This window comes from Chiloscyllium plagiosum, unplaced genomic scaffold, assembly GCF_037043375.1.
Source record: "Chiloscyllium plagiosum isolate Xiang-an unplaced genomic scaffold, Cpla_swu_hap1 HiC_scaffold_16, whole genome shotgun sequence".
NCBI classification, from domain to species: Eukaryota; Metazoa; Chordata; class Chondrichthyes; order Orectolobiformes; family Hemiscylliidae; genus Chiloscyllium; species Chiloscyllium plagiosum.
In genome coordinates this window covers 48,621,805-49,775,237 of record NW_028270154.1, presented here as the reverse complement: position 1 = coordinate 49,775,237, position 1,153,433 = coordinate 48,621,805, and the positions used below count along the sequence as shown (strand labels likewise).

General features: G+C 40.3%; 4 protein-coding genes across 10 annotated transcripts in view; 1 reads left to right on the top strand and 3 right to left on the bottom strand.

The window, feature by feature from the left end:
* Positions 1–91,496, top strand: part of unc5a (unc-5 netrin receptor A) — a 627,961-nt gene extending 536,465 nt beyond the window's left edge. Inside the window, exons 10-16 of the mRNA XM_087995374.1 lie at positions 1,991–2,078; positions 4,389–4,557; positions 27,537–27,770; positions 53,631–53,780; positions 60,841–61,005; positions 79,448–79,626; positions 82,891–91,496. Of these exons, the coding sequence (XP_087851500.1) occupies positions 1,991–2,078; positions 4,389–4,557; positions 27,537–27,770; positions 53,631–53,780; positions 60,841–61,005; positions 79,448–79,626; positions 82,891–83,056 (1,151 nt within the window). The 3' untranslated portion in view covers positions 83,057–91,496. The remainder of the gene's footprint in view (positions 1–1,990; positions 2,079–4,388; positions 4,558–27,536; positions 27,771–53,630; positions 53,781–60,840; positions 61,006–79,447; positions 79,627–82,890) is intronic.
* Positions 91,497–96,955: 5,459 nt separating this feature from the next.
* Positions 96,956–241,626, bottom strand: pdlim7 (PDZ and LIM domain 7). 2 transcript variants are annotated; one of them, XM_087995373.1, is made up of 10 exons: positions 241,330–241,626; positions 189,751–189,902; positions 171,468–171,501; positions 165,280–165,548; positions 128,781–128,860; positions 117,525–117,768; positions 110,252–110,432; positions 109,145–109,265; positions 100,790–100,905; positions 96,956–98,983 (listed from the first exon to the last, which is right to left on the bottom strand). In XM_087995373.1, the coding sequence occupies exons 1-10, from the start codon at positions 241,423–241,425 to the stop codon at positions 98,897–98,899; spliced, it is 1,380 nt and encodes a 459-aa protein (XP_087851499.1). In that variant the 5' UTR covers positions 241,426–241,626; the 3' UTR covers positions 96,956–98,896. The 2 variants fall into 2 exon arrangements, with proteins under 2 accessions (XP_087851499.1, XP_043559657.2); XM_043703722.2 differs by having other exon boundaries at positions 165,424–165,548; positions 241,330–241,625.
* Positions 241,627–372,136: 130,510 nt separating this feature from the next.
* atoh1b (atonal bHLH transcription factor 1b) lies at positions 372,137–373,476 on the bottom strand. The gene has a single exon (XM_043704167.2). The coding sequence runs from the start codon at positions 373,455–373,457 to the stop codon at positions 372,546–372,548; it is 912 nt and encodes a 303-aa protein (XP_043560102.2). The 5' UTR covers positions 373,458–373,476; the 3' UTR covers positions 372,137–372,545.
* Positions 373,477–392,398: 18,922 nt separating this feature from the next.
* Positions 392,399–922,722, bottom strand: LOC122556682 (glutamate receptor ionotropic, delta-2-like). 6 transcript variants are annotated; one of them, XR_015759755.1, is made up of 19 exons: positions 921,630–922,722; positions 836,504–836,659; positions 654,874–655,158; positions 652,938–653,143; positions 608,307–608,360; positions 588,591–588,764; positions 576,461–576,622; positions 568,929–569,048; positions 553,168–553,269; positions 537,897–538,094; positions 512,388–512,700; positions 497,351–497,495; positions 483,432–483,627; positions 454,550–454,716; positions 405,333–405,570; positions 399,363–399,443; positions 397,707–398,081; positions 397,358–397,424; positions 392,399–396,250 (listed from the first exon to the last, which is right to left on the bottom strand). XR_015759755.1 is itself a non-coding variant. In XM_043703715.2 (18 exons), the coding sequence occupies exons 1-17, from the start codon at positions 921,712–921,714 to the stop codon at positions 397,734–397,736; spliced, it is 3,030 nt and encodes a 1,009-aa protein (XP_043559650.1). In that variant the 5' UTR covers positions 921,715–922,722; the 3' UTR covers positions 392,399–397,424; positions 397,707–397,733. The 6 variants fall into 6 exon arrangements, 4 of the variants coding, with proteins under 4 accessions (XP_043559650.1, XP_087851496.1, XP_087851497.1 ...); XR_015759754.1 differs by having other exon boundaries at positions 397,358–398,081; XM_043703715.2 differs by having other exon boundaries at positions 392,399–397,424.
* Positions 922,723–1,153,433: the final 230,711 nt, after the last annotated feature.

Here is a 1,153,433-nt window from a genome sequence, read left to right as displayed (position 1 = left end):
AATATACTTCAGTAGCATCAATTCTCTCACAGTAACAATTCGAGACAGTAGCAGTGCCTGACAAACAGCTACAACAAAATGAGAAATATAGCAGTACATCTATAATGGAATACAACTGAAGAGAAAGGTACGTCAAGCTGTGTCCATTTTAGATGACGCTGAGCATCTGCAGTGCTATTTAAGAACTCCAAATGTGTGGAGGGAGCAACTCATAATCTAAGTAAATTCAGAGGTCTTACTGAACCTAACGCACAACAGATGTGCAGGCTGCTACATCCATTTGTAGATTATGTTGTGATGTCCAGTAAAATCAATTATTTAAAAGGGCTCAGCATGATCTTGTGTTCAGAGCTGATACCAGATTTGCTGTTGTTTTATGAGTCCTGAAGAGTAACTTATTGATTTATTAATATGAATAATGATATAAAATATTGCTTGGAAAAGAAGCTCACTTTCAGTGGAGCGTCTTAATCCTGAAATTCCTGACAAAAAATGCTGCCATTACATGGTTAGCCAGAACAAAAAATTGTAGTGAGATCAGTTTTCATGGGCATCTGAGGACAGATACATTTACAACCATTTTATTCAAATGGGCACCAGAACAAGTTAAACTTGTTTCATTTATTCATCAGATGTGAGTGTCACTGGCAAAGCCAACATTTATTGGCTGTCCCTAATTTGAAAAGATGGTGGCAATAACTGAGCAACATACAATGTCATTTCACAAGGCAATCAAGTGTTAAACACATTCTGGCCCTGGAGCCACGTATCGTCCCTGCAAAATAATGTTTTTTTCCACAGTTAAATCATATTAATGAACCAAACTGGTTTAATGATGGCACAGTAGTTTCACATTTAACAGAGTAGCTGTGGTAGGATTTGAACATGTCTCAAAATTTGTAGTCTGAGCCTTTGGATTACAAGTCCACAAGCACTATACTACCATGGACATTTAAAAAAAAATAAGAGGCCAAAGTGGGTGTTCTGGAATATCAAGATTTCACTCAGGCTGAATTGGGCTTGACATTACTTGTACTATTATAATTTGTTGCAGATTTGGAAAATTGGCAAGTTTGAAACTACAATGCTTAGTTGCATTGTGCCAAAGTAACCCACTGTCCCTCCGCTGTTAACTGCACCCACTCCGCATGTCAACACTGATGCCTGCATGTACAACTTTGATCCGTAGGATTTGATAAGGGTACAACCAGGCTCCAGCTATATGTTCCTTTCTGTTCTCTCCATTCCTCAGGATATTTTGCCAGGGATGTTTGGCCTTTTGCTTGCTCTGCCCAGTGTTTCATATTGCCTTACTTGGATTGCCATCACCTTATGTATTCTCTCTGTCACCATATAGAGAAACTCAAAGGCATTCCGGGGAGATAGTAGCATACTGGTAATGTCACTAGTCTATTATTTCAGAGGCCTGGGCTGAATCTATGGATACGGGCTTCAAATCCCATCATGGCAGCTGGTGTAATTATAATGCACTTAATAAATCTGGAATTGGAGGCTAGTCATCATGAAACTACCAAGGACGGTTGTAAAAACGGAGCTGCTGACTTTGCCTAATTTAGCTGATATGAGTCCAAATCCCTGACAATGTGATTCACTTTTAATTACCTTCTGAAATGGCCCAGACTCCGTTCAAGAGCAATTTGGGATGGGCAACAAAAACTGGTGTTGTCCATGATACCAACAAACCATGAAAAATTAAAGAGGAAGAAAGAATTACATCTGAGGGAGGGATTCAAATGAGGTGAATTAATAGCATTTGTTCAGACTTCATTACCATTCTTATCTGGAAGCTGTGTGAAAATTATTGTCAGCTGAAAAAGGAAATAGAACAATTTATTAAGATGTGTGAAAGAAATAATAACATCATTTTTGTTCCAACCAGAAAACACAATTGTATGAACACCTTATTATATAAATATTAATTGTTTCTGACTAGCAAGTGGCAAACTCTAAATTCCTGTTATATTTATAGGGATTAGTTTACTGATTCCACCAGAAGCCATTCCTCGAGGCAAGATCTATGAACTCTATCTTACTGTCCACAAAAAAGAAGATGTGAGGTATGTGACAACTCAACCTTAGATCATGCTACAGTTCTCATTCTACTTTGCCTATATAATCTGCAATCCTGCAAATTTACCACTTCTATAGCAAGTCCATAAGTTGGATCAGTTGTATCTTTCATGTTAATTAACATTCTGATGTATATTGAAGTCTAACAAAATAGAACTTAAGTAATACAGACTATTATACAGTCTGCTGTTAAGTTAATATTTTATGTAGGGCATCATCTGGGCAGAATACCTGAAAGAAAATCAATGGTCTTCTAAGTTACTAATTTAAAAAGGCAGAGAATTGGACAGGTCTGCAGTCGCCGTTTATACTTGTGGTTTTCCAAGTAATCTTCCACTCCCAATTGCTGGAAGAGAGAAAATGCTCCATTTTTACTATATCCATCTTTACCAATTACTCAAGTGACCGTAAAAACTCTTTGGTCACAATATAGACTATGCTTGATTGAAGTTTGATGGTAGCCTCCAAGTTAATCTTGCAAGAGTTTACCATGTCAGTGGGAAATATCTAAATAATATGGGTAAGATATATACAAGCGGGGCTTCAGACTTGTCTCCCCATCTTCCAATGCCGGTTGGAATCCATGGCACTGTCACCGTTACCCCTTTCCCTGGACAGGAGCAGCCTTTTGTTCACAAAGGGCATTGCCCAGGCCTTTTTAAAAGAGAAAATGCTCAATTTGTCAATCAATTTCTACTTCATTCTCCTCCTCCATGGGATCACATGGGCCCTTGTGAAAGTACATCTTCACTTCTATAATGACTGTCACAATTATGTCCAGGAATTTAAATTACCAGCTTAGAGATTCGCTGATCTAACCCTCTTCAGTTGACTTGTGATGCCTGGAAACAATAGAGACACAGCAAAGTCTTTGGCGTTTTCCTGTAAATTGTGCTAGTCTCCTGCCAGATTTACAATGAAAGCCTGAAGAGTTGCGAAATTTCAGATATTATCTTATTTCTATATTGCCTATAAGCAGGCAGCTGTGCTGAGAATGTGCCATTATTGGTTTCAATCTGACCAAATAGTCCCCAGTTTAAACCGGAATATTTCTCCCTAAAAAGGTATGATGGGAAGAATTGTAACATGTTCAGCATTATTTTCAAATTTTATCAGGAGATTTTTTTACATTTCTTTTGCTCAATTTCAACAAACTCAATTATTTAAGATTTGTTTCTCTTGGGGCATTGCTGCACTTTTTTTTTAATTAGAGTCCAGTCAGGACATAGTTTTAGAGAAATTACAATTTTGCTGCTGTCATGAATTTATGTTTCGACTTAGGAATTATTCCAAGAAGTAATTCTGAATTATAAATATCAATTTTTAAAAAAAATCTGATCCCAGCATATATATTTGATAAATTGTATCCATGTGGTTTGCAGAGCTGCTCACCTAAACTTAACAATTATCTCAGTTTTATTTATTAAGTCATATTATACAATATGTTAGCCTCCTGGTTAGTTTTGTTGTGTTTGGTACAAGATCACTATTTAACTTGTTCAGAAGCATGTACTGTTTAACGGAACTAGAATGACAATAACGTGCTGGTGAATGACAAAGACTCGCAATCATGGTTCATTGCTCAGTAAGTTCCTGATCTGAGTTGTACTTTCAGTTTCAGAGAGGGACTGGAAACTATGGAACGCCATGGGCTATATGTCTGACATGAAATGTGAATTTTAACTATCAAGAGAATTGACATTGTATTGAGGCAACTCAGAGTGGAACCTACTATATGGTGAAAGTGGAATTCTATTGCACCTCCTGCAAAATTCAATTTGAAATTTGAAAAGTATTGGAATGTACTTTTACAAATTTTATGAATAAGGTGTACTTTTGGGGTCAAATAATCAAGCTGAGAAAAAGAATTGATGTTAAGGAAATCAAAACAGTTTATTTGGTCCCCGTGGAAATTCTTTGTCCCTCAGAAGTTCAGCGATTTTGTATTATATAACACTATCTTGAAATTTAAAAAACTATGAATTCTGAAAATTATGATGTAGAGACTTTTTGATTTCTCGAGAACCAAGACAAAATGTGAACTCAAACTATTCTCAAAATTATGTGGACAGAGAAATGTTCCTACAATTAAACAGCATAATGGCCTCCAAACACTCTGGCCCATTGTGAGAATGGCAATCTTCATTTTATATAGTTGAATTAAATGGTGTTCAATAAAAGTGCCTTTGAAAATAAATTGTGAGATGAATAATAGAAAACATAGAACTGAATAATACATCTTTTCTGCATTATTTATTCTACATTGCTCATGTGTTTTTACCATTTTGATAATTGAGGTTACCTCTAGCAGGATGCCAGACCCTGCTCAGTCCAGTTGTAAGCTGTGGGCCTCCAGGTGTCCTGCTCACTGGGCCAGTCATCCTTAGCATTCAACATTGTGCAGAAGGAAATCTGGAAAACTGGTCTATAAAGCTGAAGAAACAATCGCCTCAAGGAAACTGGGAGGTAAAAAGAAGATATTTTTGATATTTCAGATAAAAAAAAAGTTACATTCTCATTTAAGATAGTTTCATTTATTGGATAACCATCGATGTAAAAATAATATCCAGAGAAAATCATTTTTTGAATGATTGTTTTAGTGTATATGGAAATTGAGAATAAAATTTCAGAAGTGATTTCAGAAACTTGAACCATAGTTCCACCTTATGGTCAGAGTCTGAAGCTGCCTTACAACAGAAGATGTGTCAGTATTGAATGAGAAATAATCGGCATAACAATTTACAATGTTAAACAAAGACAAAAAAACACAAATAATGACATTAAAGTTTGTAGACAGCAAATGTATTCATTGAGTTTTGAGTTACAGTTAACACAGAGTACAGAAAAGTGTATTGCCCAGAACTCATTTCCCTGTGATCAGTTAGGATCAACTTCATAATATGATTGGGTCACAAACAGATGGTGGCAGGTTCCCTTGTCTGAGAAATGTTAACAAATCAGTTAAGGTTTTACAAGAATTCAACAGTCGTAATGCTCCCCCAACCCACAAATTATTAGACTTATTGAATTCAACATTCTCTCAGCTAATGTCATTTATAAATACTTCTTGAAGTTGAACTCCAAAATTGAACTATTATTAATAAGTGTCATAGTCTCATTTAAATTATTTTCTGTTCCAATGTTTGTATTAAGGAAGTTATGATAAAAAAAGCTAGCACTAACTTATTTGTAAATGCCAATAATACAAAGATAATTTGTTGAAGTCAAATTTTAGGTTACATATGTAGATTGGTGCATTGCATCTGGGCTGTATCATTCAAGATAATGTGAATTTACGTCAAACAATTTTAAGACATGGTAAATAAAAGGTAAAATGCTGAAACTACCAGAAATTTAAAATAAAAGCAAAAAAATGCTGAAAGGACTTGGGACATCAGGTAGCATCTGAGGAGAAAGAAAGGAATTACCAGGCATGATTTAGTTCTAGTGCACAAATTGTGGAGGCAGGAGTCTTGAACGGTGAGTAACTGCCTGTTCCAACCCACCATTATGAAAACAGCAATCAGGTACTTCTGTGTTCATCGATCTATCAGGTTTGGTAAGTGACCAAAAAGTCCCAGCCCAATTGAACTAACAGGCAGTTTGAGGCTGGTCAGCCATTGAGAGCTGCAGAGAGGCATTGAAGGCCTGGGCTGAGAAACTATTGAAATCAGCAGTGGTTACAGGGAGAGGGGTCAGAGGCAAGGGCAGGAAAGTATTATCCCCCTGTCCTGACTGATTCCTCCTGTTGCCAGATTGGACAAAAAGGCATCACCCCCACAACCAGGAAGGCTGTGATGGTTTAACTGTTAAGGGCAGAAGATATTTTGTGTATTTGTCAGGAAGGCATATAATTGGGCTCGTGATGAGTTGAGACCCTTACTTTGCCACTTAAGGTCCTTAGTTGGTGGGGTGTTGAAAAGATGGCCCAGTAATCATTTTGATAGTGAAGGTAGTGGAAAGATTGCAGGAATTCACTGGTACCAACCTGTTTGATTATTAGCCTGTTTCAACACTTGCCACTGCGAGGGAGGAGAAAATCCTGCTCAATGTTTAAGGTTGAGTGAAGTTTCATCAGAACTGAAGAAAGATAGAAATGTAAGAGTTGTTAAGGCAGTGGAGGTTGAGAGAGGATGGGAAGAACACAACAAAAGCTCTCTAATGTGGTATGAGAAATTAAATAACGGAGGATTTTATGACCTAACAGCCAAAAAGTGGAGTAATGTATATGGTGAATTAAAAAACGTTAGTAACAAAATGAGGCACGAATTATTATATAAAACAGCGTGAACTCAATATGATAAAGAACAAAACAAAACAAGACCAACTAATCAAACTAAGAAAAGATAAAAATAAAATAGAGTTTATAATCAAGTATTACTGAATTCAGTGTTGAGTTCAAAAGGTAATAGGGTGCGTGTCAGAAGAAAAAATGTTGTTCCTCTAGTTTACATCGCATTTCTTTGAAATGTTGTGACAGACCTTGTGCAGAACGATTCGCATGGGATTAAGGTTTAGAATTAAAATGACAAACAACTGGAAGCTTGGGGTTGTGCCTGTGAATTGAATAGAGGACTGTTGCAAAGTGGTCAGCCTGGGGCTGAATCTGTTTTTTTGCTAAGTCCACGTAGTGTTGAGAGATTTTCACTGTAATACCTAGTTGGTTTTCTCACATTATCTTACCAAACTCACCTCATTAATGACCTATGTCTCGATTAGAGTGGTGCTGGAAAAGCACAGCCATTCAGTCAGCATCCGAGGAGCAGTAAAATCAACGTATGCCACACCGATTACACATCACATTACATTGTACTGCCCTATCTTAATCAGCACTGTTCCCAGAACAACTCACTGCCACTGTGATATCCCAGAATTCACTGACATCCCTTGCACCCATATCATCTTTAGAAGCCTGTCAGAAAGGCACTGACAGTCTGGAACTACTCTGCACAGTTTCTGACATGGCACACAGCAGGGGGATTGGAACCTCACTTTGCGGTCCTGCTGAGGCAGGTCTTCCTCTTACCCGAGGACTAACAATGGAGGCCATGATGCCAGACCATGCCAACCTTTTCCATGATAAAGCAGTTTCAGCCATCTAGGGGAAAGCCCAGCACTATGGGAAACTCCACTCCAGCACCGTAAGTGGCACCCTCTGCCCAACACCTCACACTCACTCTGTCTCTGGTAATATACCCACCTCCTATCAAAACCAAGCCCTACTCTCACTGCCTGCAATATCTTCCCTCACTTGCTGTCACCCAGCCAATCCTGACAGCATTCAGTCTGCATGCCCTTTGTGCTGGCTAATCATTTGCTTCTGGTAGCTCCTCACCAACACCAAAAATAGCAGCTGTGCCATTCACTGTCATCCCCCTTAATAATCGACTTTGGTCTCATTCTAGGAGGTTAAGAGTCCACAATATGGCAAAATACTCAAGGCAGATGGTGGGTTTTCTTACGTTCATGTCCTCACCCTTATGTGGAGAGCAGCCTAAGTCTGATTACCTTGAATAACTGACGGTTTCCAAACTACTGAAATGATATCAGTGACTGCCTATTGCCAAGACCCTTTCAGAAAAGACTATCCCCCGTGACTTGACTGAAGCCTTCGGACAACCGTGAAACACTTCCTTCATCTATACGAAATGAGGAGAAAGTGAGGACTGCAGATGCTGGAGATCAGAGCTGAAAATGTGTTGCTGGAAAAGCGCAGCATGTCAGGCAGCATCCAAGGAACAGGAATGATCTCCGTCACTACGCTTAACTCCACCCCCACGCCAATTGCTGTCACCATGCCTAACCCCGCCCCCACGCCGATCTCCGTCACCATGCCCAACTCCGCCCCCAAGCTGATCTCCGTCCCCGCCCCCACGCCCAACCCCACCCCCGCTGAGGATGAAAGATCAGTCCTCAGCAGAGGCCTCACCTTCATTCCTCTACGCTCTCGGATTAACGAGTTCCAACATGCGGCATTCTTCCGCCGCCCTCGCCTCTGTGCCTACTTCTTCAACCAAGATACTAGCCCATCCTCTGACGACCCCTTCTCCCACCTCCAACACACCCCATCCACCTGGACACCCCGTGCTGGCCTCTTACCCGCCCTCGATCTCTTCATAGCCAACTGCCGCCGCGACATTAACCACCTCAATTTCTCCACCCCGCTCACCTACTCCAACCTCTCACCCTCGGAACGTGCAGCCCTCCACTCCCTCCGTTCCAACCCCAACCTCACTATCAAACCAGCAGACAAGGGAGGCACGGTAATAGTTTGGCGCACCGACCTTTCGACCGCTGAGGCTAAACGCCAACTTGCAGACACCTCCTCCTACTGCCCCCTTGACCATGACCCCACCTCCCACCACCAAACCATCATCTCCCAGACCATCCATAACCTCATCACCTCAGGGGATCTCCCATCCACCGCCTCCAACCTCATAGTCCCAAAACCCCGCACCGCCCGTTTCTACCTCCCGCCCAAAATCCACAAACCTGACTGCCCCGGCCGACCCATTGTCTCAGCCTGCTCCAGCCCCACTGAACTCATCTCTGCATACCTCGACACGGTCCTGTCCCCCTTAGTCCAAGAACTCCCCACCTACATTCGGCACACCACCCACGCTCTCCACCTCCTCCATGATTTTCGCTTCCCCGGTCCCCAACGCCTTATCTTCACCATGGACATCCAGTCCCTGTACACCTCCATCCCCCATCACGAGGGACTCAAAGCCCTCCGCTTCTTCCTTTCCCACCGTACCAACCAGTACCCTTCCACTGACACCCTCCTTCGACTGACTGAACTGGTCCTCACCCTGAACAACTTCTCTTTCCAATCCTCCCACTTCCTCCAAATCAAAGGAGTAGCCATGGGCAACCGCATGGGCCCCAGCTATGCCTGCCTCTTCGTAGGATATGTGGAACAGTCCATCTTCCGCAGCTACACTGGCACCACCCCCCACCTTTTCCTCCGCTACATCGATGACTGTATCAGCGCTGCCTCGTGCTCCCTCGAGGAGGTTGAACAGTTCATCCACTTGACCAACATCTTCCACCCCGACCTCAAATTCACCTGGACCGTCTCAGACTCCTCCCTCCCCTTCCTAGACCTTTCCATTTCTATCTCGGGTGACCGAATCAACACGGACATTTACTATAAACCGACCGACTCCCACAGCTACCTAGACTACACCTCCTCCCACCCTGCCCCCTGTAAAAACGCCATCCCATATTCCCAATTCCTTCGTCTCCGCCGCATCTGCTCCCAGGAGGACCAGTTCCAAAACCGTACAACCCAGATGGCCTCCTTCTTCAAGGACCGCAATTTCCCCCCAGACGTGGTCGACGATACCCTCCACCACATGTCTTCCACTTCCCACTCCTCCGCCCTTGAGCCCCGCCCCTCCAACCGCCACCAGGACAGAACCCCACTGGTCCTCACCTACCACCCCACCAACCTTCATGTACAGCGTATCATCCGCCGTCATTTCCGCCACCTCCAAACGGACCCCACCACCAGGGATATATTTTCCTCCCCTCCCCTATCAGCGTTCCGAAAAGACCACTCCCTCCGTGACTCCCTCGTCAGGTCCACAGCCCCCACCAACCCAACCTTCACTCCCGGCACCTTCCACTGAAACCGCAAGAAATGCAAAACTTGCGCCCACACCTCCCCCCTTACTTCCCTCCAAGGCCCCAAGGGACACTTCCATATCTGCCACAAATTCACCTGCACCTCCACACACATCATCTGTTGCATCCGCTGCACCCAATGTGGCCTCCTCTATATTGGGGAGACAGGCCGCCTACTTGCGGAACGTTTTAGAGAACACCTCTGGAACACCCGGACAACCAACCCAACCACCCCGTGCCCAACACTTCAACTCCCCCTCCCACTCCACCAAGGACATGCAGGTCCTTGGACTCCTCCATCGCCAGACCATGGCAACACGACGGTTGGAGGAAGAGCGCCTCATCTTCCGCCTGGGAACCCTCCAACCACAAGGGATGAACTCAGATTTCTCCAGTTTCCTCATTTCCACTCCCCCACCTTGTCTCAGTCAAATCCCTCTAACTAGCACTGCCTTCCTAATCTGCAATCTTCTTCCTGACCTCTCTGCCCCCACCCTACTCCAGCCTATCACCCTCACCTTGACCTCCCTCCACCTATCGCATTTCCAACTCCCCTCCCCCAAGTCCCTCCTCCCTACCTTTTATCTTAGCCTGCTGGATACACTTTCCTCATTCCTGAAGAAGGGCATTTGCCCGAAACATCGATTCTCCTGTTCCTTGGATGCTGCCTGACCTGCTGCGCTTTTCCAGCAACACATTTTCAGCTCTATAGGAAATGAGCCTGCTATGATGAGGAAAAGTGAAAAATGGCAAGAGCAGGCAGTGGTGCTGTGATCCTGCAGTTAGATTAAGAGGGAGTGAGTGCTATGACAGTGAGTTCAAAGATGTAGCTTGGTGCAGTTCAAGAGCTGGCTTTGAAGCTTTGAGTGCACAATATCCTTACTGAGCTTTACAATGACAGTCACTAGTGCAGCATTGAAGTGCGACATTGAAGTGTAGATGCTTTCCATAAGAGGATCACAGATATGCCATGATGGGTTTTAAGGTCTTTTATATATCGAATACCAATGTCTGTAGATGGTTAGCTGCTGCCCATAAAGCGCCCCCTGAGATGTTGGTGCATGGTGTCCAAAATGGAACTCTTTCAGAGCAGGCAGCAAGCTGAATTAGCCAGGTACCAGCTGATTTCCAAGTCAAGGTTTCTTGACATCTAGCTTGTTTGGTGAGTTTTAAAATAGGAAACTGAGTACTAACTAGGTAATTGGGCCATCAGTAAGACATTTTTAACAAGCACGGTCCCCTTAATTATCAACTCTCTGCTGTCCAGTGACAAACTCACCACACTGCTTGTGAAAAACATAAAAAGTTGGAGTGAAATGCTCCCAATGTTGAGAACACCCTCGCTAGACGTCTAAAACAATTTTGTCACAAGTCATGGTGCTTAGACCTCTATAAGATTCTGCCCCTGTCTCTAGTGTTACAACACAGGGTAAATCCCCCTGCTTAATTTAAACCAGTAACACGAAAACATTTACCCCGTATAGTAATCTGTGAAAATTCAAGAGGCCAAGAACTATTTAAAGTAAAAAGTAACAACTTTATTTCTTGAAGTATAACAGAGAATAATTAACTAACAACTATTTACAACTCCTTCTACAATACCTCTCTTTTACTTTCCCTTCTATAATACTAGTCCGATAAAACCCCCGATTAAGATTTGCCAAAAAATCAATTTCAAAACCACACAGCTGTCAAATCTTCCCTTTGTATCTTCCTCTGTAGATGTTCTTTTTCTTAGGTATTTCTATTTCACAGATCATTGATATATAAAGTTACCTTGAAGAGAGCTGTGTTTCAGGCAGTCTGTACATGTTGGTGGCTTGTCAGTTCTCCTCCAACTGTTCATTTTTTGTTGGTTTTGTACCCCAAAGCATCAGATAGTTTCATTGGTGTTAATATTGTCGAAATACTAAATTGAAACTTGATTGGAGTTTGGTATTTTGCGGCATAATTTAAACTGATTGGCCAAATTTGCATTTGTTTTTGTCTCTTAACAATCCAAGTACTGCAAATTGAAGGACCAAATGTTACATTGTAAATTTTCCAGCACTCTGCGTGCTTGCTCAGTCCTTTAACTCTCTTAAAGGTATAGTACTCCTTACACCTTCATAACACTAGTCTTTCCTAACATTGTGAAATAGAGCCCTTGCACAAATCAGGATGTGAAGAAAATTAGTCAAGGTCACTCCCCAGGTTCATGGTCTATCATGAATATTAGGAGACAACTTAACCCTGGAAATGGAGACAGAGACTATGGACTTCAGCAAAGCGTTTGGCAAGGTTTTGCATGATTGACTGGTTAGTAAGGTTAGATCACATGGGATCTAGGGGAGCTAGCCAATTGCATGCAAAATTAGCTTGAAGGCAGAAGACAGAGGGTGGGAGTAGAGCGTTGCTTTTTGGACTGGAGGCCTGTGACCAGTGGTATGTCAGAAAGATCAGTGCTGGGTCCACTGCTTTTTGTCATTTATATAAATGATTTAGCTGTGAACATAGGAAGTATAATTAGTAAGTTTGCAGATGACACCAAAATTGGAGGTGTGGTGGATAGTGAAGAAGATCATCTGATTGTAAAACAGGATCTTGATCAGATGGGCCAATGGGCCAAGGAGTGGTAGATGGCGTTTAATTCAGATAAATATGACATACTGTATTTTGGGAAGGCAAACCAGGGCAAATTATACACTTAATGGTAAGGTTCTGGGCATTAATCATTGAAAGTGGAGTCACAGGTAGACAGGGTGGTGAAGAACGCATTTGGCTTGCTTGCCTTCATTGTTAGAATATTGAGTATATTTGTTGGTAAGGCCACTTTTAGAATACTGTGTACAATTCTGGTTGCCCTTCTACAGGAAATACATTGTTAAACTTGAGAGGATACAGAAAAGATTAACAAAGAGGTCACTGGGACTGGAGGATTTGAGTTATAGGGAAAGGCTGAAAAAGCTGGGATCTTTTTCCCTGGAGCGTTGGAGAATGAGGGGTAACACTAAAGAGGTTTATAAAATTATAAGAGCATGGATAGGGTGAATAGCCAAGATCTTTTTCCTAGAGTGGAGGTGTCCAAAACTAGAGAGCAAAGGTTCAAAGTGAAAGGGGAAAGATTTAAAAGGGATTTTAAGCAATTTATTCTCGCAGAAGGTGGTATGTGTTTGGAATGATGTGGTGGAGGTAGGTACAATTACAATATTTAAAATGTATCTGGATATGTATGTGAATAGGAAGGGTTTACAAGATATAGGCCAATTGCTGGCAAATGGCATTAGGTCAGATTGGGATAACTAGTTGGGCGTGGACATGTTGAACCGAAGGGTCTGTTTCTGTGTTGTATGGCTCTGTGATTGTAAAAATAAGGTTAGCTGGAGGAGGAAGCTTGTACTGGTGGATGGAGATTCGATTGGACTCTATAGTGAAGAGGTGGTGGTTGGAGACTGGAAACTGAAGACTGTTGAAGTGACATTGAGCATCAAAAGAGGTGGAAAGAGAATGTACAAGGAGAGAAAACAAAGAGTTGAGATAGGAAGTAACACATTCTGTTGGGCATAAACAAGCTGCAAACATAAATTGACCAGGATCTTCTTGGATTTTGGGAAGTAAGAAAAGGTTTGTACTCGTGGGATGACATGGTTGGAGGATATAGAGGGAAGATTTCCTGCGAACAAGGTCACTTTTGATCCTGGAAACAATGTCTTCATATTTGGCTTTGGGTTAAGGTCCACTAGCAAGGTGGGACAAAGTTGGGAATCGAACTCTACCCGGAAGAGGTCAGGAGATTCATTCTTGTCAATGGGTTTAATGATGATGCAAAGGGTGGGCTGATTGAACAGAGATTTGGTGGTAGTTTCAATTTAACAATAAGTAACATCATATTTCTATTATGAAAAGCCCATGTGAAAATAATCTCTAACAAAAGCACAGTCAAGCTAAGATTAAATTAGGAGAAAAGCTGAAATGTTTTTAAATATGCTATTTATTTTCTATTCCAAAAAAGGAAGTAAAGTTCATAATAGATCTGCTGCTGCTTGATGCCTTGTTAATTAACTTTTAGAGAAAAGTGTAGTAGATTTCTGACCGGAGAATCTGAAAAAGCAAGAGATGAGTGCTAATCAAAAGAATGGAGTAGCTAAATCTTTAAAAACATGGTATTTGTTAAAATTGGATTTGCTGTAATTGTTACATTAACTGATTCAGTGTTGTCATTGATTGAAGACGTGTTCAGAAGTACAAGCTCCACAAAATAATAAACATCCACCCCACCAATTACTATTAGCTTTTAAATAGCCTATTGTAATACACTCATTTTTGGTTCACTAAGTTATCAGCCTTCAACCTAAGGGCACAAAAACTGATGAAAAGTTCCAATGAGATGTTCAGCTGTTTATTTTATTCCCCTGCATAGACTTCAAAGTTTGGATGTCAAAATACATTGTTACAAATACAACAACTCAGCAATAAGTTACTTTAAATGCCTCAATACGGAAGCAGACAGTACGACTATGTTTAAAAACTTTCCAAACAAAAGGCATCAATTTGCAACTGCTAGAATTCTGAAGCAACACATTCTGAAGTACACAATGCTCAGGGGAATAACCAGCATCTGTGAAGAGGAAAATAACATTTCAGAACAGATCCATCATTATTACGTACGCTCTGATCACCACACTACCAGAAGGATGATGAGATCTTGGAGAGGGGACAGAAACAGTATGTTGCCTGGTTTGGAGGATATTGGACAAACTTGGTTTGTCTTCACTTGAATATCGATGAGGAGGGGTGACCTGACAGAAGTTTCCAAAAGTATGAGAGACGTGATTAGAATGTATACTCAGAGTCTTTTTTTTTTCCCAGGGTGAAAATGTCAATTATTACGGGAAATGGGTTAAAAGTGAAAGGGGGTAAGTTTGAAGGAGCTGAGAGAGGCCGGGTCTTTTGCACAGTGTATGGTTAGCATCTGGAAGGTGCTGCCAGAGGAGATGGAGGTGGATACAATAGCAACATTTAAGAGACACATTGACAGATATATGAATAGGCAGGGAATACAGGGGGGTTGGTGACGATTTGCCGCGGCACATTCGCCGCTGCCAGTTAGCCACTGCCGATTTGCCATCAGCGTTTCTCCACTGGGGTTGTTTGACCTCTGGAGACTATTCACCACCGGAAATATATATATATGTACTGATTGTTTTCCTTGCTGCCTGTCCTATGAAACTTCTCAGTCCCCTTTATTTATAAACAACATAGTACATATTGATTTAAAAAAAGGTGAAATAAATATAATTTTATTGGTTAATACATAAAAATGAGTTACAAACACTTGCGATGACGAATCGTCCTCAGCGGGCAAAGGGCAGTGGCGAAGCGTCCTCGGCGGTGAAAGGGCAATGGCTAATTGGCGGTGGCGAATGGTCCCATCCCAATACAGACAGCATAGAGGCATAGTTTAGAAAGGCATTGTGTGTCAGCACAGACTTGGTCAGCCGAAAGGCCATAGTGTTGTAGTGTTCTTTATTCTTAGTGCATACAATGACGTATCTATACTTAAACTGTTAACTCAGCTAAACAAACGGTATTGTCCATTATCTACAGATTATGTTCCTTATTTTCTAGTTTATTCTTTATTTTCTAAATTCGAAACACAGATTTTGATTTTTCATACAAAAGCCAATATGTTGATTCTAACAACACAGATCAGCCATGATCTTAATGAATGACAGAGCAGACTCAATAAGCCAAATGTCTTACTCCCATTCCTAATGATCCTACCCAAACATTGGTCTTTCAAGTTCACGAAGTAGGCATGTCAGTGATTTAGGTTTTAAAATTGTACTGCTGTTCTTAATTTCCCACAGTTTCCTGTCTTCAGGGCTGGATTAATGTCCTTGCTTGGCTCGTTACATGGCTGTTAAGTTACTTGAAAGGTGGGAAATGTGCATTATTGCAGGCAAGGATCTGATAGGCTGTTTTTGTGTCAAATAAAGCATAATAAGATGGTGAAGGCTGAACTCACCCAGAGGAAAACTACATCAGTCAACAATTCTGCTTGCTGCCTTGAAAACAGCCAAAAACTAAAAATAAAAAGTCCAATGTCTTTTTTTTTAAATTCTCCTCATACTGTTAAGTGAAATCACAAATAATGTTGATTCCATGAAATGTGGCAGAGATATATCTCTGTTAATGTGGTTCACATACAGTGAGCAGTAGGAAAATAATGAAGGAAGATGGAAATTATGGAAATCTGAAATAATTTCCCATAGTTTTCTAGTTCTGGGACTAGATTTATGTTTTCACCTATTACCTGATTAGTTTGGGAAGTGGAAAAATATTTACAAGGATAAATATTGGGAAAGAAGATTGGGATTAATTGGATAAAAATATCACAGGCATGATGAGCCAAATGATCTCATCCTGTGCCATATCATTCTATCTAGTGTTGAATTCATTTAAGTTCAGATTGTATAAATTCCAAACACTGGGAAATTAAGTTGACCTGATATTGTGTAGAGAATGGAATGGAATGGAATGGAATATATAATTGTCTTTCTGATAAAAAAAAAGTGAGAAACCTGAAATAAAATATGTTAACTTTTGTTTTTAATTGATAAAGGAAATGTGGCGAGAGGGGTCAAGAGGAGTCCAGCAGCAGATTTAAAAGTATATTTTGATCTCTAGTAGTTTAAGTCACTTTAAATTTACAGTGCTATAGCATGGTTGTATTATCATATATTTTCACTAGAAAGCACTGCATTATAAATTAATTTCACAAAGATAATATCATTTTAGAAAAGCTCTTTTCCTCAACAGCATATATCAGGGCGTAAGCTCCCAGTGAAGAAAATGGCTGAAATATCAAAAAATTAACTCTTTCATTTCACAAAGGTCTTTAACAGAAGTTAAGAACAACGCACTCAGATAGATATCTCCTATTTCCACACTGTTGCCAGCAGATAATTTAGCTCTCTGATTTTAAGAATGGTATTATATTTTCATTATAAACAGTCAAGGACATTGTTGTCATTAAGACTTTGATGCAAATTTAAAACAAACTCATTATTAGCAATAGTAGTGAGTAGGTTAGTACCGTTGAGGACTCCTATTATGTGCCCAATTATCCTGTCCCTTGAGGTGGTAAAAAGGGCAAATTATTGAGCGAATTGGCCCTGAGGAGATTCTTGCTACCTCTCGTCACCACAACAATTAAGTGCTGGGCAAGAAGATCCATTGGCATTGTTCTCAACTTCTCAACTTGCCAGCAATTAAGAAGGCCACCAATCAGCTCTTACGGAGCAGAATGGAGCTCATTCAGCAAGCTGTTTTTGATGGGGATGGAGAGTCAATTACCACTGAACACACCTACTAGCACACTCAGGCACCGAAGAATTAAATGTCTTTTTTGACAGGACATATCTTGACAATTTTAATCTTGTTAGACAGAATCTACTTTGTAGCTATGTCTTGGTCACAGGAATTTCTGGAATACAAGTCTTTAGTCCTGCTTCCAGGATGATACCAAAGGCCATAGCTTTGCTATTCACAGAGGACTTAGGATTTTTCTGTGGGTCAGGGATTACGTCAGAAAAATTGAACATTGGCACCTATGATGTTAAGGATTTCACATGTACTAGGATGCCTGACTGAAGATAGTTTACTAGGATAAGCCATTGTTACAGATGGGTATGCTCAAAGAGCCTCCTGCTCATCTTATGTGCTAAATTGTTCACCACAATGTCCAACTAGCTATAGCAGGATTCAAGAGGTGTCACATTATGAATTGCTTGTAGTACAAATTCTTTCTTTCAGTACTACATAGCGTTTGCATTTAGCAAGCAGGAAACTCTACCTTTCTGCCACCTCTGTTCACCTCTCCATGTCCTTTGTACTGCCTGAGTTGCCTTAGCTGGTTTCAGCTAAACATGGCGATGCCCAAGGTATTTGGAGTAGAAACTGGATATGTTCTTTCTTTGGGAAAAATACTCGATGGACTATGTGTGCCCAAACCTTGAAGCCTAAGAATCATCCTATATTGGACCATAAGCCCTATTGAAATAATTTAAGTGAACAACTGGCACTTGTTGAACCTTGAGATACACCAATTTTAACATCAAATTCAAGTTGTTATTTTTACATTGCTATCTATACTAAATAACTTCAAGGGACCAATATGCGTGTGACCTGCAAAGAAATTTGCCATAGTGGTTACGCGACTGCACATCTGAGAGGAAACATTGGTGAACACTATTCATTGAAACAATGATCTCACTACAATCCAAATGAAAACAGCACCTAGCAATACTGCTCTAGATTCTATTTTTTTTAATTCTTGAAGGTAAGGTTAGCATTTGTTGCACATGAATTGATTGGCTGTCTTGAACATTTCAAAGGACAGTTTATACTCAACCACATTGCAATGTGCTTGGAATCAAACACTAGCCAGGTTAGGTAAGGACAGAGGTTTCCTTCTTTAAAGACATTAGTGATCCCCATAAAATTAACCTGGAATTACTCGTCCAGTGATGTTATCGCTACGTCACTGATTCCTCCTCCTAGTTACCTCACACTAAATTACATTTCAGCTGATCTGCCTCCTGTGCATGTATTATAAATCAATCATAATGCAAATACAAGTCACAAATATGTACTGCACACATGTAATTTGACAGTGGGGCACACAATGGCAATTTTTTTTCAAGTTCAGCACATCTTGTCAGACTAATGCTAAAAATGATATTTTTGAAATATAATTTAATATTTCAGTAGTATAATCTGCCAGTAGTTCAGTAGTGTAAATATTGCAACCAGAATCTTTTGCATTGGGTGCAAAATATGCTCAAATAAACAAATTGGCCATGAAATGCAACAGACTTGAGGATGAAGACATTTAGATTTCAGCAAACGAGGACAAAGGGAGTGATTAAGATGAGGAAAATAGAATACAAGAGTAAGCTTTCAGGGAATTTACAAACTGATTGTAAAAGCTTCAATAGGTATATGAAGAGAAAGGGATTAGTATAGTCAAATGTTGGTGCTTTAGAGACCGAAACAGGTCAATTTATAAAGGGGCATAAAGAGATGACAGACCAATTAAAATGCATAGCTTGGTTCTGCCTTCACAAAGGACAACATAAATAATGTCCCAAAAATGTTGGGAAAACACAGGGTCTTGTGAGAGTGAAGAACCAAAGGAAATTATTAAATAGTGTTGGGGAAATTAGTGGGATTAAAGTCAGATAAATCTCTAAAGCCTGATAATCTACGTCACAGCGTACTAAAGGACGTGGCTATAGAAATAAAGGATACACTGTGGTCACCATTCAAGGTTATTTCGACTCAGTAATATTTCCTTTGGATTAGAACATCAAACCTAGAAAAATACAGCACAGAACAGGCCCTTCGGCCCACAATGTTGTGCCGAGGATTAATCCTAATCTAAAATAAAATAACCTAACCTACGCACCCCTCAATTCACTGCTGTCCATGTGCATGTCCAATAGTCACTTAAATGTCCTTAATGACTCTGCCTCCACCACCACCGCTGGCAAAGCATTCCATGCGTTCACATCTCTCTGCGTAAAGGACCTACCTCTGACATCTCCTCTATGACAAAACCTTCCTCTTAACACCTTAAAACTATAAACTCTTGTGGCAGTCAATCCTGCCCTGGGGAAAAATCTCTGGCTATCAACTCTATCCATGCCTCTCATTACCTTGTAGACCTTGATCAGATCACCTCTCTTCCTCCTTTCCAGAGAGAAAAGTCTGAGCTTTGTTAATCTCTCTTCATAAGACAAGCCCTCCAGTCCAGCCAGCATCCCGGTAAACCTTCTTTGCACCCTCTCCAAAGCCTCTGCATCTTTCCTATAATAGGCCGACCAGAACTAGATGCAGTATTCCAAGTGTGGTCTCACCAGGATTTGTAGAGCTGCAGCAAAACCTCGCGGCTCTTAAACTCGGTCCCCCTGTTAAGGAAAGCCAAGACATCATATGCTTTCTTAACAACCCTATCCACTTGGTTGGCAACTTTGAGCTTGAACACCAAGATCCCGCTGTTCCTCCACACTGCCAAGAATCCTGTTTTTAATCCTATATTCTGCATTCACGTTCGACCTTCCAAAATGCATCACTTCGCATTTATCCAGGTTGAACTCCATCTGCCATTTCTCAGCCCAGCTCTGCATCTTGTTGATGTCATGCTGCAGTCTGCAACAGCCTCCGATACTATCAACGGCACCTCCAACCTTTGTGTCATGAGCAAATTTTCTAACCCACCCCTCAACCTCCTCATCCAAGTCATTTATAAAAGCAACAAAGAGCAGATGCCCAAGAACAGACTCCTGTGGGACACCATTCATCACTGACCTCCAAGCCAACCAATTCTGAATCCAGAGAGCCAAATCTCCCTGAATCCCATACCTCCTGGTTTTAGGAATGAGCCTACCATGGGGAACCTTATCAAATGCCTTGCTGAAGTCCATACACACCACATCCATTGCCCAACCTTCGTCAACCTGTCTCATCACCTCCTCAAAGAACTCAATAAGATTTGTGAGGTGTGACCTGCCCCTCATAAAGCCATGCCGACTGCTTTTAATCATGCTATCTTTTTCCAAATAGTCATAAATCCGATTCCTCAGAATTCTTTCCAAAACCTTGCTGATCACAGATGTAAGACTGAATGGTCTGTAATTGTCAGGGATTTCCCTATTACCCTTCTTGAAAAGAGGAACAACATTCACCTCCCTCGAATCCTCTGGCACGACTCCCATGGAGTGTGAGGAAGCAAATATGTTCGCCAGTGGCTTAGCAAGCTCCTTTATCATTTCCCAGAGCAATGTGGAATAAATCTGGTCTGGTCCTGGGGATTTATCAATCTTAAAATTTGCCAAAATTTCCAGCACATCAACTTCCTCAATCTTGATCTTTACAAGCCCGTTTCCCAGCTCCTCAAAGTTCTCATTCACAACAGGGTCCCTTTCCTTAATGAAAACCAAAGCAAAAAACTCATTTAAGGCTTCCCCTATCTGCTCAGACTCCATGCACAAGTTCCCTACACTATCCCTGACTGGCCCTATCTTCTTCCTGATCATTCTCTTATTCCTCACATACGAGTAAAATGCCTTTGGGTTCTCCCTAATCCTTCCCACCAAGCCTTTTTCATGCCCCCCACCTGGCTCTCCTCAGTACACTTTTGAGCTCCTTTCTGGTAAGCCTGTAATCCTCTAAAGCTGTATTAGATCCTTGCTTCTTCCACCTTGTGTAAGCTGCCTTCTTCCTTTTGACGAGAAGCTCCTCTGTTCTCGTCATCCACGGCTCCTTAATCTTACCCCTTGCCTATCACTTGCAACAACTGCTTCTTAAACAGTTTCCAACAGTCTGTTGTGCCCTTTCTGTGGAACAATTGCTCCCAATCTGTACTTCCCAACTCCTGTCTGATAGCGTCATAATTTCCTTTCCCCAATTAAATATCTTGCCATGATAACTGCTCCTTTCCCTCGCTGTGGCTATGGTAAATGTGAGGCAGTTGTGGTCACTGTCACCAAAGTGTTCTCCCACCATGAGATCTGATACCTGCCCTGGCTCATTGTCAAGCACCAAATCCAAAATGGCCTCTCCCCTCCTCGGCCTGTCAACATACTGAGCAAGAAAACCCTCCTGAACACACCTGACAAAAACGGCTCCATCCAAACCATCTGCACAAAGGAAGTTCCAGTCAATATTGGAAAAGTTAAAGTCACCCATAACAACAACCTGTTATATCTGCATTTTTCCAAAATCTGCTGGCCTATGAGTTTTTTGATCTCCCTATTGCTATGAAGGGGTCTGTAGAAAAACCCCAATGAGGTGGTTGCTCCCTTGCTGTTTCTAACTTCCACCCATACTGACTCAGTAAATAAACCTTCCTCGATGACATTCATTTCTGTAGCTGTGACACTCTCTCTGATTAGCACTGCTACATATCCTCCTCTTCCCCCCCCCCCCCGTTCTTTTTAAATGTTCTAAACCCTGGAACATCTAGCAACCATTCCTCCCCCTGTGAAACCCAATTCTTTGTTATGGCCACAATGTCATAGTCCCAAGCACTGATCCATGCTCTAAGTTCATCTCTTTTACTTCTGACATTCCTTGCCTTCAAGCAGACACACTTCAACGTATCCCTTTGTTTCATCACATGAAAAACCTCCCTGATAGATTCACTACACCCTGCCATTGCTCCATCTACAACTACCTCACTCTCAGAAATGTAGCTCTGGCTCCCACCCCCCTGCCAAACTAGTTTAAACCCTCCCGAACCACACGAGCAAATCTCCCACCCAGGATAGTTGTGCACCTCCAGTTCAGGTGCAACCCGCCCTTCATGTACAGGTCTCACCTTCCCCAAAAGCACCCCAAGGTCTCAGTATCTGAAGCCCTCCCTCCTGTATCAGCTGCACAGCCACGTGTTAAGCTACACTTGCTCCCTGTTCCTCACCTCACTATCTCGTGGCACCAATAGCAAACCTGAGAGCATTACACTACTTGTCCTGCTCTTCAGTTTCCAACCTAGCTCTCTGTAGTCACTTTTAAGATCCTCAATCCTTTTCCTGGCTATATCATTGGTGCCAATATGTACCACGATTTCTGGCTGCTCACGCACCCCTTTCAGAAACTTGCAAACCCGATTGGCGACACCCTGGACCCTGACACCAGGTAGGCAAGATACCTTCTGGGAATCCTGTTCCTGACCACAAAATCTCCTGTCAATCCGTCTAACTACTGAGTCCCCTACCACTTGCACTTTTCTATTCTCCCCCTATCCCTTCTGAGCCACAGTGCCAGAGACCTGACAACTATGGCTTTCACTTGGTAGACTGTCCCCACCAGCAGTATCCAAAATGGTATACTTATTGCTGAGGGGAACAGCCACAGAGGCTCCCTGCTCTGTCTGTCGGTTCCCCTTCTTCCCCCGACTGTAACCTAGCTGTCCTTATCCTGTATTTGAGGAGTGACCACCTCCCTGTAAATCCTCTCAATTTCCCCCTCAGCCTCCAGGATGATCCGTAGTTCATCCAGCTCCATCTCCAGTTCCCTAACTCAGTTTTTGAGGAGCTGGAGTTGGGTACACTTCCCGCAGATGTGGCCAATGGAGACATGTGTTCTGTCTCACCTGCCACATTCTGTAGGAGGAACATGCAGCTGCCCAATCAGCCACACCCCACTAATCTGAAAGCCCACACAGGACTAAACAAGGAAGAGAAAAAAAACAAAAACCTGAAAACTTACCAAGTTTACAGACTCTTATTAAGGTTAGAGGAGGTGGGTGGGAGGGAGACCCTATGGTGTAGGGCCTCGGGTTTAGATCTCACCAACTTAAAAAAACAATCACTTACCCTCCCGGCAGCCCTCTCTTCTCTCCGCCCTCTCTCCTCGCTGCGCTGTAAAGAATGGAGGCCCGACTCCAGAGGTAAGTCCCTTTTTAAGTGGGAAAATTTACCCTTCCCAGCTGCCCTCGCTTCTCTTCACTGTCTCTCCTTACCGTTCTGAAAAAAAAATGGAGGGTTTCTAATGTGACCCTACTATTTAAAGAAAAGGAGATAGAATGAAAACAAGAATTTACACACTGGTTAGCTTGATGTCTGCAGTGAGGAAAATACTGGAGTCCATAATGAAAAATTTAATAGCAGAGCACTTGGAAAACAGTGATAGGATTAGAAAGAGTCAGATTTACTGGGATGTCTTGAGGATATAGCTAGTAGGATTGATAAGGGGGAACCAGTGAATGTGCTTTTCTTGGACTTTCAGTAGTCTTTCAATAAGGTTCCACATAAGAGGCTAGCTTGTAAAATTAAAGTTCATGTGATGGGGATAGTGCACTGATATCATTACAGAACTGGTTGGCAGACAGGAAACAAAATTAGGAGTAAAGGGGCCTTTTTTATAAGTGGAAAGCAGTGACTAGAAGGGCATCATAGGGATTTAGATGAGGGAACTAAATTTAATATGTAAGTATAATATTAGAGTTGACAACTTTGCATACTCCCTAAGTCCTGTGAAATCATTTGATGATGTCATCTATTCATCAAGCTCCCTTTCACCAAACAATGGCTTTCCAGGTGGTTGGCTGTCAGAGTTAGTTCTAAACTGACACCTCCTTGTCACCATTTTTAACTATCAGTGATCTAAAGACTCATGGTTTCTCGTGTCATTAATAAAATCAGCAATAAGCCATAAAGTACAGATCAACTAATTATTCAAAAGTTTAATTGAGGTCTTGTCATGTCATCCTCAGAGCTCCCTTCTCTGAGATGTCTTTTACTTGTCAAAATCTGGAGCTAAGGTCACAACATCAAACGGGCAGCAAAGATTATCTCTATCCTGCAACCTCACTCTCGGTGGCCCAGTGAAATTCAGCCAACAACACTGCCCCCATTCTAAGCAAGTAATGAATTGGAACACAAAACTAATTATGAAAATGTTTTCGATGCAGCAGGAAAGTCCCCATTACAGTATTTTGTTGAAATAGGCCAGCAATATTTGAAATTGCTAACCCAGCCCAAATACATTCTCCAGACTGGTTTAACTGACCAATACCAAGGGATAAAACTGTACACAACTTACAAAAGTTCCCACACTGAATTAAAAGAACCTACCATGGAACCATATGTGAATAGGAAAAGAAATGTAAGAGGTAAATTTCAAAACTAATTATTGTAAGATGGGATTGAAATAACTAATTCACGGACTGAAATCAATGAACTTTCAGCTGTCAAGCTGGCAATTTCCCTCAGTTAATGACTTTGTTAAAGATTTTGAAGAAAAACATAATGTTCCTTTTATTAATTACTGCCAAACAACCTCATCTGGCATGACAAGTTAATAATTACAACCATAGCAGCTCAGTCCTTCAAATCTTACTGGTCACTAAGATTTAAACTTTTTTTTTTAAATTGATGTTTCTATCTTTTCTATCTATTGTTCTAATAATTATTTGCTGGAAAATCGCAGCAGGTCAGGCAGCATCCAAGGAGCAGGAGAATCGACGTTTCGGGCATGAGCCCTTCTTCAAATGAATTTTGGCCAATGAGAGAAGGAAATTGCAAGCAGAAGTAAATTATTTTTGATAAAATTGTATTTGAAGTGTGTATTCATTTTCTATAGTTAAAATTATAGAAAAACTGGTGTTGTCTCGTTGCTTGTGATATAAAAATTATCAATGTGAGAACTGAAAGCAGCTAAAATTGGTTGATCCAGAAATGGAATATTTTTCTAGTCCTCTCAGTGGTCTAATGTTGACTCATTCATCATTTCTCAACCTTGTGGCTGACCTCGCTATTCTTTCACTTGCTATCTGTTGTTAACGTATCAAGAAAAAGTAATCTGAGATATTCTTTTCTCCTTTTGGCTTTTTTTTTCCACTTCTGATTCACCTTTTAGTTATTTAGAATTGAGTTTTGTTAGATATCACTACAATTTAGTTTCTTCAATAAAATAATTTAGTTTAGACTTGAGGTTAGTTTTTGCATTTGAATTTAACTGTAGTGAGGTAAAAGTATGTTTCTTCTCACAGGAATACATTTATATCCTTCAAAATGTGTTTTGCTTAGATTACTTACAATGTGGAAACAGGCCCAACAAGTCCACACCGACCCTCCAAAGTGCAACCCACCCAGACCCATTCCCCTATACCTAACACTATGGGCAATTTAGCACGGCCAATTTACCTAACCTGCACATTTTTGGATTGTGGGAGGAAACCCACACAGACATGGGGAGAATATGCAAACTCTACACAGATAGTTGCATGAGGCTGGAATTGAACCTGGGTCTCTGGCACTGTGAGGCAGCAATACTAACCACTGTGCCATTGTGCCATCCCATTTCTCTATCCTGAGGCTTAGATACTAAGACTTAAAATTCATGACATTGAGAGGGCTGAACATTGATAATAAGATAATATGCATCCTAAAATTACTAAGTAGCTTCAAATATTATCAATAAAATGAAACTTTATCTCCAAAGTATGATTTTCATTCAATATAAAGGGGGGAATGTTACATTTCAGAGGTACCATCATTAAACTGAGGCTTATATTAAGTGTTTCAGTGGCTTAAGTTGGTATTAGAAATCCCTTGCAATCATGGACAATTGGAATTCTCTAGGTAATTAAGCCAACACACTTCCCTTAACCACAAGCTTTAAAAATAGATTCGCTGATTATTTATTTGATTTCTCTTGGTAGCATCATCCAGTGTTCAAAAAGCTCATGTAATAACTATCAGTACATTTCTAAAGTTTTTTTTGACGCACAGACAGTATTTTCTGAGAACGTTGGTATAGAAAGCAAAAGCTAATATTGAGATAGCACCCTTCACATTATCAGATGCCCCACAGCACCTCACAGCTATTTCATGATGTTGAAATGTATTAATTTGTGTAATTTAGCCAGACATGGTTACTGAATTGCATGCAATCTGGCACTGCAAATGACACTAAGATAAATGACCAGAACATTTTAATGTTTGAATGATGATTGAGAGACAAATGCTGATCTAGAAATCAGGAGACTGGCATACTCTTCTTCAGACAGTGTCATGGGATCACTCGCCTCAAGCTACAGAAAAGGCTCCAGTTTAACTCCAAATGGATAATATCTGTCAGTGCAGAACATTCTCATATTGAAATGTCATCCTAAATTATGCACTCAACATAATTTGGAAAGGTTCTCAAAAGGTGACCTTGTAACTCAGAGGTACAGAGACTGCCAATAACATTCAGTAGGATTTGATATAAATCTTTAAGTCTGTTATCCACTTGAGTCAGAGTTGATCAATGGCTTTCCTAAAGGTCTGGTGTGTGGAGACCACACAATAAAATAGTGAGTACAGAGACCAGAAGATCTCAGATTTAATTTCCATTCTACTTTGCATGCTAAATTAGCTCTTTTCAGATAAAGCAAGGTTAGATCATTGTATTTAGCCTGCATTGCTCTAGAGTCAGCTCGTTGCACTTGATTGAGATCTAATAACTCTTTCTAGAAAGGCATATTTGGTACAAGATCTCATACAATTTAAATTCCATATCCAAATACTTAATGTATCAGCTCTCATGTGAAAAATAGCCATTTTGGTAAGGTAGAAGGCCACGGTGTCTTTAGAAAGATGACATTAGTGACTTCAGATGTGGGGCAAGAAGGAGAAGGTGGGAACTTCATGATGACCTCAGCTGGTGTGTGAATTGAACTTGTGCTGTTGGTGATGCTTTTCTGCATCGAAAGTTAGCTACGCAGTCAACTGAGCTAGCTGACCACATCCTCACTTCCCCCTCCCATTAGAAGATTACTGTCAAAATACTGTATTCAGAATTGTAAGCCAGCAACATTCCACACACCCAGAAAGCAACATTGAAAAGTGAAAATGAACAACATTCCTTCAGGAGAAAAGGATTGTTATTGGTGCTGAGACATGGCATGATCTAATCCTAATTCTAAATTTCTGATTATTAAAAACAAGAATGGGCCAGTTTATTTAGTGCTTGATTATTTACTGACGAGTTTCACAACTGTATTAGAATAAACATTGTGAAAATTAGAATAAACAATGTGAAAATTAATGTAGTCTTATAGCTAACTGGACACTAAATAAGTAAACTATATGATCAAGCTCACATTATTGCAAATATATAAATACTTTAAGCACATTAATCAACTAAAATTTTAGTGCAGTGCATTCATGTCTGTTAAACATAGGATTTTTGTGTCCATCCTAATCTACTGCATGAGTCTGGTTGGCAATGAGAAGTTTTATTAAATTCATATAACTATTTCCTTTTCTTTTGTCTTTCCACAGGAAGTATTACATCTGGGGAAAGAAGTTCCTTCCAATCCCTATTATTGCCAGCTTGATGGTCAAATGTCCCATATATTTACTGAGACACTGGGCAAATACACCTTAGTTGGTGAATCACTGAATGTGACTGCAGCAAAGCGCCTAAGGCTAGTTCTGTTTGCACCAGGAACATGCACATCATTGGAGTATAGCATACGGGTCTATTGCCTGGAAGATACTCAAAATGCATTCAAGGTAACCAATTTATACAATGTTTCAAATAAGCCTGTTGCTTTCAAAAGGCTGTACTACACTGCTTATCTTACAATCAGTAATAATAAATAAAGACTCATATTGCTTAATTGCAACCTATTGTTTGGCTAGGGGCAAATGACTGCCATTCAGTTGTCAAAATAATTTTTATTTTAAAGTCAATGCTTTATTTATTTTAAAACAGCAACATTATTTACACATTTATGGGTTTCAGTCATTTGTAATACAGCAACATAAAAGGGCAGGTAAATTAGGGGGCAATAAGATAAAAAATGGAGTATATTATAGGAATGAAATTTTCCACTTTATGAAAGCAGCATTAATTTATATGTTCCCTGTTGTGTTGGGGTCTTAGGGTCTTTATGTTAAAATAGAACCTGTTATTATAACTCTAAATAGTTGCAGAGAAGCAATAAACTGCATCTTGTTTACTCTTCAACTTTGATTAGACCAGAAGATGGCTCCCCTTATATACAAAAGATCACAAACCCCTAAAGAGCCACCCATTGAAAAGATACAACTGGGAGCAAACGCAACAGTTAACATACAAATAAATATTGTTTCCACAAAGATTAATCATGAAAGGCAGTTCATCCATCTCTTGAATAATCTCTTGATTGAGATCTAATAATTCTTTCTCGAAAGGCATATTTGGTACAAGATCTCATACAGTTTAAATTCCATATCCAAATACTTAATATTTCAACTCTCATGTGAAAAATAGCCATTTTGGTAAGGTAGAAGGCCATGGTGCCTTTAGAAAGATGACAGTAGTGACTTTAACCTGAGGGTTACTATGCTTCAGATGTTGTGCTAGAAAGTCTGTGGTTCTGAGGTATGGGTCATCAGTGAGTTTAAAAAAAACAGGGGATTTTCAACAACATTAAGAAGTGGTGGTGAACATTTAACACTTTAAGTTAATTGAGATATCCCATGAATTGCAGAATAATGTTTCTAGTCTCACAGGGGAACACAGACTGGTCAAAAATCATTCTGTACCACACTCAGAATTGAACTTGCCTCAATATTCAATCTGCTGGGTTGAATGAGCCAATCATTCAATCTAATTTTTGACTCATTTTTCTAGGTTGGAAGTTATTATGACAGGTTTCCGGCCAACAAAGGAAACAATATTACTATTGAGAAAGATGCAGCAGTGCCAGAAGAGAAGGATCCCAAAATACTTTCCCTTTGGAAATAAAATGGCTGTTTTTTTTACTTTTTCACAGGTTTTGAGGCCTATGGAGTAAGAAAGGCATCTACCTCTGGGACCTTTCCCTCTAAATGGGCCCTAACATTACTGTCCTACAATCTGTCACTATCCTGGTGGTCCCAGCTCAATGTCAGAACTGGCAGAAGATAGAAATGAAGATTTTCATGATTGTTTACATGAAGGAGCATAGTTGAGAGACTTTCTTTGGCGTGCAAGGGCAAAACATTACAGTCATGTTCTTATGTTTGAAGATGTACTGACTTAAATTTCATTTTATTTTCTGTCATTATGCCGCATGATTTCAGTTGATTTAGTAATGTCTGGATAGTCAATATTCTTTGGGGTTATCAGTAGCTTTGCAGAGCTTGGATGCTACAGGTATTGAGAGGGCTGCAGTGTTGAGTGGGAATGGTTTGAGCAGTAGCTGGCTCAACTGACAATCCTACTAGTCAATGCTAGAATTCTAGGGCCTGAAGAGGATTGGAAATAAAGCTTCAGATTTCCTTTTCAGGTCAGTAGCAATGTCAGATAGGACAGTGATCATCTGGGCCTGGATTTTTCAGGACAAACTCAAACCAATACCTTACCGTCAATAGTAGCTGCTACTAATTTCTTCCACTGACCACATTATGGCTCAGATCTTCCCAATTTGGGCTACTGCTCGGTGATATCTAAGGCAACACTATCCAATTCATGAAAATAACTTTATTACAGCTGCAGTATTGCACAACCAGATTCACACTCCTAATCCTTCTGATTTTAGAATGTGGCACAGTGGCCTTGGTTTAGGGAGAGTGATGCCAAGATCATGGGTACAATTTCCTCACCAACTGATGTTACCATGAAGGTGTCTCCTTCTCATCCTCTCCTCTTGCCTGAGGCATGGTAATCCTTGGATTAAACCACCACCAGTTCTCTGATGAGATAGCAGCCTGATGGTCTGGTACGATTACTGCAACTTTATGACTTTTTCAGAGAAATTCTTTCCTTTGGCAGGCAAAGACAGAATAACAGTGCATCTTATGACTACTGATTTTGTAGTACGGAGTGAAATTAAGAAGAACCTTTTTTTATGCAAGGTATAATTGAACTTCGGATATTGCTTTTCTAAAAGGGTATAGATAATCAATTTAAATTGAAAATTTCAAGTTTGCGACCATTGAGTTTTGAGGTGGAACCATTTGTGATAATAGGTTAATTGTGTTAATGTACTGATCATAGAATAAGGCCATTTGGCCCATCGAGACTACAGCATACTCTGAAGAGCATCTTAATTAAACCCAGATCCACATATTATCCCCATGATTTTGCATTTTTACAATTCATCTAACCTGTAGACTGTGGGAAGAAACCAAAGCAGATACAGGAAGAACATGAAAATTCCAATTTCTGGCCCTATCTAACGGTCATCATTTAAGGTTGCATGTACATATACATGAGAGACAGCATTATTTAACATAAACATGGCAGTGTGTGCTTATTTAAGTGGCGAGATGCTAAGATGATACATTTGCCTTCCCCATTATCCGCTAGATTTGGATGCTAGCTTTTTGTGGTTCAAGAATGAGGACTCCCAAATCCTCCTTTGCTGTAGCTTTCTGCAGCCTTTCTCCGTTTAAATAATATTTACCTTCTCTAATCTTTCTGCCAAAGTGCATAAGCTCATATTTCCCCGCATTATATTCCCCATATGTCAAGATTTTGTACCCTTGCTTAGCCTGTCTATGTCTATGTGCAGTCTGAGTTATCTTAATCACTTACAGGTTCCATTTTTGAAAATGCCCTTCTTATCCCAACCCTCTGACTTCCATTAATTAGCCAATCCTTGTATCATGATAATATATTATCTCCAACACCATAAGCTCTTGCCTTAATTAACTTGTGTGGTAGCTTATCCAATGCCTTCTGAAAATCCAAACATGTTACATCTACTGCTTCATCTTTATCTATCCTACTTGTTACCTCTGCAAAGGACGTCTAGCAAATTTGTCAACCACAATTTCCTATTAATGTAGCCATGCTGACTCTTTATTATTATGTATTTCTTGATACTATAATATTGCATCCTTTATAAGTGGACATTTTCCAAATGACAGATGTTAAGTTAATTGACATACAGATACTTTGTTTTAACCTTCCTCCATTTTAGAATAAGATTATTACTTTGGCAGATTTGTCAGAAACTTAAGATTCTTAGAAGGTGACTACTAGTGCATCCACTGTCTCTGGCTGTTGCCTTCAATATCCTAGAATGTATCCTATCATATCGAGGGGAATTGTTGTATTTTAGCCCCATTAGTTTCCCTGGCACTTTTTCTGTAGTGATAGTTATTGCATTTATTTTCTCTCCTCATTTTAGTCCATGATTATTTAATCATTTTGGAATATTATTACCGTTTTCTACTGTGAAAGTATTTATTCAATGCCTCTGCCATTTCCAATATTATTTTCATAACCTCATTCTCTAAGAGCCTATGTTCAGTTTGGCTTCTCTCTTCCTTCATGTATTTAAAAGAAGCTCTTGCTGCCAGTCTTGATATTGCTTGTGCGTTTACCCTCAAAGTTTATTTTCTCCCTCTTTTTGTTTTATTTGGTCATCTTTTCAAGTGGATGTGAAATGTAACACTATCTTGAAATGGAAAAGAGGCATTATCCCTCGTGTCCTGGCCAATATTTATTTCTCAACCATGAAACCGATTATCTGGTCATTGCTGCTTGTCAGAGCCTGTTGTGTTCAAATTGACTGCTGTGTCTCCTACATTACAAGAGGATCTACAGTCCAAAAGTATTTTATTGGCTGTAAAGTGCTTTGGCCCATCTGGTGGTCTTAAAGGGGTCATATACATTAAGGTATTTCTTACCTCTTGAGCAATTTTTCACACAGTGGATAGTGCGTAGATGGAACGAGTTGCCAGAGGAAGTGGGAGAGGCGAGTACAATTACAACATTTAAAAGACATTTGGACAGGTACTTGGATATGAAAGGTTTAGAGGGATATGGCCAAAACTCAGGCAAATGGGACTAGTTCAGTTTAGGAAACCTGATTGGCATGGATGAGTTGGGACAAAGGGTCTGTTTCCTGCTCTATAACCAAAGGCACAACCACAAAAGGTAGGGTGAAAGGAGTTTTCAAGAAGCAGGCACATCTTGATAGATATTATGGCAAGAGGTCATTCAAAATATATGGGAATATAAGGCTTTGATGAGATTTTAATGCAACAATAGGAATATTAAACTTGCAAAGTTGTTCAAATGGCAGTGAACATACAGCATTGAGCAAAGAATGATCATGAGCTTGGTACAGATTAGAATTCAAGAAACTGAACTTTGGATCAGTTCTGGTTCATGTTTGCTTAAAGTCAGAAGACTAGCCAGCAGAGATTTTGAATAATTAGCAAAAAACATGCAGGGGGATCTAGTAGCAGATAGGCCAAGTATAAATCTCATTTCAGAGGCAAGAGTTGCCTTTGTTGTGGTAAAGCTATAGAGCCAGGAGCTCAGCTCTGTGTGGAATAGGATGCAGAAACTGTAATCAATTTGCTTCTATCTGAGACAGCGGCAGAAAGACTGAGTCAGTGGCAAAGGAGCAGAGTTTGTGGTGGTGTTTGAAGACAAAAGTTTCAGTTTTTACATTTTTTTAACTGGAGGATGTCTTAGCTTACCCTGACAGACAAGCAGGTTGATAACACAGATTAAGAGATTCAGAGCTGGATAAATCCAGTGTGCATGGGAAACTGACATCACATCAATGAAAAAAGGCAGGATGATGGAATAGCTTTCTCAGACTTAATGGCACAAGGATGTCAACTGGATAAGTATGTAGCCTAACAAGGGCAGAACCATTTAATTGAACAATAGAAGAGAGATACTGGAGGAAAATGGTGTTGTCGATCTTATCAATACCAGCAGAAATAGAGAAAACTGCAAAAGGTGATCAGGCCGTGGCCAGTCACACAAAGAATTTGATTTGAGTCTTACATGGCATAGATGGAAACTTGATTAGAGAGATCCAAATTGAAGGAAAGATTGGCACAGGTTTCGGAGAGAATAATATATTCAGCAACTTTGGAGATGAAAAATGAATGGCTGAAGATGGGCAGTGGTTTCAGAGGGGTCAGGGTGGATTTTAAAGGGATATAAGCAGGGATTTTAAAGGGTCATGGGCAGCAGCTGAGGAGAGAACATTGTTCACAACATCAGCTTGCATGGAAGCCACAAGAGGGCATTGGATGTTCAGTGTAGTTGCAAGAGTGAGAGACCAAAAGATAGATCCCACATATAAAAATAGCCTGGAGTAGGAATATGCTGGTACAAAAACTAGAAAATGTTATAGATCCTTAAAGTAAACTTTGATGGACAAAATAAAGGGAGTGATCTTTTAGAGGCAACTGAAATGGATGGTCTCAGTCTTCGTGACAAAAATGTCTGTGAACTTATTGTTACCCTTGAGGGTAGTGGGAACTGAGTAAAGGTATTAAAGAAAATATTGATAACAAAGAAAGATAGCCTGTGGATAGATTTCCTCTCCAGTATGGTCCTACAGTAAAAGAAAACCTGCCAATGACCTACTGGATGATAGCCTCAGGTTAATGGAGATGGAGAGTTCTTCATAGTAACCTTGACTGGTGAGCAGTGATGTAGGATGATCCTACACAGTGACCAATTTAGCAGACAAGAGCATGGTATAGTAGCATTTAATGATGTCCAGAACGATTTAGCAGCAGGATTGATAGTTATGCACCATATACTTTCAAGTCAACATAAAGTTAATAAATAAGAGACGCACACTGTGTTATTCTGGCCACTCCATTCTGGTTTGTAGGAAGAGGAAGAAAAAGAGCAAGTTGGAGCACTGGTATTCCTCCAAACTTTCTCATCACACAGTTTCTTTCTTCACTTCAGGAGGGCAGAGATTGAGGATAGTGGTTGCTCAGGTCTGGCTGTCTCCATTTAGTTGGGAGAGAGCTTGTCCCACAAATGATTGTGAACGAGTTAGTACATGATTCTTGTAAAAGCATGTGAAAATGTCCAAGCCAGGTTTATATTCTATCAGGACTGAGTGGGAGGTGTATTAAGATGATGGATAGTGGTTATGTACAAGAAAATAGCTCCACTGTGAAGAGTAAAAACAACTAATGAAAGAATGAAAACAGAAGGATAAAAACAGAAGGATACTTTTGCTGGTTTGACATAGCATTAGCAGGTTAATATGCAAAGGAGAGATGATGCAATGCCCCTTTTTAATTAAAGAAAAGGTTTTTGACTTGGGCAAGGTAGCAATTGAACTAGGAGGGTAATAGCAAATGTGTGGTGAAGTGTAATGCACAAAAGTACAGTCTGGCCATTAAAGTATTTTATAGTATTAGAAAACCAATGTATTGAAAGTGATGGTCCTGGCTGAGCATTTTTAACCCTCACTAGAGGCCTGCTGCAGACTCTGCCTGGGCAGAAAATCTGCCTTTCTGCCTGAAGTCCATTCCTGAGTTACTAAATCAAGATGTTCTTACACAGACATTTTGAAGTCCAAATCTCTCAATGCCAACAAACATTGTAAAAAGTGCTTAAAACCTCGGTTTAGTAGCTGTATGTTCTAAATTGTGCTTATGATTGCAGGAAATCATATTGGAGAGCATATGGACATGAACAGACAAAGAATATAGGCAAGACTTTATCTGGAGAAACTATAAGATTAGAGCTTGGTATATCCATGATGACCATGTATGAGACTATCTGATGTTAAAAAATGATGAATAATTTTAGCTTGAAGTTTAAACCTGAAGAAGGCAGTTGTTAACTTTGCTTTCTCCTCAACCTGTATGACTTGAATCCAAACTCATACAGTGGCATTAGACCACACAATAAAAATGGTGGCAGCTATGGGATACTCTACCTTGAAATTATAGCAGCCATGAAAATCAAAAAGCAGTCCTGAGATCATTTGGAGATTATTAAAAAATGTTCTTAATGGAATAGCCAGTGCAGATCTAAGAGCCAAAAAGGCAACAATGCTGAAAAGCTGCTTTGAAGAAAACAACTCTGAAAAGAAAACTCCTTCAGAGAAACCACCTGTCGATTATACATCTCAAAAACCCTTTCATAGCCAGCAATAAATAAACTGTGAGAGCAATAAAAACCCACTGGATCTAAAGGGATCTATTTACAAAAAGAGGCTGATTACAAGATTAGCAGGACTTATACACTTAATGGTAAGGTCATAGGGAGTGTTTCTGAACAAAGAGACCTTGGAGTGCAAGTTCAAAACTCCTTGAAAGTGGAGTCGCAGGTAGATAGGATAGTGAAGAAGGCGTTTGGTATGCTTTCCTTAATGGTCAGAGTATTGAGTACAGGAGTTGGGAGGTCATGTTGCGGCTGTACAGGACATTGGTAAGGCCACTGTTGGAATATTGTGTGCAATTCTGATCTCCTTCCTATCGGAAAGATGTTGTGAAACTTGAAAGGGTTCAGAAAGGATTTACAAAGATGTTGCCAGGGTTGGAGGGTCTGAGCTACAGGAAGAGGCTGAACAGGCTGGGGCTGTTTTCCCTGGAGTGTCGGAGGCTGCGGGGTGATCTTATGGAGGTTTACAAAATTATGAGGGGCATGGATAGGATAAATCCAAGATGGAGGATGGGAAAAAATTCTGGCTGTAAGAACTGCTCTTTTTTTTAGATATTTTAGGTGCTGGAGGTGATTTCCTCGAATTCCAGGAGCAGCAATTACTGTTTTATATGCTGTTGCATTGTTTTGGAACTTTGAAAAAATAAAGTCAAAACAACGGCAGTTTTAATAGGGAGAAGAGCAGACAAAGGAAGCACATGGTGAGGACAGTGCAGGAGAGAGAGAGAACCTGCACAGTTACTGCCTTTGCTGTTTGAATTCGTGTATCGCTGGACATCGGAGTGCATCTGGGAAAATTAACAAACAGTGAAATTCACAACTAATCTTGGAGGAACGGTTGGGCGAAGTTCACAGCACAGAATCAGATAAGTTAATTGTTTTTAAATTCTGTCCAAGAGAAAGGCTGCAGTAGTGAGTATAGTGGATTCTTTCTTGATTATATGTTTTTTGGAGATAAGTCTCTTGATTAAACTTAAAATATAAGCCATTGGTATTAATTAAAACTGGGGCAGTGTTTGTAGAGGAGTAAGACGGTGTTATTTTCTGGGTCTATAGATTGTGAAGGAGCCTTTGCAGTGATATGTACTTCTTGTCAGATGTGGGAGTTTAAGGGAGTTTAAGGATTACTGCGGATTGTATTTGCCATAAATGCTGTTGGATGCGAATCTTATCAGACTGAGTGGATTGGTTGGAGAGACAGATACAAGCGATGAGGAATTTGCAACAGCAACAGTATGTGATGGATGGCAGTTATAGGAAAGGGGGAAGTCTCAGATACAGTCACATAGATGGGTTAACTCCAGGAAAGGTAAGAGAGGTAGGCAGCTAGGGCAGGAGTCTTTTGTGGATATACCCATTTCAAACTGCTGTTTTGCTTTTTGGAAAATGTAGGGGGTGATGGATTCTCAGGGAAACGTAGCACGAACAGCCAAGTTTTTGGTATTGAGACTGGCTCTAATGCAACGAGGGGTACGTCGGTTTCCAAGAGACCAATTGTGTTAGGGGCTTCTGTAGTCAAAGATACAGACAGACGTTTCTGTGGCCAGCAGAGAAAAGCAGAATGGTGTGTTGTTTTCCTGGTGCCAGGATCAAGGATGTCTCAGAGAGGGTGCAGAATGTTCTCACAGGGGAGGGGGGGGGCAGCAGGAGGTCATTGTCCACATTGGAATCAACGACATTGGAAGGGAACAGGTTGAGATTCTGAAGGGAGATTACAGAGAGTTAGGTAGAAATTTAAAAAGGAGGTCCTCAAGGGTAGTAATATCTGGATTACTCCCAGTGCTATGGATTGCACCTAAATTGGAAGGGGACTAATATACTGGCAGGGAAATTTGGTGGAACTGCTTGGGAGGATTTAAACTAGTAAGGTGGGGGGTTGGGACCAGGGAGATAGTGAGGAAAGAGATCGGTCTGAGACGGGTACAGCTGAGAACAGAAGTGAATCAAACAGTCAGAGCAGGCAGGGACAAGGTAGGACTAATAAATTAAACTGCATTTATTTCAATGCAAGGGGCCTAACAGGGAAGGCAGATGAACTCAGGGCATGGTTAGGAACATGGGACTGGGATATCATAGCAATTACGGAAACATGGGCAGGACTGGCAGCTTAATGTTCCAGGATACAAATGCTACGGGAAGGATAGAAAGGGAGGCAAGAGAGGACGGGGACTGGCATTTTTGATAAGGGATAGCGTTACAGCTGTGCTGAGGGAGGATATTCCTAGAAATACATTCAGGGAAGTTATTTGGGTGGAACTGAGAAATAAGAAAGGGATGATCACATTATTGGGATTGTATTATAGATCCCCCAATAGTCAGAGGGAAATTGAGAAACAAATTTGTGAGGAGATCTCAGCTATCTGTAAGAATAATAGGGTAGTTATGGAGGGGATTTTAACTTTCCAAACATCGACTGGGACTGCCATAATGTTAAAGGTTTAGATGGAGAGGAATTTCTTAAGTGTGTACAAGACAATTTTCTGATTCAGTACGTGAATGTACCTACTAGAGAAGGTGCAAAACTTGACCGATTCTTGGGAAATAAGGCAGGGCAGGTGACATTAAGCTGTCAGTGGGGGAGCACTTTGGGGCCAGCGACCATAATTCTATTCATTTTAAAATAGTGATGGAAAAGGATAGACCAGATCTAAAAGTTGAAGTTCTAAATTGGAGAAAGGCCAATTTTGACAGTATTAGGCAAGAACTTTTGAAAACTGATTGGAGGCAGATGTTCGCAGGTAAAGGGACGGCTGGAAAATGGGAAGCCTTCAGAAATGAGATAACAAGAATTCAGGGAAAGTATATTCCTGTCAGGGTGAAAGGGAAGGCTGGATGACTAAAGAAATTGAGGGTTTGGTTAAGAAAAAGAAGGAAGCATGTGTCAGGTATAGACAGGATAGATCGAGTGAATCCTTAAAAGAGTATAAAGAAATTAGGAGTATGCTTAAGAGGGAAATCAGGAGAGCAAAACGGGGACATGAGATAGCATTTGGCAAATAGAATTAAGGAGAATCCAAAGGGTTTTTACAAATATATTAAGGACAAAAGGGTAACTAGGGAGAGAATAGGGCCCTTCAAAGATCAGCAAGGCGGCCTTTGTGTGGAGCCACAGAAAATGGGGGAGATACTAAATGAATATTTTGCATCAGTATTTACTGTGGAAAAGGATATGGAAGATATAGATTGTAGGGAAATAGATGGTGACATCTTGCAAAATGTCCAGATTACAGAGGAGGAAGTGCTGGATGTCTTGAAACGGTTAAAGGTGAATAAATCCCCAGGACTTGATCAGGTATACCCAAGAACTCTGTGGGAAGCTAGAGAAGTGATTGCTGGCCTCTTGCTGAGATATTTGTATCATCGATAGTCACAGGTGAGGTGCCGGAAGACTGGAGGTTGGCAAACATGGTGCCACTGTTGAAGAAGGGTGGTAAAGACAAGCCAGGGAACTATAGACCGGTAAGCCTGACCTCGGTGGTGGGCAAGTTGTTGGACGGAATCCTGAGGGACAGGATGTACATGTATTTGGAAAGGCAAGGACTGATTCAGGATAGTCAACATGGCTTTGTGCGTGGGAAATCATGTCTCACAAACTTGATTGAGTTTTTTTAAGAAGTAACAAAGAAGATTGATGAGGGCAGAGCAGTAGATGTGATCTATATGGACTTCAGTAAGGCATTCAACAAGGTTCCCCATGGGAGATTGATTAGCAAGGTTAGATGTCATGGAATACAGGGAGAACTAGCCATTTGGATACAGAACTGGCTCAAAGGTAGAAGACAGAGGGTGGTGGTGGAGGTTTTTTTTCAGACTGGAGGCCTGTGACCAGTGGAGTGCCACAAGGATCGGTGCTGGGCCCTCTACTTTTTGTCATTTACATAAATGATTTGGATGCGAGCATAACAGGTACAGTTAGTAAGTTTGCAGATGACACCAAAATTGGAGGTGTAGTGGACAGCGAAGTGGGTTACCTCAGATTACAACAGGAACTGGACCAGATGGGCCAATGGGCTGAGAAGTGGCAGTTGGATTTTAATTCAGATAAATGCAAGGTGCTGCATTTTGGGAAAGCAAATCTTAGCAGGACTTATACACTTAATGGTAAGGTCATAGGGAGTATTGCTGAACAAAGAGATCTTGGAGTGCAGGTTCATAGCTCCTTGAAAGTGGAGTCACAGGTAGATAGGATAGTGAAGAAGGCGCTTGGTATGCTTTCCTTTGTTGGTCAGAGTATTGAGTACAGGAGTTGGGAGGTCATGTTGCGGCTGTACAGAACATTGGTTAGGCTACTGTTAGAATATTGCATGCAGTTCTGGTTTCCTTCCTATCGGAAAGATGTTGTGAAACTTGAAAGGGTTCAGAAAAGATTTACAAGGATGTTGCCAGGGTTGGAGGATTTGAGCTACAGGGAGAAGCTGGGCTATTTTCCCTGGAGCATCGGAGGCTGAGGGGTAATCTTATAGAGGTTTACAAAATTATGAGGGGCATGGATAGAATAAACAGACAAAGTCTTTTCCCTGGGGTCAGGGAGTCTAGAACTAGAGGGCATAGGTTTAGGGTTGAGAGTGGAAAGATATCAAAGAGACCTGAGGGGCAACATTTTCACACAGAGGGTGGTACGTGTATGGAATGAGCTACCAGAGATTGTGGTGAAAGCTGGTACAATTGCAACATTTAAGAGGCATTTGGATGGTATATGAATAGGAAGGGTTTGGAGGGATATGGGCCGGGTGCTGGTAAGTGGGACTAGATTGGGTTGGGATATCTGGTCGGCATGGACGGGTTGGTCCGAAGGGTTTGTTTCCATGTTGTATATCTCTATGACTCTATGACAAGATACATGGGACGGCCGGCAGAACGGAGTCCTTGAGCGGAACGACTAGCTATACAAAAAATGAATACTAATTATACTCAAATCATAGGATCATTACAGTGTGGAAATAGGCCTTTCAGCCCAATAAGTCCACACCAACCCCCCAACGAGTAATGCACCCAGACGCATTACTCCACCCTATAAATACCCCTGAATAATGCACCTACTCTACACATCCCTGAACTCTAAGGGCAATTTAGCATGGTCAGTTCACCTAACTTGTACATCTTTGGATTGTGGGAGCAAACCGGAGCACCCGGAGGAAACCCACATAGACACGGAGAATGTGCAAACTCCACACAGATAGTTACCTGAGGCTGGAATCAAACCCAGGTCCTTGGCACTGTAAGGCAGCAGTACTAACCGCTGAGGCACTGTGCTGCCCCAATTACTAATTATAGTGCTGGTTCAACTTAAGAAATCCAAAGCTTAACATTGTTGTTGATTATATGATAAACTAGGGTTGACTTTTATACAAGATATATGGAAAATTCCAGATTTCTTGGCCATAAGTAGTGGGTTGACTTATATTCGAGTATACACGGTGTCAACAATTAAACATTGGAACAAATTTCCCTTGTACCACTCTTTCACCACAAAAGTTTACGCTTTCAGATCCATTTGATCGATCAGTAAATTGACAGATCTGAAAAGTACATTTAGGATTTCAATTCATTTCTAGGTTGGATACCCAATTAAATTAAGGAAGAAGTTAGGATACTTCTCTATCCATTTTGGTCGGAAGAATAGAAAATAACTTATTGTCTAAGTGGAGGGAAACTTCAGAATTCTTCAGTGCAGAGGGATCTGAGTGTCCTCTGTGTGAATTGCAAAAAAACAACAATGCAGGTAGAGCATATAATAAAGAAAGCAAATGGAATTTTGGGATTTATTGCAAAAGGAATACAGTATAGAAGTAGGGAAGTGTTGTTGCAACTACACAAGGCAGGAATGAGTTTGCACCAGGAGTATTGGTATTGTTCTCCTTACTTGAGGAGAAATGTATTCACATTGGAGGTTGTTCAGAGCAGGTTCACTGGATTTATTCCAGAGATGAGTGGTTTGTCTTCTGAAAGAAGATTGAGCATTTTATACTTAGACTGTCTTGGAATTTAGAAGAATGACAGAAGATCTAGGTGAGGTATATAAGATGCTAAAAACAATCAACAAATAGTCATGTTCTCTCTTGTGGGACAATTTAGCACCAGAAGTCATAGTTTTAGGACAAAGGGTAGCAAGTTTAAAACAGATCAGGAGAAATTATTTCACTCAAAGTGGTGTGAATCTGTGAAATTCTCTATCTCAAAACGATGGATGCTGGGACACTTTAAATTTAAGGAGGAGGTAGACAGATTTTAAATAATAATGGCTTGAATGATTATGGAGAGTGGGTAGGAAAGTGAAGTTGAAACTATACTGAATGGCTGAGCAGGTTGCCAAAGCTCTGCTAGTTCTCTAATATATAGAATCTCGACAGTGCAAAAAAGGCCATTCCACCCATCAACTTTGCACTGACCCTCTGAGGAGCATCCCACCCTGCATTTACCTAGCCTGTGCATCCCTTGACACTACAGGGCACTTCAGCATGGCCAATCCACTCTATCTGCACACCTTTGGACTATGGAAGGAAACCAGAGCACTCAGCGGAAATCCATGCAAACTCCACACTAGCAGTCCCCCAAGGCTGGAATCATACCCATGTCTCTGTTGCTGTGGAGCAGCAGTGCTAACACCTGAACCACCGTTGCCGCCTTATGACAAGGTCAACAGATTGTGTGTTGCAAAAACAACAAATCAATAAGAAAAAGAATGTTGAACAAACATTATTTCACTTCAAGAACAAATACGACATTGTGAAGATCATGATTCAATTACATATATTAACTCCCAGGTGAGTCTGTAAGTACTTTCAGTAAAGATCTGTTTGTACTATCTGAAACATACAGATACAGAAACTTACAGTATTAGCTCATTTGCCGTTGGTCTTTTCAATAGATCAGTCTCTGAACTCTTTCAATGAAAAGGATCTAGGAATAGTAAGAATAAATGTAGGCCATTTAGCCAGTTCAGCCTGCCCGATCATTCAATATAATAATGGTGGCTGATTGAACATTTCAATGCCTTGCACCCACCCTGCCAAGTGTAGTGATCTCTGCATGAAGGAGACTTCACACCTAACTACTACTATCTCCTATCATGATCATAATTTTATATGGCTCAGCTGAGCTTGTGACTGTTTTAATGTACACTCACTGAACTTACTGCGAGAGACTGTAGGACAAACCATTGGGTTAACTTATATATATATGGTTATATGTAAGCCAAAGTTTCCAGTTGTATTTTGAAGTTTAATTTTATGAAAAACATTGTTAGTAAATTACTAGCAAAAGGTAATTATTTCCTGTAATTCCATAAGGAAAACTGGCCATTTATTATGCTGCTTCAAAACAATTTTTTGAAAAAAATCAGAGAAACACATTTATGTTTCAGCAGGGATTTGTCCAAACAATTCTTGAATCCTAAGTGAAGAACAAGCTATTACCTTCCAACTGTCACTGAATGTGCACTCAAGTATCATTCATTAGAAGTCAGCAAAGGCACTGAATTACTAATTTTGGAATATTGTCCTTGAGAGATTTTTTCAAACCTATGCAAGTATGTGCAAACAATCCATCATGCTCATGTTGACTACATGATTAAAAAAACAAAATAACTCCAGATGCTGGAAGTTAGGCCAGTAAAGATCAAGTCTGACAGTAGTTGTGGAGAGAAATCAGAGTTAATGTTTTGGGTCCAGTGACCCTTCTTCAGAACTGATTGCAGCTAGGAAAATGTTGGTTTTGCTGTGTAGAAAATAAGGTGGGAGGAGGGGGAAAAGGAGTAAACGGTAGATGGAGTTAGAGCTCAAAGTGAGAGAAGAGCTGTTGGACAGAAAAAGGAATGGATAATGATCAACTTTGGAGAATGAATAATTACTACTGGTGGCTATTGGTGGCTTACAATAGATTGTGTGTAATACCAGACCATGTGGTAACAAGGCTTGGTGTGTGGGGGTTGGGGTAAGGACATGGGAAAAGTTGCCTCAAGCCCTAAAGTTGTTGAACTCGATATTGAGTCCAGAAGACTAAAGAGTTCCCAAGTGGGAAAAGAGGTACTGTTCTTCCAGCTTGCGCTGAGCTGTGCTAGAGCACTGCAGCAAACCTGAGACAGAGATGTTGGCTAGGGAACATGGTGGTGTGTTGAAATGGCAGGCACTGGAAACTCAGGCTCTTTGTTTTGCAGAAAGAATGTAGGTGTTCTGTGAAGCAGTCACCCAATCTATGCTTCATTTCCCCAATGTAGAGGATGATTATATGATTTCCTTACTTGTGAAAATTAATTAAGTAGTCCATATTAATGACCATATTCAGTTAAAGTTAGACAGTTGACTATGTTTAGTAAATTTCCAAATAAAAACAAAAAGGTGTGCTTAGTGAGAATATATCAACAGGAAAGTATATAACTAAAAAAAGGGGAAACTCTGCTGCATCATGTTTTACTTAAAGGACAAGCTTGTGGGGTTGGGTAGGTTGTTGTTTAAAATATCTGAGGGTGAAAACAAGTGCTGTGGTAAACAGAAATGCAGAGAAGTCAGGCCATTGGTGGCACTGACATACCAATAGTTTACTTGATAGTACAAAACTTAAAGATTAGTGCAAAGAGAAGCTTGTTACAAAGCTTTTATTCATTAGGACAAACACAACATTGCCAAATTCCAAATGATTGCAACTATTTGTAGTGCAGGAGAAAAAGATGTAGATTGGTTCACAGGCCTGTACTGATTGTCCAAGGACAAGGAAACAGAGAACGATAGGCTCCCCAAACTCCCTGGTAATTTAAAATATATAAAACCTTGACCACAGAGAACAGATATCTGCATACAAATGCCAGTTTCTTCTATCAAATGTAAGCAAGCCACCTAACAAGCTCAGCTAATTATCTTCACTTGATTATTTTGGGTAGCTGTTCATGCAAAACTGATTCTAAGGTGCTGCCCAATTGCAGAATCATATCAAACAGTGGACATATTGATTGAGAATGAACTTCATTTTGTTCTGCCTGTTGAAAATAACCAATGGAATATGTTTTTTGATTTGATCAGCCAATTGCTGGGGCATACAGCCTACAAAATATATTGCAATGCTGTGAATGAATTTCGGTGCTGATTTAATGCCAGGTACAAAGAGCATATGTCTCATTAATCAGCTGATCAAATCAAACAGTATATTCCTTTGGTTGTTCATAATAGCAGAGTACAAACCATATTGAACCAGCCAGCACATACAAAACTCAAAAGAAAGTTTCCTCTATTAGATTTGATTGTGTAATTGGGGAGTACTGTCCTGCATGTGCTAATAGCTAAACTAACAATCAAGTCAAGGTAATCAGTGAAGTTTGTAATACGTTAACACTCATCACAAGCAACATACATTTAAATTCAGGTACCATTTCTAAAAGCAAAAGCTTTATATTCAAGCCCTTTTTATATATTTCTAGGGAGCTTGGGGAACCAAATTATTCCTTTTTGCTTTCTCAGTGGCAACAACATGGTTAAACAAAGTTGACTTTCCAACCAGTCAGTAGCTCTTTGATCTGAAGTATAAATGATTGTGACCATTTGAAACTTGGCATTCTTGCATTTGTCCTGATCAGACCATGGCAAAATGCTTCAGGATCATCAGTGTCCAGGAAGTAATGACCCTGGCTGAACATTTTCAGTTATTCTGTTCTGATCTGCTTCAGATTCTGCCTGGAAAGCCTTGTGTCAAGAAGATTTAGCTCACCGCTCTCTTGGACAAGAGCTTGTATTTCTGAATTAATAATTCAAAATATTCTCACCTGAGACTTGTTGCACCCCAAATCTCAAAACAAAGAATTTCCAGAAAATAGAAAGACACCTTGCTTTAAAACTTACAGATGATGTTTGAAATCAATGCTTAATCTTTAATAGTCATGATATTGTCATGTAGCCTAGGATTGAGCAAATGTACTTTTGCATTCTTTGTGGATTTATGGTTTTGAATGTCACAGAATATTTGCTCTTGCACAGATAATTATTTCTTATTGAGCGATGTCTATAGGACATCACAGTCTAAAGGTGTTTATGTTACTAACTTCCATTTGTCAAAGATTATTTATTGTTTCAGGTTGTACCACCACAATCTCTTCAGGACAACTGCTTCTGCAGTGCAGTTCCTGCAGCACTTTTAGTTTTACCTGAAGTGGTTTCTAGGACCTTTGCAGTGATCTTTATTCATATTACTTTTGCTGTACCTTGTCCAGCTTGGATATCTTAAATAACATTGGAAACTCATTCCTTTATTAGCAAGGTGATGTCTTCACTAAATTTTGTAATAAAGCATGTAATGAATGTGGTTGTGAAGGATAATTTGGTGGTTTCAAATGTTTTGTCAGGATATCAGTCATTGACCTTGGCACTAAACTAAGTTCTTACATTTGAGCTGTGAATGTTTTATTCCAGATTTGTAATTTTCTGTTGTCTGGCAAATTTTCTGGTCTGCTAAAGGCCTGGTTCTGAAGCCTAGTCCTGATGAGAATGTACCAAATCAAGTACTGTTAACTTAATGCTACAGTTGGTAACTGCTTCTGCTGTAAACTCCATTCTACTTGTTGCTTCCACCAAAAGTTTCCATGTACAAGAGTCATGAAGGTTTGTTCCCTTTCTGTAGGATCAATTTAAAGTAATGGAATTTCCTTTAATTTTCCTGTGTGTTCCAGCTGTTATCAGAGATAGTATTGTAGGGGCATCCTTCCATGAGCTTTTTGGCTAAGTGACTATCCAACAGATTTTTAAGACCTCACAAATGTGGCTGACATAACACCTTGCTCTGGTTATTAGCAGATGTCTTCTCTCATCCTTCCAAGCTAACTCTGCTGACTTCTTTCTACCACAAGGCTTTGTAAGAACCATCATAGAATTTTTCCTTTAGTTTCAAATTAGACAAAGACAAATCTTCTATCTTTCTTCCCTCACAAGTTCGGAACTAAACTTAAGCCACCTGCATTCCGCATGGTGAATGAAAATGTTAGTGCTTTCTCTGCTTAAGGTACAGACCTTATTAATGTTCATTTTCTTCTAGCCTTCTCAACTCGGTGAGCTATAACTTACACAAATCAAAGCAGTAACTGCTTTCTGTAAGACACACCCAGTTGCATTGAAGAAAGGAATCTTCTGATGCACACTGCCCATCTCCATGACAACATGCCAGGTCTTGCAAAGTTCTTAAAAGCAATGTATTACCAATTACTGCATCTTCAACCAAACCCTTTGATTCTGAAATCTATTAAATGAATTATATCCCGAATGAAATTTTTATGACCCTTTCTCCATGCCCGTCATGGAACTCCCTTGGTGATCGATTGCCTTTAACATGTTTTCATCAGAGATATACATGCATTTGTTTTATTAAAGTGATGGTAGATATCTTAGCCCAATTTAGCTGGTAGAAGACCACCTATTAATAATTATTTCCATTACCTCCACCTCTGACCTTTCTTAGATAAACATCTTTTAACTTTAATTAGCTAGAAGTGTGTTGAACTATACTCACTTGAGATAAAGACTGATTTCTTGTTGAGACTTTAAAAAATTCTTTCATGAAAAATGGAGATCGTGGTACGGTCAACTTTTATTGTCTGTTTGTGATTGTCTGGAGTCATGTGTAAACTGGACCAGGTAAAGATGACTGATTTCTTCCTACTTATGTTGCCCATTGACCAATTTAAGCTGCTGCCAGTTAGCTGAAAACATGAATGGATTGAGGGGAGGACTATTTTTTAAATTTAACAGTAGAGATGAGAAATTGGGGGGAAAATGCAATAAGAGAAACTAACAAAACAGAAATCAAATCTGGCAAAATAGGAGAAAATATAAGAAAATAGCAAGAGGTGGCAGGAGAAAAGGGGAAAAAAATGTTTCAGAACTATAGAAGATGATACTGAGGAAAGAACATGCTTGTGTTATGTACAGGAGCCCATTGTATGGAGAAATATATAACATTAGATCATAGGGAAATTTAATTTCAAAGGAGGAGATGAAGTGTATCATAAAAGTATAGAACAAGGAACCTGCTGTCAACCATTTGCAGCAGACCTTTGTTAGAACTATCATGAAGTCAAACAGCATCCCAAATTCCACTAGGAAGTTAGTTAAATCCATGACAATAATAACTTAGTTTGTAATTATGGTGGAGAATCCAAGAGGAAGAACAAGATGCAAAGGTTTTGTTGGTTGGAAACAAAGGTGGAGAGAAGAAACACTTGATCCAGAATGACCTGCAATGGCAGTCCCTTCCTTCCTCGCCATTCCCTACATCTCCAAAGTTATCTCCTTGGTTCCATTTTGCTTCTCATCCACATATGGTTATTGTGTTTTATGTGTGAGGGATATGCAGAGATGATACAGTTCTGCCTTTATATAAATATACAACAGAAGTTTTATCTATGGTGCTTTAAAATATATGCACCCGTGTTTATAGTGCCTGGCTTCAATTCAGTTTCTCTCTATGTGACTCACCCAATATCATAAGATATAGGAGTAGAATTAGGCCATTTGGCCCATTGAGTCTGATCCACCAATCAATCATGGCTGATATGTTTCTCAATCTCATTCTCCTCCTTCTACCTCTAAACCTTGACCCCCCTTTCGTGTCAAGACCTTATTTATTTCTGTCTTAAACACACTCAATGACTTGCCCATCCCCCCCCCCCCCCCCCACCCCCCCCCCCAACCACCACCACCCCCAACTTCACTGGCTTCCTCATTAATGAGTTCCACAGATTAACTACACTCTGGCTGAAGAAATTCCTCCTAATTTCAGTTCCAAAGGTTGTCCATTCACTCTGAGGCAGTGCATCAGGACTTAGTCACTCTTATTAGTGAAAACATGAAGTCCACTTCCACTCTATTCAGTTCCCTCGGTATTCTCTATGTTTCAATGAGATCCCCTTCATCCTTCTAAACTCCATCGAGTACAGAGCCAGAGTCCCCAATCATTCCTCAAATGACATACCCTTCATTCCCAGGATCACTCTTGTAAACTATCCCTTGACTCCCTCCAACATCAGTACATCCTTCATTTGATGCAGGGCCCAAAACGGCTCACAATGTTCGATATGCGGTCTGAACAAAGCCATATACCGCATCAGCAGTACAACCCTGCTCTTGTATTCACACCCTCTTGAAATGAATTCTAACATTGTCTTTGCCTTCCTACCTGCCATCTGAATCAGCATGTTATCTGTAAAACAATCCTAAACTAGGATTCCCAAAACCCTTTGTGCTTCATATTTCTGAAGCCTTTACCCTTTTAGAAAATAGTCTATGCCTATGCCTAATTGCACAATTTTCCCACACTGTATTATATCTGCCACTTCTTTGCCCACTCTCCTAGCCTGTCCCAATCCTTCTGCAGCCTCCTTGCTTTCACAACTCTACCTGTCCTTCCACCTATCTTTGTGTCATTTGAACATGTAGCAACAATGCCCTTTTTTCCTTCATCCACACTGTTAATGTACAACGTGAATAGTTGTAGTCCAACACCAACTCCTGTGTAACTCCACAAGTCACAGGCTGCCATCCTGAAAAAGATTGATTTATTTCCATTCTCTGTCTTCTGCCAGTCAGCCAATATTCTATCTATGACAGTTCCTGGCTGTTAACACCATGAGCTCTTACTTTGCAGCTTCATATGTGGCACCGTGTCAACAGACTTCTGGAAATCCAAATCAATCACATCCACTGGCTCTCCTTTGTCTAACTTGCTCATTATCTCCTCAAAGAATTCTAAAAGATTTATCAGGCATGACCTACCCTTAATGAAGACACGCTGACTCAGTTCTGTTTTCTAATGCACTTCCAAGTACTCCACAATCTCATCCTTAATAATGGATTCTAAAAACTTACCAACCATCAAGGTCAGGCTAACCAGACTATAATTGCCTGTCCACTGCCTCCCTCCCTTATTAAACAGGGATGTTAGATTATCTATTTTCCAGTCCTCTAGGACCCTTCCTGGCTCCAGTGATTCCTGAAAGATTCCCATCAATGCCTCCAAAATCTCCTCAGCTATGTCCTTTGGAACCCTTGGTGAGTCCATCTTGTCCAGTAATTTATTCATCTTCAGATCTTCCCTGCACCCTCTTCTTAGTGATGCCCACTACACTCACTCCTGCCTCCTGACTGTCTTGAAGTTTTAGTATGCTACTGGTATCTTCCGCTGTGAACACTGATCAAAGTACCTATTCAGTTTCTCCACCAGTCCTTTTTCCCCCATTGCTCGCTAACCCCTACCATTGCTGCTCCATCCTCGTTCTGGTAGGCTCCTCTTTTCAATCATGTCAGGACAGCCCCTCTCTCATGTCTTCGTAGAAATCATTACTCCATTGAAGTACCATTAAACCTGATTCCAGCTTCTCCCTCTCAAGTCGCAAGGTGAATTCTGTCATATTAAGATCTCTGCTTCCTCGGGGTTCCATCAGCTTCAGCTCCCTGATCAAATCTTCCTCATTACACATCACCAAATCCTTTAGTGGGTTCAGCTACAAACTGCTCTTAAACAGCAAAATCTTGTAGACATTTCATGAATTCTTTTTCCTGGGATATGCCACTCATCTGATTTTCCCAGTGCACCTGCATATTAAAGTTCCCCCATTATTATAGTAATGGTGCATTAACTGTCAAGTGACTACTCAACAGGCTCCTGTATACAAACACTGAGCAATTGAATATCTATTTTCCCTTTAGGAAGCTTAACTTTAGCCATTTTAAATGACAAAACATTTATACATCAAGTCACCTCTTACAGATGGCTGTTCTACTCAGTAGGACTGGATGCTGACTCCTTTCCTTGCATTGACATCTGGTTTCAGAGTGACTACCATGCATAAACCTCGTAGGAACTAGGAAGAAATACAAATTTGAGGCAACATCTGTTCAATGTGTCAATTTTCATTAAGCACCAATATTGTCTTTGAGTTATAATGTTCCCTGAGATTGCTGATGTCTTTTTTTTGAAAAAGAAAGCTTGTTTTTTTGCATAATATATGACCTTGACATTGTTCTGACATTTGTAACTGTGTAGATGTTGATGACCAAATCTTAACATGGCTTAGTTAATGACTATGGCTGACAATATAGTTAGTATTGGTGATTGATGCAGAGTCTGAACTTTCCACTGCAGAGATAAATGAACCAATGCACGCAAATATAATTGCTGGCTAGTAGTTCTCATTTTGCAGGAAACATATTTGCATTCAGTTTTGGACAGCAAGGAGGATGCATAATTAATTGATTATTTGCTTCCTTTAATGTACTGTGAGAGTATAGTCCAGTCACACTTCCTGACCTATCTGTTCAGACGTGCATTTCAACCCACGTGCAGAAATATATGAGGTGCTGCTGTCTTTGCTTTTTAATGTGTGTCAAACAATTTTTGCTGTGTAAGAATCCATTGCCATTCTGTGTTGTTTTCACTATCTTCTGAAGAGATCCTGTGTACTTTGTGTACATCGAAACAAGTTTGCATTACAAGTTGGCAGTGCTGAGGAACAATGCCAACTTCTTCATAAGTGGGGTCAGAAGTGCATGAATGGCTTATTTCATGACTTCAGCTGTTGTCATTCTATCCATTAAAAGTAAATGTTGGATCTTGTGAATGTGCGCTTTTATCCTTGTTCACTGTAAAATTGTGTTTTGCAAGTCAAGTAACTCCAATTAAATGACTCTGATTCTGTTTTGCTTTGATCCTTCCCTGGACAATACATCGTCAAATAGGTCCAGTTGACATAAAATAAAATTGAAGAAACAATCTTCTGGAATGCAGTAGGGGCTGAATTTAGGTCATAGATATTTTGCAGTAATGGAACAGAAGCTGTAGAATATTGGTTTTATTCTGACGGTGTCAGGCGATAACTACATCGCATGTCAAATCTTGTGAATACCAGAGTAATGAAATGTTGCTGATAGTTCCAAGATTGTAAGGACATTATCTGGAATTGTTGCTGTGTTGGCCACTTTAAGGTTGTCAGCTGGTCTAATTTTACTATTTTTACATCATACAGTTTTATTGTGGATTTGATGTCTTTACCAGATTTGACTTTTTCTAACACCATTTGTTTCAAGTTCTTTCAGCTTCTGCAACTCACCAGTATGTATTGCGAATGGCTACCATCTGAAATTTAATAGAATTGGCATATATTGGCAATTTACCACATCCTGTAAAGAAAGATACCAGTGTGCTTTCTGATGCCACTGATCCAGTTAATGTGTGCTATGCAGGGATTTCAAGTTTGAATCCAAATTATTGCTACTTCGACCATGAAACTGTCATGTGTCAGAACTGCAATTGTTCCTAAGGCAGCAATAATTTAGCTCGAAGATTGTCAGATGCGAGAGTGAGACAAATGTGCAAAAAAATGCCGATGGTGGATTATGTCACTCAGTATAAATACTTCGACACCAATGTCAATGAGAAGTGACAATGAGACTTCTGGGATCTCAACCGAGTATTCCTCAAAATGATTTGGTGTTTTTCTGTGCATGTTGGTAATACATGTTGTGCCTTACTCTCACGGGTGAGACTCCTCACATATTGAACTGATGAGTTCTCTGCAAAGTGGTTTCACTTTAAAAATGAGTTATACAATCTCCCTCCAGCTGACATGATGTTATCAACATTGAGAAATTCCACAAATTGGCCATATATTTGAGAGTATTGACCATAAATGGCACATTTTGATGAGCTTTCTAAGATTTTCTTGATTGTAACTCTTGCATTTGTGTTAGTTGGGCATTGTGTGCCAGCATTCCTGAGTCCAAGGGTATACTTGTCTGTAATCTTGTCAAACATAATATGAGAGATAGCCAAAGTTGTGTTTTTCCCCTAATTAATGAAATTGAAGACTTTTTCAATTAATTGACCACAAATTAGTTGGTTTAGTTAATACGCCTAAATTTACATGTAGATGCAAGTTTCCACACCATTGGCATATATTGTTTAATAGACTCACCAGTTCTCTGACATCTCTGGGATGTGTACCATTCAGTCATCAGATTTTCCTTGGCCCAAAGGATTTTTTGCAAGCACTCACAAATATTTCAAATGTGTTTTCTGTGAGTTACTTGCATGTTCACTGGCTTCTGCTCAGAGACAATGTACAACTACCATCTTCTAGTGGACTGCTGATACATCCGATCTCTCCATCCATGTAGAGATAAAGTAAGTATCAAACTCCAAAGTCCATCAATCTAATAGCATGGGAGAATATATTTGTCTTAGAAAGGAAAGGTTCAAAAGGTTGTACATTTAAACTATTCTCCATTATTCCCATTACCTGTTGTTGTGTTTTATACCTTGGAGATATGCAACAGGAGTTTTATGTTCTCCTGTACTGACAGAAATTGACTGTGTCCCTGTATCTCTATCTCTCTCCCTCCACCTCTCTCTCTGTCTTTGTCTCTCTTCCTTTGTTTGTCTCCCTCTGTCTCTCTATCCCTCTATTTTTTTTCTCTCGATCTCAATTTCTCTCTCTAGGTCTCTATCTCTCTCCCGCAATCTTGATCTCTTTTCCTCTCCATCCCTTTCTTTTTCTTCATCTATCTCTCTGTCTCTCTATCCCTCCCTTTCCCTCTCTCTTCATCTCTCTCTCCATCTCTCTCTCATTTTCACACCCAATGTGATCATATCCTGCCTGTCTGACCTAAGTCAAAAGCTTACCCATTAGTATCTACAGATACATCATGCTTTATCTGTTCACCTCCTCCCTCAGACCCTCCACTGTCTTGGAATTGTCAGACTGTGTTTATGACACTCAATAGTATATCACAGAAATTTCCTCAAACTAAATGATAAATAAATTTGTGCTAATTCAATACCCTGCCCTCCAAATCTAGCATGTCTTGCAAATTCTGTACTTGTTTGGTCCAAGGATGTTGGACATTCTTGGTACAATAACACCTTTTTAAATTCTCATCAATTTTCTCCATGGCTTAAATCCTTGCTACCTCTATAACTTGCTCAAGTCTGAAAAGCCTTGACTTAAGCGAACGACAAAGTGAGTCAAGACAGCTGCTGGTTATGAAGTTGGGGAAGAGCAAGGGGACTATATTTAGCTAAAGAGATTTTTGGACTAATGTATAGATGTGTTGACATTTCCTATAGAGTCATACAGTACAGAAGAGGCCTTCAGTCCACTAAGACTGCACTGAGAAAAACTAATCTAAATCTACACCAGACTCAGCTCCAACAGGTGGCTCCTAGCCTTGAATGTCTTAATATTTCAACTTTTATTTGTATCTATTAAAGCAGAATGAGCCATGCATTGCAGAATTACAATTCAAAGTGTGTGTTGGCCATTTTGGTGTTTGAGAATCTTTGCAAGTGCTTTTCAATATGTAATAGAATTTGACAATACGATGGGATCAAATTGCAAAAATATTGCAAGCAAATTGCAGTAGAGACTATAATGAGCAAAAATCAACTGGCTGCTGGTAAACTACTTGTTCAGATTGTTGTGATTTCAACTGCATGTTTTATACGTTTTACAAATTCCTATCATTAATTAATATTTTCCTTTGCAGGAAGTGATGCAACTGGAGAAACACCTTGGAGGGCAACTTTTAGATGAGCCGAAGGTTCTTCACTTTAAAGACAGCTATCATAACTTACGACTTTCTATACATGATATCCAAAAATCTCTCTGGACAAGTAAGCTGCTGGACAGCTATCAGGTAAAGCCAGATTGGAATGGTCAATTGTTACAATCCAGGTAGAGACAAATAACTTGAAAATATAGCAATTTCCACAAAACCGACAAACAGGATTTTAAAATTTGAACTGTGTCAAAACACACAAAAATAACATAACTAAAAGATTAATAAAGAGGTACATTTCACTTTACATAGTTGATACAACAAAGATATGCCCCATTTATTTATAAGCATTTGTCTTCCTTCCTGCACAAACATGGCATCAGCTACAATCTCATAGGCTTTCCAAACCCGCTTCCACTACATAGTTTGTTCAGTCCACAACCCTTTAACAATCCTGACTTCACCTCTCTACTCTTTCCATTGGATAGAACACATAGTAGCACAATTCATGATATGGAGGTGCTGGTGTTGGACTGGGGTGTACAAAGTTAAAAACCACACAACACCAAGTTATAGTCCAGGTTTAATTGGAAGCACTAGCTTTCAAAGTGCTGCTCCTTCATCACAACTACCTGATGAAGGAGTAATGCTCCGAACGCTAGTGCTTCCAATTAAACCTGTTGGACTATAACCGGGTGTTGTGTGATTTTTAACATAGCAACATAAGGATTGCTTTATTCTCAGACACAGGTTGAAATATCAAGATCAGTTTGAAGACTATCAAACAGTAGACTGATGAGTGAAGAGAGAGCCTTGCTTATTTCATTTTTACACATTTTCTTTTAGCATGTTTGAACTATGAAGCGCTGAATTCGTTTGTCATTTACTTTGTGCTACTTAAATGTTTGTCTCCAGGCATTCTCCAGTCACACAGGTATTTCTTGGAACTTAATGTGATAATGTCATAATTAGTGAAACAACTAATGTGATTTCAGAACATTTCCCTAACCCACTTTGGTCTTCCAGCACATGGATTATTGTACCATAAGCATGCAACATATTTAAAATGAGTGCACTTTTGTTTTCTTTAAGCATTTAATGAGGTTCCACACAAGACACTGTTAGGATAAATAGTAGTATGTGGAATTAGAGGCAGTCCATTGACGTGTAGGAAATTGGTTAGGGGGGAGGCTAGCTTTAAAGATAATGGACTGAGAACAAGCTGTGAATCACATAAATGGGAAACCCAGACTCAGAAGAGCTTTTGGAAATGGTGCTGCATTCAAACAGACCTTATTTTCACTGTTTTCCAAAGGCCTTATCACAAGGAGCCACACATTTTACAGAGGATGCGTAAAATCTCACTTTTGATAATCCTGACGACTATTCATGCAAAGGTGTATCTGATAAGTGTGTGGTTCAAAATCTCAAAACCCATTTATCTCATTGGGATCTAAGTTTGTATTTTAATAGTTTTAAGAACTATTAAATGAATAGCAGTTTTTATTGTGAATAGTATTTTTTTTAATTTAACAACAGATTGATCACCTCAGAGAGGTTAACATTTTTGAGTTTCATAAAGGAGAGGTTTATTTTCTGTAGCATGCATATGAATGAAAGCATTCTTAGATTCTTAAAGTATTTCATCTCCCCATGGTTGCTGCGATTTGACCAGACTGGGTAAATGGCTGTGGAGGTAACATAGGGGTATGAGGGAGCTTGGAAATGGCATGAGGACATGAGGGGTAATTGACAAAGGTAAGCAATATACAAGGAGTCTTGGAGGTAACATGAAGATGAATTAGTAGAATGGAAGAGGTGAGAGGTGTGGACTAGAAGATCTAACAGTCTTTTATTCGACTGGACCAAGGTCTCATAGAATCAGCCTGCCCTGGTATTTACCTGCATATGGGGTAACCTTCAAACTTCGTCCAAAGGCAGAAAGCCCCTCCATCCAGCCCCCACCCTGGAAGGAAAATTGTGTGGGGTGTTTGCTTTCATCTCCCAACCAAAAGCTTCTCTTCTCATTGATGAAAATCTGGCCCTAGACTTGCACTTCCTAAGTATAAAAGATGACAGATGATTCAGTTGAAATAATTAAAGTGAAGATGGTATTCATAGAAGGAGAAAAACTCACTACTCTGCTGGTGGAGTCCAGAGCAAGGAGACATAACTTGAAGATTAGAGTTTTTATAATTTCAAACATATACTTTATTCATTAAAAAATCTCTTTATGTGCGTATACATGGTAACAAATGCAGTTTGGTTCTGTACAGTTGCATATCAAGTCAACAAAACAAACATTGCACTTTGACTCCATCCAAAAATCCAAAGAACTCTCTGACACACACAATGCTAATATTTGCATATGCTTGATACACTGGGAGGGTTCGATGACTGAACAGATCCCCATTTACCTTCAGAGGAAGACCTCAGATAATGGTCATTTCCCATTGCATCTTGGTGGGAGGTCCCTCAAGCTTCAGTGCACCCCTCAAGCTTCAGCGAATGTGCCAGTCTGTAGCACTCAGTTAGGGTCAACTCCTTGTTCTGGAAAACCAATGAGGTTTGGGCAGACAAAAGAGCATCTTACACCAAGTTGATGGTTATCCAGGCACAATTATGTTTGTCTCGGTGTGCATCCCAGGGAACAGACAGATCACCAAACCCTGCATCACAGAGCTACTGGGACGAAACTCAACAGAAACCACTCTATCTTTCTCTAGACTTCCTGAGGGAGATGTGTGACAGTCTCAAACTCCCACCCCTCCCCCCGCAGCTGCTTTGAGGGCAGCATGTGGTAGCGCAGAGTGACTGGACGTACATAAAGGATCTCACTGGTAGTGTCCTTCTTTCCATTGGTTAAGCAATGTCTTGGTGCTTGTTAGAAAGTTCTGGATTAGAGTTGGGCTATCCAAAGGTGATATGAGGAAGCATTTTTTTCACTGTGAAGTTAGTGAAAATCAGATCTCTTTTCCACTAACCATTGTTGAAGCAATGTTGTTAAACTGTTTGTAACAGGGTTGATTCTTTTTAATAGGTGAGAATATTATGGAGTAAGCAATCGTGACAGTCGATGGAGTTAAAATACAGGTCATTCACTATCTAATAGAATGACAGCCTGGATCTGTGTCCTCTTTCTTCCATTCTCATAAAAATAATAATGAGTAATTTAAATTTTAATTCACGGGCTGATCTCCCATGGCACTTGCAAGTGATGAAGCTAAGGTAAATGCACTATTCAAATCAAGTAGTGCTAATGGCCAAAGAGGTAATTATCCCAAGGTGATGGCATGGGGACAAAGTCAGTTGCAATAGGAGAAAAGGAAGAGACAAAAGTAAAGGTTGAGTGTGAACTTGGAAGTGTAGGAAGGATGACAAAGTTAAATGTGTAGATTTGGGGTTTGGCGAGTAGACGAATGACCTATTGTGTTAAGAATGGATTGTGATGTTGTTGGGAATTATGAAGTCTGGTGAGAAGAAGGGGAGGAGAAGTAGAAGATATATAGTGTAGGATAAAGTTAAAAATCACTCAACACCAGGCTATACCCCAACAGGTTTATTGTGAAGAACTAGCTTTTGGGGTGCCACTCCAACTTTAGGTAGTTATGGAGTAGGACCATAAGACATAGAATATATACAGAATGCTATAAATTCTATAAATTCAGTGTCTTATGGTCTTACTCCACAACCAGCTGATGAAGGAGCAGCACTCTGAAAGCTACTTCTTCCAAATAAACCTGTTGGACTATAACCTGGTGTTGTGTGATTTTTAACTTTGTCCACCCCAGTCCAACACCAGCTCCTCCACAGCATGATATAGGATAGACAGGAAAAGGAGAAAGGAAAGGGATTGGGGTCTTGGTTCAGAAAGTGTGGAAAGAGAGGGGTGATCACATGGACATTTAAGGACTCAATGGACACAGTGTAGGTGGACCATCCAATCTGGTCCCCAGCCCCACTATTAAAATTTCAGTTGGGGATATCACCTACTTTAGTCATGAGCCATTCTGGCAGGAAGTGTTAAAATGAGCCAAATATGTCAAGGAAGGTGAAGATTGGCTTCAGATAGGGGAGAAATATAAACCAGGTGAATTATTGCATCCAACAAAGGCTAGATTACGAATCAGAATCAACAGGAACCAAGTAACCCCAACCCATCTCAACTGATCTCGAATGTCCTGTGACCCAACTTGCCATGCTGTTCACCTCTCACCCTGCCCTCTAACTTTAGGGAGGGTGGAGTTCAGGATCAGTATGTTGCCACATGATATTGACTGAGTCACATTGTACTTAATGGATTACAAAACATCAACCTCACAGTAACACATAGAAGCAAAGGAGCCTGACATTGGTGGTGGCCAAGTTGTTGGAGGGAATCCTGAAGGATAGGATGTACATGTATTTGGAAAGGTAAGGACTGATTAGGGATAGTCAACATGGCTTTGTGCGTGGGAAATCATGTCTCACAAACATGATTCAGTTTTTTGAAGAGGATTGATGAGGGCAGAGCAATAGATTGATCTATATGGGCTTCAGTAAGGCATTTGACAAGGTTACCCATGGGAGACTGGTTAGCAAGGTTAGATCTCATGGAATACAGGGAGAACTAGCTGTTTGGATATAGAACTGGCTTAAAGTAGAAGACAGAGGGTGGTGGTGGAGGGTTGTTTTTCAGACTCGAGGCCTGTGACCAGTGGAGTGCCGCAAGGGTCGGTGCTAGTTCCTCTACTATTCGTCATTTATATAAATGATTTGGATGTGAACACAAGAGGTAAGTTTGCAGATGACACCAACATTGGAGTTGTAGTGGACAGTGAAGAAGGTTACCTCAGATTGCAATGGGATCTTGATCAGATTGGCCATTGGGCTGAGCAGTGGCAGATGGAGTTTAATTTAGATAAATGTGAGATGTTGCATTTTCGGAAATCAAATCTTAGCAGAACTTAAATACTTAATGGTAAGGTCCTAGGGAGTGTTGTTGAACAAAGAGACCTTGGAATGCAGGTTCATAGCTCCTTGAAACTGGAGTCGCAGGTAGATGGGATAGTGAAGAAGGCATTTGGTATGCTTTCCTTTATTGGTCAGAGTATTGAGTACAGGAGTTGGGAGGTCATGTTGCGGCTGTACAGGACATTGGTTAGGCCACTTTCAGAATACAGCGTGCAGTTCTGGACTCCTTCCTATCGGAACAACTTGCTTAAAAAAATACATATCTGGTGACTGATTAGTGAAGTTACTTAAAATTTTCAGAAAGTATACTGAAGGAAATGATGGGAATGCAGAATTTATCATACAAATATTCAAGGTGGGTCCCTGTGCTGTACATTAGTATTATTATGCATTCAAGAAAACTGTGTGTCCTGAGAAGCCCTACTCGTGCAAGGAATGAAGATTTGCCTACTGATTAAATTAGATTGAAGGCAAGCCTTGGAGCTTATTTCAATATATATTATTTACCACAGTGTAGTGAGTTTTCAACCAACTCGTGGAGCAATATGTAAATGCAGATAATGTAATTAAGATTGGAACAAAAACAGCATTGTTTGATAAAATCAATGTGAATTGCACCTCCTGTTGATTTAGTACAGAATTAACTTAAATCAGACCACATCTGTGTCATTTCAATTTTTAAAAATGTATTCATTGTCAGGGTGTAGCAAAACATTTATCACTCATAGACTGAAGGAGTGGCTCAATAAGGTAGTTCACCACCACCTTCTCCAAGGCAACTCAAGGCAAGAAATGTTGGCAAGTGAATAAAACAAAATTGTATGGTGTAGGTAAGTCGACCAGGCCTTGACATGCATGTGGTTGGAAGGCAAATTCTCATGAGCCACCAAAACACCCGAGAAAATTCAACTGCGGGGCAACCAATCACAGAAAAGATGTCCCCATGAATAGAACATACAGGATTGGTGAGATGCTCTTCCTTTAATTACAAACTATTTTGTTCCCATGCCTGCTGCTGATAGCTTCATAAGTTAGCGAGCCACCAGAAGAAGTGGAAGAGATCCAGCCCGTGACTGCAAGAGCCACAGGCAGTGAGGTGTATAGGTGCTGGCACAACGAGAGTCGCTGTTGAAACTGTGGGTTGTGCATTGTGTTGGCTCCTGGGTACAGTTGACTGCTGGATCTAGAGGGGAGATGACAAGTTGATAGAAATGAGCTTCCTGCACAAGTGTAGCATCATTTGTGTGACAGTTTTGGGTGTGATTGAAACTTGGATTTTTATGCCATTTTACTGGAACACACTGAAGCACAACGTATAATTTGTTAAAAGCATTCTTTGATAGCAACTTCCCTGCATCTATATATTGCATGATGATAAATAGCTTTTTAATGAACTGATTTCTAAGACTACGTGGAGAAATTATTTTCTTGTAATAAAATGCAAAATTACTGTAATTTAACAGCAATTACATCGAAGATTTGACTTTTGATTAAAACAATCTTAATCAAATGAATTGAGCCTTTTGTCAGTCAGACGTCTAAGTGACAACATAAAAAGAAAGAAGTGAGTGTTAAAGAAATAATCTTTCTGCATTTATGATGTCTGAATCGAGTTATTATTTCCTTACGATCAATTACCCTCATCTATTATATGTAATTTTATTCAAATCACGTAAAATGACATTGTTGCCAGCCATTTAAATCTTGTCTATTAAACAACGTCTTTAAAATTTTACTATTTTTAAAACACATGAGAAATATATGTAGAATTTCTCAATTCCATAAGAATACCTTGAAGAATAAGCAAAATAACTTTAGCTTAAAATAATAGACTAAATAAGTAGGTTCTAGTTAAAATGCTTGTTATTTATAGGTTGAAAATATTGCTTTTCAGAGTATTCTGTGGTAGAACCTCCTCCATGCAGAAATGCTTTGGGGACACTGAAGCAATCTTCCTTCGAGTGGGTGCATTGTTTGTATTCAGAGGGTAGTGGAACAAGATTTGGCAGAAGCTGTAAGATGTGTTTTTGATAAATATTTTAAGGGGAAAACAAGTCGCAGAGATATGAGGCAGTAACAGAATATTAGTTTAGCTCTTTGAAAAAAAAACAATTGGCCTTCTTCCATCCTATATTATTTCATGATTTGATAAGTGAACTCAGATTGACTTTAGATCATTACATAATTATCATTTGTTTGTTACTCATGCTAACCGAATAATACCTGCTTTATTTCATTTTTTTAGGAAATTCCATTTTATCACATTTGGAATGGCTGTCAAAGAAACCTGCATTGTACCTTCACTCTGGAGCGGTATAGTCTGTCCACAACCGAACTCATTGGTAAAATTTGGGTTTGGCAAGTTGAAGGAGAAGGGCAAAGTTTTCACATTCATTTCAACTTTCTGAAGGTGAGAAATTACAAAATAATTTCTAATGTATTTCATTGCACGAAGCAGATCTATGTAGCTTAGTGCAATTTATCGAATTGAACAATATTTCTGTACTTATAAAACATAGAATCAGAGAATCCCTACAGGCTGGAAGCAGGCCATTTGGCCCAGCGAGGCCACACTGACCCTCTGAGAAAGGTCTGGATTTTAATCCTTGCCTTCGGTTATAATTGTATATTTTTCTATATTTCAATTAATTTCCATGGCTTTTGGCTAGTGCTAATACTTTAATGGATTGAAATGGAATAAACTGGAGCAAGTCACAGAAATAGCTTTACATGTAACAGAATAGTGATGGTCAGATGACCACAAAAAATGCTTATAATGCTATTTTCCACCATTCCTGTGAGTTGGAAAATGGATGCAGTGTTAACAGAAAATTATTTAAATGTCAAGACTTTTTCTTTTATCATTAATATATTTGATATCCCGTTTTTGGATGATACATTGTGATAAAATATGCTTGGCCTAGCATCAGTAAATTTACTTCTGTTTATTGACTAATTGAATACTATAAAACCGCTCGATTAGATGGAAAGGAACTCCATCCCTTCCTCCTTGACTTAGTAAATCCCAGAGTTACACAGACCCATGCCTTGTCATTTGTAGCAATTCAGATCATCATTGTAACACTGTTAGTTACCTACATGATTAGTGAATGGAGTAGCACCAAAATTTGTTAATACTTACACAAGAATACTCTGAATTCCTGAACCTCCATGTAACATTCATTATTGAGCCAAAACATTGGTGCAAGGTCTCAGTAATTCCTGAGGGCTGCCAATCACCTTAAAGGTTCAAACCGATGACATCGTCACATGCACTCATATGCCATATTGATGAGGGCATTATTAAGATATAGTGAATGTTTGCCGGAGGTACACAGAGCAAATTATTGTGTCAGTGTAACTCTGAAATGACAACAACAGTGCCATTTCAGAATGAACACTCTAGCTAATGGTATCTTTTAATCAGGCATTTCTGCACTGTAACTACATTACCTCCACCACACGCAACATTTAAAAGAATAAAGTTAAAAATCACAGGTTATAGTCCAACAGGTTATTTGCAAGTACAAACTTTCAGAGCGCTGCACCTTCATCGAGTAGATAGTTAAATTTAAAAGTATATTAACTCTTTCAGGTTAGTTGTGGATTGATTTCTGCTGGCTTCTGCTACAATTATACAAGTCTTTGGTGTTTTCTAGAGTTATATAAAGTTACTAAACTTTACAAGGAATGCTGCCGCAGGTGTTGAAGGTGCAAACAGAAACAAAAGGGGCAGCTGCACAAACCTGTTGCTCTCAGACATGGGATGCCAAGTATTAATCTGAGAATACAGTATGATGCAGGACGATAAGAAGAGGGCACACAGAAGAGGAGGATGGAACAGACTCTCAGCAGGGGACCAAATTTCAGAAACTCTTCCCTTGCCAAGTTTGCAGCAAGGAAGGGTTTGTGAGCTGTCCTGGCTCTTTCTGTGCTTGAAGTGGAGATGTTTTCAACATCTTACAATCAAATAAAGCATTAGGAAGATCACTGAGACTATCTGTTCAAAGAAAGCTTGAATCTAATTCATTCTGTCCTGCTAGAGAGCAGAAGGCCAAGTGAGCAAGCTACTTCATGAGAATGGTAGTCTTCCCGATGGTTCCAAGTGCAATTAACTGCCCCCACATCGCTTTGCAGGTGAGCGTTCAACTTTGAAATGCATCAAAACTAAATGGGATTGCACTCTCTAAACAGCTAGCTGGTGTGTGACCATAGCCAATGAGTAAAGCTGGTCAAAGCCTGTATCTTGGTAGCGGTATTGCTGGCTTCATTCTTGCAGTCACTTGTGCCAGCTGCATTTTTGTCAACATGGCAAACCAAAAGATGATAAATAATTGGATTATAAGTATACTGATTCTATTGTGTGACCCATGCACGTTTGAAGAGCACTAATGCAATGAAAGCTATACTATCACAATATTGGATGGAACGTAGGCTTGCCAATGTTAATTTTCTTTTAGGTTGTATTGTAGTTGGGTACAGAAATGTACTAAAAAGCTCGCCACACTTTCCTTCCTGAAAAGGATACTTTTCTGAGTGAACCCTAATGTAAAGTCATTGTCAGATTCCTCAACTTTCCTTGACTTTCAGCATGTCTTCTGGCCGTTCTACCAATATACCTGGCACGTCATTGTGTTTCTCCAGTCTACTTCATCAAATTGCTCATCCCAGTATGGTGCAGCAGAATTTGTTTTGCAATACCTCCCTCTGGAACCATTTTCTGCAATCTGTCTGAGGGCCACTTGTGTCTGGTGTCTAATCACATGAAGTTCCTGCCTCTATGCTATCCTTGAAATAACGTGCAATGTCAGTATGAGTTGCTGACACTGAATAGTAACAGAGCGACAGTGCTTCTGCACCATCAATGTCTTGATGCTCTCTCATCACAGCTATCTGGGTCCTACTCCTTTCTGAGTGCATATTTGAACAGTCTCCTGTTCCCTAAAGATTAACTTGCTTCAGAAAGGCCTTCAGTGCAAGAACCTTGAAGTTCATCGCTCCCATGTTGTGTCATGCCAGTGTGACTTGTACAAACGCAGTTGTCACCTCTTTAATTCATGTGGAAGGTTTTAGCCTGTGCTAATGTCTGATGATTTTAGGCGTCCTGCTGAGTTATAGAGTCACTCAGCAGTGCAGTAAGTGCTGAATTCACACAAGAAGCATGAAGTTTTATACTGTCTGCATCATGGGAGCTGGGTAATCATACTTAGCGAGCCCTGAGCCCATTTCAGAGGCTGTGCAACTTAACCAGTTGTGACTTTTAAATAATGTTCCTACACAGTTTCTCCTTTTTTATTCTGGTTCCCAAATGTTTGAAATTTAGGTTTCACAGTTATCTCCATCTGCAACTTACTATGCAATATAAAATAAAATAGAAATGAAATCACAGCAGCAAACCTCTTTTAATTTGTCAAAAACTGATCTTTTCATTAAATTTTTAGATCATATATCTTGAATTATGCTTGATTCTTGAATCATCTAAATTACAAAAATGGCATTTGATTGAATTGAATTGAATTTATTGTCACGTGTACCAAGGCACAGTGAAAAGCTTTGTCTTACGAGCAATACAGGCAGATCACAGGATTAAGTAACATAGATAGTAAATAATAGGTAAACAGTGGCAAAAACAAATACACAGGTATAGGCGAACGCTAAGAGTTTGTGAGTCCATTCAGTATTCAAACAGTAGGGTAGAAACTGTCTTGAAACCAGCTGGTACACGTTCAGGCTTCTGTACTTTCTCCCCGATGGCAGAGGTTGTAGAAAAGCATTGGCAGGGTGTGATGGATCTTTGAGAAGGCTGGCAGCCTTTCCTTGAGAGTGGGCCTGGTAGATGGAATCTGTAGATGGGAGGTTGGCCTTTGTGATTGTCTGGACTGAGTTCACTACTCTCTGTAACTGTCTCCAATTTGAATGGTGCAGTTACCATACCAGGTAGTGATACATCCAGGCAGAATGCTCTCGATGGCATACCTATAAAAGTTGGCAAGAGTATTCGCTATCATGCCAAATTGTCTCAGCTGCCTGAGGAAGAAGAGACATTTTTGGGCCTTTGTAACCAGTGCATCCACATGAAGAGTCCAAGAAAGCTTGTTGTTGATGACCACTCTCAGGAGTTTGACACTCTCCACGTGTTCCACCTCTGTGCTGTTAATGTGTAGGGAGGCATGAGTAACAACCACTGAAAGTCAATAATGAGTTCCTTGGTTTTGCTGGCATCAAGAGCTAGGTTGTTCTCAGTGCATCATTCTTCCAGATCTTCCACCTCCTGTCTATAGTTTGTTTCACCTCTGAGATTCGACCAATTATGGTGGTGTCATCAGCGAACTTATAAATGGCATTAGTCTGGTATTTGGTGATGCAGTCATGGGTATACAATGAGTACAGTAGGAGGCTGAGTACACACCCCTGGGGGGCTCCAGTGTTGAGTGTTAGTGAGGATGAAATATTGTCCCCAATCTTCACTAACCATGGCCTGTGGGTCAGGAAACTGAGGATCCAGTTGCAGAGACTGGGGCTTAGTTCGAGATCACTAAGTTTAGCAATCTGTCTTGAGGGCATAATAGTATTGAAGGCTGAACTGTAGTCACTGAGTAGGATTCTTATGTAGCTGTTCTTGGTGTCAAGATGTTCTAGAGAGGAGTGAAGGGCAAGTTATATGGCACCTGACGTGGATCTGTTGTCCGATAGGCAAATTGGAGTGGGTCAAGAGTAGTGGGGAGGCTGGAGTTGATTAATGCCATGCCCAGCCTTTCAAAGCACTTCATGACCATCAAAGTTACAACCACTGGACGGTAGTCATTAAGACATGCTGCGTGAGCCTCCTTTAGCACAGGGATGATGTTGGCCCTCTTGAAACAGGCAGAGTGCACGGCCTGGTACTCCGTCTGGTCCCATCGCTTTCTTTGGATTCACACAACGGAAAACTGATCTGACCTCTGATGCAGTGACTGTTGTGATAGATTTGTCAGGACTTGTTGGAATAGGTCTTACCTCTCCACCGTAATTCTGCTCCAAGTGAGCATAGAAGGGTTTGATACGATCTGGGAGGGATGTGTCATCGTCTGCTATCTTGCGCTGTGAGTCATGACCTACCTTTCACAAAAACGGGGTTGACTATCTCTAATCAACTTATTCCTCTCTAGATGATTATAAATCCAATCTCTTAAAACCTTTTCCAACACTATAACCTTTTCCAACCTAAGTAAGACTCACTATATTTATGAGGGTTGACTCTATTCCCCTTTTTGAACATTTGAACATCCAGTCTTCTGGCACTATTCTTGAAGACAATGGCAACATATAAAGATGAAAGTCAAAGGCTCTGCAACCTCCTCTCTGGCTTCCCAGAGAATCCTAGGATAAATCCCATCCAGACCAGGGGACTTAACTATTTTTACACTTGCCAGAATTGCTAACACCTCCTCCTTGTGAACCTCAATCATAACTAGTCTAGTAGTGTGTATCTCAGTATTCTCCTCGGCAACATTGTCTTTTTCCAATGGGAATACTAGTGAAAAATATTCATTTAGCACTTTCCCTATCTCCTCGGACTCCACTTTCCACTGCTATCCTTGATTGGCCCTAATCTTTCTCTCATCATTTGTTTAAACCTGATATATCTATAGAAAGCTTTAGGGATTTCCTTAATCCTATCTGATAACGACTTCTCATGTCCCCTCCTGGCTCTTCTTAGCTCTCTCTTTAGGTCTTTCCTGGCTAATTTGTAACTTTCAAGCACCCTAACTGAGCTTTCCACGTCTCATCCTAACATGAGCCCTCTTCTTCCTCTTGACAAGAGATTCAACTTCTTTGGTAAACCAAGGCTCCCTTGCTTGACCACTTCCTCCCTGCCTGACAGGTAATACTTATAAAGGGCACACAGTAGCTGTTCCTTGAATAAACTCCACATTTCAATTGTGCTCAAAGAAGAAACTCAGTGAGGGGAGGATGACGCAACCAGGGCTGGGAAGGGAAAACAGGGACAGCATAAAAGCAAAAGAAAAAGTACACCATGTGGTGAAGATTAGTGAAAGTCAGAAGATGGGAAACCCTTTAAAAGCTATCAGAGGGCAATTTGAATAAAGTAGTAAGGGAGCAGGAAGTTAACTTTGGGGATAGGCTAGCTGATAATATCAAAGAAGATAGCAAGAGTTAGGTAAGAGAGAGGCAAGAGTGGACATTGTATCATTGGAAAATGAAGCTGTAGAAGTAGTAATGGGGAATAAAGAAGTGGCAGAGAAACTGAATAAATATTTTGCATAAGTCTTCACTGTGTAAGATATCAGAAACATGCCAGAACTTCAAGAGAGGAGAAAGTGAGGACTGCAGATGCTGGAGATCAGAGCTGAAAATGTGTTGCTGCAAAAGCGCAGCAGGTCAGGCAGCATCCAAGGAGCAGGAGAATCGACGTTTCGGGCATGAGCCCTTCTTCAGGAAGAAGGGCTTATGCCCGAAACATCGATTCTCCTGTTCCTTGGATGCTGCCTGACCTGCTGCACTTTTCCAGCAACACATTTTCAGAACTTCAAGAGAGTCAAGGATGCAGAGGTGAGTGTAGTGGCCATCGCTAAGCAGAAGGTGCTGGGAAAGCTGAAAGTTCTGAAGTTGGATAAGACTTGTCGTGGGAGGTTACAGGGTGTTCCATTGATTTTTTCAACCCATCCAGCCTTTGTGCATAGCGGTGGAGTATATAGACTAATTGATTTTCTTAAACACATGCAAGAGTGATTTATTAAACATTTCAGCCAGGTAATTAGGTCTTGAGTATAAAAAGTATTCCTTTAGCACAATGATAAAGACAGTGAATCAGCTGCAGTTTTTTATGTTCTTGTAATTAAACAATAGATGATCTCTCTGAGGTCACAGATTGCTTCCAGACAATTTAGACCTTAAGACCAAAAGATATAGGAACAGAATTAGGCCATTCAGCCCACTGCGTCTGCTCCTTCATTTTATCATGGCTGATATGTTGCTCAGTCCCATTCTTCTGCCTTCTCCCCATAACCCTTGATCTTTTTACTGATGAAGAACGTATCTATCTCTATCCTAAAAACACTCAATGACTTGGCCTCCTCAGTCTTCTGAAGCATTGAGTTCCACAGGTTCACCACACTCAGGCTGAAGAAATTCTTCCTCGTTTTCGCTCTCAAGGACATCCATCATTCTGAGGCTGCGCCTTCAGGTTCTAGTCTCTTCTCCTGGTGGAATCATCTTATCCACATCCACTCACTGTCAGTATCTTGTAAGTTTCAATGAGATTAGCCCCCTCATGCTTCTAAACTCCATCAAGTAAAAAACCGGAGTTCTCAACCGCTCCTCATATGACAAACCCTTCAGCCCGGGGATCATTCCTGTATACCTCCTCTGGTCCCGCTTCATCGACAGCACAAACTTCCATAGATACTGGGCTCAAAACTGTGCACAATATTCCAAATGTGGTCTGCCCAGAGCCCTATAACTGCCTCAGAATCTCTGCTCTAATATTCTAGCCCTTTTGAAATGAATGCGGACATTGCATTTGCCTTCTGAACTGTGAAAGAATGATCTAAGATTCATGCTAACAAGAGTATTTATTTTAAAGAGTTTTTAATGTCCTTCATAGCTCTGAGCAAAGCTGTGTTTCCTGTTTCTATCCTGTTTAATATGAAGCCTTTCCTACTGACATTAAAAAACAATGTCTGAGGAGAGAAAACACCTGAAAATTGATTGATTTATTACTGCAATGGTACGTGTTCTTTACACCTAAAGTTGACATAATATAATGCCAGATATCAAATTTTGTGAAACAGTAGTTGTGAGTGAGTTTGGCTAGTTACCAGTTAAATGTCTGGATCGATAAACGCACAATGTGGTAAAATGGAATTTTGTTCCGAGCAACTGCCGGGTGATTCACAGAGCAACACTGACTGTTCAAAACAGGCAGAGATCAAGACTGCCACATAAAATATACTGGAAGTTCACAATATAATTCTTTTTCTAATTGATGTAGAAGAAATAATATGGTCTTTGGAATGAAGGAACGATTTAAGTTATTTTGTGGTGTGTGTTTGGCTTCAGTAGGTTATTGTAACTAATGAGGCCATATTTACGTTATCATTTATTATTTAAGAACTAAAAGTGGATGACATGGTATTTGAAGATTCAACAAATGTTTATTATTTCATTAATAGATACAATAGTACATTCACAGGTACATCCATTTCTCAGCTGATTTTAAATTACTCGGTTACCAAGCATAGCATATTTCCATGTTTGTCATACTTCAAGTCTCTGAGTTCAGAAGGAGTCTGACACCTTAGGTTACATGCAATAATAAAATGATAAGCAAATCTTTTAAAGGCATATTGACATGTAGTGTGAGACATAACAGCATTTTGTTGTCAGCTGCTATCATAGAGGACATTGGGAAATTACGTGAATAGAAACGTATTCATACATTACCAAAGCAAACCTCTTAAGTAACAATAACATGAAGGAAATTGTAATGTGTGGATGCACTCCAACATCTGACATACTTGGAGAGGGCAACTGACTACTAATGAATCCCAGTACAGAATCTTGGAATGTCTGCATGCACATTGGCAAGACCATGTTGTACTATGAAAGACTAAAGTGAACTTGACCTGCTCCCTTCCACTCACCCAAACAAATTGCTACATTTATGCTTTTATATTGCTGGCGTAAAGGTTTCATGACATACTGAACCAGAGTTTCCACTTAGTCATCATTGGTGATTCAGGTTTAAATTATGTCCAAAGTCACACCAGTTCAGAATATTTTCTTTCTTTGATTTCTGCTGAAACTTATTTGTATACTGCTGAATGTAAAACCAGTGCATTTCAGCAGGAATTTAGAAGTTCTATTCAAAATGTTGTTTTTAAAACTTTTCTAATATACCTATTAGTGATCTGGAACACACAAAAATTGTTTGTTTTGAGTTTCTAGCAAGCTCTTCATATGGGAACAATTAGTGGAAACCACTGACTTGGTCAGTATTGTGGACAAGGCCTGCTTCGAGTTTTAAGCTGACTAAAAACATTACAGAAACATAAATTACAACAAATGGAATTTGCACATAAAATTCAGTAATTACTTGTACTGATTTCCCAACTGACATGTATTACACTAAATAAATTACTGCAACCTAGAAAAAAACACTTAATAACCTTATTAGGCACTTAGAGTCATAGAGATGTACAGCATGGAAACAGACCCTTCAGTCCAACCCGACCATGCCGACCAGATATCCCAACCCAATCTAGTCCCACCTGCCAGCACTTGGCCCATATCGCTCCAAACCCTTCCTATTCATATACCAATCCAGATGCCTCTTAAATGTTGCAATTGTACCAGCCTCATCATCTGGCAGCTCATTTCATACACGATTTTTTTTTCTTTCGAATGGACAATAACTTAATCCTTTAGTTTCATAGAAGGTAATGAATAATAATGATGGAAGAACAATACCTTTGCCTTCCATTTATCCTTCAGGAAGAATCACACGTTATGCATGACTTTGTTCACAGTATTGATGTAACACTCAAATGATTTTTAACATCAACTAAAATTGAAAGCAATTGAAAGCTATCCACTGAAAAGGTTTTACTGACTATCCCATTTGCTGTTGTGACATTTGAAACTTTTGCAATGAGGGAAATGCTGGTTGTGTGTAAAAATAATGAAATAAAGTTACTAATCTCCCTGCATTTAATTGGTAAATGTGGGAATTGCACTGTGGCAGCTTTCTCACAACTGCTTGTGATACTGGATAGTAGCTTTATGGGCATTATGAAAAAAAAACTTCAGAACACTTATTCTGTTCTGAAGGGCTCCTGTACTCATCTCCCATGAAGTTTGAAACCACATAAAAAATTGTCTTGGACAAAGACTTAGGGAAGGAACGGACCCTATGTGTAAAATTAAAGATGAATTACTTGTCGACCATTCATACACTTTTAACATTACAAGCACAGAAAAAAGATGCTGGATTAGAACTAGGACTCAGAAAGCAATTGCAATCAATAATAAGAGTTAACACATAAAACCCACAGGAAAGAGCCAGATATTGGAAAGATAATTGACATACCTGCCCTGTAAATATTTTACTTTATTTTTATGTTCATGTCTGTATTATGAATATATTAGGTTAATTAAAATTAGGGATCCATAATGGGTTCCATTGCACTTATTTTGATTTTAATTATTTCTTATTTTTAGCATTAAACATTGACAAAATATAACCAAATTACTATTGATGATTCTTTTCAATTGTATCACATGTTATGTTTCTGCTGTAGAATCCAGGCTTAACATGACTTTTTTTCAATATGAGCATAACGCAGAAGAATGATTTATTTGCGGTTGGAAAAAGCATAAATAAGCTATCTGAAATACTTTAACAAAAACAGAAACTTAGCCAGTCTGGCAGCATCTGTGGAAAGAAAGGAGAATTAACATTTCAAATCCAGTGATTCTTCATCAGAGCCAATAATAGTTAGGAAAAACTACTACTTATACTGAAGTCAAAGTAGGAGGGTTGGGGAAAAGGGGAGGGGTGAGTAAATGGGTGGCAACAGAACCCAGAGAGAGATGTGAAAGGAGTAGGCAAACAGAGAGATGATGGACACCAGGCCAGAACAGAAGAAAAGCTGAAAAAGAGATAATAAGAGTAAGGATGAGAAAATGGGTATGTTTCAAAGCTCTGTCTCTCTCTCTCTCTCTCACTCGCTCACTCGCTCCGCCCCCCCCTCCCCTCACCTTCCCCCATTTTGCTCTCGATCTCTCTGGCCTCTGTCTCCACCTATCTGCTCACCCCCATCCCAACACACCCCATCACCACCACCACCAACAACAACTTTGGCTTCAGCAATATTACCAGTTTTTCCTAGCTGCTGTCAGTCCTGATGAACGGTCACTGGGCTCAAAATGTCAACTGTGCTTTCTTGCCACAGATGCTGCCAGACTTGATAAGTTTTTCCAACAATTTCTGCTTTGTTTCCGATATCTAGCATCAGTATTCTTTGTTTTATAAAATAATTAAATATGTTCCAAGATATTACTACAAGACTAAACTATTAAGAATAAAAGTCAGTAAGTTAAAAATTAAGGAAGGGTAATTTGTATAAATCTAAAAGTTAAATTTGATAGTTTTAAATCAATAATTAATGTGTCTGTAAAACATCTTACTTGTTATTGGACCAAACCAAACTCCCTTCAAATACATCAAGGAGATAACCTACACCCTAACTTTTATTTTATTTAAAGGCAGTTATAAGGTGCTGTGTTCCAGATGTAATTTGATTGGTCAAACTACTTGGCTTTAAGCAAAATACACTTTATTCTTGGACCCAGTTAAAATACAAATGAAAGGAAGAAGAATTGGTGTAACTTTAACTCCATTGGAAAACGTAACAGGATAATAGATTACTTAAGTACTAAACAGCAACTTTTCCAACATTGTAACAACCCATTGGCAATGGTAAATTCAGTAAAATAGATTGTCCTACTTACAATATTTCTCTGGTCCAGGAGAAGAGAACATAAAGAGAAAATTCGGGCAGAGCAAAGGAACTCCAGTTTTTTGCCATGGTCAAGAAAAATGTATAACAGCTTCCACAACCAACCAACTTCAAAACCCCAGCAACTGAAAGCTGGTTCTGTGGGAGCTTGACTCCACACATTCATGCTGCTTCTATTGTTTTTAAAAACAAAACACCCAAGGCTTTAAGATGTTCATTAGCTTGAAAGAGACAGTTCGGCATCTCTGGTTCAAAACCTCTTTCTTCAAAAAAGAAACCTGAACAAAATTACTACTGGTGTGCTTGCTAGCTCTGGACCTGCTACTTTTTTAATATCCTGGGATGCAACTGATCAGGTCCAGGGGCTAATTAGTCCTTAACCCAATGAGTTTCTCTAGTACTTGTTTCTCTAGTGTCAACCTCTTGGTTTATTTAATATGTTTGGAATGCCATTAGTCTACTCCAATATCAGGGCTATGTTCACGTTGGTCTATCTCTCTCTTTATACATAGTTACAGAAGCTCTTACTATATTTTTGTGTTACTTGCTATTTTACTCTCAAAGTTTTTTGGATCAATTTTGACAAATGAAAGGAGGCCAAATTTCAAATGATCCCAACAATTTGCACTATAGGAGAAAAGGGCTCCTGATAGTTTGCTAAGTTGGCTCTGATTGGCTCAACCATTGCCATAAACAAAACCACAGGGAACTCCCAAACTCCTGGTTAATACAAAAATGTGCAAACTTTTGAATATATTCATTTTTGTTTTCAGAGAATACGTCTCTGCAAACTTCTATTAATTGCTTGTCACAAGTATAAATGAGCTATGTACAAGCTGAACTGATAATATTAAATTGTTTGTTAGTATAGATAGTTGTGCATTTGGATCATTCGGCACATGCTTCACAATTGCATTCTAAAGTCTAAAAATAGGCACTTGTTTTGTATTTTGAAATCATGCTGGTTGAGTATAGTATCATGAACTCCACGTATCATGAACAGCCAAAGGAATATGCAATGTTAATTGATCAATCAATCATTGCAATGTAGGGTCTAATTAAACAATACAGAATTAATACCCACTTAAGAATTTTATCCCACCACCACTCACGTTCACCATGCTGGTTGTTTGAAGAGTGAACCCTCTGTAGGTTGCTTGTAGACTTTGAGGGAAATTCAGTCTTCAAAACCGTTCAGCACCTGATTGGTAGGTTTGACATCATGAAAAGTGGGCACACTGAGAATGACCTCCTTCCCTTGCTGTGGGTCCCTGTCTTGTGGTACCATGCCAGAATCTCCATCTTGCTGTCACTCAACTGTAGCCTCTGTCCATTGATGATCCCCTGTCTCCAGTAGAAGTTGTACCAGCGTCGAACATACCCATGGTGACACTGCTGAATAATGGATAGCTGCTGGCCTTCTGAAAGTTCAGCAGCTCTCTTTTGGGAGGGCTGTGGGGAGGAGAGGTAGTGTAGTTAATGGGATTTATTACCCCATGGACCTTGATCTCAGAAAGGGACTGACACTTAATTGTTATATTTCCCTGAATGGAGATATGTTGCGATTCTTGCCAGGAATCCAGCCAGGTTAGCACCCATAGGCTTGTTGTATCCATTAAATACAGCCTTATTTTGTATCCTGTCTCCAAGTTATTGTCTTACTTGGTTTGCAGAGTACAATATTGTACAGAATTGTCTAACTGAGTTTTTTTTCAAAGATTTATAAAGGCTTATTACAGTTATTACTTTCTGAACCATACATTCTAAGACTTGTACAAGCTACAGATTAATTAGATACTTCTATCCTCGTTGTGTCATGTCAAAAATCTGATTCTGATCAAATGTTGATACCTTGCACAAGAATTACTAAAAGCCGTGCTTGTAAATTACATGTGAGACCATAATCCACATTGAGCTCTCAATCTTAAATGTTTTGTAAATTTTTACTTCTATTTTGTTATTCACAAAACCATAGATCTTAAGCAGTTACAATTTCATACCAAAACGAAAAAAAGTTTTTTTTTTCATGGGATACTGAGAAATAGTTTACACTATGAAGAAAGTCTAGAGTAAATTTTCTGCTTGTGTGCCCTGTCCGTAACCTCACTTGCACTTAACGGGAAATTGAATGCATGCAGTTCATAATTTCCCATTCATTAACATTAATAGATTTTTAAAAGAAGTCATTGACTGTGCCAACAAAATTCTGTGATATTTCCTGCCAGCAGCAAGCAAGGAGAAATGTACTTCAAAATGTGTTCAAAGTTGCAGAGAAGTTTCAGTATGCAGTTTGGATGGTCAGGCAATGCAAAATCCTATTCCAATGAAAATTGTGGAAAAACAAGCCAATATAGTAAATTTCCAATGTATATTTCAAGAAATTTGTGTTTATTAACTATGATCTGAATCTTCTCACCTTAATCCTGTCAGTACAGTGGATCAGTTTTCAGGAGTCTGGAACATGCCCAACGGTGCTCGTTATCAGTTCAAAATAAATGTCATCCTGTCTGAGACTCCCCAACCAATTGGGAAGCAGTGGTGAGCAGGACAATTCTATCAAGGAAGCATTCAAACTAGGAGGATTGTGATGTGGATCAGAAAAGCTCAGCTGGGACTTTTCAGGCTGTAGCAGACACAGGGATGGAGAGGAAACCTGGAAGCCAGACACCTGGTCACTCACAATTCTGAGGTTCTGCCATATTGGAGAGGCTACAGTGAGTTGAGTGCTCCAAAGGGCAGTAGGCAGAGGACTACATCGCTATCAAATAATTGTAGATATAAGTGGCTGAGGAAGTAAGTAGCAAGAAGTTGAGAAAGATGAGAGTTTAACACTTGGAGGTGCCAAGCCCCACTTCCTCTGCATTCTTCTAACCAACCTGTCTGGGAAAAACCCATCACTAATTCCTCCCTCTGCAGGCACTTCATGAAGTGCGAAAGGTTATGTGTTGATGGGAATGTGAAATTTAAAACACAGATCAACCATGATCGTACTGAATAGTGCAGCAGGCTGAAGGGACCGAATGGTCTACTTCAGCTCAGATTACATTTTCACACAGCCTCAGGCCATTGTCGCCTTACATCTACGCTTCAAACCCATTTTTCAGAAAGGCGTTCTTCTTTCTCACAGAAGCCATTACAAACACTACACTCTCTGTGTTTTAACTTGTTGCAGCAGAAGAGAACACATCATCAGAGAAAGGCAGATAGGACCTTAGGAATGTTTGCCCTGCTGTGACAGGAGCCTTGTCAGCTACGCCCAGAGTTTTCATGTGCTCTGCTGGGAAGGAGCAGATATCAGCAATCTCGTTAGTGTCTAATCCTTTTGAGACACTGCATGGTGCTCCAAATTGTTTGTCTGTAGTCCCAGTGTTGAAATTCTTGCATCACTCAAGCTGGATCTCAGTGCCTATTCCTTCTGCCCTTTGGGGACTATCTGACTACGGACATAAATGAGATTCCTCCCAAATGTTTGACAGTTGCTGTGAGGCAATCTCTGAGAGAAGTATTTTGAGCAGTACCCTCTCAATGACCAAGACTGGAGCTCTTTGTGATCAAAGCCTTCCACAGCTTGCATTTCAATGAAGAATCTCTTTGCACTGTGCCCTCAACTTGGTGGCATTGTTGAGTAGCTGTTTAGTCAGGAAATAGGTTCCAGAGTTGATAGATTGAAGATTTAAGGCAAAATCTGTATATAATTGTTTTCTTAAAGTTCTTAATGTCTGAATTACTTACCTAACAAATCCAAAGAGTATCTGTTTACCTCCCTAGAGAATGCAGAATCCTGACCTGATGTATGCTCCTGGGACATTGACCACACTTTGCTCCCAAACCTGCTCCAACATTCTGGGAAAATGATTCACTCTTATTAATACTTACATTGCTTCATGATATTAATAGATGAGAAATCTCATCATCTATGGCAGGCATGTCAATAAAACAGATAGGTACCTTTACCGTCGTTGACTTTTGAGTGATAAAATTGTGAATCAGAGTTTTAACAAATTGCCAATGGGCTGAGAAGTGGCAGATGGAGTTTAATTCAGATAAATGCGAGATGCTGCATTTTGGGAAAGCAAATCTTAGTAGGACTTATACACTTAATAGTAAGGTCCTCGGGAGTGTTGCTGAACAAAGAGACTTTGGAGTGCAGATTCATAGCTCCTTGAAAGTGAAGTCGCAGATCGATGGGATAGTGAAGAAGGCATTTGGTATGCTTTCCTTTATTGGTCAGAGTATTGAGTACAGGAGTTGGGAGGTCATGTTGCGGCTGTACAGGACATTGGTTAGGTCACTGTTGGAATAATGCGAGCAATTCTGGTCTCCTTCCTATTGGAAAGATGTTGTGAAACTTGAAAGGGTTCAGAAAAGATTTACAAGGATGTTGCCAGGGTTAGAGGATTTGAGCTAAAGGGAGAGGCTGAACAGGCTGGGGCTGTTTTCCCTGGAGCGTCGGAGGCTGAGGAGTGACCTTATGGAGTTTTATAAAATTATGAGGGGCATGGATAGGATAAATAGGCAAAGTCTTTTCCCTTGGTTGGGGGAGTGCAGAACTGGAGGACATAGGTTTAGGGTGAGAGGGGAAAGATGTGAAAGGGACATAAGGTGCAACTTTTTCACGCAGAGGGTGGTACGTGTATGGAATGAGCTGCCAGAGGAAGTGGTGGAGGCTGGTGCAGTTGCAACATTTAAAAGGCATTTGGATGGGTATATGAATCGGAAGGGTTTGGAGGGATATGGGCCAGGTCCTGGCAGAGTTCAAGTGGATTGGGTTGGCATGACTGGTTGGCATGGATGGGTTGGACCGAAGGGTCTGTTTCCATGCTGTACATCTCTATGACTCTATAATAGATGACATGAAGTTGAGGCAAATGTACATGAAATTGATGTGATGGACATAGTTGGATAGTATTTAATGCCCTCACCAGGAGTAGGAAGGGAATTGGAGTAGTGCCATTGATAGATGAAGCAGGAAGGATCAGAGTGACTATTCTACTACTTTCTTAACTCTCCTGAATTAAGTTTGGACTTCCCAACAAGTACAGATCATTTAAGCGTCTCATTATCAGAAATGGGGTGGGTAAGCATTGCAATACAAGATTAATATTTGGTGTTTAACAAGCTCCATAATGTGCTATTTAGTAATTCCAAACTGATGAATGGTAGTCTGGTTCCACATCCGTATCTATAATTTGGGGGTCTGTTATCATTGATATTGTATTGCCATCCTAGCATCACTGCACCCTGAGCTATGGTCATAATATCCAGCCACGTGAGATTAGCAAACTCATCATATGTACCAAGGTTTAGGCTGTGACTACTACTTTGAATATGTAAATTCAAATAGTGAGAAGCTTCGGAAGGATAGGAGGATGGTGAATTCAAAGGAAGTGGGGACAAAGATTTAAATAACTAAAATGAAGAGCTGTGCATTACTGGGAAGAGCAGTTGATTTGAGGGTTAGTCTAGATGAGTATTTTGATCACAATTGTTACAACTAATGGGATTTTTATTCTATTGCTTCCTCTGTTATTACTTTTTATACTCAAGTATGAAGTTTGCTGCCCCAAAAACCAGACAACATGATGTTTATCAACTACTTTACAGTGATCATTACATGTGTGATGATGGCAAACATTCACATACATGGATCATTAGGTTTGTTCCGGTTATTAACCATCCTAAATGCATGCTGCCATCTAATGTTCCATTTGTTTAAATTACTAAATGCAATTGTGTAAAAGCACACGATTGTTATCAAGAACCCATCCAAAGACGAGAGGATCTAATTGCATGAACTTAAATGCACAAAACTTGGAATTGTCAAGAAGTTATCATCTTCACTTTTCATCCCCATGGTGTCCAGTAGGAGGACAGCTAGGAACCAAAATTTGAAGTGTCACTGACCGGAATGGAGATTAAACCCTGTGCTGTTGGCACCAATTCAATCCACACTAGACAACTTGCATCTCATGTATAAGTTGCTAGGGCAAATATACTTTCACATGCGTACTATAGTCTAAAGCTATAGATACTAATGATTGAGTCCAATTTTCTTGCCATTACATGGCTGACCAAGAAACTTTCCCTTTCTTACTACTGCTACTGGTTTTTGCTGGAAGGATTTCAGATTTGGCCAGAAATCTTCCTTGGCCACCAAATCCTGGAGAGGAACTGGAATTGAGAACCTCTGGCTCAGAGGCAGTGACCACAAGACCACTTTTTCAAGAGTGTCTGGAAATAAACTAATCATTGATCTTCAGCAACATTCAGGTTATATTAATTTGTAACAATGTATGAAATCTCCATATAAGGTTATTACTCTAAACTGCTACCAAATAAATTCTGTGTGGGAATTTTTTAAACTTAATAATAGCAGAAGATTAGCCTTTAATATTGAGCATCTGTTTTGTTAGGGAAATCAAAATCAAACAGTCAGAGTAATTAAATGTGCTCGGCTGAAGACAAGTTAGAGAGAGATTATTGAGCAATTGTTATTAGTTTATGATATTTGCATGGTATGTATAATGGGTATCAATACAGTAGAAAACATTATCCCGAAGTGAGAAAGCATAAATTCTTTCACTAAGCAAAAGTGCTTCCTATTTTAAAATATACTTCATTGTAATAAGAAAAAAATGCTACTTTGTTGTTAAATCTTTGGTTTAGTGGCCATTGAAATTACTTGTAGGTTGAGACATTGAGTTTATTAGATTAGATTACTTACAGTGTGGAAACAGGCCCTTTCGCCGAACAAGTCCACACCGACCCTCTGAAGAGCAACTCACCCAGACCCATTCCCTTACATTTACCCCTTCACCTAACATTATGGGCAATCTAGCATGGCCAATTCACCTAACCTGCACACCTTTGGACTGTGGGAGGAAACCCACGCAAACACGGGGAGAATGTGCAAACTCCACACAGATAGTTGCCCAAGGTGGGAATTGGACCTGGGTCTCTGGCGCTGTGAGGTAGCAGTGCTTTTTTTTTAAACAAGATTAGATTCTCTACAGTGTGAAAACAGGCCTTCTGGCCCCAACAAGTCCACATCGCCTCTCCAAAGAGAAAACCACCCAATCCCATTCCCCTACCCTGACTAACGCACCTAACATTGTGGGCAATTTAGCATGGCCAATTCACCTTTAGTTTGGATGTAGATCTGAATGTCTATCTTTCTTTCTGCAAGAGAAAACAGATTCATAGCAGCAGGAACATTCAATAAACTGAAATATATATTGCCTGTATGGATTGTCAACTATTATGATGTGATCCCTGCAGAACTGAATGCATTATAACATGTTGAACTCAAATTATTTTTATTCCCTCAAGGACGTGAGGCAGGCAGACTTTCAATTTATGGAGCCAAACCATTGTGCCACATCTTTAGCAGGACCTTGTGCTTTTAAAATCCCTTATCTGATCCGACAGAAGATTTGTAGCAGTCTGGATATTCCAAATTCAAGAGGAAGTGACTGGAGAATGCTGGCATATAAATTGAAATTAGATCGGTGAGTCCCAAAAGATTGAAACAATCATTTGAAATCACAGGATTGTTACAACACAGAAGTCAACTTTTGTATCTATAACTGAACTCTGAACAAAAAATTCACCTAATGCCATTCCCATATTTTCTCTCGGCAACTCTCTACACCCTTTTCAGATAACAACCAGCTCCCTTCTGAATACCTTGGTAGAATTTACCTCAACCATAATCTCAATCAATGCATTTCAAATTCTGACCACTCATTGCATGAAAAGCTTTTTCTTATATCACTATTGCTATCTGACTCTTGATTCTTTCACCAATGAAACCACTTTTTCTCGGTCTACCCTGTCCAGCTGTTTTAATATTTTGAATACCTTTATCAAATCTCCTTTTCTCCTCTGAAAGCATCCCAGCTTCTCTAACATAACTTGTGTTTCATATTATAAGTCCATAAGGTGCAGGAGCAGAAATCGATCATTCAGCTGATTGAGTCTGCTTTGCCATTCAATGAGAAACTCTTCATCAGGAACGTTGACTTACCAGCTCCTCGGATGCTGTCTGTCTGACCTGTTGTGCTTTTCCAGCTTCACATCTATTGACTTTGACTTCCAGCATTCTGCATTCCTTACTATCTCCAAGAATCTTGTGTATTTCAGTAAGGGTGTTTCTTATTTATCTATATTTCAATGTGTACGGTCCAACCTACTTAGCCTGTGTTCATTAGACAGTCCATCCGTACTTGGTATTAGCCTTGTGAACCTTCTGTGGCTTATGTCCAATGCCAATATATCTTTCAATAGTTAAGAACCCTAAAATTGTTCACAGTTTTCCAGATGTGGCCTTACTCATACCTTATATAGTTTTAGCAAAACCTTCCTACTTTTATATTCTATTCTCTTTGGGATAAAGGCCAATATTATATTTGCCTTCCCTATTGTCTGGTGAAGATGGATTCTAGCTTTTTGTGATTAATGGATGAGAACTCCCAAATTCCTCTTCTCTGTAGCTTTCTGCAATGTTTCTCCACTTAAGTAATATTGAGGTCTTCTATTCTTCTTACCAAGGTGTATAAGCTCATATTTTCCAACATTATGTTCCATCTGCCAAGTTTTTGACCACTTACTTAATTTGTGTATATCCCACTGCAGATTTTTTGAATCATCCTAATCACTTGTCTTCCCATAGATTTTTATATCATCTGCAAGTTTAGCTATAATGCATTCATTTTCACATTCCAAGCATTAATATATGTTGAAAATAATTGTGGCCCTTGCACTGTTTCCTGTGACACTCAACCAGTTACAGATTGCCATCCTGAAAATGCTCCCTTATCCAAAATCAATTAGTTAGCCAATCCTCTATCCTTGCTAATATATTATCTCCAGCACAATGGGCTCTTACCTTATAAACAGACTAATATGTAGTGTGTTTTCAAACACCTTTTTAAAATCCAAATATATTACATCCACTGCTTTCCCACTTTCTATCCTGCTTGTTGCCTTCTCAAAGAATCCTAATAAACTTGTCCGGCAAAATTTCCCCTTCATGAAGTCATGATGACTCTGCTTGGTCATATTTCTACAGACTCTGTTATTACATTGTTTATAAAAGAATGTAGCATTTTCCCAATAACAGATCTTAGGTTTTTTTGTCTCCTTGCCTTTCAAATAAAGTTGTTACATTGGCAGTTTTTAATGATTTATTGGTCTTTAGCTCCATTAGTTTCCCTAACACTCTTTCACTAATGCCATTTATTATATGTATGTACTCTCCTCCTATTCACCCTTGATTATTTAGTAATTTTGGAATGATATTCTACTGTGAAGACTGATGCAAAGATATTTTTTGTTTCCCCATTATTATTTCCCAAGCCTCATTCTCTAAGGGACCTATGTTCACTTTGGCTTCTCTTTTCTTTTCTATGTATTTAAATAAGCTCTTGCTTCTGTCTTGATTTTATTTGCAAGTTTACCCTTAAGCTAATTTTATCCCTGTTATTTTTTGTTCATCTTTTGTTAGTTTCTTAAAGCTTTCCCATTCTTTGTCTTGCAATGTGGGGAAGATTAGTGGTGTGCTTTTTCTTTCCATTTTTCTGTTATCTTTAACTTCCTTGGTAAGCCTTCCTTGAATTCTTTTTCTTCACCAGAATATAACATTGTTGTGAGTGATCTGTTATTTCCTTTAATGTCGGCCATATGTCCTTAACTGTCTTTGCTGCTAAACTCCTTTCACAGTTCATTCCAGCCAGCTCTGTATATGATCTTTTGTAATTACCTTAATTTAAGCTTAACGTAGTTATTTCCATTCATTCCTGAAGAAGGGCTTATGCCTGAAACATCGATTCTCCTGCTCCTTGGATGCTGCCTGGCCTGCTGTGTTTTTTCAGCATCACATTTTTCAACAATAGTTATTTCCAACCCAAACTTCTCCCATTCAAACTGAGTGTTAAATCCTACGAGGTTATAGGCATTCTTTCTTTGGGCATCATTTAGATTAGATTACATTAGATTCCTACAGTGTGGAATCTACAGTACAGGCCCTTCAACCCAACCAGTCTACATTGACCCTCTGAAGAGTAACCCACCCAGACCATTTCCCTCTGAATAAAACACTTAACACTATGGGCAATTTAGCATGACCAATTCACCTGACCTGCACGTCTTTGGACTCTCATATCATTTTATAAACCTGTCTCTTTATACATTATCAGATCCAAAATAACCTGAGCCTTATTTGGATTGATCACATATTGTTTTAGGAAATGGTCTAGAATATACTTTGTGAGTAATTCCTCAGAGTTTCCTCTGCCAATCTGACTTTCCCAATCTACATGAGTATTAGAGTCACCCACTATGTTTGTTACATACCTTATTATCTGTTGCTTTATTATTTAGCCCACCATATAGCTACTGTTATCCACTATTAAGATATATTTTCCCCCATTCATAAACTCTTCATGAGTTTTTTTGAAGAATTTGCATAAGTTCTAGTTACAAGGGAAGGTAGGTTACCTGAGTTTTAGTCAGTGTCATCTCAGCTTCTAAGACAAAGTGCATCAAAGCAAGCCAGTGAAAGATGTGTATATGTATCAAATAATTTTGTGAAGTTCGTTATAGAGAAATGTCAATGGAGATCATACCTATATGATTGTCTTTTTGAACTGTCAAGTGCTAAAAACATGAAAGATAATCTGTATTCACACCATTCTGAAGGTAAATGTTGCAGTCTAAGAACATTAAAACTAATGTAATAGCTTTGAAACATTTTCATTTTTGTATCTTAACAGGTATCTCACTTACTTTGCATCTAAAGCTAGTCCAACCTCTGTGATTCTTGATTTATGGGAAGCTCAGCACTTTCATAATGGCAACCTGAACCATCTTGCCATGATCATGGCAGAAATGGGAAAGCAAGAACCAATGATATTTGTTGTATCAGAGGCAGAATGCTGAGTTGATTGGAATATGTCACTGACATGTTTTGAAAATTCATTTTATGAGAACACTCATTCAGAATTCACTGAAATCTTGCTTAAGCAGTAATTATTTCATCCTAACCAAGATTAATATATTTTCATTGAATTAAGGCTTCTATGTAGATTTGCTAATTTTGTGAGCAAATATTTATGAATGAATTTGATTTTGTATTGTTAAGTATGTTCATTAATTCAAAAAGCTTCAAAGTATTTCTATTTGACCCTTTAAGGCTCATATGATAAACAAACCACATGAAGAGGCACAGAGCAAGATGATAAGTGCGAGAGCTAATCCTTTCCCTGTTGTTAAATTAACAAATTCCAGTTACAGTAAAGCATTACAGCCCCACGCATTGCTCAACTAGAGAATGGAAGCATCAGCAAGGATGCCCACTCTTGTTTAATTAATTACAATGGCCAAACGTTTTTGTGTGGAAGGTAGATAAAGACAAGATTTACTAAGATAGTATAACACTATAGTCAAATATTCCACAAATGAGGGTTAGCATTTTGGTGAGCTGATGGATGACATCTATTCAAGCTCAAGACATTAATTTACAGAGAAATATTAAAATGTGTTGGAGGGTATCTTCAGCATCATTATTTGGCTGAAAGGGTCTGGCAGATAGTAAGCCAATTGTTGAACTCACCTAAGTTTTGAGAATTATATTCAACCTCTTCACTAAGACAGTCTACTTTCATCTTTTAGACATCACCCAATTCACCTTTGTTTCAGCTGACCTGTTGAAAAAGCTACCATTCATGCTCTATTTCCTCTAGACTGGGCTACTTTAACGCACTGTTTGTTGATCCCCCATGTTTTACCTTCTACAGACATGAGATCATCTAAAAGTCTCTGTGTCACTGCTTACTGTCCTTGGATCACCATTATGCTCACTGACCTATATTGGCTCCCGGCTTAGCAGCATACTGGTTTTAACATTCTCATCCTAGTTTTCAAATCCCTCCCATTTTTCTGTCTCTATCTCCTCCAGTCCTACAATCTTGAGTTACAGTGCTCCTCTAATTCTGGCCTCTTGTGCATTGCTATTGATGACCCAGCCTTCAGTTGCCTTGCCATCAAGATCTGGCATACCCTCCCTACATCTCTCAAAATCTGTATTACACTTCTCTATTTGATGATGCTCTTTAAAATCTATCCCATTGCCTAAGCCTTTGGTCATTTGATCTGATATCTCCTTATCTGGCTGAGTGTCTTACTTTGTTTTATAATCCTTCTGTGAAGTGTCTTGGGATGTTAAAGACACAACATGAATATAGGTCGTTGTTGCTGTTGTTCAATATTACATAAGCAATCCACTCTTTCAGCTAATGATTTGGACGGTGAAGTTGAAACTGACCTCTAGAATTACAGCCAATCGCAAGGTTAATAATCCATTCTGTGAAAAGAAAGTTGTTGTTCATTTCTTTTGCCAAATGTACATTAAAACAAAGATATGCCATGCTATTGATAATTATCTCAGTTTTTTTTTGTTGACCACCTCAGCAAAATTTATATGGCATTTCAATTTAAGCTGATTTTCCTGAGACCAGGTAGTAGCAAAACTGCACATGCATTCAGGACAGTCAATTTTCAGTGTATGAAATCAAGGAAATGCTAAGTGAACTATGTCTATAGCTTTAGGATATATTGCCTCAGTATTGTACATCAATTTCAGAAAACCTCCACTAAAGTCCCTTGTTACTTAAATGGAAAAGCACAGAGCGCATGAATGTCCTGAAACAAAGCTGGAGAAACTCTGTGGAAACTCTATCTGTGGAAAGAGAAACAAGTTAACGTTTTGAGTTTATATGACTCTTCGTAAGTTTATTTCTGAAGAAGAGTCATGTCCAAGTTGAAATATTAACTCTGTTTCTCTCTGGACAGATACTGCCAGATCTACTGAGTTTCTCTAGCATTCTGTCTTTGAGATTTCCAGCATATGCAATATTTTGCTTTTGCACAAATATTCTGAATTTATGGCAGTCATAAAGAGTTGTGCAAATTTATATCTAAACATTGTCAGATTTTTAAATAATATTTCTCCTTTATGACAGTTCCAAGGGCATTATTTTCTTGCACCTCACTTAAACCAATCATATATTTTCTATCAAAGACATTCCTGATGAAGGACTTATGCCCGAAACATCGACTCTTTTGCTCCTTGGGTGCTGCCTGACCGGCTTTGCTTTTCCAGCACCACACTTTTTGACTCTGATCTCCAGCATCTGCAGTCCTCACTTTCTCCTATACATTTTCTGTGTCAAATAATGTGTTTGTAGGAATTAAAATGATAGGCATTAAGAATTTTAAATCTTCTATGATTTAATTTTCTTAAAATCTAATGCACATGAATAATGGATTGATGGTTCTAATTATATATAATTCACTTGCATAAAAAATTCAAAAAAAAGAAAATGATGTAGGTCATGATTTATTTGGGCCATAATTTTTATGTTGCTTTCTACCAGTTACTTGTCATGTGAAGGTGGGAAACATTACTGCATTTGGGCAAGTTAGTCTTTTATTTTAGGTAACCATTTAGCTGAGCTGGCTCAACAACTGGCTTGCAATATAGAATGATGACAATGCATGAATTCAATTCCTCTACCAGCTGAGGTCAGCACAAAGATCCCAACCTCTCAGCTTCACATATCACACGAGGTGTGGTGACCCACAGGTCAAACTCACCACCAGTTGCCTATTTCTGAGAGATTAGCCTAATAGTCCTCTGGGTCTATGACGACATTACCTTTTGGTCTTTTTTCTTAAATACAAAACAGCATAATCAAAACTAATGGATTGATATCAACGGAATACAGTACATAATAAGGCCCAAGGAATAATAGATTAGTTTGTTTTTTAAGAATGAGGAATTAGGTCTGCATTCTGGAATTTTAAAATAGAATGAATTGACTTTTTAATTTTGTATCATTTTATTTGGAACTTTGCTTGTGATAGAATGTTGTGCACTGTCTAAGCAGCAATGATAGAATTTGTCACAGTGGTCAAGGTTTGTGCACTGTTTTCAGAGCAGGTTGATAGAAGTGGATTTATTTGACATCTCCTCAGTGAAAAGGAATCTTTTAACATTTCTTTTCCATCTTTGTGACTACATGCAACAACCAGGTAGGGATTAGCAGATTGAGAGTGTATTCCATTCAGCTTCACAGTGATTCTTAGTCCCCAAAATCACAAGAACGAAATACATGCATCAAACAGGATTCAGTCAATCTTAAGTTAATTAATTTATTAAACCATCAAAACTACAGTACACACCCTTTGTGATATGAGTGACAATTGCAGTTATTTATATAGTTGTTTTGTACGAGTGTTAATTGTAAGCCAGAATCTAGAGCTGACTAGTTTCTCTCCTCCTCCTCTTCCTGACTGTAATGATCACCCTACGATGCTTGGTTATAGTGTCCCAGCCATACTATCCTATATGTGGGCTTCAGGCATGAATTTTGTTAATAGTCTGCTGGATTGCCTGTTTTTTTTTCAAGGTACTTTATCCAGGTTTTTAATCTCCTGATTTGTGCAGTACTGCAATGGCAAAAACAATACATTATCACAATCACTGCTGTTTGCAGCAGAAAGCTATGTGATTCCTCCCCCAGTGATGAGTTTGTTGCCTATTCAGTTGTTCATGATCCTTCCATTCTTGACAGAAACTGATTTTGGGTCATTACTACAGTTAACTTGTAGCATTCTCTTGTTGTTAATGTTCTCCAAACTGGTCATGAGTTAGGGCTTTAGTTGGTTCATTTTCATCTGCATTGAGGTTAATCATTCCATATCCTTCAATGCCTCAAAGATCTGTATAATTGTGACAATGTTGATGGCACGGCAGGAGCTACACATCTATTGAGTGCCTTCATCGTTAGCTTTATGCTGCTGTTGACATTCTGACAAATGATCATTATATTCTCAGGCGAAGTTTGTTTAACCCCTAAATAAGAAGATGGATGTAAGTATTAAAGCAGCCTACCAATTGCTCTATTTCCGGAAGTTTTAGACAATTTGCATGGATGCTACAGAGTTTATTTTAATTATTTTCTTCCAGTGAGGAATGAGGAAAGCCGCTGACAATATTAAACATGTTGATTTTTGTTTGACTAAACTGATAGAGACGCCATAATTTTCTTTAAATCAGGAACCTATGATACAACCAGGACTATTCGAAATGTGAAGTCATAGAGATCTTGCCCAGTGTCTGCCTCATCAGTAAAACCTAGAGGGACAAGAGCATTGCTGGCTAGGTCAGCATTTATTGCCCATCCATAATTGCCCAGAGAGCGGTTACGAGTCAATCACATTGTGTGGGGTTTGGAGTCACAGGTAAGGATGGCAGTTCCCTTCCCAAAAGGACATAACTAGATGTCATTTTTTTCCTCAATATTCTGCAATGGATTCTTGGTCATCATTAGCTTCTTCACTCCAGATATTTATTGAATTCAAATTCCACCATCTGCCACAGTGTGATTTGAACCTAAGATTATTGCTGGATTAGCAGTCCAGCAATAATACCACTAGGCCATTGCCACCCCTTGGATGTATTGAAGTAGTATTTAAATGAAGATTCAGCTATTGGATATTTGTTTTATTTAAATCGCTATGGCAATTTTTGGTTTATAACATTTTTCGGTATGTTTTGACAACTGACTCTCAGAAAAGTTATTTATTTGTCATTGGATCCTTCAAAAATTGGAGTAAGGGAAACAGTAGCAGCTGCAGCAATTGAATGTAATGTAATGGGCCAGACTCCTCACATTCACATCTGCTCCCTTTACCTCGATTTGGTTTTCTTTTGTCTTAAGGGGATCTGGCCTACTGTAGAAACATTGTTTTTTCCTGTCCAAATGCATAATTAAAGCCTCTAGTGTTATAACTGAAAACCTGGACTTCTCTTTTCCCTGATGTTCAACCTGTGCAGCTCCGACATTCAGCCAGTGTCAGTAGAGGAGACCTGCAGGCGCCTTCCTTGAACTGAGTGTAGGATCCATTTAAAATGGATCAGGCAGCCTTTAAGAAGAACACACTGGCTGCGCCTTGTTATTGCCACAATACCCTGTTCAGTGCCATGCAGCTGAAGTGCGCACATCAAACAATGTTTTTGTTTTTTTTTTGTTCCTTAGCTCTAGCCAAATCAATTTTGTCTTTTGATTCCTCTGAAGCATTCTCTTTCTCCTTCGCTAATACCACCACCTCTCCTTTCATGTTTTATTCAAATGTGTTATATTAGTCATTACATACACCTTGTCCTGTTTTTCCAAGAGCCAGACTCCCTCATACTCACATCACTGTAATTCTGCATAGCAATCTGCACCTGTAAATCACCAATCGTATTTACTACATTCTGTGAATTTATGTATATGCTGGAACTTGAACCCGGGTTCTCTCTTCTGGTGTAATCTGTCTTTCCTAGTATTTAGTGCACCTTGATATTCCTTACTGATATTCTTTCCTGATTCTCTTGTTCCCTTGCTGATTTTGTTTAGATTCTGGCCATGACCACCAGTGAACCTTGCTCAGACACAATCCATCTGACTTGTACTGGTACCATCTCCTCTTGATCCAGTCCCAGTGTCCCCAGAATCTAAAGCCCTCTCTTTCGCACCATCTTTTCAGCCACTAATTCATCTGGCTTACTTTATTTTTGTGCTCACTTGTTCATGGGAGTTACTTATTTTGAGTTCTTGCTTGTTAACTTTTTCCCTAGCTCCTTAAAATCTGACAGTATTCCTCTCATTCCAATCTATATTATTGATAACAATGTGAACCACAGCGTCAAGCTGATCACTTTCCCAAAGGAAAAAAAATCCTTTAGCCACTCTGGAACATTTTTTACCCTGGCACTATGGAGACAATATACTATGCTGGAGTCACACCTATGTTCACAGAAATGCCTGCCCATTTTGCAAATGAAGAAATCTTCCAAAATTTCAACCACTTGACTGGCTTCATTTCCTAGAATTAGGTTTAGCACTGTCCCTACTCTAGTAGGACTATCTATGTACGAGCACAAAAAATTCTCCTGGATACCTTTTAAAAATTCCACCTTGTTTAATCCTTTCACACTAAGGCGATCACAGTTATTGTTACCAAGTTGAATTCCCAAACAATTATAACCCTGTTTCTCTCACACCTTTCTTTGATTTGCTTACATATCTGTTTCTCTATATCCCTCTGACTGTTGGGAAGCTTGTACTATAATCGCAGAAAGATCATTGACCCTTTTTTCACTCTCACCAAGTGAAAACCATTTTAGAACGTCCTCCCTTATTATGGCAGTCATGGTCTCCTTTATCAATATTGCAATGCCCCATCTCTCTCAGTTATACTGACCATAATAAAGCCAGTGAACCTTTTTTTTAGTCTCATCCTCTTGTTCTTTCATTATGGCCATGAAATATTCTCCTTTTGGAAGTATATAATGAATTCACTTTTGAAAATACAAATAAATCTCTTTCATTACACTTTCAGCGAGCATATTCCAGATACCAGCTTTTTTTTAAAAAAAAATCTCATCTCACTTTGATTCTTTTGCTAATTCTTAATTTTTTTTAATCAAGTTACCAAATCTTTCATCCATGAAAATGTTTATTTTATTCCAAAATGGAAAGAATATGGGAAGCTGATTAGTATTTCAAATGCTTCATTAGTTTAGTTATCTTGAACATGGAAAGGCAGTCCAGTTTGATGGAGCCTCATTTTTAAATGTCCTTTGGTTGCTTTAGATAAGGTTATGTTCAAGGACTGAATGGACATTGCATGTTTGTAAAATCAATTGCAATCCAACACCTACACTACTGGTCAATCACTGGAAAGATTGAATCAGCCTTTAGATAACTGTGCATTAAATCAAATTTAATACTTCAAAATCACAACAGAAATTGTTTGATAAAATGTAGTAAAACAACCAACAACAGATGGCAATGATTAACTCTGCATTGATCATATTAACAATCACTACATATTTAGAATGCACAAGAACTGCTCTGTAATAACTATTATAAACTGCAGGCTCAAGAATAGCAGTAAATTACCATTTCTTATTCCTTCCCCTTTAACATATCTCCCCTCATTTTCCGCAACATTGCTAAGCAGTATAGCCACTACTACTTTATATTGAGAAAGTAATTCAGCTTATAGGTGGATTTACAAATTGTAAATTTTTTGCGATGGAATCGCTTACATATTAGAAGGCTTTTGCTGGAAGGTCTTGGGAATACATGTTTTGTAGTGTTATTGTAGTAAATTTTACAACTGTGAGGATTATGTAAGATGTGTGTAATTATTTTCTACGTAGTCCTTTGCTGCTTGCTGTCATTTGCTGTATATGATGTAAAAATGCTACCGACAAAAGCATTTCATGTAAATTATCATTGCAACATCACCTTTAAATAGAATCCTTTGTATTAAAAATGTTTGTGAGACAAATACTTACATTGTTTCAACAGTGCCATTTTATACTTACTTTGTATCAAGTGTATATCCTTTTTAATTAACCCTTTGAAGATAACATTACAGCACCAAAACAATAATACAATCCACTTTATTTTAAGGCTACAGGGTACGAAATGTTCTATCCAACCTTTATAGATTTTAAGTGAAGCATTGAAAATGTCTCCAGTATTCAAAGAGTTAATTAACATTTACATTGTTTGATCATATTCCATAGTAATGAGTACTCTGTTTTCAGTTTAATTCATGTCTTCAAATGTTGACTGTATGGACTGGGTACTCCAATTAGTATCCATTCTCCATTTAGCAGCAAGATCAGCCTGCTTTAAATTAGTTTCTGTGTTTGTGTACTTCCCTGATGTATAGAAAATTAACAAAAAGCAAAGATTGAGCATTATAGATTGTGACCAATACACCAAAAGCAGTTTGGGGCTAATTAGGCAAGTTTCTGTTTAAGTGTTAACCAACAATGCAAATTTTGGTTGCAAAAAGTACAATTGCATTTTTCTTCAACAAACATAAGAAATAGACAATATAGTTTACTTAGGACTTATATTTTTCCTGTTTTGGCTTATAGTTCTGTATCTTTGTGCTGAGAAATCTTATTGCTGTTTTCCTTATGACTGTTTTTAAACCCAAGTTACTGTTTATAATGCTATATAGTTGAACTTTAAAAAATCCAGTGGTAATATGAAATTTAATGTTTTTCCACATGCATTTTGTTGTCCAGCTGTTGTGAAACTACGTTGCATTTTAGATCACAATGACCAAGTGCAGTACTCTGAATTAAGTTGGAATACAGCAGTATGTAGATGTTCTATTTTGAAAAGTAATTCTGAAGTGCTTTCAAATATATTGGCCTTATGTATATATTCATCCACTACAGTAAATCTATGTATTGTAATTTAACCCAAGTCTCCAGTAAATGAAGTATATATTGTTAAATATGTTGATTTGTTCTTTTCTGCTTTTTGTATACTGATTTAGTATTGGAACAGAAGGCAGGTTATCAGGAATTGAAAGGTAACCTTCTTAACTCACGGAAAATGACTTTTAAATTATTTAATTGGGTAAGCCTATTCTAAAGTATACACTTTTGGACTCACGAGGTTACAAAATGAAAAAGAAACTTTTTTTTATGCATTCATGGATGAGTGCATCACTAGGTAGGCCAGTATTCACAGTAATACACAATATCTTTGTTATTATTGAATATATTTGTAAACAAAAGGGATTAAAAAAGTTACAATATTTGGCTCAAAGTAGTGTATTTCCATATTAGTGACAGCATTTTGTTTGGTGGAGAGGAATTTAAAACATTGGTGTAGTAAATACATTGTTTTCCTATTTTCTGAATAGGTCTGCTAAATACAAACCTAACTTGGCAGCTTTAAATTTTTATTGACTAATTTAAGCCATTCAACAGTACACCTAAAAGGTTTTGTTACTAAGATCAGTGTTTGGAGATATCAAAAAAAAACCCAAATTTCACAGCATTCTATTTACATTAGCATTAAAGATAGGAAAAAAAATTCAATCAGATCATGATATATCAATTTGATTTATTGTCACATGTACCGAGATGCAATGAAAATTATTGTTTTGCATAGTATCAGGCAAATCATACCTTACATAAGTATATTCAGGTAATAGAATAAAATGCAGAATATAGTGTTATAGAAGGTGCAGAGAAAGATCAACTGCAATATATAAGAGGTACATTCGAAAAACTGATTAGTGGGGAAGAAACTGTTCTCAAATCTGTTGGTACATAATTTCAAACTTTGAATCTGCTGCCTGATAGCAGAGGGTAGAAGAGAGTATAACTGCAGTGGAAGGGATCTTTGATTACATTGGCTACTTTCCTGAGGTAGCGGTAAGTACAGACAGAGTCAATGGAAGAAAGGCTGGTTTGTGAGATAGTCTGGGCTACATTCACAACTCTTTGTAATTTCTTATGGGCATGGGCAGAGCAATGCATCTGGATAGGATGCTATCTATGGTGCATCTATAAGAATTGTAAGAGACATTGTAGACATGCTGAATTGCCTTAGCTTTCTGAGGAAGTAGAGGCAACGGTGTGTTTTCTTGACTGTCACGTCAATGTGGATGGACCAAGACAGTTTGGTCATAGGAACTTGAAGCTCTCGACGATTTTCACCTCAGCACCATTGACACAGACTGGGCTGAGTCCTCCATTCTATTTCCTGAAGTCGATGACAAGTTCCTTCATTTTGCTGACGTTGGGGAAGATATTGTTGTCTTTATAATGTGCCAATAAGCTGTCTATGTCTTTTCTGTACTCTCACAATCGTTACAGATCCAACCCATTATGGTGGTGTCAATAGCAAATTTGTAAATGGAGTTAGATCTGAATTTGACCACATAGCCATGAATGTATAAGGAGTACAATAAAGAGCTGAGTATGCAGCCTTTCCAGGTATTGGTGTTGAGGATTATCATGAAGGAGGTGTTGAGGATTATCATGAATGTCACCTATTCTTACTGATTGCAGTCTGTGGATCAGCAAGTTGAGGATCCAGTTGCAGAAAATCTTGGAGTTTGGAGGTGAGTTTTGTTGAATTATAATGTTGAAAGCTAAAGTCGATAAATAGGAATCTGGCGTAGGTGTCCTTGTTATCCAATTGTTCCAGGGAGATGGTGTCTGCTGTGGACTTGCTTATTGCAACAGTAGTGGATATGGCAATCTGGAGTTGACGTGTGCCATTATTAAGCTCTTGAAGCACTTCATAATGATGTCAGAGCTGCCGGGCAGTAGTCATTAAGGCATATTGCCTAATTTTATTTTGGCACCGACAAATTGGAAGATATTCTTAAAAATAACATAGAATAATTAACTTACAACTATTTACAACTCCTTCCGCTAACCTTTTTTTACTTTCCCTTCTATAATACTAGTCCGATAAAACCCCCACTTACGGTTTACTGAAAAATTCAAATTTCAAAAACCAGCCAGTGATCGAATCTTCTCTTTACCTTCCCCTGTAGACTTGCTCTCCAGGTGTGTGTTGATGTTTTTCTCTGTGCAAACTCCTTCTCTAGACAGGTATCTCTCAGAGTTCTGACCAGTAGCCTACATCTGTTGGTCTTTTGACAGTTTTCACCCAACTGTTCAATTTTTCCCGGTCTTATACTGCCAAAGCATCAGATTGTGTCATTGGCTTTTAATATTGTCAATATACTACATTCAAACTTGACTGGAGTTTGGTATTTTTTAGGAGGGGATAATTTAAACTGATCAGCCTAATTAAAATTTGTTTTTGTCTCCAGGCAACCAGCTATCCTAGCTGCTGGACCACATGTTACATTGTATCTTATGCAGAACACTGGGTACTGTCAGGTAGTTCTGCTGGCTTTTAACTTTCTTAAAAGGTACAGTACACCCACAAAGATCAGCCATTATTATCTTGAATGGTGGAGCAGGCTTGGAAGGCTGTGTCCTGCTCATATTTTCTATGTTTATGTTTTCCAATTTCTTGGGTCAAAATCCTGGAACTCCCAGTCGAGGTCTGCCAGTATCTTTTGAATTTTAGCAATTCAAAAAGGCAGCCCATCACCACTTTCTCAGGGAAACTCTGGATGGACAATAGATATTGCCCTTATCAGCAATGCCGACATGAATGAGAGTTCCTGCTTAGGAATGAAAAAAAAACTCATTTTGCAATAACTATGTTCAGTATCCTACAATTGTATTAAACTGCATTTGTAGTTATTTTGCCCACCTAAATATATAGTCCAACCCACTCTGTAATTTGAGCCACATATCGAATACTAGTTGGCATTTGCTTTAATATTATCTTCATATTCAACCAAATGCTCTTAATATCCACAAACTTGGAATGATTTACATTTTGTGCTGAATTTCATGCTTAACATGGAATTACTGGACATGAAATACTAGACTAATGTGAGTGCATGATATGCAGAATCTTTTTCCCCCACAGTAGCTCAATTGGTCATGTACTGAATTGGGCCAGATTTCCCCAATTCAAATTTCAGCAGGAACTACTCAGCTTCCACCTGTCCTGGAAAAGAATGCTGCATTCTAGGGAGAAACAAGGTTAAGCTATTGTTCACCTGCATGCCTAACCCCAACACTGTAGTCTATTTGCCCACTCTGCTACTCAGGTCTTGTATCATTCTAATTGTGACTTTTGTGAAATAACTTCCTACAAAATGTGGGCATACAAGGTGGGCCACTTTGTGTGTGTGTGTGTGTGTGTGTGTGTGTGTGTGTGTGTGTAAAGACTAAAATTGCTGAAATATTTTGTGTTTGATAGAACTTTAAGTCAAAAAGTGTGGCACTGGAAAAGCACAGCAGGACAATTGACATTTCAGGTGTAAGCACCTCAACTTCGACTCTCCTGCTCCTGGGATGCTGCCTGACCTACTGTGTTTTTCCAGCACCACACATTTTAACGCTGATCTTCAAGATCTGCAATCCTCAGGTTTCCTAGTCACTGCACTATTTTTGATGCTTGCACTATAATGCCCTTCACTTTTCTCAGTCAGGCTTTTAAATCTGTGCATCTCCCTCAAGTGAAGAAATTTCATAACTTGTTGCACCCACATTGGCAATAAATGTCCTGAATATGGAGATCATCTTTCCAGCTAGGGAAATGATTTTGGGTGTGGGAGTGCAGTGCGTGAATTCAGTGAGAAATAGGGAATTAGTTTGTGCTGGAGTCAGGCTAATTGGGCCCACTACTCCTGTAAACGGACTGTCACTTAGCACTCTTATGGCTGATTCTTGAGTTGGTTAAATAACAGTTATACTCTAGGGAAAAAAAATTAGGCCCTCCAGTACTTATCCATTCTCAGGTTCATCCATGCCTTTAATTCCCGTCACCTACCATAATAATCACTCATACCCTCTAGGTCAAGCTATGACCCTCCACTCATCTCCAATCCTATGTTCTCCTCCTCTATTCCCTTAGTGTGTGTACCACTCCATTCCCAACTTACCCATTATCCATCAAAGACCTCGGGAATCATTCAAAGATAAAGTTGAGGACTGTAATTCATACTTACCACATCAAGAAAACTCATTGGGTAATGCTCATTCGATACCTTTAAATCTGTTCTAATACTTAATTGCTTATTTTTTAAAAATCTCTATTCATAATCCCACAAAAAATCTCGTTGTTATTTATTATATTATGGGCCCCACTGTGATAATGAAAGGTTGTGGAAGCATTAATACTGCTATAGAAACTGCTGCACTGATTCTTTTCAGCTCAGTCACAGGCTGTCCGTTTTTCAAAATTTAGAATGAAAAGGATTTAAATAATTTGAAAGCTTGATAGTTCCACGTCATATTTTTTACAGTTATTTGTATTTGCATTAAACATTATAGTACAGGAGTTATGATTTTTTGGATAAACTGTGGAGTTGAATTTCTTTACAAATATCTAGGCCTTTTTCTTCATTTTAGTCACTTGACAATTTATTTACAACTGCCGAACAATAACCACGTAATCTGGATGTTTAAACTAGGAACCTTGCCATATTAAATGACATATGGACTTTTCAGGATCATGAATAGGAAACGTTTAGAGAGATGTGGGCCAAATACAGGCAAATGGGACTAGTTTAGTTTGGAAAACTTGATTGAAATGGGCCCTTTAAAATGATGTCTGGTGATTAAAACTGCACACTATATTCTGGAATCCCTGATCTGCACAACTTCAGTACAGCATGAAATCTAGAACCATTTTTAAGTTGCTATATTACAATTTGCTTGTTCATGACTGTTTGAAATGTTTTTACCCCAACTTCTTACCATTCTCTCACTGTTACTGGATCAAAATGTTGCAACCCTCTTCCTAACAGCACTGTAGGTGTATCTTCACCATATGGTTAAAGGTGATTACTCCCCACCACTTTCTCAAAGGCAGTTGTGAATGAACAATTGTGGCCGGCATTGCTACTGACACTAATATTGCAAAAACTTTGTTTTAAACTGCCAAGTATTTAAAAAATAAAGAATAGATTCTAGTATGCAAGATTAGTGAAGTCCATTGCAGCAACCAGTATTAATCCAATTGGCTTTAATTCATGCCAAACAATAACCACATAATCAAATCTGGATGTTTAAACTAGGAACCTTGCCAAATTAGATGACATATGGACTTTTCAGGATCATGAATAGGAAAGGTTTAGAGGGATGTGGGCCAAATACAAGCAAATGGGACTAGTTTAGTTTGGAAAACTTGGTCAGCATAGACAAGTTGGACCGAAGGGACTGTTTCCATGCTTATGACTCTGCCTAAAATGTTGTTTCCTTGCCTTCACTACCTAGATAGCAAAAGAGTTTTGTCTCCCAATGATGTGGATGAGCCGGTGTTGGACTGGGGTGGACAAAGTTAAAAATCACACAACAGCAGGTTATAGTCCAACAGGTTTATTTGGAAGCGTTAGCTTCTGGAGCGCTGCTCCTTCATCAGCTACTTGGTGATTTTTTAACTTTATCTCTCAATGTTTAACACAAATTGAGATTCAACAAAGAAAAGAAAGAAAAAAATCATTAAAAAAAGGAATGAAACAGTCTCACAATCCCTCTAATATTTTAATTGTAAGCATGTGTTCAGAAACTGTGAACACTGTTCAAATAAGAATGCTAAGAATAACAAAGTACAATTTGAATCATAACTTGCTTTAATGTCAAATGATTATGATCCTCTCCTGGCAAAGTACAATTTTTTTTGAAATACGTAATACGTGACTCAGTTATACTTTTCAGCAAAGGAGGATAAATTCAAGTTACAAAACTCACGCAAATAAAGAAAGCATTTTACACCAATACCTAATACATATGGGTTCCATACCTGTGACAAATGGAAATAAGTTTACAAAACAAAAGTGAAATTTGTGATGACCAGGTTCTTTGTTGCAGCACCTTCCATTTGCATCAAAACTTAAACATTTTTAAAAAATTAATAGGTTAAATAATGCCAAAATATTGGCCAAACCTGTTGCAGAGAAATTTCAGAATATAATACTATTTGTTCCTTTAACACATAGCGTCCTTATGTGACTTAACAAGTTTCAGAACTTACTGACAATATGACAATCTCATACTGCTGTCACAAATAATTTGAGAACCCTCTTTACATACATCATTTGTGATTTGCTAACCTTTATCAAAAAAAATCCTTGAATGCAAAAGTTACGAGATTCTATTAAAAGTCTGCTAGAAAATGGTTCCAAGTAGATAAATATTTCTTTGGTTACATGATAACTCTTTGGCAATTGCAGGCTGAATTGTTAAGCCCTGAAGTTATACCTACACAAAACCTTTCACCAACAGTCTCTCTATGTCGATTTTGTTTTACATACAAGGAAGGAAATGAAACCAAGTTACATTTTCCCTGCGGCACTTCCTCTAACTAATCAAATTTACTTTGTTACACACGGTACTTTCAAATATTCTTTGAAGTAGTCCAGAAGAGATCTTCAGTTTCTCCTACAAGAAGAATACAAGCCACAAAGAGCTGGTCACAGTGACGGCATAAAGCATGTTTAATATTCAATACTGATGTCAGTGCATTAAGCAGTTCTTAACCTGACTGAGCAATGTAAGTCAAAAAAAAGTATACAAAACACAAGACCTAATTTAAGCTTCAGCCAGATTAGATGCTATATACTTGTAAATAGTGAACATATTCCATACAAATTCAAATAGTCTTCCTGGCATTTTCTTTTTAAAAAGTCAAAATACAAGACCCTTCTCTACAGTAGTCCAAGTACAATATCATTTAACCTATATAATCAATTGTTGAAATTTGTATCTTGTGTAAAACAGTTTGGCTTACACCAATAATTGAGCGATTTGAATAGTTTTTTCTAGCCACTATTATTGTTGGACAACCAAAAATAGCTGCAGTGCAGTAACAAGCAAAATTCTAAAGTTTATGAATAAAATACTGACTGATTTTGCCATATATACTCCATAAAAATATAAAAATGGTGAGAAAGGTTGCAAAGTACTTAATAAAACGTGTTGATTGAGTGCAAAATAGTAAATCAGTGAAAGGGTGAGAGAATATTCTTATGCTACATGGATGTCCACGATTGCTACCAATACTACAGCTTCCCTTTTGAAAAAAAATGAAATTAGAAGGTTACATGAACAACAGAAAGTCATGCAGCATAATTGTAACCATGTTCAGTATTCAAAAATTGTCTCTCATTTCATACATTTTTATTATCAGAATTAGAACTCTTGTAACTTTAGTTCTCTTTGTGATTTCTTTCAAAGTTTGCGATAGTTGTGGAATTTTTCTGAGCCAGTTTCTGCTGTGCTCTTTGGTGATCATCAGTGTAGGACTAGATAGTTGAGAAGGCATGGCTCTTGCATAAGGGCTTCTCTTTTTTGGAATAAAATGTTTTGCCTTCCAAGTTAATATGACATACCTGAAACATTAAAGAAATTATGTCAAATAGGAATCTTATACTCCCTATTAATAAGGAACATTCTATACATAATTGATACAAAATTAAGTTTTAAATGTTACACTATAGAGTTGATTTTCATGCAAATATAAAGATTTCTATTTTCTCTCTATTTTGGTATCCCAAATGAATATCATGGAAGTTTTAAGTTTTATACGTTTTCCAACCAAAGTAACAATACGCGTCTGTACTAAATGGGAGTAATATAATATTGCAAAATAATTGCTAATCCTTATTTTACTGAAAATAATCAGTTTGTTGAAGCTTTTCACCTTGCCCTTATCAAAATAATCTGCAAGAAATGCCAATGAAAAGTCAAAGCCAAAATTATACTATAAAAGAGTGTTCTGACTGGTTGACAAGTATAGTGGAGGTGTTGCCATGGAGAATTCACAAGTTAGATGACGACTTATAATTAACTGTAAAGCTTTTTCTAAATTTAAATCGAGGCAGGTTAACTGATTTGTTAAAATTTGGTCTGAGAAATGAACCAGAGAATGGCAGTCATTTGCTTTACTGAAATAAAACTAATGCACCACAACTCAAGCATGCTGTGAATTTTTAAAGATCAGTTTTCTTTTTAAAAAAATACAAAAATGTTTCCTAATTGTCTTTTAATGTTGTTGAATTCCAAGCTAGTTTTTCAGAAATAACCTCCAGAAAATGCTAAGATTTGAACAAAGTAAGTTTAATTTAGGCTCCACATAAAATAAATTAAGTTGCATAATATTTCAGACACAGATCTAAATGAAAACTAATGTACAATTTATGATCTTATTACTTGCTCAAGAGACAAAGTGTTGGATAAGGCGACATTATATGGTGTCGTTAGCTCCTATGGCGCTAATTGAAAATGGGATTGAAGTCTACAGCTTTTATAATAGTCATACCAGATGGTGTAAAAAAGATGGAGGGTTTGAGAGTAGTTGAGCAGGGTGAATTGAGTGAGTGCAGGCTGCTTTAGCTCATATTAGTTTCATGCAGCTAGAAGGAGCACCCCTGCGCTTCCAAACTCCAATTCAAAATGTGAATGTAAAAGCTAACTTATATTTCTGATGGCTGCCTCTAGCACTCACTTTAAGGACAACTAGTGTGAAGCAAATCTAATGGGGGTTGGGTGAAGAGCGACCCACCTCACTCCAAATTCAAATGGAATTTCTATTCATTTCAGCCAGCTGCCAAAGCCAAGTAACAGAAGACCCTCAATATCTTGAAAATGGTCTGAAAATCATACAAATTGAACTTGGCCATTATCATTGAATTCCAAATCATTGTTTTACACCAATAAAATGTTTGCAGCAATATTCAGCTTTTACAAATAGGAATTGAATATGTCCTTGAACCAACAAAACGTGAGTTTGAATAATTTGGAAAGATTTATTTAATTCCTACTTCTTAGTGATCAAATTAAATACAATTTGATGGAAATTTTTGTTATGATTAGACTAGAATGTGACTAAATTAGACTAAATTTATTACTTATTTGAATTATTTATGTATTATGACTGAAATAAAGGAGGATTGGTACCAGACAAAATCCAGACAACAATACTTCATTCACATCATATTCACCACCAATGTATCTGATCAAGATCTTTGAACTGAACTAAATGTGCCATTTTCGCCCTTTAAATTTAAGCAAAATAGATAACAGGTGCCTCTGGAATCAAATATACATTTGATTGCTCTCTTCTTCTTAGTTTAGTTTAGAAAATATCTGTAAATTCGTTAATTTATTTCAAAATGGGAAAGAAAGATAATACTCACTGCACATACAAAACAGGTATCATGCCAGCTGTACCCTAGAGCTTCAAGAAATCTATCACCAGCATCGATCTTGAAGTCACAACCATGACATTTAGTACCAAACATTTTCTCATAATCTAATGAGTAGAAAAAATACTTTCAGATTTATTTGTACAGTACACTGCAGAATCTTTAATATTATGGTAACATTTTTATCAAAGTTAATTTGATAAATTATTGCTTTCAGCTAATGTAGTATCTCTAATGGGTGGGGGCACCACACTTTCAGTAGGATGTCAAGCTTAGAGAGTGCAGAAGAAGCTTACTAGATGGGTACCAGGAATGTTAGCACTCAAGAATATGGAGAGGCTACAGAAGCACAGGTTCTCCTCCTGAAATTAGAGATACTTAAGGGATATTTAAAGATTTAACAGGCACATTAAAACAAAGTTTTTGGTACAGTAATTAAGGAGATTTGTATGCACTGACAGGAAAATCAGTGTTTAGAGGACACTAATTACGGTAATTAACAAGAGAACCAGAGCAGACATGAGGAAGAATTGTATTATGCAAATTAGGGTGTATGCTCCCTGGTTGGAGGAAGATTCAATCAATATTGCTTTAGAAATTTCAGCCCCACAAATGGTTCATCTAACCATATCCACTGTATCAGTCCTAATTATAAGACCACCCTGCATTGTAACCAGCAATTAAAAGTGAGAACTTTAGATTTTTCATTCACTGGCAGATTTATCCAAAAGTTTGCCATTTTGAGAGGATACAAAGTATTATAATAGAATGTTTGATTATTATGAGGTCAGACATAGTATCCCATTGTGAAAAACAGGTAGGAAAGCAGAAGAAAACACAAAAAAGCACTATAAATGAAACTTTATAGGAACATTTTATACCCTGTATACTCTCTAAAACAAAGTGTAGTTATTTTTTAAAAAAGCAAAACATTTTAATGCCAACCTTCATAATTGTTTTCAAAATAAGCATTAAAAACTGCTTTCCTGTTTACAGTATCAAAAATCAAGAATGATTGTGAAGAAACAGCTGTTGTCAACATGGACTTTAAGGCATTTGATAATGTAGCTCTTGACAGATCTCATGGGATTCGGGGTGAGCTGGCTAGATGGATACGAAAAGACAGTAGCTGAGAAGACAGTAGCCATGGATGGGTGCTTTTCCGAATGGAGATCAGTAAGTAGTGGAGTTCCACAGGAATCAGTGCTGGGACCTTTGTTATTTTTAATATATATAAATGATCTGGTGGAAAATGAAGGTGGTATGATTAGCAAGTTTGCATATGATACCAAAATTGGCTGGGTTGCAGATAGTGAGGATTGTCAAGGATACAGGAGGATATAGATAGATTGCAGATTTGGGCAAAGAAATGGCAGATGGAGTTTAATCCAGACAAATGAGAGGTGATGCATTTTGGAAGATCAAATTCAGGTATGACTTGTACAATAAATGGCAGAACTTTTAGGAACATTAACGTAGAGGGGTCTGGGTGCACAGGTTCACAGATCCTTGAAAGTGGCAACACAGGTGGATAAGGTGGTCAAGAAGGCATGTAGCACATTTGCCTTCATCAACCAGGGTATCAAATATAAAGGTTGGCAAGTTATGTTACTACTCTATAAAACTTTAGTTAAGCCACATTTGGAATATTGTGTGCAGCTCTTGTCCCCAGACAACCAGAAGGATGTGGATGCTTTGGAGAGGGTGCAGAAAAGGTTTACTAACACATTGCCTAGTCTAGAGGGGTTTTAGTGAAGATGAGAGGTTAAATAAACTCAGATTGTTTTTACTGGAAAGATGGAGGCTGAGGGGCGACCTGATGGAGGTCCACAAGATTATGAGAGGCACAGATCGGGTGGATAGCCAAAGGCATTTTCCCAGGGTTAAAAGGTCAACTACAAGAGGGCAAAGGTTCAAGGTGAGAGGGGAAAAGATTAGGGGAGAAAAGTGGGGAAAGTCATTCCACAGAGGTGTGGTGGGTGCCTGCAGGCATGTCAGCAAAGTTTAAGGTGTATTTTGATAGATACATGAACAAGAGCTGAATAGTGGGTGAGTGGGGACTTTGTCGGTTGTGAGGACAGCGTGAAACAGGCTAATAGGCTTGAACAGTTGATGTTAAGAAGGAGGGTGTGCTGGAAATTTTGAAAACATGAGGATAGATACGTCCCCTGGGCCAGATGGGATATACCCAATGTTACTACGGGAAGCGAGGGAAGAGATTGCTGCGCCCTCACTGTCCACTGGAGTAATGCCAGATGATTGGAAGGTGGTAAATGTTATTCCCTTATTCAAGAAAGGGAGTAGGGATAACCGGGATTTACAGACCAGTCAGACTTATGTCTGTGGTGGGCAAATTATGATCAGATGGGCCAATGGGCTGAGAAGTGGCAGATGGAGTTTAATTCAGATAAATGTGAGGTGCTGCATTTTGGGAAAGCAAATCTTAGCAGGACTTATACACTTACTTGTAAGGTCTGAGAGAGTGTTGCTGAACAAAGAGATCTTGGAGTGCAGGTTCATAGCTTCTTGAAAGTGGAGTTGCAGGTAGATAGGATAGTGAAGGTGGCTTTTGGTATGCTTTCCTTTATTGGTCAGGGTATTGAGGACAAGTGTTGGGAGATCATATTGCGGCTATACAGGACATTGATTAGGCCACTGTTGGAATATACTGCATGCAATTCTGGTCTCCTTCCTATCGGAAAGATGTTGTAAAACTTGAAAGGGTTCAGAAAAGATTTACAAGGATGTTGCCAGGTTTGAAGAATTTGAGCTACAGGAAGAGGTTGAATAGGCTGGGTCTGTTTTCCCTGGATCATTGGAGGCTGAGGGGTGACTTTATAGAGGTTTATAAAATCATGAGAGGCATGGATAGGATAAATAGATTCCCTGGAGTGGGGGAATCCAGAACTAGAGGGCATAGGTTTAGGGTGAGAGGGGAAAGGTATAAAAGAGACCAAAGGGGCACTGTTTACATGGAGAGGGTGGCATGTGTATGAAATGAGCTGCCAGAGGAAATGGTGGAGGCCAGTACAATTGCAACGTTTAAAAGGCTTCTGGATGGGTATATGAATAGGAAGGGTTTGGAGGTATATGGTCCATGTGCTGGTAGGTGGGACTAGATTGTGTTGGGATATCTAATCAACATGGATGAGTTGGACCGAAGGGTCTGTTTCCCTGTTGTACCTCTCTATGACTTTAAGTTGTATGGTGTATTGGCTTTCATTAGCAGGGGGATGGAGTTTAAAAGCCGCGAGGTTATGCTGCAGCTCTGTAAAGCCCTGGTTAGATCACACTTGGAATATAGAGGAACCTCAATTATCCGAATACCAATTGTCCAAAAATCGGATTATTTGAAGGAGATCTCGAAGTCCCGATGGAAACATTACATCAAAGACGTTTTTCTAACAGTGATTGCGTGTTTTGTTTAGAGTGATTAAACAGGCACCGTCTCCAAATGACTGACCTCCCGGCCTCTCTCTCTCTCTCCACACTTTCCTTTGATTTCTACACAGGCGTGTACCCTAAACCCCCCCTTCCCCAGATAATCTCTCCAACATTGTCCTGTACAGGGCAAAGGTGGAATCCGTCAAAACGTTGCAGTAAAATGTTGTGTGTGCATACATGCTTTTTGGAGACTCACCCCATAAATACAACAGCAGCAGCAGCAGCCTTGTTGTTGGTGTACAGTCCGGCTGCCCCAGAAAGGGGGTGGGCGGGGGATGGTGTTGGACGAGGTTTGGGCAGAGGGCGAGGGGTGGTGTTGGACTGGGTTGGGGTCTGGGCCAGTATTGGGGCCGGGGCGAAGTTGCATGGGGTCGGGGCGGGTATTGGACGGGATTGGGGCGGGGGGTGATGTTGGATGGGGCAAGGAGGCGGGGGGGAGGGGGTGTTGGGTCCGGGGGCGTGGTGTTGGACGGATTTGGGGGAGGGGTTGAGGGTTGGGGCGGGGCCTTGCCACTGTGTGCTGCTGCAGTCTACTGAACGAGGAGCAGACTTTAAACACTCCGAGCCCCAGAGGAATGGCATTTAATCAATTAACCGAATAATCGATTATACGAACGAAATAATGCCTGCCCATCACATTTGGATAATCAAGGTTTCCCTGTATTGTGTTCAGTTTTGGTCACCTCATTATAGGAAGAATGCGGAAGCTCTAGAGAGGGTGAGGAGGAGATTTATCAAAATGCTGTCTGGACTGAAAGGCAGGTCTTAGGAAGAAAGTTTGAAGGAGCTTGGGCTTTTGTCATTGGAGCAAAGAAGGATGAGAAGTGACTTGATAGAGGTGCACAAGATGATGAGGCATAGATAGAGTGAATAGCCAGAAACCTTTTCCCCAGGGCAGAAATGGCTATCATAAGGGGGCATAATTTTATGATAATTGGAGGAAGGTTTAGGGGAGATGTCAGAGGCCGGTTCTTTGCACAGAGTGTGGTGGGTGCGTGGAATGCACTGCCAGCAATCGTAGTAGAGTCAAGATACATTAGAGACATTTAAGCGACACAAGAATGATAGTAAAATGAAGGGTATGAAGGTTAGTTTGACCTTAGAGTAGGATAAAAAGTCAGCACAACATTCAAGGGCCGAAGAGCCTGTGCTGTACTGTCCTGTTCTATGTACTCGCTTGAGACAGTGTAATTATCCGCCTAGGAACTGCATGTCACTGCTCATGGGTTCTTGTGTGGTTGATATAATTAAACAAATTAGCATAGACAGAAAGGTTGCTCTGAGTGTTTTGGCAAGCTTAAATGCAGATAAATCTCCAGAGCCTGATGAAATGTATTCCAGGTCGTTGAGTGAGGCAATGGAGGAATTAGCAGGGACGCTGGAAATAATTTTCAATTCCTCTCTGACCAGAGGAGATGCAACACAGGATTGGAGGACAGCCAATGTGGTTTTGTTATTCAAGAAAAAAGAATAGGAAACTATGAGCTAGTCAGTCTAACTTAAGTGGTGTAGAAATTATTGGAAGCAACTCTGAGGTACAGGATCAATCTGCACTAGGGGAGGCAAGGATTAATTAAGAGTAGTCAGCATGGTTTTATTGAGGGAAGTTCATGTCTGACTGAAAAGGTGAGCAAGTGTGTAGATGATGGCAATGCATTTTGTGTAGTCTACTTGGACTTCAGGAAGGCTTTTAACGTTCCACATGATTATTGCAAAGATGCACTTATAGAAAACAGTTCAAGCTTCACACAATCACAGACTGGCTACAGAAGAGAAGGAGACTATTTGGCCTGTTGTGTCTGCACTGGCTCTTTGAATGAATATACCTAGTGCCTTTACTTCACCTTCTCCCCATTGCCTACATAATTCAAGAGGTTTTGCTAAAACTGTACAAGGCATTAGTCAGACAACAGCTGGAATACTATGAACCATTTTAGGAAGGATATATTGAAAATCAGAGGCAGTCCAGCGGAGGTTCACTTCTCAAAACTTGCTAAGGTTCACTTGGCTGATACCAGGTATGGACAGGCTGTCTTATAAGTAGATTGGGCTTGTACTCATTGGAGTTTAGAAGAATAAAGTGTGGCATTATTGAAATATTTTGAGGGGATTTAACAGGGTAAATGCAGAAAGGTTGTTCCCCCCTTGTGCAAGAGTCCAGGACCAGAGCACATTATCTCAGAATAAGGGATTACCCATTTAGGATAGAGAATGAGGAATTTCTTCTCTCAGAGGCTGGCGAATTTGCAGAATTCTTTACTGCAAAGGGCTGTCAAGACTGGATCATTATGTATATCAAAGGCTGAGATAGATAGATTTTTAAACAGTAAGGGAATCAAAGATTAAGGGCAAGAACAGGCAAGTGGAGTTGAGGATTATCAGAGCAGGTTCAATGGGCTGAATGGCCTACTTTTGTTCCCACATCCATGGCCTTATGGTAATAATCCAATTCCAGCACACACACATTGGAAATCCTCATCGGAAATCTGTAACTGCTGGTTTGTTTATATTCGAAATCTGCACAAGTGGGCCCTGCTGACATACCCATCGTTACTATCTTTCAAATATAAATATCTTGAGTGAAATGCTATGAGACAGGTCAATATGGCATCATATACAAGTAATTCTCTGAGCTTCAAAAGCAACATGTTTATGAATAAAATTTAATTGAAACATCTCATTTATTTTATGTATTTCATTACAGCACCAATTTACTTAAAGACCGTGCAGGACCTTTCAGTAGTTTGCATTGATAAATTCAAAATCTTTGCCCCAGTCTCAATTAAAACATCTGTTTATAGTTTTAAAAGAAAACACAATTCTCTTCATCTTAAGACACAGAGATACTGAACAGAGCAGGTAGCAGTGTGTTGTCAGTGCATTTAGTGGGGCTTAACTGAGTGAGATTGTTGGAGACAAGGTACTCCACAATCCATATGGTTGAACATTGGTGTGTTAGTCGCTGGGTTGTTTGATCTGTGTCCAAGTAATCAGGAAAAAAAAAGTGATTTTCCTGTCTGTTTCGATGGAGCTGTGTTTTGTTTTAAGTTGATGATTTACCAGGATGTTGTCAGGACTGGAGGGTTTGAGTTAGAAGGATTGTGGGAAGTTGAGGAGTGACCTTAGCGGTAAATCAAATTCAATCCAAATAAGTGCAAGGTGTGCACTTGGGCAAAATACTCAAGGCAAGGGAATACATGATGAGCAGTAGGAACCTGGGAATTACCAAGGATCAGAGGGACCTTGGTGTGCATGTCCACCAATCTCTTAAGGTAGCAGGACAGACAGATAAAGTAGTTACGAAGGCATATGGGATCATTAATTTAGAAATGCCCTTATTAGCTGAGGCATAGAGCTTAAGAGTAGCGAGGTTATGCTGGAATTGATAATATGAAGCTGGAATGATGTGATTGCACTGGAGAGGACGCAGAGGAAATTTACCAGGATGTTCCCTCAGCTGGAGAGTTTTAGTTCTGATGAGACATTGGATAAACTGGGGTTGTTTTCATAGGAGAGGAGATTGTGGAGGGTGGGGTGAACAAGATGAAGCTGTATAAAATTGAAAGGCATAGACAGAATAGAAAGGAGCAACCTTTCTCATTGGAGGATGGATCAATGACTAGGGACATAGATTTAAGCTAAGGTGCAGGAGGGCATGAGTGAAGAAAATAAAATCAGAAAGGGTTCAGTAAAGATTCACAAGGATATTATCAGGGTTGGAGCATTTGAGCTATAGGGAGACGCTGAATAGGCTTGGGCTATTTTCCCCTAAAGCACCGGAGGCTGACGGGTGACCTTATTGAAGTTTATAAAATCATGAGAGGCATGGATAAGGTGAATAGCAAGGTCTTTTCCCCAGGGTAGGGGAGTCCAAAACTAGAGGGCACGGGTTTAAAGTGAGAGGGAAAAGTTTTACAAAGGACCTAAGGGGCAATGTTTTCACATAGAGGGGCGCATGTATAGAATGAACTGCCAGAGGAGTGATGGAGGCTTGTACAATTAAAATATTTCAAAGCACCTGGATGGTTATAGGATTAGGAATAGTTGAAAGGGATATGGCTGAATGCTGGCAAATGGGACTAGATTTGTTGTGGTTCTGTTTGCCGAGCTGGAAATTTGTGTTGCAGATGTTTCGTCCCCTGTCTAGGTGACATCCTCAGTGCTTGGGAGCCTCCTGTGAAGGGCTTCTGTGATCCGGCATTATAGTGGTTTGTCTCTGCCGCTTCTGGTTGTCAGTTCCAGCTGTCCGTTGCAGGAAACATCACAGAAGCGCTTCACAAGAGGCTCCCAAGCACTGAGGATGTCACCTAGACAGGGGACAAAACATCTGCAACACAAATTCCCAGCTCAGCGAACAGAACCACAACAACAAGCACCCGAGTTACAAATCTTCTCACAAACTTTGGGACTAGATTTATTTAGGATATCTGGCTGGCATGGATGAGTTGGACTGAAGGGTCTATTTCCCTGCTGGACATTTCTATGGCTCTAAGATGGTGGTGGGAATCTGGAACTCATTGTCTGTAAGAGGCAGCAGCCCTCTTAATACTTAAGAATTTGGATGTCCACATGTAATGCCAAGGCATACAGAGCTAAGAGCCTTGTGCTGGAAAAAGGGATTAGAATAATTAGATGCTTGTTTTCACCCTACACCAACATGATGTGCTGGATGGTCTTTTCCTGGGTTGTCGACCTCTATAACTATCATTTCTAAACAGTTTATTATTGTATGAAACCCTGATATTTTAACTTTACAAATATGTAAACGTGTTTGCATACAATAATTAACACAAAGTTGTGTGTAAATAAATGTGCTAAAACATTAACTTGACTTTTGTGTAAAATTTTAACCCAGATGGAAGCATTGGCCTACTGAAGTATTCTAAAATTTCTTTTCCTTACCTCTCTCACAGTAGGGTTGGCCTTCCTCCATGTAAAAGGCTTTGTTGCGGATGGGGTTTTTACATGCAGTGCAGTTAAAGCACTTAACATGCCATGTCTGCTTCAAAGCATGCATAATTTCCTATTAGCAGAAAATGCAATTTCAATAAAAGAGAAAATTCAAATCTAGAAATAAAATCTATTTATTTCTCTTTTTCAGCTGACCTACCCCTTAAGTTGATTTCAAGTAATGTACTAAATATATTTGTTTAGATATGGCTGCAACAAAATCTTGATATGTAGCCCAAAATCCATTACCCATGTGTCTCTTGCAGAAATTTGGGATGTTTTAGGGTAAGCCAAGTTTAAGTATTACCTTTTTCGCTGATGATTCTCATCCCGTGAATGAATAAACTGTGAATACTACTATTAGATCATTGTGGGAATTCATATCATAGCTAATAGTTACATTTTGACATTTTCATGCTGAAAAGGTGAAGGCAGATGAACGAAGTCTTCTCTCTCATTTTAGACATTAAGTTCCCCTGAGATAGATTAAGCTGTGCATAACAAAACTGCAGTTCCTCACTCCCTATACACATTTGCCCAAAAACATGTTTTTCTCCAGAAAACCTTCTTGCTTCTATCTTCCTAATTAAAATTGGTCAAGATTCCTCAGTTTTCCACATAGGGCTTTTTAAAACCATATACAAGGCACACCAATTAGCAAAGGATCAATGTCTCAGATGTTTTAGGGAATTCACCAGATTAGAAAGACCTTCAATTGCAGCATTTACATTGCTGACAAGATAACATTTACTGCAACAGATAAAATCAATGACACTTTCAAACCTATAGTTCAACATTAATTACAACATTCATTGTTATTCTTTTAAGACTGATAATTGCCAGGCAAAAGTGCACTTACATTCTACACTGTGTTTCAACATTCTAACAAGAAAATCAACAAACATGATAATAGACTGATTCATGGTTTATCTGTTGAGGTTTCCACAAATGTAAGGAAGAGCTCCTGCTGCATATTTTGCTCTCTTTTGATTTACAAGTTGGCTTTCTTTATACAAACCAGTTCCGCATTTAAAATTACAAACATGCAATGTTACTTACACCTACAATCTTCTGTTTGCACTTGGCACAATTGGGGGCATGCTTATTTTCATAACATTTTCCACAGAACACAGAGCCCTTTTCCTCAAAGAATCCTCCCTCAGTCAAGGTCATTTTGCATTGATTGCAAGTAAACTCTTCAGGGTGCCAAGAACGGCCCAAAGCTACAAGATAACGACCTCTAAATAAAGAAAAAACAAAGCCAAACATAAGACTAAGTTCATCTTAATTTTCCTAACTGATGAAGTTTAATGACAATAATATTCCTTCATTATAGTGCAAATATATGACTTTTACAAAACAGATCTTTTGCTTCAGACATTAAGTAGCTTTGTTCTCATAAACCTATCATTATTAAGCCATTTGTATACATTTGCATAGTTAAAAATCACACAACACCAGGTTATAGTCCAACAGGTTTAATTGGAAGCACACTAGCTTTCGGAGCGACGCTCCTTCATCAGGTGGTGACGGAGCATCGCTCCGAAAGCTAGTGTGCTTCCAATTAAACCTGTTGGACTATAACCTGGTGTTGTGTGATTTTTAACTTTGTACACCCCAGTTCAACACCGGCATCTCTGAATCATTTGCATAGTTGTACTACTGAAGATAATTTTGTAAGTCACACATTTGTCCCTTGACTTTTCGTGTTAATATAGCTAAGTACATTTCAGTGTTGCAGTTATACCTACTTTCATAAAACTAAATCCCAAGACACAACAAATATTTCCTCCTTTAGTTATTTTAAAATCCAACATGTTATCATTCATCTGGATAACTTTAAAAATTAAAATGTCAAATAGATGAGGAGTGCCAATGCAAAGGGTATGTACCCTCCTCAGGTGGTGAGTATGGAGGTGGAGGCTAATCCTCTATTCCCAAATCCATGTAGAGAAAGGAGTATTTCACCAATTCGATGATACTTTTAGAAATTAAGGTAACAGCTTGTATTTATACAGTTTGTTTAATACAAAATTATTCCCCAAGATCCTTCAAAGAGTCGTAAATGGACAAACAGGGATTAGACCATAAGATATAGGAACAATTTACCCCATTCAATGAGATCATAGCTGATCTTATAATCCTAAAGTTCACTTTCCTCCCTTTTCCTCATAGCTCTTCATCCTCTTACTGTATAAAAATCTGTCTAGCTTCAGCCTTGAACATACTTAATGACCCAACTGCCTCTCCAGTAAAGAATTCCACTGATTTACTGCTATATTATGATTTATAGAAAAATATTTTTCCTCTTCTCTATCTAAATGGAGGAACCTTTGCTCTGAATTTCTGTCCTCTAGTCCTCAACTCTTCCACAAAGGCAAAATAGCTTTTCTGCATGTAAATTGTCAAGCTCCTTAATAATCTTGTGTTTCAATAAAGGTCTCCTCTCATGCTTCTAAATTGCAAAGAATACAAGCCCAAACTACTCAAATTCTCCCCATAAGAAAATCCCAGAATCAACCTCATGAACCTTCTCTGGACTACCACCAATGCTAGTAAATCTTTCCTTAGACAAAGGGATCACAACTTCCACAGATTCCAGGTGTGGTCTGACCAGAGACTTGTATAGTTTAAACTTCATGTTTATGTGCTATTCCTTTTGAAACAAAGGCCAACATTCCATTTGCTTCCCCTATTATGTGCTGAACTTGGATGTTAGTTTCTTGTAATTTATTCACAAAGATCTGCCAATCCCTATGTGAAACAGCTTTATGAATTCTTTCCCATTTAGACAATATTTAGAGCCTTCTATTCTTCTTGCCAAAGTATACAATCTCACATTTTCCTACACGATATTCTATTTGTCTAGTTTTTGCCCACTCACCTAATTAGTCCATATCCCTCTGTAGACTCATTACATCAGCTAACTTGTGTTTCGTGTTAGCTGCATACATGGAAATAATACATTCACTTCCATCATCTAAGTTATTAATATACTTTGTGAATAACTGTGGTTCCAGCATGATTCCAGTGACACTCTACTAGTTACAGGATACTGTTCTGAAAATAAAGACCTTCTCCCTACACTCTTCGTTAGCCAGTCTTCTATCCTGTTAATATACTACCACCAACACCATGGGCTCTTATTAAGTAGCCTAATGTGTGTACCATATCAAATGCCTTTTGGAGATTCAAATATATTACATTGGTTCCCCTATATCTATCCTGCTCATTACCTCCTTAAAGAACTATAATAAATTTGTCAAGCACAATTTGATCTTCTATTACATCTTAGACTCCAGCACGTTCCTAACGATAAATACTAAGCTAAGTAGCCTCGACTACCTGTTTTGTCTTCCTTTCTATGTGAATAACTGTCACATTGACAGCTTTCTAATTCTGAAACTTTTTCAGAACCTAAGGATTCTTGAAAGATTGCTACTAATGTAACTGCTATCTCTGTACCTAATTCTTCTAAAATCTGTGGATACAACCCATCAGGTCCATTCAGTCTGAAGGCTCATTAGTTTCCCAGAGTATATTTTCTCTAGTGATAGATTTAGTGCCCTCCGACCCTTGACTATTTAGTATTTCTGAATGCTAGAATTGTCCTCTACTATGAAGAGTGATGCAAAACATTTATTCCTGGCTCCCTTTTATTTCCCAGCCTTATTTTAAAGTCATAAAGGTCGACACCACACAAAGGCCCTTCAGTCATCGAGTCTGCACTAGTCAAAAACAACCACTTAATTATTCTAGTCCAATTATCCAACACTTGGCTAATAGCCTTGTATGAGGAGAAAGTGAGGACTGCAGATGCTGGAGAACAGAGCTGAAAATGTGTTGCTGGAAAAGCGCAGCAGGTCAGGCAGCATCCAAGGAACAGGAGAATCGACGTTTCGGGCATAAGCCCTTCTTCAGAAACGTCGATTCTCCTGTTCCTTGGATGCTGCCTGACCTGCTTCGCTTTTCCAGCAACACATTTTCAGCTCTAATAGCCTTGTATGCCTTAGAATCGTAAATGTACATCTAATTACTTCTTAAATGTTGTGAGAGTTTCTGTCTCTTCCATCCTGAAAGGCAATGAGTTTCAGATTCCCACCATTCTCTGGATGAAAACATTTTCCCTAACAACCCCACTAAACCTCCTGCCCCCTACCATAAATCTAAGACTTCTACTGATCCCTCCACCAAGGGGAAAAGCTTCTTCCCATCTACTCTGTCTACATCCTTTGTAATTTTATAAATCTCAATTAAGTTCTCCCTCAGTCTATCTAGCTCCAGCGAAAACAACCCCAAACTTTCCAATCTCTCTTCTCAATTAAAACTTTCTTGGTAAATCTCCTTTGGTTCCTCTCCAGTGCTATCACATCCCTCCTATCATGTTTCCAGAAATGCACACAACACTCTGGTTGTAGCCTACCCAATGTTTTATACAGTTCCAAAATCACTTCCCTGCTCTTAAATGCTATGCTTCAGCAGATAAAAGCAAGTATCCCATATACCTTCTTAACCACTTATCTACCAATTCTGCTACCTTAAGGGATTGGCATAAATGCACATCAAGGTCACTCTAATCCTCGATGCTTCCCAGTGTCCTACTGCTCATCATGTATTCCCTTGCTTTGTCTGTCCTGTCCTGTCCCAAGTGCATCACCTCACAATTATCTGGCTTGAATTCCATTTGCTACTGATAAACCTGCCTATATCCTACTGTAATTGAAAGATATCCTCTTCAATATTTACCACCCCATCTAGCTCAGTATCATCTGCGAATTTACTAGTCAATGCTTCTGCCTTGAAGTCTAAATCACAAACAGCAAGGGCCCAACACAAATCCCTGCAGAACCCCACTAGACAAAGACTTCCAGTCACAAAACACCCCTCAACCATCACCCTCTCTTCCTACTAGTTCTGGATCTAATTAACCAAATTGCATCACATCCTGTGGCTCTCACCTTAGCTATCAATCTCCCTATGTTCACTTTGGCCTCTCTTCTTTATATTTTTATTTCTTAAGACAAAGGAGAATATATTAGTGCCTAAAATCTAAACAAACAGGTGATCTTAAGAGGGATGGAAAGTAGACAGGCAGAAGGATTTGGCAGAAAGTGCAGCTACCACTGGTAAGAAAGAAAAGGTGATGCAATGGGTGTCAGTGGGCAGTGTGTGTGGCATGTACAAATCACAAGTCAAAGAGATCAAAAACTGATGGGGAGGACTTAGAGATGAAGGAAGCAATAAAATTATGAATGAGAATTTTACATTTGTAAAACAGTTCAGCAGTGCAGGGATGTTGAAATTTGATACAGGATATGATTCATGAGTGCTTGGATGAGAATACATGTTTTGAGAATGCTGAAGGATTGGGAGAGCATTCAAATAGTCACATCTGGAGGTGACAAATGAACAGATGAAGGTTTCATAAAAACTTGCAATGTCATGGTGATAGAAATAGCTTGTCTTTGTGATGGACAAGGCATAGGTCCAGTAGGATGTCAAGATTATAAGTGGTCTAGCTCCACCTGAGACGATGACCATTGAGATGGTTGGAATTAGAAGCGAAGATACAGTGTTTGTGGCAGGAGCTGAACATTCTGGTTTCGATATTTCCAATGTTTAACTGGAGAAAATTAAGCCAAGACTGTGGCCTGAATACTAACAGGAACAGATTATGTGGTTTGAACAATTTTTGCCAGTTGATTGCGATGAAACCTCAGCACCATTGTGGAGAGCATTTGGATCAGTATTGATTAAAAAGGCAGTTATTAAATGAAGCAGAGACTGCTTAACTCCAGCATGGCCAAATTGTATGCTAATTCAAAAACTGCAAAGTTGGGTTTCTTGTAGCATTATTGATTTGTTTTAATTTTCTGCTTTTATTTTGGATAACCAGCATTTCAATACATTGATTTTTTTTAAAGCTTTTGCCACCCATCATTTATTATTCTTCTTGCAGCCAAATTTTAATCACTTTCATGTGATCTTGATTTATTTACTGAGTATCTACCATAGCATCTTAACCTTGAAACTTACAGTCCTTATCACAGTTTGAAACATGATATTACAAAATATTGATTGAATTGTGGTAAGGTTAGTCGACCAAATGGATGAGACGATTATGCTGTTATGATACACATTCACTGCAATTCCATTTACAAGGAATGAATGTAATAAACGTGAGTGCTATTTTGCAACCACTGATCAATACAAATTTTAAGAGTTTTAAAACTTGAATTAATTTCATAAAAGTACTAAAATTGTTGAACATTTCATACAATTATGTTACATATTAAATGCACAAGGTCCCGTCAAACTGTACCAGTGAAACTGAAATTTTCCTGCATGTACTGTGACTATTTTTAAAGCTTCAGTGCTACACAGCTGTTGTGCTTTGCAAGGTTATAAATTCCTTTAACATTTTTTTGTCATACTATATTCAGCATATCCCAAAAAAGCTCAGGAAAGCTTGGCTCAAGTACTCATCATGCCTGCCTGCCATTCTTACCCTTGGTTTGTTCCAATAATTTATGGTAATTCAGATCAGAGACATGGAGGTCAGTGATAACAAAACAAAACACATTGATCACAATAGTTTAAAACTACAGAAGAAACAATATTAAAAAGTTAGGGAAACATCGGTTAATAAACACATTAAAACCATTATGTAGCAATTAATGGTGCAGTTTTTTAGGATTCTAAAAATCTTGTGTGTATAATTGTTCTTCAAAAAAAATGTGATCCCTGTGAAATCAGTCACATGTTTTATACAAACAATAAAATAGAATCCTATGTTTGTAACAGTAAGTATGACCTTTACGTAATGGAATATGACAGCAAATCACATAAGCAAATATCAAACAGATGACCAAACGCATGGTCAGAGAGGTAGGCATTAATGAATGCCTTAATTGAGGAAAGTGAGGGTTGAGAAGGTAAGAGGTTTAGGTCAGAAGATTCCTGAATTTAGGATCCAGGCAGCTGAAAGCATAACTGCCAGTGATGGAGCAATTAAAATCAGGGTTGTTCAAGAGGTCAAAATATGAATATCAAGGTATCTCTGGGATTATAGGTATGAAGGTGTTTAAACAGATAAAGCAGGAATTGTAAACAGGAATGCAAATTTCAAATTCAAATCATTGCTTAACCATTTGTCTGAACAACATTTCATCTACTTAGATTACATTGATGATAATGAACCAGTGAAGATTTACTTTATTATGTAAGTAAGCCTTTTTCTGCACAGTGGTTATGGAATGTTGGAATCACTTTTTTTGTCCATTGATTAAACCATTTCCTCAGTAGAGCTGGCATTTTCCTATTGTGAGGTGTCTAAAACATGTCAAATTTAAGAGAAAATGTATTTTAACAAAAAAATTAACTGGAAACACTTTCAATTTTGAAAGAAGGTAGGAAAAAAATGTGAAAAATAAACTGTCTCTCTTCAGAGAAAGATTAAGTCTTTTTTAACTTAAGTATCACTAACATAAAATGCAAGTAACACAGTTAATGGAAGAAATAAGTATTGCTTTTGTAGGTTTCCCATATCTGCTGTGATTCCATAACCCATTTGTTAACAACATAACTTTCATTCTTCAGCTGCAGCCTCATAAAATTTCCAATCCCCATGAGGTGGTACAGGCTAAGTTGTCTGACAAACTTTTCCTGTACTTATATTCTAATTTAGGGAATGCCATTGAAGAGATAAGACAAACCTACTCTCTACTTTGGCCAAACAAGCACATCTGAGTACTGGACCGGATGAATCCATCAGCTTCATTAAAAACCAGAACTCAAATGTTTACCAACACATTTTTAAAATTGAATTCAATTAAAATATCAATATAATATTATATCTGATTTACATACAGTGCATTTGATAAAGCAAGCAGAATCATTTTGCCTTTTATTAATAGAACATATTGGAAGATTTCATGGAAGCTATGGAAGAATTTTTTTTCTCTCCTTTCGATCTTAACATGAAAGGAGAATGGGAAAAGATGCTAAAGGCGAAAATTGAGAGAGAGAAAAAGAGAGAAGCAGCAATGAAGCTCCAATGAACAATGAAGAGTAAAAAAGGGCAAAGCTGAAATGAAATAGGGAATGGATAAAAATTATAACAGATTATAAGAAAAATACAACAGCAACAAAAAAAAAATATATTTCAGTACTTACCTACCATTGCAAACTCGCTCAGTTATCTAGCGAAGTATGATAACTGACCTGTTACAACTTATAATTAGGAACATATATTTATTGAAAGTTTCTATTCATCATGAGCCAATTCCATGTACCAATCATGAACAATAACTCATGTGCATTCCTTACTCACTTGATAACCTTGTTACAGTGGGCACATACTGGAGTTCTGTTAGTCCCATCAGGTGCCTGCTGTGCTGCCTGGACAATAGAGTTTCGATTTTGTTGAGGGGTTGGCTGAGCCGGTTGAGTGAATTTCGTCATTATGGTGGTAGTTTTGTCTGGTGCATACTTCTCTGCAAAGGAAGTGTCAACCACCCAAGGAGGTCTGCAACTCGGACCAGAAGAATGTGCAGGTGCACATGGGACATTTTTCTCTGGAAAATGAAAGTAATAACTTCATGAATCAATGCTATTTTGCCTGTAGTTTTCATCTGAACCATTTTAAAGGGATTGCATTATAGCTGTGTGAATGTTATGTTCAAATATATTTGTTCATCGTCATTTCTATATCATGTCTAAACTACAATTACTTCATCGATGTAATATATTTAAAAAAAAATGATTTATCATTTATTTTTTATTTCTGAGACTGACAACAAATAATGTTGCAATCTTGACTTCAGGACAGCACCAAGTGCAATGACTCTTAAATCCTTTACAAGAGGTCTCCTTTTTCACAGTAGCCAAAGCCCATAATTCCTTTAATTCACTGTAATTAAAGAACTTGAAAGTTTTAACAATGGTTAATCTGCTACTTTCAGTAAGTCAAACTCAGACTTGACATCAAAGCTGCTCAGATACTGCATCCTCACTCTTGTCTACAAGGTCTCTGAAGAGGTCTCCAGAATGACATCATTGCGATGACTAAAGTAATTAAACGAAAACAAAGCACCAGCATTTCTCCTGTTCAAGATAAGGAAACAGAATTTTTGTGGGCACTGAATCTTCATTTTAAAAAATGTCTCTGCCAAAATAAGACATGTCAAATCCAATTTGAAACTGAATAGTCAACAGTGTGCATTTAAGAGAATGTCTGATTTCTGTAGGAAGGAATTAATAGACTTAATTTCACAAACACTGGTGAAGGAGCGATCAGACTTGGATAGCTTTGTCCCTGTAACACTGGGAAGTGAAGGAAGTCTGGAGAAGTGGAAATGCAATGGTCAGTTACAGCCAAGTAATATTAAGACAGACTTGCATCTACAAAGCATCTTTCACAACCTCTGAATGTTCCAAAATAGCTTTACAGCCAACAAAGGCACTTTTGAAGTGTAGCCAGTATTGAAATTTGTGAAGTGCAGCTGCCAAATTGTATACACTAAGCTGTCATAGACAGCAATGTCATCCTAGGCAAAGTATTTTTCTGATGTTGATTGAGAAATAAAGATTGCCCATAACACTGGGAATAAATTTACTTCAAAGTAGTACTATGGAGTGATTTATGTCCCCCTTAGAAAGCAGGCAGAGCTTCAATTTAACATTTCTCCAGAAAGATAAGATCTCCAGCAGCATATTATAGTCTCAGCGCTGCACTGAAATAGCTCAACCATCTTTGCACTGGGGCTTGAATCCATAGACATGTTAGAGCAAGATAGCAACAAAACGAGCACAGCAAAAATGCCAAAGCATTAACCTAAAACAGCCTTAATTTTCTCACTTTATAAAAATTGCAAACCAGGAACATTTAGCAATCGATTGCAAGTGAGTCCCTGACCAGATATTAATTAGTGGACCAAGGATTTGACAGTTTTAATTGTATTTCTGGAATTCTAAGAAGAATACCTGCAAAAGCATGGATGAGTGAGCTGCTTAAAAAGGCTAGCTGCTATACACATCGAACATGGGAAGTACGAAGGGGTAATTGTATAACTGTATATGCTAATAAACTGTCAGTAAATTAGTTTCCAACAAGTACGTGCAGCAGCAGGAAAAAAAGACCTTAAAATTCAGTCCAATAATCATAAAATGACAACAGATTTCTTTTTTCCAACCAAATCATTGTTTCCTAATGCAAAGTGCAAAAGCTGTCCCATTTGGACAGTTAAATCATTCAATCGAGTGTAACATGACTCGTGAGAATAAACAGTGAGTTGTCACTGGCTTCAAATTTAAATGTTGTTTATGGATTTTGCATACAGCTGGACTTTAAGATCAGATAAAACCTGTGGAATTGTCTCCACATTAGACAATAAGGCCTGGATCATTTATTGTTCTGAGGACAGTTAACAGTCAGCAACATTCGTGTGTGCCTAGAATCACTGACCGATCAAACCAGATAAGGATGGCACACTTCCTTCCCTAAAGGTTATTAGTAAACCAGCTGGGTTTTTACAACAATTGACATGATTACACGGTCACCATTTGGCCAATTTTTAATCCCAGCTTTTATTTTCTGCCTTTACAACATTTAAACCAGAAGTTTCGTGGTGTGGGCTGGAATGATATACTTGCAGTGATGTTACCATTAAACCACCACCTCCCCTTGTTATGACCAATTATTATATTTCATCTATTAGTTTTACAAGTAAAAAGATCACAATCAATCTGGTTTCTTAAATCAATCATTTTGTTGTCCATTAATTATAAAAACAGAAATTGTTCAAAATTCCAAAGCTGATTAACAACTTAAAATATGAAAGTATAAATATTTATCCTTCTAAATAATTTAACAGTTTCACGCAATCACACAGACCAGCTAAATGAACATTAAAGGATCTTTCCTTGCCAAGATTAACTTGAAGAAAATTCAGCCAAATATTTATTACTTTTCAGAGAATAAAAGGATAAGATATTAAGTGTTCCCGAAGGCTTTCAGTCTGGTGACCTTGCAAACATAGGAACACATACATTGTTACTGGGTTCTTCTCAGAAATGGTATATTCAGGAAGTGCCAACAGTAAGTGAAATAACTCCACAGAGGCCAGTGACTCATCATCAAGTCACCCTTTATTTACACATGGAAAGACATTGACACCGATCCAACTTCCTTTGGAGCCATCTCTGATTGAACAGAACCTCTGACACGCCTGTTTTTGTTTTAATTTTTTTTTTCTTTTTTTCCTCCCACACTACCGCCTAACAGCAGTGTGCTTATTTTTCCCCCCGCACCCATGTTGTGTGTGTGCAGGTGTGAGACACAGTGAAAGACACAAGATGCACAAATCTTTATTCAATTTCCACCACCAGGAAAACACCCAAGTGGCCAGTGGCAAGCAGTGCCCTTCACATCAAAGGGCAATGCTGCGTGATCAAACAGTGAAGGGGAGGGACATGCCTGGCTTTTTTTTCACTATTTTTACACCCACACGACTGCCTAACTGTGGTAGTGCTTATTTTTCCCCCCGCACCCATGTTGTGTGTGCGCAAGTGTGAGACACAGTGAAAGACAAAAGGTGCACAAATCTTTATTCAGTTTCCACCACCAGAAAGAAAGGAAACACCTGAGTGGCCAGCGACAAGCAGTGCCATTCACATCAAAGGGCAATGTTGTGTGATCAAACAGTGAAGGGGAGGGCAGGGATTAAATCAAAATAGAATTGGAGGAGGAAATAATACACTCCACTCCCTGCGGTGCCCACCTCTCCCTGAACAACTCCAGGGTGTTGGTGAACACTGCGTGATCGTTCTCCAGAGACACCTGGGCTCTAACGCAACCGCGGAAGAGGGGCAGCTGGTCAGCCCTAACGATCCCCTCCACAGCCCACTGCCTGGACCTATACATGGGCAGTTTGGCCAGGCCCAGGAGCAGGCCACATGCCTGTTTTTTTTTCCTGTTTTTTTTCTTCTTTCTTAGTGCTTATTTTTCCCCAGCACCCATGGTGTGTGTGTTCAGGTGTGAGACACAGTGAAAGACACAAAGTGCACAAATCTTTATTCAATTTCCATCACCAGGAAGATAGGAAAACACCCGGGTGGCCATTGACAAGCAGTGCCCTTCACATCAAAGGGCAATGCTGTGTGATCAAACAGTGAAGGGGAGGGCAGGGATTAAATCAAAATAGAGTTGGAGGGGGAAATAATGCACTCCACTCCCTGCAGCGCCCACCTCTTCCTGAACAACTCCAGGGTGTTGGTGGACACTGCATGCTCCTTCTCCAAGGACACCTGGGCTCTAACGTAACCGCGGAAGAGGGGCAGGCAGTCGGCTCTAATGACCCCTTCCACGGCCCGCTGCCTGGACGTGTTTATGGCCAGTTTGGCCAGGCCCAGGAGCAGACCACATGCCTGGTTATTTTTTTTTCTTTTTCTTTTTTTTAACAAACACTGCCCTTAACCACCCCTGTTGTTTTTTTTTAAATATTAACCCCCACACTACCACCTAAGTGCGGTAGTGCTTATTTTATCCCCAGCACCCATGTTGTGTGTGTGCAGGTGTGAGACACAGTGAAAGACACAAAATGCACGAATCTTTATTCAATTTCCACCACCAGGAAGATAGGAAAACACCCGGGTGGCCAGTGACAAACACTGCCCTTCACATCAAGGGACAGTGCTGTGTGATCAAAACAGTGAAGGGGAGGGTAGGGACTAAATCGAAATAGAGTTGGAGGGGGAAATAATGCACTCCACTCCCTGCGGCGCCCACCTCTCCCTGAACAACTCCAGGGTGTTGGTGGACACCGCGTGCTCCTTCTCCAAGGACACCTGGGCTCTAACGTAACCACGGAAGAGGGGCAGGCAGTCGGCTCTAATGACCCCTTCCACGGCCCGCTGCCTGGACGTGTTTATGGCCAGTTTGGCCAGGCCCAGGAGCAGACCACATGCCTGGTTATAACAGTCAGCCAGGGCTCCCTGATTGGACCAGATTAGCAGCCCCAATCAGAGAACTCACTCTCTAGCTGGCCTCATTAAAATCATAACAGGTTTGAAAGAAAAATGTGTTCCACAATCTGCTTTCAGTAGCCTTTGTTTTAAGAAAGGGGAAGGTATTTCCTCAGTACTTCAAACAGAATAATTTGCTCAATCCTTCAGGCTGGGAACTGAAAAGTATTAACAATGGAAGTGCCTTCATAGCAATTTCAAATTAATTGGTCATTGTATTTTTAAAACTTCCTTTGATTTTGTATCCCATTAATTCCTACTTATTATTTATACGCACCTTTTTTGTAGGAATTTGAACCCCATTACTCTTCATACCCTTTACTTAGTTAATTTAGATTTAATTAATTATTCTTGCACATTCAACTTATCATTAAAATATACATTTATATAATTATTCTTGCAATGCCCCATGAATGAAAATCTTATGTTCATATTGTGACAATGGAATAGTGGGACCTGAGAGAGTGCATTCATCCAATCTTATTTGTAATAAAATTCAGACAAATTCACATTGTAAACATCATTTAGCTCTAGATACCATATTTCTAAAGTTAAATCACTACTAATAAATGAATAAGATCTAAAGGTGGCACAAGCAAATCAACAGAGCAAATCAACATGTGGACTTCTGTTGACAGTAAGACCGCCACATGTGGAGGAAATGTCTCTGCTTGAGACACTGTAGGTCTTAATCACATTTTAGATGAAAGCATAAATGCTAGAAGGGGAAAGCATATCTATAATTAAGTAGGGTGGGGGAACCAAATTGGGTAAATGGGAAAGTCGCATTGACATTTATCCTATCCGACAAGTAAAGTTTACTTGATACCTGTGAGGATATTGAGAAATGCAACAGGGATGACAGCTGCAATGCTGGCCTGGACACCATGTTGCAAGAGGGGAGTTCAGAGTAAAAGTGTCACTTGACCATTCAATAATCAGTGAATAATTAGCATTTGCTGCAACCACAGTTAGAAATTCCAAAGATTGTCAGGAAGACATATCTTAATGCATTTAGAACGCTAAGTTGTTTGGTGGTGGGGAGGTAGAATCAAAGTGTCATGATTTATGATAGAGCTCATGATATAAAGAAGCAAAGGGAAGAGGTTCTGCTGAGGGAGGACCAAGAGGTTGATGCTAAATTAAAATAAAGGTAATAATGAAGAGTAATATTTTCTTACTTCAACCACACATAAAATGGCATTTAGGAACAAACAGATGAGGAGAGCTTGCACATGGCTAATGGAGATGAATGGGAAAGAAGAGTTCAAATTTATGTCACAGTATTTAATAGAGTCTAAAAGCAGCGTTCAGGTCATAATCAGCAATTTAAAATTTACAGTTAGAACCAAGTGAAAGGAACATTACAAAAAACAAATAACAGCAAAAGTGACAAATAAAAAATAAAGTTAAGTAAAATGGTTTTAAAGTAACATTAGGGAAAAGGAATAGGATTGAGTAATTTGCCAAATACAAATTGATATACTAAAGCACACAGTACAAGAACTGAATAAATTAGAGCCTCAAAGAAACGATAAAGATGCGACATGGTGGCCAGGACATGGATGCAGTTGGAAGGTATATGCTCAAAGCTATAACTTCAACAGAAAGGAGTAAGCAAGAGAGCATTAGGTTAATAAAAACTATTACAACATTAGTAAGAAATGCATATGAAAGGAAACAAGTGCCAACTTTATGGTTAGAACTGAAGAATAAGAAAGGGTAGAAGTCTGTACAGGCCTGCAAGAATCTTTACCAGGACCTCACATATTCACTACCCATATGAAATCATTTAAATTACCTGATCAAAGCTATACATAAAGCATAATATCATACATGCTCTAAATCTGAAATAAAAGCATAAAATAGTGAAAATACTCAATAGGTATGGCAGCATCTTTGGAGACAGAAATAGAGTTAACAATTCATGTTCATGTTTGCCAATAATTACAAAGAGAAGTATATTTATTGGCAAACATGAACTTGAATTGTTAACTCTGTTTCTGTCTCCATAGATGCTGCCATACCTATTGAGTATTTTCACCATTTTATGCTTTTATTTCAGATTTAGAGCATGTATGGTATTATGCTTTATGTATAGCTTTGAACATAATATGTTCTTGCTATATTTCAAACATTTTGCAACATCCAGACAATTTTGCTTTTGTAAGGATATGTCCAAGGTTTTTTCCCAAATGGTAAAAAGCAAGGGACAGTGGAATCCCCCAAGTATTGAGGAGGCTACGTGCAGTTTTAATTAAAATGAAATGTAGAGGTAGAAATATGAACAGAAACAAATTGAATGTTAGTTTTTTATATTTAGAGGTGGCAGGGCAGGAGGTAATGCTATAGCTATACAAGACCTTGTTGAGACCATATATCAAATACCACATACAATTCTGGATGTAATGGATGTACCAGAATGTTAACATGACTCCAGGAGTTAAATTTCATAAACTAGGGTTGTATTCCATGGGAAATGCAAGTTAAAGAGTGATTTGTTTGTGTTTTCTTTTTAGAGTTTTGAAAAGAATTGATAGGGTGAATGGAAATAAAAAAAACTATCACTCAAAGGGACAAATCACAGAAAAGGAGACAACTTTAAGTTTGGAGCCAATCAACTCAAGGGAGAAATGGGAAATCATAAGGATGTTGAAAATGTGGAACTCTCACTCAAAGCTCAATTAGTAACTTTAAAACTGACATCAATAAATATTTGCTATCTCATGACATTAACAAAAATGGAGACAAAGCAGGTGGATAGAGATAAGAGACAGATCATCAACATTTCCACTGAATCGCAGAACAGCTTCAAAGGGTTAAATAGCCTACTTATGTCTCTATGTTCACCAGATACCAACATTTCTGCTGGAAAGAGAATCACGTATTGCTGAATGACAAGACTGTTTCTTTTTAAAATGTTAAGAACAAGGATACTTTAAATCAATTACTGTGGTGACTGAGATGTTTGAGCAATGCTCCAGTTAAGACTAACATCCTTCTCATAAAGAGAGAGCTCTAAGGTACCTTATCAAGCTTATGTTTCAAAAGGAATCATTGCAACTTGAAAACCGCCCAAGACTAAAAACATATTAATGATTTATTCTATTTCTATCCCACTGTAAACTTTGGATTATTGGTTTATATCCACCACATGCAAATTACATTTACATTTAGCCTCTACTTATTCGTCCATGTGGTATTTTTCATTCATTGGAAGAAACAGGAGAATCAGGTAACTAAGCTGCAGTGAGCAGTATGTTAATCGACTAATTGTTAGTCCAAAGCACAATTTCTCCGTATCAAGCTCAGGACTGTAGAATTTCATATGAAGACGTTTTAGCTTACCTCATGATTTTTAAAAAAAATGCAAATATTGCTAAATTTTAAGTTATCTTTTTATAGCAAAAGTTATGAATCAGCTTCACTATCAAATTTAATATTCTCTTTTGTCTTGACATAATAGGCTTGGTATTACATGGACTACACCCTTCACCCAACCCTGACAGAAAAGTCTGCCATCATTGTGCTGATCAGGAACCTGGCTTCCTCACAGCAATATTATGCAGTGAGCAACCTTAAGGGCCAGAATAGGATGTTAGCCCCAATCTGGGTGTGAGCCCCACCTAGAAAGCTGCCAGTCAATATCCACATCTAATCTCCAGTGCCAGACTGTGATGGATGTGCTGGGACTACAGGCAGTCCACAAAGAACAATGCTGGGCCCTGGAATTCAAAGAGGTCAGGAATGGTGGGAAAACATTAGTCAGGCTACCCATTCTATTGTACAAAATCACCTCCGCCTTCAAACACCAAAATGGGCAGGCCATAAAGTTCAAACTGATTTCGTAAAGATTAAGCTGTTGAAGGAAGATGCTCAATTCAAATCTGAACATACTTTATGATTTGTTTATCAGTGTGTTTGATTGCATGCTCCTATTGATCGGTCTACTTAAGTAATTAGCTTTGCTCACCTTCTAAAGAATTCAACATTCAAATCAGCAAGTCGGCTGACTGAAAATGAAGGGAAGGACTTCTCATATGGTGGGGTATATGACAATTCTATAGTATCAGCAGCACCAGCATAAGGCAGTATTGGAATTACAAACACAGTCTCCAGACTCGCACAACTGCATAGAGTTTCTCAACAGTGAGGAGAGGTGTAGCCCAGGTGTGCGGGGGGGGGGTTGGAAATCTTGGAGGAAAGGCCATGATGGAATGGAGCATTCATTTTAATGTGGGAACCTGATAAACAAAATACACCATTAGGGGAGGCATACCTCCTTTCGGCCCAACTTCCAAGCATTGATTATGATCAGGCCATTTAGGAAGATCTTGGTCAGTGGAGGAGAACTGAGGCCTGGACCAAGGAGATGGATGCGGTACAATCCTGAGATGCCCAGTCCCAATAAGCACTTGGGACTCCCCAGAGGAAGCAGCCACCTTCCTGTCCAACTGCAGTCCATGCAGTGAAACCTGGTGGTCTGCTTCTGTTGTCCACTATATTCCCTAGCAAATCTGCTGATCAGCCACTGAACCCATCCTGCTAACCTCAGAATTGAGGCTGGATTGGAAATAGGCCTTAAGTAACTGGGCACTGGACAACCTCAAGTGAAATAAAGGGGCACCAGGTGCCTTGTCCACCACATGTAAAACTGAGGGCAAGTTGGCATCAAGTAGGAAGTTAGCGAGAAGGCCAATGGAGGAATCTTATAGGCTCCCACCCACAAACCAGGTGGCAGAAGTTATTGAAATCTTGCTCCAAAAGAATCTAAATTGAACAACTCCTCAAACTGACAAATAAATACATATTAAGAAAATTGAATGAAATTGAATACTCCTAGCTTTATCAGCACAGCTATGTATTATTTACCCTTAATATTCAGTGAGCTAATATATTTTGCAAGTGAAAAATACAGGATTGCTGCTAATAACTTATCTATTAAGTATTTAAATCAAAATCTATTTGGCTTTACATCTGACAATTAAGCCTTCTCTTGAGAACTTATCTCTTGGAGATCCAAAATAAGAATAGCCAATAAAAATGATCCCAGTTTCTATTCTATTTTCTTACTTACCTGGGCCAAGCCAAACATTCCTAAAAATGTAAGGAGTGAAATTTCTTGAAACAGAAACAAAAAGACAAATGGACAAACTTTGGGAGTCAGCCCATTCCTTAACAATACATTGATGAACTTCGAAAAAAGAAACAGGAATTGTTCCTTGTAAGGAAAAGAGAAAATCAAAAATTCAAAACTTAGTCCATTGGAAATAAATTCAATTTACCAATGCAAAACAGCTGCTTTGTATACTTCTGCTACCCTTAACTTTATTAAACATTAGCTAACATTGCTATAGATTTTTATAATGAAAACTTCATAATTTCATTATACACCCATTGTAATTCTTCATTTTTGTTAGCCAAATACAATAAAACATCTGAAATACGATACCAAATCATTAAACATAATCTTGAAATCTAATATAATCCAAATTCAAAATAAATCAAATTTATTCAATTCTTTGAAACACTAGGACTGTATTCAGGATTTTGTTAGCTGTATTTATTTCCAAATGTTTAGATTTTGTTTAGATCTGACAACAGCCAAGGCAGAATCATTCTGAAAAATAATTGGACTTAAAGATGTACAAAAATGTCTAAAGTTTTGTAATAGGAAGCTACATGTTCAGTAAGAGTGCTTCCACAGTTAAAAAAAAACTTTCCCAGTCTGACCTTGCTCTTCAATACTTTTCCATTGAACCTCAATGCAAGTTTGAGAAAGATCACCTCATGTATTAATTAATAAGGTACTTTATTGACCAAATTCAACAATTTCAGAGTTTTACTGACAACCCCACATTTTTTGACCAAGTACTTGATATGATTATACCACTGTCATTTCAACTCTTCTTGACCTTTTTTTTTGTTTTGTGCTTTTCTCATCCACTGCAAATCTTAAAGCTGATAAAACGGAAACAAATATCATGAGTCAGCTCCCACTCTGTCCTGTAGCACAAATATAATTTCTTCAACTGCTTATATCATCATTTTACATTCTAAAATCTCATATAGTATTACCCCTGTCCATCTCCTTGGTTCCCCTCTTTCCTCCCACGCCCCTTTACCTCAGTTCCCCCAGATCCTCTCACGCCCACTGCACCATTCCTTCCTCTATCTTTTCTTTGTTCTAATGAAAGATCAACAACTTGAAATATTAATTGTTTAATTCTCTATTGAAGCTACTAGACCTGCTGAATATTGTCAGAAATGTTCCCAAATCATTAGGATGTTTCTATTCATGTGTAAGCTTAACTGTGACCAATCTGATTTTGAAACAGAAACTAGTGCAATAGAATAGCATATGCCCACTTAAATTACTAATTAAATAAAATTTAGTTTGTTCTTAATATTTTATAGTGATGAGCATTTTCAACATAAAACAAACAAGATGCAATGTATTCTGATTTCATTATCAATTTGAGAAATGTTATAGGACTTCCTTGGGAATTATTGCAATAGCCAGTGAATGAATAGACAATGTAAAAGCTCAAAAGGCAAGGATTACCTGAATCTTCATCAGACTTAGAGCTGGGCTCAAGGGCAGAAGCCAGGTCAAATGATCTCCCTGCAGCACCTGTCTCAGGGCTAAAATGGCAAAAATAAAATAAAATGCTTATTTCTCAATTCTGAAATTCATAATTATTTTGGCCCAAGAAAATAAATACACCACTTAAGTTCATACCAACTTAAGTTCCAAGATAAAACAACAACCATACTGAAGTGACAGTAAGTTTCCTCAGAGGTGAAGAGGAAAATTGAAATATAGAATCTCTACATGTAGAAGCAGGCCATACACGGGGTGTAGAGAACTTATATAACAATATCAACGGAGACGAACGTGCATCAGTAAAACTGTGATTTAGTGTGATAAAACAAAGTTGTATAATCTTAACAAAGACTGCACTTCTAGATAAATGGAAGTTTCCTTTACTTAGCAAGATTATGGCAATTTTCTGGTAATATTTCAATTATGCTCCCTGGAAAAAAAACAAGTAAAATGCATGAATAGAGTACATATAAAAATTTTAAAAAATAATAGCAATTGCAAAGAAGCAAAACTGAGAAAGCACAAAAGGTTCAAAAACTGAAGAAAATGAAAGCATGAATGGTACCCTGTAAAATATTGACAGAAAATAAAACAAAAGCACAGACACAAAGCTATAAAATAGAGCAGGAACACGCACAAAAAAATGTGCAAAGTAGCAAAAGGGAGAACAATGGAAACAAATGTGTTTAAAATGCAGCCTAGACAACAAAAACAATGTACAAAAAAAAATTTAAAATGCAAATTTCTTATATATCTATAATACTTCAAATTACACCAATAACAGGAAAGAAAGTTCATTACAAGAGCCAGATTAAAACAAAAAAGCTGAAACAGAATTTAGAATTTAATGAAAGCAAACCAGGGAGATGATTCTAAAGCAGCATGAGAAAACAAGTAATAAAGGACCAATAATTAAATCCTCAGACAGAAAAACCTCACATGCAATAAAACTAACAATTTATATTAGGGAATCACACAAACACATTGTGATGTTTGGCTTAGCTTGTTTCCTCATCACCTTTAGAAAGTATTTCATTCCGGTGTTACTATTTGCCAGCTGTGATCTAGTGGTAACCAGGCATCACAAAAACTAAATCCGCATAAATTATTTTCATCAATAATCTCAGGCAACTGAAGTAAATAATGGCAAATGGCACCTCTCCTTCCAATCTGGCTAAAATGAGCTAACTTAGCACAAACCAAAAACACATCTGTAACTACTTTATATGCAAGTACACAGCGGAAGGTATACTTATCCCATTTTTCTGGGGAATGAACAGAAGAAAAAAAACTATAAAATGTTTCAGCCGCAAATAGTAGTTAAAACTCACACTAAAACCAGATCAATGACATCATGCACCTTTTTAGCATTAAATTGCACAACCATTCCTTTTTCAATCTCCACATTTCCTTTTCTCCCCCCAAAGGAGCAATGTAAATTCTCCAGAACATGTGAAAATGGATAGAATATCATCAACAGAACTGCAAACAATTACATACATAGTACAGTGCATGATCAAATAAATGTATATATGGATAGTAAGCATTTTCTTCATTCAGCAGTGTAGCAGACATAGCACTAAATTTGTGTTCCCTTATGTTCTCTTGCCAATGAAGCATCGAAGTACCATCTGTCTTCTAGGTTCAAGATAATTCAGTTCCATTTCCAGACATTAATGAGGTAGAATTTCATGTAACAGAAAATTTACACCTGTTTGTACATTGGCAAAGTCTATGTTAATTTACACTAAAAATTTCCTGTGAGCTTAATTAAGCTATGCCAAGTGTTAAAAGCGATTGTACAGTAAATGACGAACTATTCTCTGCAGATATATCAGATTGTAATTCTCACAGAAATCTGATTTTAGAATTACTCAAATCATTATCTTGTCACAGAGTGTATATTAATTAATGAAATTGTTAATTACCTTGAACACTGTAAAAATAGAGTTCATAGTCAAAAAGTGTGGCGCTGGAAAAGCACAGCAGGTCAGCAGAATCTGAGGAACAGGAGAATTGACATTTCGGACATAAGCCCTTCATCAGGAATGTGGGGGTGGGAAAGGAGGCTGAGAGAGATAAATAGGAGGGTGGAGGTGAGGTAGCTGGAAAGGTGGGGAGGGATGGTGATAGGTCCAACCCCCAACTTCCTATTCATCTCTCAGCCCCCTTTGCCCTATCCCCACATTCCTGATGAAGGGCTTACGCCCAAAACATCGACTCTCCTGCTCTTTGGATGCTGCCTGGCCTATTGTGCTATTCCAGTGGCACACTTTGACTCTGATCTCCAGCATCTGCAATCCTCACTTCCTCCTAGAGTTTATTAGAGAAACTTGAAGATATTTGATTTGTTAAATGCACATTTGTGATTAAGGAATATAAAAGCATATCTCAAGTGTAATTTTGTTCTACTTCATCCAAATGAATCACTAAACATTGTCATTTTATTTAAATGGTAAACAAGTCAACATACAAGGTATCAAACATTTTGAATTTTCATTGCCAATAATCATTTATTAATCTCTCGTCAGAAGCCAATGTCCTAATGAAAATTATGAAGTAATATTCACTTAATTCAATATACAATAAATATTTCTATACTGAAAGATAAGATTACATTAACTTCATCTCTCAAGTCTTACGTGCTGTCATAGACTTGAATATACATATTTATGTTCCATCTTCAGATATCTGCCCAATTGCTTCCAGTTTTTTTTTGTTCAAGTTAATACCTATCTTGGTATATATATATTTTTTCTCCAAATTCTTCCTGATGGACTCCAGATAAATAATTTAAGGATTTTCTTACCCTTGATTGACTTTACCAGTAACAGTTGAAACTTTATTGCTGGAACAGCACAGCAGGTCAGGCAGCATCCAGGGAACAGGAGATTCGACGTTTCGGGCACAGGCCCTTCTTCAGGACTGGATGCTGCCTGACCTGCTGTGCTGTTCCAGCAATAAAGTTTCAACTTTGATCTCCAGCATCTGCAGACCTCACTTTCTCCTTTACCAGTAACAGACCTTTCATTCCTACAGGAGCTGTTTGTCTACTAAAGTAGTTGTTATGAAGATGTGGGTGAACTATACCTTTCAAGAGAGTTAAAAGCTAGCAGTGACAGCACCAAGTGTTCTCAATAAGACGTAATGTAACAGGTGCTCCAGCTACTGGAGTAGCCAGTTGCCTGGAAACAACAAAAAGCAGATACGGGTTAGGCCAATCAGTTTAAATTATAGTGCGAAAAATACCAAATTCCAATCAAGTTTGAATTGAGTATATTGACAATCTTATAAGTCAATGACACAATCTAATATTGTGGGGTATAAGACCAGGGAAAATTGAACAGTTGGGAGGAGAACCGCCAAGTCCCAGCATATAAACAGACTGCCTGAAAAAAGCTCTCTTAAAAATACCTTTACCGATTAATAACCTGTGACACAGAATCCCTTAGAAGATGACGACACAGGTAGATCCAAATAGAAGAACTGAAAGCAGTCTGGGTTTGAGATAAAAGGTTTTGTTTTGTAAATCTTAATTGGAAGTTTTATCAGACTAGTATGATAGAAGGGAAGATAAAAGATAGGTTGGAGTAAGAACTTGTGAATAGTTGCTAGTTAATTATTATACTTTAAGAAATAAAGTTGTTAACTTTTTCTTTAACTAATTCTTGACCTATCAATTTTTTTTTAACAGAATTACTGCATGGGATAAATCTCTTCTGTGTTGCTGGTTTTAAATTAAGCAGGAAGGTCTACCAGTGTTGTAACAGTTTTGGCAGCTCATGTCCGTGATTTGAACTGGTTTAGACAGATTTGAATAGATTTGGGGATACGAGAAATCCCAGCAGATTTACACACTTGCAGGTTAGTGTCCTAGATCTTTCAATAAAACGTAGGTGAGACAATTTGTTTAATTTTGGGGACTTGTGGTTGATTAAATTAAAAGTGAGAGAAATGGGTCTTAAAATTGCTAAAGAGGTTCTGGGATTTGAAGATGATTCTCAGATTTGCCAAGAAAGGTTAGAAGGAAAGAAAAAGGCCATACTGTTAGAATTAGCAAAGAGTTTAGATTTGGGTTTAAACAGGGACAAAAGTAAAGCTGAAACTGTAAAGGAGATACTCAAGCACTTCGGTGTGAATGCGGTAGAGGTAGAAAAGCTTAAATTACAACAGAGGACAATGGAGTTAGAAAACAAACAGACAGAGAGAGAGAGAGAGAGAGAGAGAGAGAGAGAGAGAGAGAGAGAGAGAGAGAGAGAGAGAGAGAGAGAGAGAGAGAGAGAAGAAAGGGAGAGAGAAAGAAAGATAGACAGAGGATGAAGAGAGAGAAGCTTCTTAGCTGAGCAAAGTGAGAGAGAATTTGAACTTGGGAAATTGCAACTTAGTCAGCGAAGTCAAGTTAACGATGGAGATTGAAAGAGAAGGTAGTGCTATATATAAGTATGTCAAAACTCTGACATAGTTTGATGAGAAACAAGTCAAAAACTCCTTTATTTCATTTGAAAAATTGGCTAGGCAGATGGAGTGGTCTGAGGATTTATGGGTAATGCTAGTTCAGACTAAACTGGTAGGGCAGAGCTACTGAGTTATCTGCCGCACTGTTAGATGAGGTGTCAAGGGATTATGAAGAGATTAAACAGGCCATTTTAACTGCTTATGAATTGATACCAGAAGCAAAAAGACAGTGGTTCAGAAACAAAGAAGGAACCAGATCAGACTTATGTTGAGTTCAAAAGAATTGAACAGTCATTTTGATCGGTGGGTATGTGCTTTGAAAATAGATAGGACATTTGAGACTCAGAGAGATTATTCTGCTGGAGGAGATTAAGAACTCACTTCCAGAGGTGATAAGAAGTCACGTAGTAAATTCAGGAAGTGAGAAGGGCAGCAGAATTATCGGATGAGTACATGTTGGTGCATAAGACAAGCTTCCAGCTAGAACTTAATCCTGTGAGGGATAGAAGTTGGGAGAAGGGGAGATCCTACACTACTAAGCCAAGAGTAGAGAGCACTGGTAAGAATTTACCACAGGATAAGAAAGAAGCCCAAGAGGGTAAAAAGAAGATGATAGGCCTCAGGTGTTTCCACTGTGGTAAAGTGAGACACATAAAGTCAAAGTGCTGGTCATTAAAGGAAGGCACTGTGGGAAAAGAGATGGTAAAAGAAGCTAAGCCAGTAGCATTAGTGAAGGAGACCCCAAGAAGAGCCAAGGAGCTGCAGGAAAGTGCACAGCCTAGGTAGGGGTTAGGTATGGAGTTAGTCCCTAATCTCTACAAAGAATTTGCCTCTGTGGGTAAAGTTTACTCAGAAAGTACAGGGGACGAAAGACAAGTAGTTATAATTTTGAGAGATACAGGATCTAACCAGTCGCTGATTGTAAGGGATGAGCGAATATGCACTCTTTCTGATCGGTTACCCGAGAGTGTGGGAATTTGTGGGATAGATGGACAGAAATTTAGCATTCCCCTTGGTAAGATCAGGTTGGAGTGCCAACTTAAGACTGGGGAAGATACAGTGGGAGTGATTGACAGAGTGTAGTTCAGTTTGTTTTTGGTAATGATTTGGCAGGATCCAAGGTGGGGGTGACACCCCTTGTTGTGGAGAAGCCCAAGGAAGACTAAGAAACTGAGGAGTTAAACAGAAATATCCTGGTATTTTCTGAGATGTGTGGTAACCAGATCCCACTATCATAAGTCACAGCACAAAGTGAAAAGTAAAGAAAAAGATGATGGAGTTGAGGTTCAGTTAGCGGACAATCTGTTTGGTGTAATGGTGCAGGAAAAAGCTGAACAGGCAGAGGGTCAGGCAGAAGTGTTTAGCCTTGAAAGGCTAAGAGACATGCAACTGCAAGACAAGACAACAAAAGATACATATGTGGATGCATACTCTGAAAAGGAGACAGAGAATATTCTGGAGGGTTATTATCTTAAAGATAGAATCCTAAGAAAGAAATGGAGATCATGACAGGTTAGTGCAGAGGAGAAGTGCACCAGATTCTGTTGTCAGTAGCATACAGATAGGAGGTGTTACAGGTAGGACAAGAACTACTGGAGGTGGTCACCTAGGGATATGAAAGACAGGCAAAGGTACAAAAACATTTTTATTGGCCTGGAATGCACAAGGACATGGTTAACGTTTGCCGTATGTGTCATACATGCCAAATAGTAGATAAGCCACAGGCGGTAATAAAACCAGCACCTTTGTTGCCAATTCCCACATTTGAAGAACCTTTCATGTGGGTTATAATTGATTGTGTAGGTCCCCTCCCAAGAACTAAAAGTGGGAACCAATACTTGTTAACCATAATGGATGCGTCTACCAGATTTCTGGAGGCAATTCCGTGACAGACTATTAAGACAAAAGAGGTGGTAAAGGAGTTAGTAGCTTTCTTCACACGGTATGGGCTGCCCAGAGAGATTCAGTTGGACCAAGGTTCAAATTCTACTGCTAGGCTGTTTTAGGAGGTTATGGATAGCTTAGGTATACAACTTTAAATCCAGTGCGTATCATCCTGAATCCCAGGCAGCTTTAGAAAGGTGGCATTAGACCTTGAAGGCCATGTTGAGAGCAAGATGTCAGGATTACCCAAGTGATTGGGATTAAGGTATCCCATTCGCATTGTTTACCATTAGAGATATCCCAAATGAATCTGCTCTGTTTACATCCATTTAGTTAATATTCAGTCATGAAGTGAGAGGCCCTTTGAAATTAATTAAAGAAAAATTGATAGGACCAAAGTTAGAGATCTCACACTTAGATAATATATTGGAGGTAAGGGAGAGACTAATTTGAGTAGGTGAGTTGGCTAAACAGCACCTAAAGAGGGCACAGTGTTAAATGAAGCATGTGGCAGATAAAAGCTCTGAGACTCTGATGTTTTCCTGAGGGAATGGCATGTTAGTACTGCTACCAGTGATAGGAGATCTCTTCAAAGCCAGGTTTAGTGGTCCCTATCAAACTGAGACAAAGTTAAGCCAGGTGAACTATTTAGTAAAGATGCCAGATAGATAAAAAAGGCATCGGGTATGTCACGTGAACATGTTGAAACTGTATTATATGAGAGAGAAAGAACTGGAAACGCCGGTATTAGTTACTGCCCCGCAGCGTGAGGAATCAATTCCAGATAATATAGGTTTTGAGGTGCCTCCAAATAGTATAAAAAAATGAAGAAGTCCTTGAAGGAGTGGGATAAATTAGTAAGCTCTCTGTCTCAGGAACACAGTACAAGGACATATGTAAGAATCAGGTGAGGAGGAGGACTAATGCTATTGTACATGAAGTAGACGTAGAGAATACTGCTCTAATAAAACAACATTCCTACTGGCTTAATTCTTTCAAAGCCAGACAGGTCCAGATGGAGTTGGAGGCCATACTCGAGGAGGACATCATCGAACCAAGCTAAAGTGAGTGGAGTTCGCCGATCGTCCTAGTTCCCAAACCAGACAGGACTCAACTATTCTGTGTGGATTATCAGAAGGTCAGTGCCGTTACAAAATCGGACTCATGTCCAATTCCTAGATTGGAGGACTGTATCGGGAAAGTCAGACAAGCCAGTTACATCACCAAGTTGGACTTAATGCATGGTTACTGGCAAGTAACTTTATCAGAGATGGCAAAAGAAATTTCTGCGTTTGTAACTCCAAATGGGCTATATCAGTTTAAAATGATGCTCTTTGAAATGAAGAACACATCCGCCACATTCCAAAGATGCATGAACAGAGTTATGACTGGGTTAAGAAACTGTGCAATCTATTTGGACGATGTAGTGATCTTTAGTAAATCCTGGAAAGATCACTTGGTACAGTTGGCAGAGCTCTTTGAACGACTACGAGAAGCAAAACTGGTGATAAACATAAATAAAACAGAATTCGCGAAAGGAGAGGTGGCGCTTTTGGAATATAACATTGGTCATGGAAGGTTGACCCCAAGGAATACAAAGACGAAGGCCATCAAAGAATTTCCATGACCAATCTCGAAGAAAGAAGTGCTTTCATTCTTAGGACTCAATGGATTCTATCGGAAGTTTGTTCCAAACTTCAGTAGTGTATTGGCACCGTTTACCGATTTGCTGAAGAAGAACACCGTTTTGGTGGACAGAACCATGCCAGAAGGCATTCAACCATTTGAAATCAATATTAACCACAAAACCAATTTTAGCTACACCAAACTTTCCACAACATTTTAAAGTCACCATCGATGCTAGTGACATTGGAGTTGGAGTATTACTTGTACAAGATAATAAGGATGGGATTGAACTGCCAGTTGGTTACTTTTCAAAGATCAACATCCAACTGAAAAGGAACTATTGAGTTTGGTCCTGGCCTTACAGCATTTTAATGTGTATGGCACAGAGACAGTTGTGTACATTGACCTCATTCCACTTACAAATCTTAGAATGTTTTAAAGATAAGAATATGAGACTATTTCATTGGAGTCTTATGTTACAGACTTTTACAACTCATACATATTGCGGGTTGGAAGAATGTAACTGCAGATGTGTTATCATGGATTTAACTGATGAAATTTGTCTTTATTTAATGTTAAATATGTACACAGGTATATGGGGAGAAGTCACGGTGAACTTATATTAAAGTTATCTATACATTAGGATAATTTGTTTAAAAATTTCAATGGTTCATTTTTTTCTTGGGGGGGGGGGGAGGTGTTATGAAGATGTAGGTGAACTGTACCTTTAAAGAGAGTTAAAAGCTAGCAGTGACAGCACTAAGTGTTCTCAATAAGACACATCGTAATATGTGCTCCAGCTACTGCTGGAAACGGCAAAAAAAAACAGATTTGAATTAGGCCAATCAATTTAAGTTATACCCCGAAAAATACCAAATTCCAATCAAGTTTGAATTGAGTATATTGTTAATCTTAAAAGCCAATGACACAATCCAATGCTCCAGGGAAAATCTGAACAGTTGGGAGGAGAACTGCAAAGTTCCAACATGTGAACAGACTGCTTGAAAAATAGCTCTCTTAAAAGTACCTTTACTGATCAATAACCTGTGACACAGAATCCCTAAGAAGAAGAGGAGAAGACAGAGGAAGATCCAAATAGAAGAACCAAAAGCTGCCTAGTTTTGAGATAAGAGATTTTGTTTAGTAAATCTTAATTGGGAGTTTTATTGGACTAGTATGGTAAAAGGGAAGGTAAAAGATAAGTTAGAAAAATAATTTGTGAATAGTTGTTAGTTAATTATTCTCTGTTATACTTTAAGAAATAAAGTTGTTAATTTTTATTTTACATAGTTCTTGGCCTATCGATTTTTTTTTTTTAAACAGAATTACTGCATGGGATAAATCTTTGTGTTGCTGGTTTTAAATTAAGCAGGAAGGTTTACCCAATGTTGTAACATACTCGACAACTGCATCCACCATCTTCCCAGTAAAATTATAATCACATTGATAATGAATGGAAAACTACTAGATTCTCATAAATCTATATGATTAACTGTCATCCACAAGGGCTGGAAATCTACTGTCTTCACACAGTCTCATCTATGTGATCACAGATCCAAAACAATTCTTAAAATAAAACTCTTAAATACCCTCCAAAGTAACTTAGCAAACCACTGATTTATATCTTGGACATTACCTTTGTCCAGTTAACGAGTGGAGCAAAACTCCTAACGTTGAAGAGAGATTGGGAAATCAGCATTAAGTAAACTACCCGCTTACTCTTTACAAGGTAAGCAGGCAGGAGGCTGGGAGAACACAGCAAGCCAGGCAGCATCAGGAGGTGCAGAAGTTTTGGGTGTAACCCTTCTTCAGATCTAGTGGTGGGTGTGGGGGGATCTGCAGATAAAGGGGGAGGTGGGGGCAGGGTGGTGAAGTGGGGATAGGTGAAGACAGGTGGAGGGTATCATCTGGTTGGTCAATGGGAAGAATGAATCCGGTTAATGGCAGGGAGCAGTGGCAGGAAGGGGGAGGGGCTAGGAAGGTAATCAGGAGATCGTGAGGTTATTTGAAATTGGAGAACTCGATGTGGAATCCTCTGGGCTGTAGGGTGCCCAGGCAGAAGATAAAGGTGCTGTTCCCCCACTAGGCACTGTGGTTTGCTTGGGCAATACTAGAGGCCAAGGATTGGCATGTCGGAAAGGGAATGATTGGGGGAAATTGAAATGGGCAGTGACTGAGAGATCCGGTCAGCCCCTGTGAACCCAGCTGTGATGCTCAGTGAACCGTTCCCTAAGTTTGGTCTCCCGATGTAGAGAAGACAACATCGGGAGCACCTGATACAGTAAACTAGTTTGGAAGAGCGGCAGATGAACCTTTGTCTCACCTGGAAGGATGGTTTCAGACCCTGGATGGAGGTGAGGGGGGCTTTGCACCAGCAGGCCAGGCTGGTACAAGGTACAGGTCAGGAGTGTGACAGAGTAAAGTTATGTAGATGGGTTTTTTTTAAAAACAAATTTACTCTTTGCAACTTTATGCAGGGTGTCATATGCTTGTTCTGAATTCTGTAATGTGAGGAGAAATCCATTTCCAGGAACAGAACAAATAGTAAACAAAGAACACCGATTTAAGATAGGAGGCAAAAGAATCAAAAAGGTGAAAGGGAGAGAAATCTTAAGGCAGAAAATCAGAATGCTGACATGAAAGGGAATTCCAAGACTCTTTTGCAGACATAGAAGAGTAACAAGGAGGGATGGAACCTATTGGAAATAAAAATAGGGCCAAAAAAAAGGGATTCACTCAGAGACAGAGGGCATAGATGGGCTTAAAAGAAAACATATTTTTTGCATCTGTCTCTAACAAGCAAGATGTTGCTGTTAAGGTTGCAATTAAAGAAGGTACTGAAGACATTAGATAGTTTAACCTTTATCAAGAGACATGTATTTAAAATGTTGATTCTGTTTAAAGTTGATTCGTCAGGACTGGATGCGATGATTTGGATGATGCAGAGGGTAAAAACTGGTAAAAATTAAAGGCACTGGGCTTAATCTTCCATAATGCTTTTGCAAAAGAGTTGCAAATCTTTTGTTCTTGTTTAAAAGGAGAATGTAAGGATAGATGTGTGAACTATTGACGAGTTAGTATAACCTCAATGAAGTCTTCCATTTTGGGAGGGAGGAAGGAGGAGGAGTGAATAAAAGTGATGCCTGGGACAAAATGAACACTCATTTGGACCTATTTTGGTGAGCACAGATTTGTTAAAAACAATATCTATTTTATTATCATGGTTGAGTTTTGATGAGGTAACACTAATATAATTGATGAATGATATAAAGATTTACAAAAGGCATTTGACCACGAGTGACATCGAAGCCTTGCCAACCAAAGTTTGGCTCATCAAATGGAAGGAACGATACCTGTGATTAGAAGGTTGACTAAGTAACTGTGAGGAGGTTTTTCAGATTCGATTATGCTACAGCTTTGCTTTGCAGGGGTAGGAACTGTGATCTCATGTATTATGTTTATATTTTATTTTGCGATTTGGATTTTCCATTAGAGGCAGATGGACGTGGGTCGGTTTCCAAAGGTAGTTTATGTTTTTGAAATATATCAACTCTAAAACTACATGTGACTTTTAGTCAAGTGCCTAGGAGGAACCTCTGATGTGTTAATGGATAAAACTATTGTACTGTTGAGTTTATGACAGAGTAAATATATCAAAGCTTATTTTGATAGAAGATGCAAAGACATGGCCTGCTTCTGTGCTTATGTCATGTGCTCATATGTAAGCAAGGGCTGGATCTTATCAGATCCTGAATGAGTTCTGCAGTTGATGAAGCTGGCAGAACTATGAAAGAAATCCAGTGATACTTTTCGTCATGTCAGGAAAAGCAAAGTCATATTTTCTGAGGGTGTTCTGGACTTTGTGATGTGATTCTTGCTAGAAAGCAGTGGGATGCCTGTTAATAGTGATTATTGCTCATTAATCACCCTTATTAACACACAATCTCACCCCATTAGTATGCAATCTCCTATTCTACCATAGAACCAGATTGAAACTAGACACACAAAACACTTGATGTGAAAATCTGAGGGGTGCCTGGCAAACCCAAATCTCCAACTTGAGCATCCAGTGCCAACATCTCAGGGATCATGCTATGCAGAACAGTTACATTCACCTCATTTTAACAGACCTTGGTATTTGACATGTGCCTATCTATCCATGCCCTAATAGCACATCTTGATTCACTTATGTACTTTTGCAGTTGAATTCTGAACCTTGGAAAGCATGGGCACCTCTGATCGTAATGATACTTGGACAGGCACCCAGGTCACAGACTGGACCAGACTGCAAGTCAGAGCTGCTTGCATACCCTCTGAGCACCCCTGCCTTACCCTGCCCTGCCTTTCAGGTGCAGATACAAAGTCAGGCAGCCTACTGTGGTTGTCAGCTGTCATTAGTCAAGAAGGGGTTTACATGTTGCTGTGTGACACTATGCTACATCATTGTTACATCTACACGTGCTAGCAACTGCCACATAAAACAACTCCATATGCTTCTACCAATGTGTTAAAGTCGAAGGGGTGGAGTGCTCAGTTATATCAAGGAAGACACTCTTTAGAAAGGATGTCCTAGCACAGATATCAAAGAAAGCCTTGGATACATCCAGGGGCTTGAACATGGTCACATAGCCACTTGGGGTGGTCAGAGTCAGGTCCTCCTCTCTTGGGGATGAGGAGCTGCGTGTCGTGTGATCCACCAGCAGAGATTGAGATAGATAGAAAATGGCTAGAACAGCTGCTAGTGCTGGTGGGGTGAAGTGTTCCGATTGATTGTGATGGATAGCGCAGGGTTGTTAGCATAAGGAGAGAGACAGTGAGTGAGAGAGAGGGGCGGGGAAGGGAAGTTGTTTCACACAGTCACAAGTATTACCCTTGCTAGGATGTGGATGTGGTAGCAGAGATAAAGTGAGAGAGAGAGGCAGCAGGAAGGTAGAGATGGCACATACACTTACAGAACAGAAAAGGTCATCGATCCTCTTCCTACATATTCCCCTAGATGGCGGAGACTGCACTGACCTGGGTGGTGAACTTGGATGAGACAAGCAGGGTTTGGTATGGTGTCCTCTACTGCCGGTCCTGGGGCAGGTGGACGCCACCCTCATCAGCCTGTTCACCAGGACATCTAGGTCTCTGCCTGCAAAGCAGGCTGCCAATTTCCCCTTTCTGGCAAAAGCCAAAAATGGTGCAGGGCAGCTCCAGACTAACTTGTCTGGGTGCATAACAGCCTTTTAAAGATGGCACTGCCACCAGGGATGATGATTTATTTTGGGATAGCCTGGCAGCGGTGAGTGGTTCCGGCTATGAAGAGTGGTTGAATTGTGCTAGTATCAGATAAGAGGCATGCCAAAGGGACAGGGCAGGTCATCAGTGAGGTGTGCCATGGGAACGTATAAGTGTTCCAGTTCTCCAAACTGAAAGAGAGTCAGAGTTGTACATACTCTTCAGTCTAACTCGTCCATGTTGACTAGGTTTCCCAAATTAAACTAGTCCCATTTGCCAGAGTTTGGCTAAATCCCTTGAAAACTTTCCTATTCATTTACCTATCTAAATGTCTTTTAAATTTTGTAATTGTACCTGCATCTACCACTTCCACTGGCAGTTCACTCCAAACATGAATCACTGTGTGGGAAAAGTTGCCCCTCAGGCTCCTTTTATAAGTTTCCCCTCTCATCTTAAAATTATGCTTTTTAGTTTCATCCTCTCCAACCATAGAGAAAAGACCATTGCTACTGACCTTATGATTTTATAAATGCAAAAATGTCACCCCTCAATCTCATAGGCTCCAGTCAAAAAAGTCCCAGTTTATCCAGCCTGTCCTCATAAATCAATCCCTCCCCGTAACATCCTGCACCTTCTCCACCTTAATAATATTCTTCCTATAGCAGTGTGACCAGAACTGCACACTACTCCAACAGTGGCTGGACCAACATTTGAGGCCATCAAAATGGAGAAAGCTTTGTACCAGCAGACCTGGAAAAGAGGTGTAAAACTGTCTCCACAATCCATAAACAAATAAACTTGGAGAAATTAGCTGAAATGTTTGGATTAGATATCAGAGGTCAGTTGCAGAGAAGTACATATTGATAAGGTGAGATGTGCAGAAGCAATAATTCTTTAACAGGTAACTCCCCACTGCCACATTGGCAATGCGCCTTGACACCTGGAACTTCATTAAAAGATGTAGCGAGTTATGCCCAGCATCAGGGTAGGCCTCCTTAGACTGTTCACGTGATTCTGCCATATTTCTCGCCACAGCCAGTGACATTCAGGACCCTAAAAGATTTCATTTGCAAGTTCTTTATATACTAAAGAGAGAGAAAAACAGTTTGCGTTCTGTTGTTAAAGAACACCTACAGCCTTGTGTGTATATTGCAGTAACTAGCCAACGCATGAAAATATATAATTTGTGTGCGCAATTGATTCATCAAGTCAGATTTCATTTGTCCTGTTCAGTATTACTATCAGCTAGGATCAAGACTGTATTATGACCACTGTTTCTTCACTAAATATTATGGACCTAGACTTGATATACACAACACAAATACAAAATTTATATAAGAATGAAAACCTATAAGGCCGATGAACCATCAGGAAGATACTCATGAACTTCCATTGGAGACAGACAGGTTAGTGAGATGGCATTTCATGCAAGTGCAAAGTCTTACAGTTTGAAACGTAGAACAAAAAGATTGAAGAAAATAACATTTCAATCTAAAGCAGGTGCAGGAGCAGGGGATCTGGGAGAATATGTGCAGTACTTGTTGAATCAGAGCAAAGTGACAATATGCTTAAAAAAACATGGGATTCTGGGTAGGTAGCAGCAGAGAGTAGAAAGGCAAGGGAGGCATGACAAACCTTTATAGCAGAGTACACAAATGAAAAGCAGAATTAAATATATTAAGAGTTGGCTATTCAGTATCTGTAGCCTGTTCTACCATTTAATAGTTGATCCGTCTGTGGGTTAATTTCATTTTCTTTCCTATCCTTAGATACCTAACAAAAAAGGTATAGATTATTTTGGCTTTTAAAGTATTCATTGACCCTCTCTTCATTGCTTAGAGGAAGGGAATTCCACACTTACATAACCATCAGAAAAAAATTCTCACCCATCTTCAATGGGCAACCACTTATTTTTAAACCATCCCCAGTCCTATTCTTGTCCACAAGCGGAAACATTGTTTTAGCATCCTCCTTGTCAAGTCCTCCAACCCCCCACACCCAGGATTTAGTGTTTCAATAAGATGATTTGACATTCTTCAAAACTCCAATGGATGCAGACCCAACCTGTTAAATGAACTTTCTCCTAACTGCTTCAAAAGTAATTATATCCTTTATTAAATAATGAGACCAAAACTGCACACAGCACTTTCAATGTGGTCTCACCAATGCCCTTCATAACTGTGAAATAATTTTGCTACTTTTACGTTCCACTTACCGTGAACTAAATGGTAATATTCATTAGTATTCCTGATCACTTGCTGAACCTACATACGAAAAACATTGAGATTCATGTACCCAGCCATCCCAATTCTTCTGTGCCTCAGTTCTGCAAACTCTCTATTCAAATAATTTTGCTGTCTTTCTATTCTGTCAATATCTATTTCCAGACACTACATTTTAGGAAAGGTGTGAAGGATTTATAGAGGATGCAGAAAAGATTGCAGCAAATGGTTCCAGTTATGATATGCTTCAGTTGCTTGAACAGTTTAGAGGAGTTTTGAGACGAGATGAGACAAATATTCCAAATCAAGATAGGAGTTTCGACAGAGTCTTGGCAGAAGATTGAGAATCAGAGGATATCAGTTTAAGGTGATTGGCAAAAGAACTAACAGCAACAGAAGGAAAACATTTTAAAAAAAAATAACAGAGCAAATGGTTACCATCTGAAATGTCCTGCCATAGAGTGTGGTGGTGACAAATTCAATTGCAGGTTTCAGAGAATTGGGTAAGTATCTGAAAAGAAAAACAATTGCCACAAGGGCTAGATAATAGGGCCATCTAATCCTCATTTACAGAGAGTGACACAGATACAATGGATAGAATGGCTTCTTTTTGATTTGATTATAACTTCATAATGTCGACTACTTCCCTTCAGTGACCCATAAAACATAACTACATTTGTAAGATATTAAATTTCTCGTAATAAAAAAGAATGCTTCTTCATGGATATTTTTGCTTCTGAATCCAAATCATTTAAGTAAGTATCTTTCCCTTTTATTAAAGGCATTCAGGCAAAGCACTTTGAAATTCCTGGTTGCTGTCCTCGACAATACTTCCAAGGTGATTGCAGCTTCATAAAATCATTGATGCTGGACGCCTGTGGATCTCCTGTTTTAATGTCAGACAAACAGACATTAGGAAAGTGAAAATCCACATCACAGAGATTGCTAGATCCTTGTGGGCAGTTTTGAGGTCAGTGCAAATGTAATTGCTTCAGTATTCATTGCATATCCAACATAGAAAACAGTACTTTATACCCCTATTGAGATATTTATCAAATCAAATTCCAATAAAAACAATCCTACAATCATTTGCTGTATTATTCCTTTCAAATATAATGTACACAGCGATAAAGTTGCAGATTAAGGGTTGTCCTTTTATGCAGTATTTTCAGCCAGCGTAATTCACTTCCTGTGATCAAGGAATGGCTTAGTGCATTTGATGTTGCGAAGATTAAAGGCCCTTACAACATTCCAGCAATAGAACCGAACACTCTTGCTCCAGAAATAATCACACTCCTAACCAAACTGTTCCAGTAGAGGTATAACACTGGCATCTACCCAGAATTGTCACCACGTGCCTGTGAGAACACAGCTCGAACAACACTCCAGAAGCTTGACACTATCTAGGTCAAAGCAGCCCACTTGATTATTACTTTACTCCCTCTAATACCAATAGCCATATTTCTACAAAATTCTCAGCTGGAATTCACAAAGGCTTCTTAGATAGTACCTTTCAAACACAGATGCTACCATCTGGAAGGACAAGGGTAACAGATACATGGGAACACCGCTACTTAAAAGTTACTCCCCAAGTCACTCACCAGCCCAACTCAAACATATTGCTGCCACTTCACTACGAGTCAGCTACTATCGTGGAACCCCCTTCTTAACAACACTGAATGTTTCCCAAGCCAAAGGGACTGCAGCAATTCAAGGTCACCACTGCCTTCTCAAAGGCAATTAGAGATAGGAAAAAAATGCTGGTCCCGTAAGTAAAGCCTATATCCTCAAAATATTGTTTTCTTTTAAAATTTTGGCCATATATTAATAAAGACATCCATGGTTACTTTGTTCCTAAAGATGTTATAAAGCAATTAGCTATTTTTTCCATCTATGCTATTTACTGATTTACAAGAGTAACTATCAAGGCATTCTTTTCAGCTTCTGGTTAAATCACTTTTGAAGTCCATTAAATTCTTTATATTATTTGAACACAGTTTAGCTAATCGGGTAGATTTTTTTTTAAAATCGGCTGATCTCAGCTGCAGCTAATGTTCCCAACACTTCCATTTAGCCGATAATTGCTAGAAATGAAAGATGTGAAAACTTTATGGGGTGGGACAATGAAGAGGAGAGAGAGAGAACCTCAATGGAGAAGTGGAACAAGAGTGTTTTTGATTTACACATGCATGGCTTCTGGTACAAAAGCATCAGATTCTGGGATAAACTCTTCCTTGCTGCCAACTTCACAATGATATGGATCATTTAATAGTGCATTGGTCTGACTCATCCTTTAAAATAAGGAGTCCAGAACAATCGGCACAATCATTCAGGTATTACTGGATTTTCCCATTGGGCTGAAACTACGAAGTTAAGCCATAAAGACAAAAGGACTGCATCTTGGGATATTTTACTACATTGAACTGGTGCATAAGCTGTTATTTACCAGTTAAAACAAGCTTAAAGGAAAAACGGTGTTGTAGAAAAAAAAACACAAGGCATAACCACTGGTCTCTACTAATCATTTTATTTTCCATTAATAGCATTTGCTGAATCTAAATATATTCAATAAGTATTTTCTTAACTTGCAAACTTTATTTGAAATAATATTCAGCTTTTGTTTAGATATAGGACAAAGTCAACTTTGCAAGATCTCACGTTAGGTTGATGATACTATAGTTGCAAACCACAGGCAAATGTGAACAAAACTCAACAAATATTATGTGTAGCGAGAAAGAATTTGACAGCAACTCTGGATACTTAAATTTCAGATTAAGTGACCACCAGATTTGTTCTTATTATTGTGCACTGCAATGCTTGAGAGAGGAAGGTGAAATATGTAATAAAGAAACATTTAGCATTTTGATATTTGATTTCTCTCTTTAGGAAGGTTCTACTTATCATGAAGAAAAGTCAAGAAAATGTATATGAACGAATTAATTATATTTAACCAGGAATAACCTTGCTGTGTCACTTTTCAAATCAATTTGACTGATAGAGTTAATGTTGAATTCAGCTCCAACAGTAATCTTATTTCCAAGTGGTTAATAAATGACTTGGAGCAGGATTTCCTGCAGAAACTTGTATTAGTCTGGTTATCAAAGATATGCTTGGGATTGGTTGGTTAATGCATTCAATCATATTTTTGTACTTGGGAATGTGCCAATTTAATAAGGGCATGTACCCATCATGCTCCAAAGTTTTACAAATTAATCTCCAGTTCTATTAAAATATTAACTAGTTTTTAAAATATTCAACTTCAAAAGTATATACTTTAAATTGCATAATTATTTGGAAATCAAATGGAGAATAACTTAATTCAACAGCTTTTATTAAAATATTTTCTCAAAACAAACCAGTTATATATAAATTTGTATACAGTGCATTAATGCTATGTTACAAACATATGCAAAGGCTTCACATTAGGTTTAAACATGTTTCTTTAAATGTAATACTCCTGAATCTAACCCTTCTATTTGCAACCAAAATAAAATGTATGCATTCCTCAATTGCAATTTACCAAGTTGCTATCAAATCATGCCTAACAGTTCCAATTGTGATGCATATTCAGTTTTGTAAAAACTGAACTCAATTTTTAAATCAAAACCATGCTAACAACAAATTAAAAACTCCAAAACAGTCCAGATTTTTATACTTTATGTCGAACAGATATTGCAACAGTATATATTGCACATGAAGAAATGTCAAAAGGAGGAGAACAAAAGCTCAGAAGTAAGAAAGATGAAGTGCTCAGTACAGAAACTGATTGAGACAGAGGATTGAGGAGATGAACTGTTCACAATTATACTCTAGCCAAGTTCAAGTTTTTATATTAAGAGAATGAGCAGATCGTTCATGATGCCAATCACGCAATTTCATATAGCGTGGGCTCTGCAGTTCAGTGATAAACCTTTCTCTGTGAAAGATAAGAAAGAAAGATGAGAAAATAAAAAGAAATAGCAGAATTATTAAATTAAGAAAAAAACCTTAATATTCCTCATTATTAAAGTTGCAGAAAAGTCACAGTTACCCACCCCTTTTGGGATAAACGTAGGTTTGATTTAATGCAGGTGTACTTTCACACCATTGACGGTACTATGTTAAATAAATGGCAAAGCTGTTCAACTAAAATGTGGCTTCTGCAATGCAGCAGCAAGTCTAGGTCACACGTATGCAAAATTAATCATTTATTTTGCAGGGAGGGATAAATACCTTAAATCCAAAGATGTGCAGGTTAGGTGAATTGGCCATGCTAAATTGCCCAGTGTTCAGGAATATGTAGGTTAGGTGCATTAATCAGAGTAAATGTAGATTAACAGGGTAGGGGGGCAGGGTCTGGGTTGGTTACGCTTTGGAGGGTTAGTGTGGAAATGTTGGGCCAAAATGGCCAGTTTCCACAATGCAGGGATTCTATGATTCTATTGCAAATAACTCAGCTGATAGAACATATACATGACAGAGCTGAAATTAAAGCACTTAATAAAACAAATATCATGATTTGGAATGTATAAACTTGTATCTTTAGCCTTGAAAATGAACCTGGATCAAAATGTGTATGAGTATCTTGAGCATATTTTCTTAAAGGTTTAGAGTGAGAGAGTCATTATTTGGTCCATTGATTTCATACCAGTCACGTGGGTTACAAGCATTAAGTGAGTGAAAAAAAAACTGTACTCACTTTGAAACACTTTTTAAAAAAAAACTGGGAGAATTAAAAAAAGTCTTCCTGCAATTTCTAGCTCCACATTAAATATAATTTCCTTAAATCTTCTTCAGGAATCTTATTAATAACTAAGCCACTGAAGACCACACACAACATTGGACAAATGCTCATATCACAGACTACATTAATTTATACCTGAATTATTTTTCAGCATCTGACACAGCAGAGAATTGTATCTGCATGTAGAAACTTTAAAGTGGTTTGAGCAGGCAGTCAGTGGCTTCAGATGAGCCTTTCGTATCAGGGTTTAGTCAAGGTACATCCACAGTCATTTTCAATTTACAGCTACTTGTTTTACAAATGCAAAACAAGACAACCATGAATTGAATTTCTGCAAAATTATATCAATTATTGCTTTCCAAAACTCTGGTTTGTTTTCAGAATATTTCAGAACTACCTTGTTTGATTTATGATTGGGGTATCACTTTGTCCTTCAATTGTACATCATTGGTAGCAATGTACCATATTTACTAATGTGTCCTTTGGATTTTTCTGTTCTTTGACTATGAGGATTTTACAAGTACTAGCCAGGGCAAGAACTGGGCAGTCAATTTTGAATAAGGACATTTATTCTACACGTGATAGAAAATTTGACTTCATTTGGGAGATAGATGATTTAGATTAGCTGCCTGAACTCAAAAAAAGGATAATTTTACAGCTCTGCAAAATTTTGACATCGAATTAAATCTAGCAATAAAGAGCAAAAACAATGTTCTTCTAGTTTTTAAATAAGTTGCTAATGTGTTTTTTTTTTAAATAGTGTAAAAATAAGGGAGTTTTTGTTAACACAGCAACTCATGTGTGGAATGACCTTCCAGAGGAAGTGGTGGATGTGGGAGATAAGTAGAAGTCATCTAGAAGATATTTGCATAAGTACATGAATAAAAAAATGTTTGGAGAGGTATGGGCAAGGCGCAGACAGGTGGGATTAGTTTATTTTGGGATTATGGACAGCAAGGACTGGCTTAACCAATGGGTCTGTATTCGAGCTGTATGACTCTGAATTTTAGAAACAAAGGGGGACTAAACATTTGCAATAATTACATAAGAAAAGGAAAAATAAATTTGTTTGTTACTTGATGCAAATTTGTAGAAACATTTTTAAGAATGAGTTGACAATTTTACTGCAAGGACTGAAGAAAGAAAATGCACCACCATTCAGGCCAGAGCACCTACTTTCCAGTTTATCAGAGCACTTGACATGTTCTATAGCTTCAACTTAGCTTGATCATTTTGAAAGCTCACAGATGAAAGCAATGTTTTGGTTTGATACCTCAATAATGAATCATCTCCACGCTGATGCTTTTCTAATTCATTCAAAATGCCATATGAAGACAGACAGATGTCTTTTCACAAAATGAGCGGTAGATGTGATCTATATGGACTTCAGTAAAGTGTTGACAAGGTTCCCCATGGGAGACTGATTAGCAAGGTTAGATCTCAGAAGACAGGGAGAAGTAGCCATCTGGATACAGAACTGGCTCAAAGGTAGAAGACAGAGGGTGATGATGGAGGGTTGTTTTTCAGACTGGAGGCCTGTGACCAGTGGAGTGCCACAAGGATCGGTACTGAATCCTCTACATTTTGTCATTTACATAAATGATTTGGACGCGAGCATGAGAGGTACAGTTAGTAAGTTTGCAGATGATACCAAAATTGGAGGTGTAGTGGACAGCGAAGAGGGCCAATGGGCTGAGAAGTGGCAGATGGAGTTTAATTCAGATAAATGCGAGGTGCTGCATTTTGGGAAAGCAAATCTTATCATGGCTTATGCACTTAATGGTAAGGTCCTAGGGTGTGTTGCTGAACAAAGACTTTGGAGTGCAGATTTATAGCTCCTTGAAAGTGGAGTCGCAGGTAGATAAGATAGTGAAGAAGGCATTTGGTATGCTTTCCTTTATTGGTCAGAGTATTGAGTACAGGAGTTGGGAGGTCATGTTGCGACTGTACAGGACATTGGTGAGGCCACTGTTGGAATATTGCATGCAATTCTGGTCTCCTTCCTACCGGAAAGATGTTGTGAAACTTGAAAGGGTTTAGAAAAGATTTACAAGGATGTTGCCTGGGTTGGAGGATTTGAGCTATAGGGAGAGGCTGAACAGGCTGGGGCTGTTTTCCCTGGAGCGTCGGAGGCTGAGGAGTGATCTTATAGAGGTTTACAAAATTATGAGGGGCAGGGATAGGGTAAATAGGCAAAGTCTTTTCCCTGGGGTTGAGGAGTCCAGAACTAGAAGGCATAGGTTTAGGGTGAGGGGGGAAAAGATATAAAAGAGACCTATGGGGCAACATTTTCATGCAGAGGGTGGTATTTATCTGGAATGAGCTGCCAGAGGAAGTGGTGGAGGCTGGTGCAGTTGCAACATTTAAGAGGCATTTGGATGGGTATATGAATAGGAAGGGTTTGGAGGGTTATGGGCCAGGTGCTGGCAGGTGGGATAGATTGGGTTTGGATATCTGGTCGACATGGATGGGTTGGACCGCAGGGTCTGTTTCCATGCTGTACATCTCTATGACTCTAATAGCCAGAAAGTCAATGGAGCAGAGTATACTGAAGCTGCATCAGGACAATGCAGACTCCTGATTGATGGGAAGTTATATTTCACCAATGAGCAATTGCCTTGGTCTAGAATCCTCAAAGTCTATTGAAGTCAGAACTCAGTGACCTGACTCATTTAAGCTCAACAGTTAACCAAGAAAAGTTAGAGGATGTGAAACATATTCTCAACTTCTGGTAGCTATTAAACTAACTTCCAAACTAAACTTCCACCAATCCCTTACCTCCAAGCACTCCTTAAAACGAAGTGCATCTTTTCCCTGGCCTGACCAGTCATCCTCACCTTTCACTTGTTCCTCCAACAACCACAGATATAGAAGAAATCTTAAGACCCTCAATATGGTCCTAAACCTCTCACCATCCTCAACCAACAAATCAGAGACTACTCCATTACTCTTCCTCAACCTAACAACACCCCCACCACCTAACCAACCTGACTTCCTGGACACAACGCCTCTCTCATTCCTTGCTCATTGGACCTGACAAACCCCCACCTCAAAGAATACATTCACTTACCTGGCACTACCTATTCAACCACCTGGCATCTCATCTCTCAATCAACATACATGCTACTTCATAAACACGACTCCCTCCCCTCATCCAACTGGCACATTACTGCCCATGCATAAGCCCTACACCTGACTTGAATACTTACATTTTCAAGGAGCTGCCAAAATGGCTAGCTTGTTTCTATATAAACCAAAACACAGATTATAGCACATTTTCTACTGCAATATTTGTGAGCTGAATGTTCTCTGCTGCTGTATTCAAGAATTCCTCCCGACAGGAGGCCCCTGCCCAGAAATCTCCAGCACTGAAGACATGTAACGGTTAGTGAGTATCTTATATCTGGGGCGATGAGTATTGAAGTGATTTATCAACCTCATAGGTCAAAATTACTACAAACTATCTGAGCAGGTATATAATCACCACAATGCTGTGGTGTAGTTGCTGTATATAGAAGATGCAAGTTGTAACACATCACCAGTCAGTTACATATGGCAATGCACAATGGGAGGTAAGACTAAACATTGTCCTTTTTTAAAAAGGATTAGAACATTAGGGTATTTGGAACTAATATGCAGTTATAACTTAGCACCTATTCTAAAGTTATATATTTTGTCCTTCCTTTATACCTCTAATAACAACCACGGATATAAACTTGCCACAGCGTAATTACTCCCTCCTCCCAGTCACAGCATTCATAAAAGGGTTTAACCTGATCCAAGTTTGGGATATCTTAAACAATTTCACAGTTCATACAAAAATATAAAATTATAATGAGGTAAGTAGCAGGACATATATACAAGATTAATACAAGTATAGCATTTTGTATAGGAAAATATAATGGGCTCAACTGACCAGAATATTCATTAAAATACCAAAGAATCCTAATGTTTAACTGAATGGCTTATTATACTTATGCTCCAACAGCAAGATTGGCCATCACTTTTGTCTTCTACATCTTACCTTGCCCTTTTAACAACTTCATCATCTGGATCTCGCACTGAAATTAATTGGAAAAAATATGGGATGCTCAATTAATGGCACGTGCCAATCCAAAGTCAAAAACACAGACTAAGAGAGTTGTAATGTTTTTTTTACCTTTAATTGGTCAAACTAAAATATGAGTCCCTATATATTATTTCCATGCACATTGACTTTTCCAGCATAATTGCTCTTTTGGCCCAAAAGGGGAAAAAATCTCTATAATTAATGTATGTGATCCTAGATGGGGAGAGTGTGAAGTAGGGATATTACTTGCCTTGTAATCCAGAGGGCTCAGGTTGATGATTTGAGAACAATGAGTTAAAATTCAAGTACAGAAGCTGCTGGAATTCAAATGCAATTGCTTAAAATCTGGAAATGAAAACTAGTCTCAGTAATTACCACTAACAATTGTTGCAAAAACTTACGTAGTTCACGAATGTCATTGAACAAAGTAAATTGGTTTCACTATATGATGTAGCCTATATTGATTCAAGAACCACAGGCAATCTATTTAAGAGCAATTATGGATGGACAATAAATTTTTGTCTCATCAGCAACATCCACATCTTGTTAAATAATTACTTTTTAAAATTATCTATTTATCACAGAAGTCAAGAAAGGTTATCTCACATGAACTATTTGCTTCTCAGTTACATCAGAACTGAAGTTTATAGTCATGAAACCCTGTTGATAGCTTAGATTATATATTGCTTACTGCAAACATCTGCATGCAATATTCACTCCATCATTTGATTTGATTTAATTTACATCATGAATATATTTGGTTATCTCTCAAGTTCTAAAATGAAATAATTCTTGGATATAATAAACTACAAACTTAAATTCTATCCACAATTCTAGAAACACACATCTTTTTCAATATTCAACAGAAAGTTCTCTATAATAAGTAATTCTATTTTGGTTTGAATTCTACCCTATTCACATATTAGCATATTCAATGATTATTCAGAAGCACAACATAGCTTGAAATCTTAAATAACTGATGCATTAAAATACTTAATGTTCCTCAATTTACACATACTGGCTTTCTGCATTAAAACCCAAGTGACAAAGAAGTTGTTGAGTTTTTTTGTAACCTATACTATGAATGCTGGTTTATACCCTTTATTTATGCTTTTACATTCAACTGCGACTGTACAAATACCCTCATCAGTCTCCTAACTGCCAGTCTATACAACTCCAAAACAGTGGTCCTTATGTATATAACTCATTAGCTCCAACTTTTCCATCATACCCAACCTTCACCACCCTCCACCACTTTCCATTTTGAATTTTACCCCTTCTGTAGACTTATTCGAACACTCACTCAGCAACATGCTCCCCAAACTTATATCCAAGAGTATTCCGTTTGATTTTCTGACGAGGCCTCTGGTGTTTTTCACTTTATCTTCACTAACAATGAGAGACGTCCTTATAGCACTTCCCTCCCAAAATGTATCTATTTCAACTTTCTATTCGCTACGTGTCACACAGTTGATCTTCAGCATCTTCGGATGTGGATGTCAACCACTATGTTCTGGAATAACTGTTTGGCATGCATGTTTGTTAATTCATCATGGATTAATGAGGCCAATACACTTACTGAAATCTGTGCCAGTCAACTGAGCGAGGATACGGAAAGAGCGAGACTGGGTTGTTCCTGTTTTTGGCTGCCAATCCTCAGTGTCCACCATCAGTCGCTTCTTACTGGCATCATTGGGGATGATAACACGTTGATCAGTTTTGACAGAATGCCTACATTATGTGGTTGATGGTTTGACAGGAATAAGACAGAGAAAGAAGTGAAGTGAAGAGAGAAAGTAACTGCAGAGTACGTGTATGACCTCAGGACATTCCAATGCATTTCGCAGCCAGTTTTTGATGGGATTCACTGTTACGATGTCAGGAAAACTCATTTTCACCCAGTTTTGTCCCCCAATGAGATCATCTTCATAAGATGATCCATTTTTAGTGATGTTGGCTGAAGGATAAGTACGAACTGAAAGATCATAGGAATTCATTCCCTGCTATCCTTCTAATAGAATCGCGGCATCTTTTACATCTAGCTGACAGAGCAGCCAGAGCTTTTCATAACAACTCAAATGAAAGACAGCACCATTAACAGCATCAGCTTGGATTATGTGTTCATGTCTCTGGAGTAATAGATGAACTCACAACCTTTTATTTCAGTGGCAAGAATGCTATCACGGACCCAAAGCTGACATCTAAAACCTTCAGAAAAAACCCACAGTAAGCACGCTCACTGCAACTACTGCCAAAGTCAGAAAGGCTGCATTCAGCAAATACCACAGAGTTATGCATTATATTTTAATCTATTGCAGAATGTTTCCCACTTTAAAAAAGATTACCCATTGATCAGCATCATGTTATAACTACAGCAAAAGAGAGAAAACTAACATAAATTTTACCCATCTCTGAAATCAGGTTATTTCCCATTTATAAAATGCATCCCAAAAATGACAACAGTAAACAATTTAAGAAAGTCTCAAGTCAACTTGCCAAAAGTTTCTGCTCACAAGCTCTATGATGTATTTTGGGTTGAGTATATTACAGTTAGTCCAAAACAGTTTCCAGTCTAATTGCACATTTTTACAAAATTCAACTAATTCATTTCTCTTGATACACTTCCTGTTAACCTTTGTACTTAATTTCAAAATTTAAAATTGGAAAATATCCTTTTCCATTTATGTTGGTTTGGTAGAAAACCAACTATAGTGCTGTTAGATCACTGTGGCCTAATACACCAGGTTTTGGGAAAAATTAGAAAGAAAAGTAAACAAAACTACTAATCTCAATAGTAGCTTCAATGAGCCATCAAGACGGTCCTGGAATATCACACTGCATCTTCCAGATCTCATCAGAGCAGACATGCACAAAAACAAATTCTACTAACAGGTGACATCACTTTGAAGGTTACCAAATATTCAAGACCTATTTTGATAAAGTAACATTTCAGATTTCTTTCTCGAAGTTTTAAAAAACACCCCAACATGCTGCATTTCAATTAAATAACTTTGACATATTCAACTCTCCTAATATTGAATTTACCTGCTACTTAACCTCATCTCATTACAGAAGGGCAGTATAATAAAAAGAGCTACTTTCTTTATCACTGATGACTCAAAACGTAAGTATACCACAATTGAGTCATGCAGAGCAGGAAGACTACAAAACTACAAGGAGGATCCAAAAGTACATTTCTCTACAATATGAAAAACTGATTAAATTATATTTTTGTACAGTGCATTCAGAATGCATGGTAAACTAAAAACATTTTATTGTTTTGTGTATGGCAACTCTAATTTATAAGTGTATGCTTGGAAGTTCAGAAACATTCCCCTAACCTCCCACTGCACCCCTTATTTTCTCTCAGGTGATCACATGAGAACTTTGACAATTTCTTAGCTGCATGCTACTTGGATAAGACAGAATGGTAATCTAAGTAATCCAAGAAAAGGGTTAGAACACAAAATAAGCAAGACAACCTTGATATGCAGTTTAGTTGAATTGGTACTAATTCAAGTTATGGAATTAATATAAAGCCCCAACTGCTGAAAAACATTAAAGAAACCTTTAAATCCATTTAAAAGGCACCTAGCTATTTGAATTTTCTGGTTTTTAAAAAAAATCAATTCTGGATAGGTCAGCCAAGTTTATCCAAGTTTAAACTATGCTAAGAACCATGCTGGTTTCTTTTTGCAAAAAGAAATATTCTTAAAATGCAATATGTTAAAATTAAGAAATTGCACAGTTGCCCCACTGTTTTTTTTAGTAAATCCTTACTTTTTATGTTCCACATAATGGCAATGGATTTAAAGCCAGCCATGTTGAGATTTGCAACTTCCATGCTTGCTCTGCTTACCTATAGTCACCAAGATCATAAAGCATTTCTTCATCACGAAGAACGTGAAACTTGGGACGATTCTCAGATTTCTCCTCATTTTCACTGAGTGCATTACAGTACAAAAATCAAAGAAAGAACAAGTTAAAAGACATGAAAAGCTACAGAAACACAGCAATAAAAGGAAAGTTGATGAATAGAAAATGAGGAAAATAATTGTTAACAGTAATTTTAACAAGGTGCACAGATTGGCATTTAATTCCTATACAAGAAGTGAGCATTACTATCAAGGTCTGTATTTGAGCCAATTAGACCTGAAGGCCACTTCAGGGGCATTTATGAGTTAGCAATATTTCCATGGGTCTGGAGTCACATGCAGGCTAGACCAGGCACAAATAGTATATTTTTTTCCTTAAGGGGCATTAATGAACCAATGGGTTTTTAACAACAATCAAAATGGGTTCCATTAGACTAGGCTTTAAAAAAAACTTCCAGTGACCCGAGAGAAAAAAAATCACAATCATGTGAGGTGCCGGAGGACTGCAGCGTTGCTCATGTTGACCTCCTGAACGAGAAGGATAGTAGGGATATTCCAGGTAAATACAGACCAGTGAGCCTGACGTCAGTTTGGGAAAGTTGCTGGAGGAGGTACTGAGGGACAAAATCTACTTATATTTGAAAGAATGGGCTTATCAGTGAGAGGCAACATGGTTTTGTGCAGGGTAGATTGTGCCTTACCAACTTAATGGACTTCTTTGAGGAAGTGACCAAGTTGATAGATGAAGGGAGGACTGTAGATGTCATATGCATGGACTTTAGTAAGGCATTTGATAAGGTTCTCCACGGTAAACCAATGGAGAAAGTGAAGTTACATGATGTGCAGGGTTTCTAGCTAGGTGGATAAAGGACTGGTTGAGCAACAGGACACAGTAGTAGTTGAAGGGAGTTTCTCCAAATGGAGAAAGGTAACCAGTGGTGTTCCATAGGGATCAGTGCTGGGGCCGCTGTTGTTTCTGATATACATAAATGTTCTGGAAGAGGACATTGTTGGTCTGATCAGTATGTTGCAGATGACACGAAGATTGGTGAAGTAGCAGAAAGCATAAGGGACTGTCAAAGAATGCAGGAGAACATAGATAGACTGGAGAGTTGGACAGAGAAGTGGCAGATGGAGTTCAATCCAGGCAAATGTGAGGTGATGCATTTTGGGAAGTCTAATTCTGGAGCGAACCATAGTATAAACGGAAGAGCCTTGGAAAATGTTGATGGGCAGAGAGATCTGGGAGTTCAGGTCCATTGTACCATGAAGATGGCTGCACAGGTGGATAGAGTGGTCAAGGCGGCATATGGTATACTTGACTTCATTGGACGGGGTATCGAGTTGGCAGGTCATGTTACAATTGTACACGACATTGGTTTGGCCACATTTGAATACTGTGTACAGTTCTGGTCGCCCACATTACCAAAAGGAGGCGGAAACTTTGGAGAGGTTGCAGAGGTTTACGAAAATGTTGCCTGGTATGGAAGGTGCCAGCTATGAAGACAATTAGGATTGTTTTCATTAGAAAAATCACGATGGGGGGGGGGGGTCCTGATTGAGGTCTACAAAATCGTAAAAAGGTATAGACAGGGTAGGTAGAGATAAACTTTATTCCCAGAGTGAGGGATTCAATAATAAGAGGTCACGCGTTCAAGGTGAGAGGTGAAAAGTTTAAGGGGGAATGTACATGGTAAGTACTTTACACAGAGGGTGGTAAGTGTCTGGAATATGTTGCCAGCAGAGGGAGGCACGGTGCATCTGGACAGTTGCATAAGTAGGTGGGGAGCAGAGGGATTAGGAATTGGGCAATAAGTTTAGACAGTGGATTTGGATCAGCACAGGCTTGATGGGGCTGGAAAAGCACAGCAGTTCAGACAGCATCCGAGGAGCAGGAAAATCGATGTTTCATGCAAAAGCCCTTCATCAGGAATACAGGAATAGGCCCTTTGGCCCACCAAGCCTGTAAGTAAAAACAATGACTGCAGATGCTGGAAACCAGATTCTGGATTAGTGTGGTGCTGGAAAAGCACAGCAGTTCAGACAGCATCTGAGGAGCAGGAAAATCGACGTTTCAGGCAAAAACCCTTCATATTGGAAATGGTTATTGCCTGGCATTTGTGTGGCACGAATGTTACTTGTGACTTGTCAGTCTAATTCTGGATATTGTCCGGATCTTGTTACATTTGGACACAGACTGCTTCAGTATCTGAGGAGTTGCAAATGGGGCTGAATATTGTGCAATAATCAGCAAACATTTCCACTTCTGACTTTATGATGGAGGGAAGGTCATTGATGAAGGAGCTGAAGATAGTTGGGCCCATGATACTACTCTGAGGAAACCTTTGAGGTTTCCTGGAGCTGAGATGACTGACCTCCAACAAGTGCAACCATCTTCCTATGTGCCAAGTATGGCTCCAACCATAAATTTTGCCCTTTGAAAGTTATTGCTTCCAGTTTTGCTAGGGGTCCCTGATGGCACAGTCAAATGCAGCCTTGATGTCAAGGGTGGTGACTCTCACTTCAGTGAGTGTATGAAATGGTTTCTTAAAATATATTATTTGTGAACATTATGCCTATGTACTTATTAGCTTAATTTGTACCAGTTCTTAAAGAACAGTCAGACATCTGCAACTATTCTTGTTAGATAATAAGGAAGATTTTATGACAACACTTCCATTTGGGAATTTTTTGTCATACATTTGACATGTTTATGCGGAACCTAAATTAATATTGCTTACTAATTATGAAATGCTGAATTCTAATTGAAACATTTTGTAATAGAGTGAGAAGGAAATGCAATAAATAGACCAGACTTCTGGATGAGTGATAAGGCAATTTTAATTACTGATAACTTAATTCTGAAGCACTTCAAATATGCTACTTCATGGATGAAGTGATGCAAGATTAAAAGGAGACATACAAGAGAGGTCTGCAAAGATCAGGGCCAGGATATTTATGCAAGTCATTCTGCCACTATATTTGTAGGTCCAACTTCACCTAACAATTGTAATAGAGTAATAGGCTTTCAGTTCTTGAAACAGCAGTTATTGCTATGTATCTGCTTTAAGGAAACCTATGAATGCTTCAAGAATGACATGTGGATCACATTTCATATCAGACTTTCTTCCCTGACTGCTGACAAGTTAAGGATTTATGGGTCAACTGTACTTCCAAGCAATAGCTAAATGACTCATCCATTAATTAGTCCTTCTAGCCTCTAACCTAAACAGCAGGAGCATCCGAATGTTTGCTGTTACAATAAAACTACAATCTCCAAAGTTTTGGTCATTAAATATCTGCCATCAAGGCATCAGTTACCTGCTTATCATGTGTCCTGTGACTTATTTACTACTATCACTTTGAGCTCAGCATTTGCAAACTTGGATGTGTATTGTTTAGTTAATCTTTACAAACATTGTTTACATCACAAAAGATAAGAAATTCGCCTTGTTCTGAATGACATAGTAACATCAGCCGATGTTTTCAGACTTACGTAACAGACAGCCAAGCACATAGTCAGATGAATCAAAAATAACAGAGATATTTATAATCGGACCTGAATAATTATGTAGAAGACAAACAAAAAAGAAAAGTTGTGAATACAAGTCCTAGAGCTTCACCCTGATATACAGGGATCTGAAGAATGATCTCCCTACTGGTCAATTGGGAATCCCATTTCTACAGTTCCAAGCTTTTGCAATGCAAGCATGGAAATAATTACGTTTAGAGGAGGGTTCATTGAAAGCATAGTGGAAAAATGTGTTTTAAAGAAATGCATTAACTTTAGGATTCTGAAATAAACTCCAGAGAATAGGGCCACACAGCTGAAAGTTGTACAGAATATGGTGAAATGAAGGAAAATGCAAAACAAGAGAGAGTGAGACCATGAAAGAGCAGGAGTGCACGCAAGGTTGCATAAAACTAACATTAGAGTAGAATCAACAAGGTGACAGAGACATTAACAAATGAGGATAAAGTTATTTTTAAAATGATGTTTAAGAAAGAAAACAAACAATATGGATTATAAAAAGGTGGGCAAGTAGAGTTCTAGAATTGATGCAACATGGAGATTATGGCCTAGAAGGTTTGTTACTGAAATGTTTCAAGGCTGATGATGGCAAATGTATAGGTGCCAGAAGTCAAATTGGGTTGCATGGATCTGCTGTTTCAACAAAGATGCAAAACAAAAGTATCTAGTGAACACAAGTTTGACTTTCAGCTCTGGACTGAATTAAATACCAGCGGATGGTATTTGTGTTTGGTTTGGCATGATCAAACATGGAGTGAATTATCTGCTGGAAGGCAAAAATTAAAGCATCAATTGGCCAAGTAGAGAAAATTTAGCTTCACCGAAACTTCAGTCCCTCAAGTGACAGAAGCAATTGTGAAGAAACTATGTAGGATAGAGCTGGAGCTTATGATTAACAACATAAATATGGAAGCTTATTCCACACTTGTGGATGATGAGCAATGAAACTGCTGAGAGGTTGTGACAGGGTTTGACGTGGAAAATTTGGAAATGCAATTTTCTAAGAGTCATACTGGTATGAAACATTGACTGGTTTCTCTGTCCACAGACACAATCTTACTCGGCTTCTCCGTCATCTTATTTTTTTTTTAATTTGAAGATCTCCAGCATCCAATGTATTTGGTTTTTATTTTTAGACAAAGTAGTGTTAGGTTCTCTTTACCATGACAACTTCTGTAGGTAATACCGTTTCTGTCTACCTTTGTTTTCAGCTTATGCTCATGGAGTCCCAACACTGTCTCTGCTGCCACCTTCCGTCATGTTAGGATGCTTGCAGTACCAACCAAGCAATTCTTCTTGTATTCACCTCGTGCAGCAACACTTTCTCTTACTAGCCAAACAGGGATATTTTATTAATCTGCTCAGTGTCCTGTCTCCATAATGTTTTGTCTTCCACGGTTTGTTTTACTTGCTTTTTATCAACCTCTTCAATACTTCACCGCCTCTCAATCTCACACAGCAAGTTAAAAGTAGCTTTGTTACATTAAAAAGCATTCTTCCTATATTCAAATTATTCTCTCTCCTTTGAGTACATTTCAACACCAATCACCACCTAACCAGTGAGAATGTTATGGACAGCAATTAAAGCTAATGCATAACAGTATATTTAGACTTCTACACACTTTAGCATCAGAATTTCATTCAAAAGTTGATATGCATTAATGCAATTTGTACTGAAAGTGAAAATGCTTCCTTGAGAATTTTGAGACAACCATTATAAAGGGTAGCAAATTTGAAAGAAAAAGTAGAAATACTGTACTTCACTATTCAAAGGGTGAAATAGAAAAGCAAAATGTATCTCAGTTAAGATATTACAAGTTTATTTATATTTTATTATTAAAAAACCTCTCTCTCAGGAAACAGCAAATATATAAATATATATTCTGTTCTTTAGAACAAAAAACAACTATAAATTACTATCTTAATGCACAGCTATACTAATTTATACTTTGGTGTGAGCTGTTAATTGTTTTGAGTTTCAGTAAAGATTGCAGTGGTTACATATATTTTAGGTTCACTTCTACATGTAAAAGACTGAAGAGCTACTCAAATCCATGATCTTTCCTTTCAAGAGTAAATTACAATATGCCACCCATATTAAATAAATACAAAAGAAGGAAATGTACTAACTTGATTAGAGTATCCACCTGAAGAAAAAGAAAAAAGGTACAAGATGAGTTAAATATGAAATGATAGCTAAAAAGGTAAAGTTTTTAAATAAAAGAAAATGGCAGTGAAAATAAAAAGATATAAAGATTGAAGGCCAGATAGAGATGGAGGAGGAAGATAGTATGATATTTGGTACTTTAGACTAACATCATTCAGGTTTGCTGAAATGGTATATTTCCCTTCATTGTTTTGCTTCAATAGTTTGAAACTGTTTCAAATATCCTTTTTCACATCCTTTTGTACTGTCACATGCAAAAATTGTGAGAAATCATAAAACAAAAATATACTTTTATTGAGTCACCAGAAGAGTGGAAAAGTCATCAGAACATGTAGTGTATTCACTATCCATAGGATTAACTGACTGTAAAACATTCAATACCCCTGCTGTTATAAACATCCTGAGGCACAGTTGACTTGTGATTCCACTTGACTAATTTGACAGCTCTGTGACTACATGTATTGGAAAGTCACGTATTAGGTACATCCTGCAATTTCTTCCTTCATGCAAATCATCTATCACAATTTAGGAGAAAAACAAGTATTTTTCTTTATGCTTGTTGTTTTACTTCACAATGCAAATGGAATAGAAAATGTCAACCATATCATGCTGACAATTTATACTTATTTCTGTAGTCCCATATGTCAAAACATATGCCAGACAAAGAACAAAAGAAAGGAATCTGAAAACAACTCCAGTTGTAAGAAGCTTAGTGCACAAAAAGAAACACAATAGTTCTTGTTTTAAATCACAGTTTGGCATACAAACTGTAACTGTTATTCAGTCAAGAAGTCATGAATATATGTTAAAAGAAAAATCACGTGAAACTCTTTCTCTCTTCCCACTTGTGCATTAATCCATACATTGACAATAACACCGTCAGTTTGCTCAGTTAGCTGGATGGCTATTTTGGTGATGCAGAGTGTGGTTGACAGCACAGGATGAATTCCCACACTGGTTGAGGTTACCATGAAAAACTTTCCTTCTCAACCTCTCCCTTGCCTGAGGCATGGTGACCCTTCGGTTCAATCATCACTCGTCATCTCTATTCTAATGAGAGAGCAGCCTTGTGGTCCAGCAGGACCATGGCAACATTACCTTTTCATTGTCAATGTCAATGTGCGTTAGTTAAATTTCAACATGCCACCCTCCTGTAATTAGTGAATATTTAAAATTGTCAAAACACTGCCAGTTAGTTATTTGCCAAACTTAGCCACTTTCATATTGAATATATTTGCAACATGCAAAATGCATGATATAAGGCCTCAGGATTATTTTCAGAAAATAGGCACAAATCACCTTGCAATTGTTTTTTGGTAGTACCACAATCTGGAAAAAAACTGAATCAGCAAGATTTTCTTTCCTACTGCTTTTGTATTGATGCCGAAAACAAATTTCGCGCCACACATTGCCAAACTCTCAATTTCTCTTTAAATTAAAAACCTTGCAGTGGTTATATTTAGCATTTTGAAGGACATTTTCTTCAATACTCAGTTAACAGAAACTTACTGCCATGAAGCCCCAGAATGTAATTAAATAATTCATGTAGCCCAAAATGTGTCTCAGTGAGATTCTGTTGGCTGCATGCTTACTTTTTAAATATGATCAAAATTATAGAGTACATTGAAAGCTTCAGAATTAGGAGAACAATATTTTGCATCAGCGACAGATATTTTGAAATACACCTCTTGACAACTACTTCCAAAGCTTGCTAACTGAAGCAGTAGGTACGCATTCAAGAGGCTCAATATAGGCCAAGATAAATATATACCTTTCCAAGTATGGACCTGTGTTGGGTAAGCATTACTGCATACACTTGTCAAATATGACCCTGACCAGTAAGCTCATTTATAATTTCTTAAAAAGGAAGTGTCACAACTTGCACACGTTACTACAGCCAATCCACAGTTCCAAAACAGTAACCTCATGCCATACTGTTGCATGCACTTAACAAGTGACAATCGAAATGAAATTAGAACACATCAGAAATCCAGAGCACCTTCGATTAATCAAATTTGGCACAATCTGGAAAATAATTTTGTGCAGAAATATTTTAAAATGCTATACATAATAACCAGTGCAAATACTTTAACTACAAAGGAAACTTCCATCATTCCAAAATGCAAATGACACCCAGTTGATTAATTAAACTGTTCCAAAATACTTTGATCAATGTCAGATAGAGCAAAAGCAAATCACAGAAAATACTTGCAAAATACAAGTGAAACATTTTGCTCATTAAAAAGTCACACTTTTAACAAACTTGAAAAACTGCTTTTCTTTGGGAAGCTAGAATAGTTTGAACAGTCATGCATCATGCAGAAAGCATTCTGATATAATTCACTGATACTCTATGTATAAAAAAAATACAATTTTTGTGGGCACTCTGATTAAGGCAGTTGTCATTTGAGAGAGGAAAGTCTATTGCCAAGGCATTATGGTTTGTAATTCCAGTTGGTTGTACGTTATATTTCATCCAGTAAAATCAAAGATCAGTGCTTGACCTCAAGAAATCTGCCCATTTAGGGTAGCAATGCCTGCGTAGTTATTATATTTCCTATAAAATGATTCTTTTTTAATGAAACTTAGCAATGGAACTTCCTCTCCAGTGCAATGATTTTGAAACAGCATTTTATTTTTGTGTTATATTTTGGTGACAGGTTTGTATGCATGTTTTGACATACCCATTTGGATGCTGCAATGTGGTTGCAGTTGAGCTGTGCTTTTCTGTGGTTGTGCCATACTGCAGTTGTGTCTGGGATGCAGGTGTGATGCTAGGCAAAGCAGAAGGTGGAGTATATAGGGATACAGGTTTGTAGCTCACTGACTTTATTGGTGTCCCTGAATTTGAACTTCCCGTAGTTGTAACACCAAATGGTCTTGCTGTCTTATTCAGTGGCATGTTGGAGTCAAACGAGTACTTCGGAACAGAAGGTTCAGTAAGCATAAAATCCTGAGCAAAAGAAACACACAAAAACTCAAAAACACCACAAGCAACATGCAGTTACACAGTCAGTCAGACATTGAGGCAAGACTCAAGCACCATGGAGTTGTCCATAGTTATTACTTAAGAATATAATTGCATAACAGTACAAAACACTGAATTGTCAATTTTAAATCCAAGCTGCATGAATATTGAAGGTCAAAAGGTAATTCATTCCGACATAATACATTCCAATAATTTATACTTGGCCCTTGCAATAATGTTCTCAACATGTCCCCAAAGAATAGTTCTTCATAACAAACATGTTCACTTGTCATACGTACTGACAAAATGCAATTGCATAATGGTGGTCTTAAAAACATTGAAGCATAGAAGATAGGAGCAGGAGGCGACGATTTGGCCCTTTGAACCTGATCCACCATTCATCACAATCATGCTGACTGTCCAGCTCAATAGCCTAACCCTGCTTTCTCCCCATAACCTTTGTTCTTATTCACTACAACTGCTGTATATCGTCACCTCTTGAATACATTCAACGTTTTGGTATTGACTACTTTCTGTGGTAATGAATTCCACAGGCTCACCACTCTTTGGATGAAGAAATGTCTCCTCATCTCTGCCCTAAATGGTCCACCCAAATCATCAGAGTGTGACCCCCAATTCTGGATGCACCCAGCATCAGGAACATCCTCCCTGCATCGACCCAGCCTGATCCTGTTAGAAGTCTCCTGTTGTAAGTCTCTATAATAGCTCCCCTCACTCATCTGAATTCCAGCAAAAACAAATCTTAACCTCAATCTCTCGTCCTGCAATCCCTGCAATCAGCCTAGTAAATTTTTACTGCTCTCCCTCAACAGCAAGATCAACCTTCCTCAGAAATGGAGACCACAACTGCACACAGTATTCTAAGAGTGGCCTCACCAAGACCCTGTAAAACTGCAACAACACACCACTGTTCCTGTACTTGAGCAAATACATTATAAGGGTTGTCCGCTTGAATCCTCAGCAATAGAGTTGACCGGTGCCTTACACTGATGGGGAGTTAATAATTTGAAGTTACAGGCTGCTAAATGCATAAGCCGACATCTCAGCTGATTAAAAAAAAAAGTAATTCTACTTCCTTAGTATGAATAGGTTCAGCATTTGGATTATTGAGCAAGCACTTCTAAAGATTTGATTTTCAGCATTACTTATTGGAAAAACAGTACCGTTAACTCAATATTATCACTGGTGATAAAACTTCAACTATAATCTTGAGACACTACAGAAATCTACGTCTAGTCAGATACACTAGTGTATGACTAAGTAACCAGGCCTTGCTATTTTATCACCTATATCCATTAGGCTCTCCAGGCAGAAAGTTAGATTTTGTTAATCTTCGACTGAACATGACACCAATCTCCATGCTTTAGTAAGCTGGCTTATGCATGCAATAACTCCCAGGAGAGCATAGTGAACTACATCCTTCTCCAAAACCAAATCAGCAACTGATAGGAAAGAAAAATTGAAATGTGGAGGAACATCTACCAGAAAGTCAAATATACTTTGACCTTGGATCTCTGACAATATGAACTTCAAAATAAAATTTCAACTGCAATATAGTTTTTCATTTGAAAACAAACTGTAGATAGGCACCTAGAAATTTTAAAATGTCATTATTGCTAGCCTTGTACTGCACTGCAATTGACCTCCATTCTGGTGTCAGTAATGACCTTTAACTGAGTTGATTACTTACTCCAAGGCTACATTGATATTAATACCTTTGCTTAAATGATCCAAAGTGGTGGGAGAATCTTGACACATCCAAAATACATTGCCAAGTGAGAACATTACTCAGGAGTTAAATTCTAAGGACAGAGAGGGTTGTAGAGGAAGTTACAGAGCGCGGGAGGCACGGGTTTGTCAAAGGTCCTGAAAACAAGGATGTGAATTAAAAGAAGAGACGTGTTGCTTAACCAAGGATCAATGTTGATCAGTGAACCTGGGAGCAAGGGGTGAACCAAGCTTAAATTAAGACATTGGCAGAGTTTCAAATAAGCTTAAATTTATATATGGTAGAAGATGGGCAGTTGGCTAAGAGAGCATTGAATAGTCACATCAATGTAAAAAGACAAGGATAAAGATTTCAACATGTCACTTAATTTCAGAATAGATAGAGCAAAGTTAAATAGTAAATAACAAAATAGCTCCCCAAGTCTTTTAGCAAAACACATTTAAGTCAAGGAGTTGCTTCTATTAAATTTCACTAGTTTTGTTTGTGACGTACAAAATGTAATAATCAGCAATTGTACTTAGTATGTACCAATGCAAAAATGTTTGCTAGCTTACTGGAGCTCAAGTCTCATATCCACCACATTTTCCTTACAATTGGAAATAAAATCAAGTGTGATAACCACGTCCAAATTCATCATCCATTGTGTACCATTTCCCAATACTAGTTTTAACTTCTGATGTTCTAATGATAAATATTTATGGTATTTGGTTGAGAGGGGAAGACATCTAACATGCTTTTAAGTTGATCCAATTTGTCTTCATTATCTGAATCAAAGGATCCAAAGATATTCATGCTGCATAAATTGTTAACCCTTACCTAGCAGATAAACCTAATGCATGTGTAGTTGCATTGCACAGCAAAGTGAAGTGAGAGCACAAAACACACCACAAATCTTGCTCAGATAGATTACATTACTAATACAACATAGCCAATGTAATGCATGTCCCACAATTTGCCAAACAATGAGACATCAAGAGGCACTTGAAGGAAATGGTTCTGGATTAGTGGTGCTGGAAGAGCACAGCAGTTCAGGCAGCATCCGAGGAGCAGTAAAATCGACGCTTCGAAACGTCGATTTTACTGCTCCTCGGATGCTGTCTGAATTGCTGTGCTCTTCCAGCACCACTAATCCAGAATCTGGTTCCAGCATCTGCAGTCATTGTTTTTATCTACTTGAAGGAAATGGTCAGCAGCACATGGTGGAGACATGCAAGGTGAAGCCACAAATATATTCTTCCAACACATAAGACTGTTAGCTAATTGCCAATTACCCATCCCTTCACTATTACGTTTCTGTCTCAAACATCAGTTTCATCAATTAGACAAAGAATCACAGAAAATAGAACAGGTAGGCCATATGGCCCTTCAAGCCTGCTCCACCATTCATTATAGTCATCCAACTAAACAGCCTGTGCCTCTTTCCTCACATCCTTTGGTTCTTTTAGTCCCAAGTACTTTATCTATCACATTTTTTAAAAAAAGTTATATGATACTTTGGCTTCAACTATTTTCTACAGTAGAAAAATTGGCGTTTCGGGCAAAAGCCCTTCATTAGGAATGACCTTTGACTGAGTTGATTACTTACTCCAAGGCTACATTGATATTAACACCTTTGCTTAAAAGTGGTGGGACAATCTTGACACATCCAAAATACATTGCCCTATTCCTGACGCAGGGCTTTTGCCCGAAACGTCGATTTTCCTGCTCCTTAAATGCTGCCTGACCTGCTGTGCTTTTCCAGCACCACTCTAATCTAGACACTGGTTTCCAGCATCTGCAGACCTTGTTTTTACCTATTTTCTACAGTAGTCAAATCCACAGGCTCACCATTCTCTGGGTGAAGACATTTCTCATCTGTCCTAAATGGTTTACCTATTTCCTTAGACTGTGACCCTGGTTCAGGTTGATTCTTAGAATTAGAATAAAAAGTTGTATCCACACCCTCGATCATATTCCTCTTTCTGCAGAGAAGTTTAAACTTTGGTTTGTTTAAATGATAGAATTGTTGGGCTTTATTCTTTGTGAATACCTCAAATCTCACTTCATAAAAGTGGTTATTGGTCACCAGCCAAATTATAACACAAATTCAGCAGTCTACTCTAGGATCATAACACCTTTCATTGAAATGCGCAAGTCTTTTTTCAAGATATATTCAAAATCAACCTGTTCATAGATGTTATCAGAGACCTCTTGGACAGGTGGGACTTGAACCCAAGCCTCTTGTCGCTAGCCCTCCTGATAGTTCTAATCATTGAAGTACACAGCACAACATCCCATTAGGTCACGGTCCAAATGAATGCCTGCAACTTAACCCAGTCTTTCTTCTACTTGCTTCACTAGACAATCTGAGAATGGGAAATGCTTTGTTGCCACATCCAAATTAGGTTCTTAAGTAACTCAAAGGCCTTTTTGAATTTGCATTGTGTCCCAGACACAAAGTTCCCAGCATAAACAACTTGTAGCCATAGTCCTTGGATAAGGTCAGTTTTAGGAGTCAGATTATTATTCTGAGAGAGAACACTATACATCTAGCAATTTTATGTATGCTATTCACTCTGTCCAATAATATGTAACAGCAGAGATGTGGCAATAATGAGATTGCTAAAAAGGCCCAAATAATTTCTCTCTTAATCCTAAACCAGCCCAAGTCGGAAGAACAATATCCCAAAGTACTGCTAAACGGCCAGAGGAAAAAAGCCTCAATTTTAAAAATTTGGTCACGATCACGGCAAGAAAACACAGTGCCTATTCAGGAGTGCCAGTAGGCAGGCTCAGCCAAATCGGAATCCCTACAGTGTAGAAGCAGGCCCTTCAGCCCAAGTCCACACCAACCCTCCAAAGACTAACCCACTCTGACCCATTCCCCTACCCTGTTATCCTGTATTTACCCCTGACTAGTGCACCTAACCTACTCATTCCTGAACACTATGGGTAATTTAGCATGGCCCATTCCACTAACCTGCACGTCTTTGGATTGTGGCGGAAAAAAATCAGAGCACTCCAGGGAAACCCATGCAGATACAGGGAGAATGTGCAAACTCCACACAGACAGACATCTGAGGCTGAAATCAAACCCAGGTCACTGGCATTGTGAGACAGCAGTGTTAATCACAAAGTACTGCATCAGGCCTCTCCAACATGCCACTCATCAATTTCTAATTAAATAAGATTGGGGGAAAAAAAGAGTTGGAGAGGACTGCTTAAATTGTTAAGATTACCTGGAGTAGGCTGGCACTATAGACCCACAGGAATAATCCTTAGGCTAAGAAGGGGATGTCTAAAAGCTCTGTCTAGAGTTAGAGTTGGGGAAACACTCCTACTCCCCCTAGCTACACAAGGTAAGTTTTTTGTAAACGCAGTAAAACCATATTATAGTGTTCTCATTCTGTTCTTGGAGGGAAAGCCATCACTGTACCCTTTACCTTGCTCAAGTCTTAAGAAGCAGAACAGACTTTGATACCAACATAGCCCAATCTGAGTGATCTTGGGGGAAAAAGAAAATCAGTCAACACTAAATACAAGGGCTATAAGCAAACATAGCACTAATGTCTACCACATAAATCCAGGCAAAATTGAAGCCGATTGCTCAAGGAAACGCAGAAATTTGTCATTTTTCCTCCAACTTAAGAGATGCACTCAAAATAAATTTGGACAAAAACATCACCACTGAAAGCAAAATAAACAAAAAAGGTAATTTGAATACTGGTTGATCATGCATTAGCAATCACAATATATTAGATTGTCTCAATAGATTAAATGTACTTCACAAAGTGGGAATCTCAATACTAAGTGAGTAATTACAACATAAAGCAAAGCAATTTGAATTACTTGACCTCAACAGTTGTGCATGATTAAGCAAGAGTGAACTCTACCACCTTTGGTATTGACAAATTGGTGTTTTAATATACATCCAGGATTTCCAACGGGAAGGTTAGAAACAAAATCATGTCAATAATTGAAATAATATAATCTTAGTACACAATCAAGTTATAATCCATTTTTAGTGAGGGACCTTTTACTTTGTTTGACAATGGTACAAGAATTACATTGAACCTGCACAATTGAAAAAAATTACTTGACACAGTCTGCCTTAGGTTGTTATTTTTAAAATAAACATGCATAGCATTTGTAGAAAAAGTAGTCATCCACTATACCTTCTCATCACCACCTCCTGTGGAACGAACAACTCTGGAAGAGAAGCCAAAAAAGAAATGTGTTGAAACATCTGCTGTGCTAAAGCTCATTAGAAAATTATAGACTACAGAGAACAACTACAGAGCAAAATGCTGTCACATGTATCACAGAACCACTCTCAAAAGGAATGATTGTATTAACATATTTTATTCAAACAAACAAGCACAATGAGGTATTGTGAGGACTAGCTCCTCAGATTTAGTATGAACTCAATCTTGATTCAAGGATGATTACCTGAAATGAAAGGTATTTTACTTACCTGGTTTTGAAAACACTATTTATATCACTTACCCAGTTTCTCGTTAATGGCAACCCTTAGGCTGTTGATAATGGGGGACTGACATTGAATGTCAAGGGCATTGGTTAAGTTCTCTTGATGGAGATAGACATTGACTAGCACTTGTGCACAGATTGTTTTTATCTTGGGCTGATAAGTGACAAGCAATGACTGCAGATGCTGGAAACCTGATTCTGGATTATAATGGTGCTGGAAAAGCACAGCAGTTCTGGCAGCATCCAAGGAGCAGGAAAATCGACGTTTCGGGCAAAAGCCCTTCATCAGGAATACAGGCAGAGTGCCTGAAGGGTGGAGAGATAAATGAGAGGAGGATGGGCGTGGGGAGAAAGTAGCATAGAGTACAATAGGTGAATGGGGGTGATGATGGAGGTGATAGGTCAGGGAGGAGGGTGGGGGAAAGTAGCAAAGAGTACAATGGGTGGATGGGGGTGGGATGAAGGTGATAGGTCAGAGAGGACGGTGGAGTGGATAGGTGGAAACGAAGATAGCCAGGTAGGACAAGTCATGGGGACAGTGCTGAGCTGGAAGTTTGGAGCTGGGGTGAGGTTGGGGGAGGGGAAATGAGGAAACTGGTGAAGTTCACATTGATGTCCTGGGGTTGAAATATTCCAAGGCAGAAGATGAGGCGTTCTTCCTCCAGGCATCAGGTGGTGAGGGAGTGGCGGTGAAGGAGGCCCAGGACCTTCATGTACTTGGCTGAGTGGGAGGGGGAGTTGAAATGTTGGGCCACAGGGCGGTGTGGTTGATTGGCGCTGGTGTCCCAGAGATGTTCCCTAAAGCGCTCTGCTTGGAGCCGTCTCCCCGATGTACAGGAGACTGCATCGGGAGCAACGAATACAATAAATGATATTGGTGGATGTGCAGGTAAAACTTTGATGGATGTGGAAGGCTCCTTTAGGGCCTTGGATTGAGGTGAGGGAGGAGGTGTGGGCACAGCTTTTGCAATTCCTGCGATGGCAGGGGAAGCTGCCAGGACGGGAGGATGGGTTGTTGGAGGTGTGGACCTGACCAGGTAGTCACGGAGAGAACGGTCTTTGCGGAAGGTGGAAAGGGGTGGGGAGGGAAATACGTCTCTGGTGGTGGGGTCCATTTGGAAGTGGCGGAAATGTTGGCGGATGATTTGGTTATGCGAAGGTTGGTAGGGCGGAAGGTGAGCACCAGGGGCGTTCTGTCCTTGTTACGATTGGAGGGGTGGGGTCTGAGGGCGGAGGTGCGGGATGAGGACCGGATGCGTTGGAGGGCATCTTTAACCACGTGGGAAGGGAAATTGCGGTCTCTAAAGAAGGAGGCCATCTGGTGTATTCTGTGATGGAACTGGTCCTCCTGGGAGCAGATACGGCGGAGGACAACCCAAGCCTGGATATTATGCAAGTCCTGTTACATTTAGCTATAAACGATTCCTATCAGAAAGATGTTGTAAAACTTGAAAGGGTTCAGAAAATATTTACAAGGATATTGCCAGGGTTGGAGGATTTGAGCTACAGGGAGAGGCTGAACAGGCTGGGGCTTTTCCCCCCTGGAGCGTCGGAGGCTGAGAGGTGACCTTATTGAGGGTTACAAAATTATGAGGGGCATGAATAGAATAAATAGGCAAAGGTTTTTCCCTGAGGTCAGCAAGTCCAGCACTCGAGGGCATAGGTTTAAGGTGAGAGGGGACAGATATAAAAGAGACCTAAAGGGCAACGTTTTCACACAGAGGGTGGTACATGTATGAAATGAGCTGCAGAGGAAGTGGTGGAGGCTGGTACAATTGCAACATTTAAAAGGCATTTGGATGGGTATATAAATAGGAAGGGTTTGGAGGGATATGGGCTGGGTGCTGGCAGGTGGGACTAGATTGGATTGGGATATCTGATTAGCATGGACGGGTGGACTGAAGGGTCTGTTTCCGTGCTGTACATCTCTATGACTCTAAGTCATAAGTGTTGCTGAGCATTGAGCAATTAGCAACAATCTCCCCTTCATAACATGAAGAAGTGAAGGTCATTGATAAAACAACTGATGATTAGGTGTAGGGCAATACCCTGAGGAACTCTAAGAGCTGAGAAGGACTTGGAATCACCTTAAACATCTTCCTTTGTGGGAAGTAGGGCTCCAAACATTGGAGAAATCCCATATGCCGCCATCTCGACTCTTATGGACTAGATGCAACAGTTGGTCAAATCATTCTCACCTCCCTCTCAGATTCAATTACTTTGAGAACCAATGATAACACTGATGCCTGAAGTAGAAGCTGGCTTTTCCTACCAGTATCATCATCATTAATCAGATCAGTCAAAGCTAGAATAGCAAAATCTAATGTCAATTTTTCAAATTTAAGAAGGTTTACTAAATGAATATGCATTATATTCTTCAAACCATAAAACATAAGTAGTCATCTGTTACCAATGATGCTATGATACCATAATTTCAAGTCTAATTTGCTTCAAGATAAAATATGAAGGGCAGGAGATCAGATTCTGAAAGAGAATCATTTTAAATGAAATAGCAAAGATTTTCCTTCAATATTGTCTCAGTCCTCCTGGAACACACATTTTTGTTTTCCATGCATTATATTTCTGCAGTTACAATCAGCCGACGTTTGGATGCGCTTACCAAATCAAAACCGATATACTGTCATCCTGGTTGACCCTAATGGCCCTAATTTCTGTTCCGGGGATATAAACTTGAATGGACATAAAACATACAACTAGGTTAGCCAATCATTGACAAATCTGACTGAGTGTGAGAAAGCAGGCATTAGGTCCTGCCTTCAATTGCCAAACTACTCAGTATTCCAGGAATGATCTAGTATGCAAAGGAAACCCCACAGTTTGTTTCCTCTACTGCAAACCACTTCCTTCAGCCGTTCCAATCTCTAGCCTGATCTCATAAGTATAAAAGAGCTCATGCGCATTTTCACCAGGATTGAACTTACCTGATCAGCTATTTTTGCCACTTCCTTGCTCTCCACTAGCCCAGCAGACCAAATTGCCTCTAAAATAAATCTTTCTCAAGTTTCTCATCTATTCTCCTGTCAAGCCCTTTCTGAACTCATGTTATGAGATCCATCTCCTGTTCCTTATATTCCCACTAAATTTATGATCTTCCAATTTCCTTTTCTAGCTCCAATGTTAACTGACATTCTGAATGTTCACTCCCACATTATTTTGCATCTTCAAATTTCCCACATTCCCTCAAAAAAAAAACAATTACCCCTGCCTCTCACACAGCTGGCTGTACCTCCATTTTCCAATCATACCCACAAACTCATCTTCTCCCACCATACTATTTGCTCTGGTGTCCCCATAAATCACTCTTTGGCTTCCTCTTACATCTATACAGTGCTTGTGGTATTATCTAAATATATACACTGATCCCATCCAGCTCCACCTGTCTCACTGCTTGTCATTGAGCCAGCTACTATATCAACAGAAATTTCTGCCCAATAAAGACCATTGTTGTAGTTGTAAGGTAATGATTCTGAAGGGGTTAAATATTTGTGTAACAATGTGGCCTCCGTGGAAAGGGTGGAGTGAAAGCCTGAGAATATAGTCAAGGAGTTCGACTCCAGCTTGGAAGATGTATCTATTCCAGCTCCTTAAGGAGCAAGTAATTTGTCTGACCAAATGAACCCATATTAATCACTATCCTGCAAAAAACCTTAACATTCAAGTAGAGTGCCTCTTCTGCAGATACACCTTAGTAACAGATTCTCTACTTCCATTTATTGGATGGTCTTTGTTTTCTCTTGGGCACAGGGAGGAGAGGTAGTAGTAACTATCTCAAACAACTGTTATTCAGTAGCACATATAGATAGAGGTTAATAATATCACAGGACACCAGGACTGATCATCAGGTAATGTACCACAATCGTCCTCAGTCATCAACACAAACCCAGCTCCCTAGTCATCTACCCCAAATTTATCCCAGATTAAGATGAGGCTGAATTTAACTGTTCATAATCTTTAACTTGGATAGGTTCCAAAAACACATCTGCTCATTTCTCCCTTTATAACATTCCAATTCCAACTCAAGTGAATGGTTGTTGAAACCCTCATCCATGCTACCTCATGACTTGAAATATCCTAATGTACCCTTGGCATAGGAATTCATGCTGTAAATTTGAGGCTAACCAAACTTCTTCTGCTCATATCCTAAACTGATTGATTCCAGTTAAACAAACCTTTAAAATTAAGAAAGAGAATTTGAAAATCAAAGTTCTTCTATGGCCTTCTTCTACCCTGAAGAAGGCATCAATACTCTTTCAACGTCAGCTGCTAGGGGAACACCTAAAATTTTAAATCACTACATTATTAGTACCTGTGCATCATGCCAGATGGTGACATTTGAATTCAAAGATCTGGAATTAAAAGCTAGTTTAATGATGATAATCTGTTCATTAAAGTCCTTAGAAGGCAGGAAATCTGCTGGCTTTGCTTTCTCTAGCTTACATGTGAGTCCAGATCTATAGTCATGCGGTTGGCTTTCAACTGAGAGTTCTGGAAAATGGCTCTGGGAAGGGGCAATTAAGGACAGGCAATAAATGTAGGCCATTGATGATTAACAAAACTACTTAGTTTAAGATCTAAATTTCGAGCCTCTTTTTCAGATCTGAGTATTTCTTCCATAACTCCATTCACCATGCTGTTGCTGGGTCAACATATTTTTGCAGTTTAACTTCAGCATGGACTCCAATTCTACATAACGGAGCTGCAGAAAATAAAAATGCTCCCAAGGAAGTTGTGAAATGATTGATGGAGTGACAGTTTATAAATATTGCAACGTGTACACTGCCCTAACATCCAGATAACTTATCAGGAAACTTAATGTGTGCAATGTTATAAACAGGAAACAGACCGTGGGCAAATCTTCCTATGTTGTAAGCCAACTTCTGTTTCAGTCAGTTTTTTTACAGGATTGCCAGTGAAGAACATACATCTGCTTCAAAACAGGTTTTTTAAAAAAAACCCTTCTTAAAAAACTTGTTTAATTTGCAGCAATATATTTTTATGTCTGAATGCATATATATTCTGGTGACCCCTGTACAAGCTGTTAACACTTAATCACAACGATGCAACATCTGACGAGCACTGAATAACATTCCAAACAAAAAGGGGGTTCAGCAGGCGGGCATTGGAGCTGGGGAATAATCAGAAGGAAGTCCCAATTAAATTTTACATCGTCACTCAGGTTTTCTTGACAATCCACAATATTTATTTATGAAACCAACCACACCCTGACAAGGTATTCTAGAAGTCTTTTGAATAAATATTTAATTCATTGTGCTATTGGTCTAAATAGTTTTGAATAATATTGCAAGTGCATCTTTTTATTGTTTAAAATCTGGTGTTTCCCATCTTTCAACCTTCTCCCTAGAATGCAGAATTCATTCTCTTTCATTGCTCAATTGTTTTTCTCCACACCCTCTCCAATCTACACCTCTTTTGAAACTTAAAGATACATTTAAGTGTACATACCTTAAAGAATCCGATTCTGGAATGTATGTCAACAGAAAGTATGCATTCATTCATTATAAGTCAATAACCTCCAGTTACAACCTGGACTAACACATATTAAGGCTTCATCCTTTTTTTCTTACTTTTGTTGCATTTACTGTAATATGGGGGTTGATTAGCTTGATTAGGTGGCTAGCTTGTGACGCAGAGTGACACCAACAGCATGGTTCAATTCCTGCATTGACTGAGGTTACCAAGAAGGATTTTCTTTCTTAACTTCTCCCCTTAACTGACACAAAGTGACCCTCTGGTTAAATTACCATAAGTCATCTATAATGTGAGAGAAGCCTTACTGTCCAGAAAGACTGTGGTGACTTTACCTTGAATTACTGTGATGCATTAAATGAAGAAACCTCCCTCACATTGCAAAGGTCAAACACATTATCAGTTTACCAATTCTTTCTGCAGGTCTGACCAAGTCCACAGTGGTTTCAGTCCATTCTGTTCTGACCAATCAGCTTTTGACATCCTACATTATTTCAACCATGTTTAACAAAAACTTAAGTAGCTCCTCTTCCTTCGAGTCCTGTGTCTGATGTGAAACATTGACTTTAAACATCAAAGCTCAATGAGATCTACAACATCAGTGCTGAGTTCAAGACGTGTAGCAAGGATCTTCACCCAGTGTGGGAATCAGAGGAGATGTAATGCACTTGAAGGGCAGATAAAGTAAATAACTTCAAAGTATGATAATTCTATAAATACCCACTCAAGAAATGAAAAATTGCTTGCCTATGTCAATGAGAGTTGAAACCATAATCTGTTAGCAATTATAATAATAGTTTGTTAACAATTCCCCTCAGGCTATCATTGTCATTATGAATGCTAACTTTTTTGGGCTAAAGATTCATACAATATATTAGTAATATGTTGAAACTTCAGATTTATAGCGGCTAAAACCATGTACAGCTTTGGGTTTGGTCAATATTCCCATATTTTATGTTAAACAAAATATTATATGTCTCCCTTTTTAAGATTCAACCATGAATCCAAGTTTAGAGTGTGATTGGCACCACGAGGCAGGAGTCTTCTCACTGAATCTTACAAAATACACCACATTAATTCACTAGACATCAGAGAATTGACTGGCATCTATGACACAGGCTCAAATCTTTAAAAGTCCAAATTACATGATCCCTGACATTTACCCAGAGACATGGAGGTCAGTGGAAATCAATGCTCCACTTTACAAGCAGAAACTAGAAGTTCCTATTGATGGGGTTGTGCATATGGGAGACTTCCTCTTCTCCCAGGACCAGTAGAGAAGGCCATACATTAGTCCCATGCCAGCCTGACCAGAGGATATCATCTAAGGAAAGCATTCTCGCCATTTGGAGGAATGATCAGTGCAATAGGAAAGTCTAATGAAGTTCTCCTTTCCACCAGTGTAAGTGCCACTACCTTCTTTCTAAAAGCTTACACTCACTCCTGTCTCTGTTCCAGAACCCACCAAGGCCAAGGCTCTATTAGTCTCAGAACTGCCTGCAACATTATCCCTCACTTGTGCTCACCCAACCCAGCATGTGACTCCACTAACCTAGATGCTTTGTGGTGCCTAATCATTCACTCAGGACACCTCCCCACCTGCACATACACAGAGCTGAGGCACACACTTCCATCTTTCATTCTAGGAGGAACACAACCCACAAACAGGACAGAAAGAGTCAAGATAGCTGATGCATGGGCCTGACTTTTGGCTCTTCACCTCTTAGGTGGACAGCACTCTGACTCTGACCAGCTGGAGGCTGTCCTTGACTTGACGGAGGCCAGATGACAAACATGACAAGCTACCTGGCTTTGCATCTGCACTAAACACCAAGACAAAACATCAATATGAGAGATTAGAATCTTTGCACCCTGGCCAAAAAGTGCAAAACAGCAGGGGATGCTGTGAACATGGAGATAAGCTCAGTGTGAAAAAGCATTATGATAGCAAGCAAAGTACCTGGAGATGCAGACTGGTCCTTTTGACGAGCAGGGTGCATACCCCTAAGCAAAGAGTAACCTCACTGCAACATTACAATAATAGTTGCTGTCCAAAATGCAACACCGAAATGTAGAAGCACCCTGTAACTGGAAGTGCCATGAGAGTTTTCAGAGGCTAGCAGATGTTGGATGCCAAAGCCAGTGGGCATGGGGTGCATGCAAAAAATGCCCAGAGATGTTGGTGCCCAATGTTTAATATAAGATGGTTGGGAGCAAACAGCAAGTTGAACACATCAAAGCTGTAGCGGGTTTGGGAGAATTGCAACTGGAATATTAAATGTGGTGATTTGGGCTATTAAAAATGAAATTTAACAAGCAGTAATGAGTATCAATTGGGAACTTGTTGCAGAGTAGGAATCTCACCAAGGAGTTGGAGAAAAGCTTACAACTTGCAGCAAGATGATCTTGCCATCGAGATAAACCTTACTGAGCAACTTGCCATAGCCCATTTTTCTCAAACCCCTCAGACTGCTCTCTCGGATTTCATTACATTGTGATTAACTCCGAAAGTGATATCAGGTCACCTGGAAGGATACTTAACCACATTTAAATGTTTTTTTTTTAAATAAAACCCTTCGGATGACTAGCTAATTGCTTTGGATGGGGGAAAAACAAGTTATTGTTGAAAGACGTCCTATAATAGAGACAGCAACAGGTTCTTGTAGAAAGCTAGAACCACCTAGAAGGTCAGGGAGCATGCAGGTTTCCCCCCGCCCCCCCATCAGCCACTGGAGGGCAGCAAGTCAAAGAGAGAAAAAAATGTTTTTAAATAGATCAGCAATACAAATTAGCAGTCTCTAGAATAATCAAAGCAGAACAGTGATATTTTGAGTGGCTTGGAAGTTTGTAAGAGAAAATCCACAAAAACAGAAGTCCTTAAGATGTCAGAGTAAAGCAACATCAAATGCATTAAAAGAATACATGTTGTGGAATGTGAGACCTGTGTTAGCAGTTCAAGGGTCTCACAAAAAGAAAGTTGAATGCAGAAGCTTGACTAACACCAAACATAGCCATGCCTACTGAACAAGGAACTTTAAAGTGTAAACAAGGTGACTCTGAAACCTCAGTGAAGTGTCTGTAAGGTTGTTGAAGTAACAGAGTTGAATCTCTATTACTTATATTTCTAATAAAACTATTTCAAATAGTTTGATAGTGCCTTTTAAGTGTAAGAAACTTTGTTTAAAAACTTCCTTTGTTAAAAATTCATTGCCAGCTTATATTCACTGACTGACCACCATGGCAAACAAATTGCAAAAACAAAACTTACGGTCTATCAAGTCAGGTTTCTCTCTAGGATCTGACTTGTCATACATCATCATCAAATGGAATCTTAACACTTTCCACAAACCATAAATTATCTTAGAGTCATACAATAACAATGAAAGATATCCTGCATCCCATTTTGTCCAGATCAACCATCAAGCACTTATCTACACCAGTCCAATTTTCCAGCACTTGGCCCTAGTATATCATGCTGTGGCATCAAGTGTTAATTTAAATATTTAAATATTGTAATGATTCCCATCCTTAGAGATTGGATATATGGAACTCATTGCATGTCTGGGTGAAAAGACTCTTCCTTAGATCTTCCCTAAAATATCCTGCCCATACTTTAAAATTTATGGCCGCACTTACTGAAGCCTTAAGGGGAAAAGCTTCTATCTACCCTATTTACGTGCGATGTAATTTTGCAGACCTCAATCAGGTTATGCCTCAGCCTCTTCACTTTGAAGGAAAACAACTCAAGTCTGTATATTCTCTGTTCATGGCTCAAATGTTCCAACCTGGGCAACATCTTGGTGTATCCCTTCTCTAGAAGAATCATATCTTTTCTATATTGGAGTGACCAGAACTACACATGACCTATTTAACATCATATACAGTTCCATCAGAACCTCCCCACTCTTGAAATTCAATGTCTCAACTTACGAAAGTATCCCAACTCCCTAAACTATCTTATCTAGCTGTCTTCTACTTCAAGAATCCATCAACATGCACACCATGGTCTCTCATATCCTCTTTACTTCTTAGGGTCCTACCATTCGATATGTGCAACCTTGCCATGTCAAATCTTCCCTCAATGCATTTCCTGACACTTTTCAGGAATAGGTTCCATATATCGCTGTTGAGCCCATCTGACCAGGCTTGTCTACATTGCCATTATAATCTAAAGCTTTCCTTCTCACTAGTTACCATTCCACCAATTGGTCAACTGCAAATTTACTGGGCATACCTCCTACATATATTTTAGATCATTAAAAAGGTAAGGAATCCAGCAAACTGTAAGGAATCCAGCATCAAACAGAAGTACATCACTGCTCACAGGCTTCCAGTCACAAAAGTAACCTTTGATAATCACCCTCTGCTTCCTGCTACTAAGATAAATTTGGATCCAAATTGCCCTGGGTTATATGGGCTTGCCTCCTTGACTAGTCTCAAATAATAGACCTCGTTAAAACCCTTACACAGACATCTACGCAGACTACGTGAATTACACTACCCTCACAGATGTGGAGAAAGTGAAGACTGCAGATGCTGGAGATCAGAGTCAAAAAACATGGCACTGGAAAAGCACAGCTGGTCAGGCAGCATCCGAGGAGCAAGACAGTCGACATTTCAAGCATAAGCTCTTCATCAGGAATGATGAAGAGCTTATGCTCAAATGTCGACTCTCTTGCTCCTTGGATGCTGCCTGACCACTGTGCTTTTCCAGTGCCACACCTTTTGACTCTACCCTCTCAGATGGGTCTAGTGACCGCCTCAAAAAACTCTTAAGCCTGCCAGATATGATCTGCCCCAACAAAGTTGAGCTATCTTTGATTAAACATGGTGACTCCAAGTAGAGATTAATTCAGTCCCACAAAATTCTTCCCAATTGTTTCTCTATGACTGATGTCAGTCTTACTGGTCTACAATTCCCTGGTTCATTGCTACCACTCATTATGAACAACAGTACCGTATTGACAGTTACAGTCCTCTGGCAACTCTCCTGTTTACAGGAAGGATTTGAAAATTAATAGATGGCTCCTTTTATCTTCTCCCTTGCATCCTGGGAATTTATTCAATGTTAAGCCCTTGAAAACTGCTAATACCTAATCCTTCTCAATTATTTCATGCCTAAATATATCATAATCCACCCTCCTGCTTTCTATACTTAGATCAATCTTCTCTGTTGTGAACACATGCAATGTACTCATTTAAAACCCATCACTTCTTCCAGCTCCAGAGTTTGCCACTTTGGTCCCTCATAGGGCTTGCTCTCTCCCCTGGTATCCTTGTGCCTCGAAGATATTCAAAATACCTTTACATTTTCCTTTATTTTACTAGTCAGTGTTTTCTCATTTCCTTTTTCACTTTCCTGATTTCTATTGCTTTTTCTTTAAAAAGGAATCCCTTGCACTTTATCCACACTTGCTGTGCTTTGAGTCCTTTAGTATTCAATATTCAGTCCTATACATTACTCAAGATCCATGGTTCTATGGGATCATTGGCTTTGACAAATTAGAAATTTGCATTGACATCTAGTGGGAATTAACTGATCATTGAACTATGGTCTCCAATTTGTTGTTCAAGCTCTGACAGAATCTGATTTGAGTGGTAATCTCCTTCAACCCTACAGTTGAGAGTTCAGTTGCTGACATGCCCAATAAGTTATTGCACACAACCAAAAAACACAACTATCAAAGCAGTAGTTTCAACTATCTCATTTCACAGTCATGATCTTTCACTTTTTGTTTGGTAAAATGCTGGCCCCACTATTTCCTTTTGAAGGACTTCCAACTCTTTCATGTAGATTTCTCTACATGGTCAGATCCTGTCATATCTGCAGAAACACCCATTTGAAGCCCTCATTATTGAATGCCCTACCAGGATTGATGTACCTTTCTATTTGCTCCCCCTTTGCATACATTCTGACTACAATCCTCATTGCTCTCAGTTTTCCAAAACTGAAAAAAACATTTTTTGAGTAAGGTGCATTCTGGGGGTTTCCTAACTACCCTCCTGCCTCCCTTTTTCTGATGGATGGTCAGCCATTTCCTTCTTGGACTGTGCTTCCTTACGATACAAGGTGACCGCATCCAGAAGTGTGTTATCCAAGTAACCCTCATCCTCGTGCATGAACTGCAGTCTCCCCCAGCCAACACAAATTCCAAAATACAATGCTCAAACTGGTTATGCCAGTGGCATGTAGATATGGTCATTCAGAATGAATCAGCTTTCAAAAATTAGGGTGTTGATTCTAAATAGAACAAAAGTTTTAATAGATTTTGAGATCTTGATTTAATTTCATGACAGCACAGCGAGGTGGGCATTGATGGAAACTGAGTGAATTGGCATGGGTTGAGAGTGAACATCAAGTGGGCAAGCAGGTTGCATGCTATGTGGGTGAGATCATACTATGAGAGGACTAGAGAATACAATCTATGGGAACTACCAGCATATACTTCCAAACATTAGAAAGATGGGCTTTTTAACCTTGACACAGCAGCCCTTCATAGCACATACATGATTGAGGTTGGGAGGTGGTGGAAGTAACACCAAGAGCAAATATCCTGCCTTTTGGCAAGTTTCTGTTACTGCAGAAGAAACAGAGCAACTAGCTCTGGAATTTCACGACATACTGTACATGACTTGAATGGAAATGCAGGTCAAGGAGATATCAAGTACAAAATCAGTCTTTTGTCTCACCTTGATGGTGACCAATAAAGTTGGTAATTCTTGAGCCAGTGAAGGACTAAATTTGTCCAATGGCTGTCACCCTATGGTCAGCCAGCAGGAAATTCATTTCCAGCAGGTATCAACTGGTTTAGGCAGGTTTTATGCTCGAGTTTAGTGCGATAGCACTTGTTGACATACCAACACGTCATGCTCTATTTAACAAACGGGCTTGTCAACAAGAAGATGAAATGAATATTTCTGCTCACCTATAGTTGTGACTTTGGAAATGAATCAAATACATTATCAGCAGGTCAAGTAGTTAGGCAGACTACAAGCTTAAATAATCATAGGAAATTCATGAGGGTTTTTAGACTATTTCCTTATTTCAACATTGCAAGAAAAGGTGCAATATCAAAATACACTTACATTCCATCAGCTCAAAATAGCAGCACTCATTTTCAACACATTTCATGTCTGTGCATGACATACTCTAATCTTAATTCAATTACAAATCACAAAATGAATGCCAAAATCTCAGATGTTTAAAACTGTCCATCAAAACCTGATTAAATCTGCATGCACAAAGCTGATCATGTCCATTTAAGGAGGGGTATACCATATCACAAAATGTTCAGATGCAAAGAAAGTAATTCTTATGGTTTAACTGCATTCTTCAGTGTGTCATAGAAGGACATTCAATATAATGGAACATAGGAAAATGGCTCCTAACGTGTCTGACACAGACACCGACACACACACCAAATTTATCCAGCACGGCTCCATTGGATACACATTCCCACTATATTCCTCAAAAGCATCCTTCTCCCCTACCTCCACCTAATCACTAGAATTGCATCATGTCCTGCTTCTCCGCATTAAATTGTGCACGCCACTTAGCTGTCTACCCTACCTGATAGGAGAGGTTTGAAGAATATGGTCTCCAACCTCAATACTACAATTTGGAGGCCAGCAGGCTATAATTTTCTTAGTTTAAAAACATATTATTGATTGTATTCTCCAATTTGACTACAATCTCATGTCATTAGCAAATTCCCCAAAACATTGACAAAACAGAAGGACTAACAGACACCACAACATTGGAGGTTGTTAATTCTATACTTAAGTCTCTCGTTCAAGTTATAAATGTGAATATTTCAAACAAACTAATTCTTTAGGTTTGCATTTCTCACCCATACACAACCCTTTAGATTAGCACAGCGCAATACACTGCAACAACCAATTCCTATATATAAAAAATATGCAATTCCAGTGTAGCATTATCATGCAAAATATACCCCGTCCTAATTTCTGTGATAGTTACTTAGTACCAAAGTGTAACATTGAATTCTTAACTCCACAAGTATTTGTTAACTCAAAAGTAATTTCCCCATGAAGGCATCACATCACCTCAAAAGAAAGTAAACACTGAGGAAGTTGCAATCTTTATCATCATTGCCTCATGCACATGGCTATGTTCACAAAACTCACACTCCACAATCTAGATTCCCTTTTGCATCATATTTGACAGTTAAACTCAATTCCCAAAGCCAGAAGCTCCAAAATCTGTCCCAAAATGTGTCTCTACTCTTTTTCTGTTTTAAGTCACCATTTAAACCTCTTTCAGCAATCCTATTGTCACGTATTAACGGCTTTCATATGGCTCCTTCTAAAATTTTATTTAATAATACTTACATTGTGGGACAAAGTTGCACTCCAGATTTGTAAATACAAAATACTAGGGAATCATCCAGTCCAGAGAATGGGAATTCTACATTGCCCAAGGTGCCAGTTCTGAACTAGACAATAAACTGTCTTTATTTACCCTGTCACAGGCACGTAAATGCCAGGGAGCAGGATGTAGAAGTAAAACACGGAAAGAGCAGAAACTATTTCACACTATGCTTTGACCCTTGCTGATTTCTTCAAACCATCCCCACCCAAATACTCTTAGATAGGCTCCTCAGATTTTCTCAAGGACTGCTTTTGGATTTTCAGGTGCTGTAATTTTATTCTCACTGACACATTTATCTGGTGGTCCAGTCATGTCAGAATTAAGAAAATTAATGGACCATGGTCAGTTTTAGGGAGGGTCTGAAAGTCAAGGATGGTTATTAGAAGCCATCACTATGGTGATAGGCAAACTTAGATAGTGATTTTGAGAGGATTGGAGGGAGCGTATTGAGATGTAGAGGGAAGAATAATTCTGAATGGAGTAACACAACATGTAATGGTGGAAGATTATAGTACACTGGAGGATACAGTTTACTTGGACTTTGGAGGGGAGGTTGGTCAAGGCATCGGTTGACATTCAGACAGGCAGATGTAAAAAGTGGCAATTCAATTATGAATGTGAGCTTCCAACTTACTGTGCCATCAAAAACGTTTCTTTCTCATTTCTCTCCCTGAATGTCTACTGCAAAGAGCTATTCCTAGCTTTACTTTCGTTCTTAAAATTTGTACGTGGCATGTGGGAGTCACCAGCTAGGCCAGAAGTTATTACTTGAAGAGAAGTGAGAGGGGAGGTGTGGGCGCAAGTGTTGCACCTCCTGCGGTTGCAAGGGAAGGTGCCGGGAGTAGAGGTTGGGTCGGTGGGGGGGTGTGGATCTGACAAGGGAGTCGCGGAGGGAGTGGTCTCTACGGAAAGCTGATAGGGGAGGGGAGGGAAATATATCCTTGGTGCTGGGGTCTGTTTGGAGGTGGCGGAAGTGACGGAGGATGATGCGCTGTACATGGAGATTGGTGGGGTGGTAGGTGAGGACCAGTGGGGTTCTGTCCTGGTGGCGGTTGGAGGGGCGGGGCTCAAGGGCGGAGGAGCGGGAAGTGGAGGAGATGAGGTGAAGGGCACCGTCGACCACGTCGGGGGGGAAATTGCGGTCCTTGAAGAAGAAGGCCATCTGTGTTGTACGTATTTTGAACTGGTCCTCCTGGGAGCAGATGCGGCAGAGACGAAGGAATTGGGAGAATGGGATGGCGTTTTTACAGGGGGCAGGATGGGAGGAGGTGTAGTCCAGGTAGCTGTGGGAGTCGGTTGGTTTGTAGTAGAAAGTCCTCCTCCAAGTCCTCCTCCAAGTCTCTCCTCCCTACCTTTTATCTTCTCCTGCTGAACACTCTCTGCTCATTCCTGAAGAAGGGCCTGTGTCCGAAACGTCGAATCTCCTGTTCCCTGACCTGCTGTGCTGTTCCAGCAATAAAATTTCAACTTTGTATCTAGTCTACATTACATCACTAGTTGATTAAAAGGTGAAAAATCAGTACCCTCTCCCCCTCAGAATTGGAATTTTCAAATCTCAGGGGGCATTTTTGAGAATTATAAATGACAACTATCAAGCAATGGAGAACCAGAAACTGAAAACAAAATGATTAAATTTGATGTTTCAAGAACAACCACCAAAAGACAAAGATTACAGCTTAAGGTAGACAGTTTTTAAGCTTTCTGGATCAGTGGTGCTGGAAGAGCACAGCAATTCAGGCAGCATCCGAGGACAGGCAAAATCGACATTTCGGGCAAAAGCCCTTCATCAGGAATAAAGGCAGAGAACCTCTCTGCCTTTATTCCTGATGAAGGGCTTTTGCCCGAAACGTCGATTTTGCCTGTCCTCGGATGCTGCCTGAATTGCTGTGCTCTTCCAGCACCACTGATCCAGAATCTGGTTTCCAGCATCTGCAGTCATTGTTTTTACCTCAGTTTTTAAGCTTTTACATGTTATGCTTCCACCTGGATCTTGACTCTCCTTTCCTGAAGGCATGGATGCCTTTGGAGGAAGCTTGCTCAAGTGATCATGATCGATTTCAGTCTGAGTAACATCTCAAAGCTGAAGGGTGAATAACATCAGTGGTTTTTCTTGCAGTGTATGGTGCTGGAGTGCTCTCAACTATTACACCTTTCATCGAGAGCTGAAACCGCTTGCAGCTGTGATTGGATACTCTACCCAATGTTTTTCAGATGTTACCATCTCTTCACAAATTAATCTACTCATTTCATTCTTCTACCACATCCTATAATGGCTTTTTAATTTAAGCCAGTAAATTCAATAGATCAAAAAACACAAACAAATAACAGCATCAGCTTCTGATACTACATCCACCTAAATTAGATTACCTAACCACATACTTGGTTTACTAAATACATCTAAATACATCTCTCTCTATTTCCCACACAAACTATATTAGTGACCTCCATTACTCACAGACTTAATCAGAGTTCAAGGTAAAAGGAAGAACTTAAGTCATCCAGTACATGAAATGAACCATCTTACAAAATCTCTACATTCTGAGCAAAAAGGCATTAAAATCTTGGTTCAATTAAAAATAAAAAATACTAAGTCATGCTGGGTCCTCTACTTTTTGTGCTGGTTCCTCTACTTTGTGTCATTTACATAAATGATTTGGATGCGAGCATAAGGAGGTACAGTTAGTTAGTCTGCAGAGGACACAAAAATTGGAGGTGTAGTGTAGTGGACAGCAAAGAGGGTTACCTCAGATTACAACAGGATCTTGACCAGATGGGCCAATGGGCTGAGAAGTGGCAGATGGAGTTTAATTCAGATAAATGAGAGGTGCTGCATTTTGGGAAAGCAAATCTTAGCAGGACTCATACACTTAATAGCAAGGTCCTAGGGAGTGTTGCTGAACAAAGAGACCTTGGAAGGCAGGCTCATTTCTCCTTGAAAGTGGAGTCGCAGATAGATAGGATAGTTTGGTATGCTTTCCTTTATTGGTCAGAGTATTGAGTACAGGAGTTGGGAGATCATGTTGTGTCTGTACAGGACATTGGTTAGGCCACTTTGGAATATTGCATGTAATTCTGGTCTCCTTCCTATCGGAAAGATGTTGTGAAACTTGAAAGGGTTCAGAAAATATTTACGAGGATGTTGCCAGGGTTGGAGGATTTGAGCTATAGGAATAGGCTGAACAGGTTGGGGCTGTTTTCCCTGGAGCTTCGGAGGCTGAGGGGTTACCTTATAGAGGTTTACAAAATTATAAGGGACATGGATAGGGTAAATAGGCAAAGTCTTTTCCCTGGGGTCGGGGAGTCCAGAACTAGAGGGCATAGGTTTAGGGTGAGAGGGGAAAGATATAAAAGAGACTTAAGGGGCTACCTTTTCACACAGAGGGTGGTACACATATGGAATGAGCTGCCAGAGGAAGTGGTGGAGGCTGGTACAACTGCAGCATTTGGATGGGTATATAAATAGGAAGGGTTTGGAGGGATATGGGCCGGGTGCTGGCAGGTGGGACTAGATTGGGTTGGGTTATCTGGTCGGCATGGACGGGTTGGACCAAATGGTCTGTTTCCATTTCGTATACCTGTATGACTCTGTGAATATTATATCACATGGCACATTTCACATGAAATTGTGATTATCTCAGTTTGCAGACAGACCTCAGGGTTAAAATAAAAGCAGACTATACAATCATTTTTCCATCTACCTGATTATACATACAGGCTGTCCTGTTGAGCGCAATAGTTTCATTTCATGCGATCTCACATTAATAAATACAATTGTGCAATAGCCATGCCATTTAAATTAATGGGGCCTAAAAAGCCAATACAGGTAAGGAAAGTTCACATTCTACAAATAACATTCCAAATTCTTCAATCGTGTTTAATGAATGTTTCTTCAACACTAATTGGCTTTTAGTATATGTATGATAACTCCATTTCCAATTCCCAGACCCTGCCCACCATCTACAAGATGATTCAGGATTGTGATGCAATATTTCCCGCTTTCCTGGAATTGTGAACAGACTGTTCCAAGCTTCCAACTACTTTTCTCTCTGTATGATCTGCTTTAAACTTACTTCCCAAGGGAAAGTGTCAGGAATCCTACACAGGATTTGATTTTGCTCTGCGCTTCCAAATGAGTCATTCCTTCAGTATTTTCACCATTGATGGAAAGCACCATATCTCCAAGTCCAACATTTGCCAGGTCTGCCTTACTGCCTGGTGTAATCTGCAACAAAACATACAATTATGTTTAGCAAAGCCTGAATGAATCCCTCTGTGATTAGTCATGAATAGACAATTTATGAATGTGTGCATGATTAAAAGAGTTTATACAAAGCTTTAATAATTTATTTCCATGCATTGACATTCTTTCAAAACTACACACCCCACAATTTTATTGAAAACAAGTCTTTTTTGCAGGAGAATACATTGGCTCATTTTACATGGTATGGCAGTTGAATTGATAAATAAGCTTTGTCCTGCTTCATATTATAATCTCAGGTGATTGCTCAACTTTCCACTGTACCCTTGCTAGAGTGCCAAGAAAATGATTTCAAAATGCCCATTCTCAGCACACTCACAGTTTGAGGTGACAGTGATGTGGAGGTTGGAATGGGAGATGGAATGAGGGGCATTAAATTTCCATTAATTTCCAATTGAAGTTATGATAGAAATACTCTGCACCACCCAACCTGCCTCCTTCCTTCACCAGTGTTTGGATTGCTGTTGTGTGTATGGATTAAAGCAAATAGAAATATACATTGAGCTCTTTCAAACCCTGCAAAACATTTGTATTAATTGTCTCCATTCTTTGAAACAGCAGATGCATGAAACGTTTGAGAGGTTCACATTAAGGGTTGTTCCCCAGACCACGTAATTTGATATGAAACTCAAGTGTAGCATTAAAAGCAAAGCTGCAATCAACTCTGTCTGGAAGGGTAAACATTGAGTAAAAACATATTTACATACCAAACTGCTTTGATCTGGCCTTTGAAAAATCAGGGATTTTTATTCATTCAGTTGGCTTTTGGCACCATGGACTTTGCTTCGCCATTCCCCAAGTGAGCGGAAAAGCAGGGCAAGCAGTGCTTGTTACATTCAGAAATTAACATCCCAGAAGTTATCATTAATTGTAAACTCAACTGGACCAGCCATTACAAATACTATCAGTCAGAAGCTAGGAATTCTGCATTGAGTAACTCCATTTCCAAATCACCAGACCGTGACCATCATCTACAAGATGATTCAGGATTATGTTGAAATATTCCCTACTTCCCTGGGGAAATAATTTAAAGAAAATCATGCAGAGAGAAATGGGTCTTGGAACCTTCTTGTGCATACAGTCTGTTCACAAATCCAGGGGAGTGGGGAATATTCCGTCACAATCCTGAATCATCCTATAGATGGTGGGCAGGATCTGGGGATTTCTGAAGCTCTGACAACATTTGAAGTTAAACACCATTCAGGAGCAAGCCTGCTTAATTAGCACTTCCTCTGTTAGGACAGCAATGTGAAGCATCATACTACAACAACTCAACCAATCTATTTCTGCAGAACATTTCAAACCTGCAATTACCACTACATAAAAGAACTTGTAGAAAACACATGGTCTACCTCCATCCAGAAGTTTCTCTCTAAGTCAGCTACCACGCAGACTTGAAAACATATCTTTTTGTTATTCCTTCACATTGTTAGTTCATTATTCCGAGTATACTTGCATTTGAAGGAATGTAGCAATTCAATAAGGTCGATCCTCCTTGCCCTTGAGGGTAGTGAATGAGAAATGCTGACATTGCCAATGAAACCTCCCCACATCCAATAAACATATGAAAGCCACATCGTTAAATGTTTTAACACAATGCTTGCCCAATGCCGTTTGTCCTTGCACTCCATAGTCAAAACATTAACTCAATTTTGAAATATATGGTTTGACAGTGACTATTTGATTTTGAATGGACACAAGTGCACCATGGACAGTTTGTGGATCCTGCAATGTAAACCATTACTGTAAAATGATCAGCAGTTAATCTTGTGGCTAATCACAGTTCATCAAGCCAAATTGCAAATTTGACTTTGTTCGGTCTCAGTATATTGAGAATGAGTGAGTCGTGGCTCAAGCTTTGAATTACTTTGCATCAGAACTTAAGAGAACAAGCAGTTTTAAGTATCATGTATTTTTGCAGTTAAGTCATTGTAAAGGTATTTGAGATGGTAGATAGTTAGATGACAATAGGAATTAATGAGCTAGTAATACATATCTAGATTTGATGGTGATACCTTTAGAGATTCCTTGCTATTGGCTTTGTCTCTTCTTCATGAATTGTACGATAGCAGAGTTTGGAGGTATATCAGTCATACCCACTAATGATCTAAACTGGACAATTATGTCTTTTGACTTTCATGTCATCACTCATTCAAAAGGTAGTTTGAATTCAACACTAGGCTTAATTCTATAGCAATCGAATGTACAAAGTTATGATTGCTAATTTACTTGATTAATACAAACAAAATTTCATGATTATGAAAATAACAAATGCGACCATTGCACATGTTAGTAAATCATCTTTCTTGATATAAAAGAGATTACTCCTCCACATGCATTACTTTGTAACCCTCATTAAAAGTTGGGCTTTTAAATAGACTGTTATAAATCCACTTAACTGAGTAATTCAAAACAAAATAAATCTTATCCAATAACATGGATGCAAAGTGTCTAGGAATTATGGAGATAAGTGACCGAATTGATTTATAGTCAATAGTTCAAAACTTCAAGGCAAATCTCTGGCATTCAAATCAACCTACTGTTCGAAAGATTTCTATAAAAGAAAATTTGCAATACCTCAAAAGAAGTGTGAAGTCTTTCTCCAACTTGTAAAGAAAATTCCAAAATAAAAATATTAAACAAGACATAAGTTCAGGTTTGTGACTTTTACTTTCCTTTATCAATTCTGCCTAACATCTTGTTTACAGCATTTGGTATTTTATTATAGGTAATGCTGATAGATCACTCTCAAAGAACTGCAATTAACAATCAAATTTATAGCTTCAAACTAAGTCCTACCTCTTTTAGCATTACATGCCTAGTTTATGTTCGGAAACTGCTTAAGAAAAGCATATGCAAAGACCCAAGTGTCTAATCCAGCTCACAAGGCAATCCGATTTTAACATGTTGGTAGTGTTCAAATACATATTGGGAATGGGAATCAACACCAACATAAAGTTTCACCTCAAAATCAGACGTTATGGGTTCAAATCCCACTATAAAAAGAGATCAAGCACGATAAATTTGTGAGAATCAAAGGGAATCCAATATATGGGCATCAAATGGGAAAATGGAGATGATTAGCAACAAACTCACTGAATGGCAGACGAGGCTCAGTGTAGCATAAAGCCAACCCTTCCTCCTCTTTTTATTTGAAAAATATTGTGGAGTGTAATGCAGGCTGACAGTTCAATGATGGATTGAGGGCTACTGCATTGTTGAAGCGACCAACTTTCAGCTGGCCCAATAAACATTGCCCTCTCTGATAAATGCAAAAAATTCTATATAACATGGCTACTCTATTTTGAGTAACATTCTGACTGAGACTTGGCTAGTATTCATCTTTTAGTCAATATCAGACAAAAGAAAAAAAACTTGATCATTGTCTTATCGCTGTTTCTTCATTACAACTGTAGCCACGATGTGGAGATTCTGGTGTGGACGAGGGTGGACAAAGTCAAAAGTCACCAGGTTTCAGACCAACAGGTTTATTTTAAATAAGAAGCTGGACAATAAACTGGTGTCATGTGACTTTTGACATTCTTCATTAATTAATGGAGCAAATAATTTTTTTGCTTTTCCTAACTTTAAAAAAAAAATCAAAAATATATGCTCTTTAGTTGAGCCAAAATTATCAAGGAAGGTGTCTCATGCAATTAAATATATTAAACAAAAGGAGATCTCACCCAAGCAAGACAGACAGACAGACAAATAACACTTCTTCCACATGTATTATATATTCAATAAATGGAAAAATTGTATTATATCTCCAAGTTAATAGTGTTTTTCAAAGTATGTCTCCCCACAATATGGACAGAAACATAATGATGTGCAAATTCTACAGCTTTTTTTTGTACTCATTTAATTCAATCCACATGGGCTGACTGTGCAGAAACAGATGGACTTTTAGGCTCATGCCAAATCTTACTGACAGGAATTGTAAACCACAATTAGGCTTGCTCACATCAGACAATAAAATTGCCACAGGTACCTGTCATCTATTGGAAAGGGCTGTGAATGTACTCAAGGTTTTGTTTTATAAGGGTTAGCATCATGTTTTAATTTAGATTTCATCACCACTCCACTTCCTGGTGAAATAGATTATTTTCAGACATTACCTCAATATTTCACATAATTCAAAACCTCAGTTTATACCACTAGCTATTACCAAATATTAAAAGGAAGAAATCTAACTAGCTCTTGATTAATACTTATGGATTATATTTTTAAGTTTAAGTTAGCCTGGAGCAGTGTTTTGTAGAGGCATAAGATGTTGCTATTCTCTGGGTCTGTAGATTGAAAGAAGCAAAAATGGCCTTCAGTAGAGTGATATGCTCTTGTTGTCGGATGTGGAAGTTTAGGGAAAGTCTACGTGCCACTGAGGATTATATCTGCAATAAATGCCGTTGGTTGTGAATCCTATCAGATCAAATGGATCGGTTGGAGTGACAGTTAGAGGCAATAAAGAATTTACAAGAGCAAGTGGGTGTGATGAATGGCAGTTATAGGAAGGGAAAAATGTCACAGATACAGTCACATAGGTGGGTTAAATCCAGGAAAAGATAACAGATGTAGGTAGGTAGTTCAGGAGTCTTCTGTGGCTATCCCCATTTCAAACAAGTCTGCTGTTTTGGAAAACGAAGGTGATAATGGATTTTCGGCGGAACATACACAAAGAGACAAGTTTTTGACATTGGCTCAAATGCAATGAGGGGTACTCGGGTTCCAAGAGATCGATTATGTTAGGGGACTCTCTAGTCCGAGGCAAAGATAGACATTTCTGTGGCCAGCAGCAAAAAATCGGAATGGTGTGTTGCCTCCCTGGTGCCAGGATCAAGGATGTCTCAGAGAGGGTTCAGAATGTTCTCAACGGGGAAGAGGTCCAAGCAGGACGTTGTTGTACATATTGGAACTAAACGACATAGGAAGGGAAAAGGTTAAGATTCTGAAGGGAGAATAGAGAGAGTTAGGCAGGAATTTAAAGAGGAGGCTCTTGAGAGTAGTAATATCTGAATTACTCTCTGTGCTATGAACAAGTGAGGGTAAGAATAAGAGGATACAACAGATGAATGCATGGCTGAGGAGGTGCTGTATGGGAGAGGGTTTCACATTTTTTGGTTTATTGCAATCTCTTCTGGGGTAGAAGTGACCTTTACAAGACAGACAGATTGCAACTGAATTGGAAGGGAACTAATATAGTGACAGGGAGATTTGTTAGAGCTGCTCAGAAGGATTTAAACTGTTAAAGGTGGCGGGGGGGACCCAGGGAAATAGTAAGGAAAGAGATCAACCTGAGACTGGTATAGCTGAGAAAAGCAGCAAGTCAAACAAACAGTCAGGGCAGGCAGGGACAAATTAGAGAACAAGGTAGGGCTGATAAATTAAACTGCATTTACTTCATTGCAAGAGACCTAACAGGGAAGGCAGATGAACTCAAGATATGGTTAGGAACATGGGATTGAACTATCATAGCAATTACAGAAATATTGCTCAGGGATGGACAGGACTGGCAGCTTACTGTTCCAGGATACAAATCCTTACAGGAAGGACTGATAGGGAGGCAAGAGAGATGGGGTAGTGGCATTTTTGATAAGGGATAGCATTACAGCTGTACTGAGGGAGGATATTCCCAGAAATACATCCAGGGAAGTTATGTGGGTGGAAATGAGAAATAAGAAAGGAATGCTCACCATATTGGGATTGTATTAGGGATCCCCTAATAGTCAGAGGGAAATTGAGAAATGAATTTGGAAGGAGATCTCAGTTATCTGTAAGAATAATAGGGTGGTTATGGTAGGGGAATTTGACTTTACAAACAGAGACTGGGACTGTGATATTGTTAAGTGTTTAGATGGAGAGGAATTTAAGTGTATACAAGAAAATTTTCTGATTCAGAATATGGATGTACCTACTAGAGAAGGTGCAAAACTTGACCTACTCTTGGGAAATAAGGCAGGGCAGGTGGCTGATGTGTCAGTGGGGGAGCACTTTGAAGTCAGCAATCATAGTTCTATTAGTTTTAAAATAGTGATGGAAAAGGATAGACAAGATCTAAAAGTTGAAAATCTGAACTGGAGGAAGGCTAATTTTGACGGAATTAGGCAAGAACTTTCAAAAGCTGATTGGGAGCAGATGTCCACAGGTAGAGGGACGGCTGGAAAATGGGAAGCCTTCAGAAATTAGATAACGAGAGTCCAGAGACAGTATATTCCTGTTAGGGTGAAAGGAAAAGCTGGTGGGTGTTGGGAATGCTGGATGACGAATGGAATTGAGGGTTTGGTTAAGAAAAAGGAGGAAGCATATGTCAGGCATAGACAGGATAGATCGAGTGATTCCTTAGAAGAGTAAAGGCTGGAGGAGTATACTTAAGAGGGAAATCAGGAGGGCAAAAAGGGGACATGAGATAACTTTGGCAAATAGGGTTAAGGATAATCCAAAAGGGTTTTTACAGATACATTAAGGACAAAAGGGTAACTAGGAAGAGAATAGGGCCCCTCAAAGCTCAGCAAGGCAGCCTTTGTGTGGAGCCGCAGGAAATGGGGGAGATACTAAATGAGTATTTTGCATCAGTATTTAGTATGGAAAAGGATGTGGAAGATATAAAATGTAGGGAAATAGATGGTGACATCTTGAAACATGTCCATATTACACAGAGAAGGAAGTGCTAGATGTCTTGAAAGCATAAAGTGGATAAATCCCCAGGACCTGAGCAGGCGCACCAGAGAACTCTGAGAAGCTAGGCCTCTTATTGAGATATTTGCATCATCGATGGCCACAGGTGAGGTGCACTGGAGGTTGGCTGACGTGATGCCACTGTTTAAGAAGGGTGGTAAGGACAAGCCAGGGAACTATAGACTGGTGAGCCTGACATCAGTGGTGGGCAAGTTGTTAGAGGAAATCCTGAGGGACATGATGTACATGTATTTGGATAGGCAAGGACTGATTAGGATTACTCAACATGGTGTCGTGCTTGGGAAATCATGTTTCACAAACTTGATTGAGTTTTTTGAAGAAGTAACAAAGAGGATTGATGAGGACAAAGTGGTAGACATAATCTATATGGACTTCAGTAAGGCGTTCAGCAAGGTTCCCCATAGGAGATGGATTAGCAAGGTTACATCTCAGAATACAGGAGAACTAGCCACTTGGATGCAGAACTGGCTCAAAAGGTAGAAGACAAAGGGTGGTGGTGGTGGAAAGTTGTTTTTCAGACTGGAAAACATCTGGTAATCCTGGCAATATCCATGTAAATCTTTTTGAGCCCATTCAGGTTTCACAACATCCTTCCAATAGGAAGACCAGAAGAATTGCACACAATATTCCAACAGTGGCCGAACCAATGTCCTGTACAGCTGCAACATGACCTCCCAACTCCTGTACTCAATAATCTGACCAATAAAGGAAAGCATACCAAACACCTTCTTCACTATCCTATCTAGCTGCGACTCCACTTTCAAGGTGCTATGACATTTGCAAGTCTTTTTCAGCACCCTTTCCAGTTTCATAACATCCTTCCTACAGCAGGGCAACCTGTATGGTCTGCAATACTCCATGTGACCCTACCAAGATCTTATTCAGTTCTAATATGACATCCCAACTCCTGTACTCAATGTTCTGACCAATGAAAGCAAACTGCCAAATCTCCTTCACCACTCTGAGTACCTGCATAGACAGGAACTATGTGCCTGCACCCCTCTGTCTTGGTTCGATAATAATCCTCAGGGCTCTCCCATTAACTATGCAAGTCCTACCCTGGTCAGTCTTACCAAAAATGCAACATTTATCGGAATTGAAACTCCATCTGCCAGCTTATTGGCCCAGTTGAACAAGACCCCACCATCCTTCTTCACTGTCCACATCATCACCAATTTTGGTGTTAACTGGCAAACTCCCTAAAGATGCCTCTTATATAAAGAATGTTGGATGAGAATATAGAAGACGAACAACAGTGGAACCAGCACTAATCCTTGCAGCACACTGCTGGTCACAGGCCTCCAGTATGAACAACAACCCTCTCCCACCACTGTCTCATACGGTAAAGCAAATTTTGCATCAAGGTTGGATAGCTCTCCCTGGACCCTATGTGATCTAACTTGACAGACCAGTCAACCATGCGGTATCTTGAAGGCCTTGTTAAATGCAAAAAGACAACATTGCAATTTCCTCGTCCATCTCCTTGGTCACCTCTTCAAAACACGCAATCCAATTTGTGGGGCATTATTTCCCCATGCACAAAGCCATGCTGACTATCTCGAAATCATTACTTGACTTTCCAAATGCATGTAGATCCAGTCTCTCAATCCCCTGTAACAACTTACCTACCACTGACATCAGGCTCACCATTCTCTAGTTCATAGGCTCTAAGGGAAAGCCATTCTTAAGTAATTGCACAATATTATCCATCCACCTGCAGATGTCAATGATACAAATATCTCCCCTCGAGATCCCACAATTTCTTCGCTAGTTTTCCACAATGTCCTGATTTACACTTGATCAGGTCAGGGGATTTATCCAGATTTGTGCATTTTATGACCTTCAGCACTTAATCTTCTATAATGTGGATTCTTTTCAAGACATCATTCTTTACTTCCAAAGTTCCCTGGATTTCTCCATGGTAAATACGGACATGAATATTTGTTCAGGACCTCGCCCATTTCCAGTGGCTCTACACAGACTGACCTTGTTGATCTTTAAAAGGCCCCTTTTACTCTCCTTGCTTACTCTTTTAGCAAGAATATATTTATCGAAGCTCTTTGCACTCTCTTTTACCTTATCTGCCAAAGCTATCTCATTTCCCCTTTTTTCCCCCTCCTGATTTCTCTCTCAACTATACTCCAACATTCCCTTCACTCCTAAAGGGATTTACTTGATCCCAGCTACCTATACCCGACATGCACCTCTTCTTATTTCTTTACTAGAGCCTCAATTTCTCTAGTCATCCAGTGTCCCCTATTCCTGTCAGCTTTGCCCTTCATATTAACAAGAACATATTGTCCCTGAACTCTCGTTATCTTGCTTTTGAAAGCTTCCTACTCGCCTGTTTCCCCTTTACCTGTGAACAGCCTCACCCAGTCAATTTTTCCAAAGTTCCTGTCTGATACGATCAAAATTGGCCTTGCCCCAATTTAGAACTTAAACCTATGGGTAAGACCTATTATTTTCCATAATTATTTTAAATCTGATAGAGTTGTGGCCACTGGTCACAATGTTTACCCCCCCAAACATGTCAGTCACTTGTCCTACTTTATTTCCCAAGAGGAGGCTGAGTTTTGACCCTTCTCATTGGTCCGTTTATACGTGGATTAACAAAGTCTTCTTGAACACACTTAAATTTCTCCCCATTCAAGCCCTTAACACTACTGCAGTCCTAGTCTTTTGGAAAATTACAATCCTATTATCCTTACAGCTATCTGTGATCCTGCTATATACTTGCTCCTCAATTTCCTGCTGACTACTGCGGGGAGACTTTTAGTACAATGTGATCTCCCCTTTTCTTATATCCCACTCCAACCTGTATAGTCTCACTGGACGATCTATCAGGAATATCCTCTCTACATACTGCTGTGATATTTACCTTGATCAAAAATGCCACACCCCCTCCTCACTTGCCTCCCCTTCTATCTTACCAAGGCTTCTCGGTGCGATGCAACTTTTGCAGCCCCAGCAACTGGTTAGCTCCCAGCTGACTCTGCTGGGACAATTCACTGCCAGTTCATCAGATTGATGCTACTCCCAGCAAAATAGTACTATAGGATAGCCTCTGCAATGGTAGATGAGGTCACCTTGACTTTTTTAAAAACAAAGGTGGGACAGGGGAATGGAGAGGAGGATAACAGTGCCCCATGCAATTCAACTCAATGGCAACAGCCAAAGATATTTGGAATAAAACATTTTATTGACTATTTGAAATGTCTTAATGCTCAAAACAATATACATATTTGCAATGTAAGTAATATTTATCAGGAAACATTCTATTATCATACTGGACTATTGCTTCAGAAATAGAACTTTATTCCTTGCTATGATTTTAAATCCTGCAGAAGCCAATTCGATGAATTTCAAACAAAAGCAAGTCTAGTACTGGTCACCATGAAACCTTTAAAATGTTTTAAAACACTGGTCTATTTCACAGGGATCCTTTTTCAGACACAAACAGTCAGCTGTATCAGATCACGCAACTTCGATTTTGTACAACTTAAGTGGAGACAATCAATACAAAGAGAGAAAATTAAATTAAAATATATATGGAATAATATTGAACTGTTGCTAGTTTAAGACAGCAGCTTCTCAAAGCAACTGGTTGACAAATGCCTCATATTCCAACCACATCATTTTTAAATGACAATTGATCATTTTATGTCTCACAATCAATATACATTTAAGGAGACATGTTTATACTTTCATCAGTATATCATAGTATGTGATCGGAGTATACAGAGAAACCTCTATTATCCGAAAAAGATCTCGAGGTCCCGATAGAAACATTACATCAAAGACTTGTTTCCAACAGAGATCGCTTCTTCTGTGTAAAGTGATTAACAGGCACCATCTCCAAATGACTGACTTCACACCCTCTCTCACTCCCCACACTTTCCCTGGAGTTCTACAGAGGGGTGTATCATAAACCCCCCTCCCCCCACCTTCCCCAGATAATCTGACCAACATTGCCCTGTACAGGGCAGAGGTGGAACCTGTCAAAATGTTGCAGTCAAAAAAAGTGTGTTCGTTCATGTTCGCGCGCGCGCGCTATTTGGAGACTTACCCACAAAGGCAGTGGTAGCAGCTTTAGCAGCAGCAACAATATTGTTGATGTCCAGTCCGGCTGCACCAGAGAGGGGGCAGGGGCAGTGCTGGATGGGGATGAGGGGGGCGGGGGTAGTGCCAGTGCTGAATGGGGATGGGGGACGAGTGGGCGGGGGCAGTGCTGGATGGGGGATGGGTGGGGGCAGTGCTTGGATGGGGATGGGGAACGGGCGGGGGCAGTGCTAGATGGGGTTGGCAAGGTGGAGGCAATGCTTGGATGGGGATGGGGACGGACGGGGGCAGTGCTGGATGGGGATGGGGAACGGGCATGGGGCTTGGGCACAGGGCGTGGGCGGCACTGGATAGGGATGGGGCAGGGGCAGCGCTGGATGGGGATGGGGGCGGAGGAGTTGTTGGATGGGTTTGGGGGCAGGGGGCGGTTTTGGAGAGGTAGGACGGTGTTGTACGGGAGCGGGGGGGTGGGTGGCGGTGTCGGGGAGTGTTTGGAGGTTTTGGACAGGGTTGAGGGGAGAGGGGCGGTGTTGTTGGACAGGGGTTTGGCTGGGGTGGGCAAGAAAGGGGTTGGGGGGCAGGGTATCGCACACTGTGTGCTTCTGCAGTCTCCTGAACGGGAAGCAGACTTTAAAAGAGCTCCGTGCTCCAGAGGAAAGGTATTTTATTCGGCTAAAATCGATTATCCAAACAAAATAGTGCCCGCCCATCTCGTTCAGATAATCGAGATTTCCCTGTAAACATCTCAAACTCCATCAAAAAGCATGATGCCACTGGAGAGCAGTGCTCCTCTATTGTAAACTTATAGCTTTAGTTAGTCCAGATACTTCTGTGCCTCAGGAATATAATATTTGAACATAGTTGTAATAAATGCCTATTGGATTCTTCAAAACTACAATACCGACATTTACGTTTTTATGTTCTAGGAAATAAGCATGGCTCTATCAGAGAAAATACCCTGCTGGAAGCAATTCATATCAATTCAAATCACAACGATTGATACAAATTGAAAAGAAAGAGTCTACTGTAAATCTTCCACAAGAAATCCAAACAATATCAACTTACTGAAACTTTACCAAAACCTTTAATATCTAAAAGGATTGCCCTGCAAAACTTATTAAAACATCAATGATATAAGTCACAATTTGCTTGAAAATAAGTGGTAGGAGAAAAATAAAAACACCAAAATGGAACAAAACATCCCCTTTCAAATTTATTACTTAAAACAAACACTATAATAGGTTAAAATTTGTACCTCTCAACAACATTCCTCCTGAGCTGCAGTCTCACGCATGCTACTAGGTGTGCTGACACTGACTTCTAGTCGCTACTACACACTGAACTCAGGAGGTCTGCACAGCTTTCAAGGGATTGCTCAGCTACCTTTTTCATGCCAATCTTTAATTCTAATTTCTCTAATCAAACTCCTTACTTCCCACAAAGTTGGCTTTCCACCCAATTAGTTCTTATCCTGGAAAAGGATGGTCAACAATCTCTTGATGCTCTTATGCTAACAATATAGAGACTGCTATCCTCTAATGTTTCTCCCACTGACACTTATTTCCTTGAGCTAATTAATTCCCAATAACTAGGACTAGACATGCTTCTTTCTCACAGAACTGGAATCATTGCGATAGAACATTCCCCTGGACACAGAACACATACCCATCTGCATTTACATCACTATTCCTTTTAATAGTTAGATAATTAAAGTCCTCTATTATAATGACTATGTTTGCACCTGTCTGTAACTTCCCTGTAAAAATGTGATATTTTCAGCTTGACCCATCTCTTTCTCAAAAATGGGGCAGCATGGTGGCTCAGTGATTAGCATTGCCTCTCAGCGTCAGGGACCCAGGTTGGATTCCATCCTCGGGCAACTGTGTGTGGGGTTTGCACATTCTCCCAATGCATAGGGGAATCCAATCTAATCAGTTAGAGATCTTATAGACCCACTAGAGCAACCTAACTCTAACCCTGTTGTAGGTAAGACTAACCCTATTCCCACATCTGTTTGATCTTTAGCCCTTTCAAAATTTGTTCGCTTCTGTCCCACCTGGGACACCATCTTATTCAGCGTAACAAAATGCACTTTTACCAATAGGACCTTTCTCCTCAGTTTTTCTTCTCTCTCATCTTTCCGTACAGGAATTTGTAGGTTAGGTCAATGGAAATGTTACTATTGACTATTTTCTCTAAACAAACTGTCTATAGATTTGTCAAAGCTTCTCAAATCTTCCCTTAAAATTCAGACTCAATGCAGTGATCAGACCAGTATCTCTGATTAATTAATTTCAACTGGTTGTAGTTATTAGCACACAGGATTAATAAGGAAGTGTTACCTAATCATGGAATCAAATCTAATAGTTTAGTTTTTACAACTGAGTTGGTTGAGCATAGCCTGCACTCCATCTATTACAAAACTACTAAAAGGAAAATAATGTTTGAATTGATCAGCCAATCATTAGTTTGGCCAATGTGCCTAGTTTTGCATGGGAACTGACATGAACAACCGATTTAAGATAAAATCATTGAAACTTATAACATGGTTCATTTATACCCACTGTCATTCATCCTTTGAACCCAAAATTTGCTCCTGGCAGCTGTTATTCCATCACCTCAAAATGATGTGGCACTAACCTGTGTTTTTGTGCAGACTGTGCCAGCTAGCAGTGGTATGGACACTAAAAACTGCCTTATCTGGGATCTTGGGGACCTTATAATTCCAAAACACTCACACCATGGTGATGTAACAGCCAATTGAAATCTATTTTCTCCCATACTATTAAATGAGATTGCCTGAAATTTGACTAAGTAATTATCCTGGTCAGTGCAGGACTAAAAGCCTCAGCAATGTACTTTCACCAAAAAAAAAGTGTTAAAACAGAGGTAAGAGGTAGAATTTGGTACCAAGGCAGATAGCCCTAAAGATCAGGAGATTTCCTAACTTAAATCATGTAACTTTCATTCCTGGGGTAGGTATGGGATGACGGCAGGCTTGCTAACCCTATAAGTTGACCATGGTTTGGTCACAGGAACAGGAAAGTTGATTTGAAAGAAGTATTCTGTTCCAGATGTTTTAGTCACTGCAGGCAGCAGACCTCAAATATTCCAGTGGGTCCATGCCAAATCATGTACTCCTATCCTCATATTACTTCCAGAGTCAGAAGCAGTCACCCCGGATCCACCATGGTTCCCAACTACAAGAGAACACAGGTTCAAAGTGAGAGGGGGAAATTTAGGGGAGAATGAGGGGAATTTTCACCCAGAGGCTGGTGGATGCCTGGAACACATTACCACTGGAGGTGGCAAAAGGGAGGGCTGCAGATGCCGGCGATTAGAACAGAGAGAGTATGGTGCTGGAAAAGCACAGCAGGTCAGGCAGCATCCGAGGAGCAGGAGAGTCGGCATTTCAGGCAAAAGCCCTTCCTCAGGAAAGATGAAGGGTTGATGAAGGGCTTTTGCCCAAACATAGACTTTCCTGCTCCTCAGATGCTGCCTGACCTGCTGTGCTTTTCCAGCACCCCACTCTTGACTACCACTGGAGGTGGCAGAAGCAAGAATGTTAGCAATGTGTAAAGCGTACCTTGACAAATGCATGAACAGGACGTGAACAGAGGGTTAGAAACCACAAATGGGCAATAAATAGTGGGTCTAAATAAGGATTAAGAGTCACCACAAGCTTGGTCACCTGAAGTGTATTGGAATTGTATAGGCTGACCTCAACAGCAACATGGAGGTGAAAATAAAACAGTAACAATCTAATGCAATTCTCTCACCTGTATGTGACAACAAAAATAAACTCCCATTCATAAAATCCCAAGTTTTCAACTCTCAAATGGTTAATCTTTATGAAAATAGATCCTTATTTTTATTCAATATTTATTGCTTCATAATTTCTAAGTTGTCAAAGTGTGAACTCTGAACCCTCCGCTGAGCATACTGTAGCTTCTAAACCTCAGCCAAGTGTTCATAATGACATTGTCTGGAGGGCTATTAAAAAGAGCTCGATAAAAACAAAACAAACAGATGTTAATAATTTGTCAACCACCAAAGCAGCTTTTTCATTAAAAAGCAACAGCAAAGCATCTTCTTCCTAGTGCAGCCTTATTATCGGACTTTAAATTAAATGGATTTTAAAAATAAGATCAAAACAACGTTTATTGTGACCTTATCCATCCTTGAAGACAGCAAGCCAAGACTATGGATTGATGCTCCTGGGGCTACTGAAATGGAGTCTATTTCAATCTGTAAATAAATATGAAATGAACCACCAGGTTAGCAATTTCCATCTGAAAATTGTGGGTTTGTTTGGGAATAAATTTTCGAAACCTGCCCCCGTGTCATGCTTAAATTTTTAGAAATGTCCACCATGTAGAGTCACTTCTGAACAAAGTATACTTAAAGTTACACAGCAAGAGTCATCTTTTTAATTCTGAGGATCTGATAAGATCTTCAATCTTGTTTGCCTTGTCAAACTCTTCATCACAATTACAGCCCAGGGGGCAAATATTCAGATGTTTTTGCCAGAGTGAATTCCATTTCAAAACTAATTCATCAATACCTTCATATCAAAGCTATCTTTGATTGCACCTCAGGAAACATTCCTCCGCATGATATAATTACATCATTCATCATTCTCATTTTACTCCAAGTTGAAATTTGACTTAAATAAAATACTGCAGACATATGGAAACCATATAAAATGAAGTTCAAAAAAAATGAAAGAGAGCCAAAATTAAATTTTTACCTCAATAGTGTTTTTTTTTAAAAACTGACTAAATTAGAGTATTCTGGCATGTTTCAAAAATGTTTTGTTTTTTTTCAAACTAATAAGCCAATTAAGCGCTTTCTAATCATAAAAGAACTAAAACCCCCCTACCAGCTGAATAAAATTCTGCAGTTGCAACACCAAGATGCATTTATAAAACACCTTTAAGATGTAGAGCAAAAAAAAAGCAAGGAACTTGAGGTCTGAAGAAAACAACTTCAGAGCCAAAAAAGGAAGATTTGAGGCATTAGCAAAAGCAGGAGCGTCCAACTTCAATTTTCAGTCTAATGAAATGGTTTATTTTAGCAAAGCAGCATTGTAATTAGCCAAAGTGCCCCTGTGTTACAGGATCTCATTCACATTCACCAGTTGGAACAGGCAAGGAAATAATTATTTTCAGCTGTAACATACCTTCATGAAGGCAATGCACCTACATACTGACAGGCAAGATATAACTAGATGCTTGAGCAACATAGAGTTCAAGTTTACTTATGAATGTGCCACATCACACAATCAAATCACTTTTAATCTAGGTAAACTATTTTCTTAATCTGTATTAATTAAACTAATAAAGATTAGTATGCCTGCAGTTGAGCTCAGTTTTAATGACACCATGTATGCTTAAATAGATGGTGTATTCATTGGAGCCTCTCTAGATCTAGTGCTCACTAACATTCATTAGCTTCCATGGGGAATGCTTTTTTGATGGGAAGAACCCTAACCAACTTATGCACATTTCTACTGCACAGTAAGGAAATGTAAAGAATCTTAAAAATTTGAACAATAAAGAGGAAGCCATTCAATGTCAATAGGCACAACCACATTTGAGATTTTCCAATAAAATGCCAATGTTCTAACTAGCATACAATTCCGCAACATAATACTTAAATTTCAGTGCTGGTGCAATGTAAAGTACATGGACATTTATCTCAATCACTAGCTGATTGAGGAAATACATTGAGTGATTCATTTCCTTATAATAGATAGAATATAAAGATTGTACTTGTAAAACTCAAAAGCAAAACATCCATTGTTTGCTGCCCAATTGCAGAATTACATTTCTTGTTAAACAAGTCGGAGTGTGCTAATCACTACACTGAGTCAACTTAAGGTACTTGGCCGATCTGAAATGGGACTCCTTTATACTTGCCAGAAGTGATACACATTCATACCCAGTGAACCATCCTTTGTAAAAAGAATGCATTTAAGTCTTGCACATGTTCCAAAATATGTGCAGCCTTGGGAGAGTAGCTCCCCATACTTTCTCCACAGCAGTGATATTGCATATCAGAATCAGTCTAATAAACAGAGGTGCAGGATAATATTGATCACATCATCCCTGGATACAGCTCAGAGGTGATCATAGGACTGCCAAACTCGGAGGCATGGGACTGTGCCCAGGTTGTTCTGTTAAACATTAGATCATCTAGGCCCAACACCACCCTCTAACCACTTCCCATGATCCCTGCCTTTTATCTTTTATCCTTACATCTTCAATGTCAATTAAACCAGCATCCCACCATGCATAAAGCACAGGAGCCATGCACAGATGGTAATCTCTATAAGTGATCATTCAAACTAAAACAGTCACCTGAGAGACGATTAGGTTTTGAAAAACAGTTGAGCAATAATGTTAAAAATAATGGCACTGAATAATGACTGAAACTGCAAAGCTCAATTTGTCAACTCTCAGACAAAGGCAGGCTGCTCTTACCCCCACAATTTGGAACTCTCAGTTATTTAAATAGAATGCCCTTGTAAAAATTGGAAAAGGATTCACAAAAGTAACTGCACACTTATTTTCATTAAGAACTTCTTCAGAACAACACTTGTCTGTCAATATGAACAGCATTCACCGATAAACTCCAACAAAATACTTCAGATCCTAGACATCCCTTTTGTTGGCTTTCATTATCACATGGAAACAGCTCATACAGCTCAGTGATAAATCTCTATTGTAGGGCAAGATCAGTGGCAACCAGAGCAGTAGGAGTTCCATCAGCATTATCTACTTTCCCTAGATCATAGAAAGCATTCGTTTCCATTAGTACATGCCTGGTTAAAGAAGTTCCCCAAGGATAGGAGGTGGAGGGAGAGATCACCACACTGCAGGACCTCAGATCCAACAGCAGGATCTCCTGGTAAGAGATGGCAAGAACTGGGAAGTAAAACTCAGCTTTCCCTCTTGTGGTTTGTACAGCCTCAAAGAGATATGTGTTGTTCAGCTTTTCTGCCATGTCAGAGCAACACCAATTAGAAATCCTGTATTTAACAGAATTCATAGGTAGCACACTTATCTTTCAACTGACTAGGGAATCCAGAGACAGGATGCTAACACTGACAGTCAGTTAAAGAAACTTGGCAAATCCCACTGAATAGTTCAAATCAGCTTCCAATCCACTATGGCCCCATAATTTCAGATGGAAGAAAGAAAATATGCCTTCAAGTGTTCAACTAGCTTTGCATGCAAGTTTAATTTTGGTTAAATCCCTTATGTTAAAATTGCACAAAGTTCTTTTGTAATTTTACTAACGTATGCCTTTCACTTTTATCTGGATAAATTGGAAACACATGAATATCACTGCATTCTATTGGATACCACTGCAAGAGTTCCTTAGCGTAAAGTCCTAGTCAATGACTTCCCTTCCATAAAATCAAAGCCAACCTATCTTTGCTAATGATTACACAGTCTTCAGTGCCATACACAACTTCTTAGATAATGAAACATCGGATAATGCAGCAACACCTGGACAACATTCAAAGTTTTAGTTAAATGGCAAGTTGTAATTTACAACACTAGGGTCTACCTGACAATGTGAAAAATTGCCCAGATATATCTTGTGCACAAAAAATGACAAATCAAACTGCTGTATTGGTTTAATCTGCAAAAATGATGGAAGGGGTCATTAATAATGTTAATAAGCTGCACCTGCAAAAAAATAACCTGCAAACCAGCACAGTTTGGATTCTGCCAGGACTGCTTGGCTCCTGATTCAATGCAGCCTTGACCCAAATGTGAACAAATCCCTGCAATTCAGCTGTTTGGTGAGAGTAACTGCCCTTGACGTCAAGGCATGGATTATTAGAAGGTCAATGCTGTTACAAAATCGGACTCATATCCAATTACTAAATTGGAGGACCATAATGAGAAAGTCGGACAAGCCAGTTACATCACCAAGGTGGACTTAATACGTGGTTACTGGCAGGTCACCTTTATCAGAGACGGTGAAAGAAATTTCTGCATTTGTAACCCCAATGGATTATATTATTTATATTTTATAAAAGTATATTATACGAAGTGATGCTCTTTGGAATGAAGAGCATGCCCGCCACATTCCAAACACTCATGAGCAGACTTGTGGCTGGATTAGCAAACCATGCAATCTATTTGGACGATGTAGTGATTTTTAGTAAGTCCTGGAAAGATCACTTGGTACAATTGGCAGAGCTCTTTGAAAAACTACGAGAAATAAAATTGGGGATAAACTTAAATAAAACAGAATTCGCGAAAGCAGAAGTGACGTTCTGGGGTCATGGAAGGCTGACCCCACGGAATACAAAGACGAAAGGTCCTCCAGGAATTTCCACGACCAACCTCGAAGAAAGAGGTGCTTTGATTATTCGGACTCAGCAGATTCTATCAGAAGTTTGTTCCAAACTTCAGCACTGTAGTGGCACCATTAACAGATTTGCTGAAGAACACAAAGTTTCGGTGGACAGAACAATGCCAGGAGGCATTCAACCACTGACATCGATATTAACCACCCAACCAGTTTTAGCTGCACCAACTTATCAAAACTTTTTAAAGTCCCCATAGAGGCCAGTCACATAGGAGTTGGGGCTGTACTGCAACAGGAAGATGAGAATGGGATTGGTTACCTTTTAAAGAAGAAGATCAACATCCACCAGACGAAATACTCTACAATCGAAAAGGAACTATTGAGTTTGGCACTGCCCTTACAGCATTTTAATGTATATGTCATGAACAATGTGTCCGAGACGATTGTGTACACTGACCACAATCTGCTTACATTCTTAGAACGTTATAAAATATGAGACTATTTCATTGGAGTCTTGTATTATAGACTTTCAATTTAAAAATCATACATTTTGCAGGTTGGAAGAATGTAATCGCGGATTTAACCGATTTAAGTCTGCTTTTCTAGGGGAAATCTCCAAATAATGCATGCACATGCATGCACACACACACCTTTTTGACAAGTTCCACCTCTGCCTTGTATGGGACAATGTTAGAGAGAATATCTAGGGAAAGGAGGTTTAAGGTTCACCCCTATGTAGAACTCCAGAGAAAGTGTGGGGACAGGGAGAGGGCGGGAGGTCAATTATTTGGAGACAGATGAGAGTCCAGGCACTATATCCAGGACTGTTCTCAGCAGAGATCGTTTTTAATCAGTGTAAACAAAAGACATGATCAGGGTTGAAACAGCTCTTTCATGTAATGTTTCTATCGAGACCTCGAGATCTCCTTTGGATAATCCGATATTCGGATAATTGATACTCGGATAATCGAGGTTCCTCTGTATATACACAGGTGTATGGGAAAAAGTTAAGGTGAACTCATACTACAGTTATCTGTATGTTCGAGTAACGTGTTTAAAAAGTAGAGAAACAAATGAAGCCATCTTTTCATTAAGATGGTTCATTTTTTTCTGGGGGGGGGGGGGGGGAGGTATTATGAAGATGTGGGTATATCTTTAAGAGAGTTAAAAGCAGTAGAACTACCAGTCCTAGCATCAAGTGTACTCAAAAATGGTAACAATGTAACATTAAGTTAAACCACCTGATTGTATTTGTCGTCAAGCAATGACCAAATTTGAATTTGACCATTCAGTTTAAATTATACCTGAAACAAATCAAACTCCAATAAAGTTTGAATTGAGTACATTAACAATCTTAAAAGTCAATGACACAATCTGATGTCCTGGAGTATAAGACTGGGGAAAATTGAACAGTTGAAAGGAGAACTACCATGGCCCAGCATGTAAACAGACTGCTTGAAAATAGCTCTCTCAAAAATACCTTTTTGAGCAATAATCTGTAACGCTGAAATTCTTAACAAGGCGATAAGACAACACAGGGAGATCTGGTTGCCTGATTTTGAGATAAGTAGTGTTTGCTGTTTTGTAAATTTTAATTGGAAGCTTTTTCGGACTAGTATTATAGGAGAGTAGCCAAAAGATAGGTTAGAGAAAGAAATGGCAAATTAGTTGTTAGTTAATTATTCTGTTATACTTTAAGAAATGAAATTATTAATCTTTACTTTACATATTTCTTGGCCACTTGATCTTTTACAGATTACTGCATGGAATAAATCTTTTCTGCGTTACTGGTTTTAAATTAAGTAGGAGGGTTTACCCAGTTTCATAACAATCATCATCTGCTATTCAAGCACATTGATTTTCTTGATTGCCTTCTCTTCTATGCAAAAAAGCTAGCAGTGGAGTTTGAAAAAAAAAGTAAGACTTAATTTTTGCCAGCATTGGAACATGTTTGAACAGCTACCAATTATTGATTAAAATGCACTTCAGGACTGACAAAAAAGCAACATAGCTAAGTGGGTCTTTTTTTGAGAATGTTGTGAACAAGTTTGTTTTTTAAAAACAGGGTTTCTTTAATCAAAGAAACCTCATGTACAAAGATCACCTGAACTAAATCAGTTCCAATCACAGTGACGCAATTGTTGCAGTTCATGTGAACACCAATATGTTAAATAGATCATCAGCTAAAGTTCCATCAAAACTTACATTTCTACTTCTTTAAAGTAACTTACTAACCAAACTGCTTTGCCATTCAGCACCATTCTAATTTCTTCATGGTGGAACAGTATATTTGATCAGAATTAGCTGCACTTATATTCAACACAACTCTCAGTTTCCCCAGATTGTATGTTGACCACAGCTAGTGTTCATTGATAGCATAAAGGCCATCATAAACAGAGGCGAGTGAAACCCACCCGCATGCTTTCTAGATTCTAGGGTTGCTCAACCTACTGGAAATATTTATGACTGTCTATGTGGGACCTTCAATTCAACTTTCTCTAATACCACACCTGAGCAAGCTTCTGGCTTGGGTCAGATAAGCCTGAACTCTCAACAACAGTTGTAGATAGAATAGAGACCTCAGCAAAGAGAAATGCTACCTTAGTGCCGAGGATTTCAATTGCTCCAAACATAACCAATCTTGCAATATTGAGAGAGAGTTCATGTCAACAAAATCAACGTTAAAAAGTATCAAAAGAAGATTAAAAAGCAAATCTGATGTGCACAGATGACAGTCAAGGGTTTGATCTGGGAGGGAAAGGATTTTTGGAGCATCCTAAAAAGGAGGAAGAGAGGTAAAAAAATTTAGTGTGGGAATTCCAGAGGTTAAGGCCTTGGCAGGTAGAGGCGTGGCCATCATGAGTGGACCAATTAAAAATCAGGAATCTGAAGAAGCCAGTCAAAATTAGGCGAGAGCTGATAACTTGTTCATTGTGGAGCTGGAAGCATTTAGTGAGACAGAGGGGCCAAAGCCATGGAAGGATTTAAAAACAAAGATTGAGAATGTAAATAATCCTACTGTCTTGCGTTCCTGAATGCAGCTCACACAAATCAGTTATGTTAGAGTTAGTCAACCACAAAATGCAAGTCTCAAATCAGGCAGATGGAAAGGGATGAATACCTGCTTGAAGTACAGATAATACATTATCAGATGGAAACATACTTGCACTTTGTTTTTCACAAGAGCTCCTAATCAAGCTCCTAATCAAAAATGTTTCACGAAAAGGAACCATTGCATATAACTACCTAATGCATCAGGATACCAAAGGAATAAAACAGATACAAAGATAATTCTTAAAGTTACCATCAACTTGCCTGATGCCCTAGCCACATAGAGCAGTTTAATTGCTCACATTAGAAAATTAATTTTACCTAAAATAGAATTAGATGAAACTCTTCCTACTTTGCTAAATTCAAACATTAAAAGTTCTAATTTTATGTATTGCAATCAATTTGTCAGAAAGCTTATGCTTCAATTGGCTGCTTAGACTTCTTGACTTCCTAAACAATATTTTCAATCAGCTAACTGAAAAGAACAGCGTTACAAACACCACTTTTCAGATTATACTAAAAATCCAAATTCAGGCATCTAGTCAGAGACACTGCAGAAAACCTAGAGATGATTTAAATAAATAACTCCCCACATTGAATCCAGTGAAAATCAGGAATTATATAAAGTTTTATTTTACATATGTACCTCCTAAAAGTTAATTCATCGTTCCTTTAGATTTTGCAGCGAGGTTTGCGGCTGTTTATAGCCACTATAGAGACATGTCATTGGAGTCAGCTTACACCATGTGTAATTCCATCCTTTTATTTCTGGAAAGAAATTTGCAAGCCTCAATACCACAGATCCATAAATACTCTTAAGATAAAATATGCTGTACCATATACAACTGGTGCAATCAGTTAAAACCTCATGTTAAAGATTTTAACGGAAATGAACCATGGAAATAAGTCAGGATAGCAGCATGCTCATTTATCCATGAAATAGTTTGTAATTTGTCAAATAATTGCGTGCCACATCTTCATGCCTACATGTAATCTGATGGCAGTTATGGCACAAAACTCAATCTTTTGACTTTTCTTAAAACAAATGCATCTCAACATTTACAAGTATTATGGCAAACATACAAGTGGTCAATGGAAAGGTCACAGACCTGAAACATTAGGGTGGCACGATGGCTCAGTGGTTAGCACTGCTGCCTCATAGTACCAGGGTCCCAGTTTCGAGAGAAAGTGAGGGCTGCAGATGCTGGAGATCAGAGCTGAAAATGTGTTGCTGGAAAAGCGCAGCAGGTCAGGCAGCATCCAAGAAGCAGGAGAATCGACGTTTCAGACATAAGCCCTTCTTCAGTTTCGATTCCAGCCTTGGGAGCCTATCTGTGTGGAGTTTGCATATTCTCCCAGTGTCTGCATGGGTTTTCTCCTGGTGCTCCAGTTTCATCCCACAGTCCAAAGATGTGCAGGTCAGGTGAATTGGCCATGCTAATTTGCCCACAGTGTTAGGTGCATTAGTCAGAGGGAAATGGGACTGGATGGGTTACTCTTCGGAGGGTCAGTGTGGACTTGTTAGGCACTTATATTCAGTGAACACAAAAACAAAAATCTTTATAAAGCATCTTAGATTTGTAAACTCCTGGAGAGAAGGTACAAAAATGTTTAGAGGGAGTTTAATTTTCACCAGTATTATGATGATTCCAGTTACAAGAACACAGGACAAGCCAGATATTTGTCAGGTCTGACTTGAAAGACTATAATCATATAAAGAATTCAGTGTGTGGAAGATTCAAGGGAAGGAAACCAAGTGGCAGAACTCCAGGATTAAAATGAAATACCAAGAATATTCTTACAATACAAATTTGAACAAAATCAGTGAAAAAGATGATGGTTCTAAACCAGTGCTTCATAAACTTCTTTTTTGCACTATGACCTCCTATCATGGCTCATCAGTTAAAACTGTAAGAGTGGAGTAGGGAGCTGTGACAGCACAGGCCTGTTAAAGAAAGAGCACATTTATTATAAGTTAGTTGGAGCTTCATGGCACCATTCCTGTCTCTGAGCTCAGGATATCAACCTTCCAGCTTCTGACTCGACTTGGGGTCCTGACACCTGGTTTGGAAAGTCCTGTGCTGAACAATATACACTTCTAACTCAAACTCAATCCAACAGAACAAGCCAGGCTTAAAATTTTCTTGTGTGGTTTTCACACTAATCATTAGACTTTTAAACACATGCTAGAAGGCAATTCCTTTGAGTCTAGCTGCATAGGCCTCAAATGTTTTCCTCACTAGGTGTTTATCAAAGACAAAAACAAACTACTGTTTTTTTGTCGAGAGCATACCTCCACCCTCAGCAAATTACATTCATGGCAATGTCAGGACTTTCTTGCTTCTAAAAGCTGCTCAAAAGTCCACATGTTACATGCAAGTATGCACAGACATGCTAAATTAAGTTGTGAAGAAAACAACCTCTCACACCTTAAAAACCAAAACATTATACTTGTAAGTTTTAATATAACCCATGACTGAGACAGTTAAAACAAAATGTGAAATTTTAACATTTTCATGCAATTTGCATTAGAGAAAAGCAACTTAACTATAAAACACTCATTGAATTGGAAGAGAGTTGCACTTGGAGATAAACATAATACTGGAGAAACTTAGCAGGTCTGCCAGCGTCTGTGGAGAGAGAAAAAGACATTCATGCTTCAAAACCAGTATAGCACTTTTTCAGAATTATTCTGCTCTGAAGAAGTCATACCAAGCTTGAACCATTAACTGGTTTTCTCTCCACTTGCTGACAGACCCCCTGACATGATTTATTCCCACATTCTGTATTTGGATCAGATTTCTAACATCTGCAGTATTTTGCTTTTACTTGTTTGGGTTATTATAGGTCAGCCAACTCAGATGCTGATGCAGTTCACATCCAAATTCAGCAAGAGACTGGAGGTGAGAAGCAACAAATAGACATGCCTTAGTTTGTGTTGTCTCTGACAGAGATCTAACCATTAACCCTTGAAATTCAAAGGCATTGCCATCATTGAATCCCCCAACTAAAAAAAAATGTCCTGATAGGGTCACTGTTGACTAGAAACCAAAACTAGTCACAAGTTGTGTTGCAATCAGCCAGATCAGAGGACAGCAATCCTGCAGTAAATTACTCATCTCTCGACGCCCCAAAGCCTGCCACTATCTACAAAGGACAAAGTCAGGATTGAGATTCAATACACCCCACTTGCCTAGACAATTGTAATTCCAACAACACTCAAACAGCCTGACACCATCTAGGATAAAGCAAACTGCTTGTCTGGCATCACATCCACAACCATTCACTCCTTTCACCACTGACGTTCAGTAGTAGTTCACAAGATGCACTGCAGAAATTCATCCATAGGTCCTCAAGCAGCACATTCCAAACCCACAAGTTCTACTATCTAGAAGGAGAAAGGCAAGCGAACATGGGAACCCCACCACCTGCAAATTCCCCTCCAAACGACTCACCATTACCTTTCCCCCACCATCCTAATTTGGAAAGAAATTGCCACCCCTTCAGTAATGCTGAGTCAATACCCTGGAATTGTGGAGCTACCTGCAAGAAATGGACTGCAGCAGTTCATGAGTGCAACTCATTATTCCTAGTTGCTATTGAGAGGGTGATAGTCAGTTGTACAGCACTGAAATAGATACTTTGTTCTAACTTGTACATGCATCCAAATTCCTAAATTAATTTGGTCCCATATCCCTCTAAACCTATCCTAATCAAGTATCCATCCAGATGCATTTTGAATGTTGCAATTGTATTAGCCTCCACCTCTCCCTCTGGCAGCTCATTCCATGCATGCACCACTCCCTTGTGAAAAGTTGCCCCTCAGGTCCATTTTAAATCTTTCCTCTTTTACCTTGAACCTATACTCGCTACTTTCAGACTCTTCTACTCTGGGTAAAAGACCTAGACTATTCACTCTACTCATGACCTTCATGATTTTATAAACCTCTATAAAAGATTCACCCCTCAGCCTCCAATGCTCCAGGGAAAATAACTCCATCCTATTCAGCCTCTCCCTATAGTTCAAAAGCTCCAACCCTGGCAACATCTTTTGTAAATCTTTTCTACTCCCTTGCAAGTTGAACAACATATTCTCTATAATAGGATGGGCAATAAATACTGGCCCAGCCAGTGTTGCCCACATCCCATGAACATACATATAAAGAAGTGTTTTAATAATGCCCTTAAGAAACAACATGTAAGCAAATGCAGATTATCAACCATCACATAGTTGCAAAACTGGTCCTGCTTGGTAAGCATTTTTACAGTATTTTTAAAGAAATCTCCATGAATGCCAACTTAACACTACTGCCCTAAAAAGAGGCTAATTGTTAAATATTTGTAACTCATACTGCTGTTCTGCAGAGATTTATCCTGCTTTGAAATAATAAATATGACAAGCTAACGAACGGCCAAGTATCACAGAAGATGCTTTTGAAAGTCTTAAACATGAAGACAACGCGAATGTGAAGGAGACAGTGTATTGCATCCTGCTCTTAAGAGAAAAATGTTAATCTGGCATTTGTAAATTCAAAGTCAAATTGGTGCACTTTGGTATTTTGCTACTAAGAAGCACATACTTTGAGGTCCTTCTGCCTACATTGTAAGTGTAGTATTTGCAATGCAACATTTTCCAATTTCTTTTTGTCAGTAAACTTTAAATGCCATGTTTTATATTTCTAAATATCATGTTTCATCCATGAACATATGCTACTCTGTTCTGGAGTGATTGCAGAATCAATAGAATTGGGTGGGGCAGCATGGTAATGAGTCAGTTTTAGAAGAATCTCAAATTCTTCAGATAAGATTTGCCAAAGTGAAGGAGTATTGCAAAGACACTAACATGCAAAAGATTTTCCTTTCGTTCCCTCAAAAGGCACTGAATGAGTTTTGTTCCAAAATTATGTTGAATTCAAGACAGCACATTGATATGGAGATAAAAAGAGGAAGATGGATTAGAAATTTAAATTAATTACAAGCACACACTATAGCAAAATAATAATCTCTTCTCCCATCTCAAGGAATACTAAAAAGATTCACATTTCCATTATGATAAGCCAAACTATAACTTTGATCGGTCTCTCCAGATTCTGATAAGGTGTGTTATTTATTTCTATTTAGAAATTAATTGTTTTCAAATGCAATTCAGAATACTTCAGGATCCCAGTTTAAAAACTCCACAAGTCTCAAACGTTCTTTATTATCATTTATTGTGATCAATATGGGCTGCGAATTTGTATAAAACATAATGATTCCTCTTTGACATAAATATAGTGACTGTGGAGTAAACAGCAGCTTATGTTGATTCAGGGAGGTGGCTTAGGCACATTGGACCCTGGCAAGCCTGGAGCAGAAGATCACTATTAGGTGAGAAAGGGTGGTGATTCTCAATTCTGCTGTTTTCCCACATCCTCTGGAATTCTGTAAAGGGTGGAAATGTCCCTGGTAAACCTTTCCACCCCTAACATGAATTGAGGCCCTCGTCTGTTCCCCCTGGTGGGAGTTTGGAGACAGAAAAGGCATTTAATGGTGGAATGGTGGTGTATTTAAACCATCTATCAAAAGTAAGTTTGATAAAGTTGACATTCTGATTCCGCCAAATGAGACTCTTAAGGGACTAATTAATGTCCAAATCAAGGGCCTCAACTAATTAACTCAGCTATGCCAACTGTCTACCCCTCTTGTGCAGCTCCATGTTGTTCTCCTTTAACTCCATAGTTGCATTCCTGCAAAACTTTGCTTTACAGAAATAACAGGGCCTATTGGAAAAAGTGTGGTTGGGGCAGACCAGCAAAAATAAAAATCACTCAGGATCACTCAAATCACCCAAAAGTCTAATGCAAAGTATAGTACAGCCTTTATGAAGGTTGAAATCATATTTATTAACAGAAGTAAATTTAACACAGTACATTTAAATAATGTAAGAAAGCTGCGCTCTGCACAATACTTCTCACAGAAAGTGGTTCTGTTGGTAGCTGACATCAGCACATGTGCAGAAAGGCACAAAGACAGGCGCTGATATTGCACATGTACAGAACAAAGCACGTGAACCTGCTGGAATAGTGCTATTTCCAAAGGTGAGTGTTCTCCAAAATACCGTTACCTAATCCTTCAGCCATGTTATAGCCAAATTGCACTGCTGAGACGCACGCTAAGCCAAAACTACCTGTACATTCATGCCCAGGTGTCCTTGAAGAGGATGCATTGCGAGACAGAGACAGCAAGGGGTAGACTGCTTTATTTCTTTTCCAACTCAATTTTGATTTAGCCCCCTTCCCCTCTCAGTCACCTTTAATGGTTTGCATTGCCCTTAAGGGGCTTTGCACATGAGTGATTAACTGGTGGCGATTAATAGATTTAAAAAAAAACTGCTGTGGGAGATTGGGTGATGGGGAAGAAAAGTTCCAAAGGGTCACTTGACCAAAAATGTTAACCCTGCTTTCTCTCCACAGATGCTGCCAGACCTGTTGAACGTTCTCAGCATTTTGTTTTTGTTTGATTTTCAGCATCTGTTTTTCTTTTAGGAAAGAAAATGTTCAGTTGTGCTTAAGAGAACTTCTGGATATAAAAGAAAAATTCTCAGCTATGTCCCTATTCAGCATGCACAACAGCAGAAAGCACATAACCAGCTTGTCACTTTTGTTTTGGCGGGGTGGGGGAGTGGAAACTGAGACACTCTCTGCCTTCACAGTTATCTCCTTTTCCCACACTCATCTTTCTACAAACTCCACATAAAATCACCCTCTCCCCACCCCAACGTCGCTTAACCGTGATCTTGCTGACCAGCAGCCGTCAGTAAGGGAGACTTGGTGTCTTGATTTAAGAAAGGCTCGCCATTGGCCTTATCACTGCTTTAATGGCACATGGGTCAGCTGGCTTTCTTGAAAAGAGGCAGCATTAGCTCACCAGCCAGAAGACGATACCCAAAATGCCTCAACCACAGGTCTTTTCCTCATCTTGCATTATCTGCTTGAAGGTAGGCCTGACCCAGCGTCATTACCTCCATCATGACAGGACAAGGGGATAGGTCCGGAATTTATTCCAGTCAGAACCTAACATGGCCCACGCCAGCCATTCAGGCAATTGAGACAACCAGATGTCCCTTGGAGTTTTGGTTGCTGTGCAGTATGCATTTTTACATTGTGTAACCTGGAGCAATAGACAGATAGTGATGGTAGAGATTCCAAATTCTTTTCATCACAAGGCTGAACAGGAATCTCTCCCACTTTCCTGCAACACCAAGGGCAAGCAGTAAGTATCTAAGTGTTAACAAATCAGACTGTTAGTACTGAATGCACCTTCCTTAGTTATCAAGTTCTGAAGTGTAACTTGAACTCAGAATTTCTGGCTCAGAGGCAGGTCACTACCAAAATGTGCAAGTCTTTCAACATTCAACAATTCTGAGACTCTAGTCTTTTACTGGCTTTTCTGTTAAATCACATGGTACAATAACTGGTTGCTAAGTAATTATTGCAATTAATCTCAGTCAGTCTACTGCAAATCAAAAACTAATCCAAGAACACAGAAAAAAAAGAGTATATCCAAAGCCACAAGTCTAAAGTCACCCTTTTACACATAAACACTTTTAACCTCACGTCTCAATTCGTTAGTAATTTGTATTTGTTTTTACTCTCACAAGTAGCATAATTAAGGGAAAGTAAACTTCATTTGATCCATGTATTATAGGAATACTCTGACATTTCAATGTTGTGTCATGACCTCTGATGGACAACGTACAAGAATATTCAATTTCAGGATTTAAGTAGTTGACCAGAAGAATCTCTACAAATAAATAAAAATAAGAATTTTTAAATTAGAAATTTAAAATGAAACAGATAATAATGACTGTCTACTACTTTCATGAGAACAGGGTCAGGTTTTAGTTAAAAATGATTCTTCAACAATTTGAGCTACTAGCCAACAAGAACGATACTGTGCTGCTCACAAAGTAATTTAATGCACGGATGCTAATATTTTGCAGCAACATATACCAACTCCATCCAAAGTACCTTACCATTGCGCCAAAAATATTTCATCACCTTAAATGGCTCTCTATTTTACCATACTCCTTCATAGTGTTAGATTGCTTTAATTACTGGGCTTGACTTCAACTCCCTGGTGGGGAATGCAGTGAACAGTATGCCTGCCCAGTAGTGATAGAGCTGAAAATATGTTGCTGGAAAAGCGCAGCAAGTCAGGCAGAATCCAAGGAGCAGGAGAATCGACGTTTCGGGCATGAGCCCTTCTTCAGGGTGCCTGATGAAGGGCTCATGCCTGAAACGAAGATTCTCCTGCTCCTTGGATGCTGTCTGACCTGCTGCGCTTTTCCAGCAACACATTTTCAGCTCTGATCTCCAGCATCTGCAGTCCTCACTTTATCACTACTAGGCAGGAGATCAAAGTTTGGGAGAAGATTTGTAGCTCGAGTGCTCGTTGTTATGGTTCTGTTCGCCAAGCTAGGAATTAGTGTTGCAGACCTTTCATCCCCTGTCTAGGTGACATCCTCAGTGCCTGAGAGCCTCCTGTGAAGCGTTTCTGTGATGTTTCCTCTGGCAATTATAGTGATTTGTATCTGCCGCTTCCGGTTGTCAGTTCTAGCTGTCTGCTGCAGTGGCCGGTATATTGGGTGCAGATCGGTGTGCTTATTGATTGCACTCATTCACAGATTCAATGCCTCTAGGAATTCCCTGGCTGTTCTGTTTGGCTTGTCCTATAATAGTAGTGCTGTCCCAGTCGAACTCATGTTGCTTGTCATCTGAGTGTGTGGCTACTAAGGATAGCTGGTCATGTTGTTTCGTAGCTAGTTGGTGTTCATGGATGCGGATCATTAGCTGTCTTCCTGTTTGTCCTATGTAGTGTATGTGCAGTCCTTGCATGGGATTTTGTACACTACATTGGTTTTACTCATGCTGGGTATCGGGTCCTTCGTCCTGGTGAGTTGTTGTCGGAGAGTGGCTGTTGGTTTGTGTGCTGTTATGAGTCCTAGTGGTCACATTAGTCTGGCTGTCAGTTCAGAAATGGTCTTGATGTATGGTAGTGTGGCTAGTCCTTTGGGTTGTGACATGTCCTCATTCCGTTGTCTTTCCCTTAGGCATCTGTTGATGAAATTGCGGGGATATCCGTTTTTGGCGAATACATTGTATAGGTGTTCTTCTTCCTCTTTTTGCAGTTCTGGTGTACTGCAGTGTGTTGTGGCCCTTTTAAAGAGTATCTTGATGCAACCTCTTTTGTGTGTTGGGGTGGTTGCTTTCGTAGTTTAGGACTTGGTCTGTGTGTGTGGCTTTCCTGTATACCTTTATGGTGAATTCTCCGTTCGGTGTTTTCTGTATCATCACGTCTAGGAATGGGAGTTGGTTGTCCTTTTCTTCCTCTCTAGTGAATCGGGTTCCTGTGAGTGTGGCGTTGATGATCCGGTGTGTGTTCTCTATTTCTGTGTTTTTAATTATTACAAAGGTATCATCTACATATCTGACCCAGAGTTTGGGTTGAATTTGCGGTAAGACTGTTTGTTCTAACCTTTGCATTACCGCTTCAGCTATGAGTCCAGAGATGGGTGAGCCCATGGGTGTGCCGTTGATTTGTTCATATATTTAGTTGTTGAATGTGAACACCTATATAATGTGTTCTCCAAAAATGGATACCCCCGCAATTTCATCAACAGATGCCTAAGGGAAAGACAACGGAATGAGGACATGCCACAACCCAAAGGACTAGCCACACTACCATACATCAAAAACATTTCTGAACTGATAGCCAGACTACTGCGATCACTAGGACTTATAACAGCACACAAACCAACAGCCACTCTCAGACAACAACTCACCAGGACGAAGGACCCGATACCCAGCATGAGCAAAACCAATGTAGTGTACAAAATTCCATGCAAGGACTGCACAAAACACTACATAGGACAAACAGGAAGACAGCTAACGATCCGCATCCATGAACACCAACTAGCCACGAAACAACATGACCAGCTATCCTTAGTAGCCACACACTCAGATGACAAGCAACAGGAGTTCGACTGGGACAACACTACTATTATAGGACAAGTCAAACAGAGAACAGCCAGGGAATTCCTAGGGGCATGGCACTCATTTACAGATTCAAATCAATAAGCACATCGACCTGGACCCAGTATACCGACTACTGCAGCAGACAGTTGGAACTGACAACCGGAAGCAGCAGATACAAATCACTATAAATGTCAGAGGAAACATCACAGAAGCGCTTCACAGGAGGCTCCCAAGCACTGAGGATGTCACTTAGACAAGGGACGAAACGTCTGCAACACGAATTCCCAGCTCGGCGAACAGAACCACAACAGTGGTGATATCGGGCAGGTTCAACTGATTTACAAACTCTACTGCAGTTGAATAACATTTTTGTCAACTCTGCAACCATAGCAACAAGCAGGGTGACACCAACTGACTGCCTGAATGGTAGAATAAGGTGGCTCAAGCCCATTGTCAGAGGCACAGTTTGTAGCAATGACCATACTCATGGGTGGCCTGGAGTTACAGAAATTGTCAGTGAGAAGCTCAATATTTTCTACTCAGGCTTAGAGGAATACACCATCTGCACTTTACCTAGGAGGTAAACTAAAACAAATGTTGGGCCTCCACTGATCCTAGCTGCTGTTCCCAGCACTTCTTTTCCTGTAAGGGAACTACTAGCAGGCTGTAGCTCACCACTAAAGTTAAAATAGTGGAGCAGAACCCAACATAATTAGAACCTGAACATAATCATTCAAAAGTGAACAATTTAGACTGGGTATCCTCATCACATGAAATTTAACATATTAGTTTGATAAGTGAGGAGGAGAAAGTAGCAGAAAACTCTCCCAATCCATTTTAACCAGCCTGTACCTCATATCCACCAGATAAAAAGCACTGAACTGAAACTCATCATGTCCAAACAAGCTCTAAAAGTTTAAAACTACTCAAATTTTACCCAACAATGCCTTTCAGAATTCAAATGAATCTACAAAGGCTTGTACTCAGCCATTATGGTTACTAAATTGTGGTTTGTTTAAAAAAAATTCACTTACTATTTGCTTTACTACAAGTGACAATACAAGTTATTACAGGTCGTTCTGCTATAATGTGCGTTTCAGAGCAAATTGGCTGTAATGCGATTGGCAAATTGTGGATGTTATTTGGATAACATGAACTTTCTAATGAAAGAGAATATCAATTTTTAATTAATTATCTACTACAGTGCAATTTTCTATAGCTGTTTTCCACAGCACAAGGTTGCAGAGGAACACAACAGTCATGTTATAGCAGAACGATCTATAAAGGAATTTTCCTTCAGAAAGTGGATAACTGTAATCCCAGGAAATTTTTATTGAGAAAACTCTACAAGTAACTTAAATCTGTAATGTTGTAAATTTAAAACACTCAGGTGAGAATTCTAAGTTATTTTCCAAATAAACAAGTATCAGTAATATAAACATGCTATTTAGAATAATTTAGTCAAACAATATTCTGTAGATTAGGAAATTCTACTCCATTTGCCCCAGATCATTGCTCAAATATTGACCATGCAATTTCATAAGAATTACCTCAAATCAAGAAGGAGATATTGGACTAGATTGTGAGATCCAATGGCAAAGAAACAGCACTCACAGAAGAAAGATGCCCAAAAAGGTGTGTGCAACAGTCTTTTTCTTCCACCATGGAAGCTTTTAGTGCCAACCCAAGGGGTTATTTGTTCCCAAACGGATTCTTCTAGGTTTTGGACCACACTTTTAGTGAATATTATTTCAAACTATTCACTAACAGATTATACATGATGGCAAGGCTATAGAGCAGCATGATCTGTGATGTATAGGTTCTATCTCCTAATGAAATATGAATACATGACTATTGAGGTCCCACCTTTATCACAGATTACTGTGTTGAATAAACATGTAGTTTAGCCTCTCTATACAATCTAAGTACATCAGCAATGATAGAAATTGGGCAGTATTCTTAGCCAACAAATTAATATGAGCACAACTTACTTCACTTTTACTTTAGCAAATTAATAAATATGATTAGATTAAGATAATAGCAAAATTTGATGCTTAGCAGTAATTATGAAATTACTGTGTTATTAAAAACCCAGTTACAGCTCTTTCAACATGGTGCAACTTTCCAAAGGGCTATTATTACAATGAGATTAATAATTGGAAGTTTTTGAACAATTCACTGAATACTCAATGATAGTGCATCCTCTGGAATAGGCAAGCATAACTGTTGACCAATTATCAATTTCCACGTTTGCCAACTCGCAAAGTTATTCTCAGTTTCAATGAAGTAATAGTGACCAGAGATCATTGCAAAATCTAAGTCAGTGTGTTTACTCAATAGAAGAGAAACACTGCAATTGATGACAATTTAACAGGATGCATGATGGTTTGCATTTGAATTTTACCCCAAATTCAAAGTAAAATTGTCATTATGTAGATCAAATACTGTAGGTCATGGAACAAATGCTGAGCCATTGTAGAGTGAGAGAAAATTGGTTGAATGTGTGTAGTTTAAAAAGGACATTCAAAGCAAGCTAGAAGATGATGCAATTTGCTATAGGCAATGAGTATGAATAAAAATAAGCTATCTTCTTTATTCCCTTTGACTATAAACAAGACGTCACAATAAAAACACCGGTATTAGTCTCGAAGAATACAACAAAAATAGCTACAAATAAATCAAGAATATTAGCATTAAAAACCTTGTCTAGAACAATAATTTTAGCATCACAAAAAAAAACTTACACTGCACGCTTAGATAAATACCTAAGCATCAAACCAAAATGTGACAAAGAGATACCAGTTCAGATGTTCAAAAGCTTTTAATCAACATCTTTAAAAAGGTGATCGAGGCATAGGGAGGACATTTCAGTGCTCAGCGCCTAGGCAGCTAAAGACTGGCCACAAATGGTGGAACGATTAAAATCAGGAATGCTCAGGAGACCCAGATGATATCAGCGGGTTGTGAGGCTGGAGGAGATTACTGTAAAATGATGCCTCTCTATCATGTGTGCAAATTCCATGAGAGTCAAGTTATGACTTCAAAATTCCTTCAGCTTTGTTTATTTATCTTGTACAGATAACAGTGCCGCAGTTCCAAGAGGAGGTAAAAGAACCCTCATTCTGGAAGGGCTGCTACAAATAATGGCATGTCAGATTTGTAAATGTAGCCCTCCAGAACAAATCAGTTTCAGCTTGATTTCTGGAGTAACCCATCATAATTAGCACAGAGTGAAGAATACTTGCTTAATAATATGGTATTGTTACATTTTAGGTTGAACTGTAAAAATTTAAGATTCATTGCTGCAGCATGATCTAAACTATGTTCTATGAAATAAATGCCAAACTTGCCTGCCTAGCTCAAGCAGCAGAAAATGCACAAGTGATGTTTACCCAATATCCACATCGGCCATACAAAAAGGCTACTCAATGGGACAATACATGCAAATACCTATATTTCCATTTTTATCGATAGAAATAGCAACCAAATGGCACATAATAGAGGAGGGGAATAAAAGAATCTCACAACATAACTATTGGGCACTTAATAAAGTCACAACAATTACAACTAAGAAGATAACCTTTCCTACAATGATGTCTCAAACTTAACTACCTATTATGTATGATTAGCACTCAGGACATGCATTGTACATTAAAGATGGATTTATACTTCAGCTTCACTTTTTTAAAAAATCTGTGGAAGTTGATCACAAAGTTTCGTCCAAAATTATAAAAAAAGAGAGCTTAGAACCATCTTCCCTTAATTCATTAATAATCTTTATCACAAACATATGTGGTGGAATGTTCACAATTTCACAGCAGTCAGCTTCATTGATGATTCATCTGCAATGAAGAAGGTTCCCCCATGTCAGGCTGGCAAATACCAGGTGATGTTTGTACCATACATTAAACCAGCAAAAGCCAATCTATTTCCAATGATCCTCAACAATGCAACTACTGCCGACATTTTGTGCTCAGCACTGACCAGGAGTTTAAAACATCCAGTCTTATCAACACCGTGTTGGAAAGAGCAAGAGAAGAGTTTGTCATCACCTTTTATAGCGATTATTGGTGTCAATCTTTTTTGGCTAACAGATAGAGTTCATGGTAGTTGTCTTTTCCCTTGGATGCAGGATTTCAAGATTATGGGGTATATTTTTGAAGATGAGAGGAGATTAAATAAAGTCAGGTGGTGGCTTCAGGTGTGGAATGAACTTCTTGAGGAAGTGGAGGATGTGGGTTACAATGATAACATTTAAAAAGACATTTGGATTAATACATGATTTGGAAAGGTTAGGAGGGATGTAGGCCAGGAGCAGGTAGGTCAGACTAGTTTAGTTTGGGATTATGTTCAGCATGGAATGATTGGACCGAAGGGTCTATTTACATGCTGTGTGACCCTATATGAAGTTACTTATCTTGGTTATTCTTTAAGTATCATATATCACAGCGGTTAGACAAGCAGGCCAGAAGTAAAACCAGTTACTAGAGGCACCCCAATAACACTCTACCAACCACATGACTCAACTCAGTACCATAATGGAATAATCATCATTTGTCTAATGAACATAGCTGTAACAGATTAACCCTAATGCAGGTGGTCTATATTATGCAAGACAAATCAATATCCCACTTATTGATTCAATATCCTCCTCCCACCTTCTCAGTGCAACAGGTGGATTTTCAAAGAATCTAGTGAAAAGAAAGCAGATGTAATAATATTTAGAATTATTAACTCACTACGAACATATATAGTTCCAGAGAACTGCCAGACAGTTAATGTAATCTCTATATTTAAGAAAAGACAAAGCATGATCAGAAAATTATAGAACACAGCCATTTTAACGTTGTGGTAGGAAATAAAGTAATTAAGTTCTCAAATAAAAGAATTGAGGAAAACCTAGATAATGAGAAAGTAGTCAGCATGAATTTAAAAGTAAGCATCTTGGTTAACTAACCTTGTTGAATATTTTGAGGTGGTAACAAAGTAGATATAGTAAGTTATGTTACATTACGTCTGAAGATATTTTTAAAACACCTTTTTATCAAAGGTGCCTTAATGAATAAAACTCAGAACATGGAGTCATGGGAAAGTGGTTTGAAGGCAGAAAGCAGTGTATGGGAATAAAGTTCTTCAGATTGTCATCAGTGTGGCAAGCAGCTGGAAAGCAACGTTCCACAAGATTCAGTATTGGGGCCACAGCTGTTCACAATTTACATTAACAATTTGAACTATGGAACCAAAAACATAGGACCAAGTCTTCCAGAAAGAAGATGATTTTTGCAGCAGCACAGACAAACATTGTGTGTGGAGATGTCTCAATATAGCTAAATCCATGGGAATTGCACAGCAAGTTGAAACTTCCCATGAACGATTACCAAAGAGCCCTCTAAAAAACATCCTCTACTGTGAATTTGAGTCCAAGATTTCTGACAGTTCTGGCTCACTTACCCAAGTAGCTCACCAGGATAGAGAAAAGGGACTAAAAGCTGATCCAACTCTGCCTAAGTGTAAACATGTCTCCTCACCCAAATCAGATTCTGGGACTTGAATACACTGCATCAAATTGGAATACTCTTGGCCTTGAATTTAAGACAGAAACTACTCTGGAAAAGGCAACAAATTATATCTCTTTATGTACAATCATGATCAAAATTAGGGCTTCTCACCCTGATCAAAAAGATCGGGACCACAATGCCCAAACTTTTAAGGCAATAGCAAATAGGGAGAGGTATGTTGTCAATGCTGAGGAGGATAGCAACAATTTAGAGGATAAAATTACTAAACTTGGAGAATGGATAAATAATTGGTTGTTACATTTAAACATCAATAAGTCTGGCAGTAGATATTGCGAGGAAGAACAATGAGGTAAATTACTTGGAAAGTGCAAGTTTAGGCGTAACAATGGGAGCTCTGAATACAATCCCTAATAGTTGCTCCACAGGTCTGAAAAACCAAACGAAAGCAAAATAAATAAGTTTTATTTCCAGATGGATGGAATTGAAAATAATATGAAAGCTCTATCAATCTTGGCAGACCACACACAATTGCATGCAATTCCGGTTGCATTATCATAGAAGGATTACTTGGAAAGAACTGAAAGACTGGCTTCTCTACTCTCTTCAAGATTAAAAAAAGGGCAATGTTAAAGCAGTCTATAAAGTTGTGACAGGTTATGATCAAGTGAGTAAGGAGAATAGGCAGCTGAACAATCAGTTGGTGACAGACAGAAGGCGTTTGTTATCAATAATTGCCTCTACTCCACTGACCAACCGACTAAATTTATTCTCTGCACACCTCCCTGGCTCTAGTTTGTCTATAGTAACCTCACCCACTACTTGAACAAACAGCACTTATAATGGGCATCAGTAACCTGTGTTTTTGAAAAGTGCAGTGACTCTTTCCACAACCTTTGATTTACAAACCAGTCTTCTCTTCCACTTAAGTCTACAAAACAGAAATACAGAAAAAGTAAAAGTATATTGTCTTTATATACTGCAACTATCTTTGTTAACTGCAGATGACACTATAGTCCTAACCAACCTCCTGGTTTTCATTCTTTATAAACTTGAGCTTAGCCAAATATCTCTACCCATAACTTAATCATATATCTTATCCCAGTTCTCTCATTACCCCTGCATTTTTTGTCTCACAATTCCAGCCATAGCCTTACCTTTTCCTATCTTTGTATGCTGATTCAACCTTAATGGCCAAGTATTAGGTCACCAGTTTCAGTAATTTTGCATATGACACTGTCAAGTTTGATTGATAACGTTCTTAAAAAGCACCTTGCAATAGTTTATGATGTTCAAGTTTTCATATAAATTCAAGTTATTGTTGATATTGTCAGAGATAAGTGTTCTGTTTTAAGTAAATGTTGGCTGGATCATTCCATATCATTGCTGCAATGTAATGAATTAAAATAACCTGTGAAATGTTAAGTGACAGCTCTTAACGCGAGAAGCAGCCAGTATTAAAAGGTTTCTCAAAAGGCACCAATTATTTATTTTGCATTTGTAACATAATTGACATCTGGTACAAATGTTATCAAATTTCTTGTACCATTGCTCACAAGGTTGGAGGATGCACTTATTAGGATAGAACGTTATACTGTGTTAAGTTCAATATGATGTATTCTGTTGAACTGTAGATTGCCAACATTTAAAAAGTCCTAGTGTTAGTTAATAAACATTATTTGGCTTCATAGAGAGATTGTCAGAAGGACAGATTTATTTCCAGGAGTATGCCGCTCCAGGATTGCAGAGGTTCTTGAAAGAAGCATTGGTGGGTGGGGGAAGACAGCAAGTAACAGTCTTCAATCAAGAAAGGATGGAAGAACAGAATTCCACTACAGGTCAGTTAGTTGACTGTTAGTCACAGACAATGAATTAGAATCTAAAACTTAAGTTTTTGTCATTATTTCACAGGATCAGAGTACATCTAGGTCAGCATTTACTACAGATTGCTTTTTGACCCAGTGATAGTGAAGGAATGGTGATATCAAACCAAATCAGGATGGTGTATGGCTTGGAGAGAAACCTGCAGCTGATGGTGCTCCAATGCATAGGTGGACTCATCCTTTCAGGTGGTTGTAATTTGATAATGTGAAAGGTTCCACTCGAAGATCTTTGGTCAGTTACTGAAATGTACCTTACAACGGTACTGCTACCACTTGCAATGGTGGAAGGAGTGAATGTTTAAGGTAGAACATGGAGTACCAAACAGGCTGATTTATCGTTGATGGACAATTGTGAACATTGAGAAATTTGGGTCTTAAAACCAATAACTGACAGCATGGATGAGTTAATGACAAGTTATGTTTGAAAATGTTAAGAACTTCTGAAGAGATGAAGAACAGAGAAATAAAGAACACGTAGCAAAGAAAAGAATGTTGGTCAACAGTTACAGAGTGAGACTTAGGACAAAATATGGTGCAAGAATTGGAGAAGGAACTGAGGTAATATTTCTATCAGTTACAGACTTGTTGTGTTCTCTATTAATATGATTTGCATTCCAACATAGGTAGCACAATGTCTAATTCATGCCTACACAACTTCATGAATAAGGAATTAACAAAAACTGAAAAACTTCAGTAAATTAAAGTCTTACATGGGTGTAAGGCAATTTTTAGTCAACAGTAGGGAAGTGACTTTCACACAAACAACATTTTTGCAAAATCCAATACTCTCCCATATTCTGAGACTTCTCCTACCAAACCCACTCCCAAAAATAGATCAAATTAAACCAAAAGTAAATTATGAAAACTACCAGAGACAGACATTTCTGAACATTCAATTTTTTTAAAAAGCCATATATACAAATTTATAGCTTTTGAGTACAGAAAATAATCAATAGTACAGCATACACTAAATGCATGTCAAAACCCATAAAAATCACTTCCAAATCCAATTAACTTTCCATTCAACAAACAGTGTGACAATAAAAGTTTCATCTTCATTAGCAGTCACTAATCATATCATTTCACAACTCACTTGGATGTGAGCTTAAGAGGTATAGTTAGTAAGTTTGCCGATGACACCAAACTTAGATGTGTAGTGGACAACGAAGGAGGCTACCTCAAATTACAATGGGTTCTTGATCAGATGAGCCAATGGGCTGAGGAGTGGCAGATGGAGTTTAATTTAGATAAATGAGAGGTGCTGCATTTTGGGAAAGCAAACCTTAGCAGGTCTTATACACTTAATAGTAAGGTCCTAGGGAGTGTCGCTGAACAAAGAGACCTTGAAACACAGGTTCTTAACTCCTTGAAAGTACAGTCGCAGGTAGATAGAAGTAAAGGCGGAGTCTAGATTAGAGTGGTGCTGGAAAAGCACAGGTCAGGTAGCATCCGAGGAGCAGGAAAATCGATGTTCCGGGCAAAAGCCCTTCATCAGGAATAGAGGAGATTGGTATGCGTTCCTTTATTGGTCAGAGCATGGAGTACAGGAGTTGGGAAGTCATGGTGCAGCCATACAGAATATTGGTTAGGTCACTTTTGGAATACTGCATGCAATTCTGGTCTCCTTCCTATCAGAAGTATGTTGTGAAACTTGAAAGGGTTCAGAAAAGATTTACAAGGATGTTGCCAGGCTTGGAGAATTTGAGCAATAAAGGGAGAGGCTGAATAGGCTTGGGCTGTTTTCCCCAGAGCGGAGGCTGAGGGGCAACCTGATAGAGGTTTATAAAATCACGAAGGCATAGATAGGATAAATAGACAAGGTCTTTTCCCTGGAGTGGGGAAGTCCAGACCTCAAGAGCATAGGTTTAGGGTGAGAGGGGAAACGATATAAAAAAGACCTAAAGAGCAACTTTTTCCAGAGGGTGGTGTGTGTGGGGTTGAGCTGCCAGAGGAAGTGGTGGAGGTTGGTACAATTGCAACATTTAAAAGGCATCTGGATGGGTATATGAATCGAAAGGGTTTGGCAGGATATGGGCCGGGTGCTGGCAGGTGGGACGAGCTTGGGTTGGGATATCTGTTCAGCATGGACGGGTTGGACAAAAGGATCTGTTTCCATGCTGTACATCTCTATGACTATGACCTCCTGTGCCATCAGGTGCACTGAATATCCCACATTTTTTGAATGATTTTAACAAGTTTCAATCCGATTTCATCTCAGACCTATACAATCCACTCACACAGGATTCTGACATTAGAACTGGTGACCTCCCTTGATAAATGTCTGTTCTTATGCGGTCCTCCGATCATTTTGAATTTTTGTCATGAAAGGTTTGTTCAACCAGTGGATGTTTCTCTCAACAAAACCATTTAGACAACCACGAATCACTGCAAAACCCACATTTTACAATCTAACATCAGAATAGACATCATTGTCAAAAGTGAAATGTGAACATGTCTAAATGAAAATTTTGTGTTGTAATCCTTCTGGTAGGAAGCTCCAAAAACCTTTATCAACCATAGTTCAAGCCACCTCATCTATCTACCTTTTCATCATGGACATACAAGAACCAATCCTTTCAGGAAATTATTTTGAGGAGAAAGTGAGGACTGCAGATGCTGGAGATCAGAGCTGAAAATGTGTTGCTGGAAAAGCGCAGCAGGTCAGGCAGCATCCAAGGAACAGGAGAATTGACGTTTCGGGCATGATCCCTTCTTCAGGAATGAGGAAAGTATGCCAAGCAGGCTAAGATAAAATGTAGGGAGGAGGGACTTGGGGGAGGGGCAATGAAAATGTGATAGGTGGAAGGAGGTTAAGGTGAGGGTGATAGGCTGGAGTGGGGTTGGGGGCAGAGAGGTCAGGAAGAAGATTGAAGGTTAGGAAAGTGGTGCTGAGTACGAGGGTTGGGACTGAGACAAGGTGGGGGGAGGGGAAATGAGGAAACTGGAGAAATCAGAGTTCATCCCTTGTGGTTGGAGGGTTCCTAGGTGGAAGATGAGGCACTCTTTCTCCAGCCATCGTGTTGCTATGGTCTAGTGATGGAGGAGTCCAAGGACCCGCATGTCCTTGGTGTAGTGGGTGGGGGAGTTGAAGTGTTGAGCCATGGGGTGGTTGGTCGGGGTGTCCCAGAGGTGTTCTCTGAAACGTTCCACAAGTAGGCGACCTGTCTCCCCAATATAGAGGAGGCCACATCCGGTGCAGCGGATGCAATAGATGATGTGTATGGAGGTGCAGGTGAATTTGTGGTGGATATGGAATGGTCCCTTGGGGCCTTGGAGGGAAGTAAGAGGGGGGGGGGGGGGGGGGAAGAGAGGTGTGGTCACAAGTTTTGCATTTCTTGCGGTTGCAGGGGAAGGTGCCGAGAGTAGAGGTTGGGTTGGTGGGGGGTGTGGACCTGACGAGGGAGTCACGGAGGGAGTGGTCATTTCAGAATGCTGATAGGGGAGGGGAGGGAAATATATCCCTGCTGGTGGAGTCCGTTTGGAGGTGGCGGAAATGACGACGGATGCTATGACGTTTATGGAAGTTGGTGGGGTGGTAGGTGAGGACCAGTGGGGTTCTGTCCTGGTGACAATTGGAGGGGCAGGGCTCAAGGGCAGAGGAGCGGGAAGTGGAGGAGATGCGGTGGAGAGCATCGTCAATCACGTCTGGGGGGAAATTGCGGTCTTTGAAGAAGGAGGCCATCTGGGTTGTTCGGTATTGGAACTGGTCCTCCTGGGAGCAAATGCGGCAGAGATGAAGGAATTGGAAATATGGGATGGAGTTTTTACAGGGGGCAAGGTGGGAGGAGGTGTAGTCTAGGTAGCTGTGGGAGTCGGTCGGTTTATAGTAAATGTCCGTGTTGATTCGGTCACCCGAGATAGAAATGGAGAGGTCTAGGAAGGGGAGGGAGGAGTCTGAGACGCTCCAGGTAAATTTGAGGTCGAGGTGGAAGGTGTTGGTAAAGTGGATGAACTGTTCAACCTCCCCGTGGGAGCATGAGGAAGCGCCGATACAGTCATCGATGTAGCGGAGGAAAAAGGTGGGGGGTGGTGCCAGTGTAGCTGCGGAAGATGGACTGTTCCACATATCCTATGAAGAGGCTGGGGCCCATTCGGACTGTTTTGGGACTGTTTTGATCATAATTGTTACACTGACAGAACAACAAACCACCTTCTCTTTCCACAGCCATTAGAGTTCACTAACTATTTTCTCTACCATTTTGCTTACTGTTTGACTGGTTGGCATCATCACAATTTACAGTCTTTTGTGGCAGCACAAAATAACCTCCCTTCGTAGACTTCATACACCATCCAAGTCCAGATTTGCAGAATTCAAGGCCTAATGTTTTCACTTGTTTCAGACAGTGAGCTGAGAGTTCCCAGTTGTAATTTTCAGATATATTTTACAACTTTGACTTTCAATTGTGGCCACAAGCTAGGCTTACCACTGTGCACTTGTTTGACAGCTACACAACAGAGAGCCTGACCAACCTCACCCTCTCTCCGAACATGCATCTTTAATTCTCCAGCTGCAGCACAATCAATTGTCAAGCCTTAAATTTTAATGACTGAAGTTGGAAGATAGATGTGTTTACAGCATTCCTTATTGATACCATGTGGTGACATTAGACAATGTTAAAAATCATTCCTGATGAAGGGCTTATGCCCAAAACATCAACTCTCCTGCTCCTTGGATGCTGCCTGACCTGCTGTGCTTTTCCAGGACTCTGGACTCTGATCTCCAGCATCTGCAGTCCTCACTTTCTCTCAATGTTAAAAATCACTCAACATCAGGTTATAGTCGAATAGGTTTATTTGGAAGTACTAGCTTTTGCAGCACTGCTCCTTCATCAGGTAGCTGTGGTGCAGGACCATTAGACACAGGATTTATAGCAAAAGATCAGTGTCATGCAACTGAACAAGATATTGAACAAACGTAGATTGCTGTTAAGTCTTCCATCTTTTAGAATGGTTTGCAGGTTTCGATTCATTAATATGCAAGTCCCAGAACCACTTTTAAGTCACATTCTTAAGATAACTTCAGGTTTTATTTTTAAAAAATGACACTTTAGCCCAGACAATGCATTAAAGGTGTGAGATTAGAATCTGTCTGTATCTCAATCTTGAGTCAGACTGGTTCTATTTCCAAAGTAGGAATTTATAAAATGTTATAAAGGATTGACTGCCTTCAGGTTGCGTGGTTGAGCAAAATAGAAATGTATCTGCAAATTCACCCCATAGACTTACATGTGTGTGTGCATGACAGAGACAGACAGAGACAGACAGAGACAGACACTCATGCAGACTGAGTGACTGAGAGATATGAACCCAAGATCCCTTGGCTATCAACCTCTACTCGGCCACTCTGTTGTTGCGTAGATGTCACTTTTTTTAAATATATAAAACCTTAAGTTTATATATAAAACCTTAAGTTATCTCAAGAATGTGATTTGAAAGAATATGGGATTTACATATTAATGAACTGAAACCTGCAAAGCATTCTAAAAATATGGAAGACTTAACAGCAATCTAGGTTTGTTCAATATATTATTTCAGTTGCATGAAACTGCAATAATTTGCTATAAATTCTATGTTTTATGATCCTGTTCCACAGCTACCTGATGAAGGAGCAGTGCTTCGAAAGCGAGTCCTTCCAAATAAGCTTGTTGGACTATAACCTGATGTTGTGTGATTTTTAACTTTGTCCACCCCAGTCACACCAGCATCTCCACATCAATCACATTAGACACTGATTGTTGGAAACAAGAGACACTATGAAGTAGTAACCTTGACAGCACATTTTGATGTGTGAAGACATGAGGTGCTGAACAGCCAAGTTCCAGGAGTCCACCAGGGAAAGTTGTTCTTTAGCATGAGCAGGTGGCCAGTACAAAGAGGTTCAATAAATGTTCCCCCTTAATGTCAGGGGTCAACCTATCCATGAAGTATATGAGAAAGGAATTATTTCTTGGCCAAAGGTCAAGCATTGATTTTACATGAGGCTGTTATTTGAGTTTATACAGAAGAGAATAAGCAGATAGTGGTTGACACAATTTAACATAGATGAAAATGAAGGTATTTTAAAAATTGACATCAAGGAATCAGTAGCAGAAAGGTTACAAAATATTAGAATTAGCAAAGATCTATGATTGAAATACATAATTGTCTAAAAGTGAAAGTTAATAGAACAATAAAAAATACCTAGCAATATTTTGTTATTAGTAAAAGCATTGAGCCCAGGTGTCAAGTAAAGGTTAGTTTATACAAAGCATTAGTTAGATAACAAGGTGCTGCTTTGTACTTCTCTTTATGGAAACACTATAAAGCCTTAAAAAGTATGGTGAAATTCCAAGTCAAATCCAACACAAGAGCTTGCCAGCCATTCCAGACAACGGAATGGGAAATCCAGTGGAGAGATTCCTATAGGAATCTGAAATTTAAACCTGTAACTCATTTGCCAAACTTGTTTGTGCTTGTCACATGATCACATCAACAACTTGGAAAGGAGTTATGCAACACTAATGGACAAATTCATTGGCGATTCTTTTGACATCAGTGAAAGGACAATTAGACCCTAAAAAGCTTGGCTAGACCTTCGATAAAGTTAAAATTGCTGTCAAATTGAGAAAAATGAAGTAGGTAACATGAGGACAAAAACAGACATTGTGAAGGAGTAGGAGATTCCACCATTGAGTCCATCAACTATTCTGAAGCACAAGACAAATATCTCTTAACATTCAACAAGCAGATCTTCTCATTAGGAAGGAAGGGGCTGAGAAGGACTCTCTATGCCAGTGCTGAATAAACTCTGCTAATGTTGTTCAAGCTGCATTGATCAAAGAATGTTCCCATCTCTGGTTCAATCTTGTTGGAAAGGAGAGTTGCCCTGGCAAAGAAGCAGGCATATGACCCAACTGTTCCAGAGGCCTTGTTCATGATGAGGGCCTGGACACTAGTGGCAGAAGCCACAATTACCAACTGTATCTGCTGCACGGTGTTCAAATGGATTCTACATGTGCAAGACACACAGCAAGGAGCAGCAGACAGACAGGAATTAACCTGACAATAAGTCTCTTCTCAATCACGTGAGACAAGCAGAGAGGATTGTGCTATGCCATACACTGCACAACAGCATTGACAGTTGAGGCTACAGTAAATACAGTACATTCTTCAGAAGGAACCTTGAAGAGTTGATTAAATGCCCACAGACGCAGCCACCTTAACTGAAGGTGCAAAGGCTACAGACATGGCCCAGGATCTCACAAGCAGCATGTTTGACTGCATTGTATTCAATAATTTCTGTCAATCAAATACATCATGTTAAGCAAATCACTGAACTTTTCCAGTGTCTATTCTCAACAGTTTACACCTTGCACTGCACAATTTCGACTATTGTCATCTGTGAACTAAATTGAAAAATAAAGATCTTTTCCCATACGATAGATCACTATTTTCATCTGTCGTTAAGGTCAAACCGGGTTATCAGGGGTTTCCTTGACCATCTTGAAGCTCCAGCTAATACAGGTTTGATGGCAGACCCTTTGTAATTTAATTTATCACAATTTTCCTCTACAGTTTCTAAACCTTGGCATTATCCTGATAAATGTACGATTATAAAGGCAGACATGAGAGGTTAACTTACTCTGCCTCAAGGAAAAAAATTACAAGAGGAGATGTAATCAAGATTTATTTAAACCGGGAAGGTTCTGATATCTTGAATAAAGTAAAACTATATCTTTTAGTTGGGAAAGCAGTGATGAGCAGTCAGTCATCAGCTAATGCCAGTACTAAATGAGCGAGGAAAGGGATTAGGAAAAATGCTGTTAAGAGTTGTTGAAATGATTTGCCACAGGGAATGGATGTGCCAGAGACCACTGCAGCTTTTAATATGTATGCTTTTAAACAGCAAAAGATATAGGTTTTTGCATGGGAACAACATGTGGGATTCATTTCAGATTGCTTTGGCAAAGAACCAATGGAGGCACTAGGCCAAATGGCCTCCTTCTGTGTTGTACACTTCTATGGCTCTCATCAAGTGTAACAGGAATTAACTTGACAAATGAGATTACCTATGTTAGAATTTTCTTTGTTTTCCTCTTAAAAATTTAAACTCTCCATTTAAAAAGATCTACTTAAATACATTGGCACCTTGTGAACTGGACTATAAACATGGAAAAACAAGTTGGACTGACTTAAAATATTGTGATGGAAGGTTTAACCGCAGTTGATATCTACTGCCTATGCATTTAACTTTTCCTCAGACTTGCTTTACTCAAGTGCAATCAATTATGTTGATTAATATGGTTTCACTTGTTGAAATGGATTTGCATCAGCAAGTCAAACCCAGGGAGGAGCTGGGTCATCAAATACTATACAGGGCTTGTCTGGAATATCTCACTTTAATACTCAAAGTGATTTAATTTGTCCAGAGGCACTGTGTATATTGGAGCAAGGCCAAAATATCTAACATCTGAAGTCACAATCTATGCTAGCATATTCTTTCGAATTGTAGGGATTATAGTTATTCTTAAAGTTAATTCCTCAAAGTAAGAGGCTTTTTATTTTAAAAAGAAGTGCTTCAAAAGACAAACTTCTATTCAAAAGATTCCCATGACAAGTTACCTTGCTTTCCAACTTTCAGGTCTTGCAGGATAAAACCTACTTGGAGAAATCTATAGTCAAATTTTGCAAAACTTCTCTCAGTGCAGGTCTTAAAAACGTCATTAAATTTTGACTAACCATCTTATAATTAAAAGGCATAACAAGCTATCACGACTATATAAATTAAACTTAAATTACAAAATCAAATATTAATTGCAAATTCCTTATTTTTTTTTGTAACAATCTGATCTTTATTGCAATTGCAAACTTCACACAACTAATTCCAGAAGGTTCCTTGAACACTTAACTCTGTCCTGCTCTGCGTTTCCAGCATTGTTTCTATTTTGGATTTCCAGCATCATCAACATTTAGCTTTTGAACTTGGCTCAATTAATGGTTTAATCTTCCATTTAAAATTTTTGCTTTAAATCTACATTGGAGCACATGCTGCCCAAAGAAATATAAGGTTAGATTAGATTAGATTACTTACAGTGTGGAAACAGGCCCTTCGGCCCAACAAGTCCACACCGATCCGCCACCCACCCAGACCCATTCCCCTACACCTAACACTATAGGCAATTTAGCATGGCCAATCCATCTAACCTGCACATTTTTGGATTGTGGGAGGAAACCAGAGCACCCGGAGGAAACCCACACAGACACAGGGAGAATGTGCAAACTCCACACAGAGAGTCGCCTGAGGCGGGAAATGAACCCGTGTCTCTGGCACTGTGAGGCTGCAGTGCTAACCACTGTGCCACCACGCCACCCATCATGGTTATCTATTGTTAACACATTTTTATACCAATCACTATGATTCCATTGCTCATCAATACCAAATTAAATTATGTTCTCAAAATACCAAAATTAAGTAACATGGAGCTTATTTCAAAATTGTGATCAAAATTATAGACTAGAACTGAAATCGAGGTAAAAACTGAAATATGTCTGAACAAGGCCTCAGAGGCACATTTGACTATATTGCACCAAATATATTTTTATTTCCAATGTTGTCTTCATAATACTTTTGTTTAGTTATATAGATCGGAGGGATCTGACTGCATGATGAAACATGGATCTACCAACAAAAAGCTACTGCCAAGGACAAATGTCACGTCACAGTAGGAAATTCCGATAGCCAAAATTTTGCACATCAAGTTGATTTGTTCAAAATATTTAATGCCTTTTCTACCCCCCTGACTAAGACTTAACTTTGCCTATGTTCTGATAAGACGAGGGCAACTTGCACTTTTACATTCTGTTCCAATTTTTCAGCAACTCTCTGGAAATAATCGAATGTATTCATTACTTTACTCAGCTCTTAATAAAGTTTATTTTTAAAGAAAATCTAATTTAATTGGATGGAATATGGGAAGGGGATCTGAAGCAAGGCAATGTGACAAGGCAAGGAGAGTTATGTGAGGAAATCGGAGAGTTGAGGCAAATGGAGAGATTTGTGCAGGGTGAGCTGAGGTGACCAGGGGATAACAACCTGTTTATATTACATTAAAGATATTAATGTTTCAAGGAGCAAGTATAAAGCCAAGTGTAAAGGGCTCATGCGGCAGTGGTTGCTGCCCTGCCTCCAAATCAAAAGGTCTGGGTAAAGTCCCATCTGCTCTAGATACGTATCGTAATAAGTGAATTTAAAATGCCTTAAATACAGTATGAAATCAAGTCAAATAAGGGGATAGTAAATGGTGAAAACCTTAGTCAAGGAAATAGGTGTCAAAAGTATATTTCAAGGTCCTTGTCAGCTGAGAGGGGATGCGAAAGTAGGGGTGGAGTGAGCTGAAGGGCAGAGCATTATGGCATGGAGGGTGTTTTCTGTACAAGTTGTAGACTGTCTGGAATTTGCTTTCAGTATTTAAAACAACCTCCAAACCACTAGTGTTCAAACAGTCTAATTTCTGGTTGTACAATACAATTACAATGTACTTTATTGACTGGAAAATTTATATAGGTTTTAATCAAAACAAAATTCCAGAGCTTAAATCATTGTGATAGAATGAATGATGACTACAATCAAAACAGATGCCAAATACACCTTAAAGTAAACTAAGCTGTGCAAAAGCACATAAAATAAGAGCAAGTACAAATATGGATGCAGCATTAACATGCACCCTCAAGAGCAAACCCTTTCAATAATGTAAGTTCTGAGACCTATATGGAGTGGTTATCCTTCTTCTCATTGCTGAAACTCTTGCCCATATCTGGTCATGAGAAAAGACTCTTCCTCGCTCTTGAAGATTATGAGGACAGATCGCAAGAGAACTTTAGTTGTAAAACTTTTTTTACACATAGGTAAAATGATTCTAAAACAAATTTTAAACAGTAATAAATTAGGGCAAATAAATGTATTCTTGCAAAAGATTCTACAGCAATAATCCCTTTCACATCACCAGAGATATCTAAAAGAAAAATCATCTGGTTTATTTGATAGTTCCTGAAAGAATTGAAGGATTTACTGTGGCACAATTTCGAACTACAGATTTAAAGCTATAACTAGGTTTAAAAATCAAAATATTGCAAGGCAACATTATGAGCAATAATCAGCAAGCTTTACAAAGCAAGCTACGTTTTAAGTTACAGTCGAAACTTTTGCTTTCGAATGGAAGATATTTGATATTCGATCTAAATGAGAGACTATTTGAGGTGATAGTGACCTCATCTGGTCTCTACAAAGAGGAGATTGCTAGCAGTCTACACAGAAGGGTCGGATCAATTTACGCTGCTCGTTCTCAGTACAGTTGGAAGCTTCAGTCTTTCACCAATCTCCTCACGTTCCTGATATGAAAGAATCACGCTGGAATGCTTTCAATATTGGGATTTAAAGTGTACCATTTTGTTTCACACGACTACCCCTCGTGTTGCATTAATAGGTTACTCCGAATCCCTTCGAAATTACAAAACGCCTGCGAGCTGGTTTCACGACTTCTGCACTAAAAGACGTGAGTCCGTATGTGGAGCCTCAGCTGAAAAGCTCCCAGGACCCCTCTTAACGTGCTGACCAGTTCGCTGAAGCGACTGCAGCACATTACAGACTGCGTTTTAAACTTGGTGCCGAAATGATTAAATCGTGAGTTCGGAAAGCATGAAGTGAGACTTGAAGATGGAAGTTAATCAACTTGCTTACTCTAGAAGAATATAACAAATCCTTGCTTGAGTTTTTCCATTCTATAAAACAAACAGGTTAAGAAGTAGGGAGAGAGAAAGAAAGAAAAGGAAGTCTCTGACCAGCCCGGTCACCCTCGCTCACCCTGGACATGGTTAAAGGCTTGTTGAAGTCCTTTCCTCCCTGTAGTCTAAAACCCCACGGAGCCGGTCCTTCCAGGGTCACTTTGTACAACTCCATCGTCGGAGAGGTTGCTGTTTGCTGAAAATAAAAAAACAACGGCTCTCTATTTTGTTTGTTTGTCTAAGGACGGAATCAGGAAACTTTTTTTTGGGGGGTGGGAGGTAGGAAGCAAATGAGCGCGGTCCCAGTACGAACTGAAGGAGAAAGAGGGAGGCAGATCCGAGGTGAGGCAGCCACTCACTTTATCCTACAGAGAATGACAGCTCTGAGCTTCCAGGCTATATAAGGCGTGTAAAACTACACCAACACTTTCAGCACTTTTTTATGACTCACGCCAGGGAATTCAAACGCCACACAACACGTCACTCTTCCATTTCCCGTCCAATCTTAAAAGCTCTCAACCCAGAGACTTTTTAAAAAAAGAAAAACACACAACAGTACTTTTAATTGAAGTCACTTGATGTTGCCTAGAGATTACTGCGGTGAGTTTACACTCCCGTAGTATTTCCGGTAAAATGTAGCAGTTTACATCTTAAAAAGTCTGGTGGAAGTTGGTTGTTCCGATGCCCTAATTCTTAATTAACAGTTTCCACTGCTCCCCACCTTTGATCAGAGAGGGAAAAAATGTGTGAGAAATGTTCCCGTGGTAAAAATGGCAAGGAGTTCGTGATACAACATAGCCCATTATCAGGCCAGAATTACATCATAGGAAATGCCAGGAACAGGGCGCACCTCAAACTTGCCAGGCGATGCCTTCAGGGCAACATGCAGTAGCTTCTTTGTTTCTCCTGCTTAAATGACCGCTGATTGCTCCCGTGTCAAAATACTGCAAGTTTCTGGTAACAGCGAACTTCACTCACGCCTGCAAAATACAGCAATTACTTCATTCTTCCGTCCAAACAAACGTCACGCCCAGCAGTCTGGCTCTAAACCTTGGAGTTATAAACATGATTTGGGTGTGTCTGATAACACAGACAGCGGCACATGTTACAAAGCGCTTATAATTCAGATAAAGCAGCAGAATTAAATCTCATCCCAAGGAAATTAAGGGAAAACGTACTTCATACAAAACATAGCAAGTAATAAAGAGCATTTTTTTTAAAAAATACAATGAATATTGACCAGGAGAGCGGGTGAAATGATTTTTTTTTAATGCTACGCCGGAGATTTCTCGTTTTTGCGCCACTCTGAACCTAAAAGATTTCAACGAATTCCAACCTAATTCACACAGGGAAAAAAGACACGTTTACATCTGTTGTGGATGGTTACACGATTGAAAATCAGCATGGAATCAGATTAAACTCCCATACCAATTACTTCAGCTAAAATCTAGCCTGACTATCCAGTACAGTAGGTAAATTGAGGGAGTGAGGCAAAGTTTTCAGAAATGTCGAACCAAGGTCTCACCTGCCTCTCAGGAAGAATTAAACAATCCCGGGGATTATTTTGAAGAACAGGGGCGTTCTATTCAGTGTTCTTGTCAAAATTTGTCCCTCAACCATTTAAAATGTCACCTGGTCCTTATCACATTACCACTGTTAAATTTACTGTGCATGATATGATTGATGTGTTTAGATCCCAAAGCAAGGACACTTTAATAAATCTTGACATAGCACTAACTTGCCTTCAGTTATAGTTTATCACACAATGATTATGACGGCTTTTGAGATGGTGCAGAAAAAATGACCTTACAAATCTAATTCTAAGGACAAAAGACTTCAGCTATGTTGATTGACTGCAGAGGTTCAGTACTGTAACTTACTGCTTTACATATTTCCCCAATCCCACCACTCTCACAGGTGGGACTTGAACTAAAGCCTCCTGGCGCAAAGCTGGGGGACAGTACCATTGCACCACGATAACTCAGTCAATTGTGATTTTAAGCTCTTTTAAACTACCCCGAAACTTCGAACGGAAAACACATAGTGTTCAGTTTGTTAAGGAGATTTTGCACGGCTGTACTATTGTGACTGTGATTGCATTGTCTTTGAAGTTTTGGGACAAATTTCTGAGTGTCTCTGACACGAAGGACTTCCAGACCATTACATATACAATGTGAGAGAAGCGAAACTTTCCAATATTTACCCTCCCAGGACAAGGGGAGTCCTGAAGTCAGGAGACACAGGGACAATCTAGACATTCAATAAATAGAGCCACTTCTTTATTTTGAGCTACCTTCCCACCACCAAAATCATTGTGACTTTTTCTTTTGTTTGTATTTAACCTACTGACCACCACCAGTGTGGCCAATAAACAAGCAAAGCCCATTATGGGCTACAGAAACTATCAAAGGTGAGATGGCAGGAGTAGGGAGAGCAGGAAGGGATTAAATCAAATGGATCTTGAGGTGGAATTAAAACACTGTATCCTCTGCAGTGTCCTCTTCTCTCCAAAGGCATCAAGAACATTGGTGGACACCACATGCTCCTTTTCCATTGACACCCAGGCAAAAACATATCTGCAGGAAGACAGGCAGTTGGCAGATATGACCCCCTTCACAACTCGCTGCCTGGATCTGTTGAGGCCCCAGGAGCAGTCACATGTGGAGACCCTGGGATCTGCCCACACCCCTCTGCACCGGATGCCTGAAGATCAGGAGCATAAAGCTAAAGTGCAACAAAAAACAATACAAAAGATTTTGCAAAAAGCTAAAATGGGTGTGCATTGCCCGCAACCAATGTATACATGGTCCATGGATTCCACAGTGCCTCAAAATAAACAGTTGGGCTGGGAATCCCTGAATTGCCACAATCTATGTTTGTAAGGGACTGCTGCATGGAACTCCTTCCACCCCAGGTCCCGAGAGAAAGTGGTAGAACTCCTGCATGGAGTGTCCACCACTGGGGATTGCTATTTGTTATGAATGAAAGTCAGACACAGTTAGAAATGGACTCCAGCCAAACAGATAGCCCCTGAAAAATGACCTTATTTCTCCCACATCACCCATTTTCAGCACTCTCTTAGTATTGAAGCAACTTTAACCAAAATTAGGAAGTAATATTCTATTTATGGATTTGAGTGAGATGTTTTGTCATTGTTTATTCTTTGAAACCTGTGTTCACCCTTTGGCACACCAATCACATTATCCTCCTCCAAAATCCTTTCCCTGCTGTCCAGTTTGGGTTCATAAGCCCCATCCAGTTTCAATCATCTGCACAAAGGAAGCCATAACATCTCATCTAATAATCTTTATTCCTCCTCCAACATCATTAAATTGGATTGACCCTTCACATCTCTTTCTCATCCAGATGCTGTCCTGAGGATCATAATGTATCCTGCTGATATCCACCTCAACCTCTTCACACAAATCTCAAGCCTTCCACCCTTTACACTACTAAATATCTCTTTAAGATGTATTATCCAAGCGTCGATGTTGTTGATAATTCCAGCACTTTCTGCCCATCCTGAATGTGTTTGAGAAAGTGGTGATGTTCTTGAACCTCTGCAAGCATCGCAATCTGGAGTCATCTGAAGGCCAAACAGGGTAAAGATGGCAGATTCTGCTCCAAAGGGCATGAGTGAGTCAGATTTTCATACAGATATAACACTCCAATATGTCATGATTATCATTACTGATACCAGCTTTTTAATTGTTTAATTAACTGAACTCAAATTTGAACCCATGTCTTAGGATTACTAGGGCATAACTATCCCTACAATCGTACATAATATAATACTGCTTGCCTGACATCCAGTATAGGATATAATCATAGAATGAATACAGCAGATGAGACCACTCTGTCAGTTGTATCCATGCCAGCTCTCTGCAAGAACAATTCAGCTGGTCCCATGCCAGTCTTTTTTTTGCCATAATCCTGCAAGCCTTTAATTTCCCAGTTCTTATTCAATTGCTTCTAAAATGATGCAGTTAAGTCTGTCTCCACTACACTCTTGGTAGTGCATCCCAGGTTGTACTCACTTGCTACATCAAAATGACTTTTCTCAAGTTGCATGTCTGTGTCCTCTGGTTACTTACCAATCCAGTGACAAGATCACTTTGCCTTCATATAAGCTGTCTAAATCCTTCAAGATTTTCAAAGCTTATATGAAATCTCAAACTTCTCTTGAATGAGAACAACCTCAGCCTCCAAAATCTATCTATCTAGGGCTGAAGTATTTTGGCCCTAGAATTCTATTATAAGTTTTCTTTTCTGCACCAACTCTAAAGCCTTCCTAGCCTTTGTGTGATAAACTATAATTGAAGCCAATTAATGCCATATAAAGATTTACTAAAGTGTACCTGCTTTTGGATTCTAAACACAGCAGTCATATTTTGCAATGGAAACTTAACAGTCATAACATGAGAACGACCTGATGACAATAGACAATAGACAATAGGTGCAGGAGTAGGCCATTCTGCCCTATGAGCCAGCACCACCATTCATTATGATCATGGCTGATCATCCTCAATCACTATCCCGCTCCTGTCTTATCCCCATAACCCTTGATTCCACTATCTTTTAGAGCTCTATCCAACTCTTTCTTGAAAGTATCCAGAGACTTGGCCTCCACAGCCTTCTGGGGCAGAGCATTCCATACACCCACCACTCTCTGGGTGAAGAAGTTTCTCCTCAACTCTGTTCTAAATGGCCTACCCCTTATTTTTAAACTGTGTCCTCTGGTTTGGGACTCACCAATCAGCGGAAACATGCTTCCTGCCTCCAGAGTGTCCAATCCTTTAATAATCTTATACATCTCAATCAGATCCCCTCTCAGCCTTCTAAACTCAAGTGTATACAAGCCCAGTTGCTCCAATCTTTCAGCGTAAGATAGTCCTGCCATTCCGGGAATTGACCTCGTGAACCTATGCTGCATTCCCTCAATAGCCAGAATGTCTTTCCTCAAATTTGGAGACCAAAACTGCACATAATATTCCAGGTGCAGTCTCACCAGGGCCCTGTACAGCTGCAGAAGGACCTCTTTGCTTCTATACTCAATTCCTCTTGTTATGAAGGCCAGCATGCTATTAGCTTTCTTCACTGCCTGCTGTACCTGCATGCTTGCTTTCATTGACTAATGTACAAGAACACCCAGATCTCTTTGTACTGCCCCTTTACGTAAATTGATTCTATTTAGGTAGTAATCTGCCTTCCTGTTCTTGCCACCAAAGTGGATAACCACACATTTATCCACATTAAACTGCATCTGCCATGCATCTGTCCACTCACCTAGCCTGTCCAGGTCACCCTGTATTTTCCTAACATCCTCCTCACATTTTACCCTGCCACCCAGCTTTGTGTCATTTAAATGATGACATTTTAAATGATTTTGGTTAAGGGACAAAGTTTGACAAGAACACTGAAGAGAACTCCCTTGTTCTTCAAAATCATGCCCAAGATTGTTTAATTCTCCCTGAGAGGCAGATGAGACCTTGGTTTGACATTTCATCTTGAAAACTTTGCTGCACTAACTCAATACTGTACTGGACAGTCAGGCTAGATTTTAGCTGAAGTAGCTGGTGTGGGAGTTTAATCTGGAACATTTTGAGTCAGGGGCAAAAGTGGCACCAATTTGCAGTGAACCAGACTGTTCACAATCTCAGTGTCCTATTTAATCACATTATGTGGTTCTGATTGCAATCTTCCTCAATACAAAGGCTATTTATGTGCATTTCCGTCACATCATCCACCACGTCCTGACCTAAACTTTCATGTTACTGAAACCCTCTTCCCTGTCTTTGTCATAGAAAACCGTGACTATTCCCAATGTTTCTCTTGATTGGTCTGCTAACTTCCATTTACTTAACTGCAACTCACTTAAACTCTGCTGTTTACATCTTAGAAATGCACCATCTCACTCACCCTTCATGTCTGTCCTTGCTAATCCTCAATGCTTCCTGATCTGCCAACATCTCAAATGCAAAATTCTTGTCCTAGAACTCATACAATTGAATCCCTTCAGTATGGAAACAGGCCCTTTGGCCCAACATGTCCACACTGACCCGCTGAAGAGTAACCCACTCAGACCCATTCCTCCACACCACCACCTGACACCCACCCTGACCAATGCACCTAACCAGCACATCCCTGAACACTATGGGCAATTTAGTGAGGCCAGTTCACATAACCTGCACATCTTTGGACTGTGGGAGGAAACCCACACAGACACAGGGAGAATATGCAAACTCCACTTAGACAGTCGGCCAAGGCTGGAATTGAACCTGGGTCCCTGGTGCGTGAGCCACCATGCTGCCCTTTTTTAAATATAGAAAACAGATTTCAGTAGTCCTTGTACTTCAGCCTCTCCATGGTGTCAACTCTCTGTTCCTCTGTTAATATTGCAGTGCAGTAATGAAGTTTTGCACAGCTAGAAGTTTATTAAACGAATTAAGTTAAACCAAGGCCTGTCAGTTTTCCCAAGTGAATGTAAAATTTCTATTCAAAGAAAGAAGGGAGGCTCTCCCTGTTATCATGACAAATATTTATCCTTTAACCAAAATCCGTAAAATGATTTATCTAGTCTTGTATCTCATTACCATTTGAGGAACCTTGCTGGGTGCAAAAAGCCTACCACACTTGTCTGCACCTACAGCAGTGAAAATACTTCAAAAGTACTTTATTGGCCAATAAACAGCTTCGATACATTATGGTGCCACATAAATTCCTTTCATTCACAGCTGTTACTTCAGCCTCCTGGGCCTCATGTATTGGAAATCTCTTCTTAAACTTTTCATCATCACATCTTTCTCTTCCTTTCAGACTTCCCTCTGGTTCACCTCTTTGAACAGAATTGTAGTGACCTTTCTTAACATATCCATTTTTTGGTTTTGTATCAATTTTTTATTGTACTTTTGTGAAGTTTCTTGAGACTTATTTTTGCATTATTAAAAGAGTGATATGGTTGCGTTGAGTTTGTTGTGCCCATTGTCTTTCAGCAAATGTCACATTGTCATGTGCATGTTGGATCTGAGATAGTGTTGGACAATTCTAAAACTTAGTGTCACAGTGTTATTTTAATTTCGCGCCTCTCACAATGAACACAGACCTTTTTAAAAAAAAAAATTACTAGTAATTGTAACATTATAATTTTGCAATGGGTCCAGAAGCAGATTTGTGCAACAATTTATCCAATACCATTGAACAGCCTGTGTAAACGTTATAGGACAACATTGCAGTAGAGGCTCAGAGACAGCTGTAATTTCAGCCCAGCATCAGACAAAGCCCCAGAGGAATAATCTAAACAAACATTTATAGTTATTTACAGGATTCCATGGCTGAAGAACAGACACACTCCAGAAAAATTGCAAATGTTTTGGGGGCAAATGAAATAAATAACAAAAGACAAACGTTGAAATGTAATTGTGTTCACTTATGCTAAATTGTGTTATAATATGTTTTGTGGGGGACAAAGATGCACTCACGTTTACTGGAAGATAAAAAGAGTACTGATGGTTTTGTGGTGCAGTTGCAATGTCCCTGGCTCAGAATCAAGTTCCATTCCAGGGCTCCTTGACTATGTAAGGTATGTTTGCAACATGGCTAAACAGGTTGATTTTTCAGTTAATTGTAAATCTTTCCAAAAGGTTTGCAGGCAGCAGAGTCTTCTGATCAACCATTATGTAGAAGGCAATGGAAAATCTTTGCAGTACTTTGCCCCATAGCTCCAGGGCCCAGCACTCAGAAACACGGAGAAAAAACAGACAAAAAATGTAGAAGAGCATATTGAAAAAAATTCCAAGATGTCCACAAGGTGTGTTTAGGATCTCAGTGCATTTTTTAAAATATCTGGCACAGAATTTTGACCTGTAGGCTGGAGCCAATCCCAAAACATGCACAAGGTTAAAATGTCAAAAATAGCAGTGCATGTTAAATCTAATATACTCCACTCACTTTGAAATGCGTGGGAAAGCCTGATGTGGATGGTGGATCTTTGTATGACCTGTATAAAAGGCAATTAAAAACATGTTTAACCAAAAGTTTTGGTTTTAGCAATGAGAGGTATAGTTAGTAAGTTTGCTGATGACACCAAAATTGGAGGTGTAGTGGACAGCAAAGAAGGTCACCTTAGATTACAACAGGATCTTGATCGGATGGGCCAATGGGCTGAGAAGTGCAGATGGAGTTTAATTTAGACAAATGTGAGGTGTTACATTTTGGGAAGGCAAATCTTAGCAGGACTTATACACTAGGAGAAAGTGAGGACTGCAGATGCTGGAGATCAGAGCTGAAAAATGTGTTGCTGGAAAAGCGCAGCAGGTCAGGCAGCATCCAAGGAGCAGGAGAATCGGTGTTTCGGGCATAAGCCCTTCTTCAGGAATGAGGAAGGTGTGCCAAGCAGGCTAAGATAAAAGGTAGGGAGGAGGGACTTGGGGGAGGGGCATTGGGAATGCGATAGGTGGAAGGAGGTTAAGGTGAGGGTGATAGGCCGGAGAGGGGGTGGGGGCGGAGAGGTCGGGAAGAAAATTGCAGGTCAAGAAGGCGGTGCTGAGTCCGAGGGTTGGGACTGAGATAAGGTGGGGGGAGGGAAATGAGGAAGCTGGAGAAATCTGCATTCGGACTCAGCACCGCCATCTTGACCTGCAATCTTCTTCCCAACCTCTCCGCCCCCACCCCCTCTCCGGCCTATCACCCTCACCTTAACCTCCTTCCACCTATCGCATTCCCAACCCCTCTTCCCCAAGTCCCTCCTCCCTACCTTTTATCTTAGCCTGCTTGGCACACCTTCCTCATTCCTGAAGAAGGGCTTATGCTCGAAACGTCGACTCTCCTGCTCCTTGGATGCTGCCTGACCTGCTGCACTTTTCCAGCAACACATTTTTCAGTTCAGGACTCATAAACTTAATGGCAAGTTCCTAGGGAGTGTTGCTGAACAAATAACTCTTGGAGTGCAGGTTCATATCTCCTTGAAAGCGGAGTTGCAGGTAGATAGGATAGTTTGGTATGCTTTCCTTTATTGGCCAGAGTATTGAGTACACATGTTGGGAGGTCATGTTGTGGCTATACAGGACATTGGTTAAGCCAGTGTTGGAATATTGTGTGCAATTCTGGTCTCCTTCCTATTGGAAAGGTGTTGTGAAACTTGAAAGGGTTCAGAAAAGATTTACAAGGATGTTGCCAGAGTTGGAGGATTTGAGCTATAGGGAGAGGCTGAACAGGCTGGGGCTGTTTTCCCTGGAGCGTCGGAGCCTGAGGGATGACCTTATAGAGGTTTATAAAATCATGAGGGGCATGGATAGGGTAAATAGACAAAACCTTTTCCCTAGGGTCAGGTAGTCCAGAACTAGAGGGCATAGGTTTAGGGTGAGAGGGGAAAGATATAAAAGAGACCTAAGGGCCAACCTTTTCACGCAGAGGATGGTGCGTGTATGGAATGATCTGCCAGAGGAAGTGGTGGAGGCTGGTACAATTGCAACATTTAAAAGGCATCTGGATGGGTATACGAATAGGAAGAGTTTGGACGATATGGGCTGGGTGCTGGCAAGTGGAACTAGATTTGGTTGGGATATTTGGTCGGCATGGATGGGTTGAACTGAAGGGTCTGTTTCTGTCCTGTACATCTCTGTGACTCTATGAGTACAGGTTCCCTGAACTCTCTAAACTTGTCCAAGGTCAGATGGTAAGATCACAATAGCAATTAACTATATTGTGAAATTGATGTGCTGGAGAGCTTTTTTATTCTAAAACAGGATAGCTAATTCATTTTTCTAGATGAAAGAGTTTTGCCCATATCTCGAATTCTGAGCATACCCCTTTCCTGCTTTGGAACCGATTTTCAACAGTTTGGAAGTTATTTCTGTGATTTTGGCCTGTCTTCACACTGTTTAGATTAGAGTGGTGCTGGAAAAGCACAGCAGATCAGGCAGCATCCGAGGAGAAGGAAAATCAACGTTTCGGGCAAAAGACCTTCTTCACACTGACCTACAGTCCCTCGATGTCAACCTTCAATGCAGCATGAAAGCAACTTTTGTAGCTCTGATGATGAATAAGTCAATTTCACAACCAGCAGCAGGAGCAGCAGCCTTTTTCTAAACAAAAAACAGGAGAAAGATTAGACCATTCAGTTCATCACGCCTCCTCCACCATTCAACGTGATACTCCACTCAACACTATATGCCTGCTCTTTCCCAATACCTTTGAAGCCTCCACTGTCTAGAAATCTACTTTTTTCTTCAATATACGCAGTGAGTTGGCCTCCACTACCTCTTTGGTTGAGATTGCCACAGAATCATTGCTTTCCAAATGAAGAAATGTCTGCTTGTTTCAATACTAAATAGTTTACTTTATATCCTGAAAGAGTAACACCTTATCCTAGACCCTTAGCCAGGAGAACCCTCACCAGATTTGTCCAGCTCTGTCAGAATGTTGCAAGTGCCCATGAGATCCCCTCTTATTCTTCTAGGCACAGTTGGCCCAATCTGTCCTCACGTGACAAAGCTGCCATCCCAGGATTCAGCCTGCTACACTCCCTCTAGGGCAAGCTTTTATTTTCTTTATTAAGGAGTTCAAAACCACACATAAAACTCAAGATATGGTTTCACCAAGGCCCTGTAATTCTGCAGGAAGGCATCTTTGATCCTGTACTCAAGCCCTTTTGCAATGAAGATCAACATACCATTTGCTTGCTGTACCTTCATGCTTGCTTTCAGTGACTAGTCTACAAGGACACCCAAATCCCTTTGTGTGCATCAACATTTCCAATATCTGACTGTTTAAATAATACTCTGCATTCTGCTTTCCTCCCAAAGTGGACAACTTCACGTATCTACATTATATTACCTCTGTCAAACATTTGCACATTCACTTGACTTGTCTAAATCACCTTGAAGGTTCTTCACACCCTCCTCACCATTCATAATCCCATCTGATTTGATGCCATCAGCAAATTTGGAAATATTACATTTTATTCCTTCATCTAAATCATTTATATATATTGTGAATAACTGGGGCCTAAGTACTGTTCCTTGCACCATTCCCTTGTCACTACATTTCACTCTGAAAAAATTCCATTTATTCCAAGAGAAGAAGCCTATTTGTTTTAACTGCCGAAAGGTAGGGCATGTCTAGGCCAACTGCTGGGAGCTACAGGAAATACCAGTGGAACTTACTGGGTTATATACACAATGTAAAGAGAATGGAAGTCAGAGGCCAGGCTATGGCTCTGACTGTAGCTGTGAATATCTGTAACGGCGCTCCTGAGTGTGAAGATAAGGTTAAACAAATCCCTGAGAGTTACTGAGAATTTATGTGTAAAGGAAAAATGGCCACGTATCCCCAGGCTGAGGTGAGCAAGCCTGTAGTGACAATAAGGAATACTGAGGCCAGCAAATGCTTCTGCTGGGAAAAGGTATGACCTTCCCACTAAAAAGGGATTGAAGGAGCTTTCATGCCCATTCCACTTTATTAAACTGCAACTTTGTGTCAGGACCAATGACCATGGGGTTTGTACCTAGTTTCAGGATCAAAATGCTCTTCAACAATGATCAGGCAGGACCAAAATTAATAGCATCCCCAGTGGTCTCTGAGAAGCCCACTAAGGTTAGGAAGACTGCAAGAGGAAGTGCCTAGCATTTTTTTCTGACTGTGCGGTTACATAATCTGTGGCCACACAAGCTCAACCAGTGGAGCTGAGGTGACACTCCAGACAGTACACCCTCTGGCCTGGTTATTTGAAATTGTTTTGAGAGTCTAAAGTATCCAAGGAGGAAGTAAGCCAGACTTCCTTGGTAGTGACACACCTCTAAAACACTAGCTCCAATTCATCCCTATTAAACTGAGGCACAATCAGATCCTGAATGCTACAAGTTAAAACACAAAGAAATGGAGACTACATCACAGGCCTGAAAAAGAGAAGTAGACGGTGATCTACCAGGAAGTAGTGGTGCCCAGATACTATAGGGAAATATTGTGGCTACAACTGGCCACAGCTCTGCAAGGATGTAATAAGTATTTTTTTTGGTTATTCCATCACTCCTGCCAGGAATGCCCTGACCTGCATTAAACCCTGCAGCTCTGATTCTTGTGCCAGCTTTTGGGGACGAGATTGCAAGGAGTTATTGGACTGTGTAGGAGCCCTGCCCAAAACTAAAGGGGTTACCAGCATATTGTGGACATCATAGACAAGGCTATCAGAGGTTGTTTACCTGAGCACCCCATTTTCCAAAATGGTGGTGAGAAGGTTCACCCAATTCTTCACTCAGTATGGACTGAACGTGGAGACCCAGCTAGACCAAGGTTCAAATTTCACAACCAAAGTGTTCCAGTAACTCATGGGTAGCCTGTGTATGACCCAGTGGACGTCTTCAATGTATCATCACAGTCATGAGGGCCACTAGAACAGTATCACTAGATCCAGAATCAATGATCAGGGCTCACTGCCATCGCTGTTCTTTCTCATTTTTCTGGAATCTGTGAGGAACCTGAAGTAGTCTGAGTGACATATTGCATCCATTGAGCAGAAGTCATAATACAATGTCCTTTCACAGTTTACTTATTAATGATTAAATGTGTGCATTTATATTATTTTATTATTACAGCTATACTACTTGCAAAAATAAACCAAATTGTTTGCTTTGCTTAAAAGTCTGGGGATCCATTTAGGTATGGTGCTTTGTACACCACATATACTACATGGCCAAGAGAGGGTACGAGTAATTTATTTACTCCTTTGTTGGCATCTTTTTGTGTCTATCTTTATTTGCTGCCCAATGATTATATGTTACATTTAGATTGACATTTTGTCCAGGTGAAACATAAATGTAAGTCACATTGCGTGTAGGAGTTGGGAGGTCTTGTTACAGCTGCTATATTGTGGGCAATTCTGGTCTCCCTCCTATAGGAAGGCTATTGTGAAACTTGAAAGGGTTCAGAAAAGATTTACAAGGATGTTGCCAGGGTTGGAGGAATTTGAGCTTTTGAGAGAGGCTAAATAGGCTGGGGCTGTTTTCCCTGGAGTGTCAGAGGCTGAGGGGTGACCTTATAGAGGTTAATAAAATCATGAGGGGCATGGATTGGGAGAATAGACAAGGTCTTTTCCATGGGGTGGGTGTGTCCAGAACTGGAGGGCATAGGTTTAGTGTGAGAGGGGAAAGATTTAAAAAAGATCATAAGGGGCAACTTTTTCTTGCAAAGGGTGGTGTGTGCATGGAATGAGCTGCCAGAGGAAGTGGTGGGGGCAGGTCCAATTGCAACATTTAAGAAGCATTTGGATGAGTATATGAATAGGAAGGGTTTAGAGGGTTTAGAGCCAAGTGCTGCCAAATGGGTCTCGAGTAATTTAGGATACTTGGTTGGCATGGACTATGACTCTATAAGTTGTCCAATTGATCCATTTCTAAGATATTTCTAGATTTACACTTAAATGAGTTAAAATACTACTGTGTCACACTCTGAAAAATTGGCAAAATCTTCATATTGTCCTTTCTTTACAGTTGACCTGCTAAACATTGTATACACTGTTCTTAGAAGTATTTTAGTATCAACTGTTCTGATAAATGTTTGATTTTAAGTCACAAGATTGCAGCTACTCTGTTTTTCTTTCCCAGTATAACAGAAGCTCTGTCTGATGTAACCACCAGCATCTTCTGTAAATCAAGGCCATTGTTAACATAAAATTGGTCGATTACTGTCACAATGGAAGCACTGTCACAAGCAGTTTCAAAATTGCTGCAAAAACATTCTTTAAGCAAGCTCAAATTCTGTTTAAACTTGATGCAAAATCAACTTTTTCCTTCACTGAAGCATCCACAATTTCTCCCAATATCAAGATATGGAAACACAATTTGCACAATTCATCCAGGATCAGTCTCCATATGACAAAGCTAATACACTCTGTAAATTGAAGAGGTAATTTTTCCATGCCAGTCCTGAGTAATTGCTGTGTACTTTGCCACATAATCATCAATGTGTTGTAGGTTTTTGACAATAAGGATGATGGAATGGTGATAAGGTTCCAATATACCTTGGAAGGGAGCTATTATAAGTGCCCTTAGAGCTTGATGTAGAGCAAGTATCTGTGACCAACATTGTTTCCTCATCAATGTACATTATATACAGAGCAGGGAAAGGGAGATCCCCACATGACCTGACATCACTCACTGTGTTGTCGTCAGTTATCCAATTGATAGCTGCTACCTTTCAGTCTACCTCCCAGTCATGTTTTCATCATGAATATTTACTCTTTTCTGTCATTAACATGTTTACATTTATTCAAGGTAAACTATATTCTCAGCTTTCTTGGAGGATGTAAAGGACTGCTGTTGGATGAGTTCTTCCTTCTCAAGTGGAAATGAACATTGGCTGCTCATTTTTCTTTAGGGATGTGCTTTAATGGAATCCTACCTCAACCTGGCTATTCTTCCAATCCATCAGGAGTATAGAGTGACGACAGTGTCAATTGTTTCATAAATGTGGTTGATTGCTATTTTCCATGCTCTGACCAGGATGTTATGTACAATTTGATCAAGAGAATGGAAATTTTAGAGTGCCTTATGCTGCAGGACCTGCCACTAAGTCGTGCCTCTCACTCTCTGTGGCATGGTTCTTTTCCTAGACTGACGGGCTCCTCTGCTCCCTGTGACTGTGTTGTGCATCGACCTCCCTAGGTAGTTGTGAAGGTCTGGGCATGCTGCTCCATGGGCTTTGGGGATCCTCCTTCCCTTGGGGTCTTCCATTTACTGCAAGGGTTCTGTTTTGTCAGACTAGTCTCTGGTATCTTTTAGGTTCATGCTGAATTAGTCTTCCAGTTGTGTAATGTCTTTCTGGCACCCTTTATTGATGCATGATTCTCTAGGCTTCATTTTGCATTTTGCAGATCTTCCATGACATAGATCATCCTTGTTCTGTTGTTTGAAAGTGATTTCTCTTGGGTGTCTGCTTTGGGGTCAAGTTTTGTCATCATCCCAGTTTGTCCCTGGCTTTCACTGGGCCTGGCACTCTCAGGACTGATGTACTCAGCTCAGCACCCGGAGTGGAGTTAGATGCTGCTCCTTTGATTGGTCATTGGTCATGGCAGTTTGGGTAGGCTTGTCTTTTTTAAGGAGTTATCGTTGATATTTTCTGGAAGATTGCATTGCTGCGCCAAGTTGTACCTCTTCAGCGATGTTTTTGCAGTTGCCCACTCCAAGGTCACCTCAAAAAGCAATGCAAGATCCAAAGTCTCTCCAGCCTGGCTGCTGTAATTAGTGGTGCTTTCCTCTCCTTGTTCCTTGAAGTAAAGGACATCTCCTTGTGGCTGCTGGTGTAGAATGTCATTAGCAGAGTCTTCTTCTGTGTGGTCTGGACCAGAAAGAGTTTTCTCTGTTACTATTGTGAAGGTTACGCATCCCTTTTGTTTGCCAGGAATTAACACTGATTTGGAAAAATATAAAGGGTCTGAAATTTCTCATCCTCCTGTGCTAGAGTCTCACAGTCATGTGCTAAGACCCTCAATGGAGTGTGCCCAGAGCTTTGAAGGCAGAGTACAGAGGGCGAGAGGAGCTCTGGTCAGCCCCTGTGCAGCATCTGAGGGGTTAGAGACAGCTGCTCCTGTTTAAATCTTGAATTGTATTCATTGATGAAGCACATCAAACTCCAGAAATCCACAGTCGTGTGGGTAATTTCTCGAAGGAAAAGCTCTTCAAAGAGCTGGGAGTCCTCTACTTCCAATTCCCAATGAACCTTTGTGGACCTGATGGGGACTGGTGCCTCAGAGATGGAAGCTTCTTGCTGTGACATCCAACCCTGAAATGGACTTTTCTTTGCTGGGGTGGCACAACATATTTCACTCCTTTGGCAGCACATCTGGAACAAAGGGCTGCAGTGCCCTCTTTTGGCCTTTGCAGTATATAAACAAACACATCAAAGCTTTTTCCACTAACAATCTATTCTGACTCCATGAACTGGCCCAATGAATCTCATTCCTCTGGGACTGGGTGCCTGTTCTATTTTCACAACTCTGACAGCCAAGCTGGCTGTATTGATTGCCACAATATGAAGTCCTCTTGAGACTGCAGGAGGTCTGATCGTGCCTGGTCATGCATTTAAACCCCCCCCCCCCCCCCCCCCCCTTCTCCCTTTGAGGATTCAGTCTTATCTCTTCCTTCAACGTGCCTTTGTTGCAGTTTTCTGTGAGTTGTTTACAAACAAGCCTGTGCTCTTTTCGGTATGTGGCTGGGTCTCATAAAGGTATCATGTAAATCTGTGTCATATCAAAGTAAAAGGTGACCATGGGGCTACTCTGTCACTAGAAAGAGATGAGTGGTGTTGTGTTGAACCTGAGGATCACTATTCTTCAGAACAGGGGCAAGGTTGAGACCTTCACAGTAACCTCAGGTGGTACAGGCACTAAACTCAAACTGTTGGCAATGCTCTTTATTGTGAGGTAGCTATCCAACCAACTGAGCTAACTGACCTCCAAATATTCCTTTAGTGTCTTCAGTGTCTGGTCATATTTTGCTGAATCTTCAATGAGCTTTTGTCTTGACAGTGTACGATCAGTACAGTTTCACATCAGATACAAGAACATGCTGACTTGTTCTCTGGTTAGCTTGTGTCAGGGATTCTAAAGTCTTGAAAAGTTAGCTGCCAATTGCAATGACGTGTGGCCTATATGGACCCTCCCTATGGTAGAGAGACTTGGGGAGTAAAAGGGTCTTCTCCATCAAGGGACAACTTTGTATCCTGTTGCCTTGAGAATCGGGTAAAACGTGTTTTCATCGATCTTGCATTCTGTTTGCGACTGTTTGTCGTGATGTATGCCATTTTGCTTGCTATTGGTTTCAACCTGTGTAATCACCTGCTAGTCACCCTTTGTCCCCCGAGGTTTTGCCTGCCACGAGCGTTTGTCTGCTTCACCATCTGGTTGTTTCATTTACCACAGGTCTCTGCCTGAGGTTTCTCTAATGATGGGGTCTGTCTACTGTGGGTTCCTTCAGTTTCACCAATGGAATCTGCCACCATGGTTCATCTGTCTTTACCTGAGACATTCTGTTGTGGCCTCTTTTGATTACCATGCATTTTCCGCTCATTTTTCTTACTCTGCTGCTTACTCTCGTATCTAGCGTTAGCATTGGAACTTGGCTACTGCTGCTTACCTTTGTTTTATATTTTACACCTGTACACCTGGGCACTGTATCCCATGCCCAATTTTTCTATTGGTTTTACTGCTGCCACTACATTGTAAGAACTGTTGATTGAAATATGCACAATGTATACCTGGAAGAGGAAGAGATCTAGGGATAAGTCCTTACTGCGGATGAGATGATCTGATGTTGGTTCCTGGTGATATAGCACAGGAATTTGAAGGTGGTCAGGTGCCCATATACCTGCTGCCCAGATCCTTCTAACTGTTGGAGGCTGTCGGTTTGAGAGAGGCTGTCAAAGGAGACTTGACAAGTTGCTATATTTGTGTGATGTGAAATTCTGTCACTGGTTTTTTTGGGAGAGCTGTGTTTTTGAAGTCCTTTGCCAATTTCAAGTCTCCTCCTCGAGGAGCAGTCAGGGAGACAATTATTGGAGCATCATCCCTAGATCTTTGTCACTCCTAGGAGTTCTGTGCTTTCTTCTGCTCTAAGGAGAGAAAGATTTGAGTTATAAATTTGAGAAATGAATTGTATCGAAAAAATTGAATGGTAACATTTGTACAGGATGGCTCTGAGGAAAAGCTATGAAACATCAGTAAAATGTGGCTAAGTGCAAGTGTTGGCCACTGAGGGTTCAGCTGTCACCCAGAGAGAGAAGTCAGTGCAGCTGCAATTAAGGTGGTCTGAGGATTGCTGTGCAAGTGAAGCCTGGAATACAGCATTGGCTCCTGAAAGTGGGATGTCACTGTTCGTCCCTGCCCTGTTAAAATAATTGAATCTCTTTCATTGCTATCTCCAATTGCATGACCACCACAGTCCTGCTGCAGACCTTCTCATCTACTTTCACTCTGCTTGTTTCGCTTGAGTCTGGTCTCTCCAGATGGCATTTCTCATTCGGCTCTCACAGTCTGCAGCATGATCTCCAGGAGTGTCTTGGAAAACAGGGAGTAACTTGCCTGTGTTATGCCACTATATTCATTCTTGTTCTGTCTTCATTCATTGGTCTGCAATAGAGACATTCTGACCCCTACTCAGGTCTCTTTAAATAGACATCTTTCAACAAATATTATGCCTTCCCTCACCATTCATTACTGGTTAAGTTGTGAACAAAATCATGTGCTTTTCAGTTCCTGATCATCTTCTGCCCCCATTCCTGCTGCAAATTGATAAAGAAGGTTAAAGTTCTGTCCTTTGAAGTACAAATGATGCATTTGAACAAATGTTAAATATTCAGAAAGCAATCCATCATTCCTAATTGTGACCACTGCACTATTCCTAACAAAATAACATATCCACTTCTATTAAATGTAAAGTATGTGATGCATTTGTTGTATCTGAAAATCTGAGAATGTAACTTGTACATTGGGACAATGGAATAGTACATTACTGTCGACACCTTCACTTTTTTTCTTTCTGTTACTTGATATTTTTGTAATGTTTATACTATAGGTGAAACAATTGTAAAGATCACATTGTTTTGTTTTGCTTTATTTTATTTAGGTTATGGATCAAAATGGCAAAAGGATACTGTATTAAATTAGAGACTGTGAAATGAGTTGCTGCAATTTTAAAATTAAGTTTCTGGAACTCTTTGTAAGTTGCTGCTTTATTCAAGCAGTGGAGGAAAATGTTTATAATCTGCTAAGGATTCTGTTCAGAGCAAACTTAAGACATAGAGGACAGAGACAGACTACTGATTGGCTTTTCAATTAGAGTTAATTATGGATGCCAGGAGTCATCAGCATGGCAACAATTATCTGATTGGCTCCTTAACAAATGTATGAACTGTGCACCAACAGCACAGAGGTAGAGGCACCCAGACTGCAAGAGGCAGTATCTGTGGTTTTTCTCTCTCTGCAGTAAAGAAAACAAAATTTCCCACCATTTTCTGTAAGCTGTTTCCTCTAACCAATGACTGAGAATTTGAGCAAATAATGTGACTCCTTTCAACCTCTAAGAATCTAAGCAATAGGAGCAGGATTAGGTCATTTGGCCCCTTAAACCTGCCTGCTATTCAACAAGATCATGACTGATTTGCCTCAGGCCTCAACTTCTCCCATGCACTCTCATTATAGCTCTCAACTCCCCAACTTTTCAAAATCCTATCTATCTCCTCTTTAAGTGCTTTCAGTGATTTAACCTCTGCAATTCTCTGGGATAAGGAATTCGAAACATTCTATTGTCCTTGCTTTGGACACATTGAGCAGTTTATGTATTCAAAACACATCACCTAAGTTCTCTTGCCAGCGAGGCAGACAAAGAAATTCAGAATATGGTTTGCTGTTGAACTCGATTTTATTAACAAAATACTCGATTTTATTAACAATATACTCCAAGACTAAGTGGCCAACAGCGAAAGCAAGTAAGCTCAATATAAAATTAGCTAAACAGTTTCTGCAAGCAAGGCCTGATGGAATGTAAAGAGGCCCACATTACCACAGGTCACAATTCAATACGAACCAGCCCAAATCTGTATCGCATATTGAACAGAAGTGGCCAAAATTCATTAAGAAGTACTCAGCAAGAACGATAGGGAGAGACATTATGATTGATTCCTCAGTTTCGGCCAAACTTCTTGACATCATGGAGTGATCATATTTAAAAAGTAGATGGTCACACCGAGGATGACTTGGCCTAACCTCATTGGGCAAGGTGACCTCTGCCCTGTGACCCCATTGGATGATTTCAGAGAACATTCCAGAAAGGCTTAGAAAGAAGGCGTGAGAAAGGACACCACGTGACCATTTTCTCAGGGAAGTCTTGATCAATGAGTACTCCATATGAGACCCACCTTCTTATTAACAAGTCACTAAGTGCCTGGTTGATGGAGTTCAGTGAATTGGATCCCACAGGTCAATCAAGTTCACCAGAGCGGGTAGTATGTGGGTTATAGGCAGTCATCCTAATTTGGAGAAAATTAACTTAATTTGTGTTAAGAGATGTGTTTTTTTAACGTGTGAGTGTTTTATTAAAACTAAATTCGAACCACAATCCTTTCTTTGTCTCATACAGTAAGACCATCTGTATAAATTTGTTTTATGAGTAAAACACTGAACAAAGTATCTGCACAGAATATTTCAAAGGCAACAGTTTCTTATAGATTAGATTAGATTACATTAAGTGTGGAAACAGGCCCTTCGGCCCAACAAGTCCACACCGACCCGCCGAAGCGTAACCCACCCATACCCCTACCCCTACATTTACTCCTTACCTAACACTACGGGCAATTTAGCATGGCTAATTCACCTGACCTGCACATCTTTGGACTGTGGGAGGAAACCGGAGCACCCGGAGGAAACCCACGCAGACACGGGGAGAACGTGCAAACTCCACACAGTCAGTCGCCTGAGACGGGAATTGAACCCGGGTCTCTGGCGCTGTGAGGCAGCAGTGCTAACCACTGTGCCACCGTGCCGCCCCGTGCGTTTCTTGTAGGAAACGCCATGTGAGCATTTCCCAAATTCCCACAATATTTGTTCCTTATCTAGCACTATCCACCTGACAAAGTATATTACCCACAACAATCCACATGTTTGAGCTGGGCCTTTGGAATCTCCTTTTCCTCTGACATAGGGCAGGTTCTCTTCCATGAAGGTGAATCATGCAGTTGTTAGGATCATTCTTTTCTTCTCTCTTTCTCTTTCCAGGCGCATGGAACTCTGCTGCTGGGCCAGGTCGAGTCTTCATTGAGTCTTCACTGAAAGGATGGCTTCCAGGTTGTGGTGTGTTTGATCCTCCACCTTGCACTGGAACTTCCAGAATGTTCTGTGGTCTTTGGCAAATGTGGGCAAGAGCTGGATACAAATCATTCAACAGGGTTAAGCCAATACCTTTGCCATGCCAAGAGATGTAAAGTGCACATAGGCAGTCAACATGCCAGGAAGTCTGATTGATACTTTTCCAAATCACAACTCTCAGGCTGATTATAATTGGTTCCCCTGAACTTTTGTAACATCTTTGATCTTGGTTTCCACTGTTCTCTGTAGCCGATAACCGCTGGAAGCTGTTTGATTTAGTTTGATCAATTTTCTGTTAGAACTGATTTCTCCTGCTGTGACTCAATTTAGATTGTCTGATTTTGAGTCTGTGATCGCTTCCCACAATTCATTGCCCTCTGAGAGAAGAAATGTCTTTGTATGTCAATGTTAAGTTGGTATTGCCTTATAATGTAACTAAGGCCACCCTCCCAGTTGGAGTGTCCCCCAGTAGTAGGAATATTATCTCAACATTAACTCTGTTAAGACCCTCAGAATCTTGTACTATTTAGTAAGATCACCCTTCATTCTTCTAATCTCTAATGATTAAAGTCCTAATCTGTTTATCCATTGCTGATTGATCAACACCTTCATCCCAGAATTCAGAATAGTGAATCTCTTTTGAACTGCCTCCGATGACAGTACAACATTTGGAGGACCGAGACTGTACACAGTGCTCCAGCTGTTGCCATACTAATATAATTGTAACAACGTTTCTCTATTATTAAAATTCAACATCCATTTGCCTTCTTAATTACTTGTTACACCTCAGATCATTATTCCTATTTTCCCTCATCCTCCAGATTTACTCTGGGTATCAATAATCCAGGCATTCCCAACAATGAGGATGTATCCAATTTTTATTTATTAAAGCACAACACTACAAAAATACTGCAGAATATATGACATTTTAAGCTAACCCATACAATGCTTACGATAGTGAGTGGACCAGTTTACATGGGCTTGGCTGAGGACCAGACTGAAACAGGTGATCAGCCACTCTGTCTTAAATGTCAGTTGTGGATCACATGACCCATCCTCAACTGGTTAACTATATCTCTCGCTGGCTGGTTGACTGTGTGTGAAAACATTAATACTATCCAGTCTCCAACATTTTGATCGGTTTGATCACTGACAAGCATCACAAACCTATCACCTATCGTGGCCAGTTTGGTGAAATACTCATTAAGACTTGCTTGTTTTCTCTGTAAAGATACTTATTGCTCAGTTTAGCTTGCTCACACTGCTGCCCACTTTAATACCATTCAATCAACAATTAACACAACACAGATCTGCGAACAAGCACTCTCTGTTTAGTTGACATATTGTCAAACTATCTGGTAGTTCCCTGGTCTGTTACAAAGAGAACTTCAGCCCAGTTGCTCTGTGAAAATTCATTTATCATTAATGAATTTGTAGCACTTGATTTAAAGACACATAGAGTCATACAGCATAGCAACAGACCCTTCAGTCCAATCAGTCTATGCTGAACATAATTACAAACTAAACTAGTCCCACCTGAATGCTCCTGGTCCATATCCCTCTAAACCTCTACTTATGTGTTTATCTAAGTGTCTTTTAAACATTGTAAGTGTGCCCTCATCCACCACTTCTTCAGGAACTGCATTCCACATACGAACCACCCTCCATGTCAAACATTTGCACCATGTCTTTTTTAAATCTCTTTCCATTCACCAGAAAAATATACCCCTTAGTCTTGAAATCCCCTATCCTAGGGAAAAGACACCTACCATTATTGTATATGCCCTGTCACACAGAACATTAAATCCAGTAGCCTTTCTGCTCTTTATGCCATCATCAGACTGATTAACTTTTCAATAGAGCATGCTTTACATGTTTTTTTTCTTAATTTGGTTAACCCAGCAAATTTAGGGGTAAGAGTTTGTGTATTATGGTCAAGAATATTCAGATTTCTCTCTGCTGCACTTTTTTGTGCCTCTCTCAATTTAAGTAATTATCTGTCTTTTGATTCCTTCTACCATATTGCGTGGCTTCATACATTCTTACATTAAATTCTGCCAGTGAACTCTTATCTGTGCAATAGCTTTTCACATGGTATCTTATCAAATGCCTTTTGGAAATCCAAATGCGCTACAACCACCAGTTCTCTTTTGTCAACTTCACTCATTACATCCTCAAAGAATTCTAACAAATTCATCTAACGTGGTTTCTTTCTCACAAAACCATGTTAATCCTGTTAATTTCAATAAGTTTGTTTTTAAATACCCTGTTACGTATTCCTTAATAATGGACTATAGCATTTTACCAATGACAAAAAAAATCACCGAACTAGTCCATAGTTTCCTGCTTTCTGTCATCTTCTCAGCACCTATCCTGTCAAACATCGTAAGAATCCTATATATCTCAATGACATCAGCTCTCATTCTTCTAAACTGCAATGAATAGAGTTGCAACCTGTTTAGCCTTTGCACATAAGCCATTCCTTCCATATCAGGAACCATCCTAGTGAAACTTCTCTAAACTGCTCCAAATAATCTTTCCTTATATAAAGGAATCAAAAGTGTTCACAGCACTCCAAACGTGGTCTAACCAGAATCTTGTATAGATGGACTTAGACTTCCCAACTGTTCATATTACAGAGGAGGAAGTGCTGGATGTCTTGAAATGCATAATGGTGGATAAATCCCCAAGACCTGATCAGGTGTACCGTATAACTCTATGAGAAGCTAGAGAAGTGATTGCTAAACTTCTTACTGAGATATTTGCATCATCGATAATCACAGGTGAGGTGCCGGAAGACTGGAGGTTGGCAAACGTGTTGCCACTGTTTAAGAAGGGTGGTAAGGACAAGCCAGGGAACTATAGACCAGTGAGCCTGACGTCGGTGGTGGGCAAGTTGTTGGAGGGAATCCTGAGAGACAGGATGGACATGTATTTGGAAAGGCAAAGACTGATTAGGGATAGTCAACATGGTTTTGTGTGTGGGAAATCATGTCTCACAAGCTTGATTGAGTTTTTTGAAGAAGTAACAAAAAGGATTGATGAGGTCAGAGCGGTGGATGTGATCTATATGGACTTCAGTAAGGCGTTCAACAAGGTTATCCATGAGAGACTGGTTAGCAAGGTTAGATCTCATGGAACACAAGGAGAACGAGCCATTTGGATACAGAACTGGCTCAAAAGTAGAAGACAGAGGGTGGTGGTGGAGGGTTGTTTTTCAGACTGAAGTCCTGTGACCAGTGGAGTGCCACAAGGATTGGTGCTGGGTCCTCTACTTTTTGTCATTTACACAAATGACTTGGATGCGAGCATAAGAGGTACAGTTAGTAAGTTTGCAGATGACACCAAAATTGGAGGTGTAGTGGATAGCAATGGTTACCTCAAATTACAACAGGATCTTGACCAGATGGGCCAATGGGCTGAGAAATGGCAGATGGAGATTAATTCAGATAAATGCGAGGTGCTGCATTTTGGGAAAGCAAATCTTAGCAGGACTTATACAATTAATGGTAAGGTCCTAGGGAGTGTTGCTCAAAAGAGAGATCTTGGAGTGCAGGTTCATAGCTCTTAGAAAGTGGAGTCGCAGGTAGATAGGATTGTGAAGAAGGTGTTTGGTTTACTTTCTTTTATTGGTCAGAGTATTGAGTATAGGAGTTGGGAGGTCACGTTGCGGCTTTACAGGACATTGGTTAGGCCACTGTTAGACTATTATCTGCAATTCTGGTCTCCTTCCAATCGGAAAGATGTTATGAAACTTGAAAGGAATCAGAAAAGATTTACAAGGATGTTGCAGGGTTGGAGGATTTGAGCTATAGGGAGAAGCTGAACAGGCTGATGCTGTTTTCCCTGGATCATCAGAGGCTGAGGGGCAACCTTATAGAGGTTTACAAAATTATGAGGGGCATGGATAGGATAAATAGACAAAGCCTTTTCCCTGGGGTCAGGAAGTCCAGAACTAGAGGGCATAAGTTTAGGGTGAGAGGGGAAAGATATAAAAGAGACCTGAGGGGCAACCTTTTCACTCAGAGGGTGGTATGTGTATGGAATGAGCTGCCAGAGGAAGTGGTGGAGGCTGGTGGAAGTGCAACATTTAAAAGGCATTTAGATGGGTATATGAATAGGAAAGGTTTGGAGGGATATGGGCCAGGTGCTGGCAGCTGGGACTAGATTGGGTTGGGATATTTGGTCGGCATGGACGAGTTGGACCAAAGGGTCTGTCTCCATGCTGTACATCTTTATGACTCTATGACTCTATAGACTAATACCTTGAAAAAGGGCCAACAGTCTTTCTGATTACTTACTGCATCTAAGTGCTACCTTTCCAGGTTTTGTGCACAAGTACTCCTCAGATCCATTTGTGTTGCAGCTTTCTGAATTTTTTCTCAAATTAAAGAATACTGTTCTTTAGTTCTCCCTTCCAAAGTGAACATTTTCTTACACTATACTCCATTTGCCAATGTTTTGCCCAGTCAGTTACACAGTTGCTAGGACACTGGTTGCAGTATGATTCAAATGAAGTCTGTTCCAGCTCTATGTCTCCCCATTGCAGGTGTTACATTAATGGGAACCAATTTCTCTACACCAAGCTTTCAGCCACTGGAAAGTATTACATATGCCTTCAGAAAAGAGCTGAAAGGACCTCGTCAGGAAAATTGGAGATCAGAAGGACTTGAAGGAAGAAAAAGGGACTCATCATTGAAATTTATTGTCTGGTGCTGTTGAACTGTGTTTCACCAATATGTTTTCTTTCATGCATAACATTCATATTTGCTTGTTTGTCTATATTTCTATGTGTCTATGAGGTTTAAGAAGGGCTAGAATTTCAGCTATTAATGTTATGTGTTGATAATTTATCTTTCTGTTTACTTGTGGTTAGAATTGATTTATTTGTAATAAATAATAGTTTGTATTAAATAGAAGCCTCACCAATGATTTCTGTTAACCTGGATTTATCAGACAGATAAATTGGGGGCTTTGAGTAACTTGGTTAAATTTTTCACTTTTGTGTCAACCCAGTAAGCAGTGAGACTCAAATATCAGCACATTCTCCCAAGTGGGTTCTGACAAAAGTTTTCACATACATCAGTATATAAATATGCAGGTTCCCCCTTCACAGAAATCTATGTGGATTTGTATTGCTGTATATGTGTTTCACTATTCCAACTACAAAAATTCTGGGTTTTAAGGAGTGAATGCTGTTGACATCCACTTCTATCAAGATACGACCAGTTTAAAGACAAGATCACAGAATGAGCAAAAGTTTGATTTTCTGACCTTCTGATCGATAATGCATCAAGCAGAGCTTGCACTAACATTCTGTGTGGAACAGAACATCAGAGGAGAAACAGTGACATCTGACAGAGCCTGACATCTGATATTCTTGAAACTAACTATTATTTGGCAATTCTCTAGAAACAGACTCACCATCTGCCTCAACAATTTTGTATGTTTTGGAACAAAACTGTTGGTAATTAATTGATACCGGAGGCAGATTTAAGTTGTGTTTCACTTCTGCAGTACTGAATTTCTGCCACTAGGTAGCATCAGGAAGCTATGTAAATACTCTAATATGGAATATTAAAGAGAAAAATATTATATTCATGTACAAAATTTTATTTACATAATCAATGAGTTGGATAAACTTGTTTATCAATATATATTATACCAAAAAATATATATAGTTGCAAAATATTAAGTCAAATTTACTTTATAACGTGAGGAAAGAGATCAATCTGAGACTGGTACAGTTGAGAAAAGAAACAAGTCAGTCAGGGCAAGCAGGGACAAAGCAGAGAACAAGATAGGACTGATAAATTAAACTGCATTTATATCAATGCAAGAGGTCTAACAGGGAAGGCAGATGAACTCAGGGCATGATTAGGAACATGGGACTGAGATATCATTAGCAATTCAGAAACATGGCTCAGGGATGGACAGGAATGGCAGCTTACTGTTCCAGGATACAAATCCTTACAGGAAAGACAGAAACGGAGGCAAGTGAGAAGGGAGAGTGGCATTTTTGATAAGGGATAGCATTGCAGCTGTAGTGAGGGAGGATATTCCCGGAAATATATCCAGGGAAGTCATTTGGGTGAAACTGAGAAATAAGAAAGGGATGATACCTGGATGGGATTGTATTATGGATCCCCTAATAGTCAGAGGGAAATTGAGAAATGAATTTGGAAGGAGATCTCAGTTATCTGTAAGAATAATAGAGTGGTTATGGTAGGGGAATTTAACTTTACAAACAGAGATTGGGACTGTGATATTGTTAAGTGTTTAGATGGAGAGAAATTTGTTAAGTTCATACAAGAACATTTTCTGATTCAGTCTGTGGATGTACCTACAAGAGAAGGTGCAAAACTTGACCTACTCTTGGGAAATAAGGCAGGCCAGGTGACTGAGGTGTCAGCGGAGAAGTACTTTGGGGCCAGCGATCAGAGTTCTATTAGTTTTAAAACAGTGATGGAAAAGGTTAGACAAGATCAACAAAGAGGATTGATGAGGACAGAGTGGTGGACGTGATCTATATGGACTTCAGTAAGGTATTCGACAAGGTGCCCCATGCGAGACTGGTTAGCAATGTTAGATCTCATGGAATACAGGGAGAACTAGCCATTTGGATACAGAGGGTGGTGGTGAAGGGTTGTTTATCAGATTGGAGGCCTGTGACCAGTGGAGTGCCACAGGATTGGTGCTGGGTCACTACGTTTTGTCACTTATATAAACGATTTGGTTGAGACCAAAGGAGGTATAGTTAGTAAGTTTGCAGATGACACCAAAATTGGAGGTATAGTGGACAGCGAAGAAAGTTACCTCAGATTACAATGGGATCTTGATCAGATGGGCCAATGGCTGAGAAGTGGCAGATAGAGTTTAACTTAGATAAATGTGAGGTGTTGCATTTTGGGAAAACAAATCCTAGCAGAACTTAAACACTTAATGGTAAGGTCCTGGGGAGTGTTGCTGAACAAAGTACAGATTCATAGCTCCTTGAAAGTGGAGTCGCAGGTAAATAGGATAGTGAAGAAGGCATTTGATATACTTTCCTTTATTGGTCAGAGTATTGAGTACAGGAGTTGGGAGATCATGTTGCGGCTGTACAAGATATTGTTTAGGCCACTTTTGGAATATTACATGCAATTCTGGTCTCCTTCCTATTGGAAGGATGTTGTGAAACTTGAAAGGGTTCAGAGAAGATTTACGAGGATGTTGCCAGTGTTGGAGGATCTGAGCTATAGGGAGAGGTTGAATAGGTTAGGGCTGTTTTCCTGGAGCATTGGAGGCTGAGGGGTGACCTTATAAAGGTTTATAAAATGATGAGAGGCATGGATAGGATAAATAGATAAAGTCTCTTCCCTGGGGTGGGGGAGTCAAGAACAAAGGTTTAAGCTGAGAGGGGAAAGATATAAAAGAGACCTAAGGGGCAACATTTTCACGCAGAGATTTGTATGTGTATGGAATGAACTGCCAGAGGAAGTGGTGGAGGCTACTATGACTGCAACATTTAAAAGGCATCTGGATGGGTATATGAATAGGAAGGGTTTGGTGCTGGCAAGTGGGCCTAGATGAGGTTAGGATATCTGGTCGGCATGGACGAGTTGGACCAAGGTATCTGCTTTTGTGCTATACATCTCTACGGCTCTATGTAGAGTTGGAACTTAATATAATATGTTAAAATCTTTCACTACAAATTAATATTATGGTATTATAATATTATAATCATATTATAGGATAACACTGTAATTAAGTTATTTCTTTCCTCATACTCAAGTGGTACAAGTGACCAATGACACATTGAATGGAAAACCTACGTTTTACATGTGCATTGCAGCAGTATAAAGTCTCATTCACCTGGAATGTTGGGAGATCATCTCTTGCATCATGCAAATTTCTTGTATGCACTCCTGCTAAGTCACTCCATTCATTTGCAATGTCATCATGTGAGCTTGTATCATGTGAGGTTGCATCATGTGAGGTTGCATCTATTTGACCCTGAGATCAGCTTCCGACCCCATATATCTTCCATCATCAGAACTGCACATATTTACATCTGTAAAATCATATGTGTCTTCCCTGCCTCAGCTCATTCACTTCTGAAATTCTCAACTGTGTTTCTAGGTTACCTGTCGACTTAACTGTTCCAGAGTTATCTTGTTTGATCACCGACACTCCACACTCCATAATATTGAACTCATCTTAAGCTCTGCTGTCCATATCCCAACTCACATCAATTCCCAGTCACCTAACATCTATGCTTGGTAATTTACATTTACTTCCTATTTAGTAATACAGTGATGGTAATATTCTCATCTACTCTTCCCAATGCCACCACCACCTCCCTATCCTTAACTTTTAATTTATTTCACACCTGCAACTCTCCAAGATTTCCATACTGCCCCAATTTTATCCTTTGCCTTATCTCTGATTTTCTTCAGCCAACCATTAAGAATTCAGTTGCCAGTACCCTAGATCTGAAATTTCTTCAGTGCCTCCTTACGTCAGTTTAAAAATTAGCTGCATTAATTGGCATCAGGGAACATGCAGATTATCAGCAATATCTCTTATAAATATAATTACAAATATTTACAAATACCAATTAAAGATAATACTTTACTGAAATCTTACGTTGGACTACCAAAATAAACAGAAAAACAAAAGTGAACATTTATTTTAAAATTCATACCTTGACTTAATATGCATATGCAGTTGAAAATAAACTGTGGTACTTCCAACAAAAATTAATTAATTAGAGTACTGAAAAATAAACCAGCATATTGTGATAATATTTTACAATGGTCATGTAAATAAAGGATGAAACAAAGTAAAACTTTTCATCCTCAATAATCGTTTTAATATTCTGTGCATGAGTCCAGTGCATTGCTGTCAGCAAACAGATCATTAGAAACTACTCTTTGAACAAACTTTTGTTCTCTCTTCCCAGTATCTCCTTTTGTGACTCAGTATTCACAATTGTTTCAAAACACTCCTGTGACATACTTTGGACCATTTCACGATATCAAACATGTTATTTAAATGGAGGTTGTTGCCATTTTTGAACTTGAGACTCTGCATTAGTAGACTGCTGTAGAAAATTTGAATTGTTGCCTCAATAGTTAAAAAAACATGATTTGAACTGATTTAAATATGCTAGTTATTCATTTCAGAATTTAAACTGCTGTTATTTAGTACTAATTCAGGTCCTAGCTGATTTTTTTTTAGAATGTGGGCCTTGGCGTTTATAGGTTTCCCTGCCAGAACATTATGGAAACCCCAAGGTAAATGCATAAGCTGCTAAAATGTCTGCTACTTTTCCATGCTGTTCATTAAATATATAACAAGGAGTTCTGGAAAATGCGACAAAAATTATCCCTCACATGACAAATCAGGATTGTAGATATTATGTAATTTAATTATAAATGCAAATAAATTCTATCCTAATTCTATTGTAATGGATTAATACCAGATAACGATACAATAATATAAAATTCAAATCTTAAATAATACATTTCAAGGATCCAAACATTGAATTTCTAATTCCTGTGGCATGACCAAGGCTGATTACAAATTACATATCATGTATCTTTAATGAGGAAAATACAGAAACAGTTATGGAAAAAGCAAGGTTTCCAATGCTTTGATTTTAATGGGATTAATGTGGATAAGTTATTGCATTGTCAGAGGAATTTGGTGGAACAGATTGAAGCTAAGTAAAAAGATGGGACCTGAAAGTATTGAAGATGAATGTATGCTGATACCTAATGCTCCTTGTTACATTCCACTTGTCCTCATCCTCTTATCGCTTCCAAATAAGAATTTGCACATGTTTGTTCTAAATAGAAGCATTGAGCTAAAGAATCATACCACATAAAAACAGACCCTTTGGTCCAACCCCTCTGTGCCAATCAGAATGTGCACCATTTACTTCCCCTCCTGCACTCTAACCCTACACTTGTGTTGTTACCTTTCATATGCACAAGAATTGCAAACTGGCCAGGCAGCTTTGTTGGAGCAAGAAGAAATAGATGAGTAAGAAAAGACTGATGACATGAAACATAATCATCTCTACCTCAGAAATTCTCATTGCGTGTACTCAAGAGGGAAACTTAGTAGCAGAACTTCTGTTTCTCATTTGTCTTACACATCTTCCTTTTGCCAAATCCATTCAGGACCTATTTTCTTCAATCCTGACTGTTTTGGAAACTGCTAAGCTGCACTGTTAAATTTACGGGATGATCCAAAATGATCTGATTCTCTCTCTGAAATGAGCATGCACACTCTGTGACTTCCTGGACAGTGTTGTTTTTAGATTAAATAACCAGTTAATGCCTCTGTCAATCTGTGTCATAGGACTCCTTGTCACAAGGCAATTGTTTTTTTTTCTCTCTCCTATCTTTGTTTTTGTTATGAAGTTGAAGGCATATACTATACCTTTAAGAGTAAGTGAATGCTGTTTTGAACTGAGAGCTCACAAGCACCTGTGGTATGACTAGATGGCAGTCTAAATGTATACTGAAAAAATTGAAAATATGTAACATTTGGCTGTGAAATGGATGCCTGAGTTTTATTTGCTGTTTTGACAACAATTCAAATTTAACTAATCAGTTTAAATTATGCCCCAAGATGATAAAATACAATTGTGTTCAAATTTATTGTTTTGCCAACATCGAACCACTGAGATTATCTGATTTTAAGGGAGACAGTATAAAAACATTTTGAAAATTAGTCAGACAGCAACCGCCATTGAGAAAGAAACATACAGGAGCTAACACGTCACTTTCCAAGAAATTAGGAAACACTCTTATCAAAGGTAACTTTTTAATGAAACATACTAGCAGTAAAAAGAAAGAAGATGACTCAGGGAGGTCCTCAGTTGGAAAAAGAAAAACAGAGAAGACAACCTCAGCTGTGTGATTTTGAAATTAAGTTGATATAATTTTAATAAGTATCTTATTGGAACAGCATATTGTCATAGAGTTGGAGGCAGATAATAAGCAGTTAAGAGAAAAATTTTGTGGCAAAACAATATTTTCAAACATAATTGTATTTTATCATCCTGGGGCATAATTTGAACTGATTGGTTAAATTTGAATTGTGAGTTGAGCTTTTCTGGGTGTTTGGGTTAATTAACAGAGGGGTTCACCTCCGCGTCATAATATTTTCTAACACACTGAACAATTCACCTTAATTTTTTTCTTAAGAAAGGGTTTCTGGAACAAATTCCAGACAACCTGGCATCATACTCAAATCTCAAAATTTAAAATGAAACTAGTGCTATGTTTTCTCCCTGCTTAATATAAGTACATCATAAGTTAAACTAAAAGATATCAATAGTTCTGTCCACATTAGAACACAAGTTTTCATATAATCATCAGACATCATTATCCATTAACACCACTGGAAGAATTATTTCTGTTCCTTTGGCAGGGTGAGGGGAGAAGGGCCAGGAATTGTCATGAAAATTTTATTTAAAGCCATTAATTAAATATTAAATCACAAAGTTAAATCTCTTTTCCCCATGTGAGTTGCTTGACAGAGTCTTTCTTTCTATTATTTGTATTTTCAATATAGTTTGTTCCCTTGTTTCTCAATAGATACAGATTTTTTTAAAAATGAAGCTTTAATAATGCAAGGTAATTTGCCCAATGTTTCATACCAAATCTGTTTAATAACTGATGGGAATTTTTTTTTCTTGGGTTGAGCTCTGCAGCATCATGGTCAAGATATCTGCTGAGCAAAAACTGTACCAAAATCCTAACTATACCTATGAAAAAAGCTTTATAAATTCCCTATATTTAATGAATGACAGGAACCTTTGATCTTTTTTGCCATATTAAATCTGATAATGTTTTAATGATATCAAACATGCTGCATTTACTCTTAAATCTGTTAGTAGTGTAAAATTATTACATTCTCTAGTGAAATGCTGTACTTGAAGGAATATTTATTCAATGGCAATTGGGTTACACAATCACAAGGCATTGATGATTGTCACTGTTTATTCGATTCTCATGTTTGTTATTCAGAAGAGGCTTCAACTTAATTCATTTGAGAACTTCTGCACAATTTCTTTTTACATGCATCTTTTTTTTACTTTTAATTGTATTGAGAGATAAAAATAAAATTTCAATGAATAGATTCCAATTATATTCTTGTTTCAATCTTAGATTTTTAGAACTGACTAATTGCAATGAAGTGTTGAGTGCTGTTTGTATCACTCTATTCAATTCAATTGAAAAGTGAAGTAACCCGACTAAATAACATCTAAATTACAAAGAGCGTGAAATATTTTATACAAAATTAGCATGCTGGATTGAAACATGAACAACTCTGATTTTAAGAATTAGTGATGATTTATTTAGGAAACAAATACAATAAAATGTTACTGATTTGTTACAGATTTACAAGAATGATGCTAACAAACAATAACACTTGTAAATAGCTATTGTTATGCTGGAGGATCACGCTATCATTCTATTGCTACTTCTCCACAGGTTGCAATGTAAAAATACTTATGTCAGTTCCCAAGAAAACCATGTAAACACCTTATGTTAAACTTTAAATAAACGAAAAAAAATATCTATCAATCAGGTTTCTTAATAAAAGCAATTATGGGTTTATTATGAAAATGAAACATTTTAATAAAGATGCAGTTATTAGTCAGCACTAGATAGTGATACAGAAGTATAAATGCTTATCATTCTAAATAACCCCCAGGCAGACACACAGACACTCTTCAGGAAATGAGAGTAAAGAATAGAGATTGGTGTTTTGGAAAACAAAACAACACTTTAGCCAATGGATTCTCTTTTGGAAAGCAGAAAGATAAAGCACAGGATTTTGCCGAGACTGTTGCTCAAATGACCAAGTCACTAGTCCTGTCCCTGAGGTCTTCGAAACACAGACTGCACAGGAAATACACTCTTGAGATGATTCTTCAATTGCTCTTTCAAGATAACAAATGTTTTCAAGGTGAACTCAACAAGAGGAGTTTCTTTCAAAATAAGAGGAATCAGCTGTGAAGCTTGTTATTAGCAAGCTTTCACCTGACTCAACGTGGTCTTAGCAGGTTTTATCCAGCCAAACCAAATAAAAGAAGCAACTGTCCAAGTCAGTCACTATCCAAAACACAACTCCAGCGGGGTCAATAATACAAGCTACTGTCACCAATTGTATGATTTTCAAGAAGCCTTGATGAAGTAATCTCCATTGTCCACAGGAAGCTTTCAATGGCCTCTTTCAAAGAAACTACTCCAGGTATATCCAAAGAATTTGAAATAATACTTTTTTTCTGCAATCCTTCAAAACCTAAGTCCTCCAAGACATCTGTGTAACACTATTCATTGTTATGTTAGGTTATACCTGACTTTAGTAATCTATTTTACATTTATAATTTATACTGTCATAGAATGATAAAGTCACAGAGGTTTTTTTTAACAGCACAGAAAGTGGATCTTTGGTCCATTGCTGTTTTCTGGAATTATGATTAATGATATGAGAGAAGGTTGTTTTGTGGCTAGTTGATGTTCATGACCCTCTCATGTTCATGTTCATGACGACATGTCCCTCTCTCACTAGTATCCTTACATACAGATAAGGAAGGACACCACTTTGACTCAGACAAACATCCGTCCTAGGACAAGCCAAACAGAGACACGAATGAGACTAGATGCATGGTATTCCAACGGGAATACATCAAGTTAGACCCCATCTACCATCCTCTGAGAAAAAGAACAGAAAATTACATCACCACCCCAAAGAAACCCAAACAAATAAATAGAAAGCAGAGATCATCAGCAGTGTTTTGCCCGGAGACCCACTGAAGATGTTGCCTAATCGGGTGACGACCGTCCAGCTCAGCAAGCAAACCTACATCCAGAATTCTACCTGGACTTCAAAGATTTTCTGTTGTGATGTTCATATGCCTGACAATATTACCTGGGTTCAATTTTAGCCCTTGCACAGAATGGTTGATTAGATTAGATTAGATTCCCTACCGTGTGGAAACAAGCCCTTCGGCCCAACAAGTCCACACCAACCCTCCGAAGAATAACCCACCCAGATCCATTTCCCTCTGACGAATGCACCTAACGCTATGAGCAATTGAGCATGACCAATTCACCTAACCTGCACATCTTTGGACTGTGGGAGCAAACTGGAGCACCCGGAGGGAACCCACGCAGACACTGGGAGAATGCGCAAACTCCACACAGAGTGTCACCCAAGGCTGGAATTGAACCTGGGACCCTGGTGCTGTGAGGCTAACCACTGAGCCACTGTGCCGCCCCAAACTTCTGTTTGCTACAGAAGGTCATCTGTTAAAGGATTTCTGTCATGAACAATTATCAGAGACACTCCTGCCATGAGATCGGGCACCAGGTTTGCCTGGCAGATATTCAGGAGCTTGCTGCTACTTGATTAGATTCAGGCAGATGTATTCTTCCTGCTTCAATGATTCCCATTGGCAACCTCGAACGGTAGAACTAAATCCAACTCAACATCTGAATTATTCTTGTGCAACAGATCTTCAATTCATAGTGACAGCGTTCCTGATATGAAGTTGCCATAGTCCTACCAGACCATAGGGTAGCTTTATTCATCAGAGGGATGACTGGTGGTGACTTAGCCTGAGGATTGCCATACTTTAGGCAAGTGGAGAGGTTGAGAAAGAGAATCGTTCTCTTAGCCTTAGCCAGTATGGGAACAGAATCCACACAGTTGGCATCACTATTAATCATCCAACCAACTGAACTAACCAACCGCACCCCTAGACTAACACCTAGATAATAAACAGGATGAAAAGTAAAAAAAAAATGCCATTGTTGTTGATTTCTTTTAGTTTCACTATTAAGCTAGCAAATATGGAAAAGTCATTAATTATTTAATGAACCTTGTCTGATCAGATATGAGATTCCCTTGGATCCATTTATGGTCCAGTTGGAGAACATATGTTATTTATATTTCGATTACCACTCAATGATTAAATTAAAAGTTGACTTCATTTGTATTTTAGGTAACAGACTTCTACCTTTTCTTTTAACTGTTTTTGTTTCTTTTATGCAATATTTGGAAGACCATTCAAATAAAAATCATAGCCACATTAAAATAATTAATTTAACCCAATTATAGCTGAGATTCTGTAGTAATTTGCTAAGCATGGGCTGGAGCACACAAGTGTCATCAACGTACATAAGCAGACTGACTACTTGTTCAATCAATATCTTATTTCCATTGTGCTGTAGTTTGACATGCAGATCACAAGAGGGCACAGTGGCTTTAGCTAAACGTTTTTACAGTTTCATCAAATGTGTTTCGAAGTACTGAGAACAAGTGTTCTCCCAGGAACAATCCTCAGGGTATTGTGATGGTCACAGCTGTTCAATCAAAACTGTAATGAATCACCATCTCTTTTGATTAATGTCATTCTTTTGTCCATCTTACAACATTCTTATTTATTATACTTCATCCAAATGACCTCTGTAATTTAACATAATAGTTTTTAAAATCCTAAGGGCCAACTCTAACTAATGACAAGTAACAGGACCAAAGTAGGTGGTGAAATACACAGCCCTTGGAATATGAGGCCCTCGAGAATTTGCCTTTGAGTCATTTTATACACATCCAGACTTTTACTCCACAATAAAAGTGGGGGGAAATTATACCATCGGCAGTAATTATTTTGGTGCTGTCACATAGAGTTTTAACCATTATTAGGGGTACATGACATACTCTATAAAAGAGATATAGCTAGAGTCTGAGGATTCTTTAAAGTAGCTCTTCTTTTTCACTTTATTAGCTATGTACATTCTAAACAAGCATGAAGTCTAATTTGTTGCTTATCTCTTCAGAGTGTCTGTATTATTGTGTGACCATGATATCATCATTGACATAACTTCCTGTGTACAGAGTCAGGATTTCATCCTTTACTCTACATCTTTCCCTAGTTATTGTCTCGATACAACATTTTTATATGTTCTACACCTCCATTAACGTTTTTGTTTTTTAGGGACAGTCTTTGTGGTAGTTACTGCAACCTCCCCAAACTGGTGTGAATTTCTCTTTGATGTTGTTGAGGACCTGAATTCTCCAGATTCTTTAAGAGTCACTTTTCCTTTGCTCATTTACGTCCTACTTCTGCTATTTTCCACCCCAAGGAGTGGAAAACTTTTACTTTTGATATTTTTCCTTGTTATGTTTTCGGTATTGCTGACACATGGTTGGTGATGAGGCATGCACAAAATTTCAATCATTTAGTGATGTTCTTGTCTTACTAACAAGCTTAACCAACAGGCATTCTCAATGATGCATCAGCAGTATTCTGATACTTCCACTGAGGATATTCTGTAATTTCATCATATTGCATTAGCCTGAATATGAATGTTTAGATGCTTGGTGACATTTCATTTATTTCTTTTGCATTTTACAAGGCTTTCAATGAGGTATATTAGTTTTAATTTGGAATTGAAATTCTACGATATAAATCTTTTTAATACGCCGAAATGGTTGCAAGAACTTATCTTTCTGTAACGGTGTGACTTTTATTAGTTTGTGATATGGATGTTAATATGTCATAAACAGATCTTCTAATAAGGTCATTTTGAAACTGGAGCGACACTGTGCCCTGTCCTGTTGATGATACAGCAGCCCCCACAATGATTGGTAGCTCAGAATCATGATGAGCTCAGATCATGAAGAAATTAACATTGTTTATCTTTTCAAGTAATTGCTATTGGTATTTATACCAGCATCATACCTGTTTTTGCTTTAGGAATAGTTCAAAATTTTGTTGTTCTGTTGTAAGTGGCAATGGAAAATTACTCAGTTGGTTAACCATTAATATGAACCTTTGCTATTATGTAATGTGTTTGGGTGATGGGAACTCTTTATAGCTTTTGTTTTCTGTGGTTCTATTATTGTGCCTGCTGCTTGCACAGCATGTTATAAGATAAGGAGAAAGTGAGGTCTGCAGATGCTGGAGATCAGAGCTGAAAATGTGTTGCTGGAAAAGCGCAGCAGGTCAGGCAGCATCCAGGGAACAGGAGAATCGACGTTTGGGGCATAAGCCCTTTCCTGAAGAAGGGCTTATGCCCAAAACGTCGATTCTCCTGTTCCCTGGATGCTGCCTGACGTGCTGCGCTTTTCCAGCAACACATTTTCAGCATGTTATAAGATAACACAATCAAGCCAAGTCAAGGATTTAAGGGCAAAACTCAACTGTTCATATGTTCAAATATTTATGGATGAACCAAGGCCAAATCTATTTTATATCCTGAATAGCACTTTTGTTCCAGAGCTATATCTTCAACAGTCATGGCTAGACATTTCTCTCAAACTTTTCTCTATTGTTGGGAATTGTTTAGAGGGTTCACTCACTACTTCTGGCTTGCTACCTGATGAGTCTACAGGCCATTTCTCAATGTTTTGACTTGCTGCTGGATTTCTCCACTGGTGCAACTATCTGTTGTTGTCCTCTGAAGTTTTAGAAGATGGTTATGGTGCAAAATCCATGAAAGAGATATGGCTAGCCTCTTAAGACATTTTAAAGCAATTATTTACACAATACTTACTACATACATTCGAATTCAACAATCAGTCTAAGTTGTTCCTTTCTTCAGATTTTCTCCATCATCATTTGATCATGACATCCAAATTGACAAAGATGTTTGGAGACAGGTGTGGCATATTATCAGGCTAGAAGTGGTGACAGTTAACTGTCTTTTAACTGGGGATAGATATAGCTCTGTGACTAGCCAAGAAGGTTAAAAAGAGAGAAGTGAGTTCACCTTTCTTACCTGGTTATAACAATGTGACAATCATTACCAAGAGAAAACCATTGCTGTTGATAATGTTAGGGGATAGTCCTCTGGTATCTTTATGTTTCAACCACCGATATTCTGAAACGCAAGAACTCTTTTATTTTGATTGCTAGTGTCGCAGGAGATGAGATGTATTTGTTAACCCTGCCAAATAGGGTACAAGTTAGATACAGATAATGTCCTGAAGCATCTTGAAAAAGCTGAAACCAAAACAAGAAAATAGATTAATAAGCCACTGGCAAAACATGACTATCGGTCAAAACAACTAGAAGGCCTCACTGAAAGAAATTGCAGAGATGAACGACTAGATTCTTGGAAAATGCCAATTTCTCATGCCAACAATGATTATCATCCACATCCCGGAAACTCATGTGTGGGCTTACGACTTTATCCTCATTCTCCCAAACCTCACTTCAGCATTTTAACTGGACAAGCAGTCTGTGTGCTGGTTTTATGATAAAGACCAGATAATGTATTTCTCCCATGTTAATAAAGGGACAAGTACTGATTATACCCCCCCTGCCCTTCTTTGAAACAGTCCGTGGGATCTTGGGCAAGATTTCAGTTTCATACCCAGTCTGAAAACCAACACTTCAAACAATGCAGCACTCCTCCAGCGTAGTACTGAAGGATCTGTTTTGAGATATACACTTAAATACATGGAAGACTGTGGAATCTCATGACTCAAGGGTCAAAGTGCAGCCATCTGTCATAACTAGATAAGTAACATCAGGACAAGTATTCATCAAGTTCAGAAATTCTTTAGCAATACAAAGAACTGAATAAATATGAGACTTATCATCCATGTGCTGCAATTGAGCAATCTCTTAAAATAATGCTTCAAGTGACCCATTTGACGAATCTTGCCACGGTTTACCTAGCAGGCTGGGTGTTTGGTGGAATTTCCAATTTTTCAAATAAGAAAACTATTTTAATAATATTATAACAGCCTGATTAGTATGTAGTAATGAATCTCTGAAATGAACAAAACTGCTCAGATGAACTTGTATTGCGTGAGAAATGTGCATGAAAGTTAACTTTTTGTTTTTGATTTTAAGTGCATATCATGGTGGTTTGAATCAGACATTAAAGTTATAAACAGTGTCAAGCACTGTGGGCAGATTTTTTTGGAGGCATTGCTTTCTCTATTCTCTCTTAACTAAAAAGTCAGTGTGGGGGGAATCTATTGTGGAGAACACTGGTTTTCCCACAGCCATTTAACAGTAACCAATTAGCCATTAATAGCTGAAGAAGGAGTGCTGGATCAGGAATTCCTAAAGATCTACTGGCTAAACAGAAGCTGACTAGTCTCTAGCACCTCAGAACTGCTGGCATGTGGCATCGGATTAGTATTTATGTATAGACTTGGGTGTTTTATCAGATGCCAAGTGGCAAGCCATGATGAGAGGGGTGGAGGCTGGGATTCGAGAAGACGTGGGGGAAAGGTAGGATAACATGGTAGGAGTAAATCTGACTTGCCCCTTCTCATACCCTGGCTGCTAGCCACCAATCCTTTCAGAAATACTTGGTAGGGTGGACAATTGTTTGCGAGCCTCTTCCACCAGTGTTTGAAAGCCTGGTAGAAATGGAATGAGGCCCTTAAGTGTGCATTAATTGCCTACTTAGCAGCCTAAATTAACCCACTGAAAAGTGGACTGCCTAGTGCCACTCCCACCACATTTGTGGATAATCAGTGGGCATGATGCTTTGCTGGACTAAACAACCTCCCAATGCCTTCAAACCCATCAGTAGTATAAAATCCAACATTGTGTTTCATCTCTGAAGTCAAGATCATGGCTCCAAATACACAAACAGATAATACAATTAACCCAATGCTTTCTGAGTGCTTATAATACTCTCTTTTATTGCATAATTGTGAATTAATAAAATTCTGTTGTTTTCAATTTTAGATCCCCAGTGTAATAGATGATCTAAAATGTTTTTAAGTCGGATGAAAAGTTAGAAACAAATACACCACTTGCCAAACCCTACTTTTATGTAGACAGGCAGCTGCTCTGAAAGATAACAAATTAATCATAAAACCATAATAATTCCTCTATATATTGTTTCCTTAGAATTAGTTAACAAGAGTGTTATCCATTTGTCAGGCATGAGGTATTCATGTCATGACTTGTTATGACTAATCATTTAAATAAGGGTGTGTGTATTGAGATCAGATTATAGTCCTTATAGAAGCATGCCAAGGCCATGTTGCATCTTGCCCATCTGTACTTACCAGATGCTTTGTGTGGAAGAGATTTTACACCACTTAATGACTAGTCACTCTTGCCAAAGATTAAATTGTTAGATTTCATAATTGTGCTTAATTATCTTGCATTTTGGAGCTTTATTAGCAACTATAAAGCATAAAATTATAACCTGAAAATGAATATAATTTCAAGATAACTAAGTCAGCAAAGATGGCTTTATATCAATTATTTGTAAATACATCAGGTGATTGCAAGTTCCGTATAGTCAACTAATCTACTTTTAACAGCATTTCTGTGAAATTCTTTATATCCACCATTAGAGGTATGCAAGTGCTTCTGATCCCTTGATTGTTTTACAATGAGTTGAGACACCCACACTGCAAACCTAGCTATCTGTAATTTAGGATTTCTTGGTACACTTTGTGTTGGAGGTCTCAAGTACTTTATTTCAATTGCAACACTTAGGAAACTTGAAGAAGGGTTTGGAGCAAGTAATAACTTTGCTCTTTATCACATGTCAGAAGTAACACCAAGAATCTCACTTACTTTGAGTCATGTGAATAATATGTTAACTAATTTATGGCCAGTCACCCCCTTTGATGATGTCAACTCAGAAAGCAATTTTGGCCAGAAAAACAGATAAACTTTTTTTTTTCAAATAATACCATGGGATACATAATGGCTTCAGGAAAGCCTGGAAAAAGTTTGTGTTTGCCTGATGTCAAATACAAATTGTAAATGGGAGAAAGTGAGGATTGCAGATGCAGGAGATCAGAGTCAAGAATGTGGTGTTGGAAAAGCACAGCCAGTCAGGCAGCATCTGAGGAGTAGGAGAATCAATGTTTCGAGCAAAAGCCCTTCATCAGGAATGAGGCTGTGAGCCGAAGGGCCTGAGAGATAAATGGGAGGTGGGTGGGGCTGGGGAGAAGTTAGCTGGGAATGCGATAGGTAGATAAAGGTGGGGGTGAAGGTGATAAGTTGGAGAGAAGGCTGGAGTGGATGGGTGGGAAGGAAGATGGGCAGGTAGGACAGGTCAAGAGGGCAGTGCTGAGTTGAAAGGTTGGATCTGGGACAAGATGGCGAGAAGGGAAATGAGAAAACTGATGAAATCCATGTTGATCCCATGTGGTTGGAGAGTCCCAAGGTGGAAGATGAGGCATTCTTCCTCCAGGTGTTGTTTGGTTAGGGTTTGGCAGTGGAGGAGGCCCAGGATTGCATGTCCTTGCCAGAGTGGAAGGGGGAGTTGAAGTGTTCAGCCACAGAGCAGTGGGATTGTTTAGTGTGTGTGTCCCAGAGATGTTCTCTGAAATGTTCCACAAGTTGGCAACCTGTTCCTCAATGTAGCGGAGACCACATCAGAAGTAACGGACAGAGTAGATGACGTGTGTGGAAGTACAGGTAAATCTCTGTCAGATGTAAAAGGATCCTTTGGGGCCTTGGATGGAGGTGAGGGGAGGGTGTGGGTGCAGGTTTTGCAATTTCTGCGGTGGCAGGGGAAGGTGCCGGGAGTGGACGGTGGGTTGGTGGGTGGTGTGGACCTAACAAGATAGTCGAAGAGGGAATGGTCGCTCCAAAATTCAGATCGGGGTGGGATGGAAATATATCCCTGGTGGTGGGATCTATTTGTCGGTGGTGGAAATAGCAGAGGATGGTGCGATATATCCGGAGGTTGGTGGGATGGAAGGTGAGGACCAGCGGAGTTTTGTCCTTGTTGCGGTTGGAGAGGTGGAGTTCAAGGGAGGAGGTGCAGGAAGTGGAGGAGATGCTCTGAAGGGCATCATTGACCATGTGGGAGGGGAAATTGCAGTCTTTGAAGAAGGAGGCCATCTGGGATTTTCTATGGCGGAACTGGTCCTCCTGGCAGCAGATGTGGCTCAGGTAGAAGAACTGGGAGGAAGTGATAGCTTTTTTACAGGACGCAGCGTGGGAGGAGGTGTAGTCCAGATGGCTGTGGGAGTTGGTGGGTTTGTAGTAGATGTCCGTGTTGAGTCGGTTGCCGGAAATGAAGATGGAGAGGTCCAGGAAGGGGACAGGGTGTCCAAGATGGACCACGTGAGCCTGAGGTCAGAGTGGAAAGTGTTAGTGACGTCGATGAACTGACTAACCTCCTCATGGGAGCATGAGGTAGCGCCGATGCAGTCATCGATGTAGCAGAGGAAAAAGTGGTGAATGGTGCCAGTGTAGATTAGATTAGATTACATTACAGTGTGGAAACAGGCCCTTCGGCCCAACAAGTCCACACCGCCCCACCGAAGTGCAACCCACCCTTACCTAACGCTACGGGAAATTTAGCATGGCCAATTCACCTGACCTGCACATCTTTGGACTGTGGGAGGAAACCGGAGCACCCGGAGGAAACCCACGCAGACACGGGGAGAACGTGCAAACTCCACACAGTTAGTCGCCTGAGGCGGGAATTGAACCCAGATCTCTGGTGCTGTGAGGCAGCAGTGCTAACCACTGTGCCACCGTGCCGCCCACAGAAGATGGACTGTTGCACGCACCTGAAGAAGAGGCAGGCATAGCTGGGGCCCATGCAGGTTCCCATGGTTACTCCTTTGCTCTGGAAGAAGTGTGAGGATTTGAAGGAGAAATTGTTGAGGGTGAAGACTAGTTCAGCCAATCGAATGAGAGTGTCAGTGAAAGGGTACTGGTTGGGTCAGCATGAGAGGAAGAAATGGAGGGCTTGGAGGCCTTCGTCTTGGTGGATGGATGCATACAGGGACTGAATGTCCATGGTGAAGATGAGGCGTCAGAGGCCGAGGAAAGGAAAGTCATGGAGGAGGTGGAGGGCATCCCTAATGTAGGTGGTGAATTCCTGGACCAAGGGGTACAGGACAGTGTCGAGATGTGCAGAGATAAGTTTGATGGGGCAGGAGCAGGCCAAGACGATGGGTCGACTGGGGCAGTCAGGTTTGTGAATCTTGGGTAGGAGGTAGAACTGGGCGGCACAAGGTTCCTGGATTATGAGGCTGGAGGCTGTGGGTGAGAGATCCCCTGAAGTGATGAGGTTGTGGATGGTCTGGGAGATGATGGCTTGGCGATGGGAGGTGAGGTCGTGGTCTAGGGGGCAGTAGGAGGAGGTGTCCGCGAATTGGCACCTGACTCATGCTCCTAATCAGCTGTGCTTTTCTAGCACCACACTCTTCGACAAATTTTAAATGGAACATTATGATTTTAAGTCCACATGAGGTACCAATGCCTCTCCTTCTCAAGGTATTCTCAAAGAGTTTAAACACTTACCAAGTAGAAGCTTTTCTTAATGCTTTAGCTAAGTTAGGTTCAGACTCAAATCGAGAGAGTTTAAAATCAGTGATGTTTTCCTTAGTTGTGAGATTTCACTACAAACTCTCTCAAAGTACTTATCCAGAGAAGGTTATGGCACAACTATTGTAATGCAGTCCCTTAAACAGTCAAGTAGTGTTACAGTTTATATTGGCACGTGTTGGCTTTTTATGAAAGTTAGAAAAGAATTAAATAATATTAGTATCTGAAGTGAAGAGCAATATTTTCTCACTTAGCATGCAATATACTGCTTGATCAAGCACATTATTTTTTCAATTTTTCAAATATGTAAGGGGACATAAATTTAGTCATATTTAGAAGAAAGTATAAAGAATCATTCCATAACATGTGTGGATTCTTGTGGTATTTCAGATCTAGTCTATCTTGGGCTAGACTATCACAAGAAATAGTAGTAAGACGTTACATGGAAGCATGACTTGATGGATGATCTTTGCTGTAACCATAGATACTCTAATATTTCAATCCTTCCATCAGAGGCTATTAAAGCCCATGTGAATTCTTTGATTCAGGTTGCAAACAAGCATTTGAAGAACAGATTTTTATTGCTACAAGTTAATTTACGAGTTAACAAGTTAGTTGTTATTTGATTTATTGAAGACAATTAGGTGGGTTCTTAACAATTCATATTGTAAGTTACAACATGAAATTGAGGGATTGAATACAATCAGTTTAATATTACCGACCTTGAAATGTAGAACATATTATTAAAGAATATTTTACATTCATTATACGAATATTTCACTCATTAATGAAAATTAAAAGACATTTAACCTATAGGCACAGTATGTTGTCATATATAAACTAGTTTTTATGTCAACTGAGAATATGAAGCAGTCTACAAAATCTTGTTAGACAATTATAATGCAAGGCAGACATTTCCATGGCAAAAGTACTTAATTGGAAAAAACATCAGACTGTTAATTAGTATGCCATAATAATGATTCATCTGTCTCACTTACATCTTCCTGGTGCTGTACTTTGCTGTGGTAAAATTAAAGTCCCTCTGCAGGGAGTTCTGATAGTTGGAAGCAACTGGCCCCTGCCTACATAGATCTGTCTTTAATAAAAAGAACTGGCAATGCATTTACAATGAAGAGGTCAAATATCAAGGGTTAAAGGCAATTCAGATTTTAAACTATAATGAAGTGCCATCCTGATATCTCCAAATGAATATAGAATATAACCATATCACAACAGCTTGGTCTCATGGTTACTATAGTTTCAGGTCTGGTATTCCGTTCCTCTGCAGGAAGCTTAAAAGAAACAAAACCCCGTTGCAATAAAGAGCTTTCATTAAAACTGTGCACTTTAAGAATGAAAATCATTTGCATTTTTAACTTTTTCCACAAATGTTATTATGTATACTTTTCATTAATAATCCTAAAACATAGTAAAATGTTTCTTTATTTTTCATAAAGAGGTTGCATAGCACAAACTGTAGAAAGTTTCAATGTGATCCATGCAGACAGACCACTAAAACCATGCACATTTTCCAACTCACCTTCAATTAGTACTCGTCTCTAATGAACCTAGCAAAATAGGCAGCTTTGTTACAAATAATTAAAATAAATTCAGGTTTTCTGGTTTTCCAATTTGGACTTTATCTTTCTGTCAGGAAGTGCAATTGTGAAAAATATTTCTTGTGATTCAACTGATGGGTGCCATGTTCATTTATCGTCATTAATAAGCATTCTTCCCATGAAAACTTTCCAAAATCTCTGGTTGTTAGAAATGCTGGAACAGACTGTCAATCCAGTTCTACGAGAAGCTTAAGACCATCATCTGTGTTTGTTGAGCCAAGTTAAAAACTAAAAATATGACCTTAACTGTGCTCAACAACCAACAACATGCAGAAGATACCATTTTAAAAAAAAGTGTCATTATAAACATCCTCCTCAATGAAGAGTTTTCAAATTGTTTGGTTTGTGGGCTGTTCTTTGTATTTTGTTTGTTGTGCAATCACAAAAATAAATTAAGACTCAGGTGAGTCATTTAGTGACCTAATAAAAATGTATGTTTCTTTGCTGATGTATTGACAAAGTAATATAATTTATGTTTGAAACGTGTACATAATACATGTGGAAATGCAAGGCATTCTAAGCAATTTGACTAACAATTCCCATGAAATGTACTTCCCTCTGAGTACTAAAAAAGAGAACAAATTTAAACAACATGTCCTGAAATGATTGCTAAAGCAATTTTGAAAAAAAATTCCAAACCAAGTGTGAATTTATAAAAATTAATTAATTTTTAAATAAGTTTGAGGATATTTATCTTGATCTAACTATATAAAAAATTTGTTAAATTTTCAGACTGTATGATATTATTCTAATTTCCTTTCATTTTCAAGTAGTAAGGCAAATTCACCATAACCTTATGAGACATGAGAGGCTGTTGTCTCATTCGAGAGGCTGGTGGTGGTTTAACCTGAGAGTTAACACAAGTCAGGTAAAGGGACAGATTGAAAAGGAGAATTTTTCACAGTAATTTAAGCTGTTGTGGGAAGTGATATTCATACAAATGGTATCACTCTATATTGTAAACCAGCCACCCAGCCAACTAAGCTAAACTGGCTCAGTGGTTAGCATTGCTGCTTCACAGCACCAAGGACCCAGGTTAAATTTCAGCCTTGGGTGACTGTCTGTGTGGAGTTTGCACATTCTCCCTGTGTCTGTGTGAGTTTCCTCTCACAGCCAAAGTTGTACGGGTTAGGTGAATTGGCCAGGCTAAACTGCCCATAGTGTTCAGGGATGTGTAGGGTCGGTACATCATTCAGGGGAAATGTAGATGGTAGGGGTTTGGGTAGGATACTCTGAGGGTCAGTGTGGACTTGTTGAGCATAATAGTTCCACACTGTAGGATTCTATGATGACGCTGATCTATTAAACCAAATTACTGAATAGTGAGCATACTACAGTGATATTGTTCCACATGGTTTCTTAACATTTTTTGTGAGTTACATTTTAAATATATTATAGTATATAATTTCCAGACTCAGTTTTATTAATTCTTTTGAAATTTAAAAAGAAGTTTCAAATTGGAGAACAGAAAATCTGAATTTAATTTTTTTTCTATTGATACAAAGTCACCTATTTTGCTCAGTTCATCAGAGAGGAGAACTCGTTAAACAGAGATTGGTTTTAAAGTTCTGCCTGTATGGATCACACTGAAAATTGCAACTGTTGTGCTGTTATTCAAACTGACAATATTTTCAAAACCCTATTAAAAATAAATATTTTTTTTCTTAATCGGAAAATGTTAACTAAACTTGTTTTTTTTTGTTTTGACTGTTGTCCAAATTGTCAAATTTATTACCTTATAGACTCTTTCACCTTTGATGACAGGATTACTTGGCTTTGACAAAGGGTCAGTTCGACTCGAAACGTCAGCTCTTTTCTCTCCTTACAGATGTTGCCAGACCTGCTGAGATTTTCCAGCATTTTCTCTTTTGGTTACTTGGCTAAAGGTTTGGCAGTGCTAACATGGCATTATCATCCCCCTCCTCTACCATGACGGCACAGAACACTAGACATTAGCCAATCAAAAGTTTTTGCTAACAAAAATAAACATCCTTTGAGAAGTGTATAAGATAATAAGTGATTGGCTAGAGAGTGACATAAGCAACATAGAGTTTGAAACACTGGAATTTACTATGGGCATGTACTGTCGTAAAGCAGAAGAAGAAAAGCATATCAAATGAAATAAAAGTAATTGTGGTGTAATGATTTACTAGGTTTGAATTTAACGTTTAGAAAATAGGGTTACCTTTTAAAATCTTGACATGTAACTTTTAATAACGAATTTTACATCTCACCCAGAAATCCTTTTCTTATTTGTTACCTCAGATCTGAAGCAGTTTAGAGGCATTATGCATCACCTTTTGCAACATAAATATAGTCCTAGAAAGGAAACACGAGGATTCTACCAAGAAGCCTTCATTCTGAGGACAGAATTTTCTTCAATATATTTATACCACACCATACAACCTGGGGAAAAAAAAATCTTTGGATTCAACATTTAATGTAGGATTTAAATCTGAGTTTATTTCATGAAGGTTTAAATTTTCATCCATTCCCATTTATAGCACATGGTTGGCTCATACCAAGAACAATGTGGAGATATTGGTGTTAGACTATGGTGGACAGTCAGAAGTCACAGAATACCAAGTTATAGTCCAACAGGTTTATTTAAAATCACAAACTTTCAGAGCTCTGGTCCTTCATCAGGTGACGTGAACAAATAAACAAATAAAACAAACAAATAAACCTGTCGGACTATAACATGGTGTCATATGACTTCAGACTTCATACCAGGAATATAACCAATTACTCTATCTACAATTAATCAATTGTTTGTGACTTTTAATTTCAATTTAAATCAATAAAATAAGATTTTTACTAATACACACAAATTTATTCAAATGTGGTGAGCTGAGTTATAGATATTGAAGTTAAGTTTATAAGTTTAGAAATAAAGTTGAAATGCTAACAATAGGAGAGGACAGCATTATCTCATCTACTGAATTTCCAATCTTAGACAATTTGTTATCGATCTCAGCTGATGCTTGTTAAAGTGTGAGAATTATTGTGAACTGTATAAAGAACCAAATGTAGTTGCGTACAGAACTACATTCACGGGAACTATGGTATATACCCTATGATCTGAGTAGCAGTACAACTATGGCTTTTCTGTCCTTAAGTACAGATTAAGCAATTTAGTTTCAGCTGCAGTTTGGTAAATGGAGCAGTAAATTGAACTGTCAATTCTAATTCTGTTACTCGCTTTATGTATTGAAAATGATAACCAAGAGTATAACAATGTTCTAGCAAGAGCTGAATTGCACATAACTGCTAGTCTTAACATACAATTGAGTGCTATATAAGGCTTACTAATGCCACAATTGACTGTGTACTGTATTGCATGAACTGAAAACAAAGCAGTTCAAGCAAGAATGTAAATTGCCCCTGTTTATCACTTTCAACTTCTTCCAGGTCTTTTATTGGTGACACCCACAAAGAAGAATTTAAGATTGGTAGCAGTTACTCGAGGTATCTATGCTGATTATCATGGTCATTAACTTCAGAATTCCCCAGAGAATAAATGAAAGTGAAAATGCTTTCATTTACAAAAAAAAGCATAAGATTCAATTTGTATTTTTGAAAGGAAGAAGGTCAAGTAGAATTTGTTTATTTTTAAACCAATACATTTTCTAAACATATCTATAAATATCTATAGATAATATTTTCATGTTTATTTTATAAATGCAGCAAACTGTGAAGTAATGTTTCTAAAGGTGCATCAATACTACAATTTTGTCATTTTATTAGACAATATTGACTTGCAATTTTGAGAAATGTGTCCGGAACAGTAACAGCACAGGAAAAATTTAACAAGATGAGGTCTTGCTCAATGTATTATAAGAATCTTATTATAATTCATTTTTTCCATTGCCCGTCCATCAGCTCGGCGAATTGATACATTATTTGGTGGACTACTTGGGATTCTTGAATGCAGTTCATTTCCAATAAGGGTGCATAGCATTGAACAGGCAATTGAGGCTTGAGGGTCACCGTTAAGCTAGTCAGTAACTGAGGGATCAAGGGAACAGTCACAGTAAAAGAAGAATACTCAGGATGCTTGAAATCTGAAATAAGAATAGAAATGCTGGAACAACTCAGTTCTGAAAAAGAATGATATCAGACTCAAAATGTTAACTCTGTTATTCTCTCCACAGATGCTGCCAGGTGTGCTGATTATTGCCAGCTTGTTCTATCGACAGAACAATGCTGGGTGAGCTTGAAATGAGCAATCTTGGGAGGGATGGAATGAGAGGATGAGCTATTTAAAATTTGTTCCCAGGATCGAAGCTTCATTGGTAATTCAAATTCACCAAATAGTGTTGGATACATAGATGGCTGATTGGGGTGTGCTCTCCATTTAAAAATGTTGTCTCCCTCCCTGACCCTCTCATGTCAGCAGAAGAGAGTTTATGTCAAGATTGTTTCTGAAAAGAGAGACCAGAGAGAGGCTATTGTCTTCACAAGAATGCCACATTTCAAATGATCACAACAATTTGTACTACAGTGCATGGGAAAAGGGAGGATTTATCAGCAAGCCAACTCTGATTAGTTGAGGCATTGCCATGGATAAAGCAAGAAGACATTATAGGCAAAGGTCTTATTTGTGATGGTGGTTTACCCCTGTGCCTGTTACCCTTGGCATTGTAGGCGGTAGAGGTTTTTGTGATTGAAAAGTTCCATCAATGGAGACATGGTGAGTTGTTGTGGCAGTGTACTGCAGCGCCTCTTGAGTCTGGCCCACACTGTTGTCACAGTAGTGTATAGTTTCATGGAAGGAGAGCTGATCAAGCAGCTTGCTTTGACTTGGTTTCTGTTGAGCTTCTTGAGTGCTGTTTGAACCACTCCTATTCAGGAAGCAGTGAGTATTCCAACACACTCCTTACTAGTGTCTTATAGTTAACAGACAGGTTATCAGGAGTTAGGAGTTACTGCAGAATTCCCAAACTCTGACTTACTCTTGTAACTACACTACTTATAGAGTTGGTCCATTTAAATTTCTGGTCAATAGTAACCCTCAAAATGCAGATAGGGGAGGTTTGGGCTATAGTACAGCTATTGAGTGGTGACGGTTAGGTTCTGTCTGGCTGGAGATGGTTAAAAATTACACAAAAACAGGTTATAGTCCAACAGGTTTATTTGGAAGTGCCAATTTTCAGAGTGCTGCTCCTTCATCAGGTGAGCTGTGAAAGCTTATATTTTCAAATAAACATGTTGGACTATAACTTGGTATTGGGCGATTTTTAACTTTGTCCACCCCATTCAACATCAGCACATACACATCATTGTTGGAATTGTCATTGCTTGTCACTTGTGTGGTCTAAGTGTTACTTGCCACCTTTCATATAATTCTAAGTTCAAGTTGAGAGTTATGAATGGTGCTAACATTCAGCGAACATCCCCACTTCCTTCCATTGTAAGGGCAATGGATTATGAAGCTGCAGAAAATAGTAGGTCTGTGACAGAACCCTGAGGAACACCTGCAATAATTCCCTGGGACTGACACTGTGCTGCTTATGACTCCAAAGAGGTTTCACCTAATTCATATTGTCTTGAAATTAACTAGGGCTCCTTAGGCTAGACTTGCTGAAAAGCTGCCTTGATGTCATTCACAACTTACTCTTGACTCTGTATTTGGACCAGGGGTGTAAGGATCAGGGATCCAATAGCCCTGTCAAAACTCAAATGGAGCACCAGTCATCAAATTATTCCTCTGTAAGTGTTGCTTGCTAGCACTGTTGATGACACAATCCATTATTTTGCAGTTGATTGTGAGGAGGCTGATGGGACACTAATTAACCAGGTTAGATTTGTTCTGCTTTTTTTGGATAGCAAATAACTGGGCAATTCTCCATATGTTTGGGTAGATGTCAGTGTTTTATCAGAACTGAACAGTTTGCCCAGTGCTAATTCTTGGGTACAAGTCTTCACGGCTATTGTTAGGATGCTGTTAGAGCCCCTTGCTTTTGTTTTACCTGAAATTTCCTTATATTGCATCAAGAGAATCAAATTGGCTGTAGAGTGATTTCTCTGAAGGGTCACAGAACCCAAAATATTAACATAGAAACATAGAAAAAATACAGCACAGTACAGGTACTTTGGCCCACAATGTTGCGCCGATCCAAGCCCACCTAACTTACACTAGCCCACTATCCTCCATTTGCCTATCCAATGCCCGTTTAAATGCCCATAAAGAAGGAGAGTCCACCACTGCTACTGGCAGGGCATTCCATGAACTCACGACTTGCTGAGTAAAGAATCTACCCTTAACATCTGTCCTATACCTACCACCCCTTAATTTAAAGCTATGCCCCCTCGTAATAGCTGACTCCATACGTGGAAAAAGGTTCTCATGGTCAACCCTATCTAAACCCCTAATCATCTTGTACACCTCTATCATTTCACCCCTAAACCTTCTTTTCACCAATGAAACCAGCCCCAAGTGCCTCAGCCTTTCCTCATACGATCTTCCTACCATACCAGGCAACATCCTGGTAAACCTCCTCTGCACTCATTCCAGTGCCTCCACATCCTTCCTATAGTATGGTGACCAAAACTGCACACAATACTCCAGATGCGGCCGCACCAGAGTCTTATACAACTGCAACATGACCTCAGAACTCCGGAACTCAATTCCTCTACCAATAAAAGCCAGTACGCCATATGCCTTCTTCACCGCACTATTTACCTGGGTGGCAACTTTCAGAGATCTGTGTACATGGACACCAAGATCCCGCTGCTCATCCACACCACCAAGTATCCAACCATTAGCCCAGTACCCCATCTTTTTGTTACTCTTACCAAAGTGATTGCCACCTTTCTGCCCAGCTCTGCTGCTCATCTATACCCCGCTTTAACCTGACACATCCTTCCTCACTGACAACAACTCCACCGACTTTCGTATCATCCACAAACTTGCTCACCCAACCTTCTAGCCCCTCCTCCAGGTCATTTATGAAAATGACAAACAGCAATGGTCCCAAAACAGATCCTTGTGGAACACCGCTAGTAACTGCACTCCAAGATGAACCTTTACCATCAACTATTACCCTCTGTCTTCTTCCAGCCAGCCAATTCCTAATCCATAACTCCATATTCTTTGCAGTAGCCTACCATGGGGAACCTTATCAAACGCCTTACTAAAATCCATATACACCACATCTACCACTTTACCCTCATCCACCTCCTTAGTCACCTTCTCAAAGAATTCAATAAGGTTTGTGAGGCACGACCTGCCCTTCACAAAACCATGCTGACTATCCATGATCACATTATTCCTATCCAGATGTTCATAAATCCTATCCCTTACAATTCTCTCTAAGACTTTGCCCACAACAGAAGTGAGACTCACCGGCCTATAGTTACTAGGGTTATCCCTACTCCCTTTCTTGAACAAGGGAACCACATTTGCTATCCTCCAGTCTTCTGGTACTATTTCTGTAGACAACGAGGACATAAAAATCAAGGCCTATGGCTCTGCAATCTTCTCCCTTGCTTCCCAGAGAATCCTAGGATAAATGCCATCAGGCCCAGGGGACTTATCTGTTTTCACCCTTTCCAGAATTTCCAACACCTCTTCCCTACATACCTCAAAGCCGTCCATTCTAATTAATTGTGACTCAGTATTCACATTGGCTACAATGTCCTGTTCCTGAGTGAATACTGATGAAAAGTATTCATTCAGTGTCTCCCCAATCTCTTCAGCCTCCACACGCAACTTCCCACTACTATCCTTGACTGGACCTATTCCTACCCTAGTCATTCTTTTATTCCTGACATACCTATAGAAAGCCTTTGGGTTTTCCCTAATCCTACCAACTAAGGACTTTTCATGTCCCCTCCTTGCTGCTCTTAGCTCTCTCTTCAGATCCTTCCTGGCTACCTTATAACTCATAAAAACTCTCAAATAACTCTGACTTCTCACCTCAGATGCTGCCAGACCTGCTGAGATTTTCCAGCAAGTTCTGTTTTTGTTTTAGATTTCCAGCATCCATGGTTCTCCTGTTTTTTGACTAGCATCTATAATGTTGGAGAGCTCAGGGGTGTGGTCGAGATTAATCATACATTTCAGCACTTCTGACTGAAGATAGTTGCAAATGCTTCAGCCTAGTCTTGACATTGATGAGCTTCTGCATTATTGAAGATGAGGTTATCTGTGGAGATAGTCCTCTGGTTATTTGTTTAATTGTCTATCATCTTTCATGACAGGATCTGATAGCATTGGAGAATGTTGATTGAATCCATCAGTAGCAGAATTATTTAGCTCTATTACATACTGTGTCCACTGTTTGATATGCAATTAGTCATGTGCTGTAGCTTTACCAGACTGCTATTGCATTCTCAAGCAAGCATGGTGCTGATCCCAACATGACCTGACACACTTATCATTGCAACAGGATTGATGAAGATGAGGTCTGGAAGAATATTCCCTCCACAAGCACCAATTTCAGGAGGGATTGTTGGAGATGGTACAGTTCAGTTACCATCTCTTTGTTGGTCTTAAGTTGACTCGTTCAATGCTCCTGGTTGAGGTGGCAGTCTGAGAAAAGTTGTTGATAATCCCTTGGTGGGTAGGGAATTCTGCAAAGTCCTCCTGCTCAATCACAAAACATCCCATTTCTGCTGCTTCAGCTCAATCCAATGGACATCTTGCAGACAAAAGGAACTACAGCTAAACAGAGCCCACATATCTCAGTTCCTATCTGTTGTATCTTCCCCAGTTTTAAGCACCAGCTCTTCGTAAATATAGAAAAGCTTTTGCATAAGCTAAGCCTAAATTGCAGTAAATTCAAAACACCCCAACCACATGTTTGTGCTGGCCATTTAAATGCTGTATGGTGGAGGAATCCTCTGCTGCTAAATGTTTGATCAGCTTCAAGTGATCAACACAATGGACAATGCAACATGCATGGATGAAATTCCTGAAATTAGCAACTGTTTACTTATCATGATATCACTAGTACTGCATCATCTGGTTCTATCAACTGTGTCAGCACCCCTCCCAGCACTGGGCACCATATGACTCAGGTGAGATGTGTCCAACAATGTTGGGGCCACAATTTTCTTATTTCTGGGCTTTCAGAGCCCTGCTATTGATGGGAACACACAGTCTAAATTCATGCCTAAGGTACAAATGTATCTTTTCATACTATCATATATAGAAACATATTCTGGCATTCATCTCATTTGAACTCAGATGAGAAAATTGAGGAGAAATTCGAAGTTCAAGCAGAATGAATACTACATTGCAGGATAGTGAGCGAAACAAAAAAATATACAGAATGATGAAATTGTCATCCAAACTATAATTCTATCTTTTAGGTGCATTACACTGTCCAGAATTACTGCATTAGAATATATTTCTGGATGATTCATATATTTCTTTACCATTAAAATTAAATCAACAGATTAGAAGAAGACACAAAGCAAAATAAAAACTCAAAGATACTTACAAATGTAACCCTGCTGATGGTATTTTCAATGCTATTCATAGATTTATTCATGCCACAGATCTTATAACAAGAAGTCAATAGTTCTCGAGAAAGTTAAGAAGGCTCCCCTGCAGCTAGAGGTGAGAAGGTGCATGTTAGCACCGATCGGCCTTACTGGGGGGTGGTGACAGTCCGCTAAAGCTTACAGTTAAATAATGAAGCATGTCAAAGGCTTCTGTCTGACATGATCTCTTCCATTAGGTGACAGAGAATGAACAGCGCATCACACCAGGGAGAGGTGAAGCCTGTCTATTTAAAACATGCTTATTCTGGCACGTTGCTGAATTTACAATGTCATTATGTGTGGAGCGCGGGCAAGAAATTATAATCTTTAAAAATATGTGAGAGAAACTTGTAAAGGGTATATTCTCATGAAGGCAAGTATTTAAAAATACAGTCAGGGATTTTCTAAACAAAGAAGCTAACCAAACAGCTAGAGCCTTAAAGAAGTCACTGTAGCCTGCAGAATTAATTATGCAAAGTCCTCCTGCTCCTGCTTTTTACTCATTCAAGAGATCTGGGTGTCACTAGAAAGGACAATATATATTGCTCATTCCTAACTGCCCTAGAGAAAATCATGTTGAGCTATTTTCTGGAGCTACGTTAGACCTCAGGGGCGGGTAGTAGGGAAATGGGGATGGGGTATGGTTCCAAGGGGGAGAATGAGTACTTACATCAACCGTGCTGTTTAGAAGGGACCTCCAGGTTTTGGACTCAGTGACAGTGAAGGCGATACAGTTCCAAATCACGATGATGATTGTCTTGGAAGGAAGTTTGCAGATAGTGGTGTTCATGTACATTTGCAGCACATGTCCTTCTGGATAGTAAATGTTGCAGGTTTTAGAGGGTGCTGCCAATGGTGCCTTGATGAGTTGCTGCAGTGCATCTTCTAGGTGGCATATATTGCTACCACTGTGCATCGGTGATAGAACTGCACTCCTTCAGGCAAATGGATAGTATTCCAACACACTGCTGACTTGTGCCTTCTAGATGGTGGGCAAGCTTTGAGAAATTAGGAAGTGAGCTACTCAACATGGCATTCCTTGCCACTTATTCTGGTAACCTCATTGCTTGTATGGCTGGTCCAGTTCAGTTTCTGATCAATGCTAACCACCCAGGATGCTCATAGTGAGGGATTTAGTCATGGTAACATCATTGAAAATCAAATTGAGATGATACATTCTCTCTTTAGGTGACAGTACGCATTAGTGTACTGGCAGCAGATCAAGCAATGACCTTCACTCCTGGTAGCACTGTGGGACTAAAAAAAACACTGGTTATCTAATTAGCTGATGTCTATGCAAGGCGATAGATTCCCCTTTTAAGGATATGAAAGCAGTGACTCCAGGCAATTAACTACCTGAAGATCATATAGTTGATTTGGACATTCTGAAAATGTCCATGACAGAGTTATCCAAGCTTCCCAGTAAGGCCAATTGGTGCTAACATGCACTTTCTCATTTCCAGCTGCAGGGAGCCTTCATAAGTCTCTCAGGAACTATGATTTCTTGTTTTAAGAGCTGTGGCATGAATAAATCTATGAATAGCATGGCAATAACCTGGGGAATCATTATTCAATCCTTTCTATATTTGGGTTCAGGCTGCTTCAATATTTGAGGAATTGTAAACTGCACTGGACATTGTGCAAATTCTGACATTTTGATGGAGACTAGGTCATTGATATAACAGCTTCAGATGTTTGACCCAAGGACACTATCCTGAAAAACTCTTGGAGTGATACCCCTGAACTGAGATGAATGACCTCCAATGACCACAACTGCCTTTCTTCATATGACTTCAATATAACTCTAACCAGTGGAAAGATTACCCCTGATTCCAATTAACTCTGTATTGTTCAAGCTCCTTGGTGCCATGTTTGGTCAAATGCTGCCTTGATGTCAAGGGTATTCACTCCTGTTGCATAAGATAATACTTCTGAAAATGTTAGTGTTGTATTAAACTTTAATCTGATGATGTCATACAGTCTTCAATCCAGTAAAAGCGGACTCCAGCTCAAGGTCCTGTTACACACAGATGTGGCTTTGTTGTCCCTTGATCATCTTAGTAATTACATCTAACTAGACAACGTAACTAGACAACTATTACTTTCACTCAAAACATTATATTTTGTTAAGACAAGTGCATATTCTCATTAAAAGTCATTAGAGGGCTTTCCCAATTTATGACTGCCTGATTTTTGAATTTAAAAATCACACAACACCAGATTATAGTCCAACAGGTTTAATTGGAAGCACACTAGCTTTCAGAGCGCCATTCCTTCATCAGGTGCTCCGAAAGCTAGTGTGCTTCCAATTAAACCTGTTGGACTATAACCTGGTGTTGTGTGATTTTTAACTTTATACACCCCAGTCCCACACCGGCATCTCCAAGTCATGATTTATGAATGCTCATACTTACAAATAAGATCCCATACGTGGTTTTAAAATGTAAGATGTGATATATGAACATTTCCTGTACTTACAAATGGCTGCTTTCCATTGTCCTGAATTCTACTCCAACTTGCGAACAGCCCGGATTGCAATCAGACTTCAGAATGGAACCTGTTTGCAACCCGTGGACAGCCAGTACTGGTCCATTCTCTACCAATGCCAACTAAAATAGCCCTTAGACCCAGTATAGAAAGGAGAATTGATGGTTACACTCTAGTGGTTGGTTCCATAGGTCATGGATGTATCTTGTGTCTGCTATTCAGTTCTTTTGTCAAAGTTTGGACTGAGACTGTGTTCAGGATGAATTTAGGAGCTGAGTGGCTTTGGCAGAACACAACCTGAATATTAGTGAATATCTTGTTACTGAGTAAGTCCTTTGTGATAGCACTATTGATAACACTGTTACATTATTTTGCTGATGATTGAGAATAGAATGATGGGACAGGAATTGGCTGCCTTGAATTTATGCTGGCTTTTGCAAGCAGAACACACCTGGACAATTCCCCACATTGCTGGGGAGATGTCAGTATTTCAATTATACTGGGAAAGCTTAGGTAGGACTGTGGCAAATTCTGAAGCACAAGTTTTCAGTAATATTGCTGGAATGTCATCAGGCCCCATAGCTTTTGCAAGATGCAGTGTCTACAGCCATTTCTTGACACCAAATGTAGTGAATCAAAATGACTAGCTTTAGCCGGATCCACCTTACAGAAGTTTTCCATCACGGGATTCTCATGAAATTGTATCACATCTGAGTCACCAGAGAAATGGTAGAGAGGATGTGGGGAAGAAGGAGGAATCAGTTTTATTAGTTACTTTGTTGAGTAGGCAAGAGGAAGAGGAGCATTCTTTCTAACTCCACAGCATAGCCGCAGATTTCTGACGGCTTGCAATACATCATACCCCATGTTCTCGCCACCTAACCAGGACTGAATAAAAGTTGTTAGTTTGTTCATATTGACTCTTGGTGTCAGGCAAGCCACTACCGGAAGTGTGACAGGTATTCCTGTTCACTTTCATTATTAATGTGCAGGCCAAGGTCGTTTGGCTTCCATTCTTGGCCTTGTGGTTGTTTAAATTATTACAACAGCAGTGGCATTGATCACTAACTGGGAAGCTGGGATAACTCTGCCATAGACATTTTCAGAATGTTCAAATCAACTACATGACCTTCAGGTAGTTAACTACCTGGAGTCAGTACTTTTATGCCCTTAAAAGGGGAACCTATTGCCTAGTATAGATATCAGCCAATTAGATAACCAGTGGTTTTTCAGCTCCACAATGCCACCAGGAGGGATGGTCACTGCTTGGTCTGTTGCCAGTCTCAAGCAGCCCAAGGTACCTTTATTGGAGAAACTATGCTGGGAACGGTGGCCTCCAGCCACACACGAAGACCTGAAGCAATTTGGAGCTGAACTTATGCTCCTTGACAGTGACAACAGTATCTCTTGTAGGCTTGCCAATGCACTAAGTTTTTTTTTGCTTCTGTCCTCAGCCCTTTGCTGTTTGCCACCACGTTGAAATCTTCCTATGAGTCTTTTGCAGCAGAATATACATGCTACCTCACACTTCAATGAACAACAACCTGCTACCAGCATTTCTCACTGATCTGTCTCGCTATGTACAGATCCCATCTATTATGTCACATTCTAAAATGCCTGTATTGCCAGTTCTGAGATGGTGACTGTGAATGTGAGATTGAGTGATGCTGTTTCATTATCTTTGGGTCTCTAATTCCTCTTGAACCACTGTCTGACTGGGTTGAAATTTTTGGATGCCTCAAAAGGAAATAGAATAGGGTTAGGGCTGCAATAAGAGACATTAAAAGTTCTTCACATTCAGCTTGTGGGAAAGTAGGTACAAGAAATGGGACTAGGTGGGAACGTTTGGTCTCTAATCCCTTCAGCTTTGCCGCTATCTATAACCTTGGTTATGGTTGCTCCCAATAATGACCAGCACACTTGGTGGGGTCTTGCGACAGTACCTGTTTCTAGCTGATTAGGTGCTACTGTTTTAAGTGTGTCCAATTTATCCTACTGGAGAGAAGAAAGTATGCCAGTATCATTTATTTAGGTGACACAGTTTCCTCGTTTGAATAGCTGGCAGTTTCCATGAAAACTGTGCTGTGGGTTTGAGGTTTAATTTTACATCCTGCCATGTTGCACCATTCCTAAATCTTTCCTTGGTTCATGACTGCCATGAACTTCAGCACCTGCTCAAAACTGAATGCACTCCCTTTTAAGGACTATAGACTTGCTTTACATAGTATTGATAATCTTAACCTTGCACTTGCCTCTCAAGATTTTGCATCCCATACTCAGACCTGTAATCATTAATTAGTGGGCTAACACTAGCAGAGTTTATGATTGAATAAATGGACAGGCAGCACCAAGGGCAGCAATTTAACTATGGCATGCTGTGGAGTAGGAAGTAGGTGCCATTTCTACTCTCTTGCTTTTTGCAAATTTCCATGGGAATAAGATTAAAATTTGTAGCGTGAATGGAAAGCTTTTCAGTGGTGATACCTGCTAACAGCTGATAATGCTCTAGGTAGCATCAGGCCTTAACAGATCCTCCCAGACAGAAGGAATGCTTGTCATCATGGTCACAATTTTTCTGCCCAGACTCATTGCTATTACCGTACAATTTGAGACTACAAAGGCAGCACTGGTGATTTAGAAATTTAACTTCAACTTATAATACATATTGTATTGGTTTCATTTTATTCATGTGCAGAGTATCATTAACTGTTGAATAACTTAATTTGAGTGCTAAATGCATTGGCATGCCCCATTGGTGCCATTATTGATTGCTAAGCAGGGGTTAGGGACATTTCCTTTATTGTGAAAGAAAGGATATTATACTTTTGGATTAACTTTTTATTGAATATTCATATTTGCATCCAGTGTTGACGTTGCCAATTTTGGGAACAGTGCAGAAACAAAGAATTGTTACAGCGCTGAAGGTGGCAGTGCCTGCACTCGATCTCCAAATGGATGTCAGTATCTCATGCCAATTTCTACTTTATCTCCACACTTTTGCAAGCAAAAGGCTTTCTCTAACATCACCCTTGCTTTGTTTCCATTTAATTTTAAATCTCTGACCTCTCTTTCTTTTTTATTTTATAAGCAGGAACAGCTTCTCCCTCACTAAGCTATCCAGACTGATGATGAATTTAAAAACCTCTATCAATTCACCTCTCTAGTCGCCTTCTCTCCAAGGACAACAGTTCCAATTTCTTCAAGCTAAGAGCATAACCGAAGTTTCTTATTCCTGCAAACATTCTTGTACATCATTTCAGCAATCTCTCCTGTGCAGTCATATTTCCTTCAATATCGCATGCACAACTATTCAATACTCCAGTGGAGGTCTAACAAGTGTCTTATACAAGTGCAACATCATATCTTTGCTCTTGTACTCTATGTCCATATTAATAAAGTCAGAATACCACATGCCTTATTTCCTGCTCTGTCCACCTGTCCTATCACCTTTAATGACCCTCCACATACACCCAGGTTCCTCTCCTCCTCCCCCTCTTTAGGATTGTAACCCTTATTTTACATTGTTTTTCAATATTCTTCCAACCAAAGTGCTTCACCTCACACTTCTTTGCATTGAACATCATCTGCCACTTATCTGCCCACTCCATCAACTTGTCAATGTCCTTTTGGAGCTCCACACTATGATCTTACAGGTTACAATTCTTCCACTTTCCACGTTATCTGAAAACTTTGTATCTTGCATACCAATATCCACATCATTAACTTTCAGGTTCAGAAGACTACCCCTTTTATGCACTATAAAGAACATTGCTGAGATCACACTCAACAGAAATGATTAAAATGGTGTGGGTGAACTCGAAGCTCTGTAAAGACTCTATCAATGAATAATTTGAGATAGCGAGTTTTGGCTAGGAAAGCAACACCAAATTTGGACCAAATATTGAACTCCAGAAGCAATTATCCCAACATCCTCAAAGGAATCTGTTTCAGAACATTATTTCAATGAGCCACCACACACTACAGCACAGAGGAACTATGCAGAGCAGAGGAAAGTCACCTAAATAGTGTAATCAAAAAGAATGGATACCAAATGAACACAGTCTGATGATTTCTCAGCAACAAACCCAAACAAGCAGACAAAACATGTCCAGAAACCTTAGCCACTCTCCACTACATCAAAAACATCTCGGAAGTGATTGCCAGATTACTCAGACCACTTGACATCATGGTAGTCCACAAACCCACCAACACCTAAAACAGCAGTTAATGAACTTGAAAGACTCCATACAGACAACAAGCAAAACTAATGTCATTTACAAAATGCCATGCAAGAACTGTAACAAACACTACATTAGACAAACAGGCAGAAAATTAGCGACCAGGATACATGAACATCAATTAGCCACAAAACGACATGACCCTCCCTCACTCATATCCTTACATACAGATGAGGAAGGACACCACTTCGACTGGGACAACACATCCATTCTAGGAAAAGCAAAACAGAGACAATCATGAGAATTCCCACAAGCATGGCATTCCAACTAGAACTCTACCAACAATCACATTGACTTCGACCCCATTCACTACCCACTAAGAAAAAGAACAGGAAATGACAGCACCATAGGAAATGACATCGCCACCGGAAATAACATCCCCACCCAAGGAACCCCAAACATATAAATAGAAAGCAGGAAACATGAACAGTGCTTCGTCTGGGGGCTCACTGAAGATGTTACTTAGTATGGTGGCGAAATGTCTGAAAACAACGCTTCCAGCTCAGTGAGCAAACTTAACACCCAGAACCTCAACCTGAGCTACAAATCTTCTCAAAACTCACTATCAGCCTAAGTTGTTTGTGAAGAGCAGAGAGTAGAACATTCCAGACATTATTTTAGATGATAGAAATAGCATTGATATTGGTGGCTAAGCAGTCAATTTTAAGGTTCTTGGCTTTACAAATTGATTTAAATTTATTGTTCTAGCTCCTTTCAATGATAACTGCTGAGAGCACTCAGAAAGCAAGAGGGTGTGTTTCATTCTTTATTTACATGTAGTGCAAAGTTATTCATTGTTCTCAAACTGTGAATTTCACAGCACACTAGTCCACACACTAGCATGTCAGACTATTAACCTACACAGATCAGTGGATGCTATCAGTCATTTTGCCTTTTTTGTATATTCTTGGAAAGGTAATACACAAGCTCACCTGCAGCCAGTGGCTTTCTGCTGAGAGGGGATTGGATAGTCAGCTCCTCATGTTCACTTCCTACATTAATCCTTCCATTTGAGGTTTCCCTTACTCTGCATGGGTGTGACATTTTGTAGCCTATATCAGAGTCACAAGCCTCTGCCAGAATCTAAATTTACATCTGTAGTCATATGTTTTTGACAGGAGCTGTCTTCTACTAAAACAAACGAAATGTTGACATGACACTTTAGCCCCCGATTTAAGTTGACTCTTCCGATCACTCACGCCCACATACCAGTTCCTTCACACTTCACCCTTCAATGTTCATATCTAACCCTCTTCATCTGTTTGATCCCTCTTGCAGTCCTCCATGCCATTAACCCAATTCGATAACCCATCTATGAGTTACCCTTGCTCTTACCAAGCCTCCATTCAATTTGCCACTCTCCTGTTCCTCTTCCTGAGAGAGACAGTTACCTAAGGCACAAATCTAACTGCAACATGATACTTTTAAATAAAAGGGTGCCATGGAATTTACAAAGGTCTCTCATAATTATAAAAATAAATTAATGTAATGAGAATTCATGCCATGGATGTGTGTAACTAGGTACCTGTCACAGGATGGTATGAACCTGACCAGCAACAAACTTAAAATCTAATGTTTAATCCACCAGAGGGAAAGTGAAACATCAGCTCATGCATACTTAAGCCATTCCAGCTGCTAGATTCCCCGTTCTTGAAGGTCCTGTAAATTACACCACAGCACACGTGCATGCTACATTATCAGAATGAATGGGTGGATATCACTGGAAGAGAAATTGACTAGGCTGACACAGAACTGACAGTCAGTACAGGTAGATCAGAGTTTCACTTCTTCGAGCTGAGGAAGAAGCCAGTTTTTATAATAATCCTGTACTATGAGGCTAATTAGAAATGGGTAAAATACAATATATCTGGAATGTATCTGAAAATGGAGTAATCTAGTTACAATGATGCTAATCGGAAAACAGTTATCGGAGGAATGTCCTAATTCTGTACACAAAACAACATCCTGACAGTATCAATGGAGCTTCCATTCCTCTCCTTTCAAGGTGTTTTCAAAACTATATATATTTCCTAATTCACACATTACCACCTCTCACTATTTGAAACTGATTGTATTTTGAATATGTCTGTTTTAAGTGGAATGCAGTTCTTTTTCATCTTTCCAAAGCACATAAGGTCATAGCAGTATTTTTTTTAATAATATGAGTAGGAGGAGGCCATTTGGCTCTTCAGGTCTACACAGTCACTCAGTAAAATCACATTATGTGATCTCTAACACTCTTGTACCATACTTAGAGTCAAGTATATAAGATTCTGCCCATAATGAATTTAAAGGTGTTTTCTTTCAAAGCAAAGGCTCAGGTATTAAATCAGTTGATGGAAGTAAAGATTGAAGATGAGAAGTATCAATGGATATGGATCTAAGAGGGAAAATGAAGTTGCGGCACATTTCAAGTATGTTGTGTCCAAATTGACGTGGGAGAATGTCTTTTCTGAAAATTCACCCTTCAAAGATACAAAACAAGCAAAAGTGATTGAAGATAATAAAAAGCATTTTATTCCATAACTCTCTTTCGATATAGAATAGAATCCCTACAGTGTGAAAACAAGCCCTTCAGCCCAAAAAATCCACACTGACCCTCTGAAGAGTAACCCACCCAGATCCATTTCCCTACTGCTTTCCTTTTACCCCAGACTAATACACCTAACCTACACATCCCTGAATACTTTGGGCAATTTTAGAATGGCCAATTCACCTAAACTATCTTTACCTCAGACAAATTCACCCGAGCAAACATTTCCTGTAAAACTGGGTCTTGAATTAGTAATTCTTGGGATTCACGAGAACAGATAGCAAACGATCCAGTGCTTTGATTGGAAATGCATGTAATTGGCAGTGGAGTTTGATTGCCCCATCAAAAGGGATCATTTACTCTACAGTTAGGTTTTATGCAGATTGCTCCACTTACTATTAATGTACATATAATTAGTGCAATGGATAATGTTTCTTTCTTGCTCTTGTTACCAAAATTTGTGTTTGCATCGTCAAACACTACACATATATGTAACAATATGAATTACATTTTTCTGAACAATTTTAACTTTTATTACTATCAAATATTGTTATTGTTATGATTTTTATGCTGCTAAAAGCTGTTTGAATAACACATTGAAGACTTTCCAGCTACCATAATCTTGGGCAGAATTTGAGTGACATAAACATAAACGTTTGAGTAAGATTTATGGTAGAATAGATGTGAAATCTGGTGAGGCTAATCTCAATATCAGGAGAATCTCACACCATTTTAATGTCACACTAGGCAATGGTGAGTTACTAATTAAGGGAGATTATTCTTATTAAATGTTTCAAGAACAAGAACAAGAACAAATCATCTCATTAATATTCAACTTCTTAACTTACCAAACACACAAAATAAACTGGACATCAGGAAACCCCAACCTGAAAATAGATGTGGGTACCTGGTAAATTCAGCTCACCTGCTTGCTCCAAAGGCCCCCCACTTTACACACAGCCAAATCCCATCTCTGGACACAAGCATGAGCACAAGCCATATGCACCACTCTTCCACGGCCATTGGCATCTGGCATTTGCCAGCTTCTCATGACCATCATGACACCTGTTCAATATGCTTGGAGGACACTCAGGAAGCATAGACTTGCACTGCAGGCACATCAGCAATTAACATTGAAAGGCTCAGGAAAAGTTAGACTGTTAAAAACCTATTCCAACTCCTGAATAACTATTAACTGACCTCCCTCCACTTTGCACTCACACTCCAACTTCATCTCTCTAGGTCCCTTAAAAATTCCAGATCTTGATTCAGCAGCACCTCCTACCCAAGGGACCCAAAATTTCCTTTCCTATCATTGGATACGGCACACCTTTCCCTGCATCCTGGGACCCCACACAAGCTCTGTCTCTTACTTCCAGAACCAACCTCACTTTCATCATCACAAGATGTGTGACCTCATCTGACATGACAGACCCCTGCCCAGCCAAACTTGATATCCCTTGCTATTCCAACCTACTCTAAACACTCCAACACATACCTGCTTGTGCCACCTTGTGCCTTGATAGCTAACCCACCTGACAAACTGCCCACCTGCCACTATTCCTTCTACATACCTGGTACTGTACCCATCGGCAGAGGTAAACCAGGGTGCTGAACTTATTGCTTGCTGATTTTTAATTGTGTAAACATCCACATCCGATGTAAGCATGGCTTTTTGGGTGGCACTGTGGCTCAGTGCATCACTGCGTTACAATATCAGGGACCAGGGTTTGCTTTCATCTTTGGGCGACTTCTGTATGGAGTTTGCACATTCTCCCCCTGTCGTCATGGCTCTCCTTTGGGCATTCCGGTTTCCTCTCACAGTCCAAAGATGTGCAGTTTAGGTGGTTTGGCCATACTGAATTGCCCATAGTATCCAAGGATATGCAAGCTAAGTGGGTTAACAATACGAGATGGAGTAGGAGGCTGGGTCTGGATGGGATGCTCCAGAGGGTCAGTGTAGATTCAGTAGACCAAATGGCCTTCTTCCACACTGCAGTGATTCTATTAAATATATCTAAGTTGTGATTAGAATGAGTAAAATATTTCCTTTATCAATTCTTAGGCTATACAACTGAATGGTTATTAAATCAATCCTCAATGTTTAAATCTTCTATCATATCAGACATATATGCCATCTGTGAAATATGCCAGCCTATTTCCATAATAATGATATCTGGCATCATCAACAGCATGAAAGAACTAAACAATGCAATAAGAGGTCTTGTCATGCTTGTTTGAAATTAGTTCTATAATCTAGACTCCTGAAAAACCAACCTTTGATATTTAACTCAACAGTGTGCAAACTATTATTTAAGGAAGATTGAAGTCATTGAAGGTGCAACCTATGAGTGAGTGGGAGCTGTAATATGCGATGAGATGAAGGTAGAGAATGAGAGGCCAGCCGGAAAAGTTACCAATAGACAGAGCTGAAGTGTAGGGACAGTGGCGGGAAACAGAAGTGAGTAAGCTTTGGTTTGGAGTATATGTAAGGTTGTGAAAATAATTTGGACTCAAATTGAGAGCTAATCTTGAATCAGGCAGTGTACTGAATTTGCATCAGGGAAATAAGCATTCAAGAGTTTCTCAATGGGTCCTCCTCATTGGCTGCTGTGATTCCAGTGGAAGTTAGGTGGAAATCAAACATCTAATCATTGGTGCCCAGACTTCCTCTGTTGAATTTAAGTGGCTGATTTGAAGAAATCCTTGAGGAAATTCTAAGCATCAGGATTTTATTCTAGTATACTGAAAATGTCGTCTGTTGTACAACTGTAACATTTGTCTAGGACAAATGATATTTGTTAGATAAGCAACATTGTTCACAAAAAAACCATAAAAATAGATTTAAGGAGGGGAGATTGCTGTCTTTGAAGAAACTCCAAAGATTTATACATGTTTTCAAATCATGAGACAGCTAGATAAAAGGAAACTATCCCATTGGTGGAATGCTTGAGACCAAGAGGACATTGGCAAAAGCAAGGTGACATGGAAGGTATCATTTATACGTAATGAAAGGTTACAATCCAAAGTGCTTTGCCTGAAAGATGATGGAGACAAATTCACTTGTTAGAAACTAAAGAACTGCAGATGGTAGCATCCAAAGTAGACAAACAGGAGGCTGGAAGAACATAGCAAGGCAGGCAGTATCAGGAGGAGGAGCAGACAATATTTTGGGTTTAACTCTTCTTCAGAAGCCAGCATTATAAGTCTCAACCTAATTCTTATTTCCTTGAGATAAAATAAACAGACAGAATTAGGTGTTTTAAAATTTTTAAACGTTCTTATACAACTCTTAGGTTTGGAAAGATTCATAAATTAATTCAGAATGAAACTAGATGTAATGCATTGCTATTCTGAAAAAAGCACAACAATAAGATTTAAAGAAATGATCTCATATAAGCTTCTTTCTACAAATAAAGTGTTGTTATTATTAATTGTTTTATACTTTGTCTCAATGATAAAAGGATACTTCAAGTTCAATGACCCTAACTCTGTCAGAGATTCTGTCTAATGCATCTCCCACAGCTCTGTCCTCATGTACTGCCAGATGGAGAGTGGAAGCTGACACTTCTTTCTTAGTGTGTATGGTCTGCAGTCTAGTGGCTGCTATAGCTTTATGAAATATTCATAACTGAATTAAATAGCTCCCAAGTAACTATGCCTGCTTAACCATCCATGCTATTCCACATCCCTTTAAGTCTGGCAAGCCAAAATTAAGTTATTCTAAAATTTCTGCTATCTCCACTCATCTCCATTGGAGTAATATACACTGGAGAGCTTAGTGTTACATACTCCAAAATAATGAAAAGACATTCAATGTTAACCCATTGGAAATTTGTTAAACATGAGTTACATTCTATTAAAAAAATCCTTAAAAGATTAAGTATTACATTTTTCCTTTTAAGTGCAACCAGAAGTAAGCACTCATTGATGCTTTTGTCTCTTAGATTATGGAGCAGAAATAACATTTAAGTTGAAGCGTAGTCTGCACTTAAAACCTCAATAAAGTGGTTTAACTCTGTACTAATGCAGCCCCTCTGCACTATGATGGTAAAACAAAATCTGATTCATTTTGATTAGAGATTGTGGTTTTCAACATTAAATATACTTAAGCTAAATTATGATTGGCAAAAAATGAACGCTGTTTAAATTAAAAGATTAACTTCCTGACCAATGCCCTAATTTAACATTCAACCTGTAAGTGTTAACTATTTCAGATACTAGTTGCCCTCTTGTGGCACCACATGTAGATATGGAAATCATATATTAACTTCAATCGGGGAAAGTTAAAGGATAATTAGGACAAAGCACCGAATAGGGGGAATGAGGAAGGGAGAAAACCTTGCAAACTTTAAAAGTTCTTGTAGTGCAGCCAGATATCTCTGCGCTTTTTTTTAGAAAACCAGAAGACTATGATTTCTTAATAGTGTCTATGAAATCTGCACAGTTTTTATAATAAATCGCATCAAAGCTCCATCAATATTAAAAATATAGTATCCTCATTTTTAAAAAAATCTTGCACCTATTTCGTCGTTAATTTAGTTGCTACTTACTCCATTATGGTGTTACTGACATGATCAAAATCTAATGTTAAACAATATTATCACAGTCAGCTACAAGAACAAGTATGATTGGCATAAACAAACATTTATTATAGCATTTCCAGTAGACTAGTTTGATCCAGAAGGTTCAAATCCATTTTGAAATGGACTATTGATTTGTATGGTGAAAAGGTTTTATTTATCATGTAGTACAGGCAGATCATACAAAGATAGTAGGGTAATTGAACAGAGTGAGAAATATAAAGTTACGGCTGCAAAGAAGAAACAGTAAAAACAATATCAACATTAGATTTGAAATTTGGGAAGTTCATTCAAAATCTATTAACAGCAGGGAAGAAGCTGTTCTTGAACCTGGTAGTATGTGTGTTTAAGCTTTTGTATCTTCTGCCTGATGGAAGAGGTCAGAAGAGACTATTACTGGTGTGGGAGGGTCTTTAATTATGTTGGCTGCATTTCTCAGGCATCAAGGAGTGTAGACGGAGTCAATGGATAGGAGGTTGGCTTGTGTGATGGGCTTGGCTATGTTCAGAAATTTCTGTAGTTTCTTACAGTCCTGGGGGATTCTATAGAAGTTGGTGAGTAACCTTATGGTCATGCTAAATTTCTTTTACTTCCTGAGGAAGTAGAGGAGTTGTTGTGCCTTCTTGAGTGTTGCATCAATGTCGGTGGTCCAGCACAGATTGTTGGTGATCATTACTCCTAGGAACGTAACACTCTTGACCATCTCCACTTCAGCTCCATTGATGTAGATAGGGGTGTGTTCTCCTCCTTGCTTCCTGAAGTTGATGAGCAGCTCTTTAGTTTTGCTGTTGTTAAGGGAGAGATTGTTATCTTTACACCACATCATCAAGGACTCCCTTTTTTCTGTATTCAATTGATAGAAATTACCAATTTTAATTAACAACTAATCAATATATTGTGGGAAAGTACATAACAAGTTGAAAATATTGTCATTTTCTCACAAGAGCAAACACTGTAGAGAGTAAGAATCTGAAATAAAAATAGAAAAGCCAAAATGCACAGTAAATCAAGCACATTTGCGTAGAGAAAAAAAATGCATTAATATTGAAGGTCAATCATCTTTCCTCAGAACTGGAAGGTAATAGAGATAAAATAATACAATGAGATGAAAGAATGGTGAAGAGGCCAAATGGGAAAGTCTTTATTAAGATGAATTGCAGGAGAAATTAAATGACAAAGGGCATGACGTTGTTATTTAGGAGGGAGTCAGAATGTAACAAGTAAAGAAATAAAAGGTTTATGGATATGTAGGGAATCATAACCAAAATCTGCTATCTGAAAAAAAATGGGAGTAACAGTTATGATAAGAATTCAATAAACTCAGTGTTGAATCAAGAAGACGATAAAATACTATACTGAAAGATGAGGCATTGTTTTTACCAAGCTTCATTAGAATCGTGGAGATGGCAAAGGAGAGAAAAATCAAAGAGGAATTGAGGTGGACAATAAAGTAACAGTCAGCAAGAAAAAAGAAAGAACTGCAGATGCTGGAAATCAGAAACAAAAACAGAAATTGTTGGAAAAACTCAGCATGTCTCACAGAATCTGTGGAAAAAAAATCGGAATTAATGTTTCAGGTCCAATGACCCTTCTTCAGAAGTTCTGAAGCAAGGTCACCAGACCCAAATCATTAACTCTGATTTCTCCCCAATAAGGCAACGGTGACTGGAAGGTTAGAGTTAGAGGACTAAACAGAGGTATAACCTTTATCTTTACTGCAAGCATGTTTCCATCAATATCCATGTACCTGAACTGACCACTTAACCCTTTTATCCTTTCCTCCTCCACAATGTGTTAGCATTCACTGAGCTTCGATAACTTCCATTCACTACGTTCAGGACAGGTTGTAAAAGATGCTGTCTTACTTACAAGTAGTGGTTCCTCCACCTTTGTCTTTTGCACTCAAGTCTTACACATTTCTCTCAAAGTTACATTGGACTGATTTTATTTTATTTTATAATGTGTCAGTTGGGTTGAGTTCTGTGAAGTGATTTTTAATATTGTTTGTCACCTTCTGGCAAAATTCACATCCAATTTCCACCCGTCGCTCATTCTAAGACCAGCATCCCTTGCAGGCTTGACATTTTCCAAAGCCTGAGACAAACCTGCAGGAGTGCTGCCATCTGGAATCTGTGCTGCTTGGCTGTAGAAGGAGTGATTAGAGATGGTGAGGAATGAAGGCTGGCACCATATAAAAAAATCAAAAGTACTGCAGATGTTATAAATCAGAGACATAATTAAGCAGTTCTGCAAAAGCTCAGCAGGCCTGGCAGCATCTGTGGAGAGAATCAGAGTTAACTCAAGATCTGAGGAAGGGTCATTTGACCCAAAATTATAACTCTGATTCTCTCCACAGATGCTGCCAGACCTGCTGAGCTTTTTCCAGCAATTTCTATTTGTGAGGCTGACACCAATTTTCTCTCAGAGAGACCTGAAGATGGGGTGATGGAGAGAAGAGAAGTTCTCTTCCCAGGGGACCTGCTGAGGAGGCCATATACCCTGCTAGAGTATTCACAGCAGATGGGAGAGAAAGAGAAAACTTTCATAATAGCATGTGTGGGTGATGGTTGGGAAACTCAGATTAAATACAGTACTTTGCAAATATTTTGTGCAGCATACAATGTCATGTAAATGGTTTCTTTCTTTAGCATACAATGTGATGTGCATTCTGTTTTCCAAAAAAAATCATGTGGATTTTTTAATGTAAAGTGTTACTTCAATAGTGATTACATTTCACAAAGCCTCGCAGTTCACAATTTGTGTAGTTTTTCTCTTTATCTGGTTTGCCCGAAGTTGCGTCAGAGTGCTCTGCAGCATCACGTCTTGGTCATTAACAAGGTGTGATGCTTGGGGGTATACAACAAGAGCCAACAACATGATGCAGGGACTAGAGTAGCAAGGCGTTTTCTTGGCATTGGCTCACTCTGCTATCTTATGTCCCCATCAGCCCTCGGCATTATCTACTGTTTGGCTGGCTATGTATACAGCATATGCGAACTGAGGGAGCACCGCAGACATAATGGGTACAGCGAGTTACAACTGGGATGGTTAATGATATAAGATTGTCAGGATATGTTGCCAAGATGACATGTATTGCAGGATAATGGTTTTCCCATGTGAACATTTAGTGACCAGTTGCAGATGCAAGCTCCGCAGTCACATGTTACCTTACTGACTCTGTCCCTTGTCAATCTCTACAAAGCTGTTCCCCTTAACCAAGTTCTTCATAATTGGAATGACATTAAATGGTCTTCAGTTTCAGCATAAACACACCACTGAGACCCTCACCTTCACTCTCTTCTTTCTAACTGCTCATATGTCAATCCCACAGACTTCATACTTCCACAGGTCACGACCCACACACCGTGTACATATAACTCCAACTCCACTTTCCTTCTCATGCATCCCCTTACCCTCGCAACCCTTTTTCCTCCAACTTCCTAATTCCTTCGAATGGAGGTGATAGAACAACCATGAACCACCCCCTTGAGTCACTGGTGCTGCCAGAAGAGCATTCACAGTCTTAGGCAGTAGACACAATGTCCCAGACTGTGAAAGTCTTCCACCCCAGACGTTCCCCTGTGTTGACAAAGGAACAATTATGACCCACTTCTTGGATCGCACGTATCCATACCTCCAACACCATCCCAACCATGGTCTAAGCCCGAGACTAGTATGGAAGGTTACCTTTAACTAACCATATTATGCCTGCTAACTGTCAGATGTCTCCATGAACTCACCAAGAATTATTGCCTGAAGGCTTTCAGACATTTTGCATTGCTTGCTGCAGATGCTGTGCATTTTGCACAAATACTTAGGTCTGTGATACAATGGATGGCATAGCAGGACACAAGGCATGCATAATGGTGAGAAATGTGTTTGCCTTATAATTGGATGTAGGCAGATACTCACAGTAACTATTCATTGCCTTAAAATATGTAAATTAGCTATTTTAAAAATTATTTATAATTCGACTCCAAGTTATACTTGAGCAGTCCAAGATTTGGCAAACTGATAAAGGAAGCAGAGAAGTGTTTGAGCATTTCTTCATGCAGATTTTTAAACTGATCATTGTCCCTTCTGTATAAAATTGATTATTATCAGATCTGTCTGGATCTTGCTTTGTTGCATTTCTTTTCCAACATTGGAGGCTTTAAAGCTAAGCCTTGAAGAGCTTTGAATGTATTTAATACCACATCAAAAGATCAGTATCTATGGCTGTAACATTGTCAGATCTATTGTCAGAATGGCATGTACTCAAGAATGGGACTGAGGATGCAGAGCCCATAACCCAAATTAAGGATTTACAAGATCAGTATTTTTGGAAGTTGAGATTATCTTCTTATTCTTTTACAATGGTTGGATACAATTGAATCGCTTTCTCAACCATTTCAGAGGGCATTTAAGAGTCAAAGATTTCAGTATGGGTCTGGAATCACACAAAAGTCAGACCAGTTAACGATATCAGATTACCTTCCCTAAGGAATGGGTTTTATGACATTTGACCATGACATTATGGTCACTAACAGACTAACTTTCAATGCTAGATTTATTCATTAGAATTCAAGTCTCAACATTTGCCACAGTAAGATTTAAACAGGGCACAGATTTAAAATAACTTGCAGAAGAAGCAAATGTGATGTGAGAGAAAAAATATACTTTTTCATACAAGTGGCTTGATTCAGAATGGACTGCCTGGAATTGTAGTGGTGGCAGATTTGATTGGGGAACTCAAGGGGGCACTGGGTAATTATTTGAAGAGAAGTAATGGGCTAGGATATGGGAAAAGGCAGGAGGGAAGCGCTATGATGTTTATCTATTTGGAGATGCAGTGCAGATAATAATGGTCTAAATAGGTCTCCTCCTGCATCATAATCTTTTTGTATTAACCATATCCTTAGACATACAAAATATCAGCAGCAATGTTGCACCATGGCTCAGACAAAAATTTTGTTTGGAAGGAGAGGTTCTCTTGATTAGAGGTGGATGGAGTTAACATATTTGACATGACTAGATGAAGTTTGATCAATGTTATTATTGATGACAGGCAATTGATGGATTAACGTATTTATCTCTTTTCTCTTCTACACCATAGTGATGCATACATAATAGTTCAGCATATCTTGATGCAAAGTTAGTGGAAACATTACTTGTTTGCCTTTAAATATTAAGTTTCGGGAGAGCTCTAATTCAACTCTAAATAACCAGAAAGAACATGCTTTGTTCTGGCACCTGTTAAATGTGTTCAGGCCAACTGATGATGATCTTGGAGTTGCTGCAGCTAGTCATTATTAGATGCCAGTTTATAGTCCAACAGGTTTAATTGGAAGCACACTAGCTTTCAGAGCGCCGCTCCTTCATCAGGTGATAGAAGCGACGCTCCGAAAGCTAGTGTGCTTCCAATTAAACCTATTGGACTATAACCTGACGTTGTGTGATTTTTAACTTTGTACACCCCAGTCCAACACCGGCATCTCCAAATCATCATTAGATGCAGTTTGCTCAACCCGCTCTGCTTGACTATGACCAAAATCTGTGAGATGGATGTTGAGACAATTTTCAAAATCAGAATCAATAATATCTACTTGTAGGTATACAATATATAATAATATCATTGTTTTTAGCAGGATTTAGATGCTAGCTAACAGCTTTGGAAGTAGTCATTTGGGAAGTTGGTTTGTATTGTATTTTTGTACTAAACCCTTAAAAGTGGACATTAGAGCTGAAAAATGCACTTGAGTAGTTTTCAACAGATCATTTCCAAAGATTTGTGATCGGTATGAAAAATGAAAAACTTGCTGAATGTGAACTTGGAGAACCATTGTGTTTCGAAAAGAAAGCAGAACTTTCCAGGTCAATGTTGGGGTCGGGTGTCTCAGCTGTTATAAAGACCTTAGAACCAAATACAATAAAGCTGTCATCCTGTATTAGACGTGATCCAAGTCCTTTCTCTGTTATATCTGTTAAATTCCAGAGGCTGAAATGCAGGTTGACAGAGTCCAATCATATATTTCACCAGTCACAGCTTTATTTCTCATTCACACATTGAAACCTCCAGCAATACTGATTGTGTATTTGCCATCTATAAACACTCAGTTCTCAACTAATTAACCTTTAGTTAATATATATCCATCACCCATTCCCTGATTTCATTAATTCTTAGGTATCCCTCTGACACCCAGCTCAATGATAACAGATTCCCTGTTTCATTTTTGTAATGAATCAATACGCTCACAATAATAAAACATAAAATAAAAAAGCTCAAAATGAGTCTCAAAAATCTCAAATATTACATTCTCACTTCTATATTTAGTGCACATTAAAGTTCCTTTGTCAATATTTCTAATAGTTTCTTAGATCTTTAGATTTTTCCATTCTCCAATATTTGTTTTAAAACTGCTATATTGATCCTTAGTCTTTCATTAAATCTATATTAATCCCATAGTGTCTTATTATCAATGCAGCACTCAGTGAGAATTGCTGCTGAATCTCCATTTAGATTTTTTTCCAATATTTTCACTAAGAAAAATACCATAAATACTATCACAATAAAAACAAGACTTTCTGCTGCTCAGGTATATTTAATGCTTTTCTGATCTTTTTAGCTTCCTAATCTAAAGAATCATTTTGCTTACCTCTTCCAAAAGAAAAATTATAAACCCGCTTGTATTTGAAAACTCGTCACAGTGATTTGCACAAGAAGCTTCATTCCAATTCATGTTTCTAGGATTTCACCAAGATGGAAATTTCAAAACATAATGCTGGACTTCTAAACGTTTCAATATTCTTTACTTGAATAATATACATCCCCTTGGGATTATTCATGGTTGTTCTCAACTCTAGGATATCAAAACTGGCACCTGGCCTTATTTGCATGCACAGCCAATTCAGCTATCCAATTAGACATCACAATTCCTTGGAAGCCTTGCTTCTTTATGTAAGATTTCTGATGGAAAATTATTCTAAAACCATTCTGATTCCTCATTAAATATACTTAAAATTCCTGAAGTCTGACATCCAGTTTTCCAATTCACTACTCCCAATCTACATTTTTGTTACATGTATCATAAAGATGCCTGAAAATTGCCACCTATAGTGCCAGTAAATATGGCAGGGTATACTTTTAGCTGGAGGCTGGACCCTGGATTTTTAAGAAAACACATCTTTGTGAGAAGTACCAAACTCTAGATTCATAACTTGGGCCATTTTACACATTTCTTTAACTTCCAAATAGCCCACACTGCATTTTAGTACCTCTTTTGGAGTGTAAACAAACACTGGCCTTTTGAGCTGACCCTGCAAGACTATAGCTTTAACATCAATTAATTTACATTCTTAAGTATTTGTTGCTTACAAAAGCAGCATCGTGGGTCAGTGGTTAACACTATGGTCTCACACTGCCAGGGACCCAGGTTCAATTCTAGTCTTGGGCTACTGTCTGTGTGGAGTTTACACATTCTCCCCATGTCTGCATGGGTTCCCTTCGGGTGCTCTGGTTTCCTCCCACAGTCCAAAGATGTGCGGGTTAGTGGATTGGTTATGCTAAATTGCCCATAGTCTCCAGGGAAATTTAGGTGAGGTGGATTTGCCATGGGAAATGCAGGGATAGGATAGGGGTGTGATTCTAGGTGGGATACTCTTCAGGTCTGGACTTTTTGGACCAAATGACCTATTTCCACATTGTAGGGATTCTATGAAAACCAAAACTAATCTTCAAAATTGCTTTTTTTCTACTGTCACTGAATGTATTCTTACCTTAGTCCTCTAGTTTTTCACTAAAATTTCACACCATGAGCCTTGCTCAAGAGATACCTTTTCCATAGTATTTGCACCTATGTGACCATGCTGGCACCTCTGTGTGCACTCCAATTTCTCTCGAACTTTACAATTCTTGCTGTTTGTTGGTTTAATTAATTTGCTTTTTAATTTGTTTGCAGTCACTAAGAATACCTGAATACCTGGATTTTTTTTTCTTGTGGCATTCCTGACCTGTACTTTATTTCTTGACATTGTTATGCCACAACCTTTCTCTTGTCTTCTAGTTCTTTCTGGGTGGTTACTTCTTGGTCTTCCCCTCCTTTTAAAAAGATTATTTTCTACAGTTCAGAATATCTTCCTAAACATACTTTCTCCCAGAACCACTTTCTGAGCTTGCACTGTGACTTTCATTTTGAGTTTCATGTTTCCAATCCTTGGTTCCATTCTCCTATTCTCCAATCTGTACATTCAATCAGTCTTTGTATTTTCCAATAGCCTTCTTTTTGTCTTAGTTATGATATTTGCTGTGGGCTGGACTATTAATCCAGATGACCCAGGTAATGTCCTGGAGACCCACGTATGAATCCTAAGACAGAAGGTGGAATTTGAATTCAATTTTTTAAAAAAATCTGGAATTATGAATCTAATTGTCAGAGTTCATTAATGTCTGCTCCATTAATGTCCTTTTAGGAAGAAAACTGCCATCCTTAATTGGTCTGGCCCATATTTGACTCCTGACCCACAGCAATGTGATTGTTTCTTATTAGCCTTCTGGGGATGGGCAATAATTACTTGCCTTGTCAGTGACACCCTTGCCCAATGAATATTTTTTTTTTGGATAGTTTCTCCACTGACTAGCCTCTTCTGGCAAACATTTGATCTTCATACTCACTTTCAGTAGTTGTATTTTGGGACCAATTGACTCATTTCGATCATAAGAACTTATTTGCACTTCATCTGGCAAACTGTCAAATGTGACAGTCAGATCCTTATGGTTATGCAGCACATGGTCATCAGATATATCTGGTTTATTGTTAATTTCCAAACCTTTCCAAAACTGAAAATTTGTAATTCTTTAATTTGTAATTAAAGAATTCGACAAACTGTCTGGTCCTATGCCGTACAATTTTTGGGCCAAATTTGCTGAGAACGTCATAATTCTGACAAAGATTCTGATCAGAGCTCTTTTAGGAATGCAGAGCATCCTAAATCTGAGAGGTCCTTTTTAGTGCAGGATAGTCAAGGGAAGCCTTGTATAAATATATTTAAGCTTAAAGGCACAGTGGTATACAAAATACCAAATAACATTCTGCAGTAGAATACTAGTCACTACTAGTATTTGTTCTCAAATTTGCACTTGCAGTGTTTCTAATTTTTACCGTAACAAAAAAAGTATGCAAGTAGGGTATACAAATTTGTCAGTTTTAGAGATTTTCTATCATGCTCATTATATCAATTAAATATTATGCCCCAGAAATTCCAATTTGATTAGATTAAAAAATATACATTTATCTTGAGATGACTTCAGCACTACAGCTTCTTGGACAACAGTGTCCTGGAACAAAAATGTCCAGGAATCCTCAAATTTAGCAGCAGAGAGGACCATTGTGGAAACCAGACCCCCTTTTATTACACTGAGCACCGTACTCTGTAGTTTAAATTGCTTAATAGATTGATATCCATATGTTGAATTAGGGAGCAAAAGCCTCTCAGAGAATGACAAGGAGTTTATTGTAAAGCTACAATTAAACACAAACACCAGTATTTTTCCTCTCCTCGTCTATAGCCCTGTCCAGAAACTAACTTAGACTTGGCAAGCACCCAGTTCTTTTTTATTTAATTGAACTACCACCAACTTGCCCACGTCACTAATTAAAATATAATTTAATGAGTACTATCCACCAAGAGCAGTAAGCATGCAGGTTTTTTTTAAACATTAAACCACCATCAATTAAATAGCAGCTCTGAGAACCCTACTCTACTTTTTTAAAGATGGGTTTTACCTACAATGCTACATTCTCCAGCACAGGTAGGGAAAGGAGGCAGGCATAAACCCACATACCCAGAATAGGGATCAAAACCCATATTGTTGACAGCAATCTGATCTACACTGATGGTCCAGCTAACTGAACCGACCAACCCCTTAAGCATCTGTTTATTTCCTGTTCAGAGCTTCTACTAAACAACTCTGGACTTGTTTTTTCACCTCCATCAAAATGCCTGTATTACAAATTAAGGATCAAAACACACACCTCTCTTTATATTTTCCTAATCAACTGATTTAGAAATTTGAGACACATCTCTGAAGCAGGTGGGACTTGAACCTTGGCCTGGCACAGAAATTGGAACACTACCACAGCACGAAAAGATCCAGGCACCAACCTCTGGATATTGTTGATGAACTTGCTCAGACAAGCCTCTGAAGTAGGTGGAACTTAAAGCCAGATCTTCTGCCCCAGAGGTAGGGACACTTCCACTGCACCACTGGAGCCCAAAGCACCCACCTTTTGTTTTTCCTTTTTTATGTCCAAAACTGAATATTTTGTTTTCCAATCACCAAATCACCATGGCATTTTTTCGTCCATTAATTGCCACCAGTATATAACCCATGTTTTCCAATGGATTAATTTACATGCCTAGATCATTATGGGCAACACAGACCATCAAAGGTGAGGGAGAGTTAAGGATCGAGGGATAAGAACTGCTATGGCTTTTTCACTCATCACTAAATCACCCATGGTACTTTCCATCTACTAACAACCACCGGTAAGAAAGGAGCAAAGGCAACTTCTTATATTTTTTATTAACCCATTCAGTGATATTACACATGCTTCTGATGCAGGTGGGATTTGAACCTGGACCTCTTGGCACAGAAATAGGGGCATTACTACTACACTACAAGCTTCAAGCAATTACTTTTAAATATTTTAAATTAATCTGCTCAGGCACACCTCTGGAGCATGTGAACTTGAACTCAGGTCTTCTGGTCCCGAGATAGGGACACTTACTCTGCATCACAAGAAACTTAGCACTCACTTCTAAATATAAATTTTGATGAGAATCATTTGCTCTCAATCAAGTCTGGAGCTGTACTGATTTTGCTCTTAAAGGGATCTTAAAGGTTGCCTCTTATTCTCCCAAAATCCAGTGAGTACTCGTCCAACCTACTCAAACTTTTCTCAGAAGAAAATCTCTTCATACTCATGATCAACCTAGTAAACGTTTTCTAGACTGCTTTCAAAGTCATTACAATTTTCCTCAGGCTAAAGGGAGAAAAATACTGCCTCCAAAGCCTCGAAAGTGGGTTTTATTTTGTTGGTAAGGATTCAGGATCCCAAACTTCATTCACTTGAAATGAAAGGTTACAGTTCTGAATTAGACCATAATAAGTCTTGGGGTTCTGATCCAGGATCATAAATGTTTTTCATAAGGCTCATGAACTGCATAAAATGTGATTTAATTTTCATCTGAAAATAATTTTCTAACCACATTGCAATATCTAATTTTATTATAGTCTACTTTTGAAAAGTTTTCTGGTGCAGTGGATAGTGTCTCTCCCTTTCTGACCCAAAGCGTTCAATTTCAGGTCCAATTCCGGGACTTGATAACCAGGAAGGCACATTCATAATGTAATCAAACAGATCGATAATCAACTTACAAATCCTTCCAAAATGGACCAGTGGCAGGTGGTAAGAGTGGGAGACACTCCTGGTCACTCATGTGATGTAAAGAAATTGGACTGTACCATCATGATCCATAGCTCCAGATTGCATTATAAGTATAAAAGTGTATGTCAGTACTGCAATATGGACTCCGTGGGGGACTGCTTGACTTGACAGCCAATGTGGATTAGATTGGAGTTCAATCCTTTTTCTGGCTGGGATAGATAGGACCTATCTTTCTGTCCAGATGATAATACAATGTGTCAAATCTGCCTTCAGGAAAAGAACGTAAGAAGACATCATTTATTTTCAAACATTGTTCCCTTCTTTATCCGTTCAAGTTTCCCAAGGGAATTAGTCTTTTCATGGAAATTTTAGCTTCTCACAGTTTTCAACAAGAGATTGTGAACAACATTGGCATGAAAGACATAAGAACTAGGAGCTGGAGTTGGTCTTCTGATCCTTGGAGCCTGCTTTACCATTCAATAAGATCATAGCTGATCTTTTTGTGGCCTCAGCTTGACTTACCTGCCCTTTCACTGGAACGTTTAATTCCTTCATTGTTCAAAAACAAATTATCTTAGCTTTAAAAACGTTTAGATTTTGTGTCAACTACTTCACTGAGCAGGGAATTCCATAGATTCACAACCCTCTGGGTGAAGAAGTTCCTTTTCAATTCAGTCCTAAATCTGCTATTTCTAATTTTGAGGGTATACCTTGTTGTCCTAGTTTCACCTGCCAGTGGAAACATCCTCTCTCTACATTGATCTTATCTATGCCCGTCATAATGTTATATGTTTCTGTAGGATACCCACCCTCCCCCACCCCATTCTTTGAAATTCCAGTGAATATAATCTTAGTCTATTCAGTCTCTCCTCATAAGCCAACCCCCTCAACTCTGGTATCAACTTAGTGAACTTCCTCTACACCCCCTTCTAGAGCCAGTACATCCTTTCTTAAGTAAGGAGACCAAAACTGCATGCAGTACTCCAGGCGTAGCCTCACCAGCACTCTATACAACTGCAACATAATCTTCCTGCTTTTAAACTCAATCCCTTTAGCAATGAAGGGCAAAATTCCATTTGCCTTCCTAACTACGTGTTGTACCTATAGTCCAAACTTCTGTGATTCATGCACAAAGACATCCAGGTCCTGCTGCATAGCAGCATGCTGCAACCTTTTACCATTCAAGTAATAGTCCATTTTATAGTTACTCCTATGGAATGGATGACTTCACATTTACTGACATTGTATTCCATCTGCCAGGTCTTTGCCCACTCATTTAAAGTATCTCTGTTCCTCTGCAAAGTTTCACAGTCCACTGCACACTTTGCTCTGCCACTCATCTTAGTGTCATCTGCAAACTTTGACATACTACACGTGGTCGTCAACTCCAAATCATCCATGTAAATTGTGAATAACCACAGGTGGCTTTCCTATGATATGCAAATATTCAATTGACATATAGTTTGTTACCTAGATACTTGGAGCCTAAAATGTATACTCAAGGGTATTGAAATATCTCTGTGCAAGATAATAATCTATATAGCCATGATGCTGGTACATTACTAATTATGATGTTGTCATTTTATTTTCAATTAGACCTCCTTGTGCAAAAATAAATCTGTCAGATTTACATTTTTGTAATTTAGATGAAGGCAATTATTTTAAGAACCTTGTATAAAATCATCCATTGCATTTATGCAGTGAATGAATGCAGTCGCAGGTTTTAGGCTGGTGAGAGGACAGGTATGGGATGGGCAAAGCCCAGCAGCCTCATTGCTCAAGCCTTAAATGGTAAGAAGGAACATTTTCTTCATCATTCCCCTTTCCTAATCAGATCCCACAAAAGGTCTGCCCCTCCCAGGTATTTACTGGTCCTAGTCCTAGCAACACATGCGCACCCCCCCCCCCCCCCCCCCCAGCCCCTTACCAACCCCTAGTGCCTTCTTTCCTTGTGCTCCTGAAAGACACCAGACACCACAGGTATACCAGGCATAAAAGAATGACTGGAGAAAGATTAAGGCCAATCAAGGATAGTAGAGGGAAGTTGAGCATGGACTCCGAGGAGATAGGGGAAGCGCTAAATGAATATTTCTCCTCAGTATTCACACTGGGAAAAGATAATGTTGTTGAAGAGAATACTGAGATACAGGTGACTAGACTAGACAGGATTGAGGTTCACAAGGAGGAGGTGTTTGCAATTCTGAAGAGTGTGAAAGTAGATAAGTCCCATGGGCCAGATGGGATTTATCCTAGGATTCTCTGGGAAGCCAGGGAGGAGATTGTAGAGCCTTTGGCTTTGATCTTTATGTCATTTTTGTCGACAGGAATAGTGCCAGAAGACTGGAGGATAGCAAATGTTGTTCACCTGTTCAAGAAGAAGAGTAGAGACAACCCTGGAAATTATAGATCAGTAAGCCTTACTTGGGTGTGGGTAAAGTGTTGGAAAAAGTTATAAGAGATAGGAGTTATAATCATCTAGAGAGAAATAATTTGATTAGGGATAGTCAACACGGTTTTGTGAAGGGTAGGTCGTGCATCACAAACCTTATTGAGTTCCTTGAGATGGTGACCCAACAGGTCAATGAGGGTAAAATGGTTGATATGATATATATGGATTTCAGTAAGGCATTTGCTAAGGTTCCCTACGGAAGGCTATTACACAAAATATGGAGGCATGAGATTGAGGGTGAATTAGCAATTTGAATCAGAAATTGGTTAGCTGAAAGAAGACGGAGGGTGGTGTTTGATGGGAGATGTTCATCCTGGAGTTTGGTTGTTAGTGGTATAATGCAAGGATCTGTTTTGGGGTCATTGGTGTTTGTCATTTTTATAGATGAACTGGATGAGGGTATAGAAGGATGGATTAGTAAATTTGTGGATGACACTAAGATTAATGAAGTTGTGGATAGTGCTGAAGGATATTGCAGGTTACAGAGGGACATAGATAAGCTGCAGAGCTGGGCTGAGAGGTGGGAAATGGAGTTTAGTGTGGAAAAGTGTGAGGTGATTCACTTTGGATGGAATAACATGAATAAAGCATACTGGGCTAATGGTAAGATTCTTGATAGTGTAAAAAAGCATGTACACAGATCCCTGAAAGTTGTCCCCAGGTTGATTAGGTTGTTAAGAAGGCATACGATGTGTTATCATTTATTGGTACAGGGATTGAGTTTTGGAGCCATGAGGTCATGCTGCAGCTGTACAAAACTCTGGTGTAGCCGCACTTTGGATATTGCATAGAGTTCTGGTCACGGCAATATAAGAAGGATGTGGAAGTTTTGGAAAGCGTTCAGAGGCGATTTACTAGGATGTTGCTTGGTATGGAGGGAAGGTCCTATGAGGAAAGGCTGAGGGACTTGAGGCTGTTTTCCTTAGAGAGAAGAAGGTTGAGAGGTTGCTTAATTGACACAGATAAGATAATTAGAGGGTTAGATAGGGTAGACAGTGAGAGCCTTTTCCTGGGATGGTGATGGCTAGCATGAGGGGACATAGCTAAAATTTGAGGGGTGATAGATGTAGGACAGATGTCAGAGGTAGGTTCATTACACAGAGAGTAGTAGGGGCGTGGAACGCACTGCCTGCAACAGTAGTAGAATCGCTAAGTTTCAGGGCATTTAAGTGGTCATTGGATAAACAGATGAATGAAAATGGAATAATGTAAGATAGATAGAATTCAGATTGTTTCCACAGGTTGGCACAAAATTCAAGGCCAAAATAATAATAATAAGGTGCTATAATGTTCTATGTTCCATGTTAACTGCATCCTAGGCACCCAGACCTTTATTCTATGGGACCTGATGTCATGTCCAAGTAGTTATCATTCTGTTGTTGTCATATGATGTCTTAGAGAATGTTGAGTGCTTTTCTCTACGAAAGAAATCTGACTAGACTGAAAACATCTTGAAATAATCCTTCACGTATGTAATAGTAATTTTATTCATTCCAGCTAAACACAAGATCTGTTGTTCTTTCTTTGAGAGTCTCTCCATTTTATGTAATCCACACATCATTATTGACAAGCTTCTTATGTAAATGGACAGTAGTTAACCTTTTCTAAATAGCCACCACTTCAGTTGATGTGGCTGAGAGTACAGCTGCTGGTCAATTAACTTGGCCAACAAATCTTGGAGATGAGACATCTTCTCCAGTTGGGAAGAAAAGTCCATCTTCTAGCCAGTAATAAGTGTTCTACAGTGATTGAACAGGCAACTGGATAGTTATGAGAGGAGGTACTTTGCCCTCTGACTTTATTTGTCACAGGATGGGACCTTCAACAGAAATAAGATATGCCCAGGAAGTGTCTGATGTCTTGGATATTCCTCAGAGTTAATGCTGTCCTAATCACCACTCAAGATTAGAAAAAAAGTGGTTTTGCCACACAATTTGGTAAAATCAAACTATCATTCAAAACAAGTTTCAGTAAGGCAATTTTGTGTTCTGCTCAGTTTTACGAGATTTTTTTAAAATGAGAAAGCAGAGTTGGCATTCATGTTGAAGATATATATACATATATAAACACTATAATATAGTCAAGCTATAGTCAATGGGGACACAAAAATGCTGATTTTGTGACGTTCATAGAGGAACAACTTAGCTTGGACATCATCTTTTGGATAATTATTTTTGACCGCATTTGCATATGTTTAAATTTGTTGGACTATTTGTGCACAAATATTATTTTTGACAGCAAAATTTGATTTATTCATTTTCTTTTATAAGACTGAAATGTTGCTAAATATTTCTTATCCACTTAGTACTCCATTCAGGCATAGGATTTATCATGTCACCAAACTAGAGAACTCATAAATATTTAATGTGAAGATTTTATTCTGGAGTTCTACAGTCTATAGTTTATTGAACATGTGCAATTTATCTTCAATGGTTGAGAACAGATAATAACTTGTCAAGGCAACTGAAGAGTGAACCTACTTTCATATTTCAATCACTATAGGTTTGTCTTTTATTGCGCTAAACATATCGCTGCAAGAAACAAGCACTGAGTTTTGAGTAAACGCCCTGCTCATCCATTGCCTGCCAATCTGTTGCAATTCGAGTCAAGCACATTTTAATTATCTCAGGTTCCTGCCTGAAACCAGTGGCTGAAAGGTACACATGCATAAATGTATGTCCTTTGCATGTTTCAGGACCTGACTATAATGGGTTCGCACATTCCAAAACCTGCCCATGAATCCTAGGCAGTAATAGTCAAATTATGCATTGGGCCAATGTTGTTTAAAGGGATTTTCGTTTCCTGTTAATTAAGTGTAATTGTTTTAAATTAGCTGTTAGCTTTTGTATTTCATTACTGCAGATATCAATGGCATTTCTCTCCCTCCAACTCTATTTTGATTTAGCCCCTACCCTCCCCCTCACTGTTTTTGATCACACAGCACTGTCCTTTGATGTGAAGGGCAGTGTTTGTCACTTGCCACCCGGGTATTTTCCTATCTTCCCGGTGGTGGAATTTGAATAAAGATTTGTGCACTTTGTGTCTTTCACTGTGTCTCACACCTACATACACACCATGGGTGCTGGGGAAAAAATAAGCACTACCACACTTCGGTGGTAGTGTGGGGGTTGAAGGGGGAAAAAAAAAGAAAAAGAAAAAGAAAAAAAAAGAAAAAAAATCAATGGCATTTCTGTCAAGTTGTTATTAAAGTGAAGATAGAATTTCTGCCAAACTTCCCCTAGCAATGCCAATATACTATTCAATCTGCAAATGTGTCTGCAAAATGTGGAGTTTTAGAAGTGATGTGCATTTAATAGCCATCAGGGGTTGCACTCAAAGGCACTAGGTTGACCTCTATAACAGCAGATATAGAGGTCAAGCCAATCAGTCCTTGAAGAGTTTAACTGTATTTCTCCAAACATCCCCCTTTTCATAAAATTCCAAAAAAGCATGCATTTTCATTTGCAGTAACAAGTTGCATATGTTATCGAACACATATAACCATAAAGTAAATTATTATTCGTTAACAAAATAATGTGTTAACCTCTAATCAGTTTCATTTTCATCAGTCTCTGTACATTCATTACATACTTAGTCATTAAATTGTGCAATTCTCCTGAAGGTGTGCCTGCACATTGTTTTCTATTTATGTTATATTTGCTCATTCCAATAGTGTTGTTCCTTCTCCAAGGAGCGTCATTGCTGAGGTGGGAGCCGTTGCCGTAGTAACTGTTGTGACTATTCCATTTCTGTTGTTGGGGAATAGTGGGCAATGGGGGCTGATTGCCATTATGTACTCTGCGCAGGGGGTGTGATCACTTCTTCCCATTCTACTGCCAGCAGTGAAGACACAGCTTCCCAACTTGTACATAGATTCTACAATAACATTTTTAAAATTAATTTGGCAAACGTGGGTTTTGCTGTCTAGGTGGAGAAAGTGAGGATTGCAGATGCTGGAGATCAGAGCTGAAAATGTGTTGCCGGAAAAGCGCAGCAGGTCAGGCCGCATTCCAAGGAACAGGAGAATCGACGCTTTGGGCATAAGCCCTTCTTCTGGAATAAGGAAAGTGTGTCCAGCAGGCTAAGATAAAAGGTAGGGAGGAGGGACTTGGGGGAGGGGTGTTGGAAATGCGATAGGTGGAAGGAGGTCAAGGTGAGGGTGATAGGCCGGATTGGGGTGGGGGCGGAGAGGTCAGGAAAAAGATTGCAGGTTAGGAAGGCGGTGCTGAGTTCGAGGGATTTGACTGAGACAAGGTGGGGTGATGGGAAATGAGGAAACTGGAGAAATCTGAGTTCATCCCTTGTGGTTGGAGGTTTCCTAGGCGGAAGATGAGGAGCTCTTCCTCCAACCGTCGTGTTGCTATGGTCTAGCGATGGAGGAGTCCAAGACCCTGCATGTCCTTGGTGGAGTGGGAGGGGGAGTTGAAGTGTTGAGCCATGGGGTGGTTGGGTTGGTTGGTCCAGGTGTCCCAGAGGTGTTCTCTGAAATGTTCCGCAAGTAGGCGGCCTGTCTCCCCAATATAGAGGAGGCCACATAGAGTGCAGCGGATGCAATAGATGATGTGTGTGGAGGTGCAGGTGAATTTGTGGGGATATGGAAGTATCCCTTGGGGCCTTGGAGGGAAGTAAGGGGGGAGGTGTGAGCGCAAGTTTTGCATTTCTTGCGGTTGCAGGGGAAGGTGCCGGGAGTGGAGGTTGGGTTGGTGGGAGGTGTGGACCTGACGTGGGAGTGGTCTTTTCAGAACGCTGATAGGGGAGGGGAGGGAAATATATCCCTGTGGTGGGGTCCGTTTGGAGGTGGCAGAAATGACGGCGGATGATACGCTGTACATGGAGGTTGGTGGGGTGGTAGGTGAGGACCAGTGGGGTTCTGTCCTGGTGGTGGTTGGAGGGGCGGGGCTCAAGGGCGGAGGAGCGGGAAGTGGAGGTGTACAGGGACAGGATGCCCATGGTGAAGATAAGGCGTTGGGGACCGGGGAAGCGGAAATCATGGAGGAGGTGGAGGGCGTGGGTGGTGTCCCGAACGTAGGTGGGGAGTTCTTGGACTAAGGGGGACAGGACCGTGTCGAGGTATGCAGAGATGAGTTTGGTGGGGCAGGAGCAGGCTGAGACAATGGGTCGGCGGGGCAGACAGGTTTGTGGATTTTGGGCAGGAGGTAGAAACGGGCGGTGCGGGGTTGTGGGACTATGAGGTTGGAGGCGGTGAATGGGAGATCCCCTGAGGTGATGAGGTTCTGGTGTCTAGGCCAACATTTATTGACCTTCCCTAGTTGCTCTGCTGAACATGGTGCTGAGCTATAATCCTTGGGGTATAGGAAGATTCATCAAACTGTTAGGGATGAAGTTCTAGGATTGTGGCCCAGTGACAGTGAAGGAATTGTGATACATCTCTACACCAGACTGGTGAGTGGCTTGGAAGGGAACTGATAGTTGATGGTGTTCCCCTGCTGCTCTTGTTCTTCTAGTTGGTAATGGTTCTTGGTTAGGAAAATGCCCTTTGAGCAATCTTGGTGAATTTCTCCAGTACATTTTGTAGATGGCACCATTTCCTCCTTCTGTGCAGCAATGGTGAAAGGAAGTGATCTATCTCGTAATTCACATTCACTGCATAAGGTCAAGGTGACAACCACTGTACACAAGTCCCGATTGGCCATTTAGGCTGATTTTTGTTCAGTGTTTTATATATTTGAAATCTGACTGGCTGTCAATGCTCAGCTCAGGCAGTTTCATCAAAGTGAAACTTGACTTTCTGTTATTTCACCTTGATTTTATGACACATGCCTGTTACCATTTCTGGATTCAATAGTTTCTTTGCTCTTGGAAGAGCAGTCTGGGCATATCATAATATTTACTTTTGGACTAGACTATTTTTCCGTGCCTTCATCACTCCATCAAGCACTGTATTATTCAAGTCTGTGCTAAATTTGTTCAATTTCTTGATGATTCTTTTGGTTATTTCAACTGCTGCTTCAGCCTTTTTATTTGACTGGATAATATCAGATGATATATGGTATTGAATTTCCCAATCCTTTCTGAAACACTCAGATTTTTCACCTTGTGGACCCAGTGCTTTGTGCACCACTGCCACTTAACATAATGTCTGAAATGTAAGGACTGAAATGAGCTCTCAGGCATTCTACTGTCTCACTTGTAGTCTTTAATGTTAGTTGGACTAACTCCCAGCAGTCAGCATAGTAGTCAATGGTAACAAGACGCTTCACCAGTTTCCTCATTTCCCATCCCCCCATCTTACCCCACTTCCAACCTTCCAGCTCAGCACTGTCCTCATGACCTGTCCTACCTGCCAATCTCCCTTCCCATCTATCCACTCCACCCTCCCCTCTGACCTATCACCTCCATCCCCATTCACCTACTGTACTCTTTGCTACCTTTCCCCAGCCCCCTCCCCCCCCGCCCCCAATTTATCTGTCCACCCTGGAGGCTTCCTGCCTCTATTCCTGATGAAGGGCTTTTGCCCGAAACATCGATTTTCCTGCTGCTCGGATGCTGCCTGAGCTGCTGTGCTTTTCCAGCACCACTCTGATCTAAACCCTAACAAGATAATCAGTCCATTAGAGTAGAGTAGCTTTTTTATTTGTCAGTTCTACCATATATAACTGATACAGTAAAAACAAGTCAGCATTCCTTCAGGACCGAGGGTGCCACATGGACAGCACAAACTACACAATTGTACACAGCATAAAGTGCATAAGAAGTGCAAAATACACAAGTTACAATGTAATAGAAGAATGATAAATAATAGACATTTTTCTGGCAGCAATTCTAAGTCACGTGAAGAATTTCAGATGGGAAAGAGTCCGATCATACTGTGTTAAGGAACCTGATGGCTTGGGGGAAGAAGTAGTTGCCCAGTCTGGCCATTAGAGACTGAATACTCCAGCATCTTCTGCCAGATGGCAGGAAGGAGAAGAGTTTGAGTGAGGGGTGTGTGGGGTCTTCTCCAATGATCTTAGGCTTTTGGATGCAGCGTGTGGTGTCAATGTATGTAATGGAGGTAAGAGAGACCCCAATGATCTTCTCAGCTGTCCTCATTATCAGTTGTAGGGTCTTACCATCCGAGATGGTGCAATTCCCAAACCAGGCAGTTTTGCAGCAGCTCAGGATACTCTCAATTAATGCTCTGTAGAATATGGTGAGGATGGGGCGGGTGGGAGATGGGCTTTCCTCAGACTGCGCAGAAAGTAGAGGGTGAAGACGTCTACTTTTAGCTTCATCCATGATCTTTCTTGGATCCAATGTATCACAAGCATCTATTAAATTTGTTTAGCTTGATATTCATTGCAATCACCGCTCTAGCTAATGTGGTCATCTGTAATCTCATTGCCCATGCTTGATCAGTGGAGCACGTTTTGTGCATTTCATTAGCTAGATTCAATCTCTTGAAGGCTTTTGTGGATGTACTTCAGCATCTCTTTCTCATCCCTTGAGGGACAATGACCGCATTTGCTTTGCAGAAGATGCCATTTTGAGCTTTCACTTTATCTCTATGTTCTGCACACTCAATTAAAGCAACCTGCCTGTCCTTAATGTTTTCAGGCCATCTTGTCATCACTACACTCTTTAGCACTTGAACAGTTGCATCTTGTTACATTGATTTTAGCAAGATGCTTGTCTTTTAGAGTCTTTCAGATTCAGTGTCTCTATTGGCTTGATGAATTCCATGTTGAGCTGTTGCTTCTCATTGAATTTGAAAGACGTTATACTCAGCATCCTCAACTTTCTTCACAGAAAGTGCCGCTCTCAACAACATGTCAACCATGTATAATTGTTTCTTTTGTTTTTATGGTCACATCAAGATGATATCTCTACAAACAAAGTAATATTCTTTGCGATGCTTTGAAGCAGATATTAGTGTTTTGAGGAGAATACTTTGAGGTGGCTTCTGATCAAGTTCCACTGCCACTTTGTCTCAAAGATATTGATTGAAATATTCACTAACAAAGACTATATGAGGCTCTCTTTCTCTCTCTGAGAAAGTGTTGTTCAGTTTGTGTTAACAGCCTGGATGTTAATGCAACTGGTTATCCTTACTGCAATATGGCTTCCCCAAGTCCTGTCTCTGGTATCACACTGATAAAGTGGCTTCATCATTAATGGTATTGTATCTCAACATTGGTAGTCTTGTATGAGGCATTTCATACCAGTGAAACTTGCTTTTTGTTCTCTGCCTCAATACTAGTGTGACTCCATAGCTGTGAGCATGTGCAGACAGTCACATCTTGAAAAATTAGACAACACCGTGGGCGGCACGGTGGCACAGCGGTTAGCACTGCTGCCTCACAGCGCCAGAGACCCGGGTTCAATTCCCGCCTCAGGCGACTGACTGTGTGGAGTTTGCACGTTCTCCCCGTGTCTGCGTGGGTTTCCTCCGGGTGCTCCGGTTTCCTCCCACAGTCCAAAGATGTGCAGGTCAGGTGAATTGGCCATGTTAAATTGCCCGTAGTGTTAGGTAAGGGGTAAATGTAGGAGTATGGGTGGGTTACGCTGCGGCGGGTTGGTGTGGACTTGTTGGGCCGAAGGGCCTGTTTCCACACTGTAATGTAATCTAATCTAATATGCACTACATAGCTCATAAATCGAACAAAATATCATTTTTCTTTCACGTCTGTGACTGTATCCCTTCAACAGCTCTGACCTTGTCAGGATCTGTGTGAAGTTATTTTGCGATCGGTAGCTGATTGATATATTTGAAAAAAATAGTATTTTTGGCTTCCTCTTCAAAGTTGCTATCAAACACCTCAAGAGGAGGTGGAAACTTGAATACAGGCCACCTAGTTCAAGGATACCACTCCACCACAAGAGCGCTAATTCAGGCATCTTCAATGGTACCATTCTCTTGTTTAGCTTCAGATTCATCTGGTGGGTTTTCCTCAGCAGGAAGGCGATGGCCTAATGGTATTATCAGTGGACTATTAATCCAGATACCAACGTAATGTTCTGGGGACCTGGGTTTAAATTCCACCATGACAGATGGTGAAGTTTGAATTCAATTAAAAAAAACTAGAATTAAGAGTCTAATTATGACCATGAAACCATTGTTAATTGTCAGGAAGAACCCATCTATTTCACTAATGTCCTTTAGGGAAGGAATCTGCCATCCGTACCTGGTCTGGCCTATGTGTGACTCCAAATCCACAGCAATGTTTTTGAGTCTTAACTGGTCTCTGGGCAATTAGAGATGGGCGATAAAGACTGGTCTATCTCGCACTGTCCACATTCAATGAACAAATTTTAAAAAGAAGTTACTATTCTTAATTTGTGAAAACATCTTCCATCATATCTCAACATCCATAAGTGAATAAATCCTCCACAATAGCTTCTACTCTGGGAAGATCATTGACTGGCTTGTGCTGTTAGTATTGATGCTCCTCTAAAGCAATGGAAATGCCAAATGACATATACAATACCAATACCTCCTAAATGGCATTCAGAAAGTATTTAGAAAATTGCTGCATTCATTCAGCTTCATGTCCAATAGCCATTCTTCATAATTGACGATAGTAAAGACCTTTATTTTTGACATGTTGTGACAAAATTTCTTTAGTAGTTGTCATAAGGTAGTTGATCCTTTAGATCTGTGCAGGTTACTTCACTGCTATTAGTGTTACTAATCCAGTAAGTAAGAATTGTCAATGTCTAGATTATTCCCTTTCTCTAAAGATCTTCTACTTTGTCTTTCAGCTGGAGCTGAGGGTGGCTGGATGTCTCTGGCAGATTCAACAGATGCTGTATTAATCTACATAGCAGCAGGTAGGCATTCAAGACTTGTAAACACATCGTTACAATCTTCTAGGATCTGGTCAGCAGTCAGTGGCTCAGTGGGCTGTAAATCATTGCAGGTCTCTTCTTGTTTGCTTACTAGCCCAAAGTTTAGATTTGTTTCAGCTAAGATAGGTCAATGTTCATGCTTGCTAGCTGTAACTGCAAATCTTCATTCTTCCTAATACAGTGGGCTCTGATCTTTATCTTTCCTCTTGGCATGAGTTTAATTCCATCATATATCTTGAAACCTATTTTGAAGGGTTTAGGTTTCAGGTCACCATCTTGAGCTTCATTGCACAGGTCTCTAAAACTCATGATGTTGCATGAAGCACCAGTGTCTATCTATTATTTCACACTCACTTGATGGTCTCCTTTCATAAAATATTCTAAAACCAGTTATCGCGTTTACACTTAACAATGCCAAACTATTCCTTGACATACAGATGCTGGTTAGAATCATCAAAAGATGTTTCTCTGAAAGCTATCTTCATAGGTTCATTTTTCTCATTTCTCTTGCATGAATGTGATTCAGTTTCCTGCAGTTAGAAAACTGTCTATGCTCCCTCTTCTTTAATGTGATGTCCACCACAATATATATGTCTTCCTTCTGATCTTGACCTTTTTGCTGCTGTTTCTGCAACTATTTCTTGCTTCTCCTAGTCTGTGGTTTTATTTAGCCTGAAAGGTCTCTCAACGCAGGTACACAATCCTTTAACCAAAATCCTTGGGGCCAGTTGTTTCTCAGAATTCAGAATTTTTCAGATTTCAGAATAAATGGCATTTTCACAGTGAAATAAAAAAACATATTGAACAGCAGACCCATGTGTGACTAGTATGATCGCCGAGACACAATTAACACCTGCCAATGCTGGGTTGCTCCTTGGATACTGCCTGAACTGCTGTGCTCTTCCAGCACCACTAATCCAGAATGCAGGGTTATGCTGCCATGACACATCTAAGTAATGTGGTTTGAGTGGATGTGCAGTTGGGTCATCTGTTCACATGCCAAATAACTTTGTTATGTAGAAAATAAAACTTCATGAAAAACTTCAGATTTTGGAGTATTTCGGACTTCAAAATTTTGGTTAAAGGATTCTGTACCCGTATAATGCAAAGCCTCGTTTCATCTCCCATTGATGTGCTTTAGCTAATGATTGACAAGTTTAGATCTTCTGCACGTGATAGCTTCCTTCAGAGTAAGTTTCTCCTCTCAGCAGATATACTGTCACTGCAGGATCTCTCTCGGTTAAGACATCTCAGATGAAGCCATCTTTCAGTTTGTTTAACTTACAGGTTTCAGCTAAATGTATAATTGCAGTTGCATACTCCTCAATATTCTCCTCCACTTGAGCTCAGATGTTAAAAGTTACCATTCGTAAGTAATAGTATTAGAGTTCAAAATGCATTGTGAAAGCCTGCAAAATCTCTCCTATACAGCTGTTTTTGTACTCACCGAAACCTTGGTTACAGCATCATTTATAGAATTCTTTCCCCATTGATGATAATGGGACTACAACCCAAACATGCTCATTTTTTAAAAAATTGAATTTGTTGCTAATCATACTTTTGTCACTGAGTGGAAAAAAATCCAATTTTATATCATGCCTCCTGCTTGTTTCCACAGCAGCAGTGAATGAAAATTGCATAGCCATTTGACTCAACCAGTAATCTAAAGTTATAGACTGCTGATTTTTTACGTCCTTGCTTTTCCTTGCAGCAGCTGGCTCACTTAGCTCTGAAAGTCTATTACATTGTGTTTCAAGTGATATGTTTCATGACACACACAGAAGTACAGGCCACATGATTATGACAAAAAGATCAATTGAATTTAGAATTGGTCACCTCTGGCTGAAGAAAGTCAGAAGGTTATAAAGCACGGAAAGAGCCCCTTCGGTCCTACTCACCCTGTAACTCTGCATTTCCCATGACGAACACACCTAGCCTGCACTTCATGGGCAATATTAGCATGGTCAATTCACCTAACCTGCACATCTTTGAACTGTGGGAGGGAGCTGGAGCACCCAGAGAAAACCCACACTGACACAGAGAGAATGTGCAAATTCCATGCAGACAGTTGCCCAAGGGTGAAATCGAACTCAAGTCCCTGGTGTTGAGAGTTAGCAGTGCTAAGTACTTAGCCACCGTGCCACCCAATGTCATTTGATCTCAGTCACTTGGAGGATGTACAAAAAAATACTCAAGCTAGGGGACTTCAATGCCCTTCACAAACAGTGGCTCGGAGGCACCACTACTTACTGAGCTGGCAGCATGCACGGTGGCTCAGTGGTTAGCAATGTGTCTCACAGCACCAGGGTCCCAGGTTCGATTCCAGCCTTGGGTGACTGGCTGTGTGGAGTTTGCACATTCTCCCCGTGTCTGCACGGGTTTCCTCCAGGTGCTCCGGTTTCCTCCTGCAGTCCATAGATGTGCAGGTCAGGTGAATTGGCCACACTAAATTGCTCATAATGCTAGGTGCATTAGTCAGAGGGAAATGGGTCTGGGTGGGTTACTCTTCGGAGGTCGTTGTTGGGCCGAAGGGCCTGTTTCTGCACTGTAGGGAATCTAATCTATAACGTTTTGTGGATGGTGGAAAACTGAAATTCAACAAAAATAGGAAGTTCCCAAAAAATTCTGCAGGTTTGACAGCATCTGTGGAGAGAGAAACAGAATTAATATTTTGAGTCTGAAGTGACTTATCATCAGGAATGGAAAATGTTAGTTTATATGGTGTGAACAGAGTGGGAGGAGGAGCAAACGGAACAGTTTGATGGTGCCCAGAGCAAAAGGCAAAACTAGTGACAATGTTGGTAAATGAGAGATAAAGGTTAAATTGAGTGTGACTGGCAGAATGAAGAGGTGAAACAAAGTGGCAAAATGCAAGCTTGGACTGATAAGTGGCATGTAATGTTTGTGCTAATGACCAACTTGTAGACACTGTAACAACTCACAATTGCTTCTCCAGTAACATCCTCCAAACCCTCACTACCATCACCTGGAAGGACAAGAGCAGCCAATCTATAAGAACTCCAACATCTACATATATCCCTCCAAGTCACGATCCTTCCTAATTTGGAATTATATTACCATTCATTGCTGCTAGGTCAAAATCCTGGAATTCCTCTCCTAACAGCACTGTGGTTTCATCACATCACATGGACTGCAGTGTTTCAAAAAGGCAACTCATCAACACTCTCAAAGGCAATTAGGGAAGGGCAATATAGTGCCAGTCAGTGATGCCCATGTTCCATGAATGAAAACAAAAACTAAAAGTACACATCCTACCTGCAGGTGAATGAAAAGCAGAATGTCTGATGGCTCTGACAAGCTGTTGGACATCTATATCACCACTGGAGTAGCAACTGGCGCACAGTAGAGGGAACACAGAGCTTAATGCCTGCAGCTGTCAAGATGATTGTGCTCCTGAATATCTATGTCTCAGAATGATTCCCGACTCGAGACTTTAATCAATTTACTGAGTGTATCTGCCTGAAATGACTTACGGATCCAATCTTTAATGCAGCAAGTACAATCCTCTCCTCTTCTACGGACACTGAAATATAACAAAATAATCTCTGAGCTCCACCAGGTGAAGACATATTTGATTGCAATAACAAAGACTCACATACCACATTCAGCATATACATAAACAGGAATGATTCTCTGAGAGTAGATAATGTATCTGATTTTATTTTAGCAGATACCTAATTTTTTCAAGCAGTTTTCAAATCTCTGCCAATTTTCTGTCGAAATTATTACTTGATAGACAATCTGTTCATGGGAATGAATGGCAGGACATGAGGAAGCTCAGAAAAGCAGAAAGATCTTGGGTGTTTGCCCACAGAATCCCTGAAGATGGCAAGACAGGTTAATAGGGTAATTTAAGAAGACATAAGGAAAATGTGCCTTTATCATTCATGGCATAGATTATGAGAGTAGGGAGGTCATATTGGAGCTGTACAGACCTTAGGTTAGACCACAGCTGGAGTACTGTGTACAATTCTGGTCACTGCACTTTCAGAAGCATGTGATTTCACAGTAGGGTGGGGACTTGAGTCAGGGGTGTTGCACAGGTGATACACGAGGATGTTGCCTGCATTGGAGCACTTTAGCTATGCAGGCAGACTGGATAAACTTGGTTTGTTTTCTTTCCAACAGAGAAGATTGACAGGGTGCCTGATTGAGGTGTATAAAATTAAGAGAGGCGTGAACATGGTGGAGAGGAAGCAGCTGTTCCCCTTAATTGAAGAGTCAATAATTTTAGGCAGGAGGTTTAGAGAGCATTTGAGAAAAAAATTTTTATCTATAGGGTGTTGGGAATTTGGAATGTATTACATGGGAGGGTGATTGTGGTGAGAAATGTGCACCTTTAGAAAGTACTTAGATGAGCACTTGAAATGTTATTACATTCAAGCCTATGGGCCAAGTGCTGGAAAGTGGGACTAATGTAGATTTAGAGTAATTCTTTTGTCAGTGCAAATGTGATTGACCAACGGGTCTCTTCTGTACGGTATGATTCTTTTCTCTGATTATATGGAACAAGGAATGTTCCTGAATACACGGCTTACGGAACTTGTGGGGAACCTATGCATTCAAGCAGAACAGCAAAATAGTCTCAGTCAGTACATGTATCTGAATATAATCCTGAATAGTTCTTTAAATGTTTCCATTGATTGAGAAATAAAGAAGAAATTTGAACATTTGTACACTTGAGGCTTCCTATTATGATGTAAAATCTGTGGCAATTTACATTCCTTTATTTTCCTTTTCTGGTATAACCAGAAGTCCTCTTACACTCATTAGATCAATTTGTTTTCCATTACCAAATCACTGGTGGTACTTTCCATCCATTAACAACCACCAATAAATTGCCTGCTTTTTTCACATTAATTAATTTCCGTGCAAAGCCTATTAGGGGCTAAGCAGCCCACCGAAGGTTAGGGAGAGAGAAGGGAGGCTAAATTGAAATGGAGTTGGAAAGGGGTGTAACTTAATCAGATATTTTCCTAGTCCACCTGTTCAGAAATGTTATAACACACTTCTAGAGCAGGTGGAACTTGAACACTTTTTTTTGGCTCAGAGGTAATGATACCACTATGCTACAAAAAACTCCCATAAACACTACATTTAAAAAAAAATTCTAGTGAACATTTTCAGACATGTTATTACACATCTCTGGAATAGGTGGGACTTGAACCCAGATCTTCAGGTCCAGATGTAGGAACATGGCCAACGTACCAGAAGAACCCTCCAAAACGTACTTTCAAACTATTTTTGTGACAAGGAATCAAGTAAGTAAATTACTTTACATGTAGATATTTTCTAATCACCCTGTTCAGAGATGTTCATATAAGCAAGTGGGTCTTGAAACAGGCACCTCTCATCCATTTGCCACAACAGCCACTTGCATTTTATGATGCTAATTTCTGATCTGTTCTGAGATATTATTATATAACACAGGAGTAGTAAGACTTGAATTCCCTGGCTCCAAAATTCTGAAACAAATCCCTATCAGTTATCAATTTACACATCTATCTCCCATTCGTATGGTCTCAGAGTTCTCTGCTTCTACCAGGAAAAAAGGCCTGAACCATCCCCATTCACCATCATCCTCTCCCCCTGGCCAAGCTTGTCGTCACTTTGAACAGCTTTTCCTTTAACTCTTCTCACTCCCTTCATGTCAAAGGGGTGACCATGGGTACCTGCATGGACCCTAGTAATGTCTGTACCTTTGTGGAGCACATGGAACATTCCTTGTTCCAGTCTTATTCCAGCCCCACACCAACAGCTCTTTCTCCAGACTATCAATTACATCATCACTGTTGCTTCCCTCTCTCATGCGGAATTGGAAAAGTTTCTCAATTTTGCTTCTATTTTCACCCCACGCTCACCTTTACCGGCCCCAACCGTGAATCCTCCCTTTCTTTCCTCAGCATCGCTATTTCTATTTCTGGGGATAGGCTGACCACCGATATCCATTACAAACCCACCAACTTCCAGTTACCTTGGCTATACATCCTCACACCCTGCTTCCAGTAAAAGACTCCATTCCATTCTCTAATTTTCTCCATCTCTATCAGACCTGTTCCAATGACACCAGGTCAGAATCAGGGATTCAGAATCAATTCATAGAAATAGCAACAGGGGAAACAACCCTCTTGATATTTTTCTTTCACAATATTTGAATTTTAAATCACCACCTTTAACCCCTAAAACTCTTCCAGCAGCCACCTCTGTTATCCTAGACTCAGATTTGAGTATATCATCTTGGCTGCTTGCTCTGGTGGGTGTTACAAACCTCATACTGTTACCTGAGTATCTATAAGGAGCCTCTGAAATGTTCATCTTCTTCCTCAGTCAAGGACTCCCCACCACCAGGTTGACATGACTCTCAGTTGTTTCTGACCTATCTCCCACACTTTGGCCTTCACTCCCTCTCTTTCCTCCATCTAGTGCTCACTTACCACCCCACCATATCCGCTTTTCAGAATACCTATGTTCTGTCCACAAAAGTGACCCTGAGCTCTGAATTTCCCAATATTTCAACACATCACCATTTTCCCTGGCCAACATCTCTATCTTGGGCTTGTTGGAGTGTTCCAGCGAAGCTCAGCACAAGCTGGAAGGACAGCATCTTATTTTCCACTTATGGACCCTTTAGCTTTTGGGGCTCAACATTGAGTTGTTTTATGGCTTGAACACCTTCTTCCATGTCCTTACCCCAAATCCCACACACTAGGCCTTATCATCACATAATCTTCTAGCACAATCAACCTTTTGTCAGCTAAAATGGTCCTTATTCGCAGCTATTGATTGTCCCAGGCTGATGTTTACACATTCTTTGTCTTCCCAACCGTTCCCTCTCTCTAAGCTATATCTCTGCCTATTAGAACATAGAACATAGAACAATACAGCGCAGAACAGGCCCTTCGGCCCACGATGTTGTGCCGAATATTTGTCCTAGCTTAAGCACCCATCCATGTACCTATCCAATTGCCGCTTAAAGGTCACCAAAGATTCTGACTCTACCACTCCCACAGGCAGCGCATTCCATGCCCCCACCACTCTCTGGGTAAAGAACCCACCCCTGACATCTCCCCTATACCTTCCACCCTTCACCTTAAATTTATGTCCCCTTGTAACACTCTGTTGCACCCGGGGAAAAAGTTTCTGACTGTCTACTCTATCTATTCCCCTGATCATCTTATAAACCTCTATCAAGTCACCCCTCATCCTTCGCCGTTCCAACGAGAAAAGGCTTAGCACTCTCAACCTATCCTCGTACAACCTATTCTCCATTCCAGGCAACATCCTGGTAAATCTTCTCTGCACCCTCTCCAAAGCTTCCACATCTTTCCTAAAGTGAGGCGACCAGAACTGCACACAGTACTCCAAATGTAGCCTAACCAAAGTCCTGTACAGTTGCAACATCACTTCACGACTCTTGAATTCAATCCCTCTGCTAATGAACGCTAATACACCATAGGCCTTCTTACAAGCTCTATCCACCTGAGTGGCAACTTTCAAAGATTTATGAACATAGACCCCAAGATCCCTCTGTTCCTCCACCTCACTAAGAACCCTACCGTTAACCCTGTATTCCGCATTCTTATTTGTCTTTTCAAAATGGACAACCTTACACTTGGCAGGGTTGAACTCCATCTGCCACTCCTCAGCCCAGCTCTGCATCATATCTAAGTCTCTTTGCAGCCGACAACAGCCCTCCTCACTATCCACAACTCCACCAATCTTCGTATCATTTGCAAATTTACTGACCCACCCTTTGACTCCCTCATCCAAGTCATTAATAAAAATTACAAACAGCAGAGGACCCAGAACTGATCCCTGCAGAACTCCACTTGTAACTGGGCTCCAGGCTGAATATTTGCCATCTACCACCACTCTCTGACTTCGACCGGTTAGCCAGTTTTCTATCCAATTGGCCAAATTTCCCTCTATCCCATGCCTCCTGACTTTCCGCATAAGCCTACCATGGGGAACCTTATCAAATGCCTTACTAAAATCCATGTATACTACATCCACTGCTCTACCCTCATCCACATGCTTGGTCACCTCCCCAAAGAATTCAATCAGACTTGTAAGGCAAGACCTACCCTTCACAAATCCGTGCTGGCTGTCCCTAATCAAGCAGTGTCTTTCCAGATACTCATAAATCCTATCCCTCAGTACCCTTTCCATTACTTTGCCTACCACCGAAGTAAGACTAACTGGCCTGTAATTCCCGGGGTTATCCCTATTCCCTTTTTTGAACAGGGGCACAACATTCGCCACTCTCCAGTCCCCTGGTACCACCCCCGTTGACAGTGAAGACGAAAAGATCATTGCCAACGGTACTGCAATTTCCTCTCTTGCTTCCCACATAATCCTAGGATATATCCCGTCAGGCCCGGGGGACTTGTCTATCCTCAAGTTGTTTAAAATGTCCAACACACCTTCCTTCCTAACAAGTATCTCCTCTAGCTTATCAGTCCGTTTCACACTCTCCTCTTCAACAATACGGTCCCTCTCGTTCGTAAATACTGAAGAAAAGTACTCATTCAAGACCTCTCCTATCTCTTCCAACTCAATACACAGTCTCCCACTACTGTCCTTGATTGGACCTACCCTCGTTCTCGTCATTCTCATGTTTCTCACATACGCATAAAATGCCCTTGGGTTATCCTTGATCCTATCCGCCAAAGATTTTTCATGCCCTCTCTTAGCTCTCCTAATCCCTTTCTTCAGGTCCCTTCTGGCTATCCTGTATCCCTCCACTGCTCTGTCTGAACCCTGTTTCCTCAACCTTATGTAAGCCTCCTTCTTCCTCTTTACAAGACATTCAACCTCCCTCGTCAACCAAGGTTCCCTCACACGACCATTTCTTTCCTGCCTGACAGGTACATACATATCAAGGACACGTCGTATCTGTTCCTTGAAAAAGTTCCACATTTCCACGACATCCTTCCCTGACAGCCTATGCTCCCAACTTATGCTCCTCAGATCCTGTCTTACAGCATCGTAATTACCCTTCCCCCAGTTGTAAAACCTACCCTGTTGCACGACCTATCTCTCTCCATAACCAAGGTGAAAGTCACAGAATTGTGGTCACCATCACCAAAATGTTCACCCAATAACAAGCCCATCACTTGTCCCGGTTCATTACCGAGTACCAAATCCAATATGGCCTCCCCTCTGGTCGGACAATTTACATACTGAGTTAGAAAAGCTTCCTGGACACACTGTGCAAACATCGCTCCATCCAATCTACTTGATCTAAAGAGCTTCCAATCAATATTTGGGAAGTTGAGATCGCCCATGACTACTACCCTGTGGCTTCTGCACCTTTCCAAAATCAGTTTCCCAATCTGTTTCTCCACATCTCTGCTGCTATTGGGAGGCCTATAGTAAACACCCAACAAGGTGACTGCACCTTTCCTATTTCTGACTTCAGCCCATACTACCTCCAAAGGCAGATCCCCCTCGAACTGCCTTTCTGCAGCCGTTATACCATTTCTAATTAGCAACGCCACCCCCCTCCTTTTTTACCACCCTCCCTAATCTTACTGAAACATCTGTAACCAGGAATCTTCAACAACCATTCCTGTCCCTCTTCTATCCACGTTTCCGTGATGGCCACAACATCGTAGTCCCAGGTACCGATCCACGCCTTAAGTTCACCCACCTTATTTCTGATACTCCTTGCGTTGAAGTATACGCACTTGAACCCATCTCTGTGTCTGCAAGTATTCCCTGTCAGTGCTACCTTCTTCACAGCCTCCCTACATTCTTGGACATCCTGACAAACAGCTAGCCTACTTGCTGGACTACAAGTCCAGATCCCATCCCCCTGCAAATTAGTTTAAACCCCCCCCGAAGAGTGCTAGCAAACCTAACCCCCAGGATATTGGTGCCTTTCTAGTTCAGGTGCAACCCGTCCTGCTTGTACAGGTCCCACCTTCCCCAGAATGCAGTCCAATTGTCCAAATACCTGAAGCCCTCCCTCCTACACCATCCTTGCGGTCACGTGTTCAACTGCACTCTCTCCCTATTCCTTGCCTCACTGTCACGTGGAACCAGGAACAACCCAGAGATGCTGACTCTGTCTGTCATAGCTTTTAGCTTCCAGCCTAACTCCCTGAGCTCTTGAATGACCTCCCCATCCCTCTTCCTACCTATGTCATTGGTGCCAACGTGCACCATGACTTCTGGCTGCACACCCTCCCCCTTAAGGATTCTGAAGACACGGTCTGAGACGTCTCGGACCCTGGCACCCGGGAGGCAACAAACCATCCGAGAGTCTCGCCCCTGTCCACAGAACTGCCTGTCCGTCCCTCTAACTAGAGAGTCTCCTATAACTAGCGCTCTCCTCCTCTCCCCCTTTTCCTTCTGAGTCTCAGAGCCAGACCTCGCGCCAGAGACCCGGTCACTGCAGCTTACCCCTGCTAGGCCGTCCCCCCCAACAGTATCCAAAGCGGTATACTTATTGTTTAGGGGAATGACCACAGGGGATCCCTGCACTGCCTGCTTCCTCCCCTTCCCACCTCTAACTGTTACCCAGCTACCTCTGTTCTCTGGCGTAGCTATGTCCCTGTAGCTTCTATCTATCACCCTCTCAGCCTCTCGAATAATCCTCAGTTCATCCAACTCCAGTTCCAGTTCCCTAACTCATTCGGTGAGGAGCAGGGTCTGAATGCATTTCCTGCAGATGAAGTCGGCAGGAGTATCGGTGGTCACCCCTACCTCGAACATCCTGCAGGAGGAACATTTCACTGCCTGCGCTGCCATTACTCTACACCTCGTCTCCGAAAACAAGAACACTGAGTAGCTTACCTGTGGACTTTAAAATTAGGTTAGAGGAGGAGGATGGGAGGGAGGCCCTACTATGTAGGGCCTGGGGTCTAGAACACATCCACTCAAATATCAATCACTTGCCTTCCCGCCCAGCTCTGCGCTCCAACCTCACTTCCGCCCAGCTCGCGCCGCTCTCTGCTGTGAAAAGACCATTGGCGTCGAGGTAAGTTCTTTATATATCAATCACTTACCTTCCCGACCAGCTCTGCGTTCCAACCTCACTTCTGCTCAGCTTGCGCCACTCTCCTCCCCCAACTCCCCATCTTCAACATATATAGTAACCTTTTCCTAGCTGCAATCAGTTCTGAAAAAGGCTCACTAGACCTGAAACATTTACACTGCTTTCTCTCCACAGATGCTGTCAGACCTGCTGAGTTTTCTCAGCAATTTCTGTTTCCCTTACGAATCCGTTTGTCAGGTACTGATGGGGATTGAATTCATGATTTCTGGTCTATGAGACCAATGCCTTTCCACTTTTCTAAATCAATCTGTTCAGAGATATTCTTATATCCCTCTGGATTTGACCCTGGTCCTCCTGGCCTAAACGTAGGGACACAACCACTGCACCACTTGCTTCCATTTTTTTGAATATTCAGAAGTGCTTTTATACACAACTGAATGTTTTTATATTAGTACTTTGAAATGAGCAATATAACTTTTCCTTGCATTGTTCACTTTCTGACATTTACCTCTGGTTGTGTGTATTTGTCTCTATTAGTGAAAACATGCATACTTGGAGTCTCTGGAGAAGCAATGCAGTGCTACAACAGTAAATCCCCAGAAAGTAATTCATAAGGCAGATTTATTGGCACATAAAGTGGTTATAAGGATAGCCCCATGTTGCACTTAGAATTTTTTGCTGTCTATAAAATTCTTTGTTTAAATTCTTTCAGTACTGCATATAATGCAAGGTTCTCTCAGTTATGATTATCTCTACATAAACCAAGAATACAAATAAATTCATTGCATGGTAATTATATTTTGGTGTATTAAATGAGAATAAAATGTTATTATTGACATGAACAAAACCTTATTATTAAAGTAATAATGAAAATCTTTAATTTTATATGTACATTTGATGATGACGCAAAGTTGTTCATGTCTCCTCATACTATTACATGCCAAAAAGGTTGCTTAAGTTCCTTTGCTGATAAAGTTGTCATGTCTGGATGTTAGCACACCATAATCCTTATGAATAGACTGTAGCAGTTTAGAAATTTCCTTTTTTTCCACTTATATTCAAATCTTTGAGTGAAACGTCCAGTCCCATTGGAAATAAAAGGATTAGAATATGCTAAGTTTGTTGTGGTAATGAATCTAATCAAGCAAATGATTAATAACCCTGAGCTAGTCAAGATTGACAATGGGATATATTATAAAACCAAAAGATAAATGACTTAAGCCATCTCCAAACTAAATGGGCTCAGTCAGGTATGACAACATGCACTAAAGTTAATGGGACCCTTAGTTTTCATGTCTGCCATCGTTGCTGGGCTGCAGCAATTCCCAGTGATAAAGGAGGGGAATATGAAGGTAGGTGTTTGGGGTGGGGTGGCAGGTGGTTGGGGGCATGGGATGGAAGAGGAGGCACTCGCCATGATCAGACTGGCAGGCACTGGTGGAAGGAGAAAGCAAGGTGGATTCCAATTACACAGTGAATGGGAGGAAATGATATTCGAGCAATGGGAAGACCTTGACGAGGCTTCCCTCAGATGACCTCTGTTAAGGAGGTACCTTCTCCACTTGCCCAGCCACCAGTTCTGAGTGGTGCAAGGTGTGAGGCTCCACATTTGCCATGTGTTTCTACTGTCACTGGTTTAATTTCGGTGGTGGCTGGAGGAGGTGCTTGAGTGTCTGCTGATTGGTGATTCAATTGGCCTCCAAGAATCTTCTCTGCAATCGGTAAAGTTGTAGCCAAGCAGGTAGGCATCAGGTATCCATTTCATACTACCCAATTTAAAGAACAACAGCACACCCCACACCCCTACCAATCAAGGGACTATGACTTCCGGACCATAACCTTAAAGTAACTGGTGAAAGGATCAGATGGGAATTGGGAAGATTCCTTTCCATGTAAAGATTGGTAAAGTTCTGGAATACAGTGCAAACAGAAATCCTTATTACATTTAAGAGCTAAAATGTGCATTAAAATTGTTTCGCAAGCTGGAGATCAAAGAGGTGGAAAGTAGAATTAGACTGAAAATCTCATTTTCAGTCAGAACAGATCAGTAGGCTGAATGACCTCTGCTTTGTTCCATGTAACATCAATCAGATGCCAAAGTGAAACCTAGCTTATTTTTAGTATTTGTTTCTCATATAATCAATCATTCAACAGGTTAGCACTGCTGCCTCACAGTGCCAGGGACCCGGGTTCGATTCCAGCCTAGGGTGACAGTCTGTGAAGAGGTTTCACATTCTCCCTGTGTCTGCATGGATTTCCCGCAGGTGCTTCACATTCCTCCCACAATCCAAAGATGTGCAGGTGAGGTGAATTGGCCATCTAAGTTGCCCATAGGTGCATTAGTCAGCGGTAAGTGTAGAGTAATAGAGTAGGGGAATAGGTTTGTGTGGGATACACTTCAGAGGGTTGGTGTGGACTTGTTGGGTCATAGGACCTGTTTCCACACTGTAGGGATTCTGTAATTCTGTATTCACAGGAGTATGCCAATGTACTTTTACTAAAAGGACATGAATATTAATTGTATGCAAAAGGAAAAAAAAACAAATAAACACCTTTTCAATGTACCAGAAACAGGAACTATTGGAAATAATAATATTTCAAGTGTCACAAGTTAAAGATTCAAACTTTTTACCCAGAAGAACATCTTTACAGATAATCAAATTTCAGTGAAGGGTCACTCTGTGTCCACTTTGGAGGTCCTTCTTCAGTTGGTATGGCTGTACTTCATTTCTTTTTACAAATTTCTACATTCTCTTGATGCTATTTTCTTATTTCATGTTGCTTCCTGATACTGTTAAACAAACTGCTAACATAGCTCACTTAATTCTTAACATGAGATTTATAAACACAACTTTCATAGTTTATTTTTTGTTTCTGGAGCTTTCCCTTATGGTGCTAATCCACTTTGGACTTTTCTCTTCTGCTTGACTATTTTGGAGTTGGCTAAACTGTATTGCTGCTGTTAAAGTCTCTTCTTTCTGAATGACCTGCTTCCCTCTGAAAGAAGCTTACATACTGTGCTGACCTTCAAAATAGTTCTATTATTTGATCTGCCTTTGTCATGGGATAGCAGCATCAGTTTTCTTTCTTTTCTGTCTTTCTTTCTAATGCACTGAACTGTTCATCTCAAGTTCTAGTTTGAGCCTGTAAACTTTAATTAAAAATTACAATTATTAACAAATTTTAGGCATCTGGAAATGACTCACAGAACAAATCTAAAATGAAACTAAAACCTTATATCTATTTCTTAACATATATTATCCCAAAATTGAATCAGACTTAAAGGTACATAATTAATTCTCCATTTTAGAATCTATGATTCCGAGTAACGATAATATATCATGGATTTTTAATAAACCTCCTTCTATACATTAAATTTAAATGATTACATAATTCTAAAGTTACATGATCAATTTTGGTGCTCCAGTGGATAGGGAAAACATGAAATTAGACCTCTTTAATATGCTAATTAGAGCCAGTATCTTTTAAAATCATTATCAGAACTATCTTTGGTAGATTTATTACCATCAATTCCTCTTAATAGCGTTAGCCTTAAGTTATTGACACCAAGTGGGGAAGAATGCCCTCATAACTTTTCAACAGAAGAGAATTTGGGTTCTTGTTGAACAGAATAGGTTTACTACTTAATAGGTGGTAATATTTCATCTGAGTTACATGATACACTTAAGTGTAAGGTTTTAGAATCATACACATTTCCATTTAGCTACATAGAACTTAGCAGTAGGACATTAACAATTAAATTAATAACAATTGGCTGCATCCTCCTAGGAAGGTTATATCCTAATGTATATTTATATAATTTATATCTTTATGAATAGAGCTTATCTTGAGGTGTCAGTTAACTCTATCGGGCATGAACCATCTCATACAATAATGACTTCAATACAACTTTAGCCTTTGAGAAGCTGCCTGTCCTGCTAAGGCTCTTCAAAACCTCCTAAAGCCATCAACTGCTGGCCTTTATTTAATGATGGGGGAAGAATTTTCATACAGAATGACAGAGTTGTTATGGTGCAGAAGGTCCATTGTGCCTGTGTCAGCTCTTAAAATGTGCATAATTCGCTCTTGCCAATCTCCTGCTTTTTCCCCATATCCTTCAATGCTATTTCTATCTCTCTTCTATCCCAGTAATCATTTTCCTTTCACTATCATCCATATCATCCTCACCCCACATCCCTTCTAGATGTCAGTTAAAACTTACATTTTGTAAACCTACATATATTTAGACTGATGCCAGACCAAAACTTAATCTTGGTGAAGAGTGAGTATCCTATGAAACAATGACAGTAAATGCCAGCAACTGACACAGAACATTCAGATGAGGCCCAAACACCTACAAAAATAGGTTTGGGAAGTAAAATCACCTTAACAAGGTCTATCAATCAGGTAGGTAAAAACAAGACTGCAGATGCTGGAAACCATATTCTGGATTAGTGGTGCTGGAAGAACACAGCAATTCAGGCAGCATCCAAGAAGCTTCGAAATCGACATTTCGGGCAAAAGCCCTTCATCAGGAATAAAGACAGTGAGCCTGGAGCGTGGAGAGATAAGCTAGAGGAGGGTGGGGGTGGGAAGAAAGTAGCATACAGTACAATGGGTGAATGGGGGAGGGGATGAAGGTGATAGGTCAGGGAGGAGAGGGTGGAGTGGATAGGTGGAAAAGGAGATAGGCAGGTAGGACAAGTCCAGACAAGTCATGGGGACAGTGCTGAGCTGCAAGTTTAGAACTAGGGTGAGGTGGGGGAAGAGGAAATGAGGAAACTGTTGAAGTCTACATTGATGCCCTGGGGTTGAAGTGTTCCGAGGCGAAAGATGAGGCGTTCTTCCTCCAGGCGTCTGGTTGTGAGGGAGCGGCAGTGAAGGAGGCCCAGGATCTCCATGTCCTCGGCAGAGTGGGGGGGGAGTTGAAATGTTGGGCCACGGGGCGGTGTGGTTGATTGGTGCGGGTGTCTCGGAGATGTTCCCTAAAGCGCTCTGCTAGGAGGCACCCAGTCTTCCCAATATAGAGGAGACTCTCAATTATCCAAATATAGATCTTAACAAAAACATTGGATCAACATGGGACGGAATCTTACTTTTCTTTTGGCAGACTGTGAATTTTGTTGAGGTTCATGGAGGGTTTTGTTAGTCAAGCTGCTGCACAGAGAGAGACAGGGAGCAGTCAGAGACATGCTCCTGAAAATGAGATGTTAGCTAGGATGCTGCAGAGACACAGAGGTACCAGTTGCTGACAGGGGCTAGGAATGCTCGGTATTAAAAAAATGCTGACACACAGGGGAAAACAGCTTGTGAACTGAGAACATTCTGAATCCAGGTACTGCTTGGCACCAATCTTATTATTCAGAAAAAGTAAGATAGATGAGGTAATGCAGAAGTCTTATTTGGATGAGGAGCAATGAGGTAATGCCATCGAGCTCCTTGGTCCGGAACCAAAAAAGTAAAGAGATGCAATTAACAGATGAGCCTGAGCCAACAGAAAAGAGACACCACAACTCTAGAAAGATAAAGAAAGAGGTTAAAAGATGACCCTCGACGCATATGGGCAGTGTCAACTCCAGAGACCAACCATCGCAAATCAAACCCCATGTCAGGGATGTGGAGACGTGGAGAAAGAGAAAGCAGCGTGTGGCCAATATCAGCCCTCCTCAGCAGCAGTAAGCCTGTTATCCAGATTGGGGTTTATCTTCTGTGTGCTGTGACTGCTCAGGGAGTGGCAGGGGACTCAAGTGGGTTCATAAATAGGTTCTTAATTCAGTTTGTGGGAAGATATATAAGATCGAGTGTGTAAGACAGCATATAAAAGATAACTGCATGGTTTAAAACACTAATAAAGTAATTTCTGAAGTTAAAGAATGGATCGTCCCCTCTCTGCACATACCAGCAGCTGCAGCTAGCAATTACTGGATTCAGACAGTAGCTGGTGGTTGCCGATCTCAAACAGGGATCAACAGTTTCTATCCACGAGGACTGTTTTCTCACTGCATTTGGCCAAACTCTCCTCATTAGCCATCTACCCACCTCTAATGGTGCCATTTTATTCAGTTTCTAGCTCCATTATGCTACTTGTTGTAACCAGAACAACTTGCCACTGCCGGGATATCCCAGAATGGACTGCCATCCCTGGCCCTCTCTGTGTACTCAGTCCAGTGCTGCCCTGCAGTTCCTGATATTTACCACTGATATGGCATAGAAAGGAAAATTTGCACCATACCGAACAGGCCAGGTCCTGGATGTTCTGCTAGATGGGATAGTGCAGAGGAGGCATGCATCTTTCCTCTATGACTGGCAAAGGAGGCCATAACATTACAGCATGCCAAACCGGTTCAGGGTTGCCGCTTGGCTCAGAACAGTCTCAATTGTCTGGCAGAATGCACAACCATGCAGGAAGAAGCTCAATGTCATTCTCCACTCCTCCAACCTAAATGATTAGTCCATGTTTAGAGTATTGTGTTCAGGTCAGGGTACCATATTGAAAGAAGGATGTTTAAGCCCTGTAGAGAGTTCAAAAGAGATTTACAAGAATGAAACCAGGAATGAAGGATTTTAGATACAAGGAAAATGTGGAGAAATTGGGTTTGGTCTTCTTGGAGCAGAGAAAATTAACGAATAACCTTTTTGAGGTGATCAAAATTATGAACAACTTTGACAGGATAAAAAATAATATTTTGTTTCCACTAGTTGATATGTCAATAACTAGGGGCCACAATTTTAAGATTGCCAGCAAGAGATTTCAGAGTGAAATGAGAAAAGACTTCTTTAGTCAGAGAGTTGTTAGGACTTGGAATGCTTTTCCTGGAAGTGTGTTGTAGGTGGAGTCCCTAGGAGGTTTCAAAAGAGAGCTGGATATACATTTGAAAGTGATCAAATTAGAGGGCTCCAGAGATAGAACTGGAGAGTGGAACTAGTTGGGTAGCTCTTTCGGCAGCCAGTACAGACATAATATGCTTGAATGATTTATTGTCACATATGTCTTAGGAGACACAGGGAAAGGTGTTCTGTTGCCACAAAACAGCACATTTTGAGGTACAAAGGTGTCAAAAGGAAGTACTTAGAGTTCAACTTCTTTGGTCGGGTTCCCATATATGGCTCCAGGACTTTTTCAAGGTCCACCCTCCTGGATTACTGCCACTAGGAGCCCCCACTCCTTCATCACTGCAGCTAACACCCTATCACTAATTCCTGGAATCCACACATCAGGCCGATGAAGCCAGGAGTCCCTGTTCCGATCACCGCTGACACCATTCCAGGTTCCCTGTGATGTTAAGAAGATGAAAGAAAGAAGAAAGAAAGGTGAAAAGGATAAAGTGCAAAAAGGAATGTGCCAGCCTTAAGTGGACAAACCTACCATGCAGGCGCTGTCATCTTGAATAGTTGGGTCTGCTCTCTCCTCCGCACTGCTGGCCTGCTCTCTCCTTCTGCAGCTGCCACTAAATGTTCCACACTGTTGGGCCCACTTCCACCACACTGAAGATGCTAAACAGATCTTAAAATAGAAAAAGCAAAAAGAAGAATAAAAGAAAAATGCTAAAAAAGACCAGCTGGGGAGAGCTTTGGCTATTTTCATGGGTTGAATGGCCTCGATAAATCAATGGCCACTTATTCTACTGTAAAATTCTATGAGTCTATGATTTTACAAATGATACCATTTTCTCTCTGATACCTCATATTTACTCTGTCTCTGCTACTGAATCCACCTCACACCAAAGCTCATATTCAGCCATTCACAATATTGCCTTACTCTCAGTCACCCCGATAACACAAACTCTGCATGCCCTCCGTGCTGCCTACTCACTCACTCAGAACATATCCCTACCTGAAATAATTAACAAGTATGCCATCCAATTTCTTCTCCTTTGATATATGCCTCTCTCTCATTCCAGTAGGAAAACAGCCTAAGTTAGGGCAGACAGGGTGAAGATAGGTATTCAACTATCTGACAATGTGTTCCTCATCCCTTATTTCAGACAGTATCCTGTCTCTGACTCCTCTGGGCAGTTGACTGACTGCATCCAAGCCCCTGAAATGGTATCAGACGCTGCCTTTGACTTACTATCCTAGGGCCTCTGACTGAGGCTATTATTCTTGACATACTGAGGACAACCAACAACCAAGATAAATTTTTGTGTCTGTGCTGAACAGCAAGGTAATGCAGCAGCATTCTGAATCTGTTTAAGGGCAAGATGCAAAAAGACAAGGCAGAGTGAAGCAAGGCAGGAATGTCTTGAGCATGCGAGAAAGTTCAAAGTAAGTAGGCGCGAAGACAGCAAGTGAGCATGCTGAGAATGCAGCTTAGTCCAGTCCAGGAGTTGGGTGTGTCTGCCTAAATGCAAAGTGAATTGGCAGCAGCATTACAAAAGTTGTCGCCAGAGGGCATTGAGATGCAGAAGTATACTCTAAATAGATGAGTGTTGTGCAATGAGCATTCTTAAAGACTGGCACATGTCAGATGTCAATACTTGTGGGAACATGGGATGTGTGTGGCCAGTGCCCATGGAACATTCCCTGAGGTGTTGGTGCCTGATGTCTAATATAGAGGCCTTATAGAGCAAAGGAGAAGCTAGAGGCACTAGGTACCTACTTTGATGTCCATGTTGAGAATTGTTGATGACTAGTTTTCTCAAGGCAGGTGGTGAGAGAGAAAGTTACATATTAATGAGGCAAGGTGTGTACTTAATAATGTTATTCTCAAGCAACAATCCCTTTAATAAGTAACTCACTATTGTCTAATGAGAATCTCATGCTGAAGTCCAGGAATACTTTAAAAAAAAGCACTGTTGAGAAAGGCTTTTTGCCATAGCCTGTGTAGTTCAGGCCCCAATAAAATTCTGCCCCTGGTGACTAATGTGCATAACTACAAAAATTTAAAGGGCAAAATGTTGACATTTTTGAAGTATATTTATCATTTCCAGGACATTCCAAGGTTTACAATGGCCAAGGAAGTACATTTGAAGTGCAGTCATTGCTGTAAAACACAAAATGCAGCCACCAGTTTGCTCATGGCCAGCTCCTAAAATACAAATGTGATAATGGCCAAATAATCTCATTTAGTATTGTTGATGGGAGAATATATTTTGGGTAGGAGACAGGGATATTTTGCATCTACTAAAGAGGCAGACAGAATTGTTATTAGTTCAATGTCTCATATGAAAGACAATGGGTAGAACCTTATTAGGCTTTGAGCCTACCTGTCCATCTTCCTTTCCACCTATCCGCACCACCTTCCCTTCTGACCTATCACTATGACTCCCACCTGCCTTCCCAGCTGCCTTCCCCCCACCTTTACCCTCCTATTTATCTCTCAGCCCTCTTTGTCCCACCCTCCCACATTCCTGATGAAGGGCTTATGCCCAAAATGTTGATTCTGTCACTCCTCAGATGCTGCCTGACCTGCTGTGCTTTTCCAGTGCTACACTTTTTAACTCTGACTTTCCAACATCTGCAGTCCCCACTTTCTCCAAAATGAATGGTATGATCAAAAAAGATGATTGTCTTAATACTGAAATCATCTCTCCATAACCCCCCTGTTTTTTCTCAAGTGATGTGGTAAGATTTTCACCTGAGAGCAGTGAATTTTCAGTTGGTACTCTATTGCTTATTAAATAGCTTCTTCATATTCCAACTTGGCACAGATTGTTATTCAATACTTTTTTTTGATTAGATTAGATTACTTACAGTGTGGAAACAGGCCCTTCAGCCCAACAAGTCCACACCGACCCTCCGAAGAGCAACCCACCCAGGTCCATTCACCTACATTTACCCCTTCACTTAACACTATGGGCAATTTAGCATGGCCAATTCACCTAACCTGCACATCTTTGGACTGTGGGAGGAAACGGAGCCACCAGAGGAAACCCACGCAGACACGGGGAGAATGTGCAAACTCCACACAGACAGTTGCCCAAGGCGGGAATTGAACCCAGGTCTCTGGTGCTGTGAGGCAACAGTGCTAAACACTGTGTCACTGTGTTGCCTGCAGTCTGGGAAAATCCAATCCAATACCATGTCAAATTCAATTCATACAAATTCTTACCTTTGGGAGAACTCAATGTGGGAATCAGAAAACATTCATGACAGGTTCAAATTGCTGATTGCTCCAAAAAATCTTCATGTTTGACACTGGGGACTAACATCTCAGACAAACTCTAAGGACACTGGCCACTTGTACCCCATATCCACAGATACCGACATCCAACATATGCCAGCCTCTAAGAATCGTCATGGCACATCTCTGATCCAGAAAATGGAGAACACATTGACTTTCTTTGTACAGTGCAGAGCATTTCTCCAGATGGCTGAGACTGCTTCAGCATGAGCGACAACCTTGGATTAGGCTGGTATGGTCTAGTGTTGTGGCCTCTATTGCTGATGAGATGGAAGACTTATCTGTGAATCACCCCGTCCAGCAGGATAATCTGGATTATGCAATGTGATAGGATCTGCCCCCTTTTGACATGTTCAGGTCAAACATCAGGAACTGTGCAGCACAGTTCCAGAATGTCAGGGTGTATGACAGCCAGCTAGCACAGTTGTCTGGTCATTGTCTGGTTTGGGATGCAGACTGATGCCAACAGTGTGGGTCAGTTCCTATGCCAGCTGAGGTTACTATGAAGGACTGTCCTCCTCAATCTCTCCACTCTCCCAAAGTATGGTGACCTCAAGTTAAACTACTATCAGTCATCTTTCTCTGTCACTTTGCCTTTTTTTACTAGCTCAGGAACCATCCTTGAATAAAAAAGCTCCTTTGGATCTGTTAGAAATGTACATCATTTGCTCAATTTTACAAAATAACATAATAACAGATTGAACAGAGTGTAGTGGCAGTGAAGTGGGTCATTAAACAATTACACTTCATAGTTTAATGACAGTTGAGGTATACCCAGGTCCAGAAAACAGATCTCCATTCCAGAGTTCAAAATTCCCACAGGCTGCATCACTCTTTGGATGTCATGACCATCAAATCATGTGAAAAATAATTAGCCACAGACACTGGTGCTGAAAGTTTCCTTTGAAGAGTCAATTAATGCTGTGAGAATGCTCAGTTGGACAATTCCTTTGATGAGAAAAGCTCTGGATATTCTGTGAAAACCTCCCTCAGCAACATGTGAAGCACCAAGAACATTATTGTTACATGGAAGACACGCGACTTCAATGGTAAGCTTATGATAAAAGGGTGATTATGAACCATACGTTAAGGAAGTGCATGTAAGCTGAATGAAATTGCTATCCCCAGTATAGTTAAATCAAAATATGGAGAAATGAAAAGCCTACAGTCTTAAAACACTGTTCTTCATCAGAGGCTTGTTTCCATCATAACTGTTCATTAGATTAGATTAGATTTCCTACGGTATGGAAATAGGCCCTTCGGCCCAACAAGTCCACACTGATCCTCTGAAAAGTAACCCACCCAGACCCATTCCCCTACATTTACCCCTGACTAATGTACCTAACACTATGGGCAATTTAGCATGGCCAATTCACCTTTCCTGCACATTCTTGGATTGTGGGAGGAAACTGGAGCACCCAGAGGAAACCCACGCAGACACGGGGAGAATGTGCAAACTCCACACAGACAGTCACCTGAGGTGAGAATTGAACCTGGGTCCCTGACGCTGTGAGGCAGCAGTGCTGACCACTGAGCCATCGTGCCGCCCCTAATTAGCTGCCACTTATTCAAATTAAGAACATTCTCAAAACCTCAAAATATGAAGCAATCAAAAAAAAATTAAGTAGTTCTCAGCCAAATGTTGTGGCCATTAATATCCATGACAGAATATCACCTAGTTACTCCCTTCAGAAAATAGGTATTTGTAAATTTGACCATTTCTTTAAGAAGGTTTGGTTATTTCGAAATGTGTTCATCATTAAGCAGGAAAGCACTTGGACTTGTAATATTTAACATCGAGAAATATTAATGCAAATGCCTTGACTTCAGATTTTTGCTAATGTTGCACTGGCATTTCAATGCAGTTCGCTTAAAATTGGTCAAAACACCACAAAAGAATTTCAAGTTTCATTTCAATTTCACGTTCTCATTTCAGTTTCAAAATTTCATATTTTCAAAAATTGAGTTTGTGTGATCATTTGTGTTGATTTTAAAATGTGTCACACAGGAAGTTGGCCTCAGACACAAAACTGTCCAGACTTCCAGGCTGAATTAATCACCATAGTAAACTTCTCCTAACTGTACCCGAGGTGGACCTTCAAAGAAGCTGTTAAAATAAAAGTTCTGACACTTCTGTTTGGCTGCACATTTTTGCACAAATCACTCAAAATTTGATTTTAAGCACAAGATATAATCAATATGATTCACTTTTCCATTGGAGTGTCTATTCATTGTCACATCTGCAAACCTTTGAGAAGGTTACAAAATTTTAGTTTTATCTTGGAATGAAAGAATGCTGAGAGGAATGACTTAATAGCCATTGAATATTCTCTTAAACTGCAAATTAATAGATGACTGGATTTCAATATTACTAGGGAACATATTTTTAAAAGTTATTTTCAGTCATTTGAAAATCAGGACTCACAGATGATAGATTGCATCGCGAGTAAAGTTTTTTTTTTGTGATAAACCTATTCAACTGTATTCATCTAACTTCATCCAGTTATTTCTTAAAAAGATAACTTTTAAAAAAAACTCTTTTAAAATCAGTTTTTTTCAAATGTCACCTGACTGCTTTGGTTCATGTATATATTGACTTCAACATGAAATCAATGAATTTGTGCAAATATTTGATGAAAAGTAACATTTGTTTAAAAAACATCCACAATTTTGGGAACAATTTGCAGCTATCAAAAGTCTTTCTTTAAAAGTGCAAGTGCACCCTTAATGCTTACATGTATTAAAATCAACTCTTGTGAAAATGATAACTACATATAAACAAGACTAGTGTACATACTATACAGTCTTATTTTAAATTTATTTCAATGGTTTAAATTCACAGTACTATCAAGTGATGAACAAGGCATACTGATTAAAACCCGATATTTCTGAATATACTATGAATCCACTTCAGCTGTATTAATAAAAATGCTTTAGCTGACCGCTCTTAAACATATCAAAGTATACCTTTAATACATAACATATTTTAAAATGCTTCTCTGTGGTGCTGCTTTAAGAAAACTTTATTTTTGTTGGTATGTTTGAACAGAAACATAAGCAAAAAATTAAATTCTAAAAGCTAGTACAATTCTGATCGTAATTTATGTCTGGATTTGCAGAGTGTGCCCAAAAAGAAGCTTGCAGTTTTTTTTTGTTTATAAAGGCAAACATGACAAAGAGCATATCGTATATATATAGATATTAATGGTATGCAACACATTACCATTGTCTAGCCCAGTAGAAGCAAAACTCAACAGTAGAATTTTTTCTCTCTGTTTTCCATTTCCATGAATTAGAATGGTCTAATCCCAATCCAGAAAAGCCTCTTGCATCATTTATCAGAATTAGACTGAAGGAAGATCACTTGCATGAAATTATGAAATTCTCAAAAATGTAGAATTTATTTTGTTCATGCATAATTAATTTACCTACAGTGGCAGCAAAATGCAAAATATTGTTAACTTTACAGTGAAACTTGTGCACTGGAAAGCAACTTCTTCTATGATTAATTTAGCTTCTTCTAGTTCTTAACTATTCTCCCCACAGTATGACATGTCCAGCAAAATTCAACTACATCCTTTTGCAGTCCAGGTCAATAAAAATGTTTTTGTATTTTGGCCTCAGTTTTCCTTGCTCCCAAATGACCTCCTACTGTTAATTCATGGGCTACCCGCAATACTGCCTTAATGCATGTGCTACCTGCAATACTGCCTTTCTACAAGCCACCTGTAGTTCAACTTGATGAACTTCTGCCCATTTCTCACCAACCTAAATATGTGATGATCTCCATTTCCTCACCAAGACGTCATTTTTAAGATAGTAACGTTCTGAGATACATTCACCTTCTTCTTCTTCTGTGTATGCTTTTTGAAACAACTGTTTTAGTTTTTCATCTTTCTGTTGTAATTCAGCTAATTTCTGTAAACTAAAAATATCCACTTTGTCCTCCACTTGTTTGGTTTTTTCTCAACCATTTGATCAAACTTAGGTTCCGATAATTGAACGTTAACTTCCTTATCTTTACTCCTTGACTCCTCCTCCTGCTTCAACCTTTGGCTTTGTGACCTTGTTACCACACACTCAGGAAAAATCCCAGGATATACTTCTTGTAACACCTCAGTTGCCTGATTTGCCACTGGCTTTTCAACCATAGTAGGAATCACTTCCACCTATGATTCAACTATATCATTGCCAAAGATAAAGTGTATTTCCAGAATCGAGAATTTCTGTACTACTCCTACCACCACTCCACCAACCTCACTTTATACAAAGGAACACTGCTCTTCTCATTATGAATTCTGCAAATACTCCTTCTGAATTACATATCTCCTCATCGCTCATCATCAAAGATTGGCTTGCTCCCTTAAAATCTTAATTTCTTTACCTGCCACTCCTGGCATACATGAGTAAACCTTATCTAACTGCAAGTAAATCCTTTAAAGAGATTTGGGGTACTTCTTTCTCAATCAGCCCCCGACCAGATTATACATTCTTTTGCAGCTTTTTAGTTTCCACTCTGCTTTCTTTTATCCCTTCAAACTCACTGGTTTATCTTGTTTTCCATATCAGAGTTCCCAGTGCTTTTTCTAAACACTTCATATGGCTTACTTTATTACAGTAAAAACACCTTAGCATTTTTCCTTCTGTTTTCCCCTTATGGGTTTCCTTTTTTCCCTGTCTTTGCTATCTTCAATGAGACCTCCTTTTCCTTTACCACCTGATAATTTCTCTTTTCCCCAATTTCTTTCCTTCACAGATTGAATTGATGTCAGAAGCCAAACTTTAATTTTTCAATTGACTTACGTTTATCAGCTATTTCAGCTGCTAATCTTGCAGACTTAACTCTCTGCTCTTCAACATCTGTTCTCATTACTGATGGAAGTGAATTTTTGAAAACCTCCAAAATAATCATCTCTCTAAGAGTGTCATAGGTTTGATCTATTTTCAATGCCCTTACCAACTGTCAGCATTACTTTGTTTGATTCTTTCAATCTCTATGTATATTTGACCAGGTTCCTTTCTTAGATTCTTCAAATGTTGCCTGTGAGCTTCTGGCACAAATTCATACGCTCTTAAGATGGTATTTTTCACCACATCATATCACCCTCAGATACCTCCTCTAATAGTGATGCAAATACCTCACTAGCTCTATCTATCAGCCTCATTTGGATTAATAATACCCAAATGGTCACCGGTCATTTCACTTGTTCAGCCACTTTCTCAAGTGAAATGAAAAAGGCTTCCACATTCTTCTGGCTGACAATGCCTTGACATATTTGAACAGATCACCACCAGGCTATGATAGGATTGCTCTTAATCACTGTCTTCATTGGAATAACTTAACTCTAGTGGCAAACTTAACAAAATAATTGATTATTTAACCATTAAATAGCAACTGTTCTCATATAGTAACATTCCATAAACATATCCTTAGCAAATATAAATACAATAAAATACATTGTTTCACATGTAATTCTATTAGCTGAAAAGGAACCCATGCTTTTAGCTGTATTGGAGAGAGGAATAGCAACTTTCACATCCAGCTTCAAGACCCCAGCAACTACTGAAAGCTAAACCTAAAAATTCTGATCCGGTCAGAGCTTGACCACACCCCTTCATGCTGCTTCTATTGTATCAACTTCAAAAAAAAACAAAGCTAGCTGGGTTTAGAGCAGACAGCTCGGCTCCAAATGTACAACATTTGCTTTCAAAACAAACCTGGCTCAACAAAACCTACTTAAAAGCATATCTCATAACAATGAAATGACAAAGGTTTCTACATCCTTCTTGTTAAACTTTGGCAATGCTTAGACATATTTAAACAGATCCCCACCAGGCCTTTGGCTATGCTGGAATTGCTCTCCATCACTGTCCTCATCACTAACCTTCCATTTTATCTCTATCTCTGCCATTTTAAGTTGACTCTAAGTTTTCAGTTCCAACTTCTGAAGTTCAAACATTGCTCTTCCTCCCTTTCTAATGCTAAGACCTTCCCTTCCTTTCCTTTTCGTTTTGTTCCTTTTTAAATCATAATTTAAACCATTTCATTTCTTTATCTTTTTTCTTTTGCTTTGAACTCAAACTGATTCATTTTTAATAGAGTTTTACCTATTTCCAAAGATTCTGATGGCATTCCCATCAATTGTAAATGCTGCATGATTGTCACAATTATTTCTCCTTTCCACACGGTCTCAGACAACCCCAAGTCCAACTTTGCCTTGCTCATTGTCTGTAAAACTCCAGAAGTGACTACTTCCACTCCCAGGAAACTCATTGCAGCAGACAGAAGCTCATTAGTACACAAGGCACACTCTATTTAAACCAAACAAATTCAACACCCGAAAAGAGAACACAAACACTTATCACTCATTTCCGTTGAGTCCAATAATCCTATACACAACCTAGAATTAGAGATTTTAATCCTGGACAAGCCCCAATTTGTTATGGACCTAACCAAACTCTCTCAAACCATGTCAAAGAGATAGCCTAGATCCTAACTTTTTTCTTATTTTAAAGCCAAGTGCTAACCATTACATTCCAGATGCAATTTGTTTGGTCAAACTACAGATTTGAAGCAAAACACACTTTGAAATACATTACAGTTAAACAATAACAAAATAAAAAGAAAAGAATTGGCTTAACTGTAATTCTATCGAAATGCTTAACAACATAGTGTGTATTAACTACCACTAATTAACTGTTCCAATTTAGCAACATCCCATAAATATACCCATGGCAAAGGCAAAATCAATGAAATAGATTGACTCACATGCAATTCTAGCAGCAGGGAGACAACCCCAGGTTTTAACTGCAACAGAGAGAGAAATAAGAGCTTCTCATCTAGCTTCAAGACCCCAGCAACTGCTACTAAAAGCTAAAACTAAAAGAGATTCTGGTTCTGCGGGACTGTGACCCCATAAATTCAGGTTGCTTCTATTGTTCCAGTTTTTAAAAAAACCAAAGGCCTCAGAAGCAGTTTATTGACTTTGGAGCAGGCGGCCTGGCCCATCTGTCTCAAAACCTTTCTTCATTAGGAAATAAAGGACAAAATACACCTCTTAAAGCCATAGTATTTTCACAAGCCCTAAAGGACACTGCTACTAGTCTGAGTCTGTACTAGGAACCAACAAAATGGAAAACTATGCTTGAGTAATTTGCCTGCTACAGATACATCTGTATCTGAAAGTGAGATACTGGGTATTTGTGAAGACTAAGTTCAGCCTTCAAATTGACTATGCATTACATCATGTTGTATGGTAATATTAGATTTACCAAGATGTTGTCTGGGTTTGAGTGTTTCAGGTATGAGGAGAGATTGCAGTGACTAGGGTTGTTTTCCTCATAGCAGAGGAGATTGAGAGGGCCATGACCAAAGTGTATAAATTTATAAGAAGCAGAGGAAAGCGTAGACAGGCAGAAGTCTTTCCTCTTGATGGAGAGAGCAATGACCAGGTGTGTGGATTTAAGATAAGGGGCATAAGGTTTAGAGGAGATGTGAAGGAAATCTTCTTCACTCATAGAGTTGTGAGAAGCTTAAATTCACTGCCTGTAAGGATGGTAGAGATAGAAACCCTCAAACATTTAAGGAGCATATAGATGTTCATTGTTACTGTCAAGGTATACAAAGATAAGGGCCAAGTGCTAGAAGAAAAGGAATAAAGTGGTTAAGTGATAGTTTTGACCAGTGGCATCATTATAGACAAAATAATATTTTTCTGTTATGTAGCTGTCTGATTCTATGACTCTGTCAGTGTGTTAAATGGGACAGACTTTGACCAGATCACACGATGCTAGGCACCCATGAGGTGCTGTGGACCATCACCAGCAGATAAATTAGATATACCATATTCTACAACCTCCTGGCCTGGTATCATTCCCCTACTTTACCATTGCTTAACAAGCCAATGGATCAACCCTGGGTCAACAATAATGCAGAAAGACAGCAACAGACGTGCCTCAAAATGTGTCTCACACCCATCCTCCTCCTCTAACCAAAAATAAAGGACCTGTGTGCCAGATTGTTAAGGTAACGAGTTTTTATTTATTCCTTATTTTTTCAACAGTCTCTTTGGGAATTTAGAATAGTGGGAATGGAGATTAGGGCAGTTGAATGTTCCTCCTGCAGAATGTGGGAGGTAAGGGTCACCACTAGTGTCCCTGCTGACTACATCTGCGGGAAGTGCACCCAACTCCAGCTCCTCGAAAACCGCATTAGGGAACTGGAGCTGGAGCTGGATAAACTTCGGATCATTCGGGAGGCAGAGGGGGTTATTGAGAGGAGTTACAGGGAGGTAGTCACTCCTAAGGTACAAGAAAAAGGCAAATGGGTTACAGTCAGGGGACAGAAAGGGAACCGCCAGGCAGTGCAGGGATCCCCTGTGGCCATTCCCCTCAACAATAAGTATACCATTTTGGATACTGTTGGGGGGATTACTTACCAGGGGAAAACAGTGGGGTACAGGGCTCTGGCACAGAGTCTGTCCCTGCTGCTCAGAAGGGAAAGGGGAAGAGGAGCAGAGCAATAGTCATTGGGGACTCCATAGTTAGGGGGACAGATAGGAGGTTCTGTGGGGACGAGAGAGACTCACGGGTTAGTGTGTTGCCTCCCAGGTGCCAGGGTTTGTGATGTCTCTGATCGTGTTTTTGGGATCCTTAAGGGGGAGGGGGAGCAGCCTCAAGTCATGGTCCACATAGACACCAACGACATAGGTAGGAAAAGAGATAGGGATTTAAGGCAGAAATTCAGGTAGCTAGGATGGAAGTTTAGAGCTAGGACAAACAGAGTTGTTGTCTCTGGTTTGTTGCCCTTGCCATGTGCTAGTGAAGCAAGGAATAGGGAGAGAGAGAGGAGTTGAACATGTGGCTACAGGGATGGTCAGGAGGGAGGGTTTTGGTTTCTTGGATAATCAGCCTCTTTCTGGGGTAGGTACGACCTCTACAAGCAATATGGTCTTCATCTGAACCAATGGGGTACCAATATCCTGGGGGGAAATTCGCTAAGGCTATTGGAGTGGATTTAAACCAATCCATCAGGGGGATGGGAATCAAAATTGTAGTTCGAGTATAGAAAAGGCTGAGAGTAGGGAAGTCCAAAATCAAGTTTCAGGGACGCAAGATGGCAAGCAAGAAGATGGTTTGAAGTGTGTCTACTTCAATGCCAGGAGCATCCGGAATAAGGTGGGTGAACTTGCAGCATGGGTTGGTACCTGGGACTTCGGTGTTGTGGCCATTTCGGAGACATGGTTAGAGCAGGAACAGGAATGGTTGTTGCAGGTTCCAGGATTTAGATGTTTCAGTAAGAACAGAGAAGATGGTAAAAGAGGGGGAGGTGTGGCATTGTTGGTCAAGGACAGTATTACAGTTGCAGAAAGGATGTTTGGGGACTCGTCAATTGAGGTAGTATGGGCTGAAGTTAGAAACAGAGCTGAAAATGTGTTGCTGGAAAAGCGCAGCAGGCCAGGCAGCATCCAGGGAACAGGAGAATCGACGTTTCGGGCATAAGCCCTTCTTCAGGAATGAGGAAAGTTTGTCCAGCAGGCTTTTTATCTTAGCCTGCTGGACAAACTTTCCTCATTCCTGAAGAAGGGCTTATGCCCGAAACGTCGATTCTCCTGTTCCCTGGATGCTGCCTGACCTGCTGCACTTTTCCAGCAACACATTTTCAGCTCTGATCTCCAGCATTTGCAGACCTCACTTTCTCCTGAAGTTAGAAACAGGAAAGGAGAGGTCACCCTGTTGGGACTTTTCTATAGGCCTCCGAATAGTTCCAGAGATGTAGAGAAAAGCATAGCAAAGATGATTTTCGATAGGAGTGAGAGAGACAGGGTAGTTGTCATGGGGGACTTCAACTTTCCAAATATTGACTGGAAACACTATACTATGAGTACTATAGATGGGTCAGTTTTTGTCCAGAAGCAGGAGGGCTTCCTGACATAGTATGTAGACAGGCCAATAAGGGGCGAAGCCACATTAGATTTGGTACTGGGTAATGAGCCCAGCCAGGTGTTAGACTTGGAAGTAGGTGATCACTTTGGTGATAGCGATCACAATTCTGTTATGTTTACTTTAGTGATAGAAAGAGATAGGTGTATACCACTGGGCAAGAGTTACAGCTGGGGGAAAGGCAATTATGATGCAATTAGGCAAGATTTAGGAAGCATCGGATGGGGAAGGAAACTGCAGGGGATAGGCACATTAGAAATGTGGAGCTTATTCAAGGAAAAGCTACTGTGTGTCCTTGATAAGTATGTACCTGTCAGGCAGAGAGGAAGCTGTAGAGCGTGGGAGCCGTGGTTTACGAAGGAAGTGGAATCTCTGGTCAAGAGTAAGAAGAAGGCTTATGTTAGGATGAGATGTGAAGGCTCAGTTCGGGCGCTTGAGGGTTACAGGTAGCCAGGAAAGACCTAAAGTGAGAGCTCAGAAGAGCCAAGAGGAGACATGAGAAGTTGTTGGCGGATAGGATCAGGGTAAACCCTAAGGCTTTCTATAGGTATTTAAGGAATAAAAGAATGAGAAGAGCAAGATTAGGGCCAATCAAGGATAGTAGTGGGAAGATGAGTGTGGAGTCAGAGGAGATAGCGGAAGCACTAAATGAATATTTTTCAACAGTATTCAGTCTAGAAAACAACAATGTTGTCGAGGAGATTACTGAGATACAGGCTACTAGACTAGGTGTGATTGAGGTTCACAAGGAAGAAGTATTAGAAATCCTGCAAAGTGTGAAAATAGATAAGTCCCCTGGGCCAGATGGGATTTATCCTAGGCTCCTCTGGGAAGCCAGGGAGGAGATTGCCGAGCCTTTGGCATTGATCTTTAAATTGTCATTGTCTACAGGAATAGTGCCAGAAGACTGGAGGATAGCAAATGTGGTTCCCCTCTTCAAGAAGGGGAGTCAAGACAATCCTGGTAATTATAGACCAATGAGCCTTACTTCAGTTGTTGGTAAAGTGTTGGAAAAGGTTATAAGAGATAGAATTTATAATCATCTAGAAAATAATAATTTGACTTGGGATAGTCAGCGTGGTTTTGTGAAGGGTAGGTCGTGCCTCGCAAACCTTATTGAGTTCTTTGAGAACATGACCAAACAGGTAGAGGAGAGTAAACCGGTTGATGTGGTGTATATGGATTTCAGCAAGGTGTTCGATAAGGTTCCCCACAGTACAAAATGCGGAGGAATGGGATTGTGGGAGATATAGCAGTTTGGATCAGTAATTGGCTTGCTGAAAGAAGACAGAGGGTGGTGGTTGATGGGAAATGTTCATCCTGGAGTCCAGTTACCAGTGGTGTACTGCAAGGGTCAGTGTTGGGTCCACTGCTGTTTGTCTAATTTATAAATGACTTGGATGAGAGCGTAGAAGGGTGGGTTAGTAAATTTGCAGACAACACTAAGGTCGGTGGAGTTGTGGATCGTGACGAAGGATGTTGTAGGTTACAGAGAGACATAGATAAGCTGCAGAGCTGGGCTGAGAGGTGGCAAATGGAATTTAATGCGGACAAGTGTGAGGTGATTCACTTTGGTTGGAGTAACCGGAATGCAAAGTACTGGGCTAATGGTAAGATTCTTGGTAGTGTACATGAGCAGAGAGATCTCGGTGTCCAGGTACACAGATCCTTGAAAGTTGCCACCCAGGTTGACAGGGTTGTTAAGAAGGCATACAGTGTTTTAGCTTTTATTAATAGAGGGATCGAGTTCCGGAATCATGAGGTTATGCTACAGCTCTACAAAACTCTGGTGCGGCCGCACTTGGAGTATTGTGTACAGTTCTGGTCATCGCATTATAAGAAGGATGTGGAAGCTTTGAAAAGGGTGCAGAGGAGATTTACTAGGATGTTGCCTGGTATGGAGGGAAGGTCTTACGAGGAAAGGCTGAGGGACTTGAGGCTGTTTTCGTTAGAGAGAAGAAGGTTGAGAGGTGACTTAATAGACACATATAAGATAATCAGAGGGTTAGATAGGGTGGACAGGGAGAGCCTTTTTCCAAGTATGGTGACAGCGAACACAAGGGGGCATAGCTTTAAATTTAGGGGTGATAGATATAGGACAGATGTCAGAAGTAGTTTCTTTACTCAGAGATTAGTAAGGGTATTGAATGCTTTGCCTGCAACGGTAGTAGATTCGCCAACTTTAAGTACATTTAAGTTGTCATTGGACAAACATATGGACCTACATGGAATAGTGTAGGTTAGATGGGCTTCAGATTGGTATGACAGGTTGGTGCAACATCGAGGGCTGAAGGGCCTGTACTGCGCTGTAATGTTCTATGTAAAATGAGGTATCAACCTGGTGAAGCTACAAAACAGGACAACATGTGGTGGACAGTTAAACAACTCACCTGTGTAGGAGGGTCTGCAAATACCCACATCCTGAATGATGGGGCAACACACTGTATCAGTGCAAAAGATACACAACAATCTTCAGACAAGACAGAAATGCCAAATGGATGTTTCATCTCAGCCCTCTCCAAAAATACCACAGATGCTCATCTTCATCTCACTCGATTCACCCCACATGATGTTAAGTAACAGGTGGAAACATTGGATACTGCAAACATTCCAGCAATAGCATCAAGACTTGTGCACCAGAACTTGTTGTACACCTAGCCAAACGATTTCAGTACAACTACCACTCTGGCATCTCCCCATAAATGTGAAAAGTTTCCCAGATATGTCCTACACACATAAAGTAGGACCAATCCAACTCGCCAATGACTGCCCCATCAGTATACATTTGATTCTCACCAAAGTGAAGGAAGGTGTCATCAACAGTACTATTAACTTGCTCACTGATGCCCACTTTTGGTTCTGTCAATACCAGTTTGCTGATGACCTCATTATACCTTTTTCAAACATGAAAGAAAGAGCTGAATTCCAGAAGTTGGGTGAGAAAGGCTGGCCACACATGAGTTGGCATGGCATCCAGGAGCCCTCGCAAAACAGGAGTTAATTGTAATGTGGGAGGAAGTCATCCACTGGTTGAATTCATACTTGGCACATAAGAAAATGGTTGTTTCTGTAAGAGATCCATCACTTCATTTCTAGGACTTCTTTGCTGGAGCTTCAGCGGAGTCTCTTAAGCTCAACCATCTTCAATTCCTTCATCAATATCCTTCCCTCCACTGCAATGTCACAAGTGAGGATGCTTGCTGATGATTGCACAACATGCAGCACTATTCATGACTTCTCAGATACTGAAGCTGTCCATGTCCAAATGCAGGAAGACATGGACAGTATCCAGGCTTGTGTTGAAAAGAGGCAAGAAACATTTGAGCCATATAAATGTTAGGCAATGACGATCTCCAATGGAAACAATCTCACCACCACACTTTTATATACAATGGCATTGCCTCACTGAATCCCTCACTAAAAAAGTCCCCCACAACCAACATCCTGGGGATTTATTGTTGACCAGAAATAGAACTGTACTAGCCATACAAAGACAAGAAATGGTCAGAAACTAGAAATTCTGCAGTGAGTAACGCGCCTCATGATTCCCCAAAGTTTGTCACCATTTAAAAGTCACAATTGAGGAATGTAATGGAATAATCCCCACTTTCCATAATGAGTGCAACTCCAACAATAGTGAAGATGCATGACACCATCTGGCCAAAACCTGCTTAATTCATTCTACATTCACAAACAGTGACACTCAGTAGCAATAGTGTGTATCATCTACAAGATGCACAGCAATGATCCTTAGAAAGCACCTTCCAAACCCATGACAACTACCATCTAGAAGGGCAAGGGCAGTAGATGCATCCCACCTGCAAATTTCTCTCCAAGCCACTCACCCCTATCTTAACTTTGAAGTATTTTGCCATTCCTTCAGAGTAGTTTGGGCAAAATCTTGGAATTCCATCCTTACCAGAATCTGGGTCTACCTACAACACATAGACTGCAGCAGTTCAAGAAGGCAGCTCATCATCACCTCAACAGCAGCTAGGGGCAGGCAATATATACTGGCCCAACTAGTGATGCACACATCCACCAACAGACTTTTTTCTTAAATAACTTCATTAAAAATCTTCAATTCACTGTCAAATTTTGCAAGGTCCAAATTTTCTCCCAGGGCTCTGACTGTCAGTTGGCTCTGTGCATGACCTGTTCAGTTTCCTTCCAGTTTGGTGCTGGCAGCTCACTAGCTGCATATAAATGAGACCCAGGCTTAAAGCCAATAATAAGTGTAGACAATGGGCGCACTCTACCTGCCAACTTCCCATTATGTGTCTCAATTAAAATGAGCTTCACTGTGTTCAATGCCTTCGAAGATTAATGAGGAGATTTAAATTCAGTAAACACTGCACTGTAATGTAAAATAATTTCTCAAAAACAACTCGGTGATTAAGTAATAGTTTGATTTATTAATATGTATCTTTTCAGTTTGACTCCCTTCCACTGTTACCACCAGATTCAAATACATCTCGTTGGCTTTGCATGGATTAAGTAATATGCCTTGTATTAATAGATTTTAATTAGGCAAAATCATGTTTGTACTAGTTGAGTAAAGCTTCAATTTTCTTCCTTAACAACATATATGCAAACAAAAAATAGCAGTAGCCCCATCCACTAACCATCACCATTTTAAAGTTTTAAACACCCAACGAAAAAAGACTACCTTTCTCACATTGAATTGTCAACGTGTGACAAACAGTTTTAAGATAGAACTGGAATCAATTAAAACTGGTAGAGCATTGGATGGAAAGGTGTTTGAAACATTCAACTGAAAAAAAAGTCCTTATTTTTAGTTGAACATGAGTTTGAGACAGAACAGTTTTCAGATGAACTGCTGGTTTCAGGGAAGAGCATGTTGAAATGTTTTAACATAGCAAAGTTTCCAAAGATTAAATACAACCAAAAGATGTAAGTTTTGAAAATAAAAAGCTTCTGGAACAGTGCTAGAAATTTAATATGATTACAAAGCAGAATTACACAAACTGGATTTATGTTAGCAATCCGCTGAAGTAACCGACGTAAACAAAAGCTTAGGTGCAGTCAAAAACATGAAAGTCTAAGTCAAAGATGAGGATGATTGAAATTTCAAGTAGAAATTTCTCGAGACTGAGGTTTTAACAAAAAAAAGTTACTAGCAAAAGAATAACAATTAAGATAAGGGGAACAGTTTGGGCACTTTAACCTGTATGTTGGCAGAAAACTTTTTTTGACGAACAAGAGCCTATGAACAATCTGCCTCGAGAGCGAACTCTAAACGCATATGGGAGACTCGTCGAAGGTTTGAATTATTTATACCAAAACTAATGGGCAATCGTTCTTTCCAAAACGTGACCAAATGAGCCTTCTTTCAGTGGAAAGTGATATCCTAGATATTATGCAGACACGCGGTCGGAAATCCCTGATGCCGAAGTCAGTATCTTAGTTACAGTCAGGGGCAGGGACAGATCAAGACTCGCCTACCGGACAGCATCTGGTAGATAGATCCGAAAAGAGCGGCTTTTGTTAATACATGCATGCTCTGTGATACAATTGAAATATGCTTTAAAACCCTTATTACTGTAGTATAATTAAGTACCTCGTATTACATTACTTGAATGTTATTACGATTTGATATATCAGTTATTGACCAAACGTAAACATTTCAAGAGTTGGAAGTGTTTTTGGTAGGAATTTTACTACAACAAGCTGATTCCATTCTGTTTTAGAACTGCTGATTTTTTTTCTTACAAACGATCAATCCATAAATGCTAATTTCTGAAGCCGATATCTGAATGTATTCGTCTTATTTATTCGAAAGGTGAGAGGGCCGGATGATATTGATCCTTCCGAGATTTAACTCACTGTGGGTACCTTATAAAGTCAAAACTGTTTCGTTCCCGTTACTGATATTAGAGATTGGTGTCAATTCACGATACAAAATCCAAACAGTTTAATCCAGGCTCCCAACACCTCTCCCAATATTAGATCTCAATCGGACACTTAGGATGGTCGAGAAATCTACACGTTATAGAGAGTCTTATCTCGTCGATCGACCCTGTTTTATTCGCCTTACCCAATTTACTTTTTGACTGTTAGAAAGTTGTGTTTCAATTATCCTTCCAGAATTGCTGTTCGAATGAGATTCTAGTTGTTCTGAATAGGTTATGGTGTCAATTTTTCACATTTTATGCCTGGACTTTATCTGGTGTCTTTAAGCTATTAATATGGAAATTTAAAACATACTGAATATTAAAATAAAAGATTCAAAGAGTTGGACTCTGAATCAAAAAGCAAATTTTATTAGGATTAATATATTCAAACATCTATTGGTTTGACCCAAATTTTATTCATGAACTAAACTATTTCTTCCAAGTAACCGTCACAATTGATCCAAATAATGTTCAACTTCAGCCACTCCAGTTTTAAAATAAAACTACTGGCAATGTTAGGAAATAAAGTTATAGCTTTATTAAGCAGTGTTCAGAACTGTTGGCCAACCTGTACCCATACATATTTGATCATTGCAACGAGTGTACGGCACGCGTACATTATTTCAATTTGATTAATGCAGGTACACTGACAGTTTAGGACAAAGTTCGTCTTCCAGGAACAGGTGCAATTCTATGGCAGGCTTTACACCTGCTGGTTTACAGCCTTACCTCATTTACTGAGTTTAAATTATTGAATATATTGTTCCTTCCTTTTATTGTAAAGTTTAACTGAAGGGCGCAGTTCTTCTCTTGTACCTTAACAGATCTTCTTTACATATGAATGTCTCCAACATTTTGTTTCATGTATTTTTAACAGTAAACTTTGCAGCAAAGGCATGATTGGACCAAACTTTACTTTAAGTGACAAAACTATTTCGACAGGATTTATGTTGGGTTGATCTGATCATGCAGGAAGGCTGAACCCAACGGCGTTATCATTTTGCTGTGATCTGTATTGAACTTCCAAAAATTATCTGCTGAATCCATTTATGTTCCTGCACATTCTAAATTAGGAAGAGTGATTACTCGCAAAGCAACAAAAACAAATTACACAAAATTGATTTACAAGTCCACATTTTATTAAAAAAATATATTTTCATTTCACATGAAACAAAGCTTTTCAAAAAATGCCGAATCCATTTCATTCTTCTTATAACTTGGTGACTGAGTGCCTGAGCCTACGTATTTTATACCCTGGACTAACATGTCATACTATAAAACATGCAACAGTATTTAGGATGTGACCTTAATCTGCCTAATAAAGGGTTTGGCGAAAACATTGTAAAACATATTTCAAGTGTTGTGGATTGTTCTGCTTTTCTATACTGCGTACCAGCTGATGATTTCGCTGTGCAGTATTTTTAAAGTGCAACAAACCATTGAGTGAGCAAGAATGAAATCATCACTTGAAATTTACAAAAATAAATGATTTTACACTCTGCAGCTGGTGTCAAAGTTCGTGAGGTTTCAGCCTAACTGGCTTTCCGCGCCATCGGAGCACGTGAGAGATCTGACAAGTGTTCTGAGCGTTGGTAGGCCATACTCTCTGCCTGTGCCTCCTCCCAGTCGCTGAAATGAGAGTGAGGAGAAGATTCTCCATCACTCCGACTAGAAGTCACTTTACTTTCATTTCTGGTCGATTTGCAAGGAGACAGTAACTTCAAGCGCTGAGCTGCAGGTCTTGTGTCCCCAGTACTGTCGGAAAGAACCTTTGGAGGGCCATCAGGGATGTTAGGAGAACATGCACCAACTGGGGTTTGCAAACTGCAGCATTTCGTAGGACAGAGTTTATTGGTCGCGACTTTAACATTTGGGCAGTCGGATAGCGAACTGCCAGCACCTAGGTTCTGCTGGCTCACATTCTGCAGAAGTTCAGTCAATTCTGCTATATAGATCTGCGCCATCTGCAGTGTTTCGTATTTGGAAAGTTTCTTGTCATTGTCAAAAGCTGGAATGACATTCCGTAGCTCATCAAACGCGTGATTCAATCCATGCATCCTCTTCCTTTCGCGTGCATTTGCGGCGAGTCGTCGATGCTTGGGTGGTTCCGCCAATTGCTTGCTTGTCGCTTTTACCTGGCCTTTCACCCCGCAAAACTCACCGGCTTGCACTGCAGCCTGTGGGGGCAGTTTGGGGATGATGCTGGCCAGTGCTCCCTGCGAGACCTGCTGGTGACAGCGAGGCGCGATGCTTCCCGCGGGTGAGCAGTAGGGGTGAGGAAAGTGTGGACAGCTTGCCGGAAAAGCAGGCGAGAGCCAAGCGCATGGCTCGGCGCTGGCGAAGCGTGCGGCGTTGGCTGGATCACTGGGTGACACCTCGCCGGGATCTGGCGGCGACTCTTGCAGTAGCCAGCGCGCAGCGGCCAGTTTCCGAAGGTGGGACATGTCGAGCGTGGAGGGTGGGGGCGGGCGGGCAGGCGGGGGGCGTAGGGGTGTTTGGCAGGACAGCTCAGCCGAGTGGAACTGAAGCGCAGGCGCTGAGCGAGTGGATCTACAGGCGCCGGGAGGAGGGCGGCTTCTATAAACCCCCGGACCCACCCCCAATGCCGCAAATCGACCAATCAGCTCCGACGCGTGCTCCTGACCAATCAGCGGCGTCGGTGCTGGGTCTGGCGCGCGTCTGTCGCGTGCGGGCGGCCAATCAGAGCCGGCCCTCCTGATGAATATATTAGGGGGCGGTCCCTCACACATGACCCCACCCCTAGCCCTGGGCAGCGAGCACGCGCAGTGCAGGGCGCGACACCCGGCGCTTGGCGCGTGTCTGTCCCTTCCCCATGTCATTCCCAGATCTTCGCTCCTGCAGGAGATATTGTTTTGCTTCTCTTTACATTCCCACAAAACTAGTGGCACCCCCACCATTTATTGTACAGTCCACTGGACTCAACCAGCATATTTTGTTTTGGCTTCATACCTCAACTGGACCCCAACTTACTACATAGCCAGAGCGACCACTCGTTTTTCAGATGACTTTCAACCAATATCAGAAGAGCGCAATTTTCCCTTGTCAGCAAGAAATGATTATGCGAGATATATGAATGGGTCCGGTTAGGGCATAATATTCACTATAAAACAAAAGCAAACTACTGCGGATGCTGGGAATCTGAAATAAAAACAGAACGTGTTGAATAAACATAATAGGTTGGCAATTCCTGTGGGGAGAGAAACAAAATTTAACGTTACGAGTCCGATATGAGTCTTCCTTGGAACTGAATCAATTTGCAAAACATGCAACAAATCTTCCACTTGTGTCCAGTAGTCGAAACCCCTTGCTTGATTCCAGCCGTGGTAGTGATCATCCGAAAAAAGAAGCAGTCACATACAATACTGAGAATGTCCAATCCACACAGCGAGGCGAAATGCAATATTCGTGGAATTGAGAAAGGGAATAGCGAAAGGGGCGTCGATAGGGACTTCGGTATATGAGTTTGCATGGAAAGGATTTCTGAAATTGCTCGCTACAATTTAATAACTTGCATGCCCATATTCGCTTATAATGCACTATAACGTATGCTGTCGAATTGTTCGCAGTAAATATTGTGTTTATATATGGATGTATGCGAGCGTTTGTTTCCAAGTGCTGTTATTGTGAAGATTGCCCTTTTTTCGTCAGTTCACCTACTCTTTGAAGATGTATTATTTTTGAAGAGTTTCCTTGTTTACCTTCTTGTTCAATTGAAACCTTTGATAAAATCCAAAACTCTGGATCATGAATCAAATGAAGCTGAAATATAGCGTTGGCATCGGCAAACTCTTCAAATACCACATCAACTACGTTTTAATCTTTTTGAATACAATATATAATATATTGTCATTAAAGTCGTTAGGCGGCTCACAGTTTAATATAATTTTTAGTAATTTAGCTGTATTATTTACATGAGTCACCATTAACAATTTCATAGATAACTGTTAATATCCTCAATATTCTAACTGAAGAACATGTTATATACTTGAATAACCATAGATATAATTATCCTAAATTGTATATAGTGTAGGCACAAGTAAAACGCGTTATCGCTGTCTAGCTTAAGCAAACATGCAACCTTTCACAAGTAACTGAATGGTTTTCGGCTCAATAATTGTAAGGATCTTGCGGTCAGGAGCGAAGCAACGACGTTCAATGCAGATGTCAAAGAAAGGAAAGAATAAAGACCTAGTTACCTCCGCCGTACAACTTTCTTTTTCACCAAAGGCAGCCTCAATCTGGTGCGAAGTCAACAGGATCTCCAAGTGTCCGGCAGTAGCGCTGCAGCAAGCAGACACAGTCAATCACACTGACACATTTCCAGGGCCAGAAACGAGAAAATTAAAAAGTTGGCAGCTCCAATATTCATTTATATTTTCAGGTAGCGAAATGATAACTGGATTAGGATAGATCTCAAATATGATAAACAGACTCTAGCTTTATTTTAGTACGGAATTATTTTATAAAATAGATTAATTTAACCCTCCGATTTAAGGGCCACGAGGGAATTATGAATATAACACTTTAAAAAATAAAATCCCAGTTACGTTTCAATCAATAATGTTAACAATGTTTTTACAGTGAGACTACCCATACAAGAGTGGACGTATTCATCAGTTCATTGGGAGAAGCGTTTTGTTGGAAACTCACATTTTCCTACGTGGAGCACAACCTCTGACAGTTCATTCTGGATTTTCATGCTATTGTGTTCATGTACAAACTAAAGTTGCTGCCAGTTTCATGGATGACGGCAAATCCTGATAGAGTTGCTTCTCAGGGGCAACTAGGAACGGGAAATATTGACCCAGCCAACGACGTACATGCCCCACGAGTGAATTTTTAAAAATAGGAAAGTCGGAGCTATTTTAGTTTGCTTATTGCGCATATGTTCTACACACGTCATTTCTACCAAGACAGTTAATAATATTTAATTATAAAAAATGATTTTCCTTTGGTCAAATCTCAAAACGATCAACCAGAACCTTATTCCAATTTACTTTAAATTGTTTTGTTTTCAATTTGAAATCTAACTCTCCTTGGTTTAAATCTGTCAATTTTGGCAATTTAATTAAGCCTTGTGTTTGGTATTTTCTTGCTCTGATACTTAATTTCAACCTCTAATTCACATAGTTCTATGAACAAGAAAAGGACAAATTTTAATCAATAGGTTAGCAATTTATGTGAAAACATTCTGACTTAGCAAGACTTATACACTTAATGGTAAGGTGCTAGGGAGTGTTGCTGAACAAAACGACCTTGGAGTGCAGGCTCATAGCTCCTTGAAAGTGGAGTCTCAGGTAGATAGGATAGTGAAGAAGGCGTTTGGTATGCTTTCCTTTATTGGTCAGAGTATTGAGTACAGGAGTTGGGAGGTCATGCTGTGGCTGTACAGGACATTGGTTAGGCCACTGTTGGAATATTGCATGCAATTCTGGTCTCCTTCCTATCGGAAAGATGTTGTAAAACTTGAAAGGGTTCAGAAAAGATTTACAAGGATATTGCCAGGGTTGGAGGATCTGAGCTACAGGGAGGGGCTGAACAGGCTGGGGCTGTTTTCCTTGGAGCGTCGGAGGCTGAGGGGTGACCTTATAGAGATTGACAAAATTATGAGGGGCATGGATAGGATAAATAGACAAAGTCTTTTCCCTGGGGTCGGGGAGTCCAGAACTAGAGGATATAGGTTTAGGGTGAGAGGGGAAAGATATAAAATAGACTTAAGGGGCAACTTTTTCATGCAGAGGGTGGTATGTGTATGGAAAGAGCTGCCAGAGGATGTGGAGGCTGGTATAATTGCAACATTTAAGAGGCATTTGGATGGGTATATGAATAGGAAGGGTTTGGAGGGATATGGGCCGGGTGCTGGCAGGTGGGACTAGATTGGGTTGGGATATCTGGTCGGCATGGACGGGTTGGACCGAAGGGTCTGTTTCCATGCTGTACATCCCTATGACTCTATGACTCTAATTGCTGCAGAAGTATGGCATTAAAAAAGACCATATGTTACTTTGTGGTATTAGTGGATTTGAAGTTTTCTGGCTGTACATCCTTCATACAAAAAATCTTTCTGTTCGAAAGCAGAAGAGTTTAACAACAGTGGTATAAATAAGGACACCCCCAAGGTGTACACAAATTGGCAAACTAAACTGTTGACACTTTTTACATATTTTAGTTCTTAATCTGCAGTTGATCACACAATCATAAAACGAAGTTGGTTAACCATTTACCTAACTCATAAATTTCCAAAAAAAGTATCTATTCATGCAATTATACACCTGGTGCGATTATGTATAAACTACCTTGCTGCATTTTATTAGATATTGACATTCAAAACTTTAACATTGTTATTGTCCTAGTCACAGGCTGAGCCATATATTTCTTGAAAAGTCAACCATTGAGCAAACAGTTTTGTGTTTTTTTAAAGCAAAATAGCTGTGTAATAAAAAAGTAAGAAAATCAACAGTAATAAGTTTAATATCAGATTTATTTTTAATGCAATCTTCACACTCAAAATACTCTTTCACTTTTAATAGGTTTGTCTGATATTTGATAACTGACAATTGCATTAGATGTTAGTACCTGATCTCATTAACTAAGCACATGTGCAATCATTAAAATATATTGCTAAAAAATAACTTAGTCCATAAATAGAGTTACACGTACTGAGTGAAGTAAGCATATACACTTCAAAATGTTAACAAATTACAATAAACTCTGGAACAATTTAATTCTACTATAACTAAAACAAGGCAGAATTCTAATGTGCCAAGTCATTTTGTAATATTTCCTGTAATATATCTTTATTGATGCAAGAAAATTTCAATAAGAGCAGAGCATTTTTACCATTTTAGGATTGACTGCCACGAGGGGTCATAGTTTTAAGGTGTTAAGAGGTAGGTAAGGAGGAGGTGTTAGAGGTAGATTCTTTACACAGAGAGTTGTGAACACATGGAATGCGTTGACAATGGTGGTGGTGGAAGCAGGGTCATTAGGGACATTTAAGCATGCACATGGACAGCAGTGAATTGATGGGTGTGTAGGTTAGGTTATTATATTTTAGATTAGGATTAATCTTCGGCACAACATTGTGGTCCGAAGGGCCTGTTCTGTGCTGCACTTTTCTATGCTCTATAAAACTGATTTAAATGTAACATTTTGTGACATCATTCAATTTTCTGAGGATTTGGCACATTAATTATTGAGGGAAAAAATGTGAGGACTGCAGATACTGGAGATCAGAGCGGAAAATGTGTTGCTGGAAAAGTGCAGCAGGTCAGGCAGCATCCAAGGAGCAGGAGAATCGATATTTTGGGCATGAGCCCTTCTTCAGGATTCCTGAAGAAGGACTCAAGCTCGAAACATCAATTCTCCTGCTCCTTGGATGCTGCCTGACCTGCTGCGCTTTTCCAGCAATACATTTTCAACATTAATTATTGAGACAATAACAAATCTCTGGGAGGGATTATAAGGAAATTGCTTAATGAGTTATTCAAATTATAGGAAGTGACATAAATAAAGGAAAAGAAAGACTGATTTAACAAACTCAAAAGAAACAGAAAGAATAATGTATTTTTGTCATCAAATGAAACTTACTATACCATTAAAGAGAAGTTTATACTAGTTTGGATAAACCCTACCTTTTCTGTGGAGTTATTGAAAATAAATTCGGTAAACTTTATACTGTTAAAAATTATTTGAAAGGTGATATGTCAAGATGCCACATCCAGGAAGACTTCAGAGTAATAAAACATTTTGACCACCAACTGTCAGATTTTTTTTATTTGACAACCTATGTGCAGTGCCTGAAGTTACACTCCGGTTTACACAAATAATGATAATTATCGTTAACCTCATTGGCCTGAATTTTATGCTTCCTTTCTGGCAAGTTTGAAGTTGTGGATGACTACAAATCCATCAGGTTTTCCTTTTTCTACCTATCTAACTCCCAGCCTGTCTGAAGCTTTACAAAGGGAGGAAGAGGCATTAGGTGTCTGGCCCATACGCCTGTTGTGGGGTGGAGAAACCCATTTCATGTCAGAAGCCTGGTAACTTTAGCTGTGCAAGCTGGCATTGGGCAAGAAGTACATACATATACACAAATCATTGAAGGTGGAATGGCAGAATAAGAAGAGGTTAAAATGTCATTGGGATCCGGGGTTTTATGTAAAGTAATACAGAGTACATGAGCAAGTAACTTATAATAAACTTTTATAATGCAACACAGGAATTTCTTATCAACTGATGTACTCTGCCCAGTTCTGAAACTTCATTTTAGTAAGTAAATTAAACTTTTGGGAGAGTGCAGGAAATATTTTCATGAATTGTTCGAAGGATGAGGGATTCCAAATTCATGTATAGCTTGCAGAAAATTGAGAAGAGGTTTTTGTCCAGTGAGTGGTTAGAATCGTGAATTCTGTGCCTTATAATATAAAGGTAGAGTTAATCATGGGTCTCAAAAGGGCATTGGATAAACACTTGAAAAACAATTGCAGATCACTGGAAAAATGGCGGAATACAAAGGGCCATTCATGGCTGACACTCATACAGATCACTGAGGAGACATAACTGCCACAAGCTAACATTACAGTCACTAAGCTGGAGAAAGTCATCACTTCAAGAGTTGATAAGTTTGAGTTTGTTAACTTGTAGCTTTGTAACATTTAAATATGCATTTCAATGCATTATAAATAGCTAGGGTCATTTGCAAGGAGGAGTTGCTCATGTAGAAAAACAATGTTGGTATGTTGTGGTACATCCTTGTGGTAATCGAAACAAATAACTCCCCAATCTTATTTACCATATTCTGCACATTAATTTACATACACTGTAACTGTCATGTTGACTCCATTCATTTCCCACTTACACTGAATTCACCTATTATTTTGCTATTTCTAAGCTAATGTCAGCTGTATCTTCAAGTATTTTATGAATCCTGGCATTTTCCTTTTATTATTTCTTGATTCTGACACCCTGACCAAGTTTGCTTAAAGGTTTTGCAACAATGCTAGCCAACTGCCCTGTCAGGAACTTCATCACAATTCTGGCAGATACAACCTAACTAGCTTGTACAGGTGTCATCCTCCTGCAAGTCAGTCTCAGAGTTCTAGGAACTTAAAGACCATCCTCCTGTGTCATCTTTCTAGCCACACATCCATCTGTCTTATTTCTGTGTGCATTTGCACGTGTACTGGGAATAATCTGGAGATTACTACATTTGCGATTCTGCTTGCTACTGTTCTACTTAAATTCCTAAATTCTTGGTGCAGACCCAGATCCCCTTTTCCCCTTTCCAATCTAAGTCATTGATACCAACATGAACTATGGCCTCTGCATTTCCCCTTCCCCCAGAAGAATGACCTGCAGCTGCTCTGTGATAATCTTGATTTTGGAAGCACGGAGGTGGTATATCATCTTGGAAGCACATTGATGGCCAAAGAAATGCTTGTCTGTTCTCTTAATTAAGGAATTCCCTCTGACTATCACTCCTCCTTTCTTCCTCTTCCTTCTCTCTGATACAGCTGAGGCGTTTATGGTGCCATAAACGTAGCTCTGACTACACTCCCTTGAAGACTGACACCCTCACCACTTTCCAAAAATGGAAAACCAATTTGTGAGCGGTCTCCCAGAGATCTCTGCACTAACCTTGTTTTCCTTGGCCTGCCTGGTGGCCACCCATTCCTTTTCTTCCTCCACGCCCTTGAGCTGCAGTGAGACCACCTCTCTGAACTATCCATGTAACTCCGAGCCTCATCGCTGTGCTCAAGTGTCTTCAGCTGCTACCCGAGTTTCAATATCACATGCCAGGTTTGTGACTTGCTGTACATTATAAGCCATGTGTTCCACTCAAGACATCTGTATGGCTATTCTTAAACTTGGACTTACTTAATCTCACTTAGTCTTAAACTTAATTCTCTGGCATTAACTTTAATCTACTTCTCCCTTGCCTAGTTTGCTCATTTAAATTACTTTATTATGCTGGCCCTGACTTTCACTTATTCCTGTTGATTGTCAGTTAATATCAAAAAGTATACTTTTCTAATCATGAACCAATGAACCCAGTAATTCTATGTACTGGGCTGTTTGATTTATTTCTCCAAGTAGGTGTTCTCCTTGAGCTACAGCTGCTAAACCAGGCCTCTTCTCATGAAGTGATGAAGAGCAGGGGCCCCAATTCTTCGGCCTCAATTTATTCTCTGCTGCCTCCTCTCTTGCTACCCTACTGACTATAAAGTCTGGAGAGGACTCAAATGAAAACATCATAGGGGCAGCCTGGAGAAAAAATGTCTTGGTCTTGTACAACAAAATGTTTGGTACATTGAGAAACATGCCAGAAACCTTACTTTCTGTCAGAGAGCTTGGAGAGGTACAGCATTATCCTGATACTCGGCTTGGAGCTCATCCTTTCTAGCATCAAAGTAGTGGCCAGTTTCATTCACTTTCTTGTGGACCCAAACATGGTGGTCTATGTTGTAACTTTCATCAGCACAAAAAAAAGCAGCTAACCAATGTCTGATTTTCAAACTGAAATATCATGGCTGTGAATTACAATGTGCAAAGGATGTTGCAGCAGTGCAGACATCTGTCCACCAACAGTTTATGAGGATTGCAGAGAAGCTGCGTGAGGAGAGTGACAGAGGCATCATGAAACATCAACCTGGTATTCCTTCTGAAGAAGACAGCATTTATCTTCTGAGCTACTCTGCCAGTAGCCTTGCTGTCACCTCTCAGCCAGTGCAGACTGTTGTTGCCCAGGCTGTGATGGTGCAGTCAGCAGCCAGGCATTCGAGATCTGAGACTGCTCAAAATATCCTCCAAGGGCACCTGCATTCTCTTCTACTGTAGACAGGCCCTAAGAGAAGGCCACTTTGTTGACTTCTGCATGTATTATTTCTAAGTTCATTCTGGAATATTTAATTTGTGTTGGGTTTTTTTACAGTGTTGCCAAAGGGATGTTTTAATATTCAGTGACAGAGCCAAGGTAAGATGTAGTATTGTCGGTAAATGGGAAATTGGGGACTGTTTTTACTAGTCTCAGCCTCAAATGAGCACTTCTTGAACAGCCCATGTTAAAGGGGTTGTATAAGTTGCCTCCTATTATCCTTATCCTCCATCTCCTTCTGCTTCTGCTCAACTACTTGCTGTATAGTTGTTGGAAAATGTTGTGTCTTCTGATGGTGAAGCTGTGCAGCTTACAGCAAACCACCATGAATTTGGAAATCCACTCAGCATCTGCAGAACACTGCTGCCAATGAAAGTATTGTTGCAGTTCACCAATAATCTGCTTCATCATATTTTGTCTGTTTGCATGGCTTTCATTGTATGCATGCTGTGCATATGAGCATCTGTTTCTTATCAGATTTATCAGCCATTTGAAAGAAAAACAGAAATTGCTGGAGAAACTCAGCAGGTCTGGCAACATCTGTAGAGAGAAAGCAGAGTTTTCATGTCCAGTGATCCTTATTCAGAACTGATTGCATCTGGTATGTATGATGAAGATGGGGTGAGCGAAGACATAAAGAGCAAACGACAGATGGAGATAGAGCCCAGAGAGAGAACAGCAGGAATTGGTATTGGAAAAGCACAGCAGGTCAGGCGGCATCTGAAGAGCAGCAGAATTGATGTTTCAGGCATCAGAAATCAGGAGGTGGAGGGCGTGGATGGTGTCTTGAATGTAAGTGAGGAATTCCTGGACTGAGGGTGACAGGATGATGTCAAAGTATGAGGAGATAAGTTTGGTGGGCAGGAGCAGGCCGAGATGATGGGTCAACTGGGGCAATGAGGTTTGTGAGTGTTGGGTAGGAGGTAGAATGGGCAGTGGGGGTTCCCGCACTATGAGGTTGGAGGCTGCTTGATGCCTGGAGGAAGAACGCCTCATCTTGTGGCTTTGGACCCTCTGACCACATGGGATCAATGTGGATTTCACCAGTTTCTTCATTTCCTCTCCCCCCAACTTATCCCAGATCCAACCCTCCAACTTGGCACTGCCCTCTTGAACTGTCCTACCTGTCCATCTGCCTTCCCACCTATCCGTTCCACACTTGTTTCTGACCTAGCAACGTCACCCCCACTTTCATCTACCTATCGCATTCCAAGCTATCCCACTCCCCTCCCATTTATCTTTCAGCTCCTTGGGCCACAATCCTCATTCTTGATGATGGGTTTATGCTCGAAACATTAGTTCTCCTGCTTCTCAGATGTTGCCTGACCTGCTGTGCTTTTCCAGCACTACACTCTCGACTCTGATCTCCAGCATCTGCAGTCTACATGTTCACTGGAATGGGTAATGGGTAGCTGGAAGACTCAACAGCTGCTAATGGAGACCATTAGTAGCTGACAATGGGTCGGTTGTTGTAGCAGCCCATGTGATAACAAGGCCTGGTGTGTGGGGATTGAGAGAAGGATATGGGAGAATGTGCTCAGGCTCTAAAATTACTGAACTCATATTAAGCCCTGAAGGCTGCAGAGTCCCCAAGTGGAAAGTGAGATTACTGTACTTCCAGCTTGCACTGAGCTTCACTGGAGCACTACAGCAAGTCCAAGACAGAAATGTTAGTCAAGGAACATGATAGTGTGTTGAAGTCAAAGATCGTTGTGCTGGAAAAGCACAGCCGGTTAGGCAGCATCTGAGGAGCATAAGAAGCAACATTTTGAGCATAAGCCCTTCATCAGGAATGAGGCTCGTGGCCCAAGCGGCTGAAAGATAAATGGGAGAGGGGTGGGGCTGGGGGAAGATAGCTGGGAATGTGATAGGTCGATGAAGGTAGGGGTGAAGGTGTTTGGTTGGAGAGAAGGGTGGAGCAGACTGGTGGGAAGGAATGGACGCGTAGCACATTTCAAGAAGGCAGTGCTGAATTGGAAGGTTGGATCTGGGATAAGCTGGGAAGAGGGGAAATGAGGAAACTGGTGAAATCCACATTGATTCTATGGAAGATGAAGTGTTCTTCTACCAGGCATCAGCTAGCCTCCCTCCTCATAGTCCGGGAACTCCACACCGTCCGGTTCTACCTCCTACCCAAAATTCACAAGCCTCACTGCCCTGGTTGGCCCATCATCTTGGCCAGTTTCTGCCCCACTGAACTTATCGCCACATACCTTGACACCATCCTGTCCCTTTTGGTCCAGGAACTCCTCACCTACGTTCAAGGCATCACACAAGTCTGCCACCTCCTCCAGGACCTTTGTCTCCCAGGCCTAAATGCCTCATCTTTACCATGGACATCTGGTCTCTGTACACATCCATCCACCATGACGAAGGCCTCCAAGCCCTCCGTTTCTTCCTCTCACACCGACCCAACCAGTACCCTTCCACTGACACTCTCATTCGATTGGCTGAATTGGTCCTCAGCCTCAACAATTTCTCCTTCCAATCCTCCCACTTCTTCTAGGCCAAAGGGGTAGCCATGATCACTCACATGGGCTACAGCTATGCCTGCCTCTTTGTTCGATATGTGGAACATATCTTCCACAGCTACACCGGCACCATTTCCCACTTTTTCCTCCGTTATATTAATGACTGTATCGACACCATCTCATGCTCCCATGAGGAGGTTGAACAGTTCATCATTTTCATAATACCTTCCACCCCAATCTCAAGTTCATCTGGACAATCTCGGACACCTCCTTCCCCTGTCTGGACATCTCCATCTCCATTTCTGGCAACAAACTCAACACAGACATCTACTACAAACCCACTGACTTCCACAGCTATCTGAACTACACCCCCTCTCACCCTGCCTCCTGTAAAAACGCTATCCCTTATTCCCAACTCCTCCGCCTCCACCACATCTGCTCCCAGGAGGACCAATTCCACCATAGAACATCCCAGATAGCATCCTTCTTCAAATACCGCAATTTCCCCTCGCACATGGTCAACAATGCCCTCCAGCACATCTCCTCCACTTGCTGCATATCAGCCCTTGAACCCCCATCACTTCAATCGAGACAAAGACAGAACCCCATTGGTCCTCACCTTCTACCTCACCAACCTCCAGATACATTGCATTATCCCTTGCCATTTCTGCCGCCTACAAACAGACGCCACCACTAGGGATATATTTCCCTCCCCACCCCTATCTGTGTTTTGGAGAGACCATTCCCCCCACCACTCCCTTGTTAGGTCTGTGCCCCCCACCAATCCATCCTCCACTCCTGGCACCTTGCCCTGCCACCGCAAGAAGTGCAAAACCTGCACCCACACTACCCGCCTTACCTCCGTCCAAGGCCACAAAGGATCCTTCCATATTCGACAGAGATTTTCCTGCACCTCCACACACATCTACTGTGTCCTTTGCTCCCTATGTGGTCTCCTCGACACTGGGGAGACAGGACGCCAGCTTGCGGAACATTTCAGAAAACATCTCTGGGATACACGTACCAAACAACCCCACTGCCCTGTGGCCGAAAACTTTAACTCCCTCCGCCACTCTACCAAGGATGTTCCTGCTCCGCCATCAAACTATAACAACTTGACGCCTGGAGAAAGAATGCCTCATCTTCCATCATAGGACCCTCCAACCACACAGGATCAAAGTGGATTTCACCAGCTTCATCATTTCCCCTCCCCCGAGCTTAACCCAGGCCAATCTTCCAACTCGCTACTGCCCTCTACCTGTCCATCTTCCATCCCACCTATCCGCTCCACCCTTCTCTCTGACCTATCACCTTCACCCCACCTTCATTTACCTATCACATTCCCAGCTATCTCCCCCCAGCCCCACCCCTCTCCCATTTATCTTTCAGCCCCCTTGGGCCATAAGCCTCATTCCTGATGAAGGGCTTATGTTGAAACATTGATTGTCCTGCTCCTCAGATGCTGCCTGACCTGCTGTACTTTTCCAGCACCACACTCTTTGACTCTGACCCCCAGCATCTGCAGTCCTCACTTGCTCCGAGTGTGTTGAAATGTCAGGAAACCAGAAGCTCAGGGACATTTTTTGGACAGGAGCCATTTGGTCAGTGTATGGTCCCTGTTGCCGAGTACCCACCCTTGGCCTTACTGTGGTTTCACAAATACGGGTGGTACAGCAGAATTTTGCTAACATTATGATGGTTAGCATGATAACGGCATTGACATGCATGATATATTCCTATGGTCACACATCAATTGGAAGCTGAAACAATGGGAGCCTTTTCAGTTCTCACACAGGCCAGAGTGGACATTCAACACTGGCAGAACAACCTGCATGCTGGTAATAGCTCTCTTCACCATGAAGAAACTTGTAATTGTAGCAAAACGATTGTGCTTGCTCCATCTTCTTCTTTCTGACAAAAAAGAATGAAACATAATTTGCTTTCTTTGAATGGAGAACTTTAGTGAAACCCCTCACTCAATGCTCACTTAGTCACTGTATCTATCTTCTGCTGAAGCCTGGAAACAAATAGTTACATAAAGGTTCATGGGTACCATCAGGTCTATAGTTACAAGCTGTGCAGTCTTTGGCCCTCCTCTAAAACTGTAGTTATAATTGCAACAAGTGACAAATTTTAGTGAGAAATCGCCATTGAAACATAGACATCTCACACACTGTCTCCTGAGCTTAGGCAGCAGAATTGTTCTTTGAACACAATAGAAAGATGTGATTTCCTGCTTAGAGCACTTCTCATCTTTCACCCTCTCCTGGCATCTTGTTCACCCTGCATGGCTTCTGTACATTCTCCAAATACTGCCAGAACCAAGGGAAATGTTAACGGGTACATCCACAAGTGGGAACCTCTGGCTTGTCCAGAGGTCTTGAAGTTAGATAAAAATTCTTCAGCACGTACTACTTCCTGTAGACTTTTGCAACTCAATGTTCATGAAATCATTATGACAGAGAAAATCAACAAACCCCTCAATTTTAAGTAGTTGAATGTTGTTTTAAATAGTTCTTGCATGGAAGCTCAACACATGTTCAGCATAGCAAAGGTTAAAAGAAGTGCATCAGCTGCAGTATTATGTCCAAAATGATACCGCTGACATCGAATTAGAATCGTAATAATCTGCCTACTCGGCATTTGTCTGGCTGTGTCCTAATGCCCTGTAATATGGCGTTTGGTATAATTCACCTCAAAATTATACATGTGCTCTCTGTAGATGCCCATTTGAAGTTCCAATGGCACTCGTAACAAAACAGACAACCAATCCCAATTCCTTGCTATTTGTTTTAGTGAGGCTTATTAATCTTAAATTGAATTGAACATGGTTTCTCACTGTTTCTTGCCTTGTTCACACACACCATGGCTTTTTGTGGGCTCTGTACTGGATGCAAAGGATTAGAGAAAGTATGCACTGAAAGACAACAAAAAAGTTATGGGCAGTTATTGGAAAGATGAAAGGTGAGCAGTGTTTTCTTGTCACTGACTATAAAATCTGACATATACATTATAAGTATCGTTCGATCAAGGTACACTCACCATATTTTAAACACAGGTGCCAATAGCAGCTTTTAAAATAAACACAAGAGAAAGTAATAGTTATATACATGAAAAATATTTTTGGGCTATATTCTAACAGATTGTAGAATTTATTGTGCATAAAAATGAATAGTTTACAAGAACAACTCTTTTTATGTTGATGGTGTTTAGTGCTCTTATAAAAGGTGTTATTTTGAAATACCTCTTGAGGTGCTACTATTGGAATGGTTTCAGTCAGAACTTCTTGTAGATAAAATAATGGAAAATTTGAAATTGTGTGACAGTCACATTAGGGATAAAAGGATAACAAGGGAAAGATTAGGGCCCATTAAAAACCACAGTGGTAATTTGTGCGTGGAGCCAGACGATATATGCAGAGTTCTAAATGAGTACTTTGGGTCCGTGTTCACTAATGAGAGGGATAATAATAGAATAGAAATCAGGAAGAAGGTCTGTGATACAAATAAAGAATTAGCACAGACAGAGAGGAGGTTTCAAGTGGTCTGGCAGGATTAAAAGTTCGCAAATCTCTAGGGCCAGATTAAATATATCCCAGGCTGATGAGTGAAGCAAGGGAGGAAATAACAGGAGCACTTGCAAAAATTTTCAATTCCTCTCCAGCCACAGGAGAGGTGCTGGAGGGTTGGAGGACAGGCAATCCAGTATCATTATTTAAGAAGGCAGGAAGAAGTAAAGCAAGAAACCACAGGATTGGTCAATCAAATCTAATTGTTGGGAAAACAATGGGAAGCAATTGGAGAGGTAGAGATTAATGAAGTAGGCAAAAGTGAGGACTGCAGATGCTAGAAACCAGAGTTTAGATCAGAGTGGTGCTGGAAAAGCACAGCAAGTCAGGCAGCATCCGAGAGCAGGAAAATCGATGTTTCGGGCAAAAGCCCTTCATCAGGAATGGAGGCAAGAAGCCTCCAAGGCGGAGAGATAAATGGGGGTGGGGTTGGGGGGGGAGGCTGGGGAGAAGGTAGCAAAGAGTACAATAGGTGAATGGGGGTGGGGATGGAGGTGATAGATTAGAGGGGAGGATGGAGCAGGTCGGTGGGAAGGGAGATTGGCAGATAGGACAGGTCATGAGGACAGTGCTTTGAAGAACAGGCAGAATGGTTTTATTAAGGAGTCATCATTCTGACCAGCTTGAGTGAATTTTTCTAAGAGCTGACCAGGTATTTACATGAGGGCAATGCATTTAACATAGTCTACTTGGACTTCAACAAGGTTTTTGATAAAGTCCTGAATGGGAGACTAATAGCAATGGTGAGAACCCATGGGACCTCAGGATATTGGGCAAATTGGATTGGCGAGTGGCTGGACGCAAAGGGTGATGGTTGAGGGTTTCTTTCTGAATGGACATCTGTGTTCAGTGGGGTCCCACAGGGGGCAGGTTTGGGGCCCTTACTGTTTGTGGTTTTTGTAAATGATTTAGACTTCAATGTAGGATAGTTGATACAAATATTTGAGGGATGACAAATAGTAAGAAGGATAAACTTAATTAGGAGGACATACTCAGGCTGGTCAAATGGGTTCATCAGTGTCAAATAGAATTCAATCTGGATAAATGTGAGGTGACACACAAGGTCAAACAATGAAAGGAGATACATGATGAATAGAGATACAGGACCCTTGAAAGCACCAACAATTGCTTAAGATAGCAGACAGGTAGTTAATGTGGTTTAAAAGGTATACGCTATACTTGCCTTTATTAGTTGAGGCAGAGTGTTTAACAGCATGGAGGTTCCACTGGAACATTAATGTAAATGAAATGATGTTTAGGTCACAGCTAGGGTATTGCATGCAGTTCTGGAATCCACATTATAGGAGGGATATGATCGCACTGGAGAGGGTGCGGATGAAATTACATGGATGTAATAGGGCTGGAGAGTCTCAGTTATGAAAAAAGATCGGAGAGACTGAGGTTGTTTTCCTTATAGCAGAGGAGATTGAGAGGGACATGATCGAGATGTATAAAATTATGAGAGGCATAGATAGGGAAGGCAGGGAGAAACATTCCCCTTGATGGAGGGATTAATGACTGGAAGCATAGATTTAAGATGTGGACAACAAGGTTTAGAGGAGATGTGAGGAAAATCTTTTTTAACCTGTATGTGGTGGGAACCTGGAACTCACTGTCTGCAAAGGTGGTAATAGCAGAAACCCTCATAACATTTAAAAAGTATTTAGATGTGTACTTGAATGCCAAGGCATAAAAGGATATAGGCTAAGTGCTAGAAAATGGGATTAGCATAGTTAGATGGTTGTTTTTGACTAGCATAGATGCAATGGGCTGAAGAATCATGTAATGTATTGTAGATCTCTAGTATTAAAATAAAGTCTCCATAGTTTCACTAGACCATAGAGAACTTTCAATGTTTTAACCTGAGGTTCACTGCACCTCAAGTGAGGGGTGTGATTGGGAAGGAGATCCTATTTCTCTTAATATGTCAGTCCTTCCATCTCAAGAATTATTCCTGATAAATCTTTGCTACATTCCCTCCATAAGCAAAAGAACATTCTTCCTCACATGGGAGATCAAAACAGGATGGAAAGAGAAATATTTTGTGAACCCACCTTTTCAATCTCTGCAGGCCATCTGATCTAGGAACAACCACCTAATGTCAGGAATAAAGTTTGATGATTTTGATCCAGTGACAGTGAAGGAAAGGTATTAAAGTTCTAATTTCAGATTGTGTGTTGTTTGTTGGGGAACTTGCAAGTGTGGATGTTACCATGTCTCTATTATCTTAGTCTGTTAAGGTGGTAGAGATTACAAGTTTGGAAGATATTATTGAAAGAAGCCTAGCAAGTTGCTGTAATTCAACTTGTTAATGGTACACACTGCTATCTGTGCATTGGTGGTGAATGGAATAAATATATATGTTAGGAGATGAGACACCAATCAAGTGGGTGGCTTTTTTTAGATGGTGTTGAGCTTGGGAAATGTTGTTGAAGCTACACTCATCCAAGCAAGTAGAACATATTCTATCAACTTCCTGACTTGTGCTTCGTAGCTTTGCAAAGTGAGGAAGTGAATTCATTGCTCAGAATTCCCAAAGTCCTATATGCTCTTATTATTTATATGGCTGCTTCAGTTAAAATTTTGACCAATGATAAGGATGTTGATGGTGGTATCTTTAGCAATGTTAACAACCTTAAATGTCAATGAAAGACCTTGCCAGGCACTTGTGTGGTGAAGATATTACTGCCAGTCATCAGTCCAAGCCTGAATGCTATCCAAATCTTGTTGCATTATTGATTTATAACATCAAGAGTTATAAATTGTGCTGAACATTGTGAAATCTTTAGCAAATTTATCTACATCTGACTTTATGCAGGAAGGAAGGTCATTGAGAACACACTCTTCAGCCTAGGAGACTATCCTCAGGAACCCTTGCAATGACATGTTTTTATTCCTATTTTTAAGATTCCATTCTCTTTCTGCTGCTATACATGCTACCAATTAAGAAAACTGAAAGTGAATAGTCTTCTGAACTTGGCTAGGCATTGTAAGTTTTCACGAGAATCTGATGAAGAGTGACTTGGTTGATTCATTTGCATGATTTTTCAGCACATATTGTAAAATATTTAATGGATAGAGCTGGCAATTAGTCATTAAAATATCTTCCATATAGATAACAGTACAATAGAGAGTATCTTATCTATATCCAGTTTTTGTTGAAGTAGAGTGCTTATACGATGGAATTAGAAAGGACATCCATTATAGTTAAGTTGTTAAAATTTCACATTTTATATCTTATAAAGAGATATACTACTTTATTTCTATATCTTTCAGTTTGTTGGATATCAGAGATTTATATTCTGTTGTGGTTCTGTTCGCCGAGCTGGGGATTTGTGTTGCAGACGTTTCGTCCCCTGTCTAGGTGACATCCTCAGTGCTTGGGAGCCTCCTGTGAAGCGCTTCTGTGATCTTTACTCCGGCATTTGTAGGAGGAATGCCGGAGGAAAGATCACAGAAGCGCTTCACAGGAGGCTCCCAAGCACTGAGGATGTCACCTAGACAGGGGACGAAACATCTGCAACACAAATTCCCAGCTCGGCGAACAGAACCACAACAATGAGCACCCGAGCTACAAATCTTCTCACAGACTTTGAACAGATTTATATTCTGCTTGATATAGCTTAATAGAGACTTTTTTTGACTTGAACATGTCTAACCAACTTGGTCATTTATGCAATACACATCAAGAAAAGCATACAAACACTCCATACTCACATGTTATTGACTTGATTTAAGCAATATATATCTTGTGGCATTGTGATATGGGCTACAGTGGTGCATATAATTCTAATAATTATGAGAATGTAAATAAAATATAAATATAATCAAATTAATTCATAATTTTCCAGAGCATTTTAGCAAATCAGCTCTGTAATTCTGAACTACGTTCAGTAATTCAGTATACATGTAATGCTCTTCATTACACTTTTGAGAAGACTATAATATCGTGTTAATTTCAAATCAGGACTGTATAATGCAAGAAGTGAAAAAGTAGCAAAAGTAAGTTGATATATGATGTGAATAATAATGTGGATATTATTTAAAATCTTCCCCCAGCTCCACCCCCCCTCCAATTTATCTCGTAGCCCCCTTGGGCACTCCTGATGAAGAGCTCATGCTTGAAACATTGACTTTTTTGCTCCTCAGATGCTGCCTGACTGGCTGTGCTTTTCCAACACCACACTTTTTGACTGAATATTATTTAAAATAATTGCCATGAATGTAAACTGAATGTTGGATGTAATTTTAATTCATTCATATTAGTGCTCAGTCTGTGCTGTCCATTCGTGATGGTATTTTCTACATATAATTTTAATGTTAATATTAAGAAATGGGCTGTTTTTTCCCCTCTCCAAAGGTTGCTTCCTTTTTTTCAGCATGAACATTATTGGCTTTAGGTGAGATGTGACACAAATATATTGAAATAAAGAACAAAAATAGTGGAAATCAAAAATGCAACAGATAAATGTTAATGACACAAGTTCTTCATTTAAAAGGCATTTATAACAGATTCTTGTGATAGTCAGAGGCAAACACATGCCAGGAAAGTGTAATAAAAGATGTTATTTAAATTACACAAGGAGAAATTTGAAAGCACATAAAAGGCAATAATAAGAACAGTTCACTCATTGGGCATACAGTAACACAAATATGAAAAGAGAACAAAACTGCTTATCAGCATTATGGAAAGGTGTCCTAATAACATAACTAAGCTGTTAGGGCACTGTTGTACTCTTCTCTAGTCCATACAGCATTGGTTTCACATCCATATATGCAACAACAATTTCAGATCAGGTATTTTATCAAATGCAATCTCATAGTCTTACAGCAGTAGCACAACATTCTAAGAGATGCTAAATTTCACACAATGATTCTGTAGGCCTCTCAAAAAATGAAAACATCACAAAATGAGCATGTTAACATTACATATTCCTAACATCATTGCAATTACTTCTCACAGATTCACTCTTTGGAGAAGGTGAATGAAATTAATTGTTTCAAACAAAAGTTCCATTGTGCTGTCTATATTTATTACCTACAAGCAATATAATGATTTGAACATGTTACAAATCAATGAAGCTTAATTCTTCATTTACACTTCCAAGTATTTGTGTTTGCTGAAACGTTACAAAGATTTTCCTCACATCACTTCCAAGGGAGTTGCCAGAAAATTAGTTTGCAAATTAACATGAGTTTTCTACACATGTCAATTACTTGTCCCAGTAATTTGAAATTAATATATAGATTTTGTCACACAGGTTGGAGTTTCATTAATATCTGAAAATATATCAGTCACATAAAGAAACATAGGAAAGGGCAGAGTCAATTTACCAAATAGAATCTGTTCTACCGTTCAGTGAGATCATAGTTGATCTGTAAATTATTCCTTACACCTGCTTGGCCCCATGTCTCTCATAATCTTTAGATATCAAAAATTTATATCATTTCAAATTTAGTATGAATTATTGGTTTAGCATTAGCTGCTATTTGTGGGAAAGAGTTGCAACTTCCTAACAACCTTTTGTGTGTAGACATCTTTCCTAACTTTGCTGCTGAAATTCTGGCTTGAATTCTTCGGCTTTGTCCCTTAGTTTTAGATTCCATAATCAGCAGAAATAGCTATCCTCTACGTAGCCTATCAGTTCCCTTTAATACCTTGTCAATTTTAATCATCTCAGCCCTTAAGTTTGTAAATTATAGGGCACTCCATTACTCATATATTTATTAATAGCAAAGGTGATGGAATGAAGAGCTATATATCCAAACTGCTAATGATACAAAGGTAAATGACATTGTAAACTGTTTACATTGAAGTATAACATTAGAAGGAGAAATTCATACATTAATGGGGAAATAGGTTTCAATGTCGGCAGGTGAGAAGGAATCCACTTTGGACCTGAAAATACTGACCTGGAATAAATCCTAAATGATGAAAAGCTAGAAATAGCAAAAATACCAAGGAGACTAGGAGCTTCATTTGAAGACATCATTAAATGTGATGGACAAGTACATAATACATTAAAGAGACAAATGGAATGCTAGGCTTTATATCTGGAGAACTAAAATATGGGGATTAGAGGGTAAATAGAAGGCATGCAAAGATCTAGTTAGAAAATGCCTGGATTACCTTATATAATACTAGCCACTACAACTTAAGATTATCCTTGGTTGAGTCCATTAGAATGACCAGAATGATAGTCATACTGCAGCAGTTAAATTAAAATGATGATTTCCGATTCTTCCACATTGAAATCCATTTGCAACATTTCTAATAATTTACTTAAATCATTAATATCTCTTCATAATATGCTTCTGTCTATACTACTTACAATATTGTCACCTTGGTCATTGGCAAACTTGTTATGTGGCTATCTATCACTAAATCATTAATACATATGGGGTGTTAGGGTCCAAGAACAGGTAGGATACCATTTGTTACACCCTGCAGATAGAGGATGAGACCATACTCTTACTTTCTGTTTCTTGCCAGTGATTACATTTCCAAATATGTCTTCAATACCATAAGCTTCAATTTCAGTTAACTTTCTCTTATGAGAGACTTTATTTAGCATATTTTAATGTCCATATCATATAAATAATATCCCTAGATACTCTCTTTTCCCCTACATCCTTCACCTCTTCAAATATACAAATCAGACTAATCAGAAATGAACTACTTTTTTTATAAATCTGTCTCTGATCAGCTGGAATTTTCCAAAATGTTCAGTTATTCTAACTTACATTATACATTGCAGGATGGAAACATTTGCTTAAAGCAGCATTATGCTGTTGGTATACATCACTGTCAGTTATTACCAATATGGTTCACATTGTATTCTCCTTTGACACCAAAGACATTTGCCATATTGGCCAGGCAGGTAACAGACAATAGCACTGCCGTAGTGCTGCAAGCCTTGTGGAATGGAAGGAAGTGGTAGTATATGAAAGATTGTCCCCTTATTAACTTTCCAGTTACAAGCGAGAGTCATAGAGATATATAACATGGAAACAAACTTTTTGGTCCAACTTATCCAAACTGACCAGATATTCTAAATTGACCTAGTCTCATTTACCAGCAGTTGGCTCATATCTCTCTAAACCCTTCCTATTCATATACCCATCCAGACGCTTTTTCAATGTCTTTACCACTTCCTCTGGCAGCTCATTCCATTCATCATCATCCTCTGTGTGAAAACATTGCCCCTTAAGTCCCTTTTAAACCTCTTCTCTCTCACCTTGAACCTGTGCCCTGGAGTTTTGTGATTTTATAAACTTCTGTAAGGATACCCCTCAGCCTCTGTCACTCCAGGGAAAATAACCCCAGCCTCTTCAGCCTCTCCCTATCGCCCAACTCTCCAACCCTGGCAACATCCTTGTAAATCTTTTCTGACCCTTTTAAAGTTTAACAACATTTTTTCTTAGGAGGGTGATGAGAATTGAATGCAGTATTCCAAAAGTGACCTAACCAATGTCCTGTATAGGACAATATCTTCCGAACTCCTATATTCAGTGCACTGACCAATAAAGGCAAGCATACCAAATGCCTTCTTCACTGCCCTGTCTGCCTGTGACTCTACTTTTAAAGAACTATGAACCTGCATTCCAAAGTCTCTTTGTTCAGCAACAGTCTCCAGGACCTTACCATAAGTGAAGTTCTGCCCTTATTTGCCCTACCAAAACATAGCACCTCACATTTATCTGGATTAAACTCCATCTGTCACTACTCTGCCCATCGACCCATCTGATCAAGGTCCTGTTGCATTCTGAGGTAACCACTTCTCAGCTAAACAATTTTGAAATCCAATGTCATCCTCTCTCATCTCTCTTAAATAGTGGACTTATGTGCAATTTTCTGATCTAAAGCGATGGTATCTGAATTGAGAGAAATTGGAAGAATGCACTTAAAACCTTATCATGGAATCTATATGATTCTAGTTTTTGTCACTGTTCAGTGCCATTGTTTTCTCTATTACTGGTATTCTATTTTGGTTACTTTTTATAACTTTATTCCTCTGATTAAATTTAGCTTCCTTGAGATGTCAAACATGCTACCCTCCTCATATCACATCTCACAGCCTGGTCAAAATTTGTCCATGTCTGACATTACAAATGCTTTAAAAAAACTCTGAACTTTTCATAGTAAACAAGTACTAGTCGTGAACACTGAGCAGCTGTATCTTGCATTCTTACAGTTAAGTTAACATGTTGCTTGTACAGAATTCCAAAACAGTAATTAAAATTTGTTAGGATGGAGCCAATGGTTATCTCAGACAAAATCATGTTCTTTAATAGTAACTTCTGTAATTAAAATAAAAATAAAAAAGTTAAGAATTTGGAACACTGTTTTACCATTGCTACAAAGCTAGAACCTGCTCAATTGAGTTAAATAAATATTGGAGTGTTATACATCAAGTCATTTCTTGCTGGGCCATTATTTTTGATTACCCTTGTAATGGTCATGACAGAAACAAACATTAGAGGTTAGTTTATTTATGTACTCAATATTGTACATTTAAAAATCATTTGAAGTTTAGAAGGAGATTAACAGTAAATGATTTGAGTAAAATTATAGCTCAAGTGTCTGAATTATGCAACTGACTCATCAAACAGTTTATGTAATCTTTTACATAAGGATGCTGCCCCCTAGCTCGTCCATATAATTTTACCATCAGTCATAATATTGAGCTACTTATACATCTTGAGCATGGGTAAAAAAAAATGTATTGTTTTGGAAACTTTTTTTTTACAGGAGCAGAATTTCAGCAAATTATACACTAGATAAATTAATTACCTTAAGTTGTGCTTCATAGAAAAAATTTCTAAAAATTCTCAAAAAAGTATACAGACTAAAAAAATGACCACCTCATTAGGTACTGTCAGTTGATAATAAGCGATAGATTTTGCAATTTTATTTTACTCATAATACAGTGAAATTAATGTCATTCTATGTATATTTGAATTTATTTGTTGCTATAAAATTGATGAATTTAACACTGTTTCTATTACCTTTCTAAAGTGCATCGTTTTGTACCATTATCGAGCCAATGTAATATACATTTTTCTAGATTGAAGCATTTCAGATTGACATAAGTAACTAAGCAGCACATGTAACTCCACATAAAAACTTTTCCCACTATGCCACAAAGAGAATACCCTCTTACTATCTCAATAACCTCAAATGTCTCAGGTGATAATTAGTTCTGATATTACGACAGCATCTTTCTGAATATTATCTATTCCTCCTATCTTCATATTTTCTCTGATTTTATTTGTTTAATTTTTAATATCTTGACTTCATTTTTTGGCAAATACTGCTTATTGACAAAGTCTACTTAATATTGAAAGATGAGTTGGAGATTAGGCACTTCCTCAGCAGGTAATATTTCCCTTTGCTTTTGCATGTACCTTGATGGTCAAGATTACAGTGGTATTGGTGGAGGTCTAAGAAGGTCATCTGTCCACTCTTTTTGAGCTGTAAATGGTTTGTAGGATAGGATGAAATGAAAAATAAAGAGAAGAATGTAACTAAACCTGGGGTAAAAATCTATACATTCATACATTGTAAAATTAAATGACAAATTGACTATAACAACATGAGAGTTCTACTCCTTTAAGAATTGTGTGGGATCAAGTAGAACATGCACATAATTATTAATTTTCTGAACAATGCAATCAGATCAATCCAGCAAGATTTACAACTGCAAGTGGCAAATTCTTCTGTAAAGATGTTCACTTACAATATTCAGAAACTCACATTTCTTATGGCTGCACTTAGTTAGGATCAGAGGAAGGAAGAAGGGCTGCTCGAATCTCTCTCATTTTGTGATGTGCATACATATTGTGCAGTTTGTTGACCAGCTGTGCCACTCAGTGGCAATCCAGATGAAGTCTTAGCTGATAAGCTACATGTGCTTGTCCTCCGCATCTGGTCAGGTATGAAGGTTGACATTGTTAAATTAGTGTTCCTGAAATCACCATATTGTTCCTGATTTTCACCAGTTGGCATTATAGATAGTTCAAATGAATTCAAGTCTACAAATGATGGTGAAAATTTAAGAGAGCTCTCATCGACTTTAGAGAAATCATCTGTTTGTTTCTGGAACTGGTCAATTTCGATTTCATTGTCCTCCTGCATACAGAGGAAAGACAAAACAAAAAAAAATAATTAAAGTAATTTGAAATAATCAATGAAACAGTTAAACATATGAGGAGTTCACATAGTTTTCGAAAAGGGGAAATGATTCTAAAGTTAAACGTATGGTGCAGAACATTTTCAGACTTTGTTTGGGAGAGTCCATAAAATGCAGTTTACTCCCTCAGTACAAACAATTTACCAAGACATGGCATTGAACTTCAGATGGATAAAGTTCAGTTTTATAAGGGCTCATGTAATAGTGGTTGTAACATAGGAGTAAAAGAGATTCTGGGGGCATAAGGGAAGGATATTTCCCCTTGCTGGAATCACCGGGAAAAATATTTTCTTAATTGGAAATTGGTCATACACTACTGAGAGGTGAAGAATGTCATTCTCTTGGAGGAATAGAAGGTAAGTGATTGAAACTGCGCCAGTCATAGGATGGTGAAGGTACAGATGAATGTCAAGTGTATCTCAACACACATGCACCTTATATGCAGTTGAATATCTAGAGGCATGAATTTCTCTATTGGACAGATCCTAGCTGGAAGAGCACTTCATTCCAATTAGTTGTATTTACAATGAGGTGCAAATACATTCATATAGGCTTCCTGACACCTGCAATCAGGTGGATTGGCTCAACATTTATGGTCAGATAAATTGATTGCTAAAGTTTACCCTGACGTTAAGATTCAGAATTTGTGACTCTCACTCAATTAAGTCCCCCGGCCATATTTATTCATGCGTCCTCGAGAACCAGAGAATTCCACCCACTGTTTCAACATTAAATAAATATTGCATACATCATGAAGGTTAGTGATTAGTAAAACCGTGGCTTTAAACATGTTGAAAATACTGAAAGTCTGTTAGTATACCCCAGAATCAGTGAACTGTATCTTTCAGTCCTTCAAGAAATAGGGAAAGTTAATATGGAAATAGAAATCCAGTTGAGAAAATAAATCTTCAGTGAGGAGATTCTGTGGATTGCAAAACTACCAAATAGAGGGCTTAATATTATGGACCAACTATAGGGAGGAAAGCAGGGTTCCACCTGTAAACAGGAGTGTCAGACCATCAGTGCAGTACTCACCACCAGCCTACCTACCCAGCTATGCCATGATTTTACCAATTGTGCAGGTTCTGACAAGTGCAGACCAAGTCAGGCCTTCAATTTTGCCTTCCCACGACAACTTTCTCCCTTTCTTTGTCCAACAGGTCCATCCACCTTCCTTGCTTGGACATGCCAGCCCAGCCCCAATGAGAGCCCAAACCTACCTGGGAATGGGGTTCTTCCTCCTGTGCCTTTTGCAATTCTGGCATTAGCCACCAATCCTGATGTTGCACAGAGCTGCTGGCCTAGATAAGAGGAGACAGGATTTCTTACTGCAATTGGACGGAGGGCTCACCTCACTAGTTAAAGGGTGTCCTATAAAAAAAAATGTCGGGTGTGCAAAGTGAGGGTGAAGTTTAAAACTTTGAGCTGGGGTGAAAACAGCCAACCTTCCAGGTATAATTAGATTCATTTTTGCTATTTCTAAGGGTAATTAAGTCATATCAAAGAAATTCAGACTCATTAATCCAATTTCCTTAATTGAAAAACAAATGGCATCAATAATTAGAAACAAATTGGAAGACAATATGTCTTATTATGTAGCTCTGGAGGGTGTTCAAAGGTGATTTACTAGAATGATACCAGCAATGAGGGATTTTAGATACAAGGAAAGATTAGTGAAATTGGGCTTATTCTCTTGGCATCAGAGAAGATTAAGAAGTTACCTTATTAAAGTTTTGATAGGGTAAAGAAGAATGTTTTATTTCCACTAATTGGCATGTTAGTAACTTTGTGGTCACCATTTCAAGATTATCAGCAAGAGAGCAAGGAATGATTTGAGGTGAAACAAAGAGTTGTTAGGATTTGGAATGTACTGCACAGGAGAATGGTGGATGTGAATTTCTTAGGTGATGCATAATATATATTTAGAAGTGATGAATTTAGAAGCCTATGGAGATAGGCTGAAGAATGCAACTAGCTGGGAATCATTTCAGGAGCTGGTACAGATACATTGAGCTGAATGGCCTCCTTCTGTAAAATTCTATGATTCTATGAATAAAATGCATCCAGAAGGGATAGAATTTAACTTAGCAATCTCATTTTTCAAACAAGTTGTACTCTGATTAATAGAAATTACATAATAGTATTCAATATCTAAACTAGCAAAAAAAAATTAAGTGGAAGAATCTTTAGTAAACTAAGGGTGGAGAATAAGGGTGGAGAAGAGAAAGAAAGAATAGAGGGTCCTAACAGCTGAAAATAGGAGGCGGTAGAGAGTTAAGCTTACACATGTTCCTCTTCACTTTCAGGGATAAACAAATTAAAAACTTGATGCAGCATATAATGACATCAAACTCAACTGAAATTAAGACCATTAGACCATAGGAAATAAAATCAAGGGTAGGCCAATTGGTCCCTCGAACCTGCTCAACCATTCAATTGGTTCAAAGCTGATCTGACATTCCCCACATTTCCTTTCCAGCACTTTCCCCATAACCCTTGATTCCCCTACTGATCAAAACTCTATCTATATCAGCCTTAAATATATTTGAGGACTCTACCCTGACAGCTCTCTGTGGCAATGAGTTCTAAGACTTACAACCCTCCAAGACAAGACATTTCTTCTCATTTCAGTTTTAAATTGGCACCCTTTAGTTTGAGACTCTATCCTCTGTCCTCGATTCTCTCATGAAGGGAAACATCCTCTCAGCATTTTACTGTGTCAAGTTTCTTAAGGATCCAATATGCTTCAATGAGATCACCTCTCATTCGTCTAACCTCCAGTGAGTAGATTATATGAGGAGAAAGTGAGGTCTGCAGATGCTGGAGATCAGAGATGGAAATGTGTTGCTGGAAAAGCGCAGCAGGTCAGGCAGCATCTAGGGAACAGGAGAATCGACGTTTCGGGCATTAGCCCTTCTTCAGGAATGAGGAAAGTTGGTCCAGCAGGCTAAGATAAAAGATAGGGAGGAGGGACTTGGGGGAGGGGTGTCGGAAATGTGATAGGTGGAAAGAGGTCAAGGTGAGGGTGATAGGTCAGACTGGGGTGGGGGCGGAGAGGTCGGGAAGAAGATTGCAGGTTAGGAAGGCGGTGCTGAATTTGATGGATTTGACTGAGACAGGCTGGGGGGAGGGGAAATGAGGAAACTGGTGAAATCCGAGTTCATCCCTTGTGGTTGGAGGGTTCCTAGCCGGAAGATGAGGCGTTCTTCCTCCAACCGTCGTTTCGCTGTGGTCTGACGATGGAGGAGTCCAAAGACCTGCATATCCTTGGTGGAGTGGGAGGGGGAATTGAAATGTTGAGCTACAGGGTGGTTGGGTTGGTTGGTCCGGGTGTCCCAGAGGTGTTCCCTGAAACGCTCCGCAAGTAGGCGGCCCGTCTCCCCAATATAGAGGAGGCCACATCGGGTGCAAAGGATGCAATAGATGATATATGTGGAGGTACAGGTGAATCTGTGGCGGATATGGAAGTTTCCTTTGGGGCCTTGGAGGGAGGTGAGGGGGGAGGTGTGGGCGCAAGTCTTGCACCTCCTGCGGTTGCAGGGGAAGGTGCCGGGAGTGGAGTTTGGGTTGGTGGGGGGTGTGGATCTGACGAGGGAGTCACGGAGGGAGTGGTCTTTACGGAATGCTGATAGGGGAGGAGAGGGAAATATATCCTTGGTGGTGGAGTCCGTTTGGAGGTGGCGGAAATGGCGGCGGATGATGCGCTGTACATGGAGGTTAGTGGGGTGGTAGGTGAGGACCAGTGGGGTTCTGTCCTGGTGGCGGTTGGAGGGGCGGGGTTCAAGGGCGGAGGATCGGGAAGTGGAAGAGATGCGGTGGAGGGCATCGTCGACCACGTCGGGGGGGAAATTGCAGTCCTTGAAGAAGGAGGCCATCTGGGATGTGCGTTTTTGGAACTGGTCCTCCTGGGAGCAGATGCGGCAGAGTTGAAGGAATTGGGAGAATGGGATGGCGTTTTTACAGGGGGCAGGATGGGAGGAGGTGTAGTCCAGGTAGCTGTGGGAGTCGGTTGGTTTGTAGTAGATGTCCGTGTTGATTCGGTCGCCTGAGATAGAAATAGAAAGGTCGAGGAAGGGGAGGGAGGAATCTGAGACTGTCCAGGTGAATTTGAGGTCGGGGTGGAAGGTGTTGGTGAAGTGGATGAACTGTTCAACCTCCTCGTGGGAGCACGAGGCGGCGCCGATACAGTCATCGATGTAGCGGAGGAAAAGGTGGGGGGTGGGGCCAGTGTAGTTGCGGAAGATGGATTGTTCCACATATCCTACGAAGAGGCAGGCATAGCTGGGGCCCATGCGGGTGCCCATGGCTACTCCTTTCGTTTGGAGGAAGTGGGAGGATTGGAAAGAGAAGTTGTTCAGGATGAGGACCAGTTCAGTCAGTCGAAGGAGGGTGTCTGTGGAAGGGTACTGGTCGGTACGGCGGGAAAGAAAGAAGCGGAGGGCTTTGAGTCCTTCGTGATGGGGGATGGGGGTGTACAGGGACTGGATGTCCATGGTGAAAATAAGGCGTTGGGGACCGGGGAAGCGAAAATCATGGAGCAGGTGGAGGGCATGGGTGGTGTCCCGAACGCAGGTGGGGAGTTCTTGGACTAAGGGGGACAGGACGGTGTCAAGGTATGCGGAGATGAGTTCGGTGGGGCAGGAGCAGGCGGAGACAATGGGTCGGCCGCGGCAGTCAGGTTTGTGGATTTTGGGCAGGAGGTAGAAGCGGGAGGTGCGGGGTTGTGGGACTATGAGGTTGGAGGCGGTGGATGGGAGATCCCCCGAGGTGATGAGGTTATGGACGGTCTGGGAGATGATGGTTTGGTGGTGGGGGGTGGGGTCATGATCAAGGGGGCAGTAGGAGGAGGTATCTGCGAGCTGGCGTTTGGCCTCAGCGGTGTAGAGGTCGGTGCGCCAAACTACTACCGCGCCTCCCTTGTCTGCTGGTTTGATAGTGAGGTTGGGGTTGCAACGGAGTGAGTGGAGGGCTGTGCGTTCCGAGGGTGAGAGGTTGGAGTGGGTGAGAGGGGTGGGGGAGTTCAGGTGGCGGTTAATATCGCGGCGGCAGTTGGCTATGCAGAGGTCGAGGGCAGGTAGGAGGCCAGCACGGGGTGTCCAGGTGGATGGGGTGTGTTGGAGGTGGGAGAAGGGGTCGTCAGAGGGTGGGCGGGAGTCTTGGTTAAAGAAGTAGGCGCGGAGGCGAAGGCGGCGGAAGAATTGTTCGATGTCACGCCGCGTGCTGAATTCATCAATCCGGGAGCGTAGGGGAATGAAGGTGAGGCCTCTGCTGAGGACTGATCTTTCATCCTCAGAGAGGGGTAGGTCTGGAGGGATGGTGAAAACACGGCAGGGCTGGGAGCTACGACCTGGTGTGGGGCTGGAGCTGAGTGTGGGGGCGGGGTTAGGTCTGGGGGCGGGGACGGAGATCGGCGTGGGGGCGGGGTCAGGCGTATTTCCCTCCCCTCCCCTATCAGCATTCCGTAAAGACCACTCCCTCCGTGACTCCCTCGTCAGATCCACACCCCCCACCAACCCAAACTCCACTCCCGGCACCTTCCCCTGCAACCGCAGGAGGTGCAAGACTTGCGCCCACACCTCCCCCCTCACCTCCCTCCAAGGCCCCAAAGGAAACTTCCATATCCGCCACAGATTCACCTGTACCTCCACATATATCATCTATTGCATCCTTTGCACCCGATGTGGCCTCCTCTATATTGGGGAGACGGGCCGCCTACTTGCGGAGCGTTTCAGGGAACACCTCTGGGACACCCGGACCAACCAACCCAACCACCCTGTAGCTCAACATTTCAATTCCCCCTCCCACTCCACCAAGGATATGCAGGTCTTTGGACTCCTCCATCGTCAGACCACAGCGAAACGACGGTTGGAGGAAGAACGCCTCCAACCACAAGGGATGAACTCGGATTTCACCAGTTTCCTCATTTCCCCTCCCCCCAGCCTGTCTCAGTCAAATCCATCAAATTCAGCACCGCCTTCCTAGCCTGCAATCTTCTTCCTGACCTCTCCGCCCCCACCCCAGTCTGACCTATCACCCTCACCTTGACCTCTTTCCACCTATCACATTTCCGACACCCCTCCCCCAAGTCCCTCCTCCCTATCTTTTATCTTAGCCTGCTGGACCAACTTTCCTCATTCCTGAAGAAGGGCTAATGCCCGAAACGTCGATTCTCCTGTTCCCTAGATGCTGCCTGACCTGCTGCGCTTTTCCAGCAACACATTTCCACAGTAGATTATATGAGCCAACCAAGAGTTTTCAAAAACAAGTTGATTATGAATAAATTACAAAGATCTAGTACCTGAGTTATAAAACTACTTTTGCATAAATATGCTCCCAAAACTATTCATCATTGGTATATTGATCGATATAACTGGATCTTGCTGTCAATTCAACCAATTGTGCTTTTAAGGAAAGCCTTAACACAAAGTTACTCTTGAGTACTTAATAGAGAAAGTATCTGCAGTAGTTTCCAATTGCTTTCCTCATTGTTTTCTAACATTTTGAGTGGACAAAAAACCATCACCACACTTGCCAACTTTATCAACTCATCGAAATAAGTTTTAAAATCATTTATCTTTGCATAGAAAGATGTTGTGGATATTTATGTGTTCAATAATGTGATGAAACTGTATTAATATCAAAATAATTAGAGACAGCTTGGTACTTCTTTCATTTTAGCCTTGTATTTTACTTTAGCCTCTCTATGATATCAAATTCGTTAACATTTCAAAGGATTTCAGTAGAATTACTGTCTTAAAATAAGAACTCTCCTAAAATAGATGTATCTTGCAAAACGAAAGGATGATATGTTTTATTTAATTGCTTGTGGGATATGAATATCATTGTCAAGGTAGAATTTATTGCCTATTACTAATTGCCCTTGAGAAGGTGGTGGTGAGCTACTTTCTTGAATTGTTGCAGTTCAACATAGTTTAGCTACACATAGGGAATTCCAGGGAGAGATCGTTGCAAGTCAGGATTGCACGTAGCTTGGAGGGAACTTGCCGTCTTCAACAAGTGTTTTTTAAAAGATAATTAAATGGATGACCAATCAATATAAGAATAAAATTAAAATTAAATAACAATGTACCATAAGAGTAAGAGCTTTCATGTCAACATTTGCTTAAATCTTTGGAGTTTGTTGTAGCAGAAAACCTAGATTTCTAAGAGATCTGAGTTATAAGTATTACCTCTCTAGAAGAGTCTGATTTCTTTTCACCTTTCCACCAAATTTCGACCACAGCAGCGATGAAAGCCAAAATAACACCCAAAGCAAGAAAACCGAATGCTCCAGCAAAGTTTTGCAAATCCATCGGGCCTCCTTTCCCATGCGTCTTAATGTGACTTTGCAGATCACATTTCCCAACTTTGGGCCACCATTTCTGTTTTAGGGCATCCAGTTCACCACTTTGTTCCAGTTCTAGAAGTCTGAATTAAACATGCAGAAAAAGATGTTATTTATGGTCAATTCCATTCAGTGAGTGATATGATTCAATTACTTACAAATGACAATACACATTTATACTGCAGCTTTAACGTAGATAAATATCCCACAGCACTGCTTAAAAACATAATCAGACAAGAATTGACATTCTATGAAAGAAGGTGATTTTAGAAGAGGTGACTGAAAGCATGATGAAATAATTAATTTGATTTTAAAGAAGAGAGGGGAAGTCTGAGAGTTTGTATCCCTGACCTCAGAACCTAGATAGCTGAACACAAAGCTGTCAATGTTGAAAATGAAAGGAGTTAGGGATGCACAAATGGTTGAGTTCTGGTACAGTTATGGGGTGGAGCAAGATTAGAGAGATGGAGGGGGAAAAAGTGATGAGGAAATTTGAATAAGTCAAGGTTTTTTTAATGTGACAAAGGCATTGATTTATCAGATGAAAATCGGTTGAGGGAGATGATGGATCAATTTAGCAATAAAAGGAGGACATCTTTGCAATAGACAGGTTAAGGTGGTAGAAATTTAGATGAGGTAAACTAAAATGTTTATTCAGCTGTTATCAATGGCAACACTAAGTAAAGAACTGAAATTCATTGAAAGAGAATGAAGCTTACTAAGAATGGAACAAAAACAATTGTTTGTCATCCCAGTTTTTAAGTGGAAGAAATTGTAATTTACAATGCAAAGGCAATGGAGGGATCAAACAATACAATGATGCAGAATGGAACTGGTGTCAGCAGTGCTTTATTATGTTATTTGCCCTGAAGAGTTTTGCTTTTGTAACATATTACAGTGCCTTCTTTGTTGCTTAAAGTTTCATAATATGTTATTGCATTAATCCTGCAACAAACCACTAATTACTTGCATGAAAATTTATTAAAAATAAACCCGCAGTGCTGTTTTCTGATTGTGAAAATATTGTAAAAGCTTTGGAAGCCAGATTATTTTGTCATCAGGGTGATTTAAAGCAAAATCCATGCAAAAACCTTTGTTGTTTTAATATTTTGAAACTTGTGATGTGCTCTTGCAGGGAAATATGCATTACAGAGAATAAATCTAAGGAAAGCATTTGCTCAAGAAATTTAAAATTAGTACTTTGTTACATAAATATAAAATATACAAAACTTCCAAAGATATTATTAAGGATGTTAATTCAAATTAATTCATATCTATAATAGACCAAAACTCTGCTCTTAGGTCTATCAATATTTCAAGGTGGAACATTATACTAATTAAGTGATTTAAGATATAATTTTGAGACTTACTGATAGTCACGTTTATTATGGTAGAAAGTGAAACTGAGCCTGGGTGACATTTTACTTTCATTAGAGGTTTTAATCAGTGGAAAGGTCCTGAGAAATATTTTCACCATTTGAAGCACCTTACTATTAAGTTTCATAACCCTCATGTTATTATAAATAGATTATTAATTCATGTCATGTAATAAACTAATTATTCTACATTTTACTTGAATAAAAAACATGTGCTAAGTCTGCACTGCCAATCAAATGTCAGATGGAAGCAAAACTACACATAACGTTAGATTGACAGAGAGGATGTGCAGATGATTAATTTTAGCTATAAACAGAGTCAAATTTAGCAACTGGTCTCATTCTGGGATGACTCCAGAAGTAAAATACTCTGAATGCTTGATGCATTCTAACTATAAGTTCAAATCCAAATTTATGCTACTGTGACAAATATACAGCAGCATAAATGGGAAAATCTCATTTAATTTACCAATGCAGATGTGAAGAAAGGGTCATGATGAATATATTAAATTTACTGATTTTCGTAAGTGCGAAGACATAAATATATACATATATATGTAATGAATTAAACATGAACTATTTGATTTAACATAGCATTTCAACAATTGAATAGATATTCACATTGGTTAAATTTCTTTTTGAGTAACAATTTCATGTCTATATTAAAACCAATATGCTTCCTCCCCTGTTGGCCTCCCCTGATCCTCATCTTCGCTCCCTTAAAACCAAGGGATGCAGATTTCTTTGGATATGATAGACTACTGAATTAGGCATTCAGCATGTAAAACACTATTGTGCCCCATTTTTGTCTGCCAGAACTGTTCACTATCCTAGGATCATCTTGAAATGCAAAATAAACCACATATTCCTTTCTCTCCTGCAGATTATCTTCTCAAACCCCATTAATGTATGGTATACCTCCTCATGAAACCACGCCTGGATCTCATGTTCTGAGAAGAGGCTGCTGTTGCCTTCCATCATCTTGAAAATCACAACGGAATGCACAATGGAAAAGAAAAAGCTACAACATGCTTGAAGTGGGTGGGGTAAAAGTTGTCACCTGCGAGGGAGGGATCTGGCATTATAGCTACAAGGAATCCTTCAAAAGACAACACTAGTAGACAAAACATCCTCATCCAGTAAAGGTGAAACACACTTGCGAGTTCAGCATTCCTTACAACACTTATACATTAGCTATGTTGTGCAGTCTAACTCCGTGACCCAAGCATTGCTGACCATTGCCCCAGGCTTAACGGCTGAACCCCACTGACGTCTGTGCACTTGGAAAATTGGGGCCGAGTTGTCAAGGTCACAGTCACCTGCAATTGTCCCCATTGCACGCAACAGTGCAGCGGCTTCACACCTTGGCCCACTGACATTGTTTAAGGACAAGAATGGAATACTTTAACACTTTCAGGCATTTCGTGCTACACAGAAATTTGCCCCAGTTAATAGCAAGAGGTGCATATACAAACATGAGAACTTATTTACAATCAAGTGACAACTGTCCACCATTTTCCCTCAAATGTCCCTTCTTTCTTTCCTTCCAATAATGTTTCAATTCAGAACCTGGGTCCATTCACATGTGGGGAGGAGAGAGGCTGCTGCACAGTGGAACCCAGTTTCCTTCAAGCTTTGACTGGCTGACCCCAGGGGGTTTTGCATCTAGAGGGCCTAGTCATGCTGAATGTGTCCTTTGGACTCCTACAGGGCTGTGGGTAGCAGAGAGGGTGGAGTTAGAAGGCCAAGCCAGGGAAGGACTCTATTGGGGCCTGTATGTGGATCCTCTTCTGGTTGGTGCTTACTGGCATCACCCCGTCTCCTTGTGACGGAAGAGCACAGAGACAGATGTCAAGGTCCCTCATTCCTTTGTTTACTTTAGAGAAACCAGTGGCTAAGACAAAAGAGTTCCATCAGCATATCCAACAGACCCTGGAGCTGTCTGAACTTGTCTCTCCAAGGCAGCTGCCAACTTGTCTATGAAGGCAGTGAGATGGTTGCATTCCTGAAGCAATAGGGTTCCAGCTTTGCTGCAATCCTGTAGCTGTTGCATTAGGTTGCTCAGTCTTATCAACAAACTTGCCTGCTTCCCTCTGTCTGCTTGAGAATTTGTACGCAGTCACAAATGGCCAACAAGATATGGTTTTCTCCTTCCTGGGGTTGAGTAGGTGCCTGGTCTCTGACAGTTGCCCCTAGTGCCATCACTTTGTGGCATTTCTTTCTTGACCAGCTGTAGAGACATGGCAGCGAAATGCTCACCCGCATGTGCTCCTGACTCTAATCTAGAGAAATACCCGCTGAGGTGTTAGAATCTGAGCTGGTAGAGGGTACAGGGACAAACTTGCCTAAGCTTCCTCTGAGTATCTGGGCTCTCTGTCTCAGAGGGGCTGGAGAGGACCCCTTGTGGGTGACCCTCTTGGTTGCAACCAACATAGACATGCTGCTGGTACCTGTAAGACACAATAGAGATTGCTGGACTGTGGGTTGTAAATTCTGGTAGGGGGAGACATACGTTGATACCGGGATGAATGTAAGAATTACACAGGAATGAACAGTATTTTTTACTAGGCTGCCAGGGCACAAATATCTCTGCATCTCCCCAGGACCCTTTAAAACTTTTTAAAATTCACTCATAGGATTAGGGCATCACTGGCTAGGCAAGCATTTATTACCTATCCCTAATTGCCCAGAAAGCAGTTCAGAATCAACCACATTGCTGAGGGTCTGGAGTCACATGCAGGCCAGACTAGGTAAGGATAGCAAATTTCCTTTCCTATAGAATATTAATGAACCAGAGGGGTTTATTCCTGAGAATGAATAATGGTCATCATGAGACTCTTAATTCCAAGTTCTTTATTAAGTTCAAATTCAACCATCTGTCATGGCGGGATTTGAATCAAGTCTGCAAAATATGAATTAATAGTCTAACGATAACACCACTAGGCCAATGCCTCCCCAGTGCTAACCTGCTAGTCCTCACAAGATGCTCTCCTCATAAGATTTCAGGAGCAGAATGTCGGGCACCAAATCACCCGTCCTGGCTCTTTTAGCCCGATAGTGGGCTTTCTTCTCCTATAATGAGAGAAAGGGAGGCATTGAATGAGAGGAAAATGGTTGGCACAGCTGTTTGTGTTGATCCAGCTGGGGTGGAAAGATGATGACCTTACTTGAGTAAGTGTTTAGGCAGCGCAGGGTTAGTAGTCTGGGAGTGTTGGAGTGGATTAAAGCAAGTGAGAGGAGATGCTGCACGTAATAATGAGAATAGTACAGCATGAACATTAATGGGAGGTTGGTGCTTTAACAGATATAGAGTGAGTGTGAAGTAGAAGAGAGAAGATGGTTGCACTTATCTTTGCAAAGCAGAGAAGGCCATTGATCTGCTTCCTACATAGCCAAGAGTTCCTCAGGAAACCACAGAAAACACTCACCCAGGTGGTGATGTCAGACCAGGCTTTCAAAGGCCAGTGACATGGTCTCCCAGGTGGTGATGTCAGACCAGGCTTTCAAAGGCCAGTGACATGGTCTCCTCTGGCAGTCCTGGCAGAATAGGACAGTCCTCCTTTGCACCACCCTGTCCACCAGATACATGCGGTCCCTGCCTGCAAAGCAGGGAACTTTCCATTTGTTTGCTATTATGCCCACCAAACAGTGTGCAGCTTGCAGCGCAACTCCATGCCAGTCCCTGGTGGGTGAACAATGGACTTTTGAATATGGTACCAGCACCACAGAAGCCAGTTCATTCCAGGATATCCAGGTAGTGACAAGATCTTCCAGCTATGTTGACTGGTAGAATCAGGCTAGCATCAGACAACGGGAGTGCCTTTGGAACACGGTGGGTACTTAATGAGGTAATGACTTTGTAATGACATCATCAGAATACCAATTCGGCCTCACAGAGAGAAACCCTTGATGAAACCCAAAGAAAATTACACAGCCAAAATAGACCAAGGTTCAACCCATTATCTCCAAACTCCAACCCAAAGGCTTACTAAAAGGGCTCTTATAAAAGTCACAATATTTGTCCTATGTCACTGTAACAAAGATAAACTTTCTTTCATATGCCTTATTGAATGTCTGCAGCCTTTGGTAGGATTGACCACACTAGCATATTGTTCAGGACTGAAGTCACCTAGTTCTGTTCTCATCTATCTAATTGCAGCCAGAAATAGCAATAATATCATTTCTTCCCAATGCTGTACTCTTCCTTCTAGTGTTCCTCCCTCCAAGATTGGTCTCCTCCACTTGTTCATACACACATTCTCCTCAGTGACATTTCAAAAGGATAGTGTCAGTTTTCACATGAACTTTGATGTTAGTCAGCTTTACCTCACCCCTATCTCTCCTGGACAGAATTTAATCACTTCCTCCCACACCAAAGTTGAACTCTGAGGATGAGAAGGTGGGGATGTCATTTAATTGGGTGCAAGTTAGCAAATGATGTGGCTACTTCCTGATGCCTCCCCCATTAAGCCTTGGTGGGAGGTGGTAGAGGCTTTATTTGAATGCTAATTGAGACCCTTAAGAGGGCAGTTAATTCTCACTTAAGGACCTAATGTTGCCACCCTTGATGCACAAAAGACTCATTGCATCGGTAATCTCCCGGTTGGTCACTGCCTAACTGAGGTACCATTATTGGCACGGTGGAATATGGAAAGACTCCTTCTCTTACCCACTCACTCATCTTCTCAATCACAATCTCCTTGCTTTAGTTTAGCTTATCTCCTAGAGGGAGTTCAGGGAACTAATCATCTTAGTTTGTGAATCTTCCAAAACAGGATAATTGGAGATCTGCAAGTTTTGAAACTGTGAAAGTTTAGATTTTCAGATATATGAAAAGTTCATGTTGGCAGTCTTGGAAAGGCCTCGTAAAATTGTTTGCACACTCCAAGGCAAAGAAATCAGTTAAGTGCAAATTTAAAGAGTTGAAATAGGGTGTAATTTCTCTTGATTTGAGATTCTGTAACTGATAGGTTGCTGAAAATTTAATTTGCTGTAGGATTTAAGATCATTATGTCTTTTAAACACTGGTAGCTATATTGGGTGTGGGTGCTTGCACTCCCTTTTTGATTTTCTAAAATACCTTCTTCTCTGTTTTTGGTTACACTTCAGTCCCACGCCCCTGATCTTTGAGCACCTGGTACGCTGTGGGGTGGGCAGGTCTGAGGACCTCTTCGTGGGTCTGCTCCTGGGCCTGGCCAAGCTAGCCATAAACAGGTCCAGGCAGCGGGCTATGGAGGGGGTCATTAGGGCCGATTCCTTCTCCTCTTCCGCGGTTATATTACAGCCCGGGTGTCTCTGGAGAAGGAGCACGCAGAGTCCACCTACACCCCTGAGCTGTTCAGGCAGCAGTGGGCGCTGCAAGGAGTAGAGTGTATTATTTCCCCGTCCAATTCTATTTTGATTCAATCCCTGTCTTCCCCTTCACTGTTTGATCACACAGCATTGCCCTTTAATGTGAAGGGCACTGCTTGTCACTGGCCACTTGGGTGTTTCTTTCCTTCCTGGTGATGGAAAATGAATAAAGAGTCGTACACCTTGTGTCTTTCACTGTGTCTCACACCTGCACACACGAAAGAAAAAAAAACACTGGTGGCTTGTTTTATCTGTTTTTCATTTGTGTAATGAACTTTTGTTCTGTTGTTTAAGAAAATCTGCAGCATTTTGTGAATTTGTCCTAATGACTAATTGCCATGTTAAATACTGTCACTAAGATATTTCTGTCAGTCAAATACATAACAGTGAGTCATTTTAAATGTTTGACAGTTAAACTGACACAGCAGATAATTTAAAGGGAGAACTAAAAGCAGGATTTTATAAGGATGGAAATTTGAAATTGAGAGGTCACAACTAGAATTAGTGAGGATTCACTACGCAGTGAAAACAACTTGAGTGAGAGATAAAAGAGAGAGAAAAAGAGAAATGTGAAAGTTTAAATTGGAAGAAAAAGAGAAGAAAGAAAAATAGAAAAGGAGGAGAAACAAAAGACAAAACCCTGGAAAGAACAAAAATAGAATTGGAGAATGAGAAGAGGTTAAAACAAAGAGCAATGAAGAGGTGGGGAAAGAGAATCATAGAATCTCTACCATGTGGAAGCAGGCCTATTGGCACACTGAATCCACACTGGCCCTCTGAAGAACATCCCACCCATAACCCACCCTATTCCTCTATTTCCCATATATAATCCATCTAGGCTGCACATCCATGGACAATTTAACATGTCCAATCCACCCAACCTACACAAATTTGGATTTTTGGAGGTAACCGGAGCACCTGGAGGCAATCAATGCAGATGTGGTGAGAATGTGCAAACTCCAGACAGACAGATGCCTGAGGGTGGAATCAAACCCAAGTCCCTGGCATTATGCGACAGCAGTGCTAACCACTGAGCCACCATGCCATATCAAATGACAGGGAAACATTCTTTAAAAGGTTTGAACTTCAAAGAAATAATTCAATATGACTCAGCCCAAAAAATGCTGAGAAGAAAGAAAACAAATGACAGCAGCTCAGAGGATCAGAGACCTTAATAAAGTCTAATATATAAAAGAATACTTCCATTGTAATAAGACAGGGTATACCAAAGACAATTGCTGAAAGCTAAATGGAAATCTGGTGGCCATAGTATGTGGTCTAAAGGATCTTCAAAAAGGAAACTAATATTAAACCTGCTAGTGCGGTACAGAGATAACATGGTTCTTTAAAATATACCAAAAAGGGAGAGATGGCTCAGAACAATTAAGAAAAATCTTCCTCAAATAGTGTTAATAAAATCAGATCATTGGAGATTTTATTTTTAATTTCAAAAAGAGGTATTTACTTTTGCCTTTAATCAATGAGACATAATAATAAAGACATTGAGAGACACTAGAGTAATTCAGTCACTGATGCTGCCTGATGAAAAGATTTGCCTTCCAGATAGGTTAATGATGAAAAAAATATTCTTTGGAGGAATACACTCTGGCTGTAAACAAATTTCATCATATAGAGTTTGATTAAAAAGTGAATGGAGAAGTTGTAGCTGGAATAGTTCAGAAATACCTGTATTGGCCTTACTTAGGGTGATGGAACTATGGAGGTAAAGGTATTGTAACATTGGAGAAAATCCTGGATTTCTTTTGACTGTGTTATGACTAGATCTTAGGCACATAGAAATAAATACAGGAAAGACAAGTCTATGAAGAAAGGAGATGATTTGGAAACTCTATCAATTGAAGCAATATCTGAAATGTTAAATAAAAAGGATAAAGGTAAAATGAATAAGGCTGACATGTTTAACCCATCTACTTGAATAAAAATGCAACATGTGGATACAGAATTGGCAGAGTTATACCAAAGGGCCTATTTAAAACTTGAATCAGAACCATTACCTGAGTGTTATTATTTGAAAAATAAAACCCAACATACTAACAAGGCAATGGAGACAACTTCAGAATCAGTTAAAGAATGGCAGCAGTCCAAGAGTTCACAGTCTCTTCTGAATGTTGTAACAAAAATGTATAAGTGGCTAACTAAAATCCAATGGCAGGTCACTTAGGTATTAGGAGAAAACAAATTAAACTATCAAAACGTTTTTATTGGCCAAGATTACATAAAGGTGTGGTCAAATTTTGCCAGACATGGCATTCATGTTGGAGAGTGTGGAAAGCCCAGCCATCAATTCAACATATGCTTTTCATCCTAAAACCAGCTTTCAATTTGCTATTTAGTAATAACTTGTGCCAACTCCTACCTAAAACTAGGAATTGGAATTAGTATCTTTTAATGATTGTGGATTCTTTAAACAATGCCTGGGGAATGATGGTGTTGGTAGTTGTGGGGAGGGGGAGTTTAGCCGCTGTGGGTTATTTGTGTGTTGTGCACAATCTGAATTTGTTGGGGGTGGGAGAGGGTTGGATTTTTTTTGGGGGGGGTGTCGGGTGTCGGGGAGAGGGGGTTGATTGTAAGGATCTGGCCAAGGCATTGTTAAGGCTGCAGGCGGCTTAGATTTGGGGAGTGTTTGGTTGCATTTGCTGGCTCACAGAATGGACGCAGTTATAGGAGTAATTGAAGATGGTGTGGGTCTGGTAGGTTTGGGGAAGGGACTGGACAGTCTCAGGGGGAGGGGTTAAGACAAGTCACAGTCACTCAAAATGTATGTATATTTGGGGTCAGTCAGCAGTGCCATTAAAATTCTCAGCCATCGTTGGTTTTCTGCAGTTCAGGGTGTAAATCGAATGCACTCAAATAGCAATCAGAACTCTCTATCATGGACCAACAGTCTTCGTGAATAGAAAAGGATTCCACTCTCTTAATGCTCAAGTCATTTCTAACCACAATAGCCACAAATACAGCAATATGTCATAACTCATACATCCTGAACAACCTCTATCAAAGGTCCTTGACCTGTCAAAGGATAGCTGTTACACCAAAAGGGATATCCCTCAACATGTGGCTGATTTTAGCTGCAAGAAGTGCTTAGACCAATATTGAAGAAGGAAACTGATCATAGTCCTTCAAAAAGTGAGATTCTGATGTCTGGATGAGTCAGGCAGTGTCATACGAGGTACTCTAGACAGTGTTCCTTATTATGGCTGTGTGGTACACTCTCAGCAATCTTAGTCACCCAATGGGGGGAGCAATTGATATGTGCTATTGTCCACTTCATGGCCTGAAATATTGACATGTGGCTTCTTGAACCCAAAACACAGCTTCAATTATGATACATAGCTCCTGTTCAAGACTGTGAGGTTTCTGTGATGCTTTCAAGAAAGTTTCTGCCTTTTAACAGAACCTGGCTGACTTCAGACACAATCTCCTCCTGCTAGAGTTATCTCTCTTTAGGAGCAGCAGCAGAAAATTGGTGCCTAGGAATCTGTACCTCCACCAGTATGGCTTTCAGTAACCAGCTGAAGATGACTGTTGGGCAACCAGATCAGTTTCTTTCCCTCTTAGAAACTGTAGATACCAAAGAAATTCTGCCATTGCTCCTGTAAAATGCATGTTCTGGGTCTGTATTCCAGAGCCTGGCTCCTTCCCTCACCTCATTGTTGCCTTGTGTCCTCTTGAATAATTTGTAAAACCTTGCCTCTAATTCCCAAATTATAGCTGTGTAATTTCCTGATAGATGAGGCAATCACCAGTCACCCACATTGCTGATTATGGGAGAGATTGCAAAGTGCAAGATTACAATGTATTACATTTCATTGATGGTGGAAAATACTCCTTGTCTTTCAATAGTACCTTTTCATCCATTATTGGTACAATAGGGTTCCAATAGTGCATGTGTGGACTCAAAAAGAAAACAAAAAAGTACAGATGCTGGAGACGTAAAACAAATCCAAACAGAAATTATTGAAGAAGCTCAGCCACTGAGCAGTATTTGTGGAGTTAAAACAGAGTTAATGTTTCAAGTTCCTTCTTTAGAAGGGCGGACTCATCCAGCTTATATTGATATCTTCTTGCTGACTTGCCTAATATTTCTCTGTCTCTCTGTCTCTCTGTCTCTCTCTCTCTCTGCAGATTTAATATGTAACTTATGGTTGTGGACAGAGGTATGTCTTAAGCAGGGGCTCAGTAGGTAGCCAGTCTCCAGTCGTCTTCAGAGTTGAAGACCCCTTTAAACTTCTCACCAAGCTGTGAAATGCTTCCATTTACTGAACATCTCCACATTTCTACAATCTCCCTTATCCTACAGCCTCCTAGGTATCTGCTCTTCTCTAATTCTGGCCTCCTAAGCATTCCAATATGAATTGTTCCCCCATTCGTGGCCATGCCTTCAGGTCTCAACGTTGTAAGCTATTGAGGTTGCATTCACAAAAACATCTCCACATTTCTTCCTCTCATTACTCCTTTATGTCATACTCTAAAATTTGTCTCTTTGATCAAGTTTTTGGTCAATTGTGATAATAAAATATTTGAGATTCAATATCAAATTTTGTCTAAAAGTGTTCCTGTGAAGTGTTTTTGGGATTTTTTATTCCCTAAGAGTGAATATATAATTATAAGTTATTGTACTGCTAAAATACACCTTAATCAGTCATTTTTATTGTGGGCATACCTTAGCTTACATAGACAGTATGTTAAAGCTAGAGACAGTATGCATTGGCTTTGCTGGGCTTAGTGCATAACAAACATTGCAGGTTACTGAATCATAAAAGAAATCTCAAAGCAAAAATACCACTCTGCATATTTACAACATTGTTATAACTCATTCTTTTGTTGTTGTTGTTTCGTTATTGATTGAAATTTTCTTCTGGATAAACTCAGAGATTAACTTCATCAGATATGTGGAATTAGAAAAAAAAATAAAAAAGTAAAATCTGTTCATTTAATGAGCGTACTATTGATATTATATGCTGTACAACAAAAAGCTTCATACATTCATTTTTGATGAGTAATGCATGCTGCGGTTAACCTTATTGAATTTTCTCCCTTGTTTACAGAACACATTCTGGTAATTTTATTCAGTGTCGATACATTTGTCAGGGGGTCAAATACTTAAAACACTGCACTAATGAATTCCCTAGTGCACTTTTGAAAGTTAGGAGTAAATCAATTATAAGTCAGTTTCATTCCATCAAATGCTAACTTCAATTACCAAGATCTGAGGATTTTGTTTTCCTTTTGGCAACAAACTGGAATAATATATCAAGAGTATAGTACAGACACAGGAAATGCAAAAATGAGTTCTGTTAAAAGACATGGAACTGAATAGTTTTCCTTATATTCTCACCTTTGTTTTCTGTTATACCTGTTGGATATTTTCTTTTCTCAGTATTTATTGTTTATATGTGAGTTATTGTTTATATGTGAGTTCTAAATTTATTTATATTTAAGTGGATGCTTGCAACTAATATCTGAATATTACCATCAGGTAGCAGCACTGGCTGCGGTCAGCATCACGAACAGTTAAAGAATTAACAGACCTAATGATTGAGTAGTAAGACTTTCTTTATTGATCTCAGTGGCATAATAAATGATTGAACTTTGGGTCAGAGAGAGAAATTATGAAACTTGAAGCTTCTGCCTTTACCTCAAGCCCTATCCCCATGTGTCAATGCATTTTGGGTTAGGGTGGCACGGTGGCTCAGTGGTTAGCACTGCTGCCTCACAGAGCCAGGCTCCCAGGTGCAATTCCAGCCTCGAGTGACTGTCTATGTGGAGTTTGCACATTCTCCCTGTGGGTGTGCTCCGGTTTCCTCCCACAGTCCAAAGATGTGCAGTTCAGGTGAATTGGCCATGCTAAATTGCTCATAGTGTTAGGTGCATGAGTCAGAGGGAAATGGGTCTGGGTGGGTTAATCTTTATAAGGTCATTGTGGACTTTTTTGGCTGAAGGGCCTGTTTCCACACTGTAGGGAATCTAAACACAAGAATAGAATAATGAAGGTCAGAAGGAATTCATTCAGCCAATCAAGTTTGCCCCAGTTCCTTTGAAGGAAAATCCATTTTGTTCCAGACTTCTGCACTACTCCCATCCCCAGCCTCTCACACATCCATTGTTTTTATCCAAGTATTTCTCCAATATCCTTGGATCTGTATCCACCTCAATACAAGGAAGGTAGTGCGTTCCAAACCCTAAACACTATTTGTGAAACATCTTCTCATCTCATCTTTGATTCTTTTGCCAATTAATTTAAACTAAATCTGGACCAGCTGAATATTGATCCTTCTGCCATTTCAAATAATTTATATCAATTCTATTGAAATTCTTCATTATTTTATATACCGCCATCAAATTCTCTCAGGGTTTTTGGATCTTAAGATAGCACCTGCAGTTTATTTTCATAATCACTCATCCCTAAAGCTATTTCAGTAAATCCCTCCGAATCCTCTACAAATCTTCACATCGTTCTGTTACCAAGAGATAGAAATCATGGACGCAGTCAAATCAAACTGTATCATACAGGTTCAACCAAACTTCTTCACTTGTGTCCTTTATGCCTATATTTTAAAAGATCATTAAAAGCTCAGTTTTAATAAATTGCACTTTACAACACACCTTTGTTAGACCATTGCACACAACTTGATAGTTTATATTATACATTCAGCTTTGCTTCTTCGAATCTGGCCCTAAGACCATAAGACCATAAGACATAGGAGTGGAAGTAAGGCCATTCGGCCCATCGAGTCCACTCCGCCATTCAATCATGGCTGATGCGCATTTCAGCTCCACTTACCAGCGTTCTCCCCGTAGCCCTTAATTCCTCTAGTCAACAAGAATCTATCAATCTCAGCCTTGAAGACATTTAGCGTCCCGGCTTCCACTGCACTCCGTGGCAATGAATTCCACAGGCCCACCACTCTCTGGCTGAAGAAATGTCTCCGCATTTCTGTTCTGAAATGACCCCCTCTAATTCTAAGGCTGTGTCCACGGGTCCTAGTCTCCTCGTTTAACTGAAACAATTTCCTAGCATCCATCTTTTCCAAGCCATGTATTATTTTGTACGTCTCTATTAAGTCTCCCCTTAATCTTCTAAACTCCAACGAATACAATCCCAGTATCCTCAGCCGTTCCTCATATGTTAGACCTGTCATTCCAGGGATCATCCGTGTGAATCTCCGCTGGACACGTTCCAGTGGCAGTATGTCCTTCCTGAGGTGTGGGGACCAAAACTGGACACAGTACTCCAAATGGTGCCTAACCAGAGCTTTATAAAGTCTTAGTAGTACATCTCTGCTTTTATATTCCAACCCTCTTGAGATAAGAGACAACATTGCATTCGCTTTCTTAATCACGGACTCAACCTGCATGTTTACCTTTAGAGAATCCTCGACTAGCACTCCCAGATCCCTTTGTGCTTTGGCTTTATTAATTTTCTCACCATTTAGAAAGTAGTCTATGCTTTTATTCTTTTTGCCAAAGTGCAAGACCTCGCACTTGCTCACGTTAAATTCCGTCAGCCATTTCCTGGACCACTCTCCCAACCTGTCTAGACCCTTCTGTAGCCTCCCCACTTCCTCAGTACTACCTGCCTGTCCACCTAACTTCGTATCATCGGCAAACTTCGCTAGAATGCCCCCGGTTCCCTCATCCAAATCATTAATATATAATGCGAACAGCTGTGGCCCCAGCACCGAACCCTGCGGGACACCGCTCATCACCGGCTGCCATTCTGAAAAAGAACCTTTTATCCCAACTCTCTGCCTTCTGTTAGACAGCCAATCCTCAATCCATCCCAGCAGCTCACCTCGAACACCATGGGCCCTCACCTTGCTCAGCAGCCTCCCATGTGGCACCTTATCAAAGGCCTTTTGAAAGTCTAGATAGACCACATCCACTGGGTTTCCCTGGTCTAACCTACTTGTTACCTCTTCAAAAAATTCCAACAGGTTTGTCAGGCATGACCTCCCTTTACTAAATCCATGTTGACTTGTTCTAATCAGACTCTGCTCTTCCAAGAATTTAGAAACCTCATCCTTAATGATGGATTCTAGAATTTTACCAACAACCGAGGTTAAGCTGATTGGCCTATAATTTTCCATCTTTTGCCTTGATCCTTTCTTGAACAAGGGGGTTACAACAGCCATCTTCCAATCATCCGGGACCTTTCCTGACTCCAGTGACTCTTGAAAGATCTCAACCAATGCCTCTGCTATTTCCTCAGCCACCTATCTCAGAACTCTAGGGTATATCCCATCGGGGCCAAGAGATTTATCAATTTTAAGACTTTTTAACTTTTCTAGCACTATCTCTTTCGTAATGGCAACCATACTCAACTCAGCCCCGTGACACCCTTTAATTTTTGGGATATTACTCATGTCTTCCACTGTGAAGACTGACGCAAAGTACTTGTTAAGTTCTCCTGCTATTTCCTTATCTCCCATCACTAGGCTTCCTGCATCAGTTTGAAGTGGCCCAATGTCTACTTTTGCCTATCGTTTGTTTCTTATGTACTGAAAGAAACTTTTACTATTATTTCTAATATTACTGGCTAGCCTACCTTCATATTTGATCCTCTCATTTCTTATTACACTCTTTGTTATCCTCTGTTTGCTTTTGTATCCTTCCCAATCTTCTGATTTCCCACTGTTCTTAGCCACTTTATAGGATCTCTCTTTTTCTTTAATACATTTCCTGACTTCCTTTGTCAGCCAAGGTTGTCTAATCCCTCCCTTGTTAATCTTTCTTTTCTTGGGAATGAACCTCTGTACAGTGTCCTCAATTATACCTACAAACTCCTGCCATTTTTGCTCTACTGTCTTCCCGGTTAGCCTCTGCTTCCAGTCTATTTTAGTCAGTTCCTCTCTCATGCCCTCATAATTACCTTTATTCAACTGTAACACCATTACATCCGATTTTGCCTTCTCCCTTTCAAACTCCAGACTGAACTCTACCATATTATGGTCGCTACTTCCTAAGGGTTCCCTTACTTTAAGATCTTTTATAGAGTCTGGTTCATTGCAAAGCACTAGGTCCAGAATAGCCTGCTCTCTTGTGGGCTCCATGACAAGCTATTCCAAAAAGCCATCCTGTAAGCATTCCATGAATTCCCTTTCTTTAGATCCACTAGCAACATTATTTACCCAGTCCACCTGCATATTGAAGTCTCCCATGATCAATGTAACCTTGCCTTTCTGACATGCCTTCTCTATTTCCCGGTACATGTTGCGTCCCTGGTCCTGACCACTGTTAGGAGGTCTATACACAACTCCAATTATGTTTTTTTTGCCTTTGTGGTTCCTCAATTCCACCCACACAGACTCCACATCATCCGACGCTATGTCATTCAATACCATAGCCCTGTGTCAAAATAATGACTTTGAGGGTTTTGTCTTGAAATTTTTTCAAGACCTATTTTCTAATTTTGGAGGTTATTTTTTGGTTCTCATAAGCACTGTTTTTATTCTCACTAACTCATTCTTAGATGATGCAGACACAAAGAGCTTGGATTTTGAATTAATGATATGTGGGTGTTGGTCTTCTTTTGTTGAAGGGTTTAATAATTAACTAGATTAGTCTTCCAGAATCATGGTTTTAAACCAGTATCTCTCAGAGAACAAATTTTTGAGCAGTTTTCTGGAGTGTTACTGAAAGTTTGTTTACATTGTGGGTTATATAACAGGAGAGAGAATACACTGAATGCTATTAACGTGTTTCTGAGTTCAGAAAAATTAAGGACTGATGTTAGCTTGGAAAAACCCAGAAATTGGAAAGCTCTTCAAAAGTTCAGAAGAGACATGACTAGGGTCAACGATAAGTATAGTCTGTCCTCCAAAAAAGGGGTTGTTCAGAAGAGTTACAGAAATAAGTGATATGCAAATGAAGCAAGGGTGATGTGAAATTTTGTTTTTACATAGTGAATTGTGAGGGAATGGAATGTGTTGCCTGGAAATATTGTGGAGGCAGGTTCAAATGTGGAATTCTAGAGGAAATCAGGTGGTTTTTCAGATAGTAATGATTTCCCGAGATATAGAGAAAGGGCAGGAGATTTAGCATTAGATATTGGAGTCAGACTAGATGGACAAAATGGCTGTCTTCTGTGCCATAATGATCCAGTAAATCTGTGAAGTAATCTCAGTGAAAGAGTGTAATTTCCAGACCAGGAGTGTTAGGTTCGAGACCTACATTGATTACTCGGAGTATTTCAAGTCTCATAGGAAAGGTTTTATAGTTCACAAGAACATTTAAATCAACCTATTCTGATGGGGAAGGGAAATTTCTTTGAATGTTGATTAACTGTAAAGTGATGGCATCAAGGAGTAGGTATTTTTTAATACTTTTAATCTGTGTTCTATGTTGATATCTTGTGTTTTATTTATTTTGTGTAATAAACTTCTGTTTTATTGTTAAAACAAAATTTACAGTCTGGCATGCTTGGGATTCCGTGAAAGGCTATAATATTGAATTTACTAAAGATATGATCTATCAAACCAGATTTAATTCTGGATTCTGATTTGTGCAGCAATCTCATCAGATTAGATGATAAAAGTACTTTTGCATATGAGTTAGGATATGGGATACTTGGAATCAATTATTAATCTTTCATTAAACATAAAGCTATAGCACAGAAGGAAAACATTAATTTGTTTGACACTATAGCTTTAAAATTGGTACATAATAACGAGGTCAAATTAGCAATTTTCATTTTAGTCGCTTGGTATTACAGAACTTAAATATCGCTAATAGGTGACACAAAGTTGAAGCTTTTCATCTGGCACTTATCAGGACTAGGATGCAAAAAATTTGATTTGAAAAAGAGACACCCTTTTATACAACAGGAGAAGAAGGTTCTGATTGATTAGGTGTCGGGACAGGGAACTGCATCAGTTACAATTTACTGTCAATATTAGTTGTCATACCAGCTATGCTCTGATTGGTTAGGGCATTACCATAGGAACAGTAACCATGACATCCTTTTTTAAACATTGCAAAAAGTACAAGCTGTAAATGAATTCCTTTTTCTACATAAAACTGTGTCTTGTATGTCAATCCGTATAGTTTCTAGCACAGGCAAATGCATTGCACTATGAGCTCAAAAGACAAACTTAAACTGGTTTCTGATCGAACACATTATTCTTCCCCCCCGACTTGCCACTTCCTTCTTTTCCCTGGAGTACAGCCCCTTTTTTGCACTACCTTGCAGCCTTTTCCTTCTCTCCCTTGTAACCTCCCCCTTTACCCCTCCCCACATCTTTGCAAATTCCTACTTCCAATTTACAACTTTCTGCTTCGCTCTTGTGTGCAGCCTCCTCCTTCCCTCTCACCATCACTGTATGTAGCCTCATCATTCCTCACCATTCCAGTAGTTGGTGCTCCCTTTCCTGGACCTGGCTGACAGCAATCCTCGAGGCCTACAGCTATGCCTGGGCACCCCAGAAGTGAGTTGTAGGAGTGGCATTGGATTGTGAAGTGGCATGAACAAATATTCAAAGAAATCTTTAAATGCCGAAAGATTTCAGACAGTTGAAGGTTCATAAATTTCAGAATTGACAAAGAAGAATCACTTTCATGAAAAAGGACAGAAGTAAAAATTACAGAATGTATTACAGGAATGATCATTACATTTTCTATGGGCTTTGTCTGAGTGGCATGGGATATGGTGTAATGTGCAGCAGAATTTGGTGACAAGTATGGTAAGGCCCATTGTGGTACTGGGAGTACCTCACACCATCTTTTAGGCTTCTAACAAGTGACCTGGTTACGAAGTCTTGCTAGGCAGCAGTAAGTTAGCAACTGATGGTGACCTTTGCTTGTTTTGGCAGCACGGTGGCATAGTGGTTAACATTGCTGCCTCACAGCGCCAGAGATCCGGGTTCAATTCCTGCCTTGGGCAACTGTCTGTGTGGAGTTTGCACATTCTCCCCATGTCTGCATGGGTTTCCTCCTGGTGCTCTGGTTTCCTCCCACACTCCAAAAATGTGCAGGTTAGGTGAATTGGCCATGCTAAATTGCCTGTAGTGTTATTTGAAGGGGTAAATGTAGGGGAATGGGTCTGGGTGGGTTGCTCTTCGGAGGGTCGGTGTGGACTTGTTGGGCCGAAGGGCCTGTTTCCACACTGTAAGTAATCTAATCTAATCTAAAAATTCCTGCCCAACTTATCTCATTAATTAGGAGGTAGAGAGGTGACCTTATGGACGTTTATAAAATCATGAGGGGCATAGATAAGGTGAATAGCAAAAGTCTTTTCTCTAGGGTGGGGCAGTTCAAAACTAGAGGGCATTTTGTAAGGTGAGAAGAGAAAGAAGTAAAAGGGGCCTTAAGAGCAACCTTTACACACAGAGGGTGGTGCATACATGTACTGTCAATGGAAGTAATAGAAGCAGGTCCAGTTAAACATTTAAAAGACGTTTGGACAGGTACATGAATAAAAAAAGTTTAGAGGGATATGGTCCAATTACAGGCAAGAGGGCTGAGTTTACTTTGGAAAACTTGATCAGCTTGGACGAGTTGGACTGAAAAGTCTGTTTCTGTGCTGTATAACTCTTTCCTCTCATCTGTTCAAAGATAGCAAACAACCTAGACTGCAGGAAAACCCAATAAGAAATCCAGAGTGAGCACCTGGTGAACTCAAATTGCCACTTGTTTCGAGTGACCTCCATGTTGGAAACTTGGGGCGCTCCATGGACACTGGTGACATGAATCCCATGGTGCACGGATATTGGCATCCAACATGTTCCATGAATCTGCATGATTTATCTTTGATCCACTTACAAGATATTCTGCCATTCAATGCTGCAAACATCATTGCAATGCTGCAGCAAGGCTGCTGTGTGCTGTAGTTAGGCTATAGGATTAGGCTACATATCAGAGCTCTTCACTTGCTTTCATAGCACTCATTGACTCTGAACCCACTTGGACATTCACAGTGTCCTTGGCTTTCTTTAACTTTTTTGTGTTTTGCCTGCTCAGCCAGAGATATCACGCTCAAATTACTGCAGTCCTCAGCCAAGGCAAGTGGGGTAGCCCTCACTCAGGAGTCCTCGGCAGAGTAAATGAAGAAAAGGCAACCCCACCAATCCTAGTCCTGCTTGGGGAGTTCAAAGTCAGGATACTCTCCACATAAATTGTGGGGAGTTGAATAGCAACTGCAAACGTTCTGTCTTGACTCTATTTTGCGCTATTTGTGGACTCTTTTCTTCCTGAAATAAGAGACAAGCAGGTTTTAGGGAGATGAAAGTGGGTGGCTGTAGATAAGGAAGTGTCTTGAGTGAGTGAGTAGGCAACACAGAGGGCATGCAAGGTTAGTGCTGTCGGGGTTGGACTGGGTGATAGTGAGTGAGGGAAGATGTTGCTGGCAGTAGTGAGTGTGGTACAGCATGTTCCTTCGCAGGTGGGTACAGTAGCAAAGATAGAGGGTGAGGTATTGAAAAGAAGATGGTGGCACTTACACTAGCAGATTGGAGAAGGCCTTTGATGTTCTTCATACAGTGCTGGACATTCCTTCAGTTGACTGAAACTGCTTTAGACTAAGGGGCAGCCTCAGGTCAAACTGCTGTGGTCTGGTGTCGTGGCCTCCAATGCTGATTTAGGGGAAGGAGGAAGTCCACGATGGCACTACTAAAACTAGCAGTGCCTCTAGGACCCTGCCCACAAGGTGGGGCAAAGATTTCCCTCTATTTGCCATGTCTAGGGCAAATGTCAGGAAACCTACAGGGAAGTTCTGAACTGACCATACTTGTCTAGATGCACAAGAGATTTTTTAAAGATGCTGCTGGCTCAAGGGATGCCAGTGATTTCCAAGATACCTGCTGAGTGGTGAGATTTTCCAGGAACAGTGTGTGGTAAGTTGGGGTAGAACTCAGATGCAGGGGACACCACAGGGACATGGTTGGTAAATAATTCGGTGACATTGATAAGATTTGTTTAAAAGATATTGGTTCTTACAGCAACAAACCATCCAAATAATTTCACACACTTAGCCAAGAAAAGTATGTTTTCCATTTCTCTCCCTTTTTTTGCCTTTTTCTTGCCTGCTGTCAATATTTGCACGTTTTTGGTATCCATAATTTCTCTTGCATTTCTTTATATGTCTGATGGCAACAATTTTATGATTCAAGGCTTAGCCTATCATATATAGTCTTTGTGTTTTTTTTCCTATTGCTTTCATCCTACTAATGCCATTGTTTATCTCTTGTGATTTTACCTCTGAAGAACTCTCCAAGTCCATTTGACTGTCTTTTCCATCAAACAGTACTGACTCTGCTTCAAGCTCTTCCTGATTTTTGTTTCAGATATCCAGCATTTTGGGTTTTTCTTTTATTGAGCAAATCATGAGATGATTTGGGTGACCTTTGTGGATGGGGAAGGAGACAAATTTATTTGTTCTACTTTGATTCTTATTACTGAAATCTCCCATTGTCAGTGATTGAATTTCAGAAGAAAATGGGAGTCTTATGTGTCTTGTGTACTTTCAACATGAAAGATGCAAGTAATGGTCATTTTTGTTTGGATTGTAATTATTGCTGATATATTTTATGGCAGGATCAAGACTTTTATTTTTCTTGTACAGGATCAACCTTGCCACTTTACCTGATCTGTCAACAGTGAAAAGGGGAAGGGACAATAAAAGAACAGATTATATTTAGAAAAGTATCTGACACTGGGATTGTCAAGAAGCAAGAAAAGCCTCTTATTTTTTTTCCTTCTTCACTTCAGCGGACTCAATAGAGTTGAAAATTAAATTCATTTGTCTAACACCCGAACATCAGGTATTCGTGCTTTATGTGTCACTTTCATTTGTTTTGCAAATGCATTCTCATTCATGTTATTATGATATTCAGCAGCTTTCACACAACTGAATAATTTAAGTGTACGGCTAAAATATGTATTTTAAGATACATTTACCTCATACTTCTCTGTGTTTAAAATTTCAGATTAAAACAAAATTACAAAACAATAAACTTGTAACATTTAATACAATATATTGAAATGTGAATGTAAATTAAACTATTTGCACATTACTATCAATTATAGGCACCATGGTGAAGATCTATTATGAGTGCATAATGGTCATAATTAGCACTCCGCACTTGGCATGCTGGCTGGAATGATGTAGTCTGCTGCCAAGTGCACTTGTAATAGACTGGAACTTTTCTCCCTGCTGACAGTGTAAATGAAGTACAGGTACTGCCTTTCCTGCAGAGGGCAGACTCCACTAATTGTTACAATAGCGTTCTTTCACTCACATCAGAAAATCTAAATGCACATCTTTCATGAAGTGCATTTGTGCATTTTGTTTACTGATTAAAGCAATACATTTTATATTTAAAAAAAGATCAGCCCTTTTGCAGGATCAACTTCATAGCAACTCGAATATTTCCAGCATGCCAGCTGAAGTTTGTTTGCTGTCAGAATCAAATTGCATCACAATAATGCAATTGTTGAACTTTAACATATTCTACTCAGGCAATGGAAAGTGCTGGCTGAAATATTAATTGACAGTGAAAATACAAAATATGTTTTCCAAGTTTAAATTTCAGGACTTCACACCAAAGTATTCTGTACTTTGAAAATTTTTTAACAGACATTCTTTCAGAATGTACTGTTTGTTTAATTTTACAGGAGGAAACCATGTAGAGATAACCATCAGTTGAGAGACACAGAGGGCCAGTGAGAGCAGCTGAAATAAGGCTTGCCAACAGCCCAATTGTGAGCTGACTAGAGCTGGAGAGGGCAGGAAACAATGGAAGTACAACATTAGTGATGGGACTGGGAGCAAACCCCTCATGTCCAGCATTATCTGGTGAATTCCAAAATCCTGGATTTGTATTTCATGTACCTGGACCACGGTAGTCAATAAGCTGCTGCCAAAACAACAGCACCGTAACCCAGTGAAAAAAATCACAGCTTCTTTGGAAAATGTGATTTATTAAACTTGAAAATTAGTTAACCAGCCTACGGTTGCTGCATTGTTAATAGCACCAAAAATACATGGAAGAGTCAGGGGAATGCTTTCGTTTACACTCATGTGCGCCCCTCCCTTCCTTTTTCTTCTCTGGCAGACTCCCAGGGTGGAGGGCGGATTGTTTCCACTCTGAGGGGTGACGTGGGGGGGAGGTGGAGGATGGTGAGTGTCTGTGGTGGCTGACCAGTCCAATCCCTTCTGGGGCAGGATGGTGGTGGAGTAACATGGCTGTGAGCCGATCTTGCCCGGTGCCAATCTGCTTTCCTTCTTTGCTTAACTTTTGCACCTGCTCTTTATCTTTCCCTTTGTTTTCCTTTCCTTTTGGTCTTTGCTGCGCCAGCATGCCACTGAGGTGGCCTCTCTTGCCTTTCGGAGGTAACAGCAGCATGGACATTGCCCTGGCAATAGGGGACTGTCAGGAGTCAACATGTTTCCCTGACATTCGGGGTTGGCGGCAGTGAGACCGTTCTCCTGGTGTTCAGGGTGAGTGGCAGTGGCATCAAAGTTCCTCCAGTGAGTGGGGTGGCACTGCCATTGGCAGCAGTTTCTTCAAGATGGCGGCACCAGCAAGGCAATATCTGCTGACAAAGTAGATCATGTGGCCCAGTGGCGGCCTGGCCTGGCAGCGGAATCAGGGACTCTTGGTTCTTGGGCGAATGTGGGTTCAGTGGTGTCAGTGAAGTGGGCCCAGCAGCAAAGAGATGGCACCTAAAGTGGGGTTATTCCTCTATAAGTGGGTCTGATGAACGAGGCCTCCCTTGAGTCTAGGTGCTGACATGGACTGGATCAGAAAGACTGATATTCTGAACCTTTTACTACTTTAGTTTTCTAATTTATTCCAGTGACCTATAATGCTCGACTATTTATTTCTTCATTTTTCTATTTTTTTTGTTTCTTAAGAATATGATCTTAAGTATCCATACATGGCACTTTAATGCCGTGACTGTAAACCTTTCACTGTATTTAATTGTGTACATGTAACAATAAAGTTCATTAAATTCAACTCCTGGAGCTGCAGACTCTGCCACAGAGTGGAGCAGGTGGTATTTGAGGAGCTGGATTGCCCGCTCTTTCCATTACTTACACTTGCTTTTCATCTGCTCCACTCGGCAACCTTTGAAGTGGCTGGAGCTTTTCCGGATGTTTCTTCTCCAGTTTGTGTGTTCTCAGGCAAGTGAGTCCCATATGTCAGCGGGACTGTTGCATTTGTTTAGGGAGGCTTTCAGGATACCCTGGTAGTATTTCATCTGCCCTCCTGGTGATTGTTTATCATCGCAGAGCTTGGAGTATAGCTGTTTAAGGAGAGCTGTGGCAGACTGGAGACCAGTAGGCCAATCCAGCTGGTTATACTTGATATTGGCCTGAGAGAGGATGCTCACCTTTGGTGTTCCATTCCCACCCAGTTCATTTACTTGATTTTGCGAAGGCCTTTGTAATATTGAAGAAGACCATGTACAGAGGTTGGTGCTGTTTACTTTTGGTGCAGCTGCCTCCTGAAAATCATGTCCATTGTGCCTCTTGATGTATGGAAGCCATACTGAGACTTTACAGCTCCTGCGAGGAGGCAGTTAAGGAGGACGCTCATGATGACATTCCTGTGGCAGACAGCAGAGAAATCCCTTTGTAACTTCCATAGTTGAAGCTGTCTCCTTTCTTGAATTACAGGAAGAGCGATGACTTTCCAAGGATTTAAGGTGTCAGCTGTACATATTTCTGATGCATACAGGAGGGTGGGATGATGGCTGTTCTGTCAATGTGGTGCTGGGTTTGAGGTATTTCACTTTGAACACTCTTCCTCAGGAAGCTGAAGGCTGCACTTGTACATTGGAGTTGATGTTAGATTTCATTCTCAATGTCTGCTCACACTGAGAGTAGGCTCCTGACGTATGGGAAATGATCTACATTGTCCAGAGACTCAACATGGATTTTGATAGTTTCAGGGACTGTGTTGGGTCGCAGGAACGGGCTGGTGGAAAACCTTTGTTTCATAGATATTTAATTTGAGGCCCATTCTCTTGTACATCTCTTTGAATGTGTCACTGGTGATTTGTAGTTCAGCTTCTGAGTATGTGCACACACAGGCACTGTCTGTATAGTTCAATGGTAGTTTAAGCTGTAGTTATCTTGGAGGTGAAAGTTTAACAATTTCCCACTCATCATGTAGGTTCAACATGGAGCTTCATGGAGATGGTGTGTGGTGTTGAGGTGAGAAAGATGAAGGAAAGCGTTGGTGTGATGGCATGGCTGTGCTTGACCCAAGGTTGCATTCATTTTGGGTCTTTGCTGGGTCCATTAGTAAAAATCATGGCTTCTATGTCATCATGAAGCAGGTAGAGAATGGTGATAAATTTCTAGGGGCAGTTGAATTTGAGGAGGATATTTCTCAAACTCTCAAGATGAACAGGGTTGAAGGCCTTTATGAGATTGAAGGCATCCATATACAGTGGGTGGTGCAGTTCTATGCACTTTTCTTGGATTTGTCATATAATATAAATCATGTCCATCGTGTCTCTTAATGGGCAGAAGGTATACTGAGAGTTGGAGAGGGGCTCCTTAGCTCCTGGGAGGGGGCGGTTGAGGAGGATTCTCAGGATGACCTTTCTCATGGCAATCAGTAAGTAAGTCCCTCGGTAATTTCTACAGTTGAACTTGTCTCCTTTCTTGAAGATGGTCATAATGACAGCATCTTTGTGATCTTCCAGTATGGTCTCTTTATTCCAAACAAGGCAATGAGGTTATGGATTCATTTCAAGAGCACTTCTCTGCTGTATTTCAGTACTTCAGTGGGGATTCCACCTGAGCACGAGACCTTGCTGGTTTTCAGCTGTCAGATGACTTTTTCTATCGTGGCAGGTTGGAGATGTGCTGAGATGGTGAAGAATCGTGGATGGTGGGATGGTGTCAAGAGCACTTATGTTGAAGTTTATGTCTTAGTTGAGGGGGCTTTCAAAGTGCTCTCTACAATGGCATTGTCTGCCTCTAGGCCTTTGATGAACATCTTTCCATATTTAGCATAGAGTGCAGTAGGACCCTGGATACTTGGACTGTTGATGACTGAGATATAATGGTTATCAGCGAGTTGCTGAGTCTCCTCTTATCTTTCCACCCACCATTTATTCTTTAAGTCAGGGCCTTGTTTTTAAACCATTTCCCATTTCCATAACAATCACTATGGAGCTACGAAAACTGTTCTGAGTTTTCCTTCTCAAACCTATAGTTAAATCCCTGTTGTAGATAGTGCCAGTAAGTCCAGTTGAGGTCTGGTGAATTAATGTCATGTTATTACAATTAAAATGATTATGACTAACCTGTACATATGTAGTGAACTCAGCAGATGCGGTTATATAACAGATCAAAAGGCCTGATTGTTCTCTATAATTGTTCTCGCAGAGCAATGAAATATATTTGGGACTGACAGACTTTGAAGTACAATGAATGGAAAATATGACTAAAAGTTAATCTCTACATTGAGGAGAAAACATGCAACAGTGCATGCTGAGATACTGCTACATTGCAATTAATGGTTGCTATTTTCTTACTTTGGGAGAAAAGATGATTTGAAGCCACTAAAAAAGTAAAACATGTAACATAACCTGTTTTATAAGAGAAAGAATATAGTCCAAACAAATGAGCTCCATTCAGTGGAGCAATACCAGGCCTTACAAAAATAGTATGAATGGATTTTTAACCTTTTTTAATGGGGTTCCATGGATCTCACACTAAATTTATGGAAGGGGTATCTGAAAACCCCTGCAGAAATTCACAGTTCCATTGTAAACATTTTGCCAATATGAAGAAAATGCATTGGAAATAAAATGTGCTTGGACATATTTACCAGCATAATCACATTGTTTAAAATCCCCTAGAAATTAGAGTGCAAAATATAGATGCTTGCTCATTGCACTGATGTGCAGCATTTTGTTTTTTAACAGTGTCATTTCACAGGCTACCCAGCATTAACTGAGTGTGAAGGGGGATGCAGTGAAGAAGAAAAAGTTAATTTGTTCATGTCATGAATATAAATTTTCATTTGGCATCAATGTGCAAGATACCATCAGTTTATAGGAAGGAAATGACATACATCAAAGGACAAATCATCCTCTGATCTATGTATTAATGTCTAATTGCAACCAATAAATGCCCTTTGCATTACAATCACAAATACAGTATACAATTCATAAAAGTGAAATCACTGGGAAAAGAAAGCTGATTGTAAAATCTGCTATTAGAATGTGAGAAAAAGATTAGTGAAGCCAAACTAGGTCCTTTACAGTCAGAAACAGGCGAAATTATAATGGGGAACAAAGAGACAGTGGGTCAATTAAATAAATACTTTCATTATATCTACACAAAGGAAAGCACAAATAAGATCCTGATTAGGAAACATAGTATCTAGTCAGAGGGAGGAAGTATCTGTACGGAAATGGTGTTGGGAAAATTGCTGGGATTTTAGACCAATATATATCTAGAGATTAATAATTTACATTGCAGAATATGTAAGAAAGAGCCCTAAGATAAAATGGATGCATTGGTGGTCATCTGTTAAGATTCTCTGGATTCTGCAATAATTCCTATGAATTGGAGGGTAGCTAATGTATTCCCATTAATTTTAAAAAAAAGGAGACAGAGAGGAAACAGGGAATTTTAGACCAGTTAGCCTGACTTCAGTAGTGGAGAAAATTTCATCAGTGATGCCTCTGCAAATCTTCCAGATTTAATGTTAGGAATGCCAAACAAATGCTTGTGCCCTTCTTGAAGTCATCTCCACAATATTCTTGCAAAACTCCAGTAAACATCAAGTTTGTTGGACTGGACATAGTTCGAATGGTCAAGAATTGTCTTCCTCACCAAATCACGCTTCCTCAACATTCAAATGGCCAACATTTCAGTGAAGAATATACACAATGCTTCATGGACACTGAAGCTCTTGGTGAAGCATGACAACATTGAAATTAATGACAGGCAGCAGCTTTCAAACAATCAATTAAAATGGTGATAACTTGTCCTGCAAGCTTCATCATGCTTCAAGTCACAACATCTTAATAATAAGACAGGGCAATGGCAGAGAATGAAGGAAAAGAGGGCAAAAAAATCCCTATAATTCAGGTCCCACTACTTTGTGGGACATTTTGGCCTATGTATTCAAAGATGGGATGTTAGAAATTGGTCTGTTCAGTCCCATGAAGATTCAAAATAGAAACTGATGATCCTGAGTAGACCTCATCTTTGAATTGAGGAACAGCTGCTATTAACAGTAAGTGCCACTGGATAGCGTTGTCACTTTACAGATATTCAAGAGCAGACTAGAGGCTAAGTAATTGGCCAGATTAGATTCCTCTTGTATTTTGTACCGGACATACTGAGACAAACTTTCATATTATTGGGTAGATGCCGGTGTTCTGTGAAATTATGATGTTTTGATTATAACAAAGACCTGACTCAAGAAAAAGACAGTTCTTGGTGCTAAATAGTCTTGCACACAAAGTGTTCAGGAAAGGAAAGAAAGAAGGAAAGGTGGTGATATTGGGTGAAGGAGGGCATTGCAGTGTCCTAGAGAATATCCTAGAGGATTTAAGGACAGAATCCATTTCATAAGAGCTAAAGAAGAAAAAAAGAGCAATTACATTGCTCAGTGTAGTTCACAGACCATACGTTAAGTGGGAAGGATGTGGAGGAACCAATTAACAATGAAATTACAGAATGTAAACATTGTAGGAAAGTTATAATGGGGGTATTTAACTATCTGAATGTAGACTGGATATAGCATAAGAACAAAGGAGGACATTCATTCCCACATTACGTTCAGGAAAATTTACTAAAGCAGAATGTTCACATGTCAGGGTTTCCTTGTCAGTAAGGAATGTTAGTAAATCGATAGCAAGAAGTGATCTGCGGTCGGAAGGCATTGAATCTGTGTGGGTAGAGTAGAGCAAGCACTGCCAGACCTGGTTTTTAAGCATGATGTGAAACAAGTAGATCATGTAACATTGGGTAGCAATTTAGAGGACAGTGATCATTGTATCATTGAGTTTAGATTGAAGGCAGCAACAATGCTGTGGGCAACACAGAGATGTGGCTGCAAGGGGTTCAGGGCTGGGAATCAAATATCTGGATACACATCCAATGGAAAGAACAAACCGATGGACAGAGGGGGGTCAGGGCTGCCTTGTCAGTAAGAAATGATATTAAATCAAGAGCAAGAAGGAGATGCAGAATCTATGAGGGTCGAGGAACCACAAAGGGACAAAAACCCTAATGAGAGTTGTGTACTGGTCTCCGAGCAGTAGTCAGGATGTGGGCAGAAAATAAATCAGGAGATAGAAAAGGCAGGAAAAGAAAGGCACTATTAAAATAATCGTGGGAGACTTTGACATGCAGGTGGACTGGGAAACTAAGGCTGGTAGTGGATTCCATGAAAATTGAATAGAATAGAACAGAAATTTATTGTCACGTGCACTTTTATAGAAAAAATACTCTCAAAGTTTTATAAGTCACCCACCTACATCAATAACAGAAGTCGCATATAATAATTTTATGAAGTTAAGTTGCTAGAAGACCCTCGGCTGGGGTGTAGCCATTTCTGGCTCATCCTGGTGGTGCAGCTGCTGCCACCAGAGGCTTAAAAGAAAATGATGGGAAAGGAATAAAGAAAAAGAGTAAAAGCAGAGAAAAGAAAGAAAAAGAAAACCAATGGGAGCAGATGAGCTCTGTGTTCAGCCACCTTCTCCCTACTGTATTGCCATTAAATGAAAGGAATTTGTGAAATGTCTGCGAGGTAATTTTTTTGGAGTAGCTTGTGGTAGAGCCATTGGGGGAACAGGCAATTCTGGATTTCATGATCTATAATAAGGCAAACTTTAATAGGGAACAAGGTGGAAGAACCCTGAGGAGGCAATGACCATATTCACTCAGTAGTTTGAGAGAGAGAAGCTTGATTCAGATGTAATGATATCAAAATTGATTCAAGGTAACTACAAATACATGAGGAGGAGCTGGCCAGATTTGACTGGAAGGGGAGCATAGCAGAAACGATGGTGGAGCAGCAATGGCAGGAGCCTCTGGGATTATTGGGAGCCTAGCAGAAATTTATCCCAAGGAAGAAGAAACATATGGAAGGGAGGATGATGCAACCGTGGCTGACAAGAGAAGTCAGGGACAGCATAACAACAAGAGAAAAAAGCATAAAACACGGTGAAGATTAGTGAGAAACCAGAGGAAGCCTTTCAAAGCTAGTAGAGGACAACTGAAAAAGCAATGAGGGTGGAAGATGAAATATGTGGGTAAGCTAACTAACAATATCAAAGCAGATTACAAGAGGTTTTTTTTCGATATGCAAAAAGGTAAGAAAGATGCAAGAGTGGATATTAGACCACTTGAAAATGAGGCTGCAGAAATAGTAATGGGCAACAAAGAAATAGTGGAGGAACTGAATACATACTTTGCATCAGTCTTTGCGGTGGCCATCACTAAGAAGATATTGCTGGGGAAGCTGAAAGATCTGAAGGTGGATAAATCATCCAAACGAAATAGACTAGAGCTCAGAAGTAGATAGCTGAGGAGATTGCGGAGGTATAGGTGGTGATCTTACAGTAATCACTGGAGTAAGGGAGGGCCCAAGAGGACTGGAAAATGGCTTATTTAATCCCCTTAATTAAGAAGTGAGAAATACAGAAGATAGGAAACTGTAGACTGGGTAGCTCGGCCTAGACCACTGGTGAGATTTTGGATTACCTTATGAAGGAGAAGTGCATGGATTCTTGAAAACGGGTGGTAAAATAGGGCTGGCTTTGTCAAAGGAGAGGTTATACCTGATAAATCTGTTAGATTTCTATGGCGAGGTAAACAACAAGTTAGACGAAGGAGAGCCAGTGACATAATTAGATTAGATTAGATAACTTACAGTGTGGAAACAGACACTTCGGCCCAACAAGTCCACACCGACCCTCCGAAGAGCAACCCACCCAGACCCATTCCCCTGCATTTACCCCTTCACCTAACACTACTGGCAATTTAGCATGGGCAATTCACCTAATCTGCACATCTTTGGACTGTGGGAGGAAACCGGAGCACCCGACGGAACCCCACACAGACACGGGGAGAATGTGCAAACTCCACACAGACAGTTGCCCGAGGTGGGAATTGAACCCAGGTCTCTGGTGCTGTGAGGCAGCAGTGCAAGAAGGATTTGGGGGATCTCCTGCAAACTTTACAGAATACTGAGAGCCCTCGATGTAGTGGACATGGAAAAGTTGTTTCCACTTGTAGGGTAGTCGAAGACCTGTGGGCACAGTTCACAGTGAAGGGAAGACCCTTTAGAACTGAGATGAGGAGGAATTGTTTTGAGCCAGAGGGTGGTGAATCAATCGAACTCATTGCTGCAGATGGCTGTTTAGACCAAGTCTTTAAGTATACTTAAGTCAGAGACTAGCAGGTTCTTGACTGGTAAAAGGATCAAATTTTACAAGGAGAAGGCAGGAGCATGGAGGTAAGAAATTCATCAGTCATAATTATATGGTGGAGTAAACATGATGGGTTGTATGTCCTTATTCTGCTCCTTTTCCATATGGTCTTTTACACAGCGTGACGGTGTAAAAGAACAATGAGTAATCCACAGTCACAAATGTAAAAGGGGACTTCAATGGGGCAAGAATGGAGTTGAGCCAGGTTGACTTGAGACAAAAAAATTTTACAAGATGTGCCTTTAAGAAAGATTTGTTTTGTCATATTTCTTTTGAAACCATGTGTTATAAATTAGAGCTATCTGCTCTAAGCCCAGCTAGCTTTTGTGTGAAAAGCTGGAACAATATAAGCAAATGAAGGGGTGGCATCAAGCTCGCACAGGATCAGGATTTTAGTTTTAGCTTTCAATAGTTGTTAGGGATTTGAAGATGGATGTGGAAGCTGCTATTCCTCTCTCTTTTACAGCTAAATACGTGGTTTCTTTTCCTGCCGTTACAATTGCATGTGTGATAATCTATTTTAAAGGATGTTACTATATATTGGAACAGTTGCTGTTTAGTAGTTAAATAATCTATTCTTCTGTTAAGTTTTCCAGTAAAGTTGAGTTATTCCAATTCTTCTTTCCTTTGTTTGTATCTTAAATTTAGTGTAAAATTAAAGTGTGTTTTGCTTCAAGCCTGGTAGTTTGACCAATCGAATTGCATCCAGAACACAATGCCTTACACTTGCCATTAAAAGTAAGAAAAAGTTGGGGTCTTTTTAATATATTTTGAGGGGGTTGGTCTGGTCCATAACAAAATGTAGCCAAAGACTGTAGCTAAATAATGGGTTATCTTCAAAAAGAGATAATTTGGACACAAGTTGTGTTCTCTCAAAAGGAAAAGGTAAGGCAAACAAATCCAAAGTTCCCTGAATAAAAAAGGTAGAAATTAAGAGTGTCATTATGATTAGATTAGATTCCCTACAGGGTGGAAACAGGCCCTTCGGCCCAACAGGTCCATACTGACCCTTCGAAGAGTAACTCACCCAGACCCATTTCCCTCTGACTAATGGGCGGCACGGTGGCACAGTGGTTAGCACTGCTGCCTCACAGCGCCAGAGACCCGGGTTCAGTTCCCGCCTCAGGCGACTGACTGTGTGGAGTTTGCACATTCTCCCCGTGTCTGCGTGGGTTTCCTCCGGGTGCTCCGGTTTCCTCCCACAGTTCCAAAGATGTGCAGGTCAGGTGAATTGGCCATGCTAAATTGTCCGTAGTGTTAGGTAAGGGGTAAATGTAGGGGTATGGGTGGTTTGCGCTTCGGCGGGTCGGTGTGGACTTGTTGGGCCAAAGGGCCTGTTTCCACACTGTAAAGTAATCTAATCTAATCTAATGCACCTTACACTAAGGGCAATTTAGCATGGCCAATTCACCTGACCTGCACATCTTTGGACTGTGGGAGGAAACCCACGCGGACATGGGGAGAATGTGCAAATTCCATACAGACAGTCGCTCAAGGCTGGAATTGAACCTGGGACCCTGATGCCGTGAGGCAACAGTGCTAACCACTGAGCTACCATGCTGCCCCAAGAAATCATGAGTTTAATTAACATAGAATCCCTACAGTGTGGAAACAGGCCATTCAGGCCAACATGTCCACAGTGACACTCTGAAATGTAAGCCACCCAGACCCATCCTCTTACTCTACATTTATCTCTGACTAATGCACCCAACCTAAACATCCCTAAACACTATGGTCAATTTAGCATAGCCAGTTCACCTAACCTACACATCTTTGGATCGTGTGAGGAAACCGGAGCACCCAGCCGAAAGCCATGCAGACACAGGGAGAGCTCTGCACAGATAGATGCCCAAGGCTGGAATCGAGCCAATATCCCCGGTGCTGTGAGGCAGCAGTGCTAACCACTGAGCCACCATGCTTTCAAAAGGGTTTTGGTAAAGTAGTTAATTATTATTTAACAATCAACATGACATCTGAATAATGGGTGATGATTTCATTTAACAAATATTATAATTAACACAGAGGCCACATTATTCCTCTTCACCAGAAGAACCATGCCAATTGAGGGAGATTGTTCTAATTCTTGGAAATAGGTGACAAGATCCTGAAGGAACTGTGTACACTTTTTAAAAAACTGACAGTTTTTTTTCATCCAATCTCCTTCCAACTTTTCGATTTTGAATGAAGGTTGAGGATACATACATGCCTTAAGAACCTAAAGACAGAATAGAAAGACACCCTTCAGCTTGTTCAGCCTGAAACCAATCTATGTGTGTCATCTTCCTCCAATATATCTACATAACTATAGATATGTGGGTGGCATGGTGGCACAGTGGTTAGCACCTGCTGCCTCACACCGCCAGAGACCGGGGTTCAATTCCTGCCTCAGGCGACTCTCTGTGTGGAGTTTGCACGTTCTCCCCGTGTCGTGTGGGTTTCCTCCCACAATTCACAAATGGTTAGGTAAATTGCCTGTAGTGTTAGGTGAAGGGGGAAATGGGTCTGGGTGGGTTGCGGGTCGGTGTGGACTTGTTTCCACACTGTAACTAAACTAATCTAATCTAATCATAACTTGGTCACTTTATCACCCCTTCAAAATCACTGATTGATTGTCAATAGCTGATCATTGCTTTAGCTAACTTGTTACAGGCTACCAGCCATAAAATGACTTGTCTATTCCTTGGCTCTGCTTTCTATCCTTTACCTAACAGCCAATCCATCTTACTGTATCACCAGCAATGCCTGAAATTCAGAACTTGTGTTTGAATGTCTTATGCAGCACTTTCGAGTCATTAAGTCATACAGCATAAAACAGTCCAGGCTGACCAAGTTTCAAAACTAAACTAATTCCATTTGCCTGCTTTTGGCCCATGTACCTCTAAATCTTTCCTACTTATGTATCTAAATATCTTTTAATACTGTCACTGTCCTTGCATTTACCATTTCCTATGGTAATTCATTCCACATACGAACCAGCATCTGTGTGAAAACATTGCCCCTCAGGTCCCTTTTAAATCTTTCTCCTCTCACCTTACAAAGTGCCTCTTAGTTTTGAACTCTCCCACCCTAGGGAAAAGATCTTTGCAATTCACCTAATTTGTCCACCTCATGATTTTATGAACCTCTATAAGGTCATCCCTTAACATCCAGTACTCCAGTGAAGGAAGTCCAGCCTAGCCAGCCTCTTCTTATAATTCAAACCCTCTAGTCCCAACAACATCTGGTAAATCTTTTCTGAACCCTTTCCAATTTATAAATATCCTTCTTATAATGGAAAAGCGCAGCAGGTCAGGCAGCATCCACGGAGCAGGAGAATCAACGTTTCGGGCATGAGCCCTTCTTCAGGGCTCATGCCCGAAACGTCGATTCTCCTGCTCCGTGGATGCTGCCTGACCTGCTGCGCTTTTCCAGCAACACATTTTCAGCTCTGATCTCCAGCATCTGCAGTCCTCACTTTCTCCTATATCTTCTTATAGCAAGGCAACCAGAACTGTACACATTACTACAAAAGTGGCCTCACCAATGTCCTGTACAACCTTAACATGACATTACAACTCCTACATTCAACGGTTTGAGCAATGAAGATAAGTATGCTAAGTGCCTTTTTAACCACCCTGTCTCCCTGTGATTAACTTTCAAAGAAATATGTACCTGAACCTCTTGGTCTCTCTGTTCAACAATACTACCAAGGGCCCTATCATTAATTGTATAAGTCCTGCCCTTGTTTGCTTTGCCAAAATGCAAAATCTTGCATTTATCCAAATTAAACTCCATCTGTCGCTCCTCAGCACTTTGGCCTGAATGATCAAGATTCCTTTGTATCCGAAAACAACCTTCTTTGCTCTCAATGACACCATCAATTTAGGTGTAATTTGCAAACTTACTAACCATGCCTCTTAAATTTTCACCCAAATAGTTTGTATAAATTATTAACAAAAGTAGACCCAGCATCAATCCCTGTGGAACACCACTGGTCACAGGTCTCCAGTTCAAAAAACAACTATCCACCACTACCCTCTGTTTCCTACCAACAAGGCAATTTTGTATCCAATTGGCAAACTCTCTGAATCCCATGTGATCTAACTTTATTAATTAGTCTACCATGCAGAACCTTGTCAAAGACTTTACTAAATTTAATGTAGACCATGTCTACCACTCTGCCCTTATCAATCCTTTTGGTTACATTCTCAAAAACTCAATCAAGTTTGTCAGACAACGTTTAATGCACAAAGCCATGCTGACTATCCCTAATCAGTCCTGGCCTTTCCAATACATATAAATCCTATCTCTCAGACTCCCCTCCAACAACTTACCCACCACTGATATCAGACTCACAAGTCTACAGTTCCCAGGCTTCTCCTTATAGCCTTTCTTAAATAAAGGCTCAAAACTAGCCATCCTTCAGTTCTCCGGCACCTCATCCATGGCTGCAGATGATACAAATATCTCTGCTAGGGATCCTGCAATTTCTTACTTTAGTTCCCACAATATCCTGGGATACACTTGATCAGGTCCCAAGGACTTATCCCCTTTGTGTTTTTTTAAGGCCTCCAGCAGTTCATAAAATGGACTGTTTTCAATTCATCGACATTTATTTCCATGAGTTCCCGAGCCTTCATTTCTTTCTTCATAGTAAAAACTGATGTAAAATATTCATTTAGTATCTCTCCCATCTCCTGTGGTTCGATATGTAGATGACTCACTGATTTTATTCTCTCCCTGGTTGCTCTTTTGCTCTTCATGCTCTTGATTTAGATTTAGATTGTGTTGTCATGTGTATTCAAGTACAGAAGTACAAGAGTCCAGTGAAAAGTGTTGAAAGTCACCACATTAGGTGACATCATAGATACAAAGTTACCTAAGTACAAAAAGCTCAGGTACAAGGTAATGAAAAAAAACAAAGTTAAAATGTAAAGTATTACAGACCTTCATAGAATAAGTAGAAAATAAAGAAATAAGGTAATAGTTAACAATAAAGTCCTTCTTAAAAAGATACTGGAAAAATAAAGGAATAGAGTTCAACTATATTTAATAAGTGCTTGCTGCAGCCCCAATCTCTTCTAACTATCTTGGTCTCAAGGAAACTTCAGTTTCCTGTTCTTGTCACCACCGCAGATACTGGGAGCCCTCTTCCCTCATTGGGCTGCGATGCCAATGTCACTGCTGCTACTGCTACCTCTGATCTCCTCCTGCTTTCTCCAGAACATGCCCAGGTAGGATCGATCACAGGACCCATTCGACAGGTACGTGCTGGGGCCTGCTCTAGTTGCCAACTGCCTTGGATACCTGGCCTGGAGATCAAAACAGACTGCCAAGACACAAACATGGGCCACCAAAAGACTCCCATGCCATGCCAGGCTGCACCAAGTCCATGATGACAGAAAAAACAAAAACAAAAAATGCAAAGAGAGAGAAAAAGAGAAAGGAGAAAAAAATGGATGGACCGGACAAGCTCTGGCTAAAGTATCCTACTCCACTGCCATCTTCCAGTCCCCTTATGTTATCTCTTTGGATTATACTTATCTACCAAGACTATTTCACATACCCTTTTTGCTCTCCTGATTTCATTTTTAAGAATGCCCCTCCACCTCTTATATTCTTCAAGAGATTCACTTGATGTAAGTTTATACCTAATATATGAGAACTTCTTATTCTTGACTAGAGCCTTAATATCTTTACTTATCCTTTGTTCCCTACTCTTAACAGCCTTGCCCTTCACTCTAACAGGAACATAATGACTATGAATCCTCATAACTCACTTTTGAAGCCTCCCACTTGCCAGTTATCCCATTACTTGCAAACAGTTTACTCTAATCAATCCTGAAATTTCCTGTCTCATATCAAAACTTGCCTTTCATCCAAGCCCTATGCTTTTCCATAACTATTTAAAAATAAATAGAATTATGATCACTGGTCTCAACACATTCCCTCCCTAACACTTCAGTCACTTGCCCTGCCTTATTTCCCAAGGTCAAGCTTTGCTCCTTCTCTTATCAATTTTTTAAAAATTCAAATACATTACACACACTAGTTTTCCCTTATTCACTCCACTACTCACAACTCAAGAACTTTTAATAGATTTGTCAAAGAAGTTTTCTCTTTCGTAAATCAACACTGACTCTGTCCTTAGTCTTTGACAATGAAATCTTGTGAAGGTTTTAGAAATAAGGAATATGAAGTACAGGTGTAATTTGTTGTATCAACCTTTACTCATTCACCTCAGGTTTTGCTTACTTTTCTCTGACAACTGACTGCCCTGATTCATATCTTTCCTGTTCTATGTATTCTCATTTTGTCGGGAATAAAGTGTGCTCCTTCTCCCACCCTCCTCCATCTTCTCAAAGCAATGATGCCGTCTTTATTACAAGGATATGTAATCTTAACTTCTTTATTTATTCATGATACGTAGCATCACTGTCAAGGCCTGCATGTATTGCCTATTCTGTAGCTACAGCTGTACTGGCGAATGTCTTCGAGCACTGCTGTGGTTCATGTGGTGTAGGTACGCCCACAATGTTAGAAAGAAAAGTCCAGGATTTTGATCCAGTGACAGTGAAGGGACAGCAATATAGTTTCAAATCAGGCATTTGGCTTGGATGGAATCCTGTAGGTGATGATGTTCCTCATTCTTCTAGGCAGCAGAAGTCATGGGTTTGAAAGATGCACGGCACATTCACTCATCACCGGGGTCAGTGGCGGAGAGAGCAAATATTTAGTGGTTGGTAGGCTGCTTTGTTCTGGATTGTGTCTCGTATTCAACTAGCAACAATGTTTCTTGAGATTCATAGTGAAATGCACTGCGGGGTTCCAACAAATTTGCCTCGGCAGCCAAAACAAGATTTCTGAATACTGTTTGCTCAGTTACACATTTTATAGTGATACAAGACATATTATACTGATTGTTCTGCATTTTTTTTTTGCAGATAGCATCCTAAGGCATGACTACCATATTTCAGCTTTCAGCATCTGCTATGGTTGTTGTTATAATATTTGGCCTGATTCATGAGAAATCATGTCAGCTTCCTGGAAATCAAGAGTTCACATATAAGGCTAGGTGACTGGTCCTACACATTACTAAAGTAAAATATTTCTTATCCAAAAAGTTGAAGAAATCTATTATGAAGCACTCAATATTAAGACATCCTGTTATTTGTTACTTGCATTTGTAAGAAGAAACCTTGACATTGCGTAGTTCTGGATAACTCTGTTTCACTAGTTTTTTTCTTTATGTTGAGTTGGCCTGCTGCCTCATGAGTCAATGACCATCAGATGTTTCCTGAAAGGCTCCAATTGCAAAGAAAGTCAAGGCAAGAGTAACCTTCACTTGAATTGTAAAAATTCAACAAAATGATTTGTGCAGGCTAGTAAGAGATGCTTTCTGTGATAGCTGTCGAAGAATATTCTTCTCTTCATAATATAGAAACAGTGAGTTTCCATTGGAAAATTCAGGTCCCAGGGCAAATACTTGTCAAAACTGGATACACTGGGCAGTAAAAATATTGACAGATGTTCCAGAGAAGCACGCAACTAAAGTTGATACACAAGGCAATGTAGAACCAAGTTTCAGTTGAATAAATCAAAATATTTGTTTTGATGCAGTGTCCATCTTCCTGATATTTTTCTGCAGCTCAAACTAGGTACAAGGCATGTTATTGATAAGGTTGAGAGTGTGGTGCTTTGCACAAGGAATGCCTCACTGGAGGCCAAAGGAGCAGGTAAGAAAATTATTGTTGTGGCTGTGGCAACTTTTAAGTCTGGCTCTTGGAAGCTTGATCCTTGATCCCAAGTAGATAGAGAACCAAAAGCAGAATCTAATGGGGTGGTAGAGGTCATGCTAGACAACTTGTTAGATTGAGTGAAAACACTCCTGGCTCCTTCTGACTCACAAGCAGTACTCTGAATGCACTTTGCTGTCCCCTGAAGCCAAGGAAACCTAGGGTTAAGCCTGCAAGGCAGGTTTAATGTGAGACTCTAAGCCTCATTATATTATGAAGTAGACTACTCGCATTCTCAGATCAAGCAGACTTCTTACCTCCCACCAATTATGTACAAATTCAATACAGCAAATAATAGCCATTACAATCTATTTCCTCACCTCCCTAAGATGTGATAAACAAAAGAAAATCCAACCCAAAGCCCATTATAGTTTAAGTAAAATTATGATATTAACTTAGTAAAACACAATGATTTATGATAATCCAGTATTTTATTGTTAGGAAAATAAGTATAGTAATGTTGAATATTTACGTATAATCAATCTGGCAAAACATTGTCAAAATTAAGTTCAAAACAATTAAATTCACATATTACAACAAAGTTATCCTCAAATACTATCTAACTTCATGTTAAACATTCTAAACCAAAATTATTTCAAAGACTCCTTGCAAAAATCAAATATTCTCACTGCGCTATAATGGTTACATGAATTATTAGCAAGTACAATTGAGAACCAGGCTGAATATAAAAGGTTCAAAATTGATGAGGAGATATTGCATCACATTGTGTAGTTAAATTTAAACAGGCACCAGTAACAGGTGAGTTGTATCCAAGGATACTGAAGCAAGCGAAAATAGACATGATGGAGGCATTTCTTTTCAGTCTCCCTTCGACTCATAGATCGTAGCAGTTTGAAAAATTGCAACATTACCATCTTGATCATCAAAAAGGTGAAGGATACGCCTATCACTTTCAGATCAGTTGGATTAACTTTGGTGCTAGGGAGTATTTAAAAAAAATAATTCATGATTATTAAAATAAATCACATGGGTCATTTTGGTTAATTGGATTTCTTAAGGGAAAATTGTGCTTTTCTAACTTGCTGAAGCTTTTAAAAAAGGTAACAAAGAAAGTTTATGATGGCAATGCTACTGATGTGGGTTACATGGGCTTTCGAAAGTTGATGGAAACAGCTTCATAGAACAACTTTGTGAGCAAAATTAGAGTTACTAGAATGTGTAGGATGGTAGTAATATAGATACAAAATTGGCTGAGTGATAGGGAACAAAGAATAATGATCAGTGGATTTTTTTTAGGTGAGAGGAAAGCTCATAGTGGAGCACCCGGGGTTTGTATTAGAACCCCTGATTTTCCTGACATATGTTAATGATATGGACATTGATATCACAGAGGACATCTATGTTTGTGAACAATATAAAACCTGTAATTATTATAAGCTTTGAGCAGGATATTGTAGAACTTCAAACATACATTGACAAGTAGTGGAGTGGGCAGATGGGTGGCAGATTAAATTCAATGCAAAGAAATGTGAGGTAATACATTTTGGTCGAAAGAAGATAGAGAGATAGTCCACAATGAAATGTGCCAATCTCAAACAGATGTGCATACTTATTAAAGGTGGGAAGACAGGTGGAGAAAGCAATTAATAAAGTATATATATATATCTTCGGCTTTTTTAATAAGGTTATAGAGTACAAAAGCAAAGAGGTTGTGCTAACCTGGCATAAGACACTAGTTAAACTGCAGGAGTATTATGTACAGTTCTGGGCATCTAACTTCAGGAAGGCTGTGAACACATTGGATACAGTGCACAAGTGGTCTACAGGAATGTTTCAGGGATAAGACTTCATAATTTCAATAAATTGGAGAACTTAGGAAGAGATTGATAGAGGTTATTAAGATCATAACGGGTCTGAACAAAGCAGATAGGAAGAAACTGTTCCCATTTATAAAAAGATTGAGAATGAGAGAGCATAGATTTCATGTAAGTTGCAAAGGGAGCAAATACAATGTGGGGGGAGAATGATCACACCATGGCTGGTTTGGGACTGAAATGAAAATTTGGTCGAAGCAGGTTTGATTGGGATCTCCAAGATAGCATTTGTTTATTATTTGAATAGAAGCACTGCACAGTGTTATGGAGAAAGGTAGGAGAATGGTACAAATTCATAATGATCATTTGGAGATCTAGCAAAGTCATGAAGGATCGAATGGCTCTATCTGTGCCATTCTGATTCCGTGTTGCACCCGCAATGAAACAGTTTAGGTATAGATGCAGCTACGTCTGGTGCATAATTCTTCAGTAGCACAGATGAGATGGATGAGCCATAGCTTTTGTTGTACCATCTTTGGTATCAAGTGGAGTGAATTGAGTTGGCTAATGATTAGCTGCTGTGACCTGAGGACCTCAGAAGGAGCCTAAGCCGAACCATCCAGATGGCATTTCTGGCTAAAGATGGCTGCAAATGATTCAAGGCTTGTCAGCTTAATCAGTAGCAGTACTAAACCACTTGATGCTAACATTGAAGTTTCCTTCCCACAATACAATCTGTATCCTTGCCATGTTCATTGTTTTCTAAAATGGTGTTTAACTTGGAGAAATTTTGATTCATTAATAGAAAGAGGGCAGAATGAGGTAATCAACAAGTTATCTTGTCCATATTTGCTCTAACACTATGAGATTTCCTCGGATCCTGAGTCAATGTTGATTACTTCTAGGACCATTCCTTCTTGAGTAATTCAGCTCTGCTTTGGGACAGGAGATAGCCATGGATGGTGACAGAGGCATTTAGGTCATTGGCTTTAGGTATGATTCTGTAAACATGTCTATGACATTTGTTGCATGCTTAGTCTGTCGGGTAACTCTTCCAGTTTTGGTACAGGTCTCAGATATAGATATCAGGAGGATTTTGTAGGGTTTTCTGAGTTTCTACTGTTTCTGGTACCTTACTTGATGCTGGATGATCATGACAGTTATATTCTTAAGCAACACATAATATTTTGATAGAATTGAGCAGCTTCTAGACCATTCCAGAAACAGTTAAGCGTCAATCCCATTTCTGTCAAACTGGAGTCTTATGTTAGCCAAACTGGGGGAAAAAATTATCAAATTCATTCCCTGCTATTAGTGATATAGTAAACTCTGCACTGGTCATTTGGTTGCATATTTTCTTTCCCTTTATATCTATGAAACTAAGATTATGCATTATTATCAAATGATTCTTATGCTGAGATGTTTCCTGAATTAATAAACCATAAAAATGGCTGGCAATTAGCTGTCTTGGTATTACAATTATATATATATTTTTAAAAATACAGGAGCTTTTCTTGTTTTTGCGATTAACTATATTAGACAAGCAATCGATTCTTAATATCCTTTTTTGATCCAATCAATGAATGCAGAAGAAACAAAACAACTAATTCATTGTGCATGCATGAATTACAGTTACAGGCAAACTAAATACATGTTACTTCTAATGGTATCAAACAGGCTTCACAAATAACCTAGCAATTACATCTGTGAAAAGTCATGCCTGAGGTATCTGGGCAACAGTTGCTATGGTGTTTCAGAAGCTCAGCAAGAAGCAGTCTGAAAGAAATTGTTAGTGATTTAAAAGCAAAGGATGTATTATGTGAATAAAAAATTCTGACTTGTTTCTGATTTTAATTGTTAGCTAAGATTGAATTTCAAAGAGGCAAAAGTAAATTATTGACCTTGTTTAAAACCTGAGTGGCAGAAAATAGCAAGAAGGGATAATGAGTAGGTACTCTAATTGACAAGATATTTCTAGCGCTGTCCCACAAGGATTTGAGATGGGGACTGATGAATAGTTCATATTCATTAATTACTTGGACAATGGACTAACAACTATACAACCAAATTTGTTTATGATACAAAGAGAGCCTGTATTGAAAGCATTGTAGATGGAAGCATAAAATTATAGAGAATTACTTACAAATTAAGTGAATGAGTCAAACTGTGGAAAATGGAATTCAACACAGACAAAATGTGAGAAAAGCCAACTTGGATCAAAATAGTGATAAACCTGCATTACTGGATGTCCAAAGAGATTTCTGGCTTCATATAAACAGATCCTTGAAATATTTTCAAAATAGATACAGAACATGATCAAAAGATAAATTAAATTCTGGCTTTGATATATAGAGGTCTGGATTGCAGCTTGCATATAATTCCTGCTTTAGCTATAATAAAAGCTTAACTAGACCACACCTGGAGTACTATGGGCAGTTCCGGGATCCATATTATGATCCTCTTAGAGACTGCTACCTTTATAAAACAGAAGTTTGAACCTCAACAAATAATTGAAAGAACGATACAACAGGATTTCACATTTTAAGACTTCTATTGTAGCAAACAGGTTCAAAGCACAATCGACTAAATTCAATTTTGGAAGGCAACTTGTACTTTAAACTCCAGAACTTCTAACACAACTACAATCTCATTTCACAGCTTCAGGACCCAATCCAAAATGATTCTATGCATTTGAGGATTTGTTTCCATTCCTTTTCCAAGTTTGATAATTCTTAACAACAGAACTGTCTTTCACAATGAGGGCTCCCTTTGGTGCAAACTACATAAGCTTCCAACCTTGTTTCAAATCCTAACACATTTGGTCTTCTTGATCTGAATATGAATCACAACTGCACTCTAATGCAGTGAACCACAGAAATGTAGGCCTCTGGGCTGCTCTTGGGCTGTTTTGGATCATGCCAATCTGCCCAAGTTTTCAGCAATATTTAAGAAACACTGCCCTCTCATAACTATCTCCATGGCAAGGTGAATCACATTCCTCTTGTTTCAAAGTTGAATCTCTGATTAGCTATCCGTGAAACCTCAACTCTATTTTCTTGGACAATTTAAAGCATTACTGTTTACAATTTCACATTTTCAACACTTGTCTGGTAGTGTGAAGATTAGTAACTTAACCATTGTAAAAAGACATTTCTGCCATGTGAATTTTGTACACATTCTTTGTAGCAGGACAACTGGGCTCCCACTAATCCTTAACAGCTCCATCACATAGGTTTGTTGTTAAGCCAACTTCAAAACAGAACATACCTTGGCAATTTCTCACATTTCTGGTCTGTGTTGTAGCTGCACCTGAAGAGCTTGGCAAGGAACACAGTTAATTCTGGGCCACAAATATAAGGTCAAAATGGGTCCTGTACTTCAAATATTTTCAGACCGTGAATGTGTTCTTAAGACTAGATCTTTAATGAAGTAAAGGTGAGGTTTTTCATTGTAGCAGTCCTTCTTGTAAGAGAACCAATCAATTAAATTCACCACATGCAATTTTAGACCATGAACCTAGTGAACCCTATTATCATGCCCGCAATGACCCAAATGCTATTTATGATGTCTCAATTGCTAGTTGGAAAGAGTCAGGAGTGTTGGGAATTCTGGCAGTGAGGCTATCATGAGGTAAGACATCAGGACACTTTACATCTTTTTACACAAACATGAAATACTCACTAAGTGTCGTCACTTCTGTAATAATAAAACAAAACACAATTTGCACATAAAAACATTCCACAAACTGCAATTTGATAGTCATCAGGCAATTTGCTTTTGTGATGTCGGTTAAGAGATAAACATTGGCTGGGACATGTAAGGGATGCTCTACACTTCCTCACAATCATGGTATGAAATCATTTGCAATACAATTGAGATGCCCTATGTTTAGTATTTCATCTGAAAGACGGCACCTGTGATTGCATAGCAGTTTCTCAGTATTTTCTTGGAATGGTTGACTGATGCTAAAGATTCTGGCATGTGGATCTGAGTTTATAACTTTCTGAATCAGAAGTTAATGTGCTGCTGCAGTAAATTCAGTTGTAGAACTGCAGCTAGGTTAAACTGAATGGCCACTATTACTCTCCTTATAATTTGTGTTTGGCCTGAAATGCTGGCAAGAGAAGTTCATTTCTGTGTTGAAGTTACTCTTGGAAATTCAAAGTAATATTCAAAAGTGACCTTGTGTTTTAAGTTCAATTTTTCAGGAAGGGAGTAAATCAGTGAGAAAAAAAAAATTACACAGGGGATGAAACAGAAATGTTATATCCAACTCTACTTCAGAAATAGTTCTGCATCCTTTTGGGGAATAAAAAAAATCACATTAACTTTCTCACACCAAATTAATACATTTATAATAACGTATAATTATTATATGTGACTCGGCCAACGTTGTCTATCTCATATGCTGCAGGAAAGGATGCCCTGAGGCATGGTACATTGGAAGACCAAGCTGAGGCTACAGCAATGGATGAATGGACACTGCACAACAATCTTCTAGGAGAAAGTGAGGACTGCAGATGCTGGAGATCAGAGTTGAAAATGTGTTGCTGAAAAAGCGCACCTTCCCCTATAACCGCAAGAAATGCAAAACTTGCGCCCACACCTCCCCCCTTACTTCCCTCCAAGGCCCCAAGGGATCCTTCCATATCTGCCACAAATTCAGCCGCACCTCCACACACATCATTTACTGCATCCGCTGCACCCGATGGGGAGACAGGCCGCCTACTTGCGGAACGCTTCAGAGAACACCTCTGGGACGCCCGGACCAACCAATCCAACGACCCCGTGGCTCAACACTTCAACTCCCCCTCCCACTCCACCAAGGAAATGCAGGTTCTTGGACTCCTCCATCACTAGACCATACATAGCAACACGACGGCTGGAGGAAGAGCGCCTCATCTTCCGCCTAGGAACCCTCCAACCACAAAGGATGAACTCAGACTTCTCCAGTTTCCTCATTTCTCCTCCCTCCACCTTGTCTCAGTCCCATCCCTCGAACTCAGCACCACCTTCCTAACCTGCAATCTTCCTCCTGACCTCTCCGCCCCCACCCCCACTCCGGCCTATCACCCTCACTTTAACACTCTCACCTTAACCTCCTTCCACCTATCGCATTTCCAACGCCCCTCCCCCAAGTCCCTCCTCCCTACCTTTTATCTTAGCCTGCTGGGCACACTTTCCTCATTCCTGAAGAAGGGCTCATGCCCGAAACGTCGATTCTCCTGCCCTTTGGATGCTGCCTGACCTGCTGCGCTTTTCCAGCAACACATTTTCAGTATTGCACAACAATCACCAGCCAGGAGTGTTCCCTCCCAGTCAGGGAACACTTCAGCGGTCCGGGACATTTGGTCTCGATCTTCGGGTGACCATCCTCCAAGGTGGGCTTTGGGACAGGTAACAACTCAAAGTACCTGAGTAGAGACTGATAGCTAAATTCGGTACCCATGGGGATAGCCTCAACTGGGACATTGGGTTCATGTCACACTACAGGTGACTCCATTGTACACACACACCTACCGACCAAGACACTCACATAGACCCTCTCTCATATGCTCACACATACACACCCCCAAACTCATACCCACATACACACCCTCTCATAGACTTATACCCCTTTCCACTCATGCACACATACTCTCTCACACTCACGTGTCCCCACATAAACACACCCACATGCAGATGAAGATGTGGGTGTACTATACCTTTAACAGAGTAAAAGCTAGCAGTGACAGCACCAAGGGTTCTCAATAAGACATATTGAAACATGAACTCCAGCTATTGGAGTAGCTAGTTGCCTGGAAACAACAAAACAGATTTGAATTAGGCCAATCAGTTTAAATTATGCCCCCCAAAAAACAAATTCCAAACATTTGAATTGAGTATATTGACAATCTTAAAAGCCAATGACACATTCCGATACCTTGGGGGTGTAAGACTGGGGAAAATTGAATAGTTGGGAGCCACCAGACCAACAGCTGTAGACTGCTAGTCAGAACTCTCTGAGAGGTACCTGTCCAGAGAAGGAGTTTGCACAGAAAAAAATATCAACACTGACCCGGAGAGCCAATCTACCAACAAAGATAAAGAGAAGATTCAATCATGTCTGGTTTTAAAATTTGACTTTTCCTGTAAATCTTAATTGGGAGTTTTATCAGAGTAGTATTGTAGAAGGGAAGGTAAAAGATAGATTAGAGGAAAGACTTGTAAAAAGTTAGTTCATTATTCTCTGTTATACTTTAAGAAATAAAGTTTTAAATTTTTACTTTAATAGTTCTTGGCCACTCGAACTTTTACAGATTACTGCACGAATAATTCTTTTCTGTGTTGCTGGCTTTAAATTAAGCAGGAGGGTTAGCCCATGTCATAACAACACACACACACACACACACGCACACAAACATACACACACACGCGCACACACACACACAAACATACACACACACACACACGTTTGTGGAGTGAATTTGTACTTGCAGAATTACATTTTATTTTTCTCAAAAATTGCATGAATCCATGTAAGATTCTGTAAATCCCATTCTTAGAAATAGAATCAGTCTGAACATTAGGACACAGATGGACAGACTTTAACCTTACACATTTAATGCATTATCTGAGCTGACATGGTATCTACTGTTAAAGTTCACTTGAGAATATAACTTTAAAAAAAGTTCTGGGATTTACATATGAACATACTGAAACCACCATGGTTATTCTAAAAGACAAGAGATTTCACAAACTTTTTCCATACATCATTTCAGTTGCACTACACTGTAAACTTTTGCCTTAAATTCTATGTCTTTCGATTTTATACTCCACAACTACCTGATGAAGGAGCAGCGCTCCGAAAGATAGAGCTTCCAAATAAACCTGTTGGACAATAAACTGATGTTGTGTGATTTTTAACTTTGTACACCCCAGTCCAACACCGACACCTCCAAATCATAATTATTATTGTCATTAATGGCTTTGCCTTTCAAAAAATGCTGACCTTTCCTCCATTGATATTCTTATCCTATTATCGTATTTCTTGATGCCTTCAATGTTCAAAATTTCATCAATTTCAACCTCAAATACATTAACTTTGGGTATAAAATTTCAAAGAGTCATAACCCTCTAAGTGAAGGTTTTTCACTGTCTCTCAGCTTTTGTTCTCCTCGTGAGAATCCTAGATGATTCTTGCTATAGATTTGCAGAACCAAATGCATAATCTTTCACTGCTTATGCTTGAAATTATTGGCTTAATATTTATTATAGTGGGGTTCCCAGAAATGTAGGAAATACTCACCAACCATAGTCCGATTAATGTTTTGTCAAAAATTATAACGCTCCTTGTCATCCATATCCATAGCCCTTTGATAAAATCCAGAATCATGTCTACATTCTTAATAGCATTTTCCACCTACAGTCATACTTTCTTTTCAAAAGTAAAAGACAGTTGTTACCTATTGTGAACCAGTATTAATGCTGGTAACAATGTTTACTTGAAGTTACTAATGTTGCAAGAAAGGTGGGGAATACTGCTTACCATAATGAACAGGCAATCCTAGTATAATACTGAATGATGAAATTCAAATAATATGTATCTGAATATATTTTCTACATTTTTTCCACTCCTCTTTTTTGGGAAAGCTCCATATCTTTGTAAGGATTTTCTTTCTGGTCAATATTTACTATCGCATGATTCAGTAAAACCACCTTGGGTGTGGATTGAATAAAATACTTGTTTTTTACTTAATGCAAATACTTAAGTAAACATGAGCTTCTCGCATATGTTTTCGCATCGAGTCCCAATATCAGTTCACTGTCATCTTCTGTTATTAATAAATCCAGATGATTTAAACCAGTAGAAGTCTCCACTTGTATTGTTAATGACAATTTTATACCCTTTATGAGAGGTGAATATGAATAATTTGTTTAATGTATAACTTGTTTCCAAATGGTTCTCCGTATTGCTCATTCATGACTAGCAATAAAAAAAGCATTCCTTGGTAGATTCATTGTTAATGCTTCCAGACACTGAAATTACTGAACAAAAAATCGTGCTTCCCCTTTATAAATTTAAGCAACCTGGTATTCTAGCCATTGTATATTCACTTTCATGATTATTACAAGAACAAAAAAAAGTATACTCTACTACATAAGTTGAGTAACACCACGCCTACATTAAACAATTAGAACCATCGACTTTAAAGAAGTATCTAAATCATTTAAATTATTAAAGTTATTTAACTTCGACAATTTAAGATAACTATAATGGAATCATCTTGTTAGAATATGTGATTATATTTTAGACAACATGTCGAAACATAATATTTAAACTATTACATTTCATGCACAAGCAAGACATACCTGTGTGAAAAAATGTCTCTGTAAGGGCTGCCATCTTGAAGAGCAATGCCATAACCTCGATCGACTTTAGAATTCCTTGCTGTGACAAGGGAGCAATCAGGTTCATTTTCGACAATATATTCCAGTGCTGCAACATCCCAGATAAATGCATAATTTCCAGCCTTTACCTTAAGATATGAAAGTGAACATTGTTTATCTATATGTTTGTTCAATGTGTAGTTTGCAAAAGTGTAAGCAACATAAATATACCAGCTGAACCAAACACACCTGTATTATCACATGAAAGTATCAAAACAAAATCACCCAACCTTACAAAACAGTCTTGCTTAAAATTTATAGTTCATGACTAAATTTCAAATTAGGCTAATGAGAAAACGCATGAGCTGATCCAGAAGGATCAACATTTCCATATTTTACAAGACAAGTTGCAGTATTTAGTGCATCAGGAGTGTCAAAATGTATTTTAATTTTCCTATGTGCTCTCCAAAGTCCTTGAATATGCTCTGACCTTGTACCTACCTTTCACCTACCAAATTTGTACCTACCTTTCACACAATTCCAAGTTTGAACCCCTCCGCTCAGGTTACTGCGCATGCTACAGAGTAACAATATGGCTCTTACAAAATCACAAATGACATCTTATATGATTATGACAAAGGTAAACTATTCCTCCTTACCTTTTTCAACTTGTTAATCATACCATTCTCCTTGCTGTCACTTAGGACCAGATTGCATTCACCTGGTGCCATTTTCATCATTGGTAGAAGATTATTTGCAATGAATTCTTCCCCCAGTCCCACCCCAATGTCCTTAAGCAAACTTCCCTTGGCCTCTGCTTATTTATCATTACTTATGGCACCCAAGTAACGTCATCTGAAATCATATCATATTTCCACATGTACATTTAAGTGGCTTAGTTCTAGCTCACTACCATTTCTCATAACTCTCTCAACTGCCTGATGGTGAACCATGCTCTTTGATACCTTGAAGCCATGTTTAACCCTGAGGTGAGTTTCCAATCCCATATCTGCACCATCACAAAGCCATTCATTGATGGAACCTCTGCCTGAGGTGATTTATTGTTGAAACTCTCACCCGTCCTTTTGTTCTTTCTAAACTAGACCTTCCGAATAATTTGCTTGTTGACTTCCATATTTAGCCCATCATAAAGTTGACATCAACCTAATTTTCCTGATAATGATGAATTGCATCAATTGTCAGTTAACAGTCATTTGTTCTTGCTGACCCTGCTTTTAATCAGTTAAGCAAAGACTCAATATTAAACATTCTCATCATTGTTTTCAAATTGATGTGTGGTTTCGTTACTCCTCAGCAAAATCTCCTGCTTTGAATGGGGGGCTGGTATGGGTTTGTTGATGGAACTCAGCCAAGCAAGATTTCATTGCACAACTATGTCAATAAACACTCCAGAGTTGAATACATTAAAACATTTTAAGTTATTCAGAAGGCAGAAAGTGAGGACTGCAGATGCTGGAGATCAGAGTCAGGAGTGTATTGCTGGAAAATCACAGCAGGTCAGGCAGCATCCGAGCAGCAGGAGAATCAATATTTTGCCCTTCATAAGGAATGAGGCTTGTTGGTCAGGGCTGAGAGATAAATGGGAGGGGGATGGGCCTGGGGAGAAGGTAGCCGTGAAAGCGATAGGTGAATGAAGGTGAGGGAGAAGGTGATAGGTCGGTGGGGGAGTGATGGACAGTGTTGGAATCTTGGGGCTGGGATAATGTGGGGGTTGGGGGGGAGGGGGGGGGGGGTAGGGGTAATGAGGAAGCTGTTGAAATCCACATTTATCCCTTGTGGTTGCAGGGTCCCAAAGTGGAATATGAGGTATTTTTCCTCCAGTCGTCAGGTGGTAAGGGATTGGTGTGGAGGAGCTTAAGACCTGCATGTCCTTGACGGTGTGGGAGGGGGAGTTGAAGTGTTCAGCCATGGTGTGGTGAGGTTGGTGGGTGCAGGTGTCCCAGAGATGTTCTCTGAAATGATTCGCAAGGAGGCATCCTGTCTCCCCGATGCAGAGAAGACCACATTGGGTGCAATGGATGCAGTAGGTGATATTGGTAGAGGTACAGGTAAATTTCTGATGGATGTGGAAGGATCCTTTGGGACCTTGGATGGAGGTGAGGGGAGTGGTGTGGGTGCAGGTTTTGCACTTCCTGCAGTGGTAGGGAAAGTCACCAGGAGTGAGGTATGGGCTTGTGGGGGGAGTGCACTTGACGAGGGAGTCACGGAAGGAATGGTCTTTCTGGAACGTTGATAGGGGTGGAGAGGGAAATATACGTCTGGTGGTGGGGTCCTTTTGGAGGTGGTGAAATTGGAGAAGGATGATGCAATGTATGCGGAGGTTGGTGGGGTGGAAGGTGAGCACTGGGGACTTCAGTCCTTGTTGCGTTGGGGGCCGGGGGGATGAAAATCTTGGAGGAGGTGAAGGGCATGGGTGGTGTCACGAACGTAGGTGGGGAGTTCCTGAACTAAGTGTTCAGGACGGTGTTGAGGTAGGACGAGATGAGTTTGGTGGAACAGGCGCAGGCTGAGACAATGGGTCGACTGGGGCAGTCAAGTTTGTGAATCTTTGGAAGGAGGTAGAATTGGGTGGTGCGGGGTTCACGGACTATGAAGTTGGGGGTTGTGGATTAGAGATCCCCAGAGGTGATGAGGTTGTGGATGGTCTGGGAGATGATGGTTTGGTGATGGGAAGTGAGGTCGTGATCAAAGGGGCAGTAGGAGGAGGTATCCATGAGTTGGCACCTGGCTTCAGCACAGCCGAGGTCGGTGTGCCAAACTACCACTGCACCACTCCTCCTTGTCTGCGGGTTTGATGGTGAGGTTGGAGTTGGAGCAGAGAAAGTGGAGGGCTGTGCATTGTGAGGCGGGAGGTTGGAATGAATGAGGGAGTGGACAGGTTGGGGCAGTTGATATCATGGCAGTGGTTTGAAATGAAGAGGTCAAGAGCAGGTAACAGGCTGTCATGGGGTGTCCAGGTGGATGAGGTGTGTTGAAGGCAGGAAGAGGGGTCTTCGGTGGGTGGGCAGGTGTCTTGGTTGAAAAATTGGGCGCGGAGGCAGTGGAAGAAATGTCCAAGGCCGTACTCATTAATCGAGGATAAAGGTACTCCTCAAATGCTGCCTGACCCGCTGTACTTTTCCAGCAACACACTCTCGACTTTTAAGTAATTCAAACAGACCACTGTTGGTCAAGTTTTAAAGTTGAAGAACAAATGTCTAAGCTATCAATGAAAAGATTTAATTACAGGGGTCAAATGACATTGTGAAATCTGAATATCACTGCTATTTACTGCAGAATAAACACTTCATCCATTTACTGTAACCTGATGCACCTGAACACTTTTTTCTCTTTCACAATGTCTGTCAGTTCAATGGACAATTGTCTTTTAAAATAAAGCTCTATCTTTAATCACTGCCTTAAAATTAACATGTTTTAACACTTAATTTAACTTATAAAATATATTCTGATATGTGCAGTTGGTACAACACCTCTTGAACTTCCCTACCAAATGTTTCCCAATTCCATACAAGGGGCTGTTGCACTTTCCAACACTTCTGAACAGGTACAAACCATGCCACTTTCAGAAGCTGGCCCAACCCCATCAAAATTGCAGAGGGTCTAAAGTATTCACTCTTGAAATGGAACTTACAGTATCTTGTGGGCCTGCAGTCCCATTGCTTTTTCCATCCTGAAAACAATCTCTGGCAATGGGAATGGGAGTGAGATACCCTGCAGCAAACCCACCCACCTATGACATGAAGAGAAAGTGAGGGCTGCAGATGCTGGAGATCAGAGCTGAAAATGTGTTGCTGGAAAAGCGCAGCAGGTCAGGCAGCATCCAAGGAACAGGAGAATCGACGTTTCGGGCATAAGGGCTTATGCCTGAAACGTCGATTCTCCTGTTCCTTGGATGCTGCCTGACCTGCTGCGCTTTTCCAGCAATACATTTTCAGCACCTATGACATGAGCTCACCTTGCACCAGGACAGGCTAATCTTGCTCCTTTATCTCTCTAGACTCAGAAAACTTTGATATATTCACACTCATCTAATTCTGACCTCTTGAGCATTTCTAATTTTAAATGCTTCACAATTGGCTGTCATACTTGTAGCTATCTGGGCCCTGCAAGGATAAGGACTCGCCATATTTATTAGTTTAATTGTTAACATAATAAGTATATAATTTCCTTATGAAAGCAAAAATGTTCAGGAATACTTTTTCTATGACAATAACAAAATTTAAGCTACTTGCTAATTCCAGACAGATTAATGAAGTAATCTTATATCAGTTTTGATATATGTGACAGGAAATCAGATTCTAACTCACTTATTAAAGCAAAGATAACATGATTATTTCTTACTAAAACAACAATATTACACGAGGCTGTGTCGATATTATCAACAGATTTTCATTAATAGAGTTTATCAACTCTTTTCTAAAACCCACAGAAGTTACAGCAATTAGAACTAGTTTCAGTAGTAAAGATATGAATAATCATCAATGCAATTAGAATGCCACACTGAGTCCAACACTGAACTGGAGTTAAGGACACATTTAACGACTATTCTGAAATATCTATATAATATGATTATACATTACTTAAGTTTACAATAAACTGTCTCCTGTATGTGGAATATTTTTTTTCCAAAAGATTTTTGATCCAAAACATTTTTTTAATACAGATGAACTAACCAGAAACACTTTACTTGCTGCAGCGCTGACTTTTGAATTGTCTAATTTAACAGAGGCTATTCATTCACTAATGGCAACTGAGTTAGTGTTTTGACTCCTTCGTTATCATCACAATTATTTTCAGAAGTAAACATTTGCTGGACCAATATTCCTGGACCATTTCATTCAATCAGAATCCATTTGTTCATAATATTCAATTGTTAACTCAAAATCTACCTGAATTTTCACCAAGAAGTTATTCACCTGGTTAATCAAAAAGAATGTTGAAACCAATTATCCAGTTGGTATTTAATGTTCTCAGATCACTTTTATTTTAATATTCTACTTTAAAAGTAAACTGATTCTTCAATAAGTTTACAATCATTGATTGCTTGCTATTTACTGCATGAAATCTATGGTTAATAGTTTTTTATCAGCTCCCTTCAACATGTAGTCAACTGTGTTATTTTTGAAATATCATTCAAATTATCCTGGATAAACTCACTGCCAGATTTTTTAAAAAGCAAGACATAATAATAATCCATGGTATAATTCAATATCTAGTTTTACGAAAGAAATTGTGTGAAAGCTCAGCCTGTCGTTGTATGATTCTCTGAAAGTAACTATGTCCCATATGCCACCAGTTGTGAATAGTGAGGACATTTTAAAAACTCAATGGAGGAGGTAGCTCTAAAAATATTCCCATTGTTAATTAAGGGGAACACAGTCCATCACTGCAAAAGACAAGGCTGAATCATTTGAAAATATATTCAACCAGATGTACCAAGTTGATGTTTCCCTAACTCAGCCTCCTCCTAAGGTCCCCAGTATCATCTTTCAGCCAATTCAATTCATTCCTCACAATTTCAAAAGATAGATGAAAGCACTAGGGGGCTTTCAAGTAGACATCTGGCAATGGTACTGAAGACCTGTGGTCCAAATTTAGCTGAGCTCCAGCAAAATTGTTCATGTACAGATACAACACTGTCATCTTACCAGAAATGTGAAAACTAATCTGGATAGTCCGTTCCACAAAAAGAAGCACAAACCCAATGCAGCCAATTATTGCTCCATCAGCAAAGTGATGGAAGGTGCCATTGATATTATCAAATGGCACATGCTTTACAATAACTACCAATGGGTTCTACCAAGCCCACTTAACTCCTGACTTCATTGCAGCCTTGGTCCAAATCTGAACAAAAGAGCTTAACTTGAATGGGGAGGGAGGATGATATCAAGGCAGAATTTGGCCAAATGCAGCATCCAGAAGCCCTTGCAAAACCAGTATCAATGGGAATGAGAATAACAACTCTTCACCAGTTGTAGTCATACTGAACGTAAAGGAAGATGGTTGTGGTTGTTGGAAGGCAATCATCGCTTTCCTGGGCCATTTTTGTAGGAGTTCCACAGGCTAGTGTCCTAGGATCAACCATCTTCATCTGCTTTATTAATGACTGTCCCTCCATCATAAGGTCAGAAGTGGGTGTCCTCATTGACGATTGTTCAATAGTCAACATCATTTGCAACTCCTCAGATAATGAAGTAGTTCATGTCCAAATGTAACAAGACTTGGACAGCATTCTGACTTGGACTGATAATGTTACATAATATCCTTGCCACACAAGAATCTGGAAATGACCATCTGCAAAAAGAAAGAATCTAACAAATGCCCCTTGACTTTCAATAGTACTACTATCACTGAATCTCCCATGTCAACATTCTGATGGCTACCACTGAACAGAACTGAACTGGACCAGTTACACAAATGCTATAGCTATATGAGCATGTCAGAGATGGGAAACTGTAATGAATAACTCACCTCCTGAGTCCTCAAAGCTTTTCCACCATTTACAGGGTAGAAGGCAAAAAGAGTATGGAAAATTGTCCACTTGCCTGAGTGGGTGCAGCTCCAACAATGCTCAAGAAGCTTGACACCATCCAAGACAAAGCAGCCACTTGATTGAAATTCCATCTAGAATGCTCAAAGTTCATTCCTTCCACTATTGACACACAGCCGCTGCGGTGTACCATCTACAAAGAAGTACTGCAACAATATACCAAGACCCTACAGGCTTCCAAACCTGTGAACTCCACCATCTTGAAAGACAAGAGCAGCCTAATCATAGGGTGTCTAGATCCCTTCCAAGCCATTCTGACTCAGAAGAATATTGCCTTTCCTTCACTGTCATTGAGATAAAATCCTGGAACTCTGTCTCTAATAATTGTGTAGGTCTATACAGAATGCACGGAATACAGTTGTTCAAGAAAGAAGATCACCACCATTTTTTCAAAGGCAATTAGGAATGGATAATAAATGCTGGCTAAACCAGCAATGTTGTCATCCATTGAATGAGTGAAAATAGAATATTTTCCAATCTTTGTAGATGCATATAGCTGCTTATACTCTGACATGGAAGAAAACTCATTAGCAATCAACATTAATTTTATAAGCCTGCTGGATTCCCCACATACTCCTTAAAACCATTAAAACATATGTTGGACTGGTGCCTCAAAATCAAAACAAAAACCCTTTCTCACAAAAGAAGACAGTCTGCTGAATTCAATACACACTTTGTTCTTTCCTTGCATCACAAACATTTAAATCATTTTTTTTTATTAAGCTAATTCTACCTCTGTCGGCACTTCACTGTTTTTTTGAGTTAGAGAAAGATTTTTCCATATTAGGCAGAGCAGTGGAGTTGGTTGCCTGTTACTTGTTCAGACACTATAGTTGAGGCCAGCTGAGCTCAATGGTAGTCAAATGAAATGCATGTATTTTTGCAGTAAAAGGCTAGCAGAGTCTCAGGAAAATGTGCAATATTCTGATGTATATGAAGGGAGCTATCCAAGCAATATGAAATAGCTCAGTTTGACCAGTGAGGCTACGTGTCAATTCATTTGTGCAGGCAGAAGAGCACGAATTTGTAAGTTTAAACTACATCCCATCCAGTATTTCTGCACTAAATATTCAGGAAATTAATAAGGAATTGAAAATCCAGTTAAACTCATTATCATTGACAAACCTTTTTCTTTGCGAGGCTTTTCAGAGATTGTGACTCCAATAGAGAAACTAAAGGACCTTCTTTCTGGTTGAAATCCTGGTCCTGCTAATTTAGCTACATCTGCTGCTCATTTGTTAATAGTCTGTTCATTGCCACAGATCCAGATGCAGTTTTACATTGCAATCACAGGACCATTCTTTGGTGAAGACAGTGGAGAGATGGCGAACCAGATTGCTCATCATCCTCCTTTTGAGATGGATGAGATGGATCATGAGATAATAAGGATCAAGAATGCACTGTAACCTTTTTAGATGCATTTCTAATAACACTGAATCTCATTTTTTTCTTAAAACATTCCTATTAAGATCTCCCATTCTGTTCCATGCACTTTTATATAGAAATCTTCCACTTTCCTATTTCGTGCTAATAGTTTTAGTTATAGATGAAATGCTTTGCTTAAATTTAATACACAGAAGAAACATTTCATTGGTTATGCAAATTGAGTTATGAACTGTGCATGGGAAGTGCATGCTTGCTATTGTTATGGACTAGGCCAGACCACTCAATACCTTCTTAAGCAGGCAACCCAGGACATAACTTTGCAATTTGTTTTGGTAAGTGTACAGTGAAAGTTACCCGGAGTAAGTTAGCTAGGTTGACTACCAGGTTTTAAAACAGACAAAAATTTATTCACAAAATTACACAATTGAACACAAAGAACAGAATAAAGAACACCTACAGAACTCAGTCTATCCAAACTAGACTTAATTATTCTGTTCTGAATATACACAACAGTCTTGATAAGGAAACCCCTTAAAAACAGTAAAAACGGAATAAATGCTTACAGATTGAAGTTAGAAGGGCAGAAGGATAGAGAGAGAGCCTGTCCATACAGCTGAACTCCCAATGAGTTCTGGACTGAACTGCTCAGCTAGAAAGCCGACCACTCCCCTTTCATTATACAGGTCCCATCTAAAACATGACCACTTTGGCCTGAAGTTCCACCTGTTTACATATAAACAAAAGGCCTCTCAACATCCTTTCTCATCTGTGTACTAAACTAGTCACCTCGGAGCTGGGAAGGTTTATGACACCTCTGAAAAGAAACTAAGGACACAGTATCCTTGAGAAAAGGAACAGCTTTAGTAAAAAGAGACCAACTTTGTGACACTATGCAATACCATATTTAGATATTAGCATATGTTAGCCAGCTAATTCAACACTCAGCCATAGTACACCTGCTGTAAACTACTATTAGCTAAGGGAGTTATCATTAAACTGGTTCTTTTATTGTTTATTAATATATGTGAAAACTAAAATACAAATGAGCAAAGTTGTCTTATTTGAATAAATGAGAATCAGAAAGAAATTGTATTTTTCAGCTTATTCTTATTTGATACATAATTAAACCTACCTCAGTATCTTATGCATTCTCAGAGAATCAACAGAACATTTTCACAATTGTCTGTTTTATCAACATTATTAGAGATATGAGTGGGGTGACGTGCAGTTTCTAACTGTGAGCTGTGTTAGTTTTTCCCAACATATTATTGTTACAAAAGTTATATTTTTAATTATGGAAAGCAGAGTCACAGGTAGACATGATAGTGGAGGAGGTGTTTGGTACTCTTGCCTTTGTTGGTCAGTGCATTGAGTACAGGAATTGGAAGGTCATGTTGCACATGTACAGGACATTGGTTAGGCCACTATTGGAATACTGTATGCAATTCTGGTCTTCCTGCTGCAGGAAGGATGTTGTGAAATTTGAAAGGGTTCAGAAAAGATTAATAAGGATGTTGCCAGAGTTGGAGCTATAGGGAGTGGCTGAATAGGTTGGGGCTGCTATCCAAGGAGCATCAGAAGCTGAGGGGTGACCTTGTAGCGGTTTATAAAATCACGAGAGGGATAGTTAGGGTAAATAGACAAGGTGTTTTCCCCAGGATGGGGGAGTCCAAAACTAGAGAGCATAGATTTAAGGTGAGAAGGGTAAGATTTAAAAGAAACCTAACAGGCAACTTTTTCACGCAGAGGATGGTATGTGCATGGAATGAAATACCACAGGAGGTGGTGGAGGCTGGTATAATTACAGCATTTAAAAGGTATGTGGATGCTTATATGAATAGGAAGTGCTTAGAGGGATAAGGGCAAAATAGGACTATATTAATTTAGAGTATCTGGTCGGCATGAATGAGTTGAATGAATTCTGTGCAGTACAACTCTATGACTTTACCTTCCATTAAAGTTCTGTTTTCTACAAATTGCACCTACTTTTGTCTCCCATTTCTGTTTTTTTAAATATAAATTGAATATATTTTCAAGTAAAATATGCATAATATTATCACAACCAATTTGAAAGAAAAATTCCTGTTGTCAGGAAAATTGCAGAATTTCAAAACACTGCTATTTAACTTGCATTAATATATTGCACTTTTTCCCTTTAAAAGGAAGATGGTATCAATGTATTTACATTCATAAGAAGTAGAACTTACACTAAAAATACATTCATGGTTGACTGTCAAACTGAAATATAAATATAATTAAAATATCAAGAGCTATATTTTCTACAGAATGATAATTTGGGAGAAAAAAAGTAAACAGGGGATTAGAATTAAAAAAAACATTGGACTATTTGGACTGTCACCTGTCCAAACATTTTTATTCGGTTCAATGTCAATGTTTGTTTAATAATGCTCATGCAAAGTGCCTTGAGGAGTTTTCCATTTATTTTTTAGCATCTAGATTGTAGTTTAAAATACTGTAATAAAAATAATTGATCATTAATCAATTTATTATTACTATAAACCTCTGGAGTAGGTGGGACTTGAACCCAGACCTTCTGGCTCAGGTATTGTGCAATAACAGCCATCCAATTGACCTATAACAAACATTCTCCTTACCAACCTGTTCAGAAATGTTATTACACATCTCCAAAGCAGGTGTGACTTGAACTTGAGCATCCTGTCCAGAGATTTGGCCCCATCACTGTCCCAAAAGAGCCCTCCATTTAGCCTAGTGTATTCTGTTTAAGTGTAACGGGTGCAGTTGTCATGATTCCAACTTATGTTAATACTAGATGAGTTAGATCTGAGAGTGAAGCATGGTTTGACAGATTCCAACTGTTTTTGTTTTAAATTGTGGAGACCAATTACTGAATACATACTCAAGAGTCTGCAAACATATTTTGAATGCAAAAAAAAGACATGTATTCAACAAGAAAAGAAAATGAACTCGATTACACCAGACATAAAGGAAGGAAAGTTCTCATTTCAAATATCAAAGACGGTTTCATATTTATGATTATTTTTATCACAACAAAAACCCTTACAAACACCAAAGCCCAATGAAGATTCACCATACTCTCAACTAAGCTGCATGCTCTGGCTAGCACAACTGAAATTGGTTTATTTCCAGTGAATTCCCACACAATCATGAAATTTACATGATACCTCTTCATGTCACACCCAAAACAAACTGCAAACTAAACTCACTATCACTTTAACTTCAGTAGGAAAACAATTTCCTCAAATTGAGTTTTCAGCATGAAAGGATTTTTTACTGGAACTTTTAATTGTCTTGCTTTCACTGTGTGACAAACATACACACTGACTCCTGGATTTTTCTGCCTATCACTGTACAGTTGTTTCTACTTTTTTGGAACAGCCAACTGCAATCATGCATTTAAGAGTCAGAAAACTCCATTACAGTCCACGCGTTCAACCTCGGATCTTCAGACTCCTCCACTATTAGGAAGACACAAATCCATGTTTTCCCATCGTAATAAAGAAGTGGAGATTTAAACCTTCTTCCCAAAAATAGAACACTAGTACATCACATGACTAGGCCTTTGTCTGTAATGGCACAGCCTTCAAGCAGGGCAAACTTGGGCGGCAAGGTGGCACAGTGGTTAGCACTGCTACCTCACAGTGCCAGAGACCCGGGTTCAATTCCTGCCTCAGGCGACTGACTGTGTGGAGTTTGCACATTCTCCCCGTGTCTGCGTGGGTTTCCTCCTGGTGCTCTGGTTTCCTCCCACTGTCCAAAGATGTGCAGGTCAGGTGAAGTGGCCATGCTAAATTGCCCATAGTGTTAGGTAAGGGGTAAATGTAGGGGTATGGGTGGTTGTGCTTCGGCGGGGCGGTGTGGACTTGTTGGGCCGAAGGGCCTGTTTCCACACTGTAAGTAATCTAATCTAAAAAAAAACACATTTTAAGACTTTTGAGAATATTTTGCAAAGCCCGTTAAGATTTAATGATCAAAACTCTGAGAATGAAAACTTTCTAATGAACTAACATTTCTCAGTTTGTATGCAAAAAACCATTATGTGAAGTAAACACAGCTGTGAGGTTTCAAGCCTTTTACCTCTGGGTCCTACCTTTATTCAGTTTTACATTTAGTCTCATAAAAAGAATCAAGTTCTTTATTTTAGGTTACATTGCAACTTGTATATTCTTGTAGTGCAGTGGTATTATCCCTAACTTGGAGCCAGAAGGCCTAGGTTCCAGTCTATCTGTCCTGGAGGCTTGACTGAAAAAGTGGATTAAAATAGTTGCATTATTTTGCTTCAAAGTAAGTACTGAGAGGGCTCTATAATCTATTGCTTTTGTAACTATGTAACTTTTATTATTTCAGCTGATTATATCATGCAATATTTTCTTGCCTCCTCAGCTTTAACACAGTGATAATTTTATGCATTTACTTTACACACATTTTAACAAATTGAGTTTTATCAAATTTGTCATTTTTATTATTTATTTTAGGGTTGTATACAATTTTATAACTTTTGCTATTATTAATTACTTCTGTTTGAAACTCCCACAGCCACTATTGAAACACATACATTAACAAGTGGTTCCTTTATCAAAACATAATAACCACCTCTCTTAATGAGAGTTCTACAGGATATTCAATAGTCATAAGTCTTCTTTAATTATGGCAAATGGAAAATGAGCACAAAGATTAATCATAAGCACTTGACTTCATACACTCTCTTGCCTCAAACAAGCAGATACAGAAACTATCCCCAGGTAACCCATTATCTCAGTAGTAAGGCTTAAGATAAAATAGCAGAGAAGGCCTAATGAGGACAGCCCAACAGGTAACTGATATCTAAGGAACTTAGTCAAGATACAATGGGAAGTGACTATGCTTAAGAAATCTAATCTTGCACCACCTAATGAATCAGAAACTGTGCATGTGCTGCACGGACCAACAAGAATTCAGTTATACACTGACTATGTTCAGAGCTAGTGCTCAGCAAGGGTTCACAAGCTTCAATTTTTAACAGCCAGGAGCTCCATTGTCTTCAAATTTATTTCTCCCGTGTGTGGCAGCAACTTCCAAAACCAGAAGTGAATGCGGGATGGAGTTAGGGCACCAACTGGAATGAATAGAAATCAGAGGGGATGTCGGCCAGGAGCTCAATAGGAAGAAACAAGAAGAAGATAGACCTTGGTCAACTTGAAAAAGAGACACAAAATATATTAAGTATTATGGAATTTCTATCCCAAACCCCTTCTGATGGTTGCAACTGAAACAATGCTGAGGGAGGGAGGGAGTTAATTTGTTTGTGTGACACCAAATGTGGTGCTATGCAGACCTGTGCTGATTCCTTTGGTAGATCAATATAGTGTGGTGACCTGAAGTGCAAAAGGGACTCCAACTGTGTCTTAATTAATGTTATGTACAACTCCATCATAACAACCTTATATGGATTAAAAGGATCTAAAATGTTTACCTCCTCTGTCACTTTCAAACCTTACATAGAGGAATGACAGAAACCTATATTCTTGAGACAAAGATGCCATTAGGAAAACTGCTAATTTTATACATGTGTATAGTTGCCTGGCATATTGTGGATATGGCTGGCCAGCTCATGCCTGACATGGCTATTTGGCTCCTTTCGTTGCCATGGCATTTCTGAACAGGAGGGAATGTCATTCTATTGACATCTGGATTGTGTTACCATCAAAACTGCTAGATGTAGCTGAATGTGACGTACCCTGAAAGCTGCAGTTGCTTTTATTCAGTGGTATTTAGTAATCTCAATGTGATTCGGGGGGCCCATGACACAATCTATCATACTCAGCAGAACAAAACTATAATTAAGGACTTGCTTTTCAAAGGATATAGATGGTATAATGCATGTTCTGAAACAAAGGCTTAATGGGGAGGGGAAAATGGGAAGAAGCAGTTGTCACTGGACCATCCATACTGATTCATAGTTTTGACTGCTTTTACGCTGGCCAGCTTATAGAAAAGGGAGGCCATTAATCTGTATGAGCTGCTGCTCATAATGAAGGTTGCTGTCAATATCCTCTTTAAGTGTGAAAGACAACAAAGCTTGCTTAGTTTTGAGAAGCAGATAAAAAAAAATTCTTGACATACACAATCCTAAATTTATGGCATATTAGAAGCTCAATATTAGAAATTTCAGACCCATATACAATACCAAATACTGAATGATTGCAGAGTGACTAACCATTTCTCAGCTTGAGATTGGGATTGTGCTGATGGCCACATTATTTATTAGGTGTGTTCTGCCACTATCTTTAAATAGAGTCCTGCAGTAGATCACTGCCTCTGACCATCTTGCCAGCAGCCTGTGACCAACCAGGCAGAAGAACAATTCTAGCCATCAGTGTCAACTGGCCTTGAGAGAAGGCCAAGTGGCAGATAAAGTGAAAGCCTGAGGAAGGAATGTTTGTCAGCTGGACAGAAGAATTATCTGTGGCGGGCCTGTTGCTCAGTGAGAACTGTGTTCATGTTTCCCAATAAGCTACTTGGGAAATGTAGAAGTCCTCTTCCCGAGAGGTAGGAGAAGTAGAACCTCTCCACATATCTAATCATACTCTAATCTGAGCGGAGGTTGAAGAGATTACTCTGTGCTCACCTGGACAACTGGCTGGAATGCTGAACAGGTACTGACACCTTTCTCTGCTCCAAAAGGTTGAATACCATACCTTGGCTATGTTTTTGCAAATTGAACAAATGGGAGGTTGCAGCAGCAGGAAAGTAGACATCCCATCATGTTGATGTAATAGATTAAGACTGAAGTGGTTCACTAGAAATGCTAAAGGTAGTATGGAACTATAAGAAAAAGCACATAATTGTACAAAGGCACATGGCAAGCCAGAAGATCGGACAGATGTAAAAAACAGAAAAGAATGACAAAATAACAATGAGCATAGAAAAAAAAATGGAAGAAAGCTGGGTTGAAATATTTTTAAAAACTGAGGGTTTCTATGAATTTCTAAAGGAGAGTTAACAAAGTGAGTATTGGTCCCATAGAAAGTGAGACAGGAGAATTAAAAATAGTAAATCAAGAAATGGCAGATTAATTTCAGAGGTACTTTACATCTATTATCACTATAGATTACAGGCAGTCCCCGGGTTGTGAATGATTCCATTCTGGAGTTTGCAAGCCTGAACACACTTCAGGACAATGGAGAGCAGCCATTTGTAAGTACAAGGAAAGTTTGTATATCAGGTCTTTAAATTAAAAAATTTACATGGGGTTGCATTTGTAAGTTTGGGCTTTTGTAAACCAAGGACCCCCCTCTGTGCAAATAATTTTCCCAGAAGTATTTATAAATGAGGAAATGGAAAGAAAGGAGGAACTCAGGAAAATCACAATCACCAGAGAAGTAGTACTGAGGAAACTGGCGGTATAATGGCCTCACTTTTGAAAAGCAAGTCCTTAATTATACACAGGCTGGCAAGTTCCGGGTTCCTCATCCTAGCACCTTAAAAGATTGGGATAACTGATGCAGTGGTCTTGTTTTCCAAACTCGCGTGATTTGGGGATAGTCCTGGGAAATTGTAAGGTATCTAATGTAACTCCTTTATTGAAAAAAAAGAGTCAGAAAACACTAAACAACAGACCAGTTAGCTTAACACCTGTTAAGAAGAAAATGTTAAAACACTATTATTAAAGAAGTTATAGCAGGGTACTTCAATAAGTTCAAGGTAATCAGGTGGAATTAATATGGTTTTGTGAATGGGAACTCTTTTTTGACCAAGCTACTGGAGTTACTTGAGCAGGTAACACATGCTGTAAATAAAGAGGAACCAGTGGATGTACTGTGCTTAGATTTCCAGAAGGTATTTGGTAAAATGCCACATCAAAGTTTATTATGGAAAATAAAAGCTCATGGTATTGGAATTAGCAGAATGGTGCAGGAGAAGATTGCTTGCCAAAAAGAAAGCAGGGAGCAGGCATTTTTCATGATTAGCTAGATCTGACAGGTGGTTTGCCATATGTATTGATGCTGCGACTTCAAGAGTTTACAATTTATATAAATGGCTTAGATGAAGGAACAGAAAATATGGATGCCAAATTTGTTGTTGACACGCATTGATCTGAACACTAACTGATTCTGACGACTGGTGTTTTGATGGGGCACAACTAGATTTTTTGTTTGTTCATGCAGATCAACCAGAGGAACAGAGAGCTGCTGGCTGTAGGAGGACACTTAACCACCTTGGAAGAACAGGAGAGTATGTTAGAGAGTGCATGGGTGCATCATTTTCCTGTACCATCCACAAGTTACTTCTACCTCAGTGGCTAAGCCTTTGTGCTTACAAGTTGGTTTACAATCTGGTACAAGCACATGGTAAAATCACTCGGCGGTGACTCTGAAAGGCAAATTCACTGACAGTCAGAGAATTGTATATCATTGAATGATGTCCTTACTACTGTTAAGTGCTCTGTACCAATGCTGTTCTATTCTACTTATCAAGGAGAAGTGATTGCCTATTGGTATTGCTACTAGACTATTAATCCAGAGTCCCCAGGTTCAAATCCTCCTATAGCAGATGTCGGGATTCCAATTCAAGGGAAAGTCTAGAACTTGGAGTTTAATGATAACAGAAAAACCATTGGCTGATTATCAGGGACAAACTCATCTGGTTCATTAAAGACCATTAGGGAAGGAAATTTGCCATCCTCAACTGGTCTGGCCTAATTGTGACTCCAGACTCATAGTAATGTGGCTGACTCTTAGCTGTTTTTTGGGCAAATGTACTGGCCTAGCCAGTGATGCCCACATCCCAATGACAAAATTTTAAAAAACATCACATACTGTTCTATTGTCTCAATTTTACTCATTAGACTTCTAAATCTCACATCAGCAGAACTTTTCCACCCCTTCTTTTCAATTAAAGTCCCATCCATAGCTCTGGTAACACAATTCACCAGACATGGATTCCAGCCTGATTTAAATAGAAGCTTTCCCATAGGAATAACTACATCTTTCTGGATTTACTGCTGTTAGTGTTCCATGAATTGAAAGTACTTGACCCCACACTATTCCTTAGGTCATGGTCTTTAATTTCCCTGATGCTATGCCAACAGGCCCAAGGCTAAGGTAGCAATCCAGAGATGCGATTATGTTTTAATTTGGATTCTAACTCCTCAAATCCTCTCAGTAGAACATTACTTATGGTTCTACCTCTGCCATACATTAATTATGATAATTAAAGTCATAGAGTTATATAGCATGGAAACAGGCTCTGTGACCTAACTCATCCATGCCAGCTTTCTGAAACTAAACAATTTGCCTGCATTTGGCCCACATCCATCTAAACCTTTCCTCTCCATGTATCTGTCTGAATTTCTTTTAAATATAATTATATCCATCTCTACCCCTTCATCTGGCAGCTTGATCCAAATACACAACACTCTCTGTGTGAGAAGTTGCCCCTCAGGTCCCTTTTGAATATTTTCCCTCTCATCTTAAACCCATGCCTCTTGTTTTGGACTCCCCTACCCTGGGAAAAATACTTGGCTGTTCACCTTATCGAGTTTAAGATCACCCTTCAGCGTCCTACACTGCAGATGTAAAAAATCCCTGTCTATCTAACCTTTCCTTATAATTCAAATCTTCCAGTCTTGATAACATCCAGGTAAATCTTTTTTGCACCCTTTCCAGTTTATTTCTTGTCTTAACCCTGGCACGACATGGGGAACAAAATCATCAAAACAGTTGGTTTTTCTTGGAGAGAACAATATCCATCTGGATTACTGTACTGTCCCTGATCATTACCACATTTGTTTTCACTTCCTCTCAGAATAAATGTCCAACTAAATCTCCTCCACCCTGATGCCCTGTATTAGCTGCAGCTCAGAATATGGCTCAAAACCTCTGAGCCTCGGTTACATACTGAAATGGCAGACACAGTTGTCTGGGACTACGTTTTATTCCATGACCTCCCAGATATGGAAGTCATAGCAGACACTCTGCCTTAGCATGTCTATCTAATCTTATTTACTTGCTTGATTACTTAACCAAATGTATGACCTGTTAACAAAATAATCACAAGTTATTATCTGCTAGCTTTCAGAGAAAAAAACTCACAAACTCAAAGAGCTAAAACAAAAGAATGAAAAACAGCACCTCCTTCCCCCTCTGCAACAAATTCCCAACTTAGTACTTCCTTCCTGATCACTCTATTTACCCACTGTCCAGTTGCAAACACTGTCAACTTTTATAGATAATGTATGACGCATCAAAGTTATAACTGTTAGGTAATTCATACTTAGTCAGACCACCACTTTCAGATGATTGACAGTAACAGTTATAGAGTCATAGAGTCTAGAGATGTACAACATGGAATCAGACCGTTTGGTCCAACTCGTCCATGCCGACCAGATGTCCTAACCTAATCTAGTCCCATTTGCCAGCACTTGGCCCATATCCCTCTAAACTCTTCCTATTCATAAAACCATCCAGATATCCTTTAAATGCCGTAATTGTACCAGCTTCCACCACTTCCTCTGGCAGCTCACTCCACATACACACCGCCCTCTGTGTGAAAAAGTTGTCCCTTAGGTCCCTTTTAAATTTTTCCCCCTTACGCTAAAACTACGCCCTCTAGTTCTGGATTCCCCTTCCCCAGTTAAAAGACCTTGTTTATTTACCCTATCCATGTCCCTCATGATTTTATAAACTCTATATGGTCATCCCTCAGCCTCCGATGCTCCAGGGAAAACAGCCCTAGCCTGTTCAGCCTCTCCCCATAGCTCAAATCCTCCAATCCTGGCAACATCCTTGTAAATCTTTTTTGAACCCTTTCAAGTTTCACAACATCCTTCCGTTAGGAAGGAGACCAGAATTGCACACAGTATTCCAAAAGTGGCCTAACCAATGTCCTGTACAGCCAAAACATGACCCCCCAACTCATGTACTCAATGCTCTGTCCAATAGAGGCAAGCATACCAAACACTTGCCATTTCATTATTACCCATGTATACATTCTCACATGAAGTTTAATTTATCTCCTAACTATATTTAAAACAAAACTTTTGCTTTTAGCTTTAGTATCATTTTCAATTTTCTTTTTCATTCTCTTTTTTATGAGACGCTATCTATAGTTCATGCATTCCTCTGATATCCACGCTTCTCTCTGTTGTGTATTTTTTTTCTGTTTCTCAACACTACTTATCTCATATTTTGATCATAATCATTTAAGAATACAAGTAGAGCCTATGCCTTGTAAGGGAGTGGGAATGGTGATTATGAGAGCAGCATCAGTATTCCTCCCTTAGGATGTTATACCATGTCTGTTCTCTTTGCAATGCCACAACCAATATCAATCCATGCTGGGAACCCAGCTGTTAGTAGCACAGGCATCTCAATAACCCCCAACATTAGTCATATTAGCTTTTCAACCGTCTCTGCTGTGGACACTGGATGACCAACTTATATGATTGATGAAAATAGAAAACCTCTTTATAAATTAAACAATATGGCAAATCAGTTCAATCTGTTGTATTTTAAGTTAAACAAAAATTTTATTGCATTCATTTAGCTCATTTTCATTGTAGCTTGTCGATCTGTGTTACCAAAATGTCATTGATATAAAGGTAGAGTCAATGGCTTCAGATATTCTTTAATGTAGATGTAATTTGGGCCAATAAAGCATAGGGTTGTTCTTCATTTTACAGGTAAAGGTTTTGAACAAGTTATTGAAAATACTGCTGGATCTATTGTTCTTTGTTTCTCTTGCTACAATGCATTCCTTCTTCTAGTTTCAACTTCATCTTCATCCAATTCCTCCTTGAACAAGAATGCCTATTCATGCTGTTGTGCATCCTTTAACCCCAATACTTTCAGCAATACCAGTTGTGCAATATTCAGCAAATCATAATAATGTGGACTAACAATGTTGAGAAAGGTCAAAATGATAATGACATTTGAGCTATTACTTTAAAGTGTTAATAGCTTTCGTTATGATGCTTTAGCTAATAGAATGCACCTTTGTTCTTCAGTCCACCTGGATCTGCATAAGGCTTTCTTTTCTGCAGTACATGAAGGGGGGTATTTTTCTAAAAGAAAAGATCATGGGATGTGGGCATCATTGTCAAGACGAGTGTTTATTGCATATCCGTAATTGCTCTTGAACTTCACTTGCAAAGTCATTTCAGAGAGCAGTTAAACAACAACCACATTACTTTGGGTCTGGAGTCACATATAGGCCAGACCAGATATAGATGGCAGATTTCCTTCACAAATGGACATTTGTTTAACAGCAGCCAATATTGGCCATCATTCATAATTTATCAAATAAATTAGAAAAATGTCGTATTAATACTAAATTTATTAATTGAATTTAAATTCTATCAGCAGCCATGATAGGATTTGAACACATGTCACCAGAGCCTGGGACATTTCCACAAGATTATTGTCTCTCCTGTCTGCTGGAAGCCACCCTTTAACATTCTTTGATGGATGGGTGAAAAAGGGGGGGTGACATGACTGTCATAGGATGAAAGTATTATGACAGCTGTTAGCCAACCGAGTTTAGATCTAGACTTTCCTTCTGCAATGTTCTCCAGTTATGACTAACACTGAAAATCATTCCAGTTAGTAAACGCTCTTTGCTTGTGTTGAGGAAGGGTCACTGGACCCGAAATACTAACTCTGCTTTCTTTCCACAGATGCTGCCAGACCTGCTGAGTTTTTCCAGCCATTTCTGAGTTTGTTTCTAAAATCCAGTATCTGTAGGTCTTTTTTTTTTGTTTGGCATAAAAGAGGAGTTGAGTCCTGGGGTGGATCAGCCACGATCTTGTTGAATGATGGGACAGGCTTGAATGGCTGAAAGGTCTACTCCTGCTTCTATTCCTTATGTTCTTAAGAACTTATTTTCACCGGCACCTTATAAGTACAATAACAGAGGGTGCAGGTCTGGAACATACCTCGATATAGTGGGAGAGAGAGGAAGAAGAAAACATACTGAGGCCACATAGCTGGCACAGGTTAAAGAGACCATCACTTTTCTTAATATGATTTCACTTCCTGTGTTACAATGTCTGATGTAGCAGGATTTTTGTTATAGAACCTGGTTAAGTCATACACATGTGAGATGCCTTTTCCAAGATCCCAAGGATATAAAATGCTGCAATTACTAAGCAAGCCTCATCTTTTAAAAGTAACCAAGTCTTTGATCAGTTTGTGTCATAGGCCTGTGTCCCTTTGACCATACCTTTGAGACTGCACCAATGTATTTCATCTTACTGTGAAGGATACTGATGCTAATGATAATGTCCAGGGAATGTCTCAGGGCCTGGTCTGCACACATTCTTTTATGTTTACGCTAGCTTTTTGAGAGAGCATGGAATCAGCAATGATTTCACATATATCAGCATGGAAATGTTATTATGTATAAGCTTTTTAAGGCTGGAAATGTTCATTTGGCAGCTCAGAAGCTCACTGTATCCACAGTAATCTGCTAGGAAAAGCAGCACAAAGCACTACAGTCAGTGGTTAAACCTTGCCGTAGAGAAAGTTCAAGCATATAAAGGCAGTTTAGCAATCTCTGCACACTCTGAAGCATTGAAACGATACACATGAAGGAATTTTCAAATGATTCCTCCTTAGAATTTGGCTGACTGTCATGACAGACTGAATTACACATCATTCAGATGTCTATCCTCATGGAAGGTTTCAGATATACATAACTGTAGTACCATGCCATGCAAATGTATTGTCTCACTCCTAGTTGTGTGTCGCTACTTATATGTTAATTCATCTGAAGATATCAATCACATATTAAAATGGATAATGCAACATTACCAATTCAAATCCTTAGCCTCATCCTTATCGTTAGATTGCTCTTGTTCCCCATACTGTCTTCATCCAGGGGATCTCCCTTTTGTGTCCTCATGTTGTTCAGGGCACAGCGAAGCACAACACCATGAACCTTTCTGGGTTGTACTACAAAGCTCCATTGGAAGGGTACAGTTGTCAAGCCCTCACTTTAAACTAGCCTATGGTCTGTTCCACAATGGCTTTAATGGAATAGTAAGCATCATTGTTCTTCATTTTGCGTCTGTCTGTAAAGTTCTTAAAGGTGGCATGAGTCATGATTTTGAGTGTTTCCCACCTGTCATACTGAATGAGCTGAGGATTTTGGAAAGAAGCAGGAACCTGCGAGTATTCAGGTATATACAAGTCATGGCAACACCCAGAGTATTTGATGGAGACCTCCAGAATTTGAATTTCATGATTACAAAGCAGTTGACAATATAGGAGTGAGAGGGCACATTTAAAACAACTTTGGTGCAATCCATATCTCTCTGAATCTGAAGGGAACAGTGAAGATAGAGAATCCTAATGCTCAAGTTGCTTGATTATCGTCAAGGGAAAGGGGGAAGTAGAGGTGGTCTATTGTGAAAACAACATTAATGACCTCCCTGATGTACTTTTGGTGAAAGATTGGGAGAGGTCTCCAGTTGCTCACTGAATAAAGATTTTGGCACCAAAATTAAGGGTAGCTGTGACCTTGACATCCACTGGGATGGGATTTCCAACAGCTCCCTCTTATCATAGCAGATGCCACAGCTCCGAAATGATGGAATGAGATATCTTCAGTGGCAGTGCTCTTCATACATTTGCATATAACCACAGCAAATTCTAGGAACCCTGTGTCTTACTATTCATCTGCATTTTGTCACCTTCACTTGGATCTTAGAACATAGAACATAGAACAATACAGCGCAGAATAGGCCCTTCGGCCCTCGATGTTGCACCGACCTGTGAACTATTCTCAGCTCGTCCCCCTACATTATCCTAAAATCATCCATGTGCTTACCTAAGGATTGTTTAAATCTCCCTAATGTGGCTGAGTTGACTACATTAGCAGGTAGGGCATACCACGCCCTTACCACTCTGCATAAAAAACCTGCCTCTGACATCTGTCTTAAATCTATCACCCCTCAATTTGTAGTTATGCTCCCTTGTACAAACTGACATCATCATCCTAGGAAAAAGACTTTCACTGTCTACCCTATCTAAACCTCTGATCAGCTTATATCAAATTCCCTCTTAACCTTCTTCTTTCCAATGAGAACAGACCCAGGTCTCTCAGCCTTTCCTCATAAGACCTTCCCTCCAGACCAGGCAACATCCTGGTAAATCTCCTCTGCACCTTTTCCAATGCTTTCACATCCTTCCTGAAATATGGCGACCATAACTGTACACAATATTCCAAGTGTGGTCGCACTAGCGTTTTGTATAATTGCAGAATGATATTGTGGCTCCAGAACTCAATCCCACTATGAATGAAACCTAACACACTGTATGCCTTCTTAACAGCACTATCCACCTGGGTGGCAACTTTCAGAGATCTATGTACATGGACTCCAAGATCACTCTGCATATCCACACTACCAAGAATCTTTCCATTGACCCAGTATTCTGCCTTCCTGTTATTCTTCCCAAAGTGCATCATCTCACATTTCGCTGCATTGAACTCCATTTGCCACCTCTCAGCCCAATTCTGCAGTTTGTCCAAGTCCCCCTGCAACCAGTAACATTCTTCCAAACTGTCCACTTCTCCACTGACTTTAGTGTCGTCTGCAAATTTACTAATCCATCCACCTATGCATGTGTCTAAGTCATTTATGAAAATGACAGACAGCAGTGGTCCCAAAACAAATCCTTGTGGCACACCACTAATAACTGGACTCCAGGCTGAATATTTTCTATCAACCACCGCTCGCTGTCTTCTTTCAGAAAGCCAGTTTCAAATCCAAACTGCTAAATCACCCTCAATTCCATGCCTCTGCATTTTCTCCAACAGCCTACCATGTGGAACCTTATCAAAGGCTTTACTGAAGTCCATGTATACCACGTCAACTGCCCTATCCTCATCTACATGCTTGGTCACCGTTTCAAAAAACTCAATGAGGTTTGTGAGACACGGCCTACCCTTGATGAAATCATGTTGACTATCTGAAAGTAAATTGTTGCCCAAGGAAGCTTCCATCATGCCTCATCTTGTCCTGCTTCTTCCTCTGGAGACTGTGTGACAAATGATGCAGGTTACTGTTCTTACTTAGACCATAAGACCATAAGACACATGCATGGAAGTAAGGCCATTCAGCCCATTGAGTTCACTCCACCATTTAATCATGGCTGATGGGCATTTCAACTCCACTTACCCGCACTCTCCTCTTAATTCCTTGCAAAATCAAGAATTTATCAATCTCTGCCTTGAAGACATTGAGCGCCTGGCCTCCACTGCACTCCATGGCAATGAATTTCACAGGCCCACTGCTCTCTGGCTGAAGAAATGTCTCCTCATTTCCATTCTAAATTGACCCCTTCAAATTCTAAGACTGTGCCCACGAGTCCTAGTCTCCCCGTCTAATGGAAACAAGGTTTCCCAGCGTCCACCCTTTCTAAGCCATGCATTTTCTTGTAAGTTTCTATTAGATCTTCCCTCAACCTTCTAAACTCTAATGAATACAATCCCAGGATCCTCAGCCATTCATCATATGTTAGACCTACCATTCCAGGGATCATCTGGCTTCACTTGCTATAGCTCTAGTAATCACTGTCTCTTTCTGCATGGCCTTCTTATTAAGAACAAGACCACAAAGAAACTGGGCAATCCATCTGCCACTTCAGCTCCATGAACATTCACTCCGAGGGGAATGTCAAAGAGATCACAGAGTGTTGATAAAGTGACAAATGAGGCCTCACATCCTTTACAATCAGGCTGAAGGCTCTGGTCTCACACAAATTGGCAGGAAGACATCCCAAGGAAGCTTCCACCATGCCTCAGTAAGAAATGCTCAGATGTGTGACCTTTTTAAATGTACAGTAGACAAGCAAAGCGCTTGTGCTCCATTGTGAAATAGTTGTCCAAAAGTAACCCACTATGAAATTCCCCACACTTGTCCAAACAAAAACACCACAGCCCATGTCTTTGCACATTTATTTTTCTGTCTGAGGTTATGGCAATTGCTATGTGTTGTCTTTCAGTACTCGCTATAGATTGTCACAGATAAATGGAAATATCAGGCTCTGCTTTTAAGTCCCCCCTTATGTTAAGACTTGCTGAGCGTAGATGACAAGGAGGCAATCAGTGAGAACAATGCAATGCTCATGACTGTGCGATATCTACAATCTTTGATAATTAGTGATCTCTAGAATTGATGGCAGATGGCAGCATTTCTTAATCAGTGAAGCCATTGTTATTGTAGTTGCCCTTTGGCAGACCTTAAAAACAAAGCCAGTAACACTGCCTCCATAGCAAAAAAAAACAGTATCTTACTTCTCCCATTTGATTGCAGCAGTTTTGTGAACTTATTGTCAATTGACTTTCAACCCGATGTGGTGAGGTTCCAATTTTGTACTCACGTGGGTGACTTAATCGTCATTGCTCTTCATTCTTAAAGGTGGCATGAGCCATATTTTGAGGGGTACACCTTGTCTCCCAGCAGTCATCCTGAATTTTTGAAAGAGGCAGGAACCTGTGAGTGTACAAGTCATGGTAGCTCCTAGAATACTTGATGAAGACCTCCAGAATTTGAATTTGATAATTACAATGTGATTGATTATATGGGGTGGAACCCTGTGACACATCTATTTCCCCCCATTCTTCATACTTGCTCTTGAGCTGCTGGGCCAGTGTTCCTGATGATGGTGCAGACTCCCCCATTTTGGTTCAGCCCATTCACATCACTATTGATTTGACCACTTTACTCCCAGACCTCATAATTCTCGAGGTGCCCTTAATGGCTTAATAGTGTACTCATGTGGGGGCCAGAGTAACCCTGAGAAAGTGAGGACTCCAGATGCTGGAGAGTCAGAGTTGAAAAGTGCTGTGCTGAAAAAGCACAGCAGGTCACGCATCATCCGAGGAGCAGGAGAGTTGACGTTTCAGGCATAAGCCCTTCATCAGGAATGCCAGAGTAACCACAACAGGCATGAACCCTCTCCATACTTTGAGATCTCCCTGTTCTCTTCCATTAACTTTGAGGGCCAACCCTGTGTATAAATGCTGACAATCACTGTGGCTATTCCTTCATCAATCCTCTGAAATGACTCCTATTTCCAGACTTTATAGCTCACTTGTGCCAGGTTTATTATTGTACCCTAATAAACCCTCTTGACTATTAGTAGCCAGACCCCAATGACTATATTCTACCCCCGGACTGCCTTGGCAGGTCAGTGCTGACTGACTGGAGTCCACCCTCTATACTGATCTCACAACAGCACCCTGACTGTCCGGGATGTAATCCTCCAATTTCTTCCACATGAGCTTGAGGACTCTCTGTGTCAAGATCTCCAGACAGCAAGGGCACAGATCCCCAGAGTCATGGCCGAACAAATGCTTGACTGACTGTGGCCTACTGTCTGGACTGAAACCGAACCAGCCCTAGTCTGAATGTATTGGTATCCCATCACTGACTAGAGTCTACCCTAAACACACGAAACACTCCTCCTCTTTCACTTTCACACATTGACATTTCCTTCAATCACATAACTGCCCTCTGGGCAATTAGGGGGGAAGCAATAAATGCTGGCCTAGTTAGCAATGTACTCAGCCCCTGGTTGTGGATGTATGATGCTTGCATGCAGTGCAGCCTTGATGTACAACAACATATCCATCCCCTGTCTGACAAATACTTTTTCTCCTTAGTCCTTCTCACTGCAATCCCATTTTGCAACAAGTAGCTAAGCCACAGAGGATGTCTGCTTCTAACTTGGTGCTAAATTCTTTGACCTCTTAAAAGCAGGCCATGGCCCAGAGGATGCCTGCCTTGAAGTAAACGCTAAAAATCCTGTATAGATGCATGAAATGCATGGCTGAATCTCAGTGTAAACTGACCTGCTACAAATGTGCAAGTCCTGGCAGTCTTTCAGCTCTAATGTAGGTACTTGAAGGCCTGAAATACTGGCTGCTTTGGGCCAAACACAGGCCTGATGAGGGTATGAGCTCTGTGTTTTGCTGATGCCGAGTTCTGTGGATGAAGGGTTGAGGAAAAGTATGGTAATTGGTCATGGAGGCATGCAGAAGAAGCGGTTCCATAAAAACAGAAGTATGATTGGCAGTATAGTCATTCCCATAAACTGCAAAAGATACTGATGAAAATTGCCAAGGTACTCACTATGGATGTAGCTTTGCTCGCCGAGCTGGAAGGTTCATTTCTAGCTCAGTGAGCAAACCTACATCCAGAACCTCAACCTGAGCTACAAATCTTCTCAAAACTCACTAGGTACTCACTATGTTTTAGCTGTGGAGTTTTGTATCATTGAGTTTCTCGATTGCAGGAGGAAGATTTGAAGTGAGATGCTATCATGACAAGTTGGGGCACTAATGAGATGCAAATGCATGGAAATTAATATCTTGTCACCCTAGGACAAGATTCTGAACTTGTAAGTTAAGATGTGAGGAGTTAAGTTGGATAAGTTTTTCAACAACATTGGGAATTTGATTTGCTGACTGTCACCAGATTAGGTCATCTCATATGTTATTATTTTTGTGAAGTCAGACAGGATAAATTCTGCCATATGGCTCTGTGCCTTTCAGCAGCATGGAAAAAAGGTGAGAACTGAGGGAAGATATCAGTAAAACGAAAAAAAAAATCAGGATTTTACGATTGATTAAAAAAAAGTTTGGTATTTGCTTCTTGAGGTTTAAACAATAAGTTCAGAATCTCAGTTATGAGGAGTAATTACCTCATTTTCATGCACTTGAATCTTATTAATCATCTGACCCATCTGATTTCTAAGCAGCTTCCAGTAATGCCATCCTCTCCTGAGAACCAAGAAACCTCCAATTCCCGATATGGAAATGCAACTCCCACTTGTCTCTCCAAGTCTTCCTCCAACTCTGTCTTCACACAATGTCCCTCCACTCTCCACGAACACCATTCTTTAACTTTTAACCACACAAATTGGGAAACCATCAGTCTCATCACATCACCTTTCCTGCTCTCAGGCCAACTCATGCATCACATCAGCCCTTCAAGATATCACTTTGGAGTTTGGGAGCACTTATGACTTGCATGCTTCTGCCAGGTTGCTTTGCATACAGGGGACTACACAAGTCTTATAAAAACAGGTTGCATTTTATGGTTCATAGTTTCACTTCTTAGCATTGATGCTTTGAGATTACTTGGAGACAACCAACCTCTATGGCTTCCATTGCTTTTTAATACAGATGCTGAGATAGGTAATCTGTCAGAATTCAGAGACACGAACAGTTAAGGGGGTAAACATTTCACTAAATGGCTCGGTGTTACATTAGTATCACACTTGCACTGTGTGCCAGCTGCTAGAGCCTTCTAAGTACCAGGCCAGATTGGCTCAAAAATACCTCTACAAATTCAGAGTTAACTTAACAAAGTTTTCAACTTTTAAGCTGATGCTGAGTTTTCAATTGCTTCAAAAACAGTAAGCACCATTGTCATAGGAGTATTATGACTGCATGAGTTATCTCCTAAATTCGCTCTTCCTGTGCCAGTATTGAATGGTCATAAAATTACAAAACAATACAGCAATAATATTGCTTCCATATTATCTGAATACAACATCAGATTTATTACTCAAGGTAATTTCATTTTAGATTTTTGACAGACTTGCATGGGGTACAAGTATGTATGCATCATTCAGGATGGATTTTAATGAAAATCCTGAAGTTATAATTTATTTTAAAAATTGTCTTACATTTCAATTCACAATGTAGAACAGAAATATTTGCAATTGTGACTAATTTTCTTGCTTTGTGTCCACATTTCCATCCTATATATACTATAATCTTTTAATTAAAAATACATCTAACACACTCTCAGTATATGCCATTAAACACATATGAACAAAAATAAGAGTCTATTTAAGTTAAACAGTAATTAAGTTTGTGCAGCAAATATTGTCTTGTACGTAGTTGCTTACTCACCCTTTGAATTCCATCATGAATTCTCTTCACGCAGTTTTCCAAACCATTCGTTTTGTTTATCATATTCCACAAATGAGCATATGTTTGTTCAAGCTCAAATGGATTTCGACCTTTGGTTTTGATTATTTGCAATACTTCTGAATCAAGGACTGTACCATATGGAACATCTGTCTGTTTGGCAAGGTCCTGGAAAGATCTGTATTATAGAAGACATAGTTATATTAGTAAATGCCTAGATTTTATTTACAATTTATTCAGTCGAATGTCATAATTTATTTTAATTGAAAATTCGTCATGGCATTTTAATTATCTCAAAGCGTTTTAATTATGCTAGCTTCTCAATTTGATAATTAGTATTGCCGCATTCAAAACACCAGGTGCTGATTAAGAAATGTATAAATATTCCTCATAAAAAACATGTTTATATATATATATCACTAAGATTGTAATATCACCTCCGAAATATCAAAAATTCAAGTAACAGTATTTTCTTCATAACGTAAATTCATCTTTTTTAAAAAATCTCCTGTATAACCAGATGCAAGAAATGCCCTCCTCACAAATTTATGACATCAGTCTGGTTCAAGAAGTTGAGTAGATTTCTCAGTACAACCTAAATTAATTTCTTTATAGCAAACTGTTTTTTTAAAATCATTTTCCTCTTGTCTGCATCCACTCCTTCAACAACGAGTGAACAAGTTTTCCCAATTAAAATAGAGACTATCTGACCAGCTGCCTTTTATACTTCCCTCTTTTAGAATTATAGAATCCTTACAGTATGGATGCAGCCCATTCAGCCCATTTAGTCCACACTGATCCTTTTAAGTGTAACCCATCCAGACCGAACCCCATACCCTATAAATCATTATTTCCCTTGGCTAATCCACCTCGCCTGCACATCCCTGGGCACAATAGCACAGCCAACCTACCTAACCTACACACCCTTGGAGTGTTGGAGGAAACCGGTGCACCTGGAGGAAACTCATGAAGTATGAGGAGAATGTGCAAACTCTGCACAGACATTTGCTTGAGGATAGGATAAAACCCAGGTCTCTGGCACTGTGAGGCAGCAGTGCTAACCATTGTGCCACCATGCCACCCGAAAATTCTACCATCTTTGAGATTCAAACCATTACTGGGTCAGGTGATTAACAATTCAGTAATAATACCACTGGCCACCTCTTCCCTGAGCTCTTTGCGCCAAATGTACTTCAAGGATCCTTCCAACCTAAAGCACTGAAACTGTATTTTTCTCTGCTTAAATCTTATCTTCTTTTATGCTCTCTCAAATCTAATTTTAGCCATGAGACTTATCTCTTGCTCTCTCAACCTTACAGAATTAATTATCGAGATTGATTGGGCTATAGTCATAAAGGATTTTAAACGCAAGGAAATAAATGATTTTATATGAGGCATTTTTTAAAGATACAGAGACATTGCACTGTGATTTGGATAGCTTGAGTGAACAAGAAAATACTTGGTAATGCAGTTTAATGTGGATAACTGTCAGGTTATCCACTTTAGTAGCAACAATAGAAAGGCAGGTTATTATTTGAATGGCTGTAAACAGAGAGGGGAGTGTTCAATGAGACCAGGTGTCCTCATGCACAGCGATTGAAAGTAAGTGTGGAAGTGCAGCAGGCAGTACAGAAAGCAAATTGCATTTTCCCCTTCATAGGGAGACTATTCGAGTAGAGGAACAGGAATGTCTTGCTGCAGTTATACACGGCATTTATGAGGCCACACCTGGAATATTGTGTGTAGTTTTCGTCGTCTTCTCTGAGTAAGGATGTTCTTGCTATAGACGCCACATAGTGAAGGTTTATCAAATTGATTCTTGGGATGGCAGGACTGATGGAGGAGGAGACATTGAGTCAGTAGGATTGTATTCACTGGAGTTTAGAAGAATAAGGAGGATCTCATAGAAACTTATTAAATTCTAACAGGACCAGACAGGCTAGATGCAGTAAAGATGTTCCCATAGGTGGGGAGTCCAGACCAGGGGTCATAGTTTAAGGATATGGGATAATTTTTTTTAAGGCTGAGATAGGGAGAAATTTTTTCACCCAGAGAGTGGTAAGCCTGTAGAATTCACTGCCAGAGAAAGTGGTTGAGGTCAAAACATTATTTTCAAAACATTATTTATTGTCAAAGATGAGGTAGACATAGCTCTTGTGGGTAAAGGGATCAAAGGATATGGAGGAGGGCAGGATAAGGGTATTGACCTTGATGATCAGCCCTGATCATATTGAATGGTGGAACAGGCTTGAGGGGTCAAATGATCTACTGCTGTTTATATCTTCTACATTTCTATGTCACAGAGAACTAATAGGCAGCCTTTTTAAAACTCTAATAATAAGGTTAGTTCACTGGAATCTTGATGTTCAAATCCCTGAAGTTCTCTGAAGCCACACTGTTGAGATTGCTTTGCTCAAAGGTATGATTAACTGCATCGATGATTCTGGTTCTGGTATTACCTCCCTGCACAATTTTCCAGAAAATATGGCACAGTTAATCACATCAATCTCCTTTGCATTTCTCTTGCAGTCCTCACTTAAATGGCATGCCCTGTGTGGTTCTTCTTCCTTTTAGAACATAGTCAATATAAGTCCTGCAATAAATTTTCTTCACATTTTTCCATGCCATCATCTCATGCACCAAACAAGGACCAATTCTTAGACCTCTCATTATGTTCATTTGCATGCTGCCTTTCAGTGACCTGCTTTATAGGCCACATGTCATCTTCCATTTGTACGCTAGTGACATCTCATGCTGTTATTCTCCCTTTCCATCATTGTTTCTTATGATGTACTGCTCTATTCCTCAGTTCATTGGCTGTCAAAACCCTTAGCAATACAGTTGTTGCCTCCATATTCAATGTTCTCCTTACTCTTTGTGTACAGTTGTGTTAAATTTAAAATCCTTAGCTAATTTTCATTTTGGACACCAGAGTTGCGAGTTGGGCCACTTTCATTTCCTTATCTCTACCTTGCCCCCCTCTATACTTCGTAGCCACTCAACCAGCCATCCAATAGAGGTAGGTCCCTGAATATGTTTGATATAGTCATTAAAAATTGAGATGGTTATCTAACAATCTAATCCATCTGTCACATTCAAAGGCACTTCCTACACAAAACAAAACCTTTCTCTGTAAACACCATTGGAAAAAATGCTAAATGACTTGGAATTTTCAGTCTGCTGTAAAAATATTTATCTTTCATAGCATCAAAGTCAGTGAATTGCATAACAATCTCTGAAATATGTCAATGAATATATAAAGACAGCACTTCCACCCTATGAGATAAGTGGTGTTTGACTTTTGGAAACTCAACCAAATGTTCATAAACATTCCCAGCTGTCAAGTGATGTTCATTAATGTCAACAGTAGAATACAATAAAATTGAAACATGAGATGCCTTTTTTTAAAAGCTGCAGATTGTGTCGTTTTCATTTGAAAGCAGACTGCATGTCAGTCAATTAAATGTAGCCAGTGTATTAACTTTAAATGCTACAGTTTGAAAGCATTATGGCATTCTTTCTATTGGGAAAAGTATGGTCATGCATATCAATACACACAATAATTGTCAATGCAATGATGACCTTCCCTTTAAAGGACAAATCTCATGATCAAACATTGCATTGACATACATCCAAATGGACTTCAGTAAAGCATTGGACAAGGTTTTTCATGGTAGACTGGTTAGCAAGGTTGGATCACATGTAATACAGGGAGAACTAGCCATTTGGACACAAAACTGGCTCAAAGGTAAAAGAGAGAGGGTGGTGGTGGAGGGATGCATTTCAGACTGGAGGCCTGTGACTAGCAATGTGCCATAAGGATTGGTGCTGGGTCCACTGCTTTTCATCATTTAAATAAATGATTTGGATGTGAACAAAGGAGGTATAGTTAGTATGCTTGCAGGTGGTGTCAAAATTGGAGGTATAGTATACAGTGAAGAGAATTACCTCAGAGTACAATGGGATATTAGCAGATGGACCGAGGAGTGGCAGATAGAATTTAATTTAGACAAATGTGAGATGCTGCATTTTGGAAAGGCAAATCAGGGCAGAACTTATATACTTAATGGTAAGGTGCTCAGGAATGTTACTGAACAAAGAGAACTTAGAGTGGGGTTCATAGCTCCTTGAAAGTGGAGTCGCAGTTAGATAGGATAGTGAAGAAGGTGTTTGGTATACTTTCCCTAATTGGTCAGAGCATCGAGCATGGAGTTGGGAGGTCATATTGCAGTTGGGGAGAAAGTGAGGACTGCAGATGCTGGAGATCAGAGCTGAAAATGTGTTGCTGGAAAAGCGCAGCAGGTCAGACAGCATCCAAGGAACAGGAGAATCGACGTTTCGGACATAAGCCCTCCTTCAGGGCTTATGAAGAAGGGCCCTGAAGAAGGGCTTATGCCCGAAACGTCGATTCTCCTGTTCCTTGGATGCTGCCTGACCTGCTGCGCTTTTCCAGCAACACATATTGCAGTTGGCCATTGGTTAGGTCACTTTTGGAATACTATGTACAATTCTGGTCTCCGTGCTATAGCAAATATGTTGTGAAACTTGAAAGGGTTCAGAAAAGATTTACAAGGGTGTTGCCAGGGTTAGAAAGTTTGAGCTATAGGGAGAGGCTGCATAGACCGGGATTGTTTTCCCTGGAGCATTGGAAGATGAGGGTGACCATGTAGAGGCTTATAAAATCATGAAGGGCATGGATAGGTTAAATAGTCAAGATCTTTTTCCCAGGGTGGGCGGAGTACAAAACTAGAGGGCATAGAATTAAGGTGAGAGGGGAAAGATTTAAAAGAGACTTAAGGGGCAATATTTTCACACAGTGGGTGGTGCATGTGTAGAATGAGCAAGTATAGAGGATGTGGTGGGGCTTGGTACAATTACAACATTTAAAAAGCATCTGGATGGGTAGATGAATCGGAAGCATTTAGAGGGATATGGGCCAAATGCTGGCAAATGGAACTAGAGTAATTTAGGATATCTGGGCTGCATGGATGAGTTGGACCAAAGGGTTTGTTTCCAAGCTGTACCTCTCTATGACCCTATGACATCCATACGACAATGTTGTGTCTAATTGTGACATTCAGTGATGTCAAAACATTTAACACTTACCTGTCAGAAAGTACGGGACTCTTCATGCAAGGTTTCCCCACAGGTTACAAACCCTTAAATCTGGTGAGTTTTTAAAAAGGGTTTCAGCACATCAAATGATGTGGGAAAATAAATTTGAATTTCCTGTGATGCTCGCAATAGTGACCCTGGCTTCAGAAAAGGTCCATTTGAAATTTGTGACCCATGACAAGATCTTACAGTAATTGCAAGGATGTAGGATGGCACTGCAAATTAGTACTTGCAGTCACAAATCCTTTCCTTCTCCCATGGAATCACTCCATTACACTTCTCTCCCCAGCTTTGCTTTCTTATTGTACCTTCTCTTATTTTTCCTTAGTCCCAACATTGGGGGCAATATCCACCAGACATTATTGAGTGATCACTTTAAGGGAGTTGCTTGCAAGAGGAATATATTGCATAAGAGATGCAACCATTCAGAAAGTTAAAGTTTGCATGATGACAAAGAAAAAAACACGACCTGATTAAATAGAGGATTTGGAGGGTATTAGGTAAGCGGGTGAACAAATAGAAAATATGAAATCATTACTAATTAGAATTACAGAATGGTTACAGGAGAGAAGAAGGCTATTGGCTTAACACATCCTTTGCAGAATTTAATGCCATCAGCTGTCATTTGATCAAATTAGCAGACAACTGGCATCTCTCAATTGGAGGCTGACATGGATCATTCATATTGCACTGTTGATTGAAGATGTTTGCAATTGCTTCAGCTTTGTCTTTTGCACTTGCTGCTGTGTTCAGTATTCTTTGAGGATGGAGAAATTTATGGAGCTTCCTTCTCCAGTTCATTATTTAACTGTCCCCTATTGTACATGACCAGATGTATCAGGATTGCAAAGTGTGATCCTGATCCACTGGTTGTGGGATAGCTTAGCTCTGTTTGTCACATGCTGCCTTTATTGTTTGTCACAACAGTACTTCTATTATAGCTTCATCAGGTTGAGTTCTCATTTTTAAGTCTCCCCTGCTCTGCTCCTGGAATGCATTTCTGTACTCTTTATTCAGTTATACTTCATTCTTCAGCTGACGAATACACGGGAAAATATACTGGGCCATGAGTTTACTGATTTTATCTGAGTACAATTCTGCTGATCATAATGGCCTAAATTGTCTCATAGATGTCAACTTCTGATTGTGAGATCTGTTTGAAATCTATTTATTCCACATAGTGATCGTGCCACACAATAGCATAGAGGGTATACTCAATTGAAGATTAATGTAAAATATTATAGAATAATACATATCAGGACAGTTCAAAGGTTAGATTTCTCTTTTCTAAACAGGGAGCAACAGTAGTATTAGGCCTTTAAGATTATGAAAGGTTATGAGAGTTTAGATGTAGAGGAAGATAATTTCACTTCAGGCAGGACCAGAATTAGGGAACATAAACGTGCGACAGTTACTAATTAGTTCAACAGGAATATTCACAAAAAGGTTCTTTACCCATTACAAATTGGATGACTGATGAAATATTAATTTATTCTGTGGTGAAGTTGACAGGAATTTGAGAAAGAAGTGAAGACATATTATTCTTTTGTTCAATATCACATACATTTAAAAATAAAGAATATAATGGGCCAAACATGCAGCTTGAAGATGAAACTGAAGATGATGACATATGAACCTGAGGCATATCTGAAAACAAAATACCCAGAAGAAAAGGGTTGCATGAAGCACTGTTGAAAGAAACAAAAGCAGGTTAAAAGTAAAGGACAATGCGATCAAAAATGGTAAATAAGGATAGATAAAGATGAATTGTGATGATCAACACTCGCTTTTATGCAAAGACATGGACTGGGATTGTGTGCATGTCCTGATATGTGATTTACCACAATTTATTAGTATTTTGGTGCTTTTATTAATGTTTCTGAATATTTTCATGCTGTCATCCCTGTGTTTTCTTCCTTCTGTAACCGATCAATTTCAAAATAACAAGGAAATGGTAAACTGGAGATATTTCTTCTTTGTGCACAAATGATCTTCAGTGATATTTACAAAACTGTTTCTTAATTAAATACCAAATATAATTTATTCTGTTGTGCAGCGGCTCAATATTAAATACAATGAAGTAATAACCCTCACATCCATGTGTGGGAAGTGAGAGGATTCCATTATTCACCACAAAGGGCTGTGAACACATTCTTTCTTTCTCTGCAGAAACCTGGCTGAAACTATATTGCTGTTGGATAAATTGAGACTGTCTCAGTTTTCCAGTAGCTTTTTCACTTGCAAATGAGTGACTGTACATCAGTACATGCTGTAAACAATGCGCACTCTGGAACTGGAATGTACAATTCATTATGTCACAAAGTAAAGTCTAATAAATTCATACTTGACATTGTAAAGCAATGATTTTTATCTGCTCAACTGCATATCTGATGTGTAATTTTGCATTATCATGAATAAACTCTTTAAAATAAGGTGAAATATCCAAAAAAAAACAGTATTCATTTGATGAGTACAGAGTGTTCATTTGGGATTGACTTGGCTCATGGAATGTTTCTCAGTGATGCTCAGCAAGTTCTGTCACTGTATCTTCCCAAACAGCCTTTTTAAGTGTCAACTCCACCTCTATAATGCCCTTTTATCTGATTTTAGTCCAATTACAATACTCACTGCATTAGGAACAAATTGTCACTGCAAGGATATCCCAGAACAGATCGGCATCCTTGGGACCAGCACATGGACAAAGCACTGTTAGTCCAAAAATGTTGTGCATGGTTCTTGACATTTGTCTCACACATGGCAGGCAAGGGAAAATTGGCAGCATACTTTGGAGGCAAAGACTTGGAAGCCTTGTTAGATGGGTTGGTGCAGAAGCAGAATATTCTCTTTCTCCAGGACCAGAAAAGGAGGCCTCAACACCAGACCACGCCAGTACAGTCTGAGATTAACACCCAGATCAGTGCTACCTCAGCCACCTGGAAGAATGCCCAGCAATGTAGGGAGAAGGTCAATGACCCAATCTACTCTACCAGCCTAAGTGCCACCATTTTCTCTCTGATACCGCACACTGACTCTAACTGTGTTACAGTACACACTTCCCACCAAGTCTTAAACTCTATCAATTTTACTACTGCCTGCAAACTCTTCCCTCACTTGCTATCACCCATCCCAAGACCCAATACCTCTAACCCTGCAGGCGTACTGTGCTGCCTATTCTCTCTTGGCACACCTCCCTAACTGCACCAAAAGAAGTAGTTGTGCCGCTCACTTTAATCTCCCTTAATTTCTACTTTCCTCTCATTACAGAAGGAAAATAGCCTACATCAGAGCAGAAAGAGTCAAGGTAGGTGATGGACTGCTTGCATTTCGCTCCTTACTCCTTATGAAGAGAGGATCCAGATCTTGACTGCTCCATTTGGCTTACTGACTGTGTCCATGGACTGATATCAGAGGTTGCCCTTAACTTACGATGTTGGGAAGTCCAGAGCAAAAAACATTTCGTTCAACTTGACTGAGGACTGCTGATAGGAATGACAAGCTTCCTGGCTTTGTGTCTTTGCTAGTTGATACAGGCATACCAGCAATGCTGTGAGCCTGGTACCTCTGGCTCACAGCATTGCTGGTCAAGGTGCAAAAAGGCAATGCAAGGCAGGAATAACCAGCTTGGAGATGAAGGCTGGTCCAGTCATGGGCTGGATGCATGTCCCTGAGTGTACAGTGTCTTTGTTAGATGTCTCACGTGATTCTATCACATCTGTCACCATTGTCAATTGCATTCAAGTCCCTAGAATATTCTGTCATTTATCTCCCAAGTGGAATTAGATACAAATTGAGAAGAGTGAAAATGGAGCCAGAGTTAGAAATGTTAACTACCATAGTTAGGAGTCTAGGAGCAGCTGGAAAGAGAGAAAGAGAGTTGATGTTTCAGGTCAATTATCCTTCTATATTTCTTTCTTCACAGATGGTTCCAGAACGTCTAAGCATTTCCAGAAATTCCTGGTTGTATCTTAGATTTCCAGAAATCTTTGCTCTTTTACTAACTACATTCCAACTCATCCAAGGTCTTTAAAGCTCAATGACATGAATTATATTGCAATGAAAATAGGGGGAATTGTTTTTAATAACAACAAAAGGCATCTGGGTGTGGTGAAACGGTTAAAAATTATGTCCCAATACATGTGTGAATCTAACCGGAATGGAGGTGTTGCTTAGTCCCGTGTGAATCTTATTACACACCTCCCCGTGTGAATCTTCTTATCTGTATGTAACCAGAATGGAATGTGTTTTTTAGCCTTGCTCTGCTGTTCACATGAATGTTTATATCTGGAAAAGAGTATATCAGCTGGAAAAGTCTCCAGTTCGGTGAGTCTGCTCCGGGGTTACGTTTAACCGCCGAGCGTGGGTTGTTGGCAACCGCTCTACGAGAACTGACGGCTCCCAGTTCCGGTAACATGTAGAGTGAGTATAAGCCAGACCCGGGAGTCTGCTCCGGGGTTACGTTTAACCGCCGAGCGTGGGTTGTTGGCAACCGCTCTACGAGAACTGACGGCTCCCAGTTCCGGTAACATGTAGAGTGAGTATAAGCCAGACCCGTTGTAAGTATGAGACCTGGTTGTGGCGACGCTGCGGGGAATAAAATGCTCATATTCTAGCAGACTCGCCTCTTGGTCGTTTGTTCTGTGTCAGACTACTCTCCTACGAACCTGACCTTGAGAATTTTTTAAAACACTGGGTTACAGCAATGGGTCCAATGTTTCCATTCAACCATAAGACTTGAATGCCAGAGACATTATGACAACTAACATTAACATAATTGAATAAACAAAAAAGAAATAAATTTATTCTATAGTGTTGTAATTTATGCAGATCATTTTCAAGGATCTGTCTATAAAATAGAATTCCACTCTTCAATATAAACATACAAGATTCAGCCTATCATCCTTTATATTTAAGTGTCAGTTTAGTTCCGTTTTTGGAGGGTTTCTCGCTGTGTGGCCTAGCGAGATGTTTTATCATGTCTTACCAATCTCACCTCATTATTTACCTTGCCATTAAGACACCCCTCTTGCTCAATTCTAGCTCTATCTTAACATGCACCATTGCCAGAAGAGTTTACCACTCACTGGATATCCACCTGAAGACCAGCATCCCTGGTTTCTGTGCCATTTTTGAAAGGCCATGTGCACCTGGACAAGTTTTGGTAAACCCAATGTTGCCCCTCACCACAACTTCATGACACAGTAGCCATAAAGCCTCACATAGCCAGCAAGAATGGCGCATGTTTGCACTTACAACACCATTTTCACACCCTATTCACTGCTTAACCGCCATGCTGCATAGTATACCTGTTTTTTGCTACATCTTGTGTAAACGCCCTTTCTAGTTAACTGCTATTCTGTCCCCAGTGTCCATTGTACACCTACATCTTGTCATTGTCCAGTAGGGGAATGTCACACACAGGAGAAAGTGAGGGCTGCAGATGCTGGAGAATGTAGTCCGGATTCTGGATCAGTGGTGCTGGAAGAGCACAGCAATTCAGGCAGCATCCGAGGACAGGCAAAATCTCAGTGGTGCTGGAAGAGCACAGCAATTCAGGCAGCATCCGAGGACAGGCACCACTGAGATTTTGCCTGTCCTCGGATGCTGCCTGAATTGCTGTGCTCTTCCAGCACCACTGATCCAGAATCTGGTTTCCAGCATCTGCAGTCATTGTTTTTACAATGTAGTCCGGAGTCCATGTGGGGTCAGTCGGTTGCATAGGCAGGTGCTGAGGAAGGAGATGTGGCTGTGGTTAGCGAGTCTGTTTGAGGACGTGGCTGAAGAGCTTCAGGGCAGAGGAGATGGACCTGGGGGTGCAGTGAGAGAGGTGCGCTTTTCCAGCAACACATTTTTAAGCAATGTCACACACAGGCAAGCAATCGGACAATTACCAGTATGAGTTTTTATTTGCAGTCAGCAAAAGTGAACATAAACAAAATGAATAGAGGCTGCAGCTCGCCCCCACATTGCAAACCAAATGCTGTCATCATGATCGATGACAATTTACATTTCATGATGGTCTGTTGCACCTAGCTATCATTTATTGGAACTGGATGTGAGTCATGTTCTGTATGCCTCTTGCGCCTAATGCAGCTGAGCTCCGTCACATACGCGGACAGCTTTCTCCTCCCCAGGATCCTCATCCTTTTCCTTGGAAGATTGCTCCCCTTCTCCTAGTAGCTCAGGATCTATCACTTAGCCTCATTACCTGTTTAAATGGTGCAGAGCACAGCACGCCAGGTTGATGTGGGGTACACTCTGACTCAAGTAAAATGAGTTCTTAGGTCCCAGAAGAGTCAGTGGTGGAGTTTCCTGCAGATGAATGCCGCACACACTCCTCCATACAGTGTGACAACCTGATAATGGGGGCTTTGTTTCCGTTATTCATTCAGCTTCAGCCTCAATATCTGCATTAACTTGGTGAAGGTGTTGGCTCAGTGATCAACATATAACATCAAAAAGGAACTGCCTGCTGTGCTCCAAGACCTTCCCATCTCAGATCTGCATCAACAATGAAACTTGTTGAATTCAGTAAAGTCCATTGTAATGCTTACGTGCCAGATAATCTACTCCCTGCCATGGCCATTTAGTTGATTAACTCAGTAAAATGTCTCAAATAGAGTCATAGAGTCATAGAGATGTACAGCATGGAAACAGATCCTTCGGTCCAATCTGTCCATGCCGACCAGACATCCCAATCCAATCTAGTCCCACCTGCCAGCACCCGGCCAATGTCCATTCAAACTCTTCCTATTCGTATACCCATCCAAATGCCTCTTAAATGTTGCAATTGCACCAGCCTCCACCACTTCCTCTGGCAGCTCATTCCATACACGTACCACCCTCTGTGTGAAAACGTTGCCCCTTCGTTCTCTTATATATCTTTCCCCTCTCACCCTAAACCTATGCTCTCTAGTTCTGGACTCCCCCACCCCAGGGAAAATACTTTACCTATTTACCCTATCCACGCCCCTCATAATTTTGTAAACCTCTATAAGGTCACCCCTCAGCCTCCAACGCTCCAGGGAAAACAGCCCCAGATTGTTCAGCCTCTCCCTATAGCTCAAATCCTCCAACCCTGGCTACATCCTTGTAAATCTTTTCTGAACCCTTTCAACTTTCACAACATCTTTCCGATAGGAAGGAGACTACAATTGTTTGCAATATTCCAACAGTGGCCTAACCAATGTCCTGTACAACCGCAACATGACCTCCCAACTCCTGTACTCAATACTCTGGCCAATAAAGGAAAGCTTACCAAATGTCTTCTTCACTATCCTATCTACCTGCGACTCCACTTTCAAGGAGCTATGAACCTGCACTCCAAGGTCTCTTTGTTCAGCAACACTCCCCAGGACCTTACCATTAAGTGTATAAGTCCTGCTAAGATTTGTTTTCCCAAAACGCAGCACCTCGCATTCATCTGAATTAAACTCCATAGATGTTAGATTGATATCTTGGTGTACTAGATGCAGTAAGATGCCCTGCCCCCACACCAGACAGATCTTTGCTAACAAGAAGGACAAGCACTCTGGTCTATACCTATGCAAAGGAGCATGTCAAATCAACACTACTGACAGCCTCAAGGCATGGCATGGCAAAGTGTGGATGCTACAAAAATGCAGGTAGATGCTAAATGAGCAAATGACCAGCCATGAGTGAGCTGGGTACCTTCCCCTGTAGACAAAGTCTCCTTGCAGCAGCCTTTCAATGCTGAGTGCTGTTCTGCCCCGCAATAGAGGTCTGTACTTCCTCAGTATCCTGCAAATGGATCTAAGAGGTGCCATATGAGGAACCTGGGGGGAGCGTTGAAAATCTTGGATGGCAATGTCTGTGGTTAAGGTATTTTACCCTTCACCACCAGGTGGGAAGTATGTTGGCTGAGCACAACCAATTAGCCAGAATGAGTGAATTTTGTGAAGCTTATATAAACAGGAAACATGGCATACAGAGTAATTAAATTAAAAGGGAGCCATATGTTCACCTGCCAACACTGGGTTGAGATGTAGATATCAAAACCATGGTGCATCTGTGTTAGTTTGGGCCTCACACTGTCGTCTGGTTCTCACTTGTAACACATTCAGATGCTATAAATAGTTAACTCAGGTGAAATATTTTCAAATTCGGCCATCCTTCAAAGTATTCTCCATGGAACACGAGAATGGGATGGCATTCTTGCAAAGGTGGCATGCACCAAATAGCTTTGTGCAACTCTGTGAGCTCAGCACTCTGTAAAACACTCTGCAAAACAAGGGAGGTGAGCAGAAAACTGACAGCTTGCATGGAGGCGAGAGACCAGCAAGGCTGAGTCAGTTGTGAAGGGAGTCTGGTTTAAATTTAAAGGCCACCCATGCTGGCTTTGTGACCTTAATATGTCTTATGTCAATGACAATGGAATCGGTAAGAAAATTTTGGTGATGATGCAGAGCCACCCTGTTTCACCCAGAGGAACTTCTGTATACTGCTTGAAGCTGCAGCATTGTTGACAAACTGTGGTTTTCACCAATGAAAAACATCTCAGCCACACAATCACACACCTTCCAGTACTTTAAATTTTATTTCTAATTGGACTGGAAATAATTAGAAGTGGCGCACAATTCTGGGTCACCCACTGATAATGACAAACTACAATTAAATTCTGCCCAATTAGGTCATATTGAAAATATTCAATTTAATGCAGTGTGCCTTCCGATAACAAATATTTTAATGAATTGCATTTTGACTGGCAGCATTTCAAAAATGTACCGCAAAGTTATTTACACTTTGACAGAAGAAAAATAATGTTTTACCGAATAGGGTTTTCAATTCGATTGTTGGTCAAGATGGCTGTTAAGTTTGCAGTGTATGTCGAGATGATTATAAAAACAAAAAGCCACCAAAATCCCATCAACAAGCGAACTGCCAAAGTATTAATAGGAATGTCTCCTCCTGTTCCTAGAAAAAAAATAACACAAATTAATGAAAATCAGCATCATCTTTGTGATTTAAATTAACTCTTGGAGACAAATCTTCAGGTAATTACAAATTGTAAAATGTACCAGATGGTGACTTAATTATTTGGAGGATGGTTCCAAATAATATTTTAGTATATCAGAATCCACTGCCCAGAACTCTACACCATGGTGTGCTGATTAAATGTCATTGATGTTTATCTACTTCATTCAGCTGTAATTGTGCCTCTGAGTAAGCATAAAATTTCGATATTTCACTCACTGACTCCTATAATGCTCCCTTCAAGGACCCCTCTGAGGCAGCACGGAAACTTGGGCCTGGTTTTGTTCCTGGTTGGGTGCATGGAATGGGGGAAACTCGACCTTTAAAGATGGCTGCCTGCATTCTACATCGTCAGATTGGGAGTGATGGTACGAATTGTAAGTTGGATCAGGCAACTTTGAAATTGCTGAGATGGAATGGGTGAAATGCCTGCCTTGGGGATCCAGCACTATGTCCAAAACTTAAAAGGCAAGAACAAAATATAAAATATTTCTCCATCCCTCATGCCTCATATCCCGCTTTCCGTCATGCATTCCCCCACTCCATCCATGCCATCCTATGTCCAACTACTCATCCCTATGCCCAACTACACATATATCCCCTTGCTGCTCATTCGCCAGTGCCTATTAACATCCACAATTTTTCCCCTTCCTCTACCATGTCAATGCAACTAGTATCCTTAAGTACCAATGCACTCAGAGAAGAATACCTTCTACTAATTAAAGTTTTATATTGCAAACTATATTGAAAAAGTGCTCAGCCTAATAAAAGCATCTATTGCCAGGTCATGACAGCTTTTCCCTTCCTGAAAGGTCCTGACAGATCTTGGTAAATTTGAGATTTGACAGCTTTGACAATTCTTGACAGGTTTTACACTCCTTGACAGATGCTGACAGTGCTTGAAAGCTTTGACACATCTTGACGACCTTGACAGATTTCACACTTCTCAGCAGGTTTTGGTTGAAATGCCTTTTGAAGATTCAACACTTCTCATGAGATCATGATTATTGTGACAATTCTTGACAACTTTTCTATAGGCTTGACATTTTAAACGGTTGATGCACTTTTTGCTCACAATCATTTCTATAATTAACAAGTGAAACTCCTCCCTTCATTAAAGGTATATAAGTTTCCACCAAAAGGATGCTCAACCCACATTCTCAACTGACTACTGAGCCCAATACCTAAGGTTCCAGAGATCATTTCATAGCGGTAAATCGGCTCTGCAAAGAGCTACCCTGGCTATTCAAAAGAATCCTAAATTGGTCTGTTCAATGTACTGTGTATTTGATGTAACCAGATTACCAAAATGGAAATTAACTGCAGATAGCAGACTGTACAAATAGTCAAGTGCCTTCGGAACTGTGTATGTGTGAATCTCAAGGCCTCATGCATCCAAGTGAAAATGGTAGTTCTCTGTTTGGGATCAGAATGTACAATTGTCTACGATGTTGAAGAGGCACACTAGTTGGGCAAAAACCTAGAACCAGATTTTATTGAAGAGCTTACCCAATGCAGGGTTCATCGAGACAAAACACATTTGGTATCAAACATGCAATAGTTACTGAAATCAGATTCATATGTTGGTCCTTGAAGCCTCTTTTGATACCAGTACCAATATGTCAAGAAGTGCACTACCTTATGAGAATGTCCTTGAACATGCCAACAAAGAATACACATTCTTCATGACTGTGAAACAAATGCAGACCCCTTGAATTTCTAAGCCATTGCTTTTCAAAAACAGAGGCAACAGAGGGCTGAAGTTGACCAAAAAACGTCAGTTTCAACTTTGAAGGCCAGAAGGCCCACTCCTACTCCTAGTTCTTATATTCTTATATTTATGGAGCTTTTCACTATTCTCTGCAGCTCACCTTATTATCTAATGCACCATACTCTATGGAACCCCATTAGCACTATTGTGCACTCACTGCCAACAGAAATATTTGGCACTGGCAGGGCCTTTTGGGAGTTCTGGCGCCAGTGCCATATTTAAAGCCCAGCCATGCACCAGGTCAAGAACTGCTCTTCACTGTATACATTGTGGGAGGAGAATCAAATTTAAAATCTTCTGAGTTATACAGTTGGCAAAGGTGGCACTTATTTGGAAACAGAACTCACATTCCGAAATGTATTGCTACTTCATATCATCACCTGTCAGATCGACTGTCATTGCAACTGCAGCTGGAAGAATCAAGCTACACAGGGTAACTAACCTTAATGCCATATCACATTAGGTAGCTGTCCAAGGGAGTGCTACAGTTTTTTGTAACACCCGGCATAGCATAACGACTTGTCATTGATCTTTATGGAAGCATGACATATTGGAAAACCTTCAAATGGTCAAAAATATTAACTTTCATTGAACAACAGTAAAAGCAAAGGGAAAAAAAACTCCCAAGCAAAGCTGTGTTTGCTGCTGCGAATCATTTGAGTTTTCAGCAACAACTGTTATAAAATCAGGGAATGATGCACCCAGCTCAAATCTATTGGAACCAGGTGTTCATTAAGACCATTTTGGGTTGTTGTACCTAATGCCGGAGTGTTTAATCATACAGAAGATAATGTTCCTCCTGCATAATGTCTTTATCTTCCTCTTCAATGGAATGCCATTGTTGTACTAATCTTCAGAATCTATCACATTCTCCTTTTCTCGACTCTAGGCATGCTGAGCACAACATTCTAGGGTTATGTAGCACATTCTGCCTGGATTTTACTGAAAGGCATGCCCAGACCAATCAAAGCATCTTGCACAGACCTATTGCTGCACCAACATGGTCTTGTTGGAAGAATGGGCTGCATTTTATCTATGTTTTGCCTCAGTCATGGGTATGTGACAGAATCAACAACTACTGAAGAATTCTAAGATGAGGTAATTGTGATTGCAGGTGACTTGAATATTGATGGTATGGAAACCTTTTCTGTTGATAAAGTGAGCTGCATTATGATATGGTACTCTCAACTCAATGTGCATACAGTCAGTAGCCCCCTGCAGCTGGGGGAAGGGAGCTGCATTAGTAAAACTAATAGTCTGGTGTGCAGAACTTATCAAGTGGGAAATGAGGTGAAATGGTGTGATCTGGCCCAAACTACATCCATGACAGCATAGATATTTGTGTGTTGAGGATCGAGAGATCTCACAATTCCTCTGTGAATCCTAGGAAGCAATCTGCTGTTCTAATGTGTAGCATAGCTGTCCCTTGAAAGCAACTGAGATATAATGGCTACTATCCCTTTGTTAGAATTCCTACTCCAGGCATCAGCGAACGTCTATGAAGTCATCCTGACTTTAACAGCAATTCATCTGAAGGAAATGGAATGGAGGACAGTAGACCTGTACCTCCACAACATCTTGAAGGAACCTTCAGCTGAGACTTCATCATGTGGAGGCTGCTGGAGGTTACTGATGCTCCCTGGGCTTGTTGGTGCATCTATTGCTCCTTGATTTCTCTGCACCTTTGTAGCACTGGAGCAACAGTGACACTAACACCTGCTGTGGTGAGATCTGTTGACCGTGCTTTCAATGACCTGAGTGTGAGATACAGTATCAGGAAAAGGAAAGGTTCTTAACAAGATGAACTGTCAGCACTTACACACAGGTTGCTTGAGTAGACAAAGAATTGACGGATGCGCTATAAAGTGGGAAAATATCAGGTCATGCACTTTGGCAAGAAGAACACAGGAAGCGAACACTATTAAAAATGAGAATGACTGTAGAAAACTGCAGCACAAAGGTGTTTGGAGATCGTCATGTGTAAATCGCACAAAACTAGCATCCAAGTTCAGCAGGAAATAGGGATGGCAAATGGAAGTTAGTCTTTATTGCAAAGAAATTGGGGAATACAAATCGGTAAGTCTTGCTAAAACTATACAAGGCACTAGTCAATCTACACCTGGAATATAGTGATCACGTTTCCTCACCATGTCTAATGGAAAATATGCTGGCATTGAGAGCAATCCAGAAAAGGTTCACTGTATTGAGGCTAGGGGTGGACGAAATTTCTTATGTGAGGTTGAGTCAATTGGAATTTAGAAGAATGAGATTAGAACACCTTGAACTATTAAAAGTTCTCATGAGGCTTGACAGGGTAGATGCAGAGGTTATTTCCTCTTGTGACAGAGTCTAGGACCAGAGAGCATAATCTAAAGAAGAATTTCAGCTAGGACAAGAGTTTCTTGTCTCACAGGGTAGTAAAGCTATGGAATCTTTTACAGAGGATTGTGGAGGCCTGGTTGTTAAGCATATTCAAAGCTTTGATAGTTTGCTAATTAGTAAGGGCATCAAGGGTTATGAAGTTAAGAAGGAAAATGATGTTATGGCAGAGTAGACCCATGGCTTAAATGGCTCACTTATTTCTGTTCACAAGTCTTATTAAATTAAGGAGCCCATTAATACTGAGCTTCAATATGTTCCCATCCAACTCTTTCATGTAAGACTTTATCTACCAACATTGCGCCCTGAGTCCCGAACGTAGCTATGTCAACCATCACACTACACCATTGAATGTAAACCCTTGTTGTGAACTTTGCTAACCCCTCTCCCATAATAACCATGTCCTCCTCTTCCAGCCTTATAGCTTGAGTGGGTTCCCTTCATGATTATCAACCCTTCTGGAGCCCAGCATGTTGGCCTTCAATCCCTATAATTGACTTCCCCAGATTTAACCTTTTTAGTGTTGGCCCCCTGATAATGACCCTTAAATTTCATTGAACAGACTGACCATGGTCTGACTTGGAAAGACAAGCCTAACTGAAAGTGACCAGATCCCTGTATGATCCTCTGTGTAGCTCCCTCACTGACTTCAGGAAAATCCCCTGACTGGTTGCACTGGATTTGCAGGACAATCAGGGCCCAGTCCTTGATGTATGGTGATGCAGAATCCCTGAGCGTGACTGCCCGATACAGCTGACTGACTGTGCCCTAGGCTCTGGAATAAGATTGGATGCTTCCCTCAACTTACTTTCCCTGGCTTCCTCCAAATTTGTTCTCATTTCTGTCCTAACTGGCAAATTAGATTATGCTTTTTGGCTAAGGACTACTACCCTTCGACTTTGAGAAAGAGCTATGTGATTGAAGCATATGCAGCATGTTCTTGCAGGTAGGTTTTTGGCACATATTATCAGAGTGACACTAATGTAGCATGGTGCTTTACTGTAACATTTCTGCCCTGTTGACTCATCATTGCTGATAACCATGACAAGCTGACTGACCTTGTATCTACACGAAATGGAAAGGCATGAGCTTTAAGTTCTGAAGGAGACAGTAAAGCTCAAAAAGGCAAGTCAAAGCAAGGCTGAGATTGTATAGGCATCCAGGTAAGTGCTAAGAAAGTGAACAGTATAAAAGCAAGTGAAGGGTCCGAAAGCACACCCTGCTCTGAAACATAAGATGAGTATTTGTCCCTGTGTGCAAAGTGACCTGGCAGAAGCATTACAATGAAAGGTATTGGGGTGCACTTCAAAGTGCATCATTGAAGTGGAGAGCTGTATTCTAATGTGGTTGAAGATGTGCCATGAGGAGGTGATCAGGTTAAGGTGTGGTGATAGCAATCTCTATGACCAGGGGTGCAGGCAGTCACTTCCCATGGAGTATGTCTCAGATGTTGGGAACCAAGATGTAGGCCCGGAGAAGCAAAAAGCAAGCTGAAGTGATCAGATACCTACTCTGACTTCCATGTTTTGAACTATCACCACCCCGATTTTCTCTGGAATGTGGGAAAACATTAAACTGCATATAGATACTAATGCATTCCAAATCAGCCTTTGTCCACTCCTCAAGTGAGATTATCATCTCGCCATTCTAACTTCGGTTGCAAATGCTGACTTTTTTTCTCAACACCTATAAGACCATAAGACATAGGAGCGGAAGTAAGGCCATTCGGCCCATCGAGTCCACTCCGCCATTCAATCATGGCTGATGGGCATTTCAACTCCACTTACCCGAATTCTCCCCGTAGCCCTTAATTCCTTGTGACATCAAGAATTTATCAATTTCTGCCTTGAAGACATTTAGCGTCCCAGCCTACACTGCACTCTGTGGCAATGAATTCCACAGGCCCACCACTCTCTGGCTGAAGAAATGTCTCCGCATTTCTGTTCTGAATTTACCCCCTCTGATTCTAAGGCTGTGTCCACGGGTCCTAGTCTCCTCGCCTAACGGAAACAATTTCCTAGCGTCCACCCTTTCCAAGCCATGTATTATCTTGTAAGTTTCTATTAGATCTCCCCTTAATCTTCTAAACTCCAATGAATACAATCCCAGGATCCTCAGCCGTTCCTTGTATGTTAGACCTATCATTCCAGGGATCATCCGTGTGAATCTCCGCTGGACATGCTCCAGTGCCAGTATGCCCTTCCTGAGGTGTGGGGACCAAAACTGGACACAGTACTCCAAATGGAGCCTAACCAGGCTTTATAAAGTCTCAGTAGCACAACAGTGCTTTTATATTACAACCCCCTTGAGATAGTTGACAACATTGCATTTGCTTTCTTAATCACGGACTCAACCTGCATGTTTACCTTTAGAGAATCCTCAACTAGCACTCCCAGATCCCTCTGTACTTTGGCTTTACGAATTTTCTCACCATTTAGAAAGTAATCCATGCTTCTATTCTTTTTCCCAAAGTGCAAGACCTCGCATTTGCTCACATTGAATTCCATCAACCATTTCCTGGACCACTCCTCCAAACTGTCTAGATGCTTCTGCAGCCTCCCCACTTCCTCAGTACTACCTGCCTGCCCACCTAACTTTGTATCGTCGGCAAACTTCGCTAGAATGCCCCAGTCCCTTCATCCAGATCATTGATATATAATGTGAACAGCTGCGGCCCCAACACTGAACCCTGCAGGACACCGCTTGTCACCGGCTGCCATTCCAAAAAAGAACCTTTTATCCCAACTCTCTGCCTCCTGGCAGACAGCCAATCCTCTAACCATACCAGTAGCTCACACCGAACACCATGGGCACTCACCTTGCTCAGCAGCCTCCCATGTGTCACCTTATCAAAGGCCTTTTGGAAGTCCAGGTAGACCACATCCACTGGGTTTCCCCGGTCTAACCTACTTGTCACCTCTTCAAAGAACTCCAACAGGTTTGTCAGGCATGACCTCCCCTTACTAAATCCATGTTGACTTGTTCTAATCCGACCCTGCTCTTCCAAGAATTTAGAAACCTCATCCTTAATGATGGATTCTAGAATTTTACCAACAACTGAGGTTAGGCTAATTGGCCTATAATTTTCCATCTTTTGCCTTGATCCTTTCTTGAACAAGGGGGTTACAACAGCGATCTTCCAATCATCTGGGACTTTCCCGGACTCCAGTGACTTTTGAAAGATCTCAACCAACGCCTCCGCTATTTCCTCAGCCACCTCCCTCAGAACTTTAGAATGTAACCCATCAGGGCCAGGAGATTTATCAATTTTAAGACCTTTTAGCTTTTCTAGCACTTTCTCTTTAGTAATGGAAACCATACTCAACTCAGCCCCCTGACTCCCTTTAATTTTTGGGATATTACTCATGTCTTCCACTGTGAAGACTGACGCAAAGTACTTATTAAGTTCTCCTGCTATTTCCTTATCTCCCATCACTAGGCTTCCAGATCAGTTTGAAGTGGCCCAATGTCTACTCTTGCCTGTCGTTTGTTTCTTATGTATTGAAAGAAACTTTTACTATCATTTCTAATATTACTGGCTAGCCTACCTTCATATTTGATCCTCTCCTTCCTTATTTCTCTCTTTGTTATCCTCTGTTTGTTTTTGTAGCCTTCCCAATCTTCTGATTTCCCAGTGCTCTTGGCCACTTTATGGGCTCTCTCTTTTTCTTTGATAGATTTCCTGACTTCCTTTGTCAGCCATGGCTGTCTAAGCCCTCCCCGGATAATCTTTCTCTTCTGTACAGTGCCCTCAATTTTACCCACAAACTCCCGCCATTTTTGCTCTACTGTCTTCCCTGCTAGGCTCTGCTTCCAGTCTATTTTCGTCAGTTCCTCTCTCATGCCCTCATAGTTACCTTTATTTAACTGTAACACCATTACATCCAATTTTGCCTTCTCTCTTTCAAACTGCAGACTGAACTCTACCATATTATGATCGCTGCTTCCTAAGTGTTCCCTTACTTTAAGATTTTTTATAAAGTCTGGTTCATTACATAGCACTAGGTCCAGAATAGCCTGCTCCCTTGTGGGCTCCATGACAAGCTGTTCTAAAAAGCCATCCTGTAAGCATTCCATGAATTCCCTTTCTTTGGATCCACTGGCAACATTATTTACCCACTCACCTGCATATTGAAGTCTCCCATGATCACTGTGACCTTGCCTTTCTGACATGCCTTCTCTATTTCCCGGTACATGTTGCGCATCTGGTCCTGACCACTGTTAGGAGGTCTGTACATAACATAGTGTTGACTGGGACAACACTACCATTATAGGGCAAGTGAAACAAAGAACCGCCAGGGAATTCCTAGAAGCATGGCACTCATCCACAAACTCCATCAACAAACACATCGACCTGGACCCAATATACCGGCCACTACAGCAGACAGCTGAAACTGACAACCGGACGCGGCAGGGACAGTCCACTATAAATGCCGGAGGAAACACCACAGAAGCGCTTCACAGGAGGCTCCCAAGCACTGAGGATGTTACCTAGACAGGGGACGAAACGTTTGCAATAAAAACTTCCAGCTCGGCGAATAGAACCACAGCAACGAGCACCCGAGCTACAAATCTTCACCCAAACTTTGTACATAACTCCCACTATGGTTTTTTTGCCTTTGTGGTTCCTCAATTCCACCCACACAGACTCCACACCATCCGACGCTATGTCATTCAGCACCAGAGATTTAATTTTGTTCTTAACTTACAAGGCAACCTCGCCCCCTCTCCCTGTCTTTTCGATAAATTGAAAGCACCTAGAATATCATTTGTCTGACCTCACTATAATTTTCCCAACTGAATCATCATTGCTCACATCATTCAGCAGCAGGAGAATTCAGCCCTGCAGATCAAAACATTTATGGTAGTTAAATGGACTGAATCCATCTGAACGCATGAAAATATGAAGCAAATATAGAGCAGGATGCAACAGCCATGAGTTTTAGATTCTAAAGTCTGCATTATCCATGCACCATTTAAAATCAATGACTTTGGATAGCACCCAAAATATTCTTTTCCAAATGCTGCCCGAGAAACAAACCCAGGTCAGGAGATGACCTTACAGGTGATTGCCAGGTTTACATTAATAAACTGCGCTGTGAAAACAGTGTGTCTCAGGCATTTTCGTGCACCATGGAGATCGTTTACCTGACTATTTTTTCCATGTGTAGGCAGAACATGAACACTGGCCTTAAGGGACTAAGTATAGAATCTGAACAGATGCTCAATACAAATACAATAAAAAGATGCGAACAAAATATGGATCAGCATAAAGAAACAAGAACTCTGAATTGCAAAAAGATCTTAATTATCAACATTCAAAAGCTATTCTCTTTGCATAAATATGTGCTCTATGGAACAGAATATATGAAGATAAATCATTTGTGGTTGCTGAGAAAATGGTTATACATATCCATGATGATATTTATGATTGAATATTCCATCTGTATATCAATGAAATGAAGCACTTCCCTGCTACATGCAGACTTTAAACAAGTACAAGATGGATATGTTATACAGTTGATTAAATTCATGGTTTTGACAAATGCACGAATACAAGGATATGTAATTGGATGACACTTTTCTCTGTTCAAGCAAAATAAGACAAATGTATGGTTTTTGTACCTTATAATATACAAGGGAAATTGCTCAAAAATGCAGTACAAAAGAAATAAAGTTTCTGCAAATAAGACTTAATTCATAAAAGAACTTCAATAACTAATTACAGATCACTATTTACTTTTAGTTTCTTCCAGACTTCAGAGAGGTAAAGAAGTTGGCCAAATAAATTTCAATGAACATTTTTGCAGAGATATTTTTCGTAATTAAGAATGAGATAATCTACAAACAAAATGTTCACATTTCAATCTTGTCACTGTATGCTGTGTTCCGAAGTACTGGGTAATCAAGTGCCAAATGAAGGAAGCAAGAGCAGGGATGATTAAGGGGAAGGTTTTATTGGAATCTTAGGTAAAAGGGCCACAAGAAATTGACCATGATCAGGATATCATGACTCTTACTTGTTTGTTCCTTGTGCCTTGCTTGTGCTCACTGGCCTCACAACTTGAACAACATTATCAGCTGGTGATGTAGTGCATAGCAATCCACCATGATACACAGGTTCCTTACAGGGGTGAATTGATGAGTTTCACTGTCAGAAACCCAATGACCTGCTCAGTGATCACTTGTGTTGAAAATGAGGAATGCAGATGCTAGAGACTCAGAGTCGAAAAGTGTGGTGTTCAAAAAACACAGCAGGTCAGGCAGCATCCGAGAAGCAGAAGAGTTGATGTTTCGGGAATAAAATGTTCAGCAGGGGGTTGAGAGATAAATAGGAGAGTGGGGATGGGGCTGGGGAAAGGCACCTGGGAAGGTGATAGGTAGATGCAGTTGGGAATGAATGTGATAAGTCAATGGGGAGGGAGGAGAGGATAGGTAGGAAGGAAGATGGACAGGTAGGGGACAGGTCAAGAGCACTGTGCTGAGTTGGAGGGTTGGATCTAGGATGAGGTCGGTGAGGGAAGTTTTGGAAACGGGTGAAGTTGACATTGATGCTGTATGGTTGTAGAGTCCCAAGGCGGACAATGAGGTTTTCTTCTTCCAGTCGTTGAACAGCTTGGATTTGGCGGTGGAGTAGGCCCAGGACTTGCACGTCCTTGGTGGAGTGGGAGGGGTTGTTGAAATGGTCAGCCATGGGGTGGTGGGATTGTTGGTGCATGTGTCCCAGAGATGTTCCCTGAAATGCTCTGCGAGTCCTATCTCCCTGTTGTAGAGGAGTCCACACCGAAAGCAGTGGACACAGTGGATGTGCTGGAAAATCTCTGCTGGATGTGAATAGATCCTTTGGGGCCTTGGATGGAGGTGAGGGTGGGAGGTGTGGGCACAGGTTTTATACGTCTTGTGGCAGCAAGGGATGTGGAGGGTGGATTGATGGGGTGACGTGGAAGTAATGAGGGAGTCAGGGAGGGAATGATCTCTGCGAAATGCTGATAGGGGTGGGGAGGGCCTACTGTAGATGTTGTAAGCCTCCTCTTCATCCATGGTGTTGGCCTACTGTAGATGTTGTAAGCCTCCTCTTCATCCATGCTTATATTCCCCACACCACCCTTTGGTCAAATTCTCAGTGGTGCTATTTTATGACAGTAGTGTATTAATCCGTAATGATGGATGGAACAGTATTTCTACCGGGAATAGGATCCACTGTGAAAAGCTATGGAATTCAGGATTGTCAAAATATATAGACATGTGTCTGCTTCCGAGGAACTGACCAGAAACCCGAAGGATGCATTTTCAATCATCACAGACCATTGGAATGTTATTACAATGGAAGTCTTTCAGTTGATCAAGGCTGGCATCTGTTACCTAGGAGCATTCATGGCCACTAGGTGCAGTCAGTGATACCATGATATCTCGTAAATCTCTATTAATGCAGTTCCAGTAGATCAAAGATGTGCAGGTTTGGTGAATTGGTCATGCTAAATTGCCCTAACATTCGGGATGTGTAGGTTAGGTGCATTAGTCAGGGGTAAATGTAGGGTAGGGGGAATGGGTCTGGTTGGGTCACCCTTTGGAGGGTCAGTGTGGATTTGTTGGGCCGAATGGCCTGTTTCCCTACATTTTAGGGATTCTAATTCTAGTTCATTGAGGTTTTAGCCCATGCATTGAATTAAACTCAGTATTACCATCAGTTTACCAATATTAAACTCAGTACTACCATTTTGAGGCAGCAAAATGGTGCCAAGACAGAACACCTTTAACATGACTGCAACAAGGCAAGGCTTTGAAGTGGAAAGAGATGCAATGGATACTTCACACTGCATACCATAACCAGAAACATATTCAAATCATAATTTATGCATTCACATTGTCACAATAAAACACATTGATTACCAAGTAAAATGCTTTTTAATGCTAAGAAACAAGAAAAGCCTTTGCCACCAGCATTAGTGATAGCACAAATGGTACCAATAAAATTTAGCCTGTGGTGCTCCAGAATATATTTGCAGACTTATTCAAGATTTTACCAGGAGCCAAAAGAATAAATAAAAAAACACAAAACTTGCTAACTGATGGATACTAGCAGACAATCTTTCTTGTGGGTGATTGTCTATCATTATACCTATATTTGTTATGTCATGTAATTGTACAAGTTTCAGACTCCAGTAAAAAAAAACACTGTAATAATATTCCTAGTATGTCCATCAAAAAATAAACCTCAAACACAAATAATTTAAATTCTGAGATATTTGCATTGGGTTGACAGTCACAAGGTTTCACAAATTGAACACTTCAGTCTCAACTGGTGACAATCTGACAATTGTTGGGACAGAGGGGATAGGTTTCTGAAAGAAGAGTCTCGGTGATCAATCACCGGGGACTGGCAATGGTAAAGAAGAGGGTTAGAGGAAGAGAGAGTGATTATCATTTATAAATGTAGCTTTAATCCGAGTCTCAATATTATATCTAAGCGTTTTGGGTGCACTTTTGTCTCACACATGTTAGGATAAAGAACACTTGAAAGTGGCAAAATGATTGTGGAATGCAAGAGAGCAGTTTATCACTGGGAGTTGATGATATAAGAAAGAAAAGCCCTGAAGACCTGCAAAACAGATTTTAGGAGATTAAGAAGCATTTTTGGCAGTTAGATTTCAAGGGTGATTCATGTGCTCGATCAAGAAAAATTGAAAGATTAGGAGCTCAATGCAAGGCTGAAAAACATACTCTTTCTTAGTGTATTGGATGTGTTCTGGGAAAATGGGGCTATTCTGTCAGGACAAGTTATACCAGATCAGAATGCACTCAATGAGTTTCAAAGTCGCGATATAGATAGTATTTAAACTAAGAAGGAAGACAACTGGAAAAAAAAAAGCATAACAAAGGAACTGCTAGAGAAGATAGAAATTAGAATACATAATAACCTTGGCTGAGAGCCCAGACATCCTTTATTCCCATGATACACCTGATTCCTACTTGATTGACAGCATTTGATTTCTGCCAGCACTTTCATGATGTTTATTTCCACAAGATTTCATGAGCTTGCACTTTCAGTTTATGAGACTTTGAAGGATCTGGATGATTGAGATTTGAGCTGTCGTGAAAATGAATTTTGCTTAACTTAATGGAAAATTATATGTAAATTTTCTTTGGAAAATTGTATATTTTTTACCCATTTAATTCCCACTGTGGAGTTCATCATTTGTATACAATGACTTTCAGGTTAGTAGATATGGAAATGCTACAGCAGAGAATGTAAAATAGGATGGGCCAAGGGGGTATGAATCATGGGGTAGGGGCATAAAAGATATAAGGACAGCATTTAGCAGAATAAAACAAACAACTGAGTAAAATAAAATTAGTCAGCTATAAGCAGGTAAAAAGCTAAAATGAAACAATAAAGTCTTAGCTTCATTAAACAAAAGTAATGAGTGGAGTTGAAAAGAAAAAAGAGTAATGAAACATTAGACATGATTCACTGTTTAGTTTGGTGAATAAGTTGAGGAAATTAGAAGCAAATCTTTGCAGGAAGTTATGGATGTGATCAATGTTCCCTCTAATGCTTTTTCTTCCATGTGGACCTCTGATGCCAGCGTGTGGTAGTGACTTCCAGAATTGGAAGTAAATGCTGTGATCCACAATGACATATCAATCACCATGAATGAATGGCTGTGTGCGCACAGACAAAAACATAAACTAGGCAGAAACTATTACTTTTAGCGAGCACAAAACTAATTTTAAAATGTGGATAGGGGATAGCAACATTGTTCAAGGAAAGGAAATGCACAGCAGAAAGGTCTGATGCACATAAAAATGGTTCAGGAGAACCAATATGAGTTGAGATTCTTGTCCATTAATTGTGGGAAATATAAGACGAAATTTGTGAGCAAATCAAAGAGTAGGAATAACATTGTTAAAGATAATTTTAACCACTAGTTAATTGGCACAAGGAAGAAGTAAACAGAGAAAAACAATGGACTCCTAACTCTTTATGCAGAAGTTTCATTACAGCAAACCGCTTGAATATCTACATATGCTTGGAGGAGCATTGTTAGCACTACTTATGTGTGATGAAGTAATGCTTAATACAGATCAGCTCTCAGGAGTAATGATTACAACATAAGGTTAAAAATTCAAATAGAAAGAGAGTAGGTTAGTACAAAAGCAAAAGCAGCAGATGATCATCTCGAGGAATGTGCAAGCTGAGGTGGAAAGAGAAACTTGTACACAGCACTGTTGACTAATAGTTAGAACTTCTAAAGTTTGAAAAGTTGTGAAAAAAATATACAACATTTAACTGTATTTTATACATTATACATTCGTTGATCTTAGGTTTACCAAATAGACTGATTTCTTTTCTATGCTTAAATAATTGACGATATTCCAGAAGAAGTATAATAAAAACAAACAGCAGTTTTGTTTTGGTTTCAAATACTTCGAATTATTATTTTTGTTCTTTAGAATTTACTAGTGTTATTGCTGAATATTCAACATCATAAACTCATAGTAAATTTATCTTAAGTCTGAAAAATGCTTTTATTATACAAATTGATCAATATGGATTCTTTGAAAGGAAAATAAAATAACACAATTATGTTAACAACTCACTGGTTTTTAAAGTAAGCAATTTTGAGATGAATTTACTAAAGTAGAATCTAATAGAATACATTTGAGTAAGATATCCCTACCTTGTTGTACAAATGATCCATAAACAAGCCACGCAGCATTGTACAATGTTGTAGAAGTCACAGATCCTATTTGCAGTGGCGATGGCTTTACCCAGCTAAACATGCAGACAAGCAGGCCTGTTATAAACAAAGTGCCAATAATACATGCCCAAACTGTCAGATCAAATGGTTCTAGGCAGGTAAACATATCCACTCTCTGTTCTGGCTTTTTAAGTAGAAATCCTAAGGTGTAGTCCATGATTCGACCAGTGAAGTCCACAACATTCTCTCTCTCTGGAGTAATTGTCAAGGCTGAAACTGCTATGTCAGCTCTCTATAAGATAAATTTAAATCAAAAACATAAAGAAATTAAGTAAAAAGCCTTTATATTTTAATAATGAAAAGTGGATATCTTGCAATTAAAACACTACTAATTTTCTAAGCTAGGCAAATTATTTTATTACCATTTGATAAAACTGCATGATTGTGCATCTGTAATAATGCATGAAACATTAAACTGCAATTTTAATATTGATTAACAGCATAATAATCTTAAAACTGCAAATTTAATCTTGATGCATTAAAACACATTCTTAGAATAAACATAATTTTTAAAATTCGAACGATTTAAGCCTCTGTTCTTCAGTCACAAACATATCTGTGTCACTAATATTGTTGTAATTAAGTTTCATATAAAAAATAAAGTTTGCTTTTGAAGTGCACAAGCATATTAAAATATTTGCAAACATTTGACAAAAGTATTTCCATTTGATTTCAGGTGCAATTGGAATATTTCATAAACCTGATCATCAACCAGAATGTAAGGTAAAATACCTGTAGTATTTGAATATATGTTAAAAATAACAAATGTTGATTTTGAATTTAAAATCAAAACAAAATCGTTCCATGTATCTTAATATTAAATTATTAATAAATACTCTGGTTAAAGTACAGAGACTTACGTAAAATAATTAAAGAGACAACACAGTGTTCAACATGGGATTGTTTCTATGACTCATATATCATTATTGTGTCAGTAATATTTTAAAAATCCACATTTATGTTGAACCTTTATCACCATTTAATGCTTCAAAGTACTTTATAGCTAATGAAATACATTTAAAGTGTAGTCACTGCTATCGTGTTGACAGTACAGCAGTCAATTTGCACATAGCAAGGTTTCAGAATCAGAGGGCTGAATTCTATCAAAAATCAACAAAGAATCAAATTTGGTGAGTTTCAGGGAGGGTTTCTCTCTGTGGGGCCTAGTGGATTTTCTCACAGTATTTTCTACAGCTTGTCCCATTGGGAACAATGCATTTACGGTATCCAAGCTTTGCTCAGCAATGGCAGAAGTACTCCAAATAGCTGGGATCTCTCACAATATCCTCCCTGTACAGGCACTATATTAAAGGTCAGCTGTGTACAAGACTGAAAAATGCCAGTCAATAGTTGCTTCGCCGTGGGATGGGAATAAAAAAGATAAAGAATCACATCTGAGGGCATAATGTAGGCCTGGCTTATACTTCATTGTAAAAACAGGTGTACATGCAAAAATACATGATGATTTAAGGATCGAGCTGCAGAGGTTCCCATCTTTAGAACACTGTCTAAGGAGTGCTGCTGAATCCCTACGACCTAATATCATCACATTGTTCAATACGGAAGCATCGCATACTGGAAAGCCTTCAAAAGTTTGACAACATTCATTTGCATTCAGCAACAGCAAACAAATAGAAAAAGAGATGCTGCATTTGCTTCTGAGAACATGCTGCTAGCTTTTGGCCAAAAACAAATTGAAAGTCAATACGTCAACACACCCAGCTTTCATTTATCGGTGTGTGGTCCTGGTCCTCTGAGGTTTGTGTGTGGCAACGATCTTAAAAACCATAAGTTAATGCATTAGCACACTGATCACCATGTACAAAACTCCAGAGAAACTTGAAAGTGACTGTGCAGTTGCATAGCTGGGCAGTTTAAAGAACCAGTACCTACCCCGGCCTGCACCGAAGTTTCGGGGAGGAGCCCTTCATCAGAAATGGGCCGATGAAGGGCTCCTGCCGTAAAAGTTGATTTTCCTGCTCCTTGGATGCTGTCTGATCTGCTGTGCTTTTCCAGCACCACTCTAATCTTGACTGTCAGTAACAGATGTCTTGTAAGGCAACCTTGATACATTGTGGGCCATAGGATCCCAGTGGGTCCTTGGAAGCAGCTGGTTACATAAATGTTGATGACCACTAGAATAGGATGGCTACACACTCCTCCAGCAGTTGGTATAGTGCTATAAAAATGTCCTGGGATATCCTCAGCTTGCAGTGACATCATGCCTCACTTATCTGGAGGTAATAACATCAAGTATGACAGACTCTGGGCCTCATGTTTCTCCTGCCCACCATGAGGGGACCATCAACTAAATTCTCTTCATGTGGAAGCTGTTTGGAGGCCTTGGAGGTTGCTGCTGATTCAGAACTTGCTGGTACATTTGTTTGGCCTCACTTTCTTTGCAACTTTGTTGCATAACGGCCCCATGGCTGATAACTTCCACTGTGGCTGGATCCGCACTGATAGTGCTTCCAATGAAACTTTGTGTAGAATACTAGAAACAGAACAGCTTCTTAGTGATGTGAACATTCAGCATCCAAATCATATACAAATGATAGTTTAGCATTATCCTCTTTCTCAGAGTCCTTGATGTCCCTGTGTATAGCAGGTGAGGAGCTCTGAGAAGCACCAGGCCCAATGTGATGGAGGCCAGACCCTGTGTGCAAACTATCCTGGCAGCAGCTTTGCAATGATAGGTGTTGGTGCTCTGAAGTCAAGAATGGGATACAAGTGGGTTGAGAATTATGGAACAGCCAATGCCAACCTCCACAGGAAAGAGGTGAGAGGGGATATGAGAGGTTGCTGTCAATGGAATGTTCTTGAGATGTTGGGGACTGTACTGTAGGATGGACAGCCAGGGGAGCAAGTAACTGGAGTCACCAAGTCCTGCTCTGACACTGAGGCTCGGAATTGTTGCCATCTAATTTTTCTGGCACATGTGAAATTAGGAAAATGTGTACTAATGAGATGCGATTAAGCGATAAGTGAATGTAAATTCATATGAAAAGGCCTCTCGCTCCTCGCTGGCGAAATTCTCAACTCACCATTCAAAACCTGGCCACAGAGTTGGTCTTTTCTTTTCTCCAGGCTGAGCATATCATTCTGCCAATCTTGCCATATTTTCCCAATTGACTCACCAATGTCCATATCATTCAGAAGCTCAGAAGGTTCAGATCAGAAGAGTGATAATGACCAGATAATCTGTTTATCTGAGGTTGATTCAGGACAAGTATTGGCCAGCACACTGTTGTTAAACTGCTTCAAAATATTGCCATGGGACTTTTATAGTCACCTCAGAAGTTAGAAGGAGCATCCATTTAATGCTTCATCTGAAAGGGGGCACTTCCAATGAGAAATATTCTGACATCAAAATCCAACATCATCTATTGCAGAAAACAAAGACTGGAAATTCTGTTAAATTAGCAAAGAATTGTGAATGCTGAAGATCTGGAACAAAAACAGAAATTTCTGGAGAAACTCAGTAGGTCCGGCAGAGTTAATGTTTCGAGTCCAGTGACTCTTCATTAGAACTTATGTTGAGTGGTATAATTGCATGCATGTTAAATCGTTTATATGATACTTCATTGCATGCTGCCGGAATGAGAATATTAAAAAGCAAAAGCATGAAAAAAAACTAAATAATTCTGCTAAGTAAAGGGACAATGAATTTTTAAAATGCAATAATGCAAATATGTAAATACTGAACTCATTTTTTTTCATAACCATAAAGTGTTATGCATTACCTTGTGTGGGAAAAATTACATATATTTTTCCTCAGTATTTATAACTTCAAATCTATTTGTAAACTTAAATATGAAAATGTATTTCCATCAGGGAAGTTATCCTTATGCAATAACAAACAGAAGTTGCCAGAGAACCTCAACAGTATCCCTGGAGACAAAGCAGAATTAACATTTCAGGTCCACTGACCCTTTTTCAGAAATGATTTTAGCTAGGAAAGCAATTGGTATGTATGCTGAAGATAGGATGGGGGTGGGAGGAATAAATGACTGGTGGAAATGAAGTCCAGAGGGAGAGAAAGCAACAGTGAAACAGGCAAAGAAATGGGTAAAGGATAGCTAAGGTGAATCAATAGCTGCTAATTTGGACTATTTGTAGCTGACAATGGGATGGTTGTGGTAGTAACCAAGTGATGACAAGGCCTAATGTGTGGGGGTTGGGGTAAGGAGATGGGAGAAGGTGCTCAGGCCCTCAATTTATTGAATTCGATGTTGAGTCACAAACGCAGCAGAATTCCCAAGGAGAACGTGAGATGCTGTTCTTCTAGCTTGCGCTGAAATTTGGTGAAGCACTGCAGCAAGTCTAACACAGAGATATTGGCCAGGTTTTGTATTGAAATAGTGGGTAACAGGCAGCTAAGAGTCGTGTTGGTAGACAGAACATAGTTGTTCTGCAAAGCGGTCACCAGATCTGTGTTTCATCTCCCCAATATATAGGAGTCCACATTACGAGCAGTGAATAGAGTAGACTAGAATGAGATAAGTACAGGTAAATCAACTGTACTGTGTTCCTTAGATAGTGAGGTGGGAGGAGGTAAACAGGCAGCTGTTACTCCTTCTGTGGTTGTGTGAGAAGGTGCCATGGGGCTGTGGGGAGGACTTGGAGGTGGAGAAAGAATGGACCAAGGTGTCCTAGAGGGGACAGTCCCCATGGAAAGCTGACAGGGAAGGGGAAGGGAATATGACTCAAGTAGTGGAATCCTGCTGGAGTGGTGGATATGGTGTCTCATGATACTTTGGTTGTGGATGTTGTGGGCAGGGAGGGGAGTTGGTAAATGAAGATCAGGAGGACCTTGTCACTGTCACAAATTATCCTTGTGTTTGGGCAACACAAAGTAAAAACAAAACAGCTATATTGGACTGAAAACATTAGCTTTGTTTTCTCTTCACAGATGTGCCAGCCTGCTGACTGTTTCAAACATTTCTTATTTTAGTTCAGGTCTCAAGCATCTGCAGTATCTTACACTTTTATTCATGTGCTCTGTGAGTTAAGGTTATGACATTTTTCACATGGCAAGTGACTACACTTTAAACTAGTTCATTGTCTGTAAAGCTCAGCTGACTTCTCCTGTCATGTAAATTGCTTTTATTGTTTGAAATTTTGCATTCTTCTGTTTGATTTGATGACTGCAGGGTGAATACCTTCAGCAACATATTTCTCTTTTCAGCAATATTCCAACACTGACTCACTAATCTATTTAGATTCATGCTGAGAAAACTAAGTATACCAGTCTCGATGACAAAATACAGCAATTAATAACATAAAACACCCAAGTTATATGAAAGACAACAAAGATCTGTGTTTCAGAAGTGGAACAAAAATATCTCTCTGAAAGGAAATTTGAGTAAAAGCATAACATCAGTTGTTTTTTGAATTGCAACTTCATTTTCCCCACATTTCTTTTTCTCACAAGTTAAAAGTGTTGACTTATGGTAGCACGGGATCAACATGAGCCTCTGGTATCCTGACCTCTTGACAATGTGTGAATGAACACAATAAATACCAATAGGTTACTTGACAATGAGCTTAGCACACTATTGTATTTGAGATGTCTATGTACCAAGATTTCCCTGTGAAAACAATAAACAAGACACGTTTTGTTGAAGCTTTTTGTCTTGAACTCATTAGGACTTTTTGCAATATAAATTCAAATGAAAAAGTGACATTTATACTGCTAAGAGTACTGATTGATTGGCAAGTGGTTCAAGCAGGCATTATCATGGAAAATGCACCCATTAACACGGATTGACAGTTAACTGCCAGGCTTTGTTTAAATTTTAAATCGGACATGTTGTTCTGATTCTCAGGCATTGCCCTGAGAAATAAACCAATGAATGCATGTCACCTATTTTGCTGAGTTGGGTGCATTCTCCATGGCATTGCCTATTCCAATCAGACTCCACTTGTCAATTAATCAGTACTCTCCTCTTAGGCATTTCATGTAAATACCTTTTAAACTTTATTCTTGCAAAACATCCTGATGAGTGCAAGACGAAAATATTCCTTTTCAGTATTAATCGAACTGTACAACAAATATTGCCTTTTTCTTCCCACTGTCACACAGAAACACTTAAAACAATTGTAATGCAGATGACGTCAGCTAACTTGTCACAGAACAGGAAGTTTTGCAGTGTTTGACTCTACATTTGGTCACATGTTACATTGTCCATAAGCCAAAGCAGTCAATGAGTGTCATATACAGCTTACTAACACAAATATAGGGTGTCAGTTATTTCCATTATTAAATTCCCTGAAAGCAGTTACCTCCTAGTTTTGGCAGCTTCCAGGTCAACTTATTCATTGTTTTGTCTCTAAAGTAAGATTTACAAGATAGCACATCCATGTGTCTTTTTTAGAACTCTTTGCTTGCATATGTAAATTTGTGACATTTTGTTTTTGTGCCTCGATCTTCCAAAATACCTTTCTTGTTATTTTTTTAATTTGAGAAAATAATTGCTGTAAGCAATTAGTTCATTTATCTGTAATTAGATTTCCAGCTTTTTGCACACATTCACACGGAAGTATCAAAGTATCAAATTAATCGGAATAATTAATGGGTTTTGGATACTCATGCATTGATTTTCTCTATTTATCTGAATGTGAAGTAAGAGCAAAAGGTAAAAACAAAATGAAAAATCACTGAATAAATAGGTAAACAGACTGATTAATTAAGCAGGATGTATGCTGCAATAACCTGAGCAGAAGTAAATTAGCCGGATACACACTGAAATGAAATTAGAAACAAAATAACATTTTAGCTTTTCTAAAAGATCTCAAATGGAACATAAATAGTAAAATAATGAATATGTTTGATTGTAAGAAAGTGCTGCAAAATGAATTTATCCTTAACAAAATAATGTGCATATTTGAATATGTAAATATATATAAACCTAAATATTCCTGTACCATTAATCAGGCAAACCATGACTCAAATGTGAAAATTAACATGAATAACCCACCCTTCATTGCTTCTTTCTAATGTACTAAATCTGATATATTATTTCAATCTTACTGTATTGCAGATAAATTTATTCATTATGGATGCAATTGACTTCAATGAATTCCACCATCAAATGGCACTATGTTATGTTTTGATATATTATTTTGCATGAAAACCCTGTGAATAAACAAACAAAACTTGAATTCAATTGTGTTTTTTGAAGTTGTTTTAAAGCAGATGGTGGGAGTCAGGATGACAATAAAACAGGGTTTTTTTAAAAATAAGTTAGGGAAGCGTTAAAAGGTTAGATTAAAGAAACAAAAACAAATTTGAAGTTAAGATAAAAATTTGTGACAAATATAAGGAAGGAAATAAATTAATGTTAGAAACTTAAAATCCAAAAGAGCTGTAGCAGCATTATTTCATACTTTTATAATTAAGAATTACATTTTATGTGCACATTTTACTTTTAGAAAACTCATATTTCAGCAACAAATATATTTGTGCTATCTGAACTTCTAGCTTTTCATAGATGACATGCTTTAGCATCCCATGAGCTGAAAACTGGACAGTGGGGCTGGCATTTGCCTTGATGAACATAAAGGTTAGTGTGCAAACCATATTTACATTTTAGCACACTAACTTCCTTTATACTGTTCATTATTTATGTAAAATATATACACTCCTTCTATAATAGTCAACGAATGCATGCCACATTACAACGGCAAGAAATGCTCTCGATTGAATAAAAAATCATGTTAAGATAACAAAATGTGGGTGGAATTTTCCCGTATTCAGTTAAAGGGTGGAATTCTACCAGGTCCTGAACAATGTGGACAGTGGCAAGTCAATTGAGAATATATGGTGATTTTGGAAAAATGGGACTGTCAACATCAAGAAAAAGAGTCTGTTTCTCCATCTAAGGTTTGAATGGAGAGATGAGAATCTCACTAATAAGTGGTGATAAAACCATTTGCATGCATTTATATTGCTTTAGTATCTAATCTTGCCTCATTCATATGTAGTTTGCTATTCTCCCATTCAGCAAAGAGAAACTAGAAGGTAACAATCCCTGACATAAAAGTCAGTCTGGGTATCTGGCAACTCATTGCTTGCTCCTCTGGACCTCCACCTTGGCTAGCAGTACCCAACATCTCAAGGGAATGCTCCATTAACAGCAACATCCTAAACATCCCCTCCAGAGAGGTTGGCATCAAACATTCACCAGTTTCACCATATCATCATGGCACATCTCTGACTCACTGAAAACAGTTCCCCACTTCAATTCTGCACTTTGGAGCTTTCATTACAATACTGGTCCTGGGTCACTTTATGGACAAGGAACGGTACCAATCCCCTACTTTGGAGGACAGTGCATCTCAGGTTTCTTTGGTTGTTTTCTTAGTGGTCACTCACTTTTTGCCTGCTTGGTTGCTCAATGCATCTTTGTCTTGCCTTGTCTTCTTGGATTTTCAGATTCATTCAGAACTTACAGACACCTTAAACCCAGGCAAATTGTTATGATTATAAGCAGTGATCAGTCAAAGACACGGACATGTTGCTGTATTGCATTGTACTACATCAATGTCATATCTATACTACGTGACTGCAGGTTACACATTTCAACTAAACAGCACTGCCTCAAAATCTAAGGGAGTAGTTTTCAGTCAGGTGCATAGTGGGAGAAGAATGAAATGATCATGCTTGCTTGAGACTGTTATCTTTAATCCTTGGACAATGATTGAGCTGCTGAAGTGCAAATTGATGGCCGGCATTACTAAATCAGTGGAGATATGATTATGACAATTGCCACTTGCAGGGTTACAATTCCAAAAGCTTTCCTCTGCCCTCCCCACATTCCACACAGTGCCAGAAGTTTGTTTAGTATTGTGCAGTTGACTTTCAGTCTAATGTGGCAAGATTCCTTTACATGTGAGTGAGCTGTTGACTCTGCCTGTGAGGCATAACAATCCCCAATCCTTCACATTTCATTTTGCATCAATGTCCTTTCAACTTCCTCCTAATACTGTTAAGTCCCATTATAAAACTACTAATGTCCCCACTTTACTGCAGAGCCCATGACTGGAAATTCCCATGCACTTGTTGTCCTTCACCATAGAGGCCAGAGTTATTGTGACCTGCTTGAACAAAGGCCCTGCACCCCTATAATCTAGATCTCTCAATCAGGATTTTGCTATGAGATCATATCTTGCATGTCCAATTTCCCCCATCAATGTTGCCATTCTATCCTTGATCCAGAACAATGAAGCCCATTCCTTGACTTGAAATACCCACTTTCCCAAGACTCCACAGAATGCCTCCTGATTAGCTCCTTGACCATTGCCCACTCCCTGGACTGATTTTGCACAGAACTCCGAGTCTAGATTCCAGCATCTGTAGTCATTGTTTTTACCTACAGAACTCCGAGTGATGATGGAACAGCACCAACACACTACATCAGCACTGTTGTCTGATGTAATTGCAACTCCTGGATTGGTTGTATTTGACCTGTAGGACTGACCATGACCTGATCCCAGATTGCAAGACTGCATTCTCAAACCCTGGTGGGACAAAGTGTTTGATTGGATTTGAAACATTAACTCTGTTTTTCGCTTCACAGACGCTGTTGAACCTCTGGATTTTTCCAGCTTTTTCTGAGCCTGTTTAAAATTTCCAGCATCCACAGCATTTTGTGTTCATTCCACTGCTTTCTTGTGACTTTCACACATGGGTTTGCTTGAGGTATTGGGAAAGGACAAAACTGTACTATTGTGGCTGGCTCCACCAGCACTGATCTGGGACTTGGTTCCGAGTGGAAATGTTAAATAGGGTGGTCACTAGTTAAAAGAGGTGAGGGTGCAGGAGAGCTTATTAAAGTTTCCCGGAGAAGTAATAGGACAGAGAGTGTGCAAAGGGTTAAGAATTTAACTTCAGGCAAGTGGTAAGAGGTGCAGTCAACCCAGAACTGAGGGTGTTGTATTTGAATATGCACAGTATACAAAACAAGGGAACTGACCTTGTAACACGGAATGAAATTATTGGCGATATTGTGAGCATCAGAGACATCAGCTACTTGGTTGCAAGAGGATAAGGGCAGGGATGTAAAAATCCAAGGACACACACCCTATGGAAAGGACAGGCAGATGGGCAGATGGGGGGCGGGGTGGGTAAGCAATGAAATTAAATTGATATTAAGTCAATATAGAGCTGGAAGCAGAAGAAACCTATATGGGGAAATTGAGGAACTGCAAAAATGAAAGTTATGAACTGGCCTCTCAGCAGTAGTCAGGATGTGAGGCAGAAAAGAGGTTGAGAGATAGAAAAGGCATCTAAGAAAGGCACTATTACAATCATCATGGGGAGGCCTTCAATATGGAGCTGGACTGGGAAAATCAGATTGGTAGTGAATCTCAAGAAAAGGAATTTATGGAATATCTATGAGCTTTGTTTTTTGGAGCAGCTTGTGGTAGAGCCACTAAGGAACAGGCAATTCGAGATTTGGTGATGTGTAATGAGGCAGACTTGATTAGGGAGCTTCAGGTGAAGGAACCCCTAAGAAGCAGAGACCATAATATGTTGGAAAAAAGCAAATTACTGCAGATGCTGGAATCTGAAACCAAAAGAGAAAATGCTGGAAAATCTCAGCAGGTCTGGCAATATCTGTAAGGAGAGAAAAGAGCTGACGTTTCGAGTCTAACTGACCCTTTGTCAAACTGCTACTCCTAAGCATTGCCAAGAATAAATATACAATTAAAGTTAAAAGTGCAAGTAGAATTTCAAAATGTATATAAAATGGATAAAACCAATCATTGAACAATGTTTGCTCTGTCAAGAAAATTCACAATACAGCATTATTGCAAAAATAATAGTGAAAATAACTTTACAAAATACTTTGAGCCAAGTGATCATATTAATTAACATATTGTGCTTGTCACTAATGTCAGCTGTCTTTTTTTAATTGAATAGGAGTTTGTCTGATTTTTTTTAAACGCTCGATCATTTTAATACCCTTTGCCTAGATAACTTCATTTACAGAATTGATGGCTGCAGATGTGTTCAAACCACAAGTAATTATCTCAATGTTATAATCTTGCTAATTTGCAAAATCCAATAATTATATCATTTTTTAAAAGAAAACACAGATTATGGAGTAAAGGTTTGAGAGTTATCACCCAGATCCAGTGTGACATTTTGTGCCTAATGAGAGTTAGCAAAATACCACATGAATCTCAATCAATGAGCTTCTTTGACAGAATATATTTACGATGTAATTCTTTTAAAATTAAATTTTCCATCAGCATCCATAATCTATGACATTTTAAAATATGAAGCTTCATTATTAAGGTAATTTAAAAAAAAATGTTGCTTGCAATGTTGGAATTCCAATATAATTATAATATTTATGCTATTAAGAATTTTATGCTATGTCAGTTCTTTAACTTCAAATATCTGATCAATATTTAGGACATGCATCTAATTCCTCATTTGTAACAACTATAAAAATAATTTAGTTGTTTTTGTACATCTTCTTGGTTTATGTATTTACTGTTTGACTTCTTATTATGCCTTTGTCACATGTTGTGATGTACAACTAAGTATCTCAAGCTTCCAAATATAAAATAGTAAAGGCACGATACAATGGACTAAACTTTTGCCTGAGTGTATTCTGGTGCATGCACGTTACATGTTTTTATAAGAAGAAAGCTGATGTTTTTCCACATTCCTGGCACTGCACATTTTTGTAGTGATTGTCACAAGTTCAGCCATGTTGACCTCATAGAATCTGTTATTGGGACTGTTAACATGGTCCAATCAGGGAATCCTGGATGAAAAATATAAGCAGGACTGGGGGTGGCATGATGGCTCAGTGGTTAGCACTGCTTCCTCATAGCACCAGAGTCCTAGCTTCGATTTCAGCCTTGGGTGACTGTCTGTGTGGCGTTTGCACATTCTCCCTATGTCTGCATGGATTTCCTCCAGGTGCTCTGGTTTCCTCCCACAGTCCAAAGACATGCAAGTCAGGTGAATTGGCCATGCTAAATTGCTCATAGTGTTAAGTGCATTAGTCAGAGGGAAATGGGTCCGGGTGGGTTACTTTTCAGAGGGTCGGTGTGGACTTATTGGGCCGAAGGGCCTGTTTCCACACTGTAGGGGATCTAATATGATCAGGATGATCTAGAGGTTTCCAAAATGAAGATGTTGGCAAGAAGTTATGTCTGGTGGCCAGGATTGGATGCAGATATAGCCACATTGATGGAGCAGAGCCCATAGTGCCAACAAAGACAAAAAAAATTACCACCAGCAGCTTCTCCCATTTGTGGGAAAGGGTGGGCAAACCCTCGATTTAAGAAGATAAATAGGACTGCTCGAGGTTCTGTTCATTCTGAAAGCTGGCTCTGATGAAGCTGCATCAGCGTCAAGGACTCTTCTTGGGTGAATAAAAGGTGACTTGGTGACAGGATACTGGCCTCTGTGGAGTCATTTCAATATTCTTCTGGCCTTTTTTTGCAGTCTAGGAATGTCTGTTGTGAAAAAGCAAACCCAACTCTGCTGAGGTTGGGTCCTCTATCTAACATGGGGAATGAAAATAGGGTTTCCTCTCACTCATGCTTTTCGTATGGTCATGTGGAGACATGGAAACACTTCATAATCACACTATTTCTGAGAGTTCATGAAGAAAATTAGAAACCTGTAGAGAAGTCTGAAAGACGTTCTGAAAGACAAGTGTTCAGCATTTTTGCACTTTCAAATGCCACGCTTAGGTGTTATATCAGAATGTTTTAACACAGTGATTTATCATAGTGATTTGTCCTTTAAATGTAAGTTGACACTGACATTTACAAGCCTTGTAATATTTTAATACAAATTACAGTGGTCTTCTAATGCAAAAAGCACTATAATGAGGTGAAAAATATACAAAATGCCCTGTCAGCCTGTTCTGTCACTTTTTTCTTTGCTGTGATTTAAGTAGCTCCAGCTGATAAAGATAAAACCCACCTGATCCCTAACATTGATTGGCAGGCATGCTGAAATGAAATTTATATGCGAACTGGGAATTCTTTCCTTTGCACATAATAAATTGTCATTTGGACAGCTGTAACCATGAAGTGGCATTAACAATCTGAGAGGTAGGCATAGTCTGGCAGGCAGTGATGGGTGCAGGGTTGAGGGTGGTGATGGATAACATTTTGGGGCCTTTAGACACTGTGGGATCTGGGAGATTGTGTGGGAAAGTAAACGTTGGGCTTTCCCCCACACTGATTCATCATAGTCTGAACCTGTACAGTGAACTTCCTGGTGTGAAAAAGGTGTGTGAAGGCACAAAAGAGGCAGCTATGCACTTTGTGTGCTACAAAAATTGATAAAACAAGTTTTTCCAAGCCCAGAGGATGTTTTGACCCATTTGACAAATGTATGAGAAATTGTTGTTATATTAGTTGTTGAAGCACAAATCACTCACTTATGGAGTGCATCATGAATGGAACAGGACATTAATAATTTGGCAAAAATAGAATCCTCTGGCACATAATCAATGCAAAGACCTCAAACTGAAATTTAGTTAAAGTTACAGAAAAAATGTAAGATGTAAAATGGTTAAACTAGATAAAACTGCAGGCCAGGAACCAGCAATTGCTATTTTGTGCAATTTTAATTTTTATATCTTATTCCCACTTTCCTTTTGAGTTTTAAGTGAACTGTAGACATTTTCTAATCAACTTGTTCAGAGATGTTGTTACACACTCCTAAAGCAGGTGAGACTTGAACCCAGGCCGGGATTCTTAATTCGTAAACATTAACTTAAACTTAAGTGATTATGTTTTGATAACCTGAAAATGAATCAATTATGTAATCAGTAGTGATATTATTCAAACACACGATTGCTGCTGTGATTGGATTATTGTTTTCCCTAACGCAGTAAATCATTGAAAAAAAAGAAGTATACTTTGTTATTTAAAAATAGGAACTGTTCTTTACTGTATTGGCCCCAATGAACAATGTAATACAAGCCAGGAGAATGAATAGTTTTATATAGAGAGTGACCATTTGAAGATCAGGTTTATGGATAAACAATAATGTAATCAGCTGATCATATAAGAAGCAGGCAATGAAATGGGGGAGACCTCCATTTCTCTCAGAACAGAAAATGAAAATGGCAAGAAAGGAAGTCACCAAAGAAGGCAATGGTCAACCTGTAGAGGCCTTTCCAGAGGACTGTGGTTCGCTGTCGCAAGATAAAGCTATAGAGAATGAAGTCAGCGCTCAAGTAAACAATTCACTGAAATCTGAAACTTCGGACCTTCCCTTATTTTTTTGAATTCAGCAGACACTGTTCCTGGAAATCCAACTGTCTCTGTTGTGAAAAAGATATGGAAAAATAAACCTGTCTACTGACTGCACAGAATCCTCCAAGGAAATGTAGCAGCAGAAAGCTCAGTCACAGTTAGTTGAATAAATTCCTCTCATTGTAAACTACCAGACCACTGCTGGGAAGTAAGACAGTAACTTTGTATGTGTTCAATCAACAATAAAAGCAAGTGAAGTTTCAAAATTTCTACAATCAGTGAAGTGGCTGCAGAACCTGAGGCATCAAGAATGATGGGGTTAGGAAGCGGGAAGCTGACTGATAGTTTCCAAATTAATTCAAGATCACTGAAGCTTCAATCAAGGTGAATGGTGCCACATCTACACAGGCAGAAGTCACTGTATGAAACTAATTTTTACAATCTTGCACAGACAGCATACATGTGTGCTTGACATGCTTAGAGAAAATTAAACTTGAATCTTCAGCAAAAGACAACCAAGAGGTGAAATTCAGTGTAGACAAGAAGCTATTTAGAGGAAAAGAGTTCCTTAAGTTCAAAGTTATGTAGTTGACAGTAGGCTGCTTCAAGAGAAACTGAGTAAGATTAGATTACAATTAGATTAGATTACAGTGTGGAAACAGGCCCTTCGGCCCAACAAGTCCACACCGACCCGCCGAAGCGAAACCCACCCATACCCCGACATTTACCCCTTACCTAACACTATGGGCAATTTAGTATGGCCAATTCACCTGACCCTGCACATCTTTGGACTGTGGGAGGAAACCGGAGCACCCGGAGGAAACCCACGCAGACACGGGGAGAACGTGCAAACTCCACACAGTCAGTCGCCTGAGGCGGGAATTGAACCCGGGTCTCTGGCGCTGTGAGGCAGCAGTGCTAACCACTGTGCCACCGTGCCGCCCACATGGAGTTTGCACATTCTCCCCGTGTCTGCGTGGGTTTCCTCCGGGTGCTCCGGTTTCCTCCCACAATCCAAAAAATGTGCAGGGGTTAGGTGAATTGGCCATGCTAAATTGCCCGTAGTGTTAGGTGAAGGGGTAAATGTAGGAGAATGGGTCTGGGTGGGTTACGCTTCGGCGGGTCGGTGTGGACTTGTTGGGCCGAAGGGCCTGTTTCCACACTGTAAGTAATCTAATCTAAAGTAAGCCATGGAAGTACTAGAGATGTTTCTACAGCAAAGCCTCCAATATCAGATAATTGAGGTTCATGACGACACAGATTATCTTCAACAAGTTTGAAAATGAGGTCAGGAATGATCTTGAATGGCTCAGAACGGAACAGAATTTGACCAGACTAACTATCTCAGTGATTAGATTAGATTCCCTACAGTGTGGGAACAGACCATTTGGCCCAACAAGTCCACACCAACCCTCTGGACAGTAAACCACCCAGGCCCTTTTCCCAACATTTACCCCTGACTAATGCACCAAGCACTATGGGCAATTTAGCATGGCCAATTCACCTAACCTGCACATCTTTGGACTGTGGGAGGAAACCAGAGCATCTGGAGGAAACCCACACAGACATGAGGAAAATGTGCAAACTCCACAAAGACAGTCGCCTGAGGTGGGAATTAAACCCGGGTTCTTGGCGCTTGAGCAACAGTGCTCACCTCTGAGCCACCGCGCCACCTAGTAAGACAACTGAACTAAAAATCTAACTGTTAGTAAAGAGAGCAAGTAAGCCTTATGATATGAAAATGAGATACTTGAAGAACATTTACAAAAGTCTTGTAGTTAAGCAACTAGTTTTCTCAACCAGAGATGTATTCATGGAGAAAAAAAGTTGCATTGTTTTAGAATTGTCTAAGTTCCTTGGCAAATAGCGAACGAAGAAAACTCTGCTCAGTTAATGAATGATGATCTAGTCTTTAATAATGAAATACTGAATGAGAATCTTGATTGCCTTAATTGCAGAGGTCAGTTGCAGCATGAGGTAAATCTTTCATGTAGTCACATAGATCAGATACCACACTGGAATCTTCTATTGATTCTGCTCTAGGAGTTTATTCTGTTGTCCAAGTTGTCCTATTTTCTCATGAGGTTATTGAAATGTCAATGCCTCAGCAACTTTACACCATAGACTGCATTTAACATAGAAAGAAAGGAATTGGACTATTCCATTCAGCTCATTGAGCTTGCTCTGCCAAATAACATGATCATCATTGATCATCTTTTTCCCACATTATCCCCATGTCCATTTACATTGATATTTACAAATCTGTCAATCTCCACTTTAAATGTACTCATTGATTGTGCTTCCTATCCCCCAGGGATAGAGAATTTCAAATATTCATTACTTTATGGGTATAAAACAATTTTTCATCTCAGTTCACATTATCTTGAAAATGCGTCCCCTGGTTCAGGATTCTCCAACCTGAGGGAACATCTAACCTGGATTTCCCTTATGTATCTCTTTAAGTATTTTGTAGGTTTCAATTAGATCACTTCTCATACTTTGAAACTCTAGAAAATACAAGCCCAGTTTCCTAATCTCTTATCACAGATTAGTTCCACCTCCAGTCTGTGAACCTTCAGTGTACTTCCCCTATAACAATAATATCTTTCCTAAAGTAAGGGGATCAAAATTGCATATCGCACTCAGGTGCAGTTTGTCCAAGTTCCTATACAACTGAAGCAAGGGTTTACCACTCTTGCAATGTACTATTAGCATGTCTACTTGTTTGCTCCAGTTACATATTAGCCTTCAGTGATTTATTGATGAGAACATCCAGGTCCTTTTTTAGAAATTCACTTCTAACCTTATACTAAATATGAATATTTTGTATATGTGCTTCCCTTACCAAAGTAGAGAGTCTTAGTTTTTTTCCAACAATATATTTCAGCTGCCATGTTCTTGCCCACTCTCAAGGTCCAACTTTTCTTGCAGTCACTTTGCATTTTCTTCACAGCACACATTCCAACAAACTATGTTTCTCCCTAAACTTGGACAGATTACATTTTGTCCCAATATCCAAATCATTGATATATATTGTGAACAAGTTGGGCCCAAATATTGCTCGTTGTGGCACTAAACAAGTCATAGTCTGCCAACACAAGCGTGTTTTGCCTATTCCTGTTCTCAGCTTAATGTCCTGTTAGCCAATCCTTAATTCACATGCTTTAGTTTTATTAGTCAACCTCCTATAGGAGTTGTTATCAAACTGAACTGAAAATCCATATAAACTATGGTCATGCCTTTAAAAATACTGTTTGTAACCTGTTCAAAAAACACAAACAGGTTCACCAGACACAATTTCTATTCAGGAATCCATGCTAATAACAATGTCTAATTAGTTTATTATTGTTGAAATATTCATTTATCACGTCCTTAATAATAAAGATGAACATTTTCCTGACTATTGATGTAAGACCAATAGGTCTCGCTCCCTCCCTTTGAAATAGTGAGGTGACACTTGTTACTTTCAATTTGAGGGAACTGATTCCAATCATAGAACCATAGAATCCCTAGAGTGTGGAAGCAGGCCATTTGGTCCATCAAGTCCAAACTAGCTCTCCAAAGAACATCCCACTCAGATCCAATTCCTACCCTATACTTATAACCCTGCATTTCCCATGGCTAATCTACCTCACCTGCACATCCCTGGACACCATTGGCAATTTAGCATGTCAATCCACCTAGCCTGGACATCTCTGGATACTGTAGGTAATTTAGAATTGCTAATCCACCTGATCTGCACATCTTTGGACTGTGGGAGGAATCCAGAGCAGCCAGAGAAAACTCACATAGACATGGGGCAAATGACCAAACTCCACACAGGTAGTCACCCAAGGGTGGAATCAAGCCAAGGTTCCTGGTGCTGTGAGGCAGCAGTGCCGACCACTGAGCCACCGTGCTGCCCATGACGATAGAAGCATGGGAGACAATCACCAATGCATTCACACCCTCCATTGTTGCTTCTTTCAAATGAATGGGATGTCAAATATCAGCTCTTGGGGATTTATCAACCCTCAATTCCATTAATTTCTGTAATACAACCTTCTTATTAAAACCAATTTCCTTCAATTCATCCTTTTCCCTCAACACTTGAATCTCTAATTCTGGGAAATTTCTTGTAATCTCAGTGAAGAGAAATCACTGAGTCAATGCCACTATTGTAACTGTACTGGAACAGCTTGGCTAGGGGAGCAGCAAATTGATTAGATTAGATTCCCTACAGTGTGGAAACAGGGCCCTAGGCCCAACAAGTCCACAATGACCCTCTGCAGAGTAGCCTACCCAGTCCCATTTCCCTCTGACTTATGCATTTAATACTATGGGCAATTTAGCATGGCCATCTGACCTGTAATTCTTTGGACTGTGGGAGGAAACCAGAGCACCCGAAGAAAACCCACACAGACACGGAGAGAATGTGCTAACTCCACACAGGCAGTTACCCAAGGCTGGAATCGAACCTGGGACCCTGGTGCTGTGAGGCAGCAGTGCTAACCACTGAGCCACCATTCTGGAGTACAAATCTTCAGTACTATTGCTGGAATGTTGTCAGGGCCCATAGCCTTTGCAATACCCAGGACCTCCAACCATGTCTTGATATCATGTGGAGTGAATCAAATTGATTGAAGACTGGTGTCTGTGATCCTGGGGACTATTGGAGGAGGCTGAGAGGGATCATCCACTTGGCTGAAGATTGCTGCAAATGTTTCAGCCTTATCTTTTGCATTGATGTATTGCTCTCTTCCATCATTGAGTATGGGGATATTTGTGGAGCCTTATCCTCTACGGAGCTGTATAACAGTCCACCACCATTCATGACTGAGGATTAATGGGAACATGCAGGAATGTAGAGTTGAGGTTAAAATGAGATCAGTCATGATCTTATTGAAGGTGATGCAGGCTCAAAGGGTCAAGTGGCCTACTTTTAGTCCTTGTTTGTATGTTCATATGCATATGATTCTACCTTGAATGACAGGATGAAAGTGGATTTCTTGACTGCGATCAAAGTAGTTTTCTGCAAAAAAAATCTTTGAGCCAACAATCTTTTTGGGGATTTGGGGATGAGAGCTGTATTGGATTAAGTTACTAGCCTAATGGTGCATGTACATTTATCTATAGCAATCATAATGTGAAGGGAGAAAAGCAAAACATCGTCCAAGATTCTTGATTCTAGAAAGGCTGCCTTTAATATGATGACATAGAAAACATCTACAGTAAACTGGATAAATCATCTGAAGATTAGTAGAAGATGTTCAAAATAGATGAAAGCGTTACAGAACAATTTTATATCCATAAGAGGCAAAAGCTCTGCCTGCTGAAGAGATAGGTTAAATAAAACATAAAAATAAAAGAGAAAGTATACAAAAATGTAGGGCAGCACAGTTGTTCAGTGGTTAGCACTGCTGCCTCACACCACAAGGGACCTGGGTTCAATTCCACCCTAATGCGACTAACACTGTGGAGTTTGCATATTCTCACCGTGTCTGCATGGGTTTCTGCTGGGTGCTCTGGGTTCGCTGGATGTGCAGGTTAGGTAGATTGGCCACGTTAAATTTCCCGTACTGTCCAGAAACGTGCTAGGTAGGTTAGCTATGGGAAGTGCAGGTTTAGGAGAGGGTAGGGGCTAGGTCAGGGTAGAATGATCTTTGGAGGGTCAATGTGGACTCGATGGGCCAAATTGCTTGCTTCCACACTGTAGGCATTCTATTCAATGAAATGAATTTTAAAAAGCATGTGTTTGGGTAACTAGATGAGAAACAAAGAACAAAGAAGTGAAAAAAAGTAAGGGTTTCAAAAAAAAGTATGAAAATACATTTGTGAGGAATAACAATCAACATTAATAAACATAAAGTGACAGGACATCTTATTAAAAATGAATTAATTTTGCCTAGCAACATGCCCACAATGAATATAATAAAATAAAGGAGCTGGATTCAATCCTGTATTACGGAGCACTAGATAAATTAGAAAATGACTGAAGCATGACCAGAGAAAAGTCAAATTGGGGACAAATAATTCAAAGAATCACGATTAACACAGATGAGACTGTGCCTAAGAAAAAGAGATGCTATTAAAGCTTCTCACCTCTCATTCATCAGGACAGACTGAAGCATGCCAAATTTTAAAGAGTTTGATTGATTACAATAATATCATTAATGAAAATAAAGAAATTGCAGAATGATGAACAATTCCTTTGTGTCAATACTTACAGTATAGGAAGAGGGCAGCATGCTGGATATCCCAAAGATACTAACAATGAATCAAGATATGAACCTTCCATAATTAACGTAAGGTGTTGACTTAAGGAAAGGCAACTTCACAACTTAAGTGATACTTAAGTGACAACGTGGGCGGCACGGTGGCACAGTGGTTAGCACTGTTGCCTCACAGCGCCAGAGACCCGGATTCAATTCCCGCCTCAGGCGACTGACTGTGTGGAGTTTGCACGTTCTCCCTGTGTCTGCGTGGGTTTCCTCCGGGTGCTCCGGTTTCCTCCCACAGTCCAAAGATGTGCAGGTCAGGTGAATTGGCCATGCTAAATTGTCCGTAGTGTTAGGTATAGGGGTGGGTTGCGCTTCGGCGGGTCGGTGTGGACTTGTTGGGCCGAAGGGCCTGTTTCCACACTGTAATGTAATGTAATCTAATCTAATCTAATCTAAAGAATAATAAAACTCCCGAGGACCAGATAGTTTTAATCCAGGAACAAAATCGAATTGTTGAGAACATTGCAGAGATCCTAACTCCAAATTTCAATGATCATATGATTCAGTAACATTTTGGATTGGAAACTGGTGCACATCATTCCACCATTTAAGAAATGATGGAGAAACCAGTTAGTCTAACATCTGGTGTCCAGAATATATTTGTCTATAATTCAGGATAGACTGACTGAACATCTTCAATTTTTAACTAATCAGGGAGAGCCAACTTGAATTTGAGAAAGGATTTGGCATGGAGAACCTGATTGAACTGTTTGAGGAGGTAATAAGAGTAGTTGACAAGGAGATATTAATCGATTGTATTTGTTTGCAATTTCAGAAGGCATTTGATAAAGACCCTCCCATGAATACAGGCGATACAGTGGCTCAGTGATTAGCACTGCTGTCTCACAGCACCAGGGACCCAGGTTTGATTCCAGTCTCAGGCGACTGTCTGTGTGGAGTTTGCACAATCTTTCCATGTCTGCATGGGTTTCCTCTGGGTGCTCTGGTTTCCTCCCACAATCCAAAGATGTGCAGGTTACGTGAATTGGCTATGCTAAATTGCCCATAGTGTTAGGCGCATTAGTCAGAGGGGAATTGGGGAATTGGTCTAGATGGGTCACTCTTCAGCGGGTCAGTATGGACTTGTTAGGCCAAAGGGCCGGTTTCCACACTGTAGGGAAACTAATCTGTCAACTACAGTTAAAGATCATGGAATTAAAAGTAAACTATTAAACCAGTTAGAAAATTGATTGATTGGCAGGAGGCAGAGAATCTAAATAATCTAGTGGAAGGATTTGACAGTCTCTCAGAATAATGAAGAGGAACTGGTAAGGCGAATAGAGGGTAACTGTTCAGCTCACCAGGGACATGATGTGACTTTACAAATAGGATCCATCCCTTCAAGAGTGATTTTTGGACACTTTCTACATGCCTCCTCTTAAATTTATCTGTACTAATCACTTCAAGCATTCCCTGTGTGGCAAATTCCATATTTTCACCATTCTTTAGATAAAGAAATGACAAATGTTTAGAATTCACTTCTACGAAGTTACATTAATGTCAGGTTATTTATTGAATTTCAATCTAAGAATGACAGAATTTTGTTAACTGAAGATAATAAGAGAAATGGGACAAGGAGGGGATACAGAATTATAATTTAGCTATGATCTCATTGAATGTCAGAACAGGCTTGAGGAGTTAAAAGGTCAATGTTTTGACTTATATCCCAATGCAAATGAATAGTTTTCACAATTACTGTGCAAGTGGGTAGTTGCAGAAGATGATTCTCAATGGTTTCTCTCAGCTCAGCCAGAAGTTTGTTTTTCTTTCACAAGTGATTTTTCCTGATATATAAGTTGATTTTAAACTCATAAAGTTTGATTTTGAAAAATTATATTACATCTGCATCTTGGAACCCCTTAAAATTTTATGGCTGCGAAAGAAAGATTTATTTCCTGCATATGCTGGCTATAGCCAAGATGAAGAAATGGTATTTACCTTTCACAATCTGTGAAAAAAGATACTGATCAACCCAATGTATTTGATTGTATGATTACCATAAATTTTGATGACATAATGTTATTTCCTATACACTAAAAATAGCGAGATTCCTCATCGCAATAGTAAAGCTTTTCTCAGTGGGGCAATGATTTTATTTTGGTTAAATGTGTGCAAAAGACAGGGTCTAATACTGAATGATGATCGTGTACTGAAGTCTTATTAAACATCAGGTGCTGCGTTTTAAGATACTATTTTGTTCCAGTTTCATAAATATCAGAAAACTGCACTGATGTAACATTTGGTGCTTAAATTCAACAACAATGGGCTAAACATTCCCACTCTGAGGCTCTTTCCTTTCTTTTGTATTTGGGAGAGGGGGTTGGTTTTATGAATCGTTTCATGTTGTGGCTTACTCATGCAAACTCCACTGCTTACCTCATTAGGTAGATATCTAGGTCCAACATTCATCTTGTGCAATCATGCAGCTGCAGGGGTGGAATTGCTTGCTGCAGCAATGCATCACTTCAAAAGCTGCAAGCCAGAAACGGATCTTCATACTCTGCTGCTCTAGTATTTTTTGGAAAGGGCATGCCCCAGAAATGGAAAATGGCATCCCATTTCAATCAAAAGGACCTGGAGGTGCGAGTGGGTGTTGTGATGATGTGGACAAGCAAAGATATTAGATCCAGCCAGCCTGGTCACAGATGGTGGCCTACATCAGTGGTTTTCACACAACAGAAGAAATATCCAGCAGTTTCAGAGGAAAGTTAATAATCTTCTGTTTTCTGCAAGGGTAAGTGCCACCATATTCTCTGCCACTGCACAGGAACAATGCCAAGGTTAATAATCCACAATCCTCATGATTCCATACAGCGTTTCCACTCAAAGCCTCTCACTCACTTCAGGAGAAAGTGGGGACTGCAGATGCTGAAGATCAGAATCAAAACATGTGGCGCTGGAAAAGCACAGCACGTCAGACAGCATCTCAGGAGCAAGAGAGTCGACGTTTCAGGGATAAGCCCTTCATCAGGAATGTTGGGTGGGGGACGGCACATATGAGTACATCTTTCGGCCTCACCACCTCTGATGCTCCTGCACCATCATCATGGTCTCCCAACCATTTTCATCTCACTCAATGCCTTCTTTCAGATGAATGCAGGATGAAATGTCTGATAATTGGGCAGAGACATCAAAGATTGGCGATCATGTGGTTGACATCTGGCCAAACGAGCAAAAGATCCTCAAGGTTGGTTGGGGAGCACCAGATCACTCAGGGAGGGCATCAACACCCTTTGTGTTGAGGCAATCAAATAAACCTCATTGTGTTGTGCTAAACAGCTCTCCCATTACCATCTCTGTTAACGTATTCTTAAGATACTCATGCTTCTCCTGCTATTGCACAACTAACGGCCACTTTTCTTTTAGGAAGGCATAGCAACACCCATGAAGCAATTATCTGGAAGAACTCAGTTCTTCAGGGCATCAGCTACTTCTTTAATTTTAAGAAAGAAGCATGACAAGGCTTCTTCCTGCATGTTTCACCAGCTCAGAGACTTCACTTTGATGGGGTTGTTTATTTAAATTAGCCTCAGGAGTACAATCTGGACAGCACACCACTGGCACCCCCACAGTTGACTAAAGAAGACATGGCCCAAAAATGCATCCGGAAGATTGACAAAGATCACCTACCTGATCAAGCGTATGCAGAAGATAACCCCATAGTGTCGGCCATTAATGAATTAATTACAATGCACCGACAAACACAGGAATAGCAGGAAGGTTTACTAAAGACACTCAGTAAACTCTACTGAAGATTGGTGGAGTTCACCAACATTATCAGTACTGTGCTGACTTCAAGATGCATGTGTCTGACTGCCTCAACGGGCAGGTCGGTGGCTGCAATGGAAAGCCAGCTCCAGCAGAATGCACAGTGACTGCCAGACACACATGCATCCATTGATGGTCAGCATCATTGACAAGGCAAGAGGGTAGAAGAGGGATTTCAATTTCACTCCAGCTGCCTCTTCCTCTCAAGGAGACACACTGGCATTAGCAGGCACCCAGATTTAATAGGAACCACACATAAGACCTCAAAGAGGTTTCCTCCCAACACTCCAGAGATGCTTCGTCCCTCAACCTCCACACTATCTATGATCACTGATCGTACAGAAATTGCAGCCGAGGAAGATGAACCTGCAGGAGACTCTCAGAAAGTCTCGGATCTCTCGCTATAAATGTCCCCAGGATCTCACCCTAATGTTCCCAGGCAAACAGGGTTCACAGCAGAACTGGACCCCTCCACCCAGCTGCAGATCCACAGAACTTAACGTAGACAGAGAGGGAGTATTAGGGTGAAATAAAATGAACTGTGGGCACATTAACAGCACAGGTGACACATCATTGTAAACATACTTTAATCTCTGTAAGTATATATGCATTTTCAATCGTTGCATGACTGATCAATTCATTTTAGCTGGAGGACCTGGTCTATCATGTCAGAGTTAAGCAGCCTCTTCCTCCATCCCAGGGAGGACCAAAAGGTAAATTTGTGAGGCATTGCTCAGCTCTGAGAAGCATCTGGATAGCAGCAGGTCCTTGATAATTAAATAGATAAATACAAAATTGTATAATTTGGAATCAGCATGTCAGAGCTAGAGAAATCTCAGCAGTCATTAATAAACTAGTATATTTTAGTTATATCTCATTTAACAAGATGTACATTTTCCAAAAGCTTTTCTTGTGATGAGTGTAAGATTGTCATTGGAACAAAGACTTCAAATTGTATGTAATTGGTGGTGTCTTCAATATTGTATTTTACACAGGGCATAGAATAATTGACAGAAACTTTAATATAACTGCGCTCTAACAAACTCCATAAGTTGCTGTCAGTTTCTGAGAAGTAATGAAGGTGCATTTGACAGTTTCACCATATTAGTACTACAACATTCAGACCATTAATAATCTTCAGCAGTGAACTAATTACCTTGTTAATAAGTTCTCCTATCATTCCATTCCATTTTCCGTTATTTTGTAGTCTACCATGTTGATTATCAGGAACTTGGTAAATTTGATACTTGAAGCCAAGGTGCTCTGACAAAGCATTCAGAACATCTATGGAAAATCCACAGAACTCTTTAGGTTGGCCAAATATGTTCTCTGACATCATAACAAATGGAGGAACCTGGAAAGATTCAGAGAAAACATTAAAACATAGCTGAACCTCTGAAGACATAGCCCAATTTTCTGGAGAAAGGTTAAATACTAGCTTTGTAGTGAAATCTATCACAAAATTATAGAATTATAAAATTATATTATTTGTCAGGAATATTTTAGGTATAAGATTTTGCTTTTCTAATGTACATCTATAAAATAATCCTAACCCGATTGTAGAAAATATACATTATAAGATTTCATAGCTTTATTCGAGAAGACATTTCTTAAAAATGCAAGATTAAATCATATTACATTTGAACACTGAATCAGTACATTTAATTCATTCAATGTTTATCTTGTTTGGGCTAATGGCTAGATTGCATATCTGCAAAAGAGTAGTGATATATTTTCGAATACTATGTGCATTCATTTCAATTACAGATTTAAAATATATATATATATAATTTCCTTTTGCATTATGGTAATTCTTTCATTTTTTAAACAATTTCCTAAAAGACAAAAAAGTTAACATCTCTGCATTGAGTAATGAAGAAAATTTAAAAGTTGACTCTCAATACTATACATAGCATAATTTGCACACTTTAACAGTGATGGCTTGTCAGGTTTGTTAAATGTTTTGCTGAATCTACACATGAGTTGATCAAATCTAATTTGTACTAACTGAGCTGATCTAAAGGGGATTACTTGTGTTGCACTTACTAGCCTGGAACTCAGAAGAACAAAAAAAACAGTAAAACGTTTTGCTCTTGCTAGTTCCCCGAGGAAGAACATATATGAGTCAGTGAGAACCGGATAGTGTTTTACTGTGATGCCTCATTGGGTAAATAGCATTCTAACATTATCATAGTTCACGGATAATGTATGTCTACTTGAGCAACACATTGGAGGGCAACTATGGATCTTTGGAACTGCACCCCAATAGGAAGTCTACATCCTTTAGGAGAGGAAACAATAGTTAATTAATAAAAAAGAAAATACATTTTAAAAAAAACCTTCTCATCATTGGACTGGTCAAATGGTGATGATTGTATATGTCCTTGATGTGAGTTTAAGTAGATGTTGCAACTATAATCAGAGTTTTCTATTTATCTGCCTTTACCATTATTAATACAAAAGGTAAATTATTGAGAATTTTCAAATAATTATGAATTAGTTAAATGCAGTTTTGAATACTGATTCTGTATCTCGCTGTTTCAGGAATTACATTTTATAGTTGAGTATAGGTTTCTTTAAAAAGTGATTGACTTTCAGCATTGTGTGCTGCAAAATAGATACTGGTTAATTACCTAACAAGAAAAAAAAATCAGATTAAACCAATTGATACAAATTCCATCCCTGATAATGACTGATAAAAAGAATTAGCATTTGCATACATTTTAGTTCCCTTTTGGAGTGATTTTTTAAAATAATTCTGACAATTCTAATCACATATCCTACAGGATTAGGAGGACCAATATTTTACCACACTAATCAAACTATGAAATAAATGAAATAAAAGTCAGCGGAAAATACTACTTGCTCATTAAACACATTGAGAAAACATCCACTACAGAAAAGCTTTGTCAATGGTCTTTGAAGTCATCATTGTCCTCAAACGAAATTTCTCTGCTATTTTTCAGAGGCAACCTCTCAGACACATTATTCAAATGGTGGTCTCTGGGTCAGTGTTGGAGTCTTTAAAAAACACTTTAACAACTGGACATATAATTTTAGGCAATACTTCAGTGCTAGATGCATTTTCAAAAGTTTATCTTTCAATTTAATCATGAAACTGAAGTTTGCCTATTTGTTCTCAGTTAAGGTTAAAGACCTTATGGAAAATTTGCAGATAACTACAATGTTACCCTAGCCAATGTAAACACTCAACAACCATCAGGAGCAGAATGATTGTTTATTCATTTTATTGCTGTTTGTGGGGCAGTGCCCTGGGGAAAATGGTTTCTGAATTCGCTGATACAATAATTGTCTGTACTTTAGAGCAATAAGTTGTATGTGAACTACTTGAGAACCCACCTGGGAGAAATATTAGGTGACATATGAATACCTGTTTAGTCCTTCTATATATTTCTTCTAATTTACTGCCCACAGATACACATGTAAAACTGAACAACTGACATTGCTCAGCGTGGACTCTTTTTTGATGCCCACTGAATAGCATACACGTGCGAATTGTTATATGCCAATGGATATAATCATTTATAGTCTGCATGATAATGAAAGAATTGTTGTGTGTGTGCGTTTGTGAGAGAGAAAGAACGTGTGTATGAGAGGGTCTGCATGACAGTGTGTGTTATTGTGTGTATGCATGTGTGTGTATAGTGTAGTGGGGTCACCTGTAGTGTGACATGAACCAAAGATCCTTTGTTAAGGGCATCCTCATGGATATTGAACTAGGCTATCAGCCTCTGCTTGGCGACTCTGCATTATTGTGTAAATCTTAAACAGACCATTGTTCGCAGCAAAATGCCCAGCCTTCAGGACAACATCGACCACAACACCGTCCAAACCTGTCATGGCAACCAGTGCAAGAAATGTCAGTGTCAACATGGATACTACCATAACACTTGGAGTCACCACACACCCAGTGTGCGGCAGGTACTCATGTGACTCGGCCAACGTTGCCTTTTTCACACACATCAGGCAAGGATGCCCCGAGACATGGTACATTGGTGAGGCCAAACAAATGCTACGACAATGGATGAATGGACACTGCACAACAATCACCAGACAGGGATGACCCCTCTCAGCCAGGGAACACTTCAGCAGTCAAGAACATTTGGCCTCGAGTGACCAACCTCCAAGGTGGACTTCAGGATATGCAACAATGCAGACTGGCCGAGTAGAGGCTGATGGCCAAGTTCAGTACCCATGAGGATAGCCTCAACCGGGATTTAAGTTTGTGCACACTACAGGTGACCCCACTACAGTATACACATATACACACAAATACACACACTCGCCCTCATGCACATGCCCTCTCAGGCATATACTCCATCACACTCGTGCACACATGCACACTCACACGCTCTCTTCCTCTCTCTCCCTCTCTCTCACTGACACACACACACAAACACACACTCTCTCTTTTCCTCATACACACGCACACACACATAAAAGTCTATGGGGTGAATTTGCATTTGCAGATACATTCTATTTTGTTCAAAAACCACACAATCTGGAGGCAGTCAGTCCATGTGACATTTTATAAATCCCTACTTTGGAAATAGAATCAGTCTGACTCAAGGTTGGAATACAGGCAGATTCTAACCTCACACCTTTAACGTATTGTCTGAGCTGAGGTGTCACTTTTTTTTATAAAACCTTAAGTTATTTTAGGAATGTGACTTCAAAGAAGTTCTAGGATTTGCATATTAATAAATCAAAACCTGCAACCCATTTAAGTGATTAATGAGTATTTTGCATCAGTATTTATTGTGGAAAAGGATATGGAAGATATAGAAAGTAGCGAAATGGATGGTGACACCTTGCAAAATATCCATATTGCAGAGGAGGAAGTTCTGGATGTCTTGAAATGCATAAAAGTGGATAAGTCCACAGGACTTGACCAGATGTACCCCAGAACTCTGTGGGAAGCTAGGGAAGTGATTGCTGGGTATCTTGCTGAGATATTTGTATAGTCACAGGTGAGGTGCCGGAAGACTGGAGGTTGGCTAATGTGGTGCCACTGTTTAAGAAGGGTGGTAAGGACAAGCCAGGGAACTATAGATCAGTGAGCCTGATATCGGTGGAGAGCAAGTTGTTGGAGGGAATCCTGAGGGACAGGATGTACATGTATTTGGAAAGGCAAGGACTGATTAGGAATAGTCAACATGGCTTTGTGTGTGGGAAATCATGTCTCACAAACTTGATTGAGTTTTTTGAAGAAGTAACAAAGAGAACTGATGAGGGCAGAGCGGTAGATGAGATCTATATGGACTTCAGTAAGGCATTCGACAAGGTTCCCCATGGGAGACTGGTTAGCAAGGTTAGATCTCATGGAATGCAGGGAGAACAAGCCATTTGGATACAGAAATTGGCTCAAAGGTAGAAGGCAGAGGGTGGTGGTGGAGGGTTGTTTTTCAGACTGGAGGCCTGCGACCAGTGGAGTGCCACAAGGATCGATGCTGGGTCCTTTACCTTTTGTCATTTACATAAATAATTTGGATGCGAGCATAAAAGGTACAGTTAGTAAGTTTGCAGATGACACCAAAATTGGAGGTGTAGTGGGCAGTGAAGAAGGTTACTTCAGATTACAACAGGATCTTGATCAGATGGGCCAATGGGCCGAGAAGTGGCAGATGGAGATTAATTCAGATAAATGCGAGATGCTGCATTTTGTGAAATCAAATCTTAACAGGACTTATACAATTAATGGTAAGGTCCTAGGGAGTGTTGCTGAACAAAGAGACCTTGGAGTGCAGGTTCATAGCTCCTTGAAAGTGGAGTCGCAGGTCAATAGGATAGTGTAGAAGGCGTTTGGAATGCTTTCCTTTATTGGTCAGAGTATTGAGTACAGGGGTTGGGAGGTCATGTTGCGGCTGTACAGGACATTGGTTAGGCCACTGTTGGAATATTGCATGCAATTCTGGTCTCCTTCCTATTGGAAAGATGTTGTGAAAGTTGAAAGGGTTCAGAAAAGATTTACAAGAATGTAGCCAGGGTTGGAGGATTTGAGCTATGGGGAGAGGCTGAACAGGTTGGGGCTGTTTTCCATGGAGTGTCGGAGGCTGAGGGGTGACCTTATAGAGATTTACAAAATTATGAGGGGCATGGATAGGATAAATAAACAGTCTTTTCCCTGGGGTGGGGGAGTCCAGAACTAGAGGGCATAGGTTTAGGTTGAGAGGGGAAAGAGAGAAAAGGGACCTAAGGGGTAACTTTTTCATGCAGAGGGTGGTATGTGTATGAAATGAGCTACCAGAGGAAGTGGTGGAGGCTGGTACAATTGCAACATTTAAAAGGCATTTGGATGGGTATATGATCAGGAAGGGCTTGGAGGGATATGGGCCGGATGCTGGCAGGTGGGACGAGATTGGGTTGGGATACCTGGTCAGCATAGACGGGTTGGACCGAAGGGTCTGTTTCCATGCTGTACATCTCTATGACTCTATAAGTGTTAACAGCAATCTAGGTTTGTTCAACATATCCCACCAGCTGTATGACACTTTGATTTTTTACTATATATTCTGCGTCCTATGATCCTGCCTCACTAACTACCTGATGAAGGAGTACTACTATGAAAACTTGTTCTTCCAAATAAACCTAGTGTTGTGTGGTTTTTAACTTTGTCCACCCCAGTTCAAGGCCAGCTCCTCCATATCATGAATACCGAGAACAGCATTTATAACAAAGAGAAACATTTCATGTCTGTGCTTAACCTCTAACCAAGCTAACTGTTTAAGTTCTATTCCATGACTCTATCCCATGAGCTTTAAACTTCTTTACTAACCTCGTGAGAAACTTCATTAAATCTTTTTTGAAATCAAATAAAGTTTATCTTTTGGATCTATCTTGATGAAAAGCAAGCTTATGTGCTCAAGGACATATCTCTTAATGCACATATTCTTGAAATGCCCACTTAAAGTATCACAAGAAATGTGCTTAGATATTTTGGGTCACTATCATTAGGATTTACTTGCCAATTAATATCAGGCTATTTTACACATTTTATTCCTTTCTTAAATATTAGTGTATACCCTTGCAATCCTTCAGCTCTTAGGTTTATAATTTGTGAAGGCACCAGTACTTTCCTCCTGAATTTCAATAAGGATATGAGAATACATCTATAACACTTCATTGTTCATTGTTCACGGATAGTTCATTGTTCTATTGGTTACAGAACACAATTTTTATTAAGTTCTATATATGCCTGAATAGTTTTCTGGCTTTTTATTGCAGTGAGAATTTGTTCATAATCCTCCTTTGTGAAAGGAAACATATGGAATACATTTGCGTTATCTACTTCATCATAAACATTTGCAATGATTCTACTCAGTTTGTGCTTGAGCAAATTCACTTATTCTTTGACTTTCCTTCCTGAAGCAACATGGTTTTTTAAATCTCATTTGCTGCACTCTTAAATTTGACTCTTCCCCTTTACTTTTTATCTACTTTTTAAAAATAGCCTAAACTGTCCTTTATCATAATCCCAATTTTCTAATTTTTAGATATTCAAGGAAGCAAAAAGACATTTTTGACATAATTTTTCACCCACAACTGCGGCTCAGGTTTTGCTTTGCTTTTATTAAGCTCAATATTTTACATATTTTATTCCCTTTTTAGTTATGATTTTCACAACTATTGTTATCTAGGACATTTCTCACAGCTCAGCGATACCCTCCTGTCAAACCATTATTCATTTGGATTTTCACTTTGACTGCAAAATCAAATTAAACATTCCAAATGCCAATAAATATTAAGTGCTAAATAAACTTGGTGGGGTCAGTTTTAACTTGATGAAACTGACACTAACTGATCAAGTATAAACAAAATGTTCAAAAAGAATTCTGCTCCTGAAGTTCATCAAGAGAGATCCAAGAGTAGGGTTCAGTTGAAGAATTGGATATGGTCCCCATCACATCCTTCCCACTTTTAAAACTGTTCCATGTTTGGTTCCCCAATGCATAGCAGTGCAAATATTTTGTGCAACGATACTTACTAGATTGCAGTTATATCAGATTGCAGTGCATAACTTCCTATGGTATAAATATTGAAAGCATTAATAACAAATATTTTGTGAATTAGGTAGAAAAGCCTCAATCACAATAACCTTTGTAAAACAGATTCTGTTGAGGTACTATTATTAAGAATATTGGAACATTGATTAAAATATCACTAATCAGCCAGTTGACCTGACTGATGTTATTCAGTTGAGTGGTGGCAGGACTTGCCCAGTGAATTTACATCACTGGTACATCTCTGGTGAGGATAACCATTAGGTGTATCTTAACATACTCTGTATGTCACAGACATGTGAGCAGGCTGTCACCTCCAATTCGTCCAATGCCACAAAGAACATGTATGGAGTTCACTACATTAGGCAGATGCCCTATTGAGTAATTGGGTTAATCTAATTTGTGAATGTGCACATGGTCTTATATTAATAACATTGAAGATGTTGGCCTATGACCCAAGGTATGTGAGCTTCCAGAATTTAATATGAAACCTGGAATATGGGGAAGAAGTGATGATAGTGAGACTGCTGGTGATAATATTATGTGCTAGCAATAAGAGTAGATCTATTCAAGCTTGTGTTGCTTAGTGCTAACATTCTCACAGGCAGTGCAAAGTGAGTTCTGATGCATGCAAATTTACACAATGATTAGTGAACAGATGAAATACTCAAGGTTTACATGACATTCATGTCATCCTGATTAGGGATTGACTTATGAGCTGTCCCTGTCCATCTCCGTGAATAGCTTAGACACAGCTTTGCTCTGCATCCTCCTCTTCATCTTGTTCATCCTTTCATAAATTGTATTAATTTAGCATTTCACCCACTTGAAGGTTCGAACTCTGCATAGGGCCACATGATGGAGAATGCAAGGCTCTTACCCACCTCAATGGGTAAGAGCCTTGCAGGAACATATTACAGGCACCACGTGACTGTACATAGTTCTTTGAAAGTTGTGTCACATGTAGACAGGGTGGTTAAGAAGGTATTTAGCTTGCTTGCCTTCACTTCTCAGACCACTAAGTACAGGAGTTGTGACGTCATGTTGAAGTTGTGCAGGGCATTGGTGAGGCCACTTTTGGAGTACTGTGCACAGTTCTGGTTGCCGTCCTATAGGAAGGATATTATTAAACTGGAGATGGTTCAGAAAAAGATCAGTGAACAAGGGTGGGACTTGTTTAACTGGAGCATAAGAGGTTGAGGGGTGATCTGATAAAGATTTATAAAATCATGAGGGGCATAGCTAGGGGGGGCATATTTTTAAGGAGAGAGGAGAACAATTTAAAAGGGACCTGAGGGGCAACGTTTTCACAGAAATGGTGGTTTGTATGTGGAACGAACTGCCAGAGGAAATGGTGCATGCAAGTACAATTACAACATTTAAAAGATATTTGTTCATGTACATGAATAGGAAAAGTTTGGAGGAGTATGGGCCAAAAGCAGGCAAGTGGGGCTAGTTTAGTTTGGAAACATTGGTTGGCATGGATGAGTTGGACTGAAGGGTCTGATTCCATGTTTTATGACTCTATGGCTCTATGATTGTTTCAGGCACTGGAATTCCATCTTCAGCAGTTCCTTTGACCTGTTCGATGATTGTTCTCATGAGTAGATGGCTTCAAGTATAGTAGCTCTGTGTTTCCATCTGGAAGTCATGTAAAGGGTTGAGTAGAAAGTTTTTCAAGTGCTCTTGATCCCAAGAAATAATGTACAAATTTACAGTAGTGACATGAAAACAATGCCACCCTGAACTACTAGGCTAAATGCATTGTGTTAGCTGACATGAAACTATGCACAAACAAGAAGTAAAGTTCTTATTGTAATTGTATATTGAGGGTTCATACTGACTAATAACTGAGTGATTTGATAAACATATGAGTGCAATCAATAAAGTTTGATGGGTTTATGAATCCAGCAATAGAGGCAAATCCTACTGCTTTTGTACCTGTGAGGTCCCATCTGTCTGTAACTGCTTGTAGCAGCCAGCTCCTATAACTACGGTATCTGTAATCTTAGAGATTCAGAATGATCACTAAGTTCCACTCCTGAAATTAACTAGAGATAAATGACAAAATCTTCTCAGCCCCTCGTGATGGACACAATGGTGAGTCAATTGGGAAAATATGGCAAGATTGGAAAAATGAGATTTTAACTTTAAGACAGAAAAAGTGATTTTCTACCCATATTTTGTATGTGAGACATAATACACTCGGACTGGTAAGAGGCTTGCTTGCATGTACTTATATTGCATTACGTTACTGCACTGTTACCTACTGTCACCTCCTTTACATGTATTTTGCTATTCTCCTATATGCCAGAGGGAACGTAGACAGCACAAATTCCTGCCAGGTCCCTGAAGGTGTCACCTGTGAAAAAGGCATATGCAATGCTTGCCTTCATTAGCTGGAGTGAATATAAGAGCAAGGAAGTCTTGTTACAACTTTATAAACATTGGTTAGGCCACCGATACTGTACACACTTGTGATTGCCATTCTATCATGATTGCATTGGAAAACGTGCAGAGGATATTCACCAGAGTGTTTCCTGGAATGAAAGTTCTCAGGTATGAAGAGAGACTGAATAGGTTGCTCTTTTTTATGGAACAGAGGAGGTTGAGGTGGGGTTGGGGGCAGCGGGGTGGGGTTTGTGGTCTGCTTGAGTATACAAAATTATGAGAAGCATACACATAGCAGGTAGTGAGAATCTATTCGACATGTCAGATGTGTCTAAGATTAGAGGACATAAGTTTAATATGAAGAGTAAGTGGTTTAGATGGAGTCAGAAGATTTTTTTTTTCACCCAGAGGGTGGTAAAAATATGGAATGTGCTGCCTGAGAGGGTGGCAAAGGCAGATACTTTCATAATATTTAAGAAGCATCTGGATTGGCACTTAAAATGCTATTGTAGAATATGGAAGGAAATGGAATGAATGTAGTATAGTGTTTGTGGGTCAGTATATACTTAGTGGGCTGAAGGGTCTGTTTCTGCACTGTATGACTCTACAGCTCGATGACATTGAAATCAGAACAGATTCCTGGCAGCTACAGCTCACTGTTTGCTCTCTGTGACTGCAATCTTGCCAACAACCCTGACATCTAATGGCATGCTTGTAGGCAATAAACAGCTGTATTATCTGTCTACAAAGGTTGGCATCAAACAAGCACCAGCCTGGCCACATAATCACAGCACATTTTTGACTCATTTAGAATACAGTAATACAGTAGAGCCTTGTAGTGTATTTGTAGAGTCCCTTTTCTCTGGGCCAGAATGTCTGAGTTCAAGTTCCACCTGCCCTAGAGGTGTATCTGAACAAGTTGATTAAAAATATGAACAGCAGTCTACTTAGGCAGAGTTCTAACATGGGATGGGTGACCTCTGTAATTTGATTCTTGAAGCTGTAGTTACAATGATTGTTGATCAGACTGGCAATGATCTAAAGTAGCAATACATTCAGGAATTTATGTCTCCATTTCCACTGAAGAGTCACCCATGTCACTTATGTGCCCTCAGAGATTTTCCTTTCTTGTTTTCCTCCAACTGTGCATATTAATGAAGGGCTAGTCATAGCAGGCAGCAATTAACCTGATGTACAGGTGGGCTTTAATTATGGCATTAGCTGAGGAAATCCCAGAACATCCCAACAGTTGTGGATATTTTGCTGTTGACTCTACAAAAACATGAGCGTGATGCCAAAGAGGTTTGGCACATAAATGAAGTGAACAGCGGAAAACTGCATGAGGTACCTCACCAAATCTGATGGTGTCTAAAGAAAGTTAAAGCTACAGTTACTTAAATAGCTACTGACATGGCATAAGTACCTAAGGGTCTAGATATATGAATCATTCAAATGTCAGGGCAGGTACAGAAACTGATCAAAACATCAAATGAAATGTAAGGCTTCATATCTGCCAGAGTGGACCAGAAGGAGACTGAGGTTCCACTAAAAGTTAGGATACAATACTTGGAAAGCACCTGGAGTATTGAGTGCAATTTTGGCCACCTTACCCTACAAAAGAAGTATGGCCCTGGAGAGGATGCAGACTACATTTATCAGAACATTACCTGTATTCAAGGGTTAAACTACACAGAAAGACTCCATACTCTGTGCATGCATTTTCATGGAAGTTAAAAGATCAAGCAGAGATTTGATTGAATTTTTCTGATAGATAGGGGAATATGCAGGGTAGATACAGACAAAATTTCTCTGCAGATTGGGGCTTGTTTTGATCTTTATACAGACCTTCAAAAAAATATTTAGAATTCCTGTGATTGACTGACAGGATCACAAGATTTGAAATGATAAGTGTTTATAAACTTCTTTAATTGTTTATTTCAACTCTGAAATTGATAGATTTTTAGTCAACAGAACTGAGAGTTAAAATGAAAAGATGAGTTTGCAGGGTTAGATTGTCACTGCCTCATTGAATGGTGGGACAGGATTGATTAACTAAACAGACAAATTCCTATATTGCATCCTGCTATCTTGTCACTCAAATCTTTGCATTGAGTATGATCAATGAAATCAGACCATGTTTTGATATTTGTTCCTAGATGCAGAATTGTGGATCGGGAGCTCATTCATAATCCAGTGAAGCCTTTAATCAATATAAATAATTTCTGTTTCCCATAATATTTCTATATTTGCTTTTGAGTTGGAATGCTTAGAAAACAACAAATAATCCCTTTTACAGTTACCTTACTTTCAAATATTTGTTATTCAAATTTTGTGAAAAAATCTATGAAGGAAAGAATATCAGCTCCTTTGCTTTATAATGGAATAAATAAAGCTGGGCAAAGAAGCTTACAGACTTTATGGATCACTTTCATACTGCTGCCAGTTAAGGTTGATATCTTTGTCCCTTTGCTATAGCATTCTTCAAATAACTGCTCAAGACAATGCAATTCCTGGCTTCTACAAACAGTGTCATATCACATGGGGTGGCACGGTGGCTAGTGCTGTTGACACACAGCACCAAGGTTGTGGTTTCAATTCTGACCTCAGATGACTGTCTGTGTGGAGTTTGCATGTTCTGCTTGTGTCTGCATGGGTTTCCTCCCACAGTCCAAAGATGTGCAGGTTAAGTGGATTGACCATATCTGTAGCATCCAAGGACGTATAGATTAGGTGGATTAGCAATGGGAAAATGCAGAGTTATGGGGATAGTATACGGGCATGAGTCTGGGTGGGATGCTCTTTGGAGAGCCGTGTGGATTTATTGGGCCCAATGGCCTGTTTCAACACTATAGGAATTATATGTGATTAAGGCAGCACAAGACTTATAAAGCCCTTTGTATTTCCAAGTATTTGGAAACAAAGGTATTGAATCTCAAAATTTGTCTAATGACAAGTTTCCACTTGCCTATTTTTGTGAAAAAATATCACTTACAAAAGTATAAGAATTGTTTAAAAATTATTGAGGTGGTAAGTCATATTAATAAATGTAAGTTTCTATTTGGAACGCAAACAAAATTTGAATAAAATATCATTACTTAAAATCTAGTAATTTTGATATTGAATTAATAATGATTGTATTACCTAATATTTTCAATTCTCTTGGAATTTACTTTCTCACAGCCAATTTATCCTGCCTATCACAATATTGTAAAAAGGAGCAAGGCAAGAACTATGAATCATATCCTAACACATACTGTTATATTAATGGTCAAGAACACTGTATGGGATGTTATAATTACGCATCCAAAGTGAAAAAGGTCATAACAAGGAATCAATAAATAGTCAGAAACAGTTGGAAATGGTTCAACCTGGGAAAGTGTGAAGTGATTCACTTTAGAAGTTCAAAGTTGAATGCAGAATACAGGGTTAAAGGCAGGATTCTTGGCAGTGTGAAGGAAAAGAAGGATCTTGGGGTCCATGTCCATAGAACCTTCAAAGCTGTCACCCAAGTTGATAGGGCTGTCAAGAAAGCATATGGTATGCTGGCTTTCATTTGCAGTAGGATTCAGTTTAAGAGCTGTGAGGTTCTGCTGCAGCTCTATAGAGCCCTGGTCAGACCACATTTGGAATATTGTGTTCAGTTCTGGTCGTTTCATTAAAGGAAGAATGTGGAATCTTTAGAGACGGTGTAGAGGAGATTTACCAGGATGCTGTCTGGACTGGATGGCATGTCTTATGATGAAAGGTTAAGGGACCTAGGACTTTTCTCATTGGAGTGAAGAAGGATGAGAAGTGACTTGAGAGGTATACAAGATGATGAGAGGTGTAGATAGAGTGGGTAGCCAGAGACTTTTTCCCAGGGTGGAAATGGCTATCACAAGGGGGCATAATTTTAAGGTGATCGGAGGAAAGTTTAGGGGTGATGTCAGAGGTAGGTTCTTTACACAGAGAGTGGTGGGTGTGTGGAATGCACTGCCAGCAATGGTAGTAGAGTCAGATACATTAGGAGCATTTAAGTGAGTCTTGGATAGGCACATGGAAGATAGTACAATGTAGGGTATGTAGGTCAGTCTGATCTTAGAGTAGGATTAAAGGTAAGCATAACATTGAAGGTTGAAGGGCCTGTACTGTGCTGTAGTGTTCTGTTTTCTATGTTATTAATCTGCTAGAGTTCTTTGAATAATTAACCAAACTAACAAATGGGAGCTACACTGAAAATATATTGATTCAGTGTTTTAAAAAAAAGCATGTACAAGGATAATGTTCAAGATAAAATCTTTAAAAGGTTAAAATTCACATAATCACAACCAGGTTAAGTAATTACATTGACGACAGACTTAACAATAAGAAGTACAAAGTGATGATAAACTTAAAAAAAAAACTGCCTGGGAAGCAGGGGATTTCTAGAGAGCTCTGTTCTTGCTGTTCTTGCCAATCAAACTGCAGTTTTTGTCATGATTAGGTGGATACAAACATTAAATCCTGAGATCCTATTACTAAGATCAGTTTGTATTAAATGTAAAGGTTTATCATCAATTATGGTGATCAATACAAGTAATTTTGCATTCAATTTCCATGAGGTTTGTGAGGTTGCTCATGACTAATGGACAGTTTAAATAGCTGCTAAGCCTGCCCTGCTAAGTTATTGTATTAACGTCAGCAAAAAATTAGAAGTGCTGATTTTAACAGAACAAGGTTTCTAAAGGGTTCTGTCATTTATTCCTAAATGCAGACTGATCAAATTGGTCACTCCAACAGTATTCAACTGTACTTATATATTTAAGTCACTAAATTATATGAACAGGTTGAAACAAAAAGATAAGCAAAGTTAGAGAAAATCTGGAGAAATTAAGCAGATATCTTAAGACGTTATAAATTGATTTAATAAAAAGTGAATGCAATGCACATTTGAAAAAAATGGATGAATTTGTAAATTGAAAGCATTATCTATACTGAAACATGGATGACATAAGAAAAGCTACTGATCAATCACAGTTTTTGATGTGTAGCTGTAGTCACTAAAGCTAATCCGACATGTGGTGGATCTCACGGGTATTTGACTAGAAAGGGCAATAGGTTACCCAAACTAGTACAGATCATTGGTGAGGCCATAGTCAAACACTGTGCAATTTTGGACACCCTACCTTCAAAAAGATAGATGCATTGAGAGGATTCAGAGAAGAGCAACAAGGATGATTCCAGAACATAGAGCAAAATCACCTGATGCTGTGTTGATTAACTCCTTCAAGAAAAGAAATCAAAAAGTCTTGATAAATATTTAGTTGGGAATAAGAATGAAGTTTACAGGAATCGCTATGGACTGAAATGGTCAAATATTCCATGGCATATTATAGGTCTTATCACCGTTAGGTCTGTGGCTTGTTGTTTTAGAGGACAGTGATCTGTCCTTGTACAGAGAATATAAAAAGGTATGAGAAATCAGTGGTGCAGAAACCCAACACTGGACATAAAATAGTTGAGGCAGAATTCACACTAGGGTAGACTTTACAAGACTCGCAACAGGAACAGGCTTAGTGAACTGATGGGCCTTTCCTCATTCCATTCTATTCTTTTCTATTCATTCTATTCTGCTCATTCTATTCTTCCTGACTGTATCTACTACCTGCCTAATCTTTGGACTGTGGTGTGTTTCAGGAGGCCAACATCTTCATGGCTTTTGTTTATACTACTGCTTGATAAATAAATCAGAAAGAGTATTAAGATAGTAGAAGACAGTCATCTAATTATAAATAAGAACATTAAATCACTCTAGAGATACCCTGATCTTAAAGAAAATTTTACAGTTATTAATGTATTCTTGATTAGTTTTAAAGAAAATATTCAATGTGAGGATGTCAAGCCATATGTTTATTTTTGTGCATTTAAATCTGACAATCATTGTTGAGCTATGTATTGTTATAATAGGAATTGCATTTCTAACATTGCAAGTATTTAAATATGATTGTCGGCTGCCAAACATTCAACTATATACGAAGGGAAAAAATTCTATTTTACCAGTACTGTCACAACTCGCAGTGTCACTCCTTCCATACTATTTTCCAGTTTTTGATCGACAAGAGAACCATTCAATCCATTGGTTGGACTCCAAAGTCCTAGCTATATGGGGAATACAAACATGCTTTATTAAAATAATGCAATTAACTTTAATTACAGCATAATTTTACTGTTTTACTTCCCCAAAGATCCATGTTTCTCACAGCTCATTATATCAACGTGAAGACACTGAAGCTGTAATTAATGTAACTACCTTCTAAAAATATAAAATTTCAATCAATCTTGGACCTGTTACAATACATTGAAGAATACACATGGATGTTATAAGGATTGAAGCAGAAGGTGGCACACCAGAATTGTTCTGCTATTGAAATGATGGTATGTTTAATTGCTAGCCTACCCCTTTAAAGCCACTTAATTATTATTACTGTGACCTGACACATCTTGAGAGGTTAATTAATTCGTTTTTCCCTTTTTCAAAGTAATTTTGAAAACACTCTCAGTTAATGGTCAGGACCTTGAGCTGTCCTGTTAAATCTATTCCAAGATTTATGAATATGATATTTAAGCTAATTAATGCAAGTGGGACAGTTTGAAATAGTTTGGTCAGCTTAGTCATAATATTTTAATAGCCTAAAGCTGCCCAAACGTTTAAAGTACTTGCTGTGCCTCTTTGGGGGGGTGGCGTTTTCAATTATGATAGACCAACTATGCCCCATAAAAATGTGTATTCCTTACTTCTAATTCTAAACAGCAAAAATCAAAATTTTCACTTGGGCATAGCAGGAAGGGAGGGACCGTGCCAGCTGTCTTGAGTACTGATGCTGCCTGACCTGAGTTCTGTAGTCGAGTGTACTTGAATAGTTAGTGTTGTTTCCTGGGCATGCAATTACTCCAGATTGTAAGCTCAAAAGATTGGTTGGGGTCATGAGTTGGTGGAAGATGAAAAGAAATAGCAGGCATTTGCAGACCCTAGACAACCTGCTATATCCAATGCTTGCATATGTGACAAGAAATAGATGGGGTCAGATTGTCTGCACAGCATCACAAGAAGTGCAGCAAGCAGCATTAGGCATATCTCCTGTGAAGTGACTGATGTTCCTATGGTTTTCAATATGTTAGTTCACATAATATATACCACAGACACCTGGGTCTGTATTAACACTAATATCTGGACATTTACCAACAACTAACTGTGGACATTAATATCTCAGCCTTACTTATACAGTCTAGGTGTTATATATAATAAACCTGTTATTACACTCCTCTAGAGCAGATGGGACTCAAACCCAAGCCTCCTTGTCTAGAGGGAGTCTTTAGTTTTTTTTCAAAACTGCCTTTTCAAAAGATTTGATAGGTGTAGAAGATCAATTTTATTTGTCTTTCAGCTAGCTTTAGTAAAATTACATCCTGTACCTTGGCATTGACATCTGCCTTCAAATTGGTCAACACTTTCATCTAACCTTCGGTATTATAACATTAATTCAAACCTCGGAATTTTAAAGGATTCTTCTAGGGCTTGCACAATCTTGGCTGGATGTTGCTGTCAACATTCAAAATGCTGGAAAGTTTAACTCTTCTTCCCAAAGTGAAAAGAAGTTGGACAGACTGTCTGTCCTTGTAGTCTGTCAGTCTAAAGGGTTAAGATTCAGTCTGTCTTTGAGTAATTCAGACAGTAAATGAATGAACTGACATTCCATGTTTAGTTATTTGCTTTTCATCATAAACTGTGTTGCTTTGTGCAGATGAAACATGGCAATTTATAAAATTTACTTCAAGACCAGTTGGCTTCTCTTCTCATTTTATTTCTTGCTGTAGTTGAACAAAGAACAAAGAACAAAGTAAATTCCAGCACAGGAACAGGCCCTTTGGCCTTTCTGCACCGATCCAGATCCTCTATCTAAACCTTTTGTCTATTTTCCAAGGATCTGTATCCTTCTGCTCCCTGCCCATTCATGCATCTGTCTTGATACATCTTAAATGATGCTATCATGCCCACTAGGAGAAAGTGAGGACTGCAGATGCTGGTGATCAGAGTTGAGAGTGTGGTGCTGGAAAAGCACAGGAGGTCAGGCAGCATCCAAGGAGAAGGAGAATCGACATTTCGGGCAAAAGCGCTTCAATTGGAATGAGGCCTCATTCCTGATGAAGGGCTTTTGCCTGAAACATCGATTCTTCTTCTCCTTGGATCCTGCCTGACCTGCTGTGCTTTTCCAGCACCATGTTATCATATCCGTCTCTACCACCTCTGCTGACAATGTGCTCCAGGTACCCACCACTCTCTGCACAAAAAACTTCCCACGCATATTTCCCTTAAACTCTTCCCGCTCACCTTGAACTTATGACTCCTAGTAATTGAATCCCCCACTCTGGGGAAAAAAAACTTCTTGCTATTCACCCTGTCTATACCTCTCATGATTTTATAGACATTCCCCTCAACCTCCATCTTTCTAATGAAAATAATCCTAATCTACTCAACCTCTCTTTATAGCTAGTGCCCTCCATACCAGGCAACATCCTGCTGAACCAAAGTTTTATACAACTGTAACATGACCTGCCAATTCTTTACTCAATATCCATCCGATGGAGGGACGCGTCCCATATGTTTTGAAAGTAGCAACTTTGTGTTTTTAGGTAGTGATCATGGCAAAAGAAAAGTGAGTAGTGACAACTTGCTTTGGTTTATGCTACATTTTTCAGGAGTAAAATGCCAAAATCAAATATGTCTTGACACAGTTAAAAACTTGTTTAAAATATTGAAAATATATTATATAGAGTTGTTTGCCTTCAGTTTTGTTCCAGGAGCACTTTAGTAGGTTAGAGCTGTCCTTCTCCTGTTTTTAAATTGGGTCAGCTACAGGCCATTTTTTAAAGAGAGAGAGGGAAACAAATTTTTCTTGCTTCGGTACGGTTGTGGATTTTAATCTTGTTACCAGTAAGAGCTTCAACTTTAAAAGCAGGTATCTGATAGGTGATTAGTAACTGTTGAAATCTTACTTCAGCTTTCAATATCCATTTGCTGTCACTATCTTCCAGTATGTATTTGCTGCTACTTTGCTGCTACTATAATGTCTTTGTGTTTGTTAATTTGATAGTCTACATAATACATACCACAATGTATTGGCTTCATATTAAAATAGATAATTGGAACTTTATTAACAATAAACCATGTACACTAATATTACATCTCAGATTCAGATTTAGTCTAGGTTAAATGTTTACTTAGACTGCTAATATATTATATCCAATTGACTGGTTGATTAACTGAATAAATACGAACCAACTGAATATACAGAGTTTAAAGTAGGACCTCTTATACTACAGCATCACATGTCATGATGTCAGCTAGCTATCTTAAAAGTATCCTGAGATCTGTCCAATAATACAACAGTGAACCCTTTTCACAAGAAGGTCATATAAAAACATTATTGATCTAGCACATACATTCTTGCCATCAGCAATTATGAAAAAGATCAGATTGAAATGAATAATTTACTTTTCATACTGGCATCAAGAGGAAGCACAATTAGGAAGAAGCAGTTGGCATCCATACTCTATGAATTATACTCAAGCAACTTTATTGGAGGCCCCTTTGAAAAGAGTGAATGAATGAGACTTTGTGAGTTTTTAGTACAGTGAATGTACTGTGTATGATGATATCTCTGGAGACAAGGATGAAATTGTACAGAGAAGTGCTAATACACTGGTCAGCTGTGGAATTCAGGGGAAGTGTTCCTGTGTAAAAACAAGGTTATCTTTTGCAATTGATTACGGGTTGTCTTCCACAACCCATGAATTATTTATAGAAAAAACAAGAAATAGAAGCAGGAGTAGGCCATTCAGTCCTTCAAGGTTGTATCACAATTCAAGAAAATCAGGCTGATTTTCCCTAGATCTCAACTCTTCTTTTGAACCCTCTCCCAACTCCCTGATATTTCAAATATTCATCTAGCTTCTCTTTAATTACATTCCCATGATCTAGCCTCCACAGCTCTCTGGTGTAGATAATTCCAGCCATTCACTGCCCTCTGAGAGAACAATTTTCTTTGCTTCTGCATTTTAAATGATTGTCCCCTTATTCTGTAACTAGGTAGCCTAGTTTGATAACCTCTACTAGTGTAAACAGCTTGTCAACATTTACCTTGTCAAGCCTTGCAAAAAGATCACCTCTTCTTCTAGAGACAATTGCAGAAAGCATGTTTAGCTGTTCTTGATAATTCAACCCCTTCATCCAAGGAATTAGCTTAGTAAATCTCTTTTGAACTGCCTTTAATGCCAGTAGGCTTTTTCTTAAATGCAGGGACCAAAACTGTACACAGTATTCTAGATGCAGCCTCACCACACCCAGAATTGTTGTAACAAGAACCCCTCTCAATAAAAGCCAAAATTGTATTTGGCTGTTTCATTACTTGCTGCACCTGCATGCGAACGTTTCTTTTGTTATTGCATAAGAACAGCCAGATCCCTCTTCAGTGCACTATTTTATGGAGTCTTTTTATTTTTAAATAATAGTTTGCCTTTTGATTCTTCTTACCAAAGTGCATGATCTCATTATTTCCTACATTAAAGGGGCGGCACGGTGGCTCAGTGGTTAGCACTGCAGCCTCACAGCACCAGGGTCCCAGGTTCAATTCCAGCCTCGGGCGACAGTGTGTGGAGTTTACACATTCTCCCCATGTCTGTGTAGGTTTCCTCTGGGTGCTCTGGTTTCCTCCCACAATCCAAAAATGTGCAGGCCAGGTGAATTGGCCATGCTAAGTTGCCCGTAATGTTAGGTGCATTAGTCAGAGGGAAATGGGTCTGGGTGGGTTACTCTTTGGAGGGTCAGTGTGGAGTTGTTGGGCCGAAGGGCCTGTTTCCACACTGTGGGGAATCTAATCTAAACTCCAACTGTCAAGGTTTTTGCCCACTCATTTGACCTAACTCTATCTATTTGAAGATTTCTTATGTCCACATTACAACATGCTCTCCCAGCTATTTTTAGATAATTAGTAAATCTTGATACATTACACTTTGGCCCCCTCTTCTAAGTGACAATTATTTGCTATCTATATTAGAGACGCTAGAAAGTACTGATTGTTACAACACTGAAACCCATTAATACTGGCTCTCTCATGTCCATGTGGTAAGCAAACCTCAATCCATTTTAATACATTATTCTCAACATTTTGAGCTCCTATCTAGGGAAATAACCTTTAATATGGCACCTTGTCAGATACCTTTGGGAAATCCAAATACAGGAATATGCCAGTTCCCCATTATCAACTGTAATTGGTAAATCCTCAAAGAACCCCAGCAAACCTGTCAAACATGATTCCCCTTCACAAAATCATGACATCTCCATTGTTTGTGTTAGCTTTGCTAAATGTCATGGTATTTCTTCCTTAACCTTAGCAATTGCCCAACAACACAGTGGCTAACTGGTTTATAGTTTCCTGCTTTTGACCTTCCTCCATTCCTACAAAGGGGAGTCACATTTGTGGTTTTCCAAACCGCTGAGTTCTGAAATATTTTGACCAATGCTTCCACCATATCTCCTTTAAATTTGTCAAATACTTTGTCTGTAGTGACAGAATGTTACAAGATCTTTTCTCCCATTAGCACCTTGCTTATCTGCTATCTTTGGGATGTTTATCATGTTTTCTATGATGAAGACCAATGAGAAATATTCATTTAAACTATCTGCCATTTCCTTATTCCCATTATTAATTTTCCAGTTACACTCTTCAATAGTCCCATGCTTACTTTTGCTGCAGTCTTTTTTATTATGTACCCTTAGAAGTTACTGTTGTTTGTTTTTATATTGTTTGTCAATTTATTTTCTAAATCAAATTTTCCCTCTTTTTCAACTTTTTTAGTTATCCTCTACTCATCCCTAAAAAACTTTCAATCCTCTGGATTTGTCAATCATGGATGGTTCATTCTTCACACTGAGTCCTCATTTTTGACTGGAATAAATTTTTTGCTGATCATTATGAGTTGCTGACTTAAGTGACTGCGGCTGCTGTTCCACTGAGTTTTCCCTTGATCCTTTTTGGAGAAAGTGAGGTCTGCAGATGCTGGAGATCAGAGCTGGAAATGTGTTGCTGGAAAAGCGCAGCAGGTCAGGCAGCATCCAGGGAACAGGAGAATCGACGTTTCGGGCATAAGCCCCCCATTCCTGAAGAAGGGCTTATGCCCGAAACGTCGATTCTCCTGTTCCCTGGATGCTGCCTGACCTGCTGCGCTTTTCCAGCAACACATTTCCAGCCTTGATCCTTTTTCCCAGCCCAATTTAGGCAATTCTTTGCTCATACCTCCATAAGCGCCTTTATTAAATTGAGGTCACTGGTTGAGAGCTGAGTTAAACTTCTTCAAACTAAATTTGACATTTAGAGTTGTGATCACTTACCCAGAGGATTCTTAAGTACAAGATCTCTTATTAATCCCATCTCTTTAGACATCTTTAGATATAATGTTCCTGGGTCTGCCTTTTCCTGGGTGGGTTCTCCAACATACTGCTTGAAGAACAAACTGTGACGTACCCTACAAATTTGACTTCCATGTTATGTTTTCCCATGCGATTTCTCCAGTCAATATGTGGATTAAAAGCACCCCAGTTGTGCCCATCTTACATGCCTCCATTATTTCCCAAATTATATTTTGCTCGAATGAGAGGCAGCTCTTCAACGGCCTATAGAAAACTCCCTCATGTGAATTACTTTCTTTGCTATTCCTTATTTTCACCTAAACCAATTCTACTTTATGATGAATTGCACTTATATCACTCCTCAGTAATAAATCTAATCTACCTCCTTTTCCTTTTGTCTTCTTTTCTGAAACATCAAATTCCCTTGAATATTGAGTTCCCAGTTTTGGTAACCCTGTTAACACATCTCTGTAAAAGCTACCAAGTCAAATTCATTTATTTCTATTTGTGCCATCAACTCATCTATCTTGTGTGCACTCAGATAAGAGCCTTAAGTATTGACATTTTGCCATTATTAGTTGCACTGGTTATAATTTTGACTACATTCTTGTATACATATTTTCTTCTGTCACCTTCTTCACTACCCTGCACCTCTGTTCTTTCATTTCTTTTGATTCTTTTTAAACTTCCCCTTAGGTGAACCGTACAGCTCCTACTAATTAGTTTAAAGTCCCAACCTAGTTATACATTTTGCCAAGACACTGGCCTTAGCATAGTTCGAATAAAACAAATCCCAAAGGAAGAGCCTCCTCTTTCCCCAGTAGTTATGCCAGTGCCCTTTCAATCGGAACCCATATATCCCATACTGACCTTTGAGCAATACATATAGTCTCTGTGCCCATTTGCACCTTTGTGTCTCTGCTTTTTAATGTAGCCCTGAGCTGCTCATAATCCCTCAGGTGAACCTTTTTCCTTGTCCTACTGTATTATTGGTACCTACGCTGTCATACAACTGTTTCCTGCCACTGCCACATGAAATGTTCTCTCCAGCCCAGAAGATGTATCCTGAGCCTTGCCACTAGGACTGTATTTGCTGTACAGAACTGTATCTAATCCCTCAACCAAGCTATCCCACATTACTATTATATTTCTTTGTTCTTCCATCACTTGAAAGGCACTCTGGACTACGGTGCTATGGTCAGTTCACTCAGCCTCCCTGTAGTCCTTTCCTTCATCCACATCAGGAACAAGAACCTTACACTAGATAAAAGGGGCATAGCTGAGGCTTCTCAAAAGTTAAATTCCTCTGTTGTCCTTTGCAGTGTCCCTGAGGTGTCTGTAAGCTAATGTTGTAGCAATCAATAAATAAATACAACCCTGAAATCCAAGTGCAACCACGTTGCAGGGCGCTGATAGTTCAACGTTCAGAAGTGAAGCCTGCAAATTGCAAACAGAATTGTGATTCTGGTGAATGCATGGATCATACTATACAGAACAACCTTGATTATCCAAATGAGATGGGCAGGGATTTTGTTTGGATAACTGATTGTTCGGATAACTGATTTTGCTGCAAAGGTAGATATAGAGGACAAAGAAAAGTTGAGGAGAAGTCTATGCTGCACACAGATCAGGATAATTAATGTCAGGAAACAAAACAAAAAAACAGGCGCTAGGCAGGATTCACACACAGGAGAAAGTGAGGACTGCAGATGCTGGAGATCAGAGCTGAAAATGTGTTGCTGGAAAAGCGCAGCATGTCAGGCAGCATCCAAGGAGCAGGAGAATCGACGTTTCTGGCATGAGCCCTTCTTCAGGAATGTGGAAAGTGTGCCAAGCAGGCTAAGATAAAAGGTAGGGAGGAGGGACTTGGGGGAGGGGCGTTGGAAATGCGATAGGTGGAAGGAAGTTAAGGTGAGGGTGATAAGGTGAGGGTGATAGGCCGGAGTGGGGTGGGGGTGAAGAGGTCAGGAAGAAGATTGCAGGTTAGGAAGGTGGTGCTGAGTTCGAGGGTTGGGACTGAGACAAGGTGGGGGGAGGGGAAATGAGGAAACTGGAGAAATCTGAGTTCATCCCTTGTAGTTGGACGGTTCCTAGGTGGAAAATGAGGTGCTCTTCCTCCAGCCGTCGTGTTGCTATGGTCTGGTGATGGAGGAATCCAAGGACCTGCATGTCCTTGGTGCAGTGGGAGGGGGAGTTGAAGTGTTGAGCCATGGGGTGGTTGGGTTGGTTGTTCCGGGTGTCCCAGAGGTGTTCTCTGAAACGTTTTGCAAGTAGGCGGCCTGTCTCCCCAATATAGAGGAGGTCACATCGGGTGCAGCGGATGCAGTAAATGATGTGTGTGGAGGTGCAGGTGAATTTGTGGTGGATATGGAAGGATACCTTGGGGCCTTGGAGGGAAGTAAGGGGGGGAGATGTGGGCACAAGTTTTGCATTTCTTGCGGTTGCTGAGGAAGGTGCCGGGAGTGGAGGTTGGGTTGGTGGACCTGACGAGGGAGTCACGGAGGGAGTGGTCTTTTTGGAACGCTGATAGGGAAGGGGAGGGAAATATATCCCTGGTGGTGGGGTTCTTTTTGGGTGTGGCGGAAATGACGACGGATGATACGATGTATATAGAGGTTGGTGGGGTGGTAGGTGAGGACCAGTGGGGTTCTGTCCTGGTGGTGATTGGAGGGGCGGGGCTCAAGGGCGGAGGAGCAGGAAGTGGAAGACATGCGGTGGAGGGTATCGTTGACCACGTCTGGGGGGGAAATTGCGGTCTTTGAAGAAGGAGGCCATCTGGGTTGTTCGGTATTGGAACTGGTCCTCCTGGGAGCAGATGCGGCAGAGACGAAGGAATTGGGAATATGGGATGGCGTTTTTACAGGGGGCAGGGTGGGAGGAGGTGTAGTCTAGGTAGCTGTGGGAGTCGGTTGGTTTATAGTAAATGTCCGTGTTGATTCGGTCGCCTGAGCTAGGAGAAATGGAGAGGTCTAGGAAGGAGAGGGAGGAGTCTGAGACGGTCCAGGTAAATTTGAGGTCAGGGTGGAAGGTGTTAGTAAAGTGGATGAACTGTTCAACCTTCTCGTGGGAGCATGAGGCAGCACTGATACAGTCATCGATGTAGCGGAGGAAAAGGTGGGGGGTGGTGCCAGTGTAGCTGCGGAAGATGGACTGTTCCACATATCCTACGAAGAGGCAGGCATAGCTGGGGCCCATGCGGGTGCCCATGGCTACTCCTTTGGTTTGGAGGAAGTGGGAGGATTGGAAAGAGAAGGATTCAGACACAGGCCTCCTTCAATGGTATGAAAATCAAAAGGTGATCAGAGAGTGCCACGCAGCCGCTGTGTGTGATGGTCTGCTTCCTGCCATCAGGAGGTTGGAGGGCTCGTGGACAGAGTGCAGGAGGGAGGGTGTGCACGTGCAAATGGATGGCAGTGGCAGCGACTTCAGTTATAGCAACTGTTGCCTTATGAATAAATCACTGTAGTACTGGCAACTGTTACCCACCAACAACTGCTCACAATAACAGCAACCAAGGTGAATATTATTTGTGTCTCCTCTCAGCCCCAAACTGCTGTCACCGCCTGCTTCGTACCACTCCATGAAAAGTCACAAACTGTTGAAAGCTTTGTTAATGGGGACTGGAGGAGATGTCAGTATCACCAGTGTCGGTAACACCTCTTTGATGTAAGGTGTTTAGGGACCTTGAAATCTTGTTTGGATAATCCAAATTTCAGATAATTGATGTTCGGATAACCAAGGTTGTTCTGTACTGATGTTCAGTTCATATCCTGATGACCAGACAGGCTGTGGTCACAAATAATTCAGCAAGTTTCACTCTTCAGATGTTTTGTAACTGTCACTTGGATTCAAATAAAATTGTTGTATATTTCAAGAGAAAAAATAATCAGTTATGATTTTGTGTTCATAAGCGGCATCACTTAACAAATTGGTCCATTGTTTTGAATAGAGCTTTTAAATTTTGTTTCTGGATTAGTGGTGCTGGAAAAGCACAGCAGTTCAGGCAGCATCCGAGGAGCAGTAAAATCGACATTTCGGGCAAAACCCCTTCGTCAGGAATTACAGCTTTTAAATTTTGTACTGAATTTATCTGTGAATGCTGTTCAAATTATGGTTGTCTTTGAAACCCTAATGAATTGAGACATCTATTAAAGAGCTATCAAGTTTAACCAAGGCAAACAAAAAAATGTACTTTTGGTGAAATAATTTCCTGCCCTCCTTAAACTCAATAGTCAGGATTACATTTAGTGATAATAAAAACTGCATTCCTTCTTGGAAGTGAGTTCATCCTGGGAACCTTTAGAAGATGAGGCACCATTATACCAGACACACTTCTTGTTAGAAATGCATTGCAATAATTTCAAAATATTTTAGTCTAAAATGCACTAAAAGAACAATGCCATGTGAGTATGGCTATAGCTTCTGTGGCATCCAGATGATGGCAAAACATAGATTTACTCCTTTCCTTCCATATAATGTTTTCTGTATAGTGATTGAGTTAGTCCACTTTGTCCGTCCTTTGAAGATTCAAATTAATTTGACTGTGCACTGTACTAAAGTTTAAACAAAGGCCACCTAAATACTTGATCTCTCATGGCTGCAATGTTGTGTTTGAAATTCCTGAAATGTCATTCAATGATTATTGGTTTATATTTAGTAAACAAATTTCACAGTTTGTGATTTCTTAAAAGTAACTTGGGTTCCTATGATTTGGTCTGCAGTTCTAAAGCTACTATGAACAGTACTTACAGAATTTATATCAAATTTGTTTGAGTTCAAGTTTGCAGCTATCGTTAGCTTTACACTCATTGGCACTAAGAGTTCAAACCATTTGTTGCACACACTCAAGTTCATTCCTCATAATCCTCATGCTGATATGTTCAAAGTTCACAAAGTCAGGGAAGCACCAATGACTTGCTCAGTCATGAAGTATCTGTGTTGCCTTCCTTTTGGAATGTTAAAAGTCAATGTGCGCCCTGCAAAATCTCATTATCCAACGATGAGCCATTTTCAAAAAAGTATTCCAGAACTGATCTTCAGGAGTTAGTAATCATGATTTTGGCCCATTTCCTGAAAATAAAATCCCTAAAGTGTGGAAACAGGCCATTCAGTCCATCAAGTCCATATTGACCCTACAAAGAGCAGCCCACCCAGACCCAGCCTATATCTGCATCGCCAATGGCTAATCCACCTATTCTGCACATCCTGGGACACTATGGGAAATTTAGCATGGCCAATCCACATAATCTTTGGGCTGTGGCAGGAAACCCACACAGGCATGGTGAGAATGTGCAAACTCCATACAGAGTTTCCCAGGACTGAAATTGAACCAGGCTCCCTGGCACTGTGAGGCAGCAGTACTAACCATTGAGCCACCGTGCCACTCCAAATCTGCCAGTAAAAAGTCCCTGGCCCTGAGTTTATTGTTTCATGTAAATGATCTTAGATGTTTACTTCTATTAGGTCACTGACGTGGAAATCCAGAGGAAACTGCAGGCCTATTGGAATCACACCAAGGTTACAATGGGAATAATCTGGATGATACTTAGATTTTTGTGACTTGTCATGTTTTTGTGACTTTATTTAAAGAAATAGCCCCCAAGTCAAACTTATATGAAGAAAACTCTGAATCATCAATTCCGTCTGTCCTGTAAATGGATGCCCAATGATTTGGTCATGTGGTCATGAATATAATCTGGAGTAAATTGGGTAGTTAACAGCATCTCAATATTACTGCTTCATTGTATGGAATCATCCAAATATGAATGGGAGGTAATTCCTGTTATCTTCTGGAACACACATCTATGATTGTACATTTTCCAACAGAGAACAGTAATTAGATAGACAGTTGTTACAAGTGGGGGCTGTGGCTAAGTTTTCACCTTTCAAAGTGGAGGAGCAGTGAAGCAATACAACCTGTCACAGTATGGCAGCACTTCATAGCTTGGTATCACGGATTATGCTGCAATTATTCATTGAGTAATTGCAAAAATCATTTCTATACTTTCACCGTGTCCTTTTTGGTCATCCAATTATGGTGAAATTCACATTTTGTTTTTGTCAAGGCTTAATTTGTTTGAACCGCTCATGGATGCATTAATTTTTTACAGTTTTTTTAAACTCGTGAATTTTTCAACTCTGTGAAATTTCATCAGCTCAGCTGAACTTAGTTGAGCTCATTTTTGCATTTAAATAGTGCCTCTACCATAAAGTTCCAATGGTTCTTCAAAGGAATATGGTCAAAGTTTTGTACAAAACCAGGTACATATTAGAAAGGTATTAGAAGACATGAGCAAAAGTCGAAGATGTAGGTCAATTATAAAGAGTATCTTAAAGAATGTAGACATTGATATGCAGAGAGATTTAAGGAAAGCAATAGAGCTTTAATGTCACAGCCACTAATGTAGCAATTAAAATCTGTGATGCTCTAGAGGCCAGAATTTGAAGAGCACAGATGTCCTGGAAGGTAGCACAATTAGAATAGAGACAGGAACAAAGTGAGAGTTTAGTATATGTGGAAATAGCTGCTTTAGGGTCCAAGAATCCAGAATACCAGTGCTCCAGAGTACAAGTGCTCCAGAATACAAGTGCTCCAGAATACAAGTGCTCCTGAATACAAGTGCTCCAGAGTACAAGTGCTCCAGAGTACAAGTGCTTTTCTTCCCACTGTTCTCCTTTACATTTGCTCAAAGCCAACTACATTTCTAATGTCTTTCAGTTTTGACAAAAAGTCTGACTTGAAATGCTACCTGGGATCCTACTGTCACAGGTGCTGCCAGACTTACTCAGCATTTCTGCTATTTTCTGTTTTTAAATAGCGAGAATATGGGTGGACAGCCAGAAATGTATTTGGAAATTGAGTTTGTTGTTGGCACTGAAGACAGTTGCTCTAAATGTACAACATGCATCAGCCATCAGGGACGCCAAGAAACAAAACCAGACTAAAATATGTCGACTGCGGCAAGGCTTTCATGATATAATGGGCTACAAAGTGAAGTGGAGTAGAATCGCTGACAACAATGTATCTGTCCTCGATATGATCAATGCATTTTTTTGCTCCTTTTGAACAGAAAATCAGTGAAATAATGTCACCTGTCCCAACAGCCTTGGGAGTGCCTCTACCCACAGTCACTGCCACAAACATCAGATTGGTCTTCTTGAGGGTGAACCCATGGAAAATGGCTGGCACAAATGGAGTCCCCAGCTGTGGACTCAGATCCTATGTGGACCAGCTGGTGAGAGTCTTCGCAAACATTTTTAACCTCACCTTCTTATGATGTGAGGTTCCCCCCTGCTTCAACAAGGCCATTATCATCTCGGTCCCAAAGAAAAATCAGTTAATATGTCTTAATGACTACTTCCCAATGGCTCTAACATGCTTCAAAAGATTAGTAATGGCACACATCAACAACAGCCTCCCAGACTGGCTTGATCCACTACAATTCATCTACCATTGTAATAGGTCCACGGCAGTGGTCATCTCCCTGGCCCTACACTCATTCCTGGAACAAGTTCCAACTTCAACAACATAATTCCAACAAAACACATCTCCAAACTCTGTGACCTAAGACCCCTCTCCCTCCTTTCAGCTGAATCCTCAACTTCCAGATCACAGTCAGTAAGGATAGGTGACAACACCTTCTCCATGATAATCCTCAACATTGGTGCCCCAGAAGGCTGCATACTCAGTCCCTGGCTATATTCCTTATATGCTCAAAACTGTGTGGTCAAATGTAGCCCTAATGTCTTTTACAATATTTGCTGATGACACCACTGTAGTGGCTTAGATCTTAAACAACGATGACATAGAGTACAGAATGAGATAGACAGCTTAGTGGCATGGCGTAAACACAACAATCCCTCCCTCAATGTCAGCAAAATAAAAAAGTTGATTATCGACTTTAGGAAGTCTAGTGGATGACACCTGTATCAATGATGCTGAGGTGGAGATCGAGAGCTTCAAGATCCTCTGAGTAAATATCACCATCAATCTCTCCTGGTCCATCTAGGTAAATGCTTTTTCCTCAGAAGGCTAAAGAAATCCGGCATGTCCATACTTACACTTTTCGATTTTTATCGATGTACCAGAGAAAATATTATATCCGGAAGCATCACAGCTTGGTATGGCAACTGCTCTGCCCAAGATCGCAAGAAATTATAGAGAGATGTGAATGCAGCCCAGTCCATGACAAAAGCCTTCCTTCCATTTACTCCATCTGTTCTTCCCACTGTCTTGGGAAAGCAGCCAATGTAATCAATGACCCCTCCCACCCTGGTTATACTCTCTTCCACCCTCTTCAATCAGGCAGAAGATACAAAAGTTTGAAAACACGTACCAACAAATTAAAGAACAGCTTCTTCCTTGCTGTTATCAGACTTATGAACGGATCTCTCATATATTAGAGTTGATCTTCCTCTGCACCTTCTCTGCAGCTGGAACACTATATTCTGTATTCCATTCTATTACCCTGAGGTACTTATGTAAGGTATGATTTGTCTGGTGAGTACGTAAAAAAATACTTTCACTGTATCGCAGTGCATGTGACAATAATAAATCAAATCAAATCAAAGTACTTGTAGTTGAATTTGCAGTAAACAATACAATGCTTAATTTTTACCATTTGATGAACTTGGATACTGGGGCTTCCCTGTCAACATAAAAGTGGTGAAGTTGTCAGGCTGAGGACAGGTTTTCAAGTTTGAGAACAATGATTATTATTACACATGGATATAATAGTTACTGTGTGTTTCCAAGAAGATTGGAGCAGAAGGAGACTATTTTCTAGTTAGAGAAGAAACTCAGAGAAGCTCTAAAGGTCTTGAGGATGAATTGCTCTTCAGTGCCATTTTGAGAAGTGGCAAATTAGGAATGAGTGATAACGTCACTATGGATGTTCTGAACTTTTGAGGTGAAACAGCCAACTCAGGTGATCAGAATCTTCCAAAATCATATCTACAGTGCATGGGATTGAATTCTGAGATATGCCAAAAGATAGTTCACTCATGCCCCTTGACATACGGGAGGGTATTGGAAAATCAGCCATCGCAATTTCTCCATTTGAAAATAGCAGAATGCGCAACATGGGACATAATCCTCATAAAGATTCCTCATGGGTTGAATCACCTTAGTTCCTCTCAGCACATCATCAAACTGTAGTAAAAGCATTATTGGAAACTACTGCTTCATTTTATTTTAGCTTTATGAAAAACCATTAAGCAACAGTGCAGCTGATGGAAGGGACTTAATGAAAACAAAGAGCTGTAGCAATCAAAATTCAGGGAGAAACACATTAATAAAACAAACATGGTAAAAACATCCCGTATTAATTCCAGAGCACAAAATAATGCTTACACGTTGAATCCCTCTATCCTTTTCCTCACTGTAACTGGTACCAAGAATTTCAAACAGAACATTGGTATTTGTCCCATCATCCCTAAAATTGAGCATTCCAGTTAATCCACTCACTTTCCCCTATAAATAAAAGCAAAAATACACTTAAGATTTGACATTTAAAGCCCACAAAACAACAAATGTAAATAATAAGGGAAAAATAACAACAAAATAACATATTCATTCTTAGATTTTTATTAGAATTCAATTCATTGTGGAACTAACAGATACCTCCTTACATTGTTCATTATAAGTCAATTGAGCTGTCAATTTTTAAGAGATTGTTTTGCTAAATTGGGCAGAATTTCAGGCTCACTCACTTATATTGCCCGCAAAATTCAAGCATTGTTTCTATTATTTATTTTGCATATTTTGATTTTTAAAAAATAATCCATAAAAGCATGCTTTCGTCATCTATAAATTTAAATTTTCTCCAATTTCTTTTTGTTTGAAATTGAGTATATGCAGCAGGAAGTGTTGGTGTGCAGTAATCTCATATTTAGCAATTCAGGATAGAGAGTGCAAGAGGAACACAGTCATACTCAGATAATCGGGACTTGACAGTACTGGGACAGGGGTTCTGGGTTAACAACATTGTGAAAAAGAAATTAAGGGTTTGATAAAAATGTGAATAGAGACGCTCAGATGTTTCTTAATGTCAAATGGAGAAAATGACATTGCCCACTCAATGGTTTACATTGTGTTTCCTTTATGTGAAGTTGAATTTATGGGTAGAGACAAGTTGGTGTGGGTGGGGATGTTAGCTGGTGGAAGTTAAATTTAATAAATAAATAAATAAACAAGTGTTGAATCAAAAGCTAATCTCAGAAATCTACTGTCCTTATCATGTCTGCCACTTAACAGCCCTCTGAAATGATCTAGCAAACCATTCTGTTTCATACCTGTTAGGAATGGACAATAAATGCTGGCCTGGTCAACAATGCCTTCATCCCATAAAAGAATAAAGAAAAGTTAATATTGATCAGCAAGAAATTTCTTTAGTTGTCCTTGAGCCTTTGAAATTCAGACTCTACACTGAGAATGTAAATTACGCAAAGTGAATAATGGAACTTTCTTGAATGTAGGCTGATTGGTATGTATCTGTGGATTCAATTATGTCAGGTCATTGCACAATAGACCTGTGAAATAATTTGTATTGTAATCTCCCAATGTCAGTGTGGAGTTTTCTGCAGTGTTGATTGGACTGGGATTACATTAGATTTGTCTTCATATAATGCCTGGGCTGCTCCTGTCAAATTTTCAGAACCGATCTGCTCAATTTAGTGGCTCTTAATTGTAATCTGGATGCAATACTAAGTCATCATTAACTGAGAACTATGTAAGGTGAAAACAAGGTACATGTAGATCAAACAAATAGGAAGCTAGGGAACTAATCAGTGTTGTTTCACAAATTACCAGATCTATTAAATGCAACTCAGTATGCTGTCATGATGGAATTTGAACTTCGGACTTTGGGGTTGAAAATCAAGTCCATAAGTGCTACATTACCATTTTCTCAATAAGAGAATTTTATTTCTTAGTTAGCATAGTGCACTTTTTAAGATCAAAAGCAATATAAAAATCAGAGGACCAGTGAATACCCATGAGCACAAAAGAACATTTGATGACTCACTCTCGATTAGTAGGATGAACTTACTTGCTGCTTGTGCATAATTTGTAAAATCTTGGTTTATGTTTGGACCATTTTGGCCACAAATAAGTCCCTACATTCAAATGGGCTTCTGACCCTTTGGGTATCTCTCAACAAGTACAGAACTGAACTACACAAAATTGCTAAGAGATTGTGGAGGTAATATTGGTGGTCTTTCAAGAATCACTGGAGTGAAAGAGGGTCCCAGAGGACTGGAAAATGGCTAAATTAACACTCCTGTTTAGGGAGGGAGAGAGGCAGAAGACAGAAAATTGAAACCTAACCCCAGTTTTTGGTAAGATTTTAGAGTCTGTTATTAAGGATGAGATTGAAGAGGATTTGGAAGGGCACGGTAAAATAGGGCTCAGTCAACATGACTTCACCCAAAGAAGATTTTGCCTTCGAATTGTGTTAGAATTCCTTGAGGAGATAACAAGTAAGCTAGACAAAGGACAGTCAGTTGACATGTCTTCTGGAAATCAGTAGATCTTCTGACAAAGTGTCCCACTGGAAGTTACTAAATAAGACAAGAGTCCACAATATTAGGGACATAGTATTGGCATGAAAAGAGGATTAGAGTCAAGAGTGTGGTGCTGGAAAAGCACAGCAGGTCAGGTAGTATCCGAGGAGCAGGAGAATAAACGTTGATTCTCCTGCTCCTCGGATACTGCCTGACCTGCTGTGCTTTTCCAGCACCACACTCTTGACTCTGATCTCCAGCATTTGCAGTCCTCACTTTCTCCTAATGGAAAGAGGATTGGCTGATTGGCAGGAGTGGGGATAAAGGAGTACTTTTTGGGTTAGCAGCTAGTGATTAGCAGAGTTGTGCTTGGTTCAATGATGGGACCACAACTATTATGTTATATAATAACAATCTGGACAAAAGAGCTGTGGGCATTGTCACTAAGTTTTTAAATGACACAAAGGTAGGTAGTGGGGAGTGTTGTGTTGGGGAGGCAGGGAGGCTGCATAAGGACTTGGATAAGCTAGGAAAGTGGGCAAAGAAATAGCAGATGGAATACAATATGGAAAATACAATATGAGATTATGCTCTTTGGTGGGAATAATAAAGATGAATATAGCATCGACTATTTCCTAAAGAGGATAGGCTTCAGAAATCTGTAGCACAAAGGGATTTAGGAGTACTAGTTCAGGATCTCTTAAGGTTAACATGCAGGTTCAGTTGGCAGTTAGGAAGGCAAATGCAATGCTTGTATTCATTTTCAGAGGTTTAGAATACAAGATCAGAGATGTATTGCTGAGGCTGTGGTCAGACTGCTTTTGGAATATAATGAGCAGTTTTGGGCCTTGGTTCTCAGGAAGGATGTGCTGGCCTTGGAGGGGTTCAGAGGAGGTTCACAAGAATGATCCTACGGTCAAAAGGCTTATCATTGCGAGGAGTGGTTGAGGACTCTGCGTATCTATTCAATGGATTTTAGAAGGATGAGGGAGGAATCTCATTGAAATTTACAGAATAGATTAGATTACATACATTGTGGAAACAGGCCCTTCGGCCCAACAAGTCCACACCGATCCTCCGAAGAGCAACCCACCCAGACCCATTCCCCTAACACTAGGGGCAATTTAGTATGGCCAATTCACTTAATTTGCACGTTTTTGAACTGTGGGAGGAAACCGGAGCAAACCCACACAGACACGGGGAGAACGTGCAAACTCCACACAGACAGTTGCCTGAGGTGGGAATTGAACCCGGGTCTCTGGTGCTGTGAGGCAGCAGTGCTAACCACTGTGCCACTAAGATAGAGAGGTCATGGTGAAGATATTTCAACTGATAGGAGAGCTGAGAACCTGAGGGCATGGCCTTAGAATGAAGGGATGACCCTTTAGAACTGGGATAAGGAGGAATTTCTTCAGCCAGAGAGTGGTGAATCTGTGGAATTCATTGCTCAACAGGCTTTGGAAACCAAGTCATTGAATGTATTTAAAACAGAGATAAATAGCATCTTGATTAGTATGGGGATCAAAGAGAGAAGACAGAAGAATAGGGTTGAGAAGCATATCAGCCAAGATCAAAAGCCGGAGCAGACTGAATGGGCTGAATGGCCTACTTCTACTCATATCTTATGGCCTTGTACAAGAAGTAGCAACCTCTTCCACATTGAATAAAATTAGGTCTTTTGTAGCATTTTATTATCCTTGAAATAAGAAGCATAAATTGGATTGTTTGCAAGTTTTTTACCTTTTGTTATGTTATTCGAAAATATTGCCATAGCATTCATAAAGAAAGCTCATTAATATTGCAGCTGCGTTGGTCTGAAATGAATAAAATGCCTGGATTCCCATTACGGTTTATCACCTCTGTTAATTATATTTACCTATTCTGAATGACCTTGCAAGCATTTTTTTTGTGATTGGGGTTAGAATTTTGGGTTTTGGATTAGAATTCTGACATTTTAGACTATAGAATTAGGAATAGGCCCTTCAGCCCATTGAACATTCCCTCTACAGGGTTATGGACGTGAAGTGTCTGGCTGATCAGACTCTCACTTCCATAACCCTGTGCCTTACTGGTAATCAGAAATATATTGATTTTTCCTTTAAATATGCTCAAAAGCTGAGCTTCCACTGTCCTCCATGGTACAGCCAAGGTCAAATGAGGTTGCTGATTCAGCACTGTGTGGGGACGCAGACACCAGTATTGATTTTCCCTGAATTTGCCAATAAGTGGCCAGAAGGCAGTCTCACAATCCAAAGGAGGCACTCCTGGTTGAGAGAAGAGTGGACTGGAGTGAGGGAGAAAGAGAGATCTCACCAGCTGCCTCCTTACTCACCCTGGATGGAACTGAAAACCATTCCATATTCTATTTATATTTAATAGATTTATCATTCATATTGTGGTGAAGTCTGAATCTCTAGAAAAGCAGAATCAGCTTTAGCACAAAAATGATTCCAAAACCATCCTAAACTGAATAGCTCAACTGGGAGTAGCACATTGATGCAATAAAGCACATAAAGCAATCTGCAGCTTTTTTTTTGATTCTTTCTTGGGATGTGAACATCACTGGCAAGGCCAGAATTTGCTGTCATCTTTAATTGCCCTTGCGAATCTGAGAGTTGATTTGTTGTTAGATTACAGGGAATTGAGCAATCTCTATTGCAGTACTAGAAAGAGTATTTATTCTGTCTTATTAACAATGTATTGGTTAGATATGTTACCATTACCTCATGACATATTGCACCGCTGCTAGGATATCTTGTTGAATTTTAATAGCTGTTTCCTTGTATTTTTTGAAAGATGCTTTGTTAGTCCATTGGAAACCTGCATTCTTAGTAGGCCTGAAATAGTATTATTGAGGTTTCCCTGTCCAGAAAGTTTTAATTGATACTTCATTGAAACTGTATTTGAAAGGAGAAGCTCTGATACCTGCTTTGCCAAAGCACTCATTATCAAATAATCTTTTCAACACTAATGATTTAATGTCAAGTATCATCTGAGGCATGGTGACCCTCAGGTTAAATCATTGCTAGTTGTTTCTCTCTAATGAAAGAGCAGCGATAGGCTCCAGCAGGACTATGTCTAGATTAGAGTGGTGCTGGAAAAGCACAGCAGGTCAGGCAGCATCCGAGGAGTAGGAAAATCGATGTTTTCGGCAAAGGTCCTTCATCAGGAATGAAGGCAGGGAGCCTCCGGTGTGGAGAGATAAATGGGAAAGGGGTGGGGCTGGGAAGAAGGTAGCAAAGAGTACAATAGGTGGATGGAGGCTGGGATGAAGGTGATAGGTCAGAGAGGAGGGTGGAGTGGATAGGTGGGAAAGAAGATTGGCAGGTAGGATCGGTCATGAGGATGGTACTGAGCTGGAAGGGTGGAACTAGGGTAAGGTGGAGGGACGGGAAATGAGAAAACTGGTGAAGTCCACATTGATGCCCAGGGGTTGAAGTGTTCCGAGGTGGAAGATGAGACATACTTCCTCCAGGCGTCGGTTGGTGACAAGCGGTGGTGGAGGAGGCCCAGGACCTGCATGTCCTCTGCAGAGTGGGAGGGGGAGTTGAAATGTTGGGCCGCGGGGCGGTGGGGTTGATTGGTGCGGGTGTCCCAGAGATGTTCCCTGAAGTGCTCTGCTAGGAGTCGCCTAGTCTTCCCAAAGTAAAGGAGACCACATCGGGAGCAAGGCATACGATAAATGACATTGGTGGATGTGCAGGTGAAACTTTACTGGATGTGGAAGGCTCCTTTGGGGCCTTGGATGGAGGTGAGGAGGGAGGTGTGGGCACAGGTTTTGCAATTCCTGCAGTGGCAGGGGAGAGTGCCAGGACGGGAGGGTGGGTTATTGGGGCGTGTGGACCTGACCAGGTAGTCACAGAGGGAATGGTCTTTGCAGAGAGCAGAAAGTGGTGGGGAGGGAAATATATCCCTGCTGGTGGAGTCCGTTTGGAGGTGGCGGAAATGTCAGTGGATGATGTGGTTTATGCGAAGGTTGGTAGGGTGGAAGGTGAAGATCAGGGGAGTTCTGTCCTTGTTATGGTTGGAGAGGTGGGGTTCAAGGGTGGAGGTGAAGGACGTGGATGAGATGCGTTGGAGGGCATATTCAACCACATGGGAAGGGAAATTGCGGTCTTGAAAGAAGGAGGCCATCTGGTGTGTTCTGAGGTGGAACTGGTCCTCCTGGGAGCAGATACGGCAGAGGCGGAGGAATTGGGAATATGGGATAGTATCTTTGCAGAAGGGAGGGTGGGAAGTAGTGTAACTCAAGTAGCTGTGGGAGTTGGTGGGTTTGTAAAAATTTTCAGTGTCAAGTTGGTCATTTTTGATGGAGATAGAGAGGTCCGGGAAGGGGAGGGAGGTGTCACAGATGGTCCAGGTGAATTTAAGGTCCGGGTGGAATGTGATGGTGAAGTTGATGAACTGCTCAACCTCCTCGCGCGAGCACAAGATGGCACTGATGCAGTCATCTATGTAGCGGAGGAAGAGGTGGGGAATGGTGCAGGTGTAACTATGGAAGATGGACTATGACTACTTCACATTACTTCATTGTTAGATTCTTTCCCCATTTGCATATATAAGTTGAACAGAAAGAACAAAAGAAGAGAAAATAACCTGAAATTATGGCCCTAGTTTTAAAGGGGAAAGGTGAGTATGGTGAACATGAGTCCCAAAATATGCATCAAACTGGGATGGTCTGAGTTGATTATTGGATAGATCTTGTTAATATGTATTGAATGGTGGAGAGAGGCAATGGGAGGCTGCAGCCACTGATTCAGGGATTCTGATGTGACCTCTGGATGCAACTGAGCCGAGGAAGGCCACACCCAAGGTTTTTTGATAAGGTCTATGAGGGTGTATCAGCTGTTTAAGCAATTTACTGCAAACAAAAACTAAAACACAACAAAGAAAGAACACATTGGAATTTGTCAAAACGCCTTCTACAACTTCAGCAGGAGACCAACAAAGCGCTTGAAGAAACAACAAAAACTACCATTTGCTGTTGTTCCCAGATCAATCTTAGGAAAACATTAGAATGAAATATTTGGAGAATCCCAAGAGAATTTCAGCTTAAGTTTTTCAAAACTTGGGCAAACTGTTCCCTCTACACATTTAGAAACAGAGGGAATTACTGAGGGTATAAATAGGACTTGATTTCAGTTAGCTTAGCTTTACTATGAAGTCTTTGAGAGCAAATTTCAGCAACCAGTGCTCATTGTCAAGGATGCCTGAAAATGGTCAACCAGATATTAGATTGGGTAATCCATCAGGTGACTGACTAAATGTTTTGGGCAGAAAAGTATGCATGTCCGAGGTGTGACTCATAAATCCTACTATTACATGGTTCTTATACTTGTGCAGGTGTAGTACAACTGAATTCTCCAATAAAACATCCAGTACCTTTTTGATTGCATCAAAAGTTGACTTCCCACCTTGCCATGGCTTGGAATTTTTTCTTACACATGTCAGGCTAGCCATGCTGTGCCATTTTCGATCTTCAAGCTTCTTGTGGAAGGCATCAGCCAGCAGCAAAACACTGTCATATACATAGAGATTGGAGATCTGCAAAGATTAGACGCAAGAGCAGGTTTCAGCAAAACAAGTTAATACTGAATTGATTAATTCCCTGACAAAAGGAATTGTAGATTAATACAATGCTTCAGCCAAAGACAAGCGTATCATTTCTGTAATGAGTTCTTCCACCTGCATCTATTGAATTTGAGAATAAGAATTTACCAGTCCCCTGATAGCACTTTAATAACAAGTTGAAGGTCTCTGAGGAATCCACATTATGTGCATTAATTATATCCTTTAATTTCATCAGAGAATTCAATAGAATATCCTAATTGAAACACTTAAAATACATTAAATGAATTTTACAACTTGTTTTATTAATTACTATTTTAAGCAATTTCATGGTAAAAGTATAACCATATCTGATTTTTGATCAAGATAGCATTTGTATTACAACTAACTTATGGAAATGTCAACAACTGTAAATTACATAATTATTAACAAGGCACAGTGACCTTATCTCTCAACTTTACAATTCTAAGATACAATCCTGAAGAAGGGCTTATGCCCGAAACGTCGATTCTCCTATTCCCTGGATGCTGCCTGACCTGCTGCGCTTTTTCAGCAACACATTTCCAGCTTTGATCTCCAGCATCTGCAGACCTCACTTTCTCCACAATTCTAAGATACCAAAGGTACAGGCTGTTCCACTGTTACGCCCATTTCAATAATGTAAATTTGCTGTAATGTGATGGATGAATTTGGGACACTGTTTCTAAAGCATGAATTTTTAGATTAGATTCTCTACAGTATGGAAACATGCCTCTGGCACAACAAGTCCACACCAATGCTCTGAAGAGAGACCCCCCCCAGATCCATTCCCCTACCCTACCTTTACCCCCGACTAATGCACGTTATACTATGAGCAATTTAACACGGCCAATTCACCGAATGTGCACATCCTTGGATTGTGGGAGTAAACCCCCACAGACAGTTACCCGAGGCTGGAATTGAACCCTGGCCCCTGGTGCTGTGAGCCAGCATGTCTACACATTTTTAAAGTGTGTGTTGGCTGTAATGTGATTATATCACCATCACTTTAAGCGCTGTTTCGAAGATGCGAGTTTTCCATAATGTGGGATTGCATAAGGATGCAACCATTGTGTTATAGAAGAACTACCTGTAGAGATTTCTAAAATGAAAGTGAGTTATTCAACCAGTAATAATTTAAATGCCAGAAGCTAAACAAATGAAATGTCATGATCCCGCACCAAATATATCAAAACAGAAGTTCTGTTTACCACATGACATTGCTATGATCTTGAACCAATCTACTGGTTATATGTGGCAGACTATCAATTGTATTTTCACTGCTATGTAGAAAAGGACTGATGTTGCTGTAGAAAATTCTGGCATTCTTATAATGGGACTGTATTTTAATCTTTTGCAGTTATAAACTGTACTAGGACACCCTGATCCCTCCAGTAGAGAGCTCTATAATCTCTCATCACTTAGATTCTATGCTCCTTTTTTTATTCTCCCAGCCAACATGGAAAATTGATAATATCCCTCATTGTACTCCTTTTGACAGCTCTTTGAGCACTCACTTAAAACAATGAGATTCATATGATTGTTATTTTTTGGTCTGTAGCTTTGAATTTAGAATAAATTTAGGAGATCAAGTGATTGCTCTGAGAGACCAGAAATTACAAAATCATAGAATCCTACAGTGTGGAAACAGGCCACTTGGCCCAATAAGTCCACACCAATTCTCTGAAGAGGTCCTACCCAGACCAATCTCCCCCCCTATAACCCTGCATTTCCCATTGCTCATCCACCTAGCCTACACATCTCTGGATATCATGGGCAAATTAGCATGGCCAATCCACCTAACCTGCCCATCTTTGGACAGTGGGAGGAAAGTGAAGTACCCAAAGGAAATCCACTCAGAAATGGGGAGAATGTGCAAACTCCACAAAGGCAGTGGAAATAAACTCAGATCCCTTGAGCTGAGAGGCAGCAGTGCTGACCACTGAGCAACCATGCACCCCGAAATTTGTAATGTCTGTGAATCTACTAAAGTATCAGAAGGGTGCTGTAGATTTTGGATTGTGTTATAAACTGTCGAAATGGAGGTCAGTTAGCTCAATTGGATGGTTTGCAATGCAAAGTGAAACCAAGTGCATGAGCCAATTCTCACATTGGCTGAGATTACCATGGATGACTCTACTTTCCAACTTCTCCACTCACCTGAGGTGTGGTGACCCTTGGGGTAAACCATCACCAGTGTCTCCCTCTCTAAAGAAAGAGCAGCCCTAGGACTATAGTGACTACCTTATTATAATAAACTGTCTAGTTACTTTAAATATTAAATGGAGTTATGCTTCAAAGATAGCTGCTTAGCAGTTCTATCTGAATGCAGGATTAATATGTTTCATCTGGCCACAGGGAAGAGAACGGAGGAGACAATTTCTGCGATCAGGTCATAGACTTCCCTACAGAACAATGAATATCACAGAGAGACTGTTGTGGTTCTAGCTGACATTATTACTGGGCAAGCAAGAAACTGAAAGCTGGCTTGACTGACAATAGTTTACTTTTGCTGTGGTTTTAACAAGGTGGTCTCTCACTGAAACAGAGGCATACAATGGGTAGATTTTGATTTAACAATAAAACAGAAGTTTATTAAGCAAAATAAATTAAAGTACAATAGAATAAAATAATTCTATCGCATAACACAAATTCAAACAGTTAAAACACACAGTAACGGTTTAATCTCATTAATCCCACAACAGGCCTTTAAAAGTTGTTAAAAATATCCTTGGAACAGTATCCAATAGCTACCTTTTTGCAGTAGTCTTATCAGAATCTCTTTAACGCCATGAAAGATTTATGTAATTGTCACTTTAACTCCAAGACAGGGACATTGATGGTTCATTCCTGGAACTATCATCTGTCTGAGTAAACAATCTCAGGTTCAAGTCTTATTCAGAATTTTATCCCAACATTTCTGGTTGGGGCTTACACTAACACTTTACTCTAAGGTAAGCTACTTTTATTATAATCTCTCCATTTCCGATTACACTACCTGCCTCAAGCAAATCAGATGCCTGAGACTGCTTGATATGGAAGACGGAGTGGGCATCTGGCAACTTCAGCTTGCTACTTGCTCGAAAGGACCTCCATGTCAGACACTAACAACTCAGGACATGCTCTGTGGCTCATAGTCACACACAACCCACATCCATGAACACTGTGTCTGACTAAGAACCTGCATGGCACATCTCCAATACTTCTGCATTTTGACGTTGACCTCTTGCAAGCCGGTTAAACTATCTGGAGGAGAGCGATTGAGGAACAAGTCCTAACAAGTTAAAAGGAACATCTAAGTGAATCCTGTGGACAGGGACTACTGAACTGTCTTCCTGCCATGAAATAATTACTGTTGGAAAGAATTAGTCTTTGTTTTCCCTCCAGTTGTGTGAACTGTTAAGTATTTTCAGCATTTTCAGTTCATTTTCTGGGAACTAATATCTGCACTATTTAACTGCTATAAGAGAAATGCTTGCATTTTCAAGCTATAACGTGTGCAGATCTACTGAAATTTATTACAAACTGGGGGTACGTTTTGCAATGACAGGATGGAATAAATTCTGAAAAATGACAAACAAAAGATGCAAACTTAAATTACTGCAGCTGGGATTTTTGTAAATTTGATTGCAGGTATTAAAGTGTCTTCAAATATTCATTTCATTCTTGGTTAATTAAATTTGTTGCAGCTTAAAATAGAGCAATATAACTCTTTCTAGGATGAACCAAAATCTACAACTCTCAAATCCTAATGGTATTAATACAGGAAAATGTATACTTTATAATGCAAGGTAAACAATGTTTTTGGTATTTGTTAGAATATTGCTGAAAATGTGTTGCTGGAAAAGCGCTGCAGGTCAGGCAGCATCCAAGGAACAGGAGAATCGCGTTTCGGGCATAAGCCCTTCTTCAGGAATGAGGAAAGTGTGTCCAGCAGGCTAAGATAAAAGGTAGGGAGGAGGGACTTGGGGGAGGGGTGTTGGAATTGCGATAGGTGGAGGGAGGTCAAGGTGAGGGTGATAGGCCGGATTGGGGTGGGGGCGGAGAGGTCAGGAAGAAGATTGCAGGTTAGGAAGGCGGTGCTGAGTTCGAGGGATTTGACTGAGACAAGGTGGGGGGAGGGGAAATGAGGAAACTGGAGAAATCTGAGTTCATCCCTTGTGGTTGGAAGGTTCCCAGGCAGAAGATGAGGCGCTCTTCCTCCAACCATCGTGTTGCCATGGTCTGGCGATGGAGGAGTCCAAGGACCTGCATGTCCTTGGTGGAGTGGGAGGGGGAGTTAAAGTGTTGGGCTACGGGGTGATTGGGTTGGTTGGTCTGGGTGTCCCAGAGGTGTTCTCTGAAACGTTCCGCAAGTAGGCGGCCTGTCTCCTCAATATAGAGGAGGCCACATTGGGTGCAGCGGATGCAATAGATGATGTGTGTGGAGGTGCAAGTGAATTTGTGGCAGATATGGAAGTGTCCCTTGGGGCCTTGGAGGGAAGTAAGGGGGGAGGTGTGGGCGCAAGTTTTGCATTTCTTGCGGTTGCAGGGGAGGTTGGGTTGGTGGTTGGGGTGGAGGTTGGGTTGGTGGGGGGTGTGGACCTGACGAGGGAGTGGTCTTTTCGGAACGCTGATAGGGGAGGGGAGGGAAATATATGCCTGGTGGTGGGGTCCGTTTGGAGGTGGCCGAAATGACGGCGGATGATACGTTGTACATGGAGGTTGGTGGGGTGGTAGGTGAGGACCAGTGGGGTTCTGTCCTGGTGGCGGTTGGAGGGGCGGGGCTCAAGGGCGGAGGAGCGGGAAGTTACTGAGGCAAGGTGGGGGGAGGGGAAATGAGGAAACTCAGAAATCTGAGTTCATCCCTTGTGGTTGGAGGGTTCCTTTGTTAGAATATTGTCAAATTATTAGAACAATAAAGCCTGTGGTTTACATTTCTTTTCGGTCTCTTACTACTGGCTTCATCTTCCATGAAGCTGCATGGGGAGAGCAAAATTATGTAATGTTACATAACTTCTTGTCATGATGTATATAGTACCTCTTTTTAAACAGTTCATTATTAATTCATTTTTTACAGTGATGATCATATTACTACATATGATATATATATATCGGATTGAGCTAACACAGGCCAAATATATAGGGTTGGAACTTCAATCATTGAGTGTGTTAAACACATAATTTTTTAGATTTCTGAATGCAGATATCAAGGAATGTGGGATAGCATGGGGAAGTGGCATTGAGGTAGATTATCAGACATGATCTAATGAAGGGTAGAATAATCGGAGGAATGGCTACTCCCTTCCTATGATTTCATTGTCTCCTGTGTTCCAGCAGACATAAAGAAGACAAGATTTACATGCTTTTGGAAAGGTAAGGACTGATTAGGGATAGTTAACCTGGCTTTCTGCAGAGGAAATTGAGTTTTTTGAAGAAGTGACAAGAAGGTTTGATGAGGGCAGCTGATTATTCCACCCTTCACTAGATCATAGCTGATTATCTATATGGTCTTCAGACAAGGTTCCATGCGGTAGACTGATTAGATCAGTCAGGTCACTTGGGATCCAGGGGAATGCTAGCTATCTAAATACAAGATTGGGCTTAAAGATAGAAGACAGAGGTTGGTGGTGAAAAGTTGTTGTTCAGATTGGAGGTGCTGGGTCCACTGCTTTTCATCTTTCATATAAATGATTTGGATGTGTGGTTAGAAAGTTTGCAGTTTGGAAGTTTGGTGGTATAGTGGACAGTGAAGAAGGTTATCTCAGAGTATAATATAATCTTGATCAGATGGGTCAATGGGTCGGGGAGTGACAGATAGAATTTAATTTAGATAAATATAAGGTGTTGTATTTTGGTAATGTAAACCAGGATAAGACTTATACAGCGAATGGTAGTGTCCTGGGGAGTGTTGCTGAACAAAAAGACCTTGGAGGGCAGGTGCATAGTTCCTTGAAAGTGGAGTCACAAATAGAGAGGATGGTGAAGATTGCATTTGGCACACTTGCCTTCATTGGTTATAACATTAAGTAAAGGAGTTGGGTAGAAAGTGAGGACTGCAGATGCTGGAGATCAGAGCTGAAAATGTGTTGCTGAAAAAGCACAGCAGGTCAGGCAGCATCCAAGGAGCAGGAGAATCGACGTTTCGGGCATAAGCCCTTCTTCAGGAATCCTCGATTCTCCTGTTCCTTGGATGCTGCCTGATTTGCTGTGCTTTTCCAGCAACACATTTTCAGTAAAAGAGTTGGGTAGCCATGTTGCACCTGTACAGGGCATTGGTGAGGTCACTTTTAGAATACTGCATACAATTTTGGTCACCTTTCTCTAGGAAAGGTGTTGATAAACTTGAGAGGGTGCAGAAAAGATTTGCAAGTATATTACCAGGATCATGAGGTGCATGTATAGGGTGAATAGTCAATGTCTTTTTCCTAGAGTAGGCGTGTTCAAAACTAATGGACATCGGTTTAAGGTGAGAGGGGAAAGATTTAAAAGAGTTCTGAGGGTAACATTTTCTGGCAGAGGGTGATGGGTAGATGGAACTAGCTGCCACAGGAAGTGATGGAAGTAGATACAATTATAACTATTAAAATGCAACTGGATGGCTGCATGAATAGGAAGAGTATAGAGGGATTTGAGCCAAATTTTGACAAATGGGACTAGATCATCCTATTGGATATCTGGTGTCAGTGGATGAGTTGGACCGAAGGGTCTGTTTCCGTGCTAAACAACTTGATAAGTAGAAAAATATTTTATTCAACTAATGTGTCTACCTAGTATTAGAGCAGGCTGGCTAATTAGCTGCCCTTTGACATTAAAATAAGCTTATTAAGTCACAAGTTTCACAGGTTTCTTACGGCACATATCTTGGTAGGGGGAGACAAAATTCCCTTTGTGGCTATGAATTTTAAACTCATTCTTCTGAAATGCTGTGGAAGTGCTGCCTTTTTTTATGATTTGTAATTTATAAAACATTGCTTTTGTTACTGTAGGCCTGAAAGAGTAGCTCATCAGCATTTCCAACAGACCTAAAAAATAGTGCAACCTGCAATTCTTTCACTATAATTAGAAATGCATAGTTACATGGAATCTTCTCCCTGTAGGCTGAATATAATACTGCTTGTCACAGCAGGAAACATGGTAAGCAGGTCCATTTAGTTATGGGTGTTAGAGTGGTTTCCCAGTGAGTGTAAGGTTGGGAAATTCATAATGCGAAATAAAGACATGGCTCATGAACTGAATTCATACTTTACTTCAGTCTTCACAAAAGATGACATGAATAACATACCTGAAATGACGGAGAACGTATAGTTTATTCAGTGGAAGAAACTGAAGCAAAGTTGTATTAATTGTAAAATGGTGTTAGAGAAATTGATGGGGTTGAAAGTTAATAAATCTTCACAGCCAGATAATCCACATCCCAAGGTATGGCCTTTGCAATAATGGATGCATTGGTGGTCATCTTCCAGACTCTAGACAATGGAACTGTTCCTACAGATTGGCGAGCAACTAATGTAACCCCACTATTTAAAAGGGAGATTGAGAGAAAATAAGGAATTATAGACCAAAGAGTCTGTTGTTGGTAATGGGGAAGATGCTAGAGTCTATTATCAAGGATTTTATAGCACAGGCCTTAGAAAACAGTTAGACACAATCAGTATGGATTGACAAAAGAGAAATTATAGATGGAAATGTGTTGCTGGAAAAGCGCAGCAGGTCAGGCAGCATCTAGGGAACAGGAGAATTGATGTTTCGGGCATTAGCCCTTCTTCAGGAATTATGCTTGACAAATATCCTAGAGGATTTTGAGGATTAATGAGTAGAGTTAATCAGGGGAGCCAGTGGATGTGGATTTTCAGAAGGTTTGCAACAAAGTCCCACTTCAGAAATTAGTGACTAAAATTGAAATGCATGGGATTGAGGGTAGTGTATTCAAATATTGAAAATTGAGTAATGGACAGAAAACAAAGAGCAGGAATAAAAAGGTCTTCTTTTTTCCGAATGGCATGTTGTGAGTACTGATGCAATGCAGGGATTGGGACTGGGGCCTCAGCTATTCGCAATATATGCAAATGACACAAAACTGGGTGGAAGGGTGAGCTGTGAGGAGGATGCAGAGATGTTGCAGTGTGATATGGACTGGCTGAGTAAGTCGGCAAGTGCATAGCAGATGCAATGAAAACGAATGTGTTCTCGAGGGAGGGCAGCAAAGATTTGCCAAATTAGTTCCTGAGATGACAGGACTGATGTATGAAGAGGGCTTGAGTCAGTTAGGATTGTTCATTGGAGAAGAATGAGGGGGTATCTCATATAAACCTATAAAATTCTAATAGGACCACACCGGTTCGATGCTGGAATAGAATTTCCTGGTGGTGAGGTTATCCAGAACCAAGGATCACAGTTTAAGGATCAGGAGTAAACAAGATAGGACTGAGATTAGGAGAAATTTCTTCACTCAGAGTGTGGTGATCTTGTAGAATTCACTGCCACAGAAAATGGTTGAGGGCAAAACATTATGTGTTTCCAAGGAAGAGGTAGATATATCTCTTGTGGCTTCAGAGGTTCAAAAGGTAAGGAGGGAGGCTGGGATTAGGGGATTGAGCTCAATAATCAGCCATGATCATACTGAAAGACATAGCAGGCTCAAGGGACAAATGGCCTTTTAATAGCAGAAAGACGATAGCAACACGTATTTTGTCCAAACTCAAAAGATCATTAACCATCTTCATTGCATTTTACTCAGGACACAGCTCAGTTCAGGTTGGCTGCCCTTTCAGGACCTGTCAGCAAAGTGGAGTTCCAGCTTCCTTTTCTGGCTCATATCCTGAGTGATGATGTTCGATTGCCACAGAGGGATGGCGTTTCTCCCTAGCAGTGTGTGGAGTGGTGTGCAACTGGGCTTTAAATACAGCACCAGGATATAAAGGCCAGAAAGTCCCAACAGCAGTGAATGCTCTGACTTTCCTGGTGCACAATACCACAAGCAGAACACCATGGGGCCTTGGTACATTATTACTGAAGTGACACGTCGAAGATGACATGAGAAAAGTTACGCTGAGCCATGGTGGAGCAGGGACCATGAATCCCATTCAGAGAAGCATTGTAACTCAAAATACAAAACTTCAGCCTGAGATGCAGCAAAATACAGCTTGGTGAAAAATTGTTGGCATTAGGATGTGTGCATGACAGGCAGTTTTCTGATCTATTCAAGCAACTGGCACAACGGATTGTGAATTCTACCCTGAGGAGTTCACTTTTAAAGGCAAAAAGTGCAAATGTGTTACATATTTATTAAAATATTTTTGCAGGCACACTGAGGCTTTCATTACATGTGCATACATATATCTGTGCACATGCAAACATTAAACATACAAACATTTAGGTGGCACGTAGCTCAGTGGTTAGCACTGCTATCTCGCAGTGCCAGGGACCTGAGTTCAAATCCAGCCTTGGGTGATTGTCTGCGTGGAGTTTGCACATTCTCCCAGTGTCTGTGTGGGTTTCCTCTGGGTGCTCCAGTTTCCTCCCATAGTCCAAAGATCTGCAGTTTTGGTGAATTGGCCATGCTAAATTGCCCACAGTGATAGGTGCATTGGAGGGGAGTGGGTCTGGGTGGGTTGCTCTTCGGAGGGTCGGTGTAGACTTGTTGGGCTGAAGGGCCTGTTTCTGCACTGTAGGGAATCTAATCTAAACTGAGTAAGACAATCAGCTACTTGAAACTGACCTGCTATTCAATAAAATAATGGGTGATCTATTCATGTTTCAAATTCCATAATTTCTTCAATGCCCAATAATCTAGATTTACTTAATGAATTAACAAGTGGAAGATTGCTTGAGAAAAATCATTGTGAGCCATAGAGAAACAGATACAATGAAATTCTTTCACAGAAAAATCACTAACAAAAATGTATCTACCTCCACCTTAAGGTTATTCAATGACCTCGTCTTCTTCACCTTCTGAGACAGAGAGTTTCAAAGTCATATCACTCTCTGACAGAAGAAAACTTGCCTCATCTTTGCCCTAAGAGGGTGATGCCTAATTTTTACACCATGTCCCCTTGTTCTGAATTTAATCACAAAGGGAGTAATTCCAGATCCTTCATTAAGACCTATTGGGATCTTCTAAACTTCAATTAACTCATATCCCACTCTTCTAAACTCCAGTGAACATAAGCCCAGTTTTTCCAACGTTTCTTCAAATGACAGTCTGCTCAATTTAGTTACTCTCCTCTGAATCATCTTCAACACATTGGCATTTTTCCTTATGTTAGAAGACTAAAACTGCTGCTCCTTGGATGCTGCCTGGCCTGCTGTGTTTTTCCAGCACCACATTTTTCAAGACTAAAACTGCACACAGTATTTGCGATGTTGTTTCACTAATGTCTTATATAACTGAAGCATGATTCCATTCCCTTTCTGTTCTTTTTTTTCAAAATAAAGGAAAGCATTCCATTATCCTTCTTAATTAATTGTTGTACTTGCAGTTTAACCTTTTCTGACTCCTGCAGTAGCACATTTCAATCCTTTTGCATTTTGGAACTTTGCAGTCATCTTTCGTTTAAATCACATATTTTTATTCTTCCTGCCAGAGTGAATGATACATTTTCCTATGTTATATTATAAGACTACCTGTCTGTCAGTTTTTTGCCCACTGAAACCATTTACATTGGTTGGCAACCTCCTTATGCCTTCTTTGTAAAATACCTTCCTACCTACCTTTGGCACATCTGCAAAATTACCCACCACACCTTTGCTCCCCCGAGCCACCTTATTGATATAAATTGTGAGAAGTTGAGACCCAGCACAGACCCCTCCAGGAATCCACTCATCATAATCTAACAATCAGAAAAAAGACCCATTTTTACATAATCTTTGTTTTCCGAGAGCCAGCCAATCTTCTATCCATTCTAATGTAATGCATCCTCACCCTGTGCTTCTACTTTGTACATTAATGTGGTACCTTGTCAAATGCCAGCTCAAAATTTAAGTTCAGTCTATCTACATTGCTCCCTCTCCCCAACAATAGTGCATGTTACTCCTTCAAAAGTCTCTAATTATTCAGTTAAATATGATTTTCCCTTCATAAAACTATACTGGTTCATCCCAATTATCTTGAGTTTTTCTCAATGACTAGCCATAACCTTAAATGGTTGATTCTAATACATTCTGCATCACAGGCATCAATCTAACTGGCTTCTTGTCTATTGGATTTTACTTTTCTCCCACCTTCCTCCCTCACTTCTTGAATATGAAGGTTATATTTGCTACTTTCAGTCAATATACCCTTTCCAGAATCTAGCCAAATTTGAAAAATTAATGCCATCCCATCTACTACATCCTTTAGCACCTTATTTAAGACCCTAGGATGAAGTCCATCAAGACTTGGCACTTGTTAGTCTGCAACTTCATAAGTTGTTTAAACTTGCTCCCTTATTGACTTACAGCCACAACCAGAATTTTAATTGTATTCTTTATAGTGAAGACAAAAGCAAAATTTGACTCTTCATAGAAACTGTGAACGATCACAGAATCACAAATAAAAGATAACCATACGCTTTCAGTCAATTTTCTGATTCAGCTATTTTTGCACAATTAAGTACCTATAACTTACCCTAAGTAGAATATAATTTCTCCAGTTGACTAGCCTTTACTCATAATAACAAAATACATATGCAAAATTGTTACATACATTTTCAAAAGTCAACTATTTATTGGTTAAATATAACCCCTTAAAAAGACTCTATGACAACATCTGAAAATTGTGTCAGTGCCTATTTAATGAACATTAAGGGTAGCTTTAAAATTGCTTACAATGTTACATTATTATTCTATAGCATTAGTGATGACAATTCTACTTAGATCCATACATATATTGTCATCTAAATATTATATAATCTTTTGTATGTAAAGAGTAATATTATTAAAAATCATTTATTGTCACATTCCCTACCTCCATGTGTTGTGTGAAGGGATCTTTAGGGTTGCACATTACAGAAGAAAATCTATGACTGCTTCTCAAACAGTACTGGCTCTTGCTTTCTGACATTGGGAAAGTTTGCCGAATGACAGTCAATCTGCCAGTCAGTCTCTTTGCCAGCTCCCGAATATCTGCATCATTTATTTCCTTAGTTTAACAAAATAAAACAGATAATTAGTTAATTTAAGAGACGGTCTTTTACATTAACTCATTTTAAAAGAATCAGAGCACGAACATAAAATTAGTTAAGAAGTTAATCTGTATTAATATTAATCACATAAAAAAACATTTTTTGTTACACATGAATACAGTATATACAAAAATATTTTTCCTGTGTAAAACCATATGGCACAATTTGTTCCACTAAGTAAAATTTCTCATCTGATATTTCCAACTGGAGATTAATCATTATCTTTAAATTCCTACAATTGTTGCATAAAATGGTAATATTTACAGGGCATTTATACTGTAAGGGCAGGGTAGATGCAATGTGTATATGCAACTCCAATAAGCTGGTAGTGTAAATGTATGGGTGAAATCCAAACTGGTTTGGAAAAGAGGGTGTAGTCTCATATCATTTTGTTTTGAAACTGAATGTTAAATATGGGTTTATAAAGTACTTTAAAATATTGAAATGTTTGAACAACTTCACCAAACCTCAGGCGTAGACTAAGTGAAATAGTGTTTATCATTATATGTTTACACACTTTTCAAGAGGCAGTATTCTACAAGCTCCCACTCCTCCCTTGACCTTAAATTGCATACCATGTCATGCATTCCGCTCCTGAAGTTTACACCCCAATCTCCAACTCAATTTTACCTGCGGTGGGGCAGACATTGGGAGACCTCTCCAGCATGAGCCAGATGAGGCCTCTTAATGACCTTCTTTGCATGCCACTGGGGTTTTATCAAAAGATGGAGGGAGCCATGTCAATTGTGCAATCTGGCAGTTTCACCAAAGAGATTGACAATTTGTTAAGTGGGTTATAAAGGTCAAGCAGGATGAGTCCTTCTCCAAGGTTTGTGAATGTCTGCAATGCACCTGTCCCCTCACCCTGTCCTTATCAGGACTTGCTAACCTAGTCCCAGCAAGATCCCAGATTGAGTTGGACCTTGGTTTGTGCTGAAGTTCTGAATGCCTGCTTTGGGATTGGTGCAGCCCAAGCAGTAAGCCTTCCTGATGGAGTTGCTAAGACCAGACATCTCGTGACTACTTGGCCAGTATTTCGCAGTGGTGGGACTTCCTCCCTTGGGGGGAGGGGAAGGCCTAACTCATGCCAATGATTGGCTGATGTTTATGTAATTGTTGCTGTACAAATTAGCCATGCGGGGGCAGGATCACACCAACATTTACACTGGCCTTTCCCTAGAATCCATCTGAGAGTTTAAACAGAGTTTATTTAAGAGAATATTTTGTGTTTTAGAATATGTCCTAAATTTCCATGAACAAAATAACAATATTTTATCAATCTTCTGTGTAAAATTTGTTAAAATTGATTGACACAGTATGAAAAGTACAATGAAACAATGGGTTATAAAACTCCATACCAGCTTTTGTATTTCTTCAGTTGAAACTTGTGCATCTTTTTATCCCACAATCACTATCCCACAAAAATTCCATAAATTTTCCACTACCTTCTGTATTCCATCTATCGAGTGCCTTACCAACATTTTCATATTTTTTCAGGGGATGTGGGCTTTGCTAACTCCACCAGCGTTTATTACTTATCCTTGAGAGGGTGGTTGTGACCTGCTTTCTTGAACCACCGCATTTTTCTTTCAGTGTAGGCACACCACAATGCTGTTTGGAATATATCCCATGAGTCTGGCCAGTGATACTGAAGGAACAGCGATATATTTTCAAGTCAGGATGGTGAGTGGTTTGGAAGGGAACTTGCAAGAGGCAGTTCCTTCCATCTATCTGCTTCCCTTCTCCTTCTACATGGTAGCAGTTTTGGGTTTGGAAGGTGCCATCTAAGAAGCCTTAGTGAATCTCTATAATGCACCTTGTAGATGGCACATACTGGCATGCAGTCAAGAGGGAAGCATTTCTTCACACAACTGAATTGTGCCTTATCGACAATGGACAGGTTTTGGAGAGTCAAGAGGTGAATTACTCATTGCAGGATTAGCCACCTCTGACCTGCTATTGTAGCTGCAGTACTTACATAGCTGCTCCCTTTCAGTTTCTGGTCAATGGTTACCCTAGGATATTAATAGTAGGGAATTCAATGATTGTCATGTCATTGAAAGTCGAGGGGCACTAGCGAGATTCTTTTGATGAAAATACTTATTGTCTACCATTTATGTGTCACAAATGTAACTTGCCATTTGTTAAAGTCCTGGGTAATGTTCAGGTCTTGCTGCATTTGGACGTGGACTGTATCAGTCTGACTTTAATGCACTTAAATTACACCAGAATTAGAAATGAATGTATTTATTCCTGGGATCAGCTGGAACACACAGAAGCGAGGAGCATCTGAGCGTGAAGATTGTGAACAGTTTGACAGGTATGACAGCTGTGATGTTATTTTTAAAATATTTATTCTGATATTCAGCAGACACGAAATAGGGATTGCTTGAGCTATTTTGACTAGCTGGAAATTTGAACTTCCCCCACCCCAGATTTGTAGCTTCCCAAAATAAAATTCATGATTTGGAGATGCCGGTGTTGGACTGGGGTGTACAAAGTTAATAATCACACAACACCAGGTTATAGTCCAACAGGTTTAATTGGAAGCACACTAGCTTTCGGAGTGACGCTCCTTCATCAGGTGATGAAGGTGATCACCTGATGAAGGAGCGTCGCTCTGAAAGCTAGTGTGCTTCCAAGATAAAATAGGGTGACATGTGGCCACCCTAATCTCCCCACTCAGCTCTGTCGAAGGTGAAGCCTGTATCCAATTTGGATGCTCCAGGCTAATTTCAGGCAGTCACATGAGATTCCTGTAGTATCAGCCAGGATACAATGCAGATATGTATTTGTCAGGTTACTGCTCTACTTTACAGCAAGATAAGGTACTCATCTGTTTTGGTGACATCATCCCCAAAGGTGGGGATACTCCCAAGACTAATAATTCAATAGGTGGCATTCATGGTGTTTTGACAACACCTTTAGACAACTGTTTCAGCTTTGTCAACTCAACGTATTGCCAGTAACAAAGAAATGATTCTGTACAATAAAGTTAATATACCAAAAATGATCATAAAGAACTGATCCTTCGAAATGTGGTTCTTTTTGATTTCTTCCATGAAGTAAGATACGTCAAAATTGCTTGTAGGTAACAAAGCCTTGTTACATTGATATGACATCATGTATAATATCTCATATATAACAACTAAGTAAAGCATCCTAAGTAGCACCAGAAAAATGCCATATAAATGTCATGATTCAATTAGAGAGGTCTACACCAGACTGATTATAACTTGCGCTGAATGGCAAAGCTTCTGCAGACAAAAATGCCTCCAGTGACGCTGCAGACACTTTAGGACTGAGGAATAAAGAGATCATCAAGAAATCCTTTGCTCAGAGGCATCCTCAGTACACACTGCAAGTAGCTCCAGAGCACAATTTCTGATTCCCTTCTGTTTAGGGTAATCTATCATTGCTCACCTTATTTAACATTTCCTACATTGAATTAAAGAACCAATCCTTCCAGCTAGTGCACATCACATATTTGATTCTACGAATTTGGCAACACATTAGACCTCTTCATTCTGACATACCAGCAAAGACACATTGTGCATTATTAAAGGCCACGAATCCACCTGTTCTGAAATGTTGATGCTTCTCCTTCTTGACAGTAGGTGGTGTGTGCCATACTCCTCCAAACCATGTACAACTTTCAAATGACTTCTCAGTGTAACACAAAGTAAGGTGGATAGCTGCATTGTTTTCAACATTTGCTTCATAAGAAGTGATTCAGAACATGTTTGCAGTGTTAACAGATGGCCGAACAACTGCAGCCATCATACATTGTATGCAGCTGCAGTAGCTGCCTTGGCTTGTACGTTTATGGTGCATCTGGAGACATCTAAAGCAGACAGCTGGGTGATAGAATGTTGCATTGTCTTGAAGTGCAGCCTGCTGTGCAGCATTTTCACAGCATGCCAGAAATTTATACATTGAGCAGCCACTGTTGAATTCTTATGTCACAGCTGTCTCAATACAAGTCCCAATATTGTGAATGATGTTGAGAAATTACATTGCATGTTGATGCACAACTTCTCTAGAGCTACAGTTAGAACATTCATTTGGGGATCTGTGGCTGAATTTAGGACTTTGGATTTGGAATTACACTCCGGTGAAATCTGACCACACTTTCCATGGGATTGCATAGCAGATTTAAGCTGTGAAATCTTCCATAGACATCCTGCTGTTTCACAGGCAGATTAGCATAACTTCAGTTTACATAACTAAATACTGTGCAGCACAATCAAACTGTGTTCATAGGCTCTGTGAGATTGAATTCCTGGCATCAACTGCTAAGGAGCCCTCAGCAAGTTGTGGGCTCAACAATGGCTTTGACACTGACTCCTTCTTACTTCTAACCAATGGTGTCTTTCTGCTACATACTAATTGATCTAGAGAGGATAGATCTTTACTGTTGCTAGCGATTGAACAGGCAAGGAATTCAAGGTGATTAAATATGTTCATTGCAAAACGGGCATCGGGATTTGCTGCCTTCTCACATTCAATGTATATTATATTATAATACAGATTACTATTTATACTTTAGAATCCAATCAAAAACCCAACCTTTCAAATGAAATGCATAACATGATAATATTTTGCCTGGAATTCACTGCAATTGCTAAATTGGCAACAAACAGCATAAGTAAGACAGTTATCTTGCTGATCAAGGTTTGTGTAAAGATTTGTAGCTCAGGTGGCAGTTACAGTGGTTGTGGGTGTGTTTGCTGAGCTGGGAAGTTGGTTTGCAGATGTTTCATCCCCTTTCTAGGTGACATCCTCAGTGCAAAGGAGCCTCCTGTGAAGAGCTGCTGTACTGTGTTGGTTGGAATTTATTTGGTTTTGTTCCTGTTGCTTCCCGTTGCCGGTTCCGGTTGTTTGTTGCAGTGGGCAGTAAATTGGGTCGAGATCAATGTGTTTATTGATAGAGTCCATGGATGAGTGCCATGCTTTTAGAAACTCTCTGGCTGTCCTCTGTATGACTTTTCCGATTATTGTTGTGTTGTCCCAATGGAATTTGTGGTCCTTGTCATCTGTGTGTATAGATAATAGGGACAGCTGGTCATGCCATTTAGTGGCTAGTTGATGTTCATGAATGTGGATCACTAATTGTCTGCGTGTTTGTCTTGTATAGTGGTTTATGCAGTCTCTGCATGAAATCTTATTCACCACATTTGTCCTGTGCATTACAGGTATTGAGTATTTTGTTCTGGTAAGTTGTTGTCTGAGTGTGGCTGTCAGTTTATGTGCTGTCACAAATCCAAGTGGCTGGAGGAGTCTGGCTGTCAGTTCCATGATGTACTTTATATAAAGTAGAGTGTTAGTATGTTGGGTCATGATATGTCCTTGTCACATTGTTTGTCAGATAGACATCTGTGGATGAAGTTGCGGTGATATCGTTCATGGTAAAGACTTTGTCGAGGTGTTCTTCTCTTTGCAGGTTGGAAGTGTTTGCAGAGTGTTGTAACCCGTTTGAACAGGATTCTAATGCAGCTTCTCTTGAGTGTGTTTGGATGGTTGCTGTTATAATTCAACTATCCTTAGTATCTATATACACAGAAGGCAAGGACCACAAATTCAACTGGGACACACAACCATGGTAGGACAAGCCAAACTGAGGACAGCAAAAGAATTCCTAAAAGCTTGGTTCTCTTCCACAGACTCCATCCATAAACACATTGACCGAGACCCAATTTACCGACAACTGCAACGAACAGCCTGAACTGCCAATTGGAAGCAGTGGGAATGAAACAAAATAAATTCCATCCAACACAGTCCAGCAGCTCTTCGCAGGAGGCTCCGCAGCACTGAGGGTGTCACCTAGAAAGGGGGCAAAACGTCTGCAATCCAAATTCCCAGCGTGGCGAACATACCCACAACAACTGCATACTGCTGATCTTGTACAAGCAAATTCCTCCATAATTCACAGAGAGAATAAATATAAGATCACACATTACAGCAACAGATTGTGAACTGTGTAGCCATTGGGTAAAACAATACTTCAACTGTTGACTTCTGCAAAAGATTTCAATACTTTGTTTGTGAATATCAGCACCGCATTGAAATTTAATCTTGAGATTATTATTTTTATCGAAATTAAAGGTCCCAGTATGAAGGTAGTTTCATAATGGAGTTGATTAAAACCTATATGAAATCATATTTTTCTTTCACATAGACCAAAATACAGTTGTAATTCATCATTATATAAGAGTATCAAGATATATGACCCGTTCCAAATTCTCCTTGAGAAGGTGCTGGCAAACCATCTTGACTTGCTGAAGTTTGTGTGTTGTTGGTACATCCATGGTGCTGATAGGGAAGGAGCTCCAGGATTTTAACCCAGTGATGGCAAAAGAATGGTGATATAGTTCCAACTCAAGACGGTGTGTGCCGTGCAGGAGAACATGTTCCTAATGCCCTTATTCTTCTGAGAAAGTTAAGGTGGCAGGTTTGGAAGCTGCTCTGAAAGAAACCTTCGGCATTTGCTGAATACACCTTGTAGATGTTACACATTGCAACACAGTGTTCAAATTGGTATAAGGAGTGAATAATGCAAATGTGGGGGTGAAGGTGGTAGTGGGTGCAATCAAGTGGGCTGCTTTATGTTGAATGGTGTCATGCTTCTTGAATATTACTGAAGCTCAAGATTATTATTTTTATCAAAATTAAAGGTCCCAGTTAGCAAGTAAACTCATGTTAGCAAGTAAAGAGTGCTCTGTCATAACATTGAGTTGTTCATTTTCAGATGATGGTCAGACTGTGGGAATTCAGACATGTGTCACCGAATAGCGAAATCTCAGTTTCTGTCCTGTTCTTGCAGCCACAGTATTTATATAACAGATTCAGATGAGTTTTTCATCAATGGTGACTACTGGAATATTGATAATTAAGGATTTCAATGATTATTGTAGTTAGGTGTGAAGGAGAGATTGTTGGAGTCATTCTTATTGGAGATGATAATTATTCTTGCGAATGCTACTTGCTACTTATTAGCCAACCTGGAATGTTGTCCAGGCTTGCTGCATATTGATGAGGACTGATAGTATATCTGAGAAGTTGTGAATTATACAAATGTCAGCAAACATCTTCACCTCTGAGGTCTGAAGGTGGTTCCATTCAAGGTACTATGCTGAGGAACTTCTGCAGTGATGCTTGACATTTAATAATAAAAATCATTTGTTTTTGTTTTCAGTATGACCCTAACCATGGAAAGCGATTGCCGTCTGATTTGCAGTGATTTTAATTTTATTAGGGTTCCTTGGTGTCACATCAAGTAAAATATTGCTTGATGTCAAGGTCATTCGCTCACCTCTGGAATTTAGCTATCCTGTTTAAATTTCATCCAAGACTGCAATGAGGTCATTATCCTCATCTGTCCATCAATTTATAACCAACTAATTGATCTGGTGGAATGAAAACTTGACTTCAGTGAGAGATCATTGCTCTGTACGGGTCGTTAACATTGCCTTATAGTTTGCTAAAAATTAGGAGTAGATGGATCGGATCTCTTCTGTCTTTTGGGCACAGGATATATTGGGAGATTTTCCACATTTTTAGAATGATGCGAGTGTGTGACAATGTTGGAATGGCATGGGTGAAGGTATAGCTATGTCTGCAGCACAGCACTGTTGTGTTCAATACTGCAGTTTGGATTTTTTTCAAGGCCAATAATCTTTTGAATATCCAAAGTACTAAGCCATTTCTTGATGTCTTACAGAGTTAGCTGAATTGGCTGTGAACTGATATTCGTGATGGTGGGGCCCTCAAGAGGAGGCTGAAATGAATCAAACAGTCTGTACTTCTGGTTGAAGATGGCTGCAAATGCTTCACCCTTGCTTTTATGGACTGATGTGCTCAGCTGGACCATCTTTGATGAATGGGATGTTCATGGAGATGAAACTTTAGCTGTTCAGTTGTTCATTTGTAAGATTGCAGAGCCATGATCTAATCTGTTGGTTGTGGGATCATTTAACTCTGTCTAGTATATGGCTTTCCCTTTTAGCACGTATGCCATTTCTGCTGTAGCTTTTCTAGGTTGGCACCTCTGTTAGATATGGCTGATGCTGCTCCTTGCAAGATCTTCTACAATTACTGTACATCATTATTTACTCATTAAGAAATCCCCAAAAACATAACAATGCTTAATTCTATTTAATTAATTCCTCTGATGAACATTAACTTATGTCCAGCAGCTAATTTATACAATTTAAAAGCAGCAACAAATATGGAGTAAACATTGGTAGGAGAACAAATAGTTATTTTATAAATCTCACACTATCATGAGGCAATGAGAAAAACAGATTTTAAAAGCATGCTAGATTACACTTATTATACTCCAATGTAAATTCTGAGGCTATATATAAAACAGTGCACCCAAAAGCCAATTTGACAACATTTCAAGAATTGTGCTACTTTTTTTAATGACACTATTTAGCAGTGACAGCAATAAGTATAAACGTTCACAACTGTGTTAATTAAGTTCTCAAAAAATCCCGGCTCCACTTTCCACAATATTTATCTAGTTAAAATAAGATTAAACTGCAAATGCAATTGTTTTTAGCGTCCACAGCAGTGAAGCTCGGTTTGAAAATGACCATGTTAATTTCTGTACATTGTCCCACAGTAATGCCACAGTGACCTAAGTCATGCTGATCTCAGGGTATTCACAAGCAATCATGTTCTTGCCAAAGATTGTCTGGGGAGTCCTCTCACAATTAGCATTTCAAGTATTGGAGGATGGATTTACTCACCACAAGTGTCTAGAAATAATAGTAAATTGTATTTTATCTATGAAAATACTATGATCTAATTTATCAGCAAATTTCAAATCAGTGATTGTAAGGCTCTTGTAGCACTCTAGTCTCTCCACCTCTGGGTCAGAAGATCTGCGGTTGAAACCCACATGTTCTTGAGGTGTGTCATACCACATCCAAACAGATTTGAATATATCTGCATTGTGAGTTTTGGAGGGGGGGGGGTGATTTAACAAATCTGATTTTAAAATTATCTGACAGGCTGGAATGGCATAGAGGACAGACTTATAGGACTATGTGAAAAAGGGTGGGAGGAGACTTGTGAGAAGCAGAATCATTGGCACAAACCAGTTGGACAAAAGGACCTATTTCTATGCTACAAGTTCAATGTAATTTTGCTCTGGTTGACATTCTGTTTCATTGGGTCAACTGTAAAATAGGAACTCCTCCTTCTGCTTCCTTCTTGCTGGGAGGACAAGGTTTAAAGTAGGGTGCAAGAGTAACTGGAGTTTTAAGAATCATATAAGCATTGGGCATATGGAGGAACACCTCAATTGTGCTCAGTATGCTCAACAGATGACAGGCATATCACACACAAGATTACCAAATCACCCAGGAAAATTCACTCTCGTCTGAGTAGGGGTTGGGAAAAATCATAGAATAGAATCCGTACAATGTGAAAACAGGCCCTTCGGCCCAACAGGTCCACACAGACTTTCCACAGAGAAACCCACCCAGGTCCCCCTACTCTATGTTTAGCCCTGACTAATGCACCTAACTCACACTGCCCTGAACACATGGGCAATTTAGCACAGCTAATTCACCTAACCTGCACATCTTTGAACTGTGGGAGGAAACCGGAGCACCCAGAGGAAGACCACACAGACATGGGGAGAACATGCAAACTCCACACAGACAGTTGCCCGAGGCTGGAATCAAACCCAGGTCCCTGGAGCTGTGAGGTAGCTGTGCTAACCACTGAGCCACCGTGCTACCCCTAAAAAGGAGCAAGAAAGGAGGATAGGTAATAATGGAAGGTGATAGAGGGTATGGGAAGTTGGGCAGGGGATCTACAAAGTGGTCAGTGGGACACATGAGAGCTACAAGGCAGGGTAGGAACGTAGTGATAATGTCACTACATTGGTACCCAAGAGCCCAGACTGAGGGTTGCAGGATTCATAGGGAAGCTAACATTCACAACTAATTTTGTTTAATAATAATCAGACAATTAAAATATGTTCATTGATAAATCTAATATTTTATTTATTCTGCGTAACAGTAGCTAATGCAGATCTTGACACTAACATCATGTGACTCTGCTTAGATTCAGTTAACAAATATATGCTGCTTGGGATTGCAATCGAAGTCTAATGTTTAGACCCATAGCTGTAAGGATGAGAGCTCTGATAAGTTTCAGGTCCAGACTATAACCGGGTGTTGTATGATTTTTAATTTTAAAGTTGTATAAGATAGACATTGTATATTCCTCTGCTTGTTAGCCCCTATCAAGGAATCATAACCACTACGGTGTCCTTGTACTAGCATATTAGAAGAATAACAATTGACTAAATGTGACCTTTGTATCAGAGTTAAACTTGTAATAGTTTATGTTTGTAATTGTATAATCCTTTCGACTTTAACATATCTTGTATTACAATTTGTAGACATTAGTACACTCTGTATTAGTTTTGTCTTAAAAGTATAAAGTGTAACATAAAATATTTCTAAGCATTCAACCACAGGAAGAATAAGTACTAACAAATAAGTGTCTGATTTAATGGGAACATCATGAATTAAGTGAAGATTGAGATATGAACTCAAAGATATCTATCTGTGGGTCCTGTGGGTCTCTCTGTGCTATTTCTTTTCACAAAGGTAAAGAAGATTTCAAACTCAGGGATAATTGACAACTTAAGGAACCAGTCAGGAGACTATGCAGCACAGTGGCTCAGTGGTTAGTACTCCTGTTTCACAGCATTTGGGAACTGGGATTGATTCCAGCCTTGGGTGACTGTTTTGCAAAGGTTGCACACTCTCCCTGTATCTGAATGGGTTTCCATTGGGTGCTCTGGTTTCCTCCCACAGTCCAAAGATGTGCAGGTCAGGTGGATTGGCCTGGTTAAATATGGGGTTACTTGAATAGAGTTGTGTCTAGGTGGAATCCTCTTCGGTAGGCCTGTGCATACCCAATAAGCCAAATGGCCTCTCTCTGCACTGTCAGGATTCTACCAAATACTGGGAATAGAAATCTGTCAATGCCATCATCCTTAAAATTATGATCAAGTATCCCTTAAACCAACTAGCACTATGTCTTGCCTGTCATACACCAGTAGGTTTTGGCTTGGACAAGTTAATATGCAACAGCTTTCAGTGACCATAGCGTGCATGAGAGATTTGAAGGTATCCTGCTTCCAGCTGGGTGTGGAACACACAAGGCATTAGGACATGACAGAGACATGAGACAAGTTTCTTGAGTTACTACACTAGACTTTCTCCTTTTGCCTTTTTGGTTGAAGTATCAAATGACCAAATTAATATTGGAATTTGAGTTTACATTATATAATCACTTAATAGAGACATACAAGATAATCAGAGGGTTAGATAGAGTGGACAGGGAGAGCCTTTTTCCAAGTATGGGGATGGCAAACACAAGGGGACACAACTTTAAAATGAGGGGAGATACGTATAAAACAGATGTCAGAGGTAGTTTCTTTACTCAGAGAGGAGTAAGGGTATGGAATGCTTTACCTGCAACGGTAGTAGATTCGCCAAGTTTAAGTGCATTTAAGTCGTCAATTGGACAGGCATATGGGTGTACATGGAATAGTGTAAGTGGGATGGGCTTCAGATTAGTATGACAGGATGGCGCAACATTGAGGGCCGAAGGGCCTGTACTGCGCTGTAATGTTCTATGTTCTAAAACCACTCAAACTATATGCTATGGGGGGGCACTTGTTCAAACATCACCACAGCAGCTGGTGGAATTTTAATTCAATAAAATCAGTCTTTACATGGAATACACTGCTTCCACTGTGCATTGATGATGAAGGGAGTGAATGTTGAAGGTGCTACTTTGTGTGCTAATCAAGTGGGCTGCATCTATGGTACCAAGCTACTGGAGTGTTATTGGAGCTGCACTTACTCAACCAAGTGGACAGTACTCCATCACATGCCTGGCTTGTGTCTGTACATGGTGGACAGGTTTTGAAGCGTGAAGAAGTATGTTACGTGCTGTAGAATTTAGAAACTCTGACTTACTATGTAGCCTAAGAAGGCTTGAAATCACAGAGTTAACTTGACATGAAAGTACAGTCTCTAGCTTAAGGCTGCAATTGTTCTATCAGTACTCTGTAGGAAAGTGCAGTGGGCACTACTGTAATCAGCTCTAAAAAGGCAGTAGAAGGAATAGTAACTGCTTGATAAAAACTTTCCAGCATTGTGAATATGATATAAAAATACAGATAAAAATGAGATTAAGATTGTCACCATACCAATTAGGAGGGGGATGGCTTTTTTCACTATCAGTTACTTTGGGGACAAAAAATTGTTGTTATATCTATTGCCTTATGAAAATTTAAATACAGTTTTGTCTATGAAATTAATCTTTCCTTGTGTTTTGTGGCTTGAAGCCGAGACTTTATAATTAGTGTGGATATTGATGAATTCTTCTTATTTTGCTTCTGTGTGATTCCAATTACCTTATATGTAAACTCGAATAGAAGCTAATGTTACTGTAATGGAAAATTAAGCAATTTTACATTTACTGTGAAATTTGAAAGAGAATGCTTTTCTAAAATTTAATGCTGTGCTGAGCTTTGTAAACAATACTTTGATGAAGTTTGCAACCAGTTTGTCTCTGTTTGAACATTGTAACATTCAACTTGACCTTGCGACAGCTGAATTCAGCAAAAGCTGAAGAACTGTTATGTCCAAGGCCAGGGGATGAGAGAATAACAACTTGAGTTTTCCCAGTTTTTGCCCTTGAGCGTGAGATAAGAAATAGTATAAGATGAGTATCTGAATTATGCTCTGGGACCCCTTACATTGAGGCATCTGGCTGAATGTATTGGGTCAAATTCTGCAGAATTTTATTAAAGCTCCTTTCTTTGCTCTTGCTAACAGTTGAGTCGAATCGATTTAATTTCCACGACAGTAAACTTGGGGGCTTGTCCGGGATCATTTGTGTTACCACACTGGACACCGTGAGGCGCCCATCTCCGCCAACCCGGATTCAGGGATCTGAACCCGACTCCCTTTCGATCGGCTGAGGGCAAGGGAGGCCATCGCCCGTCCCTTCGGAATGGCAGTCGCCTATCTCTTAGACTGACCCATGTGACTGACTAATAAAAGACTTGACTGAAGTTTAAAAACTGCCCCCCAAAACCAAAAAATGTCCCAAAAATAACAAACGCTAAGAGCTTTCAAACAGAAAGAAAAATTTTTGTGCCCTGAATTCCAACCATTAATACTCACTTTATTGCATTCAACCAAAGAATTTATTGATTGATTATCACCTAAGGCAGTGTCTCCTATAAGTTGCTACCCCATTTTGAGGCTTGTAAATTACTATTTGGTAATTTATAGTAAATTACCATAGACCTCTCGTAGGGTTGAGGAGAGGGGAGTGAAGGACATTGAGGAAGCAGTAGGAGGGTGAAGGTCCATGTGAGCTGGTAGAGTAGTGTCAGTTATTGCAATCGTGGAACTGGTGGTCACAAGATTTCAGCTCAGAATCCGACTTGGGGTCATGATCACCATCTTAGGAAATTCTAACCTCAGGTATCACTGCTCTTAATAGACTACTGTGCATCTGAAAAGAATGATGGCTTTCTCCTGTATTGCGTATCTTACATGGTGTATAAGAAAGTATATTATTTTAACAATACCAGTAAGCCAGAGAAACACACCTGCACATCTGAAGCAAAATGTTGCATATATGTTTCCTCTCCCATGCTGTTATTGTCTTATAGTAAAATGCTGCTGGTTTGCAATTAGCATGAAAGTACGTTAAGTGTTGACATAGTCATAACTGCATCTCTCGGAAAATCAGTGAATTACTCTCTCAAAAGCTCTTAGCGTGGTTGAGTGGGTGGGAATTGGGTTGCATCCATTGGCCCTGGTTGGGTCTAGCATGGGTCAAGTCCAAGGAAGGAGAGAGCTGAACTCAACGTGGGTCCAGATGAAAGAAGAAACTAAGTATGGATGTTCTAGTTAGGACTGGGGGAGAGAAGAGGTTAGGTGGATCTGAAGGAGAATAAGATCTCGAGAGAGGCTTGGGTTAGGAGAATCAGGGCTAGTGGTTCGGGTTGAGAAGGGGGTAGGTGGAGTGTAGCTGGTTGTCGCAAGGCAAAGGCAGGGTGTCATTCCTTTATTCCATTTGAAATAACTAATTGGTGAGATTGATTGAACCAAACATCTCAAATGGAAAATTTTTGAAAATTCTTTCATAGAAAAGAGACAGACATATAACCCTCTTCATTGTGGAGATGAGTGTTACAGTGTTATTTGCAACAATGCCTTCAGATCTAACAAGGCGCATCACATTTATGCAGCATCTTATGTAGGTCGGCATTCTGAACCATGCTTCATTCACATACACATCAGCTGCTCATGGATTAAATGATGTGGGTTTCAAAATTGTGAGTAACCTTACTGATCATTTTTGCAGGGCCTTTGTCAGTGCTGATTGATAACAAACGAAAGTGGAGTTTGATTCATATTTAGTTACTTTAATAGGCAGTAACAGATTTGATTCAGTATCAAAGGTCCCAGGTGAGTGATGTGGCAGATTTTCAGGGCTCATGTCATTTGAAGCTCTGAATTACCTTTCAATTTGTTACACATTGAATTTAATAACAAATGCAATGATATACATTTTTTTTTTCAGTCATCAGATCCAATTCTCAGTCAATAGACTGCCTCTCCAATGGAACACCTTATGAATTATTGACCTGCCTCGTTCATTTTTAAAAGGAATTGCCATGCTTTCTGATTCCACTTGGAAATAAAAAAAAATCAACTTATTTAAGCTAGCATGAATCATTTTATTTACAATAGTTCTTGCTATCAATTTTTCCTCCTATGTTTTATCCGTGGAGATTTTGTTCTGCAAGGAATTGTGCAAGAAGAGCTAGGATTCTCCAAAGCATTATTGGAAGAGCAGACGAGCTTTTGTGAGCTCTGACAGTGAATGGTAGCAGTTTATTTGATAACAGAGATCCATAGCTGGTCTCAATGCTGTTGTGACTTAAATTTAGAGACCTGCACACTTCCAAAAGAATCTCTTCATGGCAAGAATGAGCACAAACCCAGTCAGGATTTGTCAAAAAAAAACAAGTACTTGAAATCTCTGAACAATTTAAAGGGCTACACAAATACACTTACACACACTTACACTCTTCCATACACACTGTCGTTCATTATGAACTGGCTCTTATGACCCAGATGATGTGCACTAAAAGTAAACTAAATTTCCAATCATTACAAAAAGAACTCTTGTGGATAGTTCTAATATTTATTATTTTTTTATGAACTTGGTGAACTTCAATCAAATATGTGATTTTCTTTTGTACTTGGTCCTTTCAGGTTTAGGTTGGCAAAATAATCTGCTGTTCAGAGAATGTTCCTATAAATTCTGCAAGATATGCTATATAGGCATAACAATGTCCATGGCTGAAGAAAATAGGTTCAGGTCCCATTTTTGGCATTAAATGGGCTCCACTAAGATAAAATCATCTTTAACTTTGTTCAGCATAGAGATATAGGTAAGGGTTAAAAGAAATTTGGGATGCAGCTGGAACCCTCATTTGCCAGCATGGGCACCTTACAAAAGAATTTGGCAGTTATTGTTTGTATTCCAGTAATTACCTGGTCACTGGACTTTGAACACCCATTTCATTTTAATATTTATTTGATGAGTATACTAATGTTATATACCAACTCATGCTGAACTCATGGCACACTGAATGCGTAATTTCTATGAGCTACTGGTTGATGAACAGTTAATTCTAAATGCATGCTTAAGCCATATGTCTGAGCAGTTTGAGTCAAATCAAACTCACACTGTAGTACAAATTGGTAGTGTAAATAGTAGAAATGAAGTAGGACAGATGTCAAAATATGTTTAGTAGTCGAAATCAAAGGATATATTTTGAAAAATATACATCCATGGACTATGGAGCTATAACAAACTGAGGGTAATGGTTATTAAATCCAGCAAATACTTATACAGGAAAAAAGTTAAAGACAGGCTGTTTGGGTATTGTGGATATCTGGTTCATGGGTCCATGTCCAAATGAAATAACATGATCACACATGATGGTACTACTAGAATACAACAACACCCCTGGCATCAGAAGATAAAAAGTGATAGAGAGAATCTGGCACACAGGTATACAGATGAAATAGGAAACAATGGGAAGACATCCCAAGTCTATTATAGCCACTAATATTTAGGAAGGAAGAACTACCTTAAAGAAGAACTACAAAATAGATTTGTCTTGATCTGTTATGTATGAATGATCTGATAACCATTACGTTAAATGCCTCCTCATCAAAAATATTCAAACATTTTATCAAAGTACAATCAGACACTGAAACATGGGAATGAAAGAAGCTGAGATCATATTTGGTCAAAGTGAACTTCTTCAAGGAGGCAAATAGCTGGAGAATCAGAGGCTTAGTTGGTACTCTGGTACTCTGGGGTTTAAAGACTGGATGAGTATAAGTAAGAAAATTAATGTTTGAGCAAAGGGAGAAAAGTACACACACACACACACACACACACACACACACACACACACACACACACACACACACACACACACACACACACACACACACACACACACACACACACACACACACACACACACACACACACACACACACACACACACACACACACACACACCAGACCCCCAGTATCCTAGGATGATCATCTTCAGCTGTGTCAATGACCTATCTCCCATCATAAGATCAGAAGCAGAGAAGTGCTTGCCGATCATTCCACCCACAGTGTTCAGCACCTTTTGCAACTCCTCAGACTCTGAAACATCTATGTTCATCTGCAGCAAAGTCTAGACATTATTTAAAGTTTAACTGATTAGGGGCAATTAGTATTAAACCAGAAAAGTGTCAGAAAATGATCATCTCCAAGTGGGAATCTAACTTTCTTACTTTAACATTCAACTGCATCAACTATACGTCAAATCCTAGGAATTACCACTGAGCAGAAACCTAACTGGGACTAGCTATACAGTGTATAAATATGTATAACATATAGTGTCATTATCTTCAGAATTTGGATTTTTTTAAAAAGGCAGTTGGATTTTGCTTATTGCTGTGAATATTTTTTTTCAATAACTTCACCAAATCATTCTGGAACAGTGACCCAAGTCCAGAAATGTGCAAAACTTGTTCTGTTATGGAAAGAGGTTTTGAATTTATGACAATCAGTATAAAAATTAACAGCATTAACTTTGTCTTCAGTTCAGTTGAGAAAACAGCAGTTGCATTCAGGAACAAGTTTTTGTTTCTCTCCGAGCAGGGGTTCATGGAAGTCAGTTATTTTGGCAAAACTATCTTGTTTGTGCAGCCTCCTGACCAAGGTAGTTGGATAGAAATTTGCAAATTATTGTTAACAGACTCAGGAAATTGTAAGATTGTCTTCACTGGCCATGGGAAAGAATCTCGAAGGAGTCAGTTATGTACAAAGTTGAAATAGAGGTTGACTTTCTTTAACTTTAATCTCTGTGATGGACAGTGTTGGAAAATATGTTGAAATTTTGTTTTGATATTTGTGTTGAGCTCTTAACTACTTCGTAAAAGTAGACAGATTTTAGTTAGTCCATTTTCTTTCTTTTGTGTAATAAACCTGTGTTCTGTTAAAGAACATTTGAGTGCCCACCCACCACATTTTGTTAAATATGGTCTATCATGCTGGGTTTTATTCTGGGACCTGATTTGTCCAGTAGTAACATAAGTTGGGATCAAATCAATATAACTACTATGACTACAAGAACAGGTCTGGGACTATGAATTCTGCCAAGAGTAACTCAACCTCATGTTTCCCCAAAATCTATTCGCCAATACAAGGTACAAATAAGGAATGTGACTACTCTCCACTTCTCTAGTTAAGCGCAGCCTTCACAACACTCAGAAACTTAACAACAATCCAGGAAAAAAGTATAACTTAATTGGTACTACAAATATCTGTTTTAACATTGAATCTATCGATTATGGAAGCACATTGGCAGCAGTAAAATACACAACAGTAACTTGCCAAGGTTCCTGCAAGAACAACTTCCAAATGTACCACCTAGAAGAACTATGGCAACAGGGATTTGAGAATACTATCTCCTGCAAGTAAGCAACCTCCTGCCCCCACCCCAAGGACTGTGTCATCATCTTGGAATTCTATCCTATACAGTACAATGTGTACACCTGTACCAGAGAAACTCCAGTGATAATCAATAGAAATAATCAATAAATGCTAGCCTAGCCTGTGACATCCACAAACTATGAATTAAAAAAAACTCACTGTGAAGCAACACATTGTTGTTGTTATGGTGGTGGATTATGAGATGTTTGATAGCTTGATGAGGTGGGATATTTTATAATGAGATGCCTAATCTTGCTCACTTGCTTTCCCGATTGCTGGACTTTTCCTCTCCCCAACCCTGCAACCAAATCTTATTTTCATATAATAATAAAAATGTGAAATTAACATGGGTAGATCTAAGGAACTGGGGAAACTTGAGAGAAGCATTTTTCTGGTGAACATGGAAAAATGGGTGATCAATTTTTGCAATAAAGATCTTCAAAAGCTCCTTGCATTTGTTGTCAGCTTTATATCACTTCAGCCGTATTTCAGGTGAAAACCTGATCCATTTTGTCTAGCCATCGAACATACATTTATCAACTCTGTTTACTAATGCCCATGACTTGATTACTACATTTTACAATTACATTTGAGCTGTAAAGTACTTTTACACATCATACAAATTTCAACAATTCTTTCATTATTGCCACACTATGAAGCTTGATTCTACCTGAGGACAGAAGATTAAGTTTTGACCTAATTGAGGTGTTTAAAAGACAGAATAATTCAATTCTGCCATCAAAAAAAAACTATAATCTCTGATCCTAAACAGGGGCAACAATCTTAAAATGAAACCTAGACCATTCAAAAAATGAAATCGAGAAGTATGTTAAATAAGTTGGAGCAAACATTAAAGATCCAGCATTTTCTTCCCCAGAAAGCAGTGGATGTGGTATCATTTGAAAGTTTTAAGAATTCACTGATAGACTTTCTTTCAATAAGGATATTTGGAGAAACACACCAAAGGTGGATTGACCAGAGCTGAATGAATGGCACAACAAGCCCGAGGGTCTAAAACTTAGGCAATTTCTGTACATAAATATGAACAAATGAAGATAGCATAGTGCCAAGCTCATACATTTCCTGCATAATCAGCAATAGTTTTGAATTTGTGTGCCATTCTATGATTTAATTAAATGGTTGAAGTTCAATGGTATTTAAAAATAGTAAAGACAACCTCATACAATGCATACCATAATAAATCCATAAAAGCATAAATCTGTAAGACTCCCCAATCTTTCTACAATCCTGTTTTTATGAAGCAGTTTCTAGTCAGACAGGTTACCAGCATGTAGTATAATGAGAAATATTTGGCAAATTTCTATGGCATAGTACATCTTGATCCACTTGATTTCAATTACCTCATTGATGAAGATCCAGTGACTGTCAACAGCTGCCAAATTAGTGTCAACTGCCTGTGAAGGGGAAGCAATAATTCACAGGTTATATGATTTTCCCACAGTGATCTTACAATACATCATCAGGTTTATATGTTTGATTGAATAAATCTTCACATTAAAACTAATCAACAGAGAATTATTTTTGAATATTAAATAAATTCACAACTGTTAGCCTGTGGAAGTCTCAGTTACCCAAAATCAGCAAAAGAAATTTTTTACATTCCAACTGTAGTTCCTAAAATACCAACCACTGTTGTTTTATATATAAATGTAGCTAAGTTATAAGATTTATTGTTTATGATTTTAGTATACCAATAATATCATTTGTATCATTTTGCTCAAATTAATTTAAGTTCATTAAACATACATCTGTGAAAGATCAAAATATGCTTCGAAGATAATTTGATGTAGTTTTATGTTTTCAAAAAAAAGGTTTTCTGAAATATTTACTGAATAATAAGCCACAAATTCCAGCAATCAGTATTAACTGTACAAGAAAACACAAAATTCAACTAATTTATGGGAAAGACCTCCCTTTATGGGAATGTCTAGGACCAGAGACCCAGAAGGCTTTGTACACTTAAACAAAGCTGAGAAGGAATTTCTTCTCTCAGAGGACAGTGAGTTTTTGGAATTCTTTACTGCAGAGGCTGTTGAGGCTGGGCAATTAAGTATATTCAAGGCTGAGATCGGCAAATTTTTAAGCAGTAAAGGAATCAAGAGTTATCGGGAAAGTGGAGTTGAGGCTCATCAATTCAGTCATTATCACATGGAATGTCAGAGCAGAGTCAATGGGCTAAATGGCTACTTCTGTTCCTATGTCTTACAGTCTTATTCTGACAGACCAAACCAATCAAAGTATCCCACTAAACATAAGCACCTCTCCATCTATATGACATTATGGACATACAGCTAATCAAGTCCATCAGGAATGAAAGAGGTTTGTATGGCACATATTTGCTTATGGCTCAAAAAAAAAATCCACTTTCGGCAAATTTTTGCCATAAGTGCCACGTATGAAATGGTTATCAAGTATTGGTTTTGAGGGTTATTGTTTTTAATGTGATGCCTGTTGCTAGGCCACTGTAGAAAATGATTGTCATAATAATAAGCCTGCCCACAGATTCAGTGACCATTTCCCTTGAGTGCTTCTCAGGTCCAAACTTTGCAATTCACTGTTCTTCTGGTTTTGGCCGCCTCACCCTACTGAAAATGTCAATTATTTATTCATTTTCCAACCTACAAACATGCACATGCCCCAGTACCAAAGTTAATGGTGCTTAATGAGGTTTGCCTTTGAGAGGATTGCTGCATCCTTCATTTTGTTTTTTCATGAGATACCCATAATATGCCACAAACAGCAAAGATACAAGATTTTTTTATAGAATGCCTACAATGTGGAAACAGGCCCTTCAGCCCAAATCCACACCAACCCTCCAAAATGTAATCCACCAGACCAATTCCCATACCCTGTTACTCTAACTTTATCCCAGACTAATGCACCTAACCTACACATCCCTGAACACTGGGGGCAACACAGCATGGCCAATCTACCTAACCTGTGTGGAGGAAACCCACGCAGACACAGGGAGAATGTACAATCTCCACAAATACTGTTGCCCAAGGCTGGAATCAAAGTGGGTCCCTGGCACTGTTAGGCAGCAGTGCGAACCACTGAGCCACCCTATCACCCCTAAAGTACCCACCATTGTCATTTCATATATAAACTTAGCTAAGTTATAAGATTTATTGTTTATGATTTTAGTATACTAATAATTGGTGCATCTTTGTGGCTCAAATTAATTTAAGCTCATTAAACATGCATCTGTGAATGATCAAAATATGCTTCTAAGATAATTTGAGTTGCTTTATGTTTTGAAAAAATGTTGTTGAGCTTTATTTCATAGCTATAAGTTGTTTATGTTTCACAGCAATACAACAAGATGCTGAGAATTAAGGTTCACACATTTTTCAAGACACATTTAAAAAAAAAATCTATATTGGAGCTAATAGCACTTTACTCTGTTGGCCTGATTTATCATTTAGAACCGATTTGCACCAGACCCCAATTCTGCCGACTAAATGCAGTATGCATTGCATTAAGAGAACTGCAAAAGAAGAAATGGGTTTCATGACAGATGAAGAAAGTATTCTTTTGAAAAATTAAAATTACTCTTTTAATTAATAATTGATCTTTATCTTAATTTTACATCTTCATCATCTGTGATCACAATTATAAAGAGAATCAACTGGGGAGCACGTTGGAAGATCTGTCTAACTTAGGTTAACATTAATTGTCATCTGGGAAGCACAAGTCATCATGTGTGGTAATAGTGTATTGATTTTAATTGATTAGCTCTGCTGTTAAAATTGTGGATAGGGACACTTTATATGAATATTAAATTTGCCAAGCTTCTATTTCGCAGTGTGGTTTCATGCGAGCTATCCTTTAGATAGAAAACACATTGAAACCATGGAAACATTGACATATTAGCACAGCAAGCGAAAGAGCCATAAAAAAAACACTTTCTATATATATAGCAGTACTTAATGATAAATAATTGATCTTCTGTGGTGTTGCTACAGACTGAAGTAATAAAAAAAAGTTTTAATTGGTTTTCACTTGTGTTCACAGTTTGCAATAGTTACCTATTCTGATTGGGAATGCTTATATGGAAACCTATTGTAGAGGTCACAGATGGTGATTTGGATAGCTGCAAAGGCTGGTGTATGAACAGCAAGAGCTACTAAAACATTCCACTTTGACATTTACTCTTTCTTTCTCTCTGTATAATTTTATCACTGGATTGGAGGAAAATTAGTCTGTGCCCATGTCTGGTGTCAAATCTGCAATATCCTTGTATTATTTATTCTTCAGTTCTGCACACCTCTTCCATCATGGATAGATTGAGTCTTTTCTATCTTGTAAAAGTCATGCAGGTTGCTCTTATAGACATATTCAAAATGATCAAAGATTTTGATTAAATAGATTAAAAAAAGAATGTTTCCTCTTGTGCAAAAGAACATACATTGTGGGTGTCACTAAATCATAAGGACTGCAGCAGTTCAAGAAGACAGCTCACTACCACTTTCTCCAGGGGAACTAGGGTAGAGATGCTCACAAATGCTGATCTAGCCAGTAATGCCAACTTCCTTTAAAGAAATTGAAAGAAACACCTAGACTCCATCAGCATAAGTTAGTGACCAGAAAATCCAAAACAGAATTCACAAGAAACTTCATCTGAAGAGTGATAAGACTGTGCAACCATAAAGTAGTCAAATTATTGAAGTGAAGGATATACAGTCAGTTAGGAGTAAGTTAGAGAAACATAGAGAGAAAAAAAGGGTTGTGACAATAGATCTAGATAAGGAACAATCCATGAATGTTTGAGAGCAGAGCAACATCTGTATGAGCTGCTAGGGCCAAATGTTCTATTTCCATGGCACATATTCTACTATTTCACATGTTTGTAATGTTTCCCTTTGCACTCCAATTTCACACTTCTCACCCTATTAAGCCTTTTCAGCAGCCATTAAATACTCTCTGTTTACTTATTGGCATAAACTGTTCTTAGCTATTTCAGGATCCATAGCTGTTTTGAATTGGCATTCATGGGTAGTTCCATTGAGTTAGTATCCGAAGAGGAGGGTAGCACTATGGATGTGTCACAAAACCCTATCCTTACAGGCATCATAACAGAAACTGACACTACCGGCATGTTTCAGGGTTGGTTAGACAGATCAGTACGGGGAGAGTGCATCCAGTACTAGTGGGAAAATAAATACCAGGAGTATCAGAGAACATGGAAATGGGTAACCTTAGGGTGAGTGTGCATCCTAGCGCCAAGGTAGATGACACAGATGATGACTTAAACAGAACAGAAGTAAACTGCTGAATGTATACAAAGAATTTATGCAAACACTGGGTTGCCAAACAGATAGAATGGTTGTGGTGCAAGCCTTGGGGTGCTTTGAATACAAACTAAGTGTGTCTTGTGTGTTTATGAAGCCTTTGAAATCCCAAGCTTCAGCCATGGTGAATTACCTCATAGAAATACTAAACAGGGAATACAGCATAGAGGTCAGGTGCCAGGACTTCACATCAGGGTGATTTTCAATTGTTCATTGCTAACTTTGAAGAAAAATGAAATATTGATACTTATTGTTCTTATTTGTCTTCTGTCAGTTTGCCTCATTTTTAAGGTAAGGTGAATTAAAGATAGTTTACAATTGGAGAGAATTATTGTTATGTGTGTCAAAACCTTAGTAAGATACAGAATGAGACTATTGTTGCATTGTGTTGGAGGGACCATTCAAGTTTTTAAAATAGCTGTGAATAACAGTTTATGCCAAAAAGTAAACCGAGCGTGTTTAATGGCTGCTGAAAAAGCTTAATAGGGTGAGAAGTGAGAAATTGGAGTGCAAAGGGAATTTTTCCTGCACATCATCATATCCAGGTACATTCAAAGGTTGGTCCCTTTGAAGGACAAATCTAGAGATCATGCAATAAATGGGTAAGATTTTAGAGAGGAAAAAATGCAGATGCTGGAGTACCAGAGTTGAAAAATGTGGTGCTGGAAAAACACAACAGGCCAGGCAGCATCCGAGGAGCAGGAGAATCGACGTTTCGGGCATAAGCCCTTCTTCAAGGGCTTATGCCCGAAACGTCGATTCTCCTGCTCCTCGGATGCTGCCTAGCCTGCTGTGTTTTTCCAGCACCACATTTTTCAAATAAGATTTTAGAGATACAATCTAAATTTACTGCAGGGCATTGCACTGTAGCATGCATGGCACTGATCAAGGTGCAGTTTGGTTCTATGCTGTCTTTCCTGACAGTAATCATGAGTTATATGCTCAGTGCACATTTCTTGTCCCCAAATGCTAGATTGTCACTGATGACTAGTTTGAAATAGAGGATTATTGAGTTTATAGGAGGCATCATGACTATTGCCAAGAAATAAGACAAGGATCTACATAATGTACTGTCTGTCATCACCTATTATTTGATAGAGCAGAATCACTTGGAGGTTGTACTTGACCTGGTCTTGAGGCTGGGTATGGAGGAATGGAGAGAAAGCGGGTGCTCTTAATTATTTCTTCTCCTTTTGGGAAGCCGACAACCATTGAAAGGACCCGGTCTGTCTTATCGTGCTTCACTGACTCCAGGCCAAGGAAATAAAGTTGATTCTCCTGGAGTAGATGGTAAATCCCTGATGCAACACTGTATAGCACACTGAGTTATATCACTAATGTCACCTGTCGCAGCCTGGAATGACTTTGCAATGTAGAAATTCATGGCCAAAGTGACCGGGCACAAAAAAACCTGTTCATGTCCTTGTTTGAGATACATATTCATACTGCAACAGCACCCCACAGCTCTGTGTCCGATTCCCTTGGAAAGATGTCTCTTAGACTGCTGCTCCATGAGATTGAGGTATATCACATTTGCTGAAGACCTGAGTGCTGTAGGCCTTCTGCAGTCTCTCTTCCTTTTCTCTCTTCTTATAAGACCAAGTTCTGTGGGAGCTTTCTTGTTAGTGCTGCAACTTTTTACCCAGCATTTCTGTCCCGACTGAGCATCCATAACAGCAGCAGAAGGTGCAGATTGATGAATGTAATAGTGCTGCTGCACTCTCAAAAAACATACCAAATATTTTAAAATATTACAATTTCAGCCAAAGCCATTAAGATGTTAATAACAGGTAGGATCCTCTTCCACAACATTTGCGAAGCCTGTCATGATTTACTTTACTGACTTTGGAAATGATGGCTCAGGAACTGGCACATACCACTTTCCCAAATGGCTCCTCAGATCAGTGCATTGATCCTCACTCTTACATTTTAATTGGTTTCTTAATCAATTTAGTTGGGCTCCCACATTGATGTAATAAGTAGTACACTTCCAAAGTTTTTTGAGTACACCAATCTGTATTACACCATGGTATTGAGAATCTGTTGAATCTGATGAAGAAAGATTCAATTACAACCCTTATACATCAATTCAGGATGGTTTATTCCTTTGTTTCTTTACTCTATAAGTACCAGCTTCCCACACCGACAGAATATTAACATTTGATATTCCAATAATTAATTATCCCACATACACAGGTCTCTCTCAGTTACATAATAAATCATAATAATTTCTCACAGCTAAATATGAATTATTATATTATTATTAAATAACTTTTTAACTCGACCATCATTATTGAAGGTTTGCCAATTGTTTACCTGCTTTTACCCTGCTTGAGGAAGTGTTTGGCTTATTGGCTTCAACTTTTAATATGCGTGGTATTTTTGATTATATTGTATTCTGATACTGCAGAATTTGAGGGTCTTGTTTAATGCTCTTGAAGTAAAGTGTCAAAAAGGAAATTTTGGAGCAGAACAAATGCTCAAAGTTGAAAAAAACTGAATTATGCCCAAAGAATATGATCTATGCCAAGCGCAAGGTCTAGGTATATTTGTTGAAAAGATAACATACTGCATCTAAATGCTGAACATAAAGATAACTAAGGTAGTAAAAGGGTGAAGATATAGGCGGGAGAGAAGGAGTTTAATGAAATCCCCTCTCGGACTCCAAAATCTTCTTTAAAATCCACTATTTTGTCTATTCTTTGATCATTCCTCCTAATGGCTGAGGGTCCATTTACTGATTGGATTTTTTTAATGCACTTAGAGCACTTTACTACATTAAAAGCAGTACATAAATGAAAAAAAAAGTGGCGCTTGTGTATCCTAAGCAGCTGAATATCAGGATCTTTAATAATCTGATGGCAACATAATCTATTTATATTAAGCAATTAAGATGAAGCACGGCACAGTGTACTTGGTAAAAGTGAAAAACAAATAAGAACAGGACTGTCAACATGCCACATGAATCAAAGTATCGTAGTTATCCCCATTAAAATTTGTAGCGATGTCAAGGAGAATGACAGTAACAAAGAATATTGTATATTAATCTACTAAGTTACATTTCAATGTTATGGAAGGAATCCAACCAGATAATAAATGAAATGGGGAAAAGTATGCAAAATTTTGGCACAGAGCAGTTCAAAATGGTTGCCTGTAAGGATAAAGATGGAGGAAGAGCTGGTAAAGAGAGACTAATGTTTTTTTTATGGAGCAGCATAGCAATGGGGATTTAGAAGACAGTTCCTGATGTAAAGGAATCCTCAAATCAGCTAACATGGCAGCTGAGAAATGAAGTTAATTTTTCAAAGGATTAGTAAGAATGAGATCAGAGGAGTCAGGTGTGAGTTTCCTGATGAAATAAGCTTGGAGAGAGGATACAGGGAAACTAAAGGGGCAGTAACGAGGTTTAGTTGATTGGGCAATGAAAACTTGGAGAACAAAAAGTCAATGACAGCAATAGTAGCTGATTAAATAGTTATACTCTTGTCAAGAATGCAAATCATTAGCTTCTCCTTGATGAAGTAGAAAATAGTTGGGTAAAAGAAGAGGGAGTTCAACCAGTTATTCATAGTTTTAAAAGTAAAGATGAACCACGAGTAGTGAGCAGCTTTGACAGAGGACGTTATGCTTCTGTACCCAAAATTTTGAGGAAAAAGAAAGTGAAACTACAATGTGAAATGACTAAAATGAAGTTGTCAATGTTTTTGTTGGAATTAAGGCTCTGAAAAATAATTGGTTGATGAAATCAACAAATGCAAAATAATTGAGGAAGAATTTGAGGTCTCTCTTGCAATAGAAGTGAGATGGTAATATCATAAAACAATGAAAATAACTTATTGTTCCAGTTCTACAGTTGCTGTGGCTACTGTAATCCTTTCTCATGCCTGTTGCTGGGTAGCTGAAGTTCTTCTCCATCATAGAATTAGTTCATTTAATAAGCAGGTTAGAATTCTATGATATACCTGTAGGTAAAACCTTCTCACCTCCCACTGCCATTTTAGGTCATCCAGCAAAGCATCATTTTCAGTGACTATGTGATCCAACAAAGTGTTCTGCACATACCAAAGAGGACTCGACCAAAGTCTATTTATTTCTGTGTGGCTGGTGGATCAGGAATATTCCTCTAGACTCTACACAAACAGTCAGCACTGCTTCCACTCCAAACCAAAACATAACCACTGATCTATTTTTGCATCACAGAGGCACTCTGAGCGATTGGTCAGAGTCAGAGTGCTCAATTTTCACTTGAAGATCACCAATGCTGCTCATGAGGCATGACCCTTAAAAAGGTACCATACCATTGGCTTAATTCAACTGACTATCACCCAATGGATCAATTCTATAGCGTCATAGCAAAGAAAGAGACAACATGGTTTAGGCAACATTGGTATTTTATGGTTAGAGAGATTTTCTGGCACAATGCAGTCTCCTTGCCATTTGAGAGAAAAGCTTTAAATTCAGGTCACACCCTGAACTTGATGCTCATGTGTTTTCTAACATGGGCAAGTAGGCAAACTATCAATCTGTGAATCATTCTCATACAAGCTTGTGCTTGGCTGCCTTATGTGTCACTAGACATGGGAAAGCCTCCAAGTCTAAGTACAGATATTTACAAGAGAATGTTAGCTGCCAAAGCCTCTTCAGTTAAATGAATTAAATATTCCGAGCTACAATAAACCACCATTCAAAAGTAAGAAATGTATCTCGTAGAAATATCATTTCATATAAACATGCTGGCACTTGTACAGCCAATTCCCCGTGAAATAATTGAAAATCAGTCAACTTTAAATCTTCTTATCCCTTTTGAAATAAAATTGCTACACTGGCAGCACAAAACTTGCACATCTGATGCCCACTGTGACCAGCTGCACAAAGTGTAATTATGCAAGAAAGGGGAGGAACCATCTCTACTGATGGATGAGCTGCCAAAAAATAAGAAATGCATCCAACAAAAGAACAAAGTTACGCTTTTGTTTGCTCTCATAACTTTTTGGGCATTCAGTTCCCCAGCAGAATACAGTAGTGCAGGCAGAGTTCATAATAACTTATAACAGTGATATGTCTCGGAAAAAGAAAAAAAATGTGATTTGGGACCGGGAAACAGCGTAAAGGGACATTTCATTAGAAGTTGGCACAATGGGAAAAATGCCCTCCATCTGTGCTCTGAAATTGTATGATTCATTTCCAAATGTCAGTTGCATAGTACTGGAAGTAATATAATCAGTTTAAGCTAAACTGAAACTGTCTTAAGGGCAGATTTATCTTATTTTATCTTTATTTTAAACATTGTTAGCTGGCAGTATAATAAATTTACTGCATATTGGGGGAAAAGGGCAGTAATTATACCAAAGGCTTAAGTCTGAATTACATTTATCATATAGTTGATATATTTCAAAAGTAAAATATTTTGGCCCATATTGCAATTTTTGGAAATGGCAATGCCTTCATTGGATTATTGTTGTCTTTTTATCAATAGCTCAAGCTAGTAAGCTAATACAAAACAAAGAATTGTAGATGCTGGAAAGTTGAAACAAGCAAGAACAGAAACTGCTTGAGAAACTTGGCAGGTCAGGCAGCATTTGTGTAGAGAAAACAGAATTAAAATTTTGAGCCCTGTGACCATTGTTCAGAGGTTTGCTGCATAACCCACTGCATGGGAATGGATGCCTAGTTAGACCAGTTAAATTCCTAATGAAGGGCTTTTTCCCAAAATGTCAATTTTCCTGCTTCTCTGATGCTGTCTGACCTGCTGTGCTTTTCCAACATCACACTCTTGACTCTGTTGTCCAGCATCTGCAGTCCTCACTTTAGCCTAGTTAGGCCAGTCAAGACATCACTTTAACTGTTATATTCTGCTGAGGCTGATATTTTACAGATGGTGCAGCCCCCACCCTTCCCAGACATATTTGCAGTTTATCTGCCCAAAAGCAGTAGTTTCCTGAGGCCAGGCCAGGACCTAATGGGACCAACAACTTCAAACCCCAATGAAAGAACTGTGAGGTTGAAAGGCTCTAACTTCAAACACAAGTAGGTCTACCTAGGGATAGGCAACTTCCAACCCTTCCACACACAGATTGCTGTGTTGGCTTCATCAGATTTCAGTGGAACCCTACTGTGTCCACTAACCAGAGCATCTCCACATCTTGGTGCTCTTGCAATTGTCATCTCATCTCAGTTCTGCCCATGTCTCTCGATGGAAATACTTGAGACTGCAGAGCTCCTGACTCTCTGATTAGTCCTGAAGCATTTGGTGGGCTGGTCAGTGCAATTAGGGATGGGTAATATATGCTGGTCCAGCCAGGGACTCCCACATCCCATGAATGAATTTAAAAAAAAGGTGGTTCCTTTGGAAACTGACTCCTATATGTTACTCTGCTGGCATATGCCAACTGTGGAATGCTATTTAGCCCAATATCAGGTTCTCAAATTTTTAAAAACGCCTTGCCTCCATTAGGAATTAACACCGATCCAGAGTCACTGAGAGTATTCTTAGTGCCTGGGGTATGCTGCGTTGGTCCCTTCTGAAAGGTTTGTCTACATATCTATAGTAATAAAGTCCAAAAACAAGCAAGAATAAACAAAAACTTTACAACTTTAAATACCACAAATGTGAACTAAACTAAAATATATTAGTGTCCTTGGCTTAAGTTCAAATATTCCTTGAATCAAATATTCATTGACTTCGTTTTTCATATTTCATATACTTTTTGCCATAAATCTGTTTATTTCATATTAAATGGCATAACAAGAGATCCAGTGACTAACTATAAAGTGCACATTTAAGTATAGCTTTTTAATTTTTAATAATACAATTAATTAACCAATTCACTGAATGCAGGCCACATCATACGGGAGTACTAAACATGTTACTCAAATATATTCATCAGTGTTAATGCAAAGTTCAATGTTGTGCAGATTAGATGGATTGGCCATGTTACATTGTCTGTAATATCCGGGATGTGTAGGCTAGGTGGTTAGCCATGGTCAATACAGGGTTACAGGGATAGGGTCGGGGCTGGGTCTGGTGGGATGCTCTTCAGGAGTCATTGCAGACTTATTGGGCTAAATCGCCTATTTCTGTGCTGTAGGGATTCTACGATTCTACAATTCAAAGATAAAAAGAAACCATCCAAAAGAACCTGGATCGATTAGCAAGGATAATTTCAGTAAAAGTAAATTCCTTATATAGATATACATATTTTATATCCACTTACAATCATTAAGTGGGTTATGTTTCAAGAGTGGAAATGGCACCTCATTATCACAGCAGATGCTAAGTTGCTTTTCATTGACAGATGGTCCTGGCCACAGAATGGCTGCTTTGTAAGTGACAGAGAATAACATCTCTGCTTTCTCAGTGGTGTCTTTCAATTTTGACGCATAGCAAAGCAATTTAGGATTGCTTCTGTAAACATTCCAAGGCTGTTAAAATAGCTTTCTACCAGGTAGTCAAACTGATTCCTATTTTCTTATCAGTAAATAACATCGCTGTCACTGTGTGATGATTGGAGTGAACAGAATCTATTAAATGATGTGTAAAAATATCACAAAACAGTCCATTGATATAAACTGTTAATACTTGAATTTCTGTTCTTCACAAGCCACATTAAAAAACCACTCACCTCCCACTGGGAGCATTATCAGTGTTTATAGATAATGCCTTAAATTCTTACAATAATTGCTTTCATATATACAATTTGTGACTGAATAATTTATTTTTGCATCAGTAAAATGTAAATATATTTTAAATTGCCATATAAAAATCTGATAATCATAATTTTAATAAATAAAGCTGCCTCAGCGCCCTAGTATTCTGAATCAAAGTTCAATGCCTCTACATGTAATATAAAATGCTGGCAACAAAAGTTGCTTGGTGCTGTTTTGTCTCTAAAATTGTGATATCCACACACGTCTTGCGCTGAATATCATTGTACATACGAATTATAGTGCTATTACTTGCACTGGAGTACTCTGCCAGAAGTATGCAGATCATGTCCATCACCTGCGTGTTCCTCTCCAAGTCACACATTATCCTGACTTAGAACTACACAACTTTCCCTTACCTGTTGCTGGCTCCAATTCTGGAACTCCCTTCTTAACTTTCTGTGAGATAATTCACACCACTAGGACAGCAGTGATTTGAGAAGGCACCTCGTTATCAACTCCTCAATGGCAATTAGGGGTGGGCGTTAAATACTGACTAAAGCAGCAAGGCCCACATCACATGAATAAACAAAAAAACTCCAAACAGCATGGCATAATGCTAGCTTCATTGAGCTGAAAGTTCCAGTTAAAGTTGTGTGTTTAACATATGTAAGTGACCATGCTTGAAACAGCAAGAAAGATGGCCTTACCTGTGGTATTTAAAGGAATCATCAAATACTTTCAGGTCTGTTGCTGATCGATCGCTACAGGCTCTTGCTAAGAGGCTTTTACTTGATTTCAAAAATTGTTAAATACCACGTGCACACACATGCGCGTGCGCACAAATAAAATAGGGAGATACCCCTTGTCTGCCTGGGTTTCCTCCAGGTGCTCCGGTTTCCTCCCACAGTCGAAAAATGTGCAGGTTAGATGAATTGGCCATGCTAAATTGCACGTAGTGTTAGGTGAAGGGGTAAATGTAGGGGAATGGGTCTGGATGGGTTGCGCTTCGGCGGATCGTGTGGACTTGTTGGGCCGAAGGGTCTGTTTCCACACTGTAAGTAATCTAATCTAATCTAATCTAAAATCTCATAGTTGGAGTTATGTACAGGCTTCAAAATAGCGATCAGGAGCTAGGGCGCAAGGTACACCAGGAGATAAAAAAAGATGTGTAGGAAAGACAAAGTAACAGTGATCATGGGGGATTTCAATATGCAGGTGAACTGGGAAAATCAGGTTAATAGTAGATTGCAAGAAAAGGAATTTGTGGAATGTTTATGAGATGGCTTTTTGGAATAGTTTTTTGGTGGGGCCCACTAGGAAACAAGCAATACTGGATTTAGTATTGTGCAATGAGGCATAGTTGATAAGGGAGCTTAAAATGAAGGAAGCAGTGACCATATTATGATTGAATTTACTGTACAATTTGAGAGGGAGAAGATACAATCAGAGGTAACAGTATTACAGCTGGGCGGCACGGTGGCACAGTGGTTCGCACTGCTGCCTCACAGTGCCAGAGACCCGGGTTCAATTCCCGCCTCAGGCGACTGACTGTGTGGAGTTTGCACGTTCTCCCCGTGTCTGCGTGGGTTTCCTCCGGGTGCTCCGGTTTCCTCCCACAGTCCAAAGATGTGCAGGACAGTCCAAAGATGTGCAGGTCGGGTGAATTGGCCATGCTAAATTGCCCGTAGTGTTAGGTAAGGGGTAAATGTAGGGGTATGGGTGGGTTGCGCTTCGGTGGGTCGGTGTGGACTTGTTGGGCCGAAGGGCCTGTTTCCACACTGTAAGTAATCTAATCTAATCTAATCTAATCTAAAGGCAACTACAGAAGCATGAGTGAGGAGCTAGGTAGACTTGACTGGGAGAGGAGCCTAGCAGGAAAGACAGTTCAACAGCAATGGCAGGAGTTTCTGGGAGTAATTCAGGAAACACAGCAGAGATTCATCCCGAGGTAAAAGAAGCATGGTACAGGGAGGATGAGGCAACCCTGGCTGACTAGGGAAGTCAGGGCTTGCAAAACAGCAAAAGAGAAGGCATATAATTTGGCAAAAGGCAGTGGGAAACCAAAGGATTAGGAAGCTTACAAAGACCAACAGAGGGCAACAAAGAAAGAAAAAAGGAGGGAGAATATTAAATATGAGGGTAAGCTAGCCAGTAATATTAAGGAAGAGTGTAAAGTGTTTCTTCAGATATATACAGAGGAATCTCAATTATCTGAAGGACACGGGCGAGTCGTATTTCATTCGGTTAATCGAATGCTGGATAATTGATGCTGGATAACATAGCTGGCCACACATCAGGACTTTGCAATTTTGTTCGAATGATCCAAAATACGGTGAATCAAATGCTGGATAATTTAGGTTCCTCAATTAAGGGCAAAAAGTAAAGAGCAAAAGAGACACAAAAGTGGACATCAAGCTGCTGGAAAATGATGCTGAGGAGAAAGTACTGAGGAACAAGGAAATGGCTGCATCAGTCTTCACAGTGGAAGACACGAGTAATATCCCAAATATTCAAGAGAGTGAGGACACAGAGCTGCATATGTTGGCCATCACCAAGGAGAAAGTGCGAGAAAAACTGAATGGCCTGAAGGTGGATATCTCACCTGGACCAGATGGCATTTGGAAAGATGTTGTGAAACTTAAAAGGGGTTCAGAAAAGATTTACAAGGATGTTGCCAGGGTTGGAGGATTTGAGCTATAGGGAGAGGTTGAGGGGTGACCTTATAGAGGTTTATAAAATCATAAGGGGCATGGATAGGATAAATAGACAAAGTCTTTTCCCTGGGGTGGGGGAGTCCAGGGACTAGGGGACATAGATTTAGGCTGAAAGGGGAAAGATATAAAAGAGACCTAAGGGGCAACTTTTTCACACAGAGGGTGGTATGTGTATGGAATGAGCTGCCAGAGGAAGTGGTGGAGGCTGGTACAATTGCAACATTTAAAAGCCATCTGGATGGGTATGCGAATAAGAAGGGTTTGGAAACATATGGACTAGGTGCTGGCAAGTGAGACCATATTGGGTTGGAATATCTGGTCAGCATGGACAAGTTGGACTAAAGGGTCTGTTTCCATGCTGTACATCTCTCTGCCTCCGACTCTATAACCACACCCCAGAGATCTAAGAGAGATAGCTGTAGAAATAGCAGAGGACAGTGATCTTTCAGGAATTGCGAGAATCAGGGAAGGTTCCAGAGGTCTGGAAAATCAATAACATTACATCCTTGTTTAAAAAGGGAGTAAGACAAACGATAAAAAATTAAAGGCTGATTAACTTAACTTCAATTGTCGGTCATGAAATCCATTGTGAAGGATGAGATTTCTGAATATTTGGAAGTGTATGGTAAAATAAGGAAAAGTCAGCATGATTTTATCAAGGTGTGGTAATACCTGACAAATCTGCTGGAATTCTTTAAGGAAATAATGAACAGGTTAGACCAAGGAGAGAAAATGGAAGTTAATTATCTGGACTTCAAGAAGGCCTTTGACAATGTGCCAGACAGGAGGCTGCTGAGTAAGATAAGGGCCCATGGGATTAAAGGCAATGTGCTAGCATGGATAGAAGCTTGGATGCCTGACAGGAAGCAGAGAGTGAGGATAAGAGGGTCCTTCTCAGGATGGCAGCCAGTGACAAGTGGCCTTCCACAAGCCTCAGTGTTGAGACCACAATCTTTCACTTCATACATTAACAATCTAGATGAAGGAACTGAGGATATTCTGGCTAAGGTTGCAGATGTTACAGAGATAGGTAGAGGGGCAGGTAGCATTGAGGAGGTGGGGAGGCTGCAGAAAGATTTGGATAGATTAGGAGAGTGGGCAAAGAAGTGGCAGTTGGAGTACAACGTGAGAAAGTATGACATCATGTATTTTGGTGGGAAGAATAGAGGGATGGACTATTTTCTAAATGGGGAGAAAATTAAGTTTGAAGTGCAAAGTGATTTGGGAGTTCTAGTCCAGGATTTTCTCAAGGTGAACTTGCAGGTTGAGTCAGTAGTTAGGAAGGCAAATGCAATTACGGCATTTATTTTGAGAGGACTTCAGTATAAAAGCATGGACTTCTGAGGCTATATGAGGCTCTATAAGGCTCTGACCAAACCACATTTGGAGTGCTGTGCAGTTTTGGACCCCATATCTCAGGAAGGATGGACTGGCCCTGGAGCGTGCTCAGAGGAGGTTCACGAGAATGGTCACAGGAATGAAAAGCTTAACATATGAGGAATGTTTGAGGACTTTGGATTTATACTCAATGGAGTTTAGAAGGATGGGGTGGGGATCTAATTGAAGCATACAAAATACTGAATAGCCTGGACAGAGTAGATGTTGGGAAGATGTTTCCATTGGTAGGAGAACTAGGACCCAAGGGCATTGCCTTAAAGTAAAGGGAAGACCTTTTAGAACGAAGGTAAGGAGAAGTTTCTTCAGCCAGAGAGTGGTGAATCTATGGAATTTATTGCCATGGAAGGCTGTGGAGACCAGGTCATTGAATATATTTAAGATTGAGATAGATCGGTTCTTGAGTATCAAGGAGATCAAGGGCTATGGGGAGAAAGCGGGAGATTTGGGTTGAGAAATTTATCAGCCATGATTGAATGGTGGAGCAGACTTGATGGGCTGAATGGTCGAAATTCTGTTTCTATGTCTTATGGTCTTATGCTCTCACAGATTAGACCAAGCTACTGAAAAAGGAAGGAAGATGAGAAGTTGTCTCAGCAGAGGGTCATATGCATTTAGGATGTTAAGAAAGTAATTTTTCTATCTTAGTAGCAATGTGAGGAACCAGGTGTCAGACTTTAACCAGGATGCAAGCATCATGCCTAGCCAAAAATTTTAAGCAAATGACTCCTTCTTCACTGGAGGAGATAATACTTGCATCATTCAGTTTGCCATCTGCTATTGCACCAGGTGGTGATCAGTGAGACCCTGTACAGAGACTGCTAAATTACCTTTGACAGCAAAAGTGCAGCTTCACAAGGACTCTAAACTTCCCGAAAGTTCAATGGTCGATCGTTGCTTTGTAGAAGTAACAAGCCAATTTAAAGAAATAGCACAACTGAAAGGAATTCCTTTCCTTTAAGGTCCAACTGACATGAAACAGATACAGTGCATCATGGAGGTTAATTCATAGAATCCTGAGAGTAACCATTATGTCTTTATCTTGGGTGATGTGTTATGATCCAAGCTTTAAACATTTTCCCAGCAATATCTTTCATAGATACTCAATACTAGCGAAGTATAACTCTTATCTCAACTTTAAGATTTCTTACTCAATTTCCAATTTCCAATTTTGATGACTTGAAGACCTTTTTTTCCAGCTCTGAAGACTAAATGTTTCTAACCAGTTTTGACAATCTGGAGCTTTCTACAAAATGCTGATAACTTGAAGATCTTTACCGATTATAAACAGTCTGGAGATTCCTACAAACTAATTGCCCTTTCCATGAAACAGTTATTCTCAACACAGACCTGAATTTGACCTTTGATTATCTGTTTAAATATTTCAAACATACATGGAAATTTGGAATATTCCAACCAATCCTTTCACTATCTCTGTTGTCTTTTCCATTAAAATCCTTGAGTGCAAAACAACAGATCCGGGTGCCTTCAGCTCCATTAGTTTGTCAGATATTCTGTCCTTATAACCGAGACTGTTACACGGCCATCTGTATACCAACTCCATCCCTCAATTCTGAAGGCTCAACCAGACTTTTTCAAATCTTGGCATCATGTTTGAACCCAGTATGAGTTTCCAGTTATATACCTATGTCACCACAAGACCTCTGTAACATCACCTATTTGTACTCCTGCCTTGGCTGTCATGCTTCTGGAAATTCTCACCTATGCCTTTGTTCCTTCCAGACCGGATTATTCCAATGTAAAACTCTGCAGCGTGTTCTTTTTTGTACCACATCTTATCCATATTACACACTGTGTTTGTTGACCTTTACTGAGTTCTGTCAAATTCCTTGATTTCAAAGTTCTCATCCCTGTTTGCTAAACTTTCCATTTCCTATCTCTGTGATCTTCACTTCCTTACAAACTTCCAAAATATCAGCACTCTTTGAACAATACGAATCTCAATTGTTATATCATTAGTTGTTGTGCTTTAAGCTGCCTCATCCAAAGCCCTGGAACTACCTCCCCTCTTCCCCACCCATTGCAACTTCTCTAAACCCTTGTTTTTCTTCTGTAAGCTGCTCCTTAAAACCTACTCTGTTGACCAAACCCTTGATCATCTGCCTTTATATTACCTTATTAGGCTTATTGTTAAATGTTTTTTAATGCTCCTATGAAACAGCTTAGGCTTTTTTTTATAAAAGGTGCTATATAATCACAAATTGATGCTATTGATCTAAGATACTGTGTATACACTGCACAAATGATTGGGATTTAACTCATTGAAATATATTTTGGAATTACACAGTAACCAGAAAGAATACAATGGCACAAGTTGTTTATGTAAAGATGCTTCAGGATACAAATTGATGACTGCTGTTTAGCTTCTGGTAAGATACAGGATGTAGTCTACAAGTTTTTAGAGTTGTGCCTGTTAACATTTTGTGGACATATTATTAAACACAATAGACAACATAGTCCTCAGACAGGAAGTAGGATAATCGACTCAGGGAGATTCGCCATATTCAAAATGGTAAATAAGCCCTTTTTGACAGTAACAACTTTGCTGCCTTAAAGAGACACGAGGTTTACACTGAATATTACATCTGATTTGCTGTCAGCACCAAAATAGATTTGCTAGGAACTTCATCATAATGCTTAATAAAGATTAAGGGGAGAGTCCCTTTGCTCTGGGTGTAGCTATGTGCAAATTGAGCTACATTGTGTTATGCCAGATCATATGGAATTGGAACCTGGGTCTGCAAGGTTCCAAGGTACGTGTCCTCTCTTAGAATCTCCCTGTATATGGCCACGTTCAATAAAAACTACTGCTGTTCAGACACAACATTTTTAACCTTGTAGTGAATGTAACAAAGTCAGCCAGCTGGACTTCATAGAATATGAATTCTCTGCTTGGGGCTGTTAATCTGGTCCATTCAGGGAGGCCTGACTGACAGACAACAAGTGAGTATCAGAGATGCTGACAGTCTGATGCCTGACTCTGAATGAGGTAGTAATAAAGTCAAGGACTGTTATTAAGGGTGACATGGTGACGGATACTGGCTTCTGTAGAGTTATTTCAGACTTCATACAGTATATTGCACAAATTTCCTGTAACTTCAATATATGGGCTGTGCTGATAATACTGAATTTTGATTTGATTTATTATTATGACATGTATCAAGATACAATGAAAAGTATCATTTTGTGTGCTAACCAGACAAATCATATCTTATGTATGTACATCAGGGTAATACATCAGGGCACAAGATATAGTATTACAGCAACAGAGAAGGTCCAGAGGAAGATCAACATTAATAAATGAGAGATCCATTCATAACTCTGATAACAATGGAAGGGGGTGGAAGAGAATAGAACTGGAGTTGGAGGGGTCTTTTAATATGAAAAATAATTTTCAGACAGCAGAGGATGGTAACTAGATTGTTCAACATTAATTGCAATTCTTAGAACTGCTAGAGCTTTTCCACTGACAAGAAATTTCAAGACTTTTACCTGAAAATGGACATAACAGAATCAAGTCAAGATCATGGGTAAGCTAGAATTTTACACTTTAATTATATTTCTGCCTGTCTTCTCTCTTCTCAAATTTACAGGGCTGTTATGTCTATTCCCAAGTAAAAATCTTGATGTTTCTTGACAGCAGAAAAACACTGGAAGTTCTAAGAAGGGCAATTAAGGTTAAACAATATACTTACCATCCTCTGCTATTAGAGAATTCAATTTCATCATCAAAGACCCCTCCCGCCCTGGTTATACTCTCTTAGACCCACTTCCATCAGGGACAAGATAGAAAAGTTTGAAAACATGTACCGACAGATTTATGAACAGCTTGTTCCCCACTATTATCTGACTTGCAAACAAACCTCTTATATATTAGAGTTGATCTTTCTGTGTACCATCCCTGTTGCTGTAACACTACTTTCTGCATTCTGTTCTATTACTGTGATGTATTTACGCAGGGTATGATTTGAAGTACACTGAGTAGAATTCCTGCAGTGCATTCTGTGGATAATATTTAATGCAGTCTCACTATTGGAGAAAGTGAGGACTACAGATGCTGGTGATTCAGAGTCAAAAAGTGTGGCACGGGAAAAATGCAACAGGTCAGGCAGCCTCCCAGGAGAAGGAGAGTTGACATTTTGGGCATAAGCTCTTCATCAGGACTGTGGAGGGGGAAGGGGGTGAGAGATAAATAGGGAGATGGGCCCACTGACTCCCACAGCTACCTTGACTACACCTTGTACCACCCCACCTCCTGTAAAAATGCAATCTTTTACTCCCAATTCCTCCACCTGCACCATATCTGCTCCCAGGAGGAACAATTCCACTCCAGGACATCACAGATGTCCTCCTATTTCAGGGACCACAATTTTTCCTCCCACATGATCAACAATGCCTTCCAGCACATCTCCTTCACTTTCCACACCTCCACCCTCAAACCCCACCCTTCCAACTGCAACAAGGATAAAAGCCCCCTGGTCCTCACCTTCCACCCACTAATCCCTGAAATTAGAGCATTATCCTCCGCCATTTCTGCCATCTACAGTCAGACCTCACCACCAACAATATAGTTTCTAGTTCCAACTCTCCACTTGGCACCGCCCTCTTGACCTGTTCTACCTGTCGATCTTCCTTTCCACCTATCTGTTGCCCCACTCCCCAACCTATCACAATTACCCTCCACCTGCATCCACCTATTTGTCTCCCCAACCATCTTATCCCCAACCCCACCTACACCCTCACCCCTCCTACTTATCTCTCATCTGCCTTCCCAGTTCACATACCTGATGAAGGGCTTTTGCCTGAAACGTCGACTCTCCTGTTTCTTGGATGCTGCCTGACCTGCTTTCCTAGCACCACCCTTTTGACTCTACATGCACACTGCTCAGGTAGCAGAGCGGGTTAATATTAAGCTGAGTGACAAGATGTGTGATCAAATAGACTCCTTAGTTGAGAGTGAATCTTTGACTCTTGTCAGTATTCCATCATATCTTTTGTTGATTGCAGACAGTGAAGGGTTTCAAAAATCAAAACAGCTCATTGTAGCAGGGTATAAGGCTTTTCATCCACTTCTGCAGCCATGTGTCTATTTAAAATTCAAGGCTGATACAAATGAGAACAGGGAGTGTTTTTGGAGCAGTGCAGTTAGAGGTCACAGGTATTGATTCTTGAGGAATCTGAGAGAGTTATTCATCTTTAGCAATCTTTGTATTGAGTTTAGTCCAAGTCATTAAACGTTTATTCCCTTGTCATTGTTAATTTTAGTTTCTCTGGAGCTCTTAATGCAATTTTCAGTTAAAAGTTGGCTTGATATTTAATATTGCTGTATTCACAGCTTCAGCCTTCAGTTCCTACATCCATTACTAAACAAGTCTGAAATCAAGACGGTTTTCTGAACTCAATTTATGTATCAACGAGCAGGGCTATTGGTGATTAGCTGTTGTTTGATGGCATCATAGAGAACTCCTATGATACTTATTATCAAACAAAAGCTAATGATGCAGTGATGTTTGTCCTTTTATTTTGACAGGGGACACTTGGAAAATGTTTTACATTGAAGGACAATTCTAACATCACAACTGCATTAGAATAGTATAACAAGGGAGGGAGAGTCGAGAGTGGGGTGCTGGAAAAGCACAACAGGTCAGGCAGCATCCAGGGAGCAGAAGAATCGATGTTTCGGGCAACAGCCCTTTATCAGGAATGAGGCTTGTGAGTAGAGGGGGTGGAGAGATAAATGAGACAGGGGTGGGGCTGGGGAAGGTAGCTGAGAGTGGGGATAATGGTGATAGGTCGAAGAGGAGGGTGGAATGGATGGGTGGGAAGGAAGATGCACAGGTAGGACAGGTGGAAGATGAGGCGTTCTTCCTCCAGACACCGGGTGGTGAGGGTGTGGTGATGAAGGAGGCCCAGGACCTCAGGCCCAGGCGGAGTGAGAGGGAGAGCTGAAATGTTCGGCCATGGGGCAGTGGTTGATGCGGGTGTCCTGGAGATGTTCTCTGAAGTGCTGTGCAAGTAGGCGACCTGTCTCCCCAAATATAGGAGACCACATTAGGAGCAATGGATACAGTAACTGACACAGGTAAAACTCTGTTGGATGCGGAAGGCTCCTCTGGGGACTTGGACAGAGGTGGGATGGGGGAGGTGTGGGCTCAGGTTTTGCAATTCCTGCTCTGGTAGGGAAATGTGCCAGGAAGGGAGGGTGGGTTGATGGGAGGCGTGGACCTGACAAGGTAGTCGCAGAGGGAATGGTCTTTATGGAAAGCAGATAGGAGAGGGGAGGGAAATATATTTCTGGTGGTGGGGTCCATTTGCAGGCGTTGGAAATGGCAGAGGATAATGCGATGTATCCGCAGGTTGGTGGGGTGGAAGGTGAGGACAATGGGGTTCTGTCCTTGTTGCAGTTGGAGGAGTAGGGTTCGAGGGTGAAGGCGCAGGAAGTGGATGACATATGAAGGAGGGCATCATCAACCACATGGGAGGGGAAATTGGGGTCTTTAAAGAAAAAGGCTACCTGGTGTGTTTTGTGGTGGAACTGATCCTCCTGGGAGCAGATGCGGCAGAGTCGAAGGAATAGGGAATAAGGGATAGCCTCATTCCTGATGAAGGGCTCTTGCCTGAAACGTCGATTCTCCTGCTCTTCCGATGCTGCCTGACCTGCTGTGCTTTTTCAGCACCACACTCTTGACTCTGATCTCCAGCATCTGCAGTTCTCACTTTCTCCTAACTAGGGAGGCAGTTGATTCGTGTTAGATGATAATAACTACATGTAGTATTGGTTTTAACCCTGACTTTTTTACTATGACCGGAACACTCAACTCCTGTTTAATGACATCTGTAATAAATTAAATTGGATAGACATTAGCATTTATAACAGTAGATGATTCAAGAGGCTGAGCAGAATCATTGATTCAGCTTTTCTTGCTGAAGCTATTGCAAACAGCTCAGTCTTGTCTGTTGTAATTGTGGTAGGTTGTATCATAATGGAAATGGAAATGTATACAAGATGTTCTTTTATCTGGTTGTTTTCCCATGAGCATATTGCTCTGGATGTAGTAGAGTTAAAGAGATTTATTGTGATCCATCAGTTTTTGATTTTGGAACCCTGGCTGTAGCTTATTAATTTTGGTGTTCAGGGGTGCAGGCATTTCTGTGCTGTAAGTCAACGCTTCATTCAATGCAATAGGAACAAATGTTCTGTGACCCATATGTTGGTGAGGGCAATGTACCATCAATGGTTTACATTCATGTAAACCCTGCTTGCAGACAACAAATTCCTCTAATGTTCATGCCTTGTTACTTTTTTTTCAAGAAAGGCAGACAGATTCAGTCCAGGGGTTATTAGATAGTGACCAGCAAAAGGATTCTTATATCTTATCCGAACTAAAGCAATGAGGTTTCATTAGTTTGAAGCCAACTGTGTGGTTTACTAGACTGTTTCCCAGCATATTATTAATTACGTGTTGTTCAGAATAGATAAGGGTCCCCTCGGACATTATCGAACCAGCGAAGAATTAATGATAATTCAACAGCTTTAATGGTCAATTTCTTGGTGCTTGCACATAACTATCAGATTTGTTTGATTCAATTTTATAATTTGTCATATCGTTCTTGAGACTCCAATTTCTGGGTTAATAGACCTTGTACCATAATTACTAACCTACTGTACATGATTGCATCACACTTCAACTCTTGCAGATTTCTGTCTTATAATTGTAAAACCTTTCCCAATTCAATTAGTTTCATCTGAATGACTGATTACTTAAATTCAGCATCTATGATTAAAATATGTAGACCAAAATTAAATTATTAGAAGTGAGCCCAATATTTCCAATGAATTATTTAAATTTTTCAGTTTTTTTTTCTCAGAATGAAGAGAAAGATAAAATATTCAAAATCACTTTTCACAATAACATCCATAGTCTTAACAATAAACTACTTTTTGTTTCTGAATGCCATCAAGGTTGTTTTACTTAAATCTGACATCTTCTGTCAGAGTTTGGGCTTGAATTTTATATTTTGTCAGAAAGACTGAACACTCTGTCAATTACTGAATGAAGATGTCCCATGAGCAGTGTGTGCAACTTCCCACCTGGCTACTTAGTGCAAGTGGAAGGATGTTGCACTTCCTGGGATTTGAAAATAAGTTACAATATATTTTTCAGCTAAGTTTCAAATTTACCAAACTACTTAGTTCAAAGAACTAAAGGTGAGAGCGGGTTTTGACCACCATCAAGAGTTTTACTTTAAGAAACATAATTTCTCATAAACATATAATAGAGAACAATGATTGCTAATGAAGTATTTCAATTTCATGGTTGTCTTCTTGCAACTTTGCTCATACTGTAAAATTTCAAAGTTTATTTTTGATAAACTACACTGAAACACAAACTGGTTTTATAAAATCAAACACATTCAAGCATCATTCAAAAAAAATTCTGCAAAGGGAAAATAAGGGTAGGAAATTCTGGAATCTTTTATGATGGAAGAATGGCTCAGAATAAAGATCTATTTGTCTTCTGTCACATTGCTCACATCTTGCAGACTCCATTAATATCACCCAATGAAAACTTTCCCACTGCTGCTAAGTGCCTGCTCCAGCTTGACATTTTGTTTGTGCTATTGGTTGTACTTAAAGAAAGATTAAGAGAATAAAACTGAGTACTTGTCTGCTGAAACATGATAACAATCAATCAAAGCTCGAGAATGGAGATGTTACATCATAAGCTTTTTCTTCGAATAAATATACATCCAAGACAAGCCTGTAGACAGTACCATAGTTTCAATCAACTATACATACACAATTTTAGGGATGATTGTATTGTCACATTTGTAAACTGTATACTTATAAACACCAAAAAGAGTAAATAGCACCACTAGCAGAAATGTTCTAAATGTTTTAAATGTAGCTGTTTTATGTTTTATTATACCTTTTTTTTGTTTTCTAGATATTTCAACTTTATGCCCTTCTGTCATACCCATCTACCCATTCCACCAGTGAATTTTGATTTTTCTCACAACTTTCAGACAGTTGCTTTGTATTATTTGGCTCTCTTTTTTTCCAGATTCCCAATTGTTCCACATGGGATATTGTTGTTACATTCCTGGGCTGTCTTTTTACAAATAAATATTGGAGAAAGTCAGTGACGTTGCAGACAAATGGAATGGGATCTTCCAATTGGTATGTCTACCATCAGCCGAATGGAGGTCTGACTTTTAATACCAATAACCTTGACCCTGACATATTTGGATCATTTTATCTCGAATTCCACCTTAATTTATAGTCACCATTTCTAAAGTTTTCTGTATTCCTTTGTGCATGATGTGGCTTGCAATTCTTTTGCTAAATCTAACTCATTAGCAAAACAATTTAAAGTTTGAATTTACTGAAATCTCTCTATTTATCACTGGAACCCAGTTTTAAATGCATGCTTTTTTCCCTTTGCTGGAATATACTTATATATTTTTCAGTTATATAGTCAGAGTCATATAGCACAGGAACAGACCCTTCAGTCCAACCAGTCCATATCAAACATAGCCCCAAACTAAAGAGGTCTCACCTACCTGCACTTGGCTCATAAACTTCCAAACATTTCTTATTCATGTACTTATACAAATCTCTCTCTAAATGTTGTAACTGTACCTGCATCTATCACTTCCTCTGATAGGTCATTCCAGACTTGACCACTCTTTGCGCAAAAATGTTGTCCACATATCTTTTATAAATGTTTCTCCTCTCACTTTACAAATATGTCACCAAGCCTTGGGAAAAGATACCTGTCATTCATCTTATGATTTTATAAACCTCTATAAAGTCATCCCTCAACTTCCTATCTCCAGTGAAAAATGTCCCTACCTATTTCAGCCTCTCCTTTTAACTTAAATCCTCCAATCCCAGAAACTTCCTGATAAACCTTATCTGAACCTTCTCCAGCTTAATAATATCCTTCTCATAAGAAGGTGACCAGAACCAGATGCATTATTCTAGAAGAGGCCTCACCTATGTCCTATACAGCCTCAACATGATGTCCCAACTCCTGTTCAAAGGTCTGAGCAATGAAGGCAAGCATGCTAATTAATCACCTTGTCTATATGTGACGCAAATTGCAAAGAATTATGTGCCGGAACCCCGAGGTCTCTATCTTCTACAGCACCACCCAAGACTCTACTTTTAATTGAATAAGTCCTCCCCTTATTTGTTATATCAAAATGCAATACCTCACATCTATCCAAATTAAACTCCATCTGCCTAATCCAAGGTTTTGTTTGACAGTTTTATTTTACTTCCATTTAATCGAGGCAAAGTTGTTTTTTCTTATCTTGTTATAGTCCTGTAACCTGTGAAATATTTTTGTCTTCAAGTGTTTTTTATTCCTTTTCTATTCTGTGTTGTGAATGACTTCTCAGCATTCTCCCACACTTATGCTGCTCACTCGTATTATTTCATTGTCTAAAATGATGTTAAGGAATACTTCAGCATTGATAAAGCAGCAAAATAAAAAAAAAACTTCCCATTTTCCATGCAAATTTTATCAACCTCAACATGTTAATGATCATTGAGGTCTATTGTAATCAGAGCTACCATCAGTATACACCTCTCACAATTTCCTTCTCACTGCTCATCATCCTATACTTCAGTGTGACTGATCATTGCTAATTCTCAATCTATTAAAGATTCTGTTTGGATCACCTCATTTTAAATCCTAATGATCCCTCTTCAGAAATTTCCTTTGGCCAAGTGGTCCTAACAGACACCATTTGAGGTCAAGTGAGGCTAATTACTGTTATTATTGGAAACTTTCCCAGATTGGCATATGTTTATTTTCTCTCTTCAGACAGACCAATAACTCTCAAGATCAGGGAAAAAAAACAAGAAAAAAATTATTAGCTTTCTTCTTCTTTTTGCACATGTTACATTTAAAAGACAGCTCCGTTTTGATTTGTTGATGTTTTACACAAAATTCGTCTAACTTTCATAAAAGTACACCTTCTTGCAAGAACAATATCTCTTTCTCGCTTTACTTAAAGTGCTAAGACAATGCCTCCATGAAAAAGCAACTCAGACTCTTTATAAAAAATGGACTGGCAATTCACTTTTGCTCATGTTAAACCTGTATCCAGGATAAGGTTACCTCTTCTACATTGTCTGAGATAATTTTGGTTCTCACATTTTTAATTATGATTACCTTAAAATTGTCAACTTTTCTCTTGAGATCAAAATAGTTATAGGTGAAAAAAGTCACTTGTCCCATCCAGTTTGCCCATCCAGCCTGATCCAATTGTTTCACCCACCTCCACCCTCATTTCATGATCCATTTGTCTTAAAACTGTATGAGGTTTTCTTCCTGGAAAGCTATTTAATGACTTAAACATGTTATGCAGTAAAAAGTTTCTGATATTGGTTCTTGGATTCAAACAGAAAAATATAAATCATGTTCCTTTTTTGTGTTATAACCCAAGCCATTCTTCCAAACTTCTCCTTCTAATATCTAAAGTATAATGTTACTTTTAAAATTTAACAGTAAAGAATGGGATTCTGGATAAGAGCAAAGTTCCCAAGGGTTAATGAGACCATGAAAATGACAAGTTTTTAAAATGTACAGACTGGTTCCAGAGGCCTGTAGGCAAAGATTTAGATATCTAAAAGATCAGCCAGGGCTGACATATTTGTAGTTCAAGATGGAGAAGTAGGCCAGTTTTAACAGATGGATCAGGACAGCCAGAATGGAAACAGCCTATGAAAGGTTAAGAGAGATTGTTTTGTTTGGAGGAGTTTAAAACCTCCTTACCACCTGCAATCAGAACACATGTAGAGAAACAGAATGCTAGGCAGGCAATACAATGCCTGATGAATATGAGATGACCCATAATCCCTCATTCCATCAACCTCAGAGGTTCGAGAAAAACATAAAGTGGGAGAATGAGAGGAAAGCTGTTTAGTTAAGGCAGGAACAGCTAGGAGAGTTAGAAATACTGTCTCAGGCCAGTAACATTGTTGTCAGAAGCAGGAGAAAGCAGGAAACTAAGATGTTTCACTGTGGTAAGGTAACTTGCTGGAAGCTGGAGGGAGAGCCAACTTGGGCTGTATGTATTCAGCAAGGAGTTAAGGAAGAAAGCACCCCGAGCCAGTCAGTAACAACAGTACAGTAAAAGGTTGGAGAGAAACCTGTGAAGATGGCAGGAAGAAACAAAGTAAGTGATAGATACCAGGGATGTTTGTCAAAGGGTACAGTGAGGCCTTTTCTCTTTTGCTTCTAAACGAATGGCAAAGCCCATAACAATTTTGAGGGATATATGGCACCACAATCTTAACTATTGAGGGACAGTGTAGTCTTTCCAACTGAAATTCTAGTAAATATTAAGGATGTAAAAAATGGAGCAGGTGGAGTGCACATCCCAGTTCCACAATGGGGGAGCAAGGCTGGACTACAACACTGGGTAAGGAGACATAGCATTTGGAGTGATAGACACTTTGTCAACCAAAGGAGTAGACCTGCTGGTGGGAATGACCTGGTGGGACTGAAGGCTATCACCTCACCTCTCCTAATGGAGGAGCCAGGGGATAGATATGAGATGGAATGAGCAGAAGAGGAGGTTCTGGGTATCCTCCCAGCCTGTGTATTGACCTGAGCAACAGCTCAGCAGAAATATTCAGTAGAGGAAGTTGCCACACCACAAACAGGTGAGAGGAAGACAGAAGGAGAACAATTAGAGAGAGTGTTTGAGACAATGACATTAATCGAGGCCGAAAGGTCAGACCCCAAGTTAGCTAAATTAGCAAAGGTTGCTCATTCTGAGGTTGTAGCAGAGGGAGTTCCAGAGCATTATTACATGAAAGATGGAGTGCTGATGAGGAGAAGGAGGTCTTCTCAAAGACCCACAGATGAAAAGTGGTTGATTGTCCACCAGGTTGTGCTACCATCCAAGAACCGTTGGTAGTCGTTATGGGTAGCACACAAAATCCTCATGGTAGGGCATGGTGGCATGCAGAAGACTCAATCATCCCTGAATCAATATTTATATGTCCAAAGCTGCATGCAGATGTGTTGCAATTCTGCACAGCTTATCACATGTGTCAGACTGTGGGCAAGTCTCAGTATGAGATTAAAATGGCACTCTTACTGCCCATTCTGGTTACTGAAGAACCATTTTGCCAGGTGTTAATTAATTGTGTTGGTGCTTTGCTGTAGACTAGAGCTGGGAATCAGTATATATTCACAGTAACGGATATGACTGCATGGTTCCCTGGGGCCATTCCTTTGAATCTAGAGAAGAAGTGGAGAAACTTGTGCAGATGTTTTCTGTAAGATAGGAACTCCCACTGAAGGTTCAGTCAGACCAATGTCCAAAGGTAGATCCAAACACTTTTACGAAAATTTGACAGCTTGGGGATAAAGTAAATTCAATTGACAGCTTGTCACCCATTGACAAACTACAAATGTTAGAACCTTGATAGACTTTCCCATTCCTCAGGCAAAGTGAGACATTATGAGGTGTTTGGGAATGTGTGGGTTTCACTGTAAATTCATAGCAAATTTTTGTAAAGTAGCTGCAACCATTATGGATTTGCTGCAAAAGCAGGAAGAATAAGACTCCAGAATGTTAGATGGCTTTCAAAAAGTTAAAAACCATTGTTGTGGTTCTGTTCGCCGAGCTGGAAGTTTTTGTTGCAAACGTTTCGTCCCCTGGCTAGGCGACATCATCAGTGCTTGGGAGCCTCCTGCGAAGCGCTTCTTTGATGTTTCCTCCGGTGTTTATAGTGGTCTGTCCCTGCCGCTTCCGGTTGTCAGTTTCAGCCGTCCGCTGTAGTGGTTGGTATATTGGGTCCAGGTCGATGTGTTTGTTGATGGAGTTTGTGGATGAATGCCATGCCTCTAGGAATTCCCTGGCTGTTCTCTGTCTGGCTTGCCCTATGATAGTAGTGTTGTCCCAGTCGAATTCATGTTGCTTGTTGTCTGCGTGTGTGGCTACTAAGGATAGCTGTCGTGTCGTTTCGTGGCTAGTTGATGTTCATGTATGCGGATTGTTAGCTGTCTTCCTGTTTGTCCTATATAGTGTTTAGTGCAGTCCTTGCATGGTATTTTGTACACCACATTCGTCTTGCTCATGTTGGGTATCGGGTCCTTTGTTCTGGTGAGTTGTTGTCTGAGCGTGGCTGTTGGTTTGTGTGCCGTTATGAGTCCTAGGGGTCGCAGTAGTCTGGCTGTCAGTTCTGAGATGCTCCTGATGTATGGTAGTGTGGCTAGTCCTTTTGGTTGTGGTATGTCCTCGTTCCGTGGTCTTTCTCTTGGGCATCTGTTGATGAAGTTGCGCGGGTATCCGTTTTTGGCGAATACCTTGTATAGGTGTTCCTCTTCTTCTTTTTGCAGTTCTGGTGTACTGCAGTGTGTTGTGGCCCTTTTGAATAGTGTCCTGATGCAGCTTCGTTTGTGTGTGTTGGGGTGGTAACTTTCATAGTTTAGGACTTGGTCTGTGTGTGTGGCTTTCCTGTATACCCTTGTAGTGAATTCTCCGTTCGGTGTTCTCTGTACCATCAGGTCTAGGAATGGGAGTTGGCTATCCTTTTCTGCTTCTCTCGTGAATCGGATTCCTGTGAGTGTGGCGTTGATGATCCGGTGTGTTTTTTCTATTTCCGTGTTTTTAATGATTAAAAACGTGTCATCGACATATCTGACCCAGAGTTTGGGTTGAATTTGTGGTAGGACTGTTTGTTCTAACCTTTGCATAACTGCCTCTGCTATGAGTCCCGAGATTGGTGATCCCATGGGTGTTCCGTTGATTTGTTCGTATATCTGGTTGTTGAATGTGAAGTGTGTTGTGAGGCACAAGGTCAGTAGTTTAAGTATGCCGTCTTTGTTGATAGGTTCACTGTCCTGTTTTCTGTTCTGTATGTCCAGTAGGTTGGCTATTGTTTCTCTGGCTCGGGTTTTGTCAATCAAAGTGAACAGTGCCGTCACGTCGAATGATATCATGGTTTCTTCTTTGTCTATGTGTATATTTCTGATGATGTCTAAGAATTCCTGTGTTGATTGTATAGAGTGTTTGGATCCGCTGACCAGGTGTTTCAGTTTCTGTTGTAGTTCTTTGGCCAGTTTGTGTGATGGTGTCCCTGGCAGTGATACTATGGGTCTGAGTGGGATGTCTGGTTCATCCACAAACTCCATCAACAAACACATCGACCTGGACCCAATATACCAACCACTACAGCAGACGGCTGAAACTGACAACCGGAAGCGGCAGGGACAGACCACTATAAACACCGGAGGAAACATCAAAGAAGCGCTTCGCAGGAGGCTCCCAAGCACTGATGATGTCGCCTAGCCAGGGGACGAAACGTTTGCAACAAAAACTTCCAGCTCGGCGAACAGAACCATAACAACGAGCACCCGAGCTACAAATCTTCGCACAAACTTTGAAGTTAAAAACCATGTTGCTAACTGAGTCCATGTTAAAAGCTCCAGATTTTAGCAAATGTTTCAAGTTGGCAATGGATGCCAGTGATATAAATATTGGAGTGGTTCTGTTACAGGATGATTTCTAAGGAATCGAGAACTCTGTGGGCTAATTTTCGAAGAAGCTGAATCAAGATTAAAGAAAAGCTCCACCTTTGAGAAGGAAGTGCTGATATATCAGAACCAGCTTTCAGCGTGAACACAACCTCTTACACTCCTGTTTATAGATGTCAGCCAGGGGTCCCGGATTGGATCATATTAACAGCCCCAAACAGGGAACTCAACTGTCTGACCTCATTACAAACACTACATTTTTGGTGTGGAGGTATGTTTTAACCCTATCTGTTCTTTCTTACTTTTCCTTCTGTCACTGACATCTAACATTAGTTGTAAAAATGTAAAACAAAACTGGAATTCTGATTAGTCATAACCCCCCACCCCCTCCCCCCCTCCCAAATGTGGAATTCACCTTGGGGACAGCAGGAATCAGCATGGATCAAGTTTGGGAACTGATTGGATACTTCCCGTGCTTCAGAAAGCCAATCCAAGCTAAAAGGGAGATTGTCCATGTGACCTCACAACAGGTATAAAAACAGCTGTGAAGTGTTATGGACCAGGCCAGACCCCCTCAAAATATTTTAAGAAGGTAGCCTAAACCCTAATTTTTTCTTAATTTAAAGATATGAAGTGGTTATTCCAGGTGTGATGCAGTTGGTCAAACCACTCAGCTTTAAGCAAAACCACAATTTATTTAAACACTACCATTGAAACATGAACAAAAGAAAACGGAATTCAAAATAACTTACCTATTGGAAAATTTAACTGACCCAACACAGCGACTTAACAAAGGAGCTGTTCCAATCCCGTAATATTCCACAAACATAGCCCTTGGCAAAAGGTAAATTCAAACACAGGTTCTTACAGGCAGGAGTAATAATTAAAGTAATATTCCAAATTTGTTTTCTTCGCAAACTTAACTATTTTTTCTAATGTTATATATCTGGCAGCCCTTTTCACAATGATCAGAACTGAGATCATTCAGATTAGGAAGTAATCTAGTGGGTCCATTCTTCACTGCTACCAGCATTTCAAAGTCTCGATGGATTGTATAGGGTGTGATGCTCACAGGATATTTTGCACAGAGAACTATGCAGTCATCTGAGGCAAGCTATTCTATGTTGTGGTGCCAATCACTAGCTTCTTTTAGCTGGGTTTGAATGCTACCAGCAACCTCATTTCTGTACTGAGTTTAAGCGCCCATTCATTAGTAGTGGTAGAGGATAAACCACTATTAGAGGCATTTGTGTCAACTAATGATATTTTATTACATGACAGCAATGGTACAAATTACACTGGATAGTTAGGCATAATGTTGTCATTTATATAAATAATTTGGATGTGAGCATAAGAGGTATAATTAGTAAGTTTGCAGATGACACCAAAATTGGTGGTGTAGTGGACAGTGAAGAAGGTTACCTCAGATTACAACGGGACCTTGATCAGATGGGCCAATGGCTGAGAAGTGGCAGATGGAGTTTAATTCAGATAAATGTGAGGTTCTGGATCAGTGGTGCTGGAAGAGCACAGCAGTTCAGGCAGCATCCAACGAGCAGCGAAATCGACGTTTCGGGCAAAAGCCCTTCATCAGGTGCTGCATTTTAGGAAAGCAAATCTAAGCAGGACTTATACACTAACGGTAAGGTCCTAGGGAGTGTTGCTGAACAAAGAGACCTTGGAGTGCAGGTTCATAGTTCCTTGGAAGTGAAGCTGCAGGTAGATAGGATAGTGAAGAAGGCGCTTAGTATGCTTTCTTTTATTGGTCAGAGTATTGAGTACAGGAGTTGGGATGTCATATTGCAGCTGTACAGGACATTGGTTAGGCCACTGTAGGAATATTGCATGCAATTCTGGTCTCCTTCCTGTCGGAAAGATGTTGTGAAACTTGAAAGGGTTCAGAAAAGATTTACAAGGATGTTGCCAGGATTGGAGGATTTGAGCTTTAGGGAAAGGCTGTGGGGTGTTTTCCCTAGAGCTTCAGAGGCTGAGGGGTAACCTTATAGAGGTTTACAAAATCATGAGGGGCATGGATAGGATAATAGACAAAGTCTTTTCCCTGGGGCCGGGGAGTCCAGAACTAGAGGGCATAAGTTTAGGGTGAGAGGGGAAAGATATAAAAGAGACCTAAGGGGCAACCTTTTCACGCAGAGGGTGGTATGAGTATGGAATGAGCTGCCAGAGGAAGTGGTGGTGGCTAGTACAATTGCAACATTTAAATGGCATCTGGATGGGTATATGAATAGGAAGGGTTTAGAGGGATATGGGCCAGGTGCTGGCAGGTGAAACTAGATTCAGTTGGGACTTCTGGTCACATTGGACCAAATGGTCTGTTTCTGTGCTGTACATCTCAATGACTCTATGACTCTATGACAAGTATCATGACCAGCACAGATGATATGCCTGTCTCCATCAGAATCTTAAGCTAGACCGGTCTTTCTCCACCCAGGGCTGTCTGACATTATCAGATTGGGTGAGGCCCAATGGATTCCCCAACATTAGCCCCATTCAGAACCATTGTCCTGTATAATATTACTTACCACGCTCACTCCAAATTTTCTACCCTTATTTTTCCATTCAAATATATAACTGTTCCTACAATTCACACTATTCCATTTCCCTGTCCCTGCCACCACACACTCACAAACCCTTGCAAGTCTCTGATTTCACAAATGTAGATAATCTGGAAGTTCATCAGAAGTCTTGCAGATCACGTTCTCTTTGGATGTGAAAGATCGGTAGCTCTTTTGCTTGGGTTCAGTTGAGGTTGATATTGACTGTCTGTAAATCATCTCTCCACTGGAGAATCTTTTATCATTTGGACGTTGTTGCTGAGGATGTTGTTCCTAATAAACCCAATAATTGGTCCATTCATTAAGTTGGAGGATTTTAATCTTATGAATTCCCTTAATGGAGGAACTCTTCCCAGCTGACGTTGATAGTTATTGTTAAAAATGTTCTGCAGGTAGACACGAAAAGTCATGTCTGAACAAAAATGCCTTACTGGAGCAAGCAGTGCCCACTATGATAAAATAAAGCTCCATCTGTCAAGGTATAGGTCATTTTCAGGAGATGTATTGAAGTGGGATGCAGCTTCAGAGCAGCAAAAAGCTAAATGCTTACTCAGAAAACAAGGTAATGCAGTAGAATTTCTTCCATTAGAAAAGATTCCCACACTAGGCAACACACATACATTAGAAAATACGCCTGAGCTATTCCTAGGGAGAGTTGGTGATCAAACCAATGTGAATTTGTCAGAATGTGTGTATGTCAATGGACATTTTGGGGGGCCGTTCATCACATGAATGTCCATCATGAAGGATGGCTGCTCTATTGAAATACGTGCCTTCTTCTTTGTAGTAACCCAGATTTTTAGATCAGGCCATTTCTTTTTGACCATACCTCAAATTTGTGGATATTGGTTTGGCTTCTATGGAATTACATACAGCTCATCTACATAATGCTTCAGCAAGTTTTTATTTCAACCCGTTAATACATCTGCGTTGAAGTGTATATGCTCTTTGCTTCAATTTCTTCAGTAGGTTAGATGTTTTCCTGTATCTTCTGAGCACATGTACCTGGTATACTTTGACATTTTTACATCTTCAATCATTCTACTGCAGAATTGCTGTTTACTTAATGTCTAGTCAATGGGACTGATAAATCTTCTTTGGAAGATAAAAGTTTGAAATGTTGCTCTTGAAATTGTCAGCTCATCATCCAAAATCAAAGTAAAGTCTACTGTATCAATTATTTCAATAGGCCCGTTTACTGTCTGTACAATTTCAGTTACAGATTCAGCAATGCATTCATGTTCATTGGATTGCTTATTCTAGTTTGCAGTATTTACTTCTGACAAACTTCACTCTTGTGTTCTAAATTTTCCTCAGTGATGAGAGAAATAGGAAACATTTTCACTGGTCCTGTAAAGTATGCAACTTCTTTCCTGTTAAAAATCCAAAACAATTCTCTTGTGCCAATGTATGTAATCTCAACAAATGCTATAATTTTTCTTTTTAGGTTCCACCACAAATCTCGGAAGTCTGCTGCAATCTTCTAATGTTTGCACCTTAACCAGTAGAATGACAAGTTTGTTTCCAATCGCCTTGTTCTCTTAGAACTAGATGTACCCCTCATATTATTTTAAAGGTGTTGAAGTTCAGTGGTGAGAAATGTTCATTATGAATTATGTATACGCTTTCAGACATTTTATGCTATTTGTGTTGCCAAGTTACTTTTGGCATTCTTTTATTCTGGAGAATTATTCCACCTAGGCCATGTAGTTTCATCCCTGCAGGCTGAAACTTTCGTTTTGTCTTCTTCTGGTCTTTGATCTGATAGAAAAGTGGCACTCACCACATGTTTAAGCTTAAAATTAAAGGAATTTCCATTGACATACATATGTTCTGGCAAATTCACATTGGTGTGATCACCAACTCTCCCTAGGAATACCTCAGGTGTATTTTCTAATGTAGGTGTGTTGCCTAACGTGGGTATGTTTTCTAATGGAAGAAATTCTATGGCATTATCTTGTTTTCTGAGTAAGCATTTAGCTTTTTGCTGCTCTGAAACTGCATCCACTTCAATACATCTCCTGAAAATGACCTATAGCTTGACAGGTGTAACATTATTTTATCATAGTGAGGCACTGTTTGCTCTCGTAAGGTATTTTTGTTCAGACATGACTTGTCATGTCTGACTGCAGAACTTTTTTAACCTTATAAATTGGTATATTGTGTTCCAATTTCAAAGGTCTGTGGGTACAGGTTTGCATCTATCTGTGCTGGTCATTAATTCAATTAACTACAGAGTCCTGAATGCAGAACTCTTCTGTTCAATTGGTGGCTAAAGGGCCTGTCCTGCACTGTAATGTTCGATCTTGTCCTATCAAGGATTGGCCCCAGATCATCTCCAAAGATGAGAGAAAGGAAATACGATGGGGAGGGTGTGGTTGTCAAGGTGGAATAGGGAGACTGTGTCAGGGATATGTGTATATTAGATATCTGTGAAGGGAGCAGGTTGTCAGGTTTCTAGTTAGCCAGGAGTTAGTGTGGGTTTTAATTCCTCATGCTTATGTTAGGTGATTTGGAATCCTCCATTGTCATGAACTCCAACTTTGGGGCTTTTCTATGGAGGCTTCCAGATGCCAAATAATTGTCCGTCAGAAATTCAAACCCTCTGGGCAATTACCAGCTAGTCAGTGCTTTTAAATTTTCACAAGTTCCCAACACATATCTTTCAGGCTACGTCCAGTCCCCAACTTTTCAGAGACTGGAATTTCTGAGCCTTGGAATATCAATAAGCTTGGTCTCATTGCAGCCATGCATGAGTTATCTTTTGCAATCTTTTGTAATAGAAACAAAATTGGCCATGGGCCTAGGTCAACTAATCACCATTGGAAATTCCTGCTCAATGAATACATCTTAGGTCTTTAAGAAGACTTCAAAATTATGCTGAATCTTTTAGTTGCAAGGGCACTAAAAAGATACATTCCGAAAGCTCTTAAATCTCATTTTCATTTTAATTCAGTAAGAAACTGACTAATGCACTCTAACGTAATTAAAACTTTTTTTTGAAAGTGAATTTAGATTTGGGTCACTCAGAATTACTTGATTCTGAGATTAAAATGTTTAATTTGTGAGTCGAGGAACTTTATTTTCAGCTGTTTCAATCAAATGTCACAACATTATCACTTTGAAAGAAATGAAGGATCTTTTCTAAAAAAAACAATACTTCTTAAAATATTTTCCTGAATTAGTCAAGAGCAGATTTTGCATTTGATGAAATGGAAATAAATTGTGCAAAACACAAGGGGCGAAGCATCTTTCAAGTCGGTTTTAATCTCAGCTGCAATTTGCCTTAGAATTAGCAGCAGCACTCATTGCAGAAACATTAACCCGCAGAGTACAATGAGTGAATTGTCAAGGGACAGAACCGAGACAAAACCTTGACAAAAATGCAGCAAAAGTATCATAGCCTTATGCGACACTGTTAATAAAGTCTGCAGAATTAGTCTGATCTTTTGTTTACTCATTAACGTATTCAAAGACTGGATACTTTTCATTGGCAAGCTCTTGAGTAATGTAAGGACACATTGAAGCAGCTTCTGCTGATTGAACAGTCACTACAAACTGATCAATCTTGCGAAATTGTTCAACTGCATTTGATATGGGCCTCACTCAAAGCATCATAGAATGTGTTTCTCATTCAAGGTAGTACAATCTGGTACCATGATGAGTATCTTTATAGTAACCATGTATGGAATGTGTATGGCATGAGAAACAGCAACACTCAGGGGATAAGTTTACCATGAAATTTGAAGAAAACATGGATTGTAACTTATTCTTACATTTTGGGAAAACTGCATTGTAAACAGAAATCTGAATTCACAGTTGCTACGACTTGACTAAGTATGATTGTGATGTGTATTCCATTGCCTTTGTGCACGCATTGCAGGTGTGTCATTATTTGTAGAAGCAGAGCAAAACAGATTTGCTAATACAATCGCAGGTTTTGCTTGACCAAATTTAAATAAAATCAACAATCCTGGCCATCTGAAAATAATAGGCCATTTATTAAAACATTAGAGAGCTGCAAACATTTTGCTTTTTAATGTTTTCAAACAGAATTTGATCCTACATTTTATTTTCTGGCATGGTTATTGGTTTTGAAACTTATTGCTCCTGAATAAAATGTCCTTAAAAATTATTAAACATTATTGTCTGACTTGTTGAAGATGGGTAAGAACAAACTTAGATGCAAAATTAAATGTGTGACAATTTTTCATGTTGCCCACAAGAACACGGTACGCAAAGTCTATCGTTTTGTATTCTCCTCTGTACCTTCTGTGCTTCTGTTTACAAACTTCGTAAAGTGGTCTGCATGAACCTCAACGTTATAAAATTTGCTGTAATAATATTTTACAGTTGATTTGAACTCATTTCCGACCAAAAAATGGCAAATGACAGTTAAAGTTGAATGAGAAACTTAACACTGAGCTTCCACCCTGTTCTGGTTGACAATAATTTTAAATTGCAGATAGCAGACACTGAAGAGCAAAATCATTTGACACCAAGTTATAGTCCAACAGGTTTATTTGAAATCACAAACATTCACCTGACAAAGGGGTAGTACTTCGAAAGCTGGTGATTTCAAATTAAACCTGTTTGTCTATAACCTGGTGTCATGTGACTTCTGACCTTGTCCACCCCAGTCCAATACGAAGGATAAAAGGAATGGGATATTTCTTTAAATATGGCGATGGTCAATTCCATAGATGTAATACTACTAACTTTGATTTTATATAAAACATGCATTAGGTAGCAATACTGACTTCCTTGCAGACCTCATCATCAGAGTTCCTTGACCCCACTCAGTTTTGAACTGATGGTCAATTGTATCAAGCTGACTGTCTGGCCATTTTGATTCAGAACCAAGCAATTGTTGATGGGACTTGGCTGTTGGAATCGGCTGAAGCTCCATTTTCCCAGTACCAAACAGGCTGGAACTGGCAACATTATTACATTGACTCTGTGATTTAGCAGATTTATACAGCAGTTCAGGGTACTGACATATCCTGGTTTCCCTGAGAGAGAATGCTGAACATAGGTTAAGTGTACCCTCAGAGGGGACACATTAAAATGGGCTATAATTTAATCTGTAAAGTACTTTTTAACAAATAACTAAAGTACAATAGAGACAGTAATTTGGCTCAAGTCAAAAATGGTGCATAATGTGCATTTTTACTTCAAAAACACAAATTGCAAGCATTTTGCGGCCTAACATCCGTCATTTAGAAAGCTAAGATCTTTCAAAAACACTGCAGAGAGAACATGAGCACTGATCTCGCTGTTAACTTTAGGAAATTATTGAAAAAAGTAATGAGAGTGCTTCTTTTTGCTTTGAACATTTTATAAGTTTTGTAAGCATGAGGCAGTATATGGATAAACATTCATCCAGCGTTTTAGCATTTATTAAAAGTTACCATGCTAATAACGAAGAAAAGACTTAAAAACTGACAAAAAGATCACTACCTATAGATAAGCATATATTCAGATAAGGTAAGAGGGGTTGGTTAACTCAATTGGTTAGACATTAGCGGATTCCTTTACATCAAATATAAAGAGCTTTTATAGAACATGGAACATAGAAGATTACAGCACAGTACAGGCCCTTTGGCCCTTAACGTTGCATCAACTAGTGAAACCAATCTGAAGCCCATCTAACCTACACTATTCCATTCTCATTCATGTGCCTATCGAATGACTATTTAGACGCTCTTAAAGTTGGCAAATTTACTCCTGTTGCAGGCAGTGTGTTCCATGCCCCTTCTACTCTCTGAGTAAAAAAGCTACCTTTGATATCTGTCCTATATCTATCACCCCTCAATTTAAAGCTATGTCCCCTCATGCTAGCCGTTACCATCTGAGGAAAAAGGCTCTTACTGTCCACCCTATTTAACTCTCTGATTATCTTATATGCCTCAATTAAGTCATCTCTCTACCTTCTCTCTAACAAAAATGGCCTCAAGTCCCTCAGCCTTTCCTTGTAAGACCTTCCTCCCCATACGAAACAACATCCTGGTAAATCTCCTCTGAACCCTTTCCAAAGCTTCCACATTCCTATAATGTGGTGACTAGAACTGTATGCAATGCTCCAAGTGCAGCTGCAGCATGGTTCTGAAACTCAATCCCTCTACCAATAAAAGCTAACACACTGTATGTCTCCTTATAGGATAAATAGACAAAGTCTTTTCTCTGGGATGGGGGAGTCCAGGACTAGAGGGCATAGGTTCAGAGTAAGAGGGGAAAGATATAAAAGGGACTGGGGGGCAACCTTTTCATGCACAGGATAGAACGTTTCAGGAATGAGTTGCCAGGGGAAGTGGTGGAGGCTGGTACAATTGCAACATTGAAAAGGTATCTAGATGGGTGTATGAATAGGAAGGGTTTAGAGGGATATGGGCTAAATGCTGGCAAATGGAACTAGATTAGGCTGGGATATCTGGTCGGCATGGATGAGTTGGACTGAAGGGTCTCTTTCCATGCCGTACATCTCTATGACTCTATGACTTTACAGCCTGGGTGGCAATTTTCAAGGAACTATGCACATGGACACCAAGATCTCTCTGCTCATCTAACCTACCAAGAATCTTATCACTAGTCCAGTACTCTGCATTCCTGTTACTCCTTCAAAAGTGAATCATCTCACACTTTTCCACATTAAACTCCATTTGCCACCTCTCAGTCCAGCTCTGCATCTTGTGTATGTCCCTCTGTAACCTACAACATCCTTTGTCACTATCCACAACTCTACTGACCTTAATGTCATCCACAAATGTATTAACCCATCCTTTATGCCCTCATCCAGGTCATTTATAAAAATGACAAACAGCAGTGGACCCAAAACAGATCCTTGCGGTACACCACTTGTAACTGAACTCCAGGATGAATATTTCCCATCAACCACCAACATCTGTCTTCTTTCAGCTATCCAGTTTCTGATCTGAACAACTGAGTCACCCTCAATCCCATGCCTCCATATTTTGTGCTATAGCCTACTGTGGGGAACCTTATCAAATGCCATACTCAAATCCATATACACTGCATCAACTGCTTACCCTCATCTACCTGTTTGGTCACCTTCTCAAAGAACTCAATAAGATTTGTGAGGTACGACCACCTCTTCACAAAACCATGTTGACTATCCCTACTCAACCGAGATTATTATAAATCCTATCTCTTATAACCCTTTCCAACACTTTGCCTACAACTGAAGTAAGGCTCAACGGTCTATAATTACCAGCATTGTCTCCACTCCTTTCTTGAACAAGGGAACAATATTTGCTATCCTCCAGTTTTCTGGCACTATTCCTGTAGACAATGATGACATAAAGATCAAAGCAAAAGGCTCGGCAATATCCTCCCTGGCTTCCTAGAGACTCCTAGAAAAATCCCATCCGGCCCAGGAGACTTATCTATTTTTACATTTTCCAGAATTGCTAATCCCTCCTCCTTGTGAACCTCAATCCCATCTAGTCTAGTAGCCTGTATCTCAGTATTTTCCTTGACATTTTCTTTTTCTAGTGTGAATACTGATGAAAAGTATTCATTTAGCGCTTCCCCTATCTCCTCTGACTTCACACACAACTTCCCACTGCTATCCTTGATTGACCCTAATCTTACTTGATTCATTCTTTTATTCCTGATATACCTGTAGAAAGCCTTAGGGTTTTTCTTGATCCTACCTGCCAATGACTTCTCATGTCCCGTCCTGGCTCTTCGTAGCTCTCTCTTTTGGTCTTTCCTGGCTAATTTGTAACTCTCAAGTGCCCTAACTGAGCCATCACATCTCATCCTAACATAAGTCTTTTTTTTCTCTTGACAAAAGATTCAACTTCCTTAGTAAATCACTGCTCCTGCACTCGGCAACTTCCTCCCTGCCTGACAGGCACATATTTATCAGGAATCCGCAGTAGCTGTTCCTTGAATAAGCTCCACATTTCAATTGTGCCCATTCCCTGCAGTTTTCTTCTCCCTCCTATGCATCCTAAACATTTCCTTAATGCATCATAATTGCTTTTCTCCCAGCTATTACTCTTGCCCTGCGGTATATAGCTATCTCTTTCCATCACCAAAGTAAACATAACTGAATTGTGGTCACTATCACCGAAGTGCTCACCTACCTTCAAATCTAACACCTGGCCGGGTTCATTACCCAGTACCACATCTAACCTGGCCTTACCCCTTGTTGGCCTGTCTACATATTGTGTCAGGAAACCCTCCTGCACACATTGGACAAAAACTGACCCATCTAAAATCCTTGAACTACCTTCCCAGTTAATATTTGGAAAGTTGAAGACCCCATAACAACTACTTTGTCACTCTCGCTTCTATCGAGGATCATCTTTGCAATCCTACCCTCTACATCTCTGGAACTATTTGGAGGCCTACAGTCAAAGCAAATGGAAAAGTATGGAACAGATAAAATTACAAGTAGGGATAAGGGAGGATGAAGGAAGAGAAAGTGAGGACTCCAAATGCTGGAGATCAGAGTCGAGAGTGTGGTGCTGGAAAAGCACAGCAGCTCAGGCAGCATCTGAGGTGCAGGAGAATCGACATTTTGGGCAAAAGTCCTTCATCTAAGGGAGGATGAAGGCAGGTGTTTATATGGTGAGGGAATAATGGGTTGTGGACAATTTAATTAACTTTTATTAACAGATTACTTCTAATTTTTTGCATATAAAACAATTAGAAAATAAACTGTTAATAAAAGTTAATTAAATTGTCTGTACAGCAATGCATGCTGGACTAAAAGAGAGACTGGAAATAGTCATGTGTTGCAAAAATCCAGATACGATAGGAATTAATGACAAATAGTGAGAGATAAATCAGGACTATGACTAAAACATTACTGTGTATAACATATTTGGAAAATTTACTCATAAAAACCCTACAATTATCAACGATATCATAGTGGCAGTATAAAAAATACAACATAACTATTAATAAGGCACAGAATCCATGTGGATCAAGACAAGTGATAAAGGATCAATTACATTGATAGGAGTCATTCAGGTCCCCTTAATGGTGAGACTTCAGTGAAGAAAGAAAGATTCAAACAAATGAGGGACATGAATAATGGAAGGAATAACTATCACAAAATTAATTGAACAGAAAAGGAATGTAAAGTTGAGTGAAGTTCCTATAATGTGTGCAGGATTGTTTTTTAATCCAATAAGTAAGAGTCGAGCAAATGAAGATTTACTACATGCTCTAGAATTGGAGAATAAACAATAAAGTTATGAATGGAGAAGAAAATTACAGACATTTGAATCACTGTCTTGATTGCCTCCCAATGTGCCACACCACCAAGGCTGTGTACTTTACAAAGCAAAACGAACAAGTTCATAGAACGTTCATTTTCTATAAGATCTATGCTTTCTTTTACTGATACAAATAGATACAAAGTACAAGGTAATATTAATTTATGAATTATCACCAATCTTGTTGTTGATAACGACCATCATGTAACAGACCAATTATTCCTACCTTACATGATACAGATGCAAGAAAGAACAACCATATTTCATACTACCAGAAGCCTATTTCTCAAATTATCAAACTTTTATTCAACATCCAGTATTTGTTTAACAGAAATGAACTACAATTAAATATCTGAAAGATTGAATATATTTTTTCTGGTCACTGATCCAAACTTATTTCCTTGCTCCTGGCTCTACACTCTAACAACAGTCTGAGATTAAGTCAAATTGAATATTGAAAGAATTGTGGATGATTGTCATCAGAAACAAAAGCAGAAATTGCTGAAAAGCTCAACTGGTCTAGCAGCATCTGTGGAGAGAAAAGAAGAGTGACGTTTCTGCATCAAAACAACTTTTTCCTAGTTATTATCAATTCTGAGGAAGGTTCACTGAACTGAAAATGTTAACACTGATATCTCTCCATAGATGCTGCTAGACCTGCTGAACCCTTCCAGCAATTTCTGTTTTTCTTCCTGAGGTTAACTTAGTCTGTTCAACCTTGATGCTGCATTTGATCACAAAATTAGCTTCCAACCCATATTTGTACCATTACTAATATCTCTGTGTCCACCTCAGCAACTTCACTGGATTTGCTTTTGTCTCTGTTCATTCACTGCTGAAACCCTCAATTATGCCTTAGTTTCCTCAAGACTTAACTGGTCCAATGCACTAGTCACCCACATTCTACCCTTCAGAAATGTGAGGTCAACTAAAAATTTCCTTGCTGGTGTTTTCACTCACAGAAAGTCTATTTCCTGAAATCTTGATTTACCATGTTTTACCTTGCTTTCAAATCACACATGCCTCATCCATCCCTGTCTCTATAAACTTTTGCAGTCTGACAACTCAGAGATAACAGTACACTTTTAATTCTCCCAATTTTAATTGCCTCGCTATTGAAGGTGATATGTTTAGTTGCATGAGCCCTAAACTTTGAAATATTCTCCCTACACCTCTTCAATTTGCCATCTTTCTTTCCTGATAATTTGATGATTTGAGAAATAGGCTTTTGGTAGTATGATGTATGGTTATTCTTTCTAGCATCCATATTATGTAAGGCAGGAATAATTGGTCTCTTTAATGATAATTGTTATCAACAACAAGATTGGTGATAATCCATAAATTATCCATCTTGAAACCAGCTGACCTGACCCACATATCTCCACATGTGTCTTAATGTCATACTTTGTTTCATAATGTTGAACTGAAGTGTGATATTCAACATGGTAACAGTTTTATATGAGTTATATGTTGTTAGTGATGCTCATGGTCCTGCTTATGTCTTTTCCCCAAAATTTGCTGTTTCTCTTTCACAGTTTTTTGTATAAGTCACCCAAGTTGTGAAATTTGTTACCTCACTAATGAAGGTCTTTGCAGTACGTGGGTTAAGGAAAAGTAGAGCTCTTCGAAGCATGTCTCGGAAACGGCTCAGCTCATCAAACCCAAGCGTGGAGAAAAGGGCTGTGAACATGTTGCTAATGCTGGCCTCAACCTTTTGTAGTGAAATCTCTATCCCTTGTTGACCAGCTTGGCCCAAAAATTCTTGAATCCCACGAATATCTGTTTAAATGTTCAAAATATTAAGTATGAGATTTCCATGTATTAAGGTATATTGTAAAAAAAAACTTTATCCCATTGACTGTTTTATGATCATGCTGCAGAAAATAATTACAAGTGTCCACCAAACAATTATCAAAATTTGAGATTTTTATTCACTTTTCAAAGGGGAGATTCATTGTGCTTATATATATGCATTAAATTAACTTATGGGCATGTATTTAAATAAACAATGGAAGAAACAAGCATTGCTGTTTTGATGCTGTCTGTAAAATACTTATGATCAACCTCTCCAGACATGGTATGATACTATCTGGGGCAGGGAGACTTGAACCCAGAGGTAGGAACATGACCAATACACCACAAGGACTCTGCTCCTTTTCACAAATGAGCAAACTGCTTTACTTTCAAATACTGTGTTTTCCTTTTGGCAGCATTACAACATCATTACGGAACAGAAGCCAACAAATGAAAGCTCACTGTGATAATCACAATTACGTATTTTCACAAGCAATGCCCCAATAAGAAACAAACCAACTGGATATCCAGGCATGTTGACTGGGAATTCAAAAGCTATGACTACCCACAATATTATGCTACATTTCATGTGCAACAGATATTGGCAGCAAAAATTAACTCACAAGTACATTCCCTACTCTCAGAGTCTGCACAACAGAGGATTTAGTTTTCTCTGTAAGCTATTGGTTAGCATGTTTGTGCTAAATTGCAGCCTCTGCTATTTCATTGCAATTGTTAACCCATTTAAAACAAATTAGCTAGTAAGTGCATTAAATAGCACAGACAGAAATGTAATGCCAACATATTAACCAGATGCTAAAGGGAGCACCCCAAAGAAATAAAACTCTCAGAAATAAACTTAAGAGGAGATAACCAGCTGGGTAATTGTAATTGTCAAGTGCCTACTTACTAAAAACTTACTTTCAAATGCTGGGAAAGGAAACTATAATTTAAAAATAAGCAAAGAACCAAATCAGGTACACACTTTCATTTCTTGACTTTTATGAAATGTCAGTTCACTCATTATTATGGAATAATGCTCTTTGCTCTGTGATTAAATTTCCCATGCTGAATCCAGCAAATAATAATGCCAGGTGCTGGATGTCAAGGCACAATCTGATATAAGTAATACCATGGGGAGTTCATGTATGATAAAGATTGTATTGGCATTTTACGCATCTGTAGTGCTGTATTACAGTTATTGCAACTCCCACCTCTACCTATCAAACTACTCCTGCCCTAATGTTATCCTTTTTTTATTGCTTTGACAAAATCACAGAAATTCTGTGCCAGGAATGTTGAAAAAGGGAGAAAGACTGCTTCCCTTTAAATTCACGGACCATTGCAAATTCTTGCCATAAAAACAAAGCAAAACCCTTCAATTTGACACATCATATTTTTAATTTATTTCTTCCTTTGTATTAGATAGAGTCACGTTCTAAATAAACAACACTAATTATTTGAACTGTTGGGTTTAGATTCATTTTCAGTATTATGGTGTTTACACAAATACTGTACGACTTTAATCGGATTCACAATATGACACGGGTGTTAGTTCAGCCCTCTTATTTGTATTAAAATTTGGGTACTATGTATATGGATTAAATATTTTTTTGGTTCAAATAATGACAAGTTAGACATCAGTACTGAAACTATTAAAGCTAGAACAATTATTTACACTTGATAATTTAAGGAACACCAGGTTATATTATTACCATATGCGTCATCATAGAAGATCATGAACTTCTGCCAGGAAAATTCTGTGATTACTTTGAGAATCACTTCATTGAAGTAATCAGGAGGACGGACAGAAAGCGTGTAATCACTGTTTCTTGTATTCCTTGTAATAGAACATTGAGAACGTGGAGTTCCAGCTGGTGTGCGCTGAATGTAGAGGTGAGGAATATGCATTCCATCTGCAAAGGACTGAAGTGAAGCTGAAGGAGCACAGCCAGTGGAGCTAACAAGAGCCAAAATTCCTTGTGACACAAGGTCACAGGCTGAAAAAGAAGAAAAAATTCCGTTAATGATCAAACAACAGCAATTGCATTTAAGTAGTGCTGTTAACTCAGGCTGACATCCCAATGCGTTTAGGAAGAAAAAGGGTGAAATATGGATTGTAAGAACCTTTTCACAAAGGGCAAGAAGGTGGGGAATTTCTGAGGCTCAGAATTGCAGAGCATGGTTTCAATGCTATTGAGAACAAAATTGCCAATAGTGTAATGAAGGAAGGAAGAACACTGAAAAGGATGGACTCTGAGGATCAGAGACTATGGGTTGCATGGATGGAGGAGGAAATGAAGGTAGACTCATGGACAGATTTAAATGTAAGAATGAACATTTTAAATTTAAATAGTTGATGACCACGAGTCAAAGCAGGTCAGTGTGAATGAATGAGATGAGTCAGCATGACTTGTTCTCAGACACAATGCAGCCAGCGCCGATTGGGATAAGTTGCAACTTTTAGAGAGTTTAGTATAACAGACTGGCCAGGAAAGCATTGAAAGTCTGGAGTTAATGAATATATGGATGATTTCATTGATGGTTAAATGTAAATAGAAATACAAACATATATATGGGAGAGATGTTGAACAATCAACGTATGAATTGTCTGGTTCAGAAGTATCTTCCAGAATTAAATAAACAGACATTACTTGAGATTCAATGCTTTGCTCTTTTCAATTTTTAGATGGAGGAAGTTATGAATAATTCAAGGTTGTATTCACTGGAAATTTGAGAGGGAAATATTAATAAAAGGAGATGGGGATGGACATCCAGGTCTTATTTAAATACATGTCAACTCTAACTCTATGACTTTAAATGATGTCACCAATGGATTACATGTCAATGAGATAAAGCAGGGTAGTATGAATTTATTGGGAATGGATTTCAGGTGGAAGATGGTGGAAAGATAAGTGAGGATGTAGAGTGGCAAGGATTCAGGGCTACCACAGGACAGGACCTCGAAGAAAGGATGTTTTTATTGGGTAATAGGAAGAGAACATTTGCTGAAATAAATAGTTTACTCTTGAAAGCAAAAGCATCCATGAACTAATCATATATGTCGGTGGCAATGGTGTGGGAGATAGGGGTTAGTAGTCTAAGAAGTGTGGTATTGGAAAAGAGTGCTGTTTCAGAAATCCATTAGGAATGAATATTACTTAAATGGATAGAGATTGCAGAAGCTGCAGCACAGATATGTCTGAGTGCCCTGTACTTGAATCAACATGTTAGCATGCAGATATCGCAAGTAATTAGGAAGGCTAATAGAATGCTGGACTTCATTGTAAGGGAGACAGAATATAAAAGTAAAGAAGTCTTGCTACTACTGGACAATGTCTCAAGTACTTGATATAGTTTTGGTCTTTATACTTAAGGACGGATGTATTTGCATTGGAAGCTGCTCAGAGAAAATTCACTCAGCTAATTACCTGAGATTTTTAAAAAAATGTTTTATAGGGAAAAACTGTAGAGCTTGGACCTATAGTTTTTGGCATTTAGAAGGAACAGTGATTTGATTAAAACCTAAGATTCTAAGAGGTTCTGACAAGATTGATGCTAGGAGGGGCTGCCTCTTTCAGGGGCATCTAGAGTTACAGGACACAGTTTTAGAATAAGAGAGTTCCCATTTAATACGGAAAGGAGGGGATTTTTTTTTCTGTCAATGTCATTAATCTTGGAATTTTCTTCCCCAGGGAGTAATAGAGGTTGGTTTTTTGCATCTATTCAAGACTGAGTTACACATCTTTTTAATCAAAGAGGACGTCCAGAACTAGAAGGAACAGACAGGAATGCAGTATTAAAATCACGATCAGATCAGCAGAAATGCAACTCGAACAACACTTGAAGCTCAACACAAAGCAAAACAGTTTGCTTAATCAGCACCCTATCCACCTCTTTGAATATTCACTCCTTCCACCAAAAGTGCAGAGACCAAGCAGTCTATGCCATTCATGAGATCCACACCAGCAACTCATCATGTCTAGTTCAGCAGCACCTTCCAAGCCCACCACTTCTATGACCAAGATGAACAAAGCAATAAACACAAAGGAAGACCCTCCACCTGCAATTTCCCCTTGAAGCCACATACTAGCTTGATATGGAATTATACAAGTTTGTTCCCCGGTTATCATGAGGTCAAAATTCTGAAATTCCCTTCGTAACAGGACTGTGATTATACATGGACAAGATGGATTACAGTGCTTCAAGAAGGAGGTTCACCATCAACTTCTCAGGGACAATTGGGCAAGGGTCTAGCCAAAGATGCTCACATCCCAGATATGAATATATATATATATATATATATATATATTTTAAAAATCAGAGCTGGGATATTGATGCTTTATTAGTTAGGTTTTCTGAGAAACTGAACTTTTTAGTAAATCACTTGCTGATGCTCACAACTATAATTTATTTTAAAGCCCAGTTTTCATTTATATAGTAACTTTCCTGCTCTCAAGATGTCCAAACATGTTGCACAGTCAAAAAGCTTCTTTTGAAATGTAGTTTCTGTTGCAATTTTTGAAAGGGCATGGATGCCTTGCTACAATTGATGAGACCACACTTGGAATATTATGTGATTCTTAACATACAAGGATTGTGTGACTTTCTCTTCTGTTAAGTCTTTTTTAAAAAACGATTGCAGATAATATCATTGCTTCCCAATGGAAATATGCAGTCTGCAATACAGAGCTGAGCTGTACAGATTAGTCCCTGGACTGAGGGATGTCAGACTGACACTCCTTTGTGGTGGTAATCTCACTGGCATCTGGGTACATTTGCACACCACATCCCCAGGAACAAGTGCAATCTTGGTAATGCCCTAAGTTCATTCTCAGTGCTCATCATAATAACAAAGGCAAGATGTTGGACCACCCTAACTAATATCAACTGGCACTGAGTTCTGCAGAAGCTCCAGTGGAGGTTGGAGGAGAGGTAGTCAATGTATGTGGAGGGCAATTGGAGAGTGAGCGTGGTGAGTGCAGGCTGATGCCAGTCCATAGCCAGCTTTGTAGAGTCAAGAGAAGTGCTGCTGCTCTCTCAACTCTACACATCCCGACTTTTTTCTGAGCAATTTATTTCAGTGGCATTCAGTAGTTGCTTTAAATCCTGTGATGTATGGCAGCTTATGACCTGGAACTTTTAGACAGTGCTTTTGCAATATACATCAAAATGAATTTCATAACCTTCAGTATGGAAACAAAGCCTTGCTCAATACAGGGAGATGCTAAGGTCACTTAAATGAAGGGCCTGTCTATTTGGCACCAGAATGATAATGCATTTTTACTGAACATTCTGACTCATGTCAGCCAAGATTTGAAGGACAACTAGGGCCGATGGAATGATAGACAGAATTTCTAGCCACCGCTGGGGATGGGAACTGATGTGGCTGGGGCTCCAAGATATCAATGCCAATCAGTGTGCTAGATTCCTAACCACAGTCCGCACAATTGCAAGTGTGGGTGATTTGCACTGTTGAGACAGGCAGCCAATGAGTTCATTAATTGGCTCGTAAAAGGCTCTGAAACAAGGTTGCCTGGGATTTTCTACTGCCTCCTGATGTGACAGTGGGTACCAGGCCAGCTTGCCTTGGTGTGGATACAGCTGAAGACCACCTTGTGGAGGTTGTGATGATACTGTGTTTTTAAGAGGTGTATTTTGTTCTGGTTTCTTTTAAGAAAGAGATTGAATGAGAGGCAGAGATGATAATGTAAACAGCCTTTGAGGTCTTGGATTTTTCTTTTAAACTTGGAGCAACAGAAGCAGCCTGGAGTGGTGTGGCCATCTCTCACAGACCAGGATTTCTAGCTTTTCTTTTAGCTTTTAGCTTCAGCAGAAGCTGCTGGAGTTTTGAAGTAGAAGCTATTTTTTCCTCTCTCTTGGTTCCAGCTAGAAGCTAGGGTTTCTCTTCCAACTGCGGGCATTGCATGTGGGAAAATCTGATTTCTGAATTCGCCTTTTTGCCAAGGGCTTTGCTTATGGGATGTTATTATATTGGAATAGTTAATGAGTAATAGTTACTGTATCTATTATTCTATTAAGCTTTCCAACAGAGACGTAATTCTAAGTTCTTCTTCCTTCTGTTGTGTTTTAACTACAGTGTTTTAATACATTGTGTTTGCTTAACGCCAAGTAGTTTGACCGGTTGAAATGCATCTGGAACACAACACTTTACATTTGCCTTTAAAATAAGTAAAGACCATAGACATAGGAGTGGAAGTAAGGCCATTCGGCCCATCGAGTCCACTCTGTCATTCAATCATGGCTGATGGGCATTTCAATGCCACTTACCCGCACTCTCCCCGTAGCCCTTAATTCCTTGCAAGATCAATCTCTGCCTTGAAGACATTTAATGTCCCCGCCTCCAGTGCGCTCTATGGCAATGAATTCCACAAGCCCACCACTCTCTGGCTGAAGAAATGTCTCCTCATTTCCATTCTAAATTGACCCCCTCTAATTCTAATGCTGTGTCCATGGGTCCTAGTCTCCCCGCTTAACAGAAATAAATTCCCAACTTCCATCCCTTCTAAGCCATGCATTATCTCGTAAGTTTTTATTGGATCTCCCCTCAACCTTCTAAACTCTAATGGACACAATGCAAGAATCCTCAGCCGTTCATCATGTGTTAGGCCTACCATTCCAGGGATCATCTGTGTGAATTTCTGCTAGACACACTCCAGTGCCAGTATGTCCTTCCTGAGGTGTGGGGCCCAAAATTGGACACAATATTTTAAATGGGGCCTAACTAGAGCTTTATAAAGTCTCAGTAGCACATCGCTGCTTTTATATTCCAATCCTGTTGAGATAAATGACAACATTATATTTGCTCTCTTAACCACAGACTCAACCTGCAAGTCAATCTTTAGATAATCCTGGACTAGCACTCCCAGATCTCTTTGTACTTTGGCTTTATGAATTTTCACACCATTTAGAAAACAGTCCATGTTTGTATTCATTTTACCAAAGTGCAAGACCTCGCATTTGCTCACACTGAATTTCATCAGCCATTTCTTCGACCACTCTCCAAAACTGTCTAAATCTTTCTGTAGCCTCACTAACTCCTCAGAACTACCTGCCTGTCCACCTAACTTTGCATCATCAGCAAACTTCACCAGAATGCCCCCAGTCTCTTCATCCAGATCATTAATACATAAAGTGAACAGCTGTGGCCCCAACACTGAACCCTGTGGGACACCACTTCTCACCAGCTGCCATTCCAAATAAGAACCTTTTATCCCAACTCTCTGCCTTCTGTCAAGGCTCAATCCATGCCAGTAGCTCACCTCGAACACCATGGGCCCTCATTTTACTCAGCAGCCTCCTGTGAGGCACCTTATCAAAGGCCTTTTGGAAGTCTAGTTAGATAACATCCACTGGGTTTCCCTGGTCTAACCTACTTGTTACCTCTTCAAAGAATCCAACAGGTTTGTTAGGCACAGCTTCACCTTACTAAATCCATGCTGATTTGTTCTAATCCGACCCTGCACTTCCAAGAATTTAGAATCTCATCCTTAACGATGGATTCTAAAATTTTACCGACAACCGAGGTTAGGCTAATCGGCTTGTAATTTTTCATCTTCCGTCTTGATCCTTTCTTGAACAAGGGGGTTACAACAGAGATTTTCCAATCATCTGGGACTTTCCCTGGCTCCTGTGATTTTTTGAAATATTACAACCAATGCCTGCCCTATTTCTTCAGCCACCCCCCCCTCAGAACTCTAGGATGTAGCCCATCAATTTTTAGCCCTTTTAGCTTTTCTCGCACTTCCTCCTTTGTAATGGCTACCATACTCAACTCTGCTCCTTGACTCTCCTTAATTGTTGGGATATTACTCATGTCTTCCACTGTGAAGACTGACACAAAGTACTTATTAAGTTCTTCAGCTATTTCCTTTCTTCCAGTACTAGCCTTCCAGCATCAATTTGGAGCACCCCAATTTCTACTTTTCTCTTGTTTGTTTCTTATGTATTCAAAGAAACTTTTACTATCATTTCTAATATTACTGGCTGCCTTACCTTCATATCTGATGCTCTCCTTCCTTATTTCTCTCTTTTATATCCTCTGTTTGTTTTTGTACTCTTCCCAATCTTCTGATTTCCCAGTACTCTTGGCCACTTTATTGGTTCTCCCTTTTTCTTTGATACATTTCCTGACTTCCTTTGTCAGCCATGGCTCTCTAATCCACACATCCCTCTCCCCCCCCCGCAAGATAATTTTTCTTTTCTTTGGGATGAACCTCTGTACTGTGTCCTCAATTACACCCAGAAACTCCTACCATTGTTTCTCTTCTGTCTTCCCTATTAGGCTCTGCTTCCAATCGGTTTTTGTCAGTTCCTCTCTCATGCCCCTGTAATGACCTTTACTTAACTGTAACACCATTACATCCAATTTTGCCTTCTCTCTTTCAAACTGCAGACTGATCTCCACCATATTATAATCGCTGCCCTTAGAGTGTTCCCTTACTTTAAGATCTTTTATAAAGTCTAGCTCCCTTGTGGGCTTCATCACAAGCTGTTCCAAAAAGCCATCCTGTAAGCATTCCATGAATTCCCTCTCTTTGGATCCGTCGGCAACATTATTCACCCAGGCCATTTGCATATTGAAGTCCCCCATGATCACTATGACCTTGCCTTTCTGACATGTCCTATCTATTTCCTGGTACATCTTGCGCCCCTGATCCTGACCACTGCTGGGAGGTCTGTACATAACTCCCATTACGGTTTGTTTGCCTTTGTGGTTGCTCAACTCCGCCCACACAGACTCCAAATCATCTGACCCTATGTCATTCAGTGCCATACATTTAATTTCATTCTTAACTAACAAGGCCCCTCTGTCCACCTCCCTGTCTTTTTGATAAGTTGTAAATCCTTGGATGGTTAACTGCCTGAACCCCTTGCAACCATGTCTCTGTGATGCCTATCACATCATAATCATTCACGATGTTTTGTGCCGTTAATTCATCTACTTTGTTACGAATACTATGAGCATTCAGGTAAAGCACCTTAACACAAATTTTCTTACTTTCATGATTTCCATCATCTCAAGTAATATGTCCTAAGTTATCCTTCCTTTTTGCTTCATACCTCGTCTGTCTTGAACTTCAACCCTGCACACATGCGAACCTGCTGCTTATCTTTCTACTTGACTCCATATTCCCTGTTGCTTTCCCTTTCACTTCTCCCCGGCTCATAAGTTTAAAGTTCTAGTGACCACTCTATTTATCATTTTCGCCAGAATACTGGTTCCAAATCGGTTCAGGTGGAGACCGCCCCATTGGTACAGATCGCCCCGGTTCCAAAACTGATGCCAAAGTCCCATGAAATGTAATCCCTCTTCCCCACACCAATCTCTTAGCCATGTGTTTACTTCCTAATTTTCTTATCACTATGACAATTAGCACGTGGCTCGGGCAGTAATCCGAGATTATGACCCTCGAGAACCTGTTCTTCAATTTCCTTCCTCGTGCTTGATACTCCCCTAACAGGTCCTCTTTCCTAGCCTTGCCTATGTTGTTAGTGCCAGCGTGGTCCACAACAACAGGATCATCTCCCTCCTGCTCCAATATCCTTTCAAGCCGGTTGGAGATGCCCTGCACCCTGACAACGGGCAGGCAACACACCATGCGAGACTCCTGATCTGGCTCACAAAGCCCCCTAATTATAGAATCCCCTATAACAACTAATTGTCTTTTTTCTCCCACCGCTTGAATGGCCTTCTGCACCATGGTGCCGTGGTCAGCTGGCTCATCCTGTCCACAGCTGTTTTCCTCATCAATACAGGGAGCAAAATCTCCTACCTGTTGAACAAGGTCAAGGGCTGAGGCTCCTCCACTCCTGAACTCAGAAACCCCCTACCTGCCTCACTTTACAGTCACACCCTGTTGTCCCTGATCACTAACTGAATTTGAATTACTTAATCTACTGGGTGTGACTGCCTCCTGAAACAAAGCAAACAGGTAACTCTCCCCCTCCCATATGTGCTGCAGTGTTTGAAGCTCAGATTCATCAACTCTGATCCGGAGTTCTTCCAGCAACCAACACTTGCTGCAGATGTGGTCAATGCCGTTCACAATGGGATCAGCCAGCCCCCACATCATACAACTAGAGCACATCACCCGTCTGGCCATCTCTACTTATTTAATTAATTTATTCAAATTTATGAGTTAAGTAATTTCTAGTACTTCTCTGTGGTCTTATTCAATTAGCTAACTATAAGTAAACTTTTAATCAATCACACGATACACAAGAATCAATTTGAGCTTAACAAACACTCACAATTAACAATGTGAACATGACTAGATATATTCATGTGCTTGAGAGGTAACTATTCACTAGAAAACTGAAGATAACTCCCCTGTGCTCCTTCAAGCTATTTTTCGGATCTCTGTATATCCATGTCCAACACGAGGTTTAAATTCCTTTCGGAAAGATAACTCCTACAACTATTGCTCCCTCAGTGCTGCAATGAGTGTCAAAACCTGGAACATAACATCTGAATGAAATGAATCCAACTTTGCTGATGATACAAACATAGGTGGCAGAGCACATTGTACTAAGGACATGTGGGATCTGCAAGTGGATATAGATGAGTTGAGTGAGTGGGCAAAAACTTGGCGGATCGAATTTAAAGCAACAAACTGTGAGGCTTTTGGTGGAAAGAATCAAAAGAAAGACTATTAATTAAATGGAGAGAGACTCCAAAAAAGTGCAGCACACAGGATCTAGCTGTTCTTGTGCATCAAACATAAAAATGTTAGGTGCAACGAGTGATTAAGAAGGCAAATGGAATTTTGATCTTCCTTGTTAGAGAGTTTGGAGTTTAAAAATGGGAAGCTCTTGCTATAATTGTAGACAATTTTGGTAAGGGTGCATCTGGAGTACTTTGTACAGTTTTGCTCTCTGCATTTAAAAAGGAATATCCTGGCATTGGAGATCATTCAAAAAAGAAACACTAGGTTGATTACTGGAAAGGGATTGCCTTATCAAGAACAACTAAATAGGTGAGGACTTTATTTATTGGAGTTTAGAAGAATGGGGGTGATCTTATTAAAAGATGACGAGTGCAGCTTGACAGTGCAGAAACAAAGCCAGAAGTTGCTGGAAAAGCTCAGCTGATCTGGCAGCATCCGTGAAGTGAAACCAAAGTTAATGTTTTGGGGCCGGTGACCCTTCCTCAAAACCTGACAGTGCAGATGTTGAGAAAATATTTCCACTAGTGGGGGAATCACCAAGTAGGTGATGTAATCACAGAATATGGTGACACATATTTAAAACTCACATGTAAGTGATTGTCTCCTCCCAGAGAGAGGAAATATCTGGAAATTTCTATCTCACGAGTTGTGGAGGCTAGATCACTTCAAGTGTTTAGAAAGGGGGGAGTTAGATAGTCAAAGGCTATGGGGAGCAGGCTTGAAAGAGGAGTTGAAGCCTAAGGTAAATCCACCACGATCTTCTACCATGGTGGGAAGGTTTCAAGGCTGAGTGATCTACTCCTGTTTTTAATTCTTATGTCTTTTTTTGAATCAGTGACAAGAGTGCTGACAAATGAGCCATGCTATCAATGATAGTATGGATAGGCTTTAAGGAATCACACTATTTTCTTTCCCCTTTTTTGGACTGAAAATAAACTGTAATCGAAGTTGAATTGTCATATAACTAAACTTCTAGGAGCGCTTAGAAGCTTGGAAAAATAAAATGGTGCACATTTTTAACTGTTCAAGGCAGTGTTGCTTTTCATAGCAGTGAGGAAGGTACTTTGAGACAGGGTGGAACCAGAAGTATGAGTTTACGAAAGATCACCTGATGATTGCCATCTGGTTGACCAGAAGTTTGTTACAAAGCTGTAAAAGCAGAACAGGCAGAGACATCCAGAGCCTGCAAGCTGACAACAACCTGCTCTCACTCTATCTGTCTATCTCTTATCTAGTCAACAGTCAAGAAAACCATTAAACTTTAACAGAGAATTCTAGCATACAAAGACTTAGGTTGGCATGGTGGTCCAGTGGTTAGGACTGCTACTGCACAACGGGAGGGATCTGGGTTTGATTCCAGCCTTGGGTGACTGTGTTGAGTTTGTGTATTCTCCCTGTGTCTGTATGGGTTTTTGCCAGGTGGTCCAGTTTCCTCCAACTGTCAAAAGCTGTGCAGGTTAGCAATGGTAAATTGTCCTCTAGTGTTCAGGATGTGCAAGCTAGGTGGATTAGCCATGGGAAACTGCAGGGTTATGGGGATAGACTGGGTCTTAGTGAGGTTCAGTGCAAACTCAATGGGCCAAATGGCCTCTTTCTGCACTGGAGGGATTCTATGACCACTGGATCAGCTATCAAAATGAAGAATAACTATTGCTTTACACACAATAGTTTGCCATCATTGCTTAAAAAGATTCAAACAGAACCGCGAGAGATAATCTAACCCACAAGGGTGATCTGAACTCTTGATCAGAATTTTGTCCTATTTTTCCTCCACATATGATATGTTAAACTCTCTCATCTTTTTAATGATGCATGCATTTGGGGCTTTTAAACTTTTATAATTTAAGTCACGTATTAATAGCTTAGGGATTTGTTTTCTCAGCCATTTGTTGAAGTTAAGTGTGTAGCAATAAATAGTCATTTTCTGTTAATAACAAAACTTGGTATGAACTGCTTTTACTTAAAAATGTGTTGCTGGAAAAGCGCAGCAGGTCGGGCAGCATCAAAGGAGTAGGAGAATCGAAGTTTCGGGCATAAGCCTTTCTTCAGGAAGAAGGGCTTATGCCCGAAATGTCGATTCTCCTACTCCTTTGATGCTGCCTCACCTGCTGCGCTTTTCCAGCAACACATTTTTAAGCTCTGATCTCCAGCATCTGCAATCCTCACTTTCTCCTAGATGAATTGCTTTTGTCCTGAATAGCAAACAGAAGCACAAATTGGTTATATCAAGGATTTTATTGGGACGATAAACATTTTGTGATGAATTATGGATAGAAGGGCATGTTTGTTGGCACAATCTTTCCAGTTACTTCATGGGACCTTGTTGATTCAAAAGTTAGGAAGAGCCAGGATACCCGATCCTCAACCAGGACCCATCATTTATTGAGATCATGGTTATTCTGAATCCTAACAGTGGGATATTGCTTGACACAATATCTTTTAATACTCTCTCTTATCTAATTATTTCTTAAAATTATTGTATAATTGACATCCCAACAGAGATCCTAAAGGGCTGGAATTCTATATACAAAATCAGATTGGTTGGTAGCAGATAAGACAAAAATTTTTGAAAAAAAAAATCCCTGACCCCACTTGACACCTATAGGTTTAATGGAATTGGGATACCATGTGGCTGCAAACCAAAAGAGACATGCTGTAGACCCTAAACCATGACAATACTTGTCTAACTAGACCTTGCTCTTACTCAAGTCCATTAGTCACCTCTTCCCAATTTGAGTACATTATTGCTTATACCAGTGTGAGAGTATTTCAGTCCTTGATTCATTATTAGTTTCCCTGGAATGTCAAACATAATATTTTCTCACTCTAACAAGAACACCGACAAAGTATGTTCCTCCAACATGAAAACTGACAAGAAATTAAAATGACAATTTTAACAGCTTTTGATACAACACCTCCAATACAACCTTAGGGAGCAATTATACTGTTGCTTCTTTATCACTCTGCTTTGACGCATAGCAGCTTCAGTTGCAGATCAGCCAAAAATTGGTAACGAGCTTCAGTATTCTTTCAAATCTGATTCTGGAAGGAACTGTGCCAGACATCCCTAGACTTGGCATTATGTCAAAGTTAAGCTCAGTGCTAAAATTGTACACCCCAGTCCAACACCGGCATCTCCAAATCATGCTAAAATAATAGCATAGTGCTGGAAAGTCTCAGCAGGTTTGGCAGCATTAATGAAGACAGCAACAGAGTGAACATTTCTTTGTAACAGAAGGAGGCCAGAAAGTAATCTTTTTTATGCTGTGAGTATGTGGAATGAGAAATAAGTGGAACAGATGGTGAGCATACCCACAGCAAAAGACACAAAAAGTGGAAATGGTAATAGAGAATAACATAGAAAAAGAATTGGTGTTGATAGCAAGGAAAAATGTTGGCTTTTCTGAGAGTAAACCCAAGCAAACAGGACATGGGATAGGGTAGGGAGAGAATGGGCTACAATAAAAATGGACATTATCAATGATCTGTAGTTATAGAGCCATAGAGTTATACACACTGAAATAGATCCTTTCTTCCACTTGCCCATACCGACCAAATTACCTCAGCTGATTTAGTCCCATTTGCCAGCATTTGGCCCATACCCCTCTATACCCTTCCTATTCATCTATCACCCAGATGTCTTTCAAATGTTGCAATTGTACCAGCCTCCACCACTTCCTCTGACAGCTTGTTCCATACACGCATCACCTTCTGCATGAAAACGTTGCCCCTTAGGTTCCTTTTAGATTTTTCCCCTCTCATTTTAAACATACCTGTACCATAGAAAAAGGACATTGCATATTCACCCTAGCTATTGCGATTGAAATTAGATCAGCCAGATGGATGTCATAGAATGTGAATTCTCTAATTGGGGCTGGTACTCTGGTCCAATCAGGGAACCCTTTCTGACAGATATAAACAGGAGTGTCAGGGGCTCTGTTCACTCTAGGAGCTAGCTCTGTGCTAGCTGGTTCAGCATTATGTACTATGCATGTGTATATAAGGGTGACTTAGTGATGGAATATTAGTGTTCATGGAGTTATTTTATCCATGTCTCACTTGATTTTACAAACCTCTATAAGGTCACTCCTCAGCCTCTGACACTCCAGGAGAAAAAAAAACCCTGCCTATTCAGCCTCTCCTGAAACCCAAAACCTTCAATCCTGGCAACTATCTTGTAAGTCTTTTCTGAACACTTTACAGTTTAACAAAAATTTCCTAAAGCAGTTGCTAAATTAATTGTTAAGACATTTTTTTCCTCAACTGAGGATTTTCCTCATCATGGTTGACAAGGCTCTCAATCATGTCTGACCCATTTCCTGCACTTCTGCCCAATCTCTGCTTCTATTTTTGTGGAATACCTGGTTTGACCATAAGAATGTTCTTGAATTCCAGTCAATTGCCATTCAAACCATCACCTTGCTCTCAGACTAACAGTTCTGTCCTCGGTCTACTGCAGTGTTCCAGTGAATGCTCGTTGAAACAATAGCACCTAATTTTCCACTAATGCATTTTACAGCCTTCAGGACTCATTAACACTTGCTTTGCCTTTTACTTTGGGCGCCTTCACCATCTGTTTCACTTGCTCCTCCTCTCACTTTGTCAACACTATGAGAATAATCATTTGCCTGAACTGTTCAATTCCAAAGAAGAGTCATATTGGACTTAATATTAACTTGTTCACTCCTTCTGCAGATGTTGCCAGACCTTCTGATTTTATCGAGCATTTTATGTTTTTATTTTGGATCTCCAGCATCTACTATACTTTGCTTTTTTATTTTAGGTCTAGGGCAGTCAGAGGCCATGTTTAAAATAAAAACTTTAGTGGCGCAATTGTACTGATTATATTTTTTGGCTAGCACAATTAATGGTTGCATGTTTTACAAACAAAAATCCACAAATATTTCAATATTTGTTAAAACTAAAAGTTTTATGCAATATTTTTTCAAGAATGAGCAGAATAACATAATCAAATCAATTGAGCAGCATCAAGTCTGTTAATGTCTTCCCATGGCAGTAATTCTGGTGACAATTTCATATTTTGTGAGCTTAATTTTCCTATTTCTTTTTAAAAGCTTTGTTGTCATTATGGACTTTAAAATAAAGGTGTATATGTCATATTAGCTAAAGACTAATTCTGAGTCAGAAAATTCAATAAAGAGCAGAGAAGGTCAGAACAATAATAATTTTTAATGTTATAACACATGTACTGTATTGCTGGGAAATGTTTATTGTTGATAACTACAGATTCCATGCAGTATTCAATGCACATGCTCCTCATGCATAAGTAATGGTTGTCCTTCTGAAAGATTCAGAAGAATGAACAAGTGGAAATGGGATGCCTATTGTCTTATTTTTAAATACAACAGTGCCATTCTGATGAAGGTTCACCAGACTTGAAATGTTAACTCTCATTTTCACTCTACAGATGCTCCCAGACCTGCTGAGTTTCCCTAGCACTTTCTGTTTTTAAATGCTACTCCTTTATGGTTTAAGATGAACTTCACTGTGTCATAAAGTATTACACAAAAATAAGCAATACAGAATCCTACTTCTGGTTTAACAGTGTTTATCCCTATTTAAGAAGCAGAGATTGGGCAGAAGTGCAGGAAATGGGTCAGACATGATTGAGAGCCTTGTCAACCATGATGAGGAAAATCCTCAGTTGAGGAAAAACACATCTCCAATGTAATCCCATCAAGATGCTTCTCCACTCCTTTCTGCTTCACATGTTTTGAAACTACATTTGAAGCAATAAATACTGATGAACTTCTGATTATGAACTTGAATGGTAATTTTTTTGTGTCATATGATTTACCATCAATATCCATAAAATCAGTCATCCCAAACTTCTAGCTCTTTTAAAGAAAGCCTGATGTACAACCAAACGCTTGACACTACCTTTCTTCCTCTGTTTCCCTAGGCATTGCTTAACTATAGTCCAACATGCATTACATTTGGTGCTCTATTATTAAATCAACGAACATTATTGATCTAAGTTCTTAGGTTGTTTAAGATGTTAACACTCAGTATGTGGAATGAAAAGTATCAATATGAAATTTAAACAAGTTGTCGTCATAAATCAACAACAACAATAGGATTTACAAATGCTCTTACATTTTTTCTAGTGAACGAAATAGTAAGAAGTTAAATGCTTGGAAACTAAACATACAGAATATGAGCAATGCATGCCTGCTGCCCATCCAATTTAACACCCAAGAGATCTATATGGCTTTTTAGACACTGCTCTCATTCACCTTCTGTTGTTGGTGTTAAAAATATCAAATTCTGCAACTCACCTATTTCTATCACAAAATCATTTGATTATTTCATGTTGCAACCAGGAGGTTAAAAGCTGTTTATAGTAGAGGAATCAAATGGTTGGAGCAATGGTTGGGAACAATGGGTCAGTGTAGGACAGGACATTTTTTCTGAGGCCTCAGTGAGCATTTCTACACCAAATCATGCCACAAAATAATCTCTTAGTTCTTTTTGGAAGGAATGTCTATCCATACCTTTCCAGATTGTCACTTGAGGTACCTTATCATCAATAGAAAAAAAAGATAGGTAAAGAATATGTACAAATTTTATTTTTCAATGTAAATTACAATTGATGCCTGACAAATGTAGTCTGCATGTCTCAACAGCCTCGTGTTGGTTTTAGATGCATGTACTGGACACATACAAAGTTGATCTGTTATGTGTTTCTGGTAGTTGAAAGTTTCCTTCTGTATTACAAAATAATTCCAGAACTGTTAATACATTACTTCCATAAAGTACTTAGAGTTCATTTGTGTGTTTTCCCCTTTTACCAATATTGAGTTGCGATGGTTGCTGCTTGGAATTTTGATTTAGATTTCTGCTCCCAAAGAAACCACATCATTTTTATTGTTCATGTATCAAGGTAGCTATTATACAGTGACAAATGTGTTTAATCTATTGAGCTATTAATATCTTGAGAAGCCATTTTCTAAATTATTATTTCACTATCAAACACCTCTAGCATTTAATTTCTGTTGTTAAATCCATCTACCACACACGATATTGCAAGAGGCTAATTGTTTCACACTGATCTTGACATTATAATCATAATTTATTTTAAATGAGACAATTTTTGTCTCTTTTGGTGATTAATTATGTTTTTTTGATAATTTACATTCATTGTTATATTGCCAAAATCACTGAGTTTCCTCATTAAAATACTAATTTGTTTAGAATTAAGGAACAATTTTAGATATGAATAACTGGTTTTTCACCTTGACAGTTTTCAGAATTAATTACATAAGGACACATCTTATTTATTTCAGATTGTATTTTATTAAATTAAGCCATGAACTCTTTCCTAAATTATAATCATTTGAAGGAGCATTAATGTAATAGCTTGTCATAAGTAAATATTGCTAATGAATTGAACAGACAAACTTTCATTCATGTCCTCATTGCACAAAGAAACTCAGGGTTAATCTAAATATATATCTTAATATTTGGTCCACATAAGTTTGCATTCTTTCAATTTTCCTCCAATTATGTTCAGAATAACTAGTTTTGTAATTGTTATGAAACCAAAAATAACCACAATAACTGAATTATTTTCATTTATAGTTCTTTCAGTTTTCAAATAAATAGGGTGGAAAGCAACAAAGAAGCATTTCGGAAAAAAACATTTCAAGCAAAGTGATGAAGGTAATATTTTATTTTTATATTTATTTGCCGTCCTTCAAGGAAAATAAATGCTAACATTGCCATGAAGACTCTCCTAATAGTCCTTTGTAAATCCTTCAGAGGATTAGTACAGACGATTATATTTCTGTTATTTACCTGAGATAGGCAACTTGGAAATTGCCTGGAGTAATCATGCCCCCAACATTTAAGAACTCTGCCAGACTTCTTTGCAAGTGAACCAAAAGATGACAGCTTTCTCAAAATTTCTCCAATTCTGTTACATGCATTTCGAGGCTAAATAGAAGTGGTGTAGGTAGTGGCTTTTGATTTCCACATTCCCATTCCATATGGGAATGAATTATTTGATTGAACAAATATATTGCACATATTTAGTGATGTATTTAGCTCTTATATTCGGTTGAATAATAAAAACAAATTCTAAAGCAACTTTTACATTTGTGGGATTAATACTATAGGAGCTAACTATGATATACTGAGATTTTGCACGAAGGGATTGTTCTCCTTCCACAGTCTATGAAAACTAGAAACATAGAAATTCAGAGCAGGTGTAGGCATTTGGCTCTTAAAGCCCTGTTCACCATTCATTATCATCGTAGCTCATTTTCTCATTAGTAGCCTGTTTCTGCTTCCCCCCCCCCCCCCCCCCCCCCCCATATCCTTTGATTCCTTTTGCTCCAAGTTCCTTCTGGAAACCTTTGATGCTTTGACCTTGACTGCTTTCCATAATAGCGAGTTCCACAGCCTCTTTTGAGTGAAGAAATTTCTCCTCATCTCAGTCCTAAATGGTTTGGCCCTTATCTGCAGAGTGTGACTCTTGGTCTTGTAAATCCCAGTCAATAAGAACACCCTTCCCGCATCCACCCTGTTTATTTTCTGAATTTGAGTGAATATAATCCTAATGGATTCAACCTCTCCTCATATGTCAGTCCCTCATCCCATGAATCAGTCTGTTAAGTTTCCACTACAGATACCTTTAAGTCTACTCATCCAACCAACTTGGTTACTCCAGTGATTTCATTGGTACAGAATATATCTGCTCATAACTAGTACTGCTAGAAATCAACTAAAGTGCAAGCAACTTTTTTTTTCTCAGAACGCAGACCTTTTCAGTGGTATGAATTAAATTTTTATGCTCACCTAATCTACTTTTAATCAGATGACATACTGCTTATGCCAATTATTGGTAAATAAATAGATGGTTGAATATTCCTTCTGACGCATTCCACATGCCCGTTACTGAAGTCCCATGTGACTAATTCCCTTTCCGAATACATTCCAGGTCTGAACATTGGTGTTCCCTATCGAGAGGAAATGATGAGAATATGTTGCAAGTCCATCTATTACTCAAAGTAAGGAGAAATCAAACCACCTAAAGCTGAAGTAATACTACTGGTCAACAAACATCAAGGACTGTGGTTATTCAAAAGCAAAGTCTACATCATGAAATGGAGAATTGAGACTCTCAATCTACAATATTGATCCGGAAAGCAACAACTGGGATCCAAGATATCCCCCAACCCTGATCTATTGATACACTAAACCCTCTCAGCCTTCAGAAATATGTGAATTTCACAGATGATCACTTCTGAGCCACCAACCCTTTCTTCAACCTGGTGCAATGAAGAAAATTCAACAAATTGATTCGAGTAAAGGCATAGAATTATTTTCTCATTGTTCATAGGAATAGACGAAGAACAGTCATATTAAGGTTAACTTCATAAAATCAGCTTGTGTGCTGCTGCTCATTAACTAAAACTTTCCATTTGTCCAGCACAAAAAATTGCTGCTACCTCGAGATAAAGCAGTACCACTGATTTTAGCAAGAGCCAATGCAGATGAGACCCTTCCTCCATGTCCTGATAGGTTCCAGTCACTACATTATATTAAAAAAAGACTGAAGTAAGACTGAGGTGAAAGAAGTGAAGGAATAGTAAGATATGTGGAGACAGACAGTTAATATTGCCACCTACAATGTGTAGGAGTGCTAATTCAAGAATGTTGATGTTGTAATATAAAGTACAGTAGGAGTAGGCTCATGTGAAGCATAGCTATTGATAAACATATGAGGAGGAATGGCAAAGTTCTGAACTGTAACATTTTACATTGTGTATATTGTGCAAGTTAACAGTTTGAACACTTCTAAACATTCATAGTTGTATTTGCCTATTTTGTACATTTTGCTTTTTGGAAGCATTACTCAAAGCATTTCTCTCTGCTGGAGGTGTCGAAAAGGGAAAATAATCAGACAGGCTGATACTAGAGCAATTCTGGATCAGTGGTGCTGGAAGAGCACAGCAATTCAGGCAGCATCCGACTCCCACTGATCCAGAATCTGGTTTCCAGCATCTGCAGTCATTGTTTTTACCTCCTGATACTAGAGCAATACCTGCCCTTAAGACCACAAGACCAGGAGCAAAAGTAGGCCAATCAGGCCAGTGAGTCTGCTCTGACATTCAATGAGATTATGCTAATCTGGTTATCTTGAACTCCCCTTTCTTGTCTTCTCCTCAGAATTCTTGATTTCCTACTGATTAAAAATCCATCTATGTCAGTCCTAGATATACTTACTGATGCTGCCTGCTGTCTGGTTCTGGATGTTCTCACAAGTGGAAACAACATCTACCTTGCCTAATAGTCTTGTATATCTGAATAAGTTTATTTCTTTCTTCAAAACTCTGAATGAATACATGTCCAACCTATTAAACCTCTCCTTATTTGTACATCCCTCAATTCTTGGGGTCAACTTATCTGAAATTGAAATTTCTCCAGACTGCCTCAGACACCACTATGTCTTTCCTTGAATGAGGAGACCAAACTGCTCATAGAATTCTATATGTGGTGTTACGAGTGCTTTCTATGACCTTCATATGAACTCCTATTTTCATACTCCACTCCCTTTGAAAGAAAAGTCAACATTCCATTCACCTTCCCGTTCACTATTGAGGTTGTATACTGGCTTTTTGTGATTTATGCACAAGGATTTCCAAGCCCCTCTGCTGCAGGTTTCTGCTTTCTCGAGTTAAATGATATGCAGGCTCTCTATCTGCACTACCAAAGTGTACTACCTCGTATTTCCCACATTATATTCCATCTGCCAATTTTTTGGCCACTTACCTAATCCTGTCTATATCTTTTATTGACTCCTTTTGTCATCCTCCCCTCCTCACATATTTTGTGTCACCTGTAAGCTTGGTAAAAGTGCATACATTTCCCTTATCCAGGTAACTAATGTTTATTGTAAATAATATGCCCCTGTGGCTCCAGACAGTGGGCTGTTGTGGTGAGTGGGGTGCGATGGGAGTGGGGGGGAGGTTGAAGAGTGTGGGTGTGATGGTGTGTGCGGGGAGGGGTTTCTGTGGTGGGAGGGGTGGGGTGGGGAGGCTGGGCACTGAGGTTTGTGGACTGTGGGGGCTATGTGGTAAGTGGGGAGAAGTGGTGGTGGCGGATGTGGGGGAGTGTCGGGGTGGCGTTGTGGGGGATAGCTGCAGGTTGTGTGAGTGTGTGTGTGTGTAAGGGTGTGTGTGGGTGGCTGTGGGTCTATTGGGGTATGGAAAGTGGTGGGTTCGGGGATGTGGGATTGTGGAGCGTGGGGGTTGTGTGTTGGTGGGATCTGAAGGTATGGATTGTATGTGGAGAGTGCAGTGTTGTGGGGATGTGTGTGTGGGGGTTTGAGGCAGTGGAGAGTGGGGTGTGGCAGTGTGCATGTGTGTGAGCTGAGGGTTGTGTTGTGATGGGGTGTGAAGTTTTGGGGTGGTGAGGAATGTATGGGGTATCAGGGGTGTGGGGATTTAGGGGAGTGACAGGATGCGGTTGTGAGGGGCTGGTGGGATAGGTGTGGGTCATGTGTGTGAGGGTTTTGGAGTGTGGGGGAGTTTAGTGTGGGAATGTGGGGTGTAGAGGTATACTGAGGGTGGGTGCAGGCTGAGGGTGCGAGAGGAGCGAGCTGTTGGTGTTTGGGTGTGGAGGTGTATGCAGGGGGTGGTGGAGTTTGAGGGTTGGATGGCATACACAGGAGTGTGGGGTTTTGTGAAGTGGTGGGGGTGTGTGGAGTCGGGTGTGTGAAGGTGGGCGGTGGGCTTTGATGTCTACTCACCTTTAAAAATACCCAGTTCCTTTGCCTACAAAATAGAGAACCTTTCTTATAGAGTAATGGCATTGATTTATAGAAAATAGCTTTAACATACTACGGTACACTATATCATTTCTGCATACATTGTTTTGGGAAATGGCAATTGGTAATATTGCGGATTTCTCAACGAAATTAAGGTACACTAGAAACTAACTATTCATTTTTTGCTGAGTTTGATTCATAGTTTAATTGATATGATCTCTCTGTTCTGTATTCAACTGAATTTTGTGTAAAAGTACCTGACTGCAGGAATCAATTTCTTTACTATGCTCAAAATATACAATTTCTGTGACTAACACTGTTGTTCATAGATGTTTCCCAATTTTTGCAAATTTAGTTAGAAAGTAAACTGAACAGTGTTCATATGAGCTTTAAAAAATCAAAGAGAAAGAACCTGGAAAATTATGATGATTTAAAGCAAATCAAACATTTTATTTGAATATGTCAGAAAACAATGAATCAGAATCATGAAAGATTCATCTGCGGAATACACAGAGACTAGATTACTTACATTCTGGAAACAGGCCCTTTGGCCCAACAAGTCCACACCGACCCTCCAAAGAGCAACCCACCTAGACCCATTCCCCTACATTTACCCCTTCACCTAATGCTACAGGCAACTTAGCATGGCCAATTCACCTAACCTGCAGGAGGAAACCGGAGCAAACCCATGCAGACACGGGGAGAATGTGCAAACTCTGCACAGACAGTTGCCTGAAGTGGGAATTGAATCCTTGCCTCTGGCACTGTGAGACAGCAGTGCTAACCACTGTGGCACCGTGCAGCCCACAGCGAGAGTTAAATTTCTGCCAGGGTTTTCTTAATCTCCTGTGGTAACTGATGGCATGTTAGCAGAGGTTTTGGAGATGGGGCCTGCATTACCTTCCTCTTGAGTTTCTAGCAAACAAGTGAGTGATCATACCTACATTACGGTTCAACCTGATGAGATTTATGTCAGATTTGTTTACACCAGAATGGATACAATTGAAATGAAAATCAATAGTGCAGATTTAAAAAAGACCGTGCCTTAATAAGAGGTTGTGGCAAAAAAAAAAGATCTACAAAACTAATTTGGACTGTAAAATCCAATATATTTCATAAAGTCCAATAAAAAGTGAACAGTTATGTATTTCTGGATGGATAAGGAAAGTATCATCTCCAAAGAGTCTCCCACACTCTAAGTGAGAAGTTAAGTGAATAAAATTACTGCACTTAAAAGTGACTTTTGGAATTAAGGAACAGGATATAGTTATTTCAATTATTGTAATTGCAAGCTTATTACTGAGATTTGGATTGTGAGCAATGTAGCAGTTGTGTTATTTGAGCTTTTGGAATTGCTTTCTGGTACACCTAACATATGGAGGAAATATTTCCCAAGAGCAACTGACAATAATGACGAGTTGTCTATAACCTGCACAAATCACAAAGACAGCATTAAGTATAAGTATTAAGAACGCAAGAGCTTTATCACATCATGTAATTGAAAGAATAGAGAAACAAGAGTGATAGCCCATAATTCAATGTTACAGAAGTGCTTAGGCTAATGGCATCCAGAGTTATATATATCCAAACATTCCAATAACTCCAGAAGAAGAAAGATTCACAGCCAATCATGGAACTTCAATCAAAATTGTTGCAATCAAAATTGTGCTACTCTTCTGTGTGCTTCATCAAAACAGCATTTTCCAAAATGGTTCACTTTTGAAATACATTGAACTGTATGAGTCTGTCATATTTGTATTGTAGAAACAATCCAAATTCTCAATAGAAATTTAGGTATTGTGTTTCTCAGTCTGCATTCCTTTGTTTTAACAATATGATGAGTGTTAGTTACTGCAAGTCACCTCTGTCAGTGAAATTTGACGATATGCTTTAAATGCAAAGATGCTTTTTTTTTGCATGATTGTGGGGGGAGGGAGGACAACATTTCAGTACAGATACTGCATGTCTCCTATTGTCTTTGGATTTGTTGGAATATGGTCCCCATGTCAAAGTTTCATCTAAAGACATTCCGTAGGTCTCCTTGTCAGAGTTCCTCCACGTCCCCGGATGGAAGCACACTTCCTTATGTGAGTACTGACTTCTCTCATTACTAAGGATCTGCTCTTTTTTCTTATTCCCAACATGGGTGCATTCTAAGCATGAGCAATAGCTCCAGCCAAGTAAGGGTTTTCTTGTCATGGGGTGGAATGATGGTGCAAGAAGAAATTAAGGAACAGACGCATCAACGAGCCGAGGATCAACAGCAACTTCTAGCCAAGTAATTCTCCAGTGAAGCTGTCACAGCTGAAGGTCCCCTCAGGAGGTACAAGAGGCACAGAATTTATTATCCTCGATGTTATTTCCTCCAGATAAGTGAGACACAATGTTGCTGTAAGCTGATCAGTACACTGTCTAAAACTATGTCAACTACAAAAGGATCAATGACCTAAAGAAGTAGGTGGTCATCTTATCTCACAGTTTATCAATGTAATCGCTGTGCTACACTTCTATGTAACTGGTTGCATCCAAGGATGAACCTGTGTAAAATATCTTGATTGTCAACCCACAAAAGTATTAAGGCTGTTTCCAAAGCAATTTGAATCAGATCACACTGCTTCATCTTTTTTCCCCCCTGTGGAGGTTAGTGCTGTGACCATCAACTATCACCACACTGCCCCTGCCTTACACAGTACCAATGACCCCTCTTCACAGTTTTTTTTTCCCACTGCCTCACTCCTCACAACTGACTTCCCCAGTGTCACATCACAGCACTGAATCTTAATACACAAACCCCCTTCACCCTCCCCCCTTAATTTTCAGTGAACAGACCTCCTGGACTAACTATGGCACACTTCTCTGATCAACTTTGAGAGCCAGCCCATATTGAAGCATTATCAAAATCCTGACTGATCTCAACGCAGTTGTCTGACTGACTTGCTATTAATTCCCAGTCTAGATGCATTGAACCTGCAGGACTGGACATAGTCCATGCCTTGGACCATATTAACAAAGACTCCCTGGACCTAATCAGCCCAAGCACCTGAATGACATGTCCAAGTCATTGAATCATAGTCACATAAATGTACAACTTGGAAACAGACCCTTCAGTCCAACTCATCCACACCGACCAGATATGCCAACCCAATCTCGCCCCATCTGCCAGTACCCGGTCTACATTCCACCAAACCCTTCCCATTCATATACCCATCCAGACACCTTTTAAATGTTGCAATTGTACTAGCCTCCACAACTTCCTCTGGCAGCCCTTTCCAAACACATACCACCCTCTGTGTGAAAAAGTTGCCCTTTAGGTCTTTTTTATATCTTTCCCTTCTCACCCAAACCTATGCCTTTTGGACTTCCCACCCCAGGGAAAAGACTTTGGCTATTTATCCTATCCATGCCCCTCATGATTTTATAAAGCTCTATAAAGTCACCCTCAGCCTCCCACGCTCCAGGGAACACAGCCCCAGCCTATTCAACCTCTCGCTATACCTCAAATCATCCAACCTGGCAACATCCTTGTAAATATTTTCTGAACCCTTTCAAGCTTCACAACATCCTTCTGATAAGAAGGAGACCTGAATTACATGCAATATTCCAAAAGTGACCTAACCAATGAACAGTACAGCTGCAACATGCACACCCAACTCCTGTACTCAATACTCTGACCAATAAAGGAAAGCATACCAAACACCTTGTTCACTATTCTATCTACCTGTGACTCCACTTTCAAGGAGCTATGAACCTGCACTCCAAGGTCTCTTTGTTCAAAAACACTCCCCAGGACCTTACCATTAAGTATATAAGTCCTGCTAAGATTTGCTTTACCAAAATGCAGCACCTCACATTATCTAAATTAAACTCCATCAGCCACTCCTCAGCCCATCGGCCCATCTGATCAAGATCCCATTGCAATCTGAGAGAACCTTCTTTGCTGTTCACAACACCTCCAAATCATTTACATAAATGACAAAAAGCAGTGGACCCAGCACCGATCCTTGTGGCACTCCACTGGTCTGAAAAACAACCCTCCATCACCATCATCTGCCTTCCACCTTTGAGCCAGTTCTGTATTCAAATGGCTAGTTCTCATTGTATTCCATGAGATCTAATCTGGCTAACCAGTCTCCCATGGGGAACCTTGTCGAATGCCTTACTGAAGTCCTTATAGATCACATCTACCACTCTGCTTTCATCAATCCTCTTTGTTATTTCTTCAAAAAATTCAGTCAAGTTTGTGAGAAATGATTTCCCACGTGAAAAGACATGTTGACTATTCCTAATCAGTCCTTGCCTTTCCAAATACATGTACATCCTGTCCCTCAGGATTCCATCCAACAACTTTCCCACCACTGACGTCAGTTCACTGGTCTACAGTTCCCTCCATTGTCCTTACCACCTTTCTTAAACAGTGGCACCACGTTAGCCAATCTCCAATCTTCCGGCACCTCACCTGTGACTATCAATGATACAAATATCTCAGCAAGAGGCCCAGCAATCACTTCCCTAACTTCCCACAGAGTTCTAGGTTACACCTGATCAGCTCCTGTGATTCATCCACTTTTATGCATTTCAAGACATCCAGCACTCCCTCCTCTACAATTTGGACATTTTTCAAGATGTCACCATTTATTTCCCTATATTCTATATCTTCCATGTCCTTTTCCACAGTAAACACTGATGCAAAATACATGTTTAGTATCTCCCCCATCACCTTCGGCTCTACACAAAGGCAACCTTGCTAATCTTTGAGGGGCCCTATTCTCTCTCTAGTTACCCTTTTGTCCTTAATGTATTTGTAAGAACACTGTGGATTCTCCTTAACTCTATTTGCCAAAGCTATCTCATGTCCCCTTTTTGCCCTCCTGATTTCCCTCTTAAGAATACTCCTTTTGCCTTTATATTCTTCTAAGGATTCATTTGATCTATCCTGTCTATACCTGACATATGCTTCCTTCTTTTTCTTAACCAAACCCTCAATTTCTTTAGTCATCCAGCATTTGCTTTCCCTACTAGCCTTTCCTTTCACCCTGACAGGAACATACTGTCTCTGGACTCTTGTTATCTCATTTCTGAAGGCTTCCCATCTTCCAACCGTCCCTTTACCTGCGAACATCTGCCCCCAATCAGTTTTTGAAAGTTCTTGCCTAATGCCATCAAAATTGGCCTTTTTCCAATTTAGAATTTCAACTTTTAGATCTGGTCTATCTTTTTCCATCACTATTTTAAAACTAATAGAATCATGGTTGCTGGCCCCAAAGTGCTCCCCCACTGACACCTCAGTCACCTGCCCTGCCTTATTTCCCAAGAGTAGGTCAAGTTTTGTACTTTCTCTAGTAGGTTCATCCACAAATTGAATCTGAAAATTTTCTTGTACACATTTAACAAATTCGTCTCAATCTAAATCCTTAACACTATGGCAGTCCCAATTTATGTTTGGAAAGTTGAAATCGCCTACCTTAATCACCCTAATATTCATACAGATAACTGGAATCTCCTTACAAGTTTGTTTCTCAATTTCCCTCTGACTATTGGGGGGTCTATAATACAATCCCAATAAGGCGGTCATCCCTTTCTTATTTCTCAGTTCCACCTAAATAACTTCCCTGGATGTATTTCCAGAAATAGCCTCCCTCAGTACAGCTGAAATGCGATTTCTTATCAAAAATGCCACTCCCCCACGTCTCTTGCCTCCCTTTCTGTCCTTCCTGTAGCATTTGTATCCTGGAACATTAAGCTGCCAGTCCTCTCCATCTCTAAGCCATGTTTCTGTAATTGCTATGATATCCCAGTGCCATGTTCCTAACCATGCCCTGAGTTCATCTGCCTTCCCTGTTAGTCTCCTTGCATTGAAATAAATGCATTTTAATTTATTAGTAATCCAGATATTAATACTTTCCTTTTTAAATTCCTGCCTAATACTCTGTAATCTCCCTTCAGAATCTCAACTGTTTCCCTTCCCATGTTATTGGTTCCAATGTCTACAATGATGCCCTGCTGGCCCCTCTCCCCCTTGAGAACATTCTGCACCTTCTCTGCGATGTCCTTGATCCTGGCACCAGGGAAGCAAAACCCTATTCTGATTTTTCGCTGCTGGCCTCAGAAACGTCTGTCTGTACTCTGGACTGGAGAGTCCCCTAACACAATCGATCAAGTCAGTCTCAATACCAGAAACGTGGCTGTTCGTGCTACATTCCACCACCCCCTACATTTTCCAAAACAGTACACTTGTTTGAAATGGGGATTGCCACAGAAGACTCCTGCACTATCTGCCTACCTCTCTTACCTTTGCTAGAGTTAACCCATCTATGTGACTGTATCTGCGACTTTTCTCCCTCCCTATAACTGCCATCTATCACACCCCCTTGCTCTTGTAAATTCCTCACTGCCTCTAATTGTCGCTCCAACCTTTCCATTCGATCTGATAGGGTTTGCAACGAATGGCATTTATTGCAGATATAATCCTCAGTAACACGTAAACTCTCCCTAAACTCCCACATCAAATCTCCTCTGATATAAGTTGATGCCCTTGATTTACTCTGCTGGTACCCCTGGTGGCTGACAGTCTCCCTTGATTTGACAAAGACCAAATTCCCCTTAGACTTTAAGAACTGGCCATTTGGCTAGAATACCTGCAGTCTGCTTGCTGTGTAGCCTATTGGCATATGTTGCAGGCTGTGACATTGACATGACACAGTGCTATGCAGCAACACTTAAGTGATGACTACTGACAACCTTATGCCTGTGGTAAAACAAAAGCAAAACTGAAGGACTGCAATTCTGTGAGTTCTCGATGAGACAGCAAAGTGATAACAGGCAAGATGGAGATGCTGTGAACATTCAAATAGGTGCAAAATGAGTGAGAAGTAAGACAACAAGTTAAAAGGTCAGAGATCTACCCTGCTCCATCTGTGAGACGGGTGCCTATTGCTGCATGCAAAATGGCCTGGCTATAGCATTGCATTGCCAGATACTAGTGTACTCCAAAATGCAATACTGAAATCGAGAACTGTATTTTAACTGAATCAGAGACATACTATGATGTGGTGAGGATGGTGTGTGTCTGATGCTGATTTCTATTGATGGGGTGCGGTGCATGCAATTGCTAACCATGGTGCATGCTGGAGAATGGTGGTCAAGATGGAGGCCTGGAGAGATAAGTAGTCAACTGGAGCTGTCAGGTATTTGCTCTGACTTTCTTGTTGAGAAATATTGCCATCTTCTTTCTCTCTACTTTACAGGAGAATGGCAAACTGCACAATAAAGATGAAAATAAGAGTGAATAATAAGATGTCAATACAAACAAATAGGCCCCATTGCTCCACCACAGCTTGTGCAGTAGTCCCCATGTCCCCCTCCTCCCACCCAACCAGAGCCAGAAATTTGTGAAATCAATTTATGTGATATGAACTTAATTTTCAAAATTCAATCAGTATTAGAAACGATGTAGGAAGTTAAATTTTTGAGATGAGATCTAAATGAGATTTTAAATAGCAAATTGGTAATAATAACTGTTAAATGATTGAGCTTTTCCTACAAAACAAAAATGGTTTTATATCTGTGCAACATTGTTAAATATCTACATTATGATTACTAGATATTTTAAGCTGGATTGTTAAATATCGTTTGTAGCTTTGTTCATGATGTTCCAGTTTCTACCTTAACCCTCAAATGTCCCAATCTTTACTTCACCCTGTGATGTAAAGATTTGATTTGTGTTTTACATTTCCTGGTTTGTGTTCTTTAATGTGATTTTGGCCTTGGGACAGTTCAACATCAACAGCACTAGGAATCTTCACTAAACTATGTTATAATCAGTAGCATGGCCAGAATTAAACAGATTGCTGAATCTCTCAGTGAAGTGTAACTAAATATCTAATTCCTGAATCAATTAGAATGAAGCCATGTTAAATTAACACCATAAGGATTGAGAGAAATGTACAAAATAGTGATTGAATTTGATGCTACATCAGATATATAGATTAATACGTTTAATTGAGAGAGGAGAGGAAAAAGGCAAAGTAAAACTGACTGTTACAAATTAAAAATACTTTGTTAACATTCCCAACAATTATAGCCTGAAAAACTGAAATTCTGTATTTGCAAGCACATAAAGAAATTGTGGGAGCACCACATGTTGTTAACTGGATCGAAACCCAGATGGAGATGTACAAAATAAGACAATTATTTCCTTTGATAATAAGTTATTCACAGAAGAAAGATCTCTGTCTCCTAAATACTACTCTCCAGTGACCTGGCTGTTTACCTTCAGGTATGATCTTATTCCTTCATCAAGCAATGCCCTGTCCTATGTATCTTTAATAACATAAACAACAAGCCATGAACATTCACTCCCAAACTTCGATATGCAATAACATTAAATTTTAATTGACTTCACTTTCCTGCTATATTTTGATTTAAGAAATCATATTTCTTGATTCCTTTATGCCCGCAAAAGACCTATTAATATCACACTTGAATAAACTCATTGACTGAGCATCAACAGCTGCCTAGATTTGAGAATTCCAAAGATTCACAACACTAAGTGAAGCAATCTCTCCTCAACTCAGACTGAAATGGCTGACTGTTTATTCAGACAATGACCCCTAGTCTTATTTCCTACAATGTTATATGCTTCAATGGGACAGACTCTCATTTTTCTAAACTGCAGAGAGTGAAGGGTCATCCTGCTCAATCTCCTTTCATGATATAGCCCTCTCACACTAAACATCAATGTAATAAACCTTTCATGTACCCCCTCGATGACAAGTACATTCTTCATTGGGCACAGATAAGAAAGTTGTGTGTATTACTCCAAGATTATACATGAATGCACGAAGCATTAGACATAAGATGGATGAGCTTGAGGCTCTTTTGGAAATTGGCAGATACGATATTGTGGGGATAACTGAGACGTGGCTTCAAGTGGACAGGGCCTGGGAAATGAATATTCAAGGATACACGTGCTATCGTAAGGACAGACTGACGGGCAGAGGGGGTGGGGTGGCCTTGTTGGTAAGGGACGATATTCAGTCCTTTGCGCGGGGGGACCTAGAGTCAGGAGATGTAGAGTCAGTGTGGATAGAGCTTCGAAATACTAAGGGTAAAAAGACCCTCTTGGGAGTCATCTACAGGCCCCCAAACAGTAGTCTGGATGTCGGATGTAAGTTAAATCAGGAGCTGAAATTGGTCTGTCGCAAAGATGTCACTACAGTTGTTATGGGGGATTTTAACATGCAGGTAGACTGGGAGAATCAGGATGGTATTGGGCCACAAGAAAGAGACTTTGCGGAGTGCCTCAGAGATGGATTCTTAGAGCAGCTGGTGCTGGAGAAGACCAGGGAGAAGGCAATTCTGGATCTGGTATTGTGTAACGAATCAGAATTGGTCAGAGACCTCGAAGTGAAGGAGCCATTGGGAAGTAGTGACCATAATACAATAAGCTTCAATCTGCAATTTGAGCGGGAGAGGGTACAGTCGGAAGTGACAGTACTTCTGTTGAATAAAGGGAATTATGGAGCTATGAGGGAGGAGCTGGCCAAAGTTCAATGGTGCAATACCTTAGCAGGGATGACCGTGGAGGAACAATGGTGGATATTTCTGTGTATAATGCAGAAGTTGCAGGAACAGTTCATTCCTAAAAGGAAGAAAGATCCCAGGAGGAGGCATGGGCGGCCGTGGCTGATGAGGGAAGTAAAGAAACATATAAAGTTAAAAGAGAAAAAGTATAACATAGCTAAGATAAGTGGGAAAACTGAGGACTGGGAAGCTTTTAAAGAGCAACGGAGGATTACTAAGAAGGAAATACGCAGAGGAAAAATGAGGTACAAAGGTAAACTGGCCAAGAATATTAAGGAGGATAGTAAAAGCTTTTTTAGGTATGTGCAAGGCAAAAAAATGGTTAGGACAAAAATTGGGCCCTTGAAGACAGAAACAGGGGAATATATTACTAGGAACAAAGAAATGGCAGAGGAATTAAATGTGTACTTCAGATCTGTGCTCACTTGGGAAGACACAAGCAATCTCACTGAGGTAACAGTGGCTGAAGAACCTGAACTTAAGGGAATTTATATTTGCCAGGATTTGGTGTTGGAGAGGCTGTTAGGTCTGAAGGTTGATAAGTCTGATGGTCTGCATCCCAGTGTACTGAAGGAGGTGGCTCGGGAAATCGTGGATGCGTTGGTGATTATTTTCCAGAGTTCAATAGATTCGGGGTCGGTTCCTGAGGACTGGAGGGTGGCTAATGTTATACCACTTTTTAAGAAAGGTGGGCAAGAGAAAGCAGGTAATTATAGGCCAGTTAGTCTGACCTCAGTGGTGGGAAAGATGCTGGAGTCTATTATAAAGTATGAAATTACTGCACATCTGGATAGTAGTTACATGATAGGACAGAGTCAGCATGGATTTATGAAGGGGAAATCATGCTTGACTAATCTTCTTGAATTTTTTGAGGATGTAACTATGAAGTTGGACGAGGGAAATCCAGGAGATGTAATGTACCTGGACTTTCAGAAAGCTTTTGATTAAGTCCCACACAGGAGGTTAGTGAGTAAAATTAGGGTGCATGGTATTGGGGGCAAAGTACTAGATTGGATTGAAAATTGGTTGGCTGATAGGAAACAAAGGGTAGTGATAAATGGCTCCATTTCGGAATGGCAGGCAGTGACCAGTGGGGTACTGCAGGGATCCGTGCTGGGACCACAGCTTTTTATAATATATGTTAATGATATAGAAGATGGTATCAGCAATAACATTAGCAAATTTGCTGATGATACAAAGCTGGGTGGCAGGGTGAAAAGTGATGAGGATGTTAGGAGATTACAGGGTGACCTGGACAAGTTAGGTGAGTGGGCAGATGCATGGCAGATGCAGTTTAATGTGGATAAATGTATGGTTATCCACTTTGGTAGCAAGAACAGGAAGGCAGACTACTACCTCAATGGAATCAATTTATGTAAAGGGGCAGTACAGAGAGATCTGGGTGTTCTTGTACACCAGTCAATGAAGGCAAGCATGCAGGTACAGCAGGTAGTGAAGAAGGCTAATAGCATGCTGGCCTTCATAACAAGAGGAATTGAGTATAGAAGCAAAGAGGTGCTTGTGCAGCTGTCCAGGGCCCTGGTGAGACCACACCTGGAGTACTGTGTGCAGTTCTGGTCTCCAAATTTGAGAAAAGACATTCTGGCTATTGAGGGAGTGCAGTGTAGGTTCACGAGATCAATTCCTGGAATGGCAGGATTACCTTACACTGAAAGACTGAAGCGACTGGGCTTGTATACCCTTGAGTTTCGAAGATTGAGAGAGGATCTGATTGAGACGTATAAGATTATGAAAGGATTGGACACTCTGGCAGTAGGAAACATATTTCCACTGATGGGTGAGTGCTGAACCAGAGGACACAGCTTAAAAATACGGGGTAGACCATTTAGGACAGAGCTCAGGAGAAACTTCTTCACCCAGAGAGTGGTGGCTGTGTGGAATGCTCTGCCCCAGAGGGCAGTGGAGGCCCACTCTCTGGATTTATTTAAGAAAGAGTTGGATAGAGCTCTCAAAGATAGTGGAATCAAGGGTTATGGAGATAAGGCAGGAACAGGATACTGATTAGGAATGATCAGCCATGATTATATTGAATGGCGGTGCAGGCTCCAAGGGCTGAATGGCCTACTCCTGCACCTATTGTCTATTGTCTATTGTCATGTGGACTCTCCACAGTCCTATATAATTTCAACAAGACATCCTTAACATTAACCTTTTATTACAACAGTTTGGAATACAACGTATCACATGCCTGCCTAATTGCTGACTAGAGCCACATGCAAAATTTGTTTCTAAGTTCAATATTGTGAAACAACATTACTGAAAATATATTTCCATATTTGATTATGCCGCAGAGTTCAGTTCAGTCTTGAGAATACAACCAATCATCAACGTGCAGGATTCATAAGTTTAATTAATAAACTTCTACTCAATTGTCATGGAACCACGGTGCTTATTTGCATCTTGGTGCACTTATTGTGCCACTCATTATAGATAACATAGGATTGAACATTTCCAAAAATAGGCTGTGTCAATTTTGGGGAAGCTCATGAAGGGATCTGTCCATGATTCCTCATGAGTATTCTCACAGAGTTTTACACTGATCCCCTCATTATGTGTGTAGCAAGCTTCAACGGCATGGCTCACATGCAATCTTACACTCACCAAGTGCAGAAGCTCTCAACTTTATCAAGATCTTCTGGAATTTCCACCAGCATTTAGAGTCAGAGAGTCATATAGTCATAGAGTCCTACATCACAGAGACAGACCCTTTGGCCCAAACTGGTCTATGCCGAATGAATATCCGTCCACACTAACCCCATTTTCCTATACTTGGCCCATATCCATCTAATCCTAAATATCCATGTATTTGTCCAAATGCATTTTAAATGTTGTTAATGTACCCACCTCAACCACGTCTGCTGGCAGCTCATTCCATATGCGCACCTCCCTCTGTGTAAAAAGGTTACCCCCAGGGTTCCGTTTTATTCTTTCCCCTTAACCTTAAACTGATGCCCTCTAATCCTTGATTCCCCATTCCTGGGAAAATGACTAAGTACATTCACTCTATCTATGCATCTCATGATCTTATATACCTCTATAAGGTCCCCTTTCAGTCTCCTTTCATAGTTTCATATTATTAGAAACAGGCATAGACCATTTGGCCCATCGAGCCTGCTCTGCTATTCATTAAGGTCATGGTAAGAGACAAAAAGACTGCAGCTGCTGGAATCCAAAGTAGACAAACAGAAGGCTGGAAGAACACAGAAAGCCAGGCAGCATCAGGTGGTGGAGAAGTCAACGCTTTGGGTATAACCTCCCATTGACCCCAAGCAGATAGTACTCTCTGCTTGTCTCTACCTATCCCCACTTTACCATCCTGCCCCCGACATGCCCTTTATCTGCAGCTCCCCCTACACCCATCCCTAGTCCTGAAGAAGGCTTACACCCGAAACATCAACTTCTCCATCTCCTGATGCTGCCTGGTTTGCTGTGTTTTTCCAGCCTCCTGCCTATTCATTGACATCATGGCTGATTTATTGATCATCTCAGCTCCTCCTATCTGCATTATCCCCATAACCCTTAATTCCACTACCATCGAAAGACCCATCCAACTGTGTCTTGACTATATTTAATCAAGCTGCCTCTACTGCTTCCTTGGGCAGAGAATTCCATAGATTCACTGCTCTCTGGGAAAAGCAGTTCCTCCTCATCTCTGTCCTAAATCTGTTCCCCTAATCTTGAGGCCATGACCCCTAGTCCTAGTCTCACCCACCAGTGGAAACAACTGGCCTGCCTCTATGTTATCTATTGCTTTCTTAATTTTATAATTTTCTGTAAGACCCCCTCTCATTCTTCTAAATTCTAGCGAGTACAGTCCCAGGCAGCTCAAACTCTCCTCAAGGGTAACACTCTCATCTCCAGAATTAACCAGATGAACCTCCTCTGCACCACTTTCAAAGCCAGTATATCCTTCCTCAAGTAAGGAGACCAGAACTGCGCAGAGTACTCCAAGTGCGGCCTCACCAACACCTTGTACAATTGTAGCAGAACCTCCCTGCTCTTAAATTCAATTCCTCTAGCAATGAAAGCCAATATACCATTTGCCTTCCTGATTACCTGTTGCACCTGCAAATCAACTTTTAGTGATTTATGTACGAGTCCCTCTGCACAAAAGCATGCTGCAATCTAGGTGACTGTGTGGAGTTTGCACATTCTCCCCGTGTCTGTGTGGGTTTCCTCCGGGTGCTCCGGTTTCCTCCCACAGTCCAAAAATGTGCAGGTCAGGTGAATTGGCCATAGTGTTAGGTGCATTAGTCAGAGGGGAAACGGGTCTGGGTGGGTTGCTCTTTGGAGGGTCGGTGTGGACTGGTTGGGCCAAAGAACTTGTTTCCACAATGTAGGGAATCTAATCTAAAAAAAATACTCTGATCTATTTTTACTTCCAAAGTGGATAACTTTACATTTACCAACATTGTATTCCATTTGCCAGACTCTTGCCCACTCACTTGACCTTTGTTAATCTCTCTGCAGACCCTCCATATCCTCTGCACAGTTTGCCATTCCACTCAATTTAGTGTCATCAGCAAATTTGGATATGTTACACTTGGTGTCCTCTTCCAAATTATTTATATACATCATGAACTGTTGTGGGCCCAACACTGATCCCTGCAGCACCCTGCTCACCAGGTGATCTCCAACCAGAGAAACATCCATTTACCCCAACTCTCTGCTTTCTATTTACTAACCAGTTGTCTATCTATCCTAGCACATTTCCCGCAACTCAGTGCATTCTTATTTTATGGATGAGTCTTTGATGAGGCAGTTTATCGAATGCCTTCTGGAAATCCAAGTATACAACATTGACCTGTTTCCCTCCACCAACTGCACTGCATCTTCAAAGAACTCCAGTAAGTTTGTCAAACATGACCTTCCTTCCTGTATCCATGCTGCATCTGCCTGATGGAACCCTTTACATTCAGATGTCTCACTATTTCTTCTTTATTGATAGCCTCCAGCATTTTCCCAACTATAGATGTTAAGCTAACTGGCCTATAGTTACCTGCCTTTTGCCTACACCCTTTTTTTTAAACAGCAGTGTGACATTCGCTGTCTTCAGACTGCCAGGACAATCCTGGAGTCCAGTGAATTTGGTAAATTACCACTAGTGCATCTACTAAAACTTCCACCATTTCTTACTGCACCCTGGGATGCATTCTATCTGGACCAGGGGACTTATCTGCCTTTAGACTGTCAAGTTTGCTCGACACTACCCTTTCATGATAACAATTGAATTGAGGTTGTCAACCTATGTGGTGAAACGGTTAAAAATTATGTCCCAATACATGTGTGAATCTAACCGGAATGGAGGTGTTGCTTAGTCCCGTGTGAATCTTATTACACACCTCCCCGTGTGAATCTTCTTATCTGTATGTAACCAGAATGGAATGTGTTTTTTAGCCTTGCTCTGCTGTTCACATGAATGTTTATATCTGGAAAAGAGTATATCAGCTGGAAAAGTCTCCAGTTCGGTGAGTCTGCTCCGGGGTTACGTTTAACCGCCGAGCGTGGGTTGTTGGCAACCGCTCTACGAGAACTGACGGCTCCCAGTTCCGGTAACATGTAGAGTGAGTATAAGCCAGACCCGTTGTATGAGACCTGGTTGTGGCGACGCTGCGGGGAATAAAATGCCCATATTCTAGCAGACTCGCCTCTTGGTCGTTTGTTCTGTGTCAGACTACTCTCCTACGAACCTGACCTTGAGAATTTTTTAAAACAACCTCCCATCGTATCCTTAGCGTCATTCTTTGGCACATTAGACACATCTTCCACTGTGAAGACTGACACAAAATAGTTATTCAAGGCCTTGGCTGTTTCAGCATTACCCAATAATAATTCGCCTTTCTCATCCTGCAAGGGACCGATGTCCACTTTAACCACCCCTTTCTGTTTTATATATTTATAAAAACTTTTCCTACCTGTTTCTATATTTGTGCTAGTTTACATTTATAATCTATCTTTCCTTTATTTATTGCTTGCTTCATGGTTTTTTGTTGCTTTGTAAAGTTTTCCCAATCTTCCTGTTTCCCACTGCTCTTGGCTACTTTGTGAGCCTAAGATTTTAATTGGATGCATTCTTTTATTTCCTTGCTTATCCAAGGCTGGCTCTACCTACCCTTGCTATACTTGTTTTTGAACAGAATATACTTTCCTTGAGCACTGTGAAAAATCTCTTTGGACGTCCTGCACTGTTCCTCAACTGTTCCACCATGTAAAGTGTGTTCCCAGTCTAATTTAGCCAACTCCTTCCTCATCCCATTATCGTCTCCCTTCTTTAAGCATAACACCCTGGCTTTAGATGTACCATTTCACCCACCATTTGAATTCAAAATTCGATCACACTATGATCAGTCTTGCTAAGAGGATCCCTTACTACGAGATCATTAATTTTCCCTGTTTCATTACACAGGACTAGGAATAAGATTGTACGCTCTCTCAGAGGTTCGGTAACATGCTGCTCAAGAAAGTTATCATGGATGAGTTCTGTCAACTTCTCTTCAAGACTGGCTCTACCGACTTGATTTGGCCAATCAATGTGCATGTTAAAATCCCCCATGATTACTGCCATTCCATTCTTACATGCGCTCTAAAGAAAAAGTTTTAGTTTCTCCAACCTCTCCCTATAACTCAGACCATTCAGTCCTAGTGCCATCTTTGTCAATTTCTTCTGCATTCTTTCCAGCTTAATAACATTCTTCCTAAGACAAGGTGATCAAAACTGAACATAGTATTCCAAGGGTGGCCTAACTAATGCCCTGTTTAACTGCAACATAACTTTCCAATTTCTGTACTCAATACCCTGACTGATGAAGACCAGTGTGCCAAAAGATATCTTCACTGAACTCCAAGATCCCTCTGTTCTACTACACTCCCTAAAGTTCACCATGGAACTCCTACCTTGATTTGACTTTCCAAAATGCAAGGCCTCACACTTACCTAGATTAAACTCCATTTGCCATTTGTTGGCCCACTTCCCCAGCTGATCAAGGTCCTGCTGCAATTTCTGATAACCTTCCTCATTGTCCATGATACTGCCTATTTTACGACAATGGATGAAAAGACAGTGTGCAACAATTGCCAGACAGGGATGTTCCCTTCTAGTTGGGGAACAATTCAGCGGTCAGGGACATTCAGCCTCGGATCTTTGGGTGACCAGCCTCCAAGGCAGACTTCGGGATACTCAACAATGCAGACTGGCCAAGCAGAGGCTGATAGCCAAGTTCGGTACCCATGAGGATGGCCTCAACTGGGACCGTGGGTTCATGTCACACTACAGGTGACCCCACTACACTATACACTCTCACACGCACATATACACACACACCCTCATATACTCACACACTCACGTAGACCCTCTCTCATACAGATGCTCTCTCTAAGATACACACACATACACCCCCTGAGAGGTGCAGAAGCAAACACATACTCTCACACTCACATACACACACACACACTCTGTCTCTCTCTCTCTCTCTCTCTCTGTCTCTCTCTCCCTCACCCCCTCACATGCAAAAGCACATACACACATTTAAGACTATGGGGTGAATTTGCATTTGCAGAATTGTAATTGCAGATACATTCTATTTTCTTCAAAAAACACACAATCTGCAGGCAGTCAATGCAGACAATCAATTCATGCAATATTTCATAAATTCCGACTTTGCAAATAGAATCAGTCTGACTCAAGATTGGGATACAGACAGACTCCAACCTCACACCTTTAATGCATTGTCCAAGCTGAGATGTCACTTTCTTTTTATAAAACCTGAAGTTATCTCAAGAATTTGTTTTGAAAGAAGTTCTAGGATTTACATATTAATGAACTGAAACCTACAACCCCATTCTAAAAGATGAAAGATTTGGCAACAACCTAGATTTGTTCAATATATCGTATCAGTTGCATATATGACACTGTGAACTTTTGTTATAAATTCTGTGTTTTATGATCCTATCCCACTGTATCTTATGATCCTGTCCCTATTACCTGATGAAGGAGCAGCGCTCCAAAAGCTAGTACTTCCAAATAAATCTGTTGGACTATATCCTGGTGTTGTGTGATTTTTAACTTTGTCCATCCTAGTCCAATATCAGCGCCTCCACATTGTATTTTAGTGTCATCAACAAACTTACTAATCATGCCTTGTCATTCTTATCCAGATCATTGATATAGATAACAAACAGCAATGGGGCCAGCACTGACCTCTGATGCACTCCCCTAGTCACAGGCCTTCAGTCCAACAAGTATCCTTCCACTATTACCCCTCTGCTTCCTTCCGTTAAGCCAATTTTGTAACCAATTTGCCAGTTCGCCCTGGATTCCATGCGATCTAACCTTCTAGAGCAGCCTATCGTATTGAACATTGTCAAAGGCCTTACTGAAATCCATACAGATTACATTTGATGCCCTTCCCTCATCAATCTTCCTGGTCACTTCGTCAAAGAACTCTCACTAATTTGTGAGGAAAGATCTCCCACTCACAAACCGTGTTGACTACTTCTAATCAAACCCTGTCTTTACAAATGCATGTAAATCTTATCCCTCAGAATCTTCTCAAATAACATACCCACCACAGATGTTAAGCTTACTGGTCTATAGATCTCAGACATTTCTATGCAGCCCTTCTTGAATAATGGCACAATAATTGCTACCCTCCAGTCTTCTGGGACCTCACTTGTGGCTAACGATGTTGCAAAAATATCAGCCAGGAACCCCACAATTTCTTCTCTAACCTCTTGCGGTATTTGTGTATATATCTGGTCAGGACCAGGAGATTTATCCACTTTCATAAATTCTAATGCATCCAACACCTCATCTACTGTGATGTGGACTGTCTCCAAGATATCACCACTTACGTCCCTATGTTCCCAAGTCTTCCTGTCTTTCTCCAGGGTAACCAGAGGAGAAATATTCATTCACAATCTCGCACATGCCCTGCAGTTCTATATATGCATGCCCACTTTGGTCCTTGAGGGGTCCTATTCTATTTCTAGTTATTCTTTGTCCTTTAATAAAATTAAAGTACCTCTTTGGAATCACTCTAACCTTTTTAGTCAAGCCTATGTCACACACCCTTTTCGCCCTCCTGATATCCTTCTTCAATAAACTTTTGTATTTCCTGGACACATCCAGGGATTCCGTTAATTCCAGCCGCCTGTACCTGAGCCACGCCTCCTTCTTTTTAATTGGCAAAGCCTCAATATCTCCCGTCATCTAGGGTTCCTTACCCCTGCCAACCTTGCCCTTCACCCTCACAGGAACATATAGACCTTTAACTCTAGCTATCTCACTTTGAAAGGCCCCCCACTTGCCAGAGATCTCTTTGCCTGTGAACAAACTACTCCAATCAACCCTTTGCAAGCTCTGGGCGAATTCCATCAAAATTCACCTTGCCCCAATTTAGAACTTGAACTTGTGGACCAGTTTTGGCCCTCTCCATAACTATTTTAAAATTAATAGATCTATGGTTACTGGTCCTCCACTTGTTCCCTCAGTCACCTGTCCTGCCCTGTTTCCCAAGTATAGGTTGAGTTTTGCCCCTTCCTGTGTAGGACCCTCTATATACAGCTTGAAGAAATTCCGCCTCATCTGAGCCCTTAATGCTCTGGCAGTCCCAGTCTACGTTAGGAAAATTAAAATACCCTACTCTGACAACTATATTGTTCCTACAAGTGTCTCCAATCTCCCTGCACATTTGTTCCTCTAATTCCTGTTGACTATTTGGGGGTCTATAATACAACCTCAATAATGTCACCTTTGTATTTCTTAGCTCCACCTACAAAGCCTCACTGAATGATCCTTCAGTTATTTTATCTCTGACTACTGCTGTGACACTCCCCTTAATCAAAAATACAACTCCCCCTTCCCTCCTTCCACTACCTCTACCCCACCTAAAGCACCTGTACCCTGGCACATTAATCTGCCAGTCCTGTCCCTCCCCTAGCCATGTTTCTGTAGTGACTATAATATCCCAGTCCCATGTACCTATCCACACCCTGAGTTCATCAGCCTTGCCTGTCAGCCCTCTTGCATTGAAATAAATGCAATTTAATCCAACAGGCATTCCTCGCCCCTTAACATGTTCCAGCCTGACCTGTCTCTTCTACTTACTATTTCTGATTGCTGTATGTCCTTTGAGCCTCACACTCACCTCCCTGCTGTTGAGGATCCCACCCCCCTGCCAAACTAGTTTAAACCCTCCCTTGTTGCACTAGCAAACCTGGCCACCAAGATATTGTCCCCCTCTAGTTCAGGTGCAACCTGTCCCTCTGAACAGGTCACCTCTGCATCAGAAAAGATCACAATGATCTAAAAATCTGAATCGCTGCTCCCCGTATCAATTCTTTAGCCATGCATTCATCTGTTATATTCTTCTGTTTAACCCCTAACTTTGCCCCAAGTCATTCGCTGTGAATGTTGCAGTATCAGATAAAATTGCCCCAGGATTAGCTGACAGAGGCATGATAGCATCTCAAGTTTCTGACTGAAACCTTGGGATCCTGATGGATAAGTGGTGAAGATGGAAACTATCCTCTTTCCTCAGAACCACCACGGCACCAAAGCCCATCAGTGTGGTTTAATGTTGCCACCCGGATTAATGTAGGAGAAAGTGGAGCTTATGCTCAAAACATTGACTCATCTGCTCCTCGGATGCTGCCTGAGCGGCTGTGTTTTTCCAGCACCACACTTTTTGACCTGGATTAACGTGACACAAAGAGCCTGGAGCAACGCCCAGCAATGCAGGAAGAAGATCAATGATCACATGCTCTCTGAGAGAGTAATTGCCTACTCACTCATGCAAGAGACAAACAATTGTGCCAGTCACTTCATCTCACTCAGTCCCTCCCAACTAATTACCTTACTCCAGGACAGTTTCTCCACAATAGGGTGGAGAGAGCCAAATCAGATGGGAGGAACTGACATTTTATCTTCTAACCATCTACGAGGAGTGAATCTTAGCCTTAGTAGGATAGGACCATTGCTGTTCATGTGGTGATGTCAAGACTTCCATGTCCTGGCAATCAAGCGAAGGTGTGCTGTACTGCTATCCTGTTACCACCACTGTGAATGTATTCTGAACGTGTACAAATGTCCATCTCTATTTTGCAATTTTATTCCCTTTCTCTCCTTCTCTGTAGGTTCCAGTGTCATCTCTATGGCCACTACCACAATGAAACCTCAAGACATCATTGCCCCCTCTTCCAAAGAGAAGCCACAGATTCCTCAGAAGAAACTATGGCAAGGCTGCATCTTGCATCCTCTACCAGCTTAGACCCTAATACCCCTGGTGATATTTTAACTAGAGTATGGCTGGTACACATTCTGCTAAATGCATCACTGCTACATCTCTGCAGTTGGCCTGGGAAGCAGCCCACCCCCTCCACCCTGGATGGGTGTTGACACTGGAAAGGACAGCCAGGGACCAGGCACCTACTCAGCCCCAGGCAGGAGAGGACATCATGGCATTCATCGTTCTTTCAAATGTACAGGCAGGTAGATCTGTCAGAAGATCACTCAGGGAACTGAACCAAAGATTGGAGGTCTCTGACAGCTATATGTACCATGCAGTCTCTGGCATGAGAATATCTGGCTGCCTCAGTGTAAAGCTACTGGCTGCCATGGAGACAAGGATCCAACACACCTTACTGCTTGCTGGAAGTACGTACAGAACTGCACTCCATCACTCCAACCTTTGGGTCGCAGCACCAATGGTGAGGTGACAGAGGAATAAGACACATTGACTTCAATCCAGGTGCTGTTCGCCTCCAGGAGACAAGATGGTGTGCTGCTCAGCTAGAGGAGAAATGACATACGTTCCTTTCAGGACATTCCTGAGATGTCTGTGCTCTCTGCTTCCATTCGACCTGCAATCCCCAACCCTGGGGGGAGTTCAAGCCAAGGAGGGTGAACCTGCATCTGGGAAGGGCACACTCAGTATATCTGTGCCCCTGGCATCACACTACCAAATCTCCAAGACTAACAGTGTCCACTATAAGGTAGATTTCCTCCTTTATAACGTGTAACCTGGGACAATTTATTGCACGGATGTTATTACACTTGTAAGTACATATTCACTTTGATAAGTTGCGTGGGTGACTTGTCATTTTAGTCACAACTGCAAGAGACTTAGTCCCACATAATGTTCCAACCCTGTCTGAATGATAGCTACCTTTTCCTTAGTGCCCATATTGGCATGAAACTTTGTCATGATCGAATATGGGAGCATCAATTGTTGCGAAGGCTTCCATTTATAACCTTAATTTATACAAAACAGCAGCATAGAAAGATCAAGCCATTAAGCTACTTTTGTGGTTGAGATTATCATCGGATTACTGGCCTCTGAAGTATCAAAACTTTTTTTCAATGCAAGATGACTTCACGGTGGTCTCTTCCATTGAATGAGATTCACAAAGAGGTCATAACTATGTTGTATGTGTCTTGTAGGATGCTGAAAGTGCTTTTCCATTTGGAGATTGTCCTCATATTGTTACTCAGAACATTACAATGTCACTCATTAATCCTCATATAGCCTGGGTGCATCTTTCACTTGGATGGGGCATAGTTTCCAAAGGGATGTTAGTGGTGTGAAGCTCCAGCCATGATCTACATGGATGGGCCAGTGGAAGGAGATTTTGCAATTGCATATACTCTGAACATTATAACATGGCATTCTGACCTCTATCTCCTAAACAGTGCCCCTCTCTCATCTGCATGGCATTCTAGAGAAGACTAGCAACAGTCCCTCTCCTGCATCCATGCTACATTTTGAGAGTACATATGGCAGGAAACTCAATAGTATGAGATGGTTATACATTCACTGGAAGTTAATGCTGGTGTTGGGCTTTCAGTCACATGTGATATTCATGTGCCTTTAGTGCACTGGCTATGGGGGCAACCACAGCTTCTCTGCCTGGATCCATTGACAATGTGAATTTTTTAAAAATTACCTGAAACTGGATGCCCAAGTGGTCAACATGACTGTGTCCAGACTCTTGGACTAAAATCAGACACTGCTCTTGACATTCTGTGCTAGAATCTCATGATTAAAAACAGTTGCCTTACTCTTGAGCAAGAACCACTTTGAGACATGGTGACTTGATTGAACCACGTGCAGTGCATTTGTCATATAAGCTGCTGGCATTGTAGCAGATGTGATACCAACTTGGATTGGACTGACAGCGACATGTTCTCCCTGCCAGCCCTCCCATGCACTCCTTGACTACTCACTGCTGACTATCATGACAAGCAGCTGGCTTTGAGTCTGCACTAAAATGCATGGGAACACAGAAGTGTTGTCTGCCTTTAAGATCTGAATGAGGTAGCAATGTGCTAAAAGGCAAGGACGAGATGCTGAGAGCATCCAAGTGGATGGAAAGTGAGTGAGAGCTAAAGCAAACAACTCTGTGGCAGCACTTGGTTCAATTCATTAGATCGTCCCTCTGTGCAATGTGGATTGACAACAGCACTGCAATGCAATGTGTTGCTCTACTCCAAATTGCAGCATTGAAGAGGAGAACTGTATTGTAAGTGAACAGAGATCAGGTCAGATTTTGCTGCCAATTTCCATTGATGGAAGATGCAGATGACGGTTGGCAATGCAGCTTGCACTGAGATGTTGGGAGAATTGGCTGAAATGGAAACTTAGAGGAGCAAGTAATGAGCTGGAGACACCAGTTACCTGCAAACATTTTCATGTCAGGAATTGACAGCATCAAGTGTCTCTCCACTCCACGGTAGATTAGGCAATTGCATATAAATTAGGTCAGATTAGATACTAATGAGATGTAAATATGTTCAAATGGACAGCTTGCCAATCACCAGCAAGATTCCCATCTTGTTGCTTGAATCTTCAGTGTAAAATTGGCCTTTTTTTCTCTACATTGACAATCTCATTTTTCTGATTAAGCCACGTCAGGGACTGAAAATTTAGCAAAATATTATTTTCTGTGAAAGAACCATTGCTTAATTGCTTTGCATTTCTGTTGCTATGAATGATGTAAATCAATATCCTTTTATTATTACTACACAAGGAAAATAGTAATGTTATACTTCCAGTTCCAGGAATTTGGTTCAGCATTGGTGGATCGTAAACTCATCATATTTCCACTTAACCCCTTAAATAGGATAATGCAAAATGAATTAATATGAAATTATTCTCATATTAACGTACATTAGCAGAACATAAAATCTATAACTCAATCTGACAAAATAATTGCAGCCTTTTTCTGTCGCAAATATACTTTCATTTTTATCATTGATTTTAGCTTTTGCAGTTTTTTGATATAATTTGCTCAAGGTTCCTTTACATGCACAATCATTCTTTTCACACGGTATCTCACAAATCACGTTTGATTTGTAACCTGAATGTACCAACATCAATTTCAAACATCTAGTGCCTCTAGGTTCCTGTTCCATTTTTATTTAAGATGAATAATAATTGATATATAGTGATTTTGTTCCATTTTGACTTTGTTACTGATTACCAGTTTGTTAGTTGACTTTTCTTGCAAAATATTTTTCTTTTGCTAAGTAAAATATTTTCTCTAATAACTCAATTAAAAAGGCATGTTGTGTATTTCTGAATTTAGTAGCGACACATGAATTGCATCTGAGATTTAAGAAGGTATGAAGCTTTTGTAAACTTTTGTTTTCATTAGAAATGTATTTACATAACTTGTAAACTGAAACATAACAAGTAAACATGCAGCAGGAACTTCAAAGTTGCATGCAGTTTGTTTTATTTCTGTAACATGTTAAATAGAGTCATAGTGTCAGAGAGATGTACATCATGGAAACAGACCCTTCAGTCCAACCCATCCATCCCAACCCAATCTAGTTCCATCTGTCAGCATCCGGCCCATATCACTCCAAACCCTTCCTATTCACGTACCCATCCAAATGCCTCTTAAATGTTGCATTTGTACCAGCCTTCACCACATTCTCTGGCAGCTCATTCAATACATGTACCACTCTCTGCATGGAAAAGTTGCCCCTTAGGTCCCTTTTATATCTTTCTCCTCTCACCCTAAACCTATGCCCTCTAGTTCTGGACACCCCAACCCCAGGGAAAAGACTGTGTCTGTTTATCCTATCCATGACCCTTGTGATTTTATAAACATCTACAAGGTCATCCATCAGCCTCCGATGCTCCAGTGTAAACAGCCCCAGCCTGTTCAGCCTCTCCCGAAAGCTCAAATCCTCCAACGCTGGCAACATACTTGTGAATCTTTTCTGAACCCTTTCAAGTTTCACAACACCCTTCCTATAGTAGGGAGACCAGAATTGCATGCAATATTGCAAAAGTGGCCTAACCAATGTCCTGTACAGCCGCAACATGACCTCCCAACTCCTGTACTTAATACTCTGACCGATAAAGGAAAGCATACCAAACACCTTCTTCACTATCCTATCTAACTGCGACTCCATTTCAAGGAGTAATGAATCTGCACTCCAAGGTCTCTTTGCTCAGCAACACTACCTGGGGCCTTAACATGAAGTGTATAAGTCCTGCTAATATTTGCTTTCCCAAAATGCAGCATCTCACATTTATCTGAATTCAACTCCATCTGCCATGTCCCAGCCCATTGGCTCATCTGATCAAGATCCCGTTGTAATCTGAGGTAACCTTCTTCACTGTCCACTACACCTCCAATTTTGGTGTCATCTGCAAACTTACTAACTATACCTCTTATGCTCACATCCAAATCATTTATAAACATGACGAAAAGTAGTGGACCCAGCACCAATCCTTGTGGCACTCCTCTGGTCACAGGCCTCCAGTCTGAAAAACAACCGTCCACCACCACCCTCTGTCTTCTACCTTTGAGCCAGTTCTGTATCCAAATGGCTAGTTCTCTCTATATTCCATGAGATCTCACCTTGCTAACCACTCTCCCATGAGAAACCTTGTTGAACGCCTTACTGAAGTCCATATACATCACATCTACCACTCTGCCCTCATCAATCATCTTTATTACTTCTTCAAAAAATTCAACCAAGTTTGTGAGACAATGATTTCCTATCACAAAGCCATGTTTACTATCCCTAATTAGTCCTTGCCTTTCCAAATACATGTACATCCTGTCCCTCAGGATTCCCTCCAACAGCTTGCCCACCACTGACATCAGGCTCACCAGTCTATACTTCCCTGCCTTGTCCTTACCACCTTTCTTAAACAGTGGCACCACATTAGCCAACCTCCAGTCTTCAGGCACCTCACCTGTGACTATTGATGATACAAATATCTCAGCAAGAGGTCCAGCAATCATTTCCGTTGCATCCCACAGAGTTCTCGGGTACACCTGATCAGGTCCTGGAGTTTTATCTACTTTTATGTGTTTCAAGACATCCAGCACTTCCTCCTCTGTTATATGGACATTTTTCAAGATGTCACCATCTATTATGTAACTTCCATGTTCTTTTCCACAGTAAACACTGATGCAAAATACTCATTTAGTATCCCCCCCCCCCCATTTTTTACAGCTCCACACAAAGGCCACCTTGCTGATCTTTCAGGGGCCCTATTCTCTCCCTAGTTACTCTTTTGTCCTTAATGTATTTGTAAAATCCCTTTGGATTCTCCTTAACTCTATTTGCCAATGCTAATTCATGTGCCATTTTTGCCCTCCTGATTTCCCTCTTATGGATACTCCTATTGCCTTTCTACTCTTCTAAGGATTCACTTGATCGATCCTGTCCATACCGAACATATGCTTCCTTCTTTTCCTTAACCGAACCCTCAATTTCTTTAGTCATTCAGCATCCCCTACACCTACCAGCCTTTCCTTTCACCCTAACAGGAATATACTTTCTCTGGACTCTCGTTATCTCATTTTTTTAGGCTTCCCATTTTTAAGCCATTCTTTTAACCTGTGAACATTTGCCCTCAGTCAGCTTTTGAAATCTCTTGCTTAATACCATCAAAATTGGCCTTTCTCCAATTTAGAACTTCAACTTTTAGATCTGGTCTATCCTTTTCCATCACTATTTTAAATCTAATAGAATCATGGTTGCTGGCCCGAAAGTGCTCCCCCACTGACACCTCAGTCACCTGCCCTGCCTTATTTCCCAAGAGTAGATCAAGTTTTGCATCTTCTCAAGTAGGTATATCTACATACTGAATCACAAAGTTTTCTTGCACACACTGAACAAATTCCTCTCCATCTAAACCCTTAACACTATGGCAGTCCCAGTCTATGGTTGGAAAGTTAAAATCCCATACCTTAACCACCCTATTATTCTGACAGATAACTGAAATTGCCTTACAAATTTGTTTCTCAATTTCCCTCTGACTATTAGGGGGTCTATAATACAATCGCAATAAGGTAATCATCTCTTCTTATTTCTCAGTTTCACCCAAATAACATCCCTGGATGTATTTCCGGGAATATCCTCCCTCATTACAGCTGTCATGCTATCCCTTATCAAAAACGCCACTCCCCCTCCTCTCTTGCCTCCCTTTCTATCCTTGCTGTAGCATTTAAAATCCCCTACCATAACCTCCCTATTATTCTTACAGATCACTGAGATCTCCTTACAAATTTGATTCTCAATTTCCCTCTGACTATTAGCAGGTATATAATACAATCCCAATAAGCTGATCATATACCCCATTCTAACAACCCATTTAAAGCTGTTCAAAATTTTGCACAAACATTATTTTGCCAAATACTTTGACCTGCACCATAAAATTACATAAAAGCAAAAGGAAATCTGAAATAAAATTAGAAGGTATTGAAGAAACTCAGCAGGTCTGGCAGCATCTGTGGAGACAGAAACAGAGTCAATGTTTCAAGTTCAATGTACCTCTTCTTCAGAGGTTTGCCGCAAGCCAACAAAACTGTTTTCAAAAATAAATTTGCACTAAATTTGTGCAGTGCAGCCACTTAAAGAAAATAAGTTTGATGTAATTTAAGGGAGAAAAGTAGCCAGTTAAGGTTTCTTTAGTGTCCTCGCCCAAATCAGGTAGCACGTCAATTTCATGTCACATTTTCAAAGGTTTTTCTTATAACTAGAAGACCTTTCATGTAATATCAAAACCAACCATAGTGCATGAGAATTGTTTGCAGATTTCTCCTATCTTGAATAGGCCAAAGTCATTCTGTGGTTCCAAGGTCAAATTTCTGAACAAGTCTAGAAGCTGTATTAGTAAGCAGATTATACTGCCAATCAAATAACTCACACACACTAGCTTTATATTTTAAATACTGAAGAATTACTTTGGCAATAATTAGCACGACAATCTGAAGCTCTGTTATGACTATGGCTACTCTTGGTATGACAACATGGTTTTCAGCAACTGCTACAATATAAACTTTCATACAATGTAAAATACAGTTTTTTAAACAATTTCAGTTTGAAATAATTATAACATTCTGATAATGATGTACATCTCAGTTACAGTCACTGTTCCATAGAGCTGTCTAATAAAAAGGATTTGCTTTTAAAAAAAAACTAAAATAAAAGCACAATGGTGTTGTGTTACTCTGTCCCAACTACTATTTTTCAGGTGATGGTGTTAAATAGCTTGATGATAATTAAGCTCATTTATGACCTCACATCACATTCTTTCTATATTGCTTTCTCCTTAAGATAAGTCTCTGAATCTTCACAGTTCAGCTGGCTGGAAATAATTCCATAAATAATTATCTAATTGCTTGAGCATATGAAAGTATAAAACAAATAAAATACATTTTTAAAAAATTGTAGTAACTTGCTATGAATAAGGGCACATTTAATGAGTTGCATTACGAGAAAATAAATAAATATATTTCTTAAACAAAAAGAAAATGCTGGAGAAACTCAGCAGGTCTGGCAGCATCTATGGAGAGAGAAACAAAATAGATGCTTTGAATCCAATGACCCTTCATCAGAACTGAAAACAGCTAGGAAGCAATTATATTTATGCTGATGGCCAGAAGGAAATTGAATAATTGGAGAGAGTGCCCATAGACAGAGAGAGAGAGAGGTGAAGCAGTAAAAGTGATTGCTAATGTGGTGCTAGGAGAAAGACCAATGCTGGATGGGTGCTAAAGGAAAGTGTGAATAGTTGAAAAAGGGATAACTCTGATGGGAACAACCCATGCAGAACAGAATCTCAGGTTGTGGAAGTAGGCGACACGCATGAAGAAAGGTGTGCATGCTCTGAAATTGTTAACGAAATCCTGGGGGCTATAAGGTACTTAGGCACAAAATGTGGCATTGTTCCTCCAGCTTGCATTGAGCATTACCTTCTCCTCCCCTCCACCCAGTCATCAGCATAAATTCAATCATTTCTCAGCTGTTTCCAGTTCTGACTCACTTGCACTCAAAACATTAACTCCATTTTTCTCTCCACAGATGCTGCCAGACCTGATGAGTACTTTCAGCACTTTCTGTTTTTGATTAATATTTCCAGCATCCACAGTTTTTTTTTAATTTTACTTAAGTCAATTTCTTCTTGTATATAGATTTTCAATATTATATTGTGTGCATGCTCAAACCTATAAAACATTGTTACGGCATGGCAGTGAACCCCTCTGTTAATTAAAACAAACCCCAGAAATAGCACCCCAAATTCCACTATTTAAAGAAAATAATATCAATTTATTCCTTAACTCTAAAAATGAGCATTAAACAGCAACTATTCACAAATCTCAGCCTCCTTTCTCTTCACTACTTGTTATCTGCCTCCAATTCTATAACAATATACTGTTCCAATAAAAACCCATATTAAAATTATATCAACTTCATTTCAAAACCACACAGGGCAGTCGTCTTCTTTTGGCTGAAGGTCTCCCTGGGTCATTTTTCTTTTCTCTGTGAAGATGTTTCATATTTAAAAAAATACCTTTGATAGAGAGTGTCTTTGACTGGCAGTCATTCTCGATGGCAGTTACTCTATTGACAGCAGTTTACTCTCTCTCTGACTTTCATCTGCCTGATTTTTTTTTTATATTCCAAAACATAGGATCACTTCATTAGTGAAATACAGTATTGGCAAAACAATTAATTCAAACTCGATTGGGTTTTAGTATCCTGGGGTATAATTTAAACTGATTGGTTAAATGTGAATTGTTGTCAAAACAGCAACCAACTCAGGCATCTATTCACAGCCAAATGTTACATATTTTCAATTTTCCAGTACACTCTGAGACTGCTAAGACAGGTCCTTCTAAGCTCTCAGTACAAATTACTATTCACTCTTCTTAAAGGATAAGTGCATGCCTTCAACTTCATAACAATTGGCGAAGTATCACAAAGTAAAAAAGAAGAAAAGTAAGGTTGAGAACATTATTACATTATAATTGTAGAATCGTACAATCATTCTAATCAGTTGAGGCCTTCTGCCCATCAATTCTGCACATCAAAAATACAATACTACCTATGCTGGTCTAATTTCCTACTCCAGGCCCTTAGCCTTGCACATTATTTACTCAACATAACACCTTCATTAATCATTCTAGGGACTTTTTTCTTCTCTGTACAAATACCCACATGAATAGTGATGAATAAATAAATCAGTAATAGTATTATTAATTTACAAAAAATGCAATGAATGGAGAAATCTGGCTTTCAGGTATTATCTGAGTGAAATAATTTCTATGTATGAGCCACATTAAGTAAGATGAGATTTATCAAAGAATATGGCTCAGAATATGGCTCATGCAAACATACACACAAAATATTGAAGTAATTCCATTAATTTAAGTTTCAAAAGTGAATAACAATTTACTTATTGTCATGTGGTGCATTACTGGTACAGAAAACTCTCTGTGGATAAGGGTAAGTGCTTGAATTAATAATTGAGAATGACAAATCTGAAAGGGTCATCAAAGAGCTGATGGTATCTTCTGCAGCAGAAAATCATAACTGTGAATGATTGATAAAAACATGCAATCAAGATCATTAAAACAGCAAGAAGCATGCTATTAAAGAAAAACAGTAAGCTGTGCATTTCAGAATGATGAAATGTGCTAATGTCCTTACTTTTATGATCAAGTATAGAAGACAGTACTATCCATACCATAATGTGGGCCAGTTACTGCTTATGTTGCTCAGTGGCTACATTTTTCTTGAACATAGAGGTTTATGCAGTGTATTTGCCAGTAGTCTTTACTTCAGCATGATACTTGCACCTAAGGACTGGGCTGCTCAGTGAATTAAAGCATAGATGGGTTTTGATGAATGGCAGCAGTCGGTTCTAGTTCCATGATCTTAAGACCCCTGAGAGATTCAAAATGGAAGCAAACTGGAATTATTAAACCAGAGCCTGGATCTTGACAGATGAGACTGGCTTTTATAGTCATTGTGGTGAGCACAACCACAGCTGTAGCCCCACCAAATTCCTCTCCAGTAGTAATGACACAATCAAAAGCCATTTGATGGCTGGGTTCATATTGGTCACCCTGCCATTGGGAGCCATCAACCAATCCAACTCAACAGTTCAAACAGCACCAATGGGAGAGTTGGCCACTGCTAGCACTGTAGTGAGGGGTCAGTGTAAACAGGGTTGGAGATGCTCTCAGCCTGGCAGCCCCTGGCCAAGTCCCAGCCGATCCTGCTGTTCTCTATGTCTGAGGAGGAACCACTCACTCATCCCTCCTCCCACTCTGCCCTCAAACCTGCATCTGGAAGTTTCCCCACATCCCATACATGTATCTGCTCATCCAAGTGTTCTCTCTCCCCCACTTGTCCTCAAACTGCGACAGACTGAGGCTCTTCGCTAACCACTTTCACTTGGTCTCTGGGTGGAAAGGCTGTCCTCAACTCATCATACCATGATTTTAATTGGGAATGGGATTGGTCAGGAAAGCAATATTTGCCATTCCTACTCCAGCCTTCTCTGAGATCCCCTTTGCTTTAAAAAAATGATACTGAAATGTGACAAAGAATACCACAAGTGAAGCTCACCATTACAGTCCCAAAACATATCAAAGTGCAAACAGGTTCGATAGCTTAAATAGAGTATATACTGAAAGGAGGATGCCTGAACAGACTCAAAATGGATTTAACACTAATAAACTAGGGTGCAAGTTGGTAAACAAGGCAAAATAAATTGCATAATTAAAATGAGTTTGGAATTTATACTTGTGTCTACAGAAAGTGATAGCCAATTTTGTCAGAAGATGGATTTATACATAAAGGGTCTTTATAAATGGGTCTTTGAGGTTAGTTGTTCTGGGTTTTAAACAGTGACTGACTGATGGATATCTTGGAATGGATTCATCCACAGCAGGTCAGGTATTCCGGAAGCCTTTAGCCACCTATTTGTGGGAGTATAAATCATTGGTATAAAAGCCACATTTCTGGAGGGGTTCTCGCTAAAAGAGGTTCATCGTACAGAAGGAAACTAAACAAATACAATAATGATCTGAATTATGTCACAATGATGTGACATTTTTTCAGGAGAATCTTTTGGCTGAAAATAGGTGTGTTTTCTTAAAAGCAGATTCCACCATCTTTTATTGGTATCAGAAAGAGACATTTTCAGGCACCTTTATAATATATGTGGATTTTTTGAATGAGGTGGCATTATGGAATTTGAGAAATATAAAAAGATTTAAGTGGAAATTGAGGTCAGAAGCTAAGCTTCTGAAGTATAATGTTTTGTGCTTTAACAAGATGTCCAGGGTAACATCGAATCAGCAATCTTATAAAGAGTAAAAACGAAACATAGGAAGTGCTGGAAAAACTCAGGAGGTCTAGTATCATCTGTAATAGACATAATTTAATGACCTTTCTTCAGACGTTGAATCTGAATGATTGTTTGATTGCCAAATTTTCTGACGGTGCAAAAGCAGGAAAGTAATTGCAATGAGGCTATAAGGAGGCATCAAAAAGATTAGATGACATAACTGAATGGGGAAAGATGTGACAGATGGAACATAATGTAAGTAAATATGAAACTGCCAATTTTGGCAGGAAGAATAAAAAAAGAAGTGTATTATCTAGTAGGTAAGATGACTGGTGATACAAACATACCTAAGTGTCTTTACAGGTAGGGAGCTATCTCGTGCTGAAGTGCATTAATGCAAAATGAAGGAGTTGGAATAATTAGTTCAAGTTTACCTTATAGGTTCTGTAAAAACACTTGTAAAAACTGTGCATTATAAATGATAATTCATGTTGCCATCCACCTCTTCATGGTAAAGCTCTGGAGTGTGAACAGAAGCAAGTCCTAACACAGTCATTCAGGGAGGCAATGGCATTGTGACTAGTAATCCATAGACCAGGATAATGTTTTGGGGAAACTGTTTCTCATCCCACCTTATCATCTGGTAGAAATTAAATTCGATAAATGGTTATGAAATATAAAGGCTGTTTCAGAAAGAGTGACCAGGAAAGCCCAACTGGTTCACTTCAGGCAAGAAAATTTGCCATCCTTGCTTGATCCATTTGACATGTGACTCCAGACACACAGTAATGTGGTTGAATCTTACCTGGCCTAGTCATCCATTTAGTTCAACGCAAGTAGGAATGGGCAACAAAAACCGATCTTACCAGCAAAGTTTGCATCCCATAGAAAATCAGAGAAGTTATCTTGATTTAGGGTTTAGACAATTAATGGCCGGGCCTTGGGTAGTATATACCTGCAACCCTAGGTCCCTTTGTAGAACAGAGGGACCTAGGGTTGCAGGTACATAATCCTTTGAAGTTTGCTTCAAATATAGACAGGATGGTCAAAAAGGTGTTTGATACACTTGCCTTCATTGCTCAGTCCTTTGACTATAGTAGTTGTGAAGTGATGTTGAGGTTGTCCAGGACATTGGTGATGACTCTTCTGGAAGATTTTATTCAGTTCTGATTGCCCAGTTATAGGAAGGATATTATTAAGCTGGAGAGTGTTCAGAAAAGATTTACCAGGATGTTGCCAGGTATGGAAGGTTTGAGTTATAAAGAAAGGCTGGATAGGCTGGGACTTTTTTCACTGGAGCGTAGGAGATTGAGGGGAGACCTTGCAGAAGGTTATAAAATAATGAGAGGTATAGATAGAGTTAATAGTCATTGTATTTTCCCAAGGATGGAAGATTTCAAGACTAGGAGGGGGCACATGCTTAAGGTGAGAGGAGAGAGATTTTAAAAAGACAAGAGAGGCAAATGTTTTACACAGACGGTGGTTTGCGTGTGGAATGAACTTCCTGAGGAAATGATGGATGCAAGTACAATTACAATGTTTAAAAGACATTTGGAAAGACACATGAATGAGAAAGGTTTGGAGGGATATGGGCCAGGAGCAGGCAGGTGGGACAAGTTTAGTTTGCGATTCTGTTCGGCATGGACTGGTTGGACCGAAGAGTTTATTTCCAGAGATTCTATGACTCTGTGATTAATGATAGTAAATTTGAATGGTTCCTATAAAGGAGAGTTTGATTTGGTGAATGTCTAAAAATATTTGGTTGATTTTTGCTTGGGAATTATAATAAATTTGTCATTGCTGTTAATGTTGATCAGTAATTGGCTCCCAATGATGCAGCTTATATGAATGTATGAATGAAAGAATCCATATACAAAAATGTAAGGACATAACTCATTAGAACTATGCGATTTATTGGAGGTGTCACAATGAAAGATACTTCAGCAAGAAACATTATTTATCAGGTATGAAGATCCCCAACTTCATTTTTATTTTGATAAGGTCATTTTAATTAATTGGCAGAAAATTATTGTTTGTGTGCTAATTACCAATTGATCTCATGGTGACCATGAAAAATTAGCTAGGTAGGCTGATCAAACAGATGAATTATATTGTTCTTTCTTCATCCATGAAAGAAGATCTATGTGGTTTGGAAAGAAAAAAAATACAGGCAGGAATGAATTAATTAACTAGAGTCAACATTGCGCAGATGCAAAATTTTCTTTTGTTTTCTTAATTTGGAAAAGACGATATGGAAATTAAACTCTAATATTTGAGGAATTGAACTAATCACTTTCTTCAGTTAACTATCAAAATGAATATTTATAAATGATCACTGACTATTCACTCCTGGGTCAAAAAAAGTCAAAACTTTCTAAATATTGTACCTTTGAAATAATTCTATATATTTCTCCCTCTTTGTTACTTCCATTTTTGTTTCCCTTTTTTTAAAAAACCAGAATGTTCAACTTTGTAGCACAAACCATTTTCTCAGCTATAACATTTTAATTTAGTTGAAACATTATACTCATTAAAAATGATTAAAATATATTATATACCTGACACAAAAAATACAATTCACCTTAATCATTAAGAGCTCGACAAAGCTTGAATGTACAATTGTTCAGATTAAAATAGTACATGTTGGTGCAGTGTCATTATTTGAATATTTGAGCCATTTGTTTCAGAACATCATCTGATGAAGCTTTATATGCTCACCAAGTGAATTATCTTCAAGTACGACTGCGAGGGTGCATGAAAATCATGCATTAAGTTGGTAAAGTGGAACTAATGGAATGTGTACTACGTTGCCAACTCTCCACTATTTGCTTCTGGGAGTTAGAATTTTATTTCTCCCAACTGCACAGGATAGTAGAGTGCCCTAAATACTTAAGGTGAAATAGATATAAATGCAAGGATTTCTACATTCTTCTTTTGTCCTTACATCTTTAGTTATTTGCCTCATGGTTGGTTTTACTCATAGCAGCACAGCATCCATCACGAGTAGAGTAAGAAGGCTTGTCCCAAATCTACCAACCATTGGCACCAATCTGATCCACATTAGTTGTCCAGCTATCTATTAAATTCTATCTATGCATTGTTTTTGCATGCATTCAGTCACCTGGAGGTATAGATTATAATGTCATTGTCACCTACCAGGTGTTTCCTTAATGTCTTCCATGAACTAAGAATTTCTATAATCTTCTATGCAATCCCCTGTTAATTTGCATATTTCTACTTAAATATTACAAAGAACAAATTTTCATGTTTTACATAAGAGGTTAGTTCAGTACACAACTATTACAGAGATGATTGCTAAAATACACACATGATGATCTAAAGATAAAAGTTACAAATTAAAATATGATGTATCTCTTTTATCATTGCAGGACTCAATACTTGAAAATCCTTATCCTGAAGGGAAGGTCTTGAAACTTGAATTCATAATCAACAACTGTGATGACTTCTGTAGTTGAATAGTTGGAGGCAGCTCTCATAGGTGGATTAAGCAGAACAGGTGCTAGAAGTGAGCGACTGCTCATTTGTTTCAGATTCATAACACTGCAGATTGTGGCTCTTTGTAGCATGAGTCAGAACTGCAGTCCATTCATTGCTTTATTCTACATGTTTTCTTCTATCATCCTGTCGAGAAGAATTTGCTGTTTCAAGATATCTCTCTCATGATATTCAACTATTTCTCTCAGTGAGTGTCCTCAGTCAGCTTTTGTCACAATCAAAAATGTTGTAAACACTAACTTTGTTAAATCATTGTTCCACAAAGTAAAATCAATTATGCTAAATTCCTTGTGATATCCTTCTTCCTGTCTCCTGTTCAACTATACAGAGCTGTTGAGTCTTCACATATTTTGAGCATTCAAAAAGGCACTTCTGAAATCCTCTAATTATTTACTGAAACTTTGCAATTGATTCTTAAGATAACGCAGAGTGAGTTATCTGTTTTGGCTGCAGTTGCCATTTAGTGTCCTTTTTTTTGTTCACTTGAATGGTAGGTTAGGCTTCTTTATGAAATGTATAATATAATTGGAAGTTCATGATAGATGGTAAAGGCTCCAATTTCTTTTCATCACAAGACAAACAAGGAAAGCTCTCCCACTGTTACTCCTCCCAATGGCATATGTTGTTCCTTACTCTAGGCATATAATGAATGTTCTATATTTGTCGATCAGGTCCTTAAGTGGGACTAGCATCAAAGTTTCTGGCTCAGATGAAAATACGCTATCTACTGTACCGTAAGATCTCTGCTCTCATCTTTAAAACCTGTCCTTTCCTTTTATTAGAGTGTATTTGAACTTTATATAACTTTGTGGTAGCCATTATGATAAACAGTGACAGTTTGCTTTTATGTGGAATCATTATGGTTCTTCCTCTAATTGAAGATATTTATTGACAGTGAACATGGAGGTTTTGTCTGAACTCTCTTGAAAATCTGACTTGTGATTTTACAAGCAACTTAAATCTATAAAATCAACATTTCTCCTTTTCATTCTGCCTTTTTGTTGTTGAATGTCAGGCACATCCATAAACAGATTATGTATTGAGAGCTGTCTGACATTATCTAAATGCTTTCTCTCAAGGCTGAGGACTGAATACAACACAAAATCTCTAAGAGAAAACACCCAGGTAATTTCATCAGATACTTAAACGTTATGGGAGCCCCAACTTTTGTTTAAAATTGTAGTCAATCGTTATAAAATTCTAAATTCTACACTCCCGCACCACTGTGTTATTGAGCACTATGCTGTAACTGTGCTAAAAACATTCATGTTCTATCCAAAGTAGAAGCTAGTGTTTGGTGACCATTACTGGCCTACAGAAACATGCATGCTTGCTAACTGCCAGGATTATATGGTCGATTATTTATTTGCATTGAGGGAGGTTATTTGTTCCTGTTCTTACCTTGAAAAAGATTTGTTTTCCATTTATAGACAGATATGATCTCAAAAGAAATAAAACAGCTTGCAAGATAGCAACTTTGACAAACTCAAGATGTGTCAAAGTTGTTTATGGCCAATGGAGTGCATTTAAAGTGTGGACAACTTTATAATGTAAGTACAATAAGCACCCACTGAGGGTGATGTGACATTGACCAGGTTACTGTTGCATGACAGTGGCTAAAGGATAATTATTGAGTGGGACTCTGGGAAAAACTCTCCTACTCTTCCTTAAATAGTGTTATGGCATCTTTTACATCTCAGAGGGTATAGGGAGCCTCAGCTAAATATCTCATTCGAAAGAGCACCTCTAATGGTGCAATACTCCTACAGAGCTGTAAAACCTAGATTACTTTTGGATGCAAGTCCTTAATATACAAGCAATATTCTGACACAGAGACAAGGGTGTTACCATTAGATCACAACTGATGCAAAGCAATGTTGCAGAGTATGCAGTCTAAGATGAAGACTATCGGGGTGAGAATTTCTTCTGTTTTGACTTTTACTGTTTCCTTACTTGCAATGTGTCAATTCCCTACAACAACTCAATCCAGCCTCTGGAATGCCTGTCTTTCGAGACATAGAGTTGTACAGCACAGAAACAGACCCTTCAGTCCAACTCATCCATACGGAACAGGTATTCTAAATTAATCTAGTCCCATTTGTCAGCATTTGGCCCATATTCCTCTAAACCCTTCCTATTCATGTACCCATCCACATGCATTTTAAATGTTGCAATTGTTCCAGCCTCCACAACTTGTCTGGCAGCTCATTCCCTACATGCACCACCCTCCTCATCAAAAGGTACCCCTTAGATTCTTCTTATATTTTTCCCTCTCACCTTAAACGTATGCCCTCCAATTTTGGACACCCCTATCCTGGGAAAAAAGACATTGGCTATCCATGTGCCTCATGATTTAATAAACCTCTATACATTCACCTCTCAGCTTATGATACTTCAGGGAAAGAAAGACCCAGCCTATTCAGCCTCTCATTATAGCTCAAATTTTCCAACTCCAACAATCTCCTTGTAAATCTTTTCTACACCCTTTCAAGTTTCATAACATCTTTCCTATAGCAGGTAGAGCAGAATTGAATGCAGTATTCAAAAGTAGCCTAACCAGTGTCCTGTACAGCTGCAACATGACATCCCAACTCCAATACTCAGTGCACTGACCAATAAAAGCAAGTGTTCCAAATGCCTTCTCCACTAACCTGTCTACCTGTGATTCTGCTTTCAAGGAACAATGAACTTGCACCTCAAGATCTCTTTGTTTGGCAACACTCTCCAGGACCCTACCATGAAATGTATAAGCCCTGCCCTGATTCGCTTTAACAAAAATACAACACTTCACATTTATTTAAATTAAACTCCATCTGCCCCTCCTTGTCCCTCTGATTGAGGTCTTGTTTTACTCTGAGATAATCTTCTTCACTGTCCATTACATCACTAATTTTGGTGTCATCTGTAAACTTACTAACTATTCTGCCTATATTTACATCCAAATTGTTTAAATAAATGACAAGAAGCAACAGAACCAGCATTGATCATTGCAGCAGTCCCTGGGTCACCTACTCTCATCTGAAAAACAACCCTCCATCACTACCCTCTGTTTCCTAACTTCAAACCAATTTTGTATCCAAATGACTGGCTCTTCCTGGATTCCTAACCTTGTGGAACCTTGTCAAATGCCTTGCTGAAGTCTATGTAGATAACACCCACATCTTTGCCCTCATCCATCTTCTTTGTCACTACTTCAAAAAACTCAGTCAAGTTAGTGAGATATGATTTTCCATGCACAGAGCCATGTTGACCGTCCTTAATCAGTCCTTGCCATTCCAAATGTGTGTAGATCCTGTCCCTCAGAGTCACATCTAATAAGTTAGCTAACACTGACATTAGGCTCACTGGTCTATCGTTCCCTGGCTTTTCCTTACCAGCATTCTTAAATAGTGGCACCCGTTAGCCACTCTCCAGTCTTCTGGCACCTCACCTGCAGCTATTGAAGATACAAATATCTCATCAGGAGACATGTGTAAACTTGTGCATGTAATATTTGCTGTGGCTGATGTTAGGAGTTGCGATGCTAAAAAAAACAAACTTGATTCATTTCCTGAGCCTGGCCTGTTTTTGAATAAATTCAACAATATATTATATGAAGACTAGGACATTGGAGGTATATTGCAATGAAAAATATACCGAATTCCAATATGGATTTTCTTTCAAGGCAAAAGTAGAAAATGAAGGAAATACATTGTAGGTCCAACAACATCTCTTAAGACAATATAATATTTAATATCTAAGGCTATACATGGATACCAAAAGGTGCAAAACCTATGAAGTTCCTTCAAAATACTGTGATTTAAAAACCATTGGTGTAATATGTGGTTTGCAGTAAAACATTGCAGCTGCCTATTTACATTTGTATGCATAAATGCTGACTAAAATACTATTTTTAAAAAAAACTTCAAGTACCAAATTTCTGTCACTGTCTCTGATATTTGCCTCATGTTTCTAGAAGAGACCATAAAAAAATCAGTAAGGTATCCTTGAGAGAATACATATCGATTATGAGTCATTTGAAGGTTAACAAAACAGACATTATTATGCTCGAGGGCTATAAAATGTGAATTATTTATGAATATATATAAAACTACAATCTTACAGTCTTAAAGTGACTAATTTATGTTAAAAGAATGCACTACCATTTTGTTTATATTTTGTTATACACAAAAATATTTACTTTAATTGTGGAACAATTGACATTTTATTTCATTGCCAGTAAAATATGAGAACATAATAAAAACATCAGTAAAATGTCAGCAAAATCAGAAGGAATTTGCTTTTCCATTATGGCTTACAAAAGGTGCTAATAACAATCACTAGCAATTGCACCAATGTTATTTGCATTTTTTTCATTTATCTTTCAGATAGCTACTTTGAATAGCAAAGCACACAATCAAATTTATGTATCTCTGTAAATGTGAATGGTGGGGACTTTCAACATGATACCAACTGTTTTGAAAGAGAAATAGAAAGTGCTGGAGAAACTCAGCGGATGTAGCAACATGTGTAGAGAGAAACAGTGTTAATATTTCAAGTCCAATATAACTTATCTATGAAAATCTTCAGGCATCTACTGTACTTTGCTTTTACCAGCTATTTGAAGTGCCACATATAAGGGAAAGCATTGCAGCTCATATGCAGAACAGAGGCTACAAATTCTATTCCTTCATTCGAAATTTATTTCGTCAGGTGTATTTATAGGAAAAATATAAAGTGTGAAGACAACTATTTTCATGGAGGATGGTGAATCACTCTAAATGACTCCAATGAAATGACTTTCTGATGGTTCGTCATAGCATTAGTAGAAATCCGCAATAGAAAGTTTATCATATTGAAGTTTGATTAGCTTAGGAAATCAATGTAGGGAAAAAAAGAAAATATGTGATACTCTTCAATATGACGTGCAACATTACAAGTAAATCAAATTTTCTTTCAGCTTTAGAGATTAGAAATAATTTTATGAGTAATGAAAGTGATCAATCTTCAAGAGGATCTATCAAAAATAAAAAGCGCTATCTTGTAAAAGCCACAAATTATTGTTAAAATTAGTTCGAATGAAGAGTCCCAACATTTCAACTTGTCAGTAATCTCTGCCGACATCAATATACTTGCTGAATGTTTTCAGGATTTAAATTTTCAGAAATCTGTTTTGATATGAAGCATGCATGAAATGCAAAAGTAGGATAATGTCATGAAACAGTATGTATCTGGACGTAACAAGGAAGTTAAACCCTAAGCACTGCTCAACTTTGAATAGGCTATTAATATTGTCAGCTATTAGAACTATACAAAAATAACTATAAAGCTTTGTAGACATAAATAGTACAATTATTAGGGATGAAAAGGCTTCATTTTGTCCTAAGTATAGCTGGTAGTGAAAACAATGTAAACAGAATAAAGATCATGTCAGGTAATATAGAGATAGATTTTTAAACATATTTTGCACATTACTGATTTTTTTCTACCTATATGCATGATGCTTCTGCAAAAGTTCCTGCTCAACATCTTCTGTAAAGCTGTGAAGATCTAGGTGTTCAATAGTGATGATGGAACATGATTTGTGGGCCAGGTCATGAAAGAAATCAATGTTAGTAATAGAACTGAAAGTCCACATTGCAAAGCACACTCATAAGTGACAGGTTTAATGGAATGAACACTGAAAAAAATCGGTAAGTCTGAGATCTTAAAGTATAAATGATTTAGATGGTAATCAAGGGACTACAAGAACTGAACTAATAATGCCTTTTGAATGTTAAAGCTTGATAGATCATGAAACATCATCTCTGAAACATTTCAATACTGCTCACTGATCGATATGTTGATTTATGTTGCAATCTTAATAACCAAGGGGGTGAAAGGTTATTGGAGAAGGTGAGAAGATGGAGTATTCAGATTAGTATGATCTTATAGAATGGTTGCACCAACTCAAGAGGCCAAGCTGCTCACTCTTGCTCCAAATTCCAATGCTTGCTGAAGCAAGCCCTTGCTGATGAATTATTTCAGAGGAACAAATCATTGAGTGGCCTTCACTTTTCAGGTCATAAGTTTGGTTAATTCTTGACTAATTTCTAGAGCATGTGGACATCTACTATTAACACTGAAGCAATATCAGGAATATTCCCTGCAGTGCTGAAACTGCTCTTCAAATGTAACTGTGGCATGTTTGCCTCTTGTCCTTGCTGACCTGTCGACAGTCTTTGAAATGGTTGACCACACTATCCTGGCCCAATGCTCTGCATTGTCTTGTAGCTCAGAAGGACTGCACTCATCTGCTTCCATTCTTATCTCTTTCATCAGCGGCAGAGGATCACATCCAATGACTTCTCTTACTGCTTCTGCACAGTTATGACTGGTGATCCCCCCACTCTCACTGCCTCACTGCCTGTTTCTTAATGCCCATGCTGACCCTCAGGATATCATCCAAAAACACAGCATTAGTTTTCACAAGTACATGGACGATTCTCAGCTGACTTCACCACCAGCTCTCTCAATAGCTCCTCCATTGCTAATATGATCAAACTGCTTAACCAAACATCAGAACTGAATGAACAAACATTTCCTTCATCAAAATATTATGAAGCACAAAACCTTTGTGGTCAATCCCAACTTTTAACTTGTCTCCCTAGCTAACAACCTACATAGAGTCCTACAGCACAGAGACAGATCCTTTGGCGCAAACTGGTACATGCCGACCAAAATGCGCATCTACACTAACCCCATCTCCCTGCACTTGGCCCACATCCTTCTAAACCTTTCCTATCTATGTATTTATCCAAATGCCTTTTAAATGTTGTTAATGTACCCGCCTCAACCACCTCCACTGGCAGCTCATTCCATATGCATATCACCCTCTGTATAAAAAGGTTATCCCTCAGGTTCCCTTTTATTCTTTACTCTCTAACCTTAAAACTGATGCCCTCTAATCCTTGATTCCCCAACCCAGGGAGAAAAGACTGAGTATACTCATCCTGTCCATGATCTTATATACTTCTGTAAGATCCCCCCTCAGTCTCCTATGCTCTAAAGAAAAAAAGTCCTCGCCTGCCCAACCTCTCCCTATAACTCAAAAGAACTTAAGTCCTGGCACCATTCTTGTCAATTTCTTCTGCACTCTTTCCAGTTTAATAGCATCCTTCCTATAGCAAGGTGGAAGTAAGAACTGCAGATGCTGGAGATGAGAGCTGAAAAATGTGTTGCTGGAAAAGCGCAGCAGGTCAGGCAGCATCCAAGGAGCAGGAGAATCGACGTTTCGGGCATAAGCCCTTCTTCAGGAATGAGGAGGGTGTGCCAAGCAGGCTAAGATAAAAGGTAGGGTGGAGGGACTTGGGGGAGGGGCGTTGGGAATGCAATAGGTGGAAGGAGGTTAAGGCGAGGGTGATAGGCCGGAGAGGGGGTGGGGGCGGAGAGGTCGGGAAGAAGATTGCAGGTCAAGAAGGCGGTGTTGAGTCCGAGGGTTGGGACTGAGATAAGGTGGGGGGAGGGGAAATGAGAAAGCTGGAGAAATCTGCATTCATTCCTTGTGGTTGGAGAGTTCCTAGGTGGAAGATGAGGCGCTCTTCCTCCAGGCGTCGTGTTGCCATGGTCTGGCGATGGAGGAGGCCAAGGACCTGCATGTCCTTGGCGGAGTGGGAGGGGGAGTTAAAGTGTTCAGCCACAGGATGGTTGGGTTGGTTGGTGTGGGTGTCCCAGAGGTGTTCACTCCCTCTGCAACTCCCTCGTCAGGTACACACCCCCCACCAACCCAACCTCCACTCCCGGCACCTTCCCCTGCAACCGCAAGAAATGCAAAACTTGCGCCCACATCTCCCCCTCACTCCCCTCCAAGGCCCCAAGGGATCCTTCCATATCCATCAGAAATTCACCTGCACCTCCACACACATCATTTACTGCATCCGCTGCATGCGATGTGGCCTCCTCTACATTGGGGAGACAGGCCGCCTACTTGCGGAACATTTCAGAGAACACCTCTGGGACATCCATACCTTCTTCCACCCTATCGCATTTCCAACGTCCCTCCCCCAAGTCCCTCCACCCTACCTTTTATCTTAGCCTGCTTGGCACACCCTCCTCATTCCTGAAGAAGGGCTTATGCCCGAAACGTCGATTCTCCTGCTCCTTGGATGCTGCCTGACCTGCTGCGCTTTTCCAGCAACACATTTTTCAGCTTCCTATAGCAAGGTGACCAAAACTGAACACAATATTCCAAATGTAGCCTCCCCAACATCCTCGACAACTGCAACATAACTTCCCAACTTCTATACTCAGTGCCCTGACTGATGAAGACCAGTGTGCCAAAAGCCTTCTTCACTGCCCTGTCTATCTGTGAATCCACTTTCAGAGAACTGTGAACCTGAACTCCAATGTTCCTGTGCTACACTCCTAAAGGCTCGACTATTCAACATGAACTCCTATCTTGATTTGACTTTCCAAAATGCAAGACCTCACACTCATCCATATTAAACTCCATTTGCCACTTCTCGGCCCACTTTCGCAGCTAATCAATATCCTGCTTCAATTTCTAATAAGCTTCCTCACTGTCCAGGATAGCGCCTATTCTAGTGTCATCAGTAAACGTAATAATCAAGCCTTGTACATTCTCATCCAAATCATTGAAAAAATAACAAACAGTAATGGGCACAGCACCAACCTCTGAGGCACTCCACTAGACACATGCCTCTTCTCCAACAAGCAAACCCACTATTACCATCTGCTTCATACCACTAAGCCAATTGTGTTTCCAATTTGCCAGCTTGCCCTGGATTCCATGCGATCTAACCTTCCAGAGCAGGCTATCATGTGGAACCTTATCAAAAGCCTGACTGAAATCCATATAGAATATATCTACTGGCCTGCCCTCATCAACTTTCCTGGTCACTTCATCAAAGAACTCTAACAAATTTGTGAGGCATGATCTCCCATGCACAAAGCCATGCTGACTACTTCTAATCAAAGCCTATCCTCCCAAATGCATGTATATATTATCCCTCAGAATCTTCTCAAATAACTTACCTACAACAGATGTTAAGCTTCTTAGCCTATAGTTTCCAAGTTTACCTTTGCAGCCCTTCTTGAATAAGAGCACACTAATTGCTACCCTCCAGTCTTGCGGGACCTCATCCATGGCTAACAATGATGCAAAAATACCAGCTAGTGCCCCTGTAATTTCTTCTCTAGCCTCTTGCAGTGTTCTTGGATATATCTGGTCAGGACCAGGCGATTTATCCACCTTCATACATTCTAATACATCCAACACCTCCTCCACTGTGATATGGATTGTACCCAAGATATGAACACCATCTTCCCCAAGTTCCCCAGTCTTCATGTCTTTCTACACAGTAAACACAGAGGAGAAATATTTATTGAGAACCTCACCCATCTCCTATGGTTCTACAATACACCCGGACCAACCAACCCAACCACCCTGTAGCTCAAAATTTCAATTCCCCCTCCCACTCCACCAAGGATATGCAGGTCTTTGGACTCCTCCATCATCAGACCACAACAAAACGATGGTTGGAGGAAGAACGCCTCATCTTCCGGCTAGGAACCCTCCAACCACAAGGGATGAACTCGGATTTCACCAGTTTCCTCATTTCCCCTCCCCCCACCCTGTCTCAGTCAAATCCATCAAATTCAGCACCGCCTTCCTAACCTGCAATCTTCTTCCCGACCTCTCCGCCCCCACCCCAGTCTGACCTATCACCCTCACCTTGACCTCTTTCCACCTATCACATTTCCGAAGCCCCTCCCCCAAGTCCCTCCTCCCTACCTTTTATCTTAGCCTGCTGGACAAACTTTCCTCATTCCTGAAGAAGGGCTTATGCCCGAAACGTCGAGTCTCCTGTTCCCTGGATGCTGCCTGACCTGCTGCGCTTTTCCAGCAACACATTTCCAGCTCTACAATACATGCCCACCTTTGTCCTTGAGGGGCCCTATTCTGTCTCTAATTATTATTTATCTTTTAATATACATAAAGTACCACTTTGGATTCACCCTAATCTTCTCAGCCAAGGCTGTCTTGTGCCTCCTTTTTGCCCTCCTGAATTCCTTCTTCAGTAAACTCCTGTCTTTCCTGTATACCTCCAGGGAGCCCCTTGATTCCAGCTGTCTGTACCTGAGCCACACCTCCTTCTTTTTTCTGGTCAAAGCCTCAAAAATCTCTTGTCATCCAGGGTTCCCTATTACTGTCAAACTTGCCCTTCACTCTCACAGGAACATAGAGACCTTGAACTCCAGCTATCTCACTCTTGAAGGCCTCCCACTTGCCAGAGGTCCCTTTGTTGGCAAACAAACCTCTCCAATTAAGCCCTGCAAGCTCCTGTCAGATTCCATCAAAATTCGCCTTGCTCCAATTTTGAACTTGGAACTGTGAACCAGTTTTATCCCTTTCCATAGTTATTTCAAAATGAATAGAACTATGTTCACTGGTCTTGCCTCTTTGTGAAACTAAACAAGACTGTACACAAAAACAGGGAGTATTAGAGAAACACAGCATATGTGAAGAGAGAAGAACAGAATTACCATTTTGGGTGCAGTGACGCTTTGTTGGAACTGAAAATAACTGAGCGAGGGTGGTATTAATGCTGATGATGGAGGGGAGGGAAGTGAGTAAGATACATAGCACTGGAGCCTTGGGGGTAGGGTGGATGGTGCAGGAGACAGAAACAGAGATATAGACAGATACAGTGAGAGAGAAAGAAATAAGGAGAGAGAGAGGTAGGGCGTTAATAAGAAGTGAGAATAGTTTAAAATAGATTGGCCATGTACAACACAGGACCTAGGGGTGAGGAATGAATGTAATTGATGACCTCAGTCGACTCTCCTGCTCCTTGGGTGTTGATTGACCTGCTGGGCTTTTCCAGTGCCACAATTTTCGACACTGATTCTCCAGTACCAGCAGTCCTCACTTTGTCCTAAGCTCAACATTGAGCCCTGAAGACTATAAGGTCCTGATTTGGAAGATGAGATGTTGTTCCTCCAGTTTGCATTGAGTCTCACTGGAACACTGCAGCAGGCTTGAGACAGAAATGTTGGTTCTGGGGAACATAGTGATGAGTGGACTGGCAGGGAACTGGGAATTCAGGTCATTTTTACAACCGAGCATAAATGTTTGGCAAAGCAGCCACCCCATTGGTGTTTTGTCTCCCTAGTGTATAAGAGACCTCATTTTGAGCAGTGAATGCATAAACTAGGATTGAATGAAGTGCAAGAAAATTGCTGCTTCATCTGGAAGGTGTAACTTTGGCCTTGGACAATGAGAAGGGAGGAAGTAAATGAGCAAATATGCATCTTGCCTGATTGCATAGGAAGGTGCTGTGGGGGTATGGAGAGGTGTTAGGACTGGAGAAGGACTGGAACAGGGTGTCCTAGAGGGACCAGACCTTGTGGACTGATGACAGGACGGTCGAGATATATGCCTGGTGGCATCTCATTGAAGATGGCAGTATTGGCAGCTTATGATAGGAGGCTGGTGAGGTGGAAATTGAGGACTTTGGAGGGACATTACCATTGCTGTGGAAGTCATTTCACACATCTTGGTATCATATTTGAATGAGAGATGAGCTCCTCACCCATGCCATTAAAAACACCACTATTTCCACTTCCATAACATCATCCAACTTTGTCCCTCTTCAATCTCATTTGTTGCTGAACTCCTCATTCATGCTTTTATTATCTCAAGAACTGACTATTCCACTGCATACCTGGTCATATTCTACATTCTGTAAATTTGATGTAGAACAAAATTCTGTGCTCTTTGTTAACTCACAGCAAGTCCTTGTCCTCTATCCCCCCTGTGCTCACATATCTAGATTGACTCCTGGAGCAGCAAAACTCCGATTTTAAAATGTTCATCCTTTTTCAAATCCCTCCATGGCCACAGCCTTCTCTAACTTTGTAAGCTCCTCCGTGGCCAAAACCTTTTCGGTCTTTGCACTAATTATAGCCTCTTGAACATGCCCAATGTTCTACTATTGATGACAAGACTTTCAGTGTCCTCCTTCAAGACACTCCTCAAAACATTTTGACCGTCTGCCTGAGTCTCACTTCATGGGCAGAATATTGGCTCAGGGTCAATTTCATGGAATTTCTTTCAGGTTCTCAGTGTGAGTGCTGAAGAGTTATTTCACACAGTACTATGCAGCTCACCTCATTTTGCAAGGATCTATGGTACCCTGCTTGTTCTATCATGTGTGAAAATACTCACCACTGTCTGGATCTCGTATGATTTCCAGTTGAAAGCCCAGTTATGCAGCAGGTCAAGCATAGCCCTTCACGGTGCACGTAGTGGGAGGGGAACAAAACAAAACTGCTTCTGAGTGATCATAAGTGCCATAGGTGACACCTCTTTGCAAGTACAGGCTCACATTTGTAAATATATTGCTATTTTAAATTATAACCTGTCTGATTCACTGTCATTGCAACTGCCAGTACAAGAATCAAATTGCACAAGTTACCCGTCCTAGTATCATCTCATCTTAGAACTCTGTCTTTTCCTTTTCTTTTCCTAATGCTCAGAATGGCATAATATCATCTCATTATTCAATATGGGAGCATCACACACTGAAAAGGCCTCAAATGGTGAAAGAACTTTTTTTCAATAACGGCAAAGGCAAAGAAGATACAAACCAAACAAATTGCACACAATTTTGGGAAAGGACAGGGACTGCTTGTCTTTTGAACAACCACAAATTTACAGTCAATAAGATCACTCTCTAGCCTGTTGTGCCTGATGCTATGCTGTTCTATCATAATGAAGACATTGTTTCTCTTTCTCAATGTCCTCCTACTGATTTTCCGCCATAGAAGACTATTGCCCTCTCCCAGCTCCTTACTGTCCAGCACAGCCACTCTTTATCTGCTCCAGTAGGGCAGAGCACAAGACACAAGGATTTTCTTGTATACTCTGTTTGGAAGATACTGCAAGAACTGCCCAACACTTGTCCAACTATTGGACTCTTATCTTCAGGAGCCCCATCGTCTGCTCCATGATGATCCCAATTGAAGAATGATTGCATTGTATCTACACTCAGCCTCAGTCAGTAGATTGAATAATGAAGTCATCAGCCATGGTTGCATAAGGTTGTCCTTGTCTCATCAAACTCTTGAAACAAAACAGGGATGCAAAAGTTCTCAACGGTATAAGCATCATGCAACTCCCAAGCTTTCTGGCACACATTTCTAAAATGATGATCACAGATGCCGTTTATTCATTAAATGGAATACTTTTCAGTTGACAAAGTCTGCTGCATTATGATATGATGATCTCCATGTGATGCATGTACAGTCTATGTCTATGTACCTGGGGGATGCCAAGTAAATTGGCAAAGCCTACTGGCCAGGCCACAGCATTGATTTCATCATGGAAAATGAGGTGAAGCAGTGTGAACTGGTATAAATTGTATTGGCAACAGTTTTGATACACTTGTAGTTCAAAGGTTGTGAGATTCCCACACAGGTCCCCAGAGAATCTTTGGAAGTAGTCAGTTGCATCAAAGTTTCGCATGGCTGTCACCTTGACACCCACCATGACAGACGGCCACCCATGCCATCATATCATGCTCTGGCAGTTAGTGCAGTTGTGTGACAGTGTGCTGGGACATCCTTAGCCTGTTGTGACAATGTGCGTTTCTCATCTCGAGGAAATGGCATGAAGGACATAGACTCTGGGCCTAATATGCCTCCTGTGCATCCTGAGATAGACTTCCACTGCAATATCTTCACATGTTCAACAACCACTGGAAGTTGCTGCAGGTCCTGAACTTGCTTATTCATCTGTTCCTTCTCCACTTCTCTGTGCCATCATAGTAAAGCAGCCACAGTGCCAATGACCCCTCCTGTAGCTGGATCCAATGTTCATTGTCCCAGTGAACCTTTGTGAGGAATATCAGAAAAAGAACAGATTCTTTGTAATGTGAACAGGTAGTATTCACATCATACTCAAATGAGTTCAGCTTAGTCCTTGATAACATGGGGCATGAATGGTTCTGACAATGAGAGCCATGGAATACCTCCATATCAATCTTTAACACCGTTGACTATTCCAATGCATATAGCACAAACTACTTGGTCTAAATACATTAGGAGATTCTAAGATTTGTAGGATTACTGAAACTTTGTCTTCCCACCCCAAATCACCCTAGAAAGACAACATTGCATATAAAAGTATGTTGACAAATATATATAGGTCAAGATGAGAAGAAATCAGCTCTATGCCCTTGTGCAACCTATGTACTCTTGGATTGTCTTTATTAATTGCAGATGATACTTGAAAGATCTCCTTTGATTACTTCTACTTCATAGAGGTGACTGCGATAAATTTGTAATGACCACTGACAGACTCAAGATTGTAGCTGGATTTGTACTGTTGGATACTGTATGCATTTTACATGCAGAGTATTAGGATTACAGATATCATCAGCCTGTACTATGTCATTGCCTGACTAATGTAGTTAACCCTTGCAGGGCCTTACATCACTCGCTAGTAAAGCCCATTTACACATTTAGAAAAAAAAACATTGTCCATTCCAATGTGACTGCAGCTATTTTTCATTTCTGTTGTGTACTTATGTGGAGGAAGGAATGCAAAGCAAGCTCACTTGACAGTGTAATAGTCTCAGCCTGAAAGTTAAGAAGCCACTCCAAACTGTGATGGTCCTTTCTTTCTTGCACTCCCTGTTGACCCCAGTAGCACCAATTTTTCAAATATTCCCACCAATCTCTTTCAGTAACATCTTCATTTCCCAACATTATCCTCTAAGTCCCCCTCTATAGCTTAGCCATGACAATCATGATGTAGTATTTCCCCCTCTTCTAAGCCAGCATGATAGCCTTTTGATGACTACTGTGCAGCAATTTTTTTATTGCCTTGACTGATTATTACAATAACAGGCCGCCTAGTATTGTGTCTATGCTTAACAGCAAGGTAAGGCTCAAGTATTGTGAGACTTTAGGTTCACTGTTAGTAAATAAAAGGGAGGTGCAAAGTGGAACTTCAAGGCAGAGATGCTGTTGGTAACCAAGTAAGTGCAAAATGACTAAACGCTAAAAAAACAAGTAAGGAGCCCTGAGGTGCACATTCCTCCAATCCATGAGGTGAGTGTCAGTCCTGCTGTGTATGAACAACAGGATTCAAATGAAAGGTGCTGGTAAATGAAGTGGAGAACTATATTCTAAATGAGTTGGACATGTATCATGCCCTTCCTGAAGAAGGGCTCATGCCCAAAACGTCGATTCTCCTGCTCCTTGGATGCTGCCTGACCTTCTGCGCTTTTCCAGTAACAAGTAACACATTTTCAGCTCTGATCTCCAGCATCTGCAGCCCTCACTTTCTCCTAGGACATGTATCATGGTGAGGCTGGTATATGTTTGATATCAATCTCCACGCACAGGGTTGCTGACTGAAGTTTACCCTGAGGATTGCAGTCCAAAGTGGAGGTCCAGAGAAGCAAGCAGCAGGCTGGAGCTGACAGCTACCCATTCTGACATTTTCTGTCAGGAATTGTCACCATCTAGTTTATATTCAGTACATCAGAGAATTAGAAACTGCATGTCAATGAGGTGAGATTAGATATTAATAAAATGCAATACAGGCCAATATCTCTCTCGCTGCTCACTATCGAGATTTTACTCTTGCAGTTCAAAACAGAGTTGCAGAATTCACTTGTTTTCTTGATTTAGAGACTCTAGTTTTTCTGAGCTTGCCATGTCTCAGGAGCCTGGAAATTCAGCCCTCTGTGTTTGGTGTTTATTCCTTTTATTTTTATTTACTATGCTCCTGTGAAGTGCTTTGCAATATTCTGTCATTTGTTTTGAGGAAGAAGATGGACCTGTTTAATTTTGTGATATTTGGGAAGAAGTCAGATGAATCAAAAATAATTTGCTTGACATAAAATAAAACACAAGCAATTAAGCAGATTATTTATAGGAACAAATAGTCAGATGGAGTGTTAAATCAGTACAACATTTAAGAATTGATTTGAAAGGAAATGTGACTAGATGGTGTTTTATCTTGTGTTAATCTAAGAAGGAGTTAAATGATACATAAAATTTGATATACAATTATCTTATGTTGAGCAAGCAGATGAGAAGCTGGAAATGAAATGGGAATATGGTAAATGGTATTGGTAAAACTAATGATGATTTAAATTGATGTATTTTGCTAGAAAGCCTTTGCAGTAAATAGAATATTATTTTATATTGATTCCTGTAACAGTGGAGTTATTTTTGTTATATGTCAATACAAAACTGCTGCAAGTATTTAAAGTGAACACTATATTCTTGTTGGAATTTGATATACAAAAGGATATTACAACTTATCCAAGGTATTTACTAAAACTAAAATGAGGAAGCCTGGAAGTCTCCAGATACCTCTCACTGTTACAGAAAAATGATTCCTGCCTATAGCTCTTCTGATCTATTGTGGAATTTGTGCTCAGACTTTAGTTTCACCCTGGGTGAAGAATCCCTTAACTCTGTAACTATATCAATTCACTGATGGAAAACAAAAATGAGAACATTTTGAAAAAACAATAACATGGGCATTGTGTACCATTTGTATAATTCAGCAAACAACAGATTGCCTTACAGAAGGCAAAACTAAAACTGAAGATAAAATACTGCTGCCTGCTAAAGCCCACAGGAGTTCAAATATATATTACCCCTTGTTCAGAATCCATATGAGGAGTTGTAAACTTTGGTCACCCAATCTCAGTATTTCTGGAGTTTTTAGCCTACATTGCCTCTGGGATGAGGTGTAATATAATTGTTAAATAGAAGCAGGATGTAATGTATTGTACTGTTCATGGCCACTTTAGGTAACTGTGAATGATGAGAGGTAGTATACAGTGTCGCTTTGTTCCAACAGCTGTACCACAGTTAGTTGAACTGACTCCCCTTTCAGTGATACTTATTTGCTTTGCTTATAAAACTCGAATACGTTCTAATGACATTAGGCCTGATGAGAAATAAAGTTTGCTAGGCTACAAGAAGTCCTTCAGAAAAAGGGGAGTGAAGGAATGTTAATGTTTTACACCAGATTTGTTTTCTAAGAAAACATCTGACAAATATTACCACGCAATGGCCTCCTCCAACCTGGAGATATTCACGTCACATGGGTAAACCTCAGCAGCCTGATTGCAAGCTTAGGGAAATGGTCTTCTGGTTTGGGCACCCTGTGCCTAACAAAAATGACTGCTCCCGCTTATCCCTACAAGCTCAGACAATCTTGACATACCAAGCTCTGTTTGACCATCCCCAATGAAACAAGCCTAACTTACCTTGTTTTTCAGCCTTTGATGGGGTGGCAGTTCTGAAGGCAACACATCCTCCCACATGGGATCAGAATTCAAAAGCCACACCCTCAGGCAGTTAACAACCTGACAACCAGAAAAGTCCTGTCATGGCTTTCCAGGCCAGAGGAAGCAGGCTCACCCTCTGATCTTTCAGCCAGTGCATTACCGCCTCAGAAAAATGCTGGCCAACATTTTTATTTAAGATATTATATGCACAGATGGATTTAATGAGAAATCAGAAGAACAATTGTCTTTAATAAATTGGCAGATCCAGTTTTGGAAATGGTATTCAATGAAACTTTATTCCTTATTAAAGAGAAATAATTTGGCACATTACCATTTTAACCTTTCGAACAGTAATTAAGAGAGTATTTTATATTGAACAGTGTGATACATTCAAGCAGGACAATGAATATATCAAACTCTTCATGATTTCTTTGCTGACTAATGGAACATATATTTCCTTTGATCTCTTTCCACACCAACACCACAATTTCACCAGAAATGCAGAAAATATGATATCTGCAACAATTATATCTCCTCTATTATAACCATGACTATACTTGGAAAAAAGAATCACTGGTTGTAGAATACTTGAGATCTCCAGTGGACATGAGAGCCATTACGTAAGTGCAAGCTTTTCTTTCCTGTCAAAATAACAGAAGAAGCAAGAATAGTTCAAGAGAAAATCTCAGACCTATACTTTGAAAAAAAGATATGCTGTACTGTAGTATAAAGTACTGTTGCAATGCACTAATTATAATCTTTAAGAGTTCTCTAGATGCCTAGAACAGTACAGCACAGGAACAGGCCCTTCGACCTACATCTGCAGCTATCATGATGCTATTCTGAATTATTCCCATCCGCCTGTATATGGACCCTATCTGACATTCCCTCCCTGTTCACATGTCTGTTTGAATTCAGCATTCTCTATTTGGTGTCGAATATTGCTTTTTTATTCTGTTATGTTAATTGTGCTCTGTTATTAAAATGTGTTATTTCTTTGAGGAAGATAATGGACTTTTTTACTTTGTGATATTCAGAAAGAAGTCAGGTGAGTCGAAAAATAATTTGCTTGACATAATAACATAAAACATGAGTAATTAAACTGATTATTTACAGGGACAAATAGTCAGATGGATTGTTAAATCAGTACAACATTTAAGAATTGTTATGAAAGGCAATGTGATTACAAGGTGTTTGCTAACATATCTGCTTCCACCACATGTCCTGGCATTCCAGGTACCTACCATCCTCTGCATAAAACACTATCCTCACATGTCTTCTTTAAACATTCCCCTTCTCAACTAAAGCCTATGCCCCTTTGTATTTTACATTTCCGCCCTGGGAAAAATATGCCATCGGCTATCCACCTTATCAAAGTGTCTCACAATTTTATATACTTCTATTAGGTCTTCTCCCAGTGTCTGACACTCTAGCAAAAACAATCCAAGTTTGTTCAATCTCTCCTTATAGCTAATATACTCCAATCCAGGCAACATCATGGTAAATCTCTTTTTGCACCCTGTCCAAAGCCTCTACATCATTCCTATAATGTGGCAACAAGTATTCCAAATATGGCTGAACTAAAGTCCTATACAGCTACAACATGACTTGCCAACTGTTATACTCAATGGCCAACAGATGAAGGCAAGCATGCCTATGCCTTCTTTATCACCTAATCGACTTGTGTTGCCACCTTTAAGGAGCCATAGACTTGAACCACAAGATCCTTCTGTAAAACAATGCTCCTAAGTTTCCTGCTTTTTACTGTACACTTTTGTATTTAACCTCTCAAAATGAATCACCTCACACTTGTTCAGTTTAAACTCAATCTGCTATTACTCCACCCAACTTTCCAACTGATCTATATCCCCCTCTATCCTTTGACAAATTCCTCACTATCCACAGCTCCACCAATTTTCATGTGCAAAATTACCAACCAAACCGTCTACATTTACACCCATGTAATTTATACATATTACAAACCACACAGGTCCCAGCAATGGTCCTTATGAATCACCACTGGCGACAAATTAATCTGTCTGGATTGGAAAATTGCACATGTCACTCTGTTTTTTAAGAAGGGTGACATAGGAAAACCAGGGATTACAGTCCATTTAGTCTAATGACTGTAGTGGGGAGATTGTTGGATTCTATAATCAAGGATGGGGTAATTGAACACCTTGAATATTTCAGCTATTCAGAGAGATCGAGCATGGATTCATGACAGGTAGATCCTGCCTAACAGACTCACTGAAGTTTTTGAAGAGATGATGAAGGTAGTGGACAGGAGAATGTGCATGAATGTCGTTTATATGTACTTCAAGAAGGCATGTGGTAAAGTCCCATTTAACAGACTTTTAACCAAGTTAGAAGCCCGTGGAATGGAGGGAAAATTACTGACATGGCTGGGAAATTGATTGAGTGACAAGTGACAAAATGTCGGAATAATGGGTAGTTACTCAAATTCGCAGATATGATCAGTGGTGTCCCACAAAGGACTTAATTACTCACATTATTTACTAATGACTTGAATAACAACTTAGATGACAACATACTAAATCATATGTCCAACTTTGATAATGACACAAAGTTAGGTGGCACTGTAGACAGTATTGTTGATAGTATAAAATTACAAAATTACAAAATTACAAAAATTGAAGACTAGGGGAATGGGAAAACTGTAGTGGATGGAGTTCAATGTCAACAAGAGTGGGGTTACTTACTTTGGATCAAAAAAGGATAGATCAAGGTACTTTCTAGAGGTTATGAAGTTAAATACAGTCGATGCCCAAAGAAATTTGAGGATTCTGGTGCATAGATCTTTAAAGTGCCTTGAACAGGTGTAAAAAATAACCAAAATAACTAATGTAATTCTGACCTTTATATCTAAACGACTGGAGTATAAGGACACACACATTAGGCTGCAGTTATATATAAAGTCCTGCTTCGAACTACTTGGAGGACTGTGAGCAGATCTGGGCACCATACTTTATGAAGAATATATTGATTTTTGAAGGAGGTACAAATCTACACAGTGTTTGTGTACAAAATGTCACCTGGACTTCAGCATTTGGGTTATGAGGGGAGAATCTGGCCTGCTTTCTCCAGAATTTAGGAGGTTAAGGCATAATCTGATTGAAGTCTTCATGGCATTAACAGGGAAAGGCAGGCGAGATAAAGATAAACCATTTCCACTGGTTTGACACTCTAGAAATAAGGGAGACAGTCTGAGAATTTGTGTCAGAACAATCAGAAAAAATGTTAGCAAGCACTTCTATTCACAAAGGGTTTTTTAGAGTAGATTACTTACAGTGTGGAAACAGGCCCTTCGGACCAACAAGTCCACACTGACCCTCCGAAGTGCAGCCCACCCAGACCCATTCCCCTACACCTAACACTACGGGCAATTTAGCATGGCCAATTCACCTAACCTGCACATCTTTGGACTGTGGGAGGAAACCGGAGCACACTCACGCAGGCACAGGGAGAATGTGCAAACTCCACACACAGTTGCCTGAGGTGGGAATTGAACCCGGGTCTCTGGCGCTGTGAGGCAGCAGTGCTAGCCACTGTGCCACCCATGGTGTTGGAGATTTGGCACTCCCTTCTAGAAATGACAGTTGATGCTAGATCAGTTGTGAGTTTTTAAATCTGGGATAGATACATTTTTATGAAGCAAAGGTATTAAAGGATATGGCCAAAGTCAGGCAAATGGAATTTGGTGGCAAATTAGCCATAATTTGAGTGGCACAGTGGCTCAGTGGTTAGCACTGCTGCCTCTCAGTGCCAGGGACCAGGTTCAATTCCAGCACTAGGTGACTGTGTGGAGTTTGCACATCCCACATTCCAATGATGTGCAGGTTAGGTAGACTGGCCATGGAAAAGCCAGTGGAAATGGAGGGCTACAGTCGGGGGCTATGTCTGGGTGGGATGCTCTTCAGAGGGTGAGTATAAACTCAATGGGCCGAATCGACACCTTCCGCACTGTAAGGATTTTATGATTCTATCTCATTGAATGACAGAACAGGGTCAAGGGGCTAAATAGCCTAAATTCTTATGTCCAAAGTAGGTCAATATTGATATAAGAAAGCTGTGGTACAAAAATTACTGAAGAATTAATCCAGTTAAAAATAGTGATAAAGTTAAATGCGATGGAAAGAGTTTAATTATTTTAATAAAATAAAGAAAAAAAACTTTGGATGCTAGAAATCTGAAACAAAAACAGAAATTGCTGGAGAAACTCAGCAGTGTCTGTGGAGAGAAAGCAGAGTTAATGCTGCCTGATCTGCTGAGTTTCTCCAACAATTTCAGACTTGGTTTCAATTATTTCAATATTCTACTTGATAAGCTGAGTTTCATTTGAGTTAATATTTATAAAACTACAACATTTCCAAAACATCACAACTGTTTTTTTCAAATTAAAATTGTTATTTTGAAAGCTACTAGAATTTTTAACCTAGCTCAGTAGAGAAAAGCCAACCTACTATAGAGCCTGGAGTTACTGTGGATGCGTTTTAAATGATTACTTATCTGCTAAAAGTATACCATTCTGTGAAAGACACTTTTTAAGACATATCTTGATTGCATCCATCGGTTCATGCAGAAGTGCATTTTCTTCAGTCGCTTATGTTTGAACGATGTTCATTTTGATTTGCTAGTTAGAGTAAAAGTTTTACACTATAAATCCTGTCCTTCAGTTAATTCCACCAAATGCTGGGAAAATTGATTTCTTTTTAAAAGTTCAGTATCTATGTGAATATTAACAGCTTACATTATAGAGACAGTAGAAGAATACAAACTATGAAAGAATACAGTGTGATCGGAGGATAACAAAAAAAAAAGATAAAGGAATAACAAAACTAAACTTTCATGAAATTTAAGCAAAAAACGAAATGTTTTACAGGCACACTCGACACATGATGAACTGTGATGGGACAAAGGCCATTATGATATATACAGGATCATACCATAATTAATAGAGAGATGACAGAAATGGGAAACAATTAACTCACTTTGATACACACAAGGGAGGTAGTACAAATATACGTAATATATTTAATGATTAGATGAAATAAGTGAACTTAAAATAAAAAGTGTGGATGCATTAAATAAACACAACAATTCAAATAGGATAAATCCTCTGGTCTGGGTGGATTGTATTCATGTACTCAAAATGAATTTAGGGAAGAGATGGCAGAGGCATTATCCCTCAAATTGAATAATTCATTAGCAAAAGGCATGGTGTCAGAGAAATAGCACGTGGCTGATGTATTTCCTATAATTAAGAAGGGGACAGTTCATCTTCATTGAATTATTGATTAATTAACTTAACCTCAGTGGCAGAACAAATAACGCAAACCTTACCAAATGAGGGAGAGGGTGAAATCTAAAAATGACAAATATAGGGTGGAATTTTCTGCTTCTATGTGTGACATGGATGAAATGTGAGAAAATAGTAAAAAATTAAAAAATTCACATCAAGTAAACAAATTCCAGTTAATCCTCAAAGGGATAAATGCCATGTTCTATTCGCTAATGATGAGTCACCCATACCACCAATGTTCCATTAGAAGATGTTTTTTGTTATTTCCCTCCCATTACATGTCCTGTAAAGGGCTGACAGCAATTGATCTGGTGTGCCGCTTGGCTTTAAAATGTAGCAGTCAACGTGGGTGAATACATAATGTGATGAACAGCAAAGATTTGCCTGAGAAAACTCACTAGAGTTCACAGAGAGAAACCCTGAATAAAATTTCCAAAAGTTATATTTAGCTGACTTTTGGTGAAACTCAACCCAATGTTTGTATTCATGGACAGCAGCTTTACATGCTAATGTAGAGGAAATCCAATAAGGCATTCGGAAGAATCTCAAAGGCTAATGAGAGAGAAAAACAGAGTTAAGATTTCAAATCTGATAAGATTTTTCTGAAGGAGAATCATGACAGGCTCAAATTGGAAGTTAACATGCAGGTTCAGCTGGCTGTTAGGAAGGCAATGCAATGTTAATATTAATTTTGGGAGAGCTAGAACACAACAGCAGGGATATACTGCTGAAGCTGTAAAGGTTCAGGTTACAGCATCTGGAATATTCTGAGCAATTTTGGGGTCTGTATCTAAGGAAGGATGTGCTGACATTGGAAGGGGTCCAGAAGAAGTTTACAAGAATGATCCTGGGAAGAAAGGCCTTGTTGTATGAGGAGTGGTTAAGGATTCTGGGTCTGTACTTGATGGAGCTTAGAAGGATGAGAGGGATCACTTTGAAACTTACAGAATACAGAAAAACCTGGATAGAGTGGATGTGGAGAAGATGTTTTTAATAGTAGACTAGGAACTGAGGGCACAGCCTCAGAGTAAATGGACAATGCTTTTGAACTGAAATAAGGAGGCATTTCATCAGCCAGAGAATGGCAAATCTGTGCTGCAGAAGGCTTGGAGGCCAAGTTATTGAATGTATCAAAGACAGAGATAGATAAGTTTTTGATTAGTAAGAGATCAAAGGTTCCAGGGAGAAGGCAGAGGAATGGGGTTGAGAAACAAATCAGCTATAATTAAGTGGTGGAACAGACTGGCCTAACTCTGCTCCTATATCTTATGGTCTTACGATTAACTCTGTTTCCCCACAAATGATATCAGACCTGCTGAGTTTCTCGAGCATTTTCCATTTTTATTTCAGATTTCAAGCAACTGTAGTAGTTTGCTTTTAATTAATCATATGAGTGAGTATGAAATAGAAGGTTACAAAATACATTCAGACACAATGAAATGGGAGGCTTGAATGAAGCATAGGTAATGATATGGCCTGGCTACATGCAAAGCCCTGCTCCTGTGCTGTACATCCTCGATAATCCTTTGTAATTATATGTGCCCACTGCACTTTTTGTAACAAAAATGCGATATAAGAACAGGACGAAGTCACTTGGCCCCTCAATCCTTTTCTGCCATTCAATATGCTTATGATATTAGACTCCTTACAGAGTGGAAACAGGCCCCTTGGCCAAACCAACCTTTCGAAGAGTAAACCACCCAGAACCATTTCACTCCCAATACTAATACTAGTGGGCAATTTAGCATGGCCAATTCACCTGATTGGTACATCTTTGGACTGTGGGAGGAAACCAGAGCACCCGGAGGAAACCCACACAGACAGTCACCCGAGGCTGGAATCGAACTTGGTGCTGTGAGGCAGCAATGCTAACCACTGAGCTACCGTGCCGCCCTATGCTTCAATGTTCCTCCTTATTCTCTTTTGAATCACTGAGAGACCAAATGTCTAGTGATCCTTCTATTGAATGTACTGAAGGATTGAATATCCATAACTTTCTAATGTAAACATGTTCAAAGATTCACAACACTCTGATTGAAGGAATTACCTGAATCTCATTCCTAGATTATTTTTTTCTCCCTCTCCACCTTTGTCTTTTTAATGAAAAGAGGGGAGCTGAACCCAGCTAACACCAATTACAGTCATTGAAACACTTGTTACTCAACACCCAATTTGCAATTGAAATTCAAGTCCTATCAAATCCCTTCATAGTCCAGCAAAACACTGGTCCACTGAAGGCATCCTGTCTTTTGTTGTAAGTTTAAGGAGGTTTGAATTTGATCAGGATGGAACTGTGCTGAGTGGGCTGTCATCATCTGGCAATGTCTTATGATGACGTGAATTTGAGTTCCTTTCAGCCCTTGGTTGCCGATACCCAATTACGTGTAATAAAACATTATTTTACATTCACTCAGTCAGTTTTCTTTGACCAGCAGGAAACTTAAGACTATTTGGGTAGACCCCTGGCCTTCCTACTCTCGCCTTAGGAATCAATTTAGTGAATCTTTCCTGTAACATCTCCAAGGCAAGTAAAATGTTCCTTATCTAGGCCAAGTATTCTGGGTGTGGTCTCCAAAAAACCTGCAAAATGCCAATAGTCTTATACTTCAATTCCCATGAAATTATGCTCAACATGCCATTTGCCTTTCTAATTGCTTTCTGTACTGCATACTAATTGTTGCATTCCTTGTACCAGTCTAACCAAATTCTCCTAAACTTGATTATTTACAAGTTTTGCACTACTTTTAAAAAAATCTACTTTTCTATTCCTCCAGAAAGAATCCCTCACCCTTTGTCACATTATATTCCACCAGTCACCTTTTTGCCCGCTTTACTGTGACATGATACAATGACGTGATGTGGTAGCATATACTGATGACTTGATATGGTCATGCTGTGATATTTATATTACTTACATAGGTCACATAGTACTGGGGAATTCATTAAATTTTTATTATAGCAACTGCTACCTAAATATGTGTGTTACAATCACATGCACTGCATATGTCAGGCTAAGTAATTTGGATGGACTGTAGCATGCTTCCTTCAGTGTGTGTCACGTTGCAACAGAACATAACCCTTTAAGATAGAGACTGAGAGCTTTATATCATTTGGTTATATGCCATTATATGGTGATGACATCTAATTATTCCTCTTGAAGGTACATTGTTGTGAGATATAAAACAACATCCCCCTTTTTATCAAAGAAAATAAATCCCAAACAGCTATGGATCATCTAACATAAGCATGCCTTATTATTTCAATATTTATACAGGCATGAATAATCAGAGTTAACAAGATTAATAATTCAGATTTTGATACAATGACATGAATATTTTGAAGTTTGACAACCTGTCCTGCTTTGGTGATTGTTTACCCATCTGGAAAGCTATGTGTTATTCTCAGTAGCTCATGACTGACAACTTGCTCGCCTGGTTACAGGTTGCTGTCACTCAACCTCATATTATAATTATTATTATTGGAACTTTTCTTCTCATGTTCGGAAAACATAATTAGTGTAAACTGCATTGGTTTGCACTGTCTTCTGTTAATTCGCAATGTGGTACCAAGATCAATAATGACTTCATATGACCTGGGCTGATTGCATATCTTTGCTGGCATCCAGGTATTTGTGACTGGATTTCTGAGTCTCACTCTGACTGGTGTTTGGTTGTAATATTATCTATTTGCTAGCTGGTTGTGTTTCTGTTTCAATCTTCACTTTCTTTGAAGGGAAAAGTTCTATGACTCTTTCCATCTTTCAATCTCACCACAAGTGGGTGCGGTTTGAACCACATGAATAATTACAATGCTGAGAGGTGTCTCAGAGTCATACAGCACAGAAGAGGCCCTTTGGTCCCTTGAGTCTGTGCTGACCTGTTTACCCTGATCCCACTTTCCAGCAATAGGCCTAAAGCCTTTAATGTTATGATATTTCAAGTGTTCATCTGCATACTTTATAAAGATTGCTCAGTGTCCTAATTTTACTAGCCTCCCAGGCAATGCATTCAAAATTTCTACCATCCTCTGCATTTAAAAACTCATCAAATCTTGACTAAACCTCCAGCTTTTCATAATATTGCACCCCAGCATTAATAACCCTTTGCCCAAGGGGAACAACTGCTTTCTATCCACCCTGTATATGCCCCTCATAATCTTACTCACCTCAGTCAGGTACCCTCTCAGTCTTCTAAAGGAAACAACCTGAACCTATCCAGCCTCTCTTTAAAGCTAAAATTCTCCTGGTGAATTTCCTCTACACTCTCTTCCATGGACTCACATATTTCCTATCGTGTTGTTCAGAATTGTTCACAGTACTCCAGTGGGGACCTAACCTAAGTTTTGTTTAGCTCCAACTTAACCTCCTGCTCTTATAATCTATACCACGACTGATAAAAGCAAGTGTCCCATATGCTTCCTTAAGTACCATGTTAACCAGTTCTGTTCCCTCAACGGATTTGTGGACAAACATTCCAAAATCTTTCTGTATCTCTGAGTATTCTTTTTGAATATTATATTCTTGTCATTGCTGGAACATTGGTATCTAATAAATAAAATATTCCAGAATTCAAGCTATATCTCCATTTTCACACTGCAATGTGATTGTATGACTCCATCTTGAAAATTTGTTGTGCGTTACAAGATAGCCTTTTGTAGGTTGTACAATGGATTGCCCTTGTTGTGATGTATATAATTTAGGCCAGTTAGCTTAAAATCAGCTAGTGGGAAAATTTTAGTCTATTATAAAGCATTTAATAGCAGAACATTTAGAAATGCATAATATAATAAAGCAGTGAGCGTGGTTTCATGAAGGCAATGTCATGCCTGACACATTTATTAGAATTCTTTGAGAAGACAAGAAGTATATCAATAAAGGGAATGAGTAGATATTTGGACTTCTGACATTCAGTAAGGTACCGCATGTAAAGTTAATAATAAAAGAAGAGCACATGGTGTTTGAGGTAGTATATTAGCATGGATAGAGGGTTGGCTAAGTATTGTGAGATAGGGAATTGGGATAAAGGAGGCATTTCATGGATGACAGCCTGTAAATAGGAAAGTGCCACAAGGATCAGTGTTTGGCCCACAATTATTTACAATTTATGATAATAACTTGGATGAAGGCGGTAAATGTACCATTGCCAATTTCGCAGATGATACAGAAATAACACTGAGAATGACTCAAAGTGTCTGCAGAGAATTATAGACAGATTAAGTGAGTGGCAACATCTTGGCAGGTTGAATATATTGTGGGAAATTGTTAAGTTGTGCAATTTGGCAGGAAATACAAAGGAGCTAATATTTAAATAGAGAAAGACTGAAGGAAACAACAGCAGAGAGGGATTGGGTAGTCCTTGTGCATGAATCTCAAAAAACTATTATAGAAGCTCAGCAGATAACAGGCAAGGTGAATGGATTGACAACCTTTATTTAAAAGGTAATGGTGCATACAAATAGGGAGGTCTTGTTCCAAACCTGTACTGAAAACAAAAAATGCTGGAAATCACAACATGTCAGGCAGTACCCATGGAGAGAAAGCAAGCTAACATTCCCAATCTAGATGACTATTCATCAGAACTGAAATGAAGTATGGAGGGGACGGCATTTATGAAAGAGCTGAGAGGGGGGATCTAAAGTGCTGGGGGAGAAAGGATGTTGATAGTTCAGATTATGTTCAATCACTTAATCTGAACAATATATATAAAACCCTGAAATGACTGTCAGGAATATATCTAACTCCTTATCTGACCAGGTCTACAGCAATTAAGCTGACTCTGAACTGCTCCCTGGGTCACATAGGATGGGCAATAAATGCTGATCTAACTAATGATGACTATATCCTGTGAATGAATAATAAAAAAAAATTAAGTTCACTAAGTTGAACCTAGGAGTGGAAGGATTTTCTTGTGAGTAGAGGTTGAGTATGATGGGCCTATACTCTTTGGAATGACCTTATTGAAACACAACATTGTTAAAGGACTTGACTATGGTAGATGCTGAGATGTTGTTTGCTTTTGTGAGACAGTAGAGCATGGCATTGCCCATTTAAGACTTATGAGAAGGAATTTCTCTCTCAGGTGGGATAGTGAATTTGTGGAATTCTTTATCACAGACAGCAGTCAAGACTGAGACATTAGGAATATTCAAGGTTGAGACAGACAGATTTTTAATGAGGAAGGGGATCAAGAGATATGTGGAAATGGTGGGAAAGTAGGATTGTGGATTGTTAGATCAGCCATGATCTCATTGAATGGCAGAGAAGACTCGATGGGTCAAACAGCTGACTTTTGCTGCTACATCTTATGGCCCTGACAAACATTAGTCATATGGTGGCATGAGCTCCTTTACCAGTTTTGGCTTTCAAGTGTGTTGACATGTCTTTTGTTGAGGGTTTTAAAAGTTTCTGCTCATTTTATACTGTTGAAATAATATGTGAGGATGGAAATATGAAAGATTTAGTCATTTTCCAAAGGTTGTTTTTCTGTTTATTGGCTGATCTCATTATTGATATGTTGTGTACTTTTGAATGAATTTCCAACCTGTCACCTTGCCAGTCACCTGGGTCTTGTTTTGGCATCTGGTTTGAGTTATGCAAACAGATTTTCTGCACATGCATACCTAATGTCCTTTTGTTCTACATTCTTTCCAGATGTGAGAAAATACCTGACAATCTCTGTGTAAGTGTGATAAACAGCATCAATGACAGATCTTGCTGGTTTGGCGCACTTTGCTAACCACATCAATAGTGTTAGCTGCATCCAAAGCTCACAATTGATATTGACTTGTCACTGTGGCTTCATGCTGGCATCCATCTTCCAGCAAGGCATTAATGGTGTGACACTTCATCTTGCTTTGAATATCATTCCAGAAAGCTTTGATCAGAGTAAAGGTGATTACCAACTTGATTCTCCACCCTGTGAATTATTCTCCAAAGAAATCACACTCATGCCCCTTAACAGATACATTTGGCATCAAGACCATGATTAGACTCTTGGGGTTTCTGTCTGTGTGACTTAAGATGGAGTCTGTTAATTTGGAAGCTGATTTGTGCCTTGAGATGATCCTTGAATACCTAAAGCAGTTTACTTAGGTTTTGATCATTTTTATCATCCACAGAAATATTGGATATGTTTATTTGGCAAAGGTCTTCCTAGCTGATAGCAAGTAAAATTTTAGGAATCTGCTCAGAATCATTTATGGTGCGATAAAACCCGAAAGAGCTGTAAATCAGAAATAAGTATATAAATTCTTGGAAAAATCCAGCAGGTCTGACAGCATCTGTGGAGAGAAATCAGAGTTAATTTGTTGGGTCCAGTGAGGACCCTGAGGAAAGGTCACTCGATCTGAAATGTTAACTCTGATTTCTCTCCACAAATGCTGCCAGACCTGCTGAGCTTTTCCAGAAATTTCTGTTTTTATTTCATTTATGTCTTGATCTGGAAGTGAAAATTCATATGGCACATACGTAGATGTAGCTCAGCAAGGTTTTCATTCATTATCAAATCCGTTGTCAAGTGCTTGCCTTCCATTTCTTGCAACAGCTCAATGATATTTGTTTTAGTAGAGTGCAGTGCTTATTTCTTCATTTCTTTTACTTATTTCACTGTTCTGTCCTTTTATTTTCCATTCCTTTGTTTCTATTTAACTTTATTTTTCATGATTATGAAATCTTGAAGATGTTTTACTGCGTGTCAAGATGAAGACTTGTAGTATCAGGATTCATCCACTGGAGGGTGTTTGAACCAAATAAGGAATAAAGAGTAACACACCAACTCTGGCACCAAATTGAAGAAGGCCAATTGCCAAAAACCAGTGAACAATGTACACAGGTAAGCTACTCTAGGTTAGAAAATCATCTTTTGTGTTTAAAACACCATTTTATCAAACAGTATATTCAATACTTAACTGACGGTCTCGTTTAATTATTGATATTAGTTTGAAGCCTGCAAGGAACAAGTTATTTTCGCCCATCAGTTGATATAAGTTGTTGTCTTTCACTAGTAACTCAAAAACTTTGAAGTTAATGTACAAATTGACCTTTGCCACCTATAAAGTAATGAAAGATCTACATAGAGTTCAGAGAATGAAAGATCTGGGGATGCAAATCTGGAGGTATTGAACTATGTTTTGCCAGGCCTTTCTTTTAACCTCTATACATAATGCCTTTTTTGTTTTCTGTGTCTATCTGTCTCTATGTATTAAGGTCTTAAAAGGTAGTTACAGCTTCAGCTGATAGATTGCTGTATCAATAACTGATTGTTTTAGTTTGCCTCTGAGTTGTATTTATTTGCAATAAATTGTGTTCCTGGTTAACTACAAGAAGTTAGTCAGTGTTTTCTGTCAACCTGATAACATCGGTCAGATGGTTCGGGAACTTAGAATACATCATTAACTTCAGTGATGACTCCAGGAATAGTAGGGCTTAACGATCAATGCACTTTCCCAAGTGGTTGTACAAAGACACTAGGTGTTCTTGTGGAAATATTTTGAAGCATAGACAACAAGGATTTGGGTATGGTATTAGTAAATGATAAAGGTAAAGTAAATGCCAGGTTTGGTACTGCAAATTAGAAATGGCACCGATAATTGCAAAGAGTTTCCTGCAGGTGGCAGAGGTGTCCCTGGCAGTATTAAGTGAAACTCCAAATGACAGGTTAGTTGCATTGGCAAATGAGGTGGAACTGTATTTGCCTGCTAAATGCTAAGAAGTACTAGCATGGTATTTAGGTTTAGCAGAAATACAGTAGAGACCAGGTACTCGATATAATGAAACCTAAGAATCAGTTACGGTTGAAGCAACTTGAACATGAGGAAAGAAGTGGAAACAGGAAGAAAGCTACAAAGAAAGGGAAATGAGAAAACTAGAATTCTAATTGTCAAAATAGGAAGCAAGAGAATATGAAAAACAATAAATAATGTTGCAGTTTATAAATGAGACATTAGATGTTGATGCAGGCTTTGATGGGAAGAATCTATGTTAAAATCTGAAGTCCAGTAAGGAAATATTTAAGTTTATACAGGCCCAACCAAAATGTGACAAATAAAGGTAGAGGCTCTTTGCGAAAACAATGAGCCAAATTAATTGGTTTTGTAAAATAAGTTTACAGGTCATGAGATTAGAGATCTATTAAAATTCATTTGGGAAAACATCTTATAAAGCCACTTACAATCTATTGTTTATGTTCCCTTGCCCATTTATTCTTTTTTTCCACATATTAATCCACTTTTTGGTTGCCCTTTCTAAAGCTATTAAAACACTTTGGCTAATCTTTTAACCTACACTGATCCAATGCTCACTACTGGCCTTATGTCATCCTTTACTTTCAGCTCTACTCTTTTCCTTTTCTACTCTGCTTGTCTTCTTTGAAATTCTGTGTACCTTGGAATCTCTATTTCTTGGACCTTGAACCCATGTCCCTGACAACGATGAAATTAAACCCAATTTATCTTAATTCCATGAGTTCATCTATTCTGTCACAAGTGTCTCATGTATTCTGATAAAAATCCCTTAATTTTCTTTTCTCTTAACACTACTTACGTGCTGATGCTTTATTATTAAAATCTCGATGCCTCCCTGTGCAGTCTGCCTGTGTTTTTCCAAGCTTCCACACTCCTCGATTACCTTGACCTTTTCTTCAGATTTCCACCTGAACACTCACTGTCCTTTTAAAGCCCTGGTCATAAGCCTGATTATGTTATCCGTTAGCATGCTGCTCCCAGATTGGTTGAAGTGACCCTCAATTTTGTATTTAATGCATCTTTTAATTTCGCAATGCCCATCTTGAACAACTTCTCTTCTTTGTGGTGAGATTTACCTTTTGTTAAAAAAAACTATTCACCTCCATTCCTTTCTGGGTTCTTTCTTTCTTGTTTGAATACTTTTTTTGTCTTATATCATCAATAATGTCATTTAATCTCTCTTTTTTTCCACATCCTTCCAAACAAAGAGCTTCCTTTTTTTTGTTCTTATTGTTCCCCTCACCATCCAGCTCTGCTCTGTCCCTGCTCGAAACTCTGGATACCTTGTACAGCACTGTACTTATGGAATGATGTGAATACATTGAAAGCAGTTCAGAGAAGACCAATAAATGGAATGAATAGATTACCTTATGAGGAAACCTGGGCCTGTAACCTCTGAAGTGTAGAAGAGTCAAGAGTGACTCAATGGAAACATATAAGATCTTGAGGGGACTTGACTGGATGGGTGTGGAAAAGACTTTCCTCTTGTGGGAGAGTCTAGAATCAGGGGTCATCATTTGAAAATTCAAGACAGAGGTGAAGAATTTTTATCTCTCCAAAGAATTCCCAACTCCCTTATTTAAAAATCAGTGAATGCAGAATCTTTAGATACATTTAAGGCAGAGCTAGATACATTTTTGATTACCAAGGGAATGAAAGATCATTGGGCATAGAGTTGAGGTTAAAATAAGATCAGCCATGATCTTATCGAATGGTTGGGGGGCTCAAAGAGCAGAGTGGCCTCCTCTTGTTCCTTAATTGTGCACTGTAAATTGTAAGGCCATTACATCTTGTTCCTTACTTGTACATTGTAAATTGTAAAGCCAAACTTTTAGAGTGTGATGAAACTGAAAATCTCTCTCCACAGGTGTTAACTGACCTTTGTATTTCCACCACTTATTACTTTCCTTTCCGATGTATTCCTTATTTTGAGGTGAAGGCAAGAGATTAAAAGCTAAAATGATATAATACACACAAAACAAATGATGTGTTAAAAAAAACCCTGTTAAGAATTAACAACAAATTAAAGGTTCATGTCAAGAAACATGGCAGTAAAAAGAATATTTCAAAATTTCAAGGTATTTGACATGTGGGGGCTTTTCAATTGCTTCCTGGTGAGAGAACAAGTGGTGCAAAGTGTTGATATGGTACCATTGTGTTTGAAAGAGAATAAAAATAACAATTGTTTATTTGATGGAAAGCAGATAGAATACTCAATTGAATGTTTTTTTCTTTCTGGTGAAAACTTTTTTTTTGTTGAGCTAAGTATCATTGACGTGTAATCAACAGTTCTTTTGTGCGTTTGCCCAATTCTCAGTACCTTCATGACTAAAAACAGCTCCCTTTTATTAGCACAACACTGTAGCAGCCAGTCTTTACAGAGTAAACAGGCAACCACCAGGCTAAAACAAAATAATTTAATCATGTAAATGCCAGGAGCTTCTTCACAAATGTCATTCTCCTGAAATCCAATTGTAAAAAAAAAGTACAAAAGGAGCTTTAGCTTCTTCTGTGTGCCCACAATATTCTAATCATGTTAATGGTCTTCAGCACTATATTTTTTAATGCCCAGGGATATACTGTTCGGAATTCTTCCTGTCTGAAATTTATTGTGCAATTCTGTGGTTTGTTTCACAGGCAAGGATAAATCTAGTGTACAGAATTTAAATTTCTATCATGCGTCTGATGTGAATGCCATTATCTACGGCTTACCTTCTCTAGGGAGTTCGAAAAATTCATTTGTATAGGTCAAGTGGCTTACACCTGATAATTAAGGTAATAATTGTCAATTGCTGCAGCTGCATTCTTATTAGGTGTCTTATCCAAGCTACTGGTTTTGCAGTTTTCTTTATCTTGTCACAATGGGAGACGGAAAATGACACCCAGCTTTACTTTTCCCTCAACATTAATACGATTTAACCTGCATCTAAAAACAAACTGTCCCTCCCTTCTTCGTACTTTATTAAGCCAAAAGAAATCAAGAATGTTACACTGCAAAAATACAATAAATTACACACAAATCTACAATATTTACAAATGACTGTCTTTTTGTAAATAACATATATATTTTTATATATTTATGCATATGCTGCCAGAATGTAATTGTAACTTTGTTCTTAGGATGTGTTTTTTTTTAAATAAGAAGCTGTTTCATTTTCAGCATTCATTGAAATCATTCTGGATATTGCAATGACACCCCTACCCTAGCTTCCATACCCCTCACCAGTTTCCTTTTATTGATTTGGAGATGCCGGTGTTGGACTGTGGTGTACAAAATTAAAAATCATACAACACCAGGTTATAGTCCAACAGGTTAAATTGGAAGCACAAGCTTTCAGAGCACTGCTCCTTCATCAGGTAGTTGTGGAGTACACAGTTGTAAGACACAGAATTTATAGCAATAGTACACTGTAAACTTTTGTTATAAATTCTGTGTCTTACAACTGTGTACTCCACAACCACCTGATGGAGGAACAGCGCTCCAAAAGCTAGTATTTCCAATTAAACCTGTTGGATGATATCCTTTTATTGAGGTATTTTGCACTGTTTAATGTGGAGGTGCCAGTGTTGGACTGGGTGGGCAAAATCAGAAATCACATGACATCAGGTTATACTTCACCTGATGAAGGGGCTAATCTCCAAAAGCTTGTGATTGCAAATAAACCTATTGGACTTGAACCTGGTGTCCTGTGACTTCTGAGTTTGGAGTGTTTAAAGTGTGGGGCTGGATTTTACATGTTTACAGAAAGGAAGGAATAGTATGTAAAGTAGGATAGACATTTAACCCATCACCTTCCCACCTCATCACCATAACAACAGGTGGGAGAATTCCAGAATCAAAGACCTGTCTGCTATATTTAAATAATTAATACTCAATTGAGCTTGTTAAAAATTCAATTAACCCCAATTATATGCTAATGTTGATATAACATTGGCTTGGACAAGCTGTTGGAAATAGGTAATCCAATTATAAAATGGATTTTCAAAGGAGTAGGAATGAAGGAGTGTTTTTAATGACGATGGATTAGGAACCCGGAGTATTTATAGGCTTCTTTTCCCTTTCAATTCAAAATGTATACTTTTAAAGAGGACTGCTATAGAAAAAACTGTGGAATTGACGTCAGTGACTGCTTGGCAAAGTCCTGTGAAGCTAATGGAATGTTGCAGTTGTAAATTGTCAAACAGGAAGAAAAGAAAACCTATGCTTGTTCTACCACCGGAACCTTCCACCTCCATGAATTTACAAACACTGGGGTCAAAAAGCCAGTTTCAATCAATGCTAATGAGCAGAACTATTGGGACTGAACGTTTGTGTATAAACCATCCTGGGTTTGAGTGTTAACATGCTAAGAAGGTCATAGTTGAAGACCTAGCCCCTACTTCCTTGCTGTTGCAAGCCAGTTTCAAAAAGGAATCAAGCTAAAAGAACCTCATTGAGCCCTCAAAATCAAGAATTTCAAAACTTATCTGTTCAATTGCCAACAACAAGTGCTATGCATTCCAATAATAGCCACATTGTTGTCTTATCTGCTCTTCTCAAACAATTCAGAGACTGATCAACATAATGTTTTAGGACTTCTTGGATTTTCTAATCTGTGTGAATGTATGTTATGTTGCTAACTTTTCTTGCATTTAGTAATTAATTACTTCACTCTTCTTGTTAATTCAAGAAAGCCTGATTGAAATTGGTGCCTTTTGCCACATAGGCACATTTTGGTCTGGGAGAAAGAGAACAGATCATTTTAAAATTAACTTGATTGCAACCAACTGAGGGAGATGGGTAAATTGAAAAGGGCAGCTACTTCATCCCTCTTCAACCAGGATTTTAACAGTTTGTGGTATTCCATTGAATTAGGCAACCTCACATGCAGTCTAGTAATATTAACTTTGGGAGAGGGCACCCTTAATCGGGATACCTGTCTAAAAATAGTACCCTCTCCTTTCCTAACTGCTCCTCATTACCCAATCTGCTTCAACCTCCTCATTCTCCCTTCCTGAACTGGCCAAACTGTCCCCACCAAATGTCCTAGACTTGCCTCACTCTAGAGATTTTTTTGAGGTTTCTTCTTGAAATTGGTTTCTGCCCCAGAAATGTCTCTATTAAGTTGCAGCAACTGCTGGAGTTTCTGGCCAAACAAAGTTCCAGAGAGTGGGGTTTCCTCCCAGTGAGATCAGTAAGCCTCCCACAGAGACAAAATTCAAAGATGTATTGGGTGAACCTTCTTCACCACCTCAACAGTAATCTCGTGGAGCAGATTAATGACTTTTTTGTGCTACTGAAAATCTACCATGCACGGTGGCTCAGTGGTTAGCACTGCTGCCTCACAGCACCAGGGTCCCAGGTTGCATTCCAGCCTCGGGCAACTGTCTGTGTGGAGTTTGCATGTTCTCTACGTCACTGTGTGGGTTTTCTCTGGGTGCTCCAGTTTCCACCCACAGTCCAAAGATGTGCAGGTCAGGTGAATTGGCCATGCTAAATTGCCCATAGTGTTAGGTGCATTAGTCCGAGGGAAGTGGGTCTGGGTGGGTTACTCTTCAGAGGGTCGATGTGGACTGGTTGGGCCAAAGGGCCTGTTTCCACACTGTAGGTAATCTAATCTAATCTAATCTAAATATGTGGATGCAGATCTATTACCTTTTTGATAACATTCTGTATTCCCTCCCACTCTCCCATCAATACAGCATTGGATGTGTAGTCCATGTTACAGTGAGTTTTTTGGAGGGGTATCATTTATGAGGCCTAGTGAGTTTTCTCTCTCTACCTAATAAAGTTCACCTCATTAACTACCTACTCCACTCCTATCCTACCCCGTCATGTCCAATTCTGGCTGCATCTTAACACATGCCATTCCCAAAACAACTCGCCACTCAGCAGATATCTTGAAATTCACCGGTATCACTCATGTCTGCCATCTTTAAATACCCCATTGTGCATCCAGCCAAGCATTTTTGACCCATAGCTACCCTGCACAATTCTTCATATTTGCCTCAGACATAGCAGACAAGAGGAACTCAGTGCCCCTGTTTGCAGTAGGAGCTCCTTCTGGTTGGGGTGGTGCAAAGAGAGAATCTTCTCTTTCAACAGGAACAATAGTGAAGGCAATGAGATCTTCAACTTGCCAGGCATGTCCAAGGTTCTCACCTGGCTTAAAGCAGACTCAGCCACATGTAGGAATGCACGGCACTGTGGGAAAAAGGCCAATTACCTTCTCCTGTGTGCCAGTGTATCTTCTCTGATACCTCACACTCTCTCTATTACTGTACTCACCAAGGCTCATGCTCCACCGCTCTCATTATTGCTTGCAACATCTTTCCTCACTCACTCACATCCACCCTAACCCCCAACACAACAAACCCTGCATTCCTTTTGCACTGCCTATTCACTCACTAGATCTCCATTCACGAGAAGTAACTGCTGGACCACCCACTTTCATCTCCCTAATACCTGCCTGGCCTTTTCCAAGAGCCCCAATAGTGCAAAAAGACTCAAGGTGGGTGATGGGTTGCCAGACATTCTGCTTCTTGCCACGTATGTGGAGAGCATCCTGACTGACTAACCATTTCCAATGCCGTTGACTGGGAATGCAGGCTGTCCTGGGGATGTGCCAAGACCTCATGACTGAAGGCTATCCTCATGGTCATGACTGAGGCCTACTGATAACCTTAACAAGCTTCCTTCATGTCTGTGCTAAATGGCAAGGCATGGCATAAGTAAAATGGGCCTGGTAGCTTTGGCTCAGGGGGGAAAGTGTGAAAAGAAAATGCAAGGCAGGGATGCTGTGAGCATCCAGGTATGCTTAGAGTGAATGAGCACTATGACAGTGTGTGAAGAGCCCCAAGATGCTGCCTGGTCCAGTCCATGAACTGGGTGCGTGTCCCTGAATGCATGGTGGCCTTATTGCAGCATTACAATGAAATTTGTTCAGGTAGCTCACGGCACAGAAGCATCCTCTAAGTGGATCAAAGATATGCCATGATGTTTCTGAGAGGCTGGCATATATCAGATGCCACTGTCCATGAGCATGGGTACCTGATTCTGATGCTCATGGAGCAGGCCATGTGATGTTGGCACCCAGTGTCTAACATGAAAGTCCTTGGAAGCAGGCAATGAGCTGACTTTGCTAGGTACCTGCTCTGATTTCCATGTTTTCTCAATATCAAGCTAGTTTGGTAAGGCTGAAAATTAATGAGGCAAATTGGGCCATTAGCAAGGCATTTCACAAGCAATAATCCCCTTCATTAGCAACTCACCATTGCCGAGTGAGAACCATGCTATACCATTTGTCAAAAACATTACTGGTAGTGTTCCTGATGTCCAGATCAGCCTCACTGGATTCCTCATCTGAATCTGTCACAAATCTTGTCATAGCCTATGTCAGTCAGCCTTCTATAAAATTGTGTCCTCAATTTTGCAGCTTGCCATGCATTTTGCATTGATACCCAAGAATTAAAATAGCTCAGCTCTCTCAGTAAGAACGTTAAGCAGCAGGCACAAGTCCAAACTTAAAATTGCCCAGATTGTATGAATCAAGAATTAGTTCAATTAGAAATAATATTTACAGCTTATGCATAACTGGAGCTCTGATTCAATTCAGTCATATGTGACTAGGTCTCTGGATTCTCTGATTCTGGCTGATTCTCATTCTTTCCAGTTTAAAGTTGATGCATTATTTGATAGCAAACTCAAATTATGATTGAAAATCACTTAATCAGATTGTTTTTCCCTGTGCCATTTTCAAATGCTGTTGCTTCCCATTATACAAAAGCAAGATAATGCAAGATGCTGGAAATCTGACAAAAAAACACAGAATTTTGGAAATACTCTGCAGGTCTGGGAACATTTGTAGAAAGATAAACAGAGTTACATTTCAAGGAGATGACTTTTCTTCATAAAGCTTAAGGTTGAACAATCACAACCTGAAATGCCAAGCTTAATTTTATATTGTGTTTGGAGTTGGGATCAGAGGCAGAAAGGCTGGAAAATGGCATGGCGAGGTTTCAGTGGTACCTTTCCCTTCCCTTGCCATTTTGCCAGTGGCAGGTGAGGTGACAGCTGGCCTGGACACCCAAGGCCTAAATGAGTCACTTAAATGTCAATTAATGCCTCCTCTTGTGTACATTGGCAATGAGTGTTTCTTTGCCACATCAGGAGACATTTAGTAGAGAAAAACTCCTAAAAACCTTCCCAGGGTGCTCGAAGAGAAAGAGACCTTTTTATTTGGACACTCTGGTCTGCAATGGTTTCCCTCACTATATCAGCACTGGTTCCTGTATCACCCTCCAGTGCAACTACCCCAACACCCCAGATGCTACTTACATTTTGTGAGGGGATTTCTCCCTTTCAATGTCTTTTTCCTACTGTTGTTGCCCCAGAAACACTCACCACTCTCAGTGGCACTGCTGAGGCTGCTGAACTGGCCACCCTCTGGACTGGGAGCTATTGGTAGCTTTTAAGGTCCCCCATTTCCATGCCTGGTGACAGGACCTCTGCCATCTCTGGAGCATACTGTTCACTAACTTTCACCCTCCCCAGATCTGCTGACTATTTTCACCACTTCCTATGTACATTTGCTTGCCCACTGTCAGCATCCTCCAATACACAAAGCAATCTTTACAATAAAAGGGGAAGAAGTCTATTATACTGTCTTATACAGCTATTCAAGCAGCTTGTTATACTATAGATGAACAGATTGAGTTCCCTTTCAAATTGCTTCTCCTCACAGTTATTTTTCTCCCCCATTGTAGTCAGTGATTCTCTAATTGCACAGGTAAGACCAGAGCCAAATTATATCACTAATTACCAGCTCAAACTCAATTCATAGCTTGACACATTTAAGCACATCATTTTTTTCTTTACAATTTTGAAAGAGACATTAACATTACTTAAGGTTTGAGAAGATAACTAGATAAAAGTGGCATTAAACATGTGAATAAGAAAAATGTAATAATTTCATTTAACAGTTTATTTACCAATAAGTTTATACAGCACATGTTAATCACAACTGCAATTTATTTTCTGCAATCATTCATAAAATGAACTGGCACTATTCAAGTTACAATAAAATTAAAAGTTACAATATGGCTAATATTTGCACAATTTAACATATCTAATTTACTGTCAGGATAAATTGTTTCACAATTATATCCTACAGGCATTGGGATTCTAACTTTTAGCAGCTAAATTGGCCAAGCAGCACTGACAGTCAATTGGAAATGTTGTATAACAGGGACAATCTAAGTAATGTCACCAGGATCAGAGATCATAAGACAGGTACAAATAAGGCAGGCCATCTAGCCAAAGCAGTTCACCTTTTCACACAAGCTTATAGGACCACACCTATTCTCCTTACTATTTAACCTTGGATTATTTTCCTTTTGATGCCTGACCTGAAAGCCTATTTTTAAAGATTATCCAGTCTTGTGCATGAGCTAGCGATCTCTGACCTTGATGGTGAACTTGCCTTTACCACTGTACATTCAAGGTATCCGAGTTGAAATTGTGCTCTGGATTAAGTTTTGTTGTTTCACTTAATATGATGTCGATATAAGGTTGATTCATATTGTCCACTCATTACTGAACAGTAATGACTAATGCTTTAACACTGGGAATCAATTGAGGCATTGATTTTATAATTTCCAAAGCTTGAGCATTTTAATTACATTTCAACTGTTGCAGAAGCTTGAAATATGCAAACTCAAAACAGACAAGAAAAGCAGCTAAGCTCAAAAGATCAGCATCTGTGGAGAAAGTGTCTTCCATTTTGGTTAATGGTGACACCAAATTTCCTTTGGTTTCAGAACGTTCATAAAAGGGAGGTGGTATTTACTGAGTGTGGGAAATTATGTGGGGTCTAAAAATATCAGATCTTGGTCAAAAAGGCTTCAATGAGAAAATGTCGCCACCACTTAACTGCTTCTTTCCCCAGATGTGTTGGACACTTGTGAAGGATGGTGTTCAAGTCAATGAAGTGGCAGCAGTGGGGCTTACTGGAATGTTGACTTTGATATATTCAAAAGGTAAGGAAATATTGGATAGTTGAGAGCATAGTAGTATTTTGTATGTGTTTGTCTTGGATAATTCTATTTCTTTACTGTTTAAATTCACTAGTCCTTATCCAAAAACTATGACCTCTCTTTCTAGATCCCCCACATGAGGAAACATCCTCTCTGTCTACTTTGTCAATCTCCATTTTACATACCTGAATTAGTTGTCTTCTTATTCTTCTAAAATCTAAAGAGGCCTGAATTGCTCAATTTCTCTTCATAAGACGAACTCCTTATCTCTGCAATGAATCTAGTGAACCTTCTATGTACTGCCTCCAATACAACCCCATCCCTCCTAAAGTAAAGAGATAAAACTGTATGCAATACTTCAGATGTGGTCTCACTAATGCCTTGTATAATTGCAGCAACGCTCCTTTCTTTTATACTCTATTCCTTTAGTAATAAGTGCCAAAATACCATTTGGCTTCCTTATTACCTGCTGTATGTTTCTCTCCATTTAGATAATAAATTGCCTTTCTATTCCTCTGACTAAAATAGACAACCTCACATTTAGGTAAAAACAAGGACTGCAGATGCTGGAAATCAGAGTCTAGATTAGAGTGGTGCTGGAAAAGCACAGCAGGTCAGGCAGCAACTGAGAAGCAGGAAAATCGACGTTTCGGGCAAAAGCCCTTCTTCAGGAATATTCCTGAAACCTGAAAACAACAACACCCCCAGATTCTATGGACTACCTAAAGTGCACAAACCAGACATCCCACTCAGACCCATAGTATCACTACCAGGGACACCATCACACAAACTGGCTAAAGAACTACAGCAGAAATTGAAACACCTGATCAGCGGATCCAGACACTCTATACAGTCAACACAGGAATTATTGGACATCAGAAATATACACATAAACAAGGAAGAAACTATGATCTCATTCGATGTAACGGCACTGTTCACCGCTATCGACAAAACCTTAGCCAGAGAAACAATAGCCAACCTGCTGGACATACAGAACAGACAACAAGACGGGGAACCTATCAACAAAGACTGCATACTCAAACTACTGGACTTGTGCCTCACAACACACTTCACATTCAACAACCAAATATATGAACAATCAATGGCACACCCATGGGCTCACCCATCTCTGGACTCATAGCTGAAGCGGTAATGCAAAGGTTAGAACAAACAGTCTTACCGCAAATTCAACTCAAACTCTGGGTCAGATATGTAGATGATACCTTAGTAATCATTAAAAACACAGAAATAGAGAACACACACTGGATCATCAACGCCACACTCACAGGAATCCGATTCACTAAAGAGGAAGAAAAGGACAACCAACTCCCATTCCTAGACGTGAGGGTACAGAGAACACCGAACGGAGAATTCACCACAAAGGTATACATGAAAGCCACACACACAGACCAAGTCCTAAACTACGAAAGCAACCACCCCAACACACAAAAGAAGTTGCATCAAGACACTGTTCAAAAGGGCCACAACACACTGCAGTACACCAGAACTGCAAAAAGAGGAAAAGAACACCTGTACAATGTATTCGCCAAAAACAGATACCCCCGCAATTTCATCAACAGATGCCTAAGGGAAAGACAACGGAATAAGGACATGCCACAACCCAAAGGACTAGCCACATTTTACCATACATCAAGACCATTTCTGAACTGACAGCCAGACTACTGCGACCACTAGGACTCATAACAGCACACAAACCAACAGCCACTCTCAGACAACAACTCACCAGGACGAAGGACTCAATACCCAGCATGAGCAAAACCAATGTAGTGTACAAAATCCCATGCAAGGACTGCACAAAACACTACATAGGACAAACAGGAAGACAGCTAACGATCCGCATCCATGAACACCAACTAGCCACGAAACAACATGACCAGCTATCCTTAGTAGCCACACACTCAGATGACAAGCAACATGAGTTCGACTGGGACAACACTACTATTATAGGACAAGCCAAACAGAGAACAGCCAGGGAATTCCTAGAGGCATGGCACTCATCTACAGATTCAATCAACAAACACATCGACCTGGCCCCAATATACCGGCCACTGCAGCGGACAGCTGGAACTGACAACCGGAAGCGGCAGATACAAATCACTATAAATGCCGGAGGAAACATCACAGAAGCGCTTCACAGGAGGCTCCCAAGCACTGAGGATATCACCGAGACAGGGGACGAAACGTCTGCAACACAAATTCCCAGCTCGGCGAACAGAACCACAACGATTTATTCTTCCAAATAAGTAGTAGTGCACTTAATTCTAGAGGAAACTGAGAGATGAAGTTCCTAATGACAGCACCCAATAAAGGACAACAGCAAAAGTTCCAATATTTCAATAGAACTGATATTTGTGCATTGGAATTCTTGTCATTTAACGGATAAACAAATGTGCATGAAAATATGTGAGGAAAAATAGTTGCAAAATTGAAATCTGTTTACTTGACAATATTTAGATATGTGACTGAATGTGGCATTTGAATGGCATCAATTGGATATTTATGATGTTTCTGGGAAATCACATTCTTTTATGAATATTAGTATTGTTTACTGTTAGATGATAGCATTTGCACCAAAAGCAGGTGGGGTTGAAATGTGCTATACATATTGTGCAGAATTTGCCAAGATTAGTTAGTTAGTTTCTTGGAGGCCATCCTCCCGTTTGGTGAGTTTTCTCACACAACTATGCAATGCTTACCTCATTAATTACACAGCATACCTCCATTGTGCTCTTCTGTCAATACTTGGTGATCAGCAGCAATAGAAATGCTTGCAGGTGCTAGGACATTCTGGGGCCCATTTTGCCAGTGCTAGTTGAGTAGCATTTCAAACACTGCAAGCCAGGAATTGCCATTAATAATTCATTTGTCTTAGGAATCCTGAGGGATAGGATTCACATGTATTTGGGAAAGCAAGGGCTGATTAGGGAAAGTCAGCACGGCTTTGTGCATGGGAAATCAAGTCTCACAAACTTGACTGAGTTTTTTGAAGAAGTAACAAAGAGGATTGATGAGGGCAGAGGTAGACGTGATCAATATGGACTTCTGTAAGGCATTCGACAAGTTTCCCCATGGGAGACTGGTTAGCAAGGTTAGATCTCATGGAATACAGGGAGAACTAGCTATTTGGATACGGAATTAGCTCAAAGGTAGAAGACAGAGGGTGGTGGTGGAGGATTGCTTTTCAGACTGGAGGCCGGTGACCAGTAGAGTACCACAAGGATCAGTGCTGGGTCCACTACTTTTTGTCATTTATATAAATGATTTGAATGTGAACATAGGAGGTATAGTTAGTAAGTTTGCAGATAACACCAAAATTGGAGGTGTAGTGGGGAGTGAAGAAGGTCACCTCAGCATACAACGGGATCTTGATCTGATGGGCCAATGGGCTGAGGAGTGGCAGATGGAATGAAATTTAGACAAATGCGATGTGCTGCATTTTGGAAAAGCAAATCTTAGTAGGACCTATACACTTAATGGTAAGGTCCAAGGGAGTATTATTGAACAATGACACCTTGGAGTGCGGGTTTATAACTCCTTGAAAGTAGAGTCGCAGGTAGATAGGATAGTGGAAAAGGCGTTTGTTATGCTTTCCTTTATTGGTCAGTGTATTGAGTATGGGAGTTGGGAGGTCATGTTGCGGCTGTACAAGATGTTGTTGAGGCCACCTTTGGAATATTGCATCCAATACTGGTCCCCTTCCTATCGGAAGGATGATGTGAAACCTGAAAGGGTTAAGAAAAGATTTACAGGGATGTTGCCAGGGTTGGAGGATTTGAGCTATAGGGACAGTTTGAGTAGGCTAGGGCTGTTTTCCCTGGAATGTCTGAGGCTGAGGGGTGACCTTATAAATGTTTAAAAATTGTGAGTGGCATGGATAGGGTAAATAGACAAAGTCTTTTCCCCGGGGTTGGGGAGTCCAGAACTAGACGGCATAGGTTTAGGGTGAAAGGGGAAAGGTATAAAAGGGATCTAAGGGGCAACTTTTTCATATAGAGGGTGATGTGTGTATGGAATGAACTGCTAGAGGAAGTGGTGGAGGCTGGTACAGTTGCAACATTTAAGAGGCATCTGGATGGATATTTGAATATGAAGGATTTGGAGGGATATGGGCCAAGTGCTAGCAAATGGGACTTGATTAGGTTGGGATATCTGGCCAGCATGGACGAGTTGGACCGAAGAGTCTGTTTCTGTGCTGTACATCTCTATGACTCTATGATTCTAATTGCAAAGGAGATATTTGACAGAGGCCCACTTTGCCAACACACTTTGTTGATAGGGATCTGTGGAGGGCTGGACAATGTTCATCTCCTTATTCCAGGCAAAGAAAGAATCTTGAGCTCATGAGACAGGATGGAGACCACTCTATTTGAGGGGCTCCAGCTAAGTAAGACTTAGTAACAAATTAAGATTAATTGTGATGTGTTTCGCTGCTCCTGCTTTACCACCTATGTGAAAATATTCTTAACAGGCTGAAGTTTACAGACACCCCGGTAACCCAGCAAACTATCCTTCCCTCCCACCTTCCAGCCACTCAAAGGCAGCCCACTCCTATGTCCCTTCCGGCTCTCGGGCTGCCCTGACATACCTTGAAACCACCTCTAGGACAGCCCATCCTGTTTCCCGCTATCCCCCCACCCCCACCCCAGGACGACAGCAATCAAGGTGGCCTACCCACCTTCTGGCTTCCCTAACTGCCCTTCCGCGCCGCCTCTAGATCAGCCCACCCTGGTATCTTCCAATGTGGCAGCACTGAAGGTGGCCTCCCAACCTTCCAGCTCTTGGTCTGTCCCTACTTACCCTCTGACTCTCACCCACCCAATGCCCCATCCCACGTGTGGACTGCCCTGGGTCACATCTAGAACAGCTCGCTCCCCTCCCTTGGACTATGGCACACAGGGCAGCCCACAAGCCTTCTGATCTCAGCCTGCTTCTCTGCATCTTCTGACCCTTGGCCGCTCCGACACATCTTCTGGCCACCTCTAGGACAGCTTGTTCTGATTACCCCTTTTCAGACGACAGCGATCTGAACAGCCTACCCACCTTCCAGCTTCTGTCCTTTGTCAGCCAGGACTCCCTGATTGGATCAGATTAACAGCCCCAACCAGGGAACTCATATTCTGTGATGTCCACCTGGCTGATTACATTACAATCAATACATCCCTCTCTCTCTGAGTCCAAAGACATAGGCCAATTCCTTTTTTTGTAGCTCCTCCTTGGGCATTTTAGCACCGGGTCAGGTTCCTCCAACTCTGCCTCCAATATGGGTAGTATGTAACTCACAGGAGCTCATAACTTGTGCCCACAGAGTCTTGAAAGAAATTCATTTTCTTCTTCAGGTGGCAAAAGTTTGAGGTGGTGACACCATCAAGTTCATCTCAGATTCTGAGGTAATCATGTTTTGTTGGGTCATTTTATTCAATTAGACTCAGCAGCACATTGTGGGAGCACATACTGGCACATCTCTGTAACTGGCCATGGTCTCTGTAAGAAAACTGCTGGAGACCAAGCAACTGCTCAGACCCACACACGATAGAGGATCTCTTAGTGCTGGCCATTACACCTTCATAAAAATACATTGATAGACACACAGCAACAGACTGGTTTGTTGCAGACACTCCGCAGACTGAAGAAATCCACCAATGCTTCAGTACCATGCTGGCTGCACATTTGACAATCTCCATGGACAGGCCAGTGGCTGCCACGGAGATTCAAGGCAAGCAAAATGCTCATTTACTGCTGAAGGTTCATGCAGACACGCAGTCCATTTCTTTAACAATTGGAGGTCATCACAATGGCAAGACGCTGGAGGCATGAGGGATTTTGATTTCAATCTACTTAGAGCTTTCAAAAGAGATGAAGAGAAAGAAATATAATCCCTAAATTAGAAAGACGTTATTGAGATGGCTGCAGGCATCTCGTAGATACTTTCTCATCAACATGTCTCTTCTCAGTGAGCCATGGTGTTGCCAACAACTGGAACCAGATAGAACCCCGTCCAGAAATCTCCTCTTAGGACACTTGAGAAATGCTCTTATCCTTCAATTCCACCCTGCCTGCCACACTCAAATTGGGGAACTTCAAGCTGAGAAGGTGACCCTACCTCTAGCCAGGATATTGAGAATTCTGAGCAACCTTGCCACAACTGCCCTAGTGGTCAGCTGCTCAAACTTCTAAGGCCACCAGGCTCCAATGCAGGGCAGACTCACTCCACCCCAGCTGAGGAACCCAGGACTGCAACTAAACAGAGTGGAAGGGCAGTGAAAAGGAAAATCTTCTGAGAATAATTCGCTGACATGGGAAACACTTAATTATCATCATCACATTTGGAAATACGTTGGCATTGACATTATCTAGTTTCATTAGCCATTGTTTTAGCTGCAATGACAAGAGTGAGGCTCAAAAGGCTAAACTTTCATGATGCGACATGACTTTATAATCCTTTGTAAAGGGGTGTGACTCGAATGCCCATATTAGCACACTATCCTGTAATTGTTGAATGTGGGGGCATCAGATGCTGTAAAGCCTTCAAACAGTTGTTCACTTTAACCTTGATTGTACAAATGGAAAAGTAAAGAAAGAAGAAACTAAAAAAAAACTGCCTTTGAATATGGAAATCAACAGGAGCTACTTGCCCCTCAATCATATTTATGATTTAGCTGAGGGAACTAAATAATATCTCCAAGTTTGCAGATGGCACAAAGTTGGGTGAGCACTCAGAGCCCTGAGAAGCACTCTGTCCAGCTGAATGAAATGTGCAATCTGCACATAAAGCAGTCTAGGAGGAGCTTCACAATCTGAGATGTGATGAATTCTGAAGTGCAAAGTATTAAAAGTAAGTCCAAGATATTCCATGATGATGCGGTGAGGCTGATTGCTTTGCAAATGTCAGCCTCCATGTGGAAGCATCCCACACCTTGTCTTGTTAGAGACCTTCAAGTCCTCTTGTATTGACAACTATGCTAAAGTAATTTGTGTGTGTGTGTGTGTGTGTTATGAGAGCTGACTAATTGGATTGTTAAGGAGCAGCTTTGATCCTGATATTTCTCACATTAGCTCATTAGAACCATCAGGACTGGATCCAGCAATGGCGGGTGTTCTTATTGCTGTGGCTGGTTCAAGGAAATTGAGGAACTCATGCAACTGCAAGTCCAAGGCCTATAACAAACTCCAGTGCTGGCCAAACAGCCTCCAGTTGAACATCACATGCTCTCCTCAAGATATGAAGAAAGTGAAGGAGATCATTCACTTTGCCCTTATTTAGATGCTCACAGCATTTCTGTCTTGCCTTGTCTTTCAGCACATTTCCACCTCATTTGGAACTTACAGGCTCACAGTAATTGTGTCCTGTCTTTTGGTGTAAACGCAATGCTGACTACTGTCCATGGAGTGTGTCGTGGGGAATGCTGATCAGGTTGGAGAGACAGAGAAGATCTGGTGATCTGCAGTTGCCAGGTTACTGCTCTGCCTTCCAAGTCAAGAATTGGTACCCAATTTGCTAACTGGAAATGAAGCAAGTCACATACAGATGAGTTGAGATTAGGAAATAATGAGAGTTAATGCACACCAATAGGCTCCTTATTGCTCATTAGTGAGATTCTCATTTAGGTGTTAAAAACCTCAGCAGAAAATCAGATATTTTTCTCAACATTGAGAATTTAGTTTTTAAATCTCACCATTTTTTCCCTCAACAATCTTTTCATTGTCCACCGAATTCAGGGGCTGGGAAAATTAAGCCCACTGTTTCATATCCTCTGAAGCTTTGGTGTTATATTTTGGTGTAAAAAATTTATTAAATGCTGTACTTATAGGAAATTAAAAATCAATAAAAGGAAATAATAGGTTTTGTCTTATTTAGCATGTAAACATGTTAATTATGACAGACTTTCTGACATAATAGCCACTATTTCCAAAATGCTATGCAATAGGATGTTTAATGAGAATATTGCTGAGGAGGTACAGTTCCTAGATTGTAAATGGTTATTCGACTTATAGGAGCTGGGTGAAACAATGAAATAGCTTTTATCAAAATCAGAAATTATAACGCTTTTGGACATGTTGGCAGTTTTAAATACCTTGTTCAATAAGACTAAACAATAAATGCTCCAGACTTTTTGACAGTTGGGAAATCACAACTGAAACCAATCTTTTGAACCAAAGTCCACAGAGACAAATGTTCAAAAACAACGCACTGCAACAATGCCAATGCTAAGATGGACCCAGGAGTACCAGGACAAGGAAGTTAAATTACAATAAAAGCGCAAACCTCAAAAGCATTGTCTTCAGAGAGGTAGATATCACTTCAATTTTCGAAAGCTCATTTTATTTCAGCTACAGCCAGAAGTCAAGCACACCCTCTTACTATTGAGATAAAATTCAATAATTGATTAAGATCACAAGAACAAAAAACAGAGTTTCAAGCACAAGGGACAGTCACATGATAAGAGGTAATAGTAGAAACGGGGCACAATGAGGGACAAACATGCTGGAAGCATCTATATTTTTGGCACTTGGCTGTGTTTGTATTTCTTTCTGGGGAGGCACCATTATCTTGCTAGCATAGGAATTTAATGTCATCTCTCCAAAGAAGATATTTATTTTATACCATATTAGATTTTCAAAGTTTGTGAGAAGATTTGTAGCTCGGGTGCTCGTTGCTGTAGTTCTGTTCGCCGAGCTGGAAGATTTTGTTGCAAACGTTTCATCCCTTGTCTAGGTGACATCCTCAGTGCTTGGGAGCCTCCTGTGAAGCGCTTCTGTGGTGTTTCCTCTGGCATTTATAGTGGCCTGTCCCTGCCGCTTCCGGTTGTCAGTTTCAGCTGTTCACTGTAGTGGCTGGTATATTGGGTCCAGGTCGATGTGTAGGCCACTATAAATGCCGGAGGAAACACCACAGAAGCGCTTCACAGGAGGCTCCCAAGCACTGAGGATGTAACCTAGACAGGGGACGAAACGTTTGCAACAAAAACTTCCAGCTCGGCGAACAGAACCACAGCAACCATATTAGATTAAATGACATCAAGGAGAAAGTTTGGTTATCTATTGTATCATGCAAATAAAGGGACCTTTTCTCCTGTAAATAACCTTATGCTTGATATATGTGTTACAAAGTGTCTGGGAAGGATCTTGTAGACAGTAGTGTACCTATCTCTAAACCAGGAATCCTGCGCCAGAGATGTGCAATAATATCTCCAAATGTTGATGAGAAAGTATCTACAAGATGCCTGCAGCCATATCGATAACATCTTTCTAAATTAGGGATTATATTTCTTTCTCTTCATCTCCTTGAAAGCCCAAAACTAAAGCCACAACTGTTCCAAAGAGCCTTACTAGATTATATTTTCAAACTGACACTGTTCTTTCCAAGACGATGAAAACTGAACAAGAATTCCAAGAATTGATTCCATTAACACCTACCAAAGTTAAAGTGGGGACTACAATTCTCCCATAAGTCATCATAGACATTGCTGAGGCTGCATGGTGCAGGAATCCTTGATTATTTTAGTATAAGTATAGGCCAAATCTTCAAAGCGCAGTCAGGAACCAAATACCAGATGAATTCTGGATTATGATCCCCACCAGAATTATGTAGCGTCTGGCCTTCATAGCAAGAGAATTTAAGTATAGGAGTAGGGATGCCTTGCTGCAGTTGTACAGGGCCTTGATGAGCCCACACTTTGGGTATTGTGTGCATTTTTGGTTTCCTAGTCTGTGGAAGAATATTCTTGCTACTGAGGGAGTCCAGCAAAGGTTCACCAGACTGATTCCAGGCATGGCAGGACTGATATTTATCATTGGAATTTAGAAGAATGAGGGGGGTATCTCATAGAAACATACAAAATCCTCTTTGGACTGGGCAGGCTCAATGTGGGAAGAATGTTCCTGATGTTGGAGATGTCCAGAACTAGGGCCAACTGTCTAAGAATAAGCAGTAAACCATTCAAGATTGAGATGAGGAAGAATTTCTTCACTCAGAGTTGTCAACTTGCGGAATTCTCCACCACAGAAAACTGTTGGGAACAGTTCATTAGATATATTCAAGAGAGAATCGGACATGTCCCTTCTGGCTAAAGGGATCAAGGGGTATGGAGAGAACGTCGGTGTGGGATACTGAAATTGCATAATCAATAATAATCATATTGAAAGGTGCTGCAAGCTCAAAAGGCCGAATGGCCTACTCTTGCATATATTTCCTATGCTTCTATGTTTCAAAGTCATGATCAAGTGTTAACACATTAATCAGGCTGAAGGCCAGCATCTCCAGGTCAAAGCAGCTAGGCAGCTGATACCAGTTCCAAAACAGATGGCAGACATGTTGGGGCTGTTGCTGCCTTTCCAATTGCAGCAAGAAGCTCAACAGATGGACTTGAGATTAAAGAAGGCAGAATGAGAGTGAGCAGCTCAAATAAAAGCATGTTGTACAGTACGATACAGATTATCTGAGGGCCCAACCACTCTTTGCTTTACAGGTTTTCTCTTCCCCATGACACACCCAGCAGCTAGGCACTATCATGGACCAGAATGTTCTAGTTCTCCAAGATAAAGTTTGAAAGGTCCTGTAATGAGATACATTTAGCAACTTCATAGACAGACAGCAGGTTTTCCAGTTACCTCCTATCCCCACCGAAACATTTTCCTCGGACCCTCTCTTCCTCCTCATGGCATAAAACAGAAGAATCACCAAAACATCCATTATTTCAAAACCTGGAGTGCCTTTTAATTCTCAGCCAGTTTCATAAAAATACTGTCAAAAGCTCTGTGTATTGAAAATTCAAACACTGTTCCAGAATAATATTTTTATACAATCTTCTACCCTATCATGGAACATTTTTCTAAGGTGGGTTGTTTAGTCCCTTGAGCCTACCAAGTCAGGCCAACATACTCTCCAACATTTTGGGGAATGTGGGAGCATTTCGTTTGGACATTATTTCAATTTTTCTGCCTTTGCTTCACATTCCTTCATGTAATTAGTTAGTACCTGTATGTCAATATGATTTAGCATTTTCAAAAAAAGCATGAAGTAAATTTGTCAATGGATTGCATTTTCATAAATTAGAAAAGATAAGTACTAATTTCTGATGTCTGTGAGATTGATTGGACCATCCAACACAAATCAAGCATCCCTCACCCTCCCAGTTGCTACGGAAACAACCATGGGAGTAAACAATATTTAATTCAATAGTTGTAGAAGCCTTTTGGGCCCAACCAGCAACAAACCTAATTGGTGCTGACAGATTCCAATTGCACCTTCCAATTGATGTGATTGTTTATATTGGCAAAGCTTTAATTCCAGTGAAAACCTTAACAAAATGGCAAGTAGGTTAAAGTTCTGTCAGCTTCAAAACCCGATATTTGGTGTGTATGAAGCCTTTAGGCAGTTTTCTATACATTAATTGAGGAAACAATTTCAGTACAACCTACAGAGATGCAAACAGACATCTCATGAATTCGACTTTGGTGACTGGAAGGAGTGCAGGAAGATCTAGAGAAATGGCAATAAAAATGCAGAGGCAGAGATTTCCCATAGCCTAACCATGTTCTGATAATTCTCTAATCAACTGAAAAACAAGTAGTAATAAAACAGACGTGTAGCATAGGACTTGCTAAAGCAAAATTACAAACTGTTGAGATTTGGTGAAGGATGAGGTGTGAAGGTGCAAAAGGCAGTGGTGCACTCTCATTTTCGATGCTCTGGATTCCACTACCTCCACTGCACTGCCGCCTATGATCTGCAGGTCCTCACTGAAGGAATATAACCATCTAGTCCCCGCATTGGTTCAAATGATTATCCCATCTGTTAATGCTGCCAAAAAAGAAGACAGGATATCAGCGACTGGTGTGTGTGTGGTACATTTCAAAAGTGTGCTTCGGTGACGTTTTAAGTTTAGGATGTTGGGAAAGAATCCTAAGTGTCAGGATGTAATGTTGATGAATGATAGAGGTCTATGCTGTGTGTTTGAGATGTGATCTATTGTGTATTCACTCACTTGGACCACTCAAGTGACAGCATTAAACATTTCACAACTTTCTATGCTGTGGATAACTGCTAATCTTGCCACATATTTCCATCTCCTTCACAGAATCACTCTTACCCACTTCCCCATCAGAAACATGACTTCATTTCTGACTTCAACATTTAAGCAGAGAGTCCTGGGAGACCTCCCCTTCTTTTGATGCACCATCATTGTTAATTCCAAAAATAATTTTCCTGAAGGCTATAATGTCCTCTTTAAACCGCCATATCTGTGGGTCTGGTTACCACGGTTTCAGTTACCCATTGTTTACCACAACCTGAACATATTACATAGAACATTCCAAAACAAGGGACCAGGGGGCTGTTGTGAAGGTAAACTTCCTGTTTAAATGAATGGGTTCACTTTTATCCAAGGTTTCGGGCATCCACAGTAGGCCTTGGTATGAATCCCCCATGGGTAAGGGGGGGAAATACTGTATTGCATCATTAATAGCACAACTTTCAGGAACTTAAGGTTTCTAAAAATGTGCTACTTGACCCCTGAAGGGCGGAGAGAATACTGCCAGGGAAAAAGAAACCAGGGCTCTGCAGGGATGCAGTAATCTTGCTACAACATAACAATGAAAATCAGATAGACACATGAATTTTATGCCTGAACCACCCTGTTTCCAACATGTGTGGGCACACCATGAACCAGAGCCCCTGAGACTGTGAATTAACTTTGTGCTCGTTACTTCATTTTCTTATCGCCTTCAATGAAAATTCCCCAAAATTTTCTGAAAATTGGAGACAGATTTCTGTTTTTGGAGATTAAATATTATAGCAAATATAACATCCTATCTAGCTTCACCTACTAGTTAGGAATGAATTTTGTCAAGTCACCAGACACTGGCCTGACTCAAAATTTGACAGGAACTCCCTGTCGAATGGCATTATGGGCACACCCAGACCAAATGGACTGCAGCAGTTCAAGAAAGCATATCACCACCAAATTCCCCATTTGGGATGGGCAATGGCTGGCCTAACCATTGATGTCCCCTTTCCATGAATGAATACATCAAACAAAACTATAGTTGACCTGACTGATCTTTAAAATTATCAATGTGTTGGACAGACTACATTTGGAGACAATGTGGGAGAATACAAAGTAAAAGGCAAAATTGTTATTAATAAATACAATAGCAAAATATAAAGAGATCCCTTTCCTCAGAAATGGTTAAAATCCATGGTCTTCCCTAGGCACTATATAATTGTAGTAAAATTCTTATACTCTTGTACTCTAATGAGTGAACAGCTTTATTTTTCTAGTAAGAAGATAGCAATTTTTCATTACTTAATCATCTTTACAAAGACACTTGCCTTCCTAACTGTTAGCCTTCAGTGATTTGTTAACAAAACTACAAACTGTTGAGATTTGGTGAAGGGTGAGGTGTGAAGGTGCAAGAGGGCAGACGGTGTAGAGGATCAGAGCAAAAGAGCAATTGTTTGGAGCAGCACAGTGGCTCAGTGATTAGCACTGATGCCTCACAGTGCTAGGGGGACACAGGTTCAATAGCCCCCCAGGAAACATACTGTATAGAGTTTGCACATTCTCTCCATGTCTGCGGGGTTTCCCGCTCAGTCCAAACATGTGCATTTTAGGCAGATTGACTGTGCTAAATTGCCCATAGTGTCCAGGGATGTGCAGGCTGGGCGGATTAGCCATGGAAAATGCAGGGATAGGGTAGGGGTGTGCGTCTATGTGAGATGCTCTTCAGAGGATTGGTGTAGACTCGATGGGCCAAATGGCCTGTTTCCACGCTGTAAGGATTCTATAATTGGAAATCACAACCACTGTAAATGTTTGAATGAAACAACTTAGTTGCATACATAAGTACATGAGGGGAAAGCGAATCAAAAGTTATCTTGAAAGGTTGAAATGAAGTGGAGGAAATGTGAGGAGACTCCTGTGGTGCACAAACAATTACACCATTTCAACAAAATATTCCTGTTACATATTCCATACATTTCATTTCTATGTGTTATCACAGCATTTTCTGGAATACTCGTTTCTTTTATTCTTTTACGACTTGCTGATATATTTGCAGTCAGGTTTATTTGACTAATAACCAATTTTAATAACATGCTTATTCTTTGCATTCACATTCAATGTTCACCTTCAAAATATTTTAAGAAAGGTCTTCAGCAGAGTACATCCGCTGCAATTTCACTCTGCCTTTGACATTTTACAATGTTATGAAAGTATGATAATAGAAGCATGTCAGCATGTTCTTTCCCAATGTGGACAACATAAAAGGCTTAAGCCTTTCCTCTGCAAGCTCCTAAATGCATTTGAAGGGGAACCTTAAGAGTACAGAGGAGAAAAGGAAAGGATAAATTGATGGGTAAGGTGAACTAACTCAAGTAAGAAAGGGCTTTTCTTGGGCATAATCACTGGCCTCTTTCTGAGCTGAAGATTCTATGTAATTCTGATGCCCTTAACGGAGTGATTTAAATCATTCATAGCCTAATTTCCCTGTTAATACAATGACAGTATTCCAAGTGCCGAAACTGGTTTTACATAAACAGGTATTGTTTCTCTTTTATTGATTTTTGGTGAATTTTATAGGCAGGGAAAAGATGGTAGAGTGGTTCTATGTTTTTCCACCTCTCAACTAACCACAGATAGATATGTCTTATTTTAAAGGGAATGAATGGTTTAACCCTTTATTGCTACAATTTTCCTTGTCAAAAAAATGGTCCCTTTCTAAGCCTAAAAAATGGAAGAATACGCGTTTCTTTCAACACCATAATATTTTCTCAATAACACTCACACATGCATGGACACAGACACAGCCACACACTGTGTCATAGAGTCATAGAGTTGTACAGCATGGAAATAGACCCTTCGGCCCAACTCATACAGGTGGACTAAAATCCTAAATTCATCTAATTCCATTTGTCAGCATTTGGCACATATCCCTCTAAAACCTTCCTATTCATATATCATCCAGATGCCTTTTTAAATATTGTAATTGTACCAGTCTCCATAATTTCCCTTGGCAGCTCATTCCATACATACACCACCCTCTGCATGAAAAAGTTGTCCCTTAGGTCCCTTTAAAATCTTTCCCTAAACCTATGCCCTCTAGTTATGGGCTTCCTTTACCTGGATTAAAGGCCTTGGCTATTTACCCAATCCATACCCCTCATGCCTTTATAAGCCTCTTATAAGGTCTCCCTTCAGCCTCCAATGTTCCAGGGAAAATAGCCTCAGTATATCCCTATAACTGAACACCCCCCCCCCACCCCCCCCCACCCAACTCCAGCAATATCCTTGTAAATTTTTTCTGCACCCTTTCAACTTTAACAATTTTTTTCTGACTGCAGGGAAACCGGAATTGAATGCAATTTTTCAAAAGTGACCTAATGTCCTGTACAGTCGTAACATGACATCCCAGCTCCCATACTCAATGCACTGACCAATAAAGGCAACCATACTAAACACCTTCTTCACTACCTTGCAACCACTTTCAAGGAACTATGAATCTGCATCCCTTGCTCTCTTTGTTTGGCAACACTCTCCAAGACCCTACCATTAAGTGTATAAGTCCTGTTCTGATTTGCCTTCACAAATTGCAACACCTCACATTTATCTAAATTAAACGTCATCTGCCTCTTCTCTGCCCATCTTTTCACTACATCATTTATTTTGGTGTCGTCTGCAAACTTACTAACCACTCCTCCTATATTAACATCCAAATAATTTCTGTAAATAATAAAAAGCAGTGGACCTAGAACAAATCATTGCAACACACTGGTGATTGCAGGCCACCAGTCTGAAAAACATGGATTATAGATGAGTTAGGGTGTTTACAAAACTTGGAGTTTTGTTAACATGTCCAAAGACTCAGACAAGACAGAAGCTTGAAACATTGCAAACTTTATAATTTCCTTTCTGTTCACTGAAGAAGTGGAGGATGGAAACTTGCGGTCACTAATTCACAGTTGTTTACTACTTGCAGGCAATGTCCAGTTGGCCATCTTTAGAGAAGATTTGGTTTGGTTCTTCAAGCAGTAGATAAAAGGGCATCCCCCCTTTTCTGTCTTAGTGGATTCTAGGTCCCTTCTTTGCTGGACTAGATCGCTTCCCTCTGGGACTTATTGTCTTGATAAATGACTGAGGATGTTCTCAAAATGTAAATTTTCCTCATTAAAATCCAGTCTCTATCATATAATCACAGCATCTGTTTTTTCCATTGTCCACAAAAATGGTCCCTGCCGATTTGAACATAGACACAAAATATGAGTTTCAGTCATTTGCATCTCCTTGAGAATGATTGGGTTTCTCTACACAATCCTGTGATAGCTAATGCCCTGCCAACAATTCTGTACAGTCATTGTGTGCTAGTTTCTGCACATTTTTCGGCAATGTCAGTCATTAGGTCTGCAGGAAATATCGGTTGCATTTTAATGTCTTCTCCATAGAATATCCTAAAAGATTGCATGCATGTACTGAACGGACCAGATAGGAAGGCGAACTTCCAGGTGGCGTTTCACAAGTCTTAGCAGATAAGAAGGGAGGTCACCTCACCTGTCAATGACATATTGTTTCAAAACAAATCACTTTAAAACAAAATGGAGAATAGACAAAGTTTCCATTTTTCCATAAATCCATGAAAATAAATGAAGTGTAACAAGTTATTATATTTCAACAGGATTATTAATATAAACTATTAACTTATTAAATAGCTTTTTGATGTTAGTACAGATTATTGCTTTTTGGCTGCACTGTCAAATTGGATAAGTTTAAAGATTGTTTTATAAAGGGAGGGGTTGCAGATTGGGTCTATAGTCACTGGAGTTCAGAAAAATGAATGGCAATCAGGTTGAAACATGTTAGAGTCTGAAGAGGCTTGACAAGATGGATACTGAGTAGATGTTTCCCTTTATGGGAAAATCTAGAATTAGGAAACACAGTCTTAAAAATAAGCATCTATCATTCATCTTTGAGATGAGGATAAATTTCTTCTCTCAAAGGATCATCAATCTTTGAATTTTTCTTCCATGGAGCTTTGTTCATTTAACATATTGGAGACTGAGTTCGAAAGGTTTTCAATGAACAAGTGAGTTCACATTTATGGATGATAGGTAAGACCACAATCAAATCAATTGCTATCTCAATGAACAATGAAGCACCTTCAAATAGACCAATTCATTTATTATTGCTCCTATTTCTTACCTTATGAAGATGATGGCTATAACCTATTCTGAAGACAAACTATAATGTGACTGACTGAAGGTGCAGTAAGTGAATTTGTCCCTTTGTCTTATATTCATTCACAGTCATTGCAGGTGAGGCCAACTTTTATTGCCACTGAAAAGGTGACTGTGAGCTGCCTTCTTGAACTGCTGCAGCCCAGGTGGTGTAGCTATACCCACAGTGCTGTTTTGAAGGGACTTCCAGGATTTTGACACCATGACAATGAACGATTGGCAATGTTGTTCCAAATCAGGATGGTGTGTGGCTTGGAAGGAAACTTGCAGATTGTGTTGTTTCCATTGTATCTGTTGGCTTTGTCTCTGCAGGTGGTAGCAATGTGGGCTGGGAAGATCCCAGCATAGGAAGCCTACTGAGTTGTTGCAATGCATGTAGATGATACACACTGCTGCTGTGTCTCTGTGGTGAAGGAGTGAATGTTGTATGTGGTGGATGCAATCAATGCCAGTCAAGTGGGCTGCTTTGTTCTGGATGGTGTCAAGATTGTGTCTAATTTGAGCTGCATTCAACCAGATTGGCTAGAATATTCCATCACACTGCAGACTTCTACCTGGTGGACAGATTTTTAAGAGACAAGAGATGAATTACTTACTGCAGAATTCTAAAACTCAGATTTCTTCCTAGCCTTTTAATTTCTGACTAATGGCAACACCCAGGCTGTTGATAGTGAGGGATTCAATAATGATAGTGTAACTGAATGTCATGGGGCAATGGCTAGATTCTCCTTCGATTACAGAGTCATTGTTTAGCACTTATATTGTGCAAACATTACTTGCATTCATCAGCCCAATTCTGGATGTTGTCCAAGTCTGGCCACATAATGAATACAGACTGCTTAAGTACGTAAAGAGTCACAAATCATGCAAAGCATTGCAAAATTATTAGCAAACATCCCTACTCCAAACTTTATGATGGAGACGAGTTCATTGATGAAACAACTGAAAATGGTTATAGCCTCAGAAACTTCCCTGAGGAACTCCTGAAGTGATGGTCTATGACCGATATGATTGACCACCAACAGCCACCAACTATCTTCCTTTGTGCTAGGTATAACTCCAACCAGTCAAGACATTCTCCCTCCCCCTCTTACCCCAAATCTTCTCCCCACCCCAAGGAGTCTCTCATTATTTTCAGCTAGGAATCTCTAATACCACACTTGGTCAAATGGTACTTTGATTCAAGAGCAAGTCATTTTCTTTTTATCTCTTGAGTTCAGCTCTTTTACCCATATTTGGGCCACTATTATAATTATGTCAAGGGTTGAGTTGCCCTGATGGACCCCAAACTGAGTTTCACTGAATAAGTTATTAGTGAGTAAATGCAATTCCTTCCATTACATTTCTGATGAGAGACCACAATGACGTAGTAATTAGTCAGTTGTATGTATGTATAATATCTCTTGTAATGTATATTGATTAACTTCAGTTAATCAATATACATTAATTCAGGAGCATCTGAATGATTTACAATAATACAGCTGCTATAGGTATTGGTTCTATGTTTTTTTTTGAATATCATCATTCCCTTTGGTCCTACAAGACTAACTTTTCTATCATTGAATCTCCATAGTCTTACACCCTGTCACAAGCATTCCTTTTGCCCACTTTCGCAGAAACTCCTTGCTCTAAACCTACTACACTTTCTGATAAACCTTATTATTACGATCTAGTGTTTGATACAATTAGACCTGTTACTGCCCCGAAAGGCTTCTCAGCACTTTGGAGTTTGATACATTCTTCTCTCTGGAGAAAATTCCTGGAACAGACTCAAAATGACAGAAAGTTGTCCCTCTAAGCCCTCTGGGTAGTTATCCAAGAGCTTTGGGTCACATACTCTCACTTGGATTAAGGTTACTGCAGTTTTCTAAAGATGGGTGTTAACCCCAAACACACAATTGAAACCAGATGTTTAATTTAGGATTCCAAAACCCAAGCTGCGGTAAAAATATATTAAAATAGACAATCTAAACCTTACAGTTTATCACAACGTGTCTAATATGGTATTATCATTTTCAAATTTAGATTTTCTAAGTTAGAAACTTATGTATAGCAAACGTTTTATTACCTGGCTTCTATGGGACCAGGAGTACTGGTTGTTCAAGTAGTCCAATTGATCAAGAGGTCCACATAATCAATGTTTGCTGTATTTTGACTTGAGTGCTGTGAAGGTGACTGCCCCCACCCCCACCCCAAAACCCCCCAAGAAGTCAGAAAGTAATTTGAAATGATGACATAAATGCATCATTTTGAAGAAGATATGTCGTTCAATTAAGTGCCTGGCATTATAATTTACAGCAGACAGCAAAAACAGATCAGGGGTCATTAGTTCTCTTTTGAATTCAGTTCAAAATAATCAGGTGAGCAGTTTTCTACTAGAAAAGAAATCAATTTTACAGTTCAGGAGAACTATGCTTACCCTAGCAGAAGGGTTTATAGTTTGTGATGTCTCTAATCTGAAAGCTGTATAGCGGTTTTCAAGTTGTCAGAACTGAAATGAGTTTTAGGCCAGCAGAATTGGATAGAGGTGGTGAAACTGACTCTGCAGTCCATGAAGGAGAACTGGAAAGAAGAAGTTAAATAAAAATTTTAAGAGTGGAGATATAAGTAGCATTTTTGTCTGTAATTGGGTATCTGTAAAAGGATGCTGCTGGTAAGTAAGTTCATAGAGTTATAGAATTATAGAGATGTACAGCATGGAAACAGACCCTTCAGTCCAACTTGTCCATGCCAGCCAGATATCCCAACCCAATCTCGTCCCACCTGCCAGCACCCGGGCTATATCCCTCCACACCCTTCCTATTCATATACCCATCCAGATGCCTTTTAAATGTTGCAATTGTACCAACCTCCACACTTTCTCTGGCAGCCCTTTCCACACATACACCACCCTCTGCATGACAAGGTTGCCCTTTAGGTCTCTTTTATATCTTTCTCCTCTCATCCTAAACCTATACCTTCTGGTTCTGAACTCCCCCACCCCAGGGAAAAGACCTTGTCTGTTTATCCTATCCATGCCCCTCATGATTTTATAAACCTTTAGGAGGTCACCCCACAGCATCCAGGGAAAACAGCCTTTGCCTATTCAATCTCTCCCCATTGCTCAAATCCACCAACCCTGGCAACATCCTTGTAAATCTTTTCTGAACCCTTTCAAGTTTCACAATATCTTTCCAATAGGAAGGAGCCCACAACTGCAAGCAATATTCAAACAGTGGCCTAACCAATGTCCTGTACAGCCGCAACATAACCTCCCAACTCTTGTACTCAGTACTCTGACCAATAAAGGAAAGCATACCAAACGCCTCCTTCACTATCTTATCTACCTGCAACTCTACTTTCAAGGAACTATGATCCTGTACTGCAAGGTGTCTTTGTTCAGCAACACTCCCTAGGATCTACCATTAAGTGTGTAAGTCCTGCTAAGATTTGCTTTCCCAAAATGCAGCATCTCACATTTATCTAAATTAAATTTCATCTGCTACTCCTCAGCCCATTGGCACATCTGATCATGATCCTGTTGTAATCTGTGTAAACCTTTTTTGCTGTCCACTACACCTCCAATTTTGGTGTCATCTGCAAGCTTACTAACGATAACTGTTATGCTCACATCCAAATAAATAATATATAAATGACGAAAAGCAGTGGACCCAGCACTGATCCTTGTGGCACTCCACTGGTCACAGGTCTCCAGTCTGAAAAACAACCCTCCACCACCACCCACTGTCTTCTACCTTTGAGCCAGTTCTGCATCTAAATAGCTAGTTGTATCCCATGAGATCCAACCTTGCTAACTAGTCTCCCATGGGGAACCTTATTGAAGACCATATAGATCACGCCCACTGCTCTGCCCTCATCAGTCCTCTTTGTTATTTCTTCAAAAAACTCAATCAAGTTTGAAACTTTATTTTGCTTTTTATGTTAAGAGTCTTTTAAACTGTCTTTTTTTGTTTGTGCAAGAAGCATGTGTTAATTTATTAGAAACCTACACAGCCCCAGTGATTACCTTCAGTGACTATTCGGCATGCTAGCTATTATAAACATTAAACTTACGATCTATGAAGCAAGACTTTACTCTCAGATTTGCTGTCAACATCCTTGGGCTTATCATTGACCAGACATGTCCTTCAGGCTCACTGCCTTTATTCCTGATGAAGGGCTTTTGCCCGAAAAGTCGATTTCGCTGCTCCTTGGATGCTGCCTGAACTGTTGTGCTCTTCCAGCACCACTAATCCAGAATCTGGTTTCCAGCATCTGCAGTTATTGTTTTTACCCCTATGTAACTGAATTAGCCAATTAAATACCGTGGCTACAAAGAGCAGTAAGAGGTTCAGAGTTCTGCAGCAAGTAATTCATTTTCTGACTCTCCAAGGCCAGTAGATCAACTAAAAGGTATGGTGGTGAGGAATATTCCTCACTTGGCTGAATGAATGCCTTTGCAACAGCAGTCAAGAAACTTGACACCATTTAGTACAAAGCAGACTATTTGATTGGCACCGCATCCATAAATATTCACCACTGATGTACAGGATGCACCATGGATGTACAGGATGCACCATGGATGTACAGGATGCACCACAGAAATCCATCAATGCTCCTTAGACAGCACCTTCCAAAGTGAAGACCACTGCCATCTAGAAGGAAACAGATAGAAAATATAAAAAATCCACTTCAAATCACACCATCCTGACCTGAAAATATATCTTCATCCCTGAAAATATATCCTCACTGCCTCAAACTCCTGGAACTCCTTCTCTAATAGCATGATCGGTCTACTTATACCAAATAAACCACAGTTGTTCGAGTAATCAGTTCACCACCACCTTCTCAAAGAGGGACCGTCAATAAATGCTATCCTGTCCACCACTGCCCGATCCCTGAATGAATAAAAACATTAGTTTAAGTTGGAATCCCATTGCGAGGACACAGGAAAAATCACATTTTTATCCACATACAAAAACACACCATCTTGGAAAGTTTTCAACCACTTAGGGAAACCTGATGAAGGGTTCATTCATGAAATTTAAGTGTAAAATATTTTTGCACCTACAACCGATGTTCATAGATGCTATAGTATAATTTAGATGCATTTCCCATGTAGTCATTTGTCATAGGGCTCTGTCATGCAAATGTATGTTGACCTGACATTGACCACCATTGTGCAATTAATAATGTGCAGTGGAATACCTTCTAATTATCACAAGTGCAAAAATGTAAATACAATGTCTCTTACGGCTCTGCTATTGTGTTTTGTACTATGAATTAAATGAAGTGAGAGTTCTAGCTGTGAAGATTTCTTTGCACTACCTCCCCTGCAAGTATTAAGCTCTGGTTTAAAATGAAAATGGGAAACCATTCTTAGTTTCAGACAATGTAGCTGAAAGTTTTGTTTCAAAATGTTAAATGGCACGATGAATGCTTGGCTGAGTTTCAAAAGCTTAGGCTCAGTGGGTAATCTATTGAGCTAAACTTAATGGAAACATTTAAGAGTCTTTAATAATTGAATATGCCTTTGATAGTTTCTTGATAGTTCACAAACCAAAAATACATTTTCTGGATTATTCTGTTGCAAATAATGTCATTTTTTTCTCTTTCTGGTATTAATGAAAGTGTGTTAGAATACGAGATTGTATTACATTGTTAGTGGGTTTTTTTTAATCAATGATTTTCAAGATGTGGAAGTGCCGGTGTTGGACTGGGCTGGACAAAGTTAAAAATCACACTTGACCAGGTTTCAGTTCTGGTTTATTTGGAAGTACTAGCTTTTGGAGCACTGCTCCTTCATCAGGAGCTGTGGAGCAGGATCATAAGACACAGAGTTTAGAGCAAAAGATCACAGCGTCATGCATTTGAAATAATATATTGAATGAACCTATGAACAGTAATCCGGTTTGTTCAATAAATTGTTTCACTTGCATGACGCTGTGATCTTCTGCTATAAATTCTGTGTCTCATGATCCTGTTCCGCAGCTACCTGATGAAGGAGCAATGCTCCAAAAGCTAGTACTTACAAATAAACATGTTGGACTATAACTTGGTGTTGTGTGATTTTTAATCAATAATTTTCAAGTCATTCTCATTCATTTTGCACAGAATAATATCTACTGAGTGAGTAGTTATGGATGGTAATTGGGACTCGTTGGAGTGGTATGTTTTCTTTTACGTGTGAAGAAATGGGGTGGCATGATGATGATTTGCATTTTGTGAGGTGACATGGGTGATCTGAAAGGGCATGGAATGGCATGGGACTGGATGGAGATGTGAGGTTTAGGGTTTTTAATAAATGTTAGGAGCTGGATTGATATATTTGAAAATTAAGATGAGCCTTATAACTGTCCATCACCATACCCAGATTCTTTACGCACCTTTGCTGCACACAAAATGCACAGTGACTTGATCCCTGTCTGATAAGACAACAAACCCCAGACAACGTCACACCTATGAGTTAATGTGTATTTGAGACAGTATAGAAGTTTATCACTTTGAAGAAGGAGTTCTGAAGAAGGGTCACTGGACCTGAAACATTAACTCTGATTTTTCTCTACATTGCTGCCAGACCTGCCAGAACTTTTTGTTGTAGAAGTGCACATTTTGGATTTTCCCCAGAGCTCACGAGTATCTGGGTCCTCGTCTCTGATGAACAAGTTCATGCCATCCATCTCTTTTGTGAAAACGGATGCAAAGTATTCATGAAGAACCAAACCAAGTTACCCCAGTCGTCCATAATCAGCTTTGCACTTACATCCTCAATTTTATTCCACCATTAGCTGTCCTAGTAGATTTGGGAGACTTCTTAAAACCCACTTCATTTGGTCACTTTGCTAATCTGAGGCTTGATATCTTATGTGATTTGTTCATGTTCCTGTGAAGAACATTGAGTTGTTTTGCTGCAGTAATAGCACTACAAGAATTTAAGTTGTTGTTACCTGCAGAATTTCTGTGCAGAATATTGTACTGATCCTTCTTTTTTGGAAGTAATCTTAGCACTATCTAATTAATTGTCAACTGTCATAATTTAGCAATATGTCAGTCTTCTTTATAAATTATGGATATGGTTACTGCCACCAGTGCTAGTCAGCTGCATAACTTGGGGCAAAGTTGGTATGAATTTTACAATTAAACACCAAGCTCGTTTTAAACATCTTGGAAAACTTGTTCAATCTGCTTCAATCCAGATTAAGATTTCAAAAATGCACACGGCACTGTCCCCATGTGATATCTCATCTAGTACTTGGTACAGCACTGAACCAAGAATTGTTGACACTGAAAAGCTAATAACACTGACTATTGCACATTTCCTCATTCTTGAGTATCTACTGAAGCGTAAATGCTTCAAAGACAAATATGAAGAAGACTGATGGAAAATTTGCATTTACAATACACATTATTATATCTTTTCAAGGCATTTTGCATACAATAACTTATTGTGACGTTCAGCGACTTATACAGGGAAAAAGGCGACAATTGCATACAGCAAGATCCCACCAACAATAAGTAGAAAAATAAAAAGTTAATCTTTTTTGATGTTGCTTGAGGGAATATGAGACGACAGGCCTGCTCTTTTTCAAATAGCCCAGGGAACCTTATTCACCTGAATTACCAGAACAGTGTGACTTATCTTAAGAATGGCACATCCCTCAATAGAACAGTAGACTACCATGTTAGACAACCAACTGAAATCCCAGAGTGCAGCTATATTCTGTGATTTTATGACTCAGACAAGTATACTACTAGATAAACAAGGCTGAGACTTAATAAAAAAAAGAGAATAGCTCAAAATACTTTAATGGTACTCTCTATGAAGAAACTGTATAATAAATTTCCTTAGAATCCGTCATCTTGATTTTGAGATTTATTCTATTCATAAGCTATAAACCTGTTTAGTGAGGAGGTAAATAAGGATATCAATAGTTATAGCGGAGGAGGCTCAGTCAACACACTCAGTAAGTTGGTAGCAGATGAAAATATTCAATTGAGAGAGGACTGTGAACAGGATCAGTATTAAATATGTTCACTGATGGGTAATCTGGAGCAATACTGATGTGGCTATTGATGGGTGGTCAGTGGTGGGTGGCAGGATCTAATAACTTGCTCAGCATGGCAACTGTACTTGTTTCATGTTATTCTTTTTGTTTCATATAAATTAGATGCAAAGAAACTTTGCATTGAACTCCTCACAGTGGGTTACACATTCCTGAAATGAGCCACTTTATTCCCCTCCATTTTATCATTGTTCCCATGTGACAGTCCTCTGCTTGGACTTGTGCTTGATCTTCTATCTTAGTAAACAGGGGTATAAAATTATACTGTCTCTCCGTACTTCATTGCCTTATTCAATAACATCACCGCTGAGCTGCTCACCCCCAGCTCACCCAATTTGTAAAGCCATGATGCGGAGGTGCCAGAATTGGACTGGGGCGGACAATATCAAAAATCAAATAACACCAGGTTATAGTTCAATAGGTTTATTTGAAATTGCAAGTTTACAGGGCTCAGCTCCTTCCTCTTAGGAATGGTATGATCGAAATGTATAAGACACAGTATCTGTAAGCAAAAAGTTAACAATTAATGGTAAGATTCTTGGGAGTGCAGATGAGCAGAGAGATCTCGGTGTCCATGTACACAGATCCCTGAAAGTTGCCACCTAGATTGACAGGGTTGTTAAGAAGGCATACAGTGTTTTGGCCTTTATTAATAGAGGGATTGAGTTCCGGAACCAGGAGGTTATGCTGCAGATGTACAAAGTTCTGGTAACGCCATACTTGGAATATTGTGTACAGTTCTGGTCACCACATTATAAGAAGGATGTGGAAGCTTTAGAAAGCAGAGGAGATTAACTAGGATGTTGCCTGGTATGGAAGGAATGTCTTACGAGGAAAGGCTGAGTGCCTTGAGGCTGTTCTCGCTAGAGAGAAGAAGGTTGAGAGGTGATTTAATAGAGACATACAAGATAATCAGAGGGTAGGTAGGGTGGACAGGGTGAGCCTTTTTCCAAGTATGGGGACGGCAAACATGAAGGGACACAACTTTAAAGTGAGGGGAGATATGTCTAAGACAGATGTCAGAGGTAGTTTCTTTACTCAGAGAGTAGTAAGGGTATGGAATGCGTTGCCTGCAACGGTAGTAGATTCGCCAAGTTTAAGTGCATTTAAGTCGTCATTGGACTGGCATATGGACGTACATGGAATAGTGTAGCTGGGATGGGCTTTAGATTAATATGACAGGACGGCGCAAAATCAAGGGCTGAAGGGCCTGTACTGCGCTGTAATGTTCTATGTTCTATGTAACTTTAAAACTAACTGCTCTTGTTGAATCCTTTAATCAGTTAGAAAGTAGACTGCTGATTAAAATGCAAAATCCAGAATCCTTTCAAGTCTTTGATGAAACCTTTAATTATCTAGGGACAATGTATAAGAGGTGACACCTCAGGTTAGGCAATGCATTTTAAGTGTGAGGTCCCACTTTGAATCTGTCTATGTTTTAAGCTGAGGTCAGGTTTTATGTTTTTGACAGAAAAAAATACCTTGCGTTACTTTGACCACATTCACACTAAGTACATCAATGCTAAACTTCCTTTCCTGACTCCAATCCAATTAGCTTTTTTAAAATTTTTCCTCTCCTGAAATACAGCAATGATCCCTCTGCACAAATCATGAACATTCCTTTCTTCACCATGCATTTATTATCCTTACCATTGCACTTTTTTAAAGCCATGTGATATCTCCTATGGTACTTATTACAGCATAGAAATGATCATTTGTATTTATATACCACCTTTATCTTAGTAAAATGTCCCAAAGTGCTTCAAAGGAGCATTATAATGCAAAATTTGATACTGACCCTTGCTGAAAGAAGAAGTTTTATATAATGTATGAAATGGGTAGAAAGAGGTGGAGGGACAAAGAGTGCTTATTATTTAATTACACTAATTAATGACAGCATTAGCACAAAAGGGAGAGGTTCAGGAAACCTGGATCTCGTAGTGGTTTGGGAATTGATGATAAAGGCAAGAAGTCACTTGTGGGAGTTTCTGAAAGTAACTACATAGTAGGATGGAGAAATAAAATAGAAAATAATGGCAACTTGTCAGAAAGATATGGTAATATTCACCAGAAATTTTCATCCATAAATAGAATGAAAAAATTTGATGGGGAATATGGAATATATAGTTTAGAGAATATTTTAAAGATAGCTTCTAAGAGCAGCCTGTTCAAGAGCTGACAAGCAGACTTTACTAAAACCTGACATTAAAGAAATTGATGAGATTAATTAATTTTTACCTGATAGTGAAGGACCTAATAGGTCGCAGAGATAGTAAAATGACTGTATCTTATATTCAGTTTAAGGGCAGAGAAGTGGGCCCAAGACTGATATTTAAAACATAAACAGGGGGAATTATGACAACAGAGCCAGGTAAAATGAACTGCTGGATTAGATTGAGGTTTAGGCTAATAGTGACGTGGCACCAGCCTTTTAAGGGAACAAGGAAAAAGAAAAATTCCAAGGCGAGGGCTTGCTATCCATAGTGAGAATGCACAAATAAGTTTTAATTCAAGTAAGTGTGTTTGGGCAGGGCTGTGAGTGAAGAATAGATTTGTAACACAACTGAAAAGATCTCTCTCTCTCCCTGCTTTTCTCTTGGCCTCTCAAACGACCCATCGATAAAGCAAATTGGAGAAAAAACCTGAGAAGTCAAAGATGACTGCAATGTTCAAAGAGTTATAGAGTCATACAGCACGGAAACAGACTCTTCCGTCCAACTCAACTATGCTGACCAGACATTCCAATCTGACCTAGTCCCATTTGCCAGCATTTGACCCATATCCCTGTAAACCCCTCCTATTCTTATACCCATCCAGATGCCTTTTAAATGTCGTAATTGTTCCAGCCTCCACCACTGCCTCTGGATGCTCATTCCATACACAAACTACTCTTTGCGTAAAAAAAAGGTTACCGCTCAGGTCCTTTTTAAATCTTTCCCCTCACCTTAAAACCTATGCCCTCTAGTTGTGGATTCCCCCACCCTAGGAAAAAGACCTTGGCTATTCACCTTATCCATGCCCCTCACGATTTTGTAAACCTCTATAAGGTCACTCCTCAGTCTCTGACACTCCAGGAAAATAGCCTCAGTCTACTCAGCCTCTAACTCAAACCCTCTAGTCCTAGCACTGTCCTTATAAATCTTTTTTTTCACCCTCTCAAGTTTCACAACATCTTTCCGATAGAAGGGCAACTAAAATTCTACTGCTAAGGACACAATTTCAGTTAAACAACTGTGCCTCAGGTTAAACCTAACACTTCAAAGACTCCAAGGTCTCCAAAAACTTTATACTCTTCTTCCATTTTGTACTAAACTCTATCATTGTTCTTTCTTTGTATGCTTGACATGACATCTTTAAGTTCCTTTTTCTCAGGATTAGCACACAGTAAAAGTCCTCTTTTTTGTACTTAAAAACCTTATAATTGGCGCCTCGGTTTTTAAGTAGAGAACTATATTTTAGTAATAAAGCTGCATGCTAAGAAGAATTAAAAATGTTTGTTGTAAGTACCATTGTGTTTTACGAAGAAGGAGTCAGTTCACTCCTCCTCAATTGGCCATATCAGAGGGGGAGGTAATGATGTAGGTATATTCAATGCACCTGTAGAAATTGACTGTACTTTCAAGATGACATCTCCAAGGGGAAATGTATAGATGACAGTAAGAGAGGCAAAAGACAAATCCTTGGATGACACCTGAGAAGTGAAGTGGGAGCAGGATGAGAAACCATTATGGATGGATCTCTGGCTATCCTTAAATAGGCATAGAAGTTGATCAGAACAGTCCCTCCAGCCTGATAACAATAGCAAGCCTTTGGAGAGGATGGTGTGAACAACTGTGTCAAAGAGTGTAGACAGGTTGATAAAAATGAAGATCAATAGCTGATGTTTGTCAAAGCTACAGTGGATGTGATGTTTTGACTTCCAAAAGAATTGGTCCAGAACTATGACTGGAGTGGAACCTTCTTGGAGTGATTCAAACCTAGAAAGCTGGGAAAAGTGTCCACAAATCTCAGTGCTGACAACGTGTTCAAGGATCTTGGAAAAGAAGGGGAAGTCGGACAATAACTAGCAGTGACAGAAGGGTTAAAAGACGACTTTTGAAGAGAATAGCAATGATAGAGGATTTGTAGGACACTGGTACAATACATAAAGAGAAAGAACCGATGAATCAGGGAATTATACCAAATGGCAGAGACAGATGATCAGATTGTTTCAATCACAGTGACAAAGCAATCCAAGATCCATCAAATTCATGTGTTTTTTATGTTCCATATTTTTATATATTTTTCTCAATCCTTCCATCTCTGTGTACACTTGGCTATTTCTTTGTTTTTCCCCTTTGATTCTATAAATAGGGGCATTCAGCAAGTATCTGCTGACTAATCAAGTCAAACAGCCTACAAATTCACAAACTTAAAATCTACAGTAATGTGCCAAGAGTCTGACTACAGCAATGCAAACTCTTTGGGAGCTGCCAGTGTCAAAGACATAAAAAGCACTTTCGGATCCAACCTTATTTTTCCTGGAAGAAAGACAAGGAGATATGCTATCACTCATAAAATTAGTAAAGCTATAATAAAGCTGAGTGGGTTTATACATTTAAAAGCAGAGTTCAGGACTGGAAGACAAAATACAAAATTCGAAATATAAGAAACTTCACTCTACTCATGAGGAACAGAATCTGGAAGAAACTAATTGATTCATAACAATTGACATTTTCAAAAGTGACCTGGATTCACGTTTTTGTTATTCTTAGTAAAAAGCCATTAGGTGTGTATTTGTCTTCATGTGTTAACATTATTCTTGGAAAGGTTTGGAAGATGTTTTCATTTTTAAGGAGCTTGGATGGTTTTCATGCATAGGGAAATGATTACTGATGAAAACAATTTTGGGAAATAAAGTGTAAAAATGTCACCACAAATGTGAATGCATTTGGCAGTTATAACAGTGAATACAAGGACTAGGTATGACTGACATGAACGTCACTTGCCATTGATTACAGGCTATGCTCTCCTCTTTAAGCAACTGCCACAGCTTCTTCATTTGCTTATTTTCTTGATTCCTACAGAATATTTGATAACTTGGAATGTTTTTTAATGCATCTTTGTAAAGCAATCATGCAGCATGCAAAACATAAGCACAATTCTGAAAGTCTGAGCCTTTTATGATGGAGTTGAATCCAGATGTGCAGAGTTTGCCTCGAAAATGCCAATAATGTAACAATATTGCTTTAACTGTGAATCAACTTCATTATAAGGGTGCCTATTTAATATTCTACAGTATTGTGTTGATGTCATGAGCTACACTGCAATAGTTAGTCCATTATTTCTAGGATTCACCCGTGGAATTGCTTTTCTGAGTTAATGAATGCTATATAGTAGAGAATATTATAATCATGGCATCAGAACAGGTTGCAGGGAAGAAGCTCTTCACATGAATAATTTGGTCTAAATGAACAGTCAGGTCAACCATGATCGTAATGAATAGCAAAGCTGACTCAAGGGGCCAAACAGTTTACCCCATTCCTTTTTCTTACAGTCCTATAATTACCTTCTGCCACTATCACTGTCTTGTAGCTGCAGAAGGGAGCATCTGTTAGATGCAATAATATAATTTTGTCAAATCTTCTTTTGTAACGTCTTCCAAATCACCAACTAAAAGGACAAGGATAGTTTCTGCATGGGAACACCAACATTTGCATTTTCCCTCCAGGTTACCTTGGACACCCATTATCATACCTTCATCAAATTCTGAAATTACTAACTTAATGATATCTTCACCTCACAGCCCGCATTGTTTAAAAAAAGCTGACCACCAAATTCTAAAAGAATTGTGGTGGGCAATAAATGCAAAGCTTGTTAGCAATTACCATGCTTTAAAAACCCATGAATCACATTTCCATTCATACATTTTGTACGTTATTTTTGACTCTTGACTCTTTCCTTCAAACCTCACTTTATCTGGGCATCAGCAGGAACGACAACTATGGAAGCTTTGCCACTGGTTTGCGTATTTTCACAACACCATCCAATTCACACTTATGAAAGTAATCAAGCTAAAAGCCAATTTCCTATTAATCTATAAACCATTACTCACCAGCAAGATAGCTGCATTACAGTTTAATAATCTGATGTGGATTTGATGTTTTCAAATTTAAAAGTCTTCATTGTTATCTTTGACAATTTTTTTTATCTATTTATCCAAGCAATACATCATGCATTTGAGCAACAGCAAGAGCCTCCAGTGAATTTATCAGATTAAGTTAATTCATATTATTTCATTTTCATTTTTTAAAATTTCACTTTATTGTATTATCTGTTTTTAATTTGTTCTTGGTATATCGATGGCTCTGGAAAGCTCAGCAATCAATGCTCACCTCTAAATACAACTAAATGGTTTCCTCAGATATTTTAAACAGCAGTTAAGACTTACATTTTGGCCAGGTTGGTTAAGTTCAGGAATGTTTACTTTCGAAAAGGATATTAGAAAATCTAGTTGGAATTTTAAAGAAAAGTCAACAGCTTCAAGGTAACTTTTAATAACACCAGGTTTTCACTTCCAAATTTTTATAAATCTGAATTAAAGTTTTTAAACAGCCCTGTTGTGATTTAAAAATCACATGATCTGGATTAATAACCAAGAATACTTGCTTGCTTGTTCAATAATATAATCACTCGAGATGACAAGGTTGTGTAATTCACAAAATGTTACAGAAACCATTTCAAATTTGCAGGACAGGTGAGTTCATGAACCTCAGAAGATATTTCTTTGTCATCTTGTACTGTAGAAAAGAGGACATTTGTGTCATTTGTCAATCTTAGTCAATCCCTGGAAATGTTCTCATCTCTGGCTCAACTGAGCAACTACTAAATGGACATAAACAAAATACTTGAGAGAATCTCATAGAGAACCTGTAACCAATCAGCAGGCCAAGTACAGGAGGAAGCGGCACATGACAACAGATACAAACATTATTTGTGAGGATTAGTACTATATATTTATAATGCAGATCAAGATAAAATATAGAATGCTTACAAAAAGGATACAGATCCCTGTTGTGAACTCCTTCAAGCCTGAACTGGTTCAACACGAATGAGGATCACCATGTTTCTTATCTAACTGAAACTTCCATGTGGAAATACACTTCTGGTCTTGAAGTGATTCCTGAGTGATTTCCCAGCCTCATGAACTTTGAGGAGAAGCCCATGCAGTCTGGAGCCAAGGCCCAGTGCAGACTGGCCGCGAGGTGCCAGCATGGTCTGGTTGGAAGACGTTGTTCTGAACTTATATTTCTGCAATGCTGGTCTATTTATTTATCCATTTTTCTAAGATGTTGTAACTGAGGAAGCTGTTCCTCGCTACATTTGTACCATATGGCACTGTAAATGACGACATATAATCTTTTCAGTGTACTCATTCAGTATTTGTAGCAAAAAAGCTAATTCTAAATTCTAATTTGAAAGAGTCTTGCTGAGGAAACAATCTGAAGTTTATAGCATTATTGCAACAATTTCCAGATTGATCTGCATTACTGCAGAGACTATTAGAAGCACATTAGCACAGGTCTGTCTCCTACCAGTCCCTTCTTTACATTGATCACGTCCTCATGACATTGCAGTGGGTGGTGTTTAACCACATTCAACCAGACATTTCAGACTTGTATCCAAAGAATGACACTGAGGAGAGTGTTAAGAGAGCAGGGAACAGATTCCCACTTTCATTTCAGTGCACACTCCTATCTCTGATCTGCTCTTCACAGGAGGTGATTCCACCTATCATGTCAGTACATGCTCATTGAATAAGCCAGCCAATTTTCGGATGCCTACTACTTTCCCCATAAGGTTTTCTTTTCAAACATGTATCTATTCCTTTCTGAAAATTATTATTGAATCGGATTCCACTATCCTTCAACAGTGCATTGCAGATCATGACACATTTCTGTCTAAAAGACCCCACGGCAAGTTGCTAACATTGAAAGGCAGTGTAGACAAATGAGACAAACAGGCTCCTCCTGAGCACTAACAATGATGTGCTTCTGTGAAGAAATTCAGATTTCTCCCAAGTTCTTTTGCCAATTACCTTAAATCTGAATATGCTAGTTCCTTACTCTCCCAGAATAGACAGCAGAAACTCTCGGCTGATCAAAATATGTCTGTGTATGAAACTCCTCCAATTAATGTCCTCTTAACCTTCCATGCTGTAAGGAAAACATTTTAAGTTTATCTCGTTGCTCCAGGCAATAACAGTCGTGCATTCTGGTATCATTCCAGCAAATCGTCTCTGTATGCTTTTCAAGGTCAGGGCATCCTTTCTGAAGTGTGGTGCTCAGAATTGGACACAAGAGTCAGAAGTTAGTGAGTGTGACAGGAGGTCTATTATCTATCACCAAAGTTTACAGGTAAAGAAAGTGAGGACTGCAGATGCTGGAGATCAGACCTGAAAATGTGTTGCTGGAAAAGCACAGCAGGTCAGGCAGCATCCAAGGAACAGGAGAATCGACATTTCGGGCATGAGCCCTTCTTCAGGAAAGAAGGGCTCATGCCCGAAACGTCGATTCTCCTGTTCCTTGGATGCTGCCTGACCTGCTGTGCTTTTCCAGCAACACATTTTCAAAGCTTACAGGTGCCCCATCTGACCCAGTCTGTGGGAAACCTGGGTGAATTATTCCCTAATTGTTAATGAGAAAGATGCCACCAAATCTATTAGCTCTTTAGTCAGGTAGGGGAGAAATGCTGACACTGAGAGCTGCTGGCCAATCAGAAGCAGTGGCTGCTACTGGTAACACACGGAGGTCTTCAACAGAGTTCAATATGATTTCCCTGAAGAAATGTAAGGGAGGGCAGGTCAGTGCTTGCATGTGGGTATTGCTGGCAAGGGGATCAGGACAGAAGCACCATGGTGGCTCAGTGGTTAGTACTGCTGCCTCACAGTACCAGGGACTCAGGTTTGAATCCACCCTCAGGCAGCTGTCTGTGTGGAGTTTGCACGTTCTCCCCGGGTCTGCGTGGGTTTCCACCGAGATCTCTGGTTTTCTCCCACATTCCAAAGATGTACAGGTTAGGTGGATTGGCCATGATAAATGACCCCAAAGTATCCAGGGATGTGTAGGTTAGGTGGGTTATTCATATGAAATGCAGGGATGCAGAAATAGTGTAGAAGGTGGGGTCTGGGTGGGGTGCTCTTTGGAAGGTCAGTGTAGACCCGATGGGAGTTGAATGGCCTGCTTCCACACTACGGGTTCTATTCTATGATTCTATGAATGAAGGTTGCTGGGGAAAAGGAGGCTGGGAGAAATGGCAACAGGATTGGTTATAAGGAAAACGTACCCTCACCCATTTCCTGATACTGGTCACTTCAATCTTGTCCTGCATGCCTTTGATTAAGGTCCAGCTAAGTGAGCAGTAACTGTGCTTGATCAAACAACCCCTCTGTATCTCAGAGCTCACCTTGCGGGAGAGTGTTAAATTCCACCAAATAAGATCTAACCAATATTTTACAAAGATTTATCATGATCTCCTTGCTTTTGCATTCTACAGTTTCAACATGGGCAGGGTGACAGGAAGAACCCGGGGAGGCTGAATACAGCTATAGAATCTGGGAAAATAGCTGGGTGAATTCACGTCACAACCGATTGGTTAAGAGGTTCAGAATACAATGATTTGATATGATGGGTAATTTTCATCTGCCAAACATCAGCCTATTTTACCAGTCTGTCAATGTCCTTATAATGTCTACTACTTAACCCTCTCACTACTTTTTAAACTTCTAAATTTTATGTCATCTGCAAGCTTTGAAATTACATCCCCTAAATCAAGTCCAGCTTAATAATATACTTATCAAACAATGGCCCTAGTTTGAGTTTGATTTATTGGTGTCACATATACTGAGATACAGTGAAAAGTATTGTTTTGTGGGCTATATAGGCAGATTGTACCATACAAAATGCATCAGGGTAGCAGAACAGAATGCAGAATACAGTTATACAGCCAAACAGAAGGTGGAGAGAGAGACAGATCAAAATTAACATTTGGGAGTTCCATTCAAAAGGCCCAGTATTAGTCCCTGAATAATGCCACTGTATTCTTCGGTCAGTCTGAAAAATAACAATTCACCACTACTCTGCTTTCTGTTCCCTGACCAAATTTCCAAGCACACTTCCACTGACCCTTTCATTTAGTTGTCTTTGATTTTCCTAACAAGTTTATTATTTTGGAAGTCATGCTACATTTGGTACAATTCCATATCAAACAATGATCCTCAAGCAAACCTAAAAAATTAATTTGCCTGTAGAGGAAAATGGCCACATTTCATCTGTTATTCAATGACCTTCAAATAGCCATAAGGGAGAGGAACAAGACTCACAGTTCAGATTCAGATCTCTGAAAAATCACAGTAAAACGTTCAATGAATAGAAATACCAGGCTGGCTGTGGCGCCAGAATTATTCTGCTTATTTGTACTAGGCTTTGCAATAAGGGTAATGATGGTAAATTGGCAGTTGATCCTATTTAGGACATCACTCTTGATCAATGTAACATCAATGCTTTCAGGAACTACACTGCAGATAATCTAGACACACTTTTTTGCTTAATTACCTCTTGGTTGCAGTTCATGTTTTTTTCTTAGCTAGTTGTATTTCATTGTTATCTCATTAACTGATTGATATTTGTGGCTGTTATTGTATGCTATATATCTTGTCCTTTTTGTTAAAATCAGGACCTGCTTGTACCTGTAATTTGATTTTAAGTGGCTCACTAATATGCCCCAGCAGTTTCAGCCGAGTAAATTTGAAGTTGGCTTGTTAGAGTACTTTAATGTAATTTATTTGATTACAGGATTTTCTAGAATGTTTAATACTGAATCCTGATAATTATCACAGATAAATATATAGCTTCGATTTAATGCGGGGGCATATGTGGTTTCCAACGTAATATAAATGTGTGCACTTTAAAACAGATATTGTCTTGAAAATCAGCATCAGGAAAAACCTTATTCTAACATCCAAAGAGCTTCTGAACAACACAGCATTTCATATGCATGTACTGTAGTATTCATGTGACTCCTAGTCTCAGTAGGGCAGGTGGAGTAGTATTGCACAGGCAAAAAAAGGTCAGGATGAAGTGGCACCATTGCTCAGATAGAATTTATAATCATCTTGCATTAGGCCCACAGTGTTTTAAAACAGATTCAGAATAAGATTGACACCATTAGTGGCTTGAATAAGCAAGTATAACAAGCAAAAAAAACCTCAAATCTATGCTTCTAGGCAAGTGACAAGTGAAAAATAAGATTTCATAGGGTATTCAAAAGTTCAAGAAAATAATACATGAAATACGGAATGGTGTAAGCACAAAATTCCTTTCCACAGTAACATTGTATCAGTCCAATAAAAATTATTGTATTGTCAGTAAGTATTCATTTCAATCACAGATTTAAAAAAAACAGAAAAAGTGGAAAGTGTTTTTAGCTAAGACAGATATTTTTGTTTTCAATAAATACAGAAAATTCCACAATAGCTAGTTATTTTCAGCATTGGTGAAAATGGGAAATATTTCTTGTATGACACATTTACTTGATAAAATTTGACAAAAGCTAATTGCCCCTAGGAATGCAACCTCTACATAAATTACTGAAAAGTTGGAATAATGTTGGTCTTGTCATGACATATCCCTCTCTTACAATTTCAGGCTCTTTCACATTTCAAAAATCAACAGATACGAACATAACATGTTTAATTAGCTGTCCATGTTCATAGTGGTCACAACTCAGTTCTCTTGTGTGCTTTTAGCACTGTAATTTATGTTTTACAAATAAGCAATCTGATCAGTTCGTGATTAGGTTTGAAACCTTTTTGACTCAGGAGGGATCCTTTGCTGAAGCCTCACACCTACTCTGCACTAGGATTTCACAACCAGGTTTTGCATCCCCTTACACAATTTTGTTGCTTTTCATTCTGAAACATTTTGCTTGTATTCATAGGCAGATAGATGTTATCAATAGGTTTGTCGAATATCTTATGAATTTGAAGCTGTGATATTCACTGTAGTGTATGGGATGGTGTATTTACAGGTTTAAGACTTGACTTCTCATTTAATACAATTGAAGAATACAAAGAATGATATCACACATTCTTCTCACTTCTAAAGGAAGGAAAATACTACATCTTCTGAAGATTTATTTGAATTAATGTTTTGATTAAATTTACTTCGACTAAGTGGGAAGTAACATGCAAGTTCTAAAAGATGCCGCCAGATTATAATGGCATAAAAAAAAACCCAAGAGTGGTTAGGACAATCTATTCATAATTTAGAGAAAACTTTAATTCAGGCAACAGAGGTGTGTTTGCCAGATGGCTAGCTAGTGAAAGCCCCTGGTCACCCCATTTTGAAGAGGATCTGCCATAGTAAGTGGCAGGCTTTCCCCAGAATGGTGAATCCTTGGGGTGGAAATATGAAATACAGGCAACCAAAGGCTGACAACACCTTATTGCTGTCAGCTCAATCAGGTATAGCTGGAGAGCTCTACTACCTTCTGGCAACAAATCCACCAGACGCCCTGGATCAGCAAGAGACCTAGGCCAAAGGCAAGTGATGGCAAACAGTGGTTGGGGGCATTGGTGGCTAGTATGGGTGAATGGCTATTGGTGATTCCTTCTTTCTTGATGCCAGGTCCAGCAATTAGCTGGACATGAACTTCTTGCTCCACTGCTTCTTTGGGTTTGAAATGGCAGGATGAAAAAGTGAAATCTGGTATTGGCTTTAACTGTTGTTTACCCTGCTGTCTTCTCCCAGTCTGTTTGAAATTTTATGGCGAGGTTGGGGTCAGAGGGGGCGTCCTACAGGTCCACTGAACAACCTTACAGGTAACTCTTCATTTCCTAAACCTCCATGGATGCTTGACTCTTCCACCTTGTCTCTTGAACCCAACCTCACATTTACCCTGAGTAATAGCCTGTGGATCTGGTAAAGGTCTCTGCACTGGTCTGGCACTGCTGGAGTTATGGAACTGCTAGCCTCCTGAGAAAGGGGTAGAATCTTCCCTGAAAGTAAATGATGCTTCTCCTGATGTTGAGCTCAGTTCAGGACCTGGCAGCTTCACTGCACTCATGGTAATGATTACATCGGTGGAAGCAAGATGGCGCTGAAGAATGATGACACAGTTCCGGTGGCTACGCTGCGGCTCTAGGCCATGGCTGGGCCCAGGTACATGATGGCAGAGGCATGGCATTCTGGCTGCAGCAGAGTGTGGGGATTTGGGATACCTCAATGTTCACAGTCTGAAGTATGGACTGTGGCTTCATTTATCTGGCAGTGAGGGCTTGTGGTGGAGGGGCAGGAGTGATCTTGGACATTTCCTTTTCTTTTGGCTGTTTCTTTTATTTCTGCTTCTATTTCTAATCCTGTCTTTTGTATATAGGATGGTGCCAGAGAATGGCTACTTTGTACATTTTTCACTGTCCTCCTGTATTCCTGTACTCAAATATACGTGACAATAAACATCTAAATTTAAATCTGAATCTAACCAAATGGCCAGGTCTGAAAATCAATAGGAAATATTCCTCTACCAAGTCCAGGGGAACTTACTTTTGAGTCAGTGCTGCTGGAGACATTTCAAGAGTCAGGGGGCACTGACAGTCAGTCAATAGCATCATTCAATGTCAGTCCAAGGTTTTGAACATGGTCAGGTGGGGTCTTGGGGTGGCCAAGATCAGAGATACATAAAAACATTGAAGGGTGGTACAGTGGCTCAGCTGTGATGGCCACATCCAGCTCCCCCTTTAATGTACCAAATGAACTCACCCCAACAGCTTGCTCTGAGTTCCTCATCTTAGTCCTGAATGGATTACCCCTTATTGTTGGTTTGTGACCCTTTGACCTGGACTTGCCCAACGTTTCCCGCATCTAACCTATTCAATCCCATCAGGGTCTTTTAGTTTTACTGTGGGAACACCACCCCCTCACCCCTCACCCCTCACCCCTCACCCCCGACCCATTCTTTTAAATTCCAGCAAATACAAGCCTAGTCCATATCCTAAAACCCATAAAATGGGTCATGGTCAGTCCTGCAGGATCCCTAGTCCAGAGATTCACATTAATTAATTTGGGGTCTTGCATGAGATCAGTCAGGGGGCTGGTCATTCATGAGGCAGGGCTCTCTCCAAGTCAGTAAAAGGATGGGAAATGGACAGTCCAGGAGTTCTGTTGATTGAAAGTCAGGGAATCTACCACTGACAAAAACATAGGTTTCTGGAAAAGCTCAGCAGGTCGGGCAGCATTTGTGAAAAGAAACCAAAATTAACGTTTTGGGTCTGGTGAAACGGTCACCAGACCCAAAAGATTAAGTTTGATTTCTCTTCACAGATGCTGCTGAGCTTTTCCAGCAACTTCTGATTTTGTTTTTGATTTACAGCATCCCCTGCAGTTTCTTCAATTTTTATTTAGGAGGTACCAAGGATCACTGCTACTTCGGACATTGGGAATTCTACTGTGAGAGCTGCAGACAGCAGGCCCGGAACCAGCAAGGCAATACAACATAAAAGGGTGAGAGATAATAGAGGATGGGGAGGCAGCACATACAGCCTGATGAAGGAGCAGTGCTCCAAAAGCTAGTGTTTCCAAATAAACCTGTTGGACTTATAGCCTGTGGTTGTGTGATTTTTAACTTCATACAGCAAGAAGTAGAGTCTCTTTGTTGGCTACATAGAACAGTTGATCTTCCGTAATTACACCGGCACCACTCCCCACCTCTTCCTGCGCTACATTGATGACTGCATTGGCGCCACCTCGTGCTCCCGCGAGGAGGTTGAGCAATTCATCAACTTCACCAACACATTCCACCCTGACCTTAAATTTACCTGGACCATCTCTGACACCTCCCTCCCCTTCCTGGACCTCTCCATCTCCATCAGTGACGACCGACTTGACACTGACATTTTCTACAAACCTACCGACTCCCACAGCTACCTGGATTACACCTCTTCCCACCCTATCTCTTGCAAAAATGCCATCCCATATTCCTAATTCCTCCGCCCCCGCCGTATCTGCTCCCAGGAGGACCAGTTCCACCATAGAACACACCAGATGGCCTCCTTCTATAGAGACCGCAATTTCCCTTCCCACTTGGTTAAAGATGCTCTCCAACACATCTCGTCCACATCCCGCACCTCCGCCCTCAGACCCAACCCCTCCAACCGCAACAAGTACAGAACGCCCCTGGTGCTCACCTTCCACCCTACCAACCTTTGCATAAACCAAATCATCCGCCGACATTTCCGCCATCTCCAAAAAGACCCCAACAGCAGGGATATATTTCCCTCTCCACCCCTCTCCGCCTTCCACAAAGACCGCTCCTTCCGTGACTACCTGGTCAGGTCCACGCCCCCCTACGACCCACCCTCCCATCCTGGCACTTTCCCCTGCCACCACAGGAACTGTAAAACCTTTGCCCACACCTCCTCCCTCACCTCCATCCAAGGCCCTAAAGGAGCCTTCCACATCCATCAAAGTTTTACCTGCACATCCACTAATATCATATATTGTATCCGTTGCTCCCGATGCGGTCTCCTCTACATTGGGGAGACTGGGCGCCTCCTAGCAGAGCGCTTTAGGGAACATCTCCGAGACACCCGCACCAATCAACCAAACCGCCCCGTGGCTCAACATTTCAACTCCCCCTCCCACTCTGCCGAGAACATGGAGGTGCTGGGCCTCCTCCACCGCCGCTCCCTCACCACCAGACGCATGGAAGAAGAACGCCTCATCTTCCGCCTCGGAACACTTCAACCCCAGGGCATCAATGTGGACTTCAACAGCTTCCTCATTTCCCCTTCCCCCACCTCATCCTAGTTTCTAACCTCCAGCTCAACACTGTCTCCTTGACTTGTCCGGACTTGTCTGACCTGCCTAGCTCCTTTTCCACCTATCCACTCCACCCTCTCCTCCCTGACCTATCACCTTCATCTCCTCCCCCACTGACCTATTGTACTCTATGCTACTCTCTCCCCACTCCCACCCTCCTCTAGCTTATCTTTCCACGCTTCAGGCTCTCTGCCTTTATTCCTGATGAAGGGCTTTTGCCCGAAACGTCGATTTTGCCTGTCCTCGGATGCTGCCTGAACTGCTGTGCTCTTCCAGCACCACTGATCCAGAATCTGGTTTCCAGCATCTGCAGTCATTGTTTTTACCACCTTAATGGTCACAACCATCCCTGGGGCGATAGTGTAACTATGTTTGACTAACCTGTTTATCTGGGCTCAGGGGATAACATGGGGAGATGAAAAATTAAATGAAAGAGTTGGGTGGGAATATCTGGAGGGCAAGGCAGAAAGGAATGTGATAAAAGTGACCGTGTTGCCTTCCATTCTCATTCAAATTGCAAATGCAAATCTGGAATGCCAACAAGCTTGGACATAGTAAGAATTTTGGTTTAATTTATGAGGGAGGGGACTCGTGAGCATATTCAACTATTTTCAAGGAGCAATGGTATCAAACAGAGCCTTACACAATGTTGGTTAAAAACATGTTATCAGAGATCTGAACTTGATGTATTGACCACTTAGCTTCACAAAATCTCTGGGACATAAGCAATCTTGAACATCCCACTTTACATTCAAAAATAATCCTATAATCACTGTGAGGCACAAGTAACATTAGGTGAACTATAACATTTCACAATAGCTCTTCTTACTCATTCATGAGTTGTGGGCTAGCCAGGCTGGCATTTATTGACTCTTCCCAATTGCCCAGGTAAGGATGGCAGATTTTTATTCCTAAAATGCATTAGTGAAGCAGAGAGGTTTTAATGACAATTATCAGTGTTTTCAAGGTTACCATTAGACCAGTTTTTATTCCAGATATTTTATTGAATCAAATTTCACCATCTGCTTTGGTAGGAATTGAACCCATGTCCTCAGCACATTACCCTGGGGTTTTGGATTAGTAGTCCAGTGACAGAAGTTCTCCAGATACATTGATGACGTTTTCTTCCTTTGGACTTACGGCAAGGAATCACTGAAACAACTACATCCCACCGTCATACTTACCATGGACTGCTCTTCAGAATCGGTCTCATTCTTGGACGCACGTATCTCCATCAAGGACAGACACTTCAGTACCTCACTCTACCACAAGCCGATGGAAAGCCTCACAATGCTGCTCTCTCCAGCTAGAAAAGAGCGGCATCATGAGGTTATCAGGGTCTTGCGATACAGTGAGGTACCTTGAGTCCATGGAAGAAAATGTTGTCAATGTATCTGGTGTGTAGTGTTTGTTGGAGGTCCTGTGCAACAAAGAAGCCTTGCTTGAACTTGTGCATGAAAATGCTCGTATATTGGCATGCAAATTTGGTCCCCCATGGCCGTTCCATGTGTCTGGATGAAGAACTGGTTGTTGAAGGTGAAGAAGTTGTGGTTGAGGATGAAGCGGATGAATTGTCTATCCCATATGCTGCAGGCAATGATGCCCTGAGGCATGGTATATTGGAGGGACCATGCAGACAATGGATGAATGGACACCGCGCAACAATCACCAGACAGGGATGTTCCCTCCCAGTCGGGGAACACTACAGCAGTCAAGAACATTCAGCCTCCAATCTTTGGGTAAGCATCCTCCAAGGCAGACTTTGAGACACACAACAACACAGAGTGGCAGAGCAGAAACTGTACCCATAAAGACGGCCTCAACCATGATCTGACATTCATTTTGGGCTACATGTGACCCCACAACACTGTTCTATATCTGTAAAATCTTCCATACTGTCCTGTTTTGACACCATCACTTTGATAAATTGTTATGATCTTTCCACCTTAATTAGTTTGTACAGTTTTGAATTACTTATTACTTTGGTCGACCCTTTGCATGCGACTCTTATACCTATTATGTTATTCCAATCATTTAGTTTGTCTGCAGCACCACTTTATTTTTCATGTTTTGCAATTATCTTTCTACCTCACTTAATCGGATTATAGGTCATCCCTTCGCTGGTTACACAGCTGTTGATACTTTTTTCACTTTCTAATACTCTTGATCACCTACAGACACTTATTATTCGACACGCCTCTTACACCAGTTGTCTGATCTTTTGGTCTTTCTGCCATTGATCTGTTTGCCTATAAATTCCGTGTCTGTGTGCTCTTCTGTCTCACTTTACCTGATGAAGGGGCTGCGCTCTGAAAAAATGTAATTTCAAATAAACCTGTTCGACTATAACCTGGTGTCGTGTGACTTCTGTCTTTCTTTGATGATGTGGAGATGGAGTTAGGGGGAGAAGTTCTAATTATTAGTACCCCATTTAAAATCTCCTACTCTATACGCACCAAAGCAGCATATATCTGAATCAGGGCAACAATGTGTACGGTCCTTGTAGAATCATCCTATTACGTGCCTTGTTGAATGGCTCCTTGTCACATTGTTTTGAGCACAATGTTTAAATGTCATTTGTATGTGCTGCAACAGCCAAATCTTCAAACGATTGAAGAACTGTTGCACTGCTGGGTGTTCTTTCAGTCCATGGACATTGCGACGTAAGACCAGGCTAGCTGGGTCTGATAGCATCCTCTCGAGCATCCCATTCACAAGGATCTCCAGTTCCTCGGGGTGCCAGCTTACTTCTGTCAGCCATCTTTGAGATGATTCTTTCCTCACTGGACATGTGAAAAGCTATGAGGAGAAAGTGAGGTCTGCAGATGCTGGAGATCAGAGCTGAAAATGTGTTGCTGGAAAAGCGCAGCAGGTCAGGCAGCATCCAGGGAACAGGGGAATCGACGTTTCGGGCATAAGCCCTTCTTCAGGAATGAGGCTATTCCTGTTTTGCAGAACTGACCTGGTGCACAGCTGTCAGGTCCCAGCAGTGGTGAACACGCCTGCTGCTGGTGAGCATGTGATAGTGAGAAACTGCACAGTGTGCTGAGCAGCAGAGAATTAAAAGATTAATTGCAATTTGTGTAAAAACTCTCCATGAAACATCCCAAAATTGGCATTCAGCTTTTTTTTTGAGGTTAAGTATAGCTCATGAATTTTGTGAGAGGAAGACAAATTTCTCCCTTTACTCCATTTTGAGAACAATTTCTGAGTGTGAGCTCACATATTACAGTCCTCTTGAGACTGTTTGTTTGTCACCTGAAAACTCAAGTGAAAAAGTGGCACATTTGCTTCTCCATCTACAATTGACTTTCGGCCCTATGAATATGCCAATTAAAAACCTGTGAACAGTTGCAGGACCTTGATGCCAAATCAGGCAAATTGTTTGGTGGAGCATGCTGCCTTTTTGCACCGCTTCCATCATAATTGCTCCTGTTTGCAATCTCCATAAACTGGAAGCAGAATTCTCAAACTCACAAGTGTTTGAGCCTATAGCCCGTACAGACATTTTTTCAGGCTGTCAGTGCTGGTCAGCAAAAGAAATAAGCTTGTTTTTGTATAGCATTTTTTGATAATGCTTGGGGAAATCCATATCATATTATTCCCTTTCAATGTCCAATAACTAACTACTAACTACTACCTTTTCTGCTTTCTTGTTTTTCACTGGACTGAAAATGAGATCAGTCAAATGCAATAGGATTTCTGGTTAAAGAACAACATCTGTGAAATCACTGTTTATGGTGCTGGTTTTAATTTCCCTAAGTTTCTTATAAAATGTAATATACACAATAGTTGTGAAAGATGCTGATACACATACTATCGTAAGGACAGACTGATGGGTAGAGGGGGTGGGGTGGCCATGTTGGTAAGGGATGATATTCAGTCCCTTGCGCGTGAGGACCTAGAATCAGGGGATGTAGAGTCAGTGTGGATAGAGGTGAGAAATACTAAGGGTAAAAAGACACTCTTGGGAGTTATCTACAGGCCCCCAAACAGTGTCTGTTATCCAAAAACCATCAAAGCTCACTGCCATATTAGATACTGGTTTAGTCTGGGTCTGGCTAAACCCAGGCAATTTTTTTTTAATCAGGTAATTAGTGTTTTAACTGTCATAGCCATTAACTTGGATAGCTCTCACTGTGTCAGGCTGTTGGTGAGCTAGGAAGTGATATTCACACCTTCAAGGTAACCATTGTCATGGAATTTCTATCCAGCCTCTGAAACACTTGTTGAATTTCCAAATGTCGCATATGTGATTTCTTCTTTGGACAGGTAGAATTCATTCCCAAAACAGCTGAATTCATGAGGATAGTTATGTGACTTCCAGGAACAATTTTGCAAGGGTTTTATGTGCTGAAAATGTGTTGCTGGAAAAACGCAGCAGGTCAGGCAGCATCCAAGGAGCAGGAGAATCGACATTTCGGGCATGAGCCCTTCTTCAGGAATGAGGAAAGTGTGTCCAGCAGGCTAAGATAAAAGGTAAGGAGGAGGGACTTGGGGAGGGGCGTTGGAAATGCGATAGGTGGAAGGAGGTCAAGGTGAGGGTGATAGGCCGGAGTGGGGGTGGGGGCGGAGAGGTCAGGAAGAAGATTGCAGGTTAGGAAGGTGGTGCTGAGTTCAAGGGATTTGACTGAGACAAGGTGGGAGGAGGGGAAATGAGGAAACTGGAGAAATCTGAGTTCATCCCTTGTGGTTGGAGGGTTCCTAGGCGGAAGATGAGGCGTTCTTCCTCCAACCGTCGTGTTGCTATGGTCTGGCGATGGAGGAGTCCAAGGACCTGCATGTCTTGGTGGAGTGGGAGGGGGAGTTGAAGTGTTGAGCCATGGGGTGGTTGGGTTGGTTGGTCTTTATGTGCCCATTTTTATGTGCCCATTTTGAAGACAGATTACCTTTCTTTACAAAATATATATAATAATTCCACAATCCTTATTAAGGATTGTTAAGCTGTGAGGTTTAGAGCCTAATAGTCAACCACAGAACTGAAATGAAGTCTCAGAGCACTGAGACAGACTGACTCAGCACTTCGAACCCTCTTAGCTATCTCTGAACTGTTCCCAGAAATGCTGTGGGAACAATGATCCTGTTGTTTGACAGATTTTGATTTGTTCCCAAGGCAGGTGTGGTGAGCCATTACATTTCTAAACTCTGTGCATCTGTTTCAGGAGTGGAAATTCTAGCCTGAGTGGAAAAGATGTATACCTTTGAAAACATTCCAGTATAAAAACTAACATTTGCCCAGAGCCAAAATAAAAGGTGTATTATTCTGATGCAAGAGGAAAGATAAAACAAAACAGACTAGAAGAACAAGGTCTTCTGAGGACAATAGTTATAGGTATCAGAAATAGATTGAAAGCAACTTTTGTTGAATCTGAGCAGTAATAAGAAGGAAGTGGATAACTGCAGTAGCAATAATACAACCTTTTGCAAGAGTCAGAAACCAATAAAGGACTTCTAAGGATAATTCCTCAGGATTCCTCAAAACAGTCTGAGGTAAGCATCAAAGAAATGGTCACCATCATATATTTGAATTTTTATAGCATTTTTAACAAGATCGTACCCAATAAGGTGTCTAATTAGGCACATTCCAGTGTGATTAGATGGCTGATTCAACATGGATAAGGAATCAATTTCACTCTCACAGACCATTACTAAAAGGTTATGTGGATTTTTGCAAGAATCATTGTTAGGACCCATTATTCCTCAAAATTCATATTCACAATGTTGATGAAGATGTTTGGGAAACTGTCAATATGTTAGGGCTTAAGGGTCAGAATATTGGATGAGTAAAACAAAAACTCAAACAGATCTGGATCTTTAAGGGGATTGGTCTAAATTCAGCAAATGGTATTTAAGATTGAAAAATGCAATTGGACGTGGGGCACATGTCAAACATTTTCGGGTTTCAAACAAAGGTCTGTTGAGTGTGAAGAGAATAAGTTAGTATGTCAATCACTAAATGCCTTTGAAAATACTCACATTTAAACTTTGTTATACATCTGGAAGATGTGTCACTTCTAAAACATACCAATTTCACATCTGTCAGCACAGTTTGATGTTATACAGAAATTGATGAAACAGTCCAGATCTGAATTTTTAAAATAAATATGCAAGCAAACATTCGGGACACAACTGCAAACGTATATGATGATTAAATTACTTGCTAACAGTTTAAAACAAGAGAGTTTCCATATTTATGATTAGAGTATCAAAATTTAAGGAGGACCAATGTCAATTAGCTCAGAAGTTTCAGGCCTTGGTGAGTGGCATTGGTGGGGGAAACTGTATAGAAAATGTAGTTTTATTAAGCAGATGATTCCAGATGATACTCATAAGTAATTGGAGCAGAAGTAGACCATGCAACTCCTTCAGGCTACTCAGCCATTCAATAAGATCATGTTTACATTTCGAAGTCTACTTTCCAATCTCATGCCATTAATTTTCCATACCTAACAAGAATCTATACACCTCTGGCTTAAAATATTTTAATGACCCTGCCTCCACTACATTCTGAGGCAGAGAGTTCCAAAGTCATACAGCCCTGAGGGGAAAAAGAAGAGTTCACCTCGTCTCTGTCCTAAAAGAGTGAACAGTCATTTTTTAAACTGTGCCCGTAGTTCTAGAATCATCCACAAGAGGAACAGGTTAGGCAGGTTAATCATTGTAAAGGCAGGGCTGTGGGAATAGAGTAGGAGGCTGGGTCTGGGTGTGATGCTCGTCGGAATGTTGGCGTGGTCTTGATGGGCCGAATGGACTCTGTCCCACAATGTAGGTATTCTATGATTTCAGTCAATGTAACTTTCAACTGAGGGAAAATTAGCACAAGCAACCCAATATCTCCCTTGATGAAAGAAACAGGGAACAAGATTAAGAGAACAAGGTTGTGCATGACATGTCAGGTTGATTATATAAAGGGGAGCCTGGTTGAATATAGAAAGATCAGAGGGAAATGGAAAATAATAACTTAAGTTGAGGTTGGTTCTCTGGAGAATTGATAATAGAAAACAAGGGAATGGTGAAGGCACTGAACAGACATCTTGTATCTGTTTTCACAGTAGAAAGTTCTGAAAAGCAAGGGGGGAGTTGTATTAGTCCTGAAGTCTGACAACTTTGCATGACTGCGGCCCTGAGTCTTAAAAGGTGTGGCTGCAGATATAGTAGATGCATTACTATCATCGTCTAACAGTCCTTATATTCTGTGTTATTAGCCTATAATTCTACAAGGAATAAATATGCAGTCTTGAAACATCCCAGATTATTATACATTTATTAACAGTAATAAGCAAGTAAATTACTATGCAGTGGATTCATAAAATGGCTAAGAATGATGTCTGTTTTACTTTACAAGGTAAAATTCAATTATTCACTTGAATCCGCTCAAATCTATAGGTATGAATTTGCTACCAAAGTTTTCAGATTCATTTTACAATTGAAAAAGATGGTGAAGTAAAGGTTCATGCAACTATGACTCATTTATTATATTTATATGCTCTGGGTGCTAATTCTAACTGTCCCTCTACCTAATGATCCCATTAAAAACCTTTGGTGTATGACCTAGAAACTTGACAAATAGCAAGTGTATAGTCTCTGTCTTTGGCTGATAACTTCATAATAAATGAAAAGGACTTATTTTATTTTATAATGTAGAGGTTATATGAGAGAAAGCAGAACCATACATTTTCAGGTCCAGAAATATCACATAAGTTTATATAACTTTAGAAAATTTCAAAGCACTTTAAAACCATTCCATTTATTTACAATATTACAAACTGTAAATGTCATCGCAAATGTGAACATTGCGCCAAAGCACACAAATAGCAAAAAAAAACTAGATAGTCTATTCTGGTTCTGTTCCTTGAGGCATAAATAAATATCCAAGGTATCAGAATCTTCTGGTTAAGTCATTAAGTCAGGTTAAGTCATTGCAAGTGCCTTGCAGTTTCATGTATTGAAACTTCAAACAGTCTGAAATTGACAATTGTTTTTACACTGGGTTAGAAAGGACATTTTAAACCAATGTGTAAAGTAATGAATGAATGATTAAGCTGCGTGGTCCATCCAGCTTTATTCCTTTCTTCAGAGATTTTCTACATACAGTAGCTTTCAGAAATTTCACGTTCACTCAAGCAAACATTTTCAACTAACTCACTGTAATTACTTAATGAATATGTAGCAGATATGAAGCCATGTTCCTAACTTAATATTTTCCCCAAATACTTTTAAATATTTTCGGTTAAAGGGCAGCAAACAGAAAGTGGAATAAATCTGGTTGTTTTCAGATTTGCAGGCTGTAACTAGCTAAGAGACAACTTGGGTCTCAGCTATTTACAACTCAAATTGTCTTACATTAAACTGGGTCTCGTCACCCATCATCAAGTTTCAAAGTAAATTGCAAGGAGGAAAATGAGAATGCAAATATGTCAAGTCAGTGGGCAAGAATATAACAAATAAAATATTGGGTGAGATTTTTATTGAATGGGGTTGAATTGAGTGCCTTTAGAAATGATGGCTGGAACCTGATTCAAGGATCCTATCCCTACTCGTGGGCTTTCTGATTTCCAGGAATGTCTTTTAAGGGAGCACTCTGGTTGTGAGTCCACATGCAACACTGACCATAACCTTGCAAGCATGTCATGACCCACAGAAATGTCATGACCAACAGAGGGAACCTGTTGATTGGCACTAAATGTTCTTCTCCTACTTGCCACGACGAGGTATGAGCTCAAAACAATCCCCATTATCCTCCATGCCCTTCTCTAAGCAAAAGAAATTAATCATTAAAAAGCGAAAAGGTGTGAGTCCCTGCCTGGTTAATAGCCCTAGCTCTCTGTTCTCTATCAATGTCAATATGTTTGTTTACACAAGACTGAGTCATTGCAAGAGCCTTAGGTATTGAAACTTTAAAGATTCAGGTATCAAATTGTTTTCACCCTGTATTAGAAAAGATATGTTTAAAATATCACATGAAATTATGAATGAATGAACATGGCAGGTGGTTCACTTTTTTTAAATTAAGACATTTTCATGGTTTGATACAATTAAGTCTCTTGCTTGGCTATTTCAGAGGACAGTTAAGAGACAACCACATTGTTGTGGGTTTGAAATCACATGTACATACTGCAGTCCAGATAAAAGTGGCAGATTTCTTCTGCAAAAGGGCATTTATTTAAGGTGTACTGTGGGTCGATAAGCATTTAAGAGCCAAATCTTGACACAGGGGACATGATAAGCCATTGGGCAGTGTGGGGGAAATGAATGGGGCCTGACAGCTAGCAGTCTAATTTATATTGCTGTGAGATGAAGTCTTTGCTTTTCCAACAACCCACCACCACAGCCAGCAGACCACATGGCTGCCTCTGAAAATGTTCCAGAGTCGGCTGGCTTTACTGTAGTGGCACCTGCTCCTTGGCAATGAAGATTGTGTCTCTGGAGTTGGTATTTCCTGAGGTCTGCAGCTAAAGCTGGCAATTTTTCTGTCACTCACCTTGAGAAAAAAATCTAACCCATAATGTGGATAAATATGATTCATTTCACTTTAGAAGGAGAAGTATTTTTAAAGCAGAATTAAAAAAAAATATAAAATTCTATCGGAAGAATGTTGTGAAACTTAAAAGGGTATGTTGCCAGGGTTGGAGATTTTCAGCTATTGGGAGAGGATGAATAGGCTTGGGGCTGTTTTCCCTGGAGTGTCAGAGGCTGAGGGGTGACCTTATAGAAGTTTATAAAATCATAAGAGGCATGGATAGGATAAGTAGATAAGGTCTTTTCCCTAGGGTGGAGGAGTCCAGAACTAGAGGGCATAGGTTTAGAGTGAGAGGGAAAGATATAAAAGAGACCTAAAGGCCATCTTTTCACCCAGAGGGTTGTACATGTATGGAATGAGCTGTCAGAGGAAGTGGTAGAGGCTAGTACAATTGCAACATTTAAAAGGGATCTGGATGGGTATATGAAGAGGAAGGAGTTGGAGTGATATGGGTCAGGTGCTGGCAGGTGGAACTAGATTGGATTGGGATATCTGGTCGGCATGGACAAGTTGGACCGAAGGGTCTGTTTTCATGCTGTATATCTCTATGACCCCGTGACTCTAAATGGCATAAGCCAGACAATTTTTATTACCCAGGGTATTCCGATAGAGAATACAGTAAAATACAACTCCAGCAAATAATTAAGAAAACAATTGGCATACAAGTCTTTATTACAAAGGGTTCAAAATGTAAAAGTAGCAGTAATATCAGGCCTTGGTCAGACCATTTTAGATGATTGTAGCTCTTCCCATTAGAGAGACTCACTGGTTGAATTTTTGAGATGAGGGGATTCGTCTCTGAGGGGAAATTGAGGAGACTGAGTCTGCATTTCCTCAAGTTTAGAACTTCATTGAAATGTATAAAATTGTCAAAGGCCTTGTAAACACTGAGAAGATGATCAGTCTGACAGAGAACTTTAGAAATAGCCATCACAGACTCACAATAAGGTTTCACTATTTAGAACAGAAATGAAATACTTCTTTGAGTGAAGAGTTGTGATCTTTTAAACTCTATCCCAGATCACTGTGGATATTTTGCTATTGTGTATACTCAAGGGATATAGATCAATAGTTTTTTTTTATATAAAGGATATTGAAGTAAATAGGAATATTGCAGGAAGATGCATTTAAGATAGAATGGCAAATATGATTTCCATTGTAACTGCTGAACACACTTAAAAGGTAGAATTAAAGACCAAAAGAACTGCGGATGCTGGAAATCTGAAACATAAACAGAAACTGCTGGAAAATCTCAGCATATCTGGCAGCAGCTGTGGAGAGAAATCACAATTAACATTTCAGGTCCAGTGACCCTTCTTCAGAACTTCTGATTTCTCCCCTCAGATGCTGCCAGACCTGCTGATATTTTCCAGCAGTTCCGTTTTTGTTTAAAAGGTTAGCATGTTCCATATTTTCTCAGCATTCTTATGATGACACTTTATACATTGATATTTTTTCGTGTTTTTTTAAACCAAATTGCAGGATTCTAGTAATGATAGTTCTGTACAGATTAGTCTCTTAGGTAGGATTGTGCAGTGAGACAGATAAACCTGGTAATCAATTCAATGCTTTTTTGTAAATTTTTCAAAGTACTTGTGAGTCTCTGAAGTTGTTGCCACTGATTTCAAGAAATAATATGAAAATAATTTTATGAACAAATCAATCAGAAAAGGAATTTGTATTTTTCAAGGAAGGTATAAAACACCATGCAGTCTCGACTAATTAATATGAGTCTTTTGCGTACAAAGATTATCATGTAAAGTAATGAGTGCCCATAGAATTTATTTAAGCTTTGATGGTTTGTACAATTAGCTATCAAAAGGTAGGAAGGGAATAATAAGCACAAATAATAGAGCTGTGGATAAGAAGAGAAATAAAAACATTTCCGAGGGTGCTGAAAATAAAAAAGACACACATTTGCACATTTCTAAAGTGGATAGAACTCAAAATAATTGCTTTTGTAAAGTGATACATAACTTTATTTAAAAAAAACTTTGCAAAATTATATTGCAGTCAAAATCCCATTGTCATGTATGGTTCATGAGATCTCACTCTCACTTCAAGTCAAGACTCAAGCAGAACAATCAAGACTGACACTCCAGTGCTGTACAGTGGGTGTGCTGTACTGTTGAATAGTGCAATGCTTCACTGGACGAATGCTGCTGTCTACAATCTCAATAAAGGATTCCTGTTCCCTTAACAATCTTAATGATTAAAGCCACAGACAGCATTATTCAAAAAATTATTCCTGTTTTAATCACAGTTTTACTTAAAGGACTGGTATTATTCATGATGTTTAGAGCTGAATCCCGCTTCTTTCATGTATTTTTCTGGACGATTCCTGCTGTCTGTGCCTCTAAGAATGTTTCAATTTCTTTCATAGTTTTTACACAGTTTTAATGAACTACTTTCTACCTTTTCCACAGGCTTAATAAGGTCTCCGAACTTTTACTTTCATTACATGATGTTGGCTTGACTTTTAATCTGTCTCTTTGTCACTTTGATTCAGGCTTTGTGACATTCTAGGTCTATGATCTATATTTAAATTGCTTTTGTGGTCCTTGATTGCTGCCTTATTGTGCCTAGTCCATTACACTTGATCAGAGGTATACTTTCCCTACTGTTCACACTCCAGCATGAAATACAGTGTTTTTTTTAAGGTTCTCTTTGCCCACCAGGGATTTTATCTTTCTCATCAAGCCTCCAATGTCTGTTTGTTCTCAGGCTGAGCCCTGACTCAGGGCTGCTTCCAAAGACCATGGGCCAGCCGATGCAGTCTAGTATCTTCTTTGGAGTAACTAATTCTGCTTCACTAGGGAATTCAGAAGTCTCCGGGTTTAGTCTCATACCAGTCAGAAATGCTTTTATCATAGACTGATTTCTTCCTTTTTGAATCTTGCCACAAAAGGGTTTTAATGTGTTGAGTTGTTTAATCCGCACCTTTTTCCTGCTGCTGACTGTTTGCATGATATCAAGCTGAATCTGCCAAAAAAATCTTCAGACTTCATTACTGCCAGCAGGGAGTATATGGCAGTTGAATTAAATCCTCATGCTCATCATATTGTATGTGTATTTAAACCACACCCTATAATTATTGATGAGATAGGTTTACTGTTACCACTATTTTCAAGTTTTGTGGACATTAAAGGGCTGCCGTTATACAGCGACATAAAAAGGGATGTGTAGGCTTCTGGGGGGAGTATTAACAGTACTCAGGAGGCACCTGGTGCTTAGAGTGTCCACCATTTGCTGCCATTACTTTCCCTTCTCTAGGTGCGAGGCACTACGAGAAAATAGTAGTGTCAATGTCTACATTGAGTCAATAAGCGTCAATATGATGAGCCAAAACTAGGGAACCACATTTGATGGATGCTAGGACATTGTAGCAATAAATACCTGAACCAGCCATTTGCAAAGCACTTTTAATTTGTAATCACTGCATCATCCATTTGCTATGCGTGCACAGCACAGGTGCTTAGGAATCAGATGCTGGTCAAATGCCACTGTTGCTTGTATTTTGAGCTTTGGGCATCTCAATGATCTTTAAGTTAATGGTACAAAAGGCCTCTGCTGGCTAAAAAGAAACCATCATTGGTGCAACTTCCCAAGGATCTGTGGGAGCCACACAACTTCATCATCTGTCAGGGAGAAAGCATTCTTCTCTGTAGTAAATGTAGTGAGAAGTTGAGCATTTGAAGTGGATCTAGGATAGGAAGCCTGTCATAGTGCTGCAGGCTCTGTCTTTTCAATGATATTGGGCAGTCACTCAGCTAGTGCAGCACCCACATCAATTTGCAGTACATGCTGGGGCTGATGGTAGATGGATGATGGAGACATGGCCTTCGTTGTCAAAGTGCAATATGTCTCACTATATAGTGAGGTGTCTCTGCTCTCATCTGCAGGCTGTGCTATTGATGAATGTTCTTTGACTTAAGAAACTCTTTCGCTCCTATTGTTACCTGTTTATGTCATATCCATCAAGAGTCATGGACCCTGTCATTAATGACATGTTAGTCACTGTTGCTGCCTACCTAAGAAGGTGAAGATCCAGGAAGACCAGGGCTGACAGCAACCCCAAGATAAGTAGTAGCTACAGAAGCTGCAGAGAACTCAGCTGTGACCATGGCTTATGAAACTGTAGTGCAACCCCCTGATAGATGCAAAGCATATACACAATGCTGCCCATGCTTGAACCAGGGCCGGGACTTTGCAAATGATAGGGCTGCTAAAGGTGTGGTTCCACTGCTTGGATGGATATACTCCAGAAAAAGTGTGCCAAATCATCCTGACACACTGTACTCTGCACAATTGGAGCAATGATGGATGCTGAGGAAATGGAGAGACACCAGCAGTGTTCCAAGGAGGAGACTGCTATTGTACATGACATTCCAGCCAGTCAAAACCTCATTGAGACATCATTCCCACAGCTGAAAGATGGGTGCAGCAGATAATCATGGATTGTAAAATACTAATTGGTCACAATATCAAAATCTGCTTGCATTGTGGGATGAACGTCAGCTTCTCCTGGTTTTGTTTGCATTCACTTTTGTCTCTGTAAAGAGGTCTTGATTATATTTGTCTGACTCCATGCCTGTATGTGATGTCCCCCTACCGGACAATAATAACAAGGTACAGGTCACAATGGGCACTGAGGGCAGAGTACCAATGGCTTAAAAAAAGTGTTCAAACGGGATGTGACAGTAGCCAGGTAAGGTGTGTGATGTGATTGTTAAACAGTGACTAGTATGAGAGAATGGCATTGCATGTGTGAGGGAGAGTCAGCCATGTACCATGGGTAGGGTAGCTTTGTGGCTACTGTGCCATGATATTGACCGTGATGGGGAATTTCGAATTGCCACCCCTTATCCGGGTGGGTAAGATGGCGTGGCTGCAAAGGGTGAAGATTGTTAGCAGATATCTGCTGAAAGGTGCATTGCTCTGGGAATGGCATGTGCTAAGATGAAGCCGATTCAGATGTGAGAGAAGTCATGGAGGTGGAGTAGTAGTTAATGTATGAAATTTGGTAAGATACCACAGTAAAACTCACTCAGATTCAAGGTAGAAATCCCTCCATAAAAAACTCAATGCAACTCAAACTTGGTCAAACAAAAAAATAGCTTCAGCTCAAGATTTGCTACCACCAAATTTTCTGGGTTTATAGATAATGCACACTTTACGAAAATATTTCTGCAAGCTCATATGAAATATGTGTTTCAATTTTTCACACATAAAAAACATTTCTATCACATGACTAGCTTATTTTGCTCGAATATCAAGGCAGACAGTTCTTTGCTTATAGATTTAGACTTAGGGTAATGCATCGAGTGAAAGAGTCAATAATCATCTTGATTTATACAGGTAGAATTGCTGTGCCAAGGTTGAAATCTGGTGAGTCAGCACTGCAGTGCTTTGGATGATTGCACATTCCAAAATAGTTTCTATATTGCATACATGACTTCAAGAGGTATATTTTATGCATCAAGCTGCTATTTTCTTCAAAAGCTTTTAATTAACTTACTGTATTTTGCAAATGAAATGAAACAAATATATATTTTATATGTTGGCAGATGCAGTATAGTTGCTATCATGCAAGAGACTGTATTATAGACAGGAATGCACATGGACTAGAATCAATCTCTCTCTCCCTTATGTTCTGCAAATGATCTTTTGTTTAAAGGTATGAACTAGATGGATACTTTGACATGGAGTATATAAGAAAACAATTGTTAGTTTAATTGAAAAAAGAAATTTGCAAGATATTGGGCAGAAACTTTTCAGTTTAGTCCCTGCTGGAATGACACAACCATTTTCAGAATGGGAATCATTTTCAGGCTTGCTCTTTTTGTTGTTGTTTTTTCCAGTGCAAACTGAACATGTTCCCACCTAAAAGTACCCCCAACCCATCTGGAAAGCAGTTGGGGTAGCATGCCTAAACAATGAAGCATCTCCAGCAGGTAGTGCAAGCAGGAGGGTTCCTGGGGGAAAACTCCATTGTGAGGAAGTGAAGAGCTGCAACATGAATGGAAGACATGGATCCTGAGGAGCATGACGGAGAAGTGACTGATGACATAGGGGTACTTCTCAAAGAGCCTAATCTCATGGCCCTTAATTACCCAACTTCATGGCCCTTGATTTCTTATCATTCCTTTGACAGAGCTGCATATGATGATGAAGGTCATGCACATGACATGACCTTCAATGGTTCCAAAACCAAAGATTTATCTGCCACAGGCACTTTGTGACAAAGCAAGGAAAAGAACGACAAATCACTAACTCTGCTGAAGAGGCAGAGGTAGCACAACATAGAAACAGTAGAGAGGCTACAACAAGGAACAGTTCTTAGTTTGCCAATGCTATTGCTTCGGCACTTATTCCATTACTTGTGTTTCATTGATGTTCTTTACTTAAATGTAAGAACCTAATTCACATAAATTCAAAATGCCATGGCCTCCGTTTTGTTGGATTGGGAAAGACTTTATGGGCGGCACGGTGGCACAGTGGTTAGCACTGCTGCCTCGCAGCGCCAGAGACCCGGGTTCAATTCCCGACTCAGGCGACTGACTGTGTGGAGTTTGCACATTCTCCCCGTGTCTGCGTGGGTTTCCTCCGGGTGCTCCGGTTTCCTCCCACAGTCCAAAGATGTGCAGGTCAGGTGAATTGGCCATGCTAAATTGCCCGTAGTGTTAGGTAAGGGGTAAATGTAGGGGTATGGGTGGGTTGCGCTTCGGCATGTCGGTGTGGACTTGTTGGGCCGAAGGGCCTGTTTCCACACTGTAATGTAATCTAATCTAAAAAGTACACTTGCTTTTACTGCTATTGAATTCAATTGAGATATAACCTGATCAGTGTTCTAACTTTATATCTAAAGTTTTCAAGGAAATTATCAGAAGTTTGAGTATAAAACAACTGAAGTCAATTGCAAATCATCCATAAATACAGGGAACTTTAGAGAGGTATCCATCAGATTTTCAAAACCACAATTAAGTCGTGAATATCCACAAGACAGCGACAAAGGATTAGATTTTGTATGACTCACAACCAAAGATTCCCTCAATGAATCTACTGGCTTTAGTCCATTTGAATTACTTTATTGGGGGTCCACTAAAATTGATTAGGGATAAGTTCCTGAACCAAAAAGACAAATCCTAAATGTTGAATTACATGTCTAATTTTGCTAGAAAGACTCACAGGAGCATGTCAGATAGTACAACAGGATGTCAACATTTTAGCAGTGAGTTTCTGGTCAATAGTAAGCCCCCAGGATGTTGATAGTGGGGGATACAGTGATGGTGATATCATTGAATGTCGAAGGACAGAGGTTAGATTGTCTTTTACTGGGCATAGTCATTGCCTGGCATTTGTGTGGCGTGAATGTTACTTGCCACTTGTCAGCCTTACTCATCTCGCCTCTCATTTCTAATCTGTGTGTATGTGTGTTGCATTATTTCCCCTCACATTTAGTATCTAATAAACTCACTCTTTTGTGAACTCAAAAAAGTCTGGTTAAATTGGCTCCATGAAAAACCAATTCATTTGGTTCTTAAAAAAGGTGTTCTCATGAGAAGATAAATTAAACTAAATTTTAAATTAACCTCATTGCAACCAAGCAAGGGGAGCATGAGTAAAGGAGGGGAGACAGTTCATCCATCTTGACCTGGGAGCATGACAATCTGGGAAATCCCATCTGGAAAAGTTGTGACTTGGGGAACTTCACCTGGGCTGCTCGTAACATTGGGGAATATTAAAGGGCACCTTTAGATCAATAAAGGTTGCACAACTAATCGCTCTATTGTGACCCTGCTGGTAACATGCTTCCTCTTCTCTCTTGCCTGTCTCTGTATGCTCAAGTCCTCACTTGAATCAATAGCCAGGTTGTGAGTGGAGGTCCCATCCCTAAGTTGCATAAAGTTGCTATTTCTAACATAATCAATTATCCGATGCTGAAAGAACTGTTTGTGCAAGATTGATACTGTGGTGGAACACAGATTTGCTGGTTTCACACTAACACTGTCCACATCAGGTTTGATTCACTAGCTATGAAGGGATCATATTGTGTTCATTCTTTCTAGCTTGAAGAGCTGCAGACACAGTGTTTAACCCTGCTTTGTTTGAAAGAGGGAATTCATAGTTAAGAAGACCCTTAATTGTCATTTCATGTATCTCATCTGCTTTTCTGCCAGACTCCAGGTTCTGGAAAAGCACAGCAGGTCAGGCAGTATCTGAGGAGCAGGAAAATCAACGTTTCGGGCAAAAGCGCCTCATCAGGAATGAGGTCTTTCTGATGAAGGGCTTTTGCCCGAAACATCGATTTTCCTGCTCCTCGGATGCTGCCTGGCTTGCTGTGCTTTTCCAGCACCACTCTAATCTTGACTCTAATCTCCAGCAGCTGCAGTACCCATCTCCACCTAGACTCCAGGTTCTTCCTTCTGTAGTCATAACTCAGCCTATGAAAATCTGGAACCGGGGAGAAGAGGGGGAAATCAGGTGGTGATCCTAATCCTATAACATTTTCCTGACATTCCCACTCACCATTACTCAGAGCTTCCACTGCCTCCATCATGAGGCCCTCTGAAACTATAAAGATTTATGTCATGTAACATGTTACTTATAATGTCTGTGATTTTTAGAATGTTCAAAGGACCTGCATGAGACCCATTCAATTTTTGCAACTGTGTCTAATTTACATCAATTCAGTGAACTTACAGTGTAAATCATGCTATATTTAGCTTGCAATTGCACAGAAATCCAGCTTAGAGTAGAGTAGCTTTTATTTGTCATTTCTACCATATACAACTGATACAGCATTCCTTCTAGGCCAAAGTGCTACATGGTTAGAACAAACTACATGATCACACAAAGGGCAGCATAAAGTGCATAAAAAGTGTAAAACACACAAGTTACAGTGTAATAAAAGAATGATAATTAATAGACACTTTTCCAGCAGCAATTCGAAGTTGTGCAAAGAACTTCAGATGGGAAAGAGTCCGATCATACTGTGTTAAGGAGCCTGATGGCTCGGGGGGAGAAACTGTTGCCCAGTCTGGCCATTAGAGACTGAATACTCCAGCATCTTCTGCGAGATGGCAGGAAGGAGAAGAGTTTGAGTGAGGGGTGTGTGGGGTCTTCTACAATGCTCTTAGCCTTTCAGATGCAGCGTGTTGTGTCAGTGCCTGTAATGGAGTTAAGAGAGACCCCGATGATCTTCTCAGCTGTCCTCATTATCCATTGTAGGGTCTTATGATCCGCGATGGTGCAATTCCCAAAACAGGCAGTGATGCAGCAGCTCAGGGTACTCTCAGTGAACCCTCTGTAGAATGTGGGAGGTGGGCTTTCCTCAGTCTATGCAGACACTGCTGGGCATTCTTGGTTATGGTGCTGGTATTGAGGAACCAGGTAAGATTCTCCGACAGGTAGATGCCAAGAAACCTGGTGCTCTTCACGATCTCCACAGGGGAGATGTTGATGTCCAGTGAAGAATGATCACTCTGTGGCCTCCTGAAGTCAACAACCATCTCTTTTGTTGTGTCCACGTACCGAGACAGGTTATTGTCTCTGCATCAGTCCATTAGCCACTCCACCTCCTCTCTGTATGCTGACTCGTCGCTCCTGCTGATGAGACTCAGTATAGTCGTGTCATCAGCGAACTTGATGATGTGATTTGACCTGTGTATCACTGCACAGTCGTGTGTCAGCAGGGTGAACAGCGGTGGAATGATCCCACAGCCCTGGGGGCCCCCGTGTGATGGTGTTGGAGATGCTGTTGCCAATCTGGACTAACTGAGGTCTCCCAGTCAGGAAGTCCAGGACCCATTACAAAGGGAGGTATTTAGCCCCAGTAGACTCAGCTTTGGATACAGGTGCTAAGGAATGACAGTGTTAAATGCAGAACTTAAATCTGTGAACAATAATCTGACATTGATGTCCTTCTTCTCCAGGTAGGAGATGGCCAGATGGAAGGTGGTGGAAATTGCATCATCTGTTGAGCAGTTGAGGTGATATGCCAACTGCAGGGTGTCCAGAAAGGCGGGGGGAGCAGGGGGGGGGGGGGGGGAGGGCAGCAGGGTCTTAATATGCCTCATCATGAGCCACTTTAAACACTTCGTGGTGATGAGCATTAGTGCAACCGGGTGGTAATGGTTGAAACAGGACGTTGAAAACCTCTTCGGCACAGCAACGATGGTAGCTGCCTTGAAGAACATTGGAACTATGGCGCAGCTCAGGGAGATGTTAAAGATGTCCATGAGAACATATGCTAGTACGTCCGAGCACTCTGCCAGGGATGTTACCTGGTCCAGCAGCCTTATGTGAATTGATTCTGCATAGGATTTTCCTCATGTTGGTTGTGGTAAGGCACAGCACCTGGTCATTGGGAGGGAGAATGATCTTCCTTGCTGCCACGTCGTTTCGTGCCCTCAAACCCATGCATAAAGGTCGTTCAGCTCATCCGGGAGGGAGGCATCACCAGCACAAGCAGGCGATGCTGTTCTGTGGTTGGTAATGGCCTGGATGCCCTTCCACATGCTCCGCATATCGCCACTGTCCTGAAAGTGGCTGTGTATTCTCTGTGCGTGTGCACGCTTTGCCTCTTTGACGGCCTGGGTCTGGTCGGCCCTCGCTGTTGTTAGGGCCACCTTGTCATCTGCTCTGAAGGTGGAATCACGGGTCCTCAGCAGCGCACACACCTTTGGGGTCATCCACGGCTTCTGGTTTGGGGGAGAAGTGATGGGCCTGGACACAGCGACGTCGTCAATACACTTGTTAATGTAGCAAATCACCGACACCATGCACTCCTCTAAGTTGATGGAATTGCCATCGGTTGTCATGCGCCAGTCAGTGCGCTCAAAACAATCTTGAAGAGCAGAAATGGCTCCTGCTGGTCAGGTTTTCACCTGCTCCAGAACTGGTTTGACACATTTGACAAACGGTCTGTATGCTGGGATTAATATCACAGAGATGTGGTCTGAGCAGTCGAGGTGAGGCTGAGGCTCTGCCCTGTATGCGTTGGGGATGTTTGTGTAAACCAGATCCACGTGTTCTCCCCTCTCATCACAAAGTCCACATGCTGATGGAACTTCGGGAGCACAGTCTTGAGATTCGTATGGTTGAAATCTCCAGCAACAATAAACAGTCCACCAGGGTGTGTGTTCTTCAGTCTGCCATAGCTCCATACAGTTCACAGAGTGCCTCCTTAGTATTAGCACTGGGAGGAATTCACCCCCCCCCTCCCCCTGCCCCCGCCTCCCCCCCCCAGTATAAGGACGACAGTGAATTCCCATGGCAAATAAAATTGTCTGCATCTAACAGTCACAAACTCCATCAGTGATGAGCAGTAACTGGAGACTAGCATGGAGTCTTTGCACTATTTTGTGTTGATGTAGACGCACAGACCCCCACCTTGAGCCTTATTGCACAGAGCTGCATTTCTGTTGGCGTGAAACAAGGCGAGCCTGTCTAGCTGCATGGCAGTGTCTGGAACTCTGTCACTGAGCCATGTTTTCATGAAAACAAGGACGCAGCACTCTCTGAACTCACACTGAGACATCTGTCACTGTCAGATGCAGTTCAGTTTGTTGTCCAGGAAGCAGACATTGGAGAGCAGAATGAATGGGAGAGCTGGCTGGATCGCGTTTGTTTTTAGCATGTCATGAATTCCTGTACGCCTACCTTGCTTCCACCTCCTCACACACCACTTCTGATGACTCAACAGCTGGCTAATAGCACCAGGAGAGGCCGAGGACTGGAGGCCTGCTCTCTACATCACGCCGAGAACTCCTCCACGCTTACCGCACTTCCGCTTCCTCGCTCACCGTTTCTGTTGTCTCAATACCCGGATACCGGCATCAGGCGAGGCTGAGGACTGGAGGCCTAGTCCCCGCAGCAGGCCGAGGGCATGCAACTCCTTCAGCAGCTCTTCATCCAGGTACGTTTTCAGCAGGTTCCCGTACTGTAGCAGTGCTTGCAAACACCGCATTTCCTGTTCCTCCTGGAATTTAGTCGTCTTTGGTCAGGAGAGATCACTGCGAGCTGCCCCCGCACCACTATTTGGATTGGGTGGGCTGTCAGTTATAGAATCATGAAGGTGGGGCAGTGAAAGCAGATGGACATTCAGTAACGGGCAAACTTTTAATCCTGAAACAATATCTTCAGATTTTCTCATGCAGTGGCTTAGATGTTGAGTAAACAGGTGAGTGATTCAAAGGCTGATAGGTACTGAGACAATCAAACAACAGATATGTAATCAGGTTGTAGAAAATATTTGATATCTAAAGCCTGGATGCAGTATAGAATTGCCAAGAATAGACTCTGTTTTAACTATTAGACTCTCTTATTCCCTGCACAGCCTTAAAGCTCCATATTTCTGAGTACCACCAAGCCTTCCTTTCCTGCTGCTCATAACTGTCTGTAATCTTGAGAAAACATACCAGGTACTCTTTTCTCTGTTTGCTCCAACACCTACAAACACTAATACTACAATTATATCTACCTTACCTCACCTTCATTCAGACTATCATTGTGAATATCGAGTTCAATATCCTTTAAGAATATAACTTTTAGTTTTAGGAATTAATGCCTTAACTTTAGAAAATATGGACATCTCCCTGAGAAAGTAAACACGCTGAAGTAAATGCAGTTCAAACAAGCTTGGAGATAATTGCAATTAGCAATTAACCTAGATTTAGCTTAGAAGGTCAGAGCTTGCAGTGAGAAAAGAAAACTTAAACAATGGGTGACCAATTTCAGGACCACTTGGTAGAGGCCATTCTGTCTTTCATTATCTCCATAAAAGAAGATAAAAGCGAGAAAGTTTGGGAAGGAGACTTGCAGAAATCTGCAATAGCTTGCAGATGTTCATATACATTGCAGAATTGAAAAGCCTGAAGGGAAAATATTCATTTTCATTTAATCTCTGAGATCAGTTTAAGATATCTGGTCAGCATAAACCAAAGGGTCTGTTTCCATGCTGTATAACTCTATGACTCTATGATTATGAATCTAACAATAGTCTATGGTGAAATAGGTGATGACAGGGAAATCTCAAGTGTATGAATGAAAAAGATCAAATGGTGTAGAAGGAAGATGGTAACGAACAATGCCTGGAAGTATAGCACTGCTGTGAATCTGTCCAGATATGGATTTATTAAATGACAAAAATACATTTATACCTTAAGCTGGGGAATCTTAAATACTGCCATCATTGTCTACATTGTTACTTCTTGCACAATATCTATTAGCTCTGACTGGAACTACTCAGCCATTAGTTAGATTTAGCACCATATATAAAACTATCAAGAAAACCATTACTTGTTCCTCAATTTAAATACCTTAAGGTAGAGATTTCACTCTTTATGTTAGTAGAAAATCAACACATTTCAGAAGGTTAGACCTAAACAAGGAAAAGGATTGGGGCATTTTAAACATTAAATGAGTTGTAACAAAACCATTTACATTATTCAATTCCACAACTAATTGTGCTGGAATAACACTTGAATCACTGAATCATGCTTCATCCACTTAAAATGGTCCCCTAACCCCACCTTACCACCATCACCACAGCCATGGACAGTTTTAACTCATTATTATGGTTAGGAAGGCTTTTAATGTGGTCCTAATTTTATTAGATGAACAAACATTACCACACACTTTTTAATACTTTTGTTACATTAAAAACAAATCAATGTACTAAGAAAGTGAATGTTCTACATCATTGAAAATGGCAAATGTTGCATTTTTCCTTCAAGTAGTTTCAGTGATTTAAAATCAAATTACTCACAGCTGGGCACTGATATTAAAATTGCTTTTTTTGATAAATATTTTCAGTTGTATTAATAAAAGTAAATGTGGTTAAATTGGTCTTAAATGCATTTATGAATATACTTTCATGAAAGGGAGACTAACAATTATGTTGTGTTGGCTGGCTACACTGGTTCACAGAAGCCTTTCGGCAGATTTTCACCGTATACCATCGAGGAGCTCAAATGAAAGTCAAAAGCTTAGTTCGTTTGGAGTACAGTCACACAGCTGTTCTTTTTCACTAGTTGGCTAACTAATAGCCAGAGGGTGGACTTGCCATCCAGTGAAGGAAACTGGACAGATCTTGAAGCTACAAGTCCAACAAAAGGATCCCCAGCTGGGACACGCAGGAGAACACTTTTTTTCAGGTAAATGAGAGATGGGGTGCCTTAAGGTAGAGATGTTGCTCCTTCCAACATTTTAAAATATGAAATAAAAGTCTCTTAGATATAGCTGGACTATCAATGTAGAATGGGAACCCCTTCAAATGGCTGCCTATTGCTGTTGTTAAAGCTTAGGATCAGGGAGAGCCTTCAAGCCTGCTTGGAGCATGGGATTTCGAGTCCATCACCAGAAGACCATCATACATACAGATACTGAGTTGTTTACCAGTGTTTCCAGGGATCTAGAGGCCATCTGGTAAATTACAGTCAGGCTTAGAACATAGGCCCTAATAGGCGAGTAGATCGCTGAATCAGTTTCCACTGTTTGCAGATGGGTTGCCCTGTTGCTCCCATATATTCTCCATTGAACTATTCTGGAGTGTGATTAAAATAACATAAGAACATAAGAAATAGGACTAGAGTTGATCATTCAGCCTCTCAAGCCAGAAATACCATTCCACAAGATCATGGCTGATCTGCCTCAGACCTCAACTCGTCTTTGATGTCAGAATCATAGAATCCCTACAGTGTGGAAACAGGCCCTTCAGCCCAACAAGTGCATACCGACCCTCCGAAGAGTAACCCACCCAGAGCCATTCCCTACCACTCTAATTTTTTTTATCCCTAACTCATGCACCTAACCCTGAACACTGTGGGCAATTTATCTAATGTGCACGTCTTTGGATTGTGGGAGGAAACCAGAACACTTGGGGGAAACCCACACAGGCATGGGGAGAACGTGCAAACTCCACACAGACAGTCATCCTGAGCTGGAATTGAACCTGGGTCGCTGGCGCTGTGAGGCAACATTGCTAACCACTGAGCCACCACGTCGTCCTGTGGGTTTCGTCTGAGTTTCCACCTCTGGGTCAGCTTCTCTTAGCTCTCAACTCCTCATATTTCAAAAATCTACCTATCTCCTCTAAAAGTATTTTCAATGATCTACCCTCCACAACTCTCTGGGATACAGAATTCCATACATTCACTACCTCCAAGAGAAGCAATTCCTTTGCATCTGAGTTTTGAATAAGAGTCCCCATATTCTGCAACTATGTCCATCCTTGTGAAGCATCTTTTCAACATCCTACCCTGTCATATCCCCACATCATTTAAATGTTTCAAAAAGATCACTCCACACTTTTCTAAATTCAAATGAATGTAGGCCTTACCTGTTTAGCTATTCTTCATAAGTTAACCCCATTTACACTGGAATAAGTCTAGTAAATCTCTTTTGAATAGCTGTCAATGCCAATATATCCTGTCTTAAATACGGGACCAAAACTACACACAGTAACCAGTTGCAGCCTCTCAAGGACCTTGGACAGCTGTAACATGACTTGCCTTTTTTAAAAATTCCAAACCCGTCATAATAAATGTCAAAATTGCCTTCTCGATTACTTACTGCACCTGCATGCTAACCTTTTTATGTTTTATGAAGAAGAACACCCAGCTCTCTCTGTACTGCATTTTTGGAGTCCCTCTCCATTTTATGAATAACCTGCCTTTGATTTTATCTACCAACGTGCACAATCCCACACTTTCCTACATTAAACTCCATCATTCACTCACCTATCTATCCCCTCGTGGATTCTTTATATCATCATAACTTGTCCTCCCACATATCAACGCAGAATCATCAACAATTTTGGATATATTACAACCAGCTTGGTCCAGCAGGAAGCACAGGGCTATTAACATTATAACGCTGTGCGGCATGCTGCTATGTCAATGTCACACCAGCACCAAGTGGCAGCATTTCATGTGGAAAATGAATCACACGTGCTTCATACAAATGAACATGTCTGAAAGTCAAAGTAGAACAGTTTTGAGTGGAGTGAAGGAGTATTGTAGTTAAGTGTCACCACCAACATCAGTCAAGGGTCCAATACCAATCCAAGGGACTGGCCATGGCCCCACCAGGATCCTGGGGATTCATTTCCTTGCAGTGCAGTGTTTGGGCCAGGGTTAATCCTACAAGTCAACCAGTTCAAGGATTGCCAGTAGGTCGGTTAGGTTGCTTTATCACTCTTTCTTGCAATGAGACAAAGGGAGAGCTGAAAATGCTGGAAAAGGGTGTAAGAGCAATCAGTGAGATTCAGAAGAGATAGTGAGGTGTTCCTAATAAGTGAATAGGAAGTGCAAAGAGCAGAAAGTGTTAATTGTTTGGGAGGGTGATGTGGGTGTGGGTGTTGAGTGGACACAATGCATAGAAATGTAGGAGTGTTGCAGCTCCTGAGCCTTAGTAAGATGTGTGTGCAGTAACAAAGTTAGAGTGAGGGATGACCCACATAGAGTGTGAATTAGAGGAAAGAAGTCTTTGGCACTTAGCCTAACAAAGCACAGGAGTTCCCAGACTTTCTCCTTGCAGTGCCGGCCATTCCATTTTATTTGGGACACAGCATTGACTCAGGGTTGCAACGTGTCCAGTGACATGGTGGTCAGCTAGGAAGATGACTGCCCTCCTCTCTACCATCCGAACCACATAGGCATCCAGCTTCCTGTTATAAAATGGAGAGCTAGCTTTGCTTTCTTCTGGGTCATGTTCTAAATGTATATGTTTGAATGCTACAGTGTGGCAGATCATTCCTGGCCTTCGGTGTCTGAAGTAGTATGTCTTTCAGTATGGCATCAGAAGTTTGAAGGTCATAAGGTCCCAGCAATGGCAAGCACTTCTGCCTCTCCAGTTACACAGATCCCAAGAAAGGTTTCCAACAGCTTGAATGCATAATTAATGGCATGAAGAGTGAAAGATTGGATGATAAAAGTTGCTCTGTTTCAGACCAAGCACAATGAATTTCACTCGACAAGACATTAGAACTGAAGATGTCCCAATATCTCTTTATGAAGGTATGCTATCAATACCCTCTGCAAACCACAACATCAGTACACCGTGCTATCTTCAAATATTAATACACATGAAGTCTGAGCTCCCTCTATCCCTGCTCACTCTTTAGAACTGTCAGTAAGTCTATATTGTCTCACCCAATCTTTCTAACAAAATACATCACTTCTCGCTTCTCTGTATTGAATTCCATCAGCCACCTACCTGTCTGTCTAATCTGCAAGCCTATCTACAATTGCAGGTAATGTGTACCATCAAATGTGTCGTAAATGCTTAAATATTTGTACAAAGATTTCTGCTCCACTTAATAAATATATGGTTCCTTACTGTACATAACGCACTAGAGGACCAATAAAAATGAAGGAATGATGGGGTTAGGATGAGAACTTCCATGCTTTTTCTGCTACTTAAAATAAGGATAAGTATTTGAGATATTAAACATTATAAGAATAAATAGGAAATGTCGAACAAGGAGAAATTTATTAGCATTTGTGTGAAACACTGATACAACAAATGCAAGCAAAGCATCTTCATAAATAGAAATGCAGAAGGTCACAATCTTAGAAAGTTTAGATATTTAAAGCAGATACATATTTTTTAAAGAAAATGTTTTCATGTCCTGATTATGGCTTGTCCTGAAGCATGTAATATGAGTATTTATAGTTTCTAAAATGAACTTCAAAACTGTTCAATAACAAGCATTTTCAAGATACAACAAAACAGAATCTTCAATAGCTGCTGAAAAATGATTATTGGTGTTTAACTTACCCTCCATTAAATCTCAAATTGAACATGGTTCAGCAATCCCACAAAATAATAATAAAATATGTGTGATGGAGCAAATAAATTTTGAACAGTGGCCATTTTAAATTGTTATGTTTCTTCTGAAAATGACATAATAAAAAAAAGGAAAGCAACTCCAAGTGATTAAGAAAATATTAGATTTATATCCTTCATTTGAACATTTAATTCTGGGCCAGTTCCCATCATGAAATGTGGGTAAGACAAGGAGAATAACCGTCTGGAGAAGGTGGTAGGAGACCTATCCTAGCTTCTGTTCATCTTACTTTTGTCTATCAAGATAAAGAGTTTCCCAGAGGTGATTAGGAGAAGCAAAAGCAAATATTGCTGCAGATTGTAAACAGCTTTTAACAGCCTGAATGTTTTTTTTTCCTTTTCAGCCAAAAGACAAAAGCAACATTATGGATATACAGAAAATTATCTGAGGCAAAACCTGGCTTGAGATTCTTAAATATATCCATGGACTGCTGCTCAAATTGCTTATGCCCGAAACATCAATTCTCCTGCTCCTTGGATGCTGCCTCACCTGCTGTGCTTTTCCAGCACCACCCTCTCGACTCTGATCTCTAGCATCTGCAGTCCTCACTTTCTGTCACTCAAATAAGGTCACAATCGACAGACTGCCCTCTTCCCCCTTAATCAGATTATAGTGAGTCTCACCAAAGAGGGTAAGCTTCCAAATGAAGTCAGAAATCAAATATGCAGAGGTGTGTCCTTGCCTCTATACAACCTCTTTTAAATACCCCATTCAGTGGTCGGGAATGGTGTGAAGACTGGAGGGTGGAGGTGCAAGAAGAAAATGGAAATTCATACAGTGTATGACCATGGTAGCTTCCAGATTAATGGTACATACCTTTGTGATCAGCTGCTGGTAAATGCTCATCATTGGCTCATTAAGAGTCAAAAAACAATAGATCCTACTGGCTAATAAGAGGAAGCAAATGGCATTCCACTCTTAGAGAAAGCCAGTAATCTGTACAAATCCTGCTGCCCTATTTTATTTCTTCCTGATATTTCCTGCAACAAACATGGAAACAGTCACAGCTTATGCAAACATGAACTGCACCGCAGCTAATGCTACTGATATAGTGCCTAGAAACTTGGAATAAGAGGTACACAGTCAGCATTTAAGGCTACGGTGAAACTGACGGAGAAGGGTAGCTTATGGCTTTCACAGGTGGTTTTTGGTTTCACTGCAGAATGCAAGAGAATCCTATCTCATATAAGGGATCTTTATACAATACTCTGCTAAATTACCACAGGTTTGTTGTCTTGAGACCATAACATTTCATTGATGTGATTTTGTCTTCCATATAATACTTTATTTGATGCAGAACTGCTCATGTCATCCCTCATAACTTAAGAAACTGGGCCTGGATATCATGGTATTGAATAATCCAACAGAAATTTATTATTGCTCACAGCAATATGCAAATATTACATTCACAGGCAAATACAAGAGTCTGGGCCAGTATTAAGCTAATTTATTACATCTGAGTGGCATACTCTCACAAGCATGTAATGCTTCAAGTGAGCCAGGCTAAGATGTTTCAATCAACCTAACCAGGCATATTTTGGCACACCATCAGGTCAGGTGGGCCTTGAACCTGGACCTTCTGAACCATAAGGATTCTACCCCCTGAGACCTTTATACTCACAGGTCATGTGCTGTAATAAAGTGTTGATATCTTGAGCATGTCTCTTAAAGCTATGCTGACATGCTGACTGTGAGACATAATAAATGCACTTTTAAGGATCTTTTTGACAAAGCTTCCATCAATTTTCTGTTGTTTCACTGGCAGCTGTTTCTTCCTCTTCTTATCAGACTGGAATTCTCTGACAGGAAAATCCAGAGCAACTCTAAAGTCAAATACCCCTTCATGGCTCCAGGCTTATTAAAGGGAATTAAAAGGATCAAAACAAGAAGTCACCCAAAATACAAATAAGGACATATTAGGACAGATGGGAAAATACCCTACGTTTTGATATTTAAGGTAGATCTCAATGGAAAATAAACTTCAGCAAAGCAATTCTAGAATAAAAGTTTCAAATGAGCAAATGTCAATGCTGATGGAAAATAAAGGAACAAATACACAGCTGATGGGTGTAGTGGTGAAGAAAGCTCTACAGTTCTGCCATATCCTGAAAGACTCACTGAAGGAGGAGGCTCCACAAATATCCCCATTCTCAATAGTGAAGGACCCAAGCACATCAGTGCAAAAAATAAAGCTGAACCATTTGCAACCATCTCCAGCCAAATGTCCTGAGTGGATGGTCCACCTTGGTCTCCTCCAGACGTTCCCAACATCACAGGTGCCCTTCTTTAACCAATTCAATTCACTTCACATGATATCAGGAAGTGACTAGAGGCACTGGATACCCCAAAGGTTTTGACCCTGACAGCATTCTAACAATAGTATCAGTGTCAGGCAATGACAATCTTCAACAAGAGATAATCTTAGCTATGCCCCTGAACAACCAACATTTGCTGACTTCTTCACTACCAACATTCTGGGGTTTACCACATCCATGAACATTTACATGCTGCCCCACTGATATTCATTATCAGTGTGTACCATCTACAAGATACACTGCGGACATTCACCGAGCCTCCTTCGATACATAGGAATACGATCACTTACGAGATCCCTTTGAAGCTATTCACCATTCTGATTTGGGAGTATAATTGCTGTTCCTTAAATACACTGGTTCAAAATCCTGGAACTCCATCCCTAATAGCATTGTCTACCTACAGCACATGGACTGCAGTAGTTCAAGAAGACAGCTCACCACCACCTTCTCAAGAGCAACTGGAGTTGTGCCAAGAATGCTAGCTCAGCCAGTGACACCTACATTCCTTAAAAGAATTAAAACACACATATAATTACAAATAGAATAGAATAGCCTTTGGTGTCACATAAACTCAAAGAATAGAGTGAAAAGTTTATACTTTACCAATTACAGCACCAACTTAGATACTAAATGGGCGGCACGGTGGCACAGTGGTTAGCACTGCTGCCTCACAGCGCCAGAGACCCGGGTTCAATTCCCGCCTCAGGCGACTGACTGTGTGGAGTTTGCACGTTCTCCCCGTGTCTGCGTGGGTTTCCTCCGGGTGCTCCGGTTTCCTCCCACAGTCCAAAGATGTGCAGGGTCAGGTGAATTGGCCATACTAAATTGCCCGTAGTGTTAGGTAAGGGGTAAATGTAGGGGTATGGGTGGGTTTCGCTTCGGCTGGTCGGTGTGGACTTGTTGGGCCGAAGGGCCTGTTTCCACACTGTAATCTAATCTAATCTAAAACTAATGTACCTAGCTTATTTAGTTACAACATTTAAACAATATAGAAATAAAATGTCCAGCATCACAGAAATAACTTTCAGTCCGCACTGGACCCTGGCTCCACTGAGGGAGGACAATGAAGTTTGATTGAGGCTTTCAGCAACTGTAAAGATAAGGGTATACTTGGAGAGTTGGCAAAACACGTCAATATTTAAGGAGGATCTTCATGGAAAAGCGAGGTGAATAGGTTCAGCAGGGGAAGTAGATCAGGTCAGCAGAGAAGGAATCTGAGGAGGGGATGATGGAGTGAATGTAGACAGAACCACCCCAGACAGTCAAATATGACACCACAATTTACAGCATAATTTTTAGCTTCACACAGTTTCCTAGGAGAGAGATGGATTCATTTAGCAAGTGGAGTATTTTATGAGGAGTAAGGTCTTTAATTGATGGCCACAATGTAGGGTTTTTTTGCAAGTGTGGGCAGCGCATTTTCAATAATACTAATCCCTCAACATCTTCCTCACTTGCCATCACTAGTGTTTGAAGAGCCAATTAGACTGTTATGTGTTGTCTGCTGGCAGGCTTCTCAGCCTATCAGAAGTCTAGCCATTGAAGTCTCGCCCCCATCTGAAGCAGCCAGCTAATCAGAGACTAGCAGCCACTGGAAGTTGGGGTGTATGGGATCAGCTTGTGCAGTCAAGAAGCCTCACACAAGCAAAAAAACTGAGTGCTTCTTTCGAGGAGTTTGGAGGTGGAGGAGCATGTGGGTTGCAAACTTGGGGTGGGGGCAAGTGGTGGTTAAGCAATTTAGAGACAAAGGAGAGAGGTGACATTTCAATGGCCTCATTCATTGCTCCAATTTTCCCCAGTTCAAGCATCCGACAACCCCTGTCAGGTAACCCTTATTACCCTGTCAGGAAAGTAAAAATGTTTTATTCACCTATCGGGAAGGCAGGTAACCAGAGACAGTTTGAGGCCCTTAACTAGTCATAGAGTCACAGAAACAGACCCTTCGGTCCAACCAGTCCATGCCGAACATAATTTCAAACTAAACTAGTTCCTCCTGCCTGTTCCTGGCCCAGATCCCTCCTAAAATTTTCTATTCATCTATATATCCGAATGTCTTTAAACATTATAGAAGAACCCACATCCATCACTTTCTCAGGATGTTCATTCCATGTGTGAACCACATTCTGTGTAAAATATTTACCATTTATATCTTTGTTAAAGCTCTCTCCCCTCACTTTCAAAATGTGTCCCCTACTCTTGACATCCCCAATCCTAGGGAAAAGACAGCTACCATTAACTCTATTTGTACCTCTCATTATTTTAAAAACTTCACAACCTCCTACGCTCCAGTGAAAAAAGTCCCAGCCTATCCAGTCCTTCTTTTTAACTCAAACCTTCCATACCCAGCAACATCTCTTCTGAACTCACTCTAGCTTAATAATACCCTTCCTATAACTGGGTGACCAGAACTGGACAGAGTAATCCAGAAGAGACCTCCCCAATGATGTGTACAACCTCAACTTGATTTCCTAACTCCTATACGCAAGGGGCTGAGCAATGAAGTCAAGTGTGCCAAAAGCCTTTTTAATCATCCTGTCTGTATGTGTCACAAACATCAAAGAATCATATACCTGCACCCCTAGGTCCCTTTATCCTACAGCATTATCAAAGGGCCTAACATTAATTATGTAAGCTCTACCCTTGTTTATTGTACCAAAATGCATTTATCCAGATTGAACTCCAACTGCTATTATTCAGGCCATTGACCCATCTTGATCAAGATCCTTTTGTAATCTTAGAAAACCTTCTTCACTGTCTATAATGCCACCAATTTTGGTGTCGTCCCCAAACTTATTAACCTTGCCTTCTATATTCTCATCTCATTTATATAATGACAAACAAAAGAGAGCCCAGAAGCGATCCCTGTGGAACACTGCTGGGCACATGCCTCCAGTCCGAAAAGCAACTCTCCACCATTACTCTCTGTCTCCTGCCGTTAAACCAATTATGCATCCAATTGGCAAGCTCACCCTGAATCCTATGTGAACTAACCTTACTAATTAACATACCATGCAGAACCTTGTCACAGGCTTAACTAAAATCAAAATAAACAATGTCTATTGTTCTGCAATCATCAATCTTTTTGGTAACTTCCTCAAAAACACAATCAAGTTTGTGAGACATGATTTACCTCACACAAAACCATGCTGATTGTTTTTAGTCAATTTTTGCCTCTCTAAATCTCCGTAAATTTTATCTTTTATAATCACCTCCACCACCTTCCCACAATCGAAGTCAGACTCACAGGTCTATAGTTCCCTGGTTTCTTCTTACAGCCTTTCTTAAGCAGAGGTACAACATTAGCTACCTTCCAGTCATCAGGCACCTCACTCGTACTTACAGGTGATGCAAATATTTCTACAAGGGGTCTCCTAATTTTCTCTCTTACCTCCCACAATCTTCTGGGCTACTTTAGATCAGGTCCCAGAGAATTATCTACATCCATATGCTCTAGGCCCTCCTTTATAAAGATCTGATCATTATGCCTTTGGTGAGATTTGTGGAAGGCAAGAAGTCTGTCAAGGCCTAAGTTGATGTCAGGAGCAACTCGCTGCCCCTTTTATGCATTAACCAAGTGATGAGGTAAGTTTCACACTAAGCAATGGTAAATTGTCAATTAAAGAGAATTATAGCTTATTAAACATTTTATTCATGACACAATTCAGCTCATCAATATTCAGTTTTCCATATTACAAAAAGCACTGAACAAGCTAGATACAGAGAATTCTTGGCATGGAAGTCAGAGTTACCTGGTGACTTCAGCCCATCTCTTGCTTCAAAGGACCTCAATGTTGGACACTGAGCAACATCTCAAGACGTGCTCCGTGGACATTGACTGGACACACACCACACCCACAGAAATTGTCATCCAATATGTGCCCCTACGAACCTTCCCAGCATATCTTTGATCTACTTATAGGACACTTCTGCACTTTGATGCTCTACCTCAAGCTGCACTGGTAACTATTTTTATAAAGTTGCAGCAAGGACAATGTGCAGTCAGGGACATGTACTCAGCTCATCGATTGGACCAGGTTGCATCTCCAACCTGTAGCTTGCTGTCATGACTCACTCACTCACTCTGAATATACCTGACTGTAACAGCAATCTTGCCTTGCATTGTCTTGTAATTTTGTGCTTTGCCCTCTCAGCCAGAAATATGAAGCTCACATTACCTCTATCTTGCCTTGCTATTTAATACAAATACAAAAGCAGGAAAACTGTCATGATTGTCAGCAGGCCTGAATCAGTTCAAGGAGAATAACCTTCACTCAGGGGATGGAGCAAAATGATCAAAGGCCATCTCTAAAACCAATCCTAGGGTCTGGTCACAGTCAGTCAGAGTCAGATACTCTCTACATAAGGGGAAAGGAATTGAATACCAGGCAAGCCACCTTCTGTCTTGATTCTTTTAGCCCTAATGTGAGCTGTTTTCATTCCTGGAATGTGGGGCAGGTATTACTGGAGATAAAAGCAGGAGGCACAGCTCTTAGGGAGGGCTCCCAGGAAAAGGAGTAGGCAGCTCAGAGGGCATGCAGGCTACTGCTGCTGAGGAATCAGGGTGTGAGAAAAACATTACAGACAACATTTAGAGTATTAGAACATGAGCCTTGATGAAATGTGGATACAGTAGCAGAGACAGACTGAGTGTGATGTATCAGAGAGAAAAGTGTGGCACTCACACTGGCAGAGCAGAGAGGTCATTGACCTTCTTCCTACATTGCCGTCATTACTCCAGGTGACTGTGACTGTACTGACCTGGGTGGCAACCTTGAACTAGGCTGGCATGGTCTGGTGTCTTGATCTCCCCTGCTGGTCTTGGGGGCAACTGGATGTTGGCCCAAATACCACGCAATTCAACAGGATCTCTCGGTCTCTGCCTGCAAAATGGGACATCAATTTCAACTTGTCTTACATGTCTGGGGTGAATGTCTAGGAACTAACCAGGGTGCAGCTCCAGACTGACAATGTTTGTCTGGTTGCACTACAGACTTTTAAAGATGGCATTTGCACCAGGGATGATGAGGGTAATTGTGATGAGTGCCAAGTTATTGCAGGAATGGCACATGTCATGATGTGGCAGGGACTTTTGAAAAGGATACCCTAGGGATAGGGGAGACATTTAATAGTTAGGCTTGGTAAGACACAGCAAGAAAAAATGCCAGGCGTCATTTCGATAAACCCTCAAAAATTGTTCGACACACCTCAAACTTAACCAAGAAGAAATAGATTCAGCCCATAGTTAATGCACAGTAAACTGGGAAACCAGACAAACCAAACTTTAAGTTGTCAAAATCGAAGAATTGCAATCTATACTGGGCTATTATTTTAACTTGCAGGATTGCATCATCAAAATCTCACGGAGTTTATACAATGACTCCATTGCTTTCAACTCAGATGGAATGGAGACATGAAACAGGAATTGTAAATAAATATTTCCACAGGTTTTAGGGATTTTCTAAACAAAGCCTACTGAGAAAGTAAATTGTACTGGAGGGAGACATGATTCAGATCTTGAAAAATTGAAAGGCATAGATGCAAGCCAGAGCTCAAGAGAAAGTTACATCCAGTTGTCGTGATGCAGTAGCCAGAAGCATAAGGAAGATAAAACAGGGTGTTCCTCTAGTTCAAAGATAATGCAAGGATAATAGTAAGTAACTACATTTCAAATAAAAGATTCTTTTATCAGAGTGTCCATTATACAAAGGATTTCTTCCAACACAGAATTATCACAGGTTTAAATAGCTGTCTGGAAAGATATCTGTATAAGGATGTAAGAAAGATTTAATTACAAAAAAGGTTCCTATGCTCCGATAAGATTTACGGGAAGTAGTAGTCTATTTGCTCTATCGAGCCAGCTCTGCCATTCAATAGGGTCATGGCTGATCTGACAATTCTTCCTTTTCCCCATAATGCTTGACTTCCTTACTTATTAAAAATCTAACTATTTCCTCCATAGCCAGGGTCAACCTAATGCATCTTCTCTGTGTCCAATGCCACAATATCTTTCCTTTGAAAAGGGGATCTAAACTGTTCACAGATATTGGTGTGCTCTGACCAGCCTTATTTTAGCAAGACATTCCTACTTTTACTCTGCATCACCTTTGAAATAAAACCAACCTGCCATGTGCCTTCCCTATGACCTTCTGTACCATTGTTTTTGTAAATTATGAATGAGAAAAACCAAATCTCTCTCTGCTGCAGCTTTCTGCAGTCTTTCTCCATCTAAATCATTCTCAGTGCCACTATTCTTCCTACCAAAGTTGATAACCTAGTCTACATTGCATTCACTTCCATCATCCAAGTCATTAAATATATATTGTAAATAACTGTGGTCCCAGCACAGATCTCTGTGATCCTCCACTACATACAGCATAGCACCAGAATAAAGTTGGTAATTGGAACATGTTTGCAAAGAAACAAGTTTATTTAGTGTTAGTTTACTACTTTAAAAACCCTAATCAATATTTAAAGAACTGTAAACAAGCTGCACCACTCTCAGAATGTTTATTCATTCACAGTTTGTGGATGTCACTGGCAAGGTCAGTGCGTATTGCACATTTTTAATGCAAGGCACACCAATATTGCTGTAGTAACATATAGGCCAGCCAGATATGGGTAAGGACAGCAGACTGCCTTCCACAAAAAAACATATTTGGAGAAGTAACATTTGTTCGGTAGTTTTGTGGTGACTACTATCAATACAGAGATTTTAATACAGATATATTTAACTGAATTCACATTCCCTATTTTCTGTAAAGGGACTATGAACATATCTCTAAAGATCATTTGTGCTGGCTTCTATATTGTATTTCAGTAATATCACCAATATGCAGCAAACCTGCCTTAATTTAGTTCAAATGTCATATACACTTGAAGCATGTGAATATTCCTGAAGCATCAGTTGCATCTTTGCAGCAACAATTGATTTCGCCATATATTTGCTAAACAGTGCCAGACAGTCAATGTGTCCTTTAAACATAAAATAGTTGCATAAATAATTAACTAACAAATGAATTACAAGAATTACAATGTTTACTTACCTCCCCACCTCCAAGTCCTTTCATTTATATTTGTCGGTAGGTTAATCTGCATGAAATGTCTAGTTTTGTGTACAGCTTGTGGAATGACAATAGATAAAATTGACAACCCTCTTGGAAACAAAGTGTCTCATTTGGGGTTAATTATAAAATTTGAGCCACAATAACTAATCTATTATGAAGTAAAGAAGACATGTTTTAATTTGACAAAGACTTCAATAGATTGCCAAAAAGACTTATTTAATCCAGTGAAATTACTTTTAAAACAAACTTGTTCATGGAATCTGGGTGTGACTGCAATTGAGGCCATCATTTATTGCTCATGTATAATTGCCATTTAAATTGTATTGGTAGCCACCTAACCACTACATTCTGTGCAGTGTAAGTACTCAATACAATCAGGGAGGGAATTCCATGATTTTGACCGAACAATAATGAATGTACACTAATGCATTTTGAAGTGAGGAAGCTGTGCAATTTGGAGGAGAAGTTGAAGATTCGGTGTCCCCATTCTCTATGTTACCCTTGTGATTTTAGGCTACAAACAGTTCTACTTTTAGGAGATGCTGTGAGGAATTTTTGGTGAACGCATCATTTAGATGGTATACACTGCAGCTGTGGTGCACTCATGATAGAGAGACAGTGAATGTTAAAGGTGGTGAATACCATTTCAAACACACAGACTATTTTGTCTTGGATATTGTCAAGCATTGTGAGGATTATTGGAGGTGCACTCATTCAGAGAAATGGGGAGTATTTCATTATAGTCCCAACTTCTGCCTTGTATTTCTTTCTGCAGAATACCCAGCCTCTGATTGTTCCTATAGCTGTAATAGTTATGCAACTGGTCACATTAAATTTCTGGTTCATGGTAACCTTTAGATTGTTGCTACCAGAGAATTCAGAAATGGCAATGCTATTGAGGTCAAGGGATGATGGTTAAACTCTATAATGGAGATTGTCATTGTCTGGCACTTGCGTGGTACATTGCCACTTATCAATCCAAGGAGGAGAAAATGAGGACTGCAGATGCTGGAGATCAGAGTCGAGAGCGTGGTGCTGGAAAAGCACAGCAGGCCAGACAGCGTCCGAGGAGCAGGTAAATCGGCGTTTCAGGCATAAGCCCTTCATCAGGAATGATTCAACCCAACCCTGAATGTTGTCCAGGTATTAATGTATGCAGATACAGATTGCTTCAGTATATAAGAATCATGAATGATTGAAAACTGCAATGATCTGAACATTTACTTTTTTAAAAATCCTCACTTCTCACATTATGATAAAGGAAAACTCATTGATGAAGCAGCTGCAGATGGAGGGACCTTAGGACTAGAACTGACAGCCAGACTACTGCGACCCCTAGGACTCATAACGGCACACAAACCAACAGCCACGCTCAGACAACAACTCGCCAGAACGAAGGACCCGATACCCAACATGAGCAAAACTAATGTAGTGTACAAAATACCATGCAAGGACTGCACAAAATACTATATAGGACAAACAGGAAGACAGCTAACAATCCGCATACATGAACATCAACTAGCCACGAAACGACACGACCAGCTATCCTTAGTAGCCACACACGCAGACAACAAGCAACATGAATTTGACTGGGACAACACTACTATCATAGGGCAAGCCAGACAGAGAACAGCCAGGGAATTCCTAGAGGCATGGCATTCATCCACAAACTCCATCAACAAACACATCGACCTGGACCCAATATACCGACCACTACAGCGGACAGCTGAAACTGACAACCGGAAGCGGCAGGGACAGACCACTATAAACACCGGAGGAAACATCAAAGAAGCGCTTCGCAGGAGGCTCCCAAGCACTGATGATGTCGCCTAGCCAGGGGACGAAATGTTTGCAACAAAAACTTCCAGCTCGGCGAACAGAACCACAACACCTAGGACACTACTTTAGAAATTTGTGCGGAGAAGTCCTGAGACTGAGGTGATTCACATCCAACAACTACAATCATGTTTTGTTCTCATTATGACTCTTTACATGATAAGCTTACTCTGTGACACCCAATGACTTCAATTTAAAGAGGGTTCCTTGATGCTACTCTTGGTCAAATATAGACTTGATATTAAGGGCAGTCACTTTCAATGCATCTCTAGAATTCTTTAGATTCGTGGAGATGGAGTCTCTAGTCGTATTAACAGAATTCAAACTGAGCACAGGAGTAGGCCATTAAGCCCCTTTAGCCTGTTTCACTATTCAATAAGATCATGGTCAGAAGTCACATCACATGAGGTTAAAGTCCAAAAGGTTTATTTAAAATCACTAGCTTTCGGAGTGCTGCTCCTTTGTCAGATATAACCCCATATACCTGAATTTGGCCCATATCACTTAAAACCTTTGCTTAATGAAAAAAATCTATCTTACAGTTAAAATTAACAACTGATCCTGCAAACACTGCCATTTGTGGAAGACAGTTCCAAACATCTACGACCCTTTTTATATAAAGTGCATTCTAACATCTCTTCTGTATGGCCTGGCTCTAATTCTCAGATGTTGTCCCCTTCTTCTAGAGTTTCCAACTGGTGTAAATAAGTTATCTATTCTGTCTTTTCCTGTTAACATCTTGAAGATTTTGATCAGATCACCCTTTAATCTTCTAAATGCGAGAGAAAGGAGGCCTAATTTGTTACTCTAATCTGTCTTCATAACTTCACCACTGAAGTCCAGGTATCATTCTTGTAAACCTACACTGTACTTCCTTCTGAGGTGTGGAGCCCAGATCTACTCTCAGTTCTTCAAATGGGGTCTCACCAGACTTTTGGACAGCTGCAGCATAACTTTTGCATCCTTGTACTTAATCCTTTAGATGTAAATACCAGCATTCCATTAGCCTTCTGCATTATTTTCTGCAGTTGTTCATGACATTTAAAGATCTAGACATCTGAACCACCAAGTCTCTTTGGATATCTACTGTATTTTACTATATATCATCTAGAACGTACCCTGATCCATTCTTTTTCAGTTTTTGATGAGGAACTGTCACCTGATAATACTGAATGGCACATTCCATCATTTTACGGATGATCCAGACCAGATTGATGGATTGACAATTGATGGAACGGATTTGTCCTGTTTATTTGTAGACACAGCATATCTGGCTAATTTTCTGACATTCTGCAAAGTAAAATTGTTTCTTGGAAACCATCAAAATTTTGTTTGTGTTACGTTGCAGAAAGTAAACCAATTCAAATATTAATATTGCAATGAAATTAAGGAGACTTTTTAATGTATCTTCTGTTTCATATACAAAAGGTAGACAATAAAGCAAAATAAATATTGAAACATTTTCCAAACATTGCAAAAACACTCAACTGATTTCTTGTGTAGGCTACCAATGTGGCTTTATTGCTTATGCCAAAATCTTAAATGTCATATGGAAATGTTTAAAGTGAAGTGTCTCTTGTTTATATTGGGGTAAAGGTCCACATCATAAAACAGCTCATAATCTAGCACTAAATCATTTCTGCGCTTAGGGAACAGCATAAAAGACAGTTAGAGTAACAAATAGGACCAGCACAATGACATAGCAATGGATATCTTTCTACCATTTACGTAATTTCAGAGGAGATTCACTTATAATTGATCAGATCCTGCTCACTAGTAATAATGAAGCTTGGTAAGAAAAAAGACTTTTAATTTCCTCTTACTGACAAAAAAAGGTTTTTAAGAGAAAGTAATAAATGAAGAATACAAGGAACAGCTTAACTTGAAGCCACTTCTAAACAATAATTTATATGAAATTATATTTATTCTTTTCAACGATAGTAAGCAGTTCTTTAAAGTGATCAAATAAAATATATAATCAAATTGTATCACTTAAAAGCAAAACCAAATTACAGAATCTATCCAATGCATAATGTTGTTAAAGTACATTATAACTGTCACCTATTTCACCACCGCCCCTCCTTGACTTATGTGGATTATTGTTTATGCCAAACAGTCTACTCCAGAGCCATTGACAAGTTAATTCATCAAAAGTATTGATCTGTATACATTTTGGGAGTTTTGCAGTTCACAACATGGCCACAACAGTTTCCATCCGGTAGACAGTATGCAAACTCCATTGCCACAGATGTATTGGGAAGGTGAACTTTCATGACCTGAGGTGGCATGGTGACTCAGTGGTTAGCACTGTTGCTTACAGTGGCAGGGACCCAGGTTCAATTCCAGCCTTGGGCAAAAGTCTGTGTGAAGTTTGCACGTTCTCCTTGCGTCTGCATGGGTTTCCTCTGGGTGGTCCGCTTTACAGCCACAATTCAAAGATGTGCAGGTTGGGTGAATTGGCTATGCTAAATTGCCCATCATGTTCAGGGATGTGTAGGTTAGGTACATTAGTCAAGGATAAATGGGTTTGGGTGGGTTATTCTTCAGAGAGTTGATGTGGACTTGTTGGGCGGAAGGGCCTGTTTCCACACTGTAGGGATTCTATGGTTTAAATTGAATCTGTTTATCTCTCCATGGATGCTGTCAGATCTGCTGAGTATTTCCAAAAGTTTTTCTATGTCTCAAACAGGCCAGTTCAGAGACAGGAATAGAATTGGTGGTAAGGAAAAAGATCAAGATGGGGCCCAAAGACAAAGATTTACACCTTTCCAACTAGAGGAACTTCATGCACAGCAAGGACTGGATGTCAAACATCCCAACAACAAATTTGGTACATGGGACAAGAGAGATAGTAGAGGTGGAATTGTCATTGGAATCTCATGTCATGTCTTCAAGTGATATTGGTAAAGGGGAACTGCAGGTGTAAAATAGGAAAAGACAAAAGATAGATTCTGAGGAAACTCAAGAAGTAGCTATGGGAAAATGGGATGGTCAGCCACTGCAGGAAATTCTCTTGGTATGGCCAAACAATTGTTAGTGGAAGCAGGCAAGAACACTCCTGAATAGGAAGTGGAAGAAAGGCATAGGGACTGATGATGTGGTTAACTTAGTGAATAGTTTGTTCAGAATTAAATTGCAGCTAGAAGTCACACAACACCAGGTTATAGTCCAACAGGTTTAATTGGAAGCACACTAGCTTTCGGAGCGACACTCCTTCATCAGGTAATAGTGGAGGGCTCAATCCTAACACAGAATTTATAGCAAAAATTTACAGCATGATGTAACTGAAATTTTACATTGAAAAATTGATTGTCTGTTAAGCCTTTCATCTGTTAGAATACAGTGATAGTTTCACCTCTTTCATGTATAAATCACAAAACCTTTTTTTAAATAAGTTGCATTATAAAAAAAAGGTTTTGTGATTTACACATGAAAGAAGGAGCATCACTCCGAAAGCTAGTCTGCGTCCAATTAAACCTGCTGGACTATAGCCTGGTGTTGTGTGATTTTTAACTTTGTACACCCCAGTCCAACACTGGCATCTCCAAATCATAATTGCAGCTAGTATAGCAAGGGCCATTAAGTATAGATAATCATGTCTAATTTTCACAACAAAAGTAAATAAAGAAAAATAGAAACCATGCAGTGTGTAAAACAAGGTTTACTTTTAACTAAGGTCTGAAACACAAGGCAATTTGTTTCAGATTACTACAAATGATTTCATTCTTTACCTCATTTTATTTATTTTCAACCTAATTTTTTTCAATCTAAAAAGAGGCAGCACTGAATCACAAATGTAGAAATTTTAGACAATTTTCACTCTGCAAATCAATAAATAATGCCAGAATGGTTTCTTCAAAATAAATCAATTTCCAGCTGACAATTAACCTTTCACAGTATTGAGTTCCATCAACAAAAATGAAAGCCATAAGATAAGAAATTTTAAAACATGGACAAAAACAGCAACAATCTCCCCACACTAAAGGTTAATGAGAGAAATAGCTGAAAAACTGATGCCTCACCCTCTTGAACAGCTTGAAATGGATTGTTGGAATCAACAAATCTGACAGAGAATGTTATCTTTTCGTTTTGTAGTATTTCTTCATTCATGTTCATTTCAGCCACAGCTAATCGAAACATTTTGTCATCCTTTCTTGCAGATTCCTCAAAAATTGCACCTGAAGAAGGGAAAAATATTGATACAAACCCATTTACTTGAGTGTACTTAGTCAATGAATCAAAATTATTTGTAAATTTGTTAATTAGCTGAATATTATATGAATGCCATGAATTTGAAAAATATAAAGAATCAGCTGAATCAATAATCTTTAAGTATGGCGGCGGTCTTGCATTCCTACACAAGAATCTATTTGCATATTAGTCACATTGACTTTTCTGTTATATTAATTAATTCAAATGAAGTATTTCTTAAACAAAGTATGATTTGGAGGTGCCAGTGCTGGACCGGGATGGACAAAGTTAAAAATCACACAGCACCAGGTTTATTTTGAAACACTGGCTTTCGAAGCACTGCTCATTCATCAGGTGGTTGTGGAGAATGAGACCATAATTTAAAGCCACAGTACAGTTTCATGGAGATGTAATTGTATATTAAACAATTTTAGATTCAGTCTTTCCTCTTTTAGAATGGGATGTGCTGATTTCTGTTCTTTTATATGTATGGCTAAAATAATAATGGTCTCACACTCCACTTTAATAAGAGTCAAACTGATTCTATTTGTAAAGTGGTATTTACAGAGTCATACATGGATTCATGACGTTTTAGAGCAAATTAAAATATAATTCTGCAAAAAACAAATTCACCCTTGAAACTTATATGTGTGCACTGTAGGAGAGACAGAGTGAGTATGTGCATGTGAGTATGTGCATGTGGGTGTGACTGCATGTGATAGAGTGTGTGTATACGTGTGTGTGAGTGTGATGAGGTGTATACCTGTGAGAGGGTGCATGCGTGGTTTGAGTGTGGGGTGTGTGTGCATGTATGTGCGTATGACAGAGAGCTTGACTCAATATTGGGACATAGACAGTACTCACGCCTTAATGTATTGTCTGAGTTGAGATGGCACCAATTGTCAGAAAAGCCGGAGATAGATGAAAATGTAATTTAAAAGAAGTTCTGGGATTTACATATCAAAGAACAGAAACCAGCACATCCCATTCTAAAAGATTAAAGATTAAAATTGTTTAATGTATCATTACATCTCTATGACACTGTACTGTGGCTATAAATTGTGTCGTATGGTCTTATTCTGCACAACCATCTGATGAAGGAGCAGCGCTTCAAAAGCTAGTACTTCCAAATAAACCTGTTGGGCCATAACCTAAAAAAAAGTAGTCAAAGTTTTGACCAAGACATTCAACATAAAGCATAATAAGTTTATCAGAAATATGCAAAAGTTTAAGGCTTTCCACATTATTGGCACGAGAATCAAATTTGAATTTGCTTTTTGTAGTCAACAATGAGTTGAATTTGCCTCAAATTGGGTGTTTTGACCTGTTATGGCACTGCTTGGATTATTTCCGGCAACATTTTGTGATATAAAAGAATCCAACACATGTCTATTATAGCTAACTATTATGTACAAACATTATATTCATGCACTTAAGTGTCTGTGTTAACATCAGGTTATTAGATTGCATCAGTGGAGTATGCTTTCAGTAACGTATTATGTGTTTCCAAGTAAGGTGGAGTGTGAAAGACCAATGTTCTTTTAGCCATATACATGAGGATCTTGTTAGTTTGTCTCCTAAAGGCATGCTATCAAATTAACCATGAGATATACAACATTTTTCTAAAGATAACATACCTGAACATAAACAGATATGCACAGGTATGTGTTAGCAATTTACTAAGTATACAAACAGGTAAAACAAAGTTTATATGATTAATATTTCAAATTGTTATATTACACTTTGGAACTTTGACATCTTGATCTCGTGATCATACGCCTGTCTGAAGGATTACACTTTTTTTCTTGATTGCACTTGTATGACAACTTTTTTTTTGGCTGCGAATTGTTGGGACTCAACATCACCACACCTACCACCTTCACAGTAAATTTCCTCACAGTTCATGCACTATTGATATTGGCGTATTTTCTATTCCTTTGCAACGTATTACTTTACATGGTCAGTGAGGACTTTGTGTGACATTGGCTGTTTGTACATTCTAGAAATCTTTGCTGGTATCTCAGTATGTAAATCTGGATTTCTAATTCACACTTATTATCCACTTTGCAGTTCAGTTGGATTTTGTTCGGTCAGCATATAAAATGTCCGAGGAGGAATTAGAGATTAAGGCCTGTAAGGCTATGGGGAAGAATGGTTTGGAGGAGGTTACTGAACACAGCAGAATTGGCAGTTTGAGGTGTATTTGTTTTAATGCAAGGAATATGATAGGTAAAGCAGATGAACGCAAGAGCTTGGATTAATACATATAACTAATACATACAGCTATGTTGTAGCTAATACAGAGTTTTGGTGAAGAGAGGGACAAGGCTGATAGCTTAAACGTTCCAGGGTTCAGATGTTTCAAATGAGATAGAGAGGGATGCAAAAGAGGTAGGGCAGTTGCGTAACTGCTAAAGGAAAATATCACAGCTGTATTGAAGGAAGGCACTTCCGAGGGCTCATCCAGCGAGGCCATATAGATTGAGCTCAGGGAAAGCAAAGATGCAATCACTTTGATGGGATTGTACTACAGGCCTTCCAAAAGCCAACCTGTGATAGAGGAACATATATGTGGACAGATTATGGAAAATCGTAAAACCAATAGGTTTGTTGTATTGGGTGATTTTGACTGGGACTTGCTTAGTGCCAGGGGCTTGGATGTGGGGTGGAGTTTGTTAGGTGTGTCCAAGATGGTTTTATGACATAATATGTGAATATTCCTACTATGGAGGGGCCACATTAGACCTGTTATCGGGGAATGAGCCCAGTCAGGTGACTGACATTTCAGTGGGAAGTCTTTTGAGAACAGTGACCATAATTCTGTAAATTTTAAGTTACTTATGGATAAGAATAAGCTAGTCTTCAGGTGAAAGTATTAAATTGGGGGAAGGCTAGCAGCAATGATATTAGGCAATAACTGGGGAATATAGATTGGGAGAGGCTGTTTGAGGTTAAATCTATCAGGTGGAAATCTTTTAAAGACCAGTTGATTTGAGTTCAGGACCAGCATGTTCCTCTGAAAATGAAGGGTAAGAATGGCAAGATTCAAGAACCTTGGATGACAAGAGAACTTGAGACCTTAGTAAGAAAGAAGAAGCCATACATAAAGTTTAGAAAACAAAAGACAAAGCCTTTGAAGTATACAAAGATAGCAGGAAAGAATCAAACAAGAAATTAGGAAGCCTAAAAGGCACCATGAAATGGTAGACCAGATTAAGGAAAACCTAAGGCATTTTAGACATAAATAAGGAGCAAGAGGATAGATAGGGAAAGGATAGGTCCGCTCAGGAACAAAGGAAGGAATTTATGGATGGAACTGGTGGAAGTGGGTGAGGTCTTTAACAAATACTGTGCATCGGTATTAACAAAGGAAAAGGACATGATGGACATTGAGTCTTGGGAGGGATGTGTTGATAGACTAGTCCCCCAGGACCTGATGTGATCTCTTCCACAATGCTGAGGGAGGCAGTTGAGCAAATTGCTAGGGTGTTTTATGAAATCTTTGGATCCTCTTTAGAGGTCCCAGAGTACTGGAGAATAGCCAGTGTTGTTCTTTTGTTTATGAGAGGCAACAGGGATACTCTGGGAAATTACAGGCTGGTGAGCCTTACATCAGTGGTCGGGAAATTATTAGAGAAGTTTCTGCAGGATAGTATTTACTAGCATTTGGAAAATGTGGACCTTTTACTGATAAGCATCAAAGCTCTATGCAGGGAAGGCTGGTTGTTGTCTCACAAACTTGGTCGAGTTTGTTGACAAAGTAACAAAGATGATTGATGAGGGTAAGGTGGTAGATGTTGTCAATATGGACTTTGGCAATGCCTTAGTCAATGTCCTTCATGGCAGGCAGATTCAAAAAGTGAAATTATATGGGACCTGCAGTTGAAAGAAAAACTGGCTGGGTTATAGAAAATTTAGTGTGATAGTGGAAGAGTGTTCAGTGATCTATGACCCAGTGGTGTTCTGCAGGGATCAGTGCTGGGACCCCTGTTGTTTGTAACATATCTAAATGACTTGGAGGAGAACGAAGGTAGCCTGATTAGTAAATTTGCAGATGACACAGAGACTGTGGATTGTGAAGAGGATTGCTAGAGGATACAACAGGATATAGATAGGCTAAAAACCTGGATAGAAAGATGCCAAATGGAGTTTAATCCAGACTATATGAGTAGATGTAATTTGGAAGGCCTAATGCAGGAGGGAAGTATACAGGAAATGGCAGAACTCTTAGTTATATCAACATACTGAGGTCTAAAGATGTAGAGGTCCACAGTTCCCTAAAAGAGGAGAGAAAGTAGTCAAGAAGGCATATAACATGCTTGTCTTTATCAGTTGTGGCAAGAAGTATAAAAATTGACAGCTGTACAGCGCTTTAGTTAAGTCACCTTTTGAATATAATGTAAATTCTGGTTGGCACATGACCAGATGTACAAGGAGGCTTTGGAGAGGGTACAGAGATGGTTTACCAGGACACTGCCTGGTTTGGAAAGTAATAGTTATGAGGAGAGATTAGACAACCTTGGTTTGTTGCCACTTGAACATCAGAGGAAGGGGTCGATCCGTTAGAAGTTCTCAAAATTATGACAGGCATGAATAGAACGGATAGTCAGAGTCTTTTCTTTCCAGGATAAAAATGTCAATTACTAAGAAACCTGTAAGGGGGTAAGTTTAAATGAGATGTGAGAGGGAGTTTTTTTTTAGACAGAGAGTAGTAAGTGCCTGGAATGGACTGCCAAAGGAGGTGACAAAGGTGGATACAAAGCATAATTTAAGATGCACCTTGACAGATATATGAATAGGCAGGGCAAAGAGGGATAAGAACATGTAGGGATGAAAGGCTTTTAGTTTATAAAGGCATCATGTGTCAGCACAGTCTCAATGGGCCAAAGGGCCTGTTCCTTTGTTCTTTGTTTCACATGCTTGCTTTTCACATATCTCTTTCGTTCTGCTCTGTCTTTGGAGAAGAATACCCCATGTCTCAGAGGGTTATTTTTTGCTGGGCAAAGTCATTACATTTGCCTTCCAAGTTGTGCTGAGGATGGTAATCCTTTTCAATTGGTGCTCTACAGCAATGCACAATGTAATCTTAAAATCTTGCTTTGTTGCTCAATACATAATGAGCACAGATTCAACAGTACAGATCTCATATTCGGACAATTTTTTCGAACATAGATAGTGGTGTAACAATGTGAAATTGCTCATTCCCCAAGTGTACGCATCTTGAAACAGTTTGTCAGAGTACTTGGGTCTATTGTCAGCCATTATCTCATCTGAAATACCATGTAAACTGTAAGTAGCATTAATCACTAATCACTAACAAAAGTCTTAAAGAAGGGTCACTGTACCCGAAATGTTAGTTTTGATTTCTTTCCACAGATTCTGCCAGACCTGCTGACATTTTCCAGCAAGCTCTGTTAATTATGTCAGAACTGGTCACATTTATTGTGTTGCTATGTCATTAAATGATGCAAAACTTAGAAAACTAATTCAATTTTCATTGTGCACTGTAACTAGGTCTGTTGTTATTTTCATCCTAGGAGTGAATGGAATGCTGTTTGGATGTGGAGGCACTCTCTGCTGCTAGGGTTGATACAATTGCCATTGTCTCACATGCAGCCACAAGTCATTGACGATTCTGATTTATCTCTGGCCAGTCTATGGATTTCTGTGCTTACTCTCTTGCACATTCAATATTTATGTGACCTGGTGCAGCATGAACATGATGTCTTCGGTAATGCTTTTGATATTAGGATTTATTTGTCCTTGAAAATGGCTTGCTATGATATATAGTACCAAGTTCTTCTCTGCATAACCAAAACAATCTCATCTCCTCAGCTCCTTCTTTAATACTGTTAGCCCATTCCTGGATAATAACTTTTCTTCAACTCTCACTGTTCACATTTCGTCAATTGCAAACATTCACACTGGTCCTAGCCAAACTTTTAACAGATAAGCGAATGATTTCAACTTCATAGTCAAGGGCTTGAATATGTATATCAAGATGGATATCTCAGTCTTTGTTTAGGTTGGTTAATCAGCTCAGCATGTAAGAGATGAAATCATTCTCATACCTGGCCTATATTTCACTTCAGAGTTATCCTTTTGGAGCTTGACAAGGAAACACCGCAATCGAAGGTTTGCACGCATTAATAGTTGACAAAAGATCATTGAGTGCCTTATGATCTGTTTCAACAGAATGTTTCTTGAAATAAGTAGTTTTGAAACTGTATGATTCAATTACCAGAACTAATGTTTTATATTGGAATAGATGGCTTGTGCAAATGACAGGAATTTTGAAATAAAAGGTATAGTTTTTGTTTGTCTTGTAAAATATATCCACCTAGATTTTTTTTTGTGCTGCATCATCTTTAAGAATTGTGTCTTTGTGGGTTGTAGTATAGCAGTGGGTAAGGAAAACCTAATAGAGAGAATGGAAGACATATTTGTGGTCATCTTATCACATACAGGGAATGACCTTAAAGGAGCAACTCTCTCGAGGAGGTATTGGGAATATCTGGTGTGAGGAAGTTAAAAACTCTAAGGCAACACACCAAGGATCCTTTTTATCCTACGAGGTCAACATTTGTTTATCATGCTTCATCCTGCTGACTCTATGAATGCAGTGCATAGCCCCAAACTGTTTTATCTGGTTAATGTTGATTTGGCATTTGCAGTAGGAAATATCAATCAATAGCATCATGTTGCTCTCATCACAAGATGAAGGTTATAGTCATGCTCGGCCTTTGTCTTAGCCATGACTGTGATATTTTCAGCTATGCAAATAAAATCAGACGCATTCTTAATAATCTAGAATATACCATGCATTTCTGAGAGACTAAGTGACAACTATTGGGAAATAAGGCAGGGCAGGTGACTGAGGTGTCAGTGGGGAAGCACTTTGGGGCCAGCGACCATGATTCTATTAGATTTAAAATAGTGATGGAAAAGAATAGACCAGATCTAAAAGTTGAAGTTCTAAATTGAAGAAAGGCCAATTTTGATGGTATTATGCAAGAACTTTCGAAAGCTAATTGGGGGCAGATATTCGCAGATAAAGGGACAGCTGGAAAATGGGAAGCCTTCAGAAATGAGATAACAAGAATCCAGAAAATGTATATTCCTGTTAGGGTGAAAGGAAAGGTTGGTAGGTATAGGGAATGCTGGATGACGAAAGAAATTGAGGGTTTGGTTAAGAAAAAGAAGGAAACATATGTAAGGTATAGACAAGATAGATCGAGTGAATCCTTCATTTCCCTCTGACTAATGCAGCTAACACTATGGGCAATTTAGCATGGCCAATCTACCTGACCTGCACATGTTTTGGAGTGTGGGAGGAAACTGGAGCATCCGGAGGAAACCCACGCAGACACAGGGCAAATGTGCAAACTCCGACGTCTTTATGGAGTTTGCACACTCTCCCCGTGTCTGCATGGGTTTCCTCCGGGCACTCTGGTTTCCTCACACACTCCAAAACATGTGCAGGTCAGGTAGATTGGCTATGCTAAATTGCCCATAGTGTTAGGTGCGTTAGTCAAAGGGAAATAGATATGGGTGGGTTACTCTTCGGAGGGTCGGGGTGAATTTGTTGGGCCGAAGGGCCTGTTTCCACACTGTAGGTTATCTAATCTAATCTAATCTATAAAGGAAGTAGGAGTATACTTAAGAGGAAGATTAGGAGGGCAAAAAGAGGACATGAGATAGCTTTGGTAAATAGAATTAAGGAGAATCCAAAGGGTTTTTACAAATACATTAAGGACAAAAGGGTAAGTAGGGAGAAAATAGGGGCCCTCAAAGATCAGCAAGGCGGCTTTTGTGTGGAGCCACAGAAAATGAGGAGATACTAAATGAGTATTTTGCATCAGTATTTACTGTGGAAAAGGATATGGAAGATATAGACTGTAGGGAAATAGATGGTGACATCTTGCAAAATGTCCAGATTACAGAGGAGGAAGTGCTGGATGTCTTGAAACGAGTAAAGGTGGATAAATCCCCAGAACCTGATCAGGTGTACCCGAGAACTCTGTGGGAAGCTAGAGAAGTGATTGCTGGGCCTCTTGCTGAGATATATCTGTATCACTGATAGTCACAGGTGAGGTGCCAGTACACTGGAGGTTGGCATACGTGGTGCCTCTGTTTAAGAAGGGTGGTAAGCACAAGCCAGGGAAGTATAGACCAGTGAGCCTGACCTCAGTGGTGGGCAAATTGTTGAAGGGAATCCTGAGGGACAGGATGTACATGTATTTGGTGGGGCAAGGACTGATTAGGAGTAGTCAACATGGCTTTGTGCATGGGAAATCATGTCTCACAAACATGATTGAGTTTTTGAAGAAGTAACAAAGAGGATTAATGAGGGCAGAGCAGTAGATGAGATCTATATGGACTTCAGTAAGGCATTCGACAAGGTTCCCCATGGGAGACTGATTAGCAAGGTTAGATCTCATGGAATACAGGGAGAACTAGCCATTTGGATACAGAACTGGCTCAAAGGTAGAAGACAGAGGGTGGTGGTGGAGAGTTGTTTTTCAGACTGGAGGCCTGTGACCAGTGGAGTGCAACAAGGATCGGTGCTGGGTCCTCTACTTTTTGTCATTTACGTAAATGATTTGAATGCGAGCATAAGAGGTACAGTTAGTAAGTTTGCAGATGATACCAAAATTGGAGGTGTAGAGGACAGCTAAGAGGGTTACCTCAGATTACGAGGAGAAAGTGAGGTCTGCAGATGCTGGAGATCAAAGTTGAAACTTTATTGCTGGAACAGCACAGCAGGTCAGGCAGCATCCAGGGAACAGGAGATTCGACGTTTCGGGCACATTCCTGAAGAAGGGCCTGTGCCCGAAACGTCGAATCTCCTGTTCCCTGGATGCTGCCTGACCTGCTGTGCTGTTCCAGCAATAAAGTTTCAACTACCTCAGATTACAACAGGATCTGGACCAGATAGACCAATGGGCTGAGAAGTGGCAGATGGAGTTGAATTCAGATAAATGCGAGGTGCTGCATTTTAGGAAAGCAAATCTTAGCAGGACTTATACACTTAATGGTAAGGTCCTGGGGAGTGTTGCTGAACAAAGAGACCTTGGAGTGCAGGTTCATAGCTCCTTGCAAGTGGAGTCACAGGTAGATAGGATAGTGAAGAAGGCATTTGACAAGCTTTTCTTTATTGGTCAGAGTATTGAGTACAGGAGTTGGGAGGTCATGTTGCGGCTGTACAGGACATTGGTTAGGCCACTGTAGGAATATTGCATGCAATTCTGGTCTCCTTCCTATCAGAAAGATATTATGAAACTTGAAAGGGTTCATAAATGATTTGCAAGGATGTCACCAGGGTTGGAGGATTTGAGCTATCGGGAGAGGCTGAACAGGTTGGGGCTGTTTTCCCTGAAGCGTCGGAGGTTGAGGGGTGACCTTATAGAGGTTTACAAAATTATGAGGGGCATGGATAGGGTAAATAGACAAAGTCTTTTCCCTGGGGTGGGGGAGTCCAGAACCAAAGGGCATAGGTTTAGGGTGAAAGGGGAAAGATATAAAAGAGACCTAAGAGGCAACATTTTCAGATTGAGGGTGATACGGGTATGGAATGAGCTGCCAGAGGAAGTGGTGGAGGCTGGTACAATTGCAACATCTAAGAGGCATTTGGATGGGTATATGAAAAGGAAGGGTTTGGAGGGATATGGGCCGGGTGTTGGCAGGTGGGACTAGATTAGGTTGGGATATCAGGTCAGCATAGATGGATTGGATTGACGGGTCTGTTTCTATGCTGTACATCTCTATGATTCTATTGGAAACAGTATGGTTAAAATGGCACACTACGTGTTGTGAGGTATTAGGACTCTTCTGGTCAGTGGATAGACCAATACCCAGTCCTCCATGTAGCTTAAGAAAATATATCTGCTCTAGAAAATTTAGGATTTAAGTTTTCCAACACTGGTATTTGTATGGGAACATTTTAAGTGAAGTTTGTGACACCTTGGATCCTCGCATACTCTGATGCTGCCACCTTTCTTTGAAAGGCACATGATGGAAGTACACGAGTCTGTCGGCACTTGACATTCTGAATTTTACCATTTCACTTCATCTCATCCTGATCCAATCAAAGCTTCTCACTAGCGTGTAGACCGCACTCCCTTTCAAGATTAATAAATGGTGTTGCATTGTCTTTAAAATTGCTGGTCACTTTGAGTTGGTCAGGATACAGCTATTTAAGATTGTTGACTAATTCAGTTATGTCCCATTTGATCTGTTCTGCCATAATGAGTGCAGTTTGAATTTCATGAACTGTGACTATACTAATATGCACGTTGGTTGTCCAGTCACAGTTGGACCTTTGGTATCTACAAGGTAGAAAATTTCAAAAAAAAACAAGCCTGCATATTGGCACTGCAGTATGATTTTGCCAGGGCATAAAACTGGTGATCTATAAGAAAGTCTCTGACAGGTTTTACAACCGCATGCCACTTACTGAAATGCATGTCTTTCTACTTTCCATGTTTCAGTGTTAAAAGCTATACATAAACAGTACCCTAAAGTTTGCTTAAATTCAACGTGGTGCAACTTGACTTTGGCTTCGTCATTAAAAATGCTCTTCCTTTATGAGAAATAGAGCCCGCAGCTGCTGCAGGAGATTGTGATTTTTATACTAATAGCCACGACAAAGCACAGGGACTCCTCCCAGGGTCCTCCCGGCAATCGGAGACGGTGGCAGCAGCGGCAGTGAGAATGTGGCTCTCCCGACTATCAATCCGGCTAACCAAGTCTTCAGGCCATGGCCAGGCCCAGATGCCTACATCGGTGGTTCCAAACACCTTTATGAATATAAGGTTTAGACTTAGGATCTGGATGTTTTTCTTACCTTTTGGTTTTTTTTTTAACTGCTGTTGTTTTTTTAAAAAGAATCTGATGTTATAACCAAGATAGCAACACAAAATGCATCTTTGTACAATTTTCAATGTACTCATATATTCCCTCACTTGAGTACATGTGACAATAAAATCTAATTCTAATTTTAATTCTAGATTTCTATCTTGCTGTAGTTCCTCAACTCAAAACTGATCTAGAGGATTTTTTTTGCTTTAATTTATCAAGGTAATCTTAGATTTTTTTTTTCTTGAGAAAGCTGACATTCCGTCAAAAGAAAATTAGCTCTGAGTTCATGGTGGTTAATGCCCTATCTACAGATTTGTACTGTCTGTACTCTGAATTGATACTGTAAATGGTCCGTCTGTCTGAATTCCCTGTTTCTGATTTATCTTCAATTAGTTTTCAAAATACTTGTTACCACAATATTGGAGTTTTCTAAAATGGCTTGTTGTTACCATGATGTGAGTGAGCTTTTAACAGGTGGAAGGAGTGGTGGAAACAATTCTTATGCCACTTCCCATCCCAAAAACTGGGACAGATTTTGAGATATCTAAAAATCCAATAGCACATTTAACTATTATGTACAACCATTACATTCAATAGCACACAACTGTCTAAGTTAAAACTATGTTCTTAGATTACAGAAGAAAAGCATGGTTCTCATAACGTAACACTCTCAAGTGATCCTGGGGTAAAATTACATTTCTATACACTCAGGACATATGTTATGACGCAGTAATGATACTGTAAGCATGTTACTATTTGTTTTTCTCTTATTTCTATCTGTCCTTGATCTAGTCCAGAGCAGTTAAAGGGCATCAGTGCAAAATTTCTCCAGGGTAGTACACTCTGTCTGTAATTAGCCTGGAATGCATATCATCCACCAGAGAAAAGTGCATTTGAAATATTTATCACTCCACATAAAACGTTGGTTAAGATTATGTCATTCTCCAAACAATTCCACAATTCAGACGGTGCTGTAGGAATACTTACCATTATTTATGTGGAAATGGCACAGTAACATTTGGTGACTGCATATGTACTGATAAATGCGGAAATCTGGATGATGCTGTTGAAAATGCTTGGCTCCTTCCAAAGCATTTTGTAAGCAATAGTGACTGTAACTAGGTCAGCCAGGGGGACCTCATAGAATATGAGTTCCCCAGTTGGGGCTTTTAATCTGGTCCAATCAGGGCACCCTGGCTGAGGGATAAGAACCAGAGTGTGAGCTCTTGTGGCACAGTGGTAGAGCCCCGACCCCTGAAGTGGGAGGTCAGGGTTCAACTCCCATCTGCTCCAGAGATGTGTAATAATGTCTCTGTACAAGTTGATTAGAAAAATAAGAACAAGGGTGTGAGAGATCCTGGTCACTCTGCGAGCTGGCTCTGAGGGAGCTGGATCAGTGTCAATCCACATGTAAATGAAGGTTGTCTTGATGATGGGATACCGGCCTCCGTAGAGTTACTTCAGTGGCGACGAGACTGGGATTGATGATGTAACCATGCAAAAGCTTCTCATAGCTGAACTCCAACAGGACTTCAAACAGGCACTACAACTGGTTTCGTCATCAGAAAGTGTGGCAAGTGGAGCAAATGAGTTGCAGGGTCTTCCAATTAAGACATTTATATGGCCTCACTCAGGACATATCCTGAACAGAGGGACTCCAGGTCAGCCCACAGCAAAATCCCAAAACAAAGCCAAGCCTCAGCCAAACAGTTAAAATTTTGTTCAGGATCTATGGTTGCTGTCGGTATGCAGAAGAGACAACAAAAGAGTCCCACGAGACCTAAACTGAGTAAGAGAACTCATAGGCTGGTAGCCAGGAGAGTGCATTCCCTGAAAAGTCCAACTACATCAAGCCTGGAACAGTTAAATTGCTTATAAACATCCAAATCAGAACCAATCAAAAAAAGAAATCTGGTTACATGGTCGCCCTGTTCTAATGGAGGTTGCTACCAGTGTGGCTGTTTCAATGATCGTAGAACCAGTCTTTAACAAAACTCACTCTGGACTCCCTTAAGGTTGTGCAAAACCTCAGCTAGGCTGAGAAATGATACCCAGAACCTTAACTGATGAAGGGTACAATTTCAGTTCCAGTCTCTTATGAGAAGCAGCTAGTTCAATTACCACTGATTGTAGTAACAGGCGTGGGCCCAATCTTGTAGGGGTGAAATTGATTGAGAAAGATTCCCCTAAATTGGCTCGACATTTATTGATTAGAAAATGGCTGTCTGAGTGAAGTCTTAATTAGTATCAGGAAGTTTTTAGGAAGGTCTAGGGGCTATCGAAGGAGGAAAGGTCACCATACGTTTTGACCAGGAGGCAATTCCATGATTTTGCAAAGCCTCTCCAGTGCCATTTGCCAAATGGGCAAAAGTAGAGACAGAAATCAGAAATCTGGAAAGCAAAGGAATCATTAAACCAGTCCAGTTTGTACCGGTCAAACCAATTGTGAAGCCTGACAGGTCGGTTCACCTTTGTGGGGGATTTTAAACAAATGGTAAACTGCTTTTCACAGCTTGATGAATACCACTCCCTCACATAGAGGCTTTATACACAAAGCTGGCAGGGGGTTGTCCAACACGAAGCTGGACATGAGCCATGTGTACTTACAATTACAGTTAGAGGAGGATTCCTCGCTGTATGCCACAATTAATATCCATAAAGGTTTTTAACAACATGAGGCTGCCCTTTACAGTATCATCAGCCTGTGCAATTATTTCAAGGAATGATGGAGAACATTTTACAAGGTTGACCCTAGCTCACCGTTTTTCTAGATGGTGTGTTAATAACATGGAAGACCAGTAAAAACCACTTGGTGAAATTAGACGTGGTCTCTATATAGGAATACATTACTGCAGATGCTGGAATCTGTACTGAAAACAACAAATGCTGGCGGTTACAGAGAGTCAGATAGCATCCATGGAGACAGAGCAAGCTCATGTTTCGAATTTAGATGACTCTTCATCAGAACATATAGTCCCTGTATGTTTCTTCCAGGTGGATGTACACCTCAGAAGGGAGCAATGTGTGTTCCAGGCACCCCAAATAATATACTTGGGCTATAGAGTCAACAAGACCGGATTATAACCATTGGAAGATAAAGTGAGGATAATCAAAGGTCCCCTGCCTCCCACATCTGCACTGGAGTTTAAGTCTTTCCTTGGGCTGGTGAATTATTATGAAAAGTTCACACATAACCAGCTCTCCATCTTGGGCACCCTTGTATCAACTCTTCAAAAAGGGTCATCCTTGGAAGTAGTCACCAAGCTAAGTCATAGCCTTCAGGGAAGTTAAGCAACAGCTATCATTCTCTATGGTGTTGGCACACTATAATCCCAAGTGAGATCTGTATTGACATGTGATGCCTTCCCAAATGGGGTAGAATGAGCCCATAGGTGGCCCAATGGAGAGATACACCCAATAGTATATGCATCCCGGATATTGGTTACTGCAGACTATAAATGTGCCCAAATAAAGAAGGAAGGTGTGGCAGTCATATTTGGAGCCAGAAAGTTCCACTAATACCATTACAGATATAAATTTGTAATAATAATGGACCACAAACGCCTGCTAGATCTAGTTAAAGAGGATAAGGCAGTACTGCCCATTGTTTCAGGCTGAATTCAGCGGTGGGCTCTAATACTAAGTGCATTTTATTACAAGTTGGAACACCATTCAGGAGGCCAAGTAGAAAATGCAGATGCATTGAGCTGGCAGATGCACAATCAGTGATACCTCCAATGAAAGAAGCCATAGTGGTTTTAAATTTTCTGTACACATTTGCAGTCACACCTGAGAAGATCAGACTTTGGACGCAGTAAGATCTGGTCCTGGCAAAACTGAAACTGCCAGTGGTGATGGGGGAAACCAAAGGGTCGTCACATTGAAACATTTTTGGAACCAGAGAGACCAGTTCACAGTGGGGGACTGCAGACTATTATAGGCAGCAGGACTGATTGTCCCGAACAAAGGTCACTGTCAGATACTGGTTGAAATCCACCAGGGTCATCCAGGGGCTTCCACAATGAAGATGTTGGCGAGGAGTTATGTCTGCTGGCCAGGATTAGATGCAGACACAGCTGTGTTGGTGGGGCAGTGCCCAGTGTGCCAACAAGGACAAAAATTACTGCCAGCACCTCCTCCACATTTGTGGGAATGATTGGGTAAACCCTGCACTCGGTTACATGTAGACTATTAGATTAGATTCCCCACAGTATGGAAACAGACCCTTCTGCACAACAAGTCCACACCGACCCTCCGAAGAGCCGTTCCCTACCCTATATTTTACCCCTGACTAATGCACCTAATGAGATGGGCAATTTAGCATGGCCAACTCACCTGGCCTGCACGTCTTTGGATTGTGGGAGGAAACCCATGTAGACACGGGGAGAATATACAAACTCCACACAGACACCCAAGGCGGGAATTGAACCTGGGTCCCTGGCACTGTGAGGCATCAGTGCTAACCACTAAGCCACCATGCAACCCTGTGTAGGCCCTTCCGTGGGCTCAATGTTCTTAGTCATTGTGGATGCCCACTCAAAGTGGCTGGGCACGCATAGACTTCATGCATCAAACACAGGGATGATGATAGAAAAACCACATGTATCTTTTTCAATACATAGTCTCCTGTAGGGGTTGGTCACTGATAACAAACCATCATTTACCAGCAGGGAATTTGGATATATTCTGAAGTCGAAACGTATTCATCAAATAAAGACAGCTCCATATCATCCATCATCCAATGGCCCGGCAGAAAAGCCGTTCAAACTTTGAAGGCTGGCTCGAAGAAACAGCCACCAGCTTCATTAGATACCAAACTGTCTCAGTTCCTACTCAGTTATTGGACCACTCGTTATGCAACTCCAGGGATAGCTCCAACAGAGTTGCTAAAGGGGAGAAGTCTCCGCGTCAGATTCCTGGACCTGGAAGGAGGGTGAAATGGTATCAGGAATGCCAATGCCAGACACAAGACACCAACAAGTGAAAGAGACAGTTTACTTTCAGGGATGAAGTTTGGTGTACAAATCACAGGAATAGCCCTGCATGGGTAATAAGCATGGTCGATGTGAGGTGGGGTCAAGCAATGTATAAAATTGGGTAGGTGCAATACTCCTGAATAAGCACATGGTCTATATGAATGCTGCATTCCGCAAATGGCGTGAGAGCAAATCATGCCCAGCTCATCGACAGCCTTGCCTACTGTTCTGGAACCCATGGGTTCTGCCTCACCATCAAGCATTGAAGAGACCTTGGAATCTGAGATGGACACGACGATGTCGCCACCCTGACACCTTTGCCATCTGAAGAAAAGAATGGATTTCTTCAGAAATGCTATCGTAAGTTGCATGCCACTTAAATCAGAGGCAGGGTTGGAGGAATCTGACACAGTGCTAAAACGCCTCACAAATAGCTACAAGAAAAGAAGCAGCCTATGTCCTCTGTCTCAGAGGGGAGGTATGTAGTGATCGCAATGAGGTCAGCAAGATGGCCTTCATAGAATATGAGTTCCGTAATTGGGGCTGTTAATCTGATCCAATCCGGGAGCCTTGTTGACAGATATAAACAGGAGTGTCAGCAGACCGTGGAGGGGGTCGTTAGGGCCGACTGCCTGCCCATCTTCCGCGGTTACGTTAGAGCACGGGTGTCCTTGGAGAAGGAGCACGCAGTGTCCACCAACACCCTGGAGTTGTTCAGGGAGAGGTGGGCGCCGCAGGGAGTGGAGTGCATTATTTCCCCCTCCAACTCTATTTTGATTTAATCCCTGCCCTCCCCTTCACTGTTTGGTCACACAGCATTGCCCTTTGATGTGAAGGGCACTGCTTGTCACTGGCCACTCGGGTGTTTTCCTATCTTTCTGGTGGTGAAAATTGAATAAAGATTCATGCACCTTGTGACCCTCACTGTGTCTCACACCTGCACACACACAACATGGGTGCTGGGGAAAAAAATAAGCACCACCGCAGTTAGGCGGTAGAGTGGGGGAAAAAAAAGGAGTGTGGCCCTTTTGTGAAGAGCACAAAATAAAAAAAAATTAAAAAAAGTAAACAGGAGTGTCAGCAGGCTGTGGAGGGGGTCATTAGGGCCGACTGCCTGCCCCTCTTCCGCGGTTATGTTAGAGCCTGGGTGTCCTTGGACAAGGAGCACGCGGTGTCCACCAACATCCTGGAGTTGTTCAGGGAGAGGTGGGCACCACAGGGAGTAGAGTGCAATATTTCCCCCTCCAACTCTATTTTGATTTAGTCCCTGCCCTCCCCTTCACTGTTTGATCACACAGCATTGCCCTTTTTTGTGAAGGGCACTGCTTGTCACTGGCCACTCGGGTGTTTTCCTATCTTTCTGGTGTTGGAAATTGAATAAAGATTTGTGCACCTTGTGTCTCTCACTGTGTCTCACACCTGCACAAACAACATGGGCGCTCGGGGAAAAATAAGCACTACCGCAGTTAGGCGGTAGTGTGGGGGGTTAATAAAAAAGAAAAAAGAAATAAACAGGAGTAAAAAAAATAAAAAAAAATAAAAAAATAAACAGGAACATCAGCAGGCCGTGGAGGGGGTCGTTAGGGCCGACTGCCTGCCCCTCTTCCGCGGTTACGTTAGAGCCCGGGTGTCCTTGGGGAAGGAGCACGCGGTGTCCACCAACACCCTGGAGTTGTTCAGGGAGAGGTGGGCACCGCAGGGAGTAGAGTGCAATATTTCCCCCTCCAACTCTATTTTGATTTAGTCCCTGCCCTCCCCTTCACTGTTTGATCATACAACATTGCCCTTTGTGAAGGGCAGTGCTTGTCACTGGCCACTCGAGTGTTTCCTTTCTTCCTGGTGGTGGAAAATCGAATAAAGATTTGTGCACCTTGTGTCTCTCACTGTGTCCCACACCTGCACACACACAACATGGGGGAACAAAAATAATATAAATAAATCGGAGTGTCAGACATTCTGTTCATTCTGAGAGTTGGCTCTGAGGGTGCTGGATCTGTGTCAAGGACTCTCCACGTGAAAAGAAAGGGTGACTTTGTGACAGGATATCAGCCTCTAAGAAGTTATTTCAGAAGCAATATCTGACTCCCTATATAAAAACTTAAGTTGCTTCATGTGTCTGATTTTTATGCCCTAAAAGCAAGAAGAAGCATTTAGGTTTGCTCATGTCACTCCAAATATTCTTTCATTATTTAAAGTCCAAATTATTGCCAAAAAGAAACACTACACATAGCAGGAGTTAGCTCATCAAGCTTACCTCAGAAGGCTGCTTTTCAATGCAGCTTAGGGTAGGGCAAGTAAGTTCACTTTCTCCCAGAAACAGTTTGGAGATCTCTGTGAGGCTGGAAATATTGCACCAGTTTGTTTAGAAGCCTTGGCTTGGTGTCTGACACTTCAGCCTAGTCATGCTGTTCACTCAATGTCCCTTCAACACTCATGTCTCTTCTTCTACACCACCCACTTTCTATGTCAGATCATGCCAACCTGTACCCCTAACCATTAAAGAAAACTCATATTGACAACATGAACCTCCATTCCCCCATGGTCCATAATAACTGCTATGCCAACTTGGTACTGATGAATTGTCACTCATAAGCTCTCTCACATTCTCAAGGTTGCTCAAACTCTTGTGTGCCAACAAGGTGCCAATATGTGCCAGTCTATGGTCCCAGCCTTCCCATGCCAATGATGAGCGCTTCTATGCCAACCTACTCCATAAAATCCTTGAACCCGACAAAACAATGGGACAGCTGCCAGTGCTTGAAAAATAGCCATTCATAACTTGCAAATAAAACAGGTGTTGCTACCAGCCTATAACCAGGGTCAGTTAACCAGACATTTTAATTATCAATAAAAAAAACTATAAACAACTGACACCTTTTCACTTGTGTAAATAGATGATGGGCTGATTCTTATGTTTAAGTCCAAGTTGAGTTTTGTTTTTTTGGAGAGATTTCCGTGAGGCTGAGTGAACTTTCTTTCTGAATCTTATCGAACTTGCCTCATTAAATTCCTACTCCATTTGTATCATGTCTCTCACTTATGATTCTAGTCCCAATTTACCATCTGCCATTCTTAAAACAACTCACTACTCAGCAGATATCCCAGAATGCAGCAGTATCCCTCTCACCCCTGCCATCTTTAAAAGCCTGTTCTGCACCCAGCCAGGCACTGTCAGTCCAGAACTATCCTGCATGTTTACTAATATGTTCCCTGGACATGGCTGACAGGGGTAAATTTGTGCCCTGCTTTGCAGGCAGGGACGTTGAGGTGATGCTGGATGGGGTGGTGCCAATGCAGGACTTCCTCTTCCCTCAGGATATGTAGTGGAGACCATGAGACCAGACCATGCCAGCCTTGCCACCCACGTTAAGCAGTCTCAGCAATTTGGATGAATCCAAGTACACTGCATGCACTGAGTGGTTCAAACGAGACAAGGGAATAAATGATAAAAGGTAGGACCCAAGGGAGCACCGACAATCAAAGTGTGCATATACATTGATCCCTTATGGTATCAGGACAGGTGAATAAAATGGTTAAGAAGACATATGTTTGATACTGTTATGAAGCATTAGATTTAGTGGGAATGACACATATTACACCTATATTCAGAAAAAAAAGATAGACCTGTTAATAATTAACATTTGACATTATAACAGTAATAGACAAATTATAATAAGGGGTGTCATGGTAGCTCAGTGGTTAGTACTGCCGGCTCATGGTGCTAGTGACCTGGGTTCGATTCCAGCTTTGAGTGGCCATCTGTGTGGGTTTGCATTTTCTCCCTGTGCCTGTGTGGGTCCTCCTACAGTCCAAAGATGTGGATTGGCCATGCTAAATTGCCCCATCGTGTCTAGGATGAGCAGGTGAGGTGAATTAGCCATGGTAAATGCAGGGTTACAGGGATAGGGTTGGGAGTGCTGGGTCTGAGTGAGATACACTTGAGAGAGGCAGTGCAGACTCAATGGGTTGAAAGGCCTGCTTCCACACTGTAGGAATTTTATGATTGGCCTGAAATTTTAACTAGGATTGGGACAATGTGACTCAAGTCTATTCAAACTTTGGTGAGAGGAAGGAAAGACAGAGAACACATTTTACGCTTTTCCCACGTAAATCGTATCTCTGGGGTTTCTATGCCCTTTGAAACAATCATTAAAACTCTGAAATAAGAACAGGAAGTGCTGAAGAAACTCAGCAGGTTTAGCATCAATATGGGGAAACAAAGTTACCATTTGAATCTGATGCGATTCTTCTTTGGAATAAAACCGAATTCTTAAGAAGAGTTATACTAGACTCAAAATGTCAACTTTGTTTCTCTTTCCACATTGGTGCCAGGCCTGCTGTGTTTCTCCAGCACTTTCTGCTTGCATTTCAGATTTCCAGCAGTACTTTGCTTTGTTTTGTTAGAAATCTCTGATTTGGTTGCCAGCATGTTGGGGTGGTTGCCATTAATGCACTCTGCGGGCATGGTTCACAGACCTTCAGCATGTGAATAAAACTAACCTTCTCCATTTATGCTCAAACCTGTCACATGTCACCTATCACCTGATGCAACATAGAACAAAGTACAACACAGGAACAGGCCCTTCGGCCCCACCATGTCTGAGCTGGCTATAATGCTATTCGAAATTAAAGCCATCTGCTTGCACATTGTCTACTTCTCTCTATTCCCTGCCTGTAATCCCAGTGAAAAGGATTTGGAGCAGCCCTCATGTAGCAACCAGTTGTGTTCATCTCCAGATGTTATCACAAACTGAACACCACGATCCACGGAATGAGAAAGAGTGAGCCACCCCAGACTGGTAATTGGGCAGTGAAATAAACGAGTACTTAGAAAGAAATTAATTTATCAGAGATCTTCAATAAGAATTTGTGAAAGACATGTAATGGCTGACTGCTCAGATAGAATTTCTTTAATATAGACTTATATAATGTATTTCTGGATTAGTGGTGCTAGAAGAGCACAGCAGTGCAGGCAGCATCCCAGGAGCAGTAAAATCGATGTTTCGGGCAAAAGCCCTTCATCAGGAATAAAGGCAGAAAGCCTGAAGGGTGGAGAGATAAGCTAGAGGAGGGTGGGGGTGGGGAGAAAGTAGCATAGAGTACAATGGGTGAGTGGGGGAGGGGATGAAGGTGATAGGTCAGGGAGGAGGGTGGAGTGGATAGGTGGAAAAGTAGATAGGCAGGTAGGACAAGTCATGGGGACAGTGCTGATCTGGAAGTTTAGAGCTGGGGTAAGGTGGGGGAAGGGGAAAGTCCACATTGATGCCCTGGGGTTGAAGTATTCCGAGGCAGAAGATGAGGCGCTCTACCTCCAGGCGTATGGTGGTGAGGGAGTGGCAGTGAAGGAGGCCCAGGACCTCCATGTCCTCGGCAGAGTGGGAGGGGGAGTTGAAATGTTGGGCCACAGGGCGGTGTGGTTGATTGGTGCGGGTGTCCCGGAGATGTTCCCTAAAGTGCTCTGCTAGGAGGCGTCCAGTCTCCCCAATGTAGAGGAGACCACATTGGGAGCAATGGATACAATAAATGATAGTGGTGGATGTACAGGTAAAACCTTGATGGATGTGGAAGGCTCCTTTAGGGCCTTGGATGGAGGTGAGGGAGGAGGTGTGGGCGCAGGTTTTACAGTTCCTGCGGTGGCAGGGGAAGGTACCAAGATGGGAGGGTGGGTTGTAGAGGGGCATGGACCTGACCAGTTAGTCATGGAGGGAACGTTTTTTGCGGAAGGCGGAAAGGGGTGGGGAGGGAAATATATCCCTGGTGGTGGGGTCTTGTTGGTGGTGGCGGAAATGTCGGCGGATGATTTGGTTTATGCGAAGGTTGGTAGGGTGAAAGGTAAGCACGAGGGCCTCCAAGCCCTCCCTTTTTTCCTCTCCCGGCGTCCCCAAAAGTACCCTTCCACCGACACTCTCATTCGTTTGGCCGAACTGGTCCTCACCCTTAACAATTTCTCCTTCGAATCATCCCACTTCCTCCAGACCAAAGGGGTAGCCATGAGCACACGTATGGGCCCCAGCTATACCTGTCTCTTTGTTGGCTACGTAGAACAGTCGATCTCCCATAATTACACCGGCACCACTACCCACCTCTTCCTCCGCTACATTGATGACTGCATTGGCGCTACCTCGTGCTCCCGCGAGGAGGTTGAGCAATTCATCAGCTTCACCAACACATTCCACTCTGACCTTAAATTTACCTGTACCATTTCTGACACCTCCCTCCCCTTCCTGGATCTCTCCAGCTCCATTAATGACAACCAACTTGACACTGACATTTTTTACAAACCCACCGACTCCCACATCTACCTGGATTACACCTCTTCCCATACTACCTCTTGCAAATATGCCATCCCGTATTCCCAATTCCCCCACCTCCGCCGTATCTGCTCCCAGTAGGACCAGTTCCACCACAGAACACACCAGATGGCCTCCTTCTTTAGAGACCACAATTTCCCTTCCCACATGGTTAAAGATGCCCTCCAATGCATCTCATCCACATCCCGCACCTCCGCCCTCAGACCCAACCCCTCGAACCGTAACAAGGACAGAACATCCCTGGTGCTCACCTTTCACCCTACCAACCTTTGCATAAACCAAATCATCCGCCATTTCCACCACCTCCAACAAGACCCCACCACCAGGGATATATTTCCCTCCCCACCACTTTTTCCGCCTTCTACAAAAACTGTTCCCTCCGTGACTACCTGGTCAGGTCCATGCCCCCTACAACCCATCCTGGCACCTTCCCCTGCCACCGCAGGAACTGCAAAACCTGCGCCCACACCTCCTCCCTCACCTCCATCCAAGGCCCTAAAGGAGCCTTCCACATCCATCAAAGTTTTACCTGCACATCCACCAGTATCATTTATTGTATCCGTTGCTCCCGTTGCGGTCTCCTCTACATTGGGGAGACTGGACGCCTCCTAGCAGAGCGCTTAAGGGAACATCTCCGGGACACCTGCACCAATCAACCACACTGCCCCGTGACCCAACATTTCAACTCCCCCTCCCACTCTGCCGAGGTCATGGAGGTCCTGGGCCTCCTTTCTCGCTGCTCCCTCACCACCAGACGTCTGGAGGAAAAACGCCTCATCTTCCGCCTCGGAACACTTCAACCCCAGGGTTCAACAGTTTCCTCATTTCCCCTCCCCCCACCTCATCCCAGTTCTAAACTTCCAACTCAGCACTATCCCCATGACTTGTCCTACCTGCCTATCTTCTTTTCCACCTATCCACTCCATCCTCCTCCCTGACCTATCACCTTCATCCCCTCCCCCACTCACCCATTGTACTCTAAGCTACTTTCTCCCCACCCTCCTCTAGCTTATCTCTCCACGCTTCAGGCTCTCTGCCTTTATTCCTGATGAAGGGCTTTTGCCCGAAACGTCGATTTCGCTGCTCCTTGGATGCTGCCTGAACTGCTGTGCTCTTCCAGCACCACTAATACAGAATCTGGTTTCCAGCATCTGCAGTCATTGTTTTTACCTATATAATGTACTGTTAAGCTGAATAAAATAAATGGAATTTACACGAGCCTCCAGAAAATATTTGATAATCTGCCACATTGTACTTCTATGAAAAAATGAGGGCAGTTTGCATAAAGGAAAGTGCAGCAGGGTGGATAGTCTTGTGATTATCTAGTGCACAGTTCATGTGCCTGAGAGTATACCTTTTAATTTTAGAGTGTATAATTTTAATTATTAAAACCACGAGTTAACTATTGAAGATTTGGTACATGCAATATAAACAAGTTGGGTTTATTATACTTAAAGATCAGGATGGATGAGATATAATTACAAAACAGCAAGAGGATAAGCTAATTGTCTGGTCAGTCCAATAGCCAGATAAGCATTGAAACAGAGCATTCTGGGACTGAGAGTTGGGACCATGCAGAACCAAAAATTCAACCAAACTCCTGGGAATTGATAGAAATCGTAGATCCTGGCAGGCAATTCACCTGCATCTGCACACCTCCGTGGAATCCATCAATGGTGAATGAATCAATAATTTTACTGTCACATGCATTTGGGAAAATACAGCAAAAAGTGTCTTGTCACCACAATCCAGCACCATTTGAATGACAAAACGAATGGAAAGAAATTACTTAAATAGAGCTTCATCTTCTGTTCAATTGACAGAAAAATATAAAAGGCAGAAAATAACATTCAGTTTGATAGTCCTTTCTATCAAGCACGACTCCAGGTTGTCTTAAGGTCCATGGGGTTTCTGTGAGGTGTGTTCTGGTCTCCCAGCACTATGAGACTCCCCATCCCCCCACTCTGCCGTTTCTGGGTCCAGCTGATGCCCCAGGGTTCCCCAGCTCTGCTGTCACAGCCTCACCAACATCGTGAGGAGTTCCCGCTCAGGGCCTACCATGACCATGAGCCCCTGCTGCAGTTGCTGCCTCACTAGGAATCCCACTCCAACCTCCTCCGCAATGATACCTCCTCTGCCACTGACAAGAAGATGAAGGAAAAGGGAAAAAAAAGACAGAAAGGTAACAGAAAGAAGGATGCAGCCGACCTGGAGCAGATGGGCCCTGGAGCCCAAGCGCTAATGCCTTGCCAGTGCCGCCAACTTTCAAATTCAGGGAATTCTCCTTTAGTTAAGTTAATTGTTACCCAAAACAGTTAGACAAGTGAAAACCTAGCTGAAGTCCCTCTAACTTACCACAAATACCTCCACCCTGTACTACACTTCGTCTTATCCCTTACACCCCTGGATACCTGATATTCATCATTTGATCAGAACATTCCCAACATGTTTGCAACAGTTCTCACCACCAACCCTGCAACCTGACGAACACCCTCCCCCTCCAAAACAAAAGCCCTAAATCCCAAGGAGACCCCTCCCCACAAACCCCAGCTTGTACCCAAGTCCAACCAGAAGTCACCAATACTCTCATGAGTCCCAATCTGATTCTCCCTGCCAGACCCAATGTCTCCTCATTCCTTGCCAAACCTGGTAACGGGTTTCACCAGACCTGATAACACCACCACCCATCCTCCACGTCCTGTTCCGACTCTCCCATTCTACCCTCCCCTAGGTGCAACATTCACTTTCCCCGGCTGCCAGACTCTACCCCATCCCATCTCCAATGTTGCACCCGAAACCCATTTCCCCTACATATCTGCCACTCAACCGGCCTTGCAAACTAGCATCCTACTCACTTGGCATTCTAACCCCTTAACCTATTGTTCACCCTAACCCTACACTTAGCATAGACACTTCCTTGCAGTTATCAAAGTGTCTGATTGTGCTTGGTTGACATTTAATTCTCAAAATACAGCACAGGAAGTGCTGCAAAAGGATGGCACGGTTGACCTTCCCCTTATATTCTGCACTACAAAGGAACTGTTTGCTTTCAGCTGCACTCCACATTGCTGAGGTTTTCAGAATAAGAATTCCTGGCTAGAAATCCAGAGCTCAGTCCAAACACAAAAAACAGGAGCAGAGTGGCAATCTGATAGTGACTGCATTTCTCAGAATATCCAGGTCAGTAAGACCTTAAGGTACAGGAGCAATAAGACCAGAGGGCATAAATAGGCCATTCAGCCCATTGAGTCTGCTCCATCATTCAATGAGACCATAGCTCATATGTTTATCTTCAACTTCATTTTCCTGCCTTTTCCTCCATAACCTTCGATTTCCTTACTGATTAAATATCTGTCTCTCTATAATGCACAACCTCAGCAAAAACAGAAACAGAAAATGGAAGCAGAAAAGGCTGACTTTTCTTCGTCCTGATGGCACAAAACTAACTCTAAAACTCGAAAATCAAAATTTCTAGGCAATCTAAAAGTGGTTGAGGAAACATCTCAGAGGCCGGTATCCCATCACCAAGCTAACCTTTAATTAGAAATAGTGATGCAGCTCCCTCAAAGCCAACCCTCAGCACTTCTGACACTCCTGTTTATATCTATTAGTCATGGGCCACAAGGGACACAGAACATCATAGTGGTTGTTGTCTAGGCCCAGTGTGGCTTGCTGCTCACCACGAAATAGCCAAAATAATTGATAGTTAGCATTCATCACGTGGAATGCAAGTGAGGCTCAATTACAGCTGGAATTTGGAGAGAACAGAAGACAGAGAATGCACAATCTGATGATGGAATCTACAGTGGCCTGTAGAGTTTTGTGTCAAAGAAAGCATGCCAGCAAATTAACTTTGAGGGATTGAAAAAGTAACAAGAACAAATAATTAGGTATCTGCAAACATGAGATGGTCATCAAAGATTAATTCAACTGGAACTGAATACAATATTTCAAAGTTACCCAAGCACTGTGGTAAACTTATGGGCTGTTCCTTCTCTGACTAAAAATAACTTTTAAAAAAATCATAGCCTGTGGGGGAATTCTAAAAAGAGAACAAGAAGCAAAACCAAGAGTCTGACATATGTGAGTATAATGTGTGTAAACACATAAACATGCTGGTTTTATTGCATTTGTTCTTTATCGTAAAAAGGTTTCTCTTTTGTTTACACAATCTGAAATGTTGTGTCACTGTTTAACCAAGAGAAAAAATGTGCCTGGATTTCATTTTAAATGGGTCCCTGATCAGGCTTGCCACAAACTAAAGGTCACTAAAAGACAGACATCAAGATTAAATAGTAATAAATATTTCTCAGACTGTAGTAGTTAGTGGGAGGCTCTAGAAATCAATAACAGGACCTGTTTTGTTTTCCATAAAATGTATATGAACTGGTTGATTCCTCTGTGGATTTGCCTGAGTCAGAAGATGTGCTAAATTATGAAATCGAAAATAAGAATGGAAAAACTGCAACATTTGCATGCTTTAGGAAAGAGTTTTATTGTTATATTATTAAGGGGAATCATGGGAAAACAGTAATTACATTGTTATATTAGATTGTGCAAGTGAGCCAACAGGCCTCCTTGGAGTCTTATGACTTAAATAAATATTGGAGCCAAAAAATTAAATAAATACTAAAGAGGGCAGCAATTAAATAAATGGCAAGGGAGGTCAGAAATCCAATCAAAGAAACCAGATAATTAAATGTCAGGGTCAGGAATAAAACAAATAAAGAGAGCCACGGGCACTTACACATCCCATTAGTGCAGGTAATTTGCTTGTGGAATGTAGCATTGACCATTCACACAATGAAAAGAGAATAAAGTAATCACAGGGTAGTGTAGTGGTCATACCACTAGACTAGTAATCCTAAAGTCCTGGGGAGATTGGATCCCACAATATCATTTGGTGGAACTTTGAGTTCAATAAATTCAAAGCTGGTCTAATGTATCCATGGTTCTTTTGTTTAATGACAATTGGCAAACTGGTTCACTAATGCCTTCAAAGGGAGGAAATCTGCTGTGCTTACCTGGTCTAGCCTAAATAGGATTCCAGACCGCACAACATCTAGAAAATCTAGAAGTAGAATCAGTTTGGGTGAATCAATGCTAGGAGAAAGTGAGGACTGCAGATGCTGGAGAGTCAGAGTTGAAAAGGGTAGGGCTGGAAATGCAAACTGATCATATTGATTGGAAGCACACCAGCTTTCAGAGCGCTCTAAAAACTAGTGTGCTTCCAATTAAACCTGTTGGACATAACATAACCTGGTGTTGTGTGATTTTTAACTTTGTATACTCCAGTCCAACACTGGCATCTCCAAATCATATTGTTTGGAGTTAACAATAAGCATCTAAACAGCAATGATAAGGTAGGGGCTGATATTAAACAAGAAATTAGGGCTGCATGTAAAAAGGATGCTGAAATAATATTGATGACTTTAATTCCCATATAAACTGAGCAAGCCACATTAGCAATAATAAAATTGCAAACTAATTCCAGGAGTGTGAACAAGGTGTATTTTTTTACTAATAATCATGCTGTGCAGGGTCCTTTGAGAAGGATGACCATAATATGATGGAATTCTTCATTGGGAATGAAAGTGAAACAGCCTAATTCAATATTACAATCCTAAATCTAATGATCAATACCTACAATTGTGTCCAATACATTACTAGCAATGTAAATGCTTAACTGTTGCAAGCCCAACACCAAACTCAAGGTCTCTTTCTCAACTGTGGAATAATTCTGTGGATGATTATGTAATTTTCTGGAAAAGTGTTCAAATGGGTCTTTCTACCCGTTTGTCAGCTTCTTGCAAGAATACAACATTGACACTCATTTCGATAGCCACCTTGAATGGCTTTGCATAATAAGATGTGGCTAACACTGAGGTGGTGGTTAACACAGCTTTCTGGCTGCCAAATGCCTTCTGACAGTCAGCTATCCACTGAAAAATTTTGCACTTCTTCAAAAAGTCAATCAGTGGCAGCAACCACTCTACTAAAACTTCCAATAAAAACACTCAGTCTCAGGAATTGGAGTATTTTCATGGTTGATTTGGGCAATTCCCCAATAACCTTTGTTTTCATAACACAAGGGACCATTTTTTCATGGCCAATGATATGATCCATATTACTTGGGCTTTTTTGAACTCACTCTTAGCCAGGTTATCACCAAACCCTCATCCTGAAGTCGATCGAATACTTTTGCTAGGTGGTCCAAATGTTCCTTCTATGTGTAACTAAAAATCACCAGGTCATCAATGTACACCATACAACTAGGTAATTTTGAAATGACTTTATTGGTTAGTCTTTGAAATGTGGCTGTGCATTTTTCTTACCAAATGGCATGACGTTTAAACTGGTACATCCCGTTTTGTGTCATGAAAGCTAAAATTTCCTTTGCTCGTTTGAAAAAAGGTACCTGCCAGTATCCTCTGAGTAAACCCAACTTAGAAAAATATGTTGCTTGTCCCACCTTCTCAGTATAATGTTCCAAACATGGAACAGGATAAAAACCAGATTTTTTATTTGCATTGATTTTGTGCTAGTCCATGCACAATCATTGGATACAATCTGGTTTGGTACTATTACGATGGGTGGGCTCCATTCACTGCAACTGACTTTGATTATATCATCTATTGAGGATGCTTTCAATCTCTTTTTGATGCTGTACCAACTTTACAGGGATACATCCATAAGAATATTGCTCAATTGCAAAAGCATTTCCTATATCTACATCATACATAATTAGATTAGTACTTCCCAGCTTATTCCCACATATCTCCCAATGTGATTGCAGTAACCTTTTCAGATCATTTTGAAATTTCCTCTGGAAGGTAACACAATATTTTATCCATTATTTTGAGAACTTCCTCTGTCCAATTTATTTTGAGGAAAGCCCAATTCAGCATCATCTGAACTTAGTTATTCAGTCTGTGTTGCAGCTAGCAACACATTCTTGTTTTGCTTTCAAAATACCTTATGAGCATATTCAAATGACACAATCTATGAGATTTCTTTCTTTTTAGCATTCTTATCAGAAAATGCACCTCACTCAATTTCCTTTCGATTTAATAAGGCATACTAAACCTTGCTTTTCAAGCTTCATCTACCACTGATAGTAACACTAGCTGTTTATATCCATGAGAAAAATTGTGAATTTTTGATTTCTTGTTTGCTTCCTGTTTCATCACATGCTGTGCTACTTTTAAATGCTGTTGAGTCAACTCACCCACTCTATTTAATCTCTCTCTAAAATTTGACACATAGTCCAAATATGTAGTCTCTGAAGTCTGAATTACCAATTTTTCCTTAATTAATTTCAGTGGTCCTCTCACCTCATGTCAGAAACTAATGCAAGTGGACTGAATTTAGTTGATTTACTCGCTGCATCTCTTCTTGCAAAACTTATAAATGGAATTCCTTTATCCAAATCCTCTGGATAGTCTTGATTATAAGCCCTCAACACAGTCTTTAAAGTTTGATGCCACTATTTCAATGCTCCCTGCAATTCTGGACGCTAGGTAGTGAATTTGAATTGTTTTATTAAGAATCCATAACGCCTTTGAATAACTTTGACATAAAATTTTATCCTTGATTCAATTGTATTTCTGTGCATAATCCATCTCTGGTAAAAAAAAAATTGAATAACTCTTCTATAGTCCTCTTAGCTGTGACACGACATAATGGAATGCTCTCTGGAAATTTGGCAGACATATCCATTATGGTCAACAAATACTGATTCACACTTTTTGTTTTAGGTAGAGATCCCAGGGTATAAATTAAGATTCTTGTAAATGGCTCCTTAAATGTGGGTATGGGTGTTAAAATTGCTGGTTTTATCACTGCTGTGTTTTTCCAATTACTTGACACATACGCCATGTCCTGCAAAAGTCAAACACATCCTTATGCAATCCAGGCCAATAAAGATGTTTTTGTATTGAGGCTCCAGCTTTCTTTCCTCCCAAATGACTTCCCTATGGTAATTTATGTGTTACTGGCAACCCTCCCTTCTAAGACCCACTGGTAATACAACCTGATGAACTTCTATCCACCTGAATATGTGATGGTCTCTATTTTCTCATCAGTGTTTCTTTTTTAAGGTAGTAACATTCTGGGATATGCTCAGATTCTTCTTCATTTCTGTATGTTTTTTGATCCAACTGCTTTAGTTTTTCATCTTGTAATTAAACTAATTTCTCTGAACTAAAACTTTCTACTTTGATTTTGTTGGATCTTTGACTACGTTGCTTGATTTTCCACAGCAGCTGGAAGTTTAGATGAAGTCAATGGATGGAAGGTTGGTTTACATTATGGACTAAGCTGAACCAACTCATATTCATCTGCCATTTCAGCTGCTAATCTTACAGCCTTAACTCTCTGCTCTTCCACATGAGCTCTCACTACTTCAGGAAGTGAATTTTTGATCTCCACCAAAATAATTATCTCTCATAGAGCATTGCATGTTTGATCAATTTTCAATGCCTTTATGTAACTATCAAAATTACTTTGATCCTTTCAAACTGTATGTACATTTGACCAGGTTCCTCCCTTAAATTCCTAAAATAATGTCTGTTGGCTTCTGGCACTAATTCATACACAAATAAGATGGCTTTGTTCACCTCCTCGTACACCCCCAGATTCCTCCTCTGATAGTGATGCAAATACATCACTAGCTCGACCTACCAACTTTGCTTGGATCAACAATACCCACATGGTCACCAGCCATTTCATGTTGTTTAGCCACTGTCTCAGATGAAATTAAAAAGGCTTCTACATGCTTCTCATTGAACCTAGGCAATGCTTGGACATATTTAAACTGATCCCCACCAGGCTTTTGGCTGAGATGGGATTGCTCTCCATCACCATCCTCATCACTACTCCTACCTTTCTACTCGACCTACATCATTTTAATTCATCTTCCAGTTTTCAGTTCCAACTTCTGAAGTTCAAAAACTGCTTCTCCCTTTCTTCTGTCACTTTCAGTTTTCTTCTGCTTTCAATCATAATTCAAACTGTTTCATTTTCTTTTCTCTTTATATTTGCTCTGTCAGGGCTAATCTTCCATTTTCTTTTTCTTGTGCCATTAACATTAATTCAAGCTGCTTCATTTGTGATTGAATTTTAATCATTTCCAAATAGTCCGATATCATGGTTTGCCATTATAAATGTTGAGCTATAGTTGCAAATAACTCCCTTTTTCACTCTGATAAAAGCAACCCCAACTCCAGCATCTGCCAATTCCACAAGTTTTGCCTTGCTCACCTTCTGTAAGCCACCCCAAACACTCAGGAAACTCTTATCCTCCAAAAAAGCTACTATTACACAAGGCACACCCTATTTAAACCAACTAAATGCAACAGCGAAAAAGGGAACACCAACGCACACTGTCTTGAATTCCAATATTCTAAACCTAATCTGGAATTAGAGATATTGATTGCAACAAAGAACCTCCAGTTTGTTATGAACCAGACCAAACCCCATCAAAACATGTTAAGGAGATAGCCAAGACCACAACCTTTTCTTGTTTTTAAAGGCAAATGTAAGGCATTGTGCTCTGTATGCAATTTGATTGGTCAAACTACCAGGCTTGAAGCAAAACACACTTCATCCTTACAGTCAAGTTAAATCAAAACTTCTAAAAAAATTAGCTTAACTGTATGTCTGTTGAAATATTTGACAAGATGTGTGTGTACAGTTCCAAGATAGTAACATGCCATTAACACACCCTTGGTAAAGGCAAATTCTGTAAAATTGTCTCACTGCAATATCCACGAGATAAGAACATGAAGATAAAACACACAGAGAGAGAGAACTCAGAACTCAGTGGTTTTCTGCATCAGGGAGAGATGGAAACAGCTTCCAACCCTCAACAGCTATTGAAAATGAAACTGAAATCCTGATTCTGTCAGAGCTTGAGCTCACCCCTTCAGATTGCTTGTCTTGTTCCACATTTCAAAAATAAATCCAAGGCCTCACAAGCAGTTTACTTTATTGGCTTAGAACTGACCACACAGGGCCTCTATCTCAACCTCCCTTCCTAAGAAAACCAGGAGACAGTAAAGTCAAAGCATCATCACATATTAGATACAAAGAGGAGTCATGGAAAGATACTCATAAAAATAGTAAGCCTAAGGACTGGAAGCAATTTAGAATTCAGCAAATGTGCAGCAAGAGTTTGATTAATTGGGAAAATATTGTATTGTGGTAGAGCATGACAGTAAACTATTAAAGACAAATGTAAATCCATTACATCTTATAGCAAGAGAACTCATAATGAACAACAAAGAAATGGTAGAGAACTTAAACAACTACTTTAGTTCTGTCTTCATGACCAGAAATACCAGGAAGCTAAGAGTCTAGCAAGAAGAAATAAATAAATTAGAGTTACAACAAAAAAAATCCTAGAGAAATTAATGGGAAAGCTGATAAATCCCCAAGCTTTGATAATATAGATCCCAAGCTACATTCTCTGTCATTTGTGCTGCTGCTGCTCCTTAGACATCAGGGGTCCATGCATGGAAGACAACATTGATTCTAAGGTAGTGAAGGAGGTGGTATTGGAAATAAAGGATGCATTGGTAGTCATTATCCAAAGTTCTCTAGATTCTGGAACTGTCCTGGCAGAACTAAGGGTGGCAGAAGTAACCTCACTATTTACAAAAGGAAGTAGTTAGAAAATAGTGAATTAAAAATGACATCAGTAGTAGTGAAAAGGACAGAGTCTATTATAAATGATGCGTTATCAGGGCACTTCGAAAGTATCGATGGGGGATTTTCAAGATCAAAATAGATTGATGAAAGAGAAACCCAGAAAGCTAGGGAAGAGAATGCTGGGGTCCTTGCTGAGAGATTTGTATCATTGACAGCCATGGGTAAGGTGCTGGAGGTTAACTAATGTGACTGTAAGTAAAGGCCAGGGAACTGGACCACTGAGCCTTATGTCTGTGGTGGATAAGTTGTTGGAAGAGATTCTGAGGGACAAGATATACATGCATTTGGAAAGGCAAGGACTGATTAGGAATAGTCAATGGTTTTGTGCGTGGTAAATTGTATCTTACTAACTTGTTTGAGTTTTTTGAAGAGGTGAAAACAAAGACTGATGAAGGCAGAGCAGTAAATGTTGTCCATAGGGACTTCAACAAAGCATTCGACAAGGATCTGCATAATAGCCTGGTTAGTAAGGTAAGATCACATGGGATCCAAGGGGGAGCTAGCCAATTGGATACAAAATTCACTTGACAGTAGGAAACAGAGGATGATGGTGAAGGGTTGCTTTTCAGACTGGAGGCCTGTGACCACAAGGGGTGCCACAAGAATCAGTGCTGGGTCCATTGCTTTTGGTCATTTATTATTTTCCCATCCAAATTATTTATATAAGTGTGGTTAGTAAATTTTCAGATCGCACAAAAATAGATAGTGTAGTGGACAGTGAAGAAGTAAAACCGGGACTTCAATCAGATCAGCCAAATGGCTAAGGAATGGCAGATGGAGTTTAAGTTAGATAAGTGTGAGGTGTTGCATTTCTGATAACGCAAATCAGGGCAGGACCTACACACTTCATGGTAAGGTTCTGTGGAGTGTTTTTGAACAAAGTGACCTAGGGGTGCAGGTGCATAATTCTTTGAAAGTGAAGTTACAGGTAGACAGGGTGGTGAAGGTAACATTTGACTTGCTTGCCTTCAGTTGTCAGAACATTGAGTAAAGGAGTTGGAATATCATGTTCTGGCATTACAGGACATCGGTGAGGCCACTTTTAGAATACTGTCTTCAATTTTGCTCAGCATTCTATAGTCAAGAATGTGATGCTGGAAAAGTACAGCAGGTCAGGCGGCATCTGAGGAGCAGGAGAATCGACGTTTCAGGCATAAGCCCTTCATCAGGACTGCTTCACCGTTCTATAGGAAAGATGTTGTGAGACTTGAAAGGGTGCAGAAAAGGTTTACAAAGATGTTGCCAGGTTCGGAGGGTTTGAGTTACAGAGAGAGTCTGAATAGACTGCAGCTATCGAAGAATCAGAGGATGTAGGCTGACCTTATGGAGATTTATAGAATTGTGGGAGGTTTGGATGGAGTGAATAGCCAAAGTCTTTTGCCCAGGGTAGGGGAGTCCAAAACTACAGGGCATAGGTTTAAGTAAGAAGCAAAGATTTAAAAAGGACCTGAGGGGTAACTTTTTCAAGCAGATGGTGGTGTGTGTTTACAATGAGCTACCAGAGGAAGTGGTGGAGGTGGGAACAATTACAACATTTAAAAGGCATCTGGATGGGCATATGAATAGGAAGGGTTTAGAGGGATATGGGCCAAATGCTGGCAAATGGCACTCGGCCAAATTGGGACATCTGATTGGCATGGGTGAGTTGGACCAAGAGGTCTGTTTCCATGCTTAATGATTCTATGACTTTTCAGTCGACAAACCTACTGGATTTTTTTTATTTTTAAGACTGAACTAGTCAAATAAATGAGGATGTGGAAATGATGTTTTTAGATTTTAAGTATATTGATAATGTCCTACATTTTGGATTAGTGTACCAATCAAAAGCACATGGGATTTGGGGTTAATATACTTGCACAGATTGAGAACTTGTTTCCCGTCTGCTAATTGAGAGTAGGAATAAATTGGCTGTTTTTGCTTTGGAAAGCAGTGACTAATGGAATCCCACAGAATTGGTCCTTCATTCCATACAATTCACAGTCCATGCATCAACAACTTGGATGAAAAATTCGAATGTAATGTGTCGAGGTTTGTTGATGACACAAAGCTAGTTGGGATTGTGAGTGTCAAGGAAGATGTAAAGATGGTTCAAGGTGAATTAAACAATGAATGAGTGGGCAAATGAGTGGCAGATGCAGTAGAACTTTGATAGGTATGATGTTATCCAATTCGATTGGAGAAACAGAATAACGGTAGTATTTCAATAGTAATGGATTGGGAAATATTGATGTAAAACAGGGCCTGGGTGCCATTGAAAACATGCATGTGGACGTAGCCTGTAGTATGGAAGTCAGATGGTATATTAGCCTTCTTTACAAGCAGGCTTGAGTACGAGAACCAAGAAGTTTTACTGGGCTGTACAGGGCTTTGGTGAGACGACACCTAGAAAACTGTGTGCAGTTTTAGTCTCCTTTCCTAAAAAACAATATACTTGCCATTGATGCAAAGCAATTACGGTTCAGCAGACTGATTTCTAGGGTGGCAGGATTATTGTATAAAGAATGATTCAGTCAAGCAGGGCAGTATTCATTGGAGTTTAGAAGAACAAGAGGAGTTTTCATTGAAATGTGTGCAATTCTGTCAGGATTGGACAGACTCATTGCTGGGATGATGTTTCCCCTGGCTGGTCTAGAACATGTGGTCACAGTCTCAGGATGCAGGAGTAGGATGACAATAAATTTCTTCAATCAGAAAGTAGAAAACACTATGTAATCCTTTGACAATAGGCTGTGAAGTTATTGAATATATTTAAGAAACAAATAGATTTCTAGACATGAAAATTGCCAAGAGGTATGGGGATAGAGCAGAGTAAGACATTAAAATAAGGGATCAGTCCTGATAATAGTGAATGATGAACAGGCTCAATGGACCATATGACTTATTTCCATTCAAGTGCGGTACGGTGTCAGCACTGTTGCTTCACTGCGGCATGGACTCTGGTTCGATTCCAGCTTTGGATGAATGTCTGTGAGGAGTTTGCACATTCTCCCGTGTCTGCGCTGGTTTCCTCCAGATGTTCTGGTTTCCTTCCACAGTCCAAAATTGTGCAGGTTAGATGGATTGACCATGGTAAGTGGAAAAGCGGTCTTCCTGGACCAAATGGCTTATCTCCGCACTGTAGGAATTCTATGATTCGATTGTATTCAGATTGTCTGCTGTCACTCAGATAATTGCTAAACAAGGATTAATTTGTCTCAATTCCATATGCTTCAACTTTAGTTAACAGTCTCTAATGAGGGACTTTACTGAATGCCTTCTGGAAATCCTTTAGATTAACATTCATAGACATTTCCCAATGCACCATTTTAATTGCCTCTTCAATTAAATCAGGTTCACAAAGTCCATGCTGGCCCTCTCTAAAATGTTGGATATTTAAAATGTTCAGGCTTTGTATTCTTAGTCATCCACTAGAAATTTCACAAAGATAGATTTAATCAAATGAGTCTATAATTTATTATTTACCTCAGCTTCTTCAAATAGCTTTCATGTACAATTGTCAAACCTAAAGGATCAGTTACCAGATAAAAAGAATCTTAGAAGATTAAGGTATCTATAATGATCTCAGCTATTTTTTTTTAGAACCCTGAAATGAAAACATTTTGGTTCTGGACATTTATCAGGCTTCAGAGGTTTTTTTTTCTCATTGTTATTTTGCTTCTATTAACTTTGGCAAATAAATTTCCATCTCCATCCCTAATTCAATGCTGATTTCCTTGGTATGTCTAGCATGCTATCCTTGTTCTTAACATAAACCCTGAAACCGCGTATTCGCATCATTCAGTGTGTTCTGCCAACTCCTGACTTCTATCTACAATTGCTTGGAGTATTCTTCATGCCACCATTAAGTCAGCAAATAAACCTTTGTTTGATGAAAGTGTCAGGAGGGATATCAAGCAGTAGCACCACACATACTTTAAAACAAAGGGGTGTAAACCTGGAGAAACTACACCAGAGAACTCCATGCATGCTGAGAAGATGGTAGACAAACCTAAGTGAGTCCACAACTAAAAGATCACATGAAAGCTTTGCAGTCCTGCCCATCATGTCATGAATGCTGGTGGAATATTAAACTGCTAATGTTTACAGAAGGCTCCACAAACATCCAATTATCAAGTTTCAGGAATCAATCTAAAAGATAAGGGTGAAACATTTGTAGCCATCTTCAGCCAGAGATACCTCAGCATCCTCTTGAGGTACCCAGTGTCACGGATGCCAATATCTAACCAACTCAATTACTTCATTATATCAAGAAACAGTTGAAGACACTGAGAGCTACAGCAAAACAATGAGCCTTGATAATATTTTGGTAAAGTACTGAAGATTTGTACTCCATAATTAGTTGTGCCCATAGTCAAGTTACTTTTAGTACAACTGCAACACTAGCATTTACCCAGCAATGTGGAAAATTTCCCAAGTATGGCCTGCCCAAATCCCACCAAATTACAGCCTCATCATCCACTGTCAATCATCTGCAAAATATGAGAAAAGATGGAATTGGCAATGCTATCAAGTGGCATACTCGGATTGGCTGCTGCCAGGGTTCTTCAGCTCCTGACTCTTTCAGTAGTGACACAATCTGTAAGCTAATGCGGCAAGACTTGGACAATAAGCAGGCATAGGTTGATAGGTAGCAAGTAACATACACAATTAACAAATGCCAGGCAATTAGAACCTCCAACAAGAGAAAATCTAAACATCTAAGCCATTCAATGGCATTACCATCCACAACCAAATTTTAACTGGATTAGCTGAAGTTAAGAAGCTGGAACGGTGAAGTGAGTCAGGGACGTTGTATGTGGCAGCAGTTGTTTATAGCGGCCAGCTGAAAAACTGACAAGAATTCTCCATTGCCTCCTTGGGAAAGGCCTGCTAGTAATAAGTACCTTTGTGGCATTAATGTGACCATCAGTAATCCTCCACGTGGGGCAGCATCACACTCCTAAGAACTATCATCCAAGTAGAAGCTGACAGATTCTTTCCTCATCAGCATCCTTTGAAAGGACTGTCAGCTACTGGAGCTCAGGGATCAATAAGTCATTTATATCAGAGGTAAGTAACAGCAGGAAGGATTTCCTGAGGCAGAGGTTATGGAGAAAGGGTTGCGAGGAGTTCAAAAGGACAGGGGGTGAGATGTGCGTGTCACAGGCTGGACGAGCATTCATTACCCATCCCTAGTTGTCCTTGAGAAGGCAGTGGTTGCATCTTAAACTGCTGCATTCCATGTACTGTAGGTGGGACCCACAAAGCCATTAGGGAAGAAATTACCAAATTTTGACCCACCGACACTGAGGGATATATTTCCAATTCAGGGTGGTGAGCCGCTTGTAAAAAACTTGCAAATGGTGGTGTTTCCATGGATCTGCTGCCCTGATTCCTCTAAATAGTAATGGTTGAGAGTTGGGAAGGTGTTGTGTAAAGAGACTTGATGTTCTGCATTGCAACTTGTAGATAGTAAACACTGCCACTACTAAACACCAGTGGATCTGGTGCCAATCAAGTGGATTCCTGATGAAGGGCTTTTGCCCAAAAAGTCGATTCTCCTGCTCCTCGGATGCTGCCTGACCTGCTGTGCTTTTCCAGCACCACACCCTCAAAACAAATCTCTCACATCTGCAGTCCTCACTTTCACCTTGTTGTGGATGATGCCAGGTTTTTTGAGTGTTGTTACAGCTGCAGTTATCCAGGCAAGTTGGAAGTATTCCATAACACCTGATTTGTGCCTTGTAGATGGTGGACTGGCTTTGGGTCGTTTTGTCAAAAGCCTGGAACCCCATTCCTGAGAGCACTGTGGATTTACTGACACCACATTGACTATTACAGTTCAAGAAGGAGGTTAACCACCACTTCAAAGCAATTTCAGATAATCGATAAACGCTCGCCTTGCTCACATTTCATGAACAGAAAAAGAGCATTCTCATTTAACCTTTCTGCTTTGCCACATTCCCTTACTCCTTTAATATATGGTTTAAAATGACCACTTTATTAAAGAGTTTAGCTAACTCTCCGAATAGCTCTTCCTTTGGGTTATTATACAATTTTTAGGTAATATATTTGGGAAAAGTTTTGATTTTTTTTTCTATTCAAAGATGCTATATGAATGCATTTTGTTGTTGGACCAGATATAATGTCCTGTTATTTTGCATCTTATTCAGCTGTCCTTCATCAATTAATTCTTCCTGGTTCAAACTTAGCAAAGATTGAAAAGAAATTAACAAGTCAATTAGCATACACATTTGGGCATCACAAGTCTTTTGTGCATTACAAGCCTTTTTTGTTTCAGCTCAGCAGGCACACAGTCAAACATGAGTGCAGTTAATAGAACTTAGATCTTTAGGGAAGGCAGAAGGCACAGGGCATCTTGTATTTTGTGTTGCTGGAGAGAATTAGAGATGGTAAAGGTCTACTGCTGCAGAAAATACCTGAGAGTTGAGTAATGACTTTGGATACTGCAAACTGATTGATGTACACAGTTACTACGGTAAGAGGTTTAAAATATAGAGGACAGGTGTGATTGTATCCTTCATTAGTACTGCAGGGCACAATTGGTGCCAGCTCAAAAATTGATATCTTAACATGTCACAAATATCAAACGATTTTTTTTTTACATGAAATGTAAATCTCCAAACAGTGGGGACCAGACTAATTACCAAAAAAAAATCTGTAAAATCTGCTAAGTGCTTACAACTGTAGCAGGGCTTTTACCATTTGCTAATTGTGATGAAAAATAAATTAAAAATTGTCACGATATTAGATTTTATGCTGTCATTTCTTTCATCGCAGGACAAAATAGTTATCACAACCAACTGAACAGAACACAACCTGCACTGAAGCATTTTAATTGCATGCAAATAATGTTGTATATATACTGTTACAAATAAAAACACACAGGAGAAGCCCTATTAACATTATCCCACAGCTTGAACAGATGCGAACTAGGATGCACCTTTATCCCATGAATATCAAGTTCCAGGATCACAAAGTAGTAAAAAAAATTCAGATATCTGAGGGAGGTTCAACACTTGCTTACAGATGCGCAAAGTGAAATAGGTGAAATCAGTAGTTGTTATAATTGATTGTTCAAAGGAGGCAGAATAGAAAAGGGAATAACATCATGTTTTGGTGAGAACTTTGTTACTTAAGAACTTACCTATAGAAACCATTTAGTCAAAAAAAGTATCCTTTTTGTTTTATGGATAAAATCTGAGAAAAGGAAAATCAGACTGTTCCTAAGAAGTGGTACAACTGACAAATAAATATTGAATATTTTTTAGTTATAGGAAAGAAGATAAGGTAATTAAGATCAAGAAAAAAAGCTTGTTTTCCCTAATCAGGACATTTTTGTAGAAGACATATTTCTATCAATCCTTGATCTTGTCACTTTTAATCTGCTTTTTACATCTTTTTCAGCTGCCTCACAGTCACAGGGAGCAATACTTTAGTTCATCAGAAATGATTGACTACCTTCTCCATCTCCTCTAGTTAGTCATAAGTTCTTATTTCAATACCTATTCTTCAAATCTCTCACTGTTGAATTCCACCATCTGGTCTTACAGCTTTCAATTTTCTATCTTCCTGGCAGTCCCATCATCACTATTTGCTTCACCATATGTCCTTTCCATCTCTGCAATAAATATGACCACACCATTCCAATCTCTGTTTGGATACTTCCATAATCCTCATTGATCCTCTAAAGTCTGATTCCTGATCTTCCCCACGTAAATTTGTTGCATCCACATTCTTTTAGTATCGAGTCATTGTTCTTCCCTTTTTTTGATGTTGCCCAGGTTTCTGTGCTATATTGCAAAGTTAGTCTCACAAATTTGTTGTAGATTCTTCCTTTCAGTTTCATCAATACTTTTCTATTATATAACACTCCATTGTGCTTTTTCCAACTACTCTAACTTGAGCCAATCCATTGCTCAATTTTCCTTTCCATACATCCATATTATGCCATCCATCCTACTAAAAATAGATTTCTCACTCCCTTGAATAGCATCGGGAATGGTGAGAAAATTGGGAAAACATGAAATGGAAAAATCAGATTTTTGATGTTAGGAAACTCTTTTGCTAATGAGCAGTGACTATATTATTTTCATACATTTGCATCTCATTATTAGTTAGATACACTGAATTTCTATGCAGCTCCCAAATCTCCTCTGAGGTAATCCCTGAAAACAGAGACAGCATCAATTCCCAAATGATAGACAGCAACTCACCACTTGCTGCATTGGTTATTCAAACAATTCCACTTTCAGCACCATTTCCCAACACAGACACCACCTTCTTCCACCCTTGCTCCATGCAGGTCGGCGTTAGGTGGCAGTGAGGTCATTCTCCCACCATTCGAGGCCTGTGGCAGCAGAAGCAAAGCTCCTCCAGTGATCGGGAAAGGTGGCAACAGATGACTCTTCAAGATAGCAGTGCTGGCAAGGTGACATCTGAAGCCAAAGTGGAACTTGTGGTCAGGCAGCGGCCTGGCCTGGCAGTGGAGCCAGGGGCTTTTGGTTGCAGGGTGAGTGTGGGTTCAGCGGCAACAACAGAGTGGGCCCTGCAGCAAAGAGATGGAGGCTAAAGTTGGGCAACTGCTACATTAGTGTGTCCGGCGCAGGCACTAGGGAGCCTGTGGAGGTCTCACTTAAGGCTAGATGCTGCCATACACTGAGTTGCAAAGAGTGATATTCTGAACTTTTCATTTCTTTGTTTTTCTTGCTTATTCCCATGACCTATAATGCTGGACTATTTATTTCTTTACTTTGTCTAATATTACTTTGTTTCCTAAGAATTTGGTCTTAAGTATCTGTACCTAGGTACCTTTGTACCAAAGATGGTGCTGTAATGTGGCGACTGTAAACTTTTCACTGTATTCATTTGAGTACATGTGACAATAAAGCTAATTCAATTTAATTCAATTCAATTCAATTTATTACCAACCCACCAGCATAACCACATCCTCACTCACCACTTCACTTTTCAGGACTTCACTTTGGAACTCAGGGACATAATCACTTTGCGTGCTTCTGCCAGGTCATTTCTGTTCAGTCACATTGGAGCACACGTGCATCTTATGGGTGTTAGCTTTATATGTTAGCACTCACTTACTTTGTATTTGCTTGGAGGCTTCCAGCCTATGTGGCATGCACTGATTTCAGTGTGCCAGGCTGCCAGTACTTGTGGCTTACATTGCTTTTCAGTACAGAGATACAGAAAGGAAGATTGTCACTAAACAGTCAAGACATGAACATACTGCAGTACAGAACTATACAACATCAATATCACACCTGTAGCAACTGGCCATCCCATCCCATTGGCCATCAAAGTTACAGCTGCCTTGAATTGTTGGTCAGCAGTTCATTTCAAGGAGCAATAGGGAGTGGGATTAATATAAGAAGCAAGGAAGCACTGAAGATTTTGATGGATTTAAAAGATCAGGGAGATCAAAGTTGATAAGTGTGGCACTGGAAAAGTACAGTTGGTCAGGCAGCATCCAAGGAGCAAAAGAGTCAATGTTTCGAGCATTAGCTCTTCACAAGGAATGGTGGGTTGGGGGGTGGGGGTGGGCGGTGAGGGGGGGAGCTGAAAGGGAACTGAGACATAAATGGGAGGGGGTGGGGCTGGAGGCAAGGTAGATAGGAATGTGATAGGTAGATGGAGGTGGGGGTGATGGTGTAGGTCGGAGTGGAGGATGGAGCAGATAGCTAGGAAGGTAGATGGATAGGTAGGACAGTTCAAGAAGGCAGTGCTGAGTTGGAGGTTGGATCTGGGATATGGTGGGGGGAGGGGAGATGAAGAAACTGATGAAATCAACATTGATTCCGGTGGTTGGAGGGACCCAAAGCCGAAGATTAGGTGTTTTTTCTCCAGTCATCGGGAGGTAGGATTTGGTGGTGGAGGACGCCCAGGACTTGCATGCCCTTTGCAGAGTGGGTGGGGGAGTTGAAGAGTTGAATCCCACAGGGCAGTGGGATTGTTTGGTGCGTGTGTCCCGGAGGTGTTCTCTGAAGTGTTCTGCAAGTTGGCGGCCTGATTCCCCAATGTAGGGGAGACCACATCGAGAGCAACGGACACATTAGATGAGGTGTTTGGATGTGCAGGAAAATCTCTGTCAGCTATGGAAGGATCCTTTGGGACCTTGGATGGACTTGAGGGAGAGGTATAGGCACAGGTTTTACACCTCTTGTGGTGGCAAGGGAGGGTGCCAGGAGCAGAGGATGGGTTGGTGGGGAGTGTTGACCTAATGAGAGAGTCACGGACGGTGTTGCTGTCAATGTGGTTTCCTCAGGGATCACCAGCATAACTTTGTCAGAAGAAAGACATGCCTAACAAATTGGTGGAAATTTTCAAGGAAGTGACAAAGTGTTTGGATGAGGATAAGGCAGTTGATGTAGTTTATACTGATTTCAGCAAGGCTTTTACAAGCTCCCACGTGAGAAACTTATAAATAAAGTAAAGTCTCATTGGATCCAGGGTAACTTGGTCAGATGGATCCAAGATTGGCTCAGGGATAGGAGGCAGAGAGTGGTGGTGCTGGAAAGCTCTTTGTGTGATTGGAGACCCATGTGTAATGGCATACCACAGCAATCACTGCTGGTTTCTTAATGTTTGTGATATTCATAAATGATGCAAATGAGAATGTGCAAGGGATGCTATGTTAATTTGCAGATGACACAAAGGTTAGCCAGGTGGTTGACAGTAAGGAGCAAGTTGTTAGACCTCAGGAACATACACTGCAAATGGATTGATCAGATGGGCAGTCCTATGTAGACAGAATTTAACCTTGAAAAGTGCGAGCTGGTGCACTTTGGAAGAAGGAACAGGTCAAGGGAGTACTCAATGAATGTACTGAGTGGACATGATGCATGCAACGTTGAAAGGTGTAGCCTATGAGCCTTGGTGGGTGCAGTGGCAGGCAGAGACTGAATGATGGCCCCTTAAGTACAAGGGAACAGAAAGTGGCAGCACTTACCACTGGATTGCATTTTACCTAGAACATTGCACCAACCTGAGTCATTGTCTTTGTTCAGACTGGCTGGGTCTGGTGTTGTGGCCTCCTTTGGCAGTCAGCAAAAAAATGGGTGACTTACGTTTCCACCATACCATCCATCAGCACCTCCAAGTCAGTGTCATTGAAGCAGGGTGTGAGCTATCCTTCCTAGGCCATGTCCTTGGTGATGATGGTGGAACATAAGAGGCATGGTAGGAAGAATAGAGGCATGGACTATTTTGTAAATGGGGAGAAAATTCAGAAGTCTGAAGTGCAAAGAGATGTGGGAGTTCTATTCCAGGATTTTCTCAAGGTAAACTTGCAGGTTGAGTCAGCCATTAGAAAGACAAATGCAATGATGGCATTTAGTTTAAGAGGACTTGAATATAAAAACAGGCATATGCTTCAGAGGCTCTATAAGGCTCTGATCAGACCACATTTGAAGCATTTTGGGCCCCATATTTCAGGAAGAATTTACTGGCCTTGGAAAATGTTCAGAGGAGGTCCACGAAAATGGTCCCAGGAATGAAAAGCTTAACATATGAGGAACACTTGAGGTCTATAGTTAATGGAGTTTAGAAGGATCGGGGGGATCTAACTGAAACATACAGAATACTGAATGGCTGGGACAGAGTGGATGTTGGAAAGATGTTTTCATTGGTAGGAGAGACTAGGACCCGCGGGCCTAGTCTTAGAGTAATAGGAAGACCTTTTAGAATGGAGTGAAGGAGAAACTTCTTCAATCCGAGAATGATGAATCTATGGAATTCATTGCGACAGAAGGCTGTAGAGGCCAGATCATTGAATATATACTTAAGCTCGAGATAGATAGGTTCTTGAGTATGATGGGGTTCAAGGGTTACAGGGAGAAAGCAGCAGAATGGGTTGAGAAACCTATCAGCCATGATTTAATGGCAGAGCAGACTCCATGGGCTGAATGGCCTAATTTCTGCTCCTATGTCTTATGGTTTAATGGTTAGGGCCTGTTCCTGGTTTGCAGCGTCTGAAGTGCAGTGAAGCTGGGTTTTGATGTGGGACCAGAGGTCTGATCATAACAAAGTACCAGCAATGGTAAGCATTTCTGTTTCTCCTGCCATACAATTCCACGCACAAGTGTCAAAGAGGCCAATTGCCCAATTAAAAGGAAGAAGAGAGTGGAAGGTTTCTTGTCATGCCCTCACCATGGTTACTGCATAGCAGAATGTCATCTGTAAATATCAGTCGTCATGGTTCTGAAAACAACAAATACTGGAGATCACAGTGGGTCAGACAGCATCCTTGGAGAGAGATCAAGCTAACAATTCATCAGAGCTGAAATGAAGTATGGAAGGGACAGCATCTATGCAACAGTTTGGGGCGGGTGTGTGTTTGGGGGGGTTAGTGGATGCAGGGTGCTTATGGAGACAAGATGTTGTTGGTTCAGATAAGTGATCAGAATGTGAGAATGGCAGAACAATGGTGTTTCCTGCCAGACTTGAAAGGGCAGGCAGTCCCTCAGGAAGAAAAAAGGGTAAAGAAGATAACAGATAACAGAATGTAACAAGCTAAAAGAAAGGAAAGAAAAAGGTTCACAACTTAAAGGTGTTGAACTCAATGATAAATCCAGAAGGCTGTAAAGTGTCTAGTGTGAAAATGAGATGTTGTTACTCCAGTTAGCGCTGTGATTCACAGGAGCATTTCAGCATTTCGAAGACAGACACGTAGGCATGCAAGCAGAATGCGGTGTTAAAATGACCGACCATGGGATGGTCAGGATCGTGCTTGCGTACAGACTGGAGGTGTTCCGTCAACTGGTCGTTCAATCTGCATTTAATTTCTCCAATGTAGTTTAGGCCACATTGGTACAACGAATACAACACACCAGTTTGGAGGAGGTATGGGTGAATGCTGCTTCACCTGAAAAGGCTGGTTAGGCCTTTGGATGGTGAGCAGGGAGACGGTGAAGGGGCAGATGTTACACCTTCTGTGGTTACATGGGAAGGTGCTATGGGAAGGGAGGTGGTGTTGATGATTCTGAAATGGACTACTGTGTCCCAGACAGACTGATCCCTGCGAAATGCAGACAGGGGAAGTGAAGGGAAGATGTGGTTAGTGGTGGCATTCTACTGGAGTTGTTTGAAATGGAGGAGGACAATCCTTTGAATGCAGAGGCTGATGGGATGAAAAGTGAGGACAAGGGGAACCTGATCATGCTGTTGTGAGTGATGGGAGGGGGCAATGGCAGAAGCATGGGCGATAGGTCAGATGTGGTTGAGGAGAAAGTGAGGACTGCAGATGCTGGTGATCAGAGCTGAAAATGTGTTGCTGGAATGCCCGAAACGTAGATTCTCCTGCTCCTTGGATGCTGGCTGACCTGCTGCGCTTTTCCAGCAACACATTTTCAGAAGTGCTTGAGGGCCTTGTCAACCACAGTCATGGAAGGAGCCAGCCAAGTCAGCAGTGCTGTTTTGGAAGGTGACATCATCTGAACAGATGCAATGTCGGTGAAGGAACTGGGAGAATGGGATGGTGTCCTTGTAGGACATGGGGTATGATAAGTTGTAGTGAAGGTAGCTATGGGTGGCTTTCTGGTGGATGGCAGTGCACAGTTTATTCTCCGAAATGGCGACAGAGAGGTCAAGGAAAGGCAGAGAAGTGTCAGAAATGGATAATGTGGAAGTTACAGAAGGGTGGAAATTGAAAGCAAAATGAGTAAAGTTTTCAAGGTCCAGGCAGGAACATGAAGCAGCAACGAAACAATCATCAGCGTACTGAGAAAAGAGTTGTGGGAAGGGACCAACGTAAGACTGGAACATGGATTGTTCCACATGCCCCATAAAAAGTGAGGTATAACTGGGACACGTGCGAGTGCCCATAGCCACTCCTTTGACTTAGCAGAAATGAGATGAATTAAAGGTGAAATTGTTCAGTGAGAGAACAAGTTCAGCCAGGCGGAGGAGAGTGCGGTGGATGGGGATTGTTCAGGCTTCTGGTCAAGGAAGAAGCCAAGAGCTCTCAAACCATCCTGGTTGGGAATGGAAGTATGGAAGGATTGGACATCCATGGTGAACAGGAGGCCAGGGAATTAGAGATTGTCAATATGGCGGAGGCATCAGAGGAATCATGGTTGTAAGTGGGCAGGGTCTGGATAAGTGGAGAGACAGGATGGTGTCAAGATAGAAGGAAATGAACACTTTGGGGCAGGTACAGGCTGATACGATAGGTCTACCAGAGCAGTCTGGTTTATGAATTTTGAGAAGGAGGAAGAAGCGGGCTGTCCAGGGTTGGGAGACTATAAAGCTGGAGGCAGTGTGGGGAAGATCCCTGGAGGTAATGTGGTCAGTGATAGCCCTGGCAACAACAGCTTGATGTCTGGATGTGGGGTCATGGTCAAGGGGGTGGTAGGAAGAAGTGTATGGTTCTTCTCATCTCATTTGGGCAGTTGGAATGTTCAGGCTGATAGGAAAGAGGAAGGGCGCAATGCCAATTCTTGGTGCAATTTAACCTTGACTTCAAAACTCTCACTCATTCCTACAACTGCTTCTTACTCTTGTCTGACAGCTTTTGTACAGCTTGCAATAGTTGTACACACTTCAAGAGTTCCATAAATTCTAGCATATCTCAAGACATTTTTTCCAGGATGCCCAGTCATAAGCTTTCTAAGAGTGAATAAATGAGTATTTATATTTGTGTGCTTATGTACATCTTTAATTCTTATGAAGGCAGACCAACAAACACAATGAAACAAAGCCAGACATGAACTGTCAAACTGTTTTATTTCATCTTGCTCTAGCATAAAGATAATCAATTATGATCCCATTAACTCAGTTCAAGTAATACAACTTCTCTGCATGCTGCATTTTCTCATATCAGTGATTGGTACTCAACACAAATGAAAAAAAAAGCTCACTGCATTGTTACAGCCTTGCATTTTTCCCTTAGATCTAAAATTTCTGACCTGCCTGCATATCTTTTATGTTTTATTGCTCTCTGTTTATAGCTCAAATGGATTAGGGCCTTTTTCAATATAATGCCTATGATGTATTTAATGATTGCTGAAATTGCTTATTATTTAAATCTACCGGAAAGCAATATCAAAGCTTAAGTCCCTAGCAATGTAACCGTTCATGTGTTCTTTCTAAAACCATGAAGACACAATTTTTTACAACACAGTATTTAAAAGCAATTAGTTTCTCCAAAACATTTTGCAATAAAAGTCAAAGAATCTAACAGCTGCAAATGGATGGTATCAGCATTTTTGCATGGGGTGCCAGTAAAGTCCACCGAGTATAGGTATAATCTCAATTTGTTTAACACAAAGATGTCGATTCATTTTTAGCACTCAGAAACAAACAGAGACATGAATGTGTAAGATTTGTTTTATGGAGTAAAGGGTTTTCATTTAGATTCACACCTGCCTGCTATTTTTTTCTTCTATTGAAAGGATTGATACAATTTTTACCCAGTACATATTTAATTGTTCATTTTAATATTTAGTAAACTAAACCAGACTGCAACCTGATAAGATTTTCATAACTTACATGACTGGAATAGATCTTGTGGAAGTAGTTAAATAATTCCAGTTAATTGAGAAATAACCAACAGAATGTAGTTTTCTATTAGCAAACATCACTAACATAGCGAGTGAACGACTGTGGAAAGCATTGGAATTTGCGATCTATTTAGGAAAGTTATTGTCAGCAAAAGGTTCTAACACATATGGACCTAAACATCAGTCAGTACGTGTTCAGGGGCACAGCAGTCAGTGTTCCCCCATAACTGGTCTCATTCAGGCTGCCTGTTTAAAAACGTTGTGCGGTGTCCTTAATTGACTGGTTACAGGTGCAACCAGGTTCAATGAACATCGACATTGGGCCGGCCGACTCGTCAAGCTAGCCTTCAGCTTTTAATGGCAGTCAGTTCAGAGAACTGATTTGAATAAGTCAAACCAGTTGCTGACTTCCAGTAAAAATTTGCAATTTGGCTAATTTGCAAATTACAGCAACAAGTGCTACTTTAAGGGCAGTGCTTGTCACTGGCCACGCAGGTGTTTTCCTATCTTCCTGGTGGTGGAAATTGAATAAAGATTCGTGCACCTTGTGTCTCTCACTGTATCTCACACCTGCACACACACAACATGGGTGCTGGGGAAAAAAATAAGCACTACCACAGTTAGGCTGTAGTGTGGGGGTTAAATTTTTAAAAAGTGCTACTTTCAGAAGCAAACTGTAGAAAGCTTAATTTTAAAACCACATTGACTTGTACTTTTTTTTTGTTCTGCATTTTCAGTTGTGCAAACTTTTCAGGACCCTGAAACAACCTTGTGATGATGTCAGAGAGCTGCACCTCACTGAGACCACCAGGGGAAGAGAACAATTTTAAAAAGTTAAAAATCACACAACACCAGGTTATAGGCCAACAGGTTTAATTGGAAGCACACTAGCTTTCGGAGCGTCGCTCCTTCATCAGGTGATAGTCTATCACCTGATGAAGGAGCGACACTCCGAAAGCTAGTGTGCTTCCAATTAAACCTGTTGGCCTATAACCTGGTGTTGTGCGATTTTTAACTTTGTACACCCCAGTCCAAAACCGGCATCTCCAAATCAATTTTAAAAATGGTTTTTATTTTAAGATGTTGTTGATACAGCTTCAAGATCAGCCCAGAGCCAAAAAGCCACAGAGTATGACAGTAGGTGTTAAGGAGACATCTTTCAAATGAAGCCATCAGTAAACTTTAAATTTCAAAAGTGCCTTTTTTTTCACTGGTGGGATGTGGTTGTCACTGGCTGGTCAGCATTCGTTGCTCATCCTTAACTGCATTTGCAAAGGTAGTGGTGAGCTGCCTTTTTGAACTACTGCAATCCATGTGCTGCAGATAGACCCACAATACTGTGAGGGAGGGAATTCCAGGATTTTGACCCAGTAACAGTGAAGGGCCAACAATATATTTCCAAGTCAGGATGGTAAATGGCTTAGAGGGGAACTTGTAGCTGGTGGTGTTCCATGTATCTGCTGTCCTTGTCCTTCAAGATGGTAGTCATGGGTTTGGAAGGAAGGTGCTGCTAAGGATCTTTGGTGAATTTTTGTGATGCATCTTGTTGATGATGCATGCTGTTGCTCCTGAGCATCAGTGGTAGAGGAAGTGGATGCTTGTGGATGTTGTGCCAAGCAAGCCGGCTGCTTTGTCCTGGATGATGTCAATCTACTTGAGTATTGTTGGAGCTGCGCCCATGCAAGCAAGTAGTGAGTATTCCATCACACTGCTGACTTATGTGAACAGGTTTCAGGGAGTCAGGAGATGCAGGTGAGTCTAGTGGAATATCTGGTCAATAACAACCAAGTATGTTGATAGTGGGGGAGAAAATGATGACAACACCATTGAATGACAAGTAGTGATGGTTTCCTCTTATTTCTCCAATTGCAGATGGTATTTCAGTGGCATAAATGTCACTTGCCACTTGTTGGCCCAAGCCTACATAGGTCCAGATCTTGTCGCATTTGAACATGGACTGTTTCAGTATCTGAGAAGTCATGAATGATGCTGAACATTGTGCAGGCATCAGAGACCATCCCTACTTCTGATCTTATGATCGAGGGAAGGTCATTGATAAAGCAGCTAAAGATGATTAGGCCTTGGACAATTCCCTGAGGAACTCCTGCAGAGATGTCTTGGGGTTGTGATGACTGATCTTCAGCAACCATACCCATCTTCCTATGTGCCAGGTATGACTCCAACTAACAGAGAGTGTGTCCCTGATACCCATTGATTCCAGTTTTGCTCGTGCTCCTTGATGCCACACTCAGTCAAATGTGGCCTTGTATCAAAGGCTGTTGCTCTAACTTCACTCTGGAATTCAGCTCTTTTGTCCACGTTTGAACTAAGGCTGTAATAAAGTCAAGAGCTGAGTGGCCCTTGCAGAACCCAAACTGGGTGTACAGAGTGTGTTGTTGCTAAGCAGGTGCTATTTGATAGCACTGTTGATGACAATTTTCATCACTTTACTGACGATCAAGATTAAACTGATGGGTTAGTATTTCACTGGGTTGAATTCGTCAGGCTTTGTGTGTACACAATATACCTGGGCAATTTTCCAAATTGTTAGGTTGATGCCAATATTGTAACTGTATTGGAACAGCTTGGCCATGTGGCAAGTTCTGTAGTACAAGTCTTCAGTACTTTTTCCACAATGTTGTCACTGCCCATAGCCTTTGCAGTATCCAATCCCTCCAACCATTTATTGATATCACGTGGAGTCAACCAAATTGGCAGAAGACTAGTATCTGTGATGTTGTGGACCAGAGGATAAGGCCGAGATGGATATCTACTCAGTACTTCTGGCTGAAGATTGCTGCAAATGCTTCAGCCGTATCTTTTACATGTTGTGCTGGGCTCTCCCATCTTATGGATGGGGATATTTGTGGACCCTCCTCCTTCAGTGAGTTGTTTAATTGTCCACCACCATTCACAAATGGATATGGCAGGACTGCAGAGCTTAGGTCTGATCCATTCATTGTGGAATTACTCAGCACTTGCTACTTATACTACTTGGCACTCAAATAGTCCCGTTTGGTAGCCTCATCAGGTTGACACCACATTTTTACATATGCTTGGTGCTGCTCTTGGCATGCCTTGCTGCACTTGCCATTGAACCCGGATTGATCTCCTGACTTGATGGTAATGGTTGAGTGGAGGATATGCCAGGCATGAGGTTGCAGATTGCGCTGGAGTACAGTTCCTCCGCTGTTAATGCCCAGTTTTCAGTTGCTAGACCTGTTCAAAGTCTGTCATATTTAATACAGAAACAGTGCCATATAACATGATAGAGGGTATTTTCAATGTGAAGGTGTGAATTTATCTCCACAAGGACTGAGCGTCGATCTATGTTACTGATACAGTCATGGACAGATGCATCTATAGCAGGCAGATTGTTAAGGATGAGATCAAGTATGTTTTTTCCTCTTGTTGGCTCCCTCACCACCTGTCACAAACCCAGCAGCTATGTCCTTTAGGATCCAACCAACTACGATAGAGTATGTAATAGAGGAAAAACCAGTGAGATCAGTAAAAGCTCACATGCAGCTAAGGAGAAAAATTCAAATTCATTACAAAAGAAAAAAGGCTGATTACTGCAGATAAGACATAGGAGCAGAAGTAGACTGTTTAGCCTATTGAGACTGTTCTGCCATTCAATGAAATCATGGCTGATCTGATAATCCTTGCTTTCCCATTACCCTTGATTCCCTCACTGATTAAAAATCTGTGCATCTCAGCCTTGGATGTACTTAATGACCCAACCTTAACAGCCCACTCCAGTGAAGAATTCCATCGATTCACTATGCTGTGAGAGAAGAAATTTATTTTCACCTTTGTCTTAAACATATGACCCCTTATTCTAAGATTATGCCCTACAGTTCTCAGGAAACAACTTTTCTGCATCTACGCTTTCAGTCCTCTAAGAATCTTGGATACTTTAAAAAGGTTGCTGCTAATTCTTCTCTATTCCAATGAGTACAGGCCCGATCCACTCATCTCCTATGACCTAGCCCCTCCAGGAAAGGGTATGAGCTTAGTGAACCTTCTCTCGACTGTTTCTAATGCCAACATATCTTTGCTTAGATAAAACTGTTTGCAATGTTCTAACTGGTCTGACCAATGCCTTGTATAGTTTTAGCAAATTCCCCTTTCCATTCTCTTTGAACATTCCATTTTCCTTCCCTATTACCTGCTGAACTTAGATGCTAGCTTTTTCAGATTTAAAGGCAAGGAGTCCCATATTCCTCTATTCTGTAGCTTTATGCAGTCTTTCTCCATTTAAATAATATTTAACTCCTCTATTCTTCCTGTTGAAATGTAGAATCTCACACTTTCACACATTATATGCCATCTGACAAGTTGTTTGCCTACTTGCATATCCTGCTTATACTCAAAGCATATTTGATCTGGTGAGGATTTAAGGAACATAGGAAATTATGACTTCATCTGAAAAAGATTAAATAATTCAAAAAAAAATGGCTAAGTTAAGAAACACAAAAAAAGGCTAAGGGACACAAAATATCTAAAAAGAGATTTAACACATTTCATAATCATCTAAAATTGACAAAAAGAGTTAATACTAGCAAATTAAGATGTTTCTTCAGTTTCAGGCTTAAATAAAATCGACCGAAAAAGGAATAAAAATTGTTATGCATTTCAAAGTATCAGAACCCTAACAGTGAATTTAGTGAAATAAGAATTATTTACTTTATACTATCTTTTATCTTTATTATTTCACTAGTTTGAATGACAAATTCAACGTCTTATTTGATAAGCAAGTAGTTTTATTGGTTTTGTTAGTTAAAAGATGAAGAATCAAAGAGAAAAGGCACAAATCTGATCACCTGGTTCAAATTTGGTGTAAAAATACCTCAGACACATCTGGTTTTCATAATATCAGACTAGACTTATTTGACAACAAACATATCTTATTAAATGAAGCCATTTGAGAAAGTTTTAAACCTCAAAACTTTAGGAAATTCTTCAGCTATCTTAGGAAAGGTGATCTTCATTTACCTCTATACAGAAGTCAAATTGGTAAAGGAAGATTACCTTGCCAACAGCATTTAAAACAGCAGAACAATGAATAGAATTCAGTTTCAGTATTACAAACATTCAACAACTTTAATCAAAAAAGATTTGAAAATGTGAATCTCAAGGAGATAAATACCTAACAACATTTCTGCAAATCAAGAAGAGAATTAATAACTTCAAATATCTGGCAACAATTAACCAACTTAACAAAGCTTGACCACACCAATCTTCCTACCACTAAACATTAATTATTTTAGATCTATTTGATAGTTCAGTGAATTGGCAAATATGGAAAACACAATTCATAAGATTTCAAAATAACTTTAATATTGAACACTAAACCAAATGCAGAATGGCTCAGCAAAGTTGTCCACTGCATGGGAACAAAACCATGGCATATGTTATACAAATAACAGATGAACAAGGACGAAATAATGTCAAACAATTTCATAACAGCTTCTGATAATTATTTCACTTCAAGAACAAATAAGACATTGGTGTGATCAGACTTTAGCTATATAAACGTCCATGAGGGTCTATACTTAGTTTCATTAACAATTTGCACATATTATCTGATCTATACAACAACGGAAAATCTTAGAAGAGCTCCGTTACAACAGACTTGGTATTGGTTTTTAGATTGAAGATGTACAGTGACTAATGTATCAAAAGAGGATCAAATTCTAAAACAACAGTCCAGATTAAATGTGTTTAGAGCATGGAAAACTGTTCCAAAAGGAATATATAGTAAAAATATAGTTTAATACAGAATGATGTCTCGACTCCTTAAAAGCACAATAAACCAAGAGAAGACAGGTCACTGATCTGAAAAAGTATACCACATGCATTAAAATCAACGCAAAGTCATAGGCAACCTAACAGGTGTGTTTCCAAAATCCTGCATCCAGCGAAGACAAAATTCTCTAACCTTCTGCCAATGTACTCATTAAAATAAATGGAGACACTTCACAAAGATGTGCCATTATCTGAGTAACATCCTAGCCAACAAGTTAAATCATTCTTAAATACATTCATGCCTTGAACTTCCACAAATTTAAAGAACAGTCAATACTGCAAGGGAATAAGTTTGTTATGAAGATAAGCTACTGAGGAATAACCTATATTAATTTTCTCCATGAGAAATTAAACAGACACCTGATCTAGGTTTGACAGACATCAAAATGGTTATCTAACCAAATTAAAGCTCGGTATTGGTGCCACTGTCATGGTTATCTCAGATGATAATGCCATGGGTTGGCAGAGGTGAAGATTTTACCAGATGATTTGTAGCTGTATGCAATCACAGATAATATGTCTGTAGTTAAAGGAATGTTGCCTGTTGTATTGACATACAGGTCTCACAAGAGGAAAGCATACGTCATCAGTAACCAGCAATCTTCCCAAACGCAAAAACAGAAATTGAAATCAATAACAGCAGTCTTCCCTGATGAGTAAGGCAGCACAGTTTGCCTTTAACCTCCTTTGCAGAGTACAATAACTCTCTCACACACACGCTGCAAAAAGAATTGTTCCAGTGCCAACTTTCCAAATTGTTTACTAGACTGGGAAAGCTGGAAATTCTTTACAAAATCATTTTAAATGCTGACACTAAAACAGTATAGCTCCTTACACCTGAGAACTACTCTCTAAAGAAAGCATAAAGAAGCAATTAGATGAGATGGTCAATACAAGTGTTATCTCCCGAGTAACTAAACCTGCAGAAATGGTGATCAGGGATATTCACAGCGCTCACTTTCAGTGACTCCGTATGAATTTGCGGGAAACGTCACGCTGGAAAAATTCATCCTATGCCCATAGTTGATGAACATTTGGTTAAATCTTCCACCAATAGAAAGTAATGAAGCTGCATGTCATTAGAGGGTTTTGATAGTCCTTCTGGATGAATTATTTCAACTTCTCACCACCTTTATCACCCTTTAAAGATGTATTGTTTCAATAGACTTTGTGCTTCTGCCTCAAAGATTCTCTAGCACTCTCTGTCCTCTAGTCTACAGATACTAGATGGCCTGATACATCATAAGGATGATATGTTGATACATGCTGAAACTACCCAGCAATACCATAGGACACTACATAATATCTTGTTTACAAAGAGTAGGCCTTATGCCTATGCTGAACAACAAATGTTCTAGGGATTCCAGTTATTTCCGAGGTCACAGTCAAAAATGGATGGAATACAAGCTAACTCCAAGAAGACCAAGGCAGTCAAAGAATAGCTGACTTGAAACAAGTGCATAATCTGCAAAAAATTCTGGGTGTGGTAAATCAATTACTCAGCTTTCACCATATCTCACCTCTGTGACCATATCCTTGATAGTTCTCTTAAGGGAGCCATAAGCACAGTGTTGGGATAGACAGCAACATTTTGGTCTTTCAGAAGATTATGAACATGTGTTGATCTCCACAAATGGCCTAACCTATTACAATCCATCAGGTGCCATGATTATTTCTGCAGAAGCTTCAGCCACAGGATTTGGGATGCTTCTGTTTCATAATGGAAATCAAAAGCCCAGATGTACTTATCAGATAGGGAAGCCTGGTATGCCATCATTTTAAAAATTGACCTAACAGTTACATGGGCATATGAAGAATTTTCTGCTTTTCTTCTGGACCTCAAAGTTATGATTGAGACTGACCATAAATCTTAGTCTCTTTGTTGGATGTAAAATAAAAAAAGTGAAGCAAAACGTCTTCTCATGCAAGCTTAGTGCTGAAGTAGGACATTTCAAAGCCATCTTGCAGTTAGTGGCCATGCTGATTAGATAATTTCTCACTGTAAATCATGCAAATCCAAGAACGGACTCAGGCCATTCCTATTGGAATTGAAGATTGTACAGTCTACCTCAAATAAACTAAAGAATAAGATATCCCAAAACTTTGAACATTAGGAGAAGCTAACTGCTTCATGCTCTGACTATGCACCAACAGGTAGCTGTGATCAAGCCAAAAAGGCAGTTGCGAATCAAACAAATAAGTAATAGGGTACACAAATTTCATGTCAACGTGATGGCAGTTGTCAGTTGTACATCCCAAAGACTGATGACTAAACCAAACAGCATATCCCTTCAGCTGTTTGCAATAAACTCTGTGAGAACCAGACCAATCAGCTCACATTTTAAAAATTCACAATTCGTTGACCAACACTAAATGCGATTCTGCAATGAGAGAATATTCTTGTTGGTCTAGGGGTATGATTCTTGCTTTGGGTCTTCTACTGTGCAGACTTGCTGAAGATGTTGGGTTCAAATCCCAGACGAGCCCGCATTTCTTACAAGGACTGATTAGGGACAGTCAACATGGCTGTGTGCGTGGGAAATCATGTCTCACAAACTTGATTGAGTTTTTTGAAGGAGTAACAAAGAAGATTGATGAGGGCAGAGCAGTAGATGTGATCTATTTGGACTTCAGTAAGGTGTTCAACAAGGTTCTCCATGGGAGACTGGTTAGCAAGGTTAGATCTCACGGAATACAGGGAGAACTTGCCACTTGAACAGAGAACTCGCTCAAAGGTAGAAGACAGAGGACGGTGGTGGAGGGTTGTTTTTCCGACTGGAGGCCTGTGACCAGTGGAGTGCCACAAGGATCATGGCTGGGTCCTCTACTTTTTGTCATTTATATAAATGATTTGGATGCGAGCATAAAAGGTACAGTTAGTAAGTTTGCAGATGACACCAAAATTGGAGGTGTAGTAGACAGCGAAGAAGGTTACCTCAGATTACAATGCGATCTTGATCAGATGGGCCAATGGCTGAGACATGGCAGATAGAATTTAATTCAGATAAATGCGAGGTGCTGCATTTTGGAAAGCAAATCTTTACAGGGCTTATACACTTAATGGTAAGGTCCTAGGGAGTGTTGTTGAACAAAGAGACCTTGCAGTGCCGGTTTATAGCTCCTTGAAAGTAGAGTTGCAGGTAGATAGGATAGTGAAGAAGGCATTTGGTATGCTTTCTTTTATTGGTCAGAATATTGAGTACAGGAGTTGGGAGGTCATATTGCAGCTGTACAGGACATTGGTGAGGCCACTGTTGGAATATTGCCTGCAATTCTGGTCTCCTTCCTATTGGAAAGATGGTGTGAAACTTGAAAGGGTTCAGAAAAAATTTACAAGGAAATTGCCAGGATTGGCGGATTTGAGCTATAGGGAGAGACTGAACAGGCTGGGGCTGTTTTCCCTGGAGCGTCAGAGGCTGAGGGGTGACCTTATAGAGGTTTACAAAATTATGAGGGGCATGGATAGCATAAATAGGCAAAGTCTTTTCCCTGGGGTGGGGGAGTCCAGAACTAGAGGGTATAAGTTTAGGGTGACAGGGGAAAGATATAAAAGAGACCTAAGGGGCAGCTTTTTCACGCAGAGGGTCGTACGTGTATGGGATGAGCTGCTAGAAGAAGTGGTGGAGGCTGATACAATTGCAACATTTAAAAGATGTTTGGATGGGTCTATGAATAGGAAGGGTTTGGAGGGATATGGACGGGGTGCTGGCAGGTGGGACTAGATTGTGTTGGGATATCTGATCGGTATGGACGGGTTGGACCGAAGGGTCTGTTTCCATGCTGTACATCTCTATGACTCTAATATTTGCTGGATGATCCTTTTTTTTGGTGGGAGGGCAAGTTTGAACCAGTTTCCAAACTCCACCCAAATTACATCTGAGAAAGTCCAACTGATGTTCTAAGGCTTCATTCCACTAGTATCAGTATTTAGACTGTGGTAATCAAGGGATTTGTCACATCGGGAGCCCTAAAGGCAAGTCCTCTTACAGTTATTTGCAAATTCCAAAGTTGGGGGCACCTTTCAGTTAAAGGCACTCCATGCTTGATCAACAGATCCAGCATTGGAAAATGGGGCTGGGGGATTTGGGAATGAATGGGCTCACCCTCCATACAAAGCAACTTCCAACCTGTCATCATTCACATGTGGCCTGACTCCCTTGGCAAACTTTGGTCTCTCATGCTGTCTCCCTTCAATGCAATTACCAGCCTCTAATTGACTGGGAGTTCCTTGTGGTCAGTATTTTTGACCACAAGATCCTGCAAATCCTGCTGCTGGCCCCGACAAATACCTGGATAGCAAACAGTATGCATGCAGTCTTGTAAAAGGACAACACAAGCCTCTCGCCAGCTCTTTCCAAACATTCACCAAGGTACCCATTACCTTCAGAAGATTCCAACACCATCTCAATATTCTGTGCCATGCTCCGAACTTTGCTATTCTCACAACACCACCCCCATCAGCTCCTTAGAAGAAATGTGAAAAGCTCTATGAATAGGCGAGTGGTTTGAGTAATGGAAATGTTTCCTAAAAAGCTTTTCTTCATTGAATTCGACAAAGGGCAGCTTTCAAAAGAAAATACGTTCCTGAACTAAAAAGGTCCACATTTACGGCTATTAGCAGTACTGTGATTGCCCTGCAAATGTTATTTCTTTTAAAAAAGATCTTGCTCTTTGTATTGGACACAGATAGGTTTCTCAATTAAAGCCTTCCTTAATTTACATTTTCCAACTGTGTAACTATTTGTCATCTCTTGTGGAATAAATTTTGGATAATAGCCCTGTTATGTAAAAATTAAACAGGAAAGCAAAACTTCAAATCGAGATGGGTGATACAGAAATGTGAATAAAAATAGGAAGAGAAAAGGAGAAGAAAATCTGCACCGTCTTTTAATGGACAAAGAGGCAGGCACGATTTTTGCTTAACAGCTCATCTAATGGGTGGCAACACCAATATATCAACATTCAACTTGGCATTGCATCAGTATGTTATGCCAGATTTTGAATGAAGGTCTTGGTATAGTACATAATCTCACAACGATCTATGAGCTGAACTTAATGTTTTAAGGGAATTACATTTAGTTTGAAATGAAAACATGGAAGATGGACAATAAATAGTATGGTTGGGAATAAGCTTGGCTGGATTATTTCTAAATAAGCAACTTCTTGCAGTGAAAAATATTGTGAATAAAAACACATAATTTTTCTCATTTGTGCTAGCAACTAAAATAGAATAGATGAGAAGACATATCGGAAGCATTGTATTTTAAATTACTCTTATATTTATAAAGCTGAAAAGGTAGGCCGTATAATGTTTTGAAGGACCAACATATTGTATAATGGAGCATGCAGACAGAAAATTGTGACAACAGAGTAACAGCACACAGTAAAAGAACATTTGGAGAGAAAAAAGGAATCAACTCATGCCATGCTCAATCACTTAGTAGCATTAGGGGCTATTTGGGAGAGGTAACCTGCTGGGCTAAAATAATTTTTTTTGAATTGGTTCTTTCTTAGGCTACTACAAAATTATTCCCAAGTTTGCAGACTGTTGACATGCCTTATTTTTAAACCAATTGCCCAGTAATGGAAGAATTATAATGTAACATGTATCTCAAAATTGTATGAAATTTGATTATTTCTCATCTTCAAGGGACTCAATATTGAACATTATTGCTCTTATAATAAAAGCTCATTTGAACCTCCAGATATATTAACATTTAATATTTTATTCTCCAAGACGCAATGGAATCAATCACACAGTTACATACATTTAAATCATGTCATCTGATCACAGAGCCAGGCATCCATCAACACCAAAGTAAGAATATAAAAAAGCAAATTTGCAAAGAGTAAATATTGTCTGAGTTTTTCCCAAAATTGGCTAATTGACGAATGCATCAAAACCCCCCTTGCACTGCTCCAGTTGTGCAGTGTATAGCATGTTCGCATTACATGGCACACTCTGTCTGGAATGCATGAAAGATCTACTTCAGACTGATCCAAGCATTGGAACCTCATCTCAGGAGGTCCACATCTGTGCCACAGTAGTCTTGGTCTGCATTTTACCCATACTTGTCCTCAGCCAGGGATTGCATTATCGAGTCGTCAGCCAGTGCAGATCAATGTCTTTCTTTTTCATTTTTTTCAATATTTTTAAACTATGTATTGAAATGTGAATAGAACTAAGGATTGCTTTGCACATAACTGACATGAAACTCATGAGAAACAGTTTACACAGCTGTTTGTGTAAGTATTGGTTAAAGTGATTGTAAATGGATTGGAGTTAAGGGGTAGTACACAGATGGCGTTTTGGCTCATGCAAGTAGCTGATTAGAAAAAAACGCTGTTTTAACAGCGACCATGCAACTATTGTTGTTTGTCAGATAAACTCATTTGGTTCACCAATATCCTTTAGGGAAGGAAATCTGCCATTCTTGCCTGGTCTGGTATACATGTGACTCCAGAACCACAGCACTGCTGTTGGCTCTTAACTGCCCTCAAAGCAATTAAGAGTTAGATGATAAATATTAACCTAGCAGCAACATCCAGATCCCATGAATGGAGTAAAGAAGAATCAATTATTGTTTCTTGGAGTAGTATGTTGCAAAACAGTGTAAAAACAGCTTCTACAGGTATATTAAAAAGAGAGCAGCTAAAGTGACTGTGGGACCATTGAGGAATGTGACTAGAGAATTGATCATGGAGAAGAAGTAATGGCAGCTAATTGAAACTGACATTTTACATCAGTCTTCACAGTGCAGAACATTTAACATATCGAAGATAGCAGATAAATAATGTGTCAATTGAGAGGGAAGGAGATATAACAGTTCCTATCACAAAGGAAGAAGTATTTGACAAAGAAATCAGACTGAGTACAGTGCAGCCATATTGCTGGGACTGGATTGTCTTTATCAAGAGTTTTTTTTAAAACTACAGAGATATTGGAGTCAGTTATCAAACATTCCAGAACTCAATGGATGCCAGGAGAATTTCAATGGACTGGAAAACCACTAATGTGACATTTCTTGTTCAACAAGGGAAGAAAACAGAAAGGAGACCAAAGGCCAGTTAGTCTAACATCTGTAACTCGGAAATGTTTGAGTCCTTTATTATAGAAGAAATAGAAGGACATTTAGAAAAGCTTAATGCAATTTAAAAAAATCATCATGATGTTTTGAAAAGGAAATCACACTTGGCAAATTTGCTGGAGTTCAGCTTTGATACAACAAGCAGAGTTGATAAAGCAAAGCTGGTAAATGTAGTGTATTCAGATTTCCAAAAGGTAGTCAGTAAGGTGTAACATGAAAAACATTATTGCAATACATTGAATCTCATGGTATTTACTATAATACATTAATATGAATTCAACTTTGGTTATCAGACAGAAGACAGAGAATCGGGATGGGTGGGTCTTTTTCAGATTTGAGTGCCACAAAGATCATAATTGGGCTTTAGTTATTTACCACAATGTCATCAAATTTGCTGATGATACAAAACATTGTGGGAGGGCGTTTGGATCATAAAATGTATTCAAGAAAGAGGTCGATAGACTTTTGAAATATTAAGGAGTTGACAGCAATGAGGAGTGAGCATATAAGAGGATGTGAGGTCTGACACAAATCAGCCATGAACATATAGAATGTCAAGGCTACCTTGATACAGTGACTCTCCAACTCCTGTTTATATTTCTTATGATCTTATGAATGACCTGGTCAAGATTGCTGATGGCCAAGATTTGTATTTAGCTTGACTGGTGCTTTGCATGCACAATGCTGTGTTTGCAGGTATCTTTTACCTGTAATGCGGGAGTGCCTGATTAACACAATTGCCCCTTGAATAGCATTGGGTCACACAAGTGAAGCTTGTTCCCTCAAACAAAAAGAAAATTGCTTTGGCTCACTCCAGGTATAGTGGTGGGCATTTACTTTTCATTTCCACAAAACATTTGTGACTCAGTTGAGCATAGAAGGCAACAAATGTCACAGTTGACTAAGTTCAGAGTCTCAGCCCATCAATCTAGCTGTCGCTCAAATCATTGCATTCTATTCTGCCTTGCATTCCCTGTTTACCCCATCAGATTTCAGTTTTCACACATTCCCACAAAAATGTCATCTTTAGATTTTTATCTCATCATTTACCCACATGCCCCAGGTATACGTTTTAGTTATGCCAAACATAACATACACTGTCCTCCCATCGAAGTCAAAGCTTAAGTGACTGTTGATGATTTCCCCTCCTACAGTAAACTATGCCCTCTAACTCTCTATTGTCTCCCACTCTTGTATGTTGTCTTGACCCCTCTCCATCACAATTATTGTCCCCTTACATCCTGACATGTTGCTTCTAATCTTCACCAACACAGAAGTGACCCTTAATAACCTCCACTTTGACTTTCAGTGAATAAACCCACAGACTAATTAAGGCCTTATCCCCTACCCCCAACCCTCAAAATGATTTGGACCACTAATTAATCCCGGTCCTGACTACATTAGACCTGCAGGACTGACTGTGACCCACTCCCTGTACTGCAGTGACACTGAACTCCTGACCCTGAGTAACCCAAGACATGGGTTTACGTGTCCAATCTCCTGGACTGAGATTGCTGACTGTGGTGATAAATTTCAATTGACAATAGCCCCTACTGACGTGAATGAGGAATAGTCCCCTGAGGCATTGTGACACAGCCATTTGGTTGAAGCGCAGTGTTTTTATCACGTAGCTGCTGACATATAGTATGGTGCGACATGGTCACAGAATGCGGCTGTCCATCTATATTTCCACCCTTAACTGATCCATACTGACAACTACGATGAGGTGCCTTTGTGTCTATGTTAAAAGTCAAGGCTGAAGTACTGTGAGTCTGACAGTTCTGAATGAGGCAGCAAGGCAGAAAAAGACAAGGCAGAGTATCCAAGGAGGCACAAAGTGAGTGAGTGCTAAGTGAACAAGCTAAAATCTCACAGGTACACATTGTCTCAATGCACGAGTTAGGTGTTTGTACCTGCAGGCAACACAACCTGGCAGCTGCATTGTAATGTAAGGTGTCAGTGAGCTCCAACGAACAGTACTGAGGGGTGCTCTATATTAAAAGTGAGTCTGAGATATGCCATTATGATGGAATGAGGCTGGTTTGGTTTGATGCCAGTCTCCATGGATGGCAGGGAAGGTCTACAATCGTTGCTTATGAAGTCTGTTCTTAGGTGTTGCAGAATGCTGGCCAAGGCAGATATCCAGAGAAGACTCCACTGACCTGCAGCAGCCAGGCACCTCTCTGCCTTTCATGTGGGGAATTATTGCAATCTGATTTCCTCTACTGCTCAGGAAAATAACAACTAGCATATAAATTATGCAGACGTAGGTAATAATGAGATGTTAATACCTGCAAAAAAAAATTTCCCCCATTCCGTTAGCAAAATTCTCATCTCACTGTTAAAATTTTGATGATAAAATTGGACATTTTCTCTCAATGTCACTCACTTTGTGCCTCCTTTTCTGTTCTCGCCGTGTTTTCCTAACTGACCTATCCGTTCCCACTTCATTCAAGAGCTGGGAAAGTATAGCCCTACACAGTCCCATAGAGAGAATGTCTGTGTTTTCAGTTCACATTCATCAGCAACCAAGTTGAAATTACCCAAAATGATTTCATAATGCGCTTCACACCGCAGAGGAGATCTACAAACCTTCTGGCTGGTTTGCATTTGAATTTTAGTTCAAGATGAAACACAATCCAGTGGTTCACTGCAGTGATGTACTTCCTAAAATTCTCCCATCTTCAATCCAGAAAGGTATTCCATAAAATAATGTTAACTTCAAAAAAACTTTCACGCCACATTGCATGAAATGTATCCCAGATATTTAATTTCAATTTGTTCTTGGGAAAAATGCATCAGACTGCTTTTATTTTAATCTTTTAATATCCCAAGAATCTAGTGTTGGACCTTCTGTAGTAATCAAACAATCCAGTTGCTACTAAACATAGTTGAGTTGAGCTCTCAATTTCTAGTCCAGTGCTCTATCCACTGGGATATTATATGTTATTCCTATTATTTGTCATGAAGTCAGGCTGGTCATATATAGATTTAATTTCTTTTCAATTATATCCTATTAAGAAATAATTTCAGCTTTGATAGGAAACAAGACAGCGCACAAATGCATTTAGGAATATGTATTAGCTTAGGATGAGACAGTTAATGATTCCCAACACTACTACTGTTTGCCTATGTTTGCAAGTTAATTGCATCAGCAATTCACTCAGATTTAAATGCATATGGAATGTGTGGCTGAATGTCAGACACTATATTGCCATCATAAAAAATCAAACTATTTAATATGCAAGTTAAGTGTCAAAATTAAACAAAGCCAAGAGACAAGGGGCTTCTGTTGACATTCTTCAAGTTGAATAATAATGTTGGATGACATAATTACTTGCCTAGTTGTGATAGTCCTTTTGATCTTGTTTGTTGTATTCCATCTTGGATACCCAGAAGGATGAGTGAACAGATGTGAGGTTTCCAATCACACTGTTTAGCATTCAACACTTTCTGATACTGTATTTGGCAGAGTTCATCGAGTATGAGAGAGGACTTGTCTCAACCACACACAAAAAATACTAGTCTTCCTCTGAAGATCTTGGCTATCAGATTTCATAAGAATGTACTTTAAAGAACACAAAAGCAAAATAATTCCAGTAGTTTATATAGTACATTGCTAGTTTCTCATCAATGATTTTTACTTCAGTGTAATTATAATTGCTGGTAATAAACCATTTTAATATTTTTAAAATCCCAGAATAGACAAAGGTGGACTAACTGTGCATTCTCCAGTATAAAATATTATGGTAGAAGGGTCATCATTAATGTTCTGGCATTGTGTCTGCAAAAATGCGAGTTTGGATGATGAAACACGGATCAATTTATTTTGCTATAAATATGAATAATAGTAAGCAAATTGTAACTATATATAAGCAGAGAATCATAAAATGATACAGCACAAATACTTATGCAGTCAATTATGGCTGTGCTGGTTTTGAAAACTATCCAATTATAGCATAACCTGATTCTGACCTAATAGCCCATTATTTCTTTCTCCTGACAATACAAACATGCATACAAACATAGATCAGTACAGCTTTGGAACAGACCTGTCAGCCCATACTTATCCAATTTACTTTTAAAAGTTATTATGGATCCTGGATATGTCAGGAATTCCATTCAGATCACAACACAAGTAGAAAAGAATATGTTCTCATGCCTATCACCTTAAGTTTGTTCGCTGTCTACTGTTATTTTTTTGCCCTTATAAATAGATTTTCCTTATTTACGAAATAAACCTATGCATAACTATGAACTCCTCTATCAAAACTTGTTAATGTTTTTTACTCCAAAGGAGAACAACTCCAGCTGCTTCAGATATAACTGAAGTCCTTCAGGCATCCTCTGTAAATCAGCCTTCCGAAACCATGATCCTCAGAATAGAACACAATACTCCAGTTCAGATCTAACCTGTATTTCAAAATCACCTTATAAATTATAATTACGAAGGTTGAAAATCAGGAAAAGACCCGCAAGTCATTTCTCCCTTTGGTTAATTGCTGATGATTTCTCTATTTGCAGTAATATTTAAATGTGAATTTTAAGGTCAAAGAAAAATCCAAAACAATTTAAGTAACACTTCTGCTCTGCAGGCATGCTTGGAAATAAACACCATAAAATCTGTGACAATTGGTTTCGTATTCTGCAAAGCAATCTGGGCAAATTTAAGAAAAGTGGCAAGTGAAATTACAAAACAGGTGAAACGAAGGCATGTATCAACTGGACTTTAAATTGCAACATTCACAATAAGGTAGGTGTTCTATAGCCACAAATAGGGGTGAATGGTTATAAAGTAATTGACATTACAGAAGCCTGACTGCAAGGTGACCAAGATTGGGAATTGATTTTTTTATGGACATAGCACATTTAGGAAGGACTGGCAAAAAGGAAAAGAACAAAAACAAAGGAGTATGTATTGCACTTGAAATAAGTGATGGGATTAATACATTAGTAGGGGAGAATCTCAGATCGGAACAGCAAAATACAGGATCTGTACGATTGGAGATAAAAGGAAACAGTGGGAGGAATCATTCATAGGTTTCAAAGGGGTAGTGAAAATGTGGAGCAGCCAGGGAATTTGGAACTATGTAAAAACTGAAAGAACTGCAGATGCTTTAAATCAGAAACAAAAACAGACATTGCTGGAGAAGCTCAGCAGGTGTGGCAACATCTGTGAAGATGGGTCCGGTGACTCTTCCTGGAGCGTAGGATGTTGAAAAGTGACCTGATAGAAGTGCATAAAATAATGAGAGGTGTAGACAGAGTTAATGGTAGTTGGCTTTTCCCTAGAATGAGAGATTTCAAGATTAGGGAGCATATTTTTAAGATGGGGGGAGGGAGATTTAACAAAGACATGTGGAATGAACTTTCTGAGGAAGTGGTGGATGCAGGTTCAATTACAACATTTAAAAAAACATTTGAATCAATTCATGGATAGGAAAGCATGGAGGAACATGGGCCAGGAGCAGGCAGGTGAAATGTGTTTAGTTCGGGATTATGGTCAGCATGGACAGTTTGGACTGAAGGGTCTGTTTCCATGCTGTATGACTGTGTGACTCTATGCTGCTAGACCTGCTGAGCTCTTCCAGAAACTTCTGTTTTTGTTTCCGATTTACAGCATTTGTTGGTTTTTATTTAGGGTGACTTCAATCTGCATAAAAACTGGATAATCTTAATGAGCTCTCATGTTGTGGAGGCTGTGTTTCCAGCCAGTGTTTGGGATAGTTTTCTAGAGCAGTACATTGAGGAACCAACTAAAGAATGAGCTTTTTTAGATCTCATATTATGTCTCAAAAAAGTGCTAAGCTTGTTGCAAAAATAACATTGAGGGAATAAAAGTACGATTGCACGTTATTATTTAACGTAGTTCAATTGAAGCCAAGGTGATAAATTTGACAAAGGAATTTGAGAAGGCACAACAGACAAATTGTCTGAGGAGGATGTGGGAAATGCATCAACTAAGTATGTTATTATGCAGGCAATGGATAATCATTAAAGATTTATTCGATACTTTATAGCAACTACACATTCCTTCAGGATACAAAAGAAGCATAAAAAATCATTCAACCATGGCGAACAAAAGAAGTTAAGGATTCTATAAGATTTAAAGTAAATGCCAATAAACAGTGTTCCCTATAAGAATGGCTATGCAGCAGATCAGTAGTTCTATGTATATCAATTTGTTATATTAGAAAATGCACTGGTTTCCAGTTGCAAAAGAAACTGCCACACATGGACCAAAAGAAAAAGAATGTATTGCCTATAAAGCTGCCATAACTGGTTATAAATCTGAGGATTGGGAGAACTTTAGAATACAGCAAAGGAGAATCAAGAAACTGATAAAGAAAATGAGAATAGATTTTGAAATGTAAATGAGCAAAAACATAACAACCAACTCAAAACTTTGATAGGTATCTAAAAAGGAGACATTTTGGCTAAGGAAAATATCAGTCTGACTCAGGCAGAGTCAGGAGAATTTATAGGGACGTGGCAGAGAAGCTAAATTATTACTTTGTGTCTGTCTTCACTAAAACAGATAAAAAACATCCCAGAATTAGAGATCCATGGAACTAAAGATTGAAGAATTGAAAGAAATTAATGTTAGAAAAAAAGTTGTGTTAGAGAAATTGTTGGTTCTGAAGGTTTATATGTCCTCAGGGCCTAATCCACATCCCACAATTTAAAAGAGATAGCTATGGAGACTGTTGAGGCTTTTATGATCTTCTAAACTTCTGTAGATTTTGGAATGGTCCTACAGATAAGTAAAGTAGCAAATGTAACCCAACTATTTGAGAAGGAAACAAAAGAGAAAACAGGGACTGCAGACCAGTTGTACTTACATTTCTAGTTGGAGAAATGCTGAAATCTATTATAAAGGGGATCATAAATTAATTCTTGGATAATAATGAGCACAGGCAGCATGATTAGTCAATGGAAACTGTTTAAATCATCTGTTGAAGTTTTTTGAGGATGTTACTACTAGGATTGATGAATGGAAGTTTATAAACACAATATACTTGAATTTTCAGAATTTTTTCATAAAGTCCCCTTGAAGGGGTTGCTTTTCAAAACTAAAGCACAAAGGGTTGGAGGTAATGTATTGGCATGGATAAGGATTGGTTAACAGCAACAAATAGAATAGGAATAAATGAATCATTCTCATATTGGCAGGCTGTGGCATGTAACAAGAGATCAGTATTTGGGTCCTGGTTGTTCACAATATTTAAACTGATAATTTGGATGTTGGGATCAAATGTAACATTTACACATTTGCGATGACTTGGCATGAATGGGAATATGTGCTGAGAGGATGAAAAGTGGCTTCAAGAAGATTTGGACAGATATATAGGAGAGAATGTAACAAATGGAATTTGAAGTGGGAAAACGTGAGGAGATTATTCACGGTGACAGGAAAAACAGGTGTGCAAAATATTTCTTCAGTGGCAAAAGGTTTCAAAGTATTCACTGATTGCTAACGTGCAGGTACAGCAGGTAATTAGGAAGGCCAATGGTAAATTAGCCTTTAGCACAAGTCATTGTCAGTGAAGAAGTAGTAATGTTTTGTAGTAGATTGATAAATTATTGATGTCACAAAGAATTAAGGGCTATGGGAAGAATGCTGGTAAGTGGAGTTGAAATGCCCATCAGTCATGATTAAATGGCGGAGTGGACTCGATGGGCCGAATGGCCTTACTTCCACTCCTATGTCTTATGGTCTTATGTTTTGCTTCAATTGCAAAGAACCTTGGTTAGACTGTGCCTGCAGTATTGTATGCAGTTTGGGCCTCCTTACTTTATTGCCATAGAAAGTAAGACTACAATAAAGTTTCCCCTGTTGCTGGAACAGTTGGACTGTCCTATTAACATGGATTTGAAAAACTTGACAGGTATTCTCTAGAGTTTTAAAGAATGAGAGCTGATCACGTTGAATACTACAAATACTTAAAGGGATAGACAGGATATATGCAGTTAAGATGTATCCCCTTGTTGGGGAAAAGAGAACTATGGGACATATTCAAAATAAGAAGGAAAGCACTTAAATCTGAGATTAGGTGAAAGGTTGTCAAAAATGTTGTCCAGAGGACTATGGAAGCTCAATCATTGGATGTGCGTAAGGTAAAGATTGATAGATTTCTTAATATCAATAATGTAAAAGGATGTTGAAGGAAAAGGCATATAAATGAAGGATCAACCACGATCACATTGAATGGCAGTGCAGGTTTACTGGAGTAGGCCATTCCACCACTACTCCTTGGACCCATAGCCAGCAGAAGGTACTAAGCATTGCTAAAGTTGAATTGATATTTTTGAAATTTTTGACAGACATATTTTTCCTTAGCCATGCTTCTGCACTTGCCTTGCATTACATTTTGGAGGTTTATTAGGACCTAGATTTTATAAAATAAGTTCCAGGTTGAGCATGTGGAATGCCATAAGCAAGGCTGAAATTTATTGCCATCCTTCAATGTCCTCAGTAAAATGTCTTATCAGACAATTTAGAGAGACGTTCAGAGTCAATTGAAGAGTCATACATTATACAGGAGGTTTCAGCACGTTTCCTTCCCTAAAATACATTAGTGAACCTTTTCTGTAAATGATAACATGACTCACATTTATTGGTACCAAATTATCACCTCCTGTCTTTTAAAATTGCTCAATTTATAGCCTAATTTTCTAGGGTTTATTTAGCTTGTTGTTTGTATTTTGTCAATTCAAAGGAATTTTATAGTAATCAGTAACTGTTAACCTAGCATAAAAAGCTCATCCCTCAATAAATTCCTTGCATCCTCGGAAAGCTGAAGGATGAATTCTACATCTTATCAGCAGAGGCAGGTGCAAATACTCTGGAGCAGAGCATAGCAGAACTGTGCATACCCAAAGAGATGTATATAGATTACTCCTCAGTTATCTCGACACACATGTGTAACAATGTATTCATTACTTTATTGTATTTATGCAGGAAGGCAATCACAAAGCTTTATCATTTCCTATAATCAGAACTCAAAACTTCTTTGCACTGAACTTTGTTTGTGAAAGTCCATCTTGCTTTCTATGCCAGAATACTTTCAGAGCAGTCAGATAAGCCCAATACATAACACAGCGTTGCAAGTATCAAACAAATTATTCACTCTTTGCCAGGACAAAAGACGTATTGTTTTCCCTATGGAGGGCCAGAATCAATAGTCAAAGATTAATCACTCTTCCAAAATGACAAGCTTTCCAAAAATTCCAATATATTGTTCTACCATATTTGGCCACAAGGAATTTTTGTGCAATGCAACCATACTTATGAATACAAATGGATTATATTCCATCAATGTAGAACTTGTACATAACCACAGGATATACTGTGGTGGACACCAGATAGTCAGAAAGCTCCTAATATTTATTTGGCGGTCATCAGTCTGCAGTTCCATTAGGTTCTAAGAGTTGTGAGTTACATGGGGTACCATTTTGTGCCACAATGACAACATTGTAGACGAAAATGTTATGTCCAAGATGGTGGCGGAATAGGGCCCCTGTACTGGAGCTTGTATGCTCCGACTATTTTTTTTCCTTCTTTTTCCTCTGTTTTTCCTTCTTTTTTAACTTATTTGTCCTGAGTTTGGACAACATTGGTGGTGGTGAGAGCTCAGCATGTGAACCTCAAACTAAACCCAGGGTGTGGACCTCAAACCCAGACCAGGGCACAGACCTTGAGTGGGCCCAGCACAGAGGAGAGTGAACCACTAGTTAGTTTTCCAGTGCAAGCACAGGATCTGGAATTGGTGGCTGCTCCATCAGCAAAGGCGACATTGTCGACGTTGCTCCAATAGGATAAGATGGCATCTGAAGATTGACGACTTCGATGCTAGTTGGGTTTGGCACCAGTACTGCTGAATTGGTGGTGGAAGGGCATCACGGCAACATCAATGATGTGGGTCCAGTGGTGAAATGTGACTCTGACGTTGATTGGTCTGGCGTAGGTGGTGGCAGAGGTATACCAGCCCAATGGCAAAGATGACACCTGAGGATCAGTAACTTCAGCGGTGGTAGGGTCCAATGTAGACAGCAACGAAGTGGTGGCAGAGGGGTGGCAGCACAGTCAAGAGTGTGGTGCTGGAAAAGCACAGCAGGTCAGGCAGCATCTGAGGAGCAGGAGAATTGACTTTTCAGGCATAAGCCCATCGGGAAATGCCGATCCTACTGCGCTTTTCCAGCAACACATTCTCGACTCTGATCTCCAGCATCTGCAGTCCTCACTTTCTCCTCCTGGATGGTGTTGTTGATGGCGATGAGCTAGCTCAGGATTGATGGACTCTCTTCAAGCTACCTCTTTCTTTTTTCCCCTTATTCTTAAATGATTCAAAATGGCACCATTTCCTGATGACAAATGAAAACATTTCACTGTGTTTTATTATATTCTTACTGTAAAATACACATGACAATAAAATCAAAATCAAAACAAAATAATCCAACAGGAACTTAGTAAATTACCTGTAAACATAATAAGTAGGAGCAAGAGTACCTTGAAGCCTGCTCCACTCTGGCTTGAACTCTTATATTCTCGCCAGCCTCAGTAACCTTTGATTGCTTTGTTGTTGAAGAATCTGCTTTCAAGTTATTCAATGACCCTGCCTTCACCGCTCCCTGGGGAAGAGAGTTCCAAAGACTCATGACTCTTTGAAAGAAATCATGAGAACATTTCTTATCACCTCCATCTTAAGTAGAGGCCTCTTATTTTTAAGCCAGTGTTCCCTAGTTTTATTCTCTCCAGAGAAGGAAACATTCATCATGTCAAGTCCTCTCAGGAACTTAAATATCTCAATAAGACCATCTTTCATTCTTCAAAACTTCAAAGGATAAAGCCTGTCCGCATTTGATAACCAACCACTCCACTCCGTGTCATAGGTGTCAGATGAGTGAATCTTCTCTGAACTGGCTCTAAAACATTTATATCCTGTCTGAAAGAAGGATTGTAAATTCGGATACTAGAAACACAACCTTACAGTTCATGTTGCATTCTCTTCCTGTGCAGCCCTTCTTTCAGCAGCTCATCCAGGATCACTGCATGCAGCACAAACCAGGACAATATAAGATGGCCTGCTTCAAAATTAAACAGCTGTTGGAAGCAGAGAAAACAAAAAACCTTGAGCAGGAGAAATTCCAAATCAGCAACTTGTGTAAAACTCAACGCATCATTTGCAGCAGAACCTTCCAGGATTGAGTCAGTCTCAATAATCGCCTACTTCCCACCAGAACCCTATTAAATACCACAAAGGGTCATCTTTAACTGACAGCACAAACAAAAAAAACCCTACACTGGTCCTGAAAATTTCAAGTTGCACTAAGTTACAGGAAAAGCAAATGTAAGTCTCTATTTAGAGCCATTCCAAACCATGCCAAAGTGGAAACTTAAAACTTTGTTCAGCAGATTTTTGGAAGCAATTGTTTCAGAGCAGATTAGTTCTATGTGATCAGTGTCTCTGTTCTAGATGTTCATCCTTAGTACTGGCAAAGTGAGCTTCAATTGTATTGATGCACAAGAGTCATATACCTTGACCCAAAATATGTACACATTCCAAATTAGCTCTTGCAAGAACCCGAAGAAAGCAGCTTTTTGAAAAGAGTATGATTTTTCTCATGGATAGATTCCAGCTCTTTCATATTCATTTTGTGATGTTGGCATTTTGTCAAAGTCATATGTGTGTAGCATTTTGTTTATAAATAAATCTTGAATAGTTGATGATGAAATGAAGTGAACTAACAGTGTGATGCTTTCCATTATCTCATCTATGTAGTAGGCGCCCAACAGATTTATTTGCAAGCAATTTACCCCAATCAAAATTAAGTGTTCGGCTGCAACTGTACTAATTCAGTGATGCAAGATGTAAATGGTGAAAATTTTCAATAACATACAAGGGAAGTAGCTTTCCGATCAGAACTCAGACAAATCGAATGTGAAATAAGGGTTGGAAAAAGCTTAAACACGTGTGCTGCTTTTGTGAGGTGCCCATGATGGGAGGATTCTCAACAAATTGGATGTATTAAAAACCTCCAACTGAGAAAACCACACTCAGTACAAAGCTCGAGCAAGTCAAACTGTTTGTTAGATTGTTCTGTTTCTTGCATTTCAATGATAACTCTGACTGCTTTGTACGTATTTCAGAGCAGAAAAAATTAGCTTAGTGGACGTTTTGGGAGACAGAAGCATTGGAGTAAGATAAATCGTATCCACTTTTGTTAAACACATTGTAAATCAAAAATAGATCAAATGTTTTTAAATCAGCCTGTTCAGAGGTATTATGATACACAGCTGGAGTAGGTGGGACTTGAACTCGCGTCTCTTAGCCCATTCAGCTATTCAGCTGAGCATGTCTGCTTTGCCATTCAATCATGGCTGATCTATTTCTCAATTCTTCATTCTGCTGCCCTCTCCTAGCGACTCTTGATCCCCTTACCAATCAAGAATCTATCTCAGTCTTAAATACATTCAATGACTTGGCCTCCACAGAGTTCTGTGGCAATGGGTTCCACAGATTGGCTGAAGAAATTTCTCTACATTTAAATTCTAAAGGGCTGTCCTTTCACTCTAAGGTTGTGCCCTTGGACCGTAGTCTCTCCTATTAGTGCAAACTTTTCTCCAATCCAGTCTATCTAGACCTGTCAGTATTCTGTAAGTTTCAATCAGAATTCCAATCTCATCCTTCTAAACCCCATCAAGTACAGACCCAGTGTCCTCAAACACTCCTCATATCACACACCATTCATCCCCTGGATCATTCTTACAAGCTGCTTCTGTGCCCTCTCCAATGTCAGCACATCCTTCCTTAGATACAGGGACCAAAACTGCTCACAATATTCCAAATATGGTCTGACCAGAGCCTTATATAATCTCAGTAGCACATCCCTGATCTTGTATTCCAGCTCTCTACAAATGAATGCTAACATTGCATTTGCCTTCCTAACTGCCAAATTAACCTGCTTCTTGACTTTAACAGAATCCTGAACCAGGACACCCAAGTCCCTTTTTGTTTCAGATTTCCAAAACCTTTCCCTGTTTAGAAAATAGTCCATGCCTCAATTCTTCCTAACAAAGTGCATAACCTCACACTTATCCACATTGTATCCCATCTGTCACTTCTTTACCCATTCTCCGAGCCTGTTGAAATCCTTATGCAGCAACCTCCACCCCGCCCCCCACCCCCGCTTCCTCAACACTACCTCTTCCTCCATCTATCTTTGTATCATCTGCAAATTTAACAATGCTATCAGTTCTTTCATCTAGATCATTAATGTATAACCTGAATAGTTGTGCTCCCAACACTGATCCCTGTGGACCTCCACTAATCACTAGCTGCAAAAAAGACTCCTGTATTCTTACTCTCTGCTTTTTGCCAGTCAGCCAATCCTCTATCCATACCAATACTTTTTCCATAACCCTATGGACGTTTTCTTATTTGGCAGCTTCCTGTGCACCACTTTGTCAGAGCCCTTCTGGAAATCCAATCATATCATGTCCACTCCTTTGTCTAACTTCCTCATTACTTGCTAAAAGAATACTAACACATTTGTCAGGCATGCCCTCCCTTTGACGAAAATGTGTTGATTCGGCTCTATTTCATGATGCACTTTCAGGTATCCAGTATTCTCATCTGTAATAATGGACTTTAAAATCTGATGAACAACTGAGGTCAGGCTATCTAGACAACTGTTTCCTATCTTCTGCCTCCCTCACGTTTTAAACAGAGATGGTACATCAGCCATTTTCCAGTCTTCTGGGACTCTGCCTGACTCCACTGATTCCTGAAAGACCACCACTAATGCCTCCACAATCTCCTCAACTATTTCCTTTAGAACTCTGGGTTATAGTTCATTTGGCCCAAGTGATTTATCTATCTTCAGATCTCTCAGCACCTTCTTCTAGTGATGATCACTACATGCACCTCTGCCTCCTGACACTCTTAAAGTTGTGGTATGCCACTGGTGTTTTCACTGTGAAGACTGATGCAAAGTAACTCTTCAGTTCCTCTGCCATTTCTTTGTTCAGTATTACTACTTCTCCAGCCTCATTTTCCACTGGTCCAAAGTCAACTGTTGTCTCTTTCATATCTTCTGGATTTCAAATAGTCTTGTAGTTTTCTTTTATATTACTAGTTAGCTTACCCTCATATTTCATCTCTTCTCCCTTATTGCTTTTTTCAGTTATCCTCTGCTGGCTTTTAAAAGTTTCCCAATCCTCTCACTTCCACTAACCTTCACCATATTTTCTTCTGTTTTTATGCTGTCTGTGGCTTCCCTTGTCAGTCATGATTGCCTCGTCCTCCTCTTATTATGTTTCTTCTTCCTAAGGATGAATTTCTGCTGTGCCTCCCAAATTCACCCTGAAACTTCTGCCATTGCTGTATGACTGTCATCCCCCTTCCAATCAGCACTCACCATCTCCTCCCTCGTGTCTTTGTAGTTACCATTACTCAATTTTAACACATCTGATTCCAGCTTCAGGCTCTCATACTGCAAGGTGAAATCTATAATATTATGGTCACTGGTCATTGGGGTTCCTTCACCTCACAATCAAACCTGCCTCATTACACATCACCTAATCCAGAATTGCCTGTTCCCTTATCTACTGCAAGCTGCTCTTTTAAAAAAACATCTTGGAAACTTTGCATGAACTTTTTTTTCTTATGATTCACTACCAATCTGATTTTCCCAGTCTATCTGCATATTGAAGTCCCCCATGATTACTGTAATGGTGTATTTTTTGTATCTCTTTTCTATTACCCGATATATATTCTTTCCCACATCCTGACTACTGCTAGGAAGCTTGTACACAACTCCTATTGGAGTCATTTTTTCCTTTGTGGTCCTCAGCTCCACTCACATAGATTCTATGCCTTCTGACTTTATATCACTTCTTGCTTTTGATTTAATTTCATTTCTTACCAACAAGGCAATTCCACCCCATCTGCCTATCCTTTCAACAGGATGTGTAACCTTAGATATTTAGCTCCCAGCCCTGATCCCTTTGCAGCCACGTCTCTGTGACACTCACAACATTGTAGCCGTCGATTTTAATCTGTGCTCCAAGCTCAGTTACTTTGTTTCATACGCTGCATGTATTTCTGTACAACACCCTCAGTCCTGTGTTGATTGTCCCCCTTCTCCTCGTTGTCGCCTTATCTGCTCTGCCTGAAGTTAGATTCCTGACCTTTTCCATACTCTCTGTCCTATTTCTTGCTCTGGAAACTTTAATATCATCTGCTGAGCCCGCCCTCCCTATACTTTTTTTTCCATAATTCTCCATGCAATTGAACCCACAGCCCCTACTGTTAAATTTAAAGCCCGATCCACAACCCTAGTTATGTGATTCGCCACGACTCTGGTCCCAGCATAAGCCAGGTGGAGCCCATCCCATCGGAATAGCTCCCTCTTTCCCTCTCATTAATTTGAACCCATTTCTCTCATACCAACATTTGAGCTCCACAATTACCTCATTAAACTTGTTGACCCTGTACTAATTTGCTTGTGGCTCAGGTTGTAATCAAGAAATTATTACCTTTTTGGTTCTGATTTTTAATTTAGTCCTTGGCCCCCCATATTCCCTCAGCAGAACCTGTTTCCTCATTCTACGTTTATCACTGATACCTTCATGGATCATGACAACTGGATCTTTCCCCTCCCACTCCTCTGCACCGCAGATGAGATATCCTGAACCCAGATGCTGGGCAGGCAACATAGCCTTTGAGATTCTCAATCCTGGCAACAGACAACAGTGTCTATTCCCCTGACTATACTATCTTAGATTACAACTACATTTCTCTTTTCTCCCCCCTCATGAATGGTTCCCTGTACCACGGTTCTATGGCCAGGTTGTTCATCCTCCCTACAGCCCCTGCTCTTATCCAGACTGGCAGCAAGAATTTCAAACCTGTTAGACAAGCTGGGGCTCCTTCAGCACTACCTCCTGGATCCCGCTACCTGCCTTGCTTGTAATCACACCCTCCTGTCACTGACCACTGACTGAATTTGAAGTAGTTAATCTAAGGAGTGTGACTGCCTCCTGAAATGCAACATCCAGGTAACTTTCCCGCTCCCTAATGTGTTGCAGTTTTCAAAACTCAGACTTCAGCTAATTAATTCTGAGTCGGAGTTCCTTGAGCAACAAATACCTAGAGATGTGGTCCACATTGGGGTCTACCAGCTCCCACATCATGCATGTACAATACAGCTTCTGGGCCAGGGTCTTTATTTTAATTACTTTGTTCTCATTTTGATTTTTAAACAATTTACACAGGTCTTTTAGTTTGTAGCTTGTAAATATTTCTCCTATTGCCCTCCAATCTGAAACTAACCTATAGTAACATTTTGTAAAATGTCAAATTAAGTAGTATTACCAACAAATTAACCGAATATAATGTTTTTCTTTAATGTCACTCTTTGTTTTGTCCTGAGCATCAATTTATCCTGTAAAAAGACTTTATAAACTATGAACCAAAAAAGCAAGCAAAAAAGCACATCTTTCCTCTGTACTGAATTTCCACATTCCCTCCAAATTCCCCTAACTATATACTCACTCGGGCTGTGTCTCATTCTGAGTGTGAACTGTCAACCCTGGCCATGCAAAGCCAACTGCAGGGACACTGCCACTGCACAAGAGCCCCCTTCAAGAGCATGCTAATCCACATGGAAAGAAAGTCAAAACATGCACAGTATTGAATGAAAAGTGTCAGGTGAATCTGAGAAAGCTTTGATTACAGGGAAATTGTGAAATAAAGATTTCCATGTGTCAGATGCCTTGAGTCCTTAAGTATAATCCAAGCATAGAGAGCCTATTAACTGCAGTACTTTCAGAAAACCCTGAGCATCTGGCAGAGGGTGTGCAGATATACATCTACAGTAACATAGATGCTCTGAAAAATCCTTTGACTCCACAGATGAAAGGGATTAATTGGAGATGAGAAAGCAAGATGATGAGACAGCAAGGCATTAATGATTAAAGAGAAGTGCATGAATGAGAAAAGGTGCAAAATTAAACTAAAAAGGTATTGATCTGAAACATTAGCTCAATTTCTTTCCACAAATGCTGTAAAAACTGACTTCCAGCAATTCCTGTTTTTATTAAAGGCAGGGTGGGAAGGGTGGAACAAACAGAAATGTAGAAAGTGGGGCAGGAGTGGGCATAGGCCACTTAGCCCATCAGACCAGCTCTGCTTTCAACATGATCATGGCTGATCCTCTACCTGAAGGTAAAATTCCCACTCTTTCATGAATCCCCTTAATACTTTTGGCCTCCCAAAATGTATTTATTTCTTAAATATATTCAGCAACTTGGCCTCCACAGTCTTCTGTGTAGAGAACTTCATAGGTTCACCACCCTCTGAATAAAACAATTTCTCCTCATCTCATTCTAAAATAGCCTATCACATTACCTGAGACCATGACTCCTCATTCTGCATTTCTCCCATCTCACCACCACACTCCCTCCCCCCAAGAAGCTAGGGGACACATCACCCCTGTGTCCAATAGGCCCAGGCCCATAAGAGTTTTATATGCTTCAGTGAAAACCCCCTTCATTCTACTAAACTCCAGTGAATACAGGCGCATTCGACACAATATCTCCTCATACGACATTCAGATTGCATTTTCTTCATTGAATGGCAAGTCTCTTTTCTTGGGTAAACAGACCAAAGCTGCACACAGTATTCCAGGTGTAGTCTCACCAAATCCTTGCACTGCTGCAGTAAGACTTCTTAATCTTTTTATTTAAACCTGCTTGCAATGAAGGCCCAATATATCATTTGACTTCCAAACTGCTTCCTGCACCTGCTGTATATCTAGTATATAAGTGCTCCCAGATCCCACTGTGGATCAACATTTCTTAAATCCATCATAACTTATGTAGCACTCTGCTGTTCTGCTTTTCCCACCAAAGTGCGCAACTTCAGATTTATCCACATTGCAACGCATCTGCCAAACATTTACCTACTCACTGAACTTTTTTGAATTTGCCCTGAAGCATTTTTCATATCCTTCTCAGTACTCACAATACAGCTAGATTTGTGTTATAAAAGAAACAGTAAGCATATCACAAAGATAAAAATTTATAAAGGAGAAGAAACACACAGCAAAAGATCATGTACAGATGGGGAAACTTGCATTCAAGGAAAATGCCAAAAGATATCTGGGAAAGGAAAATGGAAGAAGAGGTTGGAGTGCAATGGATAAAAGTGAGAGACAACAAAGCTACATATGAGATGCAATTGAAAAAGAGTGATTAACACAGTCGAGAGTCAGTAGAGTAGAAAGTAAAAGAAAGTTAAACTTAATGATTGAGTTTCTATGGCTTTCGAGAGTAAGAACAACAAAGATTACCACACCCTCTGAGTGAAAATGTTTCTCCACATCATGGTGCCAAATGGCTTGCCTTTTATTCTGAGGCTGTGTGCCTTAGTTCCAGACCCCACAAACAGCAGTAACATCCTTTCTCCTCATAGGACAGTAATCAATCTGCAATATGGTGAATCTCCACACTGCATTTCCACTGTGACAAGTATGTAATTCTTTAGGCAAAGCGACCAGAAAGAACAGCACACATTACTCCAGCTGCAGTTTCTCCAGCATTCTAGACAATTGAAGCCAGACTTCTTTTCTCCTGTACTCAACTCCTCTTGCTATAAAGGCTAGCATACTGTTTGATTTCCATATTTCTTGCTATACTTACAATGCTAGCTTTCAGTGAGTTATGAACAAAGACACCTCGGGTCCTTTTGAACATCAACGTTTTCCAATTTCTTATCATTTACTAAATACACTGCATCTTTGTTCCCCCAAAGTGGTTAACCTCTCACTTATTCATATTATATTCAATGCGTCACATTCTTCCTCACTCACTCAACCTGTCTAAATTCCATTCAGTGTCTTTGCATCCTCCTCATAACCAATGTTCCCCCAAGTTTTGGATCATCTGAAAACTTAGAAATATTTTGATTGTTCCTCACATGCAAAACACTGATATGGATATTGTACAGCTGGAGCCCAAGCACTGATCCTATGATATCTCACTGATCACATCCTGCTAACTTCAGAAAAACTCATTTATTTTCCACTCTCTGCTCTCTGCCTGTTAACCAATTTTCTAAATAACTGCAGTATGAGTTTGAGAACAAGGAGCCAGGATGGGAATTTAGGTGAAAACAGTTGTTTGGATCAGCCAGTCTGTAAAATTATTTAAGCTGAGAAGGAAGTCTGAAGAAGGCCTTTTTGTTCTGTGTGTGTTAAGGCTATAAACATATCTCCCTCATTTAAGCACTGGTGATTGATGCCGGTGTTTGAGGCAATACTTCAAAACAACTGTCTGTATTCATGGAAGCAAGTTCTTGGGACTGGGCCCAGCTATTGGACATTTGGCAGAAACTGTTGGACTGGACAGTAATGTAATTAACAACAAATTAAATGGACCAAAACCAGGCATTACCTTTGCAGCACGCAACCATAACAAGAGACAAAATGTAAATAAAAAAATTTGAAAAGGACCTCACCAATGCAATGTGTAGGGTGGTGTTGTCAGCCATGCTGAAGACATGGTCAGTGACCTCTTTACAAGGTTGATCACCTGCATCGGACCTGTCTACAGGGTGACTAAGCAAGTAGCACTGAGGATGTACTATTGGTTAGAGAATTAATAAAGATTTACTGCATTTAATGTGACAGTATCCAATTTGTTGTGTGCCAATGATACCCAGAATAAAAGCAAGAAATGTCTTACAGAAGTTGACATTGAGGAGTTAACAAAAGGTAGTAAAGAAATGGTGAATGTAATTCATAAATATTCTGTCTTTGTCTTCACTCTCAAGGTTATAGAGACATAGAGATGTACAGCATGGAAACAGACCCTTCGGTCCAACCCGTCCATGCCGACCAGATATCTCAACCCAATCTAGTCCCACCTGCCAGCACACAGCCCATATCCCTCCAAACCTTTCCTATTCATATACGCATCAAAATGCCTTTTGAATGTTGCAATTGTACCAGCCTCCACCACTTCCTCTGGCAGCTTATTCCATACACGTACCATCCTCTGCGTGAAAAAGTTACCCCTTAGGTCTCTTTTATATCTTTCCCCTCTCATCCTAAACCTATACCCTCTAGTCCTGGACTCCCCCACCCCAGGGAAAAGACTTTCTCTTTTTATCCTATCTATGCCCCTCATAATTTTGTAAACCTCTATAAGGTCACCCCTCAGCCTCTGACACTCCAGGGAAAACAGCCCCAGCCTGTTTAGCCTCTCCCTAAAGCTCAAATCCTCCAACCCTGGCAACATCCTTGTAAATCTTTTCTGAACCCTTTCAAGTTTCACAACATCTTTCCAATAGGAAGGAGACCAGAATTGCACGCAATATGCCAACAGTGGCCTAACCAATGTCCTGTACAGTCGCAACATGACCTCCCAACTCCTGTATTCAATACTCTGACCAATAAAAGAAAGCATACCAAGCCCCTTCTTCACTATCCTATCCACCTGTGACTCCACTTTCAAGTAGCTATGAACCTGCACTCTTTGTTTATAACAAACATTTCAGCAATATCTGTAAAACTGGAGGCTGATGGAAGAGGAAATGTTAATTTCTAGGAAAGTGACATTGAGCAAACTGATGGAGTGGTTGATTGATAAGTCTTCGGTCCTGACAAACTTCAAGCCAGGGTCTTAAAACAGGTACCTAATGAGGCAATACTGATTTCATATTAGTTTTCCAAAATTAATTGGATTTTAGAAAGGTTCCATTGGACTGAAAAAACACAAATACGACCCCTTTTTTCATGACGGGAGGAGAAAACCAAGCATTGTTTGACACCGATCATGAGAAAATTGTTAAAATTGATCATTAAGAAGATTATAACTGAGCTTTGGAAAAGCTCAAAGCAATCGGGAAGATTGCACAATTGTGTTAAAAGGAAATTATGTCTAACTAATTTATTAATGCTGTTTGAAGGAGTAACATACACTGCTGATAAAGGAGAACCTGTAGTTATACTATATTTAGATTTCCAGCAAGCATTTGATAAGATGCCACATCAAAGCTTTTATAACAAGTGAAAGGTCACATTGTAGGAATTTACCTATTTGCTTGGTGGCTGACAGGAACCATGTATAAACATGCATAAATGGACCTTTTACAGATTGTTAGGATGCGACAAGTAGGGACTCCAGGAATGGAGTGATTGAAGGCAAGACAGTTAAATTTGCAGGTGACACAAAAGTCGGTCAGAAAGTATATTATGAAGATGACATAACATGGTTGCAGACCAATATAGATTGGTTAAGTGGGTGGATAAAAATTTGGCAGATAATGTGAAGTTGCTCACTTTGGCATGAAGAATTAAAAAGCAGATTATTACTTAAATAGAGATTCATTGTAGAATTCTGACATGCAGAGGATTCTGGTTCCAGTGCATGGGTCACAAAAAGTTAGTATGCAGATAGAGCACATGATCACAAAGGTTAATGGGATGTTTTCCTTTATTATGAGCGATACTGAACATAAGTAAAAATGTTATACTTTAGTAATACAAGCTATTGTATCTCAAATATTATGTAGGATTTTGGTCTCATTATTTAAGGACAGCAGTGCTTTGGAAGCAGCTCAATGGAGATTTACTAGATTGACACCTGGAACAAGCAACATTATAGATAATGGTTAAACAGGCTGGCATTGTTTGTACCTGGAATTCAGAAGAGTGAGGAGTGATTGGCTAAAGTTTAAAAGATCCTGAATGGTCCTGACAAGGTGAACTTGGAAATGAAGTTTCCTCATGTGGTGAATCCAGTATTAGGGGACACCCTTCTGTACCTGAGTACTTTTACTTAAGAATACTTAAGGCAACGTTTGATTCATTCGCTTGATTATAAGGTTATTGGGTGTAGATGGGAATGTGAAATACAGAATGAAAACGAACAGCCATCTTTGTCCTGAGTGGCAGAATGGGCTTAAAAACTTGGATACTGGATTAGTGGTGCTGGAAAAACACAGCAGTTCAGGCAGCATCCGAGGAGCAGTAAAATCGATGTTTCGGGCAAAAGCCCTTCATCAGGAATACAGGCAGAGAGCCTGAAGGATGGAGACTTGGATAGCCTACTGTTGCTCCTAACTTGTTACTTTTGTGTATGCAAGAATCTTTAAGCCAGGAAAGAGTTTTTACAAAGTCCAATGAGATGACAGATTATTCTCAATGCATAGGGCCTCAAAGTATGGTTCAATGTACCTCACAGTATTTTCTGGGTGGTACCACATCGTCAAGTAGAAATCTTACTGACTGCACTCTCTCACTTCACACCCCAACAGAAGGCAAATTTATTCAGATACCTGTTAGTATTGTCTGCGGAAGCACATCTTCCACTGTATGGCTCCCACAATGCTTCTGAGCTTCAAACCCATACTCTAACCTTGTGCTACCACATCCGTACCTCAAACCTCTCATGTTACTCCCCACCCCGTCCCTCCTACAACCCCACCAACTCAAGCCTCATGTTACCACCTTCTTTGTTCTGGCCCACTTCCTTAAGCCACCCACACCATTCACCGGTCTTGCCTTGTCCAATTCGTCTAGCCTCATACTAACCCTCTTCCTCCCCCCGAACTCTTGTTACCGCCTCCCCAGATCTTGCGCTCGTTCACTCGGTCCAGACTTGTCTTACAATGAGCTGAAGGCAATCCCTCTGTAATGAAGTGGCTGCGCATTGGCTCTAATGAATATTGTGCGTCCAGTCTAGGTATATGGACAGACTGGACCTCAAACACGAACGCGTCTCGGCCACTCGTCTTCATTTGATCCAACTGGTTCGACCTTTCCCGTTATTGTATAAACACAGGGTATGACAACCTCCGCAGAATGGAACTGCGGCAGACCTCACCAATCATTCTTTTTTTTTTCCCCTACCCGCTTCGCCGTGTAAGGATCGTGTCTTCGTGATTGACAGTTGTAATGGAACTGATTCTACAGCCCGTTTTCTCACTCTTCAAAGTGCAGGGAACACACATTGCTACCAATACCACTTAGACCAGCTAAAGGGACCGTTCACACATAGCCTGTGTGGTCAGAACCACGTAAAGTAAAAGGCATGGTAACATCATTTACCCAACTTGTCCTGGTCCTTTTCCTATATTTTGCAGGTATGCAATAGCAGGTTAACAGTTCATACTTGGTTTATTGGTCCATTACACTGAACGTAGGGGACTTGCCAAAACAACTCTTCAATGCATTCATTATCTCTTCGCTGCAAGTTATGCAAATCCGCAGACTACCGATTCAATTGGCCCTTTACAGAATTGCTTTCATTTCTGACTGTTTTATCCATTTTTTAAAATTTATCCAGTCAACATGGGTAACGTACCACATCCAATCTTGGATAATGACAGTCTGTAGCGTTAGCTCACAATAGGTTACACCTAACTTGCAGATAAAATTGCTGCATTCTTCAAACGTTTGGACAAGTGCAAATGACAACTGCTAAACACACGATGAATGATTTTACAGCAAAGTCAAACAGGAATCCGCCTGGGCGCTCTGAAAATGTATTTGCGAATCCTGGGTTACTGGATACGGTTAACGCACATCAGTAAAACAGTGATTCTAATGTGTTTATGATCTACTCAAAATTTCACTGTCCTTTTTTTTACAGAAAAGCGAACAAACGGGATTGTCTTACCTATGTGAATGATGGAATCACTCGCTACCCTGTCGGGATATAAGATCCAAGAGATGGATACAATCAGAGCGGCCAAAACTTCCATTTCCTTTAATCAGTCAACTGGAGACGGCAGTAACATTGAACATCCGCTGCTTGGAACACATAACGTAAATACAAAACCTTGCGATCCAATCTCCCTCCGACTAAATAAAACATCTGGGTTGAAACTGGTGATTTGTTGCCAGCGGCGGGAAAATACGTTTCTGGAACTTTACGGACTTTGTTTTATGAAGAAAAACAGCAGCGTGTCTCTCGAATCCACGCTTCAAGAAAAGTGACTCCAAGGTAAACTATAGCAAAAGAGATGCGGGATTCAGCAGGAACTGCTCCTTCCCCGGCCGCTGATGGTCATGATCTGGCAAAGAACTGTATTTCACCGTCAGTGGCAGCTACCGATTCAGCGTCTGTCAGGAGCAGAAAACCCATGACAGCCAAACCCAAAGCCAAAAGCTGAGCAGACAAACCAGTGAAATAGTACAATCTCCAACTGCAGAGCGTTTGCGGAGCCCCTTTCCTGTCTAGTGCTTGCGTGGCTTGGATTTCAGTTAATGTTGGGAAGTCCCTTCCCTATGAGAAGGCAGCGGAGGGACAAGTCACCTCGATCTCTCCTGAATTAATTGTCTTGGAACAAAGCTTTAAAAGCGGTCAAAAAAAAACATGAGACGCCAGACAAATCGGGTCTACGCAGCCACTAGCGGCAATAAATGGGAATACGTTCAATTTGCGTAAATAGCGAAACTGACGTTATGCAGCATTCTCTGAAGCAGGACACGCAGGAATATGTGTGTGTGTGTGTGTGTGTTGGTCGAAAACTCGACACGGATTGTTAGCACCATTCCAAGCGCGCATGATGAAGGAAGCTCAAATCCCCTCAGCCATCCACTCGTTGGTACGGGCACTAATGCCCTGAAGCTTTTTTTTCCTGATTAACGCGATTTGATGTGTCCTCCTACTTGGATGGAGTTGCAGTTTGAGCTGAAAGACCCGGGAATGGTAACCACGGCACAGAGCTAAGTATGGCCATCCCGACGTGAGGGGGAGTGGGGGGGGGGGGGGGGGGGCGCATCTTATTCAAAGCGAGCAACAAACTTGGCAGGAATGTGGGCAATGGACATTGGGGATGGAAGCAATTGGCTCTTTAGTCCGAGTTTGCCATGACGTCACGGGGAAGCTCTGTTTGATGAGATGTCAGCTCATTCACTCCCAGTATGCGAACTGTAACTCTCAAAGTGGATGGATCCACTAACTCATGTAAAGGAGACATTGTCGAATTGAACTGGCTTTTTTCTTTCTTCTCCCGACGGCAACGCTCGATGAAAAGCAATTAAGCTGCCCTTAGCCACCACCAACTTTGTTTCCGTTTCTAAATAAACACCGAAAGAACTGCGAGTGCTGTTCAATCATAAACAAACACAGGAATTGCTGGAAAAACTCAGCAGGTCAGGCAGCATTCTGTGGAGAGAAATCCGAGTTAACTGCTGAGCTTTTCCAGCAATTTCTGTATTTGTTTCCACTTCGGGCAGTGCAAAAATGACCAGCAGATGTCCATTTCCACTGATATCCTGCAGGGTCTGCTTTACAATCTGTCCGATTTGTTTCACAATTCCAAGTGGTCGGAGAGAGGGATTCCTTGTCATTCATTCAGGGTGCGTGCATCTGGTCAGAATGTTTTTACATTGCCACTTGTTCAGCTCGAGCCAAGAAACTCGTACCCACACGCTGTCTATTTAACACCATAGATCTGCATTCTCTCAGTCTGGTCACAGAAAGAAACTGGTATTCCATGTTGCTCCGGGTTGTAAGTGTCAATCCTTCAGAAACTGAAGAGAGCAAAGAAATGAAATGTGAGCAGGGCAGTACCACAGCTTGGGAGGTGGGGGTGGGGGGGTGTGGAAGGAGGCGAGGTGCTTGATAAGGTGATGAATTGATGCTGACTGCCGCATTTATGAGATAAAAGAGTTGGGGCTAAAGATTTAAACATAGCCAACACGAAAATAGCCAAGGGAGACAAGGAATGCGAGCGTTCTTGGATGGTGCAAAGGAATTCGTGCCGGAGACTATGCAATGAGAGTGACGACAGTAAAAAAGGAGAGGGAGAATGTGACATTGTAATTCGGAATGAACAAAATGAGACGTTTTAGAAACACTGACTTTTTTGTAAATAGCAAAAGAGGAAAAAAAGTAGAGAAGTTTGGAACTAAAAAGACAAATTTGATAATGCAACTTTTTTTGTTTAATATTGATATTTTGGTTTAATATTAATATTAATGCTTGACATAAATAGGAAGCAATTGTCGTTAAATGGCACGGTACAACTGAATTGTTTACACTAATGCCCCATCTTGACCCTGAGAAGGGCCTGCTTGTTTGAAAAGATGAATTGTCGTGTGGCACACGATATGCTTTGACAGTTGCAATGGAAAGCAAATTGACCAGAAGGTACCCTGCTGCGTTTTATACCCACATTGATCACCCAGTCGGTGAGCATTCTTCTCTCGGATCTTCAACCTCACCCACAGATTCCAAAGAATAGTCTGATTAGCTATACGATTCCTGTCCACACCCCAAATGGCAAACTGCATGAGAATGCCAATGTACGGCCTACAGCTTACAGTCAGCATATAATTAAAGCTATGGACCTCAAAGAAGGTAACAATGAACAAATGGTGGTCATATAAATTAGTTAACAGCCAATGGAGCATTCCAAAAAAATTAGTCATGATTTGGAGATGCCGGTGTTGGACTGGGGTGTACAAAGTTACAAATCACACAACACCAGGTTAGAGTCCAACAGGTTTAATTGGAAGCACACTAGCTTTCGGAGCGACGCTCCTTCATCAGGTGCAAAGAGCGTCGCTCCGAAAGCTAGTGCTTCCAATTAAACCTGTTGGACTATAACCTGGTGTTGTGATTTTTAATAAAAAAATTAGAGTTGTCTTGAATGTTATGGTAAGTTATTTTGACACTCTTGAGTCTACATTCTATTTCAGTGATAGTAGGATATCCTTTTTAATATAAATAGAACTTTAAATTGTCTTGGAGTTTGCCATACTAGTAACAATGAGTTTTTCAGCACTTGTTGTTGCTGCGAGGTGAATCTGGCGGCCAGCGCTCCTGGCTACAATTGCACAATTAAAAGTAAATATCTGGAAATTGCTGTCAAAGGCACTTTGTTATTCACGGGGTATGTTGCTCCAGTCCAGAACAATTAACACTGAAATTCCTGCAAAGGCTTGAACTTGAAGGTACTTACGAGTTAGTTCCCACGAAAAGTGGTTGGAAAAGTTGGGGCTGGTGCAATTTAGAAACAATTGGGTTTTTCAAGGTATAAAAATAAACAATCAGCTTCTCTATCATTGAAAACGTGACGTACAAATCGGGAGCTCTTTCCTACAAAAGATAGTTAATGTGCAAATCAAAAGTGCTCTTTTTTAATTACTTTTTCAACATGTCTCCCTCAACTTCTTTCCATGCCCCATGAATATCGCTCAACATTTATTTTGATTTCTCTACATCACTTAAATCTAATTTAGAATTCCTGCTTTGCAATTTTAGTTTGGGTTCCATCTGGCACAGGAAGGATTCTCTAATCTGATTGGAGAGCCTCACCATTGCTTGTCCTGTTCAGAGACACCAGAGATCTCCTGCAGAGGGCACCAGCTGGAACAAATAGCAGATTAGGGAATTTCAACTGACAAATCCATGACCAAAGAGCAAAAGTTGTCATTGAGATGAACAGTGAAAGCTGTTACTTTGCTGCTGAGACCAAAATCTTATTTCTAATTATCTTCTTGGGCCCAAAATAGAACAACCAATAGATTTATAATAGTTGTAACTGCAGAAAATCCATGCAGCCATTTTTGATCATGTTAAAAATGTACAGCAATGTCTCCCCTCTGAAAGTTAATTACAGATTAGAAAGAATTACAATTATGGGGTAATCTGAAGTGATCATCTTCTTGGTAATAACAATGTATTTTAAATGTCCTTAAATCCAACAGGTGTAACATTAAAATGACCTAGCTTTGTGTTTCTCCAATAAGACATAAAATGTACTTTTTGTAATTTTACATTTCATGTTGATGACCAATTGAGGAGCTGTTAGTCTAAGTCAAGATTACAAAAATAACGATCTGTTTTAGAATTAAAAATTAGCTGATGGCAATTCAAATTAGATTTTTAAACCATTATTGAAAGTGAGAATAAATCCATTCCAATTCTTAATTTGCTTTGCATATACAATACTATTTCTGCGTTGGTCTAATTTATATTTGTTGCATTTTTTTCCAGGCTTTCTCTTATGTATTTTGTTTTATAAAGTAATATGTTTGAGAAATTTGATCCTTTTCAATGTAGTGTACATCTCTTATTTTTTTGCTGCTTTGTGACTGAGAGAAAACAGTGGTGGTGAATCTAATTCAGAATGTACATATATTTTGTCAGATAATCCCATTGTAAGCATATATCAGGTTTCCTCAGAAATCAAATTCAGGAAGGATAAGAAGCAAATTTGGGGGACCCAACCATTATCAACTAGCAATCAATTGGCAATTTTCTGTTGTTGCTAGAAAAATGTCAACAGCTTGTATTTATTGTAGAAAATGATCCCAAGCATTAGACACAAGATTAGTACTAAATCAAAGAGAAAAATATCAATATCATTTGTAGGAGGGATTACAACATGTCAATGCATTGGATAGAATGCAGAAGTGATTTCAAGGATATTTTCAGTACTGAAAAACTTCAATTATGAGGATAGACTGTCGAAGTTGGGATTGTAATCCCTGGAGAGAAGAAGGCTGAGCAGATTTAATTGAGGATTTCAAAATCATGAGCAGGGCGGATAGAGTAGACTGGGAGAAGCTGTTACAGCTTGTAAGAACAATAAGATTTAAAGTAATTTGCAACAGAAGCCAGGGTGATGCGAGGATAAAATACTTTTTCACTTAGCGATTAGGTAGCATAAGGAATGCACTGCCTGGAAGTGTGGAGAGTGCAGGTTCATTTGAGGCATTCAAGAGAACATTAGATGATTAATGGCTGGAAATAGTGTGCAAAGATATGGGGGAAAAGGCAGGAGCTTGGTAGTAGGTAATGTTTGTTGGAAGAGCTGCTACAGGCACGATAGGTTGCAAGCCCCTTCAGCACTGTAACAGTTCTGAGATTCTGCAGCATGTGTTTCCAATGGGGAAAGAGAAAGGGAGAGTTCTAATCATTACAGTGATAGGGTCAGCCAAGGTCATAGAAAGAGTTCAACACAAAAACAGTTTTAAAATTGTGATGTTTGGAGACCAGGAGCCAAAGTACTAAACTGCTCCACCATTCATTAATATCATGGCTGATCTGACTGTGACATCAAATCTGTATTCACATCAAAATCTAGTAACTTTTCAACCTCTTACATTTTGAGAATCCATCTAACTCTGCCTTAAAAATATTCAAGGACTTTGCTTCAACCACCTTTGTTCAGGAAGTGATGTTCAAAGATACAAGAACTGCTGACAGGGGAAAGAATCTGCCTCATCTCTGCTTTTAATGGACAAAACTAGATTGTTGATCTGCTTATATTAGTCTCCATCTTCCAATAAGAAGAAATATACTATCCACATCTACCATGCCAAGACTCCTCAGGATTTTATTGAATATATTCCTAATGATTCCTTTGTATTTTGTATTAAACTTTATGTAATGTTGAACTTGAAGTGCAAGCTTTGAAACAATTAAAAATACAAAATAACTAATTTTATAGATATTGATATCTAAATGTTGCAAAGATGACTATTAAATGTTGGCCTTGCCAATGATACCCACTTCTCATGAATTAACTTAGGAAAAAAACTCAATTTCCAACATGTATATACTTGCAATTAACTACAATTTACAATTGAATCAGAATTTAAGAAGACAAAATTGTCAACTTATATTTTAAAAGTATAGCATGGGTCATAGTTGAACCACAATGTTATTTTAAGAAATCTGTTCAACTATTCAGAGAAACTAAGCTAAAACCACTGTTAAAGGGTATATGTGTATTTTGCAATATTCTCTGTAAACCTTTAGTAGGCATTTTTTTTTAAATGCACAGCCCCGGAAAACCTTTTTTTAGGTGCATGGTCATTTGGAAGCGCCATACTGAACATGGCCTATGTGGACACTTTAAGAGGAAACATTGGTTAAATGCAATACAAATACTTCAAAAATTCACAATAATTGAGCCACTGTCAGGTTAGTATACTGAAAATCTGATTCCAAATTCTGCGCATTTGTATTGAGTCCTTGCAGATGATTTCAATCTTCTCTTCAAAATTTAGAATATACAGTCCACCATTAACTGTAATTCTGCTATTGGACAATATTGATTCAATGATCCTGAATGTGTTAAGCATTGCACTGGATACTAATTTAAGATTATCGGTCAGGCTCATAGTGTGATATGCTAATGTATGCTGGGAGCTTTAGTTATTGAAACATAGTGCCCTCCTCTCTTAATAAACAAAAATAGCAAGTTGATGTATTGTACCTTTTCTCACTGAGGAAAGTAATATGGAGAGAGCCAGTCCTTGCTATAGCTCCATGGTAATACTATGACCAGTAAGAGATGGCTTAGCTAGCTTGAATTTAATTACTTAACTAAGACAGTTACCAGTTTCTACAACACCTCCAAGTCAACATAGTCCATTCAATCAACACCTCTTCTCACATTGTACAATTTTTTCTTTCCTGTCTAAAGTTGGTTTTCTTGCATTTCTGTCCTGATGATTGCAAGGCTAAGCACATTAACTTCAAGTTTCTTTTTAGAAATGTTTAGTATCAACCAATAACACTGTACAAGATAACAATACAATAAATACATTCTGATAGAAATAAATCAAAGGAAAGTACTATATTGGAAATGTCAAATTGTTAACCTTTATTTGTTTTAAATGTAATATATATATATATGATGTTTTCCTTCCCTTACAAGTTCCAGAGCAATCTAAAGGCTTATCAAATTTTCCCATCATGCAGTGTGAATGGGGAAAATCAGAGAAATTGACAGCAGTGAAGCAATTCTTCAGGACTTCATTCTTGTCAGATTTTGTTTGACACTTTAGTAAACTTAGACATTTTGCACCACACCAACTCAAAAACATATCAATTCACAACTCTGCTCTCTTAAACTAGACTCTAACCTACCATTGTATTTCATTGGTTGTTTACACAGGCTAGAGCTGTGTTTTTCACGTAGTCAGTTCAGATTTATGTTTTATAATTTTATAGACTTCCATCATATATTAAGAAACCTATTCATATGTTCAAACTGAGTAATCAGCTTTAACATTTGCTCTGGCTCAAGAATTTTCGAGGTAGCTGTTTAGAGTATTTATATCATGGTTTACTCAAAAATTAGTAAAAGTTTCTGTAGTTTTAAATACCATTCATTAACAAAATCATACACTAGCTATGCATAGTTAATTAGTTTTAGACTTCTGAGGCAATTACATTGAAAGTCAGTGTACACTTTGTCCCCAGTTCAATGTTACTTCTCCACTGAGTCACAAGGTGGAGCACCTATCTCTGAGGAACCAAGATTTAATATTACTTTCGAACCTGATCAAAGCAATTGTAAAGGCAAAATATTTCAGATCACCTTTAAATTGGAGATTTCAGCCTTTCTGCTATAACCTGCTGCAATAGCACTATTTTAACTATTCCATCCATTTGCTGATTTTATCCAACATACAGTCTCTTCAGTCATTCACAGTTTTTAATTATTTGTAAATTTGCTTATTAACAGCCGCAGTCTATTCAGCCTCTCCATATAGCTCAAATCCTCCAATCCTGGCAACATCCTTGTAAATCTTTTCTGAACCCTTTCAAGTTTCACAACATTCTTACAATAGGAAGGAGATCAGAATTGCATGCACTATTCCAAAAGTGGCCTAGCCAATGTCCTGTACAGCTGCAACATGACTTCCCAGTCCTATATTGTTTGATTATGACACCATGATTTTATAAGCATCAGAATGTCCCTCCACAAGCACCAAGTGTCACTATGTACTGAGGTTCTACCTGTCCCCGGTGTTGCAAAGGATGGGCCTGGCCTCGCTGTCGCGGAACGCTCCGAGTAGTTGGACCATTCCATATCACCTGTCCTTCGTGGAAAAATTTATGAAGAAAAACACCTTTGACCACAAGTCCATCAGGAAGTGGTCAGCACGTAGTGTCCTTGAGACCCTTCGGGAAAAGGAGAGGGCGGATCCTGTCGAGCGCTTCCTTGAGCAGACTGTCAAAGTCATTTGGCAAAATGCCTCATCGCCAGAACTTTCCAACAAGCACCAAGACATGGCTTGGCTGGTGGTGAGAAGGACTCTGCCTGTGAGATCCTTTATGCACGCCTGGACTCTCAGCTGCACCGCACACTGCCCTCGAAGCGGCTGCGGGGGGGACGAGATTGGCACACCTTCTGGAATGTGCCTATGCAAAGGAAGTCTGGAGAGGAATGCAGTGGTGTTTGTCAAGGTTCATGGGACTCCGTGCTCTACGGTCTGTTCCCCGGGACGCACACCAAGACGAACTGTGCTTGGAGGATCATCAGACCTGTGGGCAGTCCAAAACCTGTTGATCTTCCAGCTGAAGGAGTTGAAGCCGACTGAGTGATGCAGACTGGCACATTCCAAAGTCCAGGACTATGTGTTGAGGGATGCGCTGAAGCTTGGGGCAGCTGTCACCAAGGCACAGTGGGGAAAGACCACTGTGTAACATCTGCCTGCCTAAGCACAGGGGGCCCACGCAGTAAGGGGGCTCTGTTGACCCCCCAGCTAGATATGTGGACAGTAATCGTACAGACCTGTATATATGAATGATTACTCTGTCTCTACATGCAAAGAAATGGAAAGTTTATGTATGTATGGCATGACCAATTGTACAGATCATCAAAATATTTTATGAATGAAGTATATTTTTGAAATAAAAAAAAAAATCAGCTTGTCCCTCCACCACATGGGAAGACCACAATCACTGACCTCTGTGATTGTAAAGGGTTTTCCTTTCCATGGCTATAGAGGGGTATCAGGACCACCATTGGAAGATTTGTCCATTGTGGCAATGCTGCTCCTTTAACAAGGCTATATTGTCCTTTTTTTTAAAGGGGTCATAAAGGCAGTGGCTCCGATATGTCTGGATTATCTTACTTGAAGAAGTTTTAATGTGTTTTTTTTAAGCATTTGTATAATGAAACGGGAGTGGTCAGTTCTGCCAGCTGAGCTTTTGTCTGGTTTGGTTTTTTGTTAGCAGTCTGGCTGTTCAGAGCTGCTGATCAGTAACAGCTGGGAAATCTAAACAAGCAGCTTCAGTGGTAGCAGGTTCCATGCTAAACCTCTCTGCCACCTCTCTCCTTTAAGAACCTATGTCTGCTTTTACCTTTTTGTCAAGGGGGTATGTATGGGGACTGTTGCAAGCATTTGGACAGCATCATTAAGTTGGGATCATCTGTTGGGTTTTTGGATAGTTTAAATTATTCTGTATTCTGTTTTCTTTTGTTGGTGTTTCATTTGGTACTCTGTAAATAAATTCTGTTTTGTTTAAAACTAAATGGTTCTGCCAGCTGCATTATTCCTGGAATATTTACTTACACCTGTTTAAAACAACAAGAAACATCAACGTCTGGGATACCTTCCTAAAATGTTTTGGTCGGGGGGGGGGGGTCTGGCCTGGTCCATAACACCATGCAATCAATTGGAACTGCCTTCCTTACCTGGGGACAGTAAATATTTATTATCACCCTTTTGGTCTTTTTTTTAAATGAAGAAAGGTTAAGAGAGAGGTGCTGAGTGGCCTAACTCAGAGCCAATAAAGTAAACAGTTTGTGATGCCTTGTCCTTTTTTTAAATTTGGCCCAAGTTGTCAAGCTCCCACATAACTAGTACTTTTTGTTTGAGTTTTCAGTATCGGTTGCTGCTGGGGTCTTGAAGCTGGGTGTGGACATTGTTTTCCCTCTCTGTTACAGCTAAAGGTTCTCTTCCTGCTGTTAGGCTTGTGTGTGAGACAATCTATTTTTCTGAATTTGCCTTTGCCAAAGGTGTGTTTATGGGATATTACTAATTTGGAACAATTACTGTTTCATAGTTAAATAATCCATTACTCTTGTATGTTTTCCAAAACAATTGCTATTCTAATTCTTTCTTTTGTTGTATTTTGACTATAATGTATGAATAAAGTGTGTTTTGCTTCAAGACAGATAGTTTGACCATTTGAATTGCATCTGGAATGCAACACCTGGCCCTTGTCTTTAAAATAAGAAAACGTTAGGGCCTCTTAATATATTTTGAGTGGTTTGATCTGGTACACAACAGGATGACTCAACATGACCTTGTCCATGCCTTAGCAGGGGCCACCTTTTATTCAGATTGCAGGACTTCTGAGGGCATCCTGATAATTGAGTTCAGGGAGACAAGCTGCAACCTTTAACTGGATAACAGTCCTGGACTTTAATGATACCATTATTCACCCAGAGTTAGGACCCACTTTTGATCCTCATCATCAGGAACCAGGGTGTATTAGTAAGGTTCAGGCTAGAGCTTCCAAATGTTCATTGTGATGACTTTGTGAGTGAATGAAGTAAATGCATATGAGTGAGGCAAAGAAGGTGAGAAAAGTACAGAGGCAGGCATTGAAATGGAGAGAAGAATATATTCAGAGGGAGGAAAGGGACAGTAGTTCAATTATATTAAGGAAGTAAAGGGGAATGGGAAAGGAGGTTGCTGGTATAGAGTAGAACCGAGTGACATGGGTCAGTAATAGCATTATAATAGTATTGTAACAGTAATAGTATTGTTGAGTAATTCTAGGGATCCAGATTTGTATCCAACCAAAGCAGATGGTAACATTTGAATTAAATAGAAATATGGAGTTAAAAGCTGAAAGGTGACCACAACCATTGCTGATTGCCATTAAAAAAAACCTACCTGCTTCACTACCGCCTTTTCAGGAAGGAGCAGTTGTCACCCTTACCTGGTCTGGCCTTCATGTGACTCCAGGGCAACAGAAATGTTCACTTTTTATTATCCTGCCAGGAAACATAGACTTTTCTGGTTTGAACAGCATTTATAACCCATCCCTAAATATGAGGCTTTCCAATGATTTTGCTACAACTGAGTAATTTACTTAATTCTGAGGGCAGTTAAGTGTCAGAATATTGTGGAAGAGTTGCTCTTTTTTTTACTTGATACGGACTGCCCAAAGAAATTCAATAAGATCAAAGGTCAAATTTTCCATCAAAAAACCTCAAGGAAGTTATCAATAGCTTAGGAATAAAGCAAATTAAATCAACTGCATAACATCCAGAAATGGAAGTATCATTAGAATGGTGTCATGTAAGTTTAAAGACAATGTTGAAGGCTTATTGTCAGGAATATCCAGAGAATGTGGATAAAGGAATTCCGCTTGTACTTTTGTAACTGGGGATGTACCTAATGAAACAATTAAATTCAGCATATTTCACTGCGTTTTCAGACACAAGGTGAAAGGACTACTGAATATTAATTAAGGAAAAATTGGCAATTCAGGGTTCAGAAACCCCATATTTGGACTAAATTTCAGCTTGTGTGACACTATGTAGACTTTGCCAGTTTAAAGATGTGCCGTTTGGTCTGAAAAATGCACCAAAAGCTACATTTCAAACACAAACCTATAAAGTAACTTTGGGAACACCCAATATGTAGTGTACCAAGTTGGAAAGAACACATGGAAGGAACATGTGGAGCATCGACTGGAATTGTTCGATTAACTTCAGGCAGTGGGCTTGGTGGTAAACCAAGCTAAACCTGACTGAGATTGAGTTCACAAAAGCCAAAGTCATATATCTCGGCCATATCATTGGACATGGTTGGATGGCTCCATGGGATGTGAAAACAAAGGTTATTGGGGAGGTTCCCATACCATTGATGAAGAGGGAAGTATGACAATTCCTAGGACTGACTTTTTTTTTAAATCAGAAATTTGTACTAAACTTTAGCAGCATGATTGCTGATTATTGAGCTGACTGATTTGTTGAAGAAGTACAGAAAATTTCAGTGGACAGAGGAATGTCAGAAGGCATTTGACAGCTGAAAGCTGTGTTAACCATCACCCTAGTGTTAGTGACAACTAATTACCCAAAGCCATTCAACTCGGCTATCGGAGCAACTGATGTGGACGTCTGTGCTGTAATCTTGCAACATTGGGTATTTTTCCAGAAAGTTGAATATTCATCAAAAGAAATATTCCACAGTTGAGAAGGTGACCTTGAGTTTTGTATTGATGTTGCAACATTTCAACATTTATGTTGCTAATAATGTGTCCTAGACGATTGGAAATATAGACGAAAACCTCCTAATGTTTTTTTTAATTTAAAGATAAAACTATAAAAGCATTCAGATGGAGTTTCCAACCATTTAATTTGAAAATTATATATGTGGCAGGTTGAGAAAACTTAACTGCTGATGCATTATCATGACTTTGATGAAAGAAGATGAAGGTGTTTAGTGATGGAAGAAACAGATTGAAATGGACTGTAGTATTGAATGTTAGCATGTTTTCTGTCAGTGTAATGTATATGAATTGTAATGTACTAATAGCATAAGATTAAAGGTTTTTAAAAATAAAGACATCTTTATATATTGATGGTTCATTGTTTTGCAAGGAAGGAGGTGTAACTTTTTGAGATAATGGAGTTGAGTGGTCTATTCCAATCTAATAAAGTAAACAGCTTGTGAGGCCCTGGTGTATTTTCTTTTAAGTTAAAACAATAGAAGCATGAATGGGTGAAGTCAGACTCCTACAGAACCAGGGTTTAAGTTTAGTTTCAGTTGTTGGGGTTTTGAAGTCGGTTGTGGAAGTTGCTTTACATCTCTCTCAGGCACAGTAAAAAATAATTTGATTCCACTCTCTCGGTCAGAAGTTTCGCTTGGTACTGGAGATACACTGCATGTAAGGCAATCTATTTTTAAAAAATATATTTTTATTGAAAAAATAGATTTTTAAATATTACAACAAATACAAAACAATACAATTCAAAACAGCACAGGGTCACACGGTGGCACAGTGGTTAGCACTGCTGCCTCGCAGCAACAGGGACCCGGGTTCAATTCCCGCCTCTGGCAACTGTCTGTGTGGAGTTTGCACATTCTCCCGTTGTCTGCGTGGGCTTTCTCCGGGTGCTCCGGTTTCCTCCCACAGTCCAAAGATGTGCAGGTTAGGTGAATTGGCCATGCTAACTTGCCTGTAGTGTTAGGTGCATTAGTCAGGGGTGAATGTAGGGGAATGGGTCTGGGTGGGTTGCTCTTGGGAGGGTCGGTGTGAGCTTGTTGGGCCAAAGGGCCTGTTTCCACACTGTAGGGAATCTAATCTAAAAAAAACACAAGTAGAGAAAAACCCAACCCACCCTCATTTACAAATGTATAAACATATATAGACAAATATAGAATAAAAAACATCAGACTAGCTATTTAACTAACTAAATAAATAATAACCAACAACAAACTAATAAATAGCAATAACTCAGCTCGTCAAACAAGACACTCATACGTTCACAGTTCTTCCTCCCCAGATAATGGACTCGTGAAACACAAACGTTATGGCTATTTGAAAGTCCTTGTTGGTGTGGCAGATAAATCTGTGTCCAAGGATTCCAAGAAGAGCTGCCAAGTCTTATAAAAATTCTCAGTTTTATGGTGCACCATACTTGTGAGAAAATCCAAGGGAATATGCACCATAACAATTTTCTGCCAAGCTGACAGGTCCACAGGGGGTTTTCAGGTACCCAACCCAGCAAGATATTCTTTCTTGAGCAGAAAGTGAGGATATTGAAAAGTTTTATCTTATGCACATCTGCAGGGAACACACTGGGCAGGCCCAGAAGAAGAGAAATTGGTTCCTTTTCCACCCTTACACCCAAAATCCTCCCCATTGCACCCGCCACTGCATTGCAATATATTTGCAGCCTACCACAGGACCAGAGACAATGGTAAGAGTACCCATACAGACCTTACACTTGGGAAAATACCCCTGATTTAAATTTTGACAGCCAAGTGGACTCTGTGGAGAATCTTCAACTGTAAGGCATGGGTCCTATTGCAAATTGATATCTTTCTTGCTTTTTCCCAAATAACTCCCCATACATCTGGAGAAACGAGACAATCTATTTTACTGAATTTGCCTTTGCCAGGGGTGTGTTTATCGGATGTTACTATTTTGAAACAGTTATGGCTTATTAGTTAAATAAACAATTATTATATTAGATTGTAGCTACATTTCTTGCTACTGCCTGCACTTGAATAGCTTCCTGTACTACAATGCCCTGGCAATTTTCCTCAACTACGCTGCAGGCCTGGCTCTCATTTGAACAGACTGAGAATCTCATATCCCCTTAGACAGTCGCAGAGGCTGAGACTCCTTAGCTCCCTCCTCTGGTCCCCTTACCTCACCGCTAATCAAATCAAAAGACTCTATCTGAAATGATGTACCTAGATTTTGGCACGAAGGCTTATCTATAGTTCCACCTCCAGTTCATACACCCTGAACCAAAACTGCTTGGACTTCAAAAATGTACTGAAGATGTGTCTGACCTAGTACCCAAGAGGTCCTCCATGCAGCAGCCTTGACACATTACTTGTCCTGCCATCTTTAATTAGTTTTAATTATTTAATTATATATATTCACTTTTATGTAGTTTATTAACTTTAGCACAAATTTGTAAATTGCTTAATTTAAAAATAGAAGAAACCTTAACCATTTACCAGAAACTCAATAAACAGCCAGTTCATTTCTACATACTAGAGCAAAAACTAATTCCAAGCAATTCAAGTTAATCTTTTCTTGATTTACATTTGTATCAGAGTTGTTACTTGTGCCTTCCACCGTGAAGACAGATGCAAATTATCTGTTCATTTCTTTAATTTCCATTCTTAGACCCATGGACTCTCTCTGGACAACCACAAGACAAAGGAGCCGAAGCAGATTATTCAGCCCATTGAGTTTTCTCTGCCATTTATTAAGATCATTGCTGATTTATTAATCCTCAATTCCACTTGCCTGCTTTCTCCCCATAGCCCTTGCTTCACTTATTGATTAAAATTCTGTCTAATACTGCCTTGAATTTAATTAAAAATACAATTAAAAATTCCACACATTCAGTAGGCTCTGAGAGACAAAATTGCTTCTCATCTTTATTTTAAAATGCTGATCTCTTAATCTCAGATTATGCCATTTGATTCTCGATTTTCCCATGACGGTAAACAATGTTTCTGTATTTACACAATCAAGTTCTCTAAAAATTGTGTATGTTTCAAGAAGGTCACCTTTCATTCTTCTGAACTCCAATGGGTATAAGGCCAACCTATCTAACCTCTCCTCCTAATACAAGCCCTCCATACTAGGAACAGCATGGAGAACATTCTCTTGACTACCAGTATATTTTCCTGAGGAAAGGGGTCTAGTATTGTTCATCGTATTTCAGCTGTCGTCTGACTTCTAACTTGTTTAGTTTAAGGAAAATTTTTATATGCCTTTCCCTTTGAAATAAAAGTCAACATTTAATTTGTCTTCCCTATTACTTACTGAACTTTGTATGCTAGCTTTCTTAAGATTTATGCATGAGGACTCCAAAATCCCTCTGTTCTGTAGCTTTCTGTAGTCTTTCTCCATTAAAATAATTTCAACGCATCCATTCTTCCTGCATTCATGCACAACCTCACGTTTCTCACATTATATTCTATCTACCACCTTCTTGCCCACTCACTCAATTAGTCTATGTCACCTGTAGATATTTTGAGTCATCCTCACTATTTGTCTTCCTACCATCGGCAAACTTGACAATAGTGTATTTAGTTTTTTTATCCAAGTCATTAGTGTATATTGTAAATAATTGTGTTTCCAGCACAGTTTCCTCTTATAAACCACAGGTTACCAGCCTGAATATGCCCCACTTATCCAAATCCTGTCTTTGATTAATTAGCCAATTCTCTATCCATTATATTATAATATCTCCAACAGCATGGAATCCTATGTTATTAAGTAGCCTCTGTATCTTAGGCACCTTATTAAATTCCTTTTGAAAGTCCAAATGTATTCTATCCACTGCATCCCGATTATCTATCCTGCTTGTCATGTCCTGAAAGAATTGTGATGTATGTGTCTTGAATGATTTTTGGTTTGTGAATCCATGCTGCCTCTGATTGACTATATTATGTATTTCCACATGTTCTGCTATCATATCCTTCAGAATAGACTCTAAAATTTTCCCAAGAACAGAATTTCAGCTAAATGGCCTTTGTTAACAATTGTCTCTTTACCTTTATAGATAAAAGTGTCACATTGTCAGTTTTCCTCGAGGTCTTTTATAGAATCTAATAATTCTTGGAAGGTTTGCTTCCATTGCATCCACTATCTCTGTAACTCCTTCTTTTAAATCCTGAAATGCATTCCATCAAGTCTAAGGGACTTATCAGTATTTAGCCCTCATTAGTTCCCTTTGAATTTTTCCTGTAGTGGTAGTTATTGTATTTGTTTCCTCACTTCCATGTGTCCTTGATTATTTAATAATTTTGGATTGTTATTAGTGAATTCCAATGTGAAGAGTTGTAAAGTATTATTTAACCCCTCTGCCATTTGCATTATTTCTCTAGCCTTTTTCCTTAAGAGGCCTTTGTCAAATTTGTCATTTTCTTCCCATTTATGTGTAAAAAAGCTCTTGCTATCCATTTTGATATTGCTTGCAAGTTTACCCCCAAAGTTTATCTTCTCCCTGTATTTATTGATCATTGTGTTTTGTTAGTTATTAGTACTTTCCCAATCCTCTGGTTTGCCACTAACCTTTGCTACATTGCATGTTTTTTCTTTCAATTTGATGCTAGTCTTAACTTCCCTGCTTAGCTATTGTTGACTTATTCCATTCCTAAAGTCCTCAATCTGCATGAAGGTTAAAGTCACCCAAAAGTAATGTGTTGCCTTTTTTTATGTCTTCATTATCTTCTATGTTATTCTCTACCCCTTCCACCATATATTGGTATTTGTTGCCTATACGCTTTTCCCACCAGCATCTTCTTCCCTTTGTTATTTCTTACCTCCACCCAGACAGATTCTTCCAATCTAAGATAATTTCTTGCTATTGCACTTACTTCATCCCATACTAACAGTGTTACTCCATCGTCACTTTCCTTCCTACCTGTCCTTTAAACAAAGTCACGTATCCCAAAATATTTAGTTCCTAGCTTTGATCACCTTCTGACCCAATGGGTCATTTCATTCCAACATTCACTTTAGTTACTCTTCCTTTTCTTGATTATCTGAAGAATTTCTAATGTGCTGTGCTTATAGCTTCAGCAATCTTTCTCATCACTTTTCCATTTTCCTTGATTTTAAATTTTTCTTTGAACTTTCACATCCTTGTGGAGTAGTATGCCTCTCTTTTTTCATTTGATACAATCTTTAACTTCCTTTGTTAGTCATGGGTGGTCTGTCCTTCCTCGAGAGTCTTTCTTTCCCACAGGAGCATATTTTTGTTGAGTGCTGTGAAATTTGGTAACCCAATTTCCCAGTTTAGTTTATCCAGCTCCCTCTTCATGCCCTCCCAACTGGCCTTACTTAAATTTAAAACTCCAGTGTTCAGCCCATTCTTCTGTCCCTCAAATTAAAAAAAAATCAATTATATTTTGATCATTAGCTTGCGATGCCTTTACTGTGAGGTTATTAGTTAATCCTGCATTATTGCATGTTAGTAGGTTTAATTTTTCCAGAACTTTGGTCCGCTATGTAACTTGCTCCTTTAAAAAACCGTCCTGAAAACAATCAATGAACTTATCTTCCAGGTTATTTACACATAGTTTAAAATTACACGTTAATATTACTGTATTTTTCTGGCAAATATCTATCATTTATTGCTGTATCCCCAACCTAAAGTGTAGCTACTTTTAGGAGTCGAAAAGATTACTCCCCTGAGGCCTACAAATTACCGATATTTGTTATTTTCATCTTTATACAAAATGATTCTATATCTTCATCTTTCGAACTGAGGTCTTTATTTATAGTACTAATGTGACACTGAATTAACAGAAGTACCACTCCACCCTTTCCTAACTTCAAATCTTCTGAAATGTAATCTTGAATTTTCAGATCTCAGCCTTTTCTTAACTTGTAGCCATTTCTCGGGTCATGCATGTTTATTTCTGTTTGAGGCTGTTTAGTTGCAATGACAACAAACCCTTTTTGTTCTGTTTTTTGACAAGGTTTGCAATTGTTAGCCTTAATGGTAGCTCAGTTTTGTGCACTCTGCCCCTTTGTGCCAAACTCTGATTATCATGACCCTTATTGCTCATGATTTGTACTTTCCTCTTTAATTTATTGAATCTTTCCTTACTTGATCCTTCACCCCTATTATTTAGTTTAAAGCCTTCTCTACTGTTGTAAGTATAGAGCTTGCCAGAACGCTGATCACATCAAGGTTCATGAAACCCTTCCTAACAGTACATCTTCCACTTTCCCACTCCCCTGGGAGTAGTGCTCTCTTGAATCAAATTCTATTTATGCCATACAGTCTTTGAGCTATGCATTTAACTCTCTAATCTTATTTACCTTATTGCAATTTGTTTATGGATTAGGTTGCAGTGACATCAGCTATATTCAGAAATACGGGTTTCATTGAGGATAAAAAAGTAGGTAGGACATACAGAGGTAACTGAAAATATTCAAAAATAATTATTTATATAAGGATTAACTATTAAAGGCATCAATGGAGATAGTGCAAAAAAAAACTAGGAAGGTCCACATTGAAATTAGGACAAACCTAGAAGGGGACACAGAAACAGCATACTTATTCTACTAATTAAGTTAATCGACTCGTACTCAATGCAGATAATAGAAATATCTAAACAATAGTTTAATCACTGAAAGGAAAGCCTGGAAAAAGAATTGGCAACATCACATCAAGGCATGAAATAAAATACATTAATTACAGGAAAAGACATTAATCATGGCTCCGAAACTCAATCCCTCTACGAATGAAACCTAACACACTGTATGCCTTTTTAGCAGCGTGATCAACCTGAGTGGCAACTTTCAGGGATCTATGTAAATGGACACCAAGATGCCTCTGCACATCCACACTGCCAAGAATCTTTCCATTGACCCAGTACGCTGCCTTCCTGTTATTCTTCCCAAAGTGAATCACTTCACATTTATCTGGATTGAACTCCATTTGCCACCTCTCAGCCCAATTCTGCAGTTTATCCAAGTCCCGCCTGCAACCTGCAACATTCTTCCACACTGTCCACTACTCACTGACTTTAGTGTCATCTGCAAACCTACTAGCCTATCCACCTTTGCCTGCGTCCAAGTCATTTATAAAAATGACAAACAGCAGTGATCACAAAACAGATCCTTGTGGCGCACCACTAATAACCAGACTCCAGGATGAATATTTTCCATCAACCACCACTTCTTACAGAAAGCCAGTTTCTAATCCAAACTGCTAAATCATCCTCAATCCCATGCCTCTGCATTTTCTCAATAAGCCAACCATGTGGAACCTTATCAAAGGCTTTACTGAAGTCCATGTATACCACGTTATCTGCCCTACCCTTATCTACATGCTTGGTCACCTTCTCAAAAAACTCAATGAGGTTTGTGAGATACGACCTGTCCTTGACAAAACCATGTTGACTATCTGAAATCAAATTGTTGCTTGCTAGATGATTATGAATCCTATCTCTTAGAATCCTTTCCAAAACTTTTCCTATGGTAGACATAAGGCTCACTGGTCTGTATTTACCTGAGTCATCTCTACTGCCCTTCTTGAACAAGGACGCGACATTTGGAATCCTCCAGTCTGCTGGTACTAAACCTGTAGACAATGATGACTCAAAGATCAAGGCCTGCTTGATTGTTAAGATCTGCTTAACAAGATGGCTCAGCCATCTCCTCCCTAGCTTCCCAGAAAATCCTCTGATAAATCCCATCCAGTCCAGGGGACTTACCTATTTTCACACCTTCCATAATTGATAACACCTCCTCCTTATTAACCTCCATCCTTTCTAGTCTAATAACACATTTCTCAGTCTTCTCCTCTACAATATCCTCCTTTTCCTGAGTGAAAACAAATGAGAAATATTCATTTAGCACCTCTCCGATCTCCAAACGGTCCACGCACAACTTCCCACTTGTGTTTGACTGGCCCTATTCCTACCCTAGTCATCCTTTTATTCCTCACATACCTATAGAAAGCTTTAGGGTTCTCCTTTATTCTACCTGCTAATGACTGCTTATGTCCTCTCCTTGCTTTGCTTAAGTCTCTCTTTAATTCCTTCCTAGCTAATCTGCAACTCTCCATCGCCTCATGTGAACCATCTCGTCTCAACGTCACATAAGCCTCCCTCTTTTGCTTAACAAGAGATACAATTTCTTTAGTAAACCACGGTTCCCGTACCTTGTCACATCCTCCCTGCCTATCAAGGAGACGCAATATCTGTTCCTTAAACTAGCTCCACATTTCGATTGACCCCCATCCCCTGCATTTTGCTACCCCATTCTATGCATTCTAAGTCTTGCTTAATCACATAATAATTGCCCTTCCCCCATCTATAACACTTGCACTGTGGCATGTACCTATCCCTTTTCATCGCTAAGCTAAACATAACTGAATTATGGTCAATCTCTCCAAAGTGCTCACTAAATCAAATACCTGGCCTGGTTCATTACCAAGTACCAGATACAGTGTGGCCTCCCCCTCTTGTCAGCCCTTCGACATTATGTATCCAGAAACTCTCCTGCACACATTGGACAAAAACTGATCCATCTGATGTACTAGAATTATAACATTTCCAGTCAATGTTGGGGAAGTTAAAGTGCCCATAATGACCATCCTGTTCCTTTCACTCCTACCCAGAATCATTTTGCCAATCCTCTCCTCCAGCTCCCTGGAACTTTGCAGAGGCCTATAAAAAACTCCCAGTAGTGTGACCTCTCCTCGCCTGTTTCTAACCTCAGCCCATACCACCTCAGTAGACGAGTCCTTGTCAAAAGTTCTTTCAGCCACCGTTATACTATCCTTGACTAAGAAAGCCACACCTCCCCCTCTTTTACCATTGCCCCTTATCTTAATGAAAGATCTAAACCCTGGAACCTGCAACTTCCTTTCCTGACCCTGCTCTATCCATGTGGATAGAAATGGCCACAACATTGAAGTCCCAGGTACCTATCCATGCTGCAAGCTCACCTATCTTATTCTGGATACTCCTGGCGTTGAAGTAGACACACTTCAAACCAGCTTGCTGTCTGCCAGCATGCCCCTGTGACCATGGAATCCTGTCTATGCTCTCCCTACTCTCATCTTCCTGTGCACTGGAGCTATACCATAGGTTCCTATCCCCCTGCTGGGCTAGTTTAAAATCACCCGAATAGCACTAGTAAATTTCCCACACAGGATATTAGCACCCCTCTGGTTCAAATGAAGACTGTCCTGTTTGTAGAGGTCCCACCTTCCCCAGAGTGAGCCCCAATTATCCATATACCTGAAACCCTCCCTCCTGTACCATCCCTACAGCCACATGTTCAGCTGATATCTCTCCTCGTTCTTCACCTCATTACCACATGGCCCAGGTAACAAACATAAAGCACGGGTAACAAATCAGTCATGCTGCAACTGTACAAAATGCTAGTGCGGCCTCACTTGGAATATTGTGTACAGTTCTGGTTGCCCCATTACAGGAAGGGTGTGAAAGCATTGGAAAAGGTGCAGAGGGGATTTACCAGGATGTTGCCTGGTCTGGAGCGAAGGTCTTACGAGGAAAGTCTAAGGGACTTGGGTCTGTTCTCATTGGAGAGAAGAAGGCTAAGAGGGAATTTAATAGAGACATACAAGATGATCAGAGGATTAGATAGGGAGGACAGTGAGAGTCTTTTTCTTAGGATGTTGATGTTGGCTTATACAAGGGGGCATAGCCGCAAATTGAGGGTGATAGATTTAAGACAGATGTTAGAGTCAGGTTCTATACTCAGAGCGTGGTAAGGACATGGAATGCCCTGTCTGCCAATGTAGTTAAATCAGTCACATTAGGGGCATTTAAATAGTCCTTGAATAAGTATATGGATGAGGATAGGAGAGAGTAGGGGGATGGGCTTAGATTAGTTCACAGGTCAGCACAACATCGAGGGCCGAAGGGTCTGTTCTGCGCTGTATTGCTCTATGTTCTATGTTCTAAAAATATTGAGTGATCTAACTGACCAGGCTCTTTGTTACATGAATACAGTACTGTTAGAAGTCAGGATCAGACAACTCATAAAGATAGAAAAATGAAACACCAATATTGATAAATATTTAATGATTTTTGCTTAAGCGTGAAAGAATAAGGGAGTGATGAAAGGATTACTCATAGAATCCCCTACAGTGTGGAAGCAGTCCACACTGACCCTCCAAACAGCATCCCAACCAGACCCACCTGCAACTACCCTATCCCTGCAACCCTGCATTTCCCATGGCTAACCCACCTAACCTACACATCCCTGAACACTATGAGCAATTTAGCACGGCCAATTCACCTAACCTGCACGTCTTCAGATTGTGGGAGGAAACTAGAGCACCCAGAGAAGACCCACGCCGACACCTGGAAATTCCACACAGACAGTCACCTGAGGGTGGATTAAACCACCGAGCCACTGTGCCACCAATCTAAGAATTTAGAATCTCACACACAAATTGACAAGATAAATGCTTACAACTTCATGAAAGAATCATGACTGAATAATTAAGGGATAACGTTCAGTGATACAGCATCACATGAACATCGGAGGAATCAATACAGAGGGTGAACAGTCACATTTGCAATGCAGAGAGTATCCAAACAATATAAAAATAAGACTCTTCCATAGAACTTTCAGAAATATGAGGAATACTTAAATTATACTTCTCCAAAATGTCTCCAATTTTCCCTCACTGAGAGAAGAAATCTTATTTGCTCAGATCTTTAAGGTAAAGCTTTAAATATTAATGGATATCCTGTTACTGAATATTGTTAGATCTTCTATTCTTAGCTAGTCTTAGATATTTTTAGAACGTCTTAGAAATTCTTGAATAGTTAGAAAAAACATGAAACTAGACTTCATATTGCAAGTTTTGACATAACAGTATTTTAACGCACCTAAAATGTATTGCATGTTAATTTCTATTATGGACATTAGTAAATTTTCTGTTGTAATTTTTTCTATTTATAATTGAAATGTACACTGCATCTACATACTCTTTAAGTAAGGTAGTATGTATTCTGGGAAAATAAATTCTGGACTCTAAAGTGTCTGGGATGTTCAGAGCATAGCTAAGGCTTATTAAAATTAAGGCAGTTCTTTAGATAAAGATAAAATTCCCTGGCAGAATTTTCTCTTGTGGGATGTTTATGTAAGTATTACAAAGCCAATACAAAGATTAGTTCACTTGACTGGTTTAAATTTAGCAGACAGAATTTATCAGGGGAATATTGCTGATATAGATTAGCTCAAAATAAGAGCATAAGTTATACTTTACTTCAGGTAAGAATCCCAAGCTTTTACTTTGAGGTGCTGCTCTTTAATTAAGCCTCTATCTGCTCACAATACCTAAACAGAAACTCTTCTTTACTCCTACTTATGCTATTGATATATAATAGTTGCAGAACAATTGAATACTCCCCTCCCACTTCAACTCCATTCTGGTCCAGGGTAGATTTCCCAAACACTTAAAAGCATAAGATGTAGGAGCAGAATTAGTTCATTCAATTTATTGATTCTGCGCTGCCATTCGATCATGGCTGATATGTTTCTCAACTCCATTCTCTGGCTGCCTCCCTGTAACCCTTGATCCCCTTACCAATCAATTGGTCTTAAATACACTCAATGACTTCTTTATCACAATCCTCTGTGACAAGTTCCACAGTTTTACCACCCTCTGGCTGAAGAAATTATTCTACATTTCAATTCTAAAGGATCACCCCTTCACTCTGAGACTGTGCCATCAGGAGCTAGTTTCTCCTACTAATGGAAAAATCTCCCTGTCATTCACTCTGTCCAGGCCTCTCAGTATTCTGTCAGTTTAAATCAGATTCCAACCTCATCCTTCTAAGCACCATCGCGTACATGACCCAGAGTCCTCAACCACTCCTCATGTGACAAGCCCTTCATCCCCAGGATTATTCTTGTAAACCTCCTCTAGACACCCTCCAATTCCACCCCCACCCCAAGTACAATCTTCCTTAGATACATGCCCAAAACAGCTCTCACTATTCCAAATGTCGTCTGACCAAGACGTACGCAGCCTGAGCAGTACATCTTGTATTCTAGCCCTTTTGAAATGAATGCTAACATTGCATTTGCTTCCTTAAATGCCGAGCCTATATGTTAACCTTAAGAGAATCTTGAATTAGGACTCCCAAGTCGCATTGTGCTTCAGATTTCTGAAGCCTTTCTCCATTTAGAAAATAGTCTACCCATCTATTCTTCCTATCAAAGTACATAACCTCACACTTTCCCACATTGTAATCTATCTGTCACTTCTTTACCCACTCTCCTAGCCTGTGCAAGTCTTTCTATCTCTGCTGTTTCGGCCACTTACAATCAGACCCCACCACCAGAGGTATATTTCCCTCCCCACCCCTATCGGTGTTTCACAGAGACTATTCCCTACATGATCCACTTGTTGGTCCACACACACCACAAACCCACTCTCCACACTCAGTACCTTCCCTTGCTGCCACAAGAGGTGTAAAACCTGTGCCCACACCTCCCCCCTTACCTTCGTCCAAGGCCCAGGGGATCTTTTTATATCTGATAGAGATTTGCCTTCACATCCAACCACCTCATCTACTGTGTCTGTTGATCTCAATGTGGTATCTTCTACATCGGGAAGACAGCATTTCAGGGAACATCTCTAGGACACACGCACCTAACAACCCCACCACCCTGTGGCAGACCACTTTAACTCCCCCTCCCACTCCACCAAGGACATGCAAGTCCTCCACCGCCAAATCCTAGCCGCCCGACAACTGGAGGAAGAATGGCTCATCTTCTGCCTTGAGACCTTGCAGCCACATGGCATCAACATTGACTTCACTAGTTCCCAAATCTCCCCTCCTCCCACCTCATCTCGGAACCAACCCTCCATCTCAGCACCACCCTCTTGCCCTGTCCTACCTGTCGATCTTCCGCTATCCGCTCCACCCTTCCCACCGACTTATCATAATTACCTCCCACTGCATCCACCTATCGCATACCCAGGTCCCTTCCCCCAGCCCCAGCCCACCCTCCTATTTGTCTCTCAGTCCCCTTCACTCACCTCCCCTCCCTCACATTCCTGATGATGGTCTTATGTACAAAACATCAACTCTCCTGCTCCTCGGATGCTGCCTGACTTGCTGTACTTTTCCAGCGCCACACTTTTTGACTCTGACTCTCCAGCATCTGCAGTCCTCACTTTCTACAATCTCCCTCAATACTACCTCTCCCCTCCTCTAACTTTGTGTCATCTGCAAACTTAGCAACAATACCTTCACACCTGCAGGCTACACAGCCTCTGGACTTTCATTTTCAATTACTTAGAACTGTGTCTAACTCCCTGACTATACAGTCCTTGATTCGGGCCAACATTCATTTTAACTCACTCTGTTTGAATTTGCTTGTCCATACAAAACTGAGAGAACCTAAAACTTACTGGACATTTGCAAGAGGTGAGACTTCTACTCAGCATGTTTTCCTTATCCCGTTACCTGATTCACTTGTAGTGACAGTTCTCTGTCCCTAGGACCTAATCAAAGATTCCAACTCTAAGGGATGTGCCTGCCTCTTGGGTAAAAGTCATCCAGGTAACAGTCACGATTCCACGCAATATCTTCAGCTTAAAAACTTCGAAATGAAGTTGCTCAAACAAAAAATATTTACCATGAAAAAAGAAAACAAAGAACTGCGGACGCTAGAAATCAGAAATTGCTGGAAAAATTCAGCAGGTCTGGTAGCATCTGTGGAGAGAAAGCAGAATTAACATTTTATGTCAGGTGACCCTTCTTCAGTACAGTTTGTAACTGGGAAAAGGTTGGTAAATATGCTGAAGAAGGCGTTAGGGGAAGGGGAAGGAATAAACGATAGGTGGAGCTGGAGCCCTGAGAGGGCGAGAGAAACAATTAGGCAGATAAAGGAATGGGTAAAGATCAGCCTGGGAGAATGAATAGCTGCTAATGGGGATCATTAGGGGTTGATAATGGGTTGTTTGTGGTGTGGTGCATGTGATAACAAGGCCTGGTGTATGGGGGTTGGGCCCGAAAAGGATATGGGACAAAGGTGCTTAAGCCCTAAAATTATTGAACTCAATATTGAGTCCAAAAGGCTGCCATGCTCCCAAACCAAAAATGAGATGATGTTTTTCCAGCTTGTACTGAGCTTCGCTGGAGCATTGCAGCAAGGACCAAGACAAAGATATTGGCCAGGGAACAGAATGGTGCATTGAAATGGCAGGCAACCAGAAGGTCAGGGGCATTTTCATCGATAGAATGTCAGTGTTCTGCAAAGCATTCACCCAGTCTGAGCTCGGTCTCTCCGATGTCTAGTATACAACATTGTTTGAGTGAAGTGCAGGTAAATCACTGCTTCACTTGGAAAGTGTATCCAGGGCTTACTGTACTGTAGATGTGTTTACCTTGGTTCACCTTGCTATCTATCAGCTCCCACATACTAAAGTAAGATTAGGTCTATACTCTGATAAGTAACATTAACAGGATTTTTTAAACGTAGCTGTATAAGACCGTGAGCTGTCAGAACAGAAGTAGGCCATTCAGCTCTTCATGTCATCTCCACTATTCAATGAGATTAACCAGATCTGATCCTCAACTCCACTTTCCTGCCTTTTCCCATAACTCTTGATTCCATTACTGATTGAAAATCTCTCCATTGCAACCTTGAATATACTTAATAATTGAGCCCCTGCAGCCCTCTGCAGTGAAAAAATATCCACAAATTCTCAACCAACTGAGAGAATAAATTCCACCTCACCTCTGTTTTAAAAGGGTAACCTTACTCTGAGGTTATACCCTCTGGTTCGAGAATCTCCCGCAAGGAGAAACAGTGTTTCTGTACTTACCCTGTCAAGTCCTTTAAGAATCTTATTTGATTCAATAAGGTCACCTCTCATTCTTCAATATCCCAGTCAGTACAGGCCCAATCCACCCAATCTTTTCTCAAACATCAGACTGTCCATGTATGGTATCAGCTCAAAGAATCTTCTCTCGACTGCCTTCAATGACAGCATATCTTTGCTGAGAAAAGGAGCCGAAAACTGTTTACAATATACCAGTTGGGTCTGCCAAGTGCTTGTGTAGTTTTAGGAAGATCACCCTACTTTTACACTCCATTCTGTTTTAGGTGAATATTCCATCTTACCCAATGAACTTTAATGTTAGCTTTCATGGACAAGCAATTGATGTCAAGAGAAGAAACCTTCTGGAAACCTGCAGATTCAGGGTCCACCTCAATGTGACCTGACAATATTTTGACATAATATGTGATACTTGTGCTCAGTAAGTTCTGTAGCTATTCCAGGATGAAAGGCCCAGTTGAGATTCAACTCCATGCATACTGTGTGAAAGTGAGGACTGTAGGTGCTGGAGATGAGAGTCGAGAGTGTGGTGCTGGAAAAGCACAGCGGGTCAGGCAGCATTTGAGGAACAGGAGAGTCGACGTTTTGCAAAACATCAATTCTTTGCTCCACGGATGCTGCCTGACCTGCACTACACTCTTGACTACACACATACTGTAGCCACTGATCTTAACTCCATACATACTGTAACCAGTGACATTAACTCCACATATACTATAACCACTGTCCTTAACTCCATACATATTGTAGCCACTGACCTTAACTCCATGCATACTGTAACCACTGGCCTTAACTCCATGCATACGGTAGCCACTGGCCTTAACTCCATGCTTATTGTAGCCACTGGCCCTAACTCCACACATACTGTAACCACTGACCTTAAATCCGTGCATACTGTAACCAATGACCTTAACTCCACACATACTGTAACCAATGACCTTAACTCCACACATAATGTAACCACTGACCTTAACTCCATGCATACTAGAGCTACTGACCTTAACTCCATGCATACTGTAGCCATTTGCCTTAACTTCATGCATACTGCAGCTACTGGCCTTAAATCCATGCATACTGTAACCACTGGCCTTAACTCCATCATACTGTAACCACTTGCCTTAACTCCATGCATATTGTAGCCACTGGCCTTAACTCCATGCATGCTGTCTCCACTGACCTTAACTCCACACATACTGTAGCCACTGGCTTTTGCTCCACACATACTGTAATCACTGACCTTAACTCCATGCATATTGTAGCCATTTGCCTTAACTTCATGCATACTGCAGCTACTGGCCTTAAATCCATGCATACTGTAACCACTGACCTTAACTCCATGCATACTGTAGCCATTTGCCTTAACTTCATGCATACTGCAGCTACTGGCCTTAAATCCATGCATACTGTAACCACTGACCTTAACTCCATCATACTGTAACCACTTGCCTTAACTCCATGCATATTGTAGCCACTGGCCTTAACTCCACACATACTGTAGCCACTGGCCTTAACTCCACACATACTGTAACCACTGACCTTAAATCTATGCATACTGTAGCCACTGGCCTTAACTCCACACATACTGTAACCACTGACCTTAACTCCATGCATATTGTAGCCACTGGCCCTAACTCCACACATACTGTAACCACTGACCTTAAATCCATGCATACTGTAGCCACTGGCCTTAACTCCACACATACTGTAACCACTGACCTTAACTCCACATACTGTAACCACTGACCTTAACTCCATGCATACTGTAGCCACTGACCTTAACTCCACACATACTGTAACCACTGACCTTAACTCCACACATACTGTAACCACTGACCTTAAATCCATGCATACTGTAATCACTGACCTTAACTCCACATACTGTAACCACTGACCTTAACTCCATGCATACTGTAGCCACTGACCTTAACTCCACACATACTGTAACCACTGACCTTAACTCCACACATAATGTAACCACTGACCTTAAATCCATGCATACTGTAACCACTGACCTTAACTCCACATACTGTAACCACTGACCTTAACTCCATGCATACTGTAGCCACTGACCTTAACTCCACACATACTGTAACCACTGACCTTAAATCCATGCATACTGTAGCCACTGGCCTTAACTCCACACATACTGTAACCACTGACCTTAACTCCACACATACTGTAACCACTGACCTTAAATCCATGCATACTGTAGCCACTGGCCTTAACTCCACACATACTGTAACCACTGGCCTTAACTCCACACATACTGTAACCACTGACCTTAACTCCACATACTGTAACCACTGACCTTAACTCCATGCATACTGTAGCCACTGACCTTAACTCCACACATACTGTAACCACTGACCTTAACTCCACACATACTGTAACCACTGACCTTAAATCCATGCATACTGTAATCACTGACCTTAACTCCACACATACTGTAATCACTGACCTTAACTCCACACATACTGTAACCACTGACCTTAAATCCATGCATACTGTAGCCACTGGCCTTAACTCCACACATACTGTAATCACTGACCTTAACTTCCCACATACTGTAACCACTGACCTGAAATCCATGCATACTGTAGCCACTGGCCTTAACTCCACACATACTGTAATCACTGACCTTAACTCCACACATACTGTAACCACTGACCTTAACTTCATGCATATTGTAGCCACTGGCCCTAACTCCACACATACTGTAACCACTGACCTTAACTCCATGCATACTGTAACCACTGGCCCTAACTCCACACATACTGTAACCACTGACCTTAACTCCACACATACTGTAACCACTGACCTTAAATCCATGCATACTGTAACCACTGACCTTAACTCCGCACATACTGTAGCTACTGACCTTAACTCCTCCCTTACTGTAGCCACTGGCCTTAATTCCACACATACTGCAACCACTAACCTTAACTCCATGCATACTGTAACCACTGACCTTGACTCCACACATACTGTAACCACTGTCCTTAACTGCATGCGTACTGTGACCACTGCCCTTTACTCCATGTATACTGTCGAAAATGTCCTTAATTCCATGCATTCTGTAGCCACTATCCATCACCTGCTCTGCATCTTTACTATATGTTCCATCTTTGGATTGTTAGTTAATTCACAAGCCTTTCTACCCCTGAGCTTTACTACAATTAACAAATGTTACTGCTGTCAATAAAACCTTTCCTTTCATGATAAATTACTTTTCTTCTTGAACATAAATGAGAAAACTTCTTAATAACCAATCAAATACTTGTTTTCCAGTGATATCACAATTTAATTTTTCTCAGAGTGCTCAGAGTGCCACTGACTGGATGGCACAATGGATAACTGTTGCTGTCTTGGGATTAAACCTCAGACTGAGTGGAGGAGGAACTTCGTCTCCAAAAAGGTTGTGTATCTGTGGAATTCCCTGCCCAGAGAAGCCATTGAGGCTACCCTTTTGAATGTTGTTTTTTTTCAGCAAAGATAGATAGACATTTGAACAGTAAAGAAATTAAGGGTTTTATAGTGAGTGGATGGGTAATTGGAGCTGAGTCCACAAAAATGATCTTATTGAATGGTGGACCAGGCTCGATAGGCTCCAGCTCCTGTTTCTTATGCTTTTATGTTCTTATGTCTTACCAGATTTTTAATTAGTAGTGAGTTGTTGGATATGGAATGGGAGGAAAGTCGAGTTCAGGCCAAGATGAGATGAGCTATGATCTCAACAAATGGCAGAGTAGGCTCAAGTGGCTGAAATACCTACACCTGCTCCAAATTCACATGTTTTGAATGTGCCTGCCCCTTCCACGCCTTCCCTTCTGGTACTGTCCTGTATAGCCTTCGAACCAAGTTTTACATGGTCCTCTCCAGCTCCCCTCCTGCTGTCCAGCTGAGCTGCTTTCCCCCTCTCCAGTCTGGCCCCTTTCGAGATCACTTTTAGGTTCCTAAACACGTTTCTTCCTGGCTTAGATGATTCTCACTTTCTATTTATTCAATTATCATCTCATTTACTCCCTGCCCTCTCAAATGTATCTGATTTTGTTGTAAAATGCATATACATATAGAATCACAAGATAGACCAAAAGACCAGACTTAATCTGGGGATGTCAGGACTGATATATGAAGAAAGGCTGAATTGACTGGGCTTGTACTCACTGGAATTTAAAACAATGAGAGGGGATCTCATAGAAAAACATAAAGTCTTGAAGGGACTACACAAGCTAGGGAAGAATGTTGCCAGTGTTGGGGAAGTCTAGATCAAAGGGTCACAATCTAACAATAAGGGGCAAGTCATTCAAGACTGAGATGAGGAAGAATTTCTTCACTCAGAGAGTTGTGAACGTGGGGAGTTCTCCAGCACAGAAAGCGATTGGGGCCTGTTTGTTAGATTTATTCAAGAGGGAGCTGAACATGGCCCTTGTGGCTAAAGGGATCAATGGGTATGGAGAGAAAACAGGAATAGGATCAATTGCAAGATCAACGATGATCATGTTGAATGATGCTGCAGACTTCAAGACCAAATGGCTTCCTCCTGCACCTATTTTCTATGTTTGTAAATAGCACAGAAATAGGCTATTTACCCACTGGTTCATGCTGGTGTTTATGCTGTACTCGAGTCTCCTCCAAATTTTTCTTGTCTAAGTCTTTCACCATAACCTTCCATTCTCTTCTCTACCACCTGTGTATCTAACTTCTCTTTATGTGCAGGAACCTCCTATTTTCCCAGTGCCACTGTGAATCCACTGTTAATTAATATCAGGCTCCCTTTTTTGGAAATGGGAATCCCACTGAGAATGCATATACAAGACACTTGGAGGGGAGGCAGGAACAGAGTGAGAATGTCAAAGGACCAGATTAGTGCTTTTTACTTGCAGGTTCAAATCTTATTATGGCTGCTGATGCAATTTAAGTTCCATGATTATATCTGGAATTAAAAGGTATTCTAATGGTGACCATAGCAACATTGTCAACTGTGGTAAAAGCTCATCTCATTCATTAATGTCCTTAAGAGAATGAAATCTGACATTCTGAGCTGGTTTGATCTAGATGCGTCTCCAGACCCACAACAAAATGACTGACTCTTAAATGTCCTCTGAAGTTTCCAAGTAAGCCACTTAACCACATCAAACTACTAAAAATTCTAATCTGGACACATGACCCATCATGGACCAAGGCACCAGAAAAAGAGAACAAATCGCTGTTCCTTCACTGTTACTGGATCAAAATCCTGGACCTCCTTTCCAAACAGCACTGGGGCTGTACCGACACCACATAGACTTCTGGCTGTGCCAATGATGGCTACACTCCATAAACAAATATAAAAGAAACTCTGATCGAAGAATCCAGGTTGAGGATTCAATGGTATTGGTGGTTGTGTAGTAGTCCTGGCTCATAAGACTATCACGAGTGTAAGCAGAATTTTGCCCATGAACGTACACTCAAGTGCACCCTAGTAACACAATAACATGTTGCTCATTCTTTGGCAAAACACACTTGAAAGCAGCAATAGCTGTATTATCCGACAGATAGAGAGCAGTGCCAAGAGAGACGTGCTGGTCTTTTTAATGTCTGAGCAAGAAAATACCCTGAAGTCAATCTGCTTTGTCATGACCAGGTGCAATCATTCAATGTTCTTAGATATTGAGTAGTTATACTGCCTGTGTAGATTTTTCGCATAAATCCATGTTCACTATTCACTCAGCTTTTGAATCCTGCGTCCCTACTCAGTGTTGCCAATCATTTCAGGGAACCAAAAATGGACATAGTTTTGTAGATTCATTCCAACAAAGGACCTTTCAAGGGCAGACTGTGTCATATAGAATGGTTCTATTCATGCTTTTCCTCATGGATTACCTCATTTCCACTGTAAAAAGTTCTAACTGATTGCCCACTGATCATCCCATACCACTAGAAATGGACCGTCCTTAATCTACTATTTTTATGGTACAGAGACTGATGATCTTTTTGTTGCTTCTTCAGATGGAACATCCATTGCCTTCCTAACTGCAACATGATGTAGCAGGCCACTAATTTTTTTCAATTTTGGGCCCTCAAAACCATTTTATACACGAACAATGGCTCTTTCCTTTTATACATATGGTGCCTACTTTCACAGGCAGTTTGCACGTTGAGGATGAAGACTGAGCCAGTTATCTCCCCTGTAGTTGCCTGTGGGGAAGCCTGTGAAAGGGTTTTGGGAATGCATAATAAAAGCAAATAAACTGATTGCAGTGTCAGAGGAGTGCTCTTGATCCACCTGATTATGCAATCAGGTTTTATTATTGTTGACAAAGTTTCAAGAATTATTTCTGGCATTTCGTCTACTCATTGGAAGTAAATTTCCTGAATTATCTTTAATTAGCCATTAAGTCTTTAAGTAAGTTAAGATACTAGGCACCAAACCAGACTGCCTAAAATATGGGGCCAACAAGTTTAGCAGTGACTTGAACATAACTACACTTTATACACAGCTGGCATAAACCTAAGTGTATCAACATTGTACCCATTTGCACCCAGAAACTGGCACACCACACGCCAATATTTCCCCTTATCTACTCTGTGCTTTACATTGATGCTTTTAGGTTACAAACTTCTCATTATCACTGTGACACCTAGTGCTGGTGCATAATTTCTGTTATTTCAAAATAAACTTTTATGTCCACATGTGCCATTTATATTTTTTGATCTAAGTATTTTATGTCCTGTATGATAAATGTGCATTGTATTTGATACCTATCCTTCATTGTATTTGATACCTAAACTTTTGCCAGAGTGCTGAATGGACTTTTTTCTTATTGAGGGCTTTAAACTTACATTGCATTACACATTTGCTGGATAAGGTGTTGCCATGGGAACATACTTTGTGCTTTCCCTAATTCATGAGTTGCATTTAAACTGAAATACTGAAATAGATTCCAAGCATCTCCTTATGAAGATTAAAAAAAAACTAAAATGATAGCGACTGGTTGAGATAATACAGAGCATTGCACAGGTACTTCAGACGATTATATGTTACACCATAACACAAATATAGGTAGACTAAAAATGTAGTTTCAAAAATGCAGCGTTACTTCTGCTAAAAAAAAAATTGTCAGTAGAAGTATGGATGTTGAATATTTATTACAGTTCAGAGGCATGGGCATTTTAAGTAGAACGATTGATAACAGAAACGAAGATACAAACTGAGCATGATGAAGATGGTACATTTGTAAGGAGCATAGATAGAACAGACAGGAAGGAACTTTTCCCTTTGGTGAAGGGATCAATGACTGGAGACATTGATTTAAAGTAATGGCAGGAGGATTAGAGGGGAGGTGAAGAATCTTCGTTTTCACCCAGAGGATGGTGGAAATCTGGAATGAACTGCCTACAAGGATGGTAGAGGCAGAAACCCTTATAGTAGCTATGAAATATTTAATATTCACTTGCAATGCTAAGTGGTGGAAAATGTGATGAGAATAGGTGCTTTTTTTTTGACATGTACAGACTTGATGGGCTGAAGGACCTTTCCTATGACTGTATTTATACTTGTGAAGTTGAACAGCAATTGTAAAAAGATGAGATCTATATTCCTGTGACTGAATATTTGCAGGCTTCATATAACATAACTCAATGAAGCCTGGTAAGTGAGGACATCTTCCTGACAGAACATGGTCTCGGATATCAGTTCCATGTGATTTGATGTCACTAGGTTGTAACTTGCTTCATCCATGTTCAGCAGCTATACTTAAAAGAAAAAAGATAATTAATTCTTCACTCTACATTTGCTTCCAAGTAATGATATCCCTTTTAACCATTGATATTCAATTATGAACCTTTAACTGTGGGATGTCAAGGCACCATGGCATTATTAGTGAGCCAGTGATATAGAGATGTCGGTAATACTATGAGCACTCAAGCCTGAATTCCCCACCATGCACGTGACAACAATGAACCATTGTCAGTTGTTGTAAACCTTTCCTGGTTTACTAATGTTCTTTATTTAATGGCCTTCCTTTAGAAAATTGTCATCTTTACCCTGTGCCTCCAGAACCGCACCATTGTAGTTGATAATTAAATGCCTCTGAAACAAACTAACTTTCCCCCAAATTATTAAAAAGACCTCAAAAAAGAAATGAAACTGGATGGTATACGGGGCTCTGACATAACCGCGAGAGACAAAAACAGCAAGTTAGCTCTGCTAATCCTGTCAATGTCCTCTCGTTACTAAATCCAAAATTGGGAGAGCTGTCTGTGAGGGTGTGACTGTAAGTGTGGCAGGTAGCGGGTTTCTGAGTTCAGGAGTGGAGGAGCCTCAGCCCTTGACCTTGTCCAACAGGTAGGAGATTTTTGCTCCCTGTATTGATGAGGAAAAGGAGTGTAGACAGGATGAGCCAGCTGACCACGGCACCATGGTGCAGAAGGCCATTCAAGAGAGGGGAAAAAAAAGACAAGGAGTTGTTATAGGGGAGTCTATCATTAGGGGGACAGATAGTATCCTTTGTGAACCAGATCGGGAGTCCCACATGACGTGTTGCCTGCCCGGTGCCAGGGTGCAGGACATCTCCGACTGGCTTGAAAGGATATTGGAGCAGGAGGGAGATGATCTAGTTGTTGTGGACTACGTTGGCACTAACAACATAGGCAAGGCTAGGAAAGAGGACCTGTTAGGGGAGTATCAAGCACCAAGAAGGAAATCAAAGAACAGGTCCTAAAGGGTCACAATCTCTAGATTACTGCCCAGACCACGTGCTAATGGGCATAGGAATAAGAAAATTAGGGAAGTAAACACATGGCTGAGAGATTGGTGTGGGAAAGAAGGTATACATTTCATGGGACATTGGCATCAGTTTTGGAACCGGGGCGATCTGTACTGATGGGACGGTCTCCACCTGAACCAATCTGGAACCAGTATTCTGGCGAAAAGGATAAATAGGGTGGTCACTAGGGCTTTAAATTTGTGAGTTGAGAGGAAGGGAAAGAGAAAGCAACAGGGAATATGGAGTCAAGTAGAAAGATAAGCAGCGGGTTAGCATGTGTGCAGGGTTTAAGTTCAAGACAGACTAGGAATGAAGCAAAAAGGAAGGATATCTTAGTACATATTACTTGAGATGATGGAAATCATGAGGATAAGAAAATTAGCATTCAGGTGCTTTACCTGAATGCTCGTAGTATTCGTAACAAAGTAGATGAATTAACGACACAAATCATCGTGAATGATTATGATGTGATAGGCATCACAGAGACATGGTTGCAAGGGGTTCAGGCAGTTAACCATCCAAGGATTTACAACTTATCAAAAAGACAGGGAGGTGGGCAGAGGGGACGGGTGCCCTGTTAGTTAAGAATGAAATTAAATCTATGGCACTGAATGACAAAGGATCAGATGATATGGAGTCTGTTGGGTGGATATGAGGAACCACAAAGGCAACAGAAAACATATTGGGAGTTATACACAGACCTCCCAGCAGTGGCCAGGACCAGGAGCGCAAGATGTACCAGGAAATAGATAGGACATGTCAGAAAGGCAAGATCATAGTGATCATGGGGGACTTCAATATGCAGGTGGACTGGGTGAATAATGTTGCCGGTGGATCCAAAGAAATGGAATTCATGGAATGCTTACAGGCTGGTTTTTTGGAACAGCTTGTGATGGAGCCCACAAGGGAGCAGGCTACTCTGGCCTTAGTGCTATGTATTGAGCCAGACTTTGTAAATGATCTTAAAGGAACAGCTCGGAGGCAGTGATCATAATATGGTAGAGTTCAGTCTGCAGTTTGAAAAAGAGAAGGCAAAATCGGATATAATGGTGTTACAGTTAAATAATGGTAATTACAGGGGCACGAGAGAGGAATTGCCGAAAATCGACTGGAAGCAGAGACTAGTGGAGCAGACAGTAGAGTAACAATGGTAGGAGTTTGTGGGTGTAATTGAGGACACAGTAGAGAGGTTCATCCCAAAGAAAAGAAAAATTATCCGGAGGTGGAGGATGGGGGATTAGACAACCATGGCTGACAAAGTAAGTAAGGAAATGTATCAAAGAAAAAGAGAGCGCTGATTAAGTGGCCAAGAGCACTGGGAAATTAGAAGATTGGGAAGGCTACAAAAACAAACAGAGGATAACAAAGACAGAAATAAGGAAGGAGAGGATCAAATATGAGGGTAAGCTAGTCAGTAATATTAGAAATGATAGTAAAAGTTTCTTTCAATACATAAGAAACAAACGAGAGGCAAAAGTAGAAATTGAGCTACTTCAACTTGATGCAGGAAGGCTGCTGATGGGAGATAAGGAAATAGCTGAAGAACTTAATGGATACTTTGTGTCAGTCTTCACAGTGAAAGATATGAGTAATATCCCAACAATTAAGGAGAGTCAAGGAGCAGAGTTGAATATGGTAGCCATTACAAAAGCAAAAGTGCTAGAAAAGCTAAAAGGTCGAAAAATTGATAAATCTTCTGGCCCCAATGGGCTACATCCTAGAGTTCTGAGGGAGGTGGCTGAGGAAACAGCGGAAACATTGTTTGTGATCTTTCAAAAGTGAATGAAGTCAGGAAAAGTCCCAGATTATTGGAAAATCACTGTTGCAACCCTATTGTTTAAGAAAGGATCATGACAAAAGATGGAAAATTATAGGCTGATTAGCCTAACCTTGGTTGTAGGTAAAATTCTAGAATCCATTGTTAAGGATGAGATTTCTAAATTCTTGCAAGTGCAGGGTCAGATTAGAACAAGTCACCATGGATTTAGTAAGGGGAGGTCAGTACCTGACAAACCTGTTTGAATTCTTTGAAGAGGTAACAAGTAGATTGGACCAGGAAAATTCAGTGGATGTTATCTACCTAAGCTTCCAAAAGGCCTTTGATAAGGTGCCTCTTGGGAGGTGGTGAAGGCCTATGGTGTTCGAGATGAGCTACTGGTATGGATTGAGGATTGGCTGTCTGACAGAAAGCAGAGAGTTGGAATGGCAGCTAGTGACAAGTGGTGTCCCGTAGGTTCAGTGTTAGGTCTGCAGCTGGTCACTTTATATATTAATGATCTGGATGATGGGACTGGGGGCATTCTGGTGAAGTTCATCATTGATACCAAGTTAGGCGGACAGGCAGGTAGTTCTGAGGAGGTGGGGAAGCTGCAGAAAGATTTAGACAGTTTAGGAGAGTGGTCCAAGAAATGGCTGATGAAATCCAACGTGAGCATGTGCAAGATCTTGCACTTTAGAAAATAGAATACAGGTGTGCACTATTTTATAAACGGTGAGAAAATTCACAAAGCCAAAGTACAAAGGGATTTGGGAGTTTTAGTCTAGGATTCTCTCAAGGTTGACTTGCAGATTGAATCCGTGATTAAGAAAGCAAATGTAATGTCATTTTTCTCAAGAAAGTTGGAACATAAAAGCAGCGATGTGTTTCTGAGACTTTATAAAACTTTAGTTAGGCCCCATTTAGAATAGTGTGTCCAATTTTGGGCCCCACACCTCAGGAAGGACATACTAGCACTGGACCGTGTCCAGCAGAGATTCACATGGATGATCCTTGGAATGGTAAGCCTAACATATGATGTCCGCTGGGGATCCTGGGATTGTATTCATTAGAGTTTAGAAGGTTGAGGGGAGATCTAATAGAAACTTACAAGATAATGCATGGCTTAGAAAGGGTGGATGCTGGGAATTTGTTTCCATTAGGTGGGGAGTCTCGGAACTGTGGGCACAGCCTTAAAATTAGAAGGGGTCAATTTAGAATGGAAATGAGGGGACATTTCTTCATCCAGTGTGTGGTGGGCCTGTGGAATTCATTGCCATGGAGCACAGTGGAGGCGGGGACGTTGAATGTCTTCAAGGCAGAGATTGATCTCGCAAGGAATTAAAGGCTACGGGGAGAGTGCGGGTAAGTGAAATTGAAATGCCCATCAGCCATGATTAAATGGTGGAGTTGACTCGATGAGCCAAAAGGTCTGAGTTCCATTCCTATGTCTTATGGTCTTACAGGCTAATCAAGTAACCACTTGTGGAATCGTAATTTACAAATGATGTCCCAGGCTCAACATCACAATCCCTAGCTATTTCCTGACTTACCAGGTGAAAATACAGTGATAGACAGTCAAGAGGGGGTTTTCCCTCTAAGTCCTCAACATTAACTCTCAACCTTATTAAGTCTCGTGGCATCAGGTCAAACACAGTCAAGGAAACCTCCTTCTGTTACCATCTACTGATCTCACCCCCTCCACATTCTGCAACCCTACCTCAGCTGATGAATCAGACTCCTCTATGTTGAACATCACTTAGACAATGATTTGGGGTTGAGGATGTACTCTGGATAGGGTACTTTAATGTTCTTCACCAAGAATGGTTCAGAATCATCACGACTGACTGAGCTGGTTGAGTCCTGAAGAACTTGCTACTAGGTTGGGCCTTGTTAGTGAAGGAATGAACAAGATGGAAAAAAACATATTTGGCCTCATCCTCAAACAATCTGCCTGCCACAGATCCATCTGATTCTGATGGCATCAATGAGAATGATCATCACACAGTCCTCAAGGAGACAACTTTATGTCTTCACATTAAGGACACCCTCCATTGTGCTGTGCGGCATGATAAACTTGCTAAAGGGAAAGAGTTTTACCAGTTTTAGCAATTCAAGACTGGACATCCATGAGATGCTGTGGGTCATCAGCAGCAGAATTGTACTCCAACCCAACCTGCAATCTCATGGCCCTACATATCCCTTACTTAACAATTACCATCAAGCAGGGGAGTAACCCTGGCTCAATGAAGAGTGCATTAGTGCACAAGACCAGCATCAATCATGCCAAAAAACACAGTGCCAATTTGGTGAAGCTACAAAAGAGGACGACATATATGACAAACAACATAAGCAGCAATTGATAGACAAGGGTTAAGGGATGCCACAACCAATGGATTCAAATCCAAGCTTTGAATTCCAACCACATCCAATGGTGTCAGACAATTGAACAGTAAAACACTGGCACTGCCACATCATAAACAAATGTCTTCACGTATTCTTATAAATTCCCCTTTATTTGGGTTACAGACTTTAAATTCAGTGCTTTTATGACATCAAATGCTCAAAACATTTCTTTGTCCCGTTTTGCAAGCATCTCAGGAGTAATATTACAGATCGGAAGGATTATTTGCCAAATCAAATTTAATCCATAATAGCACTGTTTCCTCTTTGTGGTTACACAATACTCTGTCTTCCCTATTTCATCTGCCTGAGTCGACTTGAAGATTGCCTTCACTGTTTCCATTTTACAATTTAGTCCTATGGTAATTGATACAACTCCCTCAGAGTTACCTATGACCAAATCATTCTTCATTTACATGTGGAGAGTCTTTGACATGATCCAACTCATCAGGATCCATCATTAGGATCAGATGCATCTATAGCAGGCAAAATGAGGATGGTACTTGAGGATGAGGCCAAATATGTTATTCTGTCATGTTCGTTCCTTCACTAACTATCACTGAATCTATCTTGTATCTGTGTTCTTCAGAACTCAACCAGCTCAGTCAGTAGTGATGCTTTTGAACATCTCATGGTGAAGGCTATTAAAGATCCCCTGCCACCCAATGTCTTTTGGTGTTCAATATGTATGGGTATCATTTATGTACTGAAAGAGCTTGGCTAGGGGAGAAGTTCTGGAGCACAAATCTTCAGCACTATTGCTGGAATGTTTTCAGGATCCATATTCTTTTCAGTTTCCCATGCCTCCAACCATTTCTTGGAATCACGTGGAGTGAATAGAACTGGCTGAAGGCTGGCATCAGTGATGCTTGGGGATCACTGGAGGAGACTGAGATGGGTCATTCACTCAGCACTTCTGGCTTAAGATTGCCGCAAATGCTTCCGCCTTATCGTGTTCACTTACGTGATAACTCTCCCATTATTGATGATGAGGATATTGGTGGACCCTGTTCTTAACTGTCCATCACCATTCAAGTCAGGATGTGACAGGACTGCAGAGCTTAGATTTGATCCATTGGTTATGGGATCACTTAGCTCTGTCTTTCACTTGCTGCTTACACTGTTTGGCATTGAGGTAGACCTATTTCGTAGTTTAATCAGTTTGCCACCTCATTTTTAGATACGCATAGTGCTATTGCTGGCATTTCCTCCTGCACTCTCCAATAAACCAGGGTTGACCTTAGGGCTTGATGGTAATAGTTGAGTGAGGGATATGCCAGGTTATGAGGTAGATTGTGTTGGAGTATAATTCCACAGTGCTTGATGGGAACCCAGTTGCTCGATCTGTTTGAAGTCTGTTCCATTTCAAAAGGTGATAGTGTCACACAACACGACGGTGTGTTTTCTTAATGAGCACCACTATCAACATCGTGAGATGTACCATTGACCAAAGACTCAACTAGATGAGCCATATAAACGCAGTGGCTACAAGCTGGCCAAAGGCTAGGAACACTGTGGCAATTAACTCACCTCCTGACTCTCCAAAGCCTGTCCAGCATCTACAAGGCACAAGTCAGGAGTGTGATTCCCCACTTGCCTGGATAGGTGCAGCTCTGACAATACTAAACAAGCTTGACATTATCCATGGCAAAGCATCTCTTTCGGATTGGAATAAGATAACCATTGTAATGTATTGAGGGTTGTTCTAGGCCACAAATATTTACTATTGATTTGATTGACTGAGAGGATGGTGCAGTATGTAATGTATCCAAATTTGTTGCTGATACACAAATAGATGGGAGTGCATTTGTGATGGTGACTTTAGAAACCTGCAAGGTAGGTTGAGTGATTAGCAGAAACTTCACAGATAGAGCTTAATTTGATGAAGTGTGAGGTGGTGCACTTTGGTTGGGAGAATCAAAAGGCAGACTAGCACGTATATGGAGAGTGACTCCAAAAAGGTGCAGCACAGAGGGATATGGGTGCTTTAACGCATAAAGCACAAAATGGTAGCATGCAGATATAGCAAGTAGTGAAGAAAGCAAATGGAATTTAGTCTTCAGAGCTAGGAGGTTGAAGTTTACAAACATATGAATATGCTTAAAAACAATGAATTCTTGTTACAAATGTACGTTATATTGGTGAAGCCACATCTGGAGTACTGTGTACAGTTTTTAATCCCCAAATATAGGAAGGATATATTGGACATTGGAGGCAGTTCAAAAGAGAGTTACTAGGTTGATTTCTGTGATGAAAATGTTGAATTATTAACAATGGCTAAACAGATGAATTGTTTAGTCATTAGAAGAAAGAGTGGTGATCTTATTGAAACCAACAAGTTTCTGAAAGATTTTGACAGGGTTAATGTTGAAAAGATGCTTCCACTAATGGGAAAATGTTGCACTATGGGGCATAATTGCAGAATAAGGGGACACTCATTTGAAAATGAGATGCAAAGAAATTTATTTTCCTCGACAGTAATGAATGCCCGGAATGACCTAACTCAGAGACTTGTGGAAGCTACATCGTTGCAAGTGTTTAAAGAAAAGTTAGAAAGACTGTTGAGATATCAAGGAGTTGAGCGCTATGAAGTGTTGGCATGAAAGAAGACTGGGAAAATCAATCTTTATCTGAGAGAAGGGTAGGACAGGTGTGAGGATCCATATGGTCTACCCCTCATCTACTTATTTTTATATCTTTCTATGTTCCATTGACATGTGACTTAATTGAGGCACATGCCATGAATCTAAAGGCAAGTTTACAGATATGATAATCCAAGTTAGTACTTGCATTGTAGCATGTGGCCTGAATAAAAGTGTGATTGTCAATAAAGCTGTATAAAAGTGACTAGGAACTTGATTTGGCATCCATTAATATTCTGACTGATAATGGAAAAAACTTTGCTAATGGTGACTTTAAAGGCATATGTAAAACGTGAACAAAGTAATTATGAATATTGCAGCTGAAAATCCTTTCAGCAATGGACTATGTGAAAGGAATCACACAGTGACAAATCACTACAAGTTGACAAATGTACTTGCATTTGTGGTTCATTCAAATGATTCACTTTAAGTAGTTGGAGAGTATCCATCAATTGTTGGAGGAAATCCAAATTGTCTTTTGCAGGGCAATGATTTCCCCGCCCTAGAGGGAATGAACAGGAGAATTTATTCCACCTTTTATATACTTTTGAACACTTTGCAGGCAAGGAGGAGAGCTTTCAACATTGTTGAAGTCTCGAATGTTTGGAGGCCTGTATGATATATTGCAAGACTATTCAACGTAGATGATAATTTTGGGGGAATGGCACACTACAAAAGAGAGGGCCATAAAGCATAGAAATTTTCTGGTAATGTAACAGCAGTTATCCAACATGGTAAGTAAACTATCAACAGTCGTTTTCACAATACATCCTGATTAACTAAAAATTCTTAAACAGCGTGCACCCCTTTGAATGGTGTTCAATCAGTTAATTAGTTGACATGCTTAGTTCTTAAAGGATTACCAAAAGACACTTAGTGACTCTAGTTTGAGGACAAATATATCTGTAAAGCCTCATTGCGTAAACGAATCTAAACTTGAAGTTTCATTTCTGGTCTCATAACTTTACCAACTGGCTGTCAGATTTTTAACAGCCTAAATATTGCCAAGGGGCATAATGTGTGATCTGTGAACCTCTTTGATCTGATTTGCAAAACTCTTGCCAGGCCTTTTTTTTTGTGCTTGTGTGGAAACCTGATTTTGCAGCTATTAAGCTGTCGAAAATTTCTTGACCATTCAGGGAAGATGTTTTTCCAGTTTTTAGGTCCAGTGAGTGTTAAAGGTTGAAGCATTGTCTCCAGTGGCCTCTCGAAATGTGCAGCCTAATGGAGGGCAGGAGTCTTTGCTGTCAAAATCATCATCAGGAATCTGTGCAGCAATATTCAGTTTCTTGGTTAAAAGAATTTCTGCATCAAAATTAGTCTTGATGATGGCACATTCTGCCCACTAATTTCTAACATAAATCAAGTCATTATAAATTTAAAAACTTCGATATGATTCAGAGAAAACTGATCTAATGGCAAAACATGAAATTGAGCTGTATCATAATCTCTGGTTTCATTCTTTCTCCATTTTCATCCTAATCATTGATCTAAATAAATAAGTTGAGTTATCCATATAGATCTTTACATTCAGGGAAAAATATTCAGTACATGTAGAACACCACAATCATTCTTTTGTGCAGTGTTCTGTCCTTTGCTGCATTGAGAGCTCACTGTTTAATGTGATATTTAGATTTTTGTGAATTTTGAGTCAATTGTTGCAGCCTTGTCATTTAGTTTGACAATTATATCCACATGCTTAGATCAGAAAATGTCTGACAAGATTATATCCAAGACATAATCCCACCTCAAAGGAAACAGGTAAAAACCCTGATTTTCATGGGGTGGAATATCTAATTAGTTTGGACTGTGTATTGATGGTCAACCAGGTGACTCAGCAATAAAGGTGAGTCTGAGTGAGGCACTGAGGGAGAGGGCCACTTCACAAAAGAAGCTGATTGATATTTGTTAGCAATCAGTAAATGTTACAGACTGTGGTGAGGAAGAACTGGGTGCAGCACAAGAATGTGCTCAATTATCTTATTTCTTTGGTTCAGTGAGTGCAATGCAGTTTGTGACTGGCCCTTAGGTATTTGCACTACATCAGACACTCCAGCTGAGAAGCCTGAGGATATATAAAGTTCCTAAACATGGAAAGAACATACTTCCAAAATATCCATAGGTCCTCAGCAAGATTCAAAGCCATAATGCTGTTGAAGACCTGTCAATCACTGATGCATGCAGTTTCTTCTGCCAATGAGTTGATAAAGCAGGCTACTGGGGCCAGCACTGTGTCTCTTTCTGTTTTTTATCTTTGAAATGTACTTGGCAAGTAGGAGATGTGAAGGGCCATAAACGAGAGGAGTGATTCCCTTCTTTCATCATGAAAGCAATGATGGAGGGACCCATAGAGATCACCAGGTTGGCTGGCTTTGAGCAAGTTCAGGAAAGTGACAAAGATACTCTTAACAGATTGGGTGAATAGAGATTGCAATTCTTCAATTAAGGAGGTATACTGCATCATTTGCCAGGGACTCAGCTACATTGAGATTTTTTTTAGCACTGCAGTGGATTTTGAAATTCCTGAGCTACAGATCATGATCCCTGCTTGTATCTTTCTCATGTTCAAACATTGCAATAGATGGACAGATGGCTGTCACTTAACTTGAAACATTTCAAAAAAATCCTCATCACATTCTATAAGTGCAAGTTTTGCTAGCTCATATAACTACTTTGGTGTATCCTGGTATGTGTACAGGAGTGTGAAACGGGTGTTGAGTGTGTCACTAGTGAGCAGGAAGAGTAGAGAGAGGCAGAGGGAGCAGTCAGGGAGTTTTCTCAGAGGAGAGAGGACAGGCACAGACTCACGCTGCTGGGCGCCTGAGGTGTCACAAGAAACGAGCTTCACTTAGGTCAGCAGCAACAGGAGTGCTCCCACATGTTACAGTTCCGTGGAGGATAATGGAGTGTATGGCTGACAAAGGGGAGTCCATTCAATACATGTACAACAGCGTGATTTCGAGGTTTGAGCACTTGAGGTCATTCATTAAGAGTGTGACCAATCTGAATTGAATTGAATTAGATTTATTGCCAAATGAACTGAAATGAGTACAATGAAAACTTGATATGTCAACACTTGCAGCACTACCTCAGATACAAAGGTACTGAGATACAATCCTTAATTACAGAATAGAGAAATTAAATTTTAAAAAAGGTTATATTACAGCGACACACAGGACAACCATAGCTCAGAAAAAAAAGGACCAATTTTAAACAATCATCAGGGGGTCTCTCCAAGGGCTTCCCACTGCAGACTAACACAGGGGCCACCACTTGGTCTGACTGCCAGCTGCCACTATGTTCTAAGATGGGCTGCTGCTCGTTGACATCCCTGCTCCAGCCACTGGGCACCAGCATCCCCCAATCCTGCCAGTAGTCATCGGTGTCCTGAAACCAACCGCTGATCACCAGTGGAGAAAGTGAGGACTGCAGATGCTGGAGATCAGACCTGAAAAATGTGTTGCTGGAAAAGCGCAGCAGGTCAGGTAGCATCCAAGGAACAGGAGATTTAACGTTTCGGGCATAAGCGCTTCTTCGGGATCACCGGTGACCCCACTCCAGTCACTGATCACCGGTGATCCCCAACTCTAGCCACAGATCACCGGTGTTTCCCAACTCCAGCCACTGACCTTCGGTGTTACCCAACTCTATCCACAGATCACCAGTATTCCCCAACACCAGCCACTGACCACCAGTGTTCCCCAACTCCAGTCACTGATCACCGGTGTTCCCCAACTCCAGCCACTGACAACCGGTGTTCCTCAAATCCAGCCACAGATCATCGGTGTTCCCCAAAACTTGCCACAGATTACCGGTGTTCTCCAACTCCAGCCACTGATCTCCGGTGTCCCCACTCCAGCCACTGACCACCGGTGTTCCCCAACTCCAGCCACTGACCACCGATGTTCCCCAACTCCAGTCACTGATCACCGGTGTTCCCCAACACTAGATAAGGATCAGCAGCGATCCACAACTCTAGCCACAGATCACCGGTGTTTCCCAACTCCAGCCAATGACCACCGGTGTTCCCCAACTCTAGCCACAGATCACTGGTGTTCCCCAACTCCAGCCACTAACCACCGGTGTTCCCCATCTCCAGCCACAGATCACTGGTGCTCCCCAACACTAGGCACAGATCACCAGTGATTCCCAACGCCAGCCACTGATCACCAGTGATTCCCAACGCCAGCCACTGATCACCGGTGTTTCCCAACTCCAGCCAATGACCACCGGTGTTCCCCAACTCTAGCCACAGATCACTGGTGTTCCCCAACTCCAGCCACTAACCACCGGTGTTCCCCATCTCCAGCCACAGATCACTGGTGCTCCCCAACACTAGGCACAGATCACCAGTGATTCCCAACGCCAGCCACTGATCACCAGTGATTCCCAACGCCAGCCACTGATCACCGGTGTTCCCCAACTCCAGCCACTGACCACTGGTGTTCCCCAACTCCAGTCACTGATCACCGGTGTTCCCCAACTCCAGCCACTGACAACTGGTGTTCCGCAAATCCAGCCACAGATCACCAGTGTTCCCCAAAACTTGCCACAGATCACCGGTGTTCCCCAACTCCAGGCACTGATCACTGGCGTTCCCCAACTCCAGCCACTGATCATCGGTGTTCTCCATCTCCAGCCACCGATCACCAGTGTTCCCCAACCCCGTCACTGATCTCCGGTATTGCCCAACTCTAGCCACAGATCACCAGTGTTCCCCAACTCCAGCCACTGACCACTGGTGTTCCCCAACTCCAGTCACTGATCACCGGTGTTCCCCAACTCCAGCCACTGACAACTGGTGTTCCGCAAATCCAGCCACAGATCACTGGTGTTCCCCAAAACTTGCCACAGATCACCGGTGTTCTCCCACTCCAGCCACTGATCTCCGGTGTCCCCACTCCAGCCACTGACCACCGGTGTCCCCCAACTCCAGCCACTGATCTCTGGTGTTACCCAACTCTAGCCACAGATCACCAGTGTTCCCCAACTCCAGCCACTGACCACCGGTGTTCCCCAACTCCAGTCACTGATCACCGGTGTTCCCAAAACTACCGTCACTGATCTCCAGTGTTACCCAACTCTAGCCACAGATCACCAGTGTTCCCCAACTCCAGCCACTGACCACCGGTGTTCCCCAACTCCAGTCACTGATCACCGGTGTTCCCCAACTCCAGCCACTGACAACCGGTGTTCCTCAAATCCAGCCACAGATCACCGGTGTTCTCCAACTCCAGCCACTGATCCGCAGTGTCCCCACTCCAGCCACTGACCACCAGTGTTCCCCAACTCCAGCCACTGACCACCGGTGTTCCCCAACTCCAGTCACTGATCACCAGTGTTCCCCAACACTAGATACAGATCAGCAGCGATCCCCAACTCTAGCCACAGATCACCGGTGTTTCCCAACTCCAGCCAATGACCACCGGTGTTCCCCAACTCCAGCCACAGATCACTGGTGTTCCCCAACTCCAGCCACTGACCACCGGTGCTCCCCATCTCCAGCCACAGATCACTGGTGTTCCCCAACACTAGGCACAGATCACCGGTGTTTCCCAATGCCAGCCACTGATCACCGGTGTTCCCCAACTCTAGCCACAGATCACCAGTGTTCCCCAACACTAGCCACAGATCACCGGTGTTCCCCAACTCCAGCCACTGATCACTGGTGTTCCCCAACTCCAGCCACTACTCACCGGTGTCCCCAATCCAACCACTGGTCACCGGTGTTCCCACTCCAGCCACTGACCACCAGTGTTCCCCAACTCCAGTCACTGATCACCGGTGTTGCCCAAATCCAGTCACTGATCACCGGTGTTCTCCAACTCCTGCCATCGATCACCGGTGTTCCCCAACTCCAGCCACTGATCACCGGTGATCACCAACTACTGTCACTGATCCCCGGTGTTACCCAACTCTAGCCACAGATCACCAGTGTTCCCCAACTCCAGCCACTGACCACCTGTGTTCCCCAACTCCAGTCACTCATCACCGGTGTTCCCCAAATCCAGCCACTGACAAGTGGTGTTCCCCAAATCCAGCCACAGATCACCGGTGTTCCCCAAAACTAGCCACAGATCACCAGTGTCCTCCAACTCCAGCCATTGATCTCCGGTGTCCCCATTCCAGCCACTGACCACCGGTGTTCCCCAACTCCAGCCACTGACCACCGGAGTTCCCCAACTCCAGCCACTGACCACCAGCGTTCCCCAACTCCAGTCACTGATCACCGATGTTCCCCAACTCTAGATACAGATCAGCAGCGATCCCCAACTCTAGCCACAGATCACCGGTGTTTCCCAACTCCAGCCAATGACCACCGGTGTTCCCCAAATCCAGCCACAGATCACCGGTGTTCCCCAACTCCAGCCACTGACCACCGGTGTTCTCCATCTCCAGCCACAAATCACTGGTGTTCCCCAACACTAGCCACAGATCACCGGTGTTCCCCAACTCCAGCCACAAATCACTAGTGTTCCCCAACTCCAGCCACTTACCACCGGTGTTCCCCAACACTAGCCACAGATCACCGGTGTTCCCCAACACCAGTCACTGATCACCGCTGTTCCCCAACTCCAGCCACAGATCACCGGTGTTCCCCCAAACTAGCCACAGGTCACCGGGCTTCCCCTTCTTCAGCCACTGACCACCGGTGCTCCCCAACCCCAGCCACTGACCACCGGTGTTCCCACCCCAGCCACTGATCACTGGTGTACCCAAACTCCAGTCAATGAACGCTGGTGTCCCGACTCCAGCCACTGATCACCGGTGTTCCCCAACTCTGGTCACTGATCACCGGTGTTCCCCACACCAGTAACTGATCACCGGTGTTCCCCACACCAATCACTGATCACCAGTCTTCCCCACTCCAGCCACTGATCACCGTTGTCCCCACTGCAGTCACTGATCACTGGTGTTCCTCAATTCCAGCCACAGATCACCGGTGTTCCCCACACCAGTCACTGATCATCGGTATTCCACACTCCAGCCACCGATCACAGTTGTCCCCACTCCAGCCACTAACCACTGGTGTTCCCACTCCATGCACTGATCACCGGTGTCCCCACTCCTTTTACTGATCACCGGTGTTCTCCAACTCCAGCCACTGACCACTGATGTTCCCCAACTCAGCTAACTATCACCGGTGTTCCCCAACTCCAGCCACTGACTACCGGTGTTCCCCAACTCCAGCTACTGATCACCTGTGTCTCCCCTCCAACCACTGATCACCAGTGTCCCCACTCCAGCCACCGATCACTGGTGTCCCCACACGAGTCACTGATAACCGGTGTACCCACCGGTGTTCCCCAACTCCAGCCACTGATCTCTGGTGTGTCCATTCAGCCACTAATCTCCGATGGTCCCCACACCAGTCACTGTTCACCGGTATTCTCCACTCCAGTCACTGATCAAAGGTGTTCCCCAACTCCAGCCACTGATCACCGGTGTTCCCACACCAGCCACTGATCTCCAGTGTCCACACTCCAGCCACTGATCACTGGTGTTCCCCTACTCCAGCCACTGATCACCGGTGTTCCCCACTCCAGCCACAGATCACTGGCGTTCCCCACTCCAGCCACAGATCACCGGTGTCCCCACTCCAGCCACTGACCACCGGTGTTCCCCAACTCCAGCCACTGATCACTGGTGTTCCCCATCTCCAGCCACAGATCACTGGTGCTCCCCAACACTAGCCACAGATCACCAGTGTTCCCCAACTCCAGCCACTGACCACTGGTGTTCCCCAACTCCAGCCACTGACCACCGGTGTTCCCCAACTCCCATCACTGATCTCCAACTCTAGCCACAGGTCACCAGTGTTCCCCAACTCCAGCCACTGATCACCGGTGTCTCCACTCCAGCCGCTGATCTCGGGTGTTCCCCACACCAGTCACTGATCACCGGCATTCCCCAACTCCAGTCACTGATCACCGATGGCCCCACTCCAGCCGCTGATCACCAGTGTTCCCCACTCCAACCACTGACCACTGGTGCCCCCACTCCAGACACTGACCACTGGTAATCCCACTCCAGTCACTGATCACCGGTGTCTCCACTCGTGTCACTGATCACCAGTGTTCCCCACTCCAGTCACTGACCACCGGTGCCCCCACTCCAACCACTGACCACCAGTGTCCCCACTCCAACCACTGACCACCGGTGCCCCCACTCCAGACACTGACCACCGGTATTCCCACTCCAGTCACTGATCACCGACGTCCTCACTCGAGCCACCGATCACCGGTGTCCCCACTCGTGTCACTGATCACCAGTGTTCCCCACTCCAGTCACTGATCACCAGTGTTCCCCACTCCAGCCACTGATCACCAGTGTCTCCACTCCAGCCGCTGATCGCCGGTGTTCCCCAACTCCAGTCACTGATCACCGATGTCCCCAATCCAGCCACTGATCACCATTGTCCCCACACCAGTCATATATCAATAGTGTTCCACACTCCAGCAACAGATCACTGCTGTTCCCACACCAGTCACTGATCACCAGTGTTCCCAACTCCAGCCACTGATCACCGGTGTTCCCCACTCCAGCTACTGATCACCGGTGATCCCCAACTCCAGCCACCGATCACTGGTGTTCCCCACTCCAGCCACTGATCACCGGTGATCCCCAACTCCAGCCACCGATCACTGGTGTTCCCCACTCCAGCCACTGATCACCAGTGTTCCTCTACTCCAGACACTGATCACCGGTGTTCCCCACTCCAGTCACTGATCACTGGTGTTCCCCACTCCATCCACCGATTACCGGTGTTCCCCACTCCAGCCACTGATCACCGGTGTTCCCCACTCCAGCCACCGATCACTGGTGTTCCCCAACTCCAGCCACCGATCACTGGTGTTCCCCAACACTAGCCACAGATCACCAGTGTTCCCCAACTCCAGCCACTGACCACTGGTGTTCCCCAACTCCAGCCACTGACCACCGGTGTTCCCCAACTCCCGTCACTGATCTCCAACTCTAGCCACAGATCACCAGTGTTCCCCAACTCCAGTCACTGATCACCGATGTCCCCACTCCAGCCGTTGGTCACCGGTGTCCCCAGTCCAGCCACCAATCACCAGTGTTCCCCCAATCCAGCCACTGATCTCCGATGTTCCCCACACCAGTCATTGATCACCGGTTTTCTCACCCCAACCACTGACCACCAGTGTCCCCACTCCAACCACTGACCACCAGTGTCCCCACTCCAACCACTGACCACTGGTGCCCCCACTCCAGACACTGACCACTGGTAATCCCACTCCAGTCACTGATCACCGGTGTCTCCACTCGTGTCACTGATCACCAGTGTTCCCCACTCCAGTCACTGACCACCGGTGCCCCCACTCCAACCACTGACCACCAGTGTCCCCACTCCAACCACTGACCACCGGTGCCCCCACTCCAGACACTGACCACCGGTATTCCCACTCCAGTCACTGATCACCGACGTCCTCACTCGAGCCACCGATCACCGGTGTCCCCACTCGTGTCACTGATCACCAGTGTTCCCCACTCCAGTCACTGATCACCAGTGTTCCCCACTCCAGCCACTGATCACCAGTGTCTCCACTCCAGCCGCTGATCGCCGGTGTTCCCCAACTCCAGTCACTGATCACCGATGTCCCCAATCCAGCCACTGATCACCATTGTCCCCACACCAGTCATATATCAATAGTGTTCCACACTCCAGCAACAGATCACTGCTGTTCCCACACCAGTCACTGATCACCAGTGTTCCCAACTCCAGCCACTGATCACCAGTGTTCCTCTACTCCAGACACTGATCACCGGTGTTCCCCACTCCAGTCACTGATCACTGGTGTTCCCCACTCCATCCACCGATTACCGGTGTTCCCCACTCCAGCCACTGATCACCGGTGTTCCCCACTCCAGCCACCGATCACTGGTGTTCCCCAACTCCAGCCACCGATCACTGGTGTTCCCCAACACTAGCCACAGATCACCAGTGTTCCCCAACTCCAGCCACTGACCACTGGTGTTCCCCAACTCCAGCCACTGACCACCGGTGTTCCCCAACTCCCGTCACTGATCTCCAACTCTAGCCACAGATCACCAGTGTTCCCCAACTCCAGTCACTGATCACCGATGTCCCCACTCCAGCCGTTGGTCACCGGTGTCCCCAGTCCAGCCACCAATCACCAGTGTTCCCCCAATCCAGCCACTGATCTCCGATGTTCCCCACACCAGTCACTGATCACCGGTTTTCTCACCCCAACCACTGACCACCAGTGTCCCCACTCCAACCACTGACCACCAGTGTCCCCACTCCAACCACTGACCACTGGTGCCCCCACTCCAGACACTGACCACTGGTAATCCCACTCCAGTCACTGATCACCGGTGTCTCCACTCGTGTCACTGATCACCAGTGTTCCCCACTCCAGTCACTGACCACCGGTGCCCCCACTCCAACCACTGACCACCAGTGTCCCCACTCCAACCACTGACCACCGGTGCCCCCACTCCAGACACTGACCACCGGTATTCCCACTCCAGTCACTGATCACCGACGTCCTCACTCGAGCCACCGATCACCGGTGTCCCCACTCGTGTCACTGATCACCAGTGTTCCCCACTCCAGTCACTGATCACCAGTGTTCCCCACTCCAGTCACTGATCACCAGTGTTCCCCACTCCAGCCACTGATCACCAGTGTCTCCACTCCAGCCGCTGATCGCCGGTGTTCCCCAACTCCAGTCACTGATCACCGATGTCCCCAATCCAGCCACTGATCACCATTGTCCCCACACCAGTCATATATCAATAGTGTTCCACACTCCAGCAACAGATCACTGCTGTTTCCACACCAGTCACTGATCACCAGTGTTCCCAACTCCAGCCACTGATCACCGGTGTTCCCCACTCCAGCTACTGATCACCGGTGATCCCCAACTCCAGCCACCGATCACTGGTGTTCCCCACTCCAGCCACTGATCACCGGTGATCCCCAACTCCAGCCACCGATCACTGGTGTTCCCCACTCCAGCCACTGATCACCAGTGTTCCTCTACTCCAGACACTGATCACCGGTGTTTCCCACTCCAGTCACTGATCACCGGTGTTCCCCACTCCATCCACTGATTACCGGTGTTCCCCACTCCAGCCACTGATCACCGGTGTTCCCCACTCCAGCCACCGATCACTGGTGTTCCCCAACTCCAGCCACCGATCACGGGTGTTCCCACTCCAGCCACTAACCACTGGTGTTCCCACTCTATGCACTGATCACCGGTGTCCCCAATCCAGCCACTGACCACCGGTGCCCCCACTCCAGCCACTGACCACCGGTATTCCCACTCCAGTCACTGATCACCGGCGTCCTCACTCGAGCCAACGATCACCGGCATCCCCACTCGTGTCACTGATCACCAGTGTTCCCCACTCCAGTCACTGATCACCGGTGTTCCCCTACTCCAGCCACTGATCACAATTGTCCCCACTCCAGCCATTAACCATTGTTGTCCCCACTCCATGCAATGATCACTGGTGTTCCCACTCCATTTACTGACCACCGGTGTTCCCCAACACCAGTCACTGATCTCCGGTGTTCTCCAACTCCAGCCACTGACTACCGGTGTTCCCCACTCCAGTCACTGATCACTGGCGTCTCCATTCAGCCACTGATGTCCAATGTTCCCCACACCAGTCCCTGATCACCAGTGTTCCCCACTACAGCCACTGATCAACGGTGTTCCCCACTCCAGCTACTGATCACCGGTGTTCTCCAACTCCAGCCACTAACCACTGATGTTCCCCAACTCAGCCACCTATCACCGGTGTTCCCCAACTCCAGCCACTGATCACCGCTGTTCCCACTCCAGTCACTGATCACCAGTGTTCCCCACTCCATCCACCGTTCACCGGTGTTCCCCTACTCCAGTCGCTGATCACCAGTGTTCCCCAACTCCATCCACCGATCACCGGTGTTCCCCTACTCCAGCCACCGGTCACCGGTGTTCCCCACTCCAGCCATTGATCACCGGTGTTCCCCACTCCATCCACCGATCACCGGTGTTCCCCAACCCAGCTACAGATCACCGGTGTTCCCCACTCCAGCTACTGATCACCGGTGTTCTCCAACTCCAGCCACTAGCCACTGATGTTCCCCAACTCAGCCACCTATCACCGGTGTTCCCCAACTCCAGCCACTGACTACTGGTGTCCCCACTCCAACCACTGACCACAGGTGCCCCCACAGGTGTACACAGATCTTTGAAAGTTGCCACCCAGGTAAATAGTGCGCTGAAGAAGGCATATGGCGTACTGGCTTTTATTGGTAGAGGAATTGAGTTCCGGAGTACTGAGGCCATGTTGCAGTTGTATAAGACTCTGGTGCGGCCGCACCTGGAGTATTGTGTGCAGTTTTGGTCGCCATACTATAGGAAGGATGTGGAGGCACTGGAACGGGTGCAGAGGAGGTTTACCAGGATGTTGCCTGGTATGGTAGAAAGATCGTATGAGGAAAGGCTGAGGGACTTGGGGTTGTTTTCATTGGAGAAAAGAAGGTTTAGGGGTGACTTGATAGAGGTGTACAAGATGATTAGAGGTTTAGATAGGGTCGACAGTGAGAATCTTTTTCCACGTATGGAGTCAGCCATTACAAGGGGGCATATCTTTAAATTAAGGGGGGGTAGGTATAGGACAGATGTTAGGGGTAGGTTCTTTACTCAGCGAGTCGTGAGTTCATGGAATGCCCTGCCAGTAGCAGTGGTGGACTCTCCCTCATTATGGGCATTTAAGCGGGCTTTGGATAGGCATATGGAGGATAGTGGGCTAGTGTAGGTTGGGTGGGCTTGGATCGGCACAACATCGAGGGCCGAAGGGCCTGTACTGCGCTGTATTCTTCTATGTTCTATGTTCTATGTTCACTCCAACCACTGACCACCGGTGCCCCCACTCCAGTCACTGATCACCGGTGTTCCCCACACCAGTCACTGATCACCGGTGTTCCCCACACCAATCACTGATCACCAGTCTTCCCCACTCCAGCCACTGATCACCCGTTGTCCCCACTGCGATCACTGATCACTGGTGTTCCTCAACTCCAGCCACAGATCACCGGTGTTCCCCACACCAGTCACTGATCATCGGTGTTCCACACTCCAGCCACCGATCACAGTTGTCCCCACTCCAGCCACTAACCACTGGTGTTCCCACTCCATGCACTGATCACCAGTATCCCCACTCCTTTTACTGATCACCGGTGTTCTCCAACTCCAGCCACTGACCACTGAGGTTCCCCAACTCAGCTACGTATCACCGGTGTTCCCCAACTCCAGCTACTGATCACCTGTGTCTCCCCTCCAACCACTGATCACCAGTGTCCCCACTCCAGCCACCGTTCACTGGTGTCCCCACACGAGTCACTGATAACCGGTGTCCCTACCGGTGTTCCCCAACTCCAGCCACTGATCTCTGGTGTCTCCATTCAGCCACTAATCTCCGATGTTCCCCACACCAGTCACTGTTCACCGGTATTCTCCACTCCAGTCACTGATCAAAGGTGTTCCCCAACTCCAGCCACTGATCTCCAGTGTCCACACTCCAGCCACTGATCACTGGTGTTCCCGTACTCCAGCCACTGATCACCGGTGTTCCCACACCAGCCACTGATCTCCAGTGTCCACACTCCAGCCACTGATCACTGGTGTTCCCCTACTCCAGCCACTGATCACCGGTGTTCCCTACTCCAGCCACAGATCACTGGTGTTCCCCACTCCAGCCACAGATCACCGGTGTCCCCACTCCAGCCAATGACCACCAGTGTTCCCCAACTCCAGCCACTGACCACCGGTGTGCCCCAACTCCAGTCACTGATCACCGATGTTCCCCAACTCCAGCCACCAATCACCGGTGTTCCCCAACTCTAGCCACTGACCACCGGTGTTCCCCAACTTCAGCCACTGATTACCGGTGTTCCTACTCCAGTCACTGATCACCGATGTTCCCCAACTCCAGCCACTGATCACCGGCGTCCTCACTCAAGCCACCGATCACCGGTGTCCCCATTCGTGTCACTGATCACCGGTGTTCCCCAACTCCAATCACTGATCACCGGTGTTCCCCAACTCCAGTCACTGATCACCGATGTCCCCACTCCAGTCACTGATCACCGGTGTTCCCCAACTCCAGTCACTGATCTCCGATGTTCCCCACACCAGTCACTGATCACCGTTGTCCCCACACCAGTCACTGAACACCGGTGTTCCCCACTCCAGCCACAGATTACTGCTTTTCCCCACTCCAGCCACTGATCACCGATGTCCCCACTCCAGCCACTGATCACCGGTGTTCCCCAACTCCAGTCACTGATCTCCGATGTTCCCCACTCCTGTCACTGATCCCCGGCGTTCCCTACTCCAGCCAATGGTCACCGGTGTTCCCCAACTTTAGACACCTATCACTGGTGTTCCCCACACCAGTCACTGACCACCGGTGTTCCCCACTCCAGCCACTGGTCACCGGCATTCCACACTCCAGCCACCGATCACCGGTGTCCCCACTCCAGCCACTAACCACTGGTGTTCCCACTCCAGCCACTGATCTCCGGTGTTCCCCAACTCCAGTCACTGATCACCGATGTCCCCACTCCAGCTGCTGATCACCGGTTTCTCCATTCCAGCCACCGATCACCGGTGTTCCCCACTCCAGTCACTGACCACCTGTGTCCCCAGTCCAGCCACTGATCACCGGTGTTCCTCAACTTAAGTCGCTGATCACCGGTGTTCCCTACTCCAGTCTCTGATCACTGGTGTTCCCCAATGCCAGCCACCGATCACCGGTGCTGCCCACTCCAGCCACCGATCACCGGTGTTCCCCGACTCCAGCCACCAATCACCGGTATTCCCCACTCCAACCACTGATCACAGGTGTCCCCACTCCAGCTACTGACCATCGGTGTTCCCCAACTCCAGTCACTGATCATTGGTTATCTCCAACTCCAGCCACTGACCACCGGTGTTCCCCAACTCAGCCACCTATCACTGGTGTTCCCCAACTCCACCCACTGACCACCGGTGTTCCCCAACTCCAGCCACTGTTCACCGGTGTCCCCTCTCCAGCCACTGATCACCGGTGTTCCCACCCCAGCCACTGATTACCGGTGTCCCCACTCCAGCCACCGATCACCGGTGTTCCCCAACTCCAGGCACCGATCACCGGTGTTCCCCACTCCAGCCACTGCTCACCGGTGTCCCCACTCCAGCCACCAATCACCGGTGTTCCCCACTCCAGCCACCGATCACCAGTATCCCTTTCCAGCCACTGATCACCGGTGTCCCCACTCCAGCCACTGCTCACCGGTGTTCCCCACTCCAGCCATGGTTCACTTGTGTTCCCACACCAGTCACTGATCTCCAGTGTTCCCCAACTTCAGTCACTGATCACCGGTGTTCCCCAACTCTAGCCACAGATCACCGGTGTTTCCCAGTAACACCAGTGAATGCCAGCCTAGGTCAGTTATCAGAGTGATAACTCAGTGAGCAGAGATAGTGAACAGGCTTTAATGTGAAAACATAAGTAGCATGTTTTGGAAGATGCCAAGTTCCCACAGGGTAAAATATGAAAGGCCAGCTCAAAGCGCATCAAAACAGCCAAGTCTTTGGGTTAGAGGTTTTAGTACGATCAGAGTCTGTAATGGGAATGAAAAGCAATGTTTTCAGTCTCCCTTTTTATTATTAGAGAAAATGTTATGCTCGTCTAGTGGTTAAAAATACTGTATGTTGGGAGCTTGCATTCTTCTTGCTAACATGAGGATGAAGGTACTCTGCTGTTATTATCTTGAAATGCTTGTTGCATCTGCTCTCCTTACACCCTCCAGCAACTTTACTTGCATTTGAAAACTCACTTCCCAACCGAAAAAACAACCATTTTTGACTTTGGATTATTAATGGCCATTTAAATCAAAGTTGTCAGTCAATGAATCAGTTTCTCACACCTATTACTATTTCTCATTCCTGTGTGGTGTGATTGATAAATTCTTCTGTTCAAGCTTTCATGTGTAGTTGGGGAAGTTGTTTAGGAGACTGGAAATGTTGTAACAGCTCGGATCTTGCTTCTGGTGATGACTGGTCTCATTGGCTGTGAGTAACTTTGGGTCTCAGCTGGTCCTTGGAGTTTGATCATTCTAAAACCAGGATTACAGATATGGTAATTCTCAAGGTCCCTAACTGTGGCCTGTGGGGAGACGAGTTCACGTGTGAATGTACTAATGTATGGTTTTCAAAAACAGCTTCAAAACCAAATATGTTATAATTCACTTTTAGCAAAGTTTACAATTCAAGTGCCATACCATAGGGGATTCTCGATCTTGACTATTCAAGCCACCTTCTGCAAATGCTTGAAGCAGTTTAAATCTTTTTTGTGATTTAAATATTTCAACTCTTTTGTTCAGAAGCCAAAAATATACTTGATTAGCAGCAGCAATTTGCATCTTGGTGGTATGTCTGTCTTAGAGGGAGATCTCAAAGCACTTAACAGGGCAATTAGCATCAAGTGGGTCAGAAAACCTGAACATAGTCACTCCATTTGAGAGCACTTATGAGGCATTTGGAAGGGAGACAAAGTTATCAAGAGAGAGAAGTCCAAAGTGTAGGCCATGGCTACTGAAGGAATAAACATCACGAGTAAGATGGAAAGAAAAAAGAATGAGATTTAGACAAATGTTGGAGGCTGGATGCAGGGACATACAATTGCGGAGAAACATGATCGATGGAAGGTTGGGATTATGGAGAAATTTAAGGGGTGAGGCCAAGACCTTAAAGTAAAATCTCTACATATTGAATTTGCAAAACTTGAGGTAAATGGGATTCTATTTTATTTTTTGCTACGTTTTTCAAAAATTGAAATTTCTAAAAATGGATGCAGTTTTCTTCAAAATTAAATTCATTCTCAGTATGCAGGTTTCACTGGCAAGGCCCATGTTTATTGGCTGTCCTGAGAAGTCTACAATAGCGTTGCTTCTTCAGCTACTAATAATCAACTGAGTATCTTGCTCGACCACTTGAGAGGAGAGTTAAAATGAGACATGTTGAATTAGAGCTAAAGTCATATGTAAAACAGTTTGGATAAGGACAGTGGTTATACTTTTCAAAAACGCATTAATTAATCAGTTGGAATTTTACGACAGTTTGACAGTTTCATTATCACCTTTATTGATATTAGTTGTTCTTGTACACAGAATTAAAATCTGGAATGCAATGTTTGGATTTGATCTTGAATTATCTGCATTATTATATCAGAACTTTGAATAACTACACCAGTGACATCTCAAGGGTTTCAAACTATTCTGCTCGAGTAAACTTTTCTTTGCACTGTCTGTTTTGATCTGTTTTCAAATGGGAAAATATTATGTAGAGTAGTAAGTTTAATGCATCTGTTAATGGTTTTTCAGCCACTTCATTAGCATTTGCTTCCAATTCATTCAGTAGCAGCAGCAAACATGATGTGTTGTCTTGAAGCAATCTCAACTCCAGTATTTAAATAATTAAGTCGAAGGAGCTTAAATTTGAGAAGAAGAGAAAAATAAACGTCAGATTAAAGTCCAAAGAAAGCCCATTCGATTGACACTTCCCTGGATGTATGACTGGAGGCTCTAAAATGTCAAAGAGTTGCACTTCCCAAACAATGGGAGGAAGAAGTGAACAGATGAAACTAGGGAGATGCATTTAGAGGTTGTAAGCGGGGGAAGTGGGTGTGTGATGGGTTCAGCAGCAGAAGTATGGTGCTCACATGCCTGGATTTAATATAGGAAAGGTGAGCACAGTGACAGATTAACCTACAGCTGTATTTCAACCTGGGTTTCAATGAATATCCAGATGAGCGTCTGAGCTACTCCATGAAGTAACTGTGACCTGAGTAGTTATACTGTAGGAGCTTGTTAGAAGATTAGACTTAGCGGCCAGATCACGGAGCTCTATTGCCATATCATCATGCATTGTGAATAAATGTTGCTCAAAAGAAATCTGTATATCTGATCAGAGCTTGTGTGAAAGACAGAATAACCCATAGTAGCAGAAATTGAAATCCCATTCTGTGGTAGATTGTGCTTTTCTCTGAGGAATCTGAAGAACTATGAAACTAGACTGAGCGGCCATAAGGAAAGGTTGAGAAAGAATGAGGCAAAAATACTGGGAAGGATTCCTAAATACAGTGAGTTGAAGACTTACTGAAGGGTGGTAAATTGAGGTGTACTTCAAGTTAGAAGTCACACAACACCAGGTAATAGTCCAACAGGTTTATTTGAAATCAAAGGCTTTCAGAGCATAGCCCCTTCATCAGGTAAAGTAAGAGAGAAGCCCACAGACTCAGAATTTATAGGCAGAGAGATCAAGAGATCATACAAATGGTGTGAGTGAAGTGTTGAATAATAAGTCTCTGCAGGTGCCCAAGAGTGTTAGACGGTGTGAGTAAAGTATCAATAGCTGAATAACATGTGAAGGGATGAATTAAAATCTGATTCAATGAGGCAGAGGGATAATTACAAAACTTTAGTAATAGAATGGTGCTGGAGACAAACCAAATGACTGGAATGACATGGAATAAAAACAGAAGCTGCTGGAAATGCCCAGAAAAACTCAAGGAAGGGTCACCGGACCTGAAACGTTAACCCTGCTGGGTTTTTCCAGCAGCCTCTGCTTCTGTTCCATGCTATTCCAGTCATTTGGTTTGTCTCCAAAACCACTTTATTTTTAGTTTTTTATAATTATCTCTCTGCCTCATGTAGTCAGATTATAGGTCATCCCTTCACTTGTTTGTCAGCTATTGACAATTTGCTCACACCGTCTATCACACTTGGTCATATGCAGACGTTTATTATTCGACTCTCCCCTCACACATTTGTGTAATCTTTTGATCTCTCTGCCCATAAATTCGGTTTCTGTATATTTCCCCCTCATGTCCCCTGACAAAGCAACTACGCTCCAAAAGCTTGTGATTTCACATAAACCTATTGGAATATAATCAGGTATTGTGAGATGTCTGACTTAATCCACCCCAGTCCAACACCAGCACCTCCACATCATGACTTAATTGAAGTTGAAGCATGTCTGCATCAGCCAAGCAGTCATGCCCCTTCTGATATATGTCGAAATAGGCACATGGATGGGAATTATGGAAGGTACCGAACAGCCATTGGTCTCCATTTGAACACAAAAGCTCCAGCTCAATACCTCCTTATATATAGTGGGCCCCATTGCCAAAGGATTTGTTATTAGGCAAGACATTGATGAAACCTTAGCAGATTTTTACTCAATCCTACCAGTGTACAATGCTTATTTTATTCCCGAGCACTATGTTATTGTGACCAATTCATCCAGTGGTGCCATCAGCCAAGGCATCCAAACCCTTTGTTAAGGATTGATACAGAATGATCCATTAATGCAATGTTGCACGAGTGAGAAATGAACCCATCTGAGTTTTCAATGGCATACTTGCTGATTTATTTTAATTTGAACGAGGCTTTATGTTGTAGCAAGTAGTCCAGAGTTTGAGGCAAGTAAAGGACAAAGAGGAATTACTTGGCACAACTCTGAGGCTGTTTCTGAACCTGTCAATTGCTTAGGCCCAAAGGTAGCAATCCTCTCTGATAAGAAGACTAATAAAATCCGTGAAAATTGTGGGCTGCCATCTTGAAATGCTGGCATTTGGCGGTATTAGGCATGATAAGCAACAAGATTGTCCAACTGGATCATCCAATGTTTTCTCAGATGCAGATAGTGCTCTTGCAGCCATTTTGCAATGCAAGCTCATAATTTTAAAGTAAACCCAATAGAATGCATCCTGACTGAAGGAGAACGCATCAAATTGAACAACAAGAAGAAGCAAAGATGTGAATTGCACAATCTCTTGGTCAAGTGGACATTGTTGACCTTTCAGCCAAAAAAGATTATTTAAACCAAGATTACCAGTCAGCAAAGTCAAGAGTTCTGAAAGATCGTTTTTCTTAATTCAGGAGCAACTATTATTGTGCTGCTGATAATTTGGAATGGCTTCAAATTGTATCCCTTCAGGCATGAGAAAGTTTGGGAGGACACATCCTTTCCATTTAGTTAATTTTAAAACAATGCTTCCCCACAACCAGTAATGTTATTAGGAAACCTATTTACATCTTGCTGAATCAGAGAAAATCCTTGGTATAGTGACAAGGTTGTGTCAAACTTGGTCTTCCACAGCAGCTACCAGATGCTATGGCCTAAAGCAAAATCACTCTGTGCCAAGATGATGGCTGTATTCCATTCTGTGAGGAATTACCTCAGTCTATACTGGAACATGAACTTTCATCTCAAATAGATTGCACCATACTTTGTGAAAATTTTCCACAGTTTCCTGGATTATTGCATTATATCAAGAAGATTTTGTGTGTGTGTGTGTATGTGTGTGTGTGAAGAACTATTTCAGTTTTGAAGACTTTGATTAGCTTCATGGAACCCCTTCTTCACAGTGCTCAAAGAAAATGGAACGTTCTTCAAAGATTCCTCACCAGGAAACATACCCAGGAGTGAAATTGAATTAAGAAATGCTATCATTAGGTCCAATTCCGTCATTTTCAAAGGAAAGTCCTATATTACCTACCTCTTCAGTCCTTGATACTGTAGATCCAGATCCCTCTGTTGTACTTTTAGATCAGATGAACATAATGTTTCCCCTCCTGTCTTGGTGGTGCCAGGTTATGTGAGCAATAATGTTCACTAAGAAACATCATGTGTAGCTGTTGAAGATGTGAAGTACGTGCAGTGGTAAAATGTTGGCAAATAATCATTGAATTATTTAATCCTGATGTGATTGTCTACAATTATGCAGAGTAGGAAACTCTCCTTATGCAGGAAAGTCCTTCAACAAACTTGAAGAATGGTATTTTGTAGGAGAGTCCAGAGTTTTTTTAAAAAAATCTTCATTAAGTGTTCCAGACATACTCTGATTAGTTTTCAAACTTAAAGGTTCCCTCATATTACGTTTCTTCCAGCATGCTTTTCTGTAATGGCAGATGCAGCCTTGGGTGGTCTGAAAGCAAATCTTCTATTGCAGGGAGCAGTCTCTGAAGATTCAAATAAAAGTGAACTACTGTCGATGCTAGAGATCTGAAACAGGTCGGTCACTATCTGTGGAGAGAGACACAGAGTTAATGCTTTGAGTCCAATACGACTTATTTTGGTGAACAAAATGAGCCGGAAAATTAGGATTAATATGTTGTTGACAAAGGAACAGAGAAATAAGTAGAACATGTGGTGTTGTTGCCCAGAGGAAAATGCAAAGCAAGCGCTAACGATAGTAGAGGAGAAATGTAGATGAAGTGTAGATGTTAATGGTACGAACTGTAGGTGTTAAAAATAGAAAATAGATCAATTCTGCTGCAAACAACACATGCAAAAAAGACCTGGAGGGAGTGAGGAGGGGATGGAGGTGCATCTGAAATGGAGAACAATATTCATGTATTGAGGTTCTGAACTCAATGTTGGGTACTGAGGCTGTAAAATTTCTAAGTGGAAAAGGAAATGCTATTCATCCAATAGCTTCATTGAAACACTGCACTAGACCTCGAACAGACATGTTAGCATGAAACTAAGATGGTGGTTTGAAATGGCAAGTGACTGAACAGTTGGTATCATTCAGGAGGAGAGTACAAATCACTAAGAAGAGGGAGAGAACTGAAGATTGATCTCCAAAGATCTTCCAATTGACAGCTGCAGAGGAGGATACACTGGTGATCATTGCAGTTTCATTTAAAACAATAGAAAGGATACACATGGAAGTTGTCAACTCAGCCCATCTTGTCAAAGCACATCTAGACGCTCTTTCTCACCCCACCTTCCTTCACACAGCCTATAGCTCTGCACCTTGTAACACTTAAGGTGCAGATTCAGGCACATTTTAAAAGAGTTTAGTGTCTCTGACTCCACCATCAACTCAGGCAGCGAATTCCAGACACCTGCCACCCTTTGTGTAAAAAGGGTTTTCCTCTTGTTCCCTCTAATCCTACTGCCACCTGGCTTTAATCTATGAGCCCTAATTTTTGAACTCTTTTCCAGGTCAAACAGGTTCCTCCTGTTGACCCTGTCTCTAACCCTCACAATTTTGTACACCTCAATCATGTCACTCTTCTCTATTCCAAGGAAAACAACACCAATCTCTCCTCATAGCTATAATTCTCCATCCCTGGCAACATTCTTGTAAATCTTCTCTGCAGTGTCTCCAGAACAGTTATATTGTTCCTGTAATGTGGTGACAAGAATTCACACAATACTCCAGTTGTGGGCTCACAAGTATCGTATACAGTTTCATAACTACATTTTCACTTTTATATTCTATATCTCGACCAATGAAGGAGAGCATTCTATATGCCTTTTTACCACCTTATCTACATGTAATGTTACTTTTAGAGACCTGTGCACTTGCATGCCATCATTTCTCACTTTATCTACTCCTCTCAGTATATTCCCATTTATTGTTTATTCCCTTTTACTGTTTGACCTCCCTAAATACATTACCTCACACTTATCAAAGTTAAACTCCATCTGCCACTTTCCTGCCCACTATATCAACCCATCTATAAAATTTTGCAGCTTACAGCTACCCTCTACACTACCCACTACTCAGCCAAATTTTGTGCCATCTGCAAATTTCCCAATTGTGCTTCCCATGTTCAAGTCCAAATTGTTAATGTATAAAACAAATAGCAGGGGTCCCACCACCCAGCACTGTGGAACAGCACTTGAAACAATTTTTCATTTGCAAGGGCAGCCATCGGCCATAAACCTTTGCTTTCCACTACCATGTTAACTTTGGATCCAATTCAACACATTGCCTTGTGCCCCATGGGCTTTTATTTTATTGTTTTGTAGTTGTTGATGCAGAACTGAGAACTTCCCACATACCGGGAAGAGACCTACTTAAGTAAAAGTCACTCGCGTCATTTGATATCCTTGATTTGAATGGTGAGTGAAACATAATCATCTTCATAACTTGCAGCTTTGTCAGAGCTAATCATCTCTTTTATCTTTTTTGGGCAGCACGGTGGCACAGTGCTTAGCACTGCTGCCTCACAGCGCCAGAGACCCGGGTTTCTTCCAGGTGCTCCGGTTTCCTCCCACAATCCAAAAATGTGCAGGTTAGGTGAATTGGCCATGCTAAGTTGCCCGTAGTGTTAGGTGAAGGGGTAAATGTAGGGGAATGAGTCTGGGTGGATTGCTCTTCGGAGGGTCGGTGTGGACTTGTTGGGCCAAAGAGCCTGTTTCCACACTGTAAGTAACCTAATCTAATTTAATCTCTAACAGAGCCTTGGTGCCGAAAGCATGAGTCAGCGGAGATAACAAATGACGATTCCTTAGAGGAGCTGCGTGTTTCTGAGGGTATATTTTCACAAGATTCATGCAGATCATCCAGCACCTCAGAGATTCATTATTCAGCATGGCCAGTAAGTTGGAAATTAGATATTCATCTGATGTGTCACCAGTCACCAAGGGCCAATGATAGAGGCAGTGGAAAATCCATCTCAGACAATGCAGCTCTCTTTAAACCCTGTTTATCTGGATGCAGATAACATAGCAGAGGCACCATTGATGAAAAAAAAAGAACTGTAAAATAAACTCACAATAATGCAGAGAAAATAGAAGATCCTGCCTCATGCATGAGTGAACTGATATTGCACTCCATTCAGATGATGAAGGATAAAGTGATCGGCATCATGGAACATCAAACACTCCAACCACACTTGTGCTTAACCACTGTCATGGTGACACTGGATGCTAGCATGCTTGCTATATTGAATAAGTTGATTTTTTTTTTTCACCTTACAGAATTACACTGACTGAACCCGAAGATTCTCCAGCACAGTGTTTTCAATGAAGTGTAACTGGAGCATGAGAGAGATGGTCATGGACTCAACTCAGAGGACTAACAATTGTCATTTGCTTCCCCACTCTCAGCCTGTAACACACAAACAGCCTTGTCTCTGATAACAAAGTTTGCTTTTGTAGAGACATACGTGGGGCTGTCTTTGGCAATACTCTTTCAGTTCCAAAAGCTAGAAAGCATTGAGAGCAATTGAGCAATTAGGGCAGGGATCTAAGCAGCCTAACCCCACCCTTGTAACAGCCACTGCTATTGCTTCATATGAGGGAACAGGGAAGAGCAGAGTGGTCACTCACAAAGATGACTTTTAAAATGGTTAAAATAGGTTTCTGTTGCTTGTTTAACTCATATGAATATGGTTATCTTTCAGTATTTTCACATTTTGACAATTTTTGTTTGCTGGGTGAATAGTAGTTTTGAATTTATATGATGATGAAGTAAATTACTGAAAAGCAATGGGGAGGATGTATATTATTTACAGTTGTGCTGTCTCCCAGGGACATTGCAGCATAGGTATAGGAATGGTAGCAAACATATTTCTTATTTCCTTACACAATAGAAGCAATGGTGCAATTTAAATGGACATGTATTAGTAAGAGCTTTCCTAGTAGCAATATATGCAACTGGGAGTATATTTCCCTCATCACACTGCATCTTCCTTTTCCCTCTCAGAATCTGAGCTTTTTTCCCTTGGTTCTCCTGAATAGTCATGTCTCACTGAAGTACAGTGTTATGCAGAGCACCAGAACTGCTTTGAAAATCCTAACAGGTGTGTGCTGCAAGTGCCTCCAGACCTGCTTTGAAGGATACCTTCAGCATGCCAGTGCCATGTTCAATTACAAATCTAATGATCACACTGTGCTCATTGCACTGCTCTTGGGCTTCAGTAATCAGGTTTCTGATGGATGGCATAAGCCAGGTTTACAGCAGGTAGCTGTTGTTGCCTGAGAACACAGTTTGCATAATTGCCTAACCTAGCGAACAAGCCATCAGTGATTTATCCCATCTGCAGGCCCCTGACTGGGACACCCTGGCTATGCCTGAAGAAAGCCCTGGAAGGATTCAGAAGCAAAATGATGAGGGAGAGGGTGACTTGGACCATGGCTGGTAATGCAAAGTAAAAACATATTGCAAGTTATCAAGATGATCGTATTTCACTCACTATTGAAACCAAATCAATAAGACTGAGGGCCGTATGACTTGTGCGCGACTTTTTTTTAAGTTTGTCACTGGTCCAGCAGAGGAAGCTGGTAGTCATCAAAAAGACAGCAAACGCCTGTCACCTATTAATGTGACAAATTGAATCTCTGCAGACACTTCTGGTGGTGTACATTTATAGAGTCATATCGCAGGCAAACAGATTCTTTGGTCTGACCATGTGATGGTAAGTCAGCCTATGCTGACATACTTCAGGGATTCTATCTTCTGTTTCTGCTACCTCACTGGGCTGGTCTCTTGGATGATGTGCAGCTAATGGTTCGAGACCAGGAGACTGCGGTTAACTGCATCTGATACTGCTCATTTTGCTCCTCATCTAAGGCCCAATCTTAAGCAGCATTAACATATCCAAACTGATGATCAGCCACACTTCCAAAATAAATAAAATTTCCAACGGTCGAAGGTTAATCCTCAGCAAAAAAAAAGTGCTGTGGTCATTTCTTTTCCTCACTAGCAGGTAAGAATGCTGCTATGAGTACTGATTACATACTGTCTTCCTTCCCTGAGATTAATTGAGCACTTTTCATTGTTGTGTCCTCATCTCGCTTTTATTGACTAGCTCCAGGAAGGAAGGCTCAACAATCAATTTAAATGGCTATCTAAATATCATTTTAACTGAGGGAGTAACATATGTTCATCGGTGTGGTAAGATCAAGTCTCTATTCAAGTGAATGGACATGAACAGGATTTATTGAGCTGTATTCAGGGATGGTAAGAAATGACCATTTCTAGAAATTCACAGACAGTCTCCATTCTCATGTGATCTGACATCATTATGATGTAACTCCTTATGCACATGATGAGGAGATAGTCTTAGATTAAATAATTAATCCTTAACTTCCCATCTCTCCATAAGTCTTTATTGCTATTCCTCAGTGGAGTAGCACTCTGGAAATCAAGTCCCACTGTTCTACAAGTTATCATAAAAGCAAAAGTAACTGAATCTAAGTGTGTAAAGTCCGAAACTTACCTGTTAGACTCACCCAAGGTAACACACTGAAATGAAATCAAGACAGTGGATGGCACAGTGGTTCAGTCAGCACTGCTTCACAGTGCTAGGGGCCTGGGTTTGATTCCAACCTCAGGCAAATGTGTGGAGTTTGCACAGTGCCTGCATGGGTTTCCTCTGGGATGATCTGGATTCCTCCCCAGTCCAACGATGTGCATGTTAAGTGGGTGAGCAATGTTAAATTTTCTATAGTGTTCAGGGATGTGCAGACGAGGTAGATTAGCCAAAGGAAATGTAGGATTACGGGATAGTGTAGGATGCTTTTTGGAGGAGCAGTGTGGACTCGATGGGCCAAATGGGCAAAAGTGAAGACTGCAGATGCTAGAGTTTTGAGTTGAGAATGTGGTGCTGGAAAAGTACAGCAGGTCAGGCAACATCCGAGGAGCAGGAGAATTGATGTTTCGGATAAAAGCCCTTCATCAGGAAGGTTCCTGATGAAGGACTTATGCCCAAAATGTCAATTTTCCTGCTCTTTGGATGCTGCCTGACCTGCTGTGCTTTTCCAGCACCACTCTCTCAATCAGCCAAATGGCCCAATCCACACTGCAGGGATTCTATCAAATTAAAGGTGGATTTCTGACTCATTCCTCTCTATAACATACCCATACCCATGCCAATTCACTCTTTTTCAATGAATGTTACTGCACTAGACATAGCTACATATTTGAGGAGAAAGTGAGGACTGCAGATGCTGGAGATCAGAGCTGAAAATGTGTTGCTGGAAAAGTGCAGCAGGTCAGGCAGCATCCAAGGAACAGGAGAATCGATGTTTCGGGCATAAGCCCTTCTTCAGAAGGGCTTATGCCCGAAACGTCGATTCTCCTGTTCCTTGGATGCTGCCTGACCTGCTGCGCTTTTCCAGCAACACATTTTCAGCATAGCTACATATTTCCCAATTAATACAGCAAAAGTCATTGCATAGTGATTTGATTAAACTATGACAAGTCCAAATGCACTCTTTTCAATCAGTGATTTGAAATTCTGGGCATGTCCTCAATTTGTAATGATCCATACAGAGAACAATAATTTAGTAAAGGATATTTATATGAGCATAGCATTATTAATTCAGTGTTTGAATTTTGAATTAATGAAAATTGAGTTGGGTCTGTGTCTATGAAGGTGTTGAATGGCTAACTCAAGTACTTCTTCAGCCATGTTGACAGTATGAGAAGGGGATGTGCTGAAGAATGATTGTTCTCATTCGGTGTCTTTTACGAATAAAAAATTGGGCATTAGATTTCAGGCACAAGTATCTGGAACTGAACTTTTTTTGTTGAAGGAAAACACTTGTAGTTTGAAGAAAACCCTTTTCTTTGCAATTTGCACAAAGTGTTGATTGAAACTCAACTTGTAAAACAGTTCCTCTTAAAGAAAGGCATTTAAAACTGTAAAGAAATAAGTTACCTGAGTGAAAGGAGTTTAGTTTGAAAGAACCAAACCAGAAGTGTTTGGTTAAAACTCTGGAAAAGTTATTTGAAGCTGAGAACATCTAAGCTTGTTTACATAAAGACTCAAAAGAGAGTCTACTAGAGTTTCAAGATAATGAACTCAATTGTCAGATGCATTAAGCCCGACAGAAGGGACTTTTCTCAGGTGTAAATACTGTAACGGAGTGATTTTGGGATTAATGGCATGGTATTTTGCCTTGTGTTTTGAAATCTTGTATTATATACAAATAGTTTGATTTTTTTTGCATAATAAACAACACTTTATTTTAAGATACAAAATCTGTAGCGTTGTGTGCTTGGGTTTCTTTGAAAGACCATCACTCTCTTGGAAGTCGCTTTCTCATTCTTCAATTAATACAGATTCAGTTTGGATTATTTAATCTGTCAGTTTTAGTTGAAACTTTAATCATATGTTTTCCTATTTCTATTTCCTAACAGCATGTCTTAACACAGTGCAGCATGTAAATGAGATACTAAAACTTAACTTACTCTGCACACCAACGACCCATTGCCTCTTTGAATAAATGTAACTATATTGTTTTACGTTCAGCTGTCTAGAATTAGACTTCTGGAATTAGTTCCCAAAACCTCTTTGCCTCTTCCTCCTTTAAGATGTGCCTTAAAATCTATCCCTTTGATCAAGATTTTAGTCATCTTCCCTGGTATCTTCTCATGCAGTTTGGTGACAGATTTTGTTTAATAACGCCTCTGTAAAGCACCTTGTAATGTATTATTACATTAAAGATGATAAATAAATACAAAATGTTGTCTTTGTTTATATCTATCGTAACCCAATTTTCATTCCATCATGCTATTGATCAGAATTTTTTGGCTAAACATCCTTCAGTTCAAATTTTACACTCAAATTAAAGAGTTTTTTTTCAAAAACAGTTATCTACCAGCAAACAAAAACAGAAATTATGTTATTTAACATCAAGTTGCTCAATTGGTTATTGATATTTTCTGAAAACTGCTGCGGAGCAAAATTACAGACGCATTTATTTTAAAAATTTACAGCTTTGACTCACATATGTTGCAAAAGGGTACATATTATTCAGTGTTTTTTTATGACAGTTACAAGTCATAAATCTTTTTACAACCACACCTGAGTTCAGTGCAGAAAGAGATTTAACCAGAAAAACAAGGTGGAAACCTGTGTCTTTAGGTCTCCTTTTTATTGTTTAATATTGCAATTGGTAGGTTTCTCTCACCAAATCCCCCTCTATGTTCAGTGATACTCTCAGTGTCCATAATTTGCATGTTTGTCCTCTAACCACAGCTGGGTCACAGCAGGACTTTTTCACCTTCCTTCAAAAAGGCACTCACTTGCTTCTCATTCCCTCTCAATATCCCAAACAACTCGTCACTCAGATAAAGGTCGAGTGGCGTAAATGAAATAAAAATTGAAGACAGCATGACTGGCACAAGTATATAGTGTTAGTGTTACAGAACGTGAAAATACAGGAGCAGTAGTCATGTGGCATCTTGAACCTGTTCTCTTATTTAATACAGTTATGGCTGATTTGACCTAGACCTCAATTCCAATTTGCTGTCAGTTCACCATAATCCTCGACTCCTTCGACTTCGTTCTTCTCTCTGCTTTATGTGGGTGACCCCCTATTATGAAACAATGGCCTGATTCTAGATTTCCTCACAAGGGGAAACATCCTCTCAACATTATCCTGGGCCCTCTCAGAATCTTACATGTTCCAATAAAATCACATCTCCTTCTAAACTGCAATGTATATGGGACTAACCTGATTTATCATTCCTCATAAGACAAATGATTCATCACAGGAATCGACAAAGTGAATCTTCTCTGAGCTGCCTTCAATGTAAACAAATCCAGCATCAATGTTGTTCACAGGAAGCAGCAAACTGAACCTTCAAGGTAAATGATCTGGTTTTCTTGCCAAGCTTTCCTGATGCGGAAAATGTGTTGCTTATATCCAAAACGTCGATTCTCCTGTTCCTTGGATGCTGCCTGACCTGCTGCACTTTTCTGGCAACACATTTTCAGCTCTGATCTCCAGCATCTGCAGCCCTCACTTTCTCCTCGAAGCTTTCCTGATGTCTGGCTTTTGTGCTGAGTTTGCTCAGATGGGAAGCTGACCACAAGTGACTTATGGCATAGCAAGGCATTTAAAAAGTGTTAATCCCCATCATTAGTGCCTTGCTGCTCCCTCGTGAAATCTTAAATTCCTAATTTCTTAAATAAGGATTCTGAAACTGCAAGCAGATGCCTGGTTGTGGTCTCAGTAACGGACTATACAGTTGCTACAAGACTTTTCTACTTTTATATACCATTCCCTCCTGAAATTAAGACCAAACATCAATTGTCTTTATAAATACTTGCTGCACCTGCCTGTTAATATTTTGAGCAGAATCTTGTCGGGGTCTGATCAACATGTGCTATGGTTAGATGAGCAGCAGGGTTGAACGACAAATCCAGCAAAGCCAACCTGGAGTTCATCTTGCTCCATCTTACATGTTTTTCACAAGTGATGTGGCAAGATTTTCTCTCGGTAGCAGCGAGATGCTAATAATGGAGATTATGCTTCTTAAAGGCCTTACTAAGGCCACAACTCATCTCATAAACACATCCTCTCATTTTAACAAATTCGCCAAATAAGCTAAACATCAGGGAAGCTTGGTAAAAAGCCAGATTTTGAACTCGGTAGATTCATTAACATACAACAGCACAGCACAGCATGGGAACTGGCTGTTCGGCCCATCACATCTCTGCCATCCATGATGCTTCTACACTAATCTCATCTGCCTGGACGTTGTCTGTATCCTTCTTTTCTCTGCATCAGAAATGAGCTCATTCCTGATGAAGGGCTCCTGTCCGAAACTTCGATTTTCCTGCTCCTCGGATGCTGCCTGACCTGCTGTGCTTTTCCAGCACCAATCTAAACTTGACTCTGATCTCCAGAATCTGCAGTCCTCACTTTCGCCTCCTTCTTTTCTCTGCCTGTTCATCTGTCTAAATGCCTCCAAAATGTTGCTATTATATCTGCTTCTACCACCTGCCCTGGTAGCATGTTGCACACACCTACCACCCACTGCATAAAAAAAGTACTTCACATAGATCCTTTGAACTTTCCTCCTCTCATCTTAACCTGTGCCTCTAGTATTTGATATTTCTACCCTCTGATCACCCTGTCACTAAGCGCGTCATCCTACAAACACATTCCAATGGCAGATACTCATCCCAAATTCACAGCAGGATGGACAAGATGTTTGCCCCTACACCACCCACTGTTGGAATCACTCCCATTCCTTTTCTTCACATTTAATAGAGTCATAAAGTCATAGAGATATACAGCACAGATACAGACCCTTTGGTCCTGCTTGTCCACGCCAACCTGATATCCTGCAAAAATCTAATCCCATTTGCCAGCATTTGGCCCATATCCCTCTAAACTCTTCCTATTCATATAAAATACTGTAATTGTATCAGCCTCCACACTTCCTCTGGCAGCTCATTCCACACGCGCACCAGCCTCTGCATGATCAAGTTGCTCCTTAGGTCACTTCAAAATGTTTCCCCTCTCACCTTAAACCTATGCCGTCTTAGTTTTGACTCCCCACCCTAGGGAAAAGACCTCGCCTATTTACTCTATCCATGCCTCTCATGATTTTTTGAATCTCCATAAGGTCACCCTTCAGTGCCTGATGCTTCAGGGAAAACAGCCCAAACTATTCAGCCTCTCCTTATACTCAAACCCTCCAACCCTGTAACATCCTCATAAATCTTTTCTGGAACCCTTTCAAGTTTCACAACATCCTTCCTATTGGAGGGAAACCAGAATTGCATACAATATCAAAAAATGGCCGAACCAATGTCCTGTACAGCTGCAACATGACTTCCCATTGATGGCTGGTAGCTGTTGCAAGTGCTACCACAATCCTCCTTCCTATGACAGTTTAAGGGGCTATTCAGTAGTCCTAGTGAAGGATGGACTACAAATGAGTCTTAGCAAAAGAGACAATTAGCTTAGGTAACAAGATAAAGATTATTACATTTCAATGACTATATACTGGTTACATTTACTCTGAGGCATATTGACTCTTTCTAACTATAGGCACATAAGACAGTTACATCTCCATCTGGAGCCTGTGTCATAACTCCAACAGTAGCTACCCGCAGACTGCAAATTATGTATCTTATATATCTGAGTCACCTTAGGTAATTAACACTTTCATTTCCACTACATTATGCCACAATAATTGGACTCAAACTGGACTAAACGTGTCCAGCTATTGCAGTGCTCAGCCACCTATCCAGGCAACTTAGTGAAATGCCCTGAGAAAATGATGCCAACAATATCATGAATGGGAATGACACATTAAACCTTTTCCTGTGTGCTCTAGGGCTGTACTAATTTGTTTCCAGACATGAAGACTCAGAACTCAGCTCAATGAATCCAAAAGTACTGGAGATAATTCAGAACATTAGGCATTAAATCTCTTGTTCTGGTTAAACTGAGGTGTGTTAAGGTTCATATGAGCAAGGAAACCATCATTGAGATGTTTTAATTGATTACTAAATACCTGGACGTAATGCAAATACAGTTGCTGAACCTATAGAATTAGTTCCAGCAACCTTGCAGCCTTTCCAAGCTCCTAACAGAACTTTTGAGGGCAGAATGCCAAGTTACACAGTTGAAATGTTGTAATTAAAAGATTGCTAAAGTCAAGTGTTTTCTTTACAAACTGTAATCGACAGTAATTTTATTTATTGAACACGTGAGTAATGTGTGAGACATCAAATTTCATCTTTTTGATTATTTTTAAATTGCATGGATTTACATATCGGCTTCTACATAACTCACTTTTATCAGTAAATGACGGATTGTTACATTGTAACACAAGCTTTTGAGTAACAAAGCTCTAATTGAAATTGTGATTCATGCTTCCTGTACAAACATAGCCCAGTGAACAATGAATAAAGACAAGAGCATGGCATTATGGCTTATTAAATTCATTTCTAGGTTGCAGATATCATAGAGAAACCTGATGCGCATTGCCCATTTTGAAATGACTTGAGGATGCAATGATCGGCCTTCATCTATTATCATAGTGATTTATAATATCCTCTTAGTGATTAATACTAAGCATTGGGAATGAGAGGAGTCTGCGGCAAGTCAACATCGATGTGAAGTGGACTGGGAGCAGTGCCCAGCAAGTTAATATAACTTAGAATCAGACTGGGCAAAGACAGGAGGTGCCTAGGTTTCTGAAAAAGAGTGCGAGGACAACTGTTTCATAAAAAATGGAGCCAGGAGATTGTAAAATGATGTGAGGGAGCATGTGTGCAGCATCATAAAGAGAAGCTCGGACCTGTGTGAGAAAGTAAAAGACAACAGGAGATAAAATTCAGCAACAGGGAATCACTTCAACTAGATTCATCACGTAAGAACTGAAATGTGACATCACAGGTAGATGATTGGTGGGTATTTCTACCTTGTCTTTCAATTGGCCAATTGGTTTCAATCAGGATACGTAATTATAGGTGATAAGTACAGTTAAGAAATTCACCTTTAAAATATTTAACACTCAAATGAACTAACTGAGTGAACAGGTAAGGCAATGTGTTGCAGCTGTAACATGGGGGAGCTGGTAGATTCCAATCTGAGCCATGATGAGCATATCTGCAACAAGTTGGCTTCAGCTCAGAGTTGATGAATTGGAATCTGAGCTGTGGATATTGTGACACACCAGGGAGTGCGGAACTTACATGGCCCTGTTTCAGGAGACAGTCTTACCTCTTTGATTAATTACAGCAAGTTTAGTTTGTGGTCAGGGACAGCAAAATAGGAATGTGAGTGAGGTAGGTATAGAGAGCCAGAAGTTTGATTTGGAGGAGCCTCAGCGAGCAACCTTACTCAATAAGTACAGGGTTCTTGTTCCCATTGTGGATGAAGGCACAGATTCAGGAGGATGAGCAAAAAAACACAAAAGGACTGCAGATGCTAGATATCAGAAACAAAAACAGAAATTGCTAGAAATACTCAGCAAGTCTGACAGCATTTACCAGTATTTAGGAGACGTCATAATTAGAGGAATAGATACTCTTCTCTATAGCAAAGACAGAAAGTCTGGAAGGCTGGGTTGCCTATGTGGTTTCAACATTCAGGACATCTCTTCTGGCCTGGAGAGGAACTTGGAGTGGGCGAGGAAGGATCCAGTTGTCATGGGCCAAATAGGTATTAGCAACAGTTAAAATAAGGAACATCTTCTATCAAGGAATTATGAGCAGCTTAGTGCTAAATTTGAAAAGTAGCAAGTAGCATTCCCATCATGCAAATGCAATCCAATGACCAAGTTGAGAGAAATTAACCTTCATTCCTTAGCATTCCATGATGTTGCGATTATAAAATTACCACCACTAGCAACATCCTTGGATTATCATTGACCAGAAACTGAATTGGACTAATCATACAAATAAGTGGCTATAACAGCAGGTCAGAAACTATGAATTCTGCAAGGACTATTTCTCCTCCTGGCTCCCCAAAGTCTGTCCATCATTTACAAGGTACAAGTCAGGAATATGATGAAGTATCCTTCACTTGCCTAGATGAATGTAGCAACAGCACTGAAGAAGCTTCAGACCATCCAGGGCAATGTAGCCCACTTGTTTGGCATCACATCCCCAAACATCCACTCTCTCCACCATCAGTAGTGTGTGCCATCTAGGTGATGCACCGGAGAAATCAATACTGAGAATTACAGCAAATTATTGGAGATTATTAATACACTTTCAGTGTGGGAAAATTTAGGTTAGCTAAGTTAGCTCCATATTTCTGGTATCCATCCTTGTACATCTTTTCTCCACTTTTTCCAGAGACTCTATATTAACGTTTTTTTCATAAAGCAATCAGAAATAAGCACTGTATTGTTCATCCAAATCTGGTTATAATCAAGGTTGGATACACATTGACCTAAATCTTGAACATGAACATCAAGATGTGGGAGGACATTGCAAATGATCGCTCTCAGTGGAGTTAGGAATTATGTAGTGATCTAAAAAGAGGAGAAGAGAAGCTGAGGGTTGTTGCTGAAGAAAAGCCCACCCGCTGAGAAAACAGCACCAAAACAATGCCGAAGGGCAGCACCGTCAAGTCCAGTCACTGCAGCCAAGACTGTCACTCCTGTGTGGGCCTCTACAGCCACAACTGACACTGCTCTACCAACACAGATTGAAGCAAGTATTCCCAGGTGCAGATCCATGGTCTCACAAGACTAACAGATGCAATCAGCTATTCTTCCTACTGTTGAATTTAATTTGCTGAATATTTCCCTCTCTAAAAATATATTAATATTTGACAATAACCTATTATTCTTCTCCTCAGTATTGATTTTCCCCAGAATTAAGTTTCATCCAAAAATTTAGAAATTCTGAATAGAATATTGATAAAGGCAGTTGGACTTTTATCAGTTGGTTGGAAACCAGTTAGAGACCCATTTTGCCTCTTCCATAGAAGGCAAGCCAGACAATATGCTCATCAGATAGAGGTGAGGCATTCCTCTGGGATCAAGACTCTGGGAGACAGGTAGTTTTTCTGCTCTGCAATGCTATGGAAGAGGTTATGACTATTTTTGGAAGAGCACCCCTGAAGTTCCAAGAGTACGGAAAGCTCCTGACAAGATATTTGATGTCAGATTGGTGCTTGTGGGGACAGGGAAGGCATGGGGACTTGGAATGCTTCATCGCTGACTGCCTTCGATCAAAGGAACCAAGGCCACTCCTGTCCTGAGTGACAAGCTGCCCAGAGGGTAGCAGCTATCAAGAATGACATATGGTAAAATGACATATGGGTGAATCCTAGTGGAAGTGGCCTAAGACCCTTAAGTGGTTCTTCATTGATCACTTAAGGCCTTCATTGGTGGTAAAGAATGGTAGAACTTTAAACTAAATAGTGGCGCAAATTTGGCACACTTACATGAAAAATTATAGAACAAGTTTAAGAGGAGAGGGCTAAGGTTTTTAAAGATTCCAGAAAAAGTAATAGGGCAGAAAGAATGGAAAAAAGTCAGGAATCTAACTTCAGGCACAGCAGATGAGAGGACAATTATAAGAAGGGAGCAGGTCTGAGGGTGTTATATTTAAATTGACGCAATGTACAAAACAAAGGAAATGAGTTTTTAGCTGAGATTGAAATGACGAGGTGTGTATTGTGGGTATCACGGAGACATAGCTGCAAGGGAATCAGGGCTCTGAAGTAAATATCCAAGGATACATGTACTATTGAAAGTACAGGCAGATAGGCGGAGGGGGCTGTGTTGCCTTGTTCAGAAGAAATGAAATGAAATTGATAGCAGAAAGTGATAGATAGTCAGAAAGAGTAGACTCTGTGTGGGTAGGGTTGAGAAGCCTCATAGGAAAGTAGACCCTGATGGGAGCTCTGTACTGGCCTTCTAGAAGGAGTAGGATGTGGGGAAGAAATAAATCAGGAGATAGAAAAGATATGTAAGAAAGGAAGTATTACAATAATTATGAGGGACTTCAATATGGAGGTGGACTAGTAAGACCAGGTAGGTAATGGATCTCAAGAAATGGAATCAATGAAATTTCTGAGAGATTTCTTTGGAGCAACTTTTGTTAGTGCCCACTAGGGAACAGACAATTCTCGATTTGGTGAAGTGTAATGAGTAAGCTTTAGTAGGGAGCTTAAGGTGAAGGAATCCCTGAGGCAGAGATCATCATTTGATAGAATTCACCCTGCAGTTTGAGAGGCAGAAGCTGGAATCAGATGTAACTGCATTACAGTTGAGTAAAGGTTACCACAAAGGCATGAGGGAGGAGCTGGCCAAGGTTGGTTGGAAGTGGAAGCTGCAGGGGTGACATGGAGCAGCAAAGGTAGGGGTTTCTGGGGGTAATTCAGCAGGTACAATAGAAATTCATCCCAAGGAAGAAGAGGCATACAAAGGGGAGGATGGGGATCCATGGTCGATGGGAAGTCAGGGACAGTATTGTAGCAGCATATGGCCACAGTTGAGATAATGGCTGCCTGGGGCTTTTTAGCTGACGTAAGATGACCAAGAAAGGGATAATCTCTTTCATGTAGCAGATGTTCACAGCAATATTTGTGGTGCCCATACAGAGTTACTGGATAAGCTAATGAAAGGTCCCATGGCAGTCATAAAAGAGTCCCGATGAGAAGAAAAGACAAGAGAATTTAATCAGGTTTCTGTATACAGGCGGCTTTAAGCACACAAACATTTTTTGATAAGAAAGTATCCTGAAACAACTTAGATAAGAGATATCTCGGAACAACCATTTATAGTCCAGCAAGAACCAAAAGTAAAGTATGATCCCAAAATAATCTAGACTTTTTCGTTAATTGTCATTACAGATTAAACATACCCATGTGTGTATTGTGAAATTAAAAATGCAGCCTACGCCTACCATGCAGGGGTTTAGTTGAATTCTTATAAGCAGCAAATTTTAGACAGTAAAAAGAGCCCCCCCCCCCCCCCCCGCCCGCCATTGTCAGGGCAGATGGAGTGACTAATAATGTAAACAGACAACCTCTTTGAGAGCAAAAGAGGTTGGAAAACATTGTAGATAAGCAATTGCAGCTTAAGTGCAAATCCTTACACCCAAAGACCAAGGGAAAGATGGCAGAAATAAATTATAAGATGATGGTGCAGTGAGGTCTTGTCCTGGTTTACCTTGAGAATCTCAATAAGTTCATTTTAGTGACACTTTCACGTAAAGCTATGCATGTGACTGAATTTCACCTTATCAATAAAACCTGAATTGATACTATCTTAGAATCCCTACAGTGTGGAAACAGGCCCTTTAGCCCAACAAGCCCACACCAACCCACTGCAGAGTTTCCTGCCCAATTCCCCTACCCTGTCATTCCACTTTTACCCCTTACTAATGTACCTAACCTACATATCCCTGATCACTATGGGCAATTTAGCAAAGCCAATTCACCTAACCTGCACATCTTTGGATCGCGGGAGGAAACCAGAGCACTCAGAGAGGACCCACTCAGACACGGAGAGAGTGTGCAACCTCCACACAGACAGTAACCCGAGGCTGGAATCAAACCCAAGTCCCCGGTGCTTAAAGAGCACCCTATCCAGACCCATCTCCTAACTTATCACTTAACTGTGTATTTCCCACAGCTAACCTTATTTAGTAAAATGACTTAATTTAGAGTAGAGATAGTAAGAGTTATCAAGGATTAGACTTCTTGTTGAAAACCAATTTACAGCATGCAAATAGCAGGGATCATAAACTGCAGCTGCAAGACAGAGAGACTGTGGTTGTTTGATCTACCAGGGTTAAATGAGCTAGAAGCTGCCCCCAATTTATTAGCCTTGTTAAAGAACTGTGACATTAGGTGTGACTATATAACTTTATATTGGAACTGAGATTTCAAATTTTGAACAATTAGTAGAAATTAACATCCTTTCTGGTCTTCTGGTCTAAGATTAGCAGGGAATATAAATGGCAACACAGAATTTGAAAGAGGTCTCAGTGATAAGTAAGTCTCCAGTTTATTGCTGTGATTCAACTGGCAAATGTCTGAGAAGGATCATACTTGTCAGACGCATTGCAAGATCCCAAAGACAAATGATGGAGGTTTCTGGTAAATATCACAGGATTAGGGGAGGGGATCTGGGATATCTATAGAGTTGTCCATCATTGATCATGTGGTTACAGGATTGGAAGTATAGATCGGGGGATGTGAGTAATAATGACATCAATGTTGCTTGTAATTATTAGAAGCAAAATGTATAAAAATGCTGTACTTGACTGAGAGAGCCCAAGTGTCCTAGACTGGGACCTCCCCCATGCTGCGTGCTGTAGAGCTCTAAATGAAGGTCAATTGTGCTGCCAAACATGGAACACAAGACTCCTCTTTGATATTTCCCTCCATTAGACAGCATAAAAACAAAAGAAAAAACAAGCAATGTGGTGAAGATTACTGAGAAACCAAGGGATGAGGAATCCTTCACAAACCAGCAGAGGACAACTAAGAAAACAATGAGGGGAGAAGATGAAAAATGAATAGCGAGTAATATAAAAGAAGATTATGATTGCTTTTTCAGATATTTAACAGGTAAGAGAGAGTCAAGAGTATACACTGGAACACTGGAAAATGAGGCTGAAGACGTAGTAATGGGGAACTAAGAAATGGCAGCGGAACTGAATAAATAGATACTTTGCATCAATCTTTACATTCGAAGGCACCAGTAGCATATCAGAAATTCGAAGGAGTCAGGGGAATAAGTGAGTGTCGTAGCCATCACCGAAGAGAAAATGCGGGGGAAGCTGAAAGATTTGAAAGTAGATAAATCATCCACACCATGTGGACTACAACTGAGAGTTTTGAAGACGATAGCTAAGGAGATTATAGAATCATGCATGGTGATCTTTCACTGGAGTCCCAGAAGGCTAATGACTAATTAACACCACTGTATAAGAACAGAGGGAGACGTAACACAGGAAACTATAGCCTGTCCTCAGTTGTTTGTAAGATTTTAGAGTCAATTATTAAGGATGAGATTGTGGAGTATTTGGAAGGGCATTTTAAAATAGGGCTGAGGAGACACAGCTTCATTAATGGGTGATTATGCCTGAAAAATCTGTTAGAATTCTTTTTGGAAGTAATAAGCAAGTTTGACATGGGAGGATCAGTGGAAATGATCTAATTGGATTTCCAGAAGGCCTTTGACAAGGTGCCAGACAGGGTACTATTATATTAGATTCCAGGCCATAGTATTACAGGCAAGATACTGGTATGGATAGAGGATTGGTTGACTGGCAGAAGGCAATGGTTAAGGGGTCTTTTTCAAGATAGCAGTGACTACCAGAGTTCTGTAGGGGTGATTATTGGGATCACAGCTGTTCATATTATATGTTAACACATGGATGAAGAAACTAAAAGCATTTTGGCTAAATTTGCAGTGGACACAAAAATAGATGGTAATGATGAGGAAGTAGGGAGGCTACAGAAGGACTTGGACAGGCTAGGAGAGTGGGCAAAGAAGTGACAGATGGAATATAATGTGGAAAAGTGTGAAGTTATGCGCATTTAGACTATTTTCTAAAGGGGCAAGACTTTGAAAATCTGGAGCGCAAAGACACTTATGAGTTTGAGTTCAGGATTTTCTTAAGGTTAACGTGCAGATTCAGTTGAAAGTTAGGAATGCAAATACAATGTTAGTATCCATTTGAAGATGGCTCGAATAGAAATTTAAAAATCACACAACACCAGGTTATAGTCCAATAGGTTTAATTGGAAGCACACTAGCTTTTGGAGTGATGCTCCTTCATCAGGTGATAGTGGAGGGCTCAATCGTAACGCAGAATTTATAGCAAAAATTTACAGTGTGATGTAACTGAAATTATACATTGAAAAATTGATTGTCTCTTAAGCCTTTCATCTGTTAGAATACAGTGATAGTTTCACTTCTTTCATGTGTAAATCACAAAACCTTTTTTTTTTAAGTTGCATTCTCGGGTTAGCTGTTAACAATGGTGATAGCTAGCCAATATGTTGAAGGTGTTGGCCCCCTGTGTTCTCTGTCTATGCCATGATGTTTAGATTGATTCTAATCTAAAAAGTGAGATAATGGAGTTTTATATAAATTCATGCAGTTTTTGAGCTCAGAGTTCTACATGAATGCATGCAGTTTTTGAGCAAAGTACAATGTAACTCTGCAAGTACAAATTCACCCCACAAAATATGTGTGCATATATGTCTTTGTCTGTCTGTGTGTGTGTGTAATGGGGTGGGGGTTGTGAGTGTGAGAAAGTGTGTGTATGTGTGTGTGTGTAATGAGTGCAGAGTGTCTTAAGTCTGTGAGGGGGTGCATGTGTGAGTGTGGGAGTGTGTGTGTCTATAAGGGTGTATGTGGGTGTCTGTGTGCGTGTCTGTGTGTACCTGTGTCCTTGTGTATGTGAGGGTGTGTGTGTGTAGGAATATCTGTGTGTGTGTGTAGAGTAATGGTGATCACCTGTAATGTGACATGAACCCAAGGTCCTGGTTGAGGCCCTCCCTATGGATACCCTTATAGACATACACACTCCCACAATCACACATGCACCCTCTCACAGACTTAAGACACTCTGCACTCACTACACACACACACTTTCTCACACTCACAACCCCCACCCCAGATAGACACACACACACAGACAAAGACCCACATGCACACATATATTTTTTGGGGTGAATTTGTACTTGCAGGGTTACATTGTACTTTGCTCAAAAACTGCATGCATTCATGTAGACCTCTGAGCTCAAAAACTGCATGAATTTATGTAAAACTCTGTTATCTCACTTGTTAGATTAGAATCAATCTAAACATCATGGCAGAGACAGAGAACACAGGGGGCCAACACCTTCAACATATTGTCTAGCTATCACTCATTGTTAACAGCTAACCTGAGAATGCAACTCGAAAAAAAAGGTTTTGTGATTTACACATGAAAGAAGTGAAACTATCACTGTATTCTAACAGATGAAAGGCTTAACAGACAATCAATTCTTCAATGTATAATTTCAGTTACATCACACTGTAAATCTTTGCTATAAATTCTGCGTTACGATCAAGCCCTCCACTATCACCTGATAAAAGAGTGTCGCTCCGAAAGCTAGTGTGCATCCAATTAAACCTGTTGCACTATAACCTGGTGTTGTGTGATTTTTAACTTTGTACACCCCAGTCCAACATCGGCATCTCCAAATCATGACTAGAATAGAAATGTACTGCTGAGGCTGTATAAGGCTTTGGCCAGATTGTATTTGGAATATTGTGAGCAGTTTTGAACCCTATATCTAAGGGAGGCATGTGTTGGTGTTGGAGAGAGTGCACAAGAGTAGTTCACAAGAGTGATCCTGGTGATGAGGGACTTGTCATATGAGGAGAGATTAAGGACTGTGTGTCTGTACTTGATGGACTTTAGAAGGCTGAGGAGGATCTGATCGAAACTTACAGAATACTGAGAGACCTGGTTAAACTGTGGATAGAGAAGATGGTTCCACTAGTAAGAAAGTCTAGGGCCTGAAGGCATGCAGCCAAGCCTTGGACTATCAACTTCCTGTTGAAATCAGACAGGCCTAGAACTGTCTGGCCAGGTGCTAATGGCCAGATGTTTTCAGAACAAATAGTTGATTACACCTCCAGAGATCCTGCTTTATTAGAAGAATACTTATGCAGACTTGGTACGATAGCAACTAGCTCAGTAAAAAGCCAGAGGCATAGTGTGACAAAGACAGCACTTCGCAGCTGAAGGTTCAAAATGATATTCCGCAACCTCCAAATATGGAAATTACCCACGTCATTAGATATACCTAAAGTTATTATTAGACAAAAGCCATCAAAACTTTGAGAAAGGCGTGAGGAGAGGAATAAAGGTAGCAATCTGGAACTCCTGCTTGCTCTGCTTATGGACCTGCTTCAATTGCATCTCCAGAAGGCACCTGCAACTGGTCTTTTCATTCAAACAGTTTAAGGACAGTGATAGGAACCTGCAGATAGGATGTAGCAAATCTCTAGAAGTGCATGTCAGAAATGAATAACTAGTGCAGATTTGAGATTGTTTACTTAGAGATTTAAGACTGTTTACTGAAGAGTCTTGTGAAGAGATTGATAGTGTTTGATGGAGTTTAGTTAAAGCAGAGTAGTAGAGTCTGTTAAACATTGTTTTTCATTGAGAAAGTGTTCAACAAAGTTATGTTAGACATTCCCTAACTCTTGTCCCCTTTGTCTATCTCACTGCTTAGCATGCCTGAGTTAAAAGGATTGTTACAAATTTGTCAAGGTTAGTCAGGGTATATTTACCCACCTTTCACTTCACAACAATGTACTTAACTATTTGTCCCTTTTTTAAAACCCTCAGTTGTTCTCTTATGTCTTTACTCATCCATGGGACTCAAGAGTTTTTTAAAAATTCCTTTCAGTGGAATTTTCCCTGCACTCTGTTGACGCATTGTTGTTCTAAATCATTGTTTGCTAATATGGTTTCCTGTTTTATTTTCCTGACTGGAATTCTCAAACTCTTAAAAAAGGATTTTCTTAATATATTAACCTGGTTTTCATCATATCTATATCCAAAAGTATATCATATTATAGCCACTATTGCCTGGATATTCTCTTAATTTTACTGCACTTATTGGCTTTAGTTTGTTCACAAAGATGAGATCCAAAGGTGACTCTTGTTTTTATTTACACGTTGGGATTAAAAAGGAATCTTGTTCTCATTGTAAAGATATATTTCCCTTTCCCTCTGACCTATACTGCTACTTTCCAGCTGTGGGATAGTTGAAATCCCCCATGATTATTGCTTATTGTACTTATTCAGTTTCCTGATTCATCTGTTTATTTCTTTTTCCACCTCCCTTCCATTACAATATTAGACTAGACCTATTAGCATGTTTGATCCTTTATTACCTTTACGTTTTGTCCATATGGATTCTATTTTTGGGTTGCCACTAGACGAATCCTTTTATTTGTTTTTCCTAATGTGTACTGTCAATGTCATGCTTTGTTTCACAGACATTAAGTCAGTATATGATTCAGAAACATACTCAAGATATCATCATCATATCATGGCATGTGACCTGACAATATAAAAGTCTCAGTTTTCATTTTACTTGTACTACTTACAACATGGCCATGTGATGGAAACATGCTGTTTTTCATATCTGAATTGCTCAGTAGCAGCCCAGATAATGCCTGGGTTGCAACATATGTATGCGTGTGATACAACCAAGGCAATGTCTGGGCTAATACTGAGCAATTCTGATATAGAACATAGAACATAGAAGAATACAGCGCAGTACAGGCCCTTGGGCCCTCGATGTTGCGCCGATCCAAGCCCACCTAAACTACACTAACCCACTATCCTCCATATACCTATCCAATGCCCTCTTAAATGCCCATAAAGAGGGAGAGTCCACCACTGTTACTGGCAGGGCATTCCATGAACTAACGACTCGCTGAGTGAAGAACCTACCCCTAACATCAGTCCTATATCTACCCCCCCTTAATTTAAAGCTATGCCCCCTTGTAATACCCGACTCCATACGCGGGAAAAGGTTCATACTGTCTACCCTATCTAACCCCCTAATCATCTTGTACACCTCAATCAAGTCACCCCTAAACCTTCTTTTCTCTAGTGAAAACAGCCCCAAGTGCCTCAGTCTTTCCTCATACGATTTTCCTTCCATACCAGGCAACATCCTGGTAAACCTCCTCTGCACCCGTTCCAATGCCTCCACATCCTTCCTATAGTATGGCGACCAAAACTGCACACAATATTCCAGATGCGGCCGTACCAGAGTCTTATACAACTGCATCATGACCTCAGGACTCCGGAACTCAATTCCTCTACCAATAAAAGCCAGTACGCCATATGCCTTCCTCACCGCACTATTTACCTGGGTGGCAACTTTCAGAGATCTGTGTACATGGACACCAAGATCCCTCTGTTCATCCACACTACCAAGTATCCGACCATTAGCCCAGTACCCCATCTTTTTGTTATTCTTCCCAATATGAACCGCAGCATATTTCCATCACATAAATATATGCATAAGGAGCTGTAACAAACATCCATTTTTTCAATAACTATGATTCCCACATTGAGACATTATGCAACAGAACTTAACATTAGTATTACCTCATCAGTTACAAATTTTCTGTGGAAGGTAAAATTGAAATCTGCATCTACAGCAGACAGTGAGGGCAGATCAGATCTTTCACTCCATCTACATCTATTCTCTATTTCTTCTAAATGTCTTGTAAGCTACAATTCTTAATTTCAAGTCCTGTTTTTTTCTGTACTTATGATTTAATTGTCCTACATAGTCTCCTTTATCTGCATGATTGTCTACAGTTCCTCTTGTCTTATAATGGCTCTACAGACCATAGCTCTAATATCCACTTAAGTAAGATTTTCACCTACTCTATGTTTAACTACCTTACTTTGACTCCTGCAATTTTATTTATTTCCTTACCATCAGCATTCTTTGCTGATTTTATACTTCCAAATATGCTCCTTTTCTGATGTGTTTATAAAATAATATGCTAAATCTACACAAGTCCTGCTTTCCAACACTTGGCCCAAAGCTTTGAATGTTGTGAAACTTCAAGTACTCATCCAAGTACTTTTTAAGAGTGTGGGGTTATCGACATCAATTACCCTATCAGGCAGTGCATTGCAGACCCCTACCACCATCTGGGTGAAAAAGATTTCCCTAACTCCCCTCTAAACTGCCTGCCTTTCATCTTACAAATGGGTTCCTCTGTACACATAGACAATTTAGATGTCTTTGCTTAAATAATTTAGAGTTTTTACTCTTTCCCTATTTACCCTTTTAACTAGGATATGGAAGTCATTTCATGATCAAAGACTTCACATATTTGCAGTGAAAAATATTGATGATCAAGAAAATGTTCAAGTTGTTTTGACATTCATTTGCACACTGCAATTATATTTGAAAAAGGATTAAAATAGTTAGATTGTCATATGTTTAAGAATACTTCAAAACTCTCCAGCAAAAATGAAAAATTATCCTGTTGGTCATCATCTGATTCTATAGAAATTTCTAAAAGGGTAAAATGCAACCACAACAAAATCACTGTTTTACAGAACCTGGCTGTGGGGTAAAACTTAATTTTAACACCTTGATGAAAATCAATTGCGTATATTTCATTTCCACCCTCTCAGTGCACTTCCATGTAGGTCTAGAATACAAATGAACTGAAATGGTTTAACAGGTGAACATTCTCATCCGGTACAGGCTCCAGCATAACGCAATGATATTCTTTCAGTTGTCAGTTAGACATATTGAATCAATATGTTTTTCGTCCCAAATCGCACTTGTAGATGGATCTGTTCATTAAATGTTCAGAGTTAATCCATGGAGTATTATCTGTTCCAGTCACATAATGCCATTTAACTTAGTTTAACATTTACTTTATATTCAATATCTTACATCCCTGTGTCAGTTAGTATTCAAAATTAAATAGTGAAATATTAACAAACGTAGGTTTACAGGTTTTCTTTACTGCAACTAGTGGGAAAAAAGGAAATATTTACTAATGATATTCTTTATACTAAACAAAATTTGTCTATCTCCCTGGATCATTCCAGAAAATTGCAGACTTCTTCAAACTTTTCTTTAAAATAAATGTTTTATTCTTAAATATATGAGTTCTGACAGAAAATGCATCTTATATTTTGTCAAGGGAATTTGGAACAATACACCCTCATTATTAGCACAGGGATGACAACATGTCACTAACAAAGCATTTTTGGAACATATAATTTTGCAATCAATGTGTCCTTTTTAGCTGGTAATAAAAGAGCAGTAGTATCTTATTACTTAAGCTTTATGGTGCTACAATTTTAGTGCATTTTCAATAGAAAAGTTACCTTGTATGTAAAATCCAAACCGGTTTTTAAAATTTAAATGGAGCTATTAAACAAGCTAAATATGCACTATCCAGTGAAATTTATCTTTTATCAAGTTATAATGACATAAAATTCAGCCTATTTAGACTGAATTCAGCTCCTAATTGGGTTGAATTTTATAAAGGGCTTTGGGACTTTGATGTAAGGACCAATGGGGGTTCCAGGCCTATACTTGTCAGTAATGGGACTGACTTAATAACTTTGCTGGAGACTGCCTCCTAATTGGCCACCTCTTGACCTACCATCCATAAGGACAGCAGGTGGGATGTAATTGCTGCTGAGTCGACCAATCCAATCAATGGGTCGATGGCTCTTTGTTAGAAAAGAGCAATACACTTTAAATAAATGTGTATTTAATATTCAGCCTGCATTAGGAAGAAAAATAGTTCATTGCCATATGTTATGTTTTCCTGCTATTTGCTTAAGATTTCATTTCTCTAGAAACAAAGCTCATGGCATAATTATTCCCCTGTGATCCCAGTCTGAAACAGGACCAATGTCAGATCTCGCCTCTGCATTAGGAAGAGAGCAACTAGCAAGGTACGCAAAACAAATGGCCCTACTTCAAAAGTTGTGTATTTTTCTCAGTTAAAAGTGCTTCATTAAGATGTTTGCTAAAATGTAAAAAAAATTAGTTAGCATTAGGAACGAGAAGTTATCTTCTTGAACCCTCTTGGCTGGATTTTATGCTCCTGGCTAATGGGTGTGAATGCAGGGTGGACTTATTAAACCCAATGGATGGCCTTCCTGCTGCAAATCTATTGATGTTTCTTTTATTGCGAAAATATACCTTCTTCATAAAAAAAACCTGTAAATACATAAATAAAATATTATTCTGCTCTATACACTCTTAACAACAAAGAAAAAGAAACTCATTAGAATTTAACATCCCACCAAGCGACCGTTCTGTTGAAAATAACAAGGACATGTTTACTCATGCAGGAAAATAATGTTTATATTTTGATGCAAAGAGGGAGTCTGGCAACTGAACAGACTCCAGTCATACTTTGTCAGAAAGATCTTAGACTATGGCATTTCCCCACTGCGCCATGGTGGCAGCTGGCCCAAGCTTTAATGCATTCCTTAGCAAGTAGCTGTGAACCTTGGAATGTGCCAGTCTGAAAAGCACAGTTGAGGTCAACTTTTTATACTGGAAAACCAACAGGTATTGGAAATACCAGAGAGCATCTTTAACTGAGTTAATTGTTTTCCAGGCACAGTTGATGTTTGTCTCAGAATGCATCCGGGAAACACTGAGCACTAAGTCCCACATCACATAGCTGCTTGGAATGAACTTTGACTCAAAACTATTGCATCTGTCTACAGACCTTCTTTGCTAAGGATCATTCTAGAAGGAGACTTGTGACAGTCGGGTCCTCTCCCCCCCACAGCTGCTTCGAGGGGCAACATACAATGGCATAGAGAATCTGAGCATATTTGAGGGATATCACATGAAATGCCTTTCTTATCACCAGACAAACTATGTCTTGTGCTTGTTGGAAAGGTTTGGTGATGAGGCATTCTGCCAAATGACTTTGAGAGTCTGGAGCCATTTGACAAGATTAACCCTCTTCTTTTCCTGCAGGACCTCAAGATCTCTACTTGACCACTGCCAGATGTTTTGTTTCGTTTTGCAAACTTTTCCAGGAAGGAAATGTTGACAATGTATTGTGGCATATGAGCAGACCTCTCTGAAGAGTCACAAATAGCACTGAACATTCTAGTCATCAGCAATCAAGTTCTTTTCTGATTTTATGATAGACCTAACAACATATCAGCTGAAGACTGTTAGGCCAAAGGCACTACTCTGAGGAACACCTGCAACGATGTCCTAGGGCTGAAATGATTGGCTTCCAACAGCTCCAATCATCTTCCTTCTGTTTGGTTTGACTCCAAGAAGGGGAGAGTTTTTCTCGGCTTCCCATTTACTTCAATTTTGTGAAATTTCTTGATACTACATTAACAAGCCTTCCAGCCAGTCTTAACTGAAATTGGAACAGAAGCAAATGATGACAATTCTCCAATTTAGCTTTCCACCAGAGCTAGAATGTTTCTGGGGAGGATGCAACTCATCCAGGAGAACAGCGCGAGATAAGAGAAGAACGATATAAGAGCATGACTAAAAAAGAGAAGTTCTATTCAAAAGCTCAAGCAGTTAATGACAGGTGGATAACTTTAAAGCTGGGTTTCCACCCTTTGAGTTTCAAAAAAGAATTTGATCATATTGGGTATTTCAAATAAAGGAAGTAATTACTGGGCAAAAAGGCTAATCAATACAGTATAACATCCAGGTCTACCTCTGAAAAATGACACAATGTAAGAGAATTTCAGAGGTGCCATTGCAGTGGAGAGAAATTCCTAAGAGTAGATCAATGCTAATACATTGGAGTAATTTGAAAGTTCGTGAACAGTGGACACACTACATATAAAAGAAAAACAGGAAAGAAAGAATGAAAGATATGTCCATACATGCCAGCTATAACACTCAATTGGAACTTGTTAGTTATAATGTTTGCATGATTTTGCTGTGAATCTTACGTCTTATATTCCAAAATAGCTTTATTAAACTCAATGTGCCCACCATATTGGTTGCAGTAAATCTAGATTAATTAAATATTGCTAGCATAACATGGTGGCGGAATGGTTAGCACTGCTGCCTCACAGCACCAGAGACCCGGGTTCAATTCCCTCCTCAGGCGACTGACTGTGTGGAGTTTGCACATTCTCCCCGTGTCTGCGTGAGTTTCCTCCCACAGTCCGAAGATGTACAGGTCAGGTGAATTGGCCATGCTAGATTGCCCGTGGTGTGGGGTGAATGTATGAATGGGTTGTGCTTCAGCGGGTCGGTGTGGACTTGTTGGGCCGAAGGGCCTATTTCTATGCTGTAAGTAATCTAATCATAACAAATTGGAAAGATGGTGAATGAATTACACTAGTGAGGTGTAAAGATTTACATTGAAATTTATCTCAGTCAACTGTTCAAAAACTGCAGTTCTTTCAGTAGGAATCTCAAACCTGGTAACCTGGACAAGCAGCTATTTATCACCTTATTCAAGCAAACTGAAGATTTGTTCATGAACAGCACAGAATTTTATAATAGACAGGACAGAAAAGCTTAACAAACTATATTTTTTAAAATGACCACCAAAAATAATTAAAGTTAAATTTAACTTTCAGTAAGAGGAATGTTGTTCGGCTATGTTTAAGAATCAACATGCACTGAAAGTTTATTTAGACTGCAAGGGTCAAATGCAAAATTTTTGTGATAAATTTTGTGAGTGTGAAATCATGCAAGTATTTTATTTTCATACCATTCCAGTTGTATCAATGATGAATAAATAACACAATAAGAGACCATTGTTGTGTATCTTCTAAAGGACCAAGGTAGCAGGGACAGTATTTGGATGTCTGCTTTTAAAGGGTCATGCATAGTTGGTGAACTTGCTATCCAATATACACTTCAATAACGGAGTGCTTGCTAGTCTTCAAAGGGAGTAATTTCTGGACTATTCCCAGTGCCATGTGGTAGCATAAAAAAAAGAGGACAATAATGCAGATGAATGTTTGACTGTCAAAATGCTACAGGAAGGAGAGGCGTTACTTCCTGGAGTTATGGGACTAGTTTCTGTGTAAGTGGAACCTGAAGGTGGACGAGTGCAGCTCAATCGAGTAGGGATTAGTATTGATTCAGGGTGGCTTTCTAGAATTGTTGGAGAAGTTTTAAACTAGCTTGGCGACAGATGTGAAAATGATTCACTTGGGGGAGAAGCAAAGGTAGACACGGAAATCAGAAAATCAATAAAGAGGTGTCAAAAGTAGAGAAAGCAAAAACTAGAAAATAGATAACAAAGGAGCATGGTAGTGCTTAATGGCATATACTTCAATGCAAGGAGTTTAGCGAATGGGTCAGACGAACTTGAGGCACAGACAGGTACATGGAAGAATACAATGGCCACTATTACTGAAATATGGCTTAATGAAAGTTAGGAATATTATCTCAAAATTTCTGGACATTTGGTTTTCAGGTAGGATAGAGGATGGGAGTCACAGAATTGAGTAAAGAAACAATTGTAGCTGTGAGGAGAGGTGATAGACTGGAGAAGGATAAGTAAGCAATATCATATGGCTTAAACTGAGTGACAACAAAGTGCCAATCACTGAAGAATAACTATGAAGGTAAATTTCTGAAGTTTAGACACAAGAGGACAGAAATTATAGGAATTTCCATTTATAAATTGAGGTCTTGTGGTACAGTGAGTATTGTGCCAGTATTCTGGGTTAATGCTCCTCTCCAGGAGTTAATGGACATGCATTCATAAATCAAGCAAACAAGCACTAACCTACAAAGTGGTCCATCACATACAAATGGTAAGAGTGGAAGTGATTCCTGGTCAGTTATATAAAGGGAAGGAAGCGAGAGCGTTTAGCATCACTATCCATAGCTCCAAGTGACAATATGTAAATAAAACTGCATGCTGCCACAGCAACTTGGACTCCTTGAATTGACTATAATGCACTATCATTCTGAACTGGGGTATAATCAGTGTCAGAGGTATGGAGGGTGCAGAACTCTTAACATCTAATCATAGAAGTGATGAAGGTTGCACAATTTCAACATTTAAAAGGCATCTGGTTGAGTATATGAGTAGGAAAGGTTTAGAGGGATATGGGCCAAGTGCTGGCAAATAGGACTAGATTAGTTTAAGATATCTGGTTTGCATGAACGAGTTGGATCGAAAGGTCTGTTTCCATATTTTACATCTCTATGACTTTCTGCCTATGTAACCAGATTGATGAATATAATAGGTAGATAAGTGCCTAAGAAACATATAGGATTCTTTACTAGTTTTAATATAAAATGTTAAAGATTATAACAGAAATGTCATGAAATAACTGTATAAAAAGGATGTGACCATAATAAAAAGGATAAGGAGATTAATCAGGATATTGACAGAATGGGAGAATATAAAGAATATTTAATAATCTGTATTGGATAAACTAAGGCTGTTTTCTTTGAATCAGAGGTGGTGGAAGGACAATTTTATCGAGGTGTGTAAAATTATGAAGATTTATAAATAACCTGTTTCTCTTAGCAGGCTAATCAATAACCATAAGTTTCAATTTCAGGTTGAAATAACTCCACAGAGGTATCCTGTCACCAAGTCACCATTTATTTACATATAAACAGTCCTTTACCATCCCATTCAGAGTCAGCCTTCAAAGTTTCAATATCTCTGACATTTCCATACTTATCTGCCAGCCAGGGGCTCCCTGATTGGATCAGATTAACAGCCCCAATCAGGGAACTCATATTCTATGATGTCCAACTAGCTGACATCATTACAATCACTACAAGGTAATAGCCTGAAGGATTAGATGTGAGGGGAGGAGAATGTTTTCAACCAAATGGTGGGGGGTCTGGAACTCACTACCTGTGTGGGTGGTAAACGCAGAAAACCCAGCACTTTCAAAAGGTATTTTGAAATGCACATAAAATATTGTGGCATTAAAGGGTGTGCAACAAAACCTGCAAAATGGAATTCGGCTGGATATATAATTTTCAGTTGGTGAATAGACACAAATAAGATGCTGAATAGCTCCCTCCGTGCCAGACATTTCTATGATTTTATGAAATCCAGCCCAATTATTAAATTTTAGAGCTCTATGTTGAAAATGATTTATTGCATTGCTTCTTGTTTTTCTGATCCCAATGCATTGCAGTAATTTCTGCTAATTACATTTGGCTAGTTAATTAATTTGTAGATTGAAGTCCTCCTTAATTCAATTAAATGGAATATTTCAAATGTATTTTTCCATGGGATGACATCAATCTAAGATTTAACATGAGAAAATCAAAATCTTTCATGAAAAACTTTTGAGTTTTGTTAAAGTCCTATCTCTTGATATACTTTGTCATTACTGAATGATAATCTACCAAACAGCAGTTAGCATGGATTCAAACTGGAAAATACCTCTTGATGTATCTCCTTGAAATTCTGGAGGGAAGTAATGCCCCAAGTGACCAGAGAAATCCCTAAAATATTGAAAGCATCACAATTTATGCAGCATTTGATGAGCTTCAATGAACAAGTAAGATATTTAACATTAAAGTGGGAGTGAGCTGTCAATTCAGGATAAAACCGAGGCCAAGATAATAAATTGCCTGACCTGTCAGAAGAAATGGGTGTGGGGAGAATAAGATTGACATGTGAGAACATACTGACAATAAAGGGCAAAGATTAAATTTAGGAACAAGACCCCTAACCCCTGATGGAGGCTGCCCCACGGTCATAATCGGCTGCGATTTCAACCCACCATTCAGGAGGGAATTAGGCTTCAGAGAAATCGGGTTAGTTCTGACAGCAGGAACAGGACAGGAACCCAGAGGGTGGGGATATGATGGAAAGGTCAGGTGAAGAAGGGCTACTGGGAAGGGTTGGGGGGAGGGGGGGGGGGGGGGGTGCTCAGTAATGGAACTATTTTGTTCACCTCTCCCAATCATACTTCATACCATACACTTGAATTTCACCCATAAAGTCACAGTTAGGCCAAAGCAGCAAAAAGGGATGCTAATGTCTTTTATTAACCGACTCCCACTAGCAAATCTACTTGTGGGGATGGTAAAAGTTGTTCAGAATTATTAACATACAATAATAATTTGGAATCAGAACTTTGATCCAATTAAGAGACAATAAGGAGGAGTAGCTAAGATCATGTGGCAGCCACAAAGTGAATTAAAAAAAAAGTGGCAGAAGAAATCGAATATGTTTAAACATAAAGCATTACAGATAACAGATAAAAATGGGGAGCATGAATGATGTTGATGTAGTTATTACTGTCTTTGAGATAGATGAGAAGATATTTGCTATAGCACTGAATAGGCCAAATCAAGTTTTGGCAGCACATAACAAAGTCTTTTTTTATCTTGATTCTCTAATTGGAGGTGGATGCTGCTAGCGAAACAGTCCCTGATTGCCCTCAAATTGAATGGCTTGCTTGGCCATTTCAGAGGGCTGTTCACAATTGAACTGGCACTGTTTCCTAATCATGCAGGATAGAATGCACATTTGAAGATAGAAAATAACCTTACCCTGAGATTCATTTCTTACACACACACACACACACACACATCCCCCTACCTTCTCTTAAGTTTAAATGAATAGAAACCAGGTAATGTTGTGTATACTGGTGAATACTAAACCATACACATGTCAAATGTACCATAAGCAAGTAGCAACTACCTGGAAGATGGCAAATAAAGTATTCATTACTCACAATGGCTGGGAAACTCTTATAATAAATATTAGTTATATGAATACCGACAGGAGGTCGCATTATGTTGCAATTGACAGTCTGCTTAATTGGAGCCTGTACAGCCAGTTTAACATAGCCACTTTGCATGTAAATGAAGATGTGAGCTTACCTGAGTGGTATTACTATTTTCACCTTCCAATCAGTGGTTCACATGTTCAATTCCCACTTCACAGTTGAGCACATTATACGTGCTGACACTTCAGCACGTATTATTGAGGGAGCATTCGATTAATGAAGGTGTAGGTGAAGAGTTGACTGAGCACGATACTACCATAAGTGCTGAAAAATTACATGGGCATCTAAATTTTGTTGATAAAATATAATAAATTGCCAACTGCTGGTTCTTTCTAACACCACAATAAAATAGAGCTAGTGGGGGCTCTTGTGGTGCAGTGGTAGTATCTCATTTAGCATGCTGTCAGTGCAAGGACATTGAGTAAAATTTCAGGAAGAGTTAGAAAGAATTTTAATTAGTAATGGATTGATGGGTTTTTGGGGAGCTGGCAGGAAAGTGCAGTTGAGGCCAAGATGAGTTCAGCCTAGATTGTATTGAATGGTGGAGCAGTCTCCAGGGGCTGAATTGCCTACTCCTGCTCCTAGTGTTTTCTGTTCTTATGTTCTAATAATATTAGCTAAAGTTATGAAACTGCCTAGTCCTCAGCTGAAAGCAAATCTGAAGATACTGCGTGAGCCAATGACTTGTTGAAAAAGTTGATGATCCTCTACAAAATGGAAACCCTCCAGGCATCTGACCTTGTTCTGCTTACATAGCTTAGACATAAGTACTCTGCTTCTGTCTAACCTATCTAATGCAAACTGTCTATTCACATGGCTATGAACTAATCCCTTCATTATTTTAAATATCTGAATCAATTTTCCCCAAAGTCTATGTTCTTCTGAGCAACAAGGTTCAGGTCTCTAATTTTGAATAGTCACATCCACTTTACACTCATAAGTTGGATGTAACTGACCCGAAAGACTATTCTCTTGTGATTTTCCACTGCAATGTCAGATTTTCACAAGAGTGTATTTAAGATTTAATATAAACGGCTAATAAGCCACAGAGCCTCATTCAGCGATAATTTAATAATTTGATTTCAATGTAATACATTTTGTAATATATTTAAATTCCAATTCTATTGGCAATTCAATGACTTTCTCTTATATTGATGGCAACTAAACTTTCATTATTTCAATTGTGTGACCACAGTCACATCATTTCATAATGAATGACCTTGTTTGGGAAAATGCACATGGAAGTTCATGATTATGATGAACAATTTATGTTTATGAAACCAATAAAGTGTTGAGCCATCTGTTCCATTATGTTAATTATAGCAGGATGCAAAGGATGAAATAAGGCCACATATGACAGATGTTTCTAGGGAATATACATGATGCATATATTAGTTCAACTCTCAAGTTCAGGTTAACTTGTCGTTGTGAGGAGAAGTTAAAGAGATGGTTAGCACAAATCCAAAAACCAAATAAAATGAACACAGCAGATGAGTAACACATGGGGTAACTGCTAATCTATTTAGGTAAAAACAATGACTGCAGATGCTGGAAACCAGATTCTGGATTAGTGGTGCTGGAAGAGCACAGCAGTTCAGGCAGCATCCGAGGAGAAGTAAAATCGACGTTTCGGGCAAAAGCCCTTCATCAGGAATAAAGGCAGAGAGCCTGAAGAGTGGATAAATAAGTAAGAGGAGGGTGGGGGTGGGGAGAAAGTAGCATAGAGTACAATAGGTGAGTGGGGGAGGGGATGAAGATGATAGGTCGGGGGTGGGGGGAGGGTGGAGTGGATAGGTGGAAAAGAAGATAGGCAGGTAGGAAAGTCATGAGGACAGTGCTGATCTGGAAGTTTGGAACTGGGGTGAGGTGGGGGAAGGGGAAATGAGGAAACTGTTGAAGTCCACATTGATACCCTGGGGTTGAAGTGTTCCGAGGTGGAAGATGAGGCGTTCTTCCTCCAGACGTCTGGTGGTGAGGGAGCGGCAGTGAAGGAGGCACAGGACCTCCATGTCCTCGGCAGAGTGGGAAGGAGAGTTGAAATGTTGGGCCACAGGGCGGTGTGGTTGATTGGTGCGGGTGTCCTGGAGATGTTCCCTAAAGCGCTCTGCTAGGAGGCGCCCAGTCTCCCCAATATAGAGGAGACCGCATCGGGAGCAACGGATACAATAAATGATATTAGTGGATGTGCAGGTAAAACTTTGATGGATGTGGAAGGCTCCTTTAGGGCCTTGGGTGGAGGTGAGGGAGGAGGTGTGGGTGCAGGTTTTTCAATTCCTGCGGTGGCAGGGGAAGGTACCAGGATGGGAGGGTGGGTTGAAGGGGGGCGTGGACCTGACCAGGTAGTCACGGAGGGAACGGTCTTTGCGGAAGGTGGAAAGGGGTGGGCAGGGAAATATATCCCTGGTGGTGGGGTCTGTTTGGAGGTGGTGGAAATGTCGGCAGATGATTTGGTTTATGCGAAGGTTGGTAGGGTGGAAGGTGAGCACCAGGGGCGTTCTGTCCTTGTTACGGTTGGAGGGATGGGGTCTGAGAGCGGAGGTGCGGGATGTGGATGAGATGCATTGGAGGGCATCTTTAACCACGTGGGAAGGGAAATTGCAGTTTCTAAAGAAGGAGGCCATCTGGTGTGTTCTGTGGTGGAACTGGTCCTCCTGGGAGCAGATACGGCGGAGGCGGAGGAATTGGGAATATGGGATGGCATTTTTACAGGAGGTAGGGTGGGAAGAGGTGTAATCCAGGTAGCTGTGGGAGTCAGTGGGTTTGTAAAAAATGTCGTTATCAAGTCAGTCGTCATTAATGGAGATGGAGAGGTCCAGGAAGGGGAGGGAGGTGTCAGAGATGGTCCAGGTAAATTTAAGGTCAGGGTGGAATGTGTTGGTGAAGTTGATGAATTGCTCAACCTCCTCGCGAGAGCACGAGGTGGCGCCAATGCAGTCATCAATGTAGCGGAGGAAGAGGTGGGGAGTGGTGCGGTGTAATTGCGGAGGAAGATGTGTAGAACAGTCGATCTTCCGTAATTACACCGCACCACTCCCCACCTCTTCCTCCCCTACATTGATGACTGCATTGGCGCCACCTCGTGCTCTCGCGAGGAGGTTGAGTAATTCATCAACTTCACCAACACATTCCACCCTGACCTTAAATTTACCTGTACCATCTCTGACACCTCCCTCCCCTTCCTGGACCTCTCCATCTCCATTAATGATGACCGACTTGATAACAACATTTTTTACAAACCCACCGACTCCCACAGCTACTTGGATTACACCTCTTCCCACCCTACTTCCTGTAAAAATGCCATCCCATATTCCCAATTCCTCTGCCTCCGCCGTATCTGCTCCCAGGAGGACCAGTTCCACTACAGAACACACCAGATGGCCTCCTTCTTTAGAGACCGCAATTTCCCTTCCCATGTGGTTAAAGATGCCCTCCAATGCATCTCGTCCACATCCACACCTCCGCCCTCAGACCACACCCTCCAACCGTAACATGGACAGAACGCCTCTAGTGCTCACCTTCCACCCTACCAACCTTCGCATAAACCAAATCATCCGACGACATTTCTGCCACCTCCAAACAGACCCCACCACCAGGGATATATTTCCCTCCCCACCCCTTTCCGCCTTCTGCAATGACCGATCCCTCCGTGACTACCTGGTCAGGTCCACGCCCCCCTTCAACCCACCCTCCCATTCTGGCACCTTCCCCTGCCACTGCAGGAATTGCAAAACCTGCGCCCACACCTCCTCCCTCACCTCCATCCAAGGCCCTAAAGGAGCCTTCCACATCCATCAAAGTTTTACCTGCACTTCCACCAATATCATTTATTGTATCCGTTGCTCCCGATGCGGTCTCCTCTATATTGGGGAGACTGGGCGCCTCCTAGCAGAGCGCTTTAGGGAACATCTCCAGGGCACCCACGCCAATCAACCATACCAACCCGTGGCCCAACATTTCAACTCCCCCTCCCACTCCACCGAGGACATGGAGGTCCTGGGCCTCCTTCACCGCCGTTCCCTTACCACCAGACGCCTGGAGGAAGAATGCCTCATCTTCCGCCTCGGAACACTTCAACCCCAGGGCAAAAATGTGGACTTCAACAGTTTCCTCATTTCCCCTTCCCCCACCTCACCCCAGTTCCAAACTTCCAGCTCAGCACTGTCCCCATGACTTGTCCTATCTGCCTATCTTCTTTTCCACCTATCCACTCCACCCTCCCCCCACCCCTGACCTATCACCTTCATCCCCTCCCCCACTCACCTATTGTACTCTCTGCTACTTCCTCCCCACCCCCACTCTCCTCTCACTTAACCTCTCCACCCTTCAGGCTCTCTGCCTTTATTCCTGATGAAGGGCTTTTGCCCGAAACGTCGATTTTACTTCTCCTCGGATGCTGCCTGAAATGTTAATCTATTTCGTTTACTTCTTAGTGAGGAACCAACCAAGGATGAACTGGAAAAGAAAGACATTTGTGAAACAAATGTATTTTAAAGACTTCATGTTTCAAAACTATCGTTTGGTTGCAGCATGTGAAAAGTAGAGAGGATTCTCATGCAACATATCAGCATGAATATCGATGGCTTGGGAGGATGTGTTCCTTTGTGTCATGCAATAAATATTAAAATAATTATTTCGCAAAAAGAAGTATTATATATTTTCTTCTGCTTTCACTTTGTTTCATAACTAACTTGGGACACTGAAGTGGGCACTAAGTTTAAGTGCAAGGAGGAGGAATGATTGAGGAGATGGAAGTTTGGAGGAGAAAGAGGAGACTGGGTATGTCAGCTGGGAGAGCTGCAACTTGCAAATAAGGTGAGTGCATAATTGCAGTCCCCTTGGTTTCCCACCAACATCAAACCTGTCACCTTCAGGAGCCTGCATCTTCTACAGCTCCTGGCACTATAACACAGACTATGCCCAGACCTATCTCCACATGTAGCATTGAAGCTGCCTATGCAAGTTTGGAGGACTCAACTCACACTCTAGAATCTGTCCTGGCAGAGGACGACAAGCAGAGGAGCTGTGCCAGGAATTTCTGTCTAAGACTATGCAGATACTTAATTTACGTGGAACATGATTGGACTGAGGGCTACGCAGTTCCAGAACTAAGGAAGAGGATATTTGGAAAGTATTGTAAGTATTAGCAACTTTTCTGGTTCAGCTCATGTCAGACAAAGCACCTTAATCAATATAATGACAGAAGCTGAGCAACCTCTTGCAGCTTCTTTTGTGAACAGTTGACTTTCTTGCTGTGAGTGCAGCTGTATTGCACTCGATGTCATATATCTCTTTTTGTTGCATAACCTGCAATACAGATAGAACAAGGTCATGAGAAAAACTCAGTCATAAAGCAGGAAGGCATGAGCTCCTAATAATAACAATTGAAATTAAAATTGGCTTAATGGCAGGAGACAGAGATTGATGGTGGAGGGTTGTTTTTGGAGGCCTCTGACCAGCAATGTTCCCCAGGGATCAGTTCTGGATCCACTTTTGTTTGTCATTTGTATAAACAATTTAAATGAGAATATAGAAAGCGTGATTAGTAAGTTTGTGGATGGCACCAAAATTGGGGGTATAGATTATCTAAGATTACAAAGAGATCTTGATCAATTGGATCAAGTGTGCCAGATTGATCAAGAGTGTTGATGGAGTTCAATTTGGACAAATGCAAGGTATTGCATAATAGTAAAACAAACAAGGGCAGGACTTGTACAATTGAAAGTAGAGCCTCGGGTAGTTTGTAGAACAGAGAGACCTAGAGGTTCAGGCATATAATTCTTTGAAATTTGTATCACATATAGATCGGGTGGTTAAGAAGGCGTTTAGCATGCATGTCTTCATTTGAGTATAAGAGTTGGAAAGTCATGTTGAGGTTGTACAGGACCTTACTGAGGCCTCTTCTGGAAAACTGGGTCCAGTTCTGGTCTCCCTGTTATAGGAAGGATTTTATTAAGCGAGAGAAGGTTCTGAAGAAATTTATCAGAATGTTGCCAGGAATGGAGGGTTTGGGTTAAAAGGAGAGGCTGTATAGGCTGGGATGGTTTTCACTGGAGCATAGGAGATTGAGAGATGACATTATTCAGGTTTATAAAATCATGAGGGGAAGAGGTAAGGTGAATGACAGGTATCTTTTCCCTAAGGTGCAGAATTTTAAGACTAGTGAGCATACTTTTAAGATGAAAGAAGAAAGACTTATAAAATGCATGAGAGGCAATCTTTTATGGTTTGTCTGTGGAATGAACTTCCAGATAAATTGGTGGATGTGGGTACAGTTACAACATTTAACAGACATTTATATAAGTATGTAAGAAATGTTTGGAGGAATATGGGCCAAGCGCAGGATGTGGGACTAGTTTAGTTTGGGATTATGGTTAGCATGGTCTGGTTGGACTGAAGGGTCTGTTTCCATGCTGTATGAAATTATTACTCAATACTGAGACTCTCTAACACCTCTTTCTGATCAAGGATTTTGTTCAGGACACACAGGTCTTACTAATTTCAGCTACTGAGAATTACCTTCCAATAATATGCCCAGCTACTACTTCACGGTCCTGGATATATCCAGGTAGGCAACTATCAGATCTAGTGGAATCTTCTCTGCCAGTTTGCGATGTAGTGAAAAATTGAACAGTGTGCAGCAGGGTTTTTTTTCTAAATTACTTACAGTGTGAAACAGGCCCTTCGGCCCAACAACCCAACCGACCCATTCCCCTACACTACAGGCAATTTACCTAACCTGCACATTTTTGGACTGTGGGAGGAAACCAGAGCACCTGGAGGAAACCCACATAGACATGGGGAGAATGTGCAAACTCCATACAATCAGTTGACTGAGGCAGGAATTGAACCCAGGTCTCTGGCTCTGTGAGGTAGCAGTGCTAACCACTGTGCCACCATGCTGTCCCAGTTACCAGGGCCCATGTCATTTTGCTAAATGATTATAGTAGGATGTGCCCAACTGACCAGGTATCATTTAAAGCTTTTCATTAGTTCAGCAATCCGAACCTTGGAGTGCACAAATCATTCAGCAATTTGCAAACAAAATCCAGAAGCCCCTAGTGCATCATTTTTATTTAACATGTTCTCGTGTTTTTTTTTAAAGTTAATAATTGCAAGTGCCACTAATGCATTATTCTAATCACATAACTGAACAGCAACTTTTAGTTTATTGTATTCTTTCATTATGTCCACTTTAAGCATTTTTATGGCGCTGTTTCAGAATTTTGCTTCGGTCATTTTAAAGCTGAAATTTGTCATATTTTTCAACAATAATTTTGATGATAAGAACCAACTAGAAGGGATTCTGGGCATGTTTCCAAATCAGATACGAATCAAGTATGCTGAATTTGGATTTTAGAGGGTTGAAATGACAATAATTGCTAATAATTTCTGAACCTGCTGAAATCTCACAAGTGATGGGGTATAAATATTTGGTAGGCGTTGTTGAAACAGTTTGCTGCACAGATGGCAAGAACAGAAGAGCCACTGTAAGAATATTAATATGTACATAGTGATTGATTAATAATTAATGCTGTAAGAATAGATGGAATGCATTTTCATGTTCAGAACATGGCCCCGTGGTCTCCATAGATCTATTAAAAGAGCTGGCTGTCATCAAGGTACTGCTGAAATATTCACACAGGAATATGATTGGTGATATTGACAGAACATGAAACTGCAAGTTTGCAGGCAAAATGCTAAGGCCATGAATTATGCCAAAGTTAAAATGGAAGCCTGGAACTGTGAAAACAGCCTGTCCGCTTCTGACCCTATCTTCTGCGCATCATGCAATATGCCACGGTTGCAAGGGTGTTAGCATAGATGTGTAATATGTAACCCAAGAGCATGTAGAGGGGCAGATTACAACCTCAAACTGTCTGTAATGTTGATTTGGCACAAGCTGTTGTTTTGGACTTTGCAAATTCTGTTAAGATCGTCTTAATCACATCCAGATGAAGATGCAAAAGGGACACTTCTCGCAACCAACTTCCCGCAATCCCACCCCAAAACAATCAAAAATATGAAAGCGATCACCATGGTACTTCCAGGTGAAAGGGTTTGACTTTGCTTGCTCCAGGCTGAATAGTAGTGCTGTGTTGAGTGCAATGGAAAGACAGGACAGGGGCAGAATGAATACAGTGGAACACAAATTTGACCTGCTGATTGAAGTTTGTTCATGGAATGTGAACATCACTGGTTACATCAGCATTTTTGCTCTCAATTTCCTGCGAGGAGATGGTGGGACAAGCTGTTTTCTTGAAACAGCTGTAGTCCATGGGGTTGGGGTAGGTGGGAGGCAATTTTTGGTGCACCTACAGTGCTGTTGAAAATGGAATTTATGATTTTAACCCAGCAACAATAAAATGACAGTGATATAGTTCCAAGTCTGGGTAGTGGGTGGCATGGAGAGCAAATTGCAGCTGGGATGTCTCCATGTATCTGCTGCTCATGTCCTTGTAAGTAGTAGAAGTCATGGGTATAGAAGGTGCTATTGAATTAGCCACGTTGAGTTTCTGCATCTCATGGATGCTATATACTGCTGCTGCTATGCTTTACTGATGGAAGGATTGAATGTTGAAGCTGGTGAAGATGCAGTCTTGCCAAAAGATATTTTCAAACGAACCCATTCAGAGATGTTAGGAACCAATTCTCGAGTAAATGAGATATGAACTTGGGTTTCCTGGTTCAGAGTAGGGACACCACCCCTACATCACAAAAGCCTGACTAAACATTTTCAGACTCTTTTGAGCCAGAATTAAACCAGCGATCTACAAATAATTCTTTTATGACATACTGCTACCTTCTGTTAAGAACAATCCTATTCACAATCATCATGTATGACTTTGAGCTGCAAACGTAAGGGGACAATGCAAGTGAATGTGTTGCAATCTATTTGGATGATTGGTACCTCTCATTGTTGAACATCTGGAAGTATGCAGTCATTGTGAAATGTGAGGCCAGCATCTTTAGTAAATGTATGAGGGTGAGGTAGGGACTCAGAATATTTGGCATGTGTTCTGATGATTGATGGGGCTGTGATGTAGTGAGCAGTGTCAAAGATCACAGGTGTGGTGGGTAGAAACCGTCACTTGAAGATGTATTTATGACCTTGGTCGCTCCTGTGACATCATTGAAGTTCCCCAGAATATCATGGCTATCCAGGATCAAAGCTGTCTGACCAAGCCTCAAGGACCAATGCTCCATTGGGGATCAGGCACCCCTTCACCCAAAGTACAGAACCTGATACTAAGATATAGATCAGATTCCCTACAGTGTGGAGACAGGCCATTTGGCCCAACAAGTCCACACCGACCTCTAAATAGTAACCTACCCACACCCATGACTCTACCCTACATTTACCCCTGACCAATGCACACTATAGATAATTTAGCCTGGCCAATTCACCTGACCAGCACATCTTTGGATTGTGAGAAGAAACCGGAGCACCCAGAGGAAACCCATGCAGACGCAGGGAGAATGTGCAAACTCCACACAGATTATCCCAGGTCCCTGACACTGTGAGGCAGCAAGGCTAACCACTAAGCCATAGTGCCACATAATAAGAGAGAAAGAAAAAAACTTCTGAGAGCACTTTGTTGAATGGATGACTGCACACGGTACACAAATTTGGATAAATTGATTGGTTTTACGCTACCACTGTTTCTCTGAGTCTCTGTGTAGCTCTGAATGTAACCGTGACAACTTGATGCCTAATATCATGTCCACACAGGATGTACCATGAATCAATGTCTGTGTTGACAGTCTGTTGCAGCATGTGGAAGCAAGGTGAACAAAGCATATACAGGACAACATGTTCCATTGTCCCTCATGGTGAAACATTCCTACTCTTTCCCTGATCCCTGTGTTGAAAGCTGCTTGTGTGGATGAAGTGATCAGTGAGGTGTGGAGCAGTGAGGTGTGAGGCAGCACACAGTGAATCAATGCTTTAGGATTACATCATGATCAATTATGTTTAGGGGTCCACAGGTCTGTGCCTTGCAGAGTTCATGGATCTGTGTCCATTGGTCTTCTCTCTACAAGGCCCCATATTGATGCAACTTGCAGCTCCATCTCTCATAGATCAAGATACTTACTTTGCCTATTTTTCTTCTCAATTGCACACTTTTAATTTTAGTCACAATGGAAGGTGACAGTGAGCACCGTTTGGCCAGTGGATTCCAACCTCTACCTATATGTATTGGTAAAGCCCTGAACATGCAGGTAGCCATTCCAGGCACCTCTTAGACTTATTCCCACAGCTAGTCCCCACCCAATCTTTCTACATGCTCCTGCACCTACCCACACTTTCACCCCCCCTCTCCTGGCACATGAAGTAACTGTGCCAGGTGTGGTCATATACTGTTTACTGCTTATTGTGGATGACAGTGAACAAATCACTGCTTCCCTCACATTATCCGTACTCTAGTATTCTCCCCTTACAAATACAGTTGCTTCCCCCTTTACAATTGTGACCCCTCCCCCCCAACCCTATCGTGTACCCAATCTCCATGAATAGATTCCTAAGTCTCCTTCCCACAGCAACAGCCCTTGTCCCTCACACCATTCTTAGTTTTTCAAGATGAGCCCAGTGAACTGGCTGTAGGTCAATCCCTTGAGCAACTTAATCAGGCAGCCTCAGAGCAGAAGAGCCCAGAACCCTGACTGATGCCTGTATATGTACCTGCCCATGTTAACCACACCCCATGATTGGCTGCTATGGAACAGTAAGACACACTGTGACCCACTTCCCAGACAGAAATGACCAAGAACACCCTGACCAGATGTGTGGCCATGGCCAAACCCTGGACTGGTATCTGAGGCTGCCCTTATTGTTCTCAAATGCCCATGTACCTCCATTAACTTTGGTGAAGACTACTTCCTCTGGATTTTGAGACATGGTTGCCAACTTGCTGCACCTATGGTGTACTTGCACATAAGCTGCTGGAATATGGAGCAGATGTCAGATTGACATAGCATACTGCCATATAGACCTGTGATGGAGGACTATTGACCATCAAGACAAGCTGTCTGGTGGATTTACTATGTTAATTGGCATAGCAAGACAAGGTAAGGCACGAATGCTATAAGCATGTATGTAGGCACTAAGTGAGTGAATACTGTAAGAACAAGCTAGCAATCATGAAATGCAGTCTGGCCTTGGCTGCCTGTTCATGCATATATAAGTGTCATTACAGCAGTCTTATGATACCGTTTTCTAGTGCACCCTGCAATGCATAGGCATCCTTCAGATGGAACGGAGAGGTGCCAAGAGTATCTGAGGGGTTGGAAAATATTGGATGGCAATGTCTGTGAATGAGGGGTGCATGCCAAAAGTACCCATGAATCATTCTCTGAGATGCAAAGCAAATTGGAGACTCTTTACAGCCAGTAGCGAACTGAAGCCACCAGGTATCTATTCCGACTTCTTTATTCTCAGCTTCTAGTTTGACTGCAGTTTGGTAAGTTAGAAAGCTGCATATTCATAAGATATAAATTGCAGTTAATAAGGTGGGTAGCAAGCAATAATCCTGCTGAACAGGCGACTTGTTGCTGCTTGGCTAGAATATCCCCTCACGACATGCAGTTGTATTAAAGATTAGCAATATGGTCCTAACATAAAGATAGGCTTCATTGAACTTCCTGTATGAATTTGCCACAGATTCTATCACAACCATTGTTATTCAGGTGCTTATACAATTTCACCATTGTCAGAATTTTTCACCAGCTGTTGCACCCTGAATAAACGTTTCTTCTGAGATGTCAGACTGTGTTTAAGAAGGGTAGACTAGTTTATGCTATACTAGCCATACAGATCTCGGTCCCCTGTTTGGGACATGTCGCAGCTAGTTTCTTGTTAGGCTTTACACTGCAAACATGTGAGTAACACAATGTTTGAGTGGTACTTATCTCAAGTTGATTTTTCATGGGGTAATTGCACAATCTAATCCTTATTATCCAAAACAGAAATTCAAAATTTAAGTAAAGCTTTGTCCTGGTTAAATCGCAAATCATTCAGTTATGGTTGTCTAACTATGAAAGAGATCTGCACATAATAGAAATAGAACCAACTTTCATTATTTTATCATCTCCCACATCTATTTTTCTAGTTCATCTCAACCTAAAACTCTCAATCATGCCTTATTTGCCTCCTCTGGACTGAACAATTTCAATTTTCTGCTCTTGGCCTCCCATGCTCCATGATTTGTGAAATTCAACTCATATAAGACCTTGTTCCTATACTACTCATGTCCTGCTCATCCATCACCTGCTTTTCTGGTCTACTTTACTTCCTAATTTCTATAGCATCCAAATTAAAATTCTGAAATCAATCCTTGTTCATCTAATCCCTTCTTGATCATGCATACCATCGTCCAGCCTACACATCTCCGTTCTTAAACTTAGCATTGCTCATTGTGTTATTTTCTCAATTTAGCCTTCAGTACTTTAGGTTATGCTTGAGATTCCTCCCTGTACAGTTCCATTTTCTTACCTCCTCTCTTCATTTTAGATCTTCCTGAACCCATCTGGGTGCCTAAGCTTCTATGCTAAAGACATTCTTTAAATGTAGTTCTCGACGTTGAACATCCAGTGGGTCAGAACAGAGGTTTGCTCTAATGCTTAGCAACTCTCCAGGAACTATCTTTAAACTGAAAGCAATTACATTAATGTGTAAAAGAAATTGAGTATAGTAATGTAAGACAAGGCTTTAACAGCAATAGGAAATGAAGCAGTCTCAGCTTTGAGAAGGACAACAATTTTATTATGAAGAGAAAGAATGGCATCAGAAATTTAATTAATAATCATGACTTGTCAATGATAAATGTCTTTTTCTATGAAAAAATGACTTGATAACAGGAAATAGATTAAAAGATACTGCAACATGGATAAAGAGGATTTACAAAGTAAAACTTTTCAGGTAGATAACTTAAAACAATACATTGCAACAAAATAGAACATTATCTCCAAATCATGAATGCTTCATTGTACTAATAAACATTGCATATTAGAAATTACCTATTAATATGGTTACACATTTTTTTCATGATTCATTTGTTAATACTTTCTAAAATTAATGCTTAAAAATATTTAATTTTACAATGGATGCTATACACATTAATAAAGAAGATTGTGCTGCAAGTGAAGAACATTATGTCAATATTCCTGATTGAGTTGATTCATGAAATGCCCTTGTCTGCCTATGATAATTGTTTGAAAGCAATTAACAGATATTTTATTGAGGACATGACTTTAGTAGACCTGTGGAGACTCTTTACAATGTTAGTCAAATCAACAATCATAAATTGTAATGGAATAAATGCTGGGAATGGCATTCAAGGAGTTAACTAGTTACCAGCCTGGAAAGTGCAGTCTAATATCTTGACATTTGTTCATCTGGGCTTTGATATTAGAATACACTCTATGTTGAATAAAAGTTTTTTCATGTAATGGATTTGTGTTTCTATGAATCTGCCAACATCTATTAAAATGTGCCTATTCTCTTGCTTATTTAAAATCCCTTTTCTACAACTATTATTTTCCATCACCTGAAATTGAAAGATGAAAAAGATCTTTCTATAGAGTCTGCCTTGGCTTTGACTCAAACTTGTCAAATATTAGAGCTTCAGTCAATGTAACTAGCTTATTATTCCATTTTGTATCATCATCCACTTATCAAGATGCCAGAAAATGCAAATAATATTAAATCATTTACATCAATGCTTCTATACAAGTATTATCCCAATTTTATCAAAATAACCTTTCAGGTTCATGCTCCAGGGAGCCATAGTTAACCTGAGTTTTATCGGCAATAATTATACCTTTTTACTCAAAGTCGTGATGTCAGTGACCCTGTTCTTAGTTTTCTCAATGGTGTCATTAATACATTAACTTGTGAATAATTTGCTACTCTAATTTAATTATTTCATACTTATTAAGCAGTTCGAAAATTATGTTGTTCTTCCTTTGTATTATACGCACCTGCACAGCACAATGATTTCTTAAATCACATTTTACTATTCCTTTCTTTTTTGTAAAAAAAATTACCTTCTCATCCCGTAGAAAATTGGCTATTAATGAGTCATTGAATTAAAAGCAGCAATTAGATTTATACAGTACAAAATTTTATTAACCCGAAACATTAAGTTAATTTCTCCTGACTGCAAGATCCATTGTGTATTTCATGATTTTCTACTTTTATTGCAGACATCCAGAACCCACAATGTTTTGCTTTGCAACATCCCTCACACCATGCCAGCTTTGTAAGTACTTTGCAGTCACTGAATTATTTTATGAAATATAGACATTGTTGTAATGTAGGAAATATTTGTAACCACTTTCTGCACTGTAAACTCCCACAAACAGCAATATAATCATCAGATAATCTTTTTTACTAATGTTGGTTGAGAAATAAATGTTAACTATTATACTGGAATAACTTCTCTTCAAAATAGTGCCACGGGATTTCTTTAATGTGTATGTGAGAGAAGGCAGATGATGTCTCGGTTTACCCTTGAAAAATGCTGCTCTGGAGTGTCAGTCTTGATTTTGTGTTCCAGCTTCTGGAGTGAAACTTGAGTCCAAAACACACTGACTCAGGCTAGAATTCCTAGAAATTTAATCACAGGTGACACAGACTGCGACTGCCTAAGTCTTCGGCAAGACCATATCTGGAGTTCTGTGTTTTTGTCTTCGTACCAAATAAAGAATATATTTATTTTCAACCATAAGACATAGAAACAGAAGTAGGTCAGTCAGCTCATTGAGTCTGCATTTGAAGAGTGCATTGGAGTTTCCATAGACTGATTCCTAAAAATTAGATAATCCTTCTATGCGAGAATATAGAGTAAACTAGGCTTTATGTTGCTGAGAACTTAGGAGAATAAGAGCTTATTTCATTGAAACTTAACAAATCTTCAGAAGCTTGATAGTGGATGCAGGGAGGATGTTTTCTCTGGCACTAAGGGTAATAATAATCTTAGACCAAGAGGTTAGCCATTTAAGACCAAGGTAAGGAGAAATTCCTTCATTTAAAGGGTTGTGAATCTTGGAAATTTTACCTGAGAGGATTGTGGATCATCAGTTGTTGAGTATATTTAAAATGGTGATTGAAAAATCTTTGGACACTAAGGGATGTGGGAAAACTGAGGTAAAAATAGAAATTTAGGTAAGGTGGAATACTTTAAGTGGTTTTCCAATCTTGATAGGCTGAATGTTTGAGTCCTGTTCCTCATTCTCATGTTGTTCTGTCCTAACACACTGCTGAACTATGTATAACTGAATTTCTGATTATATAATCCTGAAGATCTTTTCTTTGCAAAGAATTCACAGTAAATGCCTCAGTGCAATATTTCCAGGGGTCTGTACATCCAGCACAATTATAGCAAAACAAAACTTCTGCCTGGCATAATTCCAAGCTGGTAACCCCATTTTAAGTCATGGAATAAGTTTATTTTACATCACTAGCAGATATAAGGCTGTTCCTACACAAATTCACCCTTGTAAAGTGAAGCCAAACCAACAAAAATTGAAGAGGTTCTAGGCCATTATCTCTGAGCTTCCATCAGGTGTTAAGAGTGTAAAGATAAAATAAATTATTTCAAAGTCTTTAGGTGCAAAAGATCCATTTGATTTCTAGGCAGAATAATCTGAGGAACAATTGTTACATAGAAAAGATTTGTGACCTTTCTGAACATGTTCCTACTTTTTATTACCCATTGTCCCCTTCCCCCTGACAGCCTCCATTTGTTTTAAATTATGACAGAATTTAGAAAAAAAACTGCACTTCACCAGTTTAAAACCAATTCTAGTATTCAATTACTCAACCTCTCTAAACCCGATAATTGAAGAGTTGACTGGACAGATCATTGAAGTAAAGAACTACTTCAGCTGAATTGGCTAATCGATATCATGTTAAATATTTGGGCTAATGATGCCTGATATAACTGAACTGGACTGCAGCATCTCTGAATATATTCTTTCATCTCTGTGATGTAATCGTTACTTTCCATTGTCATCAAGCTGCATAGAACACCATCCTGACCCTGTATGCTGTGTATTATCTCCTCTGTCTCTTCTCACGTAGATGATACATTACCATTGAAAACGACTTGCTTCCACTCTGGTCTGATGACTACTGAGCTACAGCATGATCTACAGCCTCTGTCACATGAAGGGCAGGGGTGCTTAAAGGGTTGGGTAGATAAATTGTGTGGAGCATTTTATAATGGCGCAGCTGAGATGCTTAGCATAGTTTTACTGGCCCTAATAATTCTTGCTGGTGTTAGTCTAAGCTACTATTACCTTTTACGGAAGGATACCCAAGCAAATTCATCCAAACAAGATGGGTTCAATCTTGATAAACAGTGAATGGATTTATTACATATTACCTAATAGCAAGTTGAATTATATCTGTGAAACATAATTGTTACTTGTGAAACATAAAGCTCAGTTTAAGAGTAAGTTCACATTATTACTATTAAAACATTCTCATGCAACATTGATTACAAATGCAGAACTAATGTGACACCTGTTAACTCCTCCCGGCAACAGAGCATATATCCTAATGGGCACAGCTTATCTCTTTTAACCCTTTTTAGACACTACCTGCCTTATACAACTGTTCACTCCCTCTGAAACCTTGATTTCACCTCTGAAACTTTCCAGCAAAGTCTCTGAATGTGTTCATGTCTTCCTGCATGATCATACCCAGTGAGGTTGATCACAAGTCAGAGACGCCCATGAGCTGGCGGAAATGCTTGACCTCTTGAGATGTTTTGAGCATATCTCTGAAGTTTTTCTGCTGTCAACTTAGGATTCTCATATCAAGACCAAGTTTTGGTCAGTGCAGTTGTTTTGAGAGTCTGGAATCAAGCATATGAATGAACTGTCCCACTTGCTGGACCTGGTTTTGTTTGATTAGTGCTTCAATGGTGGAAAGGTCCATTTGAATAAAGACACGGCTATTGGCATGCCTTTCTTGCTACTAGATTTAAAAGATCTTATGAAGTCACCACACATGGTCCTTCTTCAGTACTGTGAGGTATGAGCTTTTGGTTCTTTAAGGTTCTGAACTATATAGGAGCATAGGTGCTGCTACTGGATAATGATCCTTGACCTTATCATAGGTTTAAGATACTGGTTCTCACTTACTATTTTTCTCAGTAAGCCCATGGTTGAGTTGGTTTATTGAAGATGATGAGTTATTTTTTCATCTATGGCTGACTTCATCAAGAAGAGGCTCACAAAAAATGTAGAGGCTCTTCATTAAACATCGGATTATTAAAGTCCTGTTCTAACTAGTTCCTAGAGTATAACACCTCTATGATTCTATGATGTATTTTTATTGCTTAAGATCAGTGACCAATAAATTCAGATGAATCAACCTGGAAAGCGTGGTCCATTTTCATTTCTTTGAGAGCCTCTTTTCGATGAAGAGATCACTGTTGAAATTCTGAAACATTGCAAAATACACTTCTGACATGGCTGCATACCCAGGAGGAAGAGTGCAAACCAGGTGATCTCTCGCTGTCTCTCCGCCCATCTTACATTTACACAGAAAAAGCAATATATTAAAAATCAAATAGCTACTATAGACTTCAGAAAGAAAGATGAATCATCCATCAACATCACTGGCATTGTCTTGTTATGACTCCAGAAGGATCATTGGATTCAGTCTGAAATTATTGAAATCATCAATTGACAAGATCTGCATTCCATTATCTTTTATTCAACTTTAGAAATAATTAAACTATCTTCCCACTTTGTAACTGTGTGTTTGTGTATGAGTGTGAGAAAGAGAGAGAGAAAATTCTTGAATGCATGATTCTGAAATCAGGTTTTTTAAGCTCAAATTTGACATTAAAGTCCAACATATTTATTGTTTCTTTCTAAAGATAATGCTTAATAAGAAAATCTGACCGGATATGTCTTTTACAATCACAACAGTTAAAGTAGTTAAATATCTTTTGAATTACATTGTTACAAAAGTTGAACACATTTTATGTTTATTTATTCTGTCAGATAATTTGCTTTTTCATGTGCGGTCAAGGAGAACTACTATAAAAAAATGTGAAATTTTAGAAAGAATGTTAGCATTTATTCATCATCTGAGGAGAGAGAAGGAGTTACAGTGGTGAAAATGTTCACTGTCTGAAACAGATGAGAATTTCCATTAACTTGAAATGATATTATAGCTATCACTCAGGGGTCTCCAAGTGCTGCTCCACTCTAAATAATTTTGCCACCAACACAATTAACTCACCCTTTTCAGAAATCTTCAAAGCCAGGGTTTTTTGGCATGACTAAGATATACAACAGAGATTAGGTTAAAACTACTCAAGACATAAAACTTTGGGCATTCTCAAAATTCCCCTTGTTCCATCAGAGCAGAAAAAATATCCCTTAAAGAAGTCAATGGTCCCCTCTATAACTACTATTGTAATATATGCTTAATTGCATTATTCCACAATGGATCGTCTTCAGAAATTAGAATAGTCATTATGAATGGTAGAAGAGGATGCATCACGTCACATCCAAACTAGCTGTTCAATTGATAGCCTTCTTTGAAGGGTGGAGAAGTTCCTAAGGATCACAGTACCATGGGAAAGGTCATTGAATCTGCAAGAGATGACAAAGGTTCTTTTGAAAAGGCAAACTTTCCTTTTCCATCCTACTCAACTTGCCTGTGTTCTTGGACACAGTTGACTGCACCATCCTCCTTCAAAGTCTTTCCGCTTGCATCAATGAGATATCATAGAATGCAGGGAGAACTAGCCATTTGGATACAGAACTGGCTCGAAGGTAGAATACAGAGGGTGGTGATGGAGGGTTGTTTTTCAGACTGGAGGCCTGTGACCAGTGGAGTGCCACAAGGTCCTCTACGTTTTGTAATTTACATAAATGATTTGGATGCAAGCATAAGAGGTACAGTTAGTAAGTTTGCAGATGACACCAAAATTGGAGGTGTAGTGGACAGCGAAGAGGGTTACTTCAGATTACAACAGAATCTTGACCAGATGAACCAATGGGCTGAGGAGTGGCAGATGGAGTTTAATTTAGATAAATGCGAGGCGCTGCATTTTGGGAAAGCAAATCTTAGCAGGACTTATACACCTAATGGTAAGGTCCTAGGGAGTGTTGCTGAACAAAAAGACCTTGGAGTGCAGGTTCATAGCTCCTTGAAGTGGATAGTGAAGAAGGCTTTTGGTGTGCTTTCCTTTATTGGTCAGAGTATCGAATATCGTAGTCGGAAGGTCATGTTGTGGCTGTACAAGATGTTGGTAAGACCACTGTTGGAATATTGCATGCAATTCTGGTCTCCTTCCTATCGGAAAGATGTTGTGTAACTTGAAAGGGTTCAGAAAAGATTTACAAGGCTGTTGCTAGGGTTGGAGGATTTGAGCTATAGGGAGAGGTTGAATAGGCTAGGTTTGTTTTCTCTGGAGAGTCGAAAGCTGAGGGGCAAACGTATAGAAGTTTATAAAATCATGAGGGGCATGGATAAGATAAATAGACAAAGTCTTTCCCCTAGGGTGAGAGGGGAAAGATATAAAAGGCACATAAGGGGCAACTTTTTCACACAGAGGGTGGTATGTGTATGGAATATGCTGCCAGAGGAAGTGGTGGATGCTGGTACAATTGCAACAATTAAAATGCATCTGGATGGGTATTTGAATAGGAAGAATTTGGAGGGATATGGGCCAAGTGCTGGTAAACGGGACTAGATTAGGTTGCGATGTCTGGTCGGCATCGATGAGTTGCACCGAAGAGTCTGTTTCTGTGCTGTACATCTCTATGACTCTATGACTCTGTCCATATGGATGGGAATTTACTTTTCTGTTTTAATTCTTTTCTATCTAAGCATAGCCAATTGTATCACCTGCAATGGCTCCTCTTCCAAGTGTCATACCATTATAACCGATGACATCCTCCCCCACTCCCAAGGATGTATCATTGCACCATTATGTTCATATCTCCCCTATACGACAGCATCTGAAAGCACAGAATTTGATTACATATATATAGGGTTGACCTACAAAGTTCTAGCTTTGAACCAACTCTCTTGTCTTCTCTGCCAAAACAAAATGACCAGGCCTGACATCCAACTCTGGATGAGCAGAAGTTTTATCCAAAAATAAACAGAAAGGCCAAAGTTTTAAACTTTTCTTGAAGTCACAAATTCCTGACCTTGCTGCTGATTAGATCCCTTTTGCTGACAAATGTCTGAAACTGAACCATTCTATTTGCAACCTTCATGCGAGACTTAACCCTAAGATCAACTTCTAAGGAAATAACCACACCATCGCTAAGATTGACTACTTCACCTCAACAACATCATGTGACTCAGCTCATTTGTTAATGAAACCTCTACCATTTTCTTTGTTTCCTTTGGACTTGAGTACATAAGGGTTCTCCTAGTCAGGCTCCCACATCCTACCTTTCATCAACTTGAGGTCTTTCAAAACACTCCTGCCTGTGTCCTTATTTTGACCAAGTCCCATTTATCAATGCTCCTCTGCTTATTGATTTACAATGGCTCCTGTCAACATTGATCCTTGATTGCAAAGTCCTCCATATTCTTACTCTCCTATATCTTTGTTATGTCTTCCAAATCAATAATTCCCTGATGTATCTAGGTTGTCGAACCCCTTCAACATTCTTGATTTCAATTATTTACCATGTTTTCTATTGCCTTCAGCACCAGAATTCTCTGCATGTCTCTCTCCTTCTGGCTCACTCTCCATTCTCTTAAGATACTCTCTAAAACCAATCACTTTTACCAAGCTTTTGACCATCTGACTTTATACTGTTTTATGTGGCTTATACTAAGTTTTGCTTTATACATTGAACACTTCATAATTGTAAAAGCCTTGCATGGAATTTTTTGTTTTTGCTGGTTAAGGAGATGAAAAAAATTGCTAAGTTTTATCCACTGCTGTGTGAGAAAGCCAGTGATGTGGTAAAACTGGATGGCCTTTCTCACGATAGTTGCTCTGTTCAGTAACAAACTGGATGATTTCTCTGATAAAGTGCATCAGATATCTAGCAATTCCATAGCTAGCTGTACCTCTGACTGAGGTTACATAATCCCAAAATTGCTACTTTAAATGCGTTCCTGGCATAAACATCGATTGGTCTTTCACAGCTACAGGCAAAAAATGCCCAGGCAGTTTTCAAAAGGTTTGCATGAAACTGTTAGCAGGATTTTTATGGGTATCTATGAATTTTGAGCAGAAATTGGCCATTTCGCTCTTCATGAATACTCTGCCATTCAATATGATCATAACTGATCAGTTCTTGTTTCAAATTCCATATTTGTATCTACCCCAATATTCTTTGACTCCATACCTAACAAGAATGTATCTGCATCCAGTTTAAAAATATTAAGTGACCCTGACTCCTCCACCACCCTCTGAAACATAGCATTCTACTATCACATAAGCTTCTGAAAGATAATGAACTCCCAATCATGGAACTAACTCTAAGTTTTAAAGAATATCCCTTTATTTAGACACAACCACTAGAGGAAACCTCTTTTCCACATCCACTTTGTTAAGACCATTTGGGATATTACATACTTCAATCAAGTTGGCCTTGCCCTAAGCTCCAATGGAAACTAGCCCAATCTGTCCAACTTTTCCTCATAAGGCATCCTGCTCTTTCCAGGTATTAATCCAGTAAATCTGCTCTGAACTACGTCCAATGCATTCATATCTTTCCTTAAATTAAGAGGCTAAAACTACACCCAGTGTTTGAGATGTGGTCTCACCAAAGTCCTGTCACCATTGCCCTGTATATATGAAGGTCGCATTCTTATGTTTTCTATTTTCAAATCTGCTCATATTAAGGAAAGCATTCCTTGAACCTTCTTCATTACTTGCAGCACCTGGATCATAGCAAATTGTGACTCATACTCTGGAACATCTAGATCCCTCTACAGCTTGAAATTCTGCAGTCATTCTCTATTTAAGTAATATTCTGTTTTTTTTTACTCTTCCTGTCAAAGTGAACAACTTCACATTTTCCCACATTAAGCTCCATCTGCCAGATTTATTTTCCGACTCCAATTCTCCATCATCGGGTATATTCTCCTTGCTGCATACTTTCGGACCTATCCTTGTGTCATCTGTAATTGGAGCTACCATGCCTTTGCTCTCCTCATCTCAGCCATTGATATAAATTATAAAAAGCTGAGACCTCAGAACAGACGCATGTGGCCCAGAAACTGCATGTCCTTGGTGGAGTGGGAGTGGGAGTTGAAGTGTTCAGCCATTGGGCAATGGGGTTGGTTGGTGCAAGTGTCCCACAGATGTTCTCTGAAATGATCCACATATTGGCGTCTGTCTCCCTGATGTAGAGGAGCCTACATCGGGTGCAACGGGTACAGTAGAAGACATGTGTGGAAATAAAGGTAAATCTCTGTTGGATGGGAAAGGATCCTTTGGAGCCATGGACGGAGGTGAGGGGGGAGATGTGGGTGCAGATTTTGCACTTCTTGCAGTGGCAAGAGAAGTTGAAGGGTGTGGGGTGTGGGCTTGTGAGAGACGTGGATTTGAGAAGGGTATTGCGGAGGAAATGGTCTCTCCAAAATGCAGATAGGGTGGGGAGGGAAATATATCCCTAGTGGTGGGGTCTGTTTGCGGTGGCGGTAGTGGTGGAGGATGATACGATGTATCCAGAGGTTGGACGGTAAAAGGTGAGGACCGGGGGGGGGGCGGGGGTTCTGTCCTTGGAGGGGTGGGGTTCAAGAGTGGAGGTGCTAGAAGTGAAGGAGATGTGCTGGAGGGCATTGTCAACCACGTGCGAAGGGAAATTGTGGTCTTTGTGTAAGGAGGCCATCTGGGATGTTCTATGGTGGAATTCGTCCTCCTGGGAGCTGATGCGGAGGAGGCAGAGGAATTGGGAATAAGGAGGCAGGGTGGGAGGAGATGGTGGGAGGAGGCTCTCCCCCCTCACCTCGTCCAAGGCCCCAAAGGATCCTTCCACATCCAACAAAAATTTACCTGTACCTCCACATATATCATTTACTTTATCCATTGCACCCAATGTGGTCTCCTATACACTGGGGAGACAGGACGCCAATTTGCAGATCATTTCAGAGAACATCTCTGGGACACCAGCATCAACCAACCCCACCGCCCCATGGCTGAACACTTCAATTCCCCCTTCCACTCCACCAAGGACATGCAGGTCCTAGGCATCCTCCTTCGCCAAGCTCTAACCACCCAATGCCTGGAGGAAGAACGTCTCATCTTCCGTCTTGGGAGTCTGCAACCACATGGGATCATTATGTATTTCATCAGTTTCCTCATTTCCCCTCCCCCTACCTTATCCCAGTCCGAAGCCTCTAACTCGATGCCCCATTTGGCTGTCTATTTTCCTTCCACCTATCCACTCCACCCTCCTCTCCTCACCTATCACTTTTACCTGCACCTTCATCTACATATCATATTCCCAGCTAACTTCCCCCCAGCTTTAACTCCTCCTATTTATCTCTCAGCCTGCCAGCCCACAAGCCTCATTTCTGATGAAGGGCTTATGCCTGAAATGTTGATTCACCTGCTCTTTGGATGCACCACACTCTCAACCCTGATCTCCAGCATCTGCAGTTTTCACTTTTTCCCTCCTTGTACATTATTCAGTGCTAAGTGAAGTATAATCTACGCATTCACTTACAGAACACGTTGCTCTATGAAACTTCTCAAAAGCATTCTATGTACTCCATAACTAAACCACTTTTGGCAATCTGATTTTTCCAGTTTGTACGTTGATTAAAATCATCCAGGATTATTGCTGTCCCTCTATCCTGGACACCAATATTTATTCTTCTGTACTTCATCAAACATTGTGGTTGCTATTATGAGCTTATAGACCACTTTCAGTGGAGACTAATCTATTCCTCATGTCAACTAATTCTACATTCTGATCTCCTGAACCAAGGTAATTGCCAATTATTACACCAGTGGTGTCTTTCACATTACCTCCTTAATGAAATACACTTTCCTGACATGGAGAGCCTTACTAAATGTTTTATTGGAATCAATGGTCTATAAATTCTTTAGGGCAAAGAGTAATAGCTTTTAAGTCATATCCTCTTGATATGCTACTTCAGTCTCCTGTTCTCCATCCAGTTCTACTCTTCCTCATTTTCCATTTCAAACTAAACTTCAAATTTTGTGAATTCCATTTTCCATAGTCAACCACTTTCTGTTAAAGTTAAAGGATTTATAATTCTGCTTATGAAAGACTTCCATTTGTAAACCTAGTGAAATATCTAAAGCAGGTTTGAATTTTTTTGCAATAAATGAAAGTTAATCTTCCTGGATTTGGGATGGAATTATATCATCTTTATTGATCAGGTTCTGGAACATTATAACCCGTAACAGTTGATGAAATCAGAAATACATGGTACGTATATCTGGAAAAGTTTGATGGGCATGATATCTTTTTGAAAATAAAAAATTGCAGATTTAGTAAAGAAGGCTATTTAAAATTATGAATGGTTTTAATAGAATAGATGAAGACAACATTTTTCCTGTTGTGCGGAAAAGCAAACCGAGAGCCCATTAATATATGAGAGTCACAAAGAAATCTAAAAGAAATTTTAAAAATAAACTATCTTTATCCAGAATGATGGGAATATGGAACTCACTACCACAGGGAACAGTTGAAGTGAAGGGTATGGATGCATTTAAGTAGAGGCTAGAGAAGCTTGTGAGAGAGAGGGAATAAAGGGTTGCTAAGATACAGTTTGATGAAGAAAGATGAAAAGAGATGGGAGCAGAGAATAAATGCTACATAAGTGCCTAATGGCCTGTTTCAGTGCTTTACATCCTACATAATGTTCTATAGTTGGACAGACTGAAACCACACTTACTCCTTTTGTAATAAATATTTGTTTCTCTGAAAACTGTTGCCTGTTTAGTAATCATGAACACAGACATTTACTTTGAACTTCATTGTATGTAGGCATATAACATATTAACGTTACATTTGCAAACTATTTGAATTCCAAGAAAGAAACATAGGTTTCTGTTGACAGCTAGTGAAAAAAAAGCACAATTGAAGTCAGTGCTTTATTTACTTATTAAGTGTTTGTGTCCTTTGGGTTAATTTTGGTCAAAACAATTTAAAAGGGTAATAAAAATTCTATTCTGCAGCAAGCTCAGGCAGGTAATCAATAGAGGTCAGGAGAAGTCTCAGCAAAGAATGGAGTTTCACGGACAAATAAATAGATGAGAATAAAATTAAACCTGAAGAAAAACGCATATCTAAAATATCACAATAGTCAAAATATGATCAAAAGGGACAAGATGAAGTTAGGAAATGTGGAAAAGAGATATTTTTTAGAAGGGGAAAAGTAATGAAATAAAAATGCTAAGCTTGGGCTAAGGGCTAAGCAAAATATGTTTACAGCAGATGATTCTGAACTGGCAGAGATTCTGAACAGATAGCTTCTCCAGTGAAAACTGAGTTGAACTATCAAACTGAAAATTTTAAATAAGGAGAAATAATTCAGACTTTTTCAAGAATCAAGGCAAAATGGAGGTATTAAATAAATCAGCAAACCTCAGAGGACGAGACTTAATTTAAGATGGATTACGTCCGCGATAGTTAAGTAAAAAGGGAGGAGACAGAAGGTGATCAAATATCCATGTATAATATAAATCAAATTGAATATCTGCAGAATGCTGACAAACAGCAAATGTAGTTGTTGTCTCAAAAGGAGAAGATTCAAGGAATTATAGGATCAAAGATCACAGGAAGTAAAGATGTAGAATATTTGCTAATCCGAGTTACAGGCTTTTTTACATTTTAAACAGTACAGTTGTAAATTAAGCATCAACTGTATCTTAATTATGTTTTATTGATATTATAATAATTTTCCTGGTAAAGATGCCATACAATTTTCTTTAGGAGTTAATCACAGAAATATAATCAGCCAAATTTTCTTCTCTGGGAGGTCATGGACAAAGATTTTTAAAATTATTTTACTTATTCAAAAGGAAGATGCTTCATCCCTGTGATTTTCTGCACTCCTTTCTTGTGCTTGTCCTTGAGATCAAGGCTCATGGAAACTTGCAGAATACTGAGAGGCCTGGTTAGAGCAAATGTGGTGAATCCTTCAGGACTGAGGATTTGCTTCAGCCATAGGATGGTGAATATGTGGAACCCTTTGCTGCAGAAGGCTGTGGAGGCCAAGTCATTGAATGTGTTTAAAAAAGAGAGATAAATAAATTCTTGATTAGTAAGGGTCTAAGGGTTATGAGAGAAAGCAAGAGTATGGGGAGAAATATGTTGAGAAACATATCAGCTATGGTTGAGTGGAGGAGCAGACTGGATGGGTTATGTTGCTAATTCTGCTCCTGCATCTTCTGGTCTTAGCTTCTCATCACAATGCTTTACCAGTCTTAACGTTCGAGTCATTTCTTGCTTAGAAGCAATATTGTAATGTCTTACTGTGAGGACTCTCTTTTTACAGTCTTAGCAGATATGCTGATCAGACCAGATCGTAAAGTCGCCACAGACATACCAGACTGTAGGGCTGGTCTCTCATTAGAGAGTGATGACTAGTAGTTGTTTAACCTGAGGGTCACGATGCCCCAGGTGAGGGGAGAGGTTGACAATTTGAGTCCTTCATGGCAACCTGAGCTGGTGTTGTTGGTGGAGTTATTAGATGATGTGGAGAATGAACTGTTGGTCCAGCTATTCCAGTGGGCAGATAGGTCATTGGAGCAGTGCAGACTGAAGATGTGCAACAGGATCCTGTGTATTCGCAGTTTCTGCAGAATCTTCATGAATTTCTGAGGAAATGGAGATTCCATTGGACAATTGTCCTTCTGAAAGTATCCATTAAATGTACAGAATTGGGATGATTGCACTTAATCGTTACTCAGAGAAAATTAAACAATTTAAGAAGACCTTCTCCGACCCTTGGATAATTATTTAGCTGACCCTCCAACTCAACGCACAGCCTTCTGCAGCTACTAAACCATTCAACACCAACACCTTTCAACTGCTGCCCTCAGAACCAACATTCCCCTGGCCACACTGTTAGCTTGAATCCCTTCCAGACCCAACACCACACCTCTTTACAGGTGGATGCTTCATCCCACTCTGTGCTTTTCAGCACTCTTTTCTTGTGCTTGTCCTTGGGATCAAGGCTCATTGAAGCTTACAGAATACTGATGGATGTGGAGAAGATGTTTCCGCTAGTAGAAGAGACTAGGATCTGAGGGTTCAGCTTCAGAGTCAAGGCACGACCCTTCAGAACTGAGATAAGGAGGATTTGCTTCACCCGTCCCCTTCTCTACCAGCATGAGCAGTCAGTGGCCTGAAAAGCCCCTCTCACCCATTGTTCCTGACAGTTCCAATAGGCACCAGTCCCAACATCTGCCCTGGCTGCTGCAGCTGGCTCTGGCACTTCCCTCTCACTGTGGTCCCAACATATCCACCTCCCACCTTCTAAACAACAACCCTGACATCTCTCCTATCTTCTGACCCTAACTACCCCTTGAACGACATCACTTACCTGGCGCCCCAACTACTTAACTAACTGTCCATATCCCGACACATACCTTACATATACCTACACAGGAGTTGAGAAAATGCCTGGCTGTGCTGTTGGATCTTGAAATTTGAGAACATAGCACAATGACTGGGGCAAACTGGGCAATCCATCAGTAACTGCTACTCCTCAGAATGCCCGGAGCTTTTGTTACAAAGAGAACAGCCTCTTCTATAAGTTGAACAGATAATGGAGATGAGAGATATTTGGTAAAGAATCTTGTTGGAAGAAGTGGAAATATGAGACATTTGTGTAGGTTAATGGAGTGCAAAGTGATGAGAAGTGGGGTTAGTATCACTATTCTGAGAGGAAGGTTAGTAGTACAGGAAATTAAATAGTTCAAGGTTTCTAAATGAAACAATAGAGATTAAGTAAAGAGGAAATCACTGTAGAATATTTGTTTAGCAAGAAGCATCATCATAGCAGATATAATGTCAAAATGGAGGAAGCGAAGAGGATCTTTATATGAAGTGGAGTGGGAAGGTTAATTTATTTTCTGTCTGGTACCTAGTTATAGTAGCCCTCTAGCTGTTCACTTACGCTTTATGTTTTTCACTTCTCTTTCATGGAAGGTAAATGTCCTGTGGCTGTTTTGTCATCACCACAGTGGGTGTGGTTTGAATTTCAAGAGTTGTGACAATACTGGAGTCTGTGCATATTGTTAGCCCTGCTTCTGCTTGGCCACAGATTTACATTAGGTTGAAGATTTAGGAAAGCCAAGCTGAATTTGTGTAAAGTTGGTCCTTTATATATTGTGAGACGGTCTTTTGTAGGCTGTACCGTGGATCGCCACTTGTTGGAATAGATACCCTTTGAATGTGTTGGTGGAAAATCATGTAAATCATCTGAGTCTTTTTCTGGTGTCTGTCTTAGCTTTTGAAATCAGATTTTCAGCACAAGCATGTCCAATGTCCTTTGGTGACACAAATTTGCAGATATGAAATGATTTTGGGTAGATGCAATAAAACACATCTCTGACAGATTTTGTTAGCTAGGTGCACTTCGACAACAGCAGTAGTATTTTCTGCAGCTGAAGTACGTAACTGATGTTGGCCAGCCAGTGTGGCTTCATGCTGGACCCATCTTCCAGCAAGGCATCAATGTTTTCTTGGCCAGATCTTCCTAAAGGCTTTACTTGCAGAAATGATGACCAATTCAATTAGCCTTTCGCTTTCCTGTGACATCTTCAATGGATGGAACTCATTGGATAGAATCTTACAGGGTTCTGAATGATATGGGTTCTGGCAATATTTGTGAAAGTATCAAATGAGAAATCCATTGAGATCGATCTTGACAATGGGAGCAACTTGGTGCATCCTTTATGCATTTGACAAATTTCTCATTCGGAAGCAGTGAGATGCAGATTAAAGGGGATTATAGCTTGTTAAATACCCAAATTGGTGTCGGCATATACTGCATTAATTTTCAGCTTTCTACCTTACTAATGCACTGAACAAGCTAAATGTTGAGGATTCTCAATGTGGAGGTCTGAGCAAGTGCTTGGCAACTTCAATTTGATGCTTGCTCCAAGAATGTCCATGTTAGGTACCAGGCACCACTGTGGCCATGCTCCACAGTGTGATGATGCTTTGGCTTTAAGAGATGTGTTTTGTCCTGGTTTCTGTTGGAGAGAGATTGGGGGACAAATGCTAAGCACTTTATGAGAAGATTACCAACTTGTGAGGCCTTGTTTTTTTTCAAAAGATGAATAATAGAAGAAGCATGGAAGTGTGTGGTACAATTGTTAAATATGGTGTAGATGGGGATGTGTCCCAAGCACGTAACTAGCCAGAACAGTGTGCATACATGATTAGGGGGTGGAGGAGATCAGGCTAGGTAAGAACACTTGAGGGAAGTCATTGTAGGGATGTTGTGAGTTTTAGAGCATGAGCTTTACAGGGAGATCAGTACAGCGCATCATCCGCCGTCACTTTCTCCATGTACAGCGCATCATCCGCCGTCACTTCCGCCACCTCCAAACAGACCCCAGCACCAAGGATATATTTCCCTCCCCTCCCCTATCAGCTTTCCGTAGAGACCACTCCCTCCGCGACTCCCTTGTCAGATCCACACCCCCCACCGACCCAACCTCCACTCCCGGCACCTTCCCTTGCAACCGCAGGAGGTGCAACACTTGCGCCCACACCTCCCCCCTCACTTCTCTCCAAGGCCCCAAAGGAAACTTCCATATCCGCCACAGATTCACCTGCACCTCCACCCACATCATCTACTGCATCCGCTGCAGCCGGTGTGGCCTCCTCTATATTGGGGAGACAGGCCGCCTACTTGCGGAGCGATTCAGAGAGCACCTCTGGGCCACCCGGACGAACCAACCCAACCAACCTGTAGCACAGCATTTCAACTCCCCCTCCCACTCCACCGAGGATATGCAGGTCATTGGACTCATCCACCGCCAAACCACAACAACCCGACGGTCGGAGGAGGAGCGTCTTATCTTCCGACTGGGAACCCTCCAACCGCAGGGGATGAACTTGGACTTCACCAGTTTCTTCATCCCCCCTCCCCCCACCTTGTCTCAGCCGGATCCCTCCAGCCCGGCACCGCCTTCCTGACCTGCAGTCTTCTTCTTGACCTCTCCGCCTCCATCCTACTCCGACCTATCACCCTCACCTTGACCTCTTTCCACCTATCACATTTCCAACGCCCCTCCTCCAAGTCCCTCCTCCCTACCTTTTATCTTCTCCTGCTGAACATTCTCTGCTCATTCCTGAAGAAGGGCCTGTGCCCGAAACGTCGAATCTCCTGTTCCCTGGATGCTGCCTGACCTGCTGTGCTGTTCCAGCAATAAAGTTTCAACAAGGGAGATCAGTATACTAGAAGGAATAGAGTGAATGTGAGCTATCAGACAGAAGATGGTGGCATTTACAGTGGAGAAGTGGAAAAGATTATTGACCTTTACCTGACATCATTGTGCATTATTCTGGTGAAAACCTCGAAAAAAGTCTCAATGCAACTGACACCTTGTTAACAAAAAGATACAATTCTGCCCTTGGCATTTCTGTTCAGTATGATATGAGTTGGAATATACGTGGAAATTGATTCATTCCAGGAGATCCCAATCTTCTTTGAAAGCTTTTTAAATTGCCCTTTGAAAGACCAGATAAATTTATTCTGCAAAGTTTCTTCTTGCTCAAAACATGTAGGATTTATGGAAACCTTCTTCTGTATAATTTATTGTTTGATCTATGAAGTAAAGCTACATATGTTGTAGCTGTAATTTAATGAAGATATGATTTAGAATTATGGAGTCATAGAATTGTACAACATGGAAACAGACCCTTCGGTCCAACTCATCCATGCCAACCAGATATCTTAAACTGATCTAGTCCCACTGGCCAGTCTTTGGCCTATATCCCTCTAAACTCTTCCTATTTATAAACTCACCCAGATGCCATTTAAATCTTGCAGTTGTACCCCATCCACCAGCTTGTTCCATACACGCATCACCTTCTACGTGAAAATGTTTTCCCTCATGTCCCTTTTAAATATTTCTCCTCTCACCTTAAACCTATACCCTCTACTTTTGGACTCTCCCCTCTCCTGGAAAAAAAATCTTAGCTATTCACCTAATTCATGCCCCTCATGCTTTTATAAACTTCCATAAGGTCACCCTTCAGCCTCCCTCTCTCTTTGGCACAAACCCTGCAAACCTGGAACATCCTTGTAAATCTTTTCTGACCCTTTCAAGTTTAACAACTTCTTTCCGAAAGCTAATTGCTACACAATCTATAATAAAATATTTGCCTTATATTCCTTGTTGGAGATAGCTTTCCTTATTTGTTGATGTAGAACACGATGGTTGTTTGTCCCTTTCCATTACCTGGTTAGCTGCTCGGTCGTTTCATTTTCCTTCCTTTGCTTCAATATTACTTTGCTGTTCATGTTTGTAGTCCATTTTAATGTTCACATTGGTAGTCCATTTAATGCTTTTGGTATTATGTCTTTCCTAAATCAAGGCCCCTAGTATCTAGTTGCAGCCACTAGAGGCAGTTTACACTAAATGAGAAAGAATAAGGTCAAACAAGCTTTGGTGCAGTTTGGAACGACAAAATTATGCAAATAACCAACCTCTGCACATAGGTAAGTGACTTCAGAATAAAAGAAAATGTGCTTCATTCACCATTTTCTTTCAGCTAGTTGGTTCTGTAGTTGGACTGCCAGTGTCCTTAAGCTACTGATTTTAGTTTTAAGATTATAAGAAGTCTTTTAGCAGCCAATTTTAATTTTCAGCCTCTTGGTTGCTGTGTTTTAACTTTTATGTCAGAAAGCAGGCTGAAACTTTGTTCTTTTTTGTAACAGGAATACAGAAGTTAAGCTTGAACTTTAAGTGGAAAGAAGGTCAGTCTGTCTCCTGGTCTTTTAATTTTCAGAGCAATATTCCAGTAATCCTGTTACTATTGATCCTCAGAATGCTGTAAGGCTGTGTACTCTTCAGTGGGGTCTTCAAGGGTCTGTGATTGAGGTCTTTGAGCCTTTTTTGAAAAGGATATGCTGCTTAGCACCACATTGCCTTCATGATGGGATATTTGGGAACAGGGACTAATTTATTTATGAACAGTCCAGTTAAGTTCTACTCTCACAATCTGCTGTAGGTGCAGTGCAGACATTTTCACCTTCAGCAGGGTATTCATATCTGCTGAGGTGATACTTATGTTAGCACTTGTAATATAAGAATGAGATGTGGGTAACATGGTTCTGAAGGATTTAATACACTTTCATGGCAGGTCTTGGTAGGTACACATATTGGAAGCACAGATACTTGTGTGTCTGGGCTAAAGCTAAGCAATTTGAATGTAAATTATAGCACACTTCTCACAGTGTGAGTTGCTGCAAGTGGATTCAAGAGATGGAGACTGAGACTTTAACATGATCAAGTCACAAACTATCATACAGAGGTGACATCGTGGGAATGTTTCTTTAAGGTATTATTGCAGAATATGACATAACAGGTAAAGGGAAAATGGAGACATAAATAGAAATTGCTGTAAAAGCTCAGCAAGTCTGGCAGCATCTGTGGAGCGAGTCAGAGTTAACGTTTTGTGTCAAGTGACCCTTCCTTAGAACTGAACGGTCAGTTGACCCAAAATGTTAACTCTGGTTCTCTCCACAGCTGCAACCAGACCTGTTGAGCTTTTACAGCAATTTCTATTTGTGTTTCTGAATTAAAGCTTCTGCAGTTGTTTTTTCGGTTTTATTAGGTAAAGGGAAAGTTACTGAACAAGTTCAGACGAGTCGATAAGCATAGTGATTAGAATCAGTTTTTGATTGGCCATTGCTTGAGGAAAAACACTGGCCTTGTACACGATCCTAGGGAAATGGAAGTGTAGAAAGGCAGTTACTGCAAAAAATACTGGAATTTATTAATGTGACAGAGGATATTAGAAGAGTTATGGAAGTGGCTGAGTTGAACTTCATCAGAAAAGATGGGGAAACAAAGTGGAGAATTAATGAATTGGTGCTACGTGGTAAAGTCATAATTGTGCAGAAACACAGAATCCCTGCAGTGTGGAAGCAAGCTAATTGGCCCATCAAGTCTACACCGACCCTCCCATCCAGATCCATCCCCCACTAACCTTATTCCCTGAAATCCTGCATTTCTTGACTAATCAACTTAACCTACACATCCCTGAATACTATCGGAATTTAGCATGGTCAATCCTCCTAACCTTTAGATTGTGGGAGGAAACCGGAGCACCTGGAGAAAACCCACACAAGCATGGGGAGAATGTGCAAACTCAGTTGTCTGAGACTATAATTGAAACCAGGTCCCTGGCGCTGTGAGGCAGTAGTACTAACCACTGAGCCACCATGCCACTCATGCGTAAGCAGATAAGAATTTGTTAATTGGTCAAGCATATGCTGAGTTGTTATATATGCCTTGGAAGATAGAGTTCATTGAATTTAGAATTAAACTATGGAAACTACTGATCTTCTGATTCTAGTCTTTATAGCTCAATTTATATTACATTTATCTGAGCGAGTCACCTAATTGAAGCTGTGCCCCGATGGTCAAGGTACTGGAGATTTTAATTGAGTCATGGCTATGGAAATTAATTGCCAAAGATGTAAAAATGGCCTTATGGTCAGTGGACTCACTTGGTTTTACAGTCATTAAATACATGAAGAAAACATTGTGTGACAACAGAAATAAAGAATTTTACTGCTCTTGTTAGCTATATGTTAGATGGATAGATAGTTTCCTCATTTGTTGGAATTTAACATATTGACTGAATAGGTGAGAGAAATGGCTATTTCTGAATCTTATAGATTCATTTTTCTTTGGAATGTCTGTGTCTCAAGTCTTACTTAAATTTTGAAACAAATTATGAGTCTTAGCTTTCAATAGTATTACATGGTTTATGCAGTAATACATAAAGTTATTAGAGAGATGGAGCTTGACTTTTCTCAGCCGTAATTAGCTCTGAGATAAAGCGAGCAGTTTGAATAAAAGACTGTGACATTGAATGGCTTGAATGCCCATATTGGTTTCCGCTCTCCTGATTTTCCCAAGGACAAAGCAGCTTTCAAACCTGCTGGCACCTGTTAACATCGCTTTGAGCTTCTTAAATGCCCATTGCATTTCTAATATTTCCAGAAGGGATTAATGTTTAACAGCTGTTTGTGTCAAACCAGCTGCTTGGAGGCAAGGACTGTGCACTGAGTGGTTGTAGAAATGTGAAAAGGTGAGGAAATAAATAATTTCCATGTTTACCTCAATATTTATCTCTGTTGTGGGACATAGCTATACACTATGCCATGTGAGCCGTTGCTCATGATTATGATTACTGGCACCATCTCTTTAAATATAGGAAACTACGTTCTTGGGATGGTGTGCTTGAGGGAAAAAAACATTTTCTGGTTGAACAAGAAGAATCTCGTGTAGTTGACAATATATAGTTATTGCTTATTAGCAACTACTTACAGGTGCACTATGATAGATATTTCCCCAGAGATTTCAAGGAAGACAGATGGTAAGTCTCATTCCTTTGAGACCTGAAACAGTTGTTCCCGCATCATGATGTCACTCCTGGGTATAAACCATTTCAAACCCTTTTAGACTCATCTCCCCAAGCCTTTATTCCTTCATTTTTAACAGTATACATTTAGGTAAATATATACACTCACCAGTATCCCAACTCCCTAAAAGTCTATGACTTTACAAGTTGAGACAATCTGAAGGTTTCACTATTCTCCTGAAACCCATCCTCTTCAGACATAGAAAACTGGTAGGTTTCAATTGTTGCCCTTGGTTTTCTTCCTGACAGTCTGAGGTCTGTGGATTATCAGGTTTTTCACTGATTGTGTCTATCCCCATTCAGAATCAATGCAGGATGATTAACCCTGTTATTGGGTAAGGTTCCTGTGGTTTCTTCACAGGACTTCTTCAGTAGTACAAGCAATCTATTATCCCTGTTAGTCTGCAGCTCCTTTTCTGTTCAGATCCCTGATCCACACCTATTGCCTCTGTCCTACATTTGGTAACTGTCTACTATTGTGCATGATATGACAGCTCCACCTTAATAGTTCTAACACTTACCCTGTTGTCTAACTTGACCTTCTGATATCAATTGGTTCACAGGTAAATTCCATCTCAAGGTTTGGATACAGAACTGGCTCAAAGGTAGAAGACAGAGGGTGGTGGTGGAGGGTTGTTTTTCAGACTGGAGGCCTGTGACCAGTGGAGTGCCACAAGGATCGGTGCTGGGTCCTCTACTTTTTGTTACTTACATAAATGATTTGGATGCGAGCAAAAGAGGTACAGTTAGTAAGTTTGCAGATGACACCAAAATTGGAGGTGTAGTGGACAGCGAAGAGGGTTACCTCAGATTACAACAGGATCTTGATCAGATGGGCCAATGGGCTGAGAAGTGGCAGATGGAGGTTAATTCAAATAAATGCGAGGTGCTGCATTTTGGGAAAGCAAATCTTAGCAGGACTTGTCCACTTAATGGTAAGGTCCTAGGGAGTATTGCTGAACAAAGAGACCTTGAAGTGCAGGTTCATAGCTCCTTGAAAGTGGAGCAGCAGGTATATAGGATAGTGAAGAAGGCATTTGGTATGCTTTCTTTTATTGGTCAGAGTATTGAGTACAGGAGTTGGGATCAGGTAACTTCAACCTGACTCTGAAGGTCTCACACTGCTGCTTACCAGGTGTAGTATGAGCAGACAAAGCAAATCCACATTATTGTCTACCATGTTGTATGGGCTTGCCAGCTCACTACACTATATGATTTGTTGCTTACAGTGATGTTTGTTCTGGCCATCAAGTGTAGAAACTGGGAGGGCTTGCTTGTTCTAGTATGGTTCAGACAAAACAATTTCTGGTCTGATCAGAGGAGTCTCTTACAATTAATAAGATTAATTTATTTATGGTACCAATTCATTCTGGTTCCAATCCAAACTGTTTTAACTTCAAAACTTCAAAACTGCAACAAATTTAACTTCAAAATAGTTTTTGTATATGGGTCTGAAAGGGTTAATACATTGTGTGCCACAACAACCACCTACTGTTTGGAATGGTGACTAGTTCCTGGCCTGACCAGAGGAGTCTCATAACGAACAAGATTAATTTACTGCAAGTTGCAAGCAGTGTATTTACAACTAGCTACAGGTTATAACGGTACATTGAATAGTATTATAGGGATCTTGAGGAGCTATAGATGTTTGATCTTACTTCTTTTGAGATCCCTAACCGTTTTACCCATCAGTCCAAACACTGGGTGGTTCTTGCTTGATGTGTTAACCCTTTCATACCCATATGTGACAACAAGTTGTTAAATGCCATCATAGTTTGGTTAGGAAACTATGAATGAAAAATTTTACCACTTAAGGATATTGTGACACTCCCAGCATCACCTAGTATTGTGTGGGCATCGAAACAGTGGGCACAACTGGTTGGAGATTACCTAGGGCAGTAGAAAATCTGCACTCGCTGAAATCAGAGCCTTGGAGCTGTAAAGTGGTAGTTTACAGAGGAAGAACAGAGAAGGAAAAAAGGAAATGAAGGAGAAGAATATACTAGCTTTTTGCAGAAGCTGTACAAGCAGAAGCTATAGATAGCTGAAAATGAGTGCTTTGGAGACAGCACTCTCTCGGAAGATGGTTACAGATTCTGCCCTTGTCACTGACGCTGTCTGCAGTATCTCACAGACAACTGCATGCAGGGACATTTTAAATAAGGGTGGGAAACATATCAGATTAATAACTGATAAAGCATTGTAAGGTCAGAGGACACAGTGGCCAATGTGTAATAGAATAAAATTATGCTGTCAGAATAAGTTCACTTTAATGTAATATTTTTTGAACTCAGTTGTCCTATCTATTGCAATTGAATTTCATCTGTAATAATGATGAATAAGCTCAGTTGAATGTACATTACAGTGCCAGTACCAAACTCTTCGAGTCTGATCTCCAGCATCTGCAGTCCTTACTTTTTTTTCTCCTAGTTGTTTATAACTTTACTGCGAAGCCTCTTCCAATATTGCCTACCTTAAAGAAGTTCTCAGTGAGTCTCTTTCTCACTGAACCCCCCTCCTCCAGACCCTTGGTCATCTCCTCTGCCCTGAAACATCTACCTATAACATTCCCAGCTATCTTCTTCCCAGCCCCACCCCCATCCCATTTATCTGTCAGCCCCCTTGGGCCACTCCCTCATTCCTTATGAAGAGCTTATGCTCAAAATGTTGACTCTCCTGTTTCTGGATACTGGCTGACCGGCTGTGCCTTTCCAGGACTACACTCTTCGACAATTCAGTACCAGTCAGGGCACACCACAAATTGATGATATGGACAAATTCAGACCATGTAAAGATCCTTTCTGTAAAAGTCATTAGAATATAAATAACCCCAGGGAAGATGTTTGCCTTTTAATCAGCAACAGCAGAAACATGCCTAGCCAAATAGTTATGAAATGGCACTATCGCATACTAATTTTGTTAAGTGGTCATTGTTGATTAATACACTGAAAGGAAACTTGAATCTGGAAACCCCTAAATATCAATGTCTCTGATCTAAAGCAGTTTATTGTCTCCTTTTCGGTCCTGGATACCAGGCTCCCGAATTCCTTGTGATATCTCACTTTCTGTATGGAGTGGAAAGCTTTAGTACAAACCCTCTACTTTGGGACAACCAGGAGACTGAGTGATGGTTACCTTGGATGTCTGAAACCTGCAAGCATTTCTGTTCTTACCAGCTTTAATTGGACAGTAAAACTGTCTCCTTTTCAATTAGGAGCTCGCTTTAGGAAAATTCAAAGCTCAGTCAGTTTCCCACTGAAGGCAGGTTTCTGACACAAAAACAGATCTACCACCTGTTTCTTCAAGGGGAATATCCAACCATGGGATTACAGCCTTGGTAAAATATAATTTGATTGACCTTATGTCACTGTAGGAACAAGGTTGTTGTAAGATTTAGGGCAGCCTTAATTACATCCTATTTATGTAACAGCATTTGGTATGGAGGCAAACCAATTCTTCAATCAGGCTTGCCTGGAGGTTTGCATTACATTGAATGCTTAAATTGAAGTTTACATTGCTTCTATCAGTTTGAGGCACACTTATAATTCACTCCAGTATCTCAAAGGGATGGCATGTGTTGACATATGACAGTGATAGGATTGAAAACACAATGTTATATTTCATGTTAAGGCTTGATGCTCTTAAGGTTCAGAACTGCAACAAATAAAATGGACATTTCCAAAGTAATGCACAGTTCACAGAAACTTTGGCTGCTTATGAGACTAGTTTGTACTGTATGTGAAAAATAATGCTGCAAATGTAATGTCAAAATGAAAGGATGACTTTACATCAGTCAATTTCCATTCCCTTTTGGTTCTGGCGCCATTTCATGATTAAGAATCAACACCTTGTTTCACCTTCTCCTACCACCCCCTCGACCATGACCCCACCCCCATCACCAAACCATCATCTCCCAGACCATACAGAACCTCATCACCTCAGGAGATCTCCCACCCACAGCTTCCAACCTCATAGTCCGGGAACCTCGCACTGCTTGATTCTACCTCCTTCCCAAGATCCACAAGCCTGACCACCCTGGCCGACCAATTGTCTCAGCCTGCTCCTGTCCCACCGAACTCATCTCCACCTACCTCAATACTGTCCTATTCCCCCCTAGTCCAGGAACTCCCCACATACGTTCGAGACACCACCCACGCCCTCCACCTCCTACAAGACTTCCGTTTCCCCAGGCCCCAACGCCTCATCTTCACCATGGACTTCCAATCCCTCTACACCTCTGTCCGCCATGACCAGGGCCTCCAAGCCCTCCATTTCTTCCTCTCCCAATGTCCCCTACAGTACCCTTCCACAGACACTTTCATTCATTTGGCTGAACTGGTCCTCACCCTCAACAATTGCTCCTTCGAATCCTCCCACTTCCTCCAGACCAAAAGGGTAGCCATGGACACCCGTATGGGCCCCAGCTATGCCTGTCTCTGTGTTGGCTACGTAGAACAATCCATCTACCATAGTTACACTGGCACCACTACCCACCTCTTCCTCCGCTATATTGATGACTGCATTGGCGCCACCTCGTGCTCCCGCGAGGAGGTTGAGCAGTTCATCAACTTCACCAATACATTCCACCTCGACCATAAATTCACCTGGACCATCTCTGACACCTCCCTCCCCTTCCTGGACCTCCCCATCTCCATTTATGATGACCGACTTGACACTGACATTTTTTACAAACCCACCAACTCCCACAGCTACCTGGATTACACCTCTTCCCACTCTATCTCCTGCAGAAATGCCATCCCGTATTCCCAATTCCTCCGTCTCCACCGTATCTGCTCCCAGGAGGACCAGTTCCACCCCAGAACACACCAGATGGCCTCCTTCTTTAGAGATAGCAATTTCCTTTCTCACATGGTGGAAGATGCCCTTAAAAGCATCTCATACACATCCTGCACCTCCGCCCTCAAACCCTACCCCTCCAACCGTAACAAGGACAGAACTCCCCCCTGGTCATCACTTTCCACCCTACCAACCTTCGCATTAACCTCATTATCCGCTGACATTTCCACCACCTCCAAACAAACCCCACCACTAGGGATATATTTCCCTCACCACCCCTTTCCGCTTTCCGCAAAGACCGTTCCCTGGTCAGGTTCATGCCCCCCAACAACCCACCCTCCCCTCCTGGCACCCTCCCCTGCCACCACAGGAATTGCAAAATCTGCGCCGACACCTCCTCCCTCACCTCCATCCAAGGCCCTTAAGAAGTCTTCCACATCCATCGAAGTTTCACCTGCACATCCGTTGCTCCCGATGCGGTCTCCTTTACATTGGGGAGACTGGACGTCTCTTAGCAGAGCGCTTCAGGGAACATCTCCGGGACACCAGCACCAATCAACCCCACTGCCCGGTTGACCAACATTTCAACTCCCCCTCCCACTCGGCGGAGGACATGCAGGTCCTGGGACTCCTCCACTGCCACTCCCTCACCACCCGACGCCTGGAGGAAGAACGTCTCATCTTCCGCCTCAGAACACTTCAACCCCAGGGCATCAATGTGGACTTCACCAGTTTCCTCATTTTCCCTTCCCCCACCTTGCCCCAGTTCCAACCTTCCAGCTCAGCACTGTCCCCATGACCTGTCCCACCTGCCAATCTCCCTTCCCACCTATCACCTCCACCCTCCCCTCTGACCTATCACCTCCATCCCCACCCCCATTCACTTATTGTTCTCTTTGCTACCTTCTCCTCGGTGCCACCGCTCCACCCCCCCCCCCATTCCCCCCCACCCCTCCATTTAACTCTCCACCCTGCATCCTTGATGAAGGACTTTTTCCCGAAACATTGATTTTCCTGCTCCTCGGATGCTGCCTGACCTGCTGTGCTTTTCCAGCACCATTCTGTGCAATTTATGTTGTTTCTATCAGTCTCCTTCTTCTGTGACATCTCATCAATTGTCATTCCTAAGTCACATTTATGACTCATGCAGAATGCTAACTTTATTTCTACGTAACTATCTAATATTAGGCAAAAGTGAGGACTGCAGGTGCTGGAGATTAGAGTCAAGAATGTGGTGCTGGAAAAGCACAGCAGGTCAGACAGCATCTGAGGAGCAGGAAAATTTACATTTCAAGCAAAAGCCATTCATCAGGAATGAAGGGCTTTTGCCTGAAACGTCAATTTTTCTATTCCTTGGATTGTGCCTGACCTGCTGTGCTTTTCCAGCACCACATTCTCAACAACCACCTAATATCAGCCCTGTTGTTAATTTAAATGCTATTTTTCCATGAGAAAAAAGATTGAATAGCCCATATTTGCAGAAGAAGTTTCACAGTTTCGAACCATTTAAAATAGCAGATGTAGTTTGCAAAATAATTAAAATTTAACTGAAACGGTAAGTCATTAACAATGCTCCTTTGATTATTATTGGTAAATAAATTGAGGATGTAGGCAATTTTGGAAGGTGTGCAGTGTTGCAACAATTAGCCATTTCAGCTATCCTGAATTAAGATAAGACATGACCAAAAAAGGGTACAATTCTTTGATTCCATATGGTTTCCTTAAACAGCACATCCAAATAACCAACATGAAAAAGCTGTAATATTGGAATCATTCTGGATAGCAAAACAAGAGAAGTAAATGATCAGGAGATAGAACAACAGAAGGAGAAACAACAATCATAACTTACTGGGATTTACATAAAAATGATTAAAACCAAGAATTTCATGTTGAACTGAAAATTTACTAGCTTTGGTATGCAAAAGGGGATCTAGTGACTTAAGTAGTCCCACAAAGAAGAGATGCATAGTAGACATAAGAAAGATGGCATGGAAAGAAAAAAGTAAGATACAGTTGAGAAACACAAAGACTTTGAAGGAAGAGTGAAAGAAAAGTTGAAAGTTGACATAAAGAAAAAAAGTGATGATTTCTGAAGAGGAAGCAGGGAAAAAAAGGAAACCAGTGGTCTGCCCTCTTGCAGATAAAAGAAAATATCTTATAATTGGAAGGAAGGAATGGCAGTGACAGCTCAGAACTGCAGAGGAAGGTGCAATTGTGATCATTGAAATATTTGTAGTGACTATGGGAGAGCCATTTCCCTCATTTGGGCCTGACAGCACATCAACAAACTTGTTTTCTTTTGATGTTTTATATTTAGAAAAACCCTGATTTTTCAGCAATGAAGATCCAATTTAGTCAGACCAGACACAAAGCCTTAACTATGTTTCTCTCTACAGATGTTGCCAGACCTGCTGAGTTTCTCCAGAATTCTCCTTGTGTGTTTCAAATTGATGAGACCACAACATGATTCAAACTCAACCAACTATTAGAGGATAAGCTAAATGCAATATAATCATTTCATCGGAAATAAGTATGCAGCTGCAGCTTCTGGTCTCCTTGCCAGGCTATGATGGATGTCCTGAAGAAGGGCTTAAGCCCGAAACGTCGATTCTCCTGTTCCTTGGATGCTGTCTGACCTGCTGCGCTTTTCCAGCAACACATTTTCAGCTATGATGGATGTCACTGTCATCTATCTGCTTACTAATGTCAGATTTAAGTATGCACTCAATATGAACCCAGTGCTTGGACCCTGCAATACTTTCGTTTGTTTGCTAGGGTTGTGTTAATTGGAACTTAAATTCAACATGAAAATATTATCTCAGACCTAATGTTCATTCTGAAGAATAAATATAACCACTCAAAAGCGAGGAGTATTAAAAATAAAGTTAATTAGGCAGAAAGTAGAGATGTCACCAGGTCCAGAGGGTGTATGTTACATTTTACAAAATGAGCTAAGGAGATTATAAAGCAAATTAATTAACTCAACATTGTTGAAACCCTGTGGTTGTGGTTTAGAAATGAGTCAATGACACACTGTATAAATACTGCTAATGTCTTACATGGAACCTTTTCATATGATATTTATGGAATGCCTCAGCTCTCGATGTTGTTCAGGCAGCAGTCTCTGTGAGATGATAGTTGGGTGAATCCTACTTTCTGCCAGCTGGATTCCAAACCCTAGAAATTAGAAATTATGCCTGAGGCATAAACTGTGTATACATCACAACTGAGTTCTGGATGCTTTTGACAGATGAGGAATGAAAGCTAGGACAAAGTGAATTAAGGAATTGCTACACTTGGTAGGAAGTTATTTAGCTTTCCTTAGCTGCCCTGGCTTTCTGAAAAGCAATTCAGTTGTTGTCAGCTCCCAGCACTTGCCCCATTCTTCCTTTGCAAGTAACAGTCTCATTCTAATTGGAATGTTTCAACTGACTTTCTTTCCACCACATTCTCTGGCATTGCTTTCCAAACATGACTGGTGCCATGTGATATTTACCAACTCTACTGGGAAGTGGTGGTGTGTAAGGGTTTATGAGGTATTTCAACACTTTCTTGTTGAATTCTCACTAATCTTACATTGTCTGGAGCCTATCAAGTGGTTAGTGGTAGTAGAGACATTCCATTTTAGAGTAAATACAAACAGCTCTGTTCTTAGATACTGAGAATGTTTACTGCACAGTGACAATAAGTACAATTACATTTGGTCAACCATACATGGTAACACTCTAGGGAACTGGTACAGATGCATCACCTTCCTCCAAAAGCTAGATTAAAATTCTTTGTCTCCACCCAGAATGTATGTGACATCAATAGAAGGTGTGGAGTTGAACATTAACCCCTCTAGAACCATTATCTGACACATCCTCCTCCCTAGCATTTTTCCCATGGTTAAGCTACAATGAAATAATATGTATAGTTATTTTATGTTATCACTACTCCATGTCTCAAAGTTCAAAATGCAGATGATCTGGATGCTTCACATTTTTATTGGAATTATCTTTGGACTTTGGGTTCAGGGATTTGTAGGTTAGTGGTAGTGATCAGGAATAAATGTAGAGCAAAAGGGTCTGGGTGGGTTATTCTTTGGAGGGTTGGTGTAGAATTGTTGGGCTAAAGGGCCCGTTTCCATACTGTAAGGGATTCCATTCTATTTGGATTCTGATGCATTGGTCATTTCTGTACTGAGGATTATACCTCCGATAACCTTTGCAAGGGGGGAACATTCTTTGTTGGCCCATTCCCTCAACTAGAGGACCTTTAATCTCCTGAATTCTCTTCTGAAAGGACAGCTGCTCAATAGAAATCGAAATTTTCTTTTTTGTAGTACCCTAGGTTTCTTAATTATGCATGATCTTATTAATTAGATATGCACAGCTTTTCTATTTTCATCCATGTGTTTGACAAACGATCACTAAACACATCCAGCCAATTACAATAGACATCCTCACTAAAACCATTGAGCTCATGAAAGGACCTACACAGTTCACGTGTAACTGAGTCCAGGGCTTACCTGGAGCTACCGGTAGTAGTTTTTGTCCTTGTTGGCACTCTGGACACTGCCCTACCCATGCTGCTATATCCGCATTCAATCCTGGCTACCAGACATAACTCCTTGTCAACATCTTCCTTTTGGAAGCCCCAAGATGACCCTGGTGCATTCAGCCAGTATCTGGCAGTGACGTTTCTTGGGACAATCACTCTTGCTCCCCATAATAGTATGCTTTTCCATACTCTAATCTGGTTTTTCTGGGTCGAAAAAGGTTTCAATTCTGGTTGAGACTCCCTTTTGGTTTGCCCCATCATGACCAGCTGTTTCAGTTTTTCCTGGAAGGAATCTTTCTGCATCCAGAGGCTGATATTGTCAGCTCTGATCGAAGTTGTGTCCAGAAAATTGAAACCCATTATGGACTCTATTTGAGGTATAATGGCTAATGGGAAACAAAGCAGCAGGTTAACATATGTGGAGGTGAATTCAACAGGCGTGGAAAAGTATGAAAAATATGAAAAGGGGCAATCAGGAAAGGTTATTAAAGTCTCCACCACACAAAATAGGACAGAGATTTTGGAAAAGGTTAATAATCAAACTTCAAGCACACAAAATAAATGAATGACAATGAGAAGAGGGACAGTCAATATAGGATTGAAGATGTTGTATCCGAGTGCATGCAGTATATGAAATGAGGTAAATGAGCTCGTGGTGCAGATTGAAATTGACAAGTATGATATATTGGGCATGACAGAGACATGCGTGCAAGGGGATCAGAACTGAAAGCTAAATATCCAAGGATATACATCCTATCAAAAAGACAGATGGATGGGCAGAGGGGGTGGGGTTATCTTGTTAGTAAGAAATGAAAGTAGGGTCAGATGATGGAGAATCTCTGTGGGTAGAGTTGAGGGACTGCAAAGGTAAAAAGTCCAAAATAGGAGTTATGTACAAGTTTCCACACAGTAGTCAGGAATTGGGGAATAACATACACCAGGAGATATAAAAGTCATATTTGAAAGTCAACGTTACAGTGATCATTGGGGGATTTCAATAAGCAGGTGGTCTGCGAAAATCAGGTTAGTAGTGGATTGCAAGAAAATGAATTTGTGGAATGGCCTTTTGGAGCAGCTTGTGGTGGAAACCACTGGGGAACAGGCAATTCTGGACTTGGTTTTGTGTAACGAGGCAGGCTTGATAAGAGAGCTTAAGGTGAAGAAACCCTTAGGAGGCAGAGAACATAATACGATAGAATTTACTCTGCAATTTGAGAGGGATAAGGTGGAATCAGATGTGGTGGTATTACAGTTGAATAAAGGCAGCTCCAGAGGCATGAGGGAGGAGCTGGCCAGAATTGACTGAGGAGCCTATCAGGAAAGACAGTGGAACAACAATGGCAGGAGTTTCTGGGAGTAATTTGGGAAACACAGCAAAAATTCATTCCTAGGAAAACGAGGCATTATCAAAGGAAGATGAGGCAACCATGGCTGACAAGGGGCGTCATGGACAGCATAAAAGCATACAAGAAAGCATTTAATGTAGTGAAGGGTGGCGGGAAGACAGAGGAATGAGAAGTCTACAAAGACCAACAGAGGACACCAAAAAATGAAATAAGGAGGGAAGACATTAAATATGAGGGAAAGCTAGCCAGTAAAATAAAAGAAGATTGCAAGAGTTTCTTTTGATTCATAAAGGGCAAAAGAGATGCAAAAGTGGATTTGGGCTGCTGGAAAATGATGCTGGAGAAGTAGTAATGGGGAACAAAAAATGGTTGAGGAATTGAATAAGTACTTTGCATCAGTCTTCATAGTGGAAGACACGAGAAATATCCAAACATTCAAGAGAGTCGGGAGACAGAAGTGCATATGGCAGCCTTCACCAAGGAGAAGATGGAAAAAAATCTGAAAGGTCTGAAAGTTGATAAATCACCTGGACCAGATGGGCGACACCTTAGAGTTCTGAAGGAGATAGCTGAAGTGACAGTGGAGGCTTTAGTGGTGATTTTTCAGGAATCACTGGAGTCAGAGAGGGTCCAATAAAACTGGAAATTCACTGATGTAAACTCTCTGGTTAAGAAGGGGGTAAGGCAAAAGATGGGAAATTACAGGTCAATTAGCCTGACTTTGGTTATAGGTAAAATTTTGGAGTCCACTATGAAGGATGCGATTTCTGAATACTTGGAAGTGAATGGTAAAATAGTACAAAGTCAGCATGGTCCTTCTCCCCAGCCCCAACTCCCCCCCATATATCTCTCCACCCTGGAGGCTTCCTAACTCTATTACTGATGAAGGGCTTTTGCCCGAAACATCAATTTTCCTGCTCCTTGGATGCTGCCTGAGCTGCTGTACTTTTCCAGCACCACTCTGACCTAAACTCTGGTTTCCAGCATCTGCAGTCCTCACTTTTGCCTAGTTGATTTTAACCTTACTGCAAATCCTCTTGCAAGGATGCCTACCTTGAAGAAGTTCTCCTCCTCTCTCCACAAGAATCTCAGTGAGTCTCTCTCTCACTGCAAACCCCAGGTCATCTCCTCTGCCCTGAAGCTCTCCAACCATGTACTGAAACAGACTCACCTCTCTGACCTATCACCTTCATCCCCACCCCCATTCACCTATTGTACTCTTTGCTACCTTCTCCCCAGCCCCAACAACCCCATTTATCTCTCCACCCTGGAAGCTTCCTACCTCTATTCCTGATGAAGGACTTTTACCCAAAACATCGATTTTCCTTCTCCTCAGATGTTGCCTGACTTGCTGTGCTTTTCTAGCACCACTCTGATCTAAACCCTATGGTTTCATCAAGCGTAGGTTATGCCTGACAAAGCTGTTAGAATTCTTTGCGGAGTTAATGAGCAGGTTCGACAAAGGAGAGCCAATAGATGTTATCTATCTGGACTTCCAGAAGGTCTTTGACAAGGTGCCACACTGGAAGCTGCTGAATAAGATAAGACCCCATGGTGTTAGAGGATGTGCTAGATGCAAAGTACTAGCATGGATAGACTGGCAGAAAGCAGAAAGCATTGGCTGATTGGCAGAAAGCAGACAGTGTGGATAAAAGGGTTCTTCTCAGGATGGCAACTGGTGACTAGCTGGTGCTCCATAAGATCAGTGTTGGGACCACAAATTTTCGCATTATACATTAATGATCTAGATGAAGAAACAATGTGCATTCTGGCTAAGTTTGCAGATGATACGGTGGCGGCACGGTGGCATAGTGGTTAGCACTGTTGCCTCACAGCGCCAGAGACCCGGGTTCAATTCCCGCCTCAGGCGACTGACTGTGTGGAGTTTGCACGTTCTCCCCGTGTCTGCGTGGGTTTCCTCCGGGTGCTCCGGTTTCCTCCCACAGTCACAAAGATGTGCAGGGTCAGGTGAATTGGCCATGCTAAATTGCCCGTAGTGTTAGGTAAGGGGTAAATGTAGGGGTATGGGTGGGTTGCGCTTCGGCGGGTCGGTGTGGACTTGTTGGGCCGAAGGGCCTGTTTCCACGCTGTAATGTAATGTAATGTAATGTAAAAAAAATGTAAAATGTAATGTAATGTAATGTAATGTAATGATACAAAGATAGGTAGAGGGACAAGGGCAGTATTGAGGAGTCGGAGAGGTTGCAGAAGATTATAAACAAGTTAAGAGAGTGGACAAAGAAAAGGCAGAAAAAATACAATGTGGGAAAGTGTGAGGTCATGCACTTTGGTCAGAAAAATAGACATATAGACTATTTTCTAAATTGGGAGAAAATTCAGAAATCTGAAGTGCAAAGGGAATTGGGAGTTCTAGTCCAGGATTCTCTTAAGGTAAACTTACAGGTTGAATCATTATTTTGAAAGGACTAGGCTATAAAAGCAGGAATGAACTTCTGAGGCTTTTAAAGGCTCTGGTCAGACCATATGTAGAGTATTGTGCACAATTTTGTGCCCCATACCTCAGGAAAGATGTACTGGCCTTGGAGCGGGTCCAGAGGAGGTTCACCAGAATGATCCCAGGAATGAAAGGCTTAACATGTGAGGAATGTTTGAGGACTCTGTGTCTATAATCAATGGAGTTTAGAAGGATGAGAGGGTATCTAGTTGGAACTTACAGAATACTGAACGGCCTGGACAGAATGGATATTGGGAAGATGTTTCCATTGGCAGGAGAGACTAGAATGCGAGGTCACAACCTTAGGGTAAAGGAAAAGCCCTTTATAATGGAAATAAGGAGAAATGTTTTCAGCCAGAGAGTGATGAATCTATGGAATTCATTGCCATGGAAGGCTGTAGAGGACAGGTCATTGAGTATATTTAAGACGAGATAGATAGATTCTTGATTGTCAAGGGGACCAAGAGTTACCAGGAGAAAACAGGAAAATGGGGTTGAGAAACTTATGAGCCACGACTGAATGACAGAGCAGACTTGCTGGGCTGAATGGACTAATTTCTGCTCCTATGTCTTAAGGTCTTATGGTCTACCAGTGGCAGTACCACTGATGGTGTATCTGCCAGCAGGATGTGGAGATCAATGCATCCGCATTTGGTACTTGGCCTCCCCACGGTGTTCCAACTTGTAATAATGTGCACTTGTATTAGAGCTCACCACAGAGTTTAGCTGCTTCTTGATATGATGTGAATTGAATGGGCTGAAGACTGACACCTGTGATGCTGAGCATCTCTGGACAAAGCTGAGGTTGATCGTTAGCACATAGAACATTACAGTGCAGTACAGGCCCCTCGGCCCTCCATGTGCTGCTGACCTGTGAAAGGAATTTGAAGCCCATTTAGCCTATACTGTTCCATTTTCATCCATATGTTTATCCAATGACCATTTAAGTTGGCCTTAAAGTTGGAGAGTCCACTACTGTTGCAAGCAGCACATTCCACGCCCATACTATGCTCTGAGTAAAGAAACTACCTCTGACATCTGTCCTATGACTATCATCCCTCAATTTAAAGCTATGTCCCCTTGTGCTAGCCATCACTATCTGAGGAAAAAGGCTCTCACTGTCCACCCTATCTAACCATCTGATTATCTTTTATGTCTCAATTTAGTCACCTCTCAATCTTCTTCTCACAAATGAAAACAGCCTCAAGTCCTCAGCCTTTCCTCCTAAGACCTTCCCTCCATACCAGGCAACATCCTAGTAAATCTCCTCTGAACCCTTTCCAAAGCTTCCACATCCTTCCTATAATGCGGTGACCAGGACTGTACGCAATACTCCAAAGTTTTGTATATTCGATATTGAAAGCGCTATCGGCCCTACCAACATTCTAGCAATAGTATTCATGGCATGTGCTCCAGAGGGGTATGACCTTAGTCAGTACATCTGCAGTATATTTATTGCGCAGGCAGATGGCACATGCTGTAGGTGTTAGAATGATGTCTGTGTGCTATACAGCAATATGCCTGACCCCACCTCGGACTGATCCCTACTGACAAACATGACAAGTACTACTGATAAACGAGAGACTCTGGTTGAAAGGCTGACATGCTAACAGGAGAAAGTGAGGTCTGCAGATGCTGGAGATCAAAGTTGAAACTTTATTGCTGGAACAGCACAGCAGGTCAGGCAGCATCTAGGGAACAGGAGATTCGACGTTTCGGGCACAGGCCCTTCTTCAGGAATGAGCAGAGAGTGTTCAGCAGGAGAAGATAAAAGGTAGGGAGGAGGGACTTGGAGGAGGGGCGTTGGAAATGTGATAGGTGGAAAGAGGTCAAGGTGAGGGTGATAGGTCGGAGTAGGATGGAGGCGGAGAGGTCAAGAAGAAGACTGCAGGTCAGGAAGGCGGTGCCGGGCTGGAGGGATCCGGCTGAGACAAGATGGGGGGAGGGGGGATGAAGAAACTGGTGAAGTCCAAGTTCATCCCCTGCGGTTGGAGGGTTCCCAGTCGGAAGATAAGACGCTCCTCCTCCGACCGTCGGGTTGTTGTGGTTTGGCGGTGGATGAGTCCAATGACCTGCATATCCTCGGTGGAGTGGGAGGGGGAGTTGAAATGCTGTGCTACAGGTTGGTTGGGTTGGTTCGTCCGGGTGGCCCAGAGGTGCTCTCTGAATCGCTCCGCAAGTAGGCGGCCTGTCTCCCCAATATAGAGGAGGCCACACCGGCTGCAGCGGATGCAGTAGATGATGTGGGTGGAGGTGCAGGTGAATCTGTGGCGGATATGGAAGTTTCCTTTGGGGCCTTAGAGAGAAGTGAGGGGGGAGGTGTGGGCGCAAGTGTTGCACCTCCTGCGGTTGCAAGGGAAGGTGCCGGGAGTGGAGGTTGGGTCGGTGGGGGGTGTGGATCTGACAAGGGAGTCGCGGAGGGAGTGGTCTCTACGGAAAGCTGATAGAGGAGGGGAGGGAAATATATCCTTGGTGCTGGGGTCTGTTTGGAGGTGGCGGAAGTGACGGCGGATGATGCGCTGTACATGGAGATTGGTGGGGTGGTAGGTGAGGACCAGTGGGGTTCTGTCCTGGTGGCGGTTGGAGGGGCGGGGCTCAAGGGCGGAGGAGCGGGAAGTGGAGGAGATGCGGTGGAGGGCATCTGCGCCGCATCTGCTCCCAGGAGGACCAGTTCAAAATACGTACAACACAGATGGCCTCCTTCTTCAAGGACCGCAATTTCTCCCCCGACGTGGTCGACGGTGTCCGCCGTCACTTCCGCCACCTCCAAACAGACCCCAGCACCAAGGATATATTTCCCTCCCCTCCCCTATCAGCTTTCCGTAGAGACCACTCCCTCCGCGACTCCCTTGTCAGATCCACACCCCCCACCGACCCAACCTCCACTCCCGGCACCTTCCCTTGCAACTGCAGGAGGTGCAACACTTGCGCCCACACCTCCCCCCTCACTTCTCTCCAAGGCCCCAAAGGAAACTTCCATATCCGCCACAGATTCACCTGCACCTCCACCCACATCATCTACTGCATCTGCTGCAGCCGGTGTGGCCTCCTCTATATTGGGGAGACAGGCCGCCTACTTGCGGAGCGATTCAGAGAGCACCTCTGGGCCACCCGGACGAACCAACCCAACCAACCTGTAGCACAGCATTTCAACTCCCCCTCCCACTCCACCGAGGATATGCAGGTCATTGGACTCATCCACCGCCAAACCACAACAACCCGACGGTCGGAGGAGGAGCGTCTTATCTTCCGACTGGGAACCCTCCAACCGCAGGGGATGAACTTGGACTTCACCAGTTTCTTCATCCCCCCTCCCCCCACCTTGCCTCAGCCAGATCCCTCCAGCCCGGCACCGCCTTCCTGACCTGCAGTCTTCTTCTTGACCTCTCCGCCTCCATCCTACTCCGACCTATCACCCTCACCTTGACCTCTTTCCACCTATCACATTTCCAACGCCCCTCCTCCAAGTCCCTCCTCCCTACCTTTTATCTTCTCCTGCTGAACACTCTCTGCTCATTCCTGAAGAAAGGCCTGTGCCCGAAACGTCGAATCTCCTGTTCCCTGGATGCTGCCTGACCTGCTGTGCTGTTCCAGCAATAAAGTTTCAACTGACATGCTAACAATCAAGGAACAGCAATGGCAAGATAGGCCATAGATGCTGCAAACATGCAAGTCAACATTAAGTGATTGGTTGTTAAGGTAGCAAGTAAGCAGCCCTGTGATGCAGCCTGCTCCAATGAGCTGGATACCTGCTTTGCATTGCAATTTAAATACAACTGAAGTAAGGCTCACTGGTCTGTAATTACCAGAGTTGTTTCTACTCCTCTTCTTGAACAAGGGACAACATTTGCTATCCTCCAGTTTTCTGGCACTATTCCTGTAGACAATGACAATGTGAAGATCAAAGACAAAGACTCTGCAATCTCCTCCCTGGCTTCCTCGAGAATCCTCAGATAAATCCCATCCAGCCCAGGGAATTTATCTATTTTCACACTTTCCAGAATTGTTAACACCTCCTCCTTGTGAATCTCAATCCCGTCGGGTCTAGTAGCCTGTATCACAGTATTCTCCTCAACAACATTGTCTTTTTTCAGTGTGAGTACTGACAAAACGTATTCATTTAGCGCTTCTCCCAACTCCTCGGACTCCATGCACAACTTCCCACTACTATCCTTGATTGGCCCTAATCTGACTCTCTTCGTTCTTTTATTCCTGATATACCTCTCGAAAGCTTTAGGGTTTTCCTTGATGCTATCTGCCAATAACCTCTCATGTCCCTCCTGACTCTTCTTAGCTCTCTCTTTAGGTCTTTCCGGTCTAACTTGTAACTTTCTAGTGTTCTAATTGAGCCTTCATGTCTTATCCTTACATAAACCATCTTCTTCCTCTTGACAAGAGACTTGACATTTCTGAGTGAAGCATGATTAATACACTGATGTGCTAAGCTCACTCATCATTGAGGATGGGGATATCTGTGGACCCTCATCCTCCAGCGAGTTGTTAATTGATCATCACAGTTGATGACAAGATGAGACAGGACCACAGAGTTTATATTTGATTCTGTTGGCTGTGGAACCATTTCGCTCCATCGATCACTTGCTGCTAATGGTGTTTGGCATGCAAATCATCTTGTGTTGTAGCTTCACCAGGGATATTCTGAGCAAGATATGATTCTGTGTGTATGAATATGTAAGGAAAATCTTTGTTGGATGAGAGGAGCTGAGATTACTGGTGTTATTGGGAAACCTGTGCTGGCAGTGGTTTGATGGTGTTTGACTTGTTGCCATGAGACTTCATGGAGTTTGGAGTGAAAGGTGAGGACTCCCAACGTACTTCTTTCTCGACAATATACCACTGTGCCACACTTGTGGTAGGTGCGTCCTGGTGGTGGAACAGGGTACACCCAGGGATGTTGATGGGGCATGGATCATTGTCTATAAAGCATGATTATGTGAGTATAACTATATCAGGCTATTGTTTGAGCTGTCTGCAGGAAAGCTGTTCCATTTAAGGCACAAGCCTTCAGATGTTTGAAAGGAGACCTTTGCATGGTTGATAGGGCTGTGTTTATTGTTGTAATTGCTGTTGCCTAGCTTGATACCAGGTAATCCATCTGGTTTCATTCCTTTCTTTAGACTTTGCAGTAGACTGAATGACATGCTGGGCCATTTGGGTGAATATTAAAGAATTTATCACTTTGCTGTCCCTCGAGTAACATGTAGTCCAGACCAAGTAATAGTGACCAATTTCTTTCCCTGAATGGCATTGCAGAGATGGACAGATTTTATATGACAATCAGAGATGGTTATATGGATGCCATTCAGCTAGTTTTTAATTCCAGATGTTATGGGATTAAATTTTCACCATCTGCTATTTAGGATTCAAGTGACTGTCCTCAGAATGTCAATCTGGGGCTTTGGGTAACTAGTCCATTGACATTAACAATCTGCCACTATATCCCACCTTGATTAGGTAATTAACTGGATCCAGGCCATGTGTGGCCAGTCAACCCACACAGGAGGGAAATTGTAGCTTTCTTCCAGTCCATCCACCAACAACCTTAACGATAATCTGTAATAGTCAACTCATCTTAGATGCAAGTCATTTATTGAATGTACTAATTGATCTCCAAGATTGTCGTTGATCGCAAAACAAAAGAATGATTCCAACTCATTTTACAATGGCAAAATGGAATACTGAGCAGCATATGAGTAGTGATGCAAGCTGTAATTGGAGAAATAATTTAACAAGATCTTTGAAGAACAGAAGGAAATAGTAAAATAGAAATATTTTTGAAGGGATGTCCTATTTATTAATGCTTGTTGTGCTAGTGGGCTTAGTGGGAGGCTTTGTGATTACCCAACTACCAGAGAATGAAGTACTTCATTTATCTTATTCATTTGTAAAATTATATATTTTATATATAATTAAATGTCACCAGTAATACACAGTTTAAACCTTTTTATTTGATTTGCATGTGATGCTGTACACACGTTGGCTGTAATTCGCTGTCTCCAGTGATGTCTTTTTGATTAGTGGAATCATGTTGTTGAAGTTGGTGATTCTGTTACTATGCTTGCAGAAGGAACAGAAGTTGCTGCAGATAATTTTCCAGATCAGAAGACTTTGTTAAAAGCTACAATGTGGAAGTACATTGATTGATGATGCTCATCAGTGGAAACATAAAGTGCTAGTACAGAGCAGTAATGAGCCAAATATTTTATTTGAGAAACTTCACTCATCAGAAAATTAAAAGTGTTATGAATTTGATGGTGCTCATATGGGTCGATCCTTCTGCTGTGGAGCTTTACATTGTGAGGTTTTGTCTTTCAAAGTATATCTTTAAATGATCAATTTATTATTTTCCAATTTATCAAAATATTTTAATATTTGTCAACAGATTGAATAGATACTATTTACTTGGTTGGTTGTTAGTTATATGCTAACTGGAAACCCACATAATGGTAGCTGAACTTCAGAAATAATATATTGGTTTAATATATTGGGTGAGACATCCTGATGACCTGGAAGATGCATTATTAATGTCAACTCTCATTATGTTACTGCATTGACACTCTCTCATTTCTGTTATCTAGGTATTGTTCGTTTTCTCCATGTCTCTTCCTGACTATTTTTCTCTGTCTTTTTCTATCATCCTCTGCTTTTTTATCCATGTTATTTACTTCTTGAGAGGTGATGGGTGAAAAAGGAAGCTTCTGCCAGATGCAGATCACACCTTCTCCTGTCCATTTTTGCGTTTTTCCCCTTGTGATTTTTAATCCAGTTGTTACCCTCAGAGTACTTCTCATTTTGATACTGATTCTCCTTTGCTGCTTTGCTCTGTTCCTGCTCTTCCAATACTATTTGGTATATCCCTGTAGCTTTTACTGCCTTGTGTTTTCTTGCTTTAGAGTTATTTCTGCTGTCCTTCATTAATCATTCCCCATTTGTCTCTCTGTTTTCTGAAAACACCTTTCCTCTGTCTAATTATTCCCACCTTGCCTCATTTCCTTCTCAATCCCATTTTTTTGGTCCATTGTTAGCTGAATGCCACTTTAACTACTCAAATTTCTCCACCTTCTTTCGCCCCCTCACTGCTTGATCTCCTCAGCACGAGGAGACAGTAGCCCTCCCACAGTCTCTTAACTTGCATAATCTCCATAAGTGACACATCCCTCTCTGACTGTTTCTTTGAATGTTTCAGAGCTAAACCCATCTCAGCTACTACTTTAAATAACTGCTAGAGTGTTATAAGCTAAAGCAGACAGAAATATTAAATATCAACAAGGGGAGATCCAGAGGAATGGAAACTAGAATTTTCCCAGCCACTAAATGATGTGGCACTGGCAAGTCATTTGGAAAAATATGGTGAGTTCGGAGGAAATGTGATTCTTGACCTCAAGACGAGAAGTTCCAATTCATCAACCAAAGTTTGAATGGTGAGATGAGTGACAAAAGACCAATGTGCTACGGGGAGAATACGGGTAAGTGGAGTTGAAATGCCCATCAGCCATGATTGAATGGCGGAGTGGACTCGATGGGCCGAATGACCTTACTTCCGCTCCTATGTCTTATTGTCTTATTTGCATGGATGAGTGTGCCATTATTGTTCAATCTGTTCATAAATAGTTTCCCATTGTCCATTTCACTGGATAGAGGCTAGCTAACAACACAAACATTAGAGTGGTTATTTGACAACTCCAGCTTATCTCTTGCTCTTCCAGGCCTCCATCTTGGACAGGTGTTATCAATGTTTCAGGCATGCTCCCTGGGAAGTGACTGCATTAAAGTCCATCCATGAGGTTGGCATTGGACGCTTACAACATCATCATGGATATCTTCAACCAGGCAATATAGCTCTGCACTCAGTGCTTCACTCAAGTTATGCATTCAACTAGAGTGTATCTCACAGCTCCTCGTTTGCACCATTGACTCACTTTAGGCCATGATAGGGAGGTGGCGGTGTTGGACTGGGGTGAACAAAATTCAAAAATACACACCAAGTTATAATCCAACAGGTTTATTTGGAAGAACAAGCTTTCGGAGCACTGTTCCTTTGTCATGTGGAGACTTGATGAAGGAACAGCACTCCGAATGCTTGTATTTTCAAATAAGTCTGTTGGGCTATAACCAGGTGTCGTGTGATTTTTAACTTTATTCACTTTATACCGACTTCGATGCTCATAGCATCTTGGCATTGCCTTTCTTGCTTTTATACACTTTGCACCATCATCCTCAGCTTAAAGGCTTACAGTATTTCTGTCTTGCTTTGCTGTTTAGGACAGACATAAAGCCGGGCAGTTCGTCATAGTTTTCAATAGTGAACAGTCAAACAGGTGGACATGTAGCATTATGTCATGTAGCAGCATCAATCTCATATTTGCAGCCAGTATCAGTAGCAGATGCAGCAAAGACACTGCATGTGCTACAATCAAATGGCCTGTCTCAAAGTTTCAGGGAGTAGTTACCAATGAGGCCAAGAGAGACAGCCATCAAACGCAATGACCTGGCACAGTACATCAAGGGCACTATACAGTATCAGCTCAGCGGTTTGGACACAGTTATTTGGCTGCTTGGAGCTGTCTAGAAGTCCATACATCTACAGCCTGGAGGAGCATGCCATGATTAGTCCAGTAGATCCTGTGTATCCAGGCCAGGGGGTTGCAGTAGGTCGGTTGGGCAGATATACAGAGATCACTTAGGAATCTGGTCAGTCAACAATCATGGCTATGCATCTAAAGAGGGTCAGGGGGGTTGGCGATGGTCAGTCTTAGGTGTCAACTTAATGAAATTCAAGGGAGTTATTGCAGGCACTGTGGTAGTAGGGAAGTTGCAAAGGGGTAGCCATGGGCAGCTGCATGGACCCGAGCTATGCCTGCCTCTTTGTAGGATTCATGGAACAGTCCCTCTTCTGCAACTAGAGCGGCACCATCCCTCATCTCTTCCTCTACTATATCGATGACTGTATCGTTGCTGCCTCATACTTCTGTGAATGCTCAAGCAGTTCATCAACTTCACCAACACCTTCCACCCTGCCCTGAAATTCACCTGGACCATTTCTGACACTTCCCTTCCCTCCTTGGACCTCTCCATTTCCATCTCCAGAAACCGACTCACCACTGATATCCATTTATGCCCCACTGACTCCCACAACCACCTCGATTACACCTCTGCTCACATGCCCTCCTGCAGAAATGCTATTCCATATTCCCAATTCCTCTGCCTCTGCCACATCTGCACCAAGGATGAGGCTTTCCACTCCAGGACATCCCAGATGTCCACCTACGTTAGGGACCATTGTTACCCTCCTTATTAGATAATGTTGCCTTCAACTGCATCTCCTCCATTTCCTGTACTTCTGCTCTCAAAACCCATCCCCCAATAACAATAAAGATAGAGTTCCCTTAGTCCTCACATACCACCTCACCAATGTCTGAATCCAACACATCATCCTGTGACCCTACAATCAAACTCTGCCACCAAAAAGATATTTCCTTTCCCATCCCTGTCCACTTTCCACAGTGACCATTCACTCAGTGACTCCCTCGTCAATTCTTATACTCCCCAACAGCTTCTCCACCACACCCACTACCTTTTCCTGCAACCACAAGAGGTGCAACACCTGCTCCTACACCTCCCTTCTCACCTCCATCCAAAGTTCCAAATAATCCTTCCAGATCTGACAGAGATTCACCTGCACTTCATCTAACTTTATCTGTTGAATCCATTGTTCCCGATGTGGTCTCCACTATATTGGGATTACCAAATGCAAATTCGGGAATTGGTTTGCAGAGCGTCTATGCTCTGCAAGCATCAACCAACCCGATGTTCCAGTTACCATCCATTTTAATTCTTCCTCCCAATCCCCTGACGACATGTCCATCCTTGGTCTCCTCCATTGTCAGAGTGAGGCCAAACAGAAAATAGAGGAACAACATCTTACATTTCATCTGGGAAGCTTACAGCCCAATGGCCTGAATATCAACTTCAGCTTCAAAATCTCTCCTTCCCCTGCCTTATCTTATGGCCAGCCCCATCTATTCCCCTCCCCCCCCCCCCCCCCCGCCCCCCTTGTCTTCCTGACCTTACCTAAACTGTACATCTTCCCACTCAACTATTCACTCCACCCTTCTCACTGACCAATCATAATAACCACCTACCTGCAACAACTATCACCATCGCACCTCACCTTCCCCCAGCCCCAAACCCCTGTCTCTATATACTTTTGGGCTACCCTCCCCTCTCCAGTACTGATGAAGGATTTTGGTCCAAAACTTTGACTTTCCTGCTCCTCTCATGCTGTCTGACCTGCTGTGCATTTCCAACTCCACATCTATTGAAGTCGGAAAAGTCAGTTCTGGGAGCTGGAGACAGCATCTGGGATGCAGAGGGGGCAATCATTGAACTGGGACACTTCAACATATGAGAATGTGGGAATCAGTTTTTCATTGGAGGACATTGCTTACTGCAGGAGTGGAAGACTAATCATTGGCCACAACTACTCTGGCTTCAATGGGGGGTACTGTGCATAATGACGGTTGGCATGATTAAGTGGTATGCTATGTTAAAAATAGATCAGCATTGTTGAATCAGAGAATAATTTTTGAAAGACTTTTGACTTAGAGGAGTGTTTTTTCCACATATAAAATTATTTTTGTTTCCTGGATCCCAGACCCAAACTGTTTAATAAATTATTCTATCATGGTTACTGTGGAAACAGTAAATTCCAAACCGAGGACTTCGAATTACAGCTTTAATTAATAATGTTCAATTTTGTTATGAAGTTTAATTCGTAACTATTTTGGGATAAGGCACTTTGTAATATTCAGCAAACCTAAAGACATATAGATTTTTCAATATCCATCAGCACTATATTTACTGAAATATAATCCCAACAGAATGCAAGCAAAACAAGTGAAAAGCAGGCAGTATGATTTGCATGAAACAAATATTCTATTCTTCTCATGAATTTAGCTGCAATTATTTGACTAAAAGCCTTGAAAGCAGAAGCAGAAAGAAATTAAGTGAAACAGAACCTCAAATAATGCTGTCATTATCTTTTATTTCTAAAAGATGTACATTTTCCTCCTAAACAAATATGTTTTTGATTCAGTAATCATTGAAAAATACATTTTGCAATTATACACTCCCTTAGTTTACAAGATCAAAGAAACATGAATTGTTCAAATGTTTATTTTGGAAAAAAACAGACGACTGTTGAAGGTTGAAACTACAAAAACCTCGTCTGACGAAAATCTCTCAAAGTTTGAGCATCTCCTCTTTTTTATTTAAACAAAATATATGGTTATAATGTTCTCACCTAGAAGCACAATTTTAATGGAAGCTGAACAAATATTATAATTATTGCAACTATTTGATCAGTGAATGGAAGTATTTCTTTGCAATGACCAGTTTAGGATCATTACAGAAGTAAATAATTGCACGATCAATTGAATTACCGAATTTAGTATTTCAGAAGAAAGAAGTAATTTGCAGAGAAGGTGCAAACAGATGGTGACAATAGGAGTACAATTAATGGCTTCTCAGAAACAGCAATAATAAAACAGCTGAAGATAGTTTTTAGACAAACGGAGATAATTTTACGTAAAGTTGCTTGATATAAGTACAGTACAATATTTATCAAATTAAGTTCAATAACATTCTGGGGTATGGGATCTTCAGGCAATACAGAGGAGGGTGTGCAAAGGATGGTGGTGTAGCTCTATTAAGTAAGGAGTCAATTACTGCAATGAGGAGAAATTATATCTTGGAAGGGTCCTCAAACAGGGCTTTGTGTGTCTAACTTAGGAATGCTAAGGAGGCAGTTACTTTACTGGGTGTGTCAATCATGAGAGGGCATAGTTTTCAGGGAATGGGCAGGAGATTCAGAGGGGATTTGGGAAAAAAACATTTTCACTCAGCGGGTGGTGGGAATCTGAAATGCACTGCCTGGAAAGGGAGCGAAGGCAAGAAAACTTTCAATTAAACAAAAACATTTGGATGAGTACTTCGAATTAGTGAGTTTTGAGAAGATTTGAAGCTCAGATTGAGGTTCTGGACGTAAGTTTGCTTGCGGAGCTGGAAGGCTCATATTCAGACATGTCATCACCATATTAGGTAACATCATCAGTGAGCCCCTGGTGAAGCACAGGTGTTATGACCCACATTCTGTTTATATGGTTAGGTTTCCTTGGGTTGTCAATGTCATTTCCTGTGGTGATGTCATTTCCTACTCTTTTTCTCAGAGGGTGGTAAATGGGGACAGGTCGATGTGTTTGTTGATAGAATTCTGGTTGGAATGCCATACTTCTTGGAATTCTCATGCATATCTCTGTTTGGCTTCTTCTCAGATGGATGTGTTGTCCATTTGAGGTGGTGTACTTCCTCATCTGTATGTAAGGAAACTAGTGAGAGTGGGTCATATCTTTTTGTAGCTAGTTGATGTTCATGTATCCTGATGGCTAGTTTTCTGCCTATTTGTCCAATTTAGTGTTTGTTACAGTTCTTGCAAGGTACTTTGTAAATGACGTTTGTTTTGCTGGTTTTCTATGTAGGGTCTTTTAAGTTCATTAGCTGCTGTTTTAGAGTGTTGGTGGGTTTGTGGACTACCATGATCCCAAGAGGACTGAGTAGTCTGGCAGTCATTTATGAGATGTCTCTGATATAGGGGAGAGTGGCTAAGGTTTCTGAATGTGTTTTGTCTGCTTGCTTGGTTTTGTTGCTGAGAAATCAGCAGGCTGTGTTCCTTGGGTACATGTTCTTTTTGAATATGCTGTGTAGGTGATTCTCCTCTACTCTGCGTAGTTCCTCTGTGCTGCAGTGTATGGTGGCTCATTGAAATAATGTTCAGATGCAGCTTTGTTTGTGGGTGTTGGGATGATTGCTTCTGTAGTTCAGTATTTGGTCTGTAAGTGTTGTTTTCCTGTAGACGCTGGTTTGAAGTTCTGAATTAGCTGTTTGGTCTACTGTGACATCTAAAAATGGCAATTTGATGTTGTTTTCCTCCTCTTTTGTGAATTTTATGCCAGTAAGGATATTATTGATAGTCTTGAAGGTTTCCTCTAATTTATTTTGTTTAGTGTGACAAAGGTGTCATCCACGTAGCGGATCAAAGTTTGGTTTTGATGGTTGGCAGAGCTGTTTGTTCGAGTCTCTGCATTACTGCCTCTGCTAAGAACCCAGATATTGGAGACCCCATGGGTGTTCCATTGGTTCATTCATAGGAGCATGTCATGCCAACCAGAACTCTATCAACAAACACATCGAATTGGACCCCATTTACCATCCTCTGAGAAAAAGAACAGGAAATTACATCACCACAGGAAATGACACCACCAACCCAAGGAACCTTAAACACATCGATTGAAAGTGGGTCATAACACCAGTGCTTCACTGGAGGTTCACTGACAATGTAATCTAGTATGGTGACAAAATGGTTGAAAATGAATCTTCCAGCTCAGCGAGCAAACTTACACACAATACTTTGAATATCATAACATTCAAGGATATGGAACAAGTGCAGCAAATTGGGTGCAGTGCACTTTTAGTGTTGGTTACGTCGGTGCAGACTAGATGGGCCAAGTGTATGACTCTGCACTGTATGACTCTATAAACCTATAAATAAACTATTTTTGTTTGTGAAAGCAATAGTATCACATCAGAAGAAATTATCCTTGACATTAATAAATTAATGTGTTTTAATATTTGACATCTGAAGGTAAAATTCAACTTGAACAAGAATTTTAAATGAGCAGCATCAGATTGGCAACTCTGTGACACAGCGTATTCCTTTTTTTTAAAAATCTTTCAGTTCTTGGTTTTGAAGTATCCGCCTCAGAAAGCATTGATCTGCTTCTGGATTCCCATATATTAAGCCATGTAACTTATGTCACACACATATCAAGACAGATATCTGGAAGTTTATTAACAACGAACTTTAAACACCAACATAACATCTCAGACCTACATATACAATGTATTGTCTGATTATTTAAGTTGCTACTACATTGTATACCTAGTTGAGAGTGTGGTGCTGGAAAAGTACAGCAGGTCAGGCAGCATCTGAGGAGCAGGAGAATCAATGTTTTGGGCATAAGACCTTCATTAGGAATCCTGATGAAGGGCTTATGCCCAAAACATCAATTCTCCTTCTCCTCGGATGCTTCCTGACCTGCTGTACTTTTCCAGCACCACACTCTCGACTCTGATCTCCAGCACCTGCAGTCCTCACTTTCTCCTACATTACATACCTGGATAACTGGCTGACTAACAGACCAAAGAGTTGACTGACTGATTACTTAGAAACTGACTGGTGAGCTGAATGACTGACAGTGGGTTGGGGACATCTTAAACAAAAATGTGACATAATGATATCATCAAGCTTTCTTGAAAAGATGGTGTCGTTATGAGAGGTGTATAATCAGACATCCCCCTTTTACCCAGGACAGTGAGGAAGGAGGAGATGAATAGAAAAGGATTACACCTTCTGCGTTTGCATGGAAAGGTACCATGTTAGGAGTGATGGAGGAGTGATTCCAGGTTCATTGAGTCCGCCATGAAATCAGTGCCATGACATGCCCAAGAGCCATTGACTTAACAATGAATTTGTGATGTAATTTGAAAAAGTTTTATAATAGTGAATTATTTCAGAATGAAAGTGTATGGCAAATAATGACTTGCAACTGAGCAGCAAGGGGCTCATCCGTCTAAGCTCCTTTTAATCTCTGTATCTTAATATGTTGTTGGGAAACTAAGACTTTCGTTCCCACTGCCCCAACTCCATCCAATCCCACTCTTACAGACCATATTAGTAACAATCTTTGTGAAAGCATCTAAACTGGTGCATGGAAGTGAAGAAATTAATAATGCAAAATATGTGAATAGGGCAGTAAACTATTAATATATTTGGTGCCATTTTCATAACACACCATCCATTTTAAGTAGTTCAATTAAAAAATATTCACACATTCTGCTTGGGATAACTGAAACAGCGTATAATTACAAGGGCAATTTAGTTAGTGAATCCATTGAAACATAACAAAGGAGACAAAAGGTAATTTATTAGAAAGATGGAAACAGATGGGTGACAACCAAGGGTGTGATTTACTCTGTTTTTTTTACCGTACCAAACAACCAAATGGTTCCTGTTGGAATAAACATGAAATTGCTCTTATCTAAGAGGTTTGTATTACAATATTGTATAAAGCCAATACTTATCTTGTTTTTACATTCGAAAAACAAACCAGGTGAAATATCAACACGGATTTCAGCAAGTAGTTTACACAGTTATTTGGATGAAAAGAAGAAGTTGACTCATTGCCGTGTATTTGTGCCCACAATGCTGCTTTTAAACCCAAAATTTATCTGAAAATAAAGCATTTGGCTAAACCACCTGTGTGAACTATGATCAACTGACCTTGTAAACAAATTTTCACATGCAGATTTAAATAATTTTTCCACAGAAAATAATGAGTACAGATCCTCACCAAGAGGTCAAGTCCAAATATGATCGACAGTTCTCTGCGGAAGACCCATTTGTATAATTATTCACAGCTTCAAGGGCACACTCAGTCAGAGAGAGCGGGAACACATAACGTTTGGCAATCCTCAAAGAGAATTCACCAGGTCTGAATGAGTTACATTCCAGGACACTGAAAGAAAGAAGGGTGTACATTTTAGAAGCTCCTGCCACAATCTTCCAACTTGTACTACTCCTTGGGTGTCAGTGTAATGCCAGAGGAGTGGTCAAATGGCAACATAGAAACATGTGCATCAGGAGCAGGAATAGGGCATATTTGGCCCCCTCAAGCCTGTTCTGTTATTTAATGTGATCATGACTGATTTAATTGAGGTCTTAAATTTGCATTCTTGGCAACCCCTGAAAAACTGTGTCTTCCTTTCTCGTCAATAATCAATCTAGCTCAGTTTTAAAAGTACTTAATGACACTTCCTCCACTGCTGTCATGAGGTGAGTTCCCAAAGACTCAGGATCCTCTGAAACAAAGCAACAGCTCCTTGTTTCCATCTTAAATAGTAAACCTCTTATTTTTAAACAATCTCCCCTAGTTTTGGTCTCTCCTACAAGGAGAAGCATCATTTCAACATCCACATTAAGTGCTCTCAGGATGGTATATTTCTCAATAAGATTAAGTCTGGTCCTTCTAAATTCCGATTGACAGACACTCAGCCTGTCCAAGCTTTCCTCATATGGCAATATCATCATTCAGTCAAGATTTCAGTCAGATGATTCCTCCCTAAACTGCTTCTAATGCATATACATAATTTCTTAAATAAGGAGTCCAACCATATGTGCAGTACTCCAGATATGGTTTCACCAATGCTTTATCAAACTATAATAAAACATCTCTATTTTTAATATTACATTAACCTTGCAATAAACAATAACATTCTATTTGCTTTCCTTATTACATTCTGTACATGCATACCAACTTGAGATGTTGCATGTACTCACATAGCCAGACCAGTCTCGACTTCAGTATCTTGCAACCTCGCCAATTAAATACAGGCTGCACTTCCATTCTTCCTACTGAATTGAACAAGTTCACAATGAGGAGATCATGATAAACCTTTATAAATGACTGGTAATGCACCAACTGTAAATAATTCAGGCACCACTCTTGAAGGAGGTGAGGCTGTGGAAAACATTTACTTGATGGTACAACGAAGAAGGGCATTAGTTAAGTGGAGAATCTGGAGAAATTGAGATTTTTGTCGAAAGTTCAAACTGTAAACAGGTTAGATAAACAGAGTTAATTGGCAAAAAGATCTGTGATGGCGTGAGGAAAGAAGTTTTGAATACAGTGAGATGTTCTGATTTCACTATTTGAAAAGATTTCAAGAAGTAAAAATAGATTCCAATAGTAACATTCAAAAGCGAATTGGATAAATGATAAACATTGAAGGGAATAATATTCAAAACCGTACTGACAGAACAAAGGAATGGAATTAATTAGCTAGCTCTTCCAAACATTCTACAAAAATATGATGGGTTGAATTATCCTGCTGTGTTGCTCTATAATCCTGTGTGCAAGGGGAATGGTTTTTACCTCATCATTCACCGCTTGCACATAAAAACAGGGAGCTAGTGAGATGGAATTTACACAGTGTACATATTACTACTGGTTTCCATGTTCTAATTTTTAACTTAACCAAGATTTATAGGGCCATCCAGAAACAGACAAAGCATAATGAATATATGCTAATCAGTGTCAAATGACATTGCCAGATGCTTTCATGGTATTTTCATTCTTGCTGCATTGTTTTTGTTCTGCAGCCTGTCTGTCCTCTTCAAGAGATAAAGCACATCCCATTATCCTCTGCTGAGTTGTTTCCTGAACTGTCCTTGCCACCTGCATTTTCTCACTTGTGCTTAATGAATGAACCAAAGGTGACCCCTGTAACTCACTGTCTATGGGCGGAGTGTTGTTTCCTGTATAATGCTTGGAAAGACAAGTTGAATTAATGGGATATCACCAGGACGGTATTCAACCTTCACTGTGAGTTCCTCCAGGACGTAGAACATTTGATAGAGCTGGAGAAAGGGATGATGGGTGACGTGTCAACATTTTGTGACAAGAACTAAGAGTAACAGATGAATAGAGCAGCATGGTGATTCAGTGGTTAGCACCACTGCCTCACAGTGCCACAGACCCAGTTTAGATTCCATCCTCGGTCGACTGTGTGTCTGTTTGGAGTATGTTCATTCCCCCCATGTCTGGATGGGTTCCCTTTGGGTGTTCTGGTTTCCTCCCACAGTTCAAAGATGTGCAGGCTAGGTGGATTAGCGAAGGAAATATGGGGATAGGTTAGGGGGTGCGTCTGGGTGGGCTGCTCTTCAGAGGTTTGGTGTGGGCTGAATGGTTTGCTTTCACACTGAAAGGATTCTCTAATTAATAGCATAAGTTCCCTGCTGCTTTGAGCATGTAAAGCAGAGGATTAATTAGAAAGAGAGAAAGAAACAAAAACCAGAGCTGTGTACTCTCCATTTGCTATTGATGTTGACAGTGATATTGTCTGTTAGTATCAGAATATATACACAGTCTGCAATTCTTCCTGTTCTTGTATCCATGTTATGACTCTGCTAATTTCTCATGCATGAGACGAGCATTTTACATAAACAATGTGGGCCTTTTAGATTCAAAGTTACATTGACAGGAGTTTTTGAGTTACCTATACAGTGTGGAAGCAGGCCATTAAGCGTACCAACCCTTTGAAGAACATCCCACTTAGAAGCACTCCCCTACCCTATCCCTGTATCCCTGTATTTCCCATGGCCAATCCACCTAATCTGCACATCTTTGGACTGTGGGAGGAAATTGTGGTCGGAAAACCTAAGGAAACCCATGCTGACATGGGGAGAATGTCCTAATGATATCTGCTGCATGTACTTCAACTCTGGATTCCAATAGCAAGTCCATGTTATTTGGCATCTCAATAAAAATATGCTTTTGTGTTGATTGTTGTAGCTGTTGCTGCATTTTAACTTATGTTGCAGCATGATATGCAAATGCAGCATAATTTGCAAAGAGGGACCCCAGGGTGTCAAGAGGGGAGAGGAGGGGCAGGGCCTTCAGTGAAAAGCCTGATCCAACAAATGTCTTACAGAAGCACTTCTCTTAATCAAAAGCATTGTGTGACATGGTTGAATTTCAATAAGGAGACGGTCAATTGTATATTGAATTGATTCAGTAAGGGCTAATTTTGTGGACTGCATTTTGGTCCACTGAGTTTGACAATATCTTAAAGCCTGGGATGGGAATAAGGAAGAACATCTTAAGATCTATAGGTCTCGTAATAGACTTTGTAGCAATGTTTAAACAATTAATATAAAGGTAAAATCGTTTTAATTTTACCAGGTCAGAGGGCTCCTCTCTCATTAGAGGGACAGATGACTAGTCATGGCTTAACCTGAGGGTCAACACACCTCATGTGAGAGAAGATATTGAGAGGGAGAGTCCTTCATGGTAACCTCAAACAGTGCAGGAATTGTAACCCCAAACTTTTGGCCTCACTCTGCATCGCAAACCACCTGTCCAGCCAACTGTGCTAATGGGATAACTAATGTAAATTGTACCTGATTATTAAGTGCAATAAACTAAATCTTGCTAAAAGTGGATCTTTATATGATTCATTAGTGGCTGTTGCTCTACCACTGTAAACCAAATAGACCCAGTGAAGAAAAGAGGTATGGTGGCAACATTCCTCTCCCCATTAGTATTACAGGTGTACCCTACAACTTGACCTGTAGCTGCACAGTCTGATATGAGTGGTGCTACAAGTGACCATCAAAGTCTGACCTATATGAGGCAATATCACCCACTACATGCATGGCAGATACTCATGTGACTCAGCCAATGTTGTCTACCTCATACACTGCAGGTAAGAATATCCCAAGGCACGGTACATTGGCGAGGCCATGCAGACGCTGAGACAGCGGCTGAATGGACACCATGCAACAATCACCAGACAGCAGTGTTCCCACCCAGTCGGGATACACTTCAGCAGTCAAGGACATTTATCCTCAGATCTTCAGGTCCTCCAAGGCAGCTTTTGAGATACACAGCAACGCAGAATCACCGAGCAGAAACTGATAGCTAAGTTCTGTACCCATGAAGATGGCCTCAACCATGATCTTGGATTCATGTCATGTTACATGTGACCCCACCACACTGTTTTGTATTTGTAAAGTCTTCCTTACTGTCCTGTTTTAATGCCATCACCTTGATAAATTGTTATGATCTCTCTACTTCAATTAGTTTGTACAATTTTGGATTACTTGTTACTTTGGTAAAACCCTCAGTATGCAACTCTAATGCCTAACATGTTGTTCCAACTGTTTAGTTTGTCTCTAACACCACCTTATTTTTAATTTTTTGCATTTATCTCTATGTCACATTTTATTGGATTACAGGCCATCCCCTTCACTTACTGTTCACTTGTTTACTCACACTGTCTGATACTTTTGATCACCTGCAGAGACATATTATTCATCACTTCACTCATAACATTTGTGTGATTTTTTTATCGCTTTGCCCATTGATCTCTCTGCCTATAACTTCTGTGCCTGTATGTTTTTCTTCACTTCACCTGATGAAGGGGCGGCGCTCCAAAAGCCTGCGACATCAAATAAACCTGTTGGACTATAGCCCAGTGTCATGTGACTTCTGACCTTGTCCAACCCAGTCTAACACTGATACCTCCATATAATGGCTACCTTTATGCACCACTGGATCCTTCCATACGAGAACATGCAAGGTTAGCAAGATCTCACAGTTAATGTCATTTCCTCTTCTGAACTGGGCAAAAAGGACAAATTTTGGAGTGATTCATGGTATGGGGTACTGATGATATACGCACTTGTGTAGTCCAATCACCTTATCTACCTACCCCGCTACCTTCAGGAATCTTTGGATATGTTTTGCAAGGTCCCTTTGATCGTTGTACTTTCTAGGGTCCTACAATTCATTGTGTAATCTTTTGACTTTTTATCCTCCAAAAGTGTAATGCTTCACATTTTTCTGGTTAAGTTCTATTTGAAATTATTCTGCCTGTGTGACCGGTCCTTTAATGTCCTTCTTCAGTTTAAGACTATCCTCCTCACTAACTAACACTCTACCAATTTTTGTGTGTCATACACAAACCTCTTGATTAGATCTCAATATTTGAGTTCAAGTTATTAACATATACCACAAGCAGCAAGAGACCCAGAACTGGGCTGTGCAGCACTCCACTGGAAATAAATTTCTAATCACAGAGATATCCTTCTATTGTCGCCCCCTGCTTCCTTTCTCTCAGACAATTTGGGATCTGGCTGAACCACTTTGCCTTGAATCCCAGGTGCATTTACATTCTTGACTAGATTGCCACGAGAAACTTGACCAAAAACCTTGCTAAGGTTTGTGGGAATCACAACAAATGCATTACCTTCTTCAATACTCCCATTTACCACTTCAAAATATTAGCTCAAACTTGTCAAACCCAGCCTTCCCTGAAGAAATCCATGCTGAATATCCCTGATTAAGCCATGTCTCTCCAAGTACAGGTGTATTCTGGACCTCAGAATTTTTTATTTTATAATTTCAATGCCACCGAGGCTTGACTTACTGGCCTGTAATTTCCCATTCTTTTTTTTTTCAATGATGAAACAAACATTAGTAGTTCTCCATTCCTTTAGTGCATCACTTGTGACCAGAGAGGATTTGAAAGTGACTGTAGCTGTTGCTTGTATAGAGACAGTTTGATAAGGAACATCTTTGCGAAATGCTGATCGAAGCTTTCAGCTGGTTCAAAATCTGGTATTGATCATAGGAAAGAGAGGAAAAGCCTGATATCTCCTCCCTTGCCTCCCTCAACAGCCTCGTATTCATCCCATCCAGGCCTACAGATTTATTCATTTTTAAGGCTGCTAAATCCGAGAGTATCTACTTTCTCTCTTTCTCTCTCTGACTGTTAATTTCTACGAATATTTCAACAGCCTTCAACCATGTTGTCTATATCTGAATCATCATTTTCCATTATGAATATTGATGCAAAGTATTGGGTACAATGACCAAATGAATCTCTCAATACCTGGAGTCAACTTGCAGCATCAATGAGCTTATTGTGTTACACCAAATAGAAGCAAACCTCTGAGGTCCAAAAGCTTCTTTGTGGAACAAATGGAAACTATAAACCTTTTGATGCTGAAAGTGGACTCCGGATGTTGATTGATTCTTTTGGTCATTCCGCCCAAACAGTTTCACCCTATCACTGCGCCATAATATTCTTGGGCAGAATGACTAAATGGATCACTTAACAGTGAGGTGCACTTTGTTGTCAAGAGGGTTAATTGTTTACACCAGGGAGAAGAAAGCCTTTGGAGGTCCAGACTCATCTTCATTGAACAATGGAAAGGCATAAACTTTTATACATTTGCTGTCAGCTCACTTTAGCGTTTACAAGCTAATTGCAACCTGATTGTATAATTGATTGGATCTGCATATAATCAATCAGGTTAATCATATGACAGCATGATCAGTGATGGACAACTCCAGATGTTCCCATGATCCCATGATGTTTTCCAAATTCCCTATCTCTCCATTCTTCAGTTTTCACAATACATTTTATTCAACTACATTTCACCCTTAATTTCTGCACCAGTTATTCAGTACTCTCCTGTTAATAGAAGGGAGGTCTTTTCTTACTGCCTAAACTGCCAGTTCACAAGAATCTAGTTAAATCCCTCTTAACATTGTCACATTTTTAAAATGCATATTATATATATATAATTATAATATGTGGGTGCAATTACCAAAAGGATCTTAGCTAATTTGATGTCAGGCTTTTCCCCTCTATCCCATGATCAATACCAGATTTTGAGTCAGTTCAGAGAAAAGGCTTCTCCAAGATGTTCCTCATCAAACTGTCTCCATACAAGCAGCAGTTATATCTGTTTCTACAAACGAAACCCATTGTATATATTCCACAGGACTCTGTGTGTTATCTTTATCTAGTTACCTTGGATTTACTCTCTTTATGAAGGCATTTAATTACTATAGCATACAGTTTGACTTGAAATCGCAGACTGTGCAAGCTGCTTTTGCCAAAATTCTCTCTCAGCCATTTTATGTCAACTGAGAATTGCTTTTCACCACTTTCTGTCAACTAAAAACATGGGAAACCCTAACTAAAGCATTTATTGAAGACTGTCTTCTGGGTCCACATATAGATTACCTGTGTAGTAGGCCACACCTCTTCCCTGGTTATTTGCTTGTTTGTGATGTATTTTTAAAACTTCCTTTAAGTTTTTGTTTATTCTATACACCAATGCATTCTTTTTGCTATCCTAATTTCCTTTATAAATTATACGTCCCCCATCCCTGCACTTCAAGGGGAACTGCTATATTCAGACTTTGTTAGCTGTAGATGTCTCTTTTCCTCTTAATGTTAAACTTTATGTTAATTGATATCCAGGTTCTGGTTCTGATGCCACTGGTTCTGATGCCACTGATGTCTTCACATATTTGGTCTGCACTCCTACGATTTCCTCTTTGAATGACTCAGACACAGTTTTATCTGTATGTCACTCTTCTAAGTCCACTTGAGTCATATTGTATCTTTTCCAGAAAAAGATTAGTCATTTTCTAATTTAGAACTTTTATTCCCAGCTCATCCTTAGCCTTTTCCACAGCTAACTAAATTTAACTGAGTTATGCTCACTATCTTCAAAATGCCCCCAAAATGATATATCTTCCACTTGCTTTGTCTCATTTCCAAATACTAGGACCAGAACTGCCTGTATTCTAAAATAGTTAAATGGTTAAAAAAGTGGATTCAGTTTAAGAATTTTATTCTCTCTGTATTTACACAGTCAAACTATCTCAGTTAACATTTGGGTAGTAAAATCACTACATATGCCACCTTATCAAACTTACAGATTTCTAAAATTTGAATGCAATTTGATTCTCTATCTCTCCCTGATTGTTTGGAGGTCTATGTCACATATCCAACAGAGTGTTTCCCCCTTTGGTGTGTTGTTTTTACTTCTACCCATATGGCCTCATTCAATGATCCCTTCAAAATGTCACCCCTCCTCACTGCTATAATTGATTTGTTGATCAATGTTGAGAACCCCCTCCTCTCTTCTATTCCCCTCTCTATTTTGGCTGATTACCCTACAATCAGGGATGTTAAGTTGCCAATTCTTCCCATCTTTCAACCAAGTCTTGGTCACGGCTACAATCTCATACTCCTGCATGCATATCTGTGCCTTTAGCTCAGCTATCTTTTTCCTCAGGATCGTTGCATTGAATTATATTCCATTTAGCCTTGCTAAACCCACTTCCTTCTTATGTTTCCTATGCCTTCCAGACTCAGTTACTTATGTTGTCATTTCTAATTCCATCTCAGCTTTTCTCCTTACTGAACTGCTTGTCAGGATTCTATTCCCTTCCCAATCTAGTTTAAATTTGTCCGATTTTTGTCAGAAAGCAATACTTGTGAGGATGTGGTTCATTCCTATTCAGATGCAATCCATCCAAATTTTTGCAGGTCCTACCATCACCAGAGACAGTGTAAATGTTGTAAGGACTTTATCGTCAGCATTTTGCAAGAATGTTTGGCTTTAATCACAGGTAACTGGCATCTCTGGTTATGGTCATAAAGTGTGGCACTGGAAAAGCATAGCAGGTCAGGCAGCATCTGAGGAGCAGGAGAGTCGATGTTTCAGGCATAAGCCCTTTACCAGGAATGGGTTATGGACTAGCTAATCTGTTATCATTATATTCCATTAGCTTGCTATCAGTATGGGACTACATTAATGTAAAGCCTATACTGCAAAACTACTTACTTGTGTGTAGGCATTTTACAATATAATGTTGTCGTTAACTTCCAAGAAGGACCAGGAGGCTGAAGGGTTAACTTTGTTTTGGAGTTGTTCCCACTCTACTGGCAACAAGGGAGGTGTTTGCTCCCCAAAATGACTGATAATGTCATCATTACATCATGTGATTGGACTGTTAAAGTGACAGTCCACAAATACATAACATCACTCCCTCTTTAGATCAGAGGTTTCTGCAATGAACACATTTACATATATACAACGGTCAGTAGGTAAGATTTTCTGGAAAATTATGATTCCCATGAGGCCCACATCAGATGTCTGTTTATTTTTCTCATTGGCTTTAACTTTTGTCGTTTGGGAATATCATCTACCATTGTCTTTTCCTGAGACAGTTGAACATTCAGAGATTTACACATTGTTGTGATATTCTCCACTAAGGTACTGTCTGCCTCAGGCATAGCTAGGTCTCTGTTTAGATTAGATTCCCTACAGTCTGGAAACAGGCCCTTCAGCCCAACCAATCCACACCGACCCTCCGAAGAGTAACCCACCCAGACCCACTTCTCTCTGACTAATTGACCTAATTAGTATGGGGCAATTTAGCATGGCCAATTCACCTGACCTGCACATCTTTGGACTGTGGGAGGAAACTGGAGCACCCGAAGGAAACCCATGCAGACACTGGGAGAATGTGCAAATTCCACACAGAGAGTAACCCGAGGCTGGAATTGAACCTGGAACCCTGGTGTTGTGAGGCAGCAGTGCTAATCACTGGGCCACCATGCCGCCCCATTGGCATAATTATTTGTGGATCCTCAATTGATTTGTCCCTGGCACATTCATCCTGTTGTTAAGAGTTGTTCTATATATTTTCTCAATGCTCCATCATCTCTCATCTGTATGGTAGGAGAGAGAGTTTATGTTAGAATGATGGCTGGTATCCACCTCTCGTTACTGATTTAATTCCTTACCAACACTTCTTTACATTTTTGGAAAATGCAATATTTGGCTCTGTTCTGTCATTGAAAACCTGATTCTGTTGTTTCCTGTCAACAATGTCTTCAGTCATGCTTGGCTTCAGCAAATCAAATACGTATGTAACTGGCAATTTAACAAGCTAGAGAGCTTCAAGGTTTTGAGTGGGTTGTGTTCTGGTATGTTCACAAAAAATTGACTCAGTTTTTTTGATGATCCTTGTTCACAAGTTTTCCTTAAGGCATGTTTCATTGTCTGAACAAACCTTTCTGCCAAACTATTTGTGGCTGGGTGATCCAATATATTGAATTCTGTTCTGCTTCAGATGGACTATTGTATAAACTGTGGTGGACCATTATCACACATTAGTTGTTCTGCATGACCAAATCTCACAAAGGTGTCCTTCAATCTTTCAATGGCTTTCTTGAAAGATGTTGTCTTCATGTTGCCAACTTCATTTAGTATGTGATCAATCACCATGAAGAACATTCGCTCTTTAAAGGGTTTGGTGTAGGTAAAATGAATACTTTGGAAAAAGTGAGGATTGCAGATGCTGGAGATCAGAGTTGAGAGTGTGGTGCTGGAAAAGCATAGCAGGTCAGGCAGCATCTGAGGAGCAGAGGAATCAATGTTTTGGGCATAAGCCCTTCATCAGGACTTATGTCCGAAATGGTGATTCTTCTGCTCCTCAGATGCTGCCTGACTTGCTGTGCTTTTTCAGCATCACACTCTCGACTATGAATACTTTGCCTAGGGCTTTCTGGCCATTCCCATGTGTGTAATTCTGTTAATGTAAGTAGCTAGAGAATTCTTGTACAAGCTGCACATATTCCCATTTTTTCCTAAATATCAGAGTCAAGCCTTGGACAAGAAATTAGCTTCTGGCTATCTCCTCCATTCTGACAATGCCATAGTGATCCTTATGTATTTATTTAACACATGTTTCCTTAGCCATGGTGGAATGACAACCCACATTCCCCAGAGGAGACATTCTGATTTGATGGATAACTCTAGCTTCCATATGACATATGACTTCAATTCTGCAATGTTCCTGTGATCTTGCGATGAGGTAAAATGCCCATCACTTTTGACCATAGTAGATAATTTCTAGTCTATTTCTTAACCTGTCCTGACATTACCTGAGTGTTATCATCTTGTTCAAATGCCTACATTGGGACTATTTGTAATCAACTCATTTGGCAAAGTTAATCTAGACAGCCCAGCAGCATTGCCATGTAAGTTGGATTGCTGAAGCACACCAGACTATCTCTGATAGAAGATTTGTCTGTAAATTTGCAGAATTCTGCTAACTTCTTTAAAATTGCTATCGGCTGGGACTTATGTTCAGCATCATGCTGAATTACATTTGTGGATTCTGAAGTTTTCAGCAACCACTGATGTTTTTGATGAAAAACGGTTCTGTAGGATTCCGATTATTTCTTCACATGTTTTGGAACCTTGCTTCGTTGGCTCTATGATACTTCTCAGGAAGTTAAAAAATATTCCTTCCATAATACTCAGAAACATGAGGATGAATACATCTTCTTCAATTTTGTTACCTTGAACAAAATGATGGAATCTCTATGTATTGGAGTTTCAGCTTTCCATATTTTCACAGCACAGTGTCATGGTGCCAAATAGTTCTTCCTTCTTTTTTTCAAATAGGAAGTAGCATGATGTACCATGAAAATTTTAGCAGTATTTCTTCCTGTTTAAAACAAGATATTTCTGATGCTGTCTCTCTCTTTCCAAGCTGACAACCAAGCTCAAGACATTTCCCTCTAAGTAAGGCACTTGTTACTGACAATGTCCATCCTGGCAGAAGTGAGGACTCCAGATGCTGGAAACCAGAGTTTAGATTAGAGTGGTGCTGGAAAAGCACAGCAGATCAGGCAGCATCCGATGTTGTCTGACCTGCTGTGCTTTTCCAGCACCACTCTAATCTAAACCCAAGTGTCCATTCTGGGTGGAGCATATGGTGAGCTTCCCCTGCAACTGGTCACCTTTTTCTCTGGGATGAATTGTTTTTATTTTATTACTGACTTTACCTGTTTTGGTGCAGTGATGGCGTCCTTTGTTTTCTTTTCTTCTTTATTATTAAAGTGTCTCTGAGAAGGACAACAGTTGCTCTTTTTTGAATGAATTGGAGCATTAAATGTATCAGAGGATTTTTTTTATCCCACTTTTAACACAGTTTTTTTTCTTTATGTTAAGTTTAAGAAGGACTTGGAGGCCGAAGTGTTATACCACAGGAGATTTATGACAGATGTTAACTCTGCAAGGTTAGAGAGAGTTGTTTGCCTGCCCAAAATGCCCAATGTCATTGTTATGTCATGTGATCGGACCTTTAAAGTGACAGTACATCATACTTACACAAATACATATCAGTTGTAAAAGGTACAATGCAGACCTCTGTCTTTTGTTCTTATTAGATGGACCTTCATCTCCTTTAATCAAACAATTCCTATATGCACCCTTAGACTAAACGAGCATTGAATAATTTTCATCTAGCTCTGCCAAGATCTCAAACTTCTTTGAAAAAATGAGTGTCATCAATCTTGTATATTATTACATCTTGCAAGGTCTAATAAAAGACAAATCTGTTTCAGCCAAAATCTTGTTCCTAATCAGACCCTGCAAAAAATGTGACCTTTTAAATTTATTTTTATACTTGCTGTGCTGATCTCAATTTTTTTCCAATTTGCGCATAGCAGGTAGAAGAGCTCAGGTTTAATCCTAAGAGGTTTTCTCTGTTTATAGATGCTGCCCTTTGCTAAGAACACAAGGCATGTGTGTATGGGAAAATTGAAACTTAAATGGAAGTACTTCCCTTTGTTTAAATTGCGTAATTTCTAAGACTGAGAAACAGGCAAAATTTTCCAAAGTGATCAATTTTATTCTTTATGTCTCTTAAGGGGATCTTGGGCAGAAGTGAAAGCCTTATGATAGTCTGTCAGTAAATATTACCAGACAGAAAAATTCCCAAAGCATTTTAAAGGACTTATGAAGGATAATAGCATTATGGAACGACATGCAAGCTGTACACAGGTTAAGTATAACTGGATCATGTTGCAAGTTTCAGCTGCTCTTAGGCTCATGTGATACAGCAGTTTTTACAATAATGTGGGGTGGAATTTAAAGTAATTGACAATGGCTCCATCAACCAGTAGGACACACATATTGCTCCTGAGGAAGAGACGTGGTCAGATTAATCCCCTTAACTATCCAGCAGCGGGCTGACCCTACAGGGGTAGAGGTTCTGCTCACTGAGATTTGCCAACCAATCAGAGGTCAGCTGCGCTTCATGACTCACAGTGCCACCAGCACCACAACTAGTTCTGCATCCGTACAGGAGCCTAGAATTGCTGAAAAACCCTGGCACCTGATGAGTGAGGTAGAAAGGGGGTTAGGTGAGAAAAACGAGAAGAGCCAAAGACAGTTCAGTGAATGGATTGCAAGGAGTACCTCCTAACTGACACAGATTCCATGATTGGGCATGAACTGCCTTTTGAAAGTGAGACACCATATTGGATTTACCTAATGTCCTTCTGGAGGCATTGGAAAGCTATGCCATTCGTATTTAACTCTCTGATCCACCAGTTAAATTCTGGTGGGCTCAGCCATAATTGGTGTCAATTGGTTCAATAATGAGGTTAACTGACAGTCTGTTGTGAGCAAGTGAATTTACCTCATGGGATTGTTCTTACTTCTAACTTTATAATTACATCCCATCTGTTGCTGGGATGCATGACTTTGTAATTAAGTAGGCCCAAATGCATGGGAGAAAGGAAAAGGAGACATTGTATCCCTGTTTAGAAAAAAAGAGTTAGATAAATATAGTAATCAGAAGTAGTCTTGATTTGGAATATTAAGATGCAGAATCAGCTTGTTTGGAAATCAGAAATAGCAAGGGAAAGAATTTATCAGAGGAAGTAATTTACAGGTCCTCTGAAAGTAGCGGCAAGTAGGGAAGAGAATAAATCAAGAAATAATGGGGCTTCTAAGAAAGGTACTACAATAACTTTGAGTAAATTATCAAAGGTAATTTTGCTGATGAATTCATAGAGAGTATTCAGAATCTCCCAGTGAACAAGTTAGTTTAGATTCTGGAACATGTCAGGAGATGGAATTAATTAATAATTCTATCATAAATATCCACTCAGCAAGAGTGATCATAAATTACCATAAATTCTACCAAAGATTGAATTTTATGAAATCTGTGGAAGATAAAATGTCAAGGAACCAAAAGCTTTTCTTATTGTAAACTGTTCTTTTTAAAAATATCTCATAATGGTATTTCAGGCCACATTCCAACATAATGTTAAACAATTACTTTTAGAAATTATGTCTTATTTCTAGAGCTTATATGGACTATTTACAGGTTTAAACCTATATGATTCTGCATAAATGAATCATTGGGTGTTTGAGCCAAATTAAAACATAAAATTTTTGGCTTATTATATATCTACTTAGAGATAAGCTTAACCTATTCAAATAATTTAATTTTTCAAAATCACTGTTAAATAACATGAAAGTCTGGCTCATCTCCAAATTTCCTCTTTGCTACTTGGGAGTAAAAGATAGTTTATTTGTCAAAAGGAACAAGGTTCACTGAAAGCTCGGTTCTGATGAATTAGCTGCAAGGAAAGTTAAATTCCAAGTCAAGGTTCCTATTGTCACCATTGAAAACTTTTCAAAGTTTGTGAGAAGATTTGTAGTTCGGGTGCTCGTTGTTGTGGTTCTGTTCGCCGAGCTGGGAATTTGTGTTGCAGACGTTTCGTCCCCTGTCTCGGTGACATCCTCAGTACTTGGGAGCCTCCTGTGAAGCGCTTCTGTGATCTTTCCTCCGGCATTTATAGTGGTTTGAATCTGCCGCTTCCGGTTGTCAATTCCAGCTGTCCGCTGCAGTGGTCGGTATATTGGGTCCAGGTCGATGTGTTTGTTAATAGAAGCTGTGGATGAGTGCCATGCCTCTAGGAATTCCCTGGCTGTTCTCTGTTTGGCTTGTCCTATAATAGTAGTGTTGTCCCAGTCGAATTCATGTTGTCTGTCATCTGCGTGTGTGGCTACTAAGGATAGCTGGTCATGTTGTTTCATGGCTAGTTGGTGTTCATGGATGCGAATCGTTAGCTGTCTTCCTGTTTGTCCTATGTAGTGTTCTGTGCAGTCCTTGCATGGGATTTTGTACACTACATTGGTTTTGCTCATGCTGGGTATCGGGTCCTTCGTTCTGGTGAGTTGTTGTCTGAGAGTGGCTGTTGGGACTCTCTCACCAGACAACAACTCACCAGAATGAAGGACCCGATACCCAGCATGAGCAGAACCAATGTAGTGGTCAAAATCCCATGCAAGGACTGCACAGAACACTACATAGGACAAACAGGAAGACCGCAATCTGCATCCATGAACACCAACTAGCCACGAAACAACATGACCAGCTATCCTTAGTAGCCACACACACAGATGATAGACAACATGAGTTCGACTGGGACAACACTACTATTATAGGACAAGCCAAATAGAGAACAGCCAGGGAATTCCTAGAGGCATGGCACTCATCCACAGCTTCTATTAACAAACACATCGACCTGGACCCAATATACCGACCACTGCAGCGGACAGCTGGAACTGACAACCGGAAGCGGCAGATTCAAACCACTATAAATGCCAGAGGAAAGATCATAGAAGCGCTTCACAGGAGGCTCCCAAGCACTGAGGATGTCACCGAGACAGAGGACGAAACGTTTGCAACACAAATTCCTAGCTCGGCGAACAGAACCACAACATTGAAAACATTTTCTTGAACATTCAGAAATGTTGCTATGATATTATATTGATTCTTTTCACTTTGGATGTTAATGATGATATCAATCTTGCATCATAAATCCTAGAATTAAATACAATAAAACACATCATAGCACTACTCTAGAGTCAGAACTTCAACTTACTCAAAGCTATTTCCAGAAAAATCAATAAAATTTCAAAATAATTGTAAACTATTATGATTCCATTATTATTTAATAGTATATTTAAGGAATTGAATCTTTCGAGCATTTTATTCCAGAAGCAACATATTTGACATTAAGATGGCGTGCAGCACAGTCTTAAATTGGTTTGATTCTTTCATTCAAGAAGCAATTGAATGTTTCCAAGACAAAACAGGAAACATCAATTATCCGATGGATATAAGCAAATCATGGATATAGTTAGCAAATAAGTTTGCAAATCACCGTAAGATAAGCTGGATAATTTCACTTAATGCTAGTATGATACATCAACTTTTATAACATAACATTGTGGCAGGTTTTAGGCACTTCATTCCCAAAAGTGAGATTATTGTGTAGTTGGCCAAAGAATATCCATCAGATGATGAAGAGATGCCAGCGGGGCACCACCCAAGAAGGTCCATTATATTGTGCTGCTCTCCTATTATCACTAACCCATTCACTTCTGCACAAATAGGGATAGGGATGTAAGGCAGGATTTCAGGGAGTTAAGGTGGAAGCTGAGAGCTAGAACAAACAGAGTTGTTATCTCTGATGATAGCGAGGCAAGGAATAGGGAGAGATATCAGCTGAACACGTGGCTGCAGGGATGTTGTAGGAGGGAGGGTTTCAGGTTCTTGGATAATTGGGGCTCATTCTGGGGAAGGTGGGACTTGTACAAACAGGATGGTCTCACTTGAACCAGAGGGGTACTAATATCCTGAGTGGGAAATTTGCTGGTGCTATTCGGGTGGGTTTAAACTAGCTCAGCAGGGGGATGGGAACTGGACGTGTAGTTGCAGTGCACAGGAAGATGAGAGTAGGAAGGACAGAGGCAGGGTTTCAGGGTCACAGGAATGTGCTGGCAGACAGCAAAGTGGTTTGAAATGTGTCTACTTCAACACCAGAAGTATCTAAAATAAGGTAGGTGAGCTTGCAGCATGGATAGGTATCCGGGACTTCGATGTTGTGGCCATTTTGGAGACATGGATAGAGCAGGGTCAGGAATGGATGTTGCAGGTTTCAGGGTTTAGATGTTTCATTAAGAACAGGCAAGGCGGTAAAAGAGGGGGAGGCGTGGCCTTGTTAGTCAAGGATAGTATAATGGTGGCTGAGAAAACTTTTGTTGAGGACTCATCTACTGAGGTAAGAAACAGGAAAGGAGAGGTCACACTGCTTGGAGTTTTTCATAGGCCTCCGCAGAGTTCCAGGGAGGTGGAAGAGAGGATTAGCAAAATTATTCTGGGTAGGAGTGAAAGGAACAGGGTGGTCATTATGGGGGACTTTAACTTCCCCAACATTGACTGGAAATGTTATAACTCTAGTACGTCGGATGGATCAGTTTTTGTCCAATGTGTACAGGAGGGTTTCCTGACACAGTATGTTGAAGGGCCAACAAGAGGGGAGGCCACACTGGATCTGGTGCTTGGTAATGAACCAGGCCAGGTGTTTCATTTAGTTGGAGGTGAGCACTTTGGAGAGAGTGACCATAATTCAGTTACATTTAGTTTAGTGATAGAAAGGGATGGATACATACCACAGGTCAAAAGTTATCAATGGGGCAAGGGCAATTATAATGCCATTAGGCAGGAATTGGGATGCATAGAATGGGGTAGCAAAATGCAAGGGATGCAGACTATGGAAATGTGGAGCTGGTTTAAGGAACAGATATTGAGTGTCTTTGATAGGTATGTCTCTGTCAGGAAGGGAGGAAGTGATAAGGTACAGGAACCGTGGTTTACAACAGAAATTGCATCTCTTGTTACGAAGAAGAAGGAGGCTTGTGTGTTGATGAGGCAAGATGGTTCAGATGAGGCGATGGAGAGTTACAGATCAGCGAGGATGGATTTAAAGAGAAAGTTAAGAAGAGCAAAGAGAGGACACAAGCCGTCTTTAGCAAATAGAATAAAGGAGAATCCTAAAGCTTTCTATAGGTATGTGAGGAATAAGAGGATGATTAGGGTAGGAATAGGGCCAATCAAAGACAGAAACCTTCAAAAACCTTGCAAACAGAAGTGGGAAGTTGAGTGTGGATGCTGTCGAGATCAGAGAGGTGCTAAATGAACATTTCTCATCATTTTTCACTCAGGAAAAGGAGAATATTGTAGAGGAAAAGAATGAGGTACGCGATATTAGACTAGAAAGGATTGAGGTTAGTTACAAACAGGTATTATCAATTTTAGAAGGAGTGAAAGTAGACAGGTCCCCTGGGCTGGATGGGATTTATCCGAGGATTCTCTGGGAAGCTAGGGAGGAGATAGCAGAGCCTTTGACTTTGATATTTGAGTCCTCATTATCTACAGGTTTGGTATCAGAGGACTGGAGGATTGCAAATGTGCCCTTGTTCAAGAAGGGCATTAGAGATGACCCAGGTAATTATAGACCAGTGAGCCTTACTTCTGTTCTAGGAAAAGTTTTGGAAAGGATTATAAGAGTTAGGATTTATAATCATCTAGCAAACAACAATTTACTTTCAGATAGTCAACATGGTTTCGTCAAGGACAGGTCGTGTCTCACAAACCTCATTGAGTTTTTTGAGAAGGTGACCAAGCATGTAGATGTGGGTAGGGCAGTTGACGTGGTATACATGGACTTCAGTAAAACCTTTGATAAGGTTCCACATGGTAGGTTGTTGGAGAAAATGCAGAGGTATGGAATTGAGGGTGAGTTAGCAGTTTGGATTAGAAACTGGCTTTCGGAAAGAAGGCAGCGAGTGGTGGTTGATGGAAAATATTCAGCCTGGAGTCCGGTTACTAGTGGTGTGCCACAAGGATCTGTTTTGGGACCACTGCTGTTTGTCATTTTTATAAATGACTTAGACACAGGAATAGGTGGATGGATTAGTAAATTTGCAGATGACATTAAAGTCAGTGGAATAGTGGACAGTGTGGAAGAGTGTTATAGGTTGCAGGGGGACTTGGATAAGCTGCAGAATTGGGCTGAGAGGTGGCAAATGGAGTTCAATACATCTAAAAGTGAGATGATTTGGAGATGCCGGTGTTGGACTGGGTGTACAAAGTTAAAAATCACACAACACCAGGTTATAGTCCAACGGTTTAATTGGAAGCACACTAGCTTTCGGAGCGTCGCTCCTTCATCAGATGATAGTGGAGGGCTCAATCCTGACACAGAATTTATAGCAAAAATTTGCAGTGTGATGGAACTGAAATTATACATTGAAAAATTGATTGTCTGCTGAGTCTTTCATCTATTAGAATACCGTGATAGTTTCACTTCTTTCATGCGTAAATCACAAAACCTTTTTTTAAAAGTTGCATTCTCAGGTTAGCTGTTAACAATGGGTGATAGCTAGACAATATGTTGAAGGTGTTAGCCCCCTGTGTTCTCTGTCTATGCCTTGATGTTTAGATTGGTTCTAATCTAAAAAGTGAGATAACGGAGTTTTACATAAATTCATGCAGTTTTTGAGCAAAGTCCAATGTAACCCTGCAAGTACAAATTCACCCCACAAAATATATGTGTGCATGTGAGTCTTTGTCTGTCTGTGTGTGTGTGTGTCCTGATGAAGGAGCAAAGCTCCAAAAACTAGTGTGCTTCCAATTAAACCTGTTGGATTATAACCTGGTGTTGTGTGATCTTTAAAAATGTGAGATGGTGCACTTTGGGAAGAATAGCTGGAAGGCAGAATACTGGATCAATGGAAAGATTCTTGGTAGTGTGGATGTGCAGAGTGATCTTGAAGTCTATGTACATAGATCCCTAAAAGTTGCTAACCAGGTGGATAGTGCTGTTAAGAAGGCATACGGTGTGTTAGGTTTCATTCATAGAGGGATTGAGTTCTGGAGCCACAATATCATGCTGCAGCTATACAAAATGCTAATGCAGCCACACTTGGAATATTGTGTACAGTTCTGGTCCCCATATTTCGGGAAGGATGTGGAAGCATTGAAAAAGGTGCAGAGGATATTTACCAGGATGTTGCCTGGTCAGGAGGGAAGGTCTTATGAGGAAAGGCTGAGAGACTTTAACCTGTTCTCATTGGCAAGAAGAAGGCGAAGAGGGGATTTGATAGAGACATACAAGATGATCAGAAGATTAGATTAGGCAGACAGTGAAAGGATGATTACTTCAGCGTTTTTGAGGGGACATAACTACAAATTGAGGGGTGACGGATTTAAGACAGATGTCAGAGGCAGGATCTTTATGCAGAGAGTGATAAGGCCTGAAATGCCCTACCTGCTAATGTGGTCAACTCAGCCACATTAGGGATATTTGAACAATCCTTAGATAAGCACATGGATGATTTTGGGATAGTGGGGGGACGAGCTGAGAATAGCTCACAGGTGGGTGCAACATCGAGGGCCGAAGGATCTGTTCTGCACTGTATTGTTCTATGTTCTATGTTCTATGTTCTACCTTCTTCAACTAATTTCCTCACCTCTGATGCACGCACTAACAGTAGTAAGATGAAAAAGAGGGAGTGTTTTGGATGCAAATGAATAGAATCCAGAATCAGGGGGGTCACAGTCTAAGGATAAGAGACAGGCCTTTTAGAGTAGAGTTAAGGAGGAATTTCCAGGGAGAGGTGAACCTGTTGAATTCTGTTACACAAAACCTTTGAGGTCAAAACGTTGAAGATTTTCTGGAAAAATGTTGATATGGTTCTTAGGACTAAAGGGATCAAAAGATATGGGGACAGAACAGGAACAAGGTACGGAGTTGAATGATCAGCTGTGGTCTTATTGAATGGTGGAGCAGACATGAAGGCCTGAATAGCTTGCTCCTGCTCCTCTATTCCATCTTTCAATGAGTTGTTGGGGGCTTGGTTGGGGGGTAGGTGGTGGGGTGTATGGGGAATGATGGGGGTGGGGGCAAACACAATCTTCTAAAGATAATGATGAGGCAGAGGATTAGGATGTTAACCAGAATGATAGTCCAAGAGGGCAGGGCAGAGCAATCTATCACAGAGCCCAAGAGACCAGAGACAACCCTCTATCCAGCCCCACTTCAACTTTAATATACAAATGATCTATTAAGAGGGTCTGGTTTTAAAGTCGCCTCACAAAACCTGCCTTACACACTGATGCATGCCTGGACCATTTACATCCAACCTGCTAGACTATCATTTTCCCAATCCCCAGACCTGAAGGCCATGGATCCCTGGACTTTCATAGATTTAAATGCATGGCTGGCTGTGGCCAACTTTCTATCATATGAGTATTTCAATTGAATGACTTGAGCTCACCCTCATCCCACTTAGCATTCATTCCCCTTGACTTTCACACTTTGCTTATTACTTCAAGCACATGCATTTTGTACCATTCCACCTACAGGCACATTCTATAGCACTGACATTGATGTCACACCATGCTGCACAGCAAAATGACCAACCCTTTCTGAATGGTATATGTATCCCTTCAGTTCTTTTCACCAACACATATTACCTGCTGTCTTTGAACTCTTTGACACTGGATGCTTCTACGATGTGTTAAAAACCTTGCATACTCAAAATCAAATGAAGGTCTAAATGATGCCATGCCAGCAGAAAAGAGCCTGTCCAGGTACATGAGAGGCCTGTTGTTTTTGAGCACAAAGTGACATGGCAGAAGCATGCAAGTCCCAACTGTCCCTGAGGTCTAAAGGAGATGGATGGAGCCCTGAAGTGAGAGTGGTTTGTCCAAGTTTAGGTATGGATGATATTAAGATGTTGGGCATTGCCCTTGGGGTTGCATGGATCAAGCATCGAGACACATTGTGTTCGTTGAGTATGTATCGACTGTGTACAGAAGAAACCAAATGCATGTAAAGGGAGGGAGATGGCCAGCACAGGCATTGTGTGAACTATAACAAAATGATGAAACAAATCACCAGATACTCATTCTGTTTTACCCGTTGATTATTTGTGCCGCCGAGTTACTCAGTGGAAGAGGTGAAAATTGGATGTGTAATGTTCATAAAATAAGTTTGAGTTTTAATTGGATGCAATTACATGAAAATAAGCTTGTTGCTACTCAAGGGACAGTTTCTGAATTCACCAATGAAGGATTGAGGACTGAATTGGGAGAGTTTTCTTGATGTTAAGAATTTGATTTTTTTTTTGAACCTTGGCCCAGTTTGTCATTTCACTTGCCATTATTCTCAACACAGCAAGGGAAGAAATTTCTGACCATTAATAACTGCATGATAATGTCTGAATGTAATAATCAATAATTTTTAACATCTCCTCTTCTCTCCCCTGTTCATTTTCTACAGTAATTTAACTACTGGCTTCTTTCCAATCCAATTATTTTTGACAGCCAGTTAAATTTCTCTCTGGTTCAACAGACTTCCTTCATTATTCACTCTGTATCTGTTTCTTCCCAACTATCTTCTTACTGTTTTCATAATTGTTTACATTTTTCTGCTCAGTGTCCAATCACATTCTCCAAATCTACTTCCTGAGTGCGTTATATTTTTTCCCGTTGTTTGTACTTTATAGATTTATCTCTTCACCCATTAGCAAAAGTGTAACTATGTAGCTACGCTCATCCCCAACAGATTTGCTTTATCATATGACCATCATCTCAATTACATAGAAGGATATTAACAACGAATGAATCACACACACTTTATTTCCTTTCACCTCCCTGAGATTTAAAGCATAAATCAGGAATGTGACCAACTAACAATTCAAAATTTAGTCGGCTTCATTTTGTATGTGAGTGGAAAGAATCAACAATGCATCTGTTTTTTTTGTGGAGGGGATATTTGCGTTTTGAATGTTATCTTCATTTGTTTCTCTATACAGAGGGACCTCAATTATCCGAATGACACAGCAGGGAGTATTTTATTCGGATAATGGAATGTTTGGGTACTCGCATGCCAGATAACACAGTTTCGCCAAACAACGGCACCTTGAGATCTTGTACAGATAATCCAAAATTTAGATAATGGAATGCCAGATAATTGAGGTTCCTCTTTACTTTGCTCCCCTCAGTAACAAATTATTACCATTGACTTATTATGCACATGGATGCTTATGATGCGGAGCTTTTTCCTCTCTGCCTCAACACTTCATTACTTGATTATTCTACACTGCATGGCATCTGTAACAAATACTTTGTTCAGCTCAGCATCAAAAACACTAAGGTCTTGGGCATAGACTTTTACCTACTACCCATTAATATTTAACTTATACACATAAATCTTGCAAACTTTTACTAAGCACGACACCCTCTAAAAACCAAGAAGTGTTCAACATAAGACTGTGAAAGGAAAACAAAATAAAGAGAAAAAAAAAATTGGGAGAGGTAAAAGAGACAAAGAAAAATCTAACTTTGTATTTTGAAAGTTTCCACTAACAGCACTCAGTCGTAGCCAGAGAATCAGTTTCAATGGATTTCTGCTCTTGCTCCTTCACTGTTACTTCTATCATCTCGAAAGAATCCATTCGTGACTCTTTTCTGATTTACTTCCACATTCTGTCCTCTTAACAATATCATCTGAAAATTAGTTACCTGATTCCACATTTACAATCAATACACACAGCTCAACTTCTCACTCAAATCTCACCTTTACAATTCAAACATAGAACATAGATCAGTACGGTGAAGGAACAAGCCCTTTGGCCACCATGTCTGTACTGATCATGAGTCTATCCTAAACCTAATCCCATCTGCCTGCACGTGGTCCATATTCCTCTATTCCCTGCCTGTTCATGTTTCTGTCAAAGTGATTCTTAAACATTTCTATCATCTGCTTCTACCACATCATCAGGCAGCCTGTTCCAGGCATCGACACCCTATGCATAAACAAAGTTCCTTACACATCTCCTTTAAAAATTTTCCCTCTCTCCTTAAATCTATACCCCCTTGACTATTTGAAATTTCCACCTTGCGAAATAGGGTCTGACTCTCCATCCTTCTCATGATTTTATATCCTTCCATCAGGTTGCCTCTCAGCCTCCAAGACTTGAGCGAAAGCAATCTAAATTTATCAAACCTCTCCAAAGAGCTAATTGGTTCTAAGATTAGATTAGATTCCCTACAGTATGGAAACAGGCCCTTTGACCCAACCAGTCCACATCGACTCACCGAGACCCATTTTCCCTCTGACTAATGCACCTAACACTATGGTCAATTTAGCATAGCCAATTCACCTAACCTGCATATCTTTGGACTGTGGGAGCAAACCCACGCAGACATGGGGAGAATGTGCAAACTCCACACAGACGGTCGCCCAAGACTGGAATCAAATCTGGGACCCTGGTACTATAGGGCAGCTGTGCTAACCACTGAGCCATCATGCCACCCCAAAGAAAGCAGTTGGAGTGAAAATAGTGAGCACTCTGTCCCTGGGTGGTTAAACCCTTTGTCCAGTATCCAGTACTAGATAAGCAGACATTTTCTCTCGCTAAAGACTTGGGAGACCAAAGCTAGAACAAAATGATTATATGTCAATTTTGGGAGGTTTCATGGAGGGCTTTCCAGCAAGGGTGCTCTCGCAAATTTTCACACAATTCCCTGTTGCTCAAATCATTATGTCACTTTGGTATCATGTTCATGCTATTGTGTACTCACTAACATCAGAAGTCCTTGTTACTCCTGGGATTTGCTGCTGGTGCCAGTTTTGAAGCCCATTTGTGCATCAGATTGCTGCCAACCAGGAGTAACCCTTGATAGTACCTAGCATGAGGGAAAGGGAATAGAAAAAAAATCTGAGTGACAAAAAGTGACAATTCATTGTGAACAGAATATCAGTTTCGAAAATGTCTTTCCAACCTCAGATGTCTGCCTATCATAGTGACTGCAGTTGTAAGAATGAGACTTCGGGGCTATCCATTCATTGCACCAGACCATATTAGAACCCTATCTGAAGGACTCCTTCCCTAACACTCAGCATTGCCTATCATTTTGCTATTGTTCCATGTCGAAGCATCACATGGAACAGTTGAAAATGGAAGCTTTTCACAGAAAAAGTGAAGAGAAGAACAAACATAAAAAAGCTGATTTGTTCCTAGAAATAAACAGAGGCTGCTGACCTTACAAACAACAACAAATGTTCAGTCAATAAATGATCACTTCACCCAGCTCACATCTATTGGGAGCAGGTGTCCAGTCTGGCATGTTATGGCTACGGTCTATCAAGCTAAGGTGATGATCCTCCTGCTCAAAATCCTCAGCTTCCTTCCTGCAAGACTGCTGCTGGTCTCCCAGCTCTTCAGCTTCCATCAAAACACCTACTTGCCAGCCCCAGTTCTGCACAGCACGGTATGCAACAATTATGTGAGACTGCAGTGTATTGCAAGCCGCCACCACCAGGATGTGAAACAGATGATCCGAGATGATTTGCACATTTACGGAATAGAAGATTTCTCATGTTGAGGAAGCCTGCTGTATTATGATATGGCACTCTCAACATGAATTAAAACAAATCCTATCACCCTGCATCGGGGAGAAAAGAGTGATGTTGGTAAAACCCACTGCTTGGGCTATAGCACTGACCTCATCACAGGAGACCGAGATGAAGGGATGTGACCTTGCACAAAATACAAATGGAATTGCTTTGAGACATTCATAGATTGGGGATTTGGAATTCCCAGAACATCCTCAGTCTGTGCGCAGCTCATCGAGAGGGAACGATATTTACAATGATGAACTCTGTCCTGCTGTCCTTCCCACAAATCCTTAGGAGACCTTCAGCTGCACTTTCTTTATGTGAGCTGGCATTTACTGCTGGCCTTTATGATATGTTCCTCTTCCATTTAATTGCACCATAGCAACAGTGATTGCTAATATCTGCACTGGCTGGATCCATTGGTCAGGGTTCCAATGATACTACATGGGAAATATCAGAAACAAAACATGTCCTTAATAATGTGTGAAGTCAACATTTGTATCACATACATTTAACAGTTAACATCACCCTTGATACAATATGTTGCATTGTCTTTGTGAATAGTAGCCCACTGCCTGATATTTTGTAAGGTCACCTGTGTTCATGTCACCGAAATGACGATGATGAATTTGTAATGACCAATGACATGGTCGAGTTTGCTTGTGGCCAGGATTTGTATCGAATGTGGTTGGTCCCTGCAACTGGTTCACACAAAGAAGATAATTTCAAATCGACCTGTTCAAAGAATTCAATGATTACAGATATTTCAAACTTGGCTGTGTAAGTGTCTTTTTAATACAATTATCAATCAAAGAACCTCTCACCACTCACAAGGAGAGCCCACCTCCTTAAACAGAGAAACGAAACACCAACTCTGCTTCCTTCGGGTAGTAGTAGCTGTTTTCCATTTCTATTGTGCATTTGTAATTCAGATGAGGATGGAAGGCAAAACATGTCGTGTTTCACAGGGTGAGGGTTCATCTGAGCAATCTAAGTGACACCCCCAAACCTTCATGTTCTTTCTTTTTTGCACTCCCTGCAGATCCTGTCAGTTCTGACCCCCCAAACAATACCACTAACTGTTTCATTTAAGACATTCCATCTTCATCTCACATTACTCCCTGAGCCCCAGAACTACAGCTTAGCCATACCAACATTGTGACACTCTGATCCCAATCAAAACCAGAGAGGGTGGTCACTATCAATAACACCCTTCCTGCCGTAACCCATGTTCTTCTAAGTACCACCAGCTCCCATATTAAATATGCAGAGTCGTCTCCCTGTCACAATTATTGCTCCCTCTGCAACCCAACATGTAATCACAATTATCACAATTGATTCCCCAACTTGCCCACCCTGGTAAGCCTCCTCAACTTTCAGTGAATAGACCCCCACTGTACTTACTGTGCAATAACTCTTCCCTCCACAACAAACAACTTTAGCTCAACTCATGAGTGCCAGATCCATGACTGATCCCGTAAAGCTCCCCAACTGACCACCTACAAATCCTTGGACTGGTTATACAGCACCTTCAGGACTGACTGAGATTCAATCCCTCAACTGTAATAATGTGGAATCCCTGATCCTGACTGCTCCAAGCAGCAGACAGACTAATGTTCAAGAGCCAAATACTAGACTGAGATCAGACCCTACTATTTACTAACTAATCCTGACTGATTACACTCCCTCTTAAATTGTCTGAGGACTACTCCCGGAAGATTTTAGAGAGAGGAGCAGGGACTGCCAGGAGGTAAGTTTTCTACTTAAAAGAGACTTGCCTTGAAAGTCAGGCCTTTTTGTTTAGCAGCAGGAAGAGCGGGAACCATGACCAGGGGGCTGCCGGGAAGGTAAATGACTGCTTTTAAAACTTACCTCGTGTATAGGTGGAGTACACGCTGAATAGGTGTAGACATAGGACTGCTGAGTAAGTGAGGTAATATATTTGGGTCGTTGCATTATCCGAAACACTTCTTAGCTAGTGTCTCCCACCCCTCCTCCTCTAACCAAAAAAAAAGGTTCTGTGTGCTGGATTGGTAAGGTGACTATATTTTTAAAAAATTCTTCATTTTTCAACAGCCTCTTTGGGAATTTAGAAAACTGGGAATGCCTGGTTCGGGCAGTTAAATTTTTTCCTGCAGAATGTGGGAGGTAAGGGTCACCGCTAGAATCCCTGTTAACTTCCTCTGCGAGAAGTGTATCCAACTCCAGCTCCTCAGAAACCGTGTTAGGGAAATGAAGCTGGAGCTGGATGAACTTTGGATCATTCGGGAGGCAGAGGTAGTTACTGAGAGGAGTTACAGGGAGGTAGACATACATCAGGTACATGAGAAAGGCAGATGGGTTACAGTCAGGGGATGGAAAGGGAACAGGCAGACAGTGCAGGGATCCCCTATGGCTGTTACCCTCAATAACAAGTATACTGCTTTGGATACTGTTGTGGTGGGGTGACTTACCAGGGATAAGCCATGGGGTACAGGTCTCTGGCACAGAGTCTGTCCCTGTTGCTCAGAAGGGAAGGGAAGAGAAGAGCAGAGCATTAGTCACTGGGGACTCCATAGTTAGGGGGACACTTAGGAGGTTCCGTGGGAATGAGAGAGACTCACGGATGGTGTGTTGCCTCCCAGGTGCCAGAGTTTTTGATGTCTCGGATCATGTTTTTGCCATCCTTGAGAGGGAGGTGGAGCAGCCTCAAGTTGTGGTCCACATTGGCATTAACGACATAGGTAGGAAAAGGAATGGGGATTTAAGGCAGAAATTCAGGAGGCTAGGGTGGAAGCTTAGAGCTAGAACAAACAGTTGTTATCTCTAGTTTGTTACTCATGCTAGCGAGGCGAGGAATTGGGAGAGAGATGAGTTGGACACATGGCTACAGGGATGGTGCAGGAGGGAGAGTTTTGGATACCTGGATAATTGGGGCTCATTTGGGGGTAGGTGGGACCTCTACAAACAGGATGGTCTACACCTGAACTAGAGGGGTACCAATAAGCTTGGGGGGTGAGGGAGGGGCGGAGAATTTGCTAGTGCTCTTCGGGTTTAAACTAATTCAGCAGAGGGATGGGAACCCAAATTGTAGCTTTAGTATCCAGGAGGGTGAGAGTACAGAGGTCAGAAACCTGGTTTCAAGTTCACAAGAGTGCACCGACAAGCAGGATGGTGGTTTGAAGTGTTTCTATTTCAATGCCAGGAGCATCCGGAATAAAGTGGATGAACTTGCAGCATGGTTTGCTACCTGGGATTTCATTATTGTGTACATTTTGGAGACATGGATAGAGCAGGGACAGCAATGGTTGTTGCTGGTTCCGAGATTTATATGTTTCCGTAAGATCAGAGAAGATGTTACAAGAGGGGGAGGTGTGGCATTATTAGTCAAAGACAGTATTACAGTGGCAGAAGGAACATTTGATGAGGACTTGTCTGCTCAGGTAGTATGAGCTGAGGCTAGAAACAGGAAAGGAGAGGTCTACTGGGAGACCTCTATAGGCCTCTGAATAGTTCCAGAGATGCAGAGGAAAGGATTGCAAAGATGATTCTAGATAGGAGTGAGAATCACATGGTAATTGCTATGGGGGAATTTAACTTTCCAAATATTGACTATGAATGCTATAGTTTGAGTACTTTAGATGAGTTAGTTTTTGTCCAATATGTGCAGGATAGTTTCCTGAAACAATATGTGGACAGGCCAACAAGAGGCGCAGCCACATTGGATTTGGTACTGGGTAATGAACCCAGCCAGGTGTTAAATTTAGAGGTAGGTGAGCGCTTTGGTGATAGTGACCACAATTTGGTTATGTTTACTTTAGTGATGGAAAGGGATAGTTATATACCACAGAGCAAGAGTTATAACTGAAGAAAAGGCAATTATAATGCAATTTGGCAAGATTTAGGATGCATAGGGTGCAGAAGGAAATTGCAGGGGATGGGCACAATTGAAATATGCAGCTTATTCAAGGAATAGCTACTGCTTGTCCTTGATAAGTATGTACCTGTCAGGGAAGGAGGGAGTGGTCGAGTCAGGGAGCCATTGTTTACTAAGGAAGTTGAATCCCTTGTCAAGACAAAGAAGAAGCTTATATTAGGATGAGATGTGATGGCTCAGTTAGGGTGCTTGAGAGTTAAAACCTAGCCAGGAAAGACCTAAAGAGAGAACCAAGAATAGCCAGGAGGGGACATTGGCAGATAACATCAATGAAAACCCTAAAGCTTTCTCTAGGTATATCAGGAATAAAGGGATGTCTGGAGTTGGATTAAGGCCAATGAAGACAGTAGTGGGAAGTTGAGGAGTCCAAGGAGATAGGAGAAGTGCTAAATGAATATTTTTCATTGGTATTCACATTGGAAAAAAAATAATGTTGACAAGGAGAATACTGAGATACAGGCTACTGGACTAAATGGCATTGAGGTTCACAAGGAGAAGGTGCTAGCAATTCTGGAAAATGTGAAAATAGATGTCTTCTGGGCCAGATGGGATTTATCCTGGATTCTCTGGGAAGCCATGGAGGAGATTGCAGAGTCTTTGCCTTTGATCTTTACATTGTCATTGTCTACAGGAATAGTGCCAGAAGATTGGAGAACAGTCCCCTTGTTCAAGAAGGGGAGTAGAGACAACCTTGGTAATTATAGACCAGTGAGCCTTACTTCGGTTGTGAGTAAAGTGTTGGAAAAAGTTATAAGGGATAGGATTTATAATCATCTAGAAAGGAATAATTTGTTTAGGGATAGTCAACACAGTTTTGTGAAGGGTAGGTCATGCCTTATTGAATTCTTTGAGAAGGTGACCAAACAGGTGGACGGGGGTAAAGCGATTGATGTGGTATATATGGATTTGACTAGGGCATTTGATAAAGTTCCTCAAGGAAGGCTATTGCACCAAATACAGAGGCATGGGATTGAGGATGATTTAGTGGTTTGGATCAGAAATTGGCTCACTGAAAGAAGACAGAGGGTGGTGGTTGATGGGAAATGTTCATGCTGGTGTTCAATTTAGTTTTGGACAGTAAGGATCTGTTTTGGGTCCACTGCTGTTTGTCAATTTTACAAATGACCTCAGTGAGGGTGTAGAAGGATGGGTTAGTAAATTTACGGACGACACTAAGGTCGGTGGAGTTGTGGATAGTGCGGAAGGATGTTGCAGATTACAGAGGGGCTTAGGTAAGCTGCAAAGCTGGGCTGAGAGGTGACAAATGGAGTTTAATGTGGACAAGTGTGAAGTGCTTCACTTTGGAAGGAGCAACAGGAATAGAGAGTACTGGGCTAATGGTAAGATTCTTGGTAGTGTAGATGAGCAGAGAGATCTCTGTGTTCATGTACCTAGATCCCTGAATGTTATGACCCAGTTTGATAGGGTGGTTAAGTAGGCATTTGGTGTGTTAGCTTTTGTTGGTAGAGGGATTGAGTTTCGGAGTCACGAGGTCATGTTGCAACTGTACAAAACTCTGGTGCGACCGCCCTTGGAGCATTGCATACAGCTCTGGTCACCACAATATAGGAAGGGTGTGGAAGTTTTGGAGAAGGTTCAGAGGTGATTTACTAGGATGCTGCCTGGTATGGAGGGAAGGTCTTATGAGGAAAGGCTTAGTTCATGGAATGCCCTGCCAGTAGCAGTAGTGGACTCTCCTTCATTATGGGCATTTAAGTGGGCATTGGAGGATAGTGGGCTAGTGTAGATTAGATGGGCTTGGATGGGCGCAATATCGAGGGCCGAAGGGCCTGTACTGCGCTGTATTCTTCTATGTTCTATGTTCTATGTTCTATGACCTGAGGCTGTTTTCATTGGAGAGAAGAAGATTGAGAAGTGACTTAATTGAGACATATAAGATAATCAGAGGGTTAGGTAGGGTGGACAGTGAGAGCCTTTTTCCTTGGATGGTGATGGCTAGCACAAGGAGACATAATTTTAAATTGAGGGGTGATAGATATCGGATAGATGTCAGAGGTGGTTTCTTTGCTCAGAAAATAGTCGGGACATGGAATGCCCTGCCTGCAACAGGAATAGACTCACCAACTTCAAGGGCATTTAAATGGTCATTGGATAAACAGATGGATAAAATTTGAATATTGTAGGATAGATAGGCTTCAGATTGGTTCCACAGGTCGGCACAATATCGAGGGCCAAAGGGCCCTGTACTGCGTTGTAATGTTCTATATTCTATTTTGAGCTATTGAGTCATTGAAGCACTTGCTGTGTATTTGCTGACTTGCTGTTGACACACAGTATGATGCCATACAGCAACATGTCTAGCCATTGAATGAGCATTGCTGGGAACCATAATGAGCTGCTTGTCTTTCTGTCTGTGCTAATAAGCAAGGCAGGACAGAACAACACCAAGCCTGTAAGTTCTGAATGAAGCAGCATTGAACAAAATGACAAGGAAATACAGAAAGGACTTGCAGTGATCATCTATGTATAGTATAAGATTTGTACACATGGAAGGTTCTAAGATCATGAAACTTGAACTGCTCCAGCTGCCCTGCTTCAGCTGTTGTTGGAGAGCACAGAGAACTGCTCCACTCCCCTGCTCAATGTCTTCCATCAGTGTTGCCACAAACCTCTGGAGTCTCTGATTTGTAAGCAAGAGGGTGGTGACTGAGTGCTGAAAGATCAAGCTGAATATCCTGCGACGTACACTGTTCCTGTGAAGTATGAGATGAGTATCTGAACCTGTGCATAAACTGGACAGGCAGTAGCATTCTAATGAAATGTGCCAGTGAGCTCTGAGGTATGGTATTGACGTGCTGAACTGTATTTTAAGTGAGTGCCATGATGATGTGGTTTAATGCCATCCTTTGTGGATGAAGGATGCTGATAGTTGCTGCCAGTGTAATGTGCTTTATGATGTTGGGGAATGCTATCAAGATGGAGACTAGAAACAGCAAGAGGTGAGCTGGAACTACTGGACTTTCATGTCAGAAATTGTCATTATTTAGGTTTTCTCCACAGCCTGCAAAATTAGCAAACTGCTTGTAAATGATTAGATAATAATGAAATGTCAGTGCATGCAAATAGTCTTCTCAACACTCAATAGCAACATTTTCAGGGGCTTGAACTCTCCTATGTCCAAGCCCCCATGTGCAACAGATGCTGGAGATCAGAGTCGAAGAGTGTGGTGCTGGAAAATCACAGCCGGTCAGGCAGCATCTTCGACTCTGACCTCCAGCATCTGCCGGGTATGTGTTTGGTTGTATGGTGTTGTCATGGTAGATGCTGCAAGACATGTCAGAGTGTCGACGTGGATACCACCATTACACGTGGGGACACCTCTCACCCTGTATGTAACAAGGTCTCATGTGATTCGGCCAATGTTGTCTATTTCATATGCTGCAGGCAAGATCCCCTGAGGCATGGTGCATTGGCGAGACCGGGCAGAGGCTGTGGCAACGGATGAATGGATAGGAGTGTTCTCTCCCAATAGCAGAACACTTCAGCGGTCTAGAACATTCAACCTTGGACTGTCGGGTGACCATCCTCCAAAGCAGGCTTTAGGACAGGCAACAATGCAAAGTGGCTGAGCAGAGGCTGATAACCAATTTTAGTACCAATGGGGATGGCCTCAACCAGGACCTTGGGTTCATGTCACACTACAGGTACGTGTACGTACACACACACACACTCCTCTCTCATACACAAGCTCTCTCTCTCACACGCTCACACATACACTCCCACACTCACACAAACACCGTCTCATAGACTTATACCCCTTTAAACTCACATGCTTACACACTCTCTCACAGATACTCATAGCCCCCCCCCTCACACACACCCACATGTGCACACGCACATAAGTTTGTGGAGTGAATTTGTACTTGCAGAATTACCTTTTATTTTGCTCAAAAACTGCTTCAATCTATGTAAGATTCTGTAAATCCTTTTTTAAAGATTAGAATCAGTCTGAACATTGGGGCACAGACAGCTCACACAGGCACCTCACATCTTCAGTGCACTATCTGGGCCAACATGGCATCTAATGTTAAAGTTCACCTGAGAATGTAATTTTACGAAAGTTCTGGAATTTACATACAAAAGAATTGAAACCAACATGCCCATTCAAATAGATGGGAGACTTAACAAACAATCCAGATCTTTCTCAATATATAATTTCAGTTACATCACACTGTAAACTTTTGCTATAAATTCTGTGTCCTATGATCTTATACTCCACAACCAGCTGATGAAGTAGTAGCTCTCCAAAAGCTAGTGCTTCCGAATAAACCCTTTGGACTATAACCTGGTATTGTGTGATTTTTAACTTTGTACACCCCAGACCAACACTGGCACCTCCAAATCATGACTACCTTGAAGAAGTTCTCTTCCTCCCTCTACAAGATCTCAGTGAGTCTCTCTCTCACTGTACCCCCAGGTACCTATCACATTCTCAGCTACCTTCCCCAGCCCCACCCTCCTCCCATTTATCTCTCAGCCCCCTTTGGCCACCCCTCATTCGTCATGAACAGCTTATGCTTGAAATGTCTCATCTCCTGCTGCTTGGATGCTGCCTGACCGGGTGCGCTTTTCCAGCACCACACTCTTTGATCCCCACCCCCAATACACAGGCCTTCTGACCACATAGTCTGCTATTACACATAATCCATTGTTAGCCACTAACAGTGTCCAGTAACAGCTAGTCACCCTCCTAGCCAGATGTATATCCACTCTTTTGTCTGTCAAACTGTTCCTTTCTCTCTTTGGATGCTATCTTCACCCATCATTTACTCCTTACACCGCACCCTATCTTGTGCATAAAAAAGAAACAACATTTACCTAGTTACCATTAGTTCTGAGGAAGGGCCACCAGACCTGAAACATTAACTCTGATTTCTCTTCACAGATGCTGCCATACCTGCTAAGCTTTTTCAGGAATTTCGGTTTTTGTCGCTTTCCAATATACCTTTTTATTCTTTAACTACTAAAAATTGTGTTAGATTATGGTGACAGTTGAAGCTTGTCACTTTATTTTACTGTATTATTCACTGTAAAATATAAGTGATGATAAATCATCATTCATTCATTCTTGGTCGTTATCAAGACTGCCTCCTCTATCTGTAAATTTGTTAATCTCTAATCCTGAATCAGCTGATTTCCTGTTGATAGTGTTATCCTTTACTGCATTTATACTCAACTATACTTCAATTTTCCATCTTCCATAGACTACTTCAGTCAAAACTCTGCTATGGGATCTGATTGATAACAACTGCTGTTTACCTATCATCTTTATATTCATTGGCCTGCATTGCCTCCAGTGTCTTAATTTTAAAATTTGCCTCCTTGTTTTTCAAAAATCTCCATGCACTTCTTATTCTATTTTTGCCACAGTTACTGGCTGTACAACTTTCCACAATCTTTTTCACTGTTCTAGTTCTGGCCTCTAGCATGTCCCTGATTTTGAAAACTCCACTATTGGTGGTTGTGCTCTCAGCTGCCCTAGCCTCTGAAATTCTCTCCCTAGTCTACTCTGATTGTCTACCTTTCTTTCCTCCTTTGAGATGATCTTTAAAGCCAAACATTTGGACATTTTAACAAAATATCTCCTTGTAAGGCTAGTTGTCACATTTTGTTTAATAATGCTTCTGCAAAGCATTTTGGAAAGTTTTACTGTGTTAAAAGAGCTAAGCATTGTTATTGAATGAATATCCCGTTTCTTTAGTTTCTTTGCTTTTGATATCAGCTATTCAAGATTCTATTATTTTCACCTCTTCCATGCATATCTTTTGTTGTTTTATTTGTTACATTGCCATTTATTTTTACCTCAGACCATGAAACCTTTGTTTATTTAATCTCTCCTGCCCTCCTCCTGTCAGAGCTTCCTCTTCGGCCTTTCTTTCTAATCTTTCACTTGCTCAAAAACTGTTTACTTTTACCAGTTCTGAAAGAAGTTTACAAACGTAAAATGTTAACTGTTCCTCCCTCCACAGATGCTGCCAGATTTCTTAAATATTTCCAGGATTTTCTGTTTTTATTTCAAACCACAATCACTTTTGCATCACTACGCAGTCTCTTCTTCATGCAGGTATCGTTTTCTCTTCACACTCTGTCTTCACTTTGCTCCATTCTTTGTATAGAGTGTTCAGCCATTTTGGTCGTGGAATTTGAAAATTTTGATCTGGCTTCTTTTCTTTGTTGTCTCATTCACTTCCTCCAATAGCTATATCAAAATTTATAGATTCATTTTTGATGCTTCACTAAAAATCTCTCGACTTGACTTTGGATTCTTGTTCATAGGAAAAAAGAAAAGGAAATAACAAAATAAAGGCTTAAGCTCTTTTCTGCTTTAGTCAGCTGTTAATGATTTTTTGTGCTTTATTTTGTTGACTGGTTAAATTTCTAATAAATTCTCATAGAGATTCCTAGTCAGTCACCAATATTATATAGTTGCAGCTCATAGGAATCCTCTACAAATTGGTGTTCAATTTGATTGCCACACTTTAACGTCACTGACATACATTTTTTTTTCCTGTTTTTGACATTGCTGCTACAGGAAGACTGGAAATATTTCTTTGTTTTACGACTGACAGTTATGTCATTTCACTTACATTATATCACTGTAGCTGCAGATAGAGCTATCAGAACCGTGTTAATGTTGCAACATGAATAGAACAGTCGATGGAAGAAATATGTTTTGGTCAGCATGTGGCCAAAGGAGTAGGAACATAATTTTATTAAATGCTTCAAAGCCAGGGATATTTTTCAATCAAGCCTGTACTCAGTGATTTATTTTGTCTCCTGTCTTAACAGTGGTCTCAATTTAAAAATTGGCCTCCTTGTTTTCAAAAATGCAAATGCAAAAGTTAGAACTATTGTCATAATTAAATCCTGGTATGGAGAAATGGGAGAGTGGGTAAATGTACCCTGACTCATCTTCACTAGTTTGCAGTAACTTTTATTTAACTCAAGTGCATTATGTGAGATAGACAAAGGGGACAAGAGTCAGGACAAGGTCCAACACAACTTATTGAACAATTTATCAATGTAAAGCAATATTTATCAAATTCTACAATCATACTTCAATTCAACTCTATCCGATGCTATCAACCTCTTCACAGGAGTCTTCAGTTTTTTCTCGACACTGTCTACTTCTGGCATGCATTTCTGAGGATTCACTGCATCCTATCCAGAGGTCCTTATTACTGTATTTGAACAATTTGTATGAAAGAACTGGTAATATCTGTTCAGTAAGGCTGAAGCAGGCTGTTCCTTGTCCTTTGAAGATTGACTGATGTCTCAGGATTTGCAGTCATCAATTTGGATTTCCCTTCACAGCTAGGGCTGGTTCTGGCTTTCGGGTCATCTCACTGAGGTGATGTTGTTAAAGAAGAGGCAAAAAGCAGAGAGAGATGGCGCTCCAGTTTGCATCTTTCATCTGCCTCTTTGCACCTTTCTCGAAAATATTGTGGCCTGAGTCCAATTCTAGCATCATGCAGGGGCAGGAAGATCCAATGAATCGACTACAACGTGATTTTGAACCTTCAGTTGTCAAGTTCTGACCTTGTCATGCAATGCCTCTAGCCTCTTACTGAGCTCGGCTCCATCAAATCTGTTTAACATTCTTTTAGAGCCGAAAAGTGTGGCGCTGAAAAAGCACAGCAGGTCATGCAGCATCCAAAAAGCAGGAGAGTCGACATTTCAGGCATAAGCCCAAAATGTCAACTCTCCTACTCCTCCGATGCTGCCTGACCTGATGTGCTTTTCCAGTGCCACACTTTTCAACTATGATTCTCTAGCATCTGCAGTCCCCTCACTTTTTCCTAATAACATTCTTTTAATAAAGCATGTTCACTGAAAGCATAAACAGAGGTTAATTTTGAAACAATGTGGCTGTATACCTGGTCAAGCAATTCCAGGTCTGTCTGAATTTGATGGGAAGTTGATTGTTCAAGATCTTGCTGCATGAACACTCTCGGTTCTAGCTGTGAGGTTTGCTAATTGCAGAATCCGGGTAGATTTAAACTTGGCTTCCTCCTTTCAAGATTTTATCCATGTTCATGAAAAAAATGTCAATATATCTGTAACAATCCTGGAGGTCCAGACAAGGGAGAATATTTAGGGTGGTCTTGTGATAAGAGGATATCAACCCTCCTTGGGTCGGAGATGGAAGCTCTTGATTGGAGTCGCACCCAAAACCTTGACGGACAAAGAAGGCACACTCAAAGGTGGCCAACCGAGGGTATTTTTCTGAAGACTCTTCTTGAGATTTTCTTGAGGGACTACTTATTCATTTTTGAGGACCATTTCTTAACTTGTTCATTCCTACATCTCCTTTATTAGATAACACAGTCATGTAGTAACATTACCTTCTGTATTTGTTTTAACATATGGAATATTTGGAATCACATAGAAGCAAAATTAGAATAATTCATCAATATCCTCGATAATTATCAACCATCCATTAAATCTATGGCCACAGCGAATAAGGGAGACATTAATTCCCCACATATCACAATGTTTAAATTGGCATAAGGTAACAGGCATAAGTTGGCAATACAAATGTTTTTCATAAAGTAGAAGAATGAAGAAGAAATTGAGAACAATTGTGAAAGGGGAATTGTTAATTAGTGGAACACTAGCAATTTTTTGTGACCAAACACGTGAATCCAGTTGCATCCGTGGTGCCAAGATCAAGGATGTCACTACACAGCTGCAGAACCTTTTATAAGAGGTTGTACGGGAGTGTGAACAGCAAAGGCTGTGGTGCACATTAATATCAATGACTTAGGATGTTGCCTTGCAGTCAGAATTCAGGAATCCAGGTTAATAAAAAAAACATGCAGGACCTTAAAGGTAATAAACTCTGGAATATTCCTCAATATTATGCACAAGTGAGTACAGCAGTAGGACAATGATGTAAATAAATGTGAGGCTGGAAAAATGGTGCAGTATGGAGGGGATGTTGTTCTGATTCCAACTGGTGGTAATGCTGGTCAAGTCTGATCTCAGAATGAGAAGTGACTTAATAGATCACGTAATTTGCAGCGGATTAACTTGGTGGTTAGTAACTGAGACATATTCACATAAGGCTGCAGCTGCTATTTAACAATTATACATAGATTTATTACACAAAATAAGAAGGAAATAAGCAAAATCCTCTTTCTCTCTCTATTCACAACTTAAAAAGCTCTTAACATAAACATCAGAACTACGTTTCAACCTGTTTTGCAACACCATCTGTTACAGACTCAGTCCCAGAGAAATACCACATCTATAATCAGCTTTTTAAATCTTTAGTTAACTAACAATTTCCAATTTCTTTCCCTTGGACTGTTGGGAATTTTTAATAATTTATTTACGTGCCTGATGACATGAAGCTATCATAATTTTGATTGCCTAAACGTTCTCAGTTAAGTAATTTGATTTCTCTCCAGGTTTTCCTGGCTTGAAGTTTTCACAGAACACCAAACACTTCTGCTAAGGTTAGATCTAACTCCTTTAAAGTGAACTGGGAAAAAAAAACTTGGTCTCCCTGCCACATAAAAGCAATTTTGAATTCTGCACTGAATGCCAGATTCTTCTGAGTTATCTTTGATCCTTTTGTTCTCAAAATTATACTAATTGTTTGAATGTGTTTGCTTTAACTGCCATAAATTCAACAAGGCTAATATTTCACATTAACACCACAGGGGCTGCTGAGCGTTTGGCTGAAGTCACATAAATTTTTCGAAAATGTGCATTTAGCTTACCGTCGAAATTACTTCCATCTTTCAAATTAAAATACCCGTACAGGACAAATTAAAACCCAGTTGATACTTTAAAATTTAAAAGTTTAAATTCCAAAAATTATAATAGTATATTATGCACATTTCATCACAAAGTGTAAAATTAAATCAGAGAGTTCGAAGTAATTATGAGGAAAGACTGGCAGCCAATATAGTCGAGTCTTTTATTGACATATTTATTGTAGGGGAATGAGAAAGGAGGATTGGGCAGAAGGGAACCTAAACGCATGGGTGCGTGAGTGAGTGAGTCTGCAATGTTAAATGAATACTTTGCTCTGTCTTTAGACCCATTGAGGCCATGGTGACAAAGGAGGAAACGCTGTCACTAGAAGTTTTCAAAATTGATAATGATGTATTGAATATAAGGAAGGTTAAGATTGCTAAAGACCAAGGCAAATAGATTTTTCCCTCTTGTTAGTTTCTTCAATACTTGATGCATGTTTAGTGTGGTAACTATGTCCTTCAAGAGTTATTAGCTTGATTAATGATGCTGTGAATGATTTATGCTTAATGGTGAAATTCCCTGCTCAGAGTACATTTTGTGAACTTCTGTTAAATACTCTTTGTGTATTCGATTTAAGGTAGGTGACTAACTTTAAGGTCCAAATTGGAAAATTAAGTATTTGAGTTATGTTCTGACAAGTTGTTCTACAACCCAATGTGCCCATGGTGCCAGAAAATTCAAAGGGAGAGAAAATTGATGACTAAACACTGTTTTCAAATAGATTAGATTAGATTACCTACAGTGTAGAAACAGGTCCTTCGGCCCAACAAGTCCACACCGACCCTCCGAAGAGCAACCCACCCAGACCCATTCCCCTACCTTCACCCCTGATTGATGCACCTAATACTACGGGCAATTTAGCATGGCCAATTCACCTAACCTGCACATCTTTGGACTGTGGGAGGAAACCAGAGGAAACCCACGCGCCTGCGGCTTGGACCGCGCGACCACGCCACCAGCAGCAAGAGGATGTGGGGTCTGAGGAGCTGCAAATGCCCAAACTGACACATCACAACCCGCCAAGGTCATTCACAAGAAACTGAATAGACTCCTTCACCCAGTGCTCAGGTAGTGGTGGGATTCGAATTCATGACTCATTCAAAAGAGGAGCGCCTCATACTGCCCGACCATGCTACCACTTAAATTAGATTCCCTACAGTGTGGAAACAGGCCCTTAGCCCAAACTGACCCTCCAAAGAGTAACCCAAACAGGCCCATTTCCCTCTGACTAATGCACCTAACACTATGGGCAATTTAGCATGGCCTATTCACCTAACCTGCACATCTTTGGACTGTGGGAGGAAACCGGAGCACACAGAGGAAACCCATCAGACACGGGGAGATTGTGCAAACTCTACGCAGACAGTCACCTGAGGCTGGAATTGAACTTGGGATCCTAGTGCTGTGAGGCAGTAGTGCTAACCACTGAGCCACCATGCCACACTGTTCTTAGATCTGAGTCTGTGCAGCATTGCTAGAACTGACACTAGGTGAACAAATAGTGCTCCCAATGTGTTCTAGGTATATTAGAATTAGCATTAATTTTCTATGGGATCCATCTGAGGTTGGAGTCACAGGTAGACAACATCAATTAGTTAATCAATTGGGTTAAAACATTGCCATGGTAGATTGGATGGTTGTTTCTCATTATGCCATAACCATAAGGTACCCTGTAGCCCACGTCTACAGACAAAGAATGAGCTATCTCCAGGTGTCATGTCAGCAGTGTTGTTTCAGATAACATCTCTCCTGAAAATGTGTGGTGAAGATATCCACCATGACACTTCTATTAGTTGTCATCTGATAAACAGTAAGGTAACTTGGCCTCTCACCTTCTATCCCTTAGGCCCATTCCAAAAGGCAACTGGAGATATGAAGAGACATCTCCATCAACTGCACATCATTGCAACAAGGTCCTCCAGTTGTTCTGTTCAGTGGTGTCAATCTGAACTGTTGCAGACAATCAGACTGAGAACCAAAGGATCTCGGGCCATTGCTTGATTACCCAGATGCAAGGTCTCATGGACTGCATATGTGTCATATCAAAAAGAGGCCTTCATTCACTGAAAGGGATTTCACAAATATTCAACTGGTAGGTGACCACTGTCAGTGAAGTTGGTAGGTGTGTGCTTATTCTTATGGGGGTAGCCACAATTTGTTTCATTACTTATTAGTTTATTTTATTCATTCACGGGCATAAGTGTTGTCAGCTAGGCCAGCATTTATTGCTCATCATTAATTGTTCTGAAGAAAAGAATAGGTCTCATATAATATGAATTCCTTGACTGTTAATTTGATCCAATTATGGATTCCTGGCTAATAGATAAAAACAGAGGTGTATCCCATCTGTGTGTACCCCTACCTGGTCAGAATTTCACTTCAGCCTCAAGATCCCATTCTTCCCTTGGGTGCCTGTGCCCAACAACTTGAGCTGCCTCTGAGTTGCATGTCCTTTAGGGAAACAAACGAAGAACTATGTATAGACTGCTGCTGCATCCATCCACCTCCTCTTCATCCACTGCTTGGGCACGTTCTGACACATCTACTTACCACTGGGCAGTGGAGGTCCCAGTGGAGGGCTCTCTATACAGGAGTCCTCCCTCTTTCCCTCGGGGATCTGGGTGGAGGGTGTTGTACACAGCAGTCCCCTGTAACTGTAGATTGTGGTGATTCATGGACTCCCAGCCCGATTGCTTGTTTTGTGGCACTGTGGAGTCCATGAATGATGTGTACAATAATTGCGGGTGTTTGCACTCCCTTTTAAGTTATGTGAATGACCTTTTGTTCTGTTTCTGTTTGCATTTCAGCCCCATGCTCCTGATCGTTGGGCACCCGGGATGGAGGGGTACAGGCAGGCCGGAGAAGCTCCTCATGGGTCTGCTCTCAGGCCTGGCCAAGCTGGTTATAAACAGATCCAAGCAGCAGTCTGTGGAGGGATTCATTTTGACCGACTGCCTGCCCCTCTTCTCTTGCTATGTTCGAGCCTGGGTGTCCTTAGAGAGAGAGCACCCGGTGTCCACCAATGCTCTCTATGCCTTTAGAGAGAGGCAGGCACAACGGGGGTGGTGGAGTGCTTTATTTCCCACTCCAACTCTATTTTGATTTATTCCTTCACTTGCTTCCATTTAAGTCTCTCCCTTCACTTTATTTTCACATAAGCATGGCCACTATTGGGCTTTACTTGTTACTGGTTCCCTGGCCATATCAGTGTTTTTCCTGGAAAAACTAAAAAAGCGAGGGGTGTCAGACATTCTGACACTCTGAGGGAGTTGGATCAGTGTCAAGAACTTTCCACGGAAAACACCCGGGTGACCTGGTGATGGGATACAGGTCTCTGTCAAGTTATTTCACATCAAACTTAAGTTAAAAGCAAATTAACTGAGTGGCATGTCAGATGATTGGTCAGGATATAAAGAACAGCAGAAAACGACTGTAAAGCTAATGAGAAAGGTTAGGATCTGAAGAGAGTTGGCTAACACTCTTGCAGGTGCACCAGTACAGGTTGTTCTGCTATAACACATTTTTTGTTATGTGAATTCGTTGTAATATGATTGAAAAATTGGGGACACTAGTTCTAAAGCGCAAATTTTAAAAACATGTTGGCTGTAATGCGATCACAACACCAACATTTTAAGCGCTGTTTCTATAATGCGGGGTTGCAGAAGTATGCAATCATTGTGTTGTGGAAGAACTACCTGTATTAATTTTTAAAGATTTGTTAGACACTGAAAACATTTCATCAGACTCGAAATTAGCAAATGTAACCCGTCTATTCAAGAAGAAAGGGAAGTTGGAAATTATAGGCCAGTTAGCTTGACATCTGTCATGGGGAAAGTGCTGGAATGAATCATTAAAGCAATAATAGCTGGACATCTATAAAAAACTAGGTAATCAGGGAGATTGATTTAATGAGAGGGAATTCATGTTTAACCAATTTGTTGGAGTTCTTTGAAGATGAGCCTGTAGATGTGCCGTATCCAAATTTCTAAATTCGATTGAAGATTGGAAGAGTCCACTAATAGCATCCATCATGCATCTATCTGTTTGTCTCTGTGGATAGATTGATAGTTACCATGAAGGCCAAGGTCCAGCACACAAGATGTCTGCCACATGTACTTACAGAGCACACTTCAACATATTCAGGTGAAAAAAAATCCATTTGTTGTCCTGTTTCCTTTTTATCTGATTGCTAGCTAACTGACTTCTAACATTCAGAGTGAAAGTAAGTATTAATCTACAATGCATGTGACTAGGAGATAGGTCTTTGACCATCACCGTCACAACATGCTGACACTCAAACCCAGACTAGTCCTCTCAAGAATTGTTCAGTCCCAGTAGAATATTCCCATGGAGTTGAATCTGGCTTTTAACCTCCGTTCACACATATTCGTTAAAGAGGAAAACACAAAATACCTGTGCTGTCAACCCCTCATTATTTTATTACAGTCATAGAGTCATAGAAATATCTAGCACGGAAACAGATGCTTCGGTCCAACTCGCCCATACTGACGAGAAATCCTAACCTAATGTAGTCCCATTTGCCAGCACTTGGTTCATATCCCTTTGAACCATTTCTATTCATATATCCAACCAGATGCCTTTTAAAAGCTGTAATTGTACCAGCCTCTACCACTTCCTCTGCCAGCTCATTCCATACACATACCACCCTCTTCGTGAAAAAGTTGGCCCTTAGATCCCTTTTAAATCATTCCCTTTTCACCCTGAACCAATGCTCTGTAGATCTGGACTCCCCCACCCCAGGGGAAAGACCTTGTCTGTTTATCCTATCTGTGCCCCTTATGATTTTATAAACCACTATAAGGTCACCCCTAATACTCCAATATTCCAGGGAAAACAGTCCCGGCCTATTCAGCCTCTCCCTACAGCTCAAATCCTCCAACCCTGGCAACATCAAAAGATCACAATCCAGTCTGAGGTCGCTCTGATATTTTTAGGTATTGCATCCTATCAATCCAACATAAAATTTTTGCTTGCGACCAACTAAACACTTAATTTACATCTGCAGTTATTTTGACTGATGGCAGCATCCTTAAAAAAAAGCACACTTTAGAATTAAGGGTAAAAGTGCTGGTAGTATCTTGGAGCTCTGACCGGTTGTTATGACAACACTGATCTTTAGTCACCAGTATAAATACTTAGAGCCGTAGAGTCATAGAGTCCTACAGGCCCTTCGGCCCAAACTGGTCCATGCTGATCAAAATGTCCATCCACGCTAACCCCATTTTCCTGCACTTGGCCCATATCTTTCTAAATTTCCGTATCTATGCATTTCTCCAAATGCCTTTTTACATGTTGTTAATGTACCCACCTCAACTATTTCCATTGGCAGCTTATTCTACACGCATACCACCGTCTGCATAAAAAAGTTGCCCCCAGGTTCCCTTTTATTCTTTCCCCTCTAACTTTAAACTGATGCCCTCTAGTCCTAGATTCCCCAACCCTGGGAAAAAGACTGAATACATTCATCCTGGTCTTGCCTCTCATGATCTGACACACTTCTATAAGATCCCCCCTCAATCTCCTATGCTGTAAAGAAAAAAGTCCTAGTTTGTCCAACCTCTCCCTATAGCGCAGACGCTCGAGTTCTGGCAACATGCTTGTACATTCCTTCTGCACCCTTTCCAGTTTAATAACATGCTTTCTATAACCAGGTGACCAAAACTGAACATAATACTCCAAGTGTAACCTCACCAATGTCCTGTACAACTGTAACATAACATCCAACTTCTATCCTCAATGCCTAACTGATGAAAGCCAGTGTACCAAAGGCCTTCTTCACTGCCCTGTCTACCTATGACTCCATTTTCAGAGAACTATGCACCTGAATTCAAAGGTCCCTCTGTTCCAGTACACTCCTTAATGCCCTACTAACTCCAACCTGGATTTGACTTTACAAAGTGCAAGGCCTCACACTTATCTATATTAAACTCCATTTGTCACTTTTCGCGACTCTTTCCCAGCTGGTCAAAGTCCCACTGCAATTTCTGATAACCTTTCTCATTGTCAACGATACTGCCTATTTTAGTGTCATCTGCAAACTTTCTAATCATGCCTTGTACATTTGCATCCAAATCATTGCTATAGATAACAAACATCAGTGGGCTCAGCACTGACCCCTGAGGTACACCACTAGCCACAGGCCTCCAGTCTGGCAAGCATCCTTCCATTATTACCCTCTGATTCCTACCATCAAGCCAATTATGTATCCAATTTGGCAGCTCCTCCTGGATTCCATGCAATCTAACCTTCCAGAGCAAACCTATCATGTGGAACCTTATCAAAGGCCTTACTGGAATTCTTATTGACTATGTCTAGCACCCCACCCTTGTCAACTTTCCTGGTCATTTCATCAAAGAACTCTAACAAATTTGATGTTCCCATGCACCAGAAAAAAATATTTTTTCAGACTTTTCACTGCACTTGCCTTTAATGCACAAGATGTCCCTTTGTCTTTTGAGATTATGGCCATTACTGCACCCATCAATATAGCTGGTACATGCCTGCAGAATCAAAATGAAGTACTAGAAGAGACCTTGTCATTAAGTGTTTGGTCCCAGAGCAGTTCAGTTCTGATATCTTACACTATCATTGCTCTTGGTCAGTTCTGAAATATTTAGCCATGATCTTGTGAGGCAATGAAACTTTGTTAAGTTAATTTACTTAACTTGCCCCATTTGTTTTTTTGTTCTTTTTTTTTCAAAATATTTTAAGCAGAACTAAACTTTTGCACAAGGTGAGTATCCTCAGCAGACTACTACAATATGTAATCATCTAAAAGCATTCTAATATATTCTTAACACATTTCTTGACAATTGCATGAGGGATTAAGTACAATTGATAGACACATCACATTTCTGTGTGCAACTCAGATATTTGTCATTAAGAGTTATTAAACGCTGTGTGTGATTATTGTGAAAGTTTAATTTTGTATTTTAATGCATCCTTGAAAGTGGTGTTTGAAAAATGCTTGTTCATTACAGAAGTAAATTAAATGAACAAAGCTTCATTGCCTCACAAGTTGATACCTAAATATGCCTAAGGATTTGTCATAAATAACACAATGCAACATATCAAAATGATTATGTTGGTAGACTTAATGAATGCCACGTGTCATCATGAAAAGACAATTTGGTTCTGAGTAACATTAAATCCTCCCAAAATGAGTAAGAAAGTGATCATAAGAAAGTGACATTTAGTGATGAGATCACTGTAACATTTTGACCATCAATGCCAGCTCAGCATAATTAAATGGAAGACAGGGATGACATTGTCTCTGAAAATCTGAACATGAATGTTGTTATTACATAATATTATGAAAATAAATTATTGTCTAAGAAAGTTATGAGACCATGTATTTGTGTGAATTACCTGTTTTATTCCATAACATGAGTTCTGTTTTCTTTTGTTACTTGGATGTATGAATAACATCTGATAGAAAAATCAGTCGTATCTTTGCTGGTATCAGGGAGCCAAATGTGAGCAGCTTTATGAAAATAAAGGAATTTCACATTATCGGATGCATTTTCCATTACTTGGCCATGCAACCTTTAAAGTACCCCTGCCTGCCTCTGCTGTCTAGCATTGTAGTTATTGCTATGCTAGACTTGAATCCTTAAACATTACAATTCTAAGTTTATAACTTTTAAACTGACTGCTTGGAGGCCACCAGCTGTATCACTACAGGAACATGCAGTTATTTTCCACCTCCAATGTTAGATAAATTCTCAGAAAGCTGGGCAATCTGCTGAAATATTAAAATGATTCTGAGGATTAAAAAACAGTTTGGATGATGAACATATTTTTGTGCTGGATGGAAATTCTGTCCATGTTAAAGAGATGACAGAAATCCACAAATAAGATTTGGGTCAAGATATTAAATACAGGAGTTCAAATTTGCTACATGAGGCGTTACAAGGGTCAAAGCATAAAAGTTCCATATGGAAGCAGCTGTTCAGCCAAACATGTAACAAAATAATCTTTTAACTCTTCAGTCCTGTGCCTTTTGCAGATTTTTTAAATATCTTATTTCCAGATGAGTCCTCGACACTGATGTATGACAGGATATGAATTGCTTTAGTCACTTGATTCATGAGTTTCTTTGAAATAAGTGCCATAGCAGACCTTCATGAATACGTTTACGATGTTCTTGCACAGAACAGCCAGAGTAAATCTTCTTTTCGAAGTTCAAAAGTGCAGAAAAGAATGTAAGCTGAATATGTTGTGGTGAGAACAGGCTGAAATTTGCCAATGTATACAATGCATCTTGTAGATACTACGCCATTTGCTGCCACTGTCTATTACTGATGGATGGAGTGAAAGTTTAAGGTGGTGGATCAGATGCCAATCATGTGGACCACTTTCCCTGGATAGTGTTCAGTTCTTGAGTGTTAGTGGAGCTGCAGTCATCCTAAAGTGTAGAATATTCCATCAAATCCCTGACTTGAGCATTGTGGTTGGTGAATGGACAGTGAGAGTCAGGAGGCTGCAGAATCTCAGCCTTCGAAATGTTCTTATGTTTATATTTATGTAGCTGGTCTGGTTTAGCTTCTGGTCAATAATAATCTGCAAGCTGTTGTATAGGTTGAGAAAGTTTTACTTTCAAGTTTGGAACATTATTGTGGACTGGTATGGATGAGACACAATCAGATCAAATTCATTTTTTTTCAGGCAGTATGGAAACATTAATTGTCAATAATAGTACATGGAAAAGATATTCTTATAATAACCTAAATTTCAGAGTTACCCTTGGCAGAGGAGCAGACTTCAGTGGACGATCCTTGCCCACCGTTCTGCCTCGCTGCATCTTTAATTGATTGACCAAATCATTCTTACCTAACTGCAGTACCTGAAGCTCCATGATCTCCTCCTTTTAAGCTGATTTCTGGTTTTGCTCTAACTTTTGACGTCAAGATGCTTACACTGATGGATTTTGTAAGACCATTTGAAAAATTTGTACTCATAAAATCTACAGGCTTCGAGAAGTTTTGATCAGTCGTTCCAAACTTGAAAGTAAAACTTTCTCAACCTATACAACAGCTTGCAGATTATTATTGACCAGAAGCTAAACCAGACCAGCTACATAGATATAAACATAAGAACATTTCGAAGGCTGAGATTCTGCAGCCTCCTGACTCTCACTGTCCATTCACCAACCACAATGCTCAAGTCAGGGATTTGATGGAATATTCTACACTTTAGGATGACTGCAGCTCCACTAACACTCAAGAACTGAACACTATCCAGGGAAAGTGGTCCACATGATTGGCATCTGATCCACCACCTTAAACTTTCACTCCATCCATCAGTAATAGACAGTGGCAGCAAATGGCGTAGTATCTACAAGATGCATTGTATACATTGGCAAATGCTTTTTAATAGCTTTGGTAGTATGACCTATAACAGTTTAATTGATTCCATCTTCCATTTATATTGACTTTGTAGAAACCTCCACACACACAAGGTTGCTCATCAATTCAGTCCCAATATAATCATGAACATTATATGACAATGATTAGTCTAGCAATACCACCTACTTGAAACAAGTTGGAGCTATGTTTTCTTACAACCGCAAACATTCCATAATAATGATTAGCTTACTGACTCCATTAATTTGAAACAAACACAATAAGATTATTAAATCATCAACTGTCACATTTGAAAAAAAAAACATGAACCACAATCCACAATGACACATCAATTTTGAAATTCCAATAACCCACAAGAGCAGTCTGATTCTTCTGTAATGTTACTCTTTACAAATCTTATAATGTTGTGTGAAGCATTTTGATATTTTGTGTACTTTTGAGATTTTTGCATATTTCTGTCATGCTGAAGTGTGAGTTCTTTCTTTGCATTTTAATACACATTATTTATATTTGGGTTAAATTGTAAGGTGAATTGGACCAAAGTCCTGAGCTCAAAGCTGGGCGGTAAGAAGATGGAGAAAGATTTTGACTGAAGACACCATTGCAGATCAAAATAGGATCACTGTGAACTAAAACAAGGACACACACACGCACACACACACACACACACACACACACACACACACACACACACACACACACACACACAATCAGAACATATCACTAACTACCAGATATGCTGTTACACCAATGATTCAGATGATATAAGTGTAAATATCTTATAATTTTTTCCTGCCCCATTGTAGGCATGTACCTGGAGACAAGCCTTGCTGAGGGCAGGATATGATGACGTCAGCTTTGGCAGATATCAATGTTTTCGTTATTTTGGAACATTTTGTCTCGAGGTGTGATTACTTCTGGAATACAAGTCTCCAATATCAAAGCCAAGGTGTTGTCAAGGCTCATCACTCCATTGAATGTCAAATGCCCAGTGCCCAATGAGAACACTGGAAAGTGAAAGGCCATATAGATTAGATTAGATTACTTTACAGTGTGGAAACAGGCCCTTCGGCCCAACAAGTCCACACCGACCCGCCGAAGCGCAAACCACCCATACCCCTACATTTACCCCTTACCTAACACTACGGACAATTTAGCATGGCCAATTCACCTGACCTGCACATCTTTGGAACTGTGGGAGGAAACCGGAGCACCCGGAGGAAACCCACGCAGACACGGGGAGAATGTGCAAACTCCACACAGTCAGTCGCCTGAGGCGGGAACTGAACCCGGGTCTCTGGCGCTGTGAGGCAGCAGTGCTAACCACTGTGCCACCGTGCCGCCCACTATAGGAGAGCACACTTAATGTGTAATACAAACTGTCTAACCCAAAGGAAATATGGTGTACTGGCTTTGATGAAAAAGGAAGATATAAAGAATCTTGGAAAATGGAAAGAAATTTAAGGAAACAATGAGCATCTATAAGATAACAAAGTTGTTTTGTATCTAACGGGGTTAGACCAGTGTGGAACAAGTTTTCTCAGCATTGAAACTACCCTGCATAACTTTGAAGCACCATAGATCTTGTGAGACCTACCTTCCCACTTCAATCATTTATTGAATTTCTCGAGGGTTAGCTGTGTTAAAGTACTCATTGAAGTTTACAAAGTGAAACCCCAGAGGAGCTAAATATCACCACAACTTCAGCATTTTTATCATGGTCATTAATATCATGTCATCTGTACAAAATTATCATGCATTGTGGAGAATTTCATTTTACTCCACTTTTGTCCACATAATCCTAAAAACTACCAATAGAATATTTATTCATCTTCTTCTATCATATAGATCATCTCAAAATAAAACCTTTGCCTCAGTGCCTTTTCTCAATATACTGCCTGAAATTCCTGAGAAATTAATGGTGAGATCACGACACCTACTATCATTAGTGCATAAAATCTTAACAGTTTGCAATGAAGAATAAGTACAGTATGCTGTGAATATTGAATTATCGCAAATTGCTGCTTGATTTGTACCACTCTTTTGTTAACCTTACAATTAAAGGCAGCTTGGCATCAATTTCACCAGTGGCATTCACTGAATATAAAAAAAATGCTGAATTTGAGGCATGAAGTAAATTAATCTCACTGCAGTCATTTAGGGCTGGTAATTCATGCCACAATCATCCATCAAAGATGTGAGTTATGGTCCAGTCATGGAACTGAACCATAATGTCCAGAAAAGGAACATTGAAATGTATCCCTCCCCTAACTAGTAAATCTTTGATAGAACCTTGAATAATATTACATTTTTCCAATTTCTTCTTACTCTTTGTTTTTCTTCTTTCGATCCCTCTCTTTAATTCTATTCTTGTATCTAATTTGATTCTACTTCACCTTATTTCTTTCACCATCTTGTAACATAATGGGTAGCATCCAATGGGTAGCAACCAGAATCTCCAGCATTCAATTCCACTCCAGACTGAATGAAAGCACATGCTTTGCCTCATATGTCACAAGATCCACAAAGTATACAAGTCTATATACTTCTCAGTTGTTAATTCTGTTTATTTCATACCCTTAAATTTGATCGATTCAAGTAATACTGCATTGGATCCAACATTCGTCAGGGAGGCTATACCCTCCTAATGTTCCCATCTCATTACCAATTCAATTCGTAGTACCTTAGTGGACAAACATAACATGATCTGAAAAGTGAGAGTAAAAAACAACTCAATGAGACATATCTCTCCAGCAATTTCTGACACATTAATATTTAGCTTTGATGTAGTTTCTTGGGTCAAACACCATTTTCAGCATGTTATGGTCTGATTGTTGTCCTATATTTTGACTTACATAAGATATACCTTAAAGATTGGGTTCTTATTAAAACATGTCTTTAAGCTAATTGACAACACTATTGCCATTGTTATTATATCTCAAACTTCTGCATTGTCCGGTTCTCTGCTTACTGTTGTTACTATATATTATATATATTTACCTGGCTGAATAAAAGCATAATGCTGACTCCAATATACTGAGAAACTGACTGGATATGAGGAGAATACTTCATAGCAGGACACCTTGTGTGGTGATATCATGTAACTATCTTAAAAGTGTACTCACTATCTGGTCTGGAATTAAGACCATGAGACATAGAAGTGGAAGCAAGGCTATTCAGCCCATTGTGTCCACTCCGCCATTTAGTCATGGCTGATGGGCGTTTCAATTCCACTCTCCCCGTGGCCCTTAATTCCTTGCAAGATCAGGAATTTATCAATCTCTATCTTGAAGATACCCAATGTCCTGGCCTCCGCTACGCTCCGTGGCAATGAATTCCACAGGCCCACCTCTCTCTGGCTGAAGCAATGTCTCCTCACTTCCGTTCTAAATTGATCCCCTCAAATTTTAAGGCTGTACTCACAAGTCCTAGTCTCCCCACCTAACAGAAACAACTTCCCAGCCTGCACCCTTTCTAAGCCATGCATTATCTTGTAAGTTTCAATTAGATCTCCCCTCAACCTTCTAAACTCTAATGAATACAATCCCAGGATCCCCAGCGGACATCATAGGCTTACCATTCCAGGGATCATCCATGTGAATCTCTGCTAGACACGCTCCAGTGCCAGTATGTCCTTCCTGAGATGTGGGGCACAGAATTGGACACACTATTCTAAATGGGGCATAACTAGAGCTTTATAAAGTCTCAGAAGCACATCGCTGCTTTTATATTACAACCCTCTTGAGATAAATGACAACATTACATTTGCTTTCTTAATCACGGATTCAACCTACAAATCAACCTTTCGAGAATCCTGGTTTAGCCCTCCCAGATCCCTTTGTACTTTGGCTTTATGAATGTTCTCACCATTTATAAAATAGTCCATTTTTCCAAAGTTCAAGACCTCGCACTTGCTCATGTTGAATTTAATCAGCCATTTCATGGACCATTCTCCTAAGCTGCCTGAATCTTCCTGCAGCCTCCCTACCTCCTCAGTACTACCTGCCTGTCTGCTTAACTTTGCATCATCGGTGAACTTCACCAGAATGCCCCCAGTCCCTTCATCCAGATCATTAATATATAAAGTGAACATCTGCGGACCCAACACTGAACCCTGCGGGACACCACTTGTCACCGGCTGCCATTCTGAAAAGAACCTTTTATCACAACTCTCTGCCTTCTGTCAGACAGCCAATCCCCAATCCATGCCAGTAGCTCATTTGAACACAATGGGCCCTCACTTACTCAGCAGCCTCCCATAAGGTACCTTATCAAAGGTCCTTTGGAAGTTTAGATAGATAACAACCATTGGGTTTTTCTACTTGTTACATCTTCAAAGAATTCTAATAGGTTTGTCAGGCACGACTCCCCTTAATAAATCCATGCTGACTTGTTCTAATCCGATCCTGCACTTCCAAGAATTTAGAAATCTCATCCTTAATGATGTGATTTGATGCAATAACAATATTCCCTTCATTATTTTAAAGATTGGGGTTTTACTTATCCCTTTTCCCATAATATGTTTAAGCATGCATATAGGTATATTGTCTCTATGTGTTTAGATAATGTATTACAACATGGCAGTGAACCCTCTTGTTAATTAACCCAAACACTCAGAAATGCTCGCATTGTCTCGTTATCTGTTAAAAAATGAGTGACAGAGAATTGCCAAGTTCCATTATTTGAAGCAAATAATATCAATTTAATTTTTAACTCTAAAAGTGAATATTAAACAATACTATTCATAACCTAAGCCACCCTTTCTCTGAACGGCTTATTATCTGCCTCCAACTCTCTAACAATAACGTTGTTCCAATAATACACTTATTAAAATCACATTAACTTAATTTCAAAACCAGGTAGTGACTGTCTTCTTCGGTGTTTTTCTTCTTCTGGCTCCCTGGGTCATCAACTTTCTTTTTATTGCAAATATATTTCATATGAAAGGGTAACTTTGATAGATAGTGCTTCATAATTTTTTGGGTCTCTCTCAATGGCAGTTGCTCTGTCTCCAATTTTCAAAATGCCTGCTTTTGTTTTATCCCCAACATCAGATCATCTCATTGGTTCAATGTTGGCAAAACAATAAATTCAAATGTGATTGGGTTTTAATATCCTGCTGCATAATCTAAACTGAATGATTAAATGTGAATTGTTGTCAAAACAGCAACCGACTCAGGTTTCCATTTCACAGACAGATGTTACATATTTTCAATTTTCCAGTACGCTCTGGGACTGCCATCTAGTCATATCATAGGTGCTTGTAAGTTCTCAGTTCAGAACTGCATTCACTCTCCCTTAAAGGTACAATACACACTTTCAACTGCAAAACAAATGCTTGATTGATGCATAATGCAATCAAACTTCTCCTTATACAAATATCTTGACTTGGCTGTGTAGCTTCACCTTGTTGTGTGCCATTTGTCATTGGGGATTGATATGTATCATTTGTCAAAAATCTGTAGCCATTGTCAGAAATGATATCTTCAGTATCTGAACTATCATCCTTTGTGGATCTTTCTTCCAAAGATGAGAGGCTGAGGTGAAATGTTGTCTTGATGAGTAACTGATAGATTTAGCTTAACTATCAGAAAGTCTTCCGCACCTGCCATGATGTGGAGCTCTTCTTCTGCTGCCTCCACCTTTGTGCCTTCTTCTTTAACTAAAATTCCCAACCTCTCTCTGAGGATGCCTTCTCCAACCTTCCCCCTCCAGTTGGGCCCCCGCTAGCCTTGTACCTGCCCTAGACCTCTTCATTGCTGATTGCTGACATGACATCAGTTGCCTCAATTTCTCCACAATGCCCTCACCCACTCTAACCTTACCCCCTCCGAACGTGCAGCGATCGACTCTCTCTGCACCAACCCCCAGTTCATCATTTAACCTGAGGCTGGGCTAGGCTGAAGAATGAACCTCTTTGTCACAGAGGCCGAGCACCAACTCTCCGACACCGCATCCTACCTCTCCCTGGCCGACAACCCCAAGGTGACCCACTGTGCCAAAATCACTGTCCGTGCCCTCATTGCCTCCAGTGCTCTCCCCTCCCCTGCCTCAAAACTCATTGTCCCAAGCCCTGCACTGCCCGGTTCTACCTGCTCTCCAAATCCACTAGCCCAACTTGGTTGATGCATCATCTTGGCATAGTACTGCCCCACCGAATTCATCTCGTCCTCCCTCAACTCCATCCTCTCTCCCTTGGTTCAGGTATTTCCTGCCTACATCCACAACACCAACCAGGCCCTCTTCAGCAACTTCCAGTTCCCCGGCCATCAGTGCTTTATCGTCACTATGGATGTGCAGTCCTTAGACACATCCATGCCCCACAAGGATGGCCTCCAGACCCTCCGCTTCTTCCTCTGCAATAGACCTGGCATGGTGGCTCAGTGGTTAGCACTGCTGCCTCACAACGCCAGGAACCCAGGTTCGAATCCAGCCTCGGACGACTGTCTGTGTGGAGTTTGCACATTCTCCCCGTGTCTGTGGGGGTTTCCTCTGGGTGCTCCGGTTTCCACCCACAGTCCAAAGATGTATAGGTACTGAAGAGGGACTGTTCGACATAGTCGACAAAGATGGGCCATGTAAAATTGCGCACAGTGTTCAGGGTGTGTAGGATGGGTGCGTTAGTCGGGGTAAATGTAGAGTACGAGGAGAGGGGAATGGTCTTGGTGGAATACTCTTCAGAGGGTTGGTGTGGACTTGTTGGGCCGAAGGGCCTATTTTGACACTGTAGGGATTCTACCCATCCAGTACTCCTCTGCCTCGCCAAACTGGTCCTCACCCTTAATACCTTTTCCTTTAACTCCCTTCTATTTCCTCCAAATCCAGAGGGTGGCCATGGACACCCAGATGGGCCTCAGCTACGCTTGCCTTTTTGTCGACTATGTCGAACAGTCCCTCTTCAGTACCTATACAGGCACTGTGCCCCAACTCTTCTGCCGTTACATTGAGGACTGCATCAGCGCAGCGTTCTGCACCCAGGCTGAACTGGAGTAGTTCATCAACTTCGCCACAACTTCCACCACACCCTCAAATTCACCTCCCTCCCCTTTCTTGACCTCTCCATTTCCATCTCCAGTGACAGTCTCCAGACAGATGTTTACTACAAACCCACAGACTCCCATAACTACTTGGACTACACCTCCTCTCATCCAGTATCCTGCAAGAACTCCATCCCATTCTCTCAATTCCTCCACCTCTGCCGCATCTGCTCGGACAAGGAGACATTCCACTCCCAAGCATCCCAGATGTCCCTATTTTGAACAATGTGCTTTTCCTCCCTCTCTCCATCATCCAGAATGCCCTCTACTACACCACCTCTATTCTCCATTCCACTACTCTAAACCCATCCCCCTCCAAATGCAATAAAGACAGAGATCCCTTGTCCTCACCTACCACCCCAGCAATCTCTGCATCGAAAACATCTTCCTTTAACATTTCTGCCAACTCCAACTAGACCCCACCACCAAGAAAATTTTTCCCTCCCATTCCCTCTGCATTCCGCAAAGATTGTTCCCTTCGATAGTCCCTGGTTTGCGCTATTCTCCTCACCAACGCCCCAAAACCCCAGGCACCTTCTCCTGCAACCGGAAAAGATGCAAGAGCTGCTGGTAACCTCCTCCTTCAACTCCATTTAGGGCTCCAAAAGTCTTTCCAGGTGAGACAGAGGTTAACCTGCCTCTCTTCCAACCTAGTTTACTGTATCAGGTATTCCTGATATGGTCTTCTCCAGAAAGGGGAGACCAAACCTAAACTTAGTGAACACTTCGCTGTACATCTCAGCCGGGCCCTCAAGGGCTGATCTGACCTCCTAGTCACTGTTTATTTTAATTCCCCTTCCCACTCCCTTTCTGACATGACCATCCTTGGCCTCCTCCATTGTCACAACAAACCAAACTGCAAATTGGAGGAAAAACACTTCATCTACACCAGGCAGCCTACAGCCCAGAGGACTCAACATTGAGTTCTCCAATTCTCAAATAACCTCCTTTCCCAAACCCTGACTCTATTCCCAGCCCCTTCCCCTCCCTTCAACTCCTCCCAGCCACTTACCAGATTCATCCTTCCCATTGACTAACCAGGTCGTACTCTGTACCTGTCTTCGCTATCCCCAACTCACCACCCTGCCCCCCTCCACCCCCTTTATCTGCAGCTCCCCCTTCACTCACCCCCAGTTCTGAAGAAGGGTTACACCTGAAACGTCGACTTCTCCACCTCCTGATGCTGCCTGTTCCAGCATCCTGCCTACTATCAAAAAGTCTTGGCATGTCAATTTACATTTGACTACCTTGGATTTTATTGTTTGAACAACTTGTTCTGTGAGACCATTTGACTAACAGTAATGATGAGAAGAGGTGATATATTGAACACCCGTTCTCTGCAGAGGTCTGCATTCCTGTACCATGGAATGCAGGCCTCTGTAGAGAACGGGTGTTCAATATATCACCTCTTCTCATCATTACTGTTAGTCAAATGGTCTCTCAGAACAAGTTGTTCAAACAGACCCTCTTCGTAGGATATGTGGAACAGTCCATCTTCCGCAGCTACACTGGCACCACCCCCTACCATTTCCTCCGCTACATCGATGACTGTATCGGCGCTGCCTCGTGCTCCCACGAGGAGGTTAAACAGTTCATCCATTTTACCAACACCTTCCACCCCGACCTCAAATTCACCTGGACCGTCTCAGACTCCTCCCTCCCCTTCCTAGACCTTTCCATTTCTATCTCGGGTGACCGAATCGACACGGACATTTACTATAAACCGACCGACTCCCACAGCTACCTAGACTACACCTTCTCCCATCCAGCCCCCTGTAAAAACGCCATCCCATATTCCCAATTCCTTTGTCTCTGCTGCATCTGCTCCCAGGAGGACCAGTTCCAAAACAGTACAACCCAGATGGCCTCCTTCTTCAAGGACCGCAATTTCCCGCCAGACATAGTCGACGATGCCCTCCACCACATCTCTTCCACTTCCCGCTCCTCTGCCCTTGAGCCCCGCCCCTCCAACCGCCACCAGGACAGAACCCCACTGGTCCTCACCTACCACCCCACCAACCTCCATGTACAATGTATCATCCGCCGTCATTTCCGCCACCTCCAAACGGACCCCACCACCAGGGATATATTTCCCTCCCCTCCCCTATCAGCGCTCCGAAAAGACCACTCCCTCCATGACTCCCTCGTCAGGTCCACACCCCCCACCAACCCAACCTCCACTCCAGGCACCTTCTCCTGCAACCGCAAGAAATGCAAAACTTGCGCCCACACCTCCCCCCTTACTTCCCTCCAAGGCCCCAAGGGACACTTCCATATCTGCCACAAATTCACCTGCACCTCCACACACATCATCTATTGCATCCGCTGCACCCGATGTGGCCTCCTCTATATTGGGGAGACAGGCCGCCTACTTGTGGAACGTTTCAGAGAACACCTCTGGGACACCCGGACCAACCAACCCAACCACCCCATAGCCCAACACTTTAACTCCCCCACCCACTCCACCAAGGACATGCATGTCCTTGGACTCCTCCATCGCCAGACCATGGCAACATGACGGTTGGAGGAAGAGCGCCTCATCTTCTGCCTGGGAACCCTCCAACCACAAGGGATGAACTCAGATTTCTCTAGTTTCATAATTTCCCCTCCCCCCACCTTGTCTCAGTCAAATCCCTCGAACTCAGCACCGCCTTCCTAACCTGCAATCATCTTCCTGACCTCTCCGCCCCTACCCCACTCCGGCCTATCACCCTCACCTTGACCTCCCTCCACCTATTGCATTTCCAAAGCCCCTCCCCCAAGTCCCTCCTCCCTACCTTTTATCTTAGCCTGCTGGACACACTTTCCTCATTCCTGAAGAAGGGCTTATGCCCGAAACGTAGATTCTCCTGTTCCTTGGATGCTGCCTGACCTGCTGCGCTTTGCCAGCAACACATTTTCAGTTCGTAATTTCTATCCCCAGTCATCAAAATCTAATTGAATCCTTGTTCATGAACAATATCAATTGTAATCTTATGCCGCACCTCAGAAGAAATCTAATGTGGAAGGAAAGATTCTCTCAATTTTTGAGCTTGATGGAGTTGACTTGTTTCGTATGAATTGATTATTTGAGCCACAATTATATTTATGTCAGGTCAAGAAAAGGACTCACTAGTCAATTTTTGTTTTTCTTTTATCTACACACGAGATCCACATCTATATAGTCCAGCATGTCTTGACATTGAACTTGCAAAACTATGACCTTTAAAGACTATAAGTTCTTGGAGTGTCCGAGCTCATCTATGAATAATGATATAATGATCTATGAATAATAATAATAATGAATCTGCTTGCTTAGATTGGAGTGGTGCTGGAAAAGCACAGCAGGTCAGGCAGAGTAGGAAAATCGCCGTTTCTGGTAAAAAACCTTTCATCAGGAATGAGTCTGGGAGCCTTGGGGGTGGAGAGATAAGTAGTAGGAGGTTGGGGCTGGGGAAAAGGTAGCTGAGAGTGCCTTCTGAAACATCGATTTTCCTGTTCCTCAGATGCTGCCTGACCTGCTGTGCTTTTTCCAACCCCAATTTAATCTTGACTCTAATCTCCAGCATCTGCAGTACCCACTTCTGCATTGCTTGGGGACCTGTTAGATGCTTTCAGGCCACCTCCTGATGATGGTCATTAATTGATGTAATTTGCTGAATCTGCTTTGCTTGGCTGTGACCAAAATAAACAAGATTGATTTTAAGGATGTCTTCAAACTCAGATTCAATAATATGTCTAAAGAAACTTCTCTGTTCTTAACAGGATTTGAAAGTTTAGTAAGAACCTCAGAAGTAGTTCTTTGGTAAACTGGTTTGAATTAAACTTCTAAATCATATCTTGAATCTTTGCAAATAGCCACTGGAGTCACAGAGATCCACTGAGAGAGGTTGTTGGTAGATTCATTCCAATGGTTTATGGTAAATGAAGTAAACACTAAAATGCTTGCTGAATAGGTACAAGTGAACCAGGTGTATTCCAAAAACTAGAGAGTTTCTTATTAACTATTGGAGTAGTTAGTCAGAGCTGTCATAAGGAGATTAAAATTCAGTAATAGGAATGTTGTATGACCTTTCTGGAGGTATATCTACTTCGACTGTGGTAAGCTTTGATGGATCATAATATGAATGAACACATTTGCTGCAGATTGAGTACTTTTGAGGGAGTGCACAAAACATAGTGTTGATCTGCTTGCCAGATGTAAGGTGAGATTTTGTGAAAAGATTTATCTGAGAAGATACTACAATCATGCAATTCAGAATGTACCCAGGTGAAATGTTCAAGAACCCAAGGCACTTTTGATACCTTTGCCTTGTGTCATAGGCATCTTCTGATGTTAAAAGAAATTCTATCAAGGCTGATGTGATGCCAGGATTGTAAATTGTGACTATGCAGGCCTTGTCTGATGTGTTTCTATGTGTCCATTTTTTAAAAATGGCGTGTTTGAGACTTGGATTTATTAGAGGGCTAATCAACATGTTGCAGTTGAATATTTTTTCCCTTATGCTCAGACAGAGCTGGAGGAAGTGTTGGGGAATGTTGTCAGAATTTTTATTGGCAGTTGTTACTATTGTCTTAGAGAAGAGATTAATAATGGACTCAGGTACTGAGATAATTATTTTCAGCATCACTTTAGCTACTACATGATCAGCAAATGGAAGAAAGAGCAGAGAGACAAAACTCTGAGTTAGGAGAAGAACAAGACTTTTCAACCAAAGGTAGCAGAAGCAGCATTCATACGAGGCAGAAATATTGCCAAAGATGGGGATTTTGTAGCTGTGGCACCTCCTTCAATCCATCCTGAGACCTCCCACAAATGTGTGGATTATATAAATCACCGTGTTGTTATCTTTTATCTTATCCATCACATCTCATCATACTTTGACATATTTATGATGAAGCCGAGCAGAAATTGAGCAGGAAGCAATCCATGATCCTGAGTACAAGGACAGCTGCCACTGTTGATCATCTCCCCTTCCCGACACCTCTTTATAAGATTACCTCAACAAGGGCATAGAGTTCATATTTTAAAATGTTTTTTTGAAGAGTTAACAGTTTAAATTAAATGCAGAAACTAAATAGACAGAAAAAGCTTACAACCCGTAGTAAGTGAGAGTGGTTTCCTGGATCCTGAGAGAACGATTGGACAGATCACCAGACTTGATCTGTGCAGCTTGTAATGGAAAACTTCTGCTCTTTAACTGAGGTTTCACGAAGCTCATGCCCTGGTCTTCCTCCATCTGAAGAAGGTAACTGCTTGATGAGGACTGCCCCTTTGATCTTCTGAGCACATTTCAATATATATTATTTCCCAACCACAATTGTTTACTTTATGTTACATCTCAGTTCATCTAGCCAATGACTGAAGGATAAGTATTCAACATGTTACCTCTTCCTTGATCATTACTTTAACTCATGGTGATCTTACTGCTTATCTCATGTTGGTTGTCATTTCTTACTGTTGTCAGATATTGCTCAGAGAGTACAAGGCATCTTCCTATTCATTTAGAGATGTCTACATGGAAGCCTGTATCAGGAGATGACAACATGAGAGCCTTGAGACCAGTGTTCTCTTTGGCTACTATGTCTGTTTAACTCTGTCCCTGGCTGTTGAGAATGATATTTCTCCTAAGTGAAACAGAGAGAAGGAGGAAGTCACACTTCAATGCTTGCTAATTGTATAGGCACTCGAGAATATTCTGAGTGTACAATTTCATACATGGTTGACGTGAAGTACATGAATGCTAAGCATGAGACCTGAGTTCCAGGGGATGTTGCTGAGCAAGTGAAGCAATGTGCCTTGAGCATTGTGAGAGGTTATTGATTGACAGGAAATAAAGTGTTAAGGTGTTACATTCTTTCACCTTAGTCATACCTACAAAGTCATTATATTCCTTCATGTTTGCTACTATATAAATGGTGTCCAGGGAGTCTAGGTATTTGTTTCTCAGGCAATATGCTCTTATTCCCTCTTCTGCTTGTGTCTAGAGGCCTTCTTTCCCAGAGAAATGTTGCCTGTAACCTAGAGTGCACCATAGTGATCAAACTATCCAATATAGCATAACTAAGTTGGGCCAGCCACATGCTTGTCCGCTATAAAACTCTCCTAGCGCTTCGAAATTGATTTTCTACGAGAGATAATTTGAATTTTATTTGGGACAGCACAGTAGCCCAGTGGTTAACACTACTGCTTCACAGCTCCAGGGACCCAGGTTCAACTCCAGCCTTGGTTGACTGTCTGTGTGGAGTTTACAGATTCTCCCCGTGTCTGCGTGGGTTTCCTCTGGGTGCTCTGGTTTCCTCCCACAATCCGAGGATGTGTATATCAGGTGGATTGGTCATGCTGAATTGTCCACGATGTTCAGGAATGTGTACATTAGGTGCATTAGTCAGGGGAAAATGTAGAATAATAAGGTAAGGGAATGGGTCTGGGTGAGATACTCTTCGGGCAGTCAGTGTGAACTTGTTGGGCCGAAGGGCCTGTTTCCACATAGCAGGGACTATAATTCATAATTTCAGTCATGTAACATCATCTCTAACAGATAGAATACTTTTCAGAAGAGTGAGCTACCTATAGCATATGATAGTCAAAAAAACAGTTTGTTTAGAAGTGACAGGCAGGATACATAGTAACAGAGCAGTGCAGCAGGCAGCTTCATAGTCACTAAGCCCAATATTACTGTGAGTCGAATAAAATGGTTGAGGAAAATTGCATCTTGCCTCCCTCAATGTAAGTAGGCACAGGCAGGTCACAAACCATGACCAAGATCAGGACAGAAAATTTTGGCTTCAGCTTTTACTTTTCCACCATTCACATTATAAATATTAAACCAATTAAATCTGTGAGCAAACTTATCCTTTGCTCTTTAACTCCCTTAGTGTCCTTGTCTATATATAATGTCTGCTTCTGAACTCTTTGAAAACTCTAAACCCTGGTGTGTTGCATGCATCTCATTTCAAAAAAGCAGTTCCGAACTGTCTCTTAAGTTGTTCATCTTCTGCACTCAGGTGTTAAATGTTCAGGTTGAGCTGTTGTGTCAAGCATTTAATTTCTGTTGAGTCCAGAAAGGACCCAATGAATAATTTCAAGACACAAACACGCACGTTTGATTTATCTGTCAATGGTAATGGATAGATATTCTGCGAGCATTTGATTTAGTTTATCTTCCCTGCATTGATTCAGTACTGACTGCACACCCCAGAAGTTTTATGATGGAAAATAGTTCTATGAATTGTAGCTCACACTGAACATAAAAGGTTTAAAGAAATTGACAAGTTTCATGAATCAGTCACTATTATAAACTATTCTTGCCTGTTACAAACTGAAAGTGCAAGATTTTTATTTCCTTATTTTCTTATCCAATATCTCCATTTCATCTTCTAATGGAGGTAAAGCTATTCCCGTGGCTACAATTCCTTTGATTCATTATTTACAAGACTTGATATCAAAACTGAACCACAATGGTATTTTTAATAGAACTCTCTTCTAGGTGACTCATGTAGCAAAAATGGGAAGAATAGCATATTTAAATCTAGGCTATATTATTTTAGACTTAATTTTTGAATTTCCATTCCAACTTGTTCAATTTCATCATACGTAACTACTTTTTATCTGATTTACTTCTTGAATCTGATCTCCTTCAAAGGAAACAACTCACACTCAGGTCAGGTATTCAAGTAATAGCATCTTTATAAGCTTAAAAGTGAAACATTTATATTGTGAGAACTAATAAATCACTGTTGTGAAGTTGTAAAAATGACCTCATTTCAAATTAGCAAGCTGGCCTAGGCAACCTTTTTTAAACACTGTGAATAAACTGGGGAATTGGTGATGTAGTGATATTAAATCAGAGATCAAGGTTATGCTTTGGGCATATCAGCATGAATTATACCAAGGCAATTATTCAAATATCTAAAATTGAAAACTGATCTATTGGTGACCAGGAACTTGCCACTGGTGATTCTGGTGTAATTAATTCACCTGCTGATTCCAAACAGCCTGCCCATCAACTAAAAGGCACAAATCAGCACTCTTAGGGGATACTCGTCACTTTCCTGGATGGGTGTAGCTCCAACAATGCTTAATCTTGACACCATCCATTACAAGGAAGCCCACATTCTTTGCATTCCATCCAAACCCCATTCGCTACTTCAACATTCACACCATTCACATCAACACACAGTAGGAGGGTGTGCCATCAATAAGATATACTGTAACCACTCACCAAGTCTCTTCCAAACCCTCTACAAAATAGAAAGCCAAAAGAACTATATGGACGGGAACACCACTAGAGTCATAGAGATGTACAGCACGGAAACAGACCCTTCATCCAACTTGACCATGCCGAGCAGATATCCTAACCTAATCTAGTCCCATTTGTCAGCACTTGGCCCATATGCCTCTAAACCCTTCCTATTCATATATCCATCCAGATGCCTTTTAACTGTTGTAATTGTACCAGCGTCCACCACTTCCTCTGGCAGCTCATTCCATACACATACCACCCTCTGTATGAAAAAGTTGCCATTTATGTCCCTTTTATATCTTGCCCCTCTCACCGTAAACCTAGGCCCTCTAGTTTTGGACTCCCCCACCCCAGGGAAAAGACTTTGTCTATTTATCCTATCCATATCCCTCATGATTTTATATACATCTATAAGGTCACCCTTCAACCTCCGACACTTTAGGGAAAACAGCCCCAGCCTATTTCGCTTTTCCCTAGAGCTCAAACCCTTCAACCCTGACAGCATTCTTGTAAATATTTTCTGAACTCTTTCAGGTTTCACAACATTCTTCCGAAAGGAAGGAGACCAGAAATGCACACAAAGGTGGCCTAACCAATGTCCTGTACAACCACAAAATGACCTCCCAACTCCTATACTCAATACTCTGACCAATAAAGGAAAGCATACCAAACGCCTTCTTCACTATTCTAACTTCCTGCCCCCACTTTCAAGGAGCTATGAACCTGCACTCCATGGGCTCTTTGTTCAGCAACACTCCCCAGGACCTGACCATTAAATGTGTAAGTCAAGCTCTGATTTGCTTTTCCAAAATGAGCACCTCGCATTTATCTAAATTAAACTCCATCTGCCACTTCTCAGCCCATTGGCCCATCTGATCAAGATCCCATTGCACTCTGAGGTAGCCTTCTTTGCTGTCCGCTAAACCTCCAATTTTGGTGTCATCTGCAAACTTACGAACTATGCCTCCTATGTTCACATCCAACTCATTTATAAAAATGACAAAAAGCAGCAACCCAGCAGCAATCCTTGCTGCACACCACTGGTCACAGGACTGCAGTCTGAAAAGCAACCCTCCACCCTCACCATCTGTCGTTTACCTTTGTGCCAATTCTGTATCCAAATGGCTAGTTCTCCATGTATTCCATGAGATCTAACTTTCTTAACCAGTTTGCCATGGGGAACCTTGTCGAACACCTTACTGAAGTTCATACAGATCACGTCTACCACTCTGCCCTGATCAATTCTGTTTGTTACTTCTTCAAAAAACGTAATCATATTGCCTCCAAACCAGACAGAATCCTTAATGGAAACTGTGTTGCTGTTGCGTCCATGTTGCTGATTAAAAATCTTTAATTTGCCGAGACATAAGTGAGGACTGCAGATGCTGGAGATCAGAGTCTAGATTAATATGGTACTGGGAAAGCACAACAGGTCAGGCGCATCCGAGGAGTCGGAAAATCGATGCTTCAGGCAAAAGCCTTTCATCAGGAATGAAGGCAGGGAGCCTCCGGTGTGGAGAGATAAATGGGAGGGGAGGGGGAGCTGGGGAGAAGTTAGCCAAGAGTATAATAGGTGGATGGAGGTAGGGATGAAGGTGATAGGTCAGAGGGAGGGTGGAGCGGATAGGTGGGAAGTGAGATTGGCAGGTGGGACAAGTCATGAGGACAGTGCTGAGCTGGAAGGTTGGAACTGGGGTAAGGTGGGGGGAGGGGAAATGAGGAAACTGGTGAAATCCATATTGATGCCCTGGGGTTGAAGTGTTCTGAGGTGGAAGATGAGACGTTCTTCCTCCAGGTGGTGAGAGAGTGGCAGTGGAGGAGGCCCAGGACCTGCATGTCCTCAGCAGAGTGGGAGGGAGAGTTGAAATGTTGGGCCACAGGGTGGTGAGGTTGATTGGTGCAGGTGTCCCAGAGATGTTCCCTGAAGCAATCTCCTAGGAGGCGTCCAGTCTCCCCAATGTAAAGCAGACTGCATCGGGAGCAACGGATGCAATAAATAACATTGGTGGATGTGCAGATGAAACTTTGCTGAATGTGGAAGGCTCCTTTGGGACCTTGGATGGAGGTGAGAGGGGAGGTGTGGGCGCACATTTTGCAATTCCTGCAGTGGCAGGAAAAGGTGCCAGGACGGGAGGGTGGGTTGTTGGGGGGCATGGACCTGACCGGTAGTCATGGGGAATGGTCTTTGCGGAAGGCGGAAAGGGGTGGTGAGGGAAATATATCCCTGGTGGTGGGGTCCGTTTGGAGATGGTGGAAATGTGAGCAAATGGTGTGGTTTATGCAAAGGTTAGTAGGGTGGAAGGTGAAGATCGGGGGGGGTTCTGTCCTTGTTGCGGTTGGAGGGGTGGGGTTTGAGGGCAGAGGTGCGGGACATGGATGAGGTGCATTGGAGGGCATCTTCAACCACGTGGGAAGGAAAATTGCGGTCCTTAAAGAAGGAGGCCATCTGGTGTGTTCTGTGGTGGAACTGGTCCTCCTGGGAGCAGATACAGAAGAGGTGGAGGAATTGTGAATACGGGGTGGCAGTTTTGCAGGAGTTAGGGTGGGAAGAGGTGTAATCCAGGTAGCTGTGGGAGTCGAATGTGTTTGTAAAAAATGTTGGTGTCAAGTCGGTCGTCATTGATGGAGACGGAGAGGTCCAGGAAGGGGAGGGAGGTGTCAGAGATGATCCAGGTAAATTTAAAGTCAGTGTGGAATGTGTTGGTGAAGTTGATGAATTGCTCAACTCCTCACGGAAACACGAGGCGGTGCCGATGCAGTCATCAATGTAGCAGAGGAAGAGGTGGGGAATGGTGCCGGTGTAACTACTGAAGATGGACTGTTCTATGTAGCCAAAAAAGAGACAGGCATAGCTGGGGCCTATGCGTAACAGTACTGTGGATTCATCTACATCCCAAGGTCTAATGGCAGCTAATTGCCCCTTTCTCAAGGGCAATTAGGAATGGCAATAAATGCCAGTGGTGCTCCCATTCTGTGAATGAACATAAATGAGTTGACCCTTAAGTGAAAATATGTTCATTCCTGTGTTCAAGGACAAATTGGATATCTAAAGCCAGCTATTAAGAAAGCTTCCAAAACGTTACTCGCTCTTACACAAAAAGCATCAAGATCCAAAAAAGAGACTCGGGTAAGGGAAATGTCTTGCAACCTTCGAAATCTTTACGCTCTTCTGTGGAACCTCAAGATTCTACTCCCAAAACAGGAGCAAAAGATGAAGAACCACCCCCCCCCCCAGCCCCGAGGCCCATGTCTACCAACACCAAGCACACAGCTAGAGGAGGAATAATCAACTGTTGTCTTTAGTATTTGCTCCTCAGAGGAGTGCTACACTTTTAAAGCAATCATGATCACCCTCTCTAATCTCCACCAGCACAGAGACATTTCACGTTGTTAGGTAATCTGTCAACTCCACAGTTCAGGTAAGCATTGGGCACCCAACTAGGGGAGGAATAATTGGCTGAGGCCTTTATTACTCTGGGAACACTGGAGAATAGGTTCCTGCTGAATTCAGTTCACATGATGAGCCTCTGACCTGACCATTCATGAAATGATGCAGCTGGATAGGCAAGTAGGGACATGTGTGAGAGAGTTTTAAGGGAAGAGGATTCAACACAAGCCTTGCCAGATGTTGTGGCTCCAACGTGCTGTTTGGACCAGGTGGCAGCTACCAGAGGAACCCAGGTGTCACACCACAATCAGTGTCTCATGCCATAGTTCAACTTGTTTGCACCTTATATTAATCCATCAATTGGCTCGATAAGAATTGACAACTGAATCTTGAATTCCCGCCAGGTGCCCCAACCTCTCAAGGGATGAGACTGGTGACATTGACTGCCAACAAGCAAGAGGGGAAACAGTTCAGCATTAAAGGATCATTCACTTCAAGTTACTTAGAAATTCCCTTTGCCAGAGACCCAAATGTTTCCATCAGACAGTCTGAGGAGGTTACACCTACACCTGAAATGTAGACCTCAAACAGTCTGAAGCCCTAAACAACAAATATAGTGATAGCAAATTGAAAGATTACAGAATATTGAGGTTGTCACAAAGCTGGTCCCTTGTATTTCTAAAAGCTGTTCCTGGGCTTAAAGAGACTCTGTCCTTGATTTTCTTTTCAGAGAGGCAATAAAGTGGACCAGGCTACAATCAGTCTGGTTTGGTACAGAGATGAAAAGGATTTGGGGGGCCTTTTGTTTATATGCAAACAGATGAGACTTCAGGCCAAAGTGGTCATGTTTCAAAAGTGACCTGTATAATGAAAGGGGAGTGGTCAACTCTCTAGCTGAGCAGTTTTAGTTCAGTCTTGAACTGGTTGGGAGTTTAACAGGGAACTGTTTGGAAACTCTCTCTCTCTTTTCTGCCCTTCAACTTCAACCTGTAAGCATGTGTTCAATTTATACTGGTCTTTAAAGGGAGTTTGCTTATTGGGACTATTGTGTATATTCGGAACAGCATATTAAGTCTAGTTGGATAGGTTGAGTTCTGTAGGGGTTCTTTATTCTGTTCCTGGTGTTTCATTGTGTGATTTTGTGTATAAATTTTTATCTCTTTTAAAATCTAGTAGTCAACCTAGCTAACTTAATCCCGGTAATTTTCACTGTACACTTATCGAAACAAATTGCAAAGTTATGGTCTGAGCTGCCCGCTTAAAAATGTTTTGAGTGGTCCTGCTTAGTCCCAAACAGATTGGGGCTCTTTCCAGGATTTTAAACAGTGAGTGGTAGGTGCTAATGTCTTTATTTTGGGTGTTGGTTTCATGTGAGACAAAGGTTGGGATAGTAATGGCTCTTTCAGTTTTCTGGATGTGGATGCAGTGAATTTGGAAGTTTCGCAAAAAGTGATGACCAAGTTGCAAGAATTAGCAGAGAAGTTGGAATTGGAACTGTCTGTTCATGTGAGGAAAAGAGAGATAATTACAGCAGTAGTTCAGCATTTAAACTTGCTGGAGAAACCATCAGAAACTATAGAGATAGGAATAATTCGATTGCAAATGAAGCAGCTTGAGTTCGAGGTGAGAGATAAGGAAAGGGCAGCAGAAATGAAACAGTTTGAGTTATGATTAAAAGCAGAAAAGAAGGAAAAAGAGAGAGCAGCAGAAGAGAAAGAAAAAGAGAGAGCAGCAGAAGAGGTGGAAAGAGAGAACAGAGAAAGAAAAATAGTGAGCTTTTGAACTTCAAACACTGACACCTGTAAAGCTTAAAAGGCTGGAGATAAAAGCTGAGGGTAGGCCCAGTGAGGAATTAATGTGAGCTCATGTGGAAGAGCAGAATTAAAACAGAAAGGTTAGCAGCTGAAGTGGCTGATGACTATGAGCTGGTCCATAAAACACGGTTTGGCTTCCAGAATCAATTTCAGTCCATGTGAGATAGAAATTAGGCCAAAGAGAAATCCTCATGTGGAAAGGGAAAGGTGGATCTCAGTGAAGATCATAAGGATAATTTACCACGTGGTAAAAAAGAAATCCTTGAGGGGGACAAAGAAGTTAAAAGGCTCCGGTGTTTTCATTGTAATAAAGTGGGCCACACAAAATCACATTGTTGGTAGGCTAGGAGAAGGCCAGATGAAGGAAAACCAAACAAGCGTGGAAGTTTTGGACAAAGAGGACAAGGGAAGCTAGACACCTGCCTCAGAGTGTACAAAATGATCAGAGGTTGATTAAGGAGAAAGTGCTAGATCTGTTTAAAAAATATACATGCAAGGGTAAAGTTTCTTCACATAGGCCAGGAGCAGTAGGGAAGGAGGTTACAATATTAAGAGACACAGGATCCTCTCAGTCTGCTTGAAGGATGAGGAGAAATGTACTCCTGAGGGACTATTGCCAGAAAAGGTACTGGTAACAGGAGTTCATGGTGAGACAAAAAAAGTGCTCAATTATGTAAAGTGAGGCTACAGAGTCCAGAGAAGAATGGAGAATTTGTGGTAGGAGTATTGGACAACCTCTCAGCTCCAGGAATACAATTTGTCCTTGCAAATGATATAACTGATCAACAGTGGGGCATGTTGCCTACTCGAGTTGAAAAGCCACTAGAGATGCAGGCAACTGAAGACCTGGAGAATGTTTTTTTCCAAGAATGTTCCCTGATTGTCTGACTACAAGATCACAGACACACATGCTAAAGCAGAAGAGTTCAAAAGGCACAGATAAAGAAGCTGACATAGTGTTGTCCAAAACATTTCTTGATCAGATAAGTGGAACACAGAAGGAGCAAATAGGTAAACATGCAAGTATTTTTAGCTCTACTAAGCTAATTGAATTACAGAAGAAAGGTGAAGAGTTAAAACGGTTATGTCAAAAAGCATATACAGAGAAAGGAAGTGAATACATTCCTGTGTGTTATTACTTAATAATTGATGTCTTAATGAGGAAATGGAGACCATCACACATTCAAGCAGATGAGAAACAGGCAGAGATTCATCAAATTGTTTTGCCAGTAGGGTATAGAAAGGAGATGCTGCAAGTGGCACATGAGCTAACACTTGGAGGTCATTTTGGTGTGAGGAAGATACAAAGACATTTTTATGGCCTGGACTACACAAAGACGTGGTTGAATTTTGCCAGACATGTCATACATGTCAGCTAATCAGAAAACCACAGGCATTAATAAAATCTGCACCCTTAATACCTATCCCAGCATTTGAGGAACCTTTCACAAGAGTCTTGTTTGATTGTGAACAAAAAGTAGGAATAAGTAATTATTAACAATAATGGATGTGTTGCCTAGATTCCCAGAGGCAATCACATCACAACTAAAAGGGTTGTAGAAGAATTACTTAAATTTTTTTACAAGAATCAGACTGCCAATAGAGATCCAGTCAGATCAAGGATCAAACTTCACATCCAATCTATTCAAGGAGGTTATGAGTAACTTGGGAATAAAATAGTTCAAATCTACTGCGTACCATCCAGAATCACAGGGAGCCCTCGAAAGGTGGTATCAAACACTAAAGACCATGTTGAGGGGTTATAGACAGGATTATCCAGATGATTGGGATAAGGGAGTTCCATTTGTACTTTTTGCAACCAGCGATGCACTGAATGAATCAACCAAATTCAGTCCACTTGAATTTATTTTTCGGCCTAAAGTAAGAGGACCATCAAAATTGATTAAGGAGAAATTAATAAAACAAAATTCAGACACCACCCATTTGGGCTATGTGTCAAATTTTACAGAGCGATTAAATAGAGCTGGAGAGTTGGCTAGACAGCATATAAAAGTATCACAGCATACAATGAAACAGGAAGTGGATAAGAAATCACAAGTTCACAATCTTGCAATTGGGGATAAGGTATTGGTGTTACTTCCAGTGACAGATGAGCCTTTAACAGCAAGGTTTAGTGGACTGTATCAAATTGAGAGGAAATTGAGTGAGGTGAATGACTTGATAAGGACTCCAGACAGGAAGAAATCTCACAGAGTGTGTCATGTGAATCTGCTCAAAAAGTATTTTGATAGGGAAGGAAAGCAAGAGGAGAAGGTGGAAATGATTACGGCACAGAAGGAAGAATCAAGTTCAGAGGATTCTGAATTGGAGATTCCCCAAATCAAATTGGATAATGAGGAAGTTGTCAAAAGTTGTGATAAATTATTGACTTACCTTCCACAAGAACATTGAAATGACCTGAAAGAGTTATTACTATCACATGGGGAGATATGTGGAAATACACTGGGAAATATTGACCTAATTGTGTATGATGTAGGAGATGCTGCACTGATTAACCAACCTCCTTATAGCCGTAACCCTCTAAGTTGGCACAGGTTCAGAAGTAGATAGAGCGCATGCTCCAAGATGGCATAATCAAAGTAAGTTACAGTGACCGGAGTTCACCCTAGTCACGGTGCCAAAGACAGCTGGTACCCAACTATTGCAAAATCAACGCCGTTACAAAGACTGATGCATATCCAGTTCTACAGTTGGAGGATTATGTTGATAAGGTGGGACTAGCAACTTACATTTCTAAGTTGGTCTTCCTCAGAGGCTACTGGCAAATACCTCTATCAGAGACAACAAAAGGCAATTTTGGTTTTCGTAATGCCAAATGGACTTTATCAGTTCAAAGTCATGTCATTTGATATGAAAAATGCTCCAGCCACATTTCAGAGACTGACTAATAAAGGCATTGGTGTGTTACTCAATTGTGTGATGTACATTGATGACATGACGATTTTTAGTCACACATGGAAGGAACATTTACAGCATTTATCAGACTTGTTTGATCAACTTCGGAAGGCAGGTTTGGTGGGAAACCAAGGTAAAAACGAGTTTGCCAAAACCCAAGTCACCTTCCTGGGCCATGTTATTGGACATGGACAAACAGCCCCACGGGATACGAAAACGAAAGTAATTGACGAAAAAAGCAGTACTGCAGTTCCTGCAATTGAGTGGCCATTTAACAGCCAAAAAAACTGCCCCAGTATTAGCCACACCCGATTAAGCCTTTCAAGGTGGCTATAGATGCCCATGATGTGGGTGTCGGTGCACTGCTCCTGCAGGAGGATAATGGGGGATTGAAAGATCCATCAAGTATTTTTCCAGGAAGTTGAATGTTCACCAACAGAAATATTCAATGGTCGAGAAAGAGGCTTTAAGCTTGGTGTTGGCATTATAACATTTCAGTCTTTATATTCCCAGCAATGCATCTGAGACAATTGCATACACTGATCACAACCCATTGACATTTGTGGAAAAATTTAAGGACAAAAATGCCAGACTGTTTAGATGGAGATTGTTGTTGCAGCCATTTAATTTGATAATTGTGCATGTAGCAGGGTCACGAAAACATGATTGCCGATGCATTATTGAGACTCGAATGAGATATTGGGGTGCTCAGTGGCATGTGCTGTGGCCTGAATTTGAATGTGATTTTGGATGTTAGTATAGTGTACATGTATGTTTAGACTACTAATCAGGTTTTTTTAGATTAGATTACCTACAGTGTGGAAACAGGCCCTTCGGCCCAACAAGTCCATAGTGACCCTCCGAAGAGTAACCCCCCCAGACCCGTTTCCCTCTGACTAATGCATCAAACACTATGGGCAAT

Bases quoted from the DNA above. Each gene is read 5' to 3' on its own strand.
- atoh1b (XM_043704167.2), bottom strand. From the start codon at position 373,457: ATGTCCCACCTTCGGAAACTGGCCGCTGCGCGCTGGCTACTGCAAGAG.
- pdlim7 (XM_087995373.1), bottom strand. From the start codon at position 241,425: ATGGAGTTGTACAAAGTGACCCTGGAAGGACCGGCTCCGTGGGGTTTT. The intron at 189,903-241,329 runs GTGAGCGAGGGT...GTTTTGTTGCAG, and splicing joins AGCCTTTAACCATGTCCAGG to ATTACACCAGGCAGTAAGGC. The intron at 98,984-100,789 runs GTGAGTATTATC...TTAATGTTTCAG, and splicing joins ATACCTGTTTTGTATGTGCA to GTATGTCATATTAACTTGGA.
- LOC122556682 (XM_043703715.2), bottom strand. From the start codon at position 921,714: ATGGAAGTTTTGGCCGCTCTGATTGTATCCATCTCTTGGATCTTATAT. The intron at 655,159-836,503 runs GTGAGGCATCAG...CTTCTTTTTCAG, and splicing joins ATTTCAAGCTGTTCAAGAGG to CCTGTGACCTTGTGTCACAA. The intron at 483,628-497,350 runs GTAAAACATTAT...TCTATAATACAG, and splicing joins CGAATTGAAAACCCTATTCG to ATCTTTCCAGGACCTTGCCA.